Raw genomic sequence first — 1153433 nt, forward strand, 5'->3', positions numbered from 1 at the left:
CTCACATGACTGGGATGGCCAGCTTGTTGTCCCCAGAGCTTTCTTCTGCCTTTCCTTGTGGCTGTGGCTTTAGGTTCCCCTCCCAGGGAGTCAGTTAGAGCTGGGGGCAGCTTCCTTCTTTTCTCTGCCTTGCCTGTTTCCCAGTACATTTTAGCTGTCTTTCCATCTTTTCCTTGAGTCCTGAAACCCTCTTTCATGGTCCTCAGAGGGCAGCATCCCCCAGCCCCTCCCCAAGTGAAGCCGCTTGTACATACGAAAAGGTATCTTGTTAAAATTGAATCCCCCCCCCCCTTTGTTTCACTTCTAAAAAGAAAAGAGTTGTGCTGCATAGAAAAAGATAATACATGATCTTTCCCACTGGGCTCTCTGCCCCTGCTTTCTACTTTTTTCCTCCTACAGAGAAGCCGGTCATGGCTCTTGGCTACATCTCTTAGCTTCCAAAGAGGCTCTGCTGTGGCCCATGAATCAATAAAGAGAGGGTGATTTAGGATTTGGAAACTGAAAAGTAGTGGCTAGAGCTCAAGGATAGGAAGAAGAGAGAAAAAACATGACAAGAAGCTTGCTGGGGAGAAAAGAAAATTCCTCTGGCAGGATGCTCCTAGAGCAGTGGTTCTCACCCTGTGGGTCGAGACTCCCTGGGGATTGCATATCAGATATTTACATTGCAATTTATAACAGTAGCAAAATTACAGCTATGAAGTAGTGATGAAATAATTTTATGGTTGAGGGTCACCACAGCATGAGGAACTGTATTAAAAGGTTACAGTTATAGGAAGGTTGAGAACCACTGCTCCAGAGGGTGTAAGAAGGAAGGTTTCCTAGGGGTTTTAGGAATAGAAACTGCTGAGGTATATGATAAATATACCCACAGAGGGATTTATGTTTGGCTGCAAGCTGCAGAACAACCCCTGGGTAACAGTCACTGACCCCATACAGAGTTGTTTCTAGAACACACACACACACACACACACACACACACAGGCACACACACACACATACATGCATGCACACACACACACACACACATGTGTATATAACATTCTGGCATAGGTAGTGTTCACAGTTGCTGAGGAAGTTGCAAGATCAACAGCATTTGGAGGTATGTGCCCCTTGTTATCTTCCATCACTGTTGGTGCAGTTCCCTCAGGCACCAAAATAGATGTTTCAACCCTAGTCAGGCCATCTATATTGTTGCTGCATGAAGGGAAGGGCAAAGCTGATGCCTTTTCGGATATTTCCCAGGAGTGGCTCCAATTCATTCCCCTAAAAATCATTACTGACAATCTACTCATATGATGGAAGAAAACAAGAAATAGGCAATGTTTTGCTCTATTCCAGCTGGGTGTCCTGGTTAAGAAGAGGTTCTTCTGGAAAATGGACATTGAGTGAATGATTAACAGACATTCCAAGTGAGGAATAGGAATTTAAAGGCAGTATTGTGAACTGTATGATTAAATACTTTAAATTCCATCTGAAAAAGTGAAGTTGATAGCTTCAGTTGGAACCTTGATCTGTACTACATTTTATTGCCTATGACAGAGAAATGAGGTTCAGCCACAGGAGCCATGGTTCATTGTTCCCCTTGCTACAACAGAGGTCACTAAACATCTATTTCTGGTTGCCATTCTACACTTCTCCCACTGAAATACTTTCTCTTCCCCTGCATATTTACTTGTAAGACAGGAAAGCAGATTGTCTCTGTCATTGCTAAAGAATACTGTACTTTCCAACGGACGGTCTTGAACTTTCACTTTCAAATGCTGTGTGATATAGATTTTTAACTATATTCATTCTTTCATCTTCTTTTTAACATTGTAGAAGATTATGACAACTTTCCTAGTGCTAAGTCAAGCATCAGTGGCATAGACCTTTAATCCCAGCACTTTGTAGGCAGAGGCAGGGAGATCTCTGTGAATTCAAAGCCATCCTGGTCTACATAGTGAGTTCTAGGTCAGCCAGTCTGCACAGTGAGAAAATAAAATAAAGCCACAAAATAAAACATTGGTGCTTCAGGGCTATTTCAGGGACCAAATGCTGCTGATCATGCAAGTTTGTTAGAAATGTTAAGCATTACCTATGTCAGAACATTGGCATTCTCTCTCTCTCTCTCTCTCTCTCTCTCTCTCTCTCTCTCTCTCTCTCTCTCTGTGTGTGTGTGTGTGTGTGTGTGTGTGTGTGTGTGTGTGTGTGTGTGTGTGTGTGTTACAGAAACAATGCTCTGTATTGGGCCAGTGATTCAATTCTTGGACTCATTCTTATCTGAGTTACCCTTTCTACCCATAGAAGAATTTAGGAAATACCTTGTTGCTTCACTAGTCTCTTATGAAGTGGTCATTGTTGATCTCAAGAAAAGTCATCTCTGGCCATCTTGAAGGCCTTGTCTTCGCTGTTACTAAGTCTCATTGTAGAATGTCATACTCACTTCTCATTTCATTTCATTACCTGGCCTCATGGTAGTTTTAGAAAGACTCACTCCCAGATGTAAGTATAAAGATTAACTCCCCACTCTCCTTGCAGGATGTTAATTACACATGTGTGGTAGTTTGAAAGAAAATGGCCCCCAAAGGGAGTGGTACGATTAGGAGGTATGGCCTTGTTGGAGGAAGTGTGTCACCGTGGGAGCGGGCTTTGAGGTCTTTTTCTCAAGCTTCACTAAGTGAGATAGTCAGTCAACTTCCTCTTGCTTCTGAGTCAAGATGTAGGACTCTCAGCTCCAGCACCACATCTCCCTGCCATGATAATAATGGACTGAACCTCTGAAACTGTAAGCAATCCACCCCAATTAAATGTTTTCTTTATAAGAGTTGCCATGGTCATGGTGTCTCTTCACAGCAATTAAAATCCTAACCAAGACAATAAAGAAAAAATAATCTTGGTCATGTTGGTAGGATTCTTTTTAGTCTTATATACATGAGTTTATATGCATGTAAACATATATGTGCATATGTGTGTGTTTTAAGGAAAACTGAGAATAGCCCATAAAAATATAGTATTTTATTTTCTGCATTCTATTTGAACACTTTCCACTTTAAAAGACACTTTTTTTTTTCAAGACAGGGTTTCTCTGTGTAGCTTTGAGCCTTTCCTGGAACTCACTTGGTAGTCCAGGCTGGCCTCGAATTTGCAGAGATCTGTCTGGCTCTGCCTCCCAAGTGCTGGGATTAAAGGTGTGCCATCACTGCCCAGCAAAAGACTCTTTAAGGCACCTGTTTTTAATTCTTTTTTTAAACTTCTGCATAGTATTTACCTAGAGAAGACTATTATTCTCTCCAATAGTGATTTTAGGTTTTGATGTTTTGTATTTAAACATAAAATCACTTTGACAAATACATGCAAAGTCAAAACCAGTAGTCAGATTACAATACTTAGTTCTACCTTATTAACCATCTGAGATTCTTGACTTTAGACACCACCCTTATTATGTTCTATATAGGCTCTAGAGACGGCTTCCAAAAAATTATTCTATCCTGTGCACATGGCTCAGGTCATCTCTACTCAAGGAACTGGCCTTATCCTCTGTAGCTAATGGAATTAAATGGATGTATGGCTCTATGATTTCAGGGGAAGGTCATAAAAGACCTTGCATTTTTTACTTTGTAGGAATTTAGAAGATATCTAACTACATGGGGCTGCTGCCTTTACGTAAGCCTATGTTAGTTATGTGCATAGTGTTCACAATCTACAACAAAGAGTGGGAAAAAGAGGAAAAGAAAGAAGGAACAGAGGGAGAGGGAGATTTAAAAGATAGCTTGTGTGGATGACTCTAGCTGACCCTAAGCATTCTGGGGTGTAGATAACTCTAGCTGAGCCTAAGCATTCCAGTATGAGAAAACAAGCCAGCTTGAACATGAAGACCAGGCAAGCTTTCGCAGCATGCTAGGGCCAGCCACAATGCAGTTAATCCTAGGTGTGTTGTTCACAGCTTCTCACTTTAGCCTTAGGAAAGCAACTTAAAGGGGCAGTTATTTGTTTTGGCTTATGGTGTCAGAGGTTTCAGTCCATTGCTGGCTGGATTTATTGCTCTTATATTGAGGCAAATGTCCTCAGACAGTGCCACCCCTAGGGACCAAATGTTCAATACAGAAAAGTCTGTAGAAGAATTTCATATTCAAACCTAATGTCTCTCTTCTGCCTTCCAAAGTCTCAGGGCTTTCTCATAATACAAGACATATTTATTCTCAGAGTCTTAACAGTTGTTCAAAAGTCCAAGTGTAAAGGTTATTCTGGGATTCAAGGCATGGACAACATAAAAAAAAATAGATGCTTATGAGATTATAATGGCACAGAACCAACATTCCCAATAGAAAAGACAGGCATGAGGGCACAGGAAGGAAGAGCAAGGCCAATGTGAGACAGATTCATCAGTGCAGACAATATGTCCTTAGGTCTATGGCTGGTGTCTGGGAGATACATAGGTGTGATAGCACCACAGGGTTTGGGCATACCTTCCTTGTGACTTTACTGGTGTCAGCCCAGAGGAACAAACTCTTGGACTAACTCTTGCTTGCAGATTTCCTCAGAGATTGTTTATGTTCCAGGCATCTCTAACTACATTGCCTTTGTGGGAGGTGCTTGTCTGTTACACCCTGTAGCTGGAGTTTTTGCCAGTCCCTCCCAGGCCCGCAGCCACTCAGACCCAAATAAACACCCAGATGCTTATATTAATTAAAACTCTTTGTCCAAATGGCTCAGGCTTCTTGCTATCTAGTTCTTATATCTTAAATTAACCCATTTCTATTAATCTATAAGTTGCCATGTGGCTTGTGACTTACCGGTACTTTTACATCTTGCTTCCTCTGTGTCTGACTGGCAACTCCTGATTCAACCTTCCTGTTCCCAGAATTCTCTTTTCTGCATGTCCTGCCTATACTTTCTGCCTGGCTACTGGCCAATCAGTATTTAATTTATTAACCAATCAGAGCAACACATTCACAGCATACAGAGCGATATCCACAGCACTTCCCCTTTTCTTTCTTTCTTTCTTTCTTTCTTTCTTTCTTTCTTTCTTTCTTTCTTTCTTTCTTTCTTTCTTTCTTTCTTCCTTTCTTTTCTTCAACACCCTGCCTAGCATCTCAAGCTTTCCTTTGATATGTGTAGTGGTTTGAGTAATAATGATATCCACTGGGTCATAAAATCCCCAGATGGTATTTAAAATATAAGAGCTAGCTAGCAAGAAGCTTGAGCCATAGGCCATGGCCACACAATTTGTAATTGATATAAGCCTCTATGTTTACTTGGGTCTGAGCAGTTGCAGGACCGGGAGGGACACAGGAATTTTAAAAATGGCTGTGGGATTTTGGTGCTGAGTGAGACCAGAAAAACTTCTAGCTACAAATGGTACCCAGTGTGGGGCTTGAACCCATGATCTTGAGATTAAGAGTCTCATGCTCTACTGACTGAGCTAGCTGGGCTGCTGAGTTAAACCAATATATATTATATATATTAAAGATGTCTTGATTTCAAAAATTTATGTCTAAGGATATGTTGCTTTGGAAAAGAGGTTTTGCTTTTATTTCCACAGAAAATGAGAACCTAAGGATTGCTTCCAGACTAATATGGATGGATCAACCAAGACCCCCTAAAAGGTCTCCAGTGACAGCCATGACCCAGATGATCCAACATCCAAAACAGCATCAAGGCAGCTGGCTCAGAAAATACAGCGTCACAGACTACTCCAGTCAGGATTTGACCATAATTCTTAATTTTCTTAGGATCCCCTTTAGATTGCCAGCACCCTCATCCAGCAGGAAGTAGTATGAGAAGCTATGCCCAAATTCCCAAAATATTGTTTACGAATGTTTATCTTTATTTAAAGCAGGTTGATTATAAATGCAATATCTTTCTAAAAAAGAAAAGGGGATAATATAGATATGATAGAATAAAAGGATAGATTATTGAATCTACTTTTAAAGAGCAACAGCTTGTTTGAAATGTTTTACATTGTTGTGCATTTTAGTTTATTGAAACAAATTAGAAGTTAATTTTGTTATACTGTATGTATATTTTTACTCTTGTTTAAGGTATTATGTGTATACAACTCATTTAAAATTGTAATGTATCATTAGAAACACAGATTAATAGTTAATCATTTATGATAATCAAACTTATAGTCATGTTAGTTTAGTTTTCTAGGTATACATAGATATATTTCAGATAGATAGGTCAATTTCAAACACTTCAAAGACCTATAGAATATGGCATTTAATAGGCGAGCGCACTACCGCTGAGCTAAATTCTCAACCCTGAATATGGAATTTAAAATGTTTTAAAAACTTAGACTTTCTGGACAATGAAACATATCTGCTCCTGGCAGCACTGATTTACTTCAAAGAGGAAAATGGGCATCGAAAACACTCCATATGGAGTTTGCTTCCCTTATGGCAAAAGTTAATCATTTGGGCAAGAAACTGTTCTTGCCTGGACTGCTTGACAAAATGTTGTTTAAACTGGACATGCAGGACTCACAGGAAGGTAACTATTAAATTTTCTGAAACAAGGCAAAATGATCCTTCAGATTCCTGCTTCACAGAGGAGACTGCCAGACATTTACAGGATACAGGAAGATGTGACTGAGAGACTAGACTATGGGCTGAAGATGAATGTCCCAATGTTGCAGAGGAACTTTAGATGACTGTCCAGGTACTCAGCTATCTCTTTCAGTCTAGATTTTTTTGAAGTTGCTTACAAAGCGCTTCCTGTTTACTTAGGTAATATTATATCCTTCTGGGATATTTGATGTAGTAGAAGACTAGATAGTTATAATTTTCCTGAGTTATGATAAAAGATAAATTAGATATGAAACTTTAGACTCACAAATATAGGATAGATGACAAATATTTTCTTTAATTTTGCCAAATACAAATAGACTAGGTATTGGAACTGTAATTCTTGCTTGATAACTGTTCTGTTATATGTAATTTTGCTGTGTTAAAGCTAAAACCTTCCTTTCTGATTAGATAGAAAAGGGGAAGTATTGTGTGATATCTTTCTGTACGCTGTGAATATGTGTTGCTCTGATTGGTTGATAAATAAAGCCATTTGGCCTATGGCAAGGCAGCCTAGAGGCAGGTGGAAAATCCAAACAGATAGACAGGAAGAGAAAGGAGAGGCAAAGCAGACACCAGCCGCCACCTAAGGAACAACATGCCAGCAGACTGATAAGCCACAGCCACGTGGCAACTTATAGATTAATAGAAATGGGTTAATTTAAGATATTAGAGCTAGCTAGCAAGAAGCTTGAGCCATAGGCTATGGCTGCATAATTTGTAATTGTTATGAGCTTCTGTGTGTTGACTTGGGTCTGAGCAGTTGCAGGACCAGGAGGGACACAGGAATTTTATAAATGCCCGTGGGACCTTGATGCTGGGCGAGACCAGGAAAGCTTCTAGCTACAATGGTAGACCTATTTGGAAAGGGTTTGGAGCTGTGCCCCTGTTGGAGGAGGTGTGTCACTGGGGGTGGTCCTTGAGGCATCAAAAAACTCATGTCATTCCCATTGTACTCTCTGCCTCCTGCTTGTGGTTTGAGATGTGAGAGTTCAGCTGTTCCTGTCCCCCATGCCTTTGCTATGCAATACAGACTCTAACCCTGTGAAAATGGAAGCCTACTTAAGCGCTTTCTAAGTTGCCTGGGTCATGTTGTTGTTTCACAGCAACAGAAAATTAACTAATACAATGTGCAAGAGGAAACCTTCATGGCCCTGTTGCTGGTGCATTCTTAATGTCAGTAGAACCAGCATCATTGTCTCCCCCCAATTCAAGAGATAGCCAGGTCCCCTTGGAACAAGTCTGCAAAGTACGAGGGTGGCTGCACAGGAGCACAGTGGAACTATTACTGAGGAAACACATTCTTATGTAACCCTGTGGGAGCAGAGCACATGGAAGGTACTGTTGACTGAATGAAAAGCCTTGAACGAGTTTGTCTTTTCTGCCTCTAGAACATGGTGGGTAAGGTTTTGCTGATTCCTGAGAGGCCCCAAGACATCTTTATTACTGTCCCAGCGTGAAGTTCTTTGCTTCTTTTTTTATACTTGATTTCAAATGCACATTTTTACTTAGCACATACTGACCATAGAAGTAGTGTGCTTCATTATAACATTCCTGTACCCGCCCACACTTTACTTGGATCATACTCTTCTTCTATTATGCTTTCTTATTTTCTTCTCCCTCCCTTTCTCCTTCACATGCCTAATGGACCCTTTACTTTCATCTCCTTTCCCCCTTTTGGTGGTCTGAAAGAAATTGACCCCCATAGGAGTGGCACTATCAGGAGGTATGGGTTTATTGGAGTAGATGTGACCTTGTTGAAGGAAGTATGTCACTGTGGAAGAGGGCTTTGAGGTCTCACATATGCTCAAGCCATCTGTAACAGACCATTTCCTGTTGCTTGCATGTTGATATGTATGAACTCTCAGCTCCTTCTCCAGCACCATGTCTGCCTGCATGCCACCATGCTTCCTGCCATGACTATAATGGACTAAACCTTTGAACTGTAATTCAAGTCACTCCAATTAAATGTTTTCCTTTATAAGAGTTGCCATGGTTATAGTGTCTCATATGAGAGAAAGTATGAGTCTTAGTGTCTTTTCCATTTCTAAAATACCCCGACAAAAGCATCTAAAGGGAGAGAGGGCTTATTTGGGCTTACAGTGACTAAGAAATACACTTCATCATGATGAGGAAGACATGGCCGCAGGCATGGAAAGAACAATGCCCATACTGGAGACTGGTATCATTGTCTTCTCCCAATTCAAGAAATAGTTGGGTCCCTTTGGAACATGTCCACTTAAAGGCCTGCCCCCAATGACCCATTTCCTCCAGGGAAAGAGGCTCCACTTCTTAAAGCTTCCACAAACAGTATCACCAGCTGGAGACCAAGTGTTCCAACATGTGAGTTTATGTCCATTTCACATTCAAAAGACAAAAGCACACACTTGTCTTTGTGAGATTAATTCATTTTATATAGCATCATCTCCTTTTTCATCCATTGTCCTGCAAACACAATCCTGGTCTTCATGATTGAACAAAACTTCATTGTGCATATGTATGCACACATGCAACACATTTTCTTCCCCATCTGTCTGTTCTTGGACATCTAGGTTGGTCCCCCAACATGACTCGTCTGTTTGGATCCTTCTCCATGGTTCTAATATCTTCAGCAATGATGACTTGGTTTTTTGGTTTTGTTTTGTTTTGTTTTTTGGTTTTTTGCTTGTTTGTTTGTGTTTTTTCCTCCAAACATTATTAGCCTGAGATCATTCTCCACTCTTTTGTACCTAAAAGATGAATTTTAGGGAAAAAGCAAAAAACAAGGCAGAGAAGGAATGACGAAGAGGAGAAACAGGTCACTTTCCTGCACTTTGTATTCTTTCCAAGGAAGAAAACTTCACAGTACCACAAGAAGTAGGACACTCCTTTCTCTCTCCCCCTTTTTTTTTCTCCTTTGTAAACAAAGTACAAAAGGCACCTTTTGTGGATACTGGAGAATAAGAGAAAGGACAGTCACCTTCCTTTGAGATGTAGAAGGAAATCAGAACTTTGGCAAAGGCACAGCAGAGTGCTCCTTGCAGCACCCCCAGCCGGAAGCTGTGGGGACCTTTAGGTGTGGGCACCATTGTTTTGGTACTTTATAGTCAAGGGTCCCTCTGCTCTGACAAGAGCAGTCACCATGTGCAAGGCTGTCAGGGACAAGGACAGAATCTCTAGTTAGTGGAAAAATATAGACCCCGATAAGACAGGGAACTAGAACATCTTCCGTCAGGTTGCCTAGCAACAGGACATTGAGTAGAGCCCTTGACCTTTTCACCCTGTAAACTTCCTATACAAACATCCTGTTAGCTTGCCCCACCCTATGCAGATAACAGCTTCCTGCTCCCCCTACCCTGCAGGAACTATATAAACCCTCCTGGAGAAAAATAAAGTTGCACCTTGATCAGAATATTGACTTGGTGTATTCCTTTGTGTCTCCTGTTCCTATCATTCCGTCCTTAGGGTGGTTGAGAACCCATTGAAGCCCTGCTGGCTGGGGCACAAGGCCAGATTGGGACAAAGGTACAGCAAGTATCTTTTCTGTGTTATTATTTGGTCTTTCAGATTCCTTTGTACAGGAGACCCAGTATTCACACACTCAAGCTGCACAGTGCCTGTGCACATTAGTAAAAATATCATCTAGAGTAGTGATTCTCAACCTTCTTAATGCTGCAACCCTTTAATACAGTTATGTTGTGGCGACCCCCCCAACCATAAAATTATCTTGTTACTACTTTGTAACTGTAATTTTGCTACTGTTATGAATCGTAATGTAAATATCCAACAGGCAGGATATCTGATATACAAACCAAAGGGGCCAAGACCCACATGTTGAGAACCATTGGTCTAGAGTATGGCATACTCTGTGCTATTTGAGGTCAGAATTCCTTTAGATGTTAGAGCAGGTTCAAGACTGGCCCTGTCGTGTTAGAGAGGGTACTCTTTTACCTTGAACATAGAAGATCTTTAAAACCATAGCAAGCAAAAACATCCTGGGAACTCCTGCAGTGCATTCTCATGACCTTTCTCCTGAGGTCAATACTTGAGTAGACATTACAAGCATTGATTGGAGACTTCTATAGAAAAGAGATGAAACACACGGAATATGCTGGGTCTGTGTCAGTTGCTGCCAAATATCTTATCCACAAAGGAGGCACTCTTCTTGAGGTTGCTATCAAGGCCTGATTGCTTGCTGTGCACCATGGGAGATTCCTGGAGAGCCTCCTTCTTGCTTTATTTATTTATTTTTTTTTTAACTGAGTTAATTCTGATTTCTGATTTCAGCTTTCAACATTTCTCTGCTCAGATTATCCACTTTAAACAGGCATCCCACTGGTATTCCTTTGTTCTCCCAGAGACTGTGGGTGCTGAGAGATTTTTCCACAGTGTGTGATACCTGGCTCACCTTGGTGCAGAGTCAGTTTTGCCTTGTACAACTTGAAAGGCCCTTCATGTGGGTGTTGGTTCCTTAAATGTGGAGTGGTCCATCTTATTATCACTTCCAGCTTGTTTTAAAATGGAAATGTTTTGCTATCACACCCACTAACTCCATCCAAAGAATGTCTCTTTTTTTACACCCTAAAACAAGGAAGAAAAGCCACCCCAGGTACCTATTATGCAGGGGTGGAGGGGTGGGGGGTGTTTTGTGATGTGATTTCGGTGTCTGATAGCTGTTATCTCTGTTTAGTCTTGTCCTTGGGCCTACAAGGCACAATATTCAGCCATCAGCCACCTTGGCAGTCTTATGACAGGCTACTTCTGGAGGGTCGAACATGGCAGGTGCATTGGCTCGGTAACAGACCAAAGTGAATAACTGATGGTTAAAAACTAGATCAAACCCCAGAGCCACTGTTTACAGTTTGGGGTATTCTGTCATCCTTTTAATACTCGCTGCTATTGCCATGCAAATTAATGCTCCTTGGAGTGTGGCTTGAGAAATGCTGGCTTGGGTGAAGGAGATTTCTGCAGCCGAATTAGCTGACTTTTAATTTAAAGATGCATCTAGGTTCCAGCTATACCAGGGAGCCCTTTTTCGGTTCCATACCAGTGTGCTCCTATTATGCCACTTACCATGGAGCACAGTGCTGGAGTTACCTGTCTACTGCCTACTGGTTGCTCACTTTAAGGACATTTGTCACAAGCTTAGCTTTGAAGAGCTCCCCAATGGATGAATGTGGAACATTAGAAGGACACTGGGGCGATAGTATAATGCCAGGACCTCTCCCGAGTAATGGCTACAGTGTTGCTCATCTTGCAAGTTGTCGAAGAGGGAAAAAAAAATGTTGATAAGTCATGTCATTTTATTTCACAAACATATCTGGGTGGTTACATGGAGTGGAAGATTGTCAAAATATTCCAAAATGTTTTAAAACTGTTTCTACTTATTCAGCTTTAAGAGGCCAATATCTGAGACTATTCACTGGTAGGCAGGTCATCTCTCTGTTGTTTAAGTCCTTGTTTGGGATTTCCAGCCAGGAATTCATATTTCCTTGTAACTCATTTCTGTTTCTAGTCTGTAACATCTTAGCTGTAAGAATGGTCCCCCAGGAGCAGGGTGGTGATGGCCCACGCCTTTAATCCCAGCACTCAGGAGGCAAAGCCTGGTGAATCTCTGTGAGTTCGAGGCCAGCCTGGTCTACAGAGCAAGATCCAGGACAGGCATCAAAACTACACAGAGAAACCCTGTCTTGGGAAAAAAAGAAAAAGAATAGTCCCCAAGGGAACCCAAAATGTATTTTAATAACCTTTCTTTATGATCATGCTTGGTTTAGTTTGGACATGGTTCAGGCAAAAGAAAAGGGTGGAAAAACACCCCTGTGTACTTAAAAAGAAAACATTATTCAACAAGATTCCTTTGGGAATACATTGTGGTTTTATTTCCATCTTTCATTTTTATTATGGTTTGTGTTTTTCAAATAATCAGTAGATGGCTTAATATAGAAAACAAGCTTGAGAGAATTTAAAGTTTATTTGCCAGCTGGATAGATAAGGAATATTTTAATACAAGGACCATTTTAAATATTTGAGACTATTTATGTTTTTAGATAGTATGCATGATGTAAGCTAATGTTTGCATGCCTCTGAGGTGGTTCCTGCATTAATATAGAACTGAAAGTAAAGTCAGGGGGAAGATGGTATCAGTTAGAACAGCCAAACTAGACGACTAACAAGAACAGAAAAGATAATTCAACAAGTTCTGCACGGAATAAATTCACTATGGTAAGAAAACTGTTTAGTTTGAGAACATTCCTACATTTTCAAAATAACTCATCACATCATTTTGTATAATGGATGAGTTTCTTTCAGTGGTCATGGTTTCATAATTTGTAAAACCTAACAAAAAAAGCCTAACCTTCTAGTTAGAGTTTTTATTTTTATAGTTCTTTTCTAGAATGCTGTGGCATATTAAATTACATTGGGTTGAACATTTTAAATTCCAAGAGATACTGCTCTGAGAGACACTCAAATGAGCAGGCAGAAAGGACAGAGTCATGGACTTCCAGCAACCATTAAACCAGAGGGATTGTGTGTGATTACAGGATGGATCTTTACTCATGAAAACGTAGGGTTTCACCAGTTGGAGGTTTGGGTCATAGAAACCCTAACATACATGATACGTAAGTCCTCTCATCTGGGGGCTTTAATGATGCAGTTCCTGGAAGGCTAACCTTGAATCTGAATTGGGGACCATTCCCATTGGTGAGAGTCATCAGTGCTGTGTAGTCTCAGCAGGTCCCAGGTCCTGGGGTCAAGCTCAGAGACATCCATAACACTTGAACTTCGATGGTGGTAGGTGCCTCAAAGATGGGCAGGAAGCAATGGTACAGGAGGATCATGGGGCTCTCTTGTTAATGGGTTATGAAGGTATGAAGGTTGTAGTGTAGAGACTTAGGCTTTTTTGTTGACTCTGGGGAGGGACAGGTGTTGTTGTAAGACTCTGCTAGGAGGTGTTCCCTCAGAAGAAAGAGGGTAGGGGTGACTGGGCTATCATAGCTACAATCGTGTTATTCTTGTTTCTGTGGCTGGGTGTCAACCCCCAAACACAGTGGCAGAAAGGAAAAGAAAGAAAAAACAAAACCTGTTATTTTATTTATTTATTTATTTTGGCTTATGGATTCTTGGACAGGGCATAGTGAAGGCAATTTGGTTTTGTGAAGTCTGGGCTTCATTCAGAAGTCTGGGTGGCCAGAGTCTAGAATCACCTGGATGCTTGCCATTCACATGTATGGCAGTTAACAGGGTGGTTAGAGGGTCACTCAAGGGCTGTTCTGTGGACTGAATGTTCATGCCCCACAGGTCAAACCCAACCCCCAAAGTCAAGGTATGCACAAGTAGGCCTTTCAAGAGATGCTAGACAGTAAGGGCGGTGCACTCATGGAAGGATTAACGCTTTGATAAGAAGCAGCCCTTTACCCTTTCTCCCTATGACAGAACACAGTAAGAAGATGACTATCTGTGAAACAGAAAGAGCATGGAACCTGACCCAAGGGGCACCTTGATATAAGCCGTTAGCCTCAGAATTGTGAGAAATAAATGCATGCTGTTTGAGCCACTCTGTTTAGGACATTCTATTACAACAACCCTCACTGGTGAAGACAGTTATTGACTGGAATCCCTAGCCCTGAATTTCCCTGGTCAGAAGGAACCAGTTTCGTGACCTCTGACCTGTGCAAAGTACACAGGTTTCACATGCAGTGTGAGCGGGAACTGTGAGCTGGCCATTGGCTTAGAGATCTTAATTATGAGTAAGCTCATTTTCACATTGTGCTGGGTCCCACTAATTAATTATATTACTAAGAAAAAGAGGGACAGAATGAGGAAGGGGGAGGAGGACGAAGGAGGAAGCCGGAGAGTGAGAGGGCAAGGGGAGGTAACTACCCAGAAGCTACACGCACCTTTTCTTTTTGAGCGAATCTACGAAGTCAGGCGACATTACTTATAGTACATTGAAATTTGTTAGAAGTGCTTGCTCGAGGTGTTCCATATTCAGAGGGAAGAGAATAGATTCTGCTGCTTGATGGAAGGATGTCAAGGCTCTGGGAGAATTATGTGGGAACATAAATATTGCTATGGCCATTTTTGGAAAATACAATCTGCCACACATGCTCTGTATGTATTTCTGCAGGTGCCGCCTCCTGGGTTAGTTTTTATTTTGTTTCTTGTGTAATCGGGTGTTAAAATTAAAGCTAGAGACCGAGACGCCAAGAGAGAATTGATGTGGTATTGCAGAGCTGGATCACAGTATATCATTTTCTTTCTGTGACTTGGACTGCTACAACTACTTTCCAAATGGGAAATGGTAATGTGAAGATAGGCATCGGGTCAGGGTGGGGGGTGGGGGTTGTGGATATCTTTGGAAAGAACATTTCTCCCTTTCCAGTTTACCCAAAATTTAGTAACAAGACACCTCTGGGGATCCACTTGGAGGGTCTTGAATGGCATTTCTCATAGCTGGGATGCTCAGAGGAGGAGAGCCTAATGTGCTTTAAAAAGTCCAGAGGATAAGGAGAAGAGGATAAGGTGATACTGCGGAAGGGATGTGGCTCAGGGGTAGAGCACCTGCCTAGTAACTGTGGAGCCCAGGGTTCAACCCTTAAAACTGTAACATATAAAGCGCTAGCTTTACTTAAGTTTATCATTTATTAATTTGTTTAATTTAACTACTTTATATTATTATAACTTTAATTAATAGGAGTATTAGTATTTTTTGTGGGGGTGTCTCTGTAACATGACAGTGTCCTCACTGGTGTGGGGTATCTCTGTGACATGACAGTGTCCTCACTGGTGTGGGGTGTCTCTGTGACATGACTGTACTCACAGGTGTGGGGTGTCTCTGTGACATGACTGTACTCACAGGTATGGGGTGTCTCTGTGACATGACTGTACTCACAGGTGTGGGGTATCTCTGTGACATGACTGTACTCACAGGTGTGGGGTGTCTCTGTGACATGACTGTACTCACAGGTGTGGGGTGTCTCTGTGACATGACTGTACTCACAGGTGTGGGGTGTCTCTGTGACATGACTGTACTCACAGGTGTGGGGTGTCTCTGTGACATGACTGTACTCACTGGTGTGGGGTGTCTCTGTGACATGACTGTACTCACAGGTGTGGGGTGTCTCTGTGACATGACTGTACTTACTGGTGTGGGGTGTCTCTGTGACATGACTGTACTCACAGGTGTGGGGTATCTCTGTGACATGACTGTACTCACTGGTGTGGGGTGTCTCTGTGACATGACTGTACTCACTGGTGTGGGGTGTCTCTGTGACATGACTGTACTCACAGGTGTGGGCTGTCTCTGTGACATGACTGTACTCACAGGTGTGGGGTGTCTCTGTGACATGACTGTACTCACAGGTGTGGGGTGTCTCTGTGACATGACTGTACTCACTGGTGTGGGGTGTCTCTGTGACATGACTGTACTCACTGGTGTGGGGTGTCTCTGTGACAAGACAGTGTCCCCACTGGCTATGCTTAAGTTTGTGGTAAGTTTATGATACTGTCAATAAGCACAGGAAAACAGACTCTCATACAGAAATAACAAAAACCTAACTGCAGTAAAGGGAATAGTGTGCAAGCATGAAACCCCGGGTTCAGGTCTCCAGCCTTCAAGTAAAAGGCAGGCAATGGCTGTGCACATCTTCAATCCCAGAAACGGAGGCGGTCTCGAAAAGTAAGGTAGAAATCATCCAACATGGACCCCTGGCCTCCACATGCATGCCTGCACACCCATGTGCACATACAAACACAAGCAAACAAATGCAGGCACAAAATAAAAGTATTTCTATTTCACAGATACAAGTGACACATGAGACATGCACACATGCACACACACAAACAAAAAAGTCAGTGCTGGATAAACAGCTCTGCAGTTACGAGTGCTGGCTGTTCTCGCAGCAGACCTAGCTTCGGTTTCCCGAGTATTAGTATTTTTAAAGATAAGTTATCGACAGACCAAGCAACCTCTGGTTCACCAAATCCATCATAAGGGCTTCAGCAGACTTCAAGACATCCATGAGCATTGTTTTTTTCTCCAAGCCCCAAATGGACACTACTGAAGCCCGTCAGAGGGAGGGGCCCATTCTCACAGGCCCAGGGCAATCTCAGAGGGAGGGGCCCATTCTTATAGACCCATGGCAGTTTCCAGTCTGTCCAGAAGAGAGGAAGGGAATGGTGTGAGGGAGCTGCTCTTCCTATGCAGATGGAGACAAGTACATTAAATACCAAATCCAGGCAGGCTGGAGCACTTCTAGCTCCCGACTTCAAAGGGCAGCAGGAGATTTCCTATAATGCACAGGCATCTGAGTGAGTGAGTCAGTGCGAATTGGTTCTGACTTCTCATAGGATCCTAGAAAGATGAACCAAAAGCCTGGAGCTAAAGTTGACTCCAGGTAATTAAGGACTGAAGAAAGAGTCACAGGTAGCCTCTAACAGGGATGTCCAGACAGTCTGCTTTGCCAGAATTGGGGTATTTTCCCCAGTTTCTGTGGAGGTGGGGCTTATAGGAGATAATTAAACCATAAAGGTGAGACCGTTAGGGGGTAATGAAAGCATTTTAGTGAATCATGAGGTATCAAATGGGGATATGTGTGTACCATCCAAGATGGTTCTTCTGTAGTCAGGAGCATCTCCCTGGGATCAGAGGTCAGATCCAGCAGAGACTCTGCAGGATGCTCATGGACCCTCCTCTGAAGCACAGACTCATTTCTAAACACTTTCCAGGCCCAGAATACTGAAAGGTAATTCTAAGAGGACATTTCTTAGGTACTTCTCTATTTGGCTTTAACTCAGAAACTGACCAGTAAGCTTCAACTTAGCATCTGAAAGTCAGGACAGAAATTCCGAAGTCTGAAAAGAGTAAGTCACCTCAGTGAATCGGATCATCAAAAGAGCAGGAGGAAATCCAGTGCAGAACTGTTCCGTTTCTAACTGTGAACGTTATCAACTCTCTTTAGCGTTGAGGCCACTGGAGGATCCTGTGGTCCCAACGTAGACACTTGAGTGACGTTCTGAGATGTGCTCAAATGTTTAGTCACAAGGAATGCCAGCCCCACTGCACAGATGTAGACAGGAAGTAGTTCATGTGATTTTTGTCACTGGGCATACTTGTTCAATGTCTGTCATACCTGAACCTTTAAAGCATTTGTGACCCAACAAGAAATCACAGACAGCAAGTCAAGACAAAAGCAAGCAAACAAATACAAGAGAAAAGAAAAGAAAAGAAAAGACAAAAGTTAATTCTTTTATTTTACTTTCAACAGACCATGCACTTCCATGAGCCATTTAAAACCCTTCAGATGGAATCCCACTCTCCCATTCCTCACTCGGCCCACCTACGTCCACCACATTAAGTTCACTGTTTGCCTCTTACCTACACGGGAAAAGCAACTCCAGGAGGTAATGCCAAATCTCCCACAGAGTATGGGTTGACTGACAGAAACCTCAGATTCTCTCACTGCTGCCATATACCTCAGTCAAGTCACTCCCACGCAGACGGAGATGACTCCAATAACCAACAAATCCAGGCATGGGGGAGTGCTTTTAACTCCAGAAGGAAAGGGCAGAGAAGTATTTTCTAGGATGTATGGGCTCCCTCCGGGGTGCTGAGCCTAGCTCATTGGCCTCTTGCCTTCTGGCACACATGCAGCCCCTTGAGCCTGACAAGCCCAGCTAGCCCTCAGCCTACTCACCCCTGGACCTCAGCTCCAAGCTCTAAGCTGATTTCGTGACTCTTTGGACCATGCCATCTGCTGCTTCTCACTCTGTTACCGAGGATTTCTGTTTGGGAACATGATGGCTGCTGTTATCCTTCACAGTTTTCTCGGGTCTGAGTTCCAGTCTCAACTCTGTTAAAATGCTGCATTAACCTTAAACAATTGTATTAACTCAGTGAATCTCAGTTTATTCACTCACACAACTGGGATTAAAAACAAGGATATGAATAATGAATAGACGTGACTGCACCTTATTAAAAATTACAACACAAATCATAGATGTATGTGTGGTGTTATTAGTATAACCAGGTTACCAAGGTAAAACTGAGATTTACAATCCTCTTATTTGAGCCTTCACTCTTATCATTTCTACCTCCCCTGTCCCTCGTCTGGATCTCTCATCTTCAGGACTAGACAAAGTAAACACCAACATCCATCTGTTCTCTGGACCATCTTCTAGGGACGGTGTCTTCCTGCTGGGCTTCTGGGTATTTCCTTTCAATCCGAGGTATGTTTCCTATACCTTCTCTGTTGGAGTACTTTTCTCTCTGGCCTAACTTCCTAGTGACTACAGAAACCTGTAAAATTCCAGTTCAGCCAGTGCTCTTCTCCCTGCTTCCCTGGGAGCTGTCACAGAGGAGAATCAGGACAGTGAAGTGTTCTGGCAGCCAAGTGAAGACTGTTTTTAAGGATGGAGGGAGCAGCTCTGGCTGCCAACACCTCAAGGAAGGTAAGACCTTAGTACTGAGCATTGGATTTGGCAACGTGGAAGTGGCTGCGGAAATGGAGACAGAAGTGTGATGAACATAGGTTCAAACTGGAGCCAGCAGCAATAGCTACGTTAAGGTCAGGCACAGGCAGCTCGCGCAAGGATAATAGCTGGAGAGAAAGAGAAGAAAGAAAATCTGTTAGGTCAGAGACAGAAAAGTGAAGGGGGAGAGATCATTGCAGAAAGAGTAGAAGCAGAGAAGGAACATGTCTGCAGTTGCGGCTTAAGTAGGTCAGAGCAGATGAGCCGGGCAGGCACCCACCCTAGAGGCTGGTCTTGGGGGGACGTAGATAGCTCAACAAGAGTATTTGCAGGGAAATGAAACACGTGTGCACACAAGCAAGTGGGTGGGAGATGGCTTCAGTTAATTACAGCAAAACTATCCGTTAGGAATGAGGCATTGGAATTTGAAAAAAGCCAAGGCAAGGATTTAGTTCCGCACGACAGTGGACTGGTTAACAACTGGAAAGGCTGATGCAATTGCTGGGCAGTGTTAATCACCCTCTTCCTTTCCACAATCTTGCGTCTGAATTGATACCATCAGCAAATTTGCTTTAGATATCCATATCTGCTCAGGCGCAGAGTAAGCAGAATGCCGGGCTTAAGCAGTCAGGTGTGATTCAGTATGGTTCAAAGAAAGCAAGGAGTCTGAGGACAAAGTGAGCTGTGAGAGAGGTGAGGTTGAAGGAAAAACTGATGAAAAACCCAAAGGTTCTGTTAGTTGATAATTGTTGGATTGAGGGGGTGTCAGTATTAGGGTACAGGAACTGAGCCATAAACTAATACTAATAGTTACTAGTCAAAAAGTAAACAAAACTGAGACCATGGAGCAGTCAAGCCAGAGGACATATTCATGGAAATGAGCGGTCAAGGGTGTGTGGCTGTGTGTGTGCATCCTTCATCTATACATGGACAGTTGCCTTTTCCAAGTTTTAAAATGGGAGACATTGAAAAGCATGAGCAGCAAGGACACAGAACTCAGCGAGAAGCTAGAGAGGAGGAGGATCAGACACATACTGATCTCTAAAGATAACCAGGAGTAACCAAGTAGGTGGGGGTAGCAGGTGGAGGTGTGCTGAGTTGAACCAACTCAGTTCCTGTTAGCATGATGGGCAGATCCAGCCTAACATGGCCCCCTAGGTGTTCAATGTCAGCAAATGGGGTGTGAAGGATCATTGTTTTTATTCTCAAACTTACGTTTCGATTTTAGCTAAATATATTAGAAAAGAAGCAGAGAAGGAAGGATTTGTAGTGGTTATAATCCAGTTACCACCATCCAGTTTAATATTTAATCTCAAAGTAAGACCTAGGGACCTCTGTGCTTCCCTGAATTTTTTTTTCTGATCATAAGTATTTTTGTGACAATACTAAGATGTCATTTGCTGTTGTTTACTCTTTTTATCCTGTGAGTATAGTGGATAGTTCTGGAAGCTGTATTGAGAGAACACAAGGATTGAGTGCAGAGCCCAAAATAGGAATCCATCCACTGCCCAGGGAGGAAGAGACCAGAGAACCAGATGCTGGGCAGCCAGGCCATCCTCTTGCTGTATTTTATCTGTCCTATAAAAGATATTTTTCACATAAAATTATTGTTTGTGTTAATTTATAGTGGGACAATTCTAACTTAAATAAAAAGTTATCAATTCGTTTTAATTTAGATTATGTTAAACACAAACGTACCTACACAAATACATGCCAGTGTTTAAGAGAGCAAAGGGTCCCTGACATCAAAAACTTTAAGAACCTCTGACTTTTGCCACTTGCTGGAGTGGCTTCCACGGGGAGAGGCTGAGAGGTCAGTTCTAGAAGGCTGAGGCAGGACTCTGCAGGGACTTCCGATCGTTGGGGCCTCAAGCAAGATCATCTCTCAGGGGTTGTGGCTGGGGATACGTGTAGAAAGGGTATCAATGAGTCTTTTTGTTCTCAGCAGCTCTCCTAGCCTGGAACATCATGAAGAGTATCCATTTTATAAGTAATTATTCTGAAAAATTGAGCAAGAAATGAGCCTATATTAGAAAAATGCATCTTTTTGCTGTCTCCATGAAGTCCAGTCATTAGAAAGGATTTGAAGTTTGTTTCTTTTCTTTGATTATGGGAATGATATAGATCACTATAGAAAGTGCAGAGAATTCTGAAAAGTCTTAAAAAACATAAATTTTGCTGAGTGGTGGTGGTGCACTCTTTTAATCCCAGCACTTGGGAGGCAGAGGCAGAGAGAGTGAGTTAGCATATACGTTTACTTTCTATTTTAAACAAAGTTGTTATCATGTTTATTATTAACGTGATTACTTTATGCCTGTTGCAGCTATTAACCCCTCCTGATGACTGGTTTCTGCTTTGATAATCCTTTGGCATTATTATGTACATGGAGTGAAATATTCTATTTGAGTTATACAAATACATTTAAACTTCTGCAATTATATATGAACACCTGCCCCACAGTATCATCTCTTATATTGAATTTTCGAGTACACCCTTTCCAAAATATTAATTTATTTTACATACATTCACTCCTGAAAAAGAAAAAAAAGACAACCAACAAAAACTTAATTTCAGCGTATGTATATCATTGATTCAAAAGTGTTCATTTTATTACCGAAAAATGTAATAAAGATATAACTTTCTCCAAAATGCCTGTACTTTTATTATTCTTGCTATTGTTAAATTTATTGACAATTTAAACAAAATTTGTTTTCCTTTCTTTTTTAACATAATTAAATGAAGTTGGATTTTGTTTGGAAAAATTGAAGGTAAGAAAGACTATGGAAAGGAAAATATCATTGAGTAGAAATGATGGAGACAGCAATATTTAAATGTACCGTAAAACAAGAAGAAATAAAACAGCATGGTTTGATAATTAAGATGGAGAAATAAAAACAAACCCCGGGAAATATAGCCTAGCGTATGCTAGGTACCCATAAGAGGTGTTTAGGTTTTGATAGTTTCACCAATAAGCAGCGATTCTGATAAATGTTCAATAAGCATTACAAAAATATCATGGTTTAAAAAACAAAAACAAAAACCCATAAATTTTTTTTCTAAAAAAGCTAGTTTAGCGAGATAAATTGCAAGAAAAGATGTATGGTGCCATCTAGTGGTTATTCATATAACTGCATACATATTGTGCCATGTTGTTTCCATTGGTAAAAATTAAACGTCTTCGAAGATTTCAGGAACGTAAATTATTCATCAATAAAATATTTTATACCTGTTCCTTCAGCACTCACTTAAGAAAAGTCTAATTTTAGTGTTGATAAGATGATTGCCAGGTCCTCAGAGATTAAGGTAGCCTGTGTAATTTTTGAAGTTAACGTACAAGAAATTACAGTTCCAGACATTTACATAAACAAGCATGCCAACCTGTCATACTTTTTTTAGTAACACAATGAAACAAAAGAACAATTTGAATAAAAGCACGCTGATTGAAAATTCATATATGGGAGCAGAACCTGCCAGTTATGAGTTCTGAATAAAGAACACAATTGGAAAAACCAGTTCTCTAGATTGAGACGCCTACGGAGGAGGGAGGCTGGGCACTTGCCCTAGGCTGTAGATAGTGTGGCAAGTAGTTCCTGGGCTCACTAGAGAATGCCCCTTTCCTCCAGCTACACACACGTGACCACCGCCACACTGGCCATTTCCACGCTGGTTCTCTACCTGCATCCGTCCCAATGAAACAAACCAAAGTTGCTACTTTGGCACAGGAGCTGATCTGCAAAGCAGCCCTTCCATTTCAGGGAACAAGCCCTCCCTCTCCACTACACGCCTGCAGCGGTAGCTCCCTGCTGTAATGTACCTCTTCTCCATCACCATGGCTACTTGGGCCAGCTTTAGTCCCCTTCACTGGAATTTTGGGGGTGCGAGTGAGATAATGGGGCCCGTGCACTTCTGCCTTGAGTGGAAGCTTCACATTTGGAAGCTTCAGGTGGCCACGAATGTAAACTTGAGGCTCAGAATAAACAAGTGGGAGAGACGGGGTCCAAGGAGCAGCAATGGAGGATGAAGGACGAGTACCCGGATGTGCTCCACGGTTGCTAATGCTCGGCCCTAGGGAGCTACTCCTTGAATCCTCAAGCTATGCCCAGCGAGCCCTTTACTTTGCTGAATCATATGGAAATGCTTCTCTATCTTTTGATCCCGAAGTGTACTAAGTAAATCATCTGACGAGACAGATCATATCAGTCAGTGGCTGTATCACTTCCATGTCAAGTCTAAATTCTTTTGCATGACCTATGAGATCTCTCCTCAGTGTCCCTCGCTTCGGGAGTTTCCCTTTTCCCACTCACCTTCACCCTCCTCTCTACGCCCCAGGCTGCAGATGGATTCAGATTTCACTTCGTGTGATTTACCAGCCACTTCATCGGGCTATTCTTTTGACAGAAAATGTTTCTGTCATTTTTCTTTCCTCGACAGCTTCGCTTTACCCTTCAGATAGAAGTTCAAGTCCCTTAGGTCTCTCAGACTTGGGCAGTTTTACTGGTGTCTTTCCATCATTCATTCCATGTCCCTAACACGGTTACAGCTTTGCTGATTCTGCATTTAAAATGGCTTCTTCATTTGGAAGAGACTAAGCTCGGATGGATGGACAGACGGTGTCTGTCTCCCTTTGCACTGAACCTGGGCTATGGTAAGCAGCTACATATCCATCCAAAGAACTAAGGAATATACACAGAGAATGAGTCTGTTATTTAAGCGAGAGCAAGGAGGGCTTGGGGGGCGAGGGCTGTAAAATGTTTCCTGGGAAAAGGCTGTGTCTAACTGACCTCATTTCTCCATCAGCTGGAATTTGTAAATCCTTCCTTCATTTTATGAGAGCTGCTGTTTCAGGTTTCAAAATGAGACTCCGACTTTCAATGTGACTCTTACTTAAGTCAAAGCTAAATGCACATGAATCAGTATAAAGATTATCTATATTTTGTGGACATGGGTGGTCCAGACACCCACAAGGAGATAAATAAATGTTTGAGGTGGGTCCCTCAATGAATTTTCAATGGATGCCAATTTGGCAAGCTTGACTGGGCCCTACCAGTGTGAGGAACCATGATTTTGGTATGATGTTGGGGAATTTGTGGCTTCCATCTGCTGGTTATCTCACAAAATGTAGAGCTGAGAAAAATCACATACTGATTAAATCATAGAATCCCACACTTGGAAGGGACTTCATGAGATGATCGGGCCCGCCTCCTGAAGGTCAATGCATAAATCATCTTGTGCAGATGGCTGTTTATACTATTTTTAAAGCTCTTTAAGGATGGAGATTACACAGCTTCCCTTGGTAGTCTGATCTTCATGGTCAAGAACTTCCCTTTTTAAAAGCCCAGCTTCTCGCTGCAGTTTGGCTCATTTCCTCTTTCTGACAGCTCTCTGTGAATGTAGGGAGGACATGATCAACCTCCCCTGCTAATTATCCCTGGCCCACATCTCACACCCTCACAACTAATTATTAAGAGCTACGCTGTTTCTCCTCCTAAGCGACACAGTCTCAATTCCTTTATTTTTCAGGAGACTTATGTCCCCTAACCTATTATTTTTGTAATTTAAAAATTTTCCCCCTTATAACCATCCTGTAGCTCACTGTATAAAACTGGCAACTGAGCTTGTGTTCATGTCCTGATCAGCTGTCAATGAACAGCAAAGCTCACTTACCTTGCTGTTTAGACTCCTGCGTTTCTTTTTTGTTTCTCATGTGGATTTTGCTCTGTAATAAATCTCAAGCTGTTTCCTGTGGAACTGCTACTTGGTTTGCGTCCCGTGGGTAATTTGTCTTATTTGTGTTGGCTTCTTTCTCAGAAGCACATGTCCTGACCTCCAGAAAGTGAATAGGTTCCCTCCCCTGCCAAACTGATTTTTGCAAGTGTGATTAAGGAGCTTGAGTGGCAGAGACAATAAGGGATTAGCCAGGTGAACTCAGTGTAGAACTGAAAGGAGAGGATAAAGTAGAAACAGGAGGGTCTGGGTCACAGAGAAAGGATGGGAAAGGATGCTGAGTGACAGGTTTGAAGATGGACAGGGGGCCACCAGCTGAGCACTGCCACCTCTTCACAGCTGGAAAAATTGTGGCCATGGAATCTTTTGAATTGCTGTGGAGAGCAGGGCCCTGCTGCTTCCTTGGTTTCAGCCAAGGAAAAAACCAGTTTGGCTGGCTTATTCATTTTTATTTTTCCTTTCAAGACGGGGCATCGGAACTAGGGCTCAATGGCATGCTAGGCAAATGCTCTCCCACAGAGTTTCATCCTCAGGTCTCTTCTTACCTTTTGAGATAGGGTCTCAAAGTTGTCCTGCCTGGCTTTGAATTAATTACTAGTTGAGGCTGTTCTTGAATTTGTAATCCTCCTGCCAAAGCCTCCCTCTTTATAGCTGAGATTACAGATTTGAGCCACTAGGTCTGGCTTGATTCTGACTTGTGATCTGGAGAATTGTAAGGGAACAAATTAGTGTTATCTGGAAGGACAAAGTTGTTGGAAATGTGTTAGAGCCACAGGAAGAAACAGTGTCCATTTATGAAGAAACTACTGTGTTTGTTTTGAACTTGGAGGTTTTATCTTATAGGCATTCGGGAGCCTATGAAGATTTATTAGTTCTATCTTTCCACCACACAAAGCCATAGCAAGAGTAACAGATGTGTACCATATGACCAATAGCCTCTACTTCTTATGAATTATTTAAGATAGTTCTCCTAGTATGTTTCACTTATTAAAAGAGTCCCCTGCAGGACAATGCTTCATGAGCTTTGGAGGGACCCAGATGTGCCTCACCGGGGCTGGGAGAGAGATTAGAACTGTCCCTTTTCTGGGGCTTCAGGACACAAGGCAGCACAGCTATGTGCCCACTGAGCTGACCTTTGAGCCCCTCGCCTGATTCTAAGGCTGTCTCCTTTCTCCTGGACCCGCTGGCCTGCTGTGCCACTGGGATCCACGTCTCTAGACAGAGCGCAAAATTGTGAAGCCTTGGAAGCGCCAAGCACTGTCAAGGGAGATGTGTTACTAAGAATGTGACTTTCTTGGCGGGGGGTGGGGAGGGGTGGGGGGAGGATGCCAGTTTCTTAGAAATGCCTTGTATTTGTTCCAGATGTCAGAGGAAAATGTTTCAAACATCAAAAAAAATAAATAAATAAAATTGTAATTGTTAGAAAAGTGAGAGAGATCACTCAAAAACATCTTGCAGGCAGGGAGAAGCCAGTGTTCTCTGTCTTGGCAGGAACCTGTGATCTCCCTGGGGAAATCACTTCAGAGGAGAAAGGATTCCAAATTAGTTTTCAGCAGAGTGTGGCTTGAACTCTGCTTCTGTCCGTGGAAGTTTCTGTCACTGTGCTCCCCCTAAGTAGGACTTTATTACCTGTGCAATTGCACGTGTGAGGCTCCGTGGCTGTGCTGTTCCTCTCTCTCCATTCTCCCCTTGGAAAGGGAAGAGCACAATTTTATTTGTAATGTATCCTTTCTTGAGTCACCCTTTCTATGAGGTCTGCCAAAGCTAGGGGACACATCAGTTTATTTTCCTTCTCTCATCTTAAACCCATCAATGATAACAAATTCAGTCAACAAATACCTGTTGGCTCTGCTAATTTGCCACTTGCCCATTTTAAACTCTGATCAATTAGTTTACTTTCCCCATCACTATTCAAATATAGTTTAAAGGTCCATCCATCTCCCCACCAGACTCTGCTCTCCTGCATCCCTCTTACACATAGACTTTACGGTGTCCTCGCCTCTTTCCTTCCTGGCCAATCATTAAAGACCACAGTGGTATACAATTGTTCTTTGTCTCTCCCTTTCTTGTCTCTTCTTCATCCATTATAATACATTCTGCTTGACGATCCTTTTATGACACAATAACTCTTACACACACACACACACACACACACACACACACACACACACACACACACACACGATCAACACATGGGTAGGAATGGAAGTTCACCTGGGTATCATTTCTTTCCTACATCCAAACCAAACCCACTGCTTCCTCAGACATGAACTCCTTGTTAAGTATTTACTCTTCAGAGCATGACACCATTTAGGTGCTGAGCCAGAAAGCCAAGATTCCACTGCCTCATGGTACCCACAGCATCTCCTCAGCACTGCCCCTGCTGCTTCTGATCACTTTTACTTTCTCAGTTCAAGTCATCATTTTTCAACTGAGTTATTGAACTGCCTTCCCAACTAGTGCTTGCCTTGAGTTTTAGAATTAAGCTTTTTTTCCAGGTTGAAAGAAAGAAAGAGAGAGAGAGAGAGAGAGAGAGAGAGAGAGAGAGAGAGAGAGAGAGAGAAAGGAAGGAAGAAAAGAGGAAGGAAGTAAAGAAGGAAGGAAGGAAAAAAGAAAGGAGAGAGAGAGAGACAGAGAGAGAGAGAGACAGAGAGAGAGAGAGAGAGAGAGAGAGAGAGAGACAGAGAGAGAGAGAGAGAGAGAGAGAGAGAGAGAGAGAGAGAGAGAGAGAGAGAGAAGAAATGATGGGGGACCTCCTGGGTGAGAAAGAAGCAAATGGCTGGGGCCTAAGCCAAAGGCATCTAAGAAACAAAAAGATACTAAGAGAAGTTGCAATGGACTGAAGAGACCAGCTAAAACATTGAGTCGGTAACAACAGCTCCAGTGTGCTCCCCACTCGTAGACTGCTACAGCCAGCGCAATTGAGCATAGAGGGATGAAACGCAGTCTTTGGAAGCACACACAATGCTGGGAGGCCATTTATGCTGATGGGAGGGGCTGAGGTAGCAAAAGTTTAGCCTGAATTGCCAGCTGTGGCTGTAAAATCCATGATTATTATTGGCATCACTTGGCTATCCTGGACATTTTACTAGAAACTAGAAACATAGCAACCTTCCAGCCTCCCTCGCTCCCTCGCTCCCTCGCTCCCTTCCTCTCTCTTTCCTTGTTTTCTTTGTTTAGAAACTTATTATGATACATTTGAAACAATCAAATGCACAGGAAACGCCTCCTGTTCCCATCAGTTATTTATAGCGGGTTCTACTTTCTAACTGCTCCTCCTCCCGCCTTTGATGTCACTATGTTTTGCCAACCTCCTTGGAGTGGATGGCATTATTTTTCAAGATGTGTTTGTCTGATTTCTAGTGACTGGTGATTTCATTTTCATGTTTTATGGATTCTCTGTTGACTATCTTTGATAATTTTCTCCTAGCTATCTTTCCTTTCACTATTAACGTAAAGAGCTGTCATAGCATGCATCTTAAATGGAATATAAAGTCCCTGAAGTTATTAGACTTGGGAAGCTGAAGCTTAACAATTTCTGACACATTATCCATTGTCTGGCTGATACCTACTCAGCCCAATCTTAAATATGGAACTTTTCATTATTTGTAATTGTAGTGTTTTTACTAGCAGAGTAGAAATATCCTTTAGCTGTAAAAAATAGATTTTTCCCCACAATGCAATAATATATACCTATGAAAAAATTTAGATATGTAAGAATCATAATGAATAAATATTTTAAAATACGTGATAAATTTTAAAACATTAAATGTTTCCAAAATGTAATTAAAACAGGATAATCTACTCAGGGTCTAGGTCCCTTGTCAAGTGCTTGCCTATCATACCTGAGTCCCTGGGTTTATAGCCAGCATGGCAGAATAAATTAGCTAAAATGGGGACAATTCAGGTGGACTTTCAAAACACATGCATTTTGTATGTTATTTGGTTTATACAAATAGGCAGCTTAAACACCAATTGTAAATGGGAAACATCAACACTAATTTGGGATTCATTTTATCCATGCGAGGGAAGAAAAGAGAAGAGATGGGAATTGAATACCTGTTCTATGCACTCAACTCTTAACACTTGGATTGGCAAAATACTGTATCCTCACATGGTGTCATAATTATCTGTCATAGTTTGTTTTCTATATTGTCATATGATACCGTAATTAGCTTTTATAATTCTGTTTTGTAACTTTTCTTTGTACTTACACTTTGTTATTACTTTAAAACTTACAACACTAGCCGGGCGGTGGTGGCGCATGCCTTTAATCCCAGCACTCAGGAGGCAGAGGCAGGCGGATCTCTGTGAGTTCGAGGCCAGCCTGGTCTACCAAGTGGGTTCCAGGAAAGGCGCAAAGCTACACAGAGAAACCCTGTCTCGAAAAACCAAAAAAAAAAAAAAAAAAAAAAAACAACAACAACAACAAAAAACTTACAACACATCTATCTTACACCATAAGTTATCCTGTTAGTTCTTTTGTATACACATTGGCTATGAATTTAGTTACACAAATTAACAGTTATGTGGCAATCTGAATTTGAAGGTGCTCTGTGTCGGATTCACAACTTACCAGATAAGGGAGTTCTCTGCTTCTATGGGCAAGAAAGCCTAGAGGTTAAGCAAATACAAAAGTTACAGAATTTTTTAAAGTGTAATTAAAGGAACACACATCTGCTAGCCACTTGCCTTTATTACATGGTCAAATGCATAATTGTTGAAGCATGGTACTTCGTGCAGAAGTAACCACACTATTGGGAAATCTGTTCTTTCATCCCCATGCTCCTTATTCCAATATTTCAGCTGCTCTACTCAGTTTTGAAGCCAACCCCTCAGAGCCACCATTGATTTGCCACTTTCCCCCCGTCCTGTTGTGTGCTGTCTTGGGCTGCCACAGTAGGAGAGGCAAACACTCCCTTCTTGCCAGATCCACATTCAGCTTGAGATCTGTCCTGGTGGGTGTAGTTACACCATGAAAACTGACAAAAGCTTCAAATCAGGGTCTCCCCTGTTGTCCAGGGAGAGCAGGCTGTTAGGTTGGACTCTAGCCCATTGCTACTCATCTCCCACTTCCTGTTCACTCAGCTAGCTCCCCTCCACATTCTGTTTCAGATCTGCCTCTGGTTTCAGCTCGATTGCTACATACTCAAGCAAATCCCTATTATCGTCTTCTTCCAGTCACCTCATCACTTCAGAAAACAATCTGGTTCCCATTTTCTACCCAAACCCCTACCCCCACAGGCAACCAATCCCCAAACCACTGTGCACTTTGGACTATTCTTTAACTCTATATAAATAGAATCACACAATGCATGCCATTTTGTGTTCATCTTCTTTTTGTGACACAGTACTTGTTAGATTTTTTTCACGTTGTTGCATGCGGCTTTTGCCCTGTAATATCTCATTGGGTGGATATATGGACTTTTTTCTGCTGTTGTGGGACTTTGGGTTGCTTCCAGATTTTGGTTATAAAGAAAACCATGGAGAATGTTGTTTTACATTCCTTTGTTGTGTGTATGGGGTAGGGGAAGCATGTGTCATGGTATACCTGTGGTGGTCAGAGGACAACTTGTGGGGGTTGGTTTTTCACCTTCTACCATGTGGTTTCTGGGAATTGTACTTAGGTCATCAGGCTTGCTAATAAGTGCCTTTACCTGCCATCTTACTAGCCCATTTTATGGTTATTTGGTTCTTCATTTTGTGTGTATAACTTTACTCAATCAGCCAGTATCCTATGGAGGGTTAGTTAGGTTATTTATTTATTCTTAGTTAGGTTATTTATTTAGTCTTAGTTTTCATAAGGTATATGCTTAAATATCTAACAAAAAGTCCATTATTTTTCCTAAATCTCCATTTTATACTGCCAAGAACTCATGAGTAATCCAGTTGTTTACACTTTGGCCACTATTTGTCTGCTTCTTTTGTATGTTCAACAAAGTACTGTTGGGGTCCATGAATCACCCCACAAAAAAACCCACCACTCACATACGCAAAAGCAAGAGTTTATTTTTTGAGGGAAAAATTCCTGCATGGGGGTGGAGTGGGGGATGGGGGTGGGAGTCAGCCACATAACAAAATGGCGATGACCCAAGAGAAGCTCACAGGCTCCTTTTATACACTGCTAGGGGAATTCCAGGATCGTTAGGCCATCTCCAGCAAACACGATTGGCTAAGCAAGCAATGGTTACATTGGTTAAAATTGATTGGCTGTGGCACCTTTGGACACATCAGGGCAAGCCCAGACTTGGATCCATGAAGTGGGGCGGTGGCTTGCAGGATCTGCCCTTTTCTGATTGGCTGGCTCTAGCCCGCCAGGACCAGCCATGCTGTGGTGTTAGGGGCTGAGGAGTCTGGTCCCCAACTCTGCTCCCGCACTCACCTAGGGTACCCTGCCTCACTGCAGCTTGGCACCAGTCCCGCGCTGCTTCCATCTCGGTACATAATGCAGTGATTCCATTTTACTCACATTTTATGGAGAATCGATGTTAGTTTTTAATCAAAGGTTGATGTACTGGATGTGGAATTAATGATGAAACCCTTTTGTTTTGCTTTGTGATCAGTAAATGACATTAGTAGATTTCCTAATAGTGAATCACCCTTACAATCTTGAAATAAATCACAGCTGATCTTGGTGTATTGTTAATGCTTCACACATGCTGTTGAATTACACTTAAAATCAATATTCATCAGCAAAATAAATCTATGCGATTTTCTTTATTTTCTCCTTTTCAAGTTTTGTGTCAATGTTATACTTATATAAATACTCATGTTATGGTTATAATATTTAAGATACTCTTTAAAAAACTGACTCTAAAACAGTTTACAAAGCTACATAATTACTCATTGAAAATTTGAGAAAACTTCACTAGGAAAGATTTTGGACCTGGTGCTTTTCTTAGGAAATAGTTTTTGTTTGTTTGTTTGTTGTGGTCTGGGGATTGAACCCAGAGCTCAAACATGTTGGCCAGATGCTCCACCACTGACCTACATCCCGGCTCCATGGTGTAGTTCTTGATGAAGAATTTAATCTATGAAGACTGGTTTACTCTCAGTTTTTTTTTTTTAAACTCTTCCACTAGTGTCATTTCAAGAAATTGTATTATCTTAAATGTTTTACAAATTTCCAAACACATTTGTTCATCGATTTCAACATTTTCTTTGTGTCCTAACTCTTATTTAAGTAGTTGTTTCCCAACTCATTTAGTTTCACAGACCGCTTCCCCATCTCCATTTAGATGGGCTAATGTTTTTCTGTTTCTTTGTTTCTCTCTAGACAGTCATAACCTTTTTAGGCCTATTGTTTTTATTACGCTGTTTTATAATTGATTTATTTCTATTTACATTTTCAGCAATTATAAATGCACTTTTTGTGATACCTCAGTAAAACCCCCACTCTATCCCCTACAGACAAAGAGAAGCTTAAACCAGGATTCCTAAGTGTAGATAAGAACTTAGACCCCTTTTCCCCAGGTGGCTGTATCTGCTACAGGGACTTTGGAAAACACAGAGTCAGGATATTCAACCAAAAGACTAAAAAAAGGGAGGCAGGTTAAAATAAATTATATGGTCTGTGCCTTTAAGAACTAGCCTCACAAAGAAAGGGCAGTGCTCCTTCCAACCTCCCTGCTGTGAGTGAGAGATTTGGAAGAGCCTCCCTGGAGGCTTGTAAACTTAGAATACACCTTACTTTTGCATTCTGTACCTAAAGTCTCCAGTGGCAGCTTTGGGGACATGATCTAGGCACAAGACCCTCACTCTATTGTCTCAAAAAGGGGGCCTTAGACAAAGATATCTCAATATAGATAGACCCAGGCCAGTTTCAAGTCCCCAGAAATGATGGCGCCAGCCCCAGGAACTCAAAAGAACAAAGTCAGGATGTCTTATTGGGGAAAATTATAAAGGCCACTCCACATAGTTAAAAGGAAGATTTATTTAGTGGATGACTTACAAATGAAGGAATAGATAGGTTGTGGGGGTCTGGGGAAGGTGTATCGAAATCCAGCGGTGTTCTCTGGAGCTCTGCTCGGTCAACCTCCACCGTCCAGGGTCCAGGCACAGAGAGAGCGCACAGAGAGAGCTCTGGCCCATCCAGCTCTCTGGTTTCCAGAGCCCTCCCTTGCCCCGCCTCATAGGCGTGACAGTTGCCAGAGTCTCAATGAGGGTTGGAACTTCCAGATCCAAGCTGGAATGGCTACCCACTACAATGTCTGATGGTAACCAATTAACCACGAGATGCCCCTCTCCGGAGATAACATGACCAGACCCCAGAGATGAGTTGCAAAACTCCTGACAGGGCAAACAGATAAGCTAGAATAAGATAAAGTCCAGGCCCAGGAAAAACTGGACCAATCAAGGATGGACCCATACTAACCTCCTCTCCTCTAAGAAATTTTATGGGTTTTACCTATAAAAACTCACTTCCCTAAGAAAGAGTAACTCTTCCCTGCCTCACTTGAGATGGCTTGAGATGAGTTCCCTGTCATGACTTGCAGCAGAAGTAAACCTTGCTTTTGCATTCTGGTATGCTCATCCTTGGTGGTCTCTCTGGGGGTTACGATCTGGGCACAACACTTTTAATGTCAACAATCGAGTTCATTTATTGAGATGGTCATGCAAGCATTCTTTTTATGTCTGCTAATGGAAAACACAGCAAAGGTTTTCTGATGTATTGCAAGGTTGTCAAGGGGGGTTCACAGAACCCCTTTATGCCACAGCTGTCTGGGCTCTGCTGTCCCACTCACACATTGTTGGGTTTGAGGCCCTGATGTTTTGGATAGGGGGTTTTCCTTTATGTTCATGAGTCCCATGCCGTTTTCCTTTCAGGTAAATCCTTCTGAGAGTGTTTATATGAAAGTTTTCCGGGTATTATAAAGTGAAATGGGATGTATTCCTTCCTTTTTCCTTGTTTTGAGGATTTATAATATAATTTTTTTGCCTTAAAAACATGTTTAGAAGAATTCACCTGCAAAGATATCTGGACCTGAAGATCTTTTTGAGAAAGTTTTAAAGTAAGATATCAATTTCCAAAATGGAGGACTATTAAGATTTTTCTATTTTTTATGATTATTTTATGGTCATTTTAAAAGGAATTTTTCTATTTATCTCACTGTCAGGTTTACTGGACATGTAACTTAGTACAGTATATCCATTGACACTGGTCATCTGTAAGATATTTAGAGATGTGCACTCTTGCTATAGTTTGTGGGGACATTTTTGCTTCTTTTTTGTCTGGTTAGGGGTTTATTAGCTTATTTAACTACACAAGGAACCAACTTTCAGCTTTTTTTTTCTTTTTTCTATTTATTTATTTGCTGTTTATTTATTTGACAGGGTCTCATTATGCACTTTTGACTGGCCTGGAAGTCACAGAGATTTAGCTGAGTTTGCCTCCTGAGTGCTGGGTTAAAGGTATATACACCACCGTGTCCGGCTCCCAATATTTCTGATTTCATTGTTTTCTCATTGCCTTCCTCTTGCTTTGGAGTTTTGCCTTCCCCTCTGTCTTTATCTTTTTCTTCAATTTTGATATAAAAGTTAATGTATACCTTTTTATATTAATTTATTTATTTGTATGAACCTATGTGTGCCGCTGTGTGTGGAGGATGTGTGTGGAGGATCTGGTTCTTGCCTTCCACCACTTCTGTTTCAGGGATGGAACCCATGTTCTGTTGTTTGGGAAGTCATTCAGCTCCGGCAGTGATCCCCACTATCCAGTCATTCCTGCTTTGGGGATCCAGGATCCACTTTTCCTTGTGGTTTATTAATAGGCAACCATAGGCTGGAACAAAATTCAGTGGTGGAACGCCACACACTCCTTCCTGCGAGACTCCATGGAACTGCCGGCCAAAAGGTGCGAGGAATAAGCCGGCTGGCTGTGGCCTTCCCACTCTTGTGGTGTTCTTTGTTTTCCTTACTCAGGAAAACAAAGTTGGGCTCTCAGCCTGACACAACTGGGGCTTTTCTCTCTGGGTGTATGCCTTCCAAACTTTAGACTGGAGTCTAACATCTGAGGACAACAGGCATGTTTCCATCAGACTGAGTCCAGCCTGATGAGTGCCTGTCTTTGTTCCGTGTTTCAATACTCTCCCAAAGTCTGTCTTCAGCAGCCTCTGTTGGGCCAGTATTTCTTCAAGCTCAGGATTACTTGTTTTCAGCACTGAAGTATCTAACTTCTCCATGGAACAGATAGATAACCCCTTGCGTCATGGTTCCCGCTGTTGATCCCTGAATCCCGAGGGATTGTTTTCTCTGGAAAACAAAACCACTTTTTTTGTTTCCAATTCCTGGCATATTGGCTCCGAGGATACCCATTTTCCTGACTATCTTAAGGCTCTGCACCCCCATTATCACCCAGACTAACACACTACTCTGTTTCCTCTTCAAGCTCCAGGGTGGATGGTAGCAACCTGAGTTGGACCTCACTTGGCACCTTCCAATTCATGCCACCAACAGCACAACTCACGACAGTTTTTCATCTAGATCCTCACAGGCCTCCTATTCTTCTCCCCTGCATGGTGACACTGAAAACTCCTTTCTCACTTACGTTGTTTTAAATTACATTTTAATTCATTTATTTTGTATTTGATTAAATGTGTGTGCACGTGCCACGGCACTCATGCGGAAGTCAGAGGACAGCTATTGGGAGTCAGTTCTCGCCTTCTGTCACACGTGTCCTGAGGTTCAACGTCAGCTCTCAGCCTTGGCAACAAGCTCCTTCACCCACAGAGTCCTCTCACCAGCGCCTTCCTTCGGCACTTTGAAGCATGCTCTCTGTCTTCAGCTTCTTTGATGGCTTCTCCCTTGTATGAGATCCACACGCGCTTCTTTGCAATAGAGTCTGCAGGTTATAATTTTTTTTCAATATCTTTATGTTGGCTCCATATATCCTCATGTGTAAAATGTCTTGTTTTAATAGTTGGTTCAACTTTCTATTCAGTTGGATGACATTGGTCTTCAATTGATTCCTTTACGTCAGTGTGAAACTGTTATATTTGGGATGGTGTCTGCCTTCTTACTCTAGTTTTTATTTGAAATACTGTCGACACTTATTTGTCCCTGATTCCCTGTTTACAAATTCACCTCTCTGAAGTGTATTTGTAGCCTCAAAAGCAGTACCCACAGCACTTCCAAGGCTATTTACAGGCATGGTAAAGAGGTGAAAATTTTGAGTCATCCAATACAATTTCCTCCCTGAGTTCAACAAAGGTAACGCTTGTGCTTCACTGTTTGACTCTTTGATTGGTTATGTCTCTGTTTATGATGGTGTCCAAGCACAGCGCGGAAATGCTACTGTCTGTTCCTCAGCGCAACAAGTGGCTACATTTGGGGACTCATGAAATGACTGCTAATTGTTTGAAAAGCAGCATGCTAGAAAGCCGTTGTTCCATGACGGAAAGCTATGAACAGTGAGGTCCTGCTTCTCAGGATCAAGAAACTGTCAAATCTTTCTTAAGCTAGTGTTGGCTGCCTTGCATATTTCCAAAGGTGATGCAACATGGGGAAAGGCTGAGCATTAAGGTAAAGGAGGCACAGGCTCTTCTATCAAGAGGCTGCAGAAGAGGTGTTTGTTTTTTTTTAATACCTGCTAAGAGCTATGCAGGAAAAGGGTTATGTGGAAGAGCAGGTTTCAGTGGTGCCGAAGCTGGCTTGTTTCCCAAGGAAATTGGCAAACAAACGTATACAAGGAAAATGGTATTTTAGTTGACAAGAATGTTATCAGAGACTTGTGAGAAATTAAATCTGCATTCCTGATAGGAGTAATAGCTCAGTATTTAGGGTTTCTTTGTAGAGCACGATGACGACGACCACACATAATGATCATCGACAGTGTTTTCTGTTTCCTTTCTTCTTTGAGGTTATTGATTTGAGTATTTATTTTGTGTTCTTCCAGTATACTAAATTGTCTCTTTGTGCACTTTTCTCACTGATTCTTTTGTTGCTGTTTTTCCGGAAACAGATATATTTTTCAGTAGATGTATTTTCACTATACCATTTTTTTAAAATTGTGTACTTTCTCATTAAGCTATGTTTCCTAACACTTCTAAAACAACATTAAGTAGCAGTCAAAATAACAAGCATCTTTCCTTTGTTTGTGACTTTGTGGGGGATTCTTCCAACGCTTCCCACTAACTGGAAACTTTAAGCTAAAACTTGTTTTAATATTTTTAGCAGTATCTGTTAACTATTGTTTTATGGGGGTTTGTGAGTTTAATATTGCCCACTGACTTTTGTTACTTGTGGAGATGTTATTGTGTTTTTCTTGAATCTGTTAATATGATAACTTATGTTAAAGGATTTAAAATATAAAAGCATTTTATATTGGTACCATGAGTCTTCCTGGTCATGAAATACTACTTTCAATATACAGTTGTATTTACTATTTTAATTTAATTGCATCAATTTCATAAATCAAGTTCATTTAGAAAATTTAAGCTCAATTTATTCTTACATCTCAGTATCGACATTATACTCATTTCAGAAAATGAATACTTTTTATTCTTTTAGTATTCTAGACAAGCTTAATTATGATTGAGTTATCTTATATTCAAGATTAAGTATAAATTACTGTTAAATCATTTGGGCATTTTCATCCTTTCTACACAGAGACAGTATCTTGCCCTTGGATTGCTTCAAACTATGCAATATTTCTGCCTCAGCTTACCATGTGCTGGGATTGCAAGCATGAGACACAGTGCCTAGGGGAGAGGTTTTTTTTTTTATTTTTCAGTAGAAAATGAGCACTTTAGATTGCTCCTCTATATTTGGGGCAATATTGGCAAATTGTATTTTCCTATAAAGATTGTTTTCGTTCTAAATCTTTAAATGGAGCTGGAGATGTAGCTCAGCTGTAGAGAACCCTGGGTTCCATTCCGAGCATGTCATAAATCTGGCGTGGGGGCTCACGCCTGTAATTCAGGCACCCTGGGTTAGATGTAGGAGGATCAAAAGCTCAAGAGCATCCTTGGCTAAACAGGGAATTAAAGGCCAGCCTGAGTTTCAGGAGACTCCAAATTAAAAAAAAAAAAATGTATTGTTTACCTGAGACCAGGGATGTAGTTTAGTAGGAAAAGTGCTTTTCCTACAAGCTTGCATGAAGCCCCAAGCTTGTCCAAGCACCTCATTATCTGGGTAAGATGGCACATGTTCATAACCCCAGCACTTTGGAGACAGAGACAGAGACAAGAGGACCCAGGACATTCTCAGCTACATAGAGTTTGAGGCCAGCCTGGGATACATGAGATCCAGTCTTAAAACAAGAGCAAAGTTTTAAAATACATTAATATCAAGTTGTTCAATTAAATCTAAAATTTGAAAAGAAAAATGATTTTCTTGGATAATTATTTTCTAGCTGTTACTTTTCTTTCCGTTTTTGACCCCTCTCCTTAAAAAAAAAAAAGATGGGGGTGAGGTGAGGTGGGTGGCTTCAGTTGCTTGTCTAGTCTGATGAATATTCCCTTCAACGTTAATTCCCTAGCAGAGTTAATCATGGGCTCTATTTGTTTTTTGTCTCACTGTTTTGCTTTTGTCTTTATTAACATATTCAATTTTATCTTTCATTTCTTTTCAGCTTTAGTTTTTTCCCAGCCCTTTGAAATGTGTTCTTTATCTGCTTGTTTCAAGTGCTGTGTAATATCATTTATTTTAGTGCGCAGGTACAAAGGCTTTTTAAAGAGATGTTTCTTTCTAGCTAGCAATGCATTCCATTGTCCTTCGAGAGCACTGTGTAACTGCAGAGGCTTCTCTTTGGTTTTACTCTGTGTGGGGGCAACTTCTGCGTGTGTTCCCTTGAATTCTGGCAGAGCGTGCATCTTTTCCCATCAGAATTCATAGTTCAGTCTAGACCTATAATATCTTACTGGTTACATTGCTTATTTCTTCTGTTTTTTTTTAACTTTTGCTCACCTTAGACCAGAAACTATAGGCATCTATAATTGTGGTGTCTCAGATTTTATCCCCAAATCCGCACATAGCTTCTGCTTTACAGATGTGAACAAGGTACAATTAGATGCATAGATATTAATAACTGTCTGAATCGTCATTACAAATCATAGCAGCATTTTGACGTGCCCTCCTATCCCTTCTGTCTTCTTCCGTCTCATTTGTCTGATGCTGAGAGAACTTCTGTGTTATTTTATACAGACACATAATGACTGATGTATTCACGTTCTTTTTGTACTATATGACTTGTTGATTTCTTTTCCATTGTGCTTTATTACTTGTCTCTGGATCTTAAGGGCCGATTCATATGATCTGGTTTTGATTGCTTGTTGTCTTTTGGGCTTGACTCCTGTTGACCTTCGAACTGTTTTCTTTTTCTTTTTTTCTCTAGCCACGTGTCAATGTTCATTATGAGTCGTCCCCCCCCCCCTTGTATGGGTGTATTCTGTGTTTCTGAAGGCTGTTACCTAACTAGAACATACTCATACTCAGAGATGCTCTCCGGGGTTTGGAAAGCATTTATATTTAGTGTAAAACACTATTCTTTTTATACAACACACACACACACACACACACACACACACACACACACACACACACACTTTACATGGAGCCTATTAGATCACCTGTGAGTACACAGGTGTGTAAGTCAATAATCTGCATGAAAGAAAACATGGTGTCGTCATTGAATTGCCTCGAACTCCTTTTGCTAGAACTGGAGAAAACATCATTCATTATTCTTATCAGTTGAGTGCCTTCACCACCAACACAGACATCTTCTGCTTAACAAACAAGCATGAAAACTAACAGAAACCCAACTTTGGGAATGTGATTACATAGCTTGTGAGCCTCTCTCACTGTGAGATGCTTTGGAGGAGAAAGTGGTGGTTTTGGTTTTGCAGAAGCCGACAGACAAAGGCAGTTCCCTGCCTGCGCTGAGCACTTTACATGACAACCATTCTAGGATCCTATTATTGCTGAGGCTTCATTGTAAAGAAACACAGAGAGTTGAAAAATGGAGCTATGACAATGCTCAGATTGCTTTCATTTTCCTTTTTTCATATGAGAAGCTTGAACCCAAAGGAGTTAAATGACTTCTTGGGATCTTTCTGCCAGCTCTAACCTCATTCAGATAACTGTGGCTTTACACCTTCTAAGTCAGGAGAAATTTTCTATTATGTATCATAAATGAGGGAGTGAATGAGTGAGTGAATGCTAGAGGTTTCACTCCAACTCCACAGCTACAGACAACATTATATAAGTTAACTATGAAATTACAAACTTTGGAATCTTATTAGTGCATAAGTCTACCACACTGCAGTGCTACAGAGGGGGAGAAATAGAGGTTGCCATGGTGCTACCCGAGCAGAGGAAAGCTTAGGCATGCCAGTCAACATCAGGCTCAATTAAGAATGGACCATAGAACTAAGAGAGCAGGATATGGGATATTATGGGGAAAGTCAGATGTCTGCTGGTATAAGGTAGACAGGTGCATAAGTGGGCCACAGGCAAGTGCCTAGGCAGGGTAGACAAGCAGAAGCAGTTATGTACTGGGGTGTGCGTGTGTGTGTAAAGGCATATTATTGAACCTGGAGGCACCTGGCTTTCAAAAGTAGATGCAATTATTTGGCTCCAGGAAAGATTTGACTTTTGACTCTAATGCTGCCTAATGACATTTTTTATCAAAATAAAACATAAATAATTGTTTTCTACGACAGATTGATTGTTCAGTGTTGGCACAGCACAGTAGAGTGCTGTAAAGTCATTCAAAACATGGAGTTGTTTCTTTACATTAGATTGGAGTTACGGGCCACCAGCTGAGAAAGAACGGGCGCTTGGAAGGAGGGGCTTGCAAAGAGAAAGGAGACAACAGTAAAGGTTGGGCTTTTTATTTAAATCTATCTTTGATACATTGAAAGCTGAGTGCATTTATGATAAAGGACTCAAGGAAGAAGTTCTCTTTCCAGGTTCACCACTGTGGCTACCAGGTTGTCATGTCTTCTGTTATTACAATGCAGGTGTTGTGACTGTAAAAATTTACAACTTATATCACAGAAGGATAATCTCACTGAAAATGAGAAGAAAATATGAGAATCCAGCACTTTCATACTGTAAGGTTGTTATTTTATCAACATCCTGGAAATACTTTATTTCATTTACAATCTTTTGGCTACACAATGCTAAAAGGAAATGTGTTCATCCACATGCAAAGCAATACGGCTTCAGAATATAGCTCTTAAATGTATAGAATCTACATCCCAAGTGACTGGCGGGAGATGTTGTGAAGACGGTTGTGAATGGTGACATACTTATTTCCTATGGAAAAAATGTAAAAGGATTACATTTAGAATAATTATAACAACCAGATGATATAATTAATATATTCAGAAGACATTTCAATGTCACTTAATAAAAATTGTCTACCCATCTTTCTACCAGCTAATTCCTCAGTGTTTTTAGTTGAATTCATTTTCATTTAAGAATGATTTATTTAAAATACACCAAAAACATGTATTTGTAAATAATTATGAAAATTAAGATCTACCAATAAATGACAATTTGATTTGATTTTTATTGTGCCTTTATCTCTTTCTTTCATGTTATTTTTTCTTTTTCTTTTTCAATGCTGGAGACTGAGTCCAGGACCCTGCATATACTGGGCAAGCACTATACCACTAAGCTACATCCTGGCACACAGCTGTGCTTTTAAATTAAGTAAATAATGCCATATATAATGACATTTTCCCTGTGTGTTAAAATGATAGCATTTTAATGTGGTATTAATATGTAATGACTTAATTCTTCTCCATATTTCATTCATATTGATGTTGCTGGTGCTTTGTCTATCACAGACAGCCAGTGAATGCTTTGTGAATGAATAAGTGGATGGAAACTTTAAGGAACAGTTAAATATGATGGTATACTCTTAAGTGACTTCAACACTTATCCTATTTATTACCCAAGATGCTTCTGCACACCAGAATATCTAATGGCTGTGTAACTTACATTTATGAAAGTCTTGATACATTTCAGAATTAACTGAAACGTACTTACTTGTCAGTGATTTTGGTTTGAATCAGCCAGTTGATGAAGTCCCTGGTGGCAAGATTATCGAGAATCGTGTTCATCTCGTCAGAGAAGGAGCCGTCAGCATGTCTGCGGCCTTCTTCAACAATCTTCACTTCTTCTGGGAAGCTAAGAAAAAGGAGGGTTGAAGTCAGGGTTTGATTATCTTAAATAAGTTCTTGCAGATTGCTGATCATTGGTGACATGTGAGAGCTGTTGAGAAAACAGTTCAGGGCTTTGACAAAACCCCTCATAAAATCCCACACAAAGCAAAAGACCCTTAAAAGGTAGGAGGCTTTGTATCTTGGCCTTGAAACCAAACTTGTGCAGCTTCATGCTTTTTTTCAACAATTCATGTTGCCTTAAATATTTTAGTTAGTCAGCAACACAGACACTAGTATTTAAACTATTCATTTCTCTGAAATTCAACACAAATGTATTGTACCCTATAAAGCCAGTGACTGTGAAAGCAGTCTTGAAAAATGTAGAAGTAAGGGATTAAAACTTCATCTATTGTTGTATTTTTTTCCCTCACTCATTTGCCACAGTGGAATTTTGGGTATCCATTATAGACATCCAACAAGTTGTACCATTGGGTTTGTAGGCATGATGGTTAGTGCTTACGTGTCAGCCTCTTACCCATTTCAATCTTTCTCAGCAAGAACGAATTAACTCTGCTGAACTCTGCAGAGTCGAACATAAATTTTCTCCCATTTCCATTTCAAATGCAAATAAAAATGGTCCCAAGAAAATGAGATGCTTCAGGAGTACGTATGGTTAAAATCAAAGCAAGTTACTAAAGAACTTGTTCTCATTTCTCACCTTGAACATTGTATGGCCAACTATATGATGGTCGCATAAAAGCAAAATGCATGGTTAGATGTGGTTAATGTCTCTACATGTTTTAATATTTACTAACACATGAATATTAGTTGAACAAATATGGAACTTCAGATATTTATTTATTAAATATTGAAATGTACTTGAGTTTTCAGTAGAGTTTTTTGTTTTTTTAATTTTCACAGGATAGTTCTTTAAAAAAAATTCTACTTCAAGGAAACACATCAGGTAAGTAACCCAGACTTACTCTCGCCTCCCTCTGCCTTTCACCAGCCAAGCAATGAATTCCTTTGCCGCCTGGCCCTCCAAGTAAGAGCTCACATCGCTGGTAAAGGTCCCTTCAGCATGCCTCTCAAACTCATCGTGACGTTTGGCAATGTTGTTCCTGAAAGAAACGTGGAGGTTAAATGGAGTTTTGTCTCCTCGGCAGTGTGGTCTCCCCTGATAAGTGGTGGGAACTTCAGGCTCGGGATGGAATGGTCAGACAGCTGAGGAGTTCGGGAGGTGACGGTGGCTAGATGATTGTTTGGAAGCTACATCAATGATCTAGATTGAAAATTGGTGGGAAAAGGCTAACGACATTTTAAAAGGGACTAAAAAGTCCCTCCCTTTTCCTGGGTGCCATTTCTACCTTCTCTGCCTCTGCAGGTCATTGGCTGTTAAAGCTTCATTTAGGTTTTACTTCATCTTCAGTACAGGCCACTAGGCTGTCCATGAGGCCATGGTACTTAAAATCAGAGTAGGGGCTTGTTATTAATGATCATCCAGTCAGAGTTAGTTAATAGATTCAAAGGAAAGCAAGGGATGATTTTGACTTATTATGAGTAGAACCATATGATAATGAACTAAAGAAAACTCATGAGCCTGTAGGAGAGAAGCACAAGTGAGCTTCTATCCACTGCAAGTGTGTGCAGAGGACCTGGGGCAGAGGGTAGTAGGAGCTGCTTGCAGTCCTGGTCATGTATCATCCTTGGAAGGTTCATCTTCGACTTAACAAACAGCTGAGATTACGGGTGGCCTTGTATTAGTTTCCAATATTGCAGCATTCCCACTCCAGAGGATGAGAACAATTGTTTTCAGCTCTGTCAATTTGTGTTTTCTCACAGTTCACACGCCTTACCTATAGTCATTGGTGGGGGGACACTGTTGGCCCCCAGGTCTTCTCTGACCACTATGGCCATCTTCCTTACTGCTGCACTCTCCACTTGAAGGTTATCTGTACCCTGTCACCTCTTCTCATTCCCTCTTCCTCCCTTTTCCATTCCAGTGAGACACATCTATGTCCTTTTCCCGATTTTTAGATTTCTTCAGCTACTTGGTATGCATAACTCCCTTTCCCAAGTGGGCCATCCTCCAAAGAAATTGTGAAATTCCACCATCTCTGTGAAACTCTTGTGGATAATTTTCTCCAGTAGCCTAGAAGTAGCAAAGCCCCCAACACCCCTCAAACAAATCCAACATTAAAATGTATGCCTTATGATGGGTTTGTGTTCCTGTTTGCAGCCTTCTCTCTTTATGCTCTGTGACTAGCTAGGCTGTAATTTTAAACGCATGTCTTGGATTTTTATTTTACAAGAGAAAGAATGCGTCTATTTTCGTACTTTACCAATGATCAACTCAGCTATGGGATAATCTTAATGTGATCATAGTCATTGGCTTGAACCCCACAAAGGCATGTTGAATTTGCTCTAACTTTTAGTAAGAACTTAATTTCCAACCTGGCAGGTCTTCAAAACTTAGTTTTTAATCTTAAGGTAAAGTAGATGACAGGAAATATTACTAAGATTAGTGTTTGTTTAAAAATAATAAAAAAAAGTCTATGTCACACTGTTGTGTGGATAAGAAATTCGAGGAGGTGAATCATGAGAGTTGAAATAAAGGGTAGCACCCCTAATTTCAAAATCATCCAAACTGAATAAGCCCATTTGATGACCATGATAATCTAAGAGTTAAGATGCTGTGCATCTGTCTACAATATGGAGAACGGGTTTAGACTCTTACCTGTTCCTCTTGGTGTTCATCAACCACTGCACGAAATCTTGGGCACGGCGGGAGTCCAGGTATTTGCTGTAGTCACTGGTGAATGTGCCCTGTGAATGGCGTTTGTCTTCACTGATCTGATCAGGGTCCTCCAGCAGGTCTGTCTGGGAAGCTGAGAATGATCTGCAAGCAACAGTGATTGATTATAAATAATAATAGTTCAGGAGCAAATTCCCTAAGGGTGAATACTCCAAGGTAAAATACTCCCTGAATGCATACTCTATATGCAGGCTAATTGAGAAGACTCCTCACTACAAAATAGAAGGCTTCATGCAGTAGTGAGCCTAGTGTTTCTGAAGACTCCTTAGACCCCAAGGGGCTTGAAAGGGTTCTTAGAAGGACGTCAGCTGGTCATGGGAACAGCTTTAGAGTATTGGAAGATACCCCTGAATTCTAGCAACAGGTTTCTCCAACGTTTTCTGAAACAGGGTGAAATAAATCTTTTCAACTAATTAATCCACTCATGATTATGCTAATATGACAGAGAAGAGCAGTGACTTGAATATTTTAAAAGTTTAAGAATCCCAAATCATTTGTTTGGGCAGCAGATCTATGCCCCTAATTTTGTCTTGCACATACTAATGTAAAAAAAAAAAATAGCTCAATTACTTAGTTATACGGTAGCTAAAGATTGGAGAAAGGGACAAAAAACACCATCTGCTAGTTTGAAAATTCCTGGTGGATATTCCTATGTAGCTGGTTGGCATGGTAAATATACAGGAATATCAGTGTAATAACCACAAATTATATACTATTTTTACTCATTAAATTAAAATTACTAAATATTAGAAAGGATAAAATATTTTTCTACTGCTAATGGGAGAGGGCATGAACTTCCAGAAGTTTTCTAGAAGGCAAATCAGCAAGAGTTTTGTACAAACTCTAGTTTAAAATCATCAACCTTTGACACAGTAATCTCATTGCTGGAGATTCACCCCAGAAGATATTAAGAAATGTGGGGCAAAGTGCATGTGGATACATCTCACTTGTAATATTCTTCATGGGCAAATTTTAAGACTTCTTAAATGACCATTAGAAGAGGAACATCTAAATAAATATTGTATATTTATGAGGTGAAAAGTATGCAACTCTTATATATCATATATGTAACAAATATTGTAATAAAAGAGAAAGTTAACATTGCAATTCCAAGAGAAAAACAGGACTGATGGCTATATAAGCTGAGAGATATTTGTATAGTTTGTACAGATAGTGGGGAGGGGCTTGGGGAAATGGCAGGGAGAAACTAATGCAATGCTCTTTCAATTAAAAAATTATTTTCAAAGTTTTTGAAATCCAGGGAAGCAACACAACATTTTTATGTATTTTGAATTGTTTTCTTTGGGTAGTAGACATTTAAATACTTAAAAACTTTTGCATATTTTTAACACTTGACATCTTAGACATGCATGCTTTTTGTAATTAGCAAAGAGTGATGTTATTTTTAAAGGCAAGGCATAAAAAGGAACTTGAGTTGAAATAGTTAAAGCAATGTAGTTTGCCGTGTGTGAGTAATGAGTGGATACAGTACATTTGAAGAATCCAAAGGACTACAGTTTGCCGTTTTCATGGTTTACAGCCTGCTTTGTGTTCCAGAAGAGTCCACCTTTATCACCACTGTATTTTCAACATTTCAAAACTGTGCAGGGAGGGCATACCTCCAATCGCTGAGACCCTGCTCACCAGTCACTGTCCTCCAAACTTTATTCTAACTACATTGACAGGCCAGGAAGAGTCTGTAGGTTAGTACCTGGGTTTCTCCTCTGTGTCCTGAAGGGAATGCTGCCAGCTGCCTTGCACCAGCATTATAAAAAATCCAGCCACAATGTAAATGTTCTTCATTTTTTTTTCTGCCTGTTGGAGCACAGAGTAGGGGGTAGGGGAATGACAGGGGAGCAGGCAGTTCAAATGAGTTCAATTTTGACTAAGTAAATATTATATACAGAAAAAGGTATACTTGTCAATTTTATTCTGCTTACAGTTCCAATTCCACCTTAATTTTAAGTAGAATATATCTCTCCATGAATTTTGATAAGCAAAAAATAACACAAAGGATATGTTCTACTATTAGGCATTTCATTAATGTAGGACAGTTCTGTTAATGTTTAGAAGGCTCATTTCCAGACTTGAAATAAAAGTGTCCACAATAAACATTTAAAATACCCTCTGAGGATGATATGCTGCATATGGTTATCCTGAGTGACACCTTATCCATAACGCCACCCCCTTCACTATCAGTCTGGCTTTCAATTAATCGTCCTTCACTTCCAAGCATTTACATTATACTGCATTTCAACCATCTTAAAGCTGCCTCGGGCTACAACTTGGCATACCAGCTGTCGGTTCAGATGTATTATTCATTTATATTTTAAATAGTGTAACTTGGTCTAGACTTTGTAATTATAAAGCGGCCAACAGATTTGAGGTATTTTAGGGTGCTTTGACCTGTTCTAAATTAAAGGAAAAATCATTTTAAAGACAAGCAATTTGCAATAAGAACTAATGCTCCTGGCAACTTGAACAATCACAACTAAGAAATTAAAGATTGGAATCCTAGGGAAAATTAGTGCTTGCTTTTGAAGTCCCAGAAGTCCCTGAGTTGTCTGGTAATTAGACTCAGTCTAGGAAATGACATTTCCTATTAATGACACTATAGGTCTATCTGTAGCATACACCTGGTTTCTTGTCTGTTTGTCAAAGACAGATACCCTGTGAAAACATAAGATACCAAGTGTGTGATGATGAGGGTGGAGACCCACATGAATGTGAGCCAAGACGCCTCTATGGATGGAGTGAGTTCTTCTGTTTCTGAATTGAAACCTTGAGTCCACTATGTGTTAAGGGCTGCTCTCTGCCACTTTCCAACTCTGTTTTATTTTTGAGAAATGGGAATTTCAGCCCAAGTTTCATTATGTTTCTCCATAAATAAATTAAATGAGTATTTTTAGCAAATGACATTTGGTTTGGAATAAGGATTTTTACAAATATTATCATTTTAAAACATCAATCTTTTCTTTAGCATCTCAGGCATATTTACTTTGGCAGTAAAACTGAAATTGTCATACCTGCAGTGGTAATGTTCTGAAATAATGAGCCTTCATAGATGAACTGGCCAATCAGACAAAGCAACGTAATAGAAATTATACATTCATGCTTCTTGGTCATCAGCATCAAATTGCTACTTTGACATATTTCTATGCTTTAGTGTAACTACTTGGCAAGCTTTTGCAAGCTTGTTATATTTTCAGGTAATGACTTTGATTGTACCTTTCACAGGTAACATCTTTTTATAATATTGAAGATTTAAGGCAAGGACTTCCCTTTAGGATTATAACACCATAGGAAAGCCTTTGTAAAAGACTGAAAAATGCCAATTCAGTCCTAGGTAAATCCTTCAACCCAAAGTCTCTGAAGGTTATGTGATGTCCTGAGTCATCTTTATCAGGGGCAGACTTAGAGCAGGTAACATTGTGAGAATATATGTCTTCTAATGCAACCCAAAGAGGTCCTTGACATAACTCACTTTTTGAAAGTTAACAAAATCGCAAAGAGACATAATGTAATTAATTCATTGTTTTAATACTATTGAGAATTAAATATATTATTTTAACATCAAAATTTTATTCAGTAAGGAATTTTCAGTTACTTCCCTCCTCTTGTAGCTAGCGTAAAGAAAGAGTATGGGATTTTTGAAAAAACAAACAAACAAACAAACAAACAAAAACTACCACAATTTTTCAATCAGAATTAAAAGGAGGCTATAGACACAGTACTATCCTTTGTGAAAAAAGTCTTAGAAAAAAATCTTAGATGTAGTAAAGTAGAGATTATATTATTTTCCTAAAATAGAGTGGTGTTGTAGGGCACATAAATACTTTCTACTTCCTTTTGTAAGGAGTCCCTAGAGTGTATTGAAACACCCTCTTCTTGATGGCTGACTCTGTTGCTGGTGTTTGTGAATTGGAGCTTTTTCTTTATGAAATCAAATAGATACTTCAGAATATATGATTTGTCTTTCTAAAGAGATATACAAGATTCCATTCCAGATGTAGCTACTGTAGACTTTATTTATAACTATTGATCCTCAATATGGTGTAAATAGCTGTTAATTAATAACTCATATGAAGAAATCCCCAGGCACCAAGGATGCTTGTTCTTTGCATCAAGGATACTAGCTTTTATTTACAAAGGATTGATGCACAGGCTTTGATATTTTGAAGCATTTATTAGAGATTTGGATATTTGAAAGAGGATATTGAATATCTTCTTTCAGAAAACAGAACTTTTAATTGATACAGAAAATTGCTGTTGTAATCTCATACTGCATACTTTCCTTGTGAAATTAAAAAGCCCCTTCTGTTCAAAGTAGCACGTGCATCTATCAAATCCAAGGAAAAAATATTTATTTTTTTCAGAGTGTTTACTTATTTGAACATGCTGTTCTCATTGTAACAAGTGCATTGGTCTGAATCCTTGCTTTTCTTCCTATTTTATGACTGCATTATATTATTTCTCTAAGGAATTTGCGAAATCATTATGTTAAAAGTAGTTATAAATCTAGTCAATAATATTTTTATCTAAATTGTGTCTTTCATACTTTTATCAATAAAGTAAAAGATGAAAAAGCATTATTTTAATTTATAATACTTAAAGATACTGAACTGCCCAACCCCCTCCGAACAGGCGTTACTTCACGGGTGCACAGTGTGCCTCTTACCTTGTGTGACTGAGCTGAGAGAGCAGGTGCAGACCGAGGGAGCCCACTTGGGAACTTTGGATGTGTTCTGTGCCCAAGCTCTGCACTTCTGCACCAGGGTGCTGTGTTTTATATATTCTCCAGGCTGTTTAGCCTCGCAGATATTACGCTGACAATATAAATTTCTCATCTGTAAATAATGGGGTTTTGTTCAAATGATTTCACCCGCCCACTCACTGTGCTCATCTGCGTTCTGCGCTGACACTGGGATGAGACCTCAGAGACCCGGAAACTTTGTATTTACTCTTGTGCCTTCTGTTTGGGGATGGAAAGGGCAGTTTAGAAAGCCACCCTCCAATCTCGGTCAGGCGTGAAAACCCACTTACGTTCTCTGAAGTGAATTTTGACGTCAAATGAGCCGAGTCTCATTTGAGGGTCTTGTGGTCCCTTGATTGACTATCCAGCCGTCGTGAGTTCCCGAATAACTGATTGATCATTCATCTAGGCAAACAAATCACTCACTAGCACACACATATCAAAAAACCACTCATCCACTTCATATGGAATACATTTGTATTATTTTTGTGTGGACTTTTAAAATGTCAATTAAAATGTAGCGCGCGCCATATTAATGAGACACAGGAGAACGCAGAAAGAGAATACCCAAGGTACATGATGTCGATAACAGAGGGTCTAGCGTTTGGGTTTTTTTTTTTTTTTTTCATCCTGTGAAAAAGTTTTAAATCCAGTTTTATTGAGAAGAGGTGGGGCACTAGAACACAAAAGAAAGATATGTGAAGAAAACTATTGAGATGGGATACATGCTGTTACAGTTTCTAACTTCCGATATGTATATAGGTCCTTACTAATTATAGTACATAGCAGATACAATTCTGGTCATTTCAACAGAAGGAAATAGAAAATGTAAAATAACCAGGATGTACTAACAGACAGCATGATACTCCTGTGATCATAAATAGATTTTCCTTCTGCTGCCATCAATAAGCTGTGTGACCTTGGCCAAGCCACACATTCTCTTTGTGACTCCATTGCTGACTTGTAAGAAGAGAGTATGGGTTAAGCATTTCTTTAAAGTGAAACTTATATTCTATATGACTATATCATCATAGCATTTCCCAACTAGATCTCAGTATCCAAATGTGTCAACTCCATGGTATGATTGATGACTTATATGGAAATAGACCACTGAAGCAACTGCAGAAGTTCTCTCGATGAACTCTAACTCTTCAGTAAGTATATTAAGTCAATGGGTAGGTTTAGCTATACATTAAGAAACAGGTATCAGTTTCCATGTCAGTTGGGAGACCTTACTGAGAGGTCTTGTGCTAGTCATTATTGATGATATATATCCTGGTACCTAGAGTGACATCCAAGTATCAACATACATGAGACCTTATTAAAAAATGGAAAATCCCATGGCCCAGATCTGATTTACAGAGTCAGAATCTGCATTTTATCAAGGCCCCCAGGAATTCTCTGAACAGGTTAAGCTGAAAAAAGCACAGCTGAAAAAATGATCTGTCTCCCGTTCTCATGGGTGCTGCTGGTGTCATGATCCAAGGACAGCTCTTGGCAGAACCAGCAGATGGGGTGAAAGAGCAGAGAATGGTGTCCAGCTCAAGGTCCAGCAGAATTAAGACAAACGTAATAAACTTGAAAGTGTGGAACAGTTTAGCACACATTGAATTGCTCTTTATGACTACAACCTTCAGGCATATGACAGCCACACCTTTATTAAATGTTTCTGCTCCTATTATTCTGTTGTCCATTTTCCTTCTCGTTTTCTCTTCTCCTAATTTTTCTCTCTCTCTCCTTCCTTTTCAGATACTATCAGTTTGTGAAGCATCCGTAAGCAGGGAGTTCTGCAAATAATATCTAAGATGTCTAAAAGCCATAAATACAGCACCAGAATCTTGGTAAAACCTTCTCTCGGTATCTCACCACACAATGCTTCTCTTCTCTCCACCTTATTTGCCTTCTGTTATGTTAGAAGTAACCATCCCCAGCTTCTTCTTCTTTTTTTTTTCCAGGACATTTCTCTAACTCTACCTCCAGCCTACTAATTCTGGCTCTTGGAGGCAAGGACACCATGAAGATAAGCCTTATGATAATTCAGGGGTGTTCTGCATAATACGCTTCTCTTCCCCCACATGCTAGGAGGATCAAATAAGCTTCTTAAAAGGCATTGTGTTATGAGACAATGTGGGTGCTAAGACAATCATTGCACTCAGTTTGAGTGTGCAGGTCCAATGGTAGCTTTAACATTGGCCTCTACTTCCCATCATTACAATTGTTCAAATATTAAGATGCCAGGCAGTGAAAGTGGTAGGCATGTATGCATAAGATTAATATGAAAAACTTGGTCTTGCAGCAGAGTAGTTGTGTGTTTGGGAGGGTGTTGCCTAGAATTCTTTTATTGGGAGTAGCATGGAGTACCTTTGGTTGCCAGTAGTAGAGATATGATTTGCCTTCCTGGAAGGTTGATTTTATTTATCTGTAATAAAATAAATGATTATGTCATGAAATATCATGAATGATTTTTTGCACCAGTGTTTAAGGTAAAACAAGGCACATAAATAGTGAATTTTTTCCTGAGGCTTAGTATAAAGGACAACTTCTATGTGTTTTCAATCTATGCAGATACACTAAACCACATGTTTAGAAGGCCCAATGCTTGACTTAATCCCTCTGTTTTACTGTCTTGAGATTTTTATTAACAAGGTGCCACATTTTTATTTTGCACAAATTATGTAGCTGGTCCTGCTGAGGACTTCACTTCAGCCAAATGTCATGGAGGGTGTGAGGTTGCTGTGCATTGATTTTTGACAGCTCTTGAGGATATTGAGACTGAAATGTCTGGGAATGATTCATAATGCATTTTGGCAGCAAGTCTGCAGGAGGGAGGGTATATTGTATTGTTTGTGGAATACAATGTGTTATGACTCCTTTTGGGGGACAAGTTGTTAATGTTTAAAAAGTTATCAAGGCCTATAGACTCTAGCCCAGCAAGATTAAAACACTATTTTGAAATTTAATTGTACTACTAATGCTACATATACTTGTAATTATGTAGGGAAGGCTTTGTTGTAGTATTTTGCATAATCACAACATGTTAGCAATTATCCAAGGAGCCATCCATATAGCACCGTTTACAAACAATGCAGGCAGTCTCTATTTATCAATGCAGAAAGACTCTGAGAGGTTGTTAATTGAAAAAGACAGAAGCATTGAATAACCATATATCAGACTACTTTTGGGGGCTTACAAGGAGAGCAAATACATGTTTATTTACTCATAATTGCATTAATATTGAAAGAACGCTCAAGCAACTGATGAAAGTTTACTTATCTGTAGGATACAGTGTGGAGCTGTACAGTAGTCAGTGGTAGGTAGGAAGAAGTCTTCTCAGTACACGTCAGTTGTGATTCTTTCACTATTTGGTTCAAAACTAAAATTCAACTTACAGGGAGTACAACCACATTAGGAAGATGAAGGCTTGTAGTAAATGATCAAAGAAGTCTTATTTATCTTAGCTATGAATTAAAATAATTGAAATACTACTTAGCAAGAAAAAGAATCGATAAATTGTGACATAAATTCATACAGTTGAATATTATTCAAAAACAAGGCACCACCAATGACTACACACAGAAATACAGATGAATTATATAGACAATGTGCATTGTAAAAGAGGCTGGACACACAGAAGTAAGTGCCAACCTGTGTGGATCCAGATACAGAAGTTCAAAAACAGGCAAAACCGAAGTTTTAATAAAAGGCCCAAACTGTGGCCTTTTCTTGGAATAGGTCAGGAGAAATTACCTAGGATGGAACTTTTTGATAAGAAAAAAATATTATTTATTGCAATAATTGTCAAAAGATCCAAGCCAAAGTTAATGATTTCAAGTGTTGCAAATTTTACATATATGTATATGTAAAGTGACTATTTTGGTGCAAAATATAATATTCATTCTAGTGGCCAGCACATAACACCATGACAACATATTCCTTGAATTTATTTTTGTTTTTCACCTGAATCAATATAGACACTCAAATATATACAAAGGTGTGTAAGGGAGATGGAAGCACCGATAACATCGCAGGCAACACTGGGAATGCTCAGATGGATGATGAACATATGGGATGTATTATGTGGTTCTACTTACGTAGCATATGCATGACATTTTCCATACCAAACAGTTAAAATAAAACTATGATAGATGCTTGTTAGGAATGAGATATAAGCACCAATTCACCAATTGTTTTGGAAATTGAGAGCTCCCCCATCCCCCCAGTTACTGAGTAGAAATGAGGTAAATACATGAAGTCCAGAGGAAGCTGGTGGCAAAGATTCCTATGTGGGTTAGAATGCTCTTCTCCGTAGGAAAGGTTTTGTCAAAATAGGAATTATTGATTGAAAACTTCTGTGTGATGTTTGAGGGAAATGTTTATGCAAATTGATTTTCTTTTAGATTTGAAGATTAAAGAAAAGATTGAAGGTCATGTAAAAACAATGAAAAAATTTAAAATCAGTTTGTAGAATATGATGATCAGATGCCCTTCACATCTTCATGAGTGACCTAATGAGCTAAGGGATGAAGGGACAGCAAAGGAAGAGCTTCTAGGGGGTTCCTAAGTGAGCCAGAGGATGTGAGAAGTACCCTTCCTGAGAGATATTTAAGAATCAGTTCATGACCGTCCATCTGGAAAGATTTGGAGGATGCCTGTGGAGGAGGGGAAGCTCCCTAATAAGATGGATGGACAGTTTCTTGCCCTGAGGCTCTGAGACCCTGTAGACAACTTACTTACGAGTCTGTGCAAGGGACTGTGTGGTATCAGTTGTTATTTTATCTTTTGTAAGATCCCCTGTATAATGAGATGTTTAAAATTGTTCTAAGTTTCAGTTGTTATTTTTATTCCTAAGGAGAACAAGAAAGAAAGAAAATAAAAGTCACATTTGTACAAAAGAATCTTATTTCATAATGTATAAGCAGAATATATGTTTATGTGTATAAATACATATATATCATTGAATACATGTGCTATGCTGCTACTATTTTTTGCATATTGTAGCTATAAAAAAACAAACCATATGTCATTACATTTATCCAACCTCTTGCTCATCTGGAAAGATTTTTTTTTCTTCTTCAAGCTTCTCAGAGTCTTTAATGTGAACCAATTAAAACATTGTCATTTTCAAAGTCTTCTCAGAAAGGAAGTAACTTCAGCCATTAGAAAATTTAACATTTGAGATCTGAATACTAAAAACATGCAGAAAATGTAAAATGAAGTCATCAACACTGTTGTCTATTCATTGCGCTTTGTAATCAGCTTTGCCCCCGCCTGGGACTTGCTCAGCGTCGCCAAGTCACATGTAATCAGATGGATCGTGAAGATAGGACCGGCTTTCTGGTGCCACTGAAGTGATAAAACGATGGAGGATGTTGTTGAAATCCACAGAGCCCATTGCCTGGTTTGAAATGGAGCTTTGTTTATTTAAGTTCAATTTATCATTTAGTTATTTTATCTTTTCAAATCTAGAAAATGATTTCCTAATGAACCCCCGAAGTCATTTGTTCTGTGGTCAATGGGCTGAAGTTCTTCAGTCCTACCATCCCTTGCTGAAAGGTCCCTTGAAAGGACCCTTCTTTGCTGCTGTGCTGCGGGAACATATAGACTGATCTCTCACTCCTATTTCAGTAAGAATCCCTTTCCATTTCCATTTTAGTCAAAATCCCTTCCTTTTGATAGACTATAATAAGATATGAATGGTATGAATTGTTGGCTTTTTCTAAAGGTGAAGAGAATTTCTTTTGCTTTCTCATCTATCTGGTCTGTAGTCATCAACAGCTTTTCCCACAAGCCCAGTCAATATGAAACCAACAACTATGACTATTCCATTTCTTTGTCATAGCTTCTAGGCATAAAGCATGACCAAAACAAAATGCTGCACTGAATATCTGAATGCATGGCTTGACTTACCAATTTTCAGCTAAGATTTTATTATCTCAACAAGGAGAGTTGACACTGATGAAAATTATTAAATAAAAATGATAAATTTGAAAGTACATTTGAGTGACTATTTTGGTGCAAAATATATTATTCATTCTAGTGGTCAGCACATAACACCAAGACAACATATTCCTTGAATTTATTTTTGTTTTTCACCTGAATTAATATAGACACTCAAATGTAGGCCAGGTCTTTTAACTCATAATCATTTGAATGGAATGTAAAATATTTTCATTGACTAAGGCCAGGCTTTTCTTTCAGTTCATGAATGAGAAGTAAAATCCCTAAGAATAGAAATAGCTGCCATTTATTCCATGTAGCCCTTAAGCCGCTTAGAATCTGTTCTAGGTCTAAATCTACTCACAGATGTCAGATAGCCAAGCGCAAGATTTTAAAATGTTAAACAATGGCAACTGGGAAATGTGATTTGGTGTTTTTGAGAACACTTATAGAATTGTCTGACCATTCTTGCCCTCAGAATATTGTTATCATTCAAAGGAGCAAGCCTTAGCTCTTCAGCAATCACTCTCTTGTCCTCTTTCTGAGCCCTTAACAACTGCCAATCTACACTGTATGTATGTGTTAGATTATGCTTCACATTCCACACTACTGGAACCACTCTCATGTAACCTGTAATGTCTGACATCTTTTCTTTAAGGTTCATCCATATTGCAGCAGGAACCAGTAATTCTTTTTTTTTTTTTTTTAAATGACTGAATAATACACCAGTGTATTCACAATATGGAGTTTCACTTGCTCATTTCTCATTTGATGGGCATTTGGATTGTTTTCACTTTTTAACTATTATGAATAATGCCATTTTGAACATGTGTGGACAAGATTTGGTATGGATATATCTTTAATTATTTTGTGAAAATAATTATTAGCAGAATTTCTAGGCTGTGTGATCACTCAGTTTTTACCTTTCTGAGAAACTTCCAATTCCTTTCCCAAAGTGACAGTGGAGGTTTCATTTTTAGTTACCTAAATCTCAAGATTTGGTACAACACTTGATTGATTTTTTTTTCTGTCTTCAACAGCTAAGGATTTCACCGAGGGCATTAGAAGCAATTAGGATTGGAATCCCAGCTTCTGTGGTCTAGACTGAAGACAGCAACAGTAAGTGAGGTTGGGTGTGCAGAAGTATCTTTGGAATTGTGTGCAGGGAGCTGGAAGAGTATGAAATATGAATGTTGGATGAAAAGAAATTGGGGTGAATTTTAGTTTCTTCTTAGCTTTATTAGTGGTTCTCAATCTGCAGATCATGACTCCTTTGGGGGTCACATCAGATATCCTGCATATCAGATATTTACATTACTATTCATAACAGTAGCAAAATTACAGTTCTGAAGTAGCAACAAAATAATTTATGGTTGGGGCATCACCACAACATGAGGAACTATATTAAAGGGCTTGTAACATTAGGAAGGTTGAGAACCACTGCTTTAAGTAGAGGTAAAGTTAAAGTAAGTAGAATTTAAATCTTAATGTTTTCTTTTGTTGTAAAGGAAAGTAGCTTCTGTTTGTTTGTTTGTTTGTCTGTGGTTTGTACACTGGCAAGAAGAATGGATCCAAATAGCTCCAAAGCATTAAAGTACCAAGTACTTTAACAAGTAACAGCTGTCCAGAAGGAATTTTGTCCTACAGCAGACTCTCTGCTGTTCTGTTAACAGAGAGGACCTGGAAGTTCTTGTGGATGGCTTATACTGAAGATTGAGACAATACAAAACAGAGCGTATTAAAATTACACAGGTGAAATTTGCATAACAGTTCTACCCTCTAAAGTGAATAGAGCAGTGGAGTTTTTTAACCAACTTACTTTAGAGGGTAGAACTGTTTAACCCACAACATTCCAAAATAAAAACTCACATCCAATAAATAGCTTTTCATTTCTTTTCCCTCCAAGCACTTTGACAACCACCGATCTGAATTCTGTCTTTATGAATTTACTTATTATGGATATTCTGCATAAGTGAAATATACAAATAGCCTTTCCTTTCATTTAGTATGTATCACTACTTATTCATATTGTGACATGTGAAACTACTTTTATGCATAGATAATATTCTATTGTAATATTATTTAAGCATAAATTATATATATATATATATATCAGTCTGCTCAGCCCTTCACCCACTGATTTGGTAAACATTTGGGGTGCTTGTATCTATTGTCTATTATGGAGAATACTGCAGTGGTACTTAATTGGAGTTTTGATTTGTATTTTTCTAACAGCTAATTTTATTGAAGATTTCTGTGTACTTTCTTTAAATAAAAGTTCATTGAAGACATTTGCCAATTTTCAAATTGTGTTCATCTTTTTGTTCTTGAGTTCTAAGAGTTCTTTATGTGTGTGCATATATACATACATAGATATAAATACAAGAATATATCTATAGAAGTTACACAAACACATAAACATGTATATAATAAGTGTTCAGATCTTTTCCAAAAATGGATGACATTTTAATGAATAAATTATATATTTTTAAAAGTTACACTTGTTAGCCATATAGTCATAGTTTCTATGACTTTACATATTTTCTGGGAAATATGACACAAGTCTGATGTGAACATTTTTCTATTTACAATATTTAATATGCATTGTAAAATTTGATAAATTCATAATTATTTTTTAAAAATAAAACACGAATAAATAAGTAAAACTATATCCTGGATCTAATGGAAGAATTTCCTACTGTTTTTCCTAGGACTTGACCTTTCACTTAAGACGATTAGGTAAATAATATTTTATGGCTCTTGATACTGTAACTTCCAAAAGCAAATAATAAATGTTGAAGGTGCCTTGGCAACTTGTAGTTATGCATGACTTTTGTTAAAATAAAAAATTGATAGCTATTAACTAAAAAGGGATTCAGACCTGAAAGACATTTTTCCAGGGACTCTTGTGAAGTTTTATTTTTGTCTTTCTGAAAACGTAATTTGAAGAAACGAGACTTCAACTTCACACACTCAGTCTTCTTTCTGACTGGAGCCTGTTCTCTGACAGGCTGAGTGAGGTTGCCATGATGTACCCCATGCCAATTTGGGGATCATTCCTAAGTGATATCATGAAAGCATGCCCCCGCCCTCCCCCACCTCTGTTTCCATGGCGACGGTACAGGTGTCAGCAGTCGAGCAGGCATAGGACTGTGCAGCCCAGGGGCGATATTTGTTAGAAGACATCGGGAAGGACACTGTGGAGTAAAGGAGAGATGGCAGGAAGATTAGAGAGCCAGACCATGAAACTGAAACAAATTCCAGACCTTGCAATAACCACTCCATTACAGAGAAGTGTAAAGCTTCATTGTAAGATCAACCTATCCATCTTTCTTGAGCAACTACTTAATGACACTCCATTGATGGTACCTAAGTTTTAACAATTGCTAATAAAGACCTTACTACTAAGGCTGTACTCATGGAGACTCTAGATTCTTTTAATTTTATATTTTTGTGGAGAACTTCACACGTCATCACTGCATCTGGATTGCTCCTGCCCGACTTCTTCTCAAACTCCTCCCTGTACTGAGCATCTGGCTAATGACAATAATATGTAATCTGAAAAGGCTTTGCACTTCACTATTCTTTTTCTAGAGTATCTAAAAAGAGGCATTGACATTATCACTTGACAACATGGGAGTAGTAGAGAGTTCATGGTCCCATAGTAGACGAGTCTGTTACACATACTTTACTTTTTAATCACAAGCACACATATAGTCTACACTCGAAAGAAATAAAACACACTATTACTTAAAGTAGAAACAGATACCTGTGGGACATTTAAAAATCCACTCTCCTGGTTGTTTCTTTTTGAAGCTAGGAAGGGCTGGAAGAATCAGGCACATATTTTTGTGCAGCAACTGTGTGAGACTGCAGTTCTCATGCTGTTAGATGTTCCTACCAGCTCATCAACCTCTCGGCATCAGTTTGTGGAGACCTTGTTGTAACTGACCATCCTTGGTCACTGGGTATCTTTACTCTTTCTGATTGCCTACTTGGCCTCAAAGGAGACTTTAACAGGGAACTCTATGCCAAGCTGCCCAATAGTTTCGTTACTAGATTTTCAACTGGCATTTGAATGAGTTTCACTAAGGAAGGTGGTGGATGGCGATGGTGGTGATAGTGATGGTGATGGATGATCTCACAGAGCTGCTGCACAAAAATATGTGCCTGATTCTTCCAGCCCTTTCTAGCTTCAAAAAGAAACAACCAGGAGAGTGCATTTTAAAATGGCCCACGGGTATCTGTTTCTACTTTAAGTAATAGTGTGTTTTATTTCTTTAGAGTGTAGACTATATGTGTGTTTGTGACTAAAAAGTAAAGTATGTGTAACAGACTCGTCTACTATAGGACCACTGAAAATATTTTTCTCCCAATGCTGCCTAAATCAGATGAACTATTTCCTAGGGGATCTATGATTGCTATCCAATGAAGCCTTTCCACTCCAGCCGTAAAAATAGAACATGAAAGAGACTCATTAATGTTTCATATTGAGTTGAAAGCCATAGATCTACCCCTATGGCATAGAGAGGGAAGGACTAACTGAGCCTTAGGAAGAGAGAAGCTCTATCTACAACAGAAGAACTAGAACACAGTTGTTTGGATCCTGACGATTTGAAGGAGCACAAGCTGCCCTCATCTGCCCCAGTGGGAAATGCGTTTTTAAAATTAGTATTTTTAAAAGGTAAAGATTTCTATACCCCAAAGAAAACCTTGAGGGAAGAAATATTTTTAAGTAAAAGCTGTTGGGTTCCTCAATAGCATGTCAGATACTCATCTGACGTCTTACTGAACATTTGTTGCCAAGTGTCCTCAGTGTGTGGCGCCCCTTCAGTGACTCATCAAGAGGCAGCAAGTGTCTAAGTTGGGACAATGCAGTAGGCTGCTTCCATTTCCTAATCCAAATTATTTTTGTTTAAAAGGCTGATGTCTTTTCTATCTCTGATTAAGATTCCCATCCTCCTTAACCCTGTTCTCCTATGGGCCACATGCTTCTCAGGGATTTTCCTCCGTACTCTTCTTTGTGTGTGTGTTTGTGGTGGGGGGATGCAGCAAAGTTCTGTTACACGCTAAGTTCCAGGAAGGCTAAACTATGTCTCCTTGGAAAGTTTTACATAAACATTCTAATTTCATGGGTCTTCTTAGGCACAGAATGTGGGGATTGATTCAGCAAATATTCATTGAGCTTTCCCTACTTTATTTCAGGTACAGTATTGGTATGTAAGGTAGAGAGATAAGTAATAGATGAAGTCTCTGGTATTTGAAAGGACAAAATTTGAAAAGGACACACACATAAGTAAGATAACTTCTGTTATCTCTAAGTACTTTGTCGAGAAAGCAAAAGTAGGGAATGTGGGTGAACGGTTCTGACTGTGGTAAAGGCAACATTAAACTTGGTGGCCAGAGACATTCTTTCAATAGTGGTGACATCTAAGCTGAGACCTAGATAAGGACAGAACCAAGGGCCAAGCAGATAAAAGATGTCCTAGGTTCTAAAACCCAAATAAGGTTGATGAACAAAACTCACAAAGGTCATCAAAGTGCATCTCTCTAGTGTGTTGTGGACCACGCAAGAAGTGGATGCATGGGCCTTCACCTGTATATTGCTCTGGCAGTTTGTGTTCCTCCAAGGTGATTATCACACATCAGACCTTAAAGGTGGCATCAAACATTAGGCTTTAGAGACAGATAGTGGCTGAGATAAAAGAGTAAATCACGTATTCAGGGTAAGTACCAAGGCAGATGAGCTTCCTGGAAACTTACAGCCCTAATGTTAGTCATTCCTAAAGGGCCATTGTTCTAGAAGTATGTGGAGAATTCCATATAAATAAGTAAGGATTCTAACCCATATTAAACTTGTTGAGATGAGAAAGAAATTATTGACTATAGACTCAAGCTATCAATTTCCCAAGAGTTACATTTTTTAAAACAACAAAAAAGTGTTTTTTTTTAATGTGTTAAATAACAACCACAAATTTTCCTATGAGCTAGACATCATTAGTTCTACAAATAGTATCTATTTTAAGCTTCCAATGGAATGGGAAGTATGATTATGTCTGCTTCACTTTCAAGGAAAAGCAAACAGTAAGAATGTATTAAAGTTAATGCATTTTATATAGCTAGTAACTGGGATTTAAACCAGGCATTCTAACTTTGGCTCCTATGACCTTATTATCTATAGTGGACTTCTTATAAAGTGAACCTTTATGAACTGGATGTATTAAAAGAATGGCATGTGAGATGTGCTATATTTAATTTGAAATAAAAGGAATTTTCTATAATGGAAAGCACATTGCTTTAATCTTCTAAAGGAAACAAGATAGCAATAATGTTTCCTATAGGTACAAAAAGCTGTATATATTGAAATCTGTATTTAGCCACTATTTCTTTTAGATTTTTTTATTAGTTCTTTAAGAGTTCATACAATGTATTTTAATAATCACTTCTTAACATTGGAAAAGTAGCTTACTGTCAGCGTGATATAAAACGTTTATAACACGTTCAAAAGCTATTTGAAAGCATTGTTCAATAGCAACTTAAATCATGTGTGAGTGATTTTTTTTATATATACTAATCAGTTTTATGTCCTATTATGTGTTTCATTAAGGCATATATTTCCAAAGTTTACTTTCTATTATAGTGAAAAACATTCTTGTTTCCCAGTAATTAATGACTGGCACAGACATCTATGTCTTTGCAGATCAATGAACAGTAATTACCAAAGAAGGAAGCTGGGCTGTCGGGCCATTGTGCTGTGACTTCTGCTTGACTGTGTCTCTCTCTCTCATTCACAGAACACAGGCTGTCCAGAACCCACAGAGCAAAGAATGCCATGCTGTACCAACAAATATTTATTAAAACGTAGGGTGTCAAAGCAGTTCTTTAAGTAGTCAGTAATGGAGTATTAATTAGAATCCAATGAAATGGAATCATACCTCTCTAGCTTGCCAAAGACATTACCTGTGTGTCAAAAGAAGTGTTTGTGAGCAGCATGCTGGGATTGCGTGCCAATGATCTGAGCAGGTGGTCATTAGAGGCTTTTCCTGAAAGCCAGATCATTTTCTCCCTGAATAGCTTGGTGAGGTCCAGGCACTAATTTCTCCCTGAATTAAAAATTATTCCACATGAAATTGCCAAGGTACCTGTCCATTAAGCCAAGGAAGTATTGCAGTGGGGCTTTCTCAGGCTGTGAAGGGTTTACTGCATCTTTCAATCTGTTTTATTGGGTAAACTCAGAATATCTGCCTTATTGATTCAATTTGAAATCTCTGTTAGGTACCTTCTTTCTTCCTTACAAACAGTATAATTGAAAGCATTGTTTTGGTACAATCTTCTAAGAAGACCACATAATCACCATTTAAATTAGTCCTAATTCATTTTACATTTGCTTATTTTACTTTCCCAGAACTAATTTTTTTAAACAATTAGAACATCTGAATTTTAATTACATTACCATCAAGAAGCTCATTAAAGTCACTTAATTGGCAACATTTCCAAAAAAACCTTAGCTGGGTTTAATATATTTTAAAGAGTTACTGTCAAAGTATAATTTCACCATTACAAACAGCTTGGCAACAACATTTGCATAAAGATCTGTCAGCTTCTGAAAAAATGCTTAAATGTTGGGAAAATCAGATTCGTTAAGTCGCCTTTCCTGAAACAGCCTACAAATGGAGAAATTGTCACATACATTCATCTTTGTAACCCCTGAAGTACACACACCATGCCAACACAGGGAGTCAGTAAATGCTCCTTGAAGGAAATAAATAATACACTTTGTACACCGAGGTAGATTTTTTTTTATTAAAACGTCAGTAGAAGTTCCTGCATTTGTGTTAAGTTTAACCAAATTTCTCATGCACCTGCTTCTGTTTCCTCACTCTCTCAAGAAATATTAGATTATCATTTAAAACTTTGAAATCTTTATAAGTGGTTGGAGGGCCAGTACCACAGTGGGGGAAATGAGATTATCTTTTTAAATACCTCTATGATTTCCTCTTATTGTGTATGAGTGTTTTGTTTTTCTTTTAGTTACCATAGTACATCAAAAAGTGATTTGCATCTGTTAATGAATAAACTGATGAAACTCTTGGTCGTGTTAGGTGGGTACTTTGTAATGTGCACTTTGTAACACTGAGACATCCCTCTCCAAATACATCCCAGAGTGAAATGTGGAAAAAAATAGAAGTATTAGTATGTTCCTTTTTTTGAAAGAAAAGAGGTACAATGTTCTAGAACTATCCATTTAATTTGGCATTTTCTACTTAAAATAGCTCCCATTGTCCTTTACAGTCCTTCCACTCTTCCAAGTCCAGAGGATAATTTAGTGAGGCAGAATAAAATGTAAATATTAAAGAATTTCTAGTCAAGTTCCTGCCTTTCGCTCCTCAGTGTATTGCAATGTCTGGTACACAGCCAGATTCAACAAATGTCTATTGAATGAACCAGTCAATGAATGAACATATATACAGTAAAAGCCCCAGGGAAGATCTAGATGTTTCTACCTAAGGGGTCAGGCTAAGCTTTATTAAAAGTGATGCAGAAAACCTCCATCTCCCAAAAGTATAGAGGCGTAAATTCAATAAACTGCTGGTGAGCTTTCTCTGTTATAATACATTGTAGGATTCAGGCCATGGACATGGCTCTAGGTTATGGTTGTTCATTACTGCTTCCTGTGCTGATGTAAGTAGCTTGTGTCTACAGTATCTCTCATGGTACTTACTACTCCACGTGGCAGTATGGTTAAAGTGCTATATTTTAATGTCATCTCTCTTTTAATCATTTAAATGAAGATAGCCACAAGTGGTTAGTGGCGACACTAGATTTTTCACAGCTGGTGAGATGTGAAGGAATGTGGTATCTTAGGAGAAATTCAGGTCTTATGGAGACTGATGACCAGAGTAAGGTTAGGAAAAATCTGCACGGGAAAGACTGTCATAGGCTCCATGTGTCCATGTGCTGTGCAGTTGAGGTTAAAGATTCTTTTGTAGACAGGGAGAATTCCTGGATATTTCTAAGTAGGGAAATGACCTGATTGGATTTGTCTTGTGGAAGTCACTTCTGTGAGCACAGAAGCAAAGGTCTGAGGCTCAAAGTTACTTTCTGTACATTCATATAGAAACTGGTTTTTCAAATCCCACACAAAGGTGATGTAAGATTTCCGTTAGTCATCTTGTTTGTAACTCTTAGGCAGAGTACTGCTAGGAAATGCCTACTGGTTTTTCTCTTCTCCCAAGCTGGGAAACAATGAAGACCCTTCTGGGCTTGCTTCGGAGACTGTGCTGTGGAGAACTGAAAGTCAGGGGCATTCTCTGTGGCCCAACACATCAACCACTCTGTGTGGTGAGAGAGTCTTCTGGATGTGTAAAGTGCCTTCCAGCTCAAGTATCTACTCTGCAGTCCTGTCTCTGTGGCAAATAAGACTGTGTGGTGAGAATGAGAAGGTTTCAAGACTGGGTAGTAGAAAGGGTTTGGGGATGAGAAGTGTCTGAAAAATCTAGAAAATACTGTGACCTGTGAACCTTCAAGTACCCCATTCCTCGCTTGGATTGGTTTTTCCAACTGTAAAAATGAGAAGAGTCTTTGAGGACATGGAACCTGTAACCAGAAAGGAAGACTTAAATTTGGGGTAGAGGTGGAATACCCAGGGTATTCGCAATCCAGAGCTGGGAAACATAAATGAAGTGCCCTCCAGACAGTGGCTTAGTGGATGCTTCCAAATTCGTTCCCATGTGTCTGCTGGTATCATGGTGTGGCTCTTTTTAAATTCCCAGGCAATCACAGAGATGGTAAGCTACCCAAATGTTCTAATTGGTGATAGTCATTATAGCGTTCTGGTCTTTGAAATGAACTTTAGAGTGTACTATTTCAGAGAGCTCTTACAGATATAAAAAATTTCTTGTTTAGAGATTGTTGTTCATTTTAGTTTTGTTGGTTTAACTTAGTAATCTAAGGTAGAGTTTATTACTAATTCTACAGAGATTCAAAGTAATATCACTTCCAGATTTAATGTATTTCTTAAAAGGAGGCTTGAACCAAAAGTCTTTATCCTTACCTAACACATTTGGCAATGTTGGGGAGAATCTTTGGAATTAAAGTTAATAAACATTTCTTGGAGGGACAGCAGAAAGTGCAGACATCTCAGACTTGATACACTTCATGTTCTGAACTGTGCCTTTCTGTACTCTGTGCTCAGTATTTGGGGTTCTCATCACAAAACCCCCAAATGGCATCTAGTTTATCCTCATCTATGACCACCATACTAGTCATGTAGTTTTCCTGTAGAAGCATTTTCCACAGTAGAGCGCACAGCCCAAAATTAGTGCACACAAACGACATGACGTAACTTGAGCTTCTGACTTTATTTCCCCCAAAGTGAAGAAGAGATAAAACATTGTGTCCAAAGTGAGATGCGTGGCTCCCTTTTTCTCTTCTTTCCCAGAGTATAAGAAAATGTAAACAATATTGAGCTTGAACTTCTGAGCCCTCCATAGTTATCAGCGGCCTTTACAATATTCACGGTCCAAGTCGTCCACGTGAAGCTGTCAGATTGCAGTATAGGCTAATACCCGCATTGATTCAGTCGGATAAAGAAAAGCATTGTTTGAGGAAGTGGGTCATGTGGATATATAAGTGGTTTGTGGAGCCACGAGATGAGATGCCATGGTTCTGGTCAGAATACCACTGCAACAAAAGGAAAGAACCACGTTTCATTCCTGGAGCTACAAAACATGTCTAGCTTTGGCTTTCTTGTGCTCTAAAATCACAGTAAGTTTCCTAATACTTATGGAAGATTATTTTAAGAACCCTTGAATAAATACAATCGTTTGCATGGAAACATTTGGAGCAGGAAAAAGTAGAGTTCTTATCAACATCCAGTGCTGGTTTATATTCTTTAATTGTAGGTTTAACATCCTAAAGGATGAGCTGTTTTAATGACCAGTATCCTGGGGATTAGAATCGAGAGTCTTGGGTCCCAGAACTGGTGCATTGGGTCTATTACTTGGGTTCTTGGCACTTTGGTTTTTCATGTGAAATGTAAAAACACTATATTTAATTTTCCCTAGGATCATGGTAGCTCAAAAGTTCAATGAAGCTTTTGGCCTATAAATCTAATTCTCTGTTTCAGAAAAATCCATCATGTAATATACCACATATAACCATAAATACCTTTTATAGTACTTTAAAACATCGTTGTAAAAGAAAAAAGAGGGGATGAAACATAACTTTATACTTTATTGTTGGAGAGATTCAAGTAGGATTATTGACTTCATTGCATAACAAAGGTTATGATGTAATGCTATAAATTTACTGAGTTCTTTTAGAAAGTCACAATAAACAAAGGCCATAAAGACCTCATCTCACTTCTTGTAAATTATATTTTAAAAACATAAACTTCCAAAAGCTAAGGAACTCCCTTCCTGAAGTCCTGTCCAACACAAGCAATTGAGGGAGAAAAAAACATTTACTGAAGCCGGGAAACCGCGTCTACCAAGGACTGTTCTCACTCTGGGCCTTATTGATCCTCTGATCCCATTCTGCATTCTTCTTGCACCTGGAATGCATGTGCCAGGCACTGAGCACACACAGATGAACTGATTCTCTAACTGAATGGAACTGTGGAAATTCACTGAGATTCTGGTAACATTTTGCAAATGCTTCTTCCTGAATAAACAGAACCTTTTAGCTGCTCTGTGACTCCTAGGTTCTGTAGGAACTTGGATGTATCTACACTTATGCACACAGGGCTGCGGAACCATTAGATATTTGAGCTGTTTAATCTTGTAAATTACCTTATTTTATATGATTCCGGTCATTTTATATGACATAGGTGATTTTGGCTTACCTCCGGCCCTTAAGAAGATTCAGAAAAAGTCCAGGATTCATTTACTAATATGCTGCTTTCTCTACTCACCAGCTGTGTTTTCAGGTTTTACCAAATAAATAACGTGTGTGTGTGTGTGTGTGTGTGTGTGTGTGTGTGTGTGTGTGTGTGCAAGACCTTTCTTTTAGCTTGATGGACAAAGGGCATGAACAAGGGTAAAACAGAATCATGTACCATGGCCTGGAAATCCACTTGTGCATTAACCAAAGCTTTAGCAATCTGTGCTGAGTTCTGAAAGTGCACATTATCTGCAACAAAGAGAGAGAGGGAGAGAGAGTTAAAGTGCTGCTAAACACCAGAAAGCCTAGAGTGACAATGTTCTGCCTGGAAATGAACACCAACAATTATCTAGTCATGCATCTGACATTGTCAGCAGCGAGTGATCACGCTCAGATATGGAAATGTCCCTGACTCTTAGGTACTGACCCTGAGCACAGGCATAGGAAGATGCTTAATGTTTCTTAAACAAAGTGATGCTGGCTCAGTATTTTTATGTGTAAGAGTCTTGCTTAAACCTCACCATCTGCTGTTCCGTGGATGAGAAGATAGTCTACATTTCTGAAATATTCTGCTCTTGCCATCACAGTTGAATTCTGGAAAAGAAGAAAAATTAACATTTTAGTTGCTGCAAGTTCTAATAGAAAACTAGCTAAATCATTGTGCAATGGACTTCGCACCAATACTGAAATTATGTATTGCTTTGGTTGATAAATATTTAAGAGTCAGAGCAACACATTTTCATCATCATTTGCATTACTTCCATCTGATTCTTAGTTTGAAAAACTGAAAGTTTATGTGTCATATGTTACATATGAGTGAGACCTTAGGCATAAATGATGCCCGCTCAAGCTGTGTAGGCATTGGGGGTGGGGAGGGGAGATGAGGAAAAGGAGGTTAGGGAAAGGAGGATGGTGACAGAATAGAATCCCCAAAGACTACAATTTCATTCTAGTGATGCTTTCCAGTTAACAAAAGATCATAATTTTTGCCTGGGGATCCAGAACTGAATCTGCAAAACTCTGAATCACTGTTTTAAAATTACTTAACACATTTGAAATAAATTAGTGACCTAGATGCAATGGGAAATGCTTACTTTATAGTGCTCAAGATTATCATCCTTTGTTGGGAGGCCCATGAATCTCTCTGTGTAGATAGATGCTATGAAGATACATCAGAATATGTTATTTCCACTTTATACATGTCATTTCACTACCTTATATAACTCCTCCATTAGTAATTGTGCCCCTGTCCTCCCATGTGGAGGCACGCTCTTGTTTTACTTGATATCATGGTTGGCCTCAGTGAAGGTGTCCTTTAGGTAACTCACCTCAGTGGGGCTGGAGAAACAATGCAGAAAATTATAGAAACATGAGTATCTAAGCATTTCCTTTCACAGGCTGCTCTTAAGCTTCTTCACATACTTTCCTTGGGGGAATGTTGAGATGGGAACAGTCTCATTATATTTTAAAATAAACTGCAAAACCCTCCACCTCTAGTCCCTTCACCGGTGTCTTGTTGCATCTGGGATGGAAATGTGTCTCCCAGGTTTACTCGGCTCAACATCATACACACATATTCAAACACACAAACACACACCTACCTTTCTGAATAAAGAAAGATTCCTTGTAAGGCATGAATGTCTCATTTTTACCCCAGCATGGGAAAGAGAGTCTATAAAAAGCTATTTTTTTAAAAAATTTTTGCACAATTATTAGAGTTATTTTCAAATAATCATTCTGTATTGAGGTTAATCATGAAAACAGGCACACACAGGAATGCATACTTCCCAACTACACACACACACATATATACACACACACACACTCCACACATGTGTATTTTTTTCTCTGACTTGTGAAATAAAGGAGCTGTGCTCCACAACTGTAGTGTGAAGGTGAATTCCTTGGCCCCCAGCCTGACTTTGCAAAAGATATGCTTAAAAGCCATCATTGCTGGAGTTTATGTGCCTTCAAAAACAGAGTTAGCTCTGGTGTTAAAGATTTCTTTCAACAGGGGCTCAAAGTTTCTGGGACAAAATAAGATATACTGGATTTCTGAAGAATCCTTCTCTTAAGATCTAGAAGAGATCTTAACCACTAAAGGTGGTTACAGCAAAATAATAATGGGTTACATGAACAACCTCCTTTATAGATGATGTTTTCCCCAGTGATGCTGGGGGTGAACTTTACCACATAATTTGTTTTCCTAGCAACCTCAAATATAGAGTAATTATGTGTTAAATGTTTTCATGGCAACATTTATGAAATGTTTCCATACCGTAATATTCCCAGCTGGAGACTGGAGCCACTGCTATTCCACATTTGAAAAGACCCGTTCCGGATGCAAGGGCCAGGGATGAAACATAACCTCCGTAGGACTGTGGAGACATTGCTATTGGTCAGCTCCAGACATGCTCAGAAGCTTCTCTGTGTTTTTAAAGCGAATCTACTCACAATAAAGATGAGGAGAGCTGGGGGTATGTGTAGAGTAGCACCCCAGCGGCAAGCACCAATAGTAATTTTATCTCTGATAAATCAGGAAAAAGTTAAGGTCCTGATCACAACAAACCCCTGAAAACAGGATAGGCAAAGTTTAAGAGATAAATGAAATTACATGGTTTCTATAAAAAACACAAAATCTGCCCCCCCCCCATTTTTAGATCTTTCTAACTAGGACTTTGTTAGAAACAAAACAAAACAAAACAAAAACAAACAAACAAACCCCCCAAGCATCTACTGGAAAGAGATGTACAGGAAGAGGAAACTGTTTCCAAATGCAAATGTATGATACTTTCTCAAGCTCACAAAAGTCCTGTGAGGCAGAATTGGTAGCTCCGTTTTTACCGCCTTGATTACCAGGGCATGGCTGGAGTTGGTGCTGTGTAGTGAGTTACACATGCTGTTTCGAGGCATTCTGACACAGCAGCCCAAAAGAAGAAAAATTGTTGGTGTCTTTCAAAACTTTACATTTCTTTTTTCACATTTCCCAAGAATGTAAAGAAATACTAATGGAGACGGAAGGGCAGAGCTGGGAGTAGTTTAGGTCTCCACAGAGACTTATTATTCCTCAAGGAATAAGGGGGCGTTTCACCCTGCACACAGAATTTCCATGTGACTTGGCTAACTGACTCTTTTCAAAAATGTGAAGAACCAAATAGGATATCACAAGGGGGTTTCATTTCCTCTTGGAAAGTAAATCTTGCCTGTACAGATATGCTTGGAAGAGATGCTCCCCTGGGAACATGGACTAAGTTGTCCCCTGGAATGTGGGCTAAAAGCAATGTTCACAGGAGATGAGAAAGTCTTCCTTGTGCTTTTTTGTGCAGGGACACTTGTCCACATCACATGGGACCTTGTGACATCCCCCCCACCTGTGGTCAAGCAAATCATGCCTCCTCCTAAGCTGTTAGTCTTTAGACAGGAATGGGGGGTGGTTGGAGCAAAGAGGGGCCAATGGGCCCACTCTTAACCCACGAAATATAAGGAGTTGGAAGACCAGCTAAGAATCTTGTTGAATTCAACAGTTAAATGAAGAATCCTCTAAGTAGTTTGTGGTTTTATGTTTCCATCTCTGGGGAATTTTATTGAGGGCCTTTGGCTGCAAAACCCAGAATAAAATAGGCTACTCCAATTATACCATGGCCTCTTTTTTATTATATTTGGAGGAGAACTAAACTAGGTTTTAATAGGGGAAAATATATTTTAAAAGCAGAAGGAACCATTTGGGTTTTAAAATCACTTCAGTAAGTGAAATTCTCTATATGATTTGAAATTTCACTTATGAAAATAATTTGCTTTAATTAGTAGGACTGTAGGAACTGCTCCTAGATGAAAAGGGTCTCCTCCCTCTTTAATTTTAATTTTAAATGAGAGCAGAGTAAACCTGAGAGCTTCATTAAATACTATTGTTTATGATTTTATTGGAAAAGAGCATTTACTAAAATAATAACATTGGATATGACCTTTCCTCTCCATGTTCAAGAGCAGAGAATAGCGTGGCATGACATTGAAATTTCTACTACAAAAATCTTCTCGAACATTTGTGTTCAGAACCTTAGACATTATTAATATGTACTAACTCAGGATTAGGTTATAGGACCATGTTTAAATAGATTTTTTTTTCCATTTTCAGATAGAATACAAATATTGTCTAGGAATTAGTGATAGCAAAATCATACTGTATCTACAGCACAGCACGAGAAATTCAGGCTGTAAGTGCCTGGGTGATTTGGAAAAGCTATTCCTATTGTAGAAATGAAGAGGGGAAAAAAACCACACTGACTTTCTGTGCTCTCTCAGGAGTGGGGTTCCTAGGCAGAGTGGGTGGCTGCTGTAAGAAAAGAACCCACAGAGCAGATTGGCCAAGAGAATTCTAGAATTGTGTCCTTTGCACTTAGATGCCTTGCCATTTTGTTTAAATGAAGGATGCTTTTAAAATCATTCCTGGAAGGGCACAGAATTTTAAACAGGGGTATGGATGCTCTTATTTAAGCTATCTTACACATTGGGACATTTTTCCAACCAACAATAACAATAACTAGCTACCGCTTATCAGGCTCAGGAGTTCACTCCGATGCTCTTTGAGGTCCCACACCCTCTGTCCCATCCTTACCTATCCAGTCCCCTCCCCCCCTTGCCTCTCCTTTCTCCCACTTTGTTCCTTGGATCTCTTGTTGTTCTTTGAGCTCTGGAAATGGGATCTGGCCTCAGGATATTTGCAAATGCTGTTACTTTCTGCCTGGATAGCTCTTTTCCCAGGAAGTACCTGTCCTCACACCTTATTCTCTCTGCTTCAGGTCTTAACTCAAATGTAACTTCCAAAGAAATCTAATCATGCAAGTATACTAGCCCTTCACTATCCCCCTTTCTTGTTTTATTTTGTACTTTTTAAATATCCCTTATCATCTCTCAACATTTTGTATTGTACTTATTTACTTTCTCTCCCACTATTCTCCAACTTTGTGAGTAGAGAGTTTTGTTTATTTTGTTTATGGATCTATTCCCAACACTGGAAAAAAAATGGCCGTATATACAGGAGGGATAAAGTACATATTTACTGAAAATAGGATTCCATTGTTATCTCCTGTGATCCCTTCAGTGACCATGGGAAGAAACTGCAGATGCATTTCATAATGGGGTAGCTGTAGCTCAGAGTAAATTTACAGTGGCTGTGGAGTCAGTAAAAACCAGTGCTGGGGCTCAAACCTGAAGGCCTGTCTCAGCAACCCATGACATTTCCTGTTTTCCCACACCAGGGCAACTTCTTCTGGCAGAAATAATATAGTCTAACATGGTCTCTCATTAGAAGTGTATTCATTCTACATTTACATCATCCTCACATAGCAATTCAAATTGCTCATAATTAGTCACTGCAAGAGCAAGGAACTAAGATTAAATAATGCACTGATGCCTATTCAACACCACCTGGCTAGATCTATCCTAACAAAGCAAATCCTGAAAATGTAGCTGCTTTTTCTAATAGTTTAGGCAAACCTCTCCCTGCTCCTGAACAATACGAATATTGCTTCAGTTTTTCATTGCAGTCAAGATTTTTAGCACTATTGATGATATAAGTTTTCTGGAACAGTGTTGAGCATTTCAACCTCACCCTATTCTCTGTCCCACACGTGAATAGCCTTTCTCCAGAATAAAAACCTAAAATGTCTCTAAGTATTGCCAAATATCCCAAGCACAAAATCATCCCCATCAGGAATCACTACAATGAACAGGAATTTCTTAAACACCATGATGGAGACATAGCAGACATTTAGCAACTGCCTAAAATGAGAGCTGTAAATCTTTGGTTATATGATTCAGTTAATGAAAAGCAGTGTTGAAAATGCCTCTTTCTCCTTTAAAAACAAAACAAAAACAAAAACCATATCTTGGAAGAAAATGTAGGATTTTGAAGCTTATTTACAAACCAATTGTAAAAAGTATTTGTCGGGTTGGGCATGACCTATTTGATGGGCCACAGAAATACTTAATATTACATAGGAGACGATACCTTCCTTCCTGATATGGAACACTAACACCTGAGCAGCCATTATGGTCATTTTTAATGACTTCCTCCTTCACATCTCCAGTTTCCAATAGGCTCTGACTTATTCATCTGTAAGGGAAAAGACTAAGGCCTCTTTCCAACACCTGCCTCTCTGCTTTTCTGCAGGCCTTTGCAATTTGTTTCTAGTGTTAACATTCTAGCCCCCTTTCTATCCTCAGACCTTCTATTCTAAGACATTGTCTTTCTAAGACACTAGTACAGTAATATTATTAACAACAATAGCACTTCTCAAAGAGATGTCCATGAAAACATCTGTTTTCATACTGTCAATAAGTGTTGAAGGAAAAAAAGGAATAAATAATTGTGGAATAAAATATATTTGTGTTAAAGATTTTTTTTAACAGTTTCTTTACTAGTCTTCCATGGGGCCTAAACACACTATTGTAAATAAACATCTATTTCCCATACTGTTAGACCATAGAATTTTTTCCTGAAAAAAAAAATCCTCATATGAGTGGAACAAATTTTGGGGGAATGTTAAGGTATAGGATTAAATTCGGTTTAACCAAATATCAGAGATGCTTGACATGGCATCATATTTTATTAAACATTCGAGAAAAAAAAGACTGAGAAAAAAAGATACAGTCCATTCTCACAAATAACTTGAATACTTGTGGGAAAAACCAATAGCCTGATAAAGCATGCCAGTTACTATAAGAAGAGTACAAAGCGTTACTGCAACACAAAGGTTGTTACATTGAGCTGGGTCTTCAGAAACAAGTAGTTTTCCATTTTAGAGAGAGGAAAGGGTGAGTAATGGAAGAAGTGCATGGAAGTGTTACCAGGAAGTTTATAAAACCATAGGGACAGGAAAGTATAGCCATTGTTTGGCTACTTATAAAATCTGGAAGAAAAAATATTGAAAAAGTAGCAGGAGTGAGGTTGCCAAGGGCCTTGTATACAAGACTACATGTTCTTTATTTATATTGTGGGCACAATGGGACCCTAAAAATATATATAAGTAGAAATATACCATGCTAAAAATTGTGCTTCACTATAACAACGACCAGCTAGGTAATGCGTTCCCTTTGTACAACAGAGGAATGACTGTTACAGAATTAACAATCTTCTGATTTGATTTGAGGCTCATTCCATTCTCTAGGCCTGCTCAAGAGGATGTGACTAAGAGGGTCAAAGGGTGGGTTCTACAACGGTTGTCTTGCTAAATGGACATGTTATCTGACATGCCTTTAAACATGATGTTTCTGCTCACAGATTAGCATGGCTCTCCATGTTTTGTCATGGAAGCTTTCTTTTGGAGTGGGCAGTAATTAATGTGGAGATTCACAAGTCCTAAGAATAAAGACAAGTAAGTGCCATTTATATCACTTCCTTCAAGGCTCAGAGGTCGTTGTAGACTGGATGAGAAGACAGAAAAGATTTAAGATACCAAGGATGGGGATAAGTTGCTGACATGGACATTGTGTTCATGGTCTCAAAGTAACTGCGGTGAACCTGAACAAGATCTGCACAGGACTGGGTTCATGAAACCTGACCCTCTGTGAGATGTTCAGCAGTTAATAATTGCTAGGGGAGGGGAGTCATTTTATTTAGCGGTATAGCCACTGAAATATTGTCCGTGTTATATCATGGTAAATACTTGCCCACAACTCATGCTCATGCAAGCAACCTTAATAAAAATCAGTGAATCAAAAAACAAAACCAAAATTGCCCCACAGGGCATGCAAGCATGAGGTAGGCTTGTTGGGAAAAGGTTTTGGAGGGAGATGGTGGGAAATGAGAGAGGATGAAAATGTTTGTTGTATAGATATATAAAATTGTAAAAGAATAAAAAACAAACAAAAAGCCTTAGAATGACATTTTAAACAGCATTGGAGTTTGTGAGGCCTGACCAAAGTTGACAGTTAAAAAACAGTTAAAATAACTTAATTAGAAACTGTCCAACCTGAGATCATAGACTCAAAGCACCAGTATTACTTAGAATCTGGTCAGAAAAGCAAACTCTGAGCCTGAGCAGGTTCTTTGGTTGTAAGGATCTGGAAACTGTGTTTTAACAAGTTTTTTGGGTGATACATATCTTACATTTGAGAAGTTTTGGTTTAATGACTCATGAAGAAATTGAAATCAAGGTCATTGAGGATGGCAGTAGCTACTTAGCTGTTAGAAGTGGCAAAAGAACTCACTAATCAACAGAATGTTGGGCTCAGGGAGAGGTTAAAAGTAAGAAGTAACTCTTCTGAGCTTTCTAATTTGGATGACTCAGTAGATGAAGGTCTTTAATAATGAGGAAGGCTTTTTTTAAGGTTAGTTTGGAGTAAGTAAAGCTCAAAGCCTATGAAAGTCATCTGAAGGAGAGATGACTGGTAAGCAACTGAAATATAAGACTCAGAACAAAAGTGGATGCAAGTGGCCAACCATCACCATCTTCGAGACCACAGCGTTTGCTCAATGACCTACAGAGTACTGATGGATGGGTTAAGGCCACACTCAGAAACATACTAACATTTAGAGAACTTATGGACTGCGATGATCACAGAGATACAGAATGCAAAGAGCCACACACATTCCCCTTCACGTGGTCTAACAGGATCTTGCTATCTGATGACCTACTTCTCCTGACATATCTCCAAACTTTTCTTCATGATTCCTTAGACTTTCAAAGTTTTAATGGATTCTCGACCAACTCACACATGTTTCTTTGCTTTATCAAGACCAGGATAAATGTGGTCTTCACATTCTGGAATGCCCATTTACTAAGCTATTTTTGCCTATCAAAGACACTGACTCATTTCCAACGTCACCATTAGCTCTCACAGTCACAATGAATGACTTTTCTTTCTGTTGTTCTGTAGAATGAGTTATATTTCTTGATAAGCCATTGCTTTTCTATTCTCTTCCTCCATATGAGGGTCTAATCTATAACTAATTCACCCTTTCATCCATAAAGAACCTAGCGTGAGGGCTGAGGATGTGGCTCTGTTGGTATAGTGCATGTTTAGCATGCATGAAGACCAAGTTAGATCTCTAATACCACATAAAACTGGGAAAAGTAGTGCATGTTTGTTATCTCAGCACTTGGGTGGTGGAGTCAGAAAGATCATAAGTTTCAGATCATTCTTGGGTATATAGGAAGTTGAAAGTTAAGCTGAGATGCATGAGACTTTGTCTGAAAAAATAAAATAGATTGCTTAAGACAGGATCTAGTTGAGATATAATGATAATTTACAAGGATGAAGGGATGAATGAGTCAGAGGTCAGATGAATGGGTTAATAAGAATGGAGTTGTCCAAAACTTGAAGAACTGATACAAAATGAGGCTTAATATTATGTCTCTTTGCACATTGTTTCCTCCAGCTGATTGGGATCTACTCAGGCATGGCAGGCATTGGCAATCCACTCATTGCTTTCTTCTTTCAAACATGCTCTCCCAGTCTGCTTCATGATCACTGCCACATGAGAAAGTAAGCAGTGCAGGGAGACTAATATACTATTTCTTTTGATGGCATTTACACAATTTGATATAGTAAGAGTCTCTTATTGAAGGATTCTGGGCTGACATGGATGTGATGTTGGGTGATGTGTGGGATTTCAATCATCCCACATAGAAGAGTCTCTACCAAACTAATACATAACCATATTCTATAAATGAAATGGAAAGTTCTAGCTTATGGTTACTCAGAGCCCACAGCAAAAACAAAGCATAGCTCTAAGCAAAAGGTTAATGATTATATATATTATTTGTTTAAAATGAGACTCAGTCAAAAATTTGCTTTAGGAATCTCACAAAAATGGATGGTAGGAAAGGTCTTATCTGAACTATTCCCCTATTAAAGTATTTCACTTGTTTCTACCCATTTCAATCTCACTCTGTTTAGATATGTAACATTTGATAGTTTTAAGAAAGACCAAGTGGCTTGAAATAACAACTTTCTCCAAATTCCTAACAGCCCTTCATCTGGTCACTGAGCTGGGAGTCGAGCTGGTTCCTGCAGATTCCTTTCAATGCTGTGTTTCATTCTCTCCATCTTGTGCAGGCCTCTCTCAGAGAAAACAGCCAAGAAAAACAACCCAAGCACAACCAACTACAAACTGACTTTCAAATGTACAAATTCATACCAAAAAAAAAAAGGGAAGCAGGGAAACTTCTTTGAAAGGTAATTATCATAATTTATAATGGGCAAACCTAAACTCTCTTCAGTATCTCCCTAGATCGTCCAGTGGCTTCATTGCCCACAGTTAGTAACTCCTGACACTTAGTTTTGTGTTTATTTTCAATAAATACATCAGTCCTCAAATGTGGGAGAGTGTCATCTCCGTGACCAATAGCTAGGTAACCAAAGAACACTTTTCTTCAAATTAGCAGAAGTTCACATTGGGTCTACTAGGAGAGTCTGATTGTCCTCAAAGAGAAATATCTAATAGCCCTGGTAGGGCTACACTGAGTTAGATACTAATCAATTTCTACACTGAAAGTTCCTATCATTTCAAACCTTAGCTTAGCTTTTCATTAAAATGAAATATAAAACATACAATAAACATTAATCCCCAAATCAGAGAGGCAACCAAACCTTTGATAGGCATAGTTCAGTTCAGTATGCTATAATTTAGCACCAAAAATTAAGTAAAAATGTGTCGATTATGAGTTCATTTGTTATACAAAGAATGAATTGAATTAAAGAAAGGAACAAACATTTAAAACCACCACTTCAGAGCTGCTATTATCCAAATTGACTGTTTCTATTGACAGATTAAATTATGTTGCAACACTGACATTTCATAAAAAACCTTCTAAGCGAACACTTCAGAAAACGAGGATTACCAAACCGAATAACAGGCAGGGAACTTATAAAACAACTCACCCAGCCCCATATGGCTATTCTTTTTTCATCAATGAAACCCATTTCTATGAATTTTCTAAAGTGAAAGAAACAAATTTTTAGAATTTTAATTGTGTACACATGACATTTACTTCATTACACAAGCATATTTAATCCAAAGATTTAATAGAAACGCTCCATTTCTTTGTTTAAACACGTGCATAATAAGGCTGCATTTACAAATAATTAAAATAGTATTATCATGTTGTCTGCAGAGAATAAAAGGATTATCTTAGGCCCTGTTCTTCATCTGTAGTGATCTCAGGACCTCAGGCCCAGTGTTTGAATCGCGTTTTCAAAGCCTGCCCTCAGATTGCCCCATTGGACCAACACAATGGCTCCATTGAGCAGTACCAAATTTCCAAATCCTTGGGTCTTGGAAAGGATTTTTGTTTCATTGCCGATTCAGTTTTTATTAAATTTGTATCACCTTATTTGCTTAGTTGTTGATGATTTTAAGTCCTATTCAGAGAAAAATCCATCCTTCTTGTCATTCATAAACAGGAGCCCCCCAGTTTACCATGGTATGGACAATTATGTGTATCCTTTAAAATGTTGAAATGATTTGCTTGACTCCATCACATTTTCAAAACCTTTTGGTAATACTCTTTTCTTTGGGAATAATGGACTATAAGAAAAGTAACTTTTAAAAGTCCCAGGAAACCTCTAGACAACACAAAGCAATGTATGCCTGTCACCTGTACCTCAATTCTCCAGTATTCCAGAGAAAATTAGACTTATTTGGAGAAATGGGTTGATGAAGCATCAAGAAAATTTTAGAAGCAGAGAGAAGGAACAAGAGAGAAAGAAGGTGTGATGGAAGTGGGCGGGCTCTAGAGAACACCACAATAAGCAACTGGAAGGGAGGGACCCATGGTGAGAGCCCCAGAAAATACAGCAGTGTGGTCTCTGGTTTCTATGAATGGCTTTTTCATGAGTTCTCCGGAAGTAGAACACAAGCGTCTTCTGTTAGTTGAATAATGAATTTCTCCTTTTTTTTTTTTTTGTTGTTGTTGTTGTGTTGGGGATTGAACCCAAGTCTTTAGGTAGACTATGCTAGCTCTCTACCTCTGAGCCCTTTTTGCCAGCTCCATAGAGTTACTTAAAAGGATTTTATAGCAACCATTTCTCTCATTACATCGACTCAGCATGCACGTTTCTGACGCATTGAGGAGTTGGGCAAATGCCCGGGACAAACAGATGGGAAGAGGCCCCGTTAGTCACAGCTTACCCGACACGAATTCTGAAGGACACTGAGTGTACAGGGAAGAAACGGAGGAGTAGCGAATGGAAAATTGCTACCTGTGTGGAAGCTGATCAAGGGAAAGTGAACAGATACGAAAAAATATGTGGCCCTTCAGCCATTCTCCCACAAATTTCAAAACCCAAATGAGGGACAAGAAGGTTCACTTTCTTGTTTTTTTAAAAAAAAAAGGAAAAAAAAAAGTCTGGCTACTGGTGTTGGAAGATGGTCCTGAGCCATAAAATTGCTCATGATTTTATGATCTCCCAGAAGCTAACAGTCATACTGCCTTGCATCTGGGGCACAAAGCAAATAACAACAGGTGATACATGGGAGCAGGAAATTCTTATCCACGCCCTTCCTAGGTGTCTTCTGAAAGGATGACATTTACAGGAAATGATAGTGAGGTGGTTAACATGGAAATGAAACATTAACACTTAATGTGGCAGGACTAGGTTAAAGGTTAGCTAGATAATATGCGCCTTTCGAGATCAACAAGGCTCTATAAATTTCACTTCCAAAATCTCCAAAGCTTCCTGGAAGGTTATCAGAAAGAATTGATAATATGGGTTAATCAACACAGACACAGTAACAAACGAATCAGATGTTTTTCTCATCTTAGAGGTTGACTGAACGTCACATTATTTTTTTTTCCACATTAAAATGACTCTCGGCTAAGTGTGTCTTGAATCCTAGTGATCGATTATACTATTTGAGAAATTTTCTTTTGACAACATCTGTAAGTGTGATAATATATTTTTTCTCATGCAATTCCTTACCATTAACCCTTAAATTACATAAAACTAGAACTATGAGAATATAAACAATGCCGAATTGACTCTAAGTGTGTGGAGATGACCCTATAATCTCTGAAATTTTATGATTTTTCTTATATGTGGCATTTTTCCATGGAGCCTGAAGAAATCATGTTTCCCTTTCACCAGTGTTTGTGAACCGTCTGTCTCCTTAAAGGCATTCTCATGTATAGACAAGCTAGGAGGTTGTATCGGCCTATTCTTCCTCCATTTTTCACGTTGTTTAAATTTGTTAGCTTGGCTTGAGTCATAATTACTGCTGTTTCAAACACACATACATAGTTTTCTGTTAACATGTAGAAAATTCACCTATGTCAAATTGTATAAGAGATTCAGGGAAAACAACTTCATTTTTGGGGTGATTTGACAGCGACAGTCAGGAAACCCATTTTCTTGGGTCAGGTGTGTGGTGTCTCGTTCCTACAACACTTCTTAGAGAGACAGGGAGCTGGACCACCATCAGGACCATCATTATTCTCTCTTTTTTAGCTTTTTTGTTTTCCAGGGATCAGGTTCAAAGGCCTCTTTTATGTGTTGGTATTAATGCAAAATTGATAGAAGGTAAAAATTATAGCTCTGTGTTCTCTATAGTGAATGCTAGAAATAACAATTTTCATTAAGATCCGTGTATGGGATTCAGATCTGTGCTTTTACTTCCTTCAATAGAGGACATTAAGAATTCATTTCTTGCTGAGTACTGTATTTCTGATGCAATGGCTTAAGTACCTTGACATATTTTTTTTGGTGGTGGACTGTATGATTATGATGACTTTTTTAAAAAGATTTATTTATTTATTATGTATACAGAAGAGGGCACCAGATCCCATTACAGATGGTTGTGAGCCACCATGTGGTTACTGGGAATTGAACTCAGGACCTCTGGAAGAGCACTCGGTGCTCTTAACCTCTGAGCCATCTCTCCAGCCCCGATTATGATCATTTTAAGCAAAAGCCAAAACAAACACCCTTCAAGGCCTATCAACCTTAGGAAACATTTAATGACGAAACAATGGTTTATAATTTTTATCTCCATGCCTTTGTGAAGTCTTTGTGGTTTATATTTCTTTGGCGTTTTGCATAGTTTTAAGTACTAATAAAGAAGACTCAAGATGTACCTCTAACAAAACACCTGAAGAATTTAATCTAGAAGGCTGACAAATGTGTTTATACTCTTGACAGGGCACATGAATGCCTGGAAAAACTAAGTTGAGGATTTAGCTCAGTGGTTAAGTGATTGCTTAATACTTACAAGATTCTGGGCTTGGCTTCCAATACTGCAAAAATAAAAATAAAAACAGACATACAAAAGCAAAATGCAAAGTTCTCTGCTACCCCAGTGAAGTTCATTTTGAACCATTTCTCCACTGGACAAAGTTCTTCCAAATAAATTAATAGTAAAAATGTCAAAAGTCTGGATCAGTGAGAACTGCACAGCTCCCAAGAAGTGAGGGGTTAATTATAGATTTTTATGTTGTTTAACAATTTAATCATTAATTTACTCTATTATATTACAATTGACTGCTTTAATCGAACACACTTCATCTCTACATAAATGACTATTCACTGAATGGAAAAAACATTGGAATACAATGAGTGATGATTGCCTTTCTATTCTTAAAATTGCTTACATAGGAATCTAAACTTTTCTGCTTTGATTAGAGTCAGAAATACAAAAAAAAAAGTGCTGTCTGGGCCTATAGCTTAGCTGTTAAATATAATCTCTTTTGTATATGTTGATCAATATTGCTAATAAAACTAGCACTAAAGGGATAAAAGAAATATTCTAGTGAATTTTCTAAATTGCCCTTTCTTGTGACTCAATGGTCAATCATAAGTTGTTGCATGTAAAAAATCATTTGTATCTATGAATGCAACCAGCCAGCTAGCCAGTAGTTTCCAGACTGATAAACTATTATTCACCAGCTTCACCTACTCACACTATGGCAATGGGAGTCCAGGGAAATCCTGTATAGTGTCCCCAAGTACAGTAGCATTTTTACTGACAACATTCTCTAAGATTCAAGAAAGATAATAGAACCATAAACTGTGGTTAGAAATATAACTGAGGGAGAAAAAAATTAGATCTGTCTTCCTTCTGAATATTTTCATAATATTACTTCTATTATATAAAAGCAGGAGCTTTTCGTCAAATGAAAATTGGCAAATACCTTCATGCTAGTGTAGTAAAAAATGACAGCAAGTTGAATCACAAATGAATTCCCAACGCCTAGAACATGTAGTGTGATGGAGGTCTGAATTATAGAGTGGGACTGACAGTGATTGAATACATTCAGATATTTGACTTATTGAAGATTATCACTAAAGTTATGTAATATTTTTCTTTTTGCTTTTCCAAATGTGAGCCATGGTAAGAAATAAAAATGCATTAGAATGTCTCACCTCTACCCAGAACTTTTCTTCACTTTTATTAGCCCTTTTCCAAGAACAAATCTCCCCATATTTGGCCCAAAAGATCCCTCTATAACTAATAACAGTTTTGTTCCTAGTCAGGAAACTAGACCCCAAAAGAACCAAGTCATTGGGAATTCAAAACATGATTAGGCATGTAGCTCAGTGGTAGGATACACCTGCCATGTTCAGGGGTCCTGGGATGAACTTCTGCTGTGATTGTGCTACATTTATCGTGTGGGGACAGTTTGATGAGAAGGTGCTCACCTGACAGCTGCTATCTGGTCCTCAACTTCATACACACCCAGTTTTCGATACACCGCATACAGGAATTTGTCACCTTGGAAAGCAGTGCCTCGACCATCCACCAAGGCAACAACTATCCCCTCCTTACTTGCAAGATAAGTTATCCAATTAACAGCAAATATAGACTGTACACTCTGGCTGCAGGGACCACCATACCTAAAGGAAAATAAAAAAAAATTATTTCTGCATTTTGTATAAAACCCAGTTTCCCGCAGCAGCCTAGCACTGACTCTGACAATTCCCAGACCAATTATGTGATAAAATTTCCAATATCAATAGCATTAGAGCTGGCTCTAAATCAAGAAAAGACCAGGCTTCCCCAGAGGTTTGCTACAAGGAAGTTGTTTTGGGACACAGCCTCTCCTATTCCCCAAAACGGATACATCTAGGGTTGGCATTTCAAGGAATATGTGTGGGTTTTTCGTCATTTCTGCCACCTGCCACTTGCTAAAAGCAGACATAAGATATACTAAAAAAAATGCATGGTGTTTTAAGCAAATTGTGTGTAGGTCAGCACTGATTTTGGGTGTGATTCCACTAAATGTATTCCATTCCTTTATTTCATTTCTAACTCAATTACATAAGATGTTAAGATGATTTACACTATTTTTTTTTTTTTTGGCTGCAATCTCTCTATCTCAAAGGTATTCTGACACATTCGGCAATTTGCCATCCCAAGGAAATTCAACACAACAAATATAGGCAAGTCCATCTCAAATCTCAAAACTCCCTCGATCTATTTTAAATAACCATATTTTATTTACTCTGATTAGTTGGGGGAATATATAAAAACAGCATCAATAGGAACTGTTACCAAGGAGAATGGTTCTTTCTATTTCATAAATGTGTATTTCATCCAACATATTTTCAGTAAATAGTTTTTACACTAAAGAAAATATTACATACACTTGGATTAGCAAAGGGTACTTCTTTGATCTGTCAAATTGAGGAGGAAGAATCATCTTGTACCATAAAGCTTTGAAAACAGAAAAAGAGAGAATAATTATTTCATCACATGTATGCTATCTTTTATTTTCTTTAACAATACTCATCCTCAAAGTGACCCATCGCAAATAAATCATTAAGAATTAAGAACATATTTTAAATTGATTTAGTTACATATTTCAGGTCTAATTTGCAAATGACTATAAATCTCAAAATACTTTTCATTTTAGAATCATATATTCTAAAATTAAAATTAGATAATGTCTGTTTTTAAATGTCACTGTTGGAAGGGAGCTATGAAAAAGTAGATGACCAACTGTATATACAATCATATTATAATGTTTAACAAGTCTAAATATTGTTACAGAAACGTTATTTTAAATGAGAGCTTATATCACATGGCTTGTACTATAACATTTACGCAGTAATTTTTTTAAGTGAAAGAAGTATTCACTTTCACATCTATATGTGAGAAGTTTTTAAAAGATCTTACTAATTTCACCATCTTCAAGCTTCTTAATTTCCTCTGTAGGCAGCTGGATATTTTTCAAAGCATTCTCCAATTCTTTGTTTTCTTCCAATATTTGTATTTCTTTTAAAAAATATAATGTTCATCATTAGTTAATATTATCTGCATAAATAATTTCTTAAATTCCTTCAGTGTGTGGGTGACCCTGAAGTGGTTAAGGGTCTTTAAGGAACCTCATGTTGGCAATCATAATGCAGCCATTAGTGCCTATATCAGTGTGTGATGACATCACATTTCTATCAGTGTCCTTTAGTGATCCTGACAGTCCCGAACACTTCCAACATTTTCCTGCATGGTGACGGCACATGCCTTTACTCAAAGCACTGGAGAGCCAGAGGCAGGCAGATCTCTGTGAGTTGGAGGCCAGCCTGGTCTACAGAGTAAGTTTCAGGACAACCAGGGCTACACAGAAAAACCCACGTCTCAAAAAAAAAAAAAAAAAAAAAAAAACCAAACCAACAAACAAAAGGCCCATTTCCAGCATTTTGAGCAGAAACATAAAAGCAACAATGCTAATTTGGTCATGTTTTCCCATATCGAACTGTACTTTTCAGTTTGAAGCCATGTACCTGAATAGGTGATACTTCTTTAAAAGTTGACTAAAGGGATGGATCATTGACCCACCTACGTGAAATGGTAATATGACTGTAAACCCAATGGATTCAGTATGAGGAGTTAAACATCATTTCTGAGATTTTTATATTTGTATCTTAACCTTTTCCTGTTATATTTGATTAACATAGAAATTTCCGTTTTTTGAAAACAAATTGCTGTGTTTCAAAAATCTTTTCCCCAAAATTGTCACATATCTTAGTCAAAAAACAATACACAGTGTTGTTCTGTCTCATATCTGAAAAACAACCTAAAAGATACTGTTTATAGTCATGAGTGGTGGATCCTGCCCATAATTTCAGTGATTTGGAGGCTGAGAAAAAAGGATCTCTGTGAGTTTAAGGCGAGCTTGATTTACACAGAAGTGAGTTTGAGATTAGCCTGGTCTATAGCTTAAGACCCTCCCTCAGAACAGAACAAAAGCTTCTGTTCATACTTGAACTCAGTTACATTTCACACTTTAATATTAGTTTCAAATGGAATAAATCAGTTGATCCTCTGAATGTCATATACTGGCAATACATGTCAATGGGTTTATATTCAGAAAGCTTTTTAAAATAAGTTTTAATTTGATACTATCATCTTCATGAGAAAAATTAGTCTTTCATACAATATGTAGCTAGATTTCTTTTTAATGTGAAAGGGAGAAGTAGATGACTTGTGAAATATGGCAATTGCCACAAAATAAATCCTGAAGATTTTTGTTTATATTCATTTTTGAAAAGTGGTCACTGAAGACAGTGAACTGGAGACTTACAACCACTCTGTTTGCCAAACCACTTCCCGTACAGTTCTCTGTTTTTGTATGCTCATGGCATTTTGCTCCAAAATGTGTTATATTTAATCTTAGCACACATAGAAGTGCTTTGGGTATGATTTATATAAAAGACATAATAAGTTTCACATTAGCTTTGGGTAACCCATCAGAAAAGAAATACTCGTGACATAATAGAAGTTAAAACTCACAGAAGTTAAATGCACAAATCTGAGTGAATCCAGCCCCTACCCCCTTCCCTTGTGTGGAGTATGTATGTAGAGTTCTCCAGAAGAAGCGAACTCTGAGTGAAACAAGGGTATAGAGGGGGTGATGGACTCATTGATTCCTGTTTTTGTTAACTGACTTACAGCTACAGGAAATAGAAGGTGTTATCATATTGTATGATTTTTAACTTTATTGCCATTCTGTTGTTAATTTTTGAACCTTTAAATTTTATGACTTAATGAAGTACCAGTTGGATTGAAAAGCTAATCAATACTTCTGCTGTTAGAATTGTATTCTTATGAATAGTGAACAAGAAGTTCTTCTACCTCTTAAAACACAAATAGAATTTCCTAGGCTATGGTAAGAGTGAGAGGTGACATCTGGACTCCTCCATGGGGTTGTACATTATGAGCCATCGATTTGTCAGGGGTGGTACAGTCTGGAACATAGTCTTTCTTCCCTTCACTTATTGTTGTATACTTACTACTCATTGAGCTCACTGAGGGTCTAATATCAGATATGGAGTCTGTACTCCATATGTTTGTAGATACTGTATTTATGACGAGACTGAACTGATTTTTAAAAGTGATAGATCTTATATTTGATTTTTGTTTGTCATATAAAATGCTGTATTTCATATTAATTAAATTTTGTGAAGAATCTGTGGGAAAGCTGTAAGTGAGGTCATTCAGTTACTTCGTTTAATGAGAACCTGAGATGCCCAAAGCAACTGATTCCAAACAGGCCCTTAGCGTTAAGTGTTAGCTCTTCCGGGTTTCCATAGTATCTGATTCAAATATAATCTGCTGTTTTTACTTTCCTCATGGCAAGGGAAATGAAATCCATTGTTTTCCTGAAGGCTTTCAAACCTTCACAAACCTACCAGTGAGCTCTTCTTACTTTCCCATGAAAAGAGATTAAATTCTTCCTATAGTTCTGGACCCCACCCCTTCCCAATTTCTCAGGGACTTTCTTCTTCTATTTCTTGGGTCTTGTATGGTGCAGGCTATGTATGTAGCCAAGGCTAGTCTGAAACTTCTGATCCCCCCCCTTCTTTTTTTTTCTCTCTCTCAAGTGTTGGGGTTACAGACACATGCCATGTGCTATGCTTAGCATTCTTTAACCCCCTTTAGACTCATAATTTCTTCAATCAACCTTCAACAAATATTTATCGTCTTACAAAACATTAACTGTTCCCAGCTAGTATCCTACCTTTCTACTTTCTTCAAAGACATATGCACTGGAAGTACTGTTAGCTTTGTCAAAGCAAACAAAAAAATAAACAAACAGCCACTAATTTCCTATGCAGGTCCAACCTCTCTTTAATCTTGTCACCTCCTCCACTGTTCTCTAGAAAGGTCCCTAAAAGGGAGTTGTCATTGTATCTTTGCCATTTGTGTACTAGTGTCTTCTTGAGACCTTTTCTCTCCCTTCCCCAGCCGCATTTCAAGGCTGTTTACCTCCTGTTTTTCTCTTTGATCTCCTTAACAGGCTTTGTTTCTTCACTTCTTGAGTAATGGCATTCTGAAAGGTGTTGCTCAAGGCTCACTTTGTATGAACTTCCCATCTCATCCATTCCCAGGGCCCTAGACACCAAGTTCTCATAAACTAACAACAAACACCTTAATGATCATCTTCAGTACAACTGCTGCTTTGACATTCAGATCCCCAAATCAAGTTAGTCGCCATAGGCCAACCGGCTCAATTTGCATATCCTGCCAGTACTTTAAATTCAATATTCAAAACAAATTTCATCATCTCCTCAAAGATCTGTTCTCCACAGTCAGCATTTTGTGAGTAAAAAAGCAAACATTTCAATCCACCCACCAAACCAACCATCCAAAGAGTATCAATGCCTTTTGTATTCAAGAATCTCAGGTTTAATGGATACCATTAGGAAACATTTCCTACCTGAAGTAACCCAGACCCAGGCTCTCCCTCCGTGCTTTCATGTTTCCTGCATGCCCTTTCTCTTAGCCCTACATTTCATTTTCTCACTGTTGTCTGCTCCCATATTTACATCACCCCCTAATCTCTAATCTCCTTGAGGGCAGGAGTAATGCCCAATCCGGCATCTGTTATTTTAAAGAAATAGTACCTCGTATAATATAAGACTTAATCTAGTAAGTGCTCAATATTTGCTGAATGAAGATTGCTGGTGTGAAATGAAAAGGTTAGTGGTTTAAAAAAGGAAAGAAAAAAAACATAAAAAAATGTAGTGCACAGAATCTGCCATAAAATAGGTGTTAGATGTTTGTCGAAAGTATAGTTCCAACTCTACTGGACTGGAATCTCTGAGAACCTATATTTGTGAAAAGCATATGATGTGGTATGGATGTGAAATGTTTCCCCCACAGGCTCATGTGTTTGGATATTTGCTCTCCATCGAGTGGCAACCTTGCACTGTTTCGGAAGGTCGCAGAACGTTCAGGAAGTGGAGGCAGTGTAGCAGAAGTGAGTCACTGGCAGCCTGGTCTAGCCCTTCCCCGCTCTTGTCCTTTCTCTGCTCCCTGACTGCAGGGGTGATGTAACTGACCAGCTGCCCCTGGCTCCTGCCCCAGGCTTTCTTACCACAGCGCACTGCATCCCTCAAGCTGCTTCTTGGAGGGATTCGGTTGGAACAATGAGAACAATAACTAATACAGGGCAAAAAAATGCTGTTCTCATTAGACAAGTTGGTGGATCTGTTCTCCAAAAGAATTTGAGTGTTTTCTTGAATTAGAAAATATAAAAATATATAGGATGTGTGTGGAGAGTGGTGTAATAAAACTTCAAAAGCATTAAAAAGATTAGTATCTGCCTGGAATATAACAAGAACATCAAGAAAAAAAATGCTAGAATATAGAAATTCATTTTATGGAGCAAAGGAAGTGGAGCTATATTTTAGAGTGATGATAAAATGAACTTTAAATATCTATGGAGATTTCTATTAAAACAAAAACTTCAGGACTTGAAAGTAGTATTGCTTTAAAATGTTGCTCCCTGAATGTTGAATATGTCTAATTAACAAATTTAAACTGTTGTTCATCAAATCATTTCATTATTATATACAAGGTTAAAATAACTTCAGAATAAAACTAAACCCACTGTCCTTCTTCATAATCCCTAGGCTTTTCCTCATGACTTCATTGTCGCCTGTTCTTGAGCCATTAAACTGATACAAAACTATTCCCCAAGTGGTGTCCTGACTTGTCAGCAAGGATGTCCAGGGAGAGCTGCAGGCCTGAGTGCTGAAGGAAGAAGCATCTGCTTGTCCCACATCATCCCTGCTCTCCAGCAACTCCGATCTTTTGGTGTTTAATGGCCGATCAGAGGATAATGGAGAGCCATCAGGAAGAATACCCGGCAATTTTATACTTGGAAAACCCTACTGAGAGCAAAAAAGGGCCATCTTTGAACTGTGAACTGCTTTAACTACTATCACAAATTCCAGGTAGAGGAGAACACTGATGACAGCCGTTGAAAATGCAAAGTATCCCCAAATTCCAGGGCTTTCACACATGGCAACAATGTGATAGAGCTGTTAACACAAAGCAAAACAAGCAAAAGTGTTGGCATGATAATCACCCTCTGCTCTGAACCCAATCAGAGAAGTAATGTCTAGGACTTTTTTTTTTTTTTGCCAGTATGAGATGAGAGGAGGAGGAGGAGGAAGAGGAGAAAATCCTTCTTGAAAAACAGGAATTTTTATTTGTTTTTTGAGGAGAGAGAAAAATGTGTAAATATTCTTTCTGATTCTTATCTCCTGTGGTTTTAGAAGGCCGGGGGAGAAGAGAGAATTGATCTCTATGGTGCAATTTCTATCATGTCACATTCCCACTGCCAATAAGTACCAAGCTTCATGTGATCGGGTTTAATCCAAGCAATATCTGAATCTGTGGAATAATAAGCTTTATGATGGTAACATGGCATTACATTTCCTCCTGTCAAGGTGGGCCAACTATCCTGCTCTCTGTAGTGGTTCATGACAGACAGCTCAGGATAGAAGCAAGAGAGTACCTTGGTCTGTCCGGCCGTCGTGAAGGGTAGAAATGGGGAGACCAGGGCCTGTGTGCAGGATGGAAACAAAAATGTGACTACCGTTAAAAGTAACATTTCACTTTCAGCCAGGATTGCTTGTAGTATTTATGACTAGTGTCAAGCACAAGTACAGCTTTTAACTCTTCAGTGACTTTTTTTTTTCACCATGGAGAAGCAAACATTTTAAGTTACATTTAAACCACGTACATCAGATCAAAGCCCAATCAAAGAACAGATGTGAGAAAAGGCTTACCTGTGCTGTAGCTTTTCCAGGAGTGAGCCTGGAGAGTTCAAACCTAATTAATTTCACAGAGAGAACTTAGGAGCTGTGAATAGCCATCTGGGAAGCTGCCACACTGCATTAGACAGGTTTTAGTCATGTATTATCAAGTAACCCTCATCAGTACTTAGACTGTATCTCATTTGTTGAATGTTCAGTTTGTTTGATGGGCAAAAGCTAACATGTTTTATCCTTGTGATTATTACATGCAGACTAATTTTTATAGAGTATCTTTCCTTTTCCAATATGCTGTTTTAGGTCATGTTTTGGGGGGTAATAATTTATGGCAGGAGGAAGGGTGGTATTGAGATTTTCCTTGAGGTGTTAAAGAAGGATGGGGTCATGAGGGAGGGTGGGCTTCAACATCTGTCACAGAGACTCAAGCCAAGCCTCCAGCAAGCTATGGAATGCGCAGAACTGTATCAGTGGGGCAACATGACAAGTCTTTATCCCCTAGCACAGAGCACAGTCATTGGATATGGCCGCAGCTAGATCAATCTCCAGACTTAGGGACTGGGATGAAAACTGTCAGATACCAGCATCTTTAGTAGCGACTGATAAATCCATTCTTAAGATGGAGGCTCTGTCCAGCACATCATTGTCTACCATGTACTGCAAAATTTAGCTTCTCTATATAAAAACTGGCAATTCTAACAAGGTCCACATAAATAGATAGATAGATAGATAGATAAATAAATAAATAAATAAATAAATAAATAAATAAATAAATAAATAAACTAGCACTCATCTGAAGTATAGAATAAAATAATGCCCAGAGTAGAGTGCATTTAATGAGGGACTCTGTGGGTTAAGAAGTAATACAGGTGGTGGTTGGGGGAGATGCTCTTGCCACTCCTGATATTTCCTTCTACCTTAAGGGAGCCCCATTAGAGTCATGTCCTCGGCCCCAAATCAAGTGGAAGAGAGACTTCTGTGAGTTCTTAGGAGACCTGCTTATGAATGGGGCCTTCTGGCTTGCTCCTGGCAGCCTTCTCCCTGTGGAAAACATGCTTCTGATTTGTTCCTTCGAGTTTTAGGTGCCAAGAGTCCTGGGCAAACCCTGGAACTCTGTAACAGTACCCATGTTTGTACAACTGTAATTGTGGGGTACAGTGTTGGGAGGCACACAGGTTACCTTTGCCACATTTTCTTACTAATTTTTATAAATAATAAAGCTAATATTTTGATTCCCTGCCTTACTTCCTAGCACAACTTGAGACTAGAAGAAAGAGATTTTTATTTGGCTTTCTATAAAACCAGCAGCCCTTATGTGACAGTTGAGAGCGTTGGAGAATATAACTGAAAAGCTTTTCCTGAGACTCAGTGTTTCTTCAAAGTTATCAAAAGGGACACACATGCATATTACATTTGGGGCCAGAATCTAGGGAGACAAGGCAGCTTAAATCTCTAGGCTTTAATGTATTAGCATCCATTATATGGAATTTTCACGGGCATATGTTTCTAGCTGTGAAAACCTGCAATTCTTTTTATCTTAAACTAAGAGACAAACCAATGACAGGCTGCCCATGACCCAGCAGGATGAGGACATGGCCCTAGAAACATGGTATCAATGCCTACAATTCCTATTTGTACTGTTTTTGTGCCACATTACCGACATGATTTTTACCTGTATTAATCCTGCCTCCCAGGGCTCAACAGCCCTTTGGAGAGTTTGAAAGTTACATAATGAGGCGTTACTCTTAGCCCTAAAGAGAAAGATTTCAAGGTTTTTCCTATGATGGTGCAGTGACTCATTTTACTGGAGCTTCAAAAACACCAGACGATGTGATGCTTCCCACACAGTATATTTTTTGCTAAATGGGAAATTACCATACTGCCGAGGAAGAGTGAGTGGTGGAAAAGTCAGGCAACTCAAGTTCTAGAAAGGACTCTGCCACCAACTTTTGATGAGGGCTTAGTCTTTGGTTCCTTATCTATACTTCAGTGAACATTTAGGTTCAAGTAGATGCTAGAGAGAAGCAATAGAAAACGTGTTAGCATGCTTTCCTGGAGAGCTGTATTGCGTTATTCAAATACAGAGTGCATACCGGTATAAATGCATATATGTTAATGTGACAGTGCTGTCTTTATCAGCAAATGGAACAGCAAGAAACAGCTATCTTGGTAGAATTTGCAAAAGCCAGTCATTCCTTTGATGTTCCACAATGCCTATGTGTAATGTATCAGACACTCCTCTCTTACAGTTATGAATAGAAAGACTAAAGAGATCAGCCCCACCCAGCCTTCCAGGAGAGAGAGAGAAACAGATGCTCCAGCATCCTTAGTTCAAGGATGCTGTGTGCCTGACATGTAAGCTTTTGATACATGTTACATAAATATAGAGTTTGGGTTGGAAAATGTTGCATATAACTTGAGAGGGACATTTAATGTTTACCTTTAAATGCCATAATCACAATCAGCACATATGGCCATGAACAACAATCTCTTGACATTTCAAAGATGCCACTGACCAAACATTTTATGGAAGTGTTATTTCAAACTGACATCTTGTGACATCTTGAAGGGAGCATTCGGGTTAAAATCGTTATTCGTGTCTACATAGTCAAATGAGCTCTGGCTCGGGTTCTAGAGCCAGGTGGTTGGATTAAGGGAAGTGGCATATCCTGAGGGTTTTAATTCTTGTTCATTTTACAGGAAACCCACAGGAGGCCTCTGCATCTGAGTAGAGATCTCAGTCGATGAAAACTTTTGTTGTCCTCTAAGTCACCTACCTGCACAGGAGTAATTGATATCAGAAACAGGAGGATGGCCTGCACTTTGTTAAATTTCCTGCCAAGTGTGCTACCCACTCCCTGAAACTCAGGTTAGTTAGGGCGACAATGCAGCAGTTATAGAATCAGAGACTCTACTAAAGCCCCAGTAGTCACCATTTCCATTGGTTTGTAATGTTGTCTTAGCCTGTATTTCTTGTTGTTTATTCAAGATAACACGTGAATGAAATCAACTTATCTAGATAGCAAATTATTTGTAGAATGCAACCATGGTCTAAACAGCCAGGAAATGCTTTCTGCACTGTGCTACAATGGTTCATTTGTTAATAACATTTGAATGGATTACTCAAAATATCTTCCAATTTTTAAGAGGAAGGATTGAATGACAAAGATTTATTTTCTGTCCTTCATTTGATACTAGAATTGGAAGGCTAATTTGTCTTCATTGCACAGACCTCAGGTTTTTGGGCCTTTGTGCTTTGATACTTTTCCCACAAATGAGGCCAAAGCAGAACCACCATGTTATCAGAAAAAGAAAAAAAAAAAAACACTTCTGTTTTGACATTTCTCCTTCTGTGTCTATCTGGTAGATGGTGTCTGCATGCAACGCCGTAGTGATGTGAAACATGGCGGCTAAAAGTGAGAAGATTAGAGGCAGCCAGCTCTTGCTTCAGCCCTGATGACTATGGCCCAACAGAGGTACACACCCTAGCTGGTTACTTGGTTTCTTCCAACACAAACAAGTGAGAATCATACCTTCCTAGGCTGTTCATTCCCCAAGCCTTAGCATTTGATAAGATCCTTATATATAACAGGTTCTCAAAAAATGAAACGCCACGAGGCAATCAGATGGAGCAACAAGAATGAGGACAATGGCGGGGAGATGGCGATGCTTGTGTTAGGTCCGTCACCTACCGTAGCAGATGAGTGCATAGTACTTGGCGTCGTAGCTGAAACTTGCTGTGTAATATTGGCACCTTTCTTTCCTTAGATGGCAAGTAACACACTTCTTGCTCGGAGGAGAGTTTCCAATGCTAATTCTAGAGAGAAATGAAAATAAAGCTAAGCTGAAATTTTGAGATTGTATTTATCAAAATGTACTACTCCATGTAAAGTGACTAATTTACATATTGACATCAAACCCACTCTATTTTTCTGTTGCCAATATCATTTAAAGTAGAGGGGAATCACAGTGTTTTGATGTAGCTTGATTTTTGATCCATTTTTGCCTGAAGAGGCACAAGCTTTGAGGGAGAAGCCCTCTGTGGTTTTCCCAAAATGGGAGAGCTATCGAACACTTGCAATGGGAGTGAGCTAGTCATTTTTTCATAGCCATTAATTACTTATGAAGTAGTTGGAGATTCCCATGCCCCACCTCCTCTCTTCTACTTCACATCAAAACATACAAAGAAACATTTCCAAGAAAGTGTCTCTATTCTTTTCTATATTTGGAAGAGGACTTCAGTAATGAACAAACTGGAAATAAGAAGCCACATTTTATTTGCCTCCTGCACCTTTCATCCTTTCAACAGGACATGTGGACTTTTGGGAGCTCCATCTGAGGATGTTGCCTCCTCCATCCCACACAAAATGCACCTTTCCTTCCTCCGTGCCTCCACACGGTGGTTCAGGAATGGAGTGATTACTTTCAATAAATAATAGACTTCTGGACCTCTCGTCAAACACTTCAGCAGAATCCCTTTCTGATGGTTCAGGCTGTGTCAGAGCCTATTCTGACTGCCAGGGTGAGCTTTCCCACCTCCCAAGTCTTTCTCTTCCTTCTCTCTGGGATTGCCTTGAGCATGGCAGCGGGGGGGGGGGGGGTGTCTAGAGACATAGCTGTTTCCAGAGAAGGAGGATTCCTAATTGAAAAGTGAGTATGTATCTAGGTGTGATCAGAGGACTATGAATAAGAGGGTTTTGTTTTTGTTTGTTTGTTTTACCTCTTACAGATTCCATGCTTGAATTTTTGTGCCATCTTGGAAATGGAAGGAAGGGAGTTAACAGTAAGGGTTTAGAGGACAGCATACCCATGTTCAAATCTCAACTCCAACAATATTAACTACTTCATAAAGTTATCAAAATTAAATACAATTACAGGTGCACCAGCAATGTTAACCACTGTTTTTATTTTTATATATAGAAAGGAGTCTTTTGGTTACTATTCCAACCATCAACAGGACAATTGGATTGAACTTTAATAACTAATATAAGGATGAGCTGGCAAAAGGACCCAGAGGGAAGATTACACTACAAGAGTAAAAATGGTATGACACATAGTCATCACTCAATAAATGTGCATTAGGAATAAGTGTGCTGGATTAACTCTGTTAGACCCCAAAAATCTAGGGTCTCAAGTGGACGCCCCAAGAACCCAGACTCCAGTCCAGTTGATGCAACAGCAAGAGGTGTTTATTAATGCAGCTGTACAGTTGGGCAAACTCATCTCCAGAGAGCAAGAGTCGCATCTTACTGTAGCCACATGGGTGCTTTTAAAGGAAAAGCCCACAAAAGCCATAAGATTGCAATTCTCATACAATTTCATTTCACAAGATCATGGTCTGATCACAGAGTGGGTACAGTCATGTCTGCATACACATTCTTCCTGAAACCTCAAGGGGGGTATCAGGCCAGGAGTGGAGTTTACACAAAGGTCACAGTGGTCCTTCCTGGAACACTTGCAATCATCCCAGTCACAGTTGAGCACATCTCTTAACAGAAATCTTTTTACATTGTTACATTGTTACAGGGGTGGTTGAGTAATGGCTAAGTCAGGTGGCCCTTGGAACTAGTTTTCTTTTTAGTTCCTTATTTCCTGGGGCTTGGAGGTTTAAGCCTGAAGACTTAGGGTCTTTCAACTCCAAGTTTTTGAAGTATCTACTACCATGCAAAAATATTTAGTATTTATATTATTGTTAGAATTTCTGATATTGTTCTTTTCAAAAGAAAACATTTTAAGTTGGCTCATATTTTGGGAGCATATGACTTTTATATTGATATCATGTATGTTGTTTTCTGAATTATTTACCCTAGCTTACAAGTAGATTTTATTACATTTCACACTTCAAAAGCATTCAATATCTACCTAGGATTATGATTCAATTTGACTCACATATCCATACATCTTTGTATCTAGCTATCAATACTATTTTGAATTGGCTTAATTACCTGTAGATGTTTCTTCTTCCAGGGTAACCTTCAAATTCATTGCTAGAATAAAACCTGAAATGAATTTAGGAAATATTAAATATTGGTTATTAAGTGACAAAAGTATTGTCGCTAATATTAGTAAGTAATTTTGGCAAAAATCCCATTCATTTAATGAAACTATTAATTAATATTTATGTATAGGAGTCACTTCTATGCATAATTGAATTTTGGGCACTTACTGTAACTTACAGATCATCAGAGACAGGTAAAACTGAGCTGAGTACTCTTTTTATGATCAAAATATCTTGTTCTGATTCATTAAGTGTATGAAAATGACCTATTTAAACAAATATTATACTTTTCCTGTTACATTATGAGTGTTTACTGGTTTCTCAGAACTGTCATTTATTTTGTCTATGACTGAGAACACATTTTGAATGTATTCTACACTCCCAATAGTAGATAAACTTGGCATGCCAGGAAACTCGTCTGTAATGGATGATATGAATATACCATAGGCCATGTTAATCCACCAAGCTGCAGAAGAGGCCACAGGGGAAAATACTTGCTACCTAACTACCCAGGTGCAGGCTCCATTCTGCCTTAATGTAGCTATGAAGTGGAAAATCCAGTTTGGTGACATGACTTCCATTAATTAAGTGAATTTATCGGAATATCTCAAGGTAGCTGTCTTTCTTTATTTTTTCCTCTCAGGAAGAGCATAATAGAGTGTGAAAAGTTTAGAATAAACAAGGTTTGTTTTAATTCTCAGGAGGGCTTAGCCATTCAGGCATCCTCAATGTCATATATATAAAAAAAAGTTCCTTACAGAAGAAAGAAACAACAGAACTCAATGCACTTCCCGTATGACATTCATATTCAAAACCTGCATACGTCTGGTTTATTTATGTCTGTAATAATGTCACAGGAGTCTAGTCATCACTTTCACCTGCCTTTCCCACACCCTTTCAGTGTGTGAATTAACTGCTCACTCCCCTCTTGCAAAGGTCCCTTGTAGCTTTCCCAGGCTGTCAAAGTCTCCAGTATTGCCTTCACCTCTGCCACGGCAGCCCTGCCTACTTTCCCACTTGCCTCTCTCCTCTCCCTCATAGACAATAATAATTATTCCACCCCATCTTTCCTAAACACCTACTCTTTCCTTTGATTCACTTAAGAAATATGAACTGAACCCTGACTGGGTCAGGCCTCATGCTGAGGACACACAAGAAAGGAGGCGTGGCTTTGTCTTTCTAGCCCACAGTTCATTGTTATCATACCAGCTTAAGCCTCAGTCACCCCTGGCCATCATTATAGCCATAGCAGGATCTTCAAGCCTTCAGTTTTTTTTTTCCATTTCCCAAACCTATCATGCCTAAAATCTATCTCCCATTCATTTTTATCTTATTACTTTTCTGACTTTAAGTCACTTTCATGGTTGTTCTGTATAAGGACCAAACTCCTTTGGCTCCTATTCAAACAATTTCATAGAATATCAATAGGTTCCTGATACTTTCTATATGGTAAGATTAGACAAATTATTCTCTTCCTTTGTTCCCCAAATTCCATTTAATGGCAGTCAGATTATGAGAACTAAGGGACTATCCCTAATCTACACAGCATTAGAATTGACAAAGCAGGGTCTTTTGATTAGTAAATGCATCGTGAATGACTATTCCAAGACAGCTTTATAAGACAGTGTGTAGAATGAACAGAAAGGAAAGAATTTAAAGGATTCCCTACTGAAGTTGATAGCAACAGTCTTGGATCCATAAGCTTTAGTTCTGAAGGTTCACCTCCCACTAATTAAATGGCCTTTAGCCAAGTCAATTACATGCTCTGAGTATCTGTTTTCTCATCTACAAACTCAGAGCAATCCTTCTCACCTTACAGTGTCTGGCAGGCAGTAATCCTTCAATAACCGATGGCTGTTAGAGATATCATGAAATCCAGATCACTCGGAATGACTACAAAAGGGTCTCCATATCTATGGGCCACTTCCTATAGGGTTTTAAAGCTTGTTCATCGCTTTAAGTGTTGGAGAATAAAATTTGCCTTTAGAACCAACTGTTATCTAAAAATTTTTATACTTTTCATAAAAGTTCCTAATAAAATTCTTTCTGAAAGGAAATCTTGCTGACTAGTTATTAAAGAATGTACACTCTTAATGAAATCATAGCTGTTGGAACATAACCAGAAGCAAAAGAACGCTCTTTCAGTAAGCTGAGTAGACAGTACAGTCCATCTTTTGTACATCCATTGTTTGGTGCCAATTAAAACTTGAATGGTGCATCATGCCTGCATGAAATACTTACAGTGAATCCTGTGTCACTCTGAATATATATATGGCCTCCCACTTGCCACTTGTAATTTGAATAGCATTTTCCTATAAAAAGACAAACATTATGTTGTGTGAAGCTGAGCGTTACTTGAGCAACCTCAAATGAATGATCTTTGAGGAGATGAATCTTGGAAGGAACATACCACAGTGTCTTTGATATAGTGAATATGTTTGTAACCATCCTTGTCGCTAAATATTTTGTAGTATGAAATGGCATCATGGCTAAAAGCTGGTGTTGAGACAAAGAACTGAAAGAAATGAACAGAGGTTATATTCAAAGGACAAACTAAAGCCACAGATATTTTTTAAGCCATATATGGCTAAGGATCTTAACGCCTGGCCTCTCCTGTCACCTGTCACTCATGTTTGAAATTCCAGGTTTTCAGATGATAGGTTTTTCAGTGATTCTAATAGGCACTTGCGTGTGCCAAGTAGTGCTTATTTACCACTGCACCCCCACCAGAACCTCCAGCTTTACAACGTCTAGTTTAACAAATTCCTGTTTTATGATGATGTGGTTTGGAATTGAGTTAAATGAATAACAAACAAGTGTTGATACTTAATCAAACCAGACTTTAAAATGAGGTGTTTGATCAAAGTATAATTCTCACTAAAGCTTACAGTACTTTTAATTTTTGATTTGTCTAATGCTAAGCTCCTAATGTCAACAATTTAATGACATTTGAAAGATTCTGATATTGTGGTGTAGCAGCCACAGATTTTAGTGGTCTGGCAGGCCTAGCACACTTGAGAGAAGCCATGAAGCATGGTTAGGGGGTAGGGTGACCTTAGCTACCAGCTCAGAAGGCAGGATGGCCTTCTCATCTGAGTCTAAGGAATTCAACGTACCCTGCTGGGAGCCACCTAATTACACTGAAACTAGCAAACACTCAAGTGTCTTGGGACAGAGCTAGTGGCAACTCGGTATCCTAAGAAGTACAGACAACTGAAATTCTGCAAATGTCTCATATCAAATGTCCATCAGCAGTGTCGTGTGCCTCCCAAGGTAAAATTTTGATTTGCTCTATCAATAGTGTCATGTGTCTACCATTGTAAAACTTTTATGTGCCCTATATTTATGGCTATTTTTACAGGTTGTCTTCTGGTAAAATGATCACACCTTTCTGGGAAAAAAATTCTCATGAGAGCCGAGCTCGTCCATATCATGCAAAAAATGCCTTAAAACCTGGTCTCGGTTTAAGATCATGGAACAGTAGGCAAAGGTGTTCAGCTACTTTACACCCCAGGAAAACAATAAACACCAAAGCATACACCAGTATTTTCTAGCTACAGACATTTGTTACTTTTTCTATCTTTTCTGAGATCAAATTTTGAGCAAAGGGATTGATTGTAGGAAGAGTCACCAAAGGGTTTACTTAACGATCACATTTGGATTTCATCTGATGCTGTATATTTTTTGATAAAATTATTTCTCTTATATTGTGACCATGTGCCATTAAAATGCAATGTATCTCTTATATATTTCCTGGGAAAATAATGTTTCCCCAAATTCATTTCCAATGGGATGGAAGCTTTACAGATGTAATTATGATAAAAATAGAAGATGTGGTCCTACTAGATTTGTGTTAGCTGTAGATCCAAGGACCACAGTCTTAAGAGAGAGAGAGGACCCAAGGCAACGTGGAGAGACACAGGAAAGGATTCTATGTCCTGGAGGCTGCCTGATCCATGAATAAGTCTTTGCTCAAGTCAATTTTGCTTTATGTAAATGTCTGATATGTCTTTAAATAAATTTGTAACAGAATGGAAAATTGAATAATGTGAGGCTGCTTTCTGCTTATATATTCATAATCATCATTCATTATAAGATCTACTGTAGGATTTTGCATCTTGAGACAAATTACATTAAAGTGAATCAAGAAGTTAGGGGCTAGAAAATTAGCTTGCAATTTGGTGGATGCATTTCACTTCTATAGGCCTTTGACAAAGTAGTTCTTTCATTTCAGAAAGTTTTGCCCTCAACTACGTAATGGCAGAATTCCTTACAAGGATCTTCTTTACAACGACTCCTTCATACTCTGCAGTGTGAGAGACAAGTGGTTTTGTCTTGTCTTGGTCACTAAAATGGAACCCGAGTCACAGGACATTTTAATATAACCTAGTGAAAGTTAGTCCCCACATACCTAGTGAGCTACTTAAGGGGCTTTTAAAACGATTATATTCTGAGTAAAGCTTAAAATTTCATTTGTACTAAAAATTAAAAATTAACAGGGCAGAACGTTTTGTTTTAAGATATTAGGACCAGGCAAACAGGAAGAATCTTTGTGCTAGGCTAAGCCTGTTATCTTCTCCGTTTCATTGCACACATGGAAGACAGTTGCTTCCGATGAGCAGGTAACTTAGGGGAGGTAAAGAGGGTGTGAAATATTTCCGCTATCAGGTTGTCAGAGCTAGGGCCATAATGCATTCTGAGTTAAGTGCTTCGTGCTGCAGGTCACACCTGGACCCTAGATAAGACATTCATCTGTGCTGCCCGCTGTTTTAACAAGGCCCTGCTCTGGTTTCTCTACCATGCTTAGATTTTCTGATAAGTTGCTTATCTCTGTGTGAAGTGCAAAGCCATTTAGAATATCTTCCCTAGAAAGTAAGTTTACTTATCACAGTGCTGTATTATGCCATATTCCCTAAATGGCAAAAGATGATGCTTAAACCCAGTTAACAATTAGTCAGAAGTACAGGCTTTCAGATACCAAACACAAAATTCACATTTTGTTTTTCATCAAGAGGTTTTAGCATCAGGCCACAGATGTGTGGAGCATTGCTTAATTAGCTACTGATGGTTTGGCTATAACTGCTGTCTAAGCATTATGATTTCAGAATTTAATTCTAAACATGAAGAATTAAAATTAATTTAGGTTCTTTTATTTTGTATGTTTACAGGAAAATATTTCTAGTTAATTTCTTATGACTTTTGACATTTAAATCTCCTGGATACATTCTAAAGAAACCACTTTTTAAAAATAACTTTATTGTGTACTAGTATAACTAGCCTTTGTAATTTGTCTAAAGACCCAATAAGTAATCATTGAACAAGGACTGGAGATGTAGTCTATGGCAGGGCACTTGCCTAGTATATGTGGCCTTTGTTGATCCCACGTACTACACACATACACACACACACACACACACACCACACACAACCTAAAAACCTAAGTGAGTGTATGAATCATGTACACTTACCTAGGTTTTCTCAGCTTAATTTCATGGCTATTAGTTTGACTACAGGTCAAGGAAAGCTATTCAATAAAGCAGGTACCTTCAGAGGATGGGAACTTATTCCCCAAAGTTAACACTACAAAAGTTTTCTGATAGTTCTTCTTCTGAAATTTAGAGGTTTCAATATTAAGTAAATTTCCAAAGATTAAAACTAATTCTCATGTTTCCCTTTTTGTATACCATGTCTAAATCTCAGCAGAGCAGCCACCCCGATGCAAATACCTGCTGGATGCAGTCATTGTGACATGCGGCAGCACCCACACATTTATTCTCCATGTTGTTTTGTACTCTTAATTAATATAGAACACAAGATATGATTGATTTCCATAAAACATGATTAGTTTTCATACTAAACAAACCTCATATATCACTGAATAACTCCATCAAAAGCGTCCAGACACAAGTAACCATAAATCATAATAAAACACATTTTCCTGGTTGATACCTAACCATAGCATGCAAGGTGGAATGCATACAATGTGTAAAACTCAGTTCAGTGAATATTTTGGGTACCATTAAGAATAAAGGAAAAGATAGAAAAATCATACTCCACCAGCCCATCCAGTTCTGCTTTCTTCTATATGCTCCCAGGTCTAAAAAAAAAAAATAAAGGTCATATTAAAGCATAAAAGGAACAGGTTTTCAAAAGTGTAAGCTGGACATTTTGAACTGTTAAGCCACCTCGTCAGCGTGTCCTACTGCTCAGCCTCCAGTTCAAGAGACTTTACAAAAGTCATTTCAGAGCAGTACTGCCGAGTCTCTATGGACAAATTAGTGTGGGACCCAATTTCAGAATTTGTTCTCAACCCCTCCACTCGGCAGGTATTAGAATTATTGCACTCTGTGGAAGCTCAGCCCAAACCAAGCACATGGTGTAACAGAGAGAAAAGGGAATTCTGTTGTGAAGTCGAAGTTGTACTCGTTCTTCTCTGATGGGGTAACTAGAAACCTAAACCCTTAATTTTAGGTTTTAGCAAAGTGAAGAAGCATCACTTCTTTAATAAATATTTAGAAAACTTAAAAAGTAAATAGTACTCTTTTCTAGACAAATAAAAAGCATTCTGAGTTGAATTAATAGGTATAAATACTGTAGTAACTGCAGTGGATGGACAGGAAAGTGGCCACAGGGAATTTGGAAGAGAGGAAGACATAGACATCAGCAAGATCTCAAATAAACTTCTATGCCATCCAGGAATGTTGAATGTCTGTGGATAAATTCTTTGAAGGACTTCACTTGCCAAATATGGAAAATATAGTTGTAAACACGAGAGACCATGTGGATTTGGCGGGTGTGGTAGGATGAGGCCAAGGTGCCACCTAGAGTGCTAATGTCTAGGAAATACTGGTAAAGACCCAGGTCAAGGGCACAGTAGTGGGGACAGAGCGCAGGCGTTAACGAAAGTTCAGATCATCAGAAATAATTTTTGAGAGTTATGGACAAATAGTTCTGCAAACCTGTGGTATGAATAAAGACCACCTGGAGGGAGTTAAGTGGACAGTTATGAAAGAACCGGCAGGATAATTGGCCACACTTTGGCAAAAGACTTTTTCTGTAGCTGAGCCACATTTTCGAGATTCCCTTCTAATGGGATGTTATGATGATATTTTATTTTGTACCAAAATGCTATTTGTATGTTAATAAATAAAGTTGCCCGGGGGGTCAGAGCCATTAGCAAGCCATAGGAAAGCTGGGCAGTGGTGGTGCACGCCTTTAATCCCAGCACTTGGTAGGCAGAGCTAGCTAGATCTCTGTGTGTTCAGGGATACAGCCAGCATTGGAGACACATGCCTTTAATCTCAATACCAACCACAGAAGACCTGGAGGTCTGTACAGACAGGCAGTGACGAGGCGGTCATGTGGCTGGGTTTACAACCAATGAGAAGGCAGAACTGAAAGTCTTTATAAAGACTTTAACACAGGAAGTAGCTCTCTTTTGGAGAGGTAGGACCACAGCAGGAGGAAGGGTAAGGTTTTAGCTCTTAGCTCTGACCTCTGGGCTTTCTTCTTTACATTGGCTTTGTATTTCTTATTTAATAAAACGGTTGGTTACATCTACAGGATGTAGTCGCGATAGGGTCTAGAAAAAGTATGTGAACAGAAAAGGAAACAAGCTCCCTGTAGCCCTTCCCATAAAAACATCCCATGCAGAACCCACCTCCCATTCTTTTTCCTTGCTGCAGATGAATGTTAATGACTTAGAACCACACAGTAAGGTAACAGAAATGCCATCAGCTGGGTTTCTGAATTATATTATGGAGCAGAGGACCCATTGCACACCACATCTTGTTTTCTTGGGCTTGCTATTAGTTTTTATAAATGAACCATAAATTCCTACTGTATTAAGCCTTAAGCACTGGAATTTCCTCCTAAAGCAGTGCTGTTGGCCTACCGTGGAAATGTCTCACCTAGAGAATAAAGTTTCTAAGTAAGTGGTCAGCGTGACTGCCCAAACTTGAGCTCAACTAGGATGACACCAATGGCCATGACAAAGCAGTTGGGGAAAAGTCCATGAGGCCTTCCCCTACACACACACACACACACACACACACACACACACACACACACACACACACGAAAAACTACAGGCAACTCAGGAAAGCTGGGAGTTGGAAAAGTGGTCTTACCCAGAAAAGAGCACACTGATTGGTTGTCCAATGACAAATAGCCTTGAAAACACACAAACAAGGGACAATATACAGGCTGACCAGGTTCTCTTCAGGACCGTATATGTATGCACATATGTGCATGCAATAACAAAGAAGAAGGAGGGCATGAGTTTGAAGGAAAGTGGGGAGGGGTATATGGAAGTGTTTGGAGGGAAGAAAGGGAAGGGAGACTTGCTGTGCATACATTAGAATTTCAAAAAGAAACAAAATTCTAGATAAGCGTGATTTGCCTAGGCAAGAAAAGAACAGGGGCTGTGAGAATGACTTTTTGGAAAGGTGTTTGCCTTGCAAGCACGATGACCTGAGTTCCAGCCCCAGAATTCGTGTTAAAAATGCTAGGAGGTGTGGTGGCATGCACCTGTAGCCTCAGCACCGTTCCCTCGAGCCTGGTGGATGCTTGCTTCCGTACCAATTTAGTCTAAATGCTAAACTCAGGGTCATGAGAGGTTTTGTACAAAGGAGATGGTCAACATTCCCGAGGATGGCACCTGAGGTTGTCCTCTGGCTTTTACACTTGTGTGTGAACACACATGTGTGCACCCCACCCGCCCAACACACACACACACACACACACACACACACACACACACACACACGCATGCACTCACACACATGTGAGCGCACACAGTCAAAATAAAAAGAAGACCTTGAGAATATTCAGTCTTCCAACAAGGCATGAAGACAAAAACAGTTTTAAGAGGAGTTTGGATTACCTTCTATGGTGGTTACTAATGCTTCACAGAGAAAAAGAAATGCAAAATTGGGAAAAAAAGATTTTGAGTGTTTTTCAGTAATGAAGATTAAAAATTATTTTAGTCCATTTTTAGAGAGACAAGAGTAATATATAAGATAATTGTTCATTAAGCTATAACTTCCCCTTTTTTGATACAGAGTTTCCTTGTGTAGCCCTGATTGTCCTGGAACTCCCTCTGTAGACCAGGCTGGCCTGGAACTCAGAGATCTGACTGCCTCTGCTTCCCTAATATTGGGATTAAAGGTGTGTGTCATCACTGTCCAGCAAACAGTGAATTTCTTAATTAATATCACCAATATGTTATATAATAAGTAGCTGTTGCTGGTCCCTTTACCTCTTTCATGCCTTGCAACATAAATAAAACATAGACTGATTATTCTCAAACCTTACTGGTTTTCAAAACACAAATACATTTTTCATTAGCATGGCCACTGGAAAACTACAAGCTAATTCTAACTCATAGTTAGATATTCTAAATGCAATTACTTTTCTAGCCATAAAGGTTATTTTCCAGGAACTTCTGTTCCTCATTGTGGGGACATTTTATATGTTCTGTCCATTTAGGTTGAAATTGTCTCATGTTTTTGATAAACTATAATTTCAGATTAAAAATGAATCTGTTTTTGTTTGTGCTCATAGTTGCCAAGCTATGCTAAATTAAAGCAGAGTTCATAATGCTTACATTCAGGGAATGGTGAAGATATATCCAACCAGAGCCAGTCAATCAGACCAGTGTGATCTAATTAACTAGTTTAATTAAGATCAGATTTTGCCAGTGATCCGACTTAAAACTTTTCTCCTTGCTTTGTTTATAAAGACATAAATGAGACAAACTCAGTGTCTAGCAAATTTTCTTAGTTAGTCAAAACTCTTTCTGACAAGTTAATGACTGAAAAATATTTTTAGCTTAAGTAATGTTGACTACTATAGCCCTGATATATTTCCCAACAGAATAAAATGTTCTCCTTATAAAATAAAGTGTTCTAATTTCTAGATGGAATTTAATGACTTACTTTGATTGATCTGGACTTTAACTTCATAAAATAAGTTTGCTTTACATTTGGTTTAATGAAAATATTTCTTCAAATTTCTCAAAATGTACTCATCAATATTTCCTATTTAAAGAAAAAGTTGACTTTCTAGTCTCTAAAATGAGTACTTAAAACAGGTGTATTTTAATGATTTAGACTGGTGAAGTAGTTTTTGACTCATTAATTGCAGCCGATTATTTTTGAATTTGAACAGTAAAGCAATTGAAGCTCAGTGGTAAATTTGTATCTTATTTTCAAGCTCCCCACCTTCAGATTGGTACAGTAGGGGGCGCTCTCCAAAGATAACTGGACAGCTGCATAATGTGCATAATAATTTTGGGGAATATTATTTTAAAGTGTGTTATTTTTGTTTATGTTACATTTGTTTAACTCTGTGAAGCTGTGTTACTGTGTCTGTCTAAAATACCTGATTGGTCTAATAAAGAGCTGAATGGCCAATGGTAAGGCAGGAGAAAGGATAGGTGGGGCTGGCAGGCAGAGAGAATACATAGAAGGAGAAATATGGGAGGAGAGGAAGATCTAGGAGCCAGAGAAGGAGGAGGGCAAAAGAGGCTAGCCACTCAGCTACACAACCAGCAAAGGAGTAAGAAAGAAAGGCATACAAAAATAGAGAAAGGCAAAAGCCCAGAGGCAAAAGACAGACAGGTTAAAGTTAAGAAAAGCTGGAAAAAAACAAGCCAAGCTAAGGCTGGGCATTCATAATTAAGAATAAGCCTCCGCCTGTGATTTATTTGGGAGCTGGTTGGTGGGCCCCCCAAAAGAGCAAAAACAAACAACAACATAATAATCTAATAGTTCATATCCTATTATCAGGTACCTACATTTGATTTAAAAAATAGGTAATATTTGAATCCCTTTTATAATTTATTTTTCAATTTTGACAAGATACAACTCTAATTTTCATTTCTTCTCCATTTTTGTGTGAAACAGCTATTTCCCTAATAGACCCATTCATTCTATGTCTTATCTCGTTTATTTTGCTTCTGTTGACTGCTAACCTGACGATCTCAAACTGGAAGATCACCATCCTAATGTCACATTGTCTCATTTAGTATTTTTCTATATTCAAAGTAAAAGCAGTCTAAGAAAACAGCTGCTATGCTGTATGTAATCAAAATGCTGGAATTGCTGTGAACATGGGATGTGTTGTTTTAAATAACACTTGGCAATTGAATGCACCAAATCCTACTTTACAATACAAAATGTGACCTACAAATAAGAAGCACCTGTTGTATTTTCATCTTCAGAAATAGTTGCCAGTGGTTTTAATACACCTTACCTTTGGACAGTCCCATGAATGCCAGTCTTCCCTGAATTCACACACAGACAAGACGGAGACATTCTGTACTCTCTTTAGCCACTGCAAACATATTCGTTCATCGGTCACCCATGTGAGCCAGCTGAAATAATAGTCACTGCCAACAAACAGAAACAGACAGCCCATTACCACATTTAAATAATAACTTCATTTATATTTTCTAGAAGACAGTTGTTATTATAGGATATATATTTAGTAAGTAAGTAAGACAAATTTTCTCTGAGAAGAATATTTAAATAGATCTGCTGGCTAAAATAAATAAGAGATTATTCATCTAAGCAAGTTATTTCATACTTGAGTTTTCTCCCCATTTTTGGCAAAAAAAAATAAGATGTAAGAGCAAAGCTATATATCTATCTAAGAGGGATAAAAGTGTTAAATTTTCTATTATGTACCATAATCTCATTTTTTTTTCCAGTTTTTAGTTGGTGCAAAAGGGCAAATCTAGTGAAAAGACCACCTTTGTATCCAGGTGGGTTCAGGGCAGAAGGCAAGTTTCAGCTGTCACCATGGTCAAGTGCTGAGACTTGGGTTAATATAATAACGAGATGATGTAAATAGCTTTGATGGTGTTCATAACATACTTGAGTGTCAGCGAGCGGCTGTGATAATTATACTTGTCTGTGAATAAAAATTTATAGCCAGAATTGCAAAACTTTTTAATTTTCCATAGAGCCAGAAGAGACTCGGGGCTCACATCTTGACCTCATAATAACCTACTTCACTGAAATTATTTAGCCATGTAGTTGTTTGTTTCTGTATAAATTTGAAATAATAATGTACTGATTTAAATATGTAAAGATGTGTCGAGAGTGCTTGAGATGTCTCTTGACTCCTGCTCTGTTTCTACCATTACTTTTAGCACTAAAGGAGACTAATAATAATAATAATAAAAAATCACCTATTCAAGTTTCCATTGACCAGGTTGTTGTGAACAACACTGTGACTCTGTTTGATTCTCCTTGAAGAATTCTCCGTGAAGCTGGAGAAGACCTAAGCCCTCTGTGCAAGTCAGGTGAGGCTCTTGGAGACCTTTATTTATTATTATTATTATTATTATTATTATTATTACCAATTCAACCAGACACAGAGGACTGGCTATTATTATTATTATTATTATTATTATTATTATTATTATTATTTTACCAATTCAAACAGAAAGACACAGAGGACTAGCTTAGGCCTGGAAGGTTACTATAATCAAGGTTAATCAGACAGGTGTATATGAGATATGCTAGAGAAGTTTCTTTTTCTGTCTTTCTTCCCTTTTTTTTTAAGGATTTATTTTTTCATTAAGTGTGTATATATTACACATCTGGGTGTAGGTTTGTGCACATGAGCCCAGCACCAGAAGAGGCAAGAAGAAGGCATTAGACTTCCTGGAGCTGCCCTATAGGGATACTGCGAGGTAAATTCCAGTCTTTGGCAAGAGCACTATACTCCTAAAGAGTCTTTCTAGCCCAAATACTTCATTTTCCTGTCTGTCAATAAATAGTTCCTTCACACACAATTCTACAGCCAGATAATCAAACCAGTAAATAATAGTAAGACAATTATTTGTAAGACAAAAAATAGTAAGACAATGCTGATGCTTGAGAAGAGTTCCCTTATGTGGTTCATAACTCGGTGATGCACATAGATCCAGAAACCTTGGCTTGAGGGAAGTTGATCAGACTTTAATGGAGTCATGCTGAAGACATGATAAACTTTCCAATCTGCATGTTGGTCACAACTTTATATTGCTACCTCCAAGGAAAACCCCAGAAAGCTTTCAAGTCATCACCATGGTCATCTTTAAAGGAGTCTTTTAAATGAGTAAGAGGGTATTTTAAAAACTAGTTCAAGAAACTTATTTGTGACTTTTAATTTGCATGCATCTTGCATGTTAATTTTCTGCTCTGGCATACGTATCTTTAATTTACTGGAAAAGAAGTCTAAACAATGATATAGGAAGTTCAACATGCTAGAATTTGGTTAAAAATGAGAGGCAGAGCCAGGTAGTGGCTCACACTTTTAATCCCAGCACCCAGGAGGCAGAGGCAGGCGGATCTGCGAGTTTGGCCTGGTCTACAGAGTAGTTCCAGGGCAGCCAGGGCTACACAGAGAAACCCTGTATTAAATAAACAAACAACAAACAAACAAACAAAACAAAGCAAAAAAAGGTGAGAGAGGGATCTGAGATCACTGACCTCGAGGCTATCATTTCTGGAACTGGTACTTCTATGGGGCCCACATAGTGAGGGTAGGTAGCGTCAACAATAAAGACACGAACAACAGGATTCTTAGCTCCAGCCTACCAAGAACATGGAAATTTACAAGCTGATACAGTGTTATTTACCACCAATATTTTCAAAACATTTTAGGACTCTAGGCATATTTTAATAAGTGAATACAGCTAAGTGAAGCTCTTCGGTACAGAGGCCAGGAACATCATCTCTATTTTGCTTGCAAGGCAATTACCAGTGTTGTAACCACGGAAGTCAAACTCCCGTATTTCATGTGTTTAATGAGAGACTAGATTTATGGGAGAAATTATTGGAAATATGAAGTACACGTCTGCAGACTGTACTCTGTCCTGATTTTAGAGGCAGCTGTGTGTCATTGTTTTTAAGATGATAAACAATATACCTGCATGCTCTGAAGAGCACGGAGATCTGTTTGGAAGAGACTAGGAAGTGAAACTAAATAATAAAATTTACCTTTTCTGCTTTGGCCAGACAATTCGGATCGAATGACCAGTTACTCATCCCCCAGCAGATGCCTTACAAGTCACTACCATTACTTCCTTTCCAAATGACAGCGGAAATCTCACTACCAAATAAAGTGTCCATGGGCTTTTACACCTTTTCTTGGTTTGTGCTTTTTGTGCTACTCTGTGCCTAAAATTTACATGACATTATATGCCTCATGCCCAGACAGTGTCTTCAAATTGATGTTGTTTTGCTTCAGAAAGAATCTAGCAGTTAAAAAGAAATTTGAATCCGCAAAGTTTGGGAGCTCAGTTTTCCAAAACTTGGTGCTGTTTGCCTTCATCTAAAGCAGTAGTTCTCAACCTTCCTCATCCTATGACTCTTTAATACATACAGTTCCTTCTGTTGTGGTGGCCGTCAACCATAACAATATTTCCATTGCTACTTCATAACTGTATTTTTGCTACTGTTAGGAATCATAATGTAAATATCTATGTTTTCCAATGGTCTTTGGTGACCCCTGTGCAAGGGTCCCTTGACCCGCAGCCGCCCCCCCCCCATGGGTCATGACCTACAGGTTGAGAATCACTTTTGTCTTTCCTGAGACGGCTTCAATTCTTAGGAATTTTCTCATCTCTCCATCCAGGACTAAAGGTTTTGGTGTCCCTAGTCTGTAGAGAAACATGAGGACTTGGGTACACACTTCCAGACAAGTGGCTGTCACCCCTCAGTTCTGAGTGTCTTCATCTCCTCTCGCTCACATTGATTCTCCAGAATATTCCAGGTCTTTTTGTTTGTTTTTTAATTTTGGATTCTAAGTGTCAGACTTTTCACTTCCAAGCATCTCCAGCTTTTACCTTGTCCACCCAGTCCTTGAGGGGACTCCCAGCTCAACACTCATTTCCTATCACCTCCCTTTTCTTAAATGGCCTTTAACATAAACATTATAATTCCACTTTTCTCTTTGGGGCGTCTTTGGCTTGTTTCAAAAGCCACTTCTGCAAATGCCACATCCATCCTGTCACATATAGGGACCCACTGGAGTCATTCATGACTAGGGTTTGGCAAGTAAAAGCAGTAGGAGCTATGTAAAAAAAAAAAAAGCCACATTCTAAAAAATATCCAGTTTTTTTTTTGTTTTTGTTTTTGTTTTTTATTTTTGCAAGAGGTAAATTCATTCCCTGATTTTCCTCTCTCATGTAGGTTACAATGCTTCTTCCTTGTCTCTTAGCCACTCTGCTGCACACTCAGGTCCTTGTCCTCCAGTCTTGGAAATGAATAAAAAGTGTGCATGATGTTTACTTGCATTAATTGCCTCACGGAAGAAGTGGAGGCTCATAAACTTACCTCTCCAGAAATGGTCTTAGCATGTGCCTGATGCTACCTGACCAAGACATCAAATTTAACATTTGAATTTCCCTTTTGGGTTTGCGTTTACATGAGAATTCAAGAGGGAATTGTGAAACAGAACTTTATCCTGAATTTGGAACATAGAAAAAAATATATATATAATTAAAACTAAGTTAAGCTTGTTTTTCCTCCATGATCTAGACCATATGTTTTTTTCAAAGATTCTGCAATAGATTTTGCAAAGACTACTTCTTCCAGCATAGCCAGATGTCCAAAGCAACAGATGTCCACATAAACAATAGAGCACAGTACAGTGTTTGCTTTACGACGACAAGGCCAAGAGGCTTTCCAAATGTGTTGATCCCACCTCTATTCATGGTAATGATTGCTCATTCTGACATCAAGGGAACGAAGGCCTCAATGAGAAGTATCCAGCATACCTTTGGGTATGGAATGTTTATTGTTCTAGGATACTGTCCATCACCGTAATAGGAGTAGGCAATAATTGGTATGTCCGAATCATTAAATTCTGCATAAGCCAAAAATTTTCCACTTGGAGACCACCAAAGAGCATATTTTGCAGCAAACATTTCCTCTGAAAAATAAGTATTATTTTATTAAAGTATTATTTATTAAAAATAAGTATTATATTATTTACAACTATTGGTTATTCTTAAAATCATTGTCAATACTTCTAAACAAATATTTTTTTACTTAAATTATGTTTTTAATATAGATGTAACATATGCCATACTTTGGTAGTTAAAAAATACTGTGATTTTAAGAAGAACAGTTTAAACTTCATTCTGTATTAAACGTCAATTAGTCTTGCTAGTAATTGCTGTTAATCACAAATTTGACATTTAAAATAAATAATAAACACACTGATAATGATTAATTTTCCCTTTAGGGCAATTAAAAAAATTACCCAAAGTAGCCCAAATAGACTACTACTATGCTACAGACTTAGGTAGATAAGGTAGTCTAGTAAGTACCATTACCTAAAGTAGACAAAGCAGGCTGTGATTTCACTTTGCCAGTGGAGGTTGAGTTTCATTCCTAAGAAGTTTTTTTTAAACTAGGGTTAATGTGTGTGTGTGTGTGTGTGTGTGTGTGTGTGTGTGTGTGTGTGTGTGTGTGTAAATATACATACACATACATTTTTTAAAAGAAAGAAATTAGAGGAATAGAGACTAGAAGACCTCTTAAAGTCCAGTTAATTCCTGTGTACTGCATGTCCTAAAATAAGGATAAAATTCAAAAGGGTGTCAGCATCAAAAACTAAGAACATTTTCTTGCAAAATAGTGTAGCTATTTAGCTTGGGGTGAGGAGAGGGAGATTTCTTCTTTAAGCAAAACAAACATGGGTTAGCACATTAACGCAGTAACTAAGGACCATATATACTTGTTAGGATATGTCTTGTGTACTTTATAGTAACATTCATGAATGTTGATTCCTCTGGTCCCTGATAACAAGATTTTATTCTTTAAGATGAGTCACTGTCACAACCTATTAACAGTGTTCAGAAGGACAGCCACTCATAAAAATAAGATTCCATTCAGCTAATTCTTACTGAACATGTGAGAACATTTTCAGTTTTAAACTTAATACAGCAACAGCAGGAAAAAAACACAGCTTACCTTCATAGACCCAGTCTGGAATTCCATTAAATATTTTATTTTCTCTTCCAGTGTAAGTTATTTGAAAAGGTGGATCTCCTGGTCTTTGTTTCAAATAAATATTGTTTTGATAGACATAGACCTATAAATGGCAGAAAATTAGTCAACAAGGGAAAGTTCTCTAACAAATATAGTAACAATGTATATTTAATTATTCACCTATTGTCTTTTAAAGGGGTGGTAATTCAAATGCAAAAGAATTCACAACTAAAATAATTTAACAGGTTAAAAAATATAATCAACACACATTAACATTTTATGCTTTAAAAATCTGCATCAAATAAGAAATAATTTCTACTGCAAAATAGTTATTTTATTATCCAATAAGTAATTGTGAATATTGACAGGCAGTCAAATAAATCCCTGAATATTAATAGCTAGCCAGATCTAATCTTTATTTAGAGTCCTTAAAGAAGAGCTTGGACAAAATTTCATGTTGTCTGAAGCTAGTCTGGGAAACTTGTGAAAACCATATTTTTCCTGAGTTTTCTGGCACAACGCATTCTGGCTGAGTATAAGGATAAAGTTTTTGACTGCGATATTTAAAGAAGTCTATCCATGAGCTTGAGGTTTTGCGGAATTCTCAAACGGGTTTCAATTTATCCAAACTCTTCCCGTTTTTAGCCACTGAAATAGTCATGATGTATCTTTTTTTTTTTTTCCTTTTAGGCAGGGAAATTTAACAAAGGCCAAAATAAAATGGCTCCTCTTTTATTTAAATGATTAAACATTTCTATGATCTAAACACTTACTAATTTACTTCCAACAGGCGACCAGCATAGATACTGAATTGGGCGAGGAAGCTCATATCCTCTTACAAATTCCCTAGAAAGAAAGAAAGAAAAATAAATATATAAAAACACAACTCTTGGGGTTTGATACTTAAAAAAAGGTCTGCATAAACAGAATAAGTAAAAAAGTATTAAAATTAAGGACATCTGTAAGAAATATCTCCCCTTCTACAAGTGCAAAAGAGGAGAACATGGGAATGAGGCACTAAAGCCATGCACAGTGGCCGCCATCTTCTCATTGGTTGTTTAAAAGTCACCTAACTTCTCTGTTTTCAGACCTTCATGGTGAAGTAAACGGACAGCACTCCTACTGACTGGGTCATCTGGAGATCATCTAATAGACCCCCTCTGTTTCACAGAACACAACTGTGAAACATGGAGAGATGATAAGGACTTTTAAAAATTGCATTGCTAGTTCTTGGGCAGACCCCAAATAAAGCTCAAGTCATTTAACCCCTGAGACTGTAAAATTTGCACACACCAGACTAAGATGGTCGCTGACGTGCCTTCCAGCTCTGAGTTTCTATAATTGTGCTCAAGTTTAATATGTGCTCTTCCACATTCTCATTCACAACCCCCATCTCTGTGAATGCATATGAATTTCAAATTTTTGAAAATAAGATGCCATTTGACAATCTCCCTGGGGATCTGACTTGAAATCAGAAAAGGAAAGGAACATCTGATCTCAAGCTAAACTGAAAAACAGATCGTATACTGGGCAGTGTGCCTTAAGCTTGCAAAGTTCTCCACCCATGGGGAAATTTCAGATATTCTATTGGCCCAAAACCCTCACTTTGATGTTTAGCATCCCTCTACAAGCTTCAGCTAAGTGAATTGCATTGTGGAGCTCTTGTAGCTTTTCAACGAGAACACATCAAATGTTTATGTACTAAAGAATCATAAGCTGCCATGCTGAAAGTTTGACTGCTTGAAAAGCATCTTAATAGTGTTATCAAGACTGTTTTTGTGGCACAGCAAAGCAATATCTACTCTTAAGACCAATTTGAAGACATTGAAAAAGACCTCATTCCTTTCTGCTAACAGTCTCTGTACCTTGGGCCTCACATTTGTCCGTCAGTTCGACCTTCACCTCTCCCTCACACCTGGATGATGGAGAAGACCTGCAATGCACTTTATCTTGACTGAATTTATTATGTCACACAGAACAATACCTAACAATGAGGCAAATGCTTGATAGGAAGAAGCGGTGCTCTTGGAGGAAGATTATGAATGCTGCATTGCTGTGAGACTTCTGGCAGTCAGAGGTCCATACATGAACACCAGGCACACAATGACAGTGGAGATGTTAGGATATAGCTAAGACAATGACCAGAAGCCATTCTTTCCCTGGTGTACAATCTGTATCAAGTTAATGTTCATATTACATTTGACTGACATTGTAACACTACCTAAGATACAATGTTACGTTGTAACTGCCTAAGTTACAGAAAACTGCCCTGTAGCATGAATCTTAAAAGTTCTTATTAATAAAATCAAACCCGAGGCGAGTTATTGGGGTCCATGCTGGTAGATCGGAGAGACAGAATAAGCCACAGCTAACCTCACCTGGTCAACTTCTCAGCTGGTCTTGTTTCCTCAGACTGGAAGCTTCTGTGTCCTCATCCCAATGGCTCTCTGCTGAACTGCTGCTGGAATGCCTGAATGCTTAACCAGCCAAATGCCTAACCAGCCAAAATGCTTCTAGTTTCTTGCCCTCACGCCTTATATATCTTCCTGCTTTCTACCACCACTCCCTGGGATTAAAGGCTGGCTTTCTGGGATTAAAGGCGTGTGTCACCATGCTTGGCTGTTTCCAATGTGGCCTTGAACTCACAGAGATCCAGAGGGATTTCTATCTCTGGGATGCTAGGATTAAAGGTGTGAGTGCCACCATTTTCTAGCCTTTGTATCTAGTGGCTGTCTGTTCTCTGACCCCAGATAAATTTATTAGAATACACAATATTTTGGGGGACACAATACCCCCACACTGCCCAAGTCTTCTCTATGGAGTACAGTTAAGCTAGGGAATAGCAGAAACAATGCAAATCCAATTGCATGTCTTTATGACTGGAAAGCCACCTGAGCTGTCGATTTGTGTTTTTATGAGTCACTAATGCCATGAAAGATGGAAAAGGGGGATGTATTATAAAAGCTGTCACCTATGGATCCCACCATGCTTATTAAACCACAACTATCTTCATTACTGTGCACTACTAGACTTTTTTTCTTAAATTTATTTTTAAAATGTATTAATTCTTTTTCATACAATATATTTCGAGAATGTTTTGCCCCAGATCCTTTCTACCTCATTACCCACCAAATTTGATATCCTCTCTCTCTCTTTCATAAAGCATAAAAATGAAAATAAAAATGAACCAATAAGATTTAAAAAGTCCAAAACAAAACAACAAAAAGTCCCCAACAGTAACAACAAAAACTATGTATCTTGTTTTGTGTTCATCAACTACTGCTGGGCACAGGGCCCACCCTAGAGTGTGGTTGATATACCCAGTGACACCTCACGGGAGGAAAGTGATTTTTGTCTCTTGCCAGTGGATATCAATTACAAATAGCTTTGTGGTTAGAGGTTTTAGTAATCATCAGAAGCAGTGGTATTGCCACTTGACTGTCAGCCTATTTTCCACCTCTAACTAAAATGATATTATTTTGCCTGGCCAAAATTATTTGCGAAATTAAATAGTTGTGAAGAAAATAGAACACACACACACACACACACACACACACACACACACACACATACACACACACAAATACACATATAAAAAACAAACAAACAAGAAAACCCAGTGAGTAGTTTGACTAGACATACTACAGACAAGCTAAGCAGGTAACACAGTTGCAGGACATAATCTTGTCTAAGCCGTTGTTAAGAAATTAGTAATCATCACTTTATTTGGGAATATTTTCATTTGGGTGCTTTTCACTTTGGTGAACTTCAACATCAGGAATTTTTAAATGATAATGGTACGATTAAAGCCCGAATAAAACTGTTCTGCAAGGCTATGATTCGCATCTTGCCAGACTGAGGGTTCTTAGGAGTAGGGTTGGTTCTTTCAGCTCATTTGCATTTTTCTATATATGCTTTTCAGGCTATAGAGCTCTGTAAATACTTCTTGCCTTTAGCAGTGATATTGAAACAGAAAGGAGATCCATTAGATCAACTGAGACTATGTTTTAAAAACCAGGTCTTGTTTATTTCCCCTGAAATAAGGAGACACCTTAAAAAATTATTTTGTTCTTTGTTTGACAAAAGGGGAAATAGCCCAGAAGAGGATTTTCAATACCTCTTCAAGACATACAATTATTCTTACTTTTTGTATAACAGTAAAGAGTGTATCATATGAAGATGAGTAACTAAAGTGATCTATTTCCTCAATTAGCCAGGGTGAGTTGTCTAAGATACAAATCTGATTGTGTCATTTCCTATAAAATCCTTCAGTGGTTTCCTCTTGCCATCAGAAATAGATCTAATCTCTTTTTAATGGTCGCCTGGTTATTATTCACCTGGTTTCAGTCCCCAAATCCTTTCCAACTTTATACACCCTCCCCTAGCAGGCTGCTCTCCTCTAACCAGTGGACATGAGATACTAAAGTTTTGTTTTTCTTAACGTTTTGTGTTGTCTCTGGAAACCATCATATACTCTTCTGTCTAGGATGCTGTCCCTTCATATTCCTGTACATTCATTTTGTTTTTCTTTTAAGTGTTAACTATTTATGTAGTTGGAATGTGCATAAAAATAAAGAAAATAATACATAAATGGCAATCCCTATTCCCTCTATAACTGAGAGATATTTAACACTTTAAGGATTAAAATAAGCATTTTAAAAATTTAAAAACAATCAGTTTTAAATCAATGAGTGGGATGTGTATCCAGACAATGGCTGTTGCCATACCTCCCTTCTCAAGCCTCTTTCTTTCTTTTCTCTTTCTTTTTTTTCAAGCCTCTTTCTAATGGAGTGGTCTTCCTCCTTAAAATAGTCTCATTCCCATGCATTTTAAAAAGTTTTATTATATGTGTTTATTTCCATAGATTGCACATCTGTTATTTTCTCTTTGAAATTAGAAAAATCAAAGATATTTTGTATATAAAATGCATAGTAGTAGTCAAATAAACAGGAAACTATATCATAGGAGAGTCATCCTGTTTTGTGGGTTGATGTTTATTGCAAACTACATACACAATATCAGTAACAAGCTAATGTAGTCTTAAACTCAGATCGGAGCTAGAAGTCTTAAGAGTTAAGCTGCATTAATAGCTAGCCAAGGTGCTTTACCCATTCCGAAGGTCATAGATGTAGTATGTAGCTGTGTATGAGTATCGCCAAAGCTGTTGGGAAGAGAGGCAGAGACAGAGGACAAAGTTATAAAGCTCAAAAAGCTCATTTGGATAATAATATGTAATGATGGATTCTCACTGCACTCTAGGGGAGATGTGTTTTAATGCAAAGCAGAGTTTCCTTTACTTTTACTGTATGTACACTTTCATGCTACTTGTTAAGGTGTCAGAGGACACCTCAGGATGATCTAACTTTTACTCCATAAAAACCATGCCCAAAGTCATTTCACAGTATAAAAAAATCTTATCTTCGACACTCTTTGTCCTCAGAATGTCCCTCTAGATTGAAGGAGGACCCCTATGATGTCCATAGCCTCTAGTGTCTGCATCACACCGTGGTAAGAATAATACCCTTTAAAACTGGTTAGAGGGAATGTCCTGGATAGCTTGTTACAAAATGTCTTCCTTTCTTTGGGTGTATATATTTAAATCATAGAATTTGAAAAACAAATAGAAGAGTTTAACTTAATATTCCTTCTGAACTGAGCTGCTCTTTATCTACTTGAGTATATGCTGGACGTAGTGAATAATGCAAACATTATTTTGGATTCTGTTTCTTAAAGGGCTTTCAATCTCTTGACAAGCTCCATTAGGCTGAAAGGCACATGTCTGAGGATTTGGATCACCAGGGCCTGGACTACTGGAGAATAAGCCCCTGACTGAGCATCCTGGTAGTGGTCAGAATGACTTCCCCATTGGAATAGGAAAGAAAGCCTAATAGGGAACTTCAACTCAGGGAAGATCTGAAAAGTGTAGTCAAAGTAAAAGTTCCTTCCTTCCTTCCTTCCTTCCTTCCTTCCTTCCTTCCTTCCTTCCTTCCTCCCTCCCTCCCTCCCTCCCTCCCTCCCTCCCTTCCTTCCTTCCTTCCTTCCATTCAGATCAAAAGATCTCAAAAGAACTACTAGAATTTGAGTTTGAAAGTAAGTTTCTTTATGCTTTGTCACACACGGATAAAAGAAGTGAGATAACCATCATCTACCACATATTCATTCGGGAATAGAGAAAATTAAGTACCAGTAACACTAAAGGGTTAGACTTTCAAATACACAAAATCTGAGCCCTCCTCTACAGTATATGGACTGCATGCTCCTGTGTTGTTATACAACTTCGTATGCTACACGTTGATGCTTCTGTTTGGAATAACAGTATAGTTTTTTGAGATTAAACTGTACAAGAATTGCCAGGCAGTAGTGGCACATGCCTTTAACACAGCACTTGGGAGGCAGAGGCAGGCAGATCTCTGTGAGTTCAAGGCTAGCCTGGTCTACAAAGTGAGTTCCAGGAAAGGTACAAAACTACACTGAGAAACCCTGTCTCAAAACAAACAAACAAACAAACAATAAACTGTCCAAGAATTAACTAATGTGTTATGATAACAAAGACTTCTAAAAATACCAGAATAATTATTCCCTTTCTGATGGATATCGGTATGCCCAAATGACATTTTCTTACCTCAGGAAAAAAAATTGTTTTCTGCTACTTGATAATCAGATAACAAGACTTAAAAAAATGTCAAATTATAAATTATTGTGTATGTTTTACCTGTGCTTTATGGATTCACTGATTTCTTACATGTTTACAGAGAGATATAGACTCCTACTGGTAGGTGCCTCCTTTCCTACTCTCAATTAAATTTTCTTACTTTAAGACACTAACCTGTATGTTAAGAGAAGAAATAATTATCTCTATATATGTATATGTATCAAAATTAAGTAGTTAATACCTTCGAATAATCACTTTCTAGATATGCAAATTGCCGATCAGGTGACAAACCGTAATCTGAAGCATTCACACTTTTCTGAAATTATGAAGAACTTGGTTAGAATATAGAAAAAAATTATCTGTCATGAACTTTTTTATTCTAAAGGAATATCATATCATCGATATACACAGATACAATTTGAATGCAATTAAAAAAATGGATGCTACACCTAGTACAAACAAGGGAATTTACTAGACACTGTGGGAAGATTTTAATATAGAAAAACAGAGCAATTTCAAAAGCATATAATATTAAATCTTACAGATGAGTGACAGTGAAAATTAGAAAGTTATCAAAGTGATTCAGTACAGCATTGCAGAAGCATCAAGGGGAGAGTGCCAGAGGTGAAACGAGAGGGTAATTGGTTACACAGACTACAAGGATGTCCTTGGAGCTCAGTTTGAAAGACTAGAAGGTCTTTGAGGGTAGAGATGAAGGAGGCTTGAAATCCCAGGAGGAAAGAACAGCCCAAACCAAACATCATAGTTACCATTCCTTGAATATCTGTCCTCTGTTAAGCAATGTCCTAAGCACATTTCAATGTTTTTTTTTTTGTTTAATTTTTATATTAACCTAAAGAAGTATCATTGCCCTCATTTCACAGTAGAAGAAACTGAGGTATAGCAAGCTGGGGTGGTGTAGTAACTTATCCAACATTTCACCTTAGTGAAAGGAGTTGAATCTCAGTTCACTTGATTCTAGGTTCCTCATCACAGCAGGAAAAGACACTATGGGATAGAGCAGAAGAGGAGGACAGTGGTTCAGTGTGTCTAGAAAGCACTGGAGATGAAGGTAGGAAGACAGGTGGGTTGTATCCAGATCACCACTAACAATCTGAATTGGTCCTGAGTCAGCGGGGTGCTTGCAAAGGTTTCTGAGGGAGTTAAACAATGCTGATACATACCATGGTGCTATTACTCAAAATGACATAGGATTCTCTTGTTTCAATATTATAAAACACTATGTTATCATCTGCAGATTGATGAAGGTATTCCTGTGCTTTAAACACAAAAGAAAGAAAAACATGAAATGATCGCTCTTAAAGAAAATATTTGTAACAAAAGACCCCCCTCCGCTCCACAAATACACCTTGCTTTCCTCCCTCCCAGCACGCAGAGGCCATAGATGGGAGGGACAGAACTCTGCTCTTTCTGCATCTCCTAAAGATGGCACATTTGCCAGCAGCCTTCTTCTAACTGATTCAGGGTGATCAGAGTGAAATGTCATCTTCTCTGAGCTATGAACAGGACAAGCTAGTTTAAAATGGTGAGTTTCTTTTGTAAAAATGAAAATAAGTCTTATTTGGGCTTTGTTTTGGTTTACTGTAACCAATTCTTTACATGAATTTTCTAAAGAGAGAAATGTCGATGCTCTACCTTGGTAAATGACCCTTTATATACACAAGTATAATGCCATCTATTTAACCTTACTGTTTCTTTGGTTAGACCTCTTTGACCATGTTGTAATCATAAAAACTAGGAATATCAATTCTGTAACCCTTAAAGGTCTATTTCTGTCAGTGTGTGTGTGTGTGTGTGTGTGTGTGTGTGTGTGTGTGTGTGTGTGTGTGTGAAAGCTGGCTTCCTCTAAGATTGTCTAGATTAATGATAGACTCTCCCTTTGGGTAAAATTCTCATGACTCCTCCTAATTAGGGACCTGTGTTCTACTCCCAGAAGCAATGTCATTCACTGGCAATATTCCGACACAGCATTCCTAACTTCTGCTTTCCTTCTAAGATTCAGGGTAGCTTAATAAAAATTGTGCAAGCCAGGAATGAATGGTGGTGCAAAACATTCCCTGAATATTCTGAATAATCCATCTCTGTTAGTTTCTATTGGTGATCAGTAGCTCTGGCTATTATAAAAAGAGCCTTGGCACGGACAACAAAAAAGAATATATATTTTACAAACTCCCAGAAGATAAGAAATGATCCGTTTACCTGAAATCCAGTTTGGAAAAAATGTTTTATATGAGAATGTTCCATTTAAAATATCCTTCAGAGTGAGAGCTCTCCTTGTGTCTCTTTCAGGGTTGTGGACTTAGCGGGAGGAAGAAACATATTATTAGAAACAAGGTTAGCAGGCGGACTAAATTCTAAACTTGTCCTTCATCTGTTCTTTCTCAGGTACGGATGGGCTCTGCCATTGCGAAGTGCCTGTTTAGGGCTACACCGTGTGTTTGCTGACAGGCAACCCAGGCTTAGGGAGTGAGTACTCTGGCAGCCTGGGGGGGACAGTTGGGGGTTGTGTAGAGGAAACTGAAGATTTCAGGGCAGCTGGGACACTGTATTTCAGTAAAAATAAAACCTGTCAAGGACTTCTAGGAAGGGAGGTGGAGTTCCAGCAACTTCAGACCTCAGAGAACCCCGTCTAAAAGCCCACCTCTGAAGCAGGGCTGGACTTCCACAGCCTTCTCGGTACTCCACCACACTTCCTCACTTGCAAAGCCTGGCTTGGTTTCCTATTCATTTTTCAATGATGCGTTTTAGAATTCCACTTGGATGAGTGAGATCAGCCAGAATTCGTACCCTCTGAAATCCTAAGAAGGGCTATAGTGAATACAGACAATTTTCTTAGCCCTGATATATACTTTTACAAAAAGAAACTGGACCAGGGGTACCACATTAAGTATCTTTAAAATTCATGTAAATTCATGGAAAAGTCAACCTCACACAGCTCACAAACAACATGTAAATTTCTTCTATATGCGAATCCTTCTAAGTAACTGTATTTTTTTTTTTTTTTAAAAAAAAAAAAAAAAAAAACATGTCTTTATTTCCTCGGAAGCTCATTAGACAGCCCCAGGACTGACAGGTTAAGCCAGATGGGCGATAAGGCAACACCCTCCCAATATCCCTTCATGGCCCCGCTTCCGCTCTCGCTCCCTCCCACCTGCTCCTTCTCCAGGCCGCCACTTAGAACCTCAAAGTTACAGGAAAGCCCAATACCTCAAAATAGCATTTATGAGTCTGGCATTCACCCAGGTGAAAATAAAGCTGTTAAAGATGAGAACCATAATATTATCCTTCTGCTAACAGTCTTGCATGGCTTGCCATGACGCTCATTATAAAGATAAAAATTCTAAACTTGGACTACAGGTCCCGGCAGGTCTAGGACAGCCTCTCCCACCAGCCTTTCCTGCTCCTCCCTTCTTACGTTCTTGACCCTAAACATGCTGGGCTTTACTTCTAGCCCATAAACACCTGAATAGGTCACTTTTCTGTTGCTGTGATAAACTGCTCTGACCACGGCCATTTAAGGAGGAGTATTTAGTTTCATTGTTCCAGAGGGATAGGAGTCCGTCGGGGCAAGCAGGGATATGGTAACAAGTTACAGGCGTGGCCACAAGAGCAGGGGGCAGATACCCTACCTTTTAAAATGAAAGCATGAAGAAGAGAGACTAGAAGTGGCATGAGGCTTTCCTCTCAAGGCCTACCCCTAGGGTCACACTTCCTCCAGCAAGGCTGCACCTTCTAAACCTCCTCAGACAGTGCCACCGATCTGGGGACCGTAGGTTCAAGGGCAGGAGACAATGGAGAACGGTTCTCATTTAAAACAGCACAGCACCCCTGCCTCTTTCCAGGGCTTCTGTACCTCTCTCCACTCTCCTTCTGTGCCTCTCGGTTCAGGCTTCAACGTTTCATTTGAGTTTTCTACTTCTGAGAAACCCTTCCCGACCCTCTCCTTCAAGTCACATTTCCTCATCACAATTCCAAAGCATATGCCATTTTATTTTAGAGAAGTTGTCTTTGAAATTGTATGTGCGTTTGTGTGACAATTGTATTAATGGCTCTCTAAGTCCTACTAATACGATGGAACGCAAGTGGTTGCCCGAAGTCCAGAGACCCTGCCTTATTTTGATTGCCATCACATTTTTTTTGATGTCTAAGTATACACAGACATTTAATAAGTGAATACTTATTAAATTACATTGAATGAATGTACACATAAAATGAAGAATGATTAGAGGCATGTAAGGATGAGTGGGTGGGCATGTATTCTTCCATTAATTCCTTATATTGCTTTGGTGGATCTCTGGAACCCTAGTTTGCTCATAAAAAATACACAGGATCTAGTAGAAGACATTGACAATCCCATTCAGCCATACCAGACTACACTTGGAAATGTGGGGCTCAGTCTGCTTTATTTACCTTGAAGTAACATGTTCGCCTGCCCTATAATCACAGCTAAGTTGTTAATTGGACAGTAACATTCTAGGCTATTTTAACCTATTCCTACTGATGTGCATATGGTCCACACATTTGATTATGTCCACGGGTTTGCTTACTGTGGTGGTTTAAAAGAAAAATGTTCCCTTAAAGGCTCAAGTATGTGAATACTTGGTCCTCAGCTGCTGCTCCTGTTTTAGAGACTACAGATCAACCACGATGTGGACCCTTGTGGGAGAAGGTACTCTATTGGGGAGGCATTAAGAATTTATAGCCCGCTCGGCCACGGATCTGTCCCTGGTGCATGGGCAGGCTTCTGGGAATCCCGTGCCTGTGGTGTGACACCTTGCACAGTCTTGGTGCAGTCGGAAGGGGCTTGGACCTGCCTAGGCTCAGTGTGCTGGGCTCTGCTGACTCCCCATGGGAGACCTGGACTTGGGGGATGTGGGGGATGCTGGGTGGCTTGGGAGAGAGGGCTGGGGTATGGGAGGAGGGAGGAGAGGGGAATCTGTGGGTGGTATGTGAAGTGAGTAGAAAATTTCTTAATAAAGAAAAATGAAAAAAAAAACAACAACAAACAAACAAAAAAGAGTATACAGCCTTACCCTGCTTCCCATTCCAGCCCCTCCTCCACTTCCTGTATATGCATGCATGTGACTAGTCAGATGTTGAGCGTCCTGCTCACTGTACACTTCTGTACTACTTTGAAACAGGATGTCTCTCTAAAACTGAAGCTAAGCTGTCCACCAAAAAGGTCCAGCACCCCTCTTGTCTCCACTCTCTATAACTCTACTGCTGTCCCCACTCTACAACACTGGGTCACACACACACAGCATTATACTCAGCCATTTTTTAAATGTGAAACTTGAGGATTTGAGCTCAGGTCTCCATGATTACACAGCAAGTACCCTCACCCGATGAGCTGTCTTTTCAGCCCAGAAGTGTTCTTTAAATATCCTGTGTGTGTGTGTGTGTGTGTGTGTGTGTGTGTGTGTGTGTGTAGACACACAAGAGGAAGTCGAAGTTAATGCTGGTGTTTCCCTTTCTCTCTGTCTTCTTTACTGAGAAAATGGTTCTCAGGGAACTTGGAGCTTGCTGCTCTGGCTAGGCTGGTCTTCAAGTCCCCAGGATCCTTCTGCCTCTACACTACCACATTGGGGTTGCAAATGCTTGCCACCAGTGCCTAGCCTTCACGTGGGTGCTTGGGAAGCAGACTTGGCCCTCATCTTTGTAAAGTCATTTATAAATTATTTATATCAATGTTTCCCAAGTAGTTTGATCCTTGACCATCTTTGTTTGTGTTATTGTTGAAAATGAACTAAATCACAGTTTTCTCAGTGCCGAGATAGCTGAGGCTATTACGTAAACAGTGGAAGCACACTTTGATTCTAACTTATCCAAATCCATCACTTACTCTTGGAATGCTTTGGCTAGTGTGCAGCTCCTTAACTAGCATGTTGCAGTTACTGTTGTAAATAAAATTAGTACCAATATTGCACATGTGGCCAATTTTTCAAATTATTTTAAAAATCTAGTCATTTTCTCATTTATATGATTATTGGTCACCTGGTATTTATTGGATTTCTCAGGAAGATGCCCAGGGTTTGCTATTTTCTTTTGCAATCTCCAAATTACACGATGCAGAACGATCGTACTTGATAGAATATTTCATATGATTTCCTAGTTAGTCACTTATTTATATGGGCACATAGTAGTTACAAATGCCAACAATCTATTTCAAGAAGCTAGCATATGTCATATTATGGATCAAAATACCAGTAAAGTATTTAAATAGTATTAATCATACTACTCATTGGCATAATGAGAATAGTACTTAACCTCCAACCAATCATGATGCACAACATATGTATGCAGATAAAGGATAAGTCTCATAACACAGACTGAGGGAGGAAGATCATTCCTAGCTTCATGGTATGGTACCTTTGTAGATTAGGGATGTGGGAAGTGTAGCTATGTTGTTATTAAGATGGGCACAGGAACATCCATCCCTGGTAGAACAGGGAGAATTTAAATTGGGTTTTCTTTTTCTGCTGGAATTTACCAAGTGTCTGTAACTTGGTAGATGCTGCATCTCTATGCTAGGATGTTGCATCAAGTTACATTAAAGTGGAAATAAAACCACCAAGATTGTGTAACACTGGGTCACTACACCATCCACTGCCATTTGTCACCTAACACATCCTTGGTGGAGTTGTGCTACCATACCACTTCAGTATTGAACACATGTATTTTTCATGTCTGGCTAAGAGTTCCATAAGGCATAGAGCTCCAACCATGAAGACAGAAGTCATATTTGATTTTTATTACTAACATGTGCCCTACAAAAAAGCAGAAACACAAAGAATAGCTTGTGTTGGAAAAAAAAAACAAAAACTAAGTTTACAGATACTGTGTTACCTTGTTTTGATAATTCTCCCTCAAAGATATACTCAGCCTTATTTTTTTATGCTCTAGTCTGTATTGTAATTATATATTAATATGTAATATGTAACTAACACACACACACACACACACACACACACATATATATATATATATATATATATATATATATATATATATATATATATATATATAAAATCTTTCACTTATGTGTGCCTTCATTTAAACATTTACCCAAATTTGGTCCTTGAAGCCATGTGAAATGCCACCTACAAGATAGATTTCTATGCCAGGTGGCACAGGTCTATAATCTTAGCTATTCTGGAGGTTGAGGTAAGAAAATCAAAAGCTCAAGGCCTGTCTAGGCTACTGAATTTGTTCATGTTCAGCCTAGGCGACTTAGTGAGACACTGTGTCTAAATAAAAACACAAAAAGGAAAGGGCCATGGACATAACTCAGAGGTTGAGCTCTTGCCTAACATGAACAATGTACTGAGTTCACGCATCAGTATTGCGATATACAAAGAAATCAGTTTCTAAAGACCGGCATTGTAGCATGAATCTTAGAAGGTCTTGTTAATAAAATCAAACCTGAGGCCAGTTATTGGAGTGAACACTGGATGGTCAGAGAGACAGAACAAACCACAGCTAACCTCACCTGGCCAACTTCTCAGCTGATCTTGTTTCCTCAGACTGGAAACCTCTGTGGCCTCATATCCAAATGGCTCTCAGCTGAACTGTGCTTCTTGAAAGCCTGCAAGCTTAACCAGCCAAATGCTTAACCAGTCAAATGCTTCTAGTTTCTGGTCCTCACGCCTTATATACCTTTCTGCTTTCTACCACCACTCCCTGGGATTAAAGGCTCGTTTTCTGGGATTAAAGGTGTGATGAGTCACCATACCTGGCTGTTTCCAATGTGGCATTGAACTCACAGAGATCCAGAGGGATTTCTACATCTGGAGTACTAGGATTAAAGGTGTGAGTGCCACCATTTTATAGCCTTTGTATCTAGTGGCTGTTCTGTCTCTGACCCCAGATAAGTTTATTAGGGTGCACAATATTTTGGGGAACACAATACCACCACACAGCATGGCCACTTCCACCTATCATCCCAGCACCAGGAAGGCTCAGGGAAGGGAATTTTTATGAAACCGTAGTTAGCCTGGGCTACAAAGTAAGTTCCAGGACATCTTGAGTTAGTATGGAACCTTGACCTCAAGCTCTACTATGGAGCTATAGTAATAAAAACAGGTTGGTATTGGCATAAAAAGCGACATGCAGACCAATGGAATCGAATTGAAGGTCCTGACATTAATTCACACACCTATGAACATCTGACTTTTGACAAAGAAGCCAAAACTGTACAATGGAAAAAAGAAAGCATCTTCAACAAATGTTGTGGGCATAATTGGATGTCAATATGTAGAAGACTGCAAATAGATCCATATCTATCACCCTGCAAAAAACTCAAGTCCAGGTGGGTCATAGACCTCAACATAAATCCAGTTACACTGAACCTGATAGAAGAGAAAGTAGGAAGTAACCTTGAACACAGGAGACTACTTCCTAAATATAACATTAGTAGCACAGACACTGAGAAAAACAATTAATAAATGGGACCTTTGAAACTGAGAAGCTTCTTTAAGGCAAAGGACACAGTGAATAAGACAAAATGTCAGCCTACAGAATGGAAAATATCTTCACCAACCCCACATCTGACAGAGGGCTGATCTCCAAAATATATAAAGAACTCAAGAAATTAGACATCAAAATACCTAACAATCCGATTAAAAAAATGGACTACAGAGTTAAACGGAATTCTGAACAAAAAAAAAAATCTCAAATGGCTGAAAGACATTTAAGGAGTTGCTCAACATCCTTAGTCATCAGGGAAATGCAAGTCAAAATGACTCTGAGATGCCATCTTATACCTGTCAAAATGATTAAGATAAAAAACATTGAAGACAGCTTATGTTGGAGAGGATGTGGAGCAAGGGGAATGCTCCTCCACTATTGGTGGGAGTGCAAACTTATACAGCCACTTTGGAAATCAGTATGGTGGTTTTTCAGAAAATTGGAAATCAATCTCCCTCAAGACCCAGCTATAACACTCTTGGGCATATACCCAAGGTGTGCTCAATCATACCACAAGGATACATGCTCAACTATGTTCATAGCAGCATTATTCATAATAGCCAGAACCTGGAAACAACCTAGATGCCCCTCAACTGGAGAATGGATAAAGAAAATGTGGTACACATATACAATGGAGTACTACTCAGCAGTAAAAAAAAAAAAAAAAAAAAAAAAAGACATCATGAAATTTGCAGGCAAATGGATAGAACTAGAAAATATCATCCTGAGTGAGGTAACCCAGACTCAGAAAGACAAACATGGTATATACTCACTCATAAGTGGATACTAGATATAAAGCAAAGGATAACCAGACTACAAGCCACAGTTCCATCGAAGCTAGTTAACAAGGAGGACCCTAAGAGGGACACATGGATTGCCATGGGAAGGGGAAATAGATGAGATCTCCATGAGCAAACTGGGAGTGAGGAAGGCAATAGAGGATAGGGGATGGCGGATGAGAATATAAGGGAATGAGATGATTGAGCTGGAACAGGGACAGAGTGGGAGAGCAAGGAAAGAGATACCATGATAGAGGGAGACATTATGGAATTAGGGAGAAGAGGGGGGTAGGACAGTTCCCAGGAATCCACAAGGATGACTCCACCTTAGACTACTAGCAATAGTGGAGAGGGTACTGGAACTGGCCTATGCCGGTAATCAGATCGGTGAATACCCTAACTGAGCCTCCATCCAGTAACTGAAGTAAACAGATGCAAATAACCACAACCAAGCACCAGGCCAAGCTCCAGGAGTGTAGTCAAAGAGAGGGAAGAGGGATTATATGAGCAAGGGGTATCAAGATCATGATGGGGAAATGTACAGAGACAACCAAACCAAACTAGTGGGAACTTATGAACTATGGACCAATAGCTGTGGAGCCTCCATGGGACTGGACTAGGCTCCCTGCATAGGTGAGACAGTTGTTTAGAATGACCTGCTCAAGGGGCCTCCTGGCAGTGGGATCAGGATCCATCCCTGGTGCATGAGCTGGCTTTGTGGAGCCCAGTGCTTATGGTGGGACACCTTGTACAGCCTTGGTACAGGGGGAGGGACTTGGGCTTGCCTCAACTGAATGTACCAGGCTCTGCTGACTCCCCATGGGAGGCCTTGCCTTGGAGGAGGTGGGAATAGGGGGTGGCCTGTGTGTGTGTGTGGGGGGGAAGTTGGGGGATGGAGGAGGGAGAGGAGAGGGATCTGTGGTTAGTAAGTAAAATTAATAGAAAATTTCTTAGTAATAAAGAAAAGAAAAAAAACTGTGGCTAGCCTGGCTACAAAGTGAGTTCCAGGCCAGGTTGACTTAATGTGGAACCCTGTCTCAAAAAATTAAATAAATAAATAAATAAATAAATAAATAAATAAATAAATAAATAAGCAAGTAAACCCAAAAAACGCAAGCCAACACAATTTTTAAAAAGATTCTTAGTTTTTCTCAAATTCAAACTCACTTGAAGCAGAGTCTCTGAGGTCTGGTAGCTGGTAATTTTCCCCATGCTTCTGAATGATTCCTCCTCCTTCACTGAACCTGTTCTGTTCAATGTATCCCTTCACCCATTATTAGATCTGCTTTCTGACTATGAATTCCTGGAAGACTGTAAGGTTGTATAGCAATTTTCATGTTGTGGAGATTAGCCACCACCGCACTAAGCAGTGAGCATGGCTCTCAGGACGTGTAGGTGGTCTCTTTCAATGTTCATGCCTTCCTCCAGGTATACTCACTTAGGGACCCCAAAGAAAGGGGGTAAAGGCAAGCTGACTGATTCTGCTCCTGGTTAGATTTTACAGGGAAATCATTCTGGTCATTGATTGTGGAGTGTGTGTGTGTGTGTGTGTGTGTGTGTGTGTGTGTGTGTGTGTGTAATTCTGTGTTTCTTATTTAATAAGACGGTTGGTTACATCTACAAATAGGTATGAAAATAATAAAACATACTAAACAAATTTGAATAATTATTCCATCAAAATATTTCACTATTCAAATTCTTGGATGAATAAATGGATTTCCTAATCATTTTCCGAACAATGAATGATGCTAGAATATAATCACTGGGTGATTTTAGAATGGTGGCTTTATATTTGTGGCTCCAAACTCTGAAGGCTTAAAAGAAATCATAACTATCAAAGCATATTTGTCTGCTCCGCACAACTGACACTTGCCCATTTAACACTTCATCCTTGGCTGTGCCCTTAAATTCAATTTGGCCCATCTTTAGCATAGTTACTCATACGGCACTTAAATGCCCTAATTAGCCATGCTTTAATTTGAGTTTTCAACATATTAAGCAAAGCTGAAAGTTAGCTCAATTATTTATTCAAGAAATTACAGCTCTTGAAATGATTCACAAGAAGTAATGAGCCACTGTATTCCTAATTCTCTCTGAAAACTGTGTGTCTTTATGAGGCTGTGTCTGCCATTTAATTGACTAGTCCTAAAAGATTGAGAGTGTGTATCAGAGTAGAAACACCCAGTGATCATGCTCACATTTGTCAGGAAGCACATGAAGAGTGGTGCCATCTTAAGTGGGCTCACAATGACAGGCAGGGCTTTTTGTTCTATTTTTCTGTGAAGGCATTGAGATTGATGCCACAAGGCCACTCCACGGAAGACAAATGGTCCCAGAACACTGTTTCCATCCTCCTGCTGGCTTTGCAAAGAGTCTACCTAAGAGGATCCCCATTCTAACCAACAGATTGGGTCCTGCTTGTTTCCAGAGGAAGTCCAAAGGAACAAGTACAGGAAATATCCGGGTGAAAAGTATACTCAAAGCTTCTTAAACTCAAATATGAGTCAAGACCTACAACTTTAGGGGGGAAAGGGTCTGAAGTAATAAATTTCTGTCAGCAACAGGATGCGTTACAGCTTATTGAGGTCTTACAAATTGGAAGCACTCTCACGCATGCACCTGCTAAGTCCTCACAGTGCTCTTCTGAGATATGTACTGTTGTGTATTTCACTCTTTACTGTGAGCTGTTTCAGGTCTTTACATACTTGTATCACTTGCTTGTTGGATACACTCTTTACAAATAGGTCTTCCCATTTTGTGAACACTCTTTTCACTTTTGTGATGTTATTCTATGCAGCTCAAAAGCATTAACTTTTGAAAAGTTTCAATTTACCTATTTTGTCTTTTGTGGTTTGTACTTTTGGTCATAGTTTAGAAATTATCCACCCAAGGACCTAGAGTTTTCCCTGGGTTTGAAAGTTTGAATATGTTGGTCCTTTATTTGGGTCTTTGGCCCACTCTTAATTTTTTCAGGATGTGAGGGAAGAGTCCATTCTTTAGCATAGGGACATCTGATCGCTCCAGCTGAAGTTGCTGTTAATATTTTTCTCCACTGATTTGTCAAGGTAACGATAAAAGTTAACCATTATTGCAGAACTTTCTTTCTTTTAGAAAAATATCCTCTAACTGTGTGTGTGTGTGTGTGTGTGTGTGTGTGTGTGTGTGTATGAGAGAGAGAGAGAGAGAGAGAGAGAGAGAGAGAGAGAGAGAGAGAGAGAGAGAGAGAAGAGAGAGACAGACAGACAGATAGACAGACAGAGGTCATGATATGTTTGTAGAAGTACAGCTTTGTAGAAAACAACTTCTGAGTGTGAGCTCTTGACTTCCACCTTCTTGAGGCAGAATTTCTCTTGTCTGTTCTGCGGTGAGATATTTGGCCAGTGTGTGCTCAGTTGATCACCCGTATCCTTGTGGAAGTGCTGGGATTACAGATAAATGCCACTGCACCCTATTTCTTATGTGGGATCCTGTACCCAGGTACCAAACGCAGGTTGTCAGGATGCACTGCATGATAGGAGGTTCTACCCACTGAGCCGCCACTCCACCCTAAAGCCTTATTCTGCACCATCTTATGCTATAGTTCCATATACCTTCTCTTCTGCTAGTAGCACAGCATCCTGACTGCATAGCTTTCGTAGTCATTTCTGAATGTATGAAGTACAAGGCCCTCTGGTTTACTTTTCAATTATGTTCAGCTATTTTATAGGCTTGAGAATCAACTTATCAATTTCTGTTAAAACTGTGTAGAATATAAATGAAAATTGTATTCAATGCATATACATATTTAGAGATTTTTGCCATGTAAAACTATTGTCTTCTGATATTTATATTATGATATAAACTGGGATAAGTTTCCATTTAATTATATCTTCTTTCCGGATTATTCACTGCTAATATAAAAATGATAGTTAGCTATGGTTGTCGAATTTGATTGATCTAGAATGAACTAAGAAAATCCCTTTGGGCCTATCTGTGAGGGTGTTTATGGGAAGGATTAACTGAGGTGGGAAAACCTTCCCCTAGAATAGCCAGCAGTGCCCTCTAGGGAGCTCCAAATACAAAGAAGTCTGAGGGAAAAGCAGTTCTCCATTTGGCCTGCCCACCTCTAATCCTTGCTAGTGAATGCATCTACTGTACTGCTACTATTATCATCATCATCCTCTGCTATCATTGAACCCAGCTTCTCCAGGCTTCCAACATGGGCTGAAAACTAGCAGTTCTACAGAAATCAGATTGGGAGTGCTGTCACATCCAGCCTTGTGAACTCAACAGCTATCAAATTCTCAGCCTCTGCCAAACAGAGAGCTATTGCTGGACTATCAAGACCATGTCATGTGATCATAAATCCCCTTCATAAATATATCTTTCATCTGTTGAGTCTGTTGTTATTTTCTTGTTCTGGGTTTTGAGAGTGGATCGCCTACATGGCTAGCCTAGAACTGGTGACTAAGTAGACCAGGCTAGCTTCAAGCTTGCAGCTATTCTTCTGCCTCTGTATTTCCAGTGCTACGATTGCATCGTGAAAATAGGTTTTTCTCAAATCCTTTCTCTGTACTTGTTTTAATGATAATGTGGGTTTTGTTCTTTTTTTTCATTTAAGGTTTATTATATTCATTTAAAAATGTTAAAAACAACCTTATAGTTTTGGGAGAAATCCCACAGTTCTGATGCACAATCTTTAAAAATATCACTGAATTTGATTTACTATAATATTTTGTTGAGAATTTTAAAATTTATACTCATAAAATATATTGGTCTACATTTTTCTCTTTCTTCTTGTCATCTTTTGTTTGCTTGTTTTAATATCAGACAACAGTGGCCTCTAGCGTGAGTTGGGAAGCTCTCTCTCTCTCTCTCTCTCTCTCTCTCTCTCTCTCATTCTCTCTCCCCTCTCTCTGTTGAAGCCATCTGGGCTTAGTATTTTGTTTTGGGGAAGAGTTTTAAAAGTGCTAACTCAATCTCTTGTTCTTTCAGTTTTCATATTTTGCATTTCTGAGACAGGGTCACATTTTACAGCACAGGCAGGTATTAAACTTCAAACTCACGACCGGGACCCTGTGGTCTGAGTGCTGGGATCGCACACCTGTGACAGACAACTCACGAGCTCTCATGCAGTCTCTTTAGAACTGTAGTATTACTCCAGTGTTCTCTCTATTTTTGACTTGTGAGTTTTGGTATCTGAAATTGTTGGAGGAACTTGTCTCATCTAACTTGCCTGGATGCTTGTTTGTTTGCAGTTGCCTTTGGCCATGCAGGTTATTTGGATCTGTTCCTTTCGAAAGTACTCGGCACATTGATTTTTCTGCCAAATATAAAATCACAGCCTGCATATAGTCAATTCAGATCTTAATGCTATTCCATGCTATTCCTGTAATTGTTAACAGGAATAAAGGTGAATAAAGATTATGAGTTACTCTATTTTGCTATACCATTTCAATCAGTTTGCAAAGATATAAAAATAAGCAATGTGTTCTTTCCTTTGAGTATAATGGGTGCCAAGGAAAAGGGAGATTTTGTATTAGATTGGCTGCTCTGTAAAGAAACTCTTTCACTTTGTACCTACTGTGTTGATTACTGCCATTACTCCCAGTTGGTTTTGAAAAAGAAATCAGGCTTGTTTTTCCAAATCCTCAACTTGAACTTTGGAACCTGTTTTGTATTTTTCTCAGGGTATGCCTCTGGTTAGATGTCCCTGTAGAAGGTGTAGCACAATTTTCTTTGGAAATCTGAGACAGATAAGCTTCTTTGGATTACAGGATTATCAGAAAGCTTTTGACTATTTTTGTAATTATTGAGAATTTGGCAATATTCAAAGGGAGTTAGTTTGTTAAAATTAATTTTCTATTTTGGAGTAACAAACACAGAAATATAATCTACACATTTGATCTGCTTATTTTCCACCCAAAAGCTCTTTTATGCCCATGACCTTTTTGGTTCCTTCCCTCAACCTTTCAGAATTTCCACATATTCCCTTCAAAATAACAGTAAATAAATAAGCTTAAAATTCTTCATAAATATTAGAGTTTGTTTCATAGTTGTAAATGTTAATACTGTACAAATCTTAAAAACATATTCTCATCTCATTCAAAATGATTGCATTTCACAAAATTTATTTTTACAAAAAGTAACTGCTGAGTTATAAGTTATAGTTATCAGAATAATAACTATTTCTGCCTAACCTAAGCATTGAAATTATTTTTCTTAGATGGTATTAATCACTGTTCTATTTAAATTAGTTATAAATTCAAAAACCTTCTAAAATACACTATATTTAAGGCATGAATAGCTATTATTAATGAGTGTTAACAAGTATTAATAGCGATGTGTGCTTATATGATATCATTCTCTATGTGTAGTTATGGTTTTTTTGCTAATCACTGAAATAGTTCTGGAGTCATGGCTCTTTCTGGTTTCATGAACTTTCTAAAAACATTCCTGAGTCAGAGGCCTTGTCCTTGATCTCGCCCTATAGGGAGGGCTTGTCGTGAGCTTTTACCCTTTTTGTTCTTAAAGTCCTACTTCAGATATCATCTCAAAGAAAGTGTTATTGATCACTCTTGTTATCTTGTTATGGGTGGACTTGTGTCCCCTAAAAAGTGACAAGTTGAGGCCTAGTGAGATGATTCATCACATAAAGGTGCTTGCCTCCAAGTCTGATGACCTGAGTTCTGTTATGGGATCGACATCATGAAAGAAGAGAATCAAGGCCTAAAAGCTGCACTCTGAACTTCACACAGGTACCTTGGTGTGCAAGTGTGCACGCATACACGTGCGTGTGTGTGTGTGTGTGTGTGTGTGTGTGTGTGTGTGTGTATACACACACACACACATACACACACACACACAAATAAATAAAAACATATAAATATGTAAAAAAATTAAAGGTTACAAGTTGAAGGGCAACCCCAATGTGATTGTATTTAGAAGTTAAAGATGTAATTAAAGTTAAATGACATCATAGTGGCAGAGCTCTAATCCAGGCAGATTAGTGTCATTATAAAAAGAGGAAGCAACACCAGGGACATCCATACATAAGGGAGAGTAAGGTTACAATAGTCTGCAAGTCAAAGGAAGTCTGGAGAAAGGAGCAAGCTGGCACCTTGGTCTCTGACTTCCAGACCCCAGAACTGTGTGAAAACAAAGCTCTGTTTAAATGCTCTTGGCAGCCAGTGCAGACTACTTCCGGTACTGAGGGCTGGGGAGCAGCTTTAACAAATACTTAAGCATTTGTAAAGAAGCTCAAGACTTCATTTCTTATGGGTAATCTGATTTCAAAATTGACATCCAATACAAATTTTTATAAAACATACCAGATTAAATCAACAGCAATAACCAATGGAGGAAAGAGTGTCAAGGCAGGTAAGAGGATGTTCGTGTGGTCCCAGGCCAAAGCAACAGTGTCCCCCTTCCCTCTGAACCGACAAAGTCATGCTTCAAAGAACCTGTGATTCCCACACAGTGTGACTCCCTCTGCTTTCTCTCACTCAGCTTTATACCCCCAGTTCCCTTTATCTTTCTACAAATTTTTCATTTTAGGACTGACACACACACACACACACGAAAGTTTCTAAAATCAAACAGGTAGACTATAGAAAGCAAGGTGATACTCAGGGATAAAGGTTCCTACTATCAAAATTAAGTAGAAATTTTTTAAAAAGTTAAATACATCAAACAGAAAAGTCTATGAATCATCTTTTATCACATATATATCCCCATATTAGAATGGAAGAGAAAACAGAGTTGTAGACACATTTTTTCCAGTATATAGCACATGCTATAAATCTTGGAATAAAAAAAAAAATCATAGTTGGGATGGTGAAATGGCCCAGCAGTTAAAAATGATTATTACCAAGCCTGAAACCCTGAGTTTGGTCTCAGGAACTCATAGGGTAAAAGGAGAGATTCAACTCACACAAGTTGTGCTCTGACAACCATACAAACATGCCCACACACATACACACAGAGATGCACATGTAAAATAAATAAATGTCAAAAATCGCAGCTCACATGTGTTGAGTGCTTGGGTATCACCACATGGAGTAATGTACTATCCAAAGAACTGGAGGAGGAAAGGGTGAAATTCAGAAGATGTAAATCATGACCCAAGGAAGACCATAGAGATTTTAAAGAATTCTAAGACCTTTGCAACTTTCTAATTCTGGTTTTAGTTTCTATTGTATTTATAAATGTCCTGAAACAAGAAAGTCTGTGTAATGGTGGTCATCAGCCTAGATAAAGGGAAACCGAAGAGCACTGTGCTGACTTTTCCCTTGGCTGCCTTGCCATAGTGGTATAAAAGTGATGCCAGGGAAGAAATCCTCAAGGGAGAGAATAAATGGAGATAGAAAAAAAAAAGGAGAGTGAAATGAAGATCCAGAAGGATCCAGCCAAGGATCACATGGGACTGCAGGGTAGAAATGTGTGTTTGTCTTCAGTTTGGATTAAAATTAAAATGAAATCTTTGAGGAGTTCTAGAAAGAGCTGCAACACAGTTGTTTTTAATATGTAAGTGAGCTAAACAGAGCACACTTATTCACTACCACATTTCTACTTTATTCCTACGATCTGCTCTCTTTCCTCCAAAACCCTTTGAAGCTGGAGGCTGGTCCTTTGTGGACGTCTGCCCTGGAAGGAAAAGCCCCTTTTGTCCTGACTCTATTTCTTTCTCTTATACTTGTGGAGAGTGACAGAAACCTTCTTCTGTAGTGGTGGTGATGGCCATGTGTTTTGAGGTGTGCAGAATGAGGAATTATTCCATGTTTGCCTAAGGGAAAACTGAGACTACTGACCTTTGTAACCTCCGCAACAGCACAATGATGGGAGGTACTTTGGGGGACCCAGTGCATTAGTGCATAAATAAAGGAATGGATGGCTGGTTCTTGACTTCTGCTACAGTGTCCGCAGCGCCTGGATGAGGAACCAAAGGCCCTGAGGACAAATGTGTGGTGGTGGTGGTTCTGATGAAGTGCATGTACAGGCTTATGTAGCCTTTAGTTTTCTTTCCTCTTCCCTTCCTGCTTTCCCCTGATTTCCCACCTCAAATTCTGTTCTCTCAGGCACTGGAGAAATGTGAGCTAGCATGGGACCTGATACTCAGCCTGGACATGGTGAAGGTGTGGGGCATGAGAAAAAAGAAGGGAGGTCAAAAGGAGGAGGTCATTCCACCAGACCCCAGACCTGCTGTAGAGGTGAGGAATGATTAGTCTCACTAAGAAACTATTCAGGTGACATTCTGAGAAGTTCTTTAGTATAAAAAGACAATGATGTTATATACCAAAAAGTAGTTCTAAGCATTTTTTCCTTCTCCATTAGACTAAATGAGTGCTAAAATTTTATCTTGAGGTTAATTTGATTATTCCACAATAACAGGAAATTACTTAGAGAATTATCTTTTCCATTGAAAATAGAAATCTGTGTTATAAAAAAAACACAGGACTTTTATGTTATATATAGTTTATAACATATTTTTGAGTATGCTATTCATAAAAAACTTGGAAAGAAGATAAAGATTGGGATTATATGTAATTACACAAATGTCTATATCTATAAATGTAAGTATAGACCCAAATATCTATCCTTATATGCTATGTGCATTGGATAAATATGCTTCTCATTGGAAATATATTTCAAAGTCCAAAGTTCAACACTTGTGGACATGAAAGGTTGTCTCAACAAAGTCCATATACTTTTATTCTAAAGACTGTTAATTTTTGAGGGAGCAGATTATCCATTTCAAGCTCCAGTGAGTGCAAAATTCAGAGGATAATTTTTAATAGATTGGATTAAATGGGTCAGAGAACTAGCCCAGGACTCAATAGATCTGGGTTGAAGGAAATGTGTCCTCTAAAACACTGAGGTGATAGTCTGGCTTAAAATAAATTTGAACTTGAACTTATTTTGAAAAAAGTGATAATAAGGGCATACATTTTAATAGCCCAGGAAAAATCTTGTGCTGTGGGGAGTGGAAATACAAGCTAAATATTAAAATGTCAACACAAGAACACTGCCTTCATCAGGTTCATCTGCATTTGCTTTCTAATTCTGTGAAAGTCCCACGAACATCTTCAATTTTTTGTGTGTTTCCATTTTAAAGGCAACAGATAATTCAGGACTCACATGCTCTTCTGCTGAAGGTGTGTCACTAGCCCCCTTAGGGTCAGTCACTTTTAACCACCGGTACTTCCCAACTCTTATCTGGATCCTACAGTACAGGATCTGTTATTGTTGCATCATGTGTCCCAGAGCCTACAGTACAGGATCTGTTATTGTTGCATCATGTGTCCCAGAGCCTACAGTACAGGATCTGTTATTGTTGCATCATGTGTCCCAGAGCCTACAGTACAGGATCTGTTATTGTTGCATCACGTTTCTGCTTTAGAAGCTCAAGTTGCTATTCATAAGAATTTTCGTAATAAGAAAGGGTTCATTATCCATTGATAATATTAAAATTGAAACTAGTTTCAAAATCAGTGCAAAGTCTTTCAAGTCTCAGTCAAGTGCCATTTCTGCCAGCCCGAGTCCTTCTGCACACACACACACACACACACACACACACACACACACACACACACCAAACCAGTTTATCTTGATAGTGCTTGCTTAACTACACCAGGCCTCCTAACTTAATTGTTAATTGCTACCACATATAGAACAAGAATTTTACTTTTCCTATATGGCTATTCCTGAGATTTCTATTCTGAACGTCTTCCTTAAATTTTTGGAAGCACTATTTAGTGATTTCAAAGCCTCCGTAGGTTCTTTTTTTAACTTTTCTATTCTTACTCATTATTTTTACTTGCCACTAGGCAAATCTAGTAATAGAAAACAATGCAAGTTAAAAATGTTGTCTTGAAAGGCCTATCAAAGCTTGTCTTCTGCATGTATTTTTGGGGGTGGTGGGAGTGATGCAGAATAGCTCCTAGGTTTTTCTGTTGCTGAAATAACACTGTAAATCTCTTCCTACCCTTAACTCTTCAGTATTTCTGGTCTTGCACATAACACAACTGTGAACTTATACATCTTCTTAGAAATAACAGGCTTCCTTTGGAAAGTAAGCACTTCGGAAATGTTCACCCATTTGAGTTCACACATTGGTGCATTTTCCAGGCGATGCTAGGCAGACTGAGTGAATCAGGAAATTTCTTACCTCTTGAGGGACGTAAGACAATGCATATCACCAGTAAAGCAAGCGCAGCCAAGGTGGCAACTCCAAAGACAGTTTTCAGCCATGTCTACACAGAATACAGAAAATTAGACGCAGGCTTAGTTCCTACTAAGACATGGTAAGATTTCTGTCGAGCTCTAGCTTCTCCTTCTCCTTCCCTACAAAGCTCGTGATTGTGTTCCACTGATCTGGCGGTAATTGCTGGAACCCTTCCAGTTCTGCTAAAACAAATGTTTCTACAGTATATTTAGAGCCACTTTCCAATCCTCACACACACCAGGAAGCGGTACTCACACACAAATCCTCACCTTCTCTAAACAATAGAAAACTCGGACAATCCTCAGCCCGGGCTGCCTCGACTTTGTGGCAATCCCCGAGACCACACGCACTAACCTTCATTTTTCCAGATGTTTTTCAAAGTTAGCTGATTCTCACTGCACCGCGTGGGTCACTGCATCTGTGAAAACTGTTGAAAAGAAGCAAGTCTGTCTTCCAGTTGGAAGCTGAAGTCGGGATGTGAGGCTTTTTTTTTCCCCCTTTCCATGGACTTTTGACTACTGTGCCAAATTTCGAAAGATTTCTGTAAAATTAGAAACAGATTTTGGGGGCGTTCTTGGCCTTTAAATGAACTATGAGTGGCTCAAGGGAGGCTTTATAGCCCTCTCGTCCTTGTAAATTCTACACCAACATCTGCTTATGTTGTCATACAGAGGTTGTTTTAGTTCTTTTTTTTTTTTTTTTTTTGGTGTTCAGGTTTGTGTTTCATTTTCTCCTAGGAATCACTCGAGTCACTTTGGTAACAATCTTTTCTATACGCCTCCCATTTGCAGCTGAAAGGAGGAATTTCAAATGAAGAAACTTTCTGATACGTGCATCACACATATCTAATTTTTAGGAAGGGAAGAACATGGGAGCCAAATACGGCTTTGTGAGAAGTACATGGTGTAACTGCACACTTTTCTCCTAGGAGCCTAGGAGGTGCAGCAGACAGAAATGTTTTTCTTTCAGCACAATTTCTTTGTCCATATAGCACCATATGCACTTTCAGTAAATACAGAAGTTTAAAAATTCAACTGTCTAAACCCACGGCTGCTTTCCTTTAAAGAAATGAAGCGCCATCTGTTGAAATGTAGTATGGGTTAGGTGTGTTTGCACAGGCTAGAAAGACGGAAAGATCAGTGGGAATAATTTACCAGCAGACCTTTGGAAGAATGGAAATGGCTTTACAAGAGTGATATTTTTGCTTTGCTCTCAGAATATCTTCTGAGAAAGGAGAACATTTAGTAATTATAAAGACCTTAAAATAAATTTTAAAAAGGCAAGTGGAGAGTAGTCATGTGTACTTCATTTTGGCTAAGTCCACATATTTCAAAGTGATCGGTCATCTTGGCAGATCAGTAAAATGACTGATGGAATTCACACAGACACACACACACACACACACACACACACACACAAACACAGACAGACAGATACACACACACAAACACACACACACACACAATACACACATACACACACACTCACTTTTTTCTTTTTTGGACATTCTCTCTGGACCAGAGCAATTCACTAGGGTAGACTCTCGGTTTCCACATGGATACAGTTGCTAAAATATGCTACCTCCAGCTTTCCACTGGTGACTTCTTTCAGAAGTTTGTAATGTCCTTTGCCTGACTATGCTAAACTTCATGCCTTCATGCTGATCTTTCATGAACTGTTTATGGAAAGCACTGAGGAAGCATTACTGGAATATGTCACTGTTTGCCTTTGCTGACTGCTCTGGTTACCACAGGAAGCTGTCTTCACCATAAACCAGGACAGTGGCTTGGGAACTTCCTCTCAGACATTCTCCAGACAGCCATCCCCAAATTCCAGCCTCATGAAAGTTCTATTAAGGAAAGTGAGTCATTAGCACGTCCTGGCAGAGAAATGTACTCAGAGTCCACAGCAGCTTTGGGATGAGTCCCAATCCCTCTGCAGTTACTGAGTCCTCACTTAACAAATGGGAACAGTCGCTGAGAGTGATCATAGGTGTGCTGTGCACTTACAGATATCTCCACGAGTCTTGATAGTGAGCTCTCAATCCAAGATAAAACCGCCGGCCTGGTCCCAAATGAACTGCCTTCAAGAGGATCTTCTCAGACAGGTTGTTTTCTTTGGAACGTCCATATAATACTTTCTCAGAAATTCTGTTCCAGCCTGCCAAATACCCAAAAGTCAACAAGTACTTGGTAGTGAATGATTCCCAAGACCTCCTTTTCTGGATAGAAACTGTCTGCAATAAAGGATTAAGGTATAATTAAAATGCATACTGCTAGCTTTAGCAATTAAGAACACTGTCATGTGACTGGTATGAGTAGCACTTAGAGCTCTGGAGATGAGTGGAGGAGTCCCTATTCAGATCCCAGAGACACAGGGAACAGGCTTTATGAAGAAATGAGAGCGCCTTATGAAGGAACACTTACATTGAAAGTGTTAGTGTGTGCAGAAAGTATGAAGATGAATAAACATTTTTTGTTTGTGTTTTCTTATCAGACTATAACATCTGGAAATTATTAACTATTTGAACTGTTTAAAGTAGAATGTGACTGGGTACAAAATAGAGACAGGCTCTTGCATATAATTTCATAAGTTAGGAATATATTTCTTTTTTTCCTTTCATTTTTCTTTATTAAGAAATTTTCTACTCACTCCACATATTATCCACAGATTCCCCCCTCTTCCCTCCTTCCACCCCCTAGCCCTGTTTTCCAAGCCACCCCATATCCCCCCACATTCCCCAAATCAAGGTCTCCCATGGGGAGTCAGCAGAGCCCACAGGGGAGATACCATGATCAAGGAATATATTTCTTAAAGCAGAGTTACAAATGGGTATGTGATCTAGCTTGTATCCAAGCAAAGGTTTCTATATCCTTAGACATTTAACCATTTCAACAACTTTACCTTGTTTCTCTCTGGGGGTCAAGATAAAAATACTTTTGATAAGGTGTTTTGTTCTTCATTTTTCCCCACTAAGGAAACTGACTTTATAAAAAAAAAAAAAAGTGTAGTTATCTGTGCTGGTATTGTGTTCCCCAAAATATTGTGCACCCTAATAAACTTATCTGGGGTCAGAGACAGAAGTCACTAGATACAAAGGCTAGAAAATGGTGGCACTCACACCTTTAATCATAGTACTCCAGAGGTAGAAATCCCTCTGGATCAATGTGTTCAAGTCCACATTGGAAACGGCCAGGCATGGTGACACACACCTTTAATCCCAGAAAGTGAGCCTTTAATCCCAGGGAGTGGTGGTAGAAAGCAGAAAGGTATATAAAACGTGAGGACCAGAAACTAGAAGCATTTGGCCTGGTGAAGCACTTGACTGGTTAAGCTTTTAGCTGGTTAAGGCTTTCGAGCAGCAGTTCAGCTGAAAGCCATTGGGATGAGGACACAGAAGCTTCCAGTCTGAGGAAACAAGATCATCTGAGAAGTTGGCCAGGTGAGTTTAGCTGTGGCTTGTTCTGTCTCTCTGATCTTCCAGCGTTCAACCCACTACCTGGCTCAGGTTTGTTTTTATTAATAAGAACTTTTAAGATTCATGCTACAGTTATCATCTAGTCAAATCTTGTTGTTGGGAAAACAGGCAAAGATAATTGAGAGCAGGTCTGTTTCCTCAGGGAGCATGCTCTCATGCAAGTATAGAAGGTACATTTATGTTTCTTTTTCCTTTCGGGAGATCTTGCTAAGTATTGCAGGCTGGAGCTGTGCTTGGTAGGAGTACCCTGATAGGTTGGTAATTTCTGCATGGACTTGTGAGAGGGGACAGAAGGGACATATGACATCCTTAAATGAAATTGTGTCATCTGTCAGCATGAGACCTTTTCTCATCAAATGACTCCAGGTCTATTGAAATTATATAGAAACAGGCAGAATGACATTGGTCCATTAAAACTCAAGGGTAGGAATTGGGATAATAGAGGCTATGAACCACCTCTTTCAAAGCAGGAGCCATGTAAGGCTTAGTTTGAAATATGATGACATTATGGTAAGCACGTTGGGTAAATGGGCAATGATTCATCTCAAGCCTACAAACACACCTTGCTAGAGCTATTTACTAACAGATATTGGTTGTTTTCCTAAATGACTCTGCTATAGTTTGGAGCTCAAGTGGCCTCTAGATACTCTTATCTTGAAGGGGTAGTCCCTAGCTGTTGGAACTGATAAGAGGTGTTGAAACTCTAGAAGCTTAAGCTTAACTGAAGAAGCTTGGCCCATTCCTGTCTCTTTTTGCTTCCCAGCTATTATGAGGTGAGCAGGTTTGCAGTACCACCCTTCTGCCATAAAGCTTGTCCGCCACTTTGGATCTTCAGATGTAACGAACACTTGTTCCTTATTCTAAGCACAGTACTTTAACATATAATTTTATTTTTATCTCTGACCAAACTCATTTATTGATTATAAAACAGACTCCAGATAAAAAGTTAGATAAATTGCCCATGATTCTAACAGTGCATAGTTTGAAAATATTACATTGATTCTTTCTGGTAATTCCTTAATTGCTTCTAAAGTAATAATGATTATTTACATTAATGAATATCCCACTGCTTTTCTAGGGGACACAACTGGAAGCACCACGGCATTTTAAAAACTAAAACATATCCAATATTTCAAATATTAAAATTATATTTTAGTTTTAAACCACATGCTTGGTCTGCATCAGCATTGTGCATTTCTTAAAAGAACACAGTCTCACTCTACAAAGACCATGGCCATAGTTTTGTTAGAACTGGAGCCTAGTAATCAGAGAAATGTATGTTTTCTGGGGGCTATGAGATCTCTCTTCAAATATGTAAGTAATTTAAGGAATTTGTCAGATTATCATCAAAGAGATTTCTCAGATCCAAGCAAGAATGTGTCCTGACATCTTGAGAGCATATAATAGCTGTCACACAGTTATAGATCTGGAAGCAGTGGTGTGACATAGTGTCGATGGGAGAGGATATCGCTTAAACTACTTTTAAAATCTAATCTAATTTCTAAAATTGTGATTTTGATGTAAAGAAGAATATGAAGAAGCATGTCTTTCAGTTTATAATCGCTACCCACCACCTTCACAAATGTCATAATTAAATGCCAGGGGTTCATTTAGAAAGAGTTCTGGAAGTAGAGGGGGTTATCTGTCAAATGAGAACTAGAAAGAAAATAAACAATCCATTTCTTTCTATGCTATGGACAAGGAGACCCAGAGGATTAACCCAATGCTTCAATGAAATTTGTGCTGTATTTTGTTTTTATTTTCTATTTTTTGGTTTGGACTCACCCTGTAGCACAGGCTAGCCTCCAACACCTGATCTTTCATACTCTGCCTCTTGAAGGAACTGGGACCACAGGAATTTACCATGACTGTCTTCAATGGTATTTCTAACACAACTCCTTTTGAGTGGTTCATTAATGGGAAGATTAATCAAATGGTATAAATTTATACCTTAGATACTTTAGCACATAAAATAAACCATTTCACTAGTTTGTAAAGTTAGGGAATACCATGATGAGTAGTCAGTGTTCACTGAGAACCTTTTCTGAGCCTGACATTTTTATAAGCACCTGACTGTTGCCATCTCAGCTCATCCTCAAAATTTAGGGGAGAGCACAGATGCACAGGAGATTTAAGCAGCTTTTGAAAGTTACACAGCTTTTGACTGGTGTAGATGTGACACAAAACTAAATAGTCTATAAGAACTTGACTGATTCATACTCAGGTTCTAGCTGGCAAGCCTTTGGGGTACATGACTGGGTTGTATAATTAAGACTAGAACTGGAAGATGAATACAAACAAAAGGAAGGCTTTGGGTGAGCTAGTAAACTGGAAATTTTCATTAACTGAGACGTACCTGCCCTCATGTGATCAAAAGGAAAAGAAAGAGCATTCACTGAACAGCCATAGGTTTCAGCTAAGAAATAAGTCCTCACTGACAAGAACAAGGGTAGAGTCAAAGAAATGAATGGGTAAGTGTGGTGGTATTGTGTTCCCCAAAATATTGTGTACCTTAATAAATTTATCTGGGGTCAGAGAACAGACAGCCACTAGATACAAAGGCTAGAAAATGGTGGCACTCACACCTTTAATCCTAGCATTCCAGAGATAGAAATCCCTCTGGATCTCTGTGAGTTCAAGGCCACATTGGAAATAGCCAAGCATGGTGACACGCCTTTAATCCCAGAAAGCCAGCCTTTAATCCCAGGGAGTGGTGGTAGAAAGCAGAAAGATATATAAGGCGTGAGAACCAGAAACTAGAAGATTTTGGCTGGTTAAGCATTCAGGCTTTTGAGCAGTAATTCAGCTGAGACACATTCCGGATGAGGACTCAGAGGCCTTCAGTCTGAGGAGACAAGACCAGCAGAGGATCCGGCAAGGTGAGATAGCTGTGGCTTGTTCTGTCTCTCTGATCTACCAGCATTGACCCCAATAACTGGCCTCGGGTTTGATTTTATTAATAAGAACTTTTAAGATTCATGCTACAGGTAAGAGTCAAAATACTGCCAATACTCGGGGGCAAAGGAGCACTGTCTTGAGTCACATTGAAAATTCTTTATAAAAGAGTTGGAGAAATGGAAGTTCAAATTGGCAAGGTGAACATATGCACTGGTATTTGTCCATTAGAGTATAATACAGAGGAAAGGGTATCAGTTAAGCAGCCATGAAGAAAGCGGAGAAGGTATCATTGGAAAGTTGTGCAGAGGATAAATATCTATCAGAGACACATTTAGAAAAGGACTGGAAGAAATGGGGGATGCCAGAACTGACCTGGCATTTACAACAGAGGGTGAGATGGAGCTGAAAAGAGATTAATTGGATACTAATATGTGGACATCTTTGCTTTTGTCTGCAGAGGAATATGCAGCTGGGCATTGATGCTAGCTCAAAGTAGATTTACTTCTCAATGATATCAAGGTGTTACTGGAGAGGGGTGTCAAGGCACCAGCACACCAAAGCCAACCCATCCTCCAGCTTTATGACTTCATCAGTACCCTTAAATTTGTCATCCCCAGCTGGGCAGTGGTGGAACATACCTTTAATCCAGCACTTGGGAGGCAGAGGCAGGCAAATCTCTGTGAGTTAGAGGCCAGACTGGGCTATAGAATGAGTTCCAGGAAAAGGCACCAAAGTTACACAGAGAAACTCTGTCTTGAAAAAATAAATAAATAAATAAATTGCCATCCCCATACGCGTGTGTTTTTTTCCTAGTTTTCATATCTACTCTAAGATATCTAGGTAAGAAAGATAATTTTATTAAAACAAGACAAATTAAATCTCTAAAGCATGAAAGAAAAAAGTGAATAAAACAATGTTGAATATGTGGGAAAACACATCCAAAGTGAGTAGAAACAACAATGAACAACTGTCAGATAATCCTAGGAATTGAAGCAGGCATTTTTTAACCTTTTTTTTAAATGAAACCTTGATGAATCTCCTCAGTAATAGTAAGCTCAATCGTTACCATCATTTATATAAATAAACTTAAAGGATTATACAAATCTTCATGATGGATAATTTTGTGTATCAGTGAAATTATTCTAAGGAATGTTGGAATAGCTGGTAAAACATTACTTCTGTGTTCCTCCAGAAAAGTTAGTAGCTGAATCCACAGTGTGAACAATAAAAGTCAGTCCTTACCAAAGTGGGCAAAAAACATATCATCTCCTAAGAGTCTGAAAAGACAAAAAAAATCGAAAGAAGAACAACTCTATCTATATCTATCCATCCTCCAACCTATCATCTATCTGTCTGTCTATCCTCTATTCATCTACATATCAATCATTTATCATTTATCCATCTACCTATTAATCATCTATCATCTATCTTTCTTTTCTCTATGTATTATCTACCTTTGCATGTATTTATAAAACTATCCGTTGTCTATTTACCTATTTATTATCTATATAGCTATCATACAGATCTACCTGTCTGTCTATCTGTTGTCTATTTATATCTGTTGCTACCCATATATAACAAAGATGGATAGCGTAACAGAGCCCTAGACCTTAATAGGCCCCCAGACCTTAGCACAACTGACTTAATGATGGAAGTGTCATTCAGGCTGTAAAACTCAGCATGTAGACAGCTCCATGAAATAAAATGAAAGCAAAGACCTAATCCTTCAAAGTCCATAATTCTGGAAACGTATCTAAATGTGCTAACTTTGCCTTTTGGCTTCAGTAATTCTGCTTCTGGCTAACTCTTCTTGTTAACTGAAGTATTTCAACACAGAATTTGTGTGTGTGTGTGTGTATGTGTGTGTGTGTGTGTGTGTGTGTGTGTGTACACGCACGCGCGCTTGCTTAGAACTTCACCCTGAGAAAGACAGGATTACACTGGTCTCCTGAAAACCCAGTGTGGTTGAACACCCAGTATAGTCACCTTCTGGCTAATAAAGAATTTCTATTTGCTTAAACCCATATCAGAGCAGTGTTCTCTGGTAGATACACTACACCAAATATCATGATAGAAAAGATAAGTGACATAGAATAAAAACGCAGAGTTCAAGGACTAAAAGTCAAAAGAAAGGATTTCAAGAAGTAATTCTAAGATGTCGTGTGTGTGCGTGTGTGTGTGTGTGTGTGTGTGTGTGTGTGTGTGTGTGTGTGTAAAATCAACTAATCCTGATCTTAAATTACATACACTGTCCAGTAGGCTTCAGGAAAGAGAGAAACAGAAATAGAAATGTATAATTTATGAATAAGGAAACAGTAAATGTACTGACGTCCTTGTTCAAATGTCCTGTTTTTAATGTTGCCTTATTACACATTTAAAATCAGACCTAATTCAGAATGAGATAATCTGTTTTAGCATTGGGAAAGAAGGCAGAGGCAAAAAGATTACCAGATTTAGGCCAGTTTGCACTACCTAGGAAGTCCCAGGCTAGAGTGAGCTGCATAGCACAACTATATTAAATACATTAAACAAACAAATATTCCCCCAAATCCCAAATGATGACAATGATGATGTTGATGATAAAATAATTGCATAAATAATTTAAACTAAGTAAAATATAATGTAATTGACCACTCTTAGGGGCTTGAGTACAACTTAGTAGTAGTGTGCTTACCTCATATGCCCAAGGCCTGACTTCAATCTTCATTACTGCAAAAACAATTGAATATATAAATAAATGAGTAAACACAAATAAAGCTGACCCCTTTTAGCTTCTATACTTTCTTATTCTTTCTAGCCTCCATAGAACTCATCACTTGCCAACATTCTGTAATATTCTGACTTATGATCTTTATTGCTTCTTGACTCTTTCCCTTAAACAGCTCCATCAGACAAATTTTTATTTTTTTCTCACATGCTCAGGGGTTAGGGACAATACTTAGCTTAAAATATGTACTTAATAAACACTGATGGCCAAATGCATGAGGGAAGGGAGGCAGATAGGCAAAGCTCTGCCCTGGTTTCCAGTAGATCCTGCTTTGACAATACTAAAGGGGGCATTTCCAGGAGTGGTTCGTAAATGGTCAAGTTTGTTTCTGAGATGCAATCAGATATCAGGCATTGTTACCCCACAATGGTCTTGTAATCCTGCGCTATTGCATCAGGGTGTCTTTCAATGTGGATTGCAGGGTTTAGATTCTAAGTGGAGCATTAGTAAGAGGAGACTTTACTGCAGCTATTCGGGTATTTTCCCCTGAGAACAGAAGAAAGATTACCAGCTATTTATTGGAAGTATCTCTTTTATGGATTAGTAAAGTGAGAATTATCCAAACTCGGTGTCTCCTTCTTATGACATTTTAATCAGTGAAATTTCAGTAAATGCACAATCTAACAAACAATGCTGTGATTCTAGCAACTAGGACACTTAAAGATGGCTAACGGTACTAGAATATCATTTCATCATAAAAACAAGCTTTTGATTGAATGTTTAGAAAGGGTAGAAACCTGGAAAATCATTGTGTAGCTCAGCATGCTTACAAGGATGGTTTTTCTTAGGGAGTGATTTACCTTGATTGTAGTGGACGACTTGGCTGCCGAGCTGACGTTTTGGTGTTGTGAAGGGCATCTCAGAACTCTGTAGAGTGTCTGGGGGCCATTGGGACCTAGTGGCTGTGGAGGGGTTGAGTTTTCTTCCTATCCACTCAAACTCTGATATAGCTAAGGGATTCCTTTCTCTACATCTCCTCTTCCATACTCATCCTGGTAAAAAGCATTCTTGATGGGGGCCCAGTTGTGAGAAAGGACAGGGAAGGAGTAGGGCAGAGAAAGGAAAAGTGAGAGATCCTGGTCTCCATGGCCGACACAACTCTGACATTGGTTTTGGTGTATTATGCTGGGACAGAAACTCTTGTGGGAACAATCTATGGATTTCAGAATAAAACCAAGCTTTAATATAAAGGATATCTTTATATCTCCACTCACCTCCCTGAAAGGCCTGTCTGTCAACCTAAGGCTGTCAGGAGTCCTGTAGTGAACAGAGTGTTCCAGAAAGGGAAGTCAGAGATCCACAACCAACAGTATTGTGATGAAAATAGAGTGTTTGGAAAGGTAGAGCTCTGCTGGGGGAAAAATAGGTGAGGATTGTGTTAGAGGATGTGGCACCAATGCTAACGAGTAAATCTGGTGCAAACCATGGAGCCACCACGTGTCTCCACCCCAGCAGACAACCTGCAAAGAGCGAGAAAAAGGGAGGCGGGGCGTATTGTTGTTAGTAAATGTCCTGCTCTCCCTATGGCATATATTGGCTGTTTTTCTCATTGCTGTGACCAAACATCTGACAAAAAAAGGAAACTCAGAAGGGAAAGGATTTATTTTGTCTAATGGTTGAAGAGAAAATACAGTCCAGCACGGACAGAAGGCACAATGGCCAGAGTGTGAAGTAGGTGAGCACATTGTGTCCCTCTGTAGGAAGCAGGTGGGGAGAAATGCTAGCATTTAGGTTGCTTTCTCTTTATTCTTTTAGTCAGTTTGGACTCTAGCCCATAGGACAGTGCTATGTACATTTGTGGTGGATTTTTTCCTCTTTAGTTAAAACTCTCAGGATATGCTCTCAGAAACAGAGCCCAAGGTGAACCTTGTTAGGTGACTCTAAGTCCTGTCAAGCTAAATGGAGTTTAACAATCACTCAATTCTGTTAATGACTAATTAGTCTGGTGATAATTGTCTCACACTTCAGCCCAATGCTGTAACTGAATGTTTTGAACCAGCCTTCAGCAGCTCAGGAATTGAGGGTGAACCACGGAGTCAGCAAACTATTCACTCAATTGGACTTTGCTATCTGAGGGAGTAAGACAATTCTCTGGGGCTAGCCAGTAGGGCAAAACTTAACTCTCTGGGACCGTTGAAAAAGGGTAACACACACACACATACACACACACACACACACACATACACACACACACACAGACACATGGACCCACCCATGCATGCATGCACGCACACACACCTCTTTCGGGTCTGTCTATCATCTCTCTCATCTCCTTTATTTCTTTTCTTACCTGTATCCAGATGTATCCCTTCTGCATCTTCATTTTTGCCGGTAGACTTTATATACCCCAGTAGAATCTTTCAAGCAATATAAAAATTACAGTGTGGTTACATTCCATTTTTAAGTGAATGATTACAATGAATGCAACAACATGTTTTCTGTATCCCTTACATGATTAAACATTTTACATGTTACAGGTGAAAAACAAATTAGTCCCAAGAATCCAATACATTCATGACCAAGCAGCTTGTTATAGATTAACAGAGTGTAAGTAAGCAATGTGTTTTTCTCAGCCACTTCTTTTACTGGCAGGCTGCAACTTGAAGTTACAAAGAAAGGATCAATCACTTTATTATTTATCTCAAAAGGTAATCTTATAAAAAATACTTTAAAGAATCACAAATCTGAACTTTCATATACAAAAAACAATCAGCCAGCTCTACTTTAAATCTTTAGGGTGCACACTCATTCATCAACAGTTTTTTATATCAGGAAGCTGAGGGCAGAAATGGGTACAAGGAATTAATCATCACCTTTGATTACCAACCCATCCTAGCAAGAAGGTTTGTCAGCCAGCAATAGATGTTTTCTTGTTTTGTTTCTTGATCTCAATGAGTCCCTCACTCAACTATTAAAAGTCTGCTTTTCTAAATTTTAAATTATTCCCCAAGATTTGCTACCTCAACGACATTAACAAAAAATATCTTAGCCTAACCTTAAGTCATTATTTAAAGCTTTGTTTTTAGCTGTGATGTATACTGAAACCTGTGAACACAACTCCCAGCAATAAGATTAAAAGAACTTGAGCTAGCCTGTTTTCTGGGAGTCGATTGTTTTCCTAAACCATTAACCTAAGCCACAGTCCATACAGCTCCTCAAGAGAAACTCCTAGCTAGCATGACACTTCCTTGTTCTTATTTTCTGTCATCTGCAGCCCCTGCTTTATCATGTGCAAGAGCAACACTATATCCTGTTTTTACCTATATTAATTTTCCCACCAAACCAACCTCTATCATAATCCCTTACTATATTTATTAAAAACCCTCAATCAACAAAATCCTATTTAAACTAACATTACTTCACTTAAGCAGTACACTTACTTCACTTAAGCAGTACAGCTTAGGAAGAAATCATCTTCATAATAATCCACAAGTAAAAATGACCACTAGAACATGGAGCTGAAGACAGTCTGGAGCTGAATCCCTCGGGGCCTTGCCTATCTGAGATTCACCTATCAGTGCCTTGCATTCTGATGGGCCAAACTCCTGAAGTCAACTGCACCTGCTGATTCCCTGGCATGGCCACCCACATGCACTATTTCTTCCATTGTTATTGTAGCATTTCGGTAGGTGAATATACAGAAAAAAAAGCAATAAAAGTAAAGGGCCATGAAGAGGAAGGGTCAGAAGGAGCTGTGCTCTTACCTATATGTGGAGAAGTTTAGTTACAAGACACAGAAATGAGAAGAAGTCTAGGTCTTTCTTCCCCCAACTCCACTCTGCTTATTCTCTTGCCTCAGATACAGAGAGAGACAGTATTCTCTCTTAAGCAGAGGTCTTTGTATGCAGACCCTAAGACGACAGAGCAATGTAAGCAGGGTTTAGTTGTTTATTGAAAGGGGGGCATTGTTCTCAGTTCCCTGGAGAGAAGTGAAGGAGCATAAGGACATCAGGACATAATGGAGCAGAAGGAAATGTAGACTGTAGAACAATCTCAGAGAAAGCCACATTCAGCCCCACTAGGATTTCAGGAGCTGGGATGTCCTTTCACAGCTGCCAGGAATGGAATGAATAAACAGACTTGTGAGTCTCATCACTCATCACTTACTTGGCTTCAAGCTACCCACAAAGGGGCATGATGCTGGTTGAGGCATTCAAAATAGCCTAGGACAGTACCTACAGTGTGGCAGCTGTGAACTGTCAGGTTCAGGTACTGGTATCTTGGTCCTGCAGAGAGAATCTGGGTGGAGAGCTTGTCTATGTCTGTTGGCACTGCTCTAACAAATACAGAAGACTGGGACATTTATGAGCAATAGGAGTTTATTTCTCAAAATTCTAGAGGCCTTACGTCTAAGATAAAGTCATTTGCTGTGGGATGGATGCCTTGTTTCTGTAGCATCCCATGGCAGAAAATAGAAGGGCAGAAAGTTCTACTTACAGTCCCCCAAGCCATTCTCAGTTCACAAATCCCTTCTGTGAAGGCAAAGCTCTTAGGGCCTCTGCCCTGTCTCACTATGTATATACTAGGTTTTAGATCCCAACATGAATTTCAGGGAAGACACATTTAAACCACAGGAGACTCACACTATCTATTACAAACTATTATTCAGTGTTTGATGGAAAAAAATTATACATAACTGGAATAAGAAAGCTAACAAGAAGAGAAAAATAAAAGGCTTTAGAGTTAAATACCTCTATAAGGAGTGAATCGAAAAGTTCACATTTAAACCAAACTCTATATCCTTCTTTTGAAAAGTAAAGTGTCCAGAACTGCAATATCCATTGTCATGGCCACCAGCCACACATGCCTACTAAGCACTTGCAATATAGACTGTATCAAATGATTTGTGTAAATATAAAATACAAACTGTCTTTTGAAAACTCCAGGAGTGCAATTTATGAGAGAGAGGAGGGATTCTATGAGCAAGGGACACAGAGATCATGATGTAAAAACATACAGAGATGGCCAACCAAACTATTGGAAACTCATGAACTGTGGACCAACAGCTGTGGAGTCTCCGTGGGACTGGACTAGGCCCTCTGGATAGGCAAGGCAGTTGTTTAACTTGAATTGTTTAGGGGGCCCCCAGGCAGTGGGATTGGGATCCATCCCTGGTACTTGAGCCAGCTTTTTGGAGCCCAGCGCCTAAGGCATGACACCTTGCACAGCCTTGGAGGGGTGAGGGGTTTGGACCTGCCTCAACTGAATGTACCAAGCTCTGCTGACTCCTCATAGGAGAACTTGCCTTGGAGGAGGTGGGAATAGGGGGTAGGTTGGGGGGAAGGCTTAGGGATGGGAGAAGGGAGGAGAGCGGGGAATCTGTGGTTAGCATGTAAAATGAATAGAAAGTTTCTTAATAATAAAAATATTTTTTAAAAAAGAATACATTATTTTAATAATTTTCACCTTGATAGTGTGCTAGTGAGTTCAATAAACAAGTTTTTAAATTTTATCTATTTAATTTTAAAATGTAGTTATTTTAAAAAATAGCCACTATAGCCAGGTAGTGGTAGCACAGGTATTTAATCCCAGCACTTAGGAGGCAGAGGCAGGTGAATCTCTGAGTTTGAGGCCAGCTGGGTCTACAGAGCAGATTCCAGGACAGCCAGGGATACAAAGAGAAATCCTGTCTTAAAAAAAATCAAAGAAAAAATAGTCAAAAAAGAAAGAAAACCATAAATTTGTTCTAGATGATTTCTTTTCTTTCTTCTTTCCTATCTCTCTTCATTATTTTTTTTTCAGTGTAAGGGATCAAAGCCAGAGTTTCAAGAATGCTGAACAAGTATCCTACCACTGACCTGTATCCTTAGCCCTAGGAATCTGAAAGTCATAATGGTGCCATTATCTCAGACAACAGCTTAAGATAAACAAAAAATATCTTTAAAAATATATAGAGAAACTTACTTCTGGAGTTTTGGAATGTGAGCCCCAAACTCTTTGCATGACTGTTGAGAAACTGCATTAGTCAACATCTGCTGCCATAACAAAACACTGAACACTGGGTAGCCTAAGCGATAGAAATGTATCTCCCAATATATATATATGTATACACAGTTCTGGAGGCTGTAAGTCAAACACCAAGGTACGGGGTATGGCTGGGTTCTGAGGAGGGTTCTCGTACTGCCTACAGATGGCTGACTTTCTGCTCTCTACCTAATGGAAGGAAGCTCCAGCTCATTTCCTTGCTAGACTGGAAATGGACACAGGGAGTGGCCAACATTCACTGGCCACTCCTTCAGGGAAGCCGAGTCCTTAGGAGACCAATGGGTTGGCCTCATTGACAACTAAAAGAGATTCTGATTCACTTTAAATCTCAAGGCAAGAGGATTGCATGTACCCTAAGCCAGGCATCAGTGTGCCTAGACGAGGAAACAGCTGCAGCTCATCGAATAAGTTCTCGGGTGCAATGGAATAGTGATTCCATATGCCAGCAACATGAGGACACATGGCAGCAGACGACAGCCAAACAGAACTATGAGTCACGTTTAGGGCAAAAATAAGGTAATGCAAATAAATTACTTGTATTTGTTTCTGTCACCAACTGTGCTGCACTTTTGTATTTATTTTGTGTATTGCCATCAATTTCACGCCAGCAGTATTTCCCTTAGCTAGTGATTTTATTACGGAAGCATCCAGAACCACTCATTCCTTCCAGTCCCACTGCCAATGACCAAGTCCAGATTTCTGTTACCTCAGCCAGAATGATTCCTTCCAGCTCCTCTCTTAATCTTTTTCTTTCCAATTTTTTCCCCTCTCTTCAATCTATGATTTAGCCTGTTAACTCCTTGTAGGTCATCATTTCCAAAACATGTCATTTTCCTGCTCAAGAAACTAGAATAACAAGAAACATGTCATTTTCTTTTCCTAAAACATGTCATTTCCTTGCTTAAGAAACTAGAATGACATCATATTGTCCAGACAGTATGGCAAGCCCAGACACAGTATGGCACTCCATCAAATCCAGACACAGCATGGCATTCCAATAGACGTGTAAAATATGTTAGTCTTTCTTCTTCTGTCTTTCTCATTTAGAACACACTTCCTACCCTAAATCTACTCTTGAAATTGTATTAAATTAATATAGATGGAACATTAAATATATATGGTATTACTCAAATTGCTTATTCCTAATCCAGAAGCATTTCTCAAATAATCCAGAGCATTTTTCAGTGGATTGCTGGCTTTTCTGAGCTCCATGACACCCATACCGGATGTTAACACTCTCCTGTATGCTCATCTTTTATCTGATACCTTCATGCTTCTAATTAGCGAACTCTTAAACAACTTGCCAACTCCTTGAGGTCAGAGATGCTGGCTCATACCTCAAGTAAGAAAAAGAAATTCCTATTTCTTAACTACTTCCTCCATGCCAGTCACTATACAGTGTATTTAGCATTTGTTATTCAGAATTCTCTCCGTTGCTTTCCTATATATGTGTGATGTCTCTGCATCATTTCCATATTGCCCTGCCAGACAGCCCTGACGACTAATGCCAAACAGCACCAACTCAAGTAGTCAGCAGCAGAGTTACTGGTGTTTTGAGACCATGATGGCATCTCCACCTGTCAGCTCTTCCCCTTGGGTTGCAGTCTCCTCGCCTTGCTTCTGGAATGCCCTCTCCACCATTCTTCATCAACATTTCCCATCTTTCTAGTTACTCCTGAGTGACCCCATTGTATGCAAGGCAGTTTAGCTATCTTTTTGTATCCATTCCCAATAAAGCCACAACAAGGCTTCATTTTAATAGAAGAATACACCCATGAAAGAGTTCTTAAAACAAAGAGACTCTGCTTTCTGATTGAGATATTTTCTTCATGTAGTGAGCACTTCATTTTCCATGCCACACACATTTTCTCATTTGATCCTCTCACTAATCCACTTCACAGCAGCTAGCAATAAACATTCCCTGGGTGTTTACTTTGCACCAGGATTGCCCTGGCTGTGCTATCTATTATCTGATTAAGGCTGAACTATAAACACAATTACTCTTCCTCACATTTTACAGATTTGAGAGTGAACGTCAGCAACTGTATCAGAAAACCTGAAGAATAATCAAAAGTGTCCTAATTAAAAACCAAGATGGTTTGATCCCAGAGCACAAACACTAGATGTTGCTATCCTTTCTCAGAGAGGGGAACTAAGAACTGTGAGGTCACAAGACCTACTGTGGTCACAGAAATGGCAACTGCTGTGCTGGGGATCCTTGCCGTCTCCGCAGGAACCAGGCATTGATCTCATCCCTGAAAGCCTATACTTAGTCACATGAGATTAATGCCACAACAATACACTGGAAGGTCTCTCCTCTTAGAATTCTTGATTTTTCTTTTCTTTGATTCTCCATATTCCAGTATCAACAAATCATCAGAGCAGCTGCAGAGAAAATCAGTTCCTGCTTCTGACCACTTTGGATTTAAATGCAACCCTAGTCAGTAGTCATCAGGGTCCCTGCAACCCTAGTCAGTATCATCAGGGTCTCTGCAACCCTAGTCAGTAGTCATCAGGGTCCCTGCAACCCTAGTCAGTAGTCATCAGGGTCTCTGCAACCCTAGTCAGTAGTCATCAGGGTCTCTGCAACCCTAGTCAGTAGTCATCAGGGTCTCTGCAACCTTAGACAGTAGTCATCAGGGTCCAGCCTCTCTTCTACTTCAGCTACAATAGCTACAGACCATTCTTAGTTGTCCTGCTTAGCCACACTGGCCTTTTCACCTGGTTCTTTGAATAGAATGCATTTTCTCCATTTGGGACTCAGCTCCTGTTGTTGGTTTTAAGTGGGATACCCCTTTCTCTCTTTTATGTTATTATCTGGCTTTGCAGGGCACCTTGTTAATGTCACTTCCACTTAGTCCTTTTCTGAACATTCCCTTCTCTCAGTTCACACTTGTTTTCTGCATACTATCTAAATGGTTAAATGGCTAGTAAATCCAGTGGAGACTGGATAATGCAGTAGACCAATCCTGAGCTGATGAATAGGTGAAGTAACTAGCTTCACTGGAGACAGAAAGCAAAATACATAAAAGAACTAGAAAGCTGGTTTAAGGTAATAAGTAAGAAATGTTCACCAGCATGTACAGGTTAAAACCATGGTGTGTGAGGAAAGCTAGTATGAATGTGGAAAATAAACATAGAGGGTTCCCCAGAGATAACCACATAGAGCAGTACAAATTTACTGTGTAATGTTGCATATTTAGGAGAAATTGCTATATGGAATTTAACTTGGTGGGAACAGAGAGGTCGTACTGGACAGTAGTAATAACAGCCAGGCATCAGGTCGTGAAGGATACAGAAGTGGAGTGCTCATATGCCAATTTGAAATTCATAGTGGTAATTGATTTTTAAATGTAATAGGAGCTAGGCATGACAGCTCTGGCTTAAAATTTTAGACACTTTACAGAGAAAGTTTTAGGTCAGTCTGGGCAACTTAGTGAAGTCCTTTCTCAAAATAAAAGTACAGGAAGTTTGGGGATGTAGATCAGGGGTTGCCTAAATCCTGTTTCCTAGCATGCAAAAGAGTCTGGGTTCAATCATTAGTATAGCTTAAAAGAAAGAAAAGAAATTTAGTAGAAATTACACTTTTTAACACCACTACCTTTCCAAACATTTAAAAACATTTCCTGTGAAATGGCACAGAGACTGAAACGCACATTTTTGTGTCTATCAGTAGTCTATCAAAAGGTTGAAGTTTTATTGTCATTTTTGAAGATAGAAAAAAAAAAACATTTCTTTCAGCTGGGCCTAGAAAATTAACTGTAATAAACTGCTATTAATATCTAGCATCAAAGATAACATCTCTAATGATCAACATTCTTATCTGTATGTTACTGACAATCTCTGTCTACATCTGCTATACATCTTTTCATACACGTATCTGTAGCTAGAGTTTTCCTGCCTTGCCCACAGTCAGGACAAATCTTTGTCACCCGCCAGTCCCACAGCCGCTCAGACCCAACCAAGTAAACACAGAGACTTATATTGCTTACAAATTGTATGGCCGTGGCAGGCTTCTTGCTAACTGTTCTTACAGCTTAAATTAATCCATTTCCATAAATCTATACCTTGCCACGTGGCTGGTGGCTTACCGGCATCCTCACATGCTGCTGGTCATGGCGGCGGCTGCAGTGTCTCTCTGCATCAGCCTTCTACTTCCCAGAATTCTCCTCTCTCCTTGTCCCACCTACTTCCTGCCTGGCCACTGGCCAACCAGTGTTTTATTTATTGACCAATCAGAGCAATTTGACATACAGACCGTCCCACAGCACGTATCTATATTTGTCTACATATCTATCATATATATCTATATATATATATATATATTACTGTATGTTTTGAAGGTCATGTCATTGTAGGTATCACAAACCTCATGGGGCTGTCCTATATAGCAAGAGCTAGACTATGGACTTCTCAATCTCACTGTTTGCTCAACAATCTCATTCACAGATGTGAATTCTAAGGCTATCTTGAAAAATAAACTGTTTGGCTGTTAGTTTAACTTTGATCATAACATTCTAAATACATCTGTTCCATTTAAATAGGAAAATTTTATAAATTTCATAAATGAAAGAAAAACTTTCATTTTTAAAACTTGGCCATTTTGGTTAAGTAAGTACTCCATGGAGGAATTCTATGCTTAAACTAGAATTCTTTTTTTTTTTTTTTTGGTTTTTCGAGACAGGGTTTCTCTGTGTAGCTTTGCGCCTTTCCTGGGACTCACTTGGTAGTCCAGGCTGGCCTCGAACTCACAGAGATCCACCTGGCTCTGCCTCCCGAGTGTAAACTAGAATTCTATATTGATTCTTTATAAAAAGAAAAAAATATGCCCTTATTTGCTTTAGGGTCTTAACAGGACATTAACATTGCTTTCTTTCTTTCTTTTTTACTTTTTATCGACTCTTTGTAGATATCACATCATTTATCTCCAGCCCACTCATCTCTCTGCCCTCTGCCCTTGCAACCAGCCCCCAGGATAAAACAATATAAAATTTAAAACGAAAGAAAAGAGGATTAAAAAAAAGACAGAGAAGATAGAAAAGAAGGAAGGAAGGAAGGAAGGAAGGAAGGAAGGAAGGAAGGAAGGAAGGAAGGAAGGAAGGAAGGAAGGAAGGAAGGTCTCAGCATGGCAGCTATAGTGTAACACAGTGAGTCACGCAGTAAATGCTTTAGCCCATACATCTTTACTTGTAAGTGTTCATTGCAATGAATCATTGGTCTGGTTTGAGGCCTCGAGGCCTCTGACTTCTGTTATGCTATCGACACTGACCCTCACTGGGACTCCTCTTGGATGTCTTGTTCTGTGTCATGGAGGTCCTGTAGCTTTGGATCTGCGGGGCCCATCTCTACACATGCTCCAGCAAATCATAGATGGGGTGGATGTTGGGATAGACCAATTCATAACCCTGGTTCTGGGCCTGGGTGGTTGCTGGGTTGGTCAGCCTGCTGGCTCTTCCTCATCCTCAACACTAGGGTGAGTTCTCCAGGACTGCCCAGGCTAGCTCACCCTATGCAGCAAGCAGCAAGGACCTGTTCTCCTGCCCTCATGCCTGGCTCACTCACATCTACACCACCAGGGTTAGGTCTACTGTGTTGCCTAGGTGAGGTGCAGAGCTCATTCTCCCAAGTACTGCAGTTGGTAAAGGGCAGGATCAGCTCTTTTGACTGCTGCAGGGGAATACAGGGGAGGGGGAAGGGCATTTTTCCCTCACTACCACATGGTGGACAAGGGGTGCAGGGCCAGCTCTCCACTCTCTCGACCTCAGGGCAGTCTCACAAACAGGGTCAGCACTACTGTGCTGCCCAGGCAAGGTGCTGTGCCTGCTCTCCTGAGTGCTGCAGCCAGCGAAGGGCAGGGCCAGCTCTTCTACTCTCAGGACCCAGGGTCCTGCTCTCTGTCTGCTGCATGCAGCAGTAGGCCACAGGCAGCAGGGGGTGAGAGGGGCCTCTCTGCCTTACCCACACCACAGCATGACAGATGACTAGTGGGTCCAGCTCTCTTACCTTCATGCCCTTGGGGTCACTTGCCTATTGGAAAAGTAAAGAATCCTTAAATAGTTTGTATCTAACACTGAGAACAGAGCTTTGCAGTTAAGCTATATTCAGTAAATGCTGATTACCTTTATTTTCATCATATTCTGATAGGCCAATATCCTCGATATTTTTATTTTACCTTCATCAATACATTTTAAATTCACAGAAGCAGGGGAGAGGTGGTAGGCATATATAGAGGGGTCCAGGAATAAGGTCTTTCATAAAAGATAAGCTTTGTCTCTTCAGTCACTGAGATGATGACACAACCTTTTTTATGAAGTAAATAAAATTGTCTAGTTATAAAGTACATCCTGTTCACTTTCTAAATTATTTGGGTAGTTAATTGGTCAGATGTGTTGAGTCATTTCCTATGTGAAACGTAATGCATAAGAGTAAGTGGCTATGTGAAACTTAGAACTTCTTCCAAACTAAATCTCTTATTTTCTTAGTGGTGATTGTCACAGTCCAAATCAATCTAGAAGAGGAAAACACACAGTAATTTAAACAGGTAAAGTTTAAAATAAATCTGACCTCTGATGAGATTGGAATAATAGCTAATACTAATAGCTAAAGCAAGTTGAAGGATACACAAACTGCCAAGAGAATGACTACCACTCTTCAAACTAAGACAGAACACATGAGACCAAGATCCAGATGTTCTAGAGAAGGTAGTGGGGGCCATTGAATAACAAAGATTCTGCGAAGTCTCTGGAGTTGCTTAGAACGTGCCCTATAAGGCACCAGAAAAAAAAATTCCACAGAAGGTATCTATCTCACCAGAAACACTAAACACAACTGCCTGAGCAGGGGCCAGGAGAGCTGCCCATTGCAGAGTACTACCAGTAGCAGGCGCCATCTGATCACTGGATGCTGGATTTACCTATAGGGCAAGCACACAGGAACCAAGAGGCAAAACTCTGTCTACAGTCTCTTTCCCACACTTGCTACTTCAAAGCAAAAATATTTAAAGGGCCAGGATGCATGTTCAGGGAGGTTCCAAAGGTTGCCTTTGAGGTAAAGAGGCAATACATTGGTTGCTGGCATATTTTTGGAAATTCTATTATTATAACATGAATAGTCACAAACATTACCTCCTTCCCAAGCCCTACTTCTAAGTAAGAAAAGCCATCTATGGCTTGATCATCTTTCAAGCTTCAGATGGCAAACAGGCAGAGGCAAAGAACTGCACATAAAATCCCTACTTGTAAAAAGCCTGTAAGAAAGGGTCAGGGAGAGAAAAATGATGCCAGGTGATTTGAGAGAGGTAATCTCAAAGAATTTTGAGGAAAATAGAAGAGGTATAACAGCTCATGAAAAAATGAATGGTTGTTTTTTGAAAAACAATTCAAAGGAATTAAGAGATTTGTGTAATATGTAACTATCATTTTCTGCATTCCAGAAGTAAATGTTTAAGTTAGTTTTTAATTTAGCTTGGTTGTTAATATTGAGTTCTCCCAAACATAACTGCATACCAAGATAGACTCAGTCTCATTGGGTCAAACTTGGCCAAATTGACTGTAGCATTAAAAATGGTTTTTGATCTGTTTTGTTGTTATTGTTTTATCTTTGTTTGTTTGTTTTTGTCTTTGTTTTTTTAGAGAGAGAGAAAGGGAGATCCCTGGCTGAGTTTAATTTTATTCAAGATGGCCTTCCTGTCTGTGATTACAGGCAGAAGTTACCATGCCCATCTTTTAAAAATTTCTTGAGTACACAAATACAACAGAATTCAGCCTAATATACTGTATGTGTTTACTAAATAATTATTTCTACATTTGCTATTTCTGATTCAGCTAACCACAATTATCCATAGTTGACATTTCTGAGGAGCTATTTATGAATTCATCAAAGCAGATTTAAAAATCATTACTGATTCCCTTATGTCTCCACATTCATCTTCTAATCTTAGCAGACAGCCTCATGGTCGATGACAACAGAATTAATCCCTGCTACTGCTGGATTAGTACCTCATCTTTAAGGTGTATCTTTCATTCATTTTTACATTTCTATTTTTGCTTCCTAAACGCAGAGATAGCTACCCTCTTTGTCCAGCCTTAGACTGCCTCTTCATTTAGACGTTCTTCCTCTTACATCTCCCAAGACATCTCTTTCCTTCTGTGCTCTAAATATTTCATTGCTTCCTGACTCATTTCTCAGTCCAAAAACAGCTTAAGTTTTGAACCATTTGTTAAAACTCTCCCTTCATCTCTCTTTTTCTCTTTTGTGAAAACTTTTCTGATAGTCATCTAGGCTTATTACATCAATTACCTCACCCTCCTGTTCACTTTCACTCAATTGCATGATTTAACCAAGCTGAGAATGCATTATAAAACATACCTAATTTTTAAAGCATTTTTTGATACTAATTGCTGCATTTTGTGTACAAGGAGCTCCTGAAGATGTACATGCCACCAACGCTGAATCTTCCCATCACGTCTCTGGCTTCAGAGTGAATTCTGACACTCTGAGCATTCATTTCTCTAGAATGGGTCTACAGCAATGACTTTAACCTGGGCAGATAGAGACTCTAATGGGCTTGTTGCTAAGGCTTTTGTCTAGAAGAACTTGAGGGAAATAGAATTGTTCTCAAGGCATTTTTGAAACAGGCGGGGTGTGGTCAAAACAGAGACATGTGGTTTTCTTCCACTTTTGGCTCCATTCAGAGAATCTTGACCTCTGTTATATCAGAAGTCTACATTCTCAATCATTAGTTTTTTTTTTCTCAACCACTTCTAGAGAGTTGAATCACATTAATATTAGCTTAATGGATATGTAGTTATTAATATAAGTAAAGTCTAATAATATTCTTTCAACAAACATCTTTATCTATGCATTACTGACTGTAACAAACCTATCAGCAATCACACTCTTCAAAGCTCAAATGTTTTTGCCTTTATGTGTTCAGAATGAAAATTTGCTTTTCCACGTCATAATGATAACTAATAACAAATTATCTTTTGATGGGTTGCTACAGTTCTCTCCTTATTTGCAAGGCATCACTCCCTGACACTTCTACCCTCAAATATGGTTACAACTTTGAGGATATTGAGGAATCTCCCCAACACCCCAAACTCTAAGGTAGTTCTCTTCTCTCCGTCTTTCTTTAGTATAAACTTGGTTACTGCATTGTTAAATCTGGTCTTTATTGATTCTTAAATACTTGGCAAATCTCTAAGCAAATTCTAAAAGCCACGGAGGAAATGTTCTTCTTTTATTCTTTATTATTTGTGTCTATTAAATGTCCCTTAATGGTATTTCATTCATTAAGTATATTTGCTGACTAGATGCAGTAAGAACTAGTCATTAGGTATGTCTTCCTCAGCTAAATTTGTGTTCCTTTCTTTTTAACCTCTTTGACACTGGTCTTAAAGTGAATAGTGAATATATTTTTATCTTTTTGCTAATATTTTATTTTGTTCATGTTTATTCTCTCCTTAGCTTATTTTTTTTCTCTTAGATATGAAAGCATAACCAACCCTTTCCTTGGAATAAAACATTTTAAAATATTTAATTTTGATTATTCCAATTTTACATTTTATCTTAAATAAATTATAAGAATAAAACACAGAAGATATTTGTTTAAAAAACTTACAAGATATTATGTGAATTTTTCCCCATGAGGTAGTAACAATTTAGTGTGTGTGTGTGTGTGTGTGTGTGTGTGTGTGTGTGTGTAAATCTGCTTGGCATAATTTAACATAGAATATTAACATTTCAGAGAGATTTAGAATTCACTTACCAAGTGAGGTATATTCTATAAAAAGAGTTAAGTTATAATTTTAAACTCAACACAAATTTACCACAAATTATGAAAGAAAAGTCATACAAATCAAAACAGGGTCAAATTCTAAGGAAGAAAGTAATCTAGTCCTATAAACCTTAACTTAGTGTGACACTAGATTGACGTTAGTGTGAGAAAATACTTAAGATAACTCTAAATCAAATATTGGAGTCATTTTAGTATTATAAAATTCTTTGGAGTTTGATAAATATTATATAGTCATCCCGGCTTGTTTAGTTGTTCAAAACGAAGGACCTAGCCATTCAGAAACCCAATCACTCAGGAGGGAGGACATCCAAGCTCACAAAGGACAGCAGGAACGATGGCAAAGGGGTCATCGATGCTGACAGAATGGTCATCTTTGGTTAAGTATTTTCAAATTTGTATAATCAAATGAATCAGTTGAACCTGTCTTCAACTGTAGTAAATAGAGCTAACCTCTACCCATATTTCATCTTCAAATGAAGTGCCAATGGAATTAATTTCATGTAAAGAAAAACTTGGTATTATGTTGTGGAATTTTTCTAAATATTACAAAGAATACAACACTTCCATATTTCATATTTTAATAATTTTTATTATGAGATTATGATATCATTATAACTCCACCCCTCCCTCCTCCAACTGCTCCCACATCATCATCATTCTCTTTCAAATTCATGGTCTCTTTTTTCTTAAATTGCTGTTATGTCTGTGTGTATTACTAAATATATAAATTCAACCTGTTCAATCTACATAATTTTACTTGTAGATGTATATCTTCAGGACTGACCATTTGGTATTGGACTCCTGGTCCAGGCTTGGAGTTTGGTACTACTGGGCTTGAAAGAGATGTGAGAAGTGAGGAGGACCAATCAGACTCACCAGGCTAAACCCTAGAGAAGAATCCATATTTCATATTTTGTATTTTAGGATCTGAGAAAACATTTAAGGACTTAGAAACAACAGAAAGCAACTATAAATTGTGCTATACAAAAATTACTAGTGATAACTCAGTTTCTCTTTCTCATGTAGTTCCTAACTCAATCCTTGATATAGCATTACTATCAATTCTTTAGGTGAAGACAGAACATAATTAAAATCATTCTTAGATAGACCTAGTTAAGTCTGAAAGGCATTGAATGATACTTACATTTTACATTGACTTTTGTGTTTTGCTCATAAAGGCTAAATCCTCCCATTAGCCATCCTGAATGGCATATTAATGACAATCATGTTTGTTACTACTACTTCTGGGGATGACCGCTCTATGAGAAGTGTTGCTATGACAGACTTCAGGATTGCAGGTGTTTTACTTAAAGATGAAATGCAGATGTGAGACGGACTATTCCTATGTTCCTTCTATATCTTTGTCTGCTATGGATGCTTCAGCTCTTACAGCAACTCCTACTGTGCTCTGGGGTTATTTCCTGTACATGTCAGCTGCTGGCATTGTTCAGTTCAGTGCCTGTGTTTCCAGGATGGCTCCTCGAGGTAGTTAGTATTTCCTTCGGCCTCAAAGAGATTAGTGGCTCAGTCTCAGAGTCCCCAAACTAGTAATGATCCACATCTGGGTTTATCTTATTCCACAGTCTATGTACAAAAACAAAGACATATCTAGCAAGACTAAATATAGGCAAAAAAATAAGTTTCTAATTAACATCATGATTCTTAGAATTATGGATTTTAAGGAACGACATTAAGTCTGTGTTTTGTTTTTGTGCTTATTGCTCTGACTCATATACTTGTTTACAGATTTCATGACTATTTTATGGAAGGGTGAGTGAGCAATACTTTCCTTAATACAAGCTCTCTCTATTTCTGTTCTGGAAATATAAATGTAGCTGAATTCTGGGAAGTGACATCTGGATTTTGTTTCTGAAGAATCATAAAAGATATCTGCTGAAGAAGTGGCAAAGAATGACTTCATATTTGAGGAAAGATCAGAGTGACCAGAAGACTATTGTAGCAGGAGTATTAGGTAAGGGACAAAATGTCAACGGTACCCAGTAGGTGGTTTAACTTGAGCTATGTAAATATTTACCTTTCTCTTTATTGCTATTCCCTAACTTCTCCTAAATGTGTTTGAGACTCCCACATTTTAAAAGCTATAATAGCAAGAGGAACTCCCAACTCTTCCTCAGTTCCTTCTGTTGAGTAGTAAACAACAACATCTGGAACCTGTTTTCTCCAAGGCAGTACTTTCTGTTGTAGAGGCTACTGAACTGCAGAGAAGATATCTACTTCTTTTATAGCACATTTCACGTTGAACGCTTACTTATGACACGTACTAACAGCTTTTGAGAAACTATTTCATATTCATGGACTCTGCTTTAGAACAAAAGTACAGACAGTGAGTCAGAAGCACAAACCATGAAAATGTTAGGGTAGTTGGGAAACTTCAATCCAACCACCGATTCAGGAGAAGAAACACAGATGTGTGGTCTGAAGTTGCTGAAAGTCATTCGGACGACTGAAGGACTAAAACTAAGGCATTCTAAAGCCAAGACTAATGACTTTGTCTCACAGGTACATTCTGCTAATCAATGTTAAGAGGTTAAGGATTCTACACTATTCAGTAATAATCAAGACACAACAATAGTTATAGTTGCTTTTAAAGTAAAATATGTCTTCTTATAGTTCAAGTCACCAAGTGTCATCACATATTAAATTATATAGTATCTGAAATATACACCTTTAACTTTAAAGAAGAAACAACTCTTTTATTGAAAAAAAAGGATAAAACATTGACCAAAAAAATCAATTTGTTGATATCTAAAAAACAGAATACATGTTACAGTGATCCATTTAGATATCTTAGATATCTGGTTTCTTGCATAGTTTCCAAAACATTTTAGAAGAATACTTCAAATAGAGTCAGATGGAATTTTTAAGGTATTTAAAAAAACCCAACTCTTCTTTTGTGCATTTATATTCCCAAGAGATCTGATTAGTATATTCATCTTGGCTCAGGTCTCATTAATAAAAGATTCAAAGTATCTTAATAGGGCATTAAACTAATAGAGCAAAACCACAAAAGAAGTCTGTCTTCATTCCTTTTTTCATAAGAGGTAATTGTTTCTGTGGAGCAAGCCATCCATGAGACTTGGTGTCAGTTCAAATGGCTGGTTGAAGTTATGGTCTCCAATCATGGCTCTTCTGTGACAAATGGAGAGGCCCATGGTGCTGTAGTGAATACAACTGACCCTGTTTCCATCTCCAAATGACATATTTATTGTATCACCATTCAGGATTGTCACTCTTCAGGCAGAATGTGGAGAGCTTTTGCTCTTCATTCCCTACTAAACCTTCAACATCTGTTCCCTGCTAAGTCCCATGTAAAGGCTGGACAGACTGGCAAGCTGCTCTGTCCATGGACACTGGCAATCTTACATGCTTAGAACTGCTCTCAATTTAGGCACCACTGTGTGATTAGATCATATTCCAGGATGGTACTGTGTTTGCAGAACTGAATGCTGTGGAAGCAAGCCGGACGCTGCTTGATGCTGCATTTAATAACACTGTCTACTTTATGGTGCTTCCTGTCTGTCCAAGTACTCGCCTATGGATACACATTATATTAGCAAAAAAAAAAAAAAAATGAACAAAGGGTTTGATGGTAAAATTCTAAAATGACCTCCAAGATTCCTTCCCAAATCATGTCAGTTCATGCATGATACCCTAAATCATCTCCTTGCTTTGAGTGTCAGCATGGCCTATTGGCCAAACGGGATAGATAGGTGTGCCCAGAGGACCTTATCCCAGATAACTGTAGATGTTATCAAAGTTGACAAGTGAGATCACTTATCCCATCTGCCTATCAATATGATGCCTAATTCAAAACATAATGTAATGTGTTCCTGTTACTCTAGCTCAGTTACATGAGATTCCTTAGCGGCTGTGAGAGTTTCTCCTGCTGGTCCTGAAGAAACATAACATGATATGTGCTGGGGTGGGTTCCTGAAGAGGCCACAGAATAAAGCATTCCTAGGATATGAGAGCAATTCCTGGTGGAAATGTAGCAAGAAAGCAGAAATCCTAGCCAGACAGCTGCAAGGAAACAAATCCTGAGTGAGCATGGAAGTAGATTCTTCTTTCAAGGCCTACGGATGAGAACAATGTGGCTGAAGCCTTGATTTTGGCCTTGTGTGAGAACTCTATCCAGATGTTTGATCGACAAAGCTGCTGCTATAATAAACGGGTGTCTTTAAAACCACGAACCACGTCCACGTGTTGCACAAGAACAGCAAGCTAGTAAAAGCGAAGCAGATAATGTCATCAACATTTCACTCACAGGGAGGCTGCTGAAGAAGGATGAGCCGAGGAGGCTAAATTGATGGTGAAAATCAGTGACAGAGGCTGGAGAGATGCTTAGTAGTTAAGAGTCGTTGCTCATGCAAAAGACAGTGTTTGATTCCTACCACCCACATGGTGGCTCACAACCATCCATGATTCTAGTTTCAGGGGATCTGGTGCCTTCTTACCTCCAGAGGCACAAGACATGCATATGGTACACATACATACATGCATGCCAAACACACAAACACATAAATAAGTCTGAAAAAATTGAAAATCAGTTGTACCAGGCTTTTTCTTTTGGGTCACCAACCAGCTCCCAAATCATGACACGGAGACTTCTTATTAGCTTTGACTGCTCGCCTTAGCTTAGTTCTTTTCTAGCTAGCTCTTTTAAATTAACCTGCTTCTCTTTATCTACTTTTCACCTTGGGGCTTATTACCTTTATTATTTCTGAATATCTTACTTTCACTGCTTCTCTATGTCTGTCTGGCTAGAGTGGCTGCCTGGCTTCTTGCCCCGGGCATGTCCCTCTTTGTCTCCTCCTTCTTCTCTTGTTTTTCCTTCTCCAGAGCCTAGATTTCTCCTCCCATTTATCCTCTTCATTGGCTAGCTATTCTTTCTCTTGCCTAGCTATTGACCATTCAGCTCTTTATTAGACCAATCAGGTGCTTTAGGCAGGCAAGGTGAAACAAATGCAACACATCTTTACATAATTAAACAAATGCAGCATAGTCAGAAGTAACACACCTTTACACAGTTAAAGTTTATTCCACAGCATAAACAAATGTAACACATCTTTGCCTAGTTAAAATAATATTCCACAACAACCAGTGACAGTACTGGCTAAGACTGGTATCTTGGATTCTCATTTATATTCCAGTACTTTCCACAATACTGTAACACTACACACTAAGGAGTATTACTGGTTGATTTTCTTTATCCCTACTGTTTTAGTTACTTTTCTGTTGCTGTGATAAAATGCCCTGACCAAAGCAATGTGGGAAGAAAGGATTTCTTGTAGCTCCCAGTTTGAGGTTATAATCCATTACTGTGGGGCCATCACAGTGGCGGGAGCTTGGAGTAGCTTGACACATTGCATTCCACAGTCAAGAAGCAGAATTATGAGTGCAAATGTGTGCCTAGCTACTTTTCTCAATTTTATACAGTCCAGGACCCACACCTGGATAATGGGACTGCCCACAGTGGGCAGGTCTTCCTACCTTAGTTAACTTAAGACAATCCCTTAAGTGAATTCCCAGCTGCCCAACTCCCAGGTGATCCTAGATCTCATCAAATCGACTATTCAGATTAACAATTACATTTAGAACCAGTAAGAAGTATGTATTGTGTTGTTTTTTTACATGATTTAGAACAAAACAAAACCATCATTTATATACTCTGGCTTTAGTTCAGTGGTATAATGAAAACATCAATCAAAATCATACTAAATTTTGAGTTGGCAAGATTTTAAAATAATCAAGAGCTAGTCTTCATCACTATACAAGCAATGTTCTGAGCAGTCAAGATCAGGAAATCTGATAGGCAATTCCACCCACTTCTTATATTGTTTCTTTGATGAGTTGTTTTTGAAATTCACTACAAAATTCCTTATTTTAAGACAAGGCAAGTCTAAACCTTTGTGTACCATCATTGTTCCCCAAGCCTAGAAAACAAAAGAGGGAGGAAAAATCAAATGTCCATGCAATTTATCATTCCTTTTGGTCAAAGTAAAACTGAACCCACTAGAGTTTCCTCACCTGGCCACATTTGCAGATAATCTCCCCATTTGTTTGATAATCGGCAAATTTCTTTTGCAGTGCTTTGTTTTCTCTTATAATGTAGAGTCTCCTAAAGTGACCAGAGGGGAAGGATCATCAGTGACACTTGACAAAATAGCAACATGCACCTATGGGTTTGTCATATTGGACTTGATGGTCACCCACGTGGCTGGGTTATCTTGTACCTTGTAATTTCTCACCTTCTGCTCCCCAGGATTTTTGTGACAAATCAGATGAATGTCCCCCATCCTACACATACCACACAAGTGTCATACTGTCTCTGGGTCTCCCTTGAAGTCTCTGCTGCTATTTTAACTTTTTAGTCATTCAAAATAATGGAGAACAGATATGGACACCCATAAATTAAGTGTCTTGTATCAACATGGCTTTGTGTCTTAGCTTTACTCTGTGTCTCAAGGGAGATTACTTTTAAAACAGAGACAAGAGATGAGATTATATTTGAGGGACTACAAAAGGGAAAGCTGTGAAGAGAAAGAACATCTCACTTTCACTGTAAGCAGAATGTTTACAATGCCACTAATCTCACCTCTACTAAAGAAACTCAAACATGGATCGATCTTTCTGTACTCACTTAAATTCTGGTGTCATATTGACATGGTGCATCTTCTCAATTACGTGGATGTTTTCTCCTGAGCACACTAGCATGCTACAATTTTTGCAGAGTAGAGTTATTAATGATGGATTGTTATTGTAATGCTTTGCAATACTTCTTTTGACTTTCATTTTCTTTTCCAAGATACTTTGTACCTGTAACTTTAAAATCTATATGGAGAAAAGAAGAGTGAATTAAATATTTTTCATAGTTTTATGGAAGTAAATGAGCTGAAATTTACATATCTTAGATTGTACTCCAGAAAATAAAAATGAAGAGATGACAGCACCAGATAAATTTAGCATACAGTTGTCTACTGTAGTCAATGTCAAGTCCAAATACGGTAGAAGGATGGAGTAAAGGTGTTGGGTCAAGTGGTGGGTGATGTTTGGGTTTATTCTAGATGTTTGATATAATTTTAACTTTTCAGGAAGACTGACATTGTATGATGCAAAAGAGACTTTGTCTTTTGTGTCAATTCTCACTTTTTATCAGTGATTGCCTAAACACTGTGGGAAGGCATTGAAAACTGGGAGAGTGGAGTAGCTCTCTCAGTAACTGATAGGCAGCAGCAGTTCTTTGTGGGAGCTTTCAGTATAAGGGTACATGGTCCACTTCGATGCTGTCCTTTCTTTTTCATCCACCTGAGAAGTCTTGAGAGGGCAGATCTCTTGTTCTAGGGAGACTGAGCAGGGTAGTTCATTCTGGAGTCCCTAAATGGATCATGTGTTATGGTGTGAATACCGCTTGCACCTCGATATTTGTGCATGAACTGACTCCACAAAGTCTCGAGTTAATAGTATTAGGAGAAGTGGAACTTAACCTAGGTGTGTGCTTCGAAATGGGGCCCTTGAGAAAAGATTATCTTGGATTACGATTTAGGGGTGGAACCCACAAGATTGAATTACGGTGGCTTTGTTAGGACAGAGAGAGCACAAAGAAGTTTAGATACATATGCATTTCTGCTATGATGTGATAGCAGTCAGGAGGTGAGGCCTCACAGAGCCTTTCATGTTCCTTGACCTTATGGATTTAACTATGAGTCAAACTCATAAACCTCTTTACATTAAAAAAATCAGCCTACCTTGGGTCATGAAAGTAATGAAAGGCTAACTAATACAATGTTTTAGTCTACAGATTGGGAGAATCTGACCTGTGAACCACACAGGTTCCTATAATTGTCCTACACAACTTAGTCTTAGAGCATCATCTTTTATAAGGATCTCACTGAGTCATTCTTTAGTCATAAATATGAGGCAATAACTTTATAGTAGGATTATTTAGTGAAAATGTTTGGTTTGCTTTATATTTAAGGGGGTTTAAAATGTAAGTTTGTTTGAAAACCTGGCCAGGAAACCTTGGAGTTGGTTATATACTTTGCACACCAATTTGAAAGCATCCCTTCCCTAAAACTCTATTTAGGGTAGAGCCAATTCTAATGTTAAGAAACTAACATTCACACCCATATGCAAGGGTGTGAATTTTCTTCTAAATGGATTGTTTGCTATTATAGGAGTTACAGTCTTTACATCAGTGGTATGAGAGTTTCCTGAAATGTCGCATAAATACATTCTTTTTTCCCCACTGTATTCTTTTACCCAATTCAAATAACTGTTACGAAATGAGACTCAGCTCTGTGACTTACTACACACATTTTAATCGTTCAGAACTAGCCCTAGTGTCAGCCTCTAAGTGGAACTTCTCAAAAGTAGCTGCGTGGTCTAGTGTTTTACGTCATTCTCTACTATGCTGAGTTTTTGTTTTGTTTTGTATGTTTTTGAGATAGGATTCACTCTGTAGCCCAGGCTGGCATTGAATGCAGTATGTAGTCCAAGATGGCCTCAAACTCATGGGGTAAACCTCTTCTTGCCTTAGCCTTCTAAATGCTGGAATTTCAGACACAAGCCACCAAGCCTGGCTACACAATCCTATCCTAATTCCATAGTGCCCATTGGTGTATGATACACACAACGCTGTGAAATCTATGTTTACATGTCAGAATCTCTACTTCCCATAGCAAGGGTTTATGTCTTGTTTGTCACCATGTTCTCTATTTTTAGAATACTGTCTGGCAGACAATAGCCATTTTATAACTATTTTTATAATAAAGAAACTGTGTTTGTACATATGGGTTGGATCAAATTGAAACTACCAGGTAGGTTTGGATGAGTAAGTTGCACAAGTCTTTCTGGAAAAGGGCAGCCTAAATTGATACTACCAAAGTTGATGTTTGATTTCCCTGCAAAGATCAAAATTCCCTCACCATTTTCTGCCCTCCCACAGATCTTAGGGCTTTGTGTGAATCTGGACTAAGAACAAATCTTCAGACAGCAGCTGGTAACTCAGCACAATTTCTGTCTGGGGAAGTAGCCACCCAGACATCAGTGGCAAACAAATGTAGCCATTCTCAGATAAAAACTAAACTCAACAGTGGCCAAGAACAATACCTCATGTGCATATTCCTCTGGTTTCATATTTTGAACACGGTTTATAGCTTTATACATCATCTTCTCTCGGAAGTCATTAACGATCTCACGTTCGGTTACTCCTGAACCACTGCTGGTAACCAGGACATAGGTGCTTTCATCAGCTCTGGCTCGACCACGGGCCTAAGAACATGAACAAAGAAAGGAAGTGCTATGTCTTGCTCTGAGCTGTCCCAGTTTGGGCCTGGGAAGATAGTCTTCAGTGGGTACCACAGCCTTCAAATAATCTCTCTATTCTTAGTAAAGGTAGTTATTACCCATGGCTTGTAGATAAACTTTTTCAAACTTAAATGTTCTTTAATGCAATGTTCTAGGATGATTTTGGCAACTCTATGAAGCCAAAATAATACACCACCCATATAGCCCTGTTGCACCCTAAGCAACTATCATAAACCACGGAAACCCTGAGCAGTGGCTTGGACCAGTGAAGCCATCTATTTGGAAAGAGGATGAATGAGGACAAGGCATATCTCTGGCCTTGGCACCAGGGCTTCTGAGCACACAGAACTGTGCTTGGCAGCCTACTTTGGACTTTAAACACAGTTCTTCAGGAAAATATGCACATTAAAGAGTCAAATTTCTATAGGCTGTGTAAGAAGGTGAAAGGCACATCCATTCTTTTTTGTTCTTTAAGTTTTTCATTTGTGTAAACAACAAAATATGATAATATCTACTTCCCATTTGCCCCTTCCAGCTTCTCAAAGGTCTCAACCCAACATCCACTTCCATGTCCTCTTTTTGATTGTTAATGACCACTAAGGCCATTCATTTAGTGTTGTCCATATGTGCATGGATATCAGGCCATCCAACTGACCATAAACAACCTAGCACTGATGGGGTAGAATTCACTAGATCCAATCCATCACTGGAGGTGATATGAACACATTTTTAATAGTAGAAGCTTGATTGCCTAGCTCAAGAGCTTAACTATCAACTATAATACTATTCTTAGGGCAAACTGCATTCATATTGTAGTCAGAACATTCTGACTTACAGATCACTCCCTGAACTAATCTTGCTTTCCAGAAAGATAGCTGCCTAATGACCTTCACCTTCAATACCTTGTCATGCACCAAAGGATGAAATAACACCCCTTTCTTGTTTAAAGAATAATGTCCTATATTTTCTTCATCATAACTCTTCTAAATACCATGACATTGTTAATATAGGTGAGTAAGAGAGCTGTGAAGTTTGGATGCAAACTGACAACTATTCATTTATTTATTGACCCCACTCACTATTTTATAGAAAACTATGTAGAAAAGTTGAGTGGCTGGAGGGGAAAAAGACAACTGTTGGGCTCCCTGAGGTCTGAATGGGTTACTTTGTCAGACATTTGTGGACAGTAGGTTCATATTCTCAATCCCACTAGGGGCTCACTGACATCTGAAGACCGAGGAGGCCTCTTTTGAGCCTTGTCACGGGGCCAATATCAAGCATAGTCTTGGAAAATCTCAGGACATAGAAATAGCAGCCAAAATAGGGTTGTTAGGTAAATTATAAGAGGTTGCCCTAGTAGTTAAACAAACAGCAGTCATATAAAAGCCTTTCCCTTGTAGTTCTTTAAGATGGGTCTTTTAGCAGTAACACAGACATATGCTTAAAACTAAAGAGTTTTTGTGTTGTTTTAGTGAAAAGGAGGAATCCACATAGGAGCACAGGAATGAGAATCCACATTAGACACAGAACTCTGGGCATACCTGGACCATGGCTATCTCATTAGTGACGAGGCCGTAACGGATAACGATATTGCATTCTTTGATATCCAGGCCTTCCTCTGCCACTGTGGTAGCGATAAGCAGATTTATTTTTCCAGTGCGAAATTTACTAATGACTTCTTTTTGTTCATTCTGTGGAAACATTTTAATAAATTAAATTTTGTGATGCTAAACACATTCAGATCTTCTAATTAGGAGAAGAAAATAATAAATTGCAACTGGTCAGTGTAAATCAGAGGATTAGCTCATAGATGGGTTTGCTGCCATCTGTTTTTGGCAACGAACAAAGACACGATGGTGAGACAACATTTGATTTCCAATCTGGGATTACCACACAATAACAAAAATATTTCCATCCTGCAGTCTGGAGGTGGGAAGAACATTCTTTATGCCAAGGAAATAAATTGATGGGCGATTTGGGAGGAAGAAAAGGGAGAGGTGTTGCTGGCTGAGAAAAGGCTTTGGCAAGGACAGGCTAAAATAGAGTTTACCTTTCAATACATTAACACTAGGGTCTGATATTTAGGGAATAAAATTCACTGAGCCATTTATATCAGTTTTGAGACAGAAAATTTCCCATACATATTATAATTGGTCACTTTAAGAATCATCCAGGGAAAAAAATAAAATAAAACAAAACATACAGAACATTCCAGAAAGGATACAGGAGAAAGTCAAAGTACTGAGTACTTCCAGGGAAGGGAGCTGGGACAGTAGAAAGTGGTGCTACTCTTCAATTTTACTTTGAGCAAGATTTAACTTTAACCAGGGTAAACATAAGGTCTAGTCAAAAGACATTATAAATCAAAAGTGAGTGACTATGTTATTAAAGCCTAATCATAGCAAGGAATTTTTTTCAAATATGAACTTTGAAAGTTAGTCTAAATGTATTGAAATTTGACCTCTGGCTTTTGCTTTGGAAAAACAGCTGAGCAAAAATCCCATCTGATATGGACAGTGTGTGGTACTTTATCTCCTCCAAACTCTCACCAAAGCTGCTAGCCACTGTGGCATTCAGGACACACTTTTATTCTTTTAAATTAAGCAAAATGTGTTCTCTCCTGCCCTTTCCTTTCTTTGTAAAGGTAACATGAGTTTTTATTTGTCTCATCACTGCAGAAGAACATGATAGAAACGTCCCTGACAAATCTTTAGCAACTTCTACCTTATTCATTGACATCTATTGATTAAAAAAAAAATCATATCTTTGATTTTAAGATATACCTCTACCTTCATTTCAAAGAGTACTTGAATACAAGGTTCCAGGATCAGTGCTGGGCCCTCAGATCAAGTATGTGCTTAACTATTATCAGGATGGATGAGTCCACTCCAGCTCACAAGCTGAGACTGTAGGGCTGGAAGTCCTTACTGCTGGAGAATGCACAGCTATTGAGTGTCCAAGTGGGAAATTTCAAGTTTCCTTCTCTTAAACACTACATGGATTTGGGTTGTTCCATTGTGTGGAACAGTGATGGTTATCACAGGACTGAAGCAACTCCTCCCCGAACAAGACTCAAGGGAAATTTAGCTTTCAGGAGAATACCTAAACATTTGACATGTTTAAATGTTTAAAACAGTTTACAAGTGTCTTTTTTCCTCTCAGAAGTGTTTTTTACTGTGCACACAATAAATAATACAATTTTTAAAAACTAGTAAAGGAGCAGAAACCTTCTCAAAACCCTGTCCCTAACACAGCCAGTACATTCACTTTTCCAGGTTCTCATAGACTTCATTTTACAAGTATTTGTTGTACAGTTTTGATTGTCATCCACATATCCTGTGCAGTTTTGAATTCCCACTTGATTTTATATTGTAAATATGTCTTTGTGATGTTGCCAATATAAAAGTTATTCATTTTCACAAGAGGCACCACACTTGAGAAGTTTCCATAAGTATGGGAAAAGAAAAGGGAATTCTGAGATGACACTGACCTCATTAAGTACTGCTGTGGAATAATGCTTTAGTATACTGGTTTAATAAAACTCTGACCGGTCAGTAGCCAGGCAGGAAGCATAGGTGGGATAAGCAGATAAGGAGAATTCTGGGAAGAGGAAGGCTGAGTCAGGAAATGCCAGCCTGCTGTCCAGGGAACAGCGTGTAATGGCACACAGTTAAAGCCATGGAACACGTGGCAACATATAGATGAACAGAAATGGGCTGAGTTAAGTGTAAGAGCTAGTCAACAGTTAGCCTGAGCTAATGGCCAAGCAGTTTTAATTAATATAAGCCTCTGTGTGTTTACTTGGGTCTGAGTGACTGCCGACCGGGCGGGACACAGGAAAGTTTCAATGACAAAGTACCACCTATTGGCCTGTCATTAACTCAAAATGTCAAAAACAAGAGCCTCCTGTGAATCTGGTTGTGAGAGAGTGAAAGAATTGAGAAATATTGCAAGCAATTAGAGAAGCCTTGTTGAAGTGTAAGAAACGAACTCCCAAAGGACAGTGTACCTGTGTCATGGGCTTGACTTCACTGCTATGTCCTGCCCCGATCAGATGATGAGCTTTGACTCCAACTTCAGCAAACTTTTCATTTTCCATAATCCACTGGGAAAGTGCATAGGTGCTCTGCCGCGTCTTTGTGAAAATAATTCCTCGAGATGATTCCTCAGACATTGCGAATTGTTCCAATATGGTGTTTCTTAATTTAGCGAGCTTTTCATTTTCATATTTTGGATTTTCAGCTAGCTTTTTCAACATTTTCTTGTTATCTTTAAAAATAATTATTAATGTTACCAGCTTGATTTAGCTATCCCCACCAAACGGACTCATACATGCACACCCAACTGTACACCACAAATATGTCCAATTTCTACTGGTTAGTTAAAGAAGAAGTTAACTTAAAAACTATTAAAAATAAAATTAGCTTGCATCAGAAAGTTAAAATATTTACACTGGCAGTTTTTACGTAATAGGGCATTAAGACATGACTCATCTGTAGGTAATCTTGTGATATATTTTGTGCTCAGACTATTTAATTAATTGCAATGGTCACGGCAATTAAACTGGATGATCAAATGATTATGATTACACAATTAAAAGTTAACCTCTGCCATCAATTATAAATCACAGTCTTCGTGGGATTCTTTAAAGATGAAGTTTGAAGGCATTCTGGAAGTCTCAAAAAAAGCAGCGAGTCCCTGTCTGAGAGGTCAGCGCAGGAACACGGGCTCTGTGTTGTTATACAGAGTCTTACCAAAGAATAAATTCATGAGAAATTCATCGGTTTCGTCCAGTTTCAGAGATTTCTTTCCACTGCCCTTCAGTTCATCATCGCAGCTGCTGGCATCATCTTCACTATCTTCATTTTCCTCTAGGACCGCGAACTTCTTTGCCTTCTCGTCGTTGTAGAACGTCTCCAGGTGGCTGTATGCGTCAATCATTCGGATCGTGTCGTTGATTTGTAGGGCTTCGTTGTACTTCCTCAAATGTTCTGCACAGACACGGTCTTTGCGATTTCCGTCTTTGGCAGCTGTGGAAGAATAAACTCTGTGGGTGAGGCAAAGGGCAGAGAACCGTCCTACAACTGTTGTACGCTTGAATAGGTTATGGCTCAGCAGCCAACTTCACTGTGGTGTCGGAATGAGCATATGTGCCATGGGTTCTAAAGGGGATGGTTTTCAATGCCAAAGCCTGCTACTTGAGCTCAGTGTGAGCAGAAACGTGGCCCTGAACCATATCCGAACAGCTTGAAAAACACGTCAGTAAAATTGCCTTTGGAGACAGAGCTGTTGATAGCTGCCTTAATACTTTATATATAATAAATGAAAGTGAAAACTGGATGAATTGACACCTCTTTCCTTAGATGAGGAGTTAGAGCATGTGTGGGCTTGCCCTACACACAAAACAGAAATTCTACTTGATGTTCCATTTGCTTTCAGATTGCTTCTGAATCTGAGAGGATCATCTAAAATCTTGGTGTAAACAAGGAAAAAACTGTTAGATCAAAACCCAAATTACCTTTTTTTTCCATTTGAATGGCCCATTGCTCATAAGGCTGGGTTCCAAAATCTGACATTGGACTCATTTGGCAGTAAGCTTGGATGCTTGTCATAATTTCCAGAAGTTTCTCTTTAAATGGATTCTAAAAACAATTATACATATATTACTAAAGTTGTTTGAAATAGCATTATCTTTGTTAAAGTAATTTACATATTATAATTGGTTCAGAATCATTAACTAGACCATGCAACAGAATAATCTCTGATCATTTCTTTGTTTACCACATTTGGTTTGTACCATTTTACCTCTACCATCAGGACACACCAATCCTGACACCATAAACCTCGATCATCAAATTGCCAATCTAAATTTCTTAAAAAGTAAAGTCAGTGAGTGTTACAAACCTTGAAAGTTAAAGGTAATGATACATATTTATTGAATTAAAGTCACAATTACTTAGAAAAATCTTTAATTGTATTTAGGTAACATTCCTGTGTGAATACCAGGTTTCACTACTATTATTTCCAAAATAAAAGCAACTGATATCATTTGGAAAAAAATCCAGGTATGAAAGAATGTATGTTACATGATTCAACTTGGATAAAGTTGAAAATCAGTCAAAACTAATGATTTCCCTTGGCACGAGGACAGGAAAGAGAAGGAATTTTGAAGGTCTTGTCATGCGCTGTCTTTTGACCTGAATAGTTTGCATAATTTTGGTCAATTTATGAAAGTTCACACACACACATTTTGTGCTTTTCCCCACGCATCAAACGTTACTAAAGAGTAATTGAAAAAGGTAAGTAAAAAAGAATGGGAATTCTTCTCAAAAGACTATTCAGAGAATAGAAACAGTGACAAAAATGTACCAGTGAGTATAGTATAACCAACAAGCCAGCATAGCTCTATTTCAGGATGAAAATAGGTACAGTGTGGAGGTTGGCCACTAACACTGGTTTGGTGCCTACAACATTATAATTTACTGCATACATGTCCCATCATTTAGTCCCAATAACCTTATGAGGTGGGTTCTCAATGGGATTAAACTTATTATACATAGCTAAAATTTATCAAGTTTTCAATTCTACAAAAGAAAGAATTGGATAGTCTACTAAACATAGTATTCAAACTGGCTATAAGGTGATTTTTTTTTTTTTTTTTTTAGTTAGTGAAAATATTCACCAGAAAATCATCAATACATTCAATACTTGACTTTTTTACAATAGGTGTTTTCCAGAGAAAGAAAATAGACCAATGGGAATTTCTATTGTCACTGCCAACTGCAACACAACGGCTCCCTGGAATGTCAGAAAAGCAATCATGCAAAACATCAAAACAGTAAGAGGGTATTAACTCCTACAATCCCTTCAGATTAGCCATCCATGTTCCCCAGCCCAATACTTCCACTCTTCCAAAAATCAGACATAACTAAGCACTGAGCTGCGTTCCATGTAAGCAAGAAGAAGGAAGATGGTGGAGACAATTCATAGCAGTCTTTGCTGCCTCGTATCAATTTTAAAAAGTATAGAATGATGGCTTTTTTATTAAAAAAAATGTTAAATGGGAATATTCAGTTGGTGAATGTAAAATAGCCCCTGCCACCTTTCAATTGAATATGGCATTGCCAGACAAATACATATGAAATGTTTAGAACATACTTCTTTGGTGTCATCAGCAATCACAAACTTCTTGCATGGTTCCTTTATTTGGTGTTTAAGTTGACCAAGATTCTCTTTCACTGTTTTAATGGTAGATGCATCAAGATTGGCACATATCTGGAAAAGAGACACTTTAAGTATTCTTTTCTTACAGCTGAATGTATACTTTTCTTACAAGTGAATGTCAGCAAAGTGTAACAAAGTTTTTAGCATAAATACACTTGAGATCAACAGTAGCATTGTAAATGGCACTCCCCATGGGGAAGTTGATGAGTGCATCTTGAACAAAAGAGCCTCGTATTTCTATTTCCCATTCCCCCACTCCCATCCCCAAAGCCTTAGTTAGAGACAGGGTCTCATTCAGCAGCCCTAGCTGGCCGGAACTCTTATGTAAACTCCAGCAAACTGCTTGGCTCTGCTTCCCAAGTGCCAGCATTAAAGGCAGGAACCACTAGCTTTGCCTCTTTTCCCTTTTAATTTGAGTAACCCGTATCCTAGACTGATGCAGAGTGGAAAAAGACACAGAGAGCATGCTGTTTTGAAAGTCATGGAGTAACAAGCCATCAGGAATGAGCACTCTCAACTATGTTTCTGTATCAAGGAGATCATGGAGTTCAAGTGTAGAAGTACAGTAGTTTCAAAGGCATTCTACCCAACCCATACTTCTCACAATTCTGGTTGTGAGCCTAGCCTTTAATGGCTGAGCCATCTCCTATTAATTGTATCCAGCTTCATAGCAATTATGTGATTGCTCTGTATCACTTGTATTTATGAAGGCTGTCACCGTGTTTTAGAAGTTTGAGGCTATTTTCTAGAGGTAAAGCAAATAGCCTTCATTTCACTAACGACACTGGTGCTTGAGCTCTCGACACTACTTAAAATCCCAAGAAACCCAGGCATTTGACATAGCCTGTCTAGTTGTCCACAAACGCAGTGACTTACATTTAAAATATGTTTTTCAGCCTCCGCTTGCTTTTTGGCTCCTCCCACACCAGGTGATGCGGTCAGTCCTAGAATCTGAGGCAGGGGAATTACCGGTTGGTTTTGTTTCTTGCGGGTATTGTTCTTCAGCTTCTGCTTTAAATACCGCCGCATGATGTTGTTGTAGACGGCCTCCTTGTTGGTGTGATGGCATTCATCAATGATAATGAGAGAAAAATCTGAACAGAAAAGGCAGAAGGTCTGTTTACCTAAAATGCATGGTACAGTGTGACAAGCACCAGGAAGCTAAAGCAATGAGCTGCCACTGCCTGTCTTTTGTTGGGCAGAATAGAGAGAGAGCCCTATTGGGTCTGCTCGTATGAAGCTATCCATGAATATGACTTTACCCATGATTACCATATGTGAATAAAATAATCAGGAATGGTAATCACGGCTCTGTTCCTATTGTCTGTTATTTCTGTCTTAAGGTAAGATTCAGAAAGTGTTAGTTAAATTCATATCTTTCTTCCAAATAAGCAACAATAACAAAAACAAAATCTTCCAGGGCTCCACTCTTCTTCTTGAATAAAATTGTAATTTTAGGCTGATAAATCTTATTTTTGTTACACCGAGTGAAGAGTATACTATTTAGAGAAAGATGATCTTGTGCCGTCTAAACTTTGCATTTAATTATTGTGATTACTTTGACTTTTCTCTGTCTTTCTCCTAATCATTTAACCATTCCAAATAATGTAGGCAGAACTGTAGTCTTATTTTACAGTGAAGAATGTAATTCTAGTAGGATCTATTACCAAATTTAAAAATTATATATGTAATATTGTACATAGTGTATATATATATACAATGTAATTATTATATATATATACAATGTAATTACTATACAATGTAATTATTCTCTCCGAGAGACACAAGCAGAATAATAGCACAAAAGGGAAAAATAATTGACCTCTCAAAGGAAGGGTTTAGAGGAGCTCTGGTAAGCTGTGGGTCAGTTAAAATTTAAATTGAAAGTGTGTGTGTGTGTGTGTGTGTGTGTGTGTGTGAAGCAACAGAAGAACGTAGTGCTTAATGCTTGATTTAGTAACGATATACTCATGCAAAAGCAAGCCATCAAGTTATTTTTTTCCAAGAAGAAGTGCAACTCAGTGATGTTTTATAAAATAAAAAATAACTTGGATAAACTAAGGCTAATTTTCAGCATGTAAAAACGATGATTTAAGGAGCAGTCTCTGTTTCTATCTTTAATATTTCTATCAGTCTTTTTTTTTCTTAAATTAGTCACTGCAACCAACCTGACAGCTGTACACCATCATCTTCTCCATTCTCCAGATTTAAGAGGGAATTTTCCAGGATTTGAGCTGTGCTGATGATAACATCATAAGATTTGACAACTTCTGGAAATGATATTTTCAGCTGGGTATCACCACTTAATCCAATAATCCGATACCACTTCTTCAAAAATGGGTTGAACTCTTTGCGGAAAAGTTGTTCAGCTAACATCACCTTTAAAAATGAAAGCAAACAGAATTTTTAAAAATACAGAAGAAAGAGGTAAGCAAAGCGAAAGACACAGAGGCATATCACTCAAAGGGCTCTGTGGGGACGGATAAGAGGAATATTTACACTGAATCAGTTAACTTGATGTTAGAGTCTATATTTCATTCAGTCTATTCATCTGACATTAAATACCCATGGTGTTTGTATTAGATGTAGACACTGCATCTAGAACACAAAGATATGTAAGATAAGGCTGATAACTTAGAGGAACTCAGTCTAGCTGAGCATATATTCTAGAGATCATTTATTCTTAGTGTCTGGGATGCTGCTAGAGACTATTTGACTACAAGAGTGGAAAGAGCAGGGAACCTGGACAGTAGCATCAACACTTTGTGAGGACAATGTGTGGGATAGGAAAGAATGAACTATAAGAATGGCTTTGGTCAGCCAGGCGGTGGTGGCTCACACCTTTAATCCCAGCACATAGGAGGCAGAGGCAGGTAGATCTTTGTGAGTTTGAGGCCAGCCTGGGTTACAGAGTGAGTTCCAGAAAAGGGGCACAGCTACACAGAGAAACCCTGTCTCAAAAAACAAAAAACAAAAAACAAAAAAAACCAAACCAAACAACAACAACAACAAAGAATGGCTTTGGTGTCTGCATAAAAACAAAGTAGCAAGCAAGGATGAGAGGTACCAATTTTGCTTCCTTTCCAGCCAACTCTGTATGTTGCAATATCTGGTAATAGCAGCAGTGGAAAACCCAGTGACACCTCCACATTTCAAGTCACTGAGTATCTCCAGAACGGAGGGAAAGATGACCTAGTCTATCTTATTTTTAAATTTTGTTTTCTTTTGTTTGAGAATGGGTGTTATCGCTTAGTGCAGGCTGGTCTTGAACTCCCTTTGTAGCTTAGGATGACCTTGAACTCCTGATCTCTCTGTCTCTACCTCATCAGTGCTGGAATTACAAGCATGCACCACCAAGCATGATTTGTGCTTGTGTGCAGTGCTGAAGATTGACCTCCAGGCTTCCTGTATGTTAGGCAAGAACTCTTAACTCCTGAGCTATATGGCCAGCCCCAGTGAGGCTACTTTGAGGGGTTTTTATTGTGGAATATTTAACTATGTAAAGATGGGTTACATTTATTTATGCTGTGGAATATTACTTTAACTGTAAAGGTATGTTACATTTGTTTCTGCTGCATTTTTTTTAACAATGTAAGGATGTGTTACATTTGTTTATGCTGTATTTGTTTAGTTGTGAAGAGATGTGTTGCTGTTTTACTTTGCCTGCCTAAGGCACCTGATTGGTCTAATAAAAATCTGAATGATCAATATCTAGGCAGGAGAGGGATAGATGGGGGCTGGCAGGCCTATGTTCAAAAGAGGAGAGGAAGAAGAAGAGAAAGGAGGAGAGAGAGAGAGAGAAAGAGAGACCCAGCACCAACCAGCCAGCGCCAGCCAGCCAGATAGGGAAGAAACAGGAAAAGCAGGACATACAGAATGAAAAGGTAAAAAGCCCCAAGGCAAAATGTAGATGAAGAGAAACAAGGTTAAGTTATAAGAGGATAAGGCCTAGCATTCATAACTAATAAGAAGTCTCTGTGTCATGATTTGGGAGCTGGTTGGTGGCCCAAAAGAAAAAGCCTGCTACAGGTTCCATTCTAGGAGGATGTAAAAATGGAAGTCCAGGAGTATACAGTATAGCAAACAGAAAATTGGCAGGAAGAATGTCATGGCCAGGCTTCAGCACATGCACATTGTATTTCTCATAATTATTGTATTACCTGATAATTCAGTCACTGTTGGATAATCCTGAAACTCACTCTGGGTGGCATTGACTTCCTACTGAAGGACACAGAAAGCCAGATGCAAGTCTGACATGGCTAATTGGGAGGTGTGTGGTCCTCTTGGAGCCTTTTCCTGAGATGTGACACGGTGCTTGCCAAGACTAATCAAGCCCAACTGCTACCCACTTCTGCTGAATCATATGGGGCTGCATCACAGCATCTGAAGGAACCTGGGATTTATCCCTCGTGATGGTGAAGCCCTAGATAGGAAATGGAAAGTCTGGGAGCACAGGTGGTGTTTGCGTTTCTCTCTGCACTCGAAGGCTATAACTTTGGAAAGGATGGGAACGAAAGGAAATGGTATTAGAGACCAGGATTTCTGTATTCTAGATGAAAAGCTATAATACATTGCTACTGGGCTAAACATGAATATGCTGTCTTACTAAGTCAGATTTCCTGACAGAAACACCAATAGTTAAAGCTGAAGCTACTTTAATTAAAACAAAACGACAACAAAAAAAGAACTTACAGTAAGCAATTATGATGTAAATAGAGAGCTAGTGGGAAGACTTTTAGTAATCTCAAGGAAAACAAGAATGAGGCTGAAAAGGACTGAGTGATGCTCTCAGTGCTCATTCAGTGGGGAAATGCCATTTGAAAATTCAGATTTGGTGTGTACAATTCCAAAGTTTGTATGTTTAATGGGAAATTTTTAGTTACTCTACAAAATATTCACAAATATCTATAAATATTGGAATATTTTTGTTTAGTCTCATAGCTTTTGAAAACGTCCAGGAAGTATTTGGACCTTAAGTACCTAGCTCACAGCCTATGCCAAGTGCTTGGACCTTAAGTACCTACCCCACAGCTTATGCTAATAAGTACTTGGATCTTAAGCACCTAGCTCACAGCCTATGCTAAAGCTGATGCAGGATTCATTCACACAAACCACATAGAATGAATAAAATTTGCTTTGATTCTTAAAAGAATCCAAATGGATATGAATAATGAAACTTATAAACATTAAATGCACCAACATTTATGGAAATATGCATGTGTATAAATTACCTACATTTTGTGGGTTGAAAGATTCCCAATTAAAATAAATCATCAAGCAGAAGAATGTTTGTGCAAGTGAAGGTACAGTAGACCATTACAAAATTAGATTGAGGGCTGGAGAGCTACCTCAACCGTCAAGAATGCTTACTACTCTTTCAGAGCATGTAGGTTCAATTCCCAGCACTCACAGGGCAGCTTACAACTATCTGTAACTCCAGTTTCAGAGGATCCAACACCCTTTGATGGCCTCCATGGGCATCAGGCATGCATGTGTTGTGCAGACACATAGGCAAAACACTCATACACATAAAAACAGATGAAAAATGATCACAACATGAATAAGAAAAATATTGAGTGCTTACGCTGAAACTTGTAAATTAGTTGCAGAAAAAGAAATTAAAGAGGTTTTAGCTTGGTATGTATTCAAAGGTATTCAAATGAAAAGAAACCAAGGATTTCAAGCTGATAGCAAGATGTAGCTAATGTCAAAGTCTATGATGTACAAATATACTCAGCCCTGGGTTGAATGTCTACCTCATCTCTTCTCCACTCCACATTCCCAAGACTGGATCTACAACACTTTGTCTAATACTGTGTCTGAGAGAACTCCAAATCTTGAGGGGCCCGTGAATCATGTTACATGAATAATGAAAGGATGGTGCCTTTTCTTTGTAAAGATCTGTTGCAAAGTAGGAGAATTAGGTTTATGTTCCAGAATGACAGGAAAGAATGACTATGTGTTCCATAGAACACATAAGTTTGGGTGCATGCGTGCCTGGATTTCCTTGAGTGGCGAGTGTGGAGAGGATGCCTGTGCTTATTTTGAAAGATGAGAGGTACCTCTGGTACCAGGTATTAACCAGCAGAAGTGATGTGCCTCTCTTCAAAGGAAGAAAACTACATTACAGGGGCCCTCTCAGCTCTTACTGCCTATGATCCTATGACGAGATAATGGAAATTAGGTAAGGAAATAAATGAAAAACAATAACTGGGCTTTGAAGGTTCATCATTTGGATGGGGTGGTAAAAATAACAGAGACAGGAAAATAGGGGAGAGAAACTTTGAGAGGAGAGGGGATGACGTTGAGATTCAGAAAAAGGCAGAACTTCCCCCAAAGAAACAAAGGCATCAGTTTACATGCCTTTAAGTGCCTGGACTCATTTAACAGCATTATTTTTTTCTATGGACCTAGGACTCAATCCTGTCCTATATGCAAACTATTTGATTTCATTAGGCTCCATGTAAGGAAAAAAATAGGAAAATTTAATGAGTCATTATTAAACTCTTTTTAATATGCGAGCACATGTGTGTTTGTACATTTGTGAATACTGGATTTCAAACCCAGAGCCTTGCATATTCTAGGCAAGAGCTCAACCACTGAGCCACATTCCCAGTTCCAGGAGAGCACTTACAAGGTTAAGGGTTAGTGGCTAAAGAGACTTTAAAGGAAGGTACTTGATCCTAGATTCCAGGGACATTTTCAGGTCACACACACTCACATTCATCAGCCTTACACTGTGTGTTGGAAAATTCAGTTTTTACATGTAAGTTAGAACGATTTGATTTAATGTTGTAGTTTTATGGAAAAAAATCAATCTTAAAGTTGATCTTTTAAATTTAGGTATATAACTTAAAGATGAAAATTAAAATAAATGGTTTATTTGACATCACACCTAATTAAACGAAATCTGTGTGATTTGTTGCTACAAATGTTATCGTCTAAAAGCTTCAGAATATTGAAGCAAAAATAAGAATATTGAAGCAAAAGCAAGTACAGGAGGCATACCTTATTGACAAGGACTATAACCTTCCCAGGCTCAGACGACTGCTGCTTCTTGTCTAAGTGATCTTTGGTGATGTAAACAGCCACCCTGGTTTTCCCACTCCCCGTGGGAAGGCAGATAATAATATTCTTCCCCTCCAAAGCTGGTTGGGCCACTTCCATTTGGTAAGGCCTGAGCTGCAGTTCTGGCTCAGGGGATGCTCTTTGTGTCTCCGTTCTCTCATCTGCAGGAAGCAAACATGAAAAAGCAACGTAAGATCAAGGGCAAGGAGGACACTAAGCCGGACAGCCGCAAACTGTACACACGCTTCTGGTAGCCTAAGTCCCTTTTCTCTGCGAGCCAAGCCAGCCCAGTTCCTATTTTCTGGACCAGAGAGTATCAGGTTTGTCTTCAGGACATCACCCAAGTTCCCTACCACGGAGTGAATTAACAGCATGTGGGCCTTGGGAGGAGAGGATGTGGGAAGACCAAGGAGAGGACACATTTCCCTTGCCTCTCAGAAAGACTGTAACATAGGCTTGTCGGTTCCCATTGCTAACCAGGTTGAGAACCAGGGTTCTCAGGTCTTTGTTCAGCCCTTTGTCCTTCTGGTTTCTCTTAGCTCTTCCATCTGTAAACCAAGAGGAGCTAGAAAGGCAGGAGTGATTAGCTATCACTGCTGTCACTTGCATTTTTAAATTTTATTAAAAAGAAAGAAAAGTAACAGCTGGAACTACTTCCTTAATTTGCTAAAATATCATCTGACAACTAAATGCCACAGAGCACACACCTGCTGTCATCTATTGGTTTCTGTGGGGCTCTTGGCACTCAAGACCTGCATATAAACTGGACCATTGCTTGAATATAATGTGCATATATATCTTCTTACAAATGATCTCTACTTACAAACCTGATATAATGTAAATGTTTTATAAAAAGCCTTTTGTATTGTTTAAGAAGTAATGACAAAATATTTCTGTGTGTTCAGTACAAATTTTAAAATATAGTTTGGATACACTGTTGACATAATCTGTATTTGTGGCACTTGTGGACATGGAGGGCTGCCTCTGTGTGTGTGTGTGTGTGTGTGTGTGTGTGTGTGTGTGAGAGAGAGAGAGAGAGAGAGAGAGAGAGAGAGAGAGAGAGAGAGAGAGAGAGAGATTCATACACAGAGAGAACAGGAAGAGCTTTTGCATTTGAGGCAACTTGGTTGTACAGCATATTTAGGAAACAGTAGGACAGTATTTTCTATACTGGCCTTTAATTGATGTTTCCATCAAAAGATAAAACATAATTGTGTAGCTTTAAATTAGATTGTCATGAATTTTGCCATGCAGTTTTAAAATTGCCATTCATTTTGTTACTCCCTGTTATACAAATCCCCATGCATTTGTTCTGAAACCCAAAGCAAAATATATTACAAGTATATTTCCATAACACACATTTTTAAATAAAAATACCGACAAAGTAAATGCTAACTAATAGTGATTTTATAAATGCTAGAATAATCTTATTATAACATGTCTCGGTTTAAACATATTTTGTTCAGAAGTGACCGTGTTTTTTCCATCTTATTAACCGAGAGGAAAGGCTCTAAAAAGGCATTGCTTGCAGCATGGAATGTAGTAAAACAAATATTTTTCCCTCTTAAATGTCCAGCTGTGCTTTAAAGCATCGGAAAAGATGAAATGACAGCGCTTATCAGTCTTTGACCACACAGGAGATGAATGCTCACTCCCTTATCAACGATCACAATAAAACTAAACTAACACCATCCCATTAACTTTAAAAACTTGCTGACAACTCCATTTCCACAAACCGTTGATCCTCTGTACGTGGGTTTTAAATTGCTGAGAGAGGACTAACTGAACAGGTAGGAAAATTGACACCGGAATGCCACTTAGTGAGAATCATCCACAGAGCAAGCGGGACATTTGCCTTCTACGCGTGAATGAGGACAGATGTAATACATTTAAGCTATGGTTGGATCATCTGCTGAGTCATTTAACAGGTTTTTTATGAAAAAAAAATCATACAGATCATCAGCATTTTAAGTTCATTTCCCATTATATTTCTATAAGGTTCAGGTTATTTAACAATAATATTTCATTTCCAGCAAGTGGCTTTTATAGGTAATGAAAACCATCATATTTCTTCTCTACTAAGAGTATTTATTACCCAACTTTTCCCCCAAAGAGCTAGACTTACAATGAAAGATATAATTTAAGTAGTATCAAAATCAAGACACAGAAATTTATATCAATAAATTCTCTGTTGATTTTACTCTATCAAAATTTTGGTATAGATTTAAAAACAATAAAATATCATGTTCCTCATAGTAATTGTATATACTTTTTAATAATAATTTCCTCCTTTTTGTTGTTATGTTTTCTATTATATCCTTTGGTAACAAAACTTGAAAAGAAAAGCACAAGGATTTTCTAGGTCTCTTTTCTAGAGACTCAAAACCCAAGTAAAATGAATGAACTCTCTGTCGCTTGAGCATATGTTAGAGATTGGAAGTGAAGTGGCCCCCAGCCTCCTTGTTCCCTCCGCTGCAGGTAGCCCTGCTTTGGGAGGAAGCTTTGAACGGTTGGGTCTAGCTGGAGGAAGTGAGTAACTGGACTGAGGCAAGGGGAGTCCCTGAGAGTTATAGCCTGGACAACTTGCTTCCTGCTAGGCTGCCAGAGAAGTAAGCAAGACAATTGACTCTCCATCTTCTACAGCCGGGAGCTCCACTCTTCACCATGTCCTGCTCCACCATGATGGATTCTATCCTCTGAAGCACAGGCTAGAGTAATCCTTTCTTCCCCTAAGTTGTTTCTTGTCAAAAATGTGGTTAAGGGATGAGGAAAGTAACCAATACAACATCGTGGAATTTTATGGTATTACTGTAACTCAGAAGGATGAAAAGAGTCGAGCTATTATTTTAAATATTTAACTCCAAAACCAAAGTTATGAGGCTTCACTGCTACTGAACTGGTCATGTGCCACTAATTCATTCTGCAGGCACCTGTTATATACTACATCCTGCCAAGGTAAATTTGTTTCTCAAAGAACCTCAATATAGGAAACTCTACTGCTCAAATCTTATATATCAAGCTAGATAAATAGATAATCCTATTTATTTTTGACTCATGGCTAGGAGATCCAATGGGCAGCCCAGAGATTTAAAACAGAAAAACAAAGTGGATTGGGGGGAAAAAATAGAGTTGGATTCAATGTTAGAACAGCATCCAAGGAAAAATGCTGGGTTAGTGCTAAATATTCTGCCTGATTCTTGCCTTATCACATCTTCTGACACAGGGATGGAAAAATGTACCCATATAAGCAACAAAAACAGTTTCATCTTCTCTGTCACCATAAGGAGAAAACTGGGCTGGAATCAATGAGCCACAAGCTAGTATCAAACAAAAATGAAATGTTTGGTTTGGGTTTGTTTATTTATTCTATTTATTTATATTTATTTATTCTCTTTGATGCAATCAATATAACCCAATTATATAATCAATAGAATCCAAATTATAGTCCATTAAAACTAATTATATAATCAATATAACCCAAGTTACAATCAATTAAACCCAATAATAAAAATGATATTAAAAACAGTGACAGGCTTTGAGGTAAGTTGCATATTCCCTTTAAAATAAAAGCCGGTTGAAGGTCTTTAAATTACATTACAAAATGTAAATGGTCAAAAATGAAACGAAATAGAGTTTAAATAATAATATTCTATTGAAACTACACCATGTGGCAAATTTCATTCTCACATGGATTTTGACAGCTGAGTTATTCTTGGAGAGAAAAGGTCTGCCACTGCATGTGTTTGAAATCGACAAAGCATCCTTTTACCTATAGTGTGTAACCACAGGGAAAAAACACTCCTATTGGACAAATATTAATAGACATCTTCTCAAAATAGCAGGAGGTACATTCTCCATATCAGGTCAATATGGACTTACAAAGAGTGTCACTGCTTTGAGAAGCAATATATCTTCCTAAAAATGGGGAAAGAGAAATCTTGCAGCCTACTTAGACTATTTAAATTTGAAAAGTGCTAGCAGTCATATTCTCCTATAGTAGGATACCTCTATGAAGATCATATTACAATTGCCTTGGTTCTCCTTATGCTACTTTTGAAGGAGGATTAAGGATATGTGATTTAAGGTGCTTTATGATGTCAGCCTAGATGGTGAAAACAATTTCAGCTCTTGCAGTATTAAACTATCCAATATGCATTTAACCTTTCACCAATTTACCAAAAGCTTTTATTAAATGACTTCTATACAGCTTTAGGATGCACTCGGGGGTCAAATATTTCATAAATGTTATCATTTCAGAATTTTACTGCCCACTATACAAAATCCTTCTTTGCTTTTAAACACTGATCCATCTAGACCTTGAAGGGCATCCCTGGAAAATGTGCTTGCCTTTAAAAAATGTTATTTGCTTTTGAAAATGTATTTGCTTTTTAAAAGTAGGCTGTGCTCAGATTTATCATGTCTTTCATGCCACATTGAAGACTAAAAAATCAGCAAATACATTTGCTAACAGCTCTAAGTAGGCAAAATGCCCTGCAAATAGAGGATGTGTTTTAGATATTTATTGAATGAATGAATATTGTTGAAAAGCCCTTCCTTAGGCAAATACAAATTAGGATAGGGCAAAGCAGCTTAAAACAACCCATATGGACCGTAGCTATCAGCTAGAGTATATTTAGAGTTCTAGCTTCAGTGACTTACAGTAGAAGTGGTAAGTATTAAATTCAACTCTTTCATAACAAAGACAGAAAATCAAATTTGACCCATGTGGGGAACTTAACACTGACCGCACCCAACAGAAAACGAACTGACCCCTTTTCACGACCAAGTCATGACTGACGTGTGGTGAGCTAGCTTTCCTCACACTAACTTGTACAGGATGCAGCCGTGCCACAGGGAGGAGGAAAAGCATGCATAAATAGAAGCACGGTGTAATTCGACTTCAAAAGCTTTTAAGGCAGATAACCATCCTTAAGCAAAAATCTTTCCCCTTGTTGTTGATTTATATTTCCATAAATCTGACAGTGCAAAACAATAGGAATCACACAGTACTTTCTAAGTAGAAACCTAATCACAAAGAATAAGCTAACTTATTTCTTAATTTGTCAGTTTTCCTTTGGTCCCCAGCTGGCTCATTGCCAAATAGTTTTATTTATTAATTCTTGCAATGCATTTTTTTTCCAAACTTTTAGGCAAACACAGAAAGGTGAATCATAGACATCAGTAACTCATCGGCTGCAGTCGAAAGATGTGAACCCTCTAGCTCTTTGTAATCACACATTCAAGAGATAGGATGGGATCATTTGGATCAATCAAACCCACAAGTTAGGAAATCTGATTAGAGGAAGTAACAATAGAAGTGGGGGGGGTGCGCTGGAGGCAGGCATTTTCACTTCCTGCAGGTGGGAAAGGCAGCCCATACGGAGAGCAGTGTGGGCCATACCTAGTCAAGTTTTCATTTAGTGATCAAAACGCCATCTATGCTCTGCTGTGATTACATCCAAGTCAGAACTAACTTATCTCTATGTGTGATTTCTAGACTCTCGTTTTAAGAGGCACCCTATTTATTATCTGTAGTCATATTACATCTGTTGGAAGTATTAATTTTCTGTCTTAGTACATTTTAAAATAAAACCTAATCTGGGAAGGGGTAAATGTAACAAACTCTACTAAGAATTTAAACACAGTTTAATTAACTGAAATAGATCTCATGAAAGAATAGAAGACATAATTCTATGAAATGTGATTTATGCCTGACCAAAAAGGCACATACTTGATCAAAATTAGAGTTTTCTTGTAAGACTTGAGCAAGTTATACTGTTAAAGGAAGTAAATGGCAAAGTTCCAACATGACTCGCTGTTGAAAAAATTTGCTTTAATTGCATAAATCCATTAGGAAGGCTATGAACAGCCCCCGTGCATTCCACTATATGGTGTCTTATTTCACACTTTTTCAGGTTTACACAACAGTTAGGCAGTACCTGAATCACTTCCCATGATGCCTGAATCACTGCCCATGTTGCTGTTATGTCCAAGACTTTCATCTAAGCAGCTGACACTTCCTTCTGCCAAACTTGTGTCTGATTCTGCAAAGGAAAACATTTTAAAATATTGAAAAAATATTTCTGAGAATAAACGTATTTTAGCTGCACACCTCTACAGCACACAGTACATACAGTTCAGTGCAAGTGGGGAAGGTACACCCAAGCAAGGATGAATAAAAGGTAAGAGTTTCACACAGGCTAATCTAAACACATTCCGCTCTGGACGAGCAGCTGCTGGGAATGACTCAAACTCGCATTACCTGCCTACGGTAACACCCAACAGGAAAGTAAATGTGAATTCCTGCACATTTGTGGTTTGAATTATGTATCTTACCTGTACACATAAATTTTGTCTCCTGGAAAGAATTTCTAAGCTTAATAGTGGCTTTTAAACAAAATTATTTTGGAAACCATTTTTTTTTTTTTTTTTTTTTTTTGCGTATAATGACATTGGAATGCGCAAAGGATAAAATTTAATGAAGCATACAGACCTACTGACCAGTTATGAAATTAACATTTCAGAGATTAAATAAACATGAATTTAAAAATCTCTAAAAGAATCTTCCCAAAGAGAATGTGACTGACGTTTGGCATTACATTTGCTAGAGCCTGAGAGTCTGGAAGTGTTTCTCTTTACTATAATTATATGAAGCCGCCATCAACCGAGAGTATGCACGACAAGAGTGTGCCCTTCACTGCATCCCAGTGTTGCTTTCAGTAGTCAGGGTCATTCCTTTTTGACAACCTTCTTTTTTACTGTTTATCTCCAAAGATGCATGCAGTCTCATCGCCAAGGATCAGAACTAGCATTAAACTGGGAAATGTCAGGGCTCAGGAGCTCTTGAAGCTGACTTGGAATCAGAAAGATCTGTGAAACTTGCCGTTCAGGTTGGTCTGACCCTAGGTACCTTTTATGTCAACTGGCTGTAGTGTCTGTTTACCTTTTTTGATTTGATAACCACTGTGTAATACCAGACACAATCACCTGCTGGCAGAAGAGCTTAATTGAAATGAGAATCAAAGGATTCTTGCATTACCAGGGCAGGCATCCCATTTCATAATGTTCTTATAATTAATTCTATTTCATCATATTTATAACTTGTTAGGCAATTTTCATTTCTTCTTAAAGCTCTCAGAACACTAATAAATCATATTAAGATACCTGTCAGTTATTTAAATCTACTATCAGTGCCACATTTTATAGCACTGAAATAAAACGAGCACATTCTGTGTTATCAGTACAACTTGAGGAGGAGAAGATGTACAGCTCCAAGTGATCAGGGTGTTCTTTATGTTGGTGCTTCATCATCCTGAGCCAGATGAACATGGCTTCATTATGAAGATCACCCTTTTGTGGTTACTGAGTTTGACCAATGTTTTCAGTTCTGCATGTAATCACTGCTCCAGTGAGGATGTCTCTATACCTTATAGATCCCCTCAATCTTTGTCAGTGCCTTCCCACTGTCCCCTGGCAATCACTGATCTGGTTTCTGGTCTCACGGATTTACCCTTTCCAGAACGCCATGTAAGTGGATTCATGCAGTGCGCAACCCTCCTTCAATTTAGGGTCCGGTATCTGAGAGTCATCCATGCTTTGTGTGCACCCGTAATTCCTTGCTTTTTGTTATGGACTCTTGTCCCTATGGAATACTTTCTTCACATATAAAGGCATCTCCCCACAATTTGTTTCAGTTATTTAGGTTGGACAATATCATGGAATTTCAGCCCATGCTATCTATCAAACATGTAAGGCACCGCCCTTAAAAAATCAGAAGCTGAGAAAGAAGTTGTACAAAAACTCTCAACGGACATACGTACTGTTTTAGTATATTAGCACAACATAAATACACTAATGTGAAAATACTGTGCTTATCAGTTGTCATAGATTAGCTCTGGAACTCGGAATCGAGGAATCCCTCATGATCACACGGGAAAACCTGTATCTCTCACAGAGAGATTTTAAATATGGCACTTTGCAATTCCCAGAGGTACGTCTTGTTAGAAGCTCAGAGGCGAGTGTGGGATAGAACTGTCAAGTCGGAGAGCGTTTTGGGCAGATGTACTGATGAAAAGAGAATATGATTTGTAAGGAAAAGGCAAGGTGTAAAATGAGATGGGAAAATGTCATTGCGAAGATAATTCCAGTTCTAGACATATAGGCCAAAATTTCTGTGGCAAAAAGTGAATTTCGACATACTCTCCACTTGTTATTTTAAATGTAGAATTGAGAGCTGAAGAGTACACTAAAGTGGCTGGAAAAAGTGCCAATAAATACAATATAGAAATTGAATATTGTTACCAACAAATTTTCTAGTGAGTTTAGCTGAAATGGAAATAATATTTGATTTCCCACTTCATTTTCTAATCATTAGCAATTAAACCATAATCTTAAACTGACTCTTAGTGTATGTAAAGTCAGGAGTTCCCCCAGTTTTGTTCTATTATACTAAGTTTGAGGTGGAGGATTTATACAGCATGTACAAATAGTGTACTGATAATAGTGTTGCTACAAAATACAGTGTGATTGATTGATTTCAGTATTTGCGTTATGTAGATTTCACAATCAAATCTGCATTGTGTCAGAAGAACACTAAGATCAGAGCTTTCCCAGATATAATTCAAGTTATGATATAGAATCATGTTCTACAGTAGCTACACCCATTATCAACTCAATTTTATAGGTGAGAAACCAATATTCGGAGAGGTTAAATGACTTCTCCATGTCACCCAGCATCTCAGTGCTTTTTTTTTTTTTTACCAACATCAAGCATGAATAATGATTTGTGCGAAGCTTTGAAAGCTCTGTATCCTTGGTGCTAAAGGAAATGAAACTCACTTTAAAAAATCATTTTCCTTGTAATATCAAATTTTCCATAAAAAATAAACATTTTATCTTCCAAGAAACAAGTTAGAGAGATGTTTGCACTTTGCTAATATTTCTGACTCACGGATAGACACAAACTTTCTATTCACTGGTCCACATTCATTTTGCACACATATTGAGAAGGGACACTTCTATCTTCCCAGCACAAAATGAGTTACAGTAACTCTGTTAGAGATCACTGTAACAGTAACAAGGAGGGGAGAGAGCCTGACTGCTTTGTTATTTAAAATGGATCTTTAAATGACAGATCTTCACCTCCTCACAATGAAAATATAGTTCCCTAAGCAGCAAATTTTTGTGCACTTATATTCGTTCTGATTCAGTAGAAATAGAGGTATTAAAAGAAATCAGTTTAATGATAAAGAAAATAGTATATCTCCAATAACACCGAAACTGCCTTCCCTGAAGGTTTTCTGTCTGAATTAAAAAAAAAAAAAAAAAAAAAAACTCAAACATGAGTGCGTCTACACACACACACACACACACACACACACACACACACACACACACACACACACACACACACTCTCCGGAAATGTAATATCAAGAAATGTGTTGTGTTGCAAAAGAAAAAACAAAACAAAACAAACACTGTTTTGAGTTTATGTACCAAACATTGATTTGCTACAAATGGCTTTCTCAGGATTCTCCTCTTTTGTCTTTGTACTTTTCAAGAAGTGGCAATCTGGAAGGTCCTAATATCCGGAGTCATGTGTGTATCCTTTTAAAGAAGACATACGAAACAGAGGGGCTGGAGAAGGCAGGGCTTTGCCATGAAGAGAACATGTACCTAGGAGCCCAGTGAGGCTCCCAGATCTGAATTCAGACACTATTCCCAGGTGGCGTGCTCTTATTTAAAAATATAGATAGTATCTTCTATAGTTTTAAAGTTTATTGTAAGGACTATCCATTTAAATCGGAGAAAAGAGTTTTGAAGATAAATAAATCCAAACTCTTGTAGAGCTGCATTGGACATTGGACTCATAGTGTATAATGCGTTTAATTAACTTTTACACATGTCATTTTTTTTCCTAAGGGAATTATTAAAGCCAGCTATGAAATAAATTCGAAAATGGCAGTCACTTCTATTAACATAATTGTCTATATCAAACTTATTGGAACCAAGGAAAATTATACTTGTTTAATTAAGAGGTAGGATGGATTTTCAAAATAAAAAGTTAAAGACTAATAACTTCACAAATAAGATTAAAAAAAAAAACAATAGCTTTACTTCCATTGACCGTAAATCTCTAAGAGAAGGCTGTAAATCGTGGGGGGCAAAAATCTTAATTTTGGGAACACATTTTGAATATTTTGGTAATAGTCAAAAATATTAACTGAGATCTAAGAAATTTTGTATTTAACGTATTTTATATCTTAAATACTTTAAAAATATTTTAAAATCGTTTAGAAACCAGAAAATTTATAATAAAATATTGAAAGCGAAAACAGGGAAGGGGGTTGGCGAGTTTAGATTCATTTTAATGTAACGTCTGCCCTCTGCTGGAATGTACTGGTATAGCACGCAGTGAACAAATAATACGGGGTTTTCTTCCAGGAGCTGGGCTTCCTTAGGTAAAACACAACTTTGCTTCCTTCTTTCCCTCCAGGTAGACTTTCTCCTAGCTTAGAAACTTTCACTCTACAGACTCTATCTTTACATCCTCGCCGCAGTCCTTCACAGCTTCTCCTCGATGAAAAGTGGATTTACATTCTAGCAGGAAGCAGCAGCGAAAAGGACTTCCATGCAACCTTGGTGTAGAACAATATTCCCTATTCTCTTCTTCCAGAAACTGGTGGGCACAGGGTCTGCACCTTCCTGAATTTCGCCTTCCATGGTAGTCTTAATTATGACCTCGCTGTGCACTTGCACATCAGACCTACTTCCCTCCAGTTTCAGAATCCTCATGTCAAAGATTATCCTGAAAGCTTGAAGCATGCCCTCATGTTGGCACGCACTCAAGGCTGCTGGGACCCCTTAAATGTGTTTACTTTCATACTGCTAATAATATATATTTTCTTTTCTTTAGGAATAACAATCTTTTCTTTGAGAGGAAATAGATTACTTTTATTTTCGGCTCTATGTATATGGATCTACACACACGCTCACATTTTGGTCTGTCATAGTTCGCTCTCTGTGCCAGGGAACATGTGTTCCCGCAGAATGGAGAGAAGCCACCTCCACCCACCTTGCATATTCTCTCCTGGATCCAAGCTTCTAGGAAATGAGTTCCCCAAAGAGAAAAAAAAAAATCTCTCTTAGAACCACAGGCCCACATGGCCATCCGTGGAGCTCCTCTGCTCCTGTTTATAGAATTTTTTTGTGCTGAAATATTTCAGCTCAAATTAAATTTGAATCATGCGTAATGATGTTGGCTTAAATTGTATTGTCTCAGCCTGTTACCCTTTGCTCTGGGGTCTGCACACAGAGAGAAAGTTATTAAAATACAGAGTTGGGAGGGTGACTTACACCCACCAGAAGGGCTTATTCCTTCACTGCCACTAAATGATGCCCATGGCAGAATGTTCTAGAGTGGAGTCAATCATGACTGATGGTCTTGATAATCACGCTAGAAGTCTCTACAGGAGCAAGGACTAGGGACTGCAAGGACATCTTCTCTTCATGGGCCATGTCAAGCAGACAGTACGACACCCCTGAGCAGTTCCTTACAACCACTCTCGGAAAAGGCCACACATATATTGTGGTGGTATTTTATAAACATCCAGACAAGGAATTGTTAATGTTAAGGGAGTTTTTGCCGTGGGAGGAGCAACTGGAGAAATTACTTAAGACAAACACGTTAGTTCTCTTCGTCTTCGAGGTCTTAACTCCTGTTGCTGTCCTCTCCAATCCCTTCTCATCACATCTTCTGACACCCTTTGAAATTCCTGGTAACTCCTTTTACTGGTGATATCCACTCAGCCGGCAATGTTATCACTAACCCTTGTCCACATTGTCTTCTGCTAAACCCCCTAAAACTAGATCTTGTGGCTTTTCTTTCTTTTGTATTGATTTTCTGTGGATTACTGTCTCTTTGGGAGCATGTAACTTACACTTTTTAATCTAAATCATATAATTCTAAAATGAAATGAAACAGCTTGGTGCTTGGCTCCTCAACAATGTGACCTCACCAACTCACTACTTTCTTCCTGCTCTTCTGGCTTTTAGTCCTTGCGCACATCTCAGAATAGAGAAGGCAAGGTCTAATATCAAACTAAAATGCAAAATCGTCACTTTTTTACAACACTGCTAAAATTTTATATTTGTAGTTTTAAACTGTCATGGAAATAAACCCAGTCTGTGCTAACTACACACTAGAAATGCACTGCACACTTTTCTTTCTGACAAAATAGCCATGGCCTTGTCCTTGCACTATGAGTGATTGGCTGACAGCCCTTCCAGGAATGCTGTGCAATTGTGAGTCACATAACATGCTGAATTTGAAAAGAACATAAGATCCTTTATAAGCATCAATTCCAACATATTCAGATTTTTTTCCTTTCCCCTCCCTCTCCCTTCAAATTACTATCTACCCTTAAATGACCTCAGTAGTACTGCAAGTTCTTAGCAGTCAATGATAACTAAATTTAGGAAAATATAAAGGATGGCTCACTTAATTTGAGCCAATTCTGAAAAAGTAATATAGTGTTACAGTAATGATCTTCCTTTAGCTTCAAATGCTGTGGCATTTATTTCTAGAGAACCTAAAAATCACTAGATTTTCTACAGGATAGTGATATGGAGCATTATTTTGATCCTTAAGTGCAAGGATAAATTTTGTGATACTTTCACAGAAATAAGTATAGACCAAACCTAAGATTGGACTTTTGTCTATAAAAAGGAAAAACAAAACAAAAACAACAACAACAAAAAAGTGTTGTGGCAGATTGGACCAGGGAGAAAGAGGCAGTTTTATAAAGGTCAATTTTTAAACCCCTCCTACAGAACATGATCTATGCAAAATATATCCACAATATATTCCAAAGCATAATGTCACCGGATAAACCTAAGGAGTTGAACATATGGGGGAATGAAAAAGAAGGTATTACAGTCTGAAAACAAGCAGGTTGGTGAGCTCATTAGCTGGGGTGGAATTTTAAAATCTTCACGTGAACGAATATATAAATCAAAATATACACATGCGTTCTGGGTCATGCGCACTGTGTATTCACACATGGCACGCTAGTTGCATTATAATTTTCCACACTGGAAGAGAGAAATCCTTTCTCTTTATAAATGTCAAAGCGCCCTCTGCTGACCATCCTGATGTACTTGCATTTCTAGGGTCCAAACAAGGCTCTCTAATAGATCCATAAGAGAAGCTTCAGGATTTGTTGATAGTGTTCAGTGCTACACAAAAGTGTTTCTTCCAAACTCAATAGCGTTTTCTTAGTTTGAAATCTCATTTAATATACTTTTATTTCATCATAGTACTTTACTTCCTAAAATACAATAATAAAAAACTCTATGTAAAAAGTAAGTATGCACTCGTTTTGACAAAGCAGTAACATATTTAGAAACAACTCCTTATTTTCTCTGTAAGTGTACAGGACTAAAACAATCCAGGGAATGGGTTAAGTCCCTTTTGAATCTTCCATGTAAGTATGGTCTAAGGAAACATCAAAATTCTGTGATACTTTCTTGCTCTAAAATGGCCGGTGACTTCAGAGAGTGGAAGTGCCGTACCCATCATTACAACCACACTGACCGTTCTAAAATGCAGTGTAGCTGCTGTTAGAAGCCATTGTGTTAATTTAGGAAAAATGCAACTTAAAAAAAACCCGTTTGGTTTATTTTAATTAATAACTGTATTTCAAAGAGGGGGAGACCCTCTCTCTTAAACATGCTTCTTTATTTGTAAGAATTTCACACATGTACACAATACAATTACTCCCCATTTCTTCCTCATGCTTCTGCTGAATCCTCATGTCTCCCTCAAGGTGTCTTCTCCCCTACTTTGTGTGTGTGTGTGTGTGTGTGTGTGTGTGTGTGTGTGTGTGTACATGATTCCATTCAGTGCTATCCATTTTAAGCTGGAAGCAGACTACTCTGAACAGTGAATGAATAGAAAACAAGAAATGCCAACTGTAGTAGAAGTTTTCACCAACCCCCCAAAAGTGTTGAGAAGGGGAAAGAAACTACCTTCTAGAACTTTCCACTAGAGAATTCCAGTCTTTTACCCTTATAAGGAAGGATAAATATCATTAAAATTGGTCTAGTATAAGATACTGTTGCTGACTGGTGAGGTGTAAAAGCTATTCCAAAAGAATCTTCATGTAAAAGCTACTTAGTTAGTAGACTTACATGCAACAAACTACCATGAACTGAAAAGAAGGAAGGAAGGAAGAAAGGAAGGAAAGGAAGAAGGAAAGAAAGAAAGAAAGAAAGAAAGAAAGAAAGAAAGAAAGAAAGAAAGAAAGAAAGAAAGAAAAAGGAAAGAAAGACAGAAAGACAGAAAGCCAGCAAGCTGGTTCAAAAAGATAAGAAATATCCTGATCCAAAATTACGAACTTCTCTTATCTTTTATGTCTGCATATAAAAAAAAAACCCACATTTACAGAAATTGTGCAGCTCAAGAAGCCATTTTTATGTTATATTAGCTACTAATGGATATATTAACCCATCATGTTAGAACTCAAAATAAATACACGATGTCAACATCTTTATCTATAAGCTGCACATACCGTTATGCAAGTTTATATCAGAAACTGTGGCATGCTTTTGCAAATATTTTAACTTTTAATTTTTAGAATGACTAGATAGGCAAAATCCTCTATTAAATTTAGCGATAAATATTGTGATCAAAATAACTCCACGAGCAGGATACAGAGCTTAGTGGCAGAGCATTTGCCCAGCACGAGAGAGGTCGTAAATCTAATCATTAACAACACAAAATGAAAAACCAAACAATAAGACACTTCTTTGGGCTAATGGCACTTCACAAGTTGTTTTGGTTTGTTTGTCTGTTGGTAATTCTTGGTTCATAAGAGCAAGAACATGAGCAGAAACCAGGAATAACTCCGAGCCACTTATCAGCTGCTGTGTCTAAAACAAAGCTCTGGAGGCAAGGTGCCATGTCTTCATAAACAAATCACCCCTTACCATTGCTTTAGATGGGCCCCGAAGGTTAAGACTGATCTATTCACAGATGCAGCAGGCACCAGAAGGCCCTGCAGGGGAGAAGACCCTGGCTGGGCCTGGAGATGCCCATCCAGCTGACAGTACCACCACAGGCTGTCTTACTAGCACAAATGCAAATATTCTGCCCTTGCCTTCCATTGCCCCTGCTGTTGGCCTAGCCCTGAGGTGAATTGTGTGGCCGACATCATCAGAGAGCAAGAAACTCCTCCAGGGCTGTGGTCTATTCTGCTGTGTTCCTCACTGTGTGCATGAGATTGAACAGGAGGTCTGATACCTAGAGGAAGTCTGTGAGTTCTTCTTAAGTAGAAGAAGTAAAGGAAGGGAAGAGAGGCAGAGGGGTCAATGCCAAGGAAGGGCAGGAAGGTAAGGCTATCAAAAGGTAAAAGCAAAATCAAACCAACAGGAAAATTCAACCCAGCCTTCCCATTCACTAAGGCCATAACACCTTCCATCCGTAAGACCCATATTTTCTCACAGGGTCCATGTCAAACTTAAGAAAATTAATCCTTATATTAAAGAATAACAGAGAAATTTTAAGTTCTGGCCTTTATGTTGCCTACTTGGAAACTCAGGCTAGACAACCGCAAGCTGATGGGATGGATGCCTCTGGGTGCTGTTTGAGGCGCAGGCTCGTCTCCCAGTCTCAGCTCAGACGTCGTCAGCTCTTACCAATGTGGATTTCTAAGGCTGCCTGTGACGGCCAGCTATGTCAGGCGGCACACAGAGACTATTTGGCAACTGCTGGGGTCCCCACATCTGGATTTGGCTTCCCTGTAGAACCAGGGCTTCTGAAGGAGGGCATAGGCACTCACTCAATGGAGAAGACAAAGCCTGCAGATCTAAACGCTTCACTAGTCCAGGCCTTAAAACCTCGCTGCTGCATGTGTGGCTGGAACCGCGCAGCAGGGGCCTGTGAGCTTGTGACAAAAGGGGGATCTGAAGCCGTACCCTGTATTTCGACAAAACCCCCTCCACCAGTGGTTCATTTGACCATGAAAATCCCCCAACTGTGAACTGTCACATTGCAAAAACCCAAGACACATTATTATAATGATACAGAAAGACACGTATGCAAGCTCTCTTCTATACAGGGAAACTGAATAAGAAAACAAGTCACCCCCAAAAAAGGAATTTCTAGGGACTAGAAAGGGAGAAGAATACACAGTGGGCACACACATAGAAATTTCACAATGAATCCCATTAACTTGTACAATTAATATGCATTAATAATTATAAGTTTAAAAACTAAATACTACAAACAGGGTAAAAAAAAAACACACAAGCCATAAAAATGATATTATTGATGAGACTGAGAATATGTATAAGTAGTTCATACGAACCAGGAGAAAAATACAAATGCCTCAACATAGAAGATGACATGTACTCAAAGAGGAGGGATTTGAAAAAAAAAAGTACAAATCAGAAAAAATTTCAAATCCGTATTCAAATATCAAAATATCAAATTTTATTGTAGCCTAATAGGCTGAGGCTGGAAATGATGTCAGCACTCCTACAGAAAGGCCTCGGGGGAAGCAGGCACTCCTTGAGGTGGGAGAACATGTAAATCAGTGTAAATTCCTACAGTGAGAGGTGACACTAAGTATCAAATGTGCTAAAACTGTATAAATCATTTGACCCAGAAATTCCAATTATATATGTTTTTAATGAGCCAAGCGTGACATCAGTGCAGAGGACTCTAAAGGCATTGTTCATGATGTAGTCATTTGGGAACACGCTCCGCGTCAACACTTGTTTAATTGCGTCCAAATGGTGTTACTATTATTAGTCAGTCGGTAAAAACCCTGAGAACCCCCTAAAATGAATACAGGAAGCATTACAGTTCTGCACACAGGTATGCAGAAAGACTGGCAGGCGGCACCCCAAATGTTACCCACAATGCATATTGTGGGAACACGGGTGGCTTCAGAGTGCGTTCCTATGCCTTCCAAATTTGCTGCAGTGTGGCTTCATTGCATCTTTAAATAGAGACAGCGCACTAGGAGAGCCAGCGCAAGCTAGTTTAGACTAGGGTGTAATGGCAAACTGGAACGTTTTGGGGAATTTTGTGAGACACAGCTATTTTTAAAAGTTAGATTGTGCAAATACACAATTGCACAAATTTCAAAGGTAGGAAACACTTAAAAACATCACTTATTGTTCATCTGCCTGGATTCCACTGTACTCTTTTTTTTCCATAAAGCTAAAATTATGATTACATCATTTCTTCCTCTTCCCTCCAACTGGCCCCCTCCTTCTGAAATTCATGACATCTTATTCTTGAACTATTTTTGTTACACACCACACCACACACACACACGCACACACTGAATAAATATAGAAATACAGCCTGAGAGTCTGTTTAATGTTGCTTGGATCTATGTTTTTAGGGCTGACCATTTGGTATTGGATAACCCAGTGGGGGCTCATCCATGAGAAACGAATATTAATTCTCCCTCTCTTCAGCCATTAATTGTCTGTAGCTCTTCATCATCGGTGTATTTGAAAATAATTTGGAAACCATGAAAGATAAGCACACACCAAAGTCAGCTGACATGGTAGAATGACCACACATTTCTTAGAAAGTGAAATTAGAAGAAAATGTGTTCCTATTCCTAATAGTAATATTATATCCATTTTAAAAATATTTAAACGTAAGAGTAACCGCTTTATTTTAATCTTCTCTAAAATAGTATTTTAACAAAAACTCTCACTAGTAGCAGGGTCCCCTTGTGTTTCATAAGGTCCTGGTGTCATAGTGTACCCACTGATTCTTCTGGAGGGAAAAGTTACTACACACAGGGCACCTTCCTATGTCAAGTACCTGTGGTCACAGAAGCGTCTGCAAAGGAGGCCTCTGGTGAAGAAGTCTCCGTGTCCCAGGCCTCTGTCTCTGCGCTCGACTCATCTCGAGTGGACAGGATGGACTCATTAGCTTCAGGCCCATCTTGGTGAGACGAATTCTCCAAGTCTGCGAACAGTGAGGGCTAGATGTAAATGATAGGGCAACACAGGTTTCTACACAGCGTGCACAGACGACATTGGCGTTCTGAAAATAAAACAGCGGTCTGTTTCCCATCCACTGTATATTCTGTCAAACATTGACATTTCAAAAGACCTAGCACATGGTACTGCAGTGTAACACAATGAAACATATTTTTACTTTTAACATGACTACAGTTGAGTCTTTGTATAACAATCAAATTTCATATAAAAAAAAAAAAAGGCAAGCTAACTAAAAACTTAACCAAAGCACAAGGTAAGTGGGATGGCTTCTGGTTTGACCATCGTCTTTGGGAAGTCACTCACTGACTGTTTAAGGCTGAATTAATAGAAATGCAAATGGGGTGGCTTTCTTTAGCTGCCACTTGCCATTTTGTCCCTGCCTCCATGTTCATGAGATGTACATCTGCTTTAATGTCAGACTGAATCCGTGTGTTCTGGATTCCTGGGGACTTTTTTTTTAATTGAATGAAATATTCTATTTTCTCCACTTTCCCATTTTGCTTTTCCTGCTCTTTGGCCTGCAGCACACGGAGGGGGGTGGGGGTGGGGGTGGGGGGGTGTTCCAAGCTGCAGCCTGCTGGCCACGTGTACAGCCAGATGCATGAGGGAGTTTAGGAAGGCAATGCAACATAAACTCATAAACCTACTTAATTCATTATGAGATTGTTTTTTTTGCAGGGGGAAGGGGGCCTTTTTTATGGCTCCAGTTCAGCGTCCTCAGCATGCGTTTTATAGAGAGCAGTGCTGTGTCGCAATGCTAAGAGGCTGGACACACGAAAGAGGGAAACTAACAAAATCAAGAGTTTCTATTCCTTGTGAAACTTCAGTCTATCAGAGGAGTCTGAAGTCTTAAATACATTCTTAAAGTATCTTTTCAGATTGGCCCACTCTAGACAGCATGGGGAAACCCATCCAGCCTTGCATGGAGAATCCCCTGCAGAAAATGGTTGTGGCTTCAGATGAAGTTAAATTGACAATGTTTCTAAGTAGCTACTAGCCATTACATGACTGTCCTGCCCCTCGGAACGCTGGTTACTCTAGGACATCAGATCTCACGGCCTGACCGACGCTCGGGCGACACTCGGCCACTCCACCAGGACCTAATTTGTGGTCCTTCCCTGCACAATACCTGCCTGCTGGTTCTTCGGGCCGCATAGACTATCACAGTCTAAACCACATGGTGCAGAACTTCCTGCCAGCCCTGAAAGGTTACAGAAGCCAAGGGATTTCCTGAAGACACCTCCAAGACTCTCCCCGGCTCATTACCCTATTCAGGGAGGCCCTCCCTTTATTCCTATATCAAGCTACTCTTCTTAATGAAGCCCCTCTGTGGTTAAAAGGGAAGCCCCGTGTTCCATTTAAAGTCTTACACTGTTTCCCGCACATTGTACTGTTGTCTTCTGTGGTCTCCGACCTCAAGACCCAGTCATGGTCATGAGGCCTTTTCTACTAATAAACCTCATTCCCGAATGACAATCACGTGTCAGTTCCTTTGAGTAGCCGACAACAGTTGGGAACCTCTTCTTGTTCTTTATGTGACAGTTACTAAGGTTTAAAATTATGATGGTCAGGAGCTGGAGAGGTGGCTCAGTGATTTAGAGCACTTGTTGCTCTTCCAGAGGACACAGATTTGATTCCTAGCACCCACATGGTGGCTCACAACTGTCTGTAACTCCAGGGATCCTTTCTTCTGGCCTCCTGGGGCACCAGGCATGCAAGTGGTGCACAGACTTACACTCATACATATAAAATTAAATATGTAATAAAAGGTTAAAATAGTCTATCTACTTAATACTTACCCCAAAGCCATTTATATATATTGGATAATTTACTTCTCAAAATAACCTAGCTGGTAAGTAATATTATTATCCCCCCTTCATAGACAAGGTGAAATCCAAAGATGTCTGGTACCTGACCAAAGGTAACAGGTTCAGGGAAAGAGCCAGGAGCATATAAGCATACGGATTTCAGGCCCGGGGTCCTCTACCGTGGACTGACCCTATTCACATCATATGTAACACTCTGTGTGAGTGACCCTATCTACATCATGTGTGAGACTCTGTATGACTGTACGTGAGACTCTATGTGACTGACCTTATCTACATCATATGTGAGACTCTGTATGACTGACCTTATCTACATCATATGTGAGACTCTGTATGACTGACCTTATCTACATCATATGTGAGACTCTGTATGACTGACCTTATCTACATCATATGTGAGACTCTGTATGACTGACCTTATCTACATCATATGTGAGACTCTGTATGACTGACCTTATCTACATCATATGTGAGACTCTGTATGACTGACCTTATCTACATCGTATGTGAGATTCAGTGTGACTGACCTTATCTACATCGTATGTGAGACTCGGTGTGACTGACCTTATCTACATCGTATGTGAGATTCAGTGTGACTGACCTTATCTACATCATATGTGAGACTCTGTATGACTGACCTTATCTACATCGTATGTGAGATTCTGTATGACTGATCCTGAGGTAAACTGTCTGACTGTGAAGGCAGACAATTTTGACTTCAAAACACAGTCCTGAAAACTGGCACAGAATGACATTCTTTCCCAAGAGGGAGAAACAGGATTTAATGTAGAGGTGACATTGCTTCAACAAGCCCTAAACCTAGCAACAAAACATCCATAAACGCTTAAAGGGCACGACTACCTCTCCGTGACCTGACTGACATTCTGCCTCTGTAGCCCCTTGGCGGAATCACTCCGGAGCCCCGAAGGGCAGCCTCTGTTGTCCCCTCGGACCATGCTAGCACTGCGGGTTGTTGTGAGGTGCCCCACCCACCTCTCAGGCTCCTCATGAAAACCACAGGGCCATCTCCCCGGAGACACAGAGGAGGAATAACCCTGATGCTGGGTCTGTGCATTTTTGGAGTCATTCTTTCTCTTGCTTGAAGAATAGCTTTCTCACCTGCCTCGGTGGGTCCAGGAAGCTTCTGTTCCCCACCTTGCCTTTTTTATGTCCTTTAGTTGAAAAGTATGACCTAATCTCTAGCTGACAGGAACCTCACCCATGATTTATTCTGCAGACATTGATTCAGCTACACCTTCATGCTCTCAGAATATATCTCTCTGTGTGTCTGACTCTCTTCTCTCTCTCTCTCTTTCTCTCTCTCTCTCTCTGAATATTGATAAGCTAAAATTTCTCCAAATCTTTTGTGTTTTGGCCTCTTTTAGATTAATGCTTCTTTATTTTCTTTTACATTTTGCCAAAACAGAGCAGGAGAAACAAAGTCACCCCCCCCCTTTTTTTTTTATAAATCTACCCAGTAAAGGTGTTATGGAGACAGTTCGGTGGGCAAAGAGCTCACCACAGAGTCATGAGGACCTGAATTAGAATCTCCAGAGACTGCATGAAGCACAGAGTGGTGGGGCCCTCTGTTCCAATGACAGTGCTCCCACTGAGAGGGGAGGTGAAGACAGGAGAATGCCCAGGAGCTCTCAGGACAACGAGCCACTGTACATAGTGGTGAACAAGGAGACCCTGTCCCAGACACGGTGGAAGAGGATGAACACCCAGACCTGCCTCTGATGGCCACATGTCTGCTGTGGTACACAGATGCCTGCACAAGCAGAGGGATACATGGACAGATATGCACACATAAAAGGAAGAGGAAGGAAGGGAGGGAGGGAAGGAGGGAGGGAGGGAGGGAGGAAGGGAGAAAGGGAGGAAGGGAGGAAGGGAGAAAGAGAAAGAGAGAGAGAGACAGAAAGAAAGAAAGAGAGAGAGAGAGAGAGAGAGAGAAAGAAGGAGCTCAAGCTCATGAAACTCCTGACTTTTTTCAGTTGGGGGCTGGAGAGATGGCTCAGAGGTTAAGAGCATAGACTGCTCTTCCAGAGGTCCTGAGTTCAATTCCCACACATGGTGGCTCACAACCATCTGTAATAAGATATGGTGCTCTCTTCTGGTGTGCAGGCATACATACAGGCAGAGCACTGTATACATAATAAATAAATAAATAAATCTTTAAAAAATTTTTTCAATTAAAATATGATTAGATTACATCTCCCCTCTCGTTTTTCTATCCCTTCCTATGTCTCTTGCTTCCAATCCCTCCCATGTCGTCCCCCCACTTCTTAGATTGACAGCCTCCTTTTCTTTGGTTTTTTGTTACACTTACACAACACAACATACACACACACAAAACACACATACACACACACGTGCACAATGCACAAAATATAAAATACAGCTTGCTGAGTCCCTTTGGTTTTGCTTGAATGTGTATGAGTTCAGAGCTGACTACTTTGTATTAGATAATCAATTAGGGGGCACAACACTGGGAGAAACAAATCATTCCTCTCTAAGCAGTCTTCTGGTGAAGAGAGTGAAATATATTTGAGTGTTTCAGAACTCCAAACTACTGGGCAAAAGTGGAAGATTTTCATAAACGATATAGTAAAACACAGCAAATGTTTTTCTTTCAACCTAGCAACATTATTGACCTAATCACAGTACTTCAATACCACCTATTAGTGGTTCTACTTTGCAGAGTCCATTCAGAAAATCGTTCACTGGGTGAATCCTTTTACTAGAATGAACAGAGGAGAGGGACTTTCCAGGTCTCCTGCGACTCCACGTCCTCATCACCTAGAACAGTACCTGGTACAAGTTCACTGAATGACTGCTGAATAACAGACAGAAGAGAAAAAAATGAAGCAAGTGTGTAATAATTATAATAGTGATAATCAATTTATTAATAATGGGCTTGCACTTTTTCCTGCATATGATATTTTGAAAACAGGATACATATTATGAAAGGAAAAAAACCAATGGGGCAGTTTAAATTAGATTTATAAACTAAGTATGTGAAAATATATTATTTTAGATATTATTATTGAATATTTTAAAAATTCATATTAAGTGAAAATTAAGTTAATTGGTAAGGATAAGCCTTTTACAATATTCATAAACCAAAAATATATTTTCTTCCAGTTTATCTGTATCTCTCTAGTGTTTAAAATATCATGATAAATATTTGAGGTGATTATCTCATTTCAAAAGTAAGATTTGAATGATGGCCTGTTGCTGAACTGGTGGTCATCACAGTGTGCTAGTGGTGGTGTTTCAGAACTGAGTCTTTCCTGCACATGGGCTTTCTCATTTGTAAAGAAGATGAAATCAGTTCTTCCCATTTAAAAATGTTGATTCTAAAAGTCCTGCTGCTTGATATTACAGTTTGAGGCTTCATTGAATTTTCAATGACACAGTAAGCAAAATTTTCCTGATAGAATTAGAAATACCTGCAATGTTTTCCGGGCCATCAGCACCTGTCAGCTCTTGGCAAAGCGCATCATTTCCGGTTTGACGAAGAACATCCAGGAAAGTAGAAAACCAGTTTTCCTTCTGGACGATCCTTCTCAGCAGTTCTCTTACACCTGACTCATTCCCAGCATTTCCTACAGCTGAAATCTATTATTTCAACAGAAAAGAAGGAAGAACAAATACCCGTTGAACATATGAAAAGTGAAAATATTCCAAAGGGAAGTCTAGGGGCTAGGCATACATATGAACAAAGGCTTATATTCAAACACTAAGAAAACAGCAGTGTTCCATGTAGCTATTCCAGAGTCGGGGGGGGGGGGGTGTCGAGAAAACAGTCATTGAGCCAAATCCTCTTCTAAATATGTAATATTTTGTAAACCAGAGAATTGTTTAGTTAGGCTGATGAGGTTGCTCAGTGGTTAGAGGCACTTGCTGCTGAGTTTCATGTGCTGAGTTTCACTCCCAGATCCCACATGGTGGAAGGGGAAAACCAGTTCTCACAAACTGTCCTCTGACCTCTGTGCATACAGACGGCACATTTCCTCGGCAGTTCCCACCACAAACTAAACTTTGAAACAAAAATTTTAATAAAAAAAGAAATACTAAATAATTGATATTAATAAATTCTTTGCTTGAGTTTCTGTGACCAAAGCCAAGAGAAAGTATCTTCCATTTTTATTCATGTTATGGCTCATGTGTATCTATATGTATGTCTCTGTGTGTGTGCATGTCTGTGTGCATGTGTCTATGTGTATGACTGTGTGTGTGTGTATGTGTATGTCTGTGTGTGTTTTTGTGTGTAGGTCTGTGTGTGTGTATGTGTATGTCTCTGTGTGTGTCTATGTGTATGTCTGTGTGTGTGTCTATGTGTATGTTTCTGTGTGTGTGTCTGCATGTATGTGTATGTGTGTGTGGGGGTATGGATATGAGTGTACACTTGTGAGCTTCTCTGTGCATGCATGTGTGAAGACCAGAAACTGATCTTTGCTGTCTCTCTTAATCCACATTTTCTTTTTGAGGGGCTAATTGAACTAGGAACTTGCTATTTTGGCTAGACTGGCTGGTCAGTGAGCCACCAGATCTGCCTGTCTCTGAACACCAGAATATAAGTCATTCTTTTTGATGTATTTTGTGCTTGCCATTTTCTTTCAACCCATGGAGTTTATAAATCAAACATTTCATGGCCTCTTCCTTGACTATTACCACTTTGGAACTAAGTAGTTAGTGACACAGATTTATCTTCTTGTCTATTTAATATTTGCAGTATTTATTATTGCAATGACAACATTTCTCCAGATTTTTGCACATTCAATATTGTGAGAAATTAGTTGCCCTATTCTTTTTGGGATATGAGGGAAAATGACTTCATATATGTATATGAATATATATATCCTTTACAATATATAATCACATTTTTTTTTTTCCGAGACAGGGTTTCTCTGTGTAGCTTTGTGCCTTTCCTGGAACTCACTCTGTAGACTGGGCTGGCCTCAAACTCACAAAGATCCGCCTGCCTCTGCCTCCCAAGTGCTGGGATTAAAGGCGTGTGCCACCACCACCCGGCTATAATCACAATTTGCTTTTCTCAAATATTATTAAAGGACCAGCCTTAATAATCTTCTTCCCAGGGGCCCAGAAGAGAAACTACGAATGGTGCAAATTATTTTCGGGAAACGAATCTAAGCACCCCAAGCTCTTTGTCCATCTACTTTATTCCTCTGAGATAAAATCCTATCTACACAGCTTCAGTTCTGTTCTCATGCCTAGCTCCTTTCTTGCCTGATTTCTCTCTACCTTTATCTGCTGTCCCTTCTAAGTTCTATCTTAATTCTCATCTTAATTCTGCCTCATGTAGGTTCTTCTCATCTTATTCTTACCCATCTAGTACTTCCCCATCTGGCTCTTCCTCATCTTCCATCTCATCCTCAAGGTCTCTCGGGTATTCAGTTACATACCCAAGCAATAGCAATCCTCCCCCCTCCAGCCAGGTCACCAGGCTTGAATTCCTACAGGGTCATAAAGGCAAGTAAGAATTTTCCTCAGGCAGTGACCATTAGGCTTTCTTTTACAACCCAAAAAGGGAATGGTAAAGGAGGAGGTCAACTGAGAACTAATGATTGGTTAGTATATCAAAAAGGGAATTTATGTGCTCAATCTACATTCCTAGAAGTGGTTAGGTAAGAAGTTAGGAATCTATAATGTTAGTAAGACTGTATAAGAAAGGAGGGTCTCAGTTTAAATTACACAAGAAATAAAGCTATCTGCCTAATCTAGGAGACAGGCATTGTTTCCACAAGGGTGTTACCTTAGTTTAGGAGATCATTTGGTCTTGGATGCTTGATAGGTATTTTAGATAAATACATTGTTAGGAGTTCTTGGACGTACATAGCATACAAGAAAATCATACAAGAATCAGCTAATATATAAAGTGTTTGTGTTCTACAATGATTTTCTTGTATGATATGTATACACATATATATGTTATATATGTATGTTATATGTATATGTTATATATAACTAAAATATCACCAAGACTTCTTAAGCCATGGCTTGACCTTTGGAAAAGTCAAGGACTTTTCCAAGTAGTAGCTTTTATAATAGTAGCTGAATTCCATTACATTTTCCTGTGACTTGTAATATGCTTTCTTTTATATAATAGTCTAAGATATCATTTTAAAATACAGATCATCTGTACATAATTATCAAAGCCCATCTTTCCAGGTCTGAACAGAGTAATAAACACCTGGAGAAAATGCTAAATATAGGCCATGCTAGAAAGCCATTTAGTCCATCTTTGTTATCTCTGACATCAAAAGTACCACTTCCTCTCCATGAGCCTCACTTCCTACCCCCAAAACACATGCAATAGAAGCTGTGGGGATCCGCCATGCTGGTGATTTAAGTCCACCTGTGGAGATTTTAAAACAAAATGATACACAGACACTATCCGAAGAGATCCTACTTGATGGGAACCCTAACACTTCTTCAAAAAAAATTTTTTGCCATCGTTTGTAATTCAATCAGCATACCAGATGAGAAATATTCTTAGATGTTCTCAAACTTCCCAACTGCTGCTAACATCTCAATTGAAGTTGCTCTTTCCTACAAAATATATCTGGTTTTCTAGTCCTGACACTGTATTCCATAGCATTATTATATGAGGACCTGTTGGAATTTCTGCAGCAGTGCCTGGTGGAAATCTAGTATTAGCTTTCCCTAGGGATGATGGGGACATGTTTGTTTTTGCAAAGAGTTTATTAGTAGACAATAGTTAGTACCTACAGTGCTCACCTGAATCTCATTCAAAAGATAGTTTTATCTTTAAAAATTTAATTATCTTTTTATTTATTATTATTTATTTATGGAGTGTGGTGTGGAGCATACAAGGTGCTTGTGGAAGTTACAAGACAACTTGCTGGAGTGGGTTCTGTCTTTCTACTATGGCGGTTCCCAGAAGGATCAAACTCAGGTCCTTAGCTTTGCAGCAGACACCTTAAGACTTGAAGTCATCTTTCAGGCTCCAGTTTATTAGCTACTGCTGTATTGAGTGATCTGAATCTAATAACCCAGATAGTACGGGAACAGGCAACGACAGAAATCCTGTGCATATCAGAATCCAAGATACAGAGATGTTTAGCTCTCGCTAAGATCCCAAAGCTAGTAAGTAACAGACACAGATCCTATGCATCCGAGTTTTTGGGGTGAATGCTGACTTCCTGAGCTGTAAGTCCAGTTAAAAATTTCCTCCAATTCTAAGTTCACTTTCTGGCAATAAGTAGTTAAAATGATTATCTGATTGTTATACATTTTCATCTATTTCAGCCCACCTCCCCCATAGCATTTTCTAAGCAGTTTCTTGCTCAGTCCTAGTGTTTACTAACTTTGGTGGTAGTCTCATGATGGAAAATCTTTGTCTGTTCTGTAATTTGTTAGATTTTTGTTTTCTGGTAATCCAAAGCATAATTGCTACCCATGTAAACAAGACTGATTTCATATTCTTCTTTTAATTCAACATCCCCATTTTTTATCCTTCTATCCTTTATCAGTTTTAACTATATCTGACAGAAATAATCAGAATTTTCTAAGGACAGTGACTAAGGCTTTGTAATCAACATTCTTACTAAAATCCTATGAGTATTCTACTACCCAATTTTCCTTCCATGATTACTCTATCAAGTTTATGTTTCCTGCAGAATCTGAGATTTCATACTTTCTTTGTCCAGGCATTTGAGGATCATGATGTTGTACTTTTTCCTAAGGATTTTTGTTTTTTAAATGTGAAACTACATCTAATCTGTTTTGTTGTTGTTTTTGTTTTGTAGCTTCATCTGTGTTCTTAATTTTTAATATCATCCCTTTTTGGTGTTGGAAAGTACATCATTTGAAGTAATCATATGTGCCCATGTATCTTTTTTGCTTATATTGTTCTCTTAAAATATGGCAGAGATATTTAGATCCCAACAGATAAACACAACAACTTTAATTCCCAGGAGGTTAATATCTATTTACAATTGTAGCAAGACACAGAATGATTCCTGCCCCCAACTGGAATTTTTCCTTGTGAAGTTAAAAAATGTTCCTATGTAGATGCCATATAAACTAATTAATGGAATAAAAAACGTGGGTGAATTTGTGGCTAGGACAGTTCACTTATTGACTATTCTAAACTTTTCAGCAGAAAAAAGTGGAGAAAACTGCAATTTTCATAAAGCACTGGATTTCCAAGACAGTTGTACTGTTTGGAAGTTTTCTCTTCCTCTTATATGTTAGGTAGCTATTTAAACAGAATAGTGGTCTTTTAAATCCAGCAGAGTTCAATTTTCATATGAGAGCAAATTAGTAAGCAAAATTCTTGTCCTAAACAAAGAATTTGTTTGTATTTTACCAAGTAAGTTTTCAAATGCACATTGCTAACATCTTATTCATACTTTCTTACTTTTTTGCCCCAAAGAGCCTGTCCTTCCTAATTTGCCTAATAATATAATACTTGAGGTGAAAACTCACTTGGGTATTCCACTTCATATCTGAAGAGCTTGACTCGATGTCTATCTGGGATATCATGGTATCTTCGTTTTCCATGTTAATGAAGGGTATATGACCTCCAAGACTATGGGTGTTCAGTGATGTCAGCCAGGGCTAAAACACACATGTGAGTCTCTCCTTACGGATGTTACTATACTAGGAAATGTGATTACTTCTGTCTCAGAGCTCTTTTATGATCTGTATTGTTGGATTCCCCCAAGTTGTCACTAAATATTCTGGGGAAAATGGGCAATACAGGAGCATTCCATTACTGTGACAGATAATTCTATTTTAATTATTTGTAAAATGATGTGTATTTATTAGTGAGTCTCCTTTTTAGATTCACTAATGCTGCACACACAGTCTTAAAGTAGGAAGACTAAGCTCTGATCAGCACTGTAACATAAACATCATACAAGCAGTGTCTGTGTTTTTTCCCTTGTCTTCTCACATTAGCATGGTATCTGGCACAGATGTCACTCAAATCATTCATTTGAAAAGAATGATGAAATCAGTAAGTCAAATATGTTCTTGGGGTACTTATCCTCAAATCATCTGGGGGCCAGCTAGTGCTGGCAGATATGTGTAAGAAGCCAAAATTAAAATAACTGATCAAATAGAAAATGTCAACAAGACAGCTTCTCAGCTCTTGGCAAAGGTTAACTCAGAAGGTCTACAAAATAATAATAATAATAATAATAATAATAATAATAATAATAATAGACCATTTTTAGAAGTCCTGATTAATTAGTTAAGCAAAGCTTAACTTTAAATGTCTTTTTCAAATTTCCAAAATTCAATTTTGGAAATTTAATACCCACCAACCATCTATTTCCCAACATCTTATCATATTTAGCTTATCATATGTCTTCAATTCAATTTTCACTTTATTTCTTTTTTCTTTCTTCTTGTTTTTTGCAAGTAAACTCAAACACTAATCAAATGACAAAAATACTATCCCTGGCTAGAATCTAGGTATTTACAAGGTGAAAGACAGCTTCTTTTTCAAATCAATTTAACTCATAGACATTAAGAAGTAGGCCTTCATGTGGAAAATTTCCCTAAATCCCTGAAACTTTACCCCTAAGTTAAGGAGTGAAATGTGTGACAATCAAAGTCAATATAATATTCCTATTAAAAGAACTGATCATTCATGAAACTTTTTCTTTAATATTAGTATTGCTGTGAGTTTAGAAATTACTGTGCTATTTATTTTTCCCGGGTAAACTTAGGATCAGAGAACCAAATCTCACATACAGTACAGCAAAGACTGTCCTTCCCCATTCCACGTTATGGTTGTAAGGTAAACATTTGATGACCGTTGTATCAAAAGAAATTCCTCCAAATGCAGCACTGCCTTCCCATTGTGCTTCACGCTTACTTTTAGAGCAGATAATGTAGAATAATGCGTGAGGAATGATTACAGACTCCTACAGACTCACCACTGCTCCTTAGCCTCAAGTCTCTAGTCTTCCTTCTCTCGGGGATTCCTTAGAAACGTGAAACTGGAAGAAGGTTTGGGTTGTTTTAGCTTAACTGCTGCCAGTACACAAAAGTCCTTTTCCTTCCCGTCATCTCCGTGTCAAATCCCTTGCATTACTGCTAGCTGCCTCCGAGCTTGCCAGAATCAAGAACTTGGATAAAATGGAGCTGGCAGAAATTCAACCCAGGCAAGACAAAAGTGATGCTGATAGGCAGACGTATTTAGAGTAAATAAGGAGAAGTGCTGGTTCTCTGGCACCCGGGACATCACAGCACCAAACACAAACAGCTTTGTGGTGTGACCGGACTCTGTTGCTTCTGGACTTCCTAACAGCTACTGTGGCTGGAAATGCCATCTTCCATCTCCAGCTGGCTTGGAGGCTGCATACTTTCTTCCAAATTAAGATTCTGCCACCGTGATGTACACATTTGTCATATCCAGCTGGACTACTATAATGCGTTCTAGTCAGTTCTCAATACACAAGATGATATAAATGCTAGCGACAACAGTGCGAAGTAATTCACTTGTTGGGGAAACTGGACATCACAACGAGATACGTGTTTGGCTTGGGTAGGCGTAGGTACTGCTGACTCTACTAAGTACCGTCGGTATTAGTAACTAAAGGCCAAGTCCCATCATGGGCTAGGGCCAATCAATCTGATGCCCAGAGAGTCTACAATGAAGATACAACCAATGAATCAAAAGGAAAGGAAGAAAATGTCAAAATCATAGCACAGGAAGCCTTTGACTTATGGTAATGGGTTATTGGTCCATATGTTTTTCTTCCCCCCCACCTCCCAGGAGCTGAGGACCGAACCCAGGGCCTTGTGCTTGCTAGGCAAACGCTCTACCACTGAGCTAAATCCCCAACCCCGGTCCATATGTTTTTCAAATAATGACTTTAAAATTTATTTTATTTTGTTTTGAAGTATGTGTCTGTGGGAGTGGCGGTGGAGGATGTGCATGTGGTGTAATTCAGGTGGAAGGCACGGGCATCAGAGATTCCTGGGTCTCCTGATGGACAGCCGTGGGGCAGCGGACATGGCCGCTGGGAAACTGAATTCCCATCCTCTGCAAAAGCAGCACTTGCTTATTGATCACTGAGCCATCTCTCCAGCCTCCAAACAAGGCTTTCGACTTGCAACACTGGGTAAGCCAGATGCAGAGAGCTCAGCATTTATGTGGTACAGGGTGCCTTTGTCCTCGGACAAACAACTAACATTATATTAAGCCACCTCTTAAACTTACCCACACAAATGATATTCCAAAAAAAGTCATCCACTCCTTCACTAGTGTGAAAAGCTAAGACTAATAGCATTTGTTTGCCAATCAACTATCTCTGAACTTGATTGAGTCCTAGAAAATATGGAAACTTTGATTAAAGAAAAGAGAGAAATCAGATGTGATTGTTTTCTTTTGGGTCAAGAATTAATGGGATGTGCATACTACTACTTGAGGCATGGATGAAGGACATCAGGGACCTGATAATAAATGTTTTAGCTTTATAGGCCATATTACCTCCACACAACTGTGAAAAATAAGCCATAAAAGAGTACATAAGCAATAAGGAAGAGAGTTTCAATAAAACTTTTTGAACACTTAAAATTGAAAAACCAGACAGCTAATTACCTTAGCTTCTGGTTCTTAAAATATGAGTAGAAGGTTAGATGCAGCGGGTGGTCCACAGTTTGCTGAGGGCTATTCTAAGAAGCATTTGAACTAAATCATAAAACTCAACATCACCTGGATTTGATGAATCATAAAGATGGGAGATCCATTTCTGTTCTTTCTGGGAGATCAAGAGTGAATTGTATAACTTACCTGGGTTCTCTCTTCTGTAAAATGGACCCTCTGTGGGTTATTTTGAACATGAACCATAAAAGGAGGGGCGTGTCTACCCAAAGACGTCAAAGGTAACTATGGGGAAATGCACAAGTAACCCTGCTTTGCAAAATCTTCCATCAACTCATCCCCATCTTACGTGACACTTACCCGATTTCTGTCCTCAGCTGTCAACAGTCCCTTCTCCACGCAAGTATCCAAGACATCATTAATCAGGAGCTTGTCCACCAGAGTGGGCTGAAGGAGGTTCAGCAGGTGGAGACACTCATCATGGGCGGTCTCAAATGAGGGAGAAGGCAGATCCGTGACTCTGACATAGCGCGCAGCGAGGGGACTGCCACTGTGCTCCAGGGCCTCCACAAAGGTCTGTGTCCAGCCGGGCTGCCACTCCCCCTTCTCCAAGGTGCTCAGCAGTAGTTCCGCCGCGCTGGTGTTCCCACAAGTGGTGGCCTTCTTAAGAATCTGCTCTTTGGTTTCCGCGGGCAGAAAGATCAGGTAGTCCAGCACTGGCTCCACCTGAAAGCACATTTTCAACCTGGTCCTGAAGATTGAGATGAGATAGCGGAAGCTGTCCTCCGCAGAACACACATTCGACATCCTTGGTTCTCAGGGAATGGGAGAGGAGTCTCCTGGGCGGGCGGGCGGACGATCTACAGGTGGGAGTGGGTCCCCGACTATGCTGCCTGACAGCGGCAGGAACCAGGTGGCCTCAGAACCCTGGATCGAATCAGTGGCACCAGGCAGGTGGCAGGTGGGCCAGGAATGCGCTGCAGCAGGTGGACGCAGGCTCGGGACAGATCGCACTCTGCTACTGCTGCGCCGCTTGCCCTCACAGGGAGTTTTAAGCCCGGTCTTCCACCCACAGATCATACAAGTTGCAGGATTGGTTTCTGTTTCGATTCTCTTCTCCGGACTTGAGGAACGTCAACTTCCGGACCAGAGAATTAAGTTTCGTGAGGGAGGAGGACGTTCTCGGACGCAGTTGGTTAGGCGAGAACTTTGGTCAAGAACACCCTGGGAAAGTGGGAAACCAGAAGGGAAAGCGAATCCTCCCTTGGGCTGAGAAATCCGGAGACGCTCTGCAATGGTTTATTTGTGGATATCTTGTCTTCCCCGCGGCGTGCTGCTTAGAAGACCCGGCCCACTCGTCAGTTAACATGTAAAGGACGAGGAAGGTCTCGGGGGAAAATTGAAGAATTGTCCTAAAACCTTGATTTAAAAAAAAAAAAAAAAAAAAAGTTACTCTCATTTGTGGGCGTCGACGGGTGGGGGTGGGGCAGGTAGGGGGAGGATCCAGAATAATGGAACCCCAGGAGGCGCCTAAAACTCACAGCCAGTGGGGTCCCAAGAACTAATTTGTTCCTCCAGGAACTGGGGCTTATGTATAAAAAGTGAACTCGTGCTTCGATTGGCAGTATAATATTTATACAGCTTTGACCTGGGCCTGCCCAGTGATAGATATGGGTTGACTTTAGTCACCAGTTCAGGTTAGGAGGAAGCCAAGTCTGATGACTTCCTATCTCTCAGTATGTAAGTTCCCTGTATTCTTTAGGAGACAACTTTCTTATAATAAAACAAGACAACAACAAAAAACCTCAACAACTTATTTTTGATAGAGATGCTATTCTTTTCTTGGATTCAATACAACAAGTTTTGGCTGAAGCATCCAGGAACTTAATTAGCAACTAATGTACTGCCTTGTAGTAAACATCAACATTTGTCTATGTCATGAGAGAGAGAAAAAAAGCATTCACAGTGGGGGAAAAAAAAAAAAACAAAAACAAAAACACCCTGGCAACTTTGTCTCAATACAGAAGCTGCACAAATGTGAGCCTGGGGTTTGCTGTCCACCAAGCAGGCAAACTATATGTCCAAATATGGAGGTACAGTAACACTTTGAATAGAACTTCCTGGTCTAGAATTATATGGAGAATGGAAGTTATCAGGAAGACATGTTTAGGAAAATAATTAATCGGTTAGGGAAGCAAATTCCCTGAAATCTCATCAATCTGGGGAGGCTTGCAGATTCTTTAAAAACAATAGGAGAATGGCAGAATTTCCATGAGACTCATGACAGCATTCAAGATAACCAGAGCAGCACTTTAAATCATGCTCTGTGTTATTCTCTAGTTAATATAACATAGCTACGATCCCCTCCCAAAGGATTATAAACTGCAACCTGTAAAGTGTTTTATGAGCACCAAGTCCTTGATGATGTCTGCCCTGAATAGGAGTTGTGGGTTGACCACTTGGGCAGACCTCGTGTCACATACACAAGTGAAGTTGCCCAGGTGATTGGAGGCATGGCCTTGCAGGCTCTTGACCTTCTATTTCTTCATAAAATGCTAATATTTCATTATTTAACTTTGGGGATTGACTTTGCATCCAGTTAGAATTCATTTTAGTTGTTGAATCTGCAAAAGGTATCTTTTTGTGCTATTACCAAAATGTATTATCCAGTGTTCCAGCTGCCTATAGATTTTTTTTTCAATATGGTACAGCAGACATTGACCAATAAACCAAAAATCATTCTATTCCCTGGCATTCCCTGCCCCCATCTTCCCTTAGGTTCAAACATTGAAGATTCAGAAGGAATTGCTGGTTGGATATGGGGAAAATGGTGTCATTATCATAACACCAGAGACCCTGGTGGATAGATGGTCCACATAGATGATTAAATGCTGGTATTGAAATTATATCATTCATTTGTCACTTCAACACAGTCACCAAGTATATGGTCATCTTTTTCCTAAATGCTGTTAGTAACATAAAGTTCCTATTTTTATTGGACCCACATACAAAAGGGGAGTGAAGACAGATAATAATAATAATTCAAAAATATCCAGTGTGCCAGATCAGAATAACTGCTATAACTAGGATCAGGATAAGCCAAGACTAGGCTGCTGATGTGGGGCTGTGTCACCGGTTGGCTTGATTTTCCATCTAGGGGTCCTTACCAGTCTCCCACAATCAATCCTCCATGATATTCATCATTGGCAAATTTATATTTATTTTCAAATGAAGTCACTAGCTGATTGAAGATCGAGTGTGACGCCAGAGGGAGAATACATAGAAACATCTTTTGCTAAGAGTTTATCAGAATTTTGATAGGACCCCTTCTGTAAAAAAGGGTGGCAAGAAAATAAAACTCCATTCACAATTCCTCAACAGTTGTCTTTGTTGGACCAGTGAGATAGCTCAGTGAGTAAAGACGTGTGAAGACCAGAACCCACATGGTGGAAGGAGAGAGCCGCCTCCTGCAAGTTGTCCTCTGCTGTTCACGTAGTGACTGTGGAATGGACACACACACACACACACACACACACACACACACACACACACACGCACACCATGAACAAATCAATGTAAAAACTATACTTTTTCTCCATTTGTAGTTTTGCATGATGACTTACCTTCTGCTCTTTTTTTCCATGTGTTTCCCTTTCCTAGGTTTTCTTCGCTTTTACTTTCATCATCATCCTAGTTTTGTCAATATTAAGTTTCTGTTTCTTTTCTCCTCTGAGGAAGACTGCTGAGCTATGGTTTTTCTTTGTTTCCTTTTGTACAGAACTGCCTATTCTTTTGAAAACCCCAAAGATCCATTCAAGGCTCCCTTAGTTTCAAGGCACTCTTTAGCATCTTGTCTAAATGGTAACTCAGGAAGATGCTAGGCTAGAGATTCCTATAATTTCCAAGTTTTCATTAGAATTTTTAACATTAAAGATGCAAAGAGTGTAGCAGGCTTTCTCGGACCACCAGCCCCCAAATCATGACACAGAGACTTAATATTAGTTATGAACGCTTGGCCTTATCTTATGCTTATCCCGCTAGCTCTTATAACTAAATTTAACCTGTTTCTCTCCATCTACATTTTGCCTAGGGGCTTGCTTTTTACTTTTCTTTCATTCTGTATGTCTTACTTTCCTACTTCCTCTGTTTGTCTGGCTGGCTGTTGCCTGCCTGACTGGCCTCGGGCATCTGCCTCCCTCATTCTCTCCTGAGCTTAGATTCCGCCTCCTACTTATTTTCTCTGCTCACCAGCCCCTCCTATCCCTCTGTGCCTAGCTATTGGCCATTCTGCTTTTTATTAGACCAATCAGGTGCCTAAGGCAGGCAAGGCGAAGCAGCAATACACCTTTACATAGTTAAACAAATGCATCATAAACAAAAGCAACATATCTTTACATAGTTAAGTAAATGCAGAATAAACAAATATGACACACCTTTACATAGTTGAAATAATATTCTGCAACAAAAGATGGGAGAGTCAAGATGGCTCAACCAGTAATGGCACTGGACACCAAGCCTGACAACCTGAAGCTGACATGGTGGATGGAAGGGGAGAGCCACTTCCTACAACCTGTCCTCTGGCATTTGCACACACACACACACACACACACACACACACACACACACACACACACACACACTAAATAAATGTAATAAAGAAGCAGAGATGATCATAGCTTTCACGTAATGAAATAGTAATAGTTTGTTTTAAAGAAAATGGCATTAAATCCAGTTTTATGAGCAAATCCTCTAAGTGCACCCACCTTTGCATTTGTTTACTAAAGAAAGGGCCCACTGTATGTAAGCAAAGTGTTACTCAATCTTAGCCTAGCAGTGTGGAGTCATTATGTATGGACTCTGATGTCAGGTGCCTGAGCTCACATCTTAGCATTGTCTGCTTAATTCCTGTGTGATTGACATATCAGTAGAGTGAGTGGCATCAGGGCCGTGTCCTGAGGTTGTTCTAAGGCTGGACTGCAAACCGTTTACTATAGGGTATACATTACGTATACCCAGTAATGACTCAGCTTTCCAACAACACAGAGTCTATGAAGGCGATTGTTTAGTTATGGACATAGCCATTTAACAGACATTTAGCCAGGATCCCTTGGTGTAAGAATCTTATAGGCTGACTTGGTAGTATTTACTAAGGGGATATTGTCATATCGTTATGTTTCCAAAAAGATTGATAGCCCTGTCTTAGAGTTTCTTTTTTTCTTTTCTTTCTTTCTTTTTTCTTTTTCTTTTTTTTTTTTTTGGTTTTAGGAGACAGGGTTTCTCTGTGTAGCTTTGCTCCTTTCCTGGAACTCGCTCTGTAGACCAGGCTGGCCTTGAACTCACAGAGATCCACCTGCCTCTGCCTCCCAAGTGCTGGGATTAAAGGCATGCGCCACTGCCACCCGGCCTAGTTAGGGTGAGAAACACCTAACTGCTATGATGAAACACCATGGCCAAAGCGGCTTGGTGAGGGAAGTGTTTGTTTCAGCTTACAGGTCTGGATCAGTCTTTCCTGAAGAGTAGTCAGGGCAGGAACCTGGAGACAGGAGCTGATGTAGAGACCATGGAAGGATGCTGCTTACTGGCTTGCTCCCCATGGCTTACTCAGCCTGCTTTCTTGTAGAAGCCAGGACCACCTGTCCAGGGGTGGTACTGACCACAATGAATTGGGCCCTCCTACAGGCTTACCTGATTACAGCCTGGTCTTCTAGAGGAATTTTCTTAATTGAGGTTCCCATGGCTCTCAAATGACTCTAGTTTATGTCAAGTTGACATAAAACCATCCAGCCCAAGAACAGTAAAAGAAAATCTAAGTTTATTAGAACTTGACACTCAATACCTAATCATTTCACCAACTCAGTTAAACTTCTGGTTTTTACTGTGCACATATGAAACATTTTCTAAAAAACATTTTTGGCCAACAAATCGTATGTCAATGGTAATGTACCAAACAAAGACTCACTCTTCAAATGTGTTCACTACAGCTTTCAATACCTCTACAAAGATGTTCCTAGTGTATGTCTTTATTAAAATAGTAGCTGTACCTCAAATGCCTAGATCGTTCTTCTAATTTATTTTAAAATAAATGCTTAATAGGCTAGAGTGATGGCTCAGTGATAAAGGACACTTATACTCAGCCGGGCGTTGGTGGCGCACGCCTTTAATCCCAGCACTCGGGAGGCAGAGCCAGGCGGATCTCTGTGAGTTCGAGGCCAGCCTGGGCTACCAAGTGAGCTCCAGGAAAGGCGCAAAGCTACACAGAGAAACCCTGTCTCGAAAAAAAAAAAAAAAAGAACACTTATACTTGGACAGGACCTGGGTTTGGTTCGTAGCACTCACACAGTGGTTCCAGGGAATCTGATGCCTGCTTCTGACCTCCACGAGCACCAGGCACATACACATACATGTAGGAAAGACACTTATACATATAAAATAAAATAAAATAATCTACAAAATTTAAGTAAATGCTCAAGAGCAAACCTGTCAAATGTAATTAGACTGCCTTTGATTTACTTTGTGTGATGGCTTAAAAGAAAATGGCCCCCATAGGGAGTGGCAGTATTAGGAGGTGTGACTTTATTGGAGTAAATATGGCCCTGTTGGGAGAAATGTGTTACTATGTGTGTGGGGGCATTGAGATCTCCTATGTTCAAGCTATGCCCAGTGACACAGTGCACTACCTGTTGCCTGTGGATGAAGATGTAGAACTCTCAGCTCTTTCTCCAACACCATGCCTACCCGCATGCCACTGTGTTTCCCACCATGATGATAACAGACTAAACCTTTGAAACAGTAAGCCACCCCAATTAAATGTTTTTCATTATAAAAATTGCCGTGGTTATGGTGTCTCTTCACAGCAATAGAAACTTTAACTAATACAGTAAGCTTGGTTGACATTTACCCAATGAACACATCAGGGTTAGACGTTCCAATCTATATTCATTCTGATTGAGAAGTAACAGTTCTTTTCTCTTCATGTTTACCCCATACCAACTGCTGAGTATTGCGTTCTTATTCACTACAATTGGCAACGTCTTAAAGTAGGAGGGCTATAAAATGAGTTGCTAAAATATAATGTTTAGATACACTTAACCAAAATCCTGAATTTCTAAATCATAGTGTTAAACTGATATTTGAAAAAAAGCATTTAAATGTCAGTGTACAATATTATATGAATAACATTCAAAAAGGGCTTGGTTGGTAAAATATTGCCACTTAAGGCTGAAGACCTGAGTTTTCAGATCCTTAGAAATTACCTAACAAGACAGGTTTCTCAGTGTGTACCTGTATTCTCAGTGCTGCGACAGTGGAGACAGGCGAATCACAGGTAGAGGCCTTGGTGCTAACTAGCCTAGCTGAATTGGTGAGCTCTAGGTTTGGTGAGACACCATATTTCAGAGCATAAGATGTTAGTAATCTAGGAAGATGTCTGATGTCCATGTCTAGCCTCTACACACACGTTCATTCACACAAACATAGATGTGCACCCCTATACTAATGACCCACATTTACATGTGTGTACATTATCCCACACATGTAAAAATTTATTATTTTGTTTATCTAATTCCAAATTTTTCATTTTTGTTTAGATTTTATGATTATACTTGCATGTACATATACTTTCCACATAAATACGTGTACAGTTACAATTATTGGAGTTCATATTAGAGTACATGCATTTTTAACTAGAGGGACCAGAGTATTCTGATTTTTAATAAGAAGTCAATTGTAGAGAATTGAGGCACCTTACTTGAACAGTAAAATAAAAGGAAGAATCCAAAAAATGTTAGAAAGTTTGTTTCCATTTGTTCCACCATTTTTAAGAAGAGCATCCAACAGAGAGCTCAGAAGTGGTCCATTCAGCTCCTTCCCTGGTAACACAGTGAGCCAAAGCACCATTCAGGGACAGAAGCTGTTCCTAAGCCTATCTTCTGATTAAGCTTCCAGGAAAAGGACTTTACACTTAACCCTTGCAATCTGCAGGGTTGGAATTTTGCTATCAATTCCATTCTCCTGCTAGAGGCAAAACCCTAAGATTGAAGCCTCTTGGGGTCAATTAATGACATAGTTGGTATTTATTTATGTATGTGGACTGAGGGGGAGGACATGAATATAATGTGGAGGCCAGAGGTCAATTTCGGGTTGTCGTTTTTCAGAACTGTCTCTGTCTTGTTTCTGTTATGTTTGGAGACAGAATTTCTCACTTTTGCCTGGAGCTCACTGATTTTGCTAGGCTGTCTGGCTAGTAAAACCCAGAGACCTGCCTGTTTTAGCCTCCTCAGTACTGGGATTATATGTGCACGCCACCAGGCCCGGGTGCTGAGGAACCAACTCAGGGCCCTCATGCTTGTACTTTATCAACTGTACCATCTCCCCAGCTACTGACACTCTTTTTTTTTTTTTTTTTTTTTTTTTTTTAAATTGTAGTTCTACACAGTTGTTGCAAGCAGAGCTTTGTGGATTCTGAGATACTATCACTCCTGGGAGAAATGCAAGATTTCATTCCTTTGACCCTCTGGTCACCTTTTTTATCAAGTTATTAATGTCAGAACATTGGTTTGTGTGTATTTCTGTTGACAGATATTGTATTTAGTATTGAATGTTGATTCCTGAACATTGAATCATTTATAACCAGCACTAATGCAATTCATATCTTAACAGAGCTTATCTGATATGCTTTCTCTGTGAGGCTCATTGACGTTTCCCTGTGCTTAGGTACAGGAGACATCACTCAGTTGTTTCTTACTTTCCTGCTATATAGTCATAAAAAGACCATGTAGATGTAACCGTTCTTTTAAATAAGAAACACAGAGCCGATTGCAGAGTTAAAAAGCCCAAGAGGTCAGAGCAATAGCTAAGAGCTAAACACCTTACCCTTCACTGCAGCTGCTGTCCTCCTCAGCCAGAGAACTACTTCCTCTGTGTCTGTCTTCTTATAGACTTTCTGTTCTGCCTTCTCATTGGTTGTAAACCCAACCACACGACCTCCTCGTCACTGCCCATCTATACAGACTTCCAGATCTTCTATGGTTGGTATTGAGATTAAAGGCGTGTGTTTCCATTTTGGCTGTATCCTTGAACACACAGAGATCTGCCTGTCATGTGATCGGGATTAAGGGTGTGTGCTACCTCTGCCAGACTTCTGCTATGGCTTGCTATTAGCTCTGATCCCTAGGCAACTTTATTAACATACAAATAAAATCACATTTCAGTACAAATAAAATATCACCATAAGACCATGTCATCCCTTTCCCATGATGATAAGCAGGTTTTACAGAAGCAAAGGCGGTTGTTAATACCTCACAGCCTACCAACTTATTCTTTTTTGTTTTGTTTTGTTTTTCTCGATAGGGTTTTTCTATGTAGCTCTGGCTATCCTGGAACTCTCTCTGTAGACCAGGCTAGCCTCAAACTTACAGAGATCTGCCTCCCATGAGTGCTGGAATTAAAGGCATGCCTCACAACTGCCCAGCCAATTATACTATTCTTATCTCACCTGAAGGCCACTAGGATCTTCCAGGCATTCCAGAGCAAAAGGTCAATGGCCCTGAAGGGATGTCTGGCTTCACATTAAGTTTCTTTAGTTACCACAGGGGACCCATGTAAATTATTGCTCAGGTCTGAGCACTCTGATACCTGGGATAGAGCAGTACATTTCTGGGCAGGCAAAAAACACAGTGCCATTAGAGTAGGGCTGGCCATCATGTCCCCACATTGGTTAAGGGGTTACAAATAAATGACATGATGGCAAGTGTTGAATCCACAAATGTGAAGTTTGTAAGTCATGACCCTCAGCTATGCTTTGAATACTTGAACCCTCACCAACATTCACCTTGAAAAAAACCCCAGTGAAAAAATGTTAAGAGGTGATTAGGGTATAAAAATGGGGTTAGTCACTTCCTTTATCCTTCCATTCCGTCTGTCATATGAACAGGAAGCATCAAGGCACCATCTAGGAAGCAAAGACTGAGGCTTTCATTGGACAGACCCTGCCTTCTTCATCTTCATCCATCTTCAATTGGACTTCCTATTCTTACTGTATTTTTCTTCTCTTTTTTTCCAGTAGTATCAGTAGACTGAGACAAACTAGCCTGGCATTGTGGTGCACACCTTTAATCCCAGCACTTGGGAGGCAGGGGTAGGTAGATCTTTGTGTTCAAGGTCACACTGGTCTACCAAGCAAGTTCCAGGACTACACTGAGAAACTGTGTTGAAAACAAAGAAAAAGACTGAGACGAACTGCATGCGTATACGTTTTCATTTTATTTTCTTTGTCTAGCTGGTTTTATTTGGAAAACTGGATTGTGCTTTTCAGACATGTTTCTGAATTACATATAATTCATTTTGACTAACATTATTATTTAAATGGGCTTATATTTTCTCTAATTTGTTAATGAACAGGTAGTAGCTTGGGGCATTCATCTGCCAAACCAATTGAATTTGGCATCGCCACACATTGCTTAGAATAAATAAATCCTTTTTATAGTACATAAAATACATAACTTAATAGTGGTAACATCTGGGATACTTTAGAGCATAAATTCCTACCTGGCATTTGGAAAAATTAAATCACGCATAAATTCAACTGAAAAAGTTATCTAGCGTTTATAAATAGGAGAGAAAGTGGAAAGAGTTAGCAACCTGATTTGACTTACTACAGAAGAGGGCTTGCTGGTGTCACACCTGTTGCTTAATCTTTATTTCCTCAATCTACTGGCTCAGCAAAGAGAATGAGCAATGACCAACTCATGTGTTGTTTAAAAACATGTCTTGCTTACAGTTAAGTCTCTTATGCTTTTATAATTAATTTTGTTATACTTTTAGTGATAGTATCAGGAAATTGAACTTCCATAAGAATATAAGGAACAGCCATTTTGTTGCATGTTTGTTGTGCCCAAGGAGACCAAGATTCTAACTCAGGAGATTCAGATATGCAAGAGAATCAATGGACGAAGCCCGGATACTCACCACCTCCTCCAAAGAGAATGAATCACTCACCTTTTTTCTTTTTCAATTTTACACATTCTGTGGCTTGGGAAAATGTTTTCAAATTCTATATGAAAGACTAAATAGAGGATTCTTGTAAAAATGAACATTTAGATGACCTCACACTTAATATGTTTACACCCATCAAAGTAACAAGTGAGCTCGGCTAGGCAGGCTGTCTTTATTCCATGGGTTTCTGGTAGAACCAAATACTAAGAAGTTGCCTGTTATGCCGGCATCATGAGCCCCCCAGAGACCACCAGAAGTTCCAGTTCTTATGCAAAAGCAAAGAGCCTTTATTTCAAGCTTGGGCTCTTAGTCTGTTCTGACACAGGGATGGATCAGGGAGATCTCTGAGCTCAGTTATGGCAGGGTTTTTAAGGAGTGAAAAATGGGGGCTGGGGGGAATTCCAGATTCAGATGGGGGTTCAGATTGGGCAGGAGTTGGGCAACAGAAGTCTTGTCAAACAGGGACTGGGGCTGGCATTGCTGCAAGGAAATTGGCAACCTATATACAAGTTACGTAAACTATCCTTAATGTTCTGGAGCATCTAGTACTTGTTTGTCTCAATTTTGATTGGTCCCTCAAGGCGTATAGTTTGTGGTTTTTTCTGGTTTTTGTAAGGGCGAGGCCTAGTCCCTGTATTGTTAGTCTGTAGCCTGTCATGGCTGGACTAATGTTAAGTTAGACTTCTTCATTGCCAGGTTCCAAACCTGTATGGCACTTGGCTAAGTGAGGGAAAGGGACTTCAATGATAGGCTGCTATTGCTATAATTGGGGGAAAGGAGTGTGTACAGTTGGTGAAGGAAGGAAGAGATGGTACAAATATTTGGTGAGGTCATAAATTTTATATCATACATTTTACATTATGAAATTATAGTGCATCCTGAAATAGTTTCTTTTCCTGTTGCTCTGATAAAAAGAACTCATAGCAAAAGCCACTTAAGGGGAGAAAAGGCTATTTGGGCCCAGAGTTCAAGAGCACAGTACGTTTGGTATTTCATAGTGAGGAAGTCAAAGAGGCAGGAGACTGAAGCAAATGGTCACATGACACCCACAATCAGAATTGGGGGGAGGGATGGATTCTAGGCTTGTTTTCTCCTTTGTATTTAGGCCAGGCCTCTAGCTCAAGGAGGGTTCCTGCACTTTTAGGATGGGTCTTCCCACCTCAATTATGCCAATTAACATAATTCCTCACAGGTACGCTTGGAAGCTTGTCTTCTAGGTGATCCCAGATCAAGCTGACATTTAACACTACCCATCAAATCCTTAATTTCCTTCTAAATTCCTAATTAGCAGTGCATACATTGGGTATCAGTGTTGTGAGTGTATTTATCTCAGAACTTTTCCCTGATCTTCACATGTTCAAATTTTCAAAATCTGCTTTAAACAGATTTCATCATATTTATTTTTTTCCCACAAAATGAGCAGAAAAGTCTCATAAGGTCCGTGTTTATACTTTGTGACCAATTCTTCTCTTTTCAATAACATCATGATTCAATTATTTATTTAAGAATAGTTCAAGCTAATGGATCTATGACTTCAATAGAGAAAAGTAAACAGGTTGTCGGCGTGGAGTGTGTGGGCTGTCCAGACAGGCTTCAGGAAGGCTCTGTCCACTTTATGAGCAACCTGCGTATGTGCATACACATGTACTGTATGCCGTTCATTAGTAATCGAGAATATAAAACTGCATTTATTTTGTGGAATGACAACAATGACCCAGAGAAAAAAGCCTGAAACTTGTCCCACAAAATGAATTCTGATGTTCCCGGACCCTCTATAACCAGGTATCTCCTCCCAGAAGCTGGCAGACACAAAACAACCATAGTCCCATCCATCCCTTCACAAAAGCTGGTGAGTGAGAACACAGGCTTGATTCCTTCACCAGCCTCTCATAAATGAAGACTCCTCTGCTGCCACCTTGTGGGGTTTCATTATCAAGTCTTAGAGGCCCTGGATGAGATTTAGCAGATCTTAAAGCAAAGCTAACTACATTCAGCATAGATTATACCGAGGCAGTTAACAGGAAAAGCAGGCGATTTATGTTTCTCAAGAGGAATTTAAAGCCATGGTTGTGATTGAAAGTGTTGTGTTTTATAAAAGCTGGTGTAACCTTCTTATTACCCAATACCACTAATGCTCTGCCTAGTCTTAGCAAAGAACATTTAAATGGAGCTGCTCAGGGCTCAGGTCCTTCTGGTACAGAGTCGTAAGAGGAAAGGCATCTGTATGTAAGGGGCTGGATGGTGGGTGCTGAGGCTGATTTTAGGCCTGTTTGAGGATGGCCTAAGCCACCTTATCCCTTCCCACACTAGCTAAGATTACAGTGGGGGACTTTCCTCTGTGCTGATCACGTGACTCCTTGGGGGGGTTGCATTTTTGTTTACATGTCCTTCTTGGTAAAATTCAGTTTTGTGAAGCTGTGCGACATGGTTTTATCCATCTAAATCTTCTTATGTCACTTGTAACAGTCTGCAGTCTGGCATATAAGAGATACCCAATATCGAATGCCTGACTTTTAAGTACTTCCACATTCTTGTCATTGAAGAAAAAGAATACACCCATATTCTTTTTCAGAACTTTCTACACATTACCCCCTCAGTTTTTACAACTCTCAAGTCTAATCATGAATGAGCCTGTCACTTTTTCCTGTTCAATATTCACTATTCTGTTTTTAGTAAAATTGCACCAGAATTCCTTAGGCAAAACAACATTTCCTGCTCTCAAACCTTCTTTTGTATAATTGATCCTTTTCGCATAAAATAGGTATTTCTAGGTCTAGAGCAGTGGTTTTCAACAACCCTTTGGGGGTCGAGTGACACTTTCACAGGGGTCGCCCAACCATCAGAAAACACAGTTATTTCCATTTTATGACTCATAACAGTAGCAAAATTACAGTTATGAAGTAGCAATGAAAGTAATTTTGTATTTGGGGTTCACCACAACATGGAGAACTGTATTAAAGGATCACAGCATCAGGAAGGCTGAGAACCACTGCTCTAGAGTTTGATTAGCTCAGGCTATTCCACATACATACTTTAGCTATAGCGATAAGATGAGGATGGGACCAGAATCCAGTTGGAACTAGGGAAATAGGAATGGAAATTCCCCATAGCTATTTTTGATGGTGGATGATGCTCTTTCAAGGGTTGAGAAGGGGTTTTTGAAAAGACCCTCTCTCATGTCCTCTGAGTGGAGGCAGCAGGGACAGCTGGAATGATACTCATTTTGGAGAAACTGCTGATATGCCAAATAAAGCCTGTCTGGAAGCCAATTTTGGACTTGGAGGTTACATGAGTTAATAAATTTGCTTGTTTATATATACTGAGCTGAATTGTTTTGTCACAACATGAAAGGGATTGCTCCATCTTCTGATAGCAATTATCCTCATTTTGCAAAAGGAGAAACCTAGATTCAAGGAAGTTGCATGATGCATGCCAATGTTTCAGACCCAGCAGCTGAGCCTACACTCAACTGCCAAATCTCTGAAACAGTTTCTCAATGTTCCTTCCATAGTTAATATTGGAAACTACTGAGAAAACCAGTGGACTTATTCTCTTGTCATCGGAGCGGGAGTGAATTTATGAAATCAGTATTGAGAAAAGTAAAGAAAGGATGCTGCAACCAAGGCATTAGGATTAAGCGATTTTCTGTGTGGCATAGCTAACATCATTTGAGAAAGTGACTTTCCAGGACACATGTCTTGTTTCCTTCTCACCACTTCTTAATTGGGTGCAGATTCATCTAAAATAATGCCCAGAAGGATAGTTTATACAGGAAATTGACATATAACATTTGATATTTCATGTCTTTATACCTCTTTTTCATATGTTCCCATATAATTACTTTTGTAAAACTTCTTTTCATGTAATTATATTTTCTGATATCACCCAGTTTGGTTTTATTAGACACTTTATGGTAATACTCTTCTCATAGATATTCTGTTGCTAGGTAACATCTTCCTTCCTCCTCCCTTTCCTTCCCTCTCTTTTTCCTGAGCTGGTTACGATAGTTGCCCATGTAATGAGTGGCCCAGGTTTTTACTATAATCCTGTTGGTTGGATTAAGAGTTGTGCTCATATTCTCTGTCTGTCTGTCTCTCTTCCTCATCTCTCCACACCAATTTACAGCCTATTTGTTCATATCATATATTTATATTTAATTAGAACCAGATGCACACATCACAAAACCAAAACCAAAATACCAGATACAGAGTTCAATGTAATTATTCAACAAATACTTACCCTTCATATTTTATCTGGAGATTCTTTCCCTTTTCTTATATCCTTGCACAGTAATCCCATAGTTGGGGTTTAACTCCAGTTAAAGAGTTGTTAAACCAGGGTAGCAGGTTAAGTTTTAGAAGTTGTTTTTCTTCAGCATTTGATAACTTCTGGTTACCCTGAAGGTCTACTAGCCATCCTTCTCTACATTGGTCTGTGTCTGGGAAGCTCCCGTGAATTTCTTCATCTGGTTTCTGACTACAAATCATTGGCTGGAGATCAGAGTCAGGAAACAGAATAAGATTTGAGTTATTCCTTTTACTATAGTTCATCTGTTTCATCATGCATTGAGACATTGAAGGTCACAGGTCAGGGTGCCCCCTTCATACAGGAACTGTACCCAGATTTCAGCAACTGAATCCTTGCTATCCTTGTCTTGCATCTTCAGCCCAAGGATGGAAAAGGTTTGATGATACTTGCTGTAGGATTCTGGCCTATCCCTTACTTGGGTCTCTTATTTATATAAATACCTTTTAGTTAAAACTTTACTACTAATACGAGAAATCCATGGAGTCAGCTTAAGGGCAAAGGGATTTATTAAGAAAGGAAAACTCACAAGATGGAGCAGAGGAATTGTTACAGCATCCTGGAAAAGGTGAGGCATGGTTCCATGCTGTTCTTCTTCCTCTGACTGTCCCAACATCCAAGTCCCATGAGGGAGTACATAGAGCAGAGTATGTGCATCTGAGGTCTTAAGAGTACCAGAGAGGCCACACCCCAGGGGCATGTACTTCAAGGTCATAGGCAGGTAGAACAGTTACCTGCTACATCTCCAGGGTTGTGCTTCAGGGTCATAGAACATAACAGCTATCCACTACATCCCCTCCTTTTGTCTAAATAAGAAAGTTCTAACCTAATACAAACTATACAAATAGGGATGACTATCAAGTATTGTCCAAAAGAGGGGAAAGGTAACAACATAAATAAAAATAGAAATACAACCAGCAAGAACAACATCAAACAAGAAACATATACTAAAATTTAGAAATATCCACAACATAGGTAAATGGCATGTTACAGAGATTACTCTAATAGCTGTCCTATTCTGAAGATTTTAACTTTAGTATCTAAAAGAACTTTATGTTCTTAGCTAAGATATGAGAGGATTATAATTGTAACTATCTAGTCTTCAACTCCAGCAAAGACCTGAGAAGGAAAATAATATTACCTGAGAAAACAGGAAGTGCAAACAAACAATATCCAAAAAATTATGAGAATAGACAGAGACAGCTGGCAGCCTGGACAGTCACCTAAAAAGTCTCAGCGCCACTGGGGCATCCATTTTGGCTACAGGCCTGGAATATCTTACAGACCATTTTCAGAAGCAGGAATTTTGAAAGACCATATTACCCTGTCTTGGCAAGGTTCAGTAGTCACTTTTCCTTGTGTCTTGCACATCTGGAAAGGACAGTATTCATAGTGTCAGCTGTCAAAGCAAGGGTAGTTCTTTGCCCAGCAGGCTATTTTGTGCCAAGAGGAAGACAAACTTCCAAAGTGTCTTAGAAGCCAAACATTCTCACAGGAGTAGATTGGTGTTGCCAGGAGCAATCATGTCTCACATCAACAGAATTCTAAATTATCAAAATATTTAAATGCCATATTCTCTCCATCTATGAAGTGTTTGAAGACTACCTATCCATCTGACATAAGTTTCTGTAAATCTGGAAAACCTAACTAACATAACTATAGATATGATACTTATGGGTGACTATTAATCTTTAAGTCTTATCTATCTCAATAACCTAAGGACTAAGGATTCACATTAACAAAGTAAATAAATGTACAGTATAAGGACAATGACCTCAAAATTGTGACAATGCACAAAATATCTCAAATGGAGGTAGAAATGTATAGTGCAGTATGATAACAATATCCTTAATATGTATCAATATACAAAATATCCTAAACAGAGGTAAAACATGCATACAATATGGCAAATATAATTTTACATTTGTATCAATATACAAAATATTTCAAATAGGAGTAGGAACATGTGTACAATATGATGATTATAGCTTTGAATTTGTTTCAATATACAAATTATCTTAAATAGGAATATAAAAATGGTTTACATTTGTATCAATATACAAGAGTTCATATCAGTGCAAATTATCTAAGGCTGATAGTTTGCTAAATTAGTTTACTAGTAGATACAATAATCTACCTTAATATACTGTACCTCTCCATTCCCCGTTTTCTTTTCCACAAAAGAATTCTGAGTCTAAATTTTATTGTTCCACCCCCAAACCTATAACAACTTGACCATAACCCTGAGAAAATGAAAACTTGTGGGAGAGGGGGTGTCGTTTTCTTGGACTTTGTTTTGGTGGAAGAAATAGCAGTTGAGGCTATGGTTGGAGGCCAAAAAGCAAAGCAAATGTCCAAGGCAAACTAAATTCAGTGGATGCTGGTTGGTGTTTTGGTGGGTTTCTTGCACACTCAGTATCTTGGCTCTGCTCTGCTCCTGGCTCCCGGGCCGCATCAGTACCTATGCCTATATTCATGAAGAAAAGAAGCTAGGTTTTTCTTTTTGTTTAGTTTCAAATTTTAACCTTGGATAGTTTGAGCAATTAAATATCTTATCACAATATTATCACATTTTAATTTACTTTAAAAGATCTAAGGATGGGATTCCACTTGCCTATTTGAAACTACATAAGCACCACAGGATGCCATTTTCTTCATGCAAAGAATAATCAGGCCATGTTTTATTTTTAAAAAAATATCGGTTAACTGTTCTGATCTGTGTCTTCCTCAGTAAGGCTACTTATTAACATCCAATTTCTCTCTACAGTGTCATTAGGTCTATTCATTTCACAAGATGGTTATATAAAGGTCAAACACGATAAAGCACACATGGCTGAAATGGTCAGTGAATGCTATATTAATAAGCGGGTTGCAATTAATTTATTCTTATTGCCTGGCTATTCCCACTAAGGGGTCCTATAAAGTTGGGGTGATCTTTTTTCACATACCTCACACAGTGCTTGAGGATTTTGTAAGTCTGCTCATAATCTATTTAAGAATCAGAACAGGTTTTAGTGTTTCTGTATAGGTGTACTGACTTGTTTAATCATAAGCAAATCACTAACAAATGAGCACAAGTACTTGAAAACAACATGTTTAACTTACATGGTTCTATGGACTCAGTTTTGCGACTGTAGGAAGGTACAGCATCTGCAAACAATCTATATTCACAAGCGTGCAGCTTGGACTTAAAAGTTCCCCTAGATGTTTCCTGTCTTGCTCAGGCAGCAGATCGCGTTCTGAGGATTACTAATTATAGTGTTGCGGCTTAGTTGTATACACATATTGTGATCAATATTTCTCAAGAGTTTGCATTGAATCCAAATTGCTTAACAGGGCTAAATAACTGAGGCAGGATGTGTGTATTCAGAAGCCTTGTGAGGAGCCCTGTTGACACTTCTCATATGTGCACGATTTGCTAAATTGCTTTAAAGTTTGTGCTTCTGCCAACACAGTACTTAATATTACTAGAATTAGAAGCAGAAAACTGTTGTTGAAAGCTTTGCTCTAGAAAGGTCAGTTTTCAAGTGGCTGGTTGACATAATAAATGGAAAATAGGGCTTTTTTTTTTCTCTCTCTCTGTCTTCACTGGTGGACAGTAACCTTTATTTAGCTGCTGAAAAAAGCCATTGTGAACATCTAATAAAATTGTAACTGAGTGGCCTCATTTTATAGTGTTGTTTGTATTGTCCAATAGTACATAAAATTATGTGGATTAATTTCTAAAGTATGCACAATTGTGTGTACACATACAAACATATTTAAGAAATCCATGAGAGTGCACTTTAGCATAATGTAAATAAACAGCATGGTGGAGCCAGGGAGACAATATAACAGTAGAAATTATAACTAAGGGTCTCTTCTTCAATTTTTAGGTTTTGTGTGTTTCAGATTCAATTGTATCCCCTTTCAAATGCATATAACTTAAATCATATGCCCTAAAGTGATAGCATTTGCAGACTGAGTCTTTAGAGGTAATTATCTAGATGGGTAATGAAGATTGGACCCCCTGTTGGGTTAGTACTCTTATAAGAAGAGAATTGATGGAAATTTCTTCCTCTCTTTCCACTCTCACTCACTAAATTTGAGTGATGTTAGGACACAGGGAGGAAACTGCTTTCTGCAACTCAAGGACCAATCTATCACTCACCATTGTCCCCAGAGCATCTTGATTTGAAAGTGCCAATTTCCAGAACAATGAGATATGAATTCCTATTATTTGATCCACAAGGCTTGGATCTATTTCCACAGAAGCCTGAGCTAACAGGATTTCTTTGTGTGTAATCTCTCAAGTTCTACATAGATTTAAAAGTTGTCAGAATTACTTTGCATATCTAACAGGCTATACTTTCAGCCTACCAGGTCACAGTGCTGTTTTTCTTGTTCATTATTTTTATGGGCAATGATGCCAAAAAGTCAATAATTTTGCAAATCTCATTTCTTTCCATTATAAGAGTTAACAACTCATTTTCATTATTAGGGCCATTTTAGAGTAGTCCCCTCTCCTTAAAAAATACAGTTTTCTGCCTTTTCTCACAGGTAGTGTATCTGAAGAGGAGAATAACAGAGTCCATTAGGAGACTGGGTAGTTGGAAGTCACCCTCACCTGCTAAATTGTCGCTCCAAGCGGTCTAAATTCAACAGTATACCCAGCACAGTATATTCTTGTTCTCGCTGATGCTCAGACCTCACAATTCCAGTGTTGACTGTTGATTTGGCCCTATCTAAAATAAACAGCTCCTTCTTCAGTCTTCAATGCACAATTACATGGGAAGTTCAAAATTATCAGTAAGTCTTGCTGTGTGTGTATGTGTGTGTGTGCATGCACACACGTGCCCTCCTTCATGCATGTGTGCTGTGGGTGTGTGGCAGACCTGAGGGTGAGTTGTGCATGTGGAGGCTAAGGGACAACCTAGGTACTCCTCCTCAGTCAGTGCTCCCCCCCCCCCCCCCGCCCTTTTGGGACAGAGTTTTACACTGGCCTGGAGCGACTCTTATGCTTGGTTAGCCCACTAGCCAGCCCCAGGATCTGCCTGTCTCTGTCTCCTTGGCATTAGAAGTGTAGTCTATCATACATGATCATCTACATTACTGTAATCATGTGAATGCCATGGCCACCAGGAAACATGTATCTTATATTAGAGAAGTGGTTAGATTGATTATTTGGAGGCTGATTTTCCTCCTTGGTCAAAGTATTGTTTTCTTTTCCTTTTTTTGTTTGTTTGCCTAGTTATTTTTACTACTGCCATTATTTTTTGTTTGTTTTTTGTTTAATTCTGTTTTGTTTTTGTTTTTGTATTTTGAGACAGGGTTTCTCTGTGTATCCCTGACTGTCCTGGAACTCACTGTCTATACTAGGCTGGCCTCAAACTCAGAGATCCTCCTGCCTCTGCCTCTGCCTCTGCATTGAAGGCGTGGGCCACCAACTATTGTCATTGTCTATATTCTTCAAATCTTTTCTTTTCTTTATTCCTGTAAATACTTTTTGTTACGTTTTGAAGTGTTATAGTTTGGAGGAGCAGAGGGAAGGGAAAAATTAGGAGACCACATAGGCAAACTGTCTGAATTTTACCTTCATTGCTGATACCAGCTCTGCAGCTGTGGGTAAGTGAAATTACAACTCACCTTCCTTTTCGCTCTAGTAAATGAGAAAAAAGACAGTACATGCCTGATGTTGTCCTGTGTCGAAGAATAAGACTTCACAGCTTACACTGCCTGTTACTTGTTGTTTAATCTACACAGAAAGCATATTGACGATTAGCGAACATCTTATGAAAAGAAAAGCATGTGCTTTAAAGCACACACACATCTATATTTGGTAAAGTTACCAAATGCTTCATATATATATATATATATATATATATATATATATATTCATATTGCTTGATATTTAAATATATATGTATATAATCTTCATAAAACACCATTGCCTATACAATGCTAACTAAATCATGGAGACATTATTATTTTTTAAAAATCTGTGGGCTAATGTGAGTTTCTCCAAAACATAGTTTATAACAGTGGAAACTTTGTAGTTTAAATGTTGCGTTTAGAAAGCCTGCTGCAGGCTGTGGTGTTTGAAAATCCTTTCTGTATCTATCTCCACCCCTTTTCTCTAAGGAAGATACATTATCAGGATTTGGTATTTTGTCCTACTTACAAGCTAACAACAAGCTTGCCAGTTTTCATACAAGTTGGCAGAGGCCTGGGATGCCTGGGTCGGAGACAAAGGACTTCATTACCCAAAGTACAATAGGAGCCTGGGCAAAGCTCCCTTGGATCTGTGGGAGTCTCCCAGAGAGCGCTCAGTTACATAAGCAGTGGGCTTGCTATCACACTGGAGGAAGTCTGTGGTTAGGTATGGGTAGTCTCTTTAAAAGGGCTGTTAGCAAACTCATCCAAATTTTATCCTGGGGCACTGGTACTGTCTTTGAAAGTAGACATGTAGAAATCAACAGACCTGTGAAGATCTGACTCCCAGAATAAAGAAAGACAATGCATCAGTGAAACTATTTTGATAATAAAAAGTACAAAGGAATTCTGATCTTAAAATTGGATCAGTGTTTTAACTACAAATTACCCTCGCAAGCACTTTGAATATGCAGCTTGTCAATTAGAATAAAACTTGGCATGGATTTCTTCCGCTAACAGTTTAATCAGTTGGTACCCAGTGAGTCACACTCTCATTCATATTATCAAGCAGGTTTTTATTCTACTTCTCTTTTAATATATCCCAGTATTAGCTGCAGAAACTGGCACTTTCTCAATAGTAGGGTGGATGTTAGCAACTTGGCTTCTTACTGCCTCTTCTGATAAAATAGTTTCACAAGGTCCAGAATGTTCTTCCGCTTTAGTACAGCAGAGCAATTGTTAAATTACTCAGCCCTGCAAGGCTGATTTCCTCTGTTAATACTTAACATTTTTTGATGGTCTTATTTATTTTTTAATGTTAGGACCTTCCTTTTTCAGAAAGAAAGAGAAATGGTATTCTAACAGCTGCACTGTTCTTCTGAATTCTAGACTCAGAGACACAAAATTCATGAGTTTCACAGAAAAACAAGCTGGTTGTTGCTTTTTATCAAATAATAAAACCCAGGATGTTCTCTTGATGTTTATAATCAGGCAGCACGTCCTAAGAGATTGCTCAAAAGTCGAATCACGAATAAAGTTAACAAATAGCGGCAGACCCCATGCATCCTAGGCATGTAAACAGCATTCTAAAAACAAAAACAAAACAAATGTATTCCTACGCAGTATTTGGAACATACAAGATTTTAAAAATCTATTCAGAAATCAGAGTCAACGAGATACCCTCTATTTTTATTGGCTACTTCTGGCAACTGAGGCCACCACTACAAAATTACAAATAACCTTTTCTCACATTAGGCATCCAATGCGGCATAGCTAAACGGTCATGGTTTCAAAGTTCTGATGCCGCTACCACACTGTATGGAACTGCAAGTAACTGCCAAGTTGTAACTAACTACCTGGTCAAAAGAGCGTACAAATAGGTTAAAAGAAGTCATAGACTGGCCGGCTCGGGGTTTTTCCGGAGGAAAGAAACTCTAGGAGTGGAGGGGTCTAGAGAATCTTTCCAGAGAGGTGGGGAAATGACTGCGGAGGAGGCTCCTGGTTAGAACTTGAAAGAGCCAGTTAGAGAGAGGCACTGGAATCCATGAGACAGGCTGCAGCCAATCATAGCCGAGATGGGCGGGGCTTGACTCGGGCAGGGGCGGGGCCCCGGAGGCGGAGCCGGCTCCCCGGGAGCCGAGGTGCTCGGCACTGTGAGCCGACCTTCTGCACCTGTCGCACACCTGAGCCTTGCTCGCCGCGGCGCTGACGCTGACTGACTGGTGGCTCGTGACTCGTGATCGGCTGGTCATGGCCTACCCGGGATACGGAGGCGCGGTAAGTCCTCGAGAGCTGTGGCGACCCTGCGAGCCGCGCCACCGGTGCGGACTCTCACCCTCTGGCCCGGACAGTGTCCTCGGTCTGGTACCAGGCGACGCCGGGACTCTGCGTGCTGCTGGAAGCTGGGGCTGGGCGGGGCCCTGCGCCTAGGGGGAGAAGGGCGAGCTGGGGTCTGATGCAGAGCACCGAGAAGCGTCCTTGCACGGCCCGGCCCGTGGTGTGAAGTGTTCGTGATTTGTAAATTTTGTCTTCAGAATGGAGGAACACAATACCGTGTCTTGTTCCAGTCACCTTTTGCGATTTGCCCCCAACCCAAGGAGATTTTCTAGCGAACCTCATCCCGAGTTGAGTTTATTTATTTTTTCTTATGATCACTTCTTGCCTTTTAAGTTGCTGGTGAATAAACGAAGACGAACTTTCAGGGCCTCTTAAACTTTTCTGTAGTAACAAGCATAATCCGATTTTCCAGATTTTGCTTTTGGAGGGAGGCCGGTTATTCCCTCTCATGTAACTTTACCGTCAGTACCTCTGAGAGTTACAAGTAGTTATTGCGGCTTGTGGGTAGACCTTTCCTCTTTCGAAAGAAGCCAAATTTGACTCCTCCCATCAGTGACCTGCACAGCGAGGCGGGCTATCGAGTGGTCACTGCAGTGAGGACAGAAGAGAGCACACTTTCTATGCCTAGTCCTGTTTGTTTTTCCCTAAAAAAGAGAAACTAATGTTTTCTTACACTTAAATAGGAGTTGACATTGGCCTGTGATTATGGTCCTCAGACGAATAATTTCTACCCCTGAGAATAAGTGATGATTATTTTTAAAAGTAATTTTTAATTCCAGGCCCTCGGCTTCAACACACACACATTACCAAAACTGGTTTGCTTGAAGTTAGTTGCTTGAATTCCATCTAACACCATGCACTTTCCAATACACACTCCCCATTAGTCCTTTAAGTGTCCCGAGAATGCCTTTAAGGTAATGTTATCAGCCTACACCTTAACACTTGTTATATTTAACAAAATAGAAAATGTTCTCGGCTAGATAGTATGTCTTTATCTAGTAAAGTACGTAATTCGTGACTTTAGGAGATGCATTTCCAGTAAATTTTCATTTGTTTAATAATTATTTATCAAATATAGTTGAGGATGTGGCACAGTTGGTAGAGTGCTTGCCTAGCATAATCAAGGCCCTGGCTTGGCTTACCAGAACCACATAAACTGAGCATGGTAGCCTGACCTGAAATCCTGGCACTTGAGAGAGGGGGGCAGGACTTCAAGGTCATCCTCAGCTCGAGGCTAGTCTGAACACATGAGACCTTGTATAAATTAGAAGCAAACCCAGCTAGAACCAGCTGACTCTGGTAGTTCACTATGCCATCCCAGCACTTTGGAGGCCAAGGTGTAATTGATGAGAATTCAAGGCCAGCCTGTGACTATAAAGGGTTCCGGGTCATCCTGAAGTACACACAGTACAGAATCTTGTACCCAGAAAGTCCAAAGACCAAAACAAAGTAAGCATCTTCAAGTTGTATCATTTTATATTTTATTACTTCTATACTAAGAAAATTACAACATGACCTAAAGGAATTTTTAGTCATAGGAAAGAAAACAAAATAAATGAACTTCAATTATATGCTTATTATATTATAAGTATGAGAAGAACATCTGTATTTTTTTTAAATAAATTTTAAGCATTAAACACACAAAAATGTAGGGAATCCAAATTGTTATAATTTTTATATTTTCATTTTGAGAAACTAGGTTTCTTCAAGAGAAGATACTAGAGCACTACCTCTAAAGTTTAAGTTATATAATCTTAATATATAGGTACACTTGGATATGAAATTTATTTTAAAAACACACATATACATTAACTCTATGTAGAACTATAATAAACAAATTCACTTTATAAACAATATTTTAACTGATAAACTACAGAAGAAAATTCCAGTGAAAATATGCAATTGTTTTACAGCACATCCAAGCACAGTAGTGCTTTCTGTCTTTGCTTGCCTTTCCTCTCTTAGTTGATTCTTACCAATTTGCCAGTTATAAACACAGATTTGACCTCAAACCCAGTCCTAAGGTTGAGTGCCAGGAAAAGCAAACGTCCAAATTTTTATCTTGACATCATGGTTTTAACTTTTAGAAGCTGTTTAAAACACAATGCCTAATAAAATGGGGCAGGGGTGCAAAACAAACCAAAAGAAACAAGCAGAATTATGTAATTACATGTAATAATCATTCATTATATGAGAAGTGTATTTTAGGGTGGCATTTGAGATGTAGCTGTTTTGTGGGTCTCCTCAATAATTAAACTGACTTAAACCAACACTACCAAAAATAAGAGTACTACATAAGGGGCACATATTTACAGATTTGCTAGTCTTAGAAGCCGAAAGAAAAATAAAGTCTTATCAAATAGTGCGTGTGCATCTTACATCATTTCCATGGAACTACCAACAGCATCTGTGCAATGTGTCTCTTTTCTTAACTGAATCACCACATGCCAACAAAGGAAAGATGATGTTAAAAGTAATGGTACTAGCTGGGTGGTGATGGCACATGCCTTGAATCCCAGCACTCAGGAGGCATAGGCAGATGGAGCTCTGTGAGTTCGAGCCCAGGCTGTCTTGATTAAACAAAACAAAAAACAAACAAACAAAAAAAACAAAAAAAAAATGGTGCTGAACTGAATTGTTTGAGTCTGGTGCCCCACATATAGGGAAAATGCATGTAGATTGGCAGCAGTACAGCACAGTGTGGAGATATTGTGCTTAGACACAGAAACTCTAGAACAGAAAGATACACAAAGCAAATCAATATATAAAACCGTAGTACATGGTTAAATAACTTTGAGACATAAATATATTGCAGTCTTTAATGAAAGGCATTTATCTCATTGTACTAGGATAGAGAAAGAAGTCTTTAAAGTTCCTATCATTGTTTCTCTCTCTCTCTCTTTCTCTCTCTCTCTCTCTCTCTCTCTCTCTCTCTCTCTCTCTCTCTCTCTCTCTCTCTCTCTTACACACACACACACACACACACACAATGTTAGATGCATGTATAGAATGTGTTTAATACAATCTATTTGCCAACTTTCCCAGTTAAATTTTTGTGGCTCTCCGACTTTCAGGAAAGAAAGAAAAAAATGTCCTCTTCATTGCAAGTTTCCACTTCTCTGAAGTTAGGAAAAGATACTTATACTAGGAAAGATCTCGGTACCTTCAACCCAAAGACTTAGTTCAGATATTTTGCTCTACAATTCATCAGATAAATAAAATTAATGGAATTTTCCATTTCCAAGTGTATTTTTTCAGTTTGCCAGTTGTTTCAACAAACAAGTATTTTTAAAAATATTTAAACTGGCAGTTGCAGAATATCAAGAGAGGATATAAACTCTAGATCTGACTGATTAAACAGCAAATCAAAACATGAAAAAAATCCAGGGATTTACTCCAACTATAAATAACATGTAAATTTTAAATTTCAGATTTCAAAATAAGTGAAGGAAAGATTCCATCTATTCTATTATAAACATCTGACAACTGATAAGGGGAAAATGTATGTATTCACATTTCAGTTGCAAGAAAAATGTTGGCCCGTTTTTCTAAGAGAAACATATCTAACTATACTACTTTGTCTCTTAAAAATTTAATAACTTTATAATTTGCTGGCAACATTTTAAGCAGACTGGAATATCAAATTATACAACAGGAAAGCACCCATCAAAATTTAGTCAAGAAAAATTATATAAGCCTTCTTTTAACAGTTAAAAAATATATAAATGACTATGATTATTCTCTTTGCAGAAACAACTAATACAATCTTTATAAATCTGCCATGTATAAATATCTACACAAATAGATATAGAATGTAGATATGAAACACTAATAAGAGCCTGTTTTTGAACAGTGGCCTTGGAGAGCTAGTGAAGTGCCTAAAGTCAGTTCTAACATACTGGTCCAAGTTCCAAAATCTCAAGGAAGTGGTTGTCCTTCATATTCAACTCAATTATTTTACACTTCAGCTCTGGAGAGAATTCTAAAATAAGATCTTGTTGATTTGACAGTGTTTCATGTTGAGGGAATAAATTGTGGAAAACTGAGATGGACCACCCACTGGATATAACTGGAAGTGATTTCTAGCTAAGGTCCTGTCAGTCAATTTTATGGGACTGGATAGAAGACTCTCATGTGTAGTGTAGAATGTTACTGTTTCTTAATTTTAAATCCTCAAATTTATGGCATTTTGCTAATGATCTGGGTATTCCTGACAATCTATTGTATCTCAGGCCAAGATGGTTTGAATGGGACAGACTTTTTAATTGTACGTGGGAGGTCTACTTGTTCATTGTGCTGCAAGTCAAGGTTGATTATCTGGGTGCAGTTTCCAGTCTCCTTTGGAAAGTGTCCAAGTTGATTATGAGTACATCCAGCACATAGAGGTTTGTGGTGGTATTGTGTTCCCCAAAATGTTGTGTACTGTAATAAATTTATCTGGGGTCAGAGAACAGACAGCCACTAGATACAAAGGCTAGAAAATGGTGGCACTCACACCTTTAATCCTAGCATTCCAGAGATAGAAATCCCTCTGGATCTCTGTGAGTTCAAGGCCACATTGGAAACAGCCAAGCATGGTGACACACGCCTTTAATCCCAGAAAGCCAGCCTTTAATCCCAGGGAGTGGTGGTAGAAAGCAGAAAGATGTATAAGGCGTGAGAACCAGAAACTAGAAGATTTTGGCTGGTTAAGCATTCAGGCTTTTGAGCAGTAATTCAGCTGAGACCCATTCTGGATGAGGACTCAGAGGCCTCTGGTCTGAGGAGACAAGACCAGCAGAGGATCCGGCGAGGTGAGATAGCTGTGGCTTGTTCTGTCTCTCTGACCTTCCAGTATTCACCCTAATAACTGGCCTCGGGTTTGATTTTATTAATAAGAACTTTTAAGATTCCTGCTACAGAGGTTATATCACTTGCCAGTTTCAACAGTTAGCTTAGGATTTTGTCCTCTTGAGTGCTGAGTTGCTGAGTTTAGGCAGTATTTATTTATTTATTTATTTATTTATTTATTTATTTATTTATTTTAGTGTCCTTTTCCACAAAGGTATAGAGTGGTGAGAGAATCTGGCCTAGAAACCATTGAAGGAACCCCTCAGTTTATTATGCTGTAAATCAAGCATCCACAAACATTCTTCAAGTTATCAAGAAGTAGGCAAACTGTTCAGTGAACTTCCACTGAGAGTCAGAGTAGGAGGTTGACTGAACATCCACTCTCTGCTGGGAGAGTCTGCAATTTGTTACTGTATAAATAACCTCTGGCCTCTCCCTTTGGTTTGAAGTTCTTTTTCTTTGTTTTCTTTCTCAAAACCTCTAGGAGCTTTAGACTCCTTTTCTCTTTCCTTGGTGGATTGTACTTGGGGTCTTCCTCTGTAGAGTCTTTTTTCTTTGCCTAAACTATCACACATGGTGACTCAAGCTTAGACAGAATACTACATGAACCTATTGTATTTGACAGAGTTGGCAGGGCTAGAAAGATGGTTCAGAGGTTAAGAGCAGTGGCTGATTGATTTAGGGTTTGATTCCCAGCACCCACATGGCAGCTTACAACTGTCTGTAACTCTGGTTCCAGAGGATCCAATGCCCTCTTCTGACCTCTTTAAGCACTGCACATGTATTACCTACATACATACAGGCAAAAACACCCATACACATAAAATAAAAATAAATTAGTTAAAGTATTGGCGTAAGGAACTAATCAGCTTGGAGTCTCACTCATCTATTGCATGTTGGATCTAAAAGTGCTATGGCCAATGCTGATAACTCATTCCAGCGTGGTACCAGGAGCTGGGGTCAGCGATTCATGATCCCTTCCCAAGTGCATTTCCTACAGTCCCAGGTGCATCCTTCATGCCTTTGACTTTGCCATAGCCCAGAGGCACCTGAACAGTTTACAGCAGGTTCCTAAGTCATGCCTCTGTTTCTCCCTCATTCTTGTAATTCCTTTCTCTTTCTTCGCCAACCCCCCCCCCCCCCCCGCAGTCTTTACTCCTGCTGAGAAGAGACAGGGCAAGGCAGTTTTTGTTCAAAATTGAGTAATGAACAGCCTCAATGCTTCTTCCTCCTCTGGACTCATAAAAATGCAAAGTAAAGTGCTTTTCTAAGGCTTTCAAATCTCTACCACGTAAAAAGGGAGAAGCCATAGCCGTAATGTACGTGGATAGCTTCAGTGCTCAGACAATGTTTCAGTGCCAGACCATTCGGGAGTCCTTGAAGTTTCAGATCCTCAAGGGTAAAAAGGACAAACTACTTTCATATCTCACAGACTGGTGGAAATCAGCACAGAAGATGGACAGTACCGAGGGTGGTGCTCAGGCTGTACCAAGGCCCCCGGTGCTCATCAGCTGTCCATCAGTAGGGACTGCAGGTTCTTATGCGGGCTTGGAAGAGGACTTTGATTGGAATCATCATGTTATTTTCTTCTGGTCACTATACTTTTTAGGGGAAAAAATGCATCTGGTACAGTGGAGGATGCTTCAGCTCTATGATTTTCCATGCGTAGGTCATAGTTTGACCGATTTTCAACTAAGCGCATGTCTAGAAATGTACTTCTTAGTTTACTATAGGTGGAACCCTAGGTTTTACTTTCTGTTTTATGTTTGCTTTTAGTTTTGCTTAAAGTCGTACACATTCTTCTTTTAAAGCTTTGATTCTCAACCTGTGGGTCGTGACTCCTTAGGGAGTCAAACCACCCTCTCACAGGGGTTACTGAATACCATCAGAAAATACAAATAAAACACAGACATTTACATTATGATTCATAACAGTAGCAAGATTATGTTTATGAGGTAGCAGCAAAAATAATTTTATAATTGGGGCTCACTACAACATGAGGAACTGTATTAGAGGGTTGCAGCACTAGGAAGGTTGAGAACCACTGTTTTAAAAGTTCTTGGAGAGTAGAGGCTGGAGAGAAGGCTCAGTGGTTAAGAGCACATAGTGCTCATGTAGAGGACCAAACTCAGTTCCTAGTACTCACATCAGGCAACTTGTAGCTTCTGCTCCAGGGGATCAAACATCTTCTGGCATCTGTGGGTACCTGCCCTCATGCACAACCCTCTCCCTTACAAACATTCCCATAATTGAAGGCTTGAAACTTTTTTTATACTCCTTTTGCTGTTGAGTAACGTGTTGATGAACTGTGTTTTAATCCAGACCTTCTAGCATCTTGTAGTTAAAGCTTTAGTGGAGGATATGTTTGAAAGATTTGGCTACTGGATACTTTTTAGTTTTTAGGTGATTTCTAATAAATAATTTAACAAGTTTTATAGCTCAACTTTTTATTACAACCTCATCTTTTTTCTCAACAGTTTGGAAACTTCAGCGGTCAGATTCCGGGGATGCAGATGCACATGGGGCAGCCAATACCAGGGGCAGGTCCCAATATGTTCTCTGGCGGTTACCCTGGGTACCTGGCGTACTCTGACAGCTACTCCCCTGCTGACGACTCTATGTGGACTTACTTCACAGCTGTTGCTGGACAGGTGAGGTGACAAATCTTTTACCAAATACTAGTCAATAAACGATCACTATTTCAAAGATGTGCCAACTGCTTCCACTTAGTGTATCATTTAAAATGTTTATAATTCTTATGTCTGAAACTTATGTAGAATCATAGTGTTCTTGAGATCAAAGGTGAGGATAGTCATAATTGCCTCATTTTTTAATTTGTATTGAGTTTGCTCTTGATAATTTCACATGCGAACAATGTGCATTCATATCATATAACCCCCATTGTCTCTCCCATTACCTTCCCATTTTCCCTACAAGTCCCCTTCCCGCCTACATGTCCTCCGTTGTTGTCATTATTTGTTTTTGTTGTGAGTTGCACTGACTTTAGTTAGGACCATCGGTTTCACTGTTAGACGTCTGTAAGCATGCTGGCTAGAGTACTGCTCATTTGACTGACAGGGGCAGCGACCTCAAAGGGGGTGGATCTGAATCTTCCTCACTGTGTGCTTACTGTGATGATTGGGTATGGCTTGTCTCATTCAAGTTCATGCTAAAGTGTAATTGCAAATATAATTCTATTGAGCAACAGCAGAGTCCTTCAATTCGATCCTAAGGGTCCCATCCTCATGGCGGGATGAATGGGATTCCACTAGATGGCTTGAAAGCAAGCAACTCACCTCCCTCTTTCTTCTTGAGCAAATGCTTTTGTTCTTTAGACAATGCCTCCCTCTTATGCTTACCTGCTACACACAGAAAAGCTTGTGACCCTCTTCAGAAACTGCCAGTACTTTCCTGGCTTCTAAAACTGTGAGCCAAACTCAACTTGTTTCCTTTCTAAATGTGCCAGTTTTGAGTGTTCGGTTATAGCCACAGACAATGGAATATATGACGTTTCTCTGAAATTCTTTAACAAAGATCTTATCTTACTAGTAGTAAATAATTACACCCCAAATTAAATGTTTTTAGTATTTACTGGCTGTCTTATTTTGAATTACGTTTTCTTAAAGATTTGTTGATTTTTAATTGTGTGTGTGTGTGTGTCTGCACATGAATGAGGGTGCCCAGGGAGTTCAGAGGCTTCTCATCAACTGGAATCAAGAGTGACAGGTGGGGAAGTCATGAGCCCCATGACTGAATTCTGGAAATGAGACTTTGGTCCTCTGGAAAAGTAGTAAGAGCTTATCATCATCAAGTTATCTCTCCAGGCCTGCTGAATTATATTTTTATTTTCAAATAAATTCCTTCATTATGTTTCACACTGGGACACACTTTATTCCCCTTAAATGACTTTATAATACAAAACTAAGTCAATTTATGAAAGAAAAGGATGGATTCTCACACTTTGAATACAAGGAAGTTTTAGAACTGTGAGTTAATAATCATAGGAACAATATTTTCAGCGTTGGCATCAATTCCATTAAATGTAAATACATGTATCTTACTTAAAACGTAAGTATGTCTAATGATGTGATAGGAAATCAGTCCCACTGTCATGCATTTATTCAAATTGAGAAATTGCATGTGTTCTCACAGATGAAGTTATATCATTTTTAGTGATATATGGTTTAAGACGATGGCACGTTTTCTACAGAGATTATCAAAATGATCATGTTGAGACATTTTCTATTTTTTTCTTAATACAAAAACAATGAAAGCAAATGTTTCCTTAAATGGTACGCTATGCTGTTAGCATGTCAGCCTCTAATGCATTTGAGTAAATATTGCAAACCAGCTTTATTATGACAACAGAGCAGTTTCTGGTCTGCCAATTCAGGTCTACGACTTCATATGAGCTGTTATTGACAATATGTGATCACAGTTGTTGGGAAGCTTTGCTTTTACTCTCACTACTAATACATTAATTTTTATTGCAGTTTATTCTTACTAAGTACTTTTATACGCACTCTCCTATATAATTTGAAGTGAAATAAAAAATGTATGCATCTGCTATGGTTCGAATGCAAACGCCCTCACAGGCTCATGCATTTGTACATTTGGTCCCCCGCTTACGGTGCTGCTTTGAAGGTTGTGGACATGGGATGTAGACACAGGGCCAGAGGAGTGGGCCTTGACAGGTACAGACCAGGTCTGCTGCCCAAAGCTTTCCACTTCCTGATTCGTTTAGATGTAACAAGCCACACTACAACCTCCTGTGTCACGAATGCAGCCCAAGTCACCATGCCTTCCTGACCATGAGGGACCCTGTCCATTTAAACTGTGAATCAAAGTGAAACCTCTCATTTTTTTAAAGTAGTATTGAGGCATAGAAATGAAGTAATCCATACAGTATTACACTTACTGGTATTAGTTTTGACTGCATGTGGTATGAAAGAAATGTTTAATAAATATTTAGAATTAGAAAATTAACAGCTGTGATTTTATGCATATTTATAACATGGACCTATATACACACACGTATAAAACCACAATTAATTGTATTTTATATACGGATACATATGTGTATATACAATCACCTTTATTTTGTATAAATACATGCCTGTGTTTCCATCCATGTTTTCTGGCTCATAAATCCATATCCTAGTCAGACATAGAAGTTAGAATTTCAAGTAGAAAAAAATAGATGTCAGGCAGATCACAGAAACCCAGTCTTGCTGGGCAGTGGTGGCGCACGCCTTTAATCCTAGCACTTGGGAGGCAAAGCCAGGTGGATCTCTGTGAGTTCAAGGCCAGCCTGGGCTACCAAGTGAGTTCCAGGATATGGATGCAGTGAATATGTGAGAACAAAGGAATATGTCTCTCTCTAAACTGAGATGCAAAATATTAAATAATCTGTCTCTTCCAAGTATCACTTGAATAAAATTTCCAAACTTTTATTTTTCCTATTATCTTCTTTTGGTCCTTGTCAAAAATGCATCAAAAGTTTTCTGGTAGACTATTCCATTGGGAATGCATACTACAATACGAAACAACTATAATAATATATTTTGTATATATAAGTGGATTTTAAAAATTATAAAGTCACAGTCATGCCTTACTTGACAATAGTATTGTACTCTGGAATATTAGGCAGCAGAAAGAGCAGAGGATGAGACTAGATGCCCACAGTCACCTTTGAGTGAATGCCACAGTGACCAAGGACCTTACCATAGGTCCCACCTTCTCTATTTCCATCTGCCTGGGGACCAAAGCATTAGCACTTCACCTCTGGTAGACATTCACCCCAAATACATACTAGGTGGCAGGAATTTTCCAATTCTATTGTGATCTTTGGGGCCTCTGTCTTGCATGTGGTCCATTCTTGACTGAAACTGTGTTGTGGCAAAGGACTACATTACTACAGTAGTATGATTCTTCTATTTGAAATAAAAGAGCAAGGAATCTAAAGGCTGCTTCTCAGATTCAGGGTATGGTAAAGATAGTTGTGCTGGTAGTTGTATGTCAACTTGACACAACCTAGAGTTATCTGATAGAAGGGAACTTCAAATGCCTCCATAAGATCTAGCTGGAGGGCATTTTCTTAATTAGTCATTGATATGGGAAGGCCCAGCTTGTGGTATGTGGTGCCATCCTTGGACTGGTGTTCCTGGGTTTTATAAGAAAACAGGTTGAATAATCCATTAAAAAACAAGTCAGTAAGTAGCACTCCCCCATGACCTCTGCATCAGCTCCTACTTCCAGGTTCCTGCCCTGTTAGACTTCCTGTCCTGACTTCCTTCAATAATGAACAGTGAAATGGAAATGTAGGCTGAAGCACAAGTCTAATTAGTCTTAACAATAAGAATCCAGAGTCACATATCGAGGGTGAAAGCTGAATGATCAGAGAAGCAGAGCAACCAGCCACCAGAAACTTCTTACCTCTACAAAATCTCAGACTGAGTAGGGCATCCTGCCTCCCTGAATCCTCAAACTGAATGAATTGAGATCCTGTCTCCACCCACTTTATATTTCTGTTTCCACCTCCCTAGTGCTGGGATTAAAGGTGTGAGCCTCCCATGTGCTGGGATCCAAGGCTTGATCCTCCCAAGTGCTGGATTCAAAGGCTGAGACTCCCAAGTGCTGGGATTAAAAATGTGTGCCACCACTGCCTGGCCTCTATGGTTAACTAGTGGCTAGCTCTGCCCTCTGATCTCCAAGCAAGTTTTATTTGTCAAAACACAAACAAAATATACAACAGTAAGCCAAATAAACCGTCCCCCCCCCCAGTTGCTCTGGTCATGTTGTTTCATCACAGAAATAGTAATAATAACCCTAACTAAGACAATGGTGAAAGTGGTGTTTTATATTCCAACTCAGGAGAGGGAGGGGGTTAGTATGTGAATCCATGGCCTTATATGTATATTAGACAAGCACAACATTTTTTTTGGTGTATGTCTATGTGTTTAACAATTATTGGGGTGAGGGATTTATGATTTGTGTCTATGGGATATAACAGGATGGTGCATCAAGAGTATAGGGAAGAATTTCAAGTAGAAAACAACGTCTAAATCTGGAGCAGGCTATCTAATGGTGACTTGTAAATTATGGTTGTTTCTGGGAGCGGATTGAAGAGGAAAGAATCAATAATATGAAAGAAAATCGCACACTAGAAATTCAAATGTTGGACTGATGACAAGCAGAAACTCTCCCTTGGTTTTAGTTATAGTCTATAACCATCTTCCTCTCTTTTATAGCAATAGATGATGTACTAAATAAAGTAGGTAGCATTTCATAAACACCAGCAACATCTTACATTCTATACTTCACTTGAGTGTCTTTCAGATTCCATTGCTTTTCTAAGAATAGAGGCTTTATACAGAATTACCGTATGTGACCCCACGGACAACTTTTTTTCAGTCTGTGGTAGAAGCTGGAAATCATAGCTACAGAATGTATCCATTTGCTATAAGATAAAACATAGTCAGGTGGATAGCATTTCTTTGGAATGCTCTTTTCCAAATAAGGCATTGCTTGGGGACTGGTAAGATGAAATAGTACCTGATGGCCTGACTTCAAACCCTGGAACCCAAATGAGAGAAGAGAGAGCAGACTCCCTTCCAGAAGTTGTCCTTTGACATCCATGTATGTTCCACACACCATTACAAAATAAAAAATTAAACCATAATAATTTTAAAGGCCTTGTTAGAAGACAGTCTTGGCTTTTTTTTGGCTCATTATTTTTCCTGCCTCAAAAGAGCACTTGAGGGTTGAAGTTACAGCGGCCATCTTTGTCTTGGGAAAAATGTAGTTGAGATAAAGGCCTGTGGGTGGAGAACATAAAAAATGCAGGTTGATGGCACAGTTAAGTTCCCACATAATCTTGTACCCAGCCCCAGGTTTCCTTTATGAAGCAATGAACCCTTATTGACCTTTTTTATTTTTTTAAATTTACTTTTTTTTTTTTTTTTAGATAGGGTCTTGCCATGTATCCCTGATGGCCTTGAACTCAGAGAGCTACACTTGCCTCTAGCTTAAGTCATTTTTATAATGCTGTTCTTCACAGCAGCATGTCATCAACATAAGACCTGGTACAATGTTTTACTTTTATTTTGCTTTGAGTTTTTGAATCTAGCAGAGGCCTTACATATACTGAACATTTGAAATCATGCTAGCTACATTTCAAGTGCTCTTTGGAAGCTCTGGCCAGAGCTTCTGTTGTGGTGATATATTGTTTGCCCCGATAAAGCTTGTTTGGGAATCAGAGGACAAAGCCAGCCACTAAATTAGACATAGAGATCAGACAGTGGTGGCACACACCTTTAATCCTAGCATTCAAGAAGAAGAGATCCATCCGGATCTCTGTGAGTTCAAGGGCACACAGGATGGAAACAGAGTTAGGCGTGGTGGCACACACCTTTAATCCCAGCACAGAAAGATATTTAAGATGAAGGATCTGCATGCAGTTATCAGGGTGCAGTAGATTGCTTACAGTCCCAGCTGCCAGGAGGCTGGCATAGGAGGACCACTGTGCCTAGGAATTGGAGTCTAACCTGGGCAGCATAAGAAGATCCTCATCTCAGAACAAAATAAAAATGAAAACAAATAAAATGTCCAAAGTGTTGAGGAAGTTCCAGACAGGTTTCTATAGCCTTTCATTTTTCAATGGGTGAATTGGTCGGTGCTTTCCATAGGCAGGGTGGTACATGTTTCTAGTTATAAAACACCAAGTCCCTTTGATACACACTGTATCTATGCAAAGTGGTGTGTGAAGAAAGCGCAAGTGTCATGGGTGGTGCACCAAGTTCAGGTTTATTTCATCAGACATGTTTCTTCCTGATCATTCCCTCAGAACAGATAAGATCCGAAGATACTTTTTATGTTCTTTAACTGAAATTCACAATACTTTCTTTGTCAGCTAGTTTTGCCACTAAAGTAACTCCATAATGCTACAAAGTTGTCTACTATGTTTAGAAGCATAAAAATATAGTAATAATGACCCTAGTATGTGGGGTAGGTAGACTTGTATGTGAATGTTGCAAAAGAGGGTAGTGCTGGGACAGAAAACATCAGACTGCACAGGGTTTATTTCTTATAATTTTAATTACATTGGTGGAAATTTTCTATATATTCACGTTTTTTTCTTGAGAGTTTTGATTTTATGTTGTCTGTTCATTGAATTCTGTGTGTCATTATGCTGCCTGAATATTGAACTGACAAGACTTAGACATTCTTATTAGTTTTATTCTCAAATGGAACAGTACTTTACCACTGAAGAGTTAAAGAGAAAAACAAGTATGATTGTTATCGTCAGTGTGTGAGAGCACAGTTTTTTAAAATCAAAATAAGGAAAAAACAAAAGCTGTTTTCTAATCCTTCCTGCGCAGTAGTTGAGCACACCTGGTGTTTGGTTGGAACTTTCACGGCAGTGGCCTAGCTGTAGAGCTGTCAGATTTGAGTGTGGTGGGCTTTTGTTGGGAGCAAGGCAGGAAGGTCCTCGAGTCCACAGATCTCCAGAGAACCAGGAATGTTACGCACACAAAATTGTCTTTCCAGTGGGAAAGATGAAAAACCGTTCTTCCACCTAGAAAGCGGAGAATTGGAAGTGACTAACAGCCTGGTGGGCCAGGCCATATCAAGCTCTTACAACCAAGACGGGAGGTGGCTAGTAACCTAAATGACTCTTATAGCCAGAGGCTCCCCCAAGCACCCACAGCCAGAGCCAGAGGTGGCTCATAGCTCAAATGACCAAGGCCAGGCCAGACCCTTAGGCCCTTAAGCTGGTACAGGTAGCCGTTCTCCAGAACCCATCTTCTTGGAAGAAATGACAGGCACCCTGAGTTGAGTTTTCATGTAATTACTCTTCCTTGTGCGATGGGGATTGTATTACACTAGGAATTTTTCCAAATTGTACTGGGCTTCAATACACCGGGACTAAACAGCCTTTTATTAGACTCCCCAAAGTCTGATCCAGGCTGACAAAGTTAATCTGCACCAGGTTTTTATTCTTATCTTTTCATGTGTTTTACTTCTCTGCATGACACCTGCAGGGACCCCCTCAGCTTTCACTGCTTACAATACATCAAGCAACTATTCATAATTTATGTTTCTTGAAGCACAATATTGGCTCGAAACAGTTTCTTCAGGATAGACGATTATTGGTAATGTATACCTGAGTAGAATGTGACAGAAAGGCCTGACTGATGTCCATATTATTGAGGAAATATTTTTTCTAAGCCGGCCTCACTCTTGAAGATTTACTAATTTTTCCTAACCCGTAGTTTTAAGGATAATTATGGAGTTTGTAATTTGGCAAACTCCCTCCAAGTACAGTGATGCAGACGTGAAAGGAGCCCTTAGATGCTCCCAGGAAGCATGACAAAGATGACCATGAATGAAGTGACAGAGCATTTTGCATTGTTTTGACCGTGAGAAGACAAGGGCATTGTCCCGCATCTCAGACCCTCAGACCAGGGAATAGGTTCACCGGGTTACATGGTCTGTGCTGTGCCTTGGCTGGCAATATTTACCTTGTGAATTTTGTGGTTTATACCATTTTGAAAATTGGGGTTTCTGGGTTGCCCTAGAGCAGCACACAGTTAAGCTTTTAATGTCGTTTGGTATCACTGTGTATTAAAACCCATGTCCATTTTATTTGATTTTTTTTTTTTTTTGCAGGATGGTGAGGTGGATGCAGAAGAACTTCAGAGATGCTTGACACAGTCTGGAATTAGCGGGACTTATGCTCGTGAGACCATGTGTTGTTTTGTTTTCCCTTTCTTGTGGCACAGGGGATTAGAAGAGGGAATTCATTTCCAGCATTTTAGTCACACATTGAAAATATTAAAAATATTATAAACTATATGTAGATATGCCAAGTCTGAGGAATCAGATAGTTCTGTACGAGGTATCATGAAAGCAACTGTTCATTTGCGCTCCTGACTTTCAGCATTCACTACTCAGGAGTTAATTGGTTGTAAGTGACTAGTCTCAAACTTTGCTTACAGACCTCAAAGTGACATAATTTTACTACTATGTAGTTGCAGCTTTGTGATTATCAATTGATGTCCTGCTATGAAAAAATGAGTATTTAACTGTCTTCCAACCGTAAAACCACTCCACCCCTCCATGTGAAAAATTTTCATCCTTTGTCCTGCTGATGGTTTATAATTTGGGAACCATCATCAGCACTTACCTCTCTCTACTGTCTGCATATTGCTTATAGTTGTGTCTTATGACAGTGTACAATTACTTTGTGTATGTGTGTGTGTGTAGCTTTTTGTTTTCCCCCAAATTCACAGTGGCTAGTGTATCGTGGGGGTCCAGTAAAGAAACTGCTGAAATGAAATGGCTGCTCATTAGGGGAAGATGGTTTTTTTTTCAAGTCAGGGTTTCTCTGTGTAGTTTTGGTGCCTGTCCTGGATCTCGCTCTGTAGCCCAGGCTGGCCTTGAATTCACAGAGATCCTTCTGGCTCTGCCTCCTGAGTGCTGGGATTAAAGGTGTGTGCCATCACCACCCTGCAAGGGGACGATTTTTATTGTGGATAAGAGAGAGAAAATATCCAGAGGCATCTGGAAGAGTCCAGGGCAGAGAGAAAAAGAGAGACACTGGGTATGGCCCTGGGCCGTGTGCAAGAGAAGGAAGAATGGAAAGGAATAGAAAGAGGGGGACTAGTACAGAGTAGCGGGGTGGGGGTGGGGGTAGGGGGTTGAGGGGCTGGAGGATGGTAGTGGAGATATCAGAATGGGGTGGGGAGGAGGAAAAATTTTGTCCTTATGTAGAGAACAGATGGGTATCTGGGAGGAGGGAAGCCTGGGGAGGTGAGAAGGGCCAGAATGCTAGTGTGGGGCCGTAGGCAGGTGCAACAGGTACTTGTGAATAGGCCCTGTAGGTGCCCGGAGGCTAGCATGCGCTTTGATAGCAACCACAGGAATATGTCCTCGGAGAGCCATATGTTCCTGCTGCCAGAGACAAGGGAAATAACTCCTTTTGGCAGATGGGAACCTGTTTTAAAATTTCCCGAGACATGCTGCTTTTTATCTAACGACCAGAAATCCTTCTATAGTCCAGCTTGAGCTAAGCCAAGATTGCCATTTCTGGACATATGCACTGCCTTTTGGAGTTTGGGAAATTGTGTTTGGTTTAGACCTGACAGCTAGGTATTCCATCCCTCTGGTTGTCCCAAGGCCTCCTTGTACATTCTGTGTTTTATGGGTGGTCTCAGTCTCTCGCCACCATTCTGCAACTCTTTCCCACTCTGGAGTCGCATCTCTTGTTTTTATTCTATCTCTGCTGTCTAATATTTTCAAGCTCAATCTGTTTTTCCATGGAGATATCTCATTAAGTAGCTTCTGATGAAAGAGTACATGGTTTACCATCAAATTTTGAAAATTTAAGTGTCTGAAAAGGCTTTCATTTTGTCTCAGTGGTTTGAATGGCTACTTGTCAAGGTGTGGCTTCTCCATTACAACCCATTTCCACGTATAATTCAAAAGGTATTTCTTTGTAGAGCAACGGGTAGCATCCACCTACACAGAGGCGGGGAAAGGGTCTGGGGGCTTTAAATGCTCCTGCCTGACATCGCAGCCATTGTTCTTGTTGCTGTTTTCACACACATTTTCAGAAGGACTTCCTGGTCTCCTCTGCCATCATCTCTGTCTCTTTCTCACCTACGTGAGATTTGTTTTTCCTCTCTGGAAGCTCAGGGATCATTCTGTCCCTCACAGGCCCCTGCTGCTCTGACATTTCACAGTGTAGTGCCTTGTGGTCTTGCATGGGGAACTGTGTGGGTGTGTTCAGTCTGGAATCTCTTGTACTTTTTTGTTCTGGGAAATTTTCTTCAGTTGTGTTTCCTGGGGCTGAGTCGTCTGTTCTCCTTATTCTGGAATGTCCTCAGCTTTCTTTTATAAACCTTCTGTGTCTTTCGTTTCTGGTGTATGTTTTGTAAGAGCTAAGCGCCTCTGTTCTTCACAAATGTTATGCTTTCCATTATCTCTCGGAAACTATTGGTATGCCAATGCATAGCCGTTCCTTCCTCAACGTTATTTTTATTCTCCTAGCTTATTTGGTTATCTTCCTTGTCATTTCTTGGGTGTCTGATGACGCTTTGTTGCTCATATCTCATGCTGATGCTGAGTCTGGTTGACTGTGGGCTTCATTGGAAGGTGAAGCTGGGCAGTTTCACTGTGGGATTCAGGGGTCACTGTTGTGGGAGATTTCCTTTGTTTACTTTTGGGCTGCCTTTTCTGTGGTTGTTTCAGAGTTCTCAGGTCTGTGCAGACTTGTAGTTAATTGGCTTGTTTTTAGTATAATTCATCCCATTGTGCCTAGTGCCTAACAGTCCAGAAACATACCCAGAAAGTGAAACTCCTGCTGGGTGAGAGAGTAGGTGTGACAGCCACCCAACTAAATAGAGGTAGAGAGGGGTTGGGTCTTCACATGCCCTTAAAATAGCCCTTCACTCAGTTCTGTTTTTAGGTCCACCTTCACACATGTTCAGAAGTTGCCAATTCTTAGATATCTGGCATCTTTCCCAAGGTAACTAGGTTGTTTCTCAGTGTTTCTCTTTATGCGTATACATTAAATAGCCACATCTCTTGACTTTCTAACTTGCAATGTATATTTATCTTTTCCTCTAGGGGCTTAAGCCTTCCTCCAACAAACAAACAAACAAAATCTGTCCACTGCAGTGGGTTGTGAGGAAGAAGTAAAATCTGCAAGAGTCTGTCTCTCCACTCTATAAAAACACTTATTCTTTAAATACCTAGTCCCATCCTAAGGTCAAAGATATGCTTATTTGTTGATTTAATTTTTATTTTTTGCTTTAATCTGGTTAGACTATCGCACTTCCTAAATATGAACTAAGTTAAATGGAAAAAAAGATGGCATACTACAGATTTTTTTCTCATGTAGTTCTTTTTTATGGAGGAACATGAGGCCCCGGTATTGGTGGTCCTACCTACTACCTTTATGAACTTAGAAAACCATTTGTCTTGGCTCAAATTTCTTTATTTGTAAAATTAGAACTGTTATACATTTGATACATTTGTGTTAAATCATGTAACCCACTGTAATGGTTAGTCTTCATCACAAATGTGACTGGATTTGGGGTCACCTAGGACACACATCACCCTGTGAGTTTATCAGGGCATTTATAGGAAGACTCACCCTGAGTGTGTATGATACCACCTCAGGTCCAGAGTCGGAGCAAAAAGGAGAAAAGGAGAAAGCATTCATTTCTCTTTGCTTCTGACTGTAGGCAAAATGTAACCAGGCACCACATGCTCCATTCTTTGGGTATTTTGTATAACAATGACAAAGTAATACACCCACACTTCAGTACCAGTAAGCACTCACAGAGGGTCTGTTGAGTGCTGTTCCTAGAAAACCATAACCAACAATCCCGGCCCTGACACCATCCAGAACAGCTAAAGAACATCAGCTTTTGTTCTTAGCAGAAGATTCTACATGTTTTCTTTAGATTATTTTGAAATTTATCTCATTGAACTGGTTTAAAGGATTTCAAAATGTTATCAAGTAAGCAGTATAAAATAAAATGAATCTAAATTATTTATTCACTCTTTAATATCAAGGAACTAAAAGAATCTTGTAAGCTTACCTGAGTTTTGCTAGCACACTCCCAGTTTAGATAAATCAGCCCAACTGTAACTGTAATAAAGTTTGGGAAAACTGAACTTTTTTCTAGTGACTTCATTGTAAATAAATATGTAATGTTAATGTTTCTAGCAACCCAATTATTTTTAATTATTCCTTTTATTTATAATATAATTACATATGTTCCAGCTTCTTTTTTCTCCCTCCAAGCCTTCCCATGTACCCCATCCTTGTTCTGTCTTTCAAATCCATGGCCTTTGTTTTTCATTAATTGTGTTACTGAGATATATATGTGTGTGTGTGTGTGTGTGTGTGTGTGTGTGTATGTATGTATGTATATATTATATAATATATATATATATATATATATATATATATATATATATATATATATATATTCTTAAATACATAAATATACCCTTCTCCGTCTGTGTAAGTTGCTTGTGTGTAGGTGTTCAGGGCTGACCATTTGTACTGGATAACTCTCTGGTGTGTTCTTCCCATGGGAAGACTGCTCCTCCTGCTCTCTGCACTCTCAGTTGCCTGTAGCTCAGCTCAGGGACCATTGTGGAAAAATGGGGGAAGGTTAGTAGGAGCCAGAGGACCGGGGAGTTTGCTGTGAGACTGTGTCTCCAAGGAATGTCAGACGCTCCCTCCAGAACCCCTCTCCTAAGACTGCTTGTGTTTATCTTCCTTTCTCACCTTTCTTAAAAGAAAACATTGTATCAGTTCTGAGGCTCATTCCTCTCAGCAGATCTCTTTACTAAGCCGTCACACGGTTCACCTATACCCCCAACCTCTTTTCACCTGGAGTCTTTCCTTGTAAACTAGAGTTCAAGTCGAGGGGGTGTTGCACTTTCTTTTCTGCTCTATCACTCCAGGGATGTTCACTGGTCTAATATGTAACATGTAGGAATTTCTGATTTGACCCTTCTTTGCCTTTCTTATGTCCTCTTACACTACCCCCTCACATGACATGGTCTCTAAGTCCTGAACATTTTCTGACTTCTGAGTACATAGCAGATATCCAGGTAAACCTCCCTCTCTTTGTCTCTGGTGATTAGGAGACTGAAACCGGCTTTCTGCCAGACTCCTGGCAAAGCCAATGCCTGTAAAGTGTTCATCACAGTAACTTTAGGCTACTCCATAACTGCTTACCTGGTTACTGACTTCAGTAAGTGTGAGTAGTTTGGAGACAGTCATTTTTAAATATTTTTTGTTATTCTAAATGCTTAACAGCCAATAAATATGTATTGATTATAGTGATTTTACATTGTTTGTAATTTTAAAATATTTTTTGAAAGTGAAGAATATCCTAATGTTACATAGATAAAACAGAGAAGAGTCTAATATTTGAATACTGAATATGTTTTTCAGCCTTCAGTCTGGAAACCTGCAGAATTATGATTGCCATGTTGGATGTATCCTTGAGTAAAAATAGAAAATACCAAAATATAGAGTTATTGCTTTCTTAACGTTAAACCAGTTGTTAATTTTAGAGCTAACTGTATTTTGTAAGATCCTGTTTAAAGTCTACATAGTTTCATTCTCACACAGAAATCTATTCTTAGACTGGGTCTTCCTAGCTAACTACACAAGAATATGTTCTTTTTGGTTAGTAATTTGGGGTATAAGATCAGATAAACCCTCTCAGCTACCCAAACTTATTTTCGTTAATAAGACTGTTAGAGAGACTATACAGGGAAAATGGGATTCAACGAATTCAAGGAGCTATGGGCAGCTCTTAGTGCCTGGAAGCAGAACTTCATGACAATTGATCAAGACCAAAGCGGTACTGTAGAGCATCATGAGCTGAGTCAAGCCATCACTCTAATGGGTAAGACTATCAACCTCCTTTAGAATCCAGGAGGATCATCTGTACTCATTGACCAAGTTATGAATGTTTTTTATATTTATAAAGATTTGTTTATTATTTTTTATGAGCTTGAATGTTTGCCTGCAAGTATGTGTGTGTACCATGTGTGTGCCTGTTGCTCTAGGAGCCCAGAAGAGAGTGTTAGATTCTCTGGAACTGGAGTTACACAAGGTTGTGAGCTACCATGTGCATGCTAGTAACCGAACCTAGTTCCTCTTGCAAGAGCAGAAAGTGTTCTTAACCACTGAGTGATCTTGTCAGCTTACAAATTATGAATCTTGGTTGTTTTAATTTGCTAAGTAATACAGAACTGTTTAGTGTGTCCCTTAATTTAGGCTCACGGTTATAAGTAAATCCTGATCAAAGACACTAACACAATCATTATTATTGTTATTTCTTCACTTTGTTTGTTGTAGTGTTGAAGACTGAATCTTCAGTCTTGCATATTTGAGACCATCATTGTACCACTGAGCCCTATCTCCAGTCCATAAATTTGTTTGAGATTTCTTACAAAGACAATCATTCATTCATTCTGAATGCCCTGAGTATAATTATCATCTCTAATGTCAGCACCCACCACCTGCATTCCACTGTTTGTAACTTGGTGGATGCTTTTATTATTCATGAAAGGCTTATCTCAGTCAATCACATGTGTCTATACTGGAGTCTAGCTTTTCAACAGAAAAAATAATTTGTTTGGTTTACCGTCTTTGTTCTTACAAAGTATAGAACACACAAGGCAGGTACAGAAAAACTTCAAAGTGGGAAGACTGCATTTCAGATGCGTTTAAAAGATGTAACTATTTTCGTTGTACTTCTTATAGGCTAAGGTTCTTGGTTCTCTTGCAGAGTGGTAATATGCAATGATGCTTAATTTGCTAGCCAGTAACACAGTGGCACTTTCTCATCTTTTATTCCCCCTTTCTTCTCTCTCTCTCTCTTTATTTTTTAGACAGGTTTTTTACTCTGCTTACTCTATAACCCAGGCAGATCTGGAACTTACTATGTAGCCCATGTCTGCCTCAACTGCACTGAGACCCTTCTGCCTCGGTCTCCTGAGTTATAAGCGTGAGCCATACTTTACGTAGTTTTGCCTGGTTTTAAGTAGTTTTATTGAGTCTCTTCTCTTGTAATTTTATGCAGTTATTTATAAACAAAATGTATATACATGAAAATTACCTGTTTGAAAATTAAAATGTGAGCTCAAGGCAGATGGGCTTAAATTATATGTCAAAGAGCTCAAACTAGTGATTTTTTTTTCAAATTAGTTGTATAAGTAGACATTTTATTTTCATATCTAGGGAAAATCCTGACCATATAAACATGTTTAACTGTAGATACATAATAATAATTGATTTAACTTGACTTTTAACAGTGTATATAAAAAATAGTTGTTTTTTTTTTTCTCAAAAAGTGAAAAATTGAAAGGGTTCAGACAAGCCTCAGAGAGGAAGAAAAGATTGTTTTGGGTGGGGCCTGCAAGAAGGCGGGTCAAGCGGGTCAAGCTGGGTGGTCTGAATTTGATTCCCACACCACAGGGTAGGAGAGCGCCGACTCCTGCCAAGTTGTCTTCTGACCTGCAGACACTTGCTGTGTCCTGTGTGCCCCTGAAACTGTAATCAAAGGTTTAAGTTACTCAGTAGCATTCAAACTTAACACCTTCTGATACCTTTAAAGTCATTCAAGTCATGGGAAAGTTTTAGGAATTCTATTCATACCACATGTAGATCACAACTCACTAGAAGAAGGATGCTTAAATGCACTTTCACATAGTTGTGTTAGTTTGTGTGTTTTGGTATGGCTCTTACTCTAAGCATGTTTTCTGGGATACACACACACACACACACACACACATATACACATGATCTCACATATATATGTATCATATATATATATGAAATCATATGTGAATCTTATATATATGATTCATTTTGTTTTGTAGTGTTGAGGATCAAACTAGGCAAGTGCCTTGGCCTTGGCCCCTAGCCCTGTGGGTCATATTTTATTATAACTATAGGTGGAGTTTTTCCTTCTGGTACTGATTTTTATCTTTGGCTGGATTGGTGTCATTTTATTTCTAAATCTACTGATTCATTAATATGCTGACCATAATGCATCATTCTCCTGAGTTATAGGTACACATCTCATTAAATAATTATGATCATGCTTGGAGTGTAGCAAATAGAATCAAAGTTCTGCTTCTATTATTTTATATTCATTCTTTTTAAACATATCGTTTTTCAGATAAAATATTTTCAAATGAAAGCAATCAAGCCGTCATAGGTAGAACTTAAAACTGACTCAAAGCACTTAACCTGGGAAGTGCGTGATCAGAAACTGTACATAGACGGGGTACACACTCAGCAATGCTAGTAACAATGGGGCTTGAAGAAGGAACTGATGAAGTAATAAATATGCATGAGGATAGAAAAACTTACAGAAGAAATAACATTTTCTACCACTTTTAAGCAGGTTGATTTTCAGATATTCTTTAGAAAAAAAAAACAGACAGAAATACAGCATTTGAAAGATAACTAAGAATAATGATCCTTCCTTTGGTACTCTTTAAAAACTGCAATATCAAAATGTTAAAACCCCTACCAAATACCCCCAGGAGTAATTTCAAAATATATACATTTAGCTTTTCATATATATATAGCTTTTCAAGCCAGGGTTTCTCTGTGTAGCCCTGGATGTCCTGGAACTCCCTCTGTAGACCAGGCTGGCCTCACACTCAGAACTCAGATATCTGCCTGCCTCTGCCTCCCTAGTGGTAGGATTAAAGGAATGTGCTACCATTGCCTGGCATAAAAATATATTTTAAATGCCAGAGAAGATAGTTGTTTTCTTCCTTTAGAATTGCTTTTGTTACAAAGTTAGAATTGTGTCAGCTATTTACACTTGGCGGAATTATTAATGAGTCTGTTGTCTTACCATTTTCATATTAATTTAATGGATTTCTAAATTATACTTTTGAAGGCTTTTGTTCAGTGGTAGAGTCCTTGCCACTTTCCCCATGTATAAGCACTTATAGTCAATCCTCAGTCCTGCCAAAAATAAATAGGATATATTTTGTGCAGAAAGAATTTTGAAAGTTAATCTATATCATGACTTTATTAATAGCAGTGTTTTGGCATTTTATGGTGTTTAATCTTGAGGTTTTAGTGTGTCAATCTTCTTCCTTAGGGTATAGGTTGAGTCCTCAGACATTAGCTGCTATTGTTAAACGCTACAGCAAGAATGGAAGAATTTTCTTTGATGACTATGTTGCCTGCTGCGTGAAGCTTCGTGCCCTAACAGGTATTCAGCATTAAAAGTGGATTCAATTTGTGTGGCCATTTTTCTTCAATAGTGTCTTTGTTTCTTTCAGCAAATTGTAACTGTTTTCTTTATTCACTATGATATCTAAATAGTCTTAAGGATTTAAAATATGAATGTTGATAGAGAAGCATTGAAAGCTCAGAGTTTTAGAAGATTTTCATATTTAAATTTCTTAGAATGTTAAGACACTTAAGATACAGTCAGACCTAATACCAGGAGACATTCAGTATTGGGAATTAATGGGTTTCCAATTATAATTCTGAAACATAATTTTTGTGTGTAAAGATTTCTTTAGGCGAAGAGATCACTTGCAGCAAGGGATTGTGAACTTCATGTATGAGGATGTAAGTATTCTGAATTCACTGTAACATTTGTACTTTATTGTTGGTTGTTGAAAAAAGTAAGTGATGGGACCAGCAAGGTAGCTTAGCATTCGTCACTAATCAGATAACCTGAGTTTTAGTGCCAGGACCCATGTGGTAGAAAGAGAAAACATTCTCCTGAAAGTTGTCATTTGAGTTCCATGTATGCTTAATGGCATGAGGTCTTGAACATATATGCATGTGCGTGTGTGCGTGCATTTCCCCCCCCCCACTAAATTAATTAGCAAATATATAAATGCAATAAAAGTTGAAAGACATTAACTGATTCAAAGCACAAAATAATATTTTGGGTGGCTACATTATTTTCTATGTTTTTCAGTAATACTAATATAATGTTAATATGGGTATACTGTAAATTTGCTTGACTTGTGTTTGGTAGTTGATTTCTCCAATATTTTAATGGTAAACACTAACTTATGATTATCTTTTCCTAAGAGAGAGATTCCTAATATTTTCAGTGACAAAATATGAAGCTGCTACTTTTTCAGTTCAAATACACTCTCCGTGTACCCAATTCCAGTTGTTTCTAGATTGAAGCTAATGGTTTTCATATGTGCTTTGGTGCTTTAGAGGTTATTGTCTTGGATTTGTTATATTTCTTACTAGAAGGTATGGGGTAGACAATACTTGGTTGATACATACGTGTTTGAATTATAAGTCTTAAACAGTTCCTTTTTCTTACAGTAAAAGTTCTCATGGAATATAGTTAATTTAAACAATAACAACAAAAAAAACATTTGTTGCCATGTGATAATGCTCCTCGTGTCTTAGTTTCTGCAGGGCACTATGACAATTTGAAAGCCTAGCATTCAAAAGATGAAGAAATACTGAAGAATCCTTCTGCTTCGCCGAAACAGACTGGACTACCTAAAATTAAAAGTTCAAAGAACTTTTTCCTCTCCCTTCCTGTTCAAGTCCCTATTGCCACTTCTGTTATTTAACCTTAAAGCACAGTTCAATGCAATAACTTTTTTATTTGGGATACATTATTTTTGGAAAAAGTTATGATATTGCAGATATATGGACACTGTCTTGAAGTGTTGCTAATGATATGTAGCTAATTGATACCCGCACATCTGAGCCTTGGTTTTTAACAATAATAGTGTATAAGAATGTAGTCACATGACAGATTGTCCACAAAGCCAAATAACAAAAGTCTAGATAAAACTTTTATATTATCTAAAGGCTACAAGTTATACTTCTGATTTTGTTCATGCCTGTGGGTGTTTCTGGGAATGAATCAGTCATAGGGGACATCTGCCCTTTTTGCTGGCTTTGGCTTTTGATTACACCATCAGAGAACATAACCTCCTGTTCTTGGCTTATGAATAAGAAAACTTTAGTTCCTAAAACTTTATCCAAATTTGGGTCTGTCAGCCTATGGTAGTAGGTATTGTTTTACCTTTTTTATTTCACTGTTTATTTTTTTACAATATATTTTATTTTACTTTTTAAAAAATCTCTGGTTTTGTTTAGCTTTGTTTGTGAGATGAGATTTTAACTACATAGCCCAGCAGCACACAAACTCATGGTCCTCCTGCCCTCCCCACCCCCCATTGTGTGCAGAGATTCACGGCTTGCACACCTGTGCCCACCTAAAAGTTTTAAAATGAAGATACCTTTCTCTTTCATTAGTGATGGTGTAGATAAGCTAAAATGTCCTCTTTCTCTAAATCAAGCAGTTTTGGAGAATGACACATTTTAGTGAAGTGTCAGCTTTCACTCATGTTTGTTCTTTCTTATTCTTTCAACCCAGGTGCTGCTCCTGGCTGTTGGCCACAGTTTATAAAATTAAAAAAAAAAATCATGTAATCTGCTACTGTTCAGAAGTTCTCTGTTGGATCGATAACGTGTTTGTGTGTGTGTGTGTGTGTGTGTGTGTGTGTGTGTGTGTGTGTGGTGTGGTGTGTACCAAGAAGTGTTTTGGTTTTTTTTTCCTTTGGAGACTCTATCAGCAGCATTTCTGGTGAATTTTCTATAGTGATTTCAAGTACTCACCAGGTTCCTTGCACTAAGTTCTCTGATATAAGATGTTAGAGTTAATTGAGTTTCCAACGTGGAAAACACCCTGTCTTTATTAATGAAGATCTGAAAGACCACTGAATTTTCATGTATTCTAACTGAACATAAATTTAGTTTAAGAAAAATGCAAATAGATATAATTTTAGTTTAGCTAATGACAAAATTGAATATTTTTTAAGGAAAACATCATGGTTTTTTTTTGTTGTTTTTTTGTTTTTTGTTTTTTAACGGACAAACCTCTTTTATAAAAACAGAAATCTTACAAACAGCTTTTACTTGAAAAGATCCTGGAAAAGAAGTGATGTCCTTGATATTGATTACTCTATAGTTTGCCTTCAAATCCATTTTGTCAGTTTTATAAGACTTGGCTGATGAATACTCCACACACACTGTCCTCTGAATATTTGTTTCATGACCACATATTTGATAACCTGAAAGAGTATTTACTGACCATTGAATGTACAGAATCTGAAGCTGTTGTAGGAAAAAGAAGCCACATTATGATACTATAAATTATTGAGTAATGAACACTCTTGATGTATAAGTGCTTTTATTTATACAGTAAACATGTTTCCATGTCATTTTGAGAATTTTTTAATAAACATTCAAATAGCTTGCTGTAAAGTTTTGTATCATACAAAATTTGTTACATATATACTGTTATGAGATGCGTCGGTTCAAACAACAGTGCATTAATTAATTCAGCTGTTATCTAAAAGATTGCCAAATGATTAAATGTCAGGTGTACTTCTAGTTTGAGTGGCAGTTTACACATTTTAAATTACATCAAGGGAAAATCGATACTATGGGAATCTTGATTTGGTCCACTTTAAATGTATTTTAAGGACTGTGCTCATTAACCTATTTGAGGCATGCATCAGAAAAAGAAAGTAACAAATATATATTCAAGTTATATATTTATTTCCAGAAAAGACATTTACCCTGGAAGAAAGTAGAATTTATCAAGGTAGTTTAAACTCTGTGCAATTAAAAAAATAACAAAATCAATTTGTGATATTTCTTTAATTAAAATATACAAATCAAGTTCACTTGTACTCTTATGATATTACTAATTGGACAAACAAAATAAATACTATTTATGAGAAATGTGCTTTTTTTAAATGTCCTTTATCTTTGACAAACTAAAGTTTTGTCCTGTTTTGTTAACAGCTTTCTGTAAATTTGATAGGGGTATGTTTTTGAAAATCTATAAATTGAACCCATTGCTCAGAATCCCAGACTGCTTTCAGTTAGCACATCCTTTGCTTTAAAGTGTAAAATACAACCGTGGCTCTTTTATTACTTTGGTACTTGCTTGAAAAGATTCCATTTGTTTTTTTGAATGTAATCATTTATGTAGTGGGTTAAGCTTCTTCATATAAATTCCTAAGGCTAAGGTATCATCTAAAATAGGTCTGGAGAGTATTGTGTACTATTGGAGGATACAAATGCAAATGTTTAACCGTCTGTGAGGTGGTGAATGCAGACAGTATTTCAAAGGAATACCGGTCTTATCATTTCTCATTTAGACCAAGATCAAGACATCTCTCCTCCATATACTAAATTAAAATTTCCTTGTAATTTAGAACACTGAGAAAGAAACTTTCTAGCGAAACACTTGGAGAACTTGGGGAACCCTTCAGACTCAAGACCTGTCTGTCATTTGAATGCTAGAAAACCCAGGCTTTGAATCCTTCTTGTTGTGTTTCCTTCCATTTATTTTTAAAGAATTCTTTCCCATCTTACAACGAAAAAAGCATATGTTCTTATCAGTCTCTTTATCCAAGTAGCTTCATAATACATCGTGCAGTATATTAAAACCCAGGCTTGCTTCTGCCAGTTCGAACCTACAGTGAGTAGACATACAGAGTGCTTCTGTCTCACTACCATGCACCACAATTAGAAAATATACAGACAGGGGTTTTGCCCATGTGCTGGTCTTGTTGTCGGGTGTGCCCCTTCATTAACATCAAGAAGTTATAGAGCATCATTTAATAGCTACATGGAGAGATGTGTGAACCAGGAATGGTAGATTTCCAATTCTGATGTATTGGGAGTTGGAGTTTAACCTTTTTCTCTAAGCATAAACATCTAAATATGTAGACACATGCATATAACCATTTCGATTTAATTGTGTGTATTGCTTATTTAGTTGTCTTATTTTTCTGTGATTACTGAAATTGCAAAAGATAACCTGAACAGTGTTCTAGAAATATACTAATTAAAGACTCATGTTATTTTGTAAATTATAGGCCATTTAAAAATGACTTTAGGATTTACTGGACTTTTAAATGCATATTTAATTTCTTACAGTTGTGTAAATGCAGGACCCTCAAGTATGTCTTAAGATAAGAGATTAAATGTTATGGAACGTTGCCAGGTATTTTGCCGTCTGTACTTTGACGCTGATCTCACAATCAGTTCCAGTTACAGAGGGCGATGTAATATTTCCTGCTGTCTGTAATAACTTTGGTTTTACATTTATCGCATGGGGCCATTGCTCTTGGCTTCTTAAATCTTAAAAAGGAAGCATGAGGAATCTATGTCATTGCACAGACAATGCCACCCTTAGTGCATGCTGTGTTAGCGCCGACGAATCTTGTTGAAAAGTGTCTTTGAAGATAGTGCGGATTTTCTTACATGACACCCAAGCAACCAGGGGGAGAAATTAAGCCTGTCTGAAACTTCAGCAAGAGGAAATAATAGCTGCATACTTCCATTCTTGAATGAAAAGATGAGCCAAGCTCTCATTATGAATGAGCTATTTTGAATGTATGTTAAAGGCCATTTATCCTTCAGAAAATTGTGGTGAACAATAAACATTTCAGCCATTTACTACCATGGTTCTGATGGGGCAAAGTAAAATGTTTTTGAGTCCTTTAAATTCGGAGTTAATGCTTTCACCACTCAGCCCAGCTTGCTGGTGGTCTACTGGAACTCGGTAAAATCATAGCACTGTTACAATGACGTGAATTTCGAATTGATCAGCACCACCATGCCTATATCTAGTACTGTACTTAATAAAACATTGGAATTTCTTGGCTTTGCTATTAAAAGTACACTAGCTAGCTAATAAGATTTACTTTCTTTTCCCCCAAAATAAATTCTTTTACAAATTCTTGAGTTTTTCATGTATAAATAGATGAGAAATTATGTTTCATTCTTAAATTAGGTATATATACTATATTTTCAATACAACTTGTATAGTTCTTTCAGCTACCAAAATTTTGCAACCATTTTTACATGAAATTTACATTTTTCTTATATACAGTTATTTGTAGAAGGTTATTGCAAAACTAGCTGTGCAAATAGATTACACTGTCAACACCACATACCAACCTTTGAGGAAAATATTGGCTAAAAAATAAAGATTTCTGCACAGGATATTTCAAAAGCATTGTGATTCCATGCTACATTATGTGCATAAAGACTATGAAGTAGTATGTGTTTGGTCGATTGTTTCCTGTAGTTTAAAGCATTCCAGAGTTCTGTGTAACAGGGTGTGAGTGAGCTTCCGGATACCAGATGACTGACATTTTCAAGTGATCACACACATTCTTTTCTGAAATACACTATTCATTGACTGGCAAGCCTTCTGGGATAATATATTTTCTCATCAGAATTATGAAATGAAAATTTCAGCTATAAAGAGGCCATGTGCCTTTCATTAAAATCAGTGGGAGCCTCGGAGTAAAGTAGAGACTTCTTGACATTTTTGTTGTGTTTTTGTGTCATTGGGAGAAGGGTGCCATGCCATTTCATTGCTACTCTGTAAGCATTTGAGGAGTTTGTGGGAAGAGCTCATCACAGCTTTACCGATCCTTCAATTTTCCTTCCAATTAGGGATAAGGAATGTGGTGTGGACTTTTCTTATGCATTCACATACAATATAAATAAAAATGAAAACTGATACAGTTAAAATGCTCACAGTTGTGGTTACTCACAATTGTGAGTTTTCAAATTGCATCATAACATACCAGAAGTCCAAAGAATGTGAGTTAAACATGTAAAGCTTTGAAATCACAGGTGCCCCAAATTATTTCACATCTTTCAAAATATGTTAACTAATGGGAATCACAGATGACATGAATATAGTTCAGGAATTAATCTAAGTTTTGACATTAATTTAAAAAGAATAGCCATGTTCACATTTCTACGTCTCATAATAAAAAAGATTTAATTGAGAACACTGTTGTAATAGTTCTTGCTGTGCATGTTTAAAAGTTTGATCATGGCTGGTAAAGTGATAGACCAGGTCAACTGAGTATATAGTTTTGAATACATTCCATTTCTATGAATATTTTTATATTCATTTATAGTTATAACATGGTAGTTTAAAATAACTTCCAATTAGTCATTTCTCAACTTTCATGTACTAGTCAACAAAATAATCTTTGTGATAGTTTCTTTTCTTGCTGTCAAATGTCAGTCTGTGTCTTCTATGAATTTTGTTTTTCTGTACTGGTCATTAAAACAAAGTGTATTTTACCAAAATACATTATAGTCTCTATAATGACATCCTAAGCATGGGTGGACCTTGCCTAGTCATGGTGCCTAATATTTTATAAAGCATTGGAAATATATCCCATCAGTTTTTAAAAGGCTAACAACACCACTTTAAGAAGAGACACAAGTAAACAGATCTGAAAGAGAACATTTGGGGAATCAGGGAGAGATGGGGCAAAGATCTCAAACTGAGAAAACTTCTGTATTGTGGATGCATCACTCTACAGTTGTTGGCTGAACACCTGGGTGCTGATGCAGAAGAGGTGGCCCCAACACAAACATTGTCTCCTGCTAACAACCTCATCATTGGCAGGGGCACGAAACCACTTTGTAGAATTTCGTTACATACTGAGTGTCAATGTGGAGAGTTGGGTGGAGGAAAAAATGATGGAACATGTTTTTACATGATCATCAATGTTATTACACCACTGCCTGAACACCGCTTTGTGGTGATGTGCAAACCACAGGATGGATTTGCTTCTTTACCTGGAGCATGGCTTCTGCACACTTCCACGTGGACATGATTTTGGATACTGAGGCTCACTTTGGGTTTTTTTCCCCACCCATACAAGGAACAGGTAGGATTTGAGTTCAGCTTTACCACACCACGCCTTTCTGCCATTTTCAGCGTTCCTCACCGAGAACTCTGGTGTCTGCCATCTACTGGCTGCACGTGTGCGGTGAGAGAAAGGAGTTGGGTGCCTGAAAAGTGCCGTTACCCCTGTGAAGTTCTGGGGTTTGTAAAAACAGCAATTGTGTTTACTTTCAGAATTGAATTGTATTTTGTAAATAGTTTCAGATACCCATCTGGGAACTCTATCATGTCCAAGGAGACACTGCACAGTGGGTGCACTAGCTTTTATAGAATCCACCTTTACAGAAATTCACCTTGCAGAATTTAACACTAATTCAGAGCAACAGAGGGAGTCACCACCAATAGTCTCAATATCATTACTTGAAAGCTGTCGAGTTAATAGCACAAAATTAAGGGAAAGATTGAGCCACAGTTAAGTTTTTCAGAATCAAAAACTTCAGTCTTGGAAGCAGCTATTTAGTTACTTTGCACTTGTTCAAAAGAAAATTTTTTTCTTCCTAGTTGTTTTTAATGTCATGTCCCTGGCAGGGGGTCAGGGGTGCATTTTAGGATGTTTTTTTAGACCGCTCGGCCATGCTACCGATTAGGATTTTTTTTTTAAGCACCTACTGTGTGCCAGGCACTTTTTTTTAAAATTAGATTTTGTTTCTCCTCAGACTTTAGTGAGGCAAGGACTATAATCTCATTTTTAAAGACCCAGGATAAAACTCTCAGAAGGTAATTCACTCAGGGTGACACAGCATGTGAATGGAAGAGCTACTGTTAGGATCGAGTTGGCCTAACTACAGAACATGCTTTTTGGACCTCTGTGTTTTAGTGTGCATACAGACCATGTTAAGGAGAGCTCCTTGAAGGATCAGTGCTGGGTCCCAGCCTTCCTGTTTCTGATTTGGTAGATCTGGGATGAGACTCAGGACCATTTGTTTCTGAGTTCTTAGGTGATCTGAGCACTGCTAACCTCAGGACAACAGCTTAAGACCACTCCACAGCAACCTGCTCTCCAAGTGCCTCTTTGAATGTACAAGATTGACATTTATGTTTATGTTACTATAAAACTGTGATTAAAAATGAGAAATCAACTCAATTTTTTGATCTAAAGGTTTTTAACATTGAATAAGAAGCCAATTAACACATTGAGAACATGTTTTTTGGTTTTGTTTTACCCATGAATAAACAATATAGAGCCCCTTATATTAAATTATAGCCAGAGTTACAGTTCATTTCTAATTGATTTAATTTCCTGAATTGCTTTTTTTCCTGGCTATAAAACATGTTATTTCTTACTAGTTACTCTTTTATATATACTGAGGAGGTGATACATTTTTATCCTTACCTATAATGTATAAATTGTGATTTGAAAATGACATTTGGATATAAATGTTTTCTCTTAGGTATTTTGGAGCCATTGCACAGGTTCAAGCCCATACAACCTTGAGTTCTAATATGCACATATTAACCCTGATTCCCAATGTCACTATACCTGACTAGAGTAGAAAACTTAATTCTGATGGCCAGTCCATTATAATGGACTTGAAATTTACGTTGTCTGAGACTGGCTCCCTGCTTTGCCCTGTTTGTTGAATTAGTGATTATTATATTAAAAAGATCACTTCTGTATTTTTTATTCCTGGTTTTCTCATCAGCTAATTAAAGTATGGGACCCCCCGCTGGGATAAAGCGATGCGTCTGAGAGGCAGTTTTCTGACCAGCAGTTAAGAGCTGTAGGAGGGCAGCTCAGCCAAGTCAGATTTAAGACAGCAGTTTGTTTTTTACGGACATGGGACTAGATGATAATTTTACGTTGAAGCTGAAAGGTGTTACGTCCGTGCTTCTAAGTCCCTCTAAGGAAAGCAGTTACCGGACTGCCTTTTGGCTGGCGCAGTAGTTGGATGGCAGGACCCCAAGTTGGAGGTGTCAGGTTGCTTTTGCTATAAGTGATAGATAGGGTAATGCAATTTTAAAGTTATTTTTAGGCTGGAACAAGGGGATGCACATTGTACATCAAGATGATTGATTTTCTTATTCATAAGTCAGTTAAACTGTCTGTTCACCTGACATTTATGACTATGTGTATGTTTATGTTGCTTGGGCACTTTTAAAAAAATATACTATACGATAAAAAAGTCCCTTTATGTTCCTATACAACTCTCTCAGACTTACGATTTAAACAGCATACAATTATTTTATGTGGAGGAATTGAGAAGGGAAGGAGTTTGGATTGTGCTAGAATTTAAACTGGCTGGATGCTTGTATACCACCCCTTACCTTCCCTTTTCTGCATGCTCGGTTTTTTATAAAGAAATATAAATGGAGGCTTACAATAGGCCAAATTGCATGCATGTCATACCAAATGCTGCAGCTGGAGCATCCACTAATCAGATCAAACAACCAGCCTCAGTTCCTCACCTGCCAAACCCTCTCTCCTTACAAATGAGCAATAGCTGGGAATTTATGCTGAATGCTTGTGGAGCTGAGGGAGAATAGTCCTCAGGAAATGTGTTGCAGCTGCAGAATGTGCCCCAATATGAAAAGAAGATCCCTAAATCCACACCACACCTAACTCATTCGCTACTTGAGTGACTCTCCAGTGTGTGGCACCTCATTCGAATGTTTGCTGAGTAAGTGAATGAAAGTGGCCAGGAGTCCACATTTGTATCTGTACCATATCAAATGATTTGGGAAGACCATTCTAATTATTATACTTTTGGTTGACTTGACTGGTCTTATGCCATAGGTACGCAATCACTTACGATTACTTTTCTTAAATTGAGAATAAGAACATGTCTATGTGTAGATTTCCTTCCACTCAGGTCAGACTGGCAAATTCTGTGACTGCTTAAAAGTATATAGGGAACAATTTAAGGTCACTCTAATCACATTTTAAATAGAGTAATAGTGTCATGCACATTTAATAAATTGCTTGCATTTTAAGTGGGTTAATGATTAGTGTTGAAGGTGAAGGAAAATTCAACCATTTAATAATGTACACATAAACTACTATTTAAAGCTCTGTAGGAGTGTAAGAATTAGTAGAAAAATTAAGAAGCCTTCAACAAATTTTCTATATGTTTGTTCATGAGGAAAGAACACAAAGGGTTAGTCTCTGATAATTTTTTAAATTATAATTGAGTTGAAAATAGAATTTAACTAGAGTTTGACCAATTAGAATTATAAATTGTATTTTTTTTTTTTTGTTGATTTTATGATCCAAATGCCACCTCCTTTGCCCAAACAATACCTAACACTAAAAGGTGTTAGACTATATTCTTCTACTATATATATCCTGGGATGGAATCAACATATAATCAGCCCAAATTATATGTAATGGATTTTTTACTTAATTTTCAATTAACTTAAGAATTTTCTAGGTGGACCAATGAACATTGTTTGTTACATCTGGGAAAAGCAAGGAAACAACCCATTCTTAATGAAAGAGTTTTGCTGAAAAATACTCTGAAATCGCATATTTTTAAAAAATGTGGGTATGTACTATTTAATCAAATGCAAGATTGCTCTCACATATAAATCTGAAAAAAATGTGGCTATCCTTTTTGTAAGTGGCATGTTAAGAGCCACCCCAACACAAAATAATCTTCATTTTAAGACTTCAGAAAAATGCACTACTGTAAAAAATTTTAGGTAGCTTGTGAATGAAGCTATGAAAGAATTTACTAGAGAGATAATTTTGTTCTCTCACTGATGTTGTCATATATTCATAATTGTTTAGCTGAAGACAAGCTCAGGGAAACATTGTGACTCCTCAATCTGTCAGAAAATGGGGCAGAAATCCACAAAGGTCTCTCTGTTCTCCTCCCACTTTATACCCTCCCTAAAAGCAGGGTATAGAGACTCCTTGGGGACAGATTGCTCACCCGCCCAGAGACTGCAGCTCCCAGAAAGCTGGGAGTAGGTGACTGCTTCTCGCAGTTTCCTCAACAGTGGAAGCCTGGGACATCTTCGTCCTGTCACCTCTCCAGAATGAGTAGCTTTTGTCGAAGGTCTTACATAACCTGGGACATGAAACCAGGGCCTGAGTTCCTGTTGAAACCTCACATGTCTTTTCTTCCACATGATCTGAAGTTCTACATATTTATTAAGAAAGAACTATATCCTTTGGTACTTTTGGATTTTAGCTCCCTTTCTGACTGATATGTATAACTCAAACTTTGTATCTTTCTTTTAAATTATTATAGGAAATGAAGGTAAGTAACTACAAACATGTCAATACAGAAGGAAATCTGTTCTCCAAAGTGACTAACTTCCCTTATCCCCAGCCCCCTTGAACTCCCCTAAGTTGAGGATCATCTGAGTTGCGTTCATGAACACTTTCATTCCTCGGTTTCTTATTTGCTCGGAAGGCTTTTTCATAATCAAGCACTGATTCAGTAAAAGCGGTACATAGGAGTCTCCATGCAAGAGAAACTGGAGTTTCCTAACATGCACATGATTTAAAAAATAAAATTAAAAAATAAGGTGCCTTGAGATGCTGGCAGTTTGAACATTTGGAACCAAAAGCTCTTATGTATATTTACATCCTAACTGCTCAACTTTACCTTACAAGCTTCAATTTAGGAAAAATATACAGTACTTTTGCATATAATGGTACCTTGTGAGCCCCTGAGTCAAGTAGAGAGGATTTAAATACAAAAAGGAAAACAGCCATTAAAAGCACTTACATTGGATGTGGAGGAAATAGTACAAAATGATTACTTTCCTGGTAGACCAGGATCGGAAACATGCCTATGGAGACCCAAGATCCCTACAGTGCTTAGGGAAGAATCTGGCAGAGATGGGTGTCGGATGGGATGAAGGTAAGTTTTTCGTTGCCGTGGGTGAAGCTCTAAAGACGCATCACTGTCTTGTTTTAAAAGTGAAGTCAAGTTGTCTTCTGAGGCTGTGTTCAGATGTCTTCCACTTGAGAGGGATTCTTTGGATTTGAGTTTGGATTTTTCAAGGTCTAGAAATTCAGGACACTGATAGAAAGAAAAGAAAATGTGCTTTTATAAATCGTTCCAATAGTTAAATAAGTCATATTCACATAATTCGTATGTGTTTGCTCTCCCCATTCATTGTATGTGGTTAACACATACATAATATCTCTTTTCTAAAATGGACCCCTAAACTAAGGGGGGGTCTGTTATCTCAAGTAAAGAATTTTAATTTCACCCTGAAGCCAGATTTAAAAGTTCAGTTTTTTTTTAAGTATTCACTTTGAGCTGTGTATGGTTGAGTTTTTTCTTTTCTTCTTACTAATAAAATAATTTTAATTTCTTTTAATTAATAACTATTAACAATCAAAATGTGTGGGGGTTGGGAGGAGGGAGGACAGGGGAATCTGTGGTTGATATGTAAAATGAAGGCTGGATTAAGAAATGACTCTTAGTGACTAGTCTTATCCAAGAAGGAAAGTGATGAAGGAAATAAAATCATCATTCCTATCAGAAATTACTGCCCAAACCAACTGCAAAATAGAAAACACATAGTTGTATGTATATCCCACCCACTAAAAACCAGTAAGAGAGAAATTACTGTTTATATTTTAGAAAAATTGTCATTATTTTCCTTTTGACACACTAACTTCTGTTATCAAGTTTCATTTTCTAGAAAATTTTACATCCCATACAGAGATGTACACAAGACTGTCTGTACATTCTTACTGAGATGATCTTTCTTAGGTTCAGCTGCCCATGATGCTTAATTAACTGAGAGGGGCACTACTAAAAGGATTAGTCGGGATACGGACACTTCACTGGTCTTGTCTCACCATGTAGATTATCATTCAAGTGATAAAAACTTTGAGATGTCTGCTGGCAAGTAGGGCACAGACATGTTTGCCAGCCTGACTGCCTTTGAACCTCAGAGCTAGTCCAGTTAACTGCTATCTCTTTTCTTCTCGAAGACCTATCCTGCCTTGTGGCACTGTAGCAAGTTACAAGCTTTTCTCTGACATTCTTCTTTTTCTTCTATTAGCCAAGAGCTATTCTTTACCATTAAAATCTCTACAGTATGCTAGTTTGCATAGGTTGATTCTTGGGTAATAGCATTTCCTTTGAAATGACTGTTCATGTTCAGGGAAAGGAGCTTTCTTACAAGCATGAAGACCGTTTGGATCACTAGCAGCCATATGAAAAGTTGGGTTTTGTGTACTTGTAATGGCAGCACTGGAGAGGCAGGGACAAAAGGATACCTGGGGATCACTGCCAGCAAGTCTGGCCAAATTAGTGATGTTTGTTCATTGAGAGAGCTATCTTAAGAATAATATACATTGTCATATAATAATATGCCTGTCTCAAAAAATAAGATGAAGAACTATCTAGAAAGAAAACCTAGTGCTTATCTTCAGGCCTCTGCACATCCCCCTCCACACACACACACAGACACACACACACACACACACACACACACACACACACACACACACACACACACAAGCTTGTACACATAAATGATACTGTTTAAAATTTTTCTTTAAATCCATTGTTCACAACTTTTAAGGACATGTAATGCAAAATCACAGGTCCAGATTACAGAAACCCTGAGCAGAAGCAGAGGAGAATGGAAGTCCATATTTTCCACATGTGATTCTTACTCAGGTTATCCTGGAGATACACTCAAAGAGACACCCCAGCTTTACAATATCCACACTCACTTGGGAGGAGGGGCTGAAACTCCGGTCAGTCTTAATGGATGCTCTGGGGTGACTGGTCCTCAGCAGACGGAGGACAGGTCTCTGATACTCGGCTCCTGCAGTCACCATGCTGTAGGCTGGAGGGACCACTGCGGTTTGTTTCTGCAGGAGCTGTAAGATGGTCTGGATGTCCGTGGTCATTTGGGATTCAAGTCTGCAAGACATGCAGGAAGGGGAAAGACAGTCTTAAAGAGTCATGACTTGTAAGGGCATCTGAGAAAGCATCAGCATTGCCAACAAACAGAACGATGAGCTGCCCTGAATGGGAAAGACAAGAGAGTGGCAGAGGGACTCTCCAACCTGATCCTTTCTATTAGAATCAATTACTCTGACTCAGACCATTGATTTCTTATGCAGGAACTAACAGAAAGGCAGATGGTACATACTACTTTATTTCTACAAAACTTTATTGATTTTTTTCTTTTTCTTTCTTTTTTTTTTCAAGACAGGGTTTCTCTGTGTAGCTTTGCGCCTTTCTTGGAACTCACCTGGTAGTCCAAAACCAAAACTTTATTGATTTTAAAGTATAAATCACATGTGGCATATTGTGGTCAATAATTATCTAATTTTGCTTAGGTTTTTACTCAACTGTTTGTGAACTGTTTTGCCCCCCTTTAAAGAAGAACTCGGTAACATATTTCTTTTCTTTTTTAAATTTAAAAAAAAATTTTAGTGCATTGGTGTTTTGCCTATATGCATGTCTGTATGAGGGTGTCAGATCACCTAGAAGTGGAGTTACAGCTGTGAGCCACCATGTAGGTGCTGGGAATTGAACCTGTGTACTTTGAGCAGCCAGTGCTCTTAACTGCTGAGCCCCGGTAATATACTTCTTTAAGATTACTACATCTCGGGAAAACTTCTTACAAAATTCGTATTTTCACTATGTTCTGATGCACAAACGAGAGTTACCTGAAAGGAGGGAACCTCAACTGAGAAAATGCCTACATGACATTGGCTGTAGGGCATTTTCTTAATTAGTAATTGATGGGGGAGGGCCAAGAGAATTGTGGATGGTGCCATCCCTGGGCTGGTGGTCCTGGGTTCTATAAGAAAGCAGGCTGAGTAAGCTATGGGGAGCAATCCAGTAAGCAACACTCCTCTATGGCCTCTGCATCAGCTCCTGCCTCTAGGTTTCAGCCCTGTTTGAGTTCATTTCCTGACTTCCTTCAATATGGAAGCATAAGCTGAATAAACCCTTCCCTCCCCAACTTGCTTTGGTCCTGGGAGCAGGGACATGTCACAGGAATAGACAGTAACCCTGGCTAAGACATACTATTTTATCTTGCCTCTCTCCTCTTCAAAGCAAGTTCTATACATGACTCATCTGTGGTGGTATTGTGTTCCCCAAAATATTGTGCACCCTAATAAACTTATCTGGGGTCAGAGACAGAAAAGCCACAATATTAAACATAGAGGATAGGCAGTGGTAGCACACGCCTTTAATCCAAGCATTTGGGAGGCAGAGCTAGGCAGAAATCCACGTGTTCAAGGATACAGCCAGGCATGGTGACACATGCCTTTAATCCCAGAAGCGAGCCTTTAATCCCAGGGAGTGATGGTAGAAAGGAAAGATATATAAGACGTGAAGATCAGAAACAAGAAGCATTTAACTGGTTAAGCTTTCAGGCTTTGGAGCAACACAGTTCAGCTGAGATTCATTCTCGATGAGGACTCAGAGGCTTCCAGTCTGAGGAAACAGGACCAGCTGAGGAATTGGCAAGGTGAGATAGCTATGGCTTGTTCTGGTTCTCTGATCTTCCAGTTCACCCCAATACCTGACTCAGGTTTGATTTTATTAATAAGAACTTTTAAGATTGATGCTACACTCATCATGCTTTCTTTATTGTTCATTTTATTTTATTTTGTTTAATGTTCAGTGCTGTTAAACGTTAAATACCTTTCCTGTCTGTGGTCCAGAGCTTTGGTATTTAAGAGACCAAGCAAACTTCAATTTTACTTGCTTCTATGACCCATCTGGCTTGCACAATGTAAAAGTAACCATTGCTTTCTCCAAAGCTCACAAGTCTTCAACCACTCATTTTAAAATAAATTTCAAGAGAATAATCACAAAATATAATTGGTTTGTGCCAGGTCCAAAGGAAACTCCAATTCTCCAAACTCCAAAGGGCTGTCCAAATATCCAGAAAGGAGCTTAACCTGGACTATGGAGGATTTCTGGCAGTTAGACAAAGGCCAGCATTCCTCAGCCGCTTGTGAAACCAGTCCCCATCTGCCAAAATGAGTCATTTCCTTTACCTCTGGCAGAAAGAACATGTGGCTCTCCATTGACTATACCTCTAGCACCTATCAGTATATCAAGGTAGCCTCAGGCTCCCTCAGTCCCTACTCACAAGTACTTTTTATATATTTCAAAGTTGATGCTGACATCCTAGGCCTTCTCACCTCCTCCTGTACCCTAAACCCCTTCTGCTGAAGGGCCTCCCTCCCCCCAGCTACTCATTCTCCTTATAACTCAGTGATCACTACTCCAGCCTCCTGCTATTCTCTACCCTCTATCTCCAGCTCTTCTCCCCTCTCTTGCAGATGGTTCAGACCTGTCCAGTCTGCTGCTCTGGACTCTGGCTGTTTTCTATCTCAAAGAAACAAAACAAAACCCCCTCCCTTTAACCGTACGATGGAGCATTCATGTCAGCAGTTACTTTACTGTGCTCCCTCACACACATCTGGTGCTGAAACCCTCACTGACAATTTGGGTCCTCAGTGTGGACAGCTTAAGATAAGGGATTTTATGGGTGTAAGAACAAAATTTGGACCATATGCCTTTTTAGAAGGTTTTTTGAATTATCGTATTTGTGCTTATGATTTACCAATTGATTTTTTTTTTAAAAAAGAGAGCAATAAATCCTAGAACTATTTGCCCAGTTAAATACACTCATTTATGGAAATTAGCTTTGTTTTTAAAGAAAATAAAAATCTGAGAAACATTATAAAAGCTATATATTATTTCTAATTTTAATTTTGAGATAGTATCTTCCTGTGTAGGGAGACTAGACTAGCCAAGCACTTTCTTCTCAAGTCTCTGGAGTTAGTGGAATTACAGGTGTGCCAGACAATAGGGTCTTTTTACCTCTTAATATTAACATTCAAAAGCTGTCTTTTTGAATTATAATATAGTCTTATAGATTTTCTTCCATTGGTAAATATAACCAGAAAGTGCCTTAATATTCTTTATACCAATAGCTTATAAAACATGTCTGATTTGTCATATTGTGTCGCAGCTGCACCCTGAGAATGAAAAAGTACAGCTATCAACTGGTTGATGCCTAAATGCCTTATGTAATTGTGTTACAAATTAAATAGAACAGAATTATTATTTTGTCTTATGAATCAATTTTTCATCTCATACTTTAAGGTTCAACACAATTTTTTTTCTGCACCAATAATTCTTCCCGCATTTAACTCTTTCAGAACAATTTTGTTATGGGGCAAGACAAGGCAGAGAGAGGTCTTACATTCTTGCTGAGGCCATTTCAGATTTAACTAGAATTTGATCTCCTTGATGGAGACCCCATGAGAAACCACTCAACTCTATTCTAGGAACCCAAGGTCAAGATGTCTTAGCTAACTTAGCCTCTGTTAAAACTGCTTGTTTCTGCAAAGCCCTTCCTGCAGCTGCCAGTGAGATGCCAGGATGTGGTTTCCACCTTTAAAAATCTTTATATTCTGGACAGTAGGGCCCACACCTCGGTCTCCCAAACCCTTGGGTGTGGTCCCAGCTGGCTTGAATAAAGACTTTCAGTTGGCTATACACTCAGTCTGAGTGTATCATCTTTGATGAGCTTCCATAACAATCTCTCTCCTCTCCCTAGCCCTGAAATAAAATTCCAATTCAAACGTCTTATGAATATCTGTACAAATTTATCCTATCAATGACAACATCTAAGTAGTGACTGGATTACATGATGCTCTTTACTATCGTTGCCGAGATACACTACTGAATGTAAAATGACTTATCTGTGGATACTGGAATAAAAGCTTCATTGACAAGTCAGATTCAAGATGATGATATTTCTGAGTCCTGAAAAGCCTTTGAGGAAAAAAAATGTCTTTAAAACAGATTCTATTTAAATAATGTGTATGTCAGACACATTTACAGGAAGGTAGGGCTCCAGCAGCTATTCTCCCGATAATGCAGTCTGTTGCTGTAAGTGGGACTTCTCACATGAGAACGTCATGAAAAGTCAAGTGGCCGGTGTAGAGTGAGACTGGACACCATCTGTGCTAATACTACTCACATAAGACTAAGGACTTTCTCTATCAACTTGACTTAGTTGTTTGTTGCAAGGAAATTTTGCATAAGAAAAATGAGACTAGGTTAAGAGCTAGGTGTATCAGCACAGGAATAGCTACAAATCAGCTCATCGGAACAGCTTCCTAATCAAACTTCACCGAGTCTTGCTAAGTCTCGCTTCTCTTTTCCTGTAAATTCCAAAGTATTATGTCATGAATTTTGCACAATTGTATAGTTTTTTAATTTTACGGTTTGGGTATAAATGGTATTTTCAAAAGGATTATATGTTGAAGGATTAGTCTCAGGCAGGTTAATCGAGTCATGGAGACATGACTGGATCACAAGGAATCCGACCTAATCACTACATTAACCCATGGGTAGATTTGGAATTTGAAGGCATTATTGGGAAGCAATGGAAACCTTCATAGTTGGGGCCAAGTTGGAGGAAGTGCCTCACTGAGAGTGTATCTGTGGGGGATGGATCTTACTCTAGACACCTTCCTGTTATCTCTGTGTTTCCTGGGTGCCATGAGACAAGCTGTGCCCACCAGGTTTTCCTGCCATCATGTCCTTCATCACCACAGAAGACAACGTCTGAAACCGTGAGCTGATGTAAAACTTGCCTCCTTTGAAATCGCTCCTCTAGCATATTTATCACAGTCTGGGAAAGTCAGCACAGTTCCCTTTTGTGAAGGCCCAGACTCCAAAGTCCTATAAACATTGTACTTCATAGTGCCCTTTCTGAGATGTTCCTCAGTCTCCTTTCCTATATTATTTTAACACTTTACAAAATTACTATTTTACTTTGTGATTATAATATAATTACATCATTTTGCCTTGCCATTCCTCTCTCCAAACCTTCCCATATACTCCTTCTTACTTTCTTTCAAATCCATGGCCTCGTTTTGCATTAATTGTTGTTACATACATTTTATATATATTTATTATATATATTTATGTATATATATATATATGTATATATATATACACACACACACACACACATATATATATTCCTAAATACATAAGTACAATCTTGTATACATGTTTTTAAGACTTTTAAAAAAATGAATTAGGTGATTGATACTTGGGTTGGGCATTTCAGCAAAGGAGGGTATAGTAATATGTGTCTGTACAATGCATAATATTTATTTTCATGTTATGGCGAGGGTCTATTTGCTGAATTAGAATGGAGTCTTTTTAGAATAAATAAAGTACTTTGAAAGAATTACAGGGAGTTAAACTTAAGACTCATTTAAATCACAAAGTAGCCTGGTTTTAGTTTTTTTTTTTTTTTTTTTTTTTTTTGTTAGTATAGCATAAAGTTGTAGAAAAAGAACAGTTTTACTCAAAGACCTGCTTTCAATCAGGATGACATTAGGTAGGAAGGAGAGATCAGAACACCGTGATGAATGACAATTGAATGTGATCTCATTATTGACAGGACATGTGTGAGCACCAGAATTTGGATTCCCAGAACTAACATGAAAAGCTGGGCAGATGTGGCTGCCATCTGTAATTCCAGCACTCAGGAGGCAGAGAAGGGAGGTACCCAGACAAGCCTGGATAGCTATGGTAGCTAACTGACAAGTTCTGAGTTCAGTTGAGAAACTTTGAATGAATAAGTAAGTTAGAAAATGAACAAGATTGACAGCTAGTGTCATTTTTGGACCTCTATACATGTACACATATGTACATAAGCATAACCCTCACATATGCATCTTGACACATTGCATATCTGCACATACACATATCATATAAACACTAAAAAAAGTAAGTGAAGGACATGGATAATAAATTGTAACAGAAAATGAAGCAGTACTGAATGTCATGGTAGTGGAAGGCAGACACATTGCTTTGTGTGTTCTGCAATAGAAAGGCCATTGCCAACAAGTTTTACATTTTTAGGTCATCTTATTTGTGTTCCTTGAGTATCCCTGGCAGCCTGTTAAAATGTGGACTCTGCAAGATCCAGACCTACTCTCTTATAATTGCATTTCTACAACTTACCCAGTGATCTGAATGCACATTAAAGCTTGAGAAGTTCTGCTGTGGGATCAAGCATTTGTAATTTCCCCAACTATGTATATATCTAGGCACACAATGTAAATATTTAAGAACACTTGTGTAACCCTTTAAGCCTACATGTAGCTTAATTGGTCATTAATGCTGGGGAAAAAAAAGAGGTTGAAGCTAAGACCACTCAAGGTATATTATTTATATTTGTTTTGATTATATTTTAGATTTCATATTTGTTTTTGTATTGGACAACAATATAAGAATTCACAGGTCTGTATTTTTCAATGCAGACCTGTCAACCAGGGCAGATGCAGCTCTCAGAAGAGTTCTAGGACTCCCTCTGAAGAGTAGAGTCCGATTTAGACTGACCTTTTCAATTCTGTTTTCTATGTATTTTACTTTGTAGAACAAATTGGAAAAGAAGCTGTTGGGGATCAAGTGCATGAAAGCACCACACATCCAGCTTTAAAATTGGCTAAGAAGACATGCCATAAAACATAGGTAAAGATGTCAGAAATAACCGAAAAGTTAGTCAAGAAGAACTACTAATTGTGACAACGATTCAAAACATGGTCAGAAGTGTCTGCAGATACTGGAAGCAGGTCAAAAGAGATAGTACTACTTGTATCAGTGGAAAAATATGTGAGATACGCTAATGTAAGAAAAGCAACAAATATCATCACTAACGTGCGGTTAAACTCAAATGTGTTCTAGTTGTAAATACTTAAAAGTTTTTATTTTCAGTTCTCGGACACAATGAAAATATTTTTTGTACTAATCTTTCTATGTCTTATAAGCACTCTTGGTATTTATGACTAGACAACAAAGGAACACTATAATCTTGATCTTAGTCCCCAAGACTGGTGCAAACCTAGGGGTGTATGTGAAGCAAGAGAATAACAGTAAAGCAGATAAAGTCAAATGATAGTTAAGCATCATCTCGCTGCACACACATTCTCCATTTTGTACAGCATGTACAAACAGACTATAAATTCTGCATCGAGAAGAATCTGTATTTGCACTAGACATGGATAAATGTTTTCCTGTTTTTATTCATTAAAGACACAATGTAACAATTATGGATACAGCATTTACGTTGTATTATGCTTTATGGTAATGTAGAGATGATTTAAAGTATGCAGGAGGATTATGGGTAAGTTACATGCAAATGGTGTTATTTTGTGTAAAAAGTTGAGCAAATGTGGGTTGTGGTATCTAATTGATATCCTGGAACCAATCCTTTGTGGATACCAAGATATGTCTGTAAAAGAGCAATGTTGCTGGTAGATACGGAAACCTTGATTCTAGGAATGTTAAATGACTTGGTCCAGACAATATACATAGTTAAGATTCACCTAGGCTAACCAATTCTACACACTATTGAGCTAATGAAAGCACCGTTGTCTCCATCATTTACTTACTCTCTCTTCCAAGAAGAGCAACAATGACCACTACTACCAGCATAGACAAAATCAATAGAATTAAGTACAGATAATAATAAGTGAATTCCATTAGCTCCTTTCTCATGGCTGTGATTCAATACCTGAGAAGAAGCAGCTTGAAAAACTGGAGGTTTATTGTGGCTCAGAGTCTGAGGGTACAGTCTATCATGGAAAGGAAGTCCTGGCAGTAAGAATGGCTCTCAGCTATGACAGCAGGTACATGAAGCTGCTTGCTCACATCTGGGTAGACCAGGAAGCAGAGGTAGGTCGGGAAGTATGCTGGGCTATACATTGCATAGCCTGCCCACAGTGACTCACTTCTTCCGGCTAAGCTTCACCTTTCAAAGGTTATACAATCTCTGAAACACCATCACCTGCTGGGGACCAGGTGTTCAGCACATAAGCCTATGGTGGTGGTGGGGAGGGTGGGGGGTGGGGGTGGGGTGGGGGGTGGGCATGCCACATCCTGGCCATTCTATAAGCAAATAATTTATGTCATATGGACAAAATTCATAGACACATTGAGTATAGAAGAGTATGCAAGTATTTTGGACACAATATACACAAACACACTAATTAGGTAATTCCAAGGTGTATGAAAGATTGAATGGAAATGTGATATAATAAGAAGATTGACAGTTATGAAAAAGATGGAAAGAATTTAATATCCTGGCAGCTCTGGGTTGATAACTTTCTCCCCAAATTAAGCTGACTTTTTAATTGCACTTGATGTATTCTTATCGTGACTCTTTGTGTGCTTTATCCATAAAAGCCCAGTAAATTCTGTGACTGTAGAAGAGGCGACAGTCATGGCATGGTGCTCCATCCCTTTTATCTTAGACAGAGGCAGCAGATGCCATTTATATAGGAGTTTAGTTTTTGTCTGTGGGTCTGTCTAGGGAAAGCTAAACTCTGGTTCTTGTGTCCACACTACAGACAGGGAAGACCAGTGTGTCAAAGAGGAAAAAAGTTGTATAATCAGGTTTCAGGTAGCATGCTCTTCATAAGGCCTATAGGAAATGCATTAATTATCCATTCTTGCCTCTTTAACAAATCCTGTTGTATCTTTGAGATACTTACCTTCTAGTATACTTGAAGTCAACACCGTATAAAACAAATTTCCAAACACACTCAGGGCAGCTATCAGTCTTTATCTAACATTTTCTTTTGAGGCAGATTCTCACTCTGCTGTAGCCCTGGCTGGTATGGAACTCGCCATGCAGATCAACCAGGCTTAGCACTCAGAGACTTGCTTGTCTCTTCTAGATGTTTTTGACCAATATAACCTTAAAGAACTAATACAGGCTTGAATAAAGTGTTACCTTTTTCCCCAAAATTAAAATTATTCCTCATATTATATTTGTCTAGATCAAAGGAAAGGATGAGGGAGGAAGTCCCTCATCTTTAGCTTGGGAGCTTTTAAAAAAATTAACATTTTTGAAAAGTTGACTTAATAATTATTTTTTTTTTTTAAAAATGTCACAGCTCAGGACTAATTCAGGAACAACTAAATAATATACAAGGATTAAAAGAAGGAAGTTTGTCAGTTAAGAAGTGAAATGTAAATTATTTTGAGGGCAAAAGGAGTTTTAAAGGCAACCAGTGCAAATGATATACAAATGGTAAGCAAATATAGGGTGCTTGATGGCAAAAGTCTTCTAAATTTAGTGTTCCTCGGTATTCTTTTTTTTTTTTTTTTTTTTTTGGTTTTTCGAGACAGGGTTTCTCTGTGTAGTTTTGCGCCTTTCCTGGAGCTCACTTGGTAGCCCAGGCTGGCCTCGAACTCACAGCGATCCGCCTGCCTCTGCCTCCCGAGTGCTGGGATTAAAGGCGTGCGCCACCACCGCCCGGCCTCGGTATTCTTTATTTAATGTAATGTACATAAATAAATTCCGCTTTTGCTTCAGCTACTCATTTACCTGTTAAGTTGCTCTTGAAGTAAATCTAACCTTTGCTCCACTTCCCCATAGGTGAGGTCGCTTTCAGTCTCAGAGATCCCCCAGGCAGCTCTCTGAAGTCCTGAGGGACTGCATTCTTCAGGCTGAGCCCTGGCAGGCTCTCTTTCCCAGCTGTGTGTATCAGTGATATCTGTGGGAGAGAGAAGACAGATGTCAGCTGCTTTGGAAGCCCCTTTACCTTGACAAAACAAAGACACCTGCAAGGCAGACTAGGAGGATCTGTTCAGTTGGAAGCTCCCCTTTGCCTCATAACCGTCCACCCCATTCTAAATCCCGCTCTTCTCAGGAAGCTCGCCAACCTGCGGCTCCTTTCCAGGAGCTGCTCAAGACTGCATCTACATGGTATTTAAGCTCTGGTCCCTACACCTGCCATATGATTTCTCGTCTTCCCTCCCCCACCTCACTTCTGGGGGGGGGGCAGGGGCTGGAGAGTCACCTGAGGGCACTTTGCTTATTAAACATGGACTTTTAATATGGCTTCATCTGGCTTATTGTGTCGGCAGAGAAACCTACTACTGGAGATTCAAAGATACCTATTAGTATCTCCAGGCATAACCCAAAACAGAGAGAACCATAGGATTTCAAGGACATGACAACCACCTTCTCCAAATTGTAGCAGAACCTTAGCCTTAAGCTGCCTATCTTACTTCCCTCATCTCTTTTCATAGGATTCAAATTCTGTAACAGATTTTTTTTTTCAGGTTATTATGTTTTCCATCTTTTTATTGGTGCTGAGAAGACATGATGGACAAATTCAAAGTGATCCGACAGCCATGCTGTTTGTTATACTATTAAATTTGGGAGAAAATAACAAGTTCGGTTTGCATTGTCTTACCCAAAACATAAGATTGTTAGCACCCCTACCCATAAGGTAATTTGCACATATATGGTTCTGCTTGAGCCCAAGAAGGTCAAGAGAGAGGTGTGGCTCTTCAGGGTGTTTCCCTTAGACCATCGGAGCCCAGTGCTGAGCCAAGGAGCCACAGTCTCTAGATGAGAAGTCTTGAAGGTCCTCGGCTACTGTCCTATGCCTTCAACTTCCTTAAAGATACTTTTGTACTATATTTAATATAATCACATTGCTTTCTAGACTTTTCTTCTTGTGAATCTTTTGTTATTAATATTTTTCATGTTAATATACTTTAGAACAAACTTCTTATGTGCTCAATTCTCCTTTTCTGGTGTGCCGGGTGTTAAATTCCAGATTCTGCTAAGCATCAGGAACTGAAGACAAAGACTGTGACCCTAAAGAATTCAATTGAGAATGATGTGACCGTGTTTCATAGAATGAGTCATTTTATGAACCTCTTGTAGTATTGTTCTCCTAAAATCTCTGAATGTATACTACCTTCTTCCTCATTTTTATCAAGAGTTGTAATGCTCTGAATCCACTTTCTTCTACAAAATGTCTGAAGGGTAAGAAAATAAAACCAGTGAAGAAATGGAACTAGATGTGGAAGATTATCTCAGCAACAAAGAAAAGGGCATTTTTTTCTTTCGTGGGAGAGCTGGTGGGAGGGAAGATGTACCTCAAGTGGGTCTTTGTTTTCCCATGGAAGTAGCTCTGGGTTATGGAATGTGATTGGGTTCGAGAGACATTTTAAAAGAAAGTCTTAACAAGTAGCTATGATTAAACGGCAAGGAAAGTTATTACATAAAGATAAGGAATTTACATCCTCAGCTATTTTAAAAAAAAAGGACCGAAAGTATCTAAATTGGGCAGGATTAGCTCTGATTCTAGAAATAGGGAACAGAACTGTGAGACTTCCTTTCCTATGGCTTCTCTGAAAGCTCACTGGGGGGTGCATTGTACTCCCCCTTTCTAAGCAGATAACAAAAAGAAAGAAAGAAAGAAAACTATTCTTTTTCCTTGGGTTTTCTCTCCCTCTGTTTATCACTGAATGCACAAAAAAGTCTCTAATGATGTGCTTTTTATTTCTATCTCAGTAGGGGAGGCTATAAGGAAGAAATTAACATAACCAAAGACAGCATGTGAAAAACAAGGCCAGGTTCCTTGTTTTGTGGAAATGGCTAACAGACCTCAGAAACTTCCCTGTGATATCCAGAGAAGGCTCCTGATTATGGCATCTTTAGCCTGCAGGATCTTGGTGTTCAACGTTTTTCTACAGTGTCAGTGTATTGCTTCTTTTCAAGTTTTGCCGGACAGGAAGAAATGTGAATACAAAGGTAAAACCACAGATTTCACTGAGAAGTGTGATTTGTTTTTTGTCCACAGGACATTTGAACCAACTTAAAATGCAAAACCACAGCACAGTGTCTACATAAACTAGATCTTCTGCTCTGTGCTGGTGATGCTAAATTAGCATGTGGAGATGCCAGGGACTGTGCCCTCCTGTTTCTCCACAGTCAGTTTTTGTAGGAACATTTCTTCGGAGAGACTGAGAACGGATTGCATGGAAGGCTATGTAAAGTCCTCATGAGCTTTATGCCAAGTAACCTCATTGAATTTCTGCCTCTGCTTAACAGCCCCCTCATTTTACAATCATGTAACACATTGATTTTTAAACGATGCTGGTGAATCACATGCAGTAAATTATGGAGGATAGTATTTTTCTTTGATGCTTGAAAAAAGGATTATCTGAGTAGAAATGAATAAAATGTGTACTGTGAGACTGAAGCTTCCTTGATTACGATTTAATTTTTAATTAAAATTTAGAGATATGTGATTAATTTGTTTTAATGGCAGAATGAAAAAAATAAAGAGTTCAAAGGGAGAAACCTTGGTTAGTTGTCTTAATCAAATGAGCATCCTTGTAGACACTTTCTAAAAATAGCTCAGACAGTATCTGCACTGGTTGCCTTGGAAAATGTTGCCATAGTTGCAAGACACATTTCTGCAAATGGATGAACAGAGGGTAAACCTTCATTTTCAGGGTTCACAGTTTCACTAGAATCTATACTTGACCTCAGCATTAGGAAGGCCAGAGTCAATTTCATTTTTTTCTTTTTAAAGTTTTGCTTAAATAAACCCTTCTTTGGGATGACAAGTCTCAGAACACAAGGGAGTGAAACTGCCCATTGCTAATGCAACTAAACTGTCAGAATGCAGCACTTGGATCTGCAGTCGTTACACTTACATATTGAAGTTCATTACAATATATAGCATTGCACTTGGAAAGTTTCTGTGGAGTGATCTTTGCAGGGAATCAAGTTTTTAAGTTCTTCACTGGTTAATTATATTAATTAGTCATGTTAAATGCATGTCACCTTGACTGAAGCTTTGTGTCATCAATTTCATTTGTCAATAGGCATGCCTATTTGCATGTCTTATCTTGATAGCTATGCATTATCAAGATAATTATTTGTGACTTGAATGTGGATTACATTATGAATTTTGAAAACATGGATATTTGGAGATGTTAAAATCATCTGAAAATATAATTTGTTGGGCACAGAAAAGAGTTAATTAAAAGTTGGAAGAAGAAAAATTATGAAATGAAAGGCATTTGAATTCACTGTCAAAGAGAATCATTATAAAGTCAAAACCTCAAAAATATCTTTAATGACTTGTCACTTGAGAGCCTAATATTCAAAGAGAAAACATGTTTTTACAAAAATCATCTTACAATTATTTTGCACATAGTAGTTATTGTTCACTTAGTTCTTCAGAACTTTGACTTACAGGATACAACCTGTTTTCTATTTTTAGTACTACCCAGAATCCATTTTCATAAATAACTAAAATGGGACATTTGATAATCACATCTACTATTCTATTCTTCCCCTGTGATGAATGAGATACTATTTCCATGCACTTCATCAAGATTTTAGGTTGTCTAGAGGACATTTGCATAAATTCTTAGCTTATTGCCATGTGACATCATGATAAAAGCTGATGTGACATGATAGGGAAAGGAACTCTGGGAAATTAGAAAGCCTAACCATCTTGCACTCAACAACACTTTGTTGTTGGGCATTCCTGTGGAATGATGATGATGATGGTGAGTAGTGTCTACCTTCTCAGTGAAATACTTTTCTTTCCTCCCAGCAGAGCATCCTGGTTTTCTTCCTTTTTGTTATAATCTTTTAATGTTTCACGATATTGTCTTTTAAAATATGTGTTTGTTTTTATTATGTGTATATATGTGTGTGCTGCTTGTCTGCATGTGTAGCACATGCATGTGTAGCACATGCCAGAAAAGGACATTGTATCCTCAGGAACTGGAGTTATATGCATTTATGTACCACTAGATGGATGTGGGAACTAGGAACCAAGCCCAGGTCCCCTACAAATGCAGCAAATACTCTTAACCACTGAGCCAACTCTCCAGTCCTGTATGATGCCTTTTAAATCTTCACATTTAAATTAAATAAGAAATAGTTGGAAAATAAAACCTAGTAGAAAATATTAAATAGAGCTTTGTATTTGATCCTAGAAAATTTTATTTACAGATTATATTGTTTAATAATAATAATCAGTTGGTTAGATAAAATTATTTCTATCTTAAAAATGAATAAATTGGGTCCTGGGGTTGGTCAAATCATTTACCCAAAGTCATATAGGATGGCAGAGCTATTTTTATAATCCAAGTAGTCTGACCCACATCTCCAAGTTGACTTAAATAGCAAGATCTAGCTAGATATATAGATCTGGAAAATTGATTGTTCTTCCTGTAGCATTTTAAAAGTGTTGTTCTCTGTCCTTTATCATAAAGTCTGAAAAATAAAGCATGCTGCTCAGCTCTTGTGCATTTTCTACAACAAATCTTTTGTATTTTGTTATTCCTTTCAGGGGAGATGTGAAACAAGAATGTTATCAAGACTATGTTTTGTGTCAAGACATTCCTCTTCCTTCTAATCCACAGTGAAACACAATTCTGTTTGGTTTACATTGTGCTGTAATTGGATGGGGCTTCCATATTATAAAGTTATCAATGCTGAAATCAAGAACTGATACAGAGGGTGAATATTAAAAACTGATCTGTTAGCCTTCAGCAAATAGCTTCTGATCCTTTCTTCCTGTAATTAACAAGCTGCTGACAGCACTGTGCTTAGTCTTACACTAAGTTTGATTGGCCATAAAAACCTCCCAAACTAAAATTTTTGGGGGAACACTATTGTAGGATTATGCAAACTCTTTATGGATGTCCTTCAATCTTAAGACATTTAAAACATTTCATGAATTGAATGGGTTAGTGTTAATCCCGAAATTCTCCAGAAAAAAAAAAAAAAAAAAAAAACCAGTGCCACCATTTTGGCTGAATTTACGCAAGCTTTTATTAAAAAATATTAAATACTGACAAAGACGGAACTTGGCCAGGACCATCACCTGACCATCAACTTTCCAGGTAAGTGGCCTTGAGACAAGTGTTGGAAGAGCTTACATGGGCAAAACCCATAGAGCACCGTTCTTTTACAGGATGCTTTGTTGTTATTTTCCAAGAACTACAGTTCCCAGAATCCCAGGAAGTTACCTGGTCTTTGGGCAGATGGGGCATACAGGTTAACTTTGGGTCTAACATCAGATGAACCTGGGATTGTGCTGTTCTTAGTTTCTGAAAAGCAATCGTTTCCCATCTAGCAATGAGGAGAGACCACAGATACTCAGTTACCTTTGCAAGAGTGACTTCTTTTATCTGTGTGAATTCTTCCTGAGGGGGGCATTGTTTCTTCACCGTGGAGTCTGGTTGCTTTCACCTTTCTTGGTGTAGAATCTACTGTTCCCAAGAAGAGTGGCTTTTGTTCATCATCGATGGAGGAGATGAAGGATGACGATCTGCTTTTCCTCTCTTCAAAATGCTTCTTGGAACTCTGAAAACGTCTTATTGTGTCTGTAGAATCGTCAGGGTCATTTGTGCTGTTTTCTTTGCTAAAATCTATCAAAAAGAGATTATTTTCATAGTAAACAACCAAATGTGGGTCTTGGTGCACCTTATCCTAAATGGCTATAAGTAAACTACCTTTTACTTATGGAAATATGTAGTTATGTGCAGACTTCTAGATTCAAGGGTTATTAGCTTATCTTCATGAAGTAAAATAATCATTTCAAAATTTAAAGAAAATGAACAAGAGAGAATTTATATGGAAGAGAAATGATGTGAAAATTAAAAATTACACACAGTCAAGTCTTATTTAGTCTTAGAGTCAGGCATATTATCTCTTGAGGAAAATGGAGAGACTAGGGAAAATGTGTCCTAATTCTAAAATATCACCACTATACAGCTTGTTTTTTTTTTTTTTTAACCTTTATGCCATATCGTCTGTGACAATCATTCACACATTGTAAAGGTCAAAGCTGGAAGCCACTTCAGTAAAGTTAGGCAGACCGAGTTTCAACCTTAGCTCAGGAAATGGCCTTGACATTCCAGGGAGTTTGGCTATGTAGCACATTGCAAAGAATACAAAACTTAAATACAGTAATTGAGGTAAGTTTCTTTACCTAATTACACCAAGGCCACTGATGCATATTGACTGCTTCATAGAGAAATGTCAGGGTAATTTGAGCCCTGAAGGTTGTGTTAGAACATATTTCAGCAAGAAAAACTCAGAAACAAATCTCAGAACTTGTTTCTATTAGTGTCCTGGGGAGAGAGTGCAATTCTCCATCTGGTTCCTGCTAATAACCAACCAACAAAACTCCAAGAGGTATATCATTTTCAAGAGAAATTTTGAAGACAGTGTCCCCATCCACTCTGTGCCTGATGTGCTCATTTTGTTATTTATAGAAGGCCAGATGAACAGATTTAAGGTCACTCCAGAGAAACTTCCAATTGCTTTTCAAAATTCCCGTATGGCAATGAAATGAAACAAAGATACCCGCCCCCCCTTTTTAAAACAACAACTTATAATTTTAAAAAATATTAAAAGCCAGAAAGCAGCTCAAGGTAAAAATGGGCAGTGTTTAAAAATAAGCTTTCTCTGAAAGTCTGTGGCCTGTCAGTTTAAGTCTAGCAAATGCAGAGAACCTAATGTCGTTCCTTAAGATATCACACTTGTTCAGCGACTCCATCATTGCTGTGAACATCGCAGACCCTCCAGCAGTGTAGTGATGACTACTGCTCTGAGATTTACACGCTGCCACTCAAACACCCATCCAACTGTGATTATTCAGATCAGCACACGCAAAAGTCCTTTTCTCCAGTATCATTGACCCAACTCCCCTTAAACTTCCAGACTTCATCCTTCCCATCTTCCTCTCTGTTTTCTTTATCTTGTCTCATGCAGAGCCTTCTGGCAATACCACCAGCATTCTCCTCTTTATGAGCATATCATTTCAGTCCTCAGGAAACAACAGGTACCACCTTTATTTTAGTAAGTTTGAGAAAAGAATAAAAGCTCAACTTTTCTCAGTTTTTACTGTTCCAAATTTTCACAGCCTGCGTTTCCAGTCCTAACTAACCCCTTTGAATTTAATAGTCTGGTATTTGTATCAACTCAAGCTTCCCATCTTAATGTTGACATTCTTTGTAACTAGATCACGGAGTTTTTCCTAGAGGATCCAAATTTAAATTAAACTAGTCATTGAATCATGTGCCTCTCATCCAAGTGTGGGCAATTATAGTCAATACATACCACAGATTAATAAGCTACTTTGTCACATTTGATTTGTCATTGTCTGTGGATTTTTAATCCCCTCCACATGGGTTGTCTCGGCAGTTAAGAGGTTTTGTTGATCTTTCAAAGGACCCAGGTTTGGTTCCCAGCACTCACAGCTCACAACCACCTATAACTCCAGGTCTGTGGATCTCACACCTTCTTCTGACCAGTGTTGGCACAAGACACGCACATGATACTCATACATACAGACAAACACTTGTACACATTAAATAAAATGAATAAACCTTTAAAATGTTAAATCTCTACATGTGGAAAAAATGTTCCATCTCACCTTCTAAAACGCCCAGTTTAACTTACTAACTCATGGTCTGATTTCAGTTCTTTAGACATAAGATATATTGGTTAACGTGAATGAACTAAAACAGGCTGATTTCAATGTAGGAGAGGTACCCAGACTGTGATGAGTAAAGAATGACTAATATTTAGCTCAATAGTCTAAAAATGCCAATTATTCCATATACATAGGACTTACCTCTTGTGCCAGTTACTTTTTTTTCTGTCAGCTTGACACAAACTAGAGTCATCTGGGAAGAAGGACTGGCCTGTGGGGAATTTTCTAGTTTAATGATTGATGTGGGAGGACCCTGCCCATTGTGAGTGGTTTGCCCCCGGGCAGGTGGTTCTGGGTTGTATAAAGCAAACTAAGCAAGCCATGGAGAGCAAGCCAGTAAGCAGTGTTCTAGCCTAGTCTTTGCTTCAGGTTCCTGTTCTAAATTACTGCCTTATCATCTCTCAGTGCCTCGGTGATGGACTGTAAGCTGTGAGCCAACTGAACTCTTTCCTCTCCAAACTGGCCTGCTATTTTATCACAGAAATCCTCTTAGCAAGAAATGGAGGTACATGAATAATGAAATAACAGAAAAAGTTTGGTGTTCTTGACGGTTTCTGTACTCCACTAGATTATTGCAGTCTGTGTGAACAGCTGCTTGGACGAAGCCTTCCCAAAGCAGGATTTTCTGTTTAATACTAGCTAAATTAAAACTTCATTTTCTATCATATAAAATGGAAATGGAAATGACAATCTACTTGTAGACTGAAAATAGAAACTGTCATGTTTAGTCTGGAAGCTGGCAGGTGTAATTCGCACGATTGAGCTGTTGAAATGCACTGTTATTAGCCTTCAAGTACTAGATTTTGATGGCCTGTCCCATTTCTGCCTTTCCCCAGAGAAACTGAATTATTTGATAGCCATTAAACAGTATCATGGCACGTTTTTCTTCATTCTCTTCCCATTCTGCATTGGTATTCCAGGCAAATATTGAAGATAGGGAGATCACATTCTGAAAGAGATCTGAGAAAATTTTATGCTTTCCTTTATTCTAGAAATGAGCTAACGATCACCCATTCCGATCATTTTACAGAGAAGAATTCTTTTCTGCTTGTTTCAGTATCAAACTTGCTTTCTGAATCAGATGACTATAAATCTTGTTTTTTTTTTTTTTATTTCCTCCCATTTCTATGGGCTGACAATGCTTTTCCTCCTCTTTTCCTCACAGGACATAATTCTACGGCATGTGTGGCTTTCCTTGTAGGTGAGTCTGTAGCTTCAGGATGAATTCAAGTTAATGAAATTAAACTTATTGATGGAGTAGCTGACCAAGCTGTCTTACTATTGATAATAGAAATAGCTTCCATGACAAAAAAGTCAGGGAATAAATACTTAAACTCCCTCTGTCTTTTATAAGTTTTTCTTTTCAGATTAATTACAACTTTTATTAGTCAGACTCAACAGGGAGACATAACTCTTGGTCAAAGGGAGACATTTAATGAGTTTTCTAGGCATTTGGGTTTTATGTTTCCCACTGGTGACAATTTGGAGGTAATCTGAGTACTCTCTAGCCAGTTAGTTTAGGAAAACATTTCATTGGGAACTTAAAGCCAGGAGTACATTTCTTCACTTGTCATTAAGTACCTTAGGCCCTCTGTCACTTCAGAGGCTTGAAAGGGGACCTTTAAGTAGGTTTCCATACAAATGGTAGATTAAACAGCCTTACAAACTAAAAGAAAGAAATGATGCATTTGAGGAGATGTCACAGTTTTATATAGGACAAATTGGTTCTAAAGCTCTGTAATAAAGCAAGATAATGACAGTTAACCTGTAGTGGGGCTTAATAATTCCTGGGAGAAGATCTTAAATTTTTTTTCCACACTGAGGAAAGAAGTAATGGTTATGCTGAAAAGTATGGTTGTGGCAATTGCTTTTTGCTCTCTCTCTCCATATGTGTGTGTGTATGGATAGCCAAATATTGCATTATAGACCACAGTTGTATGCAGCGTTTGCTTTTTAACCATGCTTCTAAAGATCTTGTAAAGAAAGAAAGGTTTCACGTACATGCCACTAAAATAGGTAATACAAATTATATAATTACTTGTTAATAGGGGTATTTATTTATTTATTGAGACAGATGTAGCCAGGTTGGCCTCAAAATCACTAGTTAGCCAAGGACTATCTTGAACAATGTATAGGTAATCTGGAACTCAGACATCAAATTATTTTGCCAATTTTATGAAAGGATTGATTTTTTTTTTTAAAAAAAGATTAGATTTATACCCTGCGTCACTCATAAAATAAGTTTAGCAATGTATGCATTTATTTCTTTAGTTACTTTCATTGATGTTATTTTCTTTTGAGAAATACTTTCAAAATTTACCGGATTCTAGCATACAATCACTAATAAATATAAATACATGTAATACAAATCACTAAACAAAGTAATAGTTCCTACTTTGTTGTCAGTAGAAAGAAAAGTTGTAATAGTTTTAAGGTGCTCAGATTGCATCCATGGAACACTGAACTTTTAATTTAAAATGTCAGTCTCTGTTCCCTACTTTTAATGTGGGACCATGTACGCCCACTGGAAGAGAATAATAAGTATACTTCCAATGATTTCCCTGCATCTGGTTGTAATAGGCACATCTTTTAACACCTAATTTTTCTCTTGTATTGTTTATTTTTTACTGTTTTTCATTTTTGGAAGTTTGTTATTGATAACAAGCTTGGTTGTGATTGCCAGCAGCTGCCGGAGTCCTCTGATCTTCAGGAGCTGATTATTAGGTCTACAAAATCAAGATAGTACATATATATTTCTCTTTTAGAAACACCTTTAGGATTCCGGGAGAACTTCTATTTGGCTAACAATGTTTATTTTCCTTCTGATTCCACATATTTTTCAAGTGAAACTTAAATAAGGCTAATTATTTACCATATCTTTTATTTTTAACGCTTTGGAAAAGGAAGTAGGGAACATGACCATAAAGGATGAGTAGAAGCAAAAGTAGGTATTTCTGTTGATTCTGAGCGGGAACTTGAGCAGGTACAGTCAAGCTAGATCTGTCTTTGGGAGGTTCATACTTTCCGTTCCCTCCCACTATGATAATGATTCAAGGTAACCCAGGCTTTAGGTGAAAAATGCCCCAGCAGTTCATTTTCCTAGAAATTCACAGTATCAGCAGGTGCAGTATGTCATGGTTGTTGGTTTCACAACATCAGCAGTTTCTAAATGGTAAAACCAATTAAAGAGTTCCCCCTTTCTAAATTATCTTTTTTTCCCTTGCTCACCATTTGCTACAACTATGGAAAAGCAAGTTCTACAGAATTCAGTAGAAATCTTTGGTTTTGCTGCTAAACAATAAAAACAGGTGTATAGACATTAGTTATAAGGAAATTTTTGTTTGCCTGTTAACAAGTGAAAATTTTTCTCTTATAAGAAGAAACAAACTTTTTAAAACTAAAAAAAAAAAAATGATTTAAGTAAAGTACCTAAGAGCATTTAGTACACAACAAACACTCAATGATTGTTTTATACATGAATGGGTGATTGACTTACATCCACAACAATGTTTCTGTTACTGGATTATTAACTACCTAATGTCATAGGTACTCCAATCATCTATTAGTGACTACTTTTGTACATTGGGTCTACAGAAGGCATTGAGCAGAACACTCCAAATATTTGACATGTAAGTCTTGTTGGTATATATGTATGTGTGAATGCTTGAGTATGGAATGGTACTTTATGTATCAATACATACATATATACCAAGACACAACTACATATTTTATAATATACTATCCATAACACTGTTTTCCGTGTTAATCTACATGCCATTGTGCTAATATTATATGTATTTTATTCAGTGCGTACATTGTAATATTTTAAAAGAAATATTTCCAAGACTCAATTAATCACTTTAGCACACTTGAGGGTAGGCATAATCCAACTTTGTAGACCACTTAAGTAGAAGTGATTTTTCATTGTTTCTTTCATTAGTTTATTTTGCCCAGCCATCACAGTTCCCTTGACAATAGAATACATCACTGAAGCATCATTTTTGTTCTTCGTTTTATGTAGCAAGAAGATTGTACTTCCATCTTGAGAACTCTAGCATCTCTACCTATGCTGACCCTAGTCATAAATTCTAGGTGCCTGTGTATCAGAAGTTAAAGACAGAATTACCCCCAACCTTCAAATTTTCTATGATAATTCTTTCTTATTGGAAAGTGGGTTTATTTACTTAGAATAAATTTGAAGCTCATGAAGACAAACTATCCACATCAACAAATTCCTTATGATTAAGTCAGCTTGGCAGAGGTCGTGACCATTTCTTTAAATATGCTGTTTGTGCATGCTAAGGTGGACATGCTAAGGGCTAAAACCTAAGAGTTTCCAGGTTCTTGTTGCGTAGGCAGTGGGAAACCAGGCAAGATTTTACCTCTGTCTGCCTGCTTCCTATCTGCAAACTATTCTCCCTAGTGTCTCTGCCAGTTGATTTCATAAGACATCAACACTCCTGGAATTCAAGGATCTGTCTCATAGGAGCAGTAAGCTAACACTAAAATAATTGGTACATTCCCTAGGAGCTTTTAGTTTATTCAGCCCTAGGTTGTTCAGTATCAGAGAATCCTCTGGAAATTCTCTATTATTGTACATTGACCTCTTCTATGTGTTTTTTCTTCCCAGAAGATAATTTTATATGACAAAATATTGGAAGACTGACCACCTAGAGAGCATTAGATTAAGGTGACTGGGACTAAATTGCTCTCAGCAAAATTTGCACTTGCCGGCAGCAGCCTGGAATCCCAAAGAAAAAAAGCCTGTAAAGCTCTGGTAAATGGTAATTAATTGTATTTTCACATTGTTGAACTCACAGTAACACACGGGCATGCTAGGGAATATCAGACTGATACAGGAAGGCAAATCTCCTGATATCTAAACTTTATATAAACTAGATCTCATAAACTATGGCTGCGATTAAAGGGAATGTTTTCAACATCGATAGAAATGTCTGGGTACATGAACACTGTGTGAATTGTGACATGATTTCAGGGTCTTATCAGAAGATAAACGTGAGATTATTTGCCTTGAGAATGGGGAAACTGAACAAGATTGAAAGGAGATTTAATAAATCTTCAACCCTATGGGGAACTATTGTACATTGGCTACATTGCCGGACTGTTCTTCATTTCCAGTGAGATAAAGCCAAGAGATTAGCATCAGGATGAGGGAGTTAGATTAACTCTATGGAAAAACAGCTCAACATCAGGGGTACTGTTTTAGAAAACACCACTAAGAAAATAAAGGTGGTCATTGCAGGAAAAAAAAAATTGCCTATTTATGGGTAGTTTATGGAGTTGATTAAATGATTTAACTATTGACACAAGACAACCAATATCTATCAGGGTTTTTTTTGTTTTGTTTTGTTTTTTTGAATCTAGAGTTTGGTAGAGAAAAACAAAACAAAACAATCACGCCAATAACCCAAGCACAGGGCAGCTTTGGCAATATCACAAGAGGAATGTACATTGGGAATTCATAAGAAAATCCTTGTGCATTTAAAGTGATCAAGAAAATACTCATGGGGCTGGAGAGATGGATCAGCAGTTAAGAGCACTGACTGCTCTTCCAGAGGTCCTGAGTTCAATTCCCAGCAACCACATGGTGGCTCACAACCATTTGTAATGAGATCTGGTGCCCTCTTCTGGCCTACAGGCATAAATGCAGGCAGAACACGGTATACATAATAAATAAATAAATAAATAAATAAATAAATAAATAAATAAATAAATAAGAAAATACTCGTGCTAAACATATCACAAACCATAATTGTTGTGAGTGAAAAACAATCTGGGCTGATTGTATGTTAATGTATACTGTGTTTGTGTTTGTATGTTTTCAAAAAGGCATGGAAATTTTTTACAAGGAATAACATATGCAAGAACATGGACACAATGTACACAAAAGAGAGAAGAGTTTAAGTCACTGAAAATGAATAGCAAGCTAGTAGATGATATCTCCAAGGGAAAATATTCCAAGGGAATAGAGTTAAGAAGAGAACTTGAAATAAAAATACAAAAAGGAGGAAGAAAAAGGTTACTCAAGTGCCATTGAATTTGTGCTTCCTCTCCGCTTCCTCCTCTTTCTTCCAGTGGCTTAATCTGGTTTGAAAATGGCAATCCTCTTGCTCCAGCCTCTTGAGTACCAGGGTTATGGAAACATATCATTCTGCCTGGCTCAGTTATAATGCCAATAGACAATGCTGTACATATGGCAAGCCCTGGAACCACTGGGAACCAGTATATCCCATTTTTATGAAGTTTACAATTCACAGGTAGACAGCATTGAGAAGTAGTATTTTGAATACCTACAGCTGAAATAAAGGCTTCAGAGGAGATGAACCTCAGAGCAAAGACAAGGAGCTGATGAGAATAGTTAAGGGATGGCAGTATGAAATAGTATGAGATAAAAGACTCGAAGTAGGAAGAAGCCAATTCTATTAACAATACACAGAACAGGAGACTGACTGTTTTCTCCAGGGATGAGCCCTTGATAGGTTATCAGATTCCAAGTAATCAGTCTTAAACACATTTATATAGCAGCAACACTAAATAGACTCAATAGATTGTCTGCCATCTATTTATGTATGTATGTATATATGTATGTATGTATGTATGATCTATGTATGTATGTATGCATGTATGTATGATCTATCTATCATCTATCTATCTATCTATCTATCTATCTATCTATCTATCTATCATCTCTCATCTATATATGTACCTATATCTATATCTTATCTATGTCTACATGCAACAATTAATGAAGAAGTTATAAATTTGAGGAGTAGGGGCATTGGAAGAGTTGGAGTGGGAAAAGAGAGAAATAGAAATGTTAACATAGCACCCATGTATGAAATTCTCAAGACAAATCTTAAAAATTAATAACAATAACTCATATACAGAATATTCATATTAAATTCCTTGGAAGAATATATATATATATATATATATATATATATATATATATATATATATATATATATATATATATGACATAAATGTAATTGGAAAAAAACTCATCAGTGGCCCAAGCTGCAAAATAGATGAAAATAAAGTAGATTTTACATGGAAAATGAGTTAGTTAAAAAGCTAGTTTAGTATTCTAAGGGGATATATGATGATATCTAGGCTCAATATGGCTGTGGAGATGGAGCTAAACGAATCAATAAATACATAGTTTTGAAAGTAGAGATGCCGGAGATAGCAGTAACAAGCCTTATCAGCACTAGAGTTTCTGCATAGCTTGAGAGAAGTTATGATCCTACATGTTTGTGGAACTGATCTGGATGTTGTGAGCATTTGTAGAGTAATAGATATGGAAAGGGAGGTGAATTCCAAGGAAGTATTAGAACATACCTTTGAGAGCTTAAGTAGATAGTTTAATAAAAAGTTGGATTCACAATATGGATGCTCATCTGGCCTGTGGTTTAAGATATTAATATGTACAACTCCCAAATGAGGACAGAATGAAATGAGAAGCATAAATGATATTAATCAAAGAAATAGTATACTACAAATAAAGAAAAGAAGGCAGAAGATATCTTAAGAAACTCAGGGGTTTGGGGAGAATGCTCAGTAGATAAAGTCTCATAAACATGAAGATATGAATTTAATCTCTAGGACCCATATAAAAACATTGAGATTGTGACATGTGCATGTATTTCAAAAATTGGGGAGGCAGAGGATCCTGGAAGTTCACTGGGCAGCCAGTCTAGCTTAATTTTGAGAACCAGACCAGTGAGATTCCATCTCAAAGGAAGGGGGAAATACTCCCAAGGAAGACATTTGACAGTTTCATGCCCTCTACACACTTGATTTCATTTTTAACCAATTTACCTAATTTCTCTATTGGTGCTGTCCTTGAAGACATGGGGTGGCTTTGTTGAAGGATGCAATTTAAAGATAGCAACCCCCAAACAGAAACCATGTTTCTAGTTTGGGAACAAAAGTGATTCTCCTAACACTATCAAAGCATGAATTGAATTTGCTTTTGAAAATCAGAACTATCGTGAGTGTGTAAGCAAGAAGAGCCAGTCACCACACGTTCCAGATTAAACTTTACAAGCAGGAAGAATTAATTACCTTTTTCGCCTTCACTTTCAAAGGACAATCTCCTTCTTCGTAGTTTACAGGTGTCCCCTTCCGAATCATTTATGGATTGGGACTGCAGCAAAAAATCAGCCTTTGTTAATGGAACTCAAAGGTGGAACTAAGAGGTTACTCAACTTGAACATGATGCATTATCAGCAAACTCTTTGCTATATCATATCACATCAACTACTTTAAATCTCGAGAATTGTATTTTTGGCCAGTAGTAACAATAATTTGCTTGAAGATTGTCTCTAAATTGTAAAGAATATTGATAGAATAATTCCAGTAGCTTCAAAATTTGATTGGGGGAAGCCATGGTTTGTAGGAGTTATAGGTTAAGAATGTTAGGATCTGGCATTAGAATTTAGAGACAAAATATGCCATGTAAGGAGACAAAATATTTCACACAAGGGAATATTTTGTATAACATGATAAACTTTTAAAATATTAATAATTTAGACAACTAGAACCTTCATTATTGCTAGAAAATGTGTGAATCAATTACCAGTAGCTAGGATGTATAAATTACTTAGTAATGAACATAAGGCTAAATTTAACAATAAATACATAATTGGAGACAATAGCTACTATGTTGAGGGACCTTTATAACACTTGTTTCAGCTCCTCCTCCTCTTTTGATTGTCTGTACAACATCAATCTTGTAAATCAAAACAGAAGCTCCTGCACTGTTCATTTGGGTGCTATCTGAATATCAGTACAAAGGAATTACCTTAAGTTCATAGTTGGTTTTTGGACAAAGCCAGAATGAGGTTTGGTGCCGTCTGATAGAGATCACAATAAAGCGTTCAATTAAAACCATTATGAGAATATAGTTTTAAGAATTGGAGACTTTTTACTGTGTGTTTTAATTTTTTTCATGGGTTTGAAGACAAGTTTAGCTCAGTTAGCTCAATTAGAACACTGAATGGCCATCTGATGACCCTAGAAACTGCTGCTTCTTAAGTCTCTCAGAATGCTCAGAGATGAATACAACTCCATGGAGACTTAAATCTAACATCTTTTGCCTAAATATTGACCTAGGGAAAATTTCCATAGAATGTATTAGCTCATATGGAAATACACTGGGCAAGTTCTAGGTGCTCCATGTTTGATTTATAATAAGAGGGCATTTAGAATTGGGATGGAGTTCCTGAAACTTGAGGAACTAACTTAGTAATAAATTGTGAGCTACAATGTAAGTTATCTTTCCACAGGACAGGACCAGTTTATAGATCACAGTTCACAGTGGAGCACAGTAAGAGCCAGACTCCCAAAATCAATATAGGCTAGGTAATGTGCAGAATTAAAAGTAAAATATCATTTCTATTAGACCACATTCTATTCACTCCATAGCCTAGATTTTCACTCTATTGTAAGAGTTAATTAATTCATATTTCATTAATTTGAAAATTGAGTTTAGTATTAATCTAAACTTTAATAAGGCTAATATTTTCAGTACTACAGAGAAATCAGTAGCAGCTGATATGGTAGAAATAATAGATGAGAGAATATTTTGTCCTCTATATAAGATAAACTCCTTTAGGGGATGAAACCACTTCTTTTCCTACAAATAGTATAATGGAAACCAAGACTCTAAGAATTCCTAAAAGGTGAAACTTAACTGACATTTAAAAAATTATTCAACATCTTTTAATACTGAATTCCTGCCCTATAATTTATTAATTTCAATATTCAGCTGGTCTTTTCTCTAAGTATTTAATATTGATACATTTTTGTTGCAATGTTTTGTTGGTTGTTTTCAGAAGCACTTGGCAAATCTATGAATGGTGGCATTTCAGAAAGGTGAAGGTCAGCAGTTGGTCTCTACCTTTGCACTCTCATGTCTTAGGTTGAAAGTCAGTTCTAGATTAGTCAGAAAGTGGTCAGAAAACTCTGGATACATATCCAAGACCTCCAGCAAGTCTTCTCGCTGGATCTTATGCAGGTCACAGTACGTGAGTGCTCTCACATCTGCATTTGACTTGCCAGGCTTGGCATAAAGATGAACCATTTCCCCGAAGATATCATTTTTTCCTAAAATAAACCAGAAAAGAAGAGGAAGAAAAAAGAAAGAAAAGGAGGAAGGGAAAGAGAATTAATGTTATATATATATACATATATAGTAGAAAGGGACATCGTCCAACTGACAAATCATTGAACCAAAGATTTCAAATGTAAGATCCTATACCTGCAGGTACATGGGGAGCAAAATTCTGTGTCTTGACTGATTGTACAATGTTTGCTGAGTAAAACTTTGCTCTTTTTAAAAGTCATGGTTTCTGTTATAATCTCTTTCATTTCTTTATTTAGGCTCTTTTGCTAAGCATATAGGATCCAGAGGATGCCTTCATTTTGTTACACTCTTGAGTGCTAGCTATGGATCTTGCCATATGGTTTTCTAAATATACCTTCAGGTGGAAGTGTTCTGATGCTGTCAGTCCAGGAATATGAGAGGCTGAAATGAATTGAATTCATGTTCTTTCTGTTCAGCAGGATCATGTCTGGAGCTTTTGCCAATTAACAGCTCCACCATTCCTCTGCACTCACAGATATGGATAAGCGATATCAATACACCTACTTTCCTCCAGATACCAGTTTTGAATCTGCCTTTAAAGTATTTGTTTAAAGTATTTAGTTCTATGTCCCCCACATCCATCGTCAGGGTTTTGGTCACCTGTTCTTTGCTTAGAAACTTTGTCCCCTTTGTGCTTCTACAAACACTGGGATTATTTCAGTATCTGGATTCTGATGGTCTTCCCCATCACCTCCGCCTACCCATGTGTTGTCTGATTTTTCAGTTTCATTCAATGACAAGAGTAAGAATAACCGATATTTTTCTGAGGACCATGTAGGTGCCAGGTACTTTGTCAAATGTTTATGTGTATTATGCATATGTATGTTTATGCATATATATGTATATTATACCCCAAAATAATTCTGTGAAGATGTGATTAGCATCAAAAATTTATAAATATTGAAACAAAATTAAGAGGTAAATTGACTATAAGAAATAAGGTCATTTCTTAGTTGGGTGAAATAGAGGAAGAAAAAGTAGCCAGGATTAAAACTCATGCATTTTGACACCAGAATCATTCATTATCTTTACCTGCCAAAGATATCAAACTTCCCAATAATTCTCAAAATTTCATGGCCATTGTTCTATTTCTGAATATCAAGGTACTCAAATGGTTTATACCCTTAGTAAACGTTGATAGACTACTTTATGAAGTTACTTGTAAAAGTCATTAGTAAGAGTGCAAAATAGTGATTTCTTCATATATCCTGAAGGTTCTTTTCAGACTAAAAACCTTCTCTGTATGCCTTATGTTAGCTTTTGGTGGATTACCACATATATCCTCCAATTTGGGGAGCTATCAATGTTTAAACAATAATGCTCCAACAAGTCAAAAATGCTGGAATGTTCTTATTTTAAATGAGAGTTTAATAAGGAAAAGTAAAATACCATATAATAATAAATAGAAGATATTATGCATTGTTTAAATAAATACTTATTAGACTTTGAAAACCATAGTAAATAGCAATAATTTTTTATGCTAACATGCATGAAAATTGGGACACCAAAGGAGAAGCTTTTGAAATTCCTTAGTTTGAATGACTTAGTCTAGACATTGCTTTTATGACTCTGAACTATATTTGCAAGGGGTTTATACTTTAATTATCTTCTGTGACTCTAGATGAGCAAGGAAGCAACCCTGCGATGCTGAGCAGCACTCTGTACTTACTGCTCTCTAAACACAGAAGCTCAGTGTTTTTCACTAGCTTCTCGCCAGGGCAGACAGGCATAAAGATCAGCCTCTGCTTTTCTCGGTAACACACCAAGATGAGCTTCCAATGCCAAATCCAGTGAAAACTTTCTTTTGATAAGTGGCCTTGAAGTGACTTAGGATGCTTTTATTCTTTGACTCTTTATTGGTTTAAAAATAAAATTGTGTACCTTCTCAATCTGTGGAATTTTTTTAACTGTAATAATAACATATCAAAATACTAAGGAACTCACTTAAACCTCTTCATTTGTGTAGGGCATCTAATAAGACTTGCTTTGGTTTTGTCCATCAACAATAGATAATACTTAGGAGTTAATGTTCGGATATGAGAACTAAGAACTGAGTGAAAAGAAACTATTCAGCTGCACATATTGATAGAACGATTGATAGACACTGGGAAATGAACCTGGGGCCTTGACTATGCTAGGCAAGTCTGCCTCCCATCTACTCCTCCAGTTCTGTATGCCTAATAATCAATAGAACTGTGTATTAAATCTATGAGAAACTGAATTTTTATAGACACTGGAGGAGGTCTTACTGTGGGAATGGGGGAGTTTTGATCCTGCAACTATGTGGTCAGAGAGAAAGAGAATAGACTTATTTTTTTCTGTTCCATTCTCCATTACCCTAACAGTCGAAAGAAATGCTATAACTTCATATAAGTAGGTTCAGTTTTAAATAGATAGATTGGACTAAACATGAACATTCCTTTATATTCAAACCCACGTATTAGTCATTTTGTGTCCTATCATCTCTAGTCCTGATATTATCCTTACTGCCACATTCTGTTGGTAAGGACTCCAATTCCTTTTCTAAGGGTATATAGCAAATAAATGAAAGTCATTAAAATATAAACTTAGCTCATGCTACTGTAGGCATATGCTAATTAGTATGTCTACAACATTGAGTATTTCATATTAAGATACTGCAGGATCAACCATGAAGCCAAGATCTCACGTGAAAAGAAAATGTCGACTATTTTTGTATATTTGGCTTCAAATGTTCAAGTAGCTGTCAACAGCTTAAGAGAATCATGAGAATGTTTACATACTAAGCAAAAATTGAGACATTAATATGTATTCTTGCAAGGTTAATTTGATATGACATAAATTGAAATAAAGCCTTCAAATGATCGACGTTAGAGTCCTTATCAACCAATCGGTCTGTTAGCCTGTCATTCTAAACTAATGATTGGTTGCAAACCCTCGTAGCTGAAGATGTCATTATTCCATGCCAAAACACTCACCAAGAATAGCTACCACTATGTCATCCTTGAGGATTTCAATGGAGCCTCTTGACAAGAAGTAGAGTGCAGTTAGGACATCCCCACAGTGAACCAGGGTGTCTCCTGGAGGGGCGTGGGTGGTTTTGAACTTCATTGCCAAAGCTCTAAGGCAGCCTTTACTTGCTCCTCGAAAGGCTTTGCAGTTTTGCAGTAAAGTCTGGTTTAGATGCAGGCAAATGTCAGCTTGTAAACATTCTGGAAATCCCTTTAAGACCTGAAAGGAAAAAATAAAGGGTTTGATACTACCAGAACACCAGGCACTTCAACTTGAAATAAAGTCTATTTCTTGCCCACAGATCTGAAGATGCAGTAATTGTCACGAGGGAGATTTTACAATGCATCTAGTTTGCTTCCCTTAATGAATATTTGGTTGGCTAAACATGTCAGAAGTTTTAACTCTGTATTGTTCTGTGAATTAACTGCAGACATTCAATGCAACCCAGATGCTGTCTCATTAAAATGCTATGCCTACACATTTCTCATTATGTCTCTTCGCCTGCATTAGGTTATGTTGTATCATATTGTGCGTAGATGTAATGTAATGTGACAATCAAAAGGACACTGGTAAAAGGGAATACAACTCGGAAGATGAGAAACCTTTTGAAAGAATTTTAAATCAATTTAAATTGTCATCAGGGGTGTGCATTTTAGTTGATGCAGCTTTGGTATTTGCAAATATCATATGATGCAATGCTCTTAGTCAACTCTACTTTGAATGGTCATATTTTTTACACCATTATTATACTAAATATTCTGACAAACATTGAGAATAAAGGAAGGAAAACAGTTGATGTACTTTGAAAGTAAAGTTTAATTTTTAGTAATAGAAATGGTGCTACTTTTGAAAACTTATTGGTTAATTTAAAACCCTAGGAACAGATTAAACAAAAACTTGTGACAAGTGTCCCTCAGTTTGAATGGAACAAAGTCCTATTTTTACAAAATTATCAGATGCAATGGGTTGGGGGCACTTTTCGTTAACTCTTTATGTTTTGTTCTCTGGGGTGGCATATGCAAGCTTTAGTTCTTTTGCTGACTTTTCCCTGCAAGTATAAAAAGTATACTTTGGGGCTGGTGGAGGAAGCATTGAATAGAAGAATTTATAGGGTAAAAGTACATTTGGAGATTTTTTTCTTTCTGTCATTTTTCTTGGTTCAACCTTAGTATATAATTCAATATAACCAAAAATAATCATAAATTGGCCATAGACAATTCTAGTGTATTTAGTCTATAAAGAAACCTTATGTTGAATTATATTTGAGACAAACTATGATTGTCAGCATTTGAAATACTAAAACAACTACAGTGATCTACAAAGCTACCAAGCTGACATAGCCACTGAATTGACTATGGTAGAATATGAAAGAATCTTTAACAGATGTGAAGCACAGCAGCCACATTTTTGTTCTAGCTTTATTCATCTATGGAGAGTAGTGTATTTTGGAAGAAAATATGTGGGATTAAAAATTTTCTTGAATTTGCCACAGTTTGACTCTTGTGCAAGTCACTTCATCTATCTACGTTTTTTTTCTACAAGATTTGAATCTCCACAATACCATCTTAGTAATGTTATCACTAAATAGTGTGCCAGTTATCAAATTCTGCTTACTCAGCTCCATGCTGCCAACACTTCACTCTGAAAGTTTTCCGTTACCTGACTTGGGTCCAGTAGAATTCAAGTCTTCTTCTTATATGAGTTTCTCTTACCTATAACTTCAGGTTCTAGCCACCTGAGTAGACTCCTCCCAGTTCCCCTGCTTGTACTGAAGACCTCTCTAATACAAACTGCCTCAAATTGCCTAGTCCTGTCTCTGAAGCCTAGTCGTTTTATTTTACTTTTATGGATGCCTACATAAATTGAGGTTTCCTCATGGAACCAATAGATGACTGCTCTTTTCCATCATCTACATTTGAAATTATTGCTTTGAATTCTTCAGAAAGTTGTGTCAATCTGGAGATGACCTTAGTTTGGACACTGTTTTCTGAATTAAGAGCCATTTTCTTTGGGGATCCTATAGAGAAAAAAAAACACCAGTGTTCATTGGCTTCTTCGTGTGTCTTTTTCCTCCCTTGAAAGCTACTTTTGAACTCTCAGCATAACTCTTAAATGATCCCACTAGAACATAAAGGGATAGAGTACTACACTAAATGATAAGCTAGACCTCTTCTTTTAGATATAGTTGATAAAGTCTCTTATCCTTCACATAAATGAGGGAGGGTATTTGTCCTGTACAGCCGAAATGTTCTTCTAGAAGATTTCCCGAAATAACCCCTGAATATAGTCAACCTATTGTGTTTCTGTGTGTCTGGGGATGCTGATGTGTGTGTTGGCATGTTTTGAGTTGGAAGGCAAGTTGAGGCAGAGATGGTATTTCAGTCGTTTGAATTTGTCACATGAGCTATACAGTTCAATGAGTATGAGCTGAAGTTCTTGATTGTCCACTCGCCAGTTCTGAGTTTGCTGGTTATTTAACTTCTCTGTGATGCAGTATCTTATTTTTAAAAATTAATTAATAACATTTGCTTCACAGCATTGGGACCACAAGTAAATATAAATATATATGTGAAACACAAAGTTGATAGTCAATTCCCCATGTATTTTTGGATTCTTAAAAAAAAAACCTGAGTACATATTTTCTACCAAATAGCACGATAATAAGTTATTTTAATTAGTTTTATTCTTTGCTAACTGAGCAGAGTTGAAATGTTTTGTAATCTAGGCATTATTAGATTGTAGACCCCTTCCCCTAGCATTTCTCTGTAATCTTATTTCCTATTTCTCCTTAAGTGCTCTGGTTCACATGGATGTGAGTTTTCACAGAGATTTGCCTTAAATACATACTGAAAATAGGCAGTTAATAAAATATGTTACAACTATGTTTTATAATCCCAGTCATTGTGGAATTGCTCACAGAACCTGAAGTTCAATTGGATAAGTTTCCAGGATAAATCATCTATTTTCAGTCTTCATTCTGCTAGACTGGGATCCACTGAAAAGGATTGCATTCAACTCAAGATGCCACAGAGTCTTCTTTTCACAGGAGGCAATTATACAGACATTACAGAAAATTTGCCCATATGCAGAAGTCTCATGTGATCTTAACTCAAAACTAACTATCCTAACTATCTTCATTTCATCACATCTGTTGCTCAAGTAAAACTGAGTAAGACTTGAAATTTGCTTGTTGGATCTCAAATCCATTGTTTGGATTTCCCAAGTAGGTCACTGACTTTAGAGTTTGTGTTTAACTTCAGGAAAGAAAACTTTTTTAAGGTAGAGTTAACAGTTTGGAACATAAAAAAAGTACTTTATTTTTAAAAGTGAGAAATAAAAGGTAGTTTCAAGTAGGTGTTTAATCAAGACATCCTGTTCACTATTTCCATCTGGGTTGCCTTTTTCCTTTCCTACTTATTGTACTATGTTTTTCTTGTGTTTGTGTCCCCTGTTAAACTTCTTGAATTAGAATCTTTTCATTTACCACTGAACTACTGACCTCTTAGCAGGCCTTACGGATATAGATAGGAAGCAGTTGGAATGTAAAATAGCTGAATACAAATCAAGACACAAGCTTGCTTGATGATAGTTATGTCCATAACCACAGTGCTCTGCGTTCTCGGCTGTCAAGCTGTGATGCTGCAAACCTGTCACTGCTGTGCATCTGGAACTATTGTTTCATTGAGCAAATCAAAGTTTAAAGCCAAGAAGCATTATCCACAATCAGTCTAGTGGCCTGCACCTTAGAAAATCAGTTCTTGTCTTTTTAGCACACATTCATTCATATCTTTGCTCATTTAAATACTTAAATAGCTTCAGATTCTAGGCTCACATCATAATGAATAAAACTGTTCTGAAAATGTATGTCATCTTCATGACAGATAAACACAATTCTTACAGGTATAATCAGAACTGGCCACACTGTCCTCACATTCAGGTAGGATATTTGTAATGTGCATTTGTATTTGTATAATGGACATTCATGGAACCCTCAAGCAGCAGTTAATTTGAGCTGAGTTGAAGTCCTAATCTCAGTTTTCTAACACTGCTACTGTAGGACAGATTTTTAAGCTCAGGAAAGTTCCAGAAAAACTCTTCTCTCTGTGTAGAAAGGAATCGCATCCCTTTATTATGTGTGATGTAAAGCCATTTGTGTCTTGCCTTTTCTTTACTTGAACTGATGTGAATAAAAATCTATGATTCTCATAATGAAATTATAACTTATATGAGACTTTTCTCATTGAAGTCTGAACTACTTGCTGTGATAGTTATATAAAGTTTTGTAGTTTACTGCATGAGGGCTCCAAATGCAAAGACTATTGAACATGAAGAACCCACTAATAATACTTTAGCATTATTAAGGTCATTTAAAAAAGTTATACAAAACAAAGGGAGGGCAAAATTATTACCTAAGAAACGTGTATGAAATGTGATCAGTAATTGATTCAGAAGCATCTGACTTCATGGTAGATTTCCATAGCAGTTGTATATGCTAATACACATGTAATGTCCTAACAATACATTCTTGTTATTTGTAATTATACTGAACAAGCATTACAGCATTACAGCTGAGTCCATGCTGACACTAATGTAGGCCTAATGCTTCTCACTTGATATACATACTAGTCAAAATGATATAAAATTAAAAAATTTATAATCCTTCTATATAAGTTTTTAAATCAATAGTAACAAAAGACTTACGCTATATATTGGGACACCAATGAAAAATAAGTTTGATCAATTCTGATGACAATATAATTAAAGAACTATATCATAGGTGTCCTGGCTTAGTTTTATGTCACCTTGACACTAGCTAGAATCATCAGAGAGGAGGAAACCTCAGTTGAGAAAAATACCTCAATAAGATCGGGCTATATGCAGGCCTAGAAGTTATTTCTTAATTAGTGACTAATGTGGGAGGGCCCAGGCAATTGTGGGTGGCACCACTTCTGGGGTGGTGGTCCTGGTTTCTATAAAAAAGCCGACTGAGCAACCGGGCGTTGGTGGCGCACGCCTTTAATCCCAGCACTCGGGAGGCAGAGCCAGGCGGATCTCTGTGAGTTCGAGGCCAGCCTGGGCTACCAAGTGAGCTCCAGGAAAGGCGCAAAGCTACACAGAGAAACCCTGTCTCGAAAAACCAAAAAAAAAAAAAAAAAAAAAAAGCCGACTGAGCAAGCTGTAAGGAGCAAGGTAGTAAAACAGCACTTCTCCATGACCTCTGCATCAGCCCCTGCCTTTGGGTTCCTGCCCTGTTTGAATTCCTGTCCAGACTTCCTTCAATGATGAATGGTGATTCAGAAGTATAAGCCAAATAAACCCTTTTCTCCTGAATTTGCTTTTGGTTCTTGTGTTTCATCACAGCAATGGTAATCCTAACTAGGCAATAAGTTTTGGTTACTGGCATTGAGTGAAAAACATTCCTATTCAGGGAAATTGTCAACAAAATAGTTTGGACATGCCATTATTATACCATCTTTCACAACAATAGGAGAGATATTTATTCCCTTAATAAAACTTTAACTGATAGAAAAATATTTCTAAATTAAGACATAGTGTATTGGCAGCAAACTGTTACTCTTTTTGAATATTTGAGGCACAAGATTGAACATTTGCTGCTTTCTGTCTCTGTCTGAGACTGTCTCATGATGAGTGTGTTTTCCAAATTCTGTTTAAAAGAGTTCAATAATGTAAGTTTTAACCCAAACACTTCCCAGCCTTCTTTCATATGTTTTGAACCACTGGATTCACTTTTTGAAAGAAACCAAGGATATTACCTGACAGATACTGTCTGTCCTGTGTACTGTAGTATGGAGGCTGATCTATATTCTAACCAGTGGTTTTTTTGTTCATTTCAGCTAGTATTGCTGCAGAAGGGAATGTTCCCAAAGGCAGGCCGAATAGAGAGCACATTTAGGCAGCTTGACTGTGGCAAATGGTTCCCTAAATAGCAGATTAATCATGTGGACAACTTCGGTGGCTGAGTTAACTGTCATTAGGAAATGTCCTAGGGAAATTCTCTGGGTCATTAAATATACTTAAATCTTGACAAATTAGGATTAATCAAAACACAAATTAGCACTCCCTGTGAACCTCCAGCATGATTATCAAACACATTATGCAAGTAATATGTTAAATCTTAAGTCTCTGCCCTAGAGTACAGCTTCACTATTTGATAGCATTTCCCCACTCTTGTAGAACTGCTGTTTTTATGTAGGCATTCAGCCTTTTGATAAATCTTTAGCACCTGTGAACTCATGAACCTTACATTTTGTTCTTTATTAACATAATGCATTTTGTAATCTCTAGATCGTTCTGTATTATATCATTTCTGTAGTTAGGCACTAATAGATAGGAAACACATACATTCTATGCTTCCTTGGTGGTTACAATTTGATTACTACATCTTAACTACTGATTATAATACTGAATCCTTAAGTAAGTTTAGCACTAGATATACACATTAATTACCCTAGTGTGAAGCTCAGATTGCTTTGACATCTATTTTTTTTTATTTTATCTCCATGTGGCTGATAAAAATAAGGTATTATTTTAATATATAAGGCCATCATGCCTTGCCAGACTGTTGGGTGAAATTAAAGGATTGTGAATTCCAAAAAGTCCTTAAGTAGATATCGCTCCAGCAATGATGCCTTAAAAAATAAAGAGCATCTTCTTCCTATGTCCTCCTATTTCCCAACCAGCAGCATTGGTGTGACGTTGCCTTTTTAGAGAGACACTTCAACATGACACAATGAACATAGGGTTAACAGTGATGTGTGGGCAGAAGGGAATCACTGTTTTAAATCATCATCCAACCTCTGGAGTCTTTTTTGCTAAATCATTAAAAGCTTGGCTCACATGGTGTGTTTCAGGATTTTGGCAGTGTGATCTCAAAGATAACTGTAGAAACTATTAAGATTTCTAGGGGCTATAAGAAGGACCAGCAGCCTCAGGGTTAGATTCTTAGCCTCCCCCTTTTAATTCATCCAGTTCATAGTAGAGAAAGGGATGAAAAGAATGTCAGTGTAGCCCCTTCTTCTAGGTGCACTACAAGTAATTCTTCTGAATTGATTGATTGTAGATGATCTGATCTTGCTCACAGAGTAAAAGAAAGGGAAAATACAGTCTTCTTGGTGACAGATACAATGATTGAAAGTATCACCTTGCAGCTAAAATGTTATCTTTCATTTGAATCAAGTTTTATGGTCCCAGAAATATTTCTCATATGCTATGTTTTAGAACCAAATTTCTTCAACATTATGTGAGGCAACAGAGTTGCAGTCATCTCATTTTACAAATATAAAAGGTAAGACACAGCAAACTAGAGGACTCTGTGGAAGTACTAGGACTCCAAACTCAGTTCAGCATTTGCTTAACTATTTATATTTAGCTGTCTTTCAAGTTGGACCTCTAAAGCTGCTAAAAGTATGAGACATAAAGTGTTTCTCATTAAGTTTTAGTAATTGGTTTTGTAGATAATAAAGGATCAAGATCCCGAGTAGATGCTCTCTTCATTTTGTACAAGAGGAGTGATGTGTTCCTCAGAAATATTAAGATAGATGAAAATGTAATTAATTGTAATGGAAAGTAAAAATCCATATTGACAACTGTTTAACTTATTATAAAACAGTAGAAGCTTCACAACAGAAATTTACTGTCTTCATAGATCAGATTCCCTTCCCATACAAATGTACTGACTGTTACCTGGAACTCTGACTGTTGTACATGCTGTCAGATCTCTGCATACTTCTGTTTCTACTAACCAAGCCACTGTGTATGTTCCAGCAGGTTTTTTTTTTCAATTTCACAAGTTGGTGAAATTACATAATTCAGTAATATAATACAAAAGTCCATGACCCTGAGAAAAAAGACGGCTATTCTCCCTTCCTTAAATTATAAAGTAAAGGTAAATTATTTGCAAAAGTTTGGTAACAATGAGCCATTTAAAAACTGCAATCAGGATGGGAACAGGAGGGATCAGGTTGGGGGAGAATAGAGGGAGAGAGTACTGGGAAACACAACTGGAACTGGGGACATTTCGGGGACATGGTATGCTGCAGGCCGAAAAACATATGTAAAGTAGGAGTTCAGCCGATTGTGACAAAGCTAGACCTGGAAGAGTTAAGAACTCTTCCAGAGGATGAGGCCAAGGCTCAAGGAGTCTTGGTGATATTGGCTTTTGATTATTAGCGGTTTCCTGCTATGAACTTCTCGTGTGCTAGTATGGCTATGGCTTTTCCGTCATTCATTGGGCACAATTTCCCCTATGCAATTAAAGTATTTGTATAACTTTCTCCAATGGTGCTACAATAGACACAGTCAAAATCCCTAATTTCAGGTCTTTCTGTAATTATCATCATTAGCAGCATCCAGCCAGGACCATGCCCTGACGGACCAAAGCATCTTATCTGAGATACCTCACAGACTCTCTAAGAACAGACTTAAGCATCTAGACTATCTGTTTGAGAAGGCCTGGTGGACGTGCTAATTAAGCTTAACTTTCTCCTTTTCCAAATCTTATCTCTAGTTTTAGATCTCCTTTTAACAATTACCAGGTGCATCTAGCTGTGACAGAAGTTGCCTAGCCAAGTTGCCTAGCAACCGAGCACAATTCCTTGGCCCTGCTAGAAAATGACAAGAGCAGAGATAGCTAAGATGGGAAAGAACTAGATGAATGAGAACTTAGATGGGGCAGAACTAGGTGAAGGAATTAAGATAGAACTTAGAGGGGACAGCAGATAAAAGTAGAGAGAAATCTGGCAAGAAAGGAGCTAGGCATGAGAGCAGAATAGAAGCTGTGTAGAGAGAGAAATGACTCAGAAAAATAAAGTGAATGGACTAAAGAGTATTGTGCATGTTGATTCATTTAATATCATCAAAGATTAGGTTATCAGCTGGTTGTAGATTCTTCCACAGACCCTGGGAGAGGGCTGTCTAGAGACTGGACCCCAATAATCCCCATTAATGCTAGAAATTCAATGCAATGGAAACTCCTAAGAATCTACAGGGGTGACCCTAGTTAAGACTCCTAGTAATGGGGCAATCAGAGCCTGAACAAGACATCTTCTGTAACCAGTCACGGTTTCCAGTGGAGGGACTGGGATGCCAACCCAGCCACAAAATCTTCAACCTACAACTTGTTCAGCCTGCAAGATAAACTAGGGTAAAGGTGGCACAGAACTTATGAGTGTGGCTAACCAATGACTGGTTCAACTTGAGATCCATGCCATGAGAGTGAGCCCAGGCCTGACATTGCCTGGAGGACTAGAAACTAGAGGCTGGATAGCCCAGGGACCAAAGACAGAACCAAACACAACCGGCATTAAAAAAAAAAGAAAGAAAGGAAAAAGAATTCTAATGATTCTAATGATTCCTAATGATACTCTGCTATACTCATAGACAGAAACCTAGCATAATTGTCAGAGAAGCTTCATTCAGCAACTGATGGGAATAGATGCAGAGACCCACAGTCAAACATTAATGGGCAGAGCTTGGGGAATCCTACAGAAGGGGAAGAAGGATTGTAAGAGTCAGAGGGGTCAAGAACACCACAAGAAAACTCACAGAATCAACTAACCTGGGCTCATAGGGGCTCTCAGAGACTGAACTAACAATCAGGGAGCCTGAATGAGTTTGACTTAAGCCCTCTATATGTATGTTACGGTTTTGTAGCTAGGTCTTTTTTAGTACTAATAACAGTGGGAGTGGTAACTGTCTCTGACTCTTTTGCCTGCCTTGGGGACCCTTTTCTCCTACTGGGCTGCCTTGTCCAGCCTTAATACATAGGGAGGTGCCCAGTTTTATTGCAACTTGATATGCCACATGTCCTGGCTGGTTTTGTGTGTCAATTTAACACAAGCTAGAGTCATCAGAAGAAGGAGCCTCAATTGAGGAAATGTCTCCATGAGTTCCAGCTGTAAGGCTTTTTCTCATTTAGTGATCCATGGGGGAAGGCCCAGTCCAGAGTGGGTGGTACCATCACTGGGCTGTTGGTCCTGGGTTCTCTAAGAGAGCAGGCTGAGCAAGCCAGGGGAAGCAAGCCAGTAAGCAGCTCCTCTCCATGGCCTCTGCATCAGCTCCTACCTCCGGGATCCTGTTTGAGTTCCCGTCCTGATTTCCTTCAGTGATGAACAGCAATGCTGAAGTGTAAGCCAAATAAACCCTTTCCTCCTTAACTTGCTTTTTGGTCATGGTGTTTTGTTAGAGATCCTAACTAAGACACCATGTTTGGTTGCTATCCCTGGGAGTCTTGCTACTTTCTGAAGAAAAACAGAGGAGGAGTGGTCTGGGGGAGAGGGAAGGTGAAGGGGAGGGGCCAGGAGGAGAGGAGGAGAGGAAACTGCTGTCCAGATGTAATATATGAGAGAGGAATAAGAAAATAAATAAAAAAACTGCAATCAGATTGCTGAAGTAGATGTGGGTTCAAATATTTGAATAACAGAAGTGTTATCCATGAACTCCACCCTAATCCACAAGAAAAGGAGAAAGAAAAAAGTAATTGAAAGGTGACCACAAAACAGAAGTTATTGGAAATAAAGAGCCATATCTAAGAACTTTGGGCTAGAGAACAGAAACATTTCATGTCAAAACTCACAGGAAAATGCCCATCCTTACATCCATCACAAGAAAAGAAAAATAAAATCCAGGACAGAATTGAAACTAGGAATATAGTCAGCTTTCTGTGCCCTTCCAGCAGTAAGTGTGGGTGTAGTGTAATACTGAGAAGGGAAGGAACGAAAGGGCAGTATTAGGTGATGGTGGGGACGAGGACAGAACACAGGCACAGGGCAGGAATTATGAAGAGCACAAAGAGCGCATGCCACCTCACTTATTTCAGTTCCACAGACCGGCATGGGTGATGTAAGACGAAAAAAGCTGGAAGTGGGTCCACTCCGACAGATAACTGAGTGTGAGAGAACTAGAAATATTGAATGTGCTTGGCATGTTGGATGCAATTGTAATTTAAAACTTAGTTATTTTCAAACTACTTAAATCTTATAGTATGTAGTGTGGTGGGATTGTGTTCACCAAAATATTGTGTACTCTAATAAATTTATCTGGGGTCAGAGAACAGACAGCCACTAGATACAAAGGCTAGAAAATGGTGGCACTCACACCTTTAATCCTAGCATTCCAGAGATAGAAATCCCTCTGGATCTCTGTGAGTTCAAGGCCACACTGGAAATAGCCAAGCATGGTGACACACACCTTTAATCCCAGAAAGCCAGCCTTTAATCCCAGGGAGTGGTGGTAGAAAGCAGGAAGATATATAAGGCGTGAGGGCAAGAAACTAGAAGCATTTGGCTGGTTAGGCATTTGGCTGGTTAAACATGTGGCTGGTTAAGCATTCAGGCTTTTGAGCAGTAATTCAGCTGAGACCCATTCCGGATGAGGACTCAGAGGCCTCCAGTCTGAGGAGACAAAACCAGCTGAGGATCCGGTGAGGTGAGATAGCTGTGGTTCATTCTGTCTCTCTGATCTACCAGCATGGACCCCAATAACTGCCTCAGGTTTGATTTTATTAATAAGAACTTTTAAGAATCCTGCAACAATGTAGCTAATCTTAATTTTTTTAAATGCAAAAATTGCAAGCTATCAGACTAAAAAGTAGGTTTTATACAATTGATGGCATTTTCTTTCCAGTCACATAGCAAAACACAAGAAAACCGATGAAACAAAGTCAAAAATATAATGGGACCTTCTTAAAAACAAGGAATGGTCCCTTAACTATATCAGAAATGTTGGTAAATCAGACCTTGTTTAAAATGGCAGCAAAAAAAAAATGTGTCAAAAAGGTCCATTAAGTAAAATGATTGTCTTGAAAATATATTAGGAACAATTTATAGTCTATGTGACAAATTAAATCCTGACATCTGTAGTGTATGTAGAGTTCTTATAAAATAAGAAACAGTAACAAAAATGGTAAAAATAGGCAATTCATAAAAGAAGCTATCCAGATATGCTGTATATAGAGAAAGTCTGTTTAGCCAGAGAAATGTCACTGAAGCAACCATAAATACATCTGCTAACCTGGAAGAAAGGAGAACAAAGCGTAATGCCCATTGCCACTGAAGGAAGAATAGGTGAGTGTAGCATTCTTCTCGGAAATGGGAATTGCCAAACAATAGCTATTAAAATGAAAATTGCTCACAGAAATCTCTCACCTGAAAATCTGTTCATAAGGATAAAACCATCAGTAAAAGATATAGTTAAGTATATTTGCTTTGCTGTCATCTGAAGTGGTATAAAATTAGAATAAAAGTGTAAGTGTATTAGTGACAGAATACTTCAGTGTTATAAAACTGTAGATTATTGTATGCTATAGAACTAGAGTATGTAAAAGGAATTACTGCAGGAAGTCACATGATTTCATTTTGTAAAGGGGAATGGGATGTAATTTTATAAGGTGTGAAGTGAGAAACATCAAGTATAATGTTAAATTACATAGCTAAGTGTGTGATGGTGTGTATATATATAATCATATATATGTATGTATGAGAATATTAGTACATTCACAGCAGAAATGAGAAAAATTTGGAAGATTAACACATGAGTGATGGATATTGTATGAATAAATTCTTGATGTAGAGAGGGGATAGCAATGAACAAGGATGAAATAAAATCTGCACTATATAGCACTAAAACCCCCCAAATGAAATACACATATGATTTTATCTGTGTAAAATTTGTATGTAGTTGTGTCTCTGTGTGGGTAATATGGGCACTATTACAAAAGATAGTCTTAACTTGAAAATCTCTGATCAGGTTGTATAATCTGAGAAGAATAACAAATATTAAATATTACGGGCAACAGGCTTGGTGACCAAGATGCTGCAGTTGGACATTATCTATGATTTGAAAAGATCTAAGGTAAATTCTAACTACTTTTAAATAGAATTTTGTTAAACCATTAATAGAACTCAGGATATTTTAATCTGAAGGCCTTCAACTGTGGTCTAGATTTCATAGTACCCGAAGGTGCTATGTCAGGTGCCAAGGGAGACAAGCAATCACTAGTTCTACCAAACTGAACTCTCTGAACCCCAACAACGATGTCATGGCAAGATATCCCTAAAGGTGCAATAATGACTCATACATTGTCAACAGGCAACAGCTGTTCAATTGATCATCTGTTGCTCTCAAAAGGAGGAAAATTGTGTCTAGTTGTAAATACCTAGTCAATCATCTGTGGCTAGTTAGGTCTTAGAAGAGAGCGTGCTACCACAACTGTATTGGCCAGCATGATTCCTAACACACTTGGAAATCCATCCTTGTACCTACAAATAAATGTAGCTCTCCCCAACCCCCAACATCAAAGAAACTTTGATTTGTATCATCCAGAGACCATCACAGAAAACCACAACTAGTTACACTGCAAGAACCAACTGATTTAGGGGAGTCCAGTCTCAACAGATACATATACTCCTGCATTGAAGGCTCAAGGTATATCATGGAAGAGAGGCCAGAAAGACTGTGTGGCAGCCTAAATAAGACCTGACCAATAGACACGCTATTGTGGAATGGGGAAATCTCACAGATCCCTATACTTAGTAAAAGAACTATGGTTAACTAATGACTATTGAGAAAGGAAGAATTAGTTTTTCTTAGGGAAATAAAAAAAGGGGGTGCATAATTAGTATCCAATACCAATTGGGCAGCCCTGAAGCAACACTAAATGGACTCATATTTTTTTATTTATATATTCATATATATATATGTATATATATATACATATGAATATTTGTAGCAATAACAATAAATAAAAGGTTATCAATTTTTTAATCAAGGACAGGGAAGTGAGAAGGGTTAGACAGAGGAAAGGGAAGAAAGGAAGTGATGTAATTATATTTTAATTAAAGAATTTTTCAAAAATTGTGTGTATGTGTTTGTTAAGTGTGGTTCATACATGGGCACATGGGCGAATGAGCATACAAAGGCCAAAGGAGGTCATCAGGTGGCTTTCCCCATCACTCTTAATTCCTTCAAGACTGGCTTTCCCACCCAGGCTGTCTGGCTCGTGAACTCCTTGGACCCACCTCCCTCTACTCCTCTACATTGGTGTTGCAGGCACATGCAGGTGATGCCCAGTTTTTCACACTGGTGCCTGGGATTTGAACTCAGGTCCTCCTGTTCGCATAGCAAGCACTCTTGCCCACTGACTGAGCCAGCTCCCTAGCCACTATTTTTAAACAGAGTCTTATACTCGGATAATTTATAGTAGTTCTACAACTTATATTTGAAAAAAAAAAAAGTTGAGTCTTAGTGTTTCTTTTCATTTTGTTTCAGTGGCTTGAAAAGTCATTTCTCCAAAATAGTATATGGCTGGTACAAAAGCCATAACCTATGGGAGCTATGATACTTAATGAAAATATCTGTAAAATATTTATAGATTCCAATTCAGTGTGCTAAGGCACATAGGACCAAAGGGGAAAGTAATTAAGTAATACATTGCAATTAAGTGCCCTCCTCATGCATAAAGATGAGGGCGTAGAAATGAAATGCAGTCACACACATGGTGAAACATTGCCCTCGTTTTTTTTTCTGTGATCATCAAAATTTTTAAAAATAAAATATAATGACATCACTCTTCCTTCCCTTTCCTCCCTACCACCCTGCCATGTCACTCACTTTTCTTTTCTCATTTCTCACCATTACCTAATCTACACGTCCCACTTCCCCAGCTCATCCCAGAATGTCCCCATCTGTTCATTTTACCCAAGACTAGCACATATATGTTCGTTCCATCTATCAGTCCTGTTTGTGAAATAATCAAGCATATTGCATTTTTTTTCTGAATGATATTCTCACTGATTCTTCAGATATGTAGTTAAAGGGATTTGATTTATTGTGAAAGTGGCTTGGCCATCAGTTCTCAAGTTATCTGCAACTCAATATTATGATGGCTCCCAGACATGGAGAATAGAATTCTCTCATAGACTAAAGCTTCCATCTTGGAAAACACCATCAAGATCTCATTTCCTTTACATTTGTGTATCATGATTTGCAGCAAAGAACCAGAAATCAGGGATGGATTTCCCAGTTGAAATAAAATAACGACATAGATGTGGAGTGAGTCTTTGGCTTATCTTCTCCTATGGTAGCTGTTCCTAAACACAGATGTGGTTTTTTTTTTTTCTCTCTCTCTCTCTCTGAGGGTTGTAAATCATCACTATCTGTGAAGATTCCCAATAGAAAGGACAAGATGAACTATAGAAGAAATAAAACTGTCTTAGTATAGTGCCCACACTCCACCAGCAGAAACTATGCAATTCTCTCTCAGGAAAACCCCAAGCAGACTGTTTCAAAGCATAAAGTCTCGTGGTGGTGGTAGGAAGAGAAGTCAAGATACCAACTAAAACACACTTTGAGGTGCATCTATCATGAAAGATGTAATTATTCTGCACCTTTCCTCTCCTTACATTTACATAAATGTCTACTTCTAGGAAAATATATATCTGAAATTGTGGTGGTATTACATCCTTAAGGTTATGTAATAACATGGTTTGGGTGGGTTGCTTATGCTAACTTTCATCCTTAAATTAAAAAAAAACTACCATATTAAGTAGAACATATATATACACACACATATATACATACATACAAACACACACACACACACAAACACACACACACACACACACACATATGTTAATAATAATTTCCATGCACTGGTTTGTTTTTCATAGAAGAGAGTATTAGGCTTTTTTTTTTTCCCCTGAGGAGCATTGGGGTGATCTGAGTTCATTCAGTTGGAAAAATGCTTAGTTATTCTAGTATCTATCTAAAACAGGCTTAACAATATTTCTGAAGAATGCTTTACTACTGAACTTGAATGAAGTCTGTGTAGAGAGTAGGAAAACTGAGGAAAACACAGTGATGTCCCTAAGTGAATGTGTACTGTTGACATGTATCTGGAGTCTCGGACCAATGGTGGAAACGGAAAAGCTTACTTCCTCCCCAAAATGAGGCTCACAGAGAAGTGGCAAAGCCTCCCTTCCTGGTCCATGTGGCTGTTGATTGTGTGTGCAGAAAATGTTCACCATAGCTTTCTCTATCCCCCGATGTTACAACCTGAAGAAAGCTCCCCTAGAGAGGCTGCTCCTAGTGATATTAGCTGAACCTATCCTTTTGATTCAGCGGCATGCCATAAGCTGTGCCTTGTTGTTTATCTGTACATTTATATAACCCTGTCTCCTTTTTCAGCTATGAACAATAACCCCTTCTTCCTGTTCATCTCTCTATAACACGCTGAGCTGGGTGCTGTGGCTTCTCCAGCAGAGAGCCCAGACCATCAGAACCCAGCTTTCTGTGTTTGTATCCTTGTCTGTTTGGTGTTCCCTAGCCATACCAGTCATGTTCAGTTCTCTGGAGTCTGTGCAAGTTCTGATTCCTTCCTTCCTTCCTTCCTTCCTTCCTTCCTTCCTTCCTTCCTTCCTTCCTTCCTTCCTTCCTTCCTTCCTCCCTCCCTCCCTCCCTCCCTCCCTCCCTCCCTCCCTTGAATTGGGTTTGAAGGACTCTGCTTCTTGCTAATCAAGGGTCCTGTTCAAATAGGGTCATTATTTTAAGGAGTTGCAAAACCAATGAACACAGCATTTCCACTCTCTACTGCTATAAGAAGAACACTAGTGATACACTGGAGAAACTGAAGCCCAAGTGTCCTCACTGCCTCTGTGGTGTTTCCACAGTAACTGTTCTCTTTAAAGCCCCAGGGCAAGCAGCCGTTCCTTCCTTTGGGTCAAAAACTGCTTAAAAAAAAAAACAAAAAAAACAAAAAAAAAAAACAAAAAAAAAAAAAAAAAAAAAAAAACCTGGGTGTGGGGTCTCAGGCCTTTAATCTCAGAACTCAGGAGGCAGAGACAGGCAGATCCCTGAATTTGAGGCCAGCCTGTGTTTACTGAAAGAATTCCAGGACAGCCAGGGCTTACTAAAGAAACCCTGTCTCCAGAAAAAAGAAAAAAAAAAAAAAAAGGGACTCACTTGGCATGGGAGAGCATGTGGTGGTCCCTGTAGCTGAAGAGATAAACTGAAGATAAGTCCTTCTTTGCATGATAGGAAAATGCTATCATTTTGGAAGAAGACTGAGTGACTTGTCACCTAAAATCATCAGATGCCTTTCTTACGTTTTCTATTGATCGTGCCAGAGAGTTTCAAATATTTTGCTGTTGTTTCCCACAGTGGTATTTTAAAGAGGTTTTGATTAAGTAGCATAGGATGGGCAGATGAACTTTACCTTTCTTAAAGCATATGTTGTCTAGCAGCCTGCTATAGAAGGAGATCAGGAGTGACAAACTTGGGTACTAATTTATAAGTGCAAGTTTATAATCCACCCTTTGCACAGAGGTAGGGAATGTCTGCTAACTGATTAATTACCATGCAGATGAAATTATCATCTCCAAAAAATTTAAGTTACATTTATTTATTTGTGAGTGTGTGTGTGTGTGTGTGTGTGTGTGTATGTGTGTGTGTGAGCGCATGAGAGAGAGAGAGAGAGAGAGAGAGAGAGAGAGAGAGAGAGAGAGAGAGAGAGAGAGAGAGAGATTAGGGTACTTGTGGAGGTCAGAGGACAAGTCTTTTGAGTTGACTTGCTCTTTCTGCCATGTGGGTCACAGTTAGAAAGCCTATTCATCAGGCTTGACAGCAAATGCCTTTACCCACTACGCTATCTCATAAAAATATCATCTTAAGTACATTTTGCAAAGCTATTTTTAAGTCACAATTCCTAAATGATGACCAGATATGGTGATATTTTATTTGTGCTTTAATAAATAAAGCTTGAGTTCGAGGCCAGCCTGGGCTACCAAGTGAGCTCCAGGAAAGGCTCAAAGCTACACAGAGAAACCCTGTCTTGAAAAAACCAAAAATAAATAAATAAATAAATAAATAAATAAATAAATAAAGCTTCCATGGAGATCAGAGGAAAAAGCCAGCCATTATAAGTAAACAAAGAAGTCAGGCAATGGTAGCACACGCCTTTAATCCAATCACTTGGGAGGCAGGGGTCTGTCTGGATCTCTTTGAGTTCAAGGCCACACTGGGAACAGAGCCAGGCGTGGTGGCACACACCTTAAATTTCAACAGGAGTTAACCATGGAGGTCTGGAGGTCTGTACAGACAGACAGGAAGTGACAGAGCTGGGCAGGAAGAGGAAGTGATATAGCTAGACAGAGAGAGCAAATCACATGGTAGAACAGCAAGGTATATAGGCATGGGTAGACAGGAAGTCTTGTCTTTGGAAGCTGAGGTGTTGATGAGGTGAGATTAGCTTGTGGCTGTTCCTATTCCTCTGATCTCTCTCAGACTTTAACCTTAATTTCTGGCTCCGAGTTTTTTATTTAATAAGACCATTTAGAAATTGGTCTACAACCAGGTATTTATTTATAGAAAACCAGAAGATTTCATTGATCCTATGGTCCATAATCATATATTTGAAAACATTTGCCCAACTCTCTGCCTCCTTTAAATGTCTGTTGGATTAGTCAGATATGCAGACACTGTTTTAAACACCTTTGCTATGATTTCATGTTACACTGATCAACTAAACGTTGTTCATTGACTATGTTTATAAATAAAAGGTTTTTAGAATAGGTAGGAGGATTAAAAATACAGATCTGAAGGCATGCTACATTATTTTTAAGCTTTCCTTTTGTGCTGGTGACTGGGTTTATTGTAAGGATTGTTTTTGCCTGGCTTCATCCATTGTTCACAAGTGCAGGTCCCCACCACTGCACTTCACTGTAATGTATCAAAAACTGTGATCTGAACATGAAAGTCACACAAATGTGAAATTATTTAAATAAGTGTACAGAATAATGGCTTTTGCTCAGTGCATTTGTGTGTGCATGAACAAATGCTCATGTGTACTCATGCTTTTGGAGGCAAGAAGTCAGTCCAGCTGCTGTCCACTTTTTATTTATTTATTTATTCTGATATAGGGTCTCTACTTAGCCTGTAATATACCTAGGAGGCTGATCTGGTTGGCCTGAGAGTCTTAAAGATTTGCCTGTGGCTGTCTTCCCTGTGGTGGAGTCATAGTAAGAGCCACTGCATTTTTTCTTAATGAGTTATGGGGATTGAACTCAAGTCTTCATGCTTTTGAGGCAGAGTGAGCTCTCTCCCCTGATCCCCAAGATGAGATTTTTATTAAGTACAATTAGATCATGAATGAAGAGGTAACTTCAATGCTAGTACCTGGCTACTCTGCCAGGTAGTTGATAAATTAGGAAAGATAGGGAAATAAGGAAAATAAAATATGATTAAACTATTCTTTAGAAATCACACCAGCCCTAAGAAATAAGGGTCTCTATTAAACAGTCTGCCATTTATCAGTCTTGCTTCAACTTTGGCTATATGTACTGAACCCTTTAAGAAGCATGCTGTGTCACGCAGAATATCACTGGCCTTGGAAAGATTTTTAGCCTGCTCGGATGACTCTTCATTGAAATCTTCAAGGACTCTGGCCCTACAGCTCTACTCCTAAGCCATATCTCCATCCTCCTCACCATTCATCAAGAGTTAATGTGGGAGCTTAGATCATGTAGTACCATGGTGATGAGATTTCTCCCTTATTCCTGAAAGCTATCTGTGCCACTTTATTCATTTTCCCTACCTGTGCTCTAAGTGATTTCATCTGTTCACCTTTCCGGAGAATGTACTTCTTATTTAGGCCATTAGCCCAGATACTTTCTATATACGTCTCTCAAAATTGCCTTTATTAAACAGTCCTAACAAAAATTCAATTTCCCCTATCCTGCTCTTCCTAAAATCGACTAAATAACAATGTGTCTGGACTACCTCATCCACTGTGTGTGTACATAGGTACAACTTGCTCTTTTGCTTGTGTTTTCTGGAATGTTTACCTCTGTTCTCTACAAGCAATGATTCTAATACCTACTTAGTAGGCTGGTTTTTGAACTACATTCATTGCAAAATGTTCCATAAGGAAGGCTCACATGTTCACTACAGGAGTAGAGGAAGTGGGCAGCAGAGAGATTATGATGTACACATCATATTTGAATACAGGTGCTTTCACATGCTTACATGTGACAAGTTTATTGAAACTGCAGAAAGATTAAATGACTTGCTCAAGACTGGTGGCAGGCTGAGTATGAGTGCCAAGGTCTCTTTTTCTGTCTCTCAGGCTTTACTTGTTTGTTGTTGTAGCAGAAATTTCAGGAACGGCAAAACTCTTCCATTAAATACACATAAGTGATTTCCTTCCATGCTAGTATTAAATTATAGAGTTTACTTCCTGTCATGATAAAGAACATCTTCATTTAAGCCCCTAGCTCTTATGTGTGGTATTAATCTACTTGATTCTACACTTAGACAGAAAATTGTTTTCATTTTCTTGTTATCGTTCTCACAAAAATAATGTCGGCTAACTTCAGAAAGTTTCAGATTGGGTCATAAGATGGCTTTGATTTGTGGAAATTCCTTGAAATGCTATTAGCACTAACTTGAGAAAACATCTCTTTATTAACAACTAGTCCATTTTCTGCATGCAGAAGAAAAATATTTTCAGGATTAATCTGTGCACATGCTTGAGACAATTATCCAGTTCTAAAACTGAAGCTGGACCCTTTCACTACCTTTCTTGGCTTGACCCTCTCTTTTTGTACACTGAGTCATTTTGGTTCAAGTGAAACAGAATCCATGATTGTTTTCTGTTTGGGAACATCTGGCAACAGTGTATAAGAAAATTAAACATAGAAGGAGTAAGGGATATAGCCTTACTTTTTTTTTGGGGGGGGGGAGGGAATCAATTATCCCTGTTTTGGTGGTCTGCTAAGCAATTAAATGTCTTGGCTCTTGAAATAATTTCAAGTGGATTTATCTGTATGTTTGGAAACCTCTATTTCATTTGAAGATGATTGAACAGTAAAAAATGGCCTGAAATGTTTCATGAGAAATTATATTTAAGTTTATACTTAAATGAAATAATATGGAATGCTGATGCAAAGTACAACAGTTTCATGTAGTTTTATGTATCACAGTACATAAACTAGCTAATTTTCAACTGTTTTGAAATCATAATTTTACCAACAATAATTTGACAGGACACAATAATCATTAACAATGTGGTTTTGGCAGTAAAAAAAAAAAAACCAAACAAACAAAAAAAGGTTTTTTTTTAAAAAATTTTCTTTTCTCTCTCTCTTTTTTAAACCTCTCAACAGCCTAATAGTACAGTTACTTTTCTCTAACCAACTTTGTTTTACACATCACACTTAATAAGCAAACACCTTCCATTTGCTGTTTTCAGAGTTATCTCATACTGAGCTTGTTTTTGTTTTTCTTTTCTTTTACTCACTTTGCAGTCACAAAATGAAAATGTAGACACCATGTACAAACAAGAAGTTCGTGCAAAGTCAAGTTTTCAAAACCACATGCAAGTCTCAGCGGCACATGGCTTAGAGCTCACACGCTCCAGGATCATGTAATACTGGCATGCAGATGAGAGGAGAGAGAGGCACCTACATCATGAAGAGAGGATGATGAAAGAGAATGACATTTTCTTTATGACAGTTATCTAATGCAAACCGTATACCCATAACCTCTACCAGCATGGGAAGGGGGGCAGAGAAGTCCATTTTTGTGGGGAGTAGGAAACTGTACATAGACAGGATTGGAGGTCAAGCTGTCACTGAAATGGAGAATTTGTACTCTACTTGGCCTCTTCCACGTTTTCTTCCCCAGTTTCTTGCTATGTTTTTTCCTCTGCTATATCATGCAAAAGAGATCAGAACTAACACTGGAAATCATTTAACAAGCTCTAAACCTGACAGATAACAAGGGTATTCTCCACAGTTTACACGAGAATTAAATTGGATATAAATACCTCCTGTTCTTACCGGTGGGTGTTGTGATTCCATGTGTTAAGGTGTGAAGCAGACAGGAAAGAGATAAATCTTTCATAAGTACATTGCAAATAGGCAAGTGGTATAGAAACCATATTTATAGGTAATAGAGTCAAACAATGATAGGTAAATAGTTCTCACAAAATATTTTATCATAAAAATGGTCATAAATCTAGGTTTTTATGGAGAAGGGAGGTAAAAGAAATGACTGGTTTACTACTGTTATTGAAATACTCTGGTAGTATGAAACAATAAAATTGAGTGACGCATATTTTAATTAAAAATTCTTGACACTGCCTAATCCAGCCCAGCACTAGAGACTCCCCAGTGGTTTTGAATGCTGGTATCTTAGTTAATCAAGCACAGTAACAGTTTATCAAAGCAACCAATATATAGGTGCTCTTCTTTACAAGATTAAAATCATCTCAGAGGAGAGTAATGTATTAAGTGGATTTTTTTCACCATGAACTTTGGGACACCTGAAAATCACAGCTCATGGGCTTGAGCTACATTTTTGTGTCAAATGTGCTCACTTATTTCTTCAAATGAAAATTTTTACGATAATATGATTTTCTTTCTTAGCAAATAAATCACATGCAGCTATGATAAATTTATCTACATATAAATGTGTCTTTGAGTTGGCAGCAATTTGCTCTATGGCCTTCCCCATGATTTCTGATTTTGATCCATTGTTGTTTTGCTAGAGCATCTCTGGTAAATGGAAAATAGCTATCTAAATTGTACATATACACACAAAAATGGCATCATGTAATTGATGGATTCAAATAGGGATGGTTTATTTTCAGAACAGGGGAGTGATGTGAGGATGTGCTATGTTTTTGTCTTTTCCTATAGCTCTGCAGTCAGTAGTGGGGTTTGGCTTCGCTGCATAATTTATTTGTAGCATTAAACTCCTAAAGCCAAAGAGCGAAGTGAATAATGTGAGCAATGCTCTAAATCCCACAAAGAGCTCTTCAGAACCCATTCATCTTAATTATGTTGACTTCTATCCAGTGATTCAGGAGGTGCTTTCAAAAAGTGTTTCTTTTTTTTTTAAATATCAAATATTTTAAAAGATGTTAAGGAATATCTGTTTCTCCCTTGAGCAGAAAGAGTCATTAAACCAAGTATATTAAAATGAATATAACTAATTATTAAAGGAAGTATGAAACTTCCTATCAGAAAATGCTTTCTGATATACTTAAGGTTCCTAAACTTTCCTATAAAAATTCAAGATGTCCTACTTCAAAAAAAAAAAAATATGTGAATTGCTGATCTCTGCTTAGGGTCATTGTCAGTTCATTTTCCAAATCTGAATTGCACATGGGTTCAGCTACTTTTCTTGTTGTTGCCTGTTTGTAACCAGGCCATACCATGAAGGCCTGAGTTTTAGCGAAGACAATGTTTCCTTTAATTGGAGATGGGAACTCTATGACACATAGTTATATCAGTTTGCATCACGTTATAATGCCTTTGCCACACAGTATAACTAGATATAGCACCATGCAATGCCATGAATTGAGAATGAGACACTATCTCCAGGGGAGAAAATAAACATCCAAGAGAAGGAAACGAAAGCACGGGGCTCAAAGCTGGTGAGACTGGCCTTTCACTTAGCTATGGCTGTAACGCCCGAGGAGCTTCTGTTTTGGGAAACAGAAATACATACCATGTTCATGTCAATGCCGTTGGTATAAGTCCATGCGTGCTGGAAATATTCTTCAAGCCTTTGCCTCAGAGGGTTGGGGATTTGGTGGAAGCGAATGAACTCTTTCACCCTCAGCATTTGCATGTGGTACCTGGCAGTTCCCGAGTACAGTCTTTGAATAATTGCAGAAACATTCCCAAAAATGCTGGCATACATTAGCGCTGGATTGGATAAAAAACAAAGTTACGGGGAAACATTGCACTTGGGCATAGTATATTTTCTCAGAATATCAAATACACTGATTTTAATTACTTAACACAAGTATATCAATTTACTCCTGGTCCGTGGGTAAACTAATCCTTCTTTAACTTTTTAACAGTAAAACCATGCAAAGAACTCAAACCCACCATGATTTAAAGTAAAACACGTATTGCTTTATGAGATGCACCTGCAACCAAGAACATTAACTAGATGTTTGATACATTTGTGATAAGCGATCTTATTTGTAGTAAGCTAAATCATAGTCGTTATTACCATACTTTTTCTAAGAAAAAATCATGAGGCAAAAACGTCCTTTAGGGATTTTAATACCATCTTTTTAGTAATTTATATAGGCTCATCATTAAATTATGGTGGGCAACTAAGAGCAATGGCAATACCCTATATTGTTTTTGGGATTTCCAGGACACCCCTAACCAACAACTTTAGGAGAAGTATCAAATACATGGCCATGGCCTTTTTATTTGGTGACCTATGGCTTTTGGGAGAAGCATTATTTCCTGTGTAGGCTAACTCCAATTAAACTTTATTATATGAATACATGTATATATATATCCACATATACATGTAAGATATATACATATCCACATATACATATAATATCTATATGTATATCTTATAAAATAGTAGGTTTCCATATGGCTGTCTCTCTTTCCACATGATATTGTCCTAGAACATGGAGAAATCAAATTGGTATGGTCCAGGGAGCTTTTCCTCTGCTGGATGGCTTTCACAGTATTTGAAAATGATATGCAGACTGCCAGAGAGAAAAGTTGTCAACAATCTTATTCAGCTGTGAACCCTTAGAGTTAAAATAATAATCAGCATGGATGATATGCCTATGGGTGCAATAGTAACAGAACAGTAACCAATTTATAGTCAGTTCCACAGGAGGAAGCTCATGCCTAGTATTCTAAATCTGGCTAAGAACACATGGTTGGGAATGCCATGTTCTCGAGGATGAACCTACCACCATTACTTTACTAAATGGACATAGTATCAACCTGCTCTCTAAATCTGTATCTCTCACCCATATTTTAGTGAAACCCTTAGACCTCATGAGAGGTGGTTTTTAGTGCAGCAGATAAATAACATAGAAACTCACAGTGGTCCAAGTGCAGAGAGCCGGTATGCTAGGGGTACTCAGCCACAAATGGAACATCTATAGTACATTGGGTTTGCCTACACAAGAACCAACCAGGCAACATTCAAGCACAGGGGAGGAAAGAACTCTTGACAGCTAATGGCTTCTTGGGGAGGGACAGTCAGTTCTTTAAGGTTGTGGATCCTGGTAGATCAACCATGTTCAGGAGAATTACCCTATACCCCTGAGTATATGGGTAGAACAAATCAAACTTAGTGGATTATAAAAAGGATGGGTAGCAACATGAAGTTGGGAGGAGAGGTAGAAGGAGGGGTGGGGCTGGGAGGAGTGGAAGGTGCCCACGATCACATCACATGCATGTATGAAATTCTCAAAGAATTAATAAGATATTATAAGAAAAATTAAAAATTAATCTTGAACTGGGCAGTAGTGGTGCATTCCTTTAATCCCAGCACTCAGGAGGTGAATCTCTGTGAGTTCCAGGCCAGCTTGGTCTATAGAGCTAGTTCCAGGATGGCTGGGGCTATTACACAGAGAAACTCTGCCTTGAAAAACCAAAAAAAAATTATAATCTTGAATCCAACTTAAAATATTAATTTCAAAAAGGGGCTTATTTCTATCATAGCCTGGAATGTAATCTTGTAGTAATAGAAATGTATTGCAAAATTTCCACACTTTGGAGTTCTCAAATAATTGACTAATTTTCTTATGGAACATGGAGTTTTCTTAGAGTATTAATTTGTATGCAATTTTTAATTTATTCCAATTTGATCTCATACAAATATCTGACTTAGAAAAAGAGGTATATTGCTTAACTTTTGCCAGGAAAGCTGCACCACATTTTTGCTCACCTCTTGGGAGAAAGTTCTATGACACCCATGTACACTCAGCATTTAAAATATACTCATTAATGCTGCTTGAGATAACACTTTTAATAATGTGTACGAGATTTTTGCTTGCATGTATGTATGTGTACCACGTGTGCGCTTTTGTGTTCACAGAAAAGGGGGTCAGATCCCTGGAACTGGAATTATAGATGCTTGCGAGCTCCTCTTTGGGTACTGGCATGGAATCCAGATCCTCTGTAAGAGCCACAAGGGCTCTTAATCACTGGTCATTTCTCTAGCCCTTGGAATAAATTTTTATTTAAAATTTCCATGTTCTCTTTGTTTTTCTTTTTGTATTTTACATTTCTAATAATTCTAACATGGAAACTGTGTATTTCATGTAGAAAAATCACATGATCTATTTTCTGCTTATGGGTCTTTGGTAATTTGTCAAGCGCTTTGATGTGGCCACAAAGGTTTCAGGCTCTGGGACCAGAGTACACACGCAGGTGAGAGAAGAATTAAAAGCAACAGAACAGATTCAACTATATACATCCAACACATCTTTTCCTTGAAGTGCATTTTCTGGACACTCATCTAACATCTACTTGTTCACTGCAAAACATAGACTTAGGCTCTGAAAAACCACTAATGTGTTTTCTTGACCATTTTGTTTTCTTTCCCAGCTCATTTCCTGGGCATATCTTATCATGCATGATTGCAATAGTCTTTGCTTGCCATAGATGTCTAAAGAAAGGAATGTTTCTGGGAAAGATGTGATCATTTATTAAAACACATAAAAAGTGAGGATATGTGAGGATTAATTTCATGACAACTTGACTAGGGCAGAGTATTCAGATAATTTGATTATACAACACTCTATGTGAGTCTGTAAGGGTGTGTCTGTTTGAGATACATATCTCAAATTAACACTTGAGATAAGTAATGCAGATTGAATTCTCCTCTGTAGATAGCCACCATCCATTGAGTTCTGAGTAGGGTGAACAGTGAAGCAGGGAGAGTTATTTACTCTCTTTTTCTCTCTTACTGTCTAGAGTAGAACATTAATCTTCTTTTGATTCTGGACTGTACTAACCAAGAATGAAATTATGCCTTGGTTCTCCTGCAAAACTTGGTAGATCACTTCCTTATCCTAGGTATCTGTTTGGCTCTATCTTGTTTGGAAATCTTGACTAATAGAAGAGACCTAGAGTGAGGCTAAGTTGGCCTGTGTGTGAAATGTCAATGTTCTGCAATGTCCTGTGGGTAAAACATCAGTCATTTGCAATGTCGATCAGCTGTTTAGGTTGCTTCTTTAGGAAAAAGCAGCAGATAGAAATTATTTCTAACTTGAGTAAATTAATGCTTTGGTAAGGAGATAGCAATATTCACAAGAAATTGATTCATGTGACTCATGTGAGAAGCATATTCTACTCGGAAAATTTTATGATGTGACATTTTATGATAAAAGCCTATTTTACATATCGCTAATTTTCCAAAGTGCCTGTCACATATTCATGAAACAGATACTGAGATCACAAGGCCTTTGCCAGCTATTTTTCCTGAAACTCAAACAGGAAGGAAAGGGGTCAGGAATCAGTTCTTATTAGAGCCTTAATAGATAAGAGTAGTCTTATCTCTGTTTCTTCATGAAATGAGTCAAAATGCTAACACGGAACTGGGAACTGCCTACACTGTCAAGATGGACAATCTAGCTTCCAAGTACAAAATTGGAAACTTGAATGAAAAGATGAAAGAGGTTTTTGCTAAATTCTAGGCTGACAAATTTTAAAATCCTAAGGAAAATATGAGGCTTCCCCCCTCCTTTTTAAAGCAAACCATTGCCAGCTGAGAGAACAAATTATTATATTCTGCATATCTTATTTAGTTGGTGCCCATTCATTGGCATAGAATATTGGTCAAATGCATATTGGCAAAATAAATAAATGAATGAATAAACAAATAACACTATTTATATATAGGAATTTCTCTCTCTAACTCAACAGTAGCCTTCTTAGCCTTCTTCAGGGGAAAGTTTTGACTCCATCAAAATTGTTTACTTTAGGCTGAAGTATTATAGAAACAAAATAAGCATATCCTCCTTTATCCCATACTCACACATATTAAATGCTAATAAAGTATTAGCTTAAGTATTCTATTAGAACCACTACAGTTTTTTTTATCTACTCCATGTATTTTAAAAATATGTAACCAAAGAATAAAATTTTTGGTGCATAATAAACATATAACTAGATGCATCCATTTTAAGTGTATAGTTCATTTAGTTGTGACAAATGTGAGGATTCCTGTTGACACAGTTGAGATATTAGCCTGTTTCCTGGAATACTTTCTTGCATTACTCAATTACCTGTGCTCATTTTAGACATGGAATTAACTGCAGAGAAGAGCTTCATTTGCTAGGGACCACAGCATACCTACCATACATGAGTTTGCCTTTTGTTCAGCATAATGCTGAGAATCATTGTGTCTATCAGTGCTTAAAAAAAAAAAAAAAAAAAAAAACTTTTAAATCATAAAGATGTATCAAAGTTTGTTTGTATCATCTGCTGATGGAAAACACAGCATTTCTACACAGTAAAAACTGTCATGAAGATTTGTGTACAAATCTTTGTGTGGGCATGTATTTTCATTTCTGCTTTAAACACCTAGGTGTGGAATCACTGTGTGGTATGGCTTGCTTAACTCTACAAGAAACAAGTTGTTTGCCAAAGTTGTTTTATTTTATGTTCCCACGAGCATACTATGGCAATAACATTTGTTCTATATCCTGCTGACATTTGGTAGTGCCAATTTAAATTTATCATGGTAGCATGTATAGTGTGTCTCATTAGTGTTTAAATTGCATTTCACTGATGATTAATACCACCTTTAAATGTACTTTTTCAACATTCAGGTGTCTTTTTGTGCAGTTCTCTTAAAATAATTTGGTCCTTAAAAAACAAAAAAACAAAAACCAAAAAAGCAAAAAACTCTTTTTTCCTGAAGTTGTAAGAATTCTTAATATACTCTGGATGCCAGTCTTTTTCATACATATATCTTCAAATTATCTTCTTCTAGTTTATCACTTTTACTTTCTTTGGTTTAAGCAATGCCATTTGATTTTTTGAGACAGTATCTCACCATCATGACCTGGCTGGCATGAAAACTGCTGTGTGGAGCAGGCTGGCCTCAAACTTGCACCTGCCTCTGCCCATCTAAAAGATGGGATTAAAGGCATGTGCCATCACACCCAGCTGAACAATGTCATTTGAAAAGTAGGTAGTTGTGACGAAATATAATTAAACAATTTTTATTTTAAATGTTTCTTGTGTCTGTTATCATACTGTTACTCATAGTGCAATTTGTTGTAAGTTGTCAATCATAAATTATAAATCCACTCTTTTTTTTTTTTTTTTTTTTTTTTTTTTTTTTTTTTTTTTTTTTTTTTTTTGGTGGTGGTGGTGGTAGTGGGGATTAAATTCAGGGCTTTTCACACCAGTAAAACACTCTACAATTGTCATGCAGTTCAAGCCCCAAAGTCCAGCTAAAGTGTGCAAAAGGACTCCTTCATCTAATTTGTTTGTTTTCAGTGTGTCTTCTGTGGTGGCATAAGTGGTGAGACCAGCTCACATTGGTCTGGTACTTGGCAAAAAAACCGATAAGACCAACATTCACACCATCTGTACCACTAAGAGAAGTGGTTCTAAATAATTGGGTCACAACCCCTTTGAGGTCCAATGACCCTTTCACAGATGATTCATAACAGTAGTAAAATTTCAGTTATGAAGTAGTAATGAAAATAATTTTATGGTTGGGGGTCACCACAACATGAGGAACTGTATTAAAGGGTCAGAGCATTAGGACGACTGAGAACCACTGATTATGAGTATTGATTTATTCTGCCTGAGGACGATGCAGGATGAGGGCACATAGTGTAGATGAAAGTTAGCCTGGAGCCCTAGGCCATGTGCAGATGAGTGGTGTAGCCAAACCAGAGTAGCAGGGATAAAGTGGGGGCTTTACCCCAACTGGGTAACTGTGTTAATAGTTGGGCTTTTCAATGTCCTAAGAATTGGAACATCCCTTTTGTCATGCTGACTGCTTGTAGCTTGGTTCAGCATAATAGAAGGCATATTAATTGTACTAACTTTTTAAATATTTTTGGACCAGTAGTTTATAGTTTTCCTCTATCCTGGAAAAAATCAAGCCATTGGATTTCTGAACACTCCTCTACTTGCTTGCCTCATTCTGGGGGTTCCACCTTCCTGTCTCTGCTTGTTGCTCCTCTTCCTGGGGTTCCCCCTTTCCATTGGTCGATCACTTGGCCTCTTCTGTTAGTCAAGTCATCTCTGTCAGCTCCACTTGCCTTCCGTCTGTTTCCTCTCTTGTGTCTGGCTCACACCTTCTTTGTGTCATCATAGCTGTAATTATTTTTAAAGTAATATTGCAGAGTGCTGTACTCTTTCGTCTTTTAAAATGCTAGCCTGTTCTTTCTTTCTTTTTTTGATGTATGACTCTCTCTCTGTGTTATATTGTTATATTAATGTGTATGCACATGTATGTGCGTGTACACTTGCCATGCAGGCATGTCTGGAGCCCAGAGGGTGGCGTCTGATGTGGGTTACCTTCCTCACTCACTTATCCATTTTAGTTTTTTGAGGCAAAGTCTGTCGCTGAACTTAGATCTTGTCAGTGGACTGCCTGGCCAGCAAGCTCTAGGAATCCTCCTGTCTCTGTACCCTGTGATGGGTTAGACATACTTTGTCACCATGCTAAGATTTTTTTTATGTGGTTGTTGGAGATTAAAGAAAAAAAATCAGGTCTTCAGGTTTGCACAGCAAATAATCAATGGATTAATCTCCATAGTTCCATAGTCCTACACCCTTCTTTTTCTTCTTGTCCTCCTCATCTTCCTTCTTCTTCTTCTATCAAATTTGTGTTTGTAAGTGAAATATAGAAACATACAATCTATATATTTATGGGTTATCATATAACATTTCGATAGTGTATGTATTTGCTATATTATGTATCTCCTCAAACATTTATCATTTTTATGGTAAAACAGTAAAAATCCTTTAAATAGTTACTATCTACAGTCACATTAGGGTAAATAGCACACCAGAATTTTTTAATATTATTCTACTATAAGTTATTACTCATTATTTACCATTCTGTTACTAAGTTTCTCCTATACTCTCCTTTTTTCTTCTTGCTACCATTTATATATGGGTGTACTATATTTTTGTCATTTATCCATTAGTGGGCACGGAGGTTATTTCCATTTCTTAACTACTATGAATTGTGTTGGAGTAAAGATGGGATATAGAGAGATCTTTCTGACTGATATTAGTTCTGTTGTATATAAACCCAGTAAGGAAATTTCTATAGCACCATACTGTAGTTTTATTTTTATTTTTTCCTGTATTAGCTGTATTAGTTTATGTTCCCATCAACAGTGTTAAGGTTTTTTTTTCTTGTAGTATCTATTTTTGGTATTTGTGACAATGGCTGTTCTTGCTAGAGTGGAATGAGATACTCTAGATATAATGTTTCCATGGGGATTAAAGATACTGAACACTTTGCTGACCTTGATCATTTGTATGTCATCTTTTGATAAATGTCCACTAAAGCCTATTGTTCCTTTTAAATTGTATTAACTTTTGTCTCTGAGATCTTAGAGTTCCTCCTATGTTCTAGATAGTAAGTAAACACTTTCCATATGTATAGTTTATACATCTTTCCTCCCATTTTGTAGATTAATCTTTACTAGATTGCTTTCTTTGACTTTTCATTTGATGTAATCTTGGGTGTCTAATTTGTTTTTGTTTCCCGTGCTTTGTTGTCTTGTTGAAAATACTTGTTCAAGTGGGGTGCTGTTCTTTTTTTTTTTTTGGTTTTTCGAGACAGGGTTTCTCTGCGTAGCTTTGCGCCTTTCCTGGAACTCGCTTTGGAGACCAGGCTGGCCTCGAACTCACAGAGATTCGCCTGCCTCTGCCTCCCGAGTGCTGGGATTATAGGCGTGCACCACCACCGCCTGGCTGGGGTGCTGTTCTTGTGTTCTTGCAGATGGAGTGCTTGAAGACCAGGCTGATTTTTGTGCCATGTAAGTGCTCTGCTGCTGATCCATGGCCCTTGTAGCCCAAAGGTCTGGTTAGAGGCTTGCTTATAAAAGCTGTGTTAGGGCTATATTAGTTCTGGTTCTACAGCTTTATTTTACTAAGATTTCTACTGAACAACCTGGATATTCAGCAAGGTTTTCTAATCTGATTGTTTGAATGTTAACGTTTCTCATACCTGTGTGGGCTCTGAGAATAGTTCAGCTTGTGCTTGTGTGGCTCTTTATTAGGCCCAAGGGCTATGATTTCATGTATTTGTGTCTTAGAAGAGATCAGTAGGTTCAAGCTATTACTCATGAAGTTCTCTGAGCTTTTCTTTATCATAGCTGCCTCTTTTTTCCCCCTGTACTATAGATTCTAATATCTTAGTCTCCATGTCTTCTGATCTTCCTTTCTTAGCTGGGTGTGACTGTTGTACATGCTTAGGGTGTTCTCCCTTCACAGCTTGCCCTGTCCTCATGTCCTCAGATAGGTAACATGGGGCCATCCTGTTTTTTGTTTTTCTCTCGGAGATCACAATTCTCTGCTTGTTTTCCGTGTCTGAAAACAATGACTTCATACATCTTGCTTTGTTTTCTATTTGTTTGACTAAGGGTTGCCAGTTTCAATTACGCCATCACAGCTAGAAGTAGAACTCCAGTGGTTGATGCATTAAATAAAACCAAGAAGGTCTCTCAAGTTCTCTGTCAAGCAGGTCTGAACTGGAGGACACTCACTCATACTTTACTAGTTTATGTGTTTTTAAAAGGTTAAACTCAAACGTCCTATTTCTGAAATGTTAACATCTTAAAGTTATCTATAAATTAGAAATGTGGATACAAGTGAATGAACATATCCATATTCATGTTTATTCAGTGTTCTTTCATTTTTAAATTATGCACACTATTAAAAGAATTTATCCAATCATTGTTCTGTGTATATAATCAGGAATTCAGTGAAAATGGCAGCTTTAAAACTGTCTACAGATCTGCAGTTATTTGTGTTTACTAAGGCCATGTTGAACAGGCCCTTCTTACGTAGCCCATGCTGCTCTCCAGTTTTTGTTCTTCCTGCTATCAGCTCTGAGCGCAGGGAATGAAAGTGCGCTAACCTTTGTCTCTCCTTACAGAGGTTAGACTTCTTTACTTCTCTTGCATAATGATGCTGTAATATGTATATAAGTTCCCCTTTGTCCACAATGTGGATTCATTTTTTTCTTTTATAATAAATAATTTAAGGAAGCTTAAATTTCAACCTGATACTATTTATGGTTATAATAAACACACAGGTGATATTCTACATTAAAATGTTGGCTTTGCATTTTAATTTTGTGTTGAAACCAGGACGCTTTCTAGGTATGATAAATCTTGCTTAGTGTGTGAATATTTCAAATAACAAGAATCAACTAATTTTTGCATATAATTCCACCTAATAGATATTAGGAGCAAATACGTCATTATGCCTAAAGGCTAAGAATATTTCACAAGCATTGCTATAATTGTTGTGTTTCAAGTCTTAATTTTACCTTTCCTCTTATTAATGACATCATAGATTGTGGAGATCTCTCAAGGAATGCTTAGAAGTGTTTTCTGTGTGACATCAAGATTTGCATATCTCATTTTGGTCAAGGCTTGTGAAAATGAGTCTTCTGTTTGAATAAATGATGTATGTAAAATGAGAATTGACTTTTTCTTCTATCCAATTTGAATAGATCAAATTTGTCTGTAGACATCACAGATTCTTTTCAAAGCATCAGTAATGGTAACCAAGTGTTATATTTATAAAAAGAATGAAAAGATAAGGAACAAGCAAGGAAAGACCAAAAGAAGGAAGGAGAGAAATAAAGTAAAAGAGGAAAGGGGACAAAGGAAATGAAAAAGAAGGGAGAGGGGGGAAACAGGCAAGAGAAACTGAAACTGTTCTCTGTTCCTCTGACATCAGCTACTGTGTGTAGTCTAAATAAGAGTTAGCATTTGTTTTCAATAAAACGACTCACATAATAAATATGATAGAGCTGAGGATTTCTAAGCAGTGAACAGGATAACTGTTATAATTTTTGTAAGTTCCTTGAATTACTGTTTCTAAATATAGGTAGGTACTCTTTTCTTAAATAGATATATTCAAATTTATTTCATAGATATAAATATTTAATCAAGAACAGATACTTTTCTTGGCCTTGCTTGATATTAATGCAACTAAAGTTTTTAATAACTGTGAAATATATTCTGATAGATTCTTTTGCTGTTGTTTCGAGTGTGTGTGTATATGTGTGTGATGTGTATGTGTGTGTGTGTATATGTATTCTGGAGGCCAGAAATTGATGTTTAATGTTTTCCTCAATCACTTTCCACCATATAATATATATATATATTTCTTATTACACTTTTATTATTGGTTTTGAGCATGTATGCAAGTGTGCATGTGTATGTTTTTGTGTTCATGTGTGTGTGTGTGCATCTGTAGGCCATGGCTTGTATGTGGTAAGAGGGCAACTTGTAGGTGCCAGTGTTTCCCTTCCATCATGTCTAGAAATTAAACTGGGTTGTCAGGCTTGGCAGTCAGTGCCTTTCCTTGCTGAGCTATCTCACTGGCTATTCCACCATATCTGTCATGTCACTCACTGGACCTGGAGCTCAACAAACCCACGGGCTTGCCAGCAAGTCTTAAGGATCCTCCTGTCTCTGCTCTGCTAGACCTGGGATTACAGGTGTACCTGGCTGCACTGGGCTTCTATGTGGGTGCTGAGGCCCTGTTTAGCTTACAAAGCAAAACTTTTACTGACTGAATCATCTCCTCAGCCCTTTGCGGTTATAAATCAGATTAAAAATGCCTTGAATGTGTATTTCTATTCTTTAATAGGTGCCGGTTCCATTGCCTTCTCCATGCAATGTGACTTCTGTGTTTATAGCCAAGAGGGCAATGGAATTGGAAGATCTTGAGGGTTTTAAAAAATGTATTTCCTTATGAAAATGTTATTGAAATAAAAACTATATTTTAGGCAGACTAGGTTACTTAGAAAACTCATTTAAGTTTCATTAATAGGTCTTGTCTAGCCACATTTCAGTAACTAATATGATGACATATGAAAATAAATTGTCAAGATCTGTTTTCAACTTTTTACACCATCCAAGGGGAATGCTCCTTTCTGAGTTGTTATTGCTGTCAGCTATCATCCGGGTTATCACTAGGTTCTTTACAAGGTAATTTCAAAAATATTATTAAGTCAGCTCCATCTTACCATAAAACTTTTTATTCTAAATAATTGATGTGATAAATTATGCCCCTTGTTTAAAGCCATTACAGAGTAGAAGGTAAGAACAAGCCTTAGAAAGATAGCAAAAGAAAAGCAATTTAAAATCAATAAGAGCAGAAATTGATTGTAGGTATAATTGTAATAGTTTTATATGCATGAGAGAAAGATTTATGTCTAGAATTCTGTTTTCCAACTTAACTTGATCTCGGCTTGTAACAGAAAATAGCTATTAGTAGTAAATTACAATCATTTTTATATAACAATGAATGAAATGTAATTTTCAGATCTGCAATCTGAGTAACCATATCAGTCCAGTTTTATATCCATGATATTCTAGAGTAAAAAAAAAAGAAGCCTCATTGAATGTAGAGAATGGTGACTTCTTCATTTACATTCAACCAACCATGAACACAAGATATTTTCAAAAATTATGCCTGTCCTGTACATGGCCAGACATTTTTCTCATTCTTCTTTGTGAGCTTTATGCAACATTTATGCTGTGTTAGGAAATATAAGTAGTCTAGAAGTGATTTAATATACACATGAAGATATTTTTGGGTTAAAGACAATTTTGCAATACTATTTTTAAAATTAATTTTTCAAATGTTATTTACTGTTATGTTTACATGTGAGTGCCTATATGTATTCATTTGTACTATGTGAATGCCTTGCATTTTCAGAGGCCAGGAGAGGGCATCGGACTGGAACTAGAGTTAGAGGAAATTGTGGGTGCTAAGAACAGAATTGGTCCCTATGCAAGAGTAGCAAGCATTCTTAACCACTGAGCCATCTATGGAACCCTCCGTGTGATACTATTTTATATTATGGACTTGAAGAGGAGACTCAGATGCAAACAGGTTTGCGAGGCCCTGAACTAACCCTGGGGTCACCAACAGATGAGTTTATTTTATATTGACAGTAAAGCTAGTTCTAAGAGAAGAATAGGAAAATAATTTTTGTTTCTTCACTAAGAAAAACCATACTTTATAGAATATGGTGCCCACATGTGCAATCCACTATCGCCACAGTTTCCATATTTTGCCTTATTCTCTATGTTCTAGAGTATCCAATTTTGTGCTATTACTTTATCCTAACAGATAGCAAAAAAAAAGAAATCTACTTACAGCCAATCAACATGACACAAATGGAAAAGATTTTCTCCGAATTGGTGTTAGGAGACACATTTCCAAATCCTACACTGGTTAAACTGCTGAAGGTAAAATAAAGTGCCGTGACGTATTTGTCTTTAATGGATGGTCCAGAACTTGAGTCACTGTCATTGTAACGTTTCCCAATTTGTTGTCCTAAGGAATCCAACCATCCAATTTTGTCTGTCAGATAGGGCCTCTCTACATTCCCAATCGCATACCAGATGCAAGCCAGCCAGTGGGCAATCAGGGCAAATATGCACATTAAGAGCATTAGAACAGCTGCGCCGTATTCTGAGTATCGATCCAGTTTCCTGGCTACGCGCACAAGTCGAAGGAGACGCGCAGTCTTCAAAAGACCAATTAAAGTTGTTGTCTGTGGAAATAAATGTGGATGGTCAGAAACAGTTGTAACCAATTCAAGGTATGTTCTTGTAAGGTAGAATTGTTAACAGAAAATGGTAGAACCGACGCAGGCTTGAATCAAGTATGGAGATTACTTCTTCATTACAAGAGTTTTAATTCCACTTTGAAAAATATGTGGCTCGTTAACCCAGCGTCTTGGCATACAAGATCCATGGAAAGAGAATCAGCCTTCCCAAGATCTACAAAAGTGACTTTCACATGAAATGTACTACTAACATGTTCCTTCCTCAACCAGTGTCCAGGGAGTTGTGTGTCTACCAAGCACCGCACACCATAGTTACAGTGCTAAAAGGAGGTATTTGCTAACAAAGACAGACAATTATTAATCAACAAGGGATCTTCTCTAATGAAGAGAAACCAGGTCTGCTATTTCCTTGACAGAGAGAGAGAAATGAGATCTTGGTATTAGCAACTGCATGGTAATGGGTATTTGGTGACACAGCTTGTGGTAGAGATCCCAAGACAGGAAGACCCAAAAGGACCTTTGTGACAAGCCTATGCTAAAGTTGAAAAACACCTGAGCAAGGTAAAAGAGCCAGCCAAGCCAAGCTCCTTCTTATAACCATGGGAGCCCTTAGCGGATACCTGCATACATGAATTAAAATTTAAATGTCTTTTTCTTTCTTCCTGAATGCATCAAATTCATAAAGTGTTTCTTGGTGTCCTGATGACATCATAATTGCATTTTGTAGTATGATGCATGTTAACTAATTGCATGATTGTTACTGACCAGGTATTTAATGATAGGATACTTTTACATAATAATAGGATATTTAACTGGTTGTTAGGGAATCGAAATCTGATAAGTACAAATTACAAGTTCATTTCTTATGTTTCCTAAATAATGTCAACTCTAAGTACTATATAATTCACAGAACATATAATTATTCCATAGTTACATGGTGTTTACCAATCAATTATTGAGTCATTTTATCTTTTCATTGTGGTGTTTATTTTACAAAGTACATCCACATGTGTTAAGAATGCTAATGTTTTAATTGAAGAAATAGCTCATGGAGTAACTATCACCCCATAGCTATGAATGTTTATTTAGTGAAAATATATTACTGAGTATACAGGAAAACTTTTTATGTAAACATCATATAGATCTTCTGTGTGTTTCTTTGCTGTACCCAACAGTCAAGCAAAGGAGAATCATTTAGTCTCCCTTGAATTCATCTCTATAAGACTGGATTCCTCCAAATGTGGGAGACATTTGCCTAGCTTGGATGGATTTATCGTAACAGGATTACAATTTTGTTCATCTTAGTTGTGCCAATAGTACATTATTTTTCTTCTTCAAAGCTTTAAAGGCATATGCTCCTCCAATGAATTCCGGAATTTAAGGTAGCATTCATGGTTCACTGGAAGTAAAGTAAATGTCCCTATTTGTATCATCAACACTTTACTTTGGCAGTTACGTGAAAGGACTTTTGAACAGACAGACTTATAACTAAGTTCTACTTGTACACTAGTATGCCACCTTGGACAGGTTGTTCTTTTACACTCAGACTTCAGTTACTCTGTTCATGAATAGGAATATAATGCCTACAGGGGTATAGGTAATATCTAATAAATGGTAGCTCTTCATATTTTTATTTAAATATCTCCTTATATTTCTGTTTCTACTAGTAGGAACTTTATGCTATAAAATGTGTAGATGGAGCTTAAATATATCCCAAATATACTACATAGACATTTGAAATCTCAAATGGGAGCCTTGCAACATGGATTATGCAGTGCCCTCAGAAAATGGATGGGTCTTGTAAAGAAAAGCACTTCATTCAGGTACATGTACCAAAACCTTACAGCAGGAGTCGCATTTGTTCAGTCTCACCACTTTTGCCACAGTTTAGACTCTTGAGTTTATTTCTTTTTGTAATACAACTGTCTATTTACTTAGGTTTCAAAACCAGAGCTGTTTAAGGATGATTGTGCAAATACTAAAATTATCATTTGGTTTTAGAATAAAAAGCTTCAAAAATAATTTAAATATACTGCAGATTCACCAGTTAAAATTAAGTAAACTCTTTACAATACAGGGACAGTTTTCATAACGGGTTGTGGAATACTGGACTAAAACTGATGCTATAAAAATGAAATAAAAAAAATCTGCTGTGCATACTTCATACCCTTGTACATTTTCACCTCAAACACCCTAAAATTTCTCCTCTATTTAGTCAATAATGAAAATAAAATTTACATGAAACCAAGTTTTTCTAAGAATATAAATCAGTATAACTTACATGATCACACATGAATGACATATATTCTGGGGAAAAGAAAATTTAAGAAGCCTTAGCCTCATTCACAATTTTTATGCATAATAATTACAGAAGTAATAAGAGATAGGAGGGGCAGAAGCAGGTTCAGGAGAGGAGCAAGTGAGGAGGTAGAGGGGGAATGAGAGAAAAAGAAGCCGAGTGGGGGGAGGAGGAGAGATGATGGAGCAGCCGTGACTCTCACTCTCATGGGTAGGAGAGGTTGAGTGAGCAATGACTTCAGCAGTCATTCACGACTCTAATATTTACCCAAGCACAACCTCAGGAGCTAGGGTTACGTGGACCACTGTTGTGCCTGTTTTTGTTGACAAATGCTGCCAACGCACTTGGGTCTTCTTTGTTAGTGACCCTTCTATGTACTGCCACACTGTCTTGCCTGAGATTATAGAGAGAAGATACTCGATGGCACCACATTTCTGAGAGAATAGGCCAGGACATTTCCAATCTCCTCTTGCTGAGTAACTCTTGGCAAAAGAATTGAAAAGAATACAAACTCAGCAGGTCCTAACCTGTGATGATTTTTATAAATAGGGTAATAAAAATAGATAAGAAGTGAGTGCTTCTACAGTAGTTGAAGGAAGGTACTTTGCCAATTTTAGCTATGAGCTATAGTGAGGAAAACACAAGGGATTCTAGAATAGCTAACTTCATCTTATAGTATCTTCAATCTAGAACTCAGCTCATTTATTATGATTGAAAAGCATTTCAATTTTTTCCAGACTGTCATAGTAAAGAAACTTTACGTACACATGATTTTCATTTTAAATGCCCTTTTTAGTATTTTTTTTTATTTGAAGGCTTTCCCCCCACAAATATAATTATTTATATCTCTTGAATAATGAATATGATTAAATTATACTGTTGTCTTAAAATATCTATTGTCTATTAAATGTCCTAAATTCCTTCTGATATTGGTGGAAGTTAGGGTCCCTCATTAAGTAAATGACTTTTTGGATTAAAGATAAAACTATACCTTTGTAAATATATTGTATCAGAGACCAGACTAAAAAAAGAGTACATTAATTTTATTTGATGAAAATTATGTAACAAATTAGTCAATATCTTCTTCCAATGTTGGGAACCTTTGTGAAGGACTGAAATTAGGTAATTCCCATCAGGATTAACAACTATCAAGAATAAATCTGTCTAGAGTTAAATCAAGAAAGCCTTACCAATAAAAAAATTATATGTCAAAAATTTTTTAAATTTACTTTATTTTGTTAGTATTTATAAGAATCTTATACTAAAAATGTTTAGTATACTTAATAAACTTAGTTTAGGTCATTTAGTAAAAGTTAGCCTATAGATAAATTATAGCAATCATTCTTTTATAAATGATGAAATATACACATGTTCTTTTTGGTTTTATAGAATGGACTGTAGACTCAGAACCTCATTGAAATTTTCAGCTTAATGCATCATTCTATCCTACTTCCCAAGAAATAAATATATGGGGGAGATGGCAACATTTGCAAATATAAATTTCAAGATTCCACATTTAATTTTTTCTGCTTTAAATTTTATTCCAGGTCACTCCCATTCAAGTGTATACTTTACACACCATTCAATGAATGATTTAAAGAATACAATTCAATAATATCATTGTCTAGTTTCTAGTCTTTTCTTTCAGTTGTCTAACACTTTTTCAACAGTTCTGAGGACATATTTATTAACACTATCAAAAATCTGTATCTGGATATGTGCAGAACCCTGGGGAATTAGCGAGCTTATTTTTTATTCATATCAAACTACACAATTGATTCTATCCACTATATATTCCAAAGAAATTATTCTACAGCTTTCCTGGAAAATTCCTTTCAATATTTAACAAACTTAATGATTGATAGATTTACTGTTTCATAATTAACATTCTATCATACTGTAATATTAAATCCTTTTCTATTTCATTGCAGTAACATAGAAACTGGACATCAAATAATTGTAATTTTTAACAGACAAATAAAACATCACATATAGAAGTAGGGATGTTATACCATTTTCATTGAAATTTGAGTTTTTACCAAGAAAAATTGCATTTTATTTAATCTCTATCATTTTTTAGTCAATCCCATACAAATGATACATAAATGATTAATTTAAAGAAAAAAATTTCAATTGGACATTTTGTATTTATGTCACTTGTCATGCCCCAGAATTGACAAGCATGATCAAAGCTCCAAGTTGAGGCCAAGGGAAATTTCTGTAAAAAAAAAAAACCAAAGACTAGCTAAAGAGGAAGAAATAGTTGCATTATTGTTGACCTGCATATATGCATGTTTTTGAGCTGTGCTCTGTTATTTCAAGTGGAATATGAATATCTCATTTGCATAATTATATCTAGTAAATTCATGACATCTATCATAAAGATCAAATCAAGGTGAAAAGCTCACAATATAATCAAAATTTCTACAGAAGGCTACTAATGTTTTCTGTATGTTCGCTCCCCAGTTCATCTGTCAGGGCAATGAGTGAAATATTTTTGTGAGCAGAAATTCCACTTTCCTATTGGAATTTTGCTGCAAAGAGCCCCTAGTTATTTTGGTTCCAAAGCTTTTCTTTGCCTGCGTTTACAATTCATTAAAAAAAAAATCACCAACGCATGAATCAGAGGTCCACAAAACAAATAACAAAGCAAATAAAATAGAATTTTAATTTTCAAGGGAGGAAGGAGATAATGATCTGTGTTACTAAGTAGAATTGACTAGATCCTAAATGTTAATGTCTTGAAAATTTCCCATGGATAATGCAGATATGGGGAAATCTGAGGCAAATTATCAAAGCTGACTTTCCCGAGACAAAAGGAATGATATTGTTCCTTAGCATCCATGATATTGAAGCAAATTGATGTGGCAGTGTCATGCTTGGTGAGCCAAAGATAGGAACCACAGAATTATTTCTCTTTCTAGATGATATTGATGCCAGTAAGATAATAACAATACTAGCAAGCCTAGAAAAAACACAGAATTCATTTTCTTCAACATGTTTGCAACAGTAAAGGAGATCCTATAGTTATTTCTAATCACATTTAATAATAGTAAAAATTAATGTTAGTTGGAAAAATATGGGCGATTGTGTCTTCTTTAGTAAAACCATATTGTCACATTATCCTCTATTGTTAATATGTGTGTTTTATAGATAAAATGATATTGTTACAAAATTGGATTTAGGAGTTGACTATAAATAAAATAGTTTAACTTTCAGGTAAAGGAAGGTATTACTGTTTAATCAACAGTGAGAAAAAGTATTTTCTCTAATCTAACTGATGATGCTAATATATAAGAAAAAAACCATTCAAAAAATTGCTCCTATCTTTTAATCATTGGAAAATAATGTCTTTATTAATTTGCTTATGCATATTTGCATATAGTTTCTACAAATGCTCACTCATGTGTGCATGAAAGCTTGAATGTTTGTATTCCAGATGTGGACACCACATTTTATATGTTTAAACAGCACAATTACCCCTGAAACCCTACCAAATGTGAATCTTCAGGGATGTATGTATGTATGTGTGTATGTATGTATGTATGTATGTATGTATGTATGTATGTATCTATCTATCTATCTATCTATCTATCTATCTATCTATCTATCTATCTATAATGTATGTATATATTGAGATAGGGTTTTGTTATGTAGCCAAGATGGCCTTCTCCTTCCACATGCTCAGTATATAGGCATGTACAGCCAGCCATGCCTGGTCTCTAGACTCCTCTAAATGATGCACACAGAAATTTATGTACAATTCTGATAGGAAAAGGCTGATTAAAACCACCCATTACTGTCATTACATGGTCATGTACAGCTTTCTTGTTGCTCATAGGGTGCTTGAATTGCCTCCAGCCATTTGTACTGTTATGACTAGTAAGCTTCTCATACTCATGATGTCCAAAACATCTCACAACACACTGTTTTTTTCTCCTGCACAATACACCTTTTTCTCCCAATGATTTTGCCATCTGGATAAAGACCTTACCAAATATGAAAGTTGCTTATACAAATACCTTCTCTCTCATCTTTACTCCCATCTGAATTATTCAACTAGTGAATGACAAAAAGATATTTAGAATCACTGATAGCTTTGATTTTTCTTTTTTTTTTATGGATATTTAATTAGCCAACAATTTATGAGAGATGACATTTAAAATATACCATAAATTTATCTATTATCTACATCTCTATTATGTCATGTGTCCATGCTGTTTTCTTACTCATCATATATCACTGTCTGTGCTTTAATCTGGGTGCCTTGCTCTTGACTGTCCAGTACACGGAGAACAGTCTACACAATCTTTTAAAATGTCAGTCAAAGTCAGTTCCATTCAAAATAGTCTTGTTAAAGCCACAACAAACAGATCTCACGATTCTTTGTGATTTAGTTCTTATGTCTTAGCACCTCATCTCTGACTTTGATTCAGCCTTGCTGCCACTGGCATTTTTTCTGTTCTTCTAACATTTCAAACTTGATAGTCAACTGAAGAAATGCTGCAACTCTTTCCCTTTTTTCCCCCTGAAGTGTTTTGTATTGTAGTCTCATATGGCTGGAAATTTCTTGCAAGTCTCAACTCAAATGATCTTTCCTTAGTGGTCTTTCCTAGTCTCCCAGTCTATGTTAGTAAACTACATAGTATTGTTTCCACCCAATTTGTATCACTTTAGCATTTGCTCTTTTATGAGCATGTAGAGCAGAAACTTATCTATTTGATTGACTTCTGAATCTAGAATAGTGCCTGCTGCTTTGAAGGCTACTCAGCAAACATTTGCTGATGAATGAGGTATATTATATTGCTACTGAATAGGAATAATGTACAATATAGGACCAAGGAAACCAGTTAATGGCCAAATCTACAAAACTGGAATAATAACTTAATTTACCAGACCTGGTATCAGACAAAATATTTTTTTGTAGTTAATTCTACTTCTTAAAATTTACAGCAAACACAGTATTAGATTTTAATGCTACTTCTTAGTAGAATGAGGTCAGTAGACATTATGATACCTAGAAGAGTCTCCAACAACAAAGTTTTGCATTTCCTAAATAATTTTTCAGTGTCCTGCTGGTAATTTACATACGTTAAACCAAAAATTTGCATATCTCTTAATTTTAATTTCCCCATTCTAAGTTTCAAGTTCTTCACTTGCTTTTTCGCCCTTTTTTTCCTTAGACTATTTCATCATACACTGATGTGAATCTCTTAAAATTTCCCTTGCTTTAGTTTATTCAACAGAGTCTTGTAGTATTGATTATCCGAATTACATATTTTAAAGGAATTTACATTTTTCAAAACGTGTAGTAACTGAAATTAAAATAATCTAGCATTTATTCTACATTAATGGCTGTAATTAGAATTTCTAAATATTCACTATTTTGATCATTGTTGATTGAATGTCATAAATACATTAACTTCTCCTAATAATCCAGTTGCCTATTCATTTATTTTCCAAAGTTATATATATATATATATATATATATATATATACATATATATATGTATATATATATAGTTAATGCACACACTCACACACACAGAGACACACATACACACACATATACATTCACACTTTTGAAACAGTGAAGTTTTATTCTACAGTTCATCAGGAATAGTTTGTGTATTATAATTGAGTGTATCCCCCATTATAAGAAATTCAAAGATAAATATCAATGATAAAATGTTTGTTTTATATTCTTGTCTTTTAGTTACCACCCAAATTAAGAATCATCATTAAAATATCTTTAACAACTACTTTTTTTCATTTCATATGTGTTATTTCATTATAGTACCAAATAAAATATCAAATTGACAAAAAGACAACTTTGTTAGCATTCTTTTACAGATGATGAAAGGGAGCTAGGACTTTGTCATATTCAATCATCCTGAGCCCAACTAACCTACAGTTTGATGAGCCTTTCAGTAGAAATAGAGACTTGACTTTAAAATTACTGATTCCCTCTGGCAGACAAGTATTCTGTTGTCCTGAAGCTTTCAGTGGCTAGGAAGCAATTATTGTTGAGATCTCTTTTTCTCTTGAAATATACAAATTAACAAGCCAAACAAAGATGATGAGGAGGAATTCTTAGGCAGAAAAGGACACTGAATTTTTTTTTTTAATTCAGCACATTGAGTTTCTCTTTTTTCAGTCAACTTCCTTGGAGTTACTTTTGTGTGTGACATGACAATTAGTTTTAATTGTTAAAGTGTCAACTTGACAAAATCTGCAAAGTTTTCAGGAGGGATTTTCTGAGTGGCGTGTGACGTGTCTGTAGAGGAATTGTCTTAAATATATTTATTGAGGCAGGAAGACCCAGCCTAAAGTGTGTGGCACCATTCTCTGGGGTGGGGTCTGGAACTGTGCAAGTATAGCAAGAGCAATTCAGCAGTGAAGATGCATTCTCCCTCTGCTCTCGGCTGTGGCTTTGACTGGTACTCCAGCTTCCCAATGTCTAGACCTTCCCACGCTGATAGAATAGAACCTGTGTCGTGAGCTAAAATAAACCCATGATCCTCTTATTTGGTTTTTGTCCAGCTATTTTATCAAAGCTCCAGAAAGGAAACTAAGACACAAACCTTCCGTTAAGTCTTTTCCTTATATCAATACTTACATACTATAACAATTAGTGATAATTGAATAAAAAGGACACTAACTGAATCTGTCCCAAAGATTCTGTTGAAGATCTGATTATTTTTATGGACCCTCTATTCAGAAAATGTACTCAATGCACACAAACTTGTCATATTTCCTTCAGGTTTCCAACTATATAAGGTATTAGCAATATGTATTAAATATTTTCTGAAATGAGAGATAGAAGTGAAGAAGTTTTGATAAAGGCATTCCATCAGGTGCCCTCTTTTTCATAGTTTGAATAAAGAACAAGTCTCTCTCTGGTCAACACCCCAATAAATGATTTAAGAATGAAAGACATCCTTAATGTTTGATATCTTTGCACTCGATAACTTAATTTGTAGGGATTTTGCTCACTAGTGGTATGCTGCATGCTGTGTATGTATGTTTAAAAAATTCAGTTTTTGGCTATAGCAAGCATAGTATTTTTGCATCTCATAACAAATATAGAAGGAATTTCAATTATTTGCAAAAGAAAAATGTCTTCATTTCATTTTATAACATTTCCAAGTGAAAATGAATTTCATCTGTGAGATGTAGGAACTTTTGAAGCAACTACTTTCTCTCCTAGTTAACGTAGATTTACTTTTACAATTGCAGTCTTTCAGAAAATAAAATTCTTAAGCAGCTCTTACCTCATCAGAACCTGATCCAAAAATCAGCAAGTCAAAAGGGATGGCTGCCACCATGTCAATCAGGAACCAGCCTTTGAAGTAGTGTATTGCTATTTTGGCAGGATCACTTACCACTTCTTCATTCTGATTTACATAGGTTGTTCTGAAGTTTATTAGAATGTCTATAATAAACATAATGTCCACAATCAAGTCTACCACATTCAAAGGGCTACAGGAATAGCCACATTCTCGCCTTTTCTGTTCTTCTCTGTCATTGAGGAGAAAGGCTGCAGAATAGGGGGTGAATATAGCGGTATAAATGACTAATAGCAAAATAAGCCAATCCCAGACTGCTTTGAAAGGGCTGTAGTGCAATATTGTAAATTTGTTGATGCGCGGCGTCTGCAGCTTGTATTCTGGCAAGACATCTGCTCCCAAAGAAAGAACCTGAGTATGAGAAAGAAAAGCAGACAAGCATAAAAATGCCATTATAAATTGACAGACTTATAAAAATAGTAAGGCAATTATACAACATGATATATCACGAAGAAGTCTTGTTATTTTGATGTATTAATGAAAAACATACATACGTCTAAATGAATCTGTATAATGCTTATTTGGTGATGTTGTCAGTTTACGAAAAATCCCAATGACATTTTTGATAAATAATATTTTTCACCAAAATTTAATGCATATTATTCCTGAGACATTGAGGAATCATTAATGATTTTTTAAGTACATGAATGTTTTTTAAAAATACATAAAATCAGTTAATTTAAGTAATAGTTTAGTTTTCAAATGTCTAAAAGAAGTGGCTGTATAGAATAAAAGAAATATATATGGACTTAAAGTCAGATTTGATTTATCCATACTAATTAATAATTAAATCTTGATAAATTAATTGAAAAATGAAATATTGCTAAATCTACTCAGATCTTTAGTTAGGCATGATTTTCTTCCTTGTAATTTGTTTTTAATATGAATAAAAGTAAATGAGACTAAAATACACACAAAAGAGTCTTTTGCTTAGATGATGACAAGGTAGTTCATATTCTGGGACAAATAATAGCTTCATCCAATTTTTCTGAGATTTAGAAAATTATACAGGAGCACAAAATGCTTCAGAATTTTTCAGATTATAAATTGGAGTTGTCATAAGATTTTTATCTACTACGGGGCATGCAAACACTAAGATTTCTTAATTAAGCATCAGGTAAACTAAAATAATTTAGCTTATAGCTTTTGTTTATCTGAGAATATCAGAGCTAAATATGAGTGATGTCTGAAGTAAATTCTCAATTCTTTCATTTCTACATACAAATTGAAAAAACCAAAATCAAAACATAAGGGATTTTATCTATATAATGTGCCATGCAGTGAGAACTTTTAAGGGACCTGAGAGAAGCAATATTGTACTCCTCCTACCACATATGTGCACAATGACTCAATGTATGAAGTATATGAACTAGACTCTTCTAAATAGCAAATATATCATTGGCTTTATTATGTGGATCCCAGATCTCTGTTGGTATTTTATTTATTTTTTATATTTTTGGAAATTCTATATATATTGTATTTATCTTAAGTATGCTAATGATCCTTCTGGGGCTTATTTTAATATTCAATTTTATTTTTATTTCCGTATCTCATTCATTGTTTCCTCATGCAACAAGTTATTATTCCTCACTTAAAATAGACTTGAAAAGTTAACTCCAAATGCAATATGACATAACTATTAAGCATAATACAAGAATTCAGTTAAAATAGGCAAAAGTAGTTATATAATAGCTAAACTAATTTAAATAGCTTTAGAAAACACAAGCCTAATCTGATTATTTATCCAGAGCACAGTAAATCTGAATTAACAAAAATATATGGAGGAAATGTAAAGTTACCTCAAACTATTGTGAAAAAGACAAGCTAAGCATAAGAACAGTATAGAGAGTTCAATACAGAGAAAAGTGATCTAATAATATTTTATAAATTATTAAAAATCATTAGAATCTACAATGTGCTAATATGTAAGTACACCACTTTCCAGATCTGAGTGAGTAAAATGTTTAGCTTAATATCTCTTTATTTATCACTGGGAAAGAACAAATTATATAGAACACTACTGTCATTTTATTCAGCCTAGAAAGCTAGCATATGACATCTTGGTTGGAAAGTATGGATCATCTCTCAAGCTGCCATGAAACTCAATGTGCCTTTCTCACAAAACATGGTCTCCCTATCTTGTACAATATGAAATGTAAAAAAAACCTTATTTTGGTTGTCAAAATCTAAAAAAAATATGGATGTGTTCTGGTTTTTCAGCTCCCCACCTTAGGTTCCTGCATGCTCATGGGCTACTCCAACAAAGAAAGGCTGGAACTTTTAAGCTAAGCAGATCTTTCTAGACCCCAAACCTACCATTTTCCTCACCGAGGAATATGTAATGAAAATAGCAAGGACAACAAAACAGTTTGTTTACAAGGAGATACTGTCTGGGATTGCCAGTGTTTAGGTGGCGTGATTCCGATACAACCTGCAACACGGGTCACCAATGCTTGATCTAGTGGAAGTATGAATTAGAATGTATACAGCACCTTGGAACTTCTCTTGGGAAGTAAAACTGTGGCTGGAACTCTGTCCCTTCTACATTGACATTTGATGTTCAGATGGACACTGTTTCTGATGTTATCATACTGGGGAAGAATGGTAGGTTGTTTTTTTTTTGTTTTTTTTTTGAGCCCCACTTCACTCACATCTAAGGTAAGAATGGTGCTATGGTGGGATAGAGGATCTTAGAAGAGTCAGGAAAAGATGGCAGCTATGTAGAGACATTGAACACAAGTGACAAGTGCATACTGTAGGGGCATGAGGAGACTGAAACTAAAGCATGTTGCAGGAGGAAGAACAGCATCACTGACACCAAGGAAGCATAAAATAGGATGCCGCATGTTGAGGAATTATAAGCAGGCTGCATTTATGCAGAAGGGTAAAACATAAGGGAAACAGTGGTGGAGGACAGTAGTGGGAAGGCATGGTGAGGCTCTGGAGAATCTAATGGGATGAGGCACAGACCTCAGGATCAAGCTTTAGGGCAAGGTTTCTTACATTTAACATGCAAATTCCTTTTAAAGGGAAATATATTTATTTCAGGAGCCCTGTGATGTATGTTATTCATAATTATAATATTAAAAAACTAGGTCAAAATTGCTTGGCATATACCTCTCAATATGACTATTATGACTTAATTTGTACATCTCAAATACATGTTTATGTCCTAATCCACAGCATCTGTAAATCTGACCTTATTTTGAAATATGGCCGTTACAGGTAGAATCAAGTTAAAATGAGGCCAGGGTGGTATAATAACTGATGTTTTCATAAAAGAAGAGATTCAGATGCAGAAATACAAAGACATGTGCAAAGAATCCCACAAGCTAGTGGAGGCAGAGGGACCTGCAAGTCAATGATATCCAAGTGTGTCTGACCACAGCAGGGCCCAAGACGGAAAGAGGTGTGTCTTTCCCCTTGGACTTTCAAGAAGGAAACAGTGTGTTAATACTCTAATTTAGAGCATGCAGGATCCAAAGTTATGAAGGAATATAATCTCATTGTTTTAAAACACTTTTTAATACTTTATTATCTGCAGCCACAGAAAACTAATAAAATGACAAAAATAGAAACAGATAAGTTATAAAATACTTAACATCTGTGAACTTAAATTGTTAATATTTGACAATTCTGTGTATCAAAAAAATTGAACCTTGGCTACTTGACATGGGCCAATCTAATACATAAAATCATGGTTTTTCTTTTCAAAACTTCATGCCTTTTTGAAAAAGAAAAATGGTGTTACAATCCTCAAAGATTTAATTGCTATTTCAGGATAATCTAACATAATCCTTAAGGCAAACACTGCTCTTTTTGGCCTTTAAAAGCCAATTTAAAAGGCATTACTTTGTAACTCTACAAGGTTTTGTTTACTTAAAGTTAACTTTAGGACATTATTGAATTCTCTATCCAGTGATCATATAACTAAATTATCTCTGAAAGTGGGTTTATAATAGTAGTTTATTTATTATATTGCAATATAATATACTTCAATATAGAACTGTTGCCTTTTGTTATATACCGTGAGGTGCATTTTGATGGTATGAGATCAAATGTTATATTACAGATTTTTAACTTGTGCATGGCTATGCACAAATCATATGATTGTCAATCATCATGTAACTTTATTAGTGAAAGAATTTCAATAACTTTTATTTACATGCTATATTTTAACATCATGAGTTCTCACGAGTTATGCTTATAGTCAGGTAGGGGATAATTCTGTATTGGAAGGTCATCATTTTCATGATTCAGAAGATTATTGTACTGACTCAAATCTCAGAAACACAGAAAGAATAAGATTTTTAAAAAGAATTCATCACCCCGTGATGATCAGTTAGAAGATTGTTAAGTATTGCTAGTCAGGGAACATGGTCACGTTTCACTTAAGAAAAATGTATCTGGTAATAAATTGTGGTGAAAAGAAGGCCATGAGCAGAGATCAGAGCTCACTGTGGTCTTTGGTACCTTCAGAGAGATATATTAAGAGGATTTTTGAGGGGCTAAGTATCAGAGATACATAGTACATTTGAGATATAAATGCCTCTAAAGAATGAAGGATGAGGAGTGGACAATAATTTCTTTACCAATAGCTCCAATCCTAACACATCTAAAATAATGTGACCTGTGGTATAAGTTTCTGAATGCACAACCAAGATTGGATCAAGGGAAAGAGCATTTCCAGAAATCTGAAGATCTGAAGTTAAGTATTAGGTATGATTTTGCTAAGTCATTACTCTCTTTGGATCTCATTTTTTTTCACCTATGTGATAGGTACAGTGATATTAATATATGCCCAAATCACCACTCTGTGCAGAAGTACTCTATCATACTATACCATCATATTATACCTTATTATATCATCATATAACTTTAATGAATTATATAATAAAATAGGGAAGTTTTTATTATCATGTATATAAAGCATTTTCTTCATGGTTTAGAACTGTAGGATAATCTACATCATGGCTTAGACACACCAATTAAATGAAAGTATTTGTATAACACCCGGAGAAATTTTAATTTGGACTAAAATTGCTTTAGTTCCCTATTCCTTACAACAAACCAAGCCAAAGTTTTGTGACTTAAAAGAGTAGATGTTAATTATTTGTAGTTCTGTGTATCAGATGTGAATGAAGGTAGGGCTTAGAATGAAGGATCTCTGTGCTGTATGATGAGAGCTGGTGTTTGTTTAGTGATACTCACTTTGTGAGAAAGCCTTGGCTTTCTCACATGGTTAACCCCTCTTTAAGATTGACTGCAGTGCAGAACTCACCCAATATGCTGAGGGAGCTTTGCTCTCATGTTCTCTCTCTCCTCTTTGTTTCCTCATCTCCCTTTCTTTTACTCTAGTCCTTCTTTCTTTCTTCCCTCCTTCCTTCAATTCTTTGCTTCTTCAATTTCAATATCAGAAACTGCCAGCCTTCTCAGTGTTCAGATGTGTGTGTGTGTGTGTGTGTGTGTGTGTGTGTGTGTATGTATGTTCCATAGTCAGAGTAGAAGCAGGTCAGTCCAAATTCAAGAATGTGGAAGGATATTCTCTACCTCTTGTCAGGAGACATAGATTCCAGAAGAGAAGAAATCACTTGTGGTGCTTTTAGGACAAATTAGTGACAATTCTCGCTTTTAGGTGAATGACATCTGTAGTTATTTTTAAATTATTTTTATTTTATTTGATTCTATATATATGAATATTCTGCATGTGCATATATTTGTGCACAGTGTGCATGCCTGGTGCTCACAGAAGACAGAAGAGGATATCCAATGCCCTGGAACAGGAGTTATAGACGATTATGAGCTTCCCGGTGAATGTGAGAGTTGAACACAGGACCTCTGGAAGAACAACCAGGGTTCTTCACCACTGAGCCATCTCTCCAGCCCCTGTAGTTATGCTTTAAAGATATCTCTTACCTGCCAGCGGTGGTGGCGCACACCTTTAATCCCAGCACTTGGGAGGCAAAGCCAGGTGGATTTCTGTGAATCTGAAGAAAGCCTGGTCTATAGAGTGAGATCCAGGACAGTCAAGGCTACACAAAGAAACTCTGTCTCAAAAAAAAAAAATCTTACCATTTAAGACTATAGAGTAAAATATTTATGGATATAAGATTGTAGTATTAGAGATTTTCTGTAAGATTCTAATATTAGAGATTTTCTTCAATGTGGCCTGGAGTATGAAGAGAAGAAGGAAGTCTGATTATGCATAATGCTCACTATAGTTAGTTTACGTTGGAACTGGGTGATTAAATACCAATCTCCCTATTTCACTGTGTATCATGTATATATGATATAATATGTATTTGCAATCTTATCCCTAGTTTCTTTTTTGTTTAAAACTGACAATAAATTATTTCCTTAATTATATTATATTTATCTTCTTTCAGAAAACAATTATTTCAAAAATACTATGTGATTATTTCTATTGTCCTTTACATTATTAAGTGGTCTAAATGCAAATACATTTTAATAATGTGAAATAATAAACAAAAAATTTAAGTCAAAATAAGTCAAAATTAATCATGAAAGTGCTCTGGAACTATTGTTTTGGGAAATGAAATGTTAGGTAGGTAAATATTTGTTTATCAATGTAATGAGAGTTCTCCAAGTCTATTAACTAGAAAAATCTGGTACCCAGTCAATTCCATTTCCTTAAGAGAGCCAACATTTCCTACACACTTGAGAAATGCCATACTTTAGAAAGATAAAACGTGATTAATTGAGCTATTATAAGAATTTTATTCTAAGAGAAAAAGGAAAGATGAGAGGGGTAACAACTCACTGTATAAAACTAAGATTCCATGGTATCCAAAGCGACATTTCTATTTTCTTTCCCCACAAACTACCAATTAAATGTACAGTTTAATACAGACTAAAAAAAAATTTTTTACCAACTGCATTTTTTTCTTCTTGCTAACACATTGTTATTTGTTTAATTTCCAACGGGTTTAGTGTTATATATAACTGAAGTCTTTATATGAAACAGCACTATTTATTCAATGGAGACCCACTTTGAACATTTTTTTTTGGTGTGTGTGTGAACACCAGGATTAATAACTACTTTTTGCTTTTGAAAAGTGCAGTAGGGAATGATTAAGCCTTCCAAAAGATTAGGCAGTACTTTGGCAGTCATTAACCATGCTGCACTGTTAGGGGAGCAGGTTCACCTGTTATTTACCTTTGACTTGGGACTTCTATTTAACTAACAGGCTGGCTTTGTTTCTATCCACTGGGAAGAGTACTGAGTAGCGAAGTGAATCAGATCGACTATATAGAACCAGGAAAGATTTATACTCCCCAGATTTTTAGCATATGATTTGAGCTAAACTGAGTAACTACCATCAAAGCAGGCATTCTCTAATGATGACTACCTAGATATTCAAATAAGAAATATGCAGAAGAATCACATCTTAAATCTGTTACAAAGGAATTGATTTTTTTAAAAGTAAATATGAAGTTAAAACAAAGTAGCACAATCATTTGACATTCTGAATTCAAATGATTTTCTAAGGTTTGAAATTGGCCTGTAGAGGAGTGTGTGTGTGTGTGTGTGTGTGTGTGTGTGTGTGTGTGTGTGTGTATTTGAGTACATATTTTTGTTCGATTTTGTAAAAATCAGATGAACATAGGTCTAGGTTCTGCTATAAATTAGATTTAGCATTGTGTATGAAACTTGCTGGTTTATATTATATGGAGATACATGTTTCTCAGGCAATATGTATTCACTCCCTTTATCAGATTTTTCAGAGTCATCTATTACCTATAAGACATTAAAAACCCCAATTAAGAAGAAGGGCATGATAGCATGCACCTATCACTTTAGAACTGTGGGCAGACAGAGACAGGTGTATCCCTACAGTTCATTGCCTAGCCAGTCTAGCCAAATTGGTGAGCCTAAAGTTCAATGAGAGACCCTGTCTCAAAGAATAGTGTGAAGCCACCAAAGAAGACACCCAACTTCAACACACACACTCACACATGTTGTATGCACACCTCCACACACATGTGTTCACACCCACATAGGCCCTCCCTCTACACACATATGACTTAGAACATAGTTTTCTGGGAATGTCTTGGGACTACAATCACATTTTTTAATCATAATGTAAGAGTCAGAGATAGGGACTGAGACAAGCAGAAAGGAAGAAAGGAAAGATGCAGAAACTCTGTCTCTCTGTTGGAAAAGATGAGGACTGAAGAGGAGGGAATCTGTGAAAAGAAGATAAAACATAATTAGAGACACTAGGCAGGACCCCAGGTCAGTGCAGCCCTCAACCCTCAGCAGGGAAATTTCTTCTTGCTATAGGTGCTAATTAACACAGAGACCTACCACAGGACAACAGGACAAAGTACAGAGAGTGAGAGACTTTGGAGTGCTAGTCCTGAGTGAAGTGTTTGTATCACACTCATCTCCTGCAGCCTCCGAGATCTATAAGGAGGAAGGAACAGAAAGATCTTAAGAGCCAGAGGTGGCATAAAACTGTAAGGAAACAGCATTTTATAGACACAATAAGGCTGATGCACATGTGAACTTACATTTGCTGTAACAGGATATGTAGGACCTGGACAAGCTCAAGCCAGACAAAGTCCCAGAATAGAGGTGGAGAGGTAGGCACAAAGTCCCACTCCTAGCTAAGAAGTTATTTGCTATTGATAGATACTATGAGAGTGAAAATCAGTTTTCTTCCATGGAGTAACACCGAGCAACCACACACCACCAGGAGGCCCCATGCTCAGGAGTATAGTTGACCAATACTAAACAAGTACCAAGTTTTTAATGGCTTTTCTTCTTTTCCTTTCTTTCTATTTTAATAGTAAGAAAGACCATAGATTGGGGTGGGGAGTAAAGGGTTGAGGATCGGGTGGAGTTGGAGGTGAGGAAAAATATGATAAAGTATACTGTATTAAATTAGCAAAGAATAATAACAAATATAACAGTATTGCTAGTAGAAATTGTGCTCAAGGTCACAATGAAATCAAGGGTGGCATCCTGCCTGAGGAATAGATGACTCCCAAATTCACAAAAGGTTTCTGAAAACTCCCAAGGCAAAAGCTCTGCTAACTGTCAGATGTGAGCTGAGATTCTGTGGGAGATGGATGTGTTAATTACTCATCTTTATTATTCTTCAATGGAGATGCATATCATAGCATCATATTGTATTCTATAAATATAGGGTAGCCTTTCCTTCCAGCTAAATCTTCAAATGAGAAATGAGCAAATTCCATTGCTTTGTTTCTGTCTAATGGGTAGTTAATGAGTCTTACTTGGTTGGGCCATGTCTGATGGCTAGACATTGGCTAACAGTCTCTGATAATTTATTCCAACTGCAAGGGTTTACTCAAGCCGTTTTCATTAGTAACAGATTCCTGGAAGTCTCTCACTTGCCTTCTGGACTTGTTCTTTTTGGAGACGTGACAAACTTTATTGGGGACCCAGAAGAACAGGGATTACAAATGCCAGTGCATCAGTAGCCCAACTAGTATAACCTCAAAAAGCAAAAATAGATGACTTCCAAAGAACTTGCTGTTAACCCTTCAGCCTACTTTTGTTTTGTATTCTTTCTTTCTCTCCCTCTCCTCTTTTCCTCTGTCTGTCACTTTCTTTTACTTTCTTCCATAACAAAAGTTTTAGCAGAAATCCAAGTGGTGCCGAAAAAATTTATGAATTAGGTTCTAGACTTTAAATTACCTTAAAGCTTTAACAATGTTACTCAGTTTTCTATATTTGAAGTCACTCTACATCCATTGTAACCCATGCAATAAATACTCACTAATATTTTCTACAGGATGACTAACCTATGATCCAAATGTTCAAATACATATAAGGTTAAATAGGCTGCTTATGTGAGAAATTATGTTTTACCATTTTAAATTTAAAAGATTCTTTGAAAAATGTCTTTCTAGGATTTAAGATACTCCCTAAATAGAAAAGGGAGACTTGATCACAAAAAATAGTATTGCAAGTACAAACTATAGCAATATTAAAAATAAATGATTAAGTAGACATCTTGACCTTAAACATGGAATAAAACTATATGATAAGAGAAAACTACAAAAACACTTTGATCTTAATTATATATTATCTAAGCATGGTGGTTTGAATAAAAATGGCCCCCATAGGCTTACAGGGAGTGATACTTTTCAGACGTGTAACCTTTTTGGAGTAGGTGTGGCTTTGAGGTCTCAGAAGCTGAAGCCTGGCCAGTGTGTCACTGTTACTTCCTGCTGCCTGCAGATTAAGATGTAGAACTCTCAGCCCCCTTTCAGCACCATGTCTGCCTGCATGCTGTCATTCTTCCCGCCATGATGATAATGGACTAAAACTCTGCAACTGTAAGCCATCCCAATTAAATGTTTTTCCTTTATAAGAGTTGCAGTGTCATGTCTCTTCACAGGAATAGAAACCCTAACTAAGACAATGATCTGCTAAGAGAGGGAAAAATATCAAGTATTCTACTAAAATCCATGTTGGTTCTGTGAATTAAATATGAGACTGATTCTATCATAATCTAGAGATAGTTATGCCAAAAGGTTACCTGTAGGTACCAGTGAAATAGTGCTATCAAACACAGTCTTTTAACAATATTGTTTTCAAGTCACACAGAAGAATTTAGATGTAATTCATTACAAAAAAAAATCACCTTTGACTTCTCTAGTAACTTTCTACCAATAAGCACATGTATGATCTAAAATAAAAGAAGAGAAATAAAGATGATCTTTTAGCTTATTTAGAAGACTTGGTAAAGAAGCAGAAACTTTGTATGAGTAATCATTAGCATCCTGTTTTTCACATCATTTCTCAGGGATAACTTCATAGGAGGTCATTTTTCTTGATTCTAAATGGTCACAAATTTCATTTTAGCTGATATTATACCTTATGTCTAATCAGAAATATTTTAGCTTTGATATTTTTGCAAAAAAGAAACCTTTTAAGATTTCTTATTCCTCCTAGGTGGAAGCATGAATGTGATAACACATAACTAAAACATAAAGCATCATACATTCAAGGAACAAATGGAAATCAAGCCATTGTATGCCTCCTCATGGGAAGCACAATTTTCTCAGTAATAGCCAGCTCATTAAATGTATAAAATACAACTGTGTATGCACATTGCTTTTCTTGATTTCTTAATTATAGCTTTTATGTCTTACCAGTATATAAATTTTCTAGATTTTCTTTCAAACATACCTTTGTATTTGAAATTATCATTTTAATTTTCTGTTGAACATGGATGAATAGCAAAACATATAAATTATTTCTTTCGAGATCTTTCAAATTTCAAATGACAAATAGGGGATATTGTCCTTTAGTGTATTTTGTATTTTAAATAATTCTTACTAATTCAGTCTCATTGATAAATTATTTAGGCTTTTCACATGTAAAGTATTCCATTCTCCATTCTACATTGGCATCTAAAATAGTGTTTCTCCAAACTTCTGGATTTCATACTCTAGTAAAATTTTGAGTTGCTGGTCAGTGGGATCCTTTAGATTCCCTCAAACATTATAGGCGGTGGCTAATGGTATTGGTTACCCTCCACAACCTGATGGTGAGACTCTGTTGCTGAAGGTACCACACACTTGTCATGGGACGTGGACACACACTTGTCATGGGACATGGAAAAAAACTGCATGGTATTCAACTGGAAGCTTTGTCATGGTTGTATACTGTTCATAGTGCTTGAAGGTACTATACATGCTACCATAGGAGAAAAATAATCATTGATATCATCCACCTACAAAACAACCTGCCTGTAAGATATGCCCACTGCTACAAATGTGGCATAAACATTGTAAGAGTAATTAAGCACCGTTTGATTGGATTAAGACTTGCTTCATGAGATAGAACCTGTATTTGACACTTATCAATGACGAATCTGAAGCTAGGTAAGCGTTGGCCCTATGGAAATACCTACTCCTCTTATTCTGCTAAGTGAACACATCAATAAATGATTTCTAATGACATATTGCTACACCCAGAGATCAGTGAATCCCTGAACTCTCATCATATTAGCTTCTTCTTACAGTAGGTAGTAATTAACACTCAAACCCACAACTGGTCAATGTGTAGAAAATAAGAGACTTTGAATATTAAGCCCTAAGTGGGATGTCTGTAGCATATCCCTCCTCTCAGTGCTCAGGGATCTGGGTGGCTGTGGGGGTGGGAAGACTGTGAGAACCAGAGGTGGTGGATAACTTCAAGGAAACAGCATTTTCCAGGTACAACAGTCCACAAGCACATATGAAAATAAGAGGATATGACAGTATGCACTAGACCTGTATAAACTCATGCCTGACAAAATCCCAGAGAAGGAAGTCCCTGTAGACAGGAAGGTAGCCAGAAATGATACTTCCGGGAGAAGAAAACAATCAAGTTTATTTAATGGAGTGATTCTAGGTCTAATAAACTCATTCTAGGGCAGATTCCACACCCACAGGTAACTGGCTAACATAAATTGGACTCTGTGGCCTTTTTTGGTTGTTTGCTCAATATTTTAGAGAAAAGAAACATCAAGTTAGCCCAATATTAATATTTCAAACAATGTGTTCTGAAATGAGGAGCATTGATTCAAACATACTAAATGACAATTAAATACAAGCAATAAAGGATGTTAAAGGAGAATGCATTGCTACAAAATGGAAAAACACATCAGTCTATGGGCCTCTTACATCCCCTCTGGTGGAATGAGGCTTATTATTATCATGTTATTTCCAAATAATTCTGTTTGTCTTCAAGAATAAATTTTGCTTTTTCTTTCCTATGGCAGTAGAAATTTTTGTTCTGGGAATTTACAAGATATTAGAAGAAAAAAAAGTCAGCCTGAAGTATTTCATACTAAGGCCTGGAAAAGAGAGCATACTGTCAGTTGTTAGGTATGTAAGGAGAAGTTATCAAGCCACTGAGAAGTTGAAAGTGATTTTTTTTTAAAACTAAAGATTATGGATGCAATGTTGACTGAATTCTACATGTAATTTACCATGATAGTTCAACAGGGAAAAATGGACATTTATGCACAAGTGTTGGTCTTTTGGGGGCTACCTAGAGACTTATAAACAACAGAAATTCATTTCTTAGAGCTTTGTAACCTAGAAAGTCAGTATCAAGGGTCATTATCCTCAAGTATTTTTAATGTGCAAACATGGTCTCACAAGCTTTACAAAGGCTGGCTTCCTACCATTTGCCTTTAGAATACAAAAATGCTTGGAAATATGAATTTTAACAAGTAACAGTAGCAAATTCAATATAGTTACTCTGATGTTCTATTATATTTTAATGTTGACATATAGGTGGATGTATATGTATACATGCATGTTTAGATATATACATTTGTGTTTGGAAATGTTAGAGAGCAGGCAGAACAAAAGAAATTTTGGAAACAGATCTGTAAGGAAGGCTGCAAGCAATAGATAAGCTTGTGAAATGATGTAGTTATTATGAAGTTATAGACTTCAAAACACAAAATAACAGGAAGTCAGTGAAGTACTGGCTTCCATCTAAATTGTATCTTAAGGACTACTAGTGTAAAAATGCATGTTCTTTGATCTAAACAACTCTTGTTCAAGCATCTGGCTCTTCAAATAAATAGAAAAGTGCTTATGGAACTAAGACTCTAGGTTTCCAGTGGGCATGGGAGTTAGAATCAAATAGAGAAGAAAGAGTCTATATAGAAATCTCTCAAATCATTCATTCATTAAACCATTCATCTCATATTTACTGAAAACATACTCCATGCTGACACTGAGCTAGGTTCCATGAATACAGAAATAAAATATTCACTTTTACTTTTGAAGCGCTCACATTTTAGTAAGGCTCACAGTATAACTGAACAGCACTTGAAGTAAGTTAAGAAATAGAAAATAAATGTGCTTATTACCATGGTAGTATTAGTCACAGTGGCTGGAGAAGACTGAGAAGAGTTCCCTAGTACAGAATTATGTGTGTAGAGCCTTCTTAAGGGAAAATAATTTCCTTGAATTAAGGATACATTGGAGTTCTTCAAATAAAAGTTTGAGGAAAAGATACTGCTGCAATTGTGGTGTGAATGTTATAAGAGTACCCACTTACTTTCTGATTCCATCTAAAGCCTATTCCACAAGATGTAACTTACGCAATTAACTGGATGAAAATTCCACAGTTGGCTAGATCATAGGACCTATGAGAGAATTGAGTGCCTTCATCCTGTTACATACATAGTAATAAACTGACTTCTATTTTCTTATCAATATGCCCATAGATTGGTGCATCTCAACCCTCATCAGAGAAGCTTCTCTTGTAGTAGATGGAAATTAACATAGATACCCACAACTGTCCAACAAGACAGAATAAGAGACCGTGGAATGCTCAACTCTAAATGGAGCATCAATTTGATACTCTTTCCTCCAAAGCCCAGAGATCATTGCAGAAGAGGGGATGGGAAGATAATTGTAAGAGCCACAGGGAATAGACATTGGCAGTGAAATAGTAATTCTGGGAGATCACAGAGCCATCGCACACAGAGCTCACTGAGGCTTTGACTGCATGTACAATACCGACACAAGATAAGAAAACATTCTACAATGGGTGGGCTAGTGGTTGGTGAAGTCCTACCCTTATCTGAGGAGCTGTTGGTAACAGGAGAAAAGTCCTATGTAACCTCTGAGAGGCAATACATGCCCTGGCAGATGGTTTTATACCTATGTACATAGAAGCTGCATTAAGTGGACTTGTGGGATTCTTTTCCCCTTCTTTTAAAGAGCGCTTGATGAAAAGCATAGATGGGATGGGGAGATATTGGAAGGAAGCAATTGAGGTTGGATTTAATGAAAACACTTTATAGGCATTATGAAATCCTCAGTAATAAAGGAGTCGAAGGGCAAAGATTTTTAGAAAAAGAAACATCGGAGTTAGTTAAAATTGAGCTGAGAATATCAGTTTGTGTTGTTATACAGTTTTCTATGAAGTGGTTCTTGATAATAATGAGGAACCTATAGTAGCAGCACTACAGAATTCTTTGTAAGAGCTAGACACTGTTTTGTAAAGAGATATACCCAGCAATATTTTTTTCTCAATTTCCACATCAATTTTTATCAATTTCTAGTTTTCAGTGAAGAAACTGAATGCCCACAAGTTTAATAAACATTCCAAGGTCATAAAATTGAATTGCAGAACCACTGTTAGAACTTGCATTGCTTGTTTTTAAAGCCCAAGATCTTAAAGACCATTTAGGACCAGCAAGAAGACTCAACAAATAAGGGGACTGGCAACCAAGCCTGTCAATCCATCTGAGTTTGAGCCTTTTAACCCACATGAATGAAGGAGAGACTCAACTTTCACAGGTTATCCTCTTAACTTCCATAAGCCTGCTCTGTCCATCCATTTGCCCCCATGTGCAATCACACACACACATACACACACACACACACACACACACACACACACATTAAAAGTTGAAGACCATTTAGTACTATATTTGTATAGTGCATGTAAATGGTATCATATGCCATAATAATATTAAGCATTTTCCTGATGAACAGTTAAGCATTTAATTACATATTCAGATTTTCAGTTGTTAAGGACCATTTTATCAGAATAAAGGTAGTTTCATTGCAATGTATTACAATTAGTGATTCTGAAAATAACTTGATGTGAGAGTTTAATATTTCTGGGGAGAAATGCTGGAACCTGAAACTAAAATGGTGCCTTCACATGGCAAACAGTCTCTCAGGTGCTCCCCAGTGATTTCTGCTTCTTAATACTCAAGCCTTTTGTAATCTTGTCTTCAAGAATGTAGTTTGGATTTATAGATGTGACCCTAGTGACAGAATGTAGCCAAACGTAGGGGGGTTACTTCTAATGCTAATACAAATAGATGGTGTCTTTGCATTGTGCGTTCTCACTCCACCCTTGCCTCCAGAATAAAAGGAAAGTGATGAGAAGAAGCCCTGGTGGAAATACCAAGAACAACTTAGAAAGAGTATTTCTGAGTCCTATATCCCTACACATGTTCATGGAAACAGATCATTTCCTATTTCATCCTAGAGATGCCTGCAGTCATGACCAATAGGCACTTTAATTAGTCAATAGGCCATGACTTACAGACACCCCTTTTCAGCCTTGCAAAAGACCCGGAGTAAGCCACAGCCACCCAAGGAAGTCGGTCCTCAGTCCACAACCTACAGAGATGTGAGGTTGCAAATGTTATTGTTCCAGACATTAAGAGTGAGGTTGATTTCTTACTCAACAAAAGGTACTTGATGTGTCAAAACTATCATCCTGTCATATATACTATAGGTCCCTGGGGACAACTTAGTGTATGTGTAGTAGGATGACTCTGTATAATTATGCCATTTACATACTACTGAAGCAAGTAATATCCCAGAAGAGACTGCTATCTCTAATTGACAATAAAGCCCTAATGAATTCAAATCGCCTCAGAGTAATGATCCTTTTTGCCCCAGTCCCCCCCCCCCCAGACAAAAATGTATTTCTGGTATTTCTAGAATATTTTTGGAAACTCCATAGCAAACCCTCATGCCAGCTATCATGGCATGAAGCCAGTTACTCAGGCTTCTATATTCATTCTCTACCAGATTGTTCTTCAATCTGAATATCAGGCTGATTCTTTACCCTGAATCAGTGTGTGTGTGTGTGTGTGTGTGTGTGTGTGTGTGTGTGTGTGTGTATGTGTAAGAAACTGCAGTTCTTACAATATAGTTGTTATTGTAACATACAGTAGAGCTAAGTTAAGTAACTGCTGAGATGTATACAGCGAGTGCTTTCAAAAACAGCGAGATTATAATGCACTCCTATAGCCGAAATTCACGAGTATATAGGATATTTATACTGCTTAAATAAGTACCTTTCACTGTGATTTTTCCTCTCAAAGAGTAGACAAAGAAGAAGGCAATTTTAAAAATGGAGTCCTTGAAGTCCCCCACCCACCCTGATGTGTGCTTTCTCAGCCTCATGAGTCACGGCTGTGTGCATACAGTTGGCTCAGATGAGCTGGCACCCTTGAAATGGCAGCAGCTGCACTGAACAATTACCAGGCTCTAACTGAGAAAATTTCCCATGGGGGACAAAGAGCCAGCTGGGCATTGCTGGTGCTTGTCTGGTGGACGCTGGTTTGTAGGAACACTGAAATTCCCGGGGCAGCAATCAATGGATGAGATAATTCCACCAAGAATACGTTAACCCCAAAGAGCTTCAACTGGAGAAGACCCTTTTGTAAAGGGAAGCAGTTTGCCTTCAGTGAGGCTGACTAGAAGCCTGTTCTGAACATCCAAAATCTGGATGAAGCCTTCAGAGTATTGCATCTCATTAGGGAGCCTGCTGTCCGTTAATGAAACTCAATTCATCAGTCCTTAGTCTTTTCAAATGTAACTTGTTGAAATAATACCCTTAAACTTTCTGATCCAAATTATACTGGAACTCTATATGTAGAACAAACTTTCAGTATTAATCTTGTGAAGCATATTTGTTATATCAAAGGCTATATCAAAATATTAAAATTTTCTTGGCATTACTGTCAAATAATCCTTCAGATCACTCTAATCCATTCAGTAGTTCAAAAAACTTCATTATCTTAGAACTATCATTTTCCTTATTATGAATACAGATGCTAAAATGAGTTAATTTTTGAAGCAGATTTTATATTTTTAATGCTATGCATATTTAAAATAAAAGTTATAAATCTTAAACTAATGAAAGGTTTTATTCCTAGTTCATTTAAAATTACTCCCACTTTACTAAGCAATATATCACTTGCTCTTTATTATTAATAGCATAGGTTCATTAGTGCACTCTATTAAATACACTATCAGAAATCTTTAAGCATAGCTAATCTTGAAATAATAGATGAGACAATTGTTAATCCCATTATGAGTCTTACTAAGTAATGATGATGAAACACAAGGTTTCATTTCCTTGTGAGTTGAGAAGAGAGTGTCTTTCCAGGAAATATTTGCAAGTTTAAAGATACACAAGATAAGTTCCCATTATCACCTCTGGTAGAAATACAGCTTCTAAGATGTGAGAATGGTTTTATGCACAAAAGCATCACATTTGCAACAGCCCTTTATTATAGCAATAAAAATGCTCGTGGGTTCGAAGCAGAAACATCAGATTTATTGATGTTTTTGATACCTCAGATGGAAACAAGATGTCTAGAACTTAAATGAGCATATAAACATTGTCCCTCAGTGGTACCATTGTACCTGATTTTTAAAAAAAACTGTATTCAAAACAGCAAAAGAGAAGTAGGGGACTCTTACCTGGCCCCAAACAACTGTTAACTTGAAAACTATGATCATTCTGGTTATTCTGCAGGTTTTTGTTACCTCTTACTCAACTTGAAGGATGTCAAGCCTTGCATGTCAGAAATGCTCAGAGCACAATGTGTCTTCAAAGAGCCCACAACAGACAAACTCAAGGGGAAGCTAGTGTGCAGGCTGATTGGCTGTTAGCATTACCAACACCTTCCATTCATTTTCACCTGCCTTCCCCCACCACACCACCACAGGGAGGAGTCTTGAGTAAACATAGTCAACCGAGTTTGTGTTCAGTAGGCTTCAGGGAGAGAATGGAAAAAGGAGAGGGTGTTTTGCTTTTTTATTTCCTATTTTGCTGCAGATGGTCCCCTGAAAAACCATCTCTGTCATTTCCATCTTTGCAGAGAAAAACACACAGAAGAAGAATAAAAGCAAATGGTGCAAAAACATTTTGTTCTAATTCTTATTTTCACTCTCTCTCTGTTGTTTGAAAGAATATACCATTCTGGTTTTGAAAGTAAAACTCCATAATTGATTTAGGAAGTAACTTATAACATTTCTCTTTTCACAGAGCTTTTAAGGTAGCAGAGGAAGACTGTCATGGCCTGACCACACAGACCTCATAACTGTTCTGATACGATTGAAATCAAAGGGACAGTAGAACAGTGTACAGTGTACCATGTGACGTTACCTCAGGTTAAGGAAACATCCTTTTGGAAACAGTATTTAAGATGCACTAGGCTGGATATGGTGATGGTGATGGTACATAGATGTAATGCTGGATGACAGGTAGTGTGCACTGGGCAGGGACTTGTGAATCATTCCTTTGACATGGAAAATTAGGCTTCTGTAAGAAGCTATGCCCATCTCCTTTTGTCAGGCACAAACTATCTCTTTTTCATCATTCTTGACAGTAATATGTAGACATCTGGAGTGGACCTTCCAACAAGCAGCTATGACTTGCTGAAGAGCATAGAGGATCATGTGTTACCTCACTGGTAAGCTTCTTGGAGATTCAGATTTGATCTACTGATGTGGTAATTTGATGTAAATTTGTAATTAGCACACAATGACCCTGGTAAAGCAATCCTGGGAGATATCTTGTTGGTCTCTCATTTCATAATCAGCTTTCCTCTAATGTAGTTTATAAGTTATCGCTCTTTAAGCACACAATGAGGAGAGGAGACAAAAAATAGTCAGTCCCATTTAGGGACAAGGACCTTGATTCTTGTCAGAAATGTCCTTAGTTCAACTCTGACTAGAGGCCAAGAATGCCAGAAGGGGGCTCTGGTTCCTGCTCTGGCTTGATGTAATATTTCCTCTCCTTTCACACTACCTAGAGGAACATAATAGCCCAAGTGTTTGTGTGTGTGAGTGTGTGTGCGCATGCGTGAAGACATGACAGAAACTGAGAGGCACCGGACACTACATGAGTGGCTGAATAGACTGACCAACTTACTCAGTTCCTCTTGCCTCCCTCCATTCCTGGCCTAAGTCTTATGAAAAAAACCTGTCCGCAGCAGCTCAGCTCTCACTTGCTTTCCAGGATTCACTTCTGTTCTGAAAAAAGATACCTGCCATCTCTCTATGTTAAGCTCCCAGCCATAACTCTATATATAATTTTTTTTTTCTTTCTCGGCTCTCTCTTTTGTGGCCCTTGAACTACATTCTTTCAAACTACAAGACAAGAACACAGAGCCACAAACTCAGTGTAAGTCCTGTGAGACTATGAATAACTAACTATTCTGCACCCTAGCTCCCAAGCTAAAGCTTAGTTGAGGCTAGCCTCCACTGTACTCAAGGACCTCTCTCCCCATTTCAGAATCAATCACATCACAGAATGCGCAGAACATTTTCAGGCCAAGTCACCACCTAGATTGATACAAATTCCACATTACAAAACTCTGAATGAGTGAAGTGTTAAGGCTTTATTGCAGTTGTATTTTCTAACCTTCCTATCCAATATTAAGCCACTGAATCACAACCCATTGAAGTTTCTGGAACTAATTTAATTTCCGACCCTCTGCCTGCCACTGGCATGAGGTAGGCCCTTGGGCAGTTTAAGCTCCTGACCTACTTCAGCATTTCTTTTGTGCTCTGGAAGGTGTCACAGCTTAGAAAGCAGTTTAAACCCTAGAACAGGTCGTTAATCATTGTGGCTCCCAGGGCTTTTCTGGTGCTTTTGAAATGGAAGCAGAACCTGATACAAACAGAACCTGTGAGGAACTTTTCTTTTAAAAGCTTCAGATATGGTTGCAGAAATCTCGAGGCTAGGGGAAGAAGTGAGCTCTAAATTTAATCATGTGCCAATGACTCTGTTATTGGAAAACTCTCTTCCTGACAGAGCAGAGCCCCTTCTGATGGGATTAGGAGACTGAAGCCCCACAAAACAGACCTCTTTTACATTATAGAAACATGCATTCAATATCTTGAATTCATATTATATGCTTTTTGATAAGTTGACCTACCATTATCTTAGAACAAACAACCCCTGTTATTTATCAGCTTAGCAGTAACCATACATAGTGGTCAGCTGTATGTTATGTTGTTGGAATATCAGAGTTTGAATTTCTTTTGAGGTGGAAAAGTTGTGAACTTTATAAATTCTTCTGGGTTTCAAGTAAGCATATTCATTTTTTGATGAGAGTAGTAGATCAGTACATAAAGAACAACTGAAAGTCTAAGCTGGAGAATAATTAACTTTCAAAACTTAAACATGACTGAATAGTGTTGCTCCTTTTTCCACTTTTATAAATGAGAAGTTGTCCTATTTTGCCTCTTATTACTGTGATAAAAACCATGGCTAAAAGCAACTTAAGAGGAAAGGCTTTATTTCACCTTGGTTACAGTCTGTCATTGATGGAAATCAGGACAGTAAATCAAGGCAGGAATCTGGAGGTAGGAACTAGAGCAGAGCCTGTGGAGAATTGCTGATTCCTGGCTTGCTCCTCTACAGCTTGTTCATACTGCATTTTTATGTCACCCAGGACCAGTTACTAAGGATGGCACTACCCCAGTAGGCTGGGCCCTCCCACATCACTGTCAATCAAGAGAATGCCTCACAGACTTTCTTACAGAGCATTCTGATGGAGGCATTTTGTCAATTGAGGTTCTCTCTGTCCAGATGACCCTAGCTTGTGTCAATTTGTCAAAAACCAAAAACCAAAACAAAACTAGCCAGCAAAGAAATGAAATTTATGTTTATTCATAGGATAACAATGCAAGGAAAATTCACTTGAAGGAATTCAAAAATTATTTGCCCTAAATTGTAATGCAGGGGTCTCCCCCAACCTAGTGTGTGTGTGTGTGTGTGTGTGTGTGTGTGTGTGTGTGTGTGTGTGTGTGTGTGTTGTGATAATGACTAAATTACTGGAGAGTGTGACTGGATGTCAAGAGTTAAAAAGAAATGACTTTTCTATTTAGCCAGTATGCTTTTAATGAAGACTTGTCAGGACTCTGTCATGGACCTTCCCTCCTGCCTTTTTTTTTTCTTTCACTCATCTCTTACTTGTGGCAAGTTTTAAAGACCAAAACTAAGTGCAGACAGATCTTCAAGATAAGCGGAGGAATTTAGTTTAATTTCAACTTCATGACAATGTCATCCCTGGATTGTATTGGAAGGTTTTAAAAATGTAAGCTGATATTCTGTGGAGAATCATCTTGCAAAGGATCCCAGCATCTCCCAAGGTTTTAATGAAGCTATTTTAAGACATTAGGAAAGAAAAAAAAATCTGTAGTTGAAGGCAGGCACTAAATTAAGTGGTAAAAACTGAGTTCACTTTACTTAAAATAGGAATTCTGCTTTTCAAACTGAAGGCATATTGAAATACTATTTTAAATAGATACCTATGCTATATATGCATTTTCTTAACAATTAATGCATTGTAAATGTTTCCTTGTTTAGTAAACATAGGAAGCCCAACACATTCATTAATGGGTTTTGAATTTTGAGTAATACTCATTTTTTCAGAGAAGACTGATTTACTGAACCCTTAACTGCTAAAGGTAAAGACAAGATAATTTGTCTGTGGTATTAAATATACCTGAAGAAGGCAGAGAGACAGAGAACCTGAGAGCCTGTCAGTAGAACCAGAAAGCTTTTTTCCAAGGTTTATCTTTCACTTGCAATCTGCTCCCCTCCCTTCTACATGTCTCCATGAATAAAAATCTTCATTTGAGTTAATGAGTTTCTCTTTCTCAATGTTAATACATTCCACCGAGAATTAAGTTCTATTTTTCATGCAGGTTTTTATATGAAATACTTCAATCAAATTAGCAGCCTTAGTAAAACGTGGATTTTTATTACAATGGGAAGCCAGACAAAATACCAGCACGGAGAGAGTAGGTAGGTATGAGGTCCCATCCCTAGCTAAGGATGACTGCTAAATGAGGGTAAGAGCAAACTAAACTGGATGGGTTTTAAAACAAAACACAACACAACCCAAAACAGAAATAAACACACAAAATTGGGTGGGTAGGGAATGAATCTTAGAGGAGTTGAAGGCTGAATATGATACAAACGGTATGAAAATTCTCAAAGAGTTAATGAAATAAAGAGAAACGGAAAGTAAACTTACAGTTTCTTATATTTAAACCATTTAGATAACCTCTCAAGAGGCCATTCATAGGATGGAATGCTTTCAAGAGGAGAACCAGCATGGAAGAATGTGTTATCTTGTAGAGCAAGGAGTTGCTAAGGGCACCGTAGAAGAAAACAAGAGGCCAGAAATAGAAACTTGGTTCAACAAGTGTCTGTCTTCTGCTACCCATTTTACAGTTACCTTGAGCCACTCAGTCTGAAAATCTCTGTGCTGTCATCTGCTTTGAATTCTCCCTGCAGAGGACTACCCTGTGCTAGTACCTTCCACTTTCCTTCTCTTTTCATGGTTCATTGTGAACACTACCTCCTCTGGCATTGCTCGACTAGATGACATTTTTCTGTCGGGTCATGAGTCCACTCTGTCTGTCAAAGTATTACCTTTGCCTTTCTTGGACACATGTTCTGTTACTCTTTCGATTTCAGTCTAGTCAACTAGATGGCAGCGGTTGGCCACACCATTGTAACCAACCAGCATTGATAACGAAACACCCTGTTGCGAGGAGGCACTCTATAGACAGCTGGAATCCATTTTCCTCAGGAACTCAAACTAATGATTTATTGAATATCTATAACAGGGAAGACAATATACTTGGCTTACAAGTTAGGCATATAACAAAAGAAAGAATGAACAATGAATGAAGAATGTTGTCAATCTTGTATCATACATTTGAAAACAAAAGGAACCAGAGACTTATCTTCCTATTATTCACCTCAGGACAGATTTATCTCAGAGGCTTATAAATTACAATTATCTGCCCCAATTTTGTGGTACCTCTCACCGGTAAAAATAAGGTAAGGACAGAATCAATAAAGTGATCAGCAGAATTAACTTACATGCCTCTTATTGGATCCACTTACATTTTAGTAGGAACTCAGTAAAGATTATGTGAGTGGAAATGTGATCCTATTACCCCATCTCTGTATTTTCTGTGATTGCCAAGAATATACTATGCACAATGACACTGTACTTTAATTATTTATTGATAAATGAGTACTATGTTGAGTTGTTTGGGGCATATGTTAGAAAAATACTATATGAAACTGAACAGAGTTTTCCACAAGTCCTCAACCCTACATGAAGACAATTGAGGAAACTTGAGTACAGGAGAGGTGGCCTTCTCCAGAAAAAAGCATACCAATTTGTTGTCTAGTGTCAAATGGTCAGCCCTGAAAACATACATGTAACATTATACAGATTTAACAGGTTTTAGCTAAGAACATACTTGTGTGTGTATGTGTGTGTGTGTGTGTGTGTGTGTGTGTTTGTGTATATGCATTTACTAGCAATTATTGGAAACAAAGACCATGAACTTGAAGGAATGGAAGGAAGTGGAGGAATATATGGATGGTCTGAAATCAGTGGTACCTAATCTTCCTTATGCTGCAACCCTTTAATACAGTTCCTCATGTTGTGGTGACCTACAACCATAAAATTATTTCATTGCTACTTTATAACTGTAATTTTGCTACTGTTATGAATAATAATTTAAATATCTGATAAGCAGGATATCCAATATGTGACTCTTGTGAAAGAATCATTCAACCCCCACCCAAAAGGGGTCATGACCCTAATGTTAGAGGGAGGAAAGGAAAGGTGTAAATGTAATTAAATTATTATCCAAGAAAATTAAAAATAAAAAAAGATGGTACCAAATGAGTAAAGTCCCCCCAAGTTATAAACCTGTTTCTCAAGATATAGATAAGGAAATGAAAATAACTCAGCATACATGTAAATACAGGTAAGTTACCTAATATGAATCCATCTGTACATTTAGCTGTTTATTTTCCATCACCATAATCTAGCCATCTACAAATAGACACAGGAATATATATATATATATATATATATATCAGGGATAGATGTAAGTTTTCCTGTCACACAAAACCAAATTTTCCTTGGAACTTAGAAATTGGATGATTTTGGTACAAACTGTGAAGCTTGCCAACTTTACTTGGATCTAAACCTCAGGAATAGGAGGGATTTGATAGAAAGGAGGATGTTGCTGTTGTTAACCTAAGAATAGATAAAACTCTAGGTCATAATCATATCATCCACAGGACAAAAGGGACTCAAGAGAGATTGTTGGGCCACCCCAAATGTCTGCTGATGAGGAACCAGAAAGCAGTGACAGCCAAGAGAGGCAGCCTGGGTCATGTAATAGGACTTTGAGTTCTCTCTCACCTCAAAGCTGTCTTCAGCATGTGTCTGTTTGTTTTCCAGCAAGAATGGGTGGGGGTGTTGATTCTAAGTGAGATATTAAAGGGGGTTAGTTCAAGTGGGCAGCAGTTAAACAAAGTTTAAATGAAGTTAAACAAAGGAGTTATCTTATTAAGACAACATTTTTTAAAAAAGTTGTGTTGGGAATAAGGACTCTCAACAGTGCTGGTACTTTTAAGCTGTCACATTAAGCTTACTGGTTGAGCCAGATTCAAGGTGCATCAGGTCACATTAAGCCAGTGCAAGAGAAGAGAATGGTATTATCGATGTGTGTGCCATTTCCTACAGCTACTGAACCCTGAGAAATTGAAAGTGTTTCAGAAGTATGTTCTCCTAACCTTTGCAGATTCATCTGCAGCCTTTCCTTCCTAAACTGGATAGCTATATTTCTAAAACAGTTTCACTACACATTTTAACATCTATGCTTGATGTTTTCAGGGCCATATTCTGAATGTTAAGTGCCAACTGAATATAATTATATCCTTGCTATTAGCAAGTTAATTTTCACCTGTTGTAGCTGAAAATTCTTGGAACTATTATTTAGCAGTAATTGTGTTCTGGATTTAGTCTCTGGGGCTGAGGAGAGAGGTGGGATCTTATTAATAAGGAACTGAGTTTTCATAAACTAAGGAAATGAAAGTATAATGTTATAGAATAAATGGCACATTTCTCATCTGTTATCTCAAATTTCATTCTTGAATTTTATATTTCTTTTAATCAGCTAATTTAATAGTTCTAGTGGGTTGGAAACAGATGTGATATTAAATACATCTGAAATATTTTAAGAACTTACTTCAAATTAATTATTTCAACAGTTTGCAAATGATCTCTTGAAGATGCTGTTGGCAAGCAAATACAGAAGCTAAATCAAGTTTTAGGCTATCGCTTCCAGTATGTGCATGTACTTTTGTTTTGGTATATAGTTTTAAAATGTGAATTTTAATTTTAGGTAATATGAAAAATGGGCTATGTAATATGGCATGACTGTTGTTGGCAACATTTAGGAATCTTGTATTTGTGATAAAAATAAGTTAAACAAAAATTTCTTTCAATGAACTCACATTCATGATTCCCTTGTTTCCTCTTCAATAGCTGAATGTTGTATTTCTTTTTGAAAATTATAGTAGGCCTACAGTGGAGCCTGTTGGCATTATTGTGGCACCAGATTTTCTATCTGTAAATTTTCTCTGAAAAAAGTAATAACTACCTAATTTTTAAGGATGTGTTTAAAAAAAGCTATGCTTTCCCATAAAGTTAATTTTGATTTATTTTTGAGGAAGAGAGTAAAATATAAAGTAAAAATGAATATTAAAAAAATGCCTGTTTGCCTGCTCCAATGTTACTCGCCATGATAACTCATTTGTGCCAGCCCCTGTGCATTTATCTTATAGAGGAAGATTGGTGCTGGGGAGAATAAAGTTAGAAGGCTAGCATACTCCTGAGATGGCCAGGTTAGGTGAACGAAAAACTACAGGACTTAAAATGTCCTTGTTACTGAATGACATACCAAATATAGTAAGCACCAGACTTCCAGGAAGTAGTTTTATTCTCAGATGTGGAATTAATAGTTTGTGAGATTCCGAGTGTTTCCTTGACTCAAAACTCATTGTAAAAATAAATACTTGTTGATCAGTATTAGGCACATTCTAAAATGTCTTGACATATGAAAGCACAAAATTACAGATATACATAAAATTCACTGAGAAACCTATATAAATCAGCTCCTTTATAACACACACACACACACACACACACACACACACACACACACACACGCACACACACATATGAGAGAGAGGAGAGAAAGAGAGAGAGAGCACTGATATGTAGAGTACATGGAATTCAGCTGTATTAGGGGGTCCTCATTCTGTGTACCTTTCATTTCACTCATGCTCTTCATTGGCATTGAGGACTGCATGATTTTATTAAAAGTTTCATTTTTTAAAATGAGAATGTATTTGTAACTTTGTACATGCTTGGGACAAAATATCTGAGAAAAACAACTTAAAGAAGGAAGGTTTATTTTGGCTCACAGCTTGAGGAAACAGTCCTTCACGGCAGGGAAAGCGTGGCCGTAGAATGTCAATGGCTTGTCTTGTTGCATGCCCAGTCAAGAAGCAATGAGAAATGAGTGCTGGCACTCAACCAGATTTCTTCTTCTCATTCATTCTAAGACCCCAGTCCATTGATAATGCTGGTCACATTCAGAGTGGGTCTTCCCACCTTCATCAACCTCATCTAAAACTCCCTTCCTGACATATCCCGAGCATTGTTTTCATGGGGATTCTAAACTCCATCAAGCTGGCAACTAAGATTACCGGCACAGAAACAGAATTCTTCTAAAATTGCTGTAGTGATCACATGGTAAAGGTGCCCGAGGAACTGCTAGAAGGACTCTAATTTATATAATGTGGGGTGATTCTCTTCTTGGCAATGAGATGTGCTGGAAAAGAAAAAGGAACCGAGGAATCTAGCTTCTTTCCCTGAACTGAAACAGAAAGCTGTGAGGATTCCAAAGGACCTCCAATGAGGATTGCATCTGTTCCTGCTGTGACTCTCTGTCTCTCTTCCCTAGTGATGCTCAGCAGTAGTTTTGTTTCAAATGCACATTCATTTTGAAGAATAGTGTTCAGAAGATAACCTGAATATTATGAACAGTAGCCTATTTATAATTGTTCTAGATAACCAAATATAAAATGTGATATTGACTTTTTTCTTTTTCATACTACATGGTTAAAGCTTTATTCCCCTGACATCATAACTATTCATTAGAATGAGAATATGTGACAAATAAAACCAATAATTAAAAAAACCTCATGTTACTGAACATATATAAAACACAAAGGTGCAATTGACAAGTGGGCAATATCATTACTTTTCAATCATTTTCAAATAGTAGGTTGAATTGACCAAGAAGAAATTATACTCATGCTTTGGAAGATGCCTTTTCAGTTAACACTGTACTGAATTCTCATGTCCATGTTGCTCATTTACTAAAACTAAAGGCATCACAGTATCCACCAGCAGGCATCCATTCAAGTGTACAGGCAGAAACAGGGTGAAGAGATGTCTTCATTTCAAAGACAAAGTGAGTCAGTCAGAGTTGATGAGAGGGAGAGAGGTAATGAGGAAGGGGGAGGAAAATAGATTCTTAAACACTTTAAGTGTTTGCAAGTGGGAAGAGTTAAGGGTTGGAAACCACTATTTTTCAATACAATTTCACGAGTAATGGAGATAGGTATAGGCATAATGTACAAATGACAGATTACCTCTCCAAAACAGTGTATTTCAGTGGAAGTGACAGCTGGCAGTCAAGGAAGGGGCATTAGTGTTTTTAATGTATTCATTTTTATTCCTCTTCAGATTCTGTTCTCTCAATGTGACTCAGTTTTAGTATTCTGTCTTAAAAATTAAGGACTTGCTCCTGATATGGTATGGGGACTTGTCATGTGGACTACACTTCAAATGTGACAAAGATTCACAGGCACAAAGAACTAGACCTGCCTAATGGCTATTTTGGTTATGTCTTTTTGCCACATTAGAAACAAATGGAAGACCAACAAAACAGGAGAGGAAATAAGCTGAGTAGAAAATACCTTATACCACAATCCCTTCCCCTCTGCCGCGATCATTTAGTAAGACCAACTGAACAGAGAGGTGGGTAGAGAAGAAAAGGGTCATCCTGCTGGCCTCTGAAATTAGCAGGCCAGCTTTAACCGTGGCCCGCTCTTAAGGGGGTTTAGATTATTTCCTTTATCCATTACTCTGTATCACATATTTCTTTCTCCCTTTCTACTAAACAGGTTCTAAAGAAATAGGACCTCAAACACATATGGACCTGTAACAGGAGTATTAAAGACAGAAAAGGATTTTTTTTTTTTTGTCTATGAAAGAACATTATACTAGTATCTTGGAGAACACACTTCAGAGTACAGGGTTACTGAAATGAGAATGGACATGCCTTTCCTTTTTATTTAAAGGTGTTCTAAGAGGAATTTCACAAGATTGTGTAGCTCATCCTCTTCCTTAGAAACCACATGAAGAAATGCAACTTCTCCAAACAAGCAAGAACTTACAACATGAAGGACTAGGCCAGATTCTCTTTTCTGCTTCAATGGCAGGATGAAAGGTTGGCCTCTGCCTGTGTTTCCCAAGTCTGTCTGATTTCAATGATATGGAAGTGGGTGTTACAAAGAAGATAAAAACTGTTAAGAATTAAGAATCTTGCCGGGGCGGCAGTGGCACACGCCTTTAATCCCAGCACTCTGGAGGCAGATCTCTGTGAGTTCAAAGCCAGCCTGGTCTACAGAGTGAGATCCAGGACAGGCACCAAAACTATACATAGAAACCCTGTCTGAAAAAACAAACAAACAAACAAACAAACAAAACAACAACAACAAAGAATAAAGAATTAAGAATCTTTAGGCTTACATCACCATTAAATTTCTATAATGGAAAGAGGAGTAAAGGAGAAATATATATCTCTATCTGTCTATCTATCATCTATCTATCTATTTATTCTATCTGTCTGTCTGTCTATCTACCTATCATTTTTCTTTCATATTTTGAGAGAGAGAAGGAGAGAGGGAGGAAGAGAGAGACAGAGACGGAGAGAGACAGAGGAGAGAGAAGGGAAAAGAGAGAGGGGAAGGTAGGCAGAGGTATTCTGCATGATGCCATTGATATAGAAATGTCAAGGAATTCTGGGTAAGACAAAAGATAAAATTCTGTGAACTTTAAATTATCCAACTTTTAATGAACTTTTCAGGAGCAATTAAATGTTGGAGGTTCCTGTGGTCTAACCATATACTTTCCCCTGGAAACAAGGTCTTCACAATAGAGAGAAATAGAACCAGGGGGGAAATGTATTAATATCAAGATCACCAATAAGGCTTCCTAACTTTTTTTGTTTTATCCTCCTCATTTAGATTTCTCTTTAAACATATTTCCACATGTTAACTCAAGGAATAGTCTATAGCCACAACATTTCAAGGCCTTAGATGATTTGTATGAAAATACCATGTATGCTCTGTGATGTTCATACTTGATAATAGTTTTTAGCATAATTCTCATCCCATGAAACATGAAAAACCTACTGCATCTGCCTGCTCTCCTGCTGGCATTAGGTAATTCCCTTTGAATTGTCCTGGTCATAACCCCTAGGTTACAAGGGCACATGAGCAAAGAATTTCACCTCTGTGTTTCTGGTCAGTTTCAGGTCCTGACTTTTATCTTAAAGCTCAGTCTAACTGGAGGGTCGATGGGGATGGAAAAACTGAACCATCTTGGTAATAGATCCTTATTCTTTTGTGCCTCAGTTGCTATGGCAACCAGGATATTGCTATAAACTCTAAGCTAAATTATTTTTACCTGTCTCTCCTGACCACTCATATATATATGATTCCTTTGGGTGACCCAACTTCTAAAGGAGATGACATTATTTTCTTTTCTCCTTTTTAAATGTGTGAATATATAAAATCAAACAGGTGGATGCTTTTAAGCAGTTACGTACAAATCCTTCACCAAAAGCTGTGGCTGTCATTCAGGGCTTCCAGGGTTTCTCTCTCATCAAAACTGTGCTGAAGTATGATTATTGAGATAAATAAGGTACTTTTACAAGAATAAAAACCTATTTTGTTAGACTATATGTGATATGATGCATATATAATATATATACACATACACACATCTATACTTAGGCATATATATATATATATACATCTATGTATATGATTTAGTGAAAATAGACAAAACTACTTTGTTGCTTTTACAATTTTTCATACTTTTTTAAATAATATTTTTATTTATGTTCAATGTATGTGTCATATAGTACATACTTAGAGAAGATAATTGTTAATAAAATGCTTACTTTTTTCTAATTCTCACCATTATTTATATTGTAGAATATATTGACTATATGAGAACAAGCTTGAAAACAATCTAGTATCTTCAGTCTCAAAGCTTTGTAGGAACTCAAAAGAAAAAGCAAAGCTTTGCTTTATATAGTTTTGAGGCAGCCACAGCATCTAACACTGGCTCACAGTTCAGTACTCACAGGTGCTGAACCTATGTTCAGTGTGCTTTATGCTTTCTTGCAAGGTGCAGATATACTGTTTTCATTTCGATTTGCATTCATACAAGTAGTTTATAAACCATGTCCAAGATATGGAGAAAATATTGGATGAGGATTTCTGTCTTGCTTAGCCAAAGTTGATGATATTCTATAAATAACAAAAAGATTATGGATGCAAAACAAATGTCATATCAATTGGTAGTATTCGGAAGCAATTTTTCTCCTGTGTCGCATTTCAAATTTAATTTGTAATATTTTGATTATTGCTATTTCTGGCAGTTGAAGATGATCTGTTCAGTTCTATTGAAGCTTGCATGATGTTTAAATCAGTTTAGATACAAAATGAAATTTAGAAAAAAATGTATTAATCATGTGGCAGAAGTATTGTGAATCTTTTATTTTGTAACTTCAAAAATGAAGAATCATTTGCTAAACTAGTGTTGGAAATTAGAAATTCTAATTAAGTACAATCTTAACTTAACAGCATTATTGAAAAATAGTGCTCTATATGAAGTCACTTTTAATGTGTATCTTTATATGGAAGATTAAAAAAATTCTTTCATTGATGAAAGCTTAGTATTTATGTTATTTGAGGGAATATGTCAAATATGTTAAGAAATTTTGTATGGCTAATCACAAGATTATAATTTTAATAATGGGTAGCAGTATAAAATTAATGCTACTTTTGAATGAAAATTACTCTACTATAAATTATACTAAGTTATAAATAGTTGCTTTGAAGTTAGTGGTTGACAGTGAAGAGATTATATATTTACTGATTGTATAAATTTCAATAAAAAATGAAATGCTATCAACTTTGAGCTCTTATTTATGTCAGTAATATCACAGTTATTTCACTTTTTTGATAACACATAGCACACAAACAAAACCCTAATCCTGTGGTTCTCATATAAACCTAGCATAAATAGGTGGACATGAACTTCAACAAGTGATGATGGGAATGAAGCTTCTTTGTCAAGATGTGTTAAAGACTAAGAGAACCCTCTGTTCTGTTCCTGTTTCTGTAGCCTCACTTCTCTGAATACTTAATGTTTTTTTCTGAGTCTGACACTCAACCATAAAGACATGTTGCAGGCATAGCCATTTGCTGTGATGTCTTCTGAGCAGATTCTGCATGCAAATGGGGAAATAGTAGACACATGGAGTGTAGTTTAGAAACCAAAGCATTCACATGTAGAGTCAGGCGACTTTGGGTGGGAAGGAATGGGTATAATAATACTGCCAAGTAGTTATCATGTAGATTAAACTTGGTCAGCCATAAACAATTTATCACAGAATCTCTTAAACAGTAAACAGTTGATCACTGTCAGCTTTTACTAAATTTATCATATTTCCATTTTCATGCCAATAACATACATTCTTACAATGAGTTTTGAACACCATAAATCTACTTTGGCTTAAAATCTACATAGATGATTTAAATATTATATGGAATTCAGTTTTTTGTTTTTAGACAGTTTCTCTTTACATAGCCCTGGCTATCCTGGAATCACTTTGTAGATCAGGCTAGCCACGAATTCACATAGATCCACTGACCTTATAACTTACTATGTAGCCCAGGCTGCCCTGGAACTCACAGAGACCTGCCTGCTTCTGCCTTCCCAGTGCTGGGATTAACATTGATGAGTTTCTTTATTGTGGACTAAGTCTTTCTGTGATTAGTTAAAGCTAATTTCTTTAAGACTTTCCTCAGTAAATCTATAGGAAAAATCTTGTGGACTAATGTTAAATTTCACCTGTTCTCTAGATGAGCATGCTTTCATTCATTTAGGTAACATCTTGCATCTTATTCTCTGATAATGCTATGTGGATTTCCATTAAACTTGTCAGAAATTCCTCATAAACAGTGAATATAATCTAACCAATTTTGAGTTGAAGGGAAATAGAGACTCCCTTTAGTTCCCAAAAGTGATGTTAGCATTTATCACATTTGCTCTTGTCAATGGTATCATTCTATACTGTTATATCGTGTTTCTCCATCTAGTTCCTAGGACACTCTGTTGTCATACTAGGCATTAGTCCCTTATGGATTTCTATTTTATGTTTTAGTATTAAACCATTGATTCTGGGTTTTATGCTTCTGTGTTCTAGAATTTACCGGGCATTTAACATACTTGTATTTTATGTCCACTTCAGCATCAGTGATACTGTTAATTTGAATGCTTATCTTCCTCTTTGTAATGAGTCACTGCTATTTGGTTCTTCAGCAGAGTTTCTTATACTCCACTGCATGTTCTTGGGTTGCTTTCATCAAAAAACTACACTTTTACTGTAAGAATGATCACAACACCCACATGGGCTGACCAGGGTCCTTTTCTCCGGGAATCATATGAATGCTGGAGGATAGAAAGCATTCACCACTAGCTCACTACCTGTGGGCACCAGAGGAGCAGGGGAGTCTGAGGAACTTGCTTTCCTTAGGCGATGGGTACAGTCAAGAAGAAGAAAGCCTGGCCAAGGGATAGAGTAAGTGGATTCTGCCCTTCACCTTCTCAGCTGTGTCATACATTACGCGAGACATTGGTGACACCACAATCATTCGTCAGCCCGTGCTTTCCTCCTTACGTGTTGCACATTCTAGATTCTTATTCTAAAACATAGGAAATTTCTCAAGCTTCATAACTAGCCTAAGAGGCTATTACCTAATTACCATCCCTCAGTCCCAACACAGGTAAGATTTCCTTCCCTAGAACCCTCTGTATCTTGTCTGCACCTGTAGTATAATTTTTCAAAGTGCCTTGTAATACTTGTGTAATCTACTTGTCTGTTTCCTTCATTTCCCCAAGGTAAAGATACTTCCCCTAAGTCTAAATTTCCAGGATGTTACATTTGTATTCTCTCAGTAAGTTCTTGTTGAATGTATAAACAACTGCATGAAAGCATGGATAATTGAGTGACTAACAATAGGCTCTCTGCTGCAAAGAAACACATCTAACTGGAGAGAAAAAAAGCTACTTGGCTAATTCTAATTCAATGTGTATAAGAGACTAGGAGACAAAAATAAGAGCATTTATTGGTTTTTTCAGTTATGCCTCATTCTGGTGATGTCTGCTCTATTGTTGGTATGCTAAAGAATATTTAAATTCACTGTTGAGTTATTTGTGGACAAAAGCTTGGTTTCTTCAGAGAAAAAGAACCTTATGCAAATCTATTAGCACACAAGATTTGACAAGAAAATATGGCTGATTATCCAAAACTTATAATATTGATAATCTTCCAACACAGACTCTCCAAAGATTAACTGAGGAAATAAAGTTTTATGTCATTACCAAGTTAGTTTTAGTGACTGGGGGACAAAGGAGCTGCATCAAATGAATATGTAAATTTCAACGACACCTATGGTTAGGAATCTTCCCAAACACCAGGATAGTCTCAGAGTCATAGGACAGTTTCAGAGTACTTTAATGCAATATTAAACTTTATATTGGCAGATTATTTGTTTTGTATTTGATCTTGGCCTTGTTTGCTTTGGCATGTAGACAATAAAGATTTGTTACTAAGTGCCAGTGTGGAACTATTCCCAATTAGGGTCATTCACACTTTGTGTCCTCAATCCAGAGGAATTTCCATTCACTGGAAATTCGTATTATAAAATATGTTCCTTTATAAGCAGGTTGCCATTCTAACCTCTTAACCCCTTTGAAAAGTCTGTACCTGCTCTTTATTAAGGAAATTTGGAGAGTGAGAGAGGGGGGTACTCCAAAATTTTTGCAAAGATGAGCCCCTTTGTGGGCCTCAGATGCATTGAGCAGTAAGCATTTGGTCTCTTTGGACTGCCATAATATAAACTACTGGTAACTGGATAGTATATAAACAATGTAATTTTTTTTTTTTCCTTTCTGAAGGCTGAGAAGTCTAAGATCACATCCCTGGCAGATTTGGTGCCTGATGAAGGCAGCAAACCTTTCTCTGTGTTATGATTGACAGAATGGGTCACAGAAGCTGGTTCATAGTCTTCAAAATAGTTCATGAGGGCTACACACTAATGGCCTAATCAACGCTCAGAAGTCTCATTTCTTAATGACACAAGTTGTGTGTGTGTGTGTGTGTGTGTGTGTGTATTTATGTATTTGTGCTGCTTTCAACCTTAGTAAGAGAACGTTCTCTTTCTTTCTAAAAAAAAAAAAAGACCTTATTTTTATTTTAAATTACATATATAAGTATGAGAAGTGAGGTGGTACATACATATAGTGCAGTGTTCATGGAGACCAGATGAAAATCTGGGATCCCCTGAAACTGGAGATACAGATGGTTGTATGTTGCCTGATTAGAGTGCTGGGAATCAAACTTAGGTCCTCTGGAAGAGCACTACATGCTTTTAACTGTTCAGCCATCTCTCTAGCCCTCTTAACTGCAGTGGGTAGAGGATAATGAAGAGATTATGCTCATTCAAAGTGCTAAGAACGAGTAATTGAGAGTGCTATATCAAACCCCACTTCAAAGGTTCAGGAGACATTGTGGAAGATCGGACAGAAAGGATGTAAGACCTGGAGGAAGGGGAGGAATGCTGTGAAATGATGGCCTGTGGATATGTTATGGGCCTTGCACAGTTGAATTTACAGATGCTGTGGTAACTGGCACAAGATCAAGATCAGCATGGACTAAAGAGCTATTGGCAGCTGATAGCCATTGGATGAAGAAGAGTCACTTTGTGGATGTGGCCACTGGTAGATTGCCTATGACCCAGTGGGTTACTTCACACTCATGAGTATGTGGGAAGCATTAAATGGACTCAGTGGGTTACATAAAAATAATAATGATAATAATAGTAATATAAGAGGACATGAATCTCTTATATTACTATAAGGTTCATGTCCTCTTATATTACTATAAGGGAGGGTCTCAGAGGAATTGCAGAGGGAGCGGTGATGGGTATAGTCAAGGTGTATACATGCATGGAATTTAATAAATAAATAAAATATTCTCATTTATTATTGTGTGAGTAAATGATATGTATGGGGTAGACAGACAGACATGCCACAGCAACATATGGAGCTCAGAGGACAACTTTATGGAGTTTGTCTTCTCCTTCACTTTATGTGGATTTTGGACATCAAATTCGAGTTGTTTTGCTTGTGTGGGAGGATGAACCAGATAACCAAGGCACAATTATTTTTTAATAAAAAAATATGTGAGATCCACACACATTCAAAACAAAACCCTGACAACAGTGGTATAAAAGATACTGTAATGTTGAAACCAATATTATAACATTATGGAACTAAGTACATGAGCCATGGGGATTTAAAAGATGAGGCATGAGATCTTAAAATAATGTGAAGTATTTGATGGAATCTGTTTTTGATGGCATTTTACCAATTCACCTATTCAAAAGTCTAGCAAAGACTCATCTAGAAGGGAAACTTCCCAGCCTTGTCTTTGTCAGGTTTCTGAGACGACACAATGGACTTTTGTGCTTCAGTAACTATGTCCTTGCTGACTTCCAATATGGGCATTTTCCCCATTTCCCTTGATAACTCTTTCCTTTGTTTCTTCCCCCTCATCTTCCTGCCTTCCCTTCTTTCCTGTAGCAGACCTTTGTTGATGCCCACTCTACCTCTGTTCTAGAAGGTTCTGAGGATGTGACTAAAGGGACCCTTAACATATAAAGAGGAGAGTCATAAAAACATGGAGTGAACACATTTCTTGTTATGCACTTAGCACCAGGAGGAATACTTGCCACATACAACTATCAAGTGTGAGGGTTTTTGTTTGTTTGTTTTTGTTTTTTGCTTTGCTTTAGGCAGGCTCCCACTCTGTTCCCCTGGCGCTGGTCTGGTACTCACAGACATCCATCTGCCGCTGTTTACTCTTGCTGCACCACCTCACCTGACCAACTCTGAGAAGTTTTGCCATCCCTCAACCTTGTCTTATTCTCGCACAAGCAATTCAAACCTAATTCTGTGCCATATAGTAAAAGGCAAGCATTAAGCTCAAGCTTGTTTGATTCTAACTCCTGAATTTAAATATCACACACTGCCTAGTTTGATCAGTTACTTCTGAGATCCAGATGCAGTGTCTGAGTGTTACTTCTTCTCTAATCAGTCTTGCCTTAAAGCACAGTTATGTCCTCCATAAACTGTGTTCCTGGATTCTTTAATAACAGGCATTTTATTAACAGATTCATATGCTATGTATATTTGTGCATACATCCCCATTACACTAGGATGAAAATAATTCCTAAAGAAGTTGCCATCTTTGAGCCACACTGGTCTCACTCTTTCCTTGAAACAGTGGACGGGTTAGGTGTGGTAGGACAAGGGTTCTTGTGGCAAACTAACTCACAATACCCTGGATGTTCAAGGTATTACTTTGTTTTGTGTGCCTAAGAAGGAATGCTATGGTGGCCTCCAAATTAATTTTTCAACTATCAGAAGTAAAGACACCTTAATTTCTAAAGTTTTGTTCTTCTTTTGGAATGAGAAGACCTGGGCAGATCCACTGGTCAAACATTCCAGCCTGACCACAGTTGGCTGGAACTACGTTTGGGAAGTCCTACACCACAGTTCTTGGCCAGTCCTCATCATGTTTGCTATGCTCCAAACTTCACTCACTCACACCACTTGTATAGCCACGCCCCTAATATTGCCAATGTTGCTTCCATCTCCTAAGTCCCTTACTTTCTATATATCTATGTATTAGTTACTACTTAAGAAGAAAATTTTAAGATATAGAAAGTTGTAAGTAAAATTCAAAACTGCCAAGATGATGTCAATACAATATGAATAATAATAGAATATTTATTTAACTCTAATATATTAGTGGCCTAATATTTACTTAACTAGTATAGTCATATTATATGACTTTACTTATACTAGTTAAGAAGAGGAAAAGACCAATAGTAGTGTGCCTTATTACCATGCAAATATGAAAGTACATTCTAGGGATGCTACCACAAATGACACACATATTTTATCAACTCCAACAAATATAGGTTGGTCACTTCTAACCATAAGAGATGCCTAGTGGTGTCATACATATCTCATCTTTTACGAGGGGTTTTGTGCAAATAGCAATACAGCACTACCTGTGGTAATTACAGTTCAGAAAAATAGTCTTTGTTAATTCAAAATTTCCAGTGCTTAGAATAGGGGTTGGGATCAAATTTACCTTTTTTATTGGGCTGTTATTACAAAGTCTTGCTGGCAAATATGCTAACTAAATTGTTTGTAGAAGAATTGCTTCCTGGAGAAATTTTAGAGTTGTGGATCCCTAGCATAGTAAATGCACTGTAAGCAAAAGCTAGGGACTGTTTAGGTGGTTATTTTGACATAATAAGTACAAATCATCTTTATTCTTTGAGGCAAGACTTTGGGGCAATGCCTCTTTATCGTAATTCAGGTTGCAATATTTATTTGAAAAATGATGAAATATTGTTGCTGTGAGATGCATTGTTTCACTCTAATATTTTATCATCTCAGGAAGCTCTCCTTTCTACCAGCTTGCATACAGCTTAATTTAGTGGGATAAGTGCAAAAGGAGAGGTCACAGTTAGGAGTAAATCTCAATTAGACCTCTAAAGTTCCAGTACACACATCTGTTCCATTTCTTTAAAAATGCTTTATAATGTCAGGGTTGGCAGCAAGTCAATAAATGTCTGAGAGTGACAAATAGCCGCATAATTACCTCTGAGCAATAAACAATATCAAGTTAGTTCAGTTTTGCTCAGTCTAGTCACAGACAAAACTCACTGTAGCCAGCTTTGTTAATGTTTCCTTAGGAGTTTTTAAGTATCTCAACGTATTGAGATAAATGTCTTCCCACTATTCATCAGAGGGAAAATATTCGTTATGGTCCAGCAAATAGTCCCATAGCAGTTGCAATGTAGTGTAAAGTAATGCCCTACCTGGGTCACTTTCTCCGTCACGTTGTGTGTTCGTTCTTTGACCTTGGGTGCAATAATAGTTTTATCTGAAGAAGGAGGGGATGTATTCTTTTTTTCAGTTTTGACATCTGAAAAGTTCAGAGTAAGCTGAGGAATCTTGTTGATGGTGCTGTATTTGTTGAGGTTTGAATCCGACGTGGACCCCAGCAGACTGGACTTGATATGATTAAAAGGCCCTGGAAAAATTGGAGAGCATTTGTAAGAATAGTATCAGAAGAAATAGAAAAAAAACTTAAAAGAAAGATGGTCTTGAATGCCTGGCTAATGATCCATGACTGGTGTGACTTCCATGACTAAGTGAAGTCAGGTTATATGTGAACACCTTTTTCCACAAAGAAGGACACGTGAGAATCAAAAGGGAAATTGTTGTACTAGAAGTGCAAATGTCAGCTTCTGCTGTGGACTGGCTGCTTTTATTAAAGGCTGGAAAAAAGAGAAGCAAAATAAAACAAACAAAAGACACCTCATGTTCTGCTCCTGGCTGGATTCTACTGTTTTTGTTTCCTATTCTGGGGGTGACATAGAGAAGGAAGCCTGACCAAGTTAAAAATCATATTGGTCTTGAAATTTATGAATGTTTCACTTACACAGCCCTGGCTCAAGTTACTCTCTTTCACATCATTAAGAAGTGACAAGCCAGTTGCTTTCTTCAGGATTTCTACCCCCTATATTAAATGATCCATGCTTTTCTACAAGATTCCTGCCTACATGAAATCGAAAATGACCAAGTGTCTCCTGTGTGTGTGTGTGTGTGTGTGTGTGTGTGTGTGTGTGTGTGTACACACTCATATTTTCTCACTCTATTGAAATCTTCAGGATTCTTTTAGGGATCTTGAAATATTGCTTTTCATTTTATTTTTCTGTTATATTAAAAAAGAAAAAAAAAAATCCTGTAAGCAGATTACACAAGGATGTTGCCATGGCAAACACAACTTAAGCTAGACATAACCATAGTCAGGAAACAGAGCATGTCTGGGTTGGAAGCTCCCAAACACCTTTGACATTCTGTTCTTAGAAACACAACTGGGAAGAGGCCAAGCCCCCTGGTTCCCTCATTGAAGAGCCCAAACAATGCCATCTTCCTTAGGGATGAATCTATTATCTGCTATTTATGGTGTCAAGAAATGGTCTGGAGTTCTTACGTGCTGGATTAATTGCTTACTCCGTGTGGTATGGTAGCTCTTAAAACTCAGCATCATGAAGAACTAACTGTTTAAAATTCCCGAGATCATGAGTGTTACTCAGTATGTCTTTCACTGAGAGAGTGGGGGCGGGTGGGGAAGACTGCCTTTTAGTTCCTTCTCCCATGTTGTTAGCCGACCTTGCTCTACTACCACCGTCCTCTGGTGCCTCCCATTAGTGCTCCAGTCCTGGTGCCTGAAGGCTTTAAAAACATTTAAAAAGTATAATAAAAAATGTAGTTCAGATGGGGTTTTCCTGGTAACTACCAGAATTACACTAAAGTTCTGAACAAAGTGCCTTTTAAAATATTTTACATCATTATCCCTTTCTAAATGTCAAATTGCATGTGCTGAGAAACTCTTTGATAAAATGTCTTACTCAGATGCACCTCTGAATTTACATACTCTTTAGAGTCCTTAATTTAGCTTCTCTCATTTAATATAGAAAAACGTCTTCAAAATTGTCAATTCATTTTATTTGTTAATAAAAGAGTTAATTAAAACTTGCTTTTGAATGAATATATTTAGTGAATTCAGCATAACAGTATATTTAAAATGATTTATGCACCCTCACTCAGATAAGGCATCTCAAACTTATTTTCTCCTTTATGACAAAGCAATGTTCTTCTTTCTATTGCTTTGAATCAAATATTTACACCAGAAGTCTTTTAGATTCTGCAAACTATAGTCTTCACAGATTTCTCTGAAGTCTATATAAATTCCAATGGAATAAATTCCCAATGCTTTAAGGCAGGGATTAATAATATTATTTTTCACCAATTGTAAACTAAGCTGACAGAACACGAGGCCCAAGAGGTACGAGTCAAAGACCAGAAATCAAAGTACAAGGTTTCCTACCTCCTAGATCTACATTCAGAGAGGCCTTGGCTGAGGACTTAGAGTTGATAGGCAGCCTCACTGACAATGATCATGAACAGATGGGATTGGGGATTCTAATGAAAGAAAGGAGAGTAGCCTGAAAAACAAAGTAAATGAATTTAAAGAGAAGGAGCAGGCAGAAATAAAAGGACAGGATAGATTCAGTTGAAGGGAATATGAGACTCAAAAGTGTACCAGGAGACTGATGGTCTCTGAGGGACACTTGCAAAAGGGATAACAATGTGAATATGCCAGCGTGTGTTATTAGAAAATGGAAAGTGAGTGACCAGGTCGACTGCAGCAACAGTTGGGTGAATTTTAATACTAGTGCCTGATGAAATTATAAAATGAGCTACTTTTTCCAACGATGAATAGAGATTCAGCAATAACTAAGAAGAATTTTAGATTTTAAAATGCTTAAAATATATATGATGAGACTATTTAAGTTTATCAGGAGTAAGAAAATGCTTATTTATTATTGTTGTTGCTGTTGGTGTATGTGTGTGTGTGTGTGTGTGTGTGTGTGTGTGTGTGGTTTGAATTTATGGGCACAAATGCATATGGATATCATAGGACAATTTCATGGAATTGGTTCTCTCTTTACGTGATTTAACATGGTTTCTTGGAATCCAACTCAGGTTGTCAGGCTTGCATCTTCTGGCAGCAAGGGCCTTTACTTTGCTATCTTGTTGGACATGTACATTATTTCTTAGGACATTGAGTTTATTTTGTTAAATGTAATAAAACACATCACTAATGCATATTAATATTAGTAAAAATGTCAATGTAGCATTAGCAATGAAGCTTTGCCAAAGAACCCCGTGAATAAGCACCAGCCAAAAAGTTTTGTAACACTCAGAAAAAGACATAAAGAAACACTCATCAAGTTATTTGGATTCAGCATCTACAAATTCTGTTCCACTGTGTGACACATAATTTGCCAGACAAATTGTCACCACTAAGAGTCAATTTGCAAATCCTGGTAAGATCAGAGGCATCTGGGAAAAGGCCAATACAACTTATGAGAAACAAGTTCTGTCAGCTCTCTCTCTCTCTCTCTCTCTCTCTCTCTCTCTCTCTCTCTCTCTCTCTCTCTCTCTCTCTCTCTCTCATGTTAGGTTTCCTGGCTACAGTGGAGGTGATTGCTCTTAGCAATCTTGAGAGCATTTTAGTTTCTGACTCAGGATAGTGTCATGCACTAGTTGGAAACTGGTAAACATGGAATAGAAATCTGGGATCTTAGGAAACAATATAGGGGCCCGATTTTTTTCAAGGACTTATTTAATAGGATGAGAGGAGTAAACGTAAATGTCGTGTCTATTTCTTAGAATGCAGAACACGTGAACAAACCCCTGGGTGTGAGGTGGTTCACAAGTGATGAAAGTAACACTGGAAATCCTCCTCATGTTCTAGAGATATTGCCTCAGATTATATTATCTACACCTATTCTGCCATTTGTTAGAAGTAGCTTTCCGCCTCCTCAGACAGGGGTTACAGTTTCTAAAAATAACACTTATCTGTTGTTTAAAGTGTCAGAGTGCTAAAGAAACTTATTGAAGGGAAACAGAATTGACCTCAAGAAAAAGCTTGGGTGGAAATTGTTTTGGAAGAAAAGGCTGAGTGCTAGTTTGCTGTTTTCTGAGGTGAGATTTTATGCTTAGAGTTCTTGAAGCCAGAGAATGTATCTCTGTCCACTGGGGACAGACGGGAGGAGGAAGGATTTAAGCTAGTGCTGGTTCTCTGTGGATGGGGTTCTAAAACAGACTTCCCAAGATAGTTAACGTATGGCCTTTTCTGAAAATAAAGATGTCTGTACTCCCTGTGCAAAGGAGTTGGGCAGCACCTGAGCTTTAAGGGGATCACTCAGACAATCCTGCAATCCTTTGTCTCATTATGAGTTTATTTATACTGTTTTGTAGGAAAATGATATTTGGTCAAAGTGGGTGATCCTCAATTGTAATGATACATTTTGTGTTCAAAGCAGTGTAGAAATGTATTTTTTCTTTTATTTAATATTTTATTTATTATGGCTTAGAGTCAATATTCATTTATGTTTCTAGGACATGACACATTATCCTGTATCTATTTGTAGTTTTATGAAAATGGCAAGTGTAAAAGTCATGTGTATCTGAACTATATGCATACACACAAAAACAAAAGCAAAACAAAAGCTTCAATCAGGCAATTGTGATTTCTATTATAAAATAGAGGAAATAAGGATAAAGGTTGGCATAATGGAATAGTTAATGAAATTAAAATAAAATGGCTTTATTTTTTACAAATAGATGAACTGGTGGTAGTTTTTTTTCACTCTTCCTCCCTCCCTTTCTTCCTTTCTCTCCCCATTTCTTTCTTTGGGTGCTATAGATCTGGTCAGAGCTCACACACACAAGTGGTCTACCCCTGAATTATATCTTCATTACCAGACTACTAGTTTAGGAGACAAACTAGTCTAATTTCTACATACTTCAAACAAACTAGATTCATTTCTCATGTTAGTTTTCAAAAAAAATTACTGGAAAATAAATGTGTATTTATTTATTCATCTTAAACTTTAGTATTTCCAAGGACCAAGCAGGCAGCAGATCTTTATGTTCCTTTTGAGGATTGTTTGTGAATTGTCAACTAAAACTACCACGCACAACTAGAATTAGTTTGCTCCCTTTTAAAAGTCATAATGGACAGACCAAGGACAGAATAGCCATGTAGATAAAACCCCATCCCAGTAATGGAGGGCTGCTGCACAGACCTTTCTTGAAGTGCTTACAAAATGATAGGAAAGGCAAAGGGAAAATTTCATGATCTCGTTTATTTCCAAATTGTCCTGGGATTCTGATCACATAACATCTACAGTCTCTAGTACTGCTCATTCATCAGCAACAGCAGTTCTTAATTAATTAGGGAGGCAATTAAGAAGTCAATACACAAAACTGCACAGTGGTCAGAGTACCAGTGACATAAAGAAGAGGCCGAGACAGCAAGTTCTGAGTCATGATGGTTACTGGTGGAGACATGTCCATGCAACAAACATGCATGAAATGGATCACTGCCACCATTTACACACCCACAGCAGCATGCACGGCCAAAGGTCCAACTGAAAGTTTGATCCTTGCATCTACTCTGAAAGCCGAAACAGAATGGGATTTCAAATTTTAGCCAAATCCAAATTTATAGAGTATCTCCCAGCTAAATAGTGCCCTGTGGTAGCTGTAAACCATGCCAGTGATTAGAATAATATAGAATGCAATTTAAAATGGTTGAAATATAATAGAGGAAAAGTAGAAAATGATTGTCATGCAAGCACAATATACTACTACAGTAAGCTTAAAACCATACCCCCTGCCATCCAGGAACGTGAAACTAGTTTTAAGGAAACAAAAGAGGAACAAGTGAAGTGATGCTGTCATAGAGCTCTTTGATCATTTTATTTAACCTTGTACTCAAGAAAAAATAAAAATAAAAAACAAAGTCCCTGAAACAGCTTATGCGCTTCTTTTTACAACTGGAATATATTCATCTTGATACTTGTTTCTTTCCAAATATTTATGAAGTGTTCACCGTCAATCTTACATCCTTTTGTTCAGGATAAAAAGGTGTTCATCATCGCTTTGATGGCACAGCAGACAAAGTAATCATGTCTCCAGCAAAACCAAGCCATGATGTCTCCACCAGGCACCTGGACTAGCTGAGGGCAGCATGGAGATGTGGCATCAACAGGGCATACAGCAGGCAGTTAACATGCCAAGTAAAGGGCACTTTAAGCATCAGATGGCGAATTTGAGTTTATACTTTACCTTTGACATTGCGACCATTGTCTGTTTTGAGCGTATAAGGATAAAAGAGAGAGAAATATAAAAAAGAAGACTAAAATTATGTTAAGCACATCAAACTCGCTTAGTAGAAGCAATCAGAGAAACCAGGATGTAAATACAGAAAATGTAATTTTGATTGCAGTTAATATTATAAATCATTAACAAGGCAAAATGCACAAACTGAAGTATCAGCCATAATAAACGTAAATATGTGAAATACATCACTTAATTTAAACAAATTGTAAGTAACAGATTTTATAATTACACCATTTTGGGGAAAGATCTGCACAGTTGCTGGCAGTTGTGGTAATTTACAACCTTGTCAAAAGCCAATTTTGATGTCTCCTCAACTGTAGCTTGTAACAAATCAAAGAAAACCACACAACATTTTGCATGTCAAATTATTTTTCCATGTTCCTAAACCTTAGTATATTAATATGTGAAAAGTTTGTAAGACAATGGGTTACTAAACATTTGGATTACTTAGAACAATTTCATTAGCTCTCCCTTTACCCTCAACTGTTCTTTACCGTTTGGCTTAAAAATACCAAGCAGTGTTTAATGAGCCATTCTTAGGCAAAAATAATTGTAATGTATCAGTGAACACTTTATTGTATAAAAAGATTTTGCAATTTTGTTACACAGCATAAATCCTAGAATATTTATAAATTTGTTTATATGAAAGCAGCCTGTTTTCAAATCTTGGCATAGAGTGCTTTCAAATTTATTTTGAGAGTAGAAATCTAAATGTTTCCTATGTGGTACTAAAAATATGTATTAATATGTATTACCAGCTTTGAAATACACAAGCTTAAAATAAATGAAGTCATAACAAACCATTCAAATACATGCAAGATTTGAGAAATGTATATAAATATTGTTGCCATCTATGTTATCAATATGCATATTCAAAATCTTGGGATAGAGCATAATTGTTTCCAAGCTTATATTGAAAGTAATTTCAATACTGTGGTTTATGGAATTGTTAGAGGAGACATTGCTTTGGACAACAATATGTGCATAAAATATGACTTGCAGTGGCAACTTTCTCCTCTCTATTAACACATCATTTTTAAAAAAGGACCACTGGGCAAGTTTGTGTTTACATAGAAATAATTTCACCCTCAGAGTAGTCTACAGTCATTAGCAAAGTAGTAACTGCTTTGCAGGTAGTGAGAAAAAACTATAAATGGGGCTGGACCTTAGCTTGGGGGCAGAGCACTTGATTAGTATTTATGTGGCCCTGGGTTTGATCCTCAACACTGCTGAAAACCACTAACATAATGTTCATTGTACAACACACACATACACACACACACACACACACACACACACACACGTGTGTACTCACTAAACCCAAATCCTATGAAGATAATTGGTAACAAAGCATAGAGTTAGTGAGGCTTTGACACTGAGGAAGAATGAGAAGATTGAAGGCGGAAATGAGCTGACAGTTCTTTGTTATTTCTTCTATGCCCATCAGCAGTTTTATTTAATTAATTGATTTATTTTTTGGCTGAAATTGTTCTGAAGTTAAAGGACAAAATACCTACACATTTATTAGTCTGGAGTCACATATCTACTGAATAATAGACATAAATGAGAAGACCATGTAAAATATCATCTAGTAATATGTTTATAAAATATTTATAGTACTCTAAAGATTGAGTACTTCAAGAGCACAGTGCTGCTTTGGAATGAGAAGATCTTAACTCTAACTCTGGTGGATCTAGGATTTTATATCTTAATCATTTTCAAGGGTTCGTAAAACTAAAATCAACTGTGAAGGTTTCCATCTATTTTTACTTATGCTCACTTTCTCAAATACATAGAGTTATATGGCCCCAGGAATGGTAGTTCCTTTAAAGCCCATCAGTGATTTTTAGGGAAGATCATTTCATGGTTTAAGTACGGTGGTTGAATGCCCCGTGAGATTATCAGTTTGCAGGATATTGACTGTGGTATTGGTTCTTGGGTGAAACTTTGCTGGGAAAGTTTCTAGTCCCAAGAGAGGAGGAAAACTGAGAATGATCTTATCACCAAGCATTTATATACAGATCCTGTACAGAGAAATCGGAAAAAAAAATATCGTCACCCTTTTCTATAATTGTATTAGTAACTGTGTACTATGTGGAGGCCACCTGAACAGAAAATAACAAACACAAATTATAAAACTTGATATACAATACTGAGAAGTTCCATCGAAACACGGGTGAAGTATGCAGGATGTGTTGAGTCTGACATGTTTGATTTTCAAATTTATTATCATGAACTCAGTTTCCTATGGGAAAGCTCTGACGATTTAGTATGTTTGTTAAAGATGAGTATATTAACTGGTAGGGACAGACTAAAGCATATGCTGTTTATTTGAAACACCACTGAATTTATTGTAATTCATCCACAGGATTCATTGTTCAAACATTCAGTTATACAGTTCGTTCAGTCAGAATATACCTAACCCATTGTTCCTAGGTGGTCTGGAACATAATTATCTAGCTTGGGAACTGTCTTTGATTTTATTTTTCTTTGGACTTTCTCCAGACCATAGATTAAAGTGGATGTGCTAATTGCTCTTGTAATGTAGTTTCTCCAATTTGTCTTACTCCAAACTATTCTGTCTGTTCTGAGACAGTGTTTTCTCTCTTTTTTATTTTTTAAATATTTTTATTTTATTATTAATTTAATTTTACATATTAACCAAGGATTCCCCTGTTCTCCCTCCTCCCACCACCCAGCCTCTATCTCTCTTTGAATTCCTTCCTTGCGCCCCTGCCAAATTCTTTTCTTTCAGCTCTTCTGTCTTTTCTCTTCCACTGTGCCCTTTAGAAAGATCCTCCACATGATTCAATACTAAGGCTTTGGTTTAAATCAGTATATGTGGAGGAAGGAACTCATTATATCCTTATGAGTAGGATATTGGAAAATGATTCATGTGTATGGTCCTCTCAACACCAAGGCAATGGTATTGAGTATCTGTCATAAGTAGAATACTGGGCTAGGTGCTAAGTCTACAGAACTACAGACACTAAAGTGCCGGTCAAAGGTGGCTCATGACATCTTATTGTTTTCCCTTACAATTATACTTGATCTATATTTGCGTAATTTCTACTTGTGTGTATGTATATACAGGCATATATGCCTATATTTGCATATGTTGGTAACTATAGGATGTAATAAACTCAGGCTTCATTTCATTCAGGAAATCATTTGATTCCTCTGGTTTGGGAAGGGGGAAACCAGTGCTTGGGGTTTAGTAATAGTACCAACAGGGAACAAACAGCTAAGAGGATTTTAGACAAAGTAATGAAGGAGAAAAATGTATGGTATAGCTTTGTGACTTAGCAAATCATCTTGGTGTGAGGAGTCTCCAAAGGAACTAAATTGAATTTTAAAAAGTAACTTTGCTCATAGGGTATAATGGTTATGCCATAGTAAGGAACCTCATGGGTGGACATGGTTTTGAAAAGACAGTTGACAACAGCCTTGGTGGCAAAACCACTTGAAGGAATGAGGACCTCGGAAAGGGACCTTTCAAGAATCCAATTCTCCAAGGGGTTGGAGAAGAGTGTCTGAGTGTCCAGGCATGCTACTCTTACTTCCAGACTCCCTGGATATACAGGGAGGTCTCCTGGAGTAGGAGTCAAGGAGGGGGTAATTGTGGCAGAGAGGTAGTACCTTGCCCTGTGGCAGTTGTTTACTGTCCTATCAAGGGAGCTTTAAACTGGTTCCTAACCTAGGAGATTTAAATGAGACTTAATGTGTGTCAAGCCCATTGCCTCGGGCGTCCTAACTACTCAAACAATGTTATCCATTATCATACTAAAGATGGACTGTTTCTGTGGTGTCTTTCAAAGCACACTTTTCACTCTGGCTAATTTAGGAATGTGAGCCAAGAGTCTAGAGAGAAAATAAATTCTGATTCTGCTTTCCAAGTTGCTAGTGAGTTTCTCCACTAACCTCTCCTTCCCTTCCCACCTGTCTCCCACCACTGATGGTCAATAGCATAGTGCTGTGAGAGCACACTGTTCTTTCTTTCAGGGTGTGATCATCTGCTAAACCCAACAAAATTAATTATGCTTAAGATGATAGAATTCATCACCTAATCACATCTTAAATTAAGCATTAATTAATTAACACACCAGGAAGCAGGCTGATAATGGTTATACTATTTCAGAAACACTGATAAAGAAGCCAGAAGAAACCAAATTACTCACTGGGGTTCAAAGAGGAAATGAGAAAAGATCCTTAGTGCAAAATTCATGTTTTTAATAGCTTTTAATCACATTTCTTCTTTGAAGAAGCAGATTACTGTTCAATTTTGAAACATTGTAAAAATAAACTTTCATTACCCAATTAAAAAATATTTCCATCTTTAAAAAAAAAATTAAACATACCTTCACTGGCATGTCGATCTCTAAATATGCTCTTGGGGTGGACACTGAAGCCTTCTATATCATGAACTGAAGATGCTCTCCTTATGCTGCAGAGGCTCTCCCGTGATCTGGAGTGTGTTAGTTGGGAACTTGACTGCAGCCTGTCAGGGTAGAGGCGGTCCCATTGCCTCTTGGGAGAGGAATGGTCCAGAGGTCCTGATATGTTCACTAAAGGAGAACACTGGCTAGGCTGTATCAAGGCTTTTGTATCATCTGCTTCAGAGGGACTGCAACTTTCTTTCGTGGGAGACTTAAAGTGTTTCATGGCCACAGAGTCATCGCTGTGTTTAGATGAATCAATGACTACCACATCCGGGTCTTCCTGTGGCAATGACTGCTTTCTGTATGTTAGAACTCTTAGACCGGGAAATTTGAACCCAAAGAGTTTCCCTACAAAGGAAGACAAAAAAGAGTATTCTCACTCTATGAATATATAATTAAAAAAATAAACATAACTCATATTTGAATACCATATGAAAGAACTGCTGTATTTAATACTATTAATACTATCAAATAACTATCTATATTTAATTTATTCTGCTTTAATGAGAAATAGTGTAAAAAGTTTTGAGATAGTATGAAATATCTATATATATGTATATAAGTATATACATATATATATTGCTTTTGATAATTACAAAACACCTCAGTGAAATAAAAACCTTATTTACATGACAAAAAAACTTTAGTTCCAGTAAATACCCACAATTTATATAAGAAAGAATCAGGGATGAGTGTTGTAGTAAAGGTATTGATAGTAGTAGAGAAGGACATGAGCTTGAAGTGGGCTTGATATGCTGGAGTTTTGTTTTTAACAGTGTTATAAGATCAGTTTGTGTGATAAAAAGGGGATCAACTGTATACCAAAGGCTTCTCAATCCATCTGGTAGTTTTGATGGTAGCTGCCAAAAGAGATGTAAAGATAAGATGCATTTATTTGTTTGTTTATTTATTTTTATTTATATTTGTCACATTTGTTGTTCCCAAATCTAAGAATGTGATGTGAGATACTGCACTTACATAAGAGTGGATATTGAGAAGTCATCTAAATATAAACAATAAAGAGTGAATATTAAGCTTTTAAATAACAGCTGAATAAACAGACATTAAAGGACCCAGTATTAAAATACTAAGTAAATAAACACACACACACTAGTAGTTGAGTTGTAAATTAAAACAGAAAGAAATTATCTTTCTCCCTTCAATTTAGCAAGAAATAGGGCTGAGGAGCTCAACATTTATCCTGACTATTGTTAATATTCTGACTCACCCCTCGAAATCCCATCCCTTTGGCACTGACCTGCTTCCTGACAAGCCCCATTCTAAGGAAAAACTCCTCCCCTTTCTCTGTCTCTCTCTTCCACTTTTTCTTCCATGAGATACATACCCTAGACCTCTCTTTCTCCTTTTCTCTCTCTCTCTCTCTCTCTCTCTCTCTCTCTCTCTCTCTCTCTCTCTCTCTCTCCCTCCTATCTTTCTCTTCATTTCTCCATTATAATAAACTCTCCACATGGATGCAGCATCTGGATTGTGAATTAATGGCCTCTGCTGCATAGTGTGCATCTGCCCAGCCTGCCACATCATACCAGGATGGTTCTCTGGGTGCACAGGATGGGGGGGTTAGGGAGGGCAGAGGGGGGGGTTGGAAAGGTAGGGGGTAGGGAGGGGGATAGAGAGGGTGAGGAGTAGGGAGGATGGAGGGGTATGGAGAGTGAGGGGTTGGAAGGGTAGGGATGGGGGAGTAGGGGGTGGGAAGTGTGGTGAGGGTGGGGGGTGGGAGGGTGGCCATATAATAATTCATAACAACTATCCTGAGGGTTTGTTGCTGGGATTGCAAATTCCTGCAGACCCTTTGGAGGTTATCTGCCTATATCTATCTGCTGAAATAAAAAAGAAAGCACACATTTCATTAGACACAGCAAGATTTCATTTTTAAGACTCAAAGACATTGAAATAGAAACCATCTGACTTTTCATTAAAAGGACACTGGTTGAAATATTATAGCATTTTATAGTGTTTTATGGTAGGCTTAAGATACTAGAAAATTTTCATGCTCTAATTAAAAGTTGTTAAAATGTTTTGTTTGTTTATTTTTAAATGAGACAGGGGTTCTCAGTGTAGACCTGGCTATCCTGACTTGCTCTGTAGACCAGGCTGGTTTCTAACTCAGAGATCCACCTGCCTCTGCCTCCTAAGTGCTGGGATAAAAAGAATGTGCCACCACCACCTGGCAAAGTTGTTCAAATGTATTCTTAAGAGTAATACAGATTTGACTTCATATACTTATAATATTATTTTCAATAAAAACCCTAATAATTTATTTGTGCATTTAAGTTGGAGGACAGCAGAGAAAAATATGGAAAAACAATCTGAATTTGTAAAGTGGATTTGCTCAGTGAGGGGGGTTGGAAGCAGTGTGCATTGATTGCATCATTTTATAGACATCTGTTGTCTATTGAGTTTGCTTTTTAAAAATAGATTTAAAAAGTATTAATTCAAGTAAACTTTGTTATCTATAGATTCTCTAATGTTTCCAAGAAAACCCCAGATTTGAAATTTCTGATGCTAACAGAGTGGTGTAGGCCTGTGTTTTCCCACATCTGCAGATGTATTTACTCCTACTTTGGACAGGTAGCTCATGTCTTACTGTTTTTGTTCTGTCTAATTAATGGTAGAACTGATTCCTTGCCATAGAATGTAGGTCCTTTTTCATATTCTCAGCAGTGTTGTTCATCTTCCAAAGACAATCAGTTTTATGTTGTTAAACATTCACATTGGATAAAGTAACTATTCTCACTTCTCTCTGTAAGTTCTTTCTTGGAGAATGAAGATACATAATCTCTACCCTGATCTTTACTTCTCCTCTTTGGCCTCTAGAATCCTCCATGATGGCTTTTTTATTCCTCTGGAGGCCCATGCTTCTTTCAGATTCAGGGCTCCCTTCTGTTAGATCTTTTCCTTCTGTCTACTTAGTTCATCCTTCAGGTGATAGCTCAGAAGAGTTTCCTCAGAGAGGCTTTTCCTTTCCTCTGAACCAGGTTGATATTTCTCCAGTTTCCTCTGCATAAGGTAATAACAGACGTAGTGATTTCTCAGTTAACACTTTCTATACCCTTGCATGGAAGGCCTTGTTTATTTTGCCTCAGTTTTGACAAAATAACCAAGTATGGCCATAGAGTTATACAAACACATAATAAACTGAGTTGATAATGTGCTTAGTTTAGTTTAAAACATATAATTACTCTGATCATTATACTTCTGTAATCTTAGCCTCCTGGAACTGTATTGACTCCTATGTACTTTACAACTGAGTAGAACTAAACAAATCATGAGAGCTCTAAATCATGCCCTGTATACTGACATATCTCCTATTATCAATTTCACCCTTTGAGACAGGGTTTCAATTGCTTCCATTCTGATTGTTGAGTTTACACAGAAGTGTCTTCAAGGCCTTCATCATCTAGGAAAATAGAGATAAAATGCTTGTTGGAGAACAATTTAGAATTAAGCAGGCTATTTATTATGCCAAGATTTCACTTGTAGTCTAGTAGTTAATAATGTTAAAAGTAATTGAAATAGGATTTATTTCTCTGGTAAAATGCTATGACACAATACAAATATATTAAACATTATATTGTGGATTAATATACAAAGATGAGAGCAACCAATCTGCACAAGTAAGATTGGATATCAGTGTAAGACTATAAGTGTTTTGAAAGCATTTTTACATATTTCTACTAACAATTTTTATATGCTCAAGTAAATTGCCAAGTTAAAAATCAGTGAGCTGCATCAAAGTCATTTGATTAGTTTTTAATGCACATGAAATTGAGTTACAGTTTACAAATCAATTTTGCAAGTTTTATTACAATGCATGGAAAATCAATGCCTACTTTAACTCATATTTCATCAGTTATGTGACACCCCCTCCAAAAAAAAAAAAAAACACCCAGTAGCTCTCTTAAATTAATGAGCACAAAGGCATTTCTTTTGCTCCTGTAGTTCAGTCACATCAAGGTGGTCCAGATGGTCTTTTCCACACCACTAAGTTAATATGACCATGTTGTATTGCATTACAGATTTAGTTGTCTCCATGTAGTTCACGCGGAAAGAATACACACTGAGAAACTGGTGCACTGCTGTACTTCCTTAAGGGATGGAATAGAAAACGTAGATAAGTGGAACTGTTGTGCCTTTTAACTCTGCAAAATGTCTTGCTACGTCTTCAGATTTTGTTAAATTTACTTTCTTACTTGGATAATTAGATCTTATTTAGTCTCATGTCTACTAAAATAGTAAACCTGAAATAGGAAAAAACTCAATATTTTTTTTTCACAACTTTTATGCATTGTCAGAGAAGAGTAAATACTGATAAACTACTTCTATGAATGTAATTTTGCTTAAATACACAATTTAAATAACAAGTGCTGGTAGTTATGTATATCAGAAACAGTCTTTCTTGGGGAAAAATGAATATTCATATAAAAAATTTCCACATAGCTTTTAATCATGTTTTTCTTTCAACTGCAAGTTCTTGTTTCCTTCATTCTGTTTGTTATCATTTCACAAAATTTTATAACATTGATGATCTAATAATTTTACTACTAAAATCCAATATGTGACTTCAAAACATTTATGTCTTGCCTGGTTGGTTGTTCCTGGTTGAGTTTTGTACCAAAAGGAGAGCTCCTTAGGTGTCGATTGTTATGCAAAGGGAGCTACCCTGTGGTAAGGACATGGAGAGTGTGGAGGGAAGCTGAGCTGAGAAGTAGTGAAGGCTGCCAGCTTTTCCCTTAGTGAAGAGTTGAGGTGGGTTAGAGTGGATCACTGAAAACAGACTTGCTGGGCAGTGGTGAAGCACGCATTTAATACCAGAGGCAAGAAGATCTCCGTGAGTTTGAGGCCAGCCTGGTCTAGAGATAGAGTTCCAGGACAGCCTGGGCCACACAGAGAAGCCCTGTCTCATTCAGAGAGAGAGAGAGAGAGAGAGAGAGAGAGAGAGAGAGAGAGAGAGAGAGAGAGAGAGAGAGAGAGAGAGAGAGAGAGGATAGACTATGTAAATGTTTTCATGGGACTAAATTCAGGCACATTCACTGTAAGGAGGGACTGGGAAGAGGTAGTAATGTCAATTCTTGTCTAAATGCTCCTGAAGCTTCTGAAGCTTCTAACAGCAGCTGCTGGTAGATTGCTCTCAGGTCTTACTGTATTTCTAACTCTGCCCTGACCTCTGTCTACTATCTTAAGACTCAAGGCTTCAGGATTCCAATGTCATCTTAAGCTCTCTGCTGCTTATTTGAAGCCTCTTGTATCTCTGCATCACCCAGTCGCTTGCTGCAGCCCTTGGGAAAAGTCATAACCCTGTGTAAACCTACACCCACTCATGAGCACAATCCTCAGACCAACTGAGAGGCAGTTTTGTGTGTGTGACAATCAAAACTGTCAGTATTTTTGCTATCACAGTCAGGAGCGAAGGGTCCAGTACAAAGAGGGAGAAAAAGAGCCATCTTTAGTTGTGAAAAAAGTTGTCATAAGTGAATTTTATTGCCAGTTATTCACAGTAAGAATTGAGCCAGGTGGCGGTGGCACACACCTTTAATCCCAGCACTTGGGAGGCAGAGGCAGGAGGAGCTCTGTGAGTTCAAGGTCAGCCTGGTCTACAGAACAGGACAGCCAGGACTACACAAAGAAACTCTGTCTCAAAAAAAGATACAAACAACAACAAAAACAAACAAGAAAGTAAGAAGTGAAAGGACTTTTCTAAATTCCCGGGAGGCATACACTTGACACTTGAATCGAAATCCTTAAAGTCAGTGTGAACAGTTCTCTAGCTCAATAAACATGGTCATGCAGAGAAACACGCTTTAATTCACAGTCAAATATAGTAAAAGACCAAATTTGATAGGAGAAATAGAAATCAGCCTTTTCTTTTAAAGGAGAGAAGTGTGAAAGAAACACCTTGAACACTCCTAAGAGAGTGAGGTGGTATCTATCAAGTGGCTGCAAAGCTAACCCAGAATATTGCCTAAGAAGGTGCCATTAGCAGCTAGATGGGAAAAAATAGCATTCAATGTGAACTAGTACTGATCAGTTGCCTATCCTGAGTAATGAATGATGAATGGACCAATGTAGCCAGTGTAGTTTTAGAGATACAGAACAAAACAACAAAGCAAAACAAAACATAACAGAATGTCTCCTGGGAGTCAACTGGCAGACAGTAAAGTTAAATATGGGGCTCTTTGAATGAGCAGATGTGATCAGTAAAAACATGTAAGACGAAGTCTTCAATGATACAACCTAAGAGCAGGTGATAAAGTCTTCAATGATACAACCTAAGAGCAGGTGATACCAGTGAAAAAGCAAGATCATACAAAGGAAAGGAGGCAGTGAGCAATGGACCAATTGGGATCTTGAAGTGATGTGAGTCGCAGGATGCTGTATGAAGATCAGAGGTCAGCTAGGGCTGCACTGAGACATGAGGACAATTGTAGCAGCAGCAACAGCAGCAGCACACTCCTCTGAACTTGTTAAAAATTGCTGCTGGCGTGTGAGAAGCCCTGCTTCCAGTCTTGCCACATCATCAGGACAGCAAAGAAGGCAGCACACAAAGATTTGGACAAGGGAGATAAGCAAGAAGACAGGGTAATGAGATGGGCTGCTTTTAACCACTCAAGGTTGAAATCCTTCAGTGAGGAGACACAGAGAATGAATGCAATACACCAACATTACGTATGTCTAACTAGATCTCCATAAAATAACCACTAAATTAATAAATGCATGCTTCTGCCATATTGTTCTTAAGTTTCTCCCAGGTATATTTACATTTTTTCTCTCTCCAAATGCCAAGTTAAAGAATCAATTCAGGTCTCCTGGACGTGATAACATCTTAACTTGCATTGATTCTGGATGATCATGCAGCCATCATGCTGATGGGAGCTCTAAATAGAATGTTCAAAACATGAATGAGAAGTAGTCCGTGTTCCCAAATGCTGTATAACTAGAGAGTGTCCCTGATGTTCATGTTGCTAAGCAACAAAATATTCCATAAAATGCTCACAAGGGGCCCTGGAAATGCTTAGGCTGACCTGGGTGCTGATCAACATCCATTGTTAACGAAGTACATATTTTTTTCCCCAATAACAAACACTTCAATTGATCTTAGATATATGTTCTTTGCCCATATAATAGGAAAACCATGACATAAATTTGACTGAACTTTTTCCCTATTTGTTTTTGCAATAATGGCACGGTTACTTTTTCTATATCAAATTTAATCCTTATAGAAGAGACTTTCAAAGGAAGGATGAAAGTAAACATTAGTTACATCGTGAAACCTTTAATTAAATTCCGCTGAATAGCAGACCGTTTCTATAGTAATGTGTGCTGATTAGGGAATTCTGTATTACCACGGCAGCCTTTCATCTTTGAATTAAGGAATGACTTTCAGCTCCAATGGAGAATAGTAAAAGCATGGCGACAGCCCTTCTGCAAATGAACTACATGGAACATTTCTTTGTTTCTCCCTTGCTTGAGGTCAGAAAACAGACACAAATTTGAGGAAGTAATGCAGCTGTTGAAGCAAATGTATGTTTTATGTGTTAATTATCTTGAGTGAGTCCAAAACATATGAATAGGTTTTAGTGGCTTAAATTAGACAGATAATTGCCTGAATTATCAAGTGTTATTTTGTATTTATAAATTTAGTTTCAGTTGAGGCTTTTAGGATAATTCAAACTTTTATTTTAGTAAGGATAATAGTAAAATTTGCCCCCAAAGATATAATTTCAATCTTTTTCAAGATAATGGGATCTTTTTAACAAGATTAAATGAGAAAGTTTATTTCTGAAAGTTATTGTCAGAATAAACCCCTATAGAGATTTGAGGTTGTTTTATTACATGACTTATACTTGATTTCACTTAAAAATCATTTTATTTGAATATTAGTTAACTTAGACCATGGCACCAGAATGACACAAAGTTTGAAATACATAGAGTACTGAATTTATGTGTTTCTGAGTCAGTAGTTTTGACACAGAGACTAAAAACCTTGAATTTCAAGCATGTTTCCTGTTCATAGCAATAGTTTTACCATGTGGAGAGTCATTGACTTGGGCAATCCAGTTGATGCCCACTCAGTAGATAATAAATCAATAATTCCATGTGAAACAATGTATGCATGTATTTATTTTTGTTACACACAGATACTTATTATTTGCAAAGGGTTTATAGAGGTACAAGAAAAAACATGTAGCCTCTTTGAAAATGAGCTCCTCACCTCGCTCTTATTCTTGACTTTTAAAATTCATTTTTATGTATATTTAAAAATTGAGATTATATATGATTTTTATTATTGTCTACAGGGAAAACAGATGTTCCCCCACGTGACAGTAGGCCAAAGTGTGAAATGTTATGTTCCCACAGGAACAGGATCACATAGAACTGCTTGGATGAGGTGGTATTTCCACAGGAAAGAGTCTTTTGGAATAGCTATGCTACAAAAATGACAACATTCTACCAGACAACACATAACAAAAGACTCAGTAATGAGAAGTATGAGAAGCTACAGAAGAGGAAGCTAAGGAAATGAGGGAAGCCACTCTGATTTAGATCTTTGTATTTCATACACACAGTAATTTGGAGTTTCATGTTTTAGAAAACAAAAAGGTATTATGAAGGATAGAAATTGTGGACTACCGTAATCTGAAACAAGCAATGTTTCATGTAATATTGGAGAAAAGAAGCTGAAGGAAGGAATTTAAATTATGAGACTATTGTATTAGCTCAAGTAAGATGTGTTAAACTTCTGAGTAGGAAATTGTAGTGCAATATAAGAGAGAGCTATTGAATAAAGTGATGGATGTATACTTGGTCCACCCCTTTGATGGGAAATGAGAAGATTCAATGGGAGTAGAAGCATAGCATGATGCTATATTTTGGTTTAGATGACCTGGTTAATGACAACATCCACGATGATCAAAGAATTCTGAGTGAGTGGGGCCAGAGATCTTAAGACACACTTAACTTGAAAGGGTAAACCTTCCAGAAGGACTAAAATATTCCAAAGAACACACCTAATGGGCTATTGGGTATATCAGGCTCTAAGTGATGAGAAAAGACTAAAGAAATGATTTGAAATACTGATTTATCAAAAGGCCTGAAGCTGTAGGTAAGAGATGAAAATGGCCAAGTAGGATGTACAATGATGATTCCTATAGAGGGGGAATGCTGAAAGTAGCTCCTGGAAGATAAACAGTGTTTAAGGGTAGAATAAGAAGGGGTTTTGGAGTGTGGCTCAGTGGTAGAAGCTTGTCTGGTATGTGTTAGCATCAGGGTGGTCCTCTAGCACTGATGAGAGACAGAGAGAGAATGGGAGTAAGAGCGGGAAAGTGAGGAACTGGGGAGGAGGAAAAGGAAAGAGAGGAGGGAGCAAACACTTCTGAAATAACCGTTCATTTGAAAGATGCAGTGAGTGTAGGTGCCTAGAAGTAGAAATATAGGCAAGAAGTGAATCTTGCTCACCTATGCAAGGGACAGTCTAGAGAATGAATACAGAGAGCTCGACGATGCTGCTCTGTGGAAAGAAGGGAAGAGTGGAAACAAGGATACATGTGTGGTTCACACGCCTACAGACAGAGACGAATAATAGGAACTAAGAGACCCAAGTATATACACAACTTAAGGGAACCTGTTCTGAATACAGTTAGTAGGATAGCACAGGCCCTGTCAAAAAGGAGTGGCTAGCATTCTGCGCTGACTTATAAACGAACATTTGGGGTGTGTGGCTAGATACTCAAGAGAGAGGAAGAAAGAGAGCCAGATATCCTAATTTTAATGTGCAATATCCAAATTTTAAATGCTGGCAACAATTTTGACTAATTAAAACTTAAAAAAAAATATGATGTGATACAAACAAAATGTGTCTGTTGAAATGCAGGCTATTTATTCTCACCAGCTTGAGTATGAGCAACAGAGGAAGGAGCCAGAAGCAAACATTGGCATGGGAGGAAGACACTGGGGAAGATTTGAAGGAGCAGGGTAGTCCAGATCCTTAGGGGACATGTAAGTTTTACTTAGGATTTGCCAGCTGAAAGTGGCATATAGTTGCTGAGGAATTTACAACCCAATGCCTTCCTTCACCCCTGCTATGGGCACAAGAAGAAAAGTTTTCTGTGGTGTAGCACACAGGAATGGACTTGAGGCCAGAGTCATAAGCACTCTAGAGAAAGTTGGAAGTACTCGCTAGAGCAAATGGGAGAAAATATGAAAAGGAAAAAGCATTTGAAATATAGTTTATATATATAAAATATATGTGTATATTTTATATAGTCTCTCTATATATAGTCAATTAGTAAGTTGATGAAATAAATTTTCTAAGAATGAAGAAAACTTAGAGCTTGTCACTTATTAGAAAATACCTAAATTATAGCACAAACTCAATATATCATGGACTTTTGACAGTAAATGATGTAGGTTTAAATTGAGACTCAGAAGTATTTTACATTGATTAAGGAGTGAAAATGTTATTAATGAGATTTGTTTGGTGAGAGAAACGTTAGAGAAACTTTTATAGTAGGTCAAACAAGATAAAAGTATATGCATTAATTTTCTGTTTGGATATTATCTTAGTTTATTTTTCTGTTGCTATGAGAAAATGTCCTGACAAAAGTCAGTTAAGGATGAAAAGGTTTATTCTGGACCACTGCTCAAGGGTACAGTCTTGCATGGATCATCCATAGTCAGAGAGCAGACACCATTGAGTGAATGTGCTTAGCTCATTTTCACCTTTTAGGTAGTACAGATCCCATTCTAGCTAATGGTGCTGCCCACAGTGAGCAGGTTCTCTCACCTCAGTTAACCTAATCTAGGTAACAGAGGGACAGCATGGTCCAGATATGCCCAAGGCCTATCTCTTAGAGGATTCTAGTTCCTATTAAGTTGACAATTGAGATTAACTATCTCAATCAAGAATTTTGTTCAATTTAGGTTTCCCCAATGTTCTCAAGAAAGTTTTAGCAAACTCTATCATTTCCATTTTTAAGAATATTTTATACAAAGTACCAATAAGAAAAAAATTGAGTCTGTCTTTTATTTTATTAACATTGCTTAGTTAAATGGATCCATTGTACAATATTTATTAATTTGATAGTTATACCCACTAATACTAACACTTCCTTATGAACATTTCCATTCAGGGGGACATAAGTCATCTATTTGTATCTGGTCTTGTAACTCTCACAGATAATATTGTGAAAAAATTTACTTTTTCTGAAGAATATGCTTATTTTTCTTGTGTTGGACTCCATATTCTAAAGCTAGTATTTTTACTGAGAATGTTTATTACACCATTCAATACACAAGTCTCCCCTTTTATAACTTCTATTTTCTATGTGCATTTAACATTGCTTATTTTCCTTAGTCATCTCAATTTAATAGTTAAAAATATGTACACGTGTCATTTTTTTTTTGCTCAGGTTTGTGACATTTTAGGAAGACAAGTAATTTACAAAAAACATGTATCTTTAATAAATAGTAAGTAGGCAATCTTCCCCTTTACATCTTTCTCTAATTCTTTCTTTCTGAAGTATTCATACAATATTTTCATAAGAGATTAAGCATTGACTAGAGGAAAACATCAGTTTTAAAGTATTTATCATATATATCAGTATAACCAGACTTTATGTATGACCAGTTTAATTGACCCACAAGCCTGCAATTGATTGTAGGCTTTGGAGTAATATCACTATATTAAGGGTTATTTGAGGGTTAATATTATAACAGGGCAAGATAGTGCAGAGGTTCTGTCATTTTGTATTCTTGCTGAGGTCATTTCAGGTTTAATTAGAATATGATCTCCTTGATGGAGAATCTCAAGGAAAATAATTCAACCCTATTCTAGGAACCTGAGGTAAAGATGCACTGGCTAACTGACTGTGGCTTCTGTTAAACAGCCTGCTTGTGCAAACTTTCACCACCAGCTAACTGCTTATCTTAGCTTCTGTTAAACTGCTTGCTTGAGCAAAACCTCTCCCTGTAGCTGCAGCTACAGAGCAAGGTATCAGCAAGATATCAGGATGTAGCTTTTGTCTTTAAAAGTTCCTTGCTGTAAATGCTCAGGGCTATACTTAAGTCTTGAATACTTGAGTGTAGTCCCAGCTGATTGGAATAAGTCTTGCTTTTTTTTTTTTTTTTTTTTACACATTTAAGCAGTCTTTTTCTTTTTTCATTTTATAATTTAATTTAATTTCACATATCAGCCATGGAGCCACGGATTCCCCTGTCCTCCCTCCTCCTGCCCTCCCCTCCCCCTAACCCACCCCCCATTCCCATCTCCTCCAGGGCTAGGACTCCCCTGGGGATTCAGCTCAGCCTGGTAGATTCAGTGGAGGCAGGTCCAGTGCCCTCCTCCCTTCACCCAGGCTGAGCAAAGACTTTCAATTGGCTATAAACTGTGTTTCAGTCGGCCTCTCTGGTGGACTCTCCTTAACAATATGTGTTGTTCCAAAGAGATGTATTCAAATTTCACCTTCCATTCCTCCCTCCCTCCCTTGCTCCTTCCCTCCTTCCTGCCTCTTTCTCTTCTTTCCCTGCTCCCTTCTTCCTTCTTTCCTTCAGCCCTCCCTCACTTCTTCCCTGGATTCCTTACCCCTCTCTTTTGTTTTATTTTTTCTGGCTCTCTATCTATCTTTATCTATCTCCAAACAATGTCGAAGAAAGCCAAGGCCATTATTTTGTACTGACAGTAAAATTTTACTCTCAAAGAAATAAATCAGCATGGTTTGTCAGAGATGAGACATAATGTGAAATGTTATCAAGCAAAATTTGGGTCTTTTAAACTTTTCTGCTTGATTTAACAATCAATTCTTCAAATTCTGACATGAAGTTAAGGGAAACAGAGAACAAAATGACAGAAGGGTATGAGCAAAACCAATACACTGGCTGTAAATAATAAGACTTTGAAAAGCCATGGAAACAATTGTATCTGCATATTTTTTTTTAATTCTCTCCAGTGATTTCCCATGTGAGTGACAGCTACACCATAGGGGAACCACACATAGTCACAAAATAAGGAGCAGAATCTCTCCTGGCCTTGTCAGGACTTTCCCGTGAGATGCCAGTCTAAAGGAACATAAAATGCCATAGACTGTCTGCATTCTGGAAGCAAGTGTGTAGATTTCTTTCTATTTAGGAAACCAAGGTGTCAATTCAACATTTGTATTTCAGTTTTAAATGAATACATTATCTTTTTTTTATTCTAAGTTCCATCCTCTGCTATGATGTGGGCAGTTTATTTCTTACTTCCATAAGATTTCTTATGTCTTAAAGATTTACTTCTATAAGATTCTGTACATCCATAAGATGAAGAGTCATATCAGATACTATTCCATGGGTAAAATGAAGCATTTGAGAAAATGGTTAAGAAAGTAAACTAGTTGCCTTTGTGGACAGGCAACTATTCATGAATATTTACAAATATCCATGGCAGAGAGAGGCAGATACCACTGAAGTTCACTCTCACACACCATCCAGTAGTGACTGAATTTGATAAGGAGAAAACATATCAAAATTGAAGTGGGTATCACTTTAAAGACATAATGTTTGGGATCAGAATTTTTTTATAGTAATTTAATTTTGTTTCAAAACACATCTTTTGGAAGATTTAAGAATTACAGATTTTTCAATAAATCCTCTCAAATGTAGTATTTTTCAGGGTGATAATTCAGGATATTGGCATTATATTACATTAATATATTTGTTCTACCTTTGCTTTAGGGAAAATTAAATTTGTACTGCTATTTAGATTTGGCAAATAAAGTAACTGATACTATGAAAAATGTTTAATTGTTCGATTTAGTATTAAGTTAGGATTATACTTTTAGGGAAGAACCTGTGACTCATGGACCATAAATATCATGGAGCCAAGGATAATTAAACCGCATCCAAAAGCATAACCTGCCATAAAACATGACCAGTTTTTTGTTTTTATGTGTTTAGTGTGTGTGTGTGTGTGTGTGTGTGTGTGTGTGTGTGTGTAATCTAAAAGAAAAACAACCAAAACATTTCAATATGGCTATTAAGCTTGAACTTTATAGATAACAGTTTTGTGTTTCAATGCCAAAAAGTTGCACATGGGATGACAGTTCATCTAGGAAACTGCACACATCTTGAGTTCCACCCCAAGAACCCATGTGATAAAGCTGACTATCCCTATGGCTTTGTGAATAAAGGTTTTGATGTATAAACTTGAAGACCAGATTCTGATCCCAGAACTCATGTGAGAAACAGGTAGGTACTGTAGTGTCAGCACTAGGCCAAGCTGGCTAGCTAGTCTAGCCAGAACTGATGAACTCCTAGTTCACTGAGAGATCCTGATTCAATAAATAAAGAGAAAAGTGCTTAGGGAAGACACATGATATCAACTTCAGGGCCACGCATGTGCACCTAAACACATCCACTCATACACATATGAACACACACACACACACACACACACACACACACACACACACACACTAAGGTATAAATAAACAAAGAGCTGGCTGCAAGTAGCACAGGCCTAGAATCTCAGCACCATGGAGGCAGACAGGAGAACCAACTGTCTATCTGAAGCAGTAAGGCCAAGGTCCAGTGGGAGAACTGATCTCAAAAATAAGGTAGAGAGCCACATAAAAAGTTACCAATGTCAACCTCTGGCCCCTACTTATAAATATATCTCATTTCAAAGTTTGGACACAATGGACAGCATGAGCTTTTGGAAGCATGATTATATTTTATGCATGTTGTTATGTCATGTAGATAAAGCTTAGGATTTTTAAATTTCCATTATTAACACTTTGCGATGTTTTCCAGCATGCCTTAGAAATACCAGGTATATAAAGTCCAATTTTCATGAGTCATCTCCAACCACAGAAATCAATAGGGAGAGGTCAAATCAAAGCACCCATAAGCCATGCATATGGCATGGTTACAGGAATATCTTCAAACATCAGTTTTCATCTGTACCTAGAAATGATCACCAAAAACTAGAGCAGCAGAATTTGCTGAGGAGGACACAGGACGAATCAGAGAACAGAGCCACACAGAACCTATGTAAAAAAAGTGGAGGCACAAATATTAGATAGATGAACTACACTCTGAAGAGTCCTCCTGCAGAGGCGTGTCCATACTGGAGACGAAATAGGAAGTGTGAGATGAAAAAAGGCCAGATTACTAGTTACATAAGACCCAGATCCCAAATAGCTAGCATGGTTAAGGAGACTGGCGTTAGACCCCTTGTCAGCAGCACTTAAAGGAAGAAAAGAATGAAAAGGCTGTTGGAGTCCCAGGCCAATACAAATGAAAGGTAACACCCTAATTGCTATTACCTACCAATGCTGTCCTTCAAGCATTGTGGCTATCAAAGAACGGTGTGTTTTACTTGTCACCTCTCTATTGCTATGATAAAACACCATGACCAAGGCAACTTATAGAAGGGGTAGTTTATTCAGGCTCATGGTTCCAGAGGGATAAGAGTTCATCATGGTGGGGGAAGAAACAGACATGACAGCTGGAGTGGCAAGCTTACGTCTTAAACCCACACGCACAAAGCAGAGAGACTGAAATAGAAAAGACCTGAGTCTTCCAAAGCTCAACCTTATATTACATACTCTATCCAGCATGTCCATACCCCTGAATTTTATCTAACCAGTACCACCAACCGGAGACTAAATATTCATATACATGAGGCTATGGTGGACATTTATCATTCAAATCACAGCCCCGAGGAAGAAGAAAGTGTTCTGAAAACACTTTGCAAGAATAAGTTTAATTTAGTAAGTTATGCTGGGGAAACTGAGGAGATCCATGTGAATACTGATTATATTTTATTAGGAATTTAAGACAAAAACAAAAGTGAAAAATATAAAAATGTTCCATAACTGACAGATTAGAAAATAATGTCAAAAAAGGGGCAGGGTGGGGAGAAAAATAAACCAGACTACATTTGGGTGACTTGTTGGCAAGATATAGGAGTCTAATGCTATAATCCAAGTCAATAAGGTATAGGAGTCTAATGATATAATCCAAACTAATAAGTCAAATAGCTGACTACTAAAGATGTTTAGCAACAAGATGACAACCTCAAAGAAAGAAATATATTATTAACTAAAAGTTTATGGTGGGAAGGACCGAAAATGATCTTCTTGCTCAAAGTAAGGAATCAAAATTGATTGTGTGATGAGGATGAAGAAAGAACCAAATCTATAAATGCAACAAACTATGTTTGTTGTGGGATGTGGGATGGTCTGTATGTCAAATTACTCTGATTTGTCAATAAATATAACACTGATTGGCCAGTGGCTAGGCAGGAAGTATAGGCAGGACTAACAGAGAGGAGAAAAGAAAGAACAGGAAGGCAGAAGGAGTCACTGCCAGCCGCCGCCATGACAAGCAGCATGTGAAGATGTGGGTAAGCCACGAGCCACGTGGCAAGGTATAGATTTATGGAAATGGATTAATTTAAGCTGTAAAAACAGTTAGCAAGAAGCCTGCCATGGCCATACAGTTTGTTAGCAATATAAGTCTCTATATTTACTTGGTAGGGTCTGAGCGGCTGTAGGACTGGTGGGTGACAGAGATTTGTCCTGACTGTGGGCAAGGCAGGAAAACTCTAGCTACAATGTAAGTGCAGATATATGGCATCTCATAAATTATTTTATAAAGACAACCATTAGAAAAGTAAAAATGTTAACAAATATAAACAGACATATATGTATACTGAAACAACCAAACACTAACACAATAAAATGGAATAGAACAACACAGAATGCTATCACTATGAAAAACAATCAATTTATCAATAAACATGCATTCCCACAAAACTATAATCAAATAAAAGGGAAGGATAACATCTTAATAAGTATCAAAAAACAAGCACCATATGGATGGAATAGTACAACTAAAATAAAACTTAAAATTTAGTTTAAAGTGCAGCAACAAAAGAGAAGAAGATCAATGTGTCCTAAATTAAGGTACAGGAGGTTGAGTTGGAAAAATCATTAAATGGAGCAAACAAAATATCCCCTAACAGTGTGAACTACCTTATTTTACCAACATCAACATATTTGTATGATGTATTTATTAGTTCTTTTTAAAACCTCTTTTATCTGTTTATTGGTCCATTATTTTGAGCTAACTGAGATAAACTATTTTTTTAATTTATAAGCTAATACCTTATCAAGCAATACAAATTCTTTGTTTACCTCTACGAAGTGTTATTTCTAATACCTAACATTTGAAAACAACTTAAGTGTTTTTCAGATTAAGGAACTGATAGGTGGAACACACCTTTAGTCTCAGTGCTATGGAAGCAGATGCAGTCAGTTTGGGGCCATCCTAGACTATATACTGAATTCAATGGCCATCCAGAACTACATAGTATGACCCTTTAAAAAAAAAAGGCATTGGTAAAATACATCATGGCATACCTGAGACATATGACTGTTGTTATTTTAACTCTTTTCACGGGAGGGGAAGCTGCCATCTAGCTCCCAAATAAATCACACACGAGGCTTATTACTACTTATGAATGCCTGGCCTTAGCTTGGTTTAGTTTCTAGCCAGCTTTCCTTAACTTAAATTATACCATCTATCTTTTGCCTCTGGACTTTTCCCTGTTCTCTTATTTCTGTATATCTTACTCTTATTTCATAGCTTGCTGTGTGGCTAGCTGGGTGGCTAGCCCCTGGAGTCTTCCTCCTTCTCTGGCTCCTAGATCTTAGATCTCCAATGCCTCTTCCCAAATTTCTGCTTCTATTTATACTATCTGCCTTCCAGCCACGCCTACTCTTTCTCCTGCCTTGCTATTGGCCAATTCTTTATTAGTCCACTAGATATTTTAGACAGGCACAGTAATAGAGGTTCACAGATTTAAACAAATGCAACATAAACAACAGTAACACACCTTTAAATAATATTCTACTACATAGGACTGTCAAAGTAGATGATAAATTCTGTAGAGGGTCAAAGGGTAACATCAGCTATGGCTATCTGATAGAAAATAGTAATATTTCCTATTTGAGAACTGACTCATGCAAATGACTACAGCAGCAGCAAAATATCAGGACTTTATGGACATGTGGCCTTGTACTTACGGTTTACAGATTTGACTGGTAATATTGGGTTTACCCTCTCTGGGGAGGCAGCATTGTCTTCATCTGTCACATACTCAAAATTAATGATGAACATCATAGCCACGCCCTCTTGGTTCTTCACTGGGATTATGTGAGTGTTACAAATGAAAGTAGAACCTATGGAGAGGGAAAAAATGAATGTTAGATCAAAAATATACCTTCTATGTGAACTACGAGTGATAATAAAATTGAAATACGTTCCTATAAAAATTCATCTTAAATGACCACTGACATTCAATAAAATAATTTAATTTTTACATAATTTATTGCTTTTATATTTACTTTATATATGCACATAAAGAGTTTAGTTTGTAATTCAGGTACTGTATTGTGGAAAAACACCATATCAAATCCTATTAGCTTTTACCAATAACTTTAATAGTTAGTATAGGAAAATATTTTTAAGATTCTAGAAAACACTATCATCCATGTCCTATGTATTTGTATTAAATCTATGTCTACGGAAAATATACTTTTGTAAAGAGTGAAGAGATATTTGTTTTATATCATCATGATTTTGGAATTAAAAGTTATATCCTTTTTCTTAATTTCTTGGACATAGTAAATTACTGCCTTTCTTACATGTGCTGCAATAAATGAGAAAAACACACAGCATCCAAATGACAATGCTTTTATTTTGTTTTAATTTGTTAGGAAATGGGAAAATATCTATATTATCATATTTTTTTCTGTATTGCCATTATCCACATCTGTTGATCGAAAAAACACAATCTTTGCCATTCATGCTCTATGAGTTGAGAAGCTGAATTTCTTTAAACTACTTGCCTTCTGTCTGATTCCTTGAAGCTGACAACTGGTAATCCTTAAACAGTTCCCTTCCACCCTTATCTTCTGAATATTTGTTCTATTCAGTCAAAGTGAGAGTAATCTCATAAGCTATGGGTTTGTTTCGGTCAATTGTAAATGCAAAAACTTCAGAAAGCTATCTTGATTTCTTAGATGATAATTTGTATTAAGATTATTCTCATTTTTAAAGATTAGTTGATATCATCTTGAGGAGAATTATGTTTCAGTGACAGAACAGGAAGGGGTGTATGAAGGTAAGGTTGACAAGAGATTTGGGTGAACTGTGAGAAAATGAAGGACATCTGGACACGAGGAACAAAGGTGTGGGCAGATAGCAGAAGGTTTGAACCAAGAGCCCCAGAATCTTTAAGAACAAAGGATGCTGCCATTCAAAGTGGCATTGCTAATTCTATTACGAGCAAAACAAGTATTGAATTAAGCCCTTTTCTTCCTGCAGCATCCTATATCATGGCTCATGCTACCAGAGCTGAGAACAGAAGTTGTTTCTGATACTATTATAGATGGAGGATGTAGAGCTTTGGGGGAATAAGCCTGGACTGCTATTTGCCATATGTTAAATTGTTCCAATTTTTCTAATTTCTACAGAACTGAGTTACAAATACCCCTTTAGAGCACATATTCTTTGTATCCTAGAGATACTGAAGTATTAGTTGTAATTTAGACTTCTAAATACTGATAGCCTTCCAAATTTGAAATGAAATAGATCCTAACATATATATATATATATCACACACACATATATATATACATATATATGTATATATATATTATATAATGGTAACCCACACTTCACAGATGCTAAAAAGTATGCTTTAAAAATGATTTCCTGCACCTCCAGTCTTCAGCTGAATCTTCAATTCATCTAATAAAATAGTTAGCTAGAGCACTTGTCAAAGTTTCCATGGTAACAAACAGGCCAACTTTAGTAAACACAAAATAAGCAATTTAAGAGTGCTCCATTAGAACTAAATATAGAAGTGCCATGGGCCAGGCATCACAATGCACACTGGTTAAACAGAGTCTGAAGAGATGTGAGAAATAGTCATTATGTACTTTTCTAATGAATCAAAATACATATTGATTTTACCATTTAAAATGACATTTCCTACATCATCTAGAATATAATTGTGAATTCATAGATTTGTTATTCAGCAGTTTCAAATCTTTCAGCATTTGAGGTTCACTACTGATTGTGAAGCAGAAATGTAAAATAGATCTTTGAGAAATCAATAAATAAAAGATGCAAGAAATCAATAAATAAAAGATCTAATAGGCTTGCAATAGAACAGAGTTGTTTTGCATTGGCTAATAAAAGGAAAATCATGCCCTTCCATACAATTGCTTGAAATTTACTGTTGAGTACTGAAAAGCATCTAATTATTGTGCTCCAGGAAAACAGTTCAGTGCATGTCTATCAGCTCCACACCCCATTGCATATGTATAATTAATATGAGATTTATTGCTTACTACTATCCCTTCCTGCATGCTTCCATTCAGTAATATATCCTTTTTACAGTCAACTCAAGACTTACACTTACACGCTTTCCAGTTTTGGTTTTGGGGGTTTGACATATCTATCAATCTTGTGTAGCCTCTGGAAGGCACACAGTGAAAGGAGAGACAGACTATAGAGGAGGAGCGTATATGGAATGCATTTTAGCTTGCATAATTCTAAAACCTCCAAGCACTGTTGAGTTACTGCTTCTGTAAAGCAACATTTCTGTCAGAGTCATCATTCTGTGATTGTTAATACTTTTTCCTGAATGAAATGGTAGAAGCAAAAGGAACAGAAACATAATCCATGAAGCACTACTTTAACAAAGAAGAAAAAAATTACTTATTCAATGATATTTAAATAGCATTAAATCAAGAAAAATTTAAATCTTGTTAAATTGCATCATGTATTCAAATGAAATTAATAGTGCTTGTTAAGAGGCAGAATATTTACAATAACATTATCCTTTATTTATATAGTTATGCATGCAATTATGCTGCACTAATACTAGTTAGACTTGAGTTCATTTCCATATTTTGTTTCCTGAGTGAAAATCTTTCCAAAGTGGAAAAGGCTATTTAGGAGAAACAGCACTCATTTTAATAAATTTTTCAGAGTTTAAAACTTTAAACTCTTGCTATTAGTCAAGAAAAACACAGTAATTTGAATAATATAACAATTACCTCTTTACTCATAAATCAGTGGCTTACACTCAGCTGTATTGTGAAATGAAATGAAATGAAGTGAAAGGCCATGATTTTTTTCTACATGAACATCTTTGAATGTAGTTTAAAGGTGTGTGTGTGCTACCATTTTCTGGCCTTTGTGTCTATCTAGTGGCTGTTCTGTCCTCTGACCCCAGATAAGTTTATTAGGATGCACAATATATTGGGGGACACAACATATCACCACAGTGTACTATTTCTTAAACTGAGACAGAGTAGGGGAGGAAGTAGTCTTGAAGATTGTGCGTATTCATAGGTTTTTGAATATGGTAACTCTTAAATTGTTTGTTAGATATCTAAGTAAGATAAACACAAGGAGTTACAGTTAAGTTTAGTTTAGGTATTGGTCCAAGCCAAAATTATGAATTTGGAAGTAATTGGAGTAGTTATGTATAGAGAAAGTTTGTACCTTATTCCAGAGGCACTTCAGAGTCAAAGGGGGGATGAACAAGACCTTGCAAAGATCATGGAGGGACACACAGTGAAATGGGAGGGCAATCAAGATTGTGGGTTGTGGTGGTATTGTGTCCCCCAAAATATTGTGCACGCTAACAAACTTATCTGGGGTCAGAGAAGAGAACAGCTACAATATTAAACATAGAGGATAGGCAGTGGTAGCACATGCCTTTAATCCTAGCATTCCAGAGGCAGAAATCCCTCTGGATCTCTGTGTGTCCAAGGATACAGCCAAGCATGGTGACTCACGCCTTTAATCCCAAGGAGTGATGGCAGAAAGCAGAAAAATATATAAGGCATGAGGACCAGAAACTAGAAGCTTATGCCTGGTTAAGCTTTTAGGCTTTTGAGCAGTTCAGCTGAGAGGCATCCAGTCTAAAGAAACAGGATCAGCTGAGGAACTGGCGAGGTGAGATAGCTGTGGCTTGTTCTGCTTCTCCGATCTTCCAGCATTCACCCCAATATCTGGCTCCAGGTTTGATTTTATTAATGACTGTTAAGATTCATGCTACAGTGGGTCATCAGGGTGTCAGAGCCAGAAAGACTCCCAAAGGAGGGATCCATGAGCTCTTACTAATAGGCATGATGAGATGCTAGCAAACATATAGCCCTCCCTGTAAGAAATAACTCATAGGACTGTGGCCATAAAACTGCTTGGATACATCAAGAGTGAATGGAAGTACAGGAGGTACACCTGACAATATAAGATTCTCTTGAACTGTATGAACTACTAACAGTTCTTTCACAGCTCAGTCACTAGAAAAGACATTAGAGGTATATATATATTTTTTTTTTTTGCTAGAGACATTGTGGTGTATTTCTACACTTCAACAAGGTACATTGAACTATTTTCAAATAACTCTATCCAATTGTGTTTGCATTAAGGCATTTTATCACCTGAGCTCAAGAAAGGTCCAAGTCTATTTCAAGACATGTTTCTTAGCTTTGCTTTGTTCAGTGTTTACTGATTTCCTCTGCACAAAGCACCTGTACAAAACACGAGAGGCCCTATTGTTGAAGAGGGCTAGCTCTGCATCTGGAATGTCTGTCTCTGAGTCTCCCTTCCACTCTTTATTTTCAGAGTAACCCTCTAGCTATGATAAATGGCTTGGCTCAGCTCACACTTCACCGATCTGTATCCTGTAAATAAATTTTATTTTCTAAACTTGTTCTTGGAATCAAATAAATTAATACCCGTGCAGCAAAGTATCAGGGTAGAATTCTTTATACCATGTGAATATGATGATATAATAGATTAAGTCTATTCTCATTTCATTTCTATTGCTATGGTAAACAGCATGACCCAAAATGACTTGGGAATGAAAGATTTTATTTTAGCTTACACTTGCATGTCACAGTCCATCATTGAGGGAAGCCAGGGAATAATTTAAGCAGGAACAAGGAGCAGGGACTGAATAAAGCAGTGACCCTGAAGGAATGCTGTTTACTGGCTTGCTTCCAGACTCCTTTTCAACTACCTCCTTACACAACACAGCACATGCTGTCCAATGATCACACCCTGCCTCGAGGGGCCTGGGCCCTTCTTCCTTAATTAGCAGCAAGGATAATGTCCTACAGTCATACCCATAGGGTACTGTGGAGGAGGCAATTCTTTAACTGAGTTCCTTATTCCTAGGGGTTTGTGGCAAGTACTAACCAGTACTCAAGCGCTATGATGAGACTAATCTCCAATGCCACAGATTTACAAAGCAACAAAACTGCTATTCCATGGACATAAAGCAACCTGGAGATGGGGAAGAGAGTGATAGAAAAGGATTGAGGAAGAGATTTCTTTGGGGAAAGATGGCTGTGAGCTTCCCTTCATTCAATCGCAGACTCTTTGCATCTAAGGTCCTCTACAAAACAAACTTTTGTGAGTCGAGATCCTTGAAATGTACTCCCTAATGAAATGTACTTCTTAAAATTGAGGTAGAGGACAGGTGTTTCAAAGATAATGACATGCACAGTAGGTAGGTTATGGGCATGGGACCCCAAATCTGCAGTTGTAGAGTACAAAGATTTACAATCTCTTCTTCCACAGAGCCAGGCATGCCATGGCTGAGTTACTGGGACAGGACAGGGGTCTGTCTGGGTGATGGCCACTCACCTGGACCTATGCATTGCACTAAGAACTTCATGGAGCTGGGAATGAGGGGACTCCAGAGGAAGAGGCAGGAGGGAAATACCCTGATCATAAGGACCATCTGAATTGTGAAGAAAACACACAGGAAAAGGAAGCTAAACGGAGGTAAAGTCAACATATCCTCTGATGAGCCCATCCATCTGTCCGGGAGAGGCAGTGTCACCTCTGAACATCTGCTAATCCCACAGAAGGCCAACAAACCAGCCAAGTGAAGACGGCTGTGCTCCACAACCTTTCTTTCCTCTCACTTTACACCCCAAGAGGAGCAAATAGAAACCAGCTGATTGGGAGTCAGGGAAGTGTAGATAGTCAAGGCATGCTGATTGCTTAATGCAGGTCAGAGTTTGAGGCTTTAGATCTGTTTTTACAAGAAAAAGTCAGCAGAAGTCCAATGGCTGCAAATGATTTATAAAAGGATGCACCTGCCAAATCACCATCGAAATAGCAGTCAATTATCCCCCGTGAGTAAAGTTCACGGGATGGTGACAAACAAAAGAAGAAGCATTTTCATCACAGTGCGAGCTTTACAGTATACGGTAGTTTCTGTGCACACATAGAACGCTTAGAGAAATATTTGGCATAAAGCAAAATTCAGTAACGTGAGCTATTATATTTGCCTATTGTTGCTGCATCTTCAGAGGGCAAGTGTGATGGCTATTCTTAGTTGTCAACTTGAGTACATCTGAAACTAACTAAAACCCAAGTGTCTGGGTCCAACTGTGAGGGAATTTTCTGAAGTCATTTGAAGTGGGAATATCCATCTTTAATCTAAGTCTCTCCTTCTCATGGCAGATGATGTAAAGGACATTGAACGATGCTCGTGTTCTTTGCCTGCTTACCCTGGCGGGTCCATCCCTTCACTAGACTTCTTCTTTGCGATTCTGGCACGTACTGAAGACCAGCTGAGACATCCAGTCTGAAAGAACTGAACAACTACCGGATTACTGGATTCTTGGACTTTCAATTGGTAGACAGTCATTGGTAGACTATCTGGACTACAGTCTGTTAGCCATTCTAATATATCTAATTAGGTTATATAACTAATTAATAATATATATACTCAATAATACACACACACACACACACACACACACACACACACACACACACACACACCTTTTTGCTCCTCTAGAGAACCCTGACTAATACAGCAAGGTAACCCCTCAGATTCTGTATGCATTTTCCTCTAATCTTTTACCATCCTTAGAGGCAGAACCACAATGTTTATCTTTGAGACACCAAAAAGAGAATATTCTTTTCTGAACTAATCAATTTAGCAAATACTTGGGAGCTTTCATTCCTTTTTCTCTAGTAGACTGAAAGGCCTTTGAAGTTTAAAAAAAATGTCATTAAAGGCTGGCTCTAGAATAAAAATAAAACACAGCAATCTCTAGGGAAGGAAAAAGCTTCATCTAAGAGGCAGTGCTGTTAATTTTGAATAGAAAGACATGTTAGAAAATCAAAGGGGAGTGCTGATTCCATCGAAGAAGAAAGTTACTGGTCACTAATGACTGATGGTAGATTTAGGCAAAAAAAAAAATGTGAAAAACAAATGAAATTGGCACTTGGCTTTCGGTATGTAATAGTCATTTTATTTCTTTCTTACAGTAACTCTTCAGTGTTTCACTGCTCTCTCCTAGCCCCAAAGGTGAAAGAGTAGAAGCTTTTATGTATCAAAAAGGACACCTGTGAAAATCACTAATTTTTCACTGAAGTGAGAATGACATAATTGATTACCACTTTCAGAGGAATTTTTAAAAAAGGATAATAGTGACAGCAACCTAATAGACAGCTCCGTGTAACCTCCATAAGAAGAAATATTTTGGTTTTGTAGTCAAAACATTTTAGACATCTCCAAATCCATTTTGGACTGTCTCCTAATATCAACATCACCACTGGCCAAGTTGAGATCCAAAGGAAAGGGTCATGTGTTGAAGAATTGGAACAGAATTAGAATAAAATACAGCTTGGAGAGTTTATGTAGCATCATTTGGCCCTGTACTTATCAATAGATTGTTCATTCCTGTTTATGGTCTATTCCAGAATTCCTTAACATCTGAAGAATAATAGAGCAGTGCAGTGTCCTACCTTATAGGGTGAACACCCCCAGACACCCCATATGCCTCAGCACATCATGGGATTGCCATACATATTTGCTGAGTTGATAACTTGTTCCTTTTTGTTCTTCCTGATGGTGAGATAGTCCACATAAACCTGTCCACAGGAGAGGACTCATGAGTGGAACAGAGGAGCGTTTGCGACCAGAGTGGGCAGTAACCTGTAGCTTTAAGAAGTTAGGATTAGAGGTCCAAGAGACATGAGGTATCTGTTTCTGAATCTGCTACATTATTGAGATTCTCTATTTTCTTGCTTCTTTCTCTGTGGAGTTAGAAGCATACCATATGAAAACAAAGAAAACAAAGTGTGAGAAATATGGGTAGGAGAAAGTTGCAGCTTCTTAGTCAGTGGGGAAGGCCTTACTGAAGAAAGTGCATCTCAGTAAAGAAGTAAGGAAATAAGTGAGCTATAAAGCGCCTTAAGAAAACTCAGAGAAAGGTCAACAATACATATAGAGGCTCTACTGTGGACTGAAATGTGCCCCTTTAGAATCCACATGCTGTATGGAGTCCATCATGTGACCTTATTGGGAGATAGTCATTTCAAGGAGTAAAATAAGGTTATAAGTGGAATTCTAATTCAGTGAACTTCTCCCTTACAAGTATGGAGAGAGCCAGGGGTGCCTCTTGCATAGGAGATTATCAGAGTACATAATGGAGAGTAACCATTTCCAACCCCAAACTGCCAGCCTTTCCAACAGTCAGGCAGAAGATCCTGTTATGTAAGTGCAGATCTGTGCTGTTTTGTTTCAGCAGCACGTATAGAAGAGCCTCAACCCAGGAATCCCGGGAGGTGGACAGCGGGGCTGAAACAGAGTAAGCTGGTGTGCATTGTAACGACTTGGGCTGATAGTGTGAACCCACTGTGTGAATTGAGAGGGAAAATAGCGGCTCTGGAATATTAGTGCAATAAAGACATGGCTGTGTGAAGTTTTTGACATAATGCATTTTAATCACAGTTACCTCCTCTTTCTATTTTCACGTCTTCTTTGTATTTTTCTTCTGGTGACCCTGTGAGCATAACTAAGGTTGCTTACAGAAGCAGGAAGGGGTAAAGGGCTATCATGCTTATTAACCCTACACTGGACTAACTGCATGCCAAAATACATTTTATTATGTGGAAAAGATGAATGAGGGTCGTGGGAGATCCTGTCATGGTGTTTTGGGAATTTAGTCTGTTGGTGTTAAGGATGTAACAAGTTGTTCTGAGAACAGGAGTACCTTATGAAGAAATATTTCACTGTACAGAGAACTTAAACATGGACTGCTCTAGCTATTAGTGATGCCACAGAGAAAACGTAAGTTCGAAGATGTAGGAGCTATATATTTGATTAAAGAGACAGAGGTACATTTAGAAAGACCATTAAATAACTCTTACCCAACATCATATCAACAAAAATAAATGAAGCAGTCAGTTCAAGTGAGCACATACAGTCTGTTTGGTCTGATGGATTGGGTCTAACTTGACTGCTGTGGGAGGTATGAAGCTATCAGTAACCAGTGGCCATTTTTCTTATTTTCCCAATCACCTTGCTAACTTTAAAGGACCATGCTGAAAACAAACAGGAGGAACTCACATACGGTAATAGAAAATGCTTTATCCAGATGCATTATAAATAAAAATGTACCCAAGAAGTCAGTGTATCTAATGATAACTTTAAGAAAAGGTCCTTAACATAATAAATACATTAATTCCCCAACATAATTAAATGAGTGCAATCATGAACAAATTTAGATAGTCTGTTTCCCTAGTGGAGTAACAAGGAACTATAATTGTCCTTTCAGATTTTACTAGATAAATATTACTTATTAATTGTCTGCCAGCTTTAAAAAATGGAAAATTAGTCTATTTTATACAAACTTGGTTATGGCATTCATGTTCTGCTATGTGATAATACTAGTGTCTCACGTATCAAAATCAGTAATTTGAGTTTAATTATGTCTGATTTAAGTAATTTTAAATACTCAAAATGACAAGGTTATACTATCCTTGACATTGTAGCTCTATATACACATAGAACTACCATTTATCTGACCCTTGTCATTTAACAAGGAATCTTACATAGGCTTCTTAATAAATGTCTGCAAGAATTATGTTTCTCATCTGTAAAGTGGGCAAAGGAAGAATCAGAGGGCCAGGCACAGTGTTATTGGTAAGACAAAATGAGAAAACACATTCAAAGCACTTAGCAAGGAGTTGGTATACAAGAAGTAAGATATAAAGGAATGCTATAGCCATTAACTGACATGGAAAAGTAATTTTATCAGTTGAAAATAGTAGATAAGCATCTGCCAAAGGTTCACTCATGCCTTGGAGACAGATGCAAACTCATCGATTCTAGCTCCTTAGCTTTGGCTGAGCAGGTGAATCAGAGAACTCTTAGAACGAGGGTCATGGCTTCGTAGAAGATGGACTTTCCATCAGCGAATGTCCAAGGCAAATCTCTTTCACTTTGTAGAGGTGAGACCCTGGTTTAGTTCTTCAGATTTATCCTGCCTTTGTAAATTGTCCCCTAATGCACACAGTATATTAGGTGGCTACAAGAACATACTTTAGAATGTTTGATGTGCTATAGCAATGTGTGAATTATTTTGCATTTCGAGGAACACTTTGGTTAACACTTGAAAGCACATTTTAGGTAGGATGGTCATGTTAACCTCTAATATATATTGCATATCAGACACTGTTCTGATGGATTTGCAAGCTTTCATATCATTACAGGTGCGAGAAAACTTACTAATACATAATGCTGTCATTTACCACTATCCCACAGACATGAAGGCAGCTATGCATATAGTTTTCTTCTCTTGTGATCCTGGGACACTTTGTCAATTATGAAAATTTGGACAAAATTCTATTCTTCTGAGTTCTTTGTGATGGCAAGACTCTGAATTTTGTGATTTTCAAATCAGGTATATACAAAAATATTTTTTTTCTTTTATAATAGTTTGATGAAAATTAAACCCTTTCATTTCTTTTCTCAGGCTTCTATGTTTCTACACTGTCCTTGGCTTAGAGAGATTCCTAGCCTTTGTTACTTGGAAGACAGGTTCTGCCTTGGACCTTTTAGTAATAATTATGCTCTTCTCTGATACTGTATCCTTCCATATATTACCACCACAAATATGATTGCTGTTTTCTGAATGTGTTCCATGTAACATTCTTTTTTTATGAAAAAAGTTTCCGACAGAGAAGTGTTTCACATAAGTAACAGAATCAAAGGTTTGATCTCTGACATGGCTTGGTATTGGGTAGTGATATCTATAGAACTGGAACATTCTCTTTTGTAATAGAATTTATGAAACCTGGAAGGAGAAGGAAGGCTTGTAAGACCCAGGAAATAAAACTCACAATTTAAGGAAGTTCCTAAAAATTACAAGGTTTACAAGATTCCTCCTCCCCAAGGATATGGTAGTTGTAAATACTAGGAGAATGGTTGCCTGTGAGTCCTGCTCCTGTGGGGAGCTTCAGGGATGCAGATTTCATGAGTTTTCACCCAAGCTCTGGTGGGATTTCCAGTGATGCAGCTTGAGTCATCACATTTCTCTAAGCATCTCCTCACTCCTACACTTTTATGTAACCCCAGTAAACTTTCTGGCTTGCTAAGCTAGACTACGTGGAATCTTTTTTTCTGTTCTGTCACTGGTGTCCTGTCTGGGGTGAATGGATGTTTACTCACATCTCTTCAGAAAGAGTCAGACATCACCTGGTTCATTCTTTCTCCTGCATCTGTGTCTTCCAAAGATTGAAAGGTGGAGACAATTCTAAGAAGAGATTTCTGCAACAAACCTATAGAAAATACCCTTCTATAGCAGATGCTTAACCCTTCTTAAGTAGATGCTTTCATTATTAGTATTAGAAATTTAGAAGTTTACAAGTTTAGATATATTCCAAGCAAGAAAACCTTCTTTGTACAATGCAACATCTTCCCCCTCCTCCCCCCCCTCTCTCCTTCTCTCTACAGTTTTGTGAAATGTTGCAGCTTTATTTCTGTGCATTACAAATACTGGCCCAGGACTTCAGCTGGGCCAGCTTGAGCTACATCCTTAGGTCTCAAATTCTATTTTAGATAAATTTGTAGTTAAAATCTAGCGGTCCTCAATGTTCTTGGAAACATCAAATTGTGTCATGCTCTCTCTTTTACATACAGCCTTTGGTAGGGAAGGAAGTAAATGTCATTAGGTACTTATAGAAGAGGAACGATCTATAGGGAACAAAATACTGGGCCAGGAAAGAGTGGAAGATGCCAAATGCTGTGCACCTGTTCGATGTATTTTGCTTGGTAATAATTCTTGTCTAAGCTCTCAGAAATCCAGTTAAACCATATTGTCACATTAGATCATGTATATAGCATCAGTGAATTTCTCCTAAGCTTGTTTTAAGTTGAAAGGTAATTGTTAAATACAATACTGTACAGTTTTTCACTCCCTAGACCCAATTTGTACCTCATTGCAGAGATCAAGTTTTATCACAGAAAAGCACTAATTCAAGAATCCAATACATTAGATGTTCCATGAGCTAACCGTAAAATATGTAAATAAATATATTTCATTGTGTTTAATCAGACATCATTTCTCCCTCTTTTTTGGAACTGGGTATATGGGAATTTATAATTGCTTGTTGAATATCACTCCTAGCCACTGATACATTTTCCACCAAGATTTATGTTCAAGTATTAGGCTCTCTTTAATAACCAACTTCCAAATTTGATTATTGAAAAAGTTCAGTTATATCTATTAGTGATCAGTCACAGATAAGTGACTTGATCATTGAAATTACAAGACCATAATCTTACATTTTATCTTATTGATAGTTAAGATAATCTTTTAAGATGAACTATTAATATTGCCACTTACTTTGACTTCATTTCATTTGGAGGTTTTATACATGGACGGTATGGCAGAGGATACAAGTGTGAGAACAAGCTGGGACTGATGTTCAATGCTATTTTCATTCTTCTGCAAAGCCAAGCCTATATTTATGACTAGAAAATTTGGGACATGTTTGTGATGAATTTTTTTAAAAAAAATATGCTTTTATTTTTCTATTTAAGTAAATGTTTCTGTATTTAATTAAAATTGCTTTCTACAAAGAACATTCCTCTTGCTATCCTTCAAATACCTAAACCAGGCTCATCCTGTCAAACTGTCATTTGCTCAATCAAGTCATTAACACTGAGCTGACTGAGACTATAAGCAAATTATATGTGCACAGGATATGGTCAAAACACAATGAAGATCCAGGGGCCATGCACCCACTGTGTATATATGATTGCCAATTGATCTTACATATGGTTGTATATGTGGCAAGCTCTGTCCACTGAGTCTTTGTGATTATTGAAAGGCTATTGATTTTTTTAGTTTTTTTGCATTTGTGTTTTGTTCTTTTGTGTTTGCAACATTAGAATAGGGACCAAAGCAACAAAATACTATTAGTATCCCTTAGAATGTGTAAATGTACATTTAATGTTGCCAAATTTATCAGGGACACATGTGCAAGGTACCTACAGTATATTAAGTGTTGCTTCACAAGTTGGAAGTGCTCCAAACATGATCAAAAACATGGGTTTAGGACTGAGGATATGGTTAGTGATATGCATTTGCCTAAAAATAGAAGTGCCTTTTTAAAAAGGCCTCTATTCTTAGGAGTATCTGAGGAGAGGCATGTAATTCTTCTTAGAGATATGGGAGGTCCGCACAGGAAGCATCATTCAGGCTGCATCTTAAATGATGATAATAGGAAGAATTTTGGAGGAGAGGTATTTCTGGCTGAGGAAAAAGCATAAGCAATGAAGAAATACTATGATCTGGGACATAGTGCATGGTTTGTATGCATGAGGTTAGAGATTTCACAATCCTTCTGTTTCCTTTATCTTTCACAGATCTATAGTGGTCCAGCTTAGGCAGAATTCCATTTTCCTGCTACCTGGGAGGAGAAAGGCACTTTCTATCTGGAGAGTATCCCATTTTGTTTTTATCCATTTGGTTCTATAGTGGCAACAATTCCAGGCAGCTAATTTAATTAACCCATGCCTGGTATTTCTCATCTTGATGATGGCTACTTTTGTCAAGCAATTGCTCCCTGCTGGTTACACAAACTTTTTTTTAAACACAGCACATGGAATCTTCATAAGAACCTTAATCAACTCTATACAACAAATCTCATCATTGCAAAGAATTTCAGATGCAAGGATGATTAGAAACTCCCCTGAAACACAGTTCTTCTGGGGAGAGTCCAGATTTTATCAGAAGATATGACTCACACTGAGGTATTTCACAGCACACAGGGTCCCCTTACCAACTCCTCATTGGTGATGGGTGTTACCTATGTCTCTCAAGGCTCAGTATTTCCCTGTAGCTCTGTTCCAGCAGACATCTTTATGATTCTCTTCTTTAACCCTTCCAGCAAAAGGGCATATTTGCAAATAGCAAACACATCACAGACAAGCTCAGGCCTCATCTGAGTGTTCCCAGAAATGGGTGAAGACCATACTTGGATTATCAAGTTCCTTAGGTATTTTAGGAACAAATGTAATAAAAAGAAATTTTAATGATTATTTTATTTTGTACCTTAGCCTTCTCATGTCTTCAAATAAACCAATAAAATATCCTACCCTGCCTAAGCCCAGTAAGTTAGAATCTAAGCTTTCTGTTATCATGCTCACACTGGTTTTACAGAATAGTAGCAGGAACATAAATACATTGGAGGAAATTGTGGTTGTAGAGTCCTTTCCTATTATGGGTGTTCTGCATGACTAACCTTGTTGGGGAGCACCCCATGCCCCTCAGGCTTTGACACCAGGCTTTGGGGCATGTGGCTGCTACAGATGTTCTCTGCTCCCTAAGGATGCATGAAGCATGTGCCTGCAGCAGATGACTGATGGCAAGGATGATGTCGCAATGTTTCCTCTTGCCTGCGATGTGTTTTTCTAAAGTCAGCAAAGGAAGAGGAGCATATTTAGTGCTGTTTTATGTCTAGTTTATTTCTGCATTTGTTAAGTAGTCTACCATCTCTTCAAACAGACAGCTGTTCACCGAGACTGTGGAGAAAGATGAGCATGATGTGATATGTTTTTCTGAGTGACAATATGTATCTACCACATCTCTAGAGGCTGTGGTGTAGATGACAAGCTAAAGCCTCTGTATCAGTTCTTCAGGAGTTAAGTTCTGGGTTTATCACTTATCAGCGTTTAGTCTTAAGGGTAAATTACTTAGGTGCTCTACAAGTTTATCCTCATTTACAAATGGAAACAGTAATACAACTAACATCATGGAGTGATAGTGTGATAACTGAATTATCCAGCATCTGTAGAAACCTTGTACAATGAAAATGTATGCTAATACCAAAAGAGAAAGATCAAAGAAGAACGTGTGTTCTGTTGCTAGCAAGTCATTAACAAAGACAGGACCGATTAAATTAGAGATGAGAGAAAATACTGCGTGTTTCCTATCCTGCCATCTTATGGCTTCATGGTTGTCTTTCTAGACCTTGCCCAGAGTTCTGAACTTTTCCAGTCTTTGCCTCTACCTCTTTATCACTCTGTGTATTCACTGAAGACTGCTTAAATGCTTGCTGACATCAGAAGTAACAGAAGGCCTCTTGTTCAGACAAAGAGTACATCTTAGCACTTGGGAGATCCTTCCTTCCTTTCTTCCTCCCTCCCTGCCTGCCTCCCCCCTTCTTTCCTTCCTTAATTTCTTTCTTTGATAAGTAATTACTGTGTCTCTCTACTGTTCACTCACAGCAAGGAATATGTGAATATAAGCCTTAGAGTGAACTACATCATTTAAACTACAGGCCTTTGATTATTCTAAACAAAACTGTTTATCTGGTCATAGATGGCTTCTTTTGTCTGATACTCTGACACTGACTAGTGAGTGTGTCAGTGTGTGCTTTTCTTAACATAATCTAATTCATTTAGTAAGAACTTTCTGGAAATAAAACTCTGCAAGAGTCTAATGGTAGAGATTTAGGCACTTAGGTAAGGTTTTATTACATCTCAAATAATAAAGAAATGAAAAAAATAAGAATGAACAGGTGAGATTGTAATATACATGAAAGTATAGCAAGGCTGACCTATAATATATTTGAGAAGAGAGAGATTAAAGGTTTAAAACAAAAGGGATTAATTTGCCACGTTTCTTTCTCTTACTGTAGTAAACAGTTAGGAACAAAGAACATATATAATATTATAGTACCAGTGCTTATAAAAACAAGAAAGGTGACAGAATTTGGTCATTTAATAACATCACTAGAAAGATATGGGAATGTCTTGTCCCAGAATGTCAGATGACAATAACTTGTTTTTGTTTGTTTGTTTTATTTCAAGACAGGGTTTCTCTGTATAGCTCTGGCTGCCCTGGAACTCAGAGAGATCCACCTGCTCCTGCCTCCCAAGGGCTGGAATTAAAAGCATATGCCACCATACTCAGCTTGACAAGAAATTCTTTTGACTAATTTTTTGATTAAGTCTTTTATAATTTAATATAATGTACTTGATCATATTTATATTCAAATTTTGACTGAACTTGATCTCATTAATTTCCTCTCCTCTTCTCTTCCTCTTCTATTTCTTTTGGTGGCAGAGCTTTGGTATGTAGCCCAGGCCAGCCTTGAATTTGGTGATCTTCCTGCATTAACTGTCTGAGTGCTTAAATTATAGGCATGTGTCATCGTGTTTACTGCTTTTTTTAAAATTCTGCCTCATCTTGGCACTGTGGTTAAGAAGGTATGACATTTCATCCTGTGACTTTTGTGCAAGGCTTCCTAGTAAGATGAAACCAGATCATATCTTAATGCCAAGAATATTTCCAAGCAAATTTTAGAAGTCAAGATGGTATGGAATGCTTGGCAAACTATGACAATATTGAGTATTTCTTCAGAGCCCAACATGGGGAAAATTAGTTGACTGGTGTTATAAGCTGATCTTAAGCAGTGGTTTTAAAGAAGGAATTGAGGTGTAATGCTAATGTAATTTTGCTGTACTTTATCAGTTTGTCCTTACAGACTGACTTCCATCCTTCTCTTCCTGCTGATAACAGGCACAACATCTTCAGAGGCTCGCCCTCTATGCCCCACTACTTTCCCATTGATTTGTAGGCAGTGGTGGTTGGAAGAAAGAAACCAGAGGGAGGGGGGGAGGAGGAAAATGGTGTTAGGTTTATTTCCTAGAGTTCAGCCCTGTGAGGTTACCATGGGCTAGCTATATCTTGCACAAAAGCACACACACACACACACACACACACACACACACATTTTTTTTCCCTGTGAGGTAAAATCTGGTCTCTTTTGTGTATTGGAGGTATTTGCACTTTAAATAAAATACAGATAGAATCAAAACAGAAAACCAGAACCTGGGACTTTGACAGCAATTGCTATTAGACCACTCTGTGCCTCTTGGTCTTCTAAAGGAAGGAATTTCTGCTTCCCTTTATGGAAGAAGCTAACTGAAGAGACTCCCTGTCTACCTTGATAATCTGCTGGAGTCTGCTATCAGTTTGGAAGCAGAAGCCAGACACTTACCCACATCTGCCTGATTCCTGGTACCCAAATTATTTCCCTGATTTATTTAGATTTTTATAAAAAATTAGCAAATACTTCTTAGGTGTTTAGAAAGCTTTAAAAATTCCATCACATTTCAGTGAATATAGAGTTTTGAAAGATGAAGGATTGACTTAAAAATAATGGAAAATAATTGGCATAATCAAGTTTTCCTCTCATTAGAAATTCACAATATTTTCCAGGTAGATTTCTACAGTGCCCTTTATATCTTATGTTCTTGATATTCACACACAGCATAATGTCAAAACTGACAGAATGAAGATTTCTGTGATTATTCCAGTTACACAATGGAGTTGACTTTTTGCAAAAGAGATTATCAACTGGGTGTGGTGGTTCACACCTGCAATGTAAATATTTTGGAGGCCGAGGAGAATGATAAGGGGTTCAAGGCCATGGTGGGCTATTTAGAGTAATCCTTTCTGAAAACAAGCTATAGGCAAACAAACAATAGCAATGCTAATGAAGCAGCACTACAGGGACATTATTTAAAGGTATTTAATTTAAAAGCAGAGATTTCTCAATGGCTGGTTACAAGGTAGGAAATAAAACATATGCTCACTAGTCTGGGAGAAATCAGACATGTATGTGAGAATTTCTGAATGGAAAGGGAAGATCCAGAAATGAGAAGTGGTACTTGTGAGCAGTGGGAGAGACAGTGGAAACTCCAGTCTACAACCATAGGTGATAACTATGGTCAACCAGTGTAGTTGGAAGAGTATCTGAGTCCAGATGAGAATTGCAGCTCTACGGTGACATGTGGGTTTTTAACCTTGTAGATCCCCAAACAGGCAACCTAGAGCACTATTTCCAAACTTTAGACCACCAAATCTCTGAGCTAGGAAGTAGGCATTTTCAAAGCTGTTGCTTTACTGAATGCCACCACTTGACAATGGTAACTAGTACCTAGTAAGACTCTTCCAGGAATTTATCTTTTCTGACATTTTTACAAAGTGCAAGGGAGGTGCTGGGGAGATGACGCAGAGCCTAAAGCACTTGCCAGAAAACAGGACAACTAGAGTTCATATCCCCAGACCCATGTAAAGGCTAGGGTGGCGTATTTGCCCACCTGCAATTCCAGCCTTGAGCAAAGACAGGAAGATCCAGATCAAGTTGGCTGGGGAGACTAGCCATGCTGGTCAACTCTAGTTTTGACTGAGATACCTTGACTTAAATAAGGTGGAGGAGCAATCCAGAAAGATTCCTGATATCAATCTTGGACCTCCATGTGTAAGTCATAGACACTCACACAAACCACACACACACACACACACACACACACACACACACACACACACACACACACTCACAGTCATGTAAACATGCACACATACATACACATAAAAAACAAAAAAAATGCTTCAAAGTTCATACTCTTGAAAAGTAAGATTACATTTTGCTTGCACATAAAATTTGATCTTTGGGGAACACACTACATGGAGATTGGGTTACAGTGATTGATAGGTGCAGCTTCAGTGTGGGCAGAAGACACTTCAGGAAACATTAATCCAAATGACATTTGCAAAATGATGGATGAGACTTATTCAGCAGTTATGATTCATTAAAAAGGTACATGGGACATTTTCACTGTTCCCTTTAGACACTGACTTAGTATAGTACTGTTCAGAAGACTGAAAGGAAAAAGATATTCAGAGCATCTCTGGGAGGATGTTAGAAATCGACTATAAGTAGAAGATCCTGGGGAAAAAAGTTATTTCACCCAATAACATGAAGAACGATAACTACGACCAAGAAACATATGAATAAGAGACAAGGTCACCAACTGAAAAACTAACATGAGTAGCAGGACATTACTTTAAAAAGTGCATTTTCAAACTTGTCCTCCATATGAGAAATTAAATAATGAGTGCACAAACATTAAGATTGAAATGACCGCAGAGTAGGCACATTGGCAACAATTTCAGAATCTTGTTAGTGAGAGTTGTTTTCTCTTCCATTTTCTGGGATCTCTTTATGCATCTAGAAGTTAGAACAGTGTTACAATAATTCTGATCTCTCTTCACCCCTTCCTTCTCCATGCCCCAGAGAATGTGAGCATTATCTGCTTGCTAAAACCAGGACAATGTGTTGGATGTGTTTGACTCTATTTTTCCTTATCACTATGGAAGAATTCAACTAAGCAGAGAGCCTGGCCTTTTTTCCATGTACATCTCTAACTAAGATTTTCTTCTGAGTTTCAGTTTGAAGCATCAAAACTCTTGCAAGAATATAAGCTATAAATTCTGGCCTAGCCCCTTTTTTTCTTGAGTAATAAAGGTGAAAATTTACTCAACAATTTTGACTTATTTTTAAGTTCATATTTATTTATTTATTTGTTTATTTATTTATTTATGTATTTATTTGTGTGTGTGTGTGTGTGTGTGTGTGTGTGTGTGTGTGTGTGTGTGTGTGTGTATGTGTATTGGCATGTATGTGGAGGTCCCAGGACAACTTATAGTTCTCTCTTTCTACTCTGTGGGGCTGGGAGCTGGAACTCACATCAGCAGGCTTGGTAGCAAGTGTGTTTACTTACTCAGTCACATTGCTGGCCTACTTATGCTGTATTTATAATGTTTAAGGAATATTATTTACTCATGCCCTGGGGATCATAGCTTCAAATAACAAGCTGGTTAATGTTTGATTTATCTACACATATACACGTATATCAAATTCATTACCTCAGAACATAACCGAAGTGTGGTAGCTTGAATGAGATGTCCTCCATAAGTCTCAGGCATTGAATTCTTGGTCCTAGTTGCTGGCACTGTTTGAGAATGCTTAGATTTGGCCTTGAGGGAGGAATGTGTCACAGAGGTGAGACTTTGAAGTTTCAAAAGCCTCATGACATTCCCAGTTAGCTCTCTCTCTGTTCTGGTTGTGGCTTGAGATGTGAACTGGCAGTTTCCAGCTCCAGCCATCATGTCTGCCCTCTGCTATCCCTGCCATCATGGGTCCTAATTCTGTAAGTCCAAATTGCACTCTTTTGGCCACCGTGTTGAATCACAGCAATAGAAAGGTAACTAATACCCAAAGGAATATGTATATGTGGTTTTGCTAGTCTTGTGCCATTTTAGCAGGGAACAATTGAAATGAAAGCTGATGTGGAATCATGTAGGATGTGAGGGAGAATGAAGATTACAAAAAAGATGAAACATAATTACACCATTAAGTAGATTTAAGAAAATATTTTCAGACAATCATTTTATTTTCTACCAAGCTCTAGTACAGAGAAGTGAGCTATGGAATTCTTGATCAGAGCACAGCACACTGGGGACAAAATGCTTACTGTTGCTGATGAAACAAATTACTGCAATTTAGTGTTTTCAAGCACTATAAATTTATTAGCTTGCAGTTCTGGGGGTCAGAAATCTCAAATAATTTGCAGGTTGCATTCCCCGCAGGAGACTCTGGGGGTAAATTCATCTCCATGACTTTCCAGCTTTTACAGATCTTGGTTCTTATATGTTTGTATATCATAGCACCTCAGTTTTCAGTCAGCTACTTAACAAACAAAATGTGATATTCTCTATCCAATATCTGTCTATAGACAAACATGTATATTTGGACTTTAGTACTTGGTGTTTTATTAAAACTATATATGACATCATGAAATAATGCATTGTTGAGGAGGCCTGATCCTGATTATACTATGCAATTTTTACTTTTTATTTTATTTTTTTTTTGTAGTTCACTGTGTTTTCCGAAGTTATTTTCATCAGTGTTTACACACTGGCATGAAGATTAGCAATCTCATTGGCAGTTTCATGTTTTTAAAAATAATCAAGAGTCAAGAGAGTATTTGCCAAATGATAATAGATACAAATATTCTGATATATTTGAGTGAAACTTTCTTCATGTTTTAAGCAGGTTATTTTCCCTGACTATGGGATTCTGATAATAATTTTCAAAATAAGGATGATTATTGTATCTTTATAATAGTTTATATATCTTTGTAAAATAATAAACTAAACTATTTATTTTTATATAGTAATAAACTAAACTATTTATAAAAAATAATATCTTGGGTTGTGTCTCTAGCAACATACAAACGCTCTCATAGTCTCCCACCACTGACACACACATAATCACATGCATACACAAAATATCAAATAGAACCTTATTTTCACATGTATTATACTATAATACATTAGACTATGGTGCAACTGTTGTAAACCAATGAGATATATTTCTATATATTTTTTAATAAACCATGTCCATATGGAATAGCAAAAGGTTCAAAGCTTGACTTGAAACTAAAGCATTTACAATTATTTTTTATTAAAGATATATATATATATATATATATATATATATGTGTGTGTGTGTGTGTGTGTGTGTATAATTTACAGATGTATGTAATTATTTATATATAGAATAGAATCTTGAAAAATAGACACTTGGTATCAGATTACCATTGAAACTATCACTTATGAAATACTTATTGGCTCACAAGTTCTCTTCAAAATGCTTAATAGTAATCATTCTATATGATTATCAGTCAAGATTGTATTTTATTGTCTTCATCGTATAAGTGAATCCATAGGGAGATGACATTATACTTATTCAACACTTGTTTTGGGAAATGAATATTCAGAAGATTTTTTGCTCTGTTCACAAACTATAGGAATAGACAAACCTCAATAACTTGTGTATATTTTTTCATAATTACAGAAAAATCTAGGAAAAATGGATCTCTGCAAAAAGAAAAATCAATTGCCAACACCTGGCTGTAATTTACTGGAGATAATAATTTAAAATGTAAGAGAACTGATATTTGAAAATCCATCTTACAGAGCATTAAAAAATCCATTACTTTTAGTCAGGAATTGTGGCACATATTTATAATCTCAGCACTCTGGAGGCTCAGGATGAACATAAGAGTTTGAAAGCAACCTGGGTTTTATAGGGACACCTTGACTAAAAAACAAACAAACAAACAAACAAACAAACCAAACAGTCCATTTGAAAATAATTAAGATTAGGTCTTAAGTCTGCACACAAATAATCAAATAAAACAAAAATTTAGTCTTTATGTATATAGTCAACACTTTCCCCCAAACTATTTTTCAGTTGAAGTTGTAAAACATATTGAAAAAAAGTTTAAAATTCGTATAGAACTTTAAAAAATTACAATATCAATATGATGAAGGATTTTGCTTGAAAATCAAGGTGATTTCAGCCACAGTCCTCACATTCACAGGGAGAAGACAAAGTACAGTTACATTTGGGAAAGCCAGGCTGAAAATTCAATAGCACTCTCAGTATCTGGTGCAGGGCAGCAGACTACCCTAAAACTTAGTGATCCAAAACAATATATTATTACAGTTCTGTTTGTGTAAATCTGAGTGGGGGTGAGTGGGCTGCAGCTTGTATCCTGCAGCTGAGAGCATCTGAAGGCAGGACTGGACTAGCTGGTGGCTGGGAACCCAGCTTATGCTCTTCACTGCACTGCTTCTGTACACATTCATAGGACTTGGGATTTTCAGAGAAAGATGCCTGCATATCCAGAAGAGACATCCAAAAATGAATGTTCAATTGACACTTCTTCAGGAGCCAGAATGAAGGATCAGCTGGACAAATAAACTAGTAAGGCAATACTTGGGCCAACATCTGCTCTCTCATATGTTTTCCAATCAAAGGGACTAGAGGTCTGTCATATTAAAGAATGTAAAGAAACAGACTGCTCTTCTTGTGGCATGAGATGGGAGATGGGAAGAGATAGGACTAAGTTATCTTTGGAAAATGAAAATTTGTTATTGTCTGTTTAAAGGGACTTTCATCAAGTCTATCACAAATATATATTTTATATAAGAGTCCCATGGAATTGACAGATATGTGAGCATGGTTACCTCAGACAATCTCACATACTACTGATTTTTATACATAATGAAGAATATGACTCTTAATTTCTGACAGTCTTTGTTTCTGTCAAAGCTCCTTCAATTGTTGGTGATCTTGGGGTACAGGTGTGCAGACTGGGGTAAAGAATGGAAGAAAGAGTGACCAAGGAAAAATTTACAATGAAAATATATGGAGAGTTTGCCAATAAATTATAACTATCCTTTAGTATCAGTTTCTTTTCTGATGATATTTTAAAATAGTATGATCAGAAACAACTAAGGGAAGAGCGTTTATTTTGGCTTAAGTTTCCAGAGAGGAGAAAATCCATCACGGAGAGGCAAAGGCATGGTAGCAAGCAGCAGACATGGCTCCAGGAACTAGAAGCTGAGAGCTCCCATCTTCAAACACAAGCAGGAAGCAGAGAAAGCGAAGTGGAAATGGTGAGTCTTTACACTCTGAAATTCTGCCTCCCCTGGCATACTTTCTCCAACAAGAGTTCATCTTAACAGCTTACTCAATGGGGGCCAAGTGTTCAATTACTGGAACCTCTGGGGGGCATTTTCCTCCTAAGCCAGCGTATTTCCTTTGTATGGAGTCATATAGTCTGGCTGATATTTCTCAGTGTAACTGGTAACAATGGCTGCATTTCTTAATGCAGAAAATCACTTGGTGTTCATATTTTCCAGATAGCAAAATTGCCTGGTAAACTGTTGTTGAAGTTTGCCTTAATTCCTATTACTTTTGGCAGGCTGTGCCATGGAGAAAACAAACATCCCCATCTCTATAGTCTGTTACCAAAGTGTCTGTTTGTCTTTGTGCTTTTTTTTTTTTTTTATTAGCAATGGATTGTCTGTGGTTCTTATCACAGATTTTCTTTTTTCTAAGATTAGGATAGGAGTGTTGTCATTCTTTGTGACAAACTGATCTGCTGGCAGCGGGGAAATGCAATGAAAGTCATATAGTTGTTTCTGAAAATTTTTGTTGTAATATGACAATGTCACATACATTCACCATTCTTGAGCTCAATACATGTTGTGCACTAAATTCAATGTGAGCATGGTCAAGTATGTAATTCTTCTACAAGATTATTAAATACTTAGTAACAGTAATTTTAGGTAAGAATCACAAGGCTACTAGACTAAAATTTCCTGGAGGCAAAAATCTTATCTGAAATATTGTAAAATATTCATTTTTCTATATTCAGTGCATATTTCATGCACTGTAGGAAGCACTCGTTAAATATTAATGGCTCAATTCATTATATAGGTAAAGATTAACATGTAGTGAACCCTTGTTCTGTGACCTTTATCTCCCCATGCTTCAAATCGAAGCAGCATTGATTAAAATTTAAATTTCTGCTGTTAATCGAGATGTATTCAAACATATTCAGACCATCAATAAAGTGCCCTTTAAAGAATTGCAGTCATAACAGAGAGCAAGGTAATACAGGCAATTAGGTCAAGTTAAAATAGTTCAGTTATTCATTTAACAAACAGGTATTAGAATGTCTTATTAGAGCTTTGTATGTACAGGGTACTGAGGAAAATATTGAAAATGAGTAAGACAGAGATTTAGGCCTTGCTTTTAATGAAATAAATGCAGCAACAACTAAATTTCATGATGAAAAGTTTAGTGAATTAATTTTTGTTGTTTTTATTTTAAAAATCTTAAACTGCATTTGGGGCAAGTGTCTGGATAGGCATATGCAATTTTAGTAAACTATATTCTTTGAAAGTCTATTTAATCTAAAGAATACAGCCAGTGTTTCCAAAATGTCCTTAAAAGCAGGAAGTAGCACCTCACACAGATTTATTAAAGGAATCTCTTAAATCAGGAGCCAAATTATATTTACATCCTGTGGAAAGCAGCTATTTAAAAGTGTGCTCAATGCACACAGAGAAGATAGCATTCAGCCTCCAGACCATATCGTCCTGTGCAGAGGACTTTAAATGTTAAATTATTTTGATACAACACTTGTTCAATCCAAGTGAATACCATGCAGTGCTTTAATTGGCCCTCCCTCTACAGTGGGAGCTCATTCAGGAACTCTCCATTTCCTTTCCCTAATATAAGCTTTGTGCCTAATCATATACTAACTCTACTGAGGGGTGCTATGGTATTAGTGGAGACAGAAGCAAAATTCCTAAACTCAGGTTTTCCTATTAGCCAAAAATGAAGCATGGCACCGAATAAAATGTTTCAAAAGCTTTTCTCAATTAATGACATCCAAAGTTGGGAATTTAGGTTGTTTAATCAGTTATTAAGAATCGCAAAAGACAACGGCCACTCTTGCCAGGGAAGCAGCCAGAAAAGTAAAACAAATTAGATGACCCCCAACAGAAGAATGGAAAAGGGAAGTGTGACATATTTATGAAATGGACTATTACTCAGTGGTTAACAAAATGATATCATGACATTTTCAGTCAAATGGATGGAACTAGAAAAAAAAATCATCCCAAGTGAAATATTCCAGATTCAGAAAGACAATTATAGTGTGTGTTTGCTTATATGTGAATATTAACTATGAAGTCAATGGTAACTACACTACAATCTGTAGTCACAGAGGGCAGGTGTAGCATAAAGGACTAGAGAGAACAGATAGATCTAGTTAGGAAAAAGAAATAGAATAGATGATTATGCATGGATGGACAGGGGGTGCTAGAATGGAAGAATCAAGTAGTGGTGGGGAGCTTTGTGGGAGGGAATACAGGGAAAGACAGTTAAAATCAAGGGGCATTTAAGGGGTTGCATGGAAACATAATACAGTAGAAACTTCCTAAAATATATGCATTTGTGAAGGTGATTTAAATGTAATTGCCAAATAATAAGAGAGACAGAGTCCCAACTGGCCATCTTCTGTCATCAAACAAAGCTTCCAGTACTAAATTTGGGTTACATCTAATTGAGTTCTTGTCTAATGGTGCCCAGGGTAAATCCCCAAACAACCCAGCACATTGCCAAGACTCCATTGTTGAAGCTAACACCTGTACACCTCATTGAACATGGAGAGGTTGAACTGGTGTCTAAGAGCCTCCACCCTCTGTGTGAGCATCTTTGGTATGGGAAGATATTCTGCAGACTTTCAAAAGAGAAACATAAACACCAACCCAATCACAGACCCTTTGATCTACAGTGGTGTCCTATCTGAGAGATATACTAGGGCAATGATAAAACAAAGCTTGTGAGACAAACCAGCCAATATTAGGTTTGACTTAAGTTCCACCCCATGAATTGAAACCCATACTTGACACTGCTTAGGTGACCAAGACCAGAGACAAGATATCCCGGGGACCTTAAGTAAATACTACTTGTCTTAAAAAAAAAGTAGTAATAAAGTATCCTAATGATACTCTGTTATACTCATAGATCAGTGCCTTGCTCAGTCATCATCCAAGAAGCTTCCTCCTACAGCAGATGGGAACAAATATAAAGATCTATAACCAGACACTATACACAGAATGAGAAATCTTGGAACCCTCAGCCCTAGATGAGGTTTTTCCATCAAATCCTTCTCCTCAGAGCTCAGGGAGCCCTGTGGAAGAGGAGGTAGAAAGAGTGTAAGAGTCAGAGGGGATGGAGGACACCAAGAAAACAAGACCCTCAATATCAACATGAGTGACACACATATGAACTCACAAAGAATGGAGCAGCATTCACACGAACTGCATAGGTCTGCACCAGGACCTTAGTATATATATTATGGCTTCTTGCATAGCGTTTTTATGGGATTCCTGAGTGTGTTAATGAGTGTGTCTTTGATTCTTGTGCTCCTTTACTTCGGTTTTATTTAATCTGATTATATTTTATTTTGTTATATTTTACAGAATGATTGAATAAATGAATGAATGTGAATGAAAGAAAAACTATCTACTAGGGTAAAGGTTAACAAGCAAACTGTCATTGATACCTGCTAGGAGAAGGGAAATCAGTTTTCTCAAATGTGGTAACACTGGGAGTATCAACCACTCCAGGACAGGCCTCATATATGTTCAGGAGTAGTGGACCAACTCCACAGTGTTTTGTGTGTGCTTTTATTTGGTTACACTTTGGTGGGGTTTTGTGTGTTTGTTTTCTTTTATTTTTCTGATTGAGTGTTTTGTTTATTTATTTATTTATTTATTTGGTTTTGTTGTATTGAGTTTTTTTGTGTTTTTTTTTTTGAGAAATAATTTGAAGTTGGGTGAATGGGGGGAGACATCTGGAAGGACTTTGGGGAGGGAAAGAATGTGGTCAAAATATATTTAAATTAAAAAATTGTTTTAAATGATAAAAATATAATAAAAATTAAAATATGTTTAAGAAGAAAAAACAATCACAAAAGACAGATTAATGCTTCTCTAATTAGTTGTAGTTTATAATGATCATTCTTAAAACTGTCTTATTGATTCAATTGTGGAGTCAGTTTCTACAATCAATGAGATATTTGATTTTTAGTGATAAATATGCCACTCTTTTAATAAATATTACCTATGAGGTTATTTTTTACAAAGATTGCTATACATAGAACTTCTGGAAGCTGATAAATAGATTTTGAGTATATGTTTGCCCTCATTTCCCATGGAACAAATTTTCAAACAAAAATATAAGAAAATTGAAAATGAAGGTGCCCTTCTTCATGTCATGGTGATGGAGACCTGTTCTGAGTGAAGTGCACAGCACCAGGGAAGTGCCTGCACCAGCATGGGCCTCTGTACCATAACAGGGCTGGCCCTTCTCCCTTCTCCAACATGCATGAGTCTTTGCTGCTTTGATTCATCCACAGGAAGAGTCAGAAGAACCAGAAAGAAGACCAGACCATAAATTGGAATGCAAAATTGCCTTTTCTCTAAAGAGTTACATAAGTCTGAAAGAATAAATAGGTGTAGTACAGGAAGCAAAAGCCTGAAAAATCTTTGGGCATCAAAGGGTTTAGTGTTCATTTTAGAACTGATCAGATTGATAACTCCTGGTTAACGGAACCTGAATCCAGAGATAAAAATAGCCAACTGTTAAAAAAGCATTTTCAGTGACCAGGCCTTGACCAAAGAGCTCTTCTCACGGTGTCCACAGGATGGTATGGAGAAACACTGTGGGAGTTAGCTGTGACCAGTAGCAGCAGACTAGTGATGAAGATATAAAAACTATGACAGGAAGCACTTAAAATGCTGTAGATACCCACTCCTGACATCTGTGATATCACATGCTAAACTATTTTATTTTAGAAAGTTAGAAGTGATGAAAACTAACCCTTGTCTTTCTTATTCATCCTAACTATGAAATCAAGGTGTGTATAACTGTTGTACAGGACTATCTCAAAGGTGCTCGACTCGTTCTTGGGAATCCGTAGCATTGAAAGTGTCCATTTTAATCTCTTTAAAATGGAAGCTACAGGGCTGGCAAGATGGTTTTTGGGTAAAGGTATGCTGTGGGATGGTCTGTATGTCAAATGCTCTGATTGGTCAATAAATAAAACACTGGCTGGCCAGTGGCCAGGCAGGAAGTATAGGTGGGACTAACAGAGAGGAGAATTGAGAGAACAGGAAGGTGGAGGGAGTCAGTGCCAGCCGCCGCCATGGCAAGCAGCCTGTGAAGATGCTGGTAAGCCACGAGCCACATGGCAAGGTATAGATTTATGGAAATGGATTAATTTAAGCTATAAGAACAGTTAGCAAGAAGCCTGCCATGGCCATACAGTTTGTAAGCAAAGTAAGTCTCTGTGTTTACTTGGTTGGGTCTGAGCGGCTGTGGGACTGGCAGGTGACAGAGATTTGTCCTGACTGTGGGCAAGGCAGGAAAACTCTAGCTACAAAGGTGCTTGCTGTCACACCTCTCGACTGGAGTCTGATCCTCAGGACTCACATTTGGGAGGAGAGATTTTGTCAAGACAAAACATGACAGATTTGTCACCTGATCACTGTACATGAGTTGTGGCATGCAACTCTCTCCTGCACATAGTTGCACATAAAATAAATAAAATGTAAAAAAAAAAAAATTAAGGCTACAATATGGCTGTAGAATGTGACCAATGGCGCTAGAGACGGCTGTCCACACAATTGTGTATGTGCAGACGATGCTCTGGGTTGTGGTGTGTGTTTTCTTTTGAACATTCAGCAGGCAGGTGAGCAGGTAATCTTGAATTATGTTTGTGGGAAATGACATTTAATATACGGAGTTCTGAATTCTGTGACCATTTTACTATGTATAGCTGTATCACTGGTATTAATTAACAAAACAGGTTAGAACTTCTCATTTCTTTGTTAGAATGTAACAACCGGGGTGGATATAAGTTAACAACTTCTAAAATATTTCTTTCCTGACAGACAGACTTGACCAATATATTTGTCTATGATAAAGCTGTCTTTCTTTAGGGGTAAACTGTAGAAAGTAGTGAGGGAGCCAACTGTAAGAATAATTCTTGCATGGCAACTAGCCAGTGCAACATGTTCCCAGAATTCAATAAGGTGTGTCTCAAAGTGCACAGCTACAAAATTTATGAATCAAGGAAGGAAGTTTGTTCTATACTTGGAAGTTCATTTTTCTGAACTATTTCTCTGCTGTTTCCTTTTTTTTTTTTTTTTTTTTTTTTTTGTGAAGTGATGCTTTGGTCTTAGGCAGGTCTGTGTTGAAAACACCCTTTACTTCCATAAGTAGGTAATTTCTAAACATGGATAGGAGCCAAAGCACTGTCCTTAGGGAAAGTTAAAAGGAAGCAGGCTCTGATTTGAAGGCAAAGAGCTCACTTCGCTAGGCTGGGGCTGCTGGGCAAGTAACCAGGAGCCAGAGCTCAAAAAGGGAAGAGTAATAGTGGCTATGTTGGACTCGACTTTAATCTTCTATGCATAAGATGATGCCTGAAGTATTCAAAGTAAAAGGTGTTGGTGTCTTTAAACCAGCAAAGTTGGTCAAGTATGACAGAGAATTGAATTTTTATATATATATATATATATGTATATATATATATATAAACATATATATATATGTGGTTTTATCAGGTAAAACTGATGTCATTTTATGATTTGCATGTTCAAAATAGGAGGAGTTTATTTCCATCAAGTTCTTGTGACTCAAAAACACTGACAAGTTCCTGAAGTTTCCAAGGGCTGCATTCTGTGACTCTCCTTATTCCATCAGTCACTCTCGAAATACTAACTATGAGTACCCTTGTCCCTGGATGTTTGTGTCTGTAACGTTTCTCATGTCAATATGGGATGACTTCTGTCCAGAATTGTAGTGGTCAGACAGATGTGGATAAAAGACACCAAAAAGGAATAATTTACTATTATTTTTCTTTTGCAATTTGGAAATGTTTACACTAGTTGCTGGATTTCATGACACCATAGCTTTTTAAGCAAGAAATTCTCTCAGTTCTATAGTACATAAACAGAACCATCAATTTGCATTTTACTGATATTGAGTATTCATGTTGCATTGTGTGTGCACTTCTCTCTTCCTGTAAATATTTTCCGTCATTTTTATTTCTTCATTTAGTTCATTGTGGGCTGTGGTTTTACTAGGCAGTAATGGTATTTACTGTTACAGTTGGCAAGGAAAATCAACTAATCATTTGCTATGAACCAGATTTTTCTTAGGTTTTTGTGTGAAAATAACTTTGCCTGATTTTTTTTTTAATTAGAACATACAATTGATACACAATATCCATATATTTGTTAAAATACTACCAGTAGCACATGATTTCTATGTTTAGTTTCAGTGCCTGTCCTGGATCTTGCTCTGTAGACCAGGCTAGTCTCAAACTCACAGAGATCTGCATGGCTCTGCCTCTGGAGTTCTGGGATTAAAGGCGTGTGCCACAGCCGCCCGGATGGGGTTTTTAAGCATGCAGTGGGGTTACCAGTGTGGTGAGCAGCTCATTAGGCATGTATTTATGTCACTGGAGGTTGGGTAGTGCATGGCATGTGGACAGTCCACAGTGAACTTGGAGTGAGTTTGAACTGCTTCAGCAAAGACCCAAGATGAGGGATTATGTGTTCTGGATGTAGTCACTCAGGGAAATGCTGCTAATCCTTAGCTCAGATATTACATCTGGGGAGTAGAACTGCCTGTTTCTGTCGTAAGCTTTGGGGAAGCTCATGATTCTAATGGGGGCAGGAGAAAGCAGGCTCTCCTCAAAAGGAGTTGCTTGTAAGAAGTCCCCAGGAACATGCGGTCCTGCACCCTCCTCATAGATTTGTCTTGCTTAACTTGCTCTTCCAGGTCCCTTGAAGTCTTAGGTAAATGCTTTGGCAAACACTCAGTTCTCCTAGAGTCCATCTTTTGAGTTGGGTCTCTACAGTTGTGTCACCTGGTCCAGGGTGGCTATAGCAGCACAGAAGAATGCTTGCCCTGGTAGAACAGCTCTTCCAAGGTTTAAAGATGAGGGGATGGCTCTTGTTTTTCTTCACGGTATCATGGAGCTGTTTCACAAGCACAAGGTCACTTTCAGAAGGTAACTATTTTTTCCACTTACAATTTAAGTGACTGCCACCCAAAAAAAGATGGCTTATTCACCGAGTTTAAATGTGCAAGGATCAGCATCTCCCTGCAGAGACCTTGGATTCAAACAGCATGGCTTACTGACTGAAGACCTGTTCTCTTTATGTGAACACCAAGTTAAGACTAACTCCCTAGAGGTAGTTTGGTTTTCAGTTGAGAGTTTAGGAATGCTTACAGGAAAGTGCTAGACATGTAAAAGGCAACTGATAATAGTTCTCAGATAAATGTATATTTGCATTTTAATCACTTCAACTTTTACTCTATTTCTTAACACAATATGTACAATTATACATACACATAACCTTCTCAGTGGCCATTGGATTTACATGGTATAGAATAAGGGCAGTAGTGCTTCTTCCAGATAACAGAGTGAGATGGTGCAAGCCTATCAAATCAAGACTACTGCTGCAAAGACTCAACACCTACTTGAGCTCTGACGTGAATTATCAGATAGGAATCCTTACCTTCTATGCTTGTTAAAAAGGGATACAAAGTAGGCAAACTATACACAAAAGCAAAACAACCAGCCAAGTAAAATGTCTTCAGTATTTTGGCTGTTAAATGGAGGCCTATGAAGTCCTATAAATGAAACTGCATTAGACAGCAGGAAATGACTTCATGGTGTGTGTTGTTATGATTATGGACAGTATCTGAATCTAATAATCTATCAACTTACATAAACCATGAATTTCTAGCTACTTTCCTCAGCATTCTTTTCTACAAGTATGGATAACCATGATCTATTATTCTTGTAGGATTATTTGAGAAATGTGTTCTCCCATTTACATTCATAACCGTTCTTATCCAAAGTTTTTCAAAGTCATTATTGAGAATAAAAATTTGGCTTTACATTTGTTCTATAATGCAACAAACATTAAAGTCAAAATTACTTTCTTTTAAAACTTAACATATCAAAATATACCAGATGCATGTATGAAAATTTCAAAGAAATAAAAAATATAAAAAACCTGAAATTACATTTCTTTTTTCTTCTCTGTGTATCTCCTACATACAATTTTATTTAAAACAATTATTTTCATGAATAATTCATTTTCAAGTCATCGAATGCATTACTCTGCTTTTGTCTTTCCCTCTCCATTTGCATCCCTCTATTATTTTTAATTTAAACCTCCCTTTCTAGAATCCCTGGATGCAGAGTTAGGACTTGGGTTTTTTTTCTACCTGATTTACAGACATGGCCTAGAGCTTACATGACTTCATCGAGGCTGGCGAGACAGACAGAGGTTTTGCAAGTGCTGAGTCCCAGTAAAAAAACATTAATTCCATCTTGGAGAAGGAATGCTACACTCTCAGAATTCTTCTCAATGAATTTTCTTTGCTCTGCTTACATGACACAAGCTATGTATCCCTGAAGTAATAGAGGCCCAGAGAGGTGAAAAAGAAAGTCACTAACCCCTAAAATTGCCTATACAATTAATCTGCTCTGCTTTTCTTTCTTGGAAACCCTGAGAAAATCCTTTGTGATAAATTTAAAGAGACATTTATACAGGGTACTTTTTCTTGCAGCAGGAAATATTCAGTGTGTGACCTTGACTGCTAATTCTTTGTAACATTTAAAGGATAAGAAGGATTATTGGTTTAGGATTAAGGAAATACAACATAATATTTTTGCATCTGTGAAATTACTACATGATTCTGTTCTGAAGTTCATTCAAGGCTTCCTCTATACCATGTTCACCTTCAGCGTCTCCAGGTCAGTACACCTGTATTCACAACTGCATCATCTATTTGCTTACTCAAAATTTCATGAAGTTGGAAAAATCATGATAGTTTTCTATAGAGTTTTGAAATTCTTACTTAGTTAAAAAAAAGTAGTATGCTGGATGACAGATGCTATTGGGAGTCATTTTTATTTTAGAGGGCTATATCAGCTTAGAGGTGAATTAGTATTAGTGGAGTCCCTCAACCTCTGAGTCCTTTGTTTTTGTGTTTTCTTATTAGAGCCATGCCTTCACTATTAATGCCTAACACCAACAAACATGGCCTTCAAAGTGCACACCTGTGGGACTGGCACAGTGACAGTCACCAATAAGTGACTATTGGCCTTAGGATGAGTAAGGATTTCAGTTTCCTTCCTTGTTCTGTCCGTTTCCTCCTGTTAGCACTTTCTATAAATGTTAGAACTATAGTAACATAGAATGTGTTTCCTCTTCATCACTTGTCATGTTCTATGTACAAAATAAGTGAGTTTTTCTGAAAAAACAATCAGAAAATATGTTATATGTTAAACAATATAGTATATTAGAACCTGTTTGAAATATTAACTACATAGCCCAAATACAATATGTATTTTACATGAAAGTATTGGGGAAAGTGTAGCATGCAAAGTAGGAAGCACTAAAGTATTAAAATTTTAATTGAATAATAAAATAAAATTGTGAGAAGGAGCATCCTTTCTTTGTAAAATATTGATGTGCAAAATTGTTAAGTCTAAAATACCATTTAATGTCCCATTAAATAATCACTCAGTGACTAGTGTTTGTGGCACACTGATTGCGCACACATATGAGGATATTGTCGTGTCTGGAGTCAGTTTTTAGATGCATAGGATCATTACAATGGGTAGGAAAACTATTCATGAGTGCCAACCTCAAGAGTTGTCTGAATTATTTAAGTTTGGGAGGATGGTGGCTAAGAATACACTAGGACCTTGGTGTCACTCTAACTGTAATTAGACATTAGTTGCTTTATTTGGAGATGTGTGACCTTGGGAAAATTACTGAGTCTTTTTTTCCTCTGGTTCTGCATCTATAGAACACAGGGGGAAGAATGGTTTTGTGAAAATAAAAAAAAGAGGCCATCAAATGCTCAGTATATTACACACTTAATAAACATTGGTTTATTATTTATTGATTTAAGATATTTATAAGTCACTTTCATCTGTCTGGGAACTGTGCTTTTCCACATTAATACTCATTGTTGGGGACTGAAAGCCTCAGAAAAAATATCAGCCTATGATGCTATGGCCTTTTGTCATTTGCTGGTCTGTTCTTTCCATTTTTGTCATATTTTACAGACTTTGCAGGTATTTTAGACAGAACAATTACTAGGTAATGACTCCTCTAAAACCTGTTTTAGGATAAAGCATGGTCACTCTTCCCAGTTCAATTTTATTATAGGATAACATAATTTTTTATTTTTCAGGTGTCCACAAATGTTTTGTCAGCAACTTGGGCTCACTAATTTATAACAAGGTAAAAATAAGACTCAGCTCACAGACTGAGTTCCATGAGGCATTATCTAAGAGTCCAAATGACCTGCTTTGATTGAATAGTTGTCTTAAAAATATGATCATTAGGGATACTAAAGACAAATACGAGAGTTGGTCAACTTGGCACTTCAGGTAAACTTCATATAACTAAGATACACTAACCAAGTTACTAACAAGGGCCATTTTAAATATGTGGTAAAAGTCAGGCATGTGCTACTTAAATCTTCACAACTAAGAGAAGTTTACATTGAAGGGCTTCCACTTAAAATCTAACATTTTTGTTGCAGCAGACGTACATGGAACACAGACAAATCTAAGGCAAAGGCAGGACAGAAACCCATGTGGATGAGTGTTAGCTTCTTGGCAGGGACTAGTGTAAAGAAAGCAGGTCATAGCCATGGGTTGACAGTGGAAGAATTCAGAGTGTTCAGTTGATAACAAAAGGTATATTGTTTTCACTAAAAAAAAAAAAAAGTAAGACTATTATATCTGTACATGCCATGAAATAAACACTTACCAGGAAACAAAATGACTGAAAATTTCATGATGTATGAAATGTGTTGCAAGTTCCCATCAAAGTCAATGTTGAAACACATAGCTATTCTTTAAGAGACAGAAAAAGATGGATATAAAATTATACTTGATCTAGGAAAGTTCATCCAAAAATAAGACTTTATGATGCATCAAATATGATCTTTTACGAAAAATGTTAAATTTACAAAGGGTTGTATACAAAGGGAATAGTTCCTTCACAGTTTTTATGCTTATCTTTTTTCCTGCCTTTCTTTTAGAAAAGCCACTAGGTGAGGAGAAGGCAGGTTGTAGTTATGTGTGCAGATGTGTAAGTGAGAATAAGCAATATTATTACTGTATATGTGCATGCTCCACACCAAGCATATGACAAACAGCTTACTTACAGGCTGCCAAATAAAAGGCCCAGTGCCAGATATGTGATACTTGCTCTCAAGTTGTTGGTCAGGGATGTCTTAGAGGTCAACCAAACATAGGCTATGGCCATTACTCTTGTTTGTCTACCAAAACTTGATGGTGGCACCCTATTTCTGAAGACACTACACACTTTTGATCATAAGATATGGAGAAATCAAGTTGTATGGGACTTATGGGAGTCACCACAACTGTTGTGAACTCATGAGTACATTGGTTCTGTCATGTACCAAAGAAGACACTGTTTCACCCTGGTCTGTCCTATGCATCCCATCTTCAAACCTGTTCCACCTCCACCAGCCAAACTCTGCCTCTTATACTTTTTCTTCCTCCTTTCCCCACGGTTCCAGAGCTTTGGAGGTAGGAGGTTTTATGTTGATATCTCATTTGTGGTTGAGCACTCTGCAGACATTAGTCCTTTGTACTTTGACCAGTTATGAGGATCTGTACTAACAGTCCACTAAACAAAGACATTTTTAAAAATTTATTTACTTTAAAAAAAAAGCTTTTTTTTTTTTTTTAGAATTTTACATACCAATCCCAGTTCCCCCTCCCTCCCCTTCTCCCACACCTCCCATCTCCCCCAGACCCATCCCCCTTCCACTCCTCAGAGAAGATAAGGCCCCCTCCTGGGGAGTCAATGAAGTCTGACATACTAAATTGAGGCAGGACCAAGCCCCTTCCCCCTGAGTCAAGGATGCACAAGGTATCCTTCCATAGGGAATGGGTTCCAAAATGCCAGTTCATGCATCCAGATAAGTCCTGGTCTGAGTGCTATAGTAATATATGGTTACAGACATACAAATTTAAAGGGTAGTTTGATACTATCACCAGAATAATAGTGATAGGTTCACTCCTGGAAACTGAGTTTTACAGAAATGAATTTTTTGGCCAAGTTTATAACAGAAAGCACAGATTTCTTCCTGTAAGAAGGACTTTAAATGCAATCAGAAAGCTGTTGGTTACACCATAACATTTGTGCCATTATTTTACCAGTGGCATTTTGTGGTGATATATTGTGTCCCCCAATATATTGTGTACCCTAATAAAACTTATCTGGGGTCAGAGGACAGAACAGCTACTAGATTAGACATAGAGGCCAGACAGTGGTGGTACTCACCCTTAATTCTATCACTCAGGAGGCAGAGATCCATTCAGATCTCTGTGAGTTCAAGGCCATACTGGGGTACAGAGCCAGGCATGGTAGCACACACCTTTAATCCCAGCACTCACCATAGAGGTCTGTACAGATAGACAGGAAGTGATGTAGCTAGGCAGAGAGAGGAAATGAGATGGCAGAACATAAAGTCATGTAGATGTGGGTATACAGGAAGTAGGTCTCTGGAGATTGAGGTGTCAGTGAGGTGTGGTTGTCTGTGGCTCTTCCTATTCCTATGACCTCTCAGGTTTTTACCCCGATATCTGGCTCCAGGTTTTTATTAATAAGACAGTTTAGCAATTCGTGTTAAAGCATATTCTGCCAGGGCAGTTGTTACTGCAGTCCATAGGACTCACAGCTTTGTAAGAATATTGATGACATTCTCCCCTTGCCCCAGAAGTCTTCATAGCACCCTTTAGTATTATGGGAACAAGCTGGTAGGGATGAAGCTTCCTGGTAAAAGGACACCTGCTGCCAAGCCTAAGGTCCTGAGTTCAATCCCTGGGAAGTACATGGTGGAAGGAGAGACCTGATTCACATTAGTTCTTCTGACTCCTACATGCACATTGTGTCTCATGTACACACACATGCATACACACAAAAATATACATAAAATACAATTTAAAAAAGTAAGTAAAAACAGGCACAGAAAGGAGATTTAAATAGAAACATTTTAGAAAATATTAAGCTATATAACTAAATTGGCTTAGGATGTATTAAAGTTTCACTTTGTTATAAAATATAACTTATTTTTATGTTTCTATAGTGAATACTATTTAAAAATCATGGGTTTGTTATAAAAAGAGCAGAATAATGGAGCTGACTATTATAGTGTTTTATTCATCCAAATTATGAACAAAAATCTTATTTCTAAGTTGATAAATTCTAAAGATTAACTTTAAATTTGTGCTAGATATGGGTGTTAATTATCTTAAAACACCCATTTAACCGGATATCTGTTGAACACTCTATACAGCATCACATCAATGTAACTTTGGATCTCGGAGGGGTGGATATTTATGTTTTGCAATGGCCACTACAGAGTATGTGGAAGATTTATAGGCATGAATGTTTAATATAATGCAAATGTGACTGACAGCACTTGGGCTGCATACTTTGAAGTTTCATTAGCCAAGCTGACATTTATAGGGCTTGTCTTCACTCATTATTTCAGGGTTTAATACTCTCTCTTTAACTTTGTCATAGTTAATTTTTGATGCCTTAATTTCTTCTTTGTAGAATAAATAAAGGAACAAAGGCGCCATCATATAACTATTAGACAGTTGGTTCAATAGAACTATAATTATTCCATTGTGATGATCTCTTAATTGTATGAATGCATTTGAAATGTAAGCTATTTACTTAATAAGTTACAATAACTTTCTGCAGAGATTGAGAGCAAAATACTTTACGTTTTTTTTTTTTTTTTTTTAAAGATAAGTATTCAATGTTATGAATGTCTTCTGAGCTATCTAATAGAAAAAAATGTTTGGGCACTTCAGCAATGTTCTCCTCAGAGTTTGGGGATGAAAATGTGAATGGGTAGAACTGAAACAAAAGTGTGTGAGCTCATTCTAATGGTGAGCATATAACAAGACCTACACTGTGCGGTGGCTGAGACTTCACAGTCAGCACATCATAACATCCACGACCAAAAATCCATCTTTGTAGATTCAGGCCCATGTTCTTTCCTGTGTATAGTATCATCAGGCTTGGTTTACAAAGTTATCCATTAGTTGTTATTCTCACGATCAGGCATATTTCACATAGAATGACCAGGCTCAGGCAGACTATAATAAAAATTGCAGTTTCTTTGATTTTTTTTTCATCAATCGCTGGTTGAACTGTTGCTTGATATTAGGGCATTTACTTTACTGTATTTGTCAGAACTGTAGGAAAACTGGGGCATTCTTACCCATGATTACCTCTGTGCAGCCATCAAGTCACTTAGCAGGTAACTTTAACTGGTGATCAGAATCGGGAATGTGGGCCCGCATGAAGAAAGACCATGTAAAGTCCGCAGGAAGAAGAATCAAATCCCACCTGCTCTGGTTTGCTCCGGTTCTCCAGATTAGGCATTCTAACCAGGCTCCTGCCTTACTGCTCAGCCCTAATTCTCTTCCCACATTTATTTGATTGCTTTCTTGTCTACATCCAGTGTTTTAAAAATTGCTTTCATCTCTGCTTGGCTGTGTCAGTTTCCCATAGGGGACTTGAATCTGCACATCTAATTTCTAGGCTATCTGACGCTTGTCCACAGATTTGCCTTAGGCAACCCGTCTACTGCCTGCTGGAACCCCTGAAACAGTGCTCATCTACCTGTTGAGTCATCCTGTTGACCTCAGTAGGATGTCTTGTTCCAGATGCTATCCTGGACAGTCAGCTCTTGCCTGTGGCCATATTTCTTGCATGTTATATCTATTATGTTATGTTAAGCCAGCCTGGTTCATTTGAAAGCTGGGCTACTTTATCAGGGAATAATCACAATTTCAATTTCCACATTCGGCAACCACAGTCTGTCCAAATCTACTGCATGGATCTATGCTGTCAGACTGCATCTGGAGATTGCTTTGCCAAAATATTTCTTACCACCATTATTTATTGTTTTAAAAGATGGCTTAATTTATATTTTTTAGGTCAGTGTATGTCTACGTGAGATTTACATATGAATGGAGTGCCTGCAGAGGAGAGGACAATGGATCTTATCTCTGGTGCTGGAGTTGCAGGAGTTATAAACAGCCCAACACAGGTGTTGGGAGGAGAACTAGGGTCCTCTGAAAGAGAAGTATGTGCTCCTGACTGCTGAGCCATCTCTCCTGCCATTCTTTATATTTTTAAGACAGCAACACTTATTTGTTAGTTGATTAGAATAACTAATTTTAACCTTGGAAATTAGAAAATTTTGTTTTTGTAAGTTGAACATGAAAACTGTATCACTGAAATGAATTAAAGCTGCTCTTAAAACAAAATCACTATCATAGTTAAATATTTTTTTTTAAAACTAGACCACAGAGACATTTTATAATTGAATTCTCAACCAAAGAACTGTAAAATCAATTTGAGCCAAACAATTATTTTTGTGGTGCTTCCAAAATTATGAATGATCTTTCTGATAGATAAATCACTTGAGTGGAATGAGTTATGCCATGCAGAAACACCTTTTATAGCCACATAATTTGGGTTTCATTTAAAATTGAACCCATAAGTTTTGAAAGAGGTCTGAGCTTGGCCAAAGTGCATTTTTCTAATAGTGTATCATTCTTCTTTGCCAACAAGATCACGGCTGTGTCCCAGGTAACTGGCAATTTTAAATTGATGTGAAGAATTTAAGTTGCCTCTCAGAGTTTTTCTTGTAACTTTACTAGCACTCAATTGGCTGAATTTTTTTTCCTAAGATTATCTACAGACTATGAAATCTTGATGAAAATCTTTTTGCATAGAGGCAAAGTACATGGGTCAGTTAGAGAAGTTACTCACTGTGTCCTTTTATTTATCTTTAAATATTTTATTCACTTCACTCTTGTTTTACCCATCAATACCGCTTCCCTTTCTAAAACATTCTGTATGACTATAAAACTAGTTCTAAGATTCTGTTTTTGATTAGTTTTTTTTTTTTTATGAGAGAATAAAAAAAAAGTAGCAAGTAGGATTTTGAGCTAACGAGCAATGATGATTGACCCAAAGTGAATTGTAAGAGAGAGATTTGTAAAGAAAAGTGCAGGCAAGAAAGGAACAATAACTTAATCACATCTGCTAGAGTAAGGGAAGATTGAAACTTTATCAGCTAGGAAAATGTACTATATACTTTTATGAACTTTTGGGACCCATCGTGTCATGAACATGTTTTTTTGTTGTTGTTTTGTTTTGTTTTTCCAGTTGGATAGGCACAGGAAGAAAGCAGGGGAGTCACATGTAAAGGATGCTGAGGACGTGTCAAAGATTACTTCCTTGTATACTGTCACTCTGGAGCTGGCCTAGATAAAATAGCTGTTGGCTAGTCACTTCTCCAGCCCTTCCCATGCTGTCCCTGATGCTGACTCTGATTCTTCCCAGAAAAGATCAGAATCAAGATATATAAAAAGCAGACACTTCACAAAGGATAGGGTTAGACTTGAGACACTTGTCGCTGTACCCTGGTTTGGGATGTCTTCCAGGGTTCAACTTGTATCTATTCTCACGTTAGGGCTCTTCCTACTTTGAAGTTTTTCTGTCAGAAATGGTCCTCTGGAGACATCTATTTTTAATAATTTTTAAAAAAATCTTGTAAATTCAATTGTTAACCAATTAACTGGGAATATTCCAATATAACCAGTATTAACTTGGAATATTCCTTACTTGCAACTTGGAGTAAAATAATTTGTCTCCAGGTAGAAAAATTTTCATGAATTGAAGAGAGAGAAGCTTTTGAAGGGATGTGGTGTGTGTGTGTGTGTGTGTGTGTGTGTGTGTGTGTGTGTGTGTGATTTCTGGAAAACTGGCTTCTTCAACTTCTGTCAGGACACTAAGAAAGTGGGAAAATATAAAAGCAGCATTTTGTAGAAGGGCAAATTAACTTATCTCTCTCTTTAAAAAATTATTAGATTATAATATAATAGGTTATATGTGATGGCTAATCTTGATTGTGGGCTCGACTGCATCTGGAAAACAAAACAAGCAAAACACCCCACACAAGCTGTTGGACACCCTGTGAGGAATTTTCTTGATCAGAATATCTGAAGTAGGAAGACCCACTCTAAATTTGGGTAGCACCTTCTGGTAGCAACTCAGAGAAAAGGAAATGGAGAAGAAAACTTGGCATTTTGTCGGCTTGCCTTCACTTTCACTAGCATGCTTGTCTCTCCTAGAGTTAAGGCATTCCTTTGCCAGTATTAAGACCAAATTGTTAGGGATTCTAATCAGCAGCTCTCCAGGAACCCTCTAGGACTCTGATTAGGGCTGCTGAGACATCCAGCCTCGTGGACTAAACAACCACCGGATTCGCAGGCTTTCAAGCATGAGGCAACCACTGCAGAACTACCGCTTTTTATACGTACACCAGTTCTATCCGCTCTGTTTCTTTAGAGAAGTGGACTAATACAACACACATTTAGTATAAACTATTTCAAGATGTTCTTAAACATTAGTTTTTGTTTTGCCTTTCAAGATTTCAAATGTCTGAGAGGTGTCGACAACACACGTAATATATAACTAACTAGATGGGGGATACAACTGCTGCTGGCAAGGGAAGATCTGTTCTATGCCTAGATAGGGTAGAAAAGATTAGGCAATGCAATGCACCCATTGGTTTGGAAATCCAGAACTGAACTCAGGTAAATGACAATGACAGAAGAAACTACAGACTGTCACCCCCTGTAGATTTTTGCCGAGACTTGACTGAAGGTAGAACTAACCATGAATATGCAAACGGAATAAAGATTGGATGCTGGGATACATACATATATAAGTGAAAACAGAAAAAAAAAACTCCTTGGTAGGAACTGGACTTTCTCTCTTTGTAAGCATCCTTTGCTATCATTAGCTAAACAAATGCACTTATGCAAAAAGGATTACTGAATTATTATTGTTATTATTATCATATTTACAGTTCTGCTAAAGACAAATTTAAATTTCATCCATATTTATAAGACCCTTTGATATGGTAACATAATAAAATTTAAGTTGTGCTTTCTGTCTACCGAAGCATTTATATTTGGAATGACTCAGTAACTAAATAATTCCATTCATTAGGAAACCTGGCTTAGCATATGAGGGTTTGATTTCTCCCCTTTTTTCTTTGCTTTTTTTTTTTTTTTTTGGCTAGGCTTATAGATGAAGCTTAGGACTGTGAGAATCCTTAAGAATAACATGCTTCCTCTTAGCAGAAAGAAGACAAGGCAGATGTTATTTGTGCTGACTGAGAAGGGAATAAAGCAGGAAGGGAGACTTCCCAGCACCCAAATGTGATATTATCTCTGTAAAAATCATAATTCAGGTTCTTCACAGGGGAGCCCACAGAGACAACTAACCTGGGCTCATAGGAACTCCACAGATATTGGACCGGCATCATAAGGAGCCTGCATGGGACCAACTTAGGCCCTCTACATGTGTGTGACAGTTGTATAACTTGGTCTACTTGTGGGACTTCTAGCAGTGGGAGCAGGGCCTGTCCCTGGTGCTTTGGCAGGCTTTTGGGAACCTATTCTTCATTCTGGGCTGCCTTGCCCAGCCTTGATATGAAGGGAGGAGCTTAGTCCTACCTCAACTTGATATGCCATGCTTTGTTGATTCCCATGGAAGGCCTGTCCTTTTCTGAACAGAAACAGAGGAGGAATGGATTAGTGGGTGGGTGGGGGGCATGGGCACGCAGGGAAGGTTAGGGGAAGGAATGGGGGGAGAGAAGGAAGGGAAAACTGTGGTTGGGATGTAAAATAAGTGAATAAATTTAATTTAAAAAAGGAAGGAAAAAAATCACAATTACTTTGAACTGGTCCCTTGATTTCCTCCTATGCAGGAGGTTTCTTTACCCACTCTTGAGAAATTGAAAGGGAGCACCAGGCTAAATACAGATTTACTTAATCCATCCAGTTCCTGTAAAAGGAGATGAAGTATTTCTTGGCTGAGGGTAGCTTCTAGGGAAAAGCACATCAATCACATTTCCAAGGAGGTAATGTCCTTCCTGGTCCTCTGCTATGTCAATATCAAAGTCTTATTTTCTCAGTTTCTACTAGGAGCTTGGAGACTCTTCAGTCTCCCTAGAGTCTAACATATCGTTTACAGCACAGAACCACGAAGACTTCTTGGTACGTTGAAATAATAGGGGTACAGTTTCAAGGGTGATAGTTGATTATTCCTGAAAGTAAGGGCAGAAAGATGAGTGAGAAGACACATGTATTTAATAGAATGGGCATATCTGGCAAAGGTTCAGGCCTTCCTGAAGGTCTGTGTGTCTTTAAATGACCATAGAATTATTGAGGAACCTGGGTCAAGGCAGACACAGGGGGTGTGAAATAATCACAGTCAGGAAACAATCTCCTTTCAGGAAGATTAGAAAGTGGAACTGAGAGAAAATGTGATGGAGTGGATACAGTGATTTCTCTTTTGTGACATGTTCTGATAATGGTTTATGATGATCCTCCTTGATGGGAAAAGTAGAACTTTTCTTTGGATTGAAGGAGAGCTAGCAACATTCTCATGAAGAATGTCAGGGTTTACGTGTCATCCTTCTCTAACTTCATTCAAGGAAGATCAGGTCACACATCCTCCAGGCTGTTCTCTTGAAAATATCCAGAAAATGAAACTCTATGACCTTTCCTCGGTATGCTAGAGGCATTACAGCTAAAGTCAATATGGTTTTTCTGTTCTTACTGAAGTCTTCTTTTCCAGGCCTATCAACCTGTTTATATTATTTATGATTCACAGTGCACGTCCATCACTTAGAAGAGGTTTGAGAAACTAGTTGTTGGGAAAAAAATATTTACTCAATTCCTACAAAGTGATATATTTTATAATAGGGGTTTTTAAAAATGGAAGTTTAATAAAATTTAAAGCATGGAAATGAACTTAGGCCTCACAATATGTATGTATAGCAGACTTCAACAAGGAGGAGTCAATGATAAGACACTGAATTCCATTTTATTTCATCGTAGGGCAGCCAACTCCATTAAGTTCAAACCAATTTAATTCACTTTTATTTTACTTGTTGCAACTTAACTCAGTTTTTATTAATTACAAGATATCTTTGAATGCTGTGCACCTTGGAATGAATTAGTGACTTGGTTATGTTAAAGAAGGTAGGTAGAGGAAATTGAGCAACTCTACTAGAAAAGATGCTGCAGGAGGATATCTTTTAAGAGTAAAGTGGACAGGATGAGAAGGGTGCTTGTTTGAAGTAGAAAGTAGAAGGGAATGTCACATGAACTTTCCCATTGTGAAGCAAGGAAGATAGAGATATAAACCACCATGATGTCTACTAAGAAATCATTTTAGGATAGCAAGAAGATTGGATAACATAGCAACATGATTTCCCCAACTTTCAGAGAATGAGATGTGACTATGATGAGCTATGGGGGCAGGTTTCAAAGAAGCCCCAGATATGGTCACACTTTCTAAGCAGAAAAATTTCCATTGGACTTGAAATATTAGTGGTTGCTGTTGTTTTTGACAGATTCAAGCAAATCGATACATCAGCCCCAAATTTGAAACTGTGGTTTTAAAAAGAATTCTAATTCCAGTAGGACAAATTGTACAACTCACTTTGCTAATAACTACACTTTCAAGGCCATAAATGATGGAAGAAATTTCAATAAATCAAATAACAATGGATAGCTCTTTTCAGAATTTCATGAGATATATGAGTAGCAGAACAATACAACGGTCACTAATATACCAGCTTAGTAAAAATAGAACCATCATTTTCTTACAGCTGATGCCAAGGGATTTAGGACATAGCCTTTGAAGGCTAGAGCTTAGCGTCTACCTCATTAGGAGGAGAGGCATTACAGGTCATATTGCTTGTTTGTTCTTTCCATCCACGGAATTGTTTTTCCCCAAGTCCTTTGAATATCTACAAAATGTATTTAAATCATGATGTTTTTCCATGACACATTTTATTTTGCATAACATTACCTTGTTATATCACCAGACTGAACATTGTGTTGAATTTATTTTATTTTAATTGGAGCACTCCAATATCAAATGGGAGTGGGCAACTGGTAATGGGTTGTCATGAACATTAATTCATTGAGACTTGGTCTGATTTACAATTAAGGAAATCAATATCCCAGAGAGATGTCTATTATGCTATCACTACAAAGGGATTTAACCTTGCCAGAGAAATGTGAAACAGTGTGGAGATACTTACATTGAAAGAGCAATTTGCTGAGTGTGAATCTCTTATTCCCTCTCAGGCTTCCCATTTCAAAATGATAAGCTTTGTATCTCCTGGAAGGACTAGCAAATCTTCAGGTCCAAGTCAGTTTGTGTAACAAAGTGAATTGAATGGACTGAAGAGTGATACAGACATAGCTGTATAACAAATGCTTCCCTTTGCAGTCGGAGATTTATGGGAAAGGTGATATGTAAAGGTCAAGATTATCTTTGTTGGAATAGAATATGACTCTATCTGGTCTTCCAGTTAGGTGAAGGTATTTGTTAAGCTGAGATTTGTTGCTCTCAAACAGTAAACTATGATCTGCCAGTCTTTCTTAGGTCTGAAGAGGGACTTCTGGTGTCCTTTATAAGGTTATAAATAAAAGCAGGAGGGATTACCCTATATTTTCAAGTACGGTGTGGTGTATTAACATTTATCACTCTGGTGGTAAGACATAATAAGGAGAAAACAAGATGTTACTTTAGGACTAGGTCAATTTCCTTTATAGAAACCCCTGATAACCGTTGTTTGATTGAGGCTCGTCCTCCTTCTTTTTCCTTGTGGGAATAGGTCAAGAGCTCACATCGCTTCACTCTGCAATCTCATGCTCAGTGACTCAGCTTTGAAGCCGTCCCTACAGAAGGGGGCCTGGCTGAGTCATGCTCTTTGTTCCTAGGCTTGCCTCAGTGTCTTGGCAGAATAAGACCAGTGAATCTCCAGCTTTGGGGCTCCAGAAGGTCACTTCCTGCTAAAGTCTAGAGCACAGCTTCTTAAGTGGTATCAAGCAATTTAAATACTTGGACCTGAAGGGCAGGGGCCTGATTGTGACACTCATTGCACCATAGGAAGCATCCAGGTCCTTATTTTGTCTCAAATCAAAGAGATTGATCTTGATTGCTCTATAGTTATTGATGGACTATTATACAACACCTGTGTCTCAGAAGTAAATCCAACAACAATCCAACCTAAATTTTGTAAAATTGCTAGCTCATGGTCTTCCCACACAGAGTATCATTTTAAAATGTTATAGCATAGCTTCTTCATAAGGGAGAGACACTTCAAATCTATTTTTAGTATACACAATGGGGACACTTCTGTGGTAAATGCTAAACTTCAAAATTGCATTTTTGGTAGTATTTTTGGTTTTTCCTTTGAGATTTATTTATTTTATTTATTTATTGTTATTTTACATATATGAATGTTTTAGATGTATACAGTGTGCATGCATGGTGCCCATGGAAGCTAGAAAACACATTAAATCCCCTGCAACTAGAGTTAAGAGGGTTGTGAGCCACTATGTGGGCACTAGAAACTGAACCCTAGTTCTTTGCAAGATCAGCGAGTACTCTTAACTAAAGATCTCTCTTCCAATTGTCCTTGGTTGTATTCTTAAGCATACTTTTGATTAGTAATTGGCTGTGATGTGTTTGGAAAACTCACTTTAAGGGGCTGCAGGGGCTTTGTGCATGTGACTACACTGTAAGTAGCAAAGGCAGACAATTAATTCATTATGAGAGGGATACAGATTTGTTGTAAGAAAGGGATTCTTACTGCAGGGAAAACTTTAAACACACTTTCATGACTATTCAGATGTAGCAAAACATTGTTTTTCATTATACACAACAGACGTAATTTCAACTATAACTATGGTTTTACCAGGATTTTTTTTGTCAATGCAACATAATTTGAAAAGATCAGAAGTTTTTCTAACCTGTCACCTTATTTTTCTTATTCTTGTACCCATGTACAATGGCAAATATTCCCAAGTGCAAGTAATGCATCTATTTCGACTCAACAAGGAGAAATAGAACCAATTTCAATGTGTATAGCTCTGAACATATCTGTTATTGAAGTACACTTGTATGTTCAATACCAGAAAAACAGCCAACGTAACTGGAATCAATAGTAGTAATTTAATATGACAGCTGGAGTTGTCTTACTGGAACACCAGTGATAAGAATAGATGACTAATATCTCAATAGAACCATCAAAAATCCCCTCAACAAAACAATATTTCCTGCTTCAGACACTTGATAAATCTACAGCATGCCTTAGAGCCATTAGGGCAATATCTACTTAAGAATTCAAAGCCTAAATACTTTATAAAGGAGAGTACCCATAATCAAATACACCATTGAAGTTTCAACAAAATACATGAATATATAAATATTCATATTGACTATAAACAGTCCAATGTTCATAAGATCAAGTTTTGATACCAAATTTGTCAGAATCATTTACATTACTCTTTGAACTTTCATCAGCTACATTTTGAATTGTATAAGCCTTGGATCCATATACATGGCATTTCTACCTGTTTCAACAAGTTTAAGATAATTCTTGTAGAGCAGTCTCTAAAATGGCTCTTGAACTTCAGATAGCCTCAGAATCCATCTAGTCTGAGAGATAATCAACACCAAGTAAGTTGGAAAGCCTAGAATTTGGACCTAGTATTTATCTTACAGTGGTTTAGCTTATGAAGTAGGGTAAGATTTCATAGCATCAGTGGGCAGTCACATTAAGACCTAAGTCCTACTGATATAATAAGTAGATAGAGAGAGTAGAAAGCCATTTCATGATCAAACTCATCCTTTGATTTTTCATGTACCTTAATTAGCTTACTGAAACTCAGAACTTCAAGATCAGACAGTGTTAGAGTATAGAGGTATTGCATTTTGCTATGCTGAAAACAGGTTATTCTGCAACATTAAATTATTACTGGCTACACAAAGAGATAAAAAAAAGTTACAGGATAAGCATGACATGACATTTTGTTTTGCTCTTATTTTGACTCATTTAAACCTTTTTGTCTAGTTATCTATGCAAGTACCCTTCTCATATCTATTCCAAACTGTTTTATTTGCAAAGCAAGAGCTCATTCTGTGACCCAGTGTTGTAGGGCTCATGGCAAATGGATCTTTATGAGTGCTTTGTGGAATGATATGTCTGTCAGGAGCTAAGGGTACATGCTCCAACTTTCACAGCTCTCTCAATGAGTGCAGGGAAGCATCCCTGGGATGCTGTGTGCTCGGACTAACAGATGACGTTGATTTAACTGCTGGGTATGGCATTTTCCTGTGGCTTTCTCTAATCTGGTTCCCTCAAACAGAAAATTTGAAAATGACCTATTGGAGGTACTCCTGTGACTACTTTAAAGCACAGATGTTTCTTGTTTCCTGTTTTCTTAACAGTTTTGTAATTGGGGGATCTTTTACATTTTTCCATTGGTAGTTATAGTCTTGCTAAGGTTATCTACAATCCTCATAATCTCTCTACTTCTACCAGAGAGTTACCAATTGTTCTCTCATACAACAACAGTTGATTCATAGTTTCTATTGACTAAGATATAATAATATGATACATTCACAACTTTTAAAAAAGTAGTATGTGTAAAGTCTCATTTTAAAAGCTGGGATATATCTAACCATGTATAGATACATATTCTAATAATTCAGATTTTTAAAAAGGGAAATAGATTTGAAACAGATCTTTTAATATGAATGTTAAAGCATTTGTAACATATCTTCTCTATATAACCAAATGATACTTCTTATCTAATATAAGGGAATACAATTGGATAAATTATTAAATAAGGATAATTTGGGTGATTAATTGATGCAATAATCTGTGTCACTTTGTTACCTAAAATTTAAGGCATTACTTTCAGAAATACTGTTAAATTAGTATGAAGACAAGTTATAATTGCCTTAGCATTAATCATGTTTAGTCTTGCCTATTTTCATTTAAATGGAAGTCATTATATGTTTTATATGAAAATGCAAGAGATATAAAACAATTTATCCAGAATCACACAAATTTAAAAACTGTATTAAAACATACAGTGTGTTTTCACAAGATAAAAACTTTTCCAAAAAAATTAAAATAATCAGGATTATCTTTGCTTGCATTCATGATAAGATTATGCTGACTGTGACATACTACAAAACATGACAGCAGATGTCCCTTAATGACATATAAATTATCATTTAAATTATGAAATTAGTGTTTTCCCCTTTAAAGGGAAATGTTCAGCTGGCAAAACAGTTCAGCACCTGCCATCCAGTGATGCAAACCTGATAACGTAATTTTGATCCCCAGAATCCAGAGACAGGTGGAAAAGAGAGAACCAACTCCACAATGTTGCTCTCAGACCTACACACACACAAACACACACACACACACACACACACACACACACACACACACACACACGATAAATAAAATAGAATAAAAATTTAAAGGGAAGTGTCTCTTTCAAACTCTACCACCATTTTAATGTACGGAGAAGTTGCACAGATTTTAGAGAACGTTGAACCAGTGACAACCCTGTGCTAGAATTTGAGTGTGAACCGCCCCCCACTGACTCCTGTGTTGGAATACTTGTTTTCAACTGGTGATGCTAATCTGAGAGGTTACACAACATTTTTTGGTCTTGGAAGCATGTTAATAGATACAGAGGGGTGGCTCAAGAGTTACAGCTGGCCCAGGTTGGTTTGAAGTCTTTGCTTCCAGGTCTGGAGATGTGATCAAGCCTTGATACAAGCTTCTAATGCCAAAGGCAGGAGCTAGTCCCATGGCTACACCTTCCCTACCATTGAAACTATGAAGTAAAGTAAGTTCTTTCTTGCTTAAGTTGTTTATCCCAGTTTTTTTTTTCTTTCATCATAGTGATAAGGAAAATCACTAATACGTTGCATACTAACATGCTTTAAGGATGTGGCTTCAGAAAGCGTTAGAGATTCTGTTTTGTCCCTTTGAAACTCTGAGATCACTGAGATCTGACGGTCAGGAAATGGCCCATATGCAGAATGCCTGCTATTCCAGACATTCCAGATGAGACTTTAACAGTTGTTAAAGAAGTCAACATCCTTAATCAACCAACTGATGATTGGAAGCCACAGCGAATGATTCCCTGTGAGTCAGGCAAAGCAGGAGAACTCTCAGGACTAACTGATCTTAGCCCAACCTGAAGAACAATGAACAAGTGATGCTTTATTATTTTTTGAAGGCATTGTTTGAGATGGTATGAAATGTCTAACTAATTGATGCAGTAAATAGTTGTAATATAATTATTATTATTAATTTTTACTGTTTTCATTTTTTATTAGTAATAGAAACTTGGGTTTTGGAATCAATGAAAATCAAAAAGTTGTAAATTTAATGTAAAATTGAAAACAGCTTGTTATGTATGATATCACAGTCCAAACAATATTTATCATCTCATAAACATTAAAAATTTTAAATGAAAATTATGCATATTTGTATCAGTTTTTATATGTAACACTATCTACACTATAACTGAGGTTTCCATCCTCAGCATTACTAAAATTTGTCAAAACTTCATGCTTACTCTAGGCTCTAATTCGTGCTCTGCATACATATTTCCTCCTCAGAATGGATGCCTTCTTTCATCTCTAATTTTATGGCTTAACTCTTACTTGTAAGCAAAGCTCTCAGTCGCTATTAAATGAATTCATATACATGGATTCTGTCAGTGTGTATCTGTAGTTTTTTATGCAATTTATGTATTTAATTTTCTGCTTGTCTATTATGCTATTTACTTTATATTTACGAGTAACCTGTTATTCTTATTAGAGAAACTTGAATAAGTTTCATCAAACACTCTAGCTACCATTGGGGTGTGGATATTTTAAGGCTCTGATATTACACTTCATGGGAAACAGCAAGTGGGATGCTGGGCTCAGATGAAGGTTTTAGAATACAATGTAAAAGGTTTCCTTTATAAAACATACCTCCTTCCTCTAGTCTCTCCATGACAAACACTCACAGTCATCCTGGAGCTATCACAAGTTTACTGTGGAAGAACTAGTACAAAGGCCGTGTACCAATATTTCTTGAGATTGTTTTTAATATCCATTTTATTGTGAAAACATTGTCCTTATAGCATTTAGATTAAAAAATAAAACAGAGGAAGCAACAGAAAACACATTTAGTTTTATTATAAAAACAAACACCCATGCACACGCAAGGGCTCTCTCTCTCTCTCTCTCTCTCTCTCTCTCTCTCTCTCTCTCTCTCTCTCTCTCTCTCTCTCTCTCTCTCTCATACACACAAACACACTCAGAGGCATGTATGTATGTGTATACACATTATCATCTAAATCTTATGTGTTCTTGTTAGTCTATTTTGGTTTATATCTGCTGTGGGATGTTCTGTATGTCCTGTGGGAGCCCTTCTTGGGTTCTTTGTGGCGTTACCCAGTAGGTCCGCATAGAGGATGATTAGGACCATGGGCCTGAGTGCAGGTGTCTGAGATGGTCTGCACTTGGCTGTGCTGGGGGATGGTCTGTATGTCAAGTTGTTCTGATTGATCAATAAATAAAACCTGATCGGCTGTGGCTAGGCAGGAAGGATAGGCAGGACTAACAGAGAGGAGAAATAAAAGGACAGGAAGGCAGAAGGACTGCCTGCCAGATGCCACCAGCACAAGAAGCATGTGAAGATGCTGGTAAGCCACGAGCCACGTGGCAAGGTATAGATTTCTAGAAATGGGTTACTTTAAGATATAAGAAAAGTTAGCAAGAAGCCTGCCACGGCCATACAGTTTGTATGCAATATAAGTCTCTGTGTTTGCTTGGTTGGGTCTGAGCGGCTGTGGGACTGGCGGGTGACAAGGATTTGTCCTGACTGTGGGCAAGGCAGGAAGACTCTGGCAACATATATCATTTACTTTTTTTTTTTTAAAAGGATACTCATATGTATGATGATTAATACAAAAATAAATAAAGACAGGAATGTTGGGGCATGGATGCCATTCTAGCTGCTGGAGAGACTGAGGGGAGACAAATCACTAGTTTGATGGCAGCCTTGCCAGTGGAACAAGAGTCTTCTCTCAAGACAAACAGCATAGTTTCCTCATTTTTAACTCCACTCTGGTGAATGATTCCTCTCACAGGGGAACATCTTTCACATTTTTGCCTTTGTAAGATTCCAAATTCATTTAGCTCAGTCTGTTTTTTTACATCCAAAGGACACATAATGCATCAGTACACACACACACACACACACACACACACACACACACACACACATGTTAATGCAGCAGAGATACATACAACTCTTGCTGCATAAACCTGAAAAAATCATTTCCTTGTAAATGGTCTTAATTTGTAATTGTTGCCAAGAAAGGAAGCTAGTCACACTACTGAATATAAACGATTGGACACTGACTTTCTCAGCCTTTTTCCTCCATTGCCCCTGCACTGAGTGGGCCATTAAAAGACCATGAAGTAGAGACCACCAAAACAGTACTCCATGACACCCTACACAAAGCAGCAAGAACCACGATGGCTAGGTATTTATCTTTCCACCTCTCAATAGTACCCACTTTTTGTTACTAAAATAAGAGTAAGAGGAGATCAAAAAAGAGGTCAAATGGAAGGTCTTTTTCAGAAAAAAAGATCTATTTTTATGAATTCATCTATTGGTAATCTCTGACATATGTCTTTCTAGCCTTGTTTTCAGAACATAAAGTAGATCTAAGTTATTAATCTGTTACTATTAGTTACAAAATTAGCATTTTTCTATTTACTATGATATTTTCTCTATATTCCCTCCAAATGAAAGTTTGGAAATTTGTCAGAGTGAGACATCTATAAAAATGTGTGAAGTTTGTAGAAACCAATGTTTGTTGTCTTTTTTGTTTGTTTGTTTGTTTGTTTTTGTTTTTCGAGACAGGGTTTCTCTGTGCAGTTTTGCGCCGTTCCTGGAACTGGCTTTGAAGACCAGGCTGGCCTCGAACTCACAGAGATCCGCCTGGCTCTGCCTCCCGAGTGCTGGGACTAAAGGCGTGCGCCACCACCGCCCGGCAATGTTTGTTGTCTTAATCCACTTCTTTTGAGGCATTACTTTCTCATCTTCAAAAACAGCTCCAATTTTCATTTAACCTCCTACCCTCCTGTCTTCCCCTACATATGACTAATAGTAGGTACAGCTTCATTCCTAGATAACCACAGCCAACCAGTTAAGATTGGCAAACTAGCAGATATAAAACAAGCCATGTGATTTTTTTATATCGTTCATAACCAAAACTATATTTTTATCAGTACATGCACTTTCTAGTTAATTTGGATCCCAAAATATGGTCTGAATTTTTCACTTTTGAAAATGTACTGGAGATCTCAATTCCTACTTTCCTGACAGGTGGCTGTAGAAATCATGGAACAAGAATTCTGAGAGAATAGAAAGATGATAATGGCATCCTGGCTCCTTCTGGTCTAACATTACCTAGTGAATGCTGTCAGCAGTGTAGATCAGATGTAGTGTCAAAAAAGGTTTGGAACACTGGTCTTACTATTTATTGAAGGGGGGAAAAAGAAAAAAGAAAGAACACCCTCTACTTCTGAGGAAGTTAGTCTCTGCAATGTTTAATAAGAAGCCAAGGATGAAATATCTTTCTTGGCAGTTTAAATGCACTTCAATGAACCTACAATCTAGAGGTATGTGGTGTGTGTGTGTGTATGCAACTCCACTCAATAAAGAATATATTCTCATATTTATTTATTTATATGTAGAATAAGAACTGATATAATAGAGATTTTGCACTCTACATTAGGTCCATTCTATGCATGAAGCATTAGTTAATGCTTCAGATAAAAAAAAAACCAGATGTACAGTGATTTAGCTCTGTATGAAAGTTAAGAGCAGAGAAGGGAAATGAAATGTTAAATTATAGAACATGGAAGTAACTTGAAAAGCTTTTGGCATTTACAGAGGCCTTTTTTTTTGATGTAGAAATATATTTGAAGATAGTTTTGTCTCACATAGATGAAAGAGGTTGAGAAAGTTCGCCAGCACAGCATGGTGGAGAAGACGACATCATGAACTAGGCAATTCTGCTAGTGCATTTGAGTGGGAGGGAAGTCACACCTCCTCAAATTCTGGCAAGTGCAATAGCTGTAAACACGAAGGAGCCAGAGCAAATATTGTAAAAACTGCAATAAGAGACAAAAACAGCAAAAGCTGTTTCATCTCTAACAGCCAATGGAGACTGGCATTGTGAGGACATTGATGGATGGAGCCTAGTTTGACTTGGAAGCTACCATGAAGTATGACACTGAGGCCCTAGATCCAGAGCGGTCCTGCAAGGCCACATTTTGTGGTCTTTCTAATATTCAGCACTAACCCGTCAGTCATTTTTTTTTAATCATTTCCCAAAATTATCAGCACTAGGTCTCCTGTCCAATATATCAATCGAAGGTCTGCAGAGTGGGAGCTCTGAAGAATAATTAAAACTGCCCATCCTTCACATATTCTCCACCAGCCTACTGCCATCTGGAGCCTGGACAAGTCAGCAGTAATCATCTACATTTACTGTCTTTCCTTCCACACACATCTACTGTGCATTTTCAACATGTGACGCAAGGGATGCCCCTCTCATCGTCTGATAGAGTCACAAAGTTCAAGCTCATTACTATTGTCTGTAAGAACATATACCATTTGGTCTCATCTCATAGCTCTCAGGATTTCAGCTGAAAGAAGTTTTACATTCCCAGAATATGTCCACTTTCTCCTGTTCCCTAGGGTGTTTGCTGGTCCATCTCTTTGACTATATTTCCTCAGCTCTTCAATAACTGGCTTTCTCCACACTTACAGTGCATCTAGAGTATCATTTTCATAGAGAAAGCTTTCTTGATCAACTAATTCAACACACCAATATTTTTACACAGCTGGGTTTTTGTTTTTTTGTTTTTTTGTTTTTTGTTTTTCAAGACAGGGTTTCTCTGTGTAGCTTTGCGCCTTTCCTGGGACTCACTTGGTAGCCTAGGCTGGCCTCGAACTCACAGAGATCCGCCTGGATCTGCCTCCCCGAGTGCTGGGATTAAAGGCGTGCGCCACCACCGCCCGGCTACACAGCTGGTTTTAATATCTATATCACATCATCTAAGTTTTACCTTCTCTTCTTTTTCTCTCTTTCCTTCCCACTTCTCACCCCTCTCTCCCTCTCTTTTTCTATTTACTCAAACTAGAATGAGTAGATTCAATAGAATAAGGATCTTTCTTTACATTTGTCTCTTCTGAACTCTGCTAAACATATTACAAACTCCAAACTAGCTCGTTAACTATTCTAAAATAATGAAAAACTGCACTTACTTTGGTTTCTCTTTTTCAAAGAATGATTTATTATTTGTTTACTTGCTTGTTTATATTAATTTTTATATAGGTGTTTTCCCTCATGTGTGTTTGTGCCCCTGGGGGCCAGAAGAGAGGGATGGACTCCCTGGAACTGGAGTTACAGTTGTGAGTACTCTATATGAGTGTGCCATGTGGGTACTAGGAATTAAATCAGGGCCCTATGGAAGAACAGCTCCTGCTTTTAACCACTGAATTATCTCTCCAAGCCTCAGAATTACACTTTTATAAAAATCATTTATCTCTCCTAATGAATCTTTTACCTACATTGTGGAAGACACAAAAGGAAAGCTAGAAACAATGAAAGAAATAACAGGAAGTGGCCAGCACCTCTGTAGCTGTGTGACTAAGGCACTTACAAAGCTAGGCAGTCCTGAACAGCTTCCAGTGAGTCATCAGGGGAACTTACAGTTTTGTTCTATGACTCTCCCAGCATTGAGAGGTAGACGCAGGAGGAGAGGATCCTAGAAGTCCATTGACCAGCAGGTATAAACACTCAGTGAGCTCTAGGCTCAGAGAGTCTCTGTCTCAAACAAAGCAAAACAAAACAAAAACCAAAACAAAACACAAACAAAACCCCCCACGGTAATAAAAAGGGTGGGGTTTGACAGCTCCAAACAAAAGTCTTACAATGCGACCAATATTAGCTGGATCCCTGGAATCTTAAGTAAATATGGAAGAAGAGAAGCTACTCCACGGTTGTTCTCTGACCTTCACATAGGCACTGTGGTGCATACACAGCCACACACATACATCACACTCACACTCACACACATGTACGATAACGACAACAATGATACTTTTCCAAAAGGAACATGGAGGGCCTGCAGAGATGGCTCAGCAGTACAGAACACTGGCTGCTCTTCCAGAGGACCCCAGTTCCACCTCTAGCACTTACATGACATCTCACAGCTACCTGTAACTCCAGTTGCAGGTAATATGATGCCCTTATCCTGTTTCTTCAATGAGCCAGGAACACAGTGGTGCACAGAAAACATCCAACATTAACCTCCGTTTTGTATAAGCATGACACACACACTTCCAGACACACCTGCACACATAATAAACACGGCCATATATGTACACAGAAAAAAATATTCATTTAACATATTACATATTTTAGTAGTGAGGACTTTTTGTAATTTCCATTTTTGAAATTTGGTCCACATGGCTAACAGGTTTTTTTTTTCTACTAAATTAAAAGTCAACAAATGTGTTTTTCCTGTTTGCAACCTATTCTCCTTCTCAGAGACTACACTCCTAGTTTCAGTGTTACAAACACACACTTAATAAGTTGGCGATACTCTTGTTCAGGGACTGACTCCTGAATATGAGAGCAATGGTAAAGTCTTGGGTAGCACTCACAAAGTTAGTGTGCATTTCAAAATTTCTTTCCTCTTGACTCACCAAGAGGGAAAACTTGGGGATGTAGTTTTACAGTTTTTTTTTTTTAAACAAAATACTGGCAAAGAAATTAAACAGCTTAGAATTGTGTGTTAGGTTGGTGGGGTGATTCAAGTCTCCCACAGCTGAAAGGTTACTTAATGCAGAGCTGTGCTGAGTGTCTCGATCTATTCCTAGCCTCCTGATAGACAAAGGTTTCACCCACAATCTGCAATCAGCTCTAGAGTTATCTGCAGGGACCGGAGCTGATGCATTTGTAAGTACATCATCAAGAAAAGGGGTGGGAGCCATCAGAGCAGGGAGGACACAGTTGAGTACACTTCAGGGTCCAGCCCAATAAATATAGTCCCCAGAGGACTTGAGGGGAGGACATGAAGGCAGAGTACACATTTGTCTAATCAGGGCTTCTACACGACTCTGGACCACAAAAAAGCCTTGAGTGCTTTGAGAAAAATAGACTCTCAGCTACATGCATTGGGCAGGCTTAGATATTTAGCAGTTGGAACAGGTGTCACAACTTAGGTGATCTGGCCCAAAGAACCCAGATGACACTGCATATCTGGCTGCTGCTGCTGCTTCCAAACTCTTCCGGTAGCGACCCCAGAATCATTGCTTATTCGTTGGAAAATAGAACACTACTTTATTTGTGTATATGTGTTAATTTAATGATATTAAAATGAATATATAGTTTTTGTTTTGTTACTCTTGCTTATTGACTAACTGCCAAGGCTTTGCCTTTTCAAATCTATTCAGCTTCTGGTGAGCTGGCCTAGTTTATAAACAGAAATGCTTCTTTCTCTTTGATATCAAAATATTGATGCATTTTTGACACTTCATCAACTAATTCTACATCAGAAGCATATTCTAACACTTCATGATCGGAATCAGAGTGTCTGCCTCCTGCTTCATCTTAGCAGGCCAACATGGATGCGTTCTATTTCATTCACATCATTTCTTTTACTGCTAGTCTGCCACACAAGCTATACATGAAAGGAAGCACATCATGAGTATACAGAAAAAGAGTTGATGACAAATATTTTAGAATCCACACAGGATCAGCAATAATACTACAGAACTTTTCAAAAATAATTAAATTTTAGATAACATTCTTAATCCAAAGGTCACAAAAACAAAACAAAATAAAACAAAACAAAAACTCCAGCACAGTAAAGGCCTACAGATCAGATATGACAAATAAATGTTAATGTTCTGATTGATGGAATAAATACATTTATAGTTATTCATTTGGCTTTTCTCTATTAAATGGTTATTTTTTGTCTCATGTGCATAAAGAAATAATATTATTGGCAGACAAAATTGGGAAGTTTTTGTATTGTGGAAAATATATGGTTCATTTTGAAAGTAGAGAAAATAACTTTCAAATGCCCACAGTAATCACAGCCAAATTTATTCCACTCCTATTTTAATCTTAAAAAGATAGTGATGCAATAATTTTGTTTTCATTTTTTTTCTTCCTTTCCACACCACACAAATGGAGCTTAGAGGACACAACATTGTAGAGTTAGGTTTTCCTTTCTACCTTCTTATAGGTTCTGGGGATTTAATTAGGGGATTTAATTAGATTGACAAATTAGTTCAGCAAGTGTCTTTTTCCCATAAATAATCTTTCTAGGACACCATCACATGCTTAATTTTTTTTAAAAGATTTATTTATTTATTTATTTATTTATTTATTTATTTATTTATTTATCTATAGACTTTATGGATATGAGTGCTATGTCTTCATGCACACCAGAAGAAGGAATCTCATCCCATTACAGATGGTTGTGAGCCACCATGTGGGTGCTGGGAATTAACTCAGGACCTCTGGAAGAGCAGTCAAGTGCTTTTAACCGCTGAGCCATCTTTCCAGCTTCCACATGCTTAATTAAAAAAAAAAAGATCTATTTATTTTTATTTTATGTACATGAGTATTTGGCTTGTTTGTATGTATGTGCACCATATGTGTGTCTGGTATCCAGGAAAGCTAGAGGAGAGTGTTGGGTCCCTGCAACTGTAGTTACAGATGGTTGTGAGTTGCCATGTGGGTGTTAGGAACTAAGTCTGGGTCCTCTGCAAGAGCAGCTAGCATTTCAAACTGCTAAGCCATCTCTCCAGTTCCACCCTAAAACAATTTAAAGTGCATCTTCAGTATTGCTCTTTGGCAATTTAAGAAAGAATAAGCCAGACAAAATAGGAAGAACTGCATTTCATAAATGACAGTAAACTTTCCCATCTCCACCTCCCCCTCAATATTCAGACAAAAAATTTAGTTTGGATAACTGATAATGGCTATATTAGGTTCATGTGTCTAGTTGACATTTTGGATTTTATTTTATTTTTAGTTATTTGATTTATTTATTGGTGTGTGTGAATGTGTGTGTGTGTGTGTGTGTGTGTGTGTGTGTGTGTGACATGCAAACAAGTGTAGATAAAATTGCTCCCTTTACCTTTTTTCTATTTCTGATAATACTTGCCAAAGATTCAATTTCATGAACAAGGGGCATTGTTGAATCAAATCATTTTTAAAATAGAACTATCTGTTCATTGATTCAACAGATCTCAAGACAAGCACTGGCTGTCACCCACTTCTATTCAGACATTGCATATGTTCTCTAAGTACTATCCTGCTAGTCTAGATGTGGTTATAAGGGATGCAGGAGCATGATGATACTGGGAATTTCATTTTGTGTGCAGGGTTCAGGCTTGCATCACCTTTGTGACCAAGTCACTAGGTCTTGTCTTATCAAGTAGCAATTTTCTCTTACTGAAAAACAATATTTTCAACTTTGACATTTTAAATTTAATTTGAAAATTGGTGAAGGCTTTGAGGATTTAGCAGGGAAACACTCTTACCAATCACTGGCCATATTAATTAGTTCACCAGAGTTTAATCTCTCTCTATCTTCTCTCTTCCCTTTCTTTATTCTTTTCTTTCCTCTTTCTTTCTCTCTCCTTTCTTCCCTGTATCTTTCTCATAGTCTTTCCTCATTTTTCCTCTTTACAATGTAACCATTTTTTTTTTTTTTGGAGTAGAGGGGCTTTGAAATGTTGTATAGCCAAAAAAATATAATCAATCCCAAATTAATGTTTTGGAAATTTCAGGATAAACAAATAGCTCCAATTTGATTTTTTTTTTTTTTTTTTTTTTTGGTTTTTTTCGAGACAGGGTTTCTCTGTGTAGCTTTGTGCCTTTCCTGGAATTCACTTGGTAGCCCAGGCTGGCCTCGAACTCACAGAGATCCACCTGGCTCTGCCTCCCAAGTGCTGGGATTAAAGGCGTGCACTACCACTGCACAGCTCCAATTTGATTTTATGACCCCAAAACACATAGGAAATCCTGACTGCAGTATCAGCAAGGGCCAAAAGAAAGCTACAGGAGAAGTTGTCTGTGACTATAGACATACCGATTCTCAACATAACAAAGACATAATATAGACATCAAAATCCATTTAACAGAACATCAAATGGATTTTTTTTTCTTTACTATCATCAAGTAGGAATTATTCTAGGGGTGTAAGGATGGTCCAAAATTTGTAAGTAAAGAAATCCGATTTGTCAGATAGTATGAAGGTCAGAAACCGTATGATCATCACAAAAGATGTTCAAAACTGATGTTATCTATGATAAAATGTTTAAGCAAAAAGAGTACTGAAGTAATGTTCTTCAGGACACTAAAGCCCATAAGTTCCAGTGTGTGAAATCATATATAGTAGTGAAAAATCTGAAAGATTTCCATCAAGGTATAGGAGGCCATGAATTTGAAAGGGGTTGTAGAAGGGTTTATGGGAGGGCTTGGAGGGAGCAAAGGGAAGGGAAAAATGTAATTAAATTATAATCTAAAAAATATTCAAAAATGTTTAGGAACACAAGGATGTTACCTGCTGCTGTCATGTCTCTTCACAGTGTGCACTGGAAGTCCTGGACAGCACAGTTAGGAAAACATGAATCCAAATAGGAAATAAAGGTGTGAAACTGTCTCAATATGTCGACAGCTTGAACTTATATGTAGAAAAATCTAATCACCAAAAAGTTAGAACAGATACATAAATTCTATTTGAAAAATATATTAATAGCCATCATTTGTAATAGCATCAAAGCACTGAGGGGTAAATTTAACTAAGGTGGTAAAAGATAAGCATACTGAAATCTTTACAATATTGTTAAGAATTGAAGATAACAAATAAAAAGATACTCAGTGCTGATAAATTGTAAAAAAAATTAGAATGATAATCATATCCACAGCACCACTGTGATGGACTAATTTAATGGTTTTTCTATTAGAATTTTGGTGTCACTTTTTTCACAAGATAGAAAAAGCCTTTACATTTCAAACAGCCAGAATAAATTCTGAGTAAAAAAAAAATTGATGGGGCCATTATTCTGCCTGGCATCCAAATATATTACAAAACTATTGCAATCAAAACAGCATGATATTGGCATAAAAGAAGACTCATAGATGAATAATATAAGGCAAGAAGCCCAGAAATACACACTCACACCTGCAGGCAATTAATCTTTGACAAAGGTGCCAAGAATATATAACAGAGAAATAATTCTTTCCATAAATAGTGTTGAGAACACTGTATATGCATTGTAGAAGAATTAGATTGTACTTGTATCCTATATATAACTCAGTACCTGAGTCAAGAGTTTTTAAAGATACAGATTTAGTTACAGACTATAAAATAGCCAGAAGAAAGCAAAAGCTATGTGACATTGTTAGAGCAACATTTTTTTTGCTTATGCCCCATAAAACATAGATAACCAATGTAAAAATAGATAGGATTGTAGCAAACAACTGCTTTCTCTCCACAGAGGAAAGGGTCAGTAGACTACTGAGTAGATCATCTTTGTAATGAGAGAAAATATATGCCAACTATGTAATGTAATGAGCTAATATCCAAATATACATAAGGAATACAAAGAACTCAACCACAAGGAATCAGTATAATTTAAAATTGGGAGATGGAGATGACCACACATTGCACCAACTAACACAAATAGATGACAGTCGACATGAAAAATGCTAACTGTCACTAACAACTGGGTAATACAAGTTAATACTCCATTGAGAGGCCATCTCACAGTGAGAATGGCCCTTATCAAAATGACAGAAGTTGGTGAGAATATAAAGAAAAGGAAGCCATTTTAAAATGTTGATCACAATGAAATTAGCCCAGCCACTGTGGACAATGACAATGGAGTGTCCTTAAAATAGCAAATAATTAATCCTTTGTAATTTCTCGTGTGTTTATCCAGTGTAAGTGAAATCAGTATGCTGCAGAAATATCTGCACTTCTTCTGACACTGTACATCATTCACAAAAGACAACATTTGGAAGCAATCCAAGTGTCCATCTGTTGAGAGCATGAAGGTCCTTACGCCTACAGATCACCAAGTAAACTAGGAATTGTTAGGCATGTAGGACTGTCCTTTCAAAGGAAAGGACATATGACCTGTTTTTCCACCCCAAAAGACAGGAATTGGAATTGATAAACAGCCTGTTGATCTGCATTATCTGTAGGGTCAGGCAATATCAAGCTCCCACAATCAGGACTAGTTGTGGCTAGTAATCCAAATGATTCTTACATTGTTTATGTAGGGGCTCCCACTAGTTTCCACAACTGGGACTGGAGGTTGCTAATAGCCCAAATGACCCCTGTGCTATATGTACAACTGAAACCAAACCATAGTCTTCCCTAAGCCCTTAAGCTAGTACAGGTAACCTGTCTCTAGAACTCATCTTCTTGGAAGAAATGACATATACTTTGAGTTGAGTTTTGATGTAATTATACCTCTGTATTTACCAGGGATTGTATTACACCAGAAAACTATTTTTCTCCCAAATTATACTGTTTTTAAATATGCTGGCAATAAGCCATTTGGCATCAGATTCTCAAAGTTGGATCTACCTCAATTAAGTAAGGTAAAGGGAGTTTTCATTCTTGTCTCTTCACAAACAGTTTCACCGTTGGCCATGATGCCTTCAGGGACCCCAACATCCCCAACATCTATCAGTAAATGAATGGATTAAAAAAAACCTATCACACACACACACACACACACACACACACACACACACACACACACAGATACTAAATCTGACAATAAAAGCACAATTTTATCATTGATGATTGTGTTGACAGATTTAGAGCCCATTATGAAATAAGTAGGCACAAAAGACAATTTTTACATGGTATCATTCATGTGTAGTAGAAATGGAGGTTAACAAAAGGTGGGTAGTATGTGAAGGATGGATAGGAAAAAAAAGAAGTGCATTTAAAGCCTGCAAACTTAAAGGAAAGAGAAAGAACTGGGAACAACCTAAACTGCAATGTGAGTATAGTTGACGGCAATATATTGTATGGTTCAAAATTGATAAAAGAATGTATTCCAAAGATACTTATTGAAAGCAAATGATAGCTATGTTAGGATTTAAATAAAGAAGCTAAATTTGGAAATTCCACTATTTGTGTATGCATTAAACCATTGTATTTTGCCCTGTAAATAGATGTACTTATTGACTTAAAATGTTTTGTAAAAACTGAAATCTAGTATACTATCAGAAACAGGAGCATTTTTAACTATATACCAACTCAAGGAAACATTATTTAGTTTGGGTTTTGTGGTTGCAATATTTCCAGGAGAAGCCTTCTACCTTTAAGTTTGGAATTCCAAGTATGTGCATATGTTTTCTTCTGGGCTTCCTTTCTTTTCTCAATCCTCAGATGTGAACTAGTAAAAGAGATAGAATCTCCTGCAACACAGAGAGACAGCTAAAAGGCGAGTGATGAACATTGCTGACCTGTTCAGAATCTAAATGAGTGCTAAAGAGGTTTTAGAAAAATTATTTTCTGTGTAATACCTAAGGTTATTGTGGAAGTCACTTTGTAGCTTCCCATGTTTATCAGCTCAGGTATATGAACAGGCAGAATCTACTCCAGGATTGAATTTGTGGGGAAGTCATTTTGAAACAATCTAAGAGCACAAGCAAGAAAAATCCCATTAATTATTCAAACTCAGACGGATGTTGCAAAGATGTGCTACAGCTCTAGGTGCTCTCATTCACGGACAAGCCATAAAATGCTTTTAGAATTACATGTAACAATAGTCAACACTAGTGACTGAAGGAAAGCAGCAGGTTAATGTCCTAGGAACACCTCCAAATAGGTGCACTTGTACGTGTAATTGCGGTGCACTTAAACTTATTTAATGGTTCCGATATTGAAAGATTAGATCAGATCAATTTTAATGAGTTTCTGCCCGCTGAATAGTACTGTTGGACCATCTTCAGAATTCCTGTAGAAGCTACTGTTTACTGTGAACATGGCCCATCAAACTCTTCACTGGGATTGGGGCAAAAGCCTTTTTTTAAAGCAAAGTTTAAGGAATAACATAAGGGATCCCGTACTGAATATCCTTGTTTTACACAAAAGAGACTTTATGTGGTAATCAGCATTACTAAAAGGATGTTACAAATTCTTTATGATATGAATGAAATATTAAACATAGCAGAGCTTTATAAGACAGTTTTAGAAGAGACTTGAAAGAATTTTATGGCTTTGTAGTTGCTAAACAACATCAATGTAATCACTCATTTTGAAAGCTTATTCAATTTACACTATTTTTAGCAATTGCATATCTTTATATAGAGAAAGGAACATCCCACAGGAATACTATATCTTTGCTGGAACCTGAGATTCTAAGTGTTCTCTGTTGTGTCCAGGCAAAGCTATAAGTGAACAATCTAGATCAACACTGTTGTATAAAAGAGTATAATTAAATTACAGTTCATGATATTCAGAAACTTTCAACTCTGTATAGGAACTAAAATTTTTTGTCTTTAAAATATGAGCTCTTCATTCTCCTTAAGAAAGTCACCTGCTTTTTATCTCTAACATTTTCAATACCTTTACCATTTCTTAGAGTTTTTTCCTACATTCTACCCTCATAATTAGTTTTATCCATCCAAATTTTCTAGTTCTGTCTCAGGCTTGTAAGCCTTTTAAATTTGTGTACTTAAATATTAACTTAAAATGGTTAATTTAAATTTCCACTTGTACAGTAACGAAATCTTACATTATATTTAACAAAATAAGTATACTTTATAAAACATACATTACTCTTTTTGCTTAATTGTGCAACACAGAATTATGCTAGCTTTCTAATCAGCAAAACACTGTTCAGGAAAGTCGAGCTGAGGGCTTTCTAGGTAGCCAGTAACCAGCTCTGCACCCACTCAAACCATTTCAAACTTGAATGTGTACAGTTGGAGGTCTCTTCGGTGTGGTGTTGTGGAACTGATTCTAGGGAACTCGATTTCATTTACTTTTAATCATTTTTCAAACTGGCAAGGTCACTTTTAATTCTAAGCCTGTCTTCCAAGGTGCTCCCCTATCTTGATGATGTGATGTACTTGGCAAGTTTAATGACTACCTTCTCCAGCTTGTAATCAATCACATACAGAGATGTTAAATGCACCCAGGACTGATCTCCGCAGAAGATCCCCTGCTATGAGCTTAGGGGCAATAGTTCTACATAGTGTTATTTTTAAATTCTGGTGATTACCTTATTCTTCACACTGTGCCTTAGAGAAAGACAAATAGGATGCTGTCTGAGTGAAAGAAAATTAAGTAAATACAGAGGGATGAATACGGCTAGTTTTGGGGTTTTCCTAAAGAGTCCTGCACAAGGTGTGGCACAAAGCCTTCCGTCTGTTTGTCTGTCAGCACCACTCAGGTTTTCAGAACACTAGCAGAAGACAGCCAGAGTCCTTGTCAGAATAGATTATGAACGGTCTCTGTCCCTTGCTCCCCTCTAAGACGCCAAAAGCCCATGCTCACTGTTCGTATTTCTGTCTGCATGCTAGTCCTCTCAATTCCCATTATAATTTCCCTTAGGCTCTACTTACAGGATCTGATTTTGAGCAGTCCCCATATTTGGGGCTTGACCAATATGCAGCACCATGGTTTAATAGGACTTGTGATTGACAGGACAATAGTGAAGTTCCTAGAACTCAGTTAAATTGTATTTTGTCCATATGAGAAGAACTCGCAACAGAGACAAGCCCATGAATGGTCCAATAATTTTGTGCAGGTAGAAATGGTAAACATGTAAGCCTTTCAAAGTCAGAGCTATACTAAGCAGTGTCTATATGCTTGGTATATGGAACAAGAGCATAAAAGATTTCTTCAAATAAGTATTAATATTTCCAGCAGAGAAAATTTCACTTAAGGACTCAAGAGAGTCTGGAATCCAATGGCAAACAGCCTTGGGCACATGCTTCCTGAAGTGAAAAATGGAAAATCAGACTGTATTAGGTACATCAGGGATGTTTTGGTTTTGTTTTATAATGGTGGGATTAAATTTGGATTTTCATGCATTGCTGGGCAAAGGAGACCGAACCACATCCTCTGCTCTGGTAACCATTTTTTTTTTAAACCTGAAGTACAAATTGAGTAGAAATTGGTGCCTTAAATGTCCTTTGAAAAACCATGAGATGGAATCTATGTTTCATGGAAAAGAACATTCCAATACATAGTAGTGGTGTCTCCCAGGGAGAGGAAGGAGAGAGCAAAGGATTTTTTTCCCTAAATAAGGTAATTTTCAGTACCCTAGTGCTCTAAGATTTTTGTAAGGACTTAGCCAAAAGGAAAGGAAGAAAGTGAAGAATGCATATTGCTCACCCCAGTACTCTGGAGAAAGATGCATGGAGCTTTACTTTGCTAGCTAGAGGTAAGAACTTGTGGCCAGCAAACACCTATGACCTGCTCTTGGTCAGAACTAATGCTGTAAGCTGCCTGGAACATCTCTCCATTGAAGGTGAGGCCCATGTCCATTATTAGATGTTTTGGACAATTAGCTCTGAGTCCTTTCTCTAAAACTTAATTCAACAAACAGAATCTGCTTTGCCTTCCCAGTTAAAAATCTCTCTCTCTCTCTTTCTCTCTCTCTCCTTACTTTTGTGTTTTTCACCCCACCCCCTGTGGTGGTATTCTAATTGTACTGAAATGTGATTTTGATTGTATGTTAATAAATAAAGTTGCCCGGGGGTCAGAGCTATTAGAGCCATAGCAAGAGTGTGGCAGTGGTGGCACACGCCTTTAATCCCATAGATCTCTGTGTGTTCAGGGATACAGCCAGCATTGGAGACATATGCCTTTAAGACCTAGGGGGCTGTACATTCAGACAGTGACGAGGCAGTCATGTGTTTGGGTTTACAACCAATGAGAAGGCAGAACAACATACTATAAAAGAAACGAACAGACAGGATATAGTCTCTTTCGGGAAGCTGGGACACCGTAGGCGGAAGGGTGAGATTTTAGCTCTGAGCTCTGACCTCTCGGCTTTCTCTTTTACATTGTTTCTGTGTTTCTTATTTAATAAGATGGTTGGTTACATCAACAACCCCCACTTTTCAGATGAACTTCTTTAGTTCAACACTCAGGCAACAGAGATCTTTTGGCCGTCTACTCAGATTGAGCTTCTAAATCAGGACACAAATGACCTTTACTGATCTGACCATTATTCAGCTTTTACCTAAATGTCACATTCTTTAATGAACTATTTAACCAATTTTTAACATTTTATTTGGACTCTCATTGGTAAAGTTTAATGTAACTTGCTTTATTGGACAGATTTTAATCCCTGTGTTAAATATTGCACTCAGCCAAAGTTGGTTAAACTTAGGATTCTGAAATGTTGAGCTGCCTGAAGAGGCATCAGATATTATGTGCTCATGGGTCTAGATGCTTCATTTCAGGTCTGAAGCATGTTGCACTTCATCTTATTTTTGTGGGAGGCAGAGTCTTCACTAAATTTGAATTCATGTTCTCTGACAAGTTGAAGTCAAATTTCAGAAGAGAAGTGCTAATAATATATTTTTGAGTTCAAATACTTATCATAAAACATGATGAAACAGGCATCAAATATTAATATATGGTGTTGACCGGGAAATGAAATGGAATGGAACAGTCTTTGGCTGTAAGTACAGTTGCAGAGAAAGGAGCAGGGCTCATGGAAAATAAATTACAACATTCTCTAATAAAATATAATGAATGCTATTTTGCATCTGTTGCATTCATTCTATTTGCCTTGCAGTTACTTTTACCACCTTCCTCCATGCAGATGAAGAAAAAGGTCCAGAAAGGTGGTCTGTGATAACAACCAAATAGGTAAGAGACTCAAGAAGACATTTGCAACAGCAATTTCCGGATGAGAGCAAGACCCTGACAGAAGCAATCACAAACAGTATAAAGCTTTGGGACTGCTTGATGGGAAAGCTGTTTGATACATTGATCCAATGAAGCCTTAGGCAAGAAAGTCCAAATGGTAGTTGAAACTGCACCAGAGTTAGAGACCTGAAAAGGTGGTAAGTATCAAACCTCCCGGAGCCTACACAGCACGCCGTCGCCTGGCCTTTGGCTACTTTTTTCTGTTTTTGTATTCCTCTGCACACTGAATACCAGCTTGCTCTTCCTCCCCAAGCTTGCCAAGCACACCGATGGAACTTCTTCAGTCTAACACTCTCACAGCTGAGATATTTTGGCACTCTGCTCAGATGGAGCTTCTAAATCCAGGGTTTCTATTTCCTCTCTGGATCTTTGGAATCACCCCTGCATTTTATTTAGGGTTCTGACCACATCCAAACTTTTCTGAAAGTACTTCCCTGGCCACTTTCCCCAAACGATTCCAGGATGGCGTATCCGTTATTCAGAACCGATTCTCTTTAGAACTGTTTGTTCATCACCATTTGATACCAGATGTAACAATTTTGCAACAGTGAAGAAAAAAATGTAAGAATATCTAAGCGATGAGGGAGAAGAAAACCCAGGCAATGAAGGGGTCAAGGCAACCTTTAGGAAGAAGATGTTGAACTGAGGAGGGGCATGGGATGGGGTCTCTTTTTGCAATGGACCTGCAGAATGGCATGGGCTTCATTCCTACCACAGGAGGTTCCAGACAAAGATGGACTAGAACTAGACATTTGAGCATCACATGCAGGAGACTTGGGAGAACTGGACAGACAGAGCTCAGGAGTTTGAGTTGTAGTGTCATGCCTGTGATTTTTGGGTCTGGATTATATTATATTTATTTTTTCTCATTCATTACACTCGAAATTTCAGAATGAAATGGGCTAAAGGCATTGCTAATACGATATGCATCCTAGACTATAATTCCAGACACATATATTGTGAAAAGATAAATTATAATCTAAAAGCATAGCTCCTGATCGGTTTATTTTTACTCCAAAGAAAATGTGAGGGCCTGGGTAGTATTTTACACTTTTGGTTTGTTCTCCAATTCATTTTAGTTTGGAGAGATTGTTTTGGTTTTTGCATGGACATTACAGTTTCACTGTATGGAAATTAGTCCTATTGTATATTTTAAATGTAGAATAAAAGTTGCAAAAATGGTTTGTAAAAATGTTATTCTCATTGTCTTTTATACAGAAAGCAGGAATACGTTTTCAAAAACAGAGACATGTTTGCACATATTCCACTTAAGAAACAATTGAACTATCAGCTTTCAGAAAATGTTCTACCTACTCCAAATTACATTTTTTCTGCTAAAGTCTATGTCACATATAATTGAACCCTGCCCTTGGTCTATCTTCTTTCTACAGTCTGAAAAATCAAGTTCAAACTTTGTAGGCTTGTTAACTATCTCTCAATAGCTTATTCCAGTATTCCATTTGAATACAGACACACACACACTCACACACACATATTTGGAGTACTGGTTTTATTTGTCATTAAGGATAATCAAACACCAACTAGTAGGCAACTTAAAATAAAATCTCAATCCATAAAGTAATTCACATAATTCAGATCATTAAGGAAACCAGGTAGGTGATTTATGACTTCTTTCATTGACATGAAAACATGAGAACAGAAAACATACTTTAATGTTAGTGCCAAAATTTTTCTTTTATACTAGAGATTGTCTATTAAATTCTTTCAGGAAGAAAACACACTCTTCAGTTGTAGTTATTTTGTCCAATTAGTTATGGTTTGGATGAAGGCATGTTATTTATACAAGTTTTTGTTACTTATGTGATAAATAAAGGAAGATACTAACAGCTTTTATCTTAATCCCAATAATAGCAAATTAAAAAACAAAGCACCATTAGCTACCATTATATATTGTATCTTATATAGATTATTGTATTATATCATGTGAATGTGTAATCTAAAAAACTAAGTTTAAGTTGAATAATGACTCTTAATTGTTATAAATTTAGAAAATATTAATAATTTTCCATCTAGTGAATGATCAATGAATTACAGATGATGTCAGATGGACTAACTCTTGTTGTTCTTTTTTATGCTATGACACGTCATTTGCTTTATATTTAAAATCCATCGGTCTATTTTTATACTAATATTAATAAAACATAAGATGAAGTACTTCTTAAGTACTCGGAATTCTTTAATTTTACATATTTTTTGATTTGTCATCTGAATTCCTTTTTAGCTGCTTTCTAAAAATAGATTGCAATACCTAGGCACATGTATAAGTAGGCCCATGTATAAACAATTTTCCCAGTGAATATGATTCTGAGTTGCTATGTAGCAACCCAGTTTTAAGTGCCAGTGAGTTATTCAATTTTAAATATGGAAAATAATTTGGAACCAAGCTCTCCCAGCTGTGTTCCAGTCCGGTGCTCCTCCTTCTCTGTAGGACAGAGCAATTGGGAGACATAGCTCCTTCTTCAGTTGGGTATGTGACAGCCGAAAACCTCAGGCAAGGCACCAAATGCTACTTAGTTTTTAAAGATATGTTTTATTTTTATGAGTGTGTGTATGTGTTTGCGTGTGTTGTGAGATACTTGTACACTGTATGAAGATGTGTTTGCTGTGATCGGTGTGGTAAAAAGCTGAACGGAAAATAGCTGGGCAAGAGGTATAGGTGGGATTTCATAGGAAAGAAAGGAAGAAGAGGAGGAATGGAGGTCCACAGGAGATGCCAATAAACACGGAGAGTAAGTTAGAAACAAGCTTAAGCTATCAGCCTGTCTTTCATAATTAATAAGAAGTCTCCTTGTCATTACTTATGAGTGGTGGCCCAAAGAAATATCCAACTACGCACGGGTACTGATGGGAGTGTGTGTGTGTGTGTGTGTGTGTGTGTGTGTGTGTGTGTGTGTGAATGTATGCCAAGTGTGTGCTCACAGATGATAAAAATGCATTGGATCCCCGGAGCAGGAGTTACTGGTAGTTTTGAGTTGCGCAATGTGGGAACAAAACTCCCGTCTTCTGAAAGAGCACCAGTACTTTTTGCTGAGCTGTCTCTTCAGCCCAAGGCACTTTCTACCTTGATGACGATGCCCTTAGCAGAGGAAGTGTGGGCAGCAATGACAGGACCACAGGATTTCAAGGCCAGTCTGGGTTGCACAATGAGGTGTATGCAGCTTGGGTCACAGACAGCCTGTCTCAGTCAAAGAAAATGAAAAGATAAAATGCCATTAGGTACACAGTGGCAACAGTGAAAAGCAGGAAACCTAGTCTTCAAGCATCTTTCTTCCTCATTTTTGCCTCCCCTCAAATCTTTTTGACCTTTTGATTTTTCTCTCTTTAAATCTCTCATATCTATTCTCTGCTCCACTTTTTCATGTTAAGATCTTAGCTGAAGTTTTCTTATGTCAAGAAAATAGAAAAGAACAATCAAGTAGACCCGCTAAGCCAAGAAAGCAAGAACCCAAGCTCAAAGGAAGACAGAATCACTCTTCTCACATTTTATATTGAAAACCTGGTTTCAAGAATAGCATGCAGAAATAAGTACAGCTAAGTGGTAAAAATATGCTTTGACTTATCCTCATTGAAAAATAGTAAAACATAGTAGAAAGACTTTAACTGCTTATTGATAATTCCATAAACTCACAAATATCAACTTATCAGTCTTATGAATCATTGTAGAGACTGTTCATGATCAATTTGTTTTTACATTCTCAGGAAATAGAAAGAGACAAATCTTGCATGAAAGTGAAATGGGAATCACAAAAACAGGCCTTTCAGTAGCTTCATGGGGGAAGAGCAGGGAAAGGTGCAATCTTCTTTGCCTTTGTGGTAAAGAATAAACTTGAACATGCATCACCATACACCTGTATTCCTATTAGGATTCTTGGGCTGAGCATGGATGCCAATGCTGTGAATTACTGCCACAGACTGCATGGTAAGCTAGAGTTCACCTTTAGAGGAGCAGATTAATTTTGCTTTCCAATTTAGCCTGCTCTGTAGCTATGACAAGGTAAATCATTTCAGAGAAGATCTGCTAAACCTGATTAGGGCTTTTATTTTAGCAGCTGTCAGACTGGTAATGACCCAGTGGCCAGCAGCAAACAGATACCTGCAGAGTTACAAGTAGACATCTTGGGAAAAGGAATGAAAAATGTGTTTTTGTTTTTCAAATTTCCAGAAAAATAAAGCCAACTCTCTGGAAAGATTTTCTGTGTTGTGATTTTTGGAAACCTTGAGGAAGACTGGCATGAACAGAGAAATTCTTATTTTTTCTTTATTAAATTCTTTCATTTAGTTTACATACAAACCACAGTTTCCCCTCCCTCCTCTCTTCCCATTTTCTCTCCCCTGGATTCCAGTTGAAGAGAGGAAGGGGGGATTGTAAGAGAAATTCTTCTTAATAAGAATCCGCTCAAATTGCTCTGAAAGGAGGCACTTCAAATACCAGACCACGATTTGATGCTTAAAGTTTTGTTTTTCAGTGTTGGCTCCTTCCTTGTAGAAATCTCCTATTTTCTCTTTTGTCAAACATTTTTCTCTCAGATGCAAATAAACCCTTAAAAAAGGAAGCCTGAATATTTCTATAGAATGAGGCCATGAATCCTGATCTCCTTTCCAGTATACATGTAACTAGGATTTACAGCAAAGTTTACTTAATTTTATAATGAAAATCTAGTCAACTCTACCAAATTGAAAGTATAGAACACATCTTGTTAATTACTTTTTTTTTTTTTTTTTATTTCATACAGGGTTTCTCTGTATATCCCTGACTGTCCTGGAACTTGCTCTGTAGACGAGGTTGGCCTCAAACTCACAAAGATCCACCTGCTTCTGCATCCCAAGTGCTGGGATTAAAGGTGTGCACCCCCCATGGCCAGGCTTAAGTCTTGTTAGTTACCTTTTTTTTTAATATTTGTATTTTATAATTAACTTAATTTCTCATATCAGCAACGGATCCCTTGTCCTCCCTCCTCCCACCCCCCAGCTCTCCCCTCTAACCTACCCCCCATTCTCACCTCCTCCAAGGCAATATCTCCCCTGGGGTGTCAGCCCAGCCTGGTAGACTCAGCCTAAGCAGGTCCAGTCCCCTCCTCCCTACACCAAGGCTGAGCAAAGTGTCCCAGCATAGGCCCCAGGCTCCAAAAAGCACAGAGTCGGAGAACAGAGGGAGAGATACCATGATGGATGAAGACCCCAGGGGAATAGGAAGAAGCAGAGTGCTAGAGAGGTCCCCAAAAATTACAAAGATACCTCCACTGTAGACTGCTGACAATGGTCAAGAGAGTGCCTGAGCTGACCTACTCTGGTGATCAGATGGCTGAATGCCCTGTCTGTCATGATAGAACTCTCATCCAGTCCCTGATGGAAGCGAAATCAGAGATACACAGCCAAGGCCCAGGTGGAGCTCCGGGAGTCCAGTCAGTGAGAGAGAGAGGAGGGATTGTATGAGCGAGAGATATTGAGACCATGATTGGAAAAAGCACAGGGACAAATAGCCAAACTAGTGGAAATGTGTAAACTGTGAACCAATGGCTGAGGAGGCCCCATGGAACTGGGCCAGGCCCTCTGGATAAGTGGGACAGTTGATTAGCTTGAACTGTTTGGGAGGCCCCCAGGCCTGGGAGCCATGACTGTCCTTGGTGCATGGATTAGTTACTTCTTAATGTTGTCTTTTCCCTCACATTATCTGTGGTAGGAAGACTACATTATTACAGTGTCCGACCCTTCATGTAATAACTCAGGAGAGGTTTTAAAGATGTGTTCCCTGGCTCATTAGTTTCTGTAGTGTTTTCAATTTCTGGGCTGCTACTAGGTGATATATCTACATACCTATATATTTATATATCTCTATATATACACACATATATCCACATATCTGATAGTATGGGAAATAAAAAAATGTAATTACTGCTATCTGTATGTATGTGAGTGTATACGTATATAGGTGTTTTCATGTATGTGTGGGTGCTTATGGATGCCAGAAGACAATGCTAGATGATATTCCTTACACATTGTCCTTTCTGCCTGTCTGTCTTTTTTCCTTCCTTCCTTCCTTTTTTTTTTTTTTTTTTTTTTTTCAGACAGAGTCTCTTACTGGCCTGTCAATTAGGCTAGGCTGGCTGGCTAGTGAATCCCAGAGATCTATCTATTTCCACATCTTTACTTCTGGGATTTAAAGTGTATACCACTAGGCACTGCTGTTTTTTATTTTTATTTTATTTTATTTTATTTATTTTTTTGTTGTTATTGTTTCATGGATTTTGAGCATTGAATCCAGGTCCTAATACTTACTTAAACACTTTAATAACCTAACACTCTTCTCAGGCTTTGTGCTGCTACCTTTTAAATTACCTTTTCAATTAATTATTTAAATCCTATATTTTATTCAGTTATGTGTAAAAAAGGCTAAATATGAAAATAATCAATAAAAGCAATGGAAATTATGAACAAATGTGAAAAGACTCCCACATCAGTGTCAGTTATATGAATTAGAATTTCAGCCAGTTTCTAATCCCTGCTGACTTTGACAAGGGAGAGTGGCATACTGTGTTGCTGAAGACTTCAGACTCATGCATCTACAACTCAGTTTGATAAAAGACAAGTAGGTAAAACAGTTCACAGAGAGGAAACATGGCAAGATCATTTCAAAGGTCATACATTTTGATACAATAATTATCTTTGACTTTGTTTATTAAAAATTAGCCGCAAAGTACACTTGAAAAATGCTGTCAAAGATTATTTTAAAATGGAATGTACTAGCATTTATAAAAATAAGTCACCAAATAAATAATGATACCCACAATTTAGAATATTATAATACAATAAAGTTGTTATTACCTAAAAGTGCATATTTACTTTTAATAATGAATGAAGAAAATGTGATACACATATATGTGAAACTTAGGAGCTATTGTTTGCTTTTCTTCTTCTTCTTCTTTCTATCTTTTGAGACTAAGTTGTTTGCTAGGCTGGTCTTGAACTGCTAGTCTCCACTGAACTCCTTGCCTCAGCTTTCTACTAAGCAGGCACATAGGTCTACAAACTCACAGCTAAAGCCGGCATACAGAATAAGCAGTGGATTTAAAATAAACTTAGAAATGAAATATACCAAACTGCAAATTTTGATTACTAATTGGTTATGAGATTAAAAATTATGTTTTGTTTATGTCTTCATTCAATAGTATACTACCACATTCATTTTTACATTAAAAGGGGCTTTAAAAATTAATAATAATTCTTAATTAGCAATTAATGTTTCAAAACTGTTAATTATATATTTAAGATGAACAAAAATTCTAAATACATTATAATTTATACAAATTACATCTTGAATTATGGAAAACACTGTATTTCATATATCTCTGAATTAAAAATACACTTTTAATTTCTTCCCTCCCTTCCTCCCTCCCTCCCTCTTTCTTTCTTTCTTTCTTTCTTTTTTTCTTTCTTTTTGGTTCTTTGAGACAGCATCTCTCTGCATAGCCTTGGATGTCCTGGAATTCACTGTGTAGACCAGGCTGGCCTGGAACTCAAAGAGCTCTGCCTGCCTCTGCCTCTCCAGTACTGGAATTAAAAGTATGCACCACCACTCTTGGCTATACTTTATTTTTTTTAAAACTAATACTTACTGTTCCTACAAATCTTACTAGTTCTGATAATTTGGAAATATGAATTAATTTGTAAAAAACATAAATGCTGCTTCCTTAAATGTTTGATTAGTTTCTAAAATCTGACTTAATCTTTTTAAATGAGATGTATAAATATAATAGCCTTAAAAAAGCTTTTTGCCTATGAAAATAGGGAAGGGATTTGCAAGATAATTTTCCAACAAAACCACAAGTGTTGGCTACCTTTCCGCATTTGAATCCTTGCAATCTCTTAGTCCATTGTTTTTACATGGAGTGCCACAAAATTAGGGACTTGATTATTACTCATTAAATAAATGAATACATCAATAAATGGTCTCCTTACACATAGTAAAATTTTCTTCAGGGACAGGTTTTCTATGCTTAATAATGAGGTTACAGTGCTGTTGTGGCTAAAGAACCATATTTTACTATTTTTAGTCTTACAATAATATATAGAATTTCAATACTTAAGTTTTCTTTTCCTTTTGTTTATTTTTTTCGACTGACATATATATTGCATTTCTGTTCTCATATGAAATCCTAGAACTCATTTCTGGAAGTATACTTAGAGATCACTTAGTCCAATATTTTCATTGATATTCCTTTTGGGTTTCACTGTGAAGATATTTTAGGTACTTTGGCCCAGAGGCAAGAAGAGTTAGTTAAGGTAGAAAGTGCTAAGTGTGCATAAATGAAGTTAATGCAAACTTTCCCTTGGTTTTGAAGAGACATTTGGCAGGAAGTGGAATAAAGGGAGGGAGAGCTGGGGAGTGTAACAAAGGCTTTCTAATAAGATCCAGACATCACTGTCTCTGGAATAGTCATCCATTTGAGAGAACAGAGCCGGGGGAGATCTCAGAAAGCTCTGAGGCTCTAGAGCTGGTGCAGTTCCACTTTGAATTAGAGTTTTGGTGGGTTTCAATGTGAATCTCATTCATGGTAACACAGATGCAGTGTGGACCATCCTTAGGAAGGTGTAGGTTCTAAGTATTTTCAGAACAGGAAGTGTGGGAGATCACACATGTGGTTCCATTTCCTGTCACCGCCACTCTTCTGCAGCACAGGTAGTGTAGGGTAGCACTCACAAGGAGTCGGGAAAGGGAAACAGTCATATACCACAGAGACCAGTAAAGCTGAAAACAAGGTCAAGAGAGTGTGGCATATTATTTCAGTGTCATATTATGGGGCCTTTCCTGAAGTTTTAAAAAGTATATTGTAGCAATAAGCTCTGAAATCACAGAGCCCAGGCATGCAATCAGCAGCTGAGATCCTCTGGTGGATTCATTTTTCTTTCTTTTCTTTTAATAATAATCTACCGTTCCTTAGAAAAACAGCTAAGTGAGCTTTACCCATCCTGTACCATCAGAATAGTAACCCAGTCAAAATTGTATTAGCTTATTACAAGTAAAATGAAGATAAAATAGATAAATCATCAGTTTCATGCCTATTCTTACATTATGTGGGATGTGAATTTGCTCACATAATACTGACAAAAATTGAGTTTATATCCTGTACCATCCTCAGGACACATTACTCCTTAGACTCAGGGAGGCAATTCTGATCCACTGATTGCCAGAACTCCTAGGCTATTGATCCAGAAAGTAAGAGTAGCTAGAGAATTCTCTATGATACTTATATTTCCAGAAATGAAGATATTCTAGTTTTGTTGTCACTTGTGACTTATAGCTAAGTAAAATACATTCCTATTTCCTTGCCTCAATTTTTGCCACTATTATGTGTGTGAATTCACATTCCACTTAATGTAAGAATAGGCATAAAACTGATGATTTATCTATTTTATCTTCATTTTACTTGTGATAAGTCAATATAATTTTGACTGGGTTACTATTTTGAAAATTAGGTATGTATTTCCACTTCTATGAGTATTGGATTTATACTTTGCACAAGGTAGAGAGAAGACTGTGTTGAGAACTAGTATTTTTTTTAAGATAATATTGAATGATATACTCAGTGAAGAAAATTTTGTGAGACAAAAGGCTGAAAGAGTCATTAAAAAGGTAATGATATTCAAATTAGAAACCATTTTAGAAAAATGTGATAAACAACACTCGGGATATTACTCTCAGTAGACATGAAGGAGAAACCACAGAATGTCCATCAATTGAAGCTGCAGTGCAGGAAAGGGAACTTGTGCAGAAAAATATCAGGCAGGGAAAGGTCACGAGGCTTAAACTTCCAGGCATCTCAGTCACATGTGACATGAATGAAAGCAGCATCAAAGGCAGACCATGAGGCCTTGGAAGTTGACCAGCAGGCAATGGGGTAGATGGAGATCCTGTCAACACAATGTTCTGGGGATTCAGAGTGGTAAGATCTGGAGTTACATGCACACCACACTACTAGATTTTGGCTTTTTCCTCTGATACAGGTTTGTGCAATAATGCATTCTGATCATTGTATTCTCTGGTACTCAGATGTCAACCTACAGAGGAGCTGAGGAAGGGGATTGTGAGCTAAAACATGTGAGATATCATCAGGAGGTGCTTTCTTCCTTGAAAGTATGAGTATTAGTTAAAGGACTAATTAGACCAACTGATTATTAATAAAATACTGAATAGTTAATGTTATAAGACTAAGAAGTCCAAGGGTAAGGGAGAAATGCAGTATCAGTAATGGAGGGAAACAGAACTATTTTTTCTTTGTACATTTTAGCATATCAACATAAATAAATATCACCACAGCAGACTAGTGATTTAAACTTGCAACTTTACTTCTCAACAAAGTACCAAGCATGCATTTACAAAGGGTAGTATCAGGGCTGGGGAGATGGCACAGTGGTTTAATGAACTGGCTTCTCTTCTGTAGGACCTGGTCAGATTTCCAGCACCCAAGTGGTAGCTCATAACTTTGTATAACTTCAGTAACAGGGGACCTGTTACTTCTTCTGGTCTCTGAGGACATTGCACACATGTGATACATAGACACACATGCAAGGGAAAACCCATACACATAAATTTAGGAGGAGGAGGCAGAGATGAGACAGAGCGAGAGTGAGAGTGAGAGCGAGAGAGCGAGAGAGCGAGAGAGAGAGAGAGAGAGAGAGAGAGAGAGAGAGAGAGAGAGAGAAAGAGAGAGACAGAGAGAGACAGAGAGAGACAGAGAGAGACAGAGATAGAGAGAGGAGAGACAGAAAGGCAAAGAGTAATTTATATGTACATGTTGTTTCCCAAGACATCTAAAGCTCAGCAGAAATCTAAGTGCTTTAACAGGTGATTAATGTTTAGCTGACTACATAAGTCCATATGTTCAGTTCCTTTTTGGGGTGAAGTTGTCAAGAAATCTTTCACAAAAGCAGTGTCAGCTGAGTGATGGCTTCTGTCCTGGACAGGCCTTAAGAATATGGAAAGCCATTGAAAGCATGGGGTATTTGGGAAAGAGTTCTGGAGTAAGGCAAATATAGATTATGGTGAGTAGAAAGATTAATGTTTGACTTCTATTTTTAGTATTATGATGTATCAGAAGATTAACAAATTGCATTAGTAGAGAAGATTTAGAAATGTGGGCTAAAATATAACAAACCTTCATTTAAGAAGCAGAGGTGAGCTGACAAGACAGGGTGTCAAATAAGAAGGAAACACAAAATTTTAAACATGCCCAAAACCCGAATAGCAACTGATACAAACACACACACACACACACACACACACACACACACACACACACACACAAATCTTGGCTCCTTCTTTAGGCTTTTCCAGGCTTTTGCTTAGAGGACTGAATATTAATGACTATGCAAGCTTACAGCATGAATACTACATAAAGCCAGGATCCAGGAAAAAACAGATTCTTGGTGAAAGGTGAAATCAAAAGATAAACAAACAAAAAACTTAATTATTATCTTTAGCTACCATGGGGGGGGGGAATTTTTGAAATTAAATGACCCTTTAGATTTGAACCTCTATACCCATAGATTAGTTCTGCTTTCAGAACTCATCAGAGAAGTTTCTTCTTGGATGGTGGCTAATGTTAGAAACCCACAACTGAACAATGAGTAGAGAATTTTCATTGGACTGTTAGGCTACAAATGGATCTATGTCACTCACTCCTAGGCTCAGCAGCCATCAAGATGAGGGAGCAAAGATTTGTAAGAGCAGAAAAAAGGAGGGCCAGAGCAGAGCCATGTCTTCAGGACATGAAAGGACCTTTGTACTAATGAACTCACAGTAGATGTGATAATCCATATAGGAAAGCTAGCAAGGAGTTGGTAGGGGCTCATGAACACCTACCCTAGCTAAGGAGCTATGGATAGTTGATGGTTTCTGGGAGGGGTCTTAAGGGTGTGGAGCACTAGTAGGTAGACGATGCCTGGTGGATGGCCTAACTCCTGTGAGTATTTGAGTAATACAAACTGGACTCAGTGGATTATTTTATAGTTTTTAAAGGACACAAGCTTGGGAGTGATTGGGGAGGTAGGGTTGGATCTTTGAGGAGTTAGAAGTGTGGAGGCAGGGTGAAAGTGTTCAAAATACATTGTATGAAATTCTCAAAGAATCAATAAAATATTGCTATGGTATCTCCCTTAATTCTCCATCAGGGGGATGGGGAAAGGCTGGATGCTGGGGAGGTTCCCAGGAATCCATATGGATGACCCTAGCTTAGACTACTAGAAATAGTGGAGAGGGTGCCTGAACTGGCTTACCCCAGTAATCAGATCAGTGAGTACCCTAACTATCATCACAGAGCCTTCATCTAGTGACTGATGGAAGCAGATGCAGAGATCCACAGCCAAGCACCAGGCCAAGTTCCAGGAGTCCAGTCAAAGAGAGTGAAGAGGGATTCTATAATCAAGAGGCATGAAGATCATATTGGGGAAACCTAGAGTGTGGTGGTATTGTGTTCCCCAAAATATTGTGTACTGTAATAAACTTATCTGGGATCAGAGAACAGAAAAGCCACTAGATATAGAGGCCAGAAAATGGTGGCACACATGCCTTTAATCCTATCACTTGGGAGGCAGAGATCCATCTGGATCTCTGTGAGTTTAAAGCCACACTGGAAACAGCCAGGCATGGTGACACATGCCTTTAGTCCCAGGAAGTGAGGGCAGAAAGCAGAAAGGTATATTAGGTGTGAAAACCAGGAACTAGGTTGGTTAAGCTTTTAGACTTTTGAGTAGCAGTTCAGCTGAAATCCATTTGGATAAGGACACAGAGGCTTCCAGTCTGAGGAAAGAAGACCAGCTGAGGAACTGGCGTGGTGAGGTTGGTTGTGGCTTGTTCTGCTTCTCTGATCTTCCAGCATTCACCATGACCTCAGGTTTGTTTTTATTAATAAGACCTGTTAAGATTCCTGCTACACTACAGAGACAACTAAATCAAACTAGCGGGAACTCATGAACTTTAGTCCAACAGCTGTGAAGTCTCTATGGGACTGGACTAGGCCCTCTGCATAAGTGAGAGAGTTATGTAGCTTGATCTGCTTAAGGGGCCCCCTGGCAGTAGGATCAGGATCCATCCCTGGTGCATAAACTGGCTTTTGGGAACCCATTACCTATGGTGGGACACCTTGCACAGCCTTGATGCAGGGGAAGGGTCTTGGGCTTGCCTCTACAGAATGCACCAGGCTCTGCAGACTCCCCATGGGAGACCTTGCCTTTTTGAAGGAGGGAATGGGGCGTGGGTTGGGGGTAAAGGTGGGAGGGGACGGAGGAGGGAGGAGAGGGGGACCTGTGATTGGTATGTAAAATGAATAAAAAATTTCCTTAATAAAAAAATAATAAAATATTATATTTAGTAGAGCTGATGTCTTCACAGAGCCTTCACCCCTATGTTCTAGTCTGTTTGGTGGGGGAAGTTACTCTGCAGGGTACAGAAATTAAAACCTTGACACAAACCCAGCCACAAAATCCTCCATCTACAGTCTGTCCTGCCTGCAAGATGTACTGGGGGAATAGTGGCACAGAAATTGTGGGAGTGGGCAACCAATGTCTGGTTTAACTTGAGGCCCCCTCTCCAAGAGGGAGCCCATACCCTAAACTACCGTGATGGCCAAGAACCAGAGATTAGATAGACTGGAAACCTATGGTAGAACCAAACAGACAAGCCAATAAAAATGAATAAATAAGTAAGTAAGTACGTAAATAAATAAATAAATAAATAAATAAAATCAGTGAAATGATCCCTCATGATATTCTGCTATACTCCTAGATCAGTGACTTGTCTGGTCATCATTGAACAGGCTTCATCTGGCAGCAGATGGGAGCGGGTGCAGAGACTCACATTATGCCCAGAAAGTCTAAATGGGAGGTCTCCATTGGGTCCTTCCTCTCGGAGTTCTGGGAACACAGCTGAAGGGGGGGGGGGAGATTGTAGGAGCTAGAGAGGATGGAGGACACAAGGAGAACATGGTCCACTGAATCAACTAAGCAGGGCTCACAGAGACTGAAGCAGCACCGACCCTATATGAGTCTTAGTTAGGTCCCCTTCATATACGTTATGGCTCTGTAGCTTGGTTTTAGTTTCAAGTAACTTATAATTAAGTAGAAAAAACTATGAGGTTATTAAATTTGCCCATTGCTTTATTTTTTTTGTTTTCTTTTAAAATATTTTTATCAGCAAAAAGTTCTAGCTGTGGCATAGTTTATGAATATAATTATAATTAAGAATGCACATGCAAAAATGTGCAAATGGCCCATACATAAATGCACTAGCAAGGAAGCACAACTTTTCCCCAGGATTGCTTATGAGTTACTTTTCAAGTAATTAACAAAATGATTTCCTATTTCATACTTGAATTAGAATTTACTAAATTACACATAGGAAAACTGCTGAGATGAGTTTCTACTCCCCTGCTTTTCTAATGTGCCTTCAAATCTAAAGTGTAGTGGACTGAGGCAGATCTCTGCACATGCCAATGATTCCAACAGTGCAAAGCTTTGAACAGGTGTGAGATCACAGTCTTCACTTTTCCACATCCTCTGACCTCTGTTTCTCAAGCCTACGTTATGACTACTAGGATGAATAACTGAAGTTCAGTTTCACCTGCTTCACATGGATGCTAAGAACCCTACATTCCTTATGTGATTGCCTCTGTGAAGTATGGAAAATAAAGAGGATGCCTTTAGTCCTCCACCATGCACATGGCTGTGGTGAAAGATAAGACTTGGGAAAATTACATGTTTTAAGTTAAAAACAATTACAATTAATGTGTCATATCAGAGGGAGCAGAGCATTAACTAGGACCATGGGAATTGTGAGTTGTTATCCCAGCACACCAATAACTGGTGTGGGTTTGGTAGAACATCGCACTAGTCTCTATGCACCTTTTCTTTCCTCATCTTTAAAATGAGCCAGCCATTTTATATGATGACTGAATTCACCTCCAGTTCTCTCATGCCAACATTCCTGGTCTTCAGTGTTTATGCAGGATTTGTGTTTTGATTTGTCCTGCATTTTCTGTATACCAAATGGAAGCTTGAGTGAGGTGAGCTTGAAAATGCAAAGAGCATAGAAATGTAAAATCTGTGGAGGTCACAAGTCATCTTGTGTGGTTCTTTCTTAACAATAGGGAGATGGATTATGTTGGAAGTGCAGTACAGTCTGCTTTACAGAGGCGGCTCATTTACGGCTTAGACCAACTAAATAAGGAGGACACAACTGACCACGCCAAACTGGATGGGGAAAAGCCCAGGCCTCAGCCCTACACAAAGAACTACAGGCCACTGAGCAAAGCTATGAACAGGGAGAGGTGGTCCTCCCAGGGAACGCACTGATTGGCTATTCAGTGCCATGTGGTCATCCCTGGAAACATACATAAAGTAGCATTATATGAACTCAACAGCTTTTATGTTCATATACAAATACATATGTATACAGTAACAATTAATGAAAAAAGAGGCCATGAATTTGGAAGAGAGCAGAGAGGAATATGCAGGAGAATTTGGAAGGGGGAAAGGGAAGGGTGTCATTTAATTGCAATTAAATTACCATCTCAAAAACAAACAAAAAAATCTTAAAAATAGTATTAATTGTCTGTTTAAAATTATTAAGACTAATTCTCAAAAATGAAATTTCAGTAACCCTGTGGTCGTCTGGCACTTGCCTGTTCATTCTAACTGCCCTCTGTATTTCCTCTGCTGTAATGTGTTGTTTTTGAGCTGAGGTCTATGGTCACTGTTATGCTAAGGGCTTATGGAGGAGTTTAAGGTTGGAAAGAGGAGAGGTGCAAATTTGGGAACAGTGAATCAGACGATCTTAGAGAAGCCAAGAACAAGAAGAGTAGCCAGGCCTAGCTTCTCTAGCAGAGTATGTGATGGCTTTGAGAAGGAAGAAAACCTCTTAGAGGCATGGCATCTACAATTTTAAAAGCTAAGAATCATACCGTTGTGACAAAACAGGGGAGCCATGTGCCACCCATGTGGCCATTGTTACTCCGGGAAGAAGGTATTCATGAGTAGAATAAAGAATGGAGTGAATTGTTACCAGAAAAAAAAAAATGAGAAAGGTACTGGGCATGGTGGCGCATGCTTTTGATCCCAGTCCTTGGGCAGCAGTGGCAGGTGGATCTCTGGAAGGTCGAGGCCAGCCTGGACTACAAAGTACATTCCAGGATACGCATGATGACCCAATGGGATTCTGTCTCAAAAATAAGTAAACGAACAAATAAATAATAAAATTAGTGTGAAGACCAAAATAAGTTGCCAACAGAGACTAGAGACTAGACAAAGTCAGACTTCAGGGAAAGAATGTAAGACAGGAAAAAGACAAAACATCTTACACACAGGAAGATGAGCTGACAGTACTCATAGAAGTTTCAAAAGAAATGCACAGAAACTGGGGAGATTGGCTGGAAACCAATAAGAACATAAATTAATAATCGATTTTTTTTTTTTTTTGAGACAGAGTTTTTCCGTGTAATTTTGGGACCTGTCCTGGTTCTCGAGCTGTAGACCAGGCTGACCTTGAACTCATAGAAATTCGCCTGGCTCTGCCTCCCGAGTGCTGGGATTAAAGGCGTGCACCACTACCACGGCCTCCGGCAATGGATTTAAGAAACCAAACTAGCGGAAACACATGAACTGTGAACCAATAGCTGAGGAGCCCCCATGGAACTGGACCAGGCCCTCTGGATAAGTGAGGCAGTTGATTCGCTTGAACTATGTAGGAGGTACCCAGGCAGTGGGACTGGGGCCTGTCCCTAGGGCTGAGCTGGCTTTCTGGAACCTAGGGCCTATGCTGAGACATTTTGTTCAGCCTTGGTGTAGGGAGGAGGGGACTGGACCTACCTCAACTGAATCTACCAGGCTGAGCTGATGCCCAGGGGAGACCTTGCCTTGAGGAGGTGGGAATGGAGGGGAGGTGGGTTGTGGGGGAAGGCTGGGGGTTGGGAGGAGGGAGGACAGGGGAATCGTGGCTGATATATAAAATTAAATTAATTATAAAATAAGGAAAAAGAATAAAAAAATTTGAAGTGAATGTGAAAGAGGTTCCAAATAAAATCTGAAATAGTAAATCCAAAAATTAATAGGGATGAAATCTATCTGTATCCAATTAAATTGTCATGTTATTTAAAGTTTTTTTCTAATTTTTTGTTTTTCTTTGAAGGTCTTATATAAATGATGGAAATATGTACTTAAGATTTCAAGCTTAATTTTACTCTCAACCATAAGTCTAAAATGCAGAATACTTTTAAAACTCATTTTCTATATTTTTTAGTTTATTAAAATAAAAGGAAAAATGATAATACTACAAACTAATGCAAGCTTTATTAAATATGAATTTACCTTTATAAACAGTGAAGTGAATGAATAGAGATTATTTAGACTTTCTAAGTAAATGCTTCACAATAATGGTAAAATAACTATAAGGTCATGAAATATATTACTGTCATTAAATAATTTTATCTTTTAGTTTTATGAATTTCTAATTTTCAATTTGTCATTTATCACTGGCATTAATTTGTGAGTGAATGAAATCCTGTTCAGAAAGTCCTTTTCCACACCCATATTTTGTTAGATACTACCCATATACTTTTCCAGTCATTTCTGTGGCCCATTTGGAGATGATTTTGTGCAAGGTAATAGATATGGATCTAACTTTCATTCTTCTACCTGAGGATACCTCATTTTCCCAACACCATTTATCAAAGATACTTTTTCTTCAGTGTGTATTTTGACATCTCTGTCAAATATGAGATGGCTATAACCATGTGTATTCATGTTTGGGTCTTCAATTTTCTTCCATTGACTTACACTGTGTGTGTGTGTGTGTGTGTGTGTGTGTGTGTGTGTGTGTGTGTGTGTGTGTGTACCTGTACCATTTTTTTTCTACTTAACTCTGTAATATAGCTTGAAATCTATAATGATAATCCCTTCAGAATGTTCTCTTTTCCTCAGGGTTGCTTTGGCTAGCTGAGGTCTTTTATAGTTCTAGATGAATTTTAGGATGTTTTTTCCTATCTATTTTTGTAAATAATGTCATGAGGATTTTGAATGGGATTATTTTGAATTTATAAATTGCATCTGTTAGGATGGTCATTTTCACAGTATTAATTCTGACAACACATGAGCATGGTAGGTATTTTAATTTTCTAGTGTCCTACTCAATTTCTTTATTCAGGAATGTGAAGTTTTCATTGTAGAGATCTTACAACTACTTGGTTTGGGTTACTATTGTAATTTACTATTGTAAATGGGAGTATGTCCATCATCTCTTCTTGGTGTTTTTGTTATTGGTTTATAGAAAATCTGCTGATTTTGTAAAGCGATTTTGTATCCTGCCATTTTGCTGAAGCTGTTGACCATTCACTGAAAATTTCTGGTGGAATTTTGGGACCTTAATGTCATATTATCTACATGTAAGGATAATGTGACATCTCCATTTTCTTGTTTGTCTTATTTAATTTCCTTCTCTTGTCTGGTCATTAGTGTTTCAAGCATTATATTGAGGAGAAGTGGGGATAATTTTCAGCTTGTTCTCACTCCTGATTTGAAAGGGATTGCTTCAAGTATTTCTCATTTAAGATGATGCTGGCTGTGACTCTGACATATGCAGGAAACAATCAACTGAGTAAAATGGAAGGTTATACTGTAGAAAAGAATTTTTTTTTCTAGCTATATACGTGACAGAGTATTAATATCCAGAATATATACAGAACTCAAAAAAAGTCAAGAAAACAAATGACCCAATCAAAAAAATAGGCTATGAATCTGAAAAGTTCTCAAATGAAGGTGGAAAAGTAGTTAATAAATATATTAAAATATGTTCAACTTTCTAGCAGTTAGGGAAATAAAATTAAAACTAATTTGAGATTTTATCTTATTCCAGTTGGATTGCCTGAGATCAAGAGAACAATCAGCAACAAATACTGAGCGAGATGTGGTGAAAGGGAACCCTCATTCACTATGGGGAGGGTTGCATACTGATACATCTATTCTAGAAATCAGTATGGGAAATTCTCAAAAAGCTAAAGGAACATCTACACACCCCAGCCATGCCACTTGATATATGCCCAAAGGATTCAACATTCTGCTATACAAATACTTGTCTAGCAATGTTTATTGCCACTATATTCACAATATATAGAAAATGGGCCCATCAAGTCCCACAGTATACCTACTCTACAGGTTCTACCAGGCCATCATGCCCTAGGCTGTGTCAAGCCTGCTGAGTCTGCTCTAAGCTTCCTGTACTCATCCAACCCTCAACCAGAGCCTAGGATCTCATGTCCAGTACTCCAGCTTAGTCTAAAACATCCTATTCACATCTTGTTAACCTCCAAACTTGCATGGGACACAAGTCCTTCTTAGCCCCACTATCTGCCAGACCTTATTCCATCAAGTCTCATGCTATATCTATTCTCCAGGTCTACCCAGGCCAGCCCAACCGCTGCTCTGACCCAGCCTGATGAGTATGCTCTTATCCTCAAGCCTCTTGCTCTTATCCCAATCTTCCGAAGGCAGCCAGAACTCAAAAAACTATTTACTCCAGGAAGTGGAAACAATCTAAATGTCCTTCAACTGATGAATGAATAATGTAGATGCAATATTTATATACACTAGAATTCTATTCAGCTATAAAGAAATAAGAAATCATGAACTTTGCAGGCAAATGGATGGAACTAGAACATACTATATTTAGTGAGGTTGAATCCTCAGAAAGACACATCCAGCGTGTTCTCTTTTGTATGTGGAGCCTGCTTCCATATCATCAGACATGAGTCCGTAACCCAGAAGAAACTTCAAAAATCAGAAAAGTAGAAATGGACCATGGAGAGAGAGAGAAGCATCTCTAGAGATGGGTAGCATGGGGTGCAGTTGCTGGGAAGGGGGCAATGAGAGAAATGGAACAGGAGTATTTTGCCTGGAAAAGAGCTAGAAAGGGCAATATCGAAGGCTAAAGAATTCCAAGGATCACTGAAAAGCCATATGGAAGCACATTGTTTTACATTTACTTAAATTACATATATAATATATAAGTGTATGCATATACATACATAAATAATTTAAATGAAGTTGTGTCACTTGGGGTGACAATGCTCTTCTGAGAGCCGTAGACTGTCTAACAAACATTTTAGTGCCGAGCATGGGTATTCTCACTTGCAGTTGTTTTTGGCAGAGGAGTCCAAGGGACTCCCCAAATAATATAGGATGCTGCTGTTGCCCTTGTTTGTCTCCAAGAATTTGTAGGTCTGACTCTATTGCAAAGGATGCCATACCTTTTGAGCTCAGAACTGAAAGGCATTGAGCTAGAATTGACTTGGAAGACTTAGAACTAGTTTTTGTAGCATCCAAAGGTGCTTTGCAAGATGCCAAGGGAGAAAAGTAGTAAAAAGTCCTACTAAGCTGAACAGTCTGTGAACCATGACAAAGCTCACCCTGGCAATAGTGGCACTTATATCTCAATTAGACTTAAGGTCCACTCAATGGGACAGACTTCATGTTGGGTACTATAAATCCAGCAAACTATATGTGATTGGTGAGAGACCCTAGAGAGAACCAATAAATTTCCCCCATACTTTCTAAATGCTTATCCTTACACCCACAGAGAAGTGTATTCTCACCCCTCATCAAAACAGCTTTTTTTCTGTAGCATATAGAGACCATCACAAAAATTCACAACTGGCCAAAATAGAAAGAAAAATTCTAGGTGATACATCCACAACACAAAACCAATGCCTAAAGCATTATGTCAACTTGACACAAGCTAGAGTCATCTGGAAGGAGGGAGCCTCAGCTGAGAGAATGTATCCATAAGACCCATCTGTATGCATTCCTGTAGGACATTTCTTAATTTGTGCTTTATGGGGGAGGAGCCCATTATGGGTGATGCTATCCTTGGGCTGGTGGTCCTCGTTTCTATAAGAAAGCAGGCTGAGCAAGTCATAAGGAGCAAGTCAGTAGAGTAGGCAGCACTCCTCCATGGCTTCTGCATTAGCTCCTGGCTCCAGGTTATGGCTTTTCTTGAGTTCCTGTCTTGACTTCTTTTGATGACAAATTGTGATGTGGAAGTGTAAGCTGAATAAATCCTTTCCTCTCCAAGTTGCTTTGGTTATGGTATTTCATCACAGCAACAGAAATCATAGGTAAGACAATAGGGAGTTGCACCCATGTAATCTTAACAATATGTTTGTTAATAATAATGCCAGTTGTCAGTTGCATGGGTAATGTCTCACAAGATCCAACCCCTAGATGAAGAGATACATGCATTTGATGGCTGATAAGAGAAGGAGAATCGTTTTTCTCCAAGGATGAGACACTGATGGTCTGTTTATCTAATCCCTAAACATACACCCTTGTGAGTAACAGTAACTGGACTCGGCAAATTACATTTATGTATACGTACATATATACATGTGTGTGATTGTGTTGTGTGTGTGTGTGTGTGTGTGTGTGTGTGAGAGAGAGAGAGAGAGAGAGAGAGAGAATAATTAAAAAGGTTGAGGGGAGTAGCGGGCAACACAGGGGGAGGGGGGAGAGTGTGAGGTAGAAATGATGTAAATGAAACACTCATGTATGGAATTCTCAAAAATCAGTAAAAGTTAATATCTAAAAGTATACCATGAGGTGGAAAAGCAAATAACAATATTTTGTGAATATCACATCTTCATTTACCAAGCTAGTTTATTGCAGAAAACAGCAACTTGCTTCTAAATTTTAGTTTCAGTGCATGAAAAGGAATCCTTACAAAAAACAATAAATCTATGTACTTTTTTTAAGACTATATCTACTTTTATATTTGGCCAAATAAAATACCTAGCCTACCCCTAAAACATAAAAATTATTAAAGATTTAAACTTTAAATCCTTTATAAATTGCCATATTTAATTTAAAATTTCTTTATATATCTTTATATGTTTTTCATTCCCTGTGGTCTGTATAAATTTGCCCATAATGGGCTGATAGTTCTAGTTGGACCCTCAACATGATTAAATTAGCTTAATGTCTCCGATTCTATCTCATAATCTCTGAGAGAGTGAAAAAACTTTCCAACCTGACAATAATTTTTGAGGCACAGACTAATGAGACAGGGTAGCAAATGGGCAGGTTAACTGGATTAAAAGTCTTTAGGTCAAGTAATATTGCAAAGACTCATTAACATAATTATTAGTATACATGCAGTTAATCTTTCAATGAATACTAATTACAATTCCAGCAAGGCTAAGTCACTCCTATAGAACTAGTTGAAAGTAAGTTTAGAGGAAAGTTATATCTCTATGCATATTTTAATCTTGGGCAGCCCTTGCTGACTCTTCCACTCATTTGGCTAGCCATTCATGTATTCATCCACTCCATTATCCTGTATTAATTATTTACTGACAGGTGCCATACTGGGGTACTCAGTTCAGACACTAGCCATGGAAAGTGTGAAGTTATTAATCAAGAGAATTATTCGCCTTAAGAATACGCTATTCTTCACTTTCAGATGTGTCCCAAATGAATGAAAATGCCTGAACAGATATTTGCAGGATCATGAACATATGATCAGAAAATATAAAATGTTTCATTCAATCGCTATAGCTTACCAGGAGTCAAGACAAAGGCCAAAGGTAGTATCAGAGATTTCCTTGAGGAGAAATTGATAAGTTTTTTACGATTCTTCCTCAGGAGGAACAACTAGTTGAGGAGATGGCTCTGTGGTATGAGCATGTTCTGCAAGCATGAGAACCCGAGTGTGATTCTTCCTCAGGAGGAACAACTAGTTGAGGAGATGGCTCTGTGGTATGAGCATGTTCTGCAAGCATGAGAACCCGAGTGTGACTTTCCAGGACCTATGTAGAGGGTCCAGTATGGTTGTACTTCTTAGCTTTGCTTTTTGTCAATTTGACACAAGCTAGAGCTACATAGAAAGAAGGAACCTTATTTGAGACTATGTCATCATCAGTTTGGTCTGTATGCAAGTCTCTGGGGCAGTGTCTTGAATAATGATTGATGTGAGAGAGCCCAGCCCATTGTAGGTGGTGCTTCCAGTTGGCAGGTAGTCAGAATTCACAAGGAGCAAACCAGCAAGCAGCACTCCTCTGGAGTCTCTGCTTCAGTTTCAGTCTCCAGGTCCCTACCTTGATTTCCAGCCCTTTCGTCCCTCAGGGATGGACTGTGACCTGAGATGTTTAAGACAAACAAAACCTTTCTTCCCCAAGTGGCTTTTGGTCATGATGTTTATCATAGCAAGAAGATGCAGTCTAGGACAATGGCTGCGTTTATCTGTAACTCCACCACTTAGCGGGCAGAGACAGATGGAACCCAAGAGCTCACTTACCAGAGAATTTAGCCAAATGGCCTCCTTCTGGTTCCCTGAGAGATTCTGCCTCAAAGAAATAATGTGGAAAGCAAAGAACACCTGACATCTTACTCTGTTCTGTGTAGATACACAAACCCATACATTCCTGTACAGGCAGCAAACACATATATACCCCGCTGCATGCCTACATCAGAGTGTAAAATAAGCTCAAGTAGCTCTTTGGTTAGGATACCAAGATTTTCTCAAATCCAGCTTCGTTTCCCTAATATCCTTTTAGAAATTCATTTAGAATGAAGGACAGAAAATACTTGATGTATATTTGATGTCTTTATGGAGAGTACCACATGAACCAAAGCAGGAGACAAACTGATCCTTCTCCCAAGCAGGATTTATTCCATAGATTATCATGTATATAATTGAAGTGATAAAATGATTCTACATTCTAAGCATTTACAATTATTCTCCAGATCCTGGAACATACTTCACAGTAATTAAACTACCTTGTTCCTAAGCATGTGGTTTTGCTAATTTGTAAATATTTATTATTATTATTATTATTATTATTATTATTATTATTATTAACCTTTTTTTCCTTTTGTCTGTTGAGTCAGGAACTTTCTATATAGTTCAGGTTGGCCTGGATCTTACTATGAAAAAATTCTGGAAATGAACACACAATTCTCCACTGTACTACACTATGCCTGGAGGATGAGGAATTTTTATAAATATGTAGAAAAAGCATGATATTTACCAACCTTTAAGTTTTTAGAATTTTACTTTAATTTATGCAAAGTTAGTTGAAATATAGTGGAGAATTAAGTTCCAAAGTGTGGGGCCTGTGAAGTATCTGATTGCATGTCAGATCCACTGTTCTATAAATCATCTCTCTGCTGACTTCCAGCATTGATTTTTGTAGTTTCTTGCTTATCCATATGTTTATTGTTGACCATTATATGTGCCTGTATACCATATGATAACTTCATTAGCTTGTCTTTGTAGTTTCATTAATACAAACCTTTTCTTCCCCTTTAAATTCTATTCTTTCCATATTTCACCCTTGCTATTGACAATACTATTTCCCAAATTCCTCACATTTACAGCTTATATCTATCTTTAAGATCTTTTAACTATTACATTTTATTTTTCAATTATTTTAAAATTGTACCAGTGTAGCAGGAATCTTAGAAGGTCTTATTAATAAAATCAAGCCTGAGGCCAGTAATTGGGGTGAACACTGGAAGATCAGAGAGACAGAACAGGCCACAGCTAACCTCACTTGGCCAACTTCTCAGTTGATTTTGTTTCCTCAGACTGGAAGCCTCTGTGTCCTCATATCTGAATGGATCTCAGCTGAACTGTGCTGCTCAAAACCTAAAAGTTTAACCAGCCAAATGCTTCTAGTTTCTGGTTCTTATGTCTTTTATACCTTTCTGCTTTCTACCATCACTCCCTGGGATTAAAGGCTCGCTTTCTGGGATTAAAGGCATAAGTCACCATGCTTGGCTGTATCTTTGAACAGATGGATTTCTGCCTCTGGAATGTTAGGATTAAAGGCATGTGCTACCACTGCCTAACCTTTATGTTTAATATTGTGGCTGTTCTGTCTCTGACCCCAGATAAGTTTATTAGGGTGCATAGTATTTGGGGGAACACAATACCACCACATGCCAGTTATTTCTTTATGAGGTTTCATGGGCCTCTTGGGTGTTTGTCTTTCAATCACTAACAAACAGAGCAGATGTATACAAAAGACAACAACCCCATCATATTTTTCTTGTCCCCCTTTTCCCCAAGCTCTATGAAATTTTATAATTTTGTTCCTTCCATATACTCCTTTTCACCCTACTTTTTGCTTGCAATGGATCAAAATTCCTAGCATAAACCTGTCCAATTAGTTGGTCTAGAATTGAGAAATATCATTTTACTATTGCTATTCTTAGACAAACAACATGCATTGGGATTACCCTAGCATTGTTTTCCTAAAAATCTCTTTTCCCTACTCCCACAAGCACCCCAAATGTTACTTATTTTCAGTCACACATGCACACTCTTCAGGTCATCAGTTTTCTTCGTTGTCTCCATAGGACACTGTTCCTTTTGAGATTTATAGTTCCTTTTTTATATTAAGAAATTTTTTATTCATTTTACATATCAACCATAGTTTCTGCACAGGCACTTCTGTAACTTTACTTCGTGATTTCTTGCTTTTCTATTGCCCTGTATATATTTTGGGTCAATTTATTCTCAAAATTAAAGAATATGCAAGCATGACCCTTGAAGTTAGTTATACCCTGTTGAGCCAGAACACAAGTTTGTCATATATGATATTTCTTTTTCTCAGCCACAATCAACCATGTGAATCTCTTTGTGTTCCAACCTGGGAGAAAGAAAGGGCTGAAAACTTTACCCAGGCCATATTATGTTGTACCTGCTTCTCTGGGATCTGAGTATAATATTTGCTTAAAACTTTTTATGTGAGAGTTCATTATAAAATATTAGTTATAGGGCTTGTTAAAAGCACACAAGGTCATGATCTACATATGTACCAATTCATAGATTACAAAAACTTATGTTAGTAATAATTCTGTACTAATGTGCACATATATTGAAAAGATGAAAGGGCTAAGTATTATAATAAAGTATAATTTTTCCAGTAGCTGAAATTTTATGTAAAACTTGTTTATTAGGGGAACCTTACAGTCTAATATACACTATACAAGACAGCCATTGACAATTATTTTAGCAAACTTAAATTATATAATTATATATGTTAAAAATCAGTTTGCTCTCTCCTGTTATCATCATTAATTATACTCACAGTGAAAATATTTCTTTTATGAGAAAATGAACCAAAATACCAAAAGATAAAATAGCTATTAGAGGGCATTTTTCTTTTGCCACTTCTCATGTGTCTTTTTAAAGACTGTTCAGTCTAATTTCTCTCTTGATATATAGTTTGCTATTCTATTTCTGCAAAATGAGAACATTCTGTTCTATTCATTTTCCCACTTACTTTTAGAAACTGCAGAAAGGCTTAAATTAAACTCCTAAAGAATTAACTGCCATTCTTATGCATAGTTATGAAATATACAACAGTCTTGTGGATTGTTCCTAGCGTTGTGCCTCGCTAGTGAGTGATCAGCAATACATTCACATAAAACATCAGTGGAGAGAGAACCAAAATTGGGTCAGGAAAATCCCTCCACAGGAGGCTTGTAGGAGCCAGTGAGGGAAGAGGGAATAGCTACTACCCACCCTGTCATGATGGGAAAGACAAGATAGAATGGCTTCTCTGTATCTATTACAATGCAACTCTTTTGTTCATTCACTTATCAGAAATCAATTTAAAGTATTTACAAATATGTCTTTCAAGGTTGTTAGGTGTCAAAAGAATTCACTTTAACTTATAATTAACAACATTTAAACAATCTATGTCAATGTCTTCCTAGGTTTCACTGAGAGCAAGGACTGGATCTCTAGTCAGTTTCCTCTAGTTTGGAAACTGACTCTCGAGTTTCTGGAATGCAGTGGTAAAATCTATTTATGTATATGTAGGTGCTATGAGTACCTCTAACTGTCATAAAATCAGATAGTCAGTCTACTAGAAATAAAGTATACCAATTCCTGATATTCAGAGACTCAAAACTCATAAGGAGTGTTCAGGTGGGATCTTCTTTTGGCATCTTGGTGTGGCATATCAGATTTTATTTCACTGATTTTGATGGTTTGCAAATCCAAGGAGGTACTACTAGAGCAGGTTATCCTTGGTCCTGGAGTAGATAAGTGTATGTCTGTACCTGAGAGAAATTCCTACATTGTCTTTGGTCAAAATACTTAATTGAAGAGTTCGCGCTTCAAACCATTGTTCACACTGTAAGGTGCAAAGTGGTCTCATGAGCTTGTGGTTGTTTTTAAGAAACAGTGATCTACTCTAGGGTCTGGCCATTTTCCATAACGATAACCACACAACTTAAAGACGTCTTTTCATATCTTCAGTTTTTCTTATACACTAATTGTTACTTACAGCTTGTAATTTGCTTATCTATTTGCCTGGAAATATTGCAGATTATAACCTGTCAACACGTCAGTTTTGCAGATCTAAGGTGGTTGAATGCTTGCCTTTACACATGGTCTAATCTACTGATAAGAATTTACATGTGAATAAGATTTATATTTCATGTTTCTTTACTAAAACTGTTTTGACTACAGAACTTGTTTATTGAATGTGAACTGTTAGTACTGTGAACACACACTGAAAAATACTTGCATACTTAAGGTTCCCTTTACTGTGGCTTAACACAGAGATTAAGAATATAGAATTCAGAGTTACCTGTGCTTGGGTTTAAAGACCCTATTTTTGAATCGAGTAACTAACAGTGTGTAAGTTAGATAAGCTATTAGACAGGTTTCTTTCAAAATAGGGACAACACTACTTTACAGAGTGCTAATTAATACCAACAGAGTTAGTATCAATACGTTAAAAATTTTTTTTAGAGGCAATGTAGCATACAGACCACGAGTAAGGGCTATTGGACCAGACAAACTGAGATGTTGCCCTCTGTCCGTGTAATCTTGTTTCCTTCTTGAAAAACAGCCAATAACAAGGCTTTGAAGTGCACAACATCAAGTCAGTACTGCTGTTCACTCTAGCCAATGACCTCTTTTTATTTATACACTCTGGTTTAAAGTTTGCAAATTTCTATAAGAATTCCATATTTCATAATTAGATTGCATCTTTATTTGGCTTTCTAACTTACTTTCTTGGACTACTGTCACAGAATATTCCTAGAAAAAAAACCCATAATAATGTGTAGTAAGTCCTTATGTGACTGTCCTTGATATTGCTGTAAGTGCCAGGCTTGAATTAATTTCTCCTAATTTTCTCTGATTCGAGAATCAGTAGTGTAATAATTAATTGAATCCTCTCAAAGGAAGCTTCAAGTAACATGGTAGTTAAATTTTAGTTTAACTCTTTGAGTCCCAGTCTTGGCTCCTTTACAAGTAGTATACTAGATATTTAACCCTTTGATTCTCCACTGTCCTGTATATAAAAAAAAAGTGGAGTATTGATTAAATGGCTCAGCTGTGCAAAACTGGCAACCTGAATTTGATCCCAGAAATCCACAGCAGGGAGAGAGAATTGACTTCCTCTAAAAATTCTCCTTTAACCTCCTCAGTTGCCTTTGGCAGAATTGGTAACCAGTAACCAAAGCTCATTTCTTAGAGACAAAGATACTTTGTAGTTTTTTTTTTGTTTGTTTGTTTTTTCTAGAACATTTACAAGTAGATTTGGGAAACAATAAGGAAAACATTGATGCAAGCATATTCACAATGCAGCCACAGCCCACAGAGCCTTGCTTTTTAATTTTCTAGCAATCTACTATATATACATTTAGAATAGCAGGTAGAACAAGACAGCAGTCTTAAATATTACATTGGAGAATTTATGCTGGTGAGAGGAAAAATTGTAACAAAAAGAAATCATTAGTCAGCCAAGTGGTGGAGGAGTTGAAATAAAAAGACATTACTTTGCTTTTGAATTGAGAGGCTTTGGTAACCTAGGGGAGAGCCTACTAAGATCTGCTTGTGAAAACTGATATATGTCTATGTGGATTGCACACTGGAGTGTAATTGTGCTACAGATGTAGGACTTAGGAGGCATCCCGTCATGTCACAGTTGGACTTTTGAGGTAGATGCTATGACCGTGGACTGCTGTGAAGGTAAAATTGTATTTGTATGAATACATGATGATTTAGCTCAATTTTAAATAAATAAATAAATAAATAAATAAATAAATAAATAAATAAATTTATGATACACTGTTTCAGCCACATTATCAAATAGCAAATTGCATTTGTGGGAAACAGTTTTGTGAAAATGTTAACAAATATATATGTTTTTTGTTAAATAATATAATACATATTTAGAGATGCAAGATGTCCATAGAAAACATTGGCATATTTGGACAATTTATATATTCCATAATCCTCATGTAGACTTTAAATAGTCTTTATATACACTTTGTAGTCATTATAATATTCAAATATTTAATAAACATTATTTGTAAAATGGAATGATTTTTCATTTAAATAATATGAAGACAGCAGAGTCAAATTAGTAGGCTATAAAATTAGTAGACTGTAAAATGTGTCCAAATAAAATAATTATAATTCTGGTAAGGCTATAAAACTAAGTTTTATAGAAAAGAAGACTATGCAAACAGAAAACCATTATTCTAACTGTCAGGGAATAGATTGTTTTATTTGATTGAGAATAGTTTTTTTTTAAGCCACAAAAGTAAGTGATAGGCATGTCTGATATATGGTAATGTAAATAAAGCCTGATAAAAGTGGCTGATTTGACATAAGAAATTCAGTCATAGTAGCTGAGTTGATTCATCAGAGTTGTAGGGTATTGTGAGTATTGTTAAGAATAGGACATATCACCACATAGACCTATCAAATGTATTCATCACTGGAATGTCATTAATGATTTATCTGATGCATAACCTTAAAAATTAGATGAACTCAGACTGTATTAAAACATCAAGTGGGCATATTAAAGCTGATTATTTTGAAAGGCAGATAAAAATGGGAAATAAAATTGTAAGCTAACATATCTTTTATGGCTACCTTGGGTTAATCTTCATTGCTTACTAATTAAAGAGAAGAGTGTAAAAACTCATTATAATTTAGTTACTACATAATACAACATCAAAAGCATGCTTACATGGTACTGTCAAATAATAAAGATATTTGTTAATTAGTGATTCTTGAGACAAATTTTATTAAGCACATGGATTATGTCATGGGGAAAATGAGTTTAGCCCTCTCACATTTTTTTTTTTCAAAAACGTTTACACAGATTTAATTTGCCTAGGAACATTGAAGGATATCACAAACTGCATTGACTTATGTCTTCCAGGTGCAGGTAGCTTACCAATTTGTGGACTGTGTTTGATCACTAATTACCCCGTCTTTGTACACAGAAGTTGGTGTAACAAAGAGAGCAAGACCATGAATCAAATAAACATGTCTCACCAGGTCAGAATCAGTGTAGTAGCTAGACATGTGAAAATGATTGCATGGAGAGCGAAACTAAATTAATCTGTTTTTACTTTGATAAGCTATGTTCCTAAATGCATTTGGAAACAATTTTGAAGTTATTGAAAAATTTCAAGATGTGAAGCAACACATTTCAGATAACTAAAAACTTTAATTTGCTCCAGCTAGGATCTCCCACTCTCTTTCCCTCGACCGTCGCCCTTCATTGCTCCCACTCATGACCAGGCTGTTCATGTAGATCTCATCCATTTCTCCATGTCTTTTTTGGGGTCCCGTTTTCCAGGTAGCCTCACTGGTGATGTGAGTAGCAGTCTAGTCATCCTTGTTCCACATCTAGCATCTTCCTATGAGTGAGTACATACCATATTTGTCTTTCTGAGTCTGGGTTACCTCACTCAGGATGATGTTTTCTAGATCCATCCATTTGCCTGCAAACCGCATGATGTCATTGTTTTTCTCTGCTGAGTAGTATTCCATTGTGTATATGTGCCACAATTTATTTATCCATTCGGGGCCCCCAACTGGATCAGGCCCTCTGAATGGGTGAGACAGTCATTTGGCTTGATCTGTTTGGGAGGCAGCTGTGCAGTGGTGCCAGGTCCTGGGCTCGTTGCATGAGTCGGCTGTTTTGAATCCTGGGACTTATGCAGGGACGCTTGGCTCGGTCTGGGAGGGGGGTACTGGACCTGCCTGGACTGAGTCTATCAGGTCGATCCCGGTCCTCAGGGGAGACCTTGATCTGGAGGAGGTGGGAATGGGGGGTGGGCTGGGGGAGGGGGAGGGGGCGAGAGGGGAGAACAGGGGAATCTGTGGCTATTATGTGGAACTGAATGGTGCTGTAAAATAAAAAAATAAAAAATAAAAAAAATAAAAAATAAAAAATAACTTTAATTTGCTCATGAATAAGAAATGCCAACATACTACATGTACTCCATAGTTTAGAGGAATCATTTAACATTCATAACTAAATATCTTCTATGAAATAGAGGATACTATGATTTTCACATCCCATTATTTATGCAATGACATTTTAATATATTTGATTTGGAACCCCTAAGTAAATTGTCATGGCTCAGTGCTTGGCTTGAACCCTAGAGTAATCTAGCCTTGACATCTGTCACTGTATTCATTGCCAGGACAAATTTGGCTAATTATTAATGATTGACATGGACAACATGTAAATTTTCTCTAGTGGATAAGATCTCTTTTATAGGAAAAACTATCACGTTTTCCCTCTATCTTTAGAATTTCATCTCGACTGAATGGACACTTAAATTTGTTGGCCAAAAGAATGACAAAAAAGCCAAGCATGGCGGCAAACACCAACAATCTCAGTGCTGGGAGAGGCTGAGGTAGGAGGATTGTGAGATAGAGAACATTCTGGTCGACATAAGTAATTTTAATACCATTACAGGCCATACAGTAAGATTGTGTATCAATAAACAAACCCTTCAAACAAGCAAAACCACACACACACACACACACACACACAATATATATATATATATATATATATATATATATATATATATATATATAATTTAAGAAAGTCTCATATACATATACTGCCTTCACTGTTGCCATTGAATGCATCAAAGTGCCTACAAATAAATAATAATGAATTATATTTGTCATAAAATCAAACAAGGAATTCATATATATATATATATATATATATATATATATATATATATGTAGATGGATAGGTTGGTAGGTAGGACAATCTTTTCATGGGTGTATTGCCTTTAAATACATTGTTTTATTTCAGCTGGCATATATTTCACTGAAAAAAAAAACTAAAGATTTTTAAAAACTATGGAACTAGAAAAAGGCAGTTCGCTTCTCCTTCCCCTTGTGGAGTGAGGGATGTTTATTCATCTATATGAAGAATATAGATTTTTATGAAATTCCCAGGAGCAATCTGTAGGGACTTTCCAACATGGGGTCAGATTTACAAATGGTGGGGCACATAAATTTATCATCATTTTGGGGTAAAGAAGGAAGAAAGTTAAAATATAGATATGTACATGGAGGACCGGGAAAAGGCAAAAATCAATAAACATCCCTCACAGCCACCACTACCCACTCGCACTTGGGTTTCTGCTAAAGCTAAGAGCCAAGTAACAATGTGGTGATGTGGAAATATAAGCTTTTCCACTGGGCTGTTAAACAGGAAAGTATCCTACACGTAGGCTCTAGTGGGTGCTTCCAGTGGATCACGGATAGAAGCTACTACAATAAAGGTATTCAAGTGAACTCTCAGAATCACTGTTAGAGGCAGTGCTTGGAAAAGGCCACTGGCTGAGACTGCCCTTGGTAAGGACACAGCAGAGAAGCAAACAACTCGTGTTTTCTGGGCTGTCATTCATCACTCCACTCCACTCCACCTCATTGCCCTTGATGTTGGATCAGGTGTCAACTTTAAGTCTTGATGAGGGCTCGACTATATCCTGAGCCAGGAAGAGCAAGAAGGGTATCTCACAGCAGTGAGGACTTCCCTGGAGTCACCTTGTTCAAACATGTTCTCCTGGTGGAAGGTGCACGGTTTTCCCCCAAACCAATGCAGTGCTGTCTGTAACTAACTTGAAACTAATCACAGCAGAGTCATTTGCAGCAGAGAAATCAGGCAGAAATTTCTTTTCCACCTTCTGTGTCAAACATTAGCAGGACATTATCATTTAGAGTAAATCTTTAGTGATAGGACGTTGAATTATGAATAGTGACATAGAATGAAGTCTCAAAAGAGAAGCTGATATTAAGGTAAACAAAATAAGGAAGGCCCAAAATTAAAAGATTTAGGGCATGGGAAAGTGATTACTTATTTTTAATCAATCAATAAATTAATTACTTTCTTAAGACCTCCCTGGCTTAGAATTTGCTTTGTAGACCAGAGTAGCCCAGGATTCACAGAAATACTCCTGCATTAGTCTTCTGTGGGCTGGGATTACAGGTGTGTCCACTTTGCCAAGCAAAAGTGTCTTGAGGATACAAAAATAACTCAGCATGGTGACAAAATTTCAGATATTCATAAACCTGGTTAAATTTTACTGACATTTGAATTTGAAGTCCCAGTGGAGATCAAAATGCAAATCGGTAAGCTATTTTCATAGGGTATATTGGATTACTGCTTACGGGAGTGTAAAATTTTACATTGTAATTCTAGAACTTGCATTTTTTTTTTATGGCAAAACAAAGATGCAGCTCTATGTGAGATTGTCATGGAAAAGACACTGAATTAGAAGCAAGAGCCCTGCTGGCCATATTGCTTTTAGGAATATCTACTAACTGAGAAATGGGGGAAAATAAAAATAAGAATAAATAGTAAATATAGACATGAAATAATAAAAATAAAGGAGAATGGAGAAACACATCATCACTATGGCTAAAGTTGAAGACACTGGCTTTGCAACTTGGAAGTTTTCTCAAAGAAAATCATGCAGCAAATAAGAGAATTAGATAAGGAATGTACCTGATATAGACTATCTTTTTGAAAGGTTAATAGATCTCTAAGTAAAAGAAATTAAGTATAGATTGGTAATATTAATACAGGAACAGTGTCTAAGTAGTTTTAGGAATATCAGTCAGGAAAAATAACACCTTTAAAACATGACCTCTAGTGGAAGAGGTCTTCTATTAGGAGAAGGTGAGTTGCTCAAATTTTTTAATTGTCTAAAAGAGAGAGGTTGCAAGTTAGGCTGAGAACATATAAGCAACTCAGTGTTATTTTTTGCCAGTCTACCCAGCTGGGAGAGTGCAGGCAAAGTTGCTGTCGCTCCAGAGATGTATCTTCAGTGGGATCTACACTGATCCCTGTCCAGGATTAATAATACCACTAATTTAATTAACATTAATTACTACCCAGATGGAACAGTAAGCAGTGTCAATTGCAGTTAGACCTAGACAGATTGAGGCTTTCTAGTAGAGCTAGCTGGAAATCTGAGCAGATTTGTCACAGAATTTCATTCATATCTGCCAACGACATTTCCGGTGGTTGAATGTTGTAGTACACACTTACGGTGTTTTGAAAGGGTTCTGCTGCACTGTCACCTTGGAGGAAACTGTAGGATGAGTAGCCTGTCTTCCCACCTCACTCAAACTTTATTGTATTTACTCTGTATGTTTACATATTGATGGTTTCTTCTCTAAAACTAGAATATTTGCAATTATTACTTCATGTTGCATGGCTTCTTTTTTTGTCAACACACATTTCTTTGTAATTGTGTCAGAAGGAATTAATATATGTGTCTCCATTACCTTAATGTTGCTGTGACAAAATGCTAATAAAGGTGACCTAAGGAAGGGAATGTTTAATTTGGTATAGAGTTTCAAAGGATACTATGCATCATGGCAGGGAAGAAGTTTACGGAGCAGGTTCAAGAGGCAGCTGATCACATAGCATCCACAGTAAGGTTTCAAAGCCCCATTAATGCTCATATTCAACAACTATTCTCTTTTTTTTAATTCATTCTATTACTCCAGCTCATGGAATACTGTACCCAAGTGGTTGGTTTTCTGAATGTCAATGAACTTACAGTAGATAATTCCTCACAGGCATACCCAAAGCTTTGTCTCCTACTTGATGCTAGAAATCATCTAGCTGACAATTGAGATAAACCATCATAGCATGGTATACCCATGTTAGAAGGCAAATACTAAAACAATTAAAGAGAGAAATAATCTTTCATGAAAGCTGAAGAGAATGTTTGAATTGTGTTTTTAAGCAACAGGGGACTCTGTATTCAATTGTAAGTGAATAAGTTTGAAATAAACTCTCAATGTGTTCTTCTTTAATGTTAATAGACAAGGCTTTCTTTAAAACATTTTACTATCCAAAGAATAACTATGGAAGAAAAAGAACAGCTTTATTTTGTAAAATTATAGAATAAAGTGGGTTTTTTTCCATTTTATCAAAGTTGATACATATAGCTATAACAGATCCAGAATGTCTGAACCACCAACAAAGAGAAAAGAAAGAAAGATTAGAGGAAACACTAGAACACATTAAATTAGCAGAAGAATAAAAATCAGTAATTCTTGAGTGAAGGAATATGCAGACAGAGACAAAAATCTGATGGTTGATTAAAAAACACAAATGTCATTTTACAAGAGAAGTAATAATGAAAATATTGTAAGAAGCGAACCACCATGGCCACTCTTTTGGGAATCTACATAGGTGATCCCACAGCACAGACATAGAGAGTAGAAAGAACTGAGTATGTAGTAGCAATAGAAGGAGACATGTTGGTTACATGATATATAATTTATACAGTCATATGGAAGGAAGACTTCAAAATTTTTTTTATAGATAGGTAGATACATAAAGTTGATGAATGTTTTCTGGGAACCTGGACATTAGAGGAGATGATAGCTGCTGAGGCACTAGGGAGAAAGAATGGTTTCCACATTTGTCTTGTGGCAAATCACAGGATTCAACTTATTTTTTGAGTAACACTCCATGGTTTGTGTGTGTGTGTGTGTGTGTGTGTGTGTGTGTGTGTGTGTGTGTGCCACATTTTCTTTCAATTAACAAAGGTTCTTTTGAAACAATAGCCCCTCAATGATTTCTTTATTACTACTAATGGTTAGGGACTTGATTATGCAGTGACTTTTAAAAACTTGTTTGAAGGGAAAAAGAAGATATGTACATGAACGTTTAAATATTGGAGAAGAAGCACTGAATGAAATTACCTAACAGGGAAGGCTGTAGTATCAATTAAAATACTAAAATTATTAAAAATAGGTAGATTCACCAAATCAAATGGTTCTATAGACCATGAAACAACCAGTTAGAAAAACTTAAAAGAAATAGTTAATTATTTTTAATAACAATAAGGACATGAGGTAAACTGCTGAGAATGCATTTAGAAAAAAATGACATCTATATATATTTAAATATATAAATATTTAAAACTGCATTACATGTATTGTGTTAATAAATGATAATTATAGAAGTAGATCAGAACCCAATATTTAACATTCTCAGTTTTTAGAATGACATTTTTTCTTAAATTACTCTATTTGTTTAAGTAAAATCTTATCAATCTTTCAACATTACATTAACAGTACGTAATATGCTAATCTAAAATTGACATAGAAGAAAATAAACTCTCTCCAAAGAGATCAAAGCATATGTCCATAGCAATAAACACAGGAAAGCAGACACAGAGCTTGAGACACAGATCAATGGCAAAAAAGAATTCTAGAGATGACCTATGAATAAATATTTATATAGCTAAACTAAATGTCATTTAAGATTTTGGAAGATAGACTGTCTTTTGCAAAATAATGTTCTGATATTTTATCAAGCATTTATAGTGAAATGAAATCTCAGATAATTTATTGAGTCCTATGTTAATAACTAAATACTATTAGAGAAACAATCCAAATACTGAATAAAGATGTAGGAAACTATATAATCACAAAGAAACTGAAAAGAAGAGGAGACTTCCTTGATAGAATGACAAAGCTGGAAGATCTGGAGGAAAATCTGGTAGGTTTAGTTGAATGGTTAAATAAAGTGTAATTTCTCTTCTTTTGAAAGATAGGAGACAGAAAAGCCAAGGTAACAAAGTATTTAGGAAGAATGTTTTTCCAGTTTCTTAACAGAAGACTTGATTAGATCTTTCTATAACGTGGTCTCATATGGATTTCATGCTCTTTTTGTTCCAAGCTGTGTATTAAGGACTTTGCTATGTTTTAGGAAACGCATGATGATTTCATCTTTAAGTTAATTGGCCACATTAACTCTGTCTGGTGTGTATCACTTCTTCCATTTTGAAGTGCTGAAGTTCAGACTCAGAGCTTTAGATGCTCTAGGCAAACATTCTGTTGCCTGGTTAGAGACTTAACTTCCATACTTCACTTATCATAAAGCATATATATCTGACTGAAGTAATCAGCTTAAAGTTATGCAGTTCTTTGTGTCCCAAGCCAGCTTTTTTATACAGTCTCTATGAAACACCCTTTAATTGTGCTATAATTTTCTTACAGTTGGCTGTTTACAGTTTGTTTTTGTTCAAATGTTTATGATGGTAAAAAGTAAAAAAAAAATTGTAGAGATGTGTAAGCTGATGTGTCTTTCCTCTGATAAGATTTTTTATGCTTTTTCTGTATGAGATAAACACTCTCTTTTAATCTTGCTTTTTTGGTGTCGTTTCATACAATCTCTTTACCCAGCTATAATTTATTTTTTTGAATACTGTATGGTTTGGCTGTTTTTGTCTATGTAGGTTACCCTTTTCCTATTTTATCTCATTTTCACCAAGGGCTTCTCTGAATGTGTCTTCTCTAGTCCACTTATGTATCTATTATGTTGTGCATTGTGTTGGTTTACTCAATGAGCCTTTAGAACTTATTTTATTGCTTCACTGGATAAGCTCATTATTCCAAATGTTCAAAAATTCTCGGAAATTATTCACAGACCACAGATTTAGAAAAAGGATTATGTTTCCATGCAACATTTAATCTTTTCATTCAGAAATCACATATGACTTTGCATTAGTTCCAGACTTCCTCACATACAATTTAATAACATATATTCATATAAATCTGATATTTTGCTTTGCACAAATTCTTCCTAATTATAATTAAATATTCTCTTATGTTATATATTTACCTGGGTGTGTTATGTGGGGGCTGTGAATACTAATATAGTTAACAGAATACTTTCTGTTTTATTATGTTTTCTATATATCTTCTGTTTATAGTTGTGACTGGATATTGATATTATGTGGAAACTATTCAATGGGGACTGAATTTTTCTGTTATTCAGTTCAATAATCATTTTGAAGTATTAAGTTCCAAGGTCTGTGCTAAGAGTAAGCAAATAAGGTTAAGACAGAGTTATCCCACTCTTTATACATTGATAGGAACCTCCAAACATACCTGTCCTGATAGAAAGTGTCCATAATCTTGCCTTTGGAAGCAGGGAATATATTGACTAAGGATATTCATATTATTGGTAGTACTGTATGGCTTCGTATCATCATGGCACCAGACACATTATCTCATTCTTAGCAGCTACATTCTTTATAATTTCTGCTTATTATATTTTAGTTATGAGCAGTACAATAAAGACTAAGAATAATGTTATTAAGCATCCAGCCACCCTACAACTTGTGTATTGTAATCCTATTTCTCTTAGAAAGAGTTGAAGCTCAGGAGTCTTCATATCTACTCTTGCTGTTGGTGCATGCCAGAGCAGAACTCTAAGTCCATGTATCTAATACTTTCATGATGAACTGCGTATAGATATACAGGAGTAATTATGAGATGATCAGTGATGCTTATTTAATGAAAATCAATAAGGGAGGATTGGTCGTTTTCTACTAATCTGAAATGTAACAACATGTTTTTCCTTAGCTTTATTACCCAATAAAATAAGTTTGAAGGAGAGCTGAGAAGACAAGACAAGCATCATTAAAAATATTCCATTTGGCCCACTAAAATATTACTTATGGAATTTATTCTTTGACTATTTCACATATGTGTCAAGTACATTCTGGTTATGGTGATGACCCACCCTCTGTATTCTTCTCCTCCTCAATCAATCACTTCTCCCACAAGTTCCTTATGACTTTCTTGTCTTCTTATTTTTATATTTTGAGATCAACTAAATTTCTATAAAGGATCATCTGTGTGACTGTGGGTTTGGAGCTATCCATTGGAACCCAGGGGGCGCCTTTGTGGGTACACAACTAAAGACAAGTTCTGCTTATCTTCTAGAACCCATTAGAAGCCAATAGTTTAGCAAGCAAGACAAAGTCCCCAGAATCATACCACAGTGTCATGTTCATGATTATCAGGTGACAGGCCCAGTCCTGTGTATGTCTGTTGCTGCAGTCATAGCAGCTGTGAGGTCATGATAACACTGGCTATGCCATGCCCAGAAGATAGCATGTCACAACTCCTTTCCTTATCTTCTGGTTCTTACACTGTTTCTCTCCCTTCTTTCGTTATTATCCTGGTGTGTTAGAAGGAGTGGTATGTATCTTAAGGTTAGGGTTCAGGATAAGTCACTTAATTCCAGCATTTTCTTGAGCCATGCATCTCTGCATTCATTCATGACTGTTCTTCAACCAGAGAAGCCAGCCCTTTCTATTTCCTTTAGTCATTTTAAAAAAAAGAACATAATTTTGCATGATTACTAAATTATACATTTAAATTAAGATAAATTGATAAAGCAGTTCCTGTTTTACTAGCTGTATTTCAAATACTTCAAAGCTACATGTGGTTAGCTGATATACTTTGGATCATACAGAACAGGTCCATCATCACAAAAGTTTCCATTGAATGGTGCTGACTTATCACATCTGACTCAGAGGTCACATTCTGCAGTTGTTCTGTAATTTCATTTCCCTGGTGAATATGTAATGTACTCTCATTGATCTCATTGAACAAAGATTTGAAATATACAAGTACTTAGGACACAGCTTCTTTCACTAAGTTTCTCAAAATCTTGTGGCAGGCAAATGCACATGTTTTGATTGACAGTCTTGGTAATAATAATACATAATAATAATAACAACAATAATGATAATAATTCCCAAGTCTTTATCATATTATTTTCCCTTTATAACCTTTGCCTATCTCAGATAACATGATTGATGCTTATTCTAGCTTTATTTAAGGTGCTATGAGGTAGCTGTTGACCAAAGAATCTACAAGCTTGCTCCAGTATTTTTCTTTTTTTCACTTTGGTTGTACTGCTTTTAAACCCACCCACATATGCTCTGAACGACTAGCTGCATAGCACATATCTGAATCATAATTTCTGTTAATTCCTTTTTGATAATGAATGTATCTAGGATGATATATTCATGTCTTGTTTTTCTTTGTTATCTAGAGAAAAAGGAAGTCTTGGTCTAGAATCCTTCCAATTCATTTTTCAAAAAGTGACTATGAAAAAAATTATCAGTAAAACAATTCAGTTTTTCACTGTTATGTATTTGAAATTTGTCACTTACATGAAACTGTTGGAAAACACTGTTTTTCCTTCACACAAGAAAAAGTCACATTTCCTTAGTTTTCAAACATGGACCAGAGGAGATTCTGAAAATAACTCTCACAGAAAATTCTGCCAAATGTTTTCCTTAATGGGGATCATCTCTCTACTTTTATTCAATAAGAAGAATTCTATTTTTAATCTCATAGATTATGATTAAAAAACTCACTTCCTCTCTCCTTGGAGAGCTAAGTCTACTTCCTTAGAATATCGCCTTTCTTCCTATTTGGCTTCACATGTGTTAGAATCTGTACATAAAATGTCCTGTTTTTCAAATTAATGTTTGGTAGAACTGATCTACAAAATTTCCTTTTGGCAACAAAAATATCATCTAGGGTAGCATTATTTTGTGAAAATGGCCAAAAAAAAAACAGCACCATGAAATAAGAATCTCAGCGAAAGACCAAAACAGACATGAGGCTTTCTGAGATATTTGTCTTCTGAGAGAAGATCCATTACTCTTGCTTGGATTTTCACTGAACTATTCAGTTTTCATGATAACTTTGCTTATTTTAGATGCCCTTGGAATACCAGTGGCAATCCAATCTCGATTTCCTGATAGTTACTGAACCCTCATTAATCCATGAACAAAATAGCCTTTGGTTAATTCTAAAATTTTCTTCTCCATTGAGATAAAGGTTTTATTCTATTTCTGAGTTTCTGTCACTCAAATTGCCATATGTGTGATCTTGAAAAAAAAAGTCTGGACATTGATGTTTCTGACATAATATAATCATCACATTATGTGCCACAAGACCATTTTTAATAAACTGGTCATCATTGTTTTTTAGATTTTTTTTTGGCACAAATATAACCAATATAGCTCACTGACAAGGGCATAAGCAAGTAAGCTCATTGAACTTTTCGGCAGATCCCTTGACCAAAAGAACGATGTTATTTTCCTATAGTCATTTACTTCTTGCACAGTGCAAGGCAAGCCCATGCCTTCGGACTCTGTATCACTTAATGCTTCTTTATGTGGCCTGATTTACTTGTATCCTCTAGCAGGGTCTGTGGAACAAGGCAATGAGTCACTTTATACTTTTTCAGAGAGGTCTCTGCTTGGCAGACCATCCTTGGATCATCCTGTACTAGTAGAAGAGTCAGACCCCATATTTCTAATTGGACAACCATCTAGGTCTTGTTATTCAACTAATTTGAATAGTTAGAGAGTTGATGTGCTATTACCTGGTATGTTCTTCAAATTAGAAAATATAAGTAAGTCCAACATATCTATTATATATTGTGGCTATGACAGCTAATAAAAATATATTATAGACTTGAAAATGCTAACAGCTAGAAAATAAATGTTCTCAACACAAAAAGTTAAGTATTTGAAATAACGTATGTTAATTAGTTTGATTTAGCTAATACATAATTATTCAAACAGCAAAACCTATTGTTGTACACTAAACTATAAACAGCTCTTATTAAAATATATGCAAAGAATATTAGCCAATGTGCTAATATCCATCAGATCTTTGGGACTTACCAGAAATGAGATTGTTGTAACTTATTGGTCCCTTCAAATCTTAGCATAAATATGGTATTTACATATTGGATTGATCAGACATTCCCAGTACATTTCCTCTCCTAGTGCTCATATTTTCATTTTCTTTCGATAGTCTTATGAGGGTAATCATATGACTTACAGTTATGGACAGGATTCAGGCTCAGTAGCAGACTTTTAAAGAGCATTTTGTGGGGTAGGATCAATCCCTAAATTTTTAAAAAGATTTATTTATTGTTAAATTTTATGTGTATAGGTGTTTTGCTTGCATGTTAGTACATGCAATGCTTGAAGAGGCCAGAAGAAAGCGACAGATCCCTAAGACTAGAGTTACTTGATGGCTGTCAGCTATCATGTGAGGGCTACGAATCATATTCAGCTCTTCTGGAAGAGCAGCCAGTGCCCTCAATTGTTGAGGTATCTCTACAGCTCAGTTATCTTTTTACTTCAATAACTTTAGTTTCTTATATTCCATATATGAGGCAAAACACATGATGCTTGCCTTTCTGCTTCAAATTTTATCATTGAAAGAGAGTATAGCACTCTAGGTACAGGCAGGACATTGAATATGAAGCTATTAGACACTACAGGTGATTGGGAGGTGGCAGCTGCATTATGATCAGAACACTTATTTCATGTTTTTCCTTCAAAAAAAAAAAACCCAGAAGATTTTAACAGAAAAGTGTTTACAGTCAGTCACACAGGTCAGAAAACATTACAATGGACTGCGGTCGGGGAATGCAGATTATGTATTCAGTTCATGATTTCTATTCAATCATCTCTTTAGCAGAATTGAATTTCCCACTGATTTTGAGTCTACCTTTCAAATATGAATCTTACAAGATGAGGCCATTCTGTAAACACTGTGCCTGGTGTACAGGACACTTCTAATGGAAAGTCAGTGTCTTGAGTTGATGATAAAAGGAACTCCTGCATTTTTAAGCAGAACAATTTTTTAGCCTTCATCTCAAGCTTATCCATAGACATAGTGGTACATCATCAACTTGAGTGGTTGCTGAAACAGACATAGGAAAATTATGAATTTGCAGGGGAAAAAAAAACAACTAGCTCATGGGACCTAAAATAGAAAGCAAAACAGAGTTGCTGAACATATCTGACAACCATCAGTGATGTATGGTAGCAACTTAATCATTCTCAAATTCTCTGTGTGCAACTATTTACTCTGTGGATCATAGCTCAATTTAGACTAAGTGATATTAATTAATATATTACTGGAAGGAGGACAAATTGAGGTATATCCTAAATTGTGGTATATTCTAAATTTAATAAGGCCAATAGAGGTATTAAGTATAGGTCAAAGAGCAAAAGGGCAATGACAATTCACTAGCAAACTGTAAACAACTTTTGCTATATTTATAGAATCTATCTATGTTATGATTGGTCAACATTGGCACTATTAACACGTGAGCTTTATTCAATATCATCATTTTGTGTTGGTGATGACCTTGTTCACTGTAGAATATTTAGCAGTATCCCTGGCCTCTCTATTGGACACCAATACCAAACCATCCTCCTCTGCCAATTTTGACAACTAAAACTTTCTCTTGAAACTGTAAAATACCACTTAGAATTAGAGCAATATTATTTTCCTTCCCTTCATTAAGTACGACTTATCTAAGCACAGGTGTATAGGAATATCTCATCTGACACTATTATGTGTAGTAGTAATTGTGATCACAGCTAAAGTTAGATTAATACTATGCAGTGAATATTTTGACAGACATCTTCTTTAATTGCTACAGTGCTGTGAGGTATGCAGGCACTGTCATTATTAAGTCTTTGGAAACATTAGTGTGAATTTCCTGAATGAATGTATTGTGCTGTTTAGCAGCCGAGGAAATAGAACTTAGAGGGGTTAAGATACTTGTTCAATGTAACACTGTTAGGAAAAAATAAGGCAGGAATCATTTAGTACAGACTAAATTCATATCCATGTATAAAAGCATTCTATTATCAGTTCTTTTGGTATAATCTTTATTTAATCTGCCCTTGGGAAATGCACCAAAATGGACAAAATAGCTAATCATAATGCTATGATTCACATCAGAGTCTGGGGGTTTGAACACTTTCTTCCAAAATGAGGTACACAGCAAATGTCCAGTCTCACAATTCTCATTCATCATAGTTCTAGAACTCTGGCTAAGGTCGTAAGAAAAGAGAGAAATAAGAACCTCCATATTGGAAAAGAAGGAATAAAGATTCTTTGACTGAATATATATATATGGCATGTAGGCAGACTTGGTGCTGTAGAAGTAGCTGAGAGTACTACATCTGCAGGCAACAGGAAGTCGACTGAGGGTCACACTGATGATAGCTTGAGCAAAAGAAAACCTGCTCCCACAGTGACACACTTCCTTCCACAAGGCCAATCCTACTTCAACAAGGCCACACCTCCTAATAGTATCATTCCCTAAGAGATTATGGGAGCCAATTACATTCAAACTACCACAGGAAGAAACAGATTTCAATTTTTCTCAAATTCATAAATATTTTTAAAATTATTATTATTATTATTAGTGTGTGTGTGTGTGTGTGTGTGTGTGTGTGTGTGTGTGTGTGTGTGTGTACATTTGCATGTGGGTATTCACAGACTCCAGATGATGTCTTTAAGGTCCCTGTACCTGCTGTGTCTCTCCCACAGGCAGTTGGGAGCTGTTCAACACGGTTGAACATATTTGCTGGAAATGGGACTCTGGTCCTCAGGAAGAACAGCAAGTGCTGTTAACCACTGAGACATCTCTGCAACTCCAGTGAATTCTTTTGAAAATCTCAGCAGGATGATTTTAGGTTGATACAGACAAAATTATCTAAAAAGTTTGGAAATGCAAAGGAAGTAGAATAATAAAAGCAATATTGTAAATGAAGACTAAAGAGGCTTGGTGTAAATTATTTCATGATGTCTCTTAGCTATAGTAATAAAGATTGTTTACTATTAGTGAAAGCAAAGACTCACAGCTGAATGGAACAGTAGAGAGGAATTCCCTCACCAAACCCATACAAACTTGTCCACACAATTTTCCACAAAGGCACACCACCAACTCAGCATACAAAAATACACTCTCTCAAGTCTTGTTTATCCTCTGTGCAGCAACTCTGTATGAGTGCTGTCAGCCCTTCACGGTAGTGCCTTGTACTCATAAGAGATGTATTTGCATGCACAATTCAGCAAGAATATTAACCATAAAAATAAATACGTACTGACTGTATTTTAAGGGCACTGAGCTGGAACACACTAGCCTTTCCATTACTGTTTTCCTTTTTTTCCCTGTATTTAATTTCACACGTGTTGTAATATTTGGCAAGTAGTTTGTGTAGTCCTTAAGAATGATGGTTTTCTCTAAATCCTGTCTGGATTTTCAACACGGTACCATTGAGCCATCTTATTGCAGTAGGCACAGATACATATTTCTGATAACTTGATTAACTAAAAAAGTCTCCATTTAGCTATTTCTGGCACTATTTCTGGAAAAGGAGTATCATCCATTGAGGGCTCCTGAAGAGATGAATTGTCATTGCTATTTAAATGTCCCAAACAAGGTCAAGTCTGCCACCATGCTACTTCTTTCCTTTGTACCACCCCGTGGTGACTCCTAGAGACATTACTGCACCTGGCAACAGAAACACCCGAGTACATTTGCTGGAAGGCACAGATGTGCTTTAAGGCTGCAGAAATACTTGGCTAACTTAAATCCACATTGGCATGCTGCTGTGTTCCTGCTATTGATACAGGAAAGAGAGAAGGTAACTAGGAGGCAAGAGGTAGCCCCAAGTAAACCATCAAAACTCTAAATAACATCATAGAGATTCCAATGTGTGTTTACTGCTATGCTGAAGCAGTTGAACAAGGTAAAACATACTGGTCACATTATTGGCATTTAGGATATGTAACAGGGAACAATGAATATAGTTTGGGAATGTTAAAAACACAGTGAAATGGAATGCAATGGAGAAAAGATAGAAATATTTTTGCAATTAAAATTTACTCTATTTATGCAATTAAAAACTACTCTTCGACTTATTTATGAATGAAACCTGGCTTAATGGAAATTCTTCCTTTGAAATGTTTAAATGACTATTAAAAACTGCCCTCCCAGGACTTCTGTGGTTATTTTTTATAAAATAATGCTAACCCAGCTAACTCACTTTTCAAGCCTGTATCAATCAAGGCAGCATTGCTGGTTCAGAGAACCTCTATCTGATGATCATTCACACTACTGATACTTTTAATTCTACTGATCAATGCAATGGAACTTATTTGTGTAATAGCATTAAGAATATATTATGTCACCTTAATAGAGTAATTTAAAGCAGGACAAGCATATGGAAGTTTTCTATCTGGACAGGGACAGGCGAACACTGTTACAGACTAGAGCCTTTAAGGAAGAACACTCAATGAAGCATTTCTGTGTACTTTTAAAACTAGTGTTTCTGCCTTTCAGAGGACTAGGGAAACGTACTGAACTGTTCTCAACAGTCCTTCAGCAAGCAGGTAGGGCAGTTTGCAGTCTAGAAATCATCATCTTATTTCTCATTTATTTTCCTGCTTAAGACCATCTCTGCTTTATGTTTTCAACTTGTATGTTCATACCTTCCCTATCCTCTGTACAATATTCAAGAAAATGTTGGGGGTGTGGGGGTAACTTTGCATAAAGAGAGCTTGACAAAATAATCGAACAGCCCCTCTGCTTATAGTGAAACACTTAGTTTTCAAACAATCCTTTGCCGTGAAAATAATGACACAAGGTTGTTTAGATGAGGAGAAAATGTTAGTGGCCTTAACTTTTTCAATGAACATGTGCACATAATAAAATAGTTAACAGTGTCTAGTGATTCCCAGAAAATATCCAAAAAATTGTAAATAGTTAACTAACTACATAGGCCAGATTCTTCTGTGTTCCAGCCTGGTCTTGGACTAGTTATGTGGCAAAGGTGGCCTTCCGATTTTTCTGATACTGCTTTCTGAGTCCTGAGATTTAAGGAATGTCCCACCATGGCTGGATTATGCTGTGTCAGTGACCGAGCCTAGGGTTTGGGTCATGCTTGGGAGCATACTACCAACACAGCTACCACCCATCCCCATTAGTGTTTTTGTCAACAAGAAAATTCATCTAGCTTAATGTGACAATGTATCTTAATGTTTATACAGTTATTTCTGACCAAAATAATGAATTGAACCTCTGTTTAGTATATATGGCAACAACAAAACTATCAGTGGTTAGAAACCCTACTAATATTACTGTTTATCCACAATATAACATGAGATTTCATCTTTAACATTTATATCATAAAAGGCATTATTTATGTCAAATATTACATAGTATAATTAAGAAGTCACAATCAAGAATAAGCTCTTTTATGTGCCCATGTACTATATGCACAAAAAAGAAAAGCCTCTGTGCTGTTTTCCCAAAGTGATATGAGTTGTGTTCCTTACAGGTCCCATTACTTCATTAATTATTTGAGTTAAACTTCTCTAAAATCCCTTTAAATGCCCATAGAACCAATGAAAACTGTACTTAAAGGACTTCATTTTATCGCAAATGCTGATAAATACAGGGAAAGTCTATTTGAATTTAAAATATCAATAATTAATACTCTATGTATAAATATATAAAGCATGTATGAATGTACATATATTTGTGTATTTTTTCACTCTAAAGATTAATGCATTTTTGCTATCACACATTTAATTTATGGCCCTCTACAATTAGTAAAGCATTTTTCTTTTGTATTAGCAAAATAAATCAGCATTTGAAAGAGAGAGAGAGAGAGAAAAATACTTTGATTTCAGTCTATGAAGCCTGAATAGAAAAAATAAGGTTAGTTCTTTCAGACTTTTGCTGCAGAATAAGGTAATGAATATGAGTTGTTCATCTGACTGAGTTTGCAGTAGTTTATAGCCCAGAGAACTAAAAAAAGGTGTATAGATTAGTGAATGGTATAGTGTGTTATCAGAACCAATAAACATCAAGAGGCTGATGGTTAATTTGTAGGGTCTAGAAGCTTCTGTTCAAGGAAATGAAGGCAGGAAGCTTAGCTCATGTCTACTTGGTGTCACATGTGGCCACAGTGTTTGAGATGCAATTGTTGGCTTCAGCTAAGGAGAGAGTTGGTTTCCCAATAGGGTGTCAGTTTCTTTCTAAATTCCCTATTTAATCAAGCTCCTGGCATGCTTGTGTGTGTGTGTGTGTGTGTGTGTGTGTGTGTGTGTGTGTGTTCACATGCAAATGTTCAAATGTTGGATAGTGCTGGTTGTAGTCATACTTTATCCATGCTGTAAAAAATGTATCTATCTTCTACCACATTTGAAGCATTTATAGTCTTCTTGAGAACATTTTAAAACATTATGGAGTCATTTGTAAATCTGTGTGATTACATTTTGAAATGCTTTACAATTACATTGCTTCAAGGTTTACAGTTCAGTAGAACCCTAATGCCCAGAGAATAAGAACAGCATTCTGTATACTGCTAGGTCCTTACTAATCTATAGTAATAAATAAACAATTGTTGAATGCATATTTGTAAGTATCACTAAATCAGAGAGTTTACAATATAGAACCTAAGGTGATATTTCATGCAAGATAACATTTATTTGTCATAAATCCTAGTTAATGATCTTATATTACCTTAAAATTTGTAATGAAATTGCATTTGCTACATATTGTTAATCCTACCATGGTCCGGTCTACAGTTCATCCTTTATTTTAAAACAGAGGTCAAAGAACCAAATACCACAGCCAGTCTAACCTTTCTCCTATGCTTTTGATCTCTTGAATGCTGAGGAAAAATCCTTTTTGAATTTTCTTTTTTATTTTTTAATTTTGAACCTCTATGGGGAGTGAACCTGTCCTATCACTAAGACACATTCAGAGTTGGCTATACCAGTTTTTGCCTTTTGTATGCTTGATTTTGTTGTTTCCTTAATGATTTTCAATTGATATAGTATAACTGGTCACATGATAACAGAACCTTTATAATATGCTTGGTTTTGGCTCTTGGTTTGGGACACTTAGATAGTTACTACTTGGTGCTTAACGGGTATAGCCTGCTTGTTCTTACCTCATGTGTAATTCAGTTGCCATCTTCTCTACAATTATTAAATTCTTCAAAAATGGAGAAATTCTTCTTATGAATCTTTATTATATTGCTTTTAACCTCACTAAGCACTCATTTCACACTGTCTGGCTAATTTTGTTGTTGTTTTTCATGACAAGGTTTCTCTGCATAGCCCTGGTTGTCCTGAAACTCACTCTGTACACCAGGCAGGCTTCGAACTCACAGAGATCCACTTGCATCTGTCTCCTGAGTGGTGAGATTAAAGGCATGTGCTATCACTGCCTGGTGATAATTTTTAATATAATATTCTCAGATATCACACATGTTATTTTTGATAATGAATAATTAAATATTCAGGAACCACTTGAATATCATAACTATTCATTTAAAAACATAAAAACTTGAACAATGGGAAAAATTCTGCCAATCTACAGAAGAAATACTAACAATATATTATGAAGAAATCAAATAGACATTAATATTAACATCCTAGGACCATAATGAGATGGTTGCAAACACTGAAAATGTTTTGGGCTCTCTGTGCATGAGAATGAAGAAACGGTGAATATATCAAAAGAAAATATTGAATGCCAATATTCAATACATTTTAACCAACGTAGAATGTTAAATATCCCCTACTATGTTAAAACTAAGATGTTGTAGCTAAAGTTGAATTATGTAAGATTATGACTGAGAAGATTTAGTGCCTGATGCCTGCAATATTTACTCTCCCTTCTTATAACATATATGCCCATAACAAGAACTTTGAAGAAAATATAAGCATGAAAACAATCAAGAAATAGGTATTTATATTTAAATTATATCATTTGCTTCCTATAAATGGATCATATAACTATCAAATACAAAGCTTTCTAAAGAGAACGTGTAGATATTATATTAAGAACTATTATAACTTGTTATTTTATTTTTAATTTTTTAAATAATGTTTTCATTAATCCTTTGAGAATTTTGTACCATGTATTTTGATCAGATTCACTCCCTCCCCAAACTCCATCTGTCACACCTTTAAAGAAAACTGACTCATCCTCTCCCAGTGGCTTTGAAATATCAAGAGTTCCTCAGCTGTGGGTAGGGTAGGAACTCAGTAAATTCTTACTGGTCAGATTGAGTGTCTTGTGATTCTGAGGTTTTCATGGTAGGTATGCAGATATGTATTATGTCTGTCCTACCTTGTCATATTGCAACAAATTATGCATATTTAAAATGAATGGATAGAATTCAAATTAATGAATTTTCAGTTAAGTATTCACCATTCTTATTCTCAAAGTGAATGATGCATTTCCTGCAGCTAGATGAAGGGAAGCACAGCATTAAACAAAAAGAGTTAATGCCCCTTTCCGAAGCTTCGATTTTGTTTAAAAATTAATTTGAAATAAAACCATGCAGAATGAAAACAGTTATAAATTATGCAGCAAAGCATAAATTTTTTATTAATGTTAAAGTGAAAAATAAAACTTCCAAGGAAAGAAATATGTAGCCAGAACCAGGGCTTTTTAATCAGTTACATTACAGGGATATACTTTTCCTCTCCTCTGTCATCAGGAACATGTCAGAGGTCATGTGTGAGCTATTCAAGACAATATAATAGGGAGGAAAGAGATATGAAAAGAGATCAGACTCAAACCATATCTTCTCTTGCTTGAAATCTAAAAAAACACAAGCTAAAGATGATGTCACTTGACCCAGAGAGCTCAGGGTCTCAATTTTACCATAGTGATGTCAAAAGACCTGTGGGTCTTAGAACAGAAGTTCAAAGTCTTTATGTATTATTTAAGATGTTAAACTTCCAAGTTATATTAGCATATCTTTTTCCTTGTGAACACTATTGGTAAGTTAACTTTAATTAAATAAGTGAACACAGAATGGATTGAAGGATGAATGTAGAACTTGGGCAGGAGCACATCCATTTCAAATCTTTTCTTTGTTACTAACTAGAAGCGTGATCTTCCAATAGACACTTTCCTAAGTGCTTATTTTCTTTAATCTGTAAGATGGGTAAAATAAGAGTACATACCCCAAAATACTGTAAGGCACTGAAGAGGTAATTCTTGTACAGGGCAATATGGTGTCTAGACAAAGCCCTCAAATCATTTTACATATAAATGCGAAACAAAATTGTTTCCGATAGGAGATAGTTGTTCCAAAGAGGCAGCAAATGTACATATTGACATCTTCTTTAGAAATGTATGGTTTTCTTATAGCAACCCTGTTTCACACAATGTTAATGAATGCTTAGCAGCTCTGAGATGCCTCCAGCTAATGTCTGACCTACTTATTAGGAAGGGAACTCCAATAATCTGGCCTTTACAGAGGCTGTCTTTCTGGACTGATGGAATTGAATAATTGCTACTTCAGACATTGCTATAGAATGTTTTCAATTACATTAAAATACTACAATCCTTAAAGTTGTTAATTGACTAGTTTTTCTAAATGTCTTCTTTCTAGCTTACTGCCGATGTCTGAAACTCAACAACAGTGTAAATTTGTCAAAATATGTACAACTTATATTTATGCTCATACTTTAAAATATCTGCTCAAGTTCTTTTTTTTCTTATGGGACATTAAAAGATAAAACAATACAATTTTATTATGTGTTTCTAAGATGCCCATGGTCACAGTAGGCTGCCATAGCACCTCTGGGGTCTAGATTTTCCAATTATATCATAATCTGATTATTGTAGTCCTCCATTCTTGGTATCATAGTTTTTTCAGGAAAATTGTGGTGGAAGAATTTCCAAAGTGAGCAGCAACTAAAAAGTAAAAGTTAAAGAAAAATCTTCCAAGAGAAAGGTGTGAAAGAAACAAGAACATTTAAATGAGAAGTCTTTCAAAGTTTTTTTAAGAGCTCAATCAAATTGACAGATGTTTGTGAAAGAAACAAGTAAAAAGGAAGGAAGAAACTCAAAACAAAATAAAACAAAAAAAAACCAAGTAGTTTTTAATTCTACTGGGAAGAATTAGAGATTAATAAATGACAGCTATGAATCATTGCAGTGGCAAGTGGAAAGGATGATTGTGGTAGGTTAGGCTTCTGGTCACTGGTAGATTGTGGTAGACTAAGGTTCTGTTCATTGGCAGTCTGTGGTAGGCTTAGGTTCTGGTCACTGGTAGATTGTGATAGTGCTGTAGGATAATGCTTTTGTACACTAGTTTAATAAAATGCTGATTGGCCAGTAGCCAGGCAGGAAGTATAGGTGGGATAAGCAGACAAGAAGAATTCTGGGAAGAGGAAGGCTGAGTGAGGAGATGCCAGCCTGCTGTCCAGGGAGCAGCATGTAATGGCACACAGGTAAAGCCATGGAACACATGGCAACATATAGATTAACAGAAATGGGCTAAGTGTAAGAGCTAGTCATTAGGAAGCCTGAGCTAATGGCTGAGCAGTTTTAATTAATATTAGCCTGTGTGTGCTTATTTGGGTTCGAGTGGCTGTAGGACCAGCAAGTGAGAGAGATTTGTCTGGACTGGGAGCTGAGTGGGCACAGGAAAACTTTCAGCTACAGTGATAGGCTAGAGTTCTGGTCATTGGTCGATTGTAGTAGGCTAGGGTCTGGTCACTAGTAGAACATGGTAGGCTTGGATTCTGGTCACTGATAGAATGTGGTAGGCTTGGGTTCTGGTCACTGGTAGATTGTGGTAGTCTTGGATTCTGGTCACTGGTAGAATGTGACAGGTTTGGGTTCTTATCACTGGTAGAATGTGGTAGGCTAGGGTCTGGTCACTAGTAGAACATGGTAGGCTTGGATTCTGGTCACTGATAGAATGTGGTAGGCTTGGGTCTGGTCACTGGTAGAATGTGGTAGTCTTAGATTCTGGACACTGGCAGATTGTGTTGACTAGGGTTCTGGTCACTTATAAATTGCGATAGGCTAGTATTCTGGTCATTGGTAGATTGTGATAGGCTAGGGTTCTGGTCACTAATAAATTGTGATAGGCTAACATTCTGGTCTCTGGTAGATTGTGGTAGGCTGTGTTCTGGTCAATGGTAGAATTCTCACAGATGAACACTTGAGTGTCATGCTAAGCTGGATTTTTGGTGATGGGCTTCTGCTAAACATAGTCATAAATTTTTATAGTTTATATTTTGTGGTGCAAGAATATTAAACAACTGAAATTAATTTTCTTTGGATCTTTAGTTTCTTCAGGTGTGTAAAATACTAGACTTACAAAATGGAATTGCTCTACAGTTAGAAAATCTTTTCTGAAGGGTATGATTTTATGACAAATAATCTGGGAATTTTGTTGGGTAAGAAAATAAAATTTCTCAATTTAACCAAATTTAAGATGACTCCACAGAAAACTCATAGGAGCAAATACTTTTCATTGAAGTATCACTAGTAACAATGGTTTTCTGTAGAGAAGTTGAATAATAAATATTAAACCCAATTAAAATGATTAAAAAGAACACATGATTCTCTCATGATAATTAAGTAATTTACAAAATTTGCCACTTGGTATTTTATTTTAATTTTCAAAGTGAGGTTATGTCAAGTAACCTTACATATCAGCATTAGGTAATAATAAAAGTAATAAATGCAGAGTTCATGTTTCAGGAAGATGGAAATTTCATTAAGAGTCTATTTCCACTATCAATTATTAAATAATTTCACCAGAGGATTTTCTTCTCGTAAACTATTCAGTAGAAAACCTTCTCAAAGGAAGAACTGGCCCTTTGTTGTGTGAGTGGCCTAGGGAACAAAAGTCACAAAGTCCTTTCTGTACACTAAGATTTCCTGAAGAGACTATTAGACTAATTTTGTCACAAGGCTTTTTTTGTTTAAGGAAGTTTCCCATCTATATAAATGATAAACAGAGAATAAAAGTAGGCCACAAAATTTGAAAATGAATTTTACTTTTAGTTTTATAATAATACCCAGTACTTTTTTTAATTCCATTCCATGGAAGTTTTATATTCGCTCATTACTTTGAAGTCATTTAAATATTAACAGGCTCCCTTAAAGATACATTCTAAGGCATAAAACAACCTGCCTTTTTCTGTTCTCCCACTACTTCTGAAAGGTTCTCAATGAGAACAAAATGAGACAATAGCATAGGCAGAGACTACAAATCCTAATTCAAAAAGAAATCCGCTGGCTTTCTCCAGTGCTTTGTATCAGAACACATACATGTGTGCATTCAGATATGAGTGCACAACATTAATACTACGTCTTGGTGTAAAACCTCAGGTTTTCTTTTTATAGTATGTTTGTCTGATAGTATCTTCCTAATACATTACACCTTCAGAAAACAGGCAACAGTGCAATAAAATAGTAGAGAGATTTTCTCCCTGTTTTACAGTCTTATTGAGCTTACGAAGAAAGAATGACCACTGACTGGCTTATTAAGAGACATGTATCTCATTGCTGCTATAGGTCTTATTTAATTATAAGCTATCAGAGAAATGGGAAGTTATTTTATATTCCCTTGAATTTTGAAAAACCTACCAAAAGTGCTAGCAGAAGGTAGTAGCATATGAAGAATTTAGAGAATTCTATATGGCTAAAGCTTATGAACATTTCTTCACAATCATAAGGCATGTCGTAGTTATCTTGCAGGTCAAAGAAATGATTAACTGTTTCTATGCTAAGGTGGTAAAAAAAGTCCTTTTGTGTGCATATGTTTATATAATGAAGACTATTTAAAATGGGTTTAGTGTATTTGTATCCTCACTGTGGTTCTTTTCCACCATCCAGAACCCAGAAATTCAGTAATGTTACAAGGACTGTGTTTTAATAACTGCTATCTATACACCATTAAAGCAACTACCAAGAAACACTGTTGTATGTTGATACAATAGGGAGAACTTTCCTTCCCTTTTCACTTGACCAACTCCTCTTCATTCCTTGAACCAAGGCTTCAATGTGATATTTTCAGCAAAGCCATTCTTGACCTTCTTGGTAAGGTTCAACTCTCCTGTCAGGCTTTCTCCCATACAGAAACTTTGCAAATTTTCATCCTATGTATGTGACTATTTAATCTGTGTGTCTCTCTACTAGGCTTTTAGCTCCTTGAGAGCAGAAACCATGCAAGTTTTGGTATTCAATATGCAAACAAAATACCAACTATGTAGAGAAAATTCCAACAATGTTCAATCAATGAGTGAATTTCATAGAGGATGCTGTGAAGTCTCATCAACATCCTATCAATTAGCTTCTAGGCACATGCAACTAATGGCATTTTTTTAAGTTTTCCATGTAATCTCTGGAAACCCATTGCCCAAATACTTATATGCATATTGACCATTTCAAACAACTAAAATGAAACATTATCATACTTCTGTATGATTCAAACAAGTCCCAAAACATAAGCATTCATAAATATGGCACAGAGATATCTTAGTAGATAATTTAAAAGACACACACACATCATGATATTAATACAAAGATATGAGTGGTTTTGAACTACTTCTAATTCATAACAACCTCCAAGTCATCCTTAGTTTTCAAGAGGACAATGTAGTTAATTTTAATCTTCAAATGGGAAGGAAAGAGTTAAGACTTTATGATCCATGTGGATTCAGAAGCATATACTAGTCAGTTATTCCTGTGAAAATCTGAACTATTCAAGTGTTCAGCTTTATTTACTTAAAATGACAATAGAATTTATAATTATTATAAAGGTTAAAAGATTTGATTTGAAAAAAATCATTGTATGGTATCTCTTTAAAATATAAAAAATAAGAACCACAGTGGGGATACAAATACACTAAACCCATTTTAAATAGTCTTCATTATACAAACATTTGTATGCACACAAAAGGATTATTTTTGCCACCTTAGCATAGAAACAGTTAATCATAAATATATATCCCATTGTCAATATGTTCATAACAACAGCATTTTCTATTTTTTATATTTTGTATTTTTCTATATATACTACATGGATTTTACAAAGTTTGAGATATATATGTTGAATTAGGGCAGATACTAAGGAATATAAGTCTAATATCACTTTTTTGTTCTTATTTTCATTTTTTAAGTTTTAAGTAGGTATCTTTTGACTCCACATGAGTTTCTGCACCATGTGTGTGCCTGGTGCCTGCAGAGTTCAGAAGAGGGCATTGGATTCCCTGGAACTGGAGCTACATATGGTTGTGAGGAGCCATGTGGGTGCTGAGAACTGAACTCAGGTCTTCCATAAAAACAAGTATTTTTAATTAATTAATTAACATCCAGAACCCAGGGCCCCTCCCTTCTCTCCTCCTAGGTCCTCCCTGTCATGAACCCTCTGCCCTTGTCTATTTGTGGATCCTTGGTTTTTATTAAGGAAAGCGCAGGCCTCCCGTGGATACTGGCAATCACTGCATATTTAATTGTAGTAACTAGGCACTTCGCAGGAACAATGAGTATGTTTAACCACTGAGCCATCTCTCTAGCTCCTCCACTAGCATTTCAGCAGCGCTTTTCAATGAACATAGCTGTCCATCCCATGAAGAAAGCGATTCACCTGCTGATAAGGGATTTACTTTTCCTAATTTTATCCTCACAAAAACTGAGAGTTGCATTTCAATTACACTTGCAGAAACTGAGGCTAAAGAGACAATCTTGATTCTCATGGACCTTTGTTTTTAGGATGATTAAGTTAAAATGAATTCATAGAGCTCTTTGGTTAGTTGTAATTTTTACAGCCATGTCCAACTTTGAACCTTGTGAAGTCACATTATCCCCTGTAACACTCATACCTAAGAACCACACAAATGAACCACAATAAAAATTAGGATAAAAAACAAACCAACCTACCAACTAACCAAATAAAAACTAAAACCCCTCATAATGTTTTAAACAATTTTCTAACTATTATTTTTTTGTTGAGCTGCATTTCTAGGTTCCTGGAAGCCAGGTTCGATATATATACCTGGTAGAGAATAATAGCACATGGAATCTAGAAAAAGTATGCAACCTGAAGACATATTATACAGACCTAATATTTATCATGTTCATACAAGTGATCTGTTAATTTAATAAGGTGTTGATGAGTATTTCTAATCAACATCCCTCTGAAAATCTTATTCACAAAAATTAAGTGATGTAAAAATATAAAAGTCATCCAAACAGAAAGCAAGACTAGCATGTGAAGAAAATTCTACACTTTTAGAACTAATTGACAAATAGCAAAGTTGTATGACACAAAATTAAAGCTCAAACAATGAGTGTGTTTCTATGCACTCACAATGACCTCTATAAAAGAGAATTTGGTGAAACTGCAGGACACAAATCACAGCCAAGTCAGTTTTATAGTCTAGCTCTATACTATAACAATAAATTACTCCCAAAGTAATCAAGAAAACTATCCAACTTATCAAAGCATTGAAAATGCTCACAAATAAAATCAAACAAAGACACAAAAACCTTTAAATGACACCACAAATATTGATTTGAAAATACAGAAGAAGATATAAATAATTAGAAATATGCCTGGGCTTACAGATCAGAAAAATTTAAGATGGTTAAAATGTTCACGTTATCCAAGGCAACCTACAGATTCAATGTAATTCCTTTCAAAATCCAAATGAGATTAAACAATCTTAAACTTTGCAGATGAAACTACTAAAGAATTTTAACAGCCAATACAGTCTTTAAAAAAGAATAAAGCAGATGTCAACTCACTATATAATTTCAGAGTATATTACAATGCTGTTGTAGCGCAAGAAACATGCTGCTGGCTTAAGAGTAGCGAGAGCAATGGGATGTAAGAGGAAACACAGACATCCATTCACAATTTTACACTAAATGACTGTTAAATCAAAATGCCAGTATACAATGGCACTTTATTTAATAAGCAATGTTGGCAAATTGGATGTCCACATGTAAATAAATTTCTTCATTCAATAACATGCATAAAGTAAACTCAAAGCTGATTACATACATAAATGGAGGACAGGAATGAGAAAAATACTAAAGTCCCGTGCCATTAGTCTGAACAGTAATTGTTTGGATGACACCAAAACAATAGAAGCAAAACAGACAAGGCAGATTATGTAAGATTAAAAAGCTACTGCACAGCAAATTAAACAGTACAAGAAAGAGACAAGGTAAAAAATAAGAAACATGTAAAGATGTATTGATATTAGTACCTAAATTATAATGAATTTATATTAATCGTGGTAATATGACTATGACCACAAGTTCAAGTCCCCAAAGAAGCAGTTTAAGGTAACAAATATTTATTGTGGTTCACAGTGTCATAGAACTTCAGTCCACCCTAATGGGGAGGGTGAGGTCTGGGGGCCTGTAGCAGAGACGCATCATGTCGTAGTAGACCACAAAGCAGAGAACAAAGCCAGAATCAGGGCTTCTGTAACCCCACAAAGCGCTACACCTAGTGGCCTGCTGCCATCAGCCAGGTGCCACTTAATAAAAGTTTCACAACCTTCCAAAAATAGTGTCACCAGTTAGGAAACATTTAGCACATGTACCTGTGTTGAACATTTTAGACTGAAGACAACACAGGAGAACTGAAACCAATACCAAGTGCACAAATAGTCTGATAAAAATTCAACAGAAGGCATGAATAGACACTGTTCAAAAGAAGACACATAGATGTACAGAAGGTATTTAAAATATACCTAGTCACTAGCAAAGTGTGCTTGAGTAACACAAGGAACATCAAACTCACAGCTATAAGAAGTCAATTATTAAAACGGAGAGAGATAACAATGTTGGTAATGATGAGGATAGAGAAACTTTATCGTACTATTGGTAGAAATGTTGGTCAGTACAATTAGGGAATGCAGTATGGAGAGCCCTTAAAAAATTCAAAATTACCATGTAATTCCCTAATCACACCACTGAGTCTGTAGGGAAAAGACTCAAGGAAAAACATATTCACACACTCATAATCACTGCAGCATCATTTACATTAGTCAGAATTTGAAATCAATGGATGGATTAAAAAGAACTGTGCATTGCTATTCAACCTGTACAGCAAGAAAGAAGCACTCCGTGTCAAAGGTATTAGCTTTGAGGAAGATGCAGAAAGACAAATACAACACGATCAGATATGTGAGAAACTAAAGTAGTCAAACATTACATAAGAGTGCAGAGTGGAATGGTAGTCACCAAAGGCTGGGTTGGTGCTGAGAGGTTGTTCATTAGAAGTCGGGAGGAGTGGAAGGAAGGGAAAATGGGGTAGGGATGTATTGTGTGAGAGAAGAATCTATTTTCAATAATAAAAGAAATTTCAGATAAGAGATTAAAGTTCATGGTAATGGTTGTACAATTGGATACAGTCAATTGTACAATATTGTGTTCTTGAAAATTGCTAAGATGTAGCCTTAAAATATTCTCATGAAAAGTATATTAGGTAGCATATATGTAAAATCATATATGTATATAGGAATGTTTATTCATTCATGCAATATATATATGTACTGTATATATATATATTTCAAGACATCATATTCTACATGATACATATCAACATTTTATTTGCCAGCTAAAATGAATTAATAAATATTGAAAGTTCATTGCTGTTTACTTTATGGAATTAATCAACATTTTAAAATCAACTAGTAGTCAAAGTTTGATATTTTAAAATATGACATCTTCAAGTCCTGAGACCAAGATGTTGACTTCAGCCTTGGGTAGTCTAGAATTTAATATGCAAAATTAGGGCAACTGTATTATTTTGTAGTTTAGTATAATTGCTTTTTGAAACATTTTGAAATATTGTTTGTAAATATTTCTTTAATAAATTTATTTTGTAAATTGTTTGTAAATAAATCTTTAACATAGAGTGTGATGTGTGGATATCTTTTGGAAGAATTTGTCTTTAATATCAATAATAAAAGTAGCTTCTGTAGTACATTTCTCTTTTAGCAACAACTCCGTGTTCAACTATCTCTTAAAAATAATGTACCTAGAAAAGATATAACTGTGCATATCCAATATTATGTACTAAAGTAACATGTACAGCAAGTCATTTACAAGTCAAACTACTGTGATGTATATTGAGTTTTTAAAGTTTAAGTGTCAAATAGGCTTGACATAGTCCTTCATAGTGAACAGCTTATTTTTTTGTAAATACAGTATAGGAAGCCTAGTATGATATTTCACCTCTCAAGAAGAGTTGGCTCCTAAAATATTACTCAAGAAAACCCAAAGTATAAGCAACAGATATTCTTATTTATTTCTACTTAATTATAGTGTCAAGTCTTAAAGATATCCTATAAAACATCTATATATACTATAAAATAATCTATCTATTGCCCTGTACAAAACTCAAATCCATGTGGATCAAAGACCTCAACATAAATGCTATTACACTGAACTTGATAGAAGAGAAAGTGGGAAATAGCCTTGAACACATTGGCACAGGAGACAACTTCATGAATAGAACACCAGTAACACAGACTCTGAGATTGACAATTAATAAATGGGACCTCATGAAACTGAAAAGCTTCTGTAAGACAAAGGACACTGCCAATAAGACAAACTGGCAGCCTACAGATTGGCAAAATATCTTTACCAACTCCACATCTGATAGAAGGTTGATTTCCAAAAGATATAAAGAACTCAATAAAGTAGACATCAACAAACCAAATAATCCAATTAAAAAGTGGGGTACTTGTATAAGTCCCAGGTTTCAAACAGCTATCTCATGCAATGAGCCCAGGACCTGGTACCACTGCCTAGATGCCTCCCAAACAGATCAAGCCAATCAACTGTCTCACCTATTCAGAGGGCCTGATCCAGTTGGGGGCCCCTCAGCCTTTGGTTCATAGTTCATGTGTTTCCAATTGCTTGGCTATTTGTCCCTGTGCTTTACCCAACCTTGGTTTCAACAATTCTCACTCATATAAACCCTCCTCTTTCTCGTTAATTAGACTCCCAGCGCTCTACCCGGGGCCTAGCCATAGATGTCAATCTGGGATGACGGGACTGGACCTGCCTGGACTGAGTCTATCAGGTCGATCTCAGTCCTCGGGGGTGGCCTTGATCTGGAGGTGGTGGGAAAGGGGGGTGGACTGGGGGGAAGGGGAGGGGGCAGGAAGGGGGAGAACAAGGAAATCTGTGTCTGTTATGTAGAACTGAATAGTATTGTAAAATAAAATAAATAAAATTAAAAAAAGAACAATAAAAAAGTGGGGTACTTATCTGAATAGATAATTCTCAACAGAGAAATCTCAAATTGACAGAAGACATTTAAAGACATGTTCAATATCTTTAGCCATCAGGGAAATGCAAATCAAAATGACTGAGATTTCATCTTACACCTGTCAGAATGGCTAAGATAAAAAATCTAATGACAACTAATGGTAAAGTGGATGTGGAGCAAGGGGAACACTCCACTGCTGGAGGGAGTATAAATTTGTACAGCTACTTTGGAAATCAATAAGGCAGTTTCTCAGAAAATTGGGAATCAATTCTACCTCAAGGTCCAGCTATACCAATCTTTGCATATACCCAAAGCATGCTCAATCATACCACAAGGATACTTGCTCAACTATGTTCATAGCAGTGTTATTTGTAATAGACAGAACCTGGAAATAACCTAGATGTCCCTCAACCAAAGAATGAATAAAGAAAATGTGGTACATTTTCACAATGAAACATTACTCAGCTGTTAAAAACATTGACATCAGGAAATTTGAAGGCAAATGAATGGAATTAGAAAAAAAAATCATCCTTAGTGAGGTAACCAGGAGTACAAACATGGCATGTACTCACTCATGAGTGGATATTAGCTGTAAAGTAAAGGATAACCATGCTAAACTCCACAGACCAAGAAAGGCTGGGTAACAAGGAGGGCTCAAGGGGGGAATGCATGGATCTCCCTGGGAAGGATAAGTAGAAGAGATCTCCTGGGTAAAGGAGGGGCAGGTGGGGATGGGAACATGGCAGGATAGAGGAGAAGAGTAATGAAAAAGATGTCTTGATGGGGGAATGCATTTGAGGTCAAGTAGAAACCAGGTACAAGGGAAACTCCCAGGAATCTACAAAAATGACCCCAGCTAAATCTACTAGCAATAACGAGAAGGTACCTGAACTGGCCATCTTCTGTAATCAGATTGGTGACTACCCTAATTGTCATCAGAGAGCCTTCCTCAAATAATTGATGGAAACAGGGGCAAAGATCCACAGCCAAGCTCTGGGAATCCTGTTGAAGAGAGCGGGGGAAGGATTGTACAAGCCAGGGGGATCAAGGTCATCAAAAGTGAACCCACAGAGACAACTAATCTGGGTCCATAGGAGCTCACAGACATGGGACTGGCAGATAAGGAGCCCATATGGGACCAGCCTAGGCTCTCAACATATGTGTGGCAGTTTTATAGCTTGGTCTTCTCATGGGACTCCTAGCAGTGGGACTGAGACCTGTCCCTGAGGCTTTGGCAGGCTTTTGGGAACCTATTCCTCACACTAGGTTTACTTATCAAGCCTTAATATAAGGTGAGGAGCTTAGTCCTACCTCAGCTTGATATATCATGCTTTGTTGACACCCATGGGAGGCCTACCCCCTTTCTGAACAGAAACAGGAGAAGTGGGTTCAGGTGGGGGCACAGGGAAGGTGGAGGAAGGGAATGGGAGGAGTGGAGGAAGGGGAAAGTGTGGTCTGGATCTGGATATAAAATAAATGAATAAATTTAATTTAAAAATCTAAAAAAGATAAAAGAATAAAATAATCTATACAGAACATAAAGTTGTCATATATATGAGGAATGATGTTACAGAGATATGTCCCTTGAATTTAGTTCTCTAGTAGTCTTCCTGTTTGATTTCTTCTTGCATTCCCAGCTACCATTTTTTTGTGAGAATAAAGAGCATCAAAGGAAGTGCAGAGGGCATATGTTAAAAGTAAGAAAGGCATGACTTTGCTGTACTTTATCTGAAGGAAATAGGAAAGCCATAAATCATCTTTCTCTATGATTTTATTAAGGATGGGTCCAGAACCTGTTAGTCAGATGCAACATTTTCAACAGCTTGTTTGATGATATGGTCGGAAACTCATAAGCAATTGTTTTGCATAAGCAATGAAGGGTGTGATATGCATATGGTGGAGCATCAACAGAAGGGCAGAGAAAGCCAAAGGAAGCTGCAGTGTTTTGTTTAGCTATATTGAATAGGAAATACTGAAAATGGGGATCAGCTAATTGAGCTCAAGGGCTACAGTGTAAAGTGACAACAGAGAAGAAGAGTGAGGTGGGAGGTCCATGGCAGTTTGGAGAACATGTATTTTCAAAGGTTCCATGCAGCTCTTGCAGTTGCTAGAACATGGAGTCCTTATACAAAATTCAATTTTAGTATGTTTTATTAATTGGAGTTGTTTCAGGCAAATACAAGTTAAGCAGCGCATAATCTTTCTCATATACATAAAAATTCTGTGTCTAAGTGAATTAATGAAGCTGTACTAACATAGCATTGACCTCCACAGTGCCTGGTTTAAATCAGATTTGGATTTTAGTGTTTTACATTCAGGGACTTTGACAATGGCTTTCATCCATTATTACTGAATTACCGAGAAGGCTTGCTTTAGATATGCTGTCTTTTGCTTTGGGATAATGCTTTTGTACACTGGTTTAATAAAATGCTGATTGGCCAGTAGCCAGGCAGGAAGAATAGTTGGGGTAAGCAGACGAGGAGAATACTGGGAAGAGGAAGGGCTGAGTCAGGAGTCACCAGCCGAACACAGAAGAAGCAAGTTGTCAAGGCAAAACTGAGAAAAGGTAACTAGCCATGTGGCTAAACATAGATAAGAATTATGGGTTATATTAAGTAATAAGCCTGAGCTAATAGCAAAGCAGTTATAAATATTATTATATCCTTCTGAGGTCTTTGATGTAGTTGAAGATTAGATAGTTATAATTTTAATTACAATTTTCTTTAGTTATGATAAAAGATAAATTAGATATGAAACTTTAGACTCACGAGTATAGGATAGAATATCTTCTTTAATTTTGTCAAATATAAATAGACTAGATATTGTAACTGTAATTTTTACTTGATAACTATTCTGTTATATATAATTTTACTATGTTAAAGTTAAAACCTTCCTTTTTGATTAGACAGAAAAGGGAAATGCTGTGGAACAGTGCTTTTGTACACTGGTTTAATAGAACACTGATTGGCCAGTAGCCAGGCAGGAAGTATAGGTGGGGCAAGCAGATGAGGAGAATTCTGGGAAGAGGAAGGCTGAGGAGGAGTTGCCAGCCAGACACATGGAAGCAAGATGACAAGGTAGAACTGAGAAAAGGTACCAAGCCACATGGCTAAACATAAATAAGAACTATGCGTTAATTTAAGTGTAAGAGCTAGTCAGTAATAAACCTGAGCTAATAACTGAGCAGTTATAATTAAAATAAGTTTCTGAGTGATTATTCTATAAGTAGGCCATGGGACTGCCAGGGCTTGGAGGGACCCAAGAAACATCTGACTACAGTTTTCACCGTTGAGTATCTCTCCCTTCTCTTGAAGCCACTGATGTTTTTACCTAATAGTTTCTTCTATTCTGTATTGCCATGTGTTTGGATTATGCAATATGTAGCCTCTTTAGAGTGGACTTTTCACTAAGTAACATGCATTGCGTTACCTCCATGATTTCCATGATAGGGTAGGTATTTATTTATTTATTTATTTATTTATTTATTCATTTATTCATTCATTTATTTATTTATTTATTTATTTTTGGTTTTTCAAGACAGGGTTTCTCTGTGTAGCTTTGCGCCTTTCCTGGAACTCTCTTTGGAGACCAGGCTGGCCTCCAACTCACAGAGATCTGCCTGCCTCTGCCTCCCGAGTGCTGGGATTAAAGGCATGCGCCACCACTGCCCAGCCCTGCACCACCACCGCCCAGCCCGGTATTTACTTTTAGTAGAGAATAAAGCAATGGTGTGTAGATTTACATAGTGTACACTTTACACATTTAGAATCTGCAAGACCTGCTGACTAGCTCCAAGTTTTAGCACAACTTTTAGGTAAAGTTGCTATAAACATAATCATGTGGATTTTGAGTGGACATAATTTTTCAACTCACTGCGTTAATACCAAGGAGTATATTTGCAGGATCAAGGGTAGGAGTATCTACTGTTGTAATAAAAGGCTAAACTCTTCCAAAATATCTATACCACATTCCATTCCCACTAACTGTATATGAATCTTCATACTTCATAGTCTCTCCAAACTTTATTTTACCATTCTAATAGGTATGAAATTTTTACCATTCTAATGGATAGGCTATTTTATTTCACCTCTGGTTTACTTTATAATGCTCTAAAGCCATAATATGTAGAGTATTTCTCAAGTGAGTATTTGATATCTCTATATGATATTTTGATTGATATGTTTCAATTCTTTGTCTAATTTAAAAAAGCCAAATGATTTGTATTATTGATTTTTATATTTCTTTGTAATTTTTTTTATTATAGTCATTTTTTTTTTTGGTTTTTCGAAACAGGGTTTCTCTGTGTAGCTTTGTGGCTTTCCTGGAACTCACTCTGCATTAATATAGTCTTTAAACAGATGTGTAATTTGAAAATATTCTTCAATGCGTGACTTGTCTTCTGATCCTGTTTATAGTATCTTTGACAGGACAGATTTTAATTTTAAATCAAATCCACTTTAGAAATTATTTTACAGGTTATGATTATGATGAAGTTTTTAAAAGTCACTATTATACCCAAATGTCTTAGCTTTTTGTCCCAGCTGCTGTAGGAGAATAAGTTAGTTTGGGTAACCTTTGAAGAATAGGTACTTATTTCCAGGAGCTAGGAGGCCAAAGAATCGTAAATAAGATGCTGTCCGGCTAGGTGACTGGCAAGATCCTGCTTCCTAGTTTACAGCCAAACAAATCTTCACTGTGCACTCACATGGCAGGAGCATCAGTTATCTCAGGGTACTCTCACAGATGCACTCATGACGATTCCACCCTCAGTGCTGAATAAACCCCCAACGACTCTGCCTTCTAATAGCTTAATATTGCATCTTCTACTGGTAAAATACAGCTTTCCAGGGGAAACGGCAGCATTCAGGAGTAGGTTCTCTCCTACAGTGGGATCCAGCAGCCGAACTCAGGTTGTCAGGTTTGTGCCTCAACTTGTTATACACACTGAGAAATTTTGCTGGCCAGATATTTAGTTTTTAAATAATTAGTAATTATTGACCTCCCCAAATGGAAAACTGCACAAGTAGTTATAAAAAACGTTTCTACTCTATTTTTTAAGAGAGAAGAAGAATACTTACCATTACACCAGATCATCCTTCCCTAAGAATGCTAGGATAATGTTTCACATGATACGCTTAGGCCTTGGAGCCATTTTGAGTCATCATCATGTAGTGTAAAAGACCTATGTTTAGGTTCCATTCAGGAGGTCCAAAGTCCAGTTGTTGTGGTGGCATATGTTGATAACCCTATCTTTTCATTGCACTCACACTTGTCTTTTGTCAAAGATTAGTTGGCAATATTAGTGTATGCTCAGTTCCAGGCTCTATTCTGTCCCACTGACACATTTATTACATTACTGTTCATGCTGTCTCAGTCACTGAAATTTCATATTAATCTTCTTCAATATTGTGCTAGCTCTTCTTTGGCCTTTGTCCACCAAGTAAATCTTAAAATCATTTCATTGATCTCTTCAGATTAATGGGATAGAATTTTGATTGGAAATTGTATTTTTCTACAGATCCGGTTTTTAAAAAAACCCTTCCTATGAACATGTGGCAATCTCTATTTAGTTCTTTGTTTATTTCCATCTCTGCTTTGTAGTGCTCAGAACTGGATATACATCCTTACACATGCAAGGCAACCACTCTGCTGCTTAGCTCTATTCCAACTCATTGTCTCCTATCATCAGTTGTCAAGATTTCTTTCACATATATCTTCTACACATTTTGGTAGATTCATATTGAATTATGTTATTTTGTGGTGCTAATGTAGAAAAAAAATTCTATTTCAAATTTCAAATTATATTTGTTCAACGATGGTATATAGAAAAGTAAAGTAATCTTGTATTTTAAACCTTTGCTATTGTTTAAAAGAGAGATGGTTCAGTGTTTAAGAGCACTTGTTGCTCTTGTAGAGGACCTGAGATCAGCACTCAATGTCAGGCATCTCACAACTGGTTGTAATTCTAGTTCCAAGAAATTGACATCCTCTTCTGCCACCAGTGGGTGTCTGTATATATGTGATAAATATAAACACGCAAGGCACTTGTACATACAATGAATAATTAATAAGTATGTCTAAAACACTGAAAATGGAACTTTGCTCCACTCACTTATTTCTGGATTTTTTCCTCTGTCTTTAGTCTCTTCAATATAGTCATGTCATTTTATAACAAAAAAGCTTTATTCCTTCCTTCTCATTTTGTGTAGCTTTAATTTCCTTTTATTATCTTGTTTTTGATGAAGATTTCCAGTATAATTTTGGAAAGGAAATGGTAAAAACAGAAATCCTGATCTCAGGGGATAGTTACTAATTCTGCACAATTAAGGATGATGTTAGCTGAAGATGTTTTGTAGATGATCATTATTCAGTTGAAGTTCTCCTTCTCTATTCCTTTTTGATGAGAATTTTTAATGAATTTAGATTTTTACAAAGCTGTCTTTATAACCATCAACACTCATTTTCTTTATTCTGCAATGTGATTGATTACATGAACTGAATTTTAAGCATCAAACTTGCCTTGCATATTTATAATAGACCTCATTTGCTTCACTGGGTAGTGGTAAACGATTGCCCCACGTGTGGTATGTACTTGTGTATTCATGTGTGAGAATATAGACCTCTGGTATAGGTCTTCAGCTTCCATCCTGTTTGAGACATAGTCTTTTGTACTTGGGCATTGCATATGATGGCCTTTCTGGTTTGCAGCTTCTTGAAATGCTCCTGAACAGATCTTCCATGTAACTGTAGGCCTCCTGGGATCACAGGAGCATGGCAGTGTCTGGCTTTACATGGGTTTTCAGGATCCAAATTCAAGTCCTTATATTGTCAAATGATGTGCCCACAAAATTATCTCTCCTTTTCATTTTTTTTGAGGCAGGCTCTCTCACTGAATCTGTATATAGCTAGCTGTTCAGCTAAATTAGTTGCCCAAGGCCACAGGATCACCCTGTCTGTCTCCACAGTCATGGTTTACAGATATTAACCTACAACATATGGCTGTATGTGGTTGCAGTGAATCCCAACTCAGGTCCTCACGCTTGCGTGACAAACACTTGACATACTAAAGCCATTTCTGAAGCCCCTCCAATATGTTCTGGTTTAAAATATTTTGGAGGAATTTTGAATTTATGTTTATAAGCATATTCATAATTTTTCATAATATATTGTCTTTGATTGCATTTAGGACTGTTATTTTCACCCAATAAAAAGTATTTATGCTTCAGTTTTCTAAAAGAGAATTTAGGACTTTTACTTTCTTTAGAATTTTATTAGAACTAGTTCAGTACTTTTCTATTGGGAAGGTCATTAACTTCTGGTTACTTAAAAAATAAGTATCTGGCCAGAAATATATCTCAGGGGATGTAGCATTTGCCACATAAACCTGGAAACCCAAGTTTTGATTTGTAGAACCTATAGTAAGAGAGAGTCAACTTCTGAATGTGAGCTGTATCACTCATGTGCCCATCGATATTTACATGCATGAATACTAAATATAATTTTAAAATAATTTTTAATTAAAAACATATAAATGTACAGATATTGCTCACTTTATGAGATTTTGTACCTTGGATTCACTAAGAAATTTCTCATAGTTTACCAAACTCATGGAGGTAGAAATGTTCTTAATAAACTTCACTTTTCTAATTGATTCCTCAAGGATCTGAAGTGATATCTTTCCTCTCATTTTTGATACTCACAATTTGTGTCTTTCCTTTGCATGTAGTTTGTCTGACCAGGGTCTTACCAATTTCATTCATACTATCAATAAAATTGTCTTTGACTTTTATAGGGCTTCCCCACAGTTTTCCTATACTTTCAGTTCACTGATTATTTGACTCTCTTGTGATCTTTCTAGTTTTGTTAGAGGTTAGCTAGTAATTAACTTCAGATAGTGCATTGTTTCTAACATATGGATCCAAGCAGCACAGCTGTTCTAAGCTTGCTTTGTCTGCACTCAACAAGCTTTGAAAAGCTCTGCCTCCATTTTCATTTAGGTTCAAGAATTGTTTAATTTTTCTTGATTTTGTTTAACTTATGCACATATTAGAGACACATTGCTTAATTTTCATTCTTGTAGAATATTTCAAACATTTGGGATTTTATCTCATTTTCTGTTTTATAGACTAATTCCATTGCTAGATGATAACTTAATAGTCTAATTCTAATTATTTAAACTTCCTAAGCTTTATTTTGAAGCCTCCGGTGTCATTTGTTATATGGGATATCCCATATCAACTTCAGAAAAAGGTCTATTTGGCTGCTGTTGGATGAACTTTCATTTGATCTACCTGATCACCTGTAATTTCAACCTTTTTAACTGATTTTCTACCTGTCAGAAATCTACCCACCAAAAAAAAAAAAAAAGAACAACTTTTTTTTTCCAGTTTTTTTTCTACAACTGGCAAAAAAAGAAAATACAAACACGATGAAACATTGCAGTATGGATTTCAGGAAGGCACCACAGAGAGCATGGTCGCAAATGCATATAGCACATGTTTATTTTGGGGTGAGATTAATAAAAAGACTTTATTAAACACCAGGAGATCACACTCTCCTTCCTTTTACTGCGTGCATCCTAATGACTATCAACAGAAAGTCCTGTGTAATGATCAAACACACTGTTTGACAAGAAACTCATCAGATCATAACTGTGTAATATTTTTTTTTTCTGCACAGGGTAGTGCAGTCCTATAATAAAGTTACTTAGGAAGCAGAGGCAAGATGATTTCAAAGTCAAGGCCAACCTGGGTAACAGAGTGAGATCAATGGAAGCCTGGCTAACTTCACACAATTCTGTCTCAAATTGAAACATAGAAGATGGCTAAAGATATAGGACAGTGGTAGAACAATTGAGTGGTATGAAAGAGGCCCTGGGTTTGATTCTCAGTACTGGGGAAATGGCTGATTTATTAAGATTAATCTATTAGTATGTTAAAAAAGAAACTATCACAAACTAAAATACCTTTCAACATGCTTTGAAAAATGTTGTTTTCTGTGGCAATGCTATATTCTCAGTAGATGAAATATAGAACTCTAGTGTTCTAGGAGCCATTGTCTCCTGCCTGCAACAGTGAACACACAAGTGCTCTATCAATGGAAAGTCTATGTATTTACCTATTTACAAAGAAAAAAAACCACATAATTTTCCTTATTTACAAAATTCACCAAATGTTGGTATTTTCTCTTAAAAGTAAGAACTAGCTAATGTGGGAAAGTCAGTGTAAAGAGAAGAAAATAGCAAGCCCATAGCTTATACAAGACATCACAAATGTGAACTGGCTATTGGGGTACAACATCTTCAATAGCATACAGTAAAGGAATAAATATGAATGGGAATGTTTTTCTGATATTATGTAATTTACCATCACAAATTGTCATTATTTATAACAAACAGTCTACAGTCATCTAAATCACAAATTTGTTGATAAGCTATGAGTGCTAATCGTTATTTTCTTGAAGGTTAAATTTCTGTGTTAGGCACAGGGTTCTGTGAATTATAATAGATCTGAAAAGATTCAGTAAAAAGTTATTTCCGGTAATGAAAATCTCATAAATTTCATGAGATAAAGATCACGTAAGCCCGAGAAGAGATACTCCAGATTTAGAAAGGAAATGAGAAGCAGGAACTATGCAATGACACTGACAGATGTTCCCAGCTCGCAACAGTGTTCTCTCTTTCAGGGTCTGCAGATGTTATGATGAGTCCTGGGGCTAAGTGGTTTTGGTTCTGGAAGAAAGGAACTTCCATACTATTATTGTATGTTATTTTATATAATTTAAATAAAGAGATTACATAAAGTTTGACTTTCTATGTAAAATATTTAGTAAGGAAATTTGCATCAGTAAATGTCATCTCTTTTATCCTCTTTATGTACTTTTATGAATGATTGATATATTTTGCTTTTTCAGTTTCAATTAAGTTTCTTTCCAGGAAAAGAAAAAGTGACACTATACACTCAGTATCCTATTCAGTTAAATATATTATCATTTTATGTAGAGAAACTTATTTTCTTGTTGTTGTTTTTAACATGGACTCTCTAAGTAGCCTGCTCTCTATGGAGAGCAGACTATACCGGATCCCCTAAGGATCTACCTCCCTCTGCCTTTCAAGTGCTGAGATTTAAGGTATGTGTCACAGTGCTCAGCAATAAAAGCACATTTTCATCTTGTGTGAAAGTATGATTATTGTGCTCATCTGGAGTCAACCAACTGATGTCTTCTTCACTCGGAGCTTTCACCTGATGCTCTTTGACATAGCTGCTGTGTTAGGAGGCATTTTCTGAACACCTTTAGTTTTTCTCTCATTAAGTTCTAATCTCTACTCTTTGTTTTGTGTGCTTTGTTTGCATGCTTGAGTTAGTTTCTAAGCGTCTCTAAAACCATCGAAATGAGAATGATGGCTTTTTATTTTCCAACCATGACTGTATATGCAAATTTTGTAATATAAATATTCAGCATGTGATAAAAAATGTTTGTCCTGGGACTTAGTAAATTAATATATATGACAAAGTATGAAAACATTAAATTTGAAGTCAAAGGCATGACTTCATCTTACTCTGATGATGTCTATTTATAGTGAGATGGCCTTTGAGTTGTTTTGGCCATGATTGCATTTCTAAGTGGGAATAAAACAACACAGCTTTCTTGCATGGTGTCTCTGGGGAGTGAAGACTGTGTATGGATGGTGCTAACACAAGGCAGCTACTTGGTAGTTAGCTGCTGTGGTTGTCTGTATTGTAGCCCTGGAGTTAACAGTTTCACATCTGTAAATTTAGCATATGAATAATTATGAAAGTAAATTATTATTCCTACAAGTTTTGTGGTTAACAAAGATACAACAGATGTGGGTAGAATATACATTTTCAGAAATCATGTCCTCTGATATTTAGTTCATGATTAACCTAATTCCATTTACCTGTTTGAGAAAAAAAAAAAAAAAAAAAAAAAAGAACATGGAGAATAACCAGGCTATCATTTCATCACAATTTCTTTTCTTTTCAAATTTAGTATTATCCTACAATAAGCTTAGATAAAATGTCTTGATGAATTCTTAGCTATTAATACATTCAAGTTGGATGTCTTTCATTCACCTTCCACTCTCGGTAATGTATAATTTTGATTATCATTACATTTTTCTTCAATAGAGAGCTAATTAGTTTGATCTTCCTGAGAATTATTATTAACTCTTTGTCCACTCTAAAAATGCTCAAGAGAATCACATGACCATCCATGAGAGGGAACAGAAACTAAAACACATCTCTGAGCATCTGCACTTTACAGGAAGGCATGCCAACCGATGCTGTTGAAAGTTATAGAGAGTGAGAAGGATCAGTCTGTGAGAAGCTGCAACAATGATGGGATGGTAGTTACCTCAGCACATGACAAAGATACATATACCAGAAAACACACAGTAAGCTAAACTTAGTATGTACATGGTTTTGAGTATCAAAGAAATAGAAAACCAAATCAAATTATATGAGCCTTTCTTGGACTTAGTAGGAATCACTACCCTATTTTAGAATTTTACAAACATTCATAATATTTTTTACCTAGTAGCAAATTGTTTTAAAATCATCTGCTTATTTTCATTAACATTATTTAATGTTCATATTCAGTTCTTTGTCCATTAATTCTCCATATTGATTTAGCTGCTTAATGTTATAAGTATCCTGTGGTTGCTTCTCTTGCTCCAAACTGTTGGTTCCTTTTGCTTTTTCATTATTAATTTTCCTTCCACCAACTTTTCTTCATTAATTTTGTCTTCCTGTTTTAGAGACAAAACGCTTTAAGGATCTTTGAAATTATTTGCATCCCTGGGAGAGTTACTACTGATTGTCAACTTGATGATATTCAGACTTTCCATAGCAGAGAATCTCTGGGCTTGGATATGAGAAACTTGTCTATATTGGCTTAATTGAGGTTGGAAGACCCACTCTAAATGTTGATGGTACTATCCCAAGGACTAAAGTCCTACTGCATAAATGGAAAAAGCAAGCAGAATACAAGTAATCACTGCTTGCTGCTTCCTACTTGAATACAGGGACCATCTGCCTTCTGCTACAATGCAGTCTCCCTGATTATAATTGATTGTTCAATTTATAATTGTAAGTCAAAAAAATCCCATCATTCTCAAATTCATTTTTTGTTTTTGTGTTTTAAAGACAGGGTTTCTCTATGTAGTCTTGACTGTCCTGGAACTCACTATTTATACTAATCTCGCCTTGAACTCAGAGATCTGCCTGCCTCTGCCTCCCAAGTGCTAGAATTAAAGGCATGTACCACTACCATCTGGCCTTTCAAGTTGCTTTTGTGAGGTATTTTGTCGCAGCAACATGTAGCTAATAAATCCTTCCTGCAAGAAGAGTTCATAAGTGCATGCATAAGCTATTACATTTACAATTTTTATAAACGTTTGTACATTACAGACCTAACCCTGCCAGTACATGACTTAGGTTTTAGAACCTGAGGGAATGAAGGAAGGACAGACACACGGGCACAGAAAAGGTAGGTAAGGTAGACTGTGACCTCTGATTGAGAAACTATATCACTCCAGAAGCTCAGTTTCTTTATATGCAATAATATATATATATATATATATATATATATATAATAGACAATTAAACAGGAAGTTAATGCAGTTTTATTGCATAAAAGTGAGCAAAGAGGCAATGTTTAAAATATATAGCTAAATCAAGGCGTAAGGTTTAGCTAATTTTGGCAGGAGCACTAGGAGAAAATTTTCAGGCCATAAATATCTGGTGAGAGAAAGCTACAGTGGACATTTTCTGTGCACACTATCAACATCTCTCGTAGGGCAGGAGGAAAGGCTTTGGCATATCCCTGATTGCAGCCTGGAAAGGCTTTGCCATTTCCCGTGGGGCTGAGGCATTTGGGTCCTTGAAATAATCTTGCCCTTGTCAACAACAAACATTCACTCAGGACTTCACTTGCTTCCTACACCTAAGCAACGGATAATTATTTTAGCAATGGCCTTCCTGTTTTCCTAAATGGGAGCAGTAGTTATCACTGATCAGATCACAGCGATGGACCAGATGTGCTGATGTCCTTCAATGGCATTTTCATAAGACTATAAACCCCACTCATAGTGGACAAAATTGAATTATCAAGAAGTTGAATGCTTTTGTCTGTGCTACACAATGTCTTTGCCATGGAATTCTAATGAAAACCACACCTAAATTTTAAGTAATGCCTGTTCCCATTGTATTCTACTGCCTCATCATACTCATTGAGTAAGAAGCAGAGAAAACAACTGACTAGCACAGCCTTCAGGTAAAGAAGCATACGAAAGAAACCTTACTAGTTGTTAAAAATACAGCATATAGCATCTGTAGGTATAAAGTGTGAGATATAATGGCCAATATTTTCATCTGCTATACAGTATTTATACCAGTTGCTAAATAATGAAACTAATATATATTAGAGTATTTATTATTATTATTATTATTATTATTATTATTATTATTATTGGTTTTTTGAGACAGGGTTTCTCTGTGCAGCTTTGGGCCTTTCATGGAACTTGCTTTGTAGACCAGGCTGGCCTCGAACTCACAGAGATCTGCCTGCCTCTGCCTCCCAAGTGCTGGGATTAAAGGCATGTGTCACCACTGCCCGGCCAGAATCTTAATTCTTAATTTCACTAAATGGTCTTCTAACTTATTGGCTTACCAACCTATTTGTAAGATTATGGCCAGGTCAGACTTGTATGTTAGATATTTTGAGTATTTCACTATGGATCAAAAGTAAAACATTGCCCACCAAATCCTCCTCCTCTTCCCCACTTTCTTTTGGAACCACACTCAACTAACAATGTTATTTCCCATGATTTCTTTTGAAAGTATATTTCGATATTATCTATTTCTTGGAAAAAATTATGAAAACACTGAAAAAATCCTTTGGGTTTGAAGCACAATTTCATATGTGTTCCAATATCTTGCATTACTCATTGACTATCATAAATTCTGGTAGACCATAATTCATTTTTAATAGTCTTGAGATAAATTGTAGGTCCTATAAATCTTGCTAAATTTCCTTTTATTCCTTTAGCATCGTTCTTATTGAAGATAAAGATCAAAATATTCTCATTTTTATTACAGGCAAACTGAATACCAGTAGTAACATGTTGGATACTTGGATCTCATCTTTGATGTGTTCCCTTTATTTTAAATCAATTAAGATAAAACATGCAGTGTTTTGTCCCCCACCACTCCCCACATTGCCTTTCCAGATCATTCGACAATACTTTAGAGAGTACTCATTAGCCTCAAAAGACACATCTGTATTTCCTCACGCACTCTGTCTTCTTATCCCCTCACTTGTAATGAGCATTTGTGACATTACGTCACTCCATGTAGTTTTTATCTTCTCCCTCCTTCTGTTCTTCCCCTTCCTTCTGTTCTTCTTTCCCCTCCTGTTCTTTCCCCTCCCTTCCTCCTGTTCTCATTGTTCTTCCTCCTGCTCCTCACCCTTTCTCCTCCTCTACTTCTTCCTCTTATTGCTTTTCTCCCTTTACCCAACACTGCATTTTACTTAGCTCTTGGAGGTGCCAATAGGTGTCCTCTTTGGTCACTTCTGTTCCTTCTTGTCTATCCACCCTCATCTTTCAAACAGTTAATATCGTTAAAGCACATCATCAAATTTTATCATTCTTTACCTAACCTCCATCCTGTCTACTGCTTACCTCCAGATCAAGATCCCTTGTTTACTTTATTGTAAGTAAAGTAAACCGATGTAAGTAAAGATTCACTGGTGACGTCAACATCTAACTTCTGACTTGCTCTTGAAACTTGGAGAGGTTTTTTTTTTTTTTTTTTCTCTTAGGTGCAGATCTAAGTCTCTCAGTTCTACTCTTTAAACAGCAATCATTTCACCTACCTTGTTCCTCGGTGCTTGCTTTGCGTCTTGACATTCTAATTGAATTTTATGGTTTCTCAATTACTCCATGAAATTATACCTTGACAACATTGTTCATGTAGAGAACCACACCTTGAATTTTGTCATTACTCCCAGTGCTGCCTTTCCTGTACATTTGAGCTTTGATGACCTTCAAAGAGCCCCTTTCAACTATTTTCTGGTACAACTAGTCTGATCACTCTCTGAGCAGAGTAAATCTCCCTATCCATAGGCCTGCTTCTGAGAGTGACTTTTTTAAATCTGTCCTCAGTTCCTTTATTTACTAGAATAATAATTTCTGAGCAAACATTGGAACTAATTACTCCTTGTCTGCTAATGTGAAGCCATCAGCACAGTTATAACCCCATTCTCTGTTATACCATAGTTACTAAAAGTGGCAGAGAAATTAGAAAAATTGACTGACTATGGTCATGTGATCATTTTATCTTTAGAAAAAACTTACTTTTAAGGTATTCCCTTTAGGTGGATTTTTTTCCCTCATAACCATATCAATAATTGCTGACCTGCTTCTGCTCCTTGGTCTTATTTTCCCTTTCTATAGCATTTCTCATTTAGACAGTATCTTCTCTATTCAACAGCTTAAAGCAGCACAAAACTTAAATGATTCAAATTTTGTCTTTATTGTAGCGTTTTCTAGACTTTCAGCCTGTGCATCTACCTCTTTAATAAATTTTATTATTTTTTTTAATAATAAACAACCCCCATTGCAGTCAATGTTATCCTTGGAAACAGCATATATCTCTTGTTAGTTAATCTATCAGGTAAACCTCAACCAAGGTACCAACATTCCTTTCTAGCCCTTCTCTTAACTGTCTCTCCTTCAACTCCAATACAAGTTTTACTATATCCCTGAATGGGTGGCAGATAGAATCATTTTTCTTAGTCTACTTTAGTTCCACCATCCTCTAATCTATTTACCAAACATTACCAGGTTAACATTTCAGAATTGTAAATGATACCATATCAGACTTATTCATAAAACCCTACTTACTCTATACTTCATTTGTTAAAATATATGAATATTTTTACCATGACTATGTGCTTTATTATCTTTGCCCCTACCTCTAAACATTCACTTCTAATTATCTTCTCAATTTCTACAATTAATTACAGTAGTTATTATTCGGTCCTTAAATACTCAAAGTAATTCACATTTCTGGACATTTGCAATTATTTTTTTTTCTATTTGGAAATTCTTTGCCTTTGAGTGTTCAGTGGTAATCATAGGTAGTACTAACTGTCCAATTGTTCTAGCCAAATCAGTGTATTCCAAATTCACTGAGAAATGCTCCGATTTCAAATAATAAGATGGAGGAGGACTCAGAAAGATAGCCCATGTCAGCCACTGTCCTCCATTTACATGTCATGTGTAGCTGTTTGCACACATGCACACCTATAAACATACATATGACCCTCCCTTTTTTCCTCTCTCTCTCCTTGCCCCCTCTCTCTTACGTGCGCGCGCGCGCGCACACACGCGCACACACACACAACCATAATCCATGTAGCACAATAAATTTCATAACAAATATTTATAGGATTTAAACAGCTGATTAGTAAACAGTTAAGAGCATTTACCAATCAGAATGTCTCATGTTCATTAACATCAATATTTTCTCAATTTGTTTCATTTTCCAAGAAAATGTTGTCTTCCAACTTTAAATAAGATTTTAAAACAGTTACAAATCCACATTTCTAATGGATTTTGACAAGTCATATAGAATAATATATAGGAGTACAAGAATATATCTTAAAAATACATGTTTTGCCGGGCGGTGGTGGTGCACGCCTTTAATCCCAGCACTCGGGAGGCAGAGCCAGGCGGATCTCTGTGAGTTCGAGGCCAGCCTGGGCTACCAAGTGAGTTCCAGGAAAGGCGCAAAGCTACACAGAGAAACCCTGTCTCGAAAAACCAAAAAAAAAAAAAAAAATACATGTTTAGTTGAATATTATAAATTATCATCATTAATATTGTTTGTCAATGTCATCACATTAAAACTATATTGAAATGTGTCTCACAGAAGAGTCAATACAATCCGTTGCATAAACTCAAGAATTTTCAGGTTTTATCCATTTTACCAGCACCTCATTTTAAAAGAATGTTAGCAAACTGTAGAAGCATTCTTCACAATCTACTTCAGATCTCTTTCACTGGGCATTCTTTTGTGTCTATTTCCTCCTTCTTATATCAGTGAGATTCATCCATATTGTTGCACAGAGTTAGAATTCAAAAATTCGTAGTCTTGCACAATGTTTTACAGTATTTTATCATATTTCCTTGTTGCAAGCATAAGTGTGGCTTCATGCAAGGGTCATTATGAATGTTCCACATGTGAATGTTCTTGAACATTTTTTTGGCAAAAAATTACATATTTCAGGTGAATTGTTGGAAGAAAAGACACCTATGTGTTTAACTGGTTTGGACCCTAGCAATGGTCCAATTTGTTGTAAATTCATGCCCACAAGAGTATTTTGTGGAAGTTTTCAAAGTTTCACATACTCAGAAACAGTCAGTAGCTTGTCCACTCTGGAGGGCATGTAGCATTATTACTTTATAGTTTTACCTTGATTTGTCCTGATACTTATCTATGCTTTTATTAGTTGGGGAATATTTTCTTTTAGATGGATCTATTTAAGTTATCCTACATATTTTTCTCAAAGATTTTTAAGTTATCTTAAGCATAAAATGAGAAAATATATAAAGATGGTCTTTGGAAATTTGATACACAGGAGAAAACATGGGTGAAACCTATTTGTTACTGGTTAGTATACTCAAACATATATGTGTGTACATACATAGGTGAAAACATGGGGAAACATATTTGTTACTAGTTAGAATATTCAAACCTATATGTGTGTATGTATCTAAAATATTAGATTATAGTATCCTAAATCAAATGAAATTTAATTTTCTTCTCTATCTTGATTTGCAGTTCTTCTTTTGTGACAGTAAATGAACACATGTTCAAATTCTCCTGGATAGGTTATGTCTTGTTGGACAAGCTTGATAAGCAATAGCTACATCATTATAATACACTCAGCTATTTTGAGTTTGAACCGTTAAGGATATTGCTAAGTAACAAAATATCTGATCTGTAAATACAACCACACATGAGAACAGATTATTGGTGAAAAATTTTCATCAACAAAAACAATCTCCCATATATAATAAAATTTTCCTTATGTTAACTTTGCACGTGTTGGGGAGATTTTACAATCTATAGTGATTAGCCTCAAACTTAGATGACCTGGAATGGCAGGTAGCCTGTGCATTTTGGCACCATAGGCAATATTATACTATGTATAAAATTATCACAGAAACTTTGTATATATTTAGCTTTAGACACCAAAAGTAAGAAAATTCCTTATCACTTGTGATTAATAGATTGTGTAGACATATGATTGGGTTGAGTGAACTAATTCTTGTAAGGTCCCAGATAAAACACTGATATTTTTGGTGTGGAGTACTTTATCCAAGTAGATACTATATAGGTTTGGAAATTGGGATGATTTTTTTTTATGTTACACATTTACCCAAATGATAGACTGATAAATGTCTGTAGATTTGAGACTGAAGGAACACAATGATTATACATGAACACTAAAATTGATGAAAATTTCAACCAGATATCTGGATTTTGGAAAAATATTTGATCTAGGAGTTTTATATTTCAACATGGACTTTAACAACTGCTAATACATGCTGAGACAAAATTTTAAATAATGGTTTTCAAATGTGGAAATTGAAACAATGCAGCACATATATCCTAAAATACAGGATGGAAGCAGAATATCTTAATTTAGTCAAGTGGGTTAATATTGGAATTGGGGGGCATTTGGGGGGCAATGGAGAAACCTAGTGCAGTGGAAACTCCCTGGAATCTATGAGAGTGACCCTAGTGGGGCTTCCTAGTAATGGGGGATATAGAGCTTGAACTGTCCATTTTCTACAACTAGACAAGGCTCTCAGCAGTGGTACTGGGACATCAACCCAGCCACCAAACTTTCAACCTACAATCTGTCCTGTCTGCAAGATGTGCTGGGACAATGGTGGTGTAGAACTGGTGGGAGTGGTCAACCAATACCTGTTCCAACTTGAGGCCCCTGCCATGAGAAGGAGCCCACATACTCCTGACACTGCTTAGATGGGCAGGAACCAGAGGCAGGACAATCTAGAGGCCCAGGGTTAGAACAAAACATGACATGGGGAAAAGAGAGGAATCCTAATGATAGCCTGCTATTCCTATATACTCATAGATGGGCAACTAGCCTAATCGTCATCAGAGAGGCATCACGTAGCAATGGAAGGGATAGATGCAGAGACACACAGCCAAATATTAGGCAAAACAAGGAGGAAGAAACCCTTCAGAAAAGAGGAAAAAATGAATGTAGGAGCCGGAGGGGTTAAGGACACCAAAAGAATATGTCCCACAGAACCAACTAAGCAGGGCTTAGAGGACACACAGAGACTAAAGTGACAAACATGGATCTTGTATGGGTCTGAGCTAGGTGCTCTTCATATATTATGGTTGTGTAGCTTGGTCTTCTTGTAGGACTCATAACAATGGGAGATGTGTCTGACTCTTTTGCCTGTGCTTGGGACCATTTTCCTCCTACTGGGTTGCCTTGTCCAGCCTTGATATAAGGGTTTGTGCCTAGTCTTATAATTTGTTATGCTGTGTTCAGTTGATATCTGTAACAGAAGTTTCTCTAGTCCCACCTGGCCTGTAGCCATTTATAAAATAATCACTCAGAGGCTTATACTAATTACCAACTGTATGGCCTATGGCAGACTTCTTGCTAGCTAGCTCTTATAACTTAACCCATTTCTATTAAATTATAAGTTGCCATGTAGCCGTGGCATTACTGGTCTGCTGGTATTTTGCTGCTCCTTGGGCGGCCACTGGCATCTCCACCACCCTGCCCTTCTCTCTGTATCTCTCCTTAAATTTCCTGCCTGGCTGTGAGTTTTCTTGCCATAGGCCAAAACAGCTTTATTTACTAACCAATGGGAATAACATATATTCACAACACTTCCCCTTTTCTGTCTAATCAAAAAGGAAGATTTTAACTTTAACATGGTAAAATTATATATAACAAAGCAGTTATCAAGCAAGAATTACAGTTATAATATCTAGTCTATTTATATTGGGCAAAATTAGAAAATATTCTACCATATAGCTTGTTTTGTGAGTATGAAGTTTTATATCTAATTTATATTTTATCATGACTAAGGAAAGCTATAATTAAAACTATCTAGTCTTCAACTCCATCAAAGAACCTAGAAGGATATAATATTACCTAGGTAAACAGGAAGTTCATTGTAAGCAACTTCCAAAAAATCTAGAATGTCAGAGACATCTGGCTGCCTGGACAGTCACCCAAAATTCCCCTGCAACTTTGGGGTATCTGTCTTCATCCTAGAGCTCAGCTTTTGATTCCATGAGGAGGCAAAGAGAGGATCCCAGATCTTAAGCGTCCCTAGCAACCATGCCCCAGGGGCAGGTATTTCAATGTTATGAGTGGAACAGCTACCTACTACAGATATCTCTGGGACACCTGCTCTTTTATTAGTGGGAAATGAGGGTGGATTGGATCTGGGGCACAGGGGAAGTAGAGCGAGAGGTTGGGAGATATGGGGAGGAGAAACTGTGGACAGGAAATAATGTATGAGAGAATAAAAAAATAGTAAAGGGAGTAAAGGAGATTAATCTAAAAGAATTGACAAACAGGCATTTTCCAGAATAGCTATACTGCTCTTGTTTCAGAGTAGTAAGAAATAGCATTATGTATCTGTATCTTTAGCCATCCTGAAGAAATGCTCAACAACTAATATTGCATTATTTAAGACTTACATGCGTATGTGGAACTCTTGTGCATATTAAATATATTATAGTGAATCAGTAAAAGATAGAGATATATTGTTTTAATTTAAAGTATTTGCCAGTCATGATTCAAAGAAGCAAGATTACTAAAGCATAAACTACTCCTTGAGTTGAGACCATCATATATTAATGCATCCCTGGTGTGGTAATTAAGCACTCTGAGCAGTTGTTTGAGAAAAAAGATCAATTTAGAGAGTTAAATACAGAATAGCAACATGAAAATAAGCATTTTATTACTTTTATGTTGATCCTAAGAACCTCATATTCAAATATCCTTTATATTATTAATTTCCCACCCATTCAGTAATCCGGTCATATGAAAAATACTTCATAGTGTTGTTTTTAATTATCTTTCTTTCTGGGTGAAAACCAAGACAGAGTTCAGCTTTGTGTTAATTAATGTATTATGCTTAATTTATTTCTGTACCTCATGTTTCTCAAGTTCATTTGGCCTTCTGAAATATCCTTCTGAATTGAGTTTAATTTGCTTTTGAAAACCATTTTAAAACTTACATGAGAACATTACTTTGTACTATCTTTAAAATTTACATAAGTTGAGAATATGGAGCATGAAGGGTTGTTTTACAGAAGTAGAGAACGTACCATATTTAAACCCACTGCAGAAACAAGGAATACAGTGTCTTTATAGATGAAGAGCCTATACATATAACTAACTGACATGCTATGAATGCCTTGCAAATATTCAGGGTTAGTCTAATGGATTTGCCTTAATTTACTTTGTAAGATCAAAATGAGACAAATTTCACTGGATGTGTACCATTATATTCCCAGAGAAGACTGAAAGGCTGGGTATTAATTCATGGTGAGAAACACTTCCCCAAACATACACTAACAATATTTTTCATTCAAGTAAAGGCAAGTAGGAAGACTTGAGTGAGAAAATAAAAGACAAAAGGATTTAAAAGGTAGAAGCAAGGACAATGCTAGTTATGGGTAAGTAATAAGAGGAGAAATGAAATTAGTTAGGTTTACATGGCATGTTTGTATAATGCAGAAGGAATGCAAAGTTTTAATTTTTCATTAGTGCTAAGTGGACTTGTGTACATTAGCAAACACATAGAAAATGAGCTCCTCTTCATCCATTTATCCATTCTTTAGATACAGGTTGAGCTTGAGGACTTGGGGATTACAATAGTAAGACATTTCTGTATTCTTGCCTTATAGGGTTACAGCCCAGAGTAAAACTCTCAGCATACCAATTATTATTGATATAACTATGTAATGACATAATGCTGCTCCCACAAAGGTGAAGTCTGATACATCAGGCTCTCATATCTCATGTGGTGGTCCAGGAAAAGCAGTACCTATGAGGTTAAGAGCCCAAACTCCTGAGAGAGCCTTGCATTTGCTTCACTAATCGCTGTGTGGCTCCTGGCTATTCCATTGTCTTTCATTTACTCACTATTCAATGAATAGGATAGTAGTATCTTTTTAATAAATTCTATAAAACCTAAAGAGATAATATTTTGAAGACTGTCATTGGGAGCTGGGATGATAAAGAGGCCACAGGCTTTGGCCTGTGGTAATATCACAATTCCTGATTTTGTGGTAAAGGGACTATCATACTGATTTATATCGCATATATTCTTCTTACTTTTCAAATTGCCCCTACTAAACCTTTCAAAAACAGTTTTAAGAAAGGATAAAACATGATATAAAGCAGCCTTTACATATTGGGTTTCTATAACCTGTAAGATTATGTGTTATGATGATGATAAACATTTGAATGGTTTCAATTTTTGAAATTGAACCTATAATATAGTTTTATATTTTTAAACAATTAAAAAAATGAGACAAAGCAAATATAAAATGTCAGAGTTTTTCAGGGAAGGACAGAGAGCAAGGGAATGCTCAATGCCTAGGAGGAACCAAGGATCAGTGTGTACTTGAAGCTTAGGGACACTCTAGCAACTTGAAGCCTCAGGCAGGCTTGTAAGGTACAGAATGGACTTGGCTGTCAAAGTCAAGATCAACCAAGGAAGTGTCTCTAATAAAGAACAGACTGTTGAATCAAAATGCTAAATTTAGTATAATTAACCAGGAGATAAGAAGAAACTCAGATTTACACAAATGTGTACAAATTCATAATTTTCTAAACTTTTGTGAGAAAAAAAACCAGAGGTGGGCTGCTTAAATAACACCTGAACTAGGATGAAAGGGAAGAGATGAAATAATGTAGTTGTATTTTGATTTAAAAAATTAATAAGAATTCCTATACTTACAAAAATAATTTAAAAATCCAGTATCACAGAGAACTCTTTAAAGAGAAGTACTCATAATATCACAAAAGGATGTATGGAAATGGAAATTGTGGTAGTTGAGAAGTCATGATCAATGTAACTGTATAAATGTTCCACACAAACTCATCCCTCTGATTTTTTTAAGGAGGATCCCAGGAATAGTAACTGGAATGGAAAAAAGAAGGTGCATGGGTTTATATTGATATTTTATTTCTCAATTTGATTATTATGTTAAGTCTACTCCATAGATATTTCAACAAGAGTTAATTTAAGAAAAAAGCAAAGTAAAAAGAGAAGACATTTACTACAGTCCAACCCCAAAGTTATGCACTAGTAGTCAGCTACATGTTTATACTCTTCATATGCATTGTGTTTTATGTTAAAAATGCTGACATGACTTACACTCCTGTAGTCCCAGCATTTGAGAGGCAAAAAAGGAGGGTATTAAATCTTAGGCCAGTCTAAACTGCATAAGCAGACCTTGTCGAAAAAGTAAAACACAAATAAAACCTCACATTGGTATTGTTTATTATTTAAATTTTGCTTTCTGCTGTTTACTCAAATTCATTCAATTTTAAGATGTATAATTATATAAGGACTAAAAACATAATAATAACTTGCAACCAGTTTTAAGAGCATATATGTTCAAATAACCTATTGATCATGCAAAAACTTTGTGACCATTTGATTTTGTTTTTGTCTTTCTTTAAAAGGCAATTTTCTATCAGGACTAGCAGAGGGCCATGGAGAGGGTTATGCTCAAGGGGAGGGACTTGGAATCCAGGTGGTGTGAATGGAAAAAGGAAAATAATGTAGGAGGAAGACTTAAGTGAGTTGAAGTTTGAGGGTAGGTTAGAAGAGTAGACATGGGGAAAATATACAGTACTAAACGCCTCAAGAAAAGCTGTATGTAATCATACTTTTGTATGCTTATGCATAAATATAAATACAAACTTTTTATGAATAAAAGAACTTTAATTGGAGTGATCTCATAAAGGGTTGGGGGTGAAATCAATGCTTCTCACAAACACCATAGGCTTTGAATAAAAAGCCCAGTGGCATATTTAGACAACCTCTTTTCAAGTTGTTGATTCGTGGATTCTCATACCCACAACCATTATAGGCTATTGACATTATTTGTATTTACCCTCCAGAACTTGATGGTAAGAATCTTTTGCTGAAGACACCATGAACTTGAGTTGCTGAACTTGAAGAAATCAAATTGGTACTGTCTAGAAAGCGCCACTTCTACAAGTTAGCTTTCGTAGTGCTGGCAAGAGCTATGTTTGCTACTGGAGGGGATGATCATGATCTTATTCAACTGTGAGCCTGGCATGCTTGGAAAGCAAATGGACTGACAAGACAATGACCACTAGTGCAATAGGGGTGCAAATGTTATGGTAGCAATCAACAACTTTCTGAATGGACTTAAGGCCAATTCCACCAGATGGAATTCATGCCTAGCACTGTCAACAGAGCAAATAATCTGTTATATGTCATAGGCTACAGGGAGAACCAACCAATGCTATCCCCTAAATGAATAGAGTATTAAACTGACTCTGAATTCATTACACCAGTATATCAGTGCATCTGTCAGCTCCCTCCAAAAGAAACTTTTTTGCAGTTAACACAGAGACTCACAACTGGTTGACATGTAGAGAATAAGAGAATGGAATGCTCAGTCTTAAATATCATATTCCTCCTCCAAAAGCTCAGAGATCATCTCAGAAGAGAAAGTAGAAAGTTTATAAGAGCCAGAGGCAGCAAACAGTGTTTTCTGGACCTTCATAAGACCAAGGCACATAAAACCTTGGCATGGAAAGGGATAAGTGGGCATGAAATCTCATTCTAGCTGAGGAACTTCTGACTCATTATGGATGTAGGGGAAGGAAAGCTGGCTTTCTTTAGGAATGTGACCCTTGAGAGGCCCCTATTTCATTAGATGTTCTTAAACCCATGCACCTAATGAGAGCACCGAATGGATGTAGTGGGTTTAAAGAAAGAACACATGGACTTGAGAGAGGATAGAGTTGGAAAAAACAGGGAATTGAGTGGTGGAGTGTTTATGAACAATAGATTTATTCAATATAAATTAAATGAATGCATTAAAACTTCAAAGAATAAATAAAATAATAGAGTTAATTTATAATTAAAAGGGAAAATTACCTTGATGTATTAGGGATAAGGTAGATTCAAACAAAACATACAGGAAACAAATTTCTGAAACTTGCTATACCTTGACATTATCCTACTAATAAAAATGTTTTTTTTCTCAGCAATTTTTTCAATAGGTAATTTCTGCTTATAGAAGTTAGTCCTAATAAATTTATTTCCATATTGGCCCTACTAAATGATAGTTATTTAGGATACAGTGTGTACATCAGTGTACAAGTATGTTATGAAAACCCAAATATACTGGAAAACACTCAGTTCTTTCTAATTCAATATGTATTCTCTGATTGACAAATATTTTTCAGAGTATTCAGCTCTCCTGAGCACTATTCTAAGCAAGAAAAACAGAAGTAGCAACAAAGATATGTAGTATGTTTGCCAATGCAATTCTGTGACTAAAAACTGGATCATAAAGCATCGCTGTTGCCATTGCAAATTTTCTGCTAATTGTAGGAACTAGTTTATTAATAAACCAAATTTTTTTGAGGAGAGTCAGGAAGGTTATTATAATTCCAGAAACTTTGACACAAAACTTATATTTAGTGCACCATGGTTTTATTTGATCTATCTTTATATTAGACTTGTATCAATAACTATTGCTATTGCATATACAAAAGGTGTTGATGTTAGAACATAAATCACTGAAATAATGTCCAACAAAATGTCATTCACAGTTATGTTCAGTGGTGGTTATATATGAGTTTATGTTTTTCATTGACTGTCAAAATTTGCAATGTTAAATAGACATGGATTGTTTTTGTAATTAAAGACAAAATAGTAAAATGTCATGATAGAACTGGAAAAAGAGTAGATTATGAATTAATTTTGAAAATTTACAAACATTTCTGTTTATATATGCAATGTTAAAAAATTACAATGTTTTATATGCCCAGAGATAACTATCATTTCTTCATTAAATTCATCATTAAAAGGTAAGGCAAGAAATGGGTTATCAACAAATACAGTTTAAGACCTCCTTACCTAGTGTTTTGCATCAATATGTCTTGCTTAATTATATGACAACATAAGTTTTTCCTATTCCTTCTTCTTAAGAACAAGCAAGCAGACACAGAGAATGGTTTCAAATAGGTATTACTGAAGGTCATAGTTAAATTTTTTAGCATTATTTGTAACCAAGAAGAAGTAATTTTTCTGCTAAATGATCCAGGAATTTGTACTGCAAGTTGTGACCAGATCATGATGTATCCATCTATCTGTACAGCGATAATTTAAGCTTCAGTGTATCTAGATTTATTTTCATTCTAGATATTTATTTATTCTCTTTTCAAAAAATTAGAATTTCAATCTATCTACATCTAAATATATCACTTGACATCAAAAAAGCAAATTATTTCCTGCTTAGATAGCACAGATTAATTAATTTTAAATTAATTTTGTATCTTTAGCTCTAAAAAATAATTATTCTATCATTTGTAAATTATGGTGCCTAGAGCCAAAAATAGCCATTGAATTCATTCTCTAGGTTCCTCATTAGTTTTTGAGATGCAGGCATTAAAATAGGGGCAGTTGGTGGGTTAGTCCAAGCCATCTAAATGGAAAATGGCAGAATCCACTGTTGAATCCTTCTTGGCTTCATTTCCAGTCTGTGAATTAGCTAATCTTGTCTCAAATGATTCTTCACCATTTGCCAAGCTCTTCTAATAAACTTTTACCAAATTACTCTTCACTTTTTTTGTCTTTTTATGTTTCATATCTAAAGTCATACCTAATCTATTCCCAGTGTCTCACTGAGAACAATTCAAGTTTTTAAGAAAATCATGCCAGGATGTTCAAAATCACAAACACAAGGCATAGTTAAGATATTTATAAAAGGCATTGGGCTGTATTGGGAGACTGTTGAAATCTGTAGAGTAGGGTAACTTTTCCATACATAATGAGTATTTGATGTAATTGGGTAATCATTCTAAATAGTTCATTTTTTTTATTCCATAATGTATATACCCATCAAAGTGTCACATGGTGCTCTATAAGTACACATTATTTTTGTTAATTAAAAATGAAACTTTAAAAAGACTTTTCTGGTATGCCTAATTTTATCTTGTAATAGTATATTCACAATTTTATATTTGTGTTTTCCAATATCAAGAAGAAACTTTCTCATATCCATTAGTCAGGTGCTTTGGAAGCAGTGTTGGAGTTACTAAGACAGAAGTCTAATATATATTTAGCATTTGGGTTAATACAAAAGGAAGTATTCAGGGAAAGAAATTCTAGTCAAGAATGTGGGTGTGAAAGCCACACTTACATATCTTAGCAGTAGTCATATATATAAAATGTTGGTGTTTCACACATTACATATAAGGGGTTGCTAAGAAAAAGTGTTGTTTCTCTTTTTCAATAAATGAGATTAGGCAGATTTTTGAAGCAATATCTTCAGCAAACTTAGATTCTTATGTAGATATAATATGTAAACCCACCCAAGGACACCACGACAAACAGAAGGGAAATGCATTCAGCGGGCTATCAAGAAATGATGTTCTTGTGTGCAGTAAGGCAATGTCGAATATTTGATGAATGCAAAAATTACATTTAGGATTTTCTCTCACTTTATGTACTTCTTTTTTAATAGTTAACAGATAACACAGATAAATTATCAAATAACACAGCCCCAACTTCAAAAGTGCAACTTAGAATATGTTTGAATTCTTCTTCAGCAAGTTGTTAAAATAATGGGAAGATAAGAGTTAGTGATAGGAAATAATAGGTGACTTTGATCAACCAACCTTAGACTTTATTTTTCACAGAGCTTTTCATATGAGTACCAGTGCACTTACTGATTGAGGCACTGGAGCCCCTTGACAAACCTTCAAAACCTTGATGTTCTGAATTCAAAAGAATGCAAATAGATAAAGCTATAGGCAGTAATAATCATCTCCTAGAGTCATCTTCTACTGGCCTTTTCTAGTTTAGTGTGGAATTTTAAGAGACAGTAATTGAAGTTACTAATAAAAGTTAAATCACCCTTCACCTGAGGTGGGCGTCCCAGTAGCCTGGACGACCAGCTCAGTCACCACCCAGACCTACATCCTGGGCCTTGGATTGGCCCACCCTAACAGCTACTCCATCTATAATGTGCTGGAGTGAGTGAAGGGATTGGTCCTGCAGAATGATAGCTGCAGGAACCAAGAGGAGTTTGGTTAATGTCGTGCCAGAGACCTTCAACCAGACCAATGACTCATTTCAATGAACATTTTGCCAGTAGGGCTGCTTGGATAAAAAGGTGTACTGCGTGACACACACCAGCTCCTGATGCCACTAGGATGAATGAAGAGCTGTTGAAAAGACAGAGGAGCAAGGTGGGTTTTGTTGTTGTTGTTTTATTTTTAATTTAATGTTTTAGGGGGTTCTTTGGGGAGTCATGCTTCAGGCAAGAGGGGCAGATGTGAGGGACTGGGAGGTGAGCAGGATTGGAATGTGTGATGTGAAATTCCCAGAGAATCAATTAAGAATTATGTTTATAAAAAGTTAAATTGTATGAATTTTCAGTATGTAGATTAAACTAAAAGCAAAAGCACATGTGTGAAAATTTCAATTATTTCATTAGTAATTTTGATCTTGAAGTTATTTATGCTAGCTGAGTTTGTTCCACAGAGAAATGTTCATGGGAACTGAAGTGTATGGAGGTGAACTTCTCCACGTTTACTTAGTATTGTTTCACAGGATGGTCGACATTGTCCATGTTAGGAATATTTATACTACAAGATTTGGCACATACAGCAAACCTGACAGCTACTCCCTACCCCACTGCCCCCTAGAAAATCTTTAGTCTTTAAGCATAAGGACCCCACTAGTGAAAGTCCACTGCTATGGACCAAGGTGGACAATATGTTCATGTCTATTTCAGCCTTTTCTTGTGTTAGCACTACCAGACAGCTTTTTTCACTCTCATTAAAAAGTACACATGAAAGATGGGCTTCTAAGTAAGGAGACTTTCTACTAATCAAAAACAAACAAACAAACAAACAAAAAACCAAAAAAACAAACAAACAAAAAAAACAGTGAGCATGATATGGGTTGCTTTTAACAAGTGTTTAGTCAATTCGTTTTATTTGAGGCAATTTTCATTGCATGAAGAAACAATTAAAAAGAAAATTTACTAGTAACTGTGTATATTATTCTGGATTAATATTAAAGTTTTGAGAATAAAATTAAAATCCATTGAACAATTAAGAGTTCTACAGTTTCTATTGAGATATTTTTATTATACTAGGTTAGGATATAAGGCTACCTAGATTTATGACACTTCATCTAAAGTAAATTTACTGTTTTTCAATGTATTTCTGATTAGTGAATCAATACAGTTCAACCAATATCTTTGCTCTTAAGAATTTAAAAGTGTGGGTGAAATCATCTTGATTATGGATACAAACTGACTTATGCCATATTTATTTTTGACTGTATATTTGGTTGTAATCATTAAGTTTGAATTCCACATCATGATTCCTGGATTTCAGTTTCTCATCAATAAAGGCTTACTGGTCCTCTCTGTAATTAGAAGGTGTCTATATGATGATAGTCTCCCCTCTGTCATTCTCAATTGGCTTGCAGGGAATGTGTGTAGAAGCTCTACAACCTCTATGTTGGGTAATATTAACATTTATAATCACAGGACACATGAGAACCAAGCCTCTATTTGGTTTATCAGAAATTATGATTTTTACATCAAATTATATATAACAAGTCAATTCACCTGTAATCCAGAGCGGACTCCAGCAGAGTCAAACTACTAAGAAACTCCTTAGAATTATTAGGACATGGAAATTATATAATTCATTGCTTCAAGGGCTTTTTTTTAAATTCTGATTTATCTTTCTCTCATCTTACTGCTCTTTGTTCTTATAGGCTCTGTTCTCCACATTGATATTTAATGAAACATTATATTTTACTGTTATTCAAAAGTAGACTTATATGTCTTATTTTCTAGAACATTCTAAGCCCCTGTAGCTGAATGAGGCAAGGGATGGAGTCAGAATGATGTGGAATGAATCATGTTTTGTCAATTATGTCACTTAGAACATGTGTAATTTTGATTTTCAGTTTTCTTATGTATGAAATGGACACATTATACCGTGTCTTACTGTGGCCATACATTTCAACAGAAATGCAGTAATGAGCCTTCAATTGCTGAAATGAGTTTCTGGCGTATAGTTTATTTTTAATAAATAACACATTATTATCCTAAATGCTAAAGATAATATTTTCACATCAAATTTGAGCACTGTGACTATTTGATTTTCACTTGTATTCTACACAGGAATCAGAGAAACATGTTAACCATCACAAAAACGAACACAACTCAGTACAGTCTGCTCTTGTTATTTTTTTATTAAAGTGCTATTTATATATTTTAGGGACTTCTGATTAAAAAAAAAAGCCAACGAAATCCCACTTATCATTCTTCATGCATTTCCTCCCCTAGGATTGTAGCATTCACAGTTTAATTAAAAAGCATGGGTTTCTGGAATTCATATTTTACTGGGGAATGGATGAACACTTCACTTCAGACACAAATAGCTGGCAGGGGACTGGAAGGTAAGGCATGTACAGAGGAGAAGTATTGCTACCCATTCATGGGCAATGGTTCTGTAAAGGAGTTTTGCCTTTCATGAGTGCCCTGTGGCTGAGAACTTTTATTTACTATGCAAAGAGCAACAAAAGAAGGATGGCAGGTCTGCTCTTACAGGGAAAAGTTCAGTACATTTTATCTTCTCTAATAACACGCATATTAGCCACATTGCTGTTTGGGAGAGGGAGATATACTGGAAGTTTCCTTACAGCATTTCCAGTGCTGCCCTATTTTCAGGCTTGGTTGCCTGCCTGCAAGTTTGATAGCTAACTGCCAGGCCAACTAGTTTTCTTGGTTCAAACCTTCTTTTATTAGTAAAGATACAGAGAGATTTTCCTCTGTCTGGGCACATAGTTCATTCACTATGAATGATCAAGATGTGCTATAAAACAGCAGTTAGAGTTATATCTGTACATATTAAATTTGAAATTAAATCAAGATGTATCTTAACTATCAGAAAAAAAAATCAATTTGTTATGTTCATAGCCAAGATGGAGTGGAGACTTCTCCTGCGTTATTATTATTTTTTTAACTATTTTATACTTGAAGGAATATTGTAAATTTAAGCTTCCTAGAATCAGTTCCCATGTATTATTTTCAGACTTGGGGAATATTTGTTATTGCTCCAGGCCAATGGTCATGGGATAGTTTGAACCTGTAGAAACTTTTCTTAAAGTGAACCTTTACTCATGAACTCAGCTTGAATGCTCACGAAAGAGGCATTTCTCGGCAGGCAGTATAACCATGATTCTCAAAAATGAAGTTCTGTCAGGATAATGATGACAGTGATAAACTTTTGTAGTTATTTCTTTTATTTTTTTGATATTATGATTGCATCATTTTTCCCTTTCCCTTCATCCCACCAACTCACCCCGAATACCTCATTCCTCTACTTCAAATTCATGGTGTCCTTTTCATCAAAATTGCTGTTGAAGCCATATATGTATATGAATATGCGTACATATTCCTAAATACAAAACTACAACCAGCTCAGTCTGTAGAATGTTACTTTAGGCATGTTTTCAGGTCTGATAATTTGGTATTGGATAACCAGTTATTGTGCTCTTCCCTGGGGAAGATTATTTCTTAGTTGTCTGTAGTTCTTTGTGTGTGGTTATGTCACCAGCATGACTGACTAAACATGCACCAAATAAAGACAACAATACAAATTTTAAAGTGGCAACTAAATTTAAAAAAAAAAAAAAAAAAAAAAAAAACTAGAAGCAAAACGATGAGCAACAGGGAAGTAATTGTCATTGTATGTGACTAACTTTTGATACATCCAGCTAATCTATTATAGAAAGTTGACAACCTGTAGGTGATTAGCTAATGACTGTTATGATTAGAAAGAGTACAAACACCTTACCTTGGCCCCATGTTGTGCTCTGTTTCTGATCTATTGCAAATATGAGAACCTGCATCTACTTAGCATTAGATATTTACATTGACATTGTCTAAGGAAATTTTGTGTTGACGTGAGCAGCATTAGTTACACAATGACCCATCTATCTTAGAATCCATGTCAGGCTTCTATAAACAAGAGTCTCTCAGGATACACACCTGCACACTCACACCTCCACATCTAAAAATGACACTCCAACTATTTTAGTAGTTTAGTGTATAATAGTATACTAAGTTTTGAGGAGTCTGTGTGTCAACAAGAATCAGGTTGTTTATGCTGAGATTTTTCACTGACAAACGCGATAGATACGAGGAAGCCTCTCAGAAACATGATCTTTTTCTATCAACTTTTTTGAGTACTTGTGGGTTCAACACAGTAAAGGCCGAAAGCAGTGCTTTGTGTGAGCCAGTGAAAAGTAAGAAGAGTCATTTGTGCTTTATTTCCAGTGATCAGAGAAAGAAAAATTGGTATTCATTAATTGGGGCACCATATGAGAGATCTTATATACAATAAGGTAGACACCATAAAATAGCCTGCATACCGCAAGTAATCTGTCAAGAGAATGTGTGAAAGACAAAGAGACATTCTGATAACAGAGTGCTGAGTTCCAAAGAAAACACGAAAATTACCAGAGTGCTAAACTTTTCAAGTAGGTTCAAATAATTAAGAATGGAGTAGAGGACTGTTGACCATGTGGGTGGGAAAATGTGACACAATGGCTCTAAAGGAACAAGACATTTATTATTGAATGGTTAAATACAATGAGGACAACTTCAAAGTCCATGAAAAATGTATAGCAATATAAACTTAGCACAGATAATCTTACCCCTGTGAACAAATAAAGTAACTAAGAAATCTGCCTCTGATCTCAGAGGACATTATGGATAATAAAGAGTCAATTAAGATACTATACATAGCAGGAACAATATTCCATTGCTGTTAATTTTGAGTGGTACAGTTGCTTTATAATGTAATGAAAAAGAGCCTGTGAAGATTAATGAGTTGGTGGTGTCTTCAAAGTCTTTTAAACAAAGGTGTTACACAAGAATAAATTCTGGCTATTATCAAGTGTCTATATATTTTAACAATATATATTCTCATTTTGAAATTGTACATGAAGAATTATATTTAATCACTGCAGGTTTAACCTATGATTATTTAGTTCTTTATACAATATTGTATTTTGAACTCTCATCAAAACTACAGAATCTGGAAATGAGTTTTCTGTGTTTCGTGACTTGGGTTTTATAAAGCATATGATGTCATTGAGATAGTACCTACAAGAGGTCATTACCACATTCACTCAGCTTGCCTTCCATGCCATGACAGATCGGCTAAAGGAGGGCCACTACACCCTGATAGAGAAGCAGTGAACATTCATTGGTCTTTCGAATATCAAACTATCCTAGAAACCTCTTGTAGGTATGTGTGTATATATGTTCGAACGTGGGGAATCTACACTCTTCTAATCCTGTAAGCCCCTTACTAGGGATTCTGAAATTATACTATCTGAGAATAAGCATGTCTAATCAGAAACTGTATCCCTGGTTCATGCTCTTTCCAGGAATGTCCTTTGTGGGCACACAGAATGGACTTTGGCAAATTTACTGAGAGAAATGCCAGAGAAAGAGATGCATTCCTTACTGCAAGGAAATTTCTTGGAAGACAATGCACAGCTAGCCAAGAAAGGAAAGATTAAGCAAGCACTATCTAATTGTTAAAGTAATTAGTTTCTCAATTGCTGAAGAAAATTTCCAATAAATATAGCTATCCTTGGGTTGCAGTGAGGATACTTGAGGGACTAAAGTTTCTTTTTTCCCCTCTGAGATATCTGTGAGACTATTGGCTGTGTTAGCATAAATGTCTGTTAATTTTATTTTTTGCTGTGCATGCAGGTTTTTCTCTCTACAGTCAATAATAATCAGCTACTAGATTTGGAAAGGATGGGAATGGCAGGAGCAGCTGGATAGTTCTCACACTTCTCTGAGTCTCAGCACAAAAATAGGCCAGATTAACAAGATGGTAAAACTAGAAACCTATGAATAACACTTACAGCAAATATGGTGTCAAGCTATCCCACGAACCCCCGACTACAAAGCTCTGAGGACATACCATCACCAGCTAGCAGGCTTGTGGATAATTAGTGCCTTTGTGAGACAAAGAAATGAAAGTCACATTTTTTTTATGGTCCTGAGAATCAGAAAATAATCCAGAAAACATGAGTTAGCTTGAGAATGGCTGAAGTTTGGAGTGACTATACCAGACACATTTACCAGTAGTTCAGCATATCTAACCAGGTTCATCTTAGTGCACAAAGGTCCTGTATCCCTTAAAACTGTCATGCCAGGGTATAATTATAAAAGACATTCTAGGAGTTTAATGCCATTAAAGTCAGAATCAGTATTTTAATGGGCAAGAAAGGAGGGACTTTAGCCTGGTCAAGGATATGGAAGTATTTATTGTACTTGATTTAGTTATATTTCTAGACCTTGACACAATAAAGAATACTTGTTATAATATCTCATTGTGCTATATGTTGGTTTTCTGTGTATGTACTTTATTTTATGTTAAAATAAAAGTGGTAGTAACTAGTTGGATATTTATAATTAAAATGATCTAAATATTGTATGAATTGTTTTTCAGTTGCTGTTTCAAAATTCCTTCTTATTTAAGTCTTATCTGTGAATTTATAAAAATATAATAACACATTACTTTACATTAATTTCTAAAGAATAAAAATCTTATTTGAATTCCTTTTAGATTCCTGGTTTTCTGATTTCCAGATAGAATCTTCTAGGTTTTCTTTAGTTGGCTTCTCTAAACTTTGAAATTCCTTTCATAACCAATTCTGAAGTTCCTTTTAGTTTTCCAGTATCAAGCACCTTACTTCCATTAGATTGCTATTTCAGCTGACTTTTCTTTGTTGTAAGAAGAGCCTGCCTGAACACTGTCATGGGAAGAATTATTATTAACTCACAGTTCCAGAGGTTCCCATACATCATTCAAAGGAGGTATGGCATAGTAGAACAGGATACACTGGGGCAACCAAGGACTGTGCAGTTGAACACCCGTGGTGTGGGGCTTTACCTTTTTCATTCCATTTGGGTGCTCAGCCTAGGAAGTGGTGCCCCCCATATTCAGGACAGATTACATCTCCTATGTTCATCCTCTCTTTAAGCACTCTCAATGACACACACAGATGGGTACTATACATATCCCAGCCACTTGACATTTCAATAAAGTTGATAATCAATATTAAACATTATGAAGAAAAACTCCAAAAATTGTTTATTAGGAAAAAGTTAATTAGCTTTGGATAAAACAGACTGATAGATAATTCAGCATTAGTTTCTGCATTCATTCTGAGAAACTTGCTCTATCTCTTTGAGCACCAACTTTCTCATTCATAAACCAAAGACCATATAGTAAACAACATGTGGCTACCATGAAAGTTAAATCAGAAAATGCACCTAAAATATCTGCTACATGTTGGATGCCCTGTCAATCATAATTACCAATCCCATTCATAATAGTAAGCATTACTCTCCTCAAATTTATTATTTATAATAAAGCTGAAATAGTGGTTATAAAGACAAATATTTTAATTGCTCAGTAATATGTGCATATTTTTAAACTGATAAACTTGTTTTACTATTCTATCACTCATGTTTTACATGCAAATGCACACACAAATACTGAGAAGTAGGTAAATCAAGGAAATCGACATATGTAATGCCTTATATACTTATCACTTTTTTGTTGAGAACACAAACACCTCTTAGCAACTTGCAAGTATAGTATATAATAGGTATTATATTGACACCATATTGAGCATTAAAAGGATTTATGATCATTTGTGGTTACAAACAGCTTTTGAATTTGGCCTCCACCTTTCTAATATTACAGTATGATATTTGGGCCAGTGAAAAGAAACTTAAACTCAGTGAATAATCACATAATTCTTTTTCTTGCCAATGCACTCCCAATTAATACACAAATACATTCAGAACACAGGTATTGGAAGCTGAGACTTACAAGAGCACAAAAACTATTATGGAGACAGTGGCAAGTTTTGAGGGGTAGAGGCCTACTGTGGAATGTCTCCTCAAACTACAGGCAAGAGAACGAGGCATTTAACCATTGCCTTAAAGAGAGAAGGGGAGGAGACTGAACCCAGGAATACTTTTTAGTCACATAACAGGTTATTGTTGAGCTGTGTGCCCCTCTTCAGCAGCTCTGGGGAGTGATGGTTCTCATGAGTTGACAGCTGGAGGCAGTCACCGTTGGTCCCTATTCTCTTCTTTCCTTTCAGTTGGGGAATTTCTCTTCTGTAAAGATCCTGATTTAAAATACCTCTTTCTGTGTGGGCCCAGGAAAGGAAAAAGGCTGAAGTAAAAATGATGGAATTTCCATTTCTTCCCTGCCACACGGTGACTCCAGAATTCCACATGTAAAATGTAAATACTTGCATGGATTCTCTTCTTTTAAAAATTCATCGCCTTTTGACTGTCAATATATTTGAAAATAAAGATGGTTCCCAGTTTCGTATAGGCTAACAGAGTCTGTTTGCTAGTGATTGTGCCAGAGGTTTAAAAACTGTTGCTCTCAGTTTCCCCCCTAACATTTGAGAATCTGCTTCTTTCTTTCTTTTTTTAAGTCTGTCAAAGCTTTTTAACAAATTGGGAAGACATTGCTCATTCAGTTGGAGTTAGATTTTTTTTCTTTCCTGGATGAAAACGACACAACAAATCTGTTTTAGTGTCTTAAGAATCAAAGTTCTGGCTTAATAAAATAGTCTAATAGTGGTTGCTCACTTCAAGGGTCTGGGTTGTGCTTTCAAAAAGTTGTGATCCCTGTGCCTGCCCGATGTGTAACTTGTGTCATAGTTAACTGGATTACAGTTTATACATAACTAGATGCTCAGCTAACAAGAACCTGTGTTGGACTTCTTGCCTCTGAGAATTATTAAAATACAGTTAGTTAATTATTGCTAATTAAACTAATTCACAATCTCAAATATCTTATAAATTCTTTGTTAAAAGATTAAAGACTGATTCAAAATACATGCATATTTTCATAACTGTCTATTTATAGCCTCTAGAATTATTTTAATACTTACAGAGTAGCAGCAACAGCTTAACCAGGAACAGATCAATTTATGTTTCTTTATCCTATTTATTAAACATTTTGGGCTTAATATTTTCAATCATAAATAATCAGAAAACTGACAGGAGGAACCAGAGTTTCTAGGGGCTATTTTGAAAAGAAGGAAAATAATTTTCTTCGAATATCTTAATCTCACAATTTCCTCAATATACTTTGAAAAGCCAGAAACTAAACAATTTGAAATGAGATTTGGAGGTCAGCGGTGAACGTTACAGATATGTATGATCAAATTAAGATTAATAATTGATAGTATTAAATCATTTATTCAATCAGTTTGGACTTTGCTTTGCACATGTATATACATGCATGCATGGGCGAGCTTGTGTGTGTGTGTGTGTGTGCGCGCGCGCGCACACACATGTGTGTGGAGGCGAGAAGACAACCTCAGAAATGATTTCATAGTAACATCAGCCTCTTCAATTTTGATAGAGTGTCTCTTATTGGCCCAGAGCTGGCCCCTTAATGTAGGTTGCTGGTAAGCAAGCAGAAGGGGTTCTCCTGCTTGTCTACTCAGTGCTGGGATTGATTTTTGACCTGGGTGTTTGGGATGCAACTCAGGGTTCATACTTGTTTAGCAAGCATTTTACCTACTGAGTCATCTCCCAAGAAGCCCAACTTTTATCTCCAGGACAGCATTGCATAAAGAAAAAACGTGTTTCTAGAAGATCAGTTCTTTTTTTTTTTTTTAAATAAAGAACAGTGAAAGATATAAAACAGCATGAATTATAAACATCATTTGGTGTATTATCATTGTAATTAATGGTTGTTAGAAGCACAATATTCTCTCTGAAAATCAGATACAACTACATTTCTATTCACCCTCTCCCTCCTTTGTGCCAGAGTACTGAAAAATTCAAACTATTATTAATAATCATAGTATGCATAGATTAGCCACAGTGCTAAAATAATTTGTATGATATAATTTAGTTCTGTCAAATTAATGACACATTATCAAGTAGAGACATCTGGTTCCTACCTTGAATATCATACTTCATCTCTGAAATGCAATCAATGAAAATGTTGTACCTCAAAGGATATTACTCATCATTTGTTTAAATTGCTTAAAATAGTCTAAAAATAATTGCAACAATTATGCAATGATAGTCTGTCAGAGAGTACTCTGCGGATGTGATAAGAAAGAACTCGACATGTGTTCCAATATTTTAAGGAAAAGAAGTCACATTCCCAGCTACGTTATTATTCATGCTTTTCAAATAGCCTGTAATTCTCCCCTCTCTCTTACAACTTGGTTCTCACAAACACTGATCTCTGTGCCTGCAACAGCCCTTTTTAAATCCTGAATCTCTCAGAGTAGTTTCATTTGTCCTCTAAACTTTTAGTTCATTCCTCTTCAGGGACCCCTTTTCAATCACCTCTGCTGAGGATCATAACCATTTCCACATTCCATATTTAGGTTTTGTGTTCCTTGCAGGATCCAGGTTGGTTTGTGTTTTGAAATACAGGGTTCCCTCATTTTTCCTGGATTTCAGTATGGAATCCATGATTATTAAGTGGGCATCCCTGAAAACCCATATATATGTGTGTGGCGGTGTGGGGTGTATGTAACATCACATGGACCATGCAGGTTGTAGTTATATATTTAGAAATAAAGCTGGGTGGACACATGTTAAGGATTGGAAGGAAGAAAGAGAAGAAAGAAAATACATTTTAATTTCAAAATAAAAATATATTTTAAAAATGATCCTATAGAGGCTGCTCAGAAACAAATAAGGAAGTGAGTTATTAGAGGTTGAGAGATTACTGTTTCAGTGAATATTATATACATTAAAATGATTTTGTTATTTGACTATGTATGCAGTGTAGCTTGAGATAAATATTGAAAATAGTAATAGTAGAGAAGGCACTCATTATACAACATTTATTTGATCCCATTAACTCAATGAATCATTATTATCTATGTTATGTATAAAACATCTGACTTATCGTGAGTTTAATGAACCCTAACCATGAGACCTAAAGTTATAGTTCAACCAGCAAAATGCCATGGCTGAGATATATCTTCTCACTTTACTTCCCCAAAGTAATGGAGTCATATGATATGAAGAATTTAAGCATGTGTGCTGTGGATAGGACTTTGAAATGTCAGAAGAAGAAATGTCTTGATACACATTTAAATATATGTGCAATATGTAAATGAACATACATATATATTTATCAGTATATAGTAAAATGTTAGATTTCAATAAAAAAGAAATTTCAAAATTTCACATTTATATTTAATAAAGGCAACTTTAAACATTACTCATAATATCTATGTGATAGTCAATTATGATTTATGGATCAAACACTTAAAATCTCACATTTTAATTAGACCAAAATTTGGCCTACAAAATGACTTTTCAACACAGCCCTTACCTGTCATCCTAGTCAACACATTATTACAATAACAACAACAACAAAACAGTTGAAGTACTGACTCAATTTTCTGCAATTAGAATTTCTAATATCTCTGAGATACCAGGTATTTTCTTAACAAAATGTCAGGTATAGCATAATCAAGCAATCAGTCTACCAGGTATTCAAACACTGTATCTGTGTTTCTTAGAGAAGAGCAGAGAAAGGTGCTGTGGATATCCATTGCTCTGTATGCTCTGAATGTGTTGCTCTGATTGGTTAATAATGAAGTAATGACTGGCCAGTAGCCAGGCAGGAAGTATAGGTGGGACAAAGAGAGAGGAGAAGTGGAAGGCTGAGTCAGGAGATGTTGCCAGCTGCCACAAGGACATGTAGAGATACTGGTAAGCCACGAGCCATGTGGAAAGGTATAGATTAATAGAAATGTGTTAATTTAAGATATAAGAGCTAGATAGCAAGAAACCTGCCACGGCCATACACTTTATAAGTAATAAAAGTCTCTGTGTGTTTACTTGGGTCTGAGTGGCTGTGGACCCAGGTGGGACTGGAGATAACTCTAGCTACAGAAAGGAGGAATAAAACTTCTCATTAATATAGAAAAATATAGTATCAAAAATGTTGGTTTGTAGTAACTTTGATTTTTGTTATTTGAATTTTTAAAGGGTTACAGTAAACCTTATGATGTCAGCAAATAACCATACATGAAAATAGAATAATTATATACTCTGGTGATATGTTCCCAGAGCACAAATATCATTTCAGTTTTACCAATATGTTTCCCCCAGACAGTGAAATTATGTTTGACACTGACTAAATTACATGCTTCTTTTTGGATTTTGGTTTCCTTAGAGAAATATCTGTTTCTAGAATGGGCACATGTTGATACATTTGAAAATTAAAAGAGACAAAATAATGACAAATCATTTATCTTATCTTAATATAAAGAATAACATTAACAAAAAAGTCAATTAGAAAAGAAATCCAATTATTGAAATCTTATAGGAAGATATTAGAGATGGCTCTATTTTTCTTCAATGAGTTTAAACTGATTTCTCATGTAACATTTTGTTGTATAGAAAACGTAGCCTTTATTTTACAAGTTGTCTATGTTAGTTCAAGGTGAATATAAAGGTCACTATTTATAGAGCACTGGTCTTTCTGAAGAATTATTATTTTAAAATATATAATTTAAACGTCCAAAGCCCAATGTAATCAGAATTTCTCTCACCACATTCAGAAAACTGGAAAGAAACTCACTGGGCATCAGGGGAGCATTTCCTTTTTCTTTTCTCACCCTGAATCCCCATGCTTTGAGTCCAAGCATTTGCCAGCTCTCTCTACCACAACACCGCTTGGCTTCTCTAGTGATTGAAGGCAAAGTGGCTTTATGGCCACATGGAAAGAGATGAGAAACATTTGGGGATACATTGTTCTCTAGTTTTTTACTCAAATTCTGCTTTAAAATAGAGTTGGCAACAAACAAGTAGAAACTCATGGAATCTCAATAAGGAGTCTTATATTTTTAACAGTTTTTATTGTGACAGAATTCAGATATATAATGTGAAATGAATGAATTAATATTCAGCACATATAAAGGATTTGAAATACAAATTAGGATACTCTTTCTAAGTCATCATTTATTTTGTAATCATTTGAAACGAGATTCAAATGCATTGAAAGCACACTCTATGCTTCTGAGCTACTTCCCCAGGCCTTATATTAAAATTCAGTTATATTAGGTATTAAGTAATATTTATAAATTCGAACTGTATGCAAATATATAAATCATAGTAGGTTTGAGAAAAGTGATGAAAATATTTTTTATAACATTCATAAAACTTATCCAAAACAAATAAATAAAACAAAATGTATGTTAAGCAATATGTATATGCAGATGACATTGTGTTCAAGTCATACATCTGTTCAGCATCAATGAAAATTCTTGTAAGTACATGTCTTCCTCTAGAAAGTTGGAATAATCCACTTGAGCAAGAGTAGGTGTGGGTTAGCATATTCAAAGGCATTTTGAAAATACTACTTTGTGAAAGTGGAGGGTGTAATGGCAATTATATCATTAGAACTTTATAAACTACAGAATGTGTGCTTATGAAAGGACTAGAACATTGCATTACATTTGCCTGGTCAGAGAATTGAGATAGCAAGGTGAATTCAAGCCATTTGTCTTATTCCTCAATAGGGAAATTGTGTATTCGCAGTTCTATACTGGTGTGTTTGCTGTATTCTAAATTGTGAAAATGTGATAAACTGGTTTACAGGTATTGGTTTAACTAATGGTACTAAATGTTATCCATAGGCCTATAAAAATGGACTACTCTATAGTATGAATGACTGGTAAATTCCAACTAAAGAAGTTTCAGATTTTAAAATAGCCTCTGAACAACAAACAGCTCACTGAAGCGGGGGGGGGGGGGGTTGGGAGGGGGATTCAGCAAAAAGTTGGTAATTAGTGATGTTGTTAACAACATTTTTCTTATCAGTGAATCTTGGGAACCAGATCACCAAAAAATTCTTAAAATGCATTAAAAATTAAGTTTAAACACTTTAAACCAACTGTTAACTGGTGCTTCCAGCTGGAGCATTCATGATGCCATAAAATTAGAAAGTTGGAAAGAAAACACGCCACAGAAATGTACTTGATTTAAAAGTCAGACTTCACATTTCAAAGTTCCTGGTATTTCAGATGAGCTTCTGCTGTGCATGCCCACAGAGGTACACTTTCAAGTCACAGAAGAGTGCTCTGCTAAATGTAAAAGCCTTTGTGCTCCATTTGCAGACAGGAGAACCTAGGGGGTTTGCAGGAGACTGCTGTCTGCTGCAATTAGGATAACTCAACCAACCCAGGAAACACTTTCCAGATCCCCATGTAACCTAGAGAACCCTAGGAAACTAGACTTTTTTTTAAATAAAAATAAGAAACTATAATTTCTTTAAAGTGACCTCAGTGATTAGATGAATAATAATTGTGGTGATGATCATAGGGATGATGAAGCTGGTAACTGTGAAAGTAATGAAGATACAGATGATGGTTTCCATAGTAATGATCTAATCATCATAGGAATGATGATGATGGTGATGATTACAAGGTAGTAAAATGAAGAAGAAGAACAAGAAGAAGAAGGAGGAGGAGGAGAAGGAGAAACTGGTGAAGTTAAAAGCAATTCGTGTATAGCCAATGGGTGCATTTACTTTGTGTGGAGGATCGGATCCTCTACTATAGACACTCTGATTGTTCCTATCTTACAGATAAAAATACCAAGGTTCCCGTGCATTAGATTGTCTGCCAAGGTCTTATCTCACCTGAGGGAGCTTACAGTTAGGAGCTCAGATATGCCTCACTAACATGTTTCACAGTCAATCATCTTTCCATTTGGCACAATTGAAGGTGGTTGAACTCCTCCAGAAATATATTACAGCAGCTCTCATCTATGTAACATATTTTGATTTTAGAATAGAACAGAGATCTTGATACACAATTTGCCCTCAATTGCACAATTTGCCCTGAATTGCCTCCACTCACAGGGAAGTCATGTCACCCATCTGCAGTGGCCTGTGGGAGGGAAGAGGCTTAGAGTAATGCTGGTCAACATTAATTGTCTCTTGTGTTTAAAAAGGCAATAACCACAGTCAGAGGTTTGTCTGGCCATTTAAACCCACACTTTATTTTTTGCAATGTGTGTTACTGAGACCTTTAATGAGCGCAGTTGGAGTGGGGAGCTTTCTATTTCTGAAAGCCAAGATCGTCTCCAGTTTCGTGGTGTTCCCTAGCAGCACACTAGAATATGCATTCACAGAAGCCCAAGGACAGAACTTAGCAGCATATCTTTTGACAGGCCATTTTCTCTTAAGAGGTTCACATTCAAATAAAGCAATCATTGTCTTTGTATTTGGAATTCACTAGAAGATAATCCAAATCTATGTGACTATGAAACACCTAACTTACTTTATCTTTGTCATGCTTGTTTTATCATGGCTATAACTTTGAGGTTATACAGGAATGAAGCTGGTGTTCCTTTTAAACATGAAAGAATCAGAACAGAATTTATACATTTAAAAAAGATAAAAGCAATTGGAATCTACAAACTTTAAGGAAGAATCTTGTATCTCTAGGAAACAATGGCTAAATTAAAATATCACTCTACTTCAAGTGAGAATTACCTTTTACTGCACACTAAGTAGATAGCACTTATTTCTAATAATACATAAATAAATGAAAATTTTTAAATGTTTTAAAAGAAATCACCCATTTAAGTGACATACTTTTTTTATTATATTGAATAAGCATTGATCAAACACTTCTATAATACCTACAGAACAAAAGTATATCTGATAATAATAAAATAATATGTTCAATAAAGAGCACTACATCCTGTTGAAAGGAAGATGATTTTCAAATAAAGGAGGCAGGGAACATGTGTGTGTGTGTGTGTGTGTGTGTGTGTGTGTGTGTTAAAAATACAAACAGCTCAGACATAATTATGTGATGAGTCCTCAAAGGAAGTAAATTAGGTGGGTAGAGAAGAAGCAGGCACGTGACATCACTGTGTTTACCTGATGTCAACTACAGCTCTCCACTTACTATGCCCTGGACAGGTTGATGTTGAGAGTTCTTCAACAACCACATTCATACTCCTCATGTCCAGAGCCTCTCCACTTGTTTTCTCCATGTAATTATGCAGACTGAGACTTGCTCCGTTTTTTCTTTTCTTCATCAAAATCTTTGCAAATCTTATCCACAAATGACAGACTCTCCCTATTCTCTATTGAATACTGAATTTTCCCACCCAATTCTCTATATCCTTAGTACCTCTTTTTTCTTAACTCATATTAATATCAAATACATTATAGTGTATTCTTATTTATTTTATACAATGCCACTTGCTTCCTACTATTGGAGACTCAGGGGCAGAGCTTTTGTTTCTGTTTACTGCTAGTTCTGCATGTCCTACAGCAAAGAGTAGAAAACATGTTTTAAAAAGAAATTAGTGTATAGGTCCCTAGGACAAAGAATTTAAAAATAAAGACTGTAGTTAAAACATCCATAGAATTCAGATGATGTTCCAAAATTGGGAAGTTAGATTGATTTGCCAGCCAAATAACACGAGGAAGAAACCAGAGAGCAGAAAAGAAGACTATGGAACGTTAAAATGCTGAGGGCCAATGTACTGAAGTGAAGCATGCAGTCCTGGAGTCAGGGGTAGGGTAATTAGTTCCTCCTTTAGGAGAACACCTTGTTCTCTCCTTAAAGATGGAATCAAATGAAGGAAAATGACAGGCGAGAAGAAAGACAGAAGTTTAAATGTAGAAACAACAAAGATGAGTAAACTTATGGTGATATTTTATTTGTGCTGAAATGTGATTTTATTTTTATGTCAATAAATAAAGTTTGCCTGGAGATCAGAGGTCATAGGGAGCCATATTCAGAGTCAGGCAGTGGAGGCACATGCCTTTAATCTGATCACATGGCAAGCAGAGTCTCTGTGTGGTCAAGGACACAGCCAAGTGTGGTGATGCAAACCTTTAATCCCAGTACCAACCATAGAGACATGGAGGTCTGTATAGACAGGCAGTGGCAAGGAAGTCATGTGGTTGGGTTTAGACCCAATGAGAAGGCAGAACAGAAAGGCAATAAAAAGAAAAGTCAGACAGGAAGAAACTCTGGGGAAGCAATGGCAGTGAGGTGGTAAGATAAGGTAATCGTGACTCTCTGATTTCTTTGGCTATTTACCTCTGTATTTGGCTATGTGTTTCTTATTTACTAAGACTGTTTAGAATTTCGTCTATATAGACTTATCTCCAAGATGTCTGGGCAGAAAATTGAAGATGCTCAGCAGAGGGTAAAAAACTTGGAGAGGATCAAATGAATTTTCTGGATATTGAAAATTTGACCACAAGAGAGCAAATAAATGTCTACAATATATCATAAAAGGGAAAAAAAAAACTTCAGGTACCATGTAGATGTGGGGACTGGAAATCAAAAAGAAAGGAAGGCAGGTGGAACAGCTGTGTAGAAGAATAGTAAGCACATCTTTAGAACCAGAGCTAGCATCTGGTAGATACTAGACAAATGGTTGTACTTGTTGTTACTAGAGTCACACAATTCAAAAGATCAAGTTTAAAGGCCTCTGCTGAGTAGCATGCTTCTCACTTAAGTTGCCTCTAGTTATGTGACTCCAAACATGGTTCCAATTTTGTCACATATGAAGTAGGGGTGTGCATGAGTACCTATCTCATATGCCTATCGATGACTAAAGGGAGGTAATTCTAATCTTAGACAAAAACATCGTAGTTAAAAACTGAATAAATTTAAGACAAAGTATCTTAATAATACTTGGATCTGTGTAAGCACTACCTAATGTTACCTTTGAAATAATAGTAGTTGGATTTTTTTTCCCATATGTTCATTCTTGACTGCTTCAGCAAGATTCTGATCATCAAACTCTTGATCCAGTGGATAGTGATGTTTTCTTCACCCACTCAAGGAACTGAGAAATAATACAGGTTACCCTATGTATCAACAATCTACTAAGGCAGAGGCTCTTCCCTCTTCCTGTAGGGTTCTGCGATGCCCTGTACCTATTTTTCAGAGAACCAGCTTTGAATGCTTAAGCTCAGAATTTAAGTTTTGCTACATTTTGTTCTCAATTTTTGTTCCAAAAATCTCCTGCAGCCAGATTTATTCAAACTTCTTACAACAGCCGAGGAAACAGGAGGCTTTTGTTTTACATGCTGTCTGTATCACAATACCTTTCTCCCATCTTACTAGTCATCCCTCCCTTCTGTTACCGCCCCGCACAAACAATTCTTAAGTACTTATCTGTCTTCCAAGTGCTAACAAGCATCTTTCCACTTGGAATGTTTCTTGAAATTAAAATTTGTTGTAGCAGGCTTTTTCCTTGGGCCGCAAGTTCACACAAAAAAAAATGACATAGAGACTTATTAATTATGAAAGCTAGTCTAGAGCTTAGCCTTGCCCCACTAGCACTTATAAATGAAACTAAGCGATTTATATACATCTACATGTTGCCATGTGTCTCATGGCCTTTACCTTTCCTCCTTTGTGGTGGTAATCTAATTGTACTGAAATATTATTTTGATTGTATGTAATAAATAAAGTTGTCTGGGGGTCAGAGCTATTAGAGCCATAGCAAGAGTGTGGCGGTGGTGGCACACGCCTTTAATCCCACAAGATCTCTGTGTGTTCAGGGTCAGAGCTATTAGAGCCATAGCAAGAGTGTGGCGGTGGTGGCACACGCCTTTAATCCCATAAGATCTCTGTGTGTTCAGGGATACAGTCAGCATTGGAGACATATACCTTTAAGACCTAGGGGGCTGTACATTCAGACGGTGACGAGGCAGTCATGTGTTTGGGTTTACAACCAATGAGAAGGCAGAACAACATACTTTAAAAAAACTAACCGACAGGAAGTAGGTCTCTTTTCGCGAAGCTGGGACAGCAGAAGGAAGGGTGAGATTTAGCTCTGAGCTCTGACCTCTTGGCTTTCTCTTTTACATTGTTTCTGTGTTTCTTATTTAATAAGACGGTTGGTTACATCAACACTCCTTCATGTCTTGTTTCCTGCCTTTCCTCTTCCATGAGACCTCTTCATTCACAGATGTCATGCCTAACCTCTTTATGCATAGCTATTGACCATTCAGCTCTTTATTAAACCAAGCACAATGACTCATCTTCACAAAATGTAAAGGAATATTCCATAGCAATTTGTATTACTTGCAGTGTGCTCAATATATATCTTGTATCCCCAAACATGCACAGCATTAATGTAATAAAGGATACAGCTGGGTTAATAGTAATGGATACTGAAAGGAGTTTTTCTCCTGTACCTGCATGCCCATCAACAAGAAAAGATAATAATTAGAAGGAAACAAAGCAAATATATATATATATATCCTTCCAAAAGTGAGAGCAAAGGACTTGTCAATCATGTGAGGAGAAAGGCTCAAAGGTTAAAATAGCTTTGATCTGTAGTTTCATGAAATAAATATAACATATAAAATTATTCTCAAAGAATTGCAAAGGACTTAGCCAGTTACTCTGGATCAGGCTCATAAACCCTTTATCTATCCTAGATAAGCAGAGTGATTGAGTACGGAGACTGCCATAGTAGTTGAGACATAAACGTGAGTGTATGATAACATTAGAATGGCTTAGTTTTAAATTTTTTACCAAGTTTTCCAATAAGTAACATTTAACTGTGCAGTGGCATTGCATAAGGAGTCATATTAAACCAAGACCTAACACTCCCCCCCACACACACTTCTTTCAAGATGTGTAACTGAGTTAGTACTACTGTACATTAACTTTTGGCAGCAAACACCCTTCTACTGTCATGTTCTGTGAGAATACGGACCAGAAGTTCAAAAGCCTGCGAATAAGGTAGCATCAAAGTGTAGAGCAAAGGAAAGCTTGTGCACGGCAAACGCTGTATGATGCAGGCAGGCAGCATGGATGCAGGCACACGTGGGCAGCTTCCCAGAGGAGTGGCTGTTACTGAGTTTCGGGTGACCTTTTGTCATTCACAAATGAAAGCATAGCACAGCAAGGTCTTACCAGCGTTCCGAAGAACTGCAAATTGTGGCTTTTTAATGTCCAATATAAATTTTAAAACTTGACCAAGATTCATGTGATACCAGTGAACCATTTAATAGGGCATAAAAACCACCTTTGGATTCACATGAAGACCCTCTTCAGTGTGACTACACAGTGTAACCACAGAAGTTAAAACAACTCACCTGTAAGATGTGGAAAATAACCATTATTTTTACAGTACAGACAAATATGGCTGAAAAAAATTATTTTTTTTTTAAAAAAGATGTTCTGAGGTGATATGTAGGAACCATGAGGCAAGAGGCAGATATTCTAAAGAGAATGTAGATATTTTTGGCTCTGTTATATTTAGTGCATGCCCTCTGGGTTGAATATATTCCTAGCACAATAATCCTGATGCCATCGCTGGGCCTTCGTGGCAGTGGGGACTTTGAAAGGTACTGTATTTTTAGAACTTGTTCACTGAGACTGCTATTGCCAGCGTTAATCTATTAGTTTCCAGCTTTTCCAGGAGGGCTCTTGAAAATATATTCTAAGAAGTAACACCTTAATGAGTGGGAGAAATTCCTGGCTCTTTGAGAAAGGGTGATGCTCTTTATTTCCATGACTTACTCCATGAGCTCCTAGGAACTTGCACATATGGGTGAGTTCTCCACTGCTGAGCAGGAGACCCAGTGAGCAGGACAGTGGTAGAAAATCTGCCTAGCAGCACATTTTTTTTTAGTTTGATTCCTAGCAATTCAAAATAAAATAAAATAAAATAAAAAGGAATCAAGCATATACTTAAAAGACTTTCCAGTGTTTTGATAAACTAAAGCAATAAAATAGTGGCCCACTTCCACCTACATCCAGCATTTCCCCTAAGTGTTTTCAAAGGGAACTCAGCTCATATAATTTTTTTCACTCTAAGAATATAAGTTTAGCTATTTTGCATCTATGCAATAGCACAGGACTTTTTCCTGATGCCCCAAAGCCATGTTACTCTTTTGACAGTTAACATAGCTCCAAACGTGAGAAAGGGTGAAATACTCAACTTAGAAGTTAGACAGCTGGAATAAGTTGTGAGTGCTTCACACAATAAACCTTTTCCTCATTCCTATCAAAGGAGGACCACACCGCAGAGGCCTCAGTTCCCACAGTGAAGCAGGTTTGCAATAGCTATTTCCTCCAAAAGAAAAAGAGGGGGCGGGGAGATGGTAGAGACTAAAACAGACAAACAAAAAATGGTAAAAACGCAATAAATATGAATGACTCTGAAAGGGTGGTGAGCTCCAGGTGGCAAAAGGAGGGTGACTTCCTAGTCCCCCTTCCCTTCAGCCTTTGTGCCTGCTCTCCTTGTTGTGCATTTAGGATGTTACATTGTCTCAGCACCAGGGACCCCATGCTTGCATCAATGTGTGCTGGGGCTCTGCTGTGCAAGACTCTGCAGAAGGCAGTTTAAACGATTCAGCTTTGTCTAGAGTATGGCTCTTCCCTTCATATTTTATATTTAATTTCAGTGACTCCTTTAGAATTAAAAAGCAGATCAAGCAATTTTAATGTCAGCTGAACCAAAGCAGATTTTTAAGACAGAGAAACAAAAAGCATGCTTCTGCATTGTTTCCTCAGAAGACCTAGCTAGGCACACCTGTTAGTATTCTCTGTGAGAACTACTCGTGGCTTATTTTATCCTCGGTCTCCACAGCCCATGTCTCCCCTAGGAAATAAGACATTCTCTGGCACTGCCAATGGCTTTTGGAGCCTCCCCTGCAACCCCTTCACTTAATCTCTCCTCCAGGATGTCATAAACAAGGAGCTGTCTGTCTGCTGTGCAAGGAAAGAATGATTGAAGTAAATTATTAATCTAAACCGACAATGGTTTAAAACCTTAGGAATTTAAGACAAACATCCCCTAGAGTGATTCTTAGAACAAAACATGATGAAATGATAAATGAACTAGTTTCAAAATGTTCTTGAAGTAGGTTAATTTCCTCAATCCTAGCATCTTGAAAGATGCATTTATTATTGTATATGCATAGGTAAGTTCACTGCATATACATCACTTTAACAAGCGTGCAATTCTCACAAAAGCCAGGAGCGAGCATAGGATCCCCTGAAACTGGACTTACACATGCTGTTAGCCAGCATGTGGGCTTTGGGAACTGAACCTGGGTCCTCTACAAGAACAACAAATGTACTTAACTGGAAAACCATCTCATCAGCCCTGAATCTAGTGTTTTCAACTGTGGGTCTAGATGTATGACTAAATGTAATATATGTAAAAGATCTGGCAATATTAAGAACTTTCTGAATCCCCCATGATGAAATTTCATTCGAAGTCAACACAATAATAAACATGAGTGTTTACTCATGCAACCACCTGTAACTTTAATGCAGCTTGAGTTCTGAACATATCACATAGACAGTCAACACTGAGAACACTGTCAAACCATACAGGGCCAATGATGGCTGCTCTTAACAGGTCAGGCCCTATTTAAGATTACTACATATATAGATTACTGAGTTTTTACAGGACATACAAAATTTTCTGCTTTTATAGAAAGGTAATTGTTTAATTATGGAAAACAAATCCTTAATAGTTTTCCAAGGTCATTTGGTATCAAACTGGATTGCATTGTATTATAATATTTAATTGGAAATTTTCTTTTTGTGTTGCTGACTTAAGCTTCATAATAAAAAGCATTAAAATAACTCTAGCTTTGGACTAGGAAAGAATATCTAAATGACTGTAAACATACTGCTGCCATTTTATACTGCATTTGTGGCATCCCCACATAAAAGCAGAATACTGATGAATTATTAAAAAAATAACTGGTTGTACATTACATTCTGAGATACACCTATTCAGACATGATTAAATTCTTTACTTAAACAAACAAGTACATCCATCTTATTAGTATGCATATTTGAACTAGTCTTTGATGAATAGTAGAAGTACATGCATCCCAAAAATTGTTTTAAAATAAATTCACTTATAATTTATAATTTTATTTTCACACTCTTATTATATACCTACATTTCCAGGTTCTCATAATATTTTAGGTATAAGAGATAGTGAGTGTTAAAAGTTTAAAAAGCCCTCTTATAGATGACATATATAACAAATGTTCAAATCTTGCCTTTCTGGCAATGTTTTTACTATTGGTTTTCAAACATATAATTTATATGGTCAATTTCAAAGAACAAAGGTGAGTTTAGCTTTAACACCGGGAGTGTCATTTGTCACAGAGGCTCACTGAGTTTACTAGACTAGGCAGACTTGATTTAAATAAAGAGGAACAGTAAGCACATGTGATTGAGAAATGTCAGCTGAATATCATATTTGCAAGATGTAGGTACCTGGCTATAGTCACTCTCGTTTTCGGTCATACAGAAGACAAGATGTGTACTGACTTGAAAGAACTGCTTGAGAATGTTGGAATGGCAATTGCTCATGCCTGGAGACAGAAGTCATAGGTAAAGTATGTACTATGAGAGAGGAAAAGGATGGAAGCTCCTTGTTTTAGCTTTTGAGATGGAGAGTGACTAAAAGGTGAATTTTGAGACAAGGAAGTGCTAAGAAAATTGCTTTCTGAGCCTGAAAGCATGTGACAGGCAGAGGGCATGTCATGTAGCTGGGAGCTGGGAGCAAAATTCACAGCCATTTGATCCCCAATGTCACTGATGCCTTACACTTCACAGAAGCATTTCAAGGGAAAAAGGAAAATGAAGGTGAATGAAGAAGTAACTTAATAATCATATTTGGAGAGCTTCAGGAAATTACTTCCCTTGGCTTACTGACTACTGACCAAGTCAAGCATGTAGACTACTGAAAGCAGATCAAAGCGACAAAGTTATAGTATTTGCAAACGTGACCTGGTTTATTGTGGTGCTTAATTCTGACATGTTTTTGTGATTGGATAATTCTGACATGTTTTTTTGACTGAATAATTCTGACATGTTTGGTGATTTGATGAAAAAGTACACATTTAAATTCTCAAATGACAGAGAAGTAGAAAAGTCCAGCTGAACACCTAAGGAGTTGCATCAGAGCATAATACGATGGACACCATTTGCAATTAGAGGATAGGAGTTCATTTGTCAGCTCTCTACTCAGTGCTGTAGGGCCAAGTTTATTTGAGCTTCAAGTGTCAGGTCAGACCCCTCAGGCTTTGGCTTGGGAGCTACAGCTCTGGCCCCTTCTGCCAAATGGTAAGATAATCAGATCATTCCAGAAGAGGGCTTTTTCTCTACCAAATGGAGACTCATATTAGAAAAGTGTCCTAAGCCAGTGAGAAGAACACAGTACAGAGAGATAACGATTGAGTGTGAGTCCAAAAAGACAAGTGGGGAAAGGGAGAAAAAAGCGACGCTGTCAGTCAGAACAAATTGTTACTCTTGACTTTTGAAAGGTTTTCTGAAGAGTCTTAGAGCATTGACTCAGTCACCAGACTAGACTTTTTTTTTTTTTTTTTTTTTTTTTTTTTTTTTTAGGAATGTCTACAATGAACTTGTAAAGTGATGATTTTAAAATAGGGGTTAGTAAGCACTGTCTGTAACAGGACAAATAGCAAGTATTTCAGTCTACCACGGTTGGCGCTGTGAGAATGCCCAGCCACTGTAGAGTGACAGCCACTGTGGAGAAGACATAAATGAAAAAAATATTGTATATTCCTATAATGTTTTTGTATGGACATGTTGTTTGAGTTCTACATGATAGTTACATGATACAAAACACCATTAAAATTGTTTCAAAAGTTTAACACCTAGCCCTGAGGGAGATTTGACCAATGGGTGAGAATTTGCTGACCCTTATTCTAGAGCTATAAGTTAATCGAGATACATTTGATGTACATGTCATGGTATTTATGAACATAATCACAAATATGTAAAATGCATTGTAATATATAGAATGGACTTTCAAGTATATTTCTTTATTGTCACAACAATTCCATGTTGGGGTGTAGATTACATGGGGTGGTCCTAATTCTTAACTCTGTAGACTTGCATTAGCAAAGATTAAAGTCTCAGTGGCTGAAAACCAATGTTCCTCAGTATCTTATTCTGATTTGGCTATATTTTTCTACTTGGTTAATGGAATGTTGGCAGCTGACATAGAAGCCGAGACTTGAAGCATGCTTGAATGTTTTTACTCAGGGTTTACATTCTGTCATTGCTGTGAGCTCATGCTGAGGATAGGAGGGTGACTCTAAAGGACATCATAGATCATTTATCCACCAAGCAGCCTTATGCATGTGAAAAACTCAGTTCAGACAAGCAGAGCAACCTTGCCAATCCAAAAAAAAGCTATGTGAGTGAGATTGGCCAAGCTCAGCTGATCCATGCTTTCCTTGACTTAAATGAATGTTTATAATTGCATTAAAGTTAAATTTTTATATGCTTATTGTACAGCATTATTATGGCTATCTGCAACTGATGTGTTAAGGTAGGTATTTTTCTTGATGTTTTACAAAGCAACAAACATAGCCATTTTCTGAAATGAATTGGAGAAAAATATCTCTATTCTTTAATTCAGAAGAATTTCTTAAAAGAAATCTATTGAAATTCAATTTGAAGATAGCCCTAATCCACACAACTGATCATAGGAACATCAAGGAAGAGGGTCTTTAATTGAACATTTAAAGCAAAAGGCACGCAGAATATACAACATATTAGGTAAGCACGCTGAGTATTATGAAAAAATGCACAAAGACGCCATGGAAGGAGGGGACTTGAGATTACTTACTTTATGGAGATAGAAATCTGTTTATATTAATACATGTTTTGTTCAAGGCAGACTATATCTACTCATACAAATTATATCTTGTATAAGGGATTATGATGATTTCAACTACTACCCTGAGGAGTCAATAGAAATGTTTTTGAAGATTAATAAATGAAGACTAGTGTTAAATATTGTGAAGCCGGATCTTATAAAAAACTGTGTGGCCTTCTAGATTTCTTCTATTTGAGGGGGAAAGATTTCACTTTGAGAATCAATTATGTTGTACCTTCTACATCACAAAATGAAACATTAGAAAATGTTATCTTGAATAATGTTCTATTTATTTATTTGAAAATTTCATGTAGAAGGAATCAGTCTCTTAATATCATTGGGCAAAGCATTTAGTAGTTTATAATACACTGTTTTAGACTGTACACTGCCTCACAGCAAAGGGTTTGTATTTACTGTGTGGAGCTACAGGGTGTGAAAAGATAACCAAGATGAACCACTATGTAAAAATTATATAGAAAAAAATGAGTTAATATAGCCTCATGTGGGTTGTGAAGTTAGAAACAGCTTTATAGATCCATGTGAGGTCACAAGGATGCTTTAGAAGGATACAAGAGTATATGTGTGTGAAGTCATTTGAAAAACATTTTTATGGTAACTCTTTTACTCTGAGGAGAAAACACCACCACCATCATCATCAAATAGTAAATAATAATTACCAAGTATCAATGCACAGATATGTCTGAAAAAAGTCAACATTCAATTATTGAACAGGGAAATTGAGGCTTTTAAAGGCCAGACAACTTTTAAGAGTGTGAAGCCTAAGAGTAAATGGAGGGCTTCAAACAGTACTGATCAGCTGCAAATATTAATTCCCCTTTACTCTAGGTTCACAAAATAACTGAATATAAGAGTGTCCAAGAACTTTTAAAGAGTACCTGCCACTATCAAGGATTGCCTCTGACTAGAAAGCCCTAATAATGTAAAATATGTTTCTTGCTGATTATCTTATACACTGTTTCAGTTGCATATTCGCTGGTAAGAGTTTTATTACAAAACATTAGACATGCAAAACACTCAGGAATCATAGAAACACAAAGGTGAAACAGATGGAAATTATGTTCTTCTGCATAGATAGACTTTGTTGGCTTTGAACTAAGAGACAAGAACTGAATTAACAAAATCAGAGATTAAAAAAAATAAACCAACGAAGCATTACAATAGATACTGTTGAAATACAGAGAATCTACATAAAATATTTTGGTAAATTATATTTAAATAAGCTTGAAAAATCTAGAAGAAATGTAAAAATTGCCAGCCATACATGAACAATAAAATTAAGAGGGTAAAACAAAATGTGTACACATACACATATACCCATATGCATACCCACATGCACACACTCCTTTCACACTCATACAACAAGACACATACACACACATACATACTCACATTCATACTACACACATATAGACACACATGAACACACACACCAATGAACATATATGACATTGAGTTTGAAACAATGATTTTTTAAAGTATTTCAACAAAGAAAATCCAGGCCTACACAATGAATGTTATGATGATCTCAATTTGCACCCACTCTCATAAATAATGAATTACAACCCCTTGTCTACACAGTCTAGACTACTAAGATTAGGCTGAAAGTTCCTTCCTGCTCTGGCCATAGTGATGAGCAATTCTATGCCAGTAAAGAATGTGAACAACTAGAGTTTTGAGAAGTTTACAGTACATGAAATCTTTTCAGAAAAGGCTGAAGAAAAACAAAGAAGAAAGGTGTTATTTAGAACCTCTGTTTCCTTGGTGGTTACTCTAGTTTGAATCTTTTAAAACAAGTAACACAGAAGTGGACAAAATAGTTAAGAAAAATGAAACCATCTTAATTTTGTTTTAGAAATCACTATGATTTGTTACAGAAACACTTTCCAACACACACACACACACACACACACACACACACACACACACACACACACACACACAGAGAGAGAGAGAGAGAGAGAGATACACCTGCCTCCAAACTTGATCCAAATCTTTAAAAAAAAATAGTACTTGGTTGTGGATCTCTGCATCTGCTTCCATCAGTTACTGGATGAAGGCTCTATGATTCCAGTTAGGGTATTCACCAATCTGATTACTAGGGTAAGCCAGTTCAGGCACCCTCTCCACTGTTCCTGGTATCATCCTCACCTGAATGTGCCAGGCTCTGCTGACTCCCCATGGGAGGTCTTACCTTATCTGAGGAGAAAATGAGGGGGTGGGCTTGGGAAGGAAGGCTGGATAGCAGGAGGAGGGAAGAGAGGGAGATCTGGATTGGTATATAAAATGAATAAAAAAAATTCTTAATTATAAAAGGAATTTAGTAAAATTCAATTCAATAAAATTCTATATATAATTTCTCCTTTTTATTTTTTATTTGAACTCTTGGTGCTGTTGATATAAGGTCTTGCTAGATTTCCCAGGGTGGTCTTAAGTTTATGGGCTCAAGAAATCCTCCATTAATCTCTTGAATAGCTGGGAATGTAACTTGAAGGCTATCATGACCTGTTTAATTAAACATTTTAGTATGAAGTGATAGTTTTTCATGCAGTTATAAAAATATTAAACTTTATCTTGTGTACCATTTACCTAACTTCTCTACAAACTAACAACTTGAAAATCTATGGTAGAATATCACAATTTGTATATTGAATTGATATAATCTGGACTCAGTACATTGTCATGTCTATAGAATCCCTCATGTTCTTCACAGACAGCCCTTCAATCCTACTCACACAGCCTTCATCTCTTGGGTACAATAATCTGTTCTCCATTTCTACATTTTGTCATTCAATAATGCTGTGTCAATGAAATTATATGGTATATTATCTCTTAGGGATTGATTATCTTTTACTCAGTGTGATCCCTTAGACCTTCATCTAGCTTATTGAAAATTTATGGTTCATTTCATCTTACTGATGAGTGGTAGTCACAATGTGCTTAGCCACTTATCCACTGAAGGGCATATGGGATGTTTTCAGTCATTGACTGTTACAGATAAAGCTGTCATAAATTTCTTGACTTCTCTAGGATAAATAGCCTAAGTAGAACTGTTGGGTCTTATGGTATTTGCATGGCTAGGTAAATTGTGAACTGTTTTCTCAATGGGTGGTACCATGTTTCTTTCATACCAGCAATATATGAATAATCTAATTTTCCTACAACCATCTCAATATTTTCAGGTTATCATTTGCTTTTCCTTAGTCATTTTGATCTCTGTGTGGTTACACCTTGCTCTGGGTTTAATTTGTGATTCTCTAGTGGTTGGTGATGTTGAAATGGAGGAAAAAATTAGAACAATGAAATCCTTTGACACTGCTTTATGAATGACCAAGCGTTAGTAAAAGAAGTCAGGACACACACACATACACACACACACACACACACACACACACACACACACACACACACACACACAGATGAGAGAGACAGAGGGAGACAGACACAGAGAGACAGAGAGAGAGAGAGAGAGATGGCAGAAAGACATATAGACATAGAGACAGGTTTGATATAGTCAATCCCCTGAGAAGATTTTTAATCTAAATATACCAGAATCCATTAATTCATGCATAAATTTAATATACTATTTATTAAAATGATGCAAATATTTCTTTGAGCTGCATATGATATATCAGAGTCAACAAACTGATAGTAGACAAGAAAGTACTGTTGAAGAGCACTAATGTACAAGAAATTTCCTGCAAGGCAGTTAATGGCTCTAGGATACTTATAAGCAATATACTTAATTTAATCTGAAATATGAAATATTACCATCATGCCTAAAATGGACAGTTCAAAATTCAAGAATCTTATGTTTTAGGTTGTGAGCCTAGCCTTTAATGGCTAAGCCATCTCTCCAGCCCTCTGCACAGCGAGACAGTGTGTAGCATGATCTGCTTAAGGGGCCCCATGGCAGTAGGGTCAGAATCCATCCCTGGTGCATGAGAAAGCCTTTTGGAACCCACTTCTATAATGGGACACCTCACACAGCCTTGAGGCAGGGGGAGGGGCTTGGGCCTGCCTCTACTAAATGCACCTCCCATTGGAGGCTTTCTTATAGGAGACAATGGGGGGGTGGGTTGAGAGGGTGAAGCTGGAAGGGCAGGAGGAGGGGAGAGGGTGATATGGAAAATGAATTTTAAAAATTTCTTACTTAAAAAATAGAGAGCAGCAAAACAAAGAAACAAACAAACCAATTACAAAATGCAGGAATCTAAAATCAGACAAAAGCACATTAAGTTTTTCTTTTTCTTTTCTTTTCTTTCTCTTTTTTTCAAGACAGGGTTTCTCTGTTTAACAGCCCTGGCTGTCTTAGATCTCACTTTGTAGACCAGGCTGGCCTCGAACTCAGAGATCCACCTGTCTCTGCCTCCAAAGTACTGGGATTAAAGGCGTGTGCCACCACTGCAATTTAGTTTTTAACAATGGCTACTCTTTAATTTCATGGGGAGATAATATTTGCCTTTGAGAGAAAAATCTCAAGTTCTTATTTTATTATAAAGCAAAATAAAATTCAGTGCCTTAAATGTCACTGCAAAAATTAAGCCATGAAGAGTGTCCTAACATTTATTATAACAATGAGTCATCAAAACAGTTTAATTGAATGTATTTGGTTATATATATATGTATATATATGACATATATTTATATAAAAATTATGGTTGACTTCTCAGATTGCACTGGTTACATTGGTATGCTCAAACAGTGTAACTTTGCTTGGCTTTTCCCATAGCTCTTCAAACCAAGCCACTTTCTATTATTCACACAGCTATTTCGTGTCTTTCTACACAGAAAACGAATTATTTACTTGTTTCCCATTGTATTCTTAATTCTGGAAGTAATAGGTGAATAGGATGCCATGTGCATAAAGACTGAAATCAGTAGTACTTAAGAAGGATAAAATTATAGAAATTATCTCTGAAGAATAAAATTACTTAGTGAGTACTTGAAGCTCTAGAAATCCCAAACAGCATTATTTAATTTTATTTACTTTTTTGACATAAAGAGGATCTGATCATAGAAAGGAAACAGTGTTGTGTCTCTCATTACTATTATTTAATTTTAAAATTGTATACCTTGTTTAACTAGATTTATTGTACATAAAGGAACAATGCAACTTTTTATTATCCTAATGTGGAGCTCTTAGGTAGTGTTTCTAATTCAAACTCCACCTATAGAGAAATGAGACACTCATTTCAAATATGTCATTGCCCAAGGGGGACCTCAGCAATAACTCAAAATTCTTTTCAAATCTTGTGAAAATTTAATTTCAATATATTCTGTATGCTATATAATGGATACATTGTATCCAGTTTAGAGAGGACTTGGATTTGGAGATAGAAGGAAGTAATTTAAAGCCCATCTCAGAGACTGGGCACAGTCAAAGAAGTCGTAATAAATGTATGATCAAAAAATTGATACGCGTGGACCCTTATGAGACTCTCTTTTTCCTAGGTTGCCTTTCAAGTGTCTCTGGAATAACTTTCATAACGAGACTGAGATTTATTTTGAATGACAGTAAAAGAGAAGTGATTTGAATGGAAAAATGCACACTTTTTCCCCCATTATGACATACTTGTTTTATGTTTAAAATACATCAGTTATTTTTTTTTTACAGGAATATAGACAAAATGTAAAATGAAGTGTTTATCCCTCCAGGTTCTCTGAATCCTGTAATTTCAGGTATTTTTTGATCCTGCATCTTCCTGCCTTTGGGTTGCTTTTTAAAACAATCAGAAAAGAATTTGGAACCAGGCTCTCCCAGCTGTGTTCCAATCCAGTGATCTTTTCCTCCCTGTGGAAGAGAGTACGGGAGAGACATAGCTCCTTCCTCAGTTAGGTGTGTGACAGCTGAAAATCCCAGCCAAAGGACCAGATGTTATTTATAGTTTGAAAGATTTATTTTAATTTTATTTGTGTATGTGTGGATGTCTCTGACTGAGTGTATGCTGTGTATGTGTCAATGTCTATGGTGGTCTAAAGGGAGTGTTAGATTCCCAGGAGCAGGAATGATAAGCAGTTCTGAGTCACCTGATGTTGGTGTTTGGAACAGAGGATTTTTGTAAGTCACCGAACCATCTCTCTAGCTCCATTATGCCTCAGGCTATATTGATGCCAACATGAATGGAAGACTGATCTCTACCATATTTTTTTTGTGCTAACTGTTTTTATTCAGGGCATTGGTGAAAGCGATGTATTTCACAGGATGTACAAAATGTCTTACAGAGTGAATATTTATAGTTACTCTTTCAAGAAAACACGGGAAGACTGTACATAGCATGGCAGGCTGATCTGGGCTATTTCCAGTTCCCTACATGTTCAATATATGAGCTGCAGAGTATTTTTGCTTGTTCTTAATGAATCAGATTCCATAAGCTCTAACTTGAATTATAAAACAGTTCCAATGTCAAATTGCTGAAAACAAACAAACAGATAAATAAGTGCAAAACCAAAAGAGAATTTTGAGAAGACTTGTGTTAAAATGGACTTTTGTTCTTTTATTTTCAGGTATTCACAGAACATCTCTACTTTCTTACAGAGCAATAAAGGCTTTGTCACATTTCAGCAAGAAACATTTTTTGTATATTATAGAAGAAATCCCTGTCTATGCAAATAGCAGTTTAAAACAGATGGAGTAAAACCCCTAATTTTTGCAACTTTGTTTTTAAATAGGAATATGTGGGCTACATACCAAATACTAAAACATGACTCCAACCTACTCACAACCTCAAATTGCTCGCTATTCTCAATCAACACCCTTAAGTTCAGTAAAAAAATAAAATAAAGAAGCAAACAAATAAGAATGCCAAGATATACGAGGTCACTATAATTCAACAACCTGGTTTGCCACACTTCTCTCCATATGTTAACAGTCTTTGGATGGCTTTTTGCATGTTTATTTTTAGCACAGTCTATAGCAGAGACTTTATTTTTGTGTATCTTCAATTACATTCTAAATAATACTATGATATGTGAGCCATGACAGAAAAAAGAAAAAAAATCATTTAATCCTTGATGCTGTCGATTGAAGTTTTTTGTTGTCTTGCAAGCAGCTAGAGACTGGTCCTAAACAAAGAGCCATCACCTTCATCAAAGCAAGTTGGAGAAGGAGTCATGTGTTCTCGCTTGCATACTCACACTGGGTCCAAAGGGGTTTGTATTTCCACAACTAATGTTTGTGGAAATGTCGTTCTTTATATAGCGTTACAAAAAGACGACTACAAATAAGTGACATTCATAAAAACTATAGGCAAGGACTGCATCTCAGGAAGGACTTTAAAATGTATAATGAACATATGGACACAAACTTTAAAACATAGTTCTCTATCTCAAAATATTGAAACTATATGAAGTAATATGGCATAAAACCATTGAATCATTATTTTAAACTGAAACATTTACTATGTTTTTCTTACAGAGACAAAAAACTCAAAAATTCACCCCTGACAGTGGCTCTCAGGACAGTTTGATGGTCTCTGGGGGAGAGTGAATCCATTGTCTTAGATTGTGGCCCCTAGTAGGTCAACCATCTCCAGTAGATCACCCCACCTCCAGGACTATGTGGGGAGAACAAATTGGATTTGATAGGTTATGAACTAAAATAAGAAAGAAACGAGGACACAGAATTGGGGGTAGGGAGATGTCCACAGACCTAGGGGGAGCAGTTGGGAGAATATGATCATAATGCATTATATAAAATTGTCAAGAATTAATAAAATATTAAAATGGCTAATTCTTATTTTGACTGATTCTAAAGCTGAAGTGTAAATGCTGTCACTTGTTCTGCAAAGTTCTTATAATCTCAACATACAGCTAGATGAATATGGAGTTAAGTGTGGTAAGTCTTTATCTGACTCCAGCACCAAAACAACCATGAAAATAACAATGACAACAAATTAGTTATGCCAAATGTGTATTTCACTCATGAGCATCTTGGAGTAAATACAACTGTTTTTCATGATTTTGTCATTTTTTTTTTCTGTAGAATGACTGATTTTAGTAAGTCTGTGTACAAAATAATCCATCTTCCCTGTTAGCTCATGTAGACACTGTTTCATGTTAAATGCTTGTTAACACCTGAGTTTATCTGTGTGTCCTCTGTTCTGTCCATTGTATGTCTGTCTCCGTGTGTGCCACTAGGCCACTATTTTTATTATTGTGGTTTTGAAGTAGTTTGGAGAATATAATAAATCAACTACTCCTCAATGCTGTTGGTTTCCAAAGTTAATATAGCAAAGCAGAAACCTTTCTTCTTCTTTATAAACTTTAAGTGTTCATCACATGAAAAATAAAAATCCCCACAGAATTTTAGCTCAGGACCCAGCGTAGCACTGAGTATATTGATGGATTTGGTCAGAGTTTATATCTTTTTTTATTAGAAATGCCCTATTCACAATTATACAAACTTCCTCCATATTTTTGTAGAATTTTTTTTTACTATCTTTGTAGTTTACTTTTCAATATTTCTCCAAATAGACCTTGAGAATTCTCTGCTAAAGCAATTTACTTGTTATAGACTTTATTAACAATTATTAAATAACATACCATCTTTTTTAAACCCCACAATCTAATAATATTATTTTGTTAACATTAACTTTAATCTAGTAGCACTGCTACCATATCTTATAAAATGTAATTACTTGTATTGTTTATATGTACACTCACAATTTACAGGTATGAATTTTCATCAATTCATACGTTGATATCCCTACAGTGGCAGGAGGGGACTAGAGATACATCTAAAAGCTTAAATTTAAGTTATAAAATATGACTGAAAAAGTTCAGTGATTAGGCCTGGGCCTTGAGTGAGGAGATACATGAAGTAAAGAAAGGAATATAACAATGAACTAAAGGCAGAAAGTAAGGAGGGGGGTTAGAAGCAAGGAAGGAGGGAGGGAGGGAGGGTTATTAAATTAATGCTGAAGAATGTCTTGATCCAGCATGGTGAAGCACATTAAAAAGAAAAATACAGCCATTTTGACCGTTTGCCCAATTTTCAGCTGAGTTTTCAATTTAAGATTTTTTTTGTTATTTTTGTTGTTTTGAGTTCTTCACAGTTTTTCTATCAGTCATTCTCACAGAAATAGTAATTCTTAAGGAGATCTGTATTTATACTGTATCAAGCTGATAATAGAAAAATAAATAAATTAATAAAAAAAATCTGTAAAAGATGACCTCTGTGGCTCTATACAAATATAGGATAAAAAAAGGAAAGAAAATTATATTTCCATAATTTGAAAAGGAAAATTCGTGTGTTCAACTTTAGCCATAACAATGGCTCTTTCAATTCAGTTGTATTTAGATTGGAAGATTATTCAAAAATTTTTCATATCATGATAAGCTTATCTTGCAAATTTGAACTTGATTATTATCGAGATATGATCAACAACTCCTACATGTACTTAACAAACTATCACCCTAAATCCCATTGATATGTATTATCTACATGTGTGAAGGGACAAAGAGGAGAACAGGTAAGTCATGAGGCCAAAACCATGACTGCTGTAATCATAACCAAGGCCCGACTGATGCAGTTTTAGTTCTGGGTGCCTGCTAGATTTTGTATTTGGTAAATTAGAACAAAACATTTCCAACAACCCTAGCTTGGGTTGTGCGCTTGGAAAGCAATTCAGATAAACTTACCAAAGTTGAAGGATTAAGCTGCAGAAGAGTTTGAGCTTGAGAAATTCAGCCTGTCTAATATCTTTTCCTAGAGAACATTAATCAGGTTGATTTGTTTGCATAATTAAACCTACTATGCAGATATTATATAGCAATAAAGGCACATATAAAATAGATACTATAAGAATGGACTTTTTCAAAGAAAAAGTTTGCTTTAGAAAATGTCATGAGCCGGGCGGTGGTGGCGCACGCCTTTAATCCCAGCACTCGGGAGGCAGAGGCAGGTAGATCTCTGTGAGTTTGAGGCCAGCCTGGACTACCAAGTGAGTTCCAGGAAAAGGCACAAAGCTACACAGAGAAACCCTGTCTCTAATAAAAAAAAAAAAAAGAAAATGTCATGAAAAAAATCTCCGAAGATTACTTATTATTTCGTGACTCACTAAAAGTGTGCTTTATTTTCTGAAAAACTAAGATCAGATTAGCCAAATGTTTGCTGGTTATCATTTTTGTAATTTGAAAAGGAAAGTTCATATATCCAATTTTAGCCATAACAATGGCTCTCTCAATTCAATTGTATTTAGATTAGAAGGTTTTTCATAATATAATAAGATTAACTTACAAATTTGAACTTGATTAACACAAATCCAAATTTGTGGATGGTAATACCCATTTCTATGCTTTAGCTCTATGCTAACTGATGCTTCTTATTGTAAGAATTTGATGTGGGGTTTAAAAGAAATCACATTGGTATTCAGATCTTAAATTTTTCTAATTGCTTTCAGATTTAGAGAGGAATAATTTATTGCCACTTTGTTTATAGTTTTACAATTAATATTGTTTGGGTCAGAATTTGTTTCTAGGAAATTACTTGGTCACAAAGTCACTGCAAATAGTCTGGAAAATAAAATAAAAATACGTTCCAACAATTTTGATGCAACCTTTCTACTAAAGGGATTTTATATTATGTAAAGTTTAACTACATTATTTCACTATGAAATTTGTTTATTATGAAAAAATCTAGGATATTCATTTAGAGAAAATAGAGTCCAAACAACCCAGGTACTCACCATTCAGTTCATGTGGTTTTCGAGTCATAAGTAATATTACATTTACATTTTTGTACACATTCTCTAAGTATGACACTATTTTATAGCAAATTCTATATGATTTTTCATTTGCATATCTCAGCATTTATGTCTATAATAATGTGTTATTTCAAAACCAACATATAACCACAGTTCTATTTTCTTATCTTTAAAAAAGTAAGCATTATTTCTCAATATTACTATTGAATGAAAGTGTAAATGTCCTTGCATTTTGAAACATTTGAATTGAGGCACAGTGAAATCCATTAATTGCATTTTCAATAGAAGAATAAGTAAAAACATAAATAATTAATAATTGAAACAGTGAACTTGTATGTTGAAAGATATTTATCTTTCTTCAAGTAACCTGTGCCCCCAAATCTGCCAGTTATGACCAGGTGGTTTTCTTGACAATTCCCCCGCATCTTCCTAAAGCTAGGAATAAGGAAAGAATCTCATTAATTCACTGACATGACAAAGACATGGAAGAGTTAAAACACTCCCCAGTGCCCTTCGTGAGCACAACCACACATATTCTAAAAAGTACCACAAATGTCAAGTACAGACCGGCAAGCTAAACTAGATCTGACTCTGTCACTTCCCACAAAATTAAGAGGAAATTTGCAGGAGGTTATTGACAGATGTGAAATTTTATTACAAAATCTAAACAACAACGCCTCATAGAAAAAGTGTTTTCTTTTGAAATAATGCCTTGCTATGGATGGTGTACAGCCTGCCTTGGAGCTTGCTATGTTGACTGGTCTAGTTTTGTAAATGTGGTAATCCTCCTGCCCTGGGTTCTTGAGTACTAAGCTTATTGGCATTTATTACAACTCTTGGCGCAAAAGCATTTCTTAAGATTCAAAATACCAGAGTAAAACAGTTTGAAAAATCTGATGGCTATTAGAATGAGGAAAGTCTCCCTCATAAAAAGAAAAAAATAGCTGGGTGGTGTTGGCACATGCCTTTAATCCCAGCACTTTGGAGGCAGAGGCAGGCAGATCTTTGTGAGTTTGAGGCCAGCCTGGTCTACAGAGCAAGATCCAGGAAAGGTGCAAAGCTACACAGAGAAACCCTGTCTCGAAAAACCAAAAAAAACCCAAAAACCAAAAAACAAACAAACAAACAAACAAAAACCTCTTATTATAAACAATGTGGACAGAATAAGTGAAGATAATGTGTCTCTAACCTATATTAATATTCAGGTCCCTCCCCCAATACACACACACACACACACACACACACACACACACACACACACACACACACAAATGTATACATGGAAATGGCTCTGTTTGCTTGAACATTGCTATCTTTAATTGTAGCTAAAAAATTATAACTGTTAGCATGTACCTCAAAGGATTCTGGTAATAGTTCAAAAACTTGAGATGATAAAAGAAATGCACAAAACATCTGGACTTTCATCATGATATTTTATAGATAGGGATTAGTCATGGCAATTCAGCAAAATGCAGGGAGCTATCTATAGACTACCAATATTGCTCGCAAAACTTGTGGTCATTGAGCCAGTTTTTGCCCCAACTCGAGTATCACACTGTTTTCTACATATGAATCATTTGTTGCCATTGAGAAATCTGGAAAAATAAGGACATGGACTTCATTTCTTTAAACCTGATGTATTATACTACATATGACTTTAAAGAGCTGAGGACCTGTCCAAGAACCAGGCTTGCCTAAGGGAATTGAACAAAGGTAGACACCAGCCCTCAGATTCTTTTGACAAAAATAACTTGGCCAGTAAGTTTCCAACTCTGCATGGAAGCGTATAAACTCCCTCTGATGAGTCAGCAGCCAACTTTCCCCAGCTTTCTCTATTGTCCACATTTTGCCTTTAAATGTGTAATTTCTTCCCCACCGTGCTAGAATATGCCATTGTCCAAAACACCTATTACTTCTCCCTTCAGGCCGTATTTCTCCCCAACTCATTATCATCAGGCTTGACCCCATAACTTGCTCTGGCCACTGAACTATGACACTCACCATGACCAAGCAAAAACTTGGCTCTGCCTTTTATGTTTGTCCCTTAGCCAGCAATAGATCAGGATTTCTACAGGCAAGAGCTCTTGTCTTTGCTCTATACCCAGAACAAAGACAATACAAAGAGCTGAAACAGACACAGGCTTATGTGTAGCATAAGCAGTTGCTCCTGGGGGTCGTTCATGTGTCATTTTCTGTCACAGAACAATTCATTCTAACCTAATCCATGCAGTCTTTTAGTTCTGCTGGCACTCTACAACAACCCAGCTTTTGATACAGTGACCTAAATGTATTTCACTTGTTTGAAAAGGAAGTGCCAAGATACAAGGGTCCATTTGTTGCCCAGGCTTTTATAACTGTTTCCTCTTTACTTCAGCATCATGAAAACCTTACTGTTACCATGGACTAGGTATTTTTTATACTTTACCTCTATTAAAATAGCCAATAGTATCAAGATGTACTCTCACTACTGTAGCTTTTTTCTTTTCAATAAAGCAAACTGCAGCTCAAACTTTTACCTCAGAAGCAGGCATATCTGTTATTTTCAAATCCGTATTTATTTATAAAGTTAATGGAAATATACATGCATATGCACTTATTTTAATAGATGTTCTTTTTGGTTATGCTCAATGCATTATTGAAATGTGGATCCCAGAAAGTCTTATTCAAAGTTCCATATAATAATACTGAATTTCTAAGTTGGATCTAAGACATCTCATGATTAAATTTCATTTATTTTTCTTCCCTGGACATAAAGAACTGTGATGAATAGGAAATAGAATGGATCTTTTTTCATTATGCTTCTTATTATTCCCAAATAAAGTTTTAAAATTAAAGTGATATCCTTTATTATTAGATTATGACCTTTCTTTGGTTTGATGATTAAATGTGTTTTCCTGGGAGATATGGAAATCTCAGATGTGGGTTAGGGACAGAGTTTCATATGGAAACATTAAGACATGATGCCCCTGTGTCTGATGTCATTGTGGTTTTCCCTCTCAGGTACACAGCACACAATCTGAAATAAATAAATGTTTCTTTCCTCTGCTATCCCTCTTATGGCAAATGCTCTACCTCCTGTTTAAGCTGGGCATATGGCACTCCACCCCAGGGGCAGTTTGCTTAGAGAGAAACTGAGTGCTTTCAATTACAAATTTGACTTTTCAAACTCACAGCATAAAGAATTGAATCATAATTTGTTTGTTTTTTAACATTATAATACCATGATTATTAAGTACCCAAAGCCAGGTACAACTCAATACACAAAATGCATAGCATAAGACAGAATCAGAGGAAAACATATGACTATTGGGCAGTGCTTTTTCTTAACAGCAGTTTTTAATTCAACAAATAAATGTGTGTGGCAGGTGGGGGGAGTGGAGCAGTGTAGGAATTATTAAGTGAAAGGGTGGTAAATTTAGATGTTGACAGGCTTTGAACAAGACTTTTGAACTTTGGTCTTCACACTGCTTTGCTCCTAAGCCTGGTATTTGGAGATATAGAAGTCAATAAAAATGTCTGTCTTTATACCTGAGAGAGGGTAAATCCTTATAACAAACACGGTGTGTAATGGAAAGAAATAGCTGTGACATCTATGCACATGTAAAGCTTGATAGAGAGCCTACAACTTACTTATGCCCATTGTTCTTGAGAGAACCCCTACAATAGCTAAGAAAAGGCCAGTTGAGGTGAATAGTCTCAGGATAAAGACACAGGAAATTCTGAGTGAGTCTGTGAACCAGTGACTTACTGCTGGAAGAAATATTTTTGGTGTTGGAACTGATATTTGTTAATAATGATAAAAATTAATAATACTAATATAAGTGAGTGCAAACTCTGCTGGCTGATGCTAACAAATGGGGAAAAGGGAGGTCCTTCTTTTCTTCTATGGAGCCATTACCATAGCTCAATTGAGAAGAGACCCCCTACTGAAAAAAACCCAGATAGGAGCAAGAGAACCTTGAATGCAGTGAATGGATCCACAAACAAAATAGAAACCACTTATAAAAATTAATATTACTTCTAACATAATCCATTGCATGAACTCCAAAGTTTTGGTAACCTAAAGATTCTGATTCATACTACTTTATTAGTACCAATAGTGTATGACTTGCAACAAAACAGAATTTTAAGGTTGAGCACCCTATGCAATGAATGGCTCAAGGTGACTTGCCTTTATTCAGCAAAGAAGACATACCCTGGATTGAAAAGGCTGACACTTGGAAGTTACCCAGAAGGTAAATGATCCATTTGTGGCTAAGGGACATTTAAACAGCTCATTCATCATGGGTGGAGTGATATTTTCCAATAATAGAAATTACAGTAATTTCTGAGGTAACTGAGGTCCCAGAAGGAGAAGTGGGTGTGGGAGAGCCATGATTACTTAGATACAGACAGGCTGCATGGAGATGCACCCTCAGAATGTAAACAGTTAGTATGGATGCACGGAGCTTTCCAAAGGCGAAGAGGACAAGGTAAGGATCAAGCCCAGGAGACTCTGTAGGAAGTCTCCTTCCCACCATGTTTAATTATCACCATTGCATGTCATCACAGCAAATTGGCAATTAACACTTTTCCCAATGGATTCTTGTTCTTCTTCTGAGTTTTTGACAACTAGGGAAGCTTGTAGTGTGAGTATAGTAGCTCTTTCATGACTCGACTATATTCCTAAAACTAGATATCTAGGACAAAAAAATAATTTTACTGCTATAAATCCATAAAAGAATACACCCCACTCCCCAGTATGTGAGAAAAAGAGGTTTTACAAAAGATTTGGAATTTGATCAGTTTAAACTGTATTGGAAACATATATATAACTTCTTAACAAAACAGGAAGCCCATAGCTACTTCCATAAAGATTTATGCCTTGAAATCAAGAGATCAGGGTGTTGGAACTTTGAAATTATTTTGTGGACCTGTTTAATGTGGCTTGTGTGTATATGATTTTAGGGATGACCACTTTGTATCAACCCACTAGGGGACTCCTCTTTGGGATAGGCTAATTTTCCCTCTCTTAATGGTCATTCATTGCCTGTAGTTCTTTGCTTAGGGGTGGCATGGGTGAGGTCTCCCCGTTTCATGTCAGTATTGCTGCAATCATTGTTCAAGTCTTGTGAGGATAGCCATATTATTGAGGTATTGTGGATGTAGCTTCCCTGTTATTTCTAGAAAACACAATCTCACAGCAGACTCCCTGATCTTCTGGCTCTTAAAATATTTCTGCCACTTCTGCTGGGAGATATGCTTGTAACAAGGAAAAAAAAAGAAGAAGAAGCCATCAATTTTAGAGAAAATGGGAATGCAAGACAGGAGTTGGAGGGAAGTGACACGACAGGGGTTGGAAGGAGGAAAGGCAAGGGGGTAAGTTGTATAATTATATTTTAACTAAAGGTTTTACAAAATTTACTATAGTTAGTAAAAATTATTTCATGTCAAATAAAAATGTCTAGACAATTTTTACTAGGTAAAATAGCCTTTAGTCTTTTGGAAAATAAGACTTTTGGGAGACTACCATGGCTTTCTTTTGTTTGTTTTAGATAATGTCTGAATATGTATGTAGGCCTGGTTAACTTAGAACTTGCTAAGAAGAGCAACTATTTTTCAGGCTGGCCTTGAACTCACAGAGATCTGTCTGCTTCTTCCTCCTAAGCACTAGGATTAAAGGAATACACCATTTCCATGTCCAACTCAGCATAACTTCTCAGCATTATACGTGGGCGTGACTGATGTTGGGTGAAACGAGCCAAACACAAGTGGTCTTATATTTTCTTTAACCCAACCCAAGCCATAAAGTATGGAGCAGTGCATTTCAGATATGCTTGTAGTCAGAGATTGTCTTTTCATCAGCAAAAGCCGACCTTTCTGCCTAATGTGACATTGGGAGCCAGTGCAGTAGATAAAGACTTAGAAGGTTTAAGAGGCACTTTGGTGCTAATGGATTTGGAGAGGCCCCCGATTTGGCTCACAGATCAGAGCACAGAGAGCAGCCTTAGGACTAGCAGAAGGTACAGAGAGATCACTGGAGCAGGAAAGAGGAGGTAAACTCAGCTGCAAGGGCACAGTGAAAGCCAGAGGATTCTAAGTATTCTCAGGATTGAAGGAAGGTATCAAGGTTCTGCTGTCATTATGTGACAAGTAAAACAGATTAATTAGGATCCCTCATGCAGAAAACACCCAGATCTTAAGGCAGCATTTGATGAGACTATTAGAATCATTTTATCATATTTAAGACAAAGATTATTGACTGCTTAAATACTCTAACACCGAAGACAAAAATATAATGCTTAAACACACTCTGAAACTTTTCTTGCTAAGTGTAAACTCTTTTTGTTCCTTTAACCATTCACTGAATTCTCTTGCTACTGGAAGAGCAAGAGCATAAGGTGACAATGGCTTGACTTCAGAAAATGGCTGAAATAAGATAAATGACCTTTATTTCATTCTTGCTACATTGATGTTACACCACCGGTGACATTATTAAAAAACAATTCTTTCAGAGTTAGAGCACAGTCAGATGATGAGGATGGTGAAGATGATGATGATGCCAATGAGAACAGTAACAATAACCATGACAATGTATACAGGTTCATAGGGTGTCATTCCCTGATATCTACATGGAATTTGTTCTAAGATCCTCCATAATACTAATTGTGGATAAGTCAAGTTCCATCTGTAAAATGGCTCACTGTTTATGTACAACCATTGCATATTCTGTGGTTTAAGTAATTTCCAGTTTACTTATACCTAATATAAATGCTATGTAAGGAGTTGTTATATAAGCACACACACACACACACACACACACACACACACACACACACGTATAAACTGAATGATGACTGTAAGAACATCTGTACATATTAGTACAGATGTAATTTGTTTCAAATAGTTCCAGTCCATGTTGGGTTCACCAGAAGACAATGAAAGCTCAAATACAAAATATTCACTCTATTTGTGTACATGTACAAACATATGTACAAATATGAAAAAGAAAGACATAGGTAAGGAGATAGAGAGAGTTACTATCAGCCCTCACTTAGAAAGGTCCCCACTCCCTCTGTATATGGACCTCAGGCTGAATGAGGTCTTAATGATCCTCTCTTGCTGACTGATGAAAGGCCTGTCTGTCAAAGCTCTTCAGCACAGCCTTTAACATTAACATGATTAGTGCTGTAATTTGACATTTTACAAAGGACAACTTTCCTTGGCAGTTCTCATTTATTTAGGATTCTCCAGAACTTGCTGACAGAGGCTTTCTGCCCTGGTCAGGAGGCGTCTGGACCTGTAAGCTTTGTGCTGAATGCTGCCTAATCTGACCTAGTTCCTCTAAGGGAACGAGAGACCTAAAGGAAACACTGGAACTGAGTGGATGCCAGCAGGTCACATGAACAAATGCTCAAAATAAAATTCAGACCCCTCTTTGTCCTTTGTCTCTAATACCAGTCTGACTGTTAGTCAATTTCTTATTCTTATTGAGACTAATGTTTAAAACTGGGATAGCATTACTAAGTATTAGAAAATGGTTGCAAAAAAAGAGGAGCTCTTATTCAATCTTGGTTCCAGAAGAAAGAGTATTACTATAAAAATTATTACTGTAAGGGCTAACATTCAAGTCATTGGTCATGGCCTACAGAAAAGTAAAAGGAATGATAAATATGTCGACAATTCATACACATTCTTCTCTAACTTTGTGACCCCTACAATGAAATTGTGCTCCAGTCTGCACTTAGCCCCAATGCTAGCACTACAGCAACAAAGCCTTTGAGTAACCTAAAGCCCCTTTCAGTATTGAAATCTGGCCTAGACATACTCTTAGCCCAGGAGCCTTCCTCACAAGGTTTCTCTTTCAGCACAACTAGTTCTATATTGTTCCTCGGTATGGATTCCCATTTATATTTCATCCCGGAACTCAGCTTCCCCTAAGTTCCCATGCCTACTCTTACTCTGTCCATCAAAACCACCTTGAGGGCAGGAATTTTCAAATCTTCTCCTTAAAACCTCTTGCATGTTCATCCTGAGCACTGTTTACCCAGACTTTCTTTCTGGTCAACAACACTCCATTTTCTCTCTTTAGGCTATGAATCATGCTTCAAATTCCAAATAAGTATTTAAGAAACACCTCTCAACTGATGTTATTCCTAATGTGCACTGTCTAGTACCCTTTCTGGGTATTTCCACCATGTATTGATAAATGCATTATTAACATCTTCTGATATATCCTGACATTGATTTAAACATACAGCCAAAGCACCCTAGCTCTGTGTTCCCTTGTCCCTTAGGAACAATATTTATTGGTTTGTTTGTTCTGCCTGTAAGTTTAAATTCCACTGACTCCACAAGAAACAGATCCTAAGGTGTTGAGATATGTTGTATCAGATCCTACATGGTGTTGACATAGCAGATGAACTTCCTCTCTACAATACCTATAAGTATTTCTCAGAAACTGACACCAGCACTGTGGTGCCCTGGCTATGGCCATGGTCCTGTGTGGAACCTGGTAATTCCAAGCAGTTTCCCAAATATGTTTCTATCTAGCTTGTTCTAGCTTCCATAAATGATCAGAGTCCCAAGCCCCAGGCTATGTCTCCTACTACTTCTTATAAAAATATTAGGTGGTCAACAGGCATTTTGAATGGTATGAAAATGTACACTTCCTATAAGTGATAAAACTATGGGATTCGGATATTAGAGTAGCAGTTTATGAGTAAGGAGGGCTGGGTATTATTGAGTCTGGTAGGAGATTACGTATTAAAATGTTATACACAGAGAAAATTAACTGGACTGCAGAAATTAACCCTGGCAAGAGGAGGCAAGTAGTTTATAGACCTGTGTCCCAAGGGGATACAATAAAAAGAATGCTAAACATGTTGTAGCATGTCACTGTCTGGGGTTGTTCAAGGTTAGTGATGACTCAGCCAACGTGATAAGTCATCACTCCTTAGGAAAATCTATTATTCCCTTGTGTCAGGAGTTCAACAAAGAGTGGCTCAGTAGGTGTGCAAGTATCAGTAGTTAGGAAGGGTAAACAGGAAGTGGGACCCAAATATCAAAGGGGACAAGATCACTCTGTGAGGTTTGTTGATTGCCCAGCAGTTGTTGGTGTAGACATTGCACAGGAATTAAGCATGTTGCAAGTAAAATGTCATGGTGAGCAGATGGCTCCTCCAAAACAGCAGATACTGGTAAGAAGACATGACACCTGGACCCTTGCTAGTGCCTGTTGGAGAGAGGGAGATGCCAATCTGTTCCCTGGGTTGGAGAGAAGTGACTTAGAGTTTGCAGTTTAGATTCATGAGCACAACTAGTTAAACAAAAGGACTCAGACTTCAGAAATAGTATGAGAGTCACACCTCTTTCAAGGACTTTGGTGATGACTCAGGGGGATTTGAAATTGGCACATCTCAAGCCCGTCACAAGGCAAGCTCCAGTCTCCTCAGGTCCTGTACCTTTTTAACAGCCGCCAGGCAGTACATGGAGACGTTGTATCTAGGAAGCCCTCAAACTTTGTCCTCTGTGCTTGGGACTGTCAGTCCTCAAATACCCCAGAAGCATATCTGTGGACTTTCTGTCACTGGCAGCTTTGCCGTCATCCTTAGGACAAGGATTCGTTTCTTATCATTTCTTGGAAATTCTCTATTACCTGTTATTCCAAACTCTGTACAGAATAGAGACTTTAAAAATATATGAATATTGGCTAAGTATTCTTGACTCCTGAGAAATTCAACTGACACTATACAGTAGGGTAATTAATTTATTTCATGCCTTACTGTTATGCTAGCATTATATGGAGTATGCATACTACATGCCTGTATTAACTGCTACTGTGGATGAGAACACAGAAGTTAAAAGGACTTCCTAAGATGGAGGGTGCACTCAAAGTTGAATCAGGACACAGATTCTTTAGTCTCTTCTTTTCATGGTGCTTACAGCAAAATTAATTGAGAACTGTGCTCCAGTTACTTCAGCTGGTGGAAGAAGTACAGTATGAGGAGATAAAGTAAGTGAAGCCAATATGTCTCAAGAGTGATATTCTCAGGGATTAGGTGAACTGGGATGCTACTCAGTGCTTTCAGCAAACTGGTACAAGTTATGTCACACCCACTGTACTGGGATACTTCTTTCTGTAAGCACTGGGATATATTTCTGTTTTACAGATTGTTTGCTTCAGCTTACCTAATGCTCTACTGTGTGCTATCATATTTCATGTGTATCTTTCTTAACTGACATGTAGAATTATATGGCTAGGAACTGTTAGGGAAAGCCCCTTTGAATATCAGTTTTAGTATTGTGCCTTATACAGTTATTTAAAATTCAGTAAGTTATTACTTCAAGCAGAACTCTGGAGGAATCAATTCCTAAATGAAAACATCACTAAAGAGAAGGAGAAGAAAGGGGGATGAAGAAAAAAGCCTGAATGCATTTCCAATCAAATAAAAGAGACAAACCAGGGCATATTTTCAAAAGGAAAAATAAGATAACAGGAATTTAGTTAAGGAAAAATAAAAATAAATGTCAGAATGACTCAATTAAGAATAGGAATCAGGACGCAATTTTGTTACAGGTGAGTGACTGAGTACTTCTGATATTGAAATTTAGAGTATGTAAGATGTGAGGGAGCATTGCTTGGTGTGGGGATTCCAGTGGTCGACAGCAAATTGACAACAAAAATCAGAAAGATTTTGACAAGGTTATCAGATCTTCAATGATGCCATTCTGGAATGTCAATTACTGACCCATTGTCAAAACCTTGGTCACAGAAGACTAATTAAGAGACATTATCAATATATGTATTTAAAGATCAATGTTTTAGACATTATTTCTTTATATACTTTACTAGTGGATAAAAGAAAATTCATCTTCAAAATGATTCATTAATATTTAAAGTCACTTTAATGATGGTAAATATATCTATTTCAAGATATTTTTTCAGATGTAATGGGGGAAAACATTTTATTCTGCTTCAAAATCCATATAATGCATAGGTTCACCAACTCCAAAAATGTTGAATGGCCCAGAAATCATTAGCGAGATAGACTGATTAGTGAAGAATCAGGAGAAGAATGACCTGTCCACACATAGCTGGTTGTTTATTAGAATATGGGGAAACCTGGCACATACACCTGAATTCTTATGTCTCAAACCACAGAGACTTTATAAAGGTCTGCCTGAGGAGGGTTTAAAAAGGTCTACCTTACCAAACTTTGTGTAAATGGTCTCTATTTACTAATTATTATGAAAAACATGATAGAATTTATTATTGTGAGTATTAAGCAAATGTTGTTTTGATAATTTCCCTAAGATATAGAATTGCTTCCAATAAGCTCTTCTAAGACTAAGCAAGAGCTCTTATCTCCCCCCTGCTTAGTTTATTTTCCCTCTTATTCACTGTAATTAAATTCTCTCCAGGCAAACAAGCTTCCTACTAGGCAGGTATTCCCACTTCCCCTAGCTCTAATCATCATATTCTCACTAGCTCTATACTGACAGTTTAAGTTCTACACATACAGTTTTGTTCTAATTCACCAAACTTTTAATTACCCCTCTAACCTCTGATTCTAGCCACTAATGTGCTGGACTTTGTGGTATTCAGACCCTGCTTAACCCTTTGGCTGCATCCCACACAAGGGACTGAACATTTTGAGGGAGTCATTAGACCCCTGGCTTAGTGTTTACCTGTTTCCCGATCTCCAAGTAGCCTTAATGCTCAAAGATGTTTTGCTCCTGGAAGGTGTAAGGGCACTGAAATTTGAGAATATCTTTCCAAAACTCTATAACTCAATGTGCTCTTGAGCAGTGGAATTTCTAGACCACTGTAAGCTGAGACAACAGACAGGGAACTTGTCAACAATCATGAACTTTAAAGCAATGTAGCCATTTTCAACTCAGCTGAAATTCTGCTTTGTTACTCACCTTACATAGGCCCAGTTACTCCCACTCATCCACTGTATTGGATTGACATGTAGCTTGACAAATGAAACAATTCTAACAGCTTTCTAACTTAAAAAAGGTCAAGATTTAGGGTAAAGAATGGCCATATATTATTAATGGATAGGAAGCAGCATAGATACTTTCCATCAATTTAAACACAACAATCCTCCTAAATTTTCTTTATGTAAAATGTAATGTGACCTCTACTGCTTTTCCTTAATGGATATTATTTGAGAAAGAAATACTCTCCACAAATGAGTTTTCCAACAAACTAAGTCAAGTATAACAGCACAACATATATGACAGTACACAGTTTATTATGTCTGAGATGTTTTACTTAATAAATCACTCAGAATTTTCAAGGCCATATGTATTTAAACTCTAAGCATGTGTTAGATTAAATGGCTTAACTATTGTTTTTTTTTTTTTTTTAAGGAAAGCTTTCTATTTCCATGTTATGATGTGTTTTACTTCTTTTCGTATACATCCTTATAGACACTATTCTCTCTCTCTCTCTCTCTCTCTCTCTCTCTCTCTCTCTCTCGGTTATTTTTTTTTTTTTTTGAGACAGGATTTCTCTGTGTCACCCTGGGTGTCCAGCAACTCACTCTCTATACCAGGCTGGCCTTGAACTCAGAGATCTGCCTGCCTCCTGAGTTCTGGGAATAAAGGCATATGCCAACACTATTACTTTTATGAATGAAAAATCCAGAATATTCGTTCCCTAAGATCACTGTCTTATAAATCCAAAGTAAAAGTTTATTATAGTTCTTACATCAGAATATCTTTACAGGTGGTCATGTCGTGATTATTTTCCTTTAGCTCCATTGTCTTATAATATTTTCCTTTTCAGATTTTCAAGTTAGAATGGCAATTAATATAAAAAAAAGCATTGACTGCAAATGATCTTAATAATAGCAAGCTCAATGATTTTGCTTTTCAGAATAATCATTCTTTATAAGACTGTGGCAATATTTATAATCTGTAAATATTAATTTGTCTTCTTAGTCTGTAAAAATTATTGATATGGGAAGCAATGTTGTAAGTGTTAATATATATAAAAAAAGATTTGAGTAGTAGGTCAGAATGTATTTTTATCCTGTAATATTTATAGTGAATTCAGCTTTAGTTCCTGAGTCCTCTTCCCTTGAGGTTTTCTTTGAGATCCAGGCTTAAATGAACCAGAAAACCTCAAACTCAAAATTCATCTTACATTGCCAAGCTTTACATGGTTTCTGCCTAAAATAATAAATCAAACTTGAAATTCATCCCAGATTTGTTGAAAACTCTAATTTCATGAAATCACCAAGGTCCTGAAACTATAATGAGACTTGTGATAAATGTCAAGCAGATATGGAAATCAGAAACCAGATAAAATACCAATAAATTCACACAGTTACAACGAAGCAAGATATTGGTAAACCATCTTGGCTTGTCTGGGTTTCTACAAAGAAAAGTTATAATAGGAATGGCAAAGCTAGCTAGCATCAGAAATTCTGATAACAACATATTAGACAGTAACAATGCAAGTCGTTTATAAAGTCTTTCCAGTTAGATGCTCAGGATGGGATAGAAGAGACAGTGGCAAGTCTAGCAATGAACCTGTGTTTTTGTTTTTTTTTTTTTTGATGTGTGTGTGTGTGTGTGTGTGTGTGTGTGTGCGCGCGCGCGCGCGCGTATGCGCACGTGTTATGTATGTGTTTATCTTTCCTAGTTGGCCATGATATTTCAAAAGATCTAGTATTTAGTCACCAATAATAAAAAAATTTAGGTTTTCTTGCTCTGATGGAAGTGAGAATAGTCAGCCCAGAGACAAAAGAAAGGAGTAAGAAGATTCTATTTGTGGTAAACATATGAAATTTCTCTCTAAAATATCACAAAAGATGAATTTTATCAGAGGTTTATGACTTTTAATACCAGAGTATAGCTGATTGCCATTGAGTAAAGGAAGAGCTAGTTAGTGTGACAAGACATCTTATATAACACGGCAGCAACAAAGGCCCTCTGCTGTGAACCAAACTGCACAAGAAAACTATGGCTCTTTAAAGAAGTTTTGTCTTAGTGGGGGTTAGATATTGAGATATGAACCATAGTGTACATTGAAAATAATAAAGGGGACAATCGAGTATTTTGATCCACCAGCAGCCAAAAAGTTGGAACCCAATATCTCAGTTCCTGGGAATTTTTCCCAAGGAATTTTCAAAAATGTTCATGATGTACTTGATATTTTGAAAACAAATTGGTTATATGCTTGTTAATTCTTGATGTGTATAAAGTGATGTCTGTGTGTATAGTTTGGTGTAGGTCATTAAGCTTTGGTGTAACAAAAAATATGTACATTCTATAGTAGCAGATATATTCAATATATCATCTAGTAGACCACAGTTCATGGGCATTCAGTATCTTGCTGACAAAAATCACTACACCAGATAAACTACATGTAAAGGCTTCTTAAAAAAGTGAAATGCATTATGAAATTTGCCCAGACTAAATAGTTGCTTAATGTGTTCCATTGTATTGTCCAATTTTCAATTATCATATGATCTTCACACATAATTCACATTAAAAAGATGAATTGTTTATATCATAATTGAGATGATTCTTAAGAACTCTTACTACTTCCACAAGGGAAGAGGAAAAAAAGTTGTAGTATTTTATACCCTTTTTCTAACCTCACTATTATTCATTGCGCTTTTTTATGCCTATCTTTACTGAAAGCCTGTTGCACAGGTGAGAGGTGGAATTGTTGGTGTGGCTGCATGAAACTCGAAGCAAATATTGAATCCAGAAATGGCAATCTTTGGAAATCAATTTAAAAACCATGCTACTCAAAAAAGGTTTAAAAGCCACTAACCATGGTCTGTTAGACAAACAGAAAACAATGCGAACAGCCATGCAGTCTCATTGCTTGACAGCTCTCAGGGAAATCTGGGAGAACAGCCCTGCTTGTAGCCTGTTGGAAGACTCCACATCCTTTACAGTCTTACTATAGCTTCTGTAAAATGTGCTTTAATCTCTTTTGCTGTTGTCTTTGATTTCATAGAGAACCCAGCGTCATGTAAACAGATGTTTTTCATGTTTTGCCTATCTTCAGATGGGACAATGATCTTTTCACTAAGATGAAATGGATTGTGATTTTGTGACTCTTTCCAGACTGGGTGAATGCCTCAGTATTTGCAAGATTATATATGTAATGCCTATGTGAAGATAGAGGAGATAGAAGAGCAATGGGAGATGCTTCTAGCATGCTTGTCCAAAATACAGCATCTCCCAACACAGATATCCACCCATCCAACAACTGTTCCTCAAACACATAGTCCATATAAGGTGCTCTTCTAGGTTTATAGACAAAATGGAACTAAACAAAATTGGTGTGCATTCAAAATTCATACTATAGAGAGACACACAGACTAAGAATAACATCATAAATTAATATACTAATACATCTCATGTGTTTTGGAAGTAATCTGTTTGTTTGGAAAGATGGGCATGGAAGATGAGGAGAGGGAGGAACAGATGACAACTTGAAATAATAATCCTTCATAAGATGCTGACATTTGGGCCAAATTTTGAAAGAGCCTCAAGTTATGCAACCACTAGAACTTTTGAATTATACTTGGTCATAAAGTACATAAGTAGACAGAGCATATACGACAGAAAATACCAAGAAGAAACATCACAAAGGGTAAGTTGTAGGATAAAATATGTCTTCATGGGTGCTAACAAATAAATAGCATAGACATGATTAGAATCTGAAGATGATGGCAGGAATATGGCGGGGGGTGGGTGGAGAGGGGACAAAAACAATCTCTGTGGTAGTGGCACATACCTTTAATCCCTGCAGTCAGAAGATAGAGGCAAACAGATTTCTGTGAGTTCAAGGCCAGCCTGGTCTACAAAGCAGGTTTCAGGACAGTCAGAGCTACATAGAGAAACTCTGTCTCCAAAAACAAACAAAACAAAATCCAAAATAAAACCAGAACAGTTCTACTGGGAACCTAGAATAGTGTGAAAGAAGAAGGAAAGGACAGCAAGGATGGGTGTGAGCAGACCATTTTAGTGAGTAAACAATGTTATCCTACCCATGACCCAGACAGACTTTCAAAACAGAGCTTTGCTTGTTGAAACACAGACTGGGGACATTTGTGATCCTAGGAAGGTTAATCGGATTAATTAAAAGGCATGACAATTTTGGATTCAACTCATTAACACAAAGGACATAGAAATGAAAACTTTAAAAATTATTAGTGACAGGATATTTGCCTTTGGAAAGCCTCAGAGATAATGGAATATACAGGGATATTAGCATCAAGACTGTATATCGCCAAGAAAGTGAAAACTGGATAGAATGGTGGAAAAGGAACAAAATGTGAATAATATTTGTCTGTATAAGTCATAGTAATAGCTTATGTAGTAAAAAAAAGAAAGTTTGTAATAGTGAGTAGGTTCAGAAATGAATAACATACTACTCGGACTAGATATCCTTTATATGAAAATGAGTAAAATGTTTAAAAATTTCAGAGAATTAATATAATCCACAGACTATCTGAGAAATACATTAAAAATTTATAAGACATTTATTAGTTAAGATTACATCAAATGAATTTAAAAGGCAGTACATATATACTAGTGTCAATTGATGAAGAAAAAGATGCACATTAAGTTATCTGTAAAAGTTAATGGGTAGACGAGTTAATGTACTGGACATTGTAAAATATAGGTTTATATGTTTATCAGTTAAATTTTAAATCCAGTTTTGTTGGATGTATGGAAAACTGTGTCACCTTGGATTTATTTTTGTCCCAATTTTCACACATGAGAACAAAGTTATGATTTCTAATAGTTCCATAGAAAGACCACAAGTGTGAAGAATCCTTGAAAATCTGTGTCTTTTCATATTATAACACATAAATACCTATTGCAATTCTTCATTTAAAGTTTTAATAAATTACCTTCCTTCCTTCTGTTCTTTTCTCTTTTTTTCCCCTCTGAATTGATGGAGATTTTGTTCCTTTGTATTCAAATCCCTAGATGGTGTTTAAAATACAAAGTCTTCAAGATGAGTTGATCACTTCTCAAGCAAATTTTCCTTAGTGTTCTCCACCTAGCCCCATGTAGTCTCAGAACTGGAGTGCTTTGGTTCATATTTGGGATCCCTGGATGCCTGAAGTTCTCAGGTTTCTCATTCTACTTGAGAGGTTTTTAACTGCGGCTCATGGAGTCCATTACCCTTCAGGAGAAAGTGCTCCATCATAGTGGCATTAAAATGTACTCTGAATTTCCTTAATCTTTCTTTGAAGCTCCATCTCCTTTTTACGCCATGCAGCTCCTTGTCCACCTTGTAGCTGACCTCTATGCCTAACTCAAATTTTATGATCTCTCTCTCCCTCTCTCTCTCTCTCTCTCTCCCTCCCTCCCTCCATGGCTTTCTGCCTCCTTCACTCCTTCCCCAGTCTCTGTCTCTGTCTCCCTGTCTGTCTCATTCTCTATCTCTTTTTATCTCTGTGTCTGTTAGTCCATAATAAACTTCTCTTTGGAACAAACAAACAAAAAACCAAAAGAGAAAAAAATTAACATTTATTAACAATAGAATATAGTTTCATATCAAGTGTGACCTGTAAAGCTGACCCAAAGCATTTCCACAAGTTTCTCCCATGTCACCACCATGCCTGGTCTCCTGTATAGCATTATTGAAGGAAGCAGAGACATTAATGTGTCTTAAATGTGTTACGAAATAAAATCAATAACATTTGTTTTTATACACTTATTTTTGTGGATTTGAAAAGTAACTTCAGAGTAGGTCAGTTCCGGCTGTCTCTCGGCCATTGCCAGCAGTCTTTTGTGGGGGTATCTTTGTGGATTTCTGTGGGCCTCTTTAGCACTTTATTTCCTCCTTTTCTCATGTGGTCTTCATTTACCATGGTCTCCTATTCCTTGTTCTCCCTCTCTGTTCTTGATCTAGCTGGGATCTCCCACTCTCTTTCCCTCGACCCTTCCCCTTCATTGCTCCCACTCATGTCCAGGCTGTTCATGTAGATCTCATCCATTTCTCAGACATTGGGTGATCCCCTTGTCTTTCTTGGGGTCCTGGGATGGCCAAACACCCTAATAGTTGTGCCAGAAACCCCATCCAAGGACTGAGGAATCTGGATGCAGACATCCACAGCTAGGCCCCGGGTGGAGCGCCAGGAGTCTAATTAGCAAGAAAGTGGAGGGTTTATATGAGTGAGAATTGTTGAAACCAAGGTTGAATAAAGCACAGCGACAAATAGCCAAACGAATGGAAACACATGAACTATGGACCAAAGGCTGAGGGGCCCCCAACTCTATCAGGCCCTCTGAATAGGTGAGACAGTTGATTGGCTTGATCTGTTTGGGAGGCATCTAGGCAGGGTACCAGGTCCTGTGCTCATTGCATGAGATAGCTGTTTGAAACCTGGGACTTATACAGGGACGCTTGGCTCAATCTGGGAGGAGGGGACTGGACCTGCCTGGACTGAGTCTATCAGATCGATCTCAGTCCTCGGGGGAGGCCTTGATCTGGAGGTGGTGGGAATGGGGGGTGTGCTGGGTGGAAGGGGAGGGGGCCGGCTGTGGCTGTTATGTAGAACTGAATAGTATTGTAAAATAAAATAAAAGAAAAAGAAAAGTTGTAGATGTAACCAACCGTCTTATTAAATAAGAAACACAGAACCAATGTAAAAGAGAAAGCCAAGAGGTCAGAGCTCAGAGCTAAAATCTCACCCTTCCTCCTGCAGTGTTCCCAGCTTCCCGAAAGAGAGCTATTTCCCTGTGTCTAAGTCGTTTCATAGTCATTCTGCCTTCTCATTGGTTGTAAATCCAAACACGTGACTGCCTCGTCACTGTCTGTATGTACAGTCCCCCAAGTCTTAACGGCATATGTCTCCAATGCTGGCTGTATCCCTGAACACACAGAGATCTATGGGATTAAAGGCGTGCACCACCACCGCCGCCACACTCTGTCTATGGCTCTAATAGCTCTGACCCCCGGGCAACTTTATTTATTAACATACAATCAAAATCACATTTCAGTACAATTGGAATACCACCACAAAAAGTAACTTCAACATGGGCTTTAAAGCCTTCATCAGAATGTTTTAGAAATACATAGTATAGTAGGTGACTAAGATTACCCAATTGCCAATAGTAGTTCTATTTCTAAGCTAAGAACTGAACTCCATCAAGAATGTTTTTAACTACCAAGAGGAAACTCCAGTTTTTAAATGCGTATACTCTGCCCTAACCTTTCCAATTCTCTTCCTTCTTTGCTACTGTGATGATGGACTACATTTGGGGGATGTAATCTAATATTAATAATACTGCATCTTCCTAGAGGCATCTATGTCCACAAAATTTTTGTTCTTTAATTTAGTCTGATTTGATATAGAAAGTGGCCATACACAATTTCAAATTCCTTCAATATAGTTTTTAGTCACAGTTATTTTCTATATTTGAAATGCAGTTTTCTTTTGTTTGTTTGCTGTGCAGAAACCATCACAGGCTAGGAGTTATAGTCAGGCCACTCAGGAGCTTCCTTCCTGGAATCTGAATTATGAGCTAGCATCTCAGTAGAGAGCAAAAAATCTGGAAGTGCTGAATTTTTATTCTACCTGGAAGGGATGCCGAAGTGAATATGGCCACAGATGAGGCTGGTGAGCTTGATAACCGGTAAGTAATTTCCTTCTCATGTGTTTCAGCAAGCCTTCTGCTGAAGCCCACACTCTGGCTCTATATAATCCCCACTCGCGATCTTTTGAAGAGGTGGGTGCCCCTCTAAGTAGTGAAGGACGCACAAGTGTAGAAATCTCCCCCATATGTAAAAATTTATATTTTAATATGAATTTCAATTGTCAATATCACTTAAATGAATGGCATTTATTCTTAATCTTGAGTATATTTTATAGAGATTTCGAATGGGAATATACTTTAAAAATATAAAAGCACAATTTTGATACAGAAGAGTGAAAATGAGTACCTTCACCCATATTTATTACTTCACCCAAATGCCATTTCATGCCAAAACAACATGTCAATTCTCATAATAAATCATGAATTAGACAAAAAAGGAAGTGAAAACAGGGAAAGGAGAAAGAATATTGTCATAATAGATCAAGAGATGGTCATCCTAAGCTATATGACATAGCAAAAATGAGGGAAAAAAAGAGAGTCAGTTCATAAAGCAAATAAATGGATGGAACAAGTGATTTTTTTTTATAGGAGATTGAAGGGTCCAGGGAACTACTAAAAGATAAGTATGTTAGGACAAGGGATATTAATCATAGAGTCAGCTTGAATTTTGGAAAATGAGGACAGAAGTTTATACCTGGTAAAACTACCTATCACACTCTGAAATGCAGTTAGATGTGATGTGGTGTGTATGAGAGATAGGACAGTATTCTTATTAACATTTATCTTCTTGTTGCTAAATAAGATAAATTCAGATCGTCTCAGGTATTTTTGTGCAAGTGCTTAGATTTGCTTTGTTGGCTTCAAATTCACTATGTAAAGATTATCATGTGCTGTTCAAGATTGCCTTGAGCCTGTGATCCCTGTGCTGCCAATTCCCAAACTCTGAGACTAAGAACCTTCGTCACTATGCCCAACTTGACTTGAAATCTTAATGCTACCAAGTCAAGTTAACATTTCTTAATTCAGTGCTTCATATTTGGCCTAATTATCATTGCCAGAGCAAAGAATTCTGAGTAACAAGCCATCCATTAAACTCAGTTATAAACTAAACTAAGTGATAATAATAGTTTTATTATTCAGTAGACTTCCAGAAACTGATTTTATGCATATTCTTTTCAAAGTAAACCAATATGTTAGTATCATGAATTAAACAGGAGGCCGGTTTAATCAGAAAAAATACCTGAAAGACGTTCAGCTCTATTGTAGCCCAGAGATGCAAACACAAATTCTATGAGTACACTCACATGGCCAGCTTGCTGGTTTTTCCGGAACCTTACGGTGAAGCCAGGCTTACAGGGGGTTCTAGTGAAGCCCTGTTGCTGCTGTGGGACTTTCCCTACTCCAGTTGGCTTCCTCTTACATCTGAGGAAAGTTAGACCTCAGCTCCTTTCAGCCAAAACTGATACCTAGACTAGCTTCCAACATTTAAAGTTCTTGCTTTAAAGAATAATTTAACTTTTACATAGGATGTTTCCAAGGTGGTGATTGTGCTTAGAAAATGTACATTGGAAAGCAAGTATCAGGTAATCATTTAACACAGATAATCATAAAACTTAATGCAGTTTGAGTCAATCAATTAAAAAAAAAAAGAAACAAAAAGAAAACCCCATTAGTCATCAAAACATAAGCAGTGTTAAAATTAGGTCCTGTTTACATTTCACTGTGAAATTTACTTTCCACCACTAGGGAGTTTACAAAGAAAAAAATCACTTGGTTTAAGAATATTTCTCCATGTTTAATTTTAGTTGTACATTTTTCATTTTTAGATTATTATTTTTTTATTTGAATCTGTAAAGCTGCTAGAAAATGTGGAATAAATTACCGAGGTAATCATCTGCTGTTTTACCATTTCCTTCTGGTGCCAGCTAAAATTAAAATGGGAATATCAATGTTTAGAGATTTAAATGTTAGGCATGATTCAAATAGTATCTGAAAGAAAGCCTCCCAGAGAAACCTCTCAACACAGTGTGAAGACAACCAATTTTAGATACTACCCTGTCAGGTTCCCCAACTCTTCTATTTAATATATTTTTCCATTACAAAGTTTAGTCTTAATTAGACTACTAATGGAACAAACTAATATATATATACACACACACACATGTTATAATACACACACACACACACATCACAGATCTATTCATATGTTGATGGGCATGGAAGTTGATTCCATGACCTGATAATTGTGAATAGTACAGAAAAAAATGGATGTGCCAAACTCAGAAAGATGAGTATTCTGAGTTTTTCTCATATGTGCAATAATAAAGAGGGGAGGGAGAGGAAGAAGAAAGAAAAGGAAGAGATAAAGGAAGGGAAAAATGAATAAAGAAAGAGAAAATGAAAATAGAATAGAGAACTATTAGAAATAGATTGTGGGAAGGCAGTGGGAGGCCTCAATACATTGGTGTGGATAAATAAAAGAATAAACACTATCAAAATAAAAAAGATGAATATTTTCCTAGATTCACAAACACACTAGAAAGAATGCTTTTAAAGTACTTTCCTTGATGTCCTCGGGCACCTGGCATCAGACCCTAGGTTTGCTGACTAGGTAGTCATGAGAACATCCATGTCTGATCTCAGCAAAGAGGAACCAAGAAGCTTCTGTGCTGCACCCATAGCCAAGTTACCAATTCTCCAATAGCTGAGCACTTATCAGCCACATGGCCTTTGTATGCTATGCTTTTATGAACTATGAATTCCATGTAAGCTGATGTCATGCTAAAAGACAGTCCTAATTTCAGTAATTTCCATATATTTGGGCAGCTGGAAAGAACCAAAACTATAGCCAGCATAACTAAGGGGATTGGAGGTTTTATACACATATCCTGCCGGTAAACACTGGAAATCGTGGTAATGGTGATTAATGATGATGATGATGATGATGATATCTTTACCTCTTCCATAGGTACTTAACATACCAAAGATAGGTGTGGTGATTTGAAAGAAAATAGGAGTGGCACTAATAGGGGGTATGGCCTTGTTGGAGGAAGTGTGTCACAGTAGAAGCAGGCTGTGAGGTCTCATATATACTGAAGCCACACCCAGTGTCTCAGACCACTTCCTGTTGCATGCAAGTCAAGATGTAGGGCTCTCAGCTACTTCTCCAGCACTATGTCTATCTGCATGCCACCCTGTTATACCAAGATGATAATGGACTAAACTTCTGAAAATGTAAGCAACCCCAATTAAATGTCATTCCTTTATAAAAGTTGTCATGGTCATGGTGTCTCTTCACAGCAATAGAAGCCCTAACTAAGACACTATGTATTTTCTAAATAAGCCAATGGAAATTAAAAATTTTGTTCTAAGTAAACAGGAGTTACTGATTTTGAGCAAAGAGACAATCAGAGTAAGTATATTGGAGGGAGCAAACTCTCTAAAGTCCTGGGAATGTCATGAAGGCTGGCCTGGGTTCAATGTAAAGAGCTAGGTTACTTTACTGCTGAGGAATAGATTGCTAATTAAATGGGATCATAACTGTTCCTGATAATAAGCAATCGGACAAAGACATTGAAGAACTTCTTCAGCATTCAGAATTAGCAATAGATTTAAATATGCATACATATATATATGCATATGCATGCTTCTATTTTTGGTTAATAACTTAGCTTGCATATGATGTATATATAGTGTGTTTGTGTTTGTGATGGTGAGTTTCCCCAATAGAGATTTTATAGAAAATTTGTTAAAATCTGAAATCATGCAAGCACTAAAAACTCAGGGGTCTTTAAGCTAAGCTCTGATGGCCCATCTTTGCTATGCACAGAAGAAAGCTTAAGGGTGGCATTAGGAAGTCGTTTTGAGGTCAGGGGAATAGGAAGGGAAAGTTGACAATTATTTTTAAAAATGAGGGATGATGCAAATCTATTTCAATTACAGTTTAACCGACTGATAAGATAATATTTATTGCCAAAGAATAAATGAGAAAGTTTTGTTTCTTCAGGAAAGAATTAATACATACTCTACCACCTGCTAACAAAGTTCAGACTCTTGTTTAGGTTTCTTTTACCTTTAGTAGGAGCCACTCCTTGGTTTGGGTAATTTTAATCCTCATAGGATTCTTCCATTGACCATATATAAGGAGGGGAAGAGAGACCTCAAGTTTTGTGGATGACAGCAAATTGGCCCAGGCACAGAGTAAATTTGATTGTTTTCTCTTCTGTCTGTAACTGGGAGCTCCAACCTGTGTCACATGCAGAAGTGAAGACTGGCATGTACCCAAAGGATGGGTAGCTGTATGAGTGCCAATTGTCCTCAGGGAACCAGCCCAGTCTGGCACTTAAAGAGTGAAATTGGAAAGTCAACTTCTAGCAGCCTTCCAGTAGTCAGTGACCAAATGTGTAGGTGACAGTAACGAATTAGCCAATGGAGTCTATGCAGCCAACAGTTTTAGATACAGAGTCCTAAGACCTCTGTAACACAAAGCGTAAGGGCACATTAAAATGACTGCCCTTAGATTTATTGTTGATATCATATGGTAGGATTGTAAGTCCGTTTTTATAGTATTAGGTTGAAAAGACAAGGTAGGAAGAAAAAGCAGGAAGGGAACAGATGGAGGTGAAGGACATGGATGCAGCTGATGGTAGAATACATGCCTGACATGCACAAGGCCCTAGATACTAACTCCAGTACCACACAAATAAGTAGAGGAGCAAGGAAAGTTCTTAGAATTTTTTGAAACTAGAAATTTTTGAAGCAATTTCAGCCCATTACAAATGAATCAGTAATTGGGCTCTAGATGATAATGAGTATTTGTTCCCACTAATTGTTCTCAACTTTGCTATTGATATTTTCAAATTAGTTTTCCAAGACTGACCTCTTAAAACATTCCAAGAGGGCAACGTCCTGAGGAATCGATATATGGTAACACTGCACACAGTGTTTACTGAAAAGTAGAGATGACCAAGTACCCTAAGCGAAAAGTGCCTGACTATTTTCATGTTGAGTAATTGTGCAGCATTCAGTAGATAATGACTTAATGCTAAAATAAGTATAGCCCATGACAGCTGGGCAGGATATTTATTCATCTTCAACAACCCATGCTGTGACTTGTAAACAAGACAAACCACTTGGAATCTAAAGCAAGAACTGCAAATGTTTCTTTCCATTTAAGAAGTACTGTATCATGTTTCATTTTTTTTTAAATCTTGCATTTTACTTTGTTCTGGTGTACACTGTTTATAAAGGAAACCCACAATCCAAGACCATTATTCACTAAATATTTAAAATTAGTATTTTTTCAAATTCGTGTCAAATACCATTTTGTCATTTTGATGATCCCCACATCACAAGGAGATGTGATTTGTTTAGTTTTCAGCCACCATTACCTGCTGACTTTCATTATCTAAAGTTTCAAATGACTGTACATGACACAGTGAGCCTCCCTGCACAACACTTAAAATAAACAGATAAGTTAAAAATCCGGTAGAAATAGAGTAGCAAGAGCTTGTTATTCCCACTGATGATGCACATCCTACTGGTCTGCGCAGGGAAGGATAGGGTTTTAGGAGGCTGCTTGAGCGACTGCCAGGGGCTTTAGCACAATGGGAGTGCGGCTTAAATTATGTGGAACACCTGTTACACAATTAACCTGGAAATGAAGTATTTGCTATAGGAAAGTTTTACAGGACTTTAGCTCATTGTTCTGCTCAGTCATTTCTTCAGTGTCTGCTTGTGTCTATTACCCTAGTGGTATCTAGGGATAAAAAAAAATAGCCTTTTGTCTTTGTATAAACAGGTGACAAGTAACATGATGGATTAATGGAAAAGAATTTAATAAAATGCTGTATGTGTATTGCTTGTGAGTAGTCATGGAAGGCTTGCTATGAGGGCTCTTTCCTTTGAGTGAAGGATAGATTTCATATACTGTTTGCAGTTTTCTTCAGTATTTTTTGTTTCAACATACTTGTTTTTTTTTTCCTCTTGTTAATATTTTCTATACAGAGGATGGATAAATATTCCCAAACAACAGAAGATTCCTGAGGCACCATGCAAATCTCAACAAGAGCACTGCAAGGCAGGAGCCGAGAGCTCACACTACTTGGTATCTCTGAAATTCTCATTTTACAAGGGAAAACTATCAGTATCTACAAGAACAGGCTGTATTTTGGTATTATGGTTAGGAGAGCTTACATATTCTGAAAACAGCACTATTTTATATAAATTTTAAGAAGGAAAGCATTCCCAATGGAATGCTCCTTCTTTATTCAGCCTCCTGTATAATAATTTATCGTTTTATCCTCAATCATCTATAATATTGATAACACTGGTAAACTCTAGTATACACTGTCCAGAGTACAATACCACCAGAATCTGCCCCCAAATACAAGACAATGAATACGTTTTTTAAATGGTCAGAATAAATTTCTTTTCCCAGTAAAATTATGAGCAGCATCAAATGTTCCCTCCACAGATTCTCTCAAGTAAAACAGCTAGATCAAAACTGACAGGAAGTAAAACATCATCGGTGTAGATACAAATTCCAAAAAAAAAAAAAAAATCAATACATGAATTATTTTTAAAAGTACACATTTATTAAAGTACCCAATATAAACATAAATATCTAAACACAAATGCAATAAAAACTTAAAATATTTCTTTTAGCCATGATGCTTCAGTGCGTTATAAAGGGCCGTGCATTAAGTTTATGCCTGACAGAATAAATTTGCTTCGAATAAGGAGCGAGAGCTCAGGCAACATTTTTGGTTAGCTAACATAATTTTTAAAGCTGTTGTATTTCTAAATTGTTTGACATATATAACCATATAAACACCAAATGGAGCTATAAAAAGAAATCCAAAATGTATTAAAATGTCACAGTGCTCACATGAATATTTATGCTGACTTCATTTTATTTGATGTAACTAGGAGAGAGAGAAAGGGGCAAGAATACAGGCAGGCCCTAAAGACATATCAACATTCAGGGATAATTTTACTCTTCAGAGCACAATGTAAAAGAACAACAGAGAAGACCTGGGCTATACCTGAATTCAGGGGCAGGAAAGGCAAGGAGATGCAGTGATAAATGTTAAAGCTTCATTAATAGCCAATTGCTCGGTTCCCTCAGTGGTTCTCAACTCACCTAATGCTCAGGCCCTTTAATACGGTTCCTCAGGATGTGGTGACCCCCAACCATAAAATTATTTCATTGTTGTATCACACCTGTAATGTTGCTATTGATATGAACTGCAATGTAAATATCTGATACGTGACCCCTGTGGGGATTGTGAATAACAGGTTGAGAACTTCTGTGGCTATGTGATCAAATCCCAAGCATACACCCCTGTATCTTTTGCTGTCAATATTAAAATCCCATTTGCCAGGCATGGGAATCCTAGCACTTGGGAGGCAGAGGCAGGTGGATCTCTGTGAGTTTGAAGTCTGGTCTACTAGAGGTTAAGAGCACTTCTTGCTCTTTTAGAGGACTGGGTTTTGTTCACAGCACCCATGCAGTAGCTCACAATCATCGGTAACCATAGACTTATGAGAGTCAACACCCTCTTTGGGCCTCAGCAGGCACTGCATGAATGTGGTACACACATTCATGTGGGCAAAACATTTATACACATAAATAAAATATTCCTAAAATCTTAAATACTGTAGGGTTTCTAACATATGGAATTTCCTTTATCACGGGGTTAATAATTTTTTATAGGGCTTGGAGATGCCTACATTCTTTACACAAGAAAATTCTCCCACAGGTGTTTGTAAAGATAACTAAAATTATTTACAAGATGTTGCTATGGCAACAAATAGGAAATGGGAAGTGTTACTCTCTTTGATGAAGCTGGGTAAATACCTAACAGAAACTAATTCCATGTCAGAAAATGTAAGAACTGAGTGGATTTTACTATATTCTTCTGATGGAATTCTCCATTTTTCTTTTATATCAACTATCCAGTTTCATACTCTTTCTTATCATCTCCTTTATTAACTAGTATTTTATTTGATCACCAGAATTATTTTTCTGTTATGTAATAGAGAGGCATGATGGTGAGGGGGAGAACACATGTAAGCGAAAAGCGTTGAAATTTCCTGTGTTTCTTGGTAGAGAAAGGATCCTTTCAGCAATAAATATTATCCACATTTGGCACAAGTACTGGCCCAATCCCTACTGCTGGAACTCAAATGTAGGATCCTGCTTATGGTAGGCACTGAACTGCATCTGTAGCTGCACATACACTTTGTTATAATTTTAGGTACAATATACACTCACAAAGGCCCAAGCATTAAACACTTGTCTCCCACATGGGACCTCTACCTGTCTAAAGGATTGTGACCTTTCTGACCAAATCAGTAGATTGGTCCACCGGAGGATTCATATTCATATGGCTTTATTTGTAGGTACTGGAAACTTTTGGAGGAAGTGACTGGCTGGAGGATACTGGTCACTGTGGCATGTTTTTGGATGGTATATGTATGTGCAACTTATCTCTGGCCTCTATCACTCTTTCTGCTTTCTGGATGCTGTGAAATGAGAAACCTTCCTCTAATTCACCTACTTGACATGATGTTCAGTCTCACTATAGCTGGATTAGAAACACTGGGGTCAGTCTAAAACTCATCATTTAAATAAATCTTCCTCCCTAAGATTTCTATGTAAGCTGTTTTGTTCCGTCAATGGAAAGCCAAGTAATATCTTGACATGGGAGGCAATTTATGTAAAGCCAAATAAAACCAAATCTAGCTGTGAGAAAGTCATTCTAAGTAAAATTTCATCTAATCTGTGAAAATCGAATTCCTTTAGTTAGTCTTCAAGTCCTGGTCTCATCCGTCTCTCATTACATTCTCTTGTCAGAAGGCCAAGTTCCTAAGTTTCCTGAAGGTCAATAGATTCTCCAATAATGACTCCGAATAGTTGGGTCATTGGAGCCCTGTTTTAAGTCTGCTCTCTACTTAGTCACTGTAGCTTGAACTGTTCTCATCTATGCAAACTCTCAGTTTACAATTTTGCCTAAAGTCTGAAGAAGAGTGTTAAGAAATCAGTCATCTGGGGCAGACAAGATGGTTCAGTGAGTAAAGACACTTGCTGCTCAAATCCAGTGACCTGAGTTCATTCCTTGGAACCTATGTAGAGGAGGGAAGATAGAATCTCCCCCTGAAGTTTTTCTCTGACCTCTACAGTATACACTGTGGTACACATGCTTGCATACATTCGTGAACACACACAAACACAATAATATTGAATAAAATATTTTTTAAAGTTGTATTTTTTGACTGCTTAACATGCATTTGATGTTTGACTGGGCGTTATGTACAAACTTAAGTGATATTAAAATTGAGATATAGGTATTGAATAATTTATAGAGATTTATGATTCTTTACTCTCTCGTTGTGTGTGTGTGTGTTATATGTGTTTACGTGTGTGTCCTTGCAGACATTCTAATACACAGACTCACACATGATTTCTGAACAAAAGTAGAATACTCAATATTTTGAATTTCTGTAGTTTTTTTAAATAATGATTTATCTTTGAGATTGTTCCCCATTTATAAATGTTTATGAAGTCCCTCCCATTAACTACAGCATCTTAATCCATGTTGTTATAAAATATTTTAGCTGTACTATAGTCACAAGCATAAATTCTATTTCTTTTTATACAGTGAACAACTATTTAAGCCTTATATTTCCCAGTATGTCTAATTATGCCTGCAAGATCTAATTTCGGAAGTGAAATTACTCACTTTAAGGGTATGTACATATGAAGTTTCCAAACCTGGACCCAAACTGGCCTTCACAGACGTTTTAGACAATTGTATTTCTATCAACAATAAGTGAGTCGCTCCCATACTCTCATCAGCATCTTTAGTAATCATGTCACTATTTTCAACCTGATAAGTAGAAAACAATCTTTTTACCCCCACAATAGATTACTGGCAATGGTCAAGAGACAGCCTGCGCTGACCTACTCTGGTGATAGGATGGCCAAACACCCTAATTATCGTGCTAGAAACCCCATCCAATGGCTGAGGGAACCGGATGCAGAGATCCATGGCCAGGCCCCAGGTGGAACTCTAGGAGTCCAATTGGCAAGAAAGAGGAGGGTTTGTATGAGCGAGAATTGTTGAGACCAAGGTTGAATAAAGCACAGGGACAACTAGCCAAACGAATGGAGACACATGAACTATGAACCAATGGCTGAGGAGGCCCCAAATGGATCAGGCCCTCTGGATAAATGAGACAGTTGATTAGCTTGACCTGTTTGGGAGGCATCCAGGCAGTGGGACCGGGTCCTGTGCTCAGTGCATGAGCTGGCTGTATGAAACCTGGGCCTTATACAGGGACACTTGGCTCAGCCTGGGTGGAAGGGACTGGACCTGTCTGGACTGAATCTACCAGGTTGATCTCAGTCCTTGGGGGAGGCTTTGCCCTGGAGGAGATGGGAATAGGGGGTGGACTGGGGGAAGGTGAGGGTGGGTGGGAGGGGGTGGGAGGGGGGAGAACAAGGGAATCCATGGCTGATATGTAAAATTAAATTAAATTACGAAATAAAAAAAATAAAAAAGGAAAACAATCTTTTAGTGTTCTGAACATTTTTCTTACACAGTTTTAAGGTTGTTTCAGTTGCATAATTTACATTTAATTTATCCATTTGGAGTATGTTATAATTTAAGGTAAATAAATGTTATGGCTACTAAAATGATACCTATACCATTTATAAATTATTAACCATTTGTGTGTGTGTGTGTGTGTGTGTGTGTGTGTGTGTGTGTGTGTGTGCATGTGAACTTGTATGTATAGACAATCTTATGTGTTCTTTAAGTGATATCGCCTCTCATTGATCTGGAGCTCACCAAGTAGACTTGACTGATTATCTTGTGAGCTCAGGAATGTTCCCATCTCTGCCTCCCTAGATCTGACATTATGAGTGTGTACCATTACCCCTGACCTTTTTACATTAAGTCCAGGGATTAAACAGATCTGAAAGGCTTCATCTACTACCTATCAAAACCGCATAAGCAAATGAGCTTTTACTGGCTTTTATCTTATCATATTGATAGTCTTACCTATTTATTTATAAATAACATCATTTATGAAACATTTTAAGTATGTTTAATAACTGATAAGTCATTTCCTATGCATTTATTTTTAGTCAAAATTATATTTTTACATGGACAAATTTTATACACTTTTATCAGTGGGTTAGAAAGCCTAATTTCAGATATTGAGAAACCTGAAGATTTACACAGTTCCAACCTATAAACCTAAAGATAAAATGCCATCCTGCATCATTCCATATATAAAAAAAATCAATTTCAATGACATGTAATATACATGTATTTGTTAGCAGAATGGATGCCTAGTTGCTTTTTCTGTTGGTATATATTGGATAAGATGCACATAAAATATTTCTAGGTTTTAAATTATTGACTTAAAATGTTAATTTACTAAATTATTGATTTAAAGATTAACTTTTTGAGTAGAAATAATTTGTAAATTGAAAGCTAAATACACAAAAGACATATAAAAATTTAAAGACATAACTTAGATTAATCTAAAGACAACTTTGGAGGAGCATATGGCTGGAAAGATAGCTTAGCAGGTAAAAAAGAAATCTTTCCTGCCAAGTCTTGCAACCTCACAACCAGAGTTTGAAGTTTGAGCCCCAGATAGTATAGGAGAGTACCCACTCCCCTAAATTTTCCTCTGACCTCCGTGTGTGTTGTGGGACACAAGCAAGCAATCACATACAATAGGCATCAACAGAAACACACAAAAGTATTTTAAACACAACTTTGTAAGAAAATTAAAATAAGAATGAAATGACTGCAATTTAAAAAATTGTGATGTGTTTTGACACAGTTCTTAATTTGATAAACATCGACTTTTTCTTCTATCCTACAGAGAAACACACACACACACACACACACACACACACCAGCAACTACAACCCATGGAACTTTTAGGACCATACATCAGTCAGTGAGGTCAAAACTGTCCCATCTTTCATCTGAAACCTGAAACCTTCAGCTCACAAATCAGCAATGTTCACAGATTTCCCTGAGAGCCATCTCACATTGACTTGTAGGCCTACTATGGGCTATGAAGAAAAACCAACAGGAAATCCAAAGGTGATAGATTTCCAAAAGGTGAAAGGGACATAATTATCTCATCAGGGATAGTAGTGCACCCATCAACCAGCAATCTATGAATGTCCAGTTCTGCAGTCCTCTCAGAATCTTTGGCCAAGAGCAAGACTTTCAATTCTTGCAAAGTGTGACAGCAGTGGTCATTCTACCCCCCATGTGCAGTGAAATCATCAAGTGCCCTTTCTGTGTAAGGGCAGTCTGCTGGTTCACAAAAGGAAAAGAAGGAGGCTTGAAGAGGAGAGATTGGCTAAGGTTAGTGAGAGAGATTTTCCACAGGGTTCTATGGTTGCTATAGAAACAGCTTCTTTTGTTTGTACATATTCAGAACAGCTGCTTCTTTTTGGCTTCTGGTGGCAGGGACACCATGGAGGTAACTGAGGAGAAAGAAATATCACAAACTGACACAGAAACACTCTCCACAATGAGAATACTTTTATTTCACCTGGCAGCTTCAAGGGTGGGTGGGGGCAATGTGGATTTTACATCTTGGTTAGGAGCTATAAAAGATAAATTCCAACAAGGAAAGGCCAAGGTGTGCTTTAATCTGCCAGAGATGTGCTAATTTGAACAATATACCTCCTCTCCTTTGTGCTTGTATGGCTTGAAACACTCCATGTTATTACAGTCTCTGATATATGCAAACTCGTTTGCCAGCCCCCCCCCCCCAGCAGGTGTTTTTTTTTTTTTTTTCACTAGGAGAAAAATACCCCTTCCAAATGCACACAAATCTCTCCATACCTTTCCAAGCCCTAATTAATTTCTCTAATTAGAGCCCTTTCTGGCTGGAACCATTTACTAAGTTGAATGGCTGCATAAAAACAAATTTAATGAATATGCATAAACTAATAATCTTCACTGAATTAACACTCCTGTTACCCACATACTGGTATTGAAACCAGCTTATTAGAGTCTTTAGTAGACCTCACTGAAGAAGGTCATATCCAAGGAAAAAGTAGAAAAAAATCTCTTTTGCAAGGCAGACTCTTTAACAACTACTATTTTATGCATTTTGTATATGCATGCATAGATATATAAAGCACACATGGCACATATATGTACATAATATATATCCATTTGTTTATCTGTAATCCATATAGACCTAAGTAGCATGAAATAAAATAGAAATTCTAGGGGTTAAAATAATTGAAGCAAAACAGGAAAAGCAGCATCTGCAGGAGGAGTAGTCAAATTGCACAGCACACAAACTTACGATGCAAATTTGCACAGTAGAAGGGACAGCTGTCCTTATAAACAAATTAATACTAAACATAGGTGTAATATTTTGTTTCTGACCCTCTGGGATTTTACAAAAGTGCAGTATGGAATCAAAGTAATGCTTTTCTTTTTAAATGGAAATGTATTCATCATTTGTCCAACGGGCGACTTCTAAGCATCATATTTGTGGTTAAAATCCAGGTAACATTTGGTTGGTTTAATTTGGTAACTGCAGATAGTCACATGTGCTACCTCTTAAGACTCAGTCATGACAATTTAATTTCATATTTTTCTAAGACTTTGCATATCAATTCATTTTATATTTTTTAATCACATAAAATCCAAGTCAACAAATTATGCTTTGTTCAGAATATAAAGAATATAAAGAACAGGTAATAGCATAAATGTTTATTATTAAATAAAAATAAAAAAAATCTGAACATTCATAGTGGATGTAATGCATATACATATTTACTGATTTGAATATTGATATATTAGAAACAGATACTTTCACATCAATTTCAGTTAAATATAAATTACTAAAGACAAGCATGACAATAACAAGTGTAGTCACTTTTTCAGCTTTTGACAGCAAGACTGGGGACAAATGTCTAACCTCTTTAAAAATCAGTCTGGATAAGACAATTATACCAACACTGTGGGGAATAAATTATGGCAATATATATAAATGCATATGGAAATTATAAATCTTACATGATCCTGTTATATTAGTAAATGAGAAAAGTTTTTATTTTTTATTTCATGAACTTCTTTTATTCTGAAATCTCATGTTTTTCAGCATTATCAGTTTTCTAAGCATCAGACCTTGAATGTTCCCAATACTCATAACTGAAGTCCCATTCGTTAATTTAGATGTACTAAATTCAAACTAAACAATTCACCTCTTTTAAACAGGGGTTTCATTGTTGCTATACTTCTAAAGAGAATAAATTTCTTTCCATTCTAGGACTCCCAGCCTCAGTAAGTTTTCCTGACATCTGGGTCTTTGCTTTCGTTCCCTTATAACTTAATAACTGTGCACACACTTGAAATTTCAATCTCATTCTTCTCATTCACACTCTATTTTTGCAGAAGTTACCATGAGTTCTCTCTAGACTGCCCAGGAATCCCAGGTTTATTTCTCCATCATTCTAGAGATCAAATTCTTCTCTCAATGCATCACACAGCTCTCCTTAAATACCTGATGGTTTCTGCCTTCCTACCAACAGGCAATGCTTCTCCCTTGACCCACAAGGCATTTCATGTTCAGAATCCAGCCAACATCCTGTTGAAGTTTGCCTTACTTTTAAATCTATGCATAGTATATGCTATGAAGTTGATACATATAATATACAATATATTTTGATAATAACCGCCAATTATTTTACCCTTCAATTCCTCCTGGGCCACCTTCTACTATGCTACTTCCTAACTTCATATCCTCCTTTTGATTTTCCTTAATAACTCACTGAGCCCAACTGGTGTTGCCCATATGTGCAGGGTGTAGGGTAATGCACTAGAGTACTGGAAATCTATCAGGAGATGTAACTCTTAAAAAACCCGACTCTTTCTCCCCTAGTAGCCACCAATTATCAATACTTTCTCAGCTAGGGGTAGGGCCTCAAACATTTTCCTTATATTTGTGACTTACCTTTCTACAAGTTTATGCATACCATTTGGCTTCTGCCCTACTTTGCTTCTCTTTTTCTGTTATACACCAACCAAAAACAACTTGGAAGAGGTAAGGGTTTATTTAAGCTTACAGGTTATAGTTCATCATAGAAAGAATCCAAGGCAGTGGCTTAAAGCAGAAACCTTGGAGAAATGCTTCTTACTGGCTTATTTCTAGGCTCTTTCTCAGCTTCCTTTCTTACACAGCCAAGGACCACGTTCCTAGGGATGATACAATCTACAGTGCATGGACCCCCCTGTATCAATTAGCAATCAATAAAATGCCTCACAGATATGCCCACAGGCCAGTCTATTGGAGTCAGTTCCTCAACTGAATTTCCCTCTTCCAAAGCTGACAACTGAAGCTAATCATGATAACTCTACATGATAACTTTACACTGTCTCAATTACAGGAGATCACATTACACTTCTTTCTTGAAAATTTACTCAATTCGCTTCTTTTGTTTCAAGATACACCACTTTAGGCACTCCTCTAGAAGGCACCATTAGCCTAGAACATTCTTACTTTTTGACTTTGTTAATTTCTAATAATTATTTACTCAGTTTAATATTCCTTATAGTAATGGTTAAAATAAACATTAATACTTAGGGTATTTTAAGTTGAATTTATATGTACAAATTTAAACATGACTAATCATAATTTCTTACCTAATGATAAAGTAAGTTTGATAGTAAATGTGGGCTCTTCCTTTTCTTACCTTTAATCTATTCTGTTTAGCAATAACAATCCTGTTACTTCATATTATCTCCATTCTAATATTCCATGAGCACAACTAAGTTATTGGTATGAAAAGTATCTGCTTCACAAATAGAATACTTGCTAGGGTACATATAATGGTTAATCACTACTTCTTAAAATGTGCCAGAATTTTTCTTATTCTTTCAGAAGGTATCTTGGTATGGAAATATAGACTATATGTCGTGGGTAGCCCATTCCAGCTTTGACCTGAAAGTTCCAACCCCCATTGAGGCTTCGGTAACTGTCACACCTACAAGGTGGGGCTGAGAGAGGATGTTAAAGACCCGAGATCCAGATAAACCGGCTCTCTTGGTTCCTGGACCCTGGACGCTGGAGGTAGACTGAGCAGAGTTCTCCAGAGGACTCTGGAGCAACTTGTTTAAAATGTTTTACATTGGTATAGATTTTAGTTGATTGATACAAATTTAAAGTTAATTTTGTTATTATATATATATATATATATATATATATATATATATATATATACTCTATTTTAAGGTATTATGTTTATGTAACTCATTTAAATTGTAATGGATAATTAAGATATACAGATTAATAATTAGTTTTTAATGATAGTCAAACTTACAGTCATGTTAAGTTTTCTAGGTATACCTAGATATAATTCAGTTAGGTAGGTAATCTTCAAATTCTTCAAAGACCTACAGAATATGGCATTTAAAATGTTTTAAAAAACTTAGACTTTCTGGACAGTGAGACACATCTGCTCCTGGCAGAACTGATTTACTTCAGAGAGGAGGATGGACGTCAAAGACACTCCACATGGAGTTTATCTTCTTCTTGGCAAAAATAGCCATTTGGGCAAGAAACTGTTCTTGTCTGGACTGCTTGACAAAATGTTGTATTGACTGGACCTGCAGGGCCCATAGGAAGGTGACCAATGAACTTCGCAAGGCAAGATGGTCCTTCAGGTTCCTGCTTCACAGAAGAAACTGCCAGACATTTCTACAGGACACAGAGAGAAGCAGCTGAGAGACTCCAGGCCTGTGAGCTGAAGAATGGATGCCCCAATGTTGCAGAGGAACTTTAATTATCCAGGTAGCCAGCTTTATCCTTTGTTCTAGATTTTGGGAAGTTGCTTAGAATGCTCTTCCTGTTTACTTAGGTAATATTATATTTTTCTGGAGTCTTTGATGTAGTTGAAGAATAGATAGTTATAATTTTCCTTGGTTATGATAAAAGATAAATTAGATATAAAACTTTAGACTCACAAATATAGGATAAATAGAATATTTTCTTTGAATTTCCCAAATATAAATAGACTAGATATTATAACTGTAATTCTTGCTTGATAACTGTTTTGTTATATATAATTTTACTATGTTAAAGTTAAAACCTTCCTTTTTGATTCGACAGAAAAGGGGAGGTGCTGTGGGATGTTCTCTATGCTGTGAATGTGTTGTTCTGATTGGTTGATAAATAAAAAGCTGATAGACCAGTAGCCAGGCAGGAAGTATATGTGGGACAAGCAGACAAGAAGAATTCTGGGAAGAGAAAAGCAGAGTCAGGAGACACCAGCCGGCCATCCAGGGAGCAGCATGTAATGGCACACAGGTACAACCACGGAATATGTAGCAACATTTAGATTAAGAGAAGTGGGCTGAGTTTAAGTGTAAGAGCTAGTCAGTGGTAGGCCTGAGCTAATGGCCAAGCAGTTTTAATTAATATAAGCCTCTAAGTGATTATTTTGTAAGTGACTGCAGGAGCTGTGAGGCTGGTCAGGACCAGAGAAAACTTGAACTACAGTATCTGATGCTGAGAATGAAGTCTCTATCTGGTATCCATTGGAGTCACAAGGGCAATCAATAGGTAAGATTGTGCTGAAGGAAAGAGGAGTGATGATAAGAAGGATTGGAGTTGATAATGTTACCGTCAAACTATTGAATTAGAATCCTCTAAAAGACCAAACATATTACAGTCCATTGCCATGACATTAGCTCTTTAAGTTAAATACTATCTCATTTTTAAAATGAAAGAAGTAAGTATGAAAAACTGAAGGTTGTAAAAGGCATGTAACAGCCAGACAGAGCTTTGAACTTGAACCTACATATTCTATTTTTGAAAAAAAAAAAAGAGGTTTCTCTTTTTGATACATTTCATCCTTCCACTGCATATAATTTATTGCCTAACTACAATCCTCTATTTTAAACTTGTCTAGTAACATCAACTCTAACACTGTTTAGCTTCCTAAAATGCAGTGATACCTTGGCTTTTAACCTCCTTCCTCCACTTTATGCAGCATTGCGTACTTCTCCATCTTGGATCATTTATTACAGCTCCTTTCCTCTTCCATATGCTCTCCTTTGACTGAAAGAATTTGTAAAGTCAAGTGAGCATTACATCTGCTCAGGAACGAGTGGGAAAACATCAATCTATTTTTACATAACACCTTGAAAGCTCCATTTTGATCACACAGAATCAATAGTTGGGACCAATTAAGCCGTCATTAAACTAAATATAACTTCAATTTTTATATCTCTGGCTTTTTTTATTATCCCTCCCCCTCCTCATATCACCGAATTCATTGCATTAAATATTCATTTAGGTGCCAAAGCGAGTGAGCTACCATCTCAGTTTGAAAGTGTTATGCAGAGAGAGAAAGAAATACAGTCAGCTCAGAGAAGACATGCAGAAATGTTATTTTTCCAAAAGAAGTAATCCTTCAATGCGTGCTTATAGGTGGATCAATTCCTCTTCCTGAAGCTTTGAACCTGTATTTTCTCAAGTAACCTGCCAGTATGAAGTTTTTCTCACTTGGTTCAGTTCAACTCCTTTATTTATTTTAGTAGATTGTATACATACTTGTAATTAAATATTCATGCTGTATCAGAATCATTCTACAGTAAGCTAAGGATGTATTTCCCTTAATTAACAACTATCTGTAAGTTAAATGTACAGTTTGTGTTTAAAGGTCAAAGAGAGAGTTTATAAGAAGATTTACTAATAGGAATTGAAAAATAAAAATGGATCAAAATCAATATTCCCAAGTCATATGCTGGGAATTTATGAGATTATGAAAATTTTGCATACCCCATCACAGACACATGCACATACATAATTAAAATAATTAAATCATGCATATGTCTAATTGTAATGTCAAAAGTTATTAATAATCCTTTGAAATACACTATTTATAAAGCTAATTTAGATTCCAGGGACTTATAATTCCATATACACAAAGAAAAAAGTCATAAATAAACATTTCTCAAAGGCTGTAGGTTAGTGGTTCTCAAGCTGTGGGTCGTGATGACTTTGGCAAACCTCCAGCTCCAAAAATATTTACATTACAATTCATAATAGTATAAAAAAAAACAGTTCTGAAGTAGCAACAACAATAATTTTATGGATGGGGTCACCACAACATGAGGAACTTTATTAAAGGGTCGTAGCATTGAGAATATTGAGAACCACTGCTTTAGGTACTATTTATTATACATATATAGTACTGCATATTTAATAAAAGGAATTGCATACTATATATATAGTTTTAGCATTAAACTCCTGTGAATATTATAATAACAATCTAATATAACTTTAAACACCATGATTTTAAGGAGATATCAGAGGAATTTGTACCAGGGCAATATGAACTAAAATTGTTAGGAGACCTGGAAATGAAATATAATACTAATGACTCACAAGCAATGGCAAGAAGTCATCATAAAGAGACCCCTACTGATTTGTTGGCTTGGACTAGGATATTTTAGAGGCAAACATTATTCCCTACACAGCTTACTCTGAGAACTCTACTCTGATAGCTGTCAGGCCGAATGCCTATAGAAAGAGTGGAAAAAGTAAATATGACCATACAGTGTTCTGGGAGGTGAAATCTGATTTGGCCCATAGCATAGAGCTGACCACACAGAGATGGCCTCATCACCAACGACCCCCCACATGAGGGACCACACAGAGGCAGAACTAGCACTTGCTCAGGGCACTAAGTGTTATGTTTTAATTGACCTTTACAGATCTTATAATTGACAGAATTTTCTGATCCCTGTATCTTATTCTCAGTTAGTTGCTAAATTGTGTAAGTAGGGAATAAAGCATCATTTTGGACTTCATGAAATGAGTTGATGCCTGCATGTGTTTATATCCTCTCCCTCTCCTCCTTCCAAATCCCCCCATGTGTCCCACAACTCCTCAAATTTATGGCCCTTATTTTTAATTATTATATACCATATATTATAATTATTTATACTACTTGATAAGTTCATTTAGTAGTGTTTATCTGTGTGTGTGTGTGTGTGTTTAGAACTGATCACTTGGTATTGAATAATCTTATAGGGGACTGATCCCTGGAGAAGACTAACTCATTTTCATATTCTCTCCTCTCTCCTCTCCTCTCCTCTCCTCTCCTCTCCTCTCCTCTCCTCTCCTCTCCTCTCCTCTCCCCTCCCTCCTCTCCTCTCCCCTCCCCTCCCCTCCTCTCCCCTCCTCTCCTCTCCCCTCCCCTCCTCTCCTCTCCCCTCCCCTCCCCTCCTCTCCCCTCCTCTCCTTTCCCCTCCCCTCCCCTCCTCTTCTCTCTGTCTCTGTCTCTGTCTCTCTGTCTCTCTGTCTCTGTCTCTGTCTCTGTCTCTCTCTCTCTCTCTCTCTCTCTCTCTCTCTCCCCCCCTCTCTCTTTCTCTCCAGCCTTGCAGAGATGGGTAGGGTCTTTTGAAATTGCTAGATACAAATTGGCATTTGTTGTCATTTGCCAGGGCTTGTTTAGGCAGGCCACATTGCTGAGATTTCATGGGTTCAGCCTTCCAGTAATGTTGGAAGACATTATTTAGCAGCATATATTCCCTGAGCCTTAGGTATAGGGATTGCATCATGGACATATTAATTGGAGATGGGTAATGCATGGTCAGGTGTTCTCTGCATTTTGAGCAGTTGTGGCTTTCTGTAATACTCTGTTACAAAAAGAAGCTTCTTTGATGGGTGACAAGAGCTACATTTACCAGACAAGAGTGATGTGCTTATTTAAAGGATTTACTTTATGTGTGATTTGTAGGAAATATAGAAATTCATGTAGAGTGATTAGAGAGGATTAGGAAAAGGAAAACAGTCAAAAATCAATCTTCAACAGGAATTCTTCAATGAGTAGGTAGATTGGTATATCAAATGGAAAAAAAGGTATATTTTATTATTTCTTGCACAGAAAACTTTCCTTTTATTATCTACCCACTATTCTTTCTACTCCCATATCCTTTAAAACAGTTTTGAAAATGTCTGGTTTTGGACTCTATAATGTAATACAATTTGAATAAAAATGTTTCATATGATAACACTAGCCATGGGAATCAGTGATCAAGTGGATATGGATCAAATGAGTTATCAAAGTAAGAGTGAGATCTTTAGCCAGAGACAATAGGAAAAGTGAGAAAGAATATGACTATTAGGAACAACAGAGGTACACTCTGTAGGTCATCATTGGCACTGTGTACCAGGAAACTCTTTCATCTCCTCATTCTATCTGAAGTGGCTGCCATGCATCTTCATACCTTATTTTTATCATTGAGGCAAAGTGTCAGATATCAGTAGTAATATGTTAGTGCATACTTGCTATTCTTTACCCCATGGTGCCTGTGTATGGCAGAGAAAAAGCACCTCAGTATGCCACTTGGCTCATGGAAGGTGCATTGGATGATGTTCGACTCATGATAAATACTCAACATATGTTAGCTATTAGTTGTTAACAAAGCTAATAAAGCTGTAAATAAGCCTTAAATTACTAAAATAAGCTCAGGAATCTGTGTCATCTTATTTGTTTAGCCATTATTTCACAGGCACACACTGCATTCAGGGTTTATGCTAGAGACAAGGAGTATATCATCTCCTCCCAGTGGGCTTACCATACTGTGACCTCTGGAGGGAAAGCTTAAAATAAGTGTCATATGCCCACAGTCCATGTGCTCATTTTCACCACTAGGAATCAATCCATTGGCTAAAACAGGCAATGTAGGCCAAGTCAGTCTCTCTCTGAGAAGTGTAATTAAAATAGTCCAAGACCAAGCCAGTTATCCTTGGTTGTTGAGCTAAAAGAGTATATTGATTGAAAGAATGCATTTTGGATGAAGTCCAAGTCACAAAGTGCTGGTGGAAATGAAGGAGGAAAGAGCAGAGAGTTAGAAAAAAAGAAGGAAGAGAGGTGAAAAATAAGAGGAAGGTAAAAGAAAAAGGAGGGGGCAAGGTGCTAAGTGTCAGAGAGAAGAGGGGACATCAAGAAAGCCTTTGAAACTGTGCAGCCTTTGAAAAGACAGAATAGTACATCCCAAATGCCAACTTGCCAATGACAAGATAAACTCCGGTAAATGGTTCTTTAAACCCTTAGGGTCATTACATTGTCCATTTAAGGAGACCACCAGTATACTGTTTCCTGCCAGTGTCCTTCAAGTGGTGAGTAATTATTAAAGTTGAGGAGATAGTATGTAGGCAGTATGCTAAGTACCTTCCACACATTAATTGTATTGCTTCTTCTCCTGTCAGCCTTGTGAAGTTTGTATCATAATAATTTTACAAAGGACAATACATACTAAGTAAAGTAAAACACTTTACTGAAAATCTTCTGGTCCATTATCAGATGGAGATTTTTTTTTTATTTTATTTTTTATTTATTTATTTATTTTTTTGTTTGTTGAACCTTTTTTTTAAATTTATTTTATTTTACAATACTATTCAGTTCTACATAACAGCCACGGATTTCCTTGTTCACCCCCTTCTTGCCCCCTCCCCTTCCCCCCAGCCTACCCCCCTTTCCCACCACCTCCAGATCAAGGCCACCCCCAAGGACTGAGATCGGCCTGATAGACTCAGTCCAGGCAGATCCAGTCCCCTTCTACCAGATTGAGCCAAGCGTCCCTGTATAAGTCCCAGGTTTCAAACAGCTATCTCATGCAGCGAGCCCAGGACCTGGTACCACTGCCTAGATGCCTCCCAAACAGATCAAGCCAATCAACTGTCTCACCTATTCAGAGGGCCTGATCCAGTTGGGGGCCCCTCAGCCTTCATAGTTCATAGTTCATGTTTTTCCATTCATTTGACTATTGTCCCTGTGCTTTATCCAACCTTGGTTTCAACAATTCTCACTCATATAAACCCTCCTCTTTCTCGCTAATTAGACTCCCAGCGCTCCACCCGGGGGCCTAGCTGTGGATGTCTGCATCCAGATTCCTCAGTCCTTGGATGGGGTTTCTGGCACAACTATTAGGGTGTTTGGCCATCCCATCACCAGAGTAGGTCAGTCCCGGCTGTCTCTCGGCCATTGCCAGCAGTCTTTTGTGGGGGTATCTTTGTGGATTTCTGTGGGCCTCTTTAGCACTTTGTTTCTTCCTTTGCTCATGTGGTCTTCATTTACCATGCTCTCCTATTCCTTGTTCTCCCTCTCTGTTCTTGATCCAGCTGGGATCTCACGCTCTCTTTCCCTTGACCCTCGCTGTTCATTGCTCCCACTCATGTCCAGGCTGTTCATGTAGATCTCATCCATTTCTCCGTCATTGGGTGATCCCCGTTCCTTTCTTGGGGTCCTGTTTTCTAGGTAGCCTCACTGGTGATGTGAGTAGCAGTCCAGTTATCCTTGTTCCACATCTAGTATCCTCCTATGAGTGAGTACATACCATATCTGTCTTTCTGAGTCTGGGTTACCTCACTCAGGATGAAATTTTCTAGATCCATCCATTTGCCTGCAAAACTCATGATGTCATTGTTTTTCTCTGCTGAGTAGTAGTCCATTGTGTATATGTGCCACAATTTATTTATCCATTCTTCAGTTGAAGGGCATCTAGGTTGTTTCCAGGTTTTGGCTATTACAAACAATGCTGATATAAACATAGTTGAGCAAGTGCTCTTGAACACATTGGCATAGGAGATCACTTCCTAAATATAACACCAGTAGCACAGGCACTGAGACAAACAATCAATCAATGGGACCTCTTGAAACTGAGAAGCTTTTGGAGAGCAAAGGATACAGTCAACAAGGCAAAGCGACAACCTACAGAATAGGAAAAGATCTTCACCAACCCCATATCTGACAGAGGACTGATATCCAGAATATATAAGGAACTCAAGAAATTAGACATCAAAAAGACCAACAGTCCAATTAAGAAATGGGCTATAGAACTAAACAAAGAATTCTCAACAGAGGAAACTCAAATGGCTGAAAACATTTAAGGGATTGCTCAACATCCCTAATCATCAGGGAAATGCAAATCAAAACAACTCTGAGATACCACCTTATGCCTGTCATAATAGCTAAGATCAAAAACACTGAGGACACTTTATGCTGGAGAGGATGTGGAAGTAGGGGAACTCTCCTCCACTGCTGGTGGGAATGCAAGCTTGTACAACCACTTTGGAAATCAATATGGCGCTTTCTTAGAAAATTGGGAATCAATCTCCCCCAAGATCCAGCTATACCACTCTTGGGCATATACCCAAGAAATGCTCAATCATACCACAGATGGAGATTTTAACCAGGGTTACAATTTGTGACTCTGATTAAACTCATAAGAGCATTCAATGGGAAGAGAGTACTTGGGAGTCCCCCTTTTTTTTCTTTTGTGTGAAAGAGGAGCAATAAGATTGGGATTGATTATGTTTATACTACAATATTTAATATGGTATATACAAGCAAATTTTAACTTATTTCTAAAACTTGTTAATGATATGTTCAGAAGACTAACTTTGGCTATTAAGAGGGTACTTTTTGAGATGTGTTAGATAAGCAAATTACTAAATATAAATATATAGCAAGAAACATTTTAATTTTGTAAAGAATTTAGCTATAAGCTTAAACACACTTTGAATTGATTGAAATGAAAACTCAAAATATACTAAAGACAGAAATATGCATCTGAGATTATGCATGTGAAGTGATCCCCCTGAGTATCTGTGGATAAAAGTCATGCTCCAGATGAGTTATGACTGCATGAACAAGCAAAGATTAGCTGTGAAGAAAATAGCTGTGTTGGCAATATGGTCAAACATCAGAATTGAGGATAATTGGAAGTACCTGAAAATAAGGGTATGTGTGTAGAGGAGGAGGTGCTAAAGGAAGCACATCAGGGGAACCCTATGCAAATAGAAAAGCTGGATTAAACACTGACTCATTCGCTTCAGAATAACCTGGAGGCATTCAGCCTGCTTCACTTAGACACGCTTCATTTTAAGAGGTAATTTCTGTATTTGCAATGTGCTCCTCTGAAGAGCTTTGCTAAACTAACACTCTTCATTTTTGACCCTCTCTAAAGTAAAATCCTTGAGGTTTGCTTTAATAAGATATAATATAATGCCCATTTACTGGCATCATAGCCAAACTGATCAAGATTTTATCTAATGGCAAAATTGAGGTGTCTATAACTGTAACCAATTCTCAATTGGTCGCCAAGCTGGGTAAGTAAGGAAGAAAACATCATTTTTTAACTTAACGAAGGTTTAACAATTAAGACTTATTACACGAGTTGGTGTGTGCTGGGTGTCTATGTGTGTTTGTGTGCATGTGTGTGCACATTTGCTTGTATGTATTGTGTATTTGTGTGTATACATATGAGTGTGTGTACATGTTTCATGCATATGTGTAAAAGCTCACAAATGTTTAAACTGAATATTGCAACCATTTGCGATATATGAAAATTTCCTCATTGTTGTATGTTAAAATACCTTGTTTTCATTTCATTTTATTTTGACATTTGATGTCTGGGTAATGTTTCATACAGACTTATCAATGGAGATTAGAATATCAGAGAGGAATTATTATATTTAGAAAATTACTAAGGATGTACGTGTGTCAGTCTATTTGTGCCATTTGATAGCTCTAGAAAGAAATATGATATGAATAAAGCATTTATAAAAATAACTAAATTTAAAACACAAATTTGTCAAAAAATACCCTGATTGTATTATATAATTCTACTAAAATTATAGTAATTGCAACAAATATTTCTGTAATGTTAGTCAATCATTTTAATTTATTCTTCATTGCCGAGGAAATTGATGTTATACTAAAAATTTCCTACCTGTGCATGAACAAGATAAATTGGCTGTCTATTAAAGAAGCATAAAAAGGTGACTGAGTGGAAAAGAGGACAAAGCCAAGCTAAAGGTTCACTTTAGACTCCAGTGACAATGAAATATGCTTGTTACATAACACCAGGAATGGCAGCCTCAGTTCCACAGCATTTTACAAAATAACAACTTTACAGCCAAAAAAAAAAAAAAAAAAAATGGTAGAGTATGGTTGCTGGAGTCACTCAACATGGTCCAAGCATGCTACTAAGTATATGGCTTCTTATTTTACTCCATGGGAAGATTCAAAGGTAGACACTACTTTTGAATCCTGTATATAAGAAGCCAAACTGGGAACTGATATTTTCCCAGGGCATGAGTATACACCTGGGACCAACTGAGACTCACACCCATGTCACTAAGGTCTGAAGTCTATATTCTTTCTACTGGGCCACATCTGAAAGTGCTCCATGGTTCTAAACTAAAAATTCCCATCTTTTGACCCACCCCATCCTGATCTTCCCTTTCTATACTCATGCCGTGGGGCTACCTGCTGCAGCCTCTGACCTGCCCCAGAGCTACCACAGTCCATAAATTCCCAGTAATAAAAGACAGTGTCAAATACAAACCAAAAAACTACAATCCAATTGAGGCTTTTGAGCTTTTTTTAACCCTTGATTTCTGTGGCTTGATGATGCTGAGCACTCTGTGTACACACTTCCCTCTCATTCAGCCTCAGCTGTCCTCCAATCCATTGCTTCTCAGTCCTCTGCACTGTTTCTGCTCACTCCTGTAGATCCTTCTGCCTCAAGTGAACTTTCTCTTGATTTTTCTAGCTGCCTCTTTCTTGACATAACAATTCAGTGATCATCTCACTTAGAGGATTCTAGGACCACAAAGCTAACAAGCTCTATACCTGCTCCTTCTCCATTGACTCACTTCAGCGCTCTGCACAGAACTATCTGACCTTTGCTGTTGCTGTCCTTATTATCTCCCTCACTACTATTTCTACAGCACTTGGAACAGTTACCTGCACAGAGCATGTGTTCCACAAATGTTCACAAACTTCCCAACCCACCCAAATCTGCATCCTTTATGGTTTCTCTCAGAACAAAAGAGACATCTAAAAACAGTAATAACAAAATAAAATAAAAGAAAAATGAATAAATATGAATAGGACAAAATGAATAAAGAGTAAAAGAAAATGCACACTCACAAAAAAACAAAAATAAAAAACATAGACACAGAAAATGCACACTCACGGCTGGGCGTTGGTGGCACACGCCTTTAATCCCAGCACTCGGGAGGCAGAGCCTGGTGGATCTCTGTGAGTTCGAGGCCAGCCTGGGCTACCAAGTGAGCTCCAGGAAAGGCACAAAGCTACACAGAGAAACCCTGTCTCGAAAAATCAAAAAAAAAAAAAAAAAAAAAAAAGAAAATGCACACTCACAAAAAACAAAAACAAAAAACAGAGACATTGGCAAACACAGAAACCTCACAAAAACAAAAAAAATTAGAAACTTTAGCAAATAAGCAAAGTATAGTAAGAAAAAAGGATAAAGAGAAAGGAAGAAAATAATGTCCAGACAAAGCATTATGATAAAAACAATTCTCCAAAAATACCATTAAGTTTGGTTTTCAAATATGCAAATGGATTAAAAAATATTTTTCTTTCACAAAGGAGGTTTTGTAACAAAAAATTCTAAAAAGCTATTTATTCCAGAAAGGAATTCCATATTAGAGGGGACTTATATTTCCCCTAGTGACTCTGCCAAGGGTCTCTATCATTTTATTATAGTGGTTTTACAATTGCATTAATTCACCTGAAGAAGATTAATTTGCAAATTCTCCCATGGCAAGGAGTTCTGCTATGTTCACTACTTATGGTCCAGAACTATGATTTGTAACAGGCAGTGTGAAATTCCCCATATGTGGGTCTACACAGAGAGTTAGAGAGGTGGATGATGCCTCACAGAACAGCCCCATCGCCACAGCCTCTGTGGCACCAGTCATGCCCCAAGATGGCTCCTTCACCTTTTTCACCATCCCACACACTGAAGGCTAGGACTTTGTGAATGTTTCACTGTTTTATGATTGTTGGGTGCACAGACTACAAGAGCCTCAACAACAGGAAATATTCTCGAATATATAACATCATGGAGTTCTTCATGACTCAGAATATATTACAAATATCCATTTTATGATGCAGTAGAAGTAGTTTAGTATTATAACATCATACAAAAAGGTAATAGGGAGTAAGCAGATGTGATTCCCTCTTGCCTCACTGCTGAAATACTTTTGGGACACTTAAGGTCTGCTTTTATCTACATTCTATTGGACATTTTGAGGGAGGCTTGAGCCACACTACTGGTGGAGATATTCATCCACAAGGTCTATATGTTTATTGTCTGGCCAAGAGTCTTTCCATCTTAGTGAAGAGAATTCTTCAGTATTCCACAGGCTCAGATTCCAACCCTGAAATGTAAGTGAACTCCACTACCTTGCCATAGTTACATTAATCGTTTAATAACGACTTCAATTTAGTAGTGAGTTGCTTTGCTTATGTTTTTGTTTGTGGAGAAAAACAATAAACCCATGATGAGATTTATAATTCCTATAAAAACCAATGACATTCAAGAAATCTTCAGTAATCTGGTTATCTTTGTGTTTGAGACATGCTATCAATGTAAGAACTGGTGTTAAGATCTGCAGATACAAACAGAGGCTTATATAACTTTTTTTTTTAAAGCTGTGGTTACCATTCAAAGCTCTGTAGTCATCGTCATGGAAATTTCTGTGTGTATCTCACACACTTGTCATTATGGTTTTTTTTTTTTTTTTTTTTTTTTGGTGTGTGTGTGTGTGTTAGCTAATGCCATAGCTTGTACCTTTTTTGATGCATAGTTTCTTTGTCATTTATCCCTGTGCAGTTTACACAAGGCTGGCTGGGCCAAAGCTTCAGTAGGTTCTCTTGTCTACTTTCCATCTACCACCCCCATAGGGTCACTGGAATTATAGACATGGCCTACCCAACCTGGCTTTACATGACTTCTGGGAATTCAAACTGAGGTTCTCTCATTTATATAGCAAGCACCTTTAATATCGAACCATCTCAGATGCCCATGTGGCTGCTTCTTAATCCAAAAGTCTTCTTATTTTTACTCCACCCCCTCTATTAACCCACTTTTAGTGACACTCAAACTGTCTTGGGTTGACATTACCACTCCCTGGCAATAAACTGTATGAGTCAATTGCGTGCCTGTAAGTTCATTCCATCTATCTCAGAGTAATTTTGTTCATCCCTGTCACACTGCATCACTTCTCCTTTACACCTTAACTAACCTTCTTTAAGTAATCTCTTTCACATATGTTCAGACATATTTCTAAATCCTCATCCTCTTCCCCTTTCAACTGCCTCCATTTCCTCACGGTGTCATGGCTGGTCTGTTTCTCCTTCACTCTTCTGCATCTATAGCTTGAAAATAAAGTCTAAATGCATCATCAACTTTCATATTGAGTTCTAGGGGTACAAATGTGAGCTGCAAAACATGAAGCTAAATAATTCAATTGTGAGTTCATAAGTTTTCAATAAGGAAACTAAAATCTTAGTCCTCCTCTTACCCCTCCTAGTTCCAAGAAAAGTACTTCACATATGTGCATGTAATAATGGATACATACATGGATGTATTACTGTCCTTAAAAATTGGAGTTCCTTGTTCAAAGCTTTCCACATTTCATTTCCACGATAATACATTTTAGTCATACATTCAGGCATAAATAGAGAACTGTGTCTTTTTTAAGAGCTGCATTGTATTCGGCTTTGTGGCTGTAATGGAGTTTGTGGGAAAAAATGTTTCTCTCATAGCACTTTTGAGTTTTTGTCCTTTGTGTGACCATGAAAATGTTGAGTGGAGTAGTTGTATAAGAAATATCAAGAAATGAGTGAAAGCATTAAGCTGTAACCATGTAATTCAGAATAAAATATAGTCCTTTTGAGGTGAAAGTGCTAAGCCAGGGACCCATCTCTGGTGGCAGTGTCTCTCATGAATTGCAGTAATGTGAAAGCATTTCAATTCATGCTCTTACATTTTCCTAGTTGAAAGAAACCTTTCTGGATCCTGGTAGAAATCAGCTCCGTTTTCAACTTTATGTAAAATCACTTGTATGTTACTGACTTTGGTATTTCAAACAGCTCTCTCTTGTGAGGAATATAGGACTTCCTCAATTTATTTTAACTAATTTATTAAACTACAAATGATCTAATATTTGATTTGAAAAGTATACCTCTTATATTAATAGCATTTGATTTGAGTTACCTTCAGAGCAGCTGTTGATGTGTAAAATGACCATTAAAACCCACTGTGGCAGCATCATATCCCATCCCTTGAGGTCATGTGTTCTATTATTATCTTGATTAATTAAGGGAAACCTGAGTTATAGCATCATCTTTCATATATAATCATGGTCATTTGTACTCTTATGTACTTTATAGACTCTAATTTTTTTGACTTAAGTGGAGAATAAAGATGTTTTTAATTTTTCATAATATTGCTGAGGAGCCCAAGAATGAGTGATGTACAGTGAAGTATGTATTTAAAATTGTAAGGATGGAAATTACAGTAACATGAATTACCTGTACTATATATCCCACATTGGTCTAAATGCTTCACAAATTTCTAATAAAAGCCTTAACTGATAGTATCTATTGCTAGTATCTGCGATTATTTCTAGTATTTAGTTTAACAGATGATACTAAGAAGTATAAAACGTCATTCACAGCACCAGTTTTCAGATAAGCCCAGGACTAGATTCTGGTGGTTTTATCTGTAGTTCTAGTTCTTGGAAGGTATATCATTTTATTTAGCAGGGCTCAATACTTTGTGTGCATCTTTTCATGCTGAACTATTGGCTGTTGATAGATTCTGGAAAAGGGACAACTGTTGATTCCAGCTGTGTATTGATTGTTATGTACACCAGGCTTCAAACCCATGGTCACACAGGCAGCCCTGGTTCATCACAGTTGGTCACAAAACAAAACAAATAGACATGAGTGTGAGAGAGATTTCTGTGGATGAGATATGGTGGACAGAATAGGTAGGGGGATTAGAGAGGGTCGAGGATGAGAATGGCCAGTGTTAATTGTGTACATGTACATAATTGTGTTAGGCACAAATGTATTCTAAAAATCAGGCTGACAGTGGGAAAATGAAAATAACAGTAGAAAGAAAGAGAACAGTGGTGTGATAGGGAAGAACCAGTACTCTAGGCAATTCTGTGATGAGTGAGAACCAATGCTCTGGATGATTCTGTGATGAGTAAGAACCAGTGCTCTGGACGATTGTGAGATGAGGAAGAACCAGTGCTCTAGACGATTCTGAGCAGGAGACTTGAAGATCGGTGCATATTAGGAGAAAAGTGAGGAAAAGAAAATGTAGACTTTCAATTTATGACTTCCTTTCATTAAATCTCTAAGCTCAGTCTTTTAAGACTCCAAGGGAGGATCACATAGAAATCTGGCTAAGGGGAGTGAGAGATGAACAAAATCACTAAATCCCAGAAGAAGAGGTCTCTATGTGACTATATCTCCATTTGTGAAGGTAGAAATTACATATCTGTGTAAATTCATTAAAGACTGCATCACATTTTCAGGTCTCATCACAAGTAAGATGAAAAACTCCAACAAAGTAATCATGGGAGGCTTTTCTGAGAAGTTGAAAAAACAGAAGGAGGTAATGGACTGAGGCATATTACCATCTGCAGAAAACCACTTTGTAATTGCAGTGCATCAGTCTCAGCACCAGACAGGTATATTAGCATATTCAAGGAAAGACTCTGTGTGTGTGTGTGTGTGTGTGTGTGTGTGTGTGTGTGTGTGTGTGTGTGTTTGACAGTGAGAACTAAAGGGGGAAGAGAGTGGAGAAGGCTGGGAGAGAAGATAGGAAACCAGACTTAAGATGTTTTAGGTCACTGCAGGGATTTTGGTATTAATGATGAGGAAATCCTAGAAAGCCATGAAAGAAATTGAATAAGAGGGAATATCTGAGTGAAGGAAAGGAAAAACAGATATTCTGAATAGCATTATCATGAGGACAGAATAAGATTAAATAGCTTCCAGTTGAGACTAGAAAAACCAGGCTGGACATCAGTAGTATGCATCAACAACCACACAGTGGCTTGCACTGCACAGCTACACCGTCAGATTTAAACAAGAAAGGAACCTGTGTGAGGTTTCAGAGGTCAAATGCAGGAGTCATATACTCACTAAGGGGCTAAGTCCACAGAGAGACACCAAGGTTAGTGGACAGGTACAGAAGTTTCCAGCAGGCTGTAACTGAGCCTAATGTCTCCAGAACACATCTGTCTGCAGATGCCTTTGTCCATGAATGGCCAGGACTCCTACAGAGCACTTCACACTGTGTGAAAGCAGCAGCTTCCTTTGCAAGCCACACAAGCAGTTCCCTGGCAGTTGCATCTGATAGGCAGTGCTTGTCTTCTGAGATCCATTCTCTGAAGATCTCACTATCACGGCTGCTCTTCACTTCTATTGTTGCCTCCACAGGGCCTTTGATCTGATTTCTATAGCACATTTCCTATCCCTTACACTTATCAGCGACACTCACTGCCTCAATCTGCTCAAAATGGTTTCAGGAAAACACCCAACTGCTTCCCCACTTGATAAAATGAAAAAAAAAATATTGATAATCATGTAAAACTTAAACAAACAACCTCTTATGCACCTTAATGGATATGTTGGATATATTTTCAAATGGGACCTTTTTTGTAGTGATGGGATGTGGATTTATAGCTTGATTCAAGTTTTAAGAACAACAGGTAATCCCAACTTCTGCTTGTGAATACTGTCAATTTGGAAATAGAGAGCAGATGTTGACAGAGCTATATTTGCCAGTCTGATTCCTCAGCAAACACTCTGAAGGAAAGACAACACGAGTCTAGACTGAATAAATACTCCACTTTAAATTTATGTTTTCAATCCTTTTGGTTGTATCCCCTAAAGATGACATATGTATGATTGAGAATACAAAGTGATTTTGTCATTAAACTCAGCAAAGTCCCCGTACTTTAATAGCTCAGCTTTGAACATAACACAACCACATTAAAGGGAATATTACAGCATGTTTCAGTTTGAAATGTAAATAAGTCTACCACTTTGTTCATGGAGATCCTGACTTCATTTTTTTTTCCTTTCTAAATCTATCCTTTGCATTTTAGTTGTCAAAACTCTCATAATGGGTACATCTGAATCAAACATTATCCCTTTGAAAGGAATAAAGTGTGAAGAATTCTCTTGTTTTCTATTTAAACAACTCTTATTTGATCTCAATGTACATGATTATCTATAAGGTGGTATTTGGATTGTAGAAATGCAGTGTGAGATTTCGAGCAAAGCAGATAGAGCTGACCCCACTGTCCCTGCAGTCAGCAGTGGCTGACACAGCTCACCTATGTTTTTGGTTCTCTGCCACCTTCCTTTAATCCTTTCAATTAACACATGAGTTACTATTAGAGAAAAATGGAGGCTCCAAGTAATTAAGCAGCTTTCCCATTATTCAAGAGCCTGTAAGTGGAGAAACACTGTAGGGTGATGTACACCAGATTTCTCCAAATTCCACATTGTTAGATAAGGAAGAAATGACATTAAGCCCAATGTTTTACTCTCATTTAAATCATATTAGACATGTGTTGATTCTTCCTTCACAAATTATATAATCAGTGACATGAGCTTGCAGAATTAACTTCTTGCTAAATTATTATGACTTTGGGTTTTATTTAAATCTTTATCTTAATTTCAACAACTGATAGAAAAAGCTTAAGTCAATGACTGATTTAACCTCTTGCAAATGTGGCAGCATTGGACAAATAACTTTCTGAATTTCACTGTCATTGTCTAGGAAGTTAAAGATCTGATTTACACATAGGAGTTCTGTGAAAGTTAACCACAGCAAGGTACTAAATATCTCCCCTCACAGTATTTCAGGTAATTCTACCACAGTATCTCAAGGCAATGCTACTATTCTGGGTAATTTTTGGCGAGAGCTGAAGGGTGGCTGGGACACTTGAAATTGGCATTGGTTACCCAAGGATATATTTCAGAATTTTAAAATTTGGGATACAGTTAAACCTGGGCCAGTGGGAGTTCTTAATGTTGAAATTTCTACGGCATTGTTGACCAGTCAATTGGGATGGAAAGGAGATGAGGGAGAGGAGACATGATGAAGTAGTTTTGGAGAGCACCATAATCTCCTGTTTCTCTTGCAACCAAAGCTGAAATGTTGCCAGAAGCAGCTGGCCTGAGATCCAAGGAGTGATCCTATTATCCAAAGAAAAGTATGTACTGGGGCCTAAGTTTAGTTTTAAAATCCATCTAAAATATCTTAACCTGAACATATATTTTATTTGAAAGTTCTAGCATTTCATGAAACAGTAAGCAAAACTATATTCATTCAGCGATTGTCATGAATCCTGTTTTGAGAGGTATAAGGACACCAGCTAAGCAGTGTTTGTTAATTAGGGTAGACTTAAGTATGGTGGTATAGTGAAGCACTTAGTTTATACTTATGTCTTTATATTCTATTAATATAGCTCTTTTATTATGTGATGGATTTGTATCTAACTCTATTGCATTTACGTCAATGCTTTCAACAGTTTACTGACATTGCTGACCTATGATTTCAGCTTACAATTATTTGGATTTTTGGACTTGCCACATTGGGTTTTTCTGCAGTTACTCAACCTACTCTTCTTTCCTTTAAGTGTGTGTGTGTGTGTTTGCACATGTATGGGTGCACCACTTGTGCACAAGTACACATAGAGGTTAGAGGAGTATGTCAGGTGTCCTGTTCTGTCATTATCTTACTCCCTTGGGAGGGGGTCTCTGCCTGAACCTGGATCTGGGCTAGCATACAGCTATCTGAAGTGGTGCTCCAGTCTCTGCCCCTCCATAACAACAATGCGATTAAGGGGTTCATGGTCACACCCAACTTTTTATGTGGGGATTGGACACTTTAACTCAGATCCTATGCTTACACATTGAGCATTCTCACCTGTGGACCATCTCTCCAGCTCCTGTTTTAAATATTTGAATGGATTAAAAATCAAGCTTTCTGTATTTTACATTTTATTTTCCTCTGGCTTCCATTACACCTCACCATTCAGAGCACATATAGGATTCTTCATAGTGGATGGAATAGGTTTAGGGAGGTTAGTTTTTTTTTTCCCTCACTTGATAATTTGAGGTGTTTGTTTTGTGGGGACAATGTCCTTGGAATGAGCTTGAGACCAGATGTACACATTGTTGTTTAGTACCACTTGTGAATGGACAGAGTTGTGACAGCACCTCCTTATTTGATTACTCATTTTTCCAGTTATTTAATGATTGGCCCCTTTAATGGTTCAGCAAGCCTCTGTTAAAACTAGTAACATAGGCCAGCATCCATGGATCATATACTAAATTCCAGTTCCTTTCTTGTGTAATCCTGGCTTACATGAACTTTTTCTCTGCATTAACCCCTTATAGGGTTGTTCACATTCTACACACAAAAAGACAATCACAGAGGTAACTTACCTTTCCAAAGGCACAATGATAAAGTCACCAAGCCAGAAACTTAACCCTAATACTGTGCTTTTTAGAACTTGTGATTCTAATAAAATCAAAACAATTATATATGTTTGAGTAAATACTAATTTAAATATTTGAATTTTTTGAAATGCTTAAGAGCTTTTAAAACAAAGCACTTTTGAATTTCATTTCCAGTCTAATTAAGTATTCTAAATATAAGGTACTGTCCAAAGTGATTGCATTTGAATTGATAAAATAGGACCTTTGTTAGTTTGGAGATTTACGTAGATGTTTAAGTTTTTGAGTTGTATTGTTTAAAAACAAATGAACAAAAAGGGAACTACTGCGAGTAAGATGCTAGAAGTTTCCAGAACACCACTTCACACCCATAAACAAACCTTCCACAGAGTGAGGATACCCAAGTAAGATTTTGTAGTAATTGAGTGGAACACAAGTGAGAAAAAACAATAAGGGAGATAGAAAGGACTGCTTTTTGTTATCTACAGCAACCCATCTCATACAGTATAGGATAAAAAGTGGTAACTGTGTACAGAAAGGTGAGTAACAGTGACAATCAATTACATGGACACCAGTATCAGTCTGTCCTATTGAACCCTAGAGACAGGCTGATACCCGTGTTATAGGGAACTATAACAACATCCATGAAAGCAGACTCTGAGCCCTAGGCCCATATTATCCCCATGATTCTAGACTCTAAGTTCATGCCTGTAAGTTCAGTGGCTAAGATATTCAGTAAGTCATATTACTGGCTTAGAACTTACAGACTAAGACTAAACCCAATCCTTGAATCTACCTACCATATTAACCTCAAAACCATCTTAGTTTTTCAAAGTTCAGATTCAACATACAGCCAATGCATATCAAGTGATATAAACAATATTACCATGCCTCAGTGGGCCTTGCTACAGAAAAGTTAGCACCAAGCCCACTCTCAAGAAGCAAAGGCCTATTATAGTGTTCTTTCCTTGGAACCCCAGGTACTAGGCCAGCTCATTTGAAGAGTCTATCAGGAGACTCACCTTTAGATCATGCAGCCTCATGTCATGGTTAACATATCAACTTGACATAAGCTAGAACCACCTGGGAGAGTCTCAATGAGGAATGGTCTTCAGCACATGATTTTTACAGATAATAAACAGGTGCAGAAAGACACAGCTCATTGCGGGTGGCACTGTTCCCTAGGGGTGCTGGATATGTATAAGTGGGGAAATCCAGGTGACCCCAAGTAAGTGAAGAAGTGAACATGCATATGTTTCTATTTTTCTTCATGGGAAAATAGATATCACGTGACCAGCTATTTTATGTTCCAGTTTGACTTCCCTGTTATGGTGACCTTTAATCTGTTATTGTGAGATCAAATAAATCCTTTCTCCCATGAGTTGCTTTGTTATGATATTTTATCACAATAACAGAAGTATAATTAGGATACTAAACTGCACGGGATCTCTAGAAGGGTTGGTTGAGGAGGAGCTTTCACTGCTTGAAGACAGTTTGAAAGATACAAAGATTATGGATAATCAGCAACATCAGCGAAAAGGAGAAACATAAAACAGCAATTACCAGTTGTAGAAGTAAAGATCAACAAGCTGTGTGAACTGTGTTGCAAGCCACAAAAAAAAACAACCATCATAAAGAAACTCATAAACCTGAAAGAGAACATTCACAACTGAACAAAATGGGAATCTGAAACAGGAACAAAATCGGTCATGCAACACCAAAAATCATCCACTGTAGAAAAGAACCAAATAAATTCTGACTCTTGAAAGCACAATAACTGAGCTGAAAATTCCATGGAGGTCTTCAACATGAGCCTCAATGCAGTGGAAATCAGAATAGCAATTTCAAATGAGGGCCATTACAACTGACCTAGAGGAGCAAGAGGGAAAGGAAAAAAGAGTGGAAGAGCCTAGGAGATGTCCTCCTCCTTAGTTGACTCTCTAAGATATATTTTCACAGTGGTTAAAAAAGGACTAACACAAATAACAAAATGTTTCCTGGGGAGATAGGAATACAGAATTTGCATATGTAGTTCAAATCCCGTTGGGAGCCCATTGCTGACTGTTACAAAAGGCTTTATGTAATTATAAAGGTCAATTATATGATTATAATAATTATGTCTATGAAGCCAACATTGGTGTATCTAAGTAAGTAAAGCATAATTAGCCAATCTGAAGAAAAGTAGCAATAAATAACAGAAGGGGGACTTCAGTATTCCAGGTGTGAAGAGATCACCAAGACATAGTCAATGTGGATGCATTGCACTGGACTCATACCCAGCCTAACCCAGTCTTCATGTCAAAATGGCAAATTCCTTTGTGTGAAACATAATCAAGAAATGCCTCTTTCTATGACCTGATGTGACTTAATTGCAGTGATTCACGTAGCCTTCCCTGTTTAAAGCTTGAAACTGCAACAAAGATACATAGATATTTCAAATACAGGCCCATCTGGTTGAAAAATGGTGAGGTGATAAAAGTATATAATTTATAACACTTATGTGCAATCAACTAAATCAATTGTGTACTTGATTTCCAAGCATGAGAAACCACTGTCTGGTCTTCTTCATAAGCAGGAGGATTGCTGCAGATGATATTGTGTCTACCTACTAAACTGCAAGTCCAATTTATCCTGGGATACCAAAGATGCCAAAACAGGAGAATGGTCCCCATTGGGTAATATAATTAAATGATTGGTTCCCAGTTGTTGGCACTGTTTGGAAAGGATTAGGAGGTATGGCCTTGTTGGGGGAGATATGTTAATTGCATGAGCATTGGTGTTTCAAAAGCCCACATCATTCCTCATTCCCTCTGTCTCTGTCTCTCTGTCTCTGTCTCTGTCTCTCTCTCTCTCTCTCTCTCTCTCTCTCTCTCTCTCTCCCTTGTACTTGCGGATCAGATGTAAGTTCTCAACTACTACTCCAGTGCTATGCTTGCTTACCTGCAGTCACAGTAGTAATGGACTCTAACTATTTAGAACCATAAGCCTCAAATTAAATGCTTTCTTTTACAAGTTCCCATTGAACATGGTGCTTTGAAAAGTAACTAAGACAAAATTAGAGAAGTTATTGAGCTTTCCTAAGCCTCATTTTATCTGTGCCATAGTCATGACAGCTACTTCAAACATTTCTAGATTATGTATGTTGGGACCAGGATAATTCCTATCATATAAAAACAACTGAAAGCCAGAATTGTTTACCAGATATCTCATGGAAACTGATAGAGAACACTAAAAGATTGTGAGATTACATAGTATATCTGGAGAAATGGTGAACTGCCCAAGGGCAGCTTATTAGGCTCCACAACTTCCTGTAACCCACATGATCTAACAGTTTGGTGCCCTTGCACTAGTGAGACTGCCGTAGATTAATGCAAAAATGCATGAATTCATGATCCATCCTTCATCGGGAATTGTTTGGGAAGCAGCTGCTATCTGTGTTGCCTTAGCAGCAGCATCTGTGTAGAGCATCTTCCGTGTTATGTTTAGCATGGTCCATATGTGAACAGTTAATAAATCACATTTCCATGTACTAGCAACTGTGGGGAATCTGTAGGAGAGCTGTAGATTCAACAAAATAAGCTCTGTTCATGATTGTTTGAAAGCTGCAACTAAGCACCTTTAAAAAAGAGCCTTAGTTTGTTTAATACTGGCTAATTTTTTAAAATATGAATATACTTGTCTTAGGGGTTGTATGATCTTTTTTATTTTTATGAACAAAGGGAACTTAGTAAGCACGAGGCTTATTGAAACTTACATGTCCCAATCACAGTCTATCATGAAGAAAAGTCAATGTAGGAACTCAAGGCAGGAACCTGGAGGCAAGAATGGAAACAGGAGCCATGGTGGGTGCTGCTTACAGGGTTACTCTCCTTGGCTTTCTCAGGCAGTTTTCATCTACAGTCCAGGACCATGGGCCCAAGACAGAGCACTGCTCACAGTGAGCTGGGCCTTCCCACACCATTATAAGACAATACTCCACAGACTTGCCTACAGGTCAGTCTGATGCAGACATTTTCTCACTTAAGATTTCTTCTTTCTAGTATGTCAAGGTTTGCAGCAAATTGGCAAATGACAGCTAGGATAACCCCTTTGTCAACCTGACATACAAACACATCAGCATTAAATTGTATAATCTTGTTTCTTGTGTGCTACTGAAATCTTGTATTAATACTAATATGAAAATATAAAACATCTCAACTTTTAAAAGCCTCGTGGTCTTTAAAAATCCAATTCAAAAGTACAGTCTCTTTAAAACATCCAAAAGTTTTGTTAAATTTCTCTGAAATTCCAAAGTCTCTCTAAAACTCTAAAATCTCTTTCAAGGTCTGACTCTCTCAACTGTGGGCTCCTATAAGACTAAAAAGAAGTAACATCACTTTTTATTCCAAAAGGAAAGAACTAGAGCCCATCACAGTCAAATCAAAGCATAACCAAAGCCCACAGTGGAGAGTACAGTGGCAGACTGCCAGGACTTATGGTCTTCTAGGCTCCAAAGGCCTTGCCACAACTCACATAATGTTTTTATGAGCTCAATCTGGCTCTACTCCACACCTCATGATGTCTGTGGTAGCTATCCCATGGTATTGGTGTCTCCAAATCCTGGTGTCTTCATTGTAACTGGGTTGTACGTTCACTAATACTTTCTCCTGGGCTCTTCAGAGACCCCAACTTTGCCAGATGGTGCAAATCCTCAACTTCTCTCCATGACCCCTTCAATGGTGGGGCTTCTACTGCATCTGAGGCTGCACTTTCACTGGTGACCTTTTCTGACATTTCAAAGTGAAAAGTCTCATCTGCTCTCTATAACCATGTCATGTCTTCGAAACCAGTGCTACTTGGGGAACTCTTACAGATTAACAAATATGCATGCTAGCATAAGTCACAAGCTTGGCTCCTTCTGAACCACAGTTTCTGTGCTCTGACCCTGGGAAAACACTTCCCAGAAGATTTTTCTCAATGATATTGGTCTCTTCTTAATGGCAGCCAATTCTTCAGCCCCAATTGACTAGAACCACAGGTTGATAATTCAAAATACCAGTGGCTCTGATTGAGTCCTTAAAGGATTCCAAGACTTCCCTGTGTAGCTAGAGTTTTCCTGCCTTGCCCACAGTCAGGACAAGTCTCTGTCTACCGCCAGTCCCCCAGCCGCTCAGACCCAACCAAGTAAACACAGAGACTTATATTGCTTACAAACTGTATGGCCATGGCAGGCTTCTTGCTAAATGTTCTTATAGCTGAAATTAATTCATTTCCATAAATCTATACCTCGCCACGTGGCTCGTAGCTTACCGGTGTCTTCACATTCTGTTTGTTATAATGGCAGCTGGCAATGACTCCTTCTGCCTTCCTGTTCTTTCTTTTCTCCTCTCTGTTAGTCCTGTCTATACTTCCTGCCTAGCCACTGGCCAATCAGTGTTTTATTTATTGACCAATCAGAGTAATTTGACATACAGACCATCCCACAGCATCCCTGTGAAAATGCACAAGTCAGACATCCATCACATACACTGCTCTCAACATTTTTACTTTCTATACTCCCCCAGAACAGACCTGAGCTCTGAGCATTCAGTGAATTTTCCAGCCTACACTATTCTTCCTATAATACATGTTCAGGTGTGTCACCTCAACATCCCACTTCTGGTAACAACTTCTGTCCTAAATAGGGATTGTATTGCTGTGATAGAACACCATGACTAAAATCAAGTTGAAGAGGAAAGGCATTATATGAGCTAATGGGTTCCAATAATACTCCATTACTAAGGGAACTAAGGGTTGGAACTCAAGGTAGGAATCTGGAGGTAGGAAATAAAGCCGAAGCCATGGAGGAATGTTGCTTACTAGAATGTTCTACGTTGCTTTCTGTGCTTTCTTTCATATACTGTCCAGAACCACAAGCTCAGGATGGCCATCCCATATCAATCACTCATGAATAAAATATCTTACCTGTCTGTAGGCTAGTCTTATGCATTATATTCTCAAATATGACTCTCTTACCAGATATGTCGATGTTGGTGTCAAGTTGACCCCAAACAACCAGCATACTACTTCAATGTGTCATGTGAATAGTAGTAGAGGGGCACAGGGCCCCACCCCACCTCTTCCCTGTACACTCTGCCACGGTCTGATTTACCTTCATTACAATAATATAGAGAGCCTTCTATGTGTAAAGGTCTAAGTGACATACCACAACGTCAATGTATAGGAACTGCAATAATAAAAGAATGGTGGGACAATGTAACAAGAACACAATTCTCTCTGTTATAGGTGTAAGTGTTGAGTTATTCATCTATTCAGATTTTAGCAGTTTAAACAAACCAATTATCTCAATACAGGTCACTGTCAGTGGCTTCAGCCTTCTTCTATGAATCTGGGATTAAACTCAGCTGCTTAGGCAAGTTAGAAATGTATCATTAGAGCTAGTGCTGCATTTCTTTTCTTACAATTATGTAATAGGTACTCCCCACCCTGAAAAACAGAAAAGTTAACTAAGAGAACTCATCTACTTATTATTCTTACCCAACTGAACAGAGAAATCTAATGATACCTAGGAGAAAATAAGAGTTGTCATAGGGATGATGCAAGCATGTGTCTTCAGAAGACAAGTGAATATTTTATATGCACACAGTAGACTGATTATAAAAGCAGGAATTAATTGGCCTGGGGCTACAATAGAAAGACAACTGTAAAAAACAAACAAACAAACCCCACAAACAAAACTAAAGAAAAGAAGAACAAAATGTAATGGTCATAAAGGAATTTAGACTAGTTTGGGACCCCTGACACGTCACATGGATGTGAAGGGTAAAGAATGAAGTTGTCTCCTCAGGTTCTCAGGTGTCATGCTGGTGGGTTGAAGTGCTCTTGAATGCTCCTGGAAAGCCAGAAGCACCAGAAAAGATCACCACATCAACTCAGGACAACCCTGACATTGTTGAAGCCAAGGCTCATGCCTGAGAGTTCAGGAAAGTTCAGAAACTATTTGATATCTCTTCACATTTAATAAAACAAGGAAAACTAGATTGTGACTAGAACAATAGTATTTTAATATCAATAGATGTCCTCTCTGAAGGAGAAAAGTATCTACTTGAGGTAATTGAAGAGACAAAGTAAAAAACTACACATCCCTGGGTCCACACAGTCACTATATGCTTATGAAGCACTTAATGCACATTCTCATTGGCTTCAATAAAACTCTCCTTTGTAGAAGCAGGAAATTTTCAGAAGGAAAGGAATTAATCCTAAGGCATTTTAAAATTTTTGCCTTGACAATTTGCTGTCTCAATTTGCTAAATAAAATATTGTAGAGCTCACTCTTTTGGAAAAAAAATACAAACAAGCAACTATGGTGTGTGTGTACCAAACACATCCTATATTATGATTATATAACCATGGTAGTATTTATAATGGGACACATGCATTTTAGAAAAGTCCATCCACATATTTTATAATTCTCACTGAGCATGATACATACTATGTCTGAAAATTTTTGTATGAACAAATTTCAAGGATTCATTTCCCATGTTTCTAGTAAAGTAATACATGTAATAGACTTTGTCCAAATGTATCTTAATTTCTTTCTATTATTGTGATAAAGCACCATAACCAAGGCAACTCAGAAAAGAGCACTTAATTGGGCTTATATTCCAGAAGTTCAGAGTCCATGCATGGCAGCAGAAACAGCTGGAATTTCACACCTTGAATGGCAAACAGGGTACAGAGAAAGTGGACTTTTTAATTCCTTAAATCCCACACCCCTATGACACACACCCTCCAACAAGACTGTACCTCCTAATTCTTCCCTATCAATTTTACCAGCTGAGGATCAAGTATTAAAAGATAAAAGCTTATGGGAGCCGTTGTTATTCAAACCACCACAAAATGCATCATGGACCAAGTTGTGTTTCAAATCAAAATAGTAATAAATATTGACCTCTCAAGTCAATATTTTGTCTTTCTTCCCAAAATAGGAATATGCAAAACCCACATCTTTCAAATCTTTTCTAAAATATTATTTCAAAAATTAAATATATCTAAAATTCAGAAATAGAAAAATAGTCCATAGGATGTGCTGAGGAAAGAGCTGTCACAGATAACTGTTTTGTAGGCTACTTTTGCCCTTACTAATTATATAGCAGTGTGTCTCAAGCCGAGGTCAGGAGGCCAAACATGTTTGTAAATGACAACTTGATGTATAATGTCTGAAAGTTGGTCATCTAAGGAAGTAGGCGCTGTACTGAGTGAACGTGACCCCTACCAGGAGCCCCTAGTTCAATCAAGGAGATAGAAACAAAAAAATAAGCAGTGGCTTCACCTACCACACTCTCCTCTGAAACCCAGGACAGATCCTGCACCCTGAGTAGTGATGATCACCAAGGTGATTTTGGTCAATTTCTGTGTTTTCTGTTTTGTTTTATTTGTTTGTTTTCGCTACAGTCCATGGATTAACAACAGAAGATTTCCTTACTTCCAACCCTTGGCCGGAAAATAGACTATTGAGCTGTATCTACTTCAGTGCATATACAACTGTAAAAAGTGAGAAAAGCAGATTTTTGCAAAGATGTTCTGGTTAGAAATTCTCAGTTTGTCCTTGGAATGTAACAGTGATTTGATGAATTGATTTTTAAAACATTGTGTTGCCTATTTCTATTGACTGGCCCTATAATGAAAACCAGCTTATTCTTAGCTCTGCCATCAGGTGGTCCTGGGTGAGTCTCTCACTGAAGACTTGTGTATGAAGCCCTACTCGAGAAATAAACTTTATTTTTAAGCACCAAAGAAAGCTTCCCCTGAGAAACAGATATTTTCTCCTTTTTTGAACACGTACATTCTACATTTTCCTGCTGCTGTCAAGAAAGTCCATGCTAGATTCAAAGCCCAAATATAGCAATTTGGGGTCAGAATGTCCTATAGTTTGTGTTAAACTTTGCACCTTACATTTATTTAAATTTTATTCCTTATTTTAGTTTTGAGGGATTCATTTATGATAAACTGCATATAATTTCTAATGTTGCTAAATATACCTTGTGAAATGGCATGAGGCATGACAATAATTAATGAATATTTAAATATGATATTGGCATTATCAAAAAGTGTCAGTCCTTGTTTATGCTATTATGACCTTTGTGTATTATCATGAATAAAAGTCCTTTCTATGTACCAAACTGTTCTGTTCAAAAGTTTATATTCATAAAATTAGAATTCATCTGAAATCATAAGAATATATAAATAATCAAATCCCTTTGCTTCTGGTACATTTTAACATTAAGACTTTTAAGAACCCATCCAAGCTTATTAGAGAAGCTGCAGGTAAAACACAGCAAACTTCTGCCTTTCATTTTACTGAAACACCAGAAACATCAATTTTGAACATACAATCATTTCTGTATTTTTATACAATTAAAATCTGGAATATAAAGTTAGTAGGATTCTTGGTGATCTCTTGAACTACAGCTTTTTTGGTTTCTCTTTCCTTTTATTTTTTAAGCCATGAGTGTCATAAGCAGAATAACGTAGTGCCGTATGATCTTACATCACAACCTTGGCCTTCTCAAAAGGACCCACCAACATTTTTCATTCCAATGGAGAATGTTTAAAGGAATGCCTTTAAACTAACACACACACAGTATTCCCTTCAGCAATCCTGTATAAATATGAAAACCGAGGGCTCTGAAGCAAATTAAACATTCTTGTATCACAAGAAGTTGTTTAAGGATGATAAGCAATAAACTCCATTAAGAAGTCAATTAATAATAATTAGACTCTAAACTGAGAAAACTACTTAAGAGTTTCCCCTGAATACTTAACAACTTAATGTAAGTCATTGGAAGGAGGCACTCAGCCTTGCTTCTTCATTATGACCCATTATTCAGCTACTCACTAAATACCTGTTTGGCTTAATGAAGTCTCAGCTTATTTATTAGAGGGAACTCTGTTTCCATTAGCAGGAATATTTACTATTTGAGTGTAGTGGTTTGCAAAGTTCAGTGTGCATGAGAATTAGCTGGGTGCTTAATCAAGTTTCTAGATGAATAACTATCTCTGTTTTTGTAATTCTGAAATGGGATGGAGGACATCAGTGACAGGAAGTATGCAGGTGATGTTGACACCCTCTTTTAAAGGAGAACTCTGAGAACAACCTTCTTGCTTTAACAAATGTCTGCTTTCTTTTCCAACGAATGATGAGAACTCATCATCCAAGTTTCTCAGTGTATGAAGATGTGGGAAATCCCATTGTCGCTGATTTGACAGGACCCTTCAGTACTCTATATTCTAGCTGCTAAGTTTAAATTCTACAGCAAACACCTTATTACAATCATCAAGAGCAGAAGACTAGCACTTGCTACAAGCTATTCTTTCCTTTAAACCCACTTCACTTACTGGAGTCCTGTAACCGATCCCCAGTGGGATATTTAACTTAACACTGAGTAATTTTACTCTAGCCATCTCCAGAATTCAATGTTATCCAATAAAAATGCAAAGTTTATGCCACACTGCTGTTTTAATTTCTCAGTAGTTATTGTGAAAAAAAGAAAGTAAAAGGAAAGGATGGAATAAATTTTAACAAGCCTTATTTAACCTGTATACTCCAAATAATATTATTAATTGCTATATTGTATTATATGTTATAGTATAATAATAATATTAATTGTTAAGGTAGTATTTTGCATAGTCTCAAGAAATCTTTGAAATTCAGCATCTATGTTATACTTAAATGTGCATCATAGTTCATCATCTGCATTTATCTGCATTCAGAATTTTCAGTAGTTTAAATATCTGTGAAAACAATACATATTCTTCAACAGACCATACTTAGATTGCTTTGTTTTAATCTAAGTTTAATTTAAATTACAAAAAGTAGTTTCTTTATAATACTAGGCTGGCATCTATTCCAAGTGTCATATAGTGACCTATGAGTAAGTAATTACCGTAGAGGCAATGTATTTCTTTCTCTTTAACCAGAACTGAATCTATTTCCTCAGGCAGGAGAGGTGGAAAGCCAAATGCAGGGGACCATTTCATGGGAAATTCCACTGAACAAAACAGATTGGGGAGGAATTGAGCAATGTAAAGGGGGAAAAACCCAGAGAGATCAGCAAGCCAGAAGAGGGTAGACACTGCTTCACTCAAAATGACTTTTGCTCAAGTAACAAAGCCCAACTGAGAATAGGCAACTTATTATTTTTCAGTTGCTCGCAAGTTTCTGTTCTCAGGACTGAGTGATATCTTAACTATAATATGAAGGAAAGAATAGAAATGTAAACAGAATTCGGGAGTAGCTGCCACTGATACAATAATAGAGTTCGTAAGACCTTATAGACACTTTTATTGATGTGCTGCTGTGAGGCATGTTAAGTAGACTGGAGCATTGAATTTCACTCTCACTCACACATGCTTGTCATTCTCGATCCCGAGATGGAGAAGGTGGGAACACATGATTTTTTTCAAGATTGCTTCCCTGATGAATGCTCTAATTTTGCCAGTGCAGTAGGCAATGGCCTCCCTTCTGTGTAACTCTTGCTCTGGAAAATCACATAGTAATTTACTTTCTGAAGATCAGCATTTGTAGATGAATTATCTGATGTTGATTCTGGTACCTTCAATATTTGTCTACATGTTGAAAGCAAAACAAAACTACTTCCATTAAAAGAGAAAACTTGGGCCAGGGAGGTGGAGAGTTGGGTAAGGGCACTTGCCACCAAGGCTGGCACAGAATTCAATCCCCTGAATCCATACAGTGGAGATTAATAACCAACTCTAGAGGTTGACTTCTGATCACAGATATGAGCACCACCCCCTAACAAACACATTATAAATAAAAATAACTTATCTCTTCCACATTTTAGTTCCTCCTAATTTTTTTTTCTCATTCGTTACTGATTTCTTTCTGACCTGTTGTTATTCTATCCTGTAAAGCCTTGTAGAAGTCATTTTGAGTGAGGCAGTGTCTATGCTCTTCTGGTTTGCTGATCTCTCTGGGTTTTGTCCCCCTGATGAACACAACAAATGACATACTTTACTTTAACCTGAGAATCACCTGTCGAATCCCAGCATGTGAAGGAAAGATCTTTTATTTGCTCATAAAATCCATAGCCCACTGCTTGCAATAATAAAGGAACAGGAAATTTACTAAAGCATGCTGTCCAGTGGAAGCTGAACTTCTGAGGATGGGTCATCTCTTTCCTTGTGTTTATTTCTCCACTCCCTGGGCCCCTGGGCAATGACATACTCAGTAAGCTCTTGCAGACTACCCTGGCTTTGCTCCAATTGTCTTAAACATCAGTGAGGAATTTTCCTCAGAAAGTATTTTAAAATGAAAGTGATGAAACATAATTAAAAGTAAAAGTAAATCAATGATAAAAGTAAAAAAAAAATACTATCTGGGAATGTACAAATGTAGATTAGACTAACGAAAGTGTCAAGGGAACCTAAACTCATATTTTTTTTAGAATATTGCTGCTTCCAAGAACCATATAGATTGGTTGAAACCATACTCAGCTTGCTCTGAAATCTGGCAAAAGTTTTGGAATAAAATTTATCGCTCCATGCAGGATCCTGAATAGGAACTTTGTACTCTATTCACCACTACACTGAATTCTCACTGTGTGCTTTATTCTGTGGTGTGAAAAAATATTAAGCATCTCTAAATTGTAACTGTCATAGTGGTTTCCACAGTCCTATAGATTTCCTTATATCAATAATTCGTGTGTAGAGAGTAAGCAATTACCAACAGCTATCATTAGTATTAATAAAAGAAGGAAAAAAAAAGGAGCCTTCAAGCCATGACACTTGACCAATGTGCTTTACACTGGCTTCTTAAATACTAAAATGGAAGAAATATTAGTTAGAAGCAATAGAAGCAGCCTTAATAAAGAAACCCTGTCACTATATGGTGTTCTATTATGTATTCACGGCACTGGTGGTGCTGCATTTTACACATTTTTTTTGTAGTTTTGATAAAATTAGAATTGTGAGACTAGGAGGAAATGAGGTCAAAACAGATTGAAATATTCATTAGTAACTAGATTAATGTTTAGTCAGTAAGTACTCATACACAAGCTCTTGACCATTATACGAATTACAGTATAACCTGTATGCTTAAACGGTTGTAAGGAAAACAATAAGAAACTATAAACAGGGGACACAGACATTACACTGTGCTAAGTGCTAATAGCATACAAAAAAAAAATCCCGTAGTGCAGATGCAGAAATGGAAAATAAATCTAGAGTGATAGAAACTCAGTGGTTGAATACCAAGTGATATACTGTGAGAATAAAAAGAGAGGGTAGGAGAGAAAGAAAGGGCCAAGGGGCTGAGTCTGTCAGAACAATGACTACCAGGTAAGCATAAGACCTGAGCTCAGTCTCCAGAGCCCACAGAGAAAGACTGGTCAATGGCACACACCTGAGATTCCATTGCGGGGAAGGTAGACACAAGAGGATCGATACAATGCACTGGGCAGGCAGTCTAGTGAACCAGTGAGCTCCAGGTTGGGTGAAAGACCATACCTCAAAATACAATATGGAGAAATGTTTGCTGAAGGACATTCTTGGTCCATATCTGACCTTCATACATACATCAAAAGGTCTGTACACACACACACACACACACACACAGACACACACACACACACACCACAGGAATGGGGATAAAGAAGAAATGCCAAAATATATCAAAACTGTGAAACTATCTCAAAGATTAATACTATTTTTGAAAACATGAGGTTAATTTGTATGTGTAAAACATTAATGTGTCTTTTAAAAATGAAAACAGAGTTGGTTTTGAAATATTTTCTTAAGTAGTTTTTGTACCATGGGTTATGAAACCATAGACCACTTAAGTTACATTCAGTTGTTCATCCTTCTGTTCTTTGCTTTCTCCATGGAACATCCAGCAAAGTATATGTAAGACACCGTGAGGCTCCTGCAAGGCCTTCGAGATTTCTAGCATGGAAAACCAAGAGGGGCTTAATGTGAGTCTCTGAGGAGTAGATTGGATCTCTAAGGGAAATTAAGAAAAAAGTCTCATCCTTTTACTTTATACTATCCAGTCTTTGGGGGAATTTGCTTTATTAAATTTTAATTAACTTTTAAATAATTTGTAAAGGTTTAAATTTAGTAACAATCCATGTAAAAATAACAGGTGAAGAAATTAAACCTTATAGTGGAGCACAAATGTTGATAGATTATGAAAATGCAGCCTACCAGTTGAACTTCATTTTTCTAGATTTCTCATTTAAGAAAATGAGTGAAAATTCACACTTTAGTACATGTATACTCTGATATGCAAACACCCCATGTGCATATAACAACAGAGTTTTAATTGTACTTTTCAGACACAACTTTAGAGAGAGTTTGAAGTAGTGAGGAAAATTATCTTTACAATAGAGTAAATGACCCAGGCAGTGGTGGTGTACGCCTTTAATACCAGCACTCGGAAGACAGGAGGATTTCTGTGAGTTTGAGGCCACCCTGGGCTACAGAGTGAGTTCCAGGAATGGCACAAAGCTACACAGAGAAACCCTGTCTCGAAAAACCAATAAAAAAGAAGCAATAGAGTAAATGTTTGGCTGGTCATGTAGGTCTGTGGAAGAATGAGTGAAGCCCTGGGCTCGATCTCAAACACTGAAATCTCCATTTACTGCAAGGCTTAGCACATTAAGGGTGAGGCCTGCTTTATAGACATTAGCGATTTTCTAACATCTCCTGGTAAATTTTCTTCTAGTCCATTAACAAACTGAATTTTGCAGATAAAATCTGAACCAATATTTAAATGGAGTACTATCTGAGACTTATCAACTGAGAGCCATATTAACCTAAGATGATAACTTTGATTTCCTGTGTAGTATCATGGAATTACATAATTAATAAACCATGTATTAAGGAAAAGAAAAAATTTGAAAAATGTATGTAGTATCTGTCTCCATCTTTGTTGGAGCAATGTGAATAAAAACATTTTATATTGTCTTATAGGTTTTTAATATTATTTGGATTTTGAATTTATTAAGAACCAATGCTAGGAATGGAGAAACAGCAAAGAAGGTAAGAGTAATTATTTCTCCTGCAAAGGACCTAATTTTAGGTCCCAGTGCCTCCACGGTGGCTCACAACTACCTGGAACTTTAATTCCAGGGCATCTGACAACTTCTTCTATCCTCCATGCTGTAAACATATGTGATATACATGAACTCATGCAGGCACAAATGCATGATACATTCACATAAATTTTAAAAAAATACAGATAGCTTTTATGGAAGATGTTACTGCTTTAACTTATAATACTGTGAACTATTGTAATGATATTTTAGATATCCCTCCTGTTATCATAGAATATGAAGGTCAAAGCTTTATTGATATGTGATTTAACTTCACTGGCAGTTAGCATTTATTTAGCACTCAAGACTCCTATAACGACTTTCTTAACTTCTTTTTTTATGCAAACCACATGCCAGACTTGTGTATCAGAAATAATTGTTTCTAGAAACATAGTAAGATAATCAAATCTTATGAAAATTATTTCTAAGACAATATTATTCTCAAAATTAAGGATGGTACAGGTTTGACATTTCTATCTCACAAAAATATTAGCAATCACTGTGAAGGTAATAAGTAAGGCACATGGAGCAATGCTTGTCTAATTACCCATGTTAATGACTGGACAGAAAACAATCTCACATGAAATACTATTAACTCACTAATATACTCTAAAAGGTTATAATTTTTGATTGACAAAGATTGAGTACTTCAAAATTATCTTATAGACATGCATTCTATGTCATCTATATTAGTTATCTGTGAATAATGGATGTACACTTAGAATCTAACAACATCGACAGTGTTTCTATAGTATTGTGTTCATATCAATGCTAAATTCACTATAAGAGAGGTGATATGTTTAACAAGCAAACTGAGTTTACTATACAGATAGCATACCTCTGAAATGGGGAGAACATTAAGCCAACCAGGACAACCATGCAGGGTCAAAAGATGTCTAAAATCTGCCATTATACCACAAGATCTGTTCTTAAAACATAATAAGAATCAAATGAAACAGGAAAACGGTTTCGTACACATTTGTTGGAGTGGAGGTAAGTGGCATAAGCTGAGAACTGATGTGTTAATAGTCAACCCAAATCAATGATCTTTCTCTATGCTATCAGTCTCCGTAACTTTCTGCCATCTCACAAATGCTAGAAAATTTCTGCCAGTAAGTATCATCTTAGGAGAGTTGGTGAGTGAAAAGCTATTTTTTAAGCTTAAAGTGCTTAGCAGATATGATTTTATGTGTGTCACTTTCCTTTTAATCTGCATATATCACAGTGCAGAATGTTGAAAATGAATTTAAATTTAGTTCTAAAATCTGATGCAATATGTGCCTCTAAAACTTAGTGTCCTAGTTTATCTTAAAATACAAAACCTTCCCTAGACAAATTAAAAAGAGAATAGCACATTTTAATTATTCAACAAACTTTATGCTAAAGGCCAACTAACCACGCCTAAAAAAGAAAAGTTAGTTAAAAATATTTCTATTTTTATTTCAGAAGCATTTCACTTTTAAACAAAAACATTTGAAAACATTTTTATTTGGTAAACTGAACTTTCAGAATTTATGGCAGAAAATCTCATGATGACTGACTTCTTCAAAATAAATAAAAATGTGGCTGTTGGCTTCAAGACCTTTTCCTTTCTAGGTCATTATTTGTATGAACAGTATTATAACTGAGGTAGGGAGGTGGGGTGTGCATACTTTTCTAATTCATTCTTATTAGACTTTGCCTCAGATGTGTGTTTTATTGCATCTAACAGATCAGTAGAAAAATCAGAAACTGTAATAAGGAAGATTAGAGAAAAGTATTTGATAATGCTGCAAATAAATAGAAAAGAAACAAGGCAAGTATCGACAAGATAATGGTTAGAGCACACAGTTAAGCAGCCATTGGCACCAAGTGCACACTAGCAACAATCACAGTCTCTACTTCAACCTTTCAGGACCTTCTGATGCTGCTTCTAGATAGTTCTCTTTTACAATTAAATATGAAATGTTAATGATTTCAAAAAATACATGATGAAAATAGCAGAATTAAGATTCCCGTATAGATCCAGGAAACTGGCATTAGTGTTATTTTAACAATTATAAAGAGTTTACTACCTTTGTCTTGACCATTTGAAGTGCTACAAAGGAAATATTGTTCTAATGGGTTTAGAAAAGGTAGTTATTTTAACGACTTAATCAGCAGAAAGTAGTGGGCATCTGTGGGAGATAATTTAGAAATGTTCCTCAGAGAATGTCAAGGATCAAAGATGACAAGGACGTCTTCTTAATGGTGAGTGACTTGGAATAGAAGAAAAAAAATGTTTTTTTAAAAGTTGAAAGCCAAATGTCTGTGCTCATAATGGCACGATAGTGTAGACTGTTAAAGAGACAGTGGATGCAGTTGGGTAGCTTCAAACCATTGATCATGACGGGCAAACAATTTTAGGTCACACAGACATCATATCATAAAGGACATAGTGTCAATAGTGTAAAACATGAGAACAATTTCTAAGTTCTGAATGTAAACATTGTTTCAATTTTTTCAATTATGTGTGTACAGAACAGTGTGTGTTGTGTTTGTTTGTGTGTGTATGTGTGTGTGTGTACATGCATGCTTCCAAATATGTCCATTCAAATACACAATGATGAGTTGTAATACAGAGTTCTATTCTAGATATGATTAAAAGAGTTTAAAAAAAGAAGAGAAAAAAATAGGAAAAAAGGAGTTGGAATAAAATAGAAGAGAGGTAGTTAAAGGGCTTAAAAAATTAACAAAACAACATAAAACAAGCAGAAGAAAATGGGAGGCTTGTAAATATTTTGAGCAAATGCAATGCAGCAAAACCAGGCCAAAGTGAGATCATATTATCAGTGAAATGCCAGCTAATTGGGAAAAAGGGAAAGACAAGTGTGAGTTAGAACAACGATGAGTCTGTTACAGGTACCTACTCAGCAGTCTAGGACCTAAGGTAAAATATTGGTTATGTGTATAAAGAAAAAAAATAGATGGATTGACATGTTAGAGCATAAACCCTTCCTGAAATAGAGAGGGAAGGCAAAGAATAAAGCAGAAAGGACATGGAAATTTTTATCTTTTTATGTCAAGAACATTGGTACTTTTCAGAAAAGTTTAGTACACTTTAGTCTGCAAAGGTGAATATGGTTTGAATCTAGTTAATCTTTCAATCACATTTCAATAGATATTGGGCATTTTTTAAATACAGTACTCGATTATAGATAAAGAATTATTCAGGTACCTCTCAAGAAATTCAACTGTAGATGAGAAATTAGTAACTGTAATATTAGAAGTACATGCCAGATCTTTTGACAATGGAAGACAAGAATGCAATAAGGAAATAGAGGGAGAGTCCACTGCAGAATTAAGGAAGCCAAGATGAAAAGTGTTAGTGAGAGCGTACTCCAGGAAGATCTTGATGCCCTGAAGTAAGGGCAGCCTAACAGTCTTGAGTTTAATTTCATCAAGAGAATCAACAGTTTCTGCAGCCTCAGAATGGATGGGGTGGTGAAGAAATGCAGGAAGGATGAAGAAACCTAAGGTTTACAAGAATATAATTGGAGAACCACCAATGAAAAGAGAACCGAGTTCCTCTCTACTCATCTGAGATTTACGAAATACCTTCATGTGTTGGAGGTCAGATAGGACAAAGCACCTGGGTTAAAAGACTAAAACTGTTATAGGTCACTTAGAGGATGAGCCATAAATTCTAGTGCAGTGCACAGTTAGCATTAGATTGCTTTTGTGTCCAGGACTCAAGGACACTCAGAAATCATTGTCACATGCTAATTCCTATTTAAAAGAAAGTGAATACAATTATGGATAAATATTAAGGACAGTTTTCTGTCCTTCTCCAAGAGTTTTCATCTCTCAACTACATTTCTCTATTGTTGTTTATACTATTGTGGCATGCCTGACCACTAGGAGGAAGATTTGGTTAGAAGAACTTTAAGTATCAGGCACACAAAAGGGCAGATTAGTGAGACTCATTAAAACTTGGGGAAACTTTTGAAACATTCAGGTCAGTACTTTGTATCCATCATTCACTCTCTAACAATTGTTGATAGAAAAGCTATAAAAAGCACTCGGGGACTTAATTATTTCCTCTCTGCCATTGACCACTGTGCACAGCTTACAGCAGCAATAATTCATCTGTATTTCTTTTCAGTCTGATAATAAGAACAATTTAACATGTGTATTCTCTTTGTTTGCACATCACTTGTGACAGCGACAGTTAATGGGGCATAGCATCAATGAATTGTTTTATCAGCAGTATCATAGCTTTCTCTGTCAAGACTGTTGAAACCACCGAAGGCTCATTTAGAAAAAAATAGTGTAAGCAAACATAATAGAATGATTTACAAAGTAATTGAGATTAACACAGGAAAATTTTAACATGTTACCAACAAAATATTGTTAATCAGCCCAACAAAAAATGATATATAAAACTCACTATTTCATGTGTTTGTGGTATGCTCTTCAGTGTTTACCTTCAATAAGAATTCCCTTTGCCCACATAAGCAAGGTACTTTCTGTGAGAGTAGATAAATAAGTTACTTAACAAACCTCTGCTAACAGAGGTGTGTTTACATTCAAAAACAGAAGTCACCTCACACTACAGCCACTAATAGTACCCATTTCAAGGAATTTCTAAAATCTTGGTGTCACCCTGGTGTCTAATAATTTGAAGATAATATTGGGCTTAGTTAATTAGTATGTAATTTCCTTTCATACAGAGTAATCAACCTAGTTATACTGTTGTCACAAAATAGTTCCTCTGTGTAATAAAGTAGTGCATAATAAGGCATGATGCGATTTTTGAAAATGAAACACACACACACACACACACACACACACACATAAACACTAGCAGAGTAATTACACCCGGAATTCCAATTCTTGATAATACTTAGCATATATTCTACATAACCTTTCATCAGAGACCTCTGAATGCTGTCCAGCCTAACAGTTTCACTAGACCCAACTGACCAGTACTTAATTCAATTACTTCCAGATTATTCTGGGCACAAGCACGGAAGTAACGTCCAGTAAACTGTATTAATCTATTGCAGCTAGCACCACAGATTACAGATAGTATTTTGTTCTTACTTGAGTTTGGTGTGAGCCCATACCTCACATGCTGACTGAGGTTAAAATCCTCCTCTCATATACATCAGGAGACAACCAGATCACTGCAATGATTTCCAAATGTAAACTCCTTTATGTTTTTGGATACACAACATACATTTTCATTGCCAAGTTACAAAGCACACTACATAGTTTCTAATGACAACACAACGTGACTTGCCTTGGAAACAATTTTGGTAATATTCTACTCACAGGGATAGATTTCTCGAGGATTTTGCACTACAGTATTGGAGAGACACAGAACCAGGATGCTTTATACTTAAACATCTGAAATTTCCTTTTCTTTCATGATTCACAGTGAACTGGGTATTAAAGTTAAAAAAAGCAAGCCATAAATACCTACGTCGTTTAATAAAATACAAATGAGATTCTCTCTCCAGAAATGCCCTAACAGTACACACATAGAGTAAAAGAAGTAAGTTAAAAAAAAAAAAAAGACACCTCCCTCTATCAAGGCTTTAGGGAGGGGCTTGGTCCTGCCTCAACTGAATGTACCAGGCTTTGCTGACTCCCCCCATGGGAAGTCTTGTCCTTTTGGAAGAGGGGATGGGGAGTGGGTAAGGGGGGGAAGGCTGAGGGGGAATGGAAGGAGGGATGGGGGGGTCTGTGGTTGGTATATAAAATGAATAAAAACATTTCTTAAATTAAAAAATAAGGACACCTCTCAAGTGAAGATGGTGGTAAGTGGAACTGTGCACTTCAAAGCTCCAACCAAAAAGGTATCTTCTGTAGAAAATTTGTTTGTTTATTTGTCTTTTAAACGGAATGCTTCATTTTTTCCATAGCTGGGCAAGTTACAATTATAATCAGTAGGGTAGTGAAGGCAGAGGAAAATGCCATTAACAGGGCTGCTGTGATTGCCACTCCTTTGACTGTCTCATAAGTACAACTGGAAGGGCATCAAATGATACATTTTGCAGAACTGCGGTGCCTGGGGTAGGGAGTAATCTCCAAGGAGTATATTAACAAGTCAGTTTCTGAATGGTACCCAGGAAAACACAAACAGACAAACAAGACCTAAGTGTGGCTGTAACGAGAATGTATGATCCTCATTTAAGCTATTCCTCCACAGTGAACATGAATTGTCCTCACAGCATCATTACTGATAATATTAGCTTCCCTTATGGACACAGACACAGCGTTTCCTAAAACTAAGAGCTCATTACCCAAAACCACCTGCACGAGCTCACAAAGCCCAATAAATCAAGTCCATGCAACAAACAAATCTGTATTCCAATTCATGCTTGATGCTTCTATAGATGCTACATTAGATATGCCTTCCTTAGAGTATTGCAAAAGGATATTACGGTGAATAGCGATACCTTACTATTTTAATATACAGTACAAATAGCACCGGCTCCTCTCAAGAGATTTAAATCAATTTATAGATTCATATGCCTCATGTGTTATACTAGGATAAAAAAAGGTGTCAGAAAGGTTGTTTTCAAGCACCCACCGGTGCAAACGAAATGTTCAGTGAGGAAATCAAAAGCTGTATGATTGCCTCAGACTCAGTCAGAAGTACTGATTTGAAATTCAGGCCAGGTAGTCCTCATCTTTACAGAGAGGAAACTAAATCTTTATCGATTCTTGTAAGGATATTGCTTGTTTGAGAAAATGAGCCAGATGACAGTACTCTCCGTGTCTGAGTGAACGGATAGCATTGCCTTAGAAAATGGAAAACATGGAGCCTGGTTCAGGGACCAAGTGGCCTTTGGCAGGTTACCTTGTTTTTTTGTTTTTATTTATTTTTTTTACCTTTGTAAAGCAAGGGTCACTGCAGAATGTGGGGGGGCAGTGAGAGGAAGGGAGGGTTAGAATGGAGGCAGACTGTAAATTAGCTATTCGATAGCCTGTAAGGGCAGCCTTTATGGTCCAAACATTACTGGCACACTTCCTAGAAGTTAGAGCATGTGACTCCAGTACTTTAGCATCTTAAAATAATGATGAAAGAAAGTGGATTCCTCTTTTGTCAACTTGATCGATAAACAAACTCTGAAATTACATCTGATGGTAATATAGAGATTTTTCTGCCAAAGTATCTGTCAAATATCTACCAGTCATACATTCGATTCAAGCTCATTTACACTGTCCATAAAAATAAGCATGGTAGTCTATAAAGGCAACTGCAGACCGACAGCATTTCCTTTCTAGGTAAGGTTTCAGCTTGACTGAAGGGTGGGGATGCATTGATTGTTATTATCTTCTTTTCCAGGGGGTTTCATCTACTTACTTCACCAAAGGGACAGGGTGGGGAAGGAAAAATAGGCCTCAAGTATTGGCTTCTCCTCCTGGAAAAGTAAAACTGCTGTTTGGAACAAAGAGCTGTTATCTCTAGTCAGGACTTTCATCTGTGTAGCTGGCAGGCGAGGGCTCTCACGATAAGGTGTAATGAATTCCGGGGCTCCTTCCATTGTCCAGAGACAATTAGGGTGTCCTGCTATCTATTGTTCATCACTTTACTCTCAGATCCAAATGGGACAGTAAACAGATCTAAGGAATAAATATTTTTCACTCTAAACAATTCATCTTTCTGGGACCATAGTGTCTAATTTCAATAACCTTCAACTTACACTTGCCATAGATTTCCCTGACATGCTTTCTTTGGAATGGGGGAAGCAATAGACTCTCTCTCTCTCTCTCTCTCTCTCTCTCTCTCTCTCTCTCTCTCTCTCTCTCTCTCTCTCTCTCCTCTCTCTTTAATCTGTATCTCCTTCCTTTAGTCCTTGATAACCTTGAAGCAAATTTCTACCCTTCTCTTTTCTCTACAGGCTATCTGTTGGCTTGTTCGCCTTATTGTGATTCTCTTTGCCTACATTTGACTCTTGGTTCCTTCACCTGTTTCTTCAGATCAGTTTTTATTTTGACTTCTCCAATAACAGAGAAGATGATATTAACTATATCTTCATACTTTTAAAGTCAGGGTTTCTTTTAGAAAGTCATGTAACTTTTCTAAATACTTTAAATTTGAAGACACTAAGTCCAGGTGAAATGCTTACAATGAAAGGGGGAACTATATCTTACCTTCCAACTTATTTTGAATATGCCAATTTAGTTGATACATAGACAAACACAATTTTCCCAGTAAAGCCAACTGTTTAAACCAGTGAAAATTTAAAGATCCAAACAGGTCGCTATAATGAGAATGGTAATGTCTTAAAGGTGGACAAAGGATTCTTGCAAGGAAGGTGCGCCTCTGTGTTCACTCAGCTCTGAGGGTTGATAGCAACAACACCGTCATCATGTAATGAAAGCTTTCACCGCTGTACATGAGAGCAAACATCCCACCCCGGGAAAGGCCTTAGGAGGTGATGCAGCTGTGTGAGCACTTGATTTTACAAGTGGTTTGGAATTAATCTTGAAGTTATTGATAATAAGTAAAATTGAGAAACGAACAGTTGGAATAGTGTGCGATGATGGAAAACCAAGAACGTATTCAGGGTGTCACAGAAGAAAATTAACATTTATATTATCCTTAAAAGACCCAAAAAAGTGTTAACTTTGCAAGTTGCACATGCCTAAGTTTGTGCTAATAGCCACCAATAAATTTTTCTTTTAAGGCATATGTTCCCCCTCTGATAATGTCATTTTTGATAATGTCCTGTTCAACTGTACAATTAATTGTACATTATTATGTACATGCTTATTTTCTCTCTCCAAGGACACTTTGGGTTTGAAGATTATAATGACTACATGAGTAATGAATGCATGTGTACCTTCTGAAGTATCCAGCCAAATGTATCCAGCACCTCACTCACCAGAAGTAACAATCTTACTTAGAAATTGATTCTACATTTCTAATGGTCTAGTTTTCTTTCTTCGCTGATTATGTTTTGCTTTAGTAGAATTCTTTTGATCTACATCAAAGAAAAATTGACTTTCATTAAACTGGTCATTTCTGCCCTTTCCCATAATAGAATCTTGAAAACTAAAAGGAGAAATCAATAGAAAGTACCCTACCCTGAAGGGCTCATGGATTACTAACGACTCATTTGCCACTTAAGAATAAGAATAAAGCCCCTGAGAAAGCATACTATTTACTAACACAGAAAATAATTAAATCTAGTTGGTTTAGATAGTTTTATAAGAATGAATATTTGATTTAGACTATGAGTCATCACAGGTGCAAGAGACAAGAATGGGAAATAAACAGGTGATATGTATGAAACACAGTAGGCTTCTTTGAGCCTTTACTAAAACACAAATTGGGCCTGGAGACAATAAACAAAGCAACTTGTTGATTAATATATGTGTACTGTGTTTATAAACCATGAAACTACATCCTGGTTCGTGTATCAGTTATTCTAGTATCTTTTGACCATAAAAATAAGTGAAAGAGCAGAAAACAAAACACAGACTGTGATTTTTTTTTTTTTTTTTTTTTTTTTTTTTTTTTTTTTTTTTTTTTTTTTTTTGCTGTTGTTGCTGTCATGAAAACTCAAAGCAGTAGAATATTGAGTTAAAGATAATTGCCTTGGCATGGAGTTGAAGGCCTAGAAAGTGAAAGTGCAGAATTCATTCATTTTTCTTACTGAACTTTGTGTGATAATTGCAGAATTAAAGAAAAATAGCCTGATTCTGAAAATGAATGACGGCTTTATTAAATTGAAGGAGAGTTTATCTACAATGTAACCTGAAGAAATTGGTGACTCTGTGTGAGTTGTGTGTGTGTGTGTGAGTTCAGATAGTCAGCATGCCAGTCAGATAGACTGTATCAGTCAGTCCTTAATATCCCAGGACACTCCTATGGCTCTTTTACCTTCTGCCATACATACTAATCACTCTCTTCTTTTTCTATCATTACAGTTCTGTTTTTCTTTTCTTTTTTTAATTAAGAAATATTCTATTCGTTTTTACATACCAACCACTGATCCCCTGTCCTTCCTTCTCCCGCGCCCCCAGCCTTCCCCCCCAACTCACCCCCAATTCCAACCTCCTCCAAGGCAAGGTTTCCCATGGGGAGTCAGCAGTTTTGGTTTTTTTCCCCCAAATAACAATGAATTAATTTATTTTTGACAATTTTGTACTAAATGTCAAGAGGTTACTATTGTTCAATATTATTGTACTATTATAAAGCTATAATGAGTTTTATATTCATTTATATATTTGGGCTATAAAGAAATCTGTGACGAACATCTCATAAAGATTATATACCTTCACTTTCATTAGATGGATCTAAAAGAAGATCATAAGATATTTAATGTCACAGAAGCACTAAAAGTTTCTGAAATAATCATCTCATTTTTCAATGTCACTGGTAACACAGAAGTTTCTCTGGGAGCACAGAGTCTCACTGATATTTGGTAGTGTCAGTTTTTGTCCTAGTGGGTTTTATTTGACCTTTTAAAATACGTATTTATTTTCTGTGTATTAATGTTTTGTCTGCATGTGAGTCTGTGTACCATTTGTGTGCCTAATGCCTATGAAGGCCAAAAAAAAAAAAAAAAAAAAAAAAAAAAAGTGCACTGGGTCCCCTGGAAGTGGAGTTGTAGAAGTTTGTTAGCCACTTTGTGGGTACTGAAACTCAAATCTGAGTCATCTGGAAGAGCAACCAGTGCTCTTAACTGCTGAGCTACCTCTTTATCCACTTATTTTGCTTTGTTGTAAAATAAATTGTTTTTCTTAAAAAGCTTCTAAGTCACTTATTATCGTTTTTGTTTATCATTTCTTATTATTGACATAAAATATATAATATTTTATATGTATACTTTCATGTAGAGCACTATATTTCATATTACTATGCATGCACACATTAAATGATGTAATTCCAAGTAAATGTGTGAAATGTTTTCTCTCAGCTTGTGTCATGTCTGTTGTTTCTGATTTTTTTCTTTATTTCACTTTTTACTTGTGATTGTAGATTACCTCGAACTCACAATCCACCTGTTTTTGCTTCTTGAATAATGGCACTCCATCCTGCATTCCATCCGCAGAAAATTGCTTTTCTTTTATTTTTTGAAGTTGTTTCTTCTTTATTCTGTTCTGCTGACTTAAAGCTAAGGACCAGTTTAGCTGAAAAATTTCTTAATGAAATGTTTCTGAAGTGTATGCATTTTCAAATTTGGGGATGTCCAACTCTTTATTTTCATTTTTATTTTTAGTAGCTTTGCTTTCTTAAAAATAATTATTTCTCAAAAGTATAAAGATATTTTATATGCATATCCAAGTAGTTGATAATTTTAGTGCTTCAAGTTCAAATTTTAATTCAAATTAACAGTTGTGCATAATGCAACACCACGATCTAGTATTTTTCCATACATTTCTCTAAAAAAACTGTTATAGGAAAGACCTGTGATTCCTCAATTTGGTGCTGTTATCAAATATCAATTCACTGTATACCTGAGGATCTGCTAAGGTACTCTGTCCATCAATCAGATTACCCACATCATTGTTGATACCACACTGCTACAATTTGTATAGCATTATGTCAGTTCTTACTATAGCATTCCCCCAAACTTTGCTCTTCTTTCTCATTCTAAATTAGATATTGCAGATTGTTTGCATTTCCATGCAATTTTCAATGTTTACAGAAATTTGAGTCTCCCATCATTTTGATTAGGTTTAGAGATCAATTTTGTAAAACTGGACATCATTACAATATTGGGACTTTATGAGCGTGGACCAACTTCCATTTTATTTGTCTTGTCATTAACTAACCTGAACTAATTAATGATCATTTTACTATTGGAATCATTCATGTTTTGGTTTAATATAGTCTACTGATGCCACTTGAGATATTTTAAGTTTCTTGTTTTAAATTTTTTGGGTCAAAATATTTAAAAGAATAGCATGACAAGTGTTGACTCATACAAATTTCCAATAACTGGGATTATTGATTTCAGGTATTTCAGGAAATACTCAGTGAAAAGCATAACATTATTTATAAAGATAGTATAAACCTTACAGGTTGAAGGAAGTCATGAAGATTCATTAAATGAATCCATGGTGAACATTCTGTAAGTCAATGAGCCTATTCCCTCAAAGATTAGTATTGTGAAATTGAAGAAAAGCTGAGGTTCAAGGAAACTAAGAGTACACTACAATAAATGGTAATGTGATAAAAATTTAATCCTCCGTTATGAAAAATCAAATGTTTTAAAAGATGATATATGGATGGTTTGCAAAATTTAAAGGTACTAGTATTATTGCTTCAGTTTTCAAATGTCTCATTTGAAGAAGTAGTTAGATGAGCTAATTTCATTAATACTAGCAAATAAAAATCAAAATATTTAAGGATAAGATATGATCATATCTGCAAGTAAATATAACTGGCTAATCAAAATGATGAATAAATTAAAATTTATGCACATATACAACCACTGTGGAAAAAGAACAACACATGCAGTAGTTTTTACATTAGTTTAATGTCTTTGAAGACCTTATGTGCATTCACATCATTGCCGTATTTTGGCAACTTGTTTGCAGGAATATATAGTTTTAAGGACTTCTAATTAAACTGATGGTAGAAAAAATAAATATGTGGGTTATTTTTTCATGTAATTGCCCAATGGCCTGTTTGTTATTATTTGAAAATAGTGGTAAATGTTATGTTTTAATTGCCAAATGTTTCTTTAACATCTGGATTTGTTTTTCTTTGCTTAAAGGTAGGATAATGTCTCTGTACTAAAAGGTTAAGGATAATGTAATGTAGAAGAAATGCCAAGCCTGTGAATTTTATGTGCTGCTCTTTTTATGGTGCATTTTCAAATTAGAATTAAAAATTAAAAATAATCCTGACTGAAACTGTGGCTATTGTTTTTTTTCTCCCCCATCTTAGATAATTAAAAGGATAAATAGTTTTGAGCTAAAAATTTGACAACCCACAATAATGTATGTTTCAAGTTATGAAAAAAGTGTAATGTATTTATTAGCCAACATTTTTGTTCCATAAACTTTTACTTAGCAAATACTGAGTCAAAGGGGTACCATAAATCAACATGAAATTAGATGTGAGGAAGGTACAACTTCTGAGACATCCATTTATTTTCTTCACATTCTTTAGGTAACATTTCCTATATATAAAATGGCTCCAACAACCAAGACCAATTTAAAAGGAAAAGTCAGTGGAATCTTGAAGAGAAGGAGAATATTTATAACTACTGTAATTCATGAGGATTTCTTTTCTTTTTTTAGATTGTAGTTGAGAAGTTGAATTTGTCTATAACCTCAGTTGTCACAACAAATCTCTTTTTGTTTATTTGTTTGTTTGATTGTCTTTCCCTGACATGACAAAAACACAAATACCATAATAATGCTAGCCCTACACCTTCGCTTAGCATTCCTCTGGAAAACAATTTCATTTGGTCTCATTTGCATCATTTCATGTCTCCACTTTCCTCCTGAATATGGACGAGATTAATTTCTATGTGAGCTCACCAGAATGAGGAAATTGACTCTCTATTGAAAAATATTAATTTGTTAATTAATGCTTAATTGTTTTTCTTAGAAAGCAGGCAATTCTTTTCTTGCATGCCATTAGCCTCGACTTTCCTGGGAATGCCTCTCCTACTTAAAATACATCTTTCATAAACAAGTTTCATATTTCAAGAACAATGTTTTCACCATGTTAAAATATCAATAATGATATTTTACAGCCAGAACCTGATCAAAAACCGAAGGAAAAGAAGACTACACATGCTCCATGTACACCCACACTTTAATGGAGTCTGAGATAAAGATCCTGTTGAAAGTCAAAGATATCCTTTAACAGAGGATTGGCATTCAGCAATGAACTCAACTTTTTTACCTTAAGTCTATTACTGCTCTCCTGATCACAATGGTTCACAAAATGGTTAGGGTTAATTCCCTTTACTAAGAACCATCGACATGGTATTTATAGAGGGATTCATTTGCAGTCTTATTTCAAAGAGGTCAGCAGGTGCAATGCATTCTTTAGAGGGAATTCTGACTCATTTCTCCAGATTGCTAGATACTGTATTTGTCTACACAGTATGCATTTTAGGCATTGCAAGAATGAGAGGCTACATTTTTTCAACCATAGGCTTGGGAAACCTAAATAAAATGTTCATATACAAACTAAAGAATGGTACACATTTTTTTTAAAATCTGCTAAATGATGCTAGATATATGTTGTGTTTAGACTGTATACATGCAATATACATATATCAATCCTGGGTTTCTTTTGTCTCCTGTTATAATTATCAATAACTCTACTCTTTTACTTTAAAAAGTATCCTGTTTAAAAACTGTTATATGGACACATTAGCTATGGTATTTGGACATTCTTATATATACTTTCTACAAGTAGATAAATTCCAATTATGTCTGCATCTTTGCTGTAAATATGATTGATTCATTCTGATTGATTGTCACTGAATCATGGACTAAAGAGGAGCAAGCTGAGCTAACACATCACTGTGGAGGAGGAAGTTTCTTTCCAAATGCACCAGTTTCAGACATATAGCTACCAGGTTTGGTTGTATACAAATTAAAGGTAAAAATTCAGGTTTCCTGAACTGCTGATACTTTCAGCATAAGCATGTCCAATATAAGTCTCTGAGTTTTGAAAGTTTCTTTCAAAAGAAAATTAAAAGTAAATTATCCAGAGTATGAGTAAGGCCTTGATTTCCAGGTTGAAGTTCCAAGGATGACAGTTTGTCAAAATTTAGGATTGTTTTACTTTTACTTCCTGAAGTCAGAATTTCTTTTATGTTTTTTTACTCAGCTACACATGAGATTGCATATTCCCTTTGGAATTTGACAGTTTAACATGTGTTTTTTAACTCAATTCCTTGACATATTATATTTGTTAACTCTTACATTGTACTAACTAGGTGCCAAGAGTTGAAGGGACTTTATGAATGCAATCGTGAATATTTTGGTACATTAGTATCTATTATAACAACAGTTCTCATTTCATTGATGATAGAATTATGGACAAGTAACTTCAATATGTTGCAGAAGGTTACTTTGGGGCATACATATTCAGGAGATAAGCTGGGCACCTGACCCCACAATCTACAAAATGAAGCTTCATGTTTTTTTTTCTTTGTAATTATTTTTTTATTTACTGAGATTATTATGAAGGAATGGACTTTCTACTGAGAGTGACCGCAACCAGGCAAAAAGAGAGCAAGCTTCTTTCTTCCATGTCCTTTACAGAGGCTGCCAGCAGAAGGTTTGGGCCCATGTTAAAGGGGATCTTCCCACCTTTAAGATCTGGATTAAAATGGGGTCTTCCCATTCACTTCAAATGATTTAGTTAAGAATCGTAGCTTAGGGGTTTGACCATCCATTTGGGATTTAGTTAATTCCAGATGTAGCTGGCAGCTGTGGTAGTAGTAATAGTAGTAGAAGTCAAGTTGATAGCCACGAATAGCCCTCTCAATCTGAAATCCATAAATGATTCACACTTTTCTATTAAGACAAGACTTGTCCCTACAGGCATGGACTTTGTATGTCACTGAACCTGCATGAAAGGGGTCAGGGTGGGCTGAGGAACAGTAGGGACCCTCAACAATGGGCTCCAAAAGAAGACAAACGATACTCAGATGGTAGCTGTCCCAGATAACTTCAGTAGCCTTGAGAAAGTAACTGAGCTTCATGATTTCAATCTTGAAAATGGGAACCATAAACTATCCCTTTCAAGGTGAGGTAGGATATTCTAAATGGAAGATTTTAGAACAGTAGTGTTAGGGCCAAAAGAAACCTTAATCTCCAAACTCCAATAGGCTGTACAGATGTCCAGAAATGAGCTCAATTTGGACTTTAGGTAGATTTCTGACAGTTAGATAAAAGCCAGCATTTCTCAGGAACTTGTGAACTGGTTCCCATCAGCCAAAGGGAGTCATTTTCCTTATCTCTGGAAGAAGAGATGTATGTCTACCTGTGTTACCTATCATCATATCAAAGTACATGCTGACCCCCAGTATCCCTCAGTGTCCTAGTACCCATTACATATTTCAAAATCCATGTTAGGATCTTAGCCCTTCTCACCTCCTCATTTACCCTAAACTCCCTCCAGCTCATGGGCTTCTCTCCCCCAAGCTGCTCGTTTTCCTTATAACTATGCTATTCTCACTATGTTTTCTTTATGCTCTTCTCCTGCTTCTCTCACTATTGTTGTCTCTGTCCCCTGCTATTTTCTTCACTCTTGCAGATAGCTCTGGCTATGCCTAGTCTGCTGTCCATGTTTAGTCTGCTTCTTTCTCTCTCTGCTCTGGATTCTTCCCAATGTCTCTGGTTGTTCCCTCCCTAATGTCTAAAATAAATCCTTCCATGCAGCTATACCATGGAGTGGTCATGTCATCAGCTTGTATAAGTAACAGCATATTTTAAGGATTCAATAAATACAAATTATTATGAATAGTGTTTAAAATCCTAAAGCCAAGGCATATTCTTCCACATAGTTACCCTAAATTATAAGATTGCATATAAATTACCAGAAATAATTTAGGCTACATTTTAAAAACTTTTTATAAGATACTATTATGTATGAATATATTTAAAAATTAATTTCATCCAAAAAACCAAAATTATGAACTTTGGGGGGGTTCTGTTGTTGTTTGTTTTGTTTGGCTTAAGTGAGGGTTAATAAGGGGAGGATTATTTTAGCTCTGGAACAATGACGTTAGAGTCAAGGAAATCGTGTTTGGTTATATTATCATGTCATTACTATGAAAAATTCCACATTTCTTCAATGATTTTTGTAGATGTGAGCACATGTAGGATACATGGAAAGAGAGTGCAATATATTTTGCTGTCTTTTTCAGGTATTCCATGATACAACTAACACCATTTAAAAGACTGGGTTTCACCTTCATTCTTTACATTTAAAGTGTATTTTATCAGCAATTTTCAAGTCTCACAAAATAAGTATTTACATGACTACTTTGTCTATCATCTTATACTTGAAATTGTCATTTCTGTAATAGAGGTGAAGCTCCCCCAGACATTTAAATTTATTTTCTAGCACAGAAGAAAAATCAAGATGGCATTATAAAACTCTTCCTCAGTAAAGATATTTAAAGCGGAAGCAGCATTGCTCACATTTTCAAAATGCCAAGACTAATAACAACGCTTTAATATGAAGTATTTGCCAAAGGGAAATTCATCATTGAAATTATTGGCATCTTCAATGAGCCAGTAATTAAAATAAAATGTTGTATAACCCACACCATACATGTGTTGCAATGAATACATTTGAAATAATGAGAGTTGGTAGGTATGAAATTTCAGTAGGACACCTTCTGTTCACTCTAGAAACATGAACTGTAAAGAAAGGAGTAACGCAGTTTTAGACTGTGAACTGACTAGAGACTGGCTAATAGGACCATTGAATTCGAACATCATTAGTGGCATTTCTGTGGAGTTCTTCATTCAGGGAGCAAATTCTAAGAGCAATCTGGGAAGCCATAAATCCTACTGAGCCTGGGATAAGTGACATTCATTATAAAGAACACCTGGAGGGAAGACCTAAGCATTGAGTCACTGCTATAGAGATCTGATTACCTGAGCTCTGCTTGTCTTGGTTAAGGAAGGGAGCTGAGGAAACAAGGGTCTTTTCCTGTTATATTTTCTGTGAGTTATATAGCACTGTGTGGATAAAGCTGGTAGTTTGTGTAATGTGCCGTTGTTTCCACTGCTTGGGTTTTCCCCCCATACATTACTATTTGACATCACAGATCACTCATGGTACAATTTCCTTCTGTTGTGTATCCTAACATTCTATTCATTTCCTGTTAGTTAACAACCATGTACAGTTATTATTTTTATCTGAACAAGACTATATTTTTATTTTAAAAAAATCTATATTTTATGAAAAAACCTTTCACTACTCAAAATTTTCACCACACATTGTAAGGACACAATTAATACTAAAAGCGAGTTAAAATCCAATTCATATCATACAGAAAAATGACAAAGGTCAGTGAGTGCTTTAACTTCTAAATGATAAATTATTTCAATAGTAATAAATGGCACTAGTTTTTTTAAAATCTAAGATTTGTTAGTAAATTACTATAATAAAATGTAAATGTGATTGGCAGTTTTTGAAAGAATTATCACGGTATGAGAAAGGGTATTTACTAGCCAGTTCAATTAGCTATTCAGTAGGTTCTTATTACTATCTAATTGTAACAATATCCAGCACGTTTTCTGTAAATAAAACAGACTGCTTCAGATATTTTCTATAAAAGTTTTTCAGTAAACATTTGAGATTAAATTTAATGATCAGATAATAAGATCATTTTACTGGATCAACCAAAATTAAAATGAAGACCAAGTATTGTTATTCGCAAGAATTAAACAAGAAGCCGGGCGGTGGTGGCGCACGCCTTTAATTCCAGTACTCGGGAGGCAGAGGCAGAGCCAGGAGGATCTCTGTGAGTTCGAGGCCAGCCTGGACTACCAAGTGAGTTCCAGGAAAAGGCGCAAGGCTACACAGAGAAACCTGTCTCGAAAAAACCAAAAAAAAAAAAAAAAAAGAATTAAACAAAAAAACATCTTCCCTTTTGGAGTATACAATATAATAGAAGTATCAAATATGTATACCTAATTTTGAGACACATATATTTTTTTATCCAACAGTTATACTTCTAGAAACATGTGTTCAAAAGAACACTCTAGGTAAACAAGATGTATATTTTCTTTGTATGCCTTTACAATTGTACAAAATTAGAAATTGTAAAATGTTTCTTAAGTATTTTGGTAATATTCTATCCTATCAAATGCAATAGTTTTTGAGTATCACAATAATTTCTGGGTTGTCCATATGAAAAAAAAAGATGTAATTGTTACAGCAGATATGTCTTTCCATGAAGAAATAAAGTTATACATTGGTATACAAAATATAATGCCATCCTCATCTTGTTTTAACAGAGTCCATATGGATACATGCACACACAGAAGCATATTTGCAAAGAAAATTATAAGCAATATATGCCTTCATTTATCAGTGAATGTATCTTAGTTCGAATGGTTAGACATCTGTTCTCTACACATCTGCACATACATCTGTATTTTCTAATTTTTGCCAGGACAATAAAATCACAGAGAGAGAAGGAAGGAGGTACAGAGAGAGGAATAGAATATGCAAAGCCCTTGCTTGCTGAGGTGTTGAAATCCTCAGGTCTCAGGGTATGACTGATGAAGTGTTTTTGACACCATGCAGATTTTACATTCTCATTCCATGAGACAAGGCTTATAAAGAAAAAAGACAAGAAAGGGAAGAAGGAGAAAATGGAGAATTAAATGTTTAGAGAGACTAGTAGGAGAGTGAGTTCATTTCTAGTGTGTGGTGTGGCAAAAGAAAAAGAGCTCAGAATAATTACAAAGGAGGTTTTATAGTTATTTTATCGTGGTGATTTGGGGAGATGCAGGGAAGGCTGAGATGCGAAGAACACATGGACAAATTGCTACTTTTTCATTTATCTGTAGGCATCCTCCAGAACTGGCTAAGGATGTAGGTGTTTGGGATGTAGCTGCATTGCTCTGACCATTCATTTCTCCTTCCAGGCTCACTTAAGAAGGGCAATTAGTTATTATGTAATTTTGGAGAATTCCAGGTAAATAAACATTAGCAATTCATTGTTTATGCAACTGAATAATGGAGGATGTTGATTTTTACACTTTTCACATTTACCAAATGAGTAGCATAAGATATTGAAAGATGAATGAATGAATGAATGAATGAGACTTTTGAAGACCCTACCACTGAAAATATTATAAATATTTTCATCTGCAAAAATGTTTGTGCCTAGACTATTTTAAAACCATTTTCTATTCTCCTGCTATTTCCTCAAGTCTTTAATAAGTGCCTCAATGAGTGCTTTCAAAATGTTAAATGTTGGGGAGAGAAGGCCAATTTGGAAACAAATTACTAAAACCTCATTTCATAAGTATTCTAATAGAGATATGAAAAGGAATGCCAGAGAATGTGGAAAAGGTGCCTGAGGGATTTAGAGAACACCTTTGAAATGAGCTGAGACTGACACTGTACAGAAGTTTTCTTAGACACAGAGAAGTGTTGAAGGGTGCAGGGAGGGTGCTGTGGGTTGTCCTAGGGCGAAGGAACTCAGTGGGCAGGGGGAAAAATGCTGGCCATTAGTACCTGCCACTGCTGATTTTATCCCTTTCTGAAGAAAAAGGAGTATGAAGTGTTCTACCAAGACACAGCAGATTTTGTTTTTGTTTACAAAAGCAGAAGTGTTTCCACAGTGGAAGGGATCACAGGGGGCTCCCTAAGAAATGCATGAGTTGTCATAGAAAAGGTACAACGTTTTTCTCAAGTAAAATGAAGAAAATTTTATGGAATGTTCAGTTATGACAATGGGAATCTAATCTAGGTTTTCTTGAAACTCAGTTGGGACAAGTAGAAACTTCAGTTTAATTTTTAGTAGTAGGGCACACTGCATGTTATGGTGATTAAGACCTTCCAGATGCCTCACTACTGCTTCTCAGCAATAGCCTACCATTGTTACTAAATGCAGACAGCATGGTTAGGAAAGAGGAAAAACACTAATATGACATTTATAATTATTAATAATTAACTTTTTTGGACTTTACCCTTTCACTATTACATAACCTTGGCATCAAAGTGTAATTGCTGATTAGATAATCTCAAGAAAACACTGAGTGGAACTGAGTGTAATAGTGTAATGGTGCACCTCTAGAGTCCCAACATTCATAAAATTGAGGCAGAAGGATTACAAGTTTGAGGGCAGCCTGTGTTACAAAGAAAAACAGTCTCTTAAAAGAAAATGAAAAACAAAATACTGAAGAAGAAGAATAATGTTAAACCACTTATAAAAAGTCAATATTGAGTAAGACAAGAAGTCAGGAGAGATACTGTCCACCCCGCCCCCAAAAAAAAGAAATCAAGTAAGAAAATTACATAAGAGATCTGTGGGTTTGGCTATTAGAGATTGTTGGAGACAGTATTGAGCCATTGATAAATGGCAAGTGATGAATGTCTACAGTAAACAAAAATAATTTCTGGTAAATATTTTCTTTACTATTTTTTGTATATAGTTATAGATTAAAAAGAAGATTTAATTCTTACAATACTGAGCAAAGATAAATAATAATTAATAAATTAAGGAATATGATCATAAATAAATAACCTGAAGGTCATTTATATGTGATAAACTAAAATATCACACTTTGCCTACGATTTGATTTTCCAAGATCTGATCTTACTATTGTGACTTTATGGTATTATTTTTCAGCCTATATTCATTCTTCAAAGGCCATTTATTAAGTGTATACTTGTGGCAAGCATTGGTCCACATTTCTGGGTTCATAAGTTAATAAGACAATGTTTTATAACTGCTAATAAAATAGATAAATTTAGCTATCGTAACTTATGGTGCAGCCTGATCTAGCATTTGCACTGGAATCAAGAACCAAATGGTGAGGGTTTGGGTGTAGTGGACTCTGAAGGCAATCAGAAATGACACCACAAAATGTCTTTTCTACTGTCTTCAGTGACGGTTTCTGTAGAAAGAAGTGGAGCGCAAGACCAAAGAGCGACTTTGAAATAATTATTACTTTTTGTAGACAAAGGAAAAGCTCTGAGAATTGCACATAGCCCTGGGTGCAATGTGTGTGTGTGTGTGTGTGTGTGTGTTCCGTGCAATAATCAATTATGGTTGAAACCTAAAATTTGTAGGAGAAACAAACTTGCTTAGTTATCCAACTAACTGAGTAACTAATGTAACTAGACACATTACAGACAAGAAACTATATTACAAATAATGTTGTGGCCAGGACACTTAGCTTTACAAAAGAGATGTTATTTTCTAATATGTATGGGAAAAGGAAATTAAGAAGGCAAATTTTGGTCAAGTTAACCATGGTATTAGAGATGAAAACTTACCTTGTTTTATCTAAATATGCCCCACTTGAAAACCCCAGTAAATCTTATTCTTGATGACCACCCACCAAGAACACTGAAAAAGAGCCTAGAACTTTATCCCAAGAGTTCTAATGAGTCTCAGTGTGTTACCAAGTGTCTCGCATAGACAGCTGAGCTGTAAGGAAAAGCTGCAGAGAGCTTAGGACCCATCACTTTTGAACTGTGTGTGAGGTGACAAGTTTCTCTGGTCTCCGTGTTGTTTCTGTAAAAGGTGAATAGTAGTTTATGTAGTTTAAAAAGTTGAATATGTAGTTTATGGGATTATTGGATCCTTTATTAAATGCATAAAACTCACTTGCAGTGATCCTTAGCTTCACCAAATCATCAGTGTGATTCATGTTTGAGCAGCAGTCCTCTGAGGACAACATGAGAAATTAGAGTGGGGAAAACAATACTTCCATGCTTCCCAAAGTGGGTCATGCAGACCTCAATCAGAGTACTTGACAGCAAATGGAAAATGAGGAGTAATATTGTAATATATTTGTTGACCAACAGTTTAGGAAGAAGAGAAAAAAATTATAAATATTTCCTAGCTTCTAATTCAAATGTCTGTATGAATGGTTCATCACAGTGCTCTGTACTCTACCTGCTACTTACATGTAGCTCAACTGGCCAAGGATTCTCTCAGCAACTGGCTGCAGCAGACCCTGTGCCTATTGATAAAAAACAACCGGAACAGACCCCTTAGAATTTAGCAGTAGGAAACTGCTCTGACTATCCCACTCTGGACCTTGAAATTGACCTACTCCCAAGGCATTTAAGAATAAAAATAACTAAACAGTCTTCTCCCAAGCCTCCAGTTAAGACGGAGTCTTTTTGCACCAGTGATCACAGGTGTAGAGCTGGAGGGTTGTGTACCAAGATAGGATCAGACCACTCTTATCTTCAGGACATTTTGGTTTCATATGAGAAAATAATGAAATGAAGTTTTCAGACTGTGGGAAGGACTAAGTTTTTTCAGAGTGGTTATTCTACTAACAGATACAATGGATCCAGTATAATCTCCAAAAGGCATGAGGTGTTCAAAAAAGTTAGATCTGTGAAAGAAAATGAATTTTAGAATCTCTGATGTTACAATATCCTGCTGAATAAAGTATGGAGAAGTCGGGATAAGAAAAAGAAAGCGACAATGAAACAAATCCCAGGCAACACACTCCTTGGAAATCTTTCCTGTTGCTTGAGTTACATACACACAAACTATATTTCTATTTCTGTATTTAAAACCACCATCTGCAGCTCTACTACACAATCCAAGAATTAGGAGAGCTGAATATATTATGTGCATAAAGCTTATGTAAAGCTATTATAATAGTTATTTCATATGACTAAAATTTCAACTAAACTACGTTGCTTCCTTAAGACGTCAGTATAGTGTGCAAGAAACAAAGTATGACAAAAAGTATATATTAATAGTTATTTTAAAACTGAAGCATAGAGGAAGAGTAATAATTTATCCTAGTTTTTTATTTGCTTATAAGCAACTTTGTAGAAACATCTATGTTTCAGAAATTACAAATGAACATTAGTCACTCTGTCATACAAATGCCCTCAAAGCAGAGACCACTTGTGCCCTCTTTGTACCTCTGATTGACGTGTCACCCAAGATAGAGATGAAACCCAGGGTGAACCTGCCCTCTTACTCACAGAACAGCACCTTTTATGTCTTTCTGTGTAGTTTTCAGGAAAGAAAGAGTCAGTGTTAACAAACGAAAGCCACTTCCACCTTCCAAGGAATTAAATAAACATTGCCTCTGGAACTGAGCAGACCAGGTGAGGATTCTCCTCAGCCACTGTCCATCCTCTAGCTATTGAGAAGCAGCACAAAGACAAGAAAGGCAATTATACACTATACTGATTGAATAATAAAATTGCAACTGCACTGTGTCTGGAAACTTAACGCCAAAATCATGAGGCTGCCTCATTCCTAATTTGCACACATTTCAGGACCTGCTTCCCCTTTGAATAAAGGTGTTATTTGTCCAAGAGTTTACTTTGATTTTCCAGGTTTTTGAAGTTGCTTAGAGATTTGTGTTATACACTTAAATGTAACTGAAAGGTTTTAGGGTTTTAACAGGCTATTTTTGTGATGTAATATCCCCAAAAAAATCTAATAAACAAGTGAATTCAGGCAGAGCTAATTAAGCTATTCCTTTATTTTTTTCTTATTCCCATCACCTACAAACTACAAATAAGAACATTGTTTTCTAGTTCTCGACTGAACTAGTGACTCTACTCCTCTCAAAGTATAATTTTTAAACATGAAGCTATCACAGTATTAAAATACATGCCCACCCTTATATAAGTCTCCATGTAATTATAGTTTTATATAATTAGAGTTTCGTGTCAAAAGATTTACAGCTTTATCACCTCAAGCAACATTCAGAGCTGCCAAGAATGATTTATGCAATAATGACTTAAACTGTAAAATAGAATTCTCAAAGGAAGGGCTGTCAAGTGCTTCTACTTCAGATAAGTGGGTTTTTAAGAATTGATATTCTGGTAAACAGCAAGCTCTACTCTACCTAGAACAGTCACATACTGAGCAGGGTAGGAAGTATTGCTTCTCAGTGGGCTATGCTTCCATTGGATCTCACTGCATACATCTCTGGCTCGCACTGCTTGGGAAACCACTGGGCCCCTTCAGAAAACAAGCTTTCAGATTTAATGTTTTACTCCTCAAAACAGTTTTACTGCTTCACCATGAATGGTAAACGTAGAATATAGCAACTGTTCTTAACTTTCTCATTGTGTTCATTACATAACATATATTTCATTGAACTGCTAAATTAATAAGCAAAGAAAGCATTTACTAGAGATCCAAGAATTAAGGAACCAAACCATCACACTAAATGACCTCAGCTAAAAGGAATTAAGGAAACTTTAACAAACAAACCAAAGAAAATGTTTCTATGTTTTTTTTTCTGCCTGTCTGCTTTTATGAATACAAAGTGACTTGCAGCAGGTCAATAAGAGGTGAGACTATCAAAGCATTTGAATGTCATAAGCCTTCACTGATTTTATAGCTGTCATGTAAATACACCAGTAAACACTCAAGATTCTATTCAATGTACCTGAACTAGCATCAAAGCTAACCACTAGTTTATTGCATCCCAAGTAGGTAAACATATCTATATCTTAACAGCCACCAAGGGAATTTAATTTAATATGTTTTGTTGAAAAGTAGAAAGACTGAGTTCATCTATTCATTTCCTCCACCAACTAAAGCTAAATAGACAGTTTCTTGGTACCACTTAAGATACTCTACTCTTTAAAAGTGTGTCATATCTGAAAGAAACATCAATAGAGAAAGTTTTTGCCAAAAACTGACATTTCTATACTTCGACAGGCTTCCAAAGACTCCTTGTATGAAAAAAGTGACTTTAAAAAATTCGTATAGCTAACGAAACCATTCAGGCATCGATTTGCAATGGTCAATGCACTGACATCTTTACTACAGACTTTGCAACCAACAAGTTTGTGTTTAAATATAAAATTCTTTTTCAAAAGTGTTCTGAGCTCATTTTGTGATTACAGCAAATAAACTTCCACATTTCAGTTACCCCATAATAGATACAATTCCTATTTAAAACCATTTTGGAAGAGGTACTTAGTACCTAACTGATTTACTCAGAGTGGAACTTTAATTTTTTTAAGCTGAAAAAAAATTCTAAAACAGCCTTGAAAATATATCAACCAATGATGGACCAGCATGCCTTGAACAGCCACAACACAGACCATGTCAACCTTATCCTTTAACAGTCAGAGAAGAAACAACACTGAACTACTTACACTTTCAAAAGTCTAGTTTCCTGGCATCATGTAGACAAAAGAGGTAAGTTGCAGTGTTTGGTGACAGTCTCTATGTAGAAATATTTGTAGACAGTGGAACCTTTGGGCTATTTATAATACACAGTGCCACTGATCAAAAAGTAAGAGTAAACTGGGAAGAATTTAAGAAACAAGCTCTGTGCTGTTTGATAATCATATAATTGCTCTCATTCCAGAGCAATACAAAGTTATACAAACCTGTTTTTCCAGTAATACTTGATTACAAATACCCACTCAAGTCCAACTTCATATACTGGAAAAATCCCATAATTAAGAATGGTACATTTCATATCATGAAACATTTAATTATAAGAAAATAAGAGAAAGAATTATACCTTTCTTTTGCTATTTTTCTCTGCAGTTTTCAAAGGAGTCATGATATAGTGTAGACTACAATATGACAAACATTTGCCAAACTTAAATGTTTTCTAAAAATCTGAGCAGATTCTCTCCAGCCTCATCAATTTTTGTACATACAACATGAAGAAATAGATGATGCAATATTGGCAAAACTACAATGTACAATGTATTTTACAAGTATAAAATTACTAAATTGGCAAATGCCATTAAGTGTGCACCCTATGCATCTGTATTTACGTTAAAAAGCATTATGTGAGTATTCATATATAGTAACCTATTTATATTCCATTATCTATATCTGAATATCTATCTATCTATCTATCTATCTATCTATCTATCTATCTAATGAACACACATGTGAATGTGTGTGTGTGTGTGTGTGTGTGCGTGAGAGAGAGAGAGAGAGAGAGAGAGAGAGAGAGAGAGAGAGAGAGAGGATGTGTGTGTGTGTGTGTGTGTTACAGTATACATGCATGAACACTGTTCCTAGGGCAAGGCTATAAGAAGGTAGTGTGTCCTTAAAGTTGAAATAATGGCCTTAACTTTGAAGTGATAGTTTATGGTAGACAAGTAAATACTAATAACCCTGCACACTCACAGATCCTTTTCTGAATTTCTCACAAGTAATGTCTTCTATAATTCTTATTTTATAACATATGAATGTACCCAAGTTTAGTGGTTCAGTTGTAGAAGTTACTATAAACTCTGCTTAATCTTCTCTAAAAACAAAGGAAAGAGACAAGAAGTTCCATCCATCAACATTTAAAAAGCCAAGAAACATTCATAACTGTTCCAATCTTCAATTTAGATTACACAGTCTCCAAGAAGACCTTGTGAAATACATTCAAATGCAGGCAAATAAAATGTGTTTCTCTCACATTATGCATAGAACGATAAAAATGGTGAATTACTAATCTTCACATCATTCCTTTAAAAAGTGTCAGGGCTGACTTATGACATTCTTGTCCTTGGTGACATTAAGTTACTGCACCTCTACAGAGTTCAAACAAGGTACCCTTACACAAAGAAGAATTTTTTCCTACTGGGCCAATAATAAGAACATTCATATTTCTTGGATACTAAGACTTTATATTAAAAATTCATCTACAGTTAATTATATGGGGTTTCTCTGCATATGAACTTCAAGCAATCAAAATTTCATTTCAAGGGAATCAAATATAAGGAACCTTAAACAGGTTCACTTTACCATTTTTATGATAGTAGGTGACCTCCACTTTCCTCTCCTCTGACCCCAGCAACGCCTGGGCAATTTGGGCAATATCATGCCTCTTGGTCTCAGGCCCGTGGAGAAAGTCGCAGGTGCAGGGCTTCTGCATGACATCTGGCCTGGAGAAACCAGTCATCTCACAGAACCCGTCATTGCAGTAGATGATGGCACAGTTCTGCACTCTGGCATTTGCAATGATAAATTTTTTATCTGCGATAAGAAGAGGGTAAGGCATCTTTTAAGAATCTTCCACAAGGTTCTCACAAACACTAAAACAATTTGTTGCATAATAAGGGTCTGGCATGCAGTTGCTTTCCCAAGATGCTAATTACTTAAGCCCTTCCCAGAGAATTAAAAATCACACACACACACACACACACACACACACACACACACACACCTCTATAAACTTTAAATGTGAGATCAATGGCAGTAAGTAATTTAATAGAAGGAATTAAGAAGATTATTCTTTAATTGCAAGATCAGAAGTTTCCAAGTTGTCTAGATCTCAAGTCCTGTGACTCCAAGGGGTCCTAGTGACAGGCAGAAAGCAGCTTGTCAATGGAGAATTCCAGAATGCCATTTAGTTGTATGATAAAATTTTTCCAAGCCAGAAAATTGAAACATCCTGAAACTGTCAGATTTCTCACTTCCACTTTGACTGGATCTTAGAATGCAACTTTCTCTTGGATTTTTTTTTCTTGATATTTGTAAGGAAGGCATATATGTTTGTAGCTTTTACACATGCTTGTTTTTTTAAGAAAATTATCTTTAGCGATGAAATGACTCTACATTTATTAACAACAAATAATGTAAAGCTTCACACTTTCATTATGTCCAATTCCAAAAGATAAAAAAACACACACATATGCATTAAGCATGGTGATAACACATTTCTAGAAACTTTTTCTTTGTAACAAGGTAGAATTTTTGTGTAATAGTAGATATTTTAATGCAAATCCCACTAAGTGTGATAGCAAACTGTATTTGCTATTTCCACAAAGAATATGAAGCAGGATAGAGAAGTTAATGTCATACACAGGCACCATATCTGCACATCGTTAATTGCAGTACTAGAAAATTTGTAAAGTGTGCAACATAAATGTATTCTGAAGTAGATTCAGTGCAGAATATAAATGGACAACTATAGGATTTTCAACTACTAGATTTATATAAAATAATTAATTTCTGGTGGTTTGCTTACATGAGTACATTAAATTTATCTATATTCAGTCTCTGTGAGATTTACAGACTGCACTTTGATTTTTAAATTCTCAGACGGCATATTTAGGGGAGCCACAGAGACACACAAATATGTTTTTTGAGTAGTGAGCTTCTTACACTCCAAACCAGACCACTGCTCTCCAAATTATTCTTTGACGTCTATTTTCAGCTTCCGTATAAAGTTCAGTTTTAAGAGCCAACTAACATCAAGCAAGCATCCTTGACATTCCACAGCCTAGCAGTTTACCAAGATAAAACACAGTTTGCATAGCCATTTACATCACTACTACCGTTTACATGTCCTTGTTCCCAGCCTGTGGTCGGCTCTGCTCCTGACTTTAAAAAGTCTGCCACAGAAAAGGAGCCTTATAATACAAGCCAGTATTATACCAGCACGTTCCCTTTAAGGTAGTAGACTAGTAGGGCATGAAGTAGCAAGGCAGATAATGGAGCAGTGGGAGAGGAGGATCAAATTGCCTTGTACAATGGAGTCCATAATCTAAAATGTAAATCCAAATTAATATTAGAGAGAGAGAACACTCCCGCTGCCATCCGAACTGCCTGGCTGGCTTTCCCAGCCTCTAACTTGACAGACCGGAGTTGTCCATCTCTCTAGCTTGGAAGCGACGGACGCCAAGTGCTCTACCAAAGCTGAAAGCGAGCGACAGGAGAGAACAAACGAACTTACTCTGTCCTTCAAATTTCCGTATGATGGTCCCCAGGAAGGTGTTTTGCGGTGCCACATGCCCCCTGCGAACAGGCATGTTGCCCGGGTCTTAGCCGAGCGCTCCGAGCTCGGAGTTCTCCCGGGATGTCTCCCGGGCTAGAGCCCAGGCCGGCGCGCAAGCCGCTCTTTGTGGCAGCGCATCTTCTTTGGAGAGCAGAAATCTCTTCCCATTAGCACCACTTCGAGACACCCGCGTTCCCCGCCGGAATCCAATCCATCCCGCTCACCTACTGGAGGGGGCCTTGCACCGGCCTGCCGCGGGTGAGAGGCTTTGGGGGCGGGGAGGGGAGGAGGCGGGGTGCGGGAGGCGGCGGGGGAGGGCCGAGGAACGCGGGGGGGGGGTTGGGCCGGGGTGGGGGGGGGCGGGGAGTCACAAGGGCAATCGATCTGTTTCTCTTCTCCCAAACAGCGCCAATTTCCCAGTGCAAATGGGCTTAACCTGGCTGTTGCCCAGAGCCCCAAGGATTGCTGGTGGGCGGGGGTGGGGTGGGGTGGAAGACTTGTGCGCCTTTTGCAGGAAGGGGAAAAAGAAAAGGAGGTAGGGTGGGGGTTGACGTTTCTGTCCCCGCCCTCTCCCCCTACACACACACACACACACACACACACACACACACACACACACACACAGCCTTTATCCTGGGAGCTTGGGCGCCGCCACAGCTCCGGTTACTCAAGCGTGCCTTAGCGGAAGGCAGCCAAGAAATCTCCAAAACTCAGTGATAAAACAGCTACTCTGGGAAGGTGATCTCCAACGCCACTAGCCACAGGGCTTCATCTTTAAGCGCCTCGCACCGAGGGAGCTAACACACCCTCAGCTGCAAAGAAAAGACAGGTGGGAAGCCAGCCCTTCAATGAGTGTTTCAAATCTCTGCTGGCGCTCAGAATGTTGAAGATTTAAGATGCGCCACCTAAGAGTGCAGGAGCAATTTCAGGGTCCAGCTCGGACACCTGAGCACGCCAGGGGTGATCCCTGAATGAATCCCAGCCTATCCAGCACTGAGCTAAGCCTCTGAAAGACTGAAGGATGTCAGCACCGCTGAGCATGCCGGGTTTCCCCGAGGGAGTCCCCGAGGAGTTGCCACGTTTGAGGGGTGACTGGGTCTCCAGGCGCTAGGGGTTGCCAGGAGGATGATAAGGCCAAAGACAGTGTAAACAAATGGTACAAAACAAGGCAAGAGTTCGGACCGGGTGAGGCTGGGCGCCAGGGAGAAGGAACAAAAGGTGGGTGGGGCTAAGAGTTCGCAGCCTTGAAGTGACCTCCCTTGCTACTTACCTTCTAAACACACTAGCCAATTCTTTCAGCTTTCTCACCTTTTCTAAGGGAGCGCTTGCAAACGACAGGAAGAGATTCAAAGAACAACATCGAGATATCGTTGTTCGTGCTTCTCACAGTCTTCCAATGTGGGAATCTCCTCCTGGCTTACACATGCTTCGGACAAATACTCCCGAAGACTTAAGGCAAGCTATGCCAGGAAAACATCTTTTCAAAGTTGTTTTTTCCAGGTTTCCTTTTCTCCCCTCTTGCTTCTTTCCCTTCATTGATGCTGTCACCTGTAATAGCCGCAGCTACACTCCTTTCTGTATCTGCCACCGTTTCATTCTACAAAAGAGAGCATGGACAAACCTCCTGTTTCTTTCTGGCAATAAAGGTCCATAGACTTCCATCAGGGCGTGTAGCTGCATGCTAGAGGGTCTCTGATAGGTCAGAGTGCAGCCCACCGTCCTGCTTTGTCTGAGTCAGTTGGGTTCATGTTTTGTTAGTTATAGCTCACCTCTGAAGCGAAATAGTGAGATTGGAACTAAGTGCCAAGAGGCAAGGTTAGTTTAGGAAGGTGAATCACCAATTTTGTAGGAAATAGGAGACTAACATAACACTTCATACGTTCCATAAAACATACAACCCCCCAAATCCAAATTAAAAACAGGAACCCAAGAAATTCTAATTATTGTACATGAAAGTATTGAAAACAATGAAGTGAAATGGTGAGTGCTTGGAAAAGTTGAATTTTCTAATTAATTAGCTTGAATTTTCCTGAATCTATACAGTTGCGTCCCTTGTAATATTGAGGACACACACTTTCCCGAAGCATGGTTTATTCTATCTTCCTTTATTTTATAAGTAGATTATTCTGTCATTCTGTTCCCCAACTGCAGCTGGGCTTGCAAGAAGAGCTCCTCTTCCAGATGCAAAATGAGTGGAGCTATCCGTGGTGCTGACTCGGGTACTGCTGTTAGCCAGTGGTTACTGAGGAAGCCAACCAATGACAACGCAACTTCAAACTCAGTCAAGTGGCTGTTCAGTCACATAGCCGATCTTAGTCACCAAATGCCTAGAAAAACACACATTGCTATTTTTGACACACTTCTGAAACACCCTCCCTTTTTACCTAGCTTTTTAAGTAACTTCAAGTTCACATTTTTCCCCAAAACAAGGACTCCAGAGAAAGAAGAATAACCTACAAATTGTGTGGACTGTAAGTTTTCCGTATAACGTTTCATTGCCTATAAGGTTTCCTGACACAATAATACGACAGCAAGTTGTAACAAAGCAGCATGACTGGCTAATAAATTTTAAATGACCTTTAAACTCAGCAAATGAATACCGCTTTAAGGTAATAACTGTCCTTAGCATGTTTTGAAACACAAATGTTTCTCTACTATAGGAAAAGAGGAACAGACATGCACAAGTTTGTTGTGCAATGTTTCTTTTTGGACTGTGCCACTGACTTTCACAGGCTACTGCATTTGGAAACTCTGTAACTCCACTTTCTCCAAGAGGAAAAATGGATTCCTATTTACTAGAGTATTTTCTCCTTAGCTACAATACTCAAAATGGTATGTTTGGATTAGCTAATAAAATACATGATAAATTTTCATAGCCCATGTAATATATGAGTAAGATATTAGGTTCCACACTTTCCCAGTCATATTTAACTAACATCAGTTCTACTCACAAGTCTATGCACAATCATAGAACATTCCATAACCTATGTATTATAATTGGTTGATTTCAACAGAAGATTAAATGTATTCTGTTTCTAAATTACCCCAGTAATCGTGTTCATTATATATTGTCACAGTGGAGGCAAGGACATTAATCTATACTCACCCAATAATAGAACAAAACCAGAGGGTGACAGCCAGGGCATCTTGCTGGCTAGAAAGTTATCTCTTTTCATCCCCACCTTCTGTAAAACCTGGCTTCATACATTATGGGTTTTATTTCTAACAAGCATTTTGAATATTTGGAGTTGTAAATCCAAATGCTGAAAAATTGCATAAACTAAGCTCTCAAAATCCCATAAAATGTGCAACTTGACACTCAGTCACCTAATTATGTGCAAAGATACAAAATAGATTCATACAACTTTTAGAACTTGTAGTTATTCACATTTCCTTGAATCTCAGATATTAAGAATTTAAATATGTAAATATTTTAACAATGCCTACTATATAACAAATAGTGATTTTTTTATGCACACATTTATGCATATGTGTGGTTTTGGGTGTACTGCTCAGTGATAAAGCATGCTTGCTTATCATGCATGGCAATCTAGGTTCAATTCCTAGCATACTTTAAAAAATGAAACTTTTCTTAAGATCCTACATTAGAAAAATTTTAAGCATTTTATGTTTTCTCCAGTCTTTATGGAAAGAATATTAATCATCATGGAATGCTTAAGTGCTATTTTTATGCTGAAAATGAAAAATAAAAACTCTATCAGCAAATAAATGGTATTACTTTAGCATTTTACTGTTTTTGAGGTGATATAGAAAGTAATTTGATGAGATTTATGTAAAGTTTTCATATAATTTAGCAAAACTTTTATTTATCTGATGGCCACAATGCATCATTTTAATGGGTATCTTAATGTGGTCTTCTGTGGAGATGCTGTATCATCTCTTACTAACTGGGTCACACCTAACTTAAGAAACACCCGACTCTACAGTTATGAGTTAGGCAGATTTTGTCTTGCCTTATCCTTTATAGCTTGGAATCACCTAAGAGGTGGGAATGTTGAAGTCCTCTATTAACACAATAATATGTTTGCAGTTTGGAGTAGAGAAAGAAGTAGAGGAAAGACTAGGTTCTACCATTACACTACTTTATTATAGTGGAATTAGGGGCTGGGAGACAGCTCAACTGTTGAAGAGGTTTCTGCATATCATGACAATCTGAGTTCTCATGACCAGGCTTGGGATTCCCATCTCCCACAGGGAAACAGGTATGATGGCTTCTCTGTAACACCAATGCTTGGCAAATGGGGACAGGTAAATCCCAGATATTTCAGCTATTTGAAACTGAGCTCAAGATTCAGTGAGAGATCCTGCCCCCCCAAAATAAGGTGGAAAGCAATCAAGGAAGATACCTAATAACAATCTTAGGCCTTTAAAATCTAAGGGGAAGAGTGATATTGGGAGATACCCAACATTGATCTCTGACACGACCATACACATACATAGACATCCCTTACACAAAAAATAAAATATAACAGAAAATATTGAAAATATTTAAGATATATATTTGTGGCTTCATTTCTCAAATCAGTGGGAAAATTCCTGATTTTCAGGTTCGTGTGAACAGTAAGTAAAAGATATATACAGATTTTTAGCATAAAATCTGGTACATAGTAAATGATTTGTCTCATTGCTGATATATTAAACTGACTATAGTAATAAACTTGATTCTATGAAGACTGAGGTGGCTATCTCCTTTCTAAAGTATACCACCAGTTATTACAGAAAATAACCTGTTCAAATGAGTCAAAGATCCATCAATAACAGAAACAAGAAGTGATGATAACAAAGAATAACAGATAACAAGAAATAACCGAACTCTATAACTTATAGAAATTACCCCAATATGATAAAATTGGAATATTATAGTAATATTCCAGCTGAACATTTGGCAGCATACAGTAGTAAGATGGTTCACAATATGAATTTTTTTTAATTTAAGAAATAACTCATTAGTTGACTAAAATTGAGAAACATTTTACATATCACTTTCTTGAAGTCTGAGTACTTCACACAGTATCTGTAGATATTAAAATTGTTTTAGTTTGCCTATTCATTTTTTCCCTTAAACTGTTTGATATAGTCCCTACATTTAACTTGACATCAGTTATTTTGAAAAATTTAACTGGGAAATGAATCTTGCTTTACAATAACTTGCTATTTTCTATGTTTCCTTATGCAACATTATCATTCACAAATAAGTGTTCTTCTATAAATATATTTTGAGGTAGTTGAGCAGACCTCATTAAATTTGCCTTTTATTTTGAAGGAAGAATTCCAATTATGTCTAACCAATTTTACAGCATGTTCAAGTACTTCTGGCAAAATGATGGGGGTGACTTAAAGTTCCCTTTGTGGGATAGATTGAGGAGCCTTTGGGGAAAACACTGAACCAAACTATAAGAGCTTGAAAAGTTGATTTAATCATGAATTTCTCTATCATCAGGGGAAGTCATAAATGTTTTTGGCTGCTACATGAAGGATACATAAAACAGTAAATTTATTTAGAGCTTTTCCTATCTTTATACTGACATTATAGCTTTTCTGCACAGTTTTAGAACACCTTTATCAAAATCCAAAAATTTTAAATTTAAAAATAATATTGAAGAATAATTGATATAAAATGTGATAAACACATTTTAAAGGTGCAGATAAATGTTTTTTTAAGAATATTTTTCTTGTATATAATTTAGGAAGTTTCTGTAGTATTAGGGTTCTATACCAAACCTCAAGTGGCCCTTAGTTTTACCTGTCCCTTCACATATTCTACCCTTACCCCACTATCCCTCCCCTTCACCATTTGATCTTGATATTCCAGTATAGTTCCTGTCCATTCTTAACTATCTATTCCATTTGCTCTTTCTAGGAAGATCCATTCTTCCCCCTCTTCATTGCTTTACTCTTTACCTAACCTCTGTGGTTCTCTAATTTAGCCTGCTCGTGCACCAGGGATGGGTTCTACCAGGGGGCTCCTAAAGCAGATCAAGCTACACAACTGTCTCACTATGCAGAGGTCCTTGTCCAGTCCCATGGAGGCGCCACAGCTGTGGTGGCACATGCCTTTAATCCCAGCACTCAGGGAGACAGAGGCAGGTGGATCTCTGAGTTCTATGCCAAACTGAGTGAGTTCTATGACAGCCAGAGATACACAAAGAATCCCTGTCTCTAAAAACAAACAAACAAACAACAACAACAAATGGAAACAAACCATTCTTAAAGATAGGGCCCATCCTCAGCAGTAGTTGGCGAACATGAAACAAACCCAATGGTATCTTTGCAGGCTTTTTGTCTCAAAATGTTGTATCTGGGAATTATTTTAACCTTATAGGTCCATTGCATATATATTTTGGCCTCTGATTTTGTGTTTTTAAGGTATTTCTCTGTGTGTGATCACCTCTGCATCTATATGTATTTCTTGTGCTTTTTCTTTGGCTCTTTTTCTTCTGTTTATTTTTTCATATTCCAATTTGTCTTTGTTTTTGTCTTATCATTTTATTATTATTCCTTAGATGCTTCCTTGTTTTCTAAGAAGATACAAAGAAGTTATGTATATATCTGGATGAGATGGGAGGTGGGGAGAAGAAACCATAATCAGAATATATTATATGAAAAAATCTATTTTCAATAAACAAAAAATAGAATTAAAAATGTTTATCTTGAAAACATGATAGGTTTGCCTGTTATAGTAAAAAAACAATACAAAGGGGTCTAATTTACAGTTACCAACTTTTTCCTGGGTAACTTTATCACCTTGGGTAACTATGGGAGGATGTGTGGTCTGCAGAGTGTGAAATACAGGCATCAGGGATCTGTTGTGTGTTGTTGGTCTCCAGAATGCTCAGCTTTATGGATCACTGGAAGGACTCTTAGGACCCATAGATGTGGCATACTTACTACTATAATTTTTTTAATATTATAATGAAAGAATTCAGATTAAAATATATAAAGGGAAAAGGTGTGGATGAGGTTTATAAATAACACAGATAGGTTTCCAGATATGTCTACTCAAATAGTTCACTCAAAAATTGGCTTAGTTGTTGTTTGTTTTTGCTCTTTACCCTTTTGGGGGACCCGCCACCCAGCTCCCAAATAAATCACACACACAGGCTTATTCTTAATTACAAATGCCCAGACTTAGCTTGGCTTGTTTTCTGCCAGCTTTTAACTTTAAATCATCCCACCTACCTTTTGCCACTGAGTGTTTTTTTTTTTTTTCCTTTTCATACTTCTGTATATCTTACTTTCACTCTTACTCTATGTAAGCTGGGTGGCTGGCCCCTGATGTCCTCCTCCTTGATCCCTCTTACTCTTCTTCTTTTCCTCTCATATTCCTCCTTTTTATTCTCTCTGCCTGCCATCCCCACCTATACTTTCTCCTGCTTTACAATAGTAAAGCTGTTCATCTCTTTGTTAGACCACCAGGTGTTTTAGACAGGCAAATTAACACAGCTTCACAGAGTTAAACAAATGCAACACATATTTCATCATTAAACACACATTCCACAGAGTAAACAAATGTAACACATCTTAAAATAATATTCTACAACACTTAATTTTCTTAAAAATTATCTTACCAAATAAGATGAAGACCTGTAAAACAGGAGATTTGAGGTTCAAGGCTTTAGAGATCGGTGATACAGGTATATAGTACCTATGCAACTGATTTTAGCTAGTGAGACTCCTCCATTCTGATGTTAAACTGACAAAGAATGGGGCCAGGCCTTAGGCATATATAAACACTGTTAGCAGGTGGGATAATTCAAAGACAGTTCCAAAAAATTAAGCAAAAGACTATTGAGGAAAGTTTAGGTTTTAAAAAATTCAGGCATGTGATCAGTTGTTTCACTATTCCTAAGTCTATTCAGAGTAATTTTAATGTGTGTGTGTGTGTGTAAGTGTGCACACTAATGTGCATGTATAATGGATTCTAAAAATAATACGAAGTAGTTTCATTGCTAGAGATAGTTGTCTTTAAGATACCCAGACATATTAAGGCCAGAAAAGTACACAGGGTGACATTATGACTCTGCACCTAAATATTTTAGGACAGCGTCTCTCACCAAACCCAAATACCATTGTTTTGACTAGTTTGGTCTGCCAATGCTCTCCTGAGATTTTAGGCACATGTGTCTATGTTTTGCTTTTATGTAGATGTGTACTGTTCGAACCCGGGTCCCCTTGCTTTCATTTCAAGTAGTCTTACTCACTGAGATTTTACCCCAAACCAAGAATGATTTTTAAAATAACAAGACAATCTATTATTAAAAGACTTGAGATCTTCAGGGAGAGCAATTTTAAATCCTTGTGATATCATCTAGTCTAGCATGGCACAGTTGGGTAGGGGCTTATTGTCTGCACTCTACACTTTTAAGTGGTCTTTGAAAGTGTTGATAGAGGCTAGAAATGAAAGATTGTGAATAAGCCTTATTGTTTCAGCCTGAACCTCATTCTCAATTGCCCTCTGTATGATTTTACTAACAAGTTTCAAATTATTCTTTTCTCCTTTTAGACACATATTCAGTATCTTGGCGACCATGTGTTATTTATTTCAGGATTCCTAATATTGTGCATGCCATCTGTCATATAGTGGTGGCCAATAAGTGTTGTTATGAGAAAGAAGAAGAGAAAACACACAGGATGAACATATGAATGGACAGAGAGAAAAGAGAAGGGAAGGGTCAATGGGAGAAATGCAATTGCAACAGGTGAGGCAGAGGAAGAATATATAAAAGGAAATAGTGGGAAAAAGAGAAGACTGTAAGAGGAGAGAAAGAAATGTGAGTAGCAAGAGAGGAAGGGGCAACAAAAAGAACAAGAGGGAACAGGGACAGGGAGAAAAAAACAGGAAGGAATGGTGGAAAGAAAACAGATTTTCTAATTGCCAATAAAAATCTCAAAGTAAACACTGATCATTTTCCTATTCAGATTGTTATACAAAATTGATACATGCTTTATATTCTAACAGTGTTTATAAACTATTTACAAATAGCATCCATTTTAATGACATCATAAATAAGAATAAACATGCGTGCAGAGTAGCAGGCTCATTGGCAATGCAAAATCAATTCTATATTGAAATTGTTAAGTAGGACTATATATTTGCAATTAAATAGCTTTCCTTGACTGTCAATCAATGATGATCATGCTTCAAGTGGTTATATGGATGGTACCATTAAAAGCCAGAGTTCATATATGTACTGTGTATGTGTTAATGTTTGTTCTCATTGCCATTTCCTCCTCCCAGTTTTCTATGCTGACTTCGAAGGGAACGTCCTGCTCACAGAAAGAGGCAGGTGAGTGCATGAGAACTGTCTTTCATTCAGGCTCAGTTTTACAGCTAAGAAAATTGAGATGGAGAAATTTGCTTCAGGTCATAAAATGAGTTCAGTTCAGTTCAGTTCACTTTGCAGCCTTGTAACTAGTATGTGAATCCCATTCTCTTCTGACTGCTAAAACATACTCCTTCTCCCAAATCTGTTAAATTTCTAAATTTGATAACTAATTTGAATGTTTCTTTTTAACAAACACTGCATATCTCAGCCATGCTTCATATCCAGGCACATTGCAGCAAAGCTTTGCAGCACTTTGGATCTTGAAAGGCTTTCCGATACTTTAACCCAATGTGGCTACTTAATCTTTTCTGAGATAAATTCCCATTTTTCTGTCTCTGATTTGTCTGAATATTCTATATCATCTTAAACAAAATGTAATTATGCAACTGTATCAGAATAATATTTCCTTTCCAGCATTCTGTGTTAAATTATTTTGTTCGATGCTATTAATATATATATTATACAGGGAGTTAAATGAAGTAACAAAACATTTGATGGCTGCCTTCTATTGAATTAGTCATTAACATTGTTAGCCTGAGATAGACCGGCACTGGAAATGATTCTCATTTCATATATGCATTCTTCATGTTATAGAAGATTAAATTTTTGTCATCTTTAATTTATATTGTTATTTCACAGCTTTTTTTTTGTTTTGTTTTGTTTTTTGTTTTTTGTTTTTTCGAGACAGGGTTTCTCTGTGTAGCTTTGCGCCTTTCCTGGAGCTCACTTGGTAGCCCAGGCTGGCCTCGAACTCACAGAGATCCGCCTGTCTCCCCCCCCCCCCCCCCCCCCCCCCCCCCGAGTGCTGGGATTAAAGGCGTGCGCCACCACGCCCGGCTCTATTTCACAGCTTTATGTCACACAGCAGCAAATAGCATGGTGTCATTTTCTCTGGCTATTGGTTTCTCACTATCATTTCTCATTTTATCAGCTATAATCTAAAGAATGAATTCAAGTCAGAAACTCTTATACCAAATCTTTTCACTTTTGTTTTATGATATTTTAAGTATCTGCATTCTCACAGATACAAGTTTTGGCTTTAAGATACTATTTAAGTCATTCATGAAAGAATCCATTTAAGGGCCCATGGGATGGCTCAGCAGGTAAAGGCACTTACCTCCAAGATGGAGAAATTCAATTCAATTCAGAGGATCCACATAGTAGGAGGAAAGAATCATTTCCAGCAAGCCATATTCTGAGTTCCACAGACACAGTGTGTGACATTCAAGTACTCCTCACCCCAGCCCATGGTAAATAAGTGAATATTTTTTTTAAAAAAAAGGAACAATAGATACCAAAAATAATATTTTAATATTATTTATTTAATAAAAGAAAAGACTTTGGCTGTCATACTATTCATGTGGCATTGTCTGTAGTTTACTTTGATAATAATCATTCAAAATAGTTCTAGAAGTTTTTTTTTTTTTTTTTTTTTTTTTTTTTTTTTTTGCAGACGTATACTGATATCAGAATTAAGCAATGCAACATTGGCATTCTCTTGAAAACTCAAGTTATCTCATTGGCTATAGCACTGAAAGATTAGCAAAGAGTAGAGAAAGAAAGTTCTTTTCCCGTGTGTGATGGTAAGTGTACCCTGGTTGAAAGCAACAGAGACCTCCATATTATTGTTCTTGACTCAGAACCTATCAGTCCTGACTCAGAAACCTGCTAGTCTTCTGCTATAAAAGTCTCTATCAGCAGTCGTAACTCAACTCATGGCTTTGCCATTGTGAGGCACAGAATTGTTCTATCTCCAGCTTTACACTTTCCTCATGCTTGTTTCTTCCTGGAGACAAAATTGTTCTAGTCTATGCAGGCTTCTAATAGTATGTCTGGGACAGTGAATTACAACAAATAGAAAATGCAAACCACCCAAAAAGTAAATAAAAACAAATATGATATACTTGTTGAATCTGTCTTCATTTTTTTATAAAACCAGGTTAATCTTCATGCCTCAACATTTCCCAGCAACATTCCCTCTTGATGTTAGATCTGAACTCTGCATTGTAGTCAACCTCTACTGTGAAGTGACTCCAGGAGTATTTTTGCACATTTTATTTCATACTGGAAATTCAATGCCAGAGTTTTCTTATTCTCTGTCAAAGGTTCCAAGAACATATTTACATGCATAACTTATGATGCATCTTCATTCTCTACACTTTCTCAAGTAATTCCCAAAAGAAAATTTCCTGACAGAAACATTTGTATACAGTTCTCAGGGACTCGCTAATATGAGCTAGCAGCAAAATGTGAGACACAGTGAGCCATTTCTTGGAGGACATTTCATTTTCCTGATCTCCTTCAAATCATGTTACACGCTAATTTCCCTCTGCTGTGCACCAACAGGACTTTTTGTTTCATTCTTTCTACATATACCAGGAAGCTATAATGATCCCTACAAAACTCATTGTAAACATTGAATTGTCTGGTGATTTTCCATAAAGCTGCCCAGTTGAAATGACTGATAACTTTGCTGCTCTCTGAACCATTCCATGACCTGAATATGAATGTGCATCTTCTATGATTGTCTAATCAGAAATGTAATGATAATACATATGCAACACATCTACAAGTTTAAATCTTTCAACCATTCAGAAGTGTGTATACACTTTCATTGTTAAACTATGTGGCTTTGAGCAATGATGTTTGCAGTGAATATGGATACACTTAAAACTATAAGACATTGACCTCTTCCTACAGCAAGTCTTCAGAAGAGTACAAATAGGTGATATATCACTGTATCTTTAGTTAATTCAAGTTAGAAATTTTACAAGCCTACATTATTTTAACAAATAGACTTCTTCCTTTTATATCTTTGCTTTTCCAATTTGTTTAAAGGGATCATGCCTCTTAACTACAGTACCTGAGAGAGAGCCATTCATAAACGTGCAGAAATTATTCAAGGGTAACATTTCTGCATTAAGACATTCAGCAGTCATTTCTTTTCAAAATATGAGGAAATGTCTAAGTCACTGATTCATTATATTTTCTCAAGTGTTTGAAGAAAGTGTCCATTAAAATTGAGCAATAACTGAAATACATGCTATGTGTCAGCTAATGTCTTAAATCTTTATACTTTATGAACACACATCTAAGTGAAAAGACAAACAGAGTTGCTGCAGTTACCACGACTGATCATTAAAATTCCATCTGCACTTCTGGGTGTCCAAAGGGAAAAGATGAATGTGGCATGTTGTGATGGTTAAGGATGTCAGCTTGACAGGATCCAGACTCATCAAGGAGACAAGCCTCTGGGCGAGCCTGTGGATTACCTGAAATGTGAAGTCCCACCCTAAATATGGGCAGCTCCATTTCCATGTGTGATGATTAGCGTTGATTGTCAACTAACAAGTTCCAGAATCACCCAGGAGGTGGACCTCTGGGTTTCCCTTTGGGGAACTGTTTCGGGTACATTAATTAAGTGTGAATATCTATGCAACTGGGATTGCAGAGAGTAGAAATGGTGAAAGGAACTGAGCAGCAGCATGGCTTCATCTTTCTCTGCTTCGTGGTTGTGGATACAGAGATATCGGCGGTTTCGAGCTTCTGCAACCTCGTGTGCTCTATGATGGTAGGCAGAGCCTTCAGGTGGTGAGAGAGAATAACCTTTTTCTCCTTTCTGTTGCCTTTTCGGAGTATTTTACTGCAGAAACAGGAAAAGAAACTAGGGCAATCCTTGGTTGTACATAAAGGAAAAGTGAGATGGGCACAAGCGTTCATCACCTTTTCCTTCCTCTCTAGGTACACAACATGACCTGCCACCTCCTGCTTCTGTCACGGTACCGGCTCCACTATGCTAAACTGTACCCTCAACTGTGAACCAAAATAAACATGTCTTTAAGGTTTTTATTACAGTTTTTTTAATTATAGCATCAAGACAAGTAATTAAGATATACATTATATACATTTTATTGTGCCTAATTTAATAATTCAAGTGAAACCAATATTAATCAGATACTAAATTCTACAATTAATACATGACATATTTATTTGTCTCGGGAACACATACAGACACTTTGAATATATAAAATCCAAAGCAGAAAATACTGGTCTGATACAGAAAAGAAAGTCCATGAAAGATTTATATAGTTTTTTCCATTCAAATGTAGCAAAGTTTTTATAACTGGTCAGACATACTTTTTTCACATTTCAACAAATTTTTCAGTTGTTTATAATCATTAAAATGGTAACTTATGATTTGCTTTTAAAAAGAAACAATAAAATTTCATTATTGTGGCTGCAATGATATAAATATTGTTAGGCAATAGGAAAAGTAGCCTTGGAAAATTTTCTTGTAGTCCCTCAGGAATTAATTGAATTCACCATTTATTTGCCCATACAAAACACTGGCTGGCCAAAGGCCTTTATCTTTCTTTTTTCCCTCTTCCTCTGGTGCTACTGTCTCTCTTCTTAGCCATAGGAACAAAAACAAAATAAGCAAATCCTCATAGCACAGCGGTCTTCAGTGGGATCATTTCTTCTTTAGGGACAGTTGGTGTCTTCTTGTCCTGGTACCTCAGAAAGTATTTTTTCTTTGAATTACAGAACTCACCACCGTACCACCCCCAACTAATCCACAATCAGATTAGAAATTTTTATAGGACATTTTATATGCTTTCCACCATTAGAGTAGCAAACACCAATTTGTACATAATGTACAATAAGAACAGCAGCGAGACTGCCTGTCTGCAGGTAATTGACAGTGAGTGTCCGTTTCCAAGATACTGTCTATTAAGAGTCATTCCACATCTTTAAGAGCCTACTCCTTCTAAATACTGGGCATTTTGAATAATAATAATAAATAGAATTTGACTCTCTTGATCAAGAGGTTTTGGGGAAAAGTCCAGTAAAGAAGTTGATCAGCCTTGATAATGGAGCTAAGAGATACCTTAATGAGTATTAAAAGTAAGTGATTTGGGAATGGGAACTATATTAATGAACTTCTGCAAGTTCACATTTGAAAAACCAATCCTGTGGTTAAGGCCATGATATTTCATGGAAAGACCTAAGTTAACTATTCTGAGCTTTAAAACTGAGCAATGTAATAATTAATTTTTCAGGTCAAAGATCTTCCTCAAAGAACCAAGGTATGGTGATAATCCAAGCTGAAAATTGACAGGTAGTGGCAATATTCCACATATTCAGCATTCAGTCTTAACACAAGTAAATTCAAATTCACCCAGTCTGTAAGGTGGAGGGCTCCCATATACAAATGCAAATCTGTACTTGTTTACCAAGTATTGTGTGACAAAACTTTTCCTGGGGAGATTCAACACACACATCTCCTCACTCCAGATAGGGAACCCAGGACAGACCAAAGTATGGATACCACTGAAGTTCAACTTGGTGAATCATGGGTTTATTGGGGTTACTTAAAGGAGTATGGATGCGGAGTGACTTACAAGAACAGAAACAACTCAGAGATAGACGTATCAACAGTGCTCTCTCCAACATGCAGGAACTAAAAGCTGGAAACCAAAAGTACTTCTCACAGTAAGCAGGCAGCTCAACAGGATAAAGTCACCCTTCCAAGTGGTTCAGTTGGTCTAACACACCCTCTTCCAGGTAGATCTGCTACTTTCTGCTTCTTCCAGGCAGCTGCTGGTCTGGTCCCACAATCTTCTTTGTAACTTGTCTTGACAGACGAAGAGTTTTCTTTGCAGCTCAGCTTCTCTGAAAGGCAATTTTAGCTTTTCTTGTTTATTTTGGCAGGGAGGAGCCCAGTGAATCGGGTCAATTTCAGAGTCTTCCTGAAGCTATTTTGAGTTATTTATCTCACTGCTTATAGAGTTTCCTTGCAGGATGGAATGTTTCCTTCTCAAAGGAAACTGTTACGTGCCAACCAGTGTTGAGTTATGACAGCAGAAAGTTATAGACCTAAACTATATATTGAGTGAATGATATGTGTCATGTTGTAAAGTACTTTTTTTTTTTTTACAGACAATAATTGTCTGTCTTCATGGTGTGATGTTAATTATATTTATCCAATGGGGTCCAACTAAATAAATACACTTAAATTATTTATCACCCCCAATAATTTATCTTTTATTGATATTGAAACATCCAAAAAATCCAAGCATTTTGATTAGTGGAAGAATAGTGCTGACTGTGTTGTTTTTAAAGCAGAATACATAATTTGTCCCCATTAGCAAATATATGAACACTTCCTCACACCCACCTTCCCAGCCTCTACTAATCACCATTCTACTAACTCTATAAACAGTCTTTTTATAGGTAATACATGCATGACATCATATTTCAGAACTTCTCTTTGAATGTCTGGCTTCATTTCATTTGCTGTGATACCCACATTCATCCATATTGATGCAAAGTGACATAATTTCATCTTTTTCTAGCTGAGTATTACTTACTTCATTTGTTATAAGTGCTGCACTTTAATCTACTGATTTACTGATTGATATTTTGCTTAATACCGTACATTGGAAACTAAGATGCAATAAACATAAAGACTCGGGGATATCTTTAATTGTTTCAAATCATTTCTTTCTTTCTATTTTATTTTATTCATCTATTTATTTTACATCCCAGCTGCAGCCTCCCTTGCATCCTCCCATTGAAGATATACACAAGTGGTGGGATTTTTTGAGTCATATAATAGTCTCATTTTTTGAGAAACTTCCATATTGCTTTCCACAGTTGAATGTTAACTTAACCTGTGTATCATATGCATGGTCTCCAGCCCTTTCTAGCGATTGTCAAAGTTTTTGTTATATATGATCTAATTGGTTTGAGATTGTGTCAAATGTGGTCTTAACTTTCATTTCCCTCCTGATTAGATATGTGTTTTTTCCTATGATTTGCTATATGTGCTTCCTCTTTTGAGAAATGTCTTTTCAGATAATTTTCCATTTATTAACCGCATTATTCATTTTTATTGCTATTGAGCATTTTTAGTTATATATTGTGGGTATTACTCCTTTGGTGGGAATGAATGGCTTATAAACACTTTCTCCTATTCAATAATTTGTCGCAAACTTCTGTTTATTATTTGCTTTGCTGTTAACTCATTGAGTTTGTAGGTGGCAACAGTGTGTACCATAAAACTTAACACATTCACATTTTCTGAGGATTGGGATGTGAACATTCTTGGGTGGCTTACTTATTATGCCTGTGATGAGTTGCTACTGTGTTCATCTGACAGACTGTGAACTCTGCCCAGAATTAGTTTCTAGTTGGCTCCCTAGTCAGACAGTCAAACCCAATGAAAGTCTGATATCACATACAGTACATTTTTTTTTATTTCCTTTAAAAAATTTACACTTTTTTTTTCAACAAATGCCATGGTTTTTTCTACATAACCTTAAGAGACTTCTGTTGTAATTTTCCTGCTGGAGCTTGTCTTAAACCCTACATATTATATTTCCCCCTAGAAATATGCCAAATATTACTGTATATTTTATGTCATCTTGACAGCATTGTAGAGGCTTAATTGCTATATCTCTGCCTCTAGTACACATTTCATGTCTTATTCATTTGCTCTGATTAATTGATATCATTAATATGGTGTACCAAATGTCATGTGAAATGTTCAAGTGCTTCAGGTCCCAGTGCCCTCCTATATGAATGAGATTAAGGGAATCAATCTAACCCATGTACATGGTAATAAATTTAAACTTTAACCATCACATGTGACTATGAACTATTTATAACTTTCATTCTCTACAGAAATAGAGAATCATTGGCTGTGCAAACAATCTAAACTTTGTCAATCTACTCTAGCAAAGAAACTACACATGGCACAATAGGTGTATATGGACACTTCCCAGTTGTGAGCTTGGAGTTTACATGTAGTTTTACTCAATTTACACTCCTATTTTAGCATGGCTAATGAGTGACTAAGAGATAAGACTATCAGAAGAGAAATGTGTGGTGACAAAACCAAGGGTTTTTCTGATTGCCTTGTTAGCATCAGGCAGCTTAGCAGTTGCTATTTGCTCATCCCCAGCAGAGAAAGTGCATATCTTCATTACAGTTTAAAGCAGTGACTTCCAACTGTATTGTGGATTTCAATCAACTGTGGAATTCAACAAATAGTTGTCGTCGTTGGTCTATATGTCATCCCAATAGCATTGCAGTTTCTAGGAATGGTATTGAGGCACCACGGGCTTTCAAAAATCATGCAATGTATCAAGAGCAAGAAGTCATAATGAGTAGTTTAACTGAACACCTCACACTCGAAGGCCGAAGAACATTATATTTTAGTATAAGAGGGGACAATTTTTACATATTAATTTTGTAATTAATATCCTATAACAAAAAATAAAAGAGATCAAATGCTTGTTTCACTCAGACAAGTCTCCCACCTTCCCCCAAAGACTGCTTAAAGCCATGTGGATCATTTTCTTGGATGAAAATAATACTAAATGAAGACATCACAGATATTTATTTATATAATTATTATAATTACCCTTGTGATTATGGCTCTGAACATTATAGAAAGAAGGTTAAGCTTCTTGTATAATTATCCTGATCCAACCATGCTCTCACAATGTACACTTGACAGTTTTTGAACTTCAAAAATACCACGAGTAGAGCAATATTTAAGCAGACCAAATTATCATTAAGAAAACTATGAAAAGATTTATAGAACTAAAATTAGCTGTAAATAAACCAGAAGTAGACTATACTTCATGTGTTAGGAGAACTAAAATAAGAGTAGTATTAACTGGATGAAAATTTACCTTTTTCTCATGTATTAATGTCCCAAGGGAAGCAATTTTGAAAGTATATGTCAGCTCTTTTCCCCCTAAGGATCCCAACTTCCAGTGTGTTTATCCTCTATTATTAATAAGTTGTTTCAGGATGGCTTTTAGAATTTTAGCTATTGCCTTTAAACTCCAGGCAGTAGGGAAAAATGAAACCACATTCATGCATTAAACAAAGCTGGTTAAGACTTGAGGCCTTTGTTTATGGAGCTTTATAAAATCAACACAACATTTCTTATTCAGTGACCAACAGTATGCAGGTATTTTTATTAACCATACTAAGCTTGAAGGGATGGTCAATATTGATTGTTTACTTGGTAGGATGTAGAATCACCTTGCTGACAAATGTCTGAGCATCCTTGTTAGAGAGTTACTGGATTGGATTGACAGAGGTGGAAGGACCCACCTGATATGTGGGTAGTAACATTCTATAGCCTAGGGTCCTGGGTTGAATGAAATAGAGGAAGGGAGATGAACATCAGTACTCATCTGACTGTGTTTCCTTTCTGAGGATGAATGTGACCAGTCTCCTCAGGCTTTGGCTATCCAGACTTTCCTGCATTGATGGACTATATTCTCAAATTCTGAGCCACATGTAAATTCTTCCTCCCTTTAGCTGTAGTCAGGATATTGTTGTAGCAAGGAGAAAATTAACTGATGTACTTGGAATTAAACAATTTATTTTTAAATAAATGTGCCCAAATTGATATCTGTGTTGTTCTTATTAAAAGCAATAGTGACAGTGAGATACCCTTCACACTCTTTGTCATGAATTAAGAGATGAAAGTGTGTTAGTACAATGAACATTTTTATTTACTTCTTAAAAGTTTCTTGAAATTACAAGACATTTGTATTTAACACTGCTGTATTTATTTGCTTTAATGAGTCTGGTTAGAAACAATACCCTGGAACACTGGAAGAGCTTTTGTTGTTTCCTTCTCCCCTACTAGAATATTGACATTGTCATTCTTAGTGTTCAAACTCTGAAGGATCTTCTGATAGCTCGAAGCAGAGCCAGGCAGATCTCTGTGAGTTCGAGGCCAGCCTGGGCTACCAAGTGAGTCCCAGGAAAGGCGCAAAGCTACACAGAGAAACCCTGTCTCAAAAAACCAAAAAAAAAAAAAGATATTGACATAAATAATCTAATACATAGAACAATTCTCAGGATAAATAATTATACAGCACACAACATCAAATGGTATATATAGCCTTCATTTTTTAATAAGATAGAGTCAAAGAACAAAATGTCAAAACTGCATATATATATATATATATATATATATATATATATATATATTATATAAGTTTCCCTTATTTTGCAAGAATTTCAGTCATTGGACTAAGGTCCACCCTGATCCAAGATAATTGTGTGTTAGTTTCATTAAATTTTTAAAGTTATCACTTCCAAATGTAGTCACATTCATAAGAATTAAATGTTGAGCCTTCAGTGTAGCATTGAGGGAAAGACAATCCACCTCCCAGCAATTACCATGCAAGAGCTTAGTCTCTATGGGTTTTTGAGACTATTTTTCAAGGGAAGTAGAAATTCAGCTTCTATTTATCCAATGGGATCAAACGTAGGATCTTATACATGCTAAGCAAGTACTCTAATGCAGAGCTATGTGCCTATCCATATTTTATGTTAAATACCAAAATCTGTAAGATGAATATATATCATAATTCTGCATGTTTAATACTTTTCCTTTCATAGGCAAAGAGGGGCTGACATCGCTCAATGGTTGAGTGCCTAGCTACATGCTCAAGGACAAAGGCTCAATTCCAAGCACTCCCCACACATACCAACAAAAGAATGCAAAGTAGGGTGTGCCCTAACACTAAGTACCAGGTAACTTCATGGATCAGAGGGAAATGTGGTTGGTTATATAATAGTGACTGAAGTGGTAGAAAGGAGAATGGAAAAATGGGGCAGATGAGGAGCATGAGATTATAATTATTTGAAAGAAAAAGTGATGAGTTAAAAGTGGTTGTTGTACTACAAGCAGCAGAAGATCATCAGCATACAGGATGTGCATAATGATGTTCTAGGCAAAAGTTCAAGTCAGTTTTCACAAGCAGTATGTAAACTTGCATCCAAGGACTCATTTGTATGGGTAAATGAGTTTATGCATCACTGAAATTAATGTACTCCTTCATAGATTAGACTTCTGGGGTATAACACCTGCTGGATATTTAGTAGACATTTTAACATTGTTGATATGTATGCCAAAGGTGTACTTAACATCTATTCTGACATATTTTTGGAAAATGAATACAAAATATTTTCTATCTCTGATGATCTTAAGCTTTCCAAGCTTCTGCATTCAGATTTGGCAGGCAATGTTAATTGCATTTTCAAAATCCACGTGCCCTTCTTGAAGCCAAGTGCACAGCTAACTCCACTTCAGGTGATTCCTAAGAATATCCTACCAGAGGACTGATACATGCTTGAATGGCTCAACAACATGTATGCTTTCCTCCCATTGCTCTCTTCATCCCTCCATCCCTTCTTTCTTTCTATGCCTCCCTCCCCTTGTCCCTCTATATCTCCCTCCCCTCATCCTATCCTTTCCCTCCTTCCCTCTCTGCCTTTCCTTCAATTCTTTCCTGCATTTATCTATTCATATTGTTACTAGTAACTGGCCCTGTTCTAAAAACTGGAGAGTGCCTCAATTAAAATCAAATGAACAAGATCAGGCCATTTCTTAAAGGGGTATGTCTAGTGTAAGATACAGTCTGAAGCAAACTGGTTTAAGAGAATATAAAAGCATATAAATTTTATAATGACAGCAATGAAGAGCAAGGTGAAACTCTCTACATATAGTACCTGGGTGGCTTTCCAGAAAAGGAAATTATATATATCATGAAAGATGCATAGGAAATAGCCAGATAAAATATGTATGAAGGGCTTAATAAAAAGGCAGACTAAAATGTTCAGGAATCATTAGGAAACTGAGACAGTCCAGGAAGAAGCAAATGATTTGCTATGGCTTCTCACTTGTGAGTTACTGTTAAGGCAAACTAGGATCTTGATTTCGGAACTTAAACAGCACCTGTTATGAGTTTGGATTTAGTATTAATGACAATTGTAATCTATAAGCAAGAGAAAATAAATGGGTCTTGCTATAAAACTACAGGAGCAGAAGCAAGGAGCAAGCATTGAATGTTTAGCAAACCATGTTTTGGGGCTTCTCAGTGGTAAAGCATTTGCTTAGTGTGCCTGAGGTCCTATGCTCCATATTCATCACTGAAAACACTACTTTAGCAAAACAGTCAAAAGACCTTATTCAGGGGATTATTGAAGTAACCCGATAAGGTACTTCATCAACGTCACAACAGTGGAGAGGAGAAAAGAAATACATAAAAGTTGAAGGAAAGCCAAGGGAGAGACTTAAGAGCCTGAGTGTGAAGCTCCTGAGATGAGAAAGGATTTGAACAGTCAGAGGGAGCAGAGGCTTTAAGCATGATGACTGCACATGGGCACCACTGAGCCATGACTTCAGTTCCTAAGACTCAGAGTATGGGAAAGGATTTCTATAGTGGGCCAAGGAGCTGAGAGCTGGGCATTGAAAACCGATGGTCCTGGACTGTGAGAACACATACAGTCCAGTAGCTAAGCAGTGACTTGGAGTGGCCCCGAAAAGAGCCAAAGTATTAAGACAGCTGAAGATCAGTGAGACAGATATGAAGGCCCACTGTATGTAAAGACTTGCCTTGAGCTCAGGCACTCTTTCAGTACACACACACACACACACACACACACACACACACACACCTCACAACTCTATTTCTGTCCTTTCTTTCCTTATTCTACTGTAAATCACAGCTTTACAGTTAGGAAAGACATTTTTTGAAATCTTTTAGGTATATGATATTAACCAAAATTATGAATTCTTAGTCTTGTCTTCTAACCATAACATCAAATTATATAAGAAAAGGAAATATTTGTGAAAAGACTCCAAATTTACCTCTCCCCTTGTCCCTCTATTTTCCTGTCTCTTACTGCTCTTTTTGCAAACCTCTCTGTTTGCTCTCTTTCTTCCTCCCACCCTCCTTCCTGCCTTTGTATTCCTTGACTAAAGCAGTCTTCTTCAGTTCAAAATGAGGAGAAACAGCTCCACGAATCTAAGATATGGCATTACTACAGTAGCTAACAAAACTTTGCTCACACTGTGTGCAATGGCATTATTGCCATAAGGTTCCTCATCTGGTCAGGAAGGAGAAAAGCAGGTCACTGGCGTCCTATGTCCTTAGGGTCACAGTAGCAAAGGCAAATATAGCTAGCACCAAGGAAGACAGATTCACACACAGTGCATGATTTAATTTTTCTTTAATGTCTTTATGAGAAATGCAATTTGATAGCAGCTATGCTAGGAGGTGCAGATGGTGAGTTTCAGCAGACCACATTACCTGCAGCAACAGAGTCCAGCTTGCCTGGGACAGCTGTAATTGGCTTCTTCCATCCTCTTTGGAGCTGGAGTAAAAACCGTACTGAGTCCTTAGTGTTGTTGCAAGACAAATGGAATGGTTTGCTTTTCATTTATTACTTGTGACAGGGAACTGAAGAAGGAAGAACTGGCCTAAATTCGTGAGAGACAGCAATTCTGAAAGAAGGTCTCGCATCCCAGGAGAACAAGCAGCCATGGAGGTGTGCATAATTCCAAGACCATTTTGTAGTTATGTCAAGTGTTTGACAAGAGTCAAATGCTAAAATTCTGTTAATTGGTCAGTTAAATGTCTACACTCCCTGCAATTTTTTCAGATGGCTCCATGAATATAGAGCAACTACATGAACACATGGCATGTCTAAAGCCTGCTTTCCTCCAAAGCTTTCGTTCCTGGCATGGGGATTTAATTAAAATTGAATATGCTGGCCGGTTCATTGCCTGTTAAGGCTTGTGGCCAGCCCTTGCTATCAGATCTCAGAGTTGTGACAGCTTTTCACCGATGATGCTGGCTGCTCACACAAGGGCTGAACAAATAGGAATGGATTAGATTAATTCTTTTACCCTTCACTCATACCTGGCTATGTAAAAGCCCAAACAGTCATTTTTTTTAATTGCAAATATAAAAAGCTACGTTAAATTTTAGGCTTCCTTCCCACCTGGATTCTAAAGATGGGGATGAGAAAAGCACAGCCTTATGAAACTAGAGAATTTGGGGGGTGTCTGGTGGGAAATAAGGCCTTGCTAACATGTTTTGACAGAACTTAGCACTTGACATTTGAATCCCAAAAGTTAGTGTAGATTTCTGTGGGGAAAATGTTTGTATGCTTACATCAGAGACTCCAACTTTTTGCCTCCCAATGTTAAAAGCTTTCTTTGCCCAACAGCTTTCCTGTAATTTTATATATAAAGTTGGAAGTACAAAACTCTCGACCACCAAAGGATGACTCTGCTTACTGTAATTTTCTGGAGTCCATTTGATGTTTAATTCCATTAATATCTGTTTAATATTTAATGAGGGACTCAATAGGGTACATGACATTCATCATCCTCTATCCCACTGGATCTACAAATTTGGATCAAATCAGGAGAATAAATGGATCCCAACAGAAAAGACAAAATAATACACCATTTTTCTAAATACAGCCTTCTCCCATGAGAACGTTCGCTGTTAGGAGTCCAACACCATTAGCAGAAGTCTGACAAGACATTATTGATGCCTGCAAAACAAAAATAAATCTAAAACTTTAATCTGTTATTAATTTGGATTTTCATCTTGTGATGTAATACCTGTTCAGTTTGGTTTACTTCAATTAAATAGTTAGCCATTATTTTCTGCTATACATAGACAGCTATGTGTTGTGGATGGAAATATTAAGAAACATGTCAAATACACTTCTTAGGAAACACCACTTCAATTACTAAAACCTGACTTGGCATTATTAGACAGCCAAATAGCCTACCAGAGTCTTGGAATCTTAAGATCCACATAAATAATGACATGTATAGAAGCTTAAAATTCTTTTGTACTATGGCTAATAAATTTTTTTTTTTTAGCTAAAGAGCTGCTAGAAATAGCCCTTCAGAAAATATACATGAGGAGCATGGGGCATTGCTAGTCAGTTACAGTCTAGCCATAAGATTCTGGGATATAATGGGAAAGACACCAAAGAGGACATGGATCATGTCCCTTTTTTTGTTTCTAAATTCTAGTATGTAATAGATAATTAATGATTGTTGAACAGGCCAGTGATTGAGAGAAAGCTGAATAAAGTTCTAGATGTGGTTGTAGAGACAGAGTATTAAGTTCCTAAATCAGACCATACTCCTGTTTTCATTACCATAAATTTAGCAAATTTCTTAATCTCTCTAAAGCATCAGTTTGCTCAATTGTGTATGGAAATAAACTGTAGCAAAGGAGAGAGTGTGTTTAAATCCTATAAACGTACCTGTCAAGGAAGCCAACTGGAATTACTTTCTGTGGACCTTGGTGGTAATTGATTATGAATGCATAATGTAGGGGGTTTGGTGGTTTTTTTTACTTCCTTTGATTTTTTTTAGACAACAGACACCACATCCAAAACTCCAAATTACTTCTTTTAAAGTAGAAATGGCTTTAGCTTAAGGAAGTGGGCAGGTGATCCAAGACATTTATCATGTAGCCAGAATGGGAAACCAGGGGAAGAACACTCAAAACAGTTCTTCTTAAAAGTGTCACCTCTTCATTAAAGCCAGACAAGACTTCCATGAGATAGATTTTGGCTGTGTATGCGTCTCCCTCTGAGTATGTTGGGGTGTTTCAGTTTCATGCCCTTTCCTGTTGCAGGTTCCTTTACTTCCTTCCTTGTGCTTTGTTCATTATAACCGAACCATAGAGACAGTTATTAATCAGCTCGTTTATTTCCCCCTAAAAGTTAATTCTGAGCAAGAGCTGAGTACTCCTGAGTCTTTATTATGGTACCAGAATCTAACAATTTCCGTTTGATGACTCAGGTACCTAAAGACTGGGACTTCTCACATTTCCCTCTTTCTTCTTTCAGCCTGGAGATGTGCTGCTATAGTCTTTTAGTAAGAATTTCCTTGTCTGACTTGCAGACGATACATTATGGGGCTTGGATTTCTATATGCTCCCTAAGACTTCATTCTGACTGAGCTGCTGTGTTTTATTTTGCTGCTTGTATCTGAGACTCTATGGTAGAATGTTTGCTGTGTGCCATGAATTCAGATGTTAATAATCATCTTGTCAAAATTAACATGTAAATTAAACACATTTGTGGGATTCACTTCCTGAAGGATTTTCAGGTGATTATGTGTATGAAGAAAATAATTTATTTTGTAAACTCTATATCACACACTTGCTTAGAAGTAGCAGCATACTTTTGCGAGAGTTACAAATATGCTAAATCACATGTGCAACATTTTAGTATTTGAATGGAAAGTATGAACTTTCTTAAACACATTGACAACCGATCTTAGAACTACTCTTCTGTCGCTGAATTTTTTACTTTCTTCCTGTGTGTCATTTACTATAACTAGGCTAAAGAGACTGCTAGTTAATCTTCTAGGCATTTACTTTCTCCTGAAGATCATTTTTATTCTATCAATTTCCTTTACCCCTTATGTTTTATACGTGAGTGTTTTACTCTGAAACCTCTCTTCTAAAACACGAGCAAACAGTAGAGTTGTCTTCTCTAGCACAGGCCTCTTTCCCATATTTTTGAAGCAGGACTTGCTATGTTGAGGACATTTTGGCCTCTTCACCGACTGTAACATGATCTCTATGCTACAGTCTCTGGTTTTGTCTCCAGGCCACCTACTGTGCTCTCTTAGCATTCTTTGGTTAGAGGCCAAACTAGGTAGAATCTGAACACAAGCATCCACATCCTCTCTTACCTAATCCTTGGGACATCCCCACTCATTTTACTTGCTCATCCATAGAGAAACGTTACACTGGTTGATTTTCCTTCTTGTCAGGGAATGTATGCTTTGTGTCAGGGAAACACGCATACAGATGTTTGACTACATAGGCATAACCTACAGACAGGAATGATGGCATTCATTTGAGCTGTTACTTTGTGGTCTTGTGAAAATTCTCTCCTCTGTTAGTGATAGATCTAATTTAAGTTTTCTTTCTTTCCTTCTTTCTCTCTTTCTCTCTCTCTCTCTTTCTTTCTTCTTTCCTTTTTCCCTCCCTCCCTCCCTCTTTCCCTCTCTCTCTTTTATTCTCTCTCTCTCCCTTCTTTTCTTCTTCTTCTTCTTCTTCTTCTTCTTCTTCTTCTTCTTCTTCTCTCTCTTTCTTTCTTTTTTATTTATTTTATTACATATAATTTGTTAAATGGTTAGGAATAAAATGTATCCTTATGGACCAGTGGACTGGGACTAACTAACTCCAGATTTGTAAACTAAGTATCAAAACTAATGACATTCATACATTTCCTCCCTTCAGTAAAAATGAGATGCTGGGCACTACATGGGTCCACAGAGAAGCTCTCAAATTCTGGAGTAATATCTAGTAGCGAGTTTCAGGTAACATATTGTCAGTTCAGTTATCGAGGAGGACCGATTTATAGTACCAGTCTGATCCACATGAATATTGTTGCTTTGTGTTTTCTTCGTAATGATAATGGACATCTTAATGCTTACTATAAACCAGGCACCGTGCTAAGAGCTTTGCATAAAGTAACTCTAATCCTCTTATTAAACAGAGAGGAAAGGGGTGTGTTATAGTTTTGTTGTTTTAGCTATGCTATGTCATAGTCCTGGTAAAACCAAAGATCATGCCCTTTACTGTACCACATTGTCCTGAAATCCTTTCCTGAGAAGTATGCTGAATCCTTTAAGGGTGTTAGGTTTTAGTGAGCATTCAAAAAGCAATAGAATCTTGTCCAATGTTCATTGTGACATAGGGAAAAAAACAAAGACAAAAACCTTTGGTGTTAAAACTAGATTAAGTTTTTTCTCTTCTGTCAGTTTAGATTTCTATATTTTGGCTCACAAAATAAAGATAATTAGTCTATTTTCTTCCCCGTTTCTACAGTAAGAGAATTTTTGAGAGCCAGATGCACTATGTGGAGAAGCTTGCTAAAAATGCAAAGCACTGATTTATACAGACTATGTACACACACTGACTCAGTTAGCTCTAATACAAAAATACACCACAGTATATAAGAATAACTCATATGAGATATCCATATTATATTGACACATACACACAACTGTGACATGTGGAAAAGTCTCAAATGAGAAACTCTGAAAATAGAAATAGTGGATAAGAGAAGTCAACACTAGAGTTTCACAATTCATTCACCAAAGCATAATGAATTGGACACATTTGAACAGGGAGAGACCAAGTGATATTTTACAATATTATTTCCTTAAAAATGGTATTTCAGGTAATATAATGGAATTACCAGACTTTGAAAAATATACCAGTTAACACATGACTTCATTGTAATCTACATTATAATACAGACAGATGAACTAAACATAAAGGCAAGAAATTTAAAAAAATAATAAAAAACTTTAGTTTTGGAAGTCTTAGCTTGGAAATGATTGGAACTCAACCCAGGGCATGAACAAGAGCTACACAATTCAAATAATTTATCATGATATATATTCGTGTTGGTTTATTTGTTCTTTCCTTAAAAAAATGTTAAATTGATAACTAAGTTGAGTTTTTTACCAAAATCTATTCTTATCCTTAAAAAGCACTTGGAGTATTCAAGGTGGTATTTCAAAACTTAAAAGTTGGTTTTTGTTCCATTCACATTTTCTTCATTAAGGACATTTTGCTCTACCATTAACCATTTTATCATGAACGATTTTTAGGAATTTGTATATACTTCATTAAAAGAGTCCAGACTTAGAAATGAAAAATGTTTAAGCTATGCCTCTGTGAACATGTAAGTTTTGTGTAGATGGAACTTATCCCTTGCTTTGCTGCCTTTTGTGTACATGTACCACCAGGTGGCAGTGGGGCCACACAGAAGGTCACCAGGTAATGTCTCACATTCCAGTGTGACATGGGGAGGTGGTAGAGGTGAAAATACCACTTAGTTAATCACCACAGGCCAGATAGTTAACATGAGGATGCTCATGAAGAAAATGCCAATGAATAGGCGCTCTGCACAGCACAACATGTATGTATGACATGAACATACAAAGAAGCATTGCAGGCTAATATAGACGTAGAATAGTCTAGTAATACTGTCATTAAACTTTTTATTTGTTTGTGTTTTGAGACAGGCTGTCATTCATATTTCTGGATGACCCGCATTGACCAGGTTGACTCAAACTCACAGAGGTCTGCCCGCCTCTGCTTCCCTTGTGTTGGGGCTTGTACCACACCACCACACCAAGACTCATTGAGAATTTAGTAATCATCACATGTACAGTGCTTAAAAGAATAAGCAAATTGGAAGGTTAAAAGGGAATAAAGGTAGCCAGAGATTCGTGACCATAAAAACTACTACAAAAGTACTTACACCTAAGAATATTAAAAATCAAAGGTTCAGACACATGTCAATGCACAGATACTCAGAAGGAACATGGTATGGCTCATGCCTACAGCCTAATTTATTTCCATTATTAAGAGTGAGCCACATAAAATTAAATATTTTACCAAAATTTGTTCTTGAGCCCTAAAAACTGCTTAAAGTATTTCAAGGTAGTAATTTAGCCTAAATATTTGAGAATTGTGGACATACTAATCAATAATCTTACAAAGAATGCCAAAGCAAATGGAAAGAGTTGGAAGCCCAGAGGCCACGCTAAAGCAATGTATTAAATGATTAGTACACGTGTATAAATATACTGAGAGAAAAAGGAATAAGCATACTATAGGAAAGTTCCCAGCTCTCTAACCTTCCAGCCATCTGACATTCATGTGAGAATCTACTTAGAGATTATGCTTCCTTATCATTCACCCAAATTCCTTTTCATCACATCTCAGCTCAATCAATACTTCTGTTTTCAAACATTTGCCTTTCTTCTCAGATTAAGTTAAATCACTAAGTTATAGGCTCTTCTAATGCTGTCATGCTTAATCAATCCAATTATTATCTGAATAAGCTCTTGGTTAATTACTTGTTTCTGTCACTATACCTTAAACTCAATATGATAGAAAGTATTTCTTGTTTTGGTTGACATTCACACCCTAGAGAATCATATCAGCTAAGATGTTTCACACACACACACACACACACACACACACACACACACTGAATAAATGTTTAGTCACTTACAATACAAAGTACAAATTGTAACAGATACTTTTTGGGGGGAACAAACATATGTAGTTGATATATCATTATTAGATCAAGAGGAAATCTGCAGTATTCCCTTCCTATCCAGTTAACCAAACTTTGAACAATTAAATATCATTTGTAAAGGAAAAGTAATTTCTGCGTGATAGAACCCATGGCCTATGCAGACACTCTACCAATTGAACTGTAACCCCAGACCCTGAAGCTCACTTTGTATGTACAGGAACTTATGGCATAAGCAGTTGCTGTCTTATTTCCACATAGTTTCAACTTTTAGATCTTTTTAACCTGGAGTAAAAGGCTGGATATCTGTGTTTTCCATCTCACACTGAAGTTATGTGAATATAGTGTGTTTATGTGTGTAAATGAGCCTAGCTTTTAGTAACAGATTCTAATTTCATATTTACCTGTGCTTAATTATTCTGTCTTTGAAAATTTAATAATTACACATCCAAGTACTACTGTCAAATTACCAACTTTTATGTATTTGGGGTCTCAATTGTGATGTGCATATTTGAATATATGTTTATAATTGTTATGTATTCCTAATGGATTCTTTTATCTTCATCGTTTTTACTAATATTCTCTGTTTTAAAGTTGGTATCTCTGATTTTAGTGTAATCATTCTGGCTGTTTCGTGGTTGCTGTCTACATGATATAGCTTCATCTGTCCTTCCTGTCTCCACACATCGTGACTCACTCTGAAGGTAAATTGTGTTTCTTGTCTGCATTCTATTTTAAGGAATTTTTTCATATAGTCTCTAAATCATTCAATCATCTCATTAATATTATATAGCTTATTTTTTTAGATCCAAATGACTGCCTAGACATTTGGATTTACACCTGCCACATCACTTCTGTCTTCTCAGTTTAGGACTATTTGTTCATTTGTTCTTCTCTTCTTTCTTGACAATTCTTGTTTGCATTAAAATTTTCTTATATGACATCTTAATTCACTGAGTTATACTTTTACTGTATTTCCAACACTATTTTCTTTTTGCTTATAATTTGCATTTAACTCATAACAGCACCCTTTCGTTCTTTAGTAAAGAGAAGTATGAGGTATGGTACAGAAATACCATTCCTATGTGCTCGATTTCATCTTTGTCATGTTGTCATACATATCACAATGGCATACACTATGGTTGTGATAACGAGCTGTTATAAGTTACTTTATATAATTTTGTATCTTCATAAAACCACTAAAAAGAAAAGGCTATCCAGTTCACACTTTACACACATTTGACATTTTTGACTCTTGTCTTTTTTTATAGTAGATCCATGTCTGCATTTGTTGTCACTTCTTTTTGTACTCTGAATCTTCCCCTCTTTGCATTAATTATGAATGTAGCACATGTCAAATTGTATAGATCCAAATTTAATTACATAAACATTATTTCATGTACTTGTTTTTGATATCAGTCAAGAGATTGGAGGAGGCACCCTCCAGGGTTTTACTTTGTAGTCATCTGGGATGACATAATGTAGAAGCCTCTTGCATTATCTCTTTTCTGGATTCCTTTTCTATTAAACTGCTGGGTTTTATTGGCAATATGCCAACTGTGTGGCTACACTAATTGCCAGGTGATTGCTAAACAGTTTTCAACAATGCCCTTATGTATCAACTTCTTTTTAGTCAGATTCAATTAAATCTAGACCACTCTGGAGGGGAAGTTTTGAGGCCAGGCATTGACATTTACTCTAAAAGGCCTTTTAGCTCTTCCTTTTCCTTGACTGTCTGTTGGAAGACATCCTATAGTTCGTAATTAATGAGTTAGTAGCCTCATTTTTTAAAATTGCTTACTCTCAAAATCTTCGTTGTTTTTAAGAGTGACCTGGTGATTGTCCTTTCCTACAACTATTTCAAATAATTAAGTTTTGGGGAAGAGATTATGGAGCTAGACTTGATTTACCCAGTGACAAAATCTGTGAGTGTGGAGATTGTGGTCTGTTTTTGGAAGAATGACACCTTGAGCTCATGAGTGAGAAGCTCTAGTGAGAACATCTGGATTTATTGCCATGCATCTCTCACCATGAAACTTCTACTCAGTGAAAAAGCTGTGGTAGGAGTCACTAAGAAACCAGTATTCAGCCGGGCGGTGGTGGCGCATGCCTTTAATCCCAGCACTCAGGAGGCAGAGCCAGGCGGATCTCTGTGAGTTTGAGGCCAGCCTGGACTACCAAGTGAGTTCCAGGAAAGGCTCAAAGCTACACAGAGAAACCCTGTCTCGAAAAACCAAAAAAAAAAAAAAACCACTAAAAAGAAACCAGTATTCTCCGAGTGCCTCAACACCCTGTAAGTGGAGAAGTGGAGGCTGGATGGAGAAAGACCATAGACATCCTCTTGGCCACAGTTATACATGGACCATTTGTCACATTGAGGCAAGACTAGGACAGGAGAATTTTAGAGATTAAGAATAGTTGATTTTGTTTTAAATAATTTGCCCTTGTGGATTGTTGTGAGGGAGTGAGTCTATGTCACTAATGACATTTTAAAGGAGTAGTCGAATTCCATGAGGTCCTCACTTTAATAATTTTTACTGCTCTCTTTTAAATTCATCAGTTCCATTTTCACAATAGTACCTAATTGTTAATCTTGTTATCTGTTGGCATTTTCATTTCCAATATTAAAGTTTTCATTTCTGAAATTTCCTTATTGTCTCCATAATTTTTACTTCTCTGAAAAGTGCACTGTACAGTTTGACTTGATCTAGCTTTATCTTGAACATATTTACTATGGTTGTTACAAAGGTTCTGTTCAAATGCAGATAGTTGACCTCCATTTTTATTGATCATTTTTATTTGATTATTTCTTAATTTCTTCTTCTTTTTTATATGATGAAATCTGTTACTTTAATGCTGGAGGTTGTAGATTATGTATTCTTCATTTTGAATAGTACAGTGACATTGCTTTATGTGTATTTCTTTCCATCTTGTTTTCTTTTTCACGATGTCTAAAGTAAGGTGTCATAAAAAGATACCTGACTAATATACCACATGGCTGTGTAAGTTAAAATTCCATATTCCTGGGAATAGAGCATTCGCAGCACAGGAGTCACATCTTTGGAGATGCTAAAGGAATTATATTCAGTTACATGGAGTTCATCCTTGAATACATGCTCTAAATACACATTAGAGAAAATGATAAGTCTCCTACAAACAAGAAATCCACATATTCCCAGAGCACTTTGTAAATGTATATTTTGAGATTCGGCTTCCTGACTGATTATCATCTGTAATCAACAGGGATTAGGTTTTCCTCTCCAATTTCTTCCACATAAAGAAACAGTTTTAACAGCCAGCCAATTCCCTACAGCAAAAATGCTGAGTCACTTGAGACTCTTTCATGAACTTCCAGTTTTCCAAATCCAGGTTCATCCTAATTTCACCTTTGTTCTCCATGCACATTGCCAATATCCTATGCAATGCCATTTCTTACATGGACCAATATGTTACTCCCCAGTCATTCTTGTTACTTTTTATCTTCCCATTTACCACAGAACAGCCAGAATAATGTTTAAATGATGTCATATCTTAAACCTTTTCAGTGTTATTAATCCCAGATGAGAGGAGAAAGACCAGTGACCCAAGTCATCATGGCCAAATTAATTAAAGCAAGCTTTTTAATCCATGTCCATGGACTGTTTCTCCTTAAAGGAAGAGCTCAAGAAATCATCACTGAACATGGGAGAAATAAGGCTTTTATAATTCAGGAGTAGGGGATTTCAAAATGGGGGATTTGGCAAGCAAGTAGGCATGGTTACAGAAGCAGAACATGTAAGAACAAGTTGGGCATAACAACCTCCTGAAACAAAGATATAGCTGTAAGGTTAGTCTTAATTTTTTTAAACAAAGGTGTGGTTACCATTCCCTGGAACAAGCATTAAAGGACCATTTATAGCTAAGGTTACTGTGGGATATAACCCAATCCTTGAGAAACAGAGATTTAATAAGAAACATGAATGAACCTAATTTGTCTCTTCTATAAAATGGCTTTCAAGTCTAAGATAGAGGCAGGCTATCTTTTAATTACATTAAGAATATATCCAGAGCCCACCCCTGAGCCAGTAAAATTCTAAATCCCACCAAACTTTTTCCTTCATTCTACTTCACTTCACTCTTCCCTTTCCCATCAGGCTTCAGGTCTATTGAGTATTCATTTTCCTGTTTATTTGCTTATCAAATACAGTAAACCTCTTGCTATTCTGGGGCCTCTATATTGTTGTTTCTTCAATCTGGAATACTCTTCCCTAGAAATTAAGTTTATTTTTACTAAGCTGGTTGAATTGATTTTCTCTTGCTGCCATGACTTGGGGGCTTAAAACAAATACAATTGCATTATCTTAAAGATCCATGGGTTAGATGTTTACCACACCATAGGCTTGTCATGAGGGAAATCAAAGTATCTGCAGGCAGGCTGTTTTCCTTTATGAAGTACTAAGGGTAGGTCAGTTTTCTGGTTCTTTGAGGTATTGGGCAACTTTAGATATTGATTTGAAGAATCCATATTGCTGCTAGCCATATAAAGGGTGATAGTCTCAGCTTCTAAGTGTCACTCTAACTTAGGAAATGGCTCTCTTCCTTCTTCATCATCGGAAATGGCAGGAAATTGCTGTTGATGCCATGTATCATATCTTTGGCCTATCATTCTCCCCTCTTCTATGTTTAAGGATTTCTCCTAGGAGACTGGGTCCCATGCAAATTCAGGTTATTCTCTGTTTGCAGAAAGATTGCACCCCATTGAGATGATGAAATAAAAGCCGAGTAAATAATTGATGTAAGACATTTCAGAATTAATGACAACTTCCATGTTCCTTTTCTCTTTCTTTCTTTCTTTCTTTTTTTCCCTGAGACAGGGTTTCTCTGTGTAGCTTTACGCCTTTCCTGGAACTCACTCTGTAGACCAGGCTGGCTTCCATCTCACAAAGATCCGCCTGCCTCTGCCTCCTGAGTGCTGGGATTAAAGGCGTGTGCCACTACCTCCCGGCCCATGTCCCTTTTCTAATAGCTTGTAATTTATTCCATAATATCCAAGCTCAGGCCTGGGGAACCTTACACTAACTATCACATTGACTGATCCACTTATTTCATTTATTTGTTTATCATCTAAAATATTTTTATTCAATATATTTTGATCATGTAGCTCCCTTCCTTCAACTCCTCCTAGATCCTGCCCAATCTAACCTACTACTTGTTCTCTCGACAAAAACAAACACACCCCCAAATAAAAATCAAAACAAGCAAACAACAAACAAATCAGTCTAAAATGCCAAAACAAAAGGCCCACAACACAACAAAACAAAATGAAAGAACAGCAACAACAAAAGTCATAAAGCTCATTATCTGAAGCTTACTACCTGAATACTGGCAGGAGATATTATGTCTATAACAAAACTGCCTTACTCATGTCAACAATCCTTCATTACATTGCCACAGTGTATTTCTTTCAAAGGGTTTCCTACTGCCTGAAATTTATGTGTAATTTGATCCCTTACTATTATTATCTTATTCCCTTACAATATGACCTTCAGGAGGATAGCAAAGCTTTTTTATTTTTATTTTATTTATTTATTTTTATTTTTACTTACTCCCATTCTTATTGCCTAAAACAGTGCCTGGTATAGATAACAGCTCAGTAAGCCATCCTAATAGAATATATGAGTGAAAGAATCATTCTGTTTACTTGTCATTTTTTTTTTCAGACTCCAGAACTGCTTTGATGGAAACAACCTCTTGATATCATGATGAGACTTCGATGAGTATTAAATGTACTTCCTACCTCTTTTCCCTTCTAAGTGTAAATGTTTGTTCCTTCTAGCTGGTCCAATTTTGCCTTTGTATTCATTTACAAGAGTTTTTGCATTTCTGGGTAAGTTTGCTCCTGTTATCAAAACAGAACTTGAGGATTTGGGCTCTACTTTCTGTGTCAGTGAGGCATAATATCTCCCTTAGCAGACCACTTGACACCTGCTCCTCTGGTCATAACTTTCCATTGAGTTTTAAGATGATTTTGGGTTCTTAGGTTTAAACATCAGTAAGTCAATGCACAATGTAATCTTTCACCCCTGCCTAGAAGTAGCCTCAAAATTGTTCCCACAGTTCATGGGAATGAAAAAGTAGATCAAATCCCCGTGGGAATAATCAGTACCTGTTAGGCACAAAGCTTGACATCATTTCCCTTAATAACTTGAAAATATATTCTGTCTTTGCATAAGAATCATTCTGCTCTTTACAAGTTTGTGTCATTGCTGCTTCATAAACTGTGTCCCCAATTCACATTTGAAGTTCTAACTCTCAGGGGGAATCCATTTGATAATAAGGGCTTCGGGAGGTAATTGGGTTCACATGAAGTCAGAAGGTTGTCGAGAGTCTTCTGATTTTTATGGGACCTGTTCACACCTTCTCTGGCAGGTAGAGGCACGGGGAAGGTGGCCATCCTCAAATCAGAGAGAGTCCTTCAGGAGATAGTGGCATTGTTGGCAGTCTGATCCACCTTCATCAAGAAAAGTAAGAAACTAAATGTCTTTCATTTAATACCAATATATGATATTTGTTATGACAGTTTGCTTTGAACAGCGCAAACCTTGAAACATTGGAAAGTAGCATCAATGTTCCTCTTTTTGCAAATGAGGAGAACCAGGACTTCCAAATGTCAGGGTCTGATTTTGTTGTTGTTGCTGTAACAAGTTAGTAGAAGAGTCTGCACTAAACCCAAGAGAGCCAACACACATTCCACTGTTAATTCCACCACTTTGCATGGACTCAAAGCAAATTTGAAGCTGCATGCTGAGCTACAAAACCATGATTATTAATAATTAAAAATGAAAAGAAAATGCCCATACTTGATCTGTGAGGAGACACAGGTAGGGGAGGTTTACTGAATGGCCATGTTGCTTGTCATACGATGACATTGGCCTTTTAAATGTGACCTGTTAAAGGATCAAAGCCCACAAGTTTTTATTTAAATTGTAATTACAATCTCAGGACTTGTTAGCATCTTCAGCAGTAATTACATGAGCAGCTCTCTCATGAATGTAATTATCTGATCTTTGATGTTCTGATCTGATGATCAAGCATCCTTCACAGCAGGTGAGTGTCACCGAGTGGCTGAGGCAGGAAGCCAGTTTATCTGTGTCCAGGTTTGGTCATGTTGTTTTAAAATTCTGCTATAGCAGCCAATATATTCACAAGCATACAAATACAGCTTGTCTGGTTCTATCCATTTGACCAACTTACATTGAACATTCAAGCAGGGGGTGGCAAAACTGGGAATTATTTCAAAGTTGAAATGATATCTACAGTTTTGCCTAATACAGAGTTTCTCTTTGTTGTTATTTTTCTTTTAATTGAAATGTATATCGTAACAAAACTCACTGTGTATAAGGAGAAAAACTGTTCACAGTTTGGAGATTTCCCTTCATATAAAAAAATTAAAAATATTAACCATTGTTCTTTTTAAAATTATTTTTTCCTTTGATGTACCCCTGCTAGTGTTTGATTTCCTTTGCAACTCCTTGCTAATTTCAACATTGTTGCTGCGCAACATATTTGCAACATCCTGTTCTGAAAAATTTCCTTGGTCAAATAGAATTCATATAACTGTGATTAATACCCATACACTGTCAATCACTAATTCTTTCATCTTATACCCACTCTCTGCCTATAGATTTTAAAACCTAGGTATCATGCATGTATACAAGATGTTTATCTTTAAACTGTCCATACACATTTATTGTAGAGTAAGTTACATCGCAAATTTCAAAAAATAAATGTTAAATTTCTTATTTCTCTTTGGATAATGCCATACCTTTTTCACATAGGGATAAATTGACTTCCTTACTTCTCTTTGTACCTCAGAATTTTACTTTACTAGATGTAGGGTATTTACAAGTAGGAAGAAAGAAATGTAGGTGAAGGTGTCTAGGATAATGCCATCTAATCACAGATGCAGATATTGAGTGATGCAGCTTCCAGGAGGACTGATAAAGAGTGATGGTCAGCAAACAGAAGCAAGGGAGATTCAGGAATAATTCTGAAGTCTTTTGAGATGGCTTAGCATCCAAAGTCACTTTCTGCCCAGCTGGTGGCCTTTGATCTCCAGAACCCACATGGCAGAGGGACAGAAATGACTCCCACAAGGTATCCTCTAAATCGCACATCCACCACACCATGCCACACGTCCACCACAGCATGCATCCATCCAACACACACACACACACACACACACACACACACACACACACACACACACACCACTAAATGCATAAATAGATAATGTAAAAAGAAAGCATAGGAAAAAAAAATAAAAAAAAATAAAAAAAAGTATTCTGGATTTCTGAGGGATCATATTCCTTTTGATGCCTTGGTTTTAGATTTATCACCCAGCTTGTGATCCTTTGGTTCAGCAGTTAAGGACACTAATAAAGTCTCCTTTATATAATCTTCCTCCTACATTATGTCTCTCACCAAAGCTCATAAAACATGCATTTTTTTTGTCTCCAGTTCCCATTCTAAATTAGGTTTTCTGGGATTCAATTTGCTGTTTTCCATTCATTAATAAATTTAAGTGTTTATAATCAAATGGGAAGGGAAAAATTGTAGCTGTTTCACAATAATGAAGTTCTATATTGTTTATAAACATTTTTCTCTTGTATTTACCAGTGTTCAATTACAAGCAGTAGAGCAATTGCATCATGGTAATATTTTGAAATCACACTTCAAATCATCCATTCTGGATAGAGCAGTCATTTAATAGTTTACATGGAGTAAATAGCAATTGCCAAATTCCTGAAAGTACTTTCAAGTCCCAAATGACAGGCATATATATATATATATATATATATATATATATATATATATATATATATATATATATATTCTTTAACATTAAAATGTGTATAGATCATGTCAGGAAAACAGAAACCCAGTCCAGCCTCCTGGTGATAAAAATCATTAAAACATAAAAAGTTTTGACAAATCTCAAGTGAACCTGAAAATAGAACTGGAGATTTCAGGTAGTGCCTAAGCTGATGCCTACCCTGAAGAGACTGCAATTTTTTTTCATAATCCAATTTGAGATGTTGTTGAATACAATCTAAATCAGGGATGCTTATTCTAATGACTAATGCAAACACAGTCAACAGGTTGGTTATTTATTCCAAAATAAACTTATGTTGCCAGATATAAAATAAAATTGTCAATTAGACAAAATAATGTCCCAGCTCTCCTAGAAACGACATGATGATGGGAATCCAGCAGAATCCTTCTCAAAAAGAGGTGTGCTGTTCCAAAGCAATGGAGAGCAGTGTGTGTTGGATGGCTCAGGCAAATCTTTATGGACTCAGCAGCCAGAACCCAGAGAGTCTTATAGATGATTCAGAAGGGATGGCATAAGGAAGACATGTCCTGGAGAGGTGGCTCTCTCTTTTAAAGGTTAAAATGAGGTCAGATTTAGGCATTTATTCTTATGTAAGGGTTATTGCAAAACAAATGTAAATGTGTGTTGGATGGAAGATATGGTTCCTATACAGAAGTGTTTTATTTAAAAATAAAAATAAGAAGTAATACATACAACTCATATCTGTTAAAGACTTTTTAAACCTTAACATGTGGTTTGGAGAGTTAAAAGTGATAAATTAGCCCTATAGCTTTTTATCTTCTTATGTGCTCAGATTCAGTTTAATATCCAAAGGCAGGCTGCAAAAATCACAGAAGTGAGAAAAGTAATAGCTGAATATGTGGCATTGCCTAGGCAAGTTATGTAGTATCTGCTTCTCTATCACATTTGTTATACCAGCCTGGTGGTGATGCTTTGCAGGTTTGCCTCCTTTCCAATATTTCAGATATTTGGAGGTAGATTAAGGTTAGAAGAAGAGTTAGGGTCTAAAGGGGAACAGTCACCTGAGTTAACTATCAACCTAGTTGAACAGAGGTAATTTGTTGATGGTGAATCTTACATGCAGGGAAATCTGCTTTAATCAGAAACAAGGGGTTGAAACAAATTTATATTTGTTTCAAATATATATTCTACAGACACAACATACTTAGTTCTACCTGCCTGAGCAATTAGAACCCACTATCCAGTTCTGCTTCATGGGGTTTAAGTAATCTTCAGGTCATGCTTCAGAGGTTTATGTTAAGTAGAGGATGTGCATACTTACAGAACGCTTGTTCACTAAGAGGGAAGGATTTTGAATTAAACATAGAAAAAAGTTCAACGAAATTAAGGTAACAAATGTGCCATTCAGTTTCCAGTGAACAATGCTGACCTGGAAACTGAAAGCAGCAAATACAAATAACCACAATATTGTTAATGAGTGCCCATGGACAGATTTCTGTCAATGTTTGTCTTACCTATCATGGGTTTAGTTTCTTTTTAAAAATTAGTTCAATGCAGTATTTAACAATTTCTGTTTGCACCACAATACTTATAAAATAATTCTTCCAAATTAATAGTAATGGAAACTTCTGCAAAGCATATAGAAAATATGTCAGATTTCCTTCATACCTTTTCAGATGCCTGCAATTCAAGCATGTTCAGGTAATTATCACCTTGTACTTCTGTTTGACCCAGCTTACATACTATTTTTGGTTGCTTCTTCATAGTTCTAGAGCTTTAATTGATAAGGATAAATACAGGTTGAAGACAATTCTCTGCCTGCCTTCCCCAGTCCCTAGAAATATTCATCTGGAAATGAATATTATAAGGAAAGGAAGCAAGCATAATCCGAAATCTGAAGTCACCTCAAGACCTCTTATATCTTGCACCATTCTCTTGGGAATTGCTTTTAATGGATACCTAGCCAGCCATAATTTTTAGTTCTAGCACTGGCCTTCAATATCCAAAGCCTACTGAACCAGTTGAAGTGGCTAAGAGACAGACTATTCCCCCCTTTTCATTCCAAAAGAATATATATGTAAAGGAACCCAGTATTCTTACATGAAGAGATGCAAATGGGAAACTAGTAAATCAAAAGCTGTGAAATATCCAAATGCTACAGGGTGATGCTTTATATCAATTGTCAACATAACAAAATATAGAATACTCTGTACAGAAATACCTAGGCACATTTCTTGGAGGGGAGCTTATACTGGGTAAATTGAGGTAGAAAGCCACATCATAAATATGGCATTATGTGGGCTTGGGTAAGTACATTAGGTAAGAAAGAGAAAATGAACTGGACACCAGAATTCTTCAATTTCAGCACATCATGATTACATACTTAGTGAGGCAGCCGCCTTATATTCCTGCTGCCATTTCTCCCTCCCCTCCCATGACTGACTGTGAGCCCTCAAACTATAAGACAAAATGAACCTTTCCTTCCTTTGGATGCCTCTGTAGGATATTTTCATCACAGCAATGAGAAAAACAATTAATATAAAAAATTACTGCCCAGAAGTTGGTCTGTTGCTGGAATAAACTGATTATGTAATTATGTGATTCTAAACATTTAGAACTAGTTTGTGGGCATAATGTGGAAAAGATTTAAAACTTCAGGCTGGAAATGCCTTAAAGATCTTAAGTGGAGTTTAATATGACAGTCTGATGGAAGAGAGGAAGGACAGAATGCTGTGAATTTTAACAATACAGGCCCAGTTCACAACATTTCAGAGAGGAACAGGGCACCCATCAGGAAACAAGACACAATCATTATTATCTCATGGGAATATGGCTGCATTGCATCATGCCCATATCCTGGAACAGAGTTAAAAAGTAATTAATGAATTTGTTTAGCTGAGGGAATTTATAAATAAGGTACCATTTAGACTATATCATGATTAATGCACATTGATGTCATCCAAGTCTACAGTGAAAAAAACACACAGAACAATATTTGAATAGGTGAAATTCGGCAAGGAAAAAAGTGTGAACAAGTTTAGAGTTGCAGAAAAGTTTCCAGTTTCAGTTTCAAAGAAAGTAAATTTGTTAAATAGATTAATGTATTGGTTCATCAGGAAAGACCCCACATGTACCATCAAAGGCTCAATTTGTGAAAATGTAAGTTCACTTCAAAGAAGAAAGCCCAAACTGAGGAGTTCCCTGCTGAAAATCAGTCACCTATGAACATGGTTCTGTGGGGTCAGCAAAGAAAGGACAGTGGGACTATGGCCCCAGGTGGCCTGGAATCCTTCTAAACCAAGTAGAACTTGGTTCTGCCATCCAGGTTGTGATTGTTTTGCAGTCATGAAAAAATACAAGATTTTCGGGATCAGGCAGTCTCACACCTTGTTTTCAGAGAGCTTCTAAAATATAGAATTGTGTGGAGTGGTCAGATTCCCCGCAAGGAGGTTCAGAGAAGCCATCACACGAAGGTTGCAGTGGAGACTCCAGAATCTCAGAATTGCCAGAACCAAAGAACAGCTGCTAATAAAAGCAAGGAGTAGAGCCAGCCTAACAAACAGGTGTGCTCCCTTTATGCAGCAGAGATTGGAACTCATGGCTACCCAAGCCCTTTGAATCTCAAGTTAGTCTATCACAATCCTCAGATGCCCAACATCTTCTGGATTGGGTGCTAGTCTACTGGGTTTCAGTCTTCGTTTTCTCCAGTATATTTTTGCTGTTCTCCTATTCTTTCCTTTTTTACAGGGAATGTTTCCTCTGTGCCATTGTACATTAGAAGTATGCAACTTTTTTTTCTTTCATTTAACGCAGTTCACAATTAAGAGACAGTCTGAGTCTGAGAGTTTACACGTTTACCTTTAAACAATATTGGAAAGTTAAAGACTATGGAATATTTTGAAGTTGGACTAAGCGCATTTTGTATTAAGAAATGATCATGTGCTGTGGAGACCAATTGAGTTAAAAGTGATGTGTTTGAGTGTAGACTGGTAATAGGCTACCTCCTTTGTCAACCAGAGAGCATATAGAGTCACTTTGGAGACAAATCTTTGAACATGTCTCTGAGGGGGTTTTAGACTGGGTGAAATTATGGGCAGCACCACTTCATGAGCTGGAGATCTTGGGCTGTATTAAAAGTAAAATATGAACTGGCCATTGTTTTCATCGCTTGATGCTTCCTGACTGGGGATCTAAAATGATTTCTTCCTTTAGTTTCTTTAATCAGGTATTTTCTTACAGCCATGAAAAACAAAAAAACAAAAAAACGCTAATGCATCTAGTGATAAAAACTTCATGTTTCTCATTAAGGACAGAGAACTTTTTGCCTACATCTTGCCTCTGTAATTGCAGAGCTTGAGACAAGACTGTGGTTTTACAATTCTGTCTCCTTCTGCCCTACTGGTTCTTCCACTCAGTACTGCCTTCAGACAGCACAAGGAACCAATTTTTTCCAATTTTCTTTGCTATGGTCCTGTTTGAGGTATTTTATAAAAGAGCTTAGCTCCTGTTTGTTCCTATTTCATATTTATTATATGTCAAAGTTCATGATATTATTTGAGAGCTCCCAGATTTAAAAAAAAAGTGATTTGGGGAAAAATGAGAATAAATATTCTAAACAATCTAAAAACTTATCTGAAACATGACAAAAGGGTGTCATAGTATCAAAATAATACATAAATAAAGAGAACAAGGCACAGTTTTACACTGATACAGTGTATGTTGCTTACCATTGCACAAAATCAGTGTTATTCACCAAAACATATATCTAAGATTTAGTGCAGAAACCTGGCAATATTAGTGTACAAATAAAGAATAAAAGCATGAATCTGAAGAAGGGAAAAACAAATACACCCTGTTATTGGAGAAATTATTTTGGCTACTCCACGTAGTTAAAAGGATATTTATTTAATGGTGTAACTCACAAATTAAGTAATGGGTAGGTCACAGGGTCTGGTGAAGGTGTAACAAGTCCAGCGGTGTTCTCTGGAGCTCTGCACAGTCCACCTTCACCATTCAGCATCCCGGCACCGAGAAAGCGCACAGAGCGAGCGCTGGCCCATCCAGCTCTCGGGTCCCCAGGCGCCTCCCCTTACCCCGCCTCGTAGGCTTGACAGCTGTCAGAGTCTCAATGGGGTTGGAACTTCCAGATCCAAGCTGGAATGGCTACCCACTACACCCTATGAGATGTGAATCTCATATAAGAAACTTAATACTCAAATTATTCTGGGGGTAACTATTCTCATACGAATAAGAACCACTTTCAACAATCAAAATAAGGACTGTAAGGAGCTCGCTTAGTGTTTCTGAGCATGTAGTGCTCTTCTAGAGGACCTGAATTCTGTACCTAGAACTTACATGGGACAGTTTATAGCTACCTGTAACTACAGCTCCAGGGATCCATCTTCTGTCTTCTATAGGTACCTGCACACACACACACACACACACACACACACACACACACACACACTTAAATAAACATAAAATAAAATTTAAAGACAATAGAATTAAGAATTATAAAAACAATTTTAATGTATTAATTAAATATTAGTCTGTTAATAAAAAACAAAAAATACTTTATGTCAATTGTATTGTAGTAAAAAAGGTTTCAAAGTTATCACTGATTTTTACTAAATAAACACATTTGAAATTGTATTTGTTTTCACAGATTGTCTACAAATATTGTTAAAGAAACTGTGATTGACCAGAAAATCCTGTTATTTCAGAGCTGGTCAATGGCACAAAAGAAAGCCTGCTATATTTGGCAATCCAATTTGGGACCTGAATTTTTACATAGGGCCTAAGAAAGAAAGAAAGAGAGAAAGAGAGAAAGAAAGAAAGAAAGAAAGAAAGGAAGGAAGGAAGGAAGGAAGGAAGGAAGGAAGGAAAAAAATAGTTATGGCTCCTTTAAGATGCTTTGCAGTATAATGAGCACCTGAGCAGCTGATACATTAAGTAGAAACAGCAAGTTAAGTAAAAATGCCTGCCATAGTGTGGGCACCAACTTCCTAGAGCTGGGGCAATTGAGTGCAGCTTGACTGCATGTAGCTCCCATTTGAAATCAGTTCTCATACTGGCTCATGGGGTATAAAGCTTGGCTCTGATGGACTCAGGTGGGTGGAGCCAGCTGTTATCACAAAGCCACTTGACCAGAAGAGGCTAGAGACACATAGTAAAGACAGGTCCAGGTGGAAAAAAAAAAAAAAAAAAACAAACCCTCTAAGCAGGTTATACAGTGTGTTTAAAAATGTGTGTAGGCTTATGAGGGAAAAGAAAATGGATATAGACAGTCATAGGAAAAAATAAACAGTTTAAAAATAATAAACAAGATCTTTAAAAATACAGTAAAGTAATATAAAGGAAAAAATCACATAAAAATGGGAAATACACAGGGAGTCTGGATCCTATATGGTGTTGTGTTGCCTTTGAATTTTTTCTTAAATGCTGATGAGGTAATGATAGCTATCGAGAGACACTGGATTGTAAAAGGAACTGCTGAATTAAACCATCCTAGATACTTTAGGGATGTCTTAACTTTAAAATGGAATTCAGAAAATGTAACGCATTAAAAGAGAGTTTATGCTTGTAGAAATGAAAGGCTGTGGATTCTTTCAAGGTTGATAGAGATCAAGTTTGATTGGGGGAGACCTCCTGAAAAGCTCAGCTATAGACACAAAGAAATAAACTGAGAAAAACTACAAGACAAGTGATGTATATATACTGATCCCTCTGTATGCGGACAGTTCTGAAACTTAGCAACGAATGTTACAGCTAGTTTTTCCAGGACTAGACCATTGTCTCAATTTTCTCAGGATGCCCTGGAGGTGCTGTTGCCCCCAGGTAACGGGAAGCAGTCTAGAATCACTCAATGCCCACATTCCCAAGAGGTGGGTTAGATGGTTTTGGTCATTTGGTGGTTTATGGATGTTTGTCATCATTTAGTGGAGGTACAGGAATATAGTATAAAAAGACAACTATTAACCTCAAATATTTTACATAGGTATGGATCTTGTTATATTGATACAAATTTAAAGTTATTTTTGTCATACTGTATGTGTGCTTCTACTCCTGTTTGGGGTATTGTGCTTATGCAGCTCATTTAAAAATACACTGAACAATTAGGAAATGCAGTTTAGTAGTCAGTCTTCTATAGCAATCAAACTTGTAGTTGTGTTAGGTATGTTTTCAAGATCAAACAAACATATATAGATAGATGATCTTCAAAAATTTCAAAGATCTACATAATATGACATTTAAAATGTTTTGTTAATATAGGACTTTTTATGACAGTGAGACATATCTGCTCCTAGCAGTACCAATCTACTTCAGAAAAGAGAGATGGGCATTGAGGAACCACCATATGGACTTTGCTTTCATTGTGGGGAAAGCTAGCCATTTAAGAAACTGCCCTTGCCTTGACTGCTGTACAAACTGGACATTGAGAACACAAAGCAAAGTGACTGCTGAACTTTGCCAAAATGAGTTGGAACAGTCCTTCAAAATTCTGCTTCATAGAAAAGTCTTCCAGATATTCTAGGACTGTAGGCAGAAGATGGATGCCACGATGTTGCAGAGAAAACTTGGGTGATTGTCCAGGCAGCTAGATAGCTCTCTCATTTCTACAGTATTGGAAGTGGCTTCCACTGTACCACTGTTTACTCAAGTAATATATTCTTCTGGTGCCTTTGATGGAATTGAAGACTAGATAGTTATAGTTACAGTTTTCCTTATTTATGATAGAAGGCAAATTAGGAATATAGCTTTTGACTCACCAGGATAGTATAATAGAGTATTTTCTCTGAACTTGCCAAGTACACACGGACTGGATATTGTAAACGCAATTCTTACTTGATAATTGTTGTTATTGTATATAGTCTTACTATGTTAAAGTTAAAACCTTTCTTTTTATTTAGACAAAAAGGGGAAAATGTTGTGGAATGTTACTTTAGTACATTCTGTACTAGTAACTGAGTAAAAATGTGCTGCATTTGTTTATGGTGTATTTGTTTAATGATGTAAAGATGTGTTGCATTTGTTTATATTGCATTTGTTTAACAATGTAAAAATGTGTTGCTGTTTCACCTTGCCTACCTAAGGCACCTGATTGCTCTAATAAAAAACTGAATAGCCAATAGCTAGGCAGTAGAAGGATATGTGGGGCTAGAAGACAGAAAGAATAAGTAGGAGGAGGAATACAGGCTAGAAGAGTGAAGAGGAGAATGAGGAAGAAAGAGAGAGATACACCCAGGACCAGATAGCCAAGCAGCCACCAACCAGTCAGACACAGGAGACACAGAATGAAAGAAAGATAACAAGCCCTAAGGCAAAACATAGATGAAGATAAATGGTTAATTTAAGTTACATGAATTAGTGGGACAAGCATAAGCTAAGGCCAAGCATTCATAACTAATAAGTTTGTATGTTGTGATTTGGGGGCTGGTGGTATGAAAAACCATGCTGCACTATTGCTTGTGCTGATGGTCATACAATCTCTCATCTGTTTTTCAGGAATAAACAATACTGAGGGTTTATGGCATATTATACTACAGTTTTTGGAGGTGCTGAGCTCAGTCCATGTGTGGTAGGGTTGATATCTTTCCAAGAAGTTTCTAGAAAGACACTGAGTGGAGCTATGAAGGTGAAGCCTAAAACTGCGATGGAATCTCCAGGATGTCATGGCTGTCATAACCATAGAATACTCATAGAGCAAGAAAGTGACATGAACTAGACCTAGCCTACGAGTTATGTTTACTATAGGCAACAAAGATGAGGAATGGGACTACTCAAGTCCTTTGAGGCAGTCCATCATGCTCCCCAATGCCCAGAATGCAGCTGCAGTCTTTTCTCCCCTGCTGGAATTTATTTTTACTTTGATGCAAACATTTGTTTTTATGTGCTACTCTCTCAATTCCTCCATTTTGAAGAGTGAGTATTTATTTATTTATATGCAACTTATCTTTTTATTGTACAGTATCTTACAGTTAATTGATCATGTTAGTCTCAGAAGAAACTCTGAAACTGTACCTTTAAACAGTATTGAAACTGGCAATGACTATGGGAACTTTTGTAGTTGGACTGGATGTGTTTTTGCGTTAAGAAATGGTTATAAGTCTGTAGGGATATGGGGTAGTAGGTTCTGACATAAAAGTGTTATGTTTGAATGTCAAGATGAAAAGGAGTGAAACTGCTATAGTCAATCTTCTCAACTTGATGTAGTTTAGAATTACCTTGCAGAGAAGTGTCTCTGGGCATGTCTATGAGAAAGCTTCTAGATTTATTTAATTGGAGTGAGAAAACCCACCAAAAATGTGGTTGGTATTAAACAGTTTAAGGTCTCAGATTGAGTGAAAAAGAGAAAGGAAGCTGAGCAACAACTTTTATCTTTGCTTTCTAACTACAAATATAACATAACAAGTTGATGCCATGCCTTCCATAACAAATGGTTTGTACACTAAAGCCATAAACAAAAATAAGCCCATTCTTTCTTATGGTGTTTTTGTTAGTATGTCCTCACAACGATGAGAAAAGTAGCTAATACCATGGAGAAATGACTCTTTCCTACATTTATACAACTCACATACAGATTGCTTTCTCAGAAGTGCATGTGAATTCAATTTAGGACTTCATCCCTAGTCATTTTTTTTTGCCCACTACATATTCACATTTTCTTTTCTGCCATTTCTTCTACTGACAACATTTTCTTTACAAATCTCTTCTTGCATTCTAATCAATATGCTTCTGAGGCAAAATCACATGCTATTTTAGCAAAGTTGGAGAAACTAGGCATTAAATGGAATTTCAAATCTGGATCTCATTCCCTTTGGCTAGTATTGCAATTGAAGTTCTCATAATTGGTAGTAGATGAGCACAGATAACCCTTGAGCATAAAGTAGCAACCCAGTGTTTAAAATATTTATCAGTGGCCAACTAGGTTGTATGCTGTGAACTGATTTTTTTAGGTAGTGAATAAAGGTAGCAAGCTGAGAGTTACACATCAGTCATAAAAGCTAAGTATGAAGGCCAGAGACCATCCTTGGTAATATATTAGAGGCTCTCACCTTGTTCAGAAAGAGCACAGAAAAATCTGAAGGCCTAGAGCTGAACCACAAGGATAGCTAAACTTCAGGCAAGCTTAAATTCCTAGCAAAAGCATGCATTGTGCATAAATAAATAAATAAATAAATAAATAAATAAATAAATAAATAAATCTTTCTAAATAATGGGTGACTAACACATCTAAAAATCTTGAATCTCTAAATGACCCAAACTCTGTCAGCTTGCAGGAGTTGCCTAATTTGTTTAAGATTTATCAACTCCCTTTTATGAACATGAGTACCATTATAACATGCATGAGCCAGAAGGGACAGTGTATTCCTAGAATGGATTCTGAATGTATACACTAAGGGAGAGGGTAGTAAATGTATTTTGTTGATGTTTTCCAGAATATGATTGATCATTCTGCTAAAAACTCTGGGAAATGACCTGGGTGCAGAGTTAGGATGGCCTTTAATGGCACATTGCTTGCTTAGATGCCAAATTTAAGTGAATGTCAATGTTGAAATTGGCATGGTATACATTAAAGATACAGATAAACATTAAAGGTACCATAAACATATGGATATCCCCAATAAGACTGTTATATGGTATATACTATAGATGGTCACAAAGCCATTAATTATGCTCTTCTGGTTTGTGGGGTGAGGGTAAGAGAATGCATGATTACCAAAAGTGTAATGAATATGGTACTAATACTGGTCCCACATCAAAATGAAGATATCTTATTGAACTCTCTCAAAGACAAATGAGTGAGAAAAATTAATATTAAACTGAGATTAATAATAAAATTATGAGTATTAGGGACCCCTCCCCAAATAGAGGCTATATTATAGCATTCAAATATCAGAGGGCAGATGATTATTGCAATGACCAGTTCATGGTTCCTGATTGACTGGACTGATGAATGCCTAGAAAATTAGTAAAGTATATTTCTCTTTTTCTATAGAGTGGAAATTACTTTTTATTTTTCATTTTTAAAGTTTTTATTAAATGTATTATTTTTATGGATATTTTGTCTACATGTATGTCTTTGCAACACATACATGCAGTATCTACACTTGGTGGCCAGAAGAAGGTAGTGGATTGTGTTGCTTTGTATGGCTTTTGTTTTTTTTCTTTTAAGTTTCATTTGTTTTAGAGAGAGGTTGCAAGGGCAGAGGGGTCATATGAGGGAATGGGAACATAAGTGAGATCAGGATACATGATGTGAAATCCACAAAGGATCAATAAAAGTAAAAAGAAAAAAAGGCAAAAATAAATAAAACTTATGAAGACAAAATGGGAGAAAACTGAAGAATGTGACTAAGCCTTGAAGTTGTTAATCCAATCCAAACTTGTTTAATTTCAGAATATTCATACTAGAGAGAAAGCATATTAATGTACATAGTTGTGCTGAGTTCATGTCTATTTGTATATTAAAAATTATACTATTTGTATATAAAAAATTATAGAGGGGCTGAAGAGATGGGTCAGTGATGAAGGGCATTGGCTGCTTTTCCAAAGGATTGGGTTCAACTTCTAGCACCCACCTGGCAGCTTCCAATGGTCTGTAATTCCAGCTCTGGTAAAGTGTATTTCTAAGTGTGCTTGTGAAGGACATATCCAAAAAAGTTTGTTCAGTGGACTTAGTGTTTCAGACATGTCAGGAATGTGAGTGGCCAGCCAACGGATGCTGGGTCTGGTTGTAAATAAAAGGCAAACGAAAGTGGAAACTAGCTAGTTGGTTCTTTATTCCAGAGCAAGGTGTACTTTTCATGCTTAGATATACAACTCTTAAGTTCTTCAGTTTTGGTATGGTATACACTATAGGTAGATAGAGGCTCTCTAACAACAGGGCTTGGAATGAAGATTTTGTTGTTGGCCTTCCTGATTCTTGAACTGAGTTATTCTACACAAAAAATTTTTCTGTTCTACAAGCTTCATGGTTTTTCAAACTTATAGGTACCCTGTGGTGAGAATTTTTAACGTTTGTCATTTTATTAATAAATTCTATGATAAATTTGATGAAATATATATTTAAACACAAAAACGTTATATATAAGTAATTATACACATATAATTATAGTAACTGGCAATTTCTTCAGAAAATATGATTAACATAGTTGCAATTTGCCACAGTGTGAATTAAAACAGGAATCAAGTCTAGGGCCAAAAAGTTCCATAAATTGAATTACAGAGATGACAAACAGAACACATTTCCCCCCCTAGGGAAAATAGTAAATGAATAACCCATAGTATGATTACCTACAAAAACAATACTGAGTAATCAGGAGGTTGTAGAATAGACTGGCATAACAATAAGACAATGGCAAACCATAGGAAAACCTCCAGTCTATCCAAGAAGTGTTTTAGTTATGCTAAGGAACCCAAGTAAAAAATATAACCAAGGGCTTAAGAGATGGCGCAGTGGTTAAAAAAGCATGCTTGTCTGGTAGTTTTCCAGAGTCTGGGGACACAATTTCAGTAGCCACTATCCAAGCAAGCAGCTCATAAATACCTTAACTCTCACTGTTGGGATCTGATGCTCTCTTGTGTCTGCAGGGACTTGCACTCATGTATACAGACATAATGTTTATCCATTGGCTTAGCAGCTATCCTCGAATCGACTAATATTTTAACTATAGAGGATGGCACCCACATTCAGTGCTCAGCTGCTCAGATCTTATGGTCTTTCAGGGTTTCTGGTCCTGCCAGCATTGGCTCTGTTGCTCCAGACTACAAATCTCTAAGTCACTCTCTACTCCTTTATGTGTATCTCTCTGTCTTCCTGGGTCCTCCATACTTTCTATGGCTAATTCTTGTCAACTAGTCACTGGCTCTGCCCCCTGATCCAAGGTTGGCTTTAGTAACATAGTCTCAGGGCTTCACAGTATGATCAAATATCCCACAACACATACACATAATTAAAAATAAAGGTCAAAATAATCTTTAAATTATGATCATGTGTAATCAAAAGAGATAGTAGAACATAGAAACCATAAAAGAATGTACCCAAATAGGTAATGTTTATATCTTATAATTGGCCTCATCACAAGCATTGTGCTCTTGGTATAAAAACTAGAGAAACCAACTGCAAATCTCTGGAATCTTGGCAACTATTTCCATATATCTTTTTAAATATAGTAAATACATCATTGAATGGGAGTGTATATTTAGTCTCACCAGAAATTACCTAAAAGATGCAGTGGTGGCAGTTATAATTATGTTTCCACTAAATGAATAAAACTTTTCCCTGCATAACAAAGCAAACTGAATAGACAAAAAGTGGACTATAATATGAATTACTGTAAACTCAAGATAAGAGTAGTCCTCATTATTTCTTTAGAACTGGATGTGGTGTATTTGCTGACCTCATGAGCTTAGTAAGTGGCCATTGATTTGATTTGGTAGATGTTTTCTTTGGTATCTTTATTAGAACAAAAGGAACAGACAACAGAAGGTATTTATAGTCTTACTCATGGGCTATGATAGTGTTCTGTCCTTTTTCCTATCATGATTTGAAGAAATCCAGGCCATCTGGACATCATGCAGAACATCAATATGCACCACTATTATACAAATGGCATTATTCTAATTAGACTAAGATGAGGAAGGAGTGGCTGAAATGATATAAAGCCACACAGATTCTGGAGTATGGGAAATAGATTCTGTGAGCCACTGTGAGCCCAACATGGTAACATACTTTAGAGATCTATCATGTTGGATCATTCTTTCCACGGTAAAGGATGAAGTTTCTTGTGTTTGCTACCATGGGTAGTGAGATGCAATGGCTGGTAGGCCTGGGACATTTTCTCAGAGTTTCTATTGCTGTGATTAAAATACTATGACCAAAAGGAACTTGCTCCTCTATCATTAAGGAAAGTCATGGCAAGAAGTCAAGGCAGAAACTGAAGCAGAAGCCATAGAGAAGTTTTGATTAATAGTTTTTGCAGCCTGCTTTCTTATACCACTCAGAGTGGCACCATCCACAGTGGGCTGAGCCCCTAGAAGTCAATCCATCATCAAGAGCATGATGAGCAGATTTTGTAAGCATGCCTTCATTTGAGATTTCTCCTCACAGATAACTCTAGCTTGTGTCTAATTGACAAATATCTAACCAGTACAACTGATATATTTTCAGTTTGACAAACATATCACTTATTAAGTCACAACCTTTTCTCTCTTGTTCATTCCAAGTATTTCATATTGATGTCAGTCTAACATAGAAATCATTCCAACTTTTAAAAGTCCCATAGTCTTAAAAATTCCAAAGTCTCCTCTCTAAATGTACAATGTTTCATAACAGTGTGAAGGGGGTGTGGGAGAGAATATGGGAGGCATTGGAGAAGGGAAGGGAGATATGGATATGATGAAAGTGCTTTGTATTCATGCATAATAAATATCAATAAATAAAGAAACAAGAAAGCCCCAAGCAAATGTACACATAGCAAATTTTGTTTTGTGTTTGAAGCCTTAAGAGGAAATTTAGAAATAAAAGGAAAATAGTAGACTTTAGTAATTTAAATGCAAATATTATTATATATTAATATTAATCCTACAAAAAGCAAGATATAAGTGACAAAGTTGGGTTAGTACGATGGTTGTGCATAGGAAGGAAAATAAATGTACTTGATAACATTTTAGAAATTTTTTTAGCTGAGTGTTGTGTGTGGAGAATGACAGAATGGGAAGGTACATAAGAAAACCAGCATTCTTGCTTGAGCATGGGATAGTAGCTCTACAGGAGAAGGAAAAACACTGGGAGAGTAGGGGGCATCATTTGCTTGCCTGTTGGTTCTATTGACTTTTTTTTTCAAGAAAGTGGATTTGACAATACTGTTTAGCTCTGAACAAATTAAATACCAGTCTGACAGATTTAAGCTTATGTAGATCTTATTCAGTCAATCACAACTGCAGCAATTTCATATGTGTAAAGGCATCTTGCTCCTTGGAGGATTGATGGCATCTTCTTCAGAGGTGTAGCCACAGATGAGTTGCTCCAATGAGTCACCTCTCACCCATACTTGAGTAAGTAACAAACTCAATGGCCAACACACAACAAAGACTTGAAAGTTGGACTTTAGTCTCATGATATCAGAATGACAGAAGGGATGAGCAAGGGGAGTAAGTGTGAAAAGGACTCAAATTCATTACATACATTACACAAATTTATAAAAAGCTCTCAAACAACAAAATACTTAAATAAATAAATAAATATCAGTTGTATTTACTGCATATAGCTGGGTACACAGTATTCAAGCTTTACATGAAATTCAGTTCACTGATATTAAAAGGATGGGGGTTTACCTTCTGATGGTTTCAATGGGTAGTTACAACATGGAGAATAGATTGCTCAACCTGAAGAGATTCTAAAAGGAAATACTCACACCATCTCTGGAACACTGAAATGCTTGACAAAGTCATGAGGCAACAAAAAGGCTGTGTGATCTAGACATCAGGAGGGAAGGCATTGAGATTTCTGTATTTGCATTATCATTTAGGTTCAGTGATGCGGGGTTAATTACAAAAGTTTGCTTTAATGCCATGGCCAAAGTTGGTCAATAGAATCTGAAAGACTATTTCTTTGATGTCTCATCTTGGGACTTGAAATATGCAGGGCAGAGGGTGGGGAGAGGTAGAGTTCCTGGGTAATCACAGGACCAACTGGAACCTAGAAGTAGGCATGGGCTTTAATTGCGGAGTGCAGAGTAGAGCTGTCTCTCAGGCTCATGGCACGGTTTCATTTTAGGGGCAGTTGGTGCCCCTTGTCACCAAGGTAAAAGCATCCTAGCCTCTGAGTCAGAGAAAATAATTAGGAAACAAGAAGAGATCTCAGGGCTGCTCACTACCAGAACCTTAATAGTGTGAACTGCAGATGAGACACGAGCTTTAGCTGCAAACGTGTCTGACTATTCTTAGAAAAACAAAAACAAAAACAAACAAACAACAACAACAAAAAGTTGCTGTTTCTCCCAGGCCCTTCAACATCTTGCAATATTTCTTGTGCTTTACTTCTCCAATGATATGCATAGAATTTGGCAAAATTCTCACTCCATTTAGCCAGACTGGTGTTTTAAATATATTTTAATCTGTGATATGTGCATGTGTGTGAATGTCTATGCATGCATGTGTGTGTATGGGGGGGGCAATTGATGGTCAATCTCCTCTCCCAACATAGGTCCTGAGGATTGAAATTAGGTCATCAGCTTCTGCAGTACTTGCCTACATCTACTGAACCGTCTCTCTACTTTAAAGAGCTACCAAATCAACTCATATCTTCTAGCAGATGAAAAAGCAGTTAATGTCTTGTTGCCCTTTGTAGTTTAGCACATAAAATTTCCAAAGCTACTTTTTACATCTGTACATTTGCTCAAAACTTTTTAAATCTAGTTCCACTTGATGCTCCCCAATATCAGACTTAACTGCCATGCACCGTTAATTCTAAGAAAAGCAGTGGATATGAGCACAGTATTCCTGAGTCCTGAATGGCTAAATGGCTAAGCTGAGATAAGCCACATTAAACTGTGACATTCTGGTGACACAGCCACTGGTGTGAGTGGTGGAACAGTGGCATGGCTGTCGCCTACAGTCCACCGCTGTCTGTAAATTTTGGCTTTATTACCTTGGTCTTGTTAGAATACTTAAGCATTTTTTTTTTCTGAGCATTTGCTCTTATGCGCCCTAAACTTTATCAATGATATCACAGCATGTGTTGTGTTTGAGAGGAAAAAAAATGTCTGTCTGTGTGCTTATTGCTTAGCAATAATTAAACTTTTATTAGACACCTCACTTTAGTCTCAAAATCCAACAATGGGCCTTCAAACCTGCTTTCTTATTTGGAGTCTAAACGAAAAACTCATTCAGCTGGCTCATGAAGCTCAAGGTGTTGAATACACCCGCCCACTCCACCTCCTGCCACAGAAAATGCCCATGCACAGAGACTTTCCTCTTTTAAGTTTCTGAACACTCGTTTGCTTTTTGCAGCAAGAGTCACCATTCAGCATTTTTCTCCTCAAATGCTACCACAGCATGGAAGAATTCTCAGCATGCAGGTGAAGGGGGAAAAAATCACTTATGGAGAGTTAGTAAGGAAATAAAAGGTATTCTTTGTTTTTTTTTGGGGGGGGATGTACAAGTCATTATTAAATTATGGACTTCCAGTAAAAGTTTAGTGTTATTTAATCCTTATTATCAGGAGTCTCCAATCTACAGGCCACCTATGATCTGCCACTGTTAAAAGTGTAGCCTGGTGCAGTTTCTACTACAAAAATAGCACACACCAAAAAAGGAGAAAATAGAGTGAGAACAACAAGAAGCCAAGAAATCAGCTAGAGAACTCTTATGCAGGTGTTTCAGTCAGTGTTCTGTTGCTGTGAAGAGACATCATGACCATGGTAACTCTTGTAAAAGAAAGCCTTTATTTGGGGCTCACTTGTGGTTTCAGAGTTTTACTCCATTATCTCTTTAGTCCACTATGGATCATGGTGGGGAGCATGGCAGCATGCAGGCAGACATGATATTGGAGAACTAGCTGAAAGTTCTACATCAGGATCCACTGGAAGCAGGAAGAGCCAGACTCCAGGCCCTGCCTTGCATGACCTTTAGAAACCTCGAAGTCTACCCACAGTGACAGACTTCCTTCAACAGGGACATATTTCTAATCCTTTTCAAATAGTTCCAGTCACTGATAACTAAGTACTCAAATATATGGTCCTATGGGGGGCATTCTTATTCAAACCACCACATTAGGTAACAACCCAACTGTAGGCATTCTATCAATGATGTCAACATGCATGAATTATTACACTTTACATATTCATGCTAATAACTGGTAATAATTTGTTCTGTGTTCCCAGCACCACTAGGCATCACTAAGTCTTTATTTATTTCGATGTAGTATGTGTTTACTTTTTTTGTTCTTTCTTTTCTGCTCTATATTCAATCAAAATAGACACATCTTATGTGCTCTTAAGTCTGAGAAGATACCGAGATGCTCAAAATTTATAGACATTTCCAGTAAAAAATGTGCACCCTTTTGTTGTTCTGAAGCCTTTCATATACCTTTAGAATCTTCTAAACAATCTCATCCAGGTACACAGCATTACAAAGATGAATGGATACCTAATATGGACAAAGCCATTATTTCCTTAGCAATTTTATTATCATTCATATCTATCTGGATACATTTAATGAGCAGTAATTCAAATTTTAATTCTGCAATTTCACGGGTATAGTTTCCATTTTGTAGAACATTTATTTTAAATTATCATAATTTAAACCTAGAAAATTGCTCCTTGGGTCAACATATACAAGTCCACTGTTTAAGAACTAACAAAACATCTTGAAGACAAGACCTGGTTCTTTACGTTATAAACAGGAGTTGTATTTTAATATCTTTAAAGTGAATTCTTTGTCATGAGTTATACCTTAAAATATGGCTTTGAAATTGTTACCAAAGGTGATACTAATGTCAGGTTATGCTCTCCATATCTACAGCCATAGCTAAAATGCACCCAGTACAATGCATTTCTTTTTTTACCCACACAGTCGGCACATGAACTCTAGGTATACTTGTATTCTTCCCAATCGAATCCCTGTCTGTATAACAATTGTATTCTATTGAAAGAAAGAGGCAGATACATGGAAATAAACACAAACAGGACCATACAGACTGAATTCTAGTTGTTTGATGTCTTAAAGTCTAAGGAACCAAATGAAACTTTGACTCCCTGTTGGTGTCAGATTGACTCACTGCTGTGAGACTGGCTGAGTTCCAGGTCCTTGGTTGTGGGACTCCTGTCTTGCCCTGAAGTGTTGAAGATGATCCCAGGTAAGGCTGATGAAACAGCTGTGTGAGCACAGAGTGTTATCTGTAGCGATTCCAAGTCTAGCATGTGTTTTTACAACAACAACTTTTGCAAATTAGTTTGTGAAAGCTAATGTTTGAAAGTCAATGACATTTGAAAAAAGGGGAAACATGGTATAAACAGACATTTATTAAAGATGTGGTGAGGGACTGCGTACAGTTGTTCACTAAATAATATAAAACATGAACTAGAGACTTCTAATAGAAAAGAAGAAATAAGAATTTATATCAGATTAATTCTATCAAGTTTGACATTGAGATAAGTTGTGGCTGAACCAAGGGACTCATTGAACTTCCCCCCACTGGGAAAGTTGCCTATAAAAAATTTTAGGTTTCCCATATCAAAAGTAGATCAGCTCCCAGCATCCCTTGATCCATTTAAATTCCAGTCCTGCAGGTGATACAAGAAAAACAGAATTGGTATGTTCTTTTCTTGATGGATTATTCACTTGCACATTCTATTTTTCCATCTATATTACAAACAAAAATATAGTTATATAAATCATGAATAAATTGTTTCTTCATTCTAGGCATCTCAGTCAATGACTTCATGATAACGCATATTGCCTACACTTAGCACTCCAATCTTTGAAAACATTATCACATCAAAATATTTGCAAATGACTATGTTGAAATACTAATATAGAAGCCTAATGTATTTGCAGGCATTTGGTAGATGTGAATTGTACTGAAAATAAAATGGCTTCTATTTGATATTCAAATTATATTTCCAGGATTCCCTCAGTTTGTGTTTTCTTTATTGCTTCTATTTCCATTTTCAGGCCTTCACCTGTTTGTTTTTCCTTGGCTTTCTGGGCATTCTTTAAGGGATTTATTAATTTCCTCCATTTTTTTGTTTGTTTTATCCTTGATTTCTTTAAGGGATTTTTTTTTCATATCCTTTGAAGACCTCTATTATCACCATGAAGTTGGTTTTAAGGTCATTTTCTTGTGCTTCAGCTGCATTGGACTATTCAGGTCTTGCTGTCAGAGGATAGCCAGGCTCTGGTGGTGCCATAATACCCTTGCTGTTGTTGATTGTGTTTTTACAGTCTTTAGGCATCTAGTTTGGGGATGATTACAGGTCTGGGTGGTGATTTCTGCTTTTGTCTTTGTTAGATGAGTATTTTGTTCCTTGTTTTCTGTTCCCTCTTTGATCTTCTGGTCCTTGTGACCTGGATTTCTGGCAGCTGACATGACCACTGATCCAGTTGGGAGTTGCTAAGTTGTGGCTTGGACTTCAAGCAGCTAGCTTGGCTTTTAGTACACAAGGGTTGCTTGCCCTAGCTGTAGGCTGAGATATGGTGATGAGGAGGAGAGTGGGGTGTAGCACGAATCTTAAAAGGTCTTATCAATAAAAACAAACCTGGAAACAGGTATTGGGGTGAACGTTGAAAAAATCAGAGAAACAGAGCCAGCCACAGCTAACCTCACCTCACCAATTACTTAGCTGATCTTGTTTCCTCAAACTGGAAGCCTTTGTGTCCTCATCCGAATGGATGTCAGCTGAACTGCTGCTCAAAAGACTAAAAGCTTAACCAGGTTCTACTTCCTGTTCCTCATGCCTTATTTACCTTTCTGCTTCTTGCCATCACTTCCTGGGATTAAAGATGTGTGTCACCATGCCTGACAGTTTCCATTTTGGCTTTGAACTCAGAGATCCAAATGGACCTCTGCCTCCAGAATGTTAGGATTAAAGTTGTGTATGTGCCACCATTTTCTTGCTTCTATGTCTATCGAGCAGCTGTTCTGTTCTCTGACCCCAGATAAGTTTATTAAAGTGCACAATATATTAGGGAACACACTATCACCAAAGTGAAGATTGAGGAAACTGACTGAATGGAGAAGGTCTGTTGGTGGGCTTCCTTTCTGTGGTTCTGGTGTCAGGTGTGGTCTCTGACACAGCAGGGAGTCTCTGCCTCAGTTTACCTACCTGTTTTTCTGGCTCATTTGGCCTTCACCTGTTCTTCAAACTGTCCTGGCCTGCACCTGTTCTGACTGATGTGGCCTGTTCCTGGGCACCTGTTCTTCTGACTGATGTGACCTGCTCCTGGGCAGCAGATGTCATCTGCAGTTGCAGCCAGGGACACAGCAGGGGGAGTGGACTGCAGTGTGGCCGGACTGGAGGTGGCAGCTGAATGTGTCTTTGGGAACCAAATCTAGGGATTGGGGCAGTTGAGCTGGCAGGTGGGTCACTCACCTGTTTTTCTGACTGGTGTGGCCTGCATTTGAGCAGAAGTCTGCCCAATATTCAAATTACAGCACTGTCCCTGGTACACACATTCCTTTTCATTTGGAATGCCTGTATTCTTCTTAGATCATACTGATATACATTTTCAGATGTATTTTGTGAAGCATTGAGAAGATATGGGTTTCCTCTTTTTATGAATGTAAAAAGTATGTGGGGAACATAAAATAAATAAATAAGTAAACAAATAAAAAACTTCCAGAAAGTGACTTTATTTTCACCAAAACATTTCTAATTTTCATGAAGTCATTAGGACTTTTTTTTATTTTAGTACTTTTATGCAGATGCTAGGGAAATCTGAATTATGTTTTTATTGTATTTTATCATAAGAATTTAATCATCTTAAATTTCTACCTTTTCTTTCTGTTTTACTTATGATTTCTAAACTCGATGGGATTCCTGCATAGCACTAAATGAATGCTCTGTGTGAACTCTAATAATGTACTTATATAAGAAGGAATGTAGCCATCTGCTCTACTCAAACTGAGCCCTGCCCCCAATCTCCATATCTAGCAATAATCTACAATGTCTTCAGTTTAGTATAAGAATATTCTTTTTGATAATGTTTTCAACACTAACACTGTATACACTTGAATACAAGGGCCTAAACAATAACCTCTTTTTAATATGCACACCAACCAATCTAGAACATTTCTCCTTCTTATTCATACGTGTCACTATACAATATTCTTCTCCGTTAATTTTCTCAGGGCCAAGCACTGGGCAACTAGACACTGCCCTACAGAACAAAACCCAGACCATTTATTCAATCTAGCCATCTTAAGCTGCTCATCCCTTCTCCTTCTTAGGGGAATGGAAGGAAAAGGAAGTCATCTGAGGCTTCCTGTCACTCTGTCTTTTCATGAACCTGTACTACCACATGGCACCATGAGTCCCAGAGCCCCATGCTTCTTACATTTAGAAGATGGGTATGATAGACTCCCTTTTCTGGGATATTTTCTAAGAAATGAACTTCCCCTGAAAGGTTCATGGCATAAAACCAGCGGTTGTGAAAAAAAAAAAATCATACTGATCGTTTCCTACCATGAAGTAGGAGCATGTAATAGTTTGTTTTCAGTTTTATGTTTATATGTTTTTTGGGGGGTCACTTGTAAAATGTAGACCCTAGTCTTCAATTATCAAAATATTCTCTCTTATATGTATGTATATGTGTGTGTTTACATGCATACATACATATATAAGCATGTATATCTTAACACATGATCTTTATTGAGTATTGAAATAGTCCAACTGTTAACATATTGAGGATAAATCTGGGTTTATCTAGCACAGACATGTGTATGTTGATATTAGTTGATCTAGCTAACTAAATGCTTTGCTGCTTTTTATTTACAAACACATCAGATGTCCTCTCCACTGTTATATTCACTTAAATGTGTAGTTTGAGTTTTTCTGCCATGCCCACAGTCAGGACAAATCTGTCACCCGCCAGTCCCACAGCCGCTCAGACCCAACCAAGTAAACACAGAGACTTATATAGCTTACAAACTGTATGGCCGTGGCAGGCTTCTTGCTAACTGTGCTTATAGCTTAAATTAATCCATTTCCATAAATCTATACCTTGCCACGTGGCTGGTGGCATACCGGCATCTTCACATGCTGCTGGTCATGGCGGCGGCTGCAGCGTCTCTGGTCATGGCGGCGGCTGCAGTGTCTCTGGTCATGGCGGTGGCTGCAGCCAGTCCTTCTGCCTTCCTGTCCTTTTATTTCTCCTCTCTGTTAGTCCCGCCTATCCTTCCTGCCTAGCCACAGCCGATCAGGCTTTATTTATTGATCAATCAGAACAAATTGACATACAGACCATCCCCCAGCACAGCCAAGTGCAGACCATCTCAGACACCTGCACTCAGGCCCATGGTCCTAATCATCCTCTATACGGACCTGCTGGGTAACGCCACAAAGAACCCAAGAAGGGCTCCCACAGGACATACAGATCATCCCACAGCATAAATGTGTTTTAAAAAATGGAGGCAAGGGCTGGAGAGATGGCTCAGTAATTAACATTGCTTGCTGCTCTTGCAGAGGAACTGAGTCTATTTCTTAGCACCCACAGAAGGCCACTCACAGCTACCTGAAGTTCCAGCTTCAGATCTGATGTCCTTACTTTTGCATTGCACACATAGACACAAACACACACACACACACACACACACACACACACACACACAAACACACACACAAATGAAAGTATTTTTAAATGTCTTTTACAAATGTAGCAACTGTATTTCCCTACAATGCATGAAAATATATGCCTGATCCCAGCACTGCATGTGAATAAATCTACTTAATAAGTTAGATTGCTTTTCTTCGTGATTCTCCTCTCTGTCTCCTTTTGCGGCATAATTGGAAGCATATCTTATGAAAGAATATGAAATACATTTTTGCACTTACCCACAAATTTATATATATATATATATATATATATATATATATATATATATATATATATATATATATATATATATGGCAGTACAGGGATCGGAGGAATTGATCCTGGCTACTGGTCCCCTTTACATGTATTCACCTCACTCTAGTTTTGCCTTCAACTCACAGGCACTCGTTCAAAGGAAGCCCCTCTACTCCACTTCCTCCTGGAGAGCTCTGGTCCCTGAGTCTGTTTGCAAGAATAGAAACTTCACTGCTACTACAATTTAATTGTTCAAATGGCTCTTCTGTTTCCCCAACATGCTGATTATTCTTTTTAAAATGCTCCCTTAGTTTATAAACCCTCTCCAAATTGTCATGGATTCTCTTTCTTTGGGACTTTGACTGATAAAATTATCGTATGTTCCCCTGATGATACACATATTTAGTTCACTTTTAAGTTTTTAGTTTTTGATGAAAGAAACATGATTCTGCATCTATTCTTTTTTTTTTACATAATATAAAACATTTATTCAGCATCTTTTAAGCAAAGAGTTCTTAATTTGATCACTATTATAAACCCAATACTTATATGATGAGGTAATAAATCATCTAATGTTCATACAGTTCAGTTTCCCTTCTTATTTAATTGTAATTGATTAGAATTGGGATAGAATATTTTATAAGCACCAGCAATTCTAACAGGCCTATGTGTTGCAGAGTTGTTTGCTTGGTGTTACAACTGCAGTTTTTTCAGATGTTTGAAATTTCCTTTGAATTCTACTTATAGTATTGCATTTTCTTGCCCAATCACAAATAAATGTCATTATGTTTTCCTGTAATTGAAAATATTAAATATGTCTTTAGCTAAGATTCTGCATCTATTCTTAAATATTAGTGCTTTTGTTTATGCGTGGTGTTAGCCTAAAGTATCAATGCTCATTCAAATTTAAATGTGGTTTTAATATTTATGATTTTTCTGTGTAGCTCTCTAAAAGGTTTAAAGTAATTCACACTCGCAATAGCTATTTAATTATATACTTAATTTTTAAATTAAATTTCTTTTATGCAATTTTAAATTTACTATGTGTCAGATGTTCTATAAATGACACAGCAAATACTATTTTATGTAATACTGCAGACGAGGTTTCTTATCTCTGTATATCTTAAGCATTATTATATGCTATCAATCTTTTGTAATTTCTCCATAGAGCATGCCAAAATGATTTCTGGCCATTTAAATTTGCATTTCCTTCTCATCTATTAGCAGGGCTGAATATATCTGTCTATCATGTATTTTGCCTGATTATGTTTCCAATTCAGTGAACTGTCTGTTCATATTCTTTAGTGGGTGTTTCTATTAATTAGACAAATTAGATTGGGAGGATTTGGGTGAGTGGTTGGAATCCACAAAACTTAATAGGCTTTAAAACATATCACAATTTCCAAATTAAATAATTTTGCACACAATGTCAAATTGTATGCTTATTCAACTATGCTAAGACATATGTTGATGCTTCCCACAGCCTTTACTTCTACGCTGGGGTGTGAATGAACAAAAAAAAACCCCAAAACATAGATTTCTGTGAGAGATCAAAGACATTAATGAATTAAGGAATTGTGAAAAAATAATATACTCTTTTAAGGAGTCAAAAAGTAACTGACTGCAGCTGATAGGTGTAAAAAATATATTGATGTGACTTGATAAAAAACTGGAATTTAGGGCTGGAGAGATGGCTCAGCTGTTAAAGGCTAGGATCACAACCAAAAATATAAAAACTGGAATTTAAATAAAAATCTTTAATTTTAGAAATCAAAATTGAGTCTCAAGATAACACACCATCCTAACAACATTCATAGAGGAAGATTTGGAGACTGATAAAATGAGATCTTAGTGGGACTTTTTTGTCCTTTTATCCCTAATTTTTAAAATTTGGAAATCAAATTAAGCCATTAGGGTTTTTAGTGTTAGAAAACTCTGATCATCAGTGTATTCGATAGTGCTGTAAAACTAGGTAAAAACTAGGTCTAGAAACCAGGAACATTGACTTGTCTGTGTCTGTGCTGTATAGTCACCAAGAAATCTCACGGAGAGGTATTTTGTAGAATATGGACAACCAAGGACAAAGCATGGCAAATAAGTGCAGAAGGAAGTCTCTAATTTCCAAAAACCTAGAATTCTTTTTCAGTACACAGGGTTCAACAGGAGAGGTAATAGTCAAAACAATCCTCTAATATTTTTAGCTTGATGATGCCAGATGAGACCTAGCTCCTTCCAGAGGGGAAAACTCAAGTCGGTGTGTTTAATCACACACCAAACAAACACATCACTCTGCCTCACTACAGGAAGTTCTTGATGACGACAGCATCAGAGCTCCAATGCTGCTAAGAATAAGTTGTGCTAAGCAAGTAGCAGTATTGGTGCCACGACAGGGGCAGCATCTGATGAGCAGCCCCCAAAGCTCTTCCCGAGGCCAAAAGAATCATATTAACAGTGCTTCAGGAAATTCCTATTATGTACACGCATAAAATATGAGGCAGTCAGCTTCTTATTATACAAGTAGTCTAGTACATGTCTATATCTTTTTTTTTTATTTGTTAAAAAAGTATGTTATGGCAATTTGGGAGGTGGAGGCAAGATGGTAAGCTAAGATAGTTCTCTCATTTTGTGACTGTTAATCTTCTTTGCCCATTTAATGGAATTTAGAATCACCTAGAAGATACTTTTCTGAGTATTTCTTGGAGGCAATTTCTAGAAATGTTGAACCGAGGAGGGCAGAGATACGTTGATGTGATAGGCATATTCCATAGACTGAGGCCCAGGCCTGCACAAGAATGGGGGGAAATTGGGAAAACAGCTGAGTATGAGCATTCTTCATTTTTCACTGACTGTGGATGCTATGTGACCCTCCTCCTCCTGGGCTTGCTGTCCTGACTGGCATGCCATGATTGTCCTCCCCCAAATGAGGAAATTCAACACTTCTTTCTCCTCCTGAGTTGATTCTTGTTATGCCATGTTCAGTTGATATTCCTGGGAAGCCTGCTCTTCTCTGAAGGGAAACAGAGGAGGAGTGGATCTGGGAGAGAGGGGGAGGTGAGACAGTGAGGGGGCAAAACAGGGAGGAGCAGAGGGAGGGAAAACTGTGGTTGGGATGTAATGTGTGAGAGAATAGATAGATAGATAGATAGATAGATAGATAGATAGATAGATAGATAGATAGACAGACACATAGATTAGAGAGAGAGTTGATTCTTACCAAACATTTCAAAGCAACAAGAAAAGTAACATGTATGCACTAATATCAATTTTAAATTTTAAAACAAACTGAAAATCAATATAGCTCAAATATGCAAAGAAATACTCATCTGTGGAAGATAAAAACCAATTTTAAAGTGAAACAGTAGTGATAAGTATATGCTCTACAGAGCATGAAGAATTTTTTATATTGCACCATACTAAACTCAAATGTGTATTAGTCTATTTATAACTAAGATAGGCTAAGTGCATCCCTATGGAATATGTCTAAAAGTCTTTGAGTAGAATGCACAGTAATATTTCTGAGGACCATGAAAAGTAAGTGGAGACAGGTCAATTAGAGAAGAAAACATACATTTGAAGGAACATTCAATTGGAACAAGTTTCTCACCTCATTGTTCTTCTAGGTCACAGAAAAGAGTCAAACGAATCTTGGGATTCATAACTGCTCACTGAGTGCATAAGTATCGAGGACTATGGGGGTCCAGCCCCTCGATAGTCCCCTCCCAGGGTCCACGGAAGGCTCTATCAACCAGCAGAAAATCTTTAAGGTCGGTAAATCAGTCTACGCACGCCGAGTACTTTGGTCCATTCGCTTTAACACCTCTGGCATAACATCCTTATACACAGCTTCAGTTCTGTTCTCATGTCTAGCTCCTTTCTTGCCTGATTTCTCTCTATATTTATCTACTGTCCCCAATAGGTTCTATCTTAATTCCTTCATCTAGTTCTGTCCCTTCTAGGTTCTCATCTATCTAGTTCTTTCCCCCATCAGCTTCTCTCCCGTCTCCTTCTCTCTCATCTGGCTCTTTCTCATCTTGTTCTTCCCCATCTGACTCTTCCTCATCTTCCATCTCGTTCCTCTAGTCCTCTCTTTTAGCTCTTCAATCTAGTTCTTCCCCATCTCAGTCCGTTCCTCTCAAGTTCTTATCCATCTCGTTCTTCCATTCTCTTCTCTCTTCTTTCCCTGTGTCCCCTGCTTTACAGTTATATATCTCCCCAAAATCACAATCCTCCCCTCCACCCAGGACACTCAGCCTGAACTTCCTCAGGCAGTGATTGTCCACTATCAGGATCAAATGGAGGGTTGATAAGAATTACAAAGAAGGGCGCTAGTTGTTAATTACCATTTGTGACCCAAAGGGGAAGTGGCTAATGAATTAACTAAAGGCTAAATATGGGTAACATCTAAGAAGAGGGATCTTACGTGCACAACTATAACCTTAAATGTGTTTGGTAAAGGATGTTAAAAATCTATAAGTTGCTAGGTCAATGGGAGAAAATAAAACTGTCTTCTTTTTTCCTGTGGCTCCTATCTGTTCAAGCTGTCTGCCGTTTACTGCAGGGTGGGGAAAAGTGTGCTCAGTCTCTAGGCAACCTGTGTACAGCTAGATGCCTCTGGTGATAGCTAAAGGGAGATCTGGAGGTAAGGTTTGGGAAAGGAGGAAGTTAGGCTTAATTAGCACATCCACCAGGCCTTCTCAAACAGGTGACCTGGATGCTTAAGTCTGTTCTTAGAGAGTACAGAGGTATCTCTGATAAGGTACTTTCCTCCATCCGGTGATGGGCCTGGCCAGATGCTACCAATAATGATAATTACAGGGAGGCTTGAACTGGGAGTTCTGGCTGAGCATAGCTGTTAGCACAGAAGTTTATCTAAATATTCCTAGAAGTGGTTAGGTAAGTAGTTAGAGGTCTATAAAGTTAGTAAGGCTGTAAGAAAGGAGGGCCTAAGCTAAATTGTGTAAAACTATTACTTAGTGTCCACCTGGCCTAGGCGGCGTCCTCTTGTGAATTTACTGTAAGTCAGGAGACTTGTACGTGGGCTGCTATCACTTGTTAGTCCTTGGAAGTTGGGCGCCCCCCTGGGTGGTGTCTCCTTGTGGAATTTAAGTCAGGAGACTTTCAGGTGGGTTGTTATCATTGTTAGTCCTTGGCAGTTGGGCGTCCACCTGGGTGGTGTTTCCTGTAGTCCCTGAAAGTGGCTAAGGGAGATAACTGGTTCCAGAGAAAGCCTTTCCTGAGGCTGTTCTCCAAATACCTGGAATGTGTATGTCCAGAGAGTGATCAGTCTACACTGTTAGTCCTTCTTAGGGGAAAGTCAATTGGGAAAACTATGAAGGCACACATGATTTTCATAACAGAAGACAGCTGATATATAACAAGCCAAGTAACACCAAAAACTCCTTGGGATATGGCTTCCTCTGGAGGAATTCCCTGATCCCTCCAGGTAGTGACTTTGCCATAACCAGCTGAGTTCTTATGATATATTTCTGCGGCCCGCAGCACATAAGAAAGAGGACTAACTAAAGCTCCTAGATTCTCATCAGAAGCCTACAACAGGAATCCCAGGAAGGTCAATGAGACCTAAGATAATATCTTATGGCTTTTAACATATTTTCTTATTCCTTGAAGTTTCATACATATATGATTATTGGTGAAACTATTAAGGCCACTCCACGTAGTTAAAAGGGAGGTTTATTTTGTGGGGTAACTTACAAGTGAATGGATAGTTTACAGAGTCTGGGAAAGGCATGGCACAGTCCGGCAGTGTTCTCTGAAGAACTCTGCTCGGTCTACCTCCAGCATCCAGGGTCCAGGAACCAAGAGAGCTTCTGCATCCAGATCTCAGGTCTTCAGGGCCCTCTCTTGGCCCTACTTTGTAGGTGTGACAGTTCCTGAAGCCTCAAATGGGCGTTGGAACTTCCAGCTCAAAGCTGGAATGGCTACCCACTACATATGATGTATGATCATACCTATGTACAACTACCTCTCACCACATTTTGTTTTCATATTTTTCTCCTTTCCTGCTGCATTATCAAGTCAGCGTAGCAGGAGCCAAGCTAGGTATCTGACAAGAACACAAACCTCAAAGAAGACAAGCCTTTTCCTTTGCCCATAGGAAGTTGAAAGAGCAAAATACTTCTCCATTCTCTATTACTTTCTCCCCAAAACAATCATTTATTGTGTGAGCTATTTGGGAAGGTGGTGGTGGGTAATTTAGAGTCATCTGTTTTTTAAATTAAAATATAACTTTTAAAATATAATTATAATTTCCTCTCTTCAGCACCTCCCATGTCCCCTCCCTCTAATCCTTCTAATGCTAACCATCTCTCTCTGAATCTGACATCCTCTATTTAAATTTATTATTACACACACACACACACACACACACACACACACACACACACAGTACACAAACATAAATTCAACCTACTGGGCCCTTTCAGTGTGTCTTCGCTTGTGTGTATATGATTTTATGGCTAATCACTTTGTTTTGCATAACCAATTGAGGGCTCATCCTGGAACAGACAAATTTTCCCCTTTTCATCAGTTATTAGCTACTTGTAGATCTCTGCCTAGGAGTGGGACCCTGTAAGATTTACCCCTTTTACATTAGCATATCTATTGCTGTTGTTGTTGTTGTTGTTGTTGTTGTTGGTGGTGGTGGTGGTGGTGGTGGTGGTGGTGGTGGTGTGTGTGTGTGTGTGTGTGTGTGTGTGAATTCACTATATGTATTTAGGGCTCATCTCTGGAGAAGACTTGTTCTCTCTGTCTCCGCAGTCATTAACTGTAGTTTTTATCTATGTCCTTATGAGCCTTCTCTCATCCATGTTGAAGTCATAACTGATATTGCCATTACACAGATATTATTTAGGCAATCTAGATTTTATCTGTGTAGTTTTTCTGCCATGTACAGAAGATATTATCTTGTAGCAGATCAGATATTCCTGGTCTTCTGGCTCTTATGATCTTTCTGTTCCTTCTTCAGTGATGTTTTCTGAGTCTTAGATGTAGGTGTTGAGTTGTAGATGTATAAAGTAGAGTTTGGCAGCACATGGTCAGTATGTTCTGCATTTTTATCAGTTATAACTGTAGTGGATTCTATCTGCTGGAAAAAGGAAGTTTCTTTGATGAACAAGGAGAGCTACAATTACCTATGGGTATAAAGAGGAGTATTTAGAGTGAAGTTAGAAAGTACATCAGTTTATGACCGAACACCCTAACTGTCATGATTGAACTCTCATCCAGTGACTGGTAGAAGCAGATGCAGAGATCCATGGCCAAAACCCAGGTGGAGCTCCAGTAGTCCAACCAGTGAGAGAGATGAGGGATTATATGAGCAAGAGATATCGAGACCATGATTAGAAAAAAGCATAGGGGCAAATAGCCAAACTAGTAGAAACACATGAACTATGAACCAATAGCTGAGGAGCCTCCATGGAACTGGACCAGGCCCTCTGGATACGTGAGACAGTTGATGAGCTTGAACTGTTTAGGAGACCCCCCAGGCCGTGGGACTGGGACTTGTCCTTGGTGAATGAGCTGGCTTTCTGGAACCTAGGGCCTATGCTGAGACACTTTGCTCAACCTTGTTGCAGGAAGGAGGGGACTGGACCTGCCTCAACTGAATCTACAAGGCTGAGCTGAATCCCCAGGGGAGACCTTACCTTGGAGGAGGCAGGAATGGAGGGTGGACTGGGGGGGGAAGGCTGGGGGATGGGAGGAGGGAGGACAGGGGAATCCCTGGCTGATATGTAAAATTAACTTAATTATAAAATAAAATATTTATTTAAAAAAGAAAGTATATCAGTTTAGAAAAGTGAAAATAGTATGTTCTCTTCTAGTGTCCATGATTTCATTAGCCAGGGATAGTTAGGTTTACCATATCAGACATGAATTATCTCCTATTGAATAGAACTTAAACCCAGGTGGCTGTTGGCTGTTTGTTATTCTTAAGGTATTAAAAGACACTATGGCATTCTTAGACATTTTCTGCCATGATGGTCCTTGGGGTTTGCAGGCGCTCAGCTATGTGAGATTATTGATTGCTTTTCTCTCTTGACTGACTTCATAGTACTTTCTGGTATTATGAGAGCTGGTTCTCATGAAGGAGGCTGGCAGGTCAATGCCAGTGCCATTCTTCCAAATCCTGTGTTTCAAGGGCATGGTGTACTCAGCAATGTGTTCTTACCTTCAAGTTCTGAAAGGCCACCAATTGCGATGGTGTAGACCTATTGTATTAGCAACCTCTTGAACTAGCTTGACCAAAAATTAGAAGGGAGGTTTTTTCATACCTGGCACTGACATTTTTGATACAATCTATGGCTCTTGGGGGAAGCATTATCACCCCAACTGGCATAACTTAGACTTTATACTACTACTCTCTCCCAAACCACCCAGGTAATATGTTTCTCTCATCCTTCTCAATAACCCTCATACCACCTGTATTCTATTATCTTACTTTCTAGAGCTACTTCTCCCCTAAATGGTCCTGTTTTCATTTCCTGGTTTCTATGGTTACACCAGGTTATATACTTCCATCTGAGGATTTGGATTAAGAACCACAGAGGAGAGAGAATCAGCAGCATTGCCTTTCAGAGTCTGGGTTACTTTCCACAGTGTAATATTTTCCAGTTCTTTTCATTTTCCTGCAAAATTCACGATTTCCTTTTTTTCTTTGGAGCTGAACAGAATTCAATTCCACGTATGTTCCATATTTTCATTATTCATTCATTAATTTAACTGCATCTAGGCTGTATCAATCTCTAACTATTGTGAAGAGAATGACAACAAGCCTAGCTGAGCAAGGGTTTGCAGAGTAGGGTGCTGAGTCCTTTGGGCATATGCCAAGGACTACTTCTAGCTTTGAATCTTTTTTGAGATTTCTCCACCCCGGATTTACAGAGTGGCTGCACCAGGTTGTAATCCAAGCAACAGTAAAGGGGGATCCCCTCCCCCCACATTATCATCAGCATTTGTTGTTAGTTGCTTTCTTGTTTTTGGCCATTCTGACTGCAGTTAAGATGAAATCTCAAAGTAATTTTACTTTGCATTTCCATAACTGTTATGGATATAATTGAACAGTTTTAAAAATATTTCTTAGTCATAGCCATTTTTATTTCCTCCTTTTAGAACTCTCTGTTCAGATCCAAAGCCAATTTCTTAATTGGGTAGCTGAATTTCTTGATCCTTGCTTTTGTTCATATGTTCTAAATATTATCCCTCTATTGGATGTATAGCTGATAAAGTTTTGCTTTTAGTCTGTGGGCTTCCTTTTCACTGAATTGCTTGTTTCATTTTCTGTACAGAAGCTCTTTAGTTTTATGAGTTCCCATTTGTCAATTTGTGGCCCCAATTCCTTAGCAAATTGAATCCTACTCAGAAAGTCCTTTCCTTATTGGTTTAAATATTAAGGCAACTCCACAAGTTAAAAGGGAGGTTTATTTTGTGGTGTAACTTACAAGTGAAGGGATAGGTTACAGGGTCTGGGAAAGGTGAAGCACGGTCTAGCAGTGTTCTCTGGAGAACTCTGCTTGCTCTACCTTCAGCATCCAGGATTCAGGAACCAAGAGAGCTGCCGCGGCATCCAGAACTAGGGTCTTCAGGGGTCCTTTCGACTCCGCCTTGTAGGCATGACAGGCTTCCCCGAAGCCTCAATGGGGGTGGTACTTCCAGGTAAAAGCTGGAATGGCTACCCACTACATTTCCTACTGCTTTCCTATAGAGTAGTAGGATACTGACTATGTTTGTTTCTAGCAGCTTCAAGATTTCAAGTTTCACATTGAAATCTTTGATTCATTTTGAATTGGTGTTTTTGAATATGGGAATGATACGTCTAATTTCATTCATCTACATGTGGACAAACTAGTTTCCTTAGGACCATTTGTGAAAATGCGTTTTTTTTTTCCTTGTGTGCAGTCAAGTCTCAGGTGCCTATAATTCAGGTATAGAAATAGTTTGATTATAAATTGATGTCCCAAACAGTAATTTTGGGCAACATATATTTATATATTTAGTATAGCAGTGATTTCTTGAATGCATACACAATTTTAAATGCCAGAAAATATTAGAAAAGTGCAAAGCAGTTTTATCTACACAAATTTATCGTTTATGAATTTTTTTGTAATAATATTTAGTTACTTTTATGCTGACAACTAGAATAAAAGACATATTTTTAATGACTGTTAATTCAAGGAGAAAGCTATCACTAGATTTATGCCTTTCATTCTTAAATGCTGCAGATATTCCATGCTATATCTATTATGACTGGAATATTGTCTGTATATAGTTCAAGATTTCTAAAATACTAATCAAAGCATATATAATAAGATTCTCTAATTCTCTATCAGTTTGTCATTGTATTCATATTAATGCTATCAGTCAGTGACTGGTAAACTTCTTTCTATAAAATTATATGTTCTAATTTTAATACTTTTTTCAGAGTAAGTATGGTGAAAGGGATATTCAAAAGTTGCACTGAAGGATACTTTCATATAAATATGTACTATTTTCATCATATAAGAATTTCCAAAAGTTGTGATAAAAATTGTCCCAAGAAGCTCTAAAATTTCGCTTACTCTCTTTGTTTAATACTTTGTTTCTTCAGAAAAGAAGGATTTTAATTTCAACTGCATAATTGCTAGTACTATTTGGAGTGTAGGGAAATCAACTAATACTTAAATTTGCAACTTCTATTTGTAACTAAAGAAATCTTTCTGATATGTTATTTTGGTTGATTTAGGCTCCCAAGTTATTCTATTCAAGCAATATTAACTACATTGGTGTGATAATATCTTTATATGATTAAAACCTATAATTGATTTACTTGAAGCAATGGAGATAGATGAAATCACAAGGCAAACCTGACTTGGGCAAAAAGGAGTTCAAACCACGGCTGAACTTTATTAGGGGCAGCTGCCTCACCCTGAGCCTATCAGTCCAGCCTGTCCCTCTGTATACACTACCCTACAAGCCTTAGACACAGTTATTTATCATGAACACACCCTAGTGTAAGCATGTTCTTTGTGATAAATATGGTAATTTATAATTTCTAACATTTCTGTTTCTTTGGTTTAAGCTTCACTGATATACTTACCTGGACTTTTGTAATAAAGAACACAATATAAACCAATGACATAGAATTCCAAGCAATAAACTGAACTTCCTACCTATGTGAAAATAAAATAACATCTTAGAAATTAATTAAATTAAGAGTTTATAAGTCATTACTACTTGATAACCTTTCAGTTTGTGAATGTTTATCTACAGTGTATTTTTCTCAAGACTCTTTTGGATTTGGGAGTCATACTTGATTTCACATTTAGTGTTTTGGATGACTCTATAGAAGTTCATACCATAAATATGCTGTATAGGTGGTACTTTCTGAGACGACAGACTGCTAGTAACTCTGTTTTTAAACATGAAACATGGGGATTTTCATTAAAGTCAGTAACAGCAGAAACATTGATGTGCTTTTTTGTCTTTCAAAAGAAAAATCTAACACTTTTCTTTTCTGTCAGCTGATCATATAACCAAAAAATGTAGAGACTATACTAAGCAATGTTCATGAAATTCACTCCAGGGTTTTAACTGTGATGATATATTGTGTCCCCCAATATAATGTGTACCCTAATAAAACTGGGGCCCGAAAACAGAACAGCCACTAGATTAGACATAGGGGCCAGACAGTAGTGGTACACACACTTAATCCTAGCATTCCAGAGATCCATCCATATCCTGTGAGTTCAAGGCCACATTGGAAATAGAGCCAGGCTTGGTGACACACACCTTTAATCCCAGCTCTTGAGATCTCATGTCTTTGCTTGAGAAAGACACACGCCTTTAATTCCAGGAAGTGATGGCAGGAAGCAGAAAAGTATATAAGATGTGAGGACCAGGAACTAGAGGCTTTTAAGCTTTTAGCATTTTTAGCAGCAGTTCATCTGAGGTGAGGACTCAGAGGCTTTCAGTCTGAGGAAACAAGACCAGCTGAGGAGTTGGCAAGGTGAGGTTGGATATGGCTTGTTTTGTCTCTTGATCTTTCAGAATTTACCCCTTTTTTAAATTAATAACTGGCTCTCTGTTTTTTTTTTTTAATTAATAAGATGGTTTATCAATTTGGTTAACATTTATCCAGAACTGTTTCAGGAGTTTTTTGGAAGATTTTTGCTTTCATTTTACATATGTAAACATCACACTGGTTCTTCAGTGTCTCCCATGGTGTCAGAAGTAACAATTCAATTCATTTTATCCATTCTTAACTCCTAAGAACTTAAAAATGACAATAGAACATTCTAGTAAATTTCACACTGCTAGTATGTTAAATTAACCTCTTTTTAATTAAGTTTTTTTATGCTTTCAGCCCTAAGTACACCTTCAAAAATTATATTATGTTGAAAATCATCCTATTTGTTAGATAAAGGTTGTTTTATTTCTCTTCATATTGGGAGCATGTGCCTTAGAAGGATAATTCCAAATTGTGCTGATGACAGAGGGAATAATATGAGACTCTTGACTTCTGAATTGTTTTACCCATGCTGAATTTTTTGGTGAGTTTCTATAATTCAAGCTGCACAAGTTTCCCTTACCTTAATCTTCATGAGCTGTATATATCAAATGTGTTGAAGCAATGACATTTGATGAGGATTTTAAGCTCTGCAGTTTCATTACACAGTTCACAACTAGCCTTGAGATCAATGTCTGAGGGTACTGAGCGAGTGGTATGAATAAATCATGTGGTGGTATTGATAATCTTCAAGCTACAGAATATAAGAATTTAATATCAAGGTATTGTGTCTAGATTTTCAAATACTACTGCTAGACTGTCATCAATACTGGTATATGCTATTTTATAAAAGGAGAGCCATCATTTTATTAAGTGATTTATAATTAAGTTGTATCTCTAGTGACTATTTGTCTACCTTTGGGGCTCAGAGAGATGTCGTTTCCAACATTAGGAAGATGAAATTGATTAGTAGACTAGTGGAATTTGTCATGCAACCCTGTAGCTTGAGGGAAGGAGTCTCTTAAGTTAAAGTCAGTGAGATAAATTTGCTGTTGCTATCTGGGACAACAAACTCCAGAGTACACTATCTCCCCCCCACCGCCATTTTCATTGTATCATCTTCAAAATAAATGTAGGAAACAACTGGGGAAGCATGAAAATACATATTCCAAAATTGTCAGAGAGCTTTATTCTTCAACATCATTAGCTTGTGTGTATGTGTGTGTGTGTGTGTGTGTGTGTGTGCGCGCGCGCGCGCGCGCGCGCGCGCGCGCGTGCACGTGCGCTCTACATGGCTATCAAGGCCTTTTAACATCTGCTTTCAGTTATAAATGGTAGATAAAAGTAGCAATAACAAAAATCGATTCCCCTTCTGGACCCCTATATATAAGCTACCACAGATAATAGAAGAGTTTTATTTCAAAAGCTATGTGCTCCTTGTTGTTGATGAAGGTGACATAGAAGGACATACCAAGAGATTTGTTGAAAGTAGGCATATCTTTCAAGTCAGGTATGGTTTAGAGGAGCCATTCTCAAACTGAAGTTTAAAATTCAGATGAAGAATGTGCAGGCATAAGAGATGAAAAGTTACCATTTCCTTTGGCATAGTGTTCACAAACAAGCTTTCATAACGTATCAGAATGTATATTTTATACAGTAGGGATCCATGAAATCTGTGGATATCCAAACAGTAATTGCCAACATAATGACCTTCAGAATCAACATGTCGATCTGTGTTTAGACATTGCTACTTCTCAGATGAATAAGGAACCCATAGTAGATTCACACTGCTAAACGGTACAGATAGGGATAAAAACATATCTTCGAAGGCACACAAGTGCAGAAGATGGAAAGCAGACAAAGGGGACAGAATTACCTAGAACAGTTTCAGAGAAAATGTTACCCAGGATTTTCAGTTGTCTTTTGGGAAGTATGATAATTTGGGGTGTGTTTCAGACTCAGATACTGAAGGTTTTCCAAGTGAGAGAACCAGTGTGTTATGGAACGTATCACCCAACAAAGCCTTTTGGTTTGACCCAGGCATGTATACTTACACTCTTTCAAACTTCTGCCAATTTCTACCTAAACGAGTAACTTAAGTCACAGATAGGCAAAGAAGTTGACTGAAGAACTGTTGTGATCTTCATGGATTAACTAGGGTGACCTAACTAGGGTGACAGGAAATGAAGAAACAATAGACACAGATAGCAGAAAAGCTAGGAACTTTGTTTGTTGGCCATGTGCCTTGATAAAGATACACACACAAGACAGACAGTTAACTGGTTTATTGAGTTTATTATATGCAGCTGATCTAGGTTGGAGACCAGTTGACTAATCTTAGTAGGTCTCTGTTGGAGTAATCTATCCAGGAGGAAGAAGCTGTAAATGATACTGCTGCATAGGCTGGCTTTGGGTAAAGGTCGGCCACTCATCATCATTTCTACTTGGACCAGGGGACAGCTTTGCCATTACTCTAGGCTCCATACAGAGAAGACCTTGTCCTTTCTGTGTGTCTAAAGCATTGGGGTCCTTGAAATGGCTGTGCTCATGTCAATAATGCAGATTCACCCAGGACTCCATCTACTCCCCACAAAGACTCAAGAGGCAAATACTGGAAAATCAGAGCAGAAATACTGATGTTGGAACAAAGGGCCCTAAGGACACTTATCTCTTATGTATCTGAAGAGAACATTAATTTGATCATGTCCGTTCAGCAAGATCTGATCTTTCTGGAAATATTTACCAATTCAAGCTATGACAAAAGTCAAAATCTAGACTTGACACTTGGTAGAGAGTTTAGGGAAACTAAGAAACAACAGAGATACCACAGGCACACAAATAGCCTCCCTCTTGAGATATTTGCAAAACATGCACTGCAGAGGACAAGATCAAGCTGAAAATCTGCAGAAGGCACACAAGACAATTCTACCACCTGCCATCTCCCTGTAGGAGAAGGAAACGTTTTCCAAGCCTTTAATGAAAAGACTTTGCTATGGTACATTTACCAGTAGAGGAAAGCATCTCACCAAATCCAGTGCACTTTTGAATTGGCCCCATTTCAGCTTGGATTAAAGTAAAAGGGTACTCTTTTATTTGTCTGGAAACTCTGTGGTATAAAACATACTCCAAAGTCTAACCATTTACAATATTTTTTTACTTTGATTTATTTATGCAGGTAGAGTGGGTAGATATCACGATACACTTATGGGAGGTCAGAGGACAATTTGGAAGTTGATTCTCTCTCCACCTTGTGGGTTCTGGGAATCAACCTCAAGTTGTTAGCCTTGGTGCCGCCTACCCTTAACTTCTGAGCTGTCTTTCCAGCTGCAGACTTTATAGCCTTTATTTGTAATGTTTATTATCATGCAAACCATGGGGCATGAGTTGGCATAGAACTCTATGATCATTGACTAGGAGGCGACATAGAACACATGGTCAGAGTTTTGGATGTCCTGATGTTGGGATCAGAATCAATGATCATAAAGAGACTCTGTTCAGTGCTCTAAGATTTAAAAATTACAGCAACAGTGGAAAGGTGGGTGGAAGTATTCACTATACAATGAAGATTAAGTAAATATGATAGAATCAAAACTACAATAACTGCAATTAAGAAATCTATGGGTAGTTTTCACAGGTCACTAAAAATATCCAAAATATGTCATTAATAATAAATAATATTATTATAGTGAAAAAGAACAAAATAGATATGAATCTGCCATGGAGTCTATGTGCCTCCAACAACAGGTAAAAAAAGGCAGGAAGAAAAAAAAACAATTTAAAATATAATGCTGGGGTCTTCAGTTAAATTGCTGAATGATGAAGAATATGAATATATTTATGCAATTTATAAGTAGATAAATAATAAAAAGACATAATTTTTGGAAGATCAACAACAATAATAGTAATAATAATAATAATAAATGATATACGAGAAACTAAGAAAGTGGGAAGCCATTGACTTCATGCCTTTAAAATGTTTAAATGGGGTTGGGGATTTAGTTCAGTGGTAGAGCACTTGCCTGGCATGCGCAAGGCCCTGGGTTCGGTCCTCAGCTCCAGAAAAAAAAAAATGTTTAAATAATTGTTAATCTACAACTCTATGCTTACCAAAATACTTTTCAAAAGAAAACATAAATTGAATATGCTTCTAGCAAATAAAACTATGGGACCATCATCCATCGGTATTTGCAAATACATACAAGAGACTTCTGAGGTTAAAAAAAAAGTTACTTTAGCCAGGAGGTATACGCAGCTGGATCTCTGTGAGTCTTGAGGCCAGCCTGGTCTACAGAGCGAGATCCAGGACAGCTATGAATGTTACACAGAGAAACCCTGTCTTGACAATACCGAAAAAGAAAAGAAAGTTACTTTAGACAAATACATGTGATATGTACTATAATAAAGAACATTGTATTTGGTAAATATTTGTGTAAAATTTTATTCAAAATATTATTTTGATTGTGGAAACTTACAATGTAAAATAGACTCAGGATTCCTTAAGATGATAGTGAAAATGTGAGAGGGGTTCTTGAAAGTATTCTAAGATGACTATGCTAAGAGGAAGTGAAATTATTAATAACATACATGGTAATACATCACAAATACATTTTTAAACAGTAAGCACTAAAAGAGTAATAAAAGAATGTATAATTTAAAAGGTAATATGGAAAGAAAATGGAGTAGTAGTAGCTAAGATGATAGAAAGGAAAGACTAAGAAATAAGGCCCTGAAAAAAACAAAAGGAAATGTTAGGGCTTAGCTTAAACTGTATAAGCAATTATATTAAGAGTAAATGGATTAGATACTGTAATTAAATTAGCACATTTGTTATAGTGAAATTAAATGATAACTTTGCTCTCTAAAACATGCTTTGAATACACCAAAATGTTGAAAATGACAAGATGTTGGAGCATAGAGCAGCGGTGGGGGGTCGGCAACATGGCAAAGCAGAGGTGCTGTGTTGTTGCTTCCCATCATCTGCCTGCAGTGTCCTTTGTCCGACTTAGACTAAAGTAGCATAAGCCAGTGTAAAAGTAGAAGCTTCAAGCTCACTGATTTTTCTCTGTGAAAAATGATAGCTGGGTTGGTGGGGTGACTCCTTGAGTAAAGATGCTTGCAGCCAAGCCTGATGACCTGAATTTGATCCCTGGAACCTCCATGATGGAAAGAGAGAACAAACTCCCATAAGTGATCCTCTGATTTATACACATACACTTAAGCTTTAAAAAATTATGAAAATAAATAAAAGGTGTTAGTGGGTTTGAAATGATGTAAGTTTGCCGTCCTGGGTGACTCCTTAGAGCTCCGCCAGTTCAAATGTTGCATGACACCAGCTCTCTCTCTGCATGATCTATGAGCCAGAATATACCCTTTCTCTTTATAAGTTGACCAATTTGAGTACTTCACACAGCAATGGGAATTCAAAGAAGATAATTTGAATGAGACAGAAAAATTGTATGTTCTGTCTCAAGAAAAAGAGTTTGGTGAAATTAATAAAGATTCATCTTAAATATCATCGATTTTATTTAAAATTTTAAATAAATAATATTGAAAATAATATTGTGATACCACAATCAAGGAGAATAATTAAAATTAAGAAGACTTAAAATTAAAGAAATGTGTTGAGAGGATGCACTGCATAGAGAATTCTCTACATTGTTGGTGAAAGTGAACTGTTATAATAGGTACAGTCTTCCTAGGTAACTCTTATTTCTCAGGAACTCATTTACTATACAGTTTTAGCTGTCCTCAAACTCATACTGTCTACCTTTCTCTGCCTTATAAAGGTTGAATAAAAACTAGGAAACTCCACTTTGAGACACTGACATTATATACTAACTTTGAGCACACACATAACCTATGACTCAGCTGCTCCATTTCTGTGTTTGGAAAGAGCTGAAATATAGGTATGTATTTGATGCAAATATGCCTGACAACTTAAAATAGCACTATGTTTGCTAGCCCTAAATGGGAATCACTGAAATGCCTAAATATTAAAGAAATGCATACAGTATAGTGTATTCATGAAAAAATTACTTGAAGAATGAGAATGATCAGACCACCTTGACAAACACAATGCATACCATCTAGGAAACCTAATGGTGATTAAAAGATGATAGATAAAAATGAGCACATGCCACACAATTCAGCAAACTTCAAGTTTAAATTAAATCAACAAAAATGTTAACTCAGAAGTTGGAGTGCTGCTGAACTTGGACAACAGAGACATGGAGTATGAAGGTGGTGGCTGTGGGAGCCCATTTTCAGGTTCCTAGCGGCTTTACCCAGCAGGTCTGCATAGAGGATGATTGGACCATGGGCCTGAGTGCAGGTGTCTGAGATGGTCTGCACTTGGCTGTGCTGGGGGGGAGGTCTTTTGCTCCATCCCTAGGCACTTCTATAAATACCCTAGGGCAGAGACAGTCAGGGCCGGCTAGAATAGGTTCCAGGCCATCTCGAAGCTATCCTGTATTTTCTATCTGTTTATCTCTACACGCTAAATCCTTCTGTCTAATATTTCCTGCTGCTCTTACTCATGAAAACTCTGGGGAATTGTGGGGTTGCTGGGTAGCCTCCCTGCAGGTAGCCAGATTGTTTACCACCCTGTGAGCTGGATAAAGTTGTTTCTTATACACATGTTCTCCATTTGAGATTTATTGATCAGTAGGCTTATACTCTGTACATATAAATATTAATATATGTTTGAGATATTTGTAGTGTTTTCTCTATTCAGAGTGTAAGAAATGTATAAATATATACTGTAATTCAGGGATGGACCATCTTCATTTTTAAAAGTGAAGGTTTGCACAGTATACAAATGACTCACTAATATTAAATACTATTGCATGATCTTTCTGTAGAATGTAGGAGATCTTAGCCTTGCTATATGTATTTCTGTGCAGCTTAAGCTTTCTCCCCAAACTATAGTGAATGAGTCAACCCCCTACCACAGTAAGGAGTTTCTCCTATAGAGCATGGCAGATCATTTTCCAAATTTAAAATGCTAGCATAATGTTTTCACAGTGTTCTATTTTATCTCTCTAAGTGGGAAATCTGATCTCCTAGGGATCACTCAAGGCTTGTGCTTTTAAAGTGAGGATAACACACACTGTCTTCAAAAAATAGTTCCATTAAAATGCATTTTTTTTTAAATTTCTAACTGGTCCATATGAATCAAAATGTAGTACACGTTGTGGTAGATCTACCTGTGATTGTTATCATGAACTCTACTTCCTCAATTCATTAATCTCACATTCTGGAGTTTTAAGTTAGAAGAGGCAACTGAAAACCCAGAGCATGATCCCTTGGCCTACACTCATTCCCCTGGAAGAGTAAATATACTGCAACATGTCACTTACATTTCAGTCTGAAGATAATTTGAGTAATCAGAAAGGATTTATATATATTGGACAATGTATTTTGAGGGTGCCCTGTTAGGAATTTTTAAATCTACAACTTTCCCCCTCTGAGAAACAGATCAGATGTTTAATCAACTTGAGAACATTTTTTTAACCATTTCAGATCACATCTGATATTTTTTTTATCTGAAGAGATTTTAGTACATGGATTCCTTATTTGAAGCAAATGTAAAGGAGATGTATTGTGTACCTTGACATTCCTTCACTTCTAGACGTCAAATTCCCGAGTTTACAGGGGTGTTCCTACGTGCTTTTGGCAATGCTATCAGGAGTATTCAAACTACTTTGGGCTAACTTTAAGAGTTTAAATGGAGTTCTTATTTAAGTAGTCTTCCTCCAACAGCACATTGCAGCTTTTGAGACAGTATAACTAGCTTGTGTCTCTGGTTTTTGTAACTTTAGCATCAGTGTAGTTAGTAAGACACTAAAACGCGGTTTGTCTCTAAACAACCAGATAGTCCCAGGATGCTATATTAGGCTAGCAACTCTGCCGAGAACACAAAGAAATAGAACAGAAGAGCCAACAATACACCTGTTTTTTCCAGAGTGAGGAAATGGGAAGTTAAATAATTTGTCCTAGATCACAATGTCTGTCAGTGGCAGAAACAGCATTGGACCCAGGAGCCTGTGACTCCAGTATGATATATTGTCTCACCAGGGTTCTCTCCATCATTCTAGTCATAAACAATAAATATCAAATATCTGCTTGCTTTTGCCTCTCTCTTACTGAATTTATCTACATATTATAGGACATTCTCTATGTCTGTGGATGAAGTCATAATATAATCCCTTTTAAAGGTATGTCATAATTATTTAAAATTATACTTTTATTCAATTAAGATGCTTGTTGATGATATGCTCTATATAAATAAGTACTCCAAGTAATGTATTAATAAATGTGTATTTTTTATTTGTTTGCATTTTTAAGACAGGGTTTCTCTGTGTAGCCTTAGCCATCCTGGAACTTGCTCTGTAGACTATGCTGGCCTTGAACTCACAGAGATCTTCCTGCCGCTGCTTCCCAAGTGCTGAGATTAAAGGCATGTGCCACTACTGCTTGGCTTAATTCAGTGTTTTATTGCAAACATATTTCTAAAAATAGAACTGCTGGAGCAAATAGTAAGGCTAGAAGTCTCTAAACATTGAAGATGTAAGTCCCAGTGGTAAAAAGCAAAACATTAGTCACCAAATAATCTCAGGAAGAAACAGTATTCAAACTCTGCACATACTAACATAAAAGGGAAATGCTTATAATGTTCTTTGTTGAAGATACATATTTTCATAACAAATTCCATAGCTATTTTCTGTAAACTTTACATTTGTGCCTTTGGATAATGTTCACCAAATGATTTGATGATTTGCTTAGTGATGTGATGAAGACATTCTAAGAATCCTTTAATATATTCAAACAAAAATGTCCACAATCTTTTGCTGTTGTTTAATTGGTTGTATGGTTCTCTGGATTCAAGATTGAGACTCTATTGTCTCGGAACACAAGTCTTGGGATTACAGGAGCATGCTACAGTACTACCATAGTTCCTAAAATTTGTTGTTGTATATATTGAAAGTATCAGGAATACTATTTCAATTGAAATTAATTTATGAAGTATTACCTTTAGAATAGTGAGACTTACCATTAAGTAACATTTATTCAATAATTATTAATCAATTTTGATAAATTCATATTTTATGTACCCAAGTAAAGTTTTTATTTTAACTTCTTTTATTTAATCTTTTTATAAATTAATAGCAATTCTTATTTATTCCAATATAAGTTCTATTTTCTTGGTTTTCTAAATGCGTTTTATTAAAGTTTCCAAATCCTTTTATTTTTAAGTTTAAAATTCATTATCTGAATTTTAAGTATTTAATTATTTCTGTTATACAATTTGTTTTCAAAATATGTATGCATGCATATATTTTAATCATCCTAAATTTTCTTTTTCTCTTACTTTTGCCTTAAACTACATGTGAAAAAATGAGTAGACATTACAAATATGATATTAATGGTTCTGTTTAAGAAAGGGACAATAGAAAAGAAAGGGAAATGGCATGGGACAATGAAGATGTTCGGGGTCAGGTCTTTACTGCTTGGTGGTAGCTGAATTGGATACTGCAGAACTGTCCCTTCACCTTGAGTTGCATAGACACCAAGAGATTGTCTTTACACCTTCTTTATCTTTACATATAACCATAGTAATCTTAGCAGTGTTTAATGATTTAATCCTCCATGCTTGCATTTGTGACATGAAGCCTTTCTAGAACAAAAGTATCCTGGGTAGAACTTCAAGGTAAAGCCCTCATACTTCACTTTCTTCCAACTTCTGCTACCACAGGTCTGTATTTCATAGCTCTACCCTGATCCTTGCCAAACATTTCTGAAGCATTTATTCTTCACTTTGGATGAAGGGTGTTCATATCTACATGGCCCTGTATATGGTAGAGTTCTGGTTCTGCTCATTAAATCCATGACACAAACTACCCCAGACTAAAAGTTTTTGTTCATTATATATAAAAGTCAAAATAGTTATCCCAGTCAGCTTAGTGATTTTCTTCTTTTATTTAATCTGTAGAAGCTGTTTATAAAAGCTCATTGAAAAATTTTAATGTAAAGTTAAAATAATTTTGCTGTCTTTCTAGTATCTAATCTGTATTTTGGAAATATTCCCAACAATTACAAATTAGATTTATTAGTTCATGATAAAATAATAATTGAATTGATTTTAATTTAGAATGTCTTCTGATCAGGAAAATGATTAAAGAAATAATTACCAATAAACTAAATCATACTAGACCACTAAATCTGGCAATTTTCCTTCAGTTGTCAGATATTCTTTCTAAGCCATAAAATTGCAATGTCTCTGCATATCCTTTGTTTAGCTGACAATTTATAAAAAGATGTCCAGGTGTGCCTCACTAGAGAGCAATGCATCATATACTCTTGAGGGTTTCAAACTTGTACACTCCTTGCAATCCCTGGGAGTCTAGTATACATTCTGATTTCCTTCAAGCTCTGACAATCAGCCTCTAATCACGGGAAAATTGCAGTGTTTTGTTTACATATGAAAGCTTGAGAATCTTATCTCCATAGTCATCTTCAAATGACTTGAGAATTATATCCCCATAGTCATCTTCAAATACTGAATTTAAATTTATGCTGAAATTGCTGAGGCTTTCACAATATATTTTACAACCCCATAATTATCTATTTTTATATCCATCCTTTCCTATGCGAGATAGATCTTTACAATTTCACCTTGTGTAATTCCTTTTTGGACTTTCCCAACATTTTTTGTCATCAGCGTTAAGTTTAAAAATGTAAGTTATAAATTGAAAGAAAAAAAATTTGGTTATATTGGAATGAATTGCCAACTTGGGTTATAAATTTTTTTCCTGTGAGTTACAAATATTTTTCTTCTTATTCAAAGAGCATTTTCATTTCTCCTCCATATTCAATGACTTGCTTTTGGAGCAACAGAGGCTTGTAAAATGATGTTAGCTCAAGTGATTAGGACCTATGATGATTGAATTTCCATTGTGGTACAGTGATTGCAGCTCAAGAAGCCTAATAGTTTAGAGAAACTTGAAGAACAAGATGTGCTGTCCTATGTTTAAAGAATCATGGGTGAGGTTTAATGACATTGCTCTCACCTTTGACTCATTTTCTCATTCTATCCATTTCACAAAAAGTCTGGCTTTGTTACAGTAGGATCTCAAAGCATAGATCTTTTGAGAACATCTGTTTGCTATTCTGCTAGGCTTCTAGTTTCTTTACATAGCAATGAAGTTATCTATTTCCAGCAATTGGTGTTACTATAATGATTAGTAACTTACTATGGAAATATACAGATTACATTTATATACATGTAGGAAATTATGGCCATGTAAGAAAACAGGAATGCTATAACCTATATGTAGAGACATAAAGGAGCCATATTGTCAGTAGATATTTATGTCACAGGTTGATTGGAAATTATTTGAAAAACAATCTTCTCCTGAAAAAAAGAAGTGATGACCATGTAAAGTATTTGGTTAAAAGGGCTCATTAAGACAGCATTGCTGGGTAGGTAATGCAAAGGAGAAATCACACACAGATTGGTTCATGGCCAAAGATATGAGAGTGCTTTAATGTATGCTAGCTTGTGGGCCTAGCCATTTGCCTTCCTTCTCTATGTTTCGCCTTCATTGTAAAATGTTGATTAAAGTGGGTCTTATCTCCAAATATGAATGTAGTCTATCAAGTGGAAACACATAAAAACCATGAAGAAAGAAGTTTTAAGAAGCTTGAAGATACATGGCATATGTTCAGAACTGCTTATTGAGCCTGCTGTTCTGGTAGAGCTGATGGTAATTAAAACATAATTTCATAGGATGCACCATTTTAGTCTCACTTTCATTTCTTGCAAACATGAATATTCCTTACTCTGTAATGGTTCAGGGGTTCCTAGGACATCTATGCATTCATAGTTTCTTATGCATTATAATTATATGTAATATATATATATATATATACTTTACCCACATTTCATATTATGTGTCTTTTTCAGTCAAAAAGAAGTTTAAAGCCATAAATATTCTAGTTTATGAAATATAGGAAAATGTAATTCAGCCACCTCTACCCTTCTGTAAGCCTTTCTGAGTGAGGCTACCTTTTCTTGCATTTGCAAACCCCAACGTCTTTCTTTGGTAGGATCTGAAATTATGATGAGGAAATACGGCGTCTCTCTTTCTATGGAATAACAGCTTAGCTTTGGAGGGCAAATACTCAGGCTACTCCAGCTCCAGGCACTTCTTCTGACTGTCTCACATCACCCTACTTTGCATGCATTCCTTTCTCACTGGAGGCATTCATACCTGGCTATCTTTTCCATTTTCACTCTCTGTGAACTTGACCCTTGGAGATATTAACCTCTACAAAGGTAACTTTTTAAGTCCAGCCTCTCAATGTTTTCATTTTAATTCCAATAACTCTCATATTCACTTTGCTTCACCCATTTTCTGGTGCTTTTTCACCAATCATTTCTTCTTTTCTTGTATCAACAACCTACTGGTGAACTGTGGTAAATAAAGTGAACAAATTTACAAATTATAAATTCATCATTTCTGAGTATAACTGGTTAATTTTTACAAAATCTTAAAATTTGGTCTTAATATTTCCAACAATTTGGAAAGTCATGTTCAAGCCTCCAGGCTTCCTTACTGCAAGAACTTCAACCTTTTAAATATTTAAGGTACATTGATCTAACAGGAGTAGAAGAGATAGGTTTCTGGTAGCATAATGTATGGCTTTTCCTCTTTTGTCTCACTTAAAATGAATGTGGGGACCGGACACATGGTTCAGCAGTTAAGAACACTGACTTGTCTTCAAACTTAGGTTCCATTCCTAGCACCCACATATTAACTCACAACCATCAGTAATTCCAGTTCCAAGGGAGGTGACTCCATCATTTGGCCTCTGTAGGCACCAGATCCACAAGTGGTACACAAACATGTATTCACATAAAATACAATATTTTAAATATTTTAAATACACATACAAAACAATACACATAAAATACAATATTTTAAATACACATACAAAACAATAAAAAATCAAAATAAATAAAATGAATATGCACCTTTTATTGAACATCTGACAAATTCTTGCATTTGATCCATTTTCTTCTTTCTTAAAATTCAGTCATAATTTTTCCTATTTTCTATCCTATCTTAAATGTTTACCTTTGAGATTTATCCCCATCTACAAGGCCATCCTCTTTCAAACTCTTCACAGTACAGTAATCCATGGTTTATCTGAGGCTAGTCCTTGGCTTTCCATCAATATGCTCACTTATCCATGTAGAACATCTTAGCTTTATTATCAATCCATTAATATTTTTCCTATCAAGATATGCAAAAACCCATTTCAGCTACTTATAGTAAAGGCTTCACAGTGTTACTTGTTTGAGTTCATAAAGACAAATGCCTCAAAACAGTTTCTTTCCTGTGCTCAGAAACTGAATTTTCTTTAACAATCATACTGGTACACTTTTCTAGCATTTGTTCTGACTTTCCTATAGATACATATAACCACCTCTCACACCTACTCATAGTAAATGAAAAACAGAGATATAGGGCAGAAAAATATACACATTTTATATACACACTTCTTATTACTTGGTTGATAGAATGCCAGTAAACACTGTTTTCTTTTGTCTCATTTCTTGCAATAGCCTGCATCTTAGTTATTATTCTGTTTCTGTGATGAAAATATTATGGTCAAGGCAACTCTTAAAGCATTTGTCTGGGAAATTGCTTACAATTTTAGGGTTGGACCATGATCATCATTGTAGAAAGCAGACAGGCATGGTGTTGAAGCAGAACAGAGAAATTTACATCCTGATCTGCAGGTATCAGGCAGTGAGGGGGAGATACTTGGCCTAATGTTGACTTTTTAGTTTTCAGTTCACACCCTGCTGTGACATATCTCCTCCAGAGAGGCCATACCTATTCCATTAAGTCATACATCCTAATCCTTCCCAAATAGTTCCATTGACTGGGGACTGAGCATTCAAACATAGGATCCTATGGGAGCATTCTTATTTAAATCATCACAGCCTCCTTAAACATCTCCTGATGTTAGTCTAATGTTCTCCTCTAATTTGATTTTGTTTATGGGACTGAAAGTATACCTCTAGAATTCCAAAGCAGTGTGTCTACATCACAGTGATAATTCATGTTTTTTTTAATATAACTTCTATTTATAGGTCATATTATAACAGAGATCTGAAATCTCCTGGAAAACATAATCTCAGTTAATGTTCTTAGAGTGTTGTGCTGGTTGATTTTTGTCAACTTGACATAAACCTAGATATAGGTGAGGGAATCTTTTTTTTTTTTTCCCTTTTATTTTATTTTACAATACCATTCATTTCTACATAACAGCCACAGATTCCCTTGTTCTCCCCCTTCCTGCCCTCCTCCCCTTCCCCCAGCCCACCCCCCATTCCCATCTTTTCCAGGGCAAAGCCTCCCCCGAGGACTGAGATCAACCTGGTAGACTCAGTCCAGGCAGGTCCAGTCCCCTCCTCCCAGATTGAGCCAAGTGTTCCTGCATAAGTCCCAGGTTTCAAACAGCTAACTCATGCAATGAGCACAAGACCTGGTGCCACTGCCTAGATGCCTCCTAAACAGATCAAGCCAATCAACTGTCTCACCTATTCAGAGGGCCTGATCCAGCTGGGGGCCCCTCAGCCTTTGGTTCATAATTCATATGTTTCCATTCATTTGGCTATTTGTCCCTGTGCTTTATCCAACCTTGGTTTCAACAATTCTCGCTCATATAAACCCTCCTCTTTCTTGCTAATTAGACTCCCAGCACTCCACCCAGGGCCTAGCCGTGGATCTCTGCATCCAGATTCCTTGGTCCTTGGATGGGGTTTCTGGCACAACTATTAGGGTGTTTGGCCATCCCATCACCAGAGTAGGTCAGTCCCGGCTGTCTCTCGACCATTGCCAGCAGTCTATTGGGGGGGCATCTTTGTGGATTTCTGTGGGCCTCTCTAGCACTTTGCTTCTTCCTATTCTCATGTGGTCTTCATTTACCATAGTCTCCTATTCCTTGTTCTCCCTCTCTGTTCTTGATCCAGCTGGGATCTCCTGCTCCCACAGGCTCTTTCCCTCGACCCTCGCCCTTCATTGCTCCCACTCATGTCCAGGTAATTCATGTAGATCTCAGACATTTCTCCGTCATTGGTCAATCCTCGTGTTTTTCTTGGGGTCCTGTTTTCCAGGTAGCCTCACTGGTGATGTGAGTAGCAGTCCAGTCATCCTTGTTCCACATCTAGTATCCTCCTCCGATGAGTTAGTACATACCATATTTGTCTTTCTGAGTCTGTTACCTCACACAGGATGATTTTTTTTCTAGATCCATCCATTTGCCTGCAAACCTCATGATGTCATTGTTTTTCTCTGCTGAGTAGTATTCCATTGTGTATATGTGCCACAATTTATTTATCCATTCTTCAATTGAAGGGCATCTAGGTTGTTTCCAGGTTTTGGCTATTACAAACAATGCTGATATGAACATAGCTGAGCAAGTGCTCTTGTGGTATGATTGAGCATTTCTTGGGCATATGCCCAAGAGTGGTATAGCTGGATCTTGGGGGAGATTCTTAATTGAGAAAATGTTTCCATGAGATCAGCCTGTAGGCAAGTTTATACTGCATTTTCTTGATTAATGATTGATGTGGAAGGGCCCCACCCACTGTGGCCGATATTGTCTCTGGGTAGGTGTTCCTAGATGCTATTGGAAAGCATGTTGAGCAAGCCATAGGTATCAAACTGGTAGAAGCATTCTTCAATGGCCTTTGCATCAGTTCCTGCCTCCAGGTTCCTACCTTGAGTTCTTGCCTTCACTTTCTCAGTGATTGAGTGTGACCTAAGAGTTGTAAGAGGAAAAAAACACTTTCGTTCCCAAGTTGCTTTTGGTCATGGTGTTGTAGTACAACAATAGAAGGCCTAACTAGACCAAGTATGCTTCCATAGTCCCTCTATTTCCCATTCCCTGTTGTTAGAACAGTGTGGTGTGTTCTTTCTCTATTTCCTTTTCTATTTTCTATTTTCTCCTGGAAGGTAGGGAATATGTATACCAATCGAACTCAAAAACAAAGAGCAATGCATAGTACACCAAAAGGACTTCATTATTATTTTTTAAACTGAATGAATCAATAAATTATATCCTGAATGCACATTATGGAGAATTTAACAGTGAGACATGGAACTCCTTCAGAATAAATTATTGAGCAGATCATTTGTAAGCACTTTGGAAATAAAGTGGCAATGACTAGAATCTATTATGGAGTCACAGAGAACAAGTCATATCCCTGTTAATAGGATTTCCCCTGGTAGATATGAATGCCTTTCATGGAGTGCCTGGACTTTTCTATTTAGAAAGTTTTGCTTTAGAAGATCTAATAGTTTGGGTCTTATATTATTATGAACAAGATGGTAAGGTGAGATCAAATATTAAAACAAGAAATAGAAATATTTTTGATTGGTTCTGGTGCTACTGAACATTTGGTTAGGCTTCATTCAAGGTTTTTTTTTTTTTTAAAAAAAACGCCTTTGATAAGTATATAGAAGACAAAAATTATAGTAGAGTTATAAAATGAAATACTTGCAGACTACTTAGACAGTCTGGGTGATAATTTCTGTCAGGGATATCCTTGTCAAGAAGGTATTTCTATGCTGAGTGGGAGGTTGGCTATATAATTTCCAAAGTCTTTTCCAAATTTAAAGTGTTATCTTCTGTGAAGCATTATCATCTCACGAAGTGCTAGAGGTTCCTGTATAATCCGAGAATGCTCTACTTTGAGCAAATTATAGAGTATATCATAAAGTACAAGCAAGTCATTTGCATCAACTTGTGTACCTGCCAAGGTTTCTCAACGTAGGAAAAATGGAAAGGACAAAGATAAAACGCCTGGTTATCTCATGCGACACTAGATCCTCAAGAAATGCTTGAAACTGCTTTATTCAAACTTGACATACTTTAAGTCACAATTGTTTGATCATTCAACTGTCATCTATCTAATTGTATGAAAAGTCAAGATCTGAAACGTGATTGCTTTCCCTTTCGATTTTTATCAGATTTCAGAACTTCTGGTTTCTTTTGTTGTTGCTGTTGTGATTGTTTGTGTCACCTCAAAACTGATTTGTCTGTGTGCCATCACCTTAAGTGCCAGCAAGCAAAGAAGAGCTTTTATGTGGTCAAATTCATAACCTCTGTGTTTTCAAAATCCTTTTAAATGGTAATGAACCTGCATTGCTGTAGAGTTTAATGTTGTTTTCTGTCTGCAGCACAGACGGAGGGTTCTCTCTGTGTCAAATATGATAGGAAAGGACATCAGAGGCCACGGAACATTGCTGGATTGGATAAGTTCCACAGATGAAAAGGCCTAATTGAGGGGACTGGCTAGATTTTGGAAGCCAGCGTATGAGTGAAATGCTGTTTCAAACACAGCTTGGGTAATTTTATCCAAATAAGAAGCTTTCAAGTTTGCCATCTGTGACCTTTTAAGTAGTAAATTGTCACCCATTCTACTGAGCTAATGTTTCACAAATCAACTCACTCCTGACTCTGATCAGAGTTGAATGATAAAAATACTAAAGTAAACAAGAAGAAATTGTCACTTGTCTTGTGTTCTTGCTTTAGGAAGGCTCGCTGACCTTTCCTTTCTGTTTCTGTGGCTGTGACCTACATCCAGCCTTTTTCTTTTATGAATGCTCTTCGTGATGATTTCATTTCAGGTCTTCACCATCCTCCATGCCTCTTCTTTGCAATCCATTCTCTGAGCTATATGGGAAATGTTCTCAATGTTTTTGAACACAAACAACTTCCATTTATGAAAATCTTTTCTTGCTTTTCATAATTTGAAATAAAATTCTGTACTAGTCAAAATTTTCTGTTGTTGTAACTATATACCCCAACAAAAAAGTAACAATCAACTTACACAACCAACCAACCTAACAAAAGACCTTAAAAAAGATTGTTTTGTTTTGTTTTTTTTTTTAAACTGCTAGCATTGTGTATTATAATCAGAAGTAAACCGGGCTTTTCTGATTGCAAACAATGAATTTCATAAGTGACCTCATGTCTTTCTGTCTCAAAAGTCACTGGAACTCTGACATTGTTTAGTTGCTGAAAACATTAAAAATGAATAGACCAAATGATTCTGGCAAGGAACACTATAGAAGTGATTCTAGGGCTAATCAAAGACTAAACCAATGGCTTGTACTGTTGATGTGTAACACAATCACCTGGAGATATTTTTAAAATCACCTGTTCTAGTTTAAACAAGAAATTCTGGGACTAGAGAAACAGCTCAGTAGTAAAGAGTGCTTCCTGATCTTGCAGAGGACCTGGATTGAGTTTCCAGCCCCACATGATGGCTTATTTGTAATTGCAGTTCTAGGAGGAAATTCAACACTTTATGCTGTCATCCATGGACACTGTATGTACATGGGGCACTTACATACATGCAAGCAAAAATCTTACACATAAAATAAAATGACTAAAATCTTTAAAAGCAATAATTTGTGGAGCTAGTATATAGCAGCTATGTGTGTGTGTGTATGCACACAAATCTATCTATACCTATCTTCTATATCTGTATTATTGATCTATGTCTATAACTGTCTATATCTAATTTTCTATATACATATATCCACAAATACATATGCATATATATATGTGTGTGTGTGTGTGTGTGTGTGTGTGTGTGTGTGTGTGTGTACACACTTGAAAATGTCCCAAGACTGCCTCTAGTGTCATAGAATGCTTCTCCTCTGGCCTATTATCAAGTTCATATATATAGTCACATGTTTCCCTTTAAACTGAAGTTACTATGCATCCTTGAGACTCTGAAATGAGCATTATTATTAACCACAATGACTGAAAAAAAATTAGTGAATAATAGGTACATCTCAATTTACAGATTACAGTCCATCATATAGGGAAGTTAAGGAAGGAACTTGGAAGGAAGAACCATATCAGAGACCATGGGGAGATGCTGCTTACTGGCTTACTTCTTCATGCTCATCTATATTTCTATGCTTTTTTTCTAATGTTTTAAAATTTTAAATATAATTACATTGGGAACTTTAATATAGGTTCTTAATATGCATACATAAATATAGTTCAAATGAAGTTATCCCACTTTCAGGTATGAGAATCCTTGTTGAGAATAGATAAAGTCCTGAATGAAGGTGTGTTGTATGACATGGGCAGACTCATGGGACTGGTGAAGCCTTCCTTGGGTCAGGCACAGGGAAATGTCAAATCCTTCCTCCTAGTCTGCGTATAAATGTTGCAATGTGTGCAGAAAACATCTATCACAGCTTCTTCATCCTAGATGTTTATAGCCTAACGCTCCTAGTCCAGTTTTTAGGACCAAGCTGTTGTTGGTTGTTTTTCTCTTTTGCTCTTTGGGGGCCATCATTGTAAATGAATTTCTTTCTTTTTTTTTTAATAGATTTATCTCATTTATTCAACAATAAATTCACTCAAGAGAAGTCAAGCAAAAATGAAGTTATTTCTAGCTTTCTTTATAGAAACACAAAATGCTCCTTTCTTTAAAAATTATTCACGAGAAATACATAGTTGAATGCTGTAATACTAACAGTGTTCTTCACATTTGAGCTGCCACTTGGGAAGAAAGGAGAATGAAGAAATGATCCAGAACAATGAGAATTTAACACCATGCATTAGGAATACAAGAGCTTTCTAAAGTGTTTAAAATGCACATTTAAAGAGCAGGAAGATGGTGGTAGGTGACTCTAGAGGGAGTTTGAGAGAAATAGTTATGTGAGAACTGAAGATGCTTTGGACTTGAAGGTATTAATCTCAGTCTTCTTTAAAGAGAAAGGAGAATAAGAGAGAGAGAGAGAGAGAGAGAGAGAGAGAGAGAGAGAGAGAGAGAGAGAGAGTCAGACAGACATTTTCTAAATTATCTCTACTTTTTTCAGACTTGAATACGTTATTATCTTCCAGGCCACAGAACTCTTATTCATCAGTACTATGGTTTCATCCCAATTCTGCACTGAACCTGCTCTGTTGATAACCCCCAAGCTGTTCCAGAAAACACAGAAGCAGCTGTCTACTGGTCCTCCTCCAATCTCTCCAACTATTACCTATCAATCTTTGGTAGGACCTGCACCCACTCTATTATTGTGTGTCTGTCTCTGTCTGCTGTGACCAAAGCACCCCCGTCCTTACTCTACTCATGGACGATCCTAGATCTCATAACAAAGCTGTCAGGAGGTCCTGGCTATGTGTTATTCAAAGCTGTTTATCTCAGCTTGCTGACTCAGGCCTTCGTTTCTTTCTGAACTTTAGGACCTCTCTATCCATTGGGCATTTTCTCTCAGTTTATCTATAGAGCCTGTAACTCTTAGAATAAAATGGAGTCCACCACATGGGCAGACTCTCTCAACAGTCATTTCTAAGTCAGTGGGACTAGAAGCCAGGCACCTCGATAGTCAGAGTAACTCAGTGACAGAGAAAGGCAAGACTCGCAAGACTGGTGGTGATTTTCAGATGGGAACGAAGAAGAGAGAGGAAACAAGGGTGAATGGAAATGTATGGTGTCTGATGTACGGTAGAAGGAGTCAGTATCCGGGACAGAGTGGAAGAAGGATGCCTAGGAATTCCAGGAGTGGCTCCATCCTCAGCAGAGCACATGCGGGAATCCAGCAGGTGAACCAGGGAAACTGAAGCAGGGAAAGGCACTGGCCATCAGTTAGCATACTTGTTCACTAGCTTTCCTTTATATCTATTTTAGAAATCTTGACTTTGGCAACAAAAGCTGGAAATTTTCAGATGAAAATAACTCTCCCTTGAAGGCTTACACGGTTTAGAGCACTCCAGTACAGCGTGGTTGTAGAGAAACCCACCTCTGACATTGGAAAAATAGATATCCCTGGTTGTGCATGTGCTGCCTTCCTCCATGGTACATTCACCCTCACCTTCTACACATCCGCCACTCATAAACATGTTGCAGGCCATGCATATTCTTGCCTCAGCTCTTAGTCCAGTCGGGTGCTGGCAGTGTAGATGAATTTCTAAGCAGTCTTATTCAATAAAAAAACATGGAGCCAAATATAGGGGTGAAAGCCTTAGAGATCAGGGAAATAGTGAGAGCCACCAACCAACCTCACCTCACCAGCTCTGAGGCTTTCAGCAGCAGTTCAGCTGAGAAGTTGGCTAGGTGAGGTTAGCTGTGGCATGTACTGTCTCTCTGATCTTTCAGCATCCTCCCCAATATCTGGCTCCCTTAGTTTTTTATTAATAAGACCTTTTAAGATTCATGCTACAAATCACCCAGCTGCCAAAACCATGACATGGAGGCTTAATCTTACTTATAAATGCCCAGCCTTACCTTGGATTGTTTCTTGTCAGCTTTTCTTAACTTTGAATATCTCATCTACCTTTTGTCTCTGGGTTTTTTTCCTTTTCTTATTGCTGTGTATCTTACTTTCACTCTTACTCTGTGGCTGGCTATGTGGCTGAATGGCTGGTTCCTAACATACTCCTCTCATTGTTTTCTTGCTCTTTCTTCTTTTCCTCCCAGATTTTCTCCTTCTATTTATTCTCTTTCCCTGCCAACCCTGCCTGTCCTTTATCCTGTCTTGCTATTGGCCATCTAGTTCTTTATTAGACCATCAAATGTTTTAGACAGGCAAAGTAACACAACTTCACAGAGTTAAAACAAATGCAACATAAAAGAATGCAACACATCTTTGCATCATTAAACAAATGTTCCACAGCATAAACAAATGTAAGACATCTTAAAATAAAATTCTACACCAAGCCATGCTGGTTATAGGAAAATGCATTTTCAAGTTTTTGGTGGGGGAATCCAAGAAACTCCCCCAAACAATGTAGACTATTGTTACTACCCTCAGTCAGCTCCCAGATGCTGAAGGTAAGCCCCTGTTGCTGAAGGCAAAGTGCCATTCTGACACAAGACTGAGAAGATCTGAACTAGATCTGGCCTTAAGGCCTGTCCCCCTAAGGACCAGCTTTAATAGCATCAGGAGGTACTATGCAAGTCTCCAAGGGAGAGAAGTAGCAAATGGTTCTATCCAGCTGTGATGTCTATGTATCAACCATCTCCTCATTGTATTCCAAGAGAAAAGCATTCACAGAGAAAAGCACCACAACTGTCTGAACCTTCACTGAGCTCTTGCCAGTTGTCCAGAGCTTGGGAGAAGCAGTGGCCGATTTACATCTTTAAGGAATTTGAGGTGAAGATAGGAGAGCCAAGGCATCTCGCTGTAAAAACAGTTCTGGAACTGTGGGAACAGAATATAAAGTTAAATGGACCCTAGTCTCAGAATTGGCATGATGTATATAAAATCATTCATGGGGAGGGAGCAAAGCTGAAACAGTCAGAGATGTAAGAGTCTGAGGCAGAGAAAAGGTATTTTTAAAAGTAAGAGTGTTAGAGAGAAAACAGGGGAATGGGAGACATAAAAAAAGGAATCAGACCTGAAGCACAATGACTGCCTTGGGTTTGAGCCTAAGGAGACTTTGTCTTGAAAACAAACAATAGTAAAATAAAGTAAGAAAAAGAAGTCTATCTTAGGGAAAGAGGAGCCTGTGGTAGTATTGTGTTCCCCAAAATGTTGTATACTCTAATAAATTTATCTGGGGTCAGAGAACAGACAGCCACTAGACACAAAGGCTAGAAAATGGTGGCACTCACACCTTTAATCCTAACATTCCAGAGATAGAAATCCCTCTGGATCTCTGTGAGTTCAAGGCCACATTGGAAATAGCTAAGCATGGTGACTCATGCCTTTAATCCCAGGGAGTGGGGGTAGAAAGCAGAAAGATATATAAGGCGTGAGGACCAGAAACTAGAAGATTTGGGCTGGTTAAGCATTCAGGCTTTTGAGCAGTAATTCAGCTAAGACCCATTCCGGATGAGGACTCAGAGGCTTCCAGTCTGAGGAGACAAGACCAGCTGAGGATCCGGCAAGGTGAGATAGCTGTGGCTTGTTCTGGTTCTCTGATCTACCAGCATGGACCCCAATAACTCGCCTCAGGTTTGATTTTATTAATAAGAACTTTTAAGATTCCTGCTACAAGAGCCTCAGTTTGTGGAAAACCATCTACTTCTCCAGGAGAACAACCACAAGAAGGTGAACACCTGAAAGAATGTTAGATTCTAACACAAAGATAAATAGAAGTAACAATTTCAACCTCAGGTTTAAATCACCAATGAATTTAAATCAGGTGTGGCCTCAAAATGGGTTTTCCAAAAGCTCTAGAGCTCTCACATTAAGACTCTCCATTTGTTAGGTTTCTCGCGGTATTTGTTACTATCCTGACAGTGTAACGCTGATAAATCAGCATTCTCAGACCCCAAACTTAATGTATCAATTGAATCACCTGAGGAAAGTATTTCCAGGGATCTTTAAAATGTATAATAATGGACCTGCAGTAGTGAGATAGTATATCTAGTTATGGTAAGGTAATGTATGTGTTAAGAGCATTAGCTGAGATAACATATATTCCATGAATATTCATATCTCAGTACATTGTAGACACTGACCAAGAGATAGCTGTTAGAAGTGTTTGATAATTATTTGGCTTATAGTGTCTCCAAATAAACATAAATGGCCCTGGAAAGTAAATCTATTGATTAATGAAAAAATAGGAGAGCAGTTTAAAAATCAACAGCTTTTGAAAATAGGGACCTTGGTGGCCATTTTCATGCTACTACTTGGATTTTAATGTTATGTGAAATAGTTCATTGTACAAAATGTCCTAAGGGAAAAGGTAACTTTATCTATGAGGTTAAGAGTACTACATTGTGCACTCCAGGTTTCATTCCATTCATTTGCTCAAAGATAAGCAGCAAGCTATTACACTCTTGTAGTGCTGTCTTCCTTCGGAGACTATTTCCGGCTACTACTTGTGGGAATGCTTTATGAGGTGTCAGCATGTGTGAGAAGAGAGAGCTTGGTTTGTCGTAGGCAGATAGGCCACATCCTGCAGCAGACTGATGGCTTTGTCTTTTATCATTGTCACAGGCTTATTTAACAAGCTGTGATTCTGGGGTTCATCACAAAGAAAACTGTCATTCTCTAGACTCGTTGCCTGAACATCCTTTCATCTCTGTTCCAGGACTATCTGTCATATGACATCAAGCAGACCAGCAGATTCACAGTACAGGCTGTGACTTTCGAACTAGGAATATGGCTCTGGAACAGATTCAGGATTTGCACCTTTGATTAGATTAAGTGGAGGAGAAAAACTTATGCAAGCACTTAAGTTGTGTATGCTGATAATACGTTGTTATAATATCACTTGAAAGGAAATGCTACAACTGTTTGTGCTCATGTGAAAATTATCATGATGTTATTCTGAATTACAGATAAATCAATTAAGATTCATTAGCTCCATCATGCCCCCATTGTAACAAACTCTTCTCATCTTCTATGTATTAATGACATGCAATCTTCTGAAATTGCTTTGTAGCTTCAATTAAAAAGGTTCCTTGGAGACTGTTGATGAATACCTTAGCTTTATGTGAGTATGCAGCATATGAAAATATGGTCTCTTCCACTCTGGGATAAATTAAAGATGTATGCAGAGCTCTGAATAGAACATTCTTCAGTATTTCTAAGGGAGTTCTCTGGCTATGAGTTTGTGGAGAACCTAAAATTACTTGTTTTCTCCCATGGTTGGTAGGACCCATATTGGCTGTGGAAACTGGACCTGACCTGCTGAGTACAGCATATTGCCTGACCCTGGACAGGATATACTGCTCCAACTGTGACTTGGCAGATCACATTAAACTACTTTGGAGACATTAAAGTATAAATATTTCATGGGTCCCCTTGTGAGATTGAATTTAAACTACAGCATTTCAAAGACTTAGTAGTTTGTATTCTCTGGTGATTTCTCCCTTTTTGTTCTCTTTAAATTCTATATTTTGCAAAGTCATCTTTTACAATCTTAGTTTTCTTTTACATGTTACTACTTTCCTCATATAGCCTACAATGATTAAAGAATTGAAATGTTAGCCATAAAGTTTTAAATCTAAAAGTAAAGGAGTCCTTTGGCAACCAAGTGTCTCTTATGAAAGAACAGATTCCTAAAATTAAGAAGGACATTTTGTTTTGTTTGTTTTGTTTATCTAATTGAGAATGTACATGTTGATCACAGCTGGGTTCTGCATGAGGACTCAGGTTTGACTAGGACTCTGCTAACTTAGCAGTACATTCTGGGAGTATATGTACAAAAGAATTAGCATGTTATTAATCACTTGGTTTAGATAACTAAACAAAGATGTGAGTCAGTCTAAATGTGGCAACAAGTGAATCAAAGGCAGATGTTTAGCACATGAAATACCTAATTGAATGAAAGAGTTAGCCCAGGTCTCTTTGAATAGGGGAGCTTTGCAAATTTGCCAGAATGTCAACTTTAAGTACTATATAAGCATTCGAAAATATGTGAAAATCTTAACTTTCTGTATTTCTTTTAACTGAGAAATAACACATGCACCACTATAGTATGCATAGGGCAGTGGTGGCGCATAACTTTTATCCCAGCACTTGGAAGGCAGAGGCAGGCAGATCTCTGTGAGTTCAAAGCCAGCGTAATGAGTGCCAAGATAGCCAGAGCTACACAGCGAGAACCTGCCCACTCCCAACAACAACAAAAACCAAACAAATGGTTTGCAGGACAGAGCTGAACCATCCCTGCTCTTTCATCATGATTGAGCTTCCCAATTATTGAAGAGAAAGAGAAACAAATAAAAAACTCTTCTATGTTTTAATAATTTGTCTTTCTCCAAGAGTTATTATTATTGACAGGACTTGTATTAGTTTTGTCCTTGCTGTGACAGAACACCAGACAGAATCCACTTAAAGAGGAAAGGGTTTATTTTGTCTCACAGTTCCAGGGTTCAGTTAATTAAAGCAGAAAAGGCATGGCTGTTGGTGTTTAGGGTGGCTGGTTATATTACACCCATTATCAAGGAGATGTGAGAAACACATACTGGTGGGTAGCTCACTTTTTCTTATTTATACAGTCTGGGAAAATAGCCTATAAAATGATGCTACCCACATTTAGTAAGGGTCAGCACACCTAGATTAATCTGGTCCAGAAAGATTCTCACTGACATGTCCATAGATTCTCTCTTAGAAAATTTGAGGTCTTACCAAGTAGACGATCAATATTAATCATCAGAATCCTACTGGTGCCAACTTAGCACTGAAACATCAATTTGAAGGCAATCTTTTGTACGCATAGTCTCATAGCCATCTCATAATGTAAAATGAGTTCAGTCTGAGTGCCAAAGTCCCCCAAGTCTTCAACAGTTTCAACCCTTTCAGAGGCTTAAGTGCTGAATCTTCAGGTGACTTAGGGAACTTGTGAACTGAAACTGTATAACATCACAGACATCACATTACATCCTTGCAACATGAAATTGCACAGAATAAACATGCCTGTCCCCAAAGGGAAGAATGAGAGCATAGAAAAAAAATTATCTTAGCAAAACAAGACTGAACCCATATAGGATATCAACTCCTACAGATCCGTGTCTGGCATTTTCAGCTCATGATAGAATCATCTGGAATCCAATGAGTTTGGGTAGCAGGCCTCCAGTTTAACCACCTGCAGCACACTTTTGGGCTAGTTCCATTTTATGTCTTTAGCTTTCTTCAACAGTGTTCTATGGTCTTGGCATTTCCAACATACAGCAGGGAGGGGAGATGGGCATGCAGGTAGTGGGGTGTGTGTGTGTGTGTGTGTGTCTGTATTTCAAGTTAGATTTTACATTTACAGCTTTATCCAAAAGCCTCTCCAATCCTTGTAAGGAGTTAGACACTGCCACATATTGACTGGCATTAGTCAGGAACCAGGTGCAAGCCTCCATGACTCTTTTACTCTTGCATCTATCATGCCTGGAAAACCAGTAGCATGTGAATGGTACTGTCAAGTTCTGCTGTCAACCCAGATGTTTCTGTCAGGTCTGAACACCCGGGGACATAGTTGTAATCGACTTGTTCCTCAGGAATACCATTCTCATTTTAGTCACTCTTCTTTCAAATGGATTTGCATATTTGCCAGATGGAGGCATACATATTTGAGGTTTAGCCCTCAGGGTGTCTTTCCTAATAGTCCCAGTGGTAAGTTCAAGGCATCTCGTTGATAGCTCTAATTTCTTTCACAGTTACAGTTGCTTTCTCTGTACCCTCCTTGTCTGGCAGCTGTGAACTCATTCTTGCCCCCTCCCTTTCCACACCTCCCCTTTGTCACATCTCCTCTCTCTCACTGCAGACCCAAGTAGGAAGAGTGAGCAGCACCAATCTGAATGCTCACCTATCCCTAAAGTTCTTCCGCCAAACAAATCAGTCCATTCCTTTCTAATCAGCCTCCATTAAGTCATCCGTACCTGGGCAGAATGCAGTGTGATTGTTTGCCATACTAACCTGAAACCTGTATCCCAGGTATCAACAAAAATCTTGTTCCTCTTTGAAATCTCCTGAGCTGGGCCTCTCCTCCACTATTCTCTTGGCATTCTAATCTTCTAGACTCCTCTAGAGTGGTCCAGTTAATTCTACTTTCACTATTCAAGGTTTCCCTAACCCATAACTGCAAACTTTCCACATTCCCCTTGTGAGCCATTTCTAATGGTTCCAGAACCATGCATGATCCTGTCTGTCACAGCAGTGGCCCCACTCTTGACTACCAGCTTTCTGTGTTAATTATTTTCTCATTGCTTCAACAAAACACCTGACAGAAACAGCGTATGGAAAGGAGGGTTTATTTCAGCTCACAATTTTTCTTTCCTTCCTTTTTATTTTTGTATGTTTGATATATTTGCATATATGTATAAATGTTCTCATATATGTTGTACAGGTCTTGTGTGTGTGTGCATGTGTGTATGCGTGTGCCTGTGTATCTCTGTGTGTGTGTGTGTGTGTGTGTGTGTGTGTGTGTGTGTGTGTGTGTGTGTTAGGGTGTGTGAATGTATGTGAGTGTCCAATGAAGGCAAGAAGCAATAGATCTCCCTGGAACTGGACTTGCAGACAGTCTTTAAATGTTAAGCCATTATTAATAATTGTAGAGTCAGTGTCTTATTCTGTAGTCCACGCTAGCTTAGATGGTCTCTACATTATGACAACTCTCTTGCCTCAGACTCCTAAAAAATAAGCTAGAATCACAGGTTTTTACCCCACAGTTCTAGATATGGAAGCTAGAGCATCACATAATCTAACTTAGCTACATCCTGGGTCCTAAAATTTACATTCTTCATTTTTTTTAATGTTCCTTGTATATAAAATCCAAATTAAGCCACAAAGATCTCTTTCATTCAAAATGCCTGTTAAAATGAAGAATCACCCCTAGTATAAATGGATTCCACTTTAGTTTTCTGCCAGAACACAAACAAATTTTATATGTGATATATGAGCCAAAGATCAAATAACAAAGCAGATGTAGCTCCCCAGTGAGAACCAGGAATTCTATCATTCTTTACAGGCTGCCTCCCCGGTTGGTAGTCAGTACATTGTACAGAAAAACTATCCTGGAAGGTCAGAATGCATACCTTTCTACCTTCCTCAATTTGGGTTGGGTAAGTTGTAACAATTCTCAAATTCTAACTACTGTGTGATGGATACATTTTCCCTTCCTTTGTATTTTATTTTTCATAATTCCACTAAGTAAAGAGACATTGTGTTAATAATACCCAGAGTTTTATAGTGTATATAAAACTTTCATTGACTAGGGCTTTAAGAACTTAGGCTGTTCACAAAGAATATTTCAGACCCCTAGATTCCTAGAACTAGAGCAATTTTGTTTTCAAACAAAGTCTTCTTTGTAGCTCTGGGCTTTCTGGAACTAACTATGTAGACCAGGCTGACTTTTAAGTTAGATTAAAAGCATGTCCCAGCATAACTGGCTATAACACACACACACACACACACACACACACACACACACACACACACACATATATATATATATATATATATATATAAACATAATTCTTTATTGATTCTTTGGGAAATTCACATCATGTATCCCAATTCCACTTACTTCCCAGTTCTTCTATATCTGCCTCTCACCCCTGCAGCCCTGCAGCGTCCCTCAAAAGAAATCTCCTTCAAATTAATTAAAAACAAAACAACAACAACAACAAAACACCTTGTTCCTCCATCTTTCCCACATCTCCAAACACCTATTCATTCATCCTGGTGGCATTTGGAGCTTTTGTGTGTCATGCAGTATATGCTTTTGTCCAATCAACCCCACCTGCAAATAAATGTTCATTGCAATGAATCATTGGTCTAGTTCAAGGCCTCTGGCCTCTGGCCTCTGGCACACCATCATCCCTGGATCCTCACCAAAACTCCTCTCTAATATCCTGCAGTTTCCTGGAGTCATGTAGATCCCGTGGCTATCATTCTGCAGGCCCAGTCCTTTCGTGCACTCCAGCAGGACATAGATGGGGTAGATGTTAGGTTGGACAAACTCAAAGCCCTGGATGTGTGCCTGAGTGGTAGCTGAACTGGTCCGTCTAAGACACTGGGATCACCCCCCTCAGGAGAGGGCGAAGCCAGCTCCCCTATACTCATTCCATTGGTACTAACTCTCACAGGCTACTGATGAGCCATCTCATCCAAGTACAGAGGTGGAGGTGTTGAAGGGGAGCTCTCCCATGAGGGGCAGGACCAAGCCTTCTCTTGCATTGTCCATCAAGGGGCATTGCCAGCTATCCTAGGGCCATCATGCACATTTTTTCTATGGATCCCTCTGATAACAAAGGCTATGGACATCAACATAGGCCCCAGCTACAGCAGTACCATGGACCCAGACATACTTTCTCACATTGGAAACTAATACTGAATGAGGTACTATTGCAACACAGTCTAGTCTTCTTCTCCTTCTCCTTCTCCTTCTCCTTCTCCTCCTCCTCCTCCTCCTCCTCCTTCTTCTTCTTCTTCTTTTTCTTCTTCTTCTTTACACATTTCATTGTAAAACTGCTGCTAAAGTACATTACTTTGTTCATATTTACCAACCTTTAGAAGGATGTAATACTTAATATGCCTTGAAATTGGAAGGTATATGGTTTATTTCCAGAAAGGAAGTTGTTACACCCTAGTGGTCAGATTTTTATTATCCTAAGTAAATTTAAAATCATTATAAAGTAAATCAGATAAGAGCAAAAAAATCATGGAAAAACTGTCTTTAAAATACTTTTGTGAACATTAGATATTCCAGGTTGGGGTATTGAGTATAATTACTTATAGAGTAAATGTTTATGTTTTAAGAAAAGAATATGCAAGAGTTTGCAGATCATGAGTACTAATCCATCATAGTGACCACATACAGAACCAATGAAAGACTATTATACTTTTATACAGACAAAATATAATCTAGAAACTTTGTCAAATATAATTTCTAATATTTATTTTTACATTTAAATTTCCTGTGTGTATATTTGCCCCAGTGTGTGTATAGATACCAGGATGATAATTGCTAGTGCCTACAGAGGCCATATGAGGGCACAGATTTTCTGGAACTGGAGGCATAAGCAGTTGTGAGCCACTTGATATGGGTGCTGGAAGCAGAACTCAGATTCTCTGCAAAAGTTGCAAGTACTCTCAATGACTGAGACATCTCTCCAGCCCCTGGGAAGTTATTGTTTTTATTAAAGTATTATCCACAGGACTAAAACTAATCCTAATTTGTATTTAGTTGATTCTATTCTGTGTATGTATGTGCAATCACACATGGAGGCCAGAGAATAACCTCAAGTGTCATCCCTCAGGTACCATTTACCTTTTATTGCTTTGAGAAAGAATGTCTTACTTGGCTTGGAAATTGCCCAGTAGGTCAGGATGGTTAGGCTGTCCAGAGATCTGCAGGTCCCAGCGATCTTCCCATTTCTGTATCTTCAGGGCTTGGATTACAAATGCATGCCATCACATAAGGCTTTTCTATGTGAGTTCTGGAGGTTGAACATGGATGCATGGGTTTTCAAACCCATAATGAGTTGTTTAAACAACAGTTTCTGGTATATTAATCAGATTGTTATCATATACTTCTCTGATACAATATGAGACTCAAGGAAACTTGGATAGCAGCAGGACTTCTCAGAAACTCTGTTCTTGGTCTGTATTAACAATGTCTCACTAGAAAGCAGTTGGAGAACACAATGAGTGCAGCTTCATTATCTACAGGATTTCACTCCTTCTCCCTTTGTGGTGGAGCCTTACCATGTAGCCCATAATTCCCTCAAACTCATGATCCTTTTGCCTGAGCCTGCCAGTATGGAATTACAGATAGATTCCTTTGTATCTAGCCACAGCTTTCTTTTTGCATGTTATGCAATGAGTGTAAGAGGATAAGAGATATTTTTTTTACTACTTTTTTAAATTTTATTTTACAATACTATTCAGTTCTACATAACAGCCACAGATTCAGTTTCAAATATGTTCAATAAATAATGAAAACAATATATTTGTTTAGTTGCATCTCATCTGGTGCAACTAAAAATCTATATTTGAATCTTCATTTTTAAAAGAAGCTTTTACCTTTTCATTTGACAAGATCAAATCTGGACTGAGATTCACATTTCAAATTGCACAGTTTTTGGTCCTAGTATAATGCAACATTTATCTATTTGTATAGAAAGTGCCATTTTGCATTTTGTTATGCACGTGCTTGTGACTACTTTCCTTGCACAATGCTTTCTGAATATTACATAGCTATTCCTGAGTTGAGTCAAGTCTCTGACATCTGTCCCAGAATAGCAAGCATCTGTATTCACCTTGTCTGTGTTTTCTAAACTCACACGTCTTTTATTTTTATTTTGCCTTGAAGAAGATTAGAAATGCAAGGATGAATAATTAGCTCTCCTGTCTACCTGCTTTGTCACAGTCATTCTTGAATCACTTTTCTGTTTGTAAAGAGCTTTAGTGGGAACATTAACAACAACAATTTTTGAAGTACTCCACTCAAATACAGAATCTGGGACAGAGTACATAATAATAAACAAAAGAGAAGATGTGCATACACAGAGGCATGAGTGTACAAACATACACACACACACACACACACACACACACACACACACACATCCTACACTGAGAAACCTAGTATCAATATTGATTGAGGGAAGAATATGTGGGTCTAGAAAGTGGAATGGCAAGTCAAGAAAGGAGGCAGAGTGCCTTAAAACCCTCCATAATATTTTGTTCTAATAATAAAAGCTAAAAGTATTTGCTTGTGTTTCTTGAAACCTTAGGCACAAAAAAACAATTCAAGTTACTAGTTCTCTGTGTTGCATGAAATTACACTATTGTGTACTGAACCTCTGGGATTGAGAATACAAATCTTTTCCTCAGAAGGGTTAAAATCCACCACACAGAAGTGCATGAAGTGAACAGGCTGCTAGACAGAGAATCAGAAGCCTCAGGTTCCAGTTTTAGGTTGGGCCATCTTAAGCCTAAATATCTGACCTTATATAAGGTACTTCATCAAAATGTGGTTAGTTATCTTCTTTGTTTTTGAGACAGGGTCTTTCTACATTGCTTTCACTTCCTGGACTTGCTATGTAGACCAGGTTGGCCTCAGCCTCCTGAGTGATGGAATGAAAGGTGTGCACCACTAAACTCAGCTTAACTTTCTTTGTCATTACACAAGGAAAATGCTATGAGACTCATGTAAAAAGTACTTTATGATTCTAGAGATTTGAAAGGAAATGGGAGTGATAGGCTCATTTATTTACATGCTGGACCTACTTGGTAGAGTTGTTTGGGAAGGATTAGCAGGTGTGGTTTTGTTGGAGGACATGTGTCTCTGGGGGTGGGCTTTGAGGTTTCAAAATCCCAGGCTGTTTCCCAGTTAGCTGTTTTTGCCTGCTAAGTGTACCTCAAACTGTAAGCTCTCAGCTACTACTCTAGTTGCCAGGCCTGTCTGCCTGGTATATGCTCCTGTTGTGATGATCCTGGAATCAGACCCTCTGGAACTATAAGCCTCAATAAACCTTTCTTCTGTAAACTGCTTTGAACATGATATCTCTTCATAGCAATTGAAAAGCAATTAAGATTATGATTAAGCAATTAAGATATGTGGAATACATTAAAAATAAAAATTACACTTTCAGATATGTATAGATTGATGGGTAAACGGCATATGCCCCAAAGTTAGAATTTTCCTCATTTTTAGATGTATTTTTGTGGTAGGCATATATTGAAGTGCGTGTAAAGTGAGATGCATTTAAGTTAAGTATTACAATATTGCAGCATTAATAATTAAATGAGAGTTTACATTGAGTATATTCTCTTGGTTGAACACTCATAGAAAAATCCAAGACTATTCCCATCCATATTATTATTAAATTTATGATAGACATTCTGGCAAATTTGCTTAAATTATAAAATGAGAATATGAATCATGGCCTAGTAGCAACTATTTGTACAAGCGGGATTTAGGAAGATCAGAATAGAAAATTCACATGAGCTCAAAGCCAACCTGGACTATATAGTAAATTAGATCAGTCAGGGCCATAGAGGAAGATATGATTAACATATAGGAAAATAAGGCAAAATAATTATCTTTAATTTTTCAAGTATAGTCAAAGAACTTAAAGTACCATAACAGAGTCAAGGAAGTGAATATAAGATTACTATTAACTGAAAATATTAACTTGGTAAAGGATACAGAGAACATGGTCTTCAAATCATTTAGGATAGAAGCTTACTTTGATTCATACACTAAAATCTTGTGCTTGCTTTCACATTCTCTATTAAAGCAATTAAAATCAGTTTTTAATAAATAGTGAAAATTTAAATATATTTTAATCAGTCTATATAAAAACAAGAGACTGGATTAGGTATAAGTCTTATGTGTACTTATTTGTAAGCTTGTGCATATATTTTTATATATGCAAGGATATTTCAGGAGCTGGGGGATGTGCCTGTCTTTCTGCTGTGTACTTTTGAAAGAAAGAATCATAACTGTGGTGAGAGCAAAGCAAAGTAAGTTAGATTCAAATCATTTGTGTTACTTTGAATGATAATAATGGCTGGATATTCAAATATCTTAGCCTAACTTTAAATCTTTCAGGATCCTCTATTGGGAAGAATTATTCCAGATGTTTTGCTTAAGAAAGAAAAAAGAACAAATACATATTTACATCAAGTTATCTGTTTTGTTTTGTTTTTTTAATTTTCGACCTTTATTCTAAACAAAGCAAGTTGAGCAGTATTTTTCAGTTCTGAAGTCTGCAGGTTAGTCCATTTTGGACTTTCTTTTAAGAGTCACATCATAGTATTGGAAAGGGTCCCCCATACCATTCACTATATGGAATGTTATTTACATATTTTAAAACATCCAGTGTTATTCCAACATCACAATATTTTATTCATAGTTTCAGTAACATATTTAGTAAATTTCAAGGTTAGTGTGATTCTACATAGGTAGCTGTTTTATTAGTCTACTGAGATGTAATATGTTGGTTTAATGGGCTTTTCATATAATAATAATTCTTTTACCACATTAAGGAACATTATTTCTCAAGTATCAAGTATAACATCTCCCTTAACATTTATTTCTATGAAGTCATCTGGGAAATGCACTGTGCTATGTAGAAACAAAGGATTCACTTCTTTTTAGCTACAAACTCTACCCTTACCCAGGTTGCCAGTATGTTTCACTTGTGTTTCGTTTTTCCTCCCACGTCTAACTTCTCCTTTTAAGCTGTGGTTGCCAGGAGAGACAGGTGGTGCGTGAAGGTTACTTAAAACACTGCCAGTTTTAGCACTGTAGCAAACATGGGTCAAATCAAGTGGAAGTGGATGCCAGGGTTGGAGAAAAGTCAGAAAGTTTGAAATTGGCAAGATCTTTCTCCATCTTTTGGATGTATTTTAACACCCTTTTCTGTAGTTCTGACTACAAGCAATAGAAAATGCTGAACTTGAATCAATAAGTTGTATGATTGCTATATTCCATGCTAGACAACATAAAACAATATCTTATTTAGTTCCTACAGGATTTATATATAGTGGCTAGGATTATGCATAGTTCACAAATGAGGAATTTAAGGCTTTAGAGTATTGAGGTGACTTGCCTGAGGTCATATGCTGATAAAAATAATCACACATCTCAGATGTCAGTGGACTAATACTTAGATCAGTGGGCCTTACCTGGGGACACCTATGCTCTTTGGGAGATATTTGACAATATCTGAAGGGAACATGATGGGTTTTCTCTAATAGGAACTGGATATTACTGATATCTGTTACATAGAGATAGTTACTTTACTAAATATCCTAGGACACACTGACAGTCTTCTAACAATTTCTAGTATGAATGTCCCAAACCATGAAGTTAACATAGCTGAACTCCAGGCTCAGATTTCTCTATTATACCACTGTTTTTCCCTCTGGGGCTAATAATGAACTTTTTTAATCAAACATTTTATTTGTTAAACATATATAACCATCCATTTAAATTCTCTAGAAGCTTGCTGTTGAATACTTGGTAAAGACACAAGTACTTAGGTGTTAAATTTCTTTTTTGTAAAGTTTTATTTATTTATTATGTATACAGTGTTCTGTCTGAGTATATGCCTGCAGGCCAGAAGAGGGCACCAGATCTCATTACAGATGGTTGTGAGCCACCATGTGGTTGCTGGGAATTGAACTCAGGACCTCTGGAAGAGCAGTCAGTGCTTTTAACCTCTGAGCCATCTCTCCAGCCCCTAGGTGTTAAATCTCTAAGTTAGCTTTTGTTAACCTGAATAGATCTTTATAACCTTAGTAAAAGATGGCTGCCAGCCATGTGACTGCCCATGAGGTCACCAGCCAAGATGAAGGAAAGCCTTTTAAAGTAATAGCATAACATACTTTGAGACATACTCTGTAGGGCATATTAATGGGAAGGTCTTGACTCCATGATCTGTAACATGAATTGCTAAATGGTCTAATTATTAAAAACAAACAAAAAAAAACTAAACAAAAAAAAAACAAAAAACAGGAGCCTGATATTGGGGTGAAAGCTGAAAGATCAGAGAAGCAGAACAAGCCACAACCAACCTCACCTGGACAACTCCTCAGCTGATCCTGTTTCCATGAATTCTCAGACTGGAAGCTTCTCTTTCAAGAGAGCAAATGTTCTTTCCTGTTTCTACTGACTGAAAGCTTGAGTCCTCACCCCTGACAGTCTGAGTTGAACTGCCACTCAAGGCCTCTAGTTCCTGGTCCTCAGCCTCAAGATAGAAAGTTCCTGTTTCCTTATGCCTTATATATCTTTCTATGTCCTGCCATATTACTTCCTGGGATTAAAGGTATGTGTCTTTCCCAAGCAAAGACATGAGATCTCAAGTCCTAGGATTAAAGTATAGCAAGGATCTTAAAAGGTCTTATTAATAAAAATCAAACATTAAAGGTGGGTGCCACACTGAATTCCAGTAGATGGAATTCTGAATGGATCTCTGCCTCCTGCGTGATAGGATTAAAGGCATGTGTGCCGCCACTGTCTACATCTAATCTAGTGGCTGTTCTGTTCTCTGACCCCCAGATAAGTTTATTGGGGTGTACAATATACCAACCACAAAGATCCGCACCAGAAAGTATAAATATGGAAAATAATAAATTTCTGCTCAGTGGTGTAGGGATAAATGACCTGAAATAAAATTCAGTCTTTGCTTTTTACTGAAGAGAGAATGTATGTGTACATAGCAGTATGTGTACATGTGTACAGACAGATTGATATAGATTGATAAAACATAACTGCAGAAGTAGCACTGCTGAGTACAAGTAAGGAATATGTAATAAATAATGCGTGCTAACCATGTTCTCCAAGTAATGACCAGATAGACACGTTGATCTTTTCTAACTTACGATGGAAACTTTTAAAGTTTAAAAGCTTAACTTTTACAAATAAATTTACACATTAGGCTCTGTGTTTGTTATAAGCCCAAGCATCTTGCATCAGAGCCAGTGTTCTTAAAGAGTATAGAGTGTTTATTCTAACACAGTCTGCCACTGGAATCCCAGAAAAGGGCCTTGCACAAAACATTTAACTGACTCAAGCTGCATTTCAAGAAGAGGGGCCTTACTGTATTTACAAGAGTGAAAAAAGTATGAGAGAATGAAAAAACTCCATGATGAAGAGATACCTCATGTGTTTAAGCGATAATGACCAGAGTGAACTTTAAATCAGGACATACTGTGCGCCACAACTGCAGAAGGTTCAAAGCATGTGGCATATACTTGACTGTTGATTTTCCTACTTCTCTGGTATAAAGGTAAGCAAAGTCTTTCGCATATCATACTTTCTCTATACGTCAGAACTTGAGTATAGTACCTGGGTTTTCTTCATTAATGATGCTGCAATCTTTGTGTATCTTCTCTATCTGTGATCCTCCGAAATCAGCAAGCCCAGGACATTCCAAAGGAGCATACCCATAGTCATGGTTTCTGTTTTACAAGGCATGGCTTTATATTCTTTCATATTCTCCTGCCTCCTCTATTAGGGTCCTTCCTGCCCAGTAGAGAGGCTGCATGAGGCTGACATCATTCCACACGCTGAATTTGTTCTGATAAACTCAACCTGGAATGAAGTTAAGTGAATGTGTGTATGGATACACATGTGTGTTCAAGTAATATATTTTCCATCTTATTCAGATAATATTTCATACTGCCAGCAAATGTGTTTAGAATGCTCTATCTAAGCAGAAATTTTACTTTAGTACTTTTAGCACATTGGGCTCCTGGGCTAAAAATAATGAAGGTTGAGTTCCTTTATTTTTTGTCAGTAAATGGATTAAAACATTTAAGTTCTAGAGTCTTTGTGTTTTAAAATTATAAGTCTACCACATACAGATTATTACCTAGTATTTTTGGCAAGTTTCAATTTCTCTAATTTTGTATACCTATTCATAAAGGGAGAACATATATTCATACATCTTTCATGAGAATATTATGAGGAAGAATGGTATCATGTTTGAAAGTAGTTAAGCAGAGTACATATGCAAAACAGAGTACATGCTCTGTATAATCATGCTAAGAGAAGCTTGGCTGGTGTTAGTTCTCTTGGGGTCTCCAAACAACCATTTTACTTGCACCATTGTGGTGATATACTATCCAGTCTGTTTTCTGTTTTGATCCTATATCATTGCAAGTAAGAAAAAAAGCTAAGAATAGCTGCCTCTTTTTATTAAAATAACACAAATTACACAAAATAACAGAATAGTAATCTAATTATTCAAAATTATTTTCTTCATCTTTCTCTTTAAATCGGCAAATAAAAATCTCAGGCATAGAGAGAAAACTTCAAATGCTATACACTTGATACAATTTTAAATAAAAACATTTCAATCACATTTAAAAAATAGTAATAAAAATGTTTGATGATTTAATGTCATGTGTTTAACCTTGTGTCCTGCTGAGGATATATGACAATATGGCAAGCCTTGACACTGCATTAAGGAGCTTGAATCCTAAAGAGGAAAACTCCCAAAAAGCAATAAAATAAAATATTCAAAACTGAAGATTTTGGTAAGAAAACAATAAGGTTATGTGATGTGTGCAGTGATAGAAGATTTTCGATTATTTTATAATGATAACCATATACTATATGCTTCCAAGGATATGGCTGTTCTGTAAACAGCATGCATGAGATTAAAGATAAACTCACAATACAGGAAAAGTATAATGAAGATCTTAGTATGGCATAAATATGTTTGTATAACTAACAAAGGTCAGGTGAGTTGGTCAGATCAGTGTGAAAGACTAAGTCATTGATAGGAATTCTGAATCCTTGCATTCTATCATTTACTATATCACAATACATTTGTTTGCTACAAAGGCAGTGTACAGTTCTATATATTTTAAATTCTGGTTCAAGTATGTAACTTTCCTTGGCCAATGCAATAGGTAAAGAAACAACAGGATAAAACTCTAGATATACTATACAAATATTTTATTGCTTTGGCTTGTTCCCTTTGTCATCTCTCATCTCCATGAGAATGGCATACTGTGCTTAGCCCAACAGTCTAAAATGAATGTGTGATACATTAAACAGAGCTAAGCTGCCCAACTGAGTCTACCTAGTCCAACCAACACCCAGTCTGTGGACGCTTGGAGAAAGGTCAATGAATCACTTCTTTCATCTCACAAACATCCAAGAAACTGATTATAGTATTTCTCTAAGGTTTTATAGCTTTTTTGTGGCAGACAATAGCTCACAATATAGTTGACAGTGTAGACAAAACCAGGTTAAGTTTCATTAAAAACAAACAAACCCTGAAGTATGTTTTGATGAACCAGAAATAGAAATCAACTTATAGTATCTAGGGACACCCAAAAAAAGAAATAGTTGCCTGTGGCATCATGGAAAAAAGGATAGAAAATAGATTGGTAATAGAGGAATGTTCAATTAAGTTGTGGCAACCTAAGTCCAACAATAAATGTCTATTAGATGTGAGAATATCTGTGGCCATGACAACAGCATAATTGAACAGTAACAGAAACCTAGGAAGAGCTAGTATAGTGTTGGAATAAGTAGTAAATAAGAGATGACCCAATAGCAAATTTATCAATAGACGACTCTTCTTCATCCTAGGTAAGATTAACTTTTTCCTTCTAGCATGTAATACAAAATTAACCTTCTAGCCATATTACTTGAATTGAAATTCAGTAGTACTTACATATTTATTAAGGGCATGAGTGTTTTCTTAAGAGATTATCCTTCAGCCAGGTGAATAGGTGACATAGTCCCAGCAACTCAGGGGCCAATAGCAACATGAGTTCTTGAGCCTAGAAGTTTGAGGTCAACCTGAGTAGAAACAATAAAATACTCCACACCCCCAAAGGGCAAAGTAAAAACAGCCTCTAAATGCTGAACAAATAGTTCAAGTTATTGAATACATATTCAGAGAATGTTATTTTATATGCTATACTATATATAAAATATTTTATACCAATCTTATAATGCATATACATTAGTGCTTGTAATTAAATTATGTATAATAATGAAAGATTAATATATATCACCACCTCCATATCACAGATGAAGTTTCTACTTCAATTACTTTAAAATTATGGAAAAAATTGCCAATACAAAAACAACACAGAAAAACTAAGGTTTTCACAAGGAATGACATAATATATGGGAGAAAGAATGAATAATGAAGCATTTTGTAGAAAGATTTTGAACTTGGGTTAGGGCCATGAGATATGGGAAGTCATTTAAACATACAATAACAATGAATGCTTAATTAAAACAGTAACAGTATTATAGACTCTTTCCCATAGAACTGAATGACAGCAACTCGGAGAAGAATTTTCCATCTGTACTTAAATGGTCATTAGGATTTCATGAATTTAACTTGCAAAATAACAACAAAATATGCCCTGTTTTTACTGAATAGTATTTACACATAATAGTCCAAGAATAAGATCAAATATTCTTACATATACATTTGATTGTAAATCATATTAATTAAGGTGTGAAAGAACATTCAGGGAGTTGGTGATATCTTTTTTTAATTTGAAGCACAACAATTTTATTTCTCTGCCAAACAACAAATCTTTTTAGAATGGCACATCTCCAGTTAGCTAGCATGCTAAAAAGGTTGATTAAAAAAAAGATTGAAAATCAGACATAAACCTGTAAAATGATAAATTTGAATGTGTTTCCCTAAAATATAACCTATTCAACATCCAGAATGCATGAGAACAAAAACAGGGCAGAAATAGTAGAGACTACTCAGAAGGGAATGAAAGGAGATGAAAATACATCAGAGTTAAATTGTAAATACCCTGGACATAATAATGACTTTATATTCCTTAAAAAAACAAGATCAGAATTTGGAACGAACATCTGGGAGAATGGTTTACTGGTTTGTATGTTTGCTTTCTACTTGTGGGAATTATTGAATAGAGTGACAGTGACAGCAACTTAAACTTATCAATCTTCATAGGCCAACTAGAGACAGAAGACACAATGTTTTGCTAAATGTACTTGCTTATTTATTCTGTTTGGAGCTTCCTTCAAGAAAATTGCCCCCAGAAGCTGTATGGTATTAAATGAACATGCCTATTACTTTCTGGCCATTCAGGTTGTTGCTAAAGACATCACACTCTTTGGTTATGGTACATAGAAGAATTAAGGTGGGACTGAGTAGGAAGCTTACTCACTGCCGGCTTGCATAGTGTGAAAAGGCACTAAGTCAGTTGTTTGGGAGAAAAATTTACCATTGGTTTTCCCTAGCTGTGGACCTTGCAAGCCATAATACTGATCTCTCTGGCATGGATATATCTATTAATGCAGTAGTAATATGACTATTGGGGGGGGCAATGAGCCATTTTTTGATTGAATATGAAGCTTATACCACAGAAAGCAATTCATGATTGGCACAGGAAATCTGGTCAAAATTGCATGGCTAGGTATGTCATGGAGCTTATAGGGGCCCTTCTAATGTCAGTTCTCTATTGAAAATTGCCCTATTGATTTAGAAAGTATCATGACACTACAAATCACCCTTAATTTGTGTTTTTATAGTCATTTTATTGTGGTTTTAAATGTATGGTTCCATATACATATCACTTGTAATATATTAGACATCTTGAAAACGGGATGTAGTCCAAAATGCATAGGAAATGACAAAGGGTAAGTCTAGCATATATCATGGTCAACCCAACCATATCTCAAAGCCAAAAACAAAGGTAGTGCAATTATGGTCTCCTCTCTGATCTTCAACATTTGCTTGAAGCACCAGGACACTTTCGCTTCTCTGGAATTTGAACAGTATTGATTTTTTTCTTTCTAAAATGTTTATTGATTTAGATATTTTGCACAACATAAAGCATTAATGTGTGAGTTGAGTGTGTCTTCACTCTAAAATACTCACATTCTTAAAAGCCACAATGGTTAAAAATATAAATACTGCAAAAAAAATACTAGCTTACAAGAGGGTGATAGAGAAACTCAAGGGTATTTTGAGTGTAATAAATAGTGAAAGTTCAATTTCCTTCATAGAAATAGTTGTTGCAGTCTAAGTAAATTATTCAAGCTTTAGAGCTGTTGAAAGTGTATTTTGAGAAGAAACAGATCAATTTTAGGTGAAAACCATTAATTCCTACCTTTACGTCATTAGCCCATGTCAATGCTAAGCAAATAAGTGCTTATTTGTATCTGATAGAGAAAAGCAGTGTTGATAGCAGGAGGCTGTATTGTCTATAAACCAAGTTTTCAAGAGATATGTAGTCATTAATGTTCATGTAATCCTATTAAACTTCATGTTATTAAAAACATAAGGCTCATTTAGTTGTCCTGTTTGAAAAGCAGTGGTGTTCACCAGCATAGCACCAATATCATAATTATTTGTGAAATTTTGTCATTCAGGGTCATATAAAAGACTACAGTTTCATACAGTACATTTTGGAAGAAGTCTGAGAATGCTGGTTACCACTGAATTGCCATTGTTCTGAGGAACAAAATTTCTTGAAGTTTTCAGGATTTATTATCTGTATATAAAATAAACATGAAGGTAAATGTTAGTTGGTCTTCGTTTTCAATGGGAAGGTAAGTAGTAAAAAATGCCATATCCCAGAACATGGTAGCAAAACTAGACAGACACATGGATATGGTAAGAAGATGAGGCATTCATCTGACAGAAACTTGCCAAAGTGGGAAAAAGAAGATGTGAAAAATGGGATGGGAATTTGTCTTAAATGAGTGTGGACAAAAGCACTATGTCTGCTATTAGATATTTTTGCGTATCAATAGCAGAAGGATATTTAGAAAAGTCTTTTCAAATGTGTCAGGTTCCCAAGCTTCCTATGGAACATGAGGGATCCAGGTTCTCCTGGGTATCTTAGTTGAAAAAAAAAAACACAGAGAAACTGAGAAGGCAACTACAGAGATGTGGATCTGGACATGGCAACAGTCTAGTGTGAGGTGCAGTGATCAAGGACAAATATACCTATAATTGTTTTTTTTTTTTTTTTTTTTTTTTTTTTTTTTTTTTTTTTTGGTTTTTTGAGACAGGGTTTCTCTTGTGTAGCTTTGCGCCTTTCCTGGAACTCACTTGGTAGTCCAGGCTGGCCTTGAACTCACAGAGATCCGCCTGCCTCTGCCTCCCAAGTGCTGGGATTAAAGGCGTGCACCACCGCTTAGCGCAGTAGGCAGCGCGTCCGTCTCATAACCTATGATAATTTAATGGTGGTCATGGATCATCCTGCCTCAATAATTACAAGTATAGAGGGCATCCCAGACTCACTGCAGTGTAGTATTTTCCTGAGAACAACCAAAGTTTTTATTCCCACCTTCATTGAATGTCTTAGAACCCTTGATTTTCATTTAAACTATATAGGAACATTATAAGGAAGAGGATGAATACGTGTTATCTTTAATATTTGTTTTTGAGACATATGTTAAAATATTCTGGATTGATTTTTACCTCATTGAAATGCTTTTATCTTCTTTTCATCTTGGAATGGCTGGAACGCTGGAATACTTACCAGGAGGGGTAAGGTGACTATGCTAGCTGACATAAAAGTAATCAACTTTCAAGCCTAAGTCCACAATTTCTTACAAAAGACATTCTGGCTCTCTTCCTGATTATACCAACACCTGCCATTACATTGAGGCTAATTAGGTAAATTAGCAAAAGAGTTAAATTAATTTGACCTCACAACCATTTTTAGAAATTTATCCAAGTCAGCATTAATTCACTGTCAGTAAGCCTAGTGCTAGGTATGCTGGCAAAGGTGATGATTCATGAGAAAGGATCTGCTGCTGAAGAGAATAGAGCAGTATGAGGAAGGAAACTGTGAGTCCCATTACAGCCTTTTTTTGTCTTCTCACCTCTTCAGAACTCCCCAAAGTCAAATACTGACATTTTTAAGCCACTTTCTCCCTTCTCTTTGAAACTGTCCATATCTCCTCTGCATAATAATAGCTTATTGTTCTTATTGTATTCTATGGAAAAGGATACAATGTTTTTGAATAAGCTGAGCAAACTTGGTTAAGCTAGAGGGCCTTTTCAAAACTCAGTTTCCTGGCTTTAGGAGTTAGGGAAACAGTACATTTTGCATTAGGCCACAGTGAAAATGGGGAAGATGACACATAAAGTGTACTTGAGAGGGATGGCGCCCAGACCCTCAGCGATGTCATTTCTCTTGACATGACCTTTCTTATAATTCTTCTGTTTATTTGAAAAGGTATGTTAAGTTTGGAGAGTTCTGTAAAGAAAATTCAAATTGTGTGACCCTTTTTACAGTCACAACAATTCTAATGATTTAGATTGTATTTAAGTGCCTTTGCACTAAAAATGATAATTACTACCATGATTTCTACCCCCTGCCATTGTCAATGTCAATGTCAAAGTCATCATTACCACTATTAGTTGAGACTAGAAGCCATAAAGATTGAATAATCATCCCAGGTACCACCTATGAATTATATATATTGTATTTTGATATGCTTGCTCATCTCAAACTGCATGTTGTTTCTCTCTTTTGCTAAACACTCTAGTTTCATCACTGGAAATGATGCTGGAAAAACAACTTCAGTGGTCAATTGTGACCACCATCTTAACTTACACACACATGAACCAACCACTCTAGAGAGCCATGTCTCACAGCCTGAAGGGATCAGATCCCATCTACCTGTAGCTCTGTCTGGGAAAGATAGTTAAGAAACAATCTGTCCTGTGTGCTTTGAAGCTCTTAATTTGTGGTAACTGAACCTTATAGATGTAACCAACCATCTTATTAAATAAGAAACACAGAAACAATGTAAAAGAGAAAGCGGAGAGGTCAGAGCTCAGAGCTAAAATCTCACCCTTCCTCCTGCTGTCCCAGCTTCGTGAAAGAGACCTACTTCCTATCTGTTCGTTTTTTTTATAGTATGTTGTTCTGCCTTCTCATTGGTTGTAAACCCAAACACATGACTGCCTCGTCACTGTCTGAATGTACAGCCCCCTAGGTCTTAAAGGCATATGTCTCCAATGCTGACTATATCCCTGAACACACAGATATCTATGGGATTAAAGGCGTGTGCCACCACCGCCACACTCTTGCTATGGCTCTAATAGCTCTGACCCCCGGACAACTTTATTTATTAACATACAATCAAAATAATATTTCAGTACAATTAGATTACCACCACAGAACCTCCATGATCTTTTTCATATATCCCATGTTAACTAAACCAGTTTGTGTAAAATTTTCCATCATTCTGAAAAAGCTTATACATATCTTACATATCTGTTGTACTGGGGATTCTCTATTAATGTATTTTTCTGACCCATCATTTCTCTCATGGTAGTTGTGCTTCTATTCCATCCTCTGTTATTCCAACTCTTGTTTGTAAAGTTCTGACCATTTATTTATGACTCTTTTTTACTATTATATTTTTATTATTTAAGATAATGTTTAAATTTCAATATATTTTGATCATCTTCTTATCCTCCCCAAGTCCTTCCAATCCTCTCCTCCCTCAATACCCCACTTGAGTTCTTTCTCAAAAACAAACAAACAAACAAAAAAAAACAATAAAACACCAAAATCCCCAAACCTAAAAATTAATTTTGACTGGTCTCAGTCTTAGAAATATAAGTCCTCAGACTGCCTATGTCTTTTGGCACTCTATGCCTGTCATTTCTTTGTCCTCATTCATTCTTTTGCTCAAAAATTTTGCATATTCTGCAACCTCCTCCTCATTTTTCTCAGTGTGTTGTTTGTTCTGAGAAATGCCTTGGCATTTGTGCTGCAGGATACATAGGACAACAGGATGCTAAATCTTGGGTGCCTTGGTGCTGTGCTTCTTAGAAACTTTGTTGAAGGTATTTCTGACAACACATTGGCAGGTATTGCCTTCTTTAAAGAGATGAAATGTTTTCAGATTCTGCTAACTCCTTTGGGCCCAACAGCGAAGACACAGTGTCTGTCAGTCCAGGAATATCCTTCTCTCCTTTTGTACTTTTTTTTATACTAATTATTTTTTTATGACAACCAAGTTGAAAACTCAGCTTGGCATCCACAATGCTCCCAAAACACACTTGCACTTCCTCTTTCTGCTTTTCCTTGGTCTCTAACAAGAATATCCCTTACTCAGCAGATACACTCTTCTGTAGGTCAAGGAGCCTTGCTTCTTGTTTGTCATTTGCACCACTATTTGGACCACCTGTCCCTCCCATTCTTCACCCAGAGAGTCAGCAGCTACTCCTGTGGGCCGTGAGCTTCTCATAGAAAGAAAATTTGATGTTTACATTCATCATTTGCTTTAATGAGTTTCTGACAACTGGTGGCTGGGTAGGAGATAATCACCTTCATTCTGACACAGCCCACAGCTGAGGGCATAGAAAACAGCACACAAAAAAGAGTTTATTCTCACTCTTAATGAAGTTCCTTTCCATTTAAGGTCCTAACATTTGAGCCCCCTGTTGTGTTTAGCTCTTCCATACAAGTACCATTTTTTGTCTAAGGCTCTCCCTTGTGCATGACTTCTAAGCACCTTTTCCAAACAAAATTACTGATTGGTAATGTGTGACAGCTTTTTTTCATAAACCAAGCAGGTATTTCTTTTCCTCTTAAATTTGACAGTATCATGGCTTTATGAAGATTGATTATCATCTTGTGTTACCAGTGGGAGAAATTTCAATCCTTGCAGTACACATCTTCAAGTATTGACATTACCATTAGTTCCTTTCCCATCCAGTGATTTTCCTCTGGATTTCTCTTGCATTACCAGTAGTATTTGCCAATAGTTAGCACATCTACATTCTTTCTGTATTTATTAAATTGTCATCTTTTCCGTGTCTGTCTTTAAATCTTCTAAAGTTGCTTTGTTCAATTCTTTTCTCTTCTTTCCTCTTTCTGGTTGTTTCCTACATGAAAATTATTATGATCTGTAATTGTTTTGCTTGGTTGTTGATTATTTGTGTGTTTATTTAATAAATTATGATTTTGTCCTAGATTAGGACCAGTGCTTCATGAGGACAGGAAGGATTTGTCCAAATTTCTGCCTGAAGTTATAGCCTGAAACAAAAACTCAGAAATGTGTGGTTTTGTGAGAGATGATTCCCAGAAGAATATTTAAGAAAGTTCAATCAGGGACCCAAGAAAGAAAGAAAAGCCAATTTATGTTCCTGTTAATGATGTTAATTCTTCTAATTGACATGGTGCCAATTGATCTACTGAGGCTCAGCTCCTCTGAGATGCTTCTGACAAACAATGGAGAAAGTACATTTTGTTCTGCTATGACAGGGCAAGAACATTCTATAAAATCATGCAATAAAAATCATGAGGCTTATTACAAAAAAAAAATAGCACCAAGTCCACAGTGTGCTTATATTGTTCACACATAAAAATGATTTAATCTTTACAAATGGTAGCACAGATTCACTTATGATAACCATTTAAAACCCACAAGATCTCCAATGATGACCCTTTGCTCTGAGAAAGGGCTTGTTTGTGGTAACAATACTGGAAGCATTTTAGTATGGGGCTGATTGGAATTCAGTGGAAGAGTTAGGTGAAAGCCAGTAGGCAATGGTAACACTCCTTCTCTGTGGCTCATAATGTGCCCTGAAGTCACTAGATGTTTGAGATATGAGCAAATGTACTATTTTCATATGCTATGTGATTTCAATTGATTAATTGCTGATTTACACATCAGAGATTATCACACACTGTTTTGAGAGTCAGATAGTAAGTATATTCATCACTATGGTACATATGATTATGTGACAGTACTAGGAAAGAAGTTGAAAGTGAAGAGAATGACAGACTGTATGGTTCCCTTCCCAACTGACACATCTACAAAACAATTCCTACATCTAAGGCAAAGGAAACACCATGGAAGAGTGGGCAGAAAAATTGTAAGATCCTGAACACCATGACATTTGCTCTAAGATTGTACCTTATATACATGACAAGGAAGCTGCATCCATGAAATCTTGACACTACTGTGGCCTTAGAACAACCAGCACAATGACAAAAACAGTTGACATACCAATGTGGACTGGAGTAAGTCTCACAGGGCTCTACTCCTAGATAAAGAGCTACAGGTAATAATGGCTGCTGAGAGAAGGGAAAGAAAGTCTTCTTCAGGGACCTTTGATAGTCATTCAATCTCAAGTGTTCAGTCCTAAGAAACATGTGAACAACAGCAAATGGGCTCAGAAAATTATATGTATATACAGGTTGTATACACACACACACACATAAAATTAAAGAAGAAGAGGTCTTGAATTTGAGAAAGAAGGGGGTATAGGAAGAATTAGAGGGGCAGGAATTAAATAAAATGCAGCATTCTTGCTTGAAATCACCCTAAATTAATATAAATATGGATATGTATTTGCTCAAACAATCTATGTTTACAAAGCAGTGAAAGAGTTTTCCAACTGGTAAGTTAGGATTTCTTATAGAAGAAATAATAATAATCAGACTCATAATTTGATTTATGCTCACTTATTTCCTTTATATATCTACTATGTGGTAACTAATTCACATTTCAAAATAAACATACTAGGAAAGCTGACATATATCAGACCTTTCCCATTCAGGTAAGTTATCATGATAATGATGAATTCCCAACTCCCCTGAGTTGCCCATTTTGGGAGATGTACAATTTTCATAATCTTTGATAAAGGTCAAAGTTCAACAATAGAAGTTCTTGAGTGAAATCCATCACTCTTCCTAGAAGTGTCCTGTGTTCCACGGGTGAGACAATCCAAAATAGGAGGTTCAGTTGTATTTCTTTGATGTGTGTTTTTTTTTTTTTTTCTGATGCATTTAGGTGCTTGTGGTGAGGCCCTAGATGAAAATAAAGAACATCATAGAGGAAAGATTATCATTCCTATAATCTCATAAAGATCTTGCCAAATAGTATCCTAGTGTTTTGTGGAAAGTAGAGATTATAAGTGATGATCATGGATAATTATTAGAGATTTTTAAATGAAATATTGTAATGGCCTGATTTCTTAACCATTTAAACTAAAAAAAAGAAGACAGAAATAGACTGAAGGTGTTGTTAAGTAAAATATCACCAATACATGAAAAGTTGGAATGTACTCAGGACATCTATACTATACAAAACGAGGCAACATATTCTAGAAAGAAGATAAAAGGTGTGTATGAACAATCACTCCATGAACAGACTTCTTAGGTTTTAATTAGTCATCCCAACTTAAGGTAGAAATAGTGATGGGATTATATAAGAAGACAACACAGGTCAAGAGGGACAAACAGAATGGGACATGGGACATGATGAAGAGAGCTGATGAACTCCTGGGACTAGAGCAGACTAGCACAATAGAAATGAAGAGTACTGTCTTTTAAGAAAATGGTACAATGACCCTAAAAGTGGTAGACAAATTCTTGGACCTGCTCTTCCCTTCACAGAAGCGTGAAATGAGGCTTTTTCATGTTTTAATAAGCCAGAAGTAAAAGCAACTCAATGATCTGAAGAGTAGATAAGTATGTAGGGACAAGGAGGCAGAGAACATTCTGAGGGCCATGAGGAGATGCTGCTTGCACAGTTGATAAGAAAGACAGAACACCAAAGCACAGAGGCTTGTGCTCTAGCCTCAAAAGCAAAGGTAATTTCTCATCATCCATTTTTGATTTTTGTGTTTCTATAATATTTACATATTGAACACATAATCTCCCAATGTGAGTATTTTTGAACCTTTAATATGTGGATAAGAGAAATAATATGAAATTGGGGCCTTAATCAATATGAATGGAATCTTTATCATAAGAGGAAGCTAAATTAAAGATATAAGTTCTCCCCTCCCCCAGAACACATGGCTGTAGTTGGAGTTCTCTCCAGTCTTGCCCAGCCCCACAGAACCTACAACCACTTATAAAATAATCACCCAAGAGATTATATTAATTAAACTGCTCGGCCATTAGCTCAGACCTACCACTGACTAGCTCTTATACTTAAACTCAGCCCATTTCTGTTAATCTGTATGTCACCATGTGTTCTGTGGCTTTACCTGTTGCCTTTACATGCTGCACCCTGGATGGCAGGCTGGTGTCTCCTCACTCAGCCTTCTTCCACCCAGCATTCCCTTCTCTCCTTGTCCTACCTACACTATCCTTCCTGCCTGGCTACTGGCCAATAAGCATTTTATTTATCAATCAATCATAGCAACATATATTCACAGCATACAGGACATCCCACAGAGTATGGCACACCAAACACATGCACACACATATCACACACACACACACACACACACACACACACACACATACACACACATATGACGGGGGTGGGTGGTGGTGGTGGGGGTTGTGGGACCACAAGGATGGTTTCAGAAGCTAGAATGTAGAACGTTTCTTTTACCAATTATACTTACATTTTGATTTTAGACTCTAGCTTTAGTAGCACTGAAAATGTGTTCATTTAAACCACACAGAACAACTGCTAATTGATAGAAAGGGTATTTATTAGCAAGCAGAAAACAGAAGTTTTCTAAACTAAGGTATCATTTTGCAAAATGAAATGCTAGAAGCAACCATGACCATAAGCAAAATAGTTCATGAAACAATTACTAACTGGAATCTAGCAGAATTTTTAAATGTTTAAATAACTTTTTTCTCACATCCTCTTCCACTTCTGCTTTATTCCTAGGATAGCAGACCTTCTGCCTGAGTGATATTGAAGTAAGAAAGAATTGAAAAGTTGAAAATATTTGTGTTTTGATTTCCTCATTGTAACTCTTTGAATGGACTATATAACAAAAATAGGTTTAGCCTGGAGATGGTTCACTTACAAGGAGACAGAAGAAAATGAAGACTTGAGAAGACTAACTTCCATCTGGAACAGGCCTGCTATGTGGCATAGCCCCTTCATATGGCACTTTTTTTTGGTAAAGCAATTATTTCTTACCTTCCAGCTTTACCTAATGCCACCAGAGAATTAGAAAATAAATTATTTTGTACAAAATGTAATTGTTGAGAGTGAGACCTAGGCCATTATTGAGTTCTCTCATTAGGCATTCTCCACTAAACATAATTATCTAATGTGATTAAGAAAAAAAGATCTGCTTAAAGCTTGTTGGTTGCCAGACTCTAAAGAGAATCCATTAAATAGACTGCTAGATGTGGGAAGTGTGTCAGATCCAATAAATAGACTGCTAGATGTGGGAAGTGTGTCAGATCCAAGGTGGGTCAAGATCCTCTTTGTACTTACCCAACAAGGAAATATTATAGAAGATATCCAAGTTTTTTTTCTTTTGTTTTTGTTTTTAAATAGACCTTTCTTAGTGTCAAGAAGCTTAATGATCTGAGAAGTACCCGTGGTATTCAACCTTGACACTGATTGGGCACCACCGTGAGGTGAACTGCCTTAGCTGCCATGCATTGAGACAGCACACAAGTCCATCTGTGCTGTAGCCATATTTTTCAGTGGAGAAACAAACTGGTTCTGTGTAGAGCAGAGCCATTGTCTTGTAGACTGATCATTGAGGCCTATATCATCAAGAGACAATGACTCAGATACCCAGAAGATACATATGATAAGCTGGAGATCACTGAGCTTCCTAGTCTACCCATTATCTACCAGACATCTTTCTAAGAGAGACTTGACTTGGGACCATGTATATTGAAGGTATTAACTCCCCACCATGAACAACCTCAGCCCACAGCATACAGTAGGCATAACCTGGGACCAAGGATTTGAATTCTTCCTTTTCTTTTTTGTTGTTTATCATCAAGCTAGTATTGAGATGTTAGTAATTACCATGTGTATATTTAGGCAGTTTACTTTTTTTTGTGGTAAAATGTGCCAATTGAAAAAAAAACTAACAATTATTTTACTTTATTTAGATAACTTTTTTTTCCATTTACTTTACATACCAATCAGTTTCCACTCCCTCCTCTCTTCCTGTCCCCCTCCCCCAGCTCCTCCTCCATCCCTATTCAGAAAGTGGCAGACTTTCCATGAGCTTGAAGAAAGCATGACACATCAAGTTGAGGCAGGACTGAACACCTCTCTTTGCATCAATAACAACGTTTAGATCTGCTATGCTATGACAATTATTATATTCACGGTGCTGTGTAATTATCTCCACTATTTAATTGCAAATATTTTTCATTACCTCAAATTAATGCAAACACTGCCTTCCCCCCTCCTTCATCTCTTGTGATCTACTGATCCCCTTTCTGTCCCTATGGATATATCATTCTGATTCCTTATCATAGATGTTTTTCTAAGGTTAATTTCCCCTTAAGGCTAAAATTACAAATTCAGCAAAATTGTGAAAGCTGAAGAAAAGGTAGGATCAGAACTTATTAACAAATACAAAATTATTGGAACATTATAAGCTTTACAATAAAATAATGTTGGGAACTAAATCAATTGTAATTAGCATCATTGTTATATTTAGGAAGTGGTCTCCTATGCCAATGCTTCAAGACTATTTCCCACATTCTCCTTTATCAGATTCATTGTATCTGGATTTATGTTGAGGATTTTTGCTTTGCTTGGACTTGAGTTTTGCACAGGGTGATAGATATGGATCTATTTGCATTCTTCTATATGCCAACATTCAGTTAGACAAGCACCATTTGCTTAAGATGCTTTCTTTTTTCATTGTTTAATTTTGGCTTCTTTGTCAAAAATTAGATGTCCATAGGTGTGTGGATTTATGTCTGGGTTGTCAATTTGATTCCAGTGATTCATCTGTCAAATATTAGGATAGATACACCAGGTTGCTTCCTAGGTCCGTTTGATTGGAAAATCTTTTTCCAACCCTTTACTCTGAGGTAATGTTTGATGTTGAGGTGTGTTTCTTTTATGCAGGAAAGATGGCTCCTATTTGTGTATCCATTCTGTTAGCCCGTGTCTTTTTATTGGCAAATTGAGTTCACTGATATTGAGGAATATTAATGTCCTGTGACTGCTAATTCCTGTTATGTTTTGGTTGCTGTTGTTGGTGTGTGTGTGTGTGTGTGTGTGTGTGTGTGTGTGTGTGTGTGTGTGTTTATATTTACCTTCTTTGGGTTTTGTTGGTGTGAGATTATGTATTGCCAGTATTTTTATGGATTTAGTTAACTTCCTTGGGTTGGAGTTTTCCTCTAGTACCTTCTGTAGGTCTGGATTTATGGATAGATATTGATTAAATTCATCTTTGTTATAAACTATCTTATTTTCTCCATCTACAGTGGTTGAAATTTTTGCTGGTTATAGTTGTCTGTTCATGGTCTCTTAGAGTGTGCATGATGTCTGTTGAGGCACCTCTTGCTTTTAGAGTCTCTGCTGAAGAATTGGGTATAATTCTAATAGGTCAGTCCCTATATGTTACTTGGTCTTTTCCACTTTCAGCTTTTAATATTCTTTCTTTGTTCTGTATGTTTAGTGTTTTGATTATTGTTTGGCAAGGGGATTTCCTTTTCTGATCCAATCTATTTGGTGTTCTGTAAGCTTCATGTACCTTTATAGACATGTCCCTCTTTTACGTTAGGAAAATTTTCTTCTATGATTTTGTTAAATATATTCTCTGGGCTTTTGAGCTACAATTCTCCTTTTTCTGTTCCTATTATTTTTATGTATGGACTTTTCATAGTGTTCCAGACTTTCTGGATGTTTTTTGTTATAACTTTTGGAGATTTAACATTTTCTTTGACTAATGAATCTATTTATTCTGTGATATCTTCAAAGCCTGAGGTTCTCTCTTCAATCTCTTTTTTTTTTCCTGTTGTCAGTGTGCTGTGGATATCACTTTGTATTCTGTGAATGTGTTGCTCTGATTGGTTGATAAATAAAACACTGATTGACCAGGAGCCAGGCAGGAAGTATAGGTGGGATAAGCAGACAAGGTGAATTCTGGGAAGAGGAAGGCTGAGTCAGGAGACGGCAGCCTACCATCCAGGGAGCACCATGTAATGGCACACAGGTAAAGCCACAGAATACGTGGCAACAGATAGATTGATTAACAGAAATGGGCTGAGTTTAAGTGTAAGAGCTAGTCAGTCATAAGACTGAGCTAATGGCTGAGCAGTTTTAATTAATATAAACCTCTATGTGTTTACTTGGGTCTGAGCTGCTGAGGACTGGGTGGGACACAGGAAAACTTTCAGTTACAGTAATACTTGTGTCTGTGGTTACTCTTCACTTATATAGATTTTCCATTTCTAGGATTCCCTCAGTTTGTGTTTTCTTAATGTTTCTATTTCAACTTTCAGGTCTTGAATAGTTTCCTTCGCCTGTTTGTTTTTTCTTGGCATTCTTTAATTAATTTATTGATCTTCCCTTTTTTGGTTGTCTTTTCCTCAATTTTTTAAGGGAATTTCTCATTTCCACTTTAAGGACCTCTATCATCTTCATTAAGTTGTGTTTAAGGTCATTTTCTTGCACTTTCAGCTGTGTTGAAATATTTAGGTCTCCTGTTGTAGGATATCTGGGGTCTGGTGAAGCCATATTGCCCTGGTTGTTGTTGATTGTGTTCACACTGATATTTAGACATCTTGTTTTGACATGATTATAGGTGTAGGTCCTGATTTCTGAGTTTGTCTTTGGTGGGCATGTGTTTTGTTTCTTGATTTCTGTTTAATTTTTGATTTTCTAGTTTTTGTGGCCTGGATTTCTAGTGGTGAGTGTGACCTCTGATCTAGTAGGGAGTGTCTGTCCAAGTTGGGAGTTGGCCTTCTGGTGATTAGCTTGCCCTTTGATGCAACAGGGGGAAGGTCTCTGTTTCTCAGACTGCTGTGTTCTGCACTTAGCAGTAGAATTCTGCCAGGGTTGGGTGCAGGGCCCAGCAGTGGTGCTGTTCTGACTGGTGTGGATGGTGTTGAGCTGATGACATCTACAGGGGTTGAGAGGAAGTGTTGGTGACTGGGAGGATGACGAGGTGGTAGGGCTTGGGTGCAGATTTGAGTCTTGGGGGAACAGAATCCAGGGAATGGGGCAGTCCAGCAGCCAGGTGGGACACTTACCTGATCCTCCAACATGTGTGGACCAAACCCTTGGATCAACAATCCTACCCTGACATTTCATTGTAGTAACATGCCAATGTATTGATGGCTATGAGCCAACCTTCTGGACAGATGAGGCAGACCATAAATCTGTCCACTAAGTGAACCTGTCAACATGCTATTATAATGTGTTCACTATAGAGAAAAAAGGACTGACTGTCTCCCCACTGTGAGTGTTACTACTGTTAATTTCACAGGATCTAGAATTACCCAGGACATACATTTTCACTTGCCCCGAAAGAATTTTCTAGGTTGAATGCAATGAGTTATGAATAACCCACTCTAAAGGTGGGCTGTACCATTCCATGGGCTGGGGTCTTCGGCTAAATAGAAGAAAGTGAGTTGAGCAACCTTACTCTCTTTCTCTGCTTTATAATGGTAAGTGCCAAGACCAGCTCCTTTATTCTCCTGTCCCCATGCCTCCCCAGTCATGATGGACTGTATCCCCAAAATGAAAGCTAAAGTAAACCCATATTTCCTTAAATTGCTTTCCTTTCAGGTATTTTGTTGCAGGGATGAAAAACTGGCTAATAACTCACACTGTCCTTCTCTGGTTTTGTTTTGCAGATACCTTACTGCATAGGAAACAAAAGTGTCTTTATGAAACAAAATTCATTTCTGTGCTATATCTGTACCCACCACTTAAGAGTCACCAAATGTCAGTAAGGAAAGTTTAAAAAGCTGAGGCAGGGGAGATGCCTAAGTTGGTAAAGTGTGCAACCATGGGAGCTTAAGTTTAGGTCCACATAAAAGCCTGTCTTGTCAATGGATTGCAATCTATTTCTGGGATGGGGAGGGAGAGACATGACTCCTAGAGCTCATTGGCCAGAGCTAGATGATAACTGGCTCCAGGCTAAGTAAGAAACCCTGTCTCGAAAATCAAGTTGGAAAGCAATAGAAAAAGATGCCCCCAAATTGATCTCTGGTGGGTGCATGAACATTCACCCATCCATATACACCCACATGAACAAACACATGCACACATGAGAGAGAAACAGAGAGACAGAGAAAGATTTAAAAGAGAAAAAAAATATATATCAAATAACTAAGCTAAATTAAATTGGCTTTACAAACACCTTCACAAATGAAGTTTTATCTACTCTGAGAATGCTAATACATTTAAGAACTATATCTTCAAATACAGTTAATAAGAATACTAGCATTAAGAATTCTTACTTAGTAAAGGAATAGAAATCATGAAGATTTTGTCAATAAGCAATGTCACCTGGGCATGAATCTTGGTAGTATAGTGCTTGCAAGCATGTGGGGCCCCATAATGTCCAGTTAAAAGAAGAATATGTTTCTTCACCTAGAATTTAAACTAAGCCCAATCTGAACAAAACAGAAGTCATATGTGTTAATCACCCATTTCTTTTCTCGTTAAGCTTCATATCAGTGTCATCATAGTGCTGATCGTAGAGGAGACTTTTAGCTTCCAGCAAAAATAGTTAAGAAAATATCTATTAAAAAGCCAAATTTTTAACCTGTCCTTTGCTTTTATTCCCCATGAGCCTACGTGTGTGTGTGTGTGTGTGTGTGTGTGTGTGTGTGTGTGTTCTAGAAAGCAATATTGTTTAAATATTTTTAAATGGCATTTGGCAGTATTTAACAAGGGTTTAGGACTGATTGCAGGAGGATAAATTTCTCCTCATTGCAGGATCTCTGGAAACTGAATGACGGGTTGGTCCAGAGGGAAGACAGTTCCCAACGTTTGCAAGCCAATGTTCAACACACACCCCGAGTTCTATCTACTGTTCTTATTTTTAAACTTTGAATTCATATAGAGATTTTATCATTTCTTCCTTAATCAACACCTAATCAATTGCTAAGGTGACCCATAGTAGCATCATTTCTTCTTTTTTCTGTCAAGCAAATGAATCCTCTTTCTCCTTGGTAACTTACTTAAGACCACGATGCATCTACCTGGTTGCCATTCTCACCTTTATAAAATGGTTCTGCCTTTAGGAGTATTTATGTTAGGGTATTATGTATCGGGCATGGGCTCATAGTCTCGTATTGTAAAAAAAAAAACAGAACAAAATTCTTAATAAGTAGAACTATAGTAGCATCGGAAAATGTCCAGCAAAATGCTGCCAATCCTAGTTTCTTCAACGCTAGCTCATTACACTTTAATCTTGAAACGGAGCAGGCCCTTGACATTCTACTCAGCATAGCAGAATCAGGAAGAAATGCCAGCAGACTGGACTTGGCAGTCATCAAGATACTTTGAAACTCAATTGCAATCTAGAGTATGCTTCATCATGCCAAACATCTAGTGGTATAATTCTTTTAATTGGATCATTATTGACATTCTCTCTAACGTACAGCCTTTTGAATGTTGGAAGAACTTAGAGAATTTGACTAAGATAATGGATGTGTCTCAACCTCTTACAGTCAATGCTTTAGCCACTACATATTTCACACACCTTTTTGTGCTCAACAAATATGAATTTAGTGAACTATCATTTATCCCTTTCATTCCATGGAAGCAACAGATTAAGACTTCATATTATAAGAAATATTCATTTGTGACTACTTGGGTAGCAATAAAAAATTAGACATTTGATAAAACTTTGTTGTTGCTTAATTTTATTAGTGTTATTATAATTGTTGAAACACCATAATGTGCTTTAAGTTTCTGCATGAAATATGGTTCAGCAATAAAAAATAAAGTTATATAATTAGTCACAAAATTACACATATAGTCCAAATATAACTTCAATGTTACATGTAACAAAGTAAGAATCCAGTGAAATATACCTCAGTGGCAATTATAAATGTATTTCACTAGCAGCAACAATAAATGAAGTAAATATTAAAAAAGTAAAAAAGTTTATTTAGTCACTCTCCCAGAGAACCCATCATCAGATTCTTTATACTTTCCTTCACCTAATGGATGCCTTCTCTTTTAGTTTCTAATATTAATAGTAGTTGTACAAGAGAATATGTAAAAGGCCAATATTTACTATCTGATTGGCAATCAGGGGACAAATATTTGACAGCAATGAGGAATTGGAAAGATGACATGTACCTTGCCACAGAAAGCAAAGGTCTATGCTATTTTTATGGAGTATGGCTTAATAGAAAGAAGGCCCCAGCAAAGTAAATGTTTCTTATTAAAAATAATTGGCAAAGAGATTGAGTTGAGAAAGAGAAATATGTATCTCTCTGTATTGTCAGTAAAGTAAATATTAATCAATATTCCTTTTCGTAGGACAAAAGCCAGAATGCACCTATGTAATATGGTGATGCCAATCGCTCACATCTGACAAGCTGATACCCACAGGAAACACTGTGACTATCTCCCCTATTACAGTGATTCCAGTGACTGGCATCTTCAATGTTGACCTTTAAACAGTGTCTAAGTTTTTCAGATAGAACTCCAAGACATTGAAATTGTCAGAAATAAAATTATACATAAAAGGAAAAGTTAAAAATTTTTGTTTGTTTTATTTCAAACATTAATTGCATCATTTCTTATAATTTAGTAAACAAAGTTTTGTTTAAAAAAATGGATGAGGAATACAGATTTATCCAATAGGGTATAATATTTTGAAAGCATTCTGTGTCATGGTATTTAATGTTTATCTTAAAAGTACGTGTTTACTTGTGTAAAATTATTTACTCAGAATATTACAGTTTAATCCTTCCAGAGTTAGGCTTTCCATCCATTTACAAGCACAAGGAAAGTCAAGATTATGAACAAAGCGTTTCAGTTAGAGAAGCGAAAAGACAATGTGGGAATAGCTGAATGCTTAGACTAAGAAGCTTCGACTTCATTCTCTGAACATAGTTGTATTTTTAATTAACTAGCTTTGTTAAATTCAGTTTCACAAGCATATCTGTAAGAACAATTTGTGGGCAATTTCTGAAATTACATAAGAGAGAAAATGAAAGAAAAATGTTCTAAAATTCTAAGAGCAGAACTTCCACTTCATAAAATCAAAGTTCTTCAATCAAACTGAACTGACTGATTCCTCTGTGTCAGTTAAAGCTGTCAGAAAGATTTTGAAGGGGTTATAAACTATTTTGAAGGAGAAAAAAATGACATCTGCGGGCATCAGTCTTTCCTCATGAACATGCCAAACACACTCTGGAAGTGTGCATGCACAGAGTGATTGCTCACTGACATTTTATTGTGGATGTATTAGTTCTATCAGCTGTAAGAAAAACACCCTTTCCCCCTACTGAATCTGATAAAGCATTTAAAAGCTTTATTATTTATTCTTCCTTACAAGTCTTAGACCCAGTAACTGAAGTGGCACATGTCAAATTCAAATTTAGTTTTAAATTACGTTTTCAGCATGGTATTCTAGAGAAATATTCTATATTTATTTGCAGCTTTAAACACATCTCTTCACTTATTTTATCTTAAACATTTAATCAAATGAAACAAAAGCTGTTTACTATCATTCAAAACGTCCTCAGTGACACTCCATATACATCATTGAAGAATATGCAGGACACAAGGAGTTGTCTCCTGTCATGCTATCATTCTTTGCAGTATAATTGACTCTTGCTTACAAATATAAATCGAGAAGGGTTTGGTCTGCATATGCCAGAGTAACGTTATCAGCCTGACCTAATACACCTCGCTATTTAATGCTTTCCCAGGCAGTAGTGATGCATTCAAGCAGAACTGTGCTGCTCCCCTACCTGGAGATCACCAAGGGCAAAGTGGAGAACTCTGAGTGGCTGGAACTTACAAATTCAAAATCTGGAAAGTAGAAGGACACAAAAGTGTGTGATTATCCTCATTTTCTTGGTTGATTCTTTTACTGTGCCAGCAGAAGACTGCAATAACAATAGCAGAAAATACCAAATAAGAGACCAACTTCCCCAGGTGTATATCTCAGTTTAGCTACAGAAAATCAAACAGAATTTTTGATAGTGGGTTCTTCTCAGTGAATCATAAGAAGACAGGTGACAGATTATGGGTCAAGACTTAGGCCTTCCCTCAAAGAGCAAATCTCTATAGCGCACTCCCAATAAAACATAACACAAAGTTCCCATGATTCAAAGCTAACAACTACAATTTCACTCCCTGAAAAACAAAACACAATGCTCATCTGAGGAAGTTAATGGAAACCAGAATGCCTGCAAATTATTATCTTTGTTTAGCATAAATAAAAATTACAAGAAGAAAAAAATTAATAAAATTCAAGATTTAAACTAACCTAAATGATAAAATTTCTAGGAAAAGAATTTCAGAGTAACTATTTAAAAGATATTCAAAAGTCAAAAAATATATTGAAGTGAATGTATGTAGGGACAGTTTTAAAACTGAAATGGAAGCCGGGCGGTGTTGGTGCACGCCTTTAATCCCAGCACTCGGGAGGCAGAGCCAGGTGGATCTCTGTGAGTTCAAGGCCAGCCTGGGCTACCAAGTAAGCTTCAGGAAAGGCGCAAAGCTACGCAGAGAAACCCTGTCTCGAAAAAACAAACAAACAAAAAAAAAAAAAAGAAAAGAAAAAAACTGAAATGGAAATATGAACAAAATGGAAATTTGAGATTGTGCATGCTATTTTCAGAGCAAAATTACTGAAATCAGTCAATAGGCACTTGTAAGTAATAATCAAACACATAATATATGGAGAATTTTCCACAGAAATTATTTGTATGAGAAATAGTTTTAAAACAAGAAAACAAAAGTGAGCAGTGTTGAAGAAAAAGAAAAATCAAGTGTCCTGTTCTGTCCTGTTTGATCAGAATTCTACAAACATAAGGGAGATAAAGTATTGACAGAAAGCGCTTGATGGCATAATGGCTTAAATGTGTAAGATTTTTGCAAATAATATATGCTGACAAGAAGGTGGGTATAGAAATCAACCCATATTTAAATACCACTATTAATATACTAGAAAATAAAACTAAAGACAAGACACATAAAGTCCCCATGTAAAAAAATAAAAATAATTAAAAATTTGGTCTAAGCAAATACATATTAGAAACAGAGATACAACTTTACAAAGATCACTGACATTTCTACATCTATAATATAAGTCAAAATGCAAAGAAAACTTTAAAATCATGATGTTAAGTAATAATAACTAGCTTTCTGCTTCTGAGAAGAAAATGTGTACTTTTTAATCTATTTTACGCTCTTGGTACACAACTAAGCATCAGAAAATTTTATACCTGTACAAAGAGGCCTATATAGTTAGCTATGAATCTAGCAAGAAATGGAGTCATTAGAGAACTTCTATTTTTCTAAAACTCATATGTGAATGTTCCAATCCATAGTATCTCAAAATGTGATGGTATTTGAAGGTTGAATGTAGAGGAACATTTTTCTCAGTCCCACCCAGTCCCGCCTGGGCAGCAGCTATTTTTATAAAATAATCACTCAGAGGCTTAATATTAATTACAAACTATTTGGCCTATAGCTCAGGATTCTTGCTAGCTAACTCTTTCATCTTAAATTAACCCATTGATATTAATCTATGTATTGCCACGTGGCTGTGGGGTTACAAGTCTACTGGCATGTTGCTCCTTGGGTGGCAGGCTGGCCTCTGTCTTGTTCTGCCTTTCTTCTCCCTCTATCTCTCTTGGGTTTCTGGCCTGGCTATAAACTGTTGTGCCACAGGCCAGAGCAGCTTCTTTATTAACCAATGGTAGCAACACATATTCATAGTGTACAGAAAGACCATCCCACAACAATTCTCTCTTCTGTCTAATCAAAGAGGAATATATACATTTCTTTTTTAATTTTTTTTGATAATTTAATTTAATTGTGCATATCAGCCATGGATTCCCTTGTTTTCCCCCTTCCTGCCCCTGCCTTCCCCCAGCCCACCCCCCATTCCCATCTCCTCGATGGCAAAGACTCCCCTGAGGATTGAGTTCAACTTGGTAGATTCAGTCCAGGCAGGTCCAGTCGCCTACTCCCAGGCTGAGCCAAGTGTCCCTGTATAAGTCCCAGGTTCCAAACAGCTAGCACATGCACTGAGGACAGGTCCTGGTCCCACTGGATGGGACCCCAAACAGATCAAGCTAATCAACTGTCAACATAGTAAAACTACATATAACAGTTATCAAGCAAGTATTACAGTTTCAATAGCTAGTCTATTTGTATTTGGCAAAATTAAAGAAAATATCCCATCATTTATTCTATCTTTGTGAGTCTAAAGTTTTACATCTAATTTGCCCTTTATCATAACTAAGGAAAACTATAGTTATAACTATCTAATCTTCAATTCCATCAACAACACCAGAAGAATATAATATTATCTAAGTAAACAGGAAGTGCATTGCAAGCAACTTCCAAAATTCTAGAAATGACAGAGACATCTGGTTACCTGGACAGTCACCCTAAGTTTCTCTGTAATGTTGGAGCATCTCCCTTCAGCCTACAGGCCTAGAGTCTGTGGCATACATTTCAATGAAGCAGGAAATTTGAAGGACTGTTCTGTGTAATGGAAAAGTTCATCAGTCGCTTACCTCTGTGTCCTGCAGAATGTCTGTCAGCTTCTTCTGCAAAGCAGAAACCTGAAGGGCCATCCCACCTTGTTCAAGCAAAGTTCAGTGGTAATTGTCTTATGGGTCCTGCACATGCAGTTTATACATCATACTGTTAAGCAGTCCGGCAAGAGCAGTTTCTTGCCCAAATGGCTAGGGCTAGCCTTTGGATATTGTAAGCAAACTCCATAAAGAGTTTCCTCAAAGGCTATCGTCTTCTTTGAAGTAATTGGTGCTGCCAGAAGCAAATGTGTCTCACTGTTCAGAAAAGTCTAAGTTTTTAAAACTTTTTAAATGTCATACTCTGTAGGTCTTTGAAGTATTTGAAGATTGCCTACTCAATTAAAATATATATTTGTATACCTAGAAAATTTAACTAGCATGACTATAAGTTTGATTATCACAGATGACAAATTATTTTAATTTGTATTTCTTAATTATACATTAAAATTTTAAATGAGTTGCATAAACAGTACTTTAAACAAAAGTAGAAATAAACATATAGTATAACAAAATTGACCTTAAATTTGTATAAATAAACAAAATCCATATCACTGTAAAGTATTTTGAAATTAACAGTTGTTTTTTAGATCAATGTAGATTCAATAGTCTACCTTTTGTTCATCATTTCTATATCATACCCCCTTTTGTCTTTAGAAAGAGATTACATTTATAATCAACTTCCTTTAAATAAAAACAAATATTCATAAACAATATTTGGGAATTTGTGTGTAGCTTTCTATACTACTTCCTGCTGATTAGAGGCACTGGTAATCTTATGGGGATGCTGAGAAAATTTGAGATAATAGTTAAGTCCTGGGAAGATGAGCTAGCTATAACATTTATTGATAAGTACCATCTGTCAAGATTTAAGAGGTCTTGCCTGATCAAATCTGATCCGTTTTAATCTGGAACACACCCACAGCCTCTTGCTTCCTGTGGAAACAAAAGCAGAAACTCTTTTCCAAAGAAACATATACTTAGAACCAAATTTTGAAGTCAAGATACAACATACACACACACACATATATACACAAATATATATGTGTGTATATATAATGTTGGTTTAACTTAGCAGCCCCTACAATCAAATGTCTCTCTGCAGTTAAAAAAATCCCAAAGACAACACAATAATATACAGTATCCAGACTCTGTGTATTTTCCATCTTTATGTGGCTTTTTCTGTATTCTATTTCTTTTTTAAGGACTTTCTCTATCCTTTTTCCTTTTCTCTCCCAAGCCTACATATATTTTTAAAAATATTATAACCATTTAGAGGTTTATTTCTTCCATCTGAATCTGTTTTATTGTATATTTTTTTATCCTTTTCTGACTAGGAGTGTTTTTAAATTGCTAAACTGAATGACTATGACTAAAGTGGCAGCCCTGGCTGCTGGCTCTGCCCAGCTCAGCTTTCCAACATGGCACAGGTACTAATGAATTATGCTTACCTCCCCAGTTCTAGGAAGAAGTACTAAGTAGTGTGCAGCTGTGTTGTCAAGCCCACAGGCAGCAGGAGCAGCAGGGGTTGGGAGAAGCCTCTCTATATGGCTGCCTATGGGAGAGACTGTTGAAGCTCATCACGCTACTTGGATCATGGCAGCTGGCAGCCAGCTCCATCTCGCAGGCAGCTATAGGGAAAAACATCTCTGCACTGCTGCTGGCACGAGACTGCAAGACCAGGAATCCCAGGGCAGCTCAGTTTCTGTGTGTTAAAATCTTTTTAAAGTTTTATCAAGTCTAGGTGGATCAATACCTCACATTGGGCACCATTTTTAATAAGAGTTTCAATGGTCTATAAATATCAATTAAGGGGTTCTAAGGGGGAAAAACAGACTCACTGATACAGGATAAGCTAAATCCAGTTGCAGAGTCCTTGGAAATCTAGGGACCGATCACATGCTGATTCATGCCACTGACCCAGTCTTTACCACCTAAGCGAGCATAGACATTATGGAGTCCCTTAATCAAATCTTACTATTTCAGAAATGGGTAAGAAAATGACTTGCCTAATTTTCACCACATAACTACCATTAATATAAGCAGAAAAACAAAACCCATTAACTATAAGGGAGAGGTTTTTAGGAAGAAAAAAAAGGAAGGAAATGCCATCTGGAAAATATATAGAGAGTGATATGTACAGTTTAAGAATAAAGGTGGACAAAGTTACATTGTATGAACAAGTATAATGGGAAAATGCAGTCACTGTCTTTATGAGACATAAACCAGAATTCAGAAAAATGAAAATTATGAAGTGTAAATATGACGTGACACAATGGTTTTATGTTTCTTAGCCATCAAAACATGAAAAATGAAAGATGGCAGATTTGAGATACCTACATATGACCTGGTAAAGAGATAGAGTCAAGATAACAAAAAATCTAATCTCTTTCAATGAGATAATGGGAGGATGAACATTAGAACCCATAAAGTGATTGATATGATACTGGACAGTGTAAAAAAAAATAGAACAGATGGTAAAAAGAAGTCACCCACAGCTGCAACCACTGCAGAGAAAGCAAAAGCCACATCCACATGATGAGCCAGGTGGCCCTAGTGAAAGGAGACTGACAGTTCTACTCACAAAACAAGTCAATAATTCTCTTGTCTCAAATCATGTTGTAGGTTAGCGAGACAGTGACTTGTTCAACAGGGGAATCTCTGGTGTTGGGAAGCAGCAGTGCTGCGGAGTTCTGTTTCCTCTTTTCCCATGACTTGGAAAATTGTGGTTGGTGCCATCTGAAAAACCATTATTTAAAACTAAACCATTCTGGTAATTTGACTGTTACAAGTCAAGGGCCTGAATTCAACCTGCCATGGCCATAGGGTGATGAACAGTGAAAGAAGGAGTACCAGAGAGGAAGAGGCTTGTAGAATGGCAAGGCAAAAGTAGAGTGTTAGGAGGCTCAGCTCAAGCAGTAATAAGCATGGTGAGAGACAGCCAGACCCCTGAAGACAAGATTGTAAATTTGTCCCCTGACAATGACATTGGAGATGGATAAGCTTCATGCTTCCTGATGTCAGTGGTAGGTCACGTGCCAGCTATCAGTCATGTGACACTGAAACTTCTAAACTGCCAGAAGAACACATGGGGAAGATCCTTTAATATATAATGATAATCAAAGTCATTTTGAACAAGATTTCAATATCTCAGAATAAATGCCAATAAGTTAAAGTAGGATTCCATGATGTTTAAAACAATTACAATGCAAGTGAAAGAATAAACAGAGTAGAGACAGTCTATCAATGGAAGAAAAGCTTTAACAGCTGTGCAGCTAACAGGAAGCTGATATTTAGTATGTATAAAGAACTCAAAAAGTTAATCATCCAAATAATGCAAACCAATCAAATATGAGCACATAAGTTAAACAGATGACTCACAAAAGAAATACACATAGCCAGAAAATATTTGAAACAACAGTCAATATTTGGATTGCAATGTGGGGAAGAGGAATCATACTCTGCTGAAAGAAGTGTGAACTGATGTAGACACTGGAGACCAGTATTGACATAACTCGGACAAGTGGAAGAAGAACTAACATATCATCCAGATAGATATGCTTTATACTAACTGCAAGAATCTTAAAGCAGCATATCACAGTAATACTTGCATACATATCACAAGAATTTTTATTTTTCACAATAGCTGTATTATGGACACTACCCAGGGTCCCATCAACTAATAAAAGACTGGACCTGCCTGGACTGAGTCTATTAGGTCGGTCCCAGTTCTCGGGGGAGACCTTGGTCTGGAGAAGGTGGGAATGGGGGGTATGCTGGGGGGAGGGGGGGGGGGGCTGGAGGAGAGAGAACGAGGGAGTCTGTGGCTGTTATGTAGAACTGAATGGTGTTGTAAAATAAATAATAATAATAATAATAATAATAATAATAATAATAATAATAAAATTAAATTTAAAAAAAGGTGACACACATGATGAAGATTTATTCTATTAACAAGAACAAACTTTAAAAAAAGATAAAACTGGAGATCATAACATTAAGCATAATCACTTTTGCCAGACTCACAATGACAAATGTCACATTTGTTCCACAGATACATAAGTGTATATGTATATGACCTGAAAGAAGAAACTTGAATACTTTTTTGAGAAAAAGGCAAACAGTGAGAGGGGGGAGAGGTCTGTATAGCTTTTAAGAAGAGCATTGTACACACGACTGGCTGAACATTTTTTAGACTAATATGTTCATATAAAATATATATATACATACATAAACATTGTATGTAATTTGAAGTAAATAAAAAATATGACTGCCTGTGGCCTATTATACACATAAACATTGTATGTAATTTGAAGTAAATAAAAAATATGACTGCCTGTGGCCTTTACAAAAAGTCTTAGTGTTTTTTCCCTCTTCCCTCCCTCTCCTTCTTGTATTTGCTTCTTTCTCCAAATAAAGCCCTCTACCATTTCCCCAGATGAAGGTATTTCTATTGATCAATCACAACTATTTAAAATAATTTTAGTATTCATGTCCAAATAAATAAACAACAATTATAACAATACTTACATTTTAAACTCATTTCCTAGATTTCAAATTATTTTAAAAACACTTCTTGGAGTCTTGTGAGGTATTCGTGCAGCTGTTATCTCATTTTTTCTAAAATTCATTATTTTAATACTTGTTCAATTAAAATATAAATAGATTACTTTCTCCTTTCCCTTTCTTCATTAAGTCTCTCCTATGTCTCTTCTACTCACCAATTCTTAGTCTATTATTGTTATATATACATGTATATGTATCAATAACACACACACATGAATATATGAACAAATAAATAGAAGCTATTAAGTCCACTTCTGTTGTGTGTATATATAGTTTCAGGAATGAACACTTTGTATTGGGTAACCAATTAGTTGACTTATCCGTGGAAGATGCTAATTATCTCTCTCCCAGCAGGCAATAGTTGTCTTAATTCTTTGAGTATGGGACATAATGATGCGTTTGTACTTAGGAACTATCACACTTATTGATATCATCTTTGTTCATGTCTTGTTATGTACCCATTTTTGGGGGGAGTTTCAGCAGACTTCCTGATATTCTGGCATTTGCATTTTTCTCTGTCACCTATCATGATGTTCCCTGAGCCATAGCTGCAGGAGTTGTGTAGATGCATTTGTTGGGGCTGGGATCTCCATGATCCCTTGAAATTATATGCAGTTGTGGTTTTCTGATGTGGTCTCCATTTGCCCTAAAAAGAAGCTTCTTTGAAAATGAGTGAGAGCTATGCTTAACTATTGCCATAAAGATAAGATTTAGAATGCAGTTTGGAACTATGCTGGTCTGGTAAAGTGGTAGCAGTAGATTCTCTTCTGAGGTCCGTAACCTTAAATGGTCAATAGAATGTTTGCAGGCAAACCATTTCAGGACTGAAAGTCCAACATTTATTCACAGAGAAGGAACTTTTTTTTTGGTAAGGGGGGCAGCTGTTGATCTTGCTGTACTGTAGATATGTGAACTGTTTCCTGATCTTAGATCTCATTAGGTTGACAATAAATATTAACCACTACAAATTTTAAAAGGCATGTCTGGTAACATCTCGGCACTGATTTAAAGATAGAGTCAAATTGGCATATACTTCTTGTGAATTTTTATTTTTTTTAGAATTGTCCACTGACTTAATAATTCTCTTATGTTAGCAAACTTTCATTTGAAATGTGTCATGAGCTAAAAGTTTAAACAAATAATTAATACATTATTAAACAAATCTAAGGTTCACAATCTCCTAAGAAAATTTTAAGTCAGTTTCTCAGTACATCTGAAGACATCTATCTGCAATGGTATGAGTCTTACTGTCATCTATCTAATGACTTTCCAAGTAATTCCAGCATTAAATAAAATTTAATAATTATTATGACTATTAAAACTATAATTACAATATAGTTTTTTACAATACAAGATATATTGAATATCTTGAGGGCATTATTTGATGCTACTTACTACAGAAGTAACAATTTTATGTACCAAATATTGATAAGCACAATATTACTAACCAAAGTGCATAAAACATGGGAAATGGGATGAAATGTGGAATTGTAAGTATTCAAGTAAATGTCTGCATTTATTGCAAAGCTCAAATTAAAATGGGCTTCAAATCGGAGTCTTTTGAGAAGGGCCATTTGCTTTCTCTTGGGAATGTCACACAAAATTTAGTATTTGCATTTATTCACAAGTTATGTAATATGTCCATCATATTCTTGTCCATTGTTTTTTTCAATAATTATTAAGTTATTAAGAACTTATATAAATTATTCTTCTAATTTTAAAACTTGTATTAATGTGATCGAGATCTTTCTTGTTAACTAACTACTTGTGTCTATGTAGTGTGCCTGACCCAAGAGACATTCTTCCCTTACATGTGAGGTGTACTGGATAAAATTTCTGTTTATGACACATCACAAAGCTTTTCCCACTGTTAAGCTTGCCATGTATTGTCTTAAACTTACTGCATCTTAAAATCTGCATTATCAAACTCAACAATTTGTGAGAGTGTTCCTTTTTTCTGGATTAGAATCTTTTTCTCTTGTGCCCCCTTTCATCCTGTTGGGTTGCCTTGTCTAGCCTTGATATGGAGGCTTTGCCTTGCTTAGTTGTACCTTGATTTGTTGCATTTGGTTGTTATATGCTGCATGCCTGCTTCTTTCAAAAGGGAAACAGAGGAGGAGTGGATCTGGGAGAGAGGTGAGATATGGGAACCTGGGAGGAGGGGAAACAGGGGAAACTGTGGTTGGGTGTAATGTATGAGAGAAGAATCTATTTTCAATCACAATAAATACTTAACCAAGCTACCTTTTCTTGGAAGACACATAATTTTTAGAACTTTCATATTTCAAGTAGATTCCATTAATCTAAATATTCACAATCCTATTTCTAGTTGCTTTAAAATTCTCTTTGATCTATTAGTAAATATTTTAGCCATCACATATACTGTTACCATTGTGCAGATTATCCATGTATAAATGGGAAACGTTCTTTGTACCAAGAGTAACTTATTCTCTAAGATGAAGTTATGTAGAAAATAGGGCTTATAAACATGTCGTTGTAGGAACTGGAGGATTCTCCACAATTTCTTCATATCCCAAGTATTTTATACTTTTATATGATCCCGTCATATTATTCATCAAGTTCTCAAACTCAAACCCGCATACAATTTATAAGTTTAAAAACCTTTCAGTTTTTCTTTAAATTAATTGTGATCTGTTATAAATCATTAGGTATGAAGAAGATATCTTGTTATTATAACCATGTCTTAACAATTTATCAAGATTTATAGTGATACAATTATATCCAGTTATAATATAACACATATTGAATGAGGTAGGACAGGGAAGAGAACCACACATGTAGTCTTATCTGGCTTCCTAATAGTAATTTAGCCTAAAAAAGAGAGCCAACAAATGCCACATTATGTTACTGTTGTTGCAATTTGATAGCACATGGATTTCTGCCATTTCATCATTAAATATAGTGTAATCCATTCCAATATCTATTTTGATTAATAATACCTCCCAAACCATGGCATTTTATTCTAGTAAAGATGAGGCATTAGCTAATAAAGTGTAAAGTACTTGTAGAAGTCTGAGTGAAATCTAAAAAAGAAAATTGCTTTGGGCTGTTTTTCCTTATGAATAATTCCTTTGGTAACTTCTTTACCCTAGGCCATTATTTCATATTATTTATATTTATTTTGACCCAAGATTTCCCTGTCCCATATATGCCTCAGGTACACTAGATATGTTGACTCTTGCTATAGGAAACTGCAGCTCTCTGAAAGAATTATTTTGCTGTGCTCACCCTCACATCTAATTTAAGATTAGAAATATACATGGTTATTGGAGTATTCACTCAGTAATAAGATGTTTGGAACTGTTGATACCACTTTGGGCTTCATATATATTTTGAAGATGTATAAATAACACATAATATTTTACGACTTTTATAATAAGTTGATGGCACAGCCATATCTGAATGGAATAGCAGAAGTCATAAAGCCTGCACAGCTGCTTGACAAAGATCCAACAAAGCTGAGCTGCATGATAGCTGCCATGCCACCTTTATTTTTCTTTTTTTTAAATTTTTTAAATTTTTTTAAAGATTTATTATGTATACAATGTTCTGTCTGCACGCATCCCTGCAGGCCAGAAGAGGGCACCAGACCTCATTACAGATGGTTGTGAGCCACCATTTGGTTGCTGGGAATTGAACTCAGGACCTCTGGAAGAACAGCCAGTGCTCTTAACCTCTGAGCCATCTCTCCAGCCCACCTTTGGTTTTCATATCCACCTGTTACATACTTGGGATACTTTTAATATTTGTACAATTTGAGGATGTTGGATTGATGGAAAATTCCTTATGAATCATTTATGCCTCCTCCCACGAATGCTGCTTCTCAGCTCACCCAGGAAAGTCCTGAACATACTATCCCCCCTGCCCTACTTTGAGGGAGATATATTTATCTACTTGAAGGTCTTCCTTATGCATTGGAGGTTGTGGCACATAAAGAAGAAGCCAGAGGTCTGTTGATGATGATATTAGACATTCTTGAAACATCTGTCCCTGTACTTACACTGGAACAAGATATTCAAAACAAAGTAAAATTAAAAAGGTCAACAAGATACAGTGGGCTAGAAGAATTGTCCACAGTTGAGATTATAAGGCTCTTCACACTGTACACTCAGACAGTTATGTGGTATACAACTGCCCTACACAAAGACATATTGATGAGCAAAGTGTGGAGTGGAAAGTGATAAAAGTATAAGGTCAGGATTTCCCTCTCTTAGAAGTTAGCTCATGTAGAGCCACTATCATGTCATATGACCAAGGAACAACAGAATGCCAGGATTAGACATATAGACAAATTCTATAAGGATATAAATGCAAACATTGATTGTATTGAGCCAGAATTTAAATAATAACTATAGCAGTTTTAGCCTGAGGATTTTTCCTGGGCACTCTGATCACTGAGTTAATAATACACTGCTTGAGACATGGCAAAATGCCCAGGGTGGTTGAAGATTTTGTTTTGGTATAATGTCCTTGAAGCAACCAGCCTGAGCACAGACTGTCATATGCCTCTAGATTCTCAAAAATTGGGTTATGGGGTTAATGAGTAAGAATGATAACTCTGTTTATTAATGATGTCAAAACGAGGGGAAAGGATTGGAAATGATAATTCTGTTGTTATAGTTTATTAATGATGATTGAAAGATGAGCAAAAGGAAGTGAAACACATGTCCAAAAATAAAAATGATATGATCTATATTTTGGAACATCATGAATGTATGCCTGCTAAGTAAATTCTGTATAAATAAAGAAACACTCTGGCTGCTAGTCGGTCAGGCTGCAAGATTCTCCCAACCACCATGGCCTGGCTCACTTCCTTCTCCTGCCTACTCCTTACACCCTCTGCAGGACCCATCCACCGCCAGGAATGGCTCCTGGCAAGTTTAAAAACTGTGTGTGTGTGTGTGTGTGTGTGTGTGTGTGTGTGTGTGTGTCTGTCTGTCTCACTGTGAGTGTCTATATGTTTCTCTCTGTGTTTATATCTATGCACATGAATATAGGTACTCACTTAGTGAAGAAGAACTAAAGGTATAGATGGTTGTGAGTCACTAGATATGAGATTGTACCACATGGGATTACTGCAAGAGCAGTCAGTGTATACCCTTGACACTTGACCCACTAAACCATCCCTCCATCTCCATCATTTAGCACTTTGATTCTCTTTCCATGAGTGGGAGCAATGAAGGGCGAGGGTCAAGGGAAAGAGAGCGGGAGATCCCAGCTGGATCAAGAACAGAGAGGGAGAACAAGGAATAGGAGACCATGGTAAATGAAGACCACACGAGAAAAGGAAGAAACAAAGTGCTAAAGAGGCCCACAGAAATCCACAAAGATACCCCCACAAAAGACTGCTGGCAATGGTCGAGAGACAGCCGGGACTGACCTACTCTGGTGATGGGATGGCCAAACACCCTAATAGTTGTGCCATAAATCCCATCCAAGGACTGAGGAATCTGGATACAGACATCCACGGCTAGGCCCCTAGTGGAGCTCCTGGAGTCTAATTAGCGAGAAAGAGGAGGGTTTATATGAGCGAGAATTGTTGAAACCAAGGTTGGATAAAGCACAGGGACAAATAGCCAAACGAATGGAATCACATGAACTATGAACCAAAGGCTGAGGGGCCCCCAACTGGATCAGGCCCTCTGAATAGGTGAGACAGTCGATTGGCTTGATCTGTGTGGGAGGCATCTAGGCAGTGATACCAGGTCCTGGGCTCATTGCATGAGTTAGCTGTTTGAAACCTGGGACTTATGCAGGGACGCTTGGCTCAATCTGGGAGGAGGGGACTGGACCTGCCTGGACTGAGTCTATCAGGTCGATCTCAGTCCTCAGGGGAGGCCTTGCTCTGGAGGAGGTGGGAATGGGGGGTTGACTGGGGGAGGGGGAGGGTGGCAGGAAGGGGGAGAACAAGGGAATCTGTGGCTGTTATGTAGAACTGAATAGTATTGTAAAATAAAATAAAATAATAATAAAAATAAAAAAATAAAAAAAAACTACTATTAATATGATTTCTTACATTTATTTGCTGGTATTTGTTGAACCCTCCTGCATCTTTAGGATAAATCAAACCTGACTATGGTAAATAATCTTTTTGTTATATGCCTGTATCCAGTCTGCAAGCATTTTCTTGAGAATTATCCCATATATATTCATTAGGGATGTTAGCCTTTAGTTCTTTTTGGCCTTAGTTCTTTTTTGGTTTTGCCTTTACCTGGACCTAATATTAAAGTAACACTTTGTAAAAGGAATTTGGAAGTTCTTCTTCTGTTTCCACTTTATGGAATAATCTGAGAAGCATTGATTAATAGTTATTTGACAGACTAAAAGCATTCTGTAGTGAATCAATTTTGACCCAGGCATTTCTCAGTTATAAGGCTTTTTTGTTGTTGTTTCAATATCATTATAGGACCATTTATGTTATTTATCTCTTCTTCATTTAATTTTAGTAAGACTTGGCTTTTTACTTTTTCAGTTCTGCTGTAATATAGTGTTTGAATCCCTAACTAATCCAATAAGACAAGAGAAGGGTATTATGGCTTCTTTACCTACCTATTTGTAGGTAAAGAAATAGATAGGTAAAGAAGATATTATCCTTGTTTGCAGAAAATATGAATTTTTTGTTGTTGTTGTTCACAAAAAGTTTGTTGTTGTCAGAGGCACTGAGGATGGAACCCAGTACCTTGTACTTGTTAGGCAACTCCTCTACCATTGACCCAGGCCCACAGCTGAAAATATGATTTTATATATAAGAGATCTCAAAAATTCCAACAGAAATGTTGAAATCATGAAATCTTTCAGCAAAGTATCAAAGTACAAAAGCAACTTACAAAGATTGATAACATTTTTAGACCAATAACAGAAAATGCTGAGAAAGATCATAGAAATATTGCTGTTCACAATAGCCTAAACATACCTAGGCATACATGTAGCTGAAGTTTTCCTGTGTCCCACTTGGCCCATGGTCAGGACAAATCTCTCTCACCTGCCAGTTCTGCAGCCACTTGGACACTGGTGAACACACAGAGGCTTATATTAATTAAAACATTATGGCCAATTGGCTCAGGCTTCTTACTAGCTAGATATTACATCTAAAATTAACTCATTTCTATAAATCTATACCTTGCCACGTGGCTTGTGGCTTATCGGTATCTACATCTTGCTTCTCATGGCAGTGGCATCTGGCAGCATCTCCTGACTAGGCCTTCCTGTTCCCAGAATTCTCTTCTCCCACCTATACTTCCTGCCTGGCTACTGGCCAATCAGCATTTTATTTATCAATCAGAGCAACACATTCACAGCACACAGAGCAATATCCATAGCACATAAATGCAATCAAGCTGAATGATTTCAACAATGAAAACTTACACCTCTAAAGAAAGAAAATGAAGAAGACACTGGAAGTTGGAAATAGCCCTTTATGCTCATGTATTGATGGAATTTACAATGTGAAAATTGCCATCCCACCAAAATTAATTTGAAGCTTCAATGCAATCCCAATCAAAATCCCTATGACATTCATAACAGAATAGAAAAACAGAAAAGCTCTTCTAAGATTTATATGGAAGCACAAAAGACCCGGGATGCTAAAGCAATCCTAAGCAAAATGACTGATACTGAAGGGATTAGCAAGGAGACTTCAGGATGCATCCCAGAGTATAGTAATGAGATCATTTGACTGGCACAAATCATATGTGCCAATTAATGGAGCATAATAGAAGATCCAACTTAAGCACAACTAATTAAGTCATTTTATGTAAAGGCATTTTTAATAAATAAAGGTGGAGAAGTGTGAGCCTACATGTAGACAAATTAAATTAGACAAATATCTGTCATCCCCTCAAAAATAAACTCCAAACATATCAAAGAACTCAATGTTAAGCCTGAAAGAGTGAAACTGCCAGAAGAAAACATAAGGAATGCCTAATGAGACACAGATGCAGCAAAGGACTTCTTAAATCAAGATCCATTTTCTGAGGAATTAAAGTCAACAGTTGACAAATGGAACACTTGGTCATGGTCATTACACATTATCACAAGAATAGAAAGTGACTAAGATAACATCTAAGAGGATAGGCATACATCTATTCCCGGAATGGTGGAAAGATACATCAACAGGATGGAGAACATGTGTAAGCACGATGACTTTTCAAAGTTAAATCATTGTAACCATAGGAAATTTGGAATGAGATGCTAGTGCATCTAGAAATACTTTTTAAATGGAAAACTTCCAAAAGAGACATAGCATCTCTCAAAATTGAACAGGATTCTTGAAAACTAACAAACAAAAAAATCCATTGCCTGAGATTATTTAGAATCCATTTGTTCATTGATGAACAGTACCATTTTAATGCTTACTTGTGTCTGAAAGTATACTGTTCAATAAACTGGAACATCTTTCTCTCAAACTGTATAACCTTCCCAAATGAGTTCTTTAAGTTTATATTTAAACCTGTCTAAGTGAGAAGCATAAAATTACTTCCCTAATTTATTATTTTCTGCTTCCACATATTTCTTCTGCGCATACATTTTTGTTTTGTATCTAGTAATTAGTACCAATGCTTCAGCTAAGAGGCTTAACTTTCTTCATCTCAGCAGAGATTTGAGAGCAGAACTGGAATGGAAGCACATAACTGGACCTGTGGCTTCAAATTAGGAGTGACTGAGTATTTATAAGGACAGGATGTTCTCTAGGTTATATTTACAGTAAGTGAAAACTAGATTATATGGAGGCACACACAATCTGCCATGATTCCTTTCATTATTATAAGTAATGCTGAGCTAGAGTGATGGCCAGAATTAGGAGTTCCATGGCACCCAGATGATCCCTCTATGAGAGAAGTCTAACTACTTAGGCACCCAGTTATTTAGGCTCTTTATTGCAAAGATCCAGCAGACTAAATAAGTATTTCTTAATTCAGTGAGAAGGATAGAGAAGAATCTGATATGCAATAATCCAGCTTCCATATGAAGCTACTGTTTCTTCAATGCTGGATTTTGAATACCCCACTTTCAACTGTAAGTGATAGACTTAAAGCAATTGTAATGCCTTGTACTCTGTCCCATGAGCTAAATCAAGCCAGTATGTTAAAAAAAAAATTAAGATTTTGTGTGTGTGTGTGTGTTGTGTGTGTGTCCGTGTGTGCATGCCCTGGTATACACGTGGAAGTCGGAGGACAGTTTATGGAATCAATTCTCTCCTTCTATCTCTATGTGGATTCTCGAGACTGAACTCATCTTGACATAAAAATATCAAAGATTTATTTGCCTTGGTTGGTAAAGAAGGAAATAGAGGAATGAGCAATAGTAATCAGATGAGAACATAAATATAGAGGAAAATATCCAGTCCTCATTTAAGGACCTAAATTAGTCCTCAGTTGAATCAATGCTGGTTATAAGTGCATTTGCTAATAATACTAGCTTAATAAGCATACTAGTTATAGGGGTCAAAATTGTCTGTATGAATTTTTTTGCAAGTTGCAAGCAAAATATTCCAATAGATTTGGCGTTATAAAGCTTTCATTTTAAATTAATCTTAAGCAAATAGTAATCCAAGCATAACCAGAGATTAAAAAAAACAGCAATAAATTATGGAACCTGGGCTGTCCTTGTACATAAAATTAGTCATTTCTCGACCTTAAATCTTTTTAGGCATGACATACCATCTTGTACTTTCTTTGGCGACTTAAATAAAATGATCTCTATTAAAAAGTCTAGATATGTTTCTAAAGGATTTTCATAATTCAATTTCATGTGGTATTAAAGTTAGTGAAAGAATAACGAGAGGGTTTGAGAAGCACCCTTGACCCTGCAATTTGTCTGACCACTAGCATAGTGGGTTTGGATGCAGTGATGATTAATTTAGGACAAGACTCTATCACCAAGGCAAGAAAATTAGGGCAGATCCCCAGGTAATAAAGACAGCAAATATACCTGCTCAGAGGATGACCTACTTCCTCCCAATTCCCTGGTCAGTCACAATCACTGGGACTCTGCTTTGTGAGTAGGAATCATGTATATAACTATGTCTAACATATCCCTCTCTCTTTTCTAAATTTCCACTCATGATGGACTATTTATAACCTCATGCCACATTCTTATGTGAATATAAGGTGAAAGAAAGCATGAAAACCAACTGCAACAGGGGAGAACTCAGCTAAAATATTCAGGAGTTCTAAAGTTTGTCTTGGACACAAAGTAAATATAGATGTGGTCTAGGAGTGCTGGCATAACAAGCATCAAAGGAGATTTTTCTAATTTCCTGGTTAATTCTCACCCCCGGATTCCATTCCAGACTGTCTGAGATCAGGTCATGCAACTGCAATTTTATTAGCATTTTATGTGATTTGTAGGCACATAAAGTTTCAGAACCCATGTCCCAATCAATTCTTGTGCTTTCCCATCCTTTTCTAAATAATTGTTTTTTCTCTATAGATGATTTTAAAGCTGATTATATGGTAAAGAATTTTTTTCCTCCTGTCAAAAATTGTCTTAAGGGTAGTTTCTCATTCAGAATAAACTTTCCCAGTGGGGACTCCACAGTCATGCTAATGAGTAGAAGCAAGCATTCAAAGCTGTGCAATAAACTGACATTTTGTAGAGGGGACCAAGCATATAGCACATCACATACACAGGATGCTGAACAGCTGAACACATTTAATGGTAATATGCCCTTTGCTCTTTGAAAACAACGAACACAATCACACTAGTTTTGAAAATAACAGAACACAGTTGCTTTGCCTGGGAGGTTACTCACTCTAGGTTTTTTTCTTGTGTGTGTGTGTGAGAGGAGAGAATTTTTAACACAGGCATATTGTGCATTCATGGCACCAGGTTATTTTGGCACAATTATATCAGATTAAAGATCCACTGAGACATCCTGTAAGTCTAGATAAAACAGCTCCTGGTATCTGCAACTGTCAATGACGGCACTCCAAATGTTCAGTCTGTGCAGCAGCAGGGCTTATGTAACAGTCTACCTACAGTTAGGTTTCTGCCAAAGCATTGCAAACATCTGAGAATGTATCCAAACACTGTAAACTAGCTTCACAGAGGTAAGAGAAAATATATGAGAGAAAAGGGCATCTTCAATAGGATCACCTATATTTAAAAAAATCATTTTTCCATATACTTATATGGCCAGAAAAAGATAGAAGATGTGGAGGGTGGGGGAGAAATGGGGAAATAAAACAACAAAAATCAAGTTTATAATAATGTTTTACTTTGGCATAGCTCCATGGTGGTGGGCTCATTTAACCAGCACAGATTCCTGGATCCACCTCTGTAAAAAAAATACGTAAATAGCTGAAAAATATGCATTTTCTCCAGTATCTCAGAAAGCATATAAAAACATTCAATACTCTTGCATTTGGGGTTGAAATTAGTTATAACATAGAGTTGAATTTTAGAAAATTTATATTTTCAGAATTTGATTATCCCAAGATCAAAAAGTGTTAGTATCTGATTCAAAAACTTCCAGTCTCATAAAAATTTCAAGGGTTATAAAATAAATGTGATCTGTAGGTGAGAATTAATCTCATCAAAAAGAGTAATAATTTTACACTATGTCCTCAGAGCTCCCAGGACTTTGGAATAATTAATCTTCCATATACAGACAATATTAACAAATTTTCTGACAGCTTCCAATCACTTCTCTTCCTGGTGTGGCCAAGCATGGGGGCCTTGGGATGAAAGTCAATTTACCTACAGAGTGTTTTTGATTCTACAGGCATAAACTCTTCATGTCAGAACCCATAGTAAGAAGGCCAGAGTGAGACACTCTTCATGGAGAGACCACTAGTGAGGAAATTCCCGCTCTGCTATACCCTGCATGAATTGATCCCAGTTCTCCCACACTGAGATTTATAGACCTTTCCTTTTTACTTTCTATTGTCCAAAACTTTGTTATCTTGTTTTTCTAAACTTAAGAACTTTCTCTAACATTTTTGTTCACTAATTACAAAATAATATAATTATATCTATGTGGTATGGGGATACCGGTATCTTCAAAGGAGCACAGGTGCCTTTGGAAGTCAGAAGAGAGCAAGATGGTATTGGATATCTTGAAGCTGTAGAAAGAGGCAGTTGGAGCCTTTGAATGTGAGTGTTGGGAACCAAATTTGCATTCTGTAGAAGAGTATTGCGTTTTCTTAACTGTGGAGCTGTCTCTCCAGCTCCTTTACAAATATATATATATATATATATATATATATATATATATATATATATAACACGGTTTTTCAAGACAGGGATTCTGTGTAGCTTTGCTTCTTTCCTGGAACTCACTCTGTAGCCCAGACTGTCCTTGAACTCACAGAGATCTGTCTGGCTCTGCCTCCTGAGTGCTGGGATTAAAGGCATGTACCACCACCACCCAGCTACAAATATTACTTGAGGGAAAGCCTTTGTTCTCTTTTGTAATGCTTGTGCTTTACTGATAGTACATCATCTGCTTTTTCCATTTCAGTGAATCACGTTTTTGTGTATGCATTTGCTTAATGAATGTGTGTGTGTGTGTGTGTGTGTATTTCATTCAAACTCAGTGGTAAGTCATATAATACTACTATGTCAAGTGTCCCGAACGGCCATATGCTTAAGAATTGGTGCTAGGGAACAAGGGTGAACATAACATATCAGGCAGGTTGATCCTTGGATGAAGGCTTAGTTGTGTTATTCACAAGCACAACTTCAGTGAGACCCTGTTGTTGATTGTCTACCTCCTTGGCTTTGTGAATTAGTTTTTTTTTTTTAATTAGCATTGGTTTGCTCTACACATATACAATTTTTTAAAGGATATGTCTTCATACTGCTCTTATTTCTTCATTCATTCACTCTTGATATTGCCCCAACTCTACTACTATGTACATATTTCAACTAAGTTTTTATGGCCACTTGAGCTTCAGATATTTATATCTTTGGTCAATTAGCTAACTCTGACTGTTTCTTGATGAATTGCCAAACTCATACAGCCAGCCCTAACTCGGATTTCTCCAACCAATATCCTTTTGTATCTTTTATATTGTATCTGTCATTTGTCATTCCAAGGTATGATGAGTAAATGTAAACAAATAAAATCTTGATGTCACCCTCAACTTTTTTTTCCTTCTCCCATCCTCAAGAGGCAAGTAAACATAAAAACAACAAGTTTATAACTTTAACGTATATTTGATTCTCCCCTTCATCAATTATTTCATAGCCTAAACAAACACTGAACATTCTGATCCTTGACTATAGAATCACTTCTCTAACAATATTATTGCTGCATATTCAGCCCCTGTGTAGCTCTCTCTGTAAGCTTCTGCTTAACACCCTCAAGTATCATTTAACTGCAAAAATCTAAGCAGACACTTCTTCCATGCAGTAAATATATGGAAAAATCTCCATTGTGTTAAATTGTTCTATATGATGATAGATTATTTGCTTCTGTAATCTGATTGTTTTAACTCTTCATGAGCAATTATAGAAGTAAGCAGTAATAGGCTCTAAAGTGGTGTATGAGATTAAATGTCTACAACTTCTACCAACAATAGCTGAAGGTGGAGTTCTGGGAACAATAGAAATAAACTATGATATCACTTTGCACACGATCAAAAACTTTGCAGTTATGCCTCAAGAACTAATATTTTCATTAAGTAAATATCTCAATTAATGGTATCATACAATCACTTCAGTAGCAGGCATTGTTTTATAAAAAGATACAGGGGAAGGGGCTTGGACCTGCCTCAACTGAAGGTACCAGGCTTTGCTGACTTCCCACAGGAGACCTGACCTTTTAGGAGGAGGAGATTGGGGGTAGTTTGGAGGGAAAAGCTGGAGAGACCAGGAGAAGGGATGAGAGGGGGATCTGTGGTTGGTATGTAAAATGAATAAAAAATTTCTAAATAAAGAAAAAGACAGAAGCAGGTAACATTCTTTGAAATTATGTCAAAAAGGAACATATTTCCACAATGTTAGTAACTGAATAATAAAGTTTAGAATGTCTTCTGTGCATGAAATGTTCTAAAATGGAAAGTACTCAATATCCTAGAATATAAATGGTAATTTAACATTATATTTAGGCTGACAAGCTAGTTAATAGCAAAACCTGTTCTCTTAATAAATATTAGCAATAACAGCAACATAAACACATATAGCATACATATCATGACATATGAGATCATTTGAAGCTGCTCTTTTTAAAGATATCTAAGCTTTCCCTCAACTATTTTATATTAAAATTAATTAAATATTTACAGACATACCCTTCATTTGTCCCTTGTTTCGTGTTATTGTTTTTTTTTGTCAGAGTCAAAGTAATTCCTGTTTCACTTTGCAGTAATTTTTTGATAAACGGGTTGTACATCTTTTTATGTGGCACTTATGTAATGAAATTGTATTGACATTTTTGCCATTCTAATAATTCTGTCAATAATTGATGTACACATTTTGAAAGTACAAACAATGTGTCATTAGTAAAGCCAATAATGCTATGCATGACATTATTCAGCAAATTTGTTGCTACTTGGCACTGCTTTATTGAATTCTAGAGGTCATTCAATACACCACCCAATTTAAATTCAGCATGTTATTGTCTTCAGAAATAATAAAGGACCCTTCTCTTTCCATGAGCCAGCCTATTCTTACCAGAGCTTAGAGATCACTTAGAGTTACAAAATTCATACAATCCTGCATAAACTTGTATAGGAATATGTGTAGGATGCAAACTTCTCAAATCTTAATAAGGTCAGATCTTTTTCTCATATATCAAAACATTAAGAAAAATCTTTTTAGGAGAAATTTGTGAATTGTTATTTATATAAATGCACATTTATATATGATTTGAGCTACATCTGAAATATATGTGGATACTTCAAACACCCATGCATAGAGATATAGTTACTAATATGTGTTCATATCTACATATTTTAAGTACATAAGTTTTAAAGTGTGAAAATATAGTCAACAGTTTCTGGAATAATTTACAGCATCTATGTTTTTTCAGAATTATTTTCATTATACAATTTTCTTAGAGAAAAAAACAAGCAGAATACATAGTTTAAAAATATGTTTTTAAAGTACTTAGTAACTTGATACTCAAAAGGCTATTAAATGGCTTTAGTTTTCTGCAAAGTTATAAAACTTAAGCTCTTCAGCACTTGTTGATCTGAAGAATGAAACAAGCTGGAATTTCCCCTGTTGGACATTTTACATTTCACAGTTTAGGTTATACATGCACACAACTGTATTCTAAAAGTATCAAATGGGACATTCCAGGAATAAATTCTATGTAGGTTTTAAAGTGTTCACTTTTAAATAGTAGGATGAGTCCCACTTTGTTCTCCCTGCCACAGGTATCCACAATATAGATGCTAAATATTTTCATATTAGCCACTGCACAGCCACCGTAATTATTAGATTGTGCTGTTACAATGCTTACATACTAGTATCATCTAATTCACTTAATGGGGGCCATAATCATAAGAATATTGATGACAACAGTTTCAATTTGCCACATAACATCTGCAAAGTGCTCGTTTTAGGTAAAGTATGAAAGTTCTTGATTTGATAAAGGAAAAAGTAAACATACTTTTCAAAGTTTGCTAAGAGCCAGGAATTCTTATTGTTAATCTCCATAATGCCTAATTTATACATAAGTTTCACAGCATGCATTTATGTATAGGAAAAACATGCTATATATAGGATCCAATGATATCTTATATTCTGAACATTCACTGAAGACTTTGGGAAATACTCCCTGTATATAAGGGGAACTGCAGCATTTTTTTACATAAAGTATAAAAACAGTATTAACTGAATATTTCTTTTCCAATCAGTATAACTCTTAGGAGTCTCAGCTCTTGGGAAAGAGAGTAACTGTGCCAGAGTGAAGGCAGGACTCCTGTACCTCTTTTACTAGAGTTGTGAGTTTGATAACCAAAGGCTGTGTGTTTTTCCTCTGCAGTTATGAATGCTGTCGTTTTCTTAATATTCCCTTCAGGAAAAAAAAAGGTGGGGTTGTGCTGTCATGAGAAAAGACTACATCTGTTCAATACTGCTAGCACCCACTCCTTGTTAGGTTCCTGTGAAAGGGTGGGTTGGATATTTATCTGTGTCTAATAGAGACCTCTTTTCTAGACTCCAATTGACTCATTTCATTTTGAAATGGCACAGTATTGACATCCCCATTACCACCCCTGGGACTGCTCAATCTGGAAATAAAAGTCTTCTACTCTCTTTCTGTTAGATGCACCTATGTGGAAAATACCATCAAAACAAGCAAAGGCTTCACTTGCTAGTTTTTCAGACTCATGTAACATTTCAATTTCATTTCTTACTACTCCCCTGATAAAGCCAAATAGATAAACCCTTTCAACCATACACACTATGTGCTTCAATGCTTTTGCACCCTTTCTGAAGATCTCCTCCATACAGAGTGTCTATGTGTTTACGGATTACTGATGCTTCAAAGTCTAAAGGAAATTTCACTCTACCCATGCTGCCATTCCTGAGAGCTCCCTTCTACAGCAGTGCACACTGTTTCCATTTCTAACATGCTGAAGGACATAGCTTCTACTTGTATTGGGAAATTTAGGTTTGACACTTTATTAAACCATTGCTCTTATTAATAATATAAATGCCTCAGTGTTTTTCTTTTTCTACCTCTATTCGGTATACTTTAATTTTCCTGTATATTATCTATTCTTCTCCTTCATGTGGTACATCACTTTCACAATTGTTAAATTTTATTTAGCTTTACCTGGGATTCACAAAATGTACATTATCTCACTCTATCCTTAGAAGTCCTGAATAAATAATTCTATGGGTCAAAATTTTCAAATAAAGGGATAAATTGAAGAGCAAAATATTGACATATCTATTCAAAACATGCTGGTCATCTAAGGAAGAACCCATAGAACATTTCAACCAATTATACAACAAAACTGTGTTGTACAGAATAGAGGCAATTAGCATTTTTATGTTATTTAGTGAATTGCTACCGAATTTAAACATTTTGAATCATTTTACTATATTTGAGTATTTTAATATTTTAACAGAAAATGTCCTTGTTGCTAGGATGGGATAGTGATTTCTAAGGGCCAGGCATGGTAAACTAAGAGGACACTCATCAAAGTGTCAATGACTCTGTTCTTTGCCCTACACCTCTAGAATCAGTTCCTATGAGAATGTCATTTATACAGTCCCCAGTGAAGTTGGCACAGCTGAAAATTTTGGAAACTATTGCTACAACAGAAGATATGGAATGTGTTGTGTCTCAAAAAATAAAATATAATTGGCTGAAAATGTTTCTTAAATGTGCAATATGCTTATCAATCAGGAAAACACAAATTACATGATTCCAAAGGGTACAAGTAGTGATTAATCTCACTGATCTATGGACCCTGTAAACTACATCAACCATGCTGTGGGGATATGCCCACTGATATTATAGTTGGCACTAATGATACAAGAATAATTACCTACTCCACAAGATGGAGCCAACATTTTACGCCATTATTGGCACCAAGAACCTATGACTACATATGTCATGGGGTTTAAGGGAGAACCCAATATAATCATTCTGGTAAATGGACACAGTATTAAAATTACTCTTAAACACTTATTAATGTATCCATAGAATAGTGCATCTCTCAGTCCTCATCAAAGAATCTTTGTATTGCAGTAGATGTCAGCTAACACAGAGACCCAGAATTGGTCAAGGTATAGAGGATGAAACTCCAGAGTGTTCAGCCATAATGAAATTTCTATATTATATCCTTTACTACAAGACTCGTGTCATTTATGGAGAGAAAGCAAAAATATTTTAATAGGCAGGGGTGGTGGATGACTTTAAGGAAACAGTGTTTCCTATACACAATTCAACAAATGCACCTGTGAATCCACAGTGGTAGTAACAGCATGCACAAGATCTGTGAAACCTCAAGCTAGACGAAATCCTAGAATGAAGAGTGATAGATGGGACAATTTCCAACCCCTAGCTGAGGAATTTGATAGGTCTTGAACCAAGAAAAGTTAATTTTCTTTAAGGGTACTATGAGGCATAAATTGACTGCAAAATTAGGTAACACAAATTTGACTCAATGGATATTTTAGAAAGAATAATACAAAGATGGGTGGATTGTGAATTGGAGGTGAATCTGAGAGGAGTTGGGGTGAATATTGTCAAAGTACATTTTATGAAATCCTCAAAGTATTAATAGAATATTAGTTTTTAAAATGTCATTTTAATTCCTCTTCTCTCCCCTTTTTACAAATTAATTTTCAGAATTTTCTTTTTTCTAAGTGGATTGCCACTCGTTTTATAAAGTTGACAGAATGTATTGAAGACTTTTTGGTTATGTTTTACATATTTGTGTTAAATCAATATTCAATGTTGTATTATACTACTGACTTACATTTTTTGAAACACATGCAGTCATATAAAAATCATTTTCAAAGTGAAAAACATAAAACATTCATGTACTCAACAAATAAATTGAGATAGTTGAGGTAATTGATGAAGTGAAATGTGCTCCAGTTTTAGATTTCTTAAATCTATGTTATAATCTGTATAGGAACAAAGAAAATAAAATCAACTATTAATCTGTGGTCATGATAAACAAGGTAAGTATGTAACAAGGTCTTCATATAAACTTGTTAAAATGTGTAATTATATATTAAATATGTTGATATGTATGCATATATATACTGAAGTATTTACACACATGCACACACACATACACACACACACACACTGATTTATATGACTCTAGTGTTAGTTTATAGCTCTTGTAACTGCGAATACAAGATAAAATGTATCTGTTAAATGGCCAGGAGTGTAGGGATTCTATCTGCTTATTAGAAATGCTCTGTAATCTTACTACACCTGCCACAAACGAATGAGTTAGGATGTATTATATGAGTTTTTAAAAAGTTCATTTAATCTTTACTGAAACCACAGTTAATAAAATTGACAATTTTTTATTTAATCTTAATTTTTTTCAGTTATTACTACAGGATACATATATTAATATCAAGTGAAAAAAATCAAGAAAATGACAGTAGAGTCTTCTAGTAGGAGCAAAGCAAATAGGCATTCTTCATATTGGACACTGAACAGTGAACAGCAAATCTCTTCTTCACTACTCTTTGGGGACTCTGCTGTATGCTAAAATGCTGGCTCCTGATATTGGAGTGCTTCAATACAACCTGGGGTGCTAGTCAAAAGCACAAATGAAATTAAGCGTTTCTGTATAGCATTTGTGGCTGCAAATCTATGACCAATTTAAACAGCTTCTGCTAATGATTATAATGTAAGTCTAAACAAAGCTTATGAACAATGGAAATATCATAATGAAGTTCATTATTTCATACAGTTACCACATACTGATTATATATAATACAATGTAAACATATGTATAAAGACTACTATGCTAAGTGTGAGGAATAGCAGAGTGTTGAGTGTCTACACATTTTTGGCTAAGGAACTCGTGTAGGATTAAACAAGATGACTTCATTCCTTGGAATTTTCTAACTACTGGCAGACTAAACTAATGGATTTTTTGTTTTGTTTGTCATAATTTTTAACTTTATAACTTTTTTCTTTAGTGATTATGGCTTACAATTTTTTTATGATAGGAAAATGTTTTCTCCTCTTTCTATTCTTATCATCCATTTATCCTAAATAGGCCTGTAGTAGGTAGCCATTCCAGCTTTGATCTGGAAGTTCCAACCCCCATTGAGGCTTCGGTAACTGTCACGCCTAAAAGGCGGGGCCAAGGGAGGACCCTGAAGACCCGAGATCTGGCTGAGCAGGCTCTCTTGTTTCCTGGACCCTGGACGCTGGTGGTAGACCAAGCAGAGTTCTCCAGAGAACACTGCCTGACTGTGCCACACCTTTCCCAGACTCTGTAAACTATCCATTCACTTGTAAGTTACCCCACAAAATAAACCTCCCTTTTAACTACGTGGAGTGGCCTTAATAATTTCACCAATATAGGCCTTCTCTTCTTCATGAAATTCTAAGAGATCATTCTCTGAATTTTCATATAGTTTCTGAGCTTTAAGAAAACATGATGTCAATTATTCCTTGGTGATCCCATTGAGCTATCTAACAACACTCAGCCATGGTGTCTCAAAGATTTCAGCAGTGACAGAATCCTGAATGAAGGGGGCCAACAGCACCACCTAGTTCCTTATAGTCAGCAGGAAGGCGGCAGTGATTTTCCAATTGCACATCACCTTGATGTATACAGACTATTAGAGCAAGGAGGTGAATCGAGTCCTGCACACTCAGCTGGCTTGTCACCAGGCACTGAGAAACCCTCTTTGATTAAAAAGCTAAAGATGAAATCCTAGAGCAAACTACACAAACAGACAAATGCCAGTCTTCTTAAAGGTGCAAAGCATGCATCCCATGATGAGGGATTTTGGCTGTTTCCAAGGTAATTTTCAAAGCTGGATAGGTTTTTCAGAGATATTATTGTCATGTTTTTAACAATATGAACATCTGGAATTCTGGATCAAAATAATCCTTCTTTATATGGAGTCATAAAAGATGATAAACAGAATATTGGCCTGACATGTACAGTTCCTTAGGCTGGATCCCCAGCTGTGAAAGAACAAATTCTATTGACTAATATTACCTTTTCACATAAAATACCAAATAGATATATTAATATTGTGCTGGAATTCATATCTGAATTTCACTGAGTCTATAAGTGGGAAAGAACTGATACCTTTAAGATTTTAGGTTTTCCATTCAGTAATAAATACTGTCACTCTAGTCACTTATGCCAGTTTCTGGTTAATTTAGCAATATTTTACATATTTGTCATGCATTTGCAATATGCATTTTGATAGATTTATGCAGATGTTTAAAAAATCAATAAGTGGCATTTTAAATTGTATTTATTTTTAATGGTTCATAGAAAAACAATTGACTCTTATGTGTAGTTTTGAAACCTGGTCCTCGGTATACTCACAAACTCCATTGCGATTTTTAAAGATTCCTAGAAAACGAACCTCATAGCAGAGTTCTTGTGCCTGTGGCGCTTACAATCACTCCACTCCCTCTTTCACAATATATAACAAGAAGAAAAAGAAGTCATGACTTGGAGAGAGAATAAGGGGTTAAAATACATGGGAGGGGTTAGAAAGAACAAAGGTAAAGGGAAAATTATATAATTATAATTTAATGTAAAATTAAATTAATAAAAATGGAAAAATACTCTATAGTATGTTGTACATAAATAATCATCATACCTACAAATTACAGCAATTTTAGTTCTTTAAATCTGTCCAGCATCAATCCAGTTTTTCTTTTTCTTGTTTTTTTCTCTTGCTAGAACTTTTAAAATAATGTGGAATAGTAGTAATAAAAGGAGACATTTTATTTGTTTATCTCTATTGTTATTTTTGACACTTAGTTTCAAGTCCAAAAAATTTTATGCTAAAATGAGTCAATGTGTGACATATCAATATGTTCTCTTGATGTATTTATAAGGAACATCACACAATCATGATTATTTCATGAAGACTTTAGGAACTGTTCTACTTTGTCCTAATACTTGAGTTCATATCTACACCTGTCCCAGCACTTTTAATTTTGGGGTTTTTTTTTTCTTAAATAACCTTTAAACATATACTCCTAATTGTAAAGGTTGTAATTATCCAGGTTTTATACTCATATATAAAGACTTGGAGGTGAGGTACATAAGTAAGAGAACAGTCAGCATTCATACATCTGTGTTTGAGTTATCCCAGTTGGCATGTTCAAGGTCTAAACATTTACCTGAAATTTTCTGTTTTCTTTACAACTGAATAAAATTCAATAATTTCTATGTACCACATTTTTATTATCCATTCATCAGTTAAAGAACATATATGCTATTTTTGTTTTCTAGATGTTATGAATAGTCAATGGATACAATTGACTAAGGATCTGTGAGTAGGATATCAAGTTCTTTGCACATATGCCAAGGAATGGAATAACTGGGTTATATGGTAGATCTACTTTTAGTTCTTGAGAATTCTGCACACTGATTTCTACAGCAGCCACACTAGTTTGCAATCACATCAAGTGTGTGAGTAAGGGTTCTCCTTGCCCCACATCCTACCCAAGATTTGTTGTGAATTGTTTTCTTTGTTTGGATCATGGTGCTTGAGGTAGATAATATCTCAAATCATTTTCAGTTTTCATTTCCCTAATTGCTAAGGGTCTTGAACACATAAATTTGTTTCTCAAACATTTTTGTTTCTCTTTTTTAGAACTCTCTGTTCTAATCAGCTGTCGATTTTTTAATTGAGTCATTTGATTTCTCAATTTCTTCTTGAGTTCTTTGCATACTGGGAAGATTATTCCTCTATCAGATGTATAGTTGGCAAAGACTTTTATCCCACTCTGTCGTCTTCCTCTTTTCAACTAAGTTTTCCATGATAAGTAGTTTTCATTGCTGCATAGAAGATACTAATTGCTATTTGATTTCATTAGGTCCCATTGGTCAACCTTAGTTACTGTGAGAATGAAGCCACCCTCTTCTGCACCTGTATCTCCTATAGTACTACTTATATTTTGTTCAGTTATGCATAGTTTCAAGTTTTGCACTTAGTTCCCTGGTCAGCTTGGAGTTGATGTTTGTATAATATGATAGATATGGTGCTAATCATATTGGTCTATATGTAGTCATCCAGGAGAAAGGAATGATGGTATGCAGAAAGGAGTAGTGCCAGGCCATCTAGCAAAACTCCAGTCCTAAGCTTGGGTAAACTTCCCTTCATGTTGTTGGTCAGGGGAATTGAAGAGACTCCCCAAGCAATATAGTCTATTGCCATTGCTCTTGCTTGACTACTAGAACAAGAAGTTAAAAAGCTATTGCTAAAGACACCACACAATTCAGGCACAGATTTGAAGGAATGAAATTGGACTGGCCAGGAGGGCTTCTGCTGAAAGACCAGCTATTACAGTATCCACAGTTTCAATGAAAGCTGCTAAGAGAGAAAAAAATCAATCAACAGTAGGCAGTAGCCATGTGACTTCTTCAGCGAATAAAGCCTGAGAATAGCATGAATGGCTTTCCATGTGGCTAGACCCCTGGAGACCCTGATCCATTTGACAGGAACTTGTGGACAGATTGCTACATAATTCTGGGCATGACCCTGGGAGCATGTGTGATACATGCTTGCTATGGGATGGTCTTTCTGTATGCTCTGGATGTGTTTTATTGCCATTGGTTAATAAAGATTCTGTTTTGGCCAATAGCAAGGCAGGATAGAGCCAGGCAGGAAATCCAAGCAGAGATACAGGGAGAAGAAGGGAGGAGTCAGGAGCAGATGCCAGCCAGCCACTGGAGGATTGAGATGTACTAGAGTACAGTTAAAGCCACAAGACTCGTGGTAAAACATAGATTAATAGAAATGGATTAATTCAAGTTGTAAGAGCTAATGAATAATAAGCTTGAACAATAGGCCAAATGGTTTGTAGTCAATATTAAGCCTCTGAGTGGTTATTTAAAACCAGCTGCAGGACCAGGCAAGACAAAAAAAAAGCCTCTGGTTACACATGTTATCCTTGCTTTCACTATGTCAACCATGCTGCCTGCCTGAATGAGTCACAGTATCATGAAGTTTCATGATATGTATTTGCATAACTGTTCTGGAAAGAATTATTTTAACTGTAAGAGTTTTAAATGAATGCTATTAAATAGATGATATCAGGAGTTAATGGGAACATTCAAGGAACAAGGAATGAAGCAGAATCATAGAAACCCACTGTTCCCCTAACTTTTAATAGCTATGCCAAACCCCCAAGAAGTTAAGGGAGACAGACAAAAAGGACAAGGGATAAACAGTGCCAACCATTAAGAGTAAGTTTCCAAGTTACGTTGCCTATAGGATAAATGAAAACACCAGGCATGCCCCCAGAGGGAATAGAGCAGTACAAAATGTAGAATGGATTGATCCAGCTTTGGCTGGTGAGTTGATTGTGAGAACTCAGACTCTACCAGATGTAAATATTAACCACAAGAGACAAAACTGTCTCTCATCCTGCATGATACTATAACCACATGTGCTGCCAACTGGGCACATTGTTCAACTTGTAGGTGTACCTAGTTATAAAAGATCCTTTGTAACTTGAAAAACCACTTATGCTTCTGATGATAGAGATGTAGATCAAAAAAGTAATGGTTACCCATGGGCGAGTTGGGATACTGAAGAGCAACGAGACAGAAAACAAACCAGTAATTATTATAACCATTTTTAGAAACTTAAGTAAAGACTTGTTATAAAACTGTTCATGCAAACCACTGAAACAGTATAAATGAAGAAGACTCAAGCTATCCATGGCTATGTGTTTGAACAACAAGAGGTGATCACAATCCCTTTTTGGCACCTACTCTACATATCTATCCCAGGTCAATGAACCGATCTAAATCAAGGCCTTCAGCAAACATTCCTATGCAACTGTAAAGCCTATGAATCACAACAATGACCAGTAGGGCAAGATATCCCAAAGGATAAAATACTAGCACTTATGCATTGTAAATAACTAATAGCTATCTGACCGGGCTTGATGCCTAAATAACAGGAGGGAATTAATGCACAGAACTATAAGTCTAGCCAACTACATAAGGTTAGGGAAGTCATGGATTTTAGCAGAGAACCTACTACTGCCACTTTCCTAAATCAGTATTATTTCTAACTGCATTCTAAATACTTATTCTTAAGCTCATAAAATAAAGTGTAGCTCACCCTTCCTCTAAGATGATTTTTGAAATTTTAAACAGATGGAAACTATTACATAAATCTACAACTGGGATCAAAACATAGCGAACAACTGACTGAAAACCCATTGACACCTCTACAACAGAATCTCTACACCTAAGCCTCAGGGAACATCTTGGAAGAGGAATGGAAAGATTACAAGAGCCAGAGGATCAGGACATCTGCTGCAAAGTAGTAGTGTCTTCTGTATATGAGAGAGAAGCGGTAGCTATGAAATTTCACCAGTGACAACACCAGTTCTCATGCCCATGTAGATGGGGAAAATCTCACAAGGTTACACACACACACACACACACACACACACACACACACACACACTCACGTATCTGTGTATACACATATACATTTATAGGTACATTTATACATATATGTATGCCTGCCATAACAATTAAAGAAGAGGTTTTTTTTTTTTTTTTTAATTTGAGAGGGAATGAGGGACATGGGAAGACTTGGTGTGGGTTTAGGAAGGGATGGAAATGATGTAAGTAAAATACACATGTACAAAATTCTCAAAGTATTAAACTATAAAAGGTAAAATACATTGAAACCTAAGTATGAACAGTCATGTTTTCATAAATCCTTCTCTTCATCTACAATTCAATGCTTGATACCACAGCAAGATACACAATATTTATGTAGTATTTTCTCACTTCCTTCCCTTACACATATTTTAGTCCTTACTAATATTTCATATATTGGATGAAGACTAGCTACCCAGTTACCATGACTCCTGAGGAATGTCTTTGCTGCTTCCACTCATCCGACTGGATTCATTGAATTACTCAATATGGCTCAAACTTGGCAAAAATGAAATAATTTTACTGTAGTGTGCATGCTTTAAAGACACTTCTGTGACTATAAAAACCTTGATTAATGTTTGCATTGTTAAGTCTTTTGGAAACAATGATCCTCTGTTTGTCTGCTTTTTACAATGTTCTCGAGGAACGTCCTGTAAAACTAATATTCTTCCCACTAAACCTAAATTTATTAATGTGTTTACAGATACTGATACTTTTTCCCCTTAAGGGACATAAGTTTTATTAGAATATTTCTCAGCCATGCATTTTGGGTCATTTTCACATGTACAATTTAGGCCTTCTGAGAATGTTTAGCTAAGTTTATTATTTTCTCAGCTTACCATTTTAAATACGACTTTTTTCTGCTTTATGAATCTAATTATTCAAAGGGTATTATTTTTCTTGCCTAAGTTCCATTTCATAAACTTTCTAAACAAGTAACTCTAAAAAAGAAAAAAAAACTCAATTTAATTTTTCAGCTTTCCCCTTCCTTTAGAAGTGGCTTCTGTTAATATATTATCCTAATCTATATTTCCATGTACATTTTATTATTTATTTTTCATTTCTTACTTGATTTTGCACTTCTATTCACTTGCCTCCCTCAACTGCATTAACTTTTATTACATTTATTTTTCTGCAGCATTCAATGCATTATAAAATCAAAACCAACTAATCTTCTTGGGAATATGAGCTACATTTTACCACTGGCTTATTGATTTAGGGACACATATTTTGATTCTAAAATATTTGTTTACTTTTTACAACACTTTTTTTAGAGTTGGCTCAAAATATTTTGCTTTTAACCTTTTGTTGACAATTTTCACACCCCAATAATACTGCTGATATATATCAGCATATATGCATATACATATACATATATGTTTATATTTATGTTATATATATATATATATATATATATATATATATATCCTTAAGAAGATGGTCTAATGGTCTAACATGTTTGGTTTTGGTTTGTGTGGGATGCTTAACTTTCTTTAGTTTAGGATGTTAGTTAGGGCTTTTCATATACTAACTACCTGCACTACAATTGCATTGAGTTTCACCTCTACCCCTGATCATTAAGTTTTAGTTTTTATTTTTATGTTATCTCTCCCTGGAACTGCTTGCCTTTTTCGGTTTCCCTTGGGAAGGAATGTGCCTGTCACAGCTAGCATCTTCTTTGAAACTCCACTGTGGTTTTCTTTTTACTCTTTTATTATTTGTTCTTTGGGAGCCTGCCACCCAGCTCCCAAATAAATCACAGACAGAGTCTTATTCCTACTTATGAATGCCCAGCCTTAGCTTAGCTTGTTTCTTGCCAGCTTTTCTTAACTTAAATTATCCCATCTACATCTTGCCTCTGGGTTTTTACATTTTTTTTATTTCTGCCTATCTTTCTTTTCTTTTTATTCTGTGTTTGTCTCTGTATCTGGGTGGCTAGCTCTTGGAGTCCTCTTCTTCTCTTGTTCCTACATCCTTCTCTCAGATTTTGTATATGTATAGCATTTTCTAACATCCTCCTATTTATTCTCTCTACCTGCCAGGCCTGCCTGTCTCTCTTCTGTCCAGCTACCAGCCGTTCAGCTCTTTATTAGATCAATAAAGTGTTTTAGACAGTCAAAGTAGCATGGCTTCACAGAGTTTAAAAAATGTGACATTTAACAATGAAACACATCTTTGCATCATTAAAATAAATGTTCCATAGCATAAAGAAATGTAACATATCTTGAAAAAATATTCTACAATACCCAGCTACCAGACAGTGCTTGGAACTACCTGAATTTGGTGTTTTGTTGCTTAATTTCATTATTTCTCTTTCTGATTGTGAATGTTGTCTTAGTTAACTTCTTGTTGCTCTGTCAAAAATCACTTTATGGAAATAAGAGTTTATTTTGGTTCAGTTTAAGAATATAGTCCATTATGGCAGGGAAAGAGATGAAGAAGGAGAGAAATGTAACTAGTCACATAACACTTGCAGTTGAGAAGCAGAAAATGATGAATGCTGATGGTCAGCCCACTTTCTCATTTTTACTCATTCCAGGATTGCAACAATGGCATGATACCACCTGCAACTGAGGGAGTCTTCCTACGTTAAATTGACTCAACCTGGGAACTTTAGCTCAGAAAGGCACAAAGGTTTGTTTATTATGATTTCAGATCTTGTCAAGTTGACATTATTAACCAACACGTGTATCTTTGCATTCTATCCCTTTTCCCAGTCTTTTTTCTCACATAAACTCTAAATTCTGCACTCACTCTCTCCCTTACTCTCCCTAGTAATGGATCATTCCCAGCTATAAGAGTTTCTTGGGAATATGGTTGTATTCTTCTGATTACAAGAATTGAAAGCCTATGGTATTGCTTAATCACCAGCATTCCCTGATCTGTCACCAATTGTACTCACATTTTATAAAGGTTCATGTCTTCTATTACAGTGTTTAGAAGGCTAAAGTTGAAGATAGATTCACACCATATTTCTCTATATAAGAACTAGTTGCAATTTCTCACACTGAAACTCTATTTAAAAGAAAAGCATCATAGACTAAATTTTCTGTTAGTTAATGGACTGAATCAACCTCTTACTAGTGTGCAGTAAAGAGTTATAAGTGTCTGTTTGTGGTGGTTTTAATAAAATTAGTTTCCATAGGTAGTGGTGCTACTAGGAAGTGTGGCCTTGTTGGAGTGGGTGTGACCTTGTTGGACTAAGTGTGTCACTGTGGAGGTGGGCTTTAAGATCTCTCAGGCTCAAGATATACTCATTGTGGCACACAGTCTCTTCTGATGTATTCAAATTAAGACACAGAACTCTCAGCTACCTCTCCAGCACTCTGTGTGCCTGCACACTACCATCCTTCTTGCCATGATACTAATGTGTAGCGTAATTCTTAAAAGGTCTTATTAATAAAACCTCAATGCCAGCTATTGGTGTAAATTCTGAAAGATCAGAGAAGCAGAACAAGCCACATCCAACCTTACCTTGCCAATTCCTCAGCTGATCTCATTTCCTCAGACTGAATCCTCATCCAAATGGATCTCAGCTGAACGGCTGCTAAAAGCTAAAAGCTTAAAAAGGCTCTAGTTCCTGGTCTTCATGTTTTATATACCTTTCTGATTCCTGCCATCACTTCCTGGGATTAAAGGCATGTGTCACCATGCTTGGCTGTTTCCAGTGTGGATTTGAACTCACAGAGATCCATATGAATCTCTGCCTCTGGAATGCTCGGATTAAAGGCATGTGCTACCACTGCCTAAACCTATGCTTAATATAGTGGCTGTTCTGTTCTCTGACCCCCAGATAAGTTTATTGTGGTGCACAATATATCAACCACATTAGTGGACTAAACTTCTGAAAGTATAAGCTAGCCTCCACTAATGTTTTTCTTTATAAAAGTTGCCATGGGCATAGTGCCTCTTTATAGCAATAGAAACCCTATCTAAGACAGATGTTGGTACCAGAAGTATACAACGAACGAAGGAAGAAAGAAAGAAAGAAAGAAAGAAAGAAAGAAAGAAAGAAAGAAAGAAAGAAAGAAAGAAAGAAAGAGGCTGCCTCTCGTCCTTGTCCAAAAATCTTGCCTAAGGCTAAACTTAAGAGTTTTGGATTAATTCTGTGGGCAGAATAAATCCATGACAGCTTAGTATTAACTCTGCTATGTGTTTGTTACTGTCGATTCTTATGAAGATCTATAATGAAAAGGACCAACCTGAGAAAGGAAAAATACAAAATGTACAATTTGAGGAGAAAAGGGGCACCAGGAAGTAGAATGGAGCTGAATCCTGTGTTCATGGAGACAAGCAGATTAAAGAAATGCCTGATGTTAAACAGAATAAAGGGAATGGTTATCTCAGGGCAAGAGTCTACCCAGTTAAGCTTCCAGCTTGTGAAAGAGGATTAAAGAAAAGCTCAGAGATGGTGTGGTAGTAAACACCTTCAATCCCAGTACTCTAGAGGCAAAGGCAGGAGTATCTCTGAGTTCAAGGCCAGCCTGATCTATAGAGCAAATTCCAGGATAGCCAAGCATAGGCAGGGGAGGGATGCACCAAAAGCAGAATGTTTGTGAAGCCATGTTCCAGCTCTAGCCAGCAGCAGAACTTGACAGCTTTAGCCACGTGGTATTGACTTTAGAGTCAAGGATACAAGAAAGGGGTTATAGAATCTCCCTCCATAAGTATGGAAAACTGCTGAGACCAGGCATATACCTCAGTAAAACATTCCAGTTAGAGTATAAAATCATAACCTTAGAGAAGTTTCCTGAAATACTCATTTTTTTTAAGTCAAAGACCATTGTTAAAAGCATGAATTATAGTTAAAGAAATATACATGGTTCAAAATAAGAATAGGCATATATTTCATTCTTTACTTCAATTTTCTAACGCTGTGTTTCTTATTTTAGCTAATTAATAATTAATATTTTTTCTGTTATTGTAACATAATCATGAAAACAAAAGTAGTTTTATCAAGTGGACACTAAGTTCAATAGTTACAATCTTAAGACTAAGCTAAGTGTTTACAACCTGGATCCTTGTTACTACAACTGGAGGATTTGGTCCTTTGTTAAAATTCTCCATGGGGAGCACATTCCCCAAAACACTTTGGCTATCATAAATATAAAAAAAATCTAAATATTGAGCAATGAGGTGTTTGTTGGGATTGATAACAGATGCTGAAAATATCTTTAGAGGAATATGTTGTCTGTTATGTCCAGTACATTTGTGAAGTTATTTAACTACAGAGTTTCAACATTTAGTTTTTGTCTAGATGTCCTATCTGTTGATGAGAGTGGGGTACTGAAGTCATCTACTATCACTGTGTGAGGATCAGTATGTGTTTTTAGATGTAATAGTGTTCTATGAAGTTTTGTGTCCTTGTGTTCAGTGCATATATGTTTAGAATTTTACTATCCTCAGGAATATTTTCTGTAATGAGTATCTCTTCTGAAAGCTTGGTGTTTACTTTGGCAGCTATTACAATAGCTGTGACAGCTTGTTTCTTTGTTCCATTTATTTAGATTATGTTTCTCCATATATTTGCCCAAAGGTGATATTTGTCCTTGATGCCAAGCTCTGTTTCTTGGATGCAGCAGAAAGATGAATTAAATTTTCTAATCCAAGCTATTAGTCTTTATCTTTTGGTTGAGGAATTGAGACCATTAATATGAGGGTTACTATTAAATCATGTTTATTAATTCTAGTTATTTTGGTGTGGTGGTATTTTACTCCTATTTATAATAATTGTTGTGAGAGTATTAATATGAGGGTTACTATTAAATCATGTTTATTAGTTCTAGTTATTTTGGTGTGGTGGTATTTTACTCCTATTTATAATAATTGTTGTGAGAGTATTAATTCCTTGTGTCTTCATAAGCATACTTAAACTCTTAAGACTGAAGTTTTCCATTTAATGATTTCTGTAGAGCTGGATTGGTAGATGCAAATTGCTTAAATTTATTTTTATCATATAATGTCCTCTTTCTGTCTTATGATAGTTTCTCTGAGCACCAAAATTTGAACTGTCATCAGTGGTCTTTCAGAGCTTAGAGAATATCCATTCAGGACCTTTTAGTTTCAGAGGCTCCATTGAAAAATATCTTGAGTTATTGGAGAAAGGGAGTCCAGAGATCCTTCACAAACATTAGCAGCCATTGCAAATGCTATTGGTTACTCTCGATAGCATGAAAGTAGGATCCTATCCCTGAAGACACCACTTACTTATGTCATCAAACATGGAGAAATAAACTAGAAGTTTTGCCCTGTTGACTAGCATTCATAGTGCTGGAAGGTGCTTGCTATATATACTATCAGAGAAAAGGATCACCAGTGTCACCCAGCTATGAACCAAACAACCTACAACAGTAATCTACCTGCAAGACATGCTAGGGAAGCATGGCACAAATGTTAGAGGGAAAGCAAACCACATTTTTATTGTTTTTAAGGCCATTCTATGAGATGGAACCCATGCCTGACAATTCAAATGTGGTCAAGAACCGGAAACTAGTCAGGTCACAGGCCATAGAGGAGAAATCTACTACTATTATTCTGTTTAATGAACAAGTGGCAAATGACTCCTAATGATATACTGTTGTATGCATAGATCTGTGAGGTACTCAACCTTCATCAGAGAAGCATCTTTCAGTTAGTGGTAATTAGCACAGAGACCCACAACCAGATATTGTGCAAAAGTAGAACAGTGAAAGACCTTAAAAGTTCTCAGCCCTAATTGGAGGTCTATATCAAACCCCATTCCTTAGGTTGTTTATGGATAGATGTATTGAGAAGGTGAAAAAGATTGTAAGAAACAGAGGTGATGGATTACTACAAAGAAACAGTATCTTCTGGGCACAACAAGGCTGATGTACATATGAATTCTGTGACAGCATGCACAAACCCTGCATAAATTCAAACCAGACAAAATCTGAGGCTGGAGAAGGAAAAATAGGCACTGAGTCTCTCTCATAAAAAAGAGGCTATTTGCAATTGATGCCTGCAGTGAGAGGAAAAAGTCCATTTTCTCCAATGGAGTGACAAAGGGTCTTTCAAGGCCTAATGATCATGAGTAATTAGCCAATGCAAAACTGACTACAAGCATTTTAGTGTTCTCTTCTTGGCTATGGCTTGATGTTTTTATCTTTTATGTTTTGTTTTGTTTTGAGAAAGAGAGAAAAAACATGATGTTGGGTGGGTAGGGAGGTAGAAAGGTGGAGGTAATCTGGGAGGACTTGTAGAATGATAGACAGAAAATAAAAAAAGTATATTGTATGGGAAAATTTGAGATTAATATAAATGTAATATAAAACAAAGGAAGAAAGAAAGAAAACCCTGATGAATTATTAAAGTAGGGTGATCTAGGTGATACCTTAGTTTCCCTTCATTCTCAATCCTACTTTCTGCTTCCGAAATGCAAAAAGAATACGTGATTTTAAATGTTTGTTAAGGCAGTAAATGCAGTAGAAATTGATGTAATCAAGAGAGATGTCAAATGAACACAACTGGTAATTTCATCTTACAAATATCCCAGAAAGTGTGTTTAAGATGAAATTCCAAGTTTAATTTCCCAAATCAGAAGCACTCATGACATTATCTCATACTTGGTAAGATCTGAGTAGTCTTTTGAAAAAATAATTAAAAGATACAAGTAACATTCTATAGACTAAACAGGTCATATTTCAAAATGTCTGTAAAACGCCCATCTACACTCGGTGTAAAGCAGGATGCTGCCATTGGTAGGCCCAATAACTTAGAGGAGTAGATTTGCAAACCCCGAAGGAAGCCCAAGGTCTAGTAATGCTGTGATTGGTTCTAAAGCATGTAAAACATGGAGCTGATAGCACTGAATAAGCTGTGCTCACGAAAGAGTAAATTATTATCTTCTATTACTGACTCTCATGGCTCCCAAAGATTTTACCCAGACAAGCAGCTTCCCTTCTATCTTGTGAAAAGTGAGGGTATTGTGGAAGTGCTAAATCTGCTGGCCAATATTTTAAGAGTAACTTCTGTTAGATTGGCATCAGCAATTGTTCACTTTTTGCTCCCTCCATTCTGATGTTAAAGAAAGTGGGGTAGGTTAATGGTAGGTGAAATTTCAATAATATTTTTTAAAATATTGGTGGCTGGAGTGATGGCTCAGGTATTCAGACAGCTTACTGCTCTTTCATAGAACCTTGGTTCACTTCCCAGCTCCCAAACAACACCTCACACTCACTCATAACGAATTCGAGGAGATCCAAGTCCCAGAGAGCTACACACCCCAGGCATATATACAGTGTGCATACATATATGTAAGCAAACACTCATACACATAACATAAAATTAAATATATTCTTTTAGAAAAGACACTGAAAATTGAGATCATGCATGGCAGCTGAAGTCTTATCTGAAGTTTTTATTTGTCATTCATTGATTAGTATGTGATAGAGCTAAATATGGATGAGTTCATATTGTCCTTTGAGAAACACCAATGAATTACAGTAGGAAATGAGCAGATGCTGTGGGATGTTCTGTATGTTAAATGTGTTGCTCTGATTGGTTAATAAAGAAAACACTGATTGGCCAGTAGCCAGGCAGGAAGTATAGGCGAGACAAGGAGAGAGGAGAATTCTGGGAAGTAGAAGGCTGAGTCACAGAGATGCTGCCAGCTGCCACCATGAGAAGATGTTAAGATACCAGTAAGCCATGAGCCACGTGGCAACTTACAGATTAATAGAAATGGGTTAATTTAAGATATAAGAACAGCTAGCAAGAAGCCTGAGCCATTAGGCCAACAGTTTAAGTAATGTAAGTCTTTGTGTGTTTACTTGGTTGGGTCTGAGCAGCTGCGGGATTAGCAGGTGAGAGAGATGTCCTGACTGTGGGAGGACAGGCAGGACCAGGAATACTCTAGCTATAAGCAGACCATGTATTTTGCAAACACACTATATTTGTGATTAAGATTGAAACATACATACCAAGGTATAGTCAACAAAACCTTTTTATAAGGGTTGTTATGAGAAATTGTTAACTACGTTTCACATTCTATTTTAAGATACAGCATGAGCTCTATTTTTACTAATGAACAGTTTGACTTAGAATATGCAGTCAGTCCTTTATAGACAATGTAGCACACACCAGTTTAATTCTCAAATTTAAGGTAGAGCATATAAAAAACACTGTCAACTGTCCTCCATCACCACTTCTTTACATGATGAGAGAAGAAAAAAAAAAAAAAAAACAGAACGGAGGTGGTGGGTGGGAACAGATGCTGCTTAAGTAGAATTCCACTTCAGTTATTTAAAGATTTAAATCCTCTACAATCTGAATTTATGATTAATTTCCTACTCATATGGTGTGTTGTAGTTGATAAACAGAATATTCACAACCACATTATTATTACTGTTGTTGTTATTATTATAATTATTATTTAAGATAACATTGTTAAATTGCCTATTTTTGATAAGCTTCTATTCCCTTTATTTAAGATGAAGGTGGTTTCTGTCGTATTTATATACATATTGTAGTTAAAAACTAAAAATGTGTCTACTATTTGAACCTTAATTAAAACATTATTAAAATATAACTATAGAAGTGAAATGAAAGAATCAAAAGTTGAGTCCTATAAAAAAAATCAATAAGCTGATGGATTAGGTTGCACAGTGACTTAACTAAGGACATTTGCTTATATTAGGTTTAATTTGAGGCCATGATAATAATCAAGTTTCAGTGAAGCTCAAATATACAAGAAGAGATCCTGACATACTTTTTAGAATGCAAAGAGTACGTTCTGTACTGCTAAATATTTAGAAAGTGTTCACAGGAAACTAGATTAGATTTATGAATTTAGATCAAAACAGTTCTCAGCCAGAGTCCACAGTTCATATGAGAGTTCCCCTCTAACATTTGTAGGTTCTGACACATTTATCATGTTCTATCGTCCACCATGATGGTATTTCTCAGAACAGGTTCCCCATGCTACCAAGCTCTATGCTTAATTTGTGCTCGTACAAACACCAACCTTTTCATCTGTCTTTCTACATTGGTGCTTTCCAGAATATCGCACATGTGAAAACATAAGGGTTTGAGGCCTAGATTTCTTTCACTTAGTATTGTGTACATGAGGTTTCTTCACACCCTCTTGGATAGAGAACCCATTTCTGTCTCACCATTATTTTTCATATGCTCTGCCGTGTTTTGCCCCAATAAAAGACATCCTACTACTTCCAAGCTAAAATTGCTATAAATATTCACATGCAGTTTGGGGGCAAGACATATTTTAGTTCCTTTTCACACACACTAAAGGGTATGAATGGAAAAATGTGTGTTTAGCTTTGCATGAAACTACCCAATGGCTCACAAAAATGGCATTAGGATTCTGCACTCACACCATCAAGAGAAATGATAGTTCTTTCTAACCCTGCTGCCTTGATATAGTTAGTCGGTTCTGTTTTTTGCCATCCTAACTGTATATAGTTTTACCTTGTTATAGTTTATTTTGTGCTTCCCTGGTAACATACTTTACAACAACTTTTCATAGGCAATATTTTGTTCTTTATGTCTTCTTTGTTGAGCTGCCTGCAGAGATTTTTCTTTGGTCCATTATAAATTAGGCTATTTGTCCTTCTATAATTGAATTTTTAGAAAAAAACTTGCTATATTTTAGATGCCAATTGTCTCTCAAATATGTCTTTGCATTTTTTTCAATTTGTAGCTTGTATTTCATTTCTTTACAATGTCTTCATAAAAGAGATGTTAAAACTTTTAAATGTAGTTCACTTTACAAATTCTTACTTCATGTATCATGCTTTTGTGTCCCAACGTTAAGAATTCCTCCTATATTGTTTTCTTTGAATTTTGTTTTGCACTTTTACATTAGATAAATTATCCACTTTGTAAATCTTATAAAACATCACAAAGGAGTGTGATTAAAAATTGAATTGCTTGTGATCAGAAACCAATTAACTTCTGAATAATATGATAAAACTAAGTTTGAAATGAATATTAAACAGCTTATAAAGAAAGGCTTGTTTTTATTCCAAGACTGTTAGCTTACAGCTTGTAATAGGAAGGCGTGAATTACTAAGCTTAGCTATTTTTGAGTAATAAAAGTGAAACTTACAAACCAAAATAGATCAACCAAGGAAGTTTGTATACATTTCTCTGGTGCTAGAAATAACTGTTGTTTCATACTTCAGAATACATTGTCTAATATGTATTTGGAAATGGGAGTTACCTGCTTGTATTAGCATGGTAAGTTCCTTGACCATCATTGATACACATATTTTCATGTTATTTATATGCATATTTATATAAATTTATATATTTATTGATTTATACAGCTATGTATTACATATCTATATGTGTGTTATCACAGCCATCTTTTCTCAGGTTGATAAAATTTATCAATTCTGAAAAAAGTTCTGTAGGATCAAAGACACTTGAGCTCTGTGTCCAGCCAATATTAATTTATTTTTACAAGATGGCAAACAAGGAAATTTTTTGTTATTTCTTCTGTAGTGACATGTTCTTTTTAATTTTTTTTGAATGTGGAGGATATTGGTAATAGCACAGAACTAAAATAATACTAAAACAAAAAGAGAAAAGGCTAGACCAATATTACTTAGAACATGAATATAAATATGCTATCCAAAATATATAAAAGCTGAACCCAAAGCATAATAATCTATTATATTGTGACCCTAAAATATATCTTGAAAATAATGTTAGGCAAAGTACAAGTAATTTAATGTTTCAAGGAGAAGAAACAAATGTAAAGAATTTGAGCTATTAATAAAAATAGAGAGAAATAGGAAGGTACTTTCTTATCTTGATAAATTGACCCTATGTAAACATAAATGGGTCCATATACTAAAGGGTATAAGTGAACTTACATATGTAAACTGCAATATGCAACACATTTGAAATTGAGATTCTAACTTATCCCATAACTAAATCAAGAAACATAATTATGGAATTAAAGCAAGATAGTTACATATAGTTTTCCTATACTGTATATAATTCACTGCAAAAGGAAGTAGCAAGATTATTAGTCCATGCTGAGATGTGCTATAAATGAATCTGTTTTGACACTGTGCAGTTTATACTATGTTAAGTTCTTTGTGCATATATTTTCCATTATATATCTTAAACTCTTAAATTGATTAATCTTTGTCACCAATTGTATCAAATTGTTCATAGGTTAGAGGTTTTTTTTGCATATCATATTTTTTCACTTTCTAAAGAGTTGCATGAAACAAATGAAATGCATGAGTGATTGGCTATGAAGAATTTGCAATTTAGTTATGCTTTTGAAAGTCTATGCATTAGAAGCAATGCCATTGTGATTTAATTCTCAGTACCATGCATTTCTCATTAGCAGTGTCTGAGCAACAGGTTGGGCGTGGAAACTTCTTGAATGTAAGAGTGCTGTATCTCTTACATGGTACACAGAGAGGAAATACAAGCCTCCACTGATTTCCATCTTAATGAGTTTTGCCTCCTGTGCACCTGCTTCTCATTATCTAGCAAGAGAAGTCTAGCATTGTCAAAGACAGGGAGAGGAGGAGAGCCAGCTTTTCCACAGACCAAAGGGAAGCTTGCAGCTGCCCAGACACTTTAGAGTACCTCTTGAGTCTAAAAGAAAAATAACACATAAGTTAGGGACGGTTCTAATCATCAATATAAATGTGGCATGAATTGTTAAAATCTATGTTTTAGAGAGTAGTTAAAGAACTAAAAAACAGTTTGTCAGAAAATAAATACGAACAATTTCTTTTTAATTCTTAGCAATAAAGGAAGAAAAAACTCAAAGAATTCTGAAAATATAATATAAATAAATATTTATATTATATTTATAATATAAATAAATATAAATAAAATATAAAATACCAATTCTATGGTATTTTAAAATTCTTTGAATGATTATGTTTAGTTATGTTAGTCAGTACTGTAAGATACACACGTCACTTTTTTCCTTAGCAGTAAGTTGATGACAAAAATAAAAAATGCATTAAAATAGAGTAGAATAAATAAATCTATTAAAAACTTAAATACTTAAAACTACTATTATTTTGTGTGTATAAGTGTTTTGTCTGTCTGCGTGCATTGTACCTTGTTTGTACCTGGTTCCTGTGGAAGCCAGAAGAGGGTGTAGGATACCCTACAACTGGAGTTACAGACAGTTGTGAGAACATAACTTCAGAGCCATCTCTCCAAACTTCTTGAGTAATTCTTTAAATGTGTTAGTACATTCAAGCACTGTCTGTTTTTTTTTTTTTATCAAACTTAATGAAATTCTGCTAAGTTTTTTGGTTTTATTTTTGAGATTATAATTAAATCACAAAGGTTCTCTCTTCATTTTCCTCCCTTCAAACTTTCCCATATGATTCCTCCCCATGATTCTTCAATTCACAGGCTCTTTTTTTCATTAGTTGTTTTGTGCACATACATGTATTTGGATATATGCATATATTCAATATAACCTGTTGAGTCCATATACTGTTGCTTGTATGAATCTTTTAAAGGCTGATTGTTTAGCACTGGAAAACCAATTGGTGTTTTCTTTGCTGGGGAGAATCATTTCTCCCATCTTTCCTCGGTGGCCTGTAGCTCTTTGTGTAGCATTGAGACTCCAGGGGCTTTTCTCTATCCAGTTTGCTGTATTCATTGGTGCCATCTTTGTTCAGCTCACATTTAGGAAGTTTATATGGGAAACTTAATGCATGTATTTTCTGATTTTCACTAGGAAACCCTCTGATCCTCTGGCTCTTAAAACTTTTCTTCCCCTCTTGTGTAATGTTCTGTGAGTCTTACCTGTGGGATTGTTTTGTAGATACATCCATTGGCACTGGGATTCACAGCTCTGCATTTTTATTAGTTGTGGCTTTCTGTAGTGATCTTCATCTGTTGCAAAGAAGAATTTCCATAATGAGAGGTGAGGACCACATTTATCTGTGTGTAAAAGGGCAAATGTTTACAGGTTACTTTTAGGAATTCTGCTGTTTTAGTGAATTAGTGGTTGTAGATTCTCTTCCAGCTATAACTTCACTAGCACTGAGTTTCCAGTCCCAGGAATGGTCTCCTTCTTGTAGATCATATCTTACGAACACTTAGAGAGTGGTAGGTTACTACCATTGTACATGTCAGGTTATTTTGCAGTACCAGTTGGTCCTTACTGTAGTTCGTAGGCACTGTAACTGGGTGGGGCTTTGGTTACCTCCCTCTTTGGGATGTTTGCCAAGAAAGCTAGTACCTCAAGCAATGCTTAAAGAACCCTGAGCTAGAATTCTGTTAGGTCTTTTTTATTTAATTCCTACCTTACCACAGTCATTCTTGCAAATGCTTAACCAGTGTTAGCTAATTTATTTTCACTGTACTCTTACAAAGTTATTGTAGTTTTGTTATTGTTTATTTATTTTTCTTACATTTCATAGTTAAGGAAACTAAAGAAAAAAATCACTCAGGCCTCAGAACTATCAAGCAAGATGAAATGGGTAGTACAGAAATTACACTCTTAACAGTCATCTCTCTATGTAATATTTATTTAGATATTTGAAGAGCACAATACAAAATTGTATTTTTGTGGAAAATATACCATAGTTTTTCTGATGATTTTTAAAATTATTTTAAAGGAAAATAATTTTTACTTTAAATGATTTTAAAAAGGAAAACACATCTGTCTTCCTTACTATTTGAAGCATTACAAGATTGAATAGTGTTATTGCTTCTAACACCATATTGAATGCTGTAAAATATTAGGAAAGTATATTATATATGTTTTCTACACATTAATCACTACTGTTTAAATTCTTTGTGATGTAGATTCTTGCAAAACAAAATTCCTCGACTGTTTGAGGAGATAGACCAATAACAGACTGGTCATAGTGTGTCCTAAATGAAGAAGACTTTTTTGAAAGCCATACAGTTATAAGAAAACCAGACCAGATAAATGTGTTTGGAAACTTTCAGTGTACATGGAAAGAGGTGCAGGTTCCCAAAAGCATGAGGTCTTCCTGAATGTGGGAGAAAAAGCCTGATATACTGATCTCAGATCAGTTTTCTTATGGCACTCATTCCGGGGATCATTATATACAGATGTCAAATAAAGTATATTGACCTAAAAATTTACCTAAAAATTTGTTAAATAACATCTCCTAGAAATTATGGTATTTCTTTTGGCACTTCCCATTAACAACCAGGGGAGTTTTCATATGTTAAGGATTCCTTAAAGTAGCATTTGCACACTCAAATGTCCAAGTGCTGTTCGAAATAGAGATTAAAGTGATACTTTTTGAAGAAACTTTTTAAATTCATATTACATACTAACCACAGATCCCCCTCTCATCCCTCCTTCTGCTCCTCCTCCCTCCAGACTTTCCTCTGAACCACACCCTATCCTCTCCTCCAAAAAGGTAAGGCCTCCCATGGGGAGTCAACAAAGCCTGGTACATTCAGTTGAGGAACGGCCAAGCCCCTCCCCACTGCATCAAGGCTGAGCAAGGCATCCCATCACAGGGAATGGGCTACAAAAAACCAGCTCAAGCGCCAGGCATAGGTCCTGATTCCAATACCAGACCAAGCTACACAACTGTCTCCCATATGCAGTTCGGCCCCAAGCAGGCTCCACAGTTGTTGGTCTAAAGCTCGTGAGTTCCTATGAGCTTGGTTCAGTTATCTCTGTAGATTTCCCCATCATGATCTTGCCCGTCCGTCCTGTCCCCCTTGCTCGTATAATCCCCCTTCCCTCTCTTCGACTGGACTCCCAGAGCACAGACTGGTGCTTGGCTGTGGATCTCTGCATCTGTTTCTATCAGTTACTGGATGAAGGCTCTATGATGACAGTTAGGGCATATAATCTGATTACTGAAGTAGGACGGTTTAGGCACCATCTCCACTAATACTAGTAGTCTAAACTAGGGTCATCCTTGTAGATTCCTGGGAATTTCCCTAGCACCATGTTTCTCCCTATGCTATAATATCTCTCTCTATCAAGATATCTTGTTTATTGCTCTCCCACTCCATCCCTCCCCCAGATTGACCATCAGGTTTTCTCATGATCTCATTCCCCATTCCCTCCCCTGTGGCGTGCCCCTCCTGCCAGTTTACTCAGGAGATCTCATCTATTTTCCCTTCGCAGGGCAATCCATACATCCTACTTAGTGTCCTCCTTGTTACCTAGCTTCTCTTGAACTGTGGCTTGTAGTCTGGCTAACCTTTGCTTTACATCTAATATCCACTTACGAGTAAGTACATACCATGTTTGTCTTTCTGAGTCTGAGTTACTTCACTCAGGGTGATATTTTCTAGTTCTAACCACTTGTCTGCAAATTTCATGATGTCATTGTTTTTTATAACTGAATAATATTCCATTGTATAAATGTACCATATTTTCTTTATCCATTTTCAGTTGAGGGGCATCTAGATTACTTCCAGGTTCTGGCTATTATGTATAATGCTGCTATGAACACAGCTGAGCAAGTGTCCTTGAGGTATGATTAAGCATCCCTTGGTTATATGCCAAAGAGTGATATCATTGTGTATTGAGGTAGATTGATTCCCAATTTTCTGAGAAGTCACCATACTGATTTCCAAAGTGGCTGTACAAGTTTGCACTCCCAACAACAATGGAGGAGTGTTCTCCTTGCTCCACATCCTCTCCAACTTGTCCTCAGTGTTTTTGACTTTAGCCATTCTGACAGGCTTAAGATGGTATCTCAGAGTCGTTTACATTTGCATTTCCCTGATGACTAAGGATGTTGAGCAATTCCTTAAATGTCTTTCAGCCATTTGAGACTCTCTGTTTAGATCTGTAGCCCATTTTTAAAAACTGGATTGCTGATGTCTAGTTTCTTGGATTCTTTATATATTTTGGAGATCAGCCCTCTGTCAGATGTGGGGTGGGTGAAGATCTTTTCCCTTTCTGTAGGCTGTTCTTTTGTTTGATTTACTGCTTATTTATTTATTTACCTTTGTCTTACAGAAGCTTCTCAGTTTCAGGAGATTCTTTTATTATTGCTCTCAGTGTCTCATCTACTGGTGTTATATTTAGGAAGTGGTCTTCTGTGCCAATTCATTCCAGGTTACTTCCTACTTTCTCATCTATGAGATTCAGTGTAACTGGATCTATGTTGAGGTCATTGAGTTGATCTAATTGGACTTGAGTTTTGTGCATGGCCATAGATATGAATCTATTTGCAATCTTCTACATGTTGACATCTAGTTATGCTAGCACCATTTGTTGAAGATTCTTTTTTTCCATTGTACAAATTTGGCTTCTCGGTCAAAAATCAGATATCAAAAGGTTTGCAGATTAATGTAAGGGTCTTCCATTCAATTCTATTGTTCCACATGTAATTTTTTATGCCAATACCAAGCTGTTTTTATTACTATATTTCAATAGTAGAGCTTGAGGTCAGGGATGATGATGCCCCCAGGAGTTGCTTTATAGCATTGTTTTAGCTATCCTGAGTTTTTTGTTTTTCCATATGAAGTTGAGTATTATTCTTTCAAGGTCTGTGAAGAATTATGTTGGGATTTTGATGGGAACTTCATTGAAACTGTAGATTGCTTTTGGTAATATTGCCACTTTTCCTATGTTAATCCTACCTATCCATGAGCATGGGAGAGATCTTTCCATTTTCTGATATCTTCCTCAATTTCTTTCTTCACAGACTTAAATTTCTTGTCATACAGTTCTTTCACTTTCTTAGAGTTATCTCAAGGTATTTTATATTATTTGTGACTATTGTAAAGGGTTATGTTTCTCTAATTTCTTTCTTGGTCCATTTATCATTTGTATATAGGAGAGCTACTGATTTTTTTGAGTTAATCTTGTATCCCACCACATTATTGGAGGTGTTTATCAGATATAGGAGATTACTGGTTAGATTTTTGGAGTCACTTATTTATACTATCACATCATCTGCAAATAGTGAGGGTTTGATTTCTTCCTTCCAAATGTCTATCCCGTTGATCTCCTTTTGTTGTTTTATTGCTTAGCTAGAATTTGAGTACTATATTGAATAGATAAGGGGAGAGTGGACAGCCTTGTCTTGTTCTTGATTTTAGTGAAATCACTTTGAGTTTCTCTCCATTTAATTTGATGTTGGTTGTCAGTTTGCTGTAAATTGCCTCTATTATGTTTAGGTATGTTCCTTATATTCCTGATCTCTCCAAGCCCTTTATCATGAAGGAGTGTTGCATTTTGTCAAAGGCTTTTTCAGCATCTAATGAAGATAGTTTATTTTTTCTTTCAGTAAGTTTATATGGTGTATGACATTGACAAATTTTCATATGTTGAGCCATCCATACATCTCTGGGATGAAAGCTACTTGATGATGGTGGACGATTTTTTTTAATGTGTTCTTATATTCTGTTTGCCAGTATTTTATTGAGTGTTTTTGCATCAATGTTCATGAGGGAGATTGGTCTGCAATTTTCTTTCTTTGTTGCATCATTGTATGGTTTGGGTATCAGGGTTGTTGTTGCCTCATAAAAAGAGTTTGGCAATGTTCCTTCTGTTTCTGTTGTGTGGAACAATTTGAAGAGTATTAGTATTAGCTCTTAGATATTCTGCTAGAATTCTGTACTGAAACCATCTGGTCCTGGGCTTTTTTTTGGGGGGGGGGAGAATTAATGACTGTTTCTATTTCCTTAGTGGTTCTAAGTCTATTTAAATTGTTTATCTGGTCTTGATTTAATTTTGGTATGTGATACCTATCCAGAAACTTGTCCATTTCTTTTAGATTTTCCAGTTTTGTAGAGTACAGGTTTTTGAAGTATGACCTGATGACTATCTGGATTTCCTCATTGTTTGTTGTTATGTCTCCCTTTTTATTTCTGATTTTGTTAGTTCAGATGGTCTCTCATTCTGCCTTTTGGTTAGTTTGGATAAGGGCTTGTCTATCTTGTTGATTTTCTCAAAGAACCAACTCTTTGTTTCATTGATTCTTTGTATTGTTCTCTTTGTTGTTATTTTATTGATTTCAGCTCTCAATCTGATTATTTCCTGGTGTCTATCCCTCCTGGGTGAAATTGCTTCTTTTGGTTCTAGAGCTTTCAGCTGTGCTGTTAAGTCACTAGTATGAGATTGCTCCATCTTCTTTATGTGAGCATTTAGTGCAATGAATTTTCCTCTTAGCACTGCTTTCATAGTGTCCTGTAAGTTTGGGTATGTTGTACATTCGTTTCCATTGAATTCTAGGGGGTCTTTAATTTCTTTCTTTATTTCTTCTTTGACCCAGTGGTGATTCAGCTGAGCATTATTAAGTTTCTATAAGTCTCTAGGCTTTCTGTAATTTTTGTTGTTTTTGAATTCTAACTTTAAGCCATGGTGATCCGATAAAACAGAGGAGGTTATTCCAATGTTTTTTTGTATCTGTTGAGATTTGCTTTGTGACTGAGTATGTGATCGATTATAGAGACGGTTCTATGGGGGTGTTGAGAAGAAGATATATTCTTTGTGTTTGAGTGGAATGTTCTGTAGATGTCTATTAAGTACATTTGAGCCGTAACATCTGTTATTTTCCTTATTTCTCTGTTAATCTTCTATCTGGCAAACCTGTCCATTGGTGAGAGTTGGGTGTTGAAGTCTCCTATTATTAGCGTGAGGGATTTGATGTATAGTTTAAGCTTTGGTAATGTTTCCTTTCCATATGCTGGTGCTCTTGTATTTGGGGCATAAATGTTCAGAATTGAGAGTTGACCTTGGTGGATTTTTCCTGTGATGAATAGGTAATGTCTTTCCCAATCTCTTTTGATTGATTTTAGTTTGAAGTCTATTTTGTTAGATATTAGGATAGCTACACTAGCTTGCTTCTTTAGTCCATTTGATTGGAAAGTTTTTTTTTTTCCCAACGTTTTACTCTAAGGCTGTGTCTGTCTTTAAAGTTGAGGTGTGTTTCTTATATGCAGCAGAAGGATGGCTCCTGTTTTGTATCCATTCTTTTAGCCTGTGTCTTTTTATGGGTGAATTGAGCCCACTGATATTAAGGGATATTAATGACCAGTGATTGTTAATTTCTGTTATTTTTTGTGGTGGTAGTGTGTGTGTTTTTCCCTTCTTTGGGGTTTGCTGGTTTGAAATTATCTATTCCTTGTGTTTTCATGGGTGCAACTAACTTCCTTAGGTTGGATTTTTCCTTTTAGTATTTTCTGTAGGGCTTGTTTTAGGATAGATATTGTTTAAATCTGATTTTATCATGGAATATCTTTTTATTCTGTCTATGATGACTTAAAAATTTGCTGGGTATAGTAGTCCAGGCTGGCATCTGTGGTCTCTCAGTGTCTGTAGAATGTCTGTCCAGGACCTTCTGGTTTTCAGAGTCTCCATTGAGAAGTTCGGTGTTATTCTGATGGGTCTGCCTTTACAAGTTACTTTACCTTTTTTTCTTTCTTATTTTTGCAGCTCTTACTATTGTTTTATTTGTTCTGTGTGTTTAATGGTTTGATTATTATGTGGCAAGTGAATTTTTTTGGGGGGTCCAGTCTATTTGGTGTTCTTTAAACTTCTGGTATCTTCAGAAACAGTTCCTTCTTTAGGTTGGGAAAGTTTTATTCTATGATTTTGTTGAATATATTTTCTGGGCTTGTATTCTTCCCTTCTTCTATCCCTGTTATTCTTAGGTTTGGTTTCTTCATGGTGTCCCAGATTTCCTGGACGTTTTGTGTAATGACTTTGTTGGTTTTACTGTTTTCTTTGACTGAGAAATCCATTTCCTCTATCTTATCTTCAATGCCAGAGATTCTCTCTTCCATCTGTTGCATTCTGTTGGTTTAGCTTGCATCTGTAGTTCCTGTTTGTTTACTCAGATTTTCCATTTCCAGCATTCCCTTGGTTTGTGTCTTCTTTATTGACTCTCTTTCAATTTTCAAGTCTTGAACTGTTTCCTATACCATTTTGATTGCTTTTTATTGGTTTTCTTGGCTTTCTTTAAGGGATTTGTTGATTTCTTTCACTTTTTTTTTTGTTTGTTTCATCCTTGATTTCTTTAAGGGGACTTTTCATTTCCTCTTTAAGGGCCTCTATATTCTTCATAAAGTTATTTTAAAAGTTGTTTTGTTCTGCTTCTTCTACATTGTGATGTTCAGGTCTTGGTGCTGTAGAACTGCTAGGTTCTGGTGAAGCCATATTGCTCTTTATTTTGTGGAATATATTCTTGCACTGGCATCTACCCATTTCTTCCTTCAATCAGTGAAAACTGTGTCTATGTTCAAGGAGTGACTATGTCTAGGGAACCTCTTAGTCCAATCAGAGCTGGCAGAGTCTGTGTCACAGAGCGCCATTGTGGTCTCAGAGTTTGGGTGGGTTTGGGTGACAGAGTGGGGCTTGTAGATTACAGGGTTCAATGGGGTTGGTTATGGGAGCCCAGTTGGGCAACAGGCTCCCATATTTTATGATAGGAAACTTTTGAGGAGTGAAGGAAAAGAAATATTAGATAGAAGGATAGAGGTGAGAGAAACAGAAACAGGATGTCCTTAGGAGGGCCTGGATACTTATCCACCAGCCCCTTATGTCTCTTCTAAAGAGCTTTTTATAGGAATGCCAAGGGGTGGAACAAAAGATCTCCCCCTAGCTCAGCCAAGTGTGGACCCTTCCAATCACCTTGTAACCAAATGGTCAAGCAATCCTTTAATGCAGTCCTGCTGAGTGAAACAAGCTCAGATTTCACTAGGAAACCTTTGTGGGTCTCCACAGGTGGTGGTGGGCAAGCCTGCTGGCCTGCTACTGGGGCTCCAATGGGTAAGGGTGGGAGGGGCACAGCTTGTGCCCTGGGGCCTAGGGCCTAGATACTGGGGTGAGCTGCTGGGAGAATACCCACTCACCTCCTGGTCCAATTGGAGCTAGCTGAACCTGTGTCTAAGGGAGCTGCTGGGGTTTTGGGGGATGGGTGAGTTTGGGAGACAGAATGGGACTTGTAGATTACAGACTCTAATGGGGGTGGGTAGGCCTGCCAACAGGAATCTTGCCTGCTGGCCTGCAACTGGGGCTGTAATCTAAAGTGATATCATTTAAAGCTCCTATTAGACATTAGAGAGTAGGCCTGCTATCGACAGGTGTTTTGATATTTTTTATCATGGCAGAAATTGAACCTTTGAATGAAAACATCTCAGATTTTAGATGTTAAAAATTAACTCAAAACAAAGCATGCCAGCATGAAATAATTTTATATGTGGAATTCATTCTGCAATCCCCTACTCATTATTTCAAGTTCAGGCAATGTGGTTTAGTCCTTATATTCTTCTCCAGAAAATATTGTCACATAAGTGTCAAATGATATTTAATATTTATAACCATTATATATTTCTTCCTGTTCAAGGCAAATTTGAATCACATGTTCCAGAAAGCACAGTCAGTGAATTATTCCCAGGTAATCTTACGAACAAGATCCTGTATTTCTATTCCAGGTAGAAGTTACAATTTTGAAGTCCAGAACTCAACCCAAGCTGTTCTGGAGACACTGTCTCGACTGCAGCCTCATTAATGTGGTGCATATGACTGGAATTTCACATGTCAAGGATCAGGTGCTTTTCTGAGGAGAGCTTCAATTAAGCTCAGGACCTAATGATGCTCAAGTGTAATTGGGCATGGCTAGGGTGGAGGGTGACCCTTGTGTTCATAAGCTTCTCTCACAAAGCTGGGGAGTCTCTGGCAATTATGGAGACTAAGTGTCTGTTGTGTGCAGTGGGATCTTTTTGCTAAATCTGAAATGGCACAGGACCAACTTCCCTCTAACTCCCGGGTGCAAGGTGACCTCTGTACAATAAGAACTAATTCTGTTTGCTTTTATTGAAATAACTTTGAAAAGGGAGGCTCAAAACCAAAACATTTGAAACACACTTTGTCCCACAAACACAAATCTGGTGTAAATTCAAAGTGCTAATATCAAATGCAAAATCAATGTTACAGAAACATTCTAAATCAATGTTAGAGAAACATTCTACATTGAAAGGAAGCTCTAAGTTTTACTTAGCTTCCAAGCTAAAATACACCACAAGCTTCCCTTTCACTTATAAGTCATGAAGAGATTGAGACAAGTTCTAGTAGAATTTTGATTAACATCTCTGTGTGGGATTTCCCAGTAGGAGCCGAGAAAGATACAAAACAGAAAACAGAAATATAGTTTTGAACTCTGATCACCTCCATTAATTTTCTAATTTCTGCTTTCAGAGGTCTTCATACAAGTGACCATCATGCTCTATTGGAGCCCTTTGATGGAAGCCTGATGCTATATTAATTATAAAGATGTCACCGCTGTTATAGAAGTTGAAAACAAAATAGGTGGGCATATCAGCATCATCCATGCGTAATTGTTTCCTTTGGAAGGTCAAGATGCCTTCATAAGGGCTGACAAGGGTTGTCTTTAGTGTAAAATGATTGACAGTCCACAGATGGAAAGCGATGAGTGCACCAGCTTTCAAGGAGAAGCTTAACATGCATTGAAATGTACCACATTTTGATGTGGAGTATTAATTTAAAAATATGTTTATCTCTTAGAAAATACTAAACTGGAATCTCTAGTTGGGAAATCCTAATTTTCTTTACGAGATGAGGAAACCAAATATCCACTCATACAGAATGCCTATAAGTGAATAATTATATTAACATCAGTAGCTTAGTAACATGAAAATATTTTAGCTGTGATATTTTTAGACTTTCTATTTATCTTACCAAAATCAAAAATTTAGTTTACATTAATACATACACATAGGAACACAATAAACATGTCTTAATCTTGGTATATACCTTTGTTTATCTGTGCTTAAATGGAGGATACATGGTTGTCAGGCTTTAATTCCATTTTGGGAAAAGACATTACGTACCTTAAAGACAGCTTGCAAAATTTAAAAGTCAGATATATAAGCTATTAATAGATTTGTGCTATTTTTTTAAAATCTCTATATTAAAAACTCATTTTTAATCAAGTAAAATATCCTCAGAAGATGATTTGGAAAGCAAGATATGCATTTTTTCTAAGTCCTATGTTTTCTTTCTCTTTATTATCCAAGTTATATAAATCATATCTTAACTCACTATAAAAACTCAAGGCGACTGGATTGATAGCTAATGGGTAAGACTATTGCTCTGCAAAAATGACTACCTGAGATTGAATCCTCAGCACCCATGCAAAAAGACAGTTGTGCTTACACCTACATGTAAGTTCAATGATGTGGCGGAAAGACAGATGAATCCATGGGGCTCACTGGTTAGCTTGAGATCACATTTTAGATGGTTTAGATGAGAATGACACTCATACGTTTGTTTATTTGAATAACTGATTTCCCAGTTGGTGGAACTGTGTGGGAAGGGTTATGAGATATGGACTTGTTGGAGAAAATGTGTCACTGGGGGCAAGCTTTGAGATTTCAAAATCCCTTTGGTCCTATCTGTCTCTTTTACTCTTTCTGCCTCCTACATGTGGATAGAGATGTAAGCTCTCAGCCAACATTCAGCATCATGCCTGCCTGCTGCCGTGTTCCCTGTCATGAATGTTATGGACTAACCCTCAGAAATTGAAATCCCCCCAATAAACTTTTCTTCTATAAGTTGCTTTTGACATGGCATATCACCATAGCAGTAGAAAGGTATCAAAGACGCCACATCAAAAAACAACAATGCAGAGAAAGACAGCAAGGACACTTGATATCTTGCTTTGGCTTCTTCATATACACAGGGGCTCATTGTATCTACATAGTCATAAATATGAATGACATACTCATGTGTATATCACACATACACAGCATGCATACACAAACCACACACACACACACACACACACACACACACAGAGAGAGAGAGAGAGAGAGAGAGAGAGAGAGAGAGAGAGAGAGAGAGAGAGAGAGAGAATATCAAATCAATCAACCAATAAAGAAAACAAGGGTATATGAAATCCAGAGTGAGTCCTCCAAGTTAATTCTAGGCCACACAGGAATATCAGTGCTCTACTTGGCTTGGGTTTCAGTGTACCTTCTTTTCTGGTCAATCCATAGCATAATTGTTTGTTTTTACTACTCAGGAGAGGAAATGGGTATAGTTTATAGACACATTGTTTTATTGCACAAAACACAAAGAAATATAATGGAATTGTCTAAGTTATGCTTCTTTATGGGAACAATTATCTTTAGACTTAATTTGATCCATTCATGGGATTTATGGCAAGCTAGATTTGTAAATCATGGATAATAACTTTCCACGTCTTCTTAATAATTGTAAACAAGCAGCAGTCAGGACTATTTCAGATGTTCTGATCTTAGTTACAAGTCTCTGACCTCAGGGTCTGTTCTGCAAACTAAGCAAGCTTTGAGAAAAGTGTAGAATGAGAGCTAGGCTTATTCTTAGCACTCAGCAAACACATTCAAAACAAAAAATAAGTTTCAAAAGGAGTTGCAGTAAGTTTTTTCTACTGACATTGATAAATTCTTCTCTTTATAGTTCTATACCAAGAAACCTTTAAAGGAATTAATATTTTGGGGATTTGGGTAGTTTTCTCAAATTGTTTCCACCAACTCAATACACCCTAACAGTTGAATCACTACACTGTGCCAAGATTTCCCAACCTGTATTGTTGTTTAATCATTCTTAATGAAAGACAGACAGAATTCAAAATCAGGACACTGATGTTATAGACATAGATAAATAGAGTTTACTGAAAGAAGAGTTGACCTTTCGTGCCATGGAAGCCACACCAACTAAATGATGCCCTTCCATGGGTCATTACATAAATATTTGGCTTAGCATGAGAAAGAGTCATTCAGGAATCATGAGGCTCTTTCTAAATGGATTTCTTTTTAGCCATTAGCTGTTCCTCACCACCTTGCTACAGCGGGAGGAGAATATGAGTGCTGACTGGGCACAATAAGAAGCAAGCTAAAAATACTGTTTCTTGAAATACCTAGAAGCATGTGATTCCCAAAATTTAGGACAGATAGAGTGTCAAATGTATTAGGTTTTCATGAAGAAAGACTTCTTCAGAAAGATGTGACAATATCACACACAGCTAATGAGAGGATGAGAACCACTAAGGAGAGGGAAGACTCCTTTGGCAAGCAGCCAGCTGTCACTGCAGTGAGCCTCTGTAGCTGCCAAATGTGATGCAGTAATAATTAATGAGGTCAGGCCTGTCAGGCAGAACTGCTTGTCATTATGCTCCATGAGTGTGTGTGTATGTGTGTGTTGTGTATTAAAGTGTTTTGCTAGTTGCCTTAACACAAAAAGACAGCCTTCCTCTTCAAAGCTATAATTTCCCAGCTTCTGTATTGTCACAGACATACAGAAAGATATGGTTTTTAACACCCAGATGTTTCAAAGCACATTTACTGAACATGTAGTAAAGTTGAGTCCTCATTTTAAAATATTGTTTAACTATCTAAAGAAGTGGGAATTTTGTATTTTTTGCTGGACATTGTTAATCTGGAGTAGGATTGATCAGAAGCTTGCATACGTGAAATCAAAGTAATGATGCAGAGGAGATGGCATTCCTTTACAAAGCTTGACAGCAAGCTGTGATAAAAAGGTATCACAGCTACAAGAGAGGAAACTATCTGAGCCACTTCCTGGTGCAGAAGCATCTTTTGTGCATGAGCCCAATCCAAGAGATGTTTGCCTCTGCTAGTGTGCTTTCCTTAGACCTTGCTTCTAGTTATGTAGTTGAAAACTTTCTCCATGTTTTTTCATTACAAAATCTTTCATGTTTTTTCATTAGAAAATCTTAACATTGGCATTGTAGTGGGTAGCTAGCTGCTCCAGTTTTAACCTACCCCCAGTGAGGATTCTGGTAACTGTCATACCTACCTATGACTTGACCCTGAGATGGGGCTGAGACAGGAGCCCTTAAGACCTGAGATCCAGATATGCCGGCTCTCTTGGTTCCTGGTGATCCTGGATGCTGGATGGTAGACCGAGCAGAGTTCTCCAGAGAACACCGCTGAACTGCACTTTACCTCTCCTGGATCCTGTAACCAATCCCTTTGCTTGCTGTAAGATACCCCAAAATAAACCTCCCTTTTAACTATGTGGAGTTGCCTTAATAAGTCCCCCAATATCTGGCACCCAACGTGAGGAGCTAAATGTATTTGGAAATTTTCCTGTGTCCCGGCCAGCCGGCAGTTGGGACAAATATCTCCCACTTGCATCCCCCAAGTAAACACACAGATGCTTATATTAATTACACATTGCTTGGCCATTAGCTCAGGCTTATTACTGACTATCTCTTACACTTAAATTAACCCATAATTCTTATTATGTTTAGCCATGTGGCTTGGTACCTTTTCTCTGTTCTGCCTTGTCATCTTGCTTCCTTTGTGTCTGGCTGGTGAATCCTGACTCAGCCTTCCTCTTCCCAGAATTTCCCTTGTCTGCTTATCCCGCCTATACTTCCTGCCTGGCTACTGGCCAATCAGTATTTTATTTATCAACTAATCAGAGCAGCACATATTCAGAGCATACAGAGTGACATCACCCCTCATGGCATTCTTGTTCTTGGAGCAGCATTTGTATATGGTACCTGATACCTAGCTAAAAGCACTAGATTCAGTATATTACAAAGAAAAGCAAAAAAAAAAACAAAGGTAAAATGCCAATGTATTATACATGCCATTCTTTCTCCCTATAGATTTTCTGAACATAAGTTAAACTTGAGCTCCCTTTTATTTACACACACACACACACACACACACACACACACACACACACACACACCAGAACCTATAATCCTATTTTCTAAAAAGTGAACCTAAGTTTAAAACAACATTTCTAAGTTAACCAGACAACAAGACAATAAAAATTTAGAGCCATAGTTGAAGATTACCATACCTAGAGAATGAGGATATGATATTGGATAGTGGAAAATGATATTGTGCAAAATCACAAATGATGCACAGGAAAATCCATACTATAAGAAATAAAACTAAATAAATTAAATGCTAAAATATTGAGTAATGCACACTGAAATATGAAGATTTTTCATAGGACATATATTTTGTTGGATTCATTTATTTTGTATTTTCCAATGTTTTTTAATTATTTTTAAAAGTGTCCAATATTCAATGTATAATATCATATTTATTTCATCAAAAGTCTTGCATTGTTATGAATTTCATATTGAAAGCCTTTCTACTGTGAATAACATCTTGGCAAATGACCTTCCCTGAAAGTTGTATAGTCCATTTAAATTAATTTTAATTTAGATAAATTTATAGGGCTGAAGTTGACATCGATATCTAAATTTCACAATGCTTTTTTGATTTTTCACTTACAATTTTGACATTGCCATGAACAAGGTTTTGTACTTGTTATGGCTCTGTAATTTTGTACCTAGATTGTTTATCAATAGTTTATTAATCATTAATTTTTAATATCCTGTGACTTTTATTTTTAATGTCAAATACTTTAGGCCATCTGATCATTTACTTGTGGTTAATTTCAGGTTGGAATTCTTGGCAGGGATGTTGTAAAGCTGATACTGGCCCTCTTGATACATCACCTTGGGAAAGTGATTTATCAGAGTGACTATTTCTGTAAGGCTGATATATTCCCCAGTCAGGACGGCACCTACCCCAGTGTTTTTTCCTCAGGAAATGCTTTCGTCTTTGAAATTCAGTAACACCCATGTGGAGCAATGCTTTGAGATGTTGAAAATTATTATTATTATTATTATTATTATTATTATTATTATTATTATTATTTTGGTTTTTCGAGACAGGGTTTCTCTGTGTAGCTTTGTGCCTTTCCTGGAACTCACTTTGGAGACCAGGCTGGCCTTCGAACTCACAGAGATCCACCTGCCTCTGCCTTCCGAGTGCTGGGATTAAAGGCGTGCGCCACCACCGCTCAGCTGAAAATTATGTTTCACATTAAGATGTGATGTAATTTTTTTTTGCCATTTATTTGATTGTTCTTGCCTGAATCAATCATCACTATTATGATGGTGTCATTCTATTAACCCTGTATTTATGGATTGGCATTATGTAAGGAAAAACTGCTCTTCTATCATCATAACTACTGTTTTTACTATTAGGAAATTTCTATTGTTACAATCATACTTCCTGAGCAAAATGGTAACTATTTTGTCAAATAATATAACATAGAATTAATATAATGGTAAAACATCAATTATTCTATATTTGTACATTTTATTATGCATCTGAATAAACTCTTTGATACATTTTTAAATTGTATTGTAAAATCCAGTACCCTTTTAACTTGGTTAGTGAGTCCTTTCCCTGCATCCATTTGCTTTAAATTTATTTTTACCTGTCCCCTAGTATGTTCCCATATAATATTTTCTCTATACTATACTTGGTTATTTTTTTGTTAAGAAAAACTACATATTTCTAGTGAAGAAAATAATATACAAAAATGATGTATACATGCTCTCTGGCATCAAATTCTGTATTTTGTCAGTAACTATATGTAAAAATGCATGAATTCTTTTATACTTAAAAATGAAAGTTAATTTTATGCTTAAATTTTACTTCACTTTACAAGTAAAGTAAGCATCATTGTTTTTCTTCATTTTCTAATGCTGATTCTTGCTCAGTTCTGTAATATGCAGAAAAATTGGAAACTGCCACATATCCTATTGCTACTAAGTTCAATATACAATGTTCAAATTTATCTGCATTATTTTATGTTATTTTGTGCAGTGTCATCATCTAGCATAGTCTATCAAAGCCTACTAAATAAGCACATCAGTCCTGCTCTGTGATTATATTATATTGCTAGATTTTTGTGTTTTGGTATATTTATATGATTTTTAAATATAGCAAACTTGTGGGTTGATCTCATTGGGACTGCTTCAAATTGTCTTGGGATACAGCAAATCTATCAGTTCGCTACCCTTCTTTCCTTCTATTTTCAATTTTCCATAAAGTTATGTTTGACTTATCTATGGAAACTTGACATACTCATTTCAAGTCTTACTAATCTCCCCCAAAGGACATACTTGTCATGAGTGTGGTTTTTTTTTTTTTTTTTTTTTTTGTTTGTTTGTTTGTTTGGTTTTTCGAGACAGGGTTTCTCTGTGTAGCTTTGCAACTTTCCTGGAACTCACTTGGTAGCCCAGGCTGGCCTCGAACTCACAGAGATCCGCCTGGCTCTACCTCCCGAGTGCTGGGATTAAAGGCGTGCGCCACCACCGCCTGGCCCAATGAGTGTGGTTTTTAAGGCCTCCTTCTTAGAATTCTGCTTACATATCCCCAAAAGTCTTCCAAAGAAGCTCTTAGGAGAGAGTCTAGCATTTTCTTCATTTCTTTGATTTTCTCATTCTACCTCCTCTGATATGTACAATGCCTTGAACTGCACCAGAAGGAGTTCCCATGTTTCATGATTTCCATGTTGGTTCTCTCTGATACAAATTCTCTGATATTTACTGAGGCTTTCTAAATGAAGGCTTTCAACATTTACTACACCTAAGCATTTCTTTTCTGGCCTTTTTTTTTTGTTACATCAGAAAGGATACCTTTTTGGGATACACATTTTCATGTGTATTATTACATATGGCTTCTCTGTTGAGTAAATTCTTGGGTGTAGTGTTAAGTATGACTTTCCATGGAATTCTTTCTTGCACAAACTACATATGCCAGGGTTCTCACTTGTGTGTGCTTTCTTGTGTAAAGTAAGGTCACACTTACTTCTGAAAGCCTGTGCATACACTTACTTCTGAAAGCCTGTGCACAATGACTACATCACAGTTTCTTCACTGCGTGAATTTAGAGATGGGCAGTTGGCTATTTCCCTCCACAGTCTACCCACACTTACTGTACTTAATTTAAATTTAAATAAAAGGATATACAAAAGTAATGATCTCTCCACAGTATGCAAATACACTGATTTGTGAAAAACAGCTTTCATAATATTGACAGACTACTAGACGATTTAACTGTGCTCTAACACTTTTGTATCTATGGAAACTGACCAGCCTGATATGCATGTGTGTTTTTTACTGGTAAAAGAAAGGAAACTTATAAATAACCCTATACTATATCTGCATTTAGTTCTATTTAACTAAATGTCTCCCTTTACTACATTACACCCATTCTCAATACAGAAGATCCCAGGACTATGAAGATTTCAATTTTAGCTTGTTTTACATTTTAAGTATTGATTGTGTCTAGTTCAAAAATAAAAGCTCTACAGTGAATACTATATGTATTTGACATGTAAAAAAATGAGCTGATTTTCAGTAAAACTATATTTGTAGAAAACATATTAAAGTGAAGTTATATCTTATTTTAACATGGTTTTATGTGCATGTAGATATTTGGATATTCATATACATATATGTGCCATATTAAATTTGGGCTGTACAGAATAGATTGTGAATTTATAATACAGTTTCCCAGTAAGAATCACATATAAATTACTCAGGATGCTTTTTTACAATCAGTTGCCTTCATCTCTCAGCAATGCCAAGGCTTTTAGAAGTGCCATCAAGTTCTATACAGAACACCTAATAATCAAAGTAATGGTGTAATTTTGCTATCAAAGAGATAGAAGCCAAAGAGACACACAAGAGCAGATTTCTCCAGGTCTGATTCAACTCAGAATAGACACATAAGATAAATTCTATGATAGTCAAGACTAATACTTTTATCCAAATAGCCATTAAAATTATGCCTACTGTATACTTTTCTAGCCTTCTGGTTTTGTTTTTAAATTACTTGTGTACATTAGCATACAAGATCACCATGCTATCTTGATTCATCTACGCTGTTGTGTTTTGTTCTCATCCTAAATCTACTGACCTTCTTCACAGTTTTGCTATCTATTTGTAGAACTAGGTATTCTTAAAGTATAGGTTAATGTTAAAGTGATGCTAATAGCCTGGACCGGTAGATAAAAGCCTGAATGGTATTTCATGTATCCTTTTTCCCAGAGGAAAAATAGCAGTTCACTTCTAAGCAATGTAGAACAAAAGCTACAGGCATGTGAAGTTCACTCACTTATTCTCACACTTTATATGAACCACTGCAGGCATGAAGAAATGTATTTGAATCTATTTTATACTCTAAAATGCATTTATTTTACAAAATAAACTGATTTGATTTTCCCTTGAAAATTTACCCTATCGACATAGAAATGAATAGGTTTTTATTAATCTTTGTATAGGGAAAACATAAAGAGTTTTAAAAGAAAACTAACTCTCTCTCTCTCTCTCTCTCTCTCTCTCTCTCTCTCTCTCTGTCTCTGTCTGTCTCTCTCTCTCTTTCTCTCTCTCTCTCTCAGATGTAACAGGATATAACTGTTGATTTAGGATGCTTAGACTCCAGTTTAACATGTGCCAGTTTATGTGACTTTTATGTGCTTATAAATCAATTCTGGGCTTTATTTCCTCATGTATCACTCTAAATGGACTCAAACTCAAACTATAAGCTAACACTAAATATCCCATACTGCTTGTGCTTTATCAAGAACACAGGCTGATGGAATCTAATTAGCAACACTATCAAAATCAAAACCCAATGAGATAGGATCCAACCGGAGAAACTACCATGAATTAATAAAACTAAAGTATTACCAAGACATGTAATATCCAAGTCTAGAACCAAGCGTCATTTCCAATACTCTGTGTTTATTGGACAGCCACTATAGCTACTTCAAAAGTCTAATCTGTAATCTGTAAAATAGGAGATCACAAGATATCACCTCAGAGGACAATTAGTGTGATTCACTCATGCAAGAGTTTAAATCTTGTGTGTACATATCAAGTGTTTTGTGGATATGAGGGTTACTTAGCAGTTGATGATTTATTCTGAACAAAATATAGATCCTTTCCCTATACAGTTAGTGTTGCCTCAGCCAAGCAATTTGAATTCTTGAACTCTCATGCAAGAATGAAATCAATAAACATTAAAGCATATGCTTGGAAGTACATGATACAAAGATGACTGATATTCCTGATTGCCATCCTCATTTCTGCGCCTGTGAAGCTTTGCATGCTCATTGGAGAATGACTGATGTGCTTTGATATAATCACATCTAATTTCTGTGCCTCTTATTCATTTGTTGTCTCAACATTCACATAATTAAGAGATACTCTGTATTTAAATAAATTTAAGTTTAATCAAATATTCCAATGACTCCTGGTTCACTAATTATTTATAATTCAAGATAATAAAATTGATGTGACTTTTTATATCACTTAATTGAGGAAGAAAATTGTGAAGAAATAACATACTTGTTAACAACAGCTGATCAATTGAAGATAGGATATTGAAAGAGGCTGAAGTTGAACAGGGTACACACAAACCATAGAAGTTTAAACATGAAAGAACAAAGACATTTTCAGAGGTTTGTTTATGTGGATTTCCCTAAAGTGTAAACCCAAGTTCACACAGTGTTTCTGGGTACAGCCCAAGAATATGCCTATTATTTTATGTGTTATTGTGAGTCTTGTATCCTTTGAAGTCATGGAATTAGAAAGTGGGTCGAGTTTGAGGGTATAATCCTATAATGGGTGGAGTTATATCGAGTCCTCTCAAATCATTAGCTGAGCCCTAAACAGTAAATGCGCAGAACAAGAATATCAATGAACTCATTTTGGGGAAAAGAACACTGAGAAGGTAGAAAGAGTTGTATCAGGATAATTACCAGATGCTCATTTCTGGGAGACAATATTAGAGTTTGAGTCTCATAAATTTGAAGAAATTAATAAAGATCTCCTGGTCTCCATTTAAATCAGATGAATTGCAATTTGCAAGTGAAGACTACATCTAAAGGCTAAGAAGTTTCATATATTTCTCAGTAAAACAAACAAGCATGTAGTGGTATTTGCTCTGCCCATGACCTTGGGTTATAGGGCTGGAAGGAGGTAGTGCTTCCTGTCTTAGTAAGTGACCTCTTAAAAGGAGAGGGAAAGGGTCACATGCCCCTTCTCTTTGCTCCTCCCTGTGAGGTTGATTTGCTCCGGGTCAGATCAAAGGATGACTTCAGCTGTCTATTTCATTCTGTATTCATGAGTGTATTTCCTCAGTGTATATCTTTATAAATCCCTATTACCCATTAAATAGACTCAAGTGGATTGATTATAATACACATGAAATCCCTACAAACAAGAGGTTTAGATTAAGAATGCCTAAGGCCACATAAACTGCCCATAATTTAGCCACATGCTTGTACAAAACATCAAATCCTACAGAAGGGAGAGAGACAACTGTTAAGTGCTCAGCACCAGTTGATTCAAAACCCAATGATTAAGGAAAGAACAATATCTCTATCTACTCATGGAAAGAAACTAAAGTGTATCCATTTCCTGACTATAGTCAATAAACCAACAATAAATACAAGTAAGCAAGTACCAACTCAGTAATAAGATTTGGAATCCTTTAGGTTTCTGTGCCTACCTAAGAGTGGCACAGCTGCGTCATATAGTGAATCTATTTGTAGGTTTTTTTTTTTTTTTTTAAGAACCCTCCATAGTGTTTGTACTACTACTGGTATTGAAAAAAAGTGTCCCCTTCCCTATATCCAAGCCAGTATCTGTTGTCTTTTTTCTTTAATTTTGGCCATTCTGTCTGGGATAAGACAAAAGAGTAAAATAATTTGAATTTGCATTTCCCTGATGGTTAAAGATGCTGAACATTTTAAAAATGTTTCTTGGACATTTGTGTTTAATATTTTGAAAATCCCCTGTTTAGATCCATACCCTATTTTTATACTTGGTTGTTTGTTTTCTTGATGCTTAATTTTTTTTGAGTTATTTGTATATTCTAGATGTTATTTTATGTCAGATGTCTCTAAAAACCATCAGGAAATAACCATGGTAGATTTCAGAGTTTCACTAACATCAGAAGTTGGGACATGTTCTTCACTACTCAGTAGCTATTAAGGTTCCCCAGTTCTTTCAGAAAACTAACAACTAGGCTTGGTGGCACACACATGTAGTCCCTATACTTAGAAAGCTAAGGGAAGATAGTCAAGTTTGAGGTCAGCCCTACATAATGAAATGCTGTCCTTAAATAAAAAGAAAACAATGTAAAGACATAGTTCTAAGTAACATATTAATAAATAATATTTTAATAAAAACTGAGCCCTATTATTTACTAAGAGCAGACATAATGTTTCTAGATGTTCTTTCTTAAAAGAATTAATGTTTCATGTGTCTCTTTATAGTCAGAAGGTTTCTCTGGTCCCACTTGCCCCCCACAGTCCTGTGGCCTGCTTATAAACTAATCACTCAGTAGCTTATATTAATTATAACTGCTTGGCCATTAGCTTAGGCTTATTACTGACTAGCTCTCACACTTAAATTAGCCCATAATTCTTATCTATGTTTTGATACATAGATTGGTACCTTTCTCAATACTGCCTTGACATCTTGCTTCCTCTGTGTCTGGCCAGTGACTCCTGATTCAGCCTTTCCTCTTCCCAGAAATCTCCTTATCTGCTCAACTTGCCTATATTTCCTGCCTGGCTACTGGCCAATTAGTGTTTTATTTATCAACCAATCAGAGCAACATATATTCACAGCATAAAGAACGATATCCCACAGCATTTGTTTGATTCTAAAGGAAGAGGCAATGTAGAATAAAGGTCTGTAGTTGATGTATAAACTAAAAGTATGGTTAAGTAGAAACTGCCTTGCCTGAGATAATATGTTAATAAGCAGGTGTGCCCACTGTATGCTATTAGTTTCATAGTGCTAATGGACTTCTATGAGAAGATGGACAATAGGAATGTGTTCCAAATATTGTATGAAAGTTATCTGTAAATGTGAGCCAAATTCTGAAGAAGTAGGAACTTGAATCATAAATTTTGAACTACATGTATGTGTTAATAACAAGGAAAACACTAGAGTGCTCTAGTAGACTGATATTAAACTTCACAGATTTTGTTGAGACTACAAAAGTCAGCTTCATATCACCTTCTCTACTTGGAGTATTATAAATTACTAAGTGGACTATGGATGGGAGAATTTTCAGGTAGTCTGTTTAAATAGTAGGCCAATTTTAATCCATAAAATACTGTTTTCAGTATGGTTGGTATGAAGTTACATTCTTAAGAGTGTTTATGTACATTTGAAAGTTTAGAGTAAATAAATATGGTTGGAATTTATATTATTGATATATCTGAAAAGTAAGTCATGTCTAGCTGTATACGGAGAAGAATGCATGGGCTCTGAAACTTAATTGTTTATACTGGATTCCCCTTTAAACTTTAAACAGTCATTTGTGTTTCAGTGAGCCACTACCATGCACTCTGATTCAGGGAAAGTATTATGGTTCAGACATAAGATATTCAGATGAAGATAATCGCTGGATCAATAGGACATTTATTTATGAAGACGAAAATCAGATATTACTTAATGTGACAAAGATCTACTACACTTCTATTAATTTCTTAAACATCAAACTGTGTATATAAAGGGAAAAATGGTTATGGATAATTTAGATAGTTTATGCACATCATCAAGGGTTCATTGTCAAAATATGTTTTTAAAAGCTAGAATACCCAAATTGGGTGGTATGTGCCCCTAATACTAGCAACTGGGGGGCTGAGGCAGGAGGATCACAAGTTCTAAGCCAGTCTGGACTATATAGTGAGCTACTTTCTCAAAGCATCAGCAACACACATAGGAATAAATACAAATCCTGCTATGTTGACATCATCTTTGTCAATATTTCATGTGCAGGTTCATCTAACCTTTTTATACATCAATAATACATCTATAATTTTAAATAATCAGAAGTATTTTAATGCTACATTTCTCAATTCCATGCTATACACATTTACAACTGACATTACAATGAGTTGTAATTAGACTCTTGTGGGATATATAAGTGAACAGTTTCTGGTAAAAGCACCGAGTAAAAACTGGTTAATACCATTTTATCAATTACTAAAGGTCATAAGTTAAAACACTCTATTTGCAAAACAAATCATAATATTATTTAAAAATTATAGTCCTGTGTTATATCTGATGAGTTTACTAAGAATTTAACTTAAGAAAGGGCCTGGCAGGGCGATGCAATCAGGAGAAATAATTTACTCGGTCATCATTAAAAAATTTGCTTGCTTTTGTTGTCTGAGGAGCACCATAAATTAAATCCATAATTTCCTACTGGGACTTTGTTCTATTTAGAAATTTTTATAGTTTATGAAAAGACATTAACTACGTTGCTTTCTCTCAATTTCCATTGGGAAGTTGACTTGTAAACTTACTTTTAACGCCCTGGCAGTATTGTCACAGGAACCTGAAATCAGCAATATATTTAAAAAAAGAGACTTAACCTTCTCAGAGTCTTATTTCTTCCACTTGTCAGAAGTTGTTGAGAGAAAATGATTATTTGTTCTTGTATTAATGAAGGCTATTCAAAACAACCACCACACAGCTAGGAGCACAATTCTTGGCTTGAGTTCTTGCCTAATGTAAGCAAGTCCCAAGGTTTCATCTTCAGCACTACAGTCAACATAAAATAAAAAATCACATCTGACATGAATGGTGGCAAACTCAGGCAGCAGGGAGGCTCTTGTAGATGATAGTTTTTCTATAGTTTTGTAATGAACATTCAACCATTGCCTAAATGGCTGTTTTATATGTTTCCTTTTTTATAAAACAGAGAAAATAATACCATTGTTTCTTATCTCAGATGCTCATATGATGACTAAGTCATCCATTAATAATTATGCATTGATTAAAATTGTACTGTGGATCAGGAATATGGATACTGTGAAGGCTACTGTATTCAATGACCCTCCAAATCACCGGTTTAGTGGCAAATAAGAAATATGGATGAATAAACAAATAATTAGATATAGTAGGAGGAGAGTGGGTATTATGGGAACAGTTATGCCCTTAACATAATATGTAACAAGGATGAGCTTCCTAGAACAAAAGGTTAATTAAGTTGAAGCTAGATGATTGAGTATAAATTAGTCAAGTTACAGAAAAGTAGAATTGCTTCAGGTCAAAGAATAAATATGTAGGGAGAGCTAAAAACAGAGAGAGGAATGGAGCAAAACTGAATGCATTTCTAATGTCTACAACCAAATATTCTAGCAAGTAATATGTACAAATAAAGAAGTGTCACAGGGGTCCAGGCTACAAAGGATCCATGTAAAACCAGAAATGGACTTGAATTTATCTAGTCACGTTTAGAATCAAAGGCAAATTTTAAGTCATAATGTACTGTGACCAGTACATAATAGCTCATCTTCAGCTTTTCAGAATCAGGAATGTTTCAATTTTGTCTTCTGTCTGGGAAACAATGCCTTCCTCAGGGATATAGTCCTTACTCCAACAGGTAGCTCATGCTAAGTTACCAAACATCTTTATCTAATAAGGACTACATTCTCTTACCTACCTACCTTATTTAATTATCACTATACATCAGACACTATCCCTTATACTTTGATTTGGGCAGTCTCTGGCATTTTTAGCTTTCTCGGGTTGTTGTAGTTTAATCATGATTTTTCGTATTTGTAGAGTTCCCTGTATTTCAGGGTATTTCCATTTTCTGCTTCCTTCCTTCTGAATGTTTCCTCTCACAGTATCCTGACATTGACTGCTTGCTTGAGCTGTTATCGTATACCACAGACTTTCAAATGCTTTCAATGGGAAAGCCAGGGAAGACTGGTGTTTCTATGTATGTTTTGGTTCCTTCAAGTCTTGAATCCTGTCTGCCTGCAGTTGCTGTCACTCTTCTGGATGCCACATGGTTATGTTTCATGTCCCTACAGTGTATAATTACTGTTTGTAGGGGGCTTAGTTTGAGGAAAATTACATGGATATTAACAAAGATGAAACGTTTCATGTTATTTATATGCTGTAAAAATTAATCATGGGGGCTGGAGAGATGGCTCAGAGGTTAAGAGCACTGGCTGCTCTTCCAAAGGTCCTGAGTTCAATTCCCAGCAACCACATGGTGGCTCACAACCATCTGTAATCAGATCTGGTGCCCTCTTCTGGCCTGAAGGGATATGTGCAGACAGAACACTGTATACATAATAAATAAATCTTAAAAAACAAAAAAAAAAAAAAAAAAAAAAATTAATCATGATAAAAAATGATGAGAAAGAAATAAATTACCAATAGAGATGTTAGCTAGCTCCTCTAACTGTGTAGATGTTGATTAAAATGCAAAGGCTTTGGGTCTTAGTAATTTTAGTGTGTGATATTTTTATTTGCAAGTTTTTATTAAAATTTATCAAGATGCATATGGGATAACCATTGAGAATGAAAAAAGGGAACTGAAAATGCAAGAGTAGGTAGAGTCCAGAGTCTTGTTAAAAGATGAGCCTAGCTGTAAGATGAATTGCTAAACAGTCTTATTAATAAAAACCTGGAGCCAGATATTGTGGTTAAAACTTGAGAGATCAGAGGATTAGAAAAAGCCACGTCAACCTCACCTTATCAGCCCTCAGTCTCCAAATAGACCTACTTCCTGTATACCCACACCTATATGTCTTTCTGTTCTGCCATCTCACTGCCCAGCTACATCACTTCCTGCCTGTCTGTACCAACCTCCAGACCTCTATAGTTAGTGCTGGGATTAAAGGCGTGGGTCATCATGCCTGTCTCTATTCCCAGTGTGACTTCAAACTCATAGAGATCCAGATGGATCTCGGCCTCCCAAATGCTATGATTAAAGGCATATGCTATCATTGCCTGACTTCTGTGTTTAATATAGTGGCTGGCTTTTTCCTCTGATACTCAGATAAGCTTTTTTAGGGTACACAGAAAAAAATATCACCACAACTAGCACAATGAAAACAGGGGGATAAACATATTTTCTATTTGGTAACAGGAGGAAAATATAATAAAATAAGAAGGTACATTTGTAAAGATATGATTCAGAAACAGTAACAGTAATAATAGTAATTTTAACTTATGTGACTTAATAACCACATATTATGAAACTGACAGTCTTCTGAGAACATAAAAACAATTTTATTTAATCACCACCAGTGAACAATGATAAATATTTTATTTTTTAGCATTTTTATCAAGTTGGCTAGCAAATCAGAGAACTCGCAGCATTGGTTTTATTTCCATGTCCATGGAATCATTACAATGATTCCTTATCATTTTTGATATTAACAATCTGCATCACCTGTATTTATTTATTTTTTGAGGACAAAAATGAGTAGAGTTGTTGGTTTTATTATTTAGTTTGAGAAATAGACATTTCATTATATTCCTTTCTTCATTGTTTCATTTGTGCCCTAAGATGTTTGGTTTTGGTCTCCTGATTTTTTAGACTCATCATTCTTTCCTTTTCCTATTTGGCTTCTAGAAGTGATTGTTTAGATTATTGGTTTAGAGCCAATGTTCTTTATAATACAACCGTTTAATCATATAAATTTCTTTCTAGGCATAACTTTTGCTATGTGAAGCAATCTTTATTGTTTTACTTGATGATCACCTTGAGTGTTCTGGGAACTATCCTAGAGTTTGCAGTACAACTGCTATGCCACTTTCTGAAAATAGTACTGAGGAGAATAGAACCATCCCTAGTCTCTTTCCTACCCCAAACTCTTCCCTCATAAGATTGTTGTCATTCATTTAGGAGTGTTTATATGAGAAGATCACTGATTATGCTACTTCTGTGGATATGAGCAATTTTCATTAAACGAGTATTTAAAAATATTTCACTCTATCTCCATTAATTGCTTTTCTAATATTTATTTTAAAGTATATTATCTTTTAATTATGTGTATATGTGTGTGAGTATATGTGTTTTATTTGTGTGTGTGTGTGTGTGTGTGTGTGTGTGTGTGTGTGTGTGTGTGAGACCATGAGTGAAGGTCAGAAGATGATGTTTGACATTGGATTGGACCGCTGTTACTTTGTAAGCCACTTAACCTGGATGTTAGAAACTGATCTGCATAATCTACAAGAGTAGTATGCACACTTAACTGCTGAATCCTATGTCCAGCCATTAACACTTATAATTTTCTTTGTATAAATTCTAGTCTGTGAGCTATATTGTTGACTTTTCTCTTTAAAGAACAATTCTGTTCATGTGGATCTCATCCGTTTCTCCGTGTCTTTCTTGGGGTTCTGTTTTCTAGGTAGCCTCACTGGTGATGTGAGTAGCAGTCCAGTCATCCTTGTTCCACATCTAGCATCCTCCTATGAGTGAGTACATACCTTATTTGTCTTTCTGAGTCTGGGTTACCTCACTCAGGATGATTTTTTTCTAGATCCATCCATTTGCCTGCAAACCTCATGATGTCATTGTTTTTCTCTGCTGAGTAGTATTCCATTGTGTATATGAGCCACAATTTATTTATCCATTCTTCAGTTGAAGGGCATCTAGGTTGTTTCCAGGTTCTGGCTATTACAAACAATGCTGATATGAACATAGCTGAGCAAGTGCTCTTGTGGTATGATTGAGCATTTCTTGGGTATATGCCCAAGAGTGGTATAGCTGGATCTTGGGGAGATTGATTCCCAATTTTCTAAGAAAGCGCCATATTGATTTCCAAAGTGGTTGTACAAGCTTGCATTCCCACCAGCAGTGGAGGAGAGTTCCCCTAGTTCCACATCCTCTCCAGCATAAAGTGTCTTCAGTGTTTCTGATCTTAGCCATTCTGACAGGCATAAGGTGGTATCTCAGAGTTGTTTTGATTTGCATTTCCCTGATGATTAGGGATGTTGAGCAATTCCTTAAATGTCTTTCAGCCATTTGAGTTTCCTCTGTTGAGAATTCTCTGTTTAGTTCTAAAGCCCATTTCTCAATTGGACTGTTGGTCGTTTTGATGTCTAATTTCTTGAGTTCCTTATGTATTCTGGGTATCAGTCCTCTGTCAGATGTGGGGTTGGTGAAGATCTTTTCCCATTCTGTAGGCTGTCACTTTGCTGACCGTATCCTTTGCTCTACAAAAGCTTCTCAGTTTCAAGAGGTCCCATTGATTGATTGTTTCTCTCAGTGTCTGTGCTACTGGTGTTATCCACATGAACAGCCTGGACATGAGTGGGAGCAATGAAGGGCGAGGGTTGAGGGAAAGAGGGCGGGAGATCCTAGCTGGATCAAGAAAAGAGGGAGAACAAGAAATAGGAGACCATGGTAAATGAAGACCCATGAGAAAAGGAAGAAACAAAGAGCTAAAGAGGCCCACAGAAATCCACAAAGATACCCCTACAAAAGACTGCTGGCAATGGTCGAGAGACAGCCGGGACTGACATACTCTGGTGATGGGATGGCCAAACACCCTAATAGTTGTGCCATAAACCCCATCCAAGGACTGAGGAATCTGGATGCAGACATCCACGGCTAGGCCTGGGTGGAGCGCTGGGAGTTTAATTAAAGAGAAAGAGGAGGGTTTATATGAGCAAGAATGGTTGGAACCAAGGTTGGATAAAGCACAGGGACAAATAACCAAACAAATGGAAACACATGAACTATGAACCAAAGGCTGAGGGGCCCCCAACTGGATCAGGCCCTCTGAATAGGTGAGACAGTTGATTGGCTTGATCTGTTTGGGAGGCATCTAGGCAGTGGTACCAGGTCCTGGGCTCATTGCATGGGACACTTGGCTCAATCTGGGAGGAGGGGACTGGACGTGCCTGGACTGAGTCTATCAGGTGGATCCCAGTCCTCGGGGGAGACCTTGATCTGGAGGAGGTGGGAATGGGGGGTGGGCTGGGGGAAGGGGAGGGGAGCAGGAAGGGAGAGAACAAGGGAATCTGTGGCTATTATGTAGAACTGAATAGTATTGTAAAATAAAAAAAAAGAACAATTCTGAAAAAAACAATTCTGGTAAATTCTCTCAGAAAATTGTCATTTCTCCCATACTTCCAAATGATAGCTTAGGGCATACAGAATTCAAAAGTTGATTTTTTTGTAGCAATAACGCCCATGCTACCACCACCCGTTCACTATATCCGAGCAAGGGGCTGTGGATCGAAAAACAGAGACAAAGACAGCGGTCACTCGCCTCAGCAAAATGCCAAATGCCATTTATTGAAAGAAGGAAGAAACCTAAAAACAGTCTTACAGCACAATGGGAGAATCCCAGAGGGCAAAAGTTCACTACTGATGTTTATAATCTTGCATCTAAGCTGTTAACGCCCAATATGCAGGATACACAAACAAGAAACTTCCCTTAAACATTCAGGAGGGTGGAAACCGGCAGGGAATTAGCATAGAGAGGACAGCTGGTCAAGGTCAGCAAGCAGGCAACAGCTTATTCAATATGGAAGGAGGCCAGGGCCCTACATTTTTTTTTCTACCAAAAACTTGAATATTTTAGTAAATTTTCTTCTTTCTTATTTGATTTAAGAAGATGAGCAAAGTGTAATTCTTTTTGTTGTTTTTCTTCTCTGATTTTTTTTTCTGTTTGCATTTGATGTTTCATATTTGAACATCTACTTGTACTGTTTTTAAATCTCCCATCAGGATTCTCTGAATTCACTGCATCCTTGGTTCAGTGTCTGTCCTGAAGTGTGGAGAATTCTGTTATTTTAATTCAAATGTTTCTTCTGCTCCTTTCATCTTTGATCTTCTCAATCTCATTGTGCTTTTTAAAATTTATTTATTCTCTCACTTTCCCTTCTCTTCACTCTTCCCAGCACACCCACCAACTTCTCTCCTTCAGATCTATTGTTCCTTTTCCTTCAGAAAACAGCTGGCCCCCCACGGATATAAACCCAAAATGGCATGACAAGTTATAATAAGACTAGGCATAAACCCTCATATCAAGGCTGGAAAGAGGCAACCCAGTAGGAGGAAAAGCCAGGAAGTAGTCCAGTCTGGACTCCCATGGACCTTAAATTAGACCATTCATTGGTTGGCCAACCTCACCAAATTCTGTGCCATCTTTACCCCAGCACATCTTACATGCAGGACAAATTGTAGGCCAAAGTTTTGTGGCTAGGTTGAGGTCCCAGCCTCACCACTGCAGTGGTTTCTTTGAACATTTTGTTCTTTTCATTTTAATTCTATTTTTATTCGTTTGCATTTTAATTTTAGTAGTTTCAGTGACATATCCTCAACAATATTGATTATTTGTTGTCTATAAACAGAATATTGGTAAGGCCATGAAAGGTGTTCCTCATTTCTGTTTTTATTTATGTATAAATTTTCCTTATTCATTTTTGTATATCCATCTTTCTTCTCCTATTAATCATGTGTCCTTCCATTCCATCCAGGTTCTTCATCAAAGCTCTTAGTCTACAGCTTTAGTCACTACTTCATATTCTCCTAATGACATATCAATGTCATGTCTTAGTTTTGTTCATTCAGATTCTGCTTTTCCTTGCTTAGTGTAACGCTGAGTTATTTTGGTATTGGATATATTCTGCTATTCTAGTACTAAAAGATGCTGATGTGGTTTGAGCTGTTTGGAAGGGAAGCAATATTACTGTACATGGAATCCTCATTTTCAGGGCGTTGGGGGTTTAGAAAAATCTCATATCTTCCTTGTTTCTCCATTTATGTGAAATTAGGTCAGCAGTCCTGCCCTTTTCCCAGATCAGATGAGGCTTTCCTAAAATAAATTCCTAGGATGGCAAAACTTGGTAAGAAGAAAATGATGTTCTTGGAATTGACTACATTCCTTTGTGTCTGAAGCACAGGGGATTTTTCATTAGGGTTCATCATGAGACTGTGGTTGAAGTCCTTGAGATAAGAATATTGAAAGAGTAAGGGACACTTACAATGGAGATACCAAGAATGTTAGTCTTAAAGCTAGCTCACAACCAAACATTTTGCCAATTAGTACATATGCATCCCTACCAGTCACAGACTCCAGCAATTTCTCCTTGATTGCCTGTTACTCTTGCTGTACATTTCTCTCCGGTTTCAGAGGTATGATTTGTCTGGTGACTTCAGTTCTCCAAAGTGTTCAAGAAGAATTATCCATTTTCAATTAGTGAACATACATTAAAATTGTGGGTTGGCTCTTTTTTGACTGTCACCCTCTGTCTGCATGGGAATTTGTTTTTAAAGGAGAAAGATTGACTATACCATGCTGTGGAATATTCCTTTACACTATGTGAATATATGCTGCTATGAATGGTTTAATATACAAGCTGACTGGCCAAGAGTTGAACAGGATAAATTTAGGTGGGGAAGCCAAACTGAGAATGATGGGAGGAGGAAGGGCCAAGTCAAGAGTCATCAGCCAGATGCAGAAGGGGCAAGAGATGAATATGTCATGCTAATAAAGGTACTGCCACGAGGTAGAGTGTAAATAAGGAATATAGGTTAACTTAAAATGTGAGAACTAGTTAGTAATAAGCCTGAGCTATTGGCTGAGTATTTACAATTAGTATAATTTTCTGTCTAGTAATTTGGAAGCATCTCCCGGGACAGGAAAACTCCACCTATAATACTAAAGTGGCTATGCATAGACTATGGCCATATTTCCTGGTTTAGAAAATCTTTTATGAGAAGCTAATTTGTATTAGGTAGGTGTTTTTAAAAAATGAAGCAAAACTATAGAAATATTTGTATATCAAATACATATAGATGCATAATAAAAAAATATTAATTAGTATGCACCAGAAATGGTCGTTTGAATTCTGGAATGTTAGAGAATCCAGTAGCTTATTCCAAGTAGCTGAACACTCAGAATAAAGGGGAACCAATGATACATCCCTAGTCCAAGGACAAAGAGCTAGAAGACTCACTCATACAACTTTGTGCTGAAAGTCTGAAGAAGGCCAAGTTTGATGTCCGTAGGAGGTAGCATCAGCAATGGACATACTTGCTCAGGAGAAAAGGTAATACCGGCACACTGCATGGCCTTTTCCATTTTTATTCTCTACTCCACATTCAGGCATATCTTTCTCCTTAAGTTACTGTGTCACTATCATATGCCTTTAAAAATACACCCAGGAGTGTACTTCACTTCTGCCTTAGAGAACCCAACCAAGTTGTCAAACAAGATTAGCCATTTCATTGCCCAATATTACTTTGTGATGGACTCACTCTGAATACAGAACTAAGGAAGGCAGAGAGTGCTGAAGAATGTGTATTTAATGAATTTCCAGACCACTGTTTAAACATTGGCTGTATAAAGTGAACAATTAACATGTATTAAACCAGAGCTCATTATTTAATTCTCTTGTTATGTCTGAATTGCCAATATTTCATTCAATTATGATAGCTAAATATGCTCTATCAATCAGAGCCACATATGGTAAGATTTACACTCTGCTGAGAAATGTTTAGAAGGTCTTCTGTTTTCAAAGAGAAGTTGGATTCTTTGTGGAGAAAGTTGCAAAATAATTTGTGTATGATCAAGTTATCTTTCAAGTCCTTATTTATTATGGCAGGTGGTGTATAGCTAATTCATTTAACTTATATATTCACGTGTATATATGTCTTATGTGTGTATTTCTATATTGTAAAAGAAGGGCCAAATACACATATACAAATTGGAAGGCTATTAAAATATGTTGTAAAATATTGTTTCCCAAGGTGTTCAACCAGATAATTATGAATACCATTGTGAACTCCTTAAAGTTTGTGTCTGTCCCATCCTCTAGGCTTAAAACAGAATATTTCAGTCAGGCGGTGGTGGCACACGCCTTTAATCCCAGCACTCGGGAGGCAGAGCCAGGTGGATCATTGTGAGTTCGAGGCCAGCCTGGACTACCAAATGAGTTCCAGGAAAGGCACAAAGCTACACAGAGAAACCCTGTCTCGAAAAAAAACAAAAAACAAAAAAACAAAAAATAAATAAAAATAAAATAAAACAGTATATTTCAGTGTATTAATGTATTAAACATATGTATTTATCTGATGCACTTTTTAGTTAAGATTTTCAAATTGCTTTTGTGTCATTACATTGAATATATATATAGTGGAGGAAGAGAAATGATATTCATAATTGGATAACTTATTTTATAATTTCTTCCACAATACTTTTCTGAATTCTTTTTTTGTTTGTTTGTTTATTTGCTTGTTTTTTGAGACAGTGTTTCTCTGTGTAATTTTGGTGCCTGTCTTGGAACTCACTCTGTAGCCCAGGCTGCCTCGAACTCAGAGATCTGCCTGCCTCTGCCTCTGCATGCTGGGTTTAAAGGCATGCACCATCACCACCCGGCTTTTCTGAATTCTTATATCCATTAATTTTACAATCAGCTTTGATGATATAAACTTTTGTGCTAGGGATGTCTTTCTGTATGCTGTGAATGTGTTGCTCTTATTGATTAATAAATAAAATGCTGATTGGCCAGTAGCCAGGCAGGAAGTATAGTATAGGTAGGATAAACAGAGAGGAGAATTCTCTAGGAAGTGGAAGGCTGAATCAGGAGAAGCTGCCAGCCACCACCACCATGAGAAGTAAAATGTAAAGTACAGGTGAGCCACAAGCCATGTGGCAACTTATAGATTAATAGAAATGGTTAATTTAAGATATAAGATCTAGATAGCAAGAAGCCTGCCAAAGCCATACAGTTTATAAGTAATATAAGTCTCTGTGTATTTACTTGGGTCTGTACTGATGAAAACAAATCAGGAAAGGCAGGTTATAAATCAGGGAAAATAAGTAAAGTACCTCAAAGTCTTTAAAAGTCAGAATTATATGTTATTCTCATGGTACTATTAGATTTTCCAGAACCTCTTACTATAATTACTTACTCTAAATATGTAAAAAGTGTTGTTTTACATATTGAAACCTCCGAGTTTATTCCAGATGATTCAGAATTAACTTTGCTATTTATTCAGTTACAAGAAACAATCAGAAGTAGAAATCATCCATTATATATAATACATGTCAGATCCCATACAAGCCTATCAGGCCCTCTACCAAAAAATAATGATAAAAATGATCAGCTATTGATAGAAATTGTGCTAGAAACTTCAGAATTTTACAGGAAATACTATGTTAATAACAAAGGTGTAAAGGAAGAGTTTTTCTTATCACTTGGCAACAAGCCAAGGAAATTTTACAGAAAGTCCTACTTGTTCTTTGTATAACCAAATTCTACTACCTGCAGAAAGTAACCCAAATGGCACTCTAGGAAATAAAACTTGACAAATGGTTGTGTTTTGGCAGAGTTTGGAAAATTAAAATATGTACACCACATCATAGATACCTATTCAGGATTTCCAGGATTTCAATGGGTAACTGCTTTGAGTTCTGAAAAGGCTGACTCTGTAATTGCACACTTAGTAGAAGTTATGGTCATCATGGGAATACCTGTACAAATTAAGACTGGCAATGCTCCACCACATGTATCTAGTAAAATGAAACTTTTGTTTGCATAGTATCTCCCCAAAAATTACTGCAATGTTCATTTTTTGCCAATGTTCATCTTTTGCCCATATTGGGAAAATTTCAGTATTAGTAAAAGGTACAACAGTTTCTTCTGGTTCCATTACTGTTAGTTGATGAAGTCTCAATTTTCCTTTCACAATCAATTCAGAAAACTTTTACTACATAGGTCTTTAATTTTTTACACTGTGTGGCCAAAATATCCATTCTAAAAGTATTACCTTCTCTCTGCATAAGGATTTCTGTGTTAGAATGCATAGACGGTAAAATAATGAGAATACAATCAAGCTTTGGATCCAGATGATCCACATGAGCATCCTGTGATTTCTTTCCTGCCAAAGCCATTTCTCTCTCAGCCTCACCTGATAATTTTTTGGACTATTTAAATCCTTATCACCTTTTAATAATTTCAAACCTTTTAAGTATTGAGATAAGTTACTTAATTCTTGTGTTGTTAATCCAATTGTGGGCCTTAGCCAGTTAATATCTCCCAGTAATTTTTGGAAATCATTAAAGTTTGCAATTGATCTCTCAAAAAAGAAAAGACTGCTATTAGAGGTAGCCTTTATACAGTTTCCATGTAGTAGACAGCAGTTCTCAATCTGTGAGTCCTTTCATAGGGGGTCACACATCAGACATCCTGCATATCAGATATGCATATTATGATTCATACCAGTAGTAAAATTAGTGGTAATGAAGTAGCAGTGAAAATAATTTTATGGTTGGGGTCACCACAATAATGGGAACTGTATTTAAGGGTTGCATCATTAGTAAGGTTGAGAACATCTGTAGCAGACAATCGAAAGATGCCACATAGCCGGGCGGTGGTGGCACACGCCTTTAATCCCAGCACTCGGGAGGCAGAGGCAGGCGGATCTTTGTGAGTTTGAGGCCAGCCTGGGCTACCAAGTGAGTTCCAGGAAAGGCGCAAAGCTACACAGAGAAACCTTGTCTCGAAAAACAAAAAACAAAAAACAAAAAAAAAAAAAAATGATGCCACATAAAATAAATGGCTGAGTAGTTTTCTACAGGAATTATCTGCTGAGAGCTGAGATGAAATAAAATACCTCTACAACCACAAGAGCCCAGTAGAAACTAATAATTTCTAGATTATCACACTTGAAATGTAAGCATGCTCACAAAGAGAGTATACGTAATGTCTAAAAGCAGACATTGTAATGCTATATCGGCCTAGTTTTGAATTCTAATTCTATCTGAATTTTTCTCCTCATTGTGACCAATAATTAATCTCTGAAAATCTTTATTCTTTATTCATCAGCTAGAGATTATAATTTAAATTATAAGCCTGAGCTAGAGCTGCCTGCATCCTCTGGATTCTCCCACAGGGACCTGGAACCTAGGTTAGCATCCAGACAGAGCAGCATTTAGACTCTTCTGGTTCTGGATAATGACAGGACTCTGATTATGCTTGGTTCAGATACATTAGGCAGAATTTAATCTGTAAGCAGTTGCAATTTTAATAAAGTACTACTAATATATTTTTCTTGTGAATTATGACTTAAAAAAGCTAGATTGAGCCGGGCGGTGGTGGCGCACGCCTTTAATCCCAGCACTCGGGAGGCAGAGGCAGGCGGATCTCTATGAGTTCGAGGCCAGCCTGGGCTACCAAGTGAGTTCCAGGAAAGGCGCAAAGCTACACAGAGAAACCCTGTCTCAAAAAACCAAAAAAAAAAAAAAAAAAAGCTAGATTGAAATATATTTAAAGTCTTATTCATATATTTAAATGAATAAATAAATGGATAAGTAAAACAATATTTAATTAAATATTGTTACTAATAATATGAATATACAAAGTTTATAAAGAATGTTCTTTCATTTTCCATGTTAGTATGTAAATATAATATTACACAAACAGACATATGCACACAAATATATACATTTCACTTCCTTTTTCCTTATTTGAAAGCTATTGGAAATTCAACACATACACATGTGATGTATTTTGCTAAGAGTTGTTTTACAGCATGTCCTTTTAATTTCAATGAAAAAACAAAAAACAAAAAAAAATGTAAGATATACCCATTGACATTTAATGTTGTATTTGACCTTTGGTTGTCAAGAATTCCACATTACCTGTATTTGAGACCCAGATACAAAGGTTCTTAAAACCTTATTTTTTTATAATGTTTTTAAAGGAATGAGATTCTTGTTTTGATATTATAAATACAAAATGTAAAGTTAATCAGCAAGCCAATAATTTTGAAAATAGAAGAACATATAGTTAATGTCTTAGACTTTCTATTGTTATAATAAGACAGCAGGACCAAAAGCAGGTTGGAGTTCATAGGGCTTATTTTAGGTTTCAACTCTCAGTTCCTACTCTATCTCTGAGGGAATTGATGGCAGAAGTGCAAAGCAGGAACCTGGAGGCAGGAAATAAAGCAGAGGCTACCAATGAACGTGGATTATTAACTTGTTCCCTGTGGCTTGCTCATTTTGCTTTCTTATACCACCCAGTACTATGTGCTAGGGGGTGATACCACCCACAATGAGTTGGGTCCTCCCAGATCAGGGAAGAAGAAAACGCTCTACAGATTTACCTGTGCACCAAGCTTATGAGGGGAATTTCCAATTGCAATGTCCTTCTTTCCAAATGACTCAAGAAAAAGCAACTTGCTTGTGTCAGACTGACATAAAACTAACCAATACATTTGACCCTTTGTCAGCTTTACACATAAGCATCACTATTAAACCATAAAGTTTCCTTTCTTATGTCCACGATCTCATTTTAATATCACTATCACAATATAAATCATTCCAACTCTTGTAAACTCCAGTCTTTAAAAAATAAAAATCACTTGAGTCTGGGCAGTGGTGGTGCACGCCTTTAATCCCAGCACTCGGGAGGCAGAGGCAGGTGGATCTTTGTGAGTTCAAGGCCAGCCTGGTCTACAGAGCAAGATCCAGGAAAGGCGCAAAGCTACACAAAAGAAACCCTGTCTTGAAAAACCAAAAAAAAAAAAAAAAAAAAAAAAAAAAAAATCACTTGAAAATTTCAGTACCTTTAAATTATCAGAAATCTCTTTAAAAGTTTGAAGTCTCGCTAATACTCTATTATCTTTGAAACTTCAAAGTCTCTTCATTGTAGGCTTAGGAAAAAAACAAAACAAAACAAAAAACTAAAGACTTTCTTACTTCCCAATGGGAAGAGTCAGGGTACAGTAATAATCAAGTCAAACTAAATATCTAAAAATGAACCCCTTGCCAAAATAATTCATTAAATCCAGTTGTTGACCTCTGGGGGAAAAGAAAGCAATCCACTATTGTAAAGTTCGGTGTCCGATGTCTTGGACTCATAAACTTCTGGGCTCCACAAGGCCGAGAGAACACCCCTCTCCAGCTCTGCCATCCACAGCACAAGCAGCTCATTTCGGGTCCACTCCATAGCTATTGCTGTCTTGGATTGTCACCTGGTAGCATTAAGGTCTCCATGATAAATGGGCTGCACCCTCACCTGTCACTTTTCCTGGGCTTTCTTTAGAGTCTCTGCCACAAGGTGTCAAGTTTCACTTTTTCTCCATGTCCCTTTCAGTCCTGGAGCTTGGGATGCACCTGAGGCAACACCTTCACTAATGGCCTCTCATGGCTTCTCACAGTTCCAAGCTTCAGCTGCTATTCCCTAAGACCCCTTCATGCCTTAAATAACAGCACCACCTTGAAACTCTTACACATTACAAAGTTTAGCTGCCAGCATGAGATTTAGATTTTTCTGCCCTTGAACCAGAGCTCTATGTACTGACGCTAAAGAATACTCCCAGAAAGTTTTATCTCCATAATGCTGGTCTCTTCTTAATCACCAATAATTTTCATATGCTAGCTAGCTAGTATCAATTGTTCCAATAAAGCAAAGGTTTAATTTCAGTGGTGCTATTCTGTTAATAACAGCTGTGTTTTCGGACTGAGCTAATCAACACCACAGATTCTTAATTCAAAATATTACCCATGGTCACAGTAGAGTCTCTGGAACTTAAAAAACAAACAAACAACAACAACAACAACAACAAAAATCCAACCAAACAAACAAACAAAAAACAAAAAAACAAGCAAACAAAAAAATAGGCCTCCTCCATCATCCGCATTGCTCTGGGAATCATTATTTTCCAAAATTCCATAGTTCAGATGCGAGAACAATTCTCTCCAAAACAGAAGGTCCTTGCTATCACAACACAGTATTCCATGAACCTGGTACCAGTTTCTGTCTTAGAGTTTCTGTTGCTGTGATAAAACAGCATAAGAAAAAGCAAATTGAAAAAAAAAAAAGATTTATTTTAGCTCAAAATTCTCAGTTCACACTCTATAACTGAGGAAGTTCATGGCAAGAACTCAAGGCATGATTGAACCTGGAGGCAGGAACTGCAACAGAAGCCATTTAGGGAATGTTACTTACTGGCTTGCTCCCCATGGTTTGCTCTGTCTGTTTTCCTATATCATCTAGGACCACCTGCTCAGGAATGACACCTTCCACAGTGATGTTGTCCTCCCCAAGTAATCCTTAATCTAGAAAATGCTCTACAGGCTTGCCAGTCTTATGGAGGCACTTGCTCAGTTAAGATTACCTCTTCTCAAATGACACTAGCTTGTGTTAAGTTGACATAAAATCAAGCAACACAGTTAAAAACTGAAATATTTATTTACCTAATTATGTTCACTAATATTGTAAAATAAGGACATTTAAAATTATTTAATATGAACTATAAAATTAAGAATTAGAAAAACATTGTGAAAAATAAAGAAATTACTAAAAATCCTGACTCATTTTTTAGTTTATATTTAATAGATATTAATTTTCTTCATATTCTGATGTGATTTAGACAAATTATAGTTTCACCAATTCATTGTTAAATAAAATAATTTTTAAAATAAACACCATATTGCTTATTGATGTCTGACTCAAAAATCTACTTTATACAAAAAAATTCCTTGTAATAAAGTACTAAAGAGGTACACTTTAAATGAATTGTGCATTCAACCTTAGTAGTTCAATTATTTTTCAGTCTCAACTGGAAAATAAATTTAGCTTAAAAATATTTAACTTTTATTTTTAATATAATTAATAAATATATAACTCCAACACAATTTTGATATTACAGGTGGGATTTTAATCTATTTAATTAAATTGCATCACATACTCATTTTTAACTTATTCTTTTACTCATAATTAAATAAGAACTGTACTTTAAAATTTATTGTTTTCTTGCAATGTATAATTTATAGTATAATTTAGTAGTGTGATTTTTAATATTAGTTTTGGAAAATAAACTTTATTACAAGAGGAATAATCATACATTGCTTTTAAATTAAATTATCATATCTCTTGCTAGCTATTTTTGTACTTGACTAAATCAAGTTAAAAGAGAGATGTGATCAAATTTTTTTCCAAGTATTGCTGAGAGATGTATGAACATGAAAACGCAGAGGGAAACGTGGTGTCTATAGCAACAGAATATATAAATTAGAAGCTTTTCTACTATAATTGACCAGAAAAAAATAACACATGTACTAATTAAACAACAGTGGAGAAATCACGTATGTACCCACATCTGCTCTGTGGAAAATGCAGTAGTAAATCAGAGTGTGAAGCTAGTTAGAAAAAACAACCATGTGGTCTGAATGAAGAAAGAAAACTGAAAAGCAATGGAATAAAAGGGAGGAAATTAATTAAAACACATTGTTGAAGGCTTTAAAGGGGACAATAACATTTATTAGATTTTTATTATAATTTTGGCACAGTGATGAGCCCATGAATTTAGGAGACTCAACTTGAGCTCACTGATAGGAAGACTGTGGTCCAAACGTCTTCACTGACATTGTTCCCGTGCAGACCTAGTAGCAGACAATGCCAGTCGTTCACTCACATAGTAATATGAACTTTATTGTCCAATGTGATGCTGGCTTCTCCAAAGCATGGGTCCAATAATTCTTGAAACTACTAGACCTTATGTGACAGAAACTTTAAGATAATACCAATAGGCCTAAGAGACGACTCAGGAGAAGCCCCTGATACTACATGTGACAGGAAAGAACCAACCCTAGGGAGCAGGCATTTGAACTTTATATGTGTGTTTTGGCAAATTTGAAGCTACACACACACACACACACACACACACACACACACACACACACACACACACACTAATTTTAAGATAGCTGCAATAACTGCAGACACCAGAAAAGTAAAAGGAGACCATTGCAGGAGATGATGTGAACAACATTGAGAATAAAAAAGAAGTATTTTAAGACAGCACATATGTTTTATACCTCACCAAAGTTTACTTTTATGTGCATGTATTTATTTTAGATTTTAATTAGCATAAAGGTATTGTTTTCATTATAGCATTTCCATGCATGAATTGCTTAATTGATCTTCCACACAAAACTTGTTTAATTATTACAGGGTTCCTTTTGTACCCCTCTGTCTCCCTGTAGTCCTTATACACTTACATGACATGGGTGTCTCTTATCTTTCCTCTTCCTCAACATCACATTTTCCTTCTCGTGGTCACCTTTCTATTATTTATGACCTATAGCCACACACATACTCACACCTATATACATATGTTTTATACACCCCCCCCCAATTAAATGTATTTGCCCTGACATGAGAGAGAACATTCAGTATTTGTCTCGGTCAGGTATCTCAGTTAACATAGTAATTTTCAAATCCATCCATTTAAAGTAAATTTCATAGATTTCTTTATTACTGCATGGAATTGTATGTGTGGATATTGTTTTCATTATCTGTTAATTTGTTAATAAGGAGTAAACAGTCTTCATTACCATGTTATTGTGAATAGGGAAGCAATAACACAGACATGCAAAGGTCTCTGTGGTAGAATATAGAGTATTCTGCGTATATGCCCAAGAGTATACTAACTATAGTAACAGCTGATTTGTTTGTGTTTTCAGGATTGTTGCTGTCTACATGAAGAATGTCATTGGAATTGTAATGAAGATTTTATTGAATCTACAGATTACTTTTTATATTATAGTCATGTTCACAAATTTAATTCTGCCAATTCATGAGCATGTTAGGACTTCCTGTTGTCTATTGTCTTTGTTTTCTGTACGTCATCTTTAAAGTTTTCACTGTTGTTATCTTTCAATACTTGGTTAATTTCCTATATACTTATTATTTTTAAGTAATTATTAATAGAAATTTCTCCAAATTTCTTTCATAGCAAGGATATTATTAGTACACATGAAAGTTACTATTTTTGTATGTTAATTTTGTATACTGTATCTTTATTGAAATCATTCATCAAATTTGTAAGTTTTATGATGACGTTTATGTGTCATGTATAAAATCATGATGTCTAGAAATAGGGGTGATTTGAGTTCTTCCTTTACTGTTTACCACTCTTTTATATACCACTGTCTTAATGGTATGTCTAAGACTTTATATACCATACTGAATTAGGATGGAGTGACTAGGTACCCTTTTCCTGTTTCAAGGTTTAGGGAAAATGCTGTCAATATTTCAGTTTAGTATAATGTTGGCTATAGATTTGCCATATGTAGATTTATTGTATTGATACATTTTCCATCTATACCAAATGCTGCTAGTGCTTTCATTATGATGGTGTTTTGGATTTTGTAAAATTCCCTTCTCTTGCAGCTATAGGGTGCTCATGTGCTTTCTGAATTTAAACCTACACAGTTTTGTTTAGGAATTTGCATCAGCAACCTATATTGCTGAGATAAACCAGCATTATTGTTGTGTACGGTCTTTTTTTTTTTTTTTTTTGGTTTTTAAAAACAGGGTTTCTTTTGTGTAGCTTTGAGCCTTTCCGGGAACTCACTCTGTAGTCCAGGCTGGCCGCAAACTCACAGAGATCCGCCTGCCTCCCAAGTGCTGGGATTAAAGGCATACGCCACCACTGCCCAGTTTGTGCACAGTCTTCTTGAATTCAGTTTGTGAGTACTTTGTTTAGAATTTTTGTATCTGTGTTCATCAGAGAAGTGGACTTACACTATTCATTGCTTGCTATGACTTCATCATGTTTGCTATGAAGATAATTTTGACTTTGTGGAATGAGTTTGGCAGCGTGTTTCCCGTTTCTATTTTGTTTAAAAGTTTGAAAAGTAATAATATTAAATTTTTCTTTAAAGTTTGGTAGGATTCAGCAGTGAATTTGTCTATCCCTATGATTTTTTTCAAGGAAGTTAGTTTCAGTCTTTTCTGCTTGCTATGGACCTCTTTAAGATGCTTATATTTTTCATATTTAATACTTTTAGGTCATATGAGTTTGTAAATTTATTCATGTTTTCTATCTTTTCCAGGCATATGTAGCATAAATTATCAAAGGAATCCGATAAAACATTTTAGATTTTATTGGAGAATTTCATTTTTGCTCGATCAAATCTTTTAATTTCTCATTTTAATAATTTGTGTCTTCTCGCTGTCTTTTTGCTAGTTTGGCTAAGAGTTTGTTGGTCTTACTAGCCTTATGAAAGAACCAACTCACAGCTTAACTAATTCTATGCATATTTCTTTTAGTTAACGTTTTATACTTACTCTCCAAATCATAAATTTCCAATCTATGTGTTTGGGACTTGGCTCCTTGTTTTTCTAGAGTCTTGATGTACATCATTAGGTGACATATTTGAAATCATTCTGATTTCTGAGAAGTTTCATAGCTATGACATTTCCTCTCAAGATGCCCTTCCTTATGCCCGAGAGGTTATGACAGTTTCGTTACTCCAGTGGTTTGAATGAGAATGCCCCCACAGGCACAATTGATTCAATACTTGGTTCCCAGTTGGTAGAACTGTTTGGGAAGGACTAAGATTTGTGGCACTGTTGGAAGAAGTTGGTCACTAGGGGCAGGCTGGGGATTTCAAAAGTTTCCTGCCATTTCTAGTGTGCTCCGTGCTTCCTTCTTTTGGCTTGAGACGCGAGATCACAGCCGCTGCTGCTGCCATGCCTACACTATACCATCGTGGATCAAAATACTCTGAAATTGTAAGCCCTATTAAACACTTCCTTTTTGAAGTTTCTTTGATCATGTTGTTTTATCACAGATATAGAAAAGTAGCTAATTCAGAATTTGGAAAAGGAACTAGTTGTTGCTGTGATAGACCTGACCATATATTGTTTTGAACAAAAGGATGACTTTTGGTCATTGAACTAGAAAGTGGTTGTAAGTGATAAACAGCACTCAATGGGCCATCCTAGGATACAGTAGTGCTGAGAATTAGGTGGGCTATGGAGCCACAGCTCAAGGGGTTTCAGAGTGGAAATTGTACCTGAGACCATTCTTGAGATATTTGACAAAGAATTTGGCTGCTTTCTTGTAAGCAGACTTTTCTTTGCCACCCACCAGTACCCAAATAACCAACACAGACTTAATATGAATTATAAATACTCAGCCAACAGCACAGGCTTATTACTAACTAGTTCTTACAACTTAAATTAATGCATTTCTATTAATCTATGTACTGCCCTGAAGCTTGTGGCTGTACCATCTCCTGCATGTCTTGCTTCCTTTCCATCTGGCTGATAACTCCTCTGACTCTGCCCTTCTTCTTCCCAGTGTCCTTAGCCTGATTCTCCTACCTGATCTTATCCTGTCCAGCTAGTGGCCATATAGCTTCTTTATTAACACAATCACAATGATGTATATTCTTACAGTGTACATTCCCCCTTTTTGTGTAATTAAAAAGGAAGATTTTAACTTTAACATAGTAAATGTGTATACAGCAAAAACAGTTATTAAGTAAGAATTACAGTTATATTATCCAGTCCATTTTTATGTGGCAAATTTAGAGAAAATACTCTATTATTTATCTAATCTTTGTAAGTATAAAGTTTTATACCCAATTTACCTTTTATATTAACTAAGGAAAACTTTAACTATAACCATCTAGTCTTCAACTCCATCAAAGACCCCAGAAGGATGAAATGTTACCTAATGACAGGGACATCTGGCTGCCTAGACAGTCACCCTAGGTTTTCTGTAACATTGGGTTATCCAACTTTGGCCTATAGGCCTGGTATATCTGACAGATATTTCTAAGAAGCAGGTAATTTTGAAGGGCTATACTACCTTGTCTTGGCAAAGTTTAGCAGTTGCTTTTTTTTTTTGTATCCTTCTGTTCCAGTTTGAACAATATATTGTCAGCATATAGGTGAGGGCAGTTTCTCTGCCCAAAAGGTTAGCTTCTGCCATAAGGAAGGCAAACTTCACATGGACCTTCTTTGATGACCATCATCTTCTCTGAAGTAATTTGGTGCTGCCAGGAGCAGACAGGTCTCACTGTCAAGAAAAGTCTTATTTTATTAAAAAAATTTTAATGCCATATTCTGTAGGTCTTTGAAGTTTTTGTAGACCATCTATTTATCTAAATATGTCTGTTTAACCTTGAAAACATACCTAATATGACTACAAGTTTGATTATTATAGATGACTATTAACCTATATTTTTAATAACACATTACATTTTTAAATGAGCTGCATAAGCATAATGCCCCAAATAAGAATAGAAACACACATACAGTAAAACTAAATTAACTTTAAATTTGTGTCAATAAACCAAAATCCATACTAATGTAAAATATTTTGAGATTAATAATTTATTTTTGGATTAAAGTAGATTCAATAATCTACTCTTTTATCTCATTATTTCTGTATCATACCCTCCCTTTTTCCTTTAGAAGAGAGCTTTGAATTTAACTCTTTTGTTTAGCTTTTTTTCCTGACTATGACCAATAAGGAATTGTGAATAAACTCCCTTAAATAGTAACAAACATCCATAACATATCTATCGGGAATATGGGTGTTGTTTTTTTCTAGACTGCTTCCTGTTGTCTGGGGGCACTGGCATCTTTCGGGACCCTTGAGAAAATCAGGATAATTGTTAATTCTTGGATGGAGTATTCTGTGAGGCTGGATCACCTCAGCCAGCAGCTTTGAACACACTGTTGTTGATGCTGGATCACCTGGGCCATCCTTTTTTTTTTGGTGTCTGGTCCCCTTGCTCTGAAAATACATACACTTTTAAAGGTAACATACATATCTGCATAATTCAAGTATAGAATGTACATTGAACACAAGTCAGCCAAAGATGATTTTTTGTTTTATGGTAATTGAATTTAGAAAGACAGGCTCTGTGTAGCTTTCTCATATAAATGATGGATGATGTTGTATTTGAAATAGCAGATTGTTAACATAATTTATGAATTATTAAAATAAAATGAGAATATCAAATAGGTATTACACATTTTCACATACATTGAAAAACATTTTAGTGGAATTATAAATGATTTTAGATATTAAGCACTGTGAAGGAAGGGATGCAGTGATATAGCATGCTCATCTAGAATGCATTTGTTCTTGGTTCAATTATCATCTCAAAAACCATATATAGCTTATATGAAAGATAATTATTTTTCTTTGTGAAGATGATGAGTTATTATTTATAACTGGTAATTATGTAGCTTGTAATTGCCATGTGTAAGTTTAAATTGTTAATGTAAAATGCTATTAATTATTCACATCCAAAGAACTTCAAGATATTCAGTATATTTGCTAATTGCAGAAATTCAAAATATTATTAATGACTGACTTATTAGTTAGTGGGAAAATGGTATAGAAAAAATATACCATTTTAAAAAGTGAAACTATCACCTCCAAGATGTAAAAATACAGGATTGACTCTATGGAATTAATTACAATTAATTAAAAATAACTAATCCAAGCAACATCCTTCCATGTTCCCCTAAACAAAGACAAGACAAATCCAAATATCACATACCATATATCCCTATAGACTAAAAATCAGGATGATAAAACAGGAATTGAAGAAGGAGGATTTGCATACCATCTAGTGGTAGCTTTCAAAAATGGCAAAATGTTCAAACTTGCTTATGAGAACCTAGTGTATTCAAAATCTTGTCATTTCACACATGGAAAAAGAAAAGGCAAGAAGCAATAGCATTCGCTTTTGATACGCACACATCATCGTAACCTATAAATCACTTTTTCACACTTTGACTTAATCAGAGACAAAGCCATTATGACTTTACAGATGCTCACAATCTTTATCAATTACTTACATTTATTCCTGGCTTGAACATAGTACTAAGATTGAATGTCCCTTTACTTAATTATTTTTAATTTGAAATGGAGCTTCTATGTATTCTAGCAGCAGACAACAGGGCACTCTTTATCTTGCCTCTACAGAATAGGACAGGATTCTCAATTTGCCACAACCCTTCCTAGCACACATAAATGAAGCCAACAGCTAAGTGACTATGCCCACTGATTTTACTAAGTAATATTAGGTTAATTTTTAGGTTAATTGTGTGGTTTATTAAGTTAACCGTAATATTTAAGTGAGAGGATCTTAGGAATTTATGTTTTCTTAGATGGGTTGGGGTCAGAAGGGCTCTATTCTTTGAGAGCATTACAACCATCATTTCCAAAGACAGCACAGAAGGTACCACAAAGTCCCCAGAAGGCACGACTTCCTGATAAACACAGAGTGTGGCAAGAGGGAGGCATCTGTGGCACTGCAGTTGGCAGGAACAATGCTATCTGTCCTCTGCTGCCAGAGAACACTCAGAGGAGATGGGGGAATTCCTACCATATCCACTTGGAATGTGTAAAGCTATGAAAAGCAAGCTGAATTTTGGGACAAAAATAGAATGGCGTACATTAGTGAAGCCCTCGGTTGGGGGCCTCCATAATTGAAAGAGAATCCATGGTAAGGCTGAATTGGCAAGGTAAAGCTTGGAGAGCAGAAGGTGGCTTTATATTTTTTCCCCACTTAGATTTCTTTACATGGTAGAAAGAAAGGAAATAATGGCCCTGAAGTTGTGTGGTATGAATTGTGGGCAATTGAAATCTAGATTTCATTAACTATAGCTTCCTTCAAAGGAAGAAACTTGTGGCATCAATATTCTTTGTTAGGGATTTTGATGCAAGTCCCATTCATGTGTAGAATTTCTAGTATATAGTAATAGAATTCTTTTCTATTTTCATAAAGAATGTGCCAGGAAAATTGGGTAACATATAACCAAAGACCTATAGTTTGGTATATTTTAGAGTGAACATCTTCCAGAATCATGAAACTGAAACCTGGGCTTTTCAAAAATAACCTCAGAGAAAAGAAGTGGGAGACAAAAAGAAATAAAAATGCAAGGCAGCAAATTTTTTATAAGATACATTCTTGAGATAATCATAAGGTGAACAACTGGCTCTCAGTCATGTTGGTAACCCACAAAAAGTAATGCAGAATGAATCTACCCCTAAATTGTTCCTGACAGAGAGGGGGGAGGGAAGGATGGAGAGGAGAGAGGAAGAGAAGGAAGCCTTTCCCCTAGCAATGGAGTCTTACTGTAGATAATCTAGAGGAAAGGAAGATCAAAGAATTAACTAAAATAAAGAAGATTTGAGCTTCCTTTATGCCTTTAAAGGGTGTAAGATGGGTGAATCTCCACTGGCTAAAGCATCCAAAGATGCAATCTTTTCAACACTCCAAGTTCACAAAGAGGCTTCATATAATCTCCATCCACAAATGATATTTCCATTTCTGAGATAACTTTCCTTCATATTAGGTATTTTGGAAATAGTGCAAGAAATGAAGTGAGGCTAGAGTTCCTCGTTGTTTTATTTTCCTGTGTGTTTTAACCAATGATAGTTAGCAATTGGTTTCAGTAATTGAGACTTAATCACCCTAAAACCTAGCTCCATGAAATTGGCTTTGCAAAGCCAACCAGAGCATAATTTCCTATCAGAATTTGGAAAATAAATTTTACTTTATGGATTTGAGATTTTATAAGAATAATAAGAGATAAAATGTATGATAGCATTTTTCAAATTCAAAGGCTTTTTTCCAACATGAGTAACTATCCTCATATGCCATTTCAGCCTTCTGCTATCTGTCTTCTTGGTACATAAGACTTTTCTAAACATTCATTGGGGGAAATCCTTCCAATCTTTCTCCTCATAGAGCTGCTTTAACCACAGAACTCAAGCTATTTAGTCCACAATGTAAAAAACATTCCTTTCTCTCACTCTGTTTTAGTCACCTATGAAACATCAAAGATCAATAAACAGACCGTGGCATGTCCTGTGGAGGTTTACTCTGTTCCAGAAGTAAGTGTTTGGGGGCCATTTAGGGGGTTTCCTTGGCACTGAATCTGGACATGTGACAGACTGAAAAATTCTGTTCAACGCCTACGGTGCTGATCATTCCACATTCTAAAAATGTAGCTGGAAACCATCCCAGATTGTGCATCTGCCTCTCTAATTTACACCTCCAGAGATAAGGCTGAGCAGGGAAGAGGTGAGAAGCTTTAATGAACTGCTTGGAACCCTTACATGCTCTGGGGAAACTTCACAGCACACACCAAGACCTGGCAGGGGCTGGCTGGGTGGCAAGCAAATATGTGGACCTTCAATTTCAGTGATGTCCATAGGATAACTTGCCTTCAAATAGTGACAAAAATACATTCCTCCCTCCTTTTTAATTAAATTAGATTATGGAAAAGTTCATACACATATAAAATACATTCTGACTACCATCCCCCATCCCTTATCTCCCCCCAACACCTTATCAACTTTTCTGTCTCCCTACTTGTTTTTTCCCCAGATTTATGACCTTTAACTTTGTTGTGTTATTCATTTAGTTTAATCAAGGCCCTCAGAGTGACCATTCCCATCTTTCTTATTTCTATCAGCCTTTCCAAATGGTCTCTTTGGTTTCAAGTCTCTAAATCCTTCTTATTTGTTTACCAAGTGCTGGTCCGGGTGTGAGTGCACACTACATTTTTGCATATGTTGAGAATTTTTGTATTCTTTTACGGAGGATATCAATTCAGGAGAAACTACATTTTAATTGGGGTAAAATTTTTACCTATAAATAAAATTACTAAAATATTAAAATTTACAAGAGTGCTGCAATAGCATATAAATTCTAAGTTGGCTCTAGTGAGAAAGTCCCAAGTTTGTAGAAAATAACCTGATACTGTTTTGCCTTAATTAATGATGTTACTTAGTGAATTATTCTTGCAGGTTATGGTGTGAAGATAATAATCTGTTGCTTGTGTCTGGGGACCAAGATCTAGTGTGATAAAGTTCAAGCTGAATGTTTATGTGGCATCTTCTAACTCAGAGCATAGCATAAATTATGATTGCCCAAGTCAGAAATTCCTCTCCACTCTTCCAAATGTTCTGAACTCGGCATCTCATAATCTGAAAGAGTCCATGTATGGAGTTCCATGAATTTGTGCATTCTAATGGGAAAATTTTCATTCTTACTTCTGCTACTTCCTAAATGAAATTTATCTCATCTTTCAATATTCATTGTGTACTGAGAATCCCCATATTGTCAACTTCTGTCAGCAACAGAACAGGCATTTTCGTTACAGTTTAAAGTATTCATGGATAGCTAAAAAAATGTTTGGATTCTTTTTGTTTGTTTGTTTGTTTTGTTTTGTTTTTTCGAGACAGTATCTGTGTTCTAATTTACCAAATAAAAGTGGTGCTTCAGCATGTCTAGTCATGTATTCTGGTCCTCTTACAGACTGTGAAATGGAGAGCAGAGATATTCCCTGTAGGATATGGTTTTGTTGCTTCACTGCTGGGGGCTGAGGGTTCAACTAATTCACACAGCCCCAGATAGTCATTTAGCCTTAGATGTATTAGTTCTTAGCAATATGGTATGATGTGAAAGGCTCCAGTTTTCTCCACAGAAAATACAAATAATCAGTGTCTCTACTTCATGAGTCTTAGGAGTTTATGAGTTTATGCCTGGGAGAAGGGAGGTACTCAGCAAATGGTAGCAGCCACTGTAAGCATATTGTAGTGATAGTATGTAGGATATTAGAAGCAGTAACATATTTATATTTAACATCTAATCAGTCTTTGCCTGGTACATAACAGATGTATAACAGTTGTCAAATAAAAGAAAAAGGAAATTCACTGTTTGCCCTTAGAAAATTCCAAAAACCACTCAGCTTCCCCACTCATGTCATGCTGTTACTCTTTTATCCCTCCTTCTCCCCCTTCTTTTTTGTTTTGTTTTTTCAAGTCAAAGTTTCTCTGTGTAGTTTTGGTGCCTGTCCTGGATTTCGCTCTGTAGCCCAGGCTGGCCTCCAACACACAGAGATTCACCTGGCTCTGCCTCCCAAGTGTTGTGATTAAAGGCTTGCACCATCACCACCTGCCCCCCCCCCCACAACCTGTCTTCTTACATGAGGGATGCAAATGATAAAATAATAATGGAAATAGCTTGTGGAATAAGCATTACATAGAAATGAGTGGAATGAACAGAGACTATTGAGAAAAAGTCTGAAAGAAGAATTTCATTGTGTGTGTGTGTGTGTGTGTGTGTGTGTGTGTGTGTGTGTGTCCATGGAATACATGTGGAAACAGAAGGAAAGGACAGCTTCATTTGTCACCTTTCACCGCTCAGTTTATTTGAGACTGGGTCTCTGTGATCTTTGCACATTGTGTCCACCAGGCCAGCTGGCCCACCACTCCAGAGATTATCCTATATGTTCCTCTTACTTTGCCATAGGTGTGCAAGGATTCATGATGCACACATCCTCTAGGGTTCTGGGGAGTTAAACTCTGGTTCTCATATTTGCACAATTATCTTCTGGGCTACCTCCCCCTAACTACTATAGTATCATAAGTAAATATTCCTTTAGAATATTTAGTAGAAGCTTCTTTCATCCTAATCTCTTTTGACACTATTATAATCTGTATGATGACTAATTGCAAATCTATTTGAAAAATAACTTACACTTTCTGAATTTGAAATCCCTTCTCACATAAAATTCAGGTTTTCCTTCCATAGTTCTTTCTGCTACTACTGAGATTCTAGCTCTTACATCACTCTTCGTTTTCCTTCAGTATTTTCTTGGCCTGTTATTGTAGGTTTAACTTTACAATGTAGAGTTAAATGAGAAAAGTGCTATGCACTACATGGTGCTAAGTATAAGTTGTTTTGGTGCTGAATTATTTTGTTAGCATTTAAATTGTCTAAGACAAACTTATTTAAATATTATAAACTCTGTTTTAATGGAGATGAAGGTTGCTTATAGTCATGGGGAAGGTCTCTGGTAAACAGTCTTGCTCCTTTCTGTAAATACAGCTAAGCAATTGGATGCACAGCAGCATAGAAAACAATCCCTGAAATTTTATGAATGATTTATGTCAACTGCCTCACAATGTCTCTGGATTTCAAATATTTTACTTTTGTGATTTGACACTTCTGAGTAATACTTATTTTCACATCTTTTGCCACAAGCCAGAAGAGAAAAGGCTTCTGTTGGCTTTGCTTATACTCTCATTGTATCAGATGTGTCCAGAAAGAGCCAGACGGATGGCTCTGTCAGTTCAGTTCTGTTCTTTGATGAACTCTCATACAGCTTATGTTTATATTTATACACTCAAAAGTCACTAAAACTGGCCTTTAAATTATTCACTATGTGTAAGTTATGAAAGATTTAAACACTCCTAGCTGGAGAAAAAAATAACATATTTCGGTTTTCTTATGAGGAAACAACCAAAAGATGTATAGAACTGAAAGAAGCAAAAAATTCACAAATCAATTTATTTCTATTGGGGCTTATTCAAGATAGTATACTGACACTTAGTTATTAGGACATGTGATGAAAGTCAACAGGCAGTGCCCAAACTGTCACGAACTTAGAGAGTCCTCAAAAATGAAAGGATATGTGGTCCAGTCTTGGTATGATGAGGGAGATGCTGTGTGACTGTAGTAACTGAATGATGTCACTGGATGAAAAAAAAAAAAAAAAAAAACTGGACTTCAACTTCAATAACATAAGAAGAGCACAGAATATTGCCTCAAATATAGCCACAAACAGCACTTCTCACTGGAAAGCTACTGGAGATAGTATCAAAACAGCAGTTTGCAATGAAGTGTTTCACTTTGATATCAATTAATAATGTCCTTGATAACTTGTATTATTTTTAAACTATAGACATGAGAATCCAATTTCTCTTTAAAAGTAGAATTATACTGTGATAAAAAGTGGATATAAGGGTTTATCACCACGGGAAAAAAAAAAAAAAAAAAAGACTGATCAAGACATAGAGAAGTGATTCAGTTGGTAAAGAGCTTGTGGTGCATGCCTGAAGACCTCAGTTCTAATCCCAAGCACCCAGTTCAACAAACTGGTCACAGAGGTAGTGCACATCTATTATCTCAGCACTGGGGGTCCACAGAGAGGCAGATGCCTGGAATTCACTGACCAGCCAACCTTGCCATTTCAGTGAGTATTGGGTTCATTTGAGAGATCCTGTCTAAAAAACAAACAAACAAACAAAACAAGGTAAAAAACTAGTGAGGAAGATACATGAGGTTGACCTCTGGTCTCCACACACTAGTGCACCCACACTCAATATGCACACACACATGCATACAATATATACACAGAGGCAAAAAAGAACTGATAAAACTTTTATTATTCTTATAACCTCCATACTTGTATATCTCTATTAGCACTGCTATTTGACAAACTTAGCTGAGTCCATGGGCACCCACTTTAGTGATTATTTGAGAAGAGGATTAGCATAAAATATTCTGGCATGATTACTAGCCATAGTTAGAAACACAGTTACAGTAGCACTAGTCGTCTTCATTAATAGATAGCCTACAGCCAAGGTTCTCAAAAATGTGGTCCCAATATCACATCATTAGCCTCACCTGTGTACTTAATGCAAACAGAGTCTTGTGGTCCTACCTAAGGCTTTAGAATCTGAATCTCTGAAATTGGGTAATGTGCCCTTAAGTTGTTGCGGATGCGTGCTGAATTTTGAGGAAGTGATCTAAATAAACAGATGAAAATTCTGCAATGTTCAATTTTTGTGGTAAGATTAAGAGGACAAGTGTCCACTGAAGCTCTAAGTATAAGTCCTTAGGAAAAATAAATAGCAGCCTTCAAAAGCATTCTTTGAAAAGCCACAGCAGAAAAGAACCTGATTAAAGGACATAACATTGTAGGGGTAATAACTTACAACTCCCATCCCAAAGAAACTCAATGGAATTTTATTTCAGAGTCCAGTTCAGAGTCCAAAACCTCAATTACAATGTACACATTTCTACAAAAGAATAAAATTGGGTTTAAATCTAGAAATAATTTATTATTTGGGTAGATAATCGTGCATTAACAATTGATATTGTGTCTTTTACATGAACATTTGTAAACCAATTAAAAGTATGTTGTAGTATGTGACAGGTTAAAAACTGATAAATTAAGATGGAAATTAAAATGCAGTAAATTTATATTAAGCATATGCAAATGAAATATTGTGGTACTATAATACTACAGAAATTTTTTAGTAGACTTTCAGGTTGTACAATAAAGCTTATTGTATGGTTTTAAATACATTATAAAGTTTTATTTTATTTATTTTTGGAGCTTTATATGAACACACTACAATAATCATTATGCATTTAAAAGGATAGTTAATGTAGTTTAAAAAAAACAGATTAAGCTCCTTCCTAAATAACTACATATCTGTCTTACCCTAACTGAAGCACACAAAATCCCAGCCATCCGCGTCTTTTACTGATGATACTGACAAACAGAACTCCAAACTGAATAGAAAGAAAATGGTTCCTTTGGCCTGTACCTTGTTAACTGAGGAAGCCCATCAAGACCTCCCATACTGCGAAAGAAGTATCCAAGTGATACAGGACACCAATTTCATAGGCAGATAGAGTGCCCAAGATCCTGTTGAGATGCAGGGAGCCTACAAACTTTTCGCATTGCCTATTTCTAGGAGTCACAGAAAAACTAACATATCCCACAGGCTGGACACTAAAGCCTAGCCTATCTTGTTTTATTAAATCATGTTCATTCATAAAAAAGCTTTTCTGAAATAACTGATGTGTTCAAGTAGAACAGTAACCAAAACTTTTTAGGGCATTTATCTTCTGACTAATGAATCAGAAAAGGTGAAAACTGTATCAGTTATCTAAAACTAAATCCTGTCTCTGTCACCACTGAATGAACAAACTTTGTACGAATAGCTTTGAGAATGAATAGATAACCTATGCTGAACTATGAATAACAAGGTTCTCATTTCAGAAATTTTAACTTGAGTGGCATTACAATGACATCCAGTGGTCGCTGCATTAAATAGTATGTATTTAGGTAATTTTACTTCTTAAAGAAAGTGTAAATTAATAATCTAAATTTTGTTCTCCATGCATTTCCAGGATCTTATGTAACGAATCTATAGTTTCAAAGGTCACCCCAGAGGAGAGATAGTGTTTGAGTAAAAGGAGATATGAAGTGAGAAAATTATCCCTGTTTTTTTCTGTCTCGGGAGTGAACTCACCCTAAGGGATGGATATGACAATGTGGTTTAATTTCCTCATTTTTAGTTCTCCTCCAGGCTACTCTTACCTGAGGACTCCTAAAGGGGACTTCAGAAGGGTGTTATCTTCCACTTTCAATTCATTTTTTCCCCTGCTCGGTTAAACAATTTACCGGTGACTAAATCTCAATTTCAATGCAAAGTATTTTACTTACAGGCATTTGTTACTGTTACAAAAATACATTTTGAAAGCTTCAGGACATTCTTAGCCAATGTGCCCTCAAATAATGAATTTAATTTCTTTTCTATTTAGAGAAATTTAAAGAGGTTACCTTAGCAACTGCTGCAATGCACATATTCATTTGGGGTTTTGATAGTCTGACTTTTTATAGCAACGGATGTTAACAGAGCAAGGAATGTGACAACAAACTTTTTTTTAATATGGAGAACTTTCAATCTAGGTCATACGTGTATTTCTTAGAGAATTCATTTATGACTTCACAGTCTTTCCATAATCATGATTCATTTTGCATACATTGATTCCAAATCTTAATTTTTAATGAAGGAGATGTGATACAGGAAGCAGATGGAATGACACACAAGATAAAAATTGTAGTTTGGGTAAATGTTAAATAAATGAGTGATCAATTTCTGAAATGATGAGTAAGATACATGTTTATGAATCATGTGAGCTTTTTAAAAAAGGAGTAAAGAAGGGTTCAAAGTCATAAATAAAGTGGAAAATATGTCACAGTTTATGATAACATACCACTCTGTGTATGTATTTATATATATACACATATATGATATATATATATATATATATATATATATGATCCATAGCATACAACATAACCTATCATATTGCTGTAGGCAGAAAAAATATGCTTAACAGTTCAGTTTGGGCATATATAAAGAGATGACACCATTTTAAAATACAAAGAAGAGGGTCATATTTCAACAGCTATGTTATTTGAAATTCTGAGATGTTATATAAGCACTATCACTGAGAAATGCAGTGTTTTCAACAAGTAACTATCGCAGTTAAAGTCTGGACAATTATGAATCACAATATATATGATAGTGATCACAGCCATGAATGTCTGTGTCTAATGCACATAACACCAGTGCCCTGCCATATTCTTACTTTGGTCAAAATGCTTTGGTGCTATCCCTGCTGAGACATTGAGATCATACAAAAATAGAATCAGAAAGGAAACATATCCCCCAAGGTCCAGTCTTGGCTGCTAGTCAGTTGATCCTTTTCTTTTTGAAAGAATGTGTGAAAGCTTTGATCAAACAAGACATTATATCCAATTATTGTATACTCTGTGCCTTTGTAATCCATGCCCCTCTATACTTGCACTCCATTCTAAATAAATATTGGAAAGTCTTTTGGTGAGGAAGGGATCATATTCTCTTTAAGGGGTTGATTCACTCAAACACAGAGGGAAAAAAATCTTGAGTTGTGTTGATTTATTTTATTGGTTGAGAATTTCATATATGAGTATTGTATATTTTCATTATATCCACCAATCTCGCATCCTCCATTTCTTCTGGTGCCTCTGACACCTTTTTGAAAATTGAGTCTTCCTCTAGAATAATTATTGCTAATTTCTTAATGGTCACCATGGAATGCTTTCAGCCACACATTCTCTGTCAGTACCTACTCCTCCCTTGTGGAGATATTAGTTTAGTAATTGGAATGGATTATTTTATTTCTACCTCTAAAACCATAGGTCTGCTTTTGTTTTGAAGTATTGGTTTTGTTTTCTATAGTTATCCTTTTCTTTATTTTTATTGTTTTACGCAGACTGCCTCTAGGAGCGTGTCTGTCTCTAATTCTCAGCTACATTGTTGTCACCCTATAGACTGAGAAATCAAAATAAGTTGTTGAAGTATTACATGATTTTAAGCAATGTTTTGTCTAAAACACAACACTATTCCTTTTGTAGAATATCGCTGTGTCCTAAGATGTGGATTCTCCATATTCCCCAATGAATCTCTCCTCCCCCCCTCTCTCTGTATGTGTTCTTGTCCCTATTTCTCCCTTCCTCCCTCCCTCCCTCCCTTGATTCACCTTAGTCTTCATTTCCCAAGTAAAACAAGCAATTTATAATTGTATCAATTTTCCCATGTTTAGAAATGTAGAAGACTGTGAAAGGGGCTCTAAGATGGCTGGAAACAGGACATTCTCAATAACTACATGATTTAAGTTTGACAGTTTTCCAGAATACTGCCTTCCCGGTAGACTTATTAGATGAAAGTAATAGGTCCTCTTCAACTTTCCTATTTAATAAAGTCTTGTGGAGTCATCTCACTTGTGCCCTTTAGACTAATAGTCATATGTACTTCACAAACATACTTACTTTTTTATTTTTGGTAGGCTTGTGGGCAATTTCAGATTCCCTTACTGTATATTGCTTGTACAAAGTGATGTGATTCATCATGGAATTTTCACATATATGTACATGGTTAATGTACTTAGATTATAATCATCCCTTCAATCAGTCTGTTGTAAATGAATTGCCAAACGATCTTAAAAAATAAAAAAAAAAAAGTTAAAAAAACACGGAGCCAGATATCAGGATTGAAACCTGAGAAATCGGTAAAATAGGAAAAGTCACAAGTTAACCTCACCTCAACAACACCTCAGTCTCCAAAGAGACCTACTTCCTGTATAATCATGCCTATATATCTTTCTGTTCTGTTCTCTCATTGGCTCTCTCAGCCCAGCTACAACATTTCCTCTTCCTGCCCAGCTCTCTCACTTCCTGTCTGTACAGACCTCCAGACCTTTATGGTTAGTGCTGGGATTAAAGGCACGTGTCAGCATACTTGGCTGTGTTCCCCAGTGTGGCCTTGATCTCACAGAGATCCAGACATGCCTCCCAAGTGATAGGATTAAAGGCATGTGCTACCATTTCCTGACTTCTATGTTTACTTATAGTGGCTGGAATTTTCCTTTAATCCTCAGATAAATTTTATTGGGGGACATAGTATATTGGGGGACATAATACATCACCACAGTCTGTCTTATCTCACATCTGTCTGGCATATCACTAATAATTTCTCTTTTATAGTCTCTAAATTCCATATAAAAGAGAAAACATGTATTATCTCTTTTTCTGACTCTGGCTTATATCATTTTTTGTGCCATTTTTACCCCTGCACATCTTGTATACAGGAGGGCTAATATACAAAATATATAAAGAAATTATCCATCAAAAATACAAATAATGAAATTAAAAGTGAGGTACATATCTAAACAAAAAATTCTCAATAAAGAAATCTCAAATGACTGAGATTCACTTGAAGAAATATTCAGCATCTTTAGCCATCAGGAAAATGCAAATCAAAAAGACACTGAGACTCTATATTACACCTTTTAGAATGGCTAAGATTAAAAAACCCAAGTGACAGCTCATGCTGGAGAGGATATATAGCAAGGGGAACCCTCCTCCACTGCTGGTGGGAGTGCAAACTTGTATAGTCACTTTGGAAATCAATATGGCATCTCCTCAGAAAATTGGGAATCAATCTACCTCAGGACCCAGTTATACCATTCTTGGGCGTATACCCAAAGGAAGCTCCAACATACCACAAGGACACTTACACAACAATGTTCATAGCAGCTTTATTTGTAATAGCCACAAACTGCAAACAACATAGATGTCCCTCAACAAAAGAATAGATAAAGAAAATGTGATACATTTTAAAAACATTAGAAAATTTGATGGCAAATGGATGGAACTAAAAAAGATCATCCTGGTGAGGGAACCCAGACTGAGAAAGACAAACATGGTATGTACTCACTCATAAATGAATATTATCTGTAAAATGAAAGAGAAACATACTGGAAATCATAAACCCAGAGAAGCTAAATAACAAAGAGGGCTCAAAGGCAGGGGAGGGGAAATGTAGGAATCTCACTGTGAAGTGGAAATAGAATGGACATTGCCAATGGATGGGGGAAGGGCCTGGAAAGGGGAATAGGGATGGGAACAGGAGGAATAGGTGGGGATGGGATGGAGGGAAAGAGTATTGAGAATGACAACTGGAGTCTGGGGCATCTCTGGGAAGAGCTAGAAACCTAGTGCAGTGATCACTCCTAGCAGATCCTAGCTAAGACTCCTAGCAATGGGGATAAACAACTCGAATCAGCCATCTTCTGGGGCACACCAATGCAACCACAAGCCCTTGACTCACTGTGGTTTTAACTCACATTTTTCAGATAGCTGAAGCTATTTGTTTCTTTTATATGAAAAATTTCCATTTTTATTTCTTCTCTGGCAACTGTTAATTTCATTGGTCTAGAATCAATTGGATTGTTTGATTTCTTGTTATTTAGATGTTTGAGTTTTCTATATCCTATAAATTATTCTGTTGTTAGCTCCATAACTAGTCAAGACTTCGAGAATTCTTCTGATGCTTTAGTTTGCACATTAACACAATAATTATTTGATCTACAGAAGCATTTAATATCAGGAGGCCCCATTTGTCAATGGTTGGCAATATTTCTGGAGTATCTGGAGTCCTATTTAGATTATTTTACCTGTGCCTATGTTTTAAAGTGTTTTCATGACTTTTGCCCCTAATATTATTATAAGTCTTTGGTCTTAACATCTTTTATCCATTTGGAGTTGATTTCTATGAAAGCTACTTGTAGTTTCTATGTTAATTTTTGTGAAAACAAAGTCAAGTGGGTAGAGAGTTGTCTGTTTAAATCTTGGTCTTTTCTTCTATTCCATAAATCTGTACATCTGTTCTAGTACTTTGATGTTTTATTTTTACTCTGGTACATTTTGAGATTTCTTAAGGGGATATGACCAGCATTGATCCTTTTGCTCAGAATCGCTTCGGTAATATAGAATCTTTGTTCTTGAAAATTTAAGGTTTTTTTCTAGTTTTGTAAAAATTGACATTGGGATTTTGATTAGGATTGCAGTGGAATTTGTAGATTGCTTTTGGTAGAATAACTTCTTCATTATATTAATTTTCTGATCTGTGATCATTGCCTTTCTATTTTCTAAAGTCTTCATTCTCTTTTTATTTCTTTTCTTTTCTTTTCTTTTTTTTTTTTTTTTTTGAGACAGGGTTTCTCTGTGTAGCTTTGCGCCTTTCCTGGAACTCACTTGGTAGCCCAGGCTGGCCTCGAACTCACAGAGATCCGCCTGGCTCTGCCTCCCGAGTGCTGGGATTAAAGGCGTGCGCCACCACCGCCCGGCTCTTTTTTTATTTCTTAATTGTGTTAGAGTTTTCACTGTATAGATTTTGTCACATCCTTGGTTAGGTTTATTCAAATGTATTTTGAGATAATCATGAATTGAATTATTTCCCTGATTTCTTTCTCAGCCTGTTTGTTATTGGTATGCATGAATGTAATGATTTGAGTATGCTAATGCTACTTGCAAATTTTCTGAAACTTTGTGTAATTTCTGCCCTGTTCTTAGTTCATGTAATGCTTTGGTGTTTGCTTGTTTCTCATTTTCTCAGGTTCAACACCAAGTTTTCTATTTGAAAATGTCAAGTTACCTCTTGTGGCTATCAAGTTCTTTTTTAGGACTGCTTTCATTATATGACCAGGTGTGCTATGTTTTCTATTCATTTCATTTTTTTTTCTGGGAATATTTTTAATTGCTTTTGGCCTCTTTGATAACTAATTCATCATTTTATAGGACACTTCTAATAGGTGTGAATTTCTGAATGTTCTATGGTTCTTCTTGCTCTTAACTTCTTGTTTTACTCCATTATGGTCTGGTAGAATAGAAGAAGTTATTTCCTCAATTAGCCTATATTTAATAAAGATGAGTTGTGTTCAATTATATGATGTAGAGAAATTTCTACAGACTTCAAATAAGAAGCGTTATTTTCCAGTGTTTGAATGTGAAGTTCTGCATGTTAGGTTCAGTTGGTTTCTGATACTGTTTAACTTGGGTATTTTTATGTTTTTGTAAACTAGGTGGCTTGCATTTCGGAGAGAGTGAGATATTGAAGTCTTCTACTGTCATTTTATGTGTTATTCTGTGATTTACATCAGGTAGTGTTTGTTTTATAAAAATTCCTACATCTGCTCCATGTGAATACTTGAAATGCTTTGATAATTTCATATATGAGTTCACTCTATTTGTATAATTTATACCCCTCCATCTTAACCCTTTAACTCCCCACTCCTCTCATTCCATCTTCCCGAACTTTAGTTATATGGGTTGTATTGAATATGGGGCTACATTTGCTTGGAATCCTCTTATCCATCAGCATAAGATACCATGTCTTTTGATGTGAGATTCCAGAAGGCAGCCACTAGATTGTTTGTTTGTGCGTATGTGCTTGGCTGTGTTGTTGCTACTTTTAAATCCAAACCACTACCAGCTGTCTTTTTACTAAGCAACTGAAGCCATCAGTGTTCAGAATTATAGAAGTGTGTTTTAATTGTAATTTTGTTGTTTTGTCGTTTTTGTTGTCTCCATGCTCTTTATTTACATAACTACCATTCTAGTGTAGTTCAGTGATCTGTTAATTGCTCTCTTTATTCTGAAAGATTCCTTCACGTATCTTCTCCAGAGCTGGCTCAGTGTTCATGAATTCCATTATCCTTTTTTCATCATGGAACATTTTTATTTATCCTTCAATTATGACAGATTATTTTGAAGGATATAATAGTCAGGAATGAAATTATATTTTTTGTGAATTATTCCAAGTATTTCTGAAGTATTTCAAGCCTTTCCTGTATTTTAAATTTTATTCCTATGGGCTTGCCTTAATTATATGACTTGGAATTTCTCTCTACTTCAATATACTTTTACTGTTTTGTATACTTAGTGTTTTAACTATATTATGGCCCTATGGAGTTATTTTCTGCTCATGTTTGTTGGGTATTCTAAATACCTCTTGAACCTAGATGAGCTTTTTATCTCTATATTTCAGATTTTTTGGTGTGGTTTAAAGAACTTTTTCTATAACTTTAGAATAAAATTATCCTTTTATGCACATTATTTGAATTTTCATAGTGTCCCATAGTTTGCAAGTATCCAATTATAATGTTTTATTTTATCATTGTCAATCTCTAAATCTTAAAATTCTACCTTTTTAAAATTCTTTGTTATTCAATTCTATTCTCACATTCCATTCTATTGGTTAAGTTTTTCAAGAAGTTTTTTGAATGACTTGTTGAGACTTTTATTTCTAGTATTTTAATTTTATTTTCCTTCAATATTTCTAAGCTTATTGAATTTGATTTTCATCTCTTTATTATTTCAGGTGTTCATTTATTTCTTTGGGAATTCATTTGGTAGTTTTTGTCCTCTCTAATTTCTTTGAACATAGTTATGATCATTATTTTGAATTCTTTGTCTGGGTTTCTGTCTAATTCAGTCTCACTAGAAACCATTACCATGGAATTATTGACTTTGGGAAATTACACTCTTGTTTTTTCATGTATATTGGGTTTTTATGTTGGGATATGTACTTATGTGTTAAACTTTATTTTTTTTAAATACCCTTACTCTTACTCACCCTTACTCTTCTAGTAAAAGTGTTTGCAGCATTTAAGAGAGATTATATTATAGAATGGTTGGTGTGTAATTTTCTCATGCTTCACTAGTATTTAATTATTTTAACAACTTACATACTAATTTCCATAGTGGTTGAAGTAATTTTCATTTCTACTAGCAGTGAATGATGGTTCCTGTTGTTGATCAGCCTCACCAATATGTTTTATGTTTTTTTTATGATTGTCATTTTGATATTTTCTTTTACTTCATGACTATTTATGTTTCTTGATTTGAGGTCTGTTCAGTTCACTTGCCCATCAATTGATTAGATTATTTGCTCTTTGGTGTCAAGGGCTTCAATCTCTTTATATATCTAGAATATTTACCTCTTGTTAAAAAATAATTTACAAAAATTTCCTCTGTGCTGTAGGTTGTGCCTTGTTAACCCTAAAGGCTGGCCAAAGTGACAAGACTGGCAAAACCATCACAGTTGATAACATTGAGGGTTCAGGTCATTTCTCCATGCTGACTCATCATGGAAGATTCCAGAACTTCAGAATCATATATTTATATTCTATTCACACCTATTTTTCAAAGAGACTATAGCACGAATCTTAAATGGTCTTATTAATAAAACCAAACCTGGGAGCCAGGTATTGGGGTAAATTCTGAAAGATCAGAGAGACAGAACAATCCACAGCTAACCTCACCTCATCAACTTCTCAGCCAATCCTGTTTCCTCAGACTGAAATCCTCTGAATCTTCATCCTAATGAATTTCAGCTGTGTAGCTAGAGTTTTCCTGCCTTGCCCACAGTCAGGACAAATCTTTGTCATCTGCCAGTCCCACAGCCGCTCAGACCCAACCAAGTAAACACAGAGACTTATTTTGCTTACAAACTGTATGGCCATGGCAGGCTTCTTGCTAAATGTTCTTATATCTTAAATTAATCCATTTCCACAAATCTATACCCTGCCACGCAACTGGCATCTTTTCATGCTGCTTGTCAGGGTGGCTGTGCTGGCAGTGACTCCTTCTGCCTTCCTGTTCTTTTATTTCTCCTCTCTGTTAGTCCCTCCTATATTTCCTGCCTAGCCATGGCCAATCAGGTTTTATTTATTGACCAATCAGAACAACTTGACATACAGACCATCCCACAGCACAGCCAAGTGCAGACCATCTCAGACACCTGCACTCAGGCCCGTGGTCCTAATCATCCTCTATGCGGACCTGCTGGGTAAACCCATGAGGAACCCAAGAACGGGCTCCCACAGGAAATACAGAACATCCCACAGCACAGCTGAACTGCTGCTAAAAGCTAAAAGCTTAAAAATGCTCTAGTTCCTGGTCCTCACACCTTATATACCTTTCTGCTTCCTGCCATAACTTCCTGAGAAAGGCATGTGTCACCATGCCTGGCTGTTTCCAATGTGGCTTTGAACTCAGAGAGATCCATATGAGTCTCTGCCTCTGGAATGTTAGGATTAAAGGCATGTGCAACCAATGCCTAAACCTATGTTTAATATAGTGGCTGTTCTGTTCTCTGACTCCCAGATAAGTTTATTAGGGTGCACAATATATTGGGGGATGCAATATCATCACATTTTTTGCCTAAGATAATAAAAGAAGCTTATAACTATATCCAATAAGTATACACAATATATACAGTCATGAATTACATTAACAATGTTCAGTTCATTAACATTTGACAAATTCAGACAAAAAAAATTCATTATTTATCCTATTTTGGTGAGTCCATTCTAAAATTGTATGCAATATACAAAAATCCAATCTAATGTAAAATACTTAAAACAAGCAGTTCCTTTTTAAAAGTAGATTCAATAATCTACCTTTTATCCTATCCATATTTTCTCCTTTTTCTTTTCTGAGTAGATTCAAAAATCTACCTTTTATCTTAACATTTCTATAGAGACAGTTTGTGTTGCATTGTAGTTTTTGAATAAAGGCCTTATAATTAGAGTAATCAAGTAGGAATCAACAAGCTCACAGGCTGTGTATATATGATTTTAAATGGGAAATATAAAATCACAGACCAGCAGATGAATTATTCTACAGATAATATGTGACATAACTATACTTTCACTTTCAATTTTTCAGAGACTTGCCTAGGGAACTCAAAAGTGGAAAGTATGACAGTCATGTACATTCATGTTCACAGAACAGTGTATCGACCTTCTTTCCACCAGTCTTTAACTGTTCTACATTGCCGTCTTCCTTGAAACCAGCCCTATGGGTACCAGCTATCCTGAAGGAAACAGCAGATATCAGTGTTCCTGTACTGTAGGAGATTTATGTTCTAACATTGACCACAAACAGTGCCAAATACACATTTTCCTTCTAACTTAGCTGATTTTGGTTTAATGTCTCTGCTTTTTATTGTTTCTGTTTATCTTCACTTTATTCTGAGATTGTGTTCTTCTTCTCATTGGCAAGTAGCTTTGTCTAATAACACTTCTTGTAGGTGCCATGTATATATTACTGAAGACTTAGGCGATTGTATCTTTTAGCCATCACTACAGTTTATTGATACTTTATTATTAAAATTGAGATAAGAAATATATGAAGATCTTTATTTTTCTTAATATTTTTAATTACTTAGCTAGTTGTAAAATTTAGCTTACTATTAGTATTTATTATATATGATTTACATATTTAAAAGTTTTAGTTATTGTATTTTATTTCTAGTTTGCTTAGTTTAGGAGCTCATGTAGATGCTTCCATGTAATACTAAAAAGGATTTTGGCATTGTGTAGTATTCTAAATCTTGGGTTGAGATAGACCCCTAAATTTTGAGTATCATGAGATATGTCAAAAATCAATCCCCTTTTGTTATGTTTATCTTATAGAACATATTATATTCTGAATAATTGATATGTTGTTACTCACATGTGTTGCCATATTTGCTGTAAGTCATGTCTCCATCCAGGTGTGGGTCTCGTTCCTGAGCTCCTTATCTTTGTACAGTCTCTTCAGAAGTTTGTCCCTGTCCCATTCTCATACTTTTTCAAATTTGATTTGCTATTCTACCTTTCTATTTCAAGATAAGCTATTCTATTCACAAATATGAAGATGGGAGGGGACAAGAAGTATGGGGACTTTGTTAGTTTTACATGAAATCTGTAGATGTATTTCACTAGAATCTTTCAGTAGAGAACTTGGCATAAATTCTCTACTCTTCAGGTACCTATGTAGCTATTTTTTTTCTAGTATTTCATTTGTCGTTTCTATCAATGTTCCTCATGATGTTACCTTCCCCCGCTAGGTCATAAGCAGAAATGGTAAGTGGGAGCCCTTGCAGAACAGAGCACTGTACTAGGAGCAGTCATCCTTGACAGTCATGCCTTTTAGATGCCAACCAGCCTTTCAGGATATTAGTTTGAAGATAAGCTATGTGCGCAGCTTTAGAGGCATGTATGAAACATAATGTGGAGCCATTGGTCCAGAGATACTGACAGCAGCACACCTTCAACACTATAATGTAGCTTGACTGAAAGTGCTAGAAAAAGACACACAATATAAATAACCCAAAGTAAAACATAGAGCTCAAGAATTAGGACAAAGCACATTCCATAATGATAATAAAAAGTCCTCTGATAAAAATGTAGCAATAATAAATATATGCTCACCTAGGAAGTTATCTTCAAAATTCTGAATCATGAGATTGCAAGTAAAATATGTGATTGGGGAATTTATGCTTAATTTCCATGCAGTATGTCACTTCACTCCTTGAAGTAGAACTACTGACTTAACTTTCACTTACATTCTTGGGCTAGTGGCTGCAAATCATATGATTGCCACCAGATGGCAGTAACTCGCCACAGTAAAGTGCACACTGACCAATTCCACAAATGTCAGTATCAAAGAGCTGGGGGAAAAAAGCCAAACACTAACAGCCGAACACTTCTCAATTATTAATATATTGTTTTAAAGAAATGTTTTTTAACGCTTTAATCCACGAGAAGTCAAGAAATGAAATGCTTACCTTTAAATTTATTGTGGATTAGTGGAGCATATTGTTGAGTGTCCTATGAATGATAACACTGAATTATAAGAACTAGAGAATTAGCAAAACAAATACAGGGGATTCTAAGTTCTCACAGACTGCATAAATCAGATCTCTGGCCCAGAAGGATTACTGAAAGCCTAGGTGCTTTACAACCACCCCCATGGGGCAGAGCTATCGCTTACCAATTAATATATCAACCATGTAATTGGAAAGAACACTTTTAAAAGTGAAACATAGACTGTGAAGTCACAGTTATCTTAGTTGCGTCTGATTTTGTGTGTGTTGGGGACAGGAGAGGGCTTAGGATAGAAGAATGCAGAGAAGTAAAACACTGAAGTAATTTAGTTCTTTGATAATCAAACAGAATCTTTAGGTACCTATGTAGCTAATTTTTTTTTTTTCTAGTATTTCATTTGTGGATTCTATCAATGTTCCTCATGATGTTACCTTCCCCTACTAGGTCATAAGGACTGTTTAGAAGCGTCTTAAGCACTACCCTTGCTCAGACCCAGACAGTTTTGCAGCTGGCCTTCAACAAATGCTTAACGGATGAGTAAACGAAAGATGCAGAGCTACTCAACTAATTTTAGGAAACTTTCTAATAAAAAAAAAAAAACTAGTTACATACAACAAAACAGCAAGAATTCTTAGATTTAGAACTTCTCAGTTCTGGGATAGAACGCAACTTCTGGTCTTCTAGTGCCAGTTCATGATGTTTATGATATCTCTAGATGATGAATTTCATTTTTTCAGCTCCTCATCAAACCATGACCATATGTTCAGTCTCTCACTGAAATACTGTTTTGTGGCACTGATTTTTACCAGAACAGAAATGACTGGGGTTTTATGAATGTCTGGCAAAATCAAGACAGGGGAAATTACCACTTTCACTTCCTGTAGCTGCCTGTACTTCATAGAGTATGTGTGAAGTTCAGAGCTATTCGACACATGCTCAGTGAAAGGAGGCATCCTAGTCATAGGACTCCAGAACATTCCCCTCCTTTATCACTTTACCACTCTATCCCTGAAGGACTCCTTAGCACACTGCATTTTACCTGGTACACCATATCTCCCTTTTACTGAAGTCTTATTAGTGCACTGAAAACCAAAACACTATCTGAGGAGGGGGATTAATCATCAGATCCAAATACGAGAGGCTTGTTGGCATTACCAGACAATGAATTATGACTAATATGCCAAGGATCTAATAGGGTAAATGGGCAGTGTGTGTGGTGTGGGGTAGCTGTGTCCTCTGGATTCAAAGCTTTGTAATGGAGAGAAGCTCAAGATTCAGGAAGGATGTGAGACTTTGATGAACAAAGTGAACAAAACTCACAAGTCTCAGGAGCATTCTGAAACTTACAAGAATCATAAGGTCTGTCCCCAACTGATCAACCTGCTAATAATGCTGGCCCGAGAAGACTATGACCAGAAGAATTGCCCTGAAGTCATAGGACTTGCCCAGGGATGCAGCCTTTGTGAGTTGTTGCTCACTAGGGCAGCTTCTGGGACCTTAGAGGCCTCCATGCTCCAGAAATGAACCCTTACAAACTCACTGACTCACTAAGCTGGGCTTGAGTGATGTTATCTCTCTGGTCTATCATTACTGCCCTATGGCAGGGGTTGGGGGAGAACAGCTGTCTGCTCATGGTTCCTCAGGGAAGTTCCATAACAGCATACAAGAATGGATGAGGAATTGGAGGAGAGACATAGCAACTGTAAGAAAGTACCTGAAAGCAATGCCCGATGTAAATCAGTGCAACAGGAATAAAGATTTTCTTAGAAGGGCTCTTTAGGAGACTAAACACGACACACCAAAATCTCTAGACTTTGGGTATGCCAACAGAAACTTCCAAACCTAAAAATAAAAGGTAAAAACAGCAAAATAGAATACAAAGGAAATATTCAATGAGTTCTAAGGATGAATACTAGAATCAAGGAGAAAGAAAGGCAGAAGAAACAGTTTCTCTCATTCCTTACTCATGAACTCAAAATTTAAACTTTGTATTGTTATAATGTACAACATTTTTATCTGATAAAAGCTTGTAAATATTTACAAAGATTTTACTAAAATGTCTCAGAGACAGAGTTGCCATCATATTCTCTTTATTCAAAAGTAGCTCATATGGTTTGATTTATGTGAAAGACCTTAATAATGTGTCAGTTAATGTGTGTGAACATTTTCTCAAGGGACTATTTTAAATGCCAGTTGGTTGCTGGTTACTCATTTCCATAACTGTCTTTTTTACAATCAGTAAAATGACTTGCCTTGAACTTCTCACTTTAATTTGACAGAGAGTGCGGTCATTGTAATTTTGATTTCTGTGTTTGTAAATAAGTAAAAATAGCATAGAACACAGTAGCACTGATTTCAAACAGAAGTAAAAGACTAGTTAATTTGAGCAAGAGCAACCAATGTCCTTCAGAGCACCTTGAACTTCTCAGGCAACAAGCAAGGGGGTTCTCACAAGTGTGCTTCGAGATGTACTCTCCAGCCCTGTTTTTGTGAAGCTACTGTTTATTCACTTACAATAAATAAAAGCTGACGAAGTTAGTCAAAGTAATGAGTTCAGGAAGTGAGCAGTTCAGGCTTTACAGTTAGTTAACTGATTAAATTGGATGCTGCACTTCTAACAAAAGGGAAGATTATATATCCAGTTTATTGGCTTGAATTTGGCGTTGGAGCTAATCTAGGCCAATCAAGTTACCTGCCAATCACATTTCTCCCCACGCCATATCATCTTCACACAGACCATTCTTTACCTTCTGTTAAGAAGAGGTTTTTCTCAAGTGCCAGCAACTAAGTCTCATATCGAAAATGTTTGTGATTTTGGATATTTTACACTTTCATTTCTTCATCTGTCTTTGTCTGGCTCACATGCACACATCTGTATGACTTGGAGTCCATGTCTACCAACACTACAGTACAGCTCCAATTGCGCAAAGAGCAGTAGTGTCAAAGTTTGAGTATCAAAGGCACAACTGAAAGGTCTGAAGCATGAAGAGGTAACAATTTTCAGCGTCCTTAACTTCAAGTTCCAACCACCCCTCACTTGTTTTGTTTCCTTGATGGGCTATACTAAAATGCCCTACTGTCTAATTCCTCGTTTAAATATGTGCCCATTCATACGGGAGAGCTGTAATAAAAGTGTTTATTAATGGTATCAAAAATAGTACCAATAAGAAAAAACAACAACTCTGCATGAGTGGTATTTAGGGGAGATACTTCATGAGAAAAGAAAGAAATGTTAAGGTATAAGATAGGAACCCCAGATTTGTTTGTTTGTTTGTTTTGTTTTTTCGAGACAGGGTTTCTCTGTGTAGCTTTGTGCCTTTCCTGGAACTCACTTGGTAGCCCAGGCTGGCCTTGAACTCACAGAGATCTGCCTGGCTCTGCCTCACAAGTGCTGGGATTAAAGGCATGCGCCACCACCGCCCAGCCCAGATTTTTTCACTAGTAGAAATCTGCAGTTTTCTATTCTTTCTGGTCTACCTTCCACCCTGTGGGAGTTATGGTATCTCCAGAATAATTTGCATACTGTAAAAATCAGGACACAAGATGTAGGCATTTTTAAAAAAAAAAAAAATATTCCCTGTACAACAAAGCAAAGGTGATACCTGATAGCAGGAAATTTTGATATCTGGTGTTGAAAATCAGAATTTTTCTGTCTAGAAGCACTTGACTCTGCCAGGAGATGCTCTTACTTACAATCCTGTGTCAGAGATGTTTTCCTGGGCAACGTCTCCTGGAATTGTTCTATCACTCAGGACTGTTAGGCCTGCCAATCACCTTCTCAATTCTTGTTGCTTAGCAGCAAGCAGACTGGGTTTTATTTTTTCTGCATTTATTGGGTCTCTTTTATGAGTATACAAACTAGAATGTATGTTTCTACCCTTAGTCCCCTATCATCTTTGAGCCTTGCTTAGGTTTCATGTTATGTTGTAAATTCGAAACGAAAACATTAGAGATAGTTGTTAGAGGTAGTTTATGGTTTAGTATTATTTGGGCTCATATAAGTGTTATCCTAGAGCTCTCTTCAGTTCACTTTTGCTTTAATTGAGAGCCAAGTCTGAAATGCAATGCTTATTATGTGTTTTTAGAGATGTTCATGTTCTTGCTAATAGTATAAGCACCACTAAAGCAGCCCTTAAATACTAATACACAGTATTTATCATGGCTTGATTAGTTTGTGAGAAAGTCAGCAAACATGTGAATGTCCATATCAGGTTAACAGCAAAGTGTCTAGTTCTAATTACCAATCTTGGTTCAAAAAACAAATTCTAGGGTCTTGTCCACATGGGAATAGTGTTCTGGTTTTCTCTGATTACTACTGAATCTGAAAACCTCTTCATACACCTCTTAGTCCTCTTTTTCCACATAGTATTCAAACTCTCACTTGTATTTTCTATGGAGTTTCCTGTATGTTCCAGTTGCTTTAAGAACTTGAATGTGTTAAGTGTTAATAACCTGCTGCTTTGGGAATTGCGAACTTGTTCTACATATTTCCACATATTTCCATTTTTATACAGCGTCATTTTAAATGTAATCATAATCTGTACATTTTTTCCATTATATTTCTCTGTTTCCATATTGTTTAGACTGTTCTTAATATACCAAAGTATTAGAAGATTATTACAAATACAGTTTTAATAGAGTCATAGTCAACCTTTCAAATGTAAATCCTCAGTTCACATGTGACTTTAATTATGTAAATTGCACATCTAAATTAAGTTTCTCTTTACTAAGAGAAATTTCTAACAATGGCTACAATAAAATGTAGTCTTCAGTTTGCATCTTATATGTCAGTTTTCACTGTTTATCTGAGTCTACACATGATTTAATTTCCTCTTCTATTTTTCTGTTGGGTCTAACCCAAATACAATGTTGGTTTATTTATTGAAGCCATTTTCCCAAGAGACACGGGTTCCTTTCATTATAGTTTGGTTTTAGAAGGTAAGATTTAAGATCTCAGTGTACTGGTTAAGAGAATATCATAATTTAGGTCTTCTCAGTTGATGGAGCAAAGTGTTTGTATTCATATGCTAACTTGTACATAAACATAGCTTTTATTATAAAAATTTACAAATATGGAATGGAATCTATAGGACAAAAAACAAAAGAAATTATGCCTCACTACTGCATTCTGATAATATTGTTTCCAGTAGGGACACAAGCTCAAATTCTGATCCTACTATACATAGATAATATAATTGAACCACTAAATGAAAGAGTAGTGAATGGGTAAACCAGATTTCTCACTCTTTATGGTTCAATAAGGTTAATAAGACACATATCAAGAGACAAGTTGTGAAAACATCATCCAACTGAGGTTAAAATAATACCAGATAAGAAGAAAACTGTTAGCCAAAATCTAAGGAAGTTCTTATATAGAAGTTCAAAACATGCTATTTACTATTAGACCATAATACAAGTAATCTAAAATTGAATGAAGTTTTAATAACAATAAGACTCAATTTAAGTAAACTGCTCAGTGTGCATATTAATGCACAATATATGGACATATACAATAGTCAAATCAATAAGCATGGGTTCATGACATCTTAATTCAACTTAACACTCAATAATTTAAAATTTTATGACTTTATATTTGTCATCTGTAAAAGGTTGTGAAGCCTTCATTAAAAAGATTAAGCAAGACACTGGGTATAAAATTTCACCTCATTCTGGCATCTACTATGCACTCAATAAAATTGTTCTTTACTGAAAGACTTTTGGGATCGGCCTCATATCAAAACATATTCGTGTGTGTGTGTGTGTGTGTGTGTGTGTGTGTGTGTGTGTGTGTGTATCTTTGGTCAGTATTAAGAAGTTCTCTTTGGGAGCTGGCGAGATGACTAGAGCTTTGCTGCTGCAGAGGGTCCTTCTTGGATTCCCAGCAAGCACCCACATGGAACTGCTCATAACTCTTTGCAAGTCTGGTTCCATGGGATCCATTTTCCTCTTCAGGCCTCTGCACACATGTGTTGTTCAAATATGTACACTGCACACATATATACAGCCAGCTTGCACATATACATATTATATTATAAAGAAAAATCCCAAACAAGAAGAAGAAGAAGAAGAGGAGGAAGCAGAGGAAGTATAGCTTTATTTAGAATAGATGTCCTAGATTTGAAATACAAATAATGTAGATTTTCCTAAAGATCCTCTTGTCAGATGAAGTGTCTTTTATAATCGTAGGGCAATCTGTTTAGTGAGATCCAGCCTAATAAAAATTTTAGAGGAACAGAGTAAAGGAAAATGTTTAGCCTGCTGTTTCTGCTTGTTGTTGTTCTAAACACAACTTAACCAGGAGTCAGGCTGGGGAAACAATCCGAGGTACAATAACTGTTCTGTTGTCTCCCGTCTTAGTTGGATTTCTCGGTTGCTGTGGGAACTGCCACAATCAAAACCACCTGAGAAGAGGGAAGGGTTTATCTTATCTTCCAAGTTTTGCCTCATTGTTGAGGGACCCCAAAGCTCAAGGACAGAGCTGGAGGTGGAAAACAGAGAGCAGAACTACTTGTTCCCCTTGGGTACTCAGCCAACTCTCTGTTTACATCTCAGGTTCACCAGCCTAGGGCAGGCACTGCTCACAGTAGGTTGAGCCTTCCTACATTAATTAGCAGTTGAGAAAATATGCAACAGATGTGTTCTCAGTTCAATCCCATGGGAATGATTCCTCTGTTGAGGTTCTATCTTTCCCAGGGATATTAAGTGAACAAGCAAGGTTATACATCACGTTTGTACCTTGTCCGTTTACAACACAAAATGCACTAATGTTAAACCATAACCTTTCTTTCTTTGTCCCCCCAATCTCATGCTAATATTAATATGGCATTATAAAACACAGTCCAACTTTTAAAAGACCCAGTGTCCTTAAAATTTTCAACACTTTAAATGTCTAAGGTATCTTTAAAATTGCAAATGTCTGCTTACTATGAATTTCTGTAAAATAAAAAACAAGTGAGAAGAACCAGGACACTGTTAAAAGTCAGACCAAATAAAAATAAAAGTGTAAATGTAAAAAGCTCAATGTCCAAATTCTGATATTCCCTCATCATCTTCTAAGAGCTAAAGGGCTTAAGCAGTCCCACTTTTCTGCCTCTGCCACTTGGAACCCACTCAGAGCACCTCCACTTGACACCTGCTACTGTCCCCAGTGGTCATCTTACAGTCCTAGCATCTCTAGCATCCTGGGGTCTCCACAGCACCCATGGCAGCCCCTTCACCAGTGGCCTTCTCACAGTGTCAGGCCTCAACTGCTCTCTATGATACCTTCATGCTTTCAAAATCAGTACTATGTTGGAGATTCTTAAACATTACCAGAGTCAGTTGCCTGGTTGACATGAAAACATTGCCTCCCCTGCACCAAAGACTCTGTGCTGAACCTGAGAGATGCTTTTCTCAATATTTTGCCTCAGTAATGCTAGCCTCTTATTAACCACAGTTTTGTTTTCATCACAAGCTGTCCAGAATGCATTATCTCAATAAAGAAAAGGTTTCACATCTATGAATTTTTTCTTTTTATTTTCCACATTATTTTATATGTGTGGAGGTTTTGTCTGCATCTATGTATCATGTGTGTGTGAAACCAGAGGAAGCCAGAAGAGGGCACCAGCTCCCCTTTGACTGGACTTACAGATGATTTTTGAGCTGCCTATGTGGGGGTTGGAAATTAAACCTGGGTCCTCTGGAAGTGGAGACAGAGCCCTTAACCACGGAGCCATCATCAACCCCATTTTCACAGATTCTTAAATCAAATATATCCCCCAAACATCAATGATATCATCTTTGTTCCCCTCTGAAACACCACAGGCCGGGCTCTACTGTCAGCATTTCTCCCAGCATTATCTTCCAAGTTCCCACAATTGCTCAGGGAGAGCTCTGAGCACTCCATGGCCTTTCTAGACTGAAGCTCCAAAATCCTCCCATCTTCCTCCAACAAAATAGTACAAGGCATACAAAGTCATATGGTCAGGTCTGTCACAGAAATATCCTTTGTTATTGGTATTAACCTCTGTTATAGTTTGGCTTCTTTGTTGCTTTGAGGAACACAATGACCAAAAACAACCAGGCCATCAAATCCTCAATAAACAACTAAACAATAGCCCTGGGGGCTATTGCTTAGCATCTAAAAGCACCCACTGTCCATTTGAAATTCGTATAAATGACTTTGGATATTGTGACTTATCATTAAAATACCTGGGGTTTTTTTTTTGTTGTTGTTGTTGTTTTTTGTGTGTTGTTTTTAGTTGACTTGAGATTTCATTCAGTTTTCTCAATTCTTCCCAAAGGTAGATTTGTATTTATTTTACTTAGAGTTCTAACTTGTGAATCTAGTATAGTGCTTAAGACTAACCATACCATGGGATAGCAATTTCGAGTTTACCCAGGGCACACACTTGCAATTACAAAGGAAGAGATCATGACACAAAGAGGTTAGTGTTCTGTACAAGGTTGCACATCATGTTAACCATGAATCCCAGAATCATTAGAACAGAATAGTCACCACTGCTTTAAAGCTATAGATGGAAAAATTTAGAGCTATAGTTGGTTTTTGAAATTGCCTTGTCATCCCTCCTCACTGTATGGATAAAATAACTAAGGTCCAGAAGGTTGCATCTGGCCTGAAGAATGGAATCACACATCTGGCATGCAGTCTAAAGTTCTCTCCATTTGGGATGGCCACTAGGAGATACGTGGCAAAATGAAAATGTGTCAGTAGATGTAATGTTGATGTCATAACACACGGCATAACTATTAATGCACAAGATTAAATAGCATTTTACATAGATATATTTTAACTAATATTTCTTTACTATTTATTTGATTACCGAGTACATTCTCAGTTTTGGACAGGCCCCTTTAATTTCTTCATTTGATCTTACTCTTCTCTTTGCCCCATTTCACTGTTGCCATGGAAATTACTCTCTTCCCTACCACTTTCTTCAGTCATTGGAAGCTATTTATGTTTTAAAATATATTCTGGCATCCTTATTTCTTCAGGAGACCATACCAGTTGAAGTGTTAATGTTGAGTTTATATCTTTCTGTTTTGGTTTGATGCAGTCTTCCAGACACTGAAGTCTTACCACACCCATAGAACTATGGATTGGGCCAAATATCATTTGTTATATTGCTCATAATAACCTCTAGATGTCACTGTACTCCACACATTTTACAATTGTAAATGTCTTAATGCATGGCTTTCTTTTGGCAAAACTATTAATATATTACATTAAGACTCATCAGATTATGATTCTCCACGCTATGGTTCCACATACAATAAGGTCTTGGCTGACACTGTAGAAAATTTGTAATGACATTAAAAAGAAAAAAATGAAATAACTTACATTGAGAGCCTCAGTGCCCAAGTAATGCATGCAGGTCCTTTTATCTGGACATTGTACCAGAAGACTAAATTAGAAAAGAGGGGGGAGGAGGCAATAAATTAAAAACTGTCTTTAAATTAGAGTTGTTCAGTATTTGACTTCCAAGTGGCATGCACTTCTTTTACAGGAAACCTGATTGGATTATTTCACATTAGACTCTGAAATTAAAGTAGTGGTCACACAGTTTTGTGGCAAATGGTGATTGCCCTCTGGCTTTCACTCACATAATGGCTTCAAGAAAATGACTTCTATATGCAAGTGATGAAAGGTGCATTCAAGATCTCATTTAGGTGCTTTATTTTAGGACTGAGAAACTGAGTCTTATGTTCAATAAATGACCTATTGAAAGCCACAAAGGACATTGCAGGAAAAACCTAAGGTTTCCATAGCAGAGGCCATTATGGTTTTATATTTCTCTCAGAAATATAATAAATAAGCTGATTAACCTAATTAAAAACTAGAGCAGCTGGGGTAAATTGTCAAAGCAAGCCCTGCACAATTATGCAGACAAACAAAACCAGACAATGGGAAATTTACTGAACATCTTACGCATAAATTGTATATTGTCCATTTTCCACAAGTAGGTTGTGTCTAGTTTTCTACATTAAAATATAATTATGTATTTTATATTAAAGAAAGTTAAACTTTCTTTATATTTGTCATGGTAGTGAAAAGAAATGAAGACTTTGAGAATATGGGCAATAATATATTGCTATTAATAATAATATTATTTTTAATACTTAATGTAATTAGAAAAAACAGTAATGCTTTTTTTGGTGTTTTATTTGGTGCTTTAACAAATAAATCTTTTTTTTATTTTACAATACTATTCAGTTCTACATAATACAGTAATGCTTTTTAATCACTTACTGCATGCCAAGCATTGTGCTAGACTGCATAACCCGATAGATCTGTTAGTCTTGAAACAACTCTGCAAACAGGCACTGTATTGGTAATTTATCTAAGAATCAGCAATAAAGTAAAGAGGATAAGAAAATTGTACGTGGTCACCTACCAGCTAAGAGTTAGAACTACACTTGACTTAAAAACCCCAGGCATTTCAGTGACTCATAGAGAGCCCTCAGCAGTGTAAAAATGCCAGGAAGCAGGGGCAGGTATACATAATGCACGTATGCATGCAGCAACTCTATCAGCAGAAGTCTGTGTTTTACCAAACTGTATATGCACATATAGCATACAAAATATACAAGACAGACTTATATACTTAAGTAATTCCAGAACTGGTGCTAATTATCAGAAAAGTAATATTTTTTTTAAATTTGAAACCTTATTTCAATTAAAATGTAATTACATCACTTCCCCATCCCCTTTCTTCTCTGAAACCCCTTCCATGTACTCTCTCACCCCTTTGCAATTTGATGGTCTCTTTTTCTTTCTTATTGTTACATGTGCATATATATGCAAAAACACATAATTACAACCTGCTGAATACATTTTGTCTTGCTTCTGTGCTTACTATTTCAGAACTGACCACTTTTTATTGTATCACGAATTGGATAGTTTCATTCCTAGAAGAGAATAATTCTTCTCTCAGCAGTCATTAGTTACCCATGGTTTTGTGTCAAGGGGTAGAGCTGCATGAGATTTCTCCTTTCCAAGTTAGTGTATCTTCTGGTATTATCATTGTTAGGTCTTGTTTAAAAAGCCAGATTGTTAGGGGATCATGGATGTTCCTTCACTGTCATTTCTAATAGACACAATATCACTAGAGACTTCCTGCTCCTCTACCCCTTACAATCTTTCTTCCACAATGTGCTATGAGTCTGACACACACACAGAGTTATTTTAATTATAACCACTTATGGTTTTCTGTAATGGTATCCATTTGCTGTAAGGGCAAGGTTCTTTGATAAGGAGTGAGAGTGATATGACACTAACCTGTGTGTACATGGATAAGTTTTAGAATGCAGCTAGAAATTATACTGGTCTAGGAAAATGCTGGTAGATTCTCTTCATATATCTATGACCTCAGTAGGTCTGCATTGCTCTCCTGCTTAGAAGGCCTAAAGTCCAATTAGATATCTGTTGGTTACTGCCAAGGTATAAGTCCCATCATTACACATTTAGGGTTATCTTGCCAGGCTGGCCATTGTTGTCATTCATAGTGATAAGAACTGGGCAAGACTATTGACTGAATGTGTCCATTGGCTCTTGGACGGGTACTATGAAAGCCACACTGCAAGAAAGATGCTTTAGGTTAAATCTAGGTCTAATCTTCCAATACCAAGTCCTTTGATCTAAGTGAACATTATCTTCAGTAATAGAGATTGTACTTTCAACCTCTGAGAGGCAACTAATAGCCTCTTATTTGGGGAGTTACTTGGACTAACCCAACAACAACTTGAACATAGCCAAATATATTAACTCAGAACTTCTTTGTTGGGCCTATAAAAGATGTTCTCTTACAAATAAAGCAAAAAAAAAAAAAAAAAAAAAAAAAAAAAAAAAAAAAAAAGAGTGCCTTAGGGCTGAGGTGATATAGTAGTAACCATAAAGTTAGGAGGTGTAAAGTAAAGGAGGATGGGCTACCTGAAAGACCAATCAATGTTTAGTCTGATATGAGGAAAGTGGTGAATCTGGGGTCTGGGTTTAAAACCAGAGTAGATCTAAAGAATAAAAGTTTATCAAAGAGAGGCACCATGCCTATCTCGATCCTGCTACCTATAGTAACCTAGATTAAGTCAACTACACCAATAATCATCAATGAGATAATAATTAATGCCATGTTTAACCACTTCTTAGAAATGTTTCTGTTTTCATATCACTATGTTTTACTTTGAGCAAACTAGTCAAAATGACTTTGGGCTTTGAGTTTGCTCATGTGTGTAGTGATTATATATGACAAGATAGCTCTCTGTTGGTTCTTCCAAGTGTTAAACAACAGTTTCCAAGCCCTTATTAAAATTGTTTAAACTAAGAAAATAACATAGTTAGCCTGATTATTTGTTATATATTAATTTGTTTAAGCAATCACCTTTGGTTAGTTAAAATCTCTCCGGTCACTAGTTTCTGTTCTTTCTGAAGTACCATCTGGAGTGTTATGAAGTCAGTCATTGTAGCATATCAGAAATCCCCACTGCACTGTAGCAGAGAGAGAGGCCAACGACTCAGAACGATAGCCATTGTGTAGGACCAGTTCACTGCAATACAAATGTGCGACCTCAGAGTGCACAAAGACAACAGCTCGTGTCTGGCTTTGCCAATTGTTGCTGGGTCAGTCTATCAACTCTTTGTGCTTATCTCTCTCTATATATATGGTGGAGTTAATTTCTTAATTTCTTCTGATCTAGTTAAGGATGGATTTAGAATTGTTGTATGGAATTGCATTTATAATTGTTTTAAATAAAAATAACCAATCCTATTGGTGATTTTATTCATTTTTAAATCGTTGGGCTTCATAAGATATCATTGTCTTTTAAAGTCATCTTGGATATTCAGTTATCACACACATACACATTTTGTTCTAATCTGTCTTAGCTTTGTTTTCTGTTTTGTTTTATTCTTGCCCTCTGGTAGATGAACCTTTTAAGTCTTAGAACCCATGAAGTATATTCAAAAAAGGGAATATTTCATGGATTAAATAGACTGTCATTTGGCATGATCTTATTGTATTTATTGCTAATATGTATTTATTTTTCTCTAATTCAAGTGTGAAACTCCACTATTCTAGAAAATACCCAAATTAATCTGAATATAGTCTATAAGAGCATTTTCTTACAGGTGTAGGCCTTCTAGAGTGCTTTCTCTCCTTCAAGCTGCTGCAGCTTAATGGTGCAACCTTGCGTATCCTTCTCTTCCCTGCATACTCTCCATCAGAGTTACCATGACCTTCTAGTCAAAGGCTCTGACACCAACTAGAGGACATTGTTATAGAGGACATATACAGTGGCTGCTTCTGTCTAGTGTCTGGACAGAGAGAAGGTTGACCGGATTTCCCTACCATATAAACGTCCTTCCCTTCACTGAATGAAATTCCAGGATTAGAAATCCATTTCTCAGCATCTATCAATAACCCCACCAGGCAATCTCTTTCACTATGAAGATACTCCTAGGAGTGTTTATTATTAAGTTCTTGAAACTTCAGTGTGAAAGATTTTCATCAGCTTTTCCCCCACTATGAAAGGATAGCTTGCCCTGCAAGGCAGACCAGGCTTGTGTTGGGACGGTGAAGACCCCTGGACTGGAAAAACAAATGAGGATGGCTTCAAAGACGGAGTGGGGTGATGTTTCTGGAGTGGCCTCCATAGGAACCATTTAAGGTGATGCACTTATGCCACCTTGGGTAGTTGAAGGACCTTTGGTCTGTGGGAGGATGACACAGGAAGGGGGGGGGGCGCTGGAATGTTCCAACTGCCCCCAACAACTGCCTCAAGGGAAATAAATCGTGTAGCATATTAAGGTACTGGTGACTGTATTGATTATTGACCCTGGCAACAAAGAAGCATCCTGGGTCCTGGAACCACACCTTACAAAAGAAAACATGGAGGACAACCACAATAGGAAATCTTGGCCACACATGTAAACATTCACTTTAGAAAATTTCTTCAGAGCAATTGCTACTCAAAACCAAAACCGTTCAGCATATTGACTGCCCGAATACTGGATGGACCCTTTAAATAAATGCCAACCGCTGGTTTCCATTCTAAGACTTTATTCTTTCCCTGTATGCATACAAACATGCCCTCTTCTAAAACAACAGGGTAACAATTATAATTCAACGGTTTCTAGGAGGAAACTGGTCTACTTACTGCTTTTTCCTTCCTGTTCCAACAAGGCAGCAGTGTTGACTCGGGCACAGGCTACAGGAGAGTGGGTCTTTTCCTTTGGTCTGCATCAACCACACAAGCAAGCCCTTCTCAATTTCCTAGCACATGAAGCTACAATGAGCCAACCTGAGATTTGAAAGACTGTATATCTGGCCCCTTCTCCACTATGTTCTTGGCTGGTTTTCCTGGGGACTTTCCGAGGACTACACGAGCTGGAGACAGCTGTGTGTTTTCTAATTTGATTGAGGCACACAACTGGACACATTGAGAATACCAATCCTTCTTTGATTTCTGTTCTGTGAAAAGTGTCTCAAAATTGTGTATTTTGAATTATTTTTTACACTTGTTCCCACTTAAATATTTATAATATGATCTTCAAGAGTAACTATTTCTTTTCCAAAAACTTTCAGGCACAAAATCTGTGGAGTCCTTGCCCAAGGTTTATATAAGTGGGGTGTGGGGAACTATTTCCAGAACTGTAATCTATTTTCAATTGTACTTAGAGGCTTCCTGGGAGGAAAATGACCTCCTTGTTTAAGACTCTAGAACTTTCTTCTCCTTTTGTGTAGATGGACATATGTGGGTCTAATCTTTCTCTATAAGCTTTGAATGACAAATACTCAGGATTTCAGGTCCCAAGGCCAAATGTAACACTCTGCTAAAGTTGGTATTAAACCTAAAGTTGACATTGGTAAAAATAACAAAAGTGAAAAGACTTTATTTGATTTTGTTCTGGGTAAAACGATGTTCTAATAATATGCACAATCTTTCTAATTCGGTTTCTAGTTCAGTTTTGAATGTTCTCAAATTATGCAACTGTGATACTTTTAAAAGTATAATGAAGTATAAAGAATATAATAGTTTTAAGCCAATTAAAAACAGTGTGATGGCATTAAAATAATAAATATATTTATAGATATATATCATATTTATTTGTATGATATATATATATATGTCATTTTCTTGCTAGAGAATCATTGCTCAGAAATCTTTTAATTTACTCATCTTCACTCACATATTTAAAAGTAGAGAAGATATTATTTTGACTAATTTTTCTGAATGTTCTCACAAAACTTATCAATCAGAAAGAAATGGACAGTGTATTCATATATGACTAGTTTTGCCAATGATGTACATGGTATGCTTCTCAACTCCCCAAATATGCCAAGGCAAGAGATGAATAATACTATTTTAAACACTTTATAGCTGGAAATAAAACTAAAGTTCAAGGCTACAACAGGAGCGGCCCAAGAATGTATAGCCTGTAACTGAGAATTTTGGGTTCAAATATAGTACATGACTGGAGCTTCTGGCATTGTTTGATTGTGGTAAGAATAGCTGTCTGAAGGAGACCCCACGTTGGGCTGCTCTTCGCAGCTGAGCTTCAGTCTCTCCACAGTGCTAATATTGGCATGCCCCTTTCCCCAGACTGGGAGACAAAGCATATATTTTATTCTGCACAGTGTAGAAAAGAGAGTCCCTGGGAATTGTGTGTTGGAAAGTCATCATCCAGGGCCTGCTGTGACCTCTCAGTGAACTTGAGCCAGTGCAGCAGGTTGGGGAGCCCCTGCGTTGTCAGGTGACTACATTGCCATCTGCAGTTCTGGACTGCTCATCCGGCCAGTGCTGACCTTTCAGAACTCAATCCAGTGAAATCCAAACCTGAGAACGGCTGGCAGGCAAAATCTGCTCCTTGAAGTCAGTTTCACTGCTGAGCTGCCTAATTGTCCACTACAACTTGTAAAGGGCCCATTAGGCTCAGGTCATGAACTTTCCATTTAGCATTAATGGTTAATCAAATCCTATTGGATTAGAAATGCTTTTGTCTCAATTGTATTTCCTTTATAATTCTAAATGCCTGACACATTAGTAACATAAACCAAATGGTACCCCTTTAGAATGACTTCAGGAGACAAACACCTATTAGAGAAGGTGAATTATTAAGAGAATATGGTCTTATTAAAATGATTATCCCAGAATCATATGCTAAAGATACATAGGATGATGTTGCTTTCATATTTTAATGAAGTGGTCTTTAACATTTTATCCCCAGGCAATATCTTAAGAGGCAAGCGACTGATTATTCTGGTAAAGAGTAGATCTTCCATCTCTTGTATTCTGAAAAGAAAGAAGGTTCCCTTAGTCAACAATCACTCACTCACTTATGGACCCACCAAAAAGTTACTGTCTGGTGCTTCACTGTGATGTGTGGCAGGACCACAAAGGTGAATAAGACAACTTCACAGTGAGCTTATAGTTAGGATGGGGTAAAGTACACATAAACTACAATTATAAAAGAACGTGGTAAAGTTTGTTTCCATATATGGCAGTGTCTAGTGGGTACTGGAGATGAATATGCTACTGCTCTCAGGAATGGACAGCTAAGGGGAGCTCAGGACAGGTTGAAATCAGGCTGGTAATGAAGGCTCAGAGGAAATGGGTGCAAGCCACGGGCTGGACCTACTTATGTTAGAAGGGACTTTACAAATAACTGAAGCCGAACAAATCTGTGAGAGAAAGAAAGAAAGAGATCAAGGGCAGCCTTCATTTAAGATATAAGAGAAGTTAAAAGTAGTTAAGTAAGACAAGAACCATAATAACACAACATGAAGTAGGGAAGACTTACAGTGTGGTGAAATACCATGGTACTAGAATATTTAGTAGTAAGACTATTTCTCAAATGTCAAATTAACTGACATATCCATTGCTCTTTATTGGAATTTAAGTAGCCTGCATTCACAGTCCTATTTAAAACCAATTTCCTTTGTATCTTGAGTGGTCCTATTCAGTACCTGAGTTAATGTAAATCTAAAATCAAGATAGGATGTGAATCTCCTCTTTCATGATCTGTGCATGAGATAACTGAATTTTCTGCAAAGCAGCCACTTTGTGAATTTAAGATTTATCATTGTTCTAAGTGCCTTGTATCTCTTTATAAAATGAAAACCACTAGAGGTGAAAGCCCACATCCAAATAGCCAGTCACTGTTTCACCACAGGACATTCTGTAAGATATAATGTCAGCGCATAATGTGTTCTTTTAAAGCTCATGTAGCTCATAGATAGTTCTCCAAAGAAGTGACTAGCCTGTTGCATCACAAGGGATTATGTGATTATTAATATATGGACGAGAGGAGTTGTCCTATTAATACAGCAAGCTAGAAGAGCAAAGTGACAGGAAAGATTCATCCTTTCTATTTTGAGCTCTGTCAATGTCACTGAGATTTTAGAAAGCACATATTCTTGAAAATAATATCTGTCTCTAACAGGAATATAGGATTTTAAAACTAGATAATTTGACATTTGTTTGATATATTTGAAAGAAGCTGTAATAATTTCTTTCCAATAACAACAACAAAGAAATCGTATGGATTTTCAAAAGTAGATGTCAGGCCTGATCAGTTATATTCCCAAATTTCAGTGGAAGGTTTTGAAATATTTCACATGTAGATGGAAGAATTTTTAAAAATAAATTGACTGAGTTTTTTCTAGCTTTTTAAAATCACTTTGATACAAGGTAGAATTATCTGACAAAGGAACCTCAGTTGAGGAAATGACTCCATCATATTGCTAGCAGAAATGCCAGAAAGGCATTTTCTTCATTGGAAGGCCCAGCCCACTGTGGTGCTACCCCTGGCAAGTGGTCCTGAGCTGATAAGAAAGTGGATTAACAGGCCATGAGAAAAAAGCCAGTAAGCAATGCCCCTCCATTGCCTCTGATTCAGTTCTTGCATCCAGGTTCCTGCCTCAAGTTCCTGCCCTGATTTCTCTTTGTGATCGTCTGTTACATGTAAATGCCAGATGAAGTAAACCCTTTCCTACCTAAGTTTCTGGTTATGATGTTTTATCACAGCAGTAGAAACCCTAACTAAGACATGATAAAATCTGTGAACACGATCTCATTTGCAAAAGTATCAGCATTTAAAGTAGATAACAACCACATTCACGAAGATTTATAAAAATTACATAGCAAGTTTGTTTTAAATTAACATATATTACATTCAAACTGGTAAATATCGATCGAATAGTGTCTCAATTTTGGTGAAAAATAAAATATCAATGTCTGTATTTTCAAGTTGCTCAGAAAATAAGAGTATATAGTACTTGAATAGAAACAAATCCCCTATGAAGGTTGCCAATTAGAGACTTGCATGGGCGGGCTGAGGCTCTGGAAGTTTTCATTTTACTTCTGATTCTCTGTTGGAGTTCTTTTCAAGCTGTCAGAGGTTGGGAAGAACTGGGGCTTTTGGTGTTCTTTTTTTTTTTAATATCTTTCAGTTTTCTACATGAAGCCAAGTTTTGAAAATTTAAACATGTTAAAACTCCATGGGACATGACATGATTCAGTTAATGATTTGATTGTGTAATGATCCATAACTTAATACCAACATGATATTAAGACAGAAAATATGGTTCTTTCTAGAAAAAATACTCTGTGCATCAATGGACAGTCAAAGGATGCCATCTCTTAAAGATTAATTCCATTATGTTTCTTTAAAAATTGTTTCCAAAAATGGAGGATAATTCATGCTATGGTTTATTTTTGAGGGGATTACTAAGGTAAATAATACAAACCAAAAGTTAAAGTTGTGTCCATACATGTATACATATATAATTATATATGGTATAATATTTTATTTGTATGTGAAAGATATATCAATATACATATGCATGTTTAAGAATGTTTAGCAATTATTATCTCTGCTGAGTTTTATATTGTTCATTCATTTTCATCATACTTCTTTCTTTTCTTTTCTTTCTTTTTTTGAGACAGGATCTTCCTGTTATATAGCTCTGGCTGTCTGAACTATATAACCACGCTAGCTTCAAACTCACAGAGATGCTTTGCCTCTGCCCACTCAAGTGCATGCATCACCATGACCAGCTTCATTATTCTACTTATATATTATGAACAACTAAATTAAGAATTTAAATTTGTGTATTTGTGGTGATATATTGTGTACTCTAAGAAACTTGCTTGGGGATCAGAGAACAGAGCCAGCCATTAGATTAGACATAGAAGCCATTAGATTAGCATTGGCACACACCTTTAATCCCAGTACTGGGAAACACACACACTTTTAATTCCAGGAAGTAATATGGCAGGGCACAGAAAAGTGTATAAGGTGTGAGGAAACAAAAACTTCCTCTCTGGAGGCTGAGGATTTCATGGAGGTAAGAATGTGCCTGGCTTGTTTTGTTTCTCTAATATTTCAGCTTTCATGCCAATATCTGACTCTGGGCTATTTTTTTTAATTAATAAGACCTTTTTTAACATCAGTGTTACAATCAGGGGAAGATATAGATATAAGATAAAAGTGTAGATTATTGAATCTACTTTTAAAAAGCAATTACTAGTTTAAATATTTTATATTGGATTGGATTTTTGTATATTGTATACAAATTATGTATATTAATACAAATTTGAGATTGAAGTTGTTAGAAAATACTGTACATGTATTTCTAATCTTGTTCAAGGTATTGTACTTACATAGTTCATTTAACAATGTAATGCAAATTGCTAGTCCTTAAAAGTTATTACCAACTAATTAGGATATAAGCAATGCAAGTTAATAGTCATTACAATCAAACTTGTAGTCATATTAGGTATGTCTTCAATGTCAAAAATATATTTTAGATAGACAGGTCATCTTCTAATACTTCAGAGATCTATAGAATATGGCATTTAAGATGTTTAATAACATAGAACTTTTATTCTTTTTTTATGATTATGAGACATATCTGCTCCTGGCAGCATCATCCTACTTCAGAGAAGATGATGGGCATTGAAGAAACTCCATATGGAGTTTACTTTCTTTGTGGCAAAAGATAGCCACTGGGCAAGAAAATGTCCTTGTTTTGACTGCTGACAGTGTACTGTCCAAAATGGAGAAGCAAGACACAAAAGAAAGGACTGATGAACCTTGCTAAGACAAGGTAGGAAGGCCCTTTGGAAAATCCTGCTTCACAGATGAGTCTGTCAGATACGCTAGACCTGAAGGCCTAAGATGGATGCCCCAATGTTGCAGAGAAATCTTGGGTGACTGTCCAGGCAGGCAGCTGTTTTTTTTTTTTTTTTTTTTTTTTTTGTCATTTCTCACATTGTTTTGGAAGTCACTTGTTTGTACTTGCAGTTTACTTAGGTAACATTATTTTCTTCTCAGGTCTCTGAGGGAGTTGAAGACTAGATGGTTATAGTTTTCCTTGTTAAGAAATTCAGAAAAGAAATTCACTACAGAGGTGTAAAATGTCTAAATTTGAAAGATATTAAAAGACAATTTTCAGTTGATAATGTAAGTTAGGATAGAAAGTGAATTAGAAACAAAATTTTGGACTCACCTGAAATAGAATAAATAATGGAGTATTTTCTCTGAATCTGTCAAATGTTGATGGAGTGGAGATGGTTAATGTAATTCTTGACTATATATATTGTATGTACTTATTGTATATAGTTTATCTTATATTAGTTATAACCTTCTTTTATTATTTTAGACAAAAAAGGAGAAATGTGGTGTTATATTGTGTACCCTAATAAATTGGCTTAGGGACCAGAGGACAGAGCCAGCCACTAGATTAGACATAGAGCCCAGACAGTGGTGGCACGCACCTTTAATCCTATCACTCAGGAAGTAGAGATCCATCTGGATCTCTGTGAGTTCAAGGCAACACTGGAAACAGCCAGGTAATGGTGACACACACCTTTAATCCCAGTACTGGGAAGCACACAAACTTTTAATCCCAGGAAGTAATATGGCAAGACACAGAAAGGTATATAAGGCATGAGGAAACAGGAACTCTCTTGAGGCCAAGGATTTCGTAGAGGTAAGAACGTGGCTAGTTTCTTCTGTTTCTCTGATATTTTAGGTTTCACCCCTAATATCTAGCTCCAGGTTGTTTTTATTAATAAGACTGTTTAGAAATTTGTGTTACATGTATTAATTATAATTAACTATTTTACTTTCAAGTACAGAGCTCTTGTGGGAAGGAGAATAATATTTGTACTTTATGGTAGGCAGCATTTCAAGCAGGCCTATCAATGCTTAAAAACTTTTTTCCTATAACCTATCTGATCTCTCTGGCTTTGTATTTCATAATCCCATTCCCCATCCTCTTTGCCCTTGAGCTAATAAGGACTTATGTAAAATTACCATAATATGTAGAAATTTGGTTATAAAAGTTAGGCAATATGAGTCATTACCTGTAAGGTTGTTGTTGAAACAAGGTTGCTGCTACTGATATTGGCATGAAATTGTTCTGTCTTTGTGGTGAGTGAAATAACCATAAAGCTACATGGCACAATAATATTCCATTTCATAAAGAGTACTTTCATGCATAAAGACGAAAACCATCATGTATAATATTCTGCATTTTGTGTAGTAGTTATGAATGCTATGAGTTCAATAGAGATGTGACAGTAGTAAAATTTTTGTAGATATGCATATAATATAATACAATACATATATATAATATGTTATATATTTTACTTTGAACAATGTTAACAAACACTTAATAAAAATGCAGAAAACCTTCAACCAATGACTGTTGGTTGGAAAAAGTAAATGCTTGCCGGAGTCAGAAGACTCAAACCTAGTCAGTATTGCTGACCTACTAAGATAGCATGTTCAGTTTCTACAGCTATTGAACTCTTATACTTTACTTTATTGAAACTCAATGAGCCAAGTTCTTATTAATGAATGAATTTGTTTAAAATCATTCTATTTTTTAAATTTGTATTCCTTTAATTGAACACAAGCTACCCTAGAATGGGGTTAATCTCATGTTTATTTTTACTCTTTCTCCAATATCTCATACAAGGCCATGATCACAGCTAATGTTCAACAAATCATCAACCTTAATAAATTGTACTAATGTGTCACATAAGTGAAGCCTATTATAGGACATAAAATTTAGGTGTCTTTTATCTTCATTCAAATTAATTGAGTCATATCATTTTACAATGATATGAATCCTGGTGATGTGTCATCTATCCAGAAATTTAGTGGCTTTTGGATGTGCTCCAGGTTGTGATAAATCTCAAAATTCCTTTGAATGACCAATTCAAATATATAGACATAATTAATAGCACATGGATGAGTCTAACACTTCTTACTGCTATTTTACTGGCTCTTTCACTGTGGTATATTTTTATTTTATTTTTTTTTTATAATGGTACCTTGATACAGTTTCATGTTACCTGGAAATATTTCTTTACCAATCTTTATCACCAACAATAACTAGCAAAACATTTAAAAACAAGTACCTAATTATCTGACTACCTATCTTTGTTATCAATACTCCCTTCAGCATAATGTAGTATTTTTCTTTTGAAACTTACTCAATTTTTAATCTAGATTTATCCTTATTTTGTAGCTGTTGGTTATACTGCCTTCAGTGCTGTGCTGAAGAATGCCTCATGGTGATGTCTATTTCAACTTTCTAATTGGGTCCTTTTCAATTTGATATTGTAAAAGATGACACTTTAGAGTAAACACCTTTACTAATTGACAATGAATACAAAGCATATTTGAGATTTTACTTAGAAAGAGTATGCTTGCAAATGCTGCATATAGCTGAAGGACACAGCTTTATACCAAAACAAAGTTTCTACACACCTTTTAAATGATTCGAAAGAGACAAGTGCAATGGTGCATGTCTGTAGTACTAGCATTTGGAGGCTTAGGCAGGAGGATGACAAGTTCAAGGACAACCAGGCTGACATGGTAAGCTGGAGTCATGATAACTTCCAGGCCACAAAGAAGTGAGTTCAAGAGCCTCCTTCAATAAACAAATAAATGAACAAAAGAATAATTTCAAAGAATGTGATGTATAAAGAATGGGAATATAGGTCTGTGTGGATTTGTCTGCAGATTAAGACACCTTGGTAGATTCATTTATGATAGTTAATCTTGACCATAAGCATGCTTGGATGGAGAAGCTTCTATAAGAGTAGTGAAGCACATCTCTGGGTGAGGGTATTTCAGCAGAAAATCAAATCATCTAAGGAGGAAGACTCACCTTCAAGCATGCATCATACCATTTGGGGAAAAAATGATTAAGGAGAAAGTAATGCACACGTGGATTCTCTCAGTTTCTTGAACACCATGGGCTGAGCTGCACTGCTTTGCAACATCCTCCCTGTTGGGACGGACTGAGACCTTTGAGTGAGCTGAAATCTTTCGTCTTTTATGTTGTCCATGTCAGATAGTTGCTGTAATAAGAAAAGTAACTAACATAGCATCAGACTGTAACTGCAGAGCTGCTGAGGCAGTGAAAAGTGTGAGTTAAAGGGCACAGATAAGAACAAGATCTAGCATGAAAAGCAGGGATTTGAAGCCTTCACGTGTGCTTTATTTAGTTTGCACTGAATTAGCTCCTACTCCTGCAGACTGAAGATTTCATGGAAGAATCCTATTTTCATCCCTCTCTTCTTTTTGAAAAGATGGTAAAACCCTGGGAAGTTGCCCCTCCTGACAACAACCGCTAGAGCTAATTAAAGCAGCCACCCTTATGTGAGGGATGCTCACTACAGTTCCCCTGAAATCCTAGTTGGCCAATATTTCTTTTTATTTAACTTACTTTTGGGTGTCTTGTTGACAGTTGAGTTTTCAAGTCCTGGTTTAAATGACTTTCTTTTTCATTAGCTCAAAGGTATGGGTATCTCTTTCTGTCTGAGTTTATATGATTTCTGGGGTGGGACAGTGAGTAGTTCTCAAGTCAGAAAAGTCAACATTAGCACCGTGAAACTTTGTTAAAAGTATGGGTTCCTGTTATCTCCCTTCAGTAGGTTTGGGGAAGAGCATCAGAGATAGATATGTTACAAATGTCCAGATGATTCTAATGGAGCTGGTCCTTAACAGGTTGTGGAAAAACTGTGCAGAACAGAAGATATTTAATTGTTGTTGGAGGGCTTCTCTCCAGGTTCCCCAAGCCCCGCAGTCCCACAGTCCACTTATAAAATAATCACTCAGACGCTTATATCACTTATAAACTGTATGGCCATGCCAGACTTCTTGTTAACTGTTCTTTTATCTTAAATTAACCCATTTTTATAAATCTATACCTTGCCACGTGGCTGGTGGCTTACCAGAGTCTTTACATGCTGCTTGTCCTGGCGGCAGCTGCAGTGTCTCTCCCTCAGCCTTCCCCTTCCCAGATTTCTCCTCTCTCCTTGTCCCACCTACTTCCTGCCTGGCAACCTACTTCCTGTCTGGTCACTGGTCATCAGTGTTTTATTTATATAGAGCAATATCCACAGCATTTAATGGATTCTTGAGTGTGAGAAACTGTGCCTAAACTGTCACTAATTTATTCAAACTTGTATCTGTAATAGCTTTGGCCCTTTGCCAGTGGTCCTGGAGAACATCAGTATCCCATTGGGTGCTCTAGCAATGGATGTTATATGAGTATCGAATATGAATTTAGAGAAGTCTTATTATCATCTTTTAAAATATCAATCTTCTATGTATCAAATGCCAAATATCAGAGGAGAGGTATATCATTGTAATTAATCATTGCCATCTACTAAGTTTCTGTCATTAAAATTTTAAACACATGTCTATCTAGCCTAAATTTATAATACGAGAAAACTGAGGGCGAAGGAATTAAATGTCCTGATTAGGGTCACATGATTCAGTCCTGGTAGGGATGGTCTGGATCTCTAATTTTCAGGACTTTTCTTTTCTCTTACCTTAATAACACATAGAGGACAAAGAGTAGATTAGGGCATATATATTCAGAGACATCTGGGATAGATTAAATTTGGGGTTAAATTAATGTAGATTGCATATCAAAAACATAGATTTTGCTCACTTCCTATTTCTTTTGGCCTAAGAACAATTTATATGTACAGTTTTTCAGTTTATACAAAGAGAAAAGCCTGGATTTAAGACTGTAAATGTGAGAGAACCAAATTTATACTACTATAATATACTAATTTTCTTAGCAAGAGATAAAGCAAATATTCCAAAAATATAATGATGAATTTACAAACACAATCTCTCTATTAAGGTAGTAACACGTTTCTAGGTTGAAGCATGATAAGCCAACGTTGCACTAGTCACTGCCATCCACCAGATGCCACCATACCTCACATAACTAGAATGACTGGAGACTTAAGTTTCAACCAATATTAAGAATTTTATGTTCATGACCATTCTGTGCATTTTTCAAATTATTAGATATTTATAGAAAGAATATTATCTTATTGTTTTCCATTATTATTGAGATATAGAAGAAAAAAAGTGAAGAAAAATGAAAAAAATATGAACTTCCTTATGGATAGTAATGAGCTGGGTGAAATCATTTGTTAAGAGATGACTTGAGAAGTTCCAAGCCACCCCTACATCATAAATACTAGAACCTGTGACTATGCTTGAAGCACCTAATAACCTAGTTACATTTAATTCAATTAAAATTTGAAATCAGTAACTATGATTTTCAGTTATTTAAATGGAAACTAGAGGAATACAGATCAACCATCCATGAAAATTCTTGTTTAGAAAGTTAAAATTTTATGCATATTTTATGGTAAAATTGAAACACTATCAAAGTATGATGAATAGGAAAGAAAACTATTGCACTCAAGTTGGGTATTTGAGGGAGACCAGCTCCCTCTTTTTCCCCAGGGTACTCTTGAGGACAGAGAAGTGAGAAATATGTAAATAGAAGTATAAAGGAGAGAGACAGTTAGAAACACAGGATAAGTTGGGAGGGCCTGGTTCAAAACCCACCGGGCCCTTCTGTCTCTGCTAAACAACTTTTGAAAGGAATGCCAAGGGGTGGAGCAAAAGACCTCCCCGCAGGCAGCACAGTCAAGTGTAGACCATCCCAAACATCTGATGACCATGCACGTGGTCAAGCCATCCCCTAACACACCCCTGCTTTGTAAAGCAAGCTCAGATCGCACTAGAAAACCTTTGTGGGCTCCCACAGATATTTTACAATGTGGAGTTATCTTTTTTAGATAGGAAAGAACTAGACCATTTATGCCAGCTCACAGTGCATTCATGCCCTCAGGTAACCAGACAGCATAGATGACAGGACTGCCAGTTAGGCTTGGGCCCAGCAGGGAGGTTAGTGAGGAGTGAAGGAAGCCACGAATAGACTAACAGTCCTTTTATTTTTAAATTATAATAAGGATTTCAAAATTTTGAGAAAGAGGCATGTGTGGCCTAATTACTATGCTCCGTCACTGCCCACATGACTGTAGATGCATGAGCTAGAGGCACCAGAGGCTAAATCAATAGGTTTGGGAGGTTAACATCGTAATGAGGAACTTGGAGTGTGGGGGGAAAAAGGGGGCACATGATATGCAGGATGTGAATGATCTTTCTGGAAGGCCATTTGGCAAAACTGAGGTCACCATTTTGTTTAAAATATATCCTGGATATAATTGCAGTTGTACTTGCCTGTAATCTTAGCACAATGGAGGATGAAGCAGAAGAATCATGAAATCATGGCCAGCATGGAAAAGTTTGAGTTAAAAAAGTTATTTAAAAGGTCTTGTCTTGAGACCTATACATGTGTATAATATTAATAATCTTATTAAAATATCTATTTTTATAATTTCCAAATTTCTCTTTTAAATATCTTGAGGGCATAAAAATTCTTAAAATTAATGAATCCATCAGTTAGAATTAGGATTCAAATGTAATCTAGAATGTTGACTGACATAAAATCATAAGATACTACTGAAATATTTTCTTTCTAAAAAGCTGTCTATAGCTGATATTCAGTTACAGTGCTTGAAACATCCACTTCCAAGCTTACTGAATATTGGGTACCCATAATTAAGGTATTACTCTTTCTTTCTTTCTTTCCTTCTTTCTTTCTTTCTTTCTTTCTTTCTTTCTTTCTTTCTTTCTTTCTTTCTTTCTTTCTTTCTCCTCCTTTCTTCCTTCCTTCCTTCCTTCCTTCCTTCCTTCCTTCCTTCCTTCCTTTCTTTCTTTTTATTTTTTGTTTTTTGAGACAGGGTTTCTTTGTGTGGATTTGGTGCCTGTCCTGGATCTCACTCTGTAGACCAGGCTGGCCTCAAATTCATAGAGATCTGCCTGGCTCTGCCTCCCAAGTGCTGGGATCAAAGGTGTGTACCACCTCAGCCCGGCAAGGTATTACATTTCTGAAATGACATTCTTCCATGCAACAATGTTGACTGGTTATCAAGTGTCAGGATCCTACAGGTTCTTGGAGATAAAAAGATGAATGAAATGAATGGGATCTGTCTGTTCAAGGACCTCAGAGTTGGAAATGCGGATAGAAATACAGATCAATAATTTAGATACAACTGGACATTTGTGATGCTTTGAGAACAGAAAGGACATTTTACTAAGTTAGTCTGGGGGAAGTTCACCAAGGGAGCACAGGAAAAATGATGCCTGAAAGATATCAGAGGGAGGGAGGGAGGGAGGGAGGGAGGGAGAGAGAGAGAGAGAGAGAGAGAGAGAGAGAGAGAGATAGAGAGAGAGAGAGAGTATACTCAAGGTTAGGGCTGAGCTGGCCCTTAAAGTAGTTCCTAATAAATTGCTGTATGGAGGAATAAACATATGGCTATCTCAGTTTCTCTACAACAATCCCATTTTTATTAAATTCAGTATTTCATGTTTTAAAAAATGTGTGCTGGTTTTGGCATTTACTTTATTTATACAGCAAACCCTATCAATGAATACAGTAAAGATATCTGAAAGCCACCCCTTACTGGTACCAGGAAAGCACACAATACCCAAGCATAAGGTGCAGTTACAATGGAAGAATAGGGCACAGGCAAGGAAATGGTCGATACAGCTTTTATTCAGTGTGAGGAAAATCAAGAGAGTGTGATGAGTAAAGCATTGTGGGGCTTTGCTTATCAAGAAACACTTATGTGATTGTCATGTGCTATATGGAGGAAAACTGAGATTTGGAAGTAATACAACTTAAGTTTCAAAAGTATTGAGGACATACAAAAGGCTAAAAGTCTTACTAAGGCTGAGAAAATAGTGGATAGTATTTATTCAGTATTTACAGTGTTTTTGGAACTTTACTAACCAGGTAAGAAGAAATAAGCCCTTTAATTCTTGGATATCATATGGTTGTCATTGGGAGTATTCACTAACTATCGAATTTTTTTTTTTTTTTTTTTTTTTTTTTTTTTTTTTTTTTTTTTTTTTTTTTTGCAATTTGGGCACTGAGTGAAATTATTTACCCTCAAAGTGTTGAGGCATTTGAATAATTATGACTCAGAACTTGTGAGAAATACAGTTGTTACTAATGGGTTGGTAATTTGTGCTTTGCTGTGACACTCCAGAAATCATTTGTCTTCTGCCTCAGCACCGGAAGTCTTCTACAGGGTGGTCATAATTGTAGATTCTGTAATGAGGATGAAAGCAGCATGAGTCAGCATCATAACTAGCTCTTGATGGAGCACAAGTCACTGCCATATCTGAGGTACAAAATCCTCAATATTAGGAAGAAAGAAGACCTGAAACTACCATAATCTAGAATGGATCAGCATGAGACATAAGCTTAACATCCATGTTGAAGATAAGGCAAATAGCACTCAAATTAAGCTGTAGTTACTTTACTTAAAGCATGGAGTTAGTAAATAGATATGTCAAGGTTAGCACCCTCACAGTGGACAATATTGAATGTTGTGAATCAAAATACCTGTGCCATAATCTTATATATTTAAAAGACTATATTGTTTTCAACCTTGGACAAGGTCATTATATCACCTTATAGGTGCTTTATCCTTATAAACACTTTGTAGCAATTCAAAACAAGGAACTAGTGGTATACACAAAAGCAATTTCTATGATATAAACAATAGAGTAGGCAAAGATAGGACACCAGAAAATACCATTTATGCCTAAATATATACATACATAACATTATTTATTATAAAAAGACATGCTATTATAAAAATTTAGCCACTCAAGTGGTGGTCTATTCAAAAAGTGGTAAGTAGAGAAGAATACAAGGATAAAGTGAATTGTTTAAATAAACAAGGTATTTAGGAAGAATTGAGAGTAGAGTACAAGTGATAGGGATGGGAAAAGGGAAATAATGGGGAGAGAGGTTTAGGGGAGAGGAGTGGGAGGGGAGGGTAGAGAAAGAGTAGGGGAAGGGGTGCAATAACTAACATCTCTACTAGATGCTTGAAGCCACATGGAGCCTAATAACATACGATTAACACACACACACACACACACACACTCACACACACACACATGCACACACGCACACACACACACACACACACCTGTGTGTGCATGCATTGGTATGTCATCTAAAAGAGCTAAATTAGAGTTACTTTCTGTGGTGATATTTTGTGTACCCTAATAAACTTATCTGGGGACCAGAGGACAGAGGCAGCCACCAAATTAAACATAGAAGTCAGGCAGTGGTGGCACACACCCTTAGTCCTATCACTTGGGTGGCTAAGATCCACCTGGATCTGTGTGAGTTCAAGGCCACACTAGGAACAGAGCCAGGTATGGGGGGCACATGCCTTTATTCCCAGCATTTGAGAACTCATATCTTTGCTTGGGAAGGACACATGTCTTTAATCCCAGGAAGTAATATGGCAGGACACAGAAAGTTTTTTAAGGTTTGAGGAAACAGAAGCTCACACTCTTGAGGCTGAGGATTTCATAGACGTGAGAACATGGCTTGCTTGTTGTGTTTCTCTGACCTTTCAGCTTTCACCCTAATATCTGGCTCTGGGTTTTTTGTTTGTTTGTTTGTTTTAATTAGTGAGATGATTTAGTAATCCGTGTTGCAAATCTCACAGGGAATAATTCTCCCCCCAGAATTCATAGGTTGACAAATAGAAAACCCAGTACCAAATACAGAATATTTCCCTTCAAGTTTTTGTCAGGTTGTCCCAGAGCCATGCTCCACACCATGCCCACACACAATTCCAAACTATTTCTACTGCTCTTAGTTGCCCACTAGAATTTGATGCTAAGACACTATTGTCGAAGACACGACACATTTTGGTCACAGATCATGGATGAATCTCATTGGTACTGACAAGGAAGCTTCCTCCATGGTGGCTAAATTTCACATTATAGGAAAGTGCTATGTAGTCTGCATGGAGGGGAGCATCAAGAGTCTTACTCAGCTACGAGTCCTGTGAGCTGCAATAATATCAAGAGTGCAAAATGTGTACATGGATGCAATAATGTTATGGGGAAAATCAACTACTTTTTAATTGGATTTATGGTATAATCCATAGGAGAAACGTATGTCTGGTATGGTAAGTCTGGCCAAGAACCTAGGTTGGGGAGCTCACAGCCTCCAGGGATGAACCTGCTGTTGCTACTTGGTAAAAGAGACATAGTATCAAACTGCCATATAAATTTTCATCCCTATACTAGTAGACAAATGTAGCTCTCAGACCTCAGGAGAGAAGTTTTCTTAGCATCACTGATGCTAAACCTAGAAAATCACAATTGGTTAAAGCGAGAGATTAAGTGTCAGCGGCCTGCTCAACATAACTGGAACACCTATATCACCTCCAATCCTGCCCTCAAGGCTTGGGGACCATCATGAAAGAAGAACAGAATGACTAAATAGCCAGAAATCAATGGAGACAATATCCAATCTTATGGATGTTTAGGATCAGTGCACTCATGAACTCAGAGCAGCTGCTGTTGTCTACACAAGATCTCCATAATATCAAGCCAGTCAATGTTTTAACATGGAGAGAGAGAGGCTTATGAGTCCTCACCACAAGTTAACATTTGACAGTGCGAGTGTTCTGGATGAGGGAGATTCATTACTCTTCGATGGTGTGGTATCTGTTAAGTCAACCAAGTGTTAGTGGATGGCCCCACAGCCATGGTTGTATGAGTTATACAAGTTGGTTTAGGATGGTTATTAAAAATAAAAGCATGAAGGGGCTGGAAAGACGCCTCAGTATTTAACAATACTGGCTCCTTTTCCAGAGGACCCAGTGTTCAATTCCAGAAACCACATGGCAGCTCAGAACTGTCTGTATGTCCAGCTCCATAGGATCTGATGACCTCTTCTGGCCTCTGGGATCTCTATATGCATGCAGTACTCAGATACACATGTAGTCAAAACACCCATATGCGTAGCACTAATTGATAAAATTTAGTTAAAATATATAAAGCCAAGAGGATGTGAAGTTGGGAGGAGGTACAGATATAAAAGTTAGATCTGGGAGGAGATGGGAAGAGGAATTGGTGGGTGCATACAATAAAAATACATTGTATGGTATTCTCTAAGAGTTAATCAAATATTATATTTAAAAATATATAAATGAGTGCAAATCTAAGCACATTACCCATGGAGAGGACTTACATTTCCAGGAGTGGTCATGCTCCATGAACTTAGGCTATGAACAGTTTAATTCTGTTTAAACCTCCTGTAGGAAAATGAAAGGAAATGTGCCCAAACCTCAGCTTTCTGTTGCTTTCATAGTACACTGATGTTGGAAAAATTTCAAAGGAGCCTATTATGTGCAAAATGAAAATGTTTTATTTGAAGTAAGAAGCATGGATCTTTAGAGGAAGCCCTGAAAAATCTCAGCAATACAAATTGCTTAGCTGAAAGCTCAAACTAGCTAGACTGTAGCTATCTCCTGTAGATGCAATTCTAAACAGTCTTAGTAAATAAGAAACACAGAGCCAAATACAGAGGTAATAGCCAAAGACATCAGAGAGCCATGACTACCTTATCTTACCACCTCACCACCGTTGCTTCCCCAGAGAGAGCTACTTCCTATCTGACTTGTGTTTTTATTGCCTTTCTGTTCTGCTTTCTCATTGGCTCTAAGCCCAGCCACATGATTTCTCATCACTGCCTGTCTATACAGACCTCCAGGTCTCTATAGTTGGTACTGGGATTAAAGGCTCGTGTCACCACACTTGGCTGTGTTCTTGACCACACAGAAACTCTGCTTGCCATGTGATCATATTAAGGGTATGTGTTACCACCGCCAGACTTCTGCTTGATGGCTATTTGACCTTTATTTATTAACATACAAATAAAATATCACATTTTATCACAAACAAAATATTACCACATTCTCTGGATAGATCAAGCCCTCTAAAAGGCATAGACACTTCTTCTGAAACCCTTAACTACCTTATGCATCCTTTCTGCCTTGATTCGTCCTTTGGATGCATAACTTGCCTTTCATTGGATGTTAATTATTTGTAGGTTACATGGTGGACCTCAAGGACTCAGGCAAACTTACATACTGGGCAACTAAAGATACAGTCCAGTGCATCTTGGTACCATTGGGATGTTTTTGTTCCAAGGTGAGAGGAAACTGTGACAGGAGCTGCATCTCAAGCTGTTTGTCCAGTCAGACCTGATATTCTTAAGGCTGGCCCCTGCATTTATTTATTCATAGAGAGGGTGGTGGAATACAGATGCCAATGCTGGCTGAGTTAAAGACAGAGGAGCATAAGTGCTTAGGTTTAACCTACATGAGACCCGAGGAATAAAAAGACACAGAGACCAACATGCAGAAGAGAAAAGAAAGACAAGAAGAAAGGAGATTGACAGATATCAGGCTAAATGGACTTTTTTCCTGAAAACAATGGCATTGGGGCTTGGTGCCTTAGAGACTAAGACCATTCCCAAACAAAGCAAAGATAAAGTGGCTCAGTCACAATGTCATGAAAATCGAGACAAACATGAGCAAATCCAAATTTGCAGTGAGAAAGAATCGCTCATTTGAGCCGCACACTACCATTGCCCTCAAGTTGAGAATATGACAGGTAGCACGGCATAGGCACACCCACACATATTCATGCACACACACGTGCAGTTCATTGTTGTTTGTTTTCAGGCTAACTCTGAGAAATCAAAGCCTAGAGTTCAATCAATCTTCATGATACAGGCTATCTTTATGTAAACGAGACCTTGCATATTTCCTCTTCCGTTACTGACAAGGCTGAAATGTTTTATAAAATTAGAAGTTGTTCATAATTAACCAGAGGTTCACTGGAACCCTTGTTTCTTGGAAAATGATGAGAAACCAAGTTGCAGAAACATAGCTTGGATGTTTTCTCTGGAGAGCAGAAATGGAAAGGAACCAAAGAAAAGCAAGCAGAAAGCCTGCTGTTTCCTGTGAATATAAAGTCCATGACTGGCTTAGCTTCCCAGAAGCCAGCCAAGGCAACCTGACTTCCTGTGACAATTTTGGCAATAGAGCTGACCAACAAATGTCTAGTGATATTAATTACAAGAAATACATCTTCTTATCTTGTTTAATTTGAGAAAAAATGCTATTGCTTTTCTTTCTTAGTATGGTACTCTGACTCAATAAATTATTTTTCAGTTACTTGTGTATAGAAAACAAAATGGACCGTTTGACTTCCCAGAATTCTCTTACAAAGTGTGAGTCATTGTGAGAATAGAATGCCTCTTTCATTCTTGTCTCTTATAATTCTCCTCCAGCTCTCTTTTGCAAATGGATTGTCTAAATAGTTTACCTACCAAACGTGAGGCAGTCTAGGAATGGCACATATTTTTGTAAAAACTGCAACAGAGAAGTTTTCTCTTTTGGATCTCCTAATATAAAAAAAGTACACTCAGAATGTTCCTGAGTGTTACAGTGCTGATGCTGTATGGACTAGAGAAGTCGGAAAGCACCAGGCCAGGGATGCAGAAGGCAAGGAAAGTTTGATTTATTATAGTAAATACATTGTAGTGATTTACCTGCCATCAGAATGCTGTATTCAGCCATCTGTACTCCAACCTCTCGCCTTAAATTCCCATTTGACTTTGCTTTGTTTACTTATTTTTATGATGTTCTCTACAGCTAGTGTAATAATGTTTACTGTTTTATTATTGGACTCCTGGATTCTGCTCACTTCCTAATTGATATCCCCACTATGACTATAACAGCATATTGCACAGAGCAGAGAGGCAGTATGAGTTGAGTGAGGAAATAAATGAAATGCACTTGGTACTATTTTGAGGACAACGAATCTCTACAAGCAAAGAAATGCTGAAGCAATGATCTATCATATTAACTAGATTTTTAAGGTTCTGCCAGGAAGGCGTTTTTCTTAAAATATAGTTGTAATTTTGGGGGTAGAGGTAAGTATAAGAAAACCTCAGACTATAATCATAAAAAAGTAGGTTTAACTCCAGGTTTAATTTCTATAAACTCTTGGGCAACTGATCAAATTTCTCTGGGCTCCAGGTTCTTTTAATGAAATAATGGTAAATTACCCATCTTACCATGTTTTAATGAGAATTACCAGTAATATATGTAAAGTGCTTGGACCTTGAACATGGAAGCTACCAAATTAATGGGAGCTATTAACACCATTATTTTTATTAGCAAATGCTCAACACTGATTAATTTACCTGCCTTTTCATTTACTAATTTAATTATTCCTCATGCTATTTTGACATTAAAATTGTAACACTTACAAAAGTGGTTCATTTCTCTAAGATATAGGAATTCTGTTAGCTTTCAAAGTAAATACCAACTGCTGTTCTTGACCATCTCTCTGTACTTTCATTGTGTGAATGCCATCATTGTGCATCTAAATGACACTTAATTATAGAAAATGAAATAATTATTTATAAAAGACATGAGTGCGTGGAACTTGACTTAGAAGTACTAGTCATTTCTATTTTTACATGGAGTTGTAGATAGAAAAGCTGTTTATTTTCAAAAGCTTGGAATGTAGAATAGTACCCAAACCTAGAAATTGATTTTAGAAAGCCATCAGATCGCTGAGACGTGGACAGAAAAAGGCATCACCAGCATCACAGGTTACAATGTTCTGACACCTACAAACATCTGACTTAGCAGACTTTTTATAAAGTGGTGCTTAAAAGAGTTGGTGTGGAACATAAGTAGATAATGCAAATATGTTACCGACCCCTACCAATAGTTGCAATTATGCAAATTTCAAAACCTTCATCTTTTATAATTATGCATAGTGGGTTTATGTAGTTAGGTTGTCTACTGACCAGCTCCAGTACTGTAATATATCAAGCAGCTCCCCTCTAAAACTAATGCACTTCAAATCGACAAAAATATGCCTTCTGCAAAACACTGGCAGAATGTTTATGAAGGAAGAGTAAGGTATGGCACTCTAAGTAATTGTTACTGACACATTCCTGGTTTCTCATTTAATAAAATTCTTTTTGTGAAAAGCTAATATTCTTTGGTATAGCTAATAATATTGTTGATCTGGGCATAGAAGTATGGATTTTTAATTAATATCCTAAAACCTCAGGAATTGAAAATTACTTTCCTTGAGAGTTAGAAGGTAAGAAGGCTTCTTATAACATTTCAAAACTAAAATTGCCTTTATTTGGTATATAATTTTTGCACATACAATTACTATGGACCATTTGAGCCTCATTAGCCATAATGCTGAAAATACAGGATTCATAACAACATCAGCACATCTTGTAAATATACAAAATACAATTTTCAATAAAATTATAAATGTATATTATATGTAAATATTCAAAACTTATGTTAAAGCTTACATATAACCATAAAGATTATATACAATCATGTACATATAAATTATATATGGATATGTAACACAAAACAAAATAAGCCTTTTGAAATTTGCATTAAAGTCTGTAGAGGCATCTTGGTATGTCTGAGTTTTGAATTAAACAGTTATACATCCCAAGCATGGCAATGTACTCCTGTAGCCTCAGCTACCTGAGAGACCAAAACAAGAGCATCACTTCCATGTCTTCCTGGTACCTCTCTCCATGGCAACTGGGTAAAACACAGGCTAGTAGGGGGCAAAATATACTACAGTCCAACAGACTGAGAAGAAAAATTGACTATTGGAGGATCATTTTAAAATATTGATTTGGTTCTTTTCTCAGTGTTTCAGTTTATTTTTCAAAATTAGGTTAAAATGGTCTATATTTACATCTTATGTAGTTCACAAAAACAAAAAAATAAACAATAATTGACAACAAACCACAAAAACAGATCATCAACACAAGGTGGCACTATTGACTAATCTCTTAGGAATAGAACTTGGGTTGAAGCATTTTCTATTTGAGTTCTCAGAGACTAATTTTTAATTCAGCCCTCTTAATTTTATATCTGATTTTTCACTGCAAATATGGTAATGAATAGGGAAATGGAATTTTTAATTAAAAAGAAAATGCAAATTTGGAGCTTGAAATGGACTTTTTGTGTAATTAGTGATCAAAAATTAAATCTCTGCATACCTATTCTATACTGACATTGTATACATATGTTACCCTACCCTTCTCCAAGAGGGTCCCCATATACAGTGTCCTTTCTTTTCATCATCTCATGAGTGTACTCCCTATTCTTATTTGCATAGAATTCAATTCTTGCTCATTAAGTTCATCAAACACATAGTTATACATATCATTTTAATAAGAGATCATTTTCTGGTGAGTGAGATAGCTCAGCTTATAAAGGCACTTCTATCAAAACTGACTGCGTTCAATACCAGGAACTCATAAGATGCAAGGACAGAACCTGACTCTTACAAGTTGTCCTCTGACAGCCAGGTGAATACCATGCAAAACAGAAATTAATTCTTAAAAATATAAGTATTCTATGGTCTTCGAGTTGGAAATCAAATATCTACTCAACAAGTTATTTTCATTCAACATAATATCTTTGGTAGACATCTTACTCCATTAGTTTAGTTCTGTAATCTAATTGTATGTAAACGATTTCCAAACAATGTTGCACGTATACCATAATGTGCATGCATGCATGTGCACGTGCGCGCACACACACACACACACACACACATGAAAACACACACTTAAAGTCTAAACTTTGTGTTACATTTATAAATTCTATATGTATGTAAAATACTCAAAATATTTAATGATGGATTACTGTTTATAAGGTATCTATAGTAGATAGGCTTGTTTTTCTTATCTTTAGTGTATCATAGTGTTTTGTATTTCTCCATCACTTCAAATACATGCTATGACAAATACACTTATTTCCTGACACAAATTCAGAAGCTGGATATATTAGCCCAAATGGTCTAGTAGCTTAAAAATACTAATAGCAATGAATGCACACATTATATTTTAAAAGTTGTGTTGCCAGGCGGTGGTGGCACATGCCTTTAATCCCAGCACTCGGGAGGCAGAGGCAGGCGGATCTCTATGAGTTCAAGGCCAGCCTGGGCTACCAAGTGAGTTCCAGGAAAGGCGCAAAGCTACACAGAGAAACCTTGTCTTGAAAAACCAAAAAAAAAAAAAAAAAAGTTGTGTTATACTTATATATTGACACAAATAAAGGACATGTATTTTATGTGAATTTTAAAGTTAAGCATGTTTAAAAAGTGAAGTGTAAGTGTCAGTATTGCAGTTCAAACTTTACTGACTTATTTAAACATCAAGAATATTCAAAAGAATACAGAAGTCCATCAAAACCGACAGGGTTGAACTTACAGTTCATTTCTGCTCTTCAAATAGGGCAGTAGCTAAGATAACAGCTGAACCAAATATGAAATATTTAAGAAAATATACACTCAAATTTTACACATAATTGTTGTGGGATATTGTTTCCAAGAAGACATGATCAAACATCTAATCTACTCATCCCAGATAGGGAACTTGGACAGCCCAAATTAAGGATACCACCCAAGTTCACTTGGTAAACCAATGAATTTGCCTGGGATTGCTTACAGGAGGACAGGTGAGGTGTCTCTTACAGGGATCAAGTGTATTCAGTGTTGGGGTCTTCCTGAAGCTTTTGAGTTGGTTACTTCCTGAGCCTAATGAGTTTCCCTGAAGGATGGAATGTTTTACCTTCCTTTAGGACATCATAAATCTAACGAGCTTCTATAATGGAAGGGTTTATCTCAAAGGAAATTTCTACCCAACAATAATAAACTGTATTGCCAGAACATAGCTCACAAAATACATGAGATATGTACTTTTAATGAAAATGTCAGGTGTATAGTATTTCTTGAAAATATTTAATTGCAAATACAAATTAATAGTACTTACTTCAGGAAATGGTGGTTTAAGTTTGAGCATTTTCTATGCTCACATACTATGAAACAATTTCATTAAAATGTTTTGATGCATTTACATTACCAGTTTCTTCATTGTTAGTTTTAATCATCTTTATCATCTAAACCAAACTTCCAGGCAGATTCACTGTAGCTGAAAATATCAGCTACACTTCACCTTCATGCTCAGACAGTTTCATTTATACTTAAAATTAAGAGAACCAATCTATGATCCTGCCATCGGACATGTTATATCTAGGGATAGTAACTTTTGCATCATATTAAGAAGATTTCTGATTTTTTTGTTGCTTTGCTGTTCTGTTTATTAGTGAAGAAATATTATAATATGCATCATATACAATTTAATTAGCACTTGCCTTTTAAACTGATCTATGATACAATTGTGTGCAGTGCTGTCCACAACAAGAATAAGGCTTCATCCAGAGACGATAGGTTATATCTCTGTCTGAGCCCTACAAAACAAGGCAGAACCAATTGCAGAAATCACAGGCAACCTCTGTGCTTATACAAAGCAAATATTGATGGTGATTGTCTCTATATCATTGCCTTTCTCCAAATAAACTATAGGATAGTTTACTTACACAGTATATTTCTCTGCAGAATATTTGGGCCGAATTCCAATTATATGTTTGGACAAATAGGATATCACATCATTGGATAGAATGTATCATGTCATGAAAGAACATAATCTATATTGTCTGAAGTTGGAGTTTAGTTTATTATAATAAGCAGTCAATTAATTTCAACAAACTTAAAAAATACCAAAATATGACACTGAATGCAGGAAAGACAGTTGCTGTTTACACTCTTCACAAGGCAATAGATCATGGAGGCTCAATGCATGTGCTCTAGACCTGGCTTCCCTGTGTTTGAACCCCATACCTGAGCCCTACCTCATCTTCTGCTATATTATTGTGCTCTGTTACTATGGTATTGTGCTCTGTTTTGTACTAGAGACATCATGTCTACTTAATGACTTACACTGATGTCTCATAAGTTAATTTTGTAGCATACTAGCTAATGGCTAATGTCTGGTGCACAGGGAATGCTGCCAAAATACACTTTAAAATAAACAAGCACCATGATAATCAGTAATGTAGTCATTGCTTCTGTTTTCACATTTGTTTTGCCTGTTTTTCACTTCTAGCAGGAAAGACATCTAAGACTAAAAAGGCTTGGAGACAGGACCTACCCATTTACTCCCATGCAAACTGATTTTAATCACTGTGTATGTTTTAAATGTTGCTCTTTGAAAATTTAAGTTTTCAAGAACTTTTATCTTACTTAAGCACATGATCATATTTTTCTAGCATACTTTCATGCGCATTAGAATTTGCTGTTTGAGATGTTTGTCTTTTCCCTATTACACATTATTTTAAATGACAATTTTATTGTGAGAGCAAATTATATAAAATGTTATCTATTATTCTTAAACACAGCAAGTGTTCATTTTAATGTTTTAAAATTAAGCTAAAGCGTGATTCTGATGCTGTTCAATTAACACTCTATGAAATATTTTTAAATTGGCTTGAAATTAAATTTATCTTAGGGCCATTGAAATTAAAAAATATCAATTTCATGTTCCTTTTAAATAAACATTTTCAACATTTTCTAAAAATAAAATTTACTACATCATGAAATTCTATGCAGGAATTTTGGATGCTGTAACATATCCTAAACTTAATATTTTTTGAGACATTTAAAATTACCAATATACATTAGATATACAAAAATAATTGGAGCTATTCTATAAAAATTGTCCAGTGGATTATTTTCAGTGATTGTTAACACATAGATACTGAATGTTTCTTTTCCTAAAACAATGAGGCATGTTTATTGTCTGTACTATAATCATGGATGTCCTGTTTAGACCAATAGCTAACCAGGATGATATGTACTCCAGATTCTGAGATAAATAGGCTTACCTTTGCTTGTTTACATTTTGGGCTGTCACCTTCCATAACTAGCTCCTCTGAAGCACTTCACAATGAAGTCCTCCCTTTGCTATTTCCTAATTGATCCTTTGTTCATAGAATAGTCTGGATTCTACACATTTAAAACAAGATGAAAACAATGGCACTTTCAGTTTATTATCTTTCAACAAACATGACAGTCAAGCCACTAAGTAAACCTGTGACATTCTCCTCTTGACTGTACTTCAATTCAAGTTGTATTTGATACGACTTACATATAGTCATTAAACACTCAGTTATGGGTTTCATTTGAAAACAAGTTATGAAAATGACAAGAATACTCAATAAGTAAAACCCATGAAGTACTGATATCTGTCCATCTTGCATTTCATTTTTCAAGGACTTCAAAGTGTTTATTTGGTCTATTAGTTCTTAGGAGTCAATGACTTTATTCTCTTTGTTACAGGGTAAGCAAGAGAGATATTTAAAAACAAGAAAAGTGCTCTGGGACAAAAGACTGATCTTCACTTTGGGTCCATAGACTCTTCCGAAGTACTGAGGGATTCAAGGCTCACACATGATGAAGCTTCCAGAAAAGAGTGGTAAAACTATGTCCTGGATGCTCAGTAATAAAAATCACTGGCTGCTGTATTTTTGGTTTACCTTCCTAGGCCCTCTCCTATGATGGACCAATTTACCCATAGGAATGGGTAGATATTTGCTAACAGCTGTTCTTATATCTAACTCAGTCATAATTAAACCCTTAATGGCAATCATGAAAATCTCCTTATCACTGGTTAGGTAATTGCAGACACAGAGAATGAAAGCTTAACTATAATTGTAGGCCTTGTTGCCAGCTGAATATTGAAATGTGCTAGCATTGTGATTACTTAATGTCCCAATGTGGCTTGTGGCCAATGCTTAAAGCACACTCTAGAAAACTATAAGCAAACACATAAACAAAGCTTAATTTTTAAATAGTATCTTAATTATACTTACATAGAAGATATATAAGCTTTGGTAATATAAACTTAAGCTGTGGCATAAAGTAGTTTCCTACATAAACTAAGTTTGAATGGAACATAATATTATAAGATTCAATCTTTGGGGAATAAAGGCATCTGGCTAGATTTCCTTGATCTTGACTTTGGGAACTGACTTTCTTTGTGGTTGAATTTTTATCTTGTTAGCAGATGTTTCATCCACTATCCTTCCTTAGGACATCATAGAATTGAGTACCCTTAAATAATCATTTATTCTTGTCCATAGATCATCCAATCAATGGGAACTAATTATGTTTAGATACAAAATATAAGTCAGAGTCTGCCTCAATTTCCATTCTGTTTGAAGGAATGTGTTACTGGAGGTGAACTCTTCATATGCAGAAGGCAGAAATTCAAGGGAAAGAACACCATAGAAGCATACTCAAGATACCTCATCCACTAAATAGCCTCAGGCCCCACTAAGTCAAATGGCTGAGGTAAAGGCAAGGGGAAGAAATATATGTATTGTGTCTAGTTAGAATTGCAAAGTCAGATGGAATAGTGTGGATTTGTGGTTCAGGAATGGAAATAAATGTCTAGACATACACCACAGGACTAGGATGAGGTGTAGTTTTTGTTGTTTGTTTTTTTTTTGTTGTTGTTGTCATTGTTTGTTTTAGTTTGTTTTTTTATGATATCCATGTGGCTGTGCATATTTAAAATAAGCTAGATTCCTATCCAAGGACAAGCCAGAGATTCATGTTTTTATTTTCTTTATATTTGATTCTTAAATTTTCTTTGCCTGTTTATGTGCCTCATTTTGGTAGGACTAATATATATTATTTAATATTTCAAATGCCTGTCCCATAACACTCATCTTAAAGGCATTTTAAATATTAATTTTAATGACTCACCCTTTATATGTAAGTACTTATGCATTGTTTGAAAGTGTAGAACAACCAATACTCTCCCGGTAGCATCCATGCCCATATACAGCCACCTTTCTCCATAACCTGATATAACTGAGGGTCCCAGGAACAGTGTCACGTCTCTGCTAACAGCTCAATATGAGAACAAAAGGAGAGTCATAGAACCAAGTATCCCCAGATCCTAGGCCATGGTACTTGAAGAATTATATTATAACAAAAACTGCAGGAAAGTTGGGGGCTGTATTGTTATTGTCATGCTCCTTTCAGATCAAATATTGTAGTGGAAATGAATTGTTATGAAAAATCTCACAGTAATATTATCAGCAAACACCATTTTTATAAATCCTTCTTCGTCAAAGTCAATGCTTGCCACAGAATTCGAGGTTCATCTGCTTCCCAGGAGAATCCTCATAAAAGCTCCATGGCCTCTCTTGCCATTGCAGCATCAGTAAGATAAATTTCTGGACAGTTGTGAATAGAGCTGGTCATTATTCTTTTCACATCAAAACGAATAAAAGGGATGTGCTTGGTGCTAGATTCATGCCTCAGTGGTTAAGAACAAGTACTGATCTAAAAGAGAACCCTACTTAATTCCCAGCACCCATATGGTGCCTGACAACCATTTGTAACTACAGTTTCAGGGAATCTGATGTCCTCTTCTGGCCTCAATGGGTACTAGGCACATAAGTGGTGCACAGACATATCTGCTGACAAAATACCCATACCCATAAAATAAATTTTGCCTGCAATACTTGCTCCTTTAACAACCAGCAACTCAATGCTGAAAAGAACTAAGCCTTATGAGATTTTTTGAATCATAAGAAGGAAAGTACGTACTTCTGTACTTCTCTACTGACAGCCCTATTGCATTTTGATCTTTGAAAAAAAAATTATTCAGCCTGGAATATTAATAATTTTTAATTTTATTACATTTTCAGCATAGTTACTAAGAGTAAAATCAAGAATATATGCTAATGTAAACTATTTGAAATGTTTATAAATAGGTTTAATGAGCAGACATGTTTAATGAGGTACCAAGGCATGATGGAGGTGGGAAAACTTGGGAGCCTCTTCCATCTAAGCATGCCACTAAACACTCTTTTCCAGGTTCCTCCTCCATTATTAATAAGTACCATAAGCTAGGTCAGAGGAAAGTAAAAAGTCATGTGTCAGCAGAGGCTTTGTGCCTTGTTCCTTATTTAGTTTCTCATCCAAACCATTACTGAAAAGTGAGGTGAGACATTACATGCACAAGGGACTTGGACTCTGAGTCTGTCAGCAGCAGAGCAAAGTAGATCCTCTCAAACTTCGCTCCTACCCACTCCACCTCAAGTGTCCACATGGAGGAAGAACCTGATTCTATTTTACAATGTAAGAAACAGTGGTGGGAACTGTTATAGTACACTGTACATATGGCCCAAGTGATGATCAGTGTTTTAGAACAAGTATTTTTATTTACTTTTTATATTTAAGCTAATCTTTATAAAATTATACTCCAAGTGTTGAGTCTAATTCTAACCAATGTTTTATATTAAATTCATTTTTCAGAAGTCATTTTTGTATCATATTACTACTTACATATTTTTATGACTTGTTTTCCATATTTGTTTTTTTCTGGCTTCTTCATATCAGGCTAGTTTCTATGCATTGGAGTTTCAATGCATATAAGATATCATAGGAACACTGGAGTTATATTATGAAACTCCTAATTAATTGAATCTGGGATTCTAGTTTTAGATGTGTAGTGCACTGTAAGATTCCCCTGGTAATTAGATAATCTATTTAGGTGGCATCGTATATTTAAATTCATAATAATTTCCATTCATGTCTATGGGATATATCTTCCCCTAGAAAAGGGAAGCTAAAATGGGAGGTAGAGTCGTTGTTAAACTAAGATGTTATTGCCAACTAGCCTGTGGGCATACAAAAATTATTTTTAATAACAGATGTTCATTGAAGTCACAATTTGGAATGGAACTTGGTAACCATTCTAACGCCTTATCTACTACATCCTGTTCATTATTCAAATAAGGAAACTGAGCCTTAGAGCAGTGAATTAATTTCCCCAACTGTATGAAAGTAGGAAATTGAAAGCCAATCCTACAAGTCACATCTCCCATAATACACTGCTTTTCTACCACCATAAATTTCAATGAACTAAATGGGATTATCTTTCAAAAAACAGAAATTTTAGGTTTTGTGAATCATGGTGTCTCCTACAAGATGAAACTGTGATTTTCTTCTCAGACATTTTATTTAAGGACAATCCAGTAAAATTTCCAGAGATATTATTTTAGAATCTGAAAAATCATATTAGAAAATTTAACTAAACATTATTAATTGAGAAACTGGGGAAAAGGACACTTATGAAAGTATATTTGCAATAAAGGTTTAGATCTTAATATAAAATTACTCAGTTAAAGAGTATGACAACCATATTGGAAAAAACATCAAGCCACTGAGAAAATGAAACACAGAGATACAAAGACAGTTTACAGATAGCAAGGGGTGACAGTGCAAGCCATATGAGGGGAAACAGCCAGTGACCATCATTTGGATTCCTCCTTTTTAAAGATTGATTACTTCCGTTGTAGGTATTGGACTTGAAGACATGTACATGCTAGGCAAGCACTCTACAACCATACCCATGTCCTTGTTATTGCTTTTGAGACAAGGTTTCACTGAACTCTCCAGGGTATCATTGAACTCATTCTGTAGACTAGAGAGGCTTTGAACCTGCAGTCTTCCTGAAATGTTTCTCAGCTCTCTGGTTGGCTTACAATTCTGTATCACCAGAATTGGGGATCATCTGTGTTCTAAAAGCATGTCAGTTAAAAGTTTAGGTAACCCATTTCTGGGGCTGCAATGAAGAGGAAGCAAGGAACATTGACCTAATCTCACCTGCAGAACTTTTGGGTTAGAATTACTGTGGATTATGTCCTTTAATTCAGTTGGTGTTAGAGAAGCAATGTGCTGAAAGGGTGAATATTTTGCTAAGCATTCTTCACAATCCCATCATTTCTACTGCACTAAGAGTTTATATCAGAGTGTCAGAACATCTTCTCCCAAACCTCTAAATGCTTACCAAGGAAAAATAATCTTGAGACTAAATCTCAGAAATCAGATATTGCTATATTGCAGAAGATTTTTTAAGAAACATTTTAAATATACACTGCAAGATTTTTCTTTTTATTATTTAAAAAGAGTTTTATTATTTAAAAAGAGTTTTTTTTATATTTAAGCATATTTTGATCATATTCTTCCCCTCTCCCAAATCCTTCCAGATCCTCTCCCCCTCCCTACACATCCAACTTTGAGTTCTTTCTCAAAAGAATAAACAAAAGTCCAATACAATGCTCCCCAAAACAATAAAGCAACACCAAAAGAGGAAAAAAAACCCACCAAACTGTAACAATCAAATAAAATCATGTGTGTATACACTTGCACATGCATGCACACAGATGCACGTGTGTGCTCACAGACACACACACACAAAAACAACAAAATAAAACAGAAAAACACAAACAAACAGAAAAACTGTGGAGTCTATTATACGTAGGTCAACTACTCCTGAGCATGAAGGCTATACCCAGTGTTCATTGAAGAAAAGTAATTTGCTTATTCCAGTGGATATAAAAGAGTGTCCAGTTGTTAATCTTTACCCTAAGAACTAGGTTTTCATTCATTTCATTCACACATTCATTCGCTCATTCATTCATTCATTCATTCATTCTATTCTTTAAATATAACAAAATAAAATATAATAAGACAAAACAAAAACTAGTACATCCAAGTTGGACAGGACAAACCAACAGAAGGAAAAAAGGCAAAGAGAAGACACAAGAATCAGAGACTCACTTGTTCACACACTCAGACATCACATAAAATTATTAAACTGGAATCCATAATGTATGTGCTGAGCACCTGGTGCAGATGTGTGCATGCTCTTTCATTCTCTGTGAATTCTTATAAGTTTTGCACGTGTTGATTTAGAGGGTCTTGGTTTTTTTTGGGGGGGGGTGTTCCCCATTCCCTCTGACTCACACTCTTTCTGCCTTCTCTTTTCCAAGGTTTCCCAAGTTCTAAAGAGGTGTTTAGTATCAAGTTCTTGGTCACCCAAGCAGTATCCATTTTGTGGAGTGGACCCTAAGTCAAATCAGTTTTTGGTTAATTACTCTCAAAAGCTTTGTGCCACCATTGCCTTATCTTGCAGGCATTACACTATTGTAGATCAAAGGATTAATGGCTTCGGTTGGTGTTTACATTTCTCCTTTGGTAGCTTTCATAGTACCTTCCTTTAACAAAGACTAGCAAAAAAGCTAGAACATGGGCATGGAGACCCCACATAGGCATCAGCTCTGCATTTGCACGTTCAGTGAGTTATATAGGTGGTGTCTTCATCAATGGGACTTTGATGTCAATTTGTGGAGAGCAACATATAGATTTGGCAAGAGCTTGTGTTATTTGGGAATTCCCTTGTGGCCCCTTTAGTCAACAACTCAATTAGATGTAACCTAATCCTGGTACTGGAAGCTTCATTTGGCAACAAGAGCTAGCTAGTAGGGGCTCTGTCTCTTCCATTACTTGGCAGTTTAATTTAGATCACCCTCATGTATGTATATATTTTTAGGAAGTTTCTTCTGTATTTGGTTTCCATACTACCCCTCAAATGACCCTTAATGACAAATGGCATTGTAAAACTATCTATCATGAAAAAACATTTGGTGAGATGACATGTGTTATTCTGATGAAATGAAAAATGTATTTCTCATCCTAGATAAACTGAAATATTTAGTCTCAATTTCAAAAAATTTCATAGAGGTTTAATAAACTAATGTTAATTGTAAATCTTACTTAAACTTAACATCTGATCTACATCCTAAACTCCCATGCTTATAAATTGTCTGAGCATACTATTCCCTCATTGAAATACTTTAATGCTATCCTGATAGTGAATTAAGAACTTCTTTGGATAAGTTTCTAATTTTTTTCTCTACCATGCAAGTGACATAAGCAAGCAAGTGTTGTCATTCTCCCCCCATAAAATGATTATTAGTACTCCACCAATTTCTGTCTCCTATGATCAGCTGTCGTCTGCAGTTGTGGTCTCTTGAAAGGATAAATCAGGAAGGATAAATGGGCATTAAACATCATTCACCCAGAACAACAATGCTATATATTGTGGATGTGCACTTAATATGAAACTACTTTCTGGGAAACAAGCTCTGCCCTCAGCAAGCATCCCATTTTTCCTTTCTGCTTTTGTGTTATGCCTGATGCCAACTCAGAGTGTCACTCTCTGTGCCCATAGCATCTTCTGTTACTTGAAAACTGACCCTCATTATTCTCCTCTCTATTCAGTCATTTTCTTAACCCTGAATTCTGTAACCCAATAGTTTCTGCTTGCTGCTTCCTTTCTGTGTATCTCTGAGCAACTTGAACACATCCTATTGTCTTCTGTCTTTCTTTGAACATCCCATTCAAACCTCACAAAGGAGATGAAAATCTGATTGGGTCTGCAAGTCTCATCCATTTTTCTGCAGCACAGTGGGAAGAAAAATGTTCTCACTAGGACAATGCACATTTTTTTTGGCCAGACTCCAGAATACCCTGACATATCAAGTAAATGTGATAAGGGTAGTAGCAGTAACTGTATAGGGAAACTGTGAGAGGGAATGGAGGAGTGACAGGTACTGTGGGCCCTAATATCCTCAAGGAAAACCTTAAGCATTTAGATAGCAGAGGACAGCTTCTTTAAGTGTTGTTTGCTTCTTCCTCTTTATTGCAGTAGCACATCTTCCATGATTTTATATTGCACATTTATATATTCTTATGAAAAAAAATAGAAATGGACCCTCTAAATTTGGGCTGCCTTTTGATAAACCATTAAAGGAAGAATAACTACACTAATAGGATCCTCTTTAAAACTTGTGTTGAATGTAGAATTAGAATTATTTGAGACATCTTCTTCTGTAATAAAAACCTGAGATGCCTCTAATAAAGACCTAGTTTAGTGATCAAATCTGAGCCTTGAAATTGGATGATCAACCAGTTTCTTGAAATAATACATTGATTAGGCATTCTTATTAGTAAGGTGGAGAGTCCAAGCCTCCAGGGGTACTTCTGTTGCCATGGGTTGGAAATGCACAGGACTTATTTAGAAAGCTCTTTTTTTCCTCTTAATCCGTACAGAAGTATAGGCCAGAGACACTGCGACTGAGAAGATGCATTAGCCTCCAGTGCAGGACGTCAATAAGGCATACACACTGAAATGGGTTGGGAACCATCTAAGGCCAAGAAAATGACAAGCAGGGAATGTAAAGAGCCATGTGTTCTGTCATCAATAGTTTGAATGCTTGAGAGAGGTCAAGACCCGTAAGATTAGCCCCTTCTTCTGTCACACAAAAATTGAAAGGCTAGTTTAAACCATGCTTTTATAATAGCACTATAAAATAAGGTCATTCTTCCACGTATGCCAATAAGAACATTCACATCTGCAGCAATTTATGCTATAGTAAGCCATAAAAGCAAAAGAAAGAACCCTTGGTCACATATATTCACAGGGAACTCAAGTGCCTAGAATCAATGAAACAGGAAAGTCATTGAGTGAGCAAGCAGACTTGAAAAAAGTAGTCCTGGCATCAGAATAGCATTAATTGAATTACTTTTCAATTTATTGGTGGTGGCATTTCCACTGAAGATGCTGGAGACCAATCATGAGATTGACAATAGTAAGCAGATGAAAGATGTCTTTTCCTGTGGCTAGTGAGATGTGTCTATGAAGATGGCGCTTTCTGGACCAGCTTCATTTAAGAGCAGTAATTACACAAACCTTGCCTTTAAGGACTGTGCATTATTATGGGACCTGACAATTTGAAAAGTACATATTCCCTACAGTCCACCCTCTTCACCAGAATAGATTAAATCAGTCTCATTGGGCAATATAAAACAACTGTGAATGCAACGATGATGCATTCCAAGTTCAAACACAAATGAGCCGGCCTGTTTCTTCATTAACCAGTGAAAGAATGTGCTTGGATACTTTGCAGGATATGCAAAGCTCCTTTTTATTTGATTCATTTAGAATTATTCTACATTTGTGACAGATTTCAGTAATGTTAATGTTTCAATTAGCTAGTACTTTTCTAGACTACAAGACTATTTGCGCATAAGTACAAATGTAAATTATTGCCATCAAGAGCTAGGAAGTGTTCCACAAACTTATTTAAGATATTCAGAGACTTGGATAATTATCATTGGTTCAAAACAATCAATTGGAAACATCCTCCAGGAAGAATAGGGAGACTTGGTTTTGTTTGTTTGTTTGTTTTGTGTTTTATTTTTTAGCGTCCTGATAAATTATTATTCTTATTATATTTGGTTGTGTTAGAGAAAAGTGATATTAGTAGAGGATGCAAAAGGCAGCATTTTCCAATGCTTTCCAGATGACAGTTTATAAAGTGAGTCTAAAACTTTAGAACAATTGGAGCTCAACATGTATGAAGAACACAAAACAATCCAAAGTAAGCAGGATTGTTGCCCAGGACAACGATCTATTAAGAAATTCAAAGCAGTTCTGAATGAATTGTAAAGAAGGAGAAAAAAATGTTTCCAGTGAGCTGAACAGAGTTGTGCTTCACTGGTTCTGTCTCAAAGAACTCAGGAAGCTGGGAGGGGTAACCACTTTGCACACTCCACATGCCCCATCGAAGCTTGGTAGATACAGAAAATCCTGGGCCCCAGGGTCTGGTCAATTATGAATTGTAATTCAGCTGACTCTACAGTTGCCAGAGAAACCATCTTTGGAGCTCTGGTACCTTTTGAGACACAAGAGTTTCTGTTCCTGGTTAGCATATGATGCTAAACAATGTTTGATCTGTGTGCCACATAGTGAATGCAGACAATTTCTTTCACCCACCAACTGCTAGATTAGTAACATGTGGAGCAGATTTATATGGCTATGTCAGCCAGCCTACCATGGCTCTCCAATCCACAACTGACCCTTCTCTGCTGTTGAGCTGAAAAACTGCTACTTCAGAGAGATGAATCTGCCACATTTCAAGGATATGACATCCGTTGAGAACAAAAAAAATGTGAAAAGAAAACAATTCCGTATAGCAGGGAAACACCTTGACAAATATGAAGGCTTTCCATCATGTCAAACTGTTTTTAAAATGCCCACTTTGCCATCCCTCTCCAGATACTTAACGTTTTCTAACACAAAAATAGAATAAATACAGGAGAGAAATCAATACTCGGTGCATCCAAATTGCTCAGGTCTGCCACTGCGATCAAACTTTCTGCTTCTCTCCAAAGAGCAGAGAGGCAGCTTCTCAGTTCAAGGATACAACATTCTCACCACTTCTTCCCGCAACACAAACATAGATAACAGAAACATTAATTTCCTGAGAATTCAGCTGAAGAATTGTTTTTAGCTGTGTGCTCAGTAGTGGTTTTCTCTAGCTAGACTGAATGATTCTTTTATAAATGACCTTGTCAGTAAAGCCCCTCATAATTGGTAACTTTTAATGCTTAGTAATTGGTTTAAAAAAGAAAGCTCTTTCTCATGATTTAGTTAGAAATAACTTAATGTACACTTTTGGAAAGGATTACTTCCCTTGAACTCTAATACTCATGGAAGCTGGTAAATTAACAGCCCAGGAGGCTGAAAACTTCTCTTTATCCATAAAGCCCATAGAACAAGAAAGCTTTCTTTAGAAGTATTGGAGGGGATAATGAAAAGATAGTAGTCACCAATCTCTGATGATCAAGTCAGGAGGGTTTGGCAAATCCAGTTCAGTCTGTGATTGGGAGATATTAAAAAAGAAGCTTGCCTCTCCAGTAAAAAAGCTTCTATTTCCTTATTCAATGGAGCATCTATGTATTGCCTGGTAGCTGTTCATTTCCTGTGTTGACTGTACAGCTCTTCCTCCTTCACTCTGCTTTTCCAGCCTCGGGGCCTTCCCACAATCCTTGTTTCTCTTGCACTTAAAAAGAAAATCCCACTGAAGTCCAGCTGAGTTCTCTTCCTCTGTGATCAGAGACTCTTAGGGTAGTGTCAGGGCCTTGAACCTGGATGCTCTTGCAGCCGCTGGGTTTTCCTTTACCAGGACTTTTGTGAATCCAATGGCATACTCCAGAAACCATTTTCATTTTCTAATATACTGAAATGGACAACTTCGTACAAAGAATTTCTTAACACTTACTGATTTTCTTGACAACATCATAAATAACAAAGAAAATGGTGTGCATATCACCTTTCAATATATATTTATTTGAAACAAAGCAGGAATATAATATTTGGAGACGCTCAGATTGTTGCTTTGTTTTTATTTTGTTTGGGGGATAGTTCTTGTTGTCTTGTTTTGTTTATAGTTCAAGCAAAAGACTCCACATGTGCTGGGGAAGTGTTCTATGACTGAGATATTCATCCGTTTATTATCCAATAACTGAAATTTTTTCTTTGAGTGATTTTTTTAATGTCGGTATTTTTCATAGTATTTATGATTCTGAAGAAATTGTTCACAAAATAGTATTTTTGCAAATTATTAATGCAACAAAAACTAAATTATCACATTATTGAAAGAACTACTTTTTTAGTCCTCAGGCCAGGCCACATATAGCATATAAAATCTAGAAGTCATATAATAATATAATATTCACATACTAAGAGAAAACAGTACATTGTATTTGTTTATTGCCCTTTCTAAGTTAAAGTTTTGATTGAATTTTCTTTTAAAATATTCTTTACCAGTAACTGTTTTCCCTTACCAGAAAACACATAGATATTTGTTATTTCATGAAACTTTCTTGAATGAGTCCATTACATAACTCTACATTCAAGTTTCTCCAAGGAAATCAAATTGGAAGGAGAGATTTACTCTGGTATCTGTTTGCATTCTTTGCTTTCTGACTTATATCATAAGAAGATAAAGACAATTTCTCACTTCAATTACTCATAATCATTAATTTTTCTTTCAATGTTGTAGTCCCCCTGAATGTATGAAGTAAGAATTTATATGCAGATTTTCAGGGACATGAGGACAATAATAATAATTTAAGGTCTACATAAGTATATTTTCTTGATAAATATTAAATCATAAATATTTAAAGGTTATACAAATATAACATATGGAATGGTCACTCTGCCTAGTTTAACAACAGGCTAAGGAATTCTTCCTACATTTTTATATTTGCTCAAGATGCATATTGCATATTTTAATTTCAAAATATTAATTTTCTTTTGACAAGATCATGAAATTTCTTCTGAGGTATAAATGGTAAGTGTAGTTAAAGAAATATAATGGGTATCCTGAGTAATGGAAGTTTAGGGGGCATCATTTTTTAAAAATTTTTTACTTATTTATTTATTTATTTATTTATTTATTTTTGGTTTTTCTAGACAGGGTTTCTCTGTATAGCTTTGCGCCTTTCCTGGAACTCACTTTGGTGTTTACTTATTTTTAATGTGCATTGGTATTTTGTTTTGCCTGTGGAAGGGTGTTTGGTATCCTGGAAATGTAGTTACAGACAGTTGTGAGGTACCATGAGGGTGCTGGGAATTGAAACTGGTTCCTCTGGAAGAGCAGCCAGTGCTCTTAACTGCTGAGCCATCTCTCCAGTCCCAGGGTGCATCATTTTAAGAGTAATAGAATATAATTGTGAGAGAATTACACACATAAATATCTTTTTATAAATATGACTCTAAAGAATACAGGCGGTAAGAATGCCATACTATAGATAATAGTAAAATTAGATTATACTTGTAGCTTATATTAGTGATAACAGTACTATTGCTTTATTAATGTGAGCAATAGATATTGAAGGCCCACACCAAAAACAAAGTTTCAAGAGAGTTTGAATGTTTAGAGATCTTTGAGGAGTATCCAAGACTTGATGATAGAAAAGATGTCTTTCTACTTCTGCTTTCTATTGCATGTGAGAAAAGACATAGTATCAGGTAGTGCTTCATTGAATGACTCATTGTAAGAATTCTTTGTTCCTCTGGTGTGGTGGAGGCACACAGGAACACTTAGCATAAGATGTGAAAAAAAAATGACTGACTGGATAAATCATTACCTCTCTTATAATAACTGTAATTGTTTTTGCACTTATCTCTCACACACTACAATGAATTTCTTTAAGTACTTTTTGTAGTTTCTCAATCTATAAATTCACTAGTAAATAGAAAAAATACAATTAAAATATTTTTACGTACTGGATACACATGTGAATAAGACAAGGAATTGATTCATGTTGTTTTAGAATTTATTATGTAGGTGAAACATATAATTTAGAAAAGACAATGATTGCTTGCAAGGCTGTGGTATTTCATTATATTCTAGAGTTGAGATGAAGTCTATGGGAGTATGAACAGATGGTGAATGAGTGACTTAAATAATAGCTACACATGAATTTTAGGATAGTTTTATTTTTCTATATCTGTGAAGAATGAGATGGGATTTGATTGTGATTGCATTGAATCTGTAAGTAGCTTTTGGTAAAATAGTCATTTTCACAGTATTATCTCTAATTCATGAGCATGGGATGCATTTCCACTTTCTATGTCTTTCTTCAAAGGTTTGAAATGTATATTATAAAGGTTCTTCACTTTCTTGATTAGATTTATTTCTAGAAATTTTGTTTTCTTTGTGGTTATTGTAAATTGGAGAGTGTACACAATCTCTTTTTTTGTTTATTGCTAATATGGAGAAATAATGTTGATTTATACACATTGATTTTATATCCCATCATATTGCTAAATTTGTTTAACACTTCCAGAAATTTTCAGGTAGAATTATGGAATCTCTGATGTATAATCTCCTGTCATCTGCAAATATGGATAGTTTCACTTCTTTTTTTTATTCATGTCCCTTTAGGTTCCTTCAGTTGTCTTATTGCTCCATCTAGTACCATTTATGTAGTTTATGTCATTTGCTAACTTGTGTATATATTGAACCATTTCAGAGATAAAGACCAACTTGCTCTTGAGTGATAATAATTTTGATGTTTGTCTATATTATTTCCAACTATTTTATTTAGCATTTTAAAATCTTTTTCATCAGTAATATTGGTCTCTATCTTTCTTTTCTGTTGTATCTTTACCTGGTTTGGGTATTAGAGTGATGCTGGGTTCATATAGTTTGTGATTTCTCCTGTTTTTGATTGTTTTCAAATAGCTTATGAAGAATTGACTAGATATCTTCTGTGAAAGTCTGATAGAATTCTACTGTGAATCCTTCTGGCCCTCAACAATGTTTTCAGTTGAAAGGTTTTTATTAATTTTAATCTCCTCATTTAGAATGGGTCTGTTTATGTTGTTGACTTCTTTTTCGCTAATTTTGGTGGTTTCACCTAGTATATAAGTTCAACCCACTTCTCTTAGGGTTCAAAAATAAATAGGGTAGTTTAGTTCCCAAATAAATAGTATATATTTTTAATGTATTTTCCTAAAATATTCTGAATTTATCTGGTGTCTGATGTAATATTTTTCCTGTTCATTCCTGATTCCATTGATTTTGGTCCTCTCTCTCTTTCTTTCTTTCTTTTGTTCAGTTAAGTCCATTTGTCAATTGTGTTTATTTTGTCAAAGAACCAGCAGCTCTTAGATTCCATGATTCCTTATATTTTGTTTTTCTTTTATTGAAAATAGATTTTTCATCAGATAATATGTCCTGATTATGATTTCCCCTCCCTCTACTCCTGCCAATTACTTGCATCTCCTCTCCTATCTGAATCCATCCCTTTTCTGTCTCTCATTACTATACAAACAGGCTTATAAGAGATTAAAAATTAAATAAAATAAAACCTAATATACCAGAATAGGACAAAACAAATAAACAGAAGGAAAAGAGCCCAAGAAAAGGCAAAAGAAACAGATATAAACATAGAGAGCCACTCCATTACATATTCAGGAAACACTAAACTGGAAGCGACAATACATTGGAAAAGATCTTTAGATTAAAATGAGAGCACCCCCCCCCACACACACACACAAACACATATGAAAAGCCCTGACATGACATAATGACGCAAGGAACCTCCTAAGATGCCACTGAGTTTTCTTTCTGCTAGTCATCTACTGTTGGGCATGTAGTCTACCATTAAGAGTAGTTTTTTTTCCCAGTGAGACTTGCTTGTAGAAAACTAAATTTTCATTTGCAAGTAATCATCAATTGGAGATAGCATCTGAGGTATGGATGGAGCATGTGTCCATTTCTCCTTTCAGGTCTAGGACCTCCATCTGGTACAGACCCTTGCAGGCCCTGTGTATGCTACCTCATTCTGTATGAGTTCATATGTGCATCAATACTATTGGTTTAGATGGCCTTGGTTTCTGGGTGTCCTCCATGCCCTCTGGCTCCTCTTTCTGCCTCCTCTTCCATGGGGTTCCTTGAGCCATGATGGGAAGGACTTAATGGAAACATTCCATTTAGGGATGAGTGTTCCAAAGTCTCTGACACTCTGTATAATGTTCGGATATATGTCTTTGGATATGTTTTCATCTGCTGCACGAGGGATCTCTTCCAATGATGGCTGAGCAAGGCACTGATCTATGAGTGAAGCAGGATGTCATTAGGACTCATTATATCATTAGGTTTCCTCATTGTTTTTGTTTTGTTGTTAAGAACAGTATTGTTTGGTTTTGCCCTAGGTCCCTGGGCTATCTAGTCCTAGATTCTTGGTCACCTAAGTTGGGTCAAGTATGGATTTTATCTCGTGAAGTGGGCCTTAAGTCAAATCAGATATCAGTTGGTTAATCCCACAAGCTTGGTGCCACCATGGCACTATTGAAATTGACAGGTTTGTGGCTGGGTTAGTACTTACGTTTCTCCTTCGGTAGCATTCAGAGTACCTTCCTGCACCAAAGATGCTAGCATGTAGGGGTGAAGACTCTAGGTATGCACCAGATAAACTTCTCCATATTCAGTGAGTTGTTTGAGTATTGTCTTCAGCAATGGGGCCTTGCCATCAGTGTGTGGAGAGCAAACTATATATAGTCTTGGCCACAGCCTGTGTTCATTGGGAATTCCCATGGGACTCCCTTGGCCAAAATATCAACTGTGTGTAACCCAGTCCTAGTACTGGAAGCTTTGTTTGGTGACAAGAGATGGCCAGTTTGGGCTTTGTCTCTCCCATTATTTGGAATTTTTGTTTTGATTTCCTTTATACACACACACACACACACACACACACACACACACACACACACACATATATATATATATATATATATATATATATATATATATATATATATATAAAGCTTCTACTCTATTGTTTCATACTTCTTTCAAATGGCTCTTAAATTTAGCTGTTTCTACTTGTACTCTCTCCCTTTTTCCTCCTCTTCCCTCCATATCCTTACTTGATCCTCCCATTTCAGTATCCCTCTCATGCATGCATAACTATCTCTTTTATTTCTCTCTACTAGAGAGATCAATTTGACTCCTACTTTCAACTCTCTAACTCTGTGTCAGCCCTTTGTGGTTCTATGGATTGTAGAACAATGTTGGTTATCAATGATGCAACAGCTAATATCCACATATAAGCTACTACATGCCATATTTGTCTTTCTGGGTCTGAGTTACCTCACTCGGGACTTTTTTTCCCCAAGTTCTATCCATTTACTTGGGGACTTTATGATTTCATTTGCTTAATAGTTGGGAAATATTCCATTGTATAAATGTACCATATTTCTCTATTCATTCATCTTTTGAGGGACACTTAGATTATTTTCAATTTCTGGTTATTATGAATAGAGAAATAATGAGGATCCTTGAGCAAGTGTCTTTGTGGTAGGATGAAACATTCTTTGTTTATATTCCCAAGTGTGGTATAGCTGGATATTGAGGTAGATCAATTCTCATCTTCCTGAGGAACCACCACACTGATATCCATAGCACTTGTACAAAGTTGTATTCTCACCTTACTCCATATCTTCTCTAGCGTGAGCTGTCACTTGTTTTATTTGTCTTTGCCATTATGATTTCGTGTAAGACGAAATCTCAAAGTAGTTTTGATTTGCATTTCCCTGATGGCTAAGGATGTTGAAAAATTCTTTACATGTTTCTCAGTCATTTGAGTTTTCTCCTTTGAGAATTCTTGGTTTAAATATGTACCCCATTATTAATTGGATTATTTTGTTTTCTTGGTATCTAGTGTTTTGAGTTCTTTAAATAGTTTGAATGTTAACGCTCTTTTGTATGTGTAGTTGGTAAAAATCTTTTCCCCATCAGTAGGCTGCCAATTTGTCAAATTGATGGTGTCCTTTGACAGAAGATTTTCAGTTTCATGAGCTCTCATTTCTTAACTCTTAATCTTAGTGCCTATTCTGTTCAGGAAGTCATCTTCAGTACCAATTCTTTCAAGGCTATTCCCTACTTTCTCTTCTATCAGGTTCAGTGTATCTGGTTTTATGTTGAGGTATTTGATTTACTTGGACTAGAATTTTGTGTAGGATGATAGATATGGATATATTTTCATTATTCTACATGCAGACATCTAGTTTGACAAAGCACCACTTGTTGAAGATGTTGTCTTTTTTTCCTGTGTGTATTTCTGGCTTCTTCATAAAAAATCAGGTATCCATATGTGTGTGAGTTTATTCCTTAGTTGTCAATGGGTCAATTGATCCATGTATCTGTTTTTAAGCCAATACCATATAGTTTTTTTTTATTACTATAGCCCTATAGTACAATTTGAAATTAGAAATCACAAGAACTCCAGCAATTCTTTTATTGTTCAGCATTATTTTAGCTATCCTGGGATTTTTTGGTTTTCCATATGAAGTTGAGGATTGTTCTTCAAGGTCAGTGAGGAATTGTCTTGGAATTTTGAATGAATTGTTGAATTCATTGAATCCTAGATTGCTTTTGGTAGGATGGTCATTTTTTCTATGTTAATCCTCCTGATCTATGAACATGGAAGATCTTTCCAACTTCTTTTTTCTTTTTTTTTTTTTTTTGGTTTTTCGAGACAGGGTTTCTCTGTGTAGCTTTGCGCCTTTCCTGGAGCTCACTTGGTAGCCCAGGCTGGCCTCGAACTCACAGAGATCCGCCTGCCTCTGCCTCCCGAGTGCTGGGATTAAAGGCGTGCGCCACCACCGCCCGGCAAAAGAGCTTTTTTTTTTTTGGTTTTTCGAGACAGGGTTTCTCTGTGTAGCTTTGTGCCTTTCCTGGACTGGAGCTCGCTCACTTGGTAGCCCAGGCTGGCCTCGAACTCACAGAGATCCACCTGGCTCTGCCTCCCGAGTGCTGGGATTAAAGGCGTGCGCCACCACGCTGGGCTTCTTTCCAACTTCTAATATCATCTTTGAGTTCTTTCTTCCAAGACTTGAAGTCTTTCATTTGCTTGTTTAGAATTACTCCAAGATACTGTATGTTATTTGGGGCTGTTGTGAAAGGTGTGATTTCCCTGATTTCTTTCTCAGTTCACTTTTCTTTTGTATATAGGAAAGCTACTGATTTCTCTAAGTTAATTTTGTATTCAACTACTTTGATAAAATTGTTAATCAGCTGTCAGAGTTTCCCAGTGGAATTTTTAGGGTCACTTATGTTTACTATCATGTCATCTGTAAACAAATACTTCCACTTCTTCCTTTCCTATTTGTATCCCCTTGATCTCCATCAGTTGTCTTATTGCTCCAGTTAAGACTCCAAGTACTATAATGAATAGATATGGAGAGAATGGACAACCTTATCTTGTTTAGTGGAATTGTTTTGAGTTTTTTGCATTTAAGTTGATGTTGGCTCTGGGCTTGCTGTATACTGTCTTTATTATGTTGGGGTATGTCCCTTATATCCCAAATCCCTCCATTATTTTATCTTGAAGGGGTATAGGGTTTTGTAAAAGACCTTTTCTTCATCTGTTGAGATGATTGTATGGATTTTGTCTTTCAGTCTGTTTGTATGGCAGATTATATTGACTGATTTTCATAAATTGTACCATCCCAACATATCTGGGATGAAGCCTACTTGATCATGGTAGATGACTTTTTGATGTGTTCTTAGATTCTCTTTGCAAGCATATTATTGATAATATTTGGATATATGTTCTTTTTTTGTTGAGTCTTTATGTGGTTTGGGTATCAGAGCAACTGTGGTCTTGTAAAATGAATTGGCAACATCCCTTCTATTTCTGTTTTGTGGAATAGTTTTTAGAGTATTGGTATTAACTCTTCTTTGAAAGTCTGGTAGAACTGTGTACTAAAACCATCTGGCCCTGACCTTCTTTTGGTAGACTTTTAATTAAGACTTCTATGGGTCATAGGCAAGTAGGTACAGTAATAGATGATGCCTAGAGGTTGGTTATGACACAGGCAAATATGGACAGCCTAGGGTAGGGCTCTGGATCTGAGAGTAGGCTGGATATGGGGTGTTGGGAAGGGTGTGTAAAGGGGAGGAGGATCAGGAAGACTCATGCAGCTAAACTCTAAAGAAGGTTAAGCATGATTTGGCTAAAAGGAGTGGTTCGTTGTGGTGTGTTAGAAATAATATATTTTTAAATGATAAACAAAGTGATTGAATCTTTAACCAATGTTCTCATGTAAATGAAAAATGTGACAAATGAATTAATTGTTTATTAAAATTTCATGTGCTTTTCTTAAACTTTACTCCAGGGCAGATGCTCCTAGGTAATTTGAAGTTTTAGATGTAGAGGTGTTAATATTGATGTTAGTATAATGTTAGGTCAAGAACAAATAATTCAGCCTCCAGGCATCTGGGGATATGATACCTTTTCACCCACTTAACACTTAAATCTCCTCAGTATTGAAATTTTCACACATTGTGCCATGGGCAATAGTACCCGTAGCAACTTAAGAGGCTCATGAAGGTAAAAAAAAATAAGTACAACCTATAATTTATTTTTTTCTTAATCTAAAATTATTGAGAATTTATATGAATACTATATTTAGATTATTTCCACCCATCCCTTATCCAATCCATCTCCTTGTATTCTCCTCTACTACTTTTCAAATTCACAACTTCTTTTTTAATTATTTTTGTTTTGCACACAACACACACACACACATACACACACACACACCACCACCACCACCACCAACAACAACAACAACAACAACAACATCAAAACAACAAAGAATTACCAACTGAATCCATTTAATGTCACCCTTGGAGTGGATAATCTGTCATCGTGTTTGTCTCAGGAGAAGACTGATTCTCCTTCTCTCAGCAACCACTGGTTTCTCCTAGCTCTTCATCTCTGGGTAGGATTTATCAAATTTAACCACCAGCATCAGCATGTATACTGATGCTGCCATTACTGTTCTTACTTAGGCAGCCACATTGTTAAGATTTATGAAGGTATCCTCCTTGTAATGTATAAAAAACACTATCTAGCAGGAGGTTTCCTAGTCTTCAGGAATTTACATTGTTTTTGCATCCTCTTCTTCAAGGTTGCCTGAGCTTCAGATGTAGATCTTACACTGTAGGTGTACTAATTAGGCACCCACTGTCAGATAGAAAGTGGAAAAAACCTAAATGTTCTTTAACCAATTAATGAAATATAAAAGTGTGCTACATATACACAATGGGATACTTCTTGTTCAGCTTTAAAAAACAACAGCAACAACAAAACAAATAAAATTTAAAGTTAAATGGGATCAAACCTGAAATTATAATATATTATGAGTAAGGTAACACAGAACCAGAAAGACAACAAAACAAAAACAAAAAATTAAAACCAAAACAAACTAAAAACAAGACATAGTCTCCTTTATTTGTGAATCTGAGTACAGTTGTGTTTGATTTGCATATATGACCCAAAGTAACTATAGAATCCAAGAAAGTATAAAGGGACAAATGGGGGAGCAGGGAATATTGAGAGACAGAGAGAGATGTCAGAACATGGGTTCCATGAAAGGGGAAAGGGGGGAAGGAGACAGAGACTTCTACTGGGGAGAGGGGACAGAGAGTAAAACAGAAGTAAAAGAACAAAGGAAAAATAACACTAAAGATGACTGAAAAGGATACATGAAAAACTTATTTTATAAGCTTATTTAAAATATATAATGCATATAATTTATATTATATTTTAAACAGAGTTATAATCCACAGCATGTTAGTGAACCAAAGAGACATCATACTAAACCAAAATCACAATGTCAGGCATGGGAAATCTCCTTTAAGTTTGGTCATAAAAGTTCAAGAAACTCCCAAGATAATATAGCTATTACTATTGTCCTTGGTTGACTCCCAGAACTTGAAGATAATATCCTATTGCTAAATACCCCACATATTTTAGACATAGAATTTGGAGTACTCAAGCTGTAAGTGACTGGAAACACCGTCCCTTTGGACCAGGTCTCATATTATTTGAAAGTGCTATGAAAGCTGCCCAGAGAGTCAAGCAGTTGATATTCCTATCCAATTGTGAACCCCAGCTACCAGTCAATACAATATCCCCGACGTTTGTTTTGTGGGTCACCAACTGGACTTAAGGTCGACTCAATAGGAGGGAATTCAGACTGGTACTGTAAACTGGGCCAGCTGCCTGTGGTAGTGCAAGTTACAGAGCCCAGAGGAGAACTTACTATTGTCATTTTTCCTAAACCAATACAATTTATAACTCTATTATAAATTCTTATGCTTGTAGCCACAGATAAGTGTGGCTCTCATTCCTCGTCAAAGAAGTTTCTATCACAAGAGATAGAGACTATTACAGAGAGCATAACTGTTAGCAACACAGAGGATAATCTATGTCTTGGGCTTAGCTCTGACCTTGGATGGTGACAGGTATTCCCTTTCTTTTCAAGTGAAGCAAGCTGAGCTCCTGGAACACAGAATCATTCCTATTAATCATTCTACTTCAAATTATAACTGTGTTACATCTTTATAATGAAGACTTCAAACTTAATTTTTCATTAATTTAAAGCTTTTTTGTCATCTGATTTTATAAATAATGTAGGCTCTGGGAGAAGAGAATAAGTTGAACTTGCCCATGGGGCCACTCTAATGTTCTTTTTCCTCAATCTTTACTGATTTTGCATAATCTATCCTCCATGTCACAGCTAGACTGATCTAAAATCAGAATCGATGTTAAATTAGAGAGTATGCATGGAGAGTAATTTATACAATGGGCAAACTTAAACTCTAATTTGAATTCCATGGGAATGGTCTTGCTTGTCCAGCAAATGGCTGTGGAATAAGGTTAGGTGTTTTTTTTTCTAGTCTCACTTATTCCCTATCCCTTTGACTTATTCTCTTTGACATGGTTTGGACACTATTATTTCATGCAGACAACATAAAAACAAAAATAATTTGCAGATATAAATAACTCATTAAAGGTAATTTACTCTCTTTTTCCAGAAAATTACTTTTGACTAAAACAGTCCTTGTCTAATACCATAAGAAGTTGGCTTATGATCTGCTAGACACTGAGGTGTCCGTTGCTGACTATTGTCCCTATCCACTGTTTATTGGACCTTCAAGGTGTTGAGTAATTAGGAGCCTAACCCACAGAGGGTTAGTTGGACACTAGGTTCATTTTAAAAAGTCAGAATTTACTTCCATTTATTTTAAAGGTATCTGTCTCAAAAGTCCAAGTCAGATTAAAGAAAAAGTAAGATTGAAAAAAATGGGGGGAAAAAGGACAAAAAGACAAGGTCCATCAAAGCCTCTTCAGTGAACAAATTCTATAATTGGTTTTGTAGCTTAAAAAATAAATGGTCATTTCTCTTATCTTTAATTTTTCCATATTCATGCAACTCTTTTGATGGCCTTTTTAAATCTTTTAAAAGTGGAAAAGCTAAAGCCTTTTTAATGACTAACTTTTACAGAATAGAAGACAGGCTCTGCTTTGCCCTACACAGATCCTAAAGTGCTGAGGCATGCAGAGAGGCAGGTTACTAGCATCCATAGGAGAAAGCATGCTACAAAAATAACTTCTAAGACCTAGGAGAAAATGAACATACTGCTGTGTTTGAATACTGGAACTAACTCACCTAGGTTTTAAGAAGGGACTCTTTAGATTCTGAGGAACTTGTTTATACGAAGCTGTGTTTGCAGCCCTTCCAAGTGTCTTTGTGTTAAATATTGGGCCAACTTTTCTTCTGTATCCACTTTCTTTAAACCACAAGGCTTAATCTTAGATTTATAGAATGTTCACGGCATAGCTACTCCAACATCAGCATTACTGCTGAGATGTGACAGGTACTGTCCAAAGTTCAGGAGAATTGGTGATGAAAAGAAACTAGACACACTACCTACCCAAATGTCACAATGGGAAGAAGCATCTGGCTTCCAAGACAGGCAGCAAAAGGGATACCAGCAATGTGAACCTGTACATGCATTGGAATAGTTGCCTTCACACTCCAGTGCTAATATAAGCTAATAGGGCTTCAGAAGTGGAAAATGAAGAAGTTGATTTGGTAGAAGTATCTCTGAGAAATCACAAGTCATAATGTCCAAATTAGTTCCCTAAACGTTGGGGGATATTATAGATATTTGTGGTGATGTGAATGAGAATGGCTCCATAGACTCAAATGTTTGAATGCTTAGTCCTCCACTGGTGGAACTGGTTAAGGTTAGGAGGTGTGGCTTTATTGGAGGTGTGTCACTGGGCATGGACTTTGGGCTTTCAAAAGCCTGGGTCAGGCTTCCCCAACCCCCTCTTTACTTCATGCTGTTGATCAGATGTAAGCTCTCAGCTACTACTCTGGCATCATGCCTGTCTGCCTGCCTGCTGCCATACTCTTCCACATGATGGTCATGGACTCTAATACTCTCTGAAACCATGAGTTCCATATTAAATGCTTTGTTTTATGTTTCTTTGGCCATTATTCATAGCAATGGAAAAGTAACTAAGAAAATATGTAAGTGTAAACTGGAAGTTTTCCTGTGTCCTGGTTGGCCAGAGGTCAAAAAAAAAAAAAAAATCTTTCTCACCCATGGTCCTGCAGCCACTTATAAAATAATCATTCAGAAGTTTAGTATTATTTACAACTGGTTGGCCATTTGCTCAGGCTTATTACTGACTAGCTCTTACACTTAAATTAACCCATAATCCCTATCTATGTTTAGCCATGTGGCTTGGTACCTCTTCTCAGTTCTGCCTTGTCATCTTGCTTCCTCTGTGTCTGGCTGGCATCTCCTGACTTAGCCTTCCTCTTCCCAGAATTCTCCTTGTCTGTTTACCCCACCTATACTTCCTGCCTGGCTACTGGGCAATCAGCATTTTATTTATCAACCAATCAGAGTAACACATATTCATAGCATACAGAACGGCACCCCACAGCATAAACTAGAGGAAACAAACGTTTTTACTTATGAAAATATTTACCTGAAAAGCATACATATTCACAGTAAAAGTGAAAAACAAACAAGCAAACAAAAATCTTCTAGCATATATCCATTTACTAATTTTTGTCTTCTCTCACCATGGCATATCTTCATCCCCCCACACTAGTTTCTAACATAGGTAAGTAACGAGGACTAGACTAAAGAAGAAATATGTAGACTAAATTGGATCTGGAATAAAATATCCTTTTGATTAGCAAAATCCTTATTATTCTGAAGGACAGGGAATAAATTATTCTTAATTTTAATAATGGCAAGTAGGAAACTTTCTGACACTGTAGTATTTGTTCCATAAAAAACTGTAGGACTGAGCTAGTCGAAATGGTTCAGTAGTTAAAAGAACTGGCTGTTGTTCTAGAGAGCCTTGGTTCGATTCCCAGCACCCATAGGATAGCACAAAACCACCTGTAACTCCAGCTCTAGGGAATCCAATCCCTTCTTTTGACCTCCAGGGGCACTACAAACCTGTGATATACACTTGTACATGTAGCCAAAACACCCATGCACATACAACAATAAAATTAAAATAAAAAATAACTATGGGATAAACATTCAAAATTTGCTTATGAGTTGGCTAGAGTAAATGTCACAAAATGTTATAAAATATCTAGTATAACACATGCTCTTACCTTTTAATAGCTTAAAATAGTGTGATCTTTTTGGTATAGAAAGCTACAAGCTCTACTGAGCACAAGTGTTCATCTCTTTGCTTCCCGACATCAGAAACAATGTGAGCAGTCACACCATGCTATTGCCAACATAACTCTCCATCACAATAGACAATGCCACCAAGGACTGAAATAAACTCTTCTTTCCATACACTTCCTTTGTCAAATGATTTGCAGGCCACGATAAAATAAATAAAACCCTTATGAACTGGACCAGATTGGAGAATGAGGTTCAAAAGGAATAGAGTGACATTGGGACAGACACAAAATGACATGAAAACAGAAGATAGTGAGACAGAGGAAGGGCTTAGCCAGAGTGGGAGGTAGAAAAAGAGAAGGTAACTGAGTGAATGAAAAACAAATAAGTAGCCAGGCAGTGAGAGTGTGGGCCTTTAACCCCAGCACTTGGGAGACAGAAGCAGGGGATCTCTGTAGGCTTGAGGCCAGCCTGGTCTACAGAACAAATTCCACGAAACCAGGACTACACACAGAAACCCTGTCTCAAAAATTTTTATTTAAATAAATAAGTAATAAAAATCTAAAAGGCCAAGTTTTCCCTCTTCTAAGGAGCAAGAATGAGAAGTAATAAAAATAAATAAATAATGATAATAAGTTTTCCACTGTGAAACACTGTGGAGCAGGAAAGAAGGAGAGGTTCGGGAATTATGCTTGGGCCAGGGTACTACACATTAAACATTGTCGAAGAACTTGAGTAGTCTTGTAGTACTGAGTTATGATACCTGTCTATTGCAAGCAATAGCATGCCCAACACCCAAGAACTTAACTTAGGGGTTTTAAATATTAACAGGATATAAATCTCTTAAATAGTTTTCTGGGGTCCTGCTCGTCTGGGTCATAGGATGTTATCTTCATAGAACTTCTACATGACGCTAAGGATGACCATACTTTGAACTGCAAGGTTTTTGATAGACACTACTTTTCTTAACTTAGTCCTTAGCATTTGTTACTAGTTGAGCGACAGGTCCATAGTTAGGCTTTTCCAACCTGTATTCATAGGGTAAATGGTATTAACAGGAACCCAGAATCATGAATATTTTTGCTTTAATATCTTACCATGATTTATACAACTGCAGTCCACATGCAGTTCCATCCAAAGGTGGGAAGAGAATGCCATGTGTGAAACAGTTGAATTAATGTCCATTCCTTTAACGGAAGCACACATTGTTTCACAAGGCTCCTGACAGATATTCCTTAAGCCAGATTTTTCTAACTGGTCAAATTGAGCAGTATAGACATATTCTTGACACAGAAGATACAGAAAGCAAAGTGCCTCAGGCTCTCTATTATGCGATCAGCAGTGAACAACACAGAGGAGGAGGCTAGGACTAACCCAAAGATAGCTGATAAACAAATCATCTACTTTTGAATTTTTGATAAGCTTATACCTGGATGGAGTAGAGGATCTAATCCTACAAGTAAAGTAGAAAAAAAGAAAAGAAATGTAGAAGGAAGCATAAACTAGCAGATTCTGTTAAAGTTTTGTTGGATGCACTGGCATAGCCCCACCTACCTGGGGGCTGAAGTATTAGGAGCGATAGAATCCATGTGCTTAAGACCAACTAGCGAAGATGGCGGAGACAAGCAGACGCAGGTAGGCCTGTGGCAGCGGCCCGCAGAGATAGACGGGTCTGGCGGCAGAGGCCGAAAAGGGATATTTAGGCCCGGCGGCAGTTGGCGGAGACATTCAGGCCCAGCGGCGGCCCGCAGAGGTGGACAGGCCCTGTGGCGGAGGTAAGCAGATGGAGGTGGACAGGCCCTGTGGCGGAGATAAGCAGATGGAGGTGGACAGGCCCGGCACCGGCGGCCGACAGAGACATTCAGGCCCGGCGGCGGCGGCCCACAGAAGTAGACAGGCCACACGGCGGAGACAGGCAGATGCAGGTCGGCGACTCACGGAGGTGGAAGGGCCCGGTGGCAGCAGCCGGCAGGGACATACAGGCCCAGCGGCAACCAGCAGAGACACGCAGGCCCAGTGGCGGCCTGCAGAGGTGGACGGGCCTGGCAACGGTGACAAGCAGAGGTAGGTAGGCCCGCGGTGGCAGCCGGCAGAGTCATACAGGCCCGTTGGCTGCCCGCAGAGGCAGACAGACCCAGCAGCAGCTGACAGGGACATACAGGCCCAGCGGCAGAGACAAGTGGACGCAGGTGGGCCTGTGGCGGCAGGCCACAGGGGTGGACAGGCCCAGGGGTGGAGAGGGGCGGACGCAGCTTGGAACGAGGACGCCCCTAGCCCCAACACCTGGGGAAGAGGATATCTCGGTGGGTCAGAACCAGGGCGAGTCTGGACACTCCGTCTGGGGACAACCCAGGGCCCAGCTGCTGATCCTGTGAAACCCAACAACTTGGAGGTGTTGGTGAGACTACCCTGCTCAGCTGAAACCCATCTGGGAGAGGATTCAGATGCCTACAGTTTGAAGTCTGAAGAAACAAGATCAGCTGAGGAGTTGACAAATGAACAAAACGTGACCTGGGAACACAGAAGAAGGCGCTACCCAGTCACCAAACCAGATCACCAGAATCATAAGTATATAATTCACCGACTGAAATCAGCTGTCCCTGAAGAAACAGCCCAATAGCACCAATTTAACCAAGAACCCTACTAAACCAAGACTAAAAATTAGAACAAGAGAGGCACTCTCAGACACAGACACCACCTGCACCGGCACAGAGGAAAAGATGAGTAGACGCCAGTGCAAAAATACAGGCAAAAACATAAAGACCTATATGGCAACATCAGAACCTAGTGATTCTACACCTGCAAGACCTGAACATACCATGACAGAAGAAACAGAAGAGATCAACCCTAAAAATGACTTTAAGAAGATGATAGAGGCCCTTAAAGAAGAAATAAAACATTCCCTCAATGAGGAAATAAAAACTTTCCTTAAAGAGGAAATGAAAAACTACCTTAAAGAGGAAATAAAAACTTTCCTTAAAGAGGAAATGAAAAACTCCATTAAAGAGGAAATAAAAAACTCCCTTAAAGAAATGGAAGAAAAAACAAACAAAAAATGGGAAGAAATCAAATCAAGCCAAGAAAAAGCAATTAAACAGATGAAAGAAACATTCCAAGATCTGAAAAATGAATTTGAGACAATAAAGAAAACACATGCTGAGGGAATGCTGGAAATAGAAATCCTGACAAAACGAACAGGAACTACAGAAACAAGCACAACCAACCGATTGCAAGAGATGGAACAGAGAATCTCTGACACTGAAGACACGATAGAGAAAATAGATTCATCAGTCAAAGAAAACACTAAAGACAAAAAAGTCGTAACACAAAATGTCCAGGAAATTTGGGACACCATGAAAAGACCAAACCTAAGAATAATAGGGATAGAAGAAGGAGAAGAATACCAACTCAAAGGCACAGAAAATATATTCAACAAAATCATAGAAGAAAACTTTCCTAACCTAAAGAAAGAAATACATATGAAGATACAAGAAGCTTACAGAACACCGAATAGGCTGGATCCAAAAAAAAAGTCCCCTCGCCACATAATAATCAAAACACTAAACACACAGAACAAAGAAAAAATATTAAGAGTCGCAAAGGAAAAAGACCAAGTAACATATAAAGGTAAACCCATCAGAATAACACCAGACTACTCAATAGAGACTATGAAAGCTAGAAGATCATGGACAAATCTCATACAGACACTAAGAGACCACAGATGCCAACCCAGACTATTATACCCAGCAAAACTCTTAATCACTATAGGTGGAGTAAACAAAATATTCCAGGATAAAACCAGATTTAATCAATACCTGTCTACAAACCCAGCCCTACAGAAAGCACTAGAAGGGAAAATTCAACCCAAAGAAGCTAAACACATCCATGAAAAATCAAGCAATAGATAATCCCACACCAACATACACCACAGAAGAAGCAAGCTGGTGTAGCTATCCTAATATCTAGAGAAAAAGGATGTTTCAAAAGAGAAGAAGTCATGTGGCAATGCCTCAGTGGTCCAGGTAACTACTAGAACTCGGAAAAGTTGGTTGAACTTGGGATTGACTGGGAGGCCAAAGATTTAAAAAGCAGAAGATTCTCTCAAGACACAAGTTGTGTGATAATAGTGTGTTTTGTGTGTGTGAATGAGAATTTGTAAATGTTGAATTCTAGGCTTCGACAATCATTGTTAGTACAGATTAAGCTGCAAGTATTTATGCTTTAAAACTTAAATTATAAAGCTAGTTACGTCTTTCTAACAACTAGTTTTAATGTTTATGAGCATATTTTACCTACATTACCTTTTCAGGATGTTGAGAAAGATGCATCACAAGCACAGGCTGGAGGCTGGGGGCTAGATGGTTTTGAGGAAGAGGTCTTGGTGGACTCTTTCATAGAGCAAAGGGAAGCAATGCCTTCTGGGAAATGAGCTAAGTTTTAATCTAGTCTTTAAGATTAGAAGTCAAAAACAAAAATATTAAGGAAAGGAAAACCTAATTGATCTTTGAAGTATTGTTATGTGGAATTGAGTGGGACTTTTGAGGCCTTTTTTCCAGAAAACAAGGACTTGGTTGTCAGGCCTATATTAGGCCTAAACCTTGGTGCCATGTAGTTGTACTTAAATCATTTCAATGGAAAGTGTCTTAGTGATTGGAACTTCTAGTGCAGTTTGGAGTTCTTCCATTTGAAAAATGTGATATTTGCATGGGATTGTTTGAATCTTGTTTTCTAGTCCCTCCCCATCACCACCCTCATAGTCTGAAGGTAGATTTTTCTCTTGATAAAGGAACAAAAAAAGTGAACATCTTGTTTGTAAATAGGTATCTAGTAACTAGTGGTAAACTTGAAATGGTAGAATTCTTTAAAGCCTAGTTCTAGATAGCCTCAAGAAAATGTATCTTAATTACTTTTGAACCTGTATTCACCTTGTTTTTTTCAAATATCTTAAGTTATATTTTCTTTTTCAGAGCTGCTTCTCATTTGGGGCTACTTTTTTTTTTTTTTAAATTGAGGCATAATCCATAAAAGGATATATTGTTTTGATGAGACTTTTTACAACTGTGGCTGGATGTCTTTCTTTAGTCTTCCAAGAAGGGCCATTTTACTTTTTTAGAGTTACTTTTAAAAGTCATGAGGTCAACAACTTGGACTACTATGCATGTAAGTGCTAATGCAAATTAAAGCCCAAGTTGACCTCCAGCAGCAGTTCATTCTATGTTGATAGTGAGAGAACACTTTGCCTGTTAGGATACTGTTACTCGTGGACTGAAATGCTGAAGAAACCCCTCCCCCTATTTTGTTTTTTTGCAAAAATCAAGGTATATTCTAGGGTTTCCTGGTTGACCTCAACAGATATACTGAGATGATAGTGCTAGTTCAGAAATGATCTGAATGTAGATTTACAGTCTACGTGTACAGCTGGCTAAGTGAGATCGCTTTCACAGTTCTGCATGTATCCCATCGGCTCCCCATTAGTCACTGAACTCTTAAAACTGGTATTGTAACATTATCACAATGTTTTGCGCCAATTTTATAAACTTTACAGTGCAATATGTGTTCCTTTTCTGAGGCAAACCAAAGGTATATTTCTCAAGGTTCTGCTGCTATCAGCAGCATTGATGGAGGATTTTTTATACATTTGTAATAGATAGAAATTAACCAGAAAAAGAGAAGAAAAAAAAAGTGGTGGAGGAAAAAGTGAACACTGCAAGAATACTCAAAAGGGCTGAGAGTTGCAAACGCCAAGAATGGCTTTGCATAGTAAATGGAATAGAACATCTCTGAACTATAGCTTACTTTTCCTGGTTTGGTCTGACAGAATGATTGAATGCTTTTGTACAAAAATCAGAGCCATAAAAACAAGGATTTGGTGAGATTGTAAAATGGTGTGCCACTTTGGCAAAACAGTTTGGTGGTTGGTCAAAATGCAAAACTTTATTACTCTGTTACTCAACAATTCTACCCTTAGGAATATATCCTCAAACTACTGAAAATGTGCACCTATGAAACATGTACATGAAGGTCTACAGCAGTGTGTTGCTAATAGTAAAAAAGTTAAAACAACTCAAATAACTATCAAATACTGGAGAGAAATAAAATGTGGCTTATTCATACAATAGAATATTATTAAGACATAAAAATGAATGAGAAACTGACAGATTAAATGACTTTGGTGAACCTTCATAATTTCATTTGTAGATCTTTCCATTTCTAATTTATAAATACATTTGGGGTTATAAATTATAAATGTACTGCCTCCTGTCAACATTGTATACTTCTATTTGATGATTTCTGTGTCAAACATTATATGGAAATGTTTCCAAGTATTTTCTGTATTAACTGTGAATGAATAGAACAAAATAAATTGCCTTTGATGGAAAAAAAAAAGACCAACTAGCAAGCATATGTAACAAGACACTCATCCAAAATTAAATTTACTAGTCTGTTCTTCATATGTGAAAAAATAACCTATCCTCATATCTAACACTAGGTCGATGGTTGACTGAGCATCACCTATCTCAATTTCTAAGTTTAATAGATTGAAAGGAGGTCTACTCAAAACAAATTGAATTTTCTTGGAGTTGAGGTAATCTTATTCTCTTAGTCTGTGTGTCTTGTTATTTCACCCATCTGATTCAGGCTTATATTATAAGTAGAAGCTACATAGTACTATCTTTGTTCACCAAACATGTCATAAAACTTGAAATCTAAGAGGCACATTTGTTGAAAGAATGGGACAGATGGTGAGTACAAATTAATTGCTACTCAGGTGATCTGGCATCTTAAGGTATTTTTGAAGAAAAATGTGTAGTGACTTACATGTTTTAAATATTCTACTGTAATGTTATATTTGGTAAACTTTTATCAGAAAGAATAAACTTTAAGAAAAATTTTTACATATATGGTCAACATCTTCCAGGAAGAATACAAAGAGAAAATGGTCAAAAAGTGGGGTAAAATCATAAAAAATAAAATAGTAAAGTAACCCTTTGCCATAAACAGTTCCTTTAACACTTTTCATTGGTCTAATTTTCTTTGAAAGAATGTAAAAACTTTTTAGCAGCTAAGAAGATATGTGAATAGGAGGGGTCAGGGGAAGCAGGTGCACTCCAAGAAATAGAAGCAACATAGACGCATTCAGATATTTTCTCAGACTTTCACATTAATGAATCTTCTGTTTCTAAGTGACAGCATCTTAAGGGATTGACATATAAAACTGACATGAAATAAGGACTACACACACACACACATACACACACACATGTATATAAAATGTTGATACTTTTAACTTTCCCATCATTAAAAAGATCATTATTGTAATAAAAGCTTGCTTTCAAGGGTGAATAAAATAAAATTTTAAAAGTTATTTGGTTTACATAAAATTTAGACTCATATGTATGATACAAGTAAATTCCTAGCTCTTTAAAAAATGTTATTATTTTTATTTAGTTTGTATGAGGAGTGTGTGTGTGTGTGTGTGTGTGTGTGTGTGTGTGTCTGTGTGTGTGTGTGTGTGTGTGTGTGTGTGTGTGTGGTGGGGGTGTTCACGTGAGGTGGTAAGAAGACAGCTTTTGGGATCTGTTTCTCTCCTTCCACCATATGGGTCCCAGGGATCAAATTTAGATCCCTAGGTGTGACATCAAATGTCTTTACTCACTGACCTAAGTTATTTGTTCTTAACTCTATCTTTTAACAGAAAATCTTTCAATGAATAAGGAAGAAGTTGAATCTTCCCTGTACACCTTTTATGGTGTTTCCTTGTACAAACACCACAAAACACATGGTAACGATCCATTTTACTTACTACCATATTCTAGATTTAGAATATATGACAGGGCCATGTAGTTTATAATGTGAAAGCAATTGAGCCTACAATACCAGTTGGTTGACTTAACAAAAAATATTATTTTCTACTAACTCTACTAATGACACCTCTCCACACCACTGTCCAGAGTCTGGTGCGGGGCATTCTGAAAACCGTTCAGATGGAAATCATCTTTGGCATTCTTCAAGTAACTGAGTGCATGTCAAGTCCTTCCCTTGTTCCTTTAATTAACCAGGTCAAACATTCTGGTCCCTGTCAGTCTTCTTTCTATGTGTCCTTCAACTTTTCCATGCTTTTCCTTCATCTGGTTCAATTAATATCCAAATTAACAGTAAATTCTAGAGTGTAGGAAATGGGGCCTAAAAATAGAACCTGAAATTCTACCACAATTTCACAAACACATTTTCAGCATACATAAGAATGCAGCAATATATTTTTGAAATGGTTTGTGCCATATAGAAGATCATTGGCCATTCCCTAATTTTCTGGAAAACAATTGTGCACGCAAGGTGCCAAACATCAGATTGTCCCTATGTTTCTCTGTTTTTGCTGTTGCCTGAATCTGGCGCCTTTCAATTGGAGAGTAACAGAAATTTTGACTTTGAAACATTTGATAACTTTAGGACTTTTGAGGAACTTGACCATTGTTTCCTCTAGTTTTGAAATCTTTCCTAATGATGCCTAGTTATTCAGTCTTTACTAGTCTAAATTCAGACCTTAAAGTATTTCTCCATTCCTTTCAACAATTCAATGTCCTCCTTTCTATAGGTTCAATTTGCTTTTCTGTTATTTGCAGTAATTTGTGCATTGACTTGGATTCAGGTCACTGGTATATATGTTTTCATTTCACATTTCTATAATAAAATACTTGCAATACTTAATTTATAAAGACAAAATACAATCTGTGTTCACATTTTGGGATAGAAGCCTTGCGTGGGGCCTGTAGTGAACCCAGTGGTTGGATCTCATGGTAGAACAACACTGCTCTTAGCTCATGGCTGCAAACCAAAAAGAGTGAAGAGTAGGAGGAGGCTTCACAGCAGCCACAGAGCACACCCCTAAACCCCACCCACCTCTCATAGGATCCCATTTGTCAAAGCTTCCATCAGTGACCAGTATTACCATTCTGGGACCAAGCCCTTAATAAACGGGCCTTTGGAGATACTTTGAGATTGAAACTTTTGCACTAGATAATTTTTTGCTAGGTTTTATTATGCCATTATTGCTAGATGATATTTCTTCCAAGAAGAGGGTCTGAGCTGATCTGAGTATGTAACAGTCTCAGCTCATAGTTCATACACTTACTGACCTAATTTTTTCATTTATGAAATAACCAACTGGTACACTGAATAATTAACTAGAAGAATAATAAATCTTCCCAGGTTTTGAATAGCTGTAATATACTACTTAATTTGGCTATATTATTTCAGTCAATCCAAAAATGTAAATTAGTTTAAAGTGAGTAAAGTTATTTTACTGTTGGTTAAAAACTTTAGTTTATTAGAAATGAATGTTTCTTCCATTATAGGAATTTGAATTTTGTAACTTGAATGCATGTCTCCTTTAAGCTAATGTCTGTACTCCTAAACATTGTGTGAGCAGTTACTCAAAACCCATGTACTTGGCAAGTACAACATTCATATATTAAATATTTGAGAAACAATAAGATTTCAACAAATGGGAAAAGTATTATATATATTTCAAGCTACAGAGGATTAAAGAAATATCCAAATGTATCCATATTTATTAACATTTCTTGAGTGGATAACCAACACTTAAAAGCAAATTCTTTTCATTATAAACTAGGTTTTTGAGATGATAATTACTTTTTGTCTTTTGGATCCCTTTAAGACAATTATCTAAATATTCAGAAAAAAAAGGTAAAAACATGATAATGAAGAAATTGGGAAGCAGTAAGTTAAATCATCAAAAAAAAAAAATAACATATAATCCATACAGAGACCTTTTATCAAAGGCACAGTAGCTCCTCTAGGATTACATTAAGTAATAGGGTTAAGAAGAATAAAGGTTTAAAAAAATTGAGTACCTTCTAATAACTGTAAGTACATGAGTTTCTAAAACGCCATATATAATATCCATGAAATTATGTTGCATAATGTAATAACACGTTATGCTACCATTAACACATTATAGCTATGTCATTTGGAAGGCTAATTTTTTTGTGTAAAACCACTTAACTACATAAAATTGAAAATTATGATTATTGTAACTACTTTCACTTTTCATCTTGAGAAGTTCAGGATCATATCCTTTGTAGGCAGCTACTTTATGGCACTGTGTATTTTTATGGAGTGGTCAGAGAGTGTTCTCAGTAATAATTGTCTTAAAATTCCCAAACACATAAATCACAAGATCTTTTCATGTATCATCACTATGAGAAGTCAAGATAAGTCATTTATCATGCACTTATGATGCATGTGAAAGATAGTATTTGTATAAAGTTTGAGAAGATAGCTGAGCAATTATATATATAATTACTATATATATATGGTAATATTTTATTTGTGCTGAAATGTGATTTTATTTGTATGTTAATAAATAAAGTTGCCTGGGGATCAGAGCTAAAAGCAAGCCATTTAGCAGAAGTCCATCGGTGATGGCACATGCCCTTAATCTGATCACATGGCAAGCAGAGTCTCTGTGTGTTCAAGGACACAGCCAACCAGTGACCCTAACCTTTAATCTCAATACAAAACATAGAGACCTGGAGGTCTGTATAGACAGGCAGTGATGAGGATATCATGTGGTTGGGTTTAGAGCCAAAGAGAAGGTAGAACAGAAAGGCAATAAAAAGACGGGTCACACAGGAGAAGGTCTCTTTCTCAGGGGAAGGACAGCAGCTACTGGTAAGCTAAAGGCTTTGCTAGTGCTCTGACCTCTTGGGCTTTCAACTCTTGGCTTTGTGTTTCTTATTTAATGAGACCGTTTAGAATTACACACACACACACACACACACACACACACACACACACATATATATATATATGTATGTATACACATAAAATTTCCAAATATTCACTTTAGTCATTTAATATAATTAAATCTATTTTTCTTAGAGCCATCTATTCTTCAAGTATTTATGTTCATATGTACTTTAAATCACTTTATTGAGTGAATTTATTTAATAGAGGAAAATCTACATAGATTCTTTTATTTATTTATTTTAATTAGTGACTTCATGCACACACACATACACATATATATTTGTGTGTGTGGGGGGGCTTTTGGGGACAAGGTTTCTCTGAAATGCCCTTGATTGCTATCCTGAAACTTGATCTGTACATGAGAACTCAGAGATCCACCTGCCTCTGTCTCCCAAGTACAGATATTAAAGGCACATACCACCACTGCCTGGACCCATTAGGTTCTTTTTATTGAGATTCCCTTAACAGTAAATGGCAAAAAGAAGGGAAGGATCTAGGTATGTTTTGTACATGACTCTAGTTTTATAAACAAGCCATCCAAATCTGTAGGGAAACCAGTACTGTCTTCTTTCTGTTTAGGGATGAACACACTAAGGCTCAGAGAGGTGTTGTTCTGCTTAATATCAGAACTACTAGGTAATAAGGCATGTTTCTGCTGTGGATACCGTTCTTTATGCTGTGAATGTATATTGCTTTGATTTAGTTAATAAATAAAACACCAACTGGCCAGTAGCCAGACAGGAAGTATAGTATAGGTGGGATAAGCAGAGAGGCAAATTCTGGGAAGAGGAAGGTTGAGTCAGGAGTCGCCAGCTAGACACAGAGGAAGCAAGATGTGAAGGCAGAACTGAGTAAAGGTACCAAGCCACATGGCGAAACATAAATAAGAATTATGGGTTAGTTTAAATGTAAGAGCTAGTTAGTGGTGGCCTGAGCTAATGGCTGAGCAGTTTTAATTAACATAAGCCTGTGTTTTTACTTGGGGGATGTAAGTGGGAAAGATTTGTCCCGCCCGTGGGCCAGGTGGGACACAGAAAAACTTCAACTATATGTTTCTGTGTCACCATGTAGGATGTCCTCAAACAACTAATTTTGCATGAACATTTACTAGACATCATCCATGACTCTAGATACAGGGGATTACATAGATGCTTTAGATACTATCTTTGGCCTTAAGGATGTTATCATATTGTGACACTGGAGGCAGGATAGAGGTGGCCTCATGTTGTAGTTGGGAGGAGGATGTTGGGGGAAATATTTGAGGACTTGAAGTGGGATATGTGTGGTGGATATGATTTAAATGCATTGTAAAAATGTATCAAATTACCAAAGGATAAAAACAAATTTTAAAAAGAAAATAACTTTCAACCTTAAGAATTTCTAACTTTATTTTACCTTAAAACGTAGTCAGTGGTCACATATAATATCTGTAGAATTGGAAGCCAAGCAATGGAAGCATAACCAGGATTCAGTCCCATAAAGAACACCATTACACCTCTTGCTACATTGAATTCAAATCTCAACCAAGACCATGTCTTTTGTGCTAGGTTTATTTCAGATATAAAATTTATTGATGATGCATATATTTAAGATGTGAAATCATTCCAGATGGCTGGGTGCATTTGCTGTCATGTTCAGAGTTACCTTATTTATTTTTTAAAATACTAATTACCTTGTAAATCTTTACACCCTGTTTTCAACGTCTTCTTTTTCTTGATTTATTGTTTGGTGTCGTACTTCTCTTTCCCCCCATCTCACTTGTTTCATTCATATTTTTTTGTGTGTGTTTCTGTCTGCATATAACACCTTTCTCCTTTTTGTTATCATTTTCTCTTTTTTATATCCTTTCAGATTTTAGTTTTGCATTAAAGTTGGCAACATGTCCCAATTATTATCAGCCTCAAATTTAATTAACATGCTGTTTATTTTTTCTTCCAGATAATTAATAAAGTTGTTAGAGAAAACTTGGATGCACACCAAGCACCCCACCAGACAGCTCCCCGAAGTCGGCTGCTCTGCTGTTTATAATTACCTTTCTCTTATGGTCCTTAAGCAAATTTTCAGGGCTCATTCCAGAGCCAATTTAAATTAATTTGGAGGGAACTACTTTAAGAAACACACCAACTGTTTCCCAGTCCCTTCTTAGAGCTCGGATTCTCTAAAATATTGTACTTTATTGCTCATGCCAAAGTGGTATTAGTGAAATTGAACATTTGAGCATGGGGAGAGCAGAGTCGGGAAGTTCTCAATGAGAGAGCATGGTCTCAATAAACACTGAGGACACAGCTCTAATTGCATTATTTATGAGTTAAATGAGAACATGAAAGAGGCTCTCACATTTCACCTTTTGTGCCACCTACATCCCATTTCACTTAACTTAATGAAATTACTAGCTTATTTCAACTTTTATTAATCATTTTGGCATCTGTTAGATGGTAAATTATTTAAAATTATTAAAAATTTGCCAAAAATTAAAGAATGATTTCAGAAGAATTTCAAATATATATCAGTTCAAGCTTTTACAAATGTAAATTTTACCATAAACCCAAGATTGTTCTCATAATTTTAGGTCATAGAGAGATATATTAAAATTTTATGTAATAATGCTTCATATTACTTTAATACATATATTATTATTATAATTGTTAGTATATTTGAATCCAAAGCAAGAAAATTTTAAGCTATAACTCATACAAAGTAGTATTCAAGATGAATTCCTCACTTTATTGATTATAAAAAGATGTTATGAAGTGGTAGCTACCCAAGTTGACCAAGTTGTATTATCCATATGTCTACTGTGTTTGGATCAAAATTTCATAGATCTATATCTTTTAGAGCTTTAAAATCATTTACTTTATGAATGTGTTCAATGAAGCAGCCATTCACAAATATATACTTCATGAATTAAGTAATTGACTTAAATTTTTCTCAGTCACCAAAAAGATATCACAACAAGAAGATGGCAATATAAATGAACAGCATTAATACATTTAGAGTACTACAGCACAACAAATCTAGAGTTTGTGGAAATATAGACTGTCTGTTCATTTACTGGAAATCGACATATATGCCAATGATGATTTGTCCAAGTTGCATTCAAGGTAAGTATATTTATTAATAGATGAAAAGTTCCATGAACTCTAAAAGCAAGGACTGTAAAAATAAGAACACCCAGGAGCTTCTTCTGTCTAATTTCAATGGATGGTCCAGATGTTTTAATTGAGATTTCGTTATAACTTACTAAGAACTGGTGATGGCTACGTCAACGTTTATAATAGGCTAAAATGCTTCTAAAGACAGGACACGTGGCATGCTGACAAAAGTATTTCCTTGAAGAACACAAAAGCAAAAGTGCTGACTATGTTGTAGTATTGATTTCCTTGGAGTGGTTCTTCTCCCAGAGGAAATTTTAAGGCACCAGAGTTGAGAGAAAGACATGCCGAAGAGTAAGCACTGTGAACTGGTATGAGTCAGATTAAATGCAATGGTTAAGGATGGAAGGAGGGAAGTGAAGAACATTTTTCTACTAATATAAAGACCCAGAAATGTAAACCACAACAATTCTTTCTTTTAAACATATCACTATTTTTTTAAAAAACAGTTAATAAAGTTTTTCTTATAAAAGAAAATATCTCTCTTGTGGAAAATTAAAAAAAAGATACAATTTAGAGTTCATCTTCTTCAGAAATATTTTCTCTCTTAGAAATGAGATCAAATTCCACCACAAGTTCTGTGGAATCTAGCACATACACCCCTGTTTTCATTTCAGTTACAAACTCTAGCTGCCCAAGAGCGGCATAGCCTTGAAGCATGGGGGATTACTGAGTGTAAGACAAGTAGTCAACTTTGGTTATTAGGAAAGTACAATTGGTTAAAAATATTCACTGACTGTTTTACAGAATCCATTGCCACAGGCTTTCTCTGTGTTCAGAAAGTTCTCAAACTAATATTTCAAATATTGTTTTCTAACAATTATCAGAGTTAATCTATGTACAAAGTATTTCTATGTTATAAAACATGATAAATATATAATATATAATAAACTATATATAATTATATACAATTTGAATAAAAGTAATTTGTTAATGTATTGTTTATGTTACATAATATACAATACTGTATAAATATTACTATATAAGATAAATAACAATATAATTGACAGAAAAAGAATCAAAATTTACATTCTCTTATGCATAGAGTTAGAAATAATATCAAAACATTAATAAACAAGTTAAGGGTGATGTTTAACAAGACTACAGGTAAAAATGTAATTCATAAACATTGGAGGAATTGATAAACAACACATAAATGGGTGTAACCTTTTATTTTCTTTACTGAAAAGCCAAAGGAAGAGTTTTATGGCTACTCAATTTAGAAATAGAATGTGAAGCCTGTTATTTGGTGTTGGGGAGGAACACATCAGGAAGTGAGTGAACAGAATCTAACTGAGTTTAGAAGTGACAAGCTAATGACATTTTACATTTTAAAATAAAATACATAAATTGAAGTATACAAGTGCAGCATGTGCACATAGACAAGCCAAGGAGAGCTGCAAGGAGACAGTGCCTACTTTTGAGATATTCCAGTCTCCAACAGCCCTGTCACATGATACTAATAATTGTGGAATATTTAACTACACAAAGATATGTTACATTTATTTGTGCTATGGAATATTACTACAACTGTGTAAAAATGTGTTATTTTTTATGCTGTGTTTGTTTAATTGCATAAAGATGTGTTGCATTTGTTTCACCTTGCCTGCCTAAGGCACCTGATTGGTCTAATACAAAGCTGAATGGCCAACAGCTAGGCAGGAGTGGGATAGGTGGGGCTGGCAGGCAGAGAGAGTAAAGAGGATAAATCTAGGCTCTGGAGAGAGAGGAACAAGAGGAGAGAACAAGGGAGAAAGGGAGGGAGAAGCCCAGGGCAAGAAGCCTGGCAGCCACTGCCAGACAGGAGAAGCAGTGAAAGTAAGACAGAGAAAAAAAAAGGTTAAAAGCCCCAAGGGAAAATGTAGATGAAGAGAAACTGGTTGTAAGAGCTAACAAGAAAAGAGCTAAGCTAAGGCTGAGCATTCATAACTAATAAGATGTCTTCGTGTCATGATTTGGAGCTGGTTGGAGGCTCAAAAGAAAAAACCTATTACAAATAATTGGTAACTTTCAGGCTGAACTTCAACATATAAAGTTACTTTTATATATATATATAGCATAGAATTGTGAAGCCTCATAAAGTATGCACGTGCTTAGAGACAGCCTGTAGTATACGGTATACATGGGATGTATAGAAGACTGTATACATGTGGTATACAGAGTCCAGTATTTTCAGGTATTCAAGAATCAAAAACATGATATTACTGTTGTTTCTATATGGATTATTTTTAAAATATAAACTTCCTATTTAGTGATGCATACACAAATTTGCAAGCATGCATATGCAAGTACACACACACACACACACACACACACACACACACACACACACACACACACTTCCCTTAAAAATGATCTCTATCTACAACTGGAACCTTGAACCCATAACCCAGAAGACAAGGAAATTTGTAAGTTAACTGTGCTACATTTCATTATACATCTCGGTTACTTAAACACTGAGAATTTATACTGCTTGCCCCAAGGAAAATGGCTAGAACTTGATGAACTATGTGACTGCTCCTCCCCAAGATTCCTGTTTATATTTGTATAGCAGCATGAATAACTAAGACAGGAAGAAAACACAAGAATTTACTATAATAGAAAAGGAAAATGTCAGAAAATGCACTTTGAATATTTAATCTCACAAATGGTTAAAACCAAACATATGTGGAAAGATTCATGCATTTTTGGCCTGTTGTTTTGGGTGAATGTCTTTATAGGTATTAGCTAGATGCACACAACTGCTAATATCAAGAAGGTTTTTTTTCTTAATATAAAGAAAATGGCTGTGTCTTGGCTATATAAGCTAAGACGCTTAGTAACTCAATAGTAATTTACTGTAATATTAAATTTCTACTACAGCTAAGTCCATTAAATATTTTCAGATAGTAACAAAAAGTGTCCTATTCATTTTCTTTGTTTTCTTTTATTAAGGATGGAATTGGGAAAATTTATTTATTGATATTTTCATACATAAGTACTGAGTCAACATCATTCTCACCTCTCACTATGCCCCTATCAATTCCTCTGTTGCTCCCATTCCCTATAATATTATTGAGTTCTTCTTTTCTGCTTTAATTATTAGTTACATACATATGTGTGTACATATTTGTACTTAAATACAAGTTACAGATTCTATTTAGTATTGTTTTTATGATTATGTATTTAAAGCAGAACAATTGGGACCAGATAATCTGTTTGGGAGCTTTTCCCTTGAGATGATTGATTCTCCCTCTCTCGGCAGCTATTAATTTCCCTTCCTCTAGGGATAGGATCTTGTGAGATTTCCTGAATACATGGTAGCATGTCACCTGTTGTCATTGTGATGGTCTTATTTAGGTGACCATATTGTTGAGATCTCGTGGGTGTACCTTCTCTATCATGTATAGAAGACACAATCTGGCAATTGTCTCCTCTAATTTTTCTATCCCCCTTTCCACAATATTCCCTGAGGCTCGAATGTAGAGCTTTGTTGAAGATGCATCAGTTGAGTATGGTATATTTTTTTCTGTATTTTTTTTTTTTTTTTTTTTTTTTGCATGGTTTCTCCGTGTAGTTTTGGTGCCTGTCCTGGATCTCGCTCTGTAGAACCGACTGGCCTCGAACTCACAGAGATTGGCCTGGCTCTGCCTCCTGAATGATGGGATTGAAGGCTTGTGACACCCCCACCCCCCACCCCCGGCTGTTCTCTGTATTTTTAACAGTTGTGCACTGATTCTTGAGATACTCTCTCTCTACTTCGGAATGAAGCTTCTTTGACGAGGATTGATGTGCTGGTTAGTTTTTGTCAAATGGACACAGGCTAGAGTTATCTGGAAAAAGATAATGTTAATTGAGAAAATGCCTCCATCAGATATACCTGTAGTCAGTTTTGTTGCTTATTTTCTTCATTAATGATTAATATGGAAGGACCCATCTCACAGGGGATGGTGCCACCCAGGGAGGTAGTTTGAGCTGCATAACAGAGCAAGCTGAACAAGCCAGGTAGAGCCAGCTAGTAAGATGCATTTCTATGCATCTATTGGTCTATGCTTCAAACCCTGCCTCTAAAGTTCCTGACTTGCTTGAGTTCCTGCCCTGGCTCCCCTCAGTGATGAAATGTAATTAGCACCTGTAAGTGAAATACTCTTTCCTCCTGAGTTGGTTGGTTTGTCATTGTTATGGCAACAGAAGGCAACTAGGACTGGTAAGAACTACACTTACTATGAGTAGAAACATCAATTAGAATGAAGTTAGAAATTATACTGGTTTATGAAAATGGCTGTAATAGGTTCTACTATAAGGTCCATGACCTCATCAGCCACAGGAAATTGGTTAGCTGTATATTTTCAGACATGAATTCTATTGTGTTGAACAGATCTCATGTACAATTAGAGAGCTGTTGGTTACTCCAAAATCTAAAAACCACTATTGAACACCTTCCCATTCTTGCTTTAGGCTTTAAAGTTAAGTAGAACTTAGCAACTTACAAAAAAACCTTCAAATATTATTTGAGCTATTCCTTAGAGATGGGGTTTCTCCGTCAATTGCAGCTGTACTTCTCCAAGTCCTGTGCTGAAATATGTGGCGTTGGAGTGAATATGGTCTTACCTCCAAGTTTTTGAAGTTAAGAACAATAAAAATAGCCTATACTCTTTTATGAGTCTCTTGGATATTCCTGACCAACAATTTGCAGAAAGGTTTTCTATGTTTGGCACTGGAGTTTTGGTAGATGGTGTATGGCACTATAGAGAAGTATTATCAACATAAACTTCATTTAAAAATATAGATACAGATATAGATAAGTCGATAAAAATATAGATAAATAGATACAATATAGTCTGTGTATATATATAAAACTAGTATATATATATTATATATGTATATTTAGGTAAATACAAAATGATGTTTCCATATGGCTATTTTTATACATTCTTTTTCTTATTTATTCCTGCTCCCATGTTTCCCTTCTCTTAACCTCAATATCTACTTATCTTCTGTGTGCTTTGAATGAAAAAAATCCCCAAAAGTCTCATGTATTTGACTATATGGTTCCCAGTTATTGGTTTGGTTTGGGGGAAATTATAGAACCTTTAAGAGGTGTAGCCTTACAGAAATAAGTATGTCAACAGGTGTCAGCTTTAAGGTTTGCAGTTCAGCCCCACTTCCTGTTCTCTCTCTGTTTGCTGTGGGTGTAGAAATTTAACCAGCCATCATCCTGAGTCTGTTGCTTTGTTGTCCCTTCCATTATGGACTCCAGCCCTGTGGAACCATAAGCCAAAATGAAGACTTTCCAAGTTGTTTCTGATCGTGCTATTTCATCACAGCAACAGAAAACTAAGTGATATATCCTATCATCTTATTCTTTTAATGCTTGTATGTATTCTTTGAGAATTTCATTCAGAATGTTAGATCATATTCTTTCTCCTCCCCCAACTTCTCCCAGTTCTTCCCACCCAACTTCATGTCCTTTCTCTCTATTAAAAACAAAACAATAACAAACAATTAAATATACATACACAAATCCAAACCAAAAAAAAAAAAACCTAGAAAACAAAACAAAACAAAAATCATGGATTACTATTTGCATTGGACAACTACTCCCGAGCCTCAAATACAGTTTATATATCCAATGGCATTCTATTGAAAAAATGATAATTTTTTTCCTCTCAGAGCACCTATCAATTGCAAATAGATTCTTGGTTCAGAGTAGGACTTTGTGGCCAATTTTCATCCACTCTGCTGGGATTTTTTCTGGTTTGAATTGTGCTGATGTTGTGCATGCTCTCACAACTTCTTTGAGTTTATATGTGCATCTCCCCTCTTGTGTCTTTAAAATGTTGCTTCCTTGAAGTTATCCACCACATCTGACTTTTAAAATCTAACTGTCCCTTCTTCTGCATAGATCACTAAGCTTTGAGTGAAAGGATATAATAAAGATATATTTAGTGCTGAGCACTCTCTTAACACTGTTCAGTTGTGGGTCTGTGTGTCAATTACCATCTACTGAAAGAAGAGGGTGTTTTAATAAGGGTTGAGGGATACACTGATTTGGAAGTTTAACAATATGTCATTCAGAATCATTGTAGTGCTATGATCATTTAACAGAAACATTGTAGTAGGTTTTCTCTTAGGGCCCATGACCTATCTAGCCTCAGGTTCATGGCCTCAATAATAGTGTAAGTTATAGGCTCTGTCTCACAGAGTGAACATTAAATACATTAAAAACATAATATAGTTGGTTACTCCCATAACATTTGGGTCACTATTGCAACAATGGGCGTATCCTGCAGTCAGGTCTCTATTATAGTTTGTGGAGTTCATGGCTTGGTGGGATTTCTTTTTCTCTCTGCTGTCAGTGTATATATAATCTTTTAACACTATGAATGTTAGCCAGTAGTTGTAAAGCTCCAGGTGTGTACCAGCTAGGTATTTCCATATTCTATGTCATAAATATTTAGTGTATTCAGGAAAAAGTGCACTACTATCAAGTTGTAGAGGGTAGTCAGTAGAACTTACTGTAATGTGTGTGGGTCTATTGGAACTCTTTAAACAATGTCTCAAAACAATGTAAACCATTCTCAGTATTGGTGGGTTAATTTGGTAAGAGAAGATATCTAATTGGGTTATTGTGTCTCCCATTTTTATAGTAACCTCATTTAAATTATATATATATGATATTATATATATATTATATGTATATATATATGGTAACATCTACAAAAGTAAATTTTCATTTGGATTCACAAAGACCTACATATTAGTTATCCCTTCCCATATCCTTCCTTTACCCTGACCACCTAGCTCCAACCTCCTTTAATCCCTCTTCTGAGTTCTTCTTTATCCCTTTATATCACTGAATTCTATTTCCCATTCCTTGGAAGATTTCTTTCTTCTCAAAATTCTTTTATAAGTTACTTAATTTCTGTGAATATTGTAAATGAAACACACATATCAAAAGCTTAAAAGCTAACATCCATATATAAGGAAATCATGCAATGTTTACTTTTCTGATTCTGGTCTACCTCACTCTGGGGAATTGTCTGTGGCTCCATCCATTTACCTGCAAATTTCATTTCTTTTAACAGTTGAATAATGCTCTATCATATAAATGTACTGCATTTTTGTTATCCATTCATCAGTTGATAGACATCTCGGCTGTTTCCAGTTTCTGGCTACTATGAATAGAGCAGCAGTGAACATGAATCAGCAAGTGTCTCTGTGATAAGATGCATAGTCCTTAGGGTATATACTCAAGAGTGGCATAGAAGAGTCTTGTGGTAGACATATTTTAAGCTTTTTTTGTGCAATCTCTAAACTGATTTCCATAGTGGCTTTACCAGTTTACACACCCAGCAGCATTGAATAAGAGTTTCTCTTTCCCAGCATCCTTACCATCATCTTCCATCATGTTTTATTAATCTTGGCCATTCTGACTGGAATAAGATAAAATCACAAAGTAGTTTTTAATTTGCATTTCCCTGATGGTTAAGGATGTTGAACATTTTTAAGTGTTTCCCAACTATTTGTCACACCATCTTATTGGTGGCTAGATAATTGTCTCTAAAATGGACAAACTATTATACTAAGATACAGAAAAATATCAGAGCTTGTAGTGGAATTCATTTTAATGTACTAACCAGAAAAAAAGTTATGCTTTAGAAAGATTCATGGGAGAGACTGTCGTACCTATCTATGGATCCCGGGAGAGCTATCCTCAGAGAAGAATTGTGTGTAACAATGCTGTTGACAGAAATGGCTTAGCACAGTTGTTTGTCTTTAGCATATGCAACCAACCACAGTGCTCTGACTGTAAGATTTAAACCACAGGGATAGCTTCTATAAAACTAACATACTTAGAAAATAGAAACTTCCTAGTGATTTAGAGGAACAAAACTAATAAAATCCTGTTTTACAAACAAAAATACTTAGTAAAAATATATTTTTGTTCCATACAAAGACAGGCAATACTAATGAACTTGTTTTTAATAATGTTTTATTTCTTTGTTGAGATTGTACTCAATATATTTTGTTGGTATTCATTTCCCTCCCCCAGCTCCTCCCAGATCCACCCCTAACCATGCAAATCTATCATTCTTAGTTTCTATGTTCAAAGGGATCGCCCATAAAGATTCTATTTTATGAAAAATGAAAATTTACTAAATTAATTAATGTTGAAGATATTTATAACCACATTATAGTCATGTATAAAATTCCCAAACAATAAACTAAATGTAATAGAAATAAATAAAAAACATGAAAATACTTCTTAGGGCACTAAATACAAAGCAATTATCAAAAAGAAAAGGAACTACCAATATTCACATAAAATTATTTGCACATTTTTGGAATTATAAAAGTATGAACATTTGATGCATGCGTTTCTTTCAGAAAAAAATTGTGAGGTATTATTTGCATCTAGCAGTGATAAAAAATAATACCAAGCACTGAAACAGTCAGATTCTAGAATCAGCTCTGGGAATTGTTGTCCCAAGACTTTTGCCCAGCCTTTTATTTGCTAGTTTGATTTGTTTTTGCTATTATTATCATTTTTTGTTAATTGAGAAAGAGTGACATGTGGTTCAGACTAGCTTAGAACTTACTAAATAGTCAAGGATGACCTGGAATTTCTGATCTTGCTGTCTTCTCTTCCTGAATTTGGGGATTACAGATGTATGCTACCATGCCCCATCTTACTCAAGATAAGTAAAAAACAAGGTATTACACCCACTTGAATAAAACTTTTAAATACTACAGTAACCATCCCTAACAATTACAACATATCTGCCTCCCTAAAGGTAAAGAAAATATTAATATACTTCCTGTAATATTCTCAATATTATATGTTTGTGCATTTACAAATAAATATTAATGCAATTACATACCTTATACAAAATTCATATGTAAATGCAACTATTTTGAGTATATATGCTTAAATATTTTACTGACAGGAGTAAGAAATCTAAACATCTAGATGTAAAGTGAGGAGCTAATTGATAGAGCACTTAGGTAGTAGGATCTTAGCTGCCTAGAATGGTCATCTAGAGTGATCATCTTTTTCCAACAGCAGACTTTCCTGTCAGAAAGTTCCTTTGCTTAAACATTGCTTCTCCTCTCACTGAGGTTCCAGGAACACTTGCTACACTTAGATTTTCTACAAGTCCAGAGACCAAGGAAAACAAAGAAAAGAAAGACAGGTTTTCTTACAGACTTCCTAATTTATTTAGTAGGTGATTGTTTATGTTTTGAGACATTTAGCCACAGGGTATTAAGGAACAGCACTGATCTAAAAAGATGAAAAAAATTAAGCAGAATATTCATTCTATGTATGCACTTGGCTAAGAAGCTAAGTTTAAGTGATAAAACATTATTGCTGGGACTTTAGCTCAGTGGGAAGTACTTCGCTACCCTACAGGGGGTTTAAACCTGAACTCCAGTCAACAAATAAAAAGAGAGGTACATGGGGTTTCCAGACTATTTTTTTGGTGTAAAGGCACTGTTTCCTAAAAATACTTTTTAAACGTTTGTATGTCTGTTATCTACATATGTATGCCATGTATGTGCAGTTACCCATGGAGTCCAGAAGGGAGCATTAAGTCCCCTGGAGCTAGTGTTACAGGCAGTTGTTAGTTACAGACAGCAGTGTTGGGAACTAAACTTGGGTTCTTTGAAAACCAGTAGGGCTCCTAAGCTATCTCTCCAGTCCTAAGGAAGCACTCAAACTGAAGACTTATTTTGCTGTTGGATCAAAATAAACAAAGAGACTTTTTCTTCAGTGTTTTGTTCTTTTTGAATAATGCCCTCAGCCTTGCACATTTCTAACCATTTTCAGCAGAGCAGTTGTGATTCCCCATGGGGGACTCTGTAAGGCTGGGTCTTTTGGCATTTCCTCATAGAAACAAATGATGGAAAAGATCATGAGATTCTTGAGATTATAGTCATTCTCACTCACCTATACCAGCTGCATGTAACAGTGTCCCACTTACAAATGGTGCTATACTCTACAGAGGAAGGTTAACCAAAGAAAGGAGTAGTCCCCTATGTGGCCTTCCAGAGATTGTTGTGGGACTCTTTGGTTATGAAGCATGCCACATTTCTGTAATTAATCCCTTACCCATGCACCTACAGGTAATACTAAGGAACTCATTGGCTCACCAAGGCAGACTTGTATGAATTCATCCCTTTAGTCAGTCATTGGTACCATATCTATGTTGAATACCTATTTATTGGCATTTTTTTCTTTTTTTATTATTAAGAAAAATTTTTCATTCATTTTACATACCAATCCAAGATTCCCCCTCTTCCTTCCTCCCAACCCCCAGTCTCTCCCTTACAACCCACCCCCACTCCCCCTGACATAAGGCAAGACCTCCCATGGGGAGGCACATCCAGTAGAGGCAAGTCTAAGCCCTTTCTCCTGCCTCAAGGCTTCATGAGGTGTCCCATCATAGGTAATGGACTCCAAAAAGCCTGTTTCTACACCAGGGATGGATTCTGATCCTATCCCCATGGGGCTCCCCAAGCAGATCAAGCCACACAACTGTCTGGCCATGCCGAGGGCCTACTCTAGTCTCATGCAGGCTCCTCAGATGTTGACCCAACTTTCATGAACTCCCTGTAGTTAGGTTTGGTCCTCTCTGCAGGTTTCCCTATCATGATCTTGATGCACTTGCTCATATAACCCCTCTTCTCTCTCTTTGACTGGACTCCTGCAGCTCTGTCTGATGTTTATTGGCATTTTTTTCTATCAAAGTTCAAGCAAGATTTATTCTGATTGATAGTTGGGTTCAGAACTTTTCCCAGGAGGCTATATTTGCATGCTATGCAAATGATTTGTTGATTTGTTCATTATGTTAGTTGATTTTTCTTTCTGTTTACTAGAACGTTGGTTTCTGGAAAGTAGAAACATGTCAGGTCTTTATTAGCTCTCAATAGAGATGAAGTTTGTTTGAAAGGCCTCACTGATTAATCACCATTTCCCACTGATTTTTATCTAATGGTTTACAAACAAAATTAAAACATGGAAATGCATAGTACAACATTAAGAATGTAAAGTAACCTTGGAGACAAAAATCTCCCATCAAGATCATTATAAAACATTTGCCACTTGGAAAGAGATTGTATTACTTATGTCTAATCATTCCTCTAGCAAAACAAACAAGAAAACCAAATCCAAACAAACAAACAAAACCATACATTTCTATGTATTTCTTTTTTTGTGCCCCTTTGATTTTTCATCCAGGAAACATATTTCCAACCCTCTCTCCAAAGGATCAGAATTAGCTTCAGAATTCAAGCTCTTCTGGTACCACATTCAACCCCAAGAAGGGTCCTGGGACTGAGAAGCAAGAAGATGCTCCCTTTATTTTTTATTTTTTTAGCTTTGTCAGTGAAGTCAGGCTAATACCTGTCTCACAGGGGTATCCAGAGGATTAAAAACTAGATTTTTATAAAGCTCTTTGGAGATCCTTGGATAAAAGGGGCTGCTGAGGCCCACAGCATTCTTATCTCCCCAGTTGCCACGGAGGCAGCGATTTCCCATGGTATGCTGTATCAACCGGAGAAAAAGCAAGGGTGAGCTGTGGAAAATAGGAACACTGGCAACTGGAAGTAGCAGATAGCAATAGCCCACGTGAACCACACAGGCTGCCTCCTGGGAGGCCAGCAGATAGTGAGGATTGTAATTAATGGATGGAGATGTTGATTCTCTTTCGAGGATGACTGTGGCATTGCAAATTGGTAAAATTACACAGTTTGTATTCTGTAATTTTGTTTGACTAAAAAACATTAACTAGTAAAATTGCCTCTAGGAAAACTCAAAAGAAGCATAACATCAAAATGTGTAATGTGAACAGCTTAGCACTGAACTTGAAAGGTATCCTGCAGTTAACTATTTCATTCATAGGCAAGGAATTTCTACAAACCAAGTTAAGTAAGCGTTCTCTACAGAGATCCTGCTGGGTTTTGCCTATGGGTAAAGATGTTGAACAAGGCATTGCTAGGGGGTAAAGGTCTTTAACTTATGCCAGTTACATTGTTTTAAATAACAGGATGCATGCCATATATTGAATTTATTTAATTTAAAAAAGCCACATGTTGGATTTTGCAAAGCTGTTCAGTTCAACAGTCTCATTTTGTAAATATCCCCTCCAAAAGTCACATATTTTCCTTACCTACATGAAAATTAATTAGGTATTGCATATTGCTATGATATGTCATAATGGCATTAATCTTGCTTATATGGGTGCAGAATCGGATGATAGAATAATTTTTATCCCTTTCTATTCCCTGATGGTACGAGAAATCACCAAAAGAAAATAAAATGCAGGGGCTATGGAAGAATACAGGGATAGAGAGGGGAAATCAATAAATACCTAAATTATTTAAAGAAAAGCTACTGTTGAGTGTCTTACTGTCATACATCATACCCTCGATCTGAAAGCAGACTGGTGAATTGTCTCCAGCCTGCATTGGCTTGGGCACTCTCTCCAGCATGCTCATTAGCTGCTCCAAGTCCAGGCTCCCTGTTAGAAAGGCAGGGATCACAGCAGGGAAGTTCTTTCCTGATTCTCACATTCCTGCTCTATCTTAGCAAAGCTTTACAAAGCCTTTTCTGGCAGCTCATTAGTAGGTGCACTGATGCATAAGAGACAGTCATTAGAAGTGTTTTTCAACATTGGCTTTTGATCAGGTGACTAGGAGCATCGTGAAGACATTTACTTACATTGTTTTCCATAAGAGATTCTGTTGCTATATTGAGAATGACATACATAAAAATGTCGAAAACGAGCTTGACCTTTCTATGACAAAAGGGGAGAAGAAAGAGAAACGCCATCAGTTCCCTGAATCTTGCCTTTATATTATCAATTATGACGTAATAGATGTGTGGACTAAGCCCTCAGCAACTGCTCTCTTTTAGCTTTAATAATCTAAGTCAAGTTCAAACCTATAATTTGATTTAGGGTTATGACAAGGGGACACTAGTGAGAACAAATGTAAATAAAATGCCAAAGCTTTATGCTCTTTAGTGCTGGGCCTTTATTTTTCTCCATAATGGCAGATTTTCCAAATAAGGGAAAGACTTATTCTCCACAGCCATATAAGGGATTTTAAAGAATTAGCTGACCAAATCTGAAAGCTGAAAAATATCAAAAGGAGTTTAAATGATAAAAATTGTTTAAGACTGCAGAAATATTGGAGATATTATGGCATATATATATATATGACAAAAGACATTGTACCTGCCAAAAACATACTGGCCAAAAGAAATGCCCATAATGAGATATGACTGAACTCAACCTTACGTGTTGTGCTTGAAACTAAAGATGGTTTTTATAGTTAATTGTACTTACCCTGATAAGTCTTTTTTTTCCCACGTGAACTATTAATATTTATTATTTTTGGTGACTAGCATTCTTCCTTCCCCCCAAATGTTGGCTTTGTCTAGCCTTAGTTTAATGAGGATTGTTATTTCATCAGCTCACGGGATGCACATATTTAGCCCTGGCTCCTCATGGAAACAAGAAAATCATGCTATGTCCATATGCTGAGAAGTAGCTCAAAAGGATGGAAAGACATCTTTGTCAAACTTACTGAAACAAAGTGCATCAGCTTAATCAGGCCTGTTCTGGGCAGCGCAGGAGCATGGCATGCCAATTACACAAACTTTCAAGGAAGTGAAGACTCCTGCTGACTAATTCAGTGTTGATTGTTTTCCACTGCTTGGCTTTGAGTGCTTGCTTGTTAAGACCTAAGGGGGGGGGGGGGAAAAATAGAAAAAAAGAAGGGATGGAAAGAGGGGGCAAAACCTGTAGGAATTATCTCCTTCCGTCAAACACTCTTATGATTGCCAGCAATTAGTTAAGCTTCTTGGCGGTAAAATGACGAGATGGAACTTGACCAAATACAATGTGTAGAGCTCACAGGCATCTGCCCCAGCTGAAAGACATTACAATGTTTGTTAACCTTACGGGTCATTCCTGATTCACTTCTGCAGACAGAAAACAAGATTTATATAACACAGATCAATACTGCCCTAAGACTTTCGCCATTGAGGATGCTAGATTGAGGCACTTCTCTTTATCAGTTTACCATGACACTAATGTATTTTGCCTGTTTTGCCTGGGCAGTGATGAATCTGTTGGCAAGAGAAAACAAATAAGTTTTGTTGTTGAGAGACATGTTGTCCATGATTTGTCTCAGCAGACATGCCAACTTGCCGGCCAATTCATTTCCTATTTAATTTAAGTGGCATATCTGTCTTCCCCTTTCAGGTATGTCTTTTGTCTACTGCACAACCACACTGGCAGTGCTCTGAGAGACTCCGCAGTAGATCTCAGCAGGAGATTGACACAGCAGAGGCAGGAACCAAATCTGCTATAATTTCCAGAAGACTGTCTTTGAAATATACAGACACTATCAAAACTGGTGTCTGGCATGGGAGTGCTTTTAGGAAACATTCAGCAGCTTTTTTAAAGTTTGTCCATGAATTGGATGTTACTCCCCAATTATGAATATATTGAAAATGTCCTGGGACAAACCAGAGTGTGTTTTCTAAATGGAGCAGTGCATTTTGAAATAACCATGTCATCATGTGAGAATATTTTGTTATCATGTGCTGCCAGAATAAAGTTTCTAATTTCTTCATTCTCTCAATAAAGTCATGCTGAATTTTAACACATAAGATGCTAGTTATGTAGCAGAGAAATAGAATTTAAGTTGTATCATTTTAATACACAGTATATACAATTTAATTTTATATGACATTTCTTTATAAAAGGACGATGTATGCCCTATCATCAAACACCCATGGAACCTAATTAAATGTTAATGGGAATGCCAAGGAAGAGATGACTGTACATTTCAAACTATGACAAAACTGAGTCTTCAGGAAAATGTGTCTTGTGTTGAAAACCTACTCCACTAGCTCCGCTAGCTCTGACAGACCTAAAGCAACGGAACAGTTAACAGAGATCAGCACAGTCTCTAAATGCACTGGCTAAATCCCTGTGTCAGAACACATTAATTATAGCAGTCAGTTTACCTTCCTCCTTCATAACATTTTTTTGATTAAAATTTCACACATTACAATGATATGTGTCTTTTCTACAAGCTGTGAAATTTACTCAGCCATCAATGGGTTTGGATTTTATTCCTAAGAAGCTTGTAGTACATAAAAAGTTGACATATGATCTCTGAATAGTGAAATCAAAGACAGCTTCCTTTGGCTAGATTTAGAATTTTATACCAGCGGAGATGCTGGAGAGCAAAGCATTCATTAGTAATATTGTACCCCAAAAAGCAATAACTTCTCTCTTAATATGTTGCCTCAAAATTTATAACTGCAAGGCTTAATTAAGCTGTAGATTATGGCTTGAAAGGTATATTCAATGTAATGAATCCCCAAAGATGAAAAATAAACAATAAAAGATAATCAAAACATTTATCTATGTAATGGATTTATAAAGTTGTGTTGTAAACGTTATTTAACAGATGTGCAAATATTAATAAAACAATGTGATGATAATTGTGAACACAGGGAAATCCCTTTCTGAACTGACATGTAGTCTTCTGTCATCTTAATGCTTATAAAAAAGAAGGTAAGTTCATAATTGATTGCATGTTCTACTCTTTAAAAATTCAAGGATTTAATAAAATAATCTCATACCAGGAATCCTCCAGTTTTTTCACCATTTATCAGCTCTAAAAAATTCATCTTTTTCAATCATGCATTGGAATTTCTCTTCTGGAAGGATATAATTGTCAGGAATTATTTAGAAGTTTAAACTATGGATATAGATGCACAGATGCCTAAGTACACCTATGTTAACTTAACTCTAAGGTCATCATAGTTAATCTGTAGCTTACTTATTTCAGTTCAATTTCATTTTTCACTTCCTTGTCCTTAAACAGGATGGCATATTCGTGTCACAAATTTTATGTAAAGTCTTACGTAGCTTCTTATTCTTTCCCTCTCAAAGTAAGCAAGACTAAGGATAATGAAAATGTGATTCACCCCCAGGACTCTTAGCATTGGCTGTCACTGAAATGTGATGAGGGAAGGATGTACACGTGAAAACCAGAAGGTGTTACTCTTCTTGTTGAGACGACTTCTTCTTCTTCTTCTTCTTCTTCTTCTTCTTCTTCTTCTTCTTCTTCTTCTTCTTCTTCTTCTTTTTTTTTTTTTTTTTTTTTTGTTTTTTTGTTTTTTTGTTTTTCGAGACAGGGTTTCTCTGTGTAGCTTTGTGCCTTTCCTGGAACTCGCTTTGGAGACCAGGCTGGCCTGGAACTCACAGAGATCTGCCTGGCTCTGCCCCCCCCCCCAAGTGCTGGGATTAAAGGCGTGCATCACCACCGCCTTAGGAAGATATCATTTCAGCAGTTTGCTCAACACTGTGTCAAAGTCTTTTGGCAAACATGTCAAGGTCCTTCCCCACTGCATGCAGAACTCTTCTTTGGAGGTATACTTATCCCTGTGTTGCGCTTACTTTCAGGAAGTTAAACATGGCCTCTTTTCCCAACATCCTGTTTGGAGAAATCCTCACCATTTCCTCCAGTTGATCTGATGCCTGAAGTTTGAGCAATGTGACTCAGATACCTTGAGAACACAGTGATGAAAGCACTGGTCTAGTAGATACTACATAGATTTTAAAATTCTTTCATTAAGCTGGAGCATCCTCAATTCCCTCAGAGACAGAAGTATTTCTAAAACTTTAATATAAGTCAAAATCACATATGGAACTTTCAAAACATACTTTTGAGCCCTTAAGTCCAGGATTCTGGATACAACAGTCCTAGGGTAGGACCAAAGACACTACATGAAAGTCTTAAGTGATGCTGGTACTGGCAATCAGATGAGAATCTTAAAGAAGCACTAGTTTATGCTATGGCTCAGCAGCCAAATTCTAGAGTGGGTAAAACTGTCAGGGCTCCATGAAAGCTATCTTCATTAAATTGTTTTGTCTTAGTTTACCATTGTGTGTTGAGATCCACCCCACACCCTGCTCTAAGATGCTTCACGTTGTGCAAAACAGTTTTTTATCTGAGTGTGGTTTGCCTTGAGAATCTCTGTTCCAGGTTGCATTTCACTTCATCTCTAAGCTAGAGGATGACTACATGCCTGATTGGATGCCATGAGCACCAGCATCTGTTCAATACCACCAATGGGATGAAGTCTGATAAAGAACATTCCTGCGAGTAGAAAGGTTGTAATCCTATACATTTATTGGGGGTGAATTTGACTACAGAAATATGTGGACATATTAAAATATTATCAGGAAAAGTAGGACCAATGGCTTACTTTATACACCACACTGAGTAAAGTGTGTAACTCCTTCACCTGTATCACTTAAAGAGGTAGACATGTTAACAGTGTCATGTTGATGGCCCTGCCTACCATTTAACTATCCAGTGCGTTTGTGTGCAGGAGGAAGACAGCGAGAGGGCTGAGTTCGTCAGAGATCTCATGACTATCAAAGAGAATGTAGCCCTGAAGCCCAGTTGGGCTTCTGCTGGTAGATATGCATACCCAAATTGCCTTATGCTGATGCAGATTCACCAATCTGGAAGCAGTGTTCATCCGTCTTCTACCCATGTTATTTGGGATCCATCTTGGTCTTTAGCTATGCAACTGAACTCAAGCACACATATCTATTGTAACCTGTGACCTGGTAGCAGCCTGACTTGCTGAGGCTTCCCCAGCGGTGCTTAGTTAGGTTATTAATCTCATCACTGCAAACACAACTTGGTCTTTTTATATGTTTTCTAGCTTTGACTCCTCAGGCCTCTTTGAAACTTCATTCATCTTTACCAATACTTATATATAGTCATTCTGCAATCCACCATGCCACACACTTCTGGCCAATTGGTTTTTTTTTTTTTTTTTTTTTTTTTTTTAACCTGAGAGTTAATGTTAGTAATTAGGATAAGAATGATATATTTGAAGCTGTACATATGAAATTACAGAGGCTGTGACAGCATGTACGAGACCTTTGCAAGAACAAACTACCCAAAATTCCAGCATGGAGGAGGAAAGTGGTCCTCAAGTCCTCCCTGTAACTGAGGAGCTATTAGCTACTAATGGTGCTTGTGTGAGAGACATCAGGTTTTCTTGAAAGATGTGCCATCTGAAAGGCTACCCATGATCCCGCAGGTAGACCCATGTGTCTACAAGAGAACTTAGTGTATTTAAAAAAACGTAGTTACCTTTCCATCCAAGACATTTCTCTTTGAGTAGCCAGGAGCTATTACAGAGATCTTCAACTGGTCAAATTTCACAGAATAACAAATTGTGTGGTTGCCCTGCCACAGTAATCTACAACTAAGGCTCAGGTAACAGTGAGAAGAGGAGCTAGAAAGATTGTCAGACCCAGAAGATCAGGCCCTGTTTCCAGAGAGTCTCTTCTAAATGTGATAAAGACGCAACACCCATGAAATTTTAACAATATGGTGACCTAAACAAAATCCACATAATGAGCACACCAATCAACAGGCCAGTTTGGAGAGGGAAATTTTCACACCGACCCATCCCTAGATGAAGAAACTCAGGAATTCAATTGATGCTGAAGAGAGAGAGAGGTTCACACTTCTCTGTGCATTTGGTCCCTGATAGGTTATCCAATCCAAAGTGGTCATCCCTAAATCCTTGTTCATAAGAGTAACATTAATGAGCTCAGTAAGCTGTGTGTATGCACACATGTACACACACACACATATGTGTGTGTGTTACAATTATAATTACAGAAGAGACAATGATATGAAAGGGAATGAGAGGAACATAGAAAAAAGCGGAAAAAAGTGGGGACTGAGGGAGAAATGTTGTAAACACAGTATTCATGTATGAAATTCTCAAATGATACAAAAAGTCATTTGGAGAAGAATTACAAGTGAGTATGATAATTTCTTAACCTTCAAAAGCAGGGGACCTATGTGTGCCTGTACTGAGCCTATCTAGGAAGGCTGGACTGTCCAGAAAATTAATTCTAATGAAACTATTACACCTCGTGACTTTATTGCTATTCACTAAATTCTGCCATTGTGGAAAGACATAGAAACATCTGTGTTTCTGACATGGCATTCTCATGACACCTTGTGAAAGTAACTTGATCTCTAGGAAGGCAGGTTTGTTTCTTTTTCTTCTTTGGAAATACACATTTGGAGGCAAGAGCAAGGTAATGAAAATGTCGTTTTGACTCCCCCCTTTACCCCACTTCAGTCATGTGCTGTTCTTTGGGAAGCTGTGCCAGAAGGTCCACATTGGTACACCCAGAGAAAACTCAGACTCTCTTGGTTCTCAAAATACTGCATTGGCCAAGTGATTGCCAGGGCTGGAGATTATTATCTAAATTTCCACAGATTTTTACTAAGCATTTTTACATATTTAGATATGTAAAATTGGTGAAAATTTGACTTTTGAGTCATTAATTTTGCATCTTTACTGGAGAAAATCAAATAAATTTCACATTGTCACTCTACTATTGAGTCATTGTGTGTGTGTGTGTGTGTGTGTGTGTGTGTGTGTGTGTGTGTGTGTGTGTGTAATCAAAACATTCCTAGGAGGTAAGGATTGTTTTAAATAATTACTAAGTATTTGTATGACTTGATTTAGGCCACCAAATAGACTCAGTGACAAGTATTTGAGTACAAATAATTTATTTGGAAACTCATCAAGGAAGCACTGTGAAGTATCAAAATGTAAGATAGAGAGACTGGAAGGAAGCCAATAAATTTTAAAAATGCATAAATGAGCAGGGTCTGATGCTGCAGTCCACAATCTATGCATTAATTCTTCAAGGGAGCATTGTGTATGTATTTTTTATCAGTAAGAAAAACATTGTATGTTGTATCATAAGAATACCAATTTTTTTAACCATGACAGATTTTTAACATTTCTTAACCACTCCAATAATATTCCTTTTGAAAATTAACAATGGTTTTTGTCTGCCAATTTTTGCATCAAAGCTGACCAAGCTGCTCCTGCTCTGGAATTTTAAACAAAAATCTAATTAAATCAACCAAGTTCGTTGGATGAGGTTAGGCTGGTCCCTCAACACACATTGCTCGGCTGCTCTCCTGGAAGAGAGCTCTGCCTTGTTTTCAGCTGACGTTTTCTCCTGGCTGGCCCTTGATCACTCCTAACGATCCCTAGCTGTATTGGTTCCCCGCCTGCTTTAACCCCAATTGGCCTGGCCTCACATCTTAGCAGTGTCTGGAGGACAAATGAAGCCAAGCTGACCAGTGCCTTTCTTGTGCAGTCATAGATAATAAGTGGAAACTGACATTTAAATCATCCATTTTGCTCATCTATATGTGCTAAGGAAATTAGTAATTTGTGCATTTAAAAAATGAACAAAAGATAATAATGCTACACTCATAACCCTTCTCAATTTGAACATCACAGTATCTCCATCTCTCTCATCTACTTTGTTATCTGAAGATGTTTACAAACCTGAAAGCATAGGGAAGTATCTTTGGCTGAAAGGGTGTCACAGGCAGGTCAGTACTGGCTTTCGATGGGGAACAGCCTTGGAAGCTACCTATTTCTAAAACTGACCTTCCTCTAGGATCCTTACAAGATTCAGAGAAAATATGAAGACTAAGATATCATCAAGTCATGCACACATCAGGAATAAAGACTGATGAAGAGTTAAGGTAGTTATACTTGATTAGCAGATATGCAACAAATACATACTATGGTAAACTTACCTCGAGTCAGAGAATTTCCTGAATCAGTAAACCATTAATAAACAAATAGGCATCTACATCTTGATACATATATTCAGCTAATGTCACTTAACCACATAAATGTACCAAAATATTAGTTGATATCTTTGCTGAGATACACTCTCCAATATAGGCTTATATGGGAAATCATTATTAGCTTCAAACATTTTTCATAAATATTTGAATTACAATAGAATTATAATAGAAAGAAAATACAGATGAACTTTGATACTCTCCCTAATTCAGGTGATGGTTTTAATTTGCCAGCAGACTACTGAGCAATGTAATCATTTGCCTCCAAAATCAGTTTCTTCATGATTCACATTAGACCCTGTATTAACATAGAGAAAAGAGAAAAAAATAAATTTGAATGTGTTCATCTACTATCAGCTAGCTTTTCTGATAATGTTTTCTCAGCATAGACAAATGCTGGGGATGACTTTCTGTATGCTGTGAATGTGTTGCTCTGATTGATTGATAAATAAAATGCTGATTGGCCAGTAGCCAGGCACGAAGTATAGTATAGGTAGGATAAACAGAGAGGAGAATTCTGGGAAGTGGAAGGCTGAGTCAGGAGACACTGCCAGCTGCTGCTGCCATGAGAAGTAAGATGTAAAGTACAGGTAAGACACAAGCCACGTGGCAACGTATAGATTTATAGAAATGAGGTAACTTAAGATATAAGAACTAGATAGCAAGAAGCCTGCTATGGCCATACAGTTTATAAGTAATGTAAGTCTCTGTGTGATTATTTGGGTTTGAGCAGCTGCAGGAGTCGGGTGGACACAGGAAAACTCAAACTACAGATAAATGATATATAATAAGCAAAACTTCACTTTTAAACAAATTATCTAACATAAGTTTTTCTTTTTTTAGACAAATAAAGATAAGCTGTAAAAAAGTTGTATGTGATATGAATTTATTAAATTCAAGTTTCCTTTATATGTCTATTTATATGCTCTCTCTTTGTCTCTGTCTCTGTCTCTGTCTCTGTCTCTGTCTCTCTCTCTCTCTCTCTCTCTCTCTCTCTATATATATATATATATATATATATATATATATATATATGGCTATATGTACACATTTATTTATGGCTTTGTATGCAATTGTGTTATTGCAATATATTCTGAGAGTTTAAATATGTAGATTATAAATAAACACATGGAATATACAATTGGAGTTTTTTGCTTAGCCATGGGTTACCAAGTAGATCTTTTACTACCCACTTAAAAGAAAAATTAAGTGGTGGGAGCACCTCTGATGAATGCTTATGGATCTACACAGATATTGTAATGCATTCTAATTCATTTTTGTTACTTACAGGGAATGATATACCCAAGGTGAGCATGGAGGTGATTACAAGCATTCAAAACACCTGGGAGGTAGACTGGGGAAGACCAGGAGTTCAAATTACCCTTGTTGTGTATAGACTTTGAGGTTACTTTTGGAGACTACCTAGACATCCCACCCCCACCAAACGAAAGCAAAATAAACACAGGAATATTAAGTAGTGTTGCTTTATAGAAGTTTAATCATTCCATTGTCTTTCCTGTAGAAACAAAGTCTTCATTCACATACTAACACTCCAATGTGATTTCTGAACTCTGACATATATACCATGAAACTCTCTTGACAATTAAACTGAGCTCGTCACCTGAAGTTTCTGTATCACTGGCTAACAGAAGATTTCCCTATAATCTCATGTTTGTTGGCTTTTCTGTGAAAGATTATCCTGTCAACAAGGGTTTCTTACAATTGTGGAAGAATGAGTGTATTTGGTGGTATGGTAGTAGCATCAAGGTTGTTTTGTACCTACAGTCTCTGATTTTATATTTTTGCCTGTGTAAAATGGATGTACAGTGTAAAGCACTTCAGGATTTTGAAATGCAAAGGACTGTGTAAATGTAAGACTTATTCATTTACCATATGTCTAGGAAGGCCAACATCTGAACTTGACTTGCTGAAAGGATTTTGCAGCAAATGGATCAGAGTGCTCTTCATTCAGGTCTGCTGGGGATAATGTGTCCAAAGTAAATACCCAGAAGGCCTTCCTTCTACTAAGTTCACCACCTGAATTATCCTCTCTCTGTGAAGGATTAATTTTCTAAATGCCTATGAATTTAAAACTAGAAATTGCCTGGTACAGATTAATAAAGAGTTTAGCTGTAGGGCAATCAGCTGTACTTTTTCTAATCAAGCTCAATATACGCAAAGTACCCTTTTAAGATTCTAATAGTTCACTGAATGTATTCGAAGTCATGTGGGCATGTCATCCTACAAATAGCTTTATCAGAAAAAGTTTCTAAATTAAAATAATCTGAGTTTCCTGTCCTCAGAACGTGTGTTAAAAACTTGTGAGGACTGAGAACCTGCAGTGTCTTGCTCAGAACACCAAACCCATTCTGTACCACATACATTTTCCATCTGAACACAAAGATGCTGGCAGGTATGCTAAGCAAACTCCCTTTTTTTTTTTTTTTTTTTTTTTTTTTTTTTTGTATTAAACTCAACCTGAAATGGTGTTTCCTAATTGTTTTCACAGAATCAGTTCTACACTTGGCTTGCATTTTCCCCTCTTCTTTCCTTTGCCTTTTCTTTTCTCTAGCTTCGTTTGCTTTCTTTTATAACCTCAGGTGAAAAGGAGTGAGTTAAATAAAAGGAGTGAGTTAAATTCCTCAGGTCATGATACATTATCATCTCCCATCTTAGCAAGGCTGACTCTGTCTTGCTTTGTTTACTTCTCCATTTTGGTTTATTATTATTGTTTTCTCTTCTTTTTCCTACAAGGTATGTCTGAAGATGATGATAAATGTAAAATTGGAATTTCTGGAAAGATTCATTGATAAATTGTCTAAGGTATATCAATGATTTTTTTTTCATTAGGTAGAATCTATTACAAGATAGTCATGGATGATAGTTTTGCTGGTGTATATGTGTGTGTGTGTGTGTGTGTGTGTGTGTCTGTGTGTCTGTGTGTGTGTTGTGTTGTGTTTGCCTTAACCTAAGGTTAGTGGTTTCTTCTTTCTCTGTTCCTTTTTCCTGGTTCAGAATCGTCATCCATCTAACTACCTACCTTCATTTCTGACATAAGTATCATTGTCCATATTTTCTTATGATCTTAACTAAGAGTTTGTTTGGAATAGGTGTACAGGAGTAGAATTGTAGACCCAAGGTTAGAGGCATTTACATCACACATTTCATACAAAATATTTTAAAAAGTTATTATTAGTATCTTTTCTTCATTGAAATGAAATTGAATCAGATCACATTATACAAAATAAATTGTAATAAAAATACAACTTTATAAAAACTAGTATTGAGTGATATCACTTGGAATACTATTATGTCAATTTGTTTTTTTCTCTTTACTCATACCAATATCCAAAAGTTAAGTTTTGAGTTCACTTTCTAGAGTTTATTTCTAATATGTTGAAATTTTTATTTCATGTAAAATGCAGGACTATTTTGTGATTTTGAAGGAATATGTGAAAAATTCTTCTCCATGTCTTTTCAGGTCATAAGAGGACTCTTTTTTGTGTGTTGTTTTTGTATTTATTTGTTTGTGTGAGGCAAGGTCTCTTTATGTTGCTCTGACTGCAAGTCACAGAGATCTCACTGCTGGGATTAAAGGCATATACTACCACGCCTAGTTATAATATTATTTTTAACATATATGTAGAAGTTTCCAGAATAATGTGTCTGATTAACCTTGCTTGAGTAGTCTTAGACATTTGAAATGTAATTTTCAAGTTTTGTTTTGTCTTATATAAACACTATTGTTAAATCTTCTTCTGTTATTCCTGCTCCTCATATGGAGGCTTTTATTCTAACACTAACCAGTGACTATTAACAAGGAATAACAAATACTAGTAGGTAAGGGTAATTAACTTTTAGCAACTAAAATCTTGGTAGGGTATCTATACAATTATTTAAAATGTGTTCCACAATGTTGTTGGCTGTATTTCTGTTACATTTTTAAAGGTAAATTAAACTAGGTTCTAAAAAAAATATAATTTTCCTGCTGGAGAGATGGCTCAGCATTTAGGGCCATTTGTTCTTGCAGCAGACCTCTGGGTTGTTTTTGTTGTTGTTGTTGTTGTTGTTTTGTTTTCCCAGAACTCACATAGTGGTTCACAGCATCTGTATCACCAGTTCCATGGGATCCAACCACTTCTCTGACTTACTTAGACACTAACTATGTATGTGGTAAACATACACACATGCAGACAAAACACTCATACATATAAATGTAAAATAAATATAAATAAAAACACTGGACTTTATGTTATGCCTTGTACACGAGAAGAAATTAGATGCTGTAAACAAGCATAGTTTCATACAATGATGAGGAGAGACTGAAAAGATGAAATGAACCCTTATAACATCTTCTAAACATATGAGAATTTTCTGAGTTTATCAAATCATAACTCTTAATTTGAGAAATCTTGTAGTCTTTAAGATATTAAAAAAAATCTCAAAATCTATTCACAAGGATGAGGAGAGCAGAGTTTGTACAATGAGTCTGCATGTCAGATTCCTCTTTCACGAGCACAGGAGTAACTGGGAAGCAGAATGTGACAAGTGATTCTCTCTCTAGGCTGAAGAGAGAACGATGGAGGAACCTGGAGCAAGTCTGGGAACATCTGGATTTGCTTTGATCCTCACAAATACCATCAAGCAGACCTCTCCTGAGCAACAACAAATGTGAACTAGAAAGGTACTTGAGATGTGGAGTTTGTTCCTTTACCCTGGAATACAACAAAGAGACTAGGTGAACACACTCATGAACTTGTTGTCTTGAGTTCATTAGCTGTGTGTTCTCACCAGTGTCACCACCAGTTATACATGTGCAAGGAAATGTTTCCTGCTGAAATTCAATGCCATGTCTCAGTCAGAATTCAACTGCAGAAACTAGCCAGACAGTCCTGACAGTCTCTCCAGGGAGCACACCAAGGAGACCAGTGCAAGAGTTTTGAGTCTGGTCGTTCTCAAAGACTTCAGTCTATGGATTTGACACTAACTAGCAACTCTTCCATCTCAGATTATAATATGATTTGTGCTTTTGATTGATAATTCCAGATTTAATTTTATATGTGAAGGGTAGATAAAAACACATCAAGAAGGAAGTTTTCCAACAGATTCAGGGACTTCTTTCATTTGTAATGCTATAAACTGCTTCAAAAACTATGAAGAAGCAATGGCTAACTATTAGAACATTTTAATTATATTTTCACATGATAGAAATATAATACAAAATAATTTAAATATATTTGTTAAAAATATTACTGCTATTAATATTTTCTTTTTATAAATGAAATTGATTCAAATCACATTATACAATTCACAATAGAAACTCATCTTTCTAAAACTAGTGTTGAACAATATCAGAATATGCTAGATAATGATGCAATAAGACCTGAGAATAATTATGCCTTCAATACAACCTATTTTATTATAGTAACTTAAAGACAGTGTTAGTCAATGTTAAAGATATAGGAAACATTTGTAAATTTTCAAAGTTACAGTAGACATCTGGATTACTATCATAGCAAACTTGTGAGATTTGGAAATTTATCCAAGATATTATAATACTATCACTAACTGAAATATGTAAGAAATAGAATACTTTGATCATTACAGAAAGAATCTGTTCAAACCATATTCAATAGCATTTTTTTGTAGTAAAAATAGGCATATATTGCAGAGTTCACATAATTTGTGAAACCACTTTGGTTTTGAGTGTTGTTGTCTTTCAGTCATTTTCTTGTTTATAGAAACACTACTTAAAATTTTTCTGCTCATGTATTTTTCTCTTTAAAATCAAGCATAATCAAGTAGATACCATTTCATATAAAAAGTGTGTCCAGATATGTATACTAACTATAACAGTTTCATGTCTTCAAATACAGATGAAAACTAAAGAAAACTTCTCAATGAGCTTCTCTCGAATATCTGAGCATTGTGAGATCCATTAGCAAAGTAAAGATGTTCATAAGACTATCACAACAAGGCTAAACTCATAGCTGTAGCGAAGAAGTTTTATTATCTTATTTGTGTTCACAAAACTGATTAGCTGATGAGTTTATGTATAGTGTATGCATGAAATGTTGTCAATCAGGGTAAACACATGAAAGTGGAGAAAATAAGAGTAGAAAAAAGTGGAGTATTCTGCAGTTTTTTGTTTTTGTTTTTGTTTTTGTTTTTTAAGAACTTTTTTTTCCCCCAAATACTTTTTCTTGTTTGTTTGTAGCTTTTAAGGCTCAGAAGTTTTAGGCAAGAAAGATCATGAAATTGAGGTGTGAAAATTCAAATAGCAGTTAATTAGTTTAGTTAGACTGTTAACAGGAACATAATGGGTTCTCAGCTTTTCCTCTTCTTTATTCTCTGGCTTTAGGCAATTATACACCAGCACTTCTTGGGCAAGTTATTGTGTGCAATTTCTGAAAATGAAATGCTTGCACACTTAAGCCCAATCTAATTAATTCAATTTATTGAAATTGTTTATTCATCTCAAATTCAATTGAGCCTACCGTGACCACCATCATCGAGCTCATTCATTCAGCATTGTCTTTGTTGTTGAAGTAATTCATCTTTCTTTCCATTGGTTAAAGAAGAGAAATTATCTGTTGGACATTATGCAATTTAAAAATAGTAAATTCACCAAAGACAGATGTGTTTAATTGATATTTATCTGCACATATAGAAACTCTATATGTGTTTAAATTTTCTTTCTAATATTTATGATTTATAATTTTCTTGTACTTAACACATTGAAGGAATCTAAATAAGAAATGGAGTGCCATATTTTAAATTTTTAATGGAGTTAGAATGAGGGTTTTCAGAGATAATTTCTATTCCCTCATATTATAACTATAAACAAAAGCCACATTGATTCATCATAAGGAACTCCTTGGTTCCTAGGGAAAAGTGTACACTGCCTTGTTGTTTGTGTTTTTGAATTACTAAATAGTGACCTATCAAAATAGTGACCTATCAAACTGTTTACATCCAAAGGTATGTACAAGCACACTTTGATGGGTGAGTATGAAACATATTAAAAAACGTTGGGGAACTACAGATATCCCCAGCATGCAGGCTTCCTGCTATTCCTGTATGAAAAGTTTGAACAAGCTATCTAAACATTAACATTTGATTTCATAAAAGTGGAAATTGTCTGAAATGTTCATAAGATATATCATAGTATAGTCTAACTAGTGAGATAAACAAATATAATAATGCTGGCACTATAATTGTGAGTTCTGAATGTGGCACTTCAGTCTCTACTGTATTAGTTAACACCAGAGAAATGATGTAAATGCTAAACCAGTCAAAGATGAGTATCTAATCCTGAAAGAAGAAATAAACATTGCTATCCACAACAGGGCACATCTATGACTTCTTGAGAGAGTTGTCCTTTGCTTTGTCTTTAATCCTCTAGAAATATCATAATATTGCCAAGATGCAAAATAAATATACTGTAGTTGAGTCCAACACAACAGCATATTATTATGACTGGCCGCAGTTATCAGTATGGAATTTGATAGGATAAGAATTACTTTTATATATCCTCAGTGTTCTAAAAGAAAATAAGATTAGAATACCAGGATTACTTTAGAAGGAAATGAGAGTGAGTTAAGGCAGGAGGCAGTAGAACAGGGCAAAATGTTTGTAGAGCTCAGTGAAAACTAAAAGAATTGCAGATATCTGCTCACAGAGTTCCCACCATGCCGCACTGCTAAGCCTGTCCACTTTTTTTTTTTTTTTTTTTTTTTTTTTTTTGGTTTTTCGAGACAGGGTTTCTCTGTGTAGCTTTGCGCCTTTCCTGGAGCTCACTTGGTAGCCCAGGCTGACCTCGAACTCACAGAGATCCGCCTGGCTCTGCCTCCCGAGTGCTGGGATTAAGGGCATGCGCCACCACCGCATGGCCCATAGTCCATTTTTATTTATTTTTTTATTAATGAGACTCTAAACCTACAAATAGAAACTCCTTATTTACTTAGTAATACTTGTAACACTAGGCCAACTTTCCAAATTAACACACTCTGTATACATTCTCTTTGCAAAGGCAATTAGAAATCTCTCAATTATCAGAGAAAAAGTATTAAAATGTAAACAGCTATAGAACTTGGTGATGTACCAAGGGAGAGAAAATAAAATACTAGAAAATACTAAATTGCACTTGTATACTTAAAATTTCTCTTTGCTTTTTTCAACTCTTAACAATAACCTAAGCATGGATTAAGCAAATTAAGCTTTGACATAATAGGTATGAACACAGTTCATATTTTTAAAAAGAAAGTATAACTTTTAATGTTGATTGAATTCAGGCTCATGTGATTAACCCCAGTTAGACATGTCCATTAGGCAGAACTGGAATTCAAGGGTGTGGTCAACCTGTGCCTGGGCTACAAGGAGATAGATGCAGAAAGTCATTCAATAAGACACAGGGACAAAGTCCACCATCAATCATCTTGCTCTTTGGTTCTGTTTTAAGGTATCTTCTAGATTAATTTTATAGCAGTGATTAAAATATTATCAAAATATTAATTTGAAAGATAGATATTTTTAGGAAAGACTTTGTCTCTGAAAATACTTGACTTATATGAAAACTTCGTGCCCACACCCATATTCTTGAGAAGCTAGGAAAAGATACAATTTGGAGGAGTGTTGATAGTGACAAATTCAGTTATCTCCAAGACATATACAGGCTGCCCAGGTCTTGCAATCTATTACCACATAGCATAATGCTGTCTACATTGACTGGGCCAGAAATACTTCATTTCACTAGATCACAATCTTATAAGACAGCCTTGTCATTTTAATTTGTCACTCTTTGTCTCCTATATCTCATTGAAGCCTCATCTCCTCAGCCAAGTGCCATCGGCTACTTCTCTAAGGAAAAAAAATCCTATCACACTGAATAGAAAAAGGAAAGTCACGAAGAGAAACTTTGTGTCTAAAGACTCTCCCAGAGATTCCATTCCCACAGGCATAGCAGGTGGTATAAATACAATTTAAACTGAGACAGAAAAATGAATTGTTGCTTCTATTCCCTGTCTCCAGTGTCTCTGGGAATGTTATATCTGCGGCTTCTACACGGCTATTGATTTGGTATCCCTTATCATCTACAGAACAAAAAGAAAGAGACAAAAGGAAATAGAATATAGAAAGGCCACTGTCTGATATGTGGTCTGAGTCTGAAAGAAACATAGCAATTATGAATTAATAAGGACAGAAGGTTTCCTCCTTCAGAAAACCTTCCTGTTGACTGAGGAAACAAGTCGCTGTTTTGTAGAACACTTCCAGTCTGCCTCAAGATGTGGTGTAGAAATACAAGTCATTTTTTATTAGTATGCTTTGGTCTCCTTCTTAAGTTTAAAAAATTTGTAGTACTTAAGAAATGTGATATAGGTACCAGATTGAATTCTGTTTTGGTATATTTCTCCAAAGCCCTTTGTTTAAGACTAAAAAATGATTCTGCATTTGTAGATGTAACCAACCGTCTTATTAAATAAAAAACACAGAAACAATGTAAAAGAGAAAGTCGAGAGGTCAGAGCTCAGAGCTAAATCTCACCCTTCCTTCTGCTGTCCCAGCTTCGCGAAAAGAGACCTACTTCCTGTCGGTTAGTTTTTTTAAAGTATGTTGTTCTGCCTTCTCATTGGTTGTAAACCCAAACACATGACTGCCTCGTCACCGTCTGAATGTACAGCCCCCTAGGTCTTAAAGGTATATGTCTCCAATGCTGACTGTATCGCTGAACACACAGAGATCTTGTGGGATTAAAGGCGTGTGCCACCACCGCCACACTCTTGCTATGGCTCTAATAGCTCTGACCCCCAGACAACTTTATTTATTAACATACAATCAAAATAATATTTCAGTACAATTAGATTACCACCACATGCATTTCTAGCTAATAGTGCTAGCCTTGCTTTCCATCCTGGATGAGAGCAGCAAGCTAGATACTGCCCGAGATAGCTATAACTCCTTTAAATAAATTGGCTTCACTATTTAAAAACAGAACAATATATGTTTAATGATGCTTCACATAAGTTTCTTTTATGACAGTTCTTCTGATGGACACTATTTAAAGGAACTTTGTCCCCATCAGATTGGAATTTAGTTCACATCAGCACTTGCCATTTTCATCTGAATTGGAAAGGAAGATCACAGAGAGAACACTTACTCCTCAGGCTCTTTAGACTTTCTTTTCGTTCTCTTCCTTTATGTGACTCGTTGCTTAGTTAGTGAACTTTTCGGCACTGAGCGAAGTAAGAGTCTTCACACACTACTTGGAACATGCAGGGATTTGGTAATGCCCTTAAATCTTATTGCCCTCCTTTAAAATGAAAGAAAAAAAAATTAAGTGAACTTGAAAGAACAAAGGAAGCTAATTTTAACCTAGCTGCAGAAAACCTTTGTGATATGCCCCGATTTTCTTCATACCTCCATGGGAAATTCTTACATAGAGGTGTTAAACTTAAATGACTCAATGTTTGTGTGTATGTCTATTCTACTGTAATAAATATTAATGAAAATTGAATAATCGTTGTTTAAAGACTAAATAGAGTATTCCAATCAAGAGCATTTATTTGTTTCAAATGTCTTTCATATATGTTGAATTGCTGTTAGGCTGTAGGTGTGTAGAAGTCGGAGGTGATTCATGCTTATCTAGTTCTAATGACATTTAATGAGGAGGGGTATGTGATGCTCTAACATTTAAATTAAAGTAGTTTTCATTAACCCAGAGAAAGGGAATAAAAAAAAACAAGATGCTAAAGATAAAAACACAAGATTTGATTCCAGTAACACACAAAACAGGCAAGAATGTTTTACTCAAGACTTCCTCTTCTTTATTCTGCTTCTCTCCCTATGCATCTGCCAGGACCACAGTTCTGTTGAGACCTCTTCTAATTTCCTTCTAATTTAAGAATACCATGTGAGAGAAAGTTCTATTGTTGAATTTTTAGCCTTCGTAAATGTAAAATCCAAAGTGAATAAATTGACTATTTCATCTACATGTGCACAGGTGGGCACTAAACAAATGCTTGCCGATAAAGATAGCTTTGCATCTGTGTGTTCACCTGCTTGGGAAACTATGGAGCTGCAGGAAGAACTACCCTGAACTGAGTTTCTAAAACTGATATATTCAAAATTATGTGCCAATATGTGTTAGAGAAAAGAACTTGAAGTTTCTTTAAAATAATAAAGTATTTCTGTATATATTACAAACTTGCCAACTATATGCAACCCATAAAAATGAATGAGTGATTGTCCTAATATGGACCATAGAGAGGAAAATGAAAGGCTCAAGACTTTTCTCTGGGTGTGTTTTTCCTTTGTTTAAATGTTTTGGGTGATAATATAAGTGTTTACTTGTAAGAGTTTTACTGACTGGTTTATATATCATAGCAATCACCCATGATAAATGTGCTATTAAATGCTGTTTATACATTTTTATAAATATATACAAACATAATCACAATCCAGTCTTAGAGCATTGCTGATAATCCAAAACTGTGCCTTGTTCCTGTGACCCGCCTGTACTAATGTCCATGGTCTCGACAATCAGTAATATGACTTGTGGCCCTATTACTGTGTTATAATTTGCATCTTTCTGCTTTTATGGAGCATAATTAACAGTTTTGACTTTCTTGTATCAATAGCTTATCCACTTTAATTGCTAAAAAGTACAGCATGGTGTCATATTATCACATCATGTTTACCCCTGTACTAGTCAATAACCTTTGGATTGCTCCTTTACCTTGGTTATTCTAAACAACGTTGTCATGAAGAACTGTATACATATCTTTGTTTAGGAAAGATTTCTAATGTATTCTCTTTCACAGACTCCCAGGAAAGGAATTTCTGGTTGATATGTTGTGTTTATGATTAACTTTCTTAATGACTGCTGAAGTTTTCTCTAAAGAACCTGGAACATTTTATGCTCCCAACAGCAATGACTAAAGATTTATTTCTGCATGCCTTTGCTACCTCTTTATTTTGTGTGTCATTGACTACAGCCACACAGCTGGTGTGTAGTATTCTATCCTTGTAGCTTTACTTTTGTTTACTTAATGACTAATTAACTGAGCATCTTTTGATAAAGCTGATGCCATTAATTAGTTTTCTTTGTTGTACTTTTTCTTTGTTCAAAATTAGGTTATATACCTTCTTTTAATTTAAGTATTTTTTTTATTCTTTGTGTCTTTCACATCATGCATCTTGATCCCATTAATTTCTGGTTTTGCATTGTTATTTAAGAACTCTGACAATCTCAAGATTATAAAAATGTCGTTTCTATGTTGTCCATTCCAAATTTGACAGACTGTTAGCCCTTGTATTTACTTATAAGATCCATTTCAGTTATTGTTCTAAATGATATAAGTTAAACTTATAAAAGTCATTTAATTAGATGTTCTTAGATACCTGGTTGTCCAGCATCATTCTTCAATGATAGCTTTTTTGCCTTCACTGAACTTGCCACCTGAATTGATCTCCTGACTCTGCTCCATTGTCTGTTTTTCTATTATTGTAGAAGTAAAACATGGTATTGATTATTATGACATTAATAATATTTGAAACCATACAATTCATATCTTTTAGCTTTGTTCTTTTAAAGATTTGTTTTGACTATTCTGGGTAGTATCATTTAAAGTAGAGATTTTAGAAATGGCTTGAGTGTTTCTACCAAAAGACTTCATGGCTGTTTATCAGAAGCTGCAATGAGTTCAGAGGTCAATAAAAATAGAATATCCAATCATAAATATAGACTAGGCTTTTGTTTAGACTTGTTTTCCCTAATTTCTCTCAGAATATTAAGAAATTGATATACACATTAAAATACATATAACTATCTAAGTGTTAGAATCATTTTATTAAATATATTATTAAATATTTTGTACCTAGGGAGTTACCATAAACATAAACATTTGCCTTCATTTTCATAGCATATATATGTATATTTGTGAGTCTTAGAAATCTCTACATAGCAGACAACTTCACCCATAAATATAGTTTTCCTGTTTCCTCTAATCTTTGGAGACTTTTAATTTCTTTCATCTTTTTCTTGCCTTATTGTACCTTTTAAACCTCCATTCAATGGAAATCTACTGGAGATTGAATAGATACTGTAGAAAATGTTATCATTCTTGGATTCCTTATATTCATAGGCAGAGTATTTTATGTTTAGCCAGTATTATGTTAGCTATAGGTGTTATTAGATGTTCCATATTAATTAACTGAAATTGTCATAAAATAAGAGTTTCTTGAGAACTTTTATTTTCAGGAAAAGGAATGGATTTCATGTGTGGTATTCTTCCTTCATTGCTTGTGGCTATGTGATTGTATTTCTTTAACCTGTTAATATAAAGGAATTGTATAGAATAAATTTTAAATTTTAAAATGTATTTTATATCATGAAACCCAACCCTAAATCTAATCCTACTATTCTTATAAAATTATGTAATTATTACAGTTAGCTTTTATTTTGAAGTAATAATATATTCACTCAGAGTTGTAAACAATAGAACACAGATGCCCTTTGAGTAGAAGGGGTGGCCAGATAGAAGGTGGATCTTCTCACTTTAAAACCTGGACTAAAGGTATATCTTCCCAACTCAAAAATTCCAAGAGTTCCTTTAAAAGTGGGTCTCTTCACTTCAGATAATTGAAAGAAAAAAATGCCTCACAAGTATACTCAGTCACTTGGGAATTATTAATTCCAGATGTAGTCAAGTTGACAACCAAAAATAACCATTCCAAGTCCATCCCTTGTCAACATGGCACACATTCATATCTCCTTATGACATGCTTAATTTCCAAAGGAAACCATAACCAGGGCATAATTACATCTACTATAATAAAACTATCACTCATACAAACACAAAAACTTACAGATTTTAGAATAGGTGGCAATTTCCCCTGAGGGGTATTCTTTTAGTATCTCAAACTTAAATAGATGACCACTGCTATTATCTTTTTTTTTTTTTTTTGTTTTTTTGTTTTTTTGTTTTTCGAGACAGGGTTTCTCTGTGTAGCTTTGCCCACTGCTATTATCTTTTTTTTTTTTTTTTTGGTTTTTCGAGACAGGGTTTCTCTGTGTAGCTTTGCACCTTTCCTGGAACTCACTTGGTAGCCCAGGCTGGCCTCGAACTCACAGAGATCGCCTGGCTCTGCCTCCCGAGTGCTGGGATTAAAGGCGTGCACCACCACCGCCCGGCTCACTGCTATTATCTTAATTGATGTTACATTAGATGATAAAGAAATCAAGGAAAGAAAATACTAATATTTATACATATACATTTTTAGCAAAGTAAAACAGAAACTTTCTTGTCAATTATAATCCCTATTTCTTCAACTGGTCACTCAGCCTACCTGGTATTATAACTACCTTCCTCTACTACCCATTCTGTGTTTCTTCCACTCTCAGCAAGTACCTCCACAGGTCTTGGTATTTTTTCCTTGGGAAGTGACCAGTACTTCATTCCTGAAGGGTCTGTGCCTTTTGTCATCCTGTCTGGATTATGTTGCTGTAGTTCCCATTAATTTTATTCATAGGACTTGGTAGCACCAGGAGACACCTTATACAATCTCCTGTACTCCAGACATAATCTCTCTTCCCCCCATTGTGAAAAAGCAATCCAATTTCATCTTGGTAATCTAGAACAATCCCCACTCCTAACACTGTTATTTCTTTCTTAGCCTGTTGGTTTAAGGGCACCAGAAACCCAATGTGGCCAGGAACATCTCTGCACTTCCAGTTCATGAGATGTATTGTGGCTCCTGACAGAAGTACCTCGCCTCCCCAGAATCAGAACTACTAGGCCAAAAAACTAAAGGTAGCAGGAACAGTAAACAAACTATTTCTTAGTATGTCACTAGGGGTGGTAGTGAGTAGAACCATTTCCTTTTCCATCTCTGGATTACCAGACCCATATCCCGGCTATGAGAGAAACCACACCATATAAGATGATGATTCAAAGCATATACCATTTTTGGAGAACCCTGCCCCAGCCCTTCAGGCTTCTGTTACCTAATTGGTACTATATATCTGTGCTTCAAATGGCCATTGCAACTTTCTGTCAGGTCAGCTGCTTAGTATATTGGGGGACATAGTAAGAACACTGGATTTCATGATGGCTCACTGTCACACTTTTCTGGGTCTAAAGAGAGTATAGTGGTCAGAAGCAATATTGTGTGGGATACTATCACTATGGATAAGACATTCTGTAAATCCATGAATGGTATATGGCAGAAGCATTACATGTAAGAAAGAAAAATCTATAACCAGAAAAAGTATCTTCTCTAGTCAGGACAAAGTATTCTACTTTCCACAGAGGAAGTGGTCCAATATAGTCAATCTGCCAACAGGTCACCAGCTGGTTACTCTGAAGAATGGTGCCACATCTGGTGCTCATTGATGGTCTCTGCTGTTGGCAAGTATGGTACCCAGAAACATCTATAGACAGGTCAACCTTGGTAAGCAGAAGTACATGTCATTGAAATCATGCATAACCTCCATCACTATCCTGTTGTGGATATCACTCTATATAAATAAAGCACTGATTGGCCAGTGACCAGGCAGGATGTATAGGTGGGACAAAGAGAGAGGAGAATTGAGGAAGGAGGAAGGAAAAAGAAGAGACTGCCTGGAGCCACCACCAGGACAAGAAAGATGTAAAGTACCGGTAAGCCACGAACCACGTGACAAAGTAAAGATTAATAAAAATGTACTAAATATAAGAGTAAGAGCTAGACAATGATAGGCCTGAGCTAATAGTCAAACAGTTTAAATAATATAAGAGTCTGTATGTTTATTTTATAAGTGGGCTCTGGGACAGGTGGGACTTGGCAGCGGGAGCTGGAGAGAAATTCTCCAACAACAAATGGTGCCCAACAGCTCGAGTTTCCACCTTAAACCTGGATAAGATGAAAGGGTAGATTAATGAACCTACCTTTAAAGAATAACATCTTGTTTGAAATGTTTTACATTGCTATAGATTTTAGTTTATTGATACAAATTTAAACTTAATTTTGTTATACTGTATATATATTTCTGTTCTTGTTTGAGGTATTATGTTTATGTAACTCATTTAAAATTGTAATGGATAATTAAAAAATAGGTTAATAAGTAGTCATCTATGATAATCATATTTGTAGCCATGTTAGTTAAGTCTTCTAGGTATACATAGATATATTTCAGATAGATAGGTAGCCTTCAAACACTTCAAAGACCTACAGAATATGACATTTAAAATGTTTTAAAAATTTAGACTTTCTGGACAATGAGACATGTCTGCTCCTGACAAAACCGATTTACTTCAAAAAAGAGTATGGGCATCAAAGACACTCCATATGGAGTTTATCTTCACCTTGACAAAAATAGCCATTTGGACAAGAAACTTTTCTTGCCTGGACTGCTTAGTCAACTGGACATAAAGGACCCATAAAAAAAATAACCACTGAACATTGCTTGACAAAATGGTCCTTCAGGTTCCTGATTTACAGAGGAAACTGCCAGACATTTTACAGAACACAGAAAAAAGTAAATGAGAGACTCTAGGCCTATGAGCTGAAGACAGATGCCCCAACTTTATAAGAGAACTTTGAATGACTGTCCAGGTTGTCAGCTGTCTCTGTCTACTCTACAAGACTCACGAAAGTTGCTTATATCCTTTTCCCATTTCTCAGGTAGTGTTATATCCTTCTGAGGTCTTTGGTGTGGTTAAAAACTAGATACTTAAAATTTTCCTTAGTTATGATAAAAATAAGTTAGATATAAAACCTTAAACTCACAAATATAAGATAGATAAGATACCTTCTTTAATATTGTAACTGTAATTCTCACTGGATAATTGTTTTGTTATATGTAATTCTACTATGTTGAAGTTAAAACCTTCCTTTTTTTAAAAAAAGGGAAAGTGCTGTGGATATCACTCTATATAAATAAAGCACTGATTGGTCAGTGACCAGGCAGGAAGTATAGGCAGGACAAGGAGAGAGGAGGATTGAGGAAGGAGGAAGGAAAAAGAAGAGACTGCCTGGAGCCACCACCAGGACAAGAAAGATGTAAAGTACCGGTAAGCCACGAGCCACGTGACAAAGTAAAGATTAATAAAAATGGACTAAATATAAGAGTAAGAGCTAGACAATGATAGGCCTGAGCTAATGGCCAAACAGTTTAAATAATATAAGAGTTTGTGTGTTTATTTTATAAATGGGCTCTGGGACTAGCAAAACTTGGTGGCAAGAGCTATAAAAAAAAATCTCCAACAACACTATCCTTATGGCCACTTTGTTCATGGACCCATTGGTCAGTGACAGGGATGGCCTGGGGAAAGAGGCTGACCCTCCACAGAATGTGTTATTGTATCTACTGGATTACTGAACCTCTTCTCTCTGAAGTCACCCTTTGATGAACATTTACCTGGGACACAAATGTTTTGACATCCTTCACCAATTTGGATAGATCTATCTAGATACTTCTTCCCCAGATGTCTTTCTCACCAATTTTATAATAATGCCCTTTAAAAGCCCCTGCTCATCTAGCTAGTCCATTGGCCACAACCCATGAATCTATGACAAATATCACATTTGGCCACTTTCACTTCTAATTAAAACATATGACCATGTGTACTATCTAAAGTTCTGCCCATTGTCAAGATTACCCTCCATCAATGTCTTTCAGGATTGTCCCAGAAAGAGGCTTTAACACTGCAGATGTCCACTTATATTCTGCATATGTACAGAACCACCTAGCCTTATCTCCCTCAGTCAATTGATCATAGGGCACACCCCATGAGACTCCAGGTATATGATTGGAAATGGATGGCATTGTAATGGGAGTAGAAATTACAGGCATTTGGGCAACTTCTTTATGTGACTTTCTTGTGCCTTCAGGACCTGCTTGGGACTGATAACATATATATCATTTCCATTTCCATTTGGTAATGGATTGTTGCTGTGCACATCCTACTTTATGACTTGGTGGGTCAGCTAACTCCTAATTCATGAGGAGCAGCTCAGGTTTTGTGGTAACTTCGTGATCCATTGTCAAATATTCAGTTTTTACTAAGGCCCAATAGTAGATCAAGAGCTATCTCTCAAAAGCAGACTAGTCTATAAATGACAGTAGATACTTGCTCAAAATTCCCAAAGGTCTGTTCTGTGATTTACCTATAGGGGCCTATCAAAAGTTCTAAAGGAAATCCCTATCTGCCATTGACACCTCAAGTACCATCAAGCCTGCTGGATCATATGGTCCAGTCCAGTACATAGTATATATCCATATAGTACAGCAGCCTACACAACAGCCTGGGCCTATTGAAGAGTCTTCTACTGTTGCAGAGACCACTCCAAGATAGCAACTTTCCCAACACTGGTATATGAAACAGAATAACACCCCAAGTGAGGAATTTGTTGTCTCCACAATTCAAATAGGTCCATTAAATATTTTTCTTCTTTCTTGATTGTGGGAGGGTTCAGGTGCAATAACTTATAACTTCACCTTAGAAGAAATATCTCTGCATGTTCCACACCACTGGACTCTTAAAGAATTTCACTGAAGTAGAAGGCCCTTGAATTTTGGTTGGATTTATTTCCCATCCTCTGATGTGCATATGTGTTCTCAACAGGTCCAAAGCATTTGCTACCTCCTGCTCACTTGACCCAGTTAGTATAATGTCACCAATATAATGAAAAATTGTGATATTTTGTGAAAGACATGGATGACTAAGATCCCTTTGGACTAGGTTACAACGCAGGGATACAGAGTTAATAAATGTTTGAGGTAATACTGTAAAGGTATCCTGCTGGCTCTGTCACCTAAAATCAAGCTTCTTCTAGTGGTCCTTTTCCCTTACTGAGAAAAGGGCATTCGCTAGGTCAATAGCTGCATACCACATTCCAAGAGATGTATTAATCTACAAGGATAGCACATCTGGTACAGCAGCTACAAATGGAGTCACTACTTCATTGAGTTTTTTATAGTCAACGCTCATTCTTCACAATTCACCTGTGTTTTGGAGTGACCAGATTGTAGGGTTAAAGGATGATGGGGTGGAAACCACCACCCCTGCCTGCATCTTTCAAGTCCTTGAGGGAGGCATTAATTTCTGCAATTCCATCATGGATGGGATATTTTTGATTCACTATTTTCCCTTGCAGAGGCAACTCTAAAGGCTTCCATTTAATGTTTTTCATCATAATAGCCCTCACTCCACAAGTTAAGGAACCAGTGTGAGAATTATGCCAACTTCTATGTATTTCTATTCTAATAATATATTCTGGAATGGGAAAAATAACAACTGGATGAGTTTTGGGACATACTGGATCTACTGTGAGTTGGACTTCAGCCCAAACTCCATTTTTACCTGACTTTCATAAGCCCCAACTTTCACTAGAGGACCATACTCTTTCTTGGGGTCTCCTGGAATCAGTGTCAATTCAGAACCAGTATCCAATATACCCTGGAAAGTCAGTTTCCTTTCCCTCAGTGTACAGTTACCCTTATAATAGGCTGTAGGTTTCTCTGAGGGAAGGACTAAAGAAAGGCTAACAGCAAAACTCTTAAGTACTTTACGAAGAAGATCTTTCCTCAGGGGAACCTGTCAATCTCTTTATCCAGAGGATTCTGTGTCTTCAAAGTGGCTAAAATCTAGAAATTAGCTTACAAGTTGAGATTCCCTTTGCCACAATCCAATGTAGCCTTTTTTTTTCATTTGTTAGAGACTATTTCTGCTTGTACAGATTAAACAAAGTACAGCAGACTTCTTACCTATTGCATGCATGGAAACACCATTGTTGCTTAGCCACTGCCAAAGGTCTCTATGAGTCATGCCATCATAAAGTCACTTTCCCTGTGCAGCCCATTACAGGTTAGCACATTAGGAACATTGCTTTGTCTGTGCTGTCCATTATGATAACTATTATCACCTTGCTGTTAGTGATCCAGTGCTATAACCTGGCCCTGTTATTTCAGGGCCCAATTAAACGCATTGCATTTAATTCATCTAACTGAACAGCAGCATCTCTAGCCCTAAGATCTGGCAAAAGAAAAAGTCCAATAACAAAGCTCTTCAAATGTTCTGGTGTCCCTCTCTCCATTTTGTGTCTTATAAGATTAATGAAGGGCATGACATCACGACCTTTCCAATGTGAAGAATTAGGTTTTACCCAATGTAATCTAGCATTGTGATTTCCCTGAACCTTAAAGTTTCCTCATCAAAACTAAGCCAAGGGATACCAGGTATCTCCAATTCCTTTTCAGTAGGCCATCATCTTACAAACTCTTCAACCAACTGGTAAATCCAATTTTTTTTTTAATCATTTTGTTTTCCTTTGTTTAGTTTTTTGAGAAAGGGTTTCTTTGTATAGTCCTGCCTGTCCTGGAACTAGCTCTATGGAACAAACTGGCCTGGAACTTACAGAGATCTGCCTGCCTTTGCCTTCTGAGTACTGGGATTAAAGACATGTACTACCACTGCTCTGCTTCACATAAATTTTTGACACTCTTTTTAACTCTGAAATTTTCCATATGAAATCTAGAATCTCCACACCAGGCCCATATCAATAAGCTCAGGCTGAACAATTTCATGTTCTTCCCACCATTATCTAATACCCTTAAAATCCATTTTCAAACATATTCCCCAGACTTCCACTTGAATTAATTAGAAAATGCATTAAGCTCTTCAGTAATGTAGCATACCTTCTCATGGGCTATAATTTCTATCTCCCCTCTAGAAGCCTGCTTAGACTTATGTAGGTGGAGTTTTCCCTTCCTGTCAGCCATTTTCCAAATAGCCACAAGAGAGTCCTATTATAAATGTTCAGCTGATAGCTCAGGCTCATTACTATCTAACTCTGACACTTAAATTAGTCCAAATTTATTATCTATGCTTTGCCACAGGGCTTGTTACCTTTCTCAGTATGGCTTGCCCATCTTGCTTCTCTCTGTATCTCCTTTCAACTCCCTGACTCCACCCTCCTTTTTCCCAGTCTTTAGTTTGGTTGTCCAGTCTATACTTTCTGTCTGGCTACTAGACAAGGCAGGTAGCTTTTTATTAACAATGAGAGCAACACATTTTCACAGTGTACAGGATTATTCCACAGTAGACTTAAGTCTGACTATAAGACTAAGTGTAGAGGCAACCATTGGTAAGTTCTGATGGGCATCAGTATTGTCTTGCTTGGCATCTTCAGAGAAAGACACTACTGGTTTAGTAGACAAGGAAAGATTAATGTCCTCAGTCAAAGGTGAAAAGGCAGTATTTCAGGGATTGGGGGTCTGACTACATCTTCTGATGAGGGTAGAGCAACTACTTTCCCAGGTGAGGTAAATCCTTGAGAATCTGAGGGATCAAATTCTTTTTCTAACATTTTTTTTTTTTTTTTTTTTTTTTTACTTAGAATGATTCAGAATGTTAACAAAACAGCTGCATTTCCTGGAATTACATAGTGGAATTCAGTCAACAGAATAGTAATTATCTTCATATAAGCTGCAGCAGAGACAACTGAACCTAAAACAAAACACTACCAATCCCATATATAACTAACTTGTGCTGTGCACCAAGAACCTGCTTCAAATTTCCATGCAAACTTACAACCCCTGTACGAGGCAAGGTTAGTGGCTACAGAAAATACTACCAAGACAAGGCTAACTAAAGACACATCCAGCACTATGTTAACTATACAAGAAAAGATACTGTGCAGTTTAAAAACAAACCTTTCACAGCCACAAATTACATTTTTTCCTTTTATTTTATTTTGTAATACCATTCAGTTCTACATATCAGTCACGGGTTCCCAAGTTCTCCTCCCTCCTGTCCCCGTCTCCTTCCCCCCAGAGCACCCCCCATTCCCACCTCCTCCAGGGCAAAGCCTCCCCCGAGGACTGAGAACAACCTGGTAGACTCAGTCCAGGCAGGTCCAGTCTCCTCCTCCCAGACTGAGCCAAGCGTCCCTGCATAAGCCCCAGGTTTCAAACAGCCAACTCATGCAATGAGCACAGGACCGGGTACCACTGCCTAAATGCCTCCCAAACAGATCAAGCCAATCAACTGTCTCACCTATTCAGAGGGCCTGATCCAGTTGGGGGCCCCTCAGCCTGTGGTTCATAGTTCATGTGTTTCCATTCGTTTGGATATTTGTCCCTGTGCTTTATCCAACCTTGGTTTCAACAATTCTCGCTCATATAAACCCTCCTCTTTCTTGCTAAATAGACTCCCAGAGCTCCACCTGGGGCCTAGCCGTGGACCTCTGCATCCAGATCCCTCAGTCGTTTGATGGGGTTTCTGGCAGGACTATTAGGGTGTTTGGCCATCCATCCCATCACCAGAGTAGGTCAGTTCCGACTGTCTCTCGACCATTTCCAGCAGTCTATTGTGGGGTATCTTTGTGGATTTCTGTGGGCCTTTCTAACACTTTGTTTCTTCCTTTTCTCAAGTGGTCTTCATTTACCATGGTCTCCTATTCCTTGTTCTCCCTCTCTGTTCTTGATCCAGCTGGGATCTCCCGCTCCCACAGGCTCTCTTTCCCTCGACCCTCGCCCTTCATTATTCCCACACATGTTCAGGTTGTTCATGTAGATCTCAGCCATTTCTCTGTCATTGGGCGATCCCCATGTTTTTCTTGGGGTCCTGTTTTCCAGGTAGCCTCCCTGGTGATGTGAATAGCAGTTCAGACATCCTTGTTCCACATCTAGTATCCTCCTATGAGTGAGTACATACCATGTTTGTCTTTCTGAGTCTGGGTTACCTCACTCAGGATGATTTGTTCTAGATCCACCCATTTGCCTGCAAACCTCATGATGTCATTGTTTTTCTCTGCTGAGTAGTATTCCATTGTGTATATGTACCACATTTTATTTATCCATTCTTCAGTTGAAGGGTATCTAGGTTGTTTCCAGGTTCTGGCTATTACAAACAATTCTGATATGAACATAGCTGAGCAAGTTCTCTTGTGGTATGATTGAGCATTCCTTGGGTATATGCCCAAGAGTGGTATAGCTGGATCTTGGGGGAGATTGATTCCCAATTTTCTAAGAAAGCACCATATTGATTTCCAAAGTGGTTGTACAAGCTTGCATTCCCACCAGCAGTGGAGGAGAGTTCCCCTAGCTCCACATCCTCTCCAGCATAAGGTGTCTTCAGTGTTTTTGATCTTAGCCATTCTGACAGGTGTAAAGTGGTATCTCAGAGTTGTTTTGATTTGCATTTCCCTGATGATTAGAGATGTTGAGCAATTCCTTAAATGTCTTTCAGCCATTTGAGTTTCCTCTGTAGAGAATTCACTGTTTAGTTCTATAGCCCATTTTTTAATTGGACTGTTGGGCATTTTGATGTCTAATTTCTTGAGTTCCTTATATATTCTAGATATCAGTCCTCTGTCAGATGTGGGGTTCGTGAAGACCTTTTCCCATTCTGTAGGCTGTTGCTTTGCCTTGTTGACCGTATCCTTTGCTCTACAAAAGCTTCTCAGTTTCAAGAGGTCCCATTGATTGATTGTTTCTCTCAGTGTCTGTGCTACTGGTGTTATATTTAGGAAGTGATCTCCTATGCCAATGCGTTCAAGACTACTTCCTACTTTCTCTTCTAGCAGGTTCAGAGTAGCTGGATTTATGTTGAGGTCCTTGATCCACTTGGAATGAAGTTTTGTGCACGGTGACAGATATGGATCTATTTACAGTCTTCTACATGTTGATATCCATTTATGCCAGCACCATTTGTTGAAGATGCTTTCTTTTTTCCATTGTACACTTTTGGTTTCTTCGTCAAAAATTATATGTTCATAGGTGTGTGGGTTAATGTCAGGGTTTTCAATTTGATTCCATTGGTCCACATGTCGGTTTTTATGCCAATACCAAGTTATTTTTATTACTGTAGCTCTATAGTAGAGCTTGGAGTCAGGGATCATGATGCCTCCAGAGGTTGTTTTTTTGGCTCTCCTGGGTTTTTTTTTTTTTTTTTTTTTTTTTTTTTTTTGGTGTTTTGAGACAGGGTTTCTCTGTGTAGCTTTGTGCTTTTCCTGGAACTCACTTGGTAGCCCAGGCTGGCCTCGAACTCACAGAGATCCGCCTGTCTCTGCCTCCCGAGTGCTGGAATTAAAGGCGTGTGCTACCACCGCCCATCTTGTTTTTCCATATCAAGTTGAGTTTTATTCTTTCCAGGTCTGTGAAGAATTGTGTTGGTATTTTGATGGGGATTGTATTTAATCTGTAGATTGCTTTTGGTAAAATTGCCATTTTTACTATGTTGGTCCTGCCTATCCATGAGCATGGGAGATCTTTACATTTTCTGACATCTTCTTCAATTTCTTTTTTCAGGGACTTAAAGTTCTTGTCATACAGGTCCTTCACTTGCTTGGTTAGTGTTACCCCAAGGTATTTTATGTAATTTGTGACTATTGTAAAGGGTGATGTATCTCTGATTTCCTTCTCAGCTTCTTTGTCAGTTTTATGTAGGAGGGCTACTGATTTTTTTGAGATGATCTTGTATCCTTCTATGTTGCTGAAAGTGTTTATAAGATTTATCAGTTCCTTGGTGGAATCTTTGGGGTCACTCAAGTATACTATCATTTCATCTGCAAATAGGGAAAGCTTGCCTTCTTCCTTTCCAATCACAAATTGCATTTTTGTCGTTAAAAGGATGGAGTTGTGTACTGCTCAAATTCATAGCTTCATTAGGGTCCTGCCACACATTCCCATCTCAAGTTACAGGACCCCATTCTTTACCAATTATGCTCTGACTCTAACTGATACACTTTCTGAGGATGAGACTTGAATATTTGCTGTCATTTGGTCAAACTTATGATGAGGGCTTTGGTTTGATTTCCTGCAACTTGAGCTCTGTGACTACTGGAGAGAAGATTCTCATCTACCACACCCTTAGAAACCTGTAGATTGTTTATGTGCATCTAAACCTGGTCAGTTTTGTCACTGAGAACATTGTTGAAATTCATCATTTTGTCCAGAGATGATAGGAGCAACCAAACAGCACAATAATTTCCCTTATTTTTTCACAAATTGTCAAAAATTTTATATAAGGAGTCATCTAATCTGTTGCCTCTTCTGATTAATGAATCAGGATAATCCAATGCAATCGTGTCCTTAAGTTTTTAAAATAGTTCACATAGTGTGATTTCAGTATTCCCTGAGCATCTAGAAGTTTTGGTAACTAGAGAGACTTCAGTAACTGTAGGTTTGGCAAATTAGAAAGCTTATTTCAAATATATAAAACATTCATTCTTATATTTCTGTTGCTCTAGACTCAGTTTTGATACCAAATCCATATTTGGAATTCTCTAGAGGAATAGGACTGATATAATGAAAAAAATGTATATATACATATGCATATAAACATACACATATGTACATATATTATATGGAATTTATTTATTTATTTATTTATTTATTTATTTATTGTGATTTTTCAAGACAGGGTTTCTCTGTGTAGCTTTGGAGACTGTCCTGGAACTCGCTTTGTAGACCAGGCTGGCCTTGAACTCACAGAAATCTGCCTCCTCTGCCTCCCAAGTGCTGGGATTAAAGGCGTGTGCCACTGCCACCCTATATGGAATTTATTAGAATGGCTTACATATTGTGGCCCAGCTCACCGAACAGTGGCCGTCTACCAACAAAAGTTCCAAGAATCCAGTAGTTCTTCAATCCACGAGACTTTATACTTTAGCTGGTCTTCAAGGTCTTCAGTATACACTGGAATCCAGAAGAGGTAGGCTCCAATGCTAGTGAATAAAAGACTTGCCAGCAATAACAAGAGAAAAGCAGGTAAAGAGAGCAAGCCCCCTTTTCCTATGACCTTTCTATAGACTGCCAGCAGAAGGCATGGCACAGATTAAAGATGGATATTCCTACCACAAAAGATGTAGATTAAAGATATATCTTTCCACCTCAAAAGATCCAGATTGAAAATGAGTCTTCCCACTTCAATGATTTAATGAAGATCCCTATAGCTATACCCTGTGGAGAGTCATCACAATATACTCATAAACTGTTTGTATGTGCATATATTTAGTTACATAAGATTTCATTACATGTGTAGACTTATGCCAAACATTGCAGTCAACATAAAGGTTGGTTTCATCTCACCTGACTTTATAACTATACATAATTCCTTCCTTCTTTCCATAAGACCCTAATATATGATTGTTAGAAATGTTTGTCCATTTCTTTAGTCTTATGCTTTCAAAATATTAGGTAATATCCTGGCCGTGGATCTCTGCATCTGGTTCCCTTAGTCATTGGATGAGGCTTGTCTAGGTTGTCCATGTAGATCTCATCCATTTCTCTGTCATTGGGTCATCCTTGTGTCTTTCCCGGGGTCCTGCTTTCTAGGTAGCCTCCCCGGAGTTCTGAATAGTAGCTCCGGAGTCCAACTAGTGAGAAAGAGGAGGGTTTGTATGAGTGAGAATTGTTGAGACCAAGGTTGCAAAAAGCACAGGAACAAATAGCCAAACGAATGGAAACACATCAACTATGAACCAATGGCTGAGGAGCCCCCAACTGGATCAGGCCCTCTGGGTAACTGAGACAGTTGATTAGCTTGATCTGTTTGGGAGGCATCCAGGCAGTGGGACTGGGACCTGTCCTCAGTGCATGTGCTGGCTGTTTGGAACCTGGGGCTTATACAGGGACACTTGGCTCAGCCTGGGAGGAAGGGACTGGACCTGCCTGGACTGTATCTACCAAGTTGAACTCAATCCTCAGGGAAGTCTTTGCCATGGAGGAGATGGGAATGGGGGGGGGGGCTGGGGGGAGGCGGGGCGGGGGGAGAACAAGGGAATCCGTGGCTGATATGTAAAATTAAATTAAATTATAAAATAAATTTAAAAAAACCAAATTATCCCAAGAACCCACATACATTCATATTCAAGCAAATTATTACAAATTAATTGTGTGGGCAAGCAAGGTGTTCTTCTCAGTCAGGTCTTATACTTGTAGGATGCATTTTACAGTTACAAAGAAAAGGCCAATTACTTTATTACTTATTTTGAAAGGTAATCTTATAAATCTTAAGAAGATCACAAACCTAAACCTTTATATATGAAAAAGAATCAGGCAGCTCTACTTTAAATCTTTAGGGTACATACCCACTCATTATATGATATATATATATATATATATATATATATATATATATATATATATATATATAGAGAGAGAGAGAGAGAGAGAGAGAGAGCAGAAATGGGTATAAGGACTTAACCATCAACTTTGGTCATCAACCAATCCTAGTAAGAAAAGTGCATCAGTTAGTAATAATTGGGCTGTTTTGTTCTTGTTCCTTAACCTTAAAGAGGTCCACATTCAACTATGTGCCTTTTAAAAACTTTAAATTATCTTCTTAAATTTTTCACCTCAAAGCTATTTGATGAAAATATCTTAGTCTAACTTTAAGTTTTTTCAAAGCTTTGTTTCAGCTATACACTCTGAAACCTCTGAAACCTGTGTACACATCTCCCAACATTAAGGTTAAAAGAATTTAAGCCAGCTGGGCTACTAGGACTCAGTTGTTTTTCTTTATCATTAACCTAAGCCATAGTCTATATGGCTCATCAATAGAAACTCATGTGTTCTAGCTGGGTGACACTTACTTGTATTTATTTTTATTCATCAAAACTCTGTGTAAACTAACATCATTATTATCAATTAGACAGTACAGCTTAGGAAGAAATCATCTTCATAATAATCCACAGGCAAAAATGCCCAGTACAACAGGATGTCTGCATGAGATACATTACAGGCAGTAGGGATCTCCCCACACCCATTCACACCATGCCAGATACCAGAGAAAGATAGCAGGAGTAAACATGTAAAGGCACAGCAGAAGGAAGACTTTCTGGGGTCTGGGGTCTCAGGGCCTTGTCTAACTGAGATTGACCCATGAGAGAGTTTCCTCCTGGTAGACTGACACCTTGAACTTCAATTGCCACCTGCTGCTCTTCTGACATGGCCACTGGCACATGGCATATCAAGTTGCAGTAAGACTAAGCATCTCCCCAAGTGGTAAGGCTGGGCAACATGACCCTGTCTGAGAAGTAGGGTCCTAAAAGCCCATAAAAAAAAAAGCTGGAGACAACCCCTGCTTCCTCTGTTAAGAGTCCCATAGGAGGACCAAGTTACACAACTCTAACATATATGTGTAGTGCTCAGGCCAGTCTCATGCAGGCTCCTGGTTGTCAGTTCACTCTCTGTGAGGCCCTATGAGACCAGGTTAGCTGATTGTGTGAGCCTATGAAATGGCCTTCTTACTCAGGACACTGTCCCAGAGATTCATGCATTCATTTTTTTTCTGTTCCTGTGCAATATTCCATGGTGTTTCTCAGCTTGTTTATAGTTCGGGACTTACATGAATAAAACTGCTATGTAATTCATGTGCTGGTCCTTACATGCTACATAAGCAATACCATCCCATGTTAACTTTATTATATATAAGTTTTTCTGATTTTCTGTGTTAGTGTCTAAGAATATTATGTGAAGTTACATTGAACACATGAAGTGATTGAGGGAATATAGATCTCTCATCTAGTCCATGAACATATGTCTCTACTCACTCAGATTTTTCTGTAGTTTCTTTTGTCTGGAGTAGTTATCAACATATAAATCACATACATATGTTAGCTGTGAATTACATAGTTTCCTCATGCTCATTGGGAATAACATATACAATATTTTCTATTTTTGAGTGTTGGTATCATAACCTGCAAAATTAGACAATGAAGTTTCTTGTATTTTGTATATTCCTTAGGATTTTTTTTCATGTAACTCTCATGTCATTTATAAAAAAAAATCTTCTTTTGCAATATGTGTGCCTTTCATTTCATCATATTGCTTCCTTTAGTGGCCAGAACGTCTGGAACTTTATGAATTAGTAAAAGTGAGAGTAGACATTCTTACTGTTTTTCATATTATAAATATTTAGTCTTTCACTGGTAATTAACTTGTGAGTTGCACTACTTTGTAAATATTCTATGTTTCAAAAACCCCCTCTGTTTTTAGTGTACTGAGAAATTTTATTAAAACTAACTGATAGAAGCTGTCCAATTCTTTTCCTCTGTAGCTTGTTGATATAGGGATTGCACTGGTTGATTAGTGAATGTTTGAACAAACCTTGAAATTTTGCTATGAAATTAATTTGTGCTTTGTGGCATGGTATACACTAGTTCACTCTACATGTAACTGGTTCACTCAACATTTTTTAACTTTCTCCATTTTTATTCAATATAGCATTGGGATTCTTAGCTACAGCAATAAGACAAGAGAAGGAATACAAGAGGAAAGGAACATGATACGATATTATTCTCATATAAGAGTCCACCAGAAAATCTCTATAGTTAATAAAAAACTTTTAGCGAAGTGGCAGTATACAAATTCAACATACAAACATCATTAACCTTCCTTAGTGAGAAAGAAACCAAGGAAACAATTCCATTCATGATTGCCTTTTAAAAATGTCTTGAGATAAAGTTAATCAAGGATGTGAAAGACTTCTATGATGAAAACATTAAAATAGTAAAGACATAAAGGAAGACATTAGAAGGTAGAAAAATCTCCCATGTTCATGTATCATAAGAATAAAAAAATGACAAATTCAAAAAAATCTCTGTCCTATCTAAAGCAATTTCCAGATTCAATGAAATCGCAATAAAAAATCCAGTAACAATTTTTTTTGATATTTGGCAAACTTTATTAGTCATCAGAGAAATCACGATTTTGTCTCACCCCAACCATCAAGAGAACAAAAACAACAAGGATGGGAAAAGGGTCCCTGGGACTCTGCTTGTAGGAATATAAGCTGTTCCAGACAATGCCAATCAGTGTAGTGTAAGATAGATCTAGCATATGTCCTGGCTATCCCACTCCTCAGAATTTCCCCAAAGGAGTCTTTTTTAAAACTTTCTTTTTATTTATTCTTGTGTCTTTCACATTATGCCTCCTGATCTCACCCATCCCCCTAAGGATAAAACAAGAAGAAATTAAGAGAAAATCTTGTCATGAAAGCTACAGTGTGATACAGTTAATTATGCAGTAAACCCCTGTGTCCATACAGTTTTACCTGCAGGTGTTCATTGCAATGAATCATTGTTCTTGTTCAGGGCCCCTGATCTTCTGGTCTCTGCTACACCTTCGACACTGGGCCCTCACTGGGACTCTTCTTGGACATCCTGTTGCTGTTCTGTGTTGTAAAAATCCTGCAGCCCTGGGTCCACTGGACCTACCCCCATCCTCTCCCCACCTACCTCTATGTTCCAGCATAAATAAGATGGGGTGGATGTCGGAGTGGGCCAACATATAACCCTGGTTCTGGTCCTGGGTATTTGCAGGGTTGATCAGCTCACCAGCTCTCCCCTGTCTTCACCAACACGGTGAGCTCTCCAACATTTTTTTTTTTTTTGCCTAGTTCACCCCTTGTAGCAATGATCAAGGGGTGAGGTCAGTTCTCCCGCTTTCACTTCCTCAGAGTTGGTTCTCCCACATCTATAGCTTCAGGGCCAGCTCTACTATGCTGTCCAGATGAGGTACAGGGCCTGTTCTCCCGAGAGTTGCAGCTGGGGCAGGGATATGTCTATATGTGTGGATATATGGTGTATGCATGTGTGCTATGTGTGCATGTGTGCAGGTGTGCATTTATATGCATGTTTATGCTAGAGGAGGACTTCAGATATCATCCTCAACCACTGTACCTTATTTTTTTGAGACAAGATCTTTCTAAGCCTGAACTTTCCATTTCTCCCAGGCTGGATGGACAGTAAGCAGTCAGTATTCCCCTATCTCTAACTTGCAATGTTGGAATTTCAGGAACCAAGTACATGTGACCATGTCTATCGTTTATATGAGGATTCCAACTCAGGTCCTCTTGCATTTATGGCAAGTGCTCTTGCTGGACCATCTCCACAACCCTCTTCTTATTTCCTAATGTGAGAGGATAGAATAGAGTGTTCCTTCTCTTCAATAGGCTACATGGATTTCTATCTCTACACTGCTTAATTCAATTAATATTGAAATATTGTGTTTCCTTTTCACTAAATTCAACATTCTATTTGATTTCCCTTGAGCATTCTCTTTTGGTATGTGGAGAACTTAGACTTGTGTGTAGCTTTTCCAAGTGCTAGGAACTTTTCTCTCACCCTGGGGCTCCTAACAAATTTGTGGTCAAAGATGATTAGTTTCAATTGTTTATGTCTACATATAGTGTGTATTTTCTGAATGATTTAAAGGAAACATTTTATAGTTATCATGGAAAAATGTGAGCCTATTGGTTTATATTTTTATTGATATCTTTGTGTTTTTCTAAATCTTAGTTTTCATTTTTCTATTATTTGTTCTGTAAGGAATGCTGTGATCTTATTTATGCTGAGCTTAGTTTCAGGTCATTGTTCCTTTTATTAATCCTCCTTTTAATGGTATCACTGTTTGCTGCACACATTCTGAAGCTGTGTTTTTCACACCTCCACAATTAGGAATCTTGTTTCATTGAAGGATTGAATCTTTTGTTCCAATTAAAGGTCAGTCCCAAGACTGGAAAGACGTCTCATTAGTCCAGGGCACTTAACTGCTCTTACAATCTGGGTTCAGTGCCCAACATCCACACAGAGGCTCCACATGTGCAACTCTAGTCAGAAGGGACTCAATACATCATCTCCTGGCCCCTCTGGTACCTACAATCACATTGTAAGCACACATACTTATAGGCAAAACACTCATACACAAAAAATACATCTTTAAAAATAAAAATCTGAGGGCGGTGGTGGCGCACGCCTTTAATCCCAGCACTCGGGAGGCAGAGGCAGGCGGATCTCTGTGAGTTCGAGGCCAGCCTGGTCTCCAAAGCGAGTTCCAGGAAAGGCACAAAACTACACAGAGAAACCCTGCCTCGAAAAACCAAAAATAAATAAATAAATAAATAAAATAAAAATAAAAATAAAAATAAAAATAAAAATCTGGCCAGGTGGCGGTGGTGGTGGTGCACGCCTTTAATCCCAGTACTTGGGAGGCAGAGCCAGGTAGATCTCAATGAGTTTGAGGCTAGTCTGGTCTACAGAGCGAGATCCAGGACAGGCACCAAAACTACAAGGAGAAATTCTGTCTGAGAAAACAAAAACAAAAACTAAATCTAAAAATCTGATAGTAATAGAACTATTTCTGTTCCAGTTATTCATGTGGTGTGTCTTTCTTTTACTTTTAACCTAAGTACATCACCATAATTAAAAATGGCTAATTTTGAATAGGATGTAGTTTTACTAGTTTTTATATCTATTTTACCAACCACTATTGTGTAAATAGTATATTTTAACCATTTATACATGAAGAAATTAAGAATAGCTGACATAAATAATCTAAAAATTATGGAAATGTCAAGGAGTGGGAAAGTCTATGGAATTTAAGCATTCAGGGGTGCTGTTTTTGCTTCTTTACTTCCAAGGTTCATTCAGTTATCATTTTTTTTTATTGTTGGAGAAAATGTGACCCTTTTTCCCTGTTACTTCTTGGAGCACTTTTGGATTCATTGTCACCCCTCTTTGCCCACACAGCAAGTAAAGAGTTAGGTCTTTAATGATTGTCCAAACTTGTCGTAGTGTCTCATTCTTTTGGTTTCCCTGATTAAATTTCTCCCTCCTTGACTTGTGTTGAGTTGTTACATATATATGTAACAACAGGGAAAAAGGAAGACCTGAATTTAAAAGAGAATAAGGAGAGGTGTATGGGAGGTTTTTGAGGGGGGAAAAAGAATGGAGAATTATGCAATTATATTTAATCTTGAAAGTTAAAGAAACAGATTTGGTGGGGGGGGGGTGATTGCAATAGATCCAGAATCCAGCGTGTGGGAGCTCTCACTTTAGTGGTGACCTAGGCATGGTCTCTCATGGACTATCCACAGAGCTGAGGTCCAAAGAATGCATATGCGTAGTCAGTCACAGTCCTAATCTAGACATGTTCAATAACACAGTGGTTCAGCTGTCTGTCATGCAGGCTCTGCAAAGCAGCTTTAAGGCCTGTTTTGGAGGGTGAGTATGAACAGTGAGCACATTTCTGGGGCCTGAGACAGCAAGCACAGAGACAGACAGAAGGATGATAGAATTAAAGTCTGGAGTGTGTGTGTGTGTGTGTGTGTGTGTGTGTGTGTGTGTGTGTGTGTGAAATAGTCATAGCACCTTGGGATGGGACCTGCAAAGGGTTACATTAGGGAGTTTGCATTCATTAAGGGTAAAAAAAAACCTAGCAGTCTCTCCCACACTTTCACCGAGCATTCTGTGCAATCCAGCCATAGCAACCCTTCTGTAAATAGTGAATATGTCTGCATGACTCTTCCATATGTTTGGCTCCACTCTTTTTCTGGGAGATTTTAATTATATCCTTGAGCTCTCTCGTAACTGTCTTCATTCACAATTAGCTATCTGATAATTGCAGTTTTATTGTAGCGTTGGAATGAAAGTCACTCTCATCATCTACTCTACTATGTTTTTGATATGAGCACCATAAATTCTTTAAAAAAGTAAGTCATTACTGGAAAATTGTCCTTGTTTTACAATGACTCTGCTATGACCTGTCTATAACATGTGAATGTGTTACAGTATGTCACCGTTTCTTCCTCTATAGCTTTCTCTCTAAAGACTGTTTAAAATTCTATGTTAGGTATCTTACACATTAAGCAGACTAATTCTTTAGAATGTTTTTGATATTTTAAATGTCAAAGGATCATATGCTTGTTTTTGTTAAGTATACCTCAGTGATTCTTAGGATAATTTCAATAAAAAAAAATTAATGGGTAAAAGACTATATTCATTTTTTCCTTTTATTTTATTTTACAATACTGACTATACTCATTTTAAGGTTTGGTTACATATTGTCAAATAGTCTACCTAATAGGGTATATTAACTTTGATCCTTACAGCTATGAGCAAAGAATAGTCTTTTCTTGTGCTCATGTACACTAAGTTACATTGGATATCATTGGGGAATTTGTAAGGAGTGATTCTAATTTTATTTCTCCATAGCTGGAATTGTTACAAAACACCAAATAATGCTAAAGGATTATTGATAATGCTGGTTAAGAAGTGTGTAAATACCCAATGAGAGAATGTATCAAAGCCCTGGGCATCCACCTGCCACAGTGGGTAACATATTAAGTGTTTACTCATTTATTTGTCCATTTATAAAACATGTGGTAGCAGGATTAAACTGTATCCCCAAGGAGACATTAACTTGTATTATACTGAAGTATTTATTATTGCAACATATGTAACAGATAATATTTGTTTACATTTTTAATTGCTTACATTTTCAGCCAAGAAAATCTCTGAGGATAATGCTTCATTTACAAGAATGTCCTGGCAAAAGACAGCATAATGTAATCACATATTACCAACAATTTCATGACAACCATGCAGTGGGTTTAAAATGACTTCCAAATAAAAGCTTAATTATAGCTAGCTATAAAAAATTAAGCAGAAGATACAATAATGGCACTAAAATTAAATTAAGGGAAAAATCACACAGTGCGTGGAGATGTGAATAGAAATGAAGATACTGAAACTAAATACCTGGCATAGTGTCCATTATGTACTGGAATCCCATTGTTAGAATCTAATTGCTCCTTCCTCAGAACACAGTGCTGGATACAAATGAACTATAAGTCTGTATTCACTAATCAGAATTAATGCAAAATATGGAGACAAGAGGAACTTTTTATTAAAAGTCATTTCTACTTTTTCTCTCTCTGTGAGGTGGGTGTAGGGGAGGAGGAACGAGTGGGCAGCATTGCATTAGTAAGAAAGCACGCTTGACATGGTCTTACCCATTTTCCAATTAAACATCCATAACATTCAGTAAACGGGCTGAAAGTATCTAAATTCAACTTTCCATATTGGTTTAAGGCCATGCTTTTGAATGAATATTTTAAAATGTCTGTATCTGGTGGTACAGAGTTGTAAATTTTTAAAGTGAGAAAATCATAGTGGAAATCTAAATGCATAAAATCATGGGGAAGTACAATCAGGACTATATGTAGATTCAGAACACTGAATGTTTATGTTAGTTGCTAAAGCATTCTCATACATGATATATTTCTGATTTGTGAGTTGCTGAAATGTAATGCAGTCAACCCACCTCTTTACAAAACCATCTTCACAATGTAAAATATGGTAAGCCTTGTTACTTATATTGGGTTCATCCACCTACAACATGGGAGATAAGTACTAAGCTGTTTGCCTTTTTTTATTAATAACAAACACATCTCAAGTTACTAACAATATTTATTTAGAAAGTATTTCTGGAGCAAAAGAAGAAAATTTGGGGCAACATGAAGAGTAACATAGAGAAGGAAATTTAGCTGTTTCATAAAAGGCTTCAAGAAAATGATATGGGTCAGGTGGGACTGATTTGTGGGATAAAATTAAAGTAAAACAAGAAGAGTCCAGTCATACCTATGGTTTGGGTGATATCTTGACAGCAGCTGAAACTGCTTTAACTTTTCCAAAATGTATGGAGGCATTTTGCACCTTCTTCTCACAGCAGGCTGATGATGTCTGCAATTGTGATTATCTCATTTAATTGAAGATGAAAGACAGTGAAGTAGAAATGACTTCTTTTGAACACTTTCTGTTTCAGAGGAACAAAGAAGTAGGATCCATGATATACCTTTGGTTTACTTGACATTATAAAGCTTATTCTCCAGATTCTCATGGACCACTTATGCAAATAAGTCTGCAGACCCAACACAGGCCTATTGAACCAAACTCTCCTGGGGGTGAATCTGAGAAGAAGTGTTTAAGACAAAGATCCAGGAGGTCCTTATTAAGAGATTGGGACTTGTTACATCTTGAGCCAACTGCAGAAAATATATGTGACTCTTATGGGAATTAAATCAAGATGCAAAGAATACAATTTCCAACTTGAACAAAAAAAAGGTATAATTTCTTTAACTAATAATATACTTTCATTTTTAATTCAAGCTATGAGGTCAAACATTTCAAATTTTGCTTTTCTTAGTTTAATGAATCTGGCTTATTTAAGCTAACCAATGATGAAAACAACATTCAGTTTCTTGCCCATTTGTGATAAAGAACAATAACTCCATTAGAATTTCTTGAGACTATCCTATTTTTAAATTAGCATTCTCTGTTTTTTTTTCTTCTATTAACACAGGTATAATTATTAACTCCAGAAGGGAAGTGAGGCACACTTCCCTTGTTAAGGAGCTATCCCAATTTCACCTACATGACTTTGAACCAAAATACATGATAAGAGAGCCATGCTTTTATGCTTCTAATTAGAAGTATAAATTTCTATGTAGACAAATGACCTAAATTATGTGGGCAAAAAGTACATTTTTAATATCATACAACACTGAGGTCAAATTGAGCCAGGGAAGCTTTCCTAATAGAGGCCATATAGGAAGAAAATGTGTTGGGTGAATAAACAATATTCAAAAACTGGGAAGATAAGAGCTTTGTTTAGATGCAAGGAAGCATAATAGAGCCACTAAGAAAGGTGCCTCAATGTTTTTGTCCCCTACTGACTTGTCATGACCAAAGGCATCGTGGAAACTTCCTGGAATCTATAAGGGTGACCCTATGGAGGACTCCTAATAGTGGAAGATGTAGAGCCTGACTCAGCCATCTTCTGTAACCGGGCCAGGCTCCTAGCAGTGGAACTGGGACATCAACCCAGCCACAAAACCTTCAACCTACAATCTTTTCTGCCTGCAAGATGTGCTGTGGTAATGGTTGCACAGAACTTGTGAGAGTCATCAACCAATGACTGGTCCAACTTGAGGCCCATGCAACAAAAGGGAGGCCACGTCTGACACTGCCTGGATGACTACAAACCAGAGGAAGGACAGCTCAGAAACCCAGGATAGAACCAAATACCACTGGCAAAAGAAAAAAAGTCAATGATATGATTCCTAATGATCTTCTGCTATACTCATAGATTGGTGCCTAGCCTAACAGACATCAGAGAGGTACCCTCCAATAGATGCAGGGACCCATAGCCAAACATTAGTCAGAACTTGGGGAAACCTGGAGATGATGGGGAGAAAGAACTATAGGAGTCTAAGGGGTCAAGGATACCAGGAAAACATGGCGCATGGAATCAACTAACCATGGCTTATAGAGGCTCACATAGACTGGGGCTACAATCAGGAAGCCTGCCTAGGTCTGAACCAGGTCCTATGCATTGATGTTGTGGTTGGGACTCCTAACAATGGGAGTTGGCGGGGGACGTGTCTCGGACTCTTTTGCCTAGGCTTGGGATCCGTTTCTTCCTACCGGGCTGCCTCATCCAGCCATGATAGGAGGATTTGCCCCCAGTTTTATTGCTATTTATTAGTTAAGCAATATTTGGTTGATATCCCTGGGAGTCCTGCTCTTTACTGAAGGGAAACAGAGAGAAGTGGGGCGGGGCTGCTGGGAGAAGTGGAGGGAGGGGAGGATGAAATTGGGATGCATCGTATAAGAGAAGAATAAATAAAAAGGGGGAAAATAAAGGAGGGAAGGAAGGAAAGAAGGAAGGAAGGAAGGAAGGAAAGAAGGAAGGAAGGAGGGAAGGAAGGAAGGAAGGAAGGAAGGAAGGAAGGAAGGAAGGAAGGAAGGAAGAAAGGAAGGAGAGAAGTTGCCTCAGTGCATTTGTTCTTGTTGACTTTTCATGACCAAAGCCATTATCTTGAAAACAGGACAGGGTAAATCTGGGCCCCAAACTGGCTAGAAGTCTAATATGTACATCAAAATAAAGAAAAACAATAAAAGTACAACCCCCTTTGTAAATGACTGAAGAAATAACGTTAAAACTGCATCTTATAAAGTCTTCTATATCCTAACATATTTTGGGAAAGGGTAAAGCTTGTCATTAATTTCAAACTTGGATAAAAATATTAAAATTCTTAATTAATTACATTTGTAACTTGCCAATTAGAGAAAATATACAGAAAGTAACTAATAATCCATCTAGTTATAAACATACTTTGGTATTATATAAACATATATAGAGAAGGGAAGACAAAAATCTTATTTTATCGTTATTATTATCACTTGTTCCATTTTGGAAGATCATTATCTTAACAGTTCCATGTTTTATCTTCTTCCTAATATATTTTTAATATTTCAGAGTAATTTGTCCTATTTTATGTGCCACAACAAAACAGAAACTAATAATTATTTCCAAATTATATGATTTCCTGTGAAGAAAAGTGTGACATATTACAGACAAGCTATTGTGATTTAAGAAAGAATTTTTAAATTAAAGAATTGAATGATAACATGTATAAAATATAAAATTAAAATTCCAATCAGAAGAATGAATTTCAAATACTATGGATATGGAACAGACCCTACAGAAGTATTTAATAATAAAGATGACAAAAGTAAATATAATGCAGATGGCAAAGACCTTCTGCAGAAAATATGAAACATTAATGGAAGACTTTAAAGGCCTAACTAAATAACAGTATCACACATGTGGACAGAATTGTTTTGATTCCCTAAAAGTATGTATTCCTGTAAAGTTCATAGAAAATCAATGAAATCTCAACCAAAATCATGTTTTGTGCTTTCAAAATAGAGACTGAATAACTAGGCAGGAGCTCTACCACTCCCAAACTTGCAAGTAACTAACAGGAGTCTAATTAGACTAAAGATTTGGTCAGTGGGAGGGAATTCATGCCTGGTACTATAAACCTAGCCAACTCTCCATGTGTCTTTTGGTAACAGATTCTAGAGGTGAACATACTACTGTCGATATCTAAAACCAGTATAATTCCTAGCCGCTTTCTAAAGTTCTATCATTTTATACACACAGAAAGTATAGCTCTCACATTTAATCAGAGAAGGTTCTTTTTGCATCATATGGAGACCATCAAAGAAATTCATCATTGATCAAAATGCAAAGAAAAAATGAACATAGGATGTCCAATCTAAATTGATACATATCCAACAAAATTCCCACCCCTAAGGCCCAGAGAACATCCCAGGAGAGAGTACATAATAATCATTAGAGCCGGAGAACCAGGTGATCTGGTGCAATATAGAGTGTTCTATATATGATAGGGAGCCTCAAACATGAAATCTTGACAAGACAGTCATCTAAAAAAGACCATTGCAGCAATAACATCAGTTGACATACCAATGAGGATGAGAGAAATTACATGAGGCCCCACCACAAGATGAAGACAGCTACAGGCAATTAGTGGAAGGAAGTTAAGATAGAAAAACAGTATTTTCCAAGAAAAAGCCCGATAACTTATCCAATCAAAAGTCATCAGCTCTAAATACCTATGCAAACAAGCAACACTAAATGGACTCAGCAGGTTGTGCACGTACATACGTGTGTGTGTGTGTGTGTGTGTGTGTGTGAGTGTGTGTGTGTGATGGTGATAATTAAAGAAGCAGGGATCATGAAGTTGTGAGAGAATGATGAGGACTTAGGATAACTTGAGGGGGGATAGGGTAGAGTTAAAATAACATACTTTTGAAATAGAGGATTAAATAATTCCAACATAAATAATATCTATTGCTCTCTCTCTCCATATATATATATATATAATGAATTATTAAGGACAAGGCTGCAAAGCTACCCACTGCACTATTAAGAAGGAAAATGGAAAATGTAAGAGGATTCCTTAATAAACACTAAGCATATTAGTCAGTAGCATCATTGTTTACTGTGACCAAATAAATAAAAGAAATGAATTAAGAAAGAATCTATCTCACCCATAATTTCACAAGATTATATACTTATATGTAATATATCCTATATTTTATTATATTTTGTATTAAACATCTTTAATAAGATATTTATAGTATCTTATAATATTAATTTATATATAATATTATATATAAAAGATATATAATTATATTAAATATAAACATGGACCATTTTACCTCAAGGTATACAGGGCAATGTACTATCCCAAAGCACACAAGCTCAGTGACTTCCTTTCTCTGGCTAGGTGACTCTCCTACAATTCAGCACCTTGAAATAATTCTGTCCTGTTATGAATCCACAAAGTGATTAGCTTTTTCATTAAAATAGAGCTCTCACGATCCAATCATTGACTCTGCAAACAGCATCATAGCACAAGCAGGGGTGTGCTTTACTAATCTCTTAGGCATTTCTCAATGCGATCAAGCTGTAATTAAGATTCAGTATCACATCAACATTAGGAACAAATTCACAGGAATAGATTAATAGGCCAGTGGAAGAGCAGAAGTCAGTACAGAAAGAGCCCAGTGAATAAATACATGGGTCTCCAAAGTTGAAAGTGTTAGATAACTACTGTTTTAAACTATACATAAACATCAGTCACAGGATGTCCAGCATATACTTTAAAAAGTGAAATCTTCATATTTTTGAGGAAATGATCATTTGGCAAGTCAGTATTTCAACATGACTGCTCCAAGTGAGCTGAACGAGAATAACACCAATAGACTTGCCAAAGTGAAAGGGGAAAGCCCAAGCAGCCTCGACCCTACACACAACTGAAGGAAACTAAGGAATTTTGAGAGAAGGAGAAAACTCTTCTTCAGAGAAGAGCATATGAGTTGGTTATCCAGTAACCAATGGTTAGTAACAAAAACATATAGATACAGGTAACATTCTATATGTGCTGGATGATTACCCAGCATCACCCCATCCTCTGTTCCCAATGGAGGCAGCTCCCCCTCAGGCTCAGCAGCCAGGAAAAAGCAAAGCAGATGCAGTCTACTATGGAGATTTCAGCAAAAGCCTACTTGGTCAGCAGTCCTGGGTCCAGCTTGTGGGCTCTAGGTTCCCAGCTAGGAGAGCAGGTGGTCCCCAGGCCCACACTTGCTCATCAGGATGCCTGTCCTAGGAGTGAGTCAGACCCCTCAAAGCACTGGGCAGAGTGCACTTCACTATTCCACTTGACTGAAGACATAGGGGGATTGGTGGCCTCAAGCTCCTGCCAGTGACCCTTACCACGACGACTGAAGTCTTTGTTAGCTAAAACAAACACTCTGCTCCTTAAAAAGAACACTTGCAAAAACACTGAAAAAAATTAAAGATTAGCATTTGCAATACATGTAGGGTTCATAAAAAAATCAATACTGGAAAAGCTAAAAACTTGACAGGATAAATGGAGAAAGGGCACAGTAACTCAATAATAACAAAAGAAGTTATATTACTCAAGAAGTGTGGTGCACACCTTTAATCCCAGCACTCTGGAGGCAGAGGCAGGCAGATCTCTGGTCTATAGAGTGAGTTTCAGGACAGCCAGGACTACACAGAAAACCCTGTCTTAAAAAACCAAAAAGAAAGAAAGAAAGAGTGGGGGGGGGTGAGGTAATAGCTCAAGAATAAGATATTAACTTATCTCAATATAGGATAAATTATAATAAATAACTCAAGAAGAGATAAGACATCATATGTTTGTACATGACAGTACAACTTTGAATAGTCTCTATAAAAGTCTAAATATCCTTAGATTCAAGAATTTCAGAAAAGCCTTGTATTTTATACAACTTAACAAAATGGCCTAGTGAAATGAAGATTGGATAATGAAATGGATAATGCATACATTAGTTTCTTTCTTCATTGCTATGACCAAATACCTGGCATGCATACCTTAAGGGAGGAAGGGGCTTATTTGGCTCAGGTTTAGAGGTACAGTCAATCGTGTTATGGAAAGCATGGTGGAGTTCTCAGGAGCAGGAGTATGTAGCTGGGACTCCTTATATCCTAAGGTCTCAGGAATCAAAGAAAAAAAAATTCTGGTGGTTATTTAGCATTCTCTTTTGTTCTTTTTTATTTAGCCTACAAAGACCCATCCTTACTCAGGGTTGGTGTTTATAGTTAAACATCTCAAAAAATATCCTCACATACATGCCCAGAGGTGTGCTTCACACCTTACTACATGATTCTAGCCAGGTTAAAAATGAAAGTTAACCATAGTATTATGTATACATGTGTGCATGTGCATTTGTGTGTATACCTGCACACACACACATATATATACACACACACACATAGAAAGTAGCAAGAGACAAACACTTACCAGAATGTTCATGACAATATAGTAATACCTAAAGTCAACAATCTGATTTGCTAGACATGAAAGTAACCAAGATTATATTTAGTAAAAGCATAAATAATTAGATAATATTAAAAATCAGATTATTATTAAAGTGAAATGTGTGATCTGCAAATGGACAGATTTGGTGAAGGAAAACAATAAGTAACCAAAAATATGGACAGTAGATTTTGTGTGTATTAAGTTCATAAACAATAAAAATAAAAAGGTGACAATCTATCATGAATATGCAAGGCACAGTACAATATGTCAAGGCATATATTTATGTATGTTGTTTCAAGCAAATCAGTAAAATCAATGAGAAAAAGGAATGCTTCAGAAATAAAATGTTTATTGCAAAGTAATAACTCTACTGTGCATTGTCTTTATGTTTTAATTGTTCCCAGTTTCTCCATGATATTTTCTCAGCTTGGCTTGCTATGAGATTGTTATAACCAGGTATAAAAATTTGATTTTTCCCTAGTTTATGTTACTAATGTCATATGAGGACACAATTCTTATATATTAGAGATGTGGCTTGAGGGATTCTACCATTTCTATTATATTATGTTATTTTAAATAATAAATACATCTCCAAATTTAAATATCATCCTAAAGAGAGAAGCAACAATAGAGATTATAATGATATGCAAATACTGTTAAGTCTTCCTGGAAGAATCAAATATGTGTTTTGTTTTGTTTTATGTAATTTTATTTTCTTGTCCTTAAGTAAAGTATATATAGATGATAATCCAAACTCTATTTGTGGATTTGTGGTACACTATTTGAAGGGAACAGTTTTCAATTTTAGTCTCTAAAATATTTCCCCTTCTGCTTCAGAAAAATGAATGACAGTTTGTCTTTCAAATATTTTCAAATTTTTTTCTAAAATCACATATTTCCAATTAATATAAAAATGTAACATAATGAGGTAGACAACAAAAATGGATGTTATTAGTAGGCAAATCACTTTGGCTCCCTTACGAATAAATATCTTATACATGTTTAACTAGTAAAATCACTGCTATTTAATGGGTTAATTATGATGGCATTGATTTTTCACTTCTTTTCAGTATTATAATTTATTTTAGACAGTTAATATCACTTGTATGCAAAATATGCACATTCTTACATACACAAACACACAAATATCAAATGATAGTTTAGCAATCTATGAAATGAGGTGAAAATAGAACAAAACTGTTCACCCACAAGAAATTTGAAGGCAACTTCACAACAAAGTGTTTCTAATAAGGCAAAGATTCAGATCAAAAGTTTCTATAACAAGGAGAAATAGGAACACGTTAATGATGTGAACAAACTGAAATAAAATGACCCCATTCTTGAAAGACAAAATATGGAACTTTGGAAGTATGTGTTAGAGTCCCATTTAATGTTGTTCAGTTTCAGAAATAACTGTTGCCTTGAGAAATGATAAGCCTTGGCCACATTTTACTGAGATTATCTGTTTTACTAATGATTCTGAATATTCTAATTCTTTATGCTCATATTCTGAAAGTAATGTAGCAACTTTTAGTTACAATTCTGGATTGAGACAAGCATAGGAAAAAATTAATGACATAAACATACATTTGGACATGGGACTCTGTGGGCTATAATCAACATTAATCTAAAGCTAGATTGGAAATAGTAAACAGAAAATGCCCCAAATTGTAAATGATATATAATTAAATTGTGTTTGATCCCCATAGAACATATAATAGACAGGTTCTCTGTAAATCAACTTCTTGTTGGTTCTCACATACCACCAGATAGAAAGTTGTATAGTCAGCCCACTTTTCTAATCTTGTAACTCCTGCATTTGAATAAAAATATGAATTCCTTGGAAGAAACATCTGATAGCATCAGTTTGGAGAAAGTGTTCTTTCTGGCTTCACTTAAAGAGAATACGAATAATTAACATGCATATATGACTGACAAATATGGAGTACAAATGTGAAGCATATGTCTTTGAATTACATCAGAAAGAATGATGTTGAGACCTCCTGATGCTGTGAATGGGCAACCAGGAGTACAGTGAGACATATGTGCTTTCAGGTGTCTCTGGTACAAGCAGATGACTGATATGATTGTATGAAAGTGCACTATTGTAATACTTGATATTACAGTAGTAGGCAAAGTTTTGTTATCTATCATGGGTTTATCTGAGAATTACAATCCTTTTCCAAGACTGAGTTGTTTAGTAGTGGACAAGATATTTCTCAGATACCTTAAAGTATACAACTTATGTGTAGTGAGTTCTTAGGCATGCTATCACAATCCAGATGATAGTTTTGGCCACTCTTTAGTACTGTGTCCATAATAAAGTTATTTAATCTCTTTTCTGAGGTCTCCTCACTAGGCTTTTGCCTGATTAGTGTCTGTGGATTGAGAGGAAGAGGGAGAAAAGCGATCACTGATTTCATTTAATCTTACATCTTATACTTAGGTTTAGTAGCAATAGAAATATGAGTGAACTCAATCATTTGATATGATTCGTTCAGTAATTACTCTAAAAATTATTAACAATCTTAATTTTCTATCTCTAATATTTCTTTATCCTTTTATTTCCACATAGTTTCAATACTGACTGAGTTTTCTTCAGCCAGAAATCATTTTAGTTCCTTTCCAAGTGAACAATGGCTTCCTTTCTTCTGTCCCTTAGCTTTCACAATAGAGTCTGTAATGCTAGGGCCATCCCAGCCTCCATGGTTAGGAGAACAGCACTGGCATGTTCCTTCATCATCCCACAAGGGTTATCAACCTACTCTTTCTCTACTTCAGGTACAAGTGTTTCCTCTAAACCAATTATCCTCCTATCTTTGTGCTCTGAAAATCTGGTTTTTCACTCCCAGCTATTTTCTCTCTTAGGGTAAGTTTTTATGACTGGGCCATTTTGCTTATTTCTTCACCCTCTTAAATACTAGATTCCTCTACCCTTAGAGAGTTCTCAACTTCACATCCAATTTGACATTTAAATTTTTTTTTCAATTCTGAGGGAATGTCATTTACCTGCTATGTGTGAAGTACCAGAAGGTCATCAGTTAAAAACCACAGACATATGTCACCTAAAGCAAGAACAACAGTTGTATTTTTTAGATGCAATGGCAATTGTCTTGTCACTGAGATATCCAACTATAGTGTTTTACCTCTATTTATCCACATGTACCAATAATGTAATATATATATATATATATATATATATATATATATATAGTACATTATACATATACATATATATATATATATAATTCTGGAAATAATGCAACAATGAAAATACATTGTTATTGACTAGAAAATATTTTTCTTAATCAAAATGGATCATTTTGTAATTTATTGGCAACATTCTTAATATTCTTTCTTCTTTATAGCAACACTAAAGGCAATTGATAGTTATATATACAGAAACCCATTATTAAACTTACTTTTAATTACTGCACTTATTTCATCTAAAGAACATAAATATTAGAGGAGATTCACTGTTATTAAAAATTCATTTTTAAGGTGAAAGGTTGGCATGACCATGATATCTAGAGAATAGAAAGGTGTGCATAATGGGCTTTTGACAGAAATGAAATGGTTGTTCTCCTACCATATGAATACCTAGTGAGAAGAAACCATGGCAGTTCTGATGGGCTTCGGAAGGGGGCTTGACAGGTATATGCATATTGGGAGAAACTGCACTTGCCTGAATTTATTTCAAATCCCCTGGTACTAGGAGTAGAATTCAAGAAAGAGTAAAAATATTTAATGATATTCTAGTGCATCTACTTATCTACCCAATGAAGCATACCATAAAACAAAAATAGCATACACTGCAAATATAGCAAGGATAGGTCTTATTCTAGGCCAGCAGACATGTTTTTCATTTAACCCACATCCTTCGTTGAGCTGCTATGGTATATTCAGTGATGGAAATGCTATAATTTCCTTCCCAGTACAGTGAGATTCAGTTTAAACAGGATTTAAGTGAGAGGGAGGCAAAGTCACGCCCACTCTGCAGGTAGGACAGCTTCAAACTTCATTTATTGTAAAAGGGGTTATACTGTCTCCCTCATAAGTGATTGGATACCAAGTGACTATGGCAACAGGAACTCAAAATCGTTGAGAGTAAAGCCAAATTTTTTGCTACTGTAATGTTTTACCTCTCAGAATATATCACTTTGCAGTGATAAGTGATAACACATTTGTTTATTTTGTCTTTCTCTGTCCTGTCCTCTGTCTCAGTCCTCCAATGTTTTCTTCACAATTAGAAACTGTTAACACCCTCGCTATGCTGTATCCATGATCTATATGATCTCTAACATTATTCAACACACTCATTGAAAAGAAGAAACCTTGCAGTTTGTAATAGACCCTTTGATTTGTCATATTTGTAAGTTTATATAGTTATAGGTGATCCTAGAAATGTTTTTCCATAAAGGAAAATTTGAGCATCTAACTGTCTAACATTAAGTACTAGTAAATAGAATTTTTTAATAATAATAATAATAATAATAATAATAATAATAATAATAATAACATGGGCTCTGCCTTCAAATTAATTCATAACTTAGTAGGAAAGTTAGCAAGTGAGCAAACTATTATAACATGATATAATACTTACTTGTAAAGAAGGGCACATAACTCATCAAAAGTGATAAGATAATAGTGAATACAGTATAAAAAGAAAACCCTTACTGCTCAGACTTCTTTCACTGCTTCTTAATTTAGTTCATTTGTTTACTGGAGACAATTATTATGTGCAGCACAGGTTGGACTTGAATGTGCAGATGTTCCCTTGCCTTAGTCTCTCTCCAGAGTACTGACATAACCACTCTCTGCTCCATTTGCAAGTTTCTTGGAGAAGTTATCAGAAATGTGTTTATGAGGATAAACAAGAAATATCTTAGTAGTGTGTGTATGAAGATAATCAAGGCAGCAAATCTAGAGATAACACAGTTTATTTGGGAGAACTGGTAAACATTAGACATTGAGTACTGCTTGCTGAGTCAAGTGTGACTCAAAGTGAGTCACAGGAGACAGGTTGATGTAAGATAATACAAACACTTAGGTGCTATAGTTAGATACATAACATTAATAAGGTGGGCGATAGAGGACTGTGGGTAAAGCAAACTGAATTGTCTCTCCATTCTCCAAATTAATATGATAGAATCCTCACTGCTAAGGGGACTGGTTAAGAGAAAAACTTTTAGAAGATAAGTAGTAAAAAACTAAATGAACTTGTGAGTGAAGTCCTAACAGAACAAGGCAGTGGCTTCATAAGAATACATACATACCTGAATGGAGAAAAGACAATGTAGCATTCAGTGCAAAAGTCAATCAATCCATCAAGAAGAAATCCCTTACCAGAGTATAACAGACTGGCCCAATGATCTTCAATGTCAAGGTTAAATAACTGTTAGAGAAATCATTTTTATTGTTTAAGCCACCTAGCTTGGGTATTTTGTTATAGCATCACAAACAAAATGAAACAAATAGAGAGCAGCATGAGCAGCCTTATACCTCATGAAGAGACTGCTGTTAGGTAGAGCAGACAGCAAATTGTGTATAGAGTAAAATGGACAGTAGGAAGATCACTGTAAGACTGTTCTCAATATCCAAATAACAAGTGAGAAGAGACACAACTAAGGCATGGGATCAGGCACACACATTGCATTTGATAGAACATGATGTATATTTCACATAACCATTGAAAAGTACAATGATAAAACTCTGCCTTACACGATGGTTTATTACAAGAAAAGTTTTCCAGTAAATATTCATTTTGTTTATAATCTAAATCTTCTTAATCAGGTATTTATGGGAAAGCTGCAGCATCCTAAAAAGTGCTAAAGCTACATTGAAACAAGTCTCTAGAAGCAAAACTTTGATATATAAAAACTTCAAACAATATACAAAGTGATACAAAGGACACAATAAGCATACCCATTTTAAAATACACAATTTTTTATTTTACATGGTTAAAACCTAAAAATAAAATAGATGCAAGCACAAAAAAACTGAAGTTTTGCACCATTATAAACTGAAAGAGATACTATTGTATACATTTCTTAATCAATATGTAGGCATAATAGAACCACAAAATATTATAACTGAAATAATTTTTTGATATTCTTTTCATAGATGAGGGAATGGTACACATCTGTTAGATTTTTTTTCTGAATGACTAACATATTGAAAGGAGGGCTTGCCTCCTGTGGCTTGTGGCATTTTCCTAGGAAGAACAGGGTAATACAGTGTAGAGTGAAGAATCATTCGAAGTTGACTCAGAATGTTTTACAGGAAATAAGAAGGGCATGTTTAAATTACTTATAAGAGAAAGTGTCCTAAAAGCAAGAGCAATTTAGCAATGGAATAGCTACCCAAAGAGGTCATTGAGGAAGCATCAATAAGACATTCCGAAGGAGATTAAACATAATTCTAAAGGGAGTAATATAAGTGTCTGGCAATAACATGCACTGGGTACAGAGGTCTGAATACAATGACCTGTCATTTTCCCCACAGCCCTTGTGTCTATGATTCACGTAAAATAATCATGAGAGCAAATAGAGATAAGGTGAGCATCAAAGAGGAGACACGGGGAAGCAAAATAAAACAGGACTACGGAAGTGGCGTGGTAGTGTGGAAGAAAACAATTCCTTTTTGGACGAAGAGCCTATTAAGTAGGGCCTGGTGACATTGTGCTGCTCTCTCTAGAGAAACCATGGAAAGTTTCTCCATCAAAAGCCCACAGATTTTAAAGAAAATGTCTTTATGTATGACAGAAGCTCGGTATAATTTTAAATCACCAAAGGCATACCAGGGACATGGGAAAGAAAGTGTAAGAAAGGAACTTTCACAAAGTGTATATCTAGTCATACCTAGAACCCAGTGCCTTCAGCTAATTATGGTTGTGTTGGCAATAATAGTAATGTTGCAATTAAGAATCACAAATGTAAATGATGAGTATGTAATTGTAAATAACAAAATGTCCTAGCCTGGGTAGTAAAAACAATAGCTTACAGAAGCAGACTTCTTACCATGTTGGTACCTGAGAACATCAAGATCAAGCTGCTAGTACTCACAGGACAGAAAAAGTAGAAGTAACCTCTGAGTGTCTTTCATGGGGACTTCACCCCCTCTAATAGCACTCCCTATAACCTAAGTGTATCCTAAAGACCCTCCAGTCCCATCCCTCTACCCTGACATGTACACATATCAACACAAAATATTTGTCTCTTTTGCTATTTTGATAGAAACATCCTGGAAATTTTTTTGTGAATATTTGGCTAAATATACAGCTGGATTGCTGTATCCTTTCATTAGAATGACTCATATACATATGAAACCAAACTATAGAGTCATTGATGATTTTCATCTATTATGATAAAATATGTGTGAATCTAGCCAACCAGGTGCCCACATTCTACTTCTTTTTTTCCTCTACTTGGGAAATAGCAACAGTATGAACATCTCATTTGAGATTTATGAGATTTATGAGCAACAGTATGGAAATGTCATTTGAGTTGATATGTAATAGAAAGTGAAAATATCCAACTGTATTTAAAACATAATGAAGGGAAATTCTGACTCAAAAATATCAACAAATGTTAACACAGTACAGAAAAAATATGCAGACCAAGACTAGTGAAAATATAGTTCGAATCTTTAAGCAAAGACATTAATAGAATTTCAAGCAGATAGAGAATTGAGAAAATAGTCAGAGTAAGTGGACACTTGTTCAGTTTCTTCTCTCCAGGAGTACCCACTTACTCTGATAGCTAAAGATTATCTCCTAATACAGCTGCTTTATGAAGAGTTGGGTTTCGTGAGGCTGGGAGCTGTTAGGTTGGTAAGTCCTTAATGTGGAAGCTCCAGGACATGAGAGTGATGCTCAGAATCCACATAGGAAAGTATGGATTCATGACTCACAATTGCAATCACAGCACAGGTCAGGAACTGACTGGAGGGTCCCTGGGTCTGCCTGGACAGATAGGCTACCCTGATTAGTGATTTCCAGGCCCGTCAGAAACCCTGTCTCAAAACATCAGTGGACTGCTCCGGAGAATGACACCAGAGGCTGTCCTCTGGCTTCTACACACATCAGGCACACATGCCTGAATGAGCGCCACCATCCTCCCATCCCATTCCCTCCGTCATAATTTTTTTATTACATTATGTAATTGCCCATGGAAGAAAATATCTAGAAGATTGTTACTAATTCTTTTGAAGAGAGAATAAAAAAGAATCAGGGTATATTAATTTCAAATATTTTTAAAATATAAGATTCTTATGAAATTCATAGTTTTTCATATTTTATTCAACAACATTTTGGGAATCTCTTGTATATTCTTGTCACTGATAAAAGATAAATAAGAAAAAGTATCTAATAATTATACCATGTATTTACCAATTTATCACTTTTATTCCATTCTATAGGGCATTTCCCATTATGGGGGCTATAGATTTTGTTCTTGGCTCTGGGTAAGACTAAGCTTATAAGTACTATATTTTCTCATTTTAATTAAAAGGAACAGTTGTAGTAGTTGTGTGGGCTAAGGCGTCAAAGAGGAAAGAATAGAATATATTCACAGAAATTATTCTTACAACATGATACTTTAGACTAATTTTTACCTACTTTGTTAAATTCTGTGTAGCTTAAAAGACAAGATGATAAGACTACAAATCAGACACAAATAAACATAATAATAGTCACTTTGTATGTAGAGCTTTAAGAGCACATGATGCTTTGATCACAGAGAATTTACATATTTTCCAGATGTTTTCATTTTTAACTTAAAATTAACATTAACATTTAGTTATGTGTCAAGAGACAATTTTAAGATGATAGAGATAAGCCTTTTGAAGTAAGTCAAACAATGAATGATACGTTTAACAACACCTCAGTTTATTCCTTAAGATGCGTGTATATACACATGGCTCAGCATAGTCCTTAGGATGGATGAGTGCACTACCATGATCACTGGCCATCTGCTGTCTCTTCTGGACACATCTGAAAACCACAGATAACAGTCATTTGAACTTGTGATTTTACTTTCCCTTCACCAAATATCAATCCATAGAAATAAGCTGACAAAACTCAAGGAGAAACACAAGATTATACACTAGCAAGGCAGATTAAGTAGATTACCAACTAATGGATGCTAAAATGAATTATTATCACTGTCGTTGTTCTTTTTGAGACAGGGTCTCTCCTTATGTATCTCTGGCTGTTCTGGAACTAACTAAGTAGACCATGCTGGTCTCAAACTCATAGAATTCTGCCTGCCTCTGACTCCCAAGTGCCAGGATTAAAGGTGTTTACTGTTATGCCCATTGCTGGGGTGAATTTCAAGGCATGTGATATGGACTAAATTTTGTGTCCCACTTAGGCTGAAACCTTAACCATCTTCAAAATGGAATTCTGCTTGGAAACAGAATCTCTAAAAATAATTAAGTTAGAAAGTAATTGGGGAAGCTTCCAATCAAACATAACTAATGTCCCCACAGGAAGAAATTAAAATTCAGATAAACATAACGGATAATTAAACTATCTACACTACAACAAAATGACTTCAGGAGAGACCAACCCAACTGATGAATTTCTATGGGATGCCTATCCTCACAAATATAAAGATGTAAATCTCTGTTGTTGGTCACATGTACTTTGTAAAGCAATTTCTATGTAACCATAACTTAAGCTTTATTGTGCACCTAGAATTGGAATGATTGTTGCCTGGAAACCTTTTCCCAAATAATAATATTTCCCCAATATAATCAGGCATAAAGATTTCAAATTAAAGTAAATTTTCATAGTGTTTTTGATCTACTGTAAATTTCAGCTTTGACTCAATAAATATACCACTAATACCCAAGAGTAGATAATGGAAGAAACTTTAGGCATATTCCAAGAATGCAACATATTGCAAGATTCTTAGAATTATTATTTGTCTTAAGTGGAGCTGAGGGCACAAAGGACTTTTTGCTCAAAGATCACAAGGAAACCAGTAATTTTAAAAACACAGTGGCCTCACTTCAATGGAGGAAATAAAATGCCTGTTTTTCTGCCCAGAAAGCTAGGAGTAGACATGGTTAAAAACCTGGTGATGTTTTTGCTATCTGTGGCACAGACCTCTGTTGATACAAATGTAAACTAATTTTATATTCCTGTTTAAGATAATTTGTATATTGATACAAATACAGAACTATATTTGTTATAATGTACATATATTTCTACTCTTATTTGAAATATTTGTATATTGATACAAATGTAAATTTATATCTGTTATACTTTATGTATGTTCTATTTCTGTTTAGGATATTCAGTATATTGATATATACTTAAGATTATTGTCATATTGCATATCGCACTATATATTCATACCTCTGTTATAAATATCTTGTGTATTGTCACAATTTTGAAGTCATCGTTCTTCACCATACATTTTCTTATAGACTGTTTACCTTGTTTACATGAAGCCTTAGTCCTTAGGTTATTTCAGTAAATAAGACTTATAGATTTATAGTCACCTATGCCTGTCATCTCTATAGTTACATTAGTTAGGTTATCCAGATTTACAGATACATAGGTCAGATGGACAGGTAATCTTCAAACACTTCGTAGACCTAGAGAATATGGCATTTAAATAACTTAGAATTCTGTTGACATGAGACACAAATGCTCCTGGCTGTGCCAATTTGATCCCGAGAGAATGTTGGGTTTCTAAGACATTTCCATTTGGAAGTTTGTCTTCAAACACTTCGTAGACCTAGAGAATATGGCATTTAAATAACTTAGAATTCTGTTGACATGAGACACAAATGCTCCTGGCTGCGCCAATTTGATCCCGAGAGAATGTTGGGTTTCTAAGACATTTCCATTTGGAAGTTTGTCTTCTTGGCACAAAATGGCCTACTGGGCAAAGAACTGCCCTTGCCTTGACGGCTGACAGTACGAATGCAATGCTGTCCTTCCTGGACAAGCGGGACACAAGGAAAGCGACCACTGTACTCTGCCAAGACAGGGTAAGATGGTCTTTCAGAATTCCTGCTTCTGAAGATGGTCTGTCAGATACTCTAGGCCTGTAGCCAATTTGAATGCACCAACAATGCTGAGAAACATTAGGTGACTGTCCAGGCTGCCAGCTGTCTCTGTCTACTGACCTCAATTACCATTTTGCTATCTGTGGGGGATGATCTCATCCATCTTGTGCTTAGAGGTAGAGCTCACCTAAAATGTTTATCTCAGACTCTCAATTCCCTAGCCCATTATCTTTAGACCAATTAATACAGCCCATACTTGGTTGGGGATATCTCTAAACATTACAGTCTTGATGAGAAAGTATCCTGGTGGGACGCAGCCAAGGAATATCACAGTCACACCGCACAACAAATCCCACACAAGGGATTTATTGGGAAGGGGAAAAATATACCAGGAGGTCGGCTGCCTCTGCTCAGGCAACAAACGACAGCAAACTGAGCAGAAAGCTGAGTTTACATAGAGTTTTTTTGGGTTCCGGGGTAGAACTTTTCAGGGTGAAGCTTTTCAGGGTCAGGATTGGTGGGATTTGAAGTTCAGAGCTTGGGCTTTTTACTCTGTAGGGCAGGAGCTGGGTCCAGCGTTAAGGCGAGGGGTTTACAATGTCACATGTATTGTATGGTTGTTGAACACTATGCTATCTCAAGTCAGGGACAATATCAGATTCCAGGCCTTTTAGCTAGAGTCTACCATCATGGTCACATGTAAAAGAGTTTGTAAAAGAGTTTCTATTGTAGTCTTTTTGTTTGTTTGTTTGTTTGTTTTGTTTAGGACTGTATCCCATTTTTTATTTTAAAATTTAATTTAATTTTATGTATCAGCCACAGATTCCCTTGTTCTCCCCCCCTCCCCACCTTTCTCCCAGCTGACTCCCTATTCCCATCTCTTCCAGGGCAAAGACTCCCCTGGGAATTGAGTTTAACCTGGTAGATTCAGTCCAGGCAGATCCAGTCCCCTCCTCCCAAGCTGAGCCAAGCGACCCTGCATAAGCTCCAGGTTCCAAACAGCCAGCACATGCACTGAGTACAGGACCCGGTCCCACTACCTGGATGCCTCCCAAACAGATCAAGCTAATCAACTGTCTCACTTATCCAGAGGGCCTGATCCAGTTGGAGGCTCCTCAGCTATTGGTTCATAGTTCATGTGTTTCCATTAGTTTGACTATTTGTCCTTGTGCTTTTTCCAATCTTGGTCTCAACAATTCTCGCTCATACAAACCCTACAAACCCTCCTCTTTGTCGCCAATTCGACTCCTGGAGCTCCACTTGGGGCCTGGACGTGGATCTCTGCATCCAGTTCCTTCAGTCATTGGATGAGGTTTCTTTATTGTGCATCTGGAATTGGACTGAATGTTGCATGGTAATTTTTCCCAAATTGTATTTTGTTTTAAATATGCTGACAACGAACCACTTGGTATCAGACTCTCCAAGTGTGATCCTAGATGACAAAGTGAATCTGAACCAATTTTTCATTCCCACCTCTTCACAGTTTGTTTCCCTGCCTGGACACTTGCAGGGTCCCCTTCAAAGTAGCTTCTCTTGAAATGTTCTTAACACACAGAGACATCTGTGAAGGCATTCGGTGTATCAAGTATGGTGGGCTTGAACATCTGATATGAACTACACTTTTCTTTTATAAGTCCAGCTAAAGATTAATCAGAAAGGGGAAAAGAAAAATACATCATAAAATCAAAGGGCCTATGAGGGAACATTTAGTGAGTAGTTAAATCAGAGAAAAAATACATGTTTAAGGGTCATATGATTTGATTTTTTTTTTAAAAAAAAATCATTTCCTGTTCCTTAGAAGTTTGGGGCTTCTAATTCTTTTTATTATTCTCATGTTCAAGGTTCTTTCTGAAGTGCAGTTTATATTCTCCAAATGGTTGTAACCATGTAAAATTGAACAGGAAAACATGTGAAGTACCAAAAATGTATTATAGCTACTCACAACATAACTGTGGCATCTATTTTTCTAATTCATTATTACTCAAAATCTTTGATAGTGATAGCTTAAAACAGCCATGATAGGAATATTTACACCAGAAAATTCAGTGAACTCTAAAAATCAGGAATTTTAACTATAATGTTAGCCATCTATCATTTATTAGGACATGCTTGGAAATTTTTTAAATAAAATTTGTTAATATAAAGTAATTATTAATTTATTACAATAATTAAGTACAACATCTATAAGCATGAATATAATAAGTGTATAAGCATTCATTTAAAAGGCCCCAAAGATATAGAAAGACATTAATGAAGGCATGTCATGAATTTTGTGTGAAGTCTAAATGTTACATAATAAGCAAAATTCCCTTCATTTAATGAAGTTCCCAGATAATTGCTGTTTGATGTTATGGATAAACATTTGTTTTTCTTATTAAAAGAAAAAGAAATATACATACAAAAAATAGGTTCTGGGTATGATGACAGTGGAGACCATTGACCAATTGAGATGTTTTGGGAACTGAACTTAAGAAAGGAATTGATAATGTAAGGAACGATTATACTTGAGTGTATACACAGAAGAAACAAGGCAATAGGTTTTTTAATTTGTTATATAAAAGCACAACATTAAACATTATTGGAAGAAATGGAAAGTTTTAAGGGAAAAGAAGTTAGATTCTTGTCTCATTCCACTGCACCTATTTTGCTGAAGAAGCATGCCTCACAAGTTGCAATTACAAATCAGTTTGTCTTGTATACATTTGGCCTTAAAATAATATCCGGTCTGCTGAGACACATTGACCTAATTTGGTGACCCTTTCATGTAAGACTCAACATGGCCCCATATTTAGGTTTTTGTCTTGTGAGTACAGGATAGGAGAGAAAGAAAGTCTGTCTCTGATTCATAGGAAACACAAGGGAATCTCTATTATAAGAAATTCTTGGAATAGTCATTTGCCCTTCTGGTTATCATCAAATACATATGTAGGATAAGATGTTGCTTCTCAAGTTCAATATGAAACATGCACACTGTTCCATAATGTCCTTATGACACAGAGGACATACATTTGATTTGCTATATGACCTCTTTAAAAGCAAAGGGAGATACATCCTTGCCATTCCTCCTCTCAGGATGAAAAGTAAGAGCTCCCTACATACATCACCACAGTCACCACTTTTGACGAGCAATTTCTGCTCCTTATGTCTGTGATGTGGTGAGAGATTGAACAATTCTGCTGTTATTGTGATGCAAAGTTGTAAGGGCTGTGTCATGCCTGACCCTCTCTGTACTTAAGAATAAGGTATCTACTGGATCTGGTTTCTTAGTACACACTTGCAATATAGAATCATGGATTTCGTGTGTGTGTGTGTGTGTGTGTGTGTGTGTGTGTAGATGTGTGTAATAAATTGAAAATATATTCAACACACTATGAAGCATTATATATATACAAACATATATATAAATATATGAAGAAGCTTTTTACATCTAAGTAATAAAATTCTTACCATAAAGGGTTAAAATTAAGATTTGTCTCTATGAAAGATAACACCGAAATATACATAATATTAGTTTTAAAAATTCTAGACATGACATGTTCATTGTACCCATGACCTCTCAAAAGCCTTGGGTGCCTGCATAAGACCTGAGAAAGATGAACCCAGTTAAAATTCCAGCCGTATTAGTGAAGGGCTCAATTATGGAACCTTTGGCAGTTGATGACTGTTGGTTCAAGAAGAGTCAGTTTTCATTAATAGTGTGACTTGTGATAATGTTGCTCTGGTCCAGTCGATAGTCATATACCCATGCTCACAGGATAAAACTAACTTAATTCAGAAATGAAATGGAAGGAGTGACTGAGGAAAGTGTATGCTTAAAATACATCATATACGTGTGTGACATTCTCAGAGAAAAAATATTAAATTAATCAGAAAAATAAATGTAACACAACTAGCTAATATCCTCACTATATAAATCAAACTGTGAAGTGAAAGGGCTAGTTACAGAATAATATGTAACAAAATTCATATATGTGTGTGTCTGCTATACATGAAAGCATTTGCAAAGATATGAGGCTCTCCTCCCCAGATTTAACTGGATATTTGCAAAAACATAACTAATGTTGCCTTTAGGAGTCAGTTTCTTTGAATTTCAGCATCTTAATGTGTCAAACACAGATCAGTAGTAAAAGAGATCTCTGGGTTCAAACTTGGCTCCATAATTTCAGACTGTTTATGTAAAGGCAGTCCAATTGTGAGTATGTGTGTGTGTGAGAGGGGGTAGGGGAAGAAGGGTGGAGAGAGCAGGAAACTGTTAACCTTCAAATGATAGATCCCTAATCACCAGTTTATTCATTCATTCCCATGTGTGATTACCCCACTCGTCTGTGTAAGGTCCTGTAATGAACAAGGGGAACACTTCCTTAGATGTCCAAACATGAAATATAAGAATGGTCTGGAAATAATGGCATCAGAATAGAGACAATATTAGAGTGGGTGAGATGTCTCACCAGGAAAAACACTTCTTGTCTGTTCTGGTGACCTGAGTTCATTCCCTGAGACTCACATGTTGGAAGGATAGGGTGGACTTCTACAAGTTCTACACACACACATACACACACACACACACACACACACACACACACACACACACACACAAATAAATAAATAAATAAATAAATAAATAAAATATTAAAAATTAAAAAGAAAATAACCAGCAATATATGAGAAGTGTAAAATGTTTTAGAAATAGGAGTAGGAAGGAAATGTTCTTACTTGGAATCCCAAATATTCATACTTGAAATCCTATGGTGTGTGGGTTGTGTGATGGGCGTGGTCTATAATCCTAGCCTTTGGGAGTTTGGGGCAGAGCCACTTATTGTTTAAGAGCACAGACTTTAAGACTAGTTCAAGAAGAGTGAGATTTCTTCTGAAAAACAACAACAAAAAATGATCTTAGACCCAGACTTGAAGATGGAAATAAAGTAATTACAAATTAATTATAACTGTGCATGTAAAAGATAACCAAAAACCTAAGAAATAAAGCAATTGATACAATTTGCACATCCAAAATTTCTCTCTGAACATGTACTGATGTGTCATACATTGTAGTTTGATATTTATTATGGGTCACAGAAAACTCATGCCTTGTCATAGTAGAAAATTAAGGGAAAATATAGTTTGTTAGAGGTTTCCCCCTTTTGGATTTACTTTTAAAAGAATGTTAATTTACAACTTTATTGATTACTATAGAAAATCTAAGTATCAATATCACTTTAAAGATGACCCCAAGGCTTCTGAATAGGTGTACTTATGCCTTATTGATAAGACTCTCAATAATAAAACTACTCAGATGTGCAATGCATCAAATGTGTTTGCTTCTTGCCTATTTTATTGCATCGATAGACAAAACCTCACATAGGCAATAAAACAAACCTGCTTGCGTATTTATTGCTTTATCTTTGTAGTCCTTTGTCTTATGGCAAAGATGCAGTCACAAAGGAAAAAAGAAATTGTCACATTGGTGTGCAGTGCTTACTTGCTACAAATACAAACCAATTTTAGTCAAATAAAACTGACCTAACTCTGTGCTAGGATCCTAGACTTAATAGCCACTCCAATTTTCTCTGACATTTAAAAATTACAGAAAAGGGAAATTCTTAAATGTCACAATCCTCATAATTTTTTCAAGTTTTGCCATTGAATTCTTAACTCCTCCTCTGATCCTCACCCTGAAGTGGCTTGTCAGCATGCAAGGCACCTATGAATGTAGCATTCAGTAGAGTAGCCAGAAGAGATGCCACTGACATGGTTCTGGGGATGCAGAGGCTAGCACAGCCTATACATCTCCACCAAGTTCCTAGGCCATGACCTCTAAAAGGCTCCAAAGAATCCTTCAGCAGAATGGCTGTATGTAAGATGAATCTTAAAAGGTGTTATTAATAAAAACAAACTCAGAGCAAGGTATTGGGGTGAGTGCTGAAAGATCAGAGAAGCAGAGCAAGCCACATCCAACCTCACCTCGCCAACTCCTCAGCCCATCCTGTTTCCTCAAACTGGAAGCCTCTGAGTCCTCATCCGAATGGATCTCAGCTGGACTACTGCTAAAGGCCTAAAAAGCTTAAAAGCCTAAAAAGCTCTAGTTCCTTGTCCTCCTGTCATACACACACACACACACACACACACACACACACACACACACACACACACACACATATATATATATATATATATATATATATACATAAGTACACATACATACATACATACATACATATCTTTCTGTTCCCTGCCATCACTTCCTGGGATTAAAGGCAGGTGTTTTTCCCAAGCAAGACATAAGATCCCAAGTGCTCGAATTAAAGTTGTGTGCCACCATGTCTGGCTATTTCCAGTGTAGTCTTGAACTCACAGAGATCCAGACAGATCTCTGCCTCCACCTTGCTAGGATTAAAGGCGTGTGCTACCACTGCCTAAACTCTATGTTTAATGTAGTGGCTGTTCTGTTCTCTGATCCCCAGATAAGTTTTTTGGGGGTGCACAATATATCAACCACAGCTGTACATTTTCAGTGTGGAATTAATTACACGCGAAAGGCTGAGCGATTGTCACACCAATTCTGTTCCCCACATTCACTTGCTCCTCTATTTACCATAGTAAGTCAATCTTTGGCTCCTGCCACCGTGGCACAATTTGCCTCTGTGCTAAAGTCTGATTCAAACAGGAGCTGAAATCACAGTGATGCAGGTGAGATGAGAGCAGTGGAGAGCTAAACCACAAAGATAAAAAGATGAGGGAGAAAAAATGAAAGATGGGAGCCAGAAAGGACAGAAGAAGAGCAGAAAGAGGAAGGCAGGAAAAAGAGATGTAAGGCTGACTGAATTCTTACTGCAGGACCCCACACTGGGATAGGATTAAAAAGCATATACCACTGGGATGGTTTTCTTATTCCTGTTTTACATGTCAGTGACCATATGGAGAGATGACATTTTACCGGCCAGGGTACTCAGTGACAGTCACTCAGTGACAGTCACTCGGTGACAGAACCGGTCTCACACCCATGCTCTATCTCTCTCAGGCAAATTTCATCTCTGTGTGTATGTGGCTTCCCAAAGACACAGTGGCAGCTCCAACAAGATTGTATTTACATTAAGAAAAACTTATGTGACTATTCTCTAACCTGAAAGTACTACCTCATTCCACATGAATTATTGAATGTCCATCAGTATAGCTTCTTTTAATCAATACTTGCTGGTTTCATATAAAAGCACTGTAATAGAGACAGATGTCCTCAGTAACTTTTCTTGGGGTTTTATGAATTTGTTTCTCTTAAACTTCTTTTGCAAAATGATAAAACAAAGAAAGGCTTCATTCCAGTATTTTCTAATATCAAATTTCCATGCCAGTTCCTGGTTGTGACCTGTCTACATGTGTCTATAGGTGAGTGTGTGCGTGTGTGGGTGTGGACATGCCTGTATAGATAATGTACACTAAAAGCACATACTTCATAAATTATTGTTGGACAACATCTCACTCCATCCTTATTCTCAGTTCTACATTCTGAGGAATCCTGCTGATTCTATTTTCAGGATTTGTTTTATCACTTCTTGACTGGAAACAAAAGACATTTTATTTCACTCTAGTTTCTTTAATTTATAAATATAATAATTATCATTATAGAGGGTATCAGATAATGTTCTAAAAAGAATAAGATGAGACTAAAACCTGAAGCCTTATTTTCCAGTCAATGAAAATAACACATTATTATAGAAACATTTTCTCTTAATTTTTAAAATATTGCTTAATCAAACAATCTAGAGAGCCCTGATTTGAGGGTGACCCTTTAACGTTCTGGAGGGATTTTATATTGGCTTGTCAGAGGCAGATGAACTTATGCTCTGTAAATTCCGCTATAATTGTGTCCATTCTCAGATTTTGCTTCAGTTTGGTTGTTAGCTATAAAATTACTGATAAGTAATAAAACACGGGTCAAAAGTATTAAACCCTTGTTGCAAATATCACCAAATCATAACAAGAAAACATCAGCTAAAAGCTATAATTCCTAGCATTTACCTGTAAAATATGACTTAAATAGCAGGACTTTTCCCTTTTTCTTGGTATGGCTTAATAAGATTTTACATTGCTCTGGTAGTTTGCAATCCAAATGAAAAGAATTGTTTCTAGGATCTACTTTGGTAAATTCCACTTGAGAATAAATTATCTGTAATTATTAAATATTCATAGAGGGTTTGGGCCATCTCATTTCTGTCTTTCAAGGAACTGCATGCCATAGAACCACGTGTCTCTAAAGTGTAATGAAGGAAGATGAATGCTTATAATACTCCCTGTGGCTAATTCTTCCCAGTCCATCGCCTTCCTTTAAAACGAAACTGTTGTGATCTTATTTATGATGTTTTAAGGCTTCATAGAGCTCTTCAAATGTCCTCTGACTCATAGTCCTATCTGGAACTTCAGTTCTCCAGCATCAGTCAAAACAAACAGGCAGAAATGGAGCCACAGGCTAGGGCTTGGTCAACAGAGAACAAAGGCAAAATGCCGCATGGTAGCAATCACTCTATCCTTGCTTCTCATCACATTACTGCTCCTAAAGCTTCTGTCCACTGAATAATTGCCCCATCCTCCTCCTTCAATTTGACATGTCAGAAAAACATGGCCCTCAATTCTCAGCATTAATTCTACATGACAGTTAGTTCAAAGAGATGGGAGCATACGTTACTTGAAAAAGTTTCTGAAATGAAGAAAGTTTCAGCAAGACCAAAAAATAGAAAGGCTGTTTTCCCAATATTTCTTAGTTAAACAAGAATGTTTTCTGTCATTGAATTTTGTCCATAGAATACCTTGTAAGTTTAATTTTCCACAAACTCATCTGGGAAACACTCAAATAAGTCATATGACCATTACTACTGTGTGCCCTTTTAAATATGGGAGGCAGGCAAGGGCTGGTAAAGGAAAAGCTACTTTGTCTGAAACAGTTGACTAGGATGCCAAAGAAACTGTTATTAGAGAAACAACTGGTAGATGTGAACATTTTCCTTGTGAGAATACTTATTCCAGGGTAATGTGACAAATGACAGCTTTATAGTAGTTCGGGAACTGAGATATTGCCAGGTTCAATAAAATGCTCTACCATCCACTCTGACTTTGAAATTCTATGGTTCTAAGGATATAGTTTATACCCATCTGTACCTGTGCAAAAACATGAAGCCAACAATGATGTTATATGTTTCTTTCAGAAATTCTTAAGATAGTGTCAAAGTGAAATAATTTCTTGTTGTCTCAAAAAATACAATTTAATGGAATTTTATGTTATATTGTATATTGCCTTAAAATTCATATGCTGAAATCCTAACCCCACAGTCCAATAGTATTAGGAAGTAGGAAAAGATAGTTTATGAGTGTGGACCAATTATGTGTTGGATTAGGGTCCTTATAAACATATGATAGAGAGGAATTTCTCTGTGTGCCATGTGAGAATACAAGAAGACTTTTGGCTATAAACTGGGAAAAGACCTTCACCAAGCATGTTGGTACCCTGACCTTTTCTTCTAGAACTTCAAGGAATCAGTATGGTTTAAATCACCCTATCTATGGTATTCAATCATAGAAACTTCAACTAAGAAAAGACGCTTTTGCAATGCATATACTACGAAATCACAACACACATTTATTCATACAAAATAACAGGGAGAAACTGTTTCAGATGTGAGGTAGAAACTCAAAAATGCATGATTTCAAAAGTCTGGAAAAGTTGGAACTTTGTCAAGTTTCATGGATGAGTAAAGTCTTCTCAAATTAGGTGTAGTTACAAAATTTTATGCCAGATCTACACACATATATGTTATCTCCCACTACCCAAATTGAGTCAATGAACTTTTAGGATTTGCCTTTTAATATTTATAAATTTCAGTGTGAAATCTATATTTTTAAACATGTGTGATTGAAAAACAATAATCTACAGCATCTCTGGTCCTTCATAGTTCTCTTTTTTTTTTCCCCTGTGACTACATGCTACTCTCAAAAGGATTTATCAGTACATACTCTCTTCCCAGAACTTCATGAAGAAAACAAAGTCAATGTTACATAGATATTTTCAAAGATACTAATCTAGCAGTATTCTACAAGTCCATAGCATGAGAAGAATTATCAGCTGTTTTCCACCAAACAGGTGATATTTTATTCTGTCGTGTTCTGCATTTGACCTTACCAATGTGTTATTTATCTGAGTGGCATATAGCCTTCTTGATTTATTATTCTCCCACAATGGGTCTCACTCAGGAATTATTCCTTGAAATTCAGTATGAGAGCATTTGTTCTTTCAATCCTGGTGTAGATTACTTGTTGTATTACTAAATGTAGCAATGTAAGATGGTTAAAAAGCATAAGCATTTGTTCAGATACCCAATTGTGTTAGTTCTTTTATTGCACAGGTAAGTACTAACAAGGGTACCAATGTTCTTCTCTGGTATGTGGTATTGAAAAGGGGACTGCAACTGAGAGTCAGAAGAACTGAATGGGGACAGTTATTTAGCATTGAGCATTTTCATCATTGGCTAACACCCACTGGCCTGGAGTCATTGCTTGCATCACTTACTTGCTTACAGATCTAGCTCATCTCTTCCTTCTTGGATATGTCTAATTGTTGAGTTCATTTAAGTATCCCTAGTCTCTCTCCAAAGGACTTGGCAAAACACTAGTCATCTATTTTACACATTTTCAAGGAAGATGAATTAAAGCTTATATATGATAGTAGAGTTTTTTTCACAAGTTTCAAGCACTGGAATCAGAAGAACCAAGGAAAGACCATGTTTCTGCTGCATCACATTGCAATACAGGTGTTGTTTTTTCTAGTTCTTTAAAGACTGGATGAGTCTTATCACTGGGCACAAAAGCCTTCCAACCTCCAGGCCTATTCTTCACCTCATCCTAACCAAGACTAAGCCAATACCAAGTCAATAGTTAAATGAAAAGATGATTCTTGGCCCATAGGCCAAATTTATTCATCAATCTGGTAGTATGTTAATCGAAGGAAAGCTGTGGTGGTAGTGTGTTCCCCAAAATATTGTGCACTCTAATAAACTTATCTGGGGTCAGAGACAGAACAGCCACAATATTAAACATAAAGGATAGGTAGTGGTAGCACACACCTTTAATCCTAGCATTCCAGAGGCAGAAATCCATGTGTTAAGGATACAGCCAAGCATGGTGACTCACACCTTTAATTCCAGAAAATGAGCCTTTAATCCCAGGGAGTGATGGCAGAAGCAGAAAGGTATATAAGGCGTGAGGACCAGAAACTAGAAGCATTTGGCTGGTTAAGCATTCAGGCTTTCAAGAAGCACAGTTCAGCTGAGATTCATTCTGCATGAGGACTCAGAAGCTTGCAGTCTGAGGAAACAGGATCAGCTGAGGAACTGGTGAGGTGAGGTAGCTGTGACTTGTTCTGCTTCTCTGATCTTCCAGCATGCACCCCAATACCTGGCTTCAGGTTTGATTTTATTAATAAGACCTTCTAAGATTCATGCAACAGAAAGCCAGGCACAGAACAGACTCCTATGTTTCTTTTTGTGGCTCGTATTCACTTCCAGGTTCTGGAGTGAAGATTTTTAAAAGTGTATGCAAAAATACCTTGAGAAGTACACCAAACTGTGTGGATATGTAGCCCTGAGAACTACCTGGCCTATGTGAAATTCACAGACTTTCACTGTGCCATAGTTTCCTATATTTTGATATCGTTAGATATAGTTGTAAATATGTGAAATCCTTTAAGTCACAGGACAGCTGAACTTTCATACACATTATATGCATTTTTAATATTTCTTTGATCCAATAATTGCAATCTTTAGAAACTGTCAGTAAAACTTAACTTCTAAACTATTTTAATAATATTATTTAAATTTACAAAAAATCATTATTAGTGGTGTTTTATATAAAAATGACCAGAGATTTACATCTAGATCTGTTTTCTATTAAATATATTTCATGTGAAGAGTAAATAAAAGAAATGGGTTATAAGATTGCTTTATTGCTTTTTATTCTCAGTGATAATCTGGCTCCAAATAGTCCATATGTTCAGTTTATTTTCCTTAATACTCAGGAAAATTGAAATGTGTCTGGCTAAATTTGTAAGTTAAGTATTTTTCTAGTCATGGATGACTAATGGATGAAGTTGTAAGTCGTCATAAGAGTATTTCACTTTAAGCATACTTATGAGGGACTTAGTTACTTGGTTTGGGATATATGTAATGATCACCATGCTTGCACAAAGACATGAAAATATTTCCATGTCCCTTAAGCTTATTTGGTTAATAGAGAGATATCTAATATGGGCTTATAGTTTTGGACTGGCTCTTACTAGGCTGTACAGAATACAAAGAAATGTTGGCTGGGCAGTGGTGGCAAACGCCTTTGATCCCAGCACTTGGGAGGCAGAGCCAGGTGGATCTCTGTGAATTCAAGGACAGCCTGGTGGACAGAGCAAGGTCCAGGACAGACATCAAAACTACACAGAGAAACCCTGTCTCAAATAAAACAAAAACAAAAACAAAACAAAACAAAAAGTCAACAGTGATATGACAGCCAACAAAGAAAAAGACCTAAATTTAGAGGTAAAGGTTTCAACAGTCATTGCATATAGAAGTAAAAAATATCCATGTATGTGGTGATGTTTTATTTGTGCTGAAATGTGGTGATATTTTATTTGTGCTTTAATAAATAAAGCTTGCCTGGAGATCAGAGGGAATATCAAGCCATTTTAAGTAAACAAAGAAGTCAGGCAGGGGTAGCACACACCCTTGATCCTACCACTTAGCAGACAATATCTCTGTGTGTTCAAGGCTATACTAGGGAACAGACCCAAGCATGGTGACACATGCCTTTAATTCCAGTATCAACTGTAGAGGTCTGGAGGTCTGTACAGACAGACAGAAATTGACAGAGCTGTGTAGGAAGAGGAAGTAAAGTAGCTGGGCTAAGAGAGCCAATGAGAGGGCAGAACAGCAAGGTAATAAAGACGCGAGTAGACAGGAAGTTACTCATATTTGGAAGCTGCAGAGCTGGTGAGGTTAGGTTGCCTGGTGACTTTCCCTATTTCCCTGATCTAAGGCTTTCACCCCTATATTTGGCTCCGTGTTTTTTATTTAATAAGACCATTTTAGAAATTTGTCTACATATGTGTGTATAAGCAGTCCCAGTGAAGTGTACAGAGACAAATGTTTAGGATTTTTCTTACTTATGGGAGGTAGGCACCTGAATGTATAAGCATAAAAGCTAAGATTAAAATGTCATGGGACAGATAAAGGAAAAACAGCCCTCAACATTAGGGGCTGGTGACCTGGAGCCATCAGCGAGGCATTGATACTTTCTGAACAGTTCTAATGTCTTGACTAAGGCTTGTTTTCTCCTGTTCAACATCTTACAGACCATCAACATCAGGCAAGGCCACTCTGTGAGCATGACATGAGACAAAAGCAAGGCCACTTTGTGAACGTGTCCAAACACAGACAAAACAGTAACATTTTCAAGCCAAAGGGGAAAAAAATGACCAGACAAACCCCTTCCCAAGACTAACATAATTGACCGATATCTTTGCTAATTATGGCTTTATGTTTGCTTTCACCCACTGGCTTTATCCATAAGAATTGCTGAGCTACTCCGATCACACAGTAGTAGTACTCATTCACATAAAGCACCCAGACAAGGTCAAATCTCCCTTGGAATTCTGCCCAAATAATATAAACAATGGTTGACTCTTATATAGTCTTTTAAAAATCTAGTATGGAAATAACTCACACTTCTGTGTGACATTGTTCTCCTTTTTTGTAAGGAGTAACAATTCCAATCCTTTCAGGGTCTAGCATCTTCCTGATAGCATTTGCTGGGGGAGGGGGGGTCACTGAACAATATTCTTGGATTCTTTTCATTTCAAGTGAGATATTCAATTTACTGAACACTTTACTTCACTACGTTTACTTGGTTAAAAATAATTACTATGCACTTATTATCCAACACTTCATTATTTTAAAAAAGTCAAGCTTGAATCACTATTTTGCTGGGAAAAAATGAAAACAAAACAGTAGAACTAAATATAATACAACTCTTCAAAATATTTGTTTAAATCAGTGCATAAAAGTTGATCTTTAGCCAGGCGGTGGTGGCACACACCTTTAATCCCAGCACTCGGGAGGCAGAGGCAGGTGGATCTTTGTGCATTTGAGGCAAGCCTGGTCTACAAAGCGAGTTCCAGGAAAGGCCAAAGCTACACAGAGAAACCCTGTCTCGAAAAAACAAAAAAAAAAAGTTGATCTTTAGCCACTACTGATTTCAAACACTCCAAGTCTAAGTACAATTCCTTTTAAAGTAACTGGTATTGAGTAGATATAGATACACATAGACCTCCATTTTTTTAAATCATACATGTGAGACAAAAATAAGCCACAATGGGTGTATCTCATTTAAATTATTAGTCACTTTTGTGCCATCCTAGTGATATTTTTGTTTCTAGATCTCTATATGAAAATAATATTTACATAGAGGATCCAGTGAATGAGGAATCCTGTATCCTTCAATAAAAAGGAGAAAATTGCCTTTATGTATCATTGTTTCTTAACGTGATATAATGTAATCAAATGCAACTGATACCATCTGACAAATCCAGTCTCACTATGAAATGTCACAGGGAAACCGGGACAGCCACTATCTTTACTTAGACTGAAGGGACAAATATGTATATAAGATGCACAAAGAAACGGCTTTGGTAAGCCAGCAGCTAGTACACCTGCAGAGAGTTTGTTCAAGCCCTCCTGGAATATAGTCTATCATGGATGGTATCTGGGTCTTAAAAGTTATCTTTTTCTGAAAAGCATTAAAACAATCACACGTATTTATGTCTCTTTATATACGGTTGGAACTGATGCTTCACAAAGACCTCTCCTATGCAGTGTTCAGTCCCAGAAGGCTGTAGATCCTCAGAGGATCCAAGGCAACTCTAAATGGACTGTACTTTAGCTAAGCTGTTTTTCTGAGACTGTACCCTGCCTCTGAACTGTGTTAAAATACCCTTGCATTATCCTAATTAGGATTATTCACAATACACACATATTGTAGAGGGCCATTCTCATTTTCAATTAGCTGAAAAGGATTAGTTGAAGTCATACTTGTATGGTCCTGAATGCTATTATTATTAAACCCAATATTTTTATTGCTGTTAAAATTATGTTCCTTACAAATATAACTTAGCTAATGAAGTAAAAAGAAGGTCCCCTCCTGACAAATCATTTTCTTCTAAAGAAAACTGTGAAGATACCAATACATAAACTGAAGGAAATATATGTGTGGTAAAGACGCTGTTTAATCACAAGTAATGGCAAACCTAAAATTAGTTCCAATTAAAAAAGAAATGCACAGAAACCAATCTGAATGTAGCAGATAAAGGGTGGCATTCAGGGGAGTTTATTAAGCTGTGGCTTGTAAAAGGACCCCAGGTGCAAGCCTTCCTCATTATACCTATTCTTAAGCTGTACTGAATGTATCATAAACACACACACACACACACACACACACACACAACCCTAAAACCAAACCAACAAAAAGAAAAAACAAGGAAAGAAAGCAGAAAATCTTCAGGAAATAATTTCATGTGGTGACCACACTTGCAGTGAACAGTCCATGTTTTTTGGAGGAAAGATCTTAACAATTTGTTCTTTTACTTCCAAAATACTGCGGCATGTTAATCGCTTGATCAGCCAAATGAAACTAAATGTAATTAAGACTAGTGTGGGGTTAATTTGATCCATAATTATGTTATATAAAGTAAATGAAAATTGTTTCTTTCCTCAATTGCAATTCATTAAAATTACAGATATTAAAATAAGATACTATAAAATTACATGAAGCATGTACACATTAATAGCCATTAATAATAGCTTGATATTTCTATCTAAGCAACAGTTTATTAAAATGTCAAAGGTGATATTTGACCACTCACATGACTGCTTTTCTTACTTTAGTTTTCTGCTCTTCTAAGAAATTGTGTGTGTGTGTTCATCATTTTTATTCTATTTTTTACCACTATGGCTCAAGGTATTATTATTGAAGTTTTTTCATATATACATGAATATACAAATATGTATACTTACAAATAAAATAAGGTTTATATTTCAGTTACATAGTAAACAGACACATAAAATTGACATTATTTTATGACATTTTGTCTCCAGCTGATTTTTTGAATGACCTAATATCCAGCAACTGTAACTACATTCTGAGATATTCTTGCCCCCCAGTACTTTGTGTATATATTATGGATTCCAGTTTAGTGTTTTTATGGAATTCCTAAGTGCAAATGAGTAGGTCTCTGTTTCTTATATCTTCTCTTGGGCTTTTTTCTTCCTGTTTGTTTTGTCCAATTCCAATATATTATTTTTTGTTTTATCTTATTGTTATCCCTTAGAATCCTGTTTTCTTTCTAAGAGAGAGAGAGAGAGAGAGAGAGGGACAGGGAGAGAAAGAGAGAAGTGGATTCAAATGGAAGGGGAGGTAGGAAAGAACTGGGAGAAGAAGAGGAAGGAGAAACTGTAATCAGGAGGAAAAAAAAACGTTTTCAATAAAAGTGTTAGTTATACTTAAATGCTTATCATTTGCATAAGTACATATAATCCATTCCTTATTGAATATTTATTAAAACACAGCACAGATATTTATTGTTCAAAACAGAATACAAATATTTCATATATAGCTAAATATACATAGTATATAGTGTTTAGAAGAATGTTTCTCAAAGAAACACATTTGCAATCATAATTATAGTTACATGTCTATTAACACATTTCATAACATTTTGATTTTAAACATAGACATTAAATGAATATTAAAATCAGTTTACAGATGATGAGAGGAGGAGATATATTTTGGGGGTGCTGTATCCTATTTTGAGCACATGTAGTACCTTCTAAATAATCTACTTTTATCTCCCTATGAAAATGGGGTTGTTAATCCTTTCCTCCTTCTGCAAATGGAATAACTGGGGTTCACAGAGATTAAAGAGTATGCTTGAGTTGGGAATTCTTGTCAAATTCATTGAGAAATGAAATGTTCTCTGTTTTAGACATGAAATGAAAACCTAGGAAAACCAATAAATTTATTCTGATAGATCATGTATTACAGTCCCCACTTTCTACTCTAATTCATTGGAGATAATCCATTTCTGTAAAAATGAAAACAGAATTTAAGATGTTTAATCTCTATGTTCATTCTTGGGACACTAAATACAAGTTGAACAAATAACCCAATCATTCTGAGTGTATGGAATTGTCCAAGGATCCTTCTTCACAGCGCAGAAGGAAGTGCTGATTGTGAGGGAACATTCTTTACTGAAAACTAGCAGGTGCCTTACACAAGGTTCCACTGACTGCATTGAAAATGGCCATGCCTGAGGGAAACAACAGATGTGATATGTCCTGATCATTATGGTTCAATTGTGAACCTTAGAGAAAGAGGCCCAGACAAAATGAGGACAAGGCAGGGAAGAGGTTCTAGATTCTGTGGAGAGGCCTGCTCTCACAGTCTCACAGATGACCATGCTTTTTGCCTTTGTTTATTTGGGCTTGAGAACTGAGGCAATTATGATTTTATGAAACTTAAAAGAAAAGCGTTTATAACTGAATTTGATAGAATGCTAAGTTCTAGCAGTTTATTAACCTGAAAAACAAAATTATATAAGTCTAACTAAAATTTCTACTTAACTCAGATTCTGTTATGAAACCAAGAATCACACACTATGAGAATCTAATGTGACTTATTTGCTTTATAATATGTCACTCTACTGCCATTAACTATAGTATGCACACAATCATAAATGTTTGCAAATAATTGATTACAGTGTATTTATAGCACAACCATCCTTAAATATTTTGTGATATCAGTTGCCTTCCTAAAAGGAAGCTGTGTTTCTTACATAAAAATAAAACTTAAATATCACCACACTTAACAAGTTGCCAGAACTCATTATGTATAGTAAGTGTGTATTCTTAACAAGCTAAATATTTAATATTTCATGTGTGAAAGAAAATGGGCAGGCCTAAGAGCCATTAGTATTCCAGGTGAGGTGCATCATGCAAATTTACTCAGCTATTTAGAAATAAGTCATACACTATTTAATATAACAAAATAGTTTATGTATATTAGAGTAAACAGTGAAATCACAATAGAAAAAAAATGGGTTTGGTTCAGATGTTGAGCTGCTATGTAAACCAATTATCTATCCGGAGGGAAACAGCTCTGTCTACAACTACTTAGGCTCTAGGGCCTATTACAAACCCTGGAGTGGGCTGTTGTTTCTATTCTCAAGGGAATTTACCACGTCACACTGGAAATAGCTGACAATAATTAGAAAGCCTGCTTCTGCCAGTATTGCACACATTTTTAATACCTTCCTAAGTATTATGGGAGATAATACACAGGGTCTTTAGAATTCTAGTCATGCCACAACAAGCCACGGAAAGGACAGCTAGACAATAGCCCCAAACTGGACTGTGACAGGCTAATTATTGTGGCTTCATTATAAAACCTCTTTTTACATAGGTCACCTGGGAAGTGTAATTAAAAATGCATTATTGGTGTATTTTTTATTGAAGCAATTAAATTAAAAAGCCAAAAAAATAATTATATGAGGAGCAAATAATAATGTTGTTCAACAGCATTTATCTAAGAAAGAGAGAACACGTTAGTGCTTCATTAGCAGTAAATGTGTTAACGGGAATCTGTTTGAAAAATGAGCCATAGAATGGCTTTTAAATACGCAGATTAAAGGATTTATAATGTCAAGTTTAACACAGAAATTATAGATAGTGTTACATAACCATGAGTGATAGCACCTTTAATCTGACTTAGTAAAATGATTTACATCATACTTCCTGCTGCTTCAGTTGTGTGCGCGTTATATGGACTGCATCTCAGATAAATCCCCTATATTATGTGGATCTGTTCTTGCTTTCTAATTAGGTGGTACATAATATAATTAGATGTTAAAATATGTGTCTTCAAGGGCAGAATATTTGTCTTGGATATCCCTTCTAGGTACCATATCAAATCATAACATCGTGTATTTAGGGAGATTTTATAAATCCCTAATCTACCATATCAACTCAGTCCTCCCTCCTCCGTCTCAAAACGTTCTTGGCACATCTCTGCATCCACATTACTACAACTGCCACCACCACACTTGCTGTAACTCATGAGAAATTTCTACCTGTAAGGAAGTGAACATTGTCAATGATGTACATAGTATTGACTCTTAATTCTCTGAATGACTTTAGGAGATTGGTGCCTTGTTTCTATTTTAAAAACAAGGATAATTGATGTAATTTAATCAACTGGTATATCAATGATAACGTAAATTGCTCCCCAGTAAACTACCCACAATAAGAAATATTTTTCTTCCTTCTAGTAGAGAACTCTTATATTTCAAGCTTTATGTGTTTGTTGAATATTATTCAGGTGAGATAGAAGCTAGATAAGCATCTATAAAGGACAATTTTCAAAACCAACCCCTGTTTCCCTCAGAGAAAAAAATTCAAATTCAGAACTACAGAGAGACATGTATTATGAAGAACCATACCAGAGTGAAGGAGCAGATAAGTGGATACATCAACAATCACCACAGAAATTCACTGTTGAATATGGGACTTGATTCAAAACTATCATGGTTGGCAGGAAGAAAAGTGTTCTGTTTATGTTTTGTCCTAAGACTGAGTACTGGCCATGATCAGTTATTACCTAATGACTCCAAATTATATCTTGGCATATAATAATTAGTTTAATTGGTAGTTTGAGTATTGTTATATTGTGTTGGAATTTTTAGGATTGTCAATATTTTTCATGTCAGAAGCTATAATTCTTGAATATTTACTGTGATCTCTGCCTTGTGTCCGGCTTTCCAGGAATTATCAACAAGGAACTACACACATTATTGGCAGAGTTGAGAAACTTTCAGTACAGAAGGTCAAGTGACTGTTCCAAGTCCATGTTGCTAATTAATTGTGGGCTCAGATGCTATTCCAGGTTCTCCAAGACAAAGGTATACAGCTTTCAATGTAGAAAGCACAATAAATTTGTTTTTTTTTTTTTTTTTTAGTATTTCATGTTTTTTAAATCCTTCTGAAGCCAAATTTCACATAAGAATTTATTCAAAATTAATAAAACTTAAGAAACCTAAAAGTTTCTATGCCATTTTACAGTGATATATATGTATTATTGATTTCTCAAAAACAACCCAGAGAGCTATCAATCAGTGTATTCAGTATTAAGCACCTCTTTATAGTATAGTTATTTCAAAATTGAAAATCATAACAGTGTTACCTTGGCTACTAGTACAATCAATATCCCTAAGCTCAATGCTGAATAAATGAAAAATACTTATTCATTTTGTAAATTTGATGTAAATTTTAATATATGTTCTTATTTCAAACATTTTAGTTTTATTGTAGCCTGTTAATTAGGACACTGTCTTAAATTAGCTGAATAAATTTTCAAACTAATTTCAACTAAGGATTTTCAGAACATCAGATTGATTCAAAAGAGGGAATTAAACAAAAATAGTTATCTCTAGGGTTTTTCTCTTGGAATTCCGAACCAAGTTCTATGTCTTGAAATAAGATATATATAAATGACAGTGTTCTGGAAGAGTACACAAAATGAAAGATCTGTAAAAAATATGGCAATAAATTGCTATATTCCAATAAAGGAAATTTAAAGGCCTTGCTCCCTTAAGGTAACTGGAATGTATTTTAAGAAAATGGATTATTAGAGAAATATTGAATAAATGCATCCCCTAACTGGTTTATGTAACTCTCTCTACTGCCTTACTTTTTTTAATACAACTTGAAAATATACTTTATATTTGCATATTTAAAGATTACTGAATGTACCAGGCTCTGCTGACTACCCATGGGAGGCCCTACCTTGTTGTAGGAGGGAAAGGGGGTGGGGTCATGGGGGGAAGGCTAGAGGGGCAAGAGGAGGGAAGAGGGTGATCTGTGATTGGTATATAAAATGAATAAAATATTTCTTAATAAAAAATATTACATGTATTTTCAAATGCAGCCTCAAATGCAGTGAGATGTAGAAAATGCAAAGTTAAGTATAAAACATCAGTTTCTGGATAGCCATGGGTTTTCACCAAACCTAGAAAGAAACACATTTGAAAAGTTAAAAAAAAAAAAAAAAGGCAAGATAATGTAGCATCTCTCATTGAACTTATCAGACACCAGGGTCTGGTCCAAGGTTACTGTTACTGTTTGGAAAATAGGTTTCAAGACCATCTCCAGAGTGCAGACTACATAGGAGACATTGAACTAGTAGAATTCAATGTGAAATAGTCATTAACGTCTTGCCCCTTTCACTTATTTTTGTTTTCCTTGCAAGAATGTGCAATTTATCATCACTATTCAGAAACTTCTATTTAATTCCTGAAGATCTTTACTTTGATCAATTTCCTGACCATTGTCTTAATATACCGTCTCTTTTTCCCAGGGTCCAAATAAGTAATCATAAAGTTGTGTGTCATTTATTGCTCTTTAGGAAATGCATGCCAAGTCCATGATGTATTTGTTCTATTCTCAAAATAAGCTGTAAGGTGGATCTGGCCACTATGTCTGTTTTACAGTGGGCACTTTTGAGATTCACAGAGTCACATTACTAATGCTGCTAAGTTTCCCTAGCTCATACAATGTAGACCTGGTTTATTTGAGTTCAAATCATAGCTCTTTTCCTACTGCCTAGACCAAAGTGAAGTCCTTCTTTAGACTAACTTTCCAGTAATGGATGCTGTTCTTTGGAATCCATTTTATAAGCAATGCTGTTGAGGAATGAATTGCCTACCTGTCCAAAGCTCAACTTTCAGTCATGATGCTGAAATAACATGACATCATTTATGTGTCGTAATGCATGGTACAGACACATTTGTGATACTTAGTCTAAAGCTAAGACCCCATAAGTTTTGGACACATGGTAGGTAGAAGCTAAAACAAAAGTAGTTTCAAAAGTAACCATCAATATTAAGCTCCAAAATGTTTCTATCTGACAAGAAACAGATTCCACAATGCATTAGTTCTGAGAAAACCAAACAAATTATCCTTGAGAGATGCAAAAAAAATATATATTTTTATTAATTATTTCAGAATTATGTGAAGTGTATTTTTATTATTTATGCCCCTCTTCCTCCCACTAACTCCTCTCCTAAAACCCCATCTTCTCCCAACTTTTGTCCTTTTATTAATTTTTTAATATAATTTTCAGAAACCAATTTGAGCTGCCCATATATCCACAGTTTTGTGGCCATTCATTGCAGCATGGTTGCCCTACCAGGGGTCATTACCTTGTGAACACTGACTATCCCAGAAGACGTCAATTGTTAACATCTCTTCAGCTAGGGGTAGGAGCTCATGCCAAAATGTTTGGTCTTATACAGGTCTTGTGCAGACAGCAACAGATGCTGTGAGTTCATGAATGCAGTTGTCCTGGCATATCCAGAAGGAACTGTTTTGTTTCAATCCTCCACATCTCTGTCTCTTGAAATCTTCCTGCCTTCTCTTCCACAATGGTCTCTGAGCCTTGGGGGAGAGGTGTGATATACATATATACATGTTACCTTTGTGGATGATCATTACATACATACGTTCACTTTGACCAGTTGTGAGTTGTTAACCACAATACTATTCATAAAGAAACCTCTTAGATGTTGTCTAAGAACTGCACTAATGTACAGGTAAAAAAATAATTTTGAGGGAAGTTTCGGTCTTAATTCATTTAGCAGAAATAGGAGTAGCAGGTTTAGCCTTTGGTTGGTGATCTCTGTCTTCCCACTGTATCAGTCAGATACATAGTACCAGGCATGATTTTTCTTGTATGAAGAGGTCTTAAAATCTAACAGAGGGTGCTTTGTTATACCCGTAACATCCATGCCATGCTATTTCTCCCATGGACATACCGGCCAATATTATATATAGCTCACAGAGTTTACAAATGCATAAAATTGTTGATGATATTTCTCCCCAGTAGCATACATAGTGCCTTCCAATACAATGAAAGCAAGTCTTCAGAGCAGAAACTTCCTAGGAGATGACACAATGCTTATTAAACAGATTTAAGAAGAGTAAAGGAAGAAACTGAAAATATCAAGAGCACTGTCTGGTCTTACACAGGACCTGTGTTCAATTCCCAACATCCACATGGAGGCTCACAGCCCCCTGTAACTCCAGTCCTAAGAGAACTGTCACCCTCTTTTGGCCTACGTGGGAGCGCCATACATTGGTGTTCAGATATATAAATATATAGTAAGACAAAATCTAATATCCATAAAATAAAATCTCAAAAAAAAAAGTGAAAGAGTGAAGCCCAGTATTGAATGGTCTGTCCACCTGAGGCAGTAATGAAACTCCTGACAGAAACAAGACTTGGTCAAAATCCAGGCTATACATCCAGAGAGAGCATGAAGACAAGAAGCTTCCCTGCTCTATACGTCAGTGTTGGTAGCTGTGGGAATGGCTTCATCTCCCATCAAATGTTCCATAGGGGAGCAGTGGTTTGTAGAAATTTCTCTTTGTTAAAAGTCTTTGTCGCCGGGCAGCGGTGGTGTACACCTTTACTCACAGCACTTGGGAGGCAGTGCCAGGCAGATCTCTGTGAGTTCGAGGCCAGCCTAGTCTACAGAGTGAGATCCAGGACAGGCACCAAAACTACACAGGGAAATCCTGTCTCAAAAAACCAAAAAAAAAAAAAAAAAAAGTCTTTGTCTTGGGCTTAAATTCTATAATCCACAAACAATAACATACCCACTTTCTTCTTACTCCTTGTTTACATGTTTTATTCTTGTGTTATTGTCTATACTATAATTGACATGGTTTTAAAACCATATGGAACCATTAGAACAATAAGGTTTTGAGCAGTTTCATGGAGGGTGAGCCTCAGAATGAATTAGAAAGGGGTGGAATGATGCATAATGTGCTATTCTGTTACATGAAGGTAGCAAAGACCAAGGAAAGAGCTAAAGACAACCACAAAGAAACATGGACCAAAAATACTACCGGCTTTTATGTTTTTCAGTTACATGGTGAGATTATTTAAAATTTCTCAAAATTTCAAATCTGCTCAATGACTTTGTTATAACCAGAACAATATATGTAATCAAGGAAAAAGCAATTGATTAAAACTATATTAGTCAAAGAGTTTCAACAAATTGAGAGATCAGAGAGAAATCAATAGATGTTTAAATAATGGCATCATTTATATTTGACTGATATTTAACATAGTGGTATTAAAACAATCATTTTATTAATTTATTTTTATATATTTTAGTCAAATATAATTACTTCACTTTCCTCCCTCTAGGCTCATCCAAGTTGCCTCCCTCTAACTCTTTCCACATGTCCTCCCATCTTAAGTTGATAGCCTCTTTTTGCCTGATTATGATTGTTACATATATGCATATGTATATGTCTATGTATATGTATGCACAAACATAAATAGAACCTGCTGAGTCTGTTTCTGTTATTTGTGTGTGTATATAGTTTCAGGTATGAACATTCTGTATTAGACAACCAATTATGAGATGCTAATTCTACCTTTCTCTGTTTCTGTGGATTTTGTGTATATAGTTTTAGGGATAAGCACTCTGTACTGAACAACTAATTAGGAGGTGCTAACATTTCTAGGATACTAACTCTATTTTTCTAGGCAGCCATCTGTAGTCTATCATTCTTTGTCAAGGGATGTGACCTGTAAGATTTTCCCCTTCCATGTTAGCATATCTATTGATATTACCATTGTTCATATCTTGCATATAAAGCCTTTTCCAGGAGAGACTGTTCACAGCAGACTTCCTGGTATTCTGACTCTTACAATCTTCCCATCCCTTCTCTGGTGCTGTCACTGGAGCCACAGATGCAGGAGCAATGATGCTGATGCATCCACTGTGGGTGAGCTCACCATAATTCTTTGATCTTGGCATGGTATCCAGCTGTATTTTTCTGTGAAGATCTCCATTTGCTGTAAAGAGAATATTATTTGATAAGGGGTGGTAGCTACACTTATTTGTTGATATAAGGGTAAGATTTAGAATGTAGTAGGAAATTATGCTGGTCTAGCAACCTGGTGGTAATAGATTATTTTCTAAGATCCATGAACTAACTATCCTGGAGAAGTAGGCTAGGTTTCTAGTAGTGGGTACAATTTTCCAATGGGCCGTAAATCTAATTAGACAACTGTTAGTTACCATGAATATGTGAGTGCCACTTACAGCTTTTATGCACATCTTGCCATCATAGTCATCATCCTGGTTCACTGGTGTCATGCCTCGGCAAAACTAGGTGTTAGAAAATCTTGTGCAGACTGACAATGGAGGGGAGCAATTAATAGTCCTAAAAAAATTCTTAATACTTAAAATATTTATAGGACTTTCTTGGTTTCAAAGTGACCTTTTATGTATCTGTATGTATATCATTTCATTTGAGCCACATGGTTCTGTGAGATAAAAACAAAAAGTACAGCTATCCAACACATTTCTAGCAGTTTAGAGATTATGGAACACATGTGTTTGCAGTAATGATGGTCATATTCCCATCAATCATTTTAGTGCTCCATCCTGGGGTTTCTGTGTAAACTGAAATATATTTTCAATACCAGCACATCAGATTTATTTTAGTGAATGTGGTCTATCATCTACAACTCAGAGATATTAAATGTCAATCCATTAAGGTAGATTATTTTATATCAATGGAGTTTTCTGACACTGATGTTTTATGGTGCCGGCAGTCTATTTTTAAAATCTGATATAGATGCTTAGTAAATGATAAAAGCCTTCTGAACTTCTCCATTGGGACTACACAATTTTACATTCCCATGAGCAAGTTACAAGTGATCCTCTCTCAAATTCCTTGCCACTTTTTGATAATGTCGATATGTTTATTTTAGACTTTCTGCCAGGAGCTTAGTCAACTCTCCTTGTGATTCTAGTTGTCATTTCTGTAAAAGTTACTATAAATTTATTTCCATATGCTTATTTTCCATATTTTCTTGGGTATAATATCTGTTTATGGTTTATTTGTCCATCTTCTAATTGGATGGTTGATTTTAGTACTGAGTTTTAAAGGTATGCACACTTCCATATATTTTTATACTATGGCTTATGTAGCTGAAAGTTTTCCTGTGCCTGCCCAGCTCCTGTGGCCTCATGGTCTCACAGCCACTCAGACCCAAATGAACACACAGAGGCTTATATTAATTATGAACTGTATGACCTATTGGCTGGCAGCATCTCCTCTGCTCTCTTTTCTTCTCCCCTCTCTCTCCAGTTAGAATGTCCTGTCTCACTTTATTCTGCCAATCAACCAATCAGAGCAATGTATTTTCACAGCATACAGAAAGACATTCCTACCATTTCCCCTTTTCTTTCTATTCAAAAGGAAGGTTTTAACTTTAACCTTGTAAAATTACATATAACAATGTTTGTCAAATATAAATAGACTAGATATTATGAGTGTAATTCTTGCTTGATAACTGTTTTGTTATATATAATTTTACTATGTTAAAGTTAAAATTTTCCTTTTTAATTAAACAGAAAGGGGGAAATGCTGTGGGATAATGCTTTTGTACACTGGTTTAATAAAACAATGACTGGCTAGTAGCCAGACAGGAAGTATAGGCTGGATAAGCAGACAAGGAGAATTCTGGGAAGAGGAAGGCTGAGTCAGGAGACACCAGCCTGCCGTCCAGGAAGCCACATGTAATGGCAAACAGATAAAGTAACAAAACATGTGGTGACATACAGATTAACAGAAATGGGCTGAGTTTAAGTGTAAGAGCTAGTCAGTAGTTAGTCTGAGCTAATGTCAAGCAGTTTTAATTAATATAAGCCTCTGTGTGTTTACTTGGATCTGAGCGGCTGTGGGCTGGTCAGGACACAGGAAAACTTCCAGTTACAGGCTTATCATTTTACATTAATTATGTGGAATTTTAAAGAGTAATAGTTTATAATTTAGATGACGTCTAATATATTACTTTATTTTATTTATTCATTTTACCTTTGGGCATTGATATGAGAGAGATGGAAAATATGTGTTCACAGAAAATATATGTACCAATCTTCTTTGAAGATTTATTAGTGTTTATTTACTTGTACTTATTGAAAATAATAAATTGAAAATTTTGAATATAGCTTTTCTAGAATAGAAATGCAAAAACAATCTGTGATGGATTATGAGGAATTTTGAATTTAGACTAAATGCATTTTTGCATTATGATATAACTATAAGCCTGTGAGGGACAGGAAGTGGAGTGTGGTTGTCTCAATGAAAATGCCCCCCATAGATTCATAGGGAGTGTCATTATTGGAGGTGTGGTCTTGTTAGAGTAGGTGTGGCATTGCTGGAAGACATGTGTGACATGGGGTGGGCTTTGAGGTTTCAGAAATTCAAGCCAGGGCCAGTGTCTCTCTCTCTCTCTCTTTCTGCTGCCTATGGATCCAAATGTAGAACTCTCAGCTACCTCTCCAGCATTGTTTCTGTCTTCATTATGCGATGCTTCCCACCATGATAACCAACAATGGACTAAACCTATGAAGCATAAGTCAGCTCTAATTAAAAGTTTTCCTTTGTAAGAGTTCCGTGGTCATGCTGTTTCTTCACAACACTAGAACACTGACTAAGACACAATCTCATCTAGTTTTCTATTGTCTCTTATTATACATTATTTTATCACCTTAATCCCTCCTAAAGAAAAATATAAAGTGGTTTGTCACATAAAACAGAGTATGGTCCAAATAGATTTGACAAAAATCAAGTACAATTGATAAAAGATTTGGTCTAAATAATGCATAGTTTCTATTCATGTAGAAAATAATCTGGATTTATATAATTTCTTTGAAATATATTAGTTATGCTCCATTAATAACTCAATAGTAGTTATTAAAATATATGTGTAATACCATATGTATTATATATATACCATATATAGATTTCATCTAGTTTCTTGGTCCACCATTGTATGGCAATGTTGGCATGTACACAGAGAGAGGATTGAAGTTTTATATACCAGACCTGGGTGGAGGTACTTGGGAAAGAGAGTACCAGTTCTTCTGTTAGGAATTTGGGGAAGACTATTTCAGTTCTAACACACACACACACACACACACACACACACACACACACACACACCATGTAAAAGGTAGAGGCATCAAAAATATGACATACTTACGAACCTGAAAATCACTAGGTTTGACTGCAGTATATATGACATGTTGGAAAGGCTTAAAGATAATGCTGATTGAAAGTCAGCACTGGTAACAGTATTGCTTACTTAAGACCTTGGTTTATAAATGATAAATATCTGAGGTTAATACAACTGATATAGTTACAAACCTGACTTGATTGTTCTATAATGGACACATGCATTAAGCCATCACACTGTACTCCATAGATAAGTACAATTATTGTTTGTCAACTACAAATAAAATAAAACTCTATATAGGGACTAATTTTGTTCATGTAGTAAAAAAAAAATACAAAAATTTCTAACAGAGTGGGCCTAAGATAAGGATTTAAATAATTAGAAAGATTTTGAGAATTATCAATGAGAACACCTTAAAGAAAAAATCAAAAAATCAATGAGAATTAGAGAGACTATATGTAAGTCCACAAGAGAAATATTGAAACTAGGAAAGATGGAAGCAGATGCAGAGATCCAGGACCTAGCCCCAGGTGGAGCTCCAGGACTCTAATCAGCAAGAGAGTGGAGGGATTGTATGAGTGCGAGATATTGAGACCATAGAAAAAGCACAGGGACAAATAGCCAAGCTAGCGGAAACGCATGAACTGTGAACCAATGGCTGAGGAGCCCCCATGGAACTGGACTGGGCCCTCTGGATAAGTGGGAGAGTTGATGAACTTGAACTGTTTGGGAGGCCCCCAGGCAGTGGAGCCAGAACATGTCCTTGGTGCATGGGCTGGCTTTTTGGAGCCTGGGGCCTATGCAGGGACACTTTGCTCAGCCTTGGTGTAGGAAGGAGGATTGTGGACCTGCCTTGGCTGAGTCTACCAGGCTGGGCTGACTCACCAGGGGAGACCTTGCCTTGGAGGAGGTGGGAATGGGGGGTGGGTTGAGGGTGATGGCTGGGGGCGGGTGGAAGGAGGGAGGACAGGGGAATCCGTGGCTGATATGTGAAATTAAGCTAATTATAAAATAAAAATATTAAATAAATAAAAAAATAAAAGTGGTAGTTTCAGAGATGTGTTGATGCAGAGTTCAAGAGATAAATTAAAAAACTGAATGCATTAAATACGGCTAATGAAAAGGAAAGGGGATCAAGGAAGCTGTTTTGGGTTGAGTTGCCAGTAGACCCTGTTTCACCCACTATGTAGAGAACGCAGGAATGAGACATCACTGGCTAAGGAGGAGCATGGTGTGGCCAGAGGATCTGTCCAGATACAAAAATAAATGCTATCCCAAATTTTTCATATTTAACAAGTTCTCTGAACTTGTCAACGCCACTGATCCTGCAAAGTGAGACTGTGTGGCATCTGTGCTCTCTGAGGCTAACGGAATGCTCACCAATGATAAGATGAGCTTTGGTGAAGAAAAAAATGAAAGAGAAAATAAAACAAGAAAAGAGGAGAAAATATCATGAACAGGAGAGAAAACAGGGAGGTCAAGAAAGAGACAGAGAGAGAGAGAAAGGCTTTGTCAGCAACCATTGCTAATGTTGGGTGTCCCTCACGCCCCTTTAAAAAAATAATACCAAATTATTTCAAAATCTGTTTTTTTTTTTTTTTTAATTTTTAAGAAGCAGGCCACACATAGGTATCAAAGAATCAGTGTGAACAAGTGAGATGGGGGCTGTTCCTTACATACAGGACCCTGATTTCATTTCACCAACAGTTTGCCTTCTACAGATCAAAGTATTTAGGTCATCTGTTACCTGGAGGGAGTATCTCCTAAAAATGGTAAAGCCCAAGGCACAGTGGAAGAAGCTGATTAGTGGAAAAGCTGATTAGTTTTTAGTTTGGTACTGCCAGGGATGTGGTCACTTTTTTGACCTTTCTACGGCATTTTCAATTCTAGAATTCTGAGCATGTCCTAGCCTGTTTGTCATCTGCTAACGTTTACCAAATCTTTTTTTTTTTTTTTTGGTTTTTTGAGACAGGCTTTCTCTGTGTAGCTTTGCGCCTTTCCTGGGACTCACTTGGTAGCCCAGGCTGGCCTCGAACTCACAGAGATCCAACTGGCTCTGCCTCCCGAGTGCTGGGATTAAAGGCATGCGCCACCACTGCCCGGCTCCAAATCTTTTTTCCATTACATTTGACTCAGCAAACAGTAGGCACACTGCATTTTTATTAATTAGTAATTTTAATATATTCTCACTGATTTTTTCATTAAATTGTTTCAAAGTATTTTCAAGCATATTTAAAAGAGAAAATAGTCAACATCACACAAATATTTTCCATTTAAAGAAACATACGCTAGCCTATACAGTATCAATCCAAACATCTAAAAAAATCATAGAAAAAAGAAATTAATGGTAGAAAGTGATCATTTATCAATGTATCACATTTTTAGCATGCCTTACCTAGCTGCAATTTTGTTATGTCAAATAATTTTTCTAGTGACAAATTATGACACATTTAATTTTTAATAGAAAAAAACATATAACTAAACTAGAATCAGGGTCTATACTCCAATGTAATTATAACTACTGAGACATTCTAGCAAAGCCATAAATAATTATTTTCATTTTCCACTCAGATATCCCAATGTGCTTTAATTCTTCACAATAATGAACTCATTAATCCTTACATACTCTCAGTGTACAGGTAAATAATCTGATTAATTTTATTTTGCTGATTTTTTTAAAGATGTTGCAAAGTAGCATTCCTGCTGTGGTCTTCGACGGGGGACAGCAAATCTTGCTTCCTCAGTCCTCACCAAAACTATTGAGATTCAGTGAGCAAAGCTGACTGGCAGGCTTGTTGCTTAAGCAGAACGCATCTCGTCTGCCTTCCTCCCCTGTCAGTAATATTGCTTTCATAACATGTTTATTGGGCTTCTTTCTAGGTCATCCCATTACCAAAAATTTCTCCTTTGACATTCTTCCCAGTTGAACATTTCCCTAGTATTATCACAAATTGAATGTTTCCTTCAAGGATGAGTATCTTTTTATATAATATTAAATTTTATTCCCTATTAGCAAATTTTACTTTAAAATTAAATTATTTGTTCTGCCCAGGGTTCCCTAAATTGGATAATTCCACTTTTGTTCCCTTTCTGGCTTTTTTCCTTGTGAAAATCGTTTTGGTCAGACTTAAGGGGAAAGCAGATGAGCCCACTGATTCTTATAAGATGTGCTCATGGAGCCAAACATGCCTATTTGAGATTTTAAAGTTACGATATTCTGATTACTGCTTTGTATGAAAAGCCCACTCCTTCTAAACTGTTTGAAGTCAGCCTCAAGGGAATAATAACCAATGAATTTAACTACAATTCAGAGCCAAATGCATCTTTTTTTTCTGTTTTACAGTCAAAGTTGGTGATTCCTTAATCTTAGTTACCAAGAAGTTATTGATTACACCTAATAATTTTATTTAAACTATATAGAAAGTTGAAAAGTAATGGAAATATAGGTGAGATCATCCATGCACATGTATGGATAAGAACACAATACAGTATAGAAAATCAAGTCCTCAGAGGTCCTGATGCAGTGGGTGGTAAGAAGAGTCAATGTGGTGTTTTTCTCCTTCTTCAAGATACAAAGAATTGAGATAATTACCAAGTGAAATAATCTACTTACTTATTTTCATGGAAAGGGGAATATTATTAGGCCAGGATTACATTGTGTAAGAGCAAAAATGAAAACATTGTATAGATTGTGTTCCACCTGGTATTATAACAATTTCACCTCTCAGAAGACATATTGGAATGAATCGTTGGTAGGTGACAAAGCAACCAGACTGTCCTAACAGTTATGTTTTTCCATGGTTGCTTCCAGTAGTTGATCAATGTATCTGTTCATCTGTACACACGCGATTGTATCTCAACACCCAATAGCAGTTTTCTTTTTCCTATATATAATGTCACATGCTGCAAAAGTGAATTTTAGGTGTAATGTAACCAGGCTGGGGTGCCTCATTGTCTGGTCAAACATTGGTATATATTTTACTGTGAAGCTGACTTATGTTTAAATAAATAGACTTTGAGAAAGGTGTATTATCTCCACAGTGTGGATAGACCTCATCCAATCAGCTGACAACGTTGAGAACAAAACCTGATGTCTCTCAGGAAAGATGGAATTTTTCTCAGGATTACAACATAGAAACTCTGCTTCTCCAGCCTGGTGCCCTGGGGAACTGGGAATTCAAGACTGCAATATTAGCTCTGAATTGAGTCTCCTACCCTATGGATTACAGACTTAAAGCTACAGTCACTTGAGCCAATACTTAAAAAGAACCTATCTCCCATTCAGCTTCGATGTGTTCCCTCTTCTCCCTCCTCCCCCAATCACCTCATTCTACTCTCACACCCCTCCTATTTTGCCTGCATAAGCCTACCTAATTTCTTTGCTCAAAGGATGTATTTAATTTCTGCAGTGCAATTTACATACACATTTGGAACACTTATTTATAAATTAGAAGGGAGATCATAGTCTATTTCTATAGCTTTGGGTCAGTTAATATGCACACATTTGATTTAAAATTATTAGATCAGATTAGTCTCATGCAAGTTAGACACTGGCTTGGCAGTCCTTTCTTTCTTTATAATTACCAAAATTAGTAAAGTAACAGGAGCTGCTTTCCAAAAACTGTTGAATTAAGTTTAAAAACTGATATAATCAGACAAAATTGTGCCTAGAAGAAACTATTTCTTATCTTCTTTGTAGAAGTCTAGGGACATAGCTAAGTTGTGGAACAGTTTCTTTTCATGCTCCTGAGCTCCAGGGTTCCATTCCAGAGACTGGAAAAATTCTTTGTAAAATCAAATTGCTAAATTGAGTCCTTTGACCTTTTCATTTTCTTAATATTCTTTTCCTTTTCTCTTTGCTTGAGAGAATATATGCTAGTTAACAAATGTAGAATTTTTTTCTATTTTATTTTTATTTATGTGTGTGGATGTTTTTCTTGCCTGTATGTCTGTGTATCATGTGCATCTAGTACTTGTGGAGGTCGGAAGAGGACATTAGATGCTCTGGATCTGGAGTTAAAGAGAGTTGTGACCCTCCATGCTTCTGTTGAGACTCCAACCCAGGTCGTTTGGTAGAGCAGCCAGAAGTCTTAAATGCTGAGCCATCTCTCTGGGCCCAAGTTTTTACTCAAGAAAAGATGAGTCAAGATTTGCTTTTTGACTGCAACTATTTGTTGGAGAATGATGTTAGCAAGTGCCAATGGATTAAAATAATATTTTCTGGTTTTGTAAAATAGGATTATAAAACAAAATTTGCCAAGTTTTCAAATGAAGAGTCCTCTAGAAATATACCAGAGATCCCGCCTGCAATGACCTCATAGAAAACAGTTATTGTGTGGCTACCTCTTGACCTTGACCTGCTCTTTACTTCATTTTCTTATAAATAAGCTCCAATCTATTGCTTCTAGTTTTGTAGTAACTTTAGCAAAGGGTGCCTCTGGTTTGTTTTTATCCTTTTGTTCATATCTTTCTCAGAGATAAATATAGGAAGTCTTTGTACAGATACATCTGTCTGTAAACTAGTAATTTAAAAATTAAAAAATATAAAGCATGTACCATATTAAAGGCAATAGGGTAACCAGGAAATGGGCTAGAAGGTAAGGACATTGATTTAACTATACTGGTATACATTTATCTATGATGAAGGGTATAACTAAGGAATTCTGGTGAGACAACTGCCAAGATGATCGACTAAGCTATTGATACCATATCTAACAGAGTTATTGTGGTGTTTTATATGAAAAAATGTATTTCATTATGTGTGTGATATATTTTCTCAAAATTTTCACCAACAATATTACTACAAACACAACCAATGAAATTTTTCTTTTATTAATCTCCAAGGAAAATGCTACAGTTTCAGAGATGGACAACAAAGAGTGAATGCAAAATACAAATGTCATGAATCCTCCATGTTAATCTTTTAAAATACATAGTTTCTCCATTATTCTGTTACAGAGAAAGGAGATATGCCCAATTACTATAAGAATA

At 37.0% G+C, this 1153433-nt stretch overlaps 5 protein-coding genes and 1 long non-coding RNA gene across 18 annotated transcripts; 2 read left to right on the forward strand and 4 right to left on the reverse strand.

Annotated features, from left to right (window-relative positions):
* Nucleotides 1–40533: 40533 nt before the first annotated feature.
* Gcg (glucagon) lies at nt 40534–49421 on the reverse strand. Its single transcript, XM_028884677.2, has 6 exons — nt 49324–49421; nt 46357–46460; nt 44568–44729; nt 42814–42951; nt 41715–41855; nt 40534–40976 (listed from the first exon to the last, which is right to left on the reverse strand). The coding sequence occupies exons 2-6, from the start codon at nt 46446–46448 to the stop codon at nt 40970–40972; spliced, it is 540 nt and encodes a 179-aa protein (XP_028740510.1). The 5' UTR covers nt 46449–46460; nt 49324–49421; the 3' UTR covers nt 40534–40969.
* Nucleotides 49422–65677: 16256 nt separating this feature from the next.
* On the reverse strand, nt 65678–151819 carry LOC114690471 (fibroblast activation protein alpha). 8 transcript variants are annotated; one of them, XM_037204829.1, is made up of 29 exons: nt 151763–151810; nt 149380–149414; nt 142339–142489; nt 140684–140756; nt 140273–140357; nt 122081–122179; nt 121045–121139; nt 120102–120176; nt 118317–118369; nt 113982–114054; nt 113191–113311; nt 111990–112144; nt 109699–109802; nt 107471–107606; nt 102267–102311; nt 98625–98729; nt 98456–98526; nt 96162–96215; nt 93909–94033; nt 89961–90008; nt 84332–84430; nt 83800–83869; nt 82855–83049; nt 78103–78157; nt 69497–69596; nt 68313–68377; nt 67740–67812; nt 67394–67467; nt 65678–66018 (listed from the first exon to the last, which is right to left on the reverse strand). In XM_037204829.1, the coding sequence occupies exons 4-29, from the start codon at nt 140687–140689 to the stop codon at nt 65914–65916; spliced, it is 2286 nt and encodes a 761-aa protein (XP_037060724.1). In that variant the 5' UTR covers nt 140690–140756; nt 142339–142489; nt 149380–149414; nt 151763–151810; the 3' UTR covers nt 65678–65913. The 8 variants fall into 8 exon arrangements, with proteins under 8 accessions (XP_037060724.1, XP_037060723.1, XP_028721162.1 ...); XM_037204828.1 differs by having other exon boundaries at nt 140684–140870; XM_037204830.1 differs by lacking the exons at nt 65678–66018; nt 67394–67467 and adding an exon at nt 68547–68556 and having other exon boundaries at nt 140684–140870; nt 151763–151817.
* An 18480-nt stretch (nt 151820–170299) lies between these two features.
* Ifih1 (interferon induced with helicase C domain 1) lies at nt 170300–221422 on the reverse strand. The gene is made up of 16 exons (XM_028865223.2): nt 220704–221422; nt 212185–212353; nt 206725–206871; nt 194815–194919; nt 188816–189036; nt 183976–184186; nt 182684–182901; nt 181742–181858; nt 180102–180225; nt 179338–179613; nt 178593–178852; nt 176125–176274; nt 174386–174547; nt 171918–172108; nt 171305–171395; nt 170300–171210 (listed from the first exon to the last, which is right to left on the reverse strand). Exons 1-16 carry the CDS (start codon nt 221148–221150, stop codon nt 171031–171033), a joined length of 3069 nt encoding a protein of 1022 aa, XP_028721056.1. The 5' UTR covers nt 221151–221422; the 3' UTR covers nt 170300–171030.
* A 21959-nt stretch (nt 221423–243381) lies between these two features.
* Gca (grancalcin) lies at nt 243382–273766 on the forward strand. The gene is made up of 8 exons (XM_028864728.2): nt 243382–243548; nt 250916–251089; nt 259110–259179; nt 264424–264467; nt 264736–264883; nt 268109–268222; nt 268529–268587; nt 269398–273766. Exons 1-8 carry the CDS (start codon nt 243522–243524, stop codon nt 269422–269424), a joined length of 663 nt encoding a protein of 220 aa, XP_028720561.1. The 5' UTR covers nt 243382–243521; the 3' UTR covers nt 269425–273766.
* Nucleotides 273767–274231: 465 nt separating this feature from the next.
* Kcnh7 (potassium voltage-gated channel subfamily H member 7) lies at nt 274232–721222 on the reverse strand. Of its 5 annotated transcripts, none has more exons than XM_028864388.2 (17): nt 720881–721222; nt 718948–719178; nt 426907–427062; nt 408743–409171; nt 404331–404351; nt 403873–403896; nt 398438–398652; nt 359356–359781; nt 349368–349767; nt 336706–336905; nt 313146–313389; nt 309943–310148; nt 308106–308187; nt 297682–297945; nt 292070–292238; nt 282399–282591; nt 274232–280722 (listed from the first exon to the last, which is right to left on the reverse strand). In XM_028864388.2, exons 1-17 carry the CDS (start codon nt 720954–720956, stop codon nt 280456–280458), a joined length of 3603 nt encoding a protein of 1200 aa, XP_028720221.1. In that variant the 5' UTR covers nt 720957–721222; the 3' UTR covers nt 274232–280455. The 5 variants fall into 5 exon arrangements, with proteins under 5 accessions (XP_028720221.1, XP_028720151.1, XP_028720300.1 ...); XM_028864318.2 differs by having other exon boundaries at nt 313146–313398; XM_028864467.2 differs by lacking the exon at nt 404331–404351 and having other exon boundaries at nt 313146–313400; nt 336705–336905.
* On the forward strand, nt 721093–802832 carry LOC114690207. Of its 2 annotated transcripts, XR_003734052.2 has the most exons (6): nt 721093–721180; nt 730182–730230; nt 750818–750908; nt 755904–755969; nt 756613–756708; nt 802783–802832. It is a non-coding gene; the product is annotated as an uncharacterized LOC114690207 (long non-coding RNA). The 2 variants fall into 2 exon arrangements; XR_003734066.2 differs by lacking the exon at nt 750818–750908.
* Nucleotides 802833–1153433: the final 350601 nt, after the last annotated feature.

This window comes from Peromyscus leucopus, chromosome 4 (genome assembly GCF_004664715.2).
Source record: "Peromyscus leucopus breed LL Stock chromosome 4, UCI_PerLeu_2.1, whole genome shotgun sequence".
NCBI lineage: Eukaryota > Metazoa > Chordata > Mammalia > Rodentia > Cricetidae > Peromyscus > Peromyscus leucopus.

Coding starts and splice junctions, on each gene's coding strand:
- Gcg (XM_028884677.2), bottom strand. CDS start 46,448: ATGAAGAACATTTACATTGTGGCTGGATTTTTTATAATGCTGGTGCAA. Junction 44,730..46,356: donor GACACAGAGGAGAAACCCAG/GTACTAACCTAC, acceptor TGTTGCTTGCAG/ATCATTCTCAGCTTCCCAGA. Junction 42,952..44,567: donor ATGAACACCAAGAGGAACAG/GTAAGAGTCTAA, acceptor CGTTTCTTTCAG/GAACAACATTGCCAAACGTC.
- LOC114690471 (XM_037204829.1), bottom strand. Junction 118,370..120,101: donor TAGAAAGTGATTATTCGAAG/GTATTAACTACT, acceptor TCTTCCCAACAG/CTTTGGCGATACTCATACAC. Junction 66,019..67,393: donor AAGTGGATTTCCAGGCCATG/GTACATGATTCT, acceptor CTTTTGTTGCAG/TGGTATTCTGACCAGAACCA.
- Ifih1 (XM_028865223.2), bottom strand. CDS start 221,150: ATGTCGAATGTGTGTTCTGCGGAGGACAGCTTCCGCTATCTCATCTCA. Junction 179,614..180,101: donor CATTCAAATGGAAAAAAAAG/GTAATTTGGGTT, acceptor ATTCTTCCACAG/CTGCCAAAGACGGAAATCGC. Junction 174,548..176,124: donor ATGAGATAGCCATGGTCCAG/GTATGCCCAGAG, acceptor TCATGTTCTTAG/GCCCGTGGTCGAGCCAGAGC.
- Gca (XM_028864728.2), top strand. CDS start 243,522: ATGGCCTACCCGGGATACGGAGGCGCG. Junction 264,884..268,108: donor TCAAGCCATCACTCTAATGG/GTAAGACTATCA, acceptor CTTCTTCCTTAG/GGTATAGGTTGAGTCCTCAG. Junction 268,223..268,528: donor GAAGCTTCGTGCCCTAACAG/GTATTCAGCATT, acceptor TTGTGTGTAAAG/ATTTCTTTAGGCGAAGAGAT.
- Kcnh7 (XM_028864318.2), bottom strand. CDS start 720,956: ATGCCTGTTCGCAGGGGGCATGTGGCACCGCAAAACACCTTCCTGGGG. Junction 313,399..336,705: donor ACGGCATTGACATGAACATG/GTATGTATTTCT, acceptor TTTTCCTTTCAG/GTCTTAAAGGGATTTCCAGA. Junction 292,239..297,681: donor AAGAAGTCACTCTTGCAAAG/GTAACTGAGTAT, acceptor TCTCTCCCACAG/ATATCACTGATACACACAGC.